This window comes from Amblyraja radiata, chromosome 21, assembly GCF_010909765.2.
Source record: "Amblyraja radiata isolate CabotCenter1 chromosome 21, sAmbRad1.1.pri, whole genome shotgun sequence".
Classification (NCBI taxonomy): domain Eukaryota; kingdom Metazoa; phylum Chordata; class Chondrichthyes; order Rajiformes; family Rajidae; genus Amblyraja; species Amblyraja radiata.
The window spans coordinates 18,341,150-19,430,980 of NC_045976.1; the positions used below are offsets into that span (position 1 = coordinate 18,341,150).

General features: G+C 41.7%; 6 protein-coding genes across 21 annotated transcripts; 3 read left to right on the plus strand and 3 right to left on the minus strand.

Moving 5' to 3' along the window:
• Positions 1 to 37,109: 37,109 nt before the first annotated feature.
• Positions 37,110 to 740,383, minus strand: anks1b (ankyrin repeat and sterile alpha motif domain containing 1B). 14 transcript variants are annotated; one of them, XR_004415215.1, is made up of 30 exons: positions 739,847 to 740,382; positions 638,988 to 639,023; positions 539,997 to 540,077; positions 521,189 to 521,345; positions 419,616 to 419,912; positions 418,021 to 418,096; positions 402,854 to 402,955; positions 382,028 to 382,147; positions 366,789 to 366,964; positions 328,223 to 328,366; positions 249,608 to 249,773; positions 229,885 to 230,018; positions 197,750 to 197,918; positions 156,120 to 156,784; positions 149,968 to 150,040; positions 145,554 to 145,660; positions 112,865 to 112,963; positions 108,136 to 108,288; positions 71,841 to 71,948; positions 69,586 to 69,648; positions 65,875 to 66,054; positions 60,886 to 61,014; positions 59,640 to 59,711; positions 56,939 to 57,022; positions 51,313 to 51,450; positions 49,193 to 49,363; positions 43,016 to 43,150; positions 40,936 to 41,025; positions 39,387 to 39,478; positions 37,951 to 37,969 (listed from the first exon to the last, which is right to left on the minus strand). XR_004415215.1 is itself a non-coding variant. In XM_033039688.1 (29 exons), exons 1-28 carry the CDS (start codon positions 740,065 to 740,067, stop codon positions 40,969 to 40,971), a joined length of 4,113 nt encoding a protein of 1,370 aa, XP_032895579.1. In that variant the 5' UTR covers positions 740,068 to 740,382; the 3' UTR covers positions 39,363 to 39,478; positions 40,936 to 40,968. The 14 variants fall into 14 exon arrangements, 13 of the variants coding, with proteins under 13 accessions (XP_032895582.1, XP_032895590.1, XP_032895589.1 ...); XM_033039688.1 differs by lacking the exon at positions 37,951 to 37,969 and having other exon boundaries at positions 39,363 to 39,478; XM_033039691.1 differs by lacking the exons at positions 40,936 to 41,025; positions 43,016 to 43,150 and having other exon boundaries at positions 37,110 to 37,969; positions 739,847 to 740,381.
• A 34,556-nt stretch (positions 740,384 to 774,939) lies between these two features.
• Positions 774,940 to 860,858, minus strand: uhrf1bp1l (UHRF1 binding protein 1 like). Of its 2 annotated transcripts, XM_033039700.1 has the most exons (22): positions 860,445 to 860,709; positions 833,482 to 833,644; positions 826,456 to 826,494; positions 824,247 to 824,338; positions 823,175 to 823,364; positions 822,072 to 822,212; positions 819,965 to 820,135; positions 818,525 to 818,705; positions 817,854 to 817,937; positions 815,262 to 815,444; positions 813,580 to 813,737; positions 810,310 to 810,451; positions 808,340 to 808,414; positions 806,015 to 806,205; positions 803,986 to 805,520; positions 799,512 to 799,687; positions 795,188 to 795,354; positions 793,729 to 793,879; positions 787,672 to 787,931; positions 786,352 to 786,460; positions 781,217 to 781,419; positions 774,940 to 775,795 (listed from the first exon to the last, which is right to left on the minus strand). In XM_033039700.1, exons 1-22 carry the CDS (start codon positions 860,486 to 860,488, stop codon positions 775,679 to 775,681), a joined length of 4,572 nt encoding a protein of 1,523 aa, XP_032895591.1. In that variant the 5' UTR covers positions 860,489 to 860,709; the 3' UTR covers positions 774,940 to 775,678. The 2 variants fall into 2 exon arrangements, with proteins under 2 accessions (XP_032895591.1, XP_032895592.1); XM_033039701.1 differs by lacking the exon at positions 808,340 to 808,414 and having other exon boundaries at positions 860,445 to 860,858.
• Positions 860,859 to 874,750: 13,892 nt separating this feature from the next.
• Positions 874,751 to 881,229, plus strand: ckap4 (cytoskeleton associated protein 4). Its single transcript, XM_033039702.1, has 2 exons — positions 874,751 to 875,821; positions 879,843 to 881,229. The coding sequence occupies exons 1-2, from the start codon at positions 875,528 to 875,530 to the stop codon at positions 881,079 to 881,081; spliced, it is 1,533 nt and encodes a 510-aa protein (XP_032895593.1). The 5' UTR covers positions 874,751 to 875,527; the 3' UTR covers positions 881,082 to 881,229.
• Positions 881,230 to 884,083: 2,854 nt separating this feature from the next.
• Positions 884,084 to 900,744, minus strand: LOC116985158 (IKBKB interacting protein). Of its 2 annotated transcripts, none has more exons than XM_033039703.1 (3): positions 900,020 to 900,744; positions 896,993 to 897,110; positions 884,084 to 885,735 (listed from the first exon to the last, which is right to left on the minus strand). In XM_033039703.1, exons 1-3 carry the CDS (start codon positions 900,346 to 900,348, stop codon positions 884,977 to 884,979), a joined length of 1,206 nt encoding a protein of 401 aa, XP_032895594.1. In that variant the 5' UTR covers positions 900,349 to 900,744; the 3' UTR covers positions 884,084 to 884,976. The 2 variants fall into 2 exon arrangements, with proteins under 2 accessions (XP_032895594.1, XP_032895595.1); XM_033039704.1 differs by lacking the exon at positions 884,084 to 885,735 and adding an exon at positions 892,438 to 893,991 and having other exon boundaries at positions 900,020 to 900,738.
• A 60,892-nt stretch (positions 900,745 to 961,636) lies between these two features.
• Positions 961,637 to 962,719, plus strand: ccdc71l (coiled-coil domain containing 71 like). Its single transcript, XM_033039705.1, has one exon. It carries the CDS (start codon positions 961,874 to 961,876, stop codon positions 962,447 to 962,449), a length of 576 nt encoding a protein of 191 aa, XP_032895596.1. The 5' UTR covers positions 961,637 to 961,873; the 3' UTR covers positions 962,450 to 962,719.
• Positions 962,720 to 1,015,776: 53,057 nt separating this feature from the next.
• Positions 1,015,777 to 1,084,305, plus strand: prkar2b (protein kinase cAMP-dependent type II regulatory subunit beta). The gene is made up of 11 exons (XM_033039706.1): positions 1,015,777 to 1,016,289; positions 1,039,745 to 1,039,780; positions 1,054,841 to 1,054,893; positions 1,063,603 to 1,063,686; positions 1,073,003 to 1,073,109; positions 1,076,139 to 1,076,292; positions 1,078,205 to 1,078,306; positions 1,078,673 to 1,078,747; positions 1,080,929 to 1,080,994; positions 1,083,209 to 1,083,341; positions 1,083,912 to 1,084,305. Exons 1-11 carry the CDS (start codon positions 1,016,058 to 1,016,060, stop codon positions 1,084,043 to 1,084,045), a joined length of 1,176 nt encoding a protein of 391 aa, XP_032895597.1. The 5' UTR covers positions 1,015,777 to 1,016,057; the 3' UTR covers positions 1,084,046 to 1,084,305.
• Positions 1,084,306 to 1,089,831: the final 5,526 nt, after the last annotated feature.

Below are 1,089,831 nucleotides of genomic sequence, written 5' to 3' on the forward strand. Positions count from 1 at the left end.
TTGTAAGGCCGTGAGGAGAAGGATTGAACCCTACGTGAAATCTGTGACCACCTTCTCCATATTTCTCCCCAACTTCACTGAATTTGCCAGGAACTTTCCCTGGACACCCTCCTACCAGTCAATTAGCAGTCAATAGCCTTCCAAAATTCTACAATAGCTGGGTTCTCTTTTCCCACGCACCAGTGGGAAAATAGATCAGTGGTATTGAAAGGAGACCTGCTGGTTAAACACAACAAAAGCCTTTGTTCATCAGTGGTTAATGTAGGTCAGCCTAGTTGTGGGTTAAAATCACCACATAGATTTGGTTAAAGATATTCGTCAACATGGTCTTTGTTATTGAATAAAATTAATTTCCACTCAAGATTCAATTGTGTCATAAACTTTTGCTGATGCCGTCCTGGTGTATGTGTTCAATTATCTTCGTGCATTTACCATGATAAATAAACTAGGTTGAGTATCCTCTGAGATGCTGCAAACTCTGACAAAACCTGTCCAAGTCATGGGAATGTTCTTCACTGCTTAATGAGATGATAAGAGCAGAGAGGTGGTGACATGTGGAACAACCCAATTGAATAATTAATTACATGTCCATTCAATTTGGAATGAAGGGGAAAATAGAGTATCTGTTGGATCACGTCATGATGCAAGAATACAGGGAAAATAATGTCCTTGATAAGAACATTGGGAGCAGTGGGACAAATTAACTTGGTTCAATATTTGCTGCTCCATACATGAATCAATTATTAAAAAGCCTTCAGAACTGAATAAGCTTAAGCACCGGAGGAAGCATCAGAGGGATCACAACAAGTGAAGCTTTATAGCTGTGAATTGGGATGCATAGTAGCCTCAGTAAAAGAATGGATTTTATAAATCTCAGGGATACATCAAGAAAGGAAAGTCTGTTCATTGCCAGTTCCCAAATCCAGAAAAACAATAACAACGTTTTATTCTCTTTGTAGGAAATAATTCTGCAGAGACAAGCTGAAGCTCCCGTGGGGATAAACAAGCAAACTGTGCATATTCATGACCAAATACCTTGAGTGGCATTGCATCTCTGAATCGATTATGCCAGTTACATATTTCATCGAGTAATGCATTCACTATGGTCACATGATTTAACTGGTTAACAAATGGCAATGAATCCTTTGAACTAAGTTAATAAATATAACACTGCTGGTGACTAGCCACAGAATGTAAACCTTGCCATCATAATATTCAAGTGAATGTGAGTTACATCATTTGTTTGCAGAATAAACATCATTGGGTGTATTATGAACACTATACACAACCTCTATTTGAATCTTCTCTAAATATTTTATTTCAAGGAGATAAATTAGAAATAGGCGACCCCATGTTATGGCTGTTTGGGTAACGGAAATTCAAACTAACATAATTCACAAATCGTTACACAACAATTTGAGATACAGAATAAAATTTGATCCTATGTAATTTCTGTTAAAAGATATTTATATATGAGGTTATGATATATTGCATTTCGAAGATTGTGTCCGAAGTTGGATTCCAAATTATCCAGTTTAAGGAAGTTAATTGAAACTGACATAAAGTCCAACTCATTAAACAGAAAAGGCACTCATTTTGTTAAGATTAGGGTCACCGTCCCTTCAAGTTTACATGTCATAGAAACATAGAAACATAGAAAATAGGTGCAGGAGTAGGCCATTCGGCCCTTCGAGCCTGCACCGCCATTCAATATGATCATGGCTGATCATCCAACTCAGTATCCTGTACCTGCCTTCTCTCCATACCCCCTGATCCCTTTAGCCACAAGGGTCATATCTAACTCCCTCTTAAATATACCAATGAACTGGCCTCAACTACCTTCTGTGGCAGAGAATTCCAGAGATTCACCACTCTCTGTGTGAAAAATGTTTTCCTCATCTCGGTCCTAAAAGATTGCCCCCTTATCTTTAAACTGTGACCCCTTGTTCTGGACTTCCCCAACATCGGGAACAATCTTCCTGCATCTAGCCTGTCCAATCCCTTAAGAATTTTGTAAGTTTCTATAAGATCCGCCCTCAATCTTCTAAATTCTAGCGAGTACAAGCCAAGTCTATCCAGTCTGGTAAAGGTTCACTATCTAAAAGCTTTATACAATGAGCAATTTAAGTCTCGGACAGTCACAGGTTATTTCTGATTAACTCCTTGCCTTGTGCAAGAATGTTGGATGTGTGCCGTGCAACCTCCAGAATGGTGTTGCCTGTAATTGATGGATCGGTGCAAGCATGTAGAGCGGCTTCGGCTGGCCCGGGATCATTCGATTTTAAATCCGCAAAAATGGCATTGTATGGACTACAACACTACCGAGTCCATGTGGGCATGTCTCAGCTGTTCCTATGTTGCTTGCGGACGATACAATGAAGAACATGCACTCAAACATTTTCAGGATGTGGATCTTCAGAAAAGCCCGATTGCCAAAGTCTTTATTCAGATAGTTTTTGACATACCGACTTTGGGCAACCTCAATTTCCTGAAAACATTTTTAAGGGAAAAAGGATTTCCAATCACATTTCTATTAGTATTATGTTTCAACTCATCAAAATGCTTCCAAGCAATTCATATACAAATCCAGCCATTGTTGAGTAGGAAAGAACTGCAGGCGCTGGTTTATACCAAAGATAGAAGCAAAGTGCTGGATATACTAAGCGAGTCAGGCAGCATCGCTGGAGAAAAAAGGATGGGTGATTTTTCAGGTTGGAACCATTCTTCATAGAAACATAGAAAATCGCTGCAGGAGGAGGCCTTTTGGCCCTTTGAGCCAAATTGTGATCATGGCTGATCATCCATAATCCATGCCTGCCTTCTCCCCATATCCCTTGATTCCACTAGCCCCTAGAGCTCTATCTAACTCTCTTTTAAATTCATCCAGTGGATTGGCCTCTACTGCCTACTGTGGCAGGGAATTCCACAAATTCACAACTCTCTGGGTGAAAAGGTTTTTCTCTTCTCAGTTTTAAATGGCTTCCTCTTTATTCTTAGACTGTGGCCCGTGGTTCTGGATCCCCCAACATTGGAAACATTTTTCCTGCATCTAGCTTGTCCAGTCCTTTTATAATTTTATATGTTTCTATAAGAAAACCTCTCATCCTTCTAAATTCCAATAAATACAAACCCAGTCTTTCCAATCTTTCCTCATATGACAGTCCCGCCATCCCGTGGATTAACCTCGTGAACCTACACTGCACTGCCTCAATAGCAAGTATGTCCTTCCTCAAATCAAGAGACCAAAACTGCATATAATACTCCAGATGCGGTCTCACCAGGGCCCTGTACAACTGCAGAAGGACCTCTTTACTTCTATACTCAAATTGCTCAGACAGCCATTGTTTTGCACTAGGTTCCCCCAAAATGTAGACTGAGAGTTTGCATCAGAAACATAGAGTAATGCAGCATGGAAACAAGCCCATCGGCCCTACTTTTCTGAAATAGCCCATACAAGCTTTTGCCATAATACAAAATGCTCATATACCCGCACTTGACTCATAGCTCTCTAAAGCTTTCCTATCCTGTAACTGTCCAAATGATTTTTACATGTTGTTATTGCACCTGCCTCAACTACTTCATCTGGCAGCTCATTCCATATCTCCACCACCCTTATTATTTTAGTAAGGGTTATACACTAATTTGCTGACTTGATTGTCAATTTTTTCTCTGGGTTACATTGCATGCAAAAGGCATAATTCAGATATGTTGCACAACCATTAATGAATAATTGACAACAGATGCCTGGAGGGATTTGAATGCATAGTTAAAATTGGAATAAAGTTTGAATGAAATTTCTGTTCCAGTCTTTTAATGAGCACTCTCCCAATACAAGCAGAGATGGAAGCATGCCAGAGTTATTGGTGAAGTCAGTTTTGCAGCACCTAAAAGTTTGAAAAAATTGTGTGCATCATAGAATTGACTTGACCACAGCAATCAATGGAGGGGGGAGGGTGGGGTGGGGGGGGGGGGGGGGGGGGGGGGACTGGAGAGACTGTAGCTTGAGATTTCAAGCGGAAGACTGTAAATCTTTGGAATACACAGAGGAGAGTAAGCCACCGTCATGTTCCTGGAGACTTAATAGTTTGTAGTTTCTGACTGGAGTCTGTTAGGATTTTTGTACTCTTAATAAGGAAAGCTCAAAATCTGGCAGTGTAAAGTTTCAATGTGATCAACAAATGGTGGAAAGATAATGCCAAAAATGCTGACCACGTCTATCCAAAGAATGTCAGCGATATCTAAATGAGAATAAAGACTGGGTAACCACAGTTTGGGGCAACCCAATGTATGTAATTCACAAAACTTGTGGAATTCATGAAATTCGTGAAAAAATGTAGATTAGTATCTGAAATAAAAGCAGAAACTCACAGAGAAATAACTATTTTAAATCGGTGTCTAATCCACAATCAGAGAATAATCTGATTTTAAACTACTTTAAATGTCTTTTAAGATCTCTTCAGGGACTATATACTTATATTAGCGTATAGTAGCCAATTTGTAAGCAAATTTATATAAATGAATCGCCTTTTCAAAGTGTTTTTGCTTTAAATGCATCATTTTACACTTCTCAAAAGGGTGCAGACTCGCATTAAAAAAACAGTTTCTGAAGTTGCAACCAGTTTTGTGGGTGAAGCTTTTTAAACTAGCGTGAAACGCTTTGGGAAAATGATTTTTCTGTTGGATGTTACACACGTAAAATTCTATGATCTTATGCCCTAGCTTGAAAATTGACTGGGAAATTGGGCTCTTGTGTAATCGGGTGTTTAAAATAAGGACTTGTACATAGTAAAGACCATGAAGGGCAGAGCTCCACTGTGTTGTTTGCCAGTGTCGGAATTTGATGACATTGGGGCAATGTGTATAAGAGACAACACAGTATTACAGAATGGGGGCCAAAGGCAATCAGCATGTGGGCCCAAGTATAAAACCTACAACTAGCCCTGGGACACTACTATGAAGGATACCAGCATTATGCATTTCACTCCAATGCCCTAGAGCCACTGTTAGCATATAATTTTACAGCAAGTGTAAAAGTCATACCTCATGGTTTGCATCAACAAGCTCTTTATAGACTTGCAGTGAATTTTACTTTTGCCACTTATAAATGTGTGACATAGCGTTGGCTGTTTCAGTTTACTGTCACCACAGCAACTGGTAGCTTGCAGCGACATGTGCACCTCCACCATAACGATGCTGCTACATGATCATTCATCATAAAAATAGATTAGTCAGTGAGGGCTCAGAAAAATATCCAGATGCCTGATGAATATGAAGCAAAATAATGCAGCTCACAGTGGAAGGTAGTATAAGGAACAGAGAAGATAAGAATAAATAAAAGTTAAGAGGCAATAGAGGACCAAAAAATGTCACCCATCATTCAGGGTAGTTGGGAGCGATGTAATTGGCAACTAATTAAAAAGAAGTATCCCTCCAAGACAAACTATGTTCGATGTGAATTTTCCTCATGTATGGCACTGTAGAATGATCATGGTCAGGCAACATTTAATGTTAATGCCACATGGTTACAAGATCTTAAATTAGGGATAGAAAAATTGCAAGCGATTATAAGAGGAGCCCAAATAAGTTTTCCAACTAAATCATTCATAGTGATATAACGGAAGCTGAATCCATTGAAGGACAAAAATTTATGAAATGACAGCTTTATTGAGACGATTTATAACTTCCAAGAGAGGGTGACAGTAATCTTCCACTCACAGTAGGCAGAGTTAAATGAAGAATATACTATGCAGAAATTTGAAGGTTTAAATATCCTGTACACTTCTGATGAGATGAGACACATGGGAAAGTTTAGCACAGAGCAGTGCTTGAATTTGTGGGATGAAACCATGGAAAGTTACAGCACGCAGGGGGCTCATGTTGTCGACCTCCCCGTGGTGAGCCCTGTCAACTGGCCTTAGTCAGGCGAACGACAACACTCTCCCTCTTCACCTCTCCCCCACTGCCCTCCTCTCCCTCTATCCCCCATTCCCCACCTCCCCCACCCCCTCCTCTTCCTCTATCCCCCCTCCTCCCCCATACTCCCTCCTCACCTCCCCCACTTTCTCCTCCCTCTCCCCTCCCTACCCCCTCCTCTCCCTTTATATCCCTGCTCACCCACTCCTCCCTCTCCCCTCCCTACCTCCTCCTCTCCCTTTATACTCCTGCTCCCCCCTATTCCACCCCCTCACAATGAAAATCGCGATATTGTTTAAAAAATGGAATTCTCAATGAAAATCATGTTTTTTCTTTAAAACAACCTAAACACAATGTTAGCTGTTAATGAAAATGGAAGAATGTGATTAAAACTGAGTTTTTTTGAAAATTGCAATTTTTAATGTAAATGAGATTCGGGATCCCATCGTGACACCTTTGTGACATCAAACGCTGCTGATGTGCAGGGCAAGTGGAAAAGTGTTTTCAACAGTGATTTTTGTAACGTTTAAATTGTCAATAACTTGTAAAATATACCATCAATCTGAACGAAACTTGTTTCATTTACATCACAGGCCAATGGTGAGTAAGATGGGCCAAAAATTGTAGTGCTTTCGTGTACCCTTTTGGCAGGGTTTTGGGATATCATGCACACATACGCATACATACAAACAAACAAACAAACAAACAAGATGAGAGTTTTAGTAATATACTAGACCAACTGGGACCTCCTGTCACATGGGAGGCCCCAAAGCAACCCGTTCCTCAATGCAATATTGCACCACTAACCTGTAGCCCCCACGGGAGGAGTGTTCCCCCAACTCAACCTGGTGCTGAACGTAAGATTCCAGCACTTCCCTGCTTCCCCCAGCACTGAACTTAAAAAAAAAATACAATTGCACTTCCCCAATTGCAATACCAATTCTCCCCCCTGTCCTGCCAGGAGCTGGAGTAAGTGTTGTATGATGGCAACATTGTTGCAAATGTCGGGTGGAGGTCTATGATATCCCATTCAGGTGAAAAGTTGGTGGAAGCACAGAGTGTTCCTGTATTGCAACTTTATATCTAAGTTTGTTGGAAGCTGGCAGGTAGGATTTTAACTAAAAATCTTGTTAGTCGGCTTTTTTAAACCTTTAAAGGTCAATAACGTGAAATATTAAAATCTGAAGGAAACTTGCCAAGATCGGCCACGGAAAAAAGCTGAGTAAGGTTCTGCAAAAAATTTAATGCTACGGTGTACCGTTTAGGTGTAGATACAATCACACACACACACACACACACACACACACACGCACGCACGCACGCACGCACGCACGCACGCGCACACGCACGACGAGACTTTAATAGTATTTAGATAGATATAGATGCCCTTTCAGTGAATGCTCAAGGTCATTGTACCTGTATCCAAATTTGCACAGCTTCACCAGCACTGACTTGTGTGACACCATTGAACACTAACAAGGTCTGACTGAATGGCAAGTATCTAACTGTGCCCCTAGAATGATTCTGCCTCTCTGAAGAATTGTCTGGGACCACCAACAGCCTTTGCTGCATCCATGAAGACACTGTCAGAAATCAAATACCGCTGACAGGTTAAGAATATTGCAATTTAGCATTATGAAGATTATCATATGTCATTTGCTGTTGAAATCATTTCCACATGACTGAGGCTAGAATTACATGAGGCCTGCTAATATTAATTATGTCACCGTCTGGTCATTGCAAACTAGAGAGGTTTCAAATGGCAATGTTTGGAATGTTTTCTTTCAGTTTTTACCAATGGGGTTGAAGTCCCACTATATACAGTGATTCTAACTTCCAAATGGTGCAGGCATGCAAATGAGTTTTGAAATTCCCCCCACATCTCATTATTGCTCATATCTTGCCCCAATACAGACGCTGAAGGAGCAACATGGCTAGATAAGATACTCTCACCACTTCATGTAAGAATAAAAAAGCTGATAATGTTCAAGATATCACATCTATGGAGAGACAATGTTTCGGGTCGATGAATAATCATCAAAAATGAGAATAATTAGCGAAGTTGTAGTGAAAGTGAGAGAGGAGGTCCATGCAAAAAAGATGGTTTGTGATAAGGTAGAGGGCAGTAGTGGTGGTGCTGGCTGAAAGAGAGTGAAATGCCATTTCTCCTGGTCTCCACATGTTCTTGCCTTTTCTTCTCTCCTCTTACTCTACAAGTTATCTTTTACTGTTGTCAGTCCCAATGAAAAGGTGATTGATCAAAAACATTATTTCTGTTTCTGTCTCCATGGATGCTGCCTGTTCTGTTGTTCCAGATTTTCAGCACTTGTAGCATTCTGTTTTTACCCTGGCTTTGGTTCAGACATGGGTTTGTGATGAAATGATATGCTGACTTTTACTGTGTCATTCATCTTCGAGAAGCAACCAAGTTAATAAAGAAAATGGCATTGAACCTTGCCGGAGTTCCATTCTATCCAAAATAAATTTCACTTTGATAAGAAGCTTGAGAGATGATGGAATGGGGTTTCTGACAAAAGGCAATTTAGCTGATGCATCAATTTAATTCTGCTGTCGGTGACCACAATGACCAGATTATCGGGGACCATAATGAGCACATTATTTCCTTTTTGCCATTGTCACATACAATTAGTGCTGCACGAGTAATCTTGATGTATATTTTTACATTCAAAGTGAAGTAGCAGCTCACATCGTTATACTAAATGTTATCACGCTTGGGAAAGGGACAGAGAACAAAAACATTTTACACCAACGAGTGATTATATGTATTATTTATGACATACATACAACAAATGTATCTTGCACAAAGTCTTACAGATTGAAAAATAAATAAAAGCAATAAGGGAGCCACTGGAAATTTTGCCAAAAGCCTTGGGCACATAGCTGAGTGGTCTTTTAATTCTGAGGTAATGTTCGTGATCTTGTCCACAGCATGTTAGTAAATAACAAGTAGAAAGTTATACATTAATAATAAAATGTGGGGAAATGTTGCAAAATATTATTTTGCTAATTAGATTATGTAAACAATGGTTTATTATTCAATTAAACTATCACCATATTGTTAACACGGTAGATAGCACAAATACTTCTGTGGTGAGATATTACATTTCAGACCTTGGTTACTGGAAGTACTCTGTACCCTAAAGGGTGTTCTACATAGTCAATGCAGCATGAAAATACAGCACTATGTGTTTGATTTTTGAGGCTGCTCCGTGTGCTCTTGACCTGTTGCATAGAACGTAGGCACATATGAGCAAGAGTTGCCCATTCAGACTCTTAAGCCTGCTGCACTATTCAACAAGATTATGGCCGGTCTTTTCCTCGATATCCATCCCTTGGTTCCCTGAATCTCCTGTGCTTCAAAGAAAAAAGGACCAGCCTTTCCAAGCTCTCCCTAAAACTCAAGCTTGCAAACCCTTTTCAACTTCGAGTCAAGAGTGTTTTATTATCATATGTCCTGAAAAGGAACAATGTCATTTTTACTTGCAGCAGCTCAACAGTTATAATTGAAAGGACAACCAGGTGGTTTGTAAAAGGAGTGTTGATTCACCACCACTCATTTTTTGGCTAGCAAAATACCTGCCATATGTTATTACCTTCCACTTGAGCGCATCCGGTAGCCTGTTCGAGAACAAGGCAAGCAAGCCGAAAGAAAGAGAATACTGTTAGAACACACAGCAGCTCCACCATTACATTTTGTAACTTTACAGGTTTATTTCTAAAGGAAAGTTGCTACATTTTTAATGATATAGCATGCCAGGAAAAGGGCTTTGGAAGATTACACCTTGGAAGTGTTTAGGATAAGGATAAGGAAATATCCCAGTCATAACTTTTATGGAACTGCCCTGTGTCTTGAAATATCTGTTTGGTATATCAAAAAACAAAACACAATACACTAGGTGCTTAAATTGTTGCCACCTGGTTTTGACAAGATTTTGATGGTTACTCTATACTCTCTTTGATCCAATATTATGACCTTTTGTTGCTGCACCAATATGCCGGTAAAAAGGCTGACAGCAGCTGAAGGAACCATCTCACAAACCACCCTCCTGCCTGTGTGATCAGACATCTCTTGCTCTGACTGTGGAAGAATCTGCAGTTACCACATTGGCCTCATCACTACCATAGCAGCTGCATAACTGGAGTAGAAGCAAATTATCCTTGCTTCCAAGGGACTGTCAGAGCAGAAAGAAAATGGAATTGTCTTTAAACACATTCAATCTTCTGCCATATCTTATCCAATATTACCTAACTTTGCTGGCTTTACCGTAGCAAAAAGTCCTTAGTTTTGACCATTATATATTTTTATAGATAGACAATATACAGAACAAATGTTCATGACATTTATCACTGATGGTTTTGAGAGAAGTATAAAGTCCCAAATCCTCATAGAGCACATTCTTAATCTCAATGTAACCATCGGTGAGTCAGAAGGAGTAGACAGGAAAATGTAATTCCTATCATTTGAAAAGTAATAATCCACATAAGAAAAAAAGGAACTGGTGCAAATACTCTGCAAGTCAAGCAGCCTCTGTGGAGAGAGAAATACATTTAACATTTCTGGTTGATGAACTTTCATGAGAAGTGGGGAAAAAGGAAGATGAAATGAAGTGCAACCTGCTGAGTAGGAGGGGGAGGGGGCAGAAATAATAAAAAGGGGGGGGGTCTGTGACATAGAGGAGCCAAAGTTTGTAGAGGAGACAAAGTGATGTTGGTGTCATCCAGTAACAGGTGAGAGAGAAACGAACATTCAACAAAAAGAACACCCTGAAATGAACTGAAATGTACTGCTGCAAGATTCACATATTAAATTAATTTTGATTCATTTCATTCGCATGGGGATTGAAGACATCCTTCAAAGCAGACTGCTTGAAAAAACTGTTCCTGCTCCACACAAGCAGCCTTTGATATATCAGGGTAGTCACTACTTTAAATGCTAAACATGCTGAGTTTGTACTATGGTCTGTTCTACTGGAAGCAGGCTTGCCTTTAGAAGTGACAGAAAACATATCAAATATTTATACCCAAGATTTTAATAGGTCAGCATAGTATCCCATAGGTCCCTGGTCTTCGAATCCAAATCTCGATCCAGGAAGCATCTGCCATTTAACTTCGAATCAAGGTCAAAATCCTCAATCCAAACTTTCAAGTTTCAACTTTAAACTCCAGATGTCCATTGCCTTCCTTATTCATTTAAAAAAAAATACTTGGTAGCTCAAAGCCATATTGCCCCCACTAGTACCCCGGTTTTTAATTTCATGATTAATGTTCCCATTTAAGGTAAACTATCTGATAGCTGCATCGTATGCTGCAATGTCAGATATTTCAAGGCAAATATCTATTTACACTTAAGATAGACACAAAATGCTGGAGTAACTCAGTGGGACAGGCAGCATCTCTGGATAGAAGGAATGGGTGAAGTTTTGGGTCAAGACATAGAAACATAGAAACATAGAAAATAGGAGCAGGAGTAGGCCATTCGGACCATCGAGCCTGCACCGCCATTCAATATGATCATGGCTGATCATCCAACTCAGTATCCTGTACCTGCCTTCTCTCCAACTGAACTGAAATCATATTCTATGTAGCTCTTCCAGCGAGATGCTAACTGCATTTCGTTGTCTCTGTACTGTACACTGACAATGACAATTAAAGTTGAATCTGAATCTGAATACAAACCCCCTGATCCCTTTAGCCACAAGGGCCACATCTAACTCCCTCTTAAATATAGCCAATGAACTGACCTCAACTACCTTCTGTGGCAGAGAATTCCAGAGATTCACCACTGTGTGAAAAATGTTTTTCTCATCTCGGTCCTAAAAGATATCCCCCTTATCCTTAAACTGTGACCCCTTGTTCTGGACTTCCCCAACAACCTTCGGGAACAATCTTCCTGCATCTAGCCTGTCCAACCCCTTAAGAATTTTGTAAGTTTCTATACGATCCCCCCCCAATCTTCTAAATTCTAGCGAGTACAAGCCGAGTCTATCCAGTCTTTCTTCATATGAAAGTCCTGACATCCCAGGAATCAGTCTGGTGAATTCTCTGTACTCCCTCTATGGCAAGAATGTCTTTCCTCAGATTTGGAGACCAAAACTGTACACAATACTCCAGGTGTGGTCTCACCAATACCCTGTACAACTGCAGTAGAACCTCCCTGATCCTATACTCAAATCCTTTTGCTATGAATGCTAACATACCATTCGCTTTCTTTACTGCCTGCTGCACCTGCATGCCTACTTTCAATGACTGGTGTACCATGACACCCAGTCTCGTTGCATCTCCCCTTTTCTTAATCGGCCACCATTCAGATAATAGTCTACTTTCCTGTTTTTTGCCACCAAAGTGGATAACCTCACATTTATCCAGATTATACTGCATCTGCCATGCATTTGCCCACTCACCCAGCCTATCCAAGTCACCTTGCAGCCTCCTAGCATCCTCCTCACAGCTAACACTGCCCCCCAGCTTTGTGTCATCTGCAAACTTGGAGATGTTGCATTCAATTCCCTTGTCCAAATCATTAATATATATTGTAAATAGCTGGGGTCCCAGCACTGAGCCTTGCGGTACCCCATTAGTCACTGCCGGCCATTGTGAAAAGGACCCGTTTACTCCTACTCTTTGCTTCCTGTCTGCCAGCCAGTTCTCTATCCACATCAATACTGAACCCCCAATACAATGTACTTTAAGTTTGTATACTAATCTCTTATGTGGGACCTTGTCAAAAGCCTTCTGAAAGTCCAGATATAACACATCCACTGGTTCTCCCTTATCCACTCTACTAGTTACATCCTTGAAAAATTCTTCAGACTAAAGTCTGAAAGTTTGGAGAAGGGTCTCGACCTGAAATGTCACCCATTTCTTCTATCCAGAGATGCTGCCTGTCGTGCTGAGTTACTCAGGCATTTTGTGTCTATCTTCGGTTTAAACCCGCATCTGCAGTTCCCTGTGTAGGAAAGAACTGCAGATGCTGTCTAGCTCCCATTTCCACACTGATCTTTCTGTCCTGGGCCTCCTCCATTGTCAGAGTGAGGCCCAGTGCAAATTGGAGGAACAGCACCTCATGTTTCGCTTGGTTTTGCATTTTGTGTCTATCTGCAGTTCCTTCCAACGTCTATTTACATTGTATACATGTCCTAAATGTGGTGCCTATATTATATTTACATGGGCTCATATTCATGCTGTTGCTAAAAATGTTAGGACAGGACTTCAAGAAGCATTCAGTGCATAGCATAAGAAAAGGAATGTGGGCCTACTTTTAGTGGGTAACATTGGGCAGACATATCATTCGCAAATCTGATACCATACTCATGATACAGACATTCTTTTCCCAGCTTTGACATGGGAGGACATTGCCAAGCAGACCAAGCAAAAGATTCATGGATGTTCTCAACTTGAAGAAGTGCAATGTTCCTACTGATGCTTAGGAACGTCTGTCCCATGACTATTCACACTGGAGAAGGAACATTCAGGATATATTCAGAAGCTTCAGTCCCTGCATAGAGAGCCCACAGAAGCCCAACAAAAAACAACAGGAGTGCAGCAGCTCACAAACTGCACAGCAGCCTGCCCCATTAGTCATCTCATGTCCCATCTTATGATGGGATGCAGTTCTTCTGTTGACCTTATTAGCCACCTCAGAACTACAAAACTAGAATGAAAACATCATTATCAATCACCCGAAGAAAGCCAGTTGTGAGAATACACTCATGTATGAGAGTTCTCAGTGCAAGGGTGAGAGCCATCAAGCAAATGACACTGAAGTTGGTTGTTTGCATGTATTTTCAACAAACTGCTCAACTATGGTTTATAATAGGAGATGTACAAACATGGTGGAAATAGACAAAATTCTTTGCTTACTCATGAAGCACTGGCAGGGTGGTTAAGGGAATGCAGTTAGCATTTAGTAAGTGGAGCATGTCCATTGAGCCTACATATTTGAGGGCTAGATTTCAGGTTCTGGGTTTTCGTGTCCATTTCTGGTGAGATTACTTAACCTAACATGGGACCTACTGCTGTGAATGAGAACATTCTTGATTGTGTTGCTGTCTTGAAGTGGGAATAGAAATGTGGCTAGAAGCTTCAAAGTTCTGTTGAAATTGAGACTTACCAAGCACATCTTTGGGGGTTGAATCAAGGGAGGAAGGAAACCTTACCAAGTAATGTCCCTGTATTCTGACTGTTGGAACCTTCCAGCCATTGTCAATGTACTGCCTGTGCTTCTGCTGGCTGTAACAGTGGCAGATGGCATGACAATCTGCAAGAACCTTAATGCTGTCCCTCCCAATATTTGCAGACAGTTAACAGGGAAAGGGACTGTAAGTGAGAATTTTGCTTCTATTCAAGATGCTGCTCTACCCAATTCACATAGTAGCATGGAAAACTTCCAGTCCAATGCATTATGCAGTGATCATCTTTATGGGCTCTGCCTTTTTTATCTACAAATAGTCATACATTTATGCTTTGTTTTATTAGCAGCAAGCAAACTGAAAGTTTGGTATCTGAGATAACTGAAATCATTCATTTTAAAGGGAATGAATTCAAATATTTTCAAATCTGAATAAACGTCACCTTGGAAAGACATAAACAGATCAAATTTGACTTCAAGATTTGATTATCAGCTCAACCTGACCATGAATTTTCACTGGTAAAATTTGGCAATACAAGCCTTGCAGAAAATAGAAATGTGTCTCTTTGGCCCAATCTAATTACGATTTTTGATGCAAATGTCAGCCGTGCTATAATTCAAACCTTTCAAATGTTTGCCATTGGCACCTCAGCTTTCACAAAAGAAACATATCTTGAACTTTACACTAATCCACATGGAATATTCTGCCAAGGTTTTTCTGTAATATCCCTTTATTCCCTTTCGTTAGTTGTTTTATGATTTGTACTGCACGAAAATTAATTGTCAACTTATTTTTTCACATAATCTTTCTAATTAGGACAGATCAATCCCATAAATTTTACCTTTTTGGCAGTTTTTGGTGTAATTGGCAGAAACAATTAAAATATAAATGATGAATAGTCATTTTCAACTTCTAATGCATAACAGATCAACAGGAGATGCGATCTCACTAGCTCTCCACGGCACTAGATCACTTTAATGATAACAGCATATTCATCAGGCAAAAACATTCACAAACTACTGGAGTAATTCAATGGATCGGGCAGCATCATGGAGAACATGAAGAGGTGACGTCTTGAGTTGGGTCCCTTCTTCAGACTGTTTGCAGGAGGGGAAAAGAAAGATGTAAGGAGGAGGGGGGGTGGGAGGGCAGTAAAAAGCTTGGCATGTAATAGGTTGATACAGGTGGGGGAAGTTTTTGTAAGTCATATTGTGAACAAAGGCCAGTGGTGTAGACAAAAGGATTGACGAATTGCGGATAGTGAAGCTAATGGAAGGAATACTGGTTTAGTACAGAACTCATTGATTTCATTAACTTTAGCACTAGCATCCATCCTGTCCTCAAATTCACTTGGTCTATCTCTGACCTCTCTTTCCTCTTTCTTGATCTCTATCGGCTAACATCTCTATAATTATAAAACTCTGATCTTGGATGTGTGTGTGTGTGTGTGTGTGTGTGTGTGTGTGTGTGTGTGTGTGTGTGTGTGTGTGTGTGTGTGTGTGTGTGTGTGTGATCACATCTTCACAAAAAAACGACGTGCTAACGGTAAAATATTTACATATTCCGGTAGAGATTTATCCCATGGACTCCGATATCGCCTTATCTGAAAAATTCATGCATTATTTCTCGAGTTATTAATCAAAATGTTCACAAATCTGAAGAAACTTTGAAAAAAACCCATCTGGCTTTGGCTGATGACGTCACAGTGGTTCTGCCTCCCTGCCGTTCTTGCTGGCGCTGCGAGTGATGTCATCCCCCACCCCTCCCTCTTCCCCGTTATTCAAAAGTCGGGCCTCCGACTGAAGACCAAAGATCATAGCTGAAGATTACGCTACCCCCCTCTCTCTCCCCCCCTCTCTCTCCCCCCTCTCTCTCCCACCCTCTCTCTCCTCCCCTCTCCCACCCATAGAACCTACCACACCAACCATTAAATACCCATCTAGAATAAACCAAATTAACAATATTTTGTCCATGGCCTGCCATATCGTGAGAAGAATACATCGGTATCATCTAGATGGCAAAAATATGCAGCACAATTCTCTTACTTTGTCTATGAAAAAGATTTGGAAAATTATTTCCAGCCCCTTGGAAATATTTCCATTTTTTCAAAGAGGAGTCAGAATTTCTCAAAATGTAACCGATGACTGATTCACTTGTTTCTAAACTGCTTTCAACACCATACATCTTTCTAAAAAAGCATAGTATTGGGAGTAAATATTTTGCATTCATCCATTCAATCTTGCCCATATAATTCACCAGCTAATTCTTAGATACAGAATACAGTACTTTGGTTAACAAAAGATATCATGTTTTCAATTTAATAAAGAGTTGCCAAATTCCATAATCCTATTATTCAGAGCTTGCACCAAAAACATTGCCATTTTAAGAATGTATTTGTCTAGTATAATATTTGAGTGTAACACAAAGTGATGGAGGTATTCAGTAGTAGGAACAAATGCTGGATGAACTCAGCGTGTGAGGCAGCATCTATGGAGCGAAGGAATAGGTGACGTTTTGAGTCGAGACCCTTCTTCAGACAGGAGTGGGCCAGATAGCATCTGTGGTGAGAAAGGACAAACAACATTCCCGACTCAAAACATGGTCTGTTCAGTTCCTCCACAAATGCTGCCTGACCCGCTGAGTTCCTCCAACACTTATGATTCCAGCATTTTCAGTTCCTTGGGCCTCTAATATGAGTATGGTCAGTGAAAGAACAATCACTTTTTAATTTGAACTATTCAGCTTTATGCAGATTTTTCTTACATTCTTCCTTGCCATTTGTACCCTAAAGCATGAGTCAGTTAGTATTCTCTCAGACAGCCGTGTGCTGACAGGAATTGCATTGGGAGATTGCTGGATGTAAATTCTCCAATCAGTGTTTTCTACTTGTCTCAGATGCACTATATCCAGCAGATGGAAAAAACTGGTATTTTATCACTAGTCAAAGCACTGACTGCAGAGGAGGTGTTTGGCATGCTCACAATGGAGTTTATTTACTGCCCTCCAGTTTTACTTACCTATCCACAAATTGATTATTAAGGTGAATATTTTTTTGTCTTTCATATTCACATGTTTAAAGACCAATGGGAGAATCGCATGTATCACAAAGTTCATGTCGATATCAGTTGAGTGTCACTCGTTAGGAATCGCGTATATCATTGTCATAGAGTCATACAATGCGCAGACAGCCTCTTCAGCACAACAAGTCCAGACCGACCAAGATGCCTTATCTAAGTTTGTCTAATTTGCCCGCTTTTTCATATCCCATTAAACGATAGTTTACAATAGTATGCCACTGCTGCCCGAACCCAAATTAAAACAAGAATGTCTAATGGGACTACACAGATTAGCGTCTCACGTCTACTGTGTACACTCTGGAACGGGATTGCCTGATGCAATCTTCACTCGACACAGTTCATCAACCGCAGTATTCACAGAGTGAGAAGGATCGGTGCGACTGCTGGTCACCGGCCAACGGTCGGCAGGTCACCCGCCAACGGTCGGCAGGCAAGGACTGCAAGTGTTGCCCGCCCTGCACGTGCCGGTATCATCACTTCCCTTGTGGGTCTCGGCTTGGAAACCGAGAGTGATGGGGTGTGGGCGTCGTGATGTGCACGGCAGTTGGCCGAGACCAGCGTGGATGGAGGTCATGATCTTCTTCTTGCGTATGGCATGCACAGCCTAAAGTTGTAGGACAACTTGTTCTATTTGATCTTATTTGATTGTGCACGCCGGGTTGATTGCATTCGTCGAAACAAGGAGGACCACGTGAAGGTTGCAATTTTCCACCCCGAGGTCATGATGTGCAGGTCGGATGGCTGGGGCGAACATGGACGTCGTGATGTGCAAGTCTCTTTCCATGCAGAAGATGGTAAGTCTATCTAAAGAACCAATTCTCCAATTGACATACCTTATCACTCAGTGTCCTGTGATTGTAACATTATAGCAGGCAGGGCTATAATCCCATTGTGACATCATAGCTGTAACTGCCAGTGCAGAGGGAAGAAATGTTTCTCAAATTGGGATTTTGTAAAGCTAAAAATATGAATAACTTGTAAAATATAACATGAATCTGAACGAAACTTGATACACCACATCACATGACAATGATAAGGGGGGTAGATAGGGAAGGGGGTAGAGAGGGAGGGGGAGGACAACTTGTTCTATTTGATCTTATTTGATTGTGCACGCCAGGTTGATTGCATTTGTGGAAACACGTGAAGGTTGCAATCTCCCACCCCTGTCCCATTGTGATATCTTTTGTAAATGAGATCCATTGTGATTGGACGTCTGTGAGATGGCACTGTGACATCATCAATGGAAAGTGCTGCACGAGTCTCCCACTGAAAAGCAGTTAATTTTTTGAAATAAATGATTAAAACTTAAAAAAAACGTTGGAAATATAGGTTGGAATGTGACGGGAAGACATTTATCCCATCGAGGGAAAAAATGTGAGTTGCATGTATGAAAATAGGAAGGCTGTGGCCAAGTGTTTTGGAAGAAGATACAAATAAAGGAGTTTAAAAGAAAGCCGACACAACCCTGCATACACATGAAATTTAGAATGGTGAGAACAAAGGGAAAGGTTTTGGTATATATATGATACTAGACCAAGTGGGACCCATTGAATCCCTGTCATCGGGATGCATGGTCCCCCAACGCAACACGTTCAGCCCCTGCAATATTCCACCACTCACCCGTTCCCCTAACGCAATATTCCCACTCACCTTTAGCTCCCAACAGTGTTGGGGTGGCTCATTTCTCTTTACCCCCCAGTGCTCCCTCCCCCTCCTCTTCACCTTCCCTCTTTTTAAACTTTAACAAATTGACTTTTCACTGTTAAAAATCCAATTGCACTTGCTGCCAGGACTCAGTGTCCCGTGATTTGCGACATTGTAACGGGCAGGGCCAGCAAGTGCAATTGGATTTTTAACAGTGAAAAGTTAAGTTGGCAGTTTATGTAAATGAGATCCCATTGTGACGTCATAGCTGCTAAATACCACTGCAACTTCTCAAACTGGATTTTGTAAAGTTAAAAATGTGAATAACTTGTAAAATATACTATTAATCTGAACTATTACATCGCACCACAGGACAATGGTGAGTAAGGTGATCCAGCAATTGTTGTGCTACCTTGTACCGTTTTGGCATAATTTCACATACGCAGATATCCACACACACACACACGCAGACAGAATCACACAGATAGAAACAAAAAAGATGAGTTTTAGTAATATACTAGACCAAGTGGGCCCATTGGGCCCCGTTCCCAAAACGCAATATTTCACCTCTCACCCGTTCCCCCAACGCAACCTGTTTCCACCACTCACCTGTTACCCAACGCAACCCGTTCTCCCAAGCAATATTCGACCACTCACCCATAGCCCCCATGGGAGGCCTGGTCCACAATGCAACCCGTCCGCAAGCCAATATTCCACCACTCACCCGTTCCCCAAATGCAACCCGTTCTTCCAATGCAATCTTCCACCACTCACCCACAGCCCCCCAACTGCGCAGGGGCTGCTCATTTCCCCTTATTCACCCTCCCTCATTTTAAACATTAAAAAATTGCAATTGCACTTCCTAGGGCTGGCAGGACTCAGTGTCCTGTGATTGTAACATAATAGCAGGCAGGGCTATAATCCCATTGTGACATCATAGCTGTAACTGCCAGTGCAGAGGGAAGAAATGTTTCTCAAATTGGGATTTTGTAAAGCTAAAAATATGAATAACTTGTAAAATATAACATGAACCTGAACAAAACTTGATACACCACACCACAGGACAATGATGAGTAAGGTGGTCCAAAAATTGTAGTGCTATCGTGTACTGTTTTGGCGTAGTTAAGGCTATGAAAGGCACGAGCACAAACAAACACGCAAACTCACTCACAGACAAGATGAGAGTTTTAGTAATATATAGATAGATAGATTCCCCGAATGTTACACATTTGAAAATAGGAAAAATGGTGTGAACTTGAACTTGCAGCCAATTCCTTGCAATAATTGCAATAATTCCTTCGACTATTCCGCACAGCATTCAATTGAAGTAAATCGAATTTGCAAAACAACAATCTAATTGATTTTAGAGAAAGCCAGTGAATGAACCGAATGCAACCTCCTAATGAAATGTATTTCATAACACTACATGCTTCTGGAAATGTAGCAACATAGTGACATTTTTCCCCAGTAACTTTAAAATCAATTTTGTGTAATCCATCCCCACCAACATTTCCCTTTACAAACATCCTCATCAATTGAAAGGGGAGGAAACAAGAACCTTCTGCCACTCATTATTCCAGATCTGAAAGTTGCTGCAGGCATTCTTTTTCTAGAGAGAGAAAAAACCAACGTTTCATCTTCCGTAGGCCTCTGTAATTTTTAACAAGCTGCTAGTTGGAAGCACAGCCATTCAATTTGAATGGCACAAATATATTGATGACAAAGATGCAAAGGACATTATTTTACTCTAATCTAATATGTAAAATAAAAACCTTCATTTCTGAAATAGGTGGTATCTCAGCAAATTTCTCCCACATAGCTTGTCTGATAGTTGCATGATTCTGGAAGTTAACCCTGGCAAACTAAATTTGTCTTGGGGAAGGGATCATATGAGGGACAATCTCCCATTTGAGCATTGTTGAAGAGAAGAGTCACTCTTGCCTGCACTCCACCAAGGCAAATTTTCTCTGTCAATAGACAATAGACAAATGGTGCTGGAGTAGGCCATTTGGCCCTTCGAGCCAGCACCGCCATTCAATGTGATCATGGCTGATCATCCACAATCAGTACCCCTATTCCTGCCTTCTCCCCATATCCTCTGACCGCTATCTTTAAGAGCCCTATCTAGCTCTCTCTTGAAAGTATCCAGAGAACTGGCCTCCACCGCCCTCTGAGGCAGAGAATTCCACAGACTCACAACTCTCTGTGTGAAAAAGTGTTTCCTCATCTCCGTTCTAAATGGCCTACCCCTTATTCTTAAATAATGGCCCCTGGTTCTAGATTCCCCCAACATCGGGAACATTTTTCCTGCCTCTAGCATGTCCAAACCTTTAATAATCTTATATGTTTCGATAAACATTGTGTTTATTTTTTTATAATTCATGGCTCTGATATTAAAGGGCCATGAATTATAAATAAAGTATCTCAAACTATCTATTAGTTTTATGAAAAGTTCAAAGTCGCCACAAGGATTGAGGGAATCTCTGCTCAGTGCTCTGCACCTCAGTAATCCATCTCCCCTAACTGCAAATACTCACCTGCCAAGTTAACAGGCAACTACTCCCACAGCTTTCACTCTAAATTCCTATGCCATATGCCAACACACTCACTTGTTAACTTTTCCTTTGAGTACTCAGTCATTTTGCCAGAACAGTTAGTGCACAATACATACAAGAAGCAGACAATCCCTATTTTGAACTCTTTATGATGTACATGATCTGGTTTGTGCACAGTGGCACAGTGGTAGTTTCTGACTTACAGCACCAGTATTGTACCAGCGTTCACCACAATGTACGTGGTGAACGCTGGTCAGCGTTAACTTGGTGGGCCGAAGGGCTTGTTTCCACACTGTATAATATTGATAATACAGAATGAATGGCATTCATCTGTCAATGTTTACAGAAACCTCTCGGCCATGTTAATTTATCACTGACCTTCCTGGATGACTACTTGTATTGCTGGCTAGGACCACATATCTTCACTCAGGAGAGCAAAATATAATGTTAATATAGATGTAGCATTTGGAGAATGACAAAAAAATGGATTAAAATTTTACACATCTTTGAAATGCCAAAAAGCCTCTGTTTTGCAAAATGTGTAACTGAAATCTCAAATTTTGAGGTTTTAATTAAAAAATAGTTGTGAATTTTTGTCACATGACAAGAATGCTGGCTGTTCAGTGACAGGAAAACATAGATCAATAAAAGACTGTGAAGAGTAATGAACTATAGATTATGATGGCAAATTGTTGAGAAACAAAGATATTTTCTCATTAGTTTGTACATATCCCATTATATACTTATTTGACAGCTGGACACTGGGAAAGTAAATAAACCAAAATAACATTTGGTATAACTTTTTAAATTTCAAGTACTTCAATACTTCTAGATAATCCTTAAAGCAAAAATTGAAGAAAAATTGACCAGTATTACAAGTGGACAATGTTTTTTTTTGTGAAAGGTAGAGTCTGGATTACAGCATACTCTGAGGAAATCATTCTGAATTTTGCAAAACACACATTACAGAATTAACTCTTCTCTAAAAACAAGTGCGGATTTTGAAGAAGTAAATGCAACTTGCAATTAATATTTAAACACATTTGCTGATGCATGTTCATTGCATCTGTGTGGGATAATTTAATTGTTCTTTTAAAAATAGATCCTTAAGAATTATGTATGATAGAAGATCTCACCACTACAAATGTCTCACTCGAAAAGTCGTCAGTGACTATCATAAGCAGATGGTCTGCTGTATTGAATACCATCAAGAACATGAGGTTGTTAAGGAATCAGGATTAAATGCACCCACAGACGCCAAACAGATACATCCCTTTTCTTATAAAGCCAACTGTAATGAACTTGAAAAGGCATTCATCTTCATAGCATCTGGAAGAACTGCAGGAAGAGACTGAGCTCCAACTGTGATGTTGAAATAAGGAAGACTTTGTGCAATAACAAATACCTCCACTATTTTTGCCTGATAGGAGGGGGTATGGAAAATATATTAAAAATGCTGACATGATTCTGACAAACATAAACAAAGACTTTGGGTTGATTGCCACAACTGAAAGGGAATTTAGTCTGAATAGTGAGATACTGACATGGGTCAAAGTAGCAAATGCTTGTTGAATGTGTTTATCCACAGAGTTAATGCACAGTAGCTTCTGTCCTCCAGATCAACTGTTGAACATAATCTTTGCCCGAACACCAACAAATGCCAGGAGGAAGGCCATGCTCTTCACATAATGTGCTGAATCTTAAACTGTCTTTGACCTCGTCAGTAGAAAGAACCTTATTCAATTAGGTGCCCCTTTGTCTACCTCAGTCTTATTTATTATTGCACGATGATTTTGAATTTTTGAATTGCTACAGCAAAGCCGGCTATACGGAACCAGGATCTAGTCAGTCCCAACCTCAACTCTTTCGCCATAATCTTGTTTTTTTTTCTTCTCAAATACATATAAAATTTGCCTTTCAGACAAAGTTGTCCAGAGCATGATGAGTTGCTGTTAAAATGTAACTTAATTTCTCCTTGGTTCTTTTAGCTTGAAATCTGCATCTTTTAATTCTTGTCCTTTCCATCATAACATTTACCATAGTACAGCTCAGGAACAGACCCTTTGGCCCATGATGTTTGGCAATAATTAATATATGCATTCTTTATGACTTCATCCACTTATGTTGCCAGTTTTAGGGAACTATGGACTTGGACCCCAAGATCCCTCTGTACTTCACTGCTTCTAAGGGTCCACCTATTTACTGCATACTTCCCCCTTATATTTGACCTCCCAAAGTACAGCACTTCACACCTGTCTGGATTAAAATCCATTTGCCATTTCTCTGTCCATATTTTCAACTAATTTATATCATCATTGGGAACTTCTCTTTATTTGCTTTGCCATAAAGGATCTTGGACACTTCTAGCAAATTACTTTTTATAACTTGTTCTACTTTGGGAAAATATACATGGCTTCCCTAGTTCATCCACGTTAAGGGCCTGTCCCACGAGGTAATTCAAGAGCTCTCCCGAGTTTTAAAAATATCAAACTCGTGGTAAGTACATAGAATGTACATAGCGGCTACGTCGGAGCTTGTGGATGTCTCGCAGGGGCTCGTAACGCTGACGGCAGGTACTCGGAAAACACTGTAACACGTGAAGTTTTTTCAGCACTGTGAAAAATGTCCACGAGAGCCCCGAGTACCTATGAACGGCTATTACCGTAATTCTCCAAGTTCGAATCAGGGGAAACTCGGGAGAACTCTTGAATTACCTCGTACAGTGGGACAGGCCCTTAACTAAGCTTTATCACCCCAAACCTATTTGGCCAACTCTTCCTAGCACTCTCTCTAAAGCCTCAGATGCTATCTCAAACACGGAACCAAGAATAGGACACCACAATTTTATAGTGGTTGTAGATAATTTCTAATATATAAATACTCCAAATGTGGCATACCAATGTCTTATACAACTGTAATGTGACCTCTAAACTTCTATAGTCAATACTCTGACTGATGAAGGCCAATGTGCCCCAAGTCTGTTTGACCATCTTATCTTCCTGTGATGCCACTTTCAAAGAACTATGTACCTGTACTCCTAGATCTCTCTACTCTACAACACTCCCCAGAGGCATGCCATTCACTGTGTAGGTCCTGCCCTTGTTAGACTTCCTAAAATGCAACACGTCACATTTAGAAACATAGAAACATAGAAAATAGGTGCAGTAGGAGGCCATTCGGCCCTTCGAGTGATCATGGCTGATCGTCCTCAATCAATAACCCGTGTCTGCCTTCTCCCCATGACCCTTGATTTCTCTGTATTAAGTTCTATCAACTATTCCTCAGCTCACATGCCCAACCGATCAAGATCCTGCTGCAAATTTGACAACCATCTTCACTATCTACTATACCACCCACTGTAGTGTCATCTGCAACATCACTAATCATGCCTTGTACATTCTCATGGAAATAATTAATATAGATGACAAACAGCAATGTGCCCAGCATCGACCCTGAGGCACATAAGTACTCACTGGCCTCCTGTCCGAAAAGCAACCTTCCACCATCACCCTCTGCTTCCTTCCATGAGGCCAATTTTCTATCCAGTCAGCTAGTTCTCCTTGAATCCCATGCAATCTAAGTTCTAGAGCAACCAACCATGCAGAACCTTGTCAAATGCCTCACTGAAATCCATACATAAAACATCTACAGCTCAGTCCCCATCAACCATTTTCGTCAGATCTTTAAAAAAAGACAATCAAATTTCTGAGACACGATCTCCCACGTACAAGTCCAAGCTGACCGTCCCTAATCAACACTTGCCCATCTAAATACATGCATATCTTATCCCTCAGAATACTCTTTGGTAACTTTCCGACCACAGATGTTAGACTCACAAAAGTCTGTAGTCCCAGCAGCCCTTCTTAAATAGGGGCACAACATTTGTCACCCTCCAATCCTCCAACACCTCACCAGTATTTAATGATGACTCATAAATCTCAGCCAGCGCACCTACAATTTCCTCTCTAGTATTTTCTTCCCACAGTGTACTCGGATATATCTGATCAGGCCCAGGAGATGTGTCTACCTTCATGCCCGTCAGGACCTTCAGCACCTCCTCGACCATAATACTGACCACCCTCCAGACACTTCCATCGACTGCCCCAAGTTCCCCAGTCCTCATGTCTTTCACCACAGTATAATCAGTGGAGGACTAATTGAGGAACTTGCCCATCTCTTGTGGCTTCACACAGAGTTGAGCATTCTTGATGAGTCCCATTCTCTCCCAGGTTACCCTTTTTCCCTTTATGTACTTATAAGAGCTCTTGAGATTATCCTTAATATTATCTGCCAGAGCTATCACCTATCCCTTTTTTTGCCCTCCTGTTTGTATTAGCTTGCATCTCCATTCTCGAAACACCTCTAAGGATGCACTTAAACCCAGCTGCCTTTCTCTTTCTTTCCCCTCAGTTCTAGATCAACCTTGACAAGAGAAATATGTCTATCAGGAGGCTGTTCATACAGCCCAGCCTTGAATGCCATTACACCAAATAGACCCATTTCTAAACTCCTGAATCTTGGCCTAAGGGCCCCGTCTGCAACTGAGCCTGGACTTCCTGATCGGCAGACCTCAGTTTTAGAATTCGTTAATAACATTTCTTCCAATATGACTGTGAGATATATTGTTTGTGCTCACAATCACTACTCAGAGACTAAATCGTGGAAACAAGAAATGCTTTATTTGCGAGTCTGCAGAATCGGGTGCCTCTCCAAGTTGAGACACACCGAGCAAAGGAAAAACGTTTATTTTTATATAATTCAGTATACAGTCTTTATTGATCGGATGCCTCCCCTTCTGACCCCTTCCAATCAGGGTACCGAGGTTCACAATCTTCCAACCCTCCCCTTCGTGCGTCATCAATCATTCCCTCTCCTCCCACATCATACATCGCATGTACATTTAAATTAGGTTCTTTGTCATGAGGGGCGTAAAGTTAATATTCATTTATTTTATTAAGCATGCGCAGTAGCTGTTGGCCTAACCTACTTAATTGCCTTTGACCTAAAGAATAGCTTCTGTGTTGTCAGCTACATTCCTTACCTCATCTTGTTATTCTACAATGTTATCAACAGCTCTGAAGGTCTGACTGTTTGTTCGAATCACAAGGTTGGTGATTCCAACATCTCGGCCCATCACAAGGTCGGTGACTACAATCACTCGGCCCCTCACAATGATGGTGGTTTAATCATCTTATCCCTCACAATCCTCCCTTTTTCTTTTGCTACGCATCCTGTATTAAACCCCATTCCTAGACTTCCTGCTGTTCCAAAGCTAATAACATTCTTTTTATCTCTCTTTCCTCTGGGTCCTCTCTCGGCCTCATTATCATTATCTTCTGGATGCCCCCTTTCTCCCCCCATGGGGACTACAACTGCCTGCATTTGGCTTATACTTCTAGTTATAAGAACCCTGAGACATGGTATACAACAGGGGATAATGATCAATGCAGTTAATGCCCATAAAATCACCAGTCCCACCGCTTTCCACCAGGCTCCTCCTAAAATGTAATCCCACCATCCTGCTCCCATGATTGTGTTCCATCTCTGTACCGGAACATGTGCTATTTTTCTGATTCCTTCTGATATATCCATTACTGCTTGCCCGTTGTCATCTATGTTTAGGCAGCAATTAGAGAGGTTGAATTTTCCGCATACTCCTCCCTCTTCGGCTAATAAGTAGTCTAAGGCCAAACGGTTTTGGTATATCGCTGTTCTCATCTGTGGCTGCTGCTTCGCCAACATCTCTAGTGCAGATGCAGTCTGGTTAGTAATTACTTCCAGCACTGCCTGTAGTCTTATGATCCGATTTAACATATACACTGGGGTCCGGTAGCCCCAGGATCCGTCCTGTGCCCAAGTGGCTGGTCCATAATATGAGATGATTCTTGCAGGTGGCCACTCATCATTTTCCCATTTTCCGATGTCCATTCTTCTCTTCGTTCGGTGTAGATCGTCAAAGATGGGTGTTCCTAGCGACCGCCCCTCCTCAGTGGTCAACAAAAAAAAACCCTGGTTGTACCAGTCCAATTAAACAAGTCCCACTCCATTTTTCTGGCAATACCGAGTATGCCTTGTGTCCGCATATCCATAGCAGTCCTTCAGGGGCCGGTCCACTAGAGGTAACATTGTCCCATATGTCCTGCAACACTGGGATTCCCTGGTAAGGGTTGTTCCCGGTGCAATTCCATAATCCAGTCGATTCGCTTCCATCAGTCTTCATCCAGATAGTACAGTTTCCTTCATCCTTTACAGTGGGATACCATTGAGGTTCCTCTGGCCACCACACTCGGGATTGATTTGGCCACTGGGTGATGATGCGCTGGCAGGGGCTGCTGCCTACTAGGATGGCATCCTTTGCCCAGGGCCAGGCGATACACTCAGTTCCAACCGGGGTGTGTGTCAGGACCCATTCCTGGGGACTTCGATCTCTTCCCACCGTCAAATTCCACTTTATCAGGTCCCATACCTCAATGATAGATCCTCTCCATGGCCAGCGTGAGCTCATCAGCGGTCCTCCACAAACCCAACAGTTAGTCACATTCAGGGTTCTGGCTATCCGGAGGGCCAAGTCCACAAACAGGTTTCTCCCCACTTCCGGGATCTCAATCTGCTGCTTTATTTCATCATACATAGTCTGGTGCAGTTGAGGCTGGGAAGGTGGGGGAGGTTTGTTGACTACTGCTTCTGCTAACTTCCCTATCACTACCTCCTTAATTTTGTCTAATGTTTCCTCCCTGGCTCGGGAAGGGATGCCTAACTGTCCTCTCTTGGTCATGCAGACCCATTTCTCCCCTTTTGGGCAGGTAATGTGCCCAAAACTTCCTACATGTCCCTTATTTTCTACTACATAATACCCCCTCCCTCCGTCCTGACAAACAGCTCTAGTCCTTAGGTCGTAGCAATCATCACTTACATGGGAATGATAGGTAAATGCTCTGGTTGTTCGCCCTCCATATCTGATAGGATGGTAGCACTTATCACAGTTATTAACACTTCTTATAATGGTTACATACATAGTTAGTAATACTACAACTGCTCCTTTCATGCTGTTAGTTTCATACACTTATTTCTTACTGAAAGTTAATGCCAGGGGCTTATTCCCTAGTTTTACCGTCCACTGATCGTCTTTCTCAGGAACTGACGGCGGGTCAACGGGTCCTTTAACCCGGGTCGCATGTGTCCACCCTTTTTCTTTTTTGTTCGTACTGCTGTCTCCGTTGTCAGCAATGCCAGGTATGGGCCAGTCCACCGGGGCTGCAGTTTCTCCTCCTTCCAACTTTTAATCAGTTACCAGTCACCGGCCTTTATATCGTGTATTGGAAAGTCGAGTGGTGGACTTTGTGCCAACAGTCCTTTTATTTTTAATTCTGCAAGGGAACGAGACACTGCCAGTAAATAGTTCCTCAGGAACACATCGCTGCCTTCGAAGGTCGGCGTGCCCTCTACCTTTCCAAGATAGGGCAGCCCAAACAACATTTCGTAGGGAGACACCGCAATATCTTTACGGGGTGCCGTTTGTATTCTTAATAATGCAATTGGTAAACACTTAGTCCAGGGTAGTCTGGTTTCCTCCATTAACTTAGTTATCTGTGTTTTAAGGGTTGCATTCATCCTTTCCACTCGCCCAGAACTCTGGGGGTGCCAGGGTGTTTGCAATTTCCAATTTATTCCCAAGGTACTGCAAACCAACAGGTGAACCTTAGAGGCAAAATGTGTTCCTCGGTCGGAATCTATGGATTCGATGACCCCGTATCGGGGAATGATTTGTTCTAATAATATCCGGGTTACTGCCTGAGCGGTGGCATTTATCGTGGGAAATGCTTCCACCCACCTGGTGAAATGGTCTACAACTACTAGGAGGTACTTCCACCTTTGTATTCTTGGAAGTTCTGTAAAATCTACCTGTATTCTCTGGAAGGGTCTTATAGCCAATTGTTGTCCTCCACCAGGGACAGACCTCATTACCTTCTTGTTAACCCTGTGACATAACACACAACCGGAGACTGTCTGCTTAGCCAAAGTATAGATACCTCGGCAAGCGTAGGTCCGTAGTAGTGTGTCACACAGGGCCTGCGCTCCCCAATGTGACTGGGAGTGCAGTTGTGTCATCAAATCCCGAGTTAATCCTTTGGTTAACATTTGTTTCCCATCCGGCGTCCACCACCTCCCGTCAGTGGAACGCCGAGCCCCTAACTCATTCATTTTATCCTCCTCCTCCTGTGAGAATACAGGTATCTTTCCTACTCCTTCCCTTAATGGTATTAAAGACAACATCCTCACTGTTCCTTCTGTCGCTGCCTTTTTGGCGGCTCCGTCTGCCGCTTCATTTCCCCTTGCTTCTAATGAGTTCCCCTTTTGGTGTCCCGCCACATGGACCACCGCTATCCTTTCTGGCAAATGTAATGCTTCCAGCGCCTTCTCAATTAATTGCTCATGTGCCAACTCCTTTCCTCTTGCTGTAATCATCCCCCTTTCTTTCCATATTCTCCCAAACGTGTGCCCTACATTTGGAGTCGGTGTACACCGTTCCTTCCTTCCCCTCCAACAATTCTAACGCCCGTATTAAGGCATACAATTCACATGACTGAGCCGACCAACTACCTGGCAACCTGCCCGCCTCCACTCCTTCAAATCCTTCTCCTCCTATTATGGCATACCCACTATATCTTTTTCCATTTATACAGCGGGAAGAACCGTCTATAAACCACCTTTCTCCCTCTACCAGAGGCTGCTCCTCCAAATCCTCCCTGCTCTTGGTCTGTAGTTCTATAATTTCGCTACAGTAGTGTTCTGGTCTCTGCCCTTCCTGCTCGTCGTCCGCCGAGTATAAAAACTGGGAAGGGTTTAAATTCTTATCGGTCAGAATGGTCAAATCGTCTTTTTCCATAAGTATCACTTCGTACTTTAGGATCCTGGAGTCAGTCAACCACCGGTTGGACTTCTGAGTTAGTATTGTCCGGACCGTGTGGGGAGTAGATACTACCAGGTCACCTCCAAATGTCAATTTTCTACTTTCTTCCACTAATATTGCTGTTGCTGCGACCGCTTGAATACATACAGGCCACCCTCGTGATACCGGATCCAAGAGTTTAGAAAGGAATGCGACTGGCTGTCGCTTCCCTCCTCTCTTTTGTGTCAGTACCCCCAACGCAATTCCATTCTCCGCATTAACAAAGAGATGGAATGGTTGATCAATGGACGGGAGGGTCAGTACCGGTGCGGTGATCAGGCTATTCTTTATTTCTCCAAATCTCTGTTCGTCCTCAGAATCCCATTGTACTTTATCAGTCTCCTCACACAATTTATCATACAAGAACTTGACTTGTCGGGTGTAATTGTCTATCCATAATCTACAGTATCCAATTAACCCGAGAAACTTCCTGATTTCTTTTTTGTTCCTTGGCATCGGCAGCCCGGTGATCCCAGCTATTCTTTCGGGGTTTATTCTCCTTTTCCCGTCACTAATCAGGTGTCCTAGATATTTAACCTCCTGTTCTACAAATTGTAGTTTATTTTTGGACACTCTCAATCCCTTTTCCCCTAAAAAGTTTAAGAGGGTTATGGTTGCATCCCTTACTGGCTCTTCTTCTCCGCCTGAGAGTAACAAATCATCTACGTACTGCAATAATTGTGTCCCATAGGTCCTGGGAACATCCTCTAATACTTGTTCTAATATTTGCCCGAACAGGTTCGGGGATTCAGTAAATCCCTGAGGGAGCACAGTCCATCGATACTGTTGCTTCCTCAGTGTGTCTGGGTTTTCCCACTCGAATGCAAAGAGGTCTCTACTTTCCTCAGCCAGGGGGCAGCTCCAAAAGGCGTCTTTCAGATCTACCACACTGAACCACCTATGGTTAGGGGGTATACGTCCCATTATGGTATAAGGATTTGGGACTACCGGGTGTCGAGCCCTAACTACCCTATTCAATTCTCTTAGGTGCCTGGACCAGTCGGAACGTTCCGTCAGTCTTTCTTACAGGGAGTATTGGCGTGTTGTAGGGGGACATACAACTCTCCAATACTCCATCCTTCAGTAAGTTTTCTATAATTGGCTGCAGCCCTTTCCTTCCTTCCATTGAAATCGGATACTGTCTTACTTGTACTACTTCACTTCCTTCTCGCAAGGCTATCCTCAGAGGTGGTATTCTTAGCCCTCCCCTATTTCCCTCTCTTGCCCACACCTGTGAGACTATTCTTTCTTCATCTTCGGTCGTCAATTTATATAGTTGTACTATAATCTGTCCACCTACGGGAGCTGTGCCCATTCCTAATTGAACTTGTAAGTCCCTTCCCATCAGATTTATTCCTGCCTGGGGCACCAGGATTAAGTCTTCCATGGCCTCTCGATTTTCATATCTTACCATTACCCCTTCTATCTCGGGAGCTGTCATTACCTTACCCCTACTCCAGAGATTTTGACTTGCTTTTCCCCTAATCCCATTCCCTCCGGTATCCTGGTTACACTTGATCTTTCCGCCCCTGAGTCCACCATAAATACCGTGTCTTCTCCTTGGGGACCTAATTTTAAGTTTACCAAGGGTTCCCGTGTACGTCCTACACACCCCAAGGAGGGGAACCCCTGACCCCCCTATTCCTCCATCAGTGTGTACGATTGTACTTCATGCCTTATCTTTGGACATTCTCTTTTAAAGTGTCCTTCTTTGTGACAATGATAACACCGGGATGGCCCGGTGCGCCATCCCCCTGATCCTTGTTCTTTATTTCCCGGGGGACCCCAACCTTGGTCCCTCCATTCAACCCTTCCTCTTCCTCTTCCTCTACCTCTACCTCGTTCTTGGTCACCATAAGTGCCCAGCCTTCTGTCACCTTTGTTGTTCTTTCTTATTTACGAATATTTTCAAAGCCTGTTTTACCCAATCCTCATTGGATCCCAACCTTGGCCACCACACCGAACTCCCTTTTATGGGTTCCTTTGGCCATTCAAAGTAACAATACTTTATCATGACGTTCTTACTTTTACCCTGAGTCCCCCCCTCACCCCATCCGTGCAACATCCGCCCCAATGGGCTATCAGGTGGAATGTGCGGCTCTTCACCAGTTTGAGCCTTTTTCCCCGGGCCCTTACTTTGCCCGTTCCGGTTACCCATCCCTGTCAGACCTTTTCCCGTCCAACAGAACCCAATCGCCCGAGTAATACTTAATAGTCAATATTCTTACCCGAGTCCTGTGCACAGGAATTGCTCGATTGATTGATCCCTTTCACCGGATTCCCTCTTGTTTCCAGAGTCTCTTGTCCGAATATCACTCGCTCAAACCACTGACGGCAAGCAAGGAGATCAGAGACTGCTGAAATCAGCAGGGTGCACCTTCCCTTCCTTTCGTGCCTCCGTTAAGCGGCCGGAGTTGCGATCGCGGACGAGCCCCCAACTTGTGAGATATATTGTTTGTGCTCACAATCACTACTCAGAGACTAAATCGTGGAAACAAGAAATGCTTTATTTGCGAGTCTGCAGAATCGGGTGCCTCTCCAAGTTGAGACACACCGAGCAAAGGAAAAACGTCTATTTTTATACAATTCAGTATACAGTCTTTATTGATCGGACGCCTCCCCTTCTGACCCCTTCCAATCAGGGTACCGAGGTTCACAATCTTTCAACCCCCCCCTCCGTGCGTCATCAATCATTCCCTCTCCTCCCACATCATACATCGCATGTACATTTAAATTAGGTTCTTTGTCATGAGGGACGTAAAGTTAATATTCATTTATTTTATTAAGCATGCGCAGTAGCTGTTGGCCTAACCTACTTAATTGCCTTTGACCTAAAGAATAGCTTCTGTGTTGTCAGCTACATTCCTTACCTCATCTTGTTATTCTACAATGTTATCAACAGCTCTGAAGGTCTGACTGTTTGTTCGAATCACAAGGTTGGTGATTCCAACTTCTCGGCCCATCACAAGGTCGGTGACTTCAATCACTCGGCCCCTCACAATGATGGTGGTTTAATCATCTTATCCCTCACATGACCATTACCCATGACCCTCAACATTGATGCTCCTTAGGGTTGCGTGTTCAGTCCCTTGCTCTACTCCCTGTATACTGACGACTGTATATCCAAATGCAGCACCAACACAATCTTTAAGTTCATTGATGAAACCTCTGTTGTCCACCAGATCTACAACAAAAATGATATGGAATACAAGGAAGTTGATGGGCACATGAGAGAAAAAAGATTGGAGGGAAATAAGTGGGACGATGGGAATATTCTAAAAGCAAGTGTAGACAGTGGACAAAATGGCTGCCTTTTAAGTCATAAAATAAATACGATGATAAGATATGGTATTACCTTGCACTTTTTTGCTAAGCAAATGGCATGTACAAATTCAGGAACTGGTGTAGGTCACCCTGCCACTCAATTCTGGTCTGCCATTTAATAAGATCACATCTAATATTATTTTAGACTCAATTTTACATTCTCACCTACTGAAGAACCTTTCATCCCGTCACACATCTACGTCCATCTTAAAAATATTGAAAGATTTCCCTATCCGTTGAAGCTGAGAGTTCCAATGACTCATGATTCTCTAAGAGAAAGGGTTTTGCCTCAAGTCCGACTCGGCCATTCACATTAAAAAAGAGTGATCCCTAACTCTAGATGCTCTCACAAGAGGCCACGTCTCTTCATATTCACTCATTAAGACACTCTCACTCTTCTGAACTCCAGTAGATACACGCTTAGCCTGTCCAATAGTTTCTCATGAAATATGGCCATGCTAGGTATTAGCCTTAAATTTCTTCTATCATACGTCTGCCCATTTTGCCAGCTTTATCTTGTCTTGAAGCTCATAATTTTCTTTTACTGTTTCCTTCACATACATATTTTGTATTTGCAAATTCTGTACTTGCATCGAAGTCAAAAACAAAGCTCCCAAAATCCATCCCTAGAAGACGGTGCTGCAGATCTTCATCTGTTCACTTTCCATTCCCCAAACCAACTTCACATTCAGGCTACTAATCCTCTTTTTATTGCCTAGGCTTCAGTTTTGCCAATGAGCTGAGCAATAGTTAATAGAGTTTAATGCAGATAAGTGCAAGGTATTGCATTTTGTGAGGTCAAACCAGGGCAGACTCTTCACTTGAATGGTAGGGCACAGGGGGGGGGGGGTGTTGTAGAGCAGAGGAAATGCAGGTATATAGCTCATTGACAGTGGCATCACAGTTGGAAATGATGGTCAAGAGGCTTTTGGCGCATTGGCCTTCTACAGTCAGGGTACTGAGTATAATAGTTGAGATATTATATTACAGTTGTACAAGGCATTGGTGAGGCCACATTTGGAGAATTGTGTTCAGTTTTGATCTCCCTGTTGTAGGAAAGAGGTTATTAAATTGGAAAGAGTGTCGAGAAGATGTACAAGGATGTAGCCAGGATTTGAGGGGCTGAGCTACTGGGAGAGGTTGTGGAGGCAGGAACTTATTAATTGGAGTTCAGGAGGATGAGGACTGTTCTTGAGGTGTATAAGGTCAAGGGGGGTAGGGTAAATGCCACAGTAGTGGAACAAGAACAATAATCAGAACCAAAGGACATATAGTGGGTTTAAGGTGAGAGAAAAGGATTTAATAGGAACTTGAGGGGGCAACTTTTTCACACAGAAGGTAATGGGTACAAGGAATAAGAGCATGTGGAGATAGTATATGGAAAGGAAAAGTTTAGAGGGATATGGGCCAAACACAGGCAGATGAGACCAGTGAAGACAGGGCATATTTGTTGACAAGGGCAAGTTGGGCTGAAGGACCTGTTTCCATACTGTATGACTCTATAAGCCTATTCTGTGTCACTCCAGAATTTATCTCCAGAAAGAGCTAAAAATTAAACCAGGTTTTTAAAATACACAAGAACAGCTGCTCATTGATCAAAGACTGCAGCAAATTAGTCAGATTAGTGCTCCTTCACTCCCTTATTGCCAGCTTAAAGGGCCTGTTCAACTTGCCGATTTTTTCATCGACTGCCAGCATCATTGACTGACGTATCAGGTCACTGAAAAATTTGCTGCATGGCGCGGCCTGATGACGTATGACGCACGGTGTTTTTTCAAGTGTCGCAACATTTTTTTTTGTTGCCGCTGGATTTTGAAATGTTCAAAATCTTTTGGCGACACTGATATGACGCCGTCAGTCGCCGAAAAAATTGCCAAGTGGGACAGGCCCTTAAAAGGCATTGCTGCAAGTCTGCTGCGAGTGGCTGGTTAAGGGCCTGTCCCACTTGGGCGTCATTTGCGCGTAATTTACGCGACATCATTTATGCGCCACGGCTCATGCGTCGTGCCGCACACGTGATGCGCGCATGGTGCTCATTAAACGCGCATGGTGCGTGGTGACATAGGCAATGACGCGCGGCCGCGCACGGCACCCCAGGATTTTGGGATGTACAAAATCTTCGCTCGCCATCTGTGTGACGTGCAAATTATACCTTTAGGGTCTGGCACACATCCACAAACACAGTCTGGAATAAAATACTTGGGTGAAAATAAATAATTTCTAGCTTATAGAGATTCAAAAAAAATGTAATCAATTTAGTGCACTGAGAAATGATGTTTTTGTTTTCCATTGAATGAACCCTTGAGGAGAGGATAGTGTTGCTGCTGGCATTTGGAATTTTATGAAGATATTTTTAGTCTTTCTGGGTCTTTTGCTGTACCATTAGCAGAATGATTTCAAGTTAAGTCACTAAATTAAATATTTAAGACTGGTGATATTATGCTAAATATTGCACAACTTTTGTCACTAGGAGAGGAAATGTCAAACTACTAATATTCAGTGAAGCTACAGAACTAAAATAGGCTCCTCGCATACCAAGTGCCCGATGAGTATCTTCAGCTAACAACTCATGCCTGCTTGTTTTAATTCATTGATCATCCTTCGTCATGTACACCAACAATGGAAAGATTGGGTGAGTTTGTAAATCAATATAGATATAATACAGACAGAAGATTTTAAAGGCAGAGGCCAAGGTATCAGCCTGTAGATTTGGGGGAACATTCGCTGACAAGAGAAGTGCTGGTCTTAGGTTGGAGAGTTTCGTATACCTCATAGATTACCTTTACTTCTTCAGTTTCGCTGAACACGTATGCTCGATCTACCGTTGCCTACGCGATATCCTGGTTGCCAAACATTTTAACTCCCCTCCCATTCCCCTACTGACCTTTCTGTCCTGGGCCTCCTCCACTGTCAGAGTGAGGCCACACACAAGTTGGAGGAAAAGCACCTCATATTTTGCTTGGGCAGCCTAAAGCCCAGCACTATGAATGTGATTTCTCCAATTTCAAGTAACCCCTGCATTTCCATACTTAATTCAAATTACAAACATTATTTAATCAAAAAATATGAACTCTGAGTTTCACAAATCATGAAGGGGTTATGTTTCAGATTGGGCTTTAAAATGTCTACAAGGACCCATTGAAAAATACCCAAAGAAATGAAGTATAGACCAATATTGATGGTGATGATTGTCTTGTCTGATCTAGTATACTCTACATTGGATTGTATGAACATATCCACGGCTGAATAAAATACAGTGGAGTAAAGAAAAAGCCAACCAAATTTACAATAACCTATAATTTGTAAACTGTTGGTTCATGAATAATTTAAAATTTATACTTCTTGATTTAAACTAATGGACATTGATTTGAGATCCAGTGAATGGGTGAAAATACTTACATCGAATCCACAATCAGACCAATATCCAGGCGTTTGTGTTAAGCCAATGTGGTGATAATTTTATAATATAGCAACACAGGGAAACAAATTGAAAACCTTTCATATTTTTATACATCCTGTTTATTTAATGTGCTTTCGCAGGATATAAATAATGACAAAATTACAAAATTTGTAACTGGAAGCCCAAGCATATATACAATTATTAGTTGCAGCGAGGCCACTATTTTATCCCCATACAATTTCATTTTGGTACCATGTTTACAGTGGGTTTATTTTTTAAACTGCCAAGTTACTACATACATGTATCAACAGTGAATAGGCAAAATATTTACAAGGAAACTGCATTGTTCAAGTACTGTAATACTGTATTAAAAGATTAACACTGAATTGAACTAAAATTCAGTCCAACCATACAATATACATTTGATTATCAATTCCAACCCAAGCTCTAATAGTCATCCATTAAGTTATATTTGGGTGACCTTTATCATTAAGCCCAGCTTAGTTTCTATATCATATAAAAATAATGTAACATTGAAACAACTTAAGACCATAATTACACAAGTTCAATAAGGATTCTAAAATAAACATTAAATTGATTCACAATAAGTTTTTTAAACAGTTATTGTCATATAACTGTTATTAAACCATTGTTTATAATTTTGCCTGTACATACCACAGTTACACTTTGGCTCAATGTGGTTTCAATAGGCAATGCAGCAGGATTATGTTATGTGCCGCTACATTTTTTTTTTTGCAAAGAAAGAAGCATGATATTTAACAAACATTGATTGCTCCAGGTAGTAGATCAGTTGATTGTGGTTTCACATGTTTAAAAATAGTTGGTCTGCTGCTTTGTTTTGTAAGTAATCAGTCCCAGATCAAAGTTTTTGTCGGAAGTGGAAGTTGCTTCACACTGCCGAGCATGTCACTATTCGTGAAATTTTGTCTTTTGTACTACAGAACAAAAATAGATTAATTGTGCCATGTTTCATTTAAATTCAACAATCATGCATGCAAACCATATAGTTTCTGAAAGAGTTATGACTTATAATCTGAATGCAACCTCTTCTGCATCCAGCACTGCACTTGGACAACTAACCTATCCAGTGCCATGTGTACATTTACAGGTTTGTAGGTTAATTGGCTTGGTAAATGTAAAAAAATTACCCCTAGTGGGTGTAGGATAGTGTTAATGTGCAGGGATCGCTGGTCGGCGCGGACCCGGTGGGCCAAAGGGCCTGTTTCCGCGCTGTATCTCTAAACTAAATATGCCTCCATCTGTAGTGCAACACACTATTGGGTTTCAGACATGAACACCATCTGCATTCCAAAAGGGACCTCAGGAACATCACAATATACTACATTGGAATGATGATCTTTTCTCCCCTAGTCAAAGATTTTCATAAACCAGGAATTTACTTGATTGCTGTTGTACAAGCTATTTAAAAAATATCAATCAAACACAGTTTAGAAATAAGACTGGAAGCTAGCATCTTTGTGTAAAACTCCTGACTCTTTTCCCGCTTCAAAACATTCTACCTTTCATATTTTTTGGAGCAAGATGTCATAAAAATCACTACTGGTTACATTAAAAATAAATAACAATATTCCCATACTAAATTTTGCAGTACCACATTACTTAAAAAAAAAAACCACAACATTATTGTCAGCACAGATCTGTTTAAAATAAGGGCTAGAAATTCTGCAGGAATTGAACAAATGTGCTGTGAAATTTCCAGTAAAACAATAGTGAAATTCACAACAATTGCTAAAAGCAGTTAGTAAACCACCAGAACAGTGCAGTCATTTCAAAACGAAAGCAGTCATTGAAAGATTTTAGCTTTGCCATTTCTAATATTATCCCAATGCTGCAATTCATAAATCACAGCTTTTAGTTAAAAAGTGATAGTCCAAAGTGATTAAAAAAAGCTTTGATTTTTTATCAGCTTTTAGCAGCATTCAAGTGTTCACATGGGCAGAAGAGATTTTCTGAGTAAGAGCTCTAAAATCTTCTAAAATCTGTGATGAGCCAGAAAAGACTGAAGAAAAATATTAAGACCAAGAGAAAAATCTTGAAACTGCATCAGTTTAAGTCCTTCTGATGGAGTGGCTTTTAATGTCTAAAGACAGTTGTCGTGTGTCAGTGCTGTTCCTGTTGCTACAGTGGGAATAATGTCAAGGAGAAAGAGCAGCTTCATGCAGTGATGACAGTAACTGTATAAAGGTCACTCAGCGAGTGCAGGTTTCCTCTCCGCTGGGCTAGAGGTCACCAGAGGAGATAAAATGTGCTGCTTGCAGTGATTGCTCAAGAGTGCGAAGGCACAGACAGAGGAGAATGAGACATAAGGTTTAGAATATTGTGGTCTCGTACTTGGTATTCATTCCCCTTTTAGTTTCTTGCACTGGTTCCACAATCCAAGGTACATTAGTATGAGTCTTTTGTTCCATAAGAGGTTGATCGATCTGCCAGCAAAGGAAAAAGTGCTACATTAATTTGGAATTTCCTTTATTCAGGAAAATATGACAACAATTTTAATAAATCTAATAGAATTTTACTGTCTCCACAAACTATTATATCCAAATTCTGGAAGTGAGGAAACATTATATTTCAATTATACAGAAACAACCAGTAGTTATATTTTACTAACAACAAATCACATGACTTCCTCAGTCACACGAATATTAAACTTGGCTTCTGTACGTACTAAACATGAAGTATATTGGATGCCGGGAGGGTGAGGAAACATTCCAACAAGTACAGCCTGCACTCACACTTACACACACACTTACACACACACTTACACACACACACACACACACACACACACACACACAGCAAAATTCAGTCATTTGAAATTTATTAATTAGTTTTCTGTCCACTAAAAAATTAAAATAAAGATTGTTGACAATTAAAGTTTGCTTTTGTAAAGAGCTGCTCTTTCACATCAATTAAATTCCAAATTCTTCATTTTACTGTGTACACTATGAAAACGTCTACAGTAACCTTGCAATTTTTGTAAAGAACCAGTTATTAGTGATGGATTTAATACTGAAGTGTTATGATTGCTAAAGCAAGAATAATACTGACTAGGTAGGCACAAAAATGCTGGAGTAACTCAGCGGGACAGGCAGCATCTCTGGAGAGAAGGAATGGGTGACATTTCGGGTCGAGAACCTTCTTCAGACTGACTAGTTATACAACATCTCGTATAGATTTACCACACTGTAAAAATTTGAAGTGACAGATCAAATGCATTGTTAGGTCAGGACTGAATACTGCCAATAATAAGAATGCTACTGAAAGGGCCTCCATGGCTTTTAGGTAATGTGTAAATTTCACAGTTGGGAGCTGACACTAATTAGGGAGATGAATTATTTTTTTTGAGTTTGATTCTGGAAATGATCATAGGACAAATAATAACCCTTGAAGGTAGCTTTAACATGTATTATTAACATTAATAGTAAAACCTAGTGGTCAAGGAGCAGCACAGTATACAGTAGGCACACCATCAGTATTGGTGCGGTAGGTTGCAGGGTTGGAATTGCAACTTCCCACATTGATGCTTCCTGATCTCAGTTGATCCATCAGGAATTTCCACACAGGTATGGTAGGCAACAAAGGTAAAAGTGGGGATGGTTTGACCCCTGGTAACCTAACATATCATTGCCTATTGCCTCAATACAAGGCGGAATCAGATTATTAGGGAATAGTTCATTCACTCACATGATGAGGAAAATACATTTTACGGGAGGGCAAATAAATAAAAGAAACAGAACTGGACACTCAATCCCGCAACCTCACACCCCGCACCCACTGCTGCATGATGCTTGGAATTTTAGTAACGTGAATTGCTTTGTGCTTATTTTAAATTACACTATTTAGACGATTACAGCATAGGCCAGCTGCAAAAGACACGTACCTAGTGTTTTATAGAAACTGGTCTTTGATGAAATCATGTAAAAAAAGACCACTCGTTGTTGGTATCCGGCTTATTACCATTCTGCATCTCCTAGAGACGGTGCGATTAAAACTGTTAAAGGGGAAATCTCACCACAGCACAATTCATTGTTATTGTGCGTAAACAATACATCATTAAAAAACACTAATAAACTATTGTGCAACTTGTATGTTAAGGCATTTTATCTATAACCTGAGTAAAACATATTGAAGCACCTTCCGTGAAGTCTGCGTGGAATCAAAGTACATTAATTATAGTAATGAGCAAAACTCAAGAGTGGGTTTGCTGTTCCATTATATATTCAATTATTTACTTAACAGATTACTAAAGGGCCTGTCCCACTTAAAGGGACAGGCCCTTTAAACACCCATCATCTTGCTGACAATTTCATTGTTTGCTTTTAAAAAATCTGAAAACCTGGAAGGTGCAACATGGAGTTTAAGGAAATCTTTTAGACTAGCGTGACCAAAATACAGGAATCAAAAATAGTGCATCAAACAGATTCCCTGAATGAGGAATCAAATAGATATTTGATGTACCAGATAACCCGTTTATAAAACAAGCCTATTTACAATAAAACAAATGCTACCCAGTGACTTGAAGAATATACTCAAGCCATCACTTTTATATACCGGTAATCAATAGAATAGCATTTGGCAAATTGAAAAAGATTGACACCCACAGCACTGGATACACACATGCCTGGAACTATTTTACTCATTAATCTCAGATAAGGCAATTTAGAAACAAATTCTCAAGTGGCTGTAATGCAAACATGTTTGTAAAATGCCCAAAGCAGACATTTCTACTACTGTGTTAGTAAGGCCCAAGCCAAAGATGTCATTTAATAACTGAATGGTTTAGACTACGGAAGATAAAAATAAAAAGATTAGTAGAGTGCTACCAATGGTTAGAAAAGTTACACGTGGTTTAGTACAATTTTGAAGTATGGAAGTGCGTGTTACCATCTGGCTCTGAACAATTTAACAGCTCAAAATTCTACTAGAATCCAAATATTAATGAATCTGTGTTCCCTGCAGAAGCACTGTACTTTTTTGGTATATCAAACATTCCTTTTCACAAAGTCATTATTCTCACATAACTGAATAGTGGTTATAATATTAAAGGTTTAGGACCAAAAGATGGGTCCTTAAGAATCAAATGCAGTGCAAACAGATTGGCTGTGTGAAGGTAACTAAGATGCCAAATGGGTAATAACGCAAAGAAATACAAGTCTCACATGCTTTCACACTGCACTCTTCACAAAAAAGGTCAGTCTGTAATGAAGTCAAGGTTTTCTGGTGTTAATGTGGTACAATGAAAACTGTCTAGGCTAAAATTCAACATGGCCCCAACAGCTAGATCTTTATTTTTCATTTCTTAATAAAAGCCTCTGAAAATCAGAATATTGAGGTTGTGGTATAATTAAAAAAGTTAGAATAATGCTTCCATTAGAATTAAATGGACATCAGAACACCTGCAAATTCAAATCCCACATTCAATTCAGGCTTGTATCTCATTAGAATGTATATAATAGAGGAATTTCAAGTCAGCTTTCATGAAAATGCAGAAACATGTCATGCAGTGATGTAATTCCATTAAAAAAAACCTATGGGCCTCTGCTTAATTTTCTATTTTAATCCATGTAATTATTTCATCATGATCATTTTACAAATAATTGAACACTGAGGCTCTGTAATGAAATACAGCATGCTCACTCAAAAGCCAATTTAAGTTTAAATTAATATTGAGGTGTGTAGTGGAAGGAGAGATTGAGCAATGTTCAGGTTTAGAAATAGTTCTCCACATTATTGATCAGACCGCTGTTCCTCAATGTGAGCCCATTACAGCCTTATACAGAATCTGGCTTCCTTTCCATTAGATTCATGTGAAATAAATCACAGAACACTACTTAAAAAGTGTAATAATAAAGAATCAGCCAAGAAGAATTTTAGCCTTGTACAGTTAATAACGAACTGTGCCAGTCGAGGAGAAACTCAGGAGGGGCCGTCAAGGCAAAGCACACAAAGAAAAACAAAACCTGAAACTTGTGCGGCAGAGAATGATGAAACTTGGAAGGAAGAGGAGGAGGAGGAGGAGGAGGAGGAGGAGGATGGGGAGGTCTGTGAGGGGTGTAAATATGATCTAAGGACCATCGGTTATTTGGATGTTTCACCTGAAAAAAAAAGTGCAAATTACAACAAAGCTGTACACATGCATAATTTATTAAACGCAGAAGGATTTCAAAGCAAAGGAAACACTTTGGTGCTTTTCCAATTTAATAAACCCAATCCATTTCTGGTTAGTGTTTATTATTATCTTCATATGCTTGATTATGACCCACTCCCAGTGTTGATCTGCAAATGGTCGAAAAGCAGGTGGTGAATGGAAACAACCATTGACTAATATTCTCATCTCAAAGTTTCATACCAAATCTTATCTTATTTTGAGTCAAACCTCTGAACCAAGACTGCACGAATTTATGCTATCTTGAACAAGACCTAGAGGCTGAGCACATTTTGCTATCCCTGTTGCATTGTTACAACATTTAGCAAATTCAATAAAACGTAAGACCACAGGAAGCAGAATTTCCTACCTTTTACCAATTTAGTTTGTAAACAGTTATTAATTAGGTTTGAAAGATGTCAATTCATTATGACACAAATTTAATTTGTAATCAGAAATTCATGAAAAATCAAATATACCAAATTCCTGTGTTACATAAAAGGACAACATTTTATATTACAACAGGGAAGGAATCCTGAAGCTTTGTAAGGCACTGGTCAAACCACATTTGGAGTATTGTGAGCAGTTTTGGGCACCATATCTGAGGAAGGATGTGCTGGCATTGGGAGGGTCCAGAGGAGGTTTATGAGAATATTCCCAGGAATGATTGGGTTAATGTATGATGAGCGTTTGACGGCACTGGGACTGTACTCACTGGAATTTAGGATGAGGGGTGACTTCATTGAAACTTACCGAATATTGAAAGGCCTGGATAGAGTGGATGTGGAGAAGATGTTTCCACTAGTGAGAGTTTCAAACCACAAGGCATAGCCTCAGAATAAAAGGATGTACCTTTAGAAAGGAGGAATTTCTTTGGTCAGAGGGTAGTGAATCTGTGTAATTCACTGCCATAGATGTCATTGGGTATTTCCAAGACAGATATTGCCAGATTCTTGATTAGTAAGTATGTCAAGAGTTATGGGGAGAGGGCAGGAGAATGGGGTTGATAGGAAAATATATATCAGCCATGACTGAATGGCGGAGTAGTCTCGGTGAGCTGAATGGCTTAATTGTGCTCCTATGACTTATGAACATTTTAATTATATTGACTTCAACCTTAAATATATATTTTACACAGCCATTAGCTTACTGTAGAAATATGACAGATTATTTTCAACTAGCCTTGCAGACATTCTAGCACTAATCTAATCACTCAGTACTATTACAAATTCAATGTTCTTCTCATGGATTTACTGAGTGAATATTTACCATGCTTGTTCAATAAAGCTCATTGAAAATGCTGTAAATTATGTTCAGATTAAGGACAAAATGTCTATTGTTTCGCATTGCAGTTGGCATTTTCCATTTTATTTCAGATTTCCAGTATCTGCAGCTTTTTTTGTTTTGTCTTACTATGAACTTCTATACTCAGGATTGGATGGTTTCAATGTGTTAAATATATTTAATGATATAATATTATGCTAGTACAATTTTAAAGAGAGTAAAAACATTCTCAACTGATGCTATTAACTGACTGGAATAGTTGTTAGGGGGAAACGGAAATCTTGATGAACAAGTTAAATTTTCTGCATTTGTTTTTGTCACAAAAGATTACCTGCTAAATAACATTATTTTCATAATAGAAAACATAGACATAGAAAATAGGTACAGGAGTACGCCATTCGGCCTTTCGAGCCAGCACCACCATTCAATATGATCATGGCTGATTATCCGTAATCAGTATCCCGTTCCTGCTTTCTCCTCATATCCTTTGATTTCGTTAGCCCAAGAGCTATATCCAACTCTCTCTTGAATACATCCAGTGAATGAGCCTTGAAAAACATTTATTTAGAGATGGGTAACTGATGGGCAGTGGAGGATGATTGGTTCCTGCGGACACACACACACACACACACACACCTACACACACACACACACACCACACACACCACACCACACACACACACCTTTGGTTGAGGGAGTTTAACATGTTAAAAAAGGATACTGGTAATAGCCTCAATATGAATCTACTCATAATAAATGGGGAGGCAGGATAGGGTTGGGGTGACGTGATGTTGTGTAACCAAACTTGGGTATGTCATGCCAATGAAATTACAACCGATATCGAGGTGTCTGTTGTATTCCTTGAAGACAGGATGATCGATAACGTAAACAATTTATACTTACTACACAGAGGTAAAGACCTACAGGTTACACAGCTAAGTGGCTCCCTTGGCACACCTTGTGAGTAAGAATGCTTTTGCCGATTCCCCAGGTCGCCAGCCTCTCTGAGCCCAGATTTCCAGCATTTAGGGTTATCGATCCATTCCCATTGCTACCACCTTGCTGTCTATCCAACTCTCCACTTACCCCTCTTGAGTGCCGGTCTCTCACCCCAATTGTCGGAAACCCTCCTGACAATAGTCATCCTTGGTTATGATGTCCATTCGGATCTCGACTGGGCAAGAGGGGAAGCATCTCAATGCAAACAAAGCCCTGCACTTAAAGTTGGGTCATGGGTCCCTGGCCGTGCCAAGTTTTCCAGCTGTTTAGGCCTCTCACACATTTTCTTACCAAGTAAATCTTCAGATAGCTTCAGAGAATAAGTATTCTAGAAATCAATTACATCCGGTATGCATGGTTTCATTATCTCCCAATTGAGAACTGAATCTGCATAGCAGTACTCTGGAATACAATAGCTGCAAGTCATACATTGGCAGAACCATACCACCCTGCCCCCCGATAATATATTTTCTCTTTCTTAGCTCACGTCTTGGAAAAAACAGAGAACCAATTCCTTGACATCACTTCCTCCAATTCTCATAGATAGGTCCTACGTAACTCCAGCAAATTTGACAGCCATATCTTTGACTACTGTAAGAGATTTAGTTTTGTTTTGAGATACAGTGTGGAACCAGATCCCTTAACACCGAGTTTGCACCGACCATCAATTGCCTGTACGCTGGTTGTATCCGACACATTAGGGACAATTTACAGAAGCCAATTAACCATAAACCTTCTTTGGCATGTGGGAGAAAACCAGAGCACCCGGAGAAAATCCACGCAGTCACAGAGAACATACAAACTCTGCGCAAACAGCATCCATGGTCAGGATCATACCCAGGTCTTTGGCACTGTAAGGCAGCAACTTTACCGCTGGGCCACTGTGCTGCCCTGATATTATTGGGAGCCGATTTGGAGAGAACAGGCTCGACACCTTTTCCTAATTAATCCCATTCTTCAGCTCAAGGTGCATTATTCTACAGAATGCGAGAAACTAAAAATCCATCTTGAGCTAACAGAATGGCTGATTCAATTAAAAAAAACAACAGGCATAACAGCTTTAGTGCTCATTAGGGAATGCAAATGGTGCCAAGGTTTGTTTCTACACATTGGAACCATGCAGCCTTTACTTTTGAAAAGCCTATAGGACATATGCATCTCCTCACATGATCTATGCAAAAGGAACTGGTGCAGTTACTCCTGGAATCCATGCCAAAATATATTATCCTTCACTTTTTTCATGCTTGCCTAATGCATGAAAACTTTTAGACTGGCTCCTAGTTAACAGTTGAATGAGAAGTCTTAGTGAGTGATGTTAATATTATGTGATTTTTTGATTTTTTGATCAGCCCATTTAGGACATTTTTAGCTACCTTTAACACCAGTTACACTCTTGCGGGATGGTTTACCGGTGCTCTATATCAGTGCTAATAAAATATACTGTTATTTTCAACAGGGTGAGGCCAAACTGTCATACTGAGAATTTATGGGGAAGCAGTAGTGTTTTGCCTGCAGCGTGTGAATGCTATTAATAACTAGCAGTGCTGTCTGTGAATGAGGCCAGGACAGGCAATTCGCAAGCAAAATCCAAGAATGATTCTCTCATTAATCATCTGTATCCTGAACTGCCTGAATATGCCGACTGAGCAAGTGCTCAGAAAGGATGCCTTTGAATGTGGACTATTAAAAGATATTGACTGTATAGAGGTGATAGAGTGTAAAGGGAGTGGGATAGCAACAAGAGAAGATGGAGCAAAGATGACCACGGTTCTGAAGAAGGGTTTCGACCCGAAACGTTGCTTATTTCCTTCGCTCCATAGATGCTGCTGCACTCGCTGAGTTTCTCCAGCACTTGTCTACCTTGTAAATACAATTGTTGGTTTAACAAATTGGAAAATGCTGTTCTAATTTGCTCCTGTAGGTGAAATCAGAGTTGCTCACACTGCCTACAGTGGCAGAATTCAAGTTTAATAACAATTCAGTATCCACTCAACTAATCTTGAAATCATTCTTCTTCAAATTAAGGACCATCAGAAAAACATTTGAAGCAGAATTTTGCCAGAAAATGTAAAATCTTCTTCAAATCTCAGTCTTTTAATAGTTGCTTTTTCAAATTTTATTTGTATTGGACACTTTACAGAAAGAATGTTAAACGTGGTTTACTCTAACAGTGGTGATTTTCTTTTACCCAGGTATACGAGGCAATTTGGTTAACAATTTTTATACAAAAGGTATTTCTGGTTCTCCCTCCAATGTGAGGTAGATGCAGAGTTTGCAATATAATCAAAGCTGTATATTATAAACTAAGTTCATCAACAGCTGGTCATAAGCAGCATGTCTTTGATGAAGAAAAGTAATGAGGGAAGGACTTGATGTGCTTCTCATAGGCCAAACTATTATCATCCATTCGAATCTGAGGTGGCACCGATTACAATGAACAAGTGGCACCCAAGGAGTGGGGCGAAGGGTTGGTTTGATGCTCGTGTGAAGGGGAAACTTGAACAGCATGTAAATCATTTATTATTTTTTTTACTTTAATTGGAAATTACAAGCATCTTTTAGCTTAGTGCTTCAAAATTGAAGAAAATAAGAAACCTGAAGTAACAAAATTAAAAAAAACATGAATGAATGCCTTCACATCCTATTCATGTGGTAGCTCTTGTTATCTCTGACACGGTAACAGCAAGTCATATCCTGTTCAAAACAATGTCCATTTTAAGCACCATTTGATCAACCTCAACATTCTTGTCATTGAAGAATTCCTGCAGATTTCAGGATAAAACTAAGGATATGTGGTCATCAAATTTGTGAGGATGTGTGATACCATTATCATATTCGATCAGAGGTATTTTTTCTAGTCAGTTATTAAATCTGTGATTAAATTTTGACATTAATTTCAAGCAACATTATCTTGAAAAAGTAAATGTATTCAATATTTTAAGAGCTGATTAGACAGACTGTATTCAAGCAGAATTGTGTTTGAGCTGGTGTATATTTTTCCATGTGTATGTTATTAAAAACAATCTGCACTAGCTATCTGGTGTGAGTGTTACATTTAGCCACATTTAAATCGACCCTATTTACAAAGCCTGGGCTAGGAGGATGAACCACCAGCTTGCTGCCAGGCTGCTTACAACTGGGCACCAGGAGGTATGGAGTTTATTGCCTAATCACCTGCCAAAAATGAGACTGGGCACCGGTTGGTAAAACGATAAATATTTCCCATTAATTCTTATTCAAATAATTAGTGCTCAGAAGACTAGATTATAAATACATTTGCCACTTTCTCTGCTTACTCTCTGATAAATAGCAGAGGTTAGAAAGCCCATATGATTAATGATTAACACGGAGCCAACAAATACATTTCTTGGACTGATTACAACTCCTTGTGACAAAGGCAAGCTTGGGCTTGCTCTGGTTCCAATGGAGAAATCTCAATCTCGATTTACTGCCTGTAACTGCTCCCAGCAGCACGTAAAACCACATATTTCAGGTAGGAATTCATTTGTACAATTACCATTGAAAGGTCATTGTTAACTGGATCGTCTTCTGACTGTTTACTGCATGTTAAACAATTTTGCATTTGCTTGATGTCTGGAGACACCTCGTCACAAATAAGAGCCCACTGTGCTGTATTTCTTGGTGTTAATAACAAGCAGAAGAGGTTCCATCCTGTTGCTAAGGATCTATCTGCTTACTAGGCTCTTACCACAGATTTCCGGATACTTGCTCGTGGTTTTGGAATGGGTTTGCCAGCTTTGCTTTCAAGGCTATCTTGCATTGTCGGCGGGCCATGGGCACCTTTCCTGGCTTGCAGGGCCAACTGATAAGCCACTTCAAAGGCTTGTCCCAGTGTTAAGATGATCTCATAGGCTAAATTCTGGTGAAAGAAAAGATGTTGGATTTCTATGATCAATCTGAAAAAAGTTAGGAATAATAACAATAAAGGAATTGTATGCACCATCCACATCAATAATTCAGTAATACCAGTTGCAAGCTCTGTGGTATTCCAATTCATTTTATCAAATTAAGAATGATGTATGCCTTATTCTATCACATTGTTTTTTGGTTTTGCTTATTTAAAGTAGCAGTATATTAGATTAAAATAATTGCAATGTTTCATAATTATAGCCAAATATTGCATTGAGCACATGTTCTAGTAGCTTAAATCTGAAATTATATTACTTGTTGATGTTGTTTTCCATCAACTAATAAGGTCTTGATTTGACATCAGAAGGCATTAATATCTAAAATAAATAATCCAGAAATTATTTGGACAGATTATTCATATGACCTAATTGCATATTGTTTGAGGCTACATAGCATAATTATGATTCAAAGATTGCATGTTATCACCAGTTTGTGAGATTGAGATTTCTAATATCTTAATGTGCTTACTCCCAACAAATTCAGCTGCAACACTGTGCATCTCCATGGAAACAATATTTTCCACTGCAGCTTTATTTTTGATTCTATCAGGTGGCTTCTGCAGCAGTGACATTCATTTTACATTCATTTATGCTCAAACTTCCTCCAGTAACCACATTTGTTCCAACTCTTACCATTGGGTGAAAACTATTTAGGGTTCACAAAATAATCTTCAATATAATGTAATTCTTACCATTTTATAAAATGACAAGAGCAAGAATAAATGTGGGTACGAGTAAGATGAACAAAAATGCATGTAAAACCTGAATCCATAATAGAAAGCAATTCTTGCTTTAAGTTCAGAGCAAGCACTGCATCAGCTTTAGCTTCTCCTAAATTACAATCAATTTCTCTAAACTAAAATTGCAATTAAACCTCAGATCATTTGAGAATCTCAAAATGGCTATTAAAAAAAAATTAAATTACCAAATATATATTTATATACAATTTATCAATATTTGATAAAGTACTAACATTCTAACAACAGGTTAAGTCATATTTTATCAAAGGTAAAAATTGTACAAGGGAATTTAGTGGCTTATTTTAAGCACTTTATTTTCCATCGATAACTGCTGTGCATGTGTACAGTAACTGCCTCACTCAGCAGAGTTTCAAGATTCATGTCTAGAATGCGTTTTTTACATAATGTGACTGCCAACTGTGCCACACAATACCAGGAAAGTGAACACTTTGTTCATCTCTGAAATGTAACATTGTGAGGAATATGAAAAATATTATGGGAAAATGTTTGAGATAGATTATGATATGTTACCGGGAAGATTAACAAGTGTATTCCCAAAGCAAAATGTGTTGTTTGGAATTATCTATATTCCACAATATCAATGAAAGGAATGCATCCAAATTAAAATCTATTTTTTTGCCAGTTATGAATAATTGGCAGCATTTCATTCATTGCAGAAAATTCACAAATAAATTGAAAATGTTAATTCTTTAAATCATTTTATGGAAGAAGTACATCATGATTTAATGTAAATATAGAATATGAATAATGCGATTGCAATGATCATTAGTTGAAGAATGTGTAATAGTCTATGTATTTCTATGAGCCACATTAAAGCAAAAGCTTTCTCATTTTCCTGCAAATCTAAGGCAATTCATGTGGTCAATATCAAGGTTTTACATTGTGGACTGAGAATGTGCACTGTTTCTAATCTTGAACAACTCTCAAATCTTTGCAATGGCTCGGGGAATTCAAATTATGTAGAAATCCACTGAAACAATAACTACAGCTTGTGGTTCTATCAAAAGTGAGAGCAGCGCAACTCATGAAATTGGCTGTTTACTAATGAAGTGTGGCCCATGTGAGGCAAAAGTAAAAAGCATGTATCAGAACCTCTATAAACATCAAAACAAAATGATGAAAGATAGTGAGAGACTGACCACATCAAAAGCGCTGAATACATGACAATAGTGGTGAGTTGACTTTAAGTCTTTAGTGATGTAGGCAAAGGTGGAAAGATCTTCAGGGTCCTGAGCAGCACAAGAAATATTCCTTATTTCATGCTCTGTGATGATATTCTGCAGAGAGTACAAAAAAAAGCATTGAAGTTAGACATCCGCAGAGCTGAACACAAAAATACTTCATTATACCAAGCTAACCAGTTGGAACATGTAGATGGGTTTCTGGTCTTTTTAGATTTGGTTGAAGAAAGCAGTGCATTTATTCAAATTCTACAAATCTAACTTTTGTTAGAAGTTATTCATTCACTGCCTGTTTACTTTGTATTATTGTGCTTCACTATGTTATTGAATATTATATTTTACGCATTTGGCAATGTATGTACGGCTTAACATTTTCTGATTACATGGTTTTCAGTGAACAGATGATAATTAATTAGTTCTTCAAATTTCAATATAGTAGAAATTTAATGAGAAGGATGAAGAATGGCTAGACAGGAGCAGCAATCATTAAAAAAATCATATGAGGATTAATTGTCCAACACAAAACTATTCACATAATAATGGAGATACTCAGCAATACATTTCCATTTGGTAAATTTCCCCCCCAAAATTATTCCTGCAAGGTATCATATTACAAGGCTACCTTCAAACTCTTAATTGTTAGCAATCATCAATACTAAAATTGTAACATAAAAAGAGATACAATCATTAATTGATGAGCTGGAGGAAAGGCTTCTGATATCAGATTTAGGCATCAAGAAATATGACTCAGACAAATTGAAGCAGCTGTTTTATCGAAACCAATGGCAAATAAGATGTAGTGTGCTGATCTCAGATCATATCTTGTGGTTGCACAAGAAATGAGGAAAAAGATTAATCCAAAATCTTTTTAATGCAAGTCAACAGCCAACATAGGCTGTGGGCCGAGGAGCTTTATTCTGCAGTTTCGTGACCCAAGTCACCAAACTACATGAAATTTTCACATATTGTGTAAAAATATTTATATAAATCACCCCTGAAACACGATATGAAGAAGACTTGCACATTTTTATTAAATTAGAGAAAAACTGGAAAAAATGTCAGGAATTTTTTAGTCCAATCAAAGCACGTTTAACATTGAGTTGTCTGCCAGTTGGCCAATCACGCGCCTTGTTTCAGGCTAGCACACAAAATGGCTGAGGGGGCTTCACAGATGCCTGTTTTACTGGAGATTCCGATTTGTTGTTCTGTGGAATAAATGTCGTGGAGACTTGCAGCAGGTAATTGTATTTAGTGGGAAAAGCATTAAAAAGGCTGAAGAAAGTGCTGCGAAGTGGATTAAAGTGCAAGAAAGCCTTCAAAGTCCCTGCTGATGTGCTGGAACACAAAGAAGGCCCCCATTAATCAACTCTAACTGAAAGGTAAGACTAAAGTCTGAATTTATGAAAATCTATCTGTATGGACTTTAATTAATTTAATTGCACCATTTTATAATGTGAATAAATTCATTCATTCATTCATTCCTTATTCATTCATTCACTCACTTACTCATTCATTCATTCATTCATTCATTCATGAAATTGAGGGCCTAAACTATAACATAGTCAATTAAACATTGTCACTAATGCCAGCCTGTTGTAGAGTAATAAGTCTTTAACAACTAATCTCGGAGCTGCCTGCGAAAACTTACCGGGAAAAAGTGCTCCGACCGCGTGGCCTAGGTACTCGCGGTAAAGTGAAGCCGCGGTCTCAATTAATAAGCGGCCGATTCGCGATCGCGGAGCCGCGGATCATCTCCGCGGGTGGGGGGGGGAGGGAATATAAATTATATTATAGCTCTTTTGCTTGGCTTCCTCCAAAAGACCCCTGGTCTCAATGATAGTCAAGTTCAGGGCAGCATGCACAACTGACCTCCCAGTTTCTTATCTGCTGCAGTACGCACGGGTGGGGTACAGTGCCCTCCATAATGTTTGGGACAAAGACCCATCATTTATTTATTTGCCTGTATTGCAGCCATCTTTAGCTTATGCTTGTTTTGGGGACTAGTCCCCTTCAGTTTTCTCTTCAGCATGTAAAAGGCATGCTCAATTGGGTTCAGATCCGGTGATTGACTTGGTCACTCAAGAATTGACCATTTTTATTTGGGATCATCGTCTTGCTGTAGAATGAATTGTTGGCCAATGAGATTTGAGGCATTTGTTTGAACTTGAACAGATAGGATGTGTCTATACATTTTAGAATTTGTTATGCTACTACCATCAGCAGTTATATCATCAATGAAGATAAGTGAGCCAGTACCATCAGCAGCCATACATGCCCAGGCCATAACATTCCCACCACCTTGTTTCACAGATAAGGTGGTAGGCTTTGGATCTTGGGCAGTTCCTTCTCTCCTCCATACTTTGCTCTTGCCAACACTCTTATACAAGTTGATCTTCGTCTCATTTGTGGTTGTTCTTTTAAGTATTTCTTGGCAAACTGTAACCTGGCCATCTTATTTTTGTGGCTAACCAGTGGTTTGCATCTTGCAGTGTAGCCTCGGTATTTCTGTTCATGAAGTCTTCTGCGGCCATTGGTCATTGACAAATCCACACCCGACTCCTGAAGAGTGTTTCTGATCTGTTGGGCAGGTGTTTGGGAATTTTTCTTTATTATAGAGAGAATTCTTCTGTCATCAGCTGTGGAGGTCTTCCTTGGCCTGCCAGTCCCTTTGCAATTAGTAAGCTCACCATTGCTCTCTTTCTTCTTAATGATGTTCCAAATAGTTGATTTTGGTAAGCCTAAGGTTTGGCTGATGTCTCTAACAGTTTTGTTCTTGTTTTTCAGTCTCATAATGACTTCTTTGACTTTCATTGGCACAACTTTGGTCCTCATGTTGATAAACAGCAATAAAAGTTTCAAAAGATGATGGAAAGACTGGAGGAAAGACTAGGTGCCGAGAGCTCTCTTATACCTGCATTAAAGAGGCAATTAAACACACCTGAGCAATTACAAACGCCTGTGAAGCCATGTGTCCCAAACATTATGGTGCCCTGAAATGGGGGGGGGGGGGGGGGGGGGGGGGGGGGGGGGGGGGGGGGGGACTATGTATAAACACAGCTGTAATATCCACATGGTGAAACCAAAATGTATTAAAATGGCCTTTAATAAAATCTGACAATGTGCACTTTATCCAAGTGAGATTTCTTCTATTACAAATATCAAATTGTGGAGTACAGAGGGAAATAAATAAATGATGGGTCTTTGTCCCAAACATTATGTTCACTGCAGTTCGGCATCACTTCTCTACACACCCAGCAGCTAACCATCAGTGAAATCTGGTCTCCATGAAACCAAATATTTCAATCCGAAACCAAATATTTCAGGCTGAAATGTGACGGCACATTATAACGAAGACCGCTGACAGACTTCAGTTATAAATAGACAGAGAACAGATTTTATGAGATGACAACCTATAGCTGATACTCAGCTGCCACACGTCAATTCTCTGGGATCTGCCACGATCCTGAGACTACATTTAGTTTTCTGGAGTTTTGAGCGTTAAATGACTTGCAGCCATTTTCAAACAGTATTTCAATGTGAGAGCAACTTGGTTGTAGATCAGAAGCCTTTCCTCTGGCTCATCAATTAGTGATTGTATCGCTTATTATGCTACAATAGTTTTAATGATTGCTAACGACTGAGAGAATTCAAAGAGTGTGTTGTAATACGGTACTTTGCAGAAATCGGCACAGATTTGTCAGTTTCATTGATGCATGAAGTACTAGTGTGGGTTCTGCAGTATGTTCTACATTTTACCATTCATGGATATTTTGTTAGATAAAAAATACTCTGGGCCTTTTAAAATAGACTCTTTTTTGTAGAAACATGGAACTGCCAATGCTGGTTTACAAAAAAAAAGACACAAGGTTCTGGAGTAACTCAGCAGGGCAGGCAGCATTGCTGGAGAATGTGGATAGGTGATGTTTCAGGTCGGGAGTCCTCTTCAACGTTTCTTTTCCCCCCCAATACAATCGGGTAAATTTACTCTGCCCCTTTTCTCCGATTTCAGTCAAACGTCAGGCCTTGTTGCAATGGCCATCCAGTAAAGAACAGTGAGCCAGGAGTAATGGCTAGGTCTGAGATGACTGATCACCTGACCCCACCTGATGGCCATGTGACCATTGTGCTATAAAAGATCCTTGAACCATTTTAAAAAAACGGCAATGGAAGACAATTTAAAGCAGCACACACCTGCCGTTTAATCTCTTGCCAATCAAAATGCTTCATAACAGTTATTTACAATGGTACTTAGTATGATACCAGCATTGTATTATACTTCAAAATGCTCTGTGCATTAACTTTGGTGAGCAGATGAAAAACACGACATTTAAGGAATGTATAAGGTTATGTAACTATAAAAATAAGAATAAACTGCCGATATCAATGTAAGATTACACGGATCATAGAAACATAGAACCATGGACAATAGGTGCAGGAGGAGGCCATTCGGCTCTTCATTGTGATCACGGCTGATCGTCCCCCATCAATAACCCATGCCTGCCTTCTCCCCATATCCCTTGACTCCACTCGCCCCTAGACCTCTATCTAACTATCTCTTAAATCCATCCAGTCATTTAGCCTCAACTGCCCTCTGTGGCAGGGAATTCCATAAATTCACAACTCTCTGGGTGAAAAAGTTTCTCACCTCAGTCTTAAATGACCTCCCCTTTATTCTAAGACTGTGGCCCCTGGTTCTGGATTCGCCCAACATTGGGAATATTTTTCTTGCAACTAGCTTGTCCAGTCCTTTTATAATTTTATTTGTTTCTATAAAATATCCCCTCATCCTTCTAAACTCCAGTGAATCTGTGCAAAATATATCCATAGCAAAGTGATCAGATTTTGAAATGGTCTAGTGGAATTACTTAAACTACCATGAAATGGCAACTTAGACGTTTATATAAAAGCAGAAGAAACTGGTATGGAAATATCTGGTAGACATGGATGTTGCTTGATGCAAGGAAAGAAACTGGTGAAGGGTGAATGATATAGAAGGAAAGGTTCGATTGATAATCCCTAGTGAGACTTAATTTATCTTCTTTATGTATCTTTAAAGATCCTGTCCACAGAAGATTAACAGTTAGGCAATATCCATAAAATAGCTGGTGGTAACTGGAGTCTGAAATTAAGTATAGGCAGGGTGAATGCTTTTTGGTTTCACATTTTATGTTCTTGGATGTTGCACTTATAATCTCCTTCACTTTTCTCACCGTTGTAAATTCGCTTGTAAAAATGCTTTTTGTCACAATACATTTTCGCTCATTTATTAACATCTTTTTCACATTTGGAAGTATAACTATATTGACCTTCTCTCCATTTCTTGAAACTAGGAGCCAAGTTCGCAAACACAGTCCATAGTGTAGACCTGTGCACTATCAATCTGATATTCTGCTTCGCCCAAACTTGTAAACTGGAAGTTCAGAGCTGGAAGACTTCCATTCGACAAAATCTCAATTAGACATGAACTTGGCCTTAAATATGCCCAGAATCTCTCCAACTTTCATTGTTCCCCACGTAGCAATGTTTTATTAAAAAGCAATATCAGTTTCACCAAATTAATTCGAACTGATCCAGTGGCACTTACCTTATTTGTCGCATCGATGAATTTTACCCCTTTGTACGAAATTGAAAGTATGATTGTTGGAATCTTTTTCATTTGTTCTGAAGCCTGGAAAGCAGGATAGTAACTTATTTTTTCCAAAAGTCATAACTTTGACCATAGTCAGTAAATTGTCAGTAAATTGCATGAACATTACTGTAACTCCTTTCAAATTTGAGACACCATTCTTTGATTCTTGAAACAAGTTCATTATTTACAACTTGCTGGATACAGATTTCTACTTTTGAAATATCAGTACCAGTTATTCAACCAACAAAGTGAAGGGTGCAAATGTGAACTACAATTTTTTTCGAGGAAGATAAAGCCTGACATTTTGGGTTAAAATTATGCATTTCCAAATAAAAAGAGTATCGAAAAATTGGACTTACTCGAGAAGAAGAATTTTGCACACATTTCTCGATGATTTAATACCAATTTGGAAAGTAGTCTCCTCATTTTCTAACAGGATTGTCATTTTCCCTGGCCTGCTCTGTCTTGCGTCCAATTTGCCCAAACAACATAAATTGCAGTGTAACCGGCAAAATGTGTCTACATTGAGATTTTCAAGCTCATTCATCTGAGAAAGCATGGCTCTTATTTACTCATAGAACAACAGAGGGCAACACTCAAACTAGGTCCCTACTGAAATCTGTATCACCTGTTACCGTGCTCGTGTACCCACGTATGTCAGGTTATGGTGACTTTCAGATTTCTAGGCTCAGCATTATTTAAGATTGCATTTGTGGATTTTTGCCACATCTTATGGCTTGCGGCTCACTGCTGCATGAAGTCACCCAAATTCTATCTTCAAGGAAAGGAAACCATCTTCTTTTCCACCTGCCCATAGGAGCAGGGAGTGTGACACTGGTATTTGCTGCTAAGTGCAAGCCATCCAGCAACTGCACTTATGCCTTAAAGATTTTCCTGCAGTTTCCTGCCTAGAGCATTATGGATTTCTCTCGTATCTCTGTAGCAATATTGTAACATCAGTTTATTCACAGTAACACTCGTCAGTAACTGGAATAATGTGGCTTGCATTGTGGTACATCTCTTTAAGAGTTGCCTGCAAAGATCAAGTTGCTGTGCTTCATGTTAAGAACTTATTGTATATCGGTAAGAAATAGTGTGCTGAAATTTACAATGTTGGTCTCAGCAAAATATTACACAGAGATGCCCAACCAATTTGTTAAATGAACATTGCAACTGAATTCTTAAGCCCCTGTCCCACGTACAGTCCCGCGAACGTTGCGTGTGATTTCATGTGGCCCGCACAGCCGTCTGGAGCGCGTGACATCATTTGAAGATGGACACAAAATGCAGGAGTAACTCAGCGGGACTGGCAGCATCTCTGGATAAAAGGAATGGGTGAAGTTGCTTCTTCAGTCTGAAAGAAGGGTCTTGACCCGAAATGTCAACCATTGCTTCTCTCCAGAGATGCTGCCGGTCCCGCTGAGTTACTCCAGCATTTTATGTCTATCTCCAATCGTCTTGGCTCTGCTCTGGGAGTAGGAGTTGGGGCGGATCCGGACCACATCGGCCGTGTGCCCCAGGCCGAGTTCGGCGATCGTTTGCCTGCTTCTGGAGGTGAGACGTTGCATCGTGCCAGGGTCTTGGGCCTGTCCCACTTTGGCCGTCAGTTACTCGACAGGCCGTTGGTGCGCGAAGACTTTGTTTGCTACAAAAATTTCGGAGCCCCGCGCGATGTCGCACACAACTACATACCCCTCCGCGCTTCTCAGTGAGACCGGCCCCGCGCGGCCATATGATGCCCGTGCGCCTCAACGCGACGACGAGGTCACGTAATTTGCGTGCCAAGGACAGGTAAGTGGGACAGGCCCTTTAGTCTTTCTGTAACTTCCTCACAATTCATTACTAATAATTTTATCCTGGTAGGATGATCCCATTTTTAGGAACACTCATGGCATAGCAAAGTGTGGAGTCACTACACCACAATAATCCACTACTTTGGTAGATTTATGTCAGATGTTGCCAGATCCAGAGTGCCTCTAGCACTTTGTGTTTACGTCAGATTCCAACATCTGCAGTTTCTTATGTCTATTTTTCCCTTCTCCCATTAATCATAATCTTTGAGTGGACATCTTTGTGATGACTGAACGATTCAACATAGTACATGTGCCTAGATGGAATGCCCATCTGGTTATATTCTAGTCTCGGCTTCATTGAACAGAAAGCACAAAGCAGTAAGTTTGGGTTGAGGAATTTGTTATATAGATTATAAGCATCTTGATCTGTAACCACATCATTATGGAGGCAACTGCTAGTGCAGCTAAAATCATTGTTTGTTGAGGCTATTTACATTTTTTCTATACCTGGTAAGTTTCCTATCGATTACAATATTTTTCGAAGAGATTGCCGATTAGCAGTGTGTTTTTGTTCATAAGTGTTGCTGATACACATATCAATTGCAAATTAACATTAGTCAACAATTTTTTTCCATCAATTTTGTTTCTATTCTGTGCCCAATAAACTTTGAATTTAAAGTAATAACTAAAACAAAATTAAAATGATAATTTAAAAATCTAGTTTATAACTGTTTTGAGGTGTCAGAACATTGTACCACGACGTGGCACGGCTGCTGAGCAAATGCCCATGATTATCTCAGTTCCACAACACAATTTGGCACTGGCACGTTATCACATTGAACATTACACAGTAGGACACATACCCTCATCTTAGAACATGCGTCTTGTGTTGATTCTGTTCCTCGTAATTCCTTCACCAACATTGAACCTAAGTACTAAAAACAAGCAAGTTATTTTTTCCTGTGCAATAATGCTATTAAAATATGCAATAACCACTTCCATATATAATAGTCCAAAATTTGTTCTGCAATCAAAATTATCTATAAGTATCCGTCAAGTTAACTTAAGAAAAAAAGTCGGCATGCTGAAGTCATTCTCATACAATAGATTAATGAATGAATTAAATTGGAATGAAGAAAATACACATATATCTTGCAAGGATTTAGGAAAGTGGTATAGCATGAATTGGTATTTGCATAAATAGGTAATTATGGATTAAAGCAAGCATGAAAGGTGTGCATTGTAAAATATGAGCCAAGAACAGAAATAAATAAATTGACATTATTACTTAAAGTGGAGTGCAGATTTGTTGTGTTTGTGTAAGAAAGAACTACAGATGCTGGTTTTAATCAAGGGTAGACACAACATGCTGGAGCAACTCAGCAGGTGAGACAGCATCTCAGGGAAGAAGGGGGGGGGTGGAAGATTGCAACCTTCACGTGGTCCGTCCTGTTTCGACTAATGCAATCAATTCGACGTGCACAAATGGAAGATCAAATAGAACAAGTTGTCCAACAACTTTAGGCTGTGCACGCCACATGAAAGAAGAAGGAGAGAAGGTATGGGCGACGTTTCGGGTCGAGACCCTTCTTCAGACTGATGTCAGGGGAGGGGGCGGGACAAAGATTGAATGGAGGGAGAGACAGTAAGACCAGTGGGAGAACTGGGATGGGGAAGGGGGATAGAGAGAGAATGCAAGGGCTATCTGGTTAAATTCAGAAAATCAAAATTAAAATCTGAAGTTAATTTCAGATAGTCCTTGCCTTCTCTCACTCTGTGACCCCTTCCCCATCCCAGTTCTCCCACTAGTCGTACTGTCTCCGCCTACATTCTATCTATGTCCCACCCCCTCCCTTGACATCAGTCTGAAGAAGGGTCTCGATTCGAAACATTGCCCATTCCTTCTCTCCTGAGATGCTGCCTCACCTGCTGAGTTACTCCAGCATTTTGTGTCTACCTCTTGTGTTTGTAGTATTCTATCATTCACAACAATTGCTACCTTGTGATGTTTGATCTTTAAGATGGAACCCATCAAAACATGCGAAGCCAATGCATGTAAATTACTGCAGCATGCTAGCCTGCTTTATTTCCCATCTAATGAGTACTTACATATGCCTCATAGTCACAGGACTGAAAGATCAGCTTCTCAGGATGATGCTGCCAGTACTGCACCGGCGTTGATGATGTGGCTTCATTTGGAGGCCGAAGGGTGATGGAAGGCTCACTCCATTCTGCCTGCTAAATAGGAACGTAAAATTAGGCAAGGTGAAAACTGAAACCAGTGGCAGCTTAGACAAGAATGCGTATAAAAATGGATGTGATTTACAAGAAGTTATTAGTGACATTTTTGTCCACTGAAGTCCTTTGTGAGTAGGCCTGTCAAGCCCAGCTGAGATTACAGTACATCCAATTTGAGATAAAGGACATGGAAACATTGTACTGAAAATAATCGTTGCATACAGCAAAGAATGAGACCCCTGATTTACTTGTCTTCGTATTCATCCCACATTCAATGTAACATTTCAATGAGTCATAGTTGAACTAGAAAAAAAAAATTCTACCACAGTAATGCCATTAAATTCAAGCAGAGCAGCACAATAAAAGAAGGTCAAACCCTGAGTTGCAAAGTATCCTGTGAGTTGCAGTGAGTTGTTATAATATTCTGGCAACCAATATAGTTGAGGGTTGGAATGGAAATGCTGTTTCACTAAGGCAAGCTACAATGAAATTAAAATTCAAAACCATTGTTCTGCTCAGAAATAAATCAAATGTAGGAAATTGAAAATGTTTAAAATATTAAATATACTGGACAAGAATACATAAAATGTATGAATAGGGCATCTAATCTAGAAGACAAGCAGCACGTACAAAGCTTACTTGGATTAAAAAGTACATTTTAAGATAAAAGTATAACTCATTATCCCTGAGTGCTGCAGGATATTAATGTTATTATAAAAGTATCACTAGGTGCTGGGAGATTTTAACAAATAAAAATCCAAGATTTTTCTTTTAAAAGGTGGCAAAGTATTTATCTCAATTGACTTTAGGTCCTTTACCAAACATGTCCGGCAGATAAAATAATGCAAAATGCATGTGGTGGGGCAGCATCTATGATCAAAAACATGAACTAATTGTGGGATTTTTTTTTGTCAAATATTTTGAGATATATATCGCTCAGCTCGTGAAAATCATTTGTTTTACTTAGATATTCAGAACATTTTCCATAACATTCACTAAGAGATATTATGAATCAAGTGCATGGGTTCTAGAATTGTGGATGGGTCAAAATACAGGCACTCTCATGGGATGTGCATATCAAGGAGGTAATCTGCAGCAGAGTACCACAAGGATCTCTGTTTGAAACATTATTATTTCTTTACTAAATGTGAAGGCAAATAACAGATTATAAATATATTAAATTTGAAGATACCAAAATGAGATAGGCTAGATGATTCAGGAAACGGTTTTAAAATAGATTAGGATTAGTTATGCTAATAGAGAATCAAATGACAAATTACATTTAATATTAATAAATCATTACATGCTGTGCAAAACAAAAAGTGATAAAGATATACCATGAAGGTTAAAGGATTAGCAAAACATAATCAAGGGCATGAAAGTTGCAGTATTTTTGTCATTCTCAATGTTTTAAGTAATATAGAGCAGCAATGAAAAAACAAACAGAAGAGTATGAAACCCCAGAAAATTATGTTGAGAGTTTATAAAGCACAGGCCTGATCAGACCACCAGGTATGATAATTGTCAAATTAATTTAGACACAATTAATTGTGATCTCGAACACTGGAAGGTGAATTTTGATGCATCATGTACACATTTATTATTCTTGACTTTTATTTTTCTTTGTTGCCTTACTCAGAGTGTGCCGATTATTTTTATGCTGAGTTGCAACACTGGTCCCAATTGAACAAGCGACAAGTAGTTTGGCATTGTTTAGTGGGTTTAATGTTCTGATAGGTCTTCACCATCTGTATCCAGATTGTTGACCTGTCTATATGTTATTCACAGGGATTTTGAAATGTTAGCTCTGAATCTCTAGAACAAGCTTCAAATCATTATAAATGTAACATGGACCAGTTCCATGAAGAATCCCTACTAGCTTTCTTTCTCATGTAAGCAAAGTCAGTGGGAATTCATCAGACTCAAATCTAACTTGTCAGAGTTTTTGTTTTTTAAACTTGCCAAATACGAGGGATAAAATTGGTCCATTAGAGAGTCAGAGTGGCCAACTATCTGCAGAGCCAAAAGAGATGGGGAGATATTGAACAGTTTCTTTTCTTCGGTATTCACCAAGGAGAAGGATATTGAATTATGTGAGGCAAGGGAAACAAGTAGAGTAGCTATGGAAACTATGAGGATCAAAGAAGAGGAAGTACTGACACTTTTGAGAAATATAAAAGTGGATAAGTCTCCAGGTCCGGACAGGATATTCCCTAGGACATTGAGGGAAGTTAGTGTAGAAATAGCAGGGGCTATGGCAGAAATATTTCAAATGTCATTAGAAACGGGAATAGTGCCGGAGGATTGGCGTACTGCGCATGTTGTTCCATTGTTTAAAAAGGGGTCAAAGAGTAAACCTAGCAATTATAGACCTGTTAGTTTGACGTCAGTGGTGGGCAAATTAATGGAAAGAATACTTAGAGATAATATATATAAGCATCTGGATAAACAGGGTCTGATTAGGAACAGTCAACATGGATTTGTGCCTGGAAGGTCATGTTTAACTAATCTTCTTGAATTTTTTGAAGATGTTACTCGGGAAATTGATGAGGGTAAAGCAGTGGATGTTGTGTATATGGACTTCAGTAAGGCCTTTGACAAGGTTCCTCATGGAAGGTTGGTTAAGAAGGTTCAATGGTTGGGTATTAATGGTGGAGTGGCAAGATGGATTCAACAGTGGCTGAATGGGAGATGCCAGAGAGTAATGGTGGATGGTTGTTTGTCAGGTTGGAGGCCAGTAACGAGTGGGGTGCCACAGGGATCTGTGTTGGGTCCACTGTTGTTTGTCATGTACATCAATGATCTGGACGATGGCGTGGTAAATTGGATTAGTAAGTATGCAGATGATACTAAGATAGGTGGGGTTGCGGGTAATGAAGTAGAGTTTCAAAGTCTACAGAGAGATTTATGCCAGTTGGAAGAGTGGGCTGAAAGATGGCAGATGGAGTTTAATGCTGATAAGTGTGAGGTGCTACATCTTGGCAGGACAAATCAAAATAGGACGTACATGGTAAATGGTAGGGAATTGAAGAATGTAGGTGAACAGAGGGATCTGGGAATAACTGTGCACAGTTCCCTGAAAGTGGAATCTCATGTAGATAGGGTGGTAAAGAAAGCTTTTGGTGTGCTGGCCTTTATAAATCAGAGCATTGAGTATAGAAGTTGGGATGTAATGTTAAAATTGTACAAGGCATTGGTGAGGCCAATTCTGGAGTATGGTGTACAATTTTGGTCGCCTAATTATAGGAAGGATGTCAACAAAATAGAGAGAGTACAGAGGAGATTTACTAGAATGTTGCCTGGGTTTCAGCAACTAAGTTACAGAGAAAGGTTGAACAAGTTAGGGCTTTATTCTTTGGAGCGCAGAAGGTTAAGGGGGGACTTGATAGAGGTTTTTAAAATGATGAGAGGGATAGACAGAGTTGACGTGGAAAAGCTTTTCCCACTGAGAGTAGGGAAGATTCAAACAAGGGGACATGACTTGAGAATTAAGGGACTGAAGTTTAGGGGTAACATGAGGGGGAACTTCTTTACTCAGAGAGTGGTAGCTGTGTGGAATGAGCTTCCAGTGAAGGTGGTGGAGGCAGGTTCGTTTTTATCATTTAAAAATAAATTGGATAGTTATATGGATGGGAAAGGAATGGAGGGTTATGGTCTGAGCGCAGGTATATGGGACTAGGGGAGATTATGTGTTCGGCACGGACTAGAAGGGTCGAGATGGCCTGTTTCCGTGCTGTAATTGTTATATGGTTATATGGTTATTCAAAGACCTCATATTCAAATGTTTGAATTATGCTTACACATGTGATAACTACACTGGGACGAATTATCCGTAGGATAGAAATGGGGAGAGACTGGAGATGAAAGAACGGCAGTGATTTTGGCGTCACTTGCAAAACAAATAGTTCTACTAGGTTTATGGTTACTATTGCAAAACTATCTTCCAGATTTAGAGAGGAATCTGGAAGGGACAATCAATCATTTGATGTCAGGTGTGTAAACAATGTCCTAATAATTAAGATGTTCTCTAGTGGACAAGCCCACAAATAGTTTACTTCTGTTTAGTGGTCTTCATATACTATTAATATCTGCACTCAAGATATTTTCTCACTTTAATTTGTGAGATGTATCCTACAGTCAGCCAAACAGATCCTCATGTCTCATGTGTGCTTTGGCTAAGATATTAATTAAACAATATCATGAATGCTTTAAACACTGGCAGTCCAAAGATTTGACAACACCTAATAATATAAACAAGCCTTAAAATTCATAAAGAGAATTGTAACAAAATGCACCACAGATGTTGAAAATCTGGAATTTAAAAATAATTCTGGAAATGATCAGGATCCGTGGAAAATAAAACAAGAATTAAACTTTCAGGTCGACAATGATTCGACATGAAACATTCACTCTATTCTTTCACCACAGAAAATGCCTGATGCATTGAGCATTTCCTGCATATTCTATTTTCATTTCAGAATGATAACAAAATATGCTGCTTGATGTACAGAGGAGACACTTGTCATTTCACTTAGGTCAGGATCCTGAATAGGAACAACCACTCATAATTATATAAATACCAAAGATCTTTCAAACTATGAATCTGAAAATCTCTACAACTCACTAAAATAAGAATATATCTCAGTGAGAACCCAAATGAAGGTTTAATTATTGATGATGAATTATCAATATTATTTCAGCAAGCTATAACAGAGACAGAACTGATAGATTATCAGATAGTGCTGAAGTATAGTATGGCAAGCAAGCTTACAAAAATAAAATTATGAGGAAAGTAAGCCAAACTAGTGCAAAGGGAACCCAAGGTTAACAGCCTATTGCATGTTATTCAATGCAATTTACCTGAGCCATTTGTCTTTCCAGTTTTGACCTAGGCATATCCTCAAAGTAGCTGTCATTGATTCGCCTTCTTGCGTCCCCTTGCATCATTAAATGGGAAGAGGGGATATCAAGAGAGCCACCAGTGTAAGTGCTTTGGCTAAGGGGTGGGGAAAGTTGAGGAGGAGTGTTGTTCCCAGGGTCCTGTTCCAGAAGCAAATAGCAATGCATTAATTAATGTTATGATTTATGTACTGAATCTCTCCTAGCCCTAATGGTTTAGTTCCACTGCCTTGTTCATCAATGTGAAATCTAAGCACTTCAAATTGATGAAACATTCTGAACACATTTACAGCTCTCGTACCTAAATAATGTATCTCAAATGAATGGACCTCTCAGCTTTAATTTTGGCATGAAACCAATAATCTAACAAGAGTTATTTGGTAGAGATTAATATTAAACAACTTCTTTAGAAAATTTATTTCAACATGATTGTAAAAATGGTATAAAAATGTGATTTTCGAGAACAAAAAGTAGCGTATATAAAACGTACTTGTGCAAATTAGCCTCTCATTTCCTCAATTTAAATATTTTTGAAACTAAATTATACAGTTACTGTAATATACTCCACATGACAAATTCTCTGTCCTTCAAATCAACCTGAGTGGTTAGCATCCTCTGCCAACTTCCTCCTTTGATATAACATCTAAAACTCAACTAACAGACTTGCAGCAGTGGGCCAGATAACTCTCCTCTCTCATTTGCTTCTCCACAAATGCTGGAGATTTGTGTTTCTCCACAACAAAACAGCTGAGGTCAGAAACCTAAATTGCAAGAGATTGTGGGAAAGTGCGCAGGAGATCAAAACTTCCTCCCACTCTGGCCTGTTATGGTGCACCAATTGTGCTGCAGCTACCAATACTTATAAGGAATCCTTTGCAGAATTTATAAATGAACACCTTTTGCAGATTCTGTGCTTGAAAGATTCAGGAAAGTCGGATGTTAATAATTGTACAGGGTGACACAGTGGTGCATCACAGCTCCAGTAACCCAGTTCAATCTTAACTTCTGGTGCAATCTGCATGAAGTTTGTACATTCTTCCTATGACCTCTGGGTTCCCACATCCCAAGTCGGGTAGATTGGTAGGTAAATAGGCCACTTTAAAATGCGCAAGTATTTGCGAGTGGTAGATTCTGGTGGGAAGTTAAGGAAATGGGGAGAGAATGGGTACTTGATCAGTGCAGACTCAATGTGCCAAAGGATTTGTTTCCATGCTTGTGACTTAATGAATCAATAAATTGGGATGGAGCAAATATTTGCAAAATTTATTTCAGTTCAATGAGAAGAATTCAGTGATACTCTGCAGCCACATTACGATGTGTATATCAAAGATATTAGTTGCAGTTTAATCAGACCCCATGAACTTTAGATGGTCACTAGAATTTTACACTCATATTGTGTTTGATTGCATTACTGGATGTGTTTATTATTGGAGGAAATTTCTAAACGTGTTCTAGTTTACATCCATTAGTATGAAACTTATAACGATCTAAATGAAAGAAGGATGCTTCCAAAGAGGATTTCTCCAGATAGTCGTTGGGGATAGATTGATTGAGTGGCAGTATGGGTAATATGCCAGCCAAATAAAGGAGGCATTCTTCATGGCAAACAGGATGTGGGTCTTGAAACCCAGTTAGGCACTAAAGTCGCATGAACAATAGTGAAATCAATTTCAAATGCATGTACTCTCTAGCACGGGTCAACCATGATTGTCTCATTCTTGCTCTTACTGAGTTTGGGAAAGTTACGGCTCCTGGATTTGAAGTCAAGCAAGGATTTAGAAAGCCTGGTGACAGACTCGAAGTTACAAGGTTGGCATGAAGCAGGAGGTCTGGACCAAGCTGTCCTTGTTTCGTCCGACAGTGACAGAGAAAGGCAAGCTATGGGAATAGGACTTACCTATCTTTTTTAACAAACAATGACAATTTTTCCTATGTTAGCCCTTCCTTCAAATAATGTGGCTTAACCCTTTGCAATCTTTCCAGCTGGTTATCAAGTCAGAAACAGCAAATAACAGAAATATTCACAGCATTATATTTCTGAAATTAGCTTTGCTACCTCAGTCATATAGATTGGTCTGAAGAAGGGTCTCGACCTGAAACTTCACCCATCCCTTCTCTCCAGAGATGCTGCCTGTCCTGCTGAGTTAGTCCAGCATTTGTGTCTACCCAGCTCAGTTCAACCAATGGGTGCAATGCAGCACAGGCCACATTCTTCTCCTCCACAAGTCTGGCAATGCAAATTACTGGAAATCAGAATTATTCAATATGATATTAACCTAATATTTATTAAAACCTATTTACTTATAACTGGGTGATTGTATTAAGTATGGTGCAAAAACAAAAGTTCATGACAAAAGGTATGAAATTGGTATGATCTGAATGAAAGCTCCACTTAAAATGTATTTATTAACTGTTTCCTAGGGCCAAATATCCAGAAACAATTCAAATGGCACGTTGTTCATAATACTTTTAGTTATGCATCTTTAATTATCCGTTTCCCTTTGCACCCTGAGGCCATCTGAAATGAATTCAGTGACAGACATTATGTAATAAAAAAACATTAACAACCCAAGAATTACAATATTAGGCACATATTTTTATGGGGAAGGGGTGGAAAAAGAGCAGGGCATTTAAATGATGCAAAAACAATTATAATGTCTTTCCAGTTAGGTCATATTTGCCACATTCGCTTTTGCATTTTACAAACTGCAGATAGTTCAGATATGCAATAACTAGAACAGAAAAAGTTCCTTTAAAAAGGAACTGCACTTGGAATTCATATATATTCTTCTCGTGCTCACTTTCTGTTGGCAGATGGTCATTGTGAAGGGGAGAAAGGAATAGGTAAAATACAGATGTACAGCAGCAAGATTGCTTCAAATCAAAATCAGCAATCTCAGGGATTTGAAAATATTTGTCAAAACAACGGGCTTTCATATAATTTCCTATAATATGCATAAGAAATTTTGTTTGATTTTCAGGACGACTTAAGTGTGGCAGAAGTTGCCCAACCTTTTCCATTTTGAGCAAGGCAGGTATGTTGACAAACATCTACCCTTCAGTGGAGTTTTGAGTTAAATCTTTCTTGGGAAAAGCATGGTGTAGAAGTAATTACATCCTGCAGTAGGGCAGGTATCAGAAATCAGGAAGTATTTTTGCACTTTATTGTGGGAAGAAGGCCTAATTTCCACGTTGTCCAGCTTACTTCAGAGTGAAGATAGACACAAAAAGCTTTGACTTTGACTCTGACATCGGGGGGGAGAGTGCAGTGGAGAGATAAGTTTTTTTGGCCTTCCATCACAGCAATGTGATGGATGTTTATGTAAATTATGTTGTGTCTTGGGTCTATTTGTTTGTAATGTATGGCTGCAGAAACGACATTTCGTTTGGACCTCAAGGGGTCCAAATGACAATAAATTGAATTGTATTGTATTGTATTGTATTGGAGTAACTCAGCGGGACAGGCAGCATCTCTGGAGAGAAGGAATGGGTAACGTTTCGGGTTGAGACCCTTCTTCAGAAGAAGTGTCTCAACCCGAAACATCAACCATTCCCTCTCCCCAGAGCTGCTGCCTGTCCTGCTGAGTTACCCCAGCTATTTGTGTCTATCTTCGGTTCAAACCAGCATCTGTAGTTCCTTCTTACACCTTACTTCAGAGTGAGGTGACTTACCATCCAAGATACGATATATACATCATCTTGCAAGATGGCATTGCGGGACTCAGGACAACTGACCTATTGATATAAAAAGAGATCCAATCTGAATAGCACCTAGTACGAGTGGCTTCTGCTTCCACCATTCGTCAGTTGATCCCTCCTTCCAAGATGGAGGGTCCTATCACAGCATACTGTTTCACCTAACGGTCTGTATGAGAATTAATCACATTTGCTTCCAATAGTGGGAAGCAAGTTTGAATGCATAAGCAGTTCCATGTAAGTTACACAGATTTGCAGATACATTTCTAAGAATTCCCAAATGTTGGCCTGGAAACAGTTACTTTTTTCCGTTTCTTTTGAAAATAAAATGACAGAATTCAATTTAAAGGAAAGAAAAATGGCAGAAATACATAGCAATATCTGAAGAAAGAAAAGATGGGCTAATGTTTTCAATGTAAACCATTTATTAGAACTGGAAACTGGAAGATAAATAATCCCATCACTTCAATTATTTAATATTGTTAGCATTTAGATTTGGAGGTCCTGTTTTCAACGGGTAAAGTAACGCCATCTAAACACACACGTTGTGGTATAATATCCTTTAAATACTGATATTTTGTTTTGAGAAATGAACACAAATTATGGTAAAATCATATTCCAAAAATGTATTAAGATTTGACATTAAGAGAATAACAAAAACATTTGCAATATAATAAGTCAAAAATGCCCTGACTTCCGTCTCCCCATGCACCCAACATGTAAACAATTCCCTTTTCTGCTGAATATCAATTTGAAAAATAGACAAATCTTTGCACGTACTTCCCTTTCTTTAATGTTAGCACAACTGCAAAATATGTTTCCACAAATGCTTATATGATATTTTAGGCTGGAAGCGTTAAAAAGAACAATCAAACCAAGATGCATACCTGAGCACAAATAATGCATACTAAAATGGTTTCCTTCGTATAGCCACTGAAAGTAGGCAGAAAGATGTGGGTTGGATTTGGATCTTAATACACTTGTTTCTTCAAACTACCGTCTTTCCCGGCAAAGAAGAAGCACCTGCATCGAAGATGCACCCACATTTTGAGTTGCTAAATTTTGAAAAAAGGCTGGCGGGACGGGATGAAGGGTTTGGTTGAAGGAGGCAATGAGGATTGGGGAGCCTCCATCTTCACCTGTCCCACAATGCGCTGTGTGGCTCAGGTCTGAGGGACGGGGACTTCCTGCCCAGTAGCTACCCACCAACCACCACCAGTTGCGCCTGTGTCAAAGGACACCATGGCTGGCTGGCGGGCGGGCCGGCAGAAAACGCTGGGGTGGCAGCCGGCTTCGCTGTATGGTCCCGGCGCCCGCTCTCAGCCACCCAGGACCATCGTTCTTGATGTTGCTGTACTGAAGGATAGCCAAGTCTATCTTTCTTGGCTAACAACCTAACCTTCGGCCTCCAAGAGGCAGGTAAATATTCCGGCCTTATTTTATGGTAAAAAATTGCGTCTTCTTTGCCGGGAAATACGCTACATAGGTTTCTTAGTAATCCAATACTGACTACACAAAACCTTGCTTTAAATTAAAGGGTTTTCACCCTGTTTAGGTAATTAATCACTCAATAAGGATGTGCTTCAACAATGTGCAGATTTGTTATTGTGTTCTGCATCATATAATCAAATAAAACCAATACAAAGCTAAAGAATGAACTGTAGATAATTTAAAATAATCTGTTTAAATGATCCAAATTGATTAAATAATTACAAAAATAACGGTGAAACAGCAGTTAATAAATCTTAAAAAGATTTGATATATAGTGTTGTTGATGAAGGGTTAATGTGGTGCAGACTAAAGCTAAGACTGACTCAGTGACTATCTGAATCCCAGAATCATAGCTGAAAGGCTTTGACATTTGTGGTAAAGAGAGTTTACTTTTTAATGAGAATAGTTATTGATTTGTCTTTCTTTAACACCGACTGAAAGATTTGATAGATTTTTCAGGCTGGATTTGAACTAAAAGTCACAATAATAAAAACCTGAAATGAGTTTTTCCACCTCTTAATTTCACAATATTGCTTGGAAGATCTTCAGGGAATATACTCACATATAAAATAATAAACATTGGTGGTGGTCATGGTGCAAGAAAGATTACCGAGGCAAGCAGCTAATAATGATACATGCCTGTGCTGAAAGCTGGGCTAAGGTACACTAATTAAATTTGTACCAAGGTCTATTTCACGCGGGTAACAGTATTAATTCAGCACTGTATGAACACAGCTTACCCTCAGTGTAATGGTTCGTGGAGGCTTCTGAGGAGGCTCGTCATGAAGTCTGTCTCCAAGTGATGCTAAGATTCGTTTTCTGTGACCCAGGAGGTTGATTTTCAATAGCTGAAAGGTTCAGTTTTACACATTAGAATCCTCACAGAATGAGAGTAAAAAAAATCTTCAAAACTAGTAAATGGCCTTGCAGTGGGAGTTATCCAATCGGGAGGATGAACTGCAGCGTGGTTAAGGACTTAGTTGCCAGAATAATTATGCTTCTTCCTAATGTGCCTTCACAACAAGACAAGGTGCTATTTTAAAAGGAAATTAACTGGACAAAAAACAAAACACCTCACATTTATTCGTTTTACATTTAAATGCCAATCGTTGCACACAGTGTGGCTCAAGTCTGTTTCCGTAATCTCTCTGCAGTGTTTCTGGATGAAATAGCAGAAAGCATACCTATGGATCTTCACTGCTTCTGCCGCTGTGCAAGACTGGTGGAGAGGGTAAGCATTTTTGTAAATGTACTTCACAAGAAGTCTATATCAGAAAGGTACTGCAAATTGAATGACCACATTGGTGGTCATCCATATTTTTAATTATACAGTTGACAAAATTCAGCTGATCACTGTAGAGGAATGCAAGCAACTGTGATGCTTACCCATTTAAAATAAATGGTTAGAACATAGCAACATAAATTCTGATAACATTAAAATAACAGGCGCTTAACCTTATATTAACATAAACACACTGCAAAAATATATCAGTAAAAGCAAAACACCCACCTGCATCACTAAGCTATAAGATTCAAGATTCAACAGAGTTTGTCATGTGTCCCAGATAGGACAATGAAATTCTTGCTTTGCTTCAACACAACAGAATATAGTAGGCATAAATAAATAAATACAGAACTGATCAGTGTGACCATATACCAATGAGAGAATATATATATTCACCTTGAAAACCCAATTCCAGCAAATTTACATAAATTAGAGTAAAGGTAAGTAAGGAATATCTTCACACATGGTATGGTGTAGACAGTTTTTCTGACTTTCAACATACCCAATACCTCGGGGAGGAAATTCTTTTGAATTTAACTATGGATTTTATGTGTCCAGTCCACGTTATCCTTGCTTTTTAAAAAAAAATCAGGTTTGTGATCACCAGTAATCAGCCAAGGATATTTTCCTCAAATTAGATTACCACAAAGTAACAAATGTTCTTTTAAAATGTTTCACTTTATCCATAATAAAGATTGAATTGTGAACTGGCAAAAAAGGCTAATACATGCCTAGTTGCAAGAATAGTCGGCTTATTATTCCCATGATGAATTAAAGCGAATTGTAGTTTATTCCAATAAATACCACTTGATTAAAGGTTCACATCAACTCCGAAATCTCCTGTGCTGTTATAAAAATTGTATTCATGCCATAAAGAGACTGTATAAGTCGTCTTTATAAATCACACTTTGTTTAGAATGAAGCCGGTCATAATGGCCTTCAGAAATATTGTTATCCACAGTGAGCATCATAACCACATATTGTTATCTTTGTTCGGATTTGACAATACATATACAATACATTCATTTATAATCCGTTAACTCTACAAACACTGGATCTTCTGACACAAGAGCCTAGAAATTGGATCAATTAAAATTTGTTTTTAGATGCTTTTTGCACAGAAGTTTTGCTTGGAACAGATTGCGCTTCCTTCCGATCCCGATTCACTCTTGTGACCTACCCCATGCAGCAGATAAACAACTAATGACACCATTGAACGAGCAACTTCAAAGCTGCTCTAAGTATACCAAGTGCACTAAAACAAAAAGTTGTGTTTTCTCCAGCATTTAAGTGGCGACGTATTGTTATAATATTCTGTAGATATTCTGCTTGCACACTTCATTACTGGAGGTGACATTATGGTTAGGGCTGGCCACATATGTGCCATGGTCATGGTCACCCACAAGTTCACCACGTGAGCTGCTTTATGCAGATGCGCCTTCATGTGTAGATGCTTTGAGGCTTAGACTCACCGATTCTGAAGTATACAAGATAATGGTCCTCATACTTTACATCTGTTAAACAGGCTTTCAGCCAACCTGCCCCCATTAAAGATCTCAGGAAATATGGACAAATTCTCCACTGCCCCCCTGTTCAGCATTTGACCAACTATGGAAAAGAATATTCAAAATTCAAGTCCTCAAACCTGGCACAGATTCTGATCTAACGAATTAGTGATCTCTGCCTCTAGTAAACATAAAGGGAATGGACGACCTGGAGCAGGCAGCTCAACCATCTGGAGAAATGTTATCACAGTTTTCATAAAGTCTTGATCCAATACAAAAAACTTCCCAGTAGCCACTTGCTTGAGTTATAGTCATAGAGTGAAACAGTGTGGAAACAGGCCCTTCGGCCCAACTTGCCCACAACGACCAACACGTTCCCAGCTACACGAGTCCCACCTGCCCACATTTGGTCCATATCCCTCCAAACCTGTCCTATCCATGTACCTGTCTGAAGAAGGGTTTCGGCCCGAAACGTCGCCTATTTCCTTCGCTCCATAGATGCTGCTGCACCCGCTGAGTTTCCCCAGCAATTTTGTGTACCTATCCATGTACCTGTCTGTTTCTTAAATGTTGGGATAATCCCTGCCTCAACTACCTCCTCTGGCTGCTATAAGAGTTCTCTTGTAGTATGGAGCACGTTTTAACAAAGAGAGTCATAATTAAAAGTTATAAAACAAACTGCTGGAGCAACTCAGTGGGTCATGCAGCATGTGTGGAACGAAAATGGACAATTGACGTTTCAGGTCATGTCCCTGCATTATGAATATGTTTTTTGCTGGAGATCTCCACATCTGCAGTTATCATACATAAGTAACTTTTTAAAAACACTTTTCTCTTGGTTGTTCTGATTTTCAGTTCTTGATAGAAATGTCAAGCCTGAGATTCATTGCCTTTTGGTGCAGTGGTAATACATTTGAATCATCGCTGCAGCATCATGGGTTCAATTCTGACTCATGTACCATCTGTGTGAAGTTTGCATTTTCACCTTGAGGTTATGGAGGTCTGCGTCTTCCCAGGTGCCACAGATGTGATAGTTGTTAGCTAATTAGATAATGTAAATTAGCCTAAGTGTAGGTGGATGGTGGAAGAATCAAGGGGGTCAACGGGCATAAATGAGAAAAATAAGGAGAATTGGGATGTTATGGGAGTTGCCAGACGATATAGGCAGAATGGCTTTTTTCTGCATTATAAAAAAAGTACATTCAGATTCAATCTTTATTGTCATTGTGCAGTGTACAGCACAGAGACAACGAAATGCAGTTAGCATCTCACCCAGAAGAGTGAACATAGAATAATGTAACTGAAAACCCATATTCCCAAATTAGCATGTGTGATGAGTAAATGACACTGTTCTTGTTAGTTAATGGCATAGGTTCTTGTTTGAAAATCCATGTACCTGACCCTTGAACTTTATGTAAATAATAGTAAGACTCCCATTTTTACACATAAACATGCAATTATGTAGAATTTAAAACCTCAAGAGAATATAAATGGCATTATAGTGGGCAATAAATTGTAAATCTCCTTAGCGCAATACATTAATTAAACTGTATAGGCAATGCCTAATCTTTGTAAAAGGAAGGGCTTTGACGCCCACTTTGCTCTTAAGCTTCATCATCACACTGGCTGCCACACTATTTCCACACCTAATACAAGGTTAGTTTCCAAAGCAGGTTGATATTTACTGTTGCGCAAAGAAATGCTCCTTTACCTCAGTGCAGATTTTTTGGTTCTAAATGTGTCACAACATCAAGATTTTTAAAATAAACTCCACATTTTTTTCCTTAAATGTTTATTTCATGTGCACCCCCATTTGATTGTGAGGAGGCAGGTAAAGGTCAACTAATATCAATAGTTTAGGTGTAACATTTAGGCCAGGTAATGTCAGGAAATTTCCTTCCCTGCAAAACATGTGTGAGCCAGATGAGATTTCATGACTCCAACTAATTTTTATTCAATTTAGTTATATGAATTTAAATTCATGAATTGCTGGGATCTAATTCAACCTCAAGCTTTGGATTGTCTAAATCCAGTAATTTAGTCACTCGGGTTACTCTCTCGCAGTGCCAATCCATCACAATCAAAGGGGAACCAAATCTTCAATGATAAACCCAGTACTTCTATGCACTATATTCCGACTACAGAAAGTGGGGAAGAGAGAAGAAATAGGGGAATACCTCATTAAAACTAGACTGTAGAGAAGAGCAATGTCCTGGAATTTAATTTTCTTGTATTGAGGTTGGCAAAAGTAATTCAATTCTTCCAATTTTGTTTTCAAAGCACGTTTTGCAGTGTGCTATTGAGATAATGTAAAGAGTGTGCATGCAAGATGAAATCATCTGTAAAAGAATGTGTTCTTGTAATTGGTCATGTAACGACATAAATACCAATAAAAGTCCAAACCATCATGAGCCAATCATCATTGAAGCATTTTGTCAGATTAAAATGCCACCACTTCTCCATTCACTCTATGGTCTGAATCCATTATTTTATTTCCTTTTGATAAATATTTAAATATATCACTGGTTTTTCCCCCTCACCTGAGATTTGTACCATAATTTCTAATTATTTGAATGTATATGTTTGTCACAGGATTACCCATTCCTAAATTTGTTCATCCAGAAATGTATCCCCCAATCAGCAGTGCTAAATGCATTTACATAGTCACATCAGTCCACTGAACAATGCCTTTGACATTTAATCCATTGTGGAGATATTGGCAGGAAATTTGAATATATATGAAGGCTTGAAACGTTCAGCTTTAAAGAAATTATGCTGTGAAGAATATCCTTCTCGTGGGCCTTGTTTGTAATATTTGTACCCATTTTTAATGTTTGATTGCAAAAGAAACAGAGAATAAATTTGGATGTAAATCATCACCAACAGGTAACAAAATAACAAAATTCATAATGCTGGACTGGAAATCTCAAACTATTTTTAAACATAAACATATTCGACCTAAAGGCCTTTCAAGACGTTTTTTCATGTTGATTTGAAAATGTGTTGAATATGTGATCATTATGGCATTGACCATTTAAATGACTGACACCGTGCACCTAGTTGGCTTCCTGCAGACAGACGTAGGAATTAATCTAATTTAATGTAATTTGAATATTAGGTGATGTGAATGCACAGTTGCTACTTCCCATAAGTAATTTCAGGTTGGGGGGATATCCAAGAATGTGGAATAACTAATGTAAAATTGTATTTGTATTTTTTTGTAACCACTGGATTTAGCCTTGAACTTTTGGTTGATTTCCCTTTCAAAATAATGAAATTCTTGCATTTTCTAATTTTGGTTTCAAGTTTGCATTTAGTGTTATGCATCAAAATGATTTATGCAAATACAAAAATATTTGCCAGTAGGTTCAATAGTTTTACTAGTAGTAAAACTAAACTATTGAACCAGCTGGCATTTTGATACGAGGTAAATATATCTTCTTCTTCTTAAGCCTTGCTCCTCTAGGGAGCATAGGCCATTGACAAATGTCCTCCACCTCACTCGGTTGTTGGCAGTTCTTTCGAGATCTCCCCAGTTGAGCCCACTCTAATACATTTCTGTCTGGACACCTCTTCTCCAGCTATATCACTGAAAATTATTTTTTCATTTTGTAAGTCCATCCATCTTTGCTTTTCGTGAATTGATTTGATGCATTGGAAATAAACTTTTTGGTTTCCTTGTCTTGACAATGTTGCAGTTAATATTTTCCATGGAATGAATGTGCAGAAAGACTTGCCCAACACTAGTCCAATTTATACCATTCAATGCTTCCAATGATTTCTGAAGATAGTACAGGTGGAATGCAGGGTTCAACTCAACACAAAAGGATATTATTGGTAAGCATTTTACTACCCAAATAATGCAAGCCCCTCAGATTTTGTGCCATATGTGCGCAATAATGTCAGTGGTCTGGGAATGTTATAAAGATAGAATACGGGTGGCACTGGCAGAGAGTGCAGCTGTCTCTCAGTTGCAGCAATCCAGGATTCCATTCTGACTGGTGCAGCTTGTGTGAAAATCGCACATTCTCCCTGGAAACCTTTGTGTTTCCCCCAGGTGCTTTAGTTTCTGCTCGCATCCCAAAAATGTGCTGGTTGTCAGATTAATAGGCTATTGTAAATTGACCAATTAGGTGGGTGGTGGAAAAAAGCAAGAGAGCATTAATAAGCAGGTGAGAAATAATAGGATTCAGGGAAATAAGTGGGAGAATTGTATGGATGGGATTGGGCTGAGAGCTAGTATGGAATTCAAGGGGTTGAATGGCCTAATACTTCAGAAGATACAAAATAAATGTTGACATAAAGACAGATCAGGCTATTTCGCCAATTGCAACCATTGATATTAATAACACCAATCTTTTGAATTTTGATATATCAAATTCTTTCTCTATTAACACAATTATGCCATTATACAACTACACCAGTAATGTATAATGTGTACAACAAAAACAATACACATTATCTACAACATTCAAATGTTTTATGTGCTGCAATGAATGATTATCTGACCAATTCTAATCACAAGCTTTGCAAGAATGTTTTAGGATTGGTAGCCAAAAGCTTAATCCAAGGTCATTCAGTGGTGTTTAAAGTGCTGAGAGGGCTAGAGCAGAAGAGACATTTAGAGAGAACTCCAAAGATTGGTGGACTGGGCAGTTTAGGAGATGCCTCCTAATACTGTGAAGATAAAAATCAGGGGATGTGCAAGAGGTCAGAAATAAGTGAAGAGATCTTGAATGATTGTTGGAAGGTAAAGAGATACAGAAAGGGGATGTAATGAACATCCCGAGATGTAGAAATGTTGAGAACAGGGTGCCGCCAGACATGGAGCTACCTGCAAGGACACACATTATGTCACCCCCCCCCCCCCCCCCCCCCCCCCCACCCCGCCCACCACCACTATACACTTGCTTCTTCCTCTCATCCATGCCAGCTTGCTTTCTGGTGGCATTGATTTCTTGTTAAAGTATAGTTCCATGGGAATATTATTTCCTAGTATTTTTTATGCGAGGCTCACTGTGATTAAGTACAAAGGTATCCCAGCTAGGGAAGAAATCCTGACAAACTTTCTTCTCTCAAACTCAAGGGCCTGGACACCAATTATCTCACCTCAACAGTTTCTGTCCCAGAGATAAATCACACACTAGATTGAAAGTGGCAACTTCTTGAATAAAGTCAAAAACATTGAAGGAATGATTCCATCACATTTGTTAAGTATTAATCTCACACATTAGAGTCCTTAGAGTCATAGAGTCAGTGAGGAAACAGGCCCTTCAGCCCAACTTGCCCACACCAGCCAACAATGTCCCAGCTAAACTAGTCCCACTTGCCTTATTTCTCCAGTTTTAAGCTTAGCATGCTTCGAGTAATTTAGGACAGTGGAAGCAAAGACAAGAATAAACTATTCTTGAAAAAATACATCTATAACTAGAGTTAGACAGCACAGAAACAGTCCTTCAGCACAACTCACCCATGTCCATCTGTGCTAGTCATATTTGCCTGCATTTGGCCCCTATCTCTCAAACATTTCTATACATATGCCTATCCAAATTTTAGATTTCCCCTGAAGGAAAGACTGACCATCCACCTTATCTATGCCATTTATAATTGTATATGCCACTCTCCCAATTCCCTTCACTCTCAGGGAAAAAAAAGACCCAACTTATCCAGCCTCTTATAACTCAAGCCCTCCAGTCCCACTAACATCCTTGCAAATCTTTTCTGCTTATTACATTCTTCCTATTACTAGTCGATTAAAACTATGCAAAATACTCAAAATATGGTCTTGCCAACATCTTACAATTGCAACATGACACCTCAACTCTTGCACACATGGTCCTGTCTCACGAAAGCACTCTGATCAAGTTAGTACTGTGAATAAATCACATGAAGCTAAATTTCTTGATAAGCAATAAGTACACACAATAAGAAGATGTGTGCAATAATCCAAAACAATGTTAGGGAACAACTTGCGTAGAGAACTTCTCTTTTGTGCTTTCCTCCCTTCTCAAGGATGCTAGCTTGAGGGGTTTGAGATATAACATGCCCACTAACACCTCACGCAAGTGAAAGGTAGAAGCTTGAATAATGAATTGACTATTTGGCCACAAACTCACACAGCTGTTCCTAATCTTCTTCCCAATGTCCATAAATGCAACTCCCCATTGGGAGTTATTCGATAGCAACCAGGAGAGGGAACTTTAGCCAAAATACCTCTTCACTTTCCTAAGCACATTCTTCCTCTGATGACACAGCAACTAAATGAGCACAGAGCTAAAGCTTTGTGAAAAATGATTGAAACTATTTTTAACAAATCAATTGGAAGTGAGACTGTATGATAGTGTGACTCATACAATATTTTTCCATAATAATTATTTTACAATAAACTATCTTCAAATACACACAATTAGTTATGCATATTTAAACAAAATCAAAACTAAACTAAAATGACTTGAGGCGATGTAGACTCATCAATTGACAATTTGTTACTAAAAAGCTAATAGAATTTCAATAATGTTTACATATTTTGAAAATTAGTCTACAAGAAATTTGCAATAAATCTCAAAGGAAAAGATGCACAGGAACTGGACTATCATATTTTCCCTAGCAGAATGCTGCAACAATTATACAACATTTTCTAATGATGCAAGCAAGCTTACTAATAAACTCGAAGGTACACAAAATTGCTGGGGAAACTCAGCGGGTGCAGCAGCATCTATGGAGCGAAGGAAATAGGCGACGTTTCGGGCCGAAACCCTTCTTCAGACTGATGGGGGGTGGGGAAAGAAAGAAGGAAAAAGGGAGGAGGAGGAGCCCGAGGGCGGGCGGATGGGAGGGTGGGAGGAGACAGCTAGAGGGTGAAGGAAGGGGAGGAGACAGCACAGGCTAGCCAAATTGGGGGAATTCAATGTTGATGCCATAAGGACGCAAGGACCCCAGACGGAATATGAGGTGCTGTTCCTCCAATTTCCGCTGTTGCTCACTCTGGCAATGGAGGAGACCCAGGACAGAGAGGTCGGATTGGGAATGGGAGGGGGAGTTGAAGTGCTGAGCCACTGGGAGGTCAGGTAGGTTATTGCGGACTGAGCGGAGGTGTTCAGCGAAACGGTCGCCCAACCTACGCTTGGTCTCGCCGATGTAAATCAGCTGGCATCTAGAGCAGCGGATGCAGTAGATGAGGTTGGAGGAGATACAGGTGAACCTTTGTCGCACCTGGAACGACTGCTTGGGACCTTGAATGGAGTCGAGGGGGGAGGTGAAGGGACAGGTGTTGCATTTCTTGCGGTTGCAACGGAAAGTGCCCGGGGAGGGGGTGGTGCGGGAGGGAAGGGAAGAATTGACGAGGGAGTTGCGGAGGGAGCGGTCTATGCGGAAGGCAGACATGGGGGGAGATGGGAAGATGTGGCGAGTGGTGGGGTCACGTTGGAGGTGGCGGAAATGGCGGAGGATTATGTGTTGTGGCTATAAACTCCATTTGCATCAAAATGATTGATTTATGAATGATGTAATTCTATTACCATTTTATCAATGTGATTGATAACGTATACTGTAGCAAAATCAGTAAACCCATATTTTAAACACATGAAATAATAGAGTTGGAGTTTTCCCAAGTTGCATTAGGATGAATCTTAATATGGTTTTGGCTCTATACGTCCTTTCACAAGTTACTGAGTCCCAGAATTCCAAAATAAATTGCAGAGAAGGAATGTTGAGCAATTAATCAAAATTCAATGCCCTGGCTCAAGAGTACACGAACGCTTAACTCCTTTCCAGATTTATCATTGGGGCTGCTTTCATTTGCTAGCACCTATTGCCAAAAATAATTGCCACGGTTGAGACACCAAGGGAGCGGCTGATAGGGCGAGAAGGTTGGATTCTCTCCCCTTCCACCCCCCACCCCCCCAAATGTGGAACACATATATAAATGATCCACTGACCAGATGCAGGATGTAAACATATCAGCACGGACCAGGTTTCGATTTGAATTAATTCCCCTTTTGATGTTGGCTAGGCATCATATTGAGTATAAGAGCAGGGAGGTTCTACTGCAGTTGTACAGGGTCTTGGTGAGACCACACCTGGAGTATTGCGTACAGTTTTGGTCTCCTAATCTGAGGAAAGACATTCTTGCCATAGAGGGAGTACAGAGAAGGTTCACCAGACTGATTCCTGGGATGGCAGGACTTTCATATGAGGAAAGACTGGATAGACTCGGCTTGTACACGTTGGAATTCAGAAGACTGAGGGGGGGGATCTTATAGAAACTTACAAAATTCTTAAGGGGTTGGACAGGCTAGATGCAGGAAGATTATTCCCGATGTTGGGGAAGTCCAGAACTAGGGGTCACAGTTTAAGGATAAGAGGGAAGACTTTTATGACAGAGATGAGGAAATCATTTTTTACACAGAGTGGTGAATCTGTGGAATTCTCTGCCACAGAAGGTAGTTGAGGCCAGTTCATTGGCTATATTTAAGAGGGAGTTAGATGCTAAAGGGATCAGGGGGTATGGAGAGAAGGCAGGGATGGGATACTGAGTTGGATGATCAGCCATGATCATATCAAATGGCGGTGCAGGCTCGAAGGGCCGAATGGCCTACTCCTGCACCTATTTTCTATGTTTCTATCTACTCTTTAGGTTGAAATGATCTTTGAACCATATCCTCCTCAAAGAAAAAGGCTAGTCATACAGCATGAACACAACCCTTTAGCTCAACTTACTCATGCCAACCAAGATGACCCATCAATACTATCCCACCTGCCCATTATTTGTATTGATTATGCATTTGGCATGCATTCTCTTATAATTCTCTTATTTTTTCCTTTTATTTGTATTTATTTATAACTAGAAGTTCTTTGAGCCAAGATAGAATTTCTCAGTTTAGCAGCTGTAAATGCAGCTACCCAATCAGCTGAACATTGGTTATGATTTGTCTTCTTGAGGCAGAGGGCTGTGCATGTACAGTGGCCAGCTGAGAACTGGCAAATCTCACCCAGCAAATGCTGGCAAGCATAATTGACAAAGAGCTAGAATTGAAAAAGACTATCCCACACTGGAGTATTTGAAAAATAATTGTTAATATGTTTCTGTTTTTCTTTAGATTTTGTACATTCCCATGAATAAACTACCCTTTGTAAAGAAGCATTGAGCATAATGTGTATATACCAAGTAATTTGAGATGTCTGAAGAAAATGAACTTTATAAATGGAAACTTTAAAAAAATCTTTTTAATTCTGTCATTAATGCGAAACAACCAAGCTTTGTTTCAAGGCATTGAATGTAGTGCCATTATATCCTAAGATTTCATTAACTTACTGACTATTTAAGCAGTCGTTGACTTGCAATTATAAAACCAGGATTACTTTCCTCTGGCCAATTAATCTAATTTAGTTTATTTCACTCCCACCTCAGAGCTGAAAACAAATTTATCAAAATAGCATCAGCTAACAGACAGAAATGGTGCATTTTCAGTCTTTAGTTCTGGACTAGCGCATAGACTGGCAAGGTATGCAGAGCAAGGTGCACAGTGTCCCAAATGATGTTCGATCCTGAAAAGAGGAGTTTAGGATGCCTTTGTCAGTACAACCAATGGCATCAAGAAAACATGGTGCTAAATTTCTATTACACTAATGAGAGTAGAGGAATACATCTACAAATTTCAATATAATTATTTATTAGGTAGCACTACCAATTTCAATTCATTTTTTTTAGTTGACAAAAACCCAATTATTCTATTTTCTTATTTATATAGAATTGTTTCATTTATTTTATGCAAGTTGCAAATTTCACAAGTAGATTTCAATGTACGATTCATTTATGAATGAAGAATTTTAAAGAAATTTATGTTTCTATGTAATTTAGAATTCAAGAAAATCCTCTGCAAACATCCAGAACTTTAATTAGCTCATTAAGAGCACTGGGCAAGACTAATGCATCTTCATAATATATCTTAATTTTACATAGTAAAATTATGACTATCCATAATATTCTAAAACCAACAATAATTAAGAACTACCATTTAATTTGTTCTGACCACGATCACACTTTATCTTTCATATTACCTGAACCAAAATGCTGTCCTTTAGATTTAATTGCAACCTCTGGCAGAATTCTTTTTTACAGGAATTATAAATTGATAAAATCCTTGTATCAATGGTGCTGTAAGATTATTTAATTGATAAAGCGAAGGAATGGCAAATGAATGGCCCCTTCACACTCAATGGTATTTGGGAATATTAACCATCTGCAGAAGCAGAATCTGTTTTTTGAACAATCACTTGATCATCCCCATTCAGTATCATACCCATAACAATGCAGTCTCTTTACCAACAGCGACAAAAAATTGATTCCAATATTCCTCCACAGTCTCTAACAATTGGATTAAGGATTTGCTCCTTAGAGGCTTAAAGGGACATTGCCAGTCCACTGGGCTCCAAAAGGACGAGGTGGAGGGAAAATAATGAATATTATTGCAGCAACAGGATAGCATACCAATTTTGGAAAAGAATCTCAGAGGGAAAGAGAAATTCAGTTTTAAAGTGTAATAGCAATGCTATAATGCCACAATCCATTTGATGAATGGTTAAATTGAAATATTTCAAAAGCTCTGCGTTAGACAGTCTTGCTGCCACTGTTCTGGATATGGTCAAACAGGTTTGATTACATGAATAGTTATTTATGGAATTAAGCACCCTTACGTTTATCCCAAGCTTATCCAGACTATTAAATACATCTCATCCAACAGCCGGTGAAAAGCACACAAGTGTTTTGGTAATTTGGAAAAGAGTGCAAAAAATTGTCTAATTGTAATTTAATGGCTGCATTAATCTTATATCTTGGGTTCATTAGGTTAAAATTTTGATTTTTCTATTCCTTTCTCCAACATGCATCCATTTTCTTCTTAAACAGCTACTAAATGCCACTATTATTTCTGATACCTCATTCAATAACCGAAAACATTTTTTGTATAAAATGTATTTTGGCAACAACATAAACCACCAAATTTATGCTTTCTCATAATTAACATTAACAGAGAAAGGAGTATTGTCCTTTTATCTTTTCAACCCCACTTTTATTTTCAAATGCATCAGATTGCCTCTTTCTACTCCTGGTTTATTGACAGGAGACTGCCTTTCCCTAATCTCATGTAAAGAAGTTCATCCGATTTCCTAAAAAAAGGCACTATAAGATACACCATTTAAAAGTAAATTCTGAAATCCTCTCTGGTGCATTGAGTGGACAATGGATTATTTCCAATTTCAAGGCAGATATCAACAGGGTATCAAGGTGAGTAAATAGAATCAAAGGATACATCCTAAAATCTAAGATCTAATTGAATTCACGTACATGCGTTTCACAGGTTTACTTTGATCCTTGTGTAACTGCAGCCCATATCATTTGTTTTGGTTTGATATTCTCTCTACTTTTACTTCCATGTCAATAACAAGAATCTGCTGGCTTGCTCACTATCCCGTTATGATCTCCATGTCCCCACGTGTCTACCAATTTCACTCTTGGATGTCCACAGACTACAAAGATGGAGGAATCAAAAGTTTAAAGACATTTCCTTTCATCTCTGCCCTAAAAAGCTCATTCCTTCCAGTTTGCCTTTCCACTTCTTGCTTTTCCCCATTTGAAAACAGTCTCTCAGCCTCTATCTTATTGGTTTATGTCTCAATATGATCACTTCTCATTCTTCTGATCATCAGTGAATGTAGCCCAATCCTCTTCACTTGCACTTCTAAAGTCACCTCTGCTGAGGCAAATCTAACAAAATTGTGCAAGATATTTCAGCTGGGGATCCCACACAGCCCCATACAATTGGAGCAAGGCAGACTAATTTTCTGTTCTTCCTTATAAAGTGAATGCTCTTCATTTTTTCCAAATTATATCCCATTTGCCAGGTCATTAGATCCTTTACTCAGGTTCTTTGCATAGTCGTTAAAACTCAATTCCCCTCTAGCTTTACATTGTTAGTGAGTTGGAAGCAATATATTCTGTCTTTTCATCCAAGTGTACCAATACACAATTTAAATTTCCAATGACCCAATTCTGATTCTTGTGGCATCTTCAATAGTAATGTCCTGTCAAACTGAAGGAGGTCTGCAGCAGACACCAAGTTACCTGGTTTATCGTATCTTATTTGCTCTCAACTTCATGTCCTGAATGGTGGTGTCACATTTGCTGCCTTCCAATTTGTTGAGATAGTTTCAGAATCTAGGGATTTCTAAACACACACCAAGTCCAGTTCAAACATCATCCTGTATCTCAAACTACACAAAAACTCCCAGAGAAGCAAAGACTGAAATACATTTTTCCTTTCAAATTCTCCTGTGGTCTTAACCCTTTCCATGATTGAAACTTCCTCCAGCTCTACGACTCCTTGGGATCTCTTTCCTGCAATTCTTGGCGATTTCCTTTGCACCACCATCGATGACTGGATATTCCTTCAGCTGGCTGGACCAATAATTTCCACTTTAAAAATGCTGTTTCACTCCCTCACTCCCTGGGTTTAAAAAGATCTTCAAGGCCTACTACTTCAACTGAACCTTCCATTGCCTGTCATGAGTGACAGTTCATTATATTTATTTTTTTTAAAAAACAAAAAAAAAAAACAGTGATATGCAATTGGGTTTTGCAATTTAAATGCAAATATCACTGTGTTATCCAAAACTGTTGTAAAATAAGAGGTTGGCCATTCAGGACATAACTCACCCGTCAATTGCTTGGGTGAGTTATGAGTCTCTGAAATTCATGGTGGTTGTGGAGATGCTTTCATCAGGTAAATTCACAAAAGTAATGGCGAGATTTAAAAAAAAAAATTCAAGGTATCGAGAGATATGGAGGTCAGCTCTGTAAAGTAACTCTGAGATAAAAGGTTAGATATTATCTCATGAATAGCAGAGCAGGCACAAGGGCCAAATGGCCAACTCCACTCCATTTATTATGTTTCCTTTCTCCTTAGATGACTCTGTCAAGTATCTCAATGTTCCCTTGAGGCAGTTTCCAAGATCAAACTTGTTGTTAACCTGAATAAAACAAACTGTAGATGGTTGTGAATTAAAATATAAATGAAATAGTTTGTTTAAAAAAAAAGTTATTTAATTAATAGTTTCATTAATTGCACACTCAATATCTTGGCATCACAGGTAGATAGGTTGGTGAAGACGGCTTTTGGCATGCTGGTCTCCACTGTACGAAATGTTGGCGAGGCCACACTGAATATAGTGTTCAGATTTGGTCACCCTGCTATAGGGAAGATACCATTATGCTGGAAAGGGTGCAGAGAAGATATACGAGGATGTTGACAGGACTCGAGGATTTGAGCTACAAGGAGAGATTAGACATGCTAGAACTTTATCCATTGGAGTACAGGGGGCTGAGGTGATCTTATAGAGATAAAGGGGAATCAAGAACTAGAGGACATAGTTTAAAATACGAGGGGGAAATTTAAATTGGAACCCAAGAGGCTATTTCCACACAGAGGTTGATGGTTATATGGAACAAGCTGCCAGGGGAAATTTGAGGCAGGTAAAATAACATTTAAAGGACAAGATGCAAGGGTATGAAAGTTTTAGTGGGATATGGGTCAAACACAGACAAATGGAAGAGTTGACATGAAGACCCTATTTCCGTGCTCCACGACTCGTGTAGTTGCAGCACAAGAAATAGAAACATTTTTCGTCCATTGTTGTATTCATCATTTTTCTTGCAAGAATATTCTATTAATCCATGTTCATCACCTTAACTCTTTTTGATTGTGCCTCCCTCCCCAGGTATTTTGGGCTGTGCGACTGGGGATATGGACAGGGTCCTTCCGGAGAATTCCAAGAATGTAGCCACCAGTGAGAAGGCATCTGATCTCGACTCATCACATTTGCAATATGTCATATTTTAAGGTCACTCACTGTGCTGTGTGTCAACGAAAAGCAGGATAATGCACATCGATGATCTGAACACACTATGTCGCTCACTACTCCCCCATGCCCAACATTGCCAATTAGCTATAGTATGTTTTGTATTCATCAGTACTACAATTTGGAATGGCTGCCAAGTAATGGCATTCGTTGATGGCGGATGCAATAATTACTGTACAGTAAAGTATAACAATCAAGATAAATTATTCCCTCCTACAATATTATAACATAAGAGTATGTAAAGAAAAATAATGCAAAAAAGGTCTTATTTGATAAGAATTCCCAGCTGTCAAATCCGTGCTTTTGTGGACTTTAGTTACAGGAATCCTCGGAAAGCAAACAGAACAGTACTTTATCAATGTACAGACAGTCGCAAGTAACATAACTCAGTCTTTAAACTTCGTACTCTCCTCGTGCAATTTATTTAATGACAGATAATAATACTTTTAATTATCAATTAATAATACTTATAACACGCGGTCTTGCCGCTACAATTTATTACTTTTAATTTTATCAGTCAAAGCACGAAACATTCAAAAAATGTTTTTAGCAACATTGGCAGGTACAGCCAGGAAGGCTCAGACCTGGTGAGTTTGCTCTCCGAAAAAAATGAAGTAAATGAATGTTTAAATCTGCAGTACATTGTGCATAAGTGGTTAGTGGTAAATAATATTATAGAGGGCAAAGAAACGCAACATAAAACAGTTTTTCTGTGGAACTTATGCTATTTATTTTGCCTTGAACCCCGGTAAGTGGCCGGGCTATAGAGAGCAGCAGAAGGCGAGGAGCCGCTCGCTCCCCTCACCGAGATGTGTACAATCGCATTACTCGGTTAACGGGCCCTTCCAGCAGAGAGAAGGGGGAAAAAAACACGTAACCTCGATGCGTTGTTTACACAGTCATTGCCGTTGAATAACGCTCGACATAGCGACATTGTGTTCCTTTCACTGGATGCAAGTTGTGGGCAGGCGGTGCGGGGAGAGCTGCAGGTACATCGCTCTCGCCCGGTGCCCTCACCCGTAACATCCTCCTCGTCCGTGCACTAATGCAAACCCCGCTCACCCGTCAGTCGCCTCGCCTTCCATTTTACACGAGCGGCTGCTAACATTGAGTAGGTGAAAGTTTCCAAAGTGAACGGTGTATCGGACTCACCTGACCCCCGAAGCACGGACGGAATTGTGCCGAATTCCCAGCCGTTGCCCAGCCAGCAGCGAGCGCTCTGCAGTCGGATCCGCGCTGTGCCAGCACCTCTCTACCCCTCTGGTGCGTCACCACCAGACCACATCACAGAAAATTACAGCGGCACCGGGTTTTTTTTAAAAATTCTGACGAAAAGGCTTAAGAGATAAATAACAGCTGTTCTGACTCAGGGTCAGAAATAAACTGGCCCTGCATCAGTTTTACTGCCGTGACAATTCTAGCAAGTCTCCAGCACCAGACACTTCTCCGACTGCTCTGGCAGTCACGTTATTATGGATATTCTGTCACAAGCTGCTGCACTAATTCACAACCCAGATGACAGGATACCTTTTCCTCACACTCTCAGAAAGAGATGCCGTGTATTTATTGTGATTACTGCTGACTCCTAGCCAGAATTCATGCAACGCTTTCAAAGCTCAATTAGTTTTTGGGATCCAGAAATGCCACTTCCCCGTCCACCATTTAAAGAAAATCCCAAAGCGCCCGAAAGATATACTGAAATAAAGACCTTCGCTTTTACAGCTGCCAACAAGAAAAAAAACTTCCCTCAAATGATGACCAATTTTAGCTTCCAGAGACAATTTAAGGGCAACCAAACTGCACAGATTTAAGCTTCAAGGCTTAAATATCTTGCCTCCTGCAGCCAATTAAGACACACTATAGCACTGCATTAGTTTAACAAATGCATGCATGTAGGAATGGCAATAATTATAACTAACCTTTTCGTACCTTAACACAAAAACACGAAGGAGCTGTATATTTGGTGAAGAAAATGTAACATTTTCATTGAAATAAGGCAAAAAAAGGCTCGCGAGGACGCATCTATTTTCACACACCAAACGTGTTGTGAGCTAAATCTTTATATTTCGTGAGGAGAATTAACCTAAAGGACTGGACTATTAAATGTTGTAAACTGGGAATAAAATTTGCTAATGAAAAGTCTGTTCTTTGCTGTGCTACAATCACCATAGCAACTTCCAGCTGTCATAGTAACCATTTAAAGATTCTCCATATTAAAATGCGCCTACTAAAATGACAATAAATGTGGTAAATACAAAACTTCAGTGGCTTTGGCTCAGGATAATGCAGTTCTTTCAAATACACAAAGCTCTCAATCTACATTTGCTGTACCTTGAGTTCATCACACAAAAATGTAGACCTGGGAATTCTTGCATGGCACGTTCCGGTGGAATTTTCGAGGAAAACTGACCACTATTAGCAACTCGGAACCTCTTGTTTTATTTTAAGGCCACAGATTTGCTTCTGTATTTTCAATGGTATGACAGGGGTGGGAGATTGCAACCTTCACGTGGTCCGCCGCATTTCAACAAATGCAATCAAACTGGCATGCACAATCAAATAAGATCAAATTAGGCTGTGCACGCCATACGCAAGAAGAAGAAGAAGAATGGTATGACACACAAAGCATGAAGATGTCCAGATATGTGCAGCTTCAATGTGTAACACTGAACATTACTTCTGAACAAGTTAATCCTGCCTGCATGGCCTGACAACACAATCAGAACTGCTGACAGGTCATTGACTTTTACCCATCCCTGGGAGTCTGTTGCCCAACACTTATATACCTCCCAACCTCCCTCCACACCCACCACTATATCTTGACTTCAACCAGATAATGACCTCCACACTCCCTCCAGCTGATAGCAAGCAACATCCTTCAGTAGCCGATCAAGAACCCCAATATCCTACCAATCAATGAGGTCCTGACTCTTTGCTAAAGCTGGCCCTCTCCGCAATCCCCAACACCCCCCTGTGTCTTTCCTGATCCCCTCCAGAAAAGGAAAGAACTTTATGCCAGACCTTAGGTTAAAGCAATGTTATTCACTTGGGAATGTTTGTTCTCTGCTACTTTTGTTCAACATTGACGAATAAAAATATAATTTATTGAACAACTTCACTAATATAAATAAATCTCCTTATTTAAATATGTTTGGCACAGAATTTGTGGGCCGAAGGACCTGTTCCTATGCTGCATTGTTTTATATTAATTTATATATTTACTGAAGACATAATACTCTCTGCCTTGACGAAACTAACTGTCTCTAATGGTGAAAGACAACGTTTGTGGAACTGGACAAACTAATCTACTATAAGATTCACAAGGTGAAAGAGTTATGTAAAATTTTAGGAAGAGTAATTTCAAGGCAATTCCACAGTCTTAGGATTTTATGGCAAAGTTATCAGGATTTGACAAAGGCAAGACGTTTGAGTAATACGGAACTATGTACAGTGAAGCCTCAGTGCGATTCATCTTCTTACAATTTGACACAAACACTGTAGGAGGCTGGAAAATGCACACCATTTGAAAGAAAAATGCATTTTGCTAATTGTTCAATATAATATTGTTTAATATAGAAAGATTCAGATCATGGCTTTTCTTACCATTGAATGGTTCAAAGACATGTCCTATACTTCATATACAGACATGCATGCAAAGAGACATTCTCCCAGACTCATACCTGTTAATCTATTAATTGAATCAATTATTGAAAAATAAAATCACAGCATCAAAACTCCGGGTGTAAATGCACAACGTGGCAAAATATAGTCAAAATGAAAATCAAGAAAATTAAAAGGATGATGAATACATACGATATACTTAAAATTTCTTAATGGGTCACATCGTTTTTGCACTTATAACAGTTAAAAAACACATTTTTGGTGATACTAGTTAAGAGGAAAAGTTTGCAGAATATAACATTCATTCTTAAATGTCACCAATGGAATCTTGAATAACCCAAGTAGGCAAGTGGGACATTAATTTAAAAAATCTTCTCGAGATGACATTTCCACTAATGTCACATTCCTTAATTGTTACACTGGAGTGTCAACCAGAAAGTAATTCCAGTTGCATGTAAATACATCCCCAATGGTGCTATAAACATATAATGACCCACAGAATGGGTGGTGCTTGTGGTCAATAAGCCTAGTGGCTACTCTGGGGCACATTGGTCTTCTGACTTCATTAGAATGTTACCAGTGTACTCCAGCCACCCATTTACTCAGGGATGAGGGGTGGGTTTGGGGGAAGGGACAGACTGAACAAATTTTGCAGATTGAGATGCCAATTGAGGATTGTGGGATGAGGAAGGGAATTTTAGTAAATTATTTTGTATTCATTTTGATACAGCTGTCTCCTTCATAATTGCCTGGGCGTGGTGTTGACAGGGGTAAACCACTTTCTAGAATTGTTACAGAGATAGGCAATTGGTACCTTATTAACATATCCAACATAATACTTGCTTATAGGGGTCAGTGAGGGCACTTCTACAACAAAATATACATCAAATATATGAAGGGTTCTGACCCGAAACATCGCCTATCCATATTCTCCAGAAATGCTACCTAGCCCGCTGGGTTACTCCAGCATTTTGTGTCTATCTTTGGTATAAACCAGCATCTGCAGTTCCTTGCTATTACAAATACATGTTAAAAGTGCTTTTGATATTGTTTGAGCAAGAGACTAGGATTTTAAATTGGATTTATTGCAACCATTCCTCACTGTTAAATTAGAGCAAACAGGTCCAAAGTTAATGCTCTAATCTTTCACCCAATTGATATCCACTATCAAATAATTATCAAGTAATAGCTCAAAACATTCTTGCTAAATTATTCATATTTAGTATCATTTTTCATTTACACTCAAAAGTAAATATTTATGTTTATGCATAATTCTGTGCTGAAGGTGGACACAAAATGCTGCAGTAACTCAGCGGGATGGGCGGCATCTCTGGAGAGAAGAAATGGGTGACGTTTCGGATCGATATCCTTCTTCAGACCCTTCTTCACTTGTGCTGAAGGAATGATTCAATTTTTAAGATCTCCCAAATTAGACACAATTGAATTAAATTATCCAATAAATAGATAATCTCTCATTATGATCTGCAATCTATAATTTACTGTAGAACCACTTTAGTGTCATATCACATTGCTTGGTTTTGACTATGGACCATAACAGCATAGTTGTAATATTTTAACTACGTAAGTGCTGCACAACTTCAGAAGCTAAAAAAAACCCTCACCCATTCTGCCACTTACAGCCCAAATAACCTTTCTTTTCACAGTTGGGAAGAGCATGTATGAATTTAATTTAAATCACCTGAATACAAATTGAATGCAATCACACTAAATAAATTTACTTGTGGCCGTATCATATTCTCATAATGATCAGAAATTCCATTTTTTAACTCCATTATTTCACAACACAGAACTGATCAGTTGCATTAGCTATTAGATGCAGTTACTTGGGCAACTGCACCACCAAGTGCTCAAATAAGATAATGCCATGTTAATGCAAGATGCTCATCTAATATAAACTGAACGTGTTGTATATTCACCTTTACTGCGGATAAATAGCAGTCAGTATTTGTGGTTAATCTGGAGTAACAAACACTAGCAGTGTTTACCATTTACTATTGACTATTAACTAGAGTTAACTAAAATGGAACATTCCAGGTTGGTATTAATTTACAATGAAATCTAAAGTCTTTTCTGAAGTACAGGTTGATTCAATTGTCAAAACACAAGAAATTATTAGAAATTATTTATTCTCTGTTAATTGAAAGGAAATTCTATGCTGGGCATGAAAAAACCCTGCAGATTCTGGAAAACTGAAACAAAATCAGAAAATCATCCTGGAAAAACTCAGCAGTTGGACAGCACCTGTGGTAAGCGACATAATCAACACTTTGGGGCTGCAAAGGGTTGCAGCTTTGGGTCTGCAAAGGTTTGCTGTCTCAAAACATTGACTTTCGTCAGCCACAAATGTTGTCTTACCTGCTGAACTGTCCAACATTTTCTGTTTTTTTCTAAGCAGAACATATGGAGCAAACTATTCCACTGTCAAATGCAGCAGAATAAATCGATAAACAATAAAGCTGGATGTGCTATTTAAGTGTTCAAGAAGGAACTGCAGATGCTGGAAGATCGAAGGTACACAAAATTGCTGGAGAAACTCAGCGGGTGCAGCAGCATCTATGGAGCGATGGAAATAGGCGACGTTTCGGCCCAAAACGTCGCCTATTTCCTTCGCTCCATAGATGCTGCTGCACCCGCTGAGTTTCTCCAGCAATTTTGTGTACCTTTGTGCTATTTAAGTGGTGGGTGGGAGGTTGATTTGATCTGCCAGTATACCATTAAATGCCAAGGGCTGAAAACGACTCCTAGGATTGTTGGACATGAGTTATGTTGCCGCAACTTTGCGCCTGTGCAGTTTTCGACAACCTTGAGGCCTTAGTGTTTCTGCCTTTCTGTTAAGTGAATGGATCTGTAATTGACAGCTAGGCCCCAGTCAGCACAGCCCGAGGCCCTAGTCCGTGGACAACCATGATGGCACACCAGCACTTTGTGCTGTTATGTGGCCTATTCACTCGTTCCAAATACCTTTATTCATCAAAGACATTTGGCAACAGATGAAAGTAAAAAATTGAAAAATTTGCCCCATATACTGTAAACTCAGCATCCTCCAACACTTCAATTTTTAATGAATATTAGTGGCTCCTCAAATAAATGGGGCCACACTAAATGCAGCAGTTATGACTGGAATAAAGCTGAGGTGCCAAATATGACATCAGGGTCCATGAGTTGTTGTGGTCTTAGTGATGAGTCAATGGATAGATAGCGCAGCATGTTAGATTCAACTGCAGGTATGAAAGCCTGGAACCCCACACTGACACTGAAGCCAGGTACTCCCACCACGTTTTAGAAATATTGAGACAAATACTTGAATTGCCAAGGCATAGAGATCTATGTATCAAATGCTGATTAAAAAAAAGGACATGGTGGATTGAAGGGCCCATTTGTGACTGCAATAGTGACTCTAGGACAGTTCAACACCTACTCACTGGCTACCCTTGAATATGATCCAGTCCAATGAAGCTGGTGCTTTTTTCTCTCAATGGAGCCGACACCAATAAAACCAACCATAACACAAGATTATATAGTTGCAGACGCTCCTGCATTTAGTGTGGCCCCATTTATTTGAGGAGCCACTAATATTCATTAAAAATATGCCAATATTTCTCCTTATTAACATATTACAGAAAGCAGAGAGAGTAAGTCGAGATTTCTATTCCAATAAAGACTTTACAAGCAATTTTATTTTCATTAGATAACCGAATAAATAAGGACAATAACTTTTTTTGTATATTTTAGAAAACCGAGATTTAATGTCACAAAATTCATTCTCCTTTTAATTGACTCCAGAGTCTTCACACATCTACCAGAAGCCCACTTTGGGTATGTTAATTAGTTTCTGTGGAAGGACTTCCTGGCATCTGTTCCAATTGTGTCTTTCATCATCCTACTTGTGTTCCTTTGTGCTATTCTCAGATCGTGTCTTGAAGTGGAGCTTGCATTTACATTTTCCATAATGTTTTATAGCTTATCTGCATTGGTAAACTGCCATACTTTATTTTGTGTTTGGTATGTTTATGCAATTCAACCGATTAGGGACACTAATGCCCCAGGGAGTGGTCTTGTGGCTGATTTTCTTTGTTTTGCTGACAGGGTTTGAATGTTTCATGTGTGTTTCGGTGGATCTCTTTGTATTTAATATTGAATATCATGTCATTCCAAAAATAGATATTTTAGAACTTTAAATGCAAAGATAATAAGATCATAAGAGATAGGAGCAGAATTAGGCCATTCAGCCCATCGTCTACTCCACCATTCAATCAAGGCTGATCTATCTCTCCCTCATAACCCTATTCTCCTGCCTTCTTCCCATAACCTTTGACACCCATGCCACCTTAAATATATCCACTGACTTTGCCTCCATAGCCTTCTGTGGCAAAGAATTCCACAGATTCACCATCCCCTGACTAAAGAAATTCCTCCTCATCTACTTCTTAAAATAACTTCCTTTAAATCTGAGGCTATGACCTCTAGTCCTAGACTCTCCCACTAGTGGAAACATCCTCTCCACATCACTCTATCCAAGCCTTTCACTATGCTGTACGTTTCAATGAGGTCCCATTCTTCTAAACTCCAGTGAGTATAGGCCCAGTGCTGTCAAACGCTCATCATATTTTAACCTACTCATTCCTGGGATCATTCTTGTAAACCTCCTCTGGACCCTCTCCAGAACCAGCACATCTACAACGTCTGACAATCCCTGTGAAATATTCTGTGCTTGCCTTATAACCCATGCAGGTTAATCCAACACAATCACAGTCATACAGCAAGGAACAGACCCTTTGACCCAACTCAACCATGCTAACCAAGATACCCCCATCTCAGCTTATCCCATTCGCCTGTGTTTGGCCCATATCCCTCTAAACCTCAATCCCTGGCTGAAAATTGTTAAAAATCCAGAGGCTCTAAAATTAAGGTAAAAACAGATAATATTAAAAATACTCAGCCAGTCAGGCCACATCCTATCGTAGACTCAGATTCATTAACTAGATTCGTAGATTCTTGTGTTCCGTAAGTAAGACACGTAGATTCATTAACTCAGTTTTTCTTCCCACCGTATATGGCTGGACCATCTGCAAAAACAACAACCTGGACCTGATCCACCATTCGCAAAGACCTGGTCTAGATCAGGGTCAGGCATTCAACTCGATGAATTACTTGTTGGGACAATGCATTTAATCATTTAAATCTGCTTTGTGTGTATTCCTTGACAGTGTCTGAAAAAGTTTAATGGATAAACTGACAGAGGAACTCAGCACATAAGACAACATCTGTGGAGGCAAAGGAATGGTCCACATTTTGGATTGAGACCCTGCATTTGGACTGTTGGATGTGGGACAAGATGGTGGCAAGCACAAGTTCTGAGGAAGGACACATAGCTGTTGTAACGAATTTAGGCAAGGGGATCGTCCAAGTGCAGAAAACTAGTAAAAAATAGAGGGAGAAAGATGAGACAGGAACTCACACAACTCCTGCCGAAGATAGGAGGAGCACGACTTCAAAGTGTGCATGCCTTGAAGAGAATTCACAGTGTAGTCGTAGCATGGGGACACAGAGGACTCCAAATGCTGGGATCTGGAGCAGTCTAGATGCAGGGTCTTGACCCAAAACGTCAGCCTTCCCTTTGCCTCCACAGACGCTGCTTGACTCATTGGGTTCTTCCTGCAGTTTATCTTTGTTCCTGATTTCAGCATCTGCAATACTTTTGTATCTCCGAGGACTATAGAAATTGGACAGACTCCTAAATCTTTGGAGATGAGTTATCTTCAATTCTTGCGTAGAATGCGTATATGTCGGGAAGATAACACACACCTCATCAGTGTGTAGGAATGAACTGCAGATGCTGGTTTAAATCGAAGGAAGACACAAAATGCTGGAGTAACTCAGCGGGACAGGCAGCATCTCTGGAGAGAAGGAATGGGTGACGTTTCGGGTCAAGACCCTTCTTCAGGCTGAAGACTGACGAAACATCACCCATTCCTTCTCCAGAGATGCTGCCTGTACCGCTGAGTTAGTCCAGCATTTTGTGTCTACACACCTCATCAGGCCAGGTTTGGGCTCCTGGCTTGATCACAATGAGATAATTAGTGACACGTCGCCCCTTGAGGTCACACGTTTGGAAGGAAAGTAAGTCTACTTTGGTGTCAAGTGGTCACAGTTGCTGAGGTGCTAGATCCATAAAGCATTATGGAGGATGTCGCAACTGTGAGAAGGCAAAAAACTTCTCCATTGGTATTGTGTCACTCCTACTAGTGCTGTCATTCCAAGGTGCATCTCTGACAAGTAGATTGGTTAGCTGAAGTAGGGCAGGATTTTCGCTTATCACTGTTCCTATCTGACAAGATACATTATTCATGAATCGGAAACTCACTATCAAACTGAAGATGTAATTTGTGCTAATGCTTTCCTCAGTGAATCTTTACTGAGAGAAGGGTTGGATGGGAAGCTGCAAAATGATTGCTTACCCATGTTTGACTTGATGAGCTGAGACTTCCTCGAGTCCAATCAATGTTAAGGTTGATCCCTCCATACTCTGTCACTAAGCGACCATTTCTGCCGGGATAGGACATACCTTGCCAGAGTGAGAGAGGGGCTAGAGGTTCTGATCACATTCACATCTCCAATCTTTGACATGTCTCCTTTTTTAGTGAGAACCTTAAAGGTTAAAATGAGCTAGGTATGCCTTTGACTTGTCTCACATAGTCGTTGATACGAGGTAATTTGCTGTAGTTTGATATGGCTGAGACAGAGGGCAGTTTAGAGTCACTCGTAATATTACTGCAATCTGGAGTGACTTTTAGATATGACGGATACCTGATTTTCATCCCCACTAATGAGACCCAATGCATTACTTTCTCCATGAAGTTGTTCATCTGAACCTCGACGACAACTTAGAGCCAAGGACAAAATCTTCAATTCTAGAAAAGCCAGAAGCAGGTTATAACATCTGTTCTATCCCCGTAAAACTGCAGTGGCAATGTTCTGAACTATGGTCTAAGAGCTCTTCCCAGTTCGCCCACCATCTTTTCTCCATAGAGATCTTCACATCAGTGAATATCCTCAGCTTTCAAATCTATCATTAGGCAGTTTGTTCCACCTCCCCCCAGAGACACATTATCCCCAGGGATTTTATATACTGCAGTTTGAGAACGTCAGGCCATAGCTTGAGGTCATAGCTCCCAAATACAGAAGTTGGTTTGCAGTTGTTGTTACCACTGCCAGCATGTGTAAAATTACAGCTGGATCTTGATCCACTGGGCAAGGTGCCGAAGAATGACTCTCAGAAATAATTGTGACATAGTGTGAAGTGTTGCAATTTTGGAAGTCAGGACCATCATAGTGAATGGTAGGGCTCTGAAGATGAAGGCGGCTTTTGACATGCTGGCATTCATCAGACAGGGAACTGAGGAATAGAAGAGAGGCAAAAGGAACTGCAGATTCTGGAATCTTGCCCAAAACACAAAGTGCTGGAGGAAGTCAGTGGGTCATGCAGCATCTGATTGACTGGCAATTGTTTCTTAAAGGGTTGATGGTGGATATGCAATGGAAGGCATTTAAAGGCTGCATGGATGAACTACAACAATTGTTCATCCCAGTTTGGCAAAAGAATAAATCAGGGAAGGTAGTGCATCCATGGATAACAAGGGAAATCAGGGATAGTATCAAATCAAAAGATGAAGCGTACAAATTAGCCAGAAAAAGTAGCCTACTAAAGGACTGGGAGAAATTCAGAGTCCAGCAGAGGAGGACAAAGGGCTTAATTAGGAAAGGGAAAATAGATTATGAAAGAAAACTGGCAGGGAAAATAAAAACTGACTGCAAAAGTTTTTATAGATATGTGAAGAGAAAGAGATTAGTTAAAACAAATGTAGGTCCCTTGCAGTCAGAAACAGGTGAATTGATCATGGGGAACAAGGACATGGCAGACCAATTGAATAACTACTTTGGTTCCGTCTTCACTAAGGAAGACATAAATAATCTGCCGGAAATAGCAGGGGACCGCGGGTCAAATGAGATGGAGGAACTGAGTGAAATCCAAGTTAGCCGGGAAGTGGTGTTAGGTAAATTGAATGGATTAAAGGCCGATAAATCCCCAGGGCCGGATAGGCTGCATCCCAGAATACTTAAGGAAGTAGCCCCAGAAATAGTGGATGCATTAGTGATAATTTTTCAAAACTCTTTAGATTCTGGAGTAGTTCCTGAGGATTGGAGGGTAGCTAATGTAACCCCACTTTTTAAAAAGGAAGGGAGAGAGAAAACGGGGAATTACAGACCAGTTAGTCTAACATCGGTAGTGGGGAAACTGCTAGAGTCAGTTATTAAAGATGGGATAGCAGCACATTTGGAAAGTGGTGAAATCATTGGACAAAGTCAGCATGGATTTACGAAAGGTAAATCATGTCTGACGAATCTTATAGAATTTTTCGAGGATGTAACTAGTAGAGTGGATGAGGGAGAACCAGTGGATGTGTTATATCTGGACTTTCAGAAGGCTTTCGACAAGGTTCCACATAAGAGATTAGTGTACAAACTTAAAGCACATGGTATTGGGGGTTCAGTATTGATGTGGATAGAGAACTGGCTAGCAAACAGGAAGCAAAGAGTAGGAGTAAACAGGTCCTTTTCACAATGGCAGGGAGTGACAAGTGGGGTACCGCAAGGCTCAGTGCTGGGACCCCAGCTATTTACAATATATATTAATGATTTGGATGAGGGAATTGAATGCATCATCTCCAAGTTTGCGGAAGACACGAAGCTGGGGGGCAGTGTTAGCTGTGAGGAGGATGCTAGGAGGCTACAAGTTGACTGGTCCAGTGACTGCTGTGAAAGGACAGCTGACAACATGGGAAAGTCCACGTGACAGCTTGGAGAGACAGCTGACAGGAGGGAACAGACCCCACTGGGGCCGTCATGGGCTAGCTACCCATGACAGCAGTCCCCAACGCTGTTTCAGTTAGTTGGAGACACCCGCTAAATGCTACTAAAACTAAACTAAAGAAAATACCCCTAGAGCCTGGAGAGCGGGGGCGCAAGATGGCTCACCGATTGATAACACGGTTACAGACCCAGGAACGGAAACGACTACGGACAAGGAGAGCATGGCACATGAGACATCCACAACAGCTGCGGGACACAAACTTCAGGTGTGCATTTGTGGTTGGGAGAAAATAACATCAGTGAAGAGCTTGAAGATCCACCAAGGGAAGAAAAAGTGCTTGAGAGAGCAGAGACATGGGCCTCGCATTGACCAGTACTTCTTACGAAGCAACCAGTCAAATCAGTCGAGTGAAGCACAGCGACGGGACTCAAACCAAAGTTCGCAGAGCATCAGCACCCATGTCACTGAAGAGGGTGATACAAGCACAGAAATGCTGGTGGAGGAGCCCACGCAACAACTACAAAGACCTCCATTGGAGGGAAAGATCAAAGGGCACAAACCTGGAGTGAAATGGCCCAAAGCTGTTGAAAAGAAAGAGTGGGAGATGGTCAACAGTGACCTTATACATATCTTGGAGCAACAAGCGGGCACAGCAGTGGAAAAGCTTGAAAGGATGGGCAACACAATCTACAGCTACGGAGAAGAACGGTTTGGGGTGAGTAAAGGGAGAGGTGGAAAGAAATTACCAACACCAATCAAGTCCAGGAGGCAGCAGGAGATCGAGAGGCTAATCAGAGAGAGGAGACAGTTGAAAAAGCAATGGAAAAAAGCAACTGACGCAGAGAGAGAAGGTCTCATGCTACTCCAAGAGGACATCAAGAGCCGATTGGCAACCTTGCGAAAAGCAGAGAACTTGAGGAAACTTCGCAAGAAGAAAGAACACACAAGAACACGGTTCTACAAAGACCCTTTCAAGTTCATCAAAGACCTTTTCGCAAAGGAAAAAAGTGGAACTTTGAAAACATCAAAACGGGAATTGGAGGAACACCTGGAAAAGGCCCACCAAGACACGAAAAGGCATGAGCAGTTAGTCATCCCACATGACATCCCGCCTATTCAACCACCTGAATTCAACCTGGACACCAGCCCTCCGAGATGGAAAGAGGTAGAGAACACTGTCCGGCGAGCAAGAGCAGCATCAGCTCCTGGGCCAAACGGAGTACCATACAAGCTCTACAAGAACGCACCGGATGTGTTACGCTTTCTATGGAAGCTCATGAGGGTGGTGTGGAAAAAGCAAACAATACCTAAGGCGTGGCGAAGGGCCGGCGGCATGCTAATACCTAAAGAAAAGGATGCGTCAGACATCAGCCAATTCCGGCCAATATGTCTCCTCAACGTCGAGGGGAAAATCTTTTTCAGCATTGTATCACAAAGGCTGTCCACCTATCTGGTAACAAACAAGTACATTGATACATCTGTACAGAAAGCAGGAATTCCAGGATTTTCGGGCTGCTTGGAGCATACAAGCATGATCTGGCACCAGATCCAAGCAGCTAAGAAGGACAAGAGAGACCTACATGTGATCTTCCTCGATCTGGCCAATGCATTTGGTTCAGTTCCCCATGAACTCCTTTGGGAATCTTTTGCCTTTTTCCATGTACCAGAGCTCATCACCACACTGGTCAAGAGCTATTTCCAAGACCTGCAGCTGTGCTTCACAACAGCTGACTTCAGTACAACATGGCAGCGCTTGGAAGTAGGCATCATGGCAGGCTGCACAGTCTCACCCTTGGCCTTTACAATGGCCATGGAAGTCATCATCAGGGCCTCAAAATGGGTGGTGGGCGGTGAACGAACCAGGGCTGGGCTCCGTCTGCCACCCATCAGGGCATACATGGACGACATGACAACACTAACCACTACTGCAGCATGCACCAAGCGGCTACTTGGAAAGCTGCAGGAGAACATCAAGTGGGCCCGAATGAAGATCAAACCAAGTAAATCTCGAAGCATCTCCATAGTCAAGGGGGTGCTTAGAGACACAAGGTTCTGTATCGGTGACGACCCAATACCAACAGTGTCTGAACAGCCAGTTAAAAGCCTGGGCAGATGGTACAACGCAAGTCTCAAGGACAAAGAGCAGGTGCAACAACTAAGGCAAGAAATTGTCAATGGCCTGGAGAACATCAATCAGACCCTACTGCCTGGGAAACTGAAGCTCTGGTGCCTACAGTTTGGACTCCTTCCTCGGACAATGTGGCCACTGACCGTTTATGAAGCCCCAATAACAACTGTGGAGAAGATGGAACGAACCATAACTTCATACGCGAAGAAATGGCTCAGTGTCCCACGATGTCTAAGTAACATCGGCCTATATGGCAAAGGGGTCCTGGAACTACCTCTCACTAGTCTAACAGAGGAATACAAGTGTTCTAAAGTAAGACTCCAGATGACACTGAGGGACTCTAGAGACAAGACCATCAGTGCTGTTGCGCCGCCCCTAGTAACTGGCCGGAAGTGGACACCATCTGATGTAGTACAGCAAGCTTCATCAGCCCTGAGGCACAAAGACATCGTGGAGCAAGTCCAGCAGGGAAGAGGAGGCTTTGGCCTTACGACAAGTAAACCAACTTGGCGAAAGGCCACAACATCAGAGCGGAGGACATTGGTGGTCGAGGAGGTGCGGCGACAGGAGGAGGCCGCAAGAAGTGCAAAGGCGGTCTCTCTTGCCAAACAGAGGCAATGGATGCAGTGGGAAGGTGTGGAGCGGAGGAAGATCAGCTGGAAAGAACTATGGGAAATGGAAGCAAGCAAGATCAGCTTCATCATCAGAGCGACTTATGACGTGCTTCCATCACCAAAGAACCTCCATCAGTGGTACGGCGAGGATCCAACCTGTGCCCTCTGCCCAACTCCAGCGACCCTCAAACACATCATGGTAGGCTGCAAGACCAGCCTCATGCAAGGGAGATACACGTGGCGGCATAATCAGGTACTAAAAAGCCTGGCATCAGCCCTTGAGAACAGGCGGTGTGCGACCAACTCCTTGCCTCCGAGAGCAAGCAACCCCCCCCCCCCCCCACCCCCCCACCCCCCCACTAAGGGCAACAACCTTTATCCGAGAAGGACAGAAAACATCTAAACATCCTTCCACCAGATCAGAAGAAGGAAACCTATGCAGGGCCCGTGACTGGAGGATGCTGGCGGACATCGGCCGACAACTAATTTTTCCACCTGAAATTGCTTCCAACAACCTCATGCCAGGCTTGGTGTTCTGGTCCCCTTCACAGAAGACTGCTTACATCATAGAGCTCACAGTTCCATGGGAGAACTCTGTTGAGGAGGCCTATGAGCGTAAGAAGCTGCGCTACGCAGAGCTTGCAGCAGAGGCAACGCGGCGTGGCTGGAACACCAAAGTCTAACCAGTTGAAGTGGGATGCAGAGGATTTGTTGCGTCATCTACCATCAGACTGCTGAAGGAACTTGGAATCCACGGTCAGGCTCTGCGGAAGACCATAAGATCACTCTCAGAGGCGGCTGAAAGAAGCAGCCGGTGGATTTGGCTCAAGCGGAAAGACCCATGCTGTGCCCCAACTACGTCAGGGTGAATCTTTGGGACGGTTTGACACGGGACACGCGCTGAGGGCTGATCATCCTGCAGCGGGCCGCCCTTGTGGAGGGTATATAGTGTTAAAAGGCCGAAACACCCAGTGATGCAAACGTACACTACTGATGATGTGTCCTGTGCCCAACTGTCCTGAAGGTTACCCAGGCCAAGATATACGTATCCGCCCCCCACCGATGCTGAGCGTCTACCACTCTCAACAATCAACGAATGTCGTGAAATGCTCCCCACCTATTGGCACAAGGGACTTCTTAACATCTTGTCCTGTGTACTTGATTCTTCTCCAAGTTTGCGTATGACACAAAGCTGGGAGGCAGTGTTAGCTATGAGGAGGATGCTAGGAGGCTGCAAGGTGACTTGGATAGGCTGGGTGAGTGGGCAAATGCATGGCAGATGCAGTATAATGTGGATAAATGTGAGGTTATCCACTTTGGTGGCAAAAACAGGAAAGTAGGCTATTATCTAAATGGTGGCCGATTAGGAAAAGGGGAGATGCAACGAGGCCTGGGTGTCATCGGACACCAGTCATTGAAAGTAGGCATGCAGGTGCAGCAGGCAATTAAGAAAGCGAATGGTATGTTAGCATTCATAGCAAAAGGATTTGAGTATAGGAGCAGGGAGGTTCTACTGCAGTTGTACAGGGTATTGGTGAGACCACACCTGGAGTATTGTGTACAGTTTTGGTCTCCAAATCTGAGGAAATACATTCTTGCCATAGAGGGAGTACAGAGAAGGTTCACCAGACTGATTCCTGGGATGTCAGGACTTTCATATGAAGAAAGACTGGATAGACTCGACTTGTACTCGCTAGAATTTAGAAGATTGAGGGGGGATCTTATAGAAACTTACAAAATTCTTAAGGGGTTGGACAGGCTAGATGCAGGAAGATTGTTCCCGATGTTGGGGAAGTCCAGGACAAGTGGTCACAGTTTAAGGATAAAGGGGAAATCCTTTAGGACCGAGATGAGAAAAACATTTTTCACACAGAGAGTGGTGAATCTCTGAAACTCTCTGCCACATAAGGTAGTTGAGGCCAGTTCATTGGCTATATTTAAGAGGGAGTTAGATGTGGCCCTTGTGGCTAAGGGGATCAGGGGGTATGGAGAGAAGGCAGGTACAGGATACTGAGTTGGATGATCAGCCATGATCATATTGAATGGCGGTGCAGGCTCGAAGGGTCGAATGGCCTACTCCTGCACCTATTTTCTATGTTTCTATATTTCTATCTGTGGAGGGAATGGACAAATGCCGTTTCGGGTTCAGGCCCATCTTTAAAATTATTTGGGGGGTGATCTTACAGAGGTGTATAAAATCATGAGGCAAATAGAAAAGGATGAATGCACAGAGTTGTTTCTTAGGGTAGGGGAATCAAGAACTAGAGAGTAGAGGTTTAAGTTGTGAGGGGAAATATGTAATAAGAAACTTTTTCATTCTAAGTGTGGTGGGTATATGGACCAAGGTGCCAAAATAAGTAGTTGTGGCACATACAATAACAACATTGATAAGACATTTGGATAGGTAGATGGATAAGAAAGGTTTAGAGGGATATGGGCCGAATGTGGGCAAATGGGACTGATGGTGTATCTTGGTCTGCATGGTCTAATTGGGCCAAAGGGCCTGTTTTCATGTTGTATGACTCAATAACAGAATGTAACCTCTAATGACACATAACTCCTTTTCGTTAAGTTACTCAACAGCCATCTGGCCTTTCAAAAGCTGCCAGTTTTACCGGGATCAAATCTGGATTGAAATTGTAGCTGCCTTCTGTTGGTGGACTCCCCCATCCGGATCTACAGTCTTTGTGAGGGAGGAGCTGCTTATAAACCCACCGTCTGCTGGTTGACTGCATTAATGTGGCTGTAAAGGAGGAGAGCTCCGAATGCCAGAGTAAGAAGCGTCAAAGATCTGCTGGGTGGCAGAGGATGCAGTGGACGATGGCAGATGCTCTCACTACGCTCATCCTGTGGCCAGAGATATCCAGCTGCTGAAAGCAGCACTCAGCCCTGACTCCATCAAGTGAGATAGAGGAACTCAAGTGAAACAAATCTCTCCCTTCCAACATCCATTCAGAAAAACATTCTCAACATTGTCATGGTCCAAACTCTCACTTGAATGGCTGTTCTATTTCTAGTAAATTCTCCAGTAGCTTTTCTACTTGACACATGGAATTTATTGTATGGCTCCTCCTTGAAACTCTCAAGATGAGGGCAGCAATAGGTCAGTTGATTAGCAAACCATCTGTCATCATCCACCGCATGCTCCTGTTGTGGTTCAATATTCTTAAACAACCTAAAATGCAAATAAAATCAGTGATCAAGCAGTACAATCTTTATTTTGCCAGGCAGGTGTAGATCAGTGTCACTCATACTATGAGTCATGCTTTTGTAGTTATGCCCACTAGCTTTATAGTAACCCTCCCTGCCTGGTTCCCGCATTATTAGAAAAACATGCCAGCATGAAGTTACCTATGCTATGTCATTAATAAAGTCTTTGGACCTTGATCATGGTGTAAGGCTTGAGTTATTTGGACAGCCGCAACACAACAGTGGGTGTGGTAAAACTCTTAACAGTATGCAGATTACAGACTATACATCCCCACACAAAGGGGCAGTGATCGGATTACATATATATACTCCAATAATCGACGATTCAGCAATACATTATCTATAAATCTTAGCCCAGCCTCTTGCTTCTTAAGATTGACAGATCCTAAAGATTGATAGCAAAAGAAGATTGACAGGTTCTTCTGACAGAGGAACAAGGTTATATTTCTGCAGAACAAGCATTTTGGTTTTTTCTACTTATGACACACATCATAATCATGTGGAACAAGGGTTAGTCTGAATTTTCACCTATGTTTATGTTATAGAGATATTCGTGAAACTTGTGCTTGTTATCTCGCTTATGTTATTGGAAAGGGAACATCCACAGTCTGCTAGCTTTGTTAATGTACTGAAAGCAAAGGTTAGTGTGTTTCGCTGGCCTTGCAATTTAATAGAAGAAGGTTGTCTTAGTTTCATCGGAATCCATTTTGTATTTTTAAATCATTATTAACTTCCACACTTTGCCACGCGGCAGACCTTTGAATCTTCTTATCTTGGCAATCAGCGCTCTCTTTTACAGCCACATCGATACAGTTAACAGCAGGCCATAGGTTTAGAAGCAGCTCCTCCCTCACAACGGCTGCACATCAGGATGAGTGAGACCATCAGCTGAAGGCAACCACATTTTAAACCTTGGTTTATGCCAATATACATATGCCCTGATATGGCACCTGGCAGAGACATGGAACTCTAATGGTGAGCACTCTATTCTGGAGTCTTTCATTTGGGTCAGACAATGCCACACTGAAATTTTAATCTAACAAAACTTTAAGCCTCATCACCAACCACTGTACTGCTTTTGACTTTTCCAACCTAATGAGTCTAAATGTTACACTTGCATTCAGTACAAGAGTTTCCAGGCTAAAGGAGTTTCTCCTCAATATTGGGCAGGCTTTTCACCCACAGCTCCGATCTTTCAACACAGCAGAAGATGCACACACAGTCCAGCAAGGAACTTGAAGATAATTCTCTTTGAAGACTCTTGAAGATATTTTAAATGTTACAACACAATCACATTTAATTAACAAAATGTAAATTTTAAATAAGCACATTATCTGGAAACTTACAATTTCTAACAATTAACCACAGAAGGGCCCCTCGTAATATCAGATAATTCTCGTAAAAAATATCAAAAGAAAATTTAAATCCTGAAAATGAGAAAACAGAAGCATTTCACTTGACCAATGAGATTGCACAAAATCTGCATGTTTTACGAGTGTGCTAATAAGACCGTTCTCAATGCCTCAACATATTAAATCCACAATCAAATCTGATTAGTTAGTTTTCAGTGTGAACATTAAACTGTAAATTCTACAAAATATACTATTGTTCAAAAAAAGTGGAAATTTCAACCACAAAATCACAGCTGCAGCAATATTTAGCTGGAGAGTTTGTCTACAAAGGTATAATACCCACAGAGACTGTTGAGATAAGGTGCATTCAAGATAAGTGATTTATGTATGCTTATGTTTTATCTCAATAACGCTTCCTTAGTAATGCACTAGGTTATGATATAACACTTGAGAATTTAAATGTCTTCAACACTACAGTTTATTTTCAAGATATTATATGAATCATGAACTTACATTGATGAGTTCAATTTCCCACAGCTTTTTCACAAGATCCATTGATGTATAACCATTTGCGAGAAAGGTCTTGATGTAATCATTCAATTCTAAAGAATCTAACCAATCTGCCACAGATGTTGGACTGTTTGTATCATATCCAATAATTTTCACCTGAAACAAAAGAGAAAAATACAAGTGTAAGTGCTGCATGAAATTATGGACATATATATATATATATATATATATATAATTTAAACAATGTTCAAGCATATAAACTAATGATGCAATCATTATGGTGTCTGAGAATCTGTTAACATTTATCTTAACTATTGTGACAGAATCAACCAGAATATTTCGTAGGGAAGGCAGTTGATATATGGTGGAAATTTGATGTGAATACATACTACAGCTAGGTTCAGGGCACTTTCAAGGCATTCTGACGACAGAGATGGAGTAATGGGTTACAAATCAATACCTCTACTATAAACCGACTGACTCCCATGGCTATCTGGACTACACTTCTTCCCACCCTGCTTCCTGTAAGGACTCGATCCCCTACTCCCAATTTCTCCGTCTACGCCGTATCTGCTCCTATGATGAGGTGTTCCAAACCAGGCCATCGGAGATGTCATCATTCTTTAGGGAACGGGGGTTCCCCTCATCGACTATAGATGAGGCTCTCACCAGGGTCTCCTCTATATCCCGTAGCTCCGCTCTCACTCCCCATCCCCCCACTCGTAACAAGGACAGAGTCCCCCTTGTCCTCACCTTCCACCCTAACAGCCATCACATACAACAGATAATCCTCCAACATTTTCGCCACCTCTAACGGGATCCCGCCACTGGCCACATCTTCCCATCTCCTCCCTTTTCAGCTTTCCCCAGAGACCGCTCCCTCCATAACTCCTAAGTCAATTTGTTCCTTCCCACCCAAACCATCCCCTCCCCTGGTACTTTCCCTTGCAACCGCAGGAAATGCTACACTTGTCGCTTTACCCCCCCCCCCCCCCCCCCCCCCCCCCCCCCCCCCCCCCCCCCTCGACTCCATCCAAGGACCCAAGCAGTCTTTCCAGGTGAGGCAGAGGTTCACCTGCACCTCCTCCAACCGCATCTATTGCATCCGCTGCTCTAGCTGTCAACTGCTCTACATCGGTGAGACCAATCGCAGGCTTGGCGATCGCTTCGCCCAACACTTCTGCACAGTTCGCATTAACCAACCTGACCACCCGGTGGCTCAGCACTTCAACTCCCCCTCCCATTCTGAATCTGACCTTTCTGTCCTGGGCCTCCTCCATGGCCAGAGCGAGTCCCACTGCTAATTGGAGGAGCAGCTCCTCATATTTCGCTTGGGTAGTTTTCGGTCTGAACATTGAATTCTCCAAGGTACACACAATTGCTGGGGAAACTCAGCGGGTGCAGCAGCATCTATGGAGCGAAGGAAATAGGCGACGTTTCGGGCCGAAACCCTTCTTCAGACTCCGAAGGAAATAGGCGACGTTTCGGGCCGAAACCCTTCTTCAGACTTGCTTGAATTCTCCAATTTCAGTTAGTCCTTGCTTTTCCTTCCTTCCCCTCCCCTTCCCAGCTCTCCACAGCCCACTGTCTCCGCCTCTTCCATTCTTCTTCCCACCCCCTCCCTCACAGTCTGAAGAAGGATCTCGACCCGAAAAGCCACCTATTCCTTCGCTCCAAAGATGCTGCCTCACCCGCTGAGTTTCTCCAGCATTTTTGTCCACCTTCGATTTTTCCAGCATCTGCAGTTCTTTCTTAAACAAATCAATAGCTCATTCAATAGATTCTAAAATCAAAGGACTAACTGATGAGAAGAGATTGAGTGGAACGAATAGATTCTCTCGAGTTTATAAAAATGAAAGATGATCACATCAAATTCGTAAAGACCGTGACATGCTGGAAGCCCAGAAGCTGTGCTCTGGCTACAGTCTTGGACTCGGAATTGTAAATTTGAGGATTGGTCATTGAGATAATTTATTCAGTCAGATGACTGTGAATAATTTGAACTCTCCACACAGAAGACTATGGACGTGCAGTTGAGAAGTGAGTTCAAGACAGAGATTGATAGAATTTTGAGCAGCAACAGAATCAAAAGATTTGGAAGGAGGGTGGGAAAACTGCCTTGCTGCAGATGTTCAGCATGAATATATTGTATGAGGATCCATATGCTTTCCCTTGTTCCTATTTTTTACCTCATGTATAAAATTTGTTTTTATTTTCAGCCAGATGCTGAAAGCATTATTTATGAATATAAAATGCTAAATACAATGTTATCAGTGCAGAGAGAATGCTAATGTTGCAGACTTAATTAAATAATCTCTTGTCAAGGGCACAAATTAATTTTACTCGTAATAGCAAAAAAAAGGTTCCAACCTAATAAACTAAAACAATATACAATAGACAATAGATGCAGGAGTAGGCCATTCGGCCCTTCAAGCCAGCACCGCCATTCAATGTGATCATGGCTGATCATCTACAATCAGTACCCCATTCCTGCCTTCTCCCCATATCCCTGACTCCGCTATCTTTAATAGCCCTCTCATGAAAGTATCCAGAGAACCGGCCCCCACCGCCCTCTGAGGCAGAGAACTCAACAGACTCACAACTCTCTGTGTGAAAAAGTGTTTCCTCATCTCCGTTCTAAATGGCTTACCCCTTCTTCTTAAACTGTGGGCCCTGGTTCTGGACTCCCCCAACATCGGGAACATGTTTCCTGCCTTTAGCATGCCCAAACCCTTAATAATCTTATATATTTCAATAAGATATCCTCTCATCCTTCTAAATTCCAGAGTGCACAACCCCAGCTGCTCCATTCTCTCAGCATATGACAGTCCCGTCATCCCGGGAATTAACCTTGTGACCCTACAATGCACTCCCTCAATAGCAAGAATGTCCTTCCTCAAATTTGGAGGCACAATGGAGACACAATGAACTGCAGGACTGTTGGTTTACATAAAAATGACACAAAGTGCTGGAGTAACTAAGCAGGTCAGGCGGCATCTCATGAATAGGTGACATTTCGGGTCAGGACCCTTTGGTTTAAAGTCAATCTGAATATTACTTAGTGTGGTGAGTTTCTTGAAAATGAAAGTTTTGATGGAAATCATTTTCAAATCATTTGTTTTCCTACCATCTCCAATCATGCAAAATGATTGCTGGAAAGAAAGATTTGTTTTGCCAGTTTGCATTTCTGAGTGGCTTAAATGCATTACTGGATGCCTCATGCCATTCAAAAAAATGCGGAAAATGCCATGGACTGGTGAATCAGAATATCTCCAAAATTAGGTATAGGCACTTTTTATTTGATAAAACATCCAATCTAAATGTTGCAGCAGGAAAATCATCTGCTAATTACCTGCCTTTAGTTGAACATATCGCCCATGCTGAATTTGATTTCTGAAAAACTATTAACCTAAGATTACCACAAGATTTTTAGAAAACAATAACCCACTTGGACCAGAAGATCTTAGAACTAATTTTCTGACATTTAGTATTATAGAAATAAATGTATTTGAGAGAAGTTTAATACTCATCATTAATACAACATTAGAAAAGGAACATTTCCATTTACTTTAATTCTGCTGCTGCGGCTTATAAAATGAACTCCAAATTTCATCCTTTAATTTAATTTCCCATTTCTCCTATGCTATTAATCAAAATTTGGTTTAATTCATTGTATATTTTTTTCCCTCTCTCCTGAAAGTTTTTCTAAAATACCATATAAACGCAATGGTCACAGCACACAAATTGGAGGTGGGACAATTCAGAAAGAAAATATTGCATTTTTTAATCCACTCAAACATTAACATGGAAGAATTGATAGCATTGGCTTGATAAATGTATAACCTCAGGTTAAATCCAGTATACTAGTGGGAGATTACTGAAAGGGGAGCCAACCTCACCTTTTCTTCAGCTAACTCAACTAATTGTTACTGTTTAACAAACTTCAATGCTTGTGTACAAGTTACAATTTGCCTTAACAGCACATTTGCTCAAACTCAGTCATTCTTGTAATTGCACACATGTATTTTGGTTTCAACTACTTTGTATAAGCTAATATAAACCAACATTTACTACACTTGATACACATTATTAGCATTTCCAGACTCACGATGATACACCGAACACACTCTAATAATGCCTATAATTACTACATCCCATTAATAAATGTTAAATATATACATCCCTTGACTGAGAATATTAAATCATTTGTTTCTCGTAGTTATACAGCATTTGAATTTAAATATTGGTTGGTATTTCAAATTGGTATTCCTCACTGGTGGCTGGAATGGTGTGGCGTCTACACTGCTGATATGGGTTGTACATGCATGTTTTAAATAACACATTAGATCAAAATGTGACTGTTTCTTTATTTAAACCAAATAATGTAGAGTGAATAAACAAGTAAATCACCACCATTTATTCTTAATGTGTTTCTATTTCTACTAAAAGGTCGATTGGATGACAAGACATAGAAATTCTCAATGGTTTGGAGTTTGTTTAAAGTGCAGATTAGTTCCCATTGACTTTGGTCACATTTCAGTTGAATATCAACAAAATACATTTGTCCATGTGCATTCTACCGAGACAAGATCATAAAGAGGAGAGGTTTAATAGAAATAGTTTAAACCAGACTATAACCTTCAATGCCATTCAATAGTCCTTTGGTAAACTATTTCCTCATATGATTTAAAACAATGGTATTTGTCATTTTCTACAGCATATCTCAACTCACTCGAGGAAGTCCACGAACAGCCTGCAAAATCCGTTGTCTGTGCGAAGAGTTAAGGATGCCTATCTCCAACAAATCCTGGTCTTCCACAACATTACTTCCCTGGAAAGAGAAAAGGAAAGAAAGAAAATGAAGTCATTCCTACTGCCAATTGTGATTGCACTGATCAGATCAACAACACTGCAGTGAAATTCCATAGTAAACAGCAGGTGAGCAGTAACTATCAAATAGCTATGCTGTGTCATGGAACACCTTTGATGATCACTTACTTAGATGTCAATAAAGTGAAATAATAGAGGATGAAAACTATTGTAACCAAAATAAAGGAAGGAGATGTCAAGAATCAGTTTTTTCCCCCTAAACTTTATTGATCCTGTGCACAGAAAGGAAGATACTTTTGCCCCCAAGCGGTTAGCTCCAAAAGGTTTACAACTTGGGTCAATAGTGCACAGCATGTCACAACCATCTATCAGCATTACTGATGTGCCACTTTGAAAGCATGAGTTCCTTTCAGTACAATTCATTCTCAATCCCAGTAGAGCCATTAAACATAGTTGTCTAATAATTCAAAAAATAGGTGATGGAGGCATCATTCATTCTACAGAATCATTTTCACATCTTATAAAATTGGTTTTAAGTTTTTGACCAGATGCTCTTAATATAATCTGAATAATTTAAAGATGATTAAAATAGGAGATTATGAGATATAAATTGTACTTTGAAGGTTAAAAAATGAAAAAAAGGAAAAATGTATGTATCCATGTAACTCCATTCACAACCACAGGATTTTCCTCAAAGCATCAGAGCGAATTAATTACTTTGCAAGTGTAGTTGGACCAGCAAATATACTAGCCAAATTATACATAGATAGTCCCACATGTAGTAATGGGATAAGGCCAGATATTGTGATATTTTCAGTGATGTGATTGAATGATAAAACTATAAAAAATAACCCACAAATGTAAAATTCTTGCCCCCCCCCCCCCTTATGAAACATTACTGTGGCCTTGGTTTAAGAAGACACACCTTACAGTGTGGCATTCCCTCTGGACTACATTGACAATTTTGTGCTGAAGTCTCCATACTGGCATACTGGAACACATACACACAATCAAAAGTGAGTACGTTATCAACCATGCCACACCTGACACAGTGTACGATACGATACGATACGATACAACTTTATTTGGCCCAGGAGGGAAATTGTTCCACCAACAGTCATAAAATACAAAATACATGAAACATAAAATTAAAGTGACGAGTGGAAAGGATTGGGGATGTGCAAATAGGGGGGAGTCAGTCTATCCCAAGACAGAAGGGGGAGGAGTTGTACAGTTTAATGACTTGTACAGTCTGACTGTTTCCTCACCATGTTACATACCATCGGATGAACTGAAGAAACAAATTATTGATGACTGTCATTTTATAGCCTGGATCTAAGAGGAAGAGAAGGCCTTTCATAATCCACTATGGTAATATTCTTTTAAAATTAGAATTAATTGTAGACAACAGAAACTTCAATTTGTAGCATTATTAAAGTATTGTCATTGAGGACGCTATATGAAAGTCAATAAATATAAAATTGAGCAGATAATGAACTCTGTGAATTCACTGCTTCTCAGGTTGATTTTATATTCCATTAACCGCAATGTTTGGCCTATATTTGGAATTCACCTCTGATTAGCGTTGGAGGTCGGGAAGAATTCATTCACCTTATAAGTCACATCCACACATCTGCAAATAGAGACACTGAACATGCATATTGACATTCAGAATGCCGTTGTTTTATTTCCAGTTTCAAGCTTATGGCATGTTTTCAATATATCATGGACAGAAAAGAAAACAATATATTCATGCTTTTGTACCACTGGCTTATTCTTGAGCTGAAATATTGTCATTCCCATTTGATGAGGAAGTTACACCATTCAATCATCCAGCGGCGTCACACATACACTAACCACACCCCTTGATATTATATTACTATTATTCATCTGCTCCTTTTACCCCATCCCCCGCCCCATCTACTCACGCATAGCCCCAACTCGCAGGCGTTGCTAGAGAGGGGGAGGGAGGGGCGCAGAGAGAGAGGGCAGAGAGAGGGAGGGGGCAGAGAGAGAGAGAGGGAGGGGGGCAGAGAGTGAGAGAGGGAGGGGGGCAGAGAGTGAGAGAGGGAGGGGGGCAGAGAGAGGGAGGGCAGAGAGAGGGAGGGCAGAGAGAGAGGGAGGGCAGAGAGAGAGGGAGGGCAGAGAGAGAGGGAGGGCAGAGAGAGAGGGAGGGCAGAGAGAGAGGGAGGGCAGAGAGAGAGAGATGGCAGAGAGAGAGAGGGAAGAGAGAGAAAGGGCAGAGAGAGGGGGGGCAGAGAGACGGGGGGCAGAGTGAGAGGACCCGACCCGAGGACCTGACCCGACCCAAGGACCCGACAGCTCGGTCCCGTCCCCTCAACGGGGTCAGAGAGGGGGGATGTGGACTCGGCGAGCGGGGCGGGCCCGACTTGCTCGTTCTTTCTGCGTGTTTTGGAGCGGGGGGGGGGGGGAAGGCAGAGTCTTGAATAACGGGGGGGGGGGGGGGATGTCACTCGCAGCGTGAGGAAAAAGGGCACGCAGACCCATTGTGACGTCGTCAGCGGAAGACAGTCGTTTTTAAATTCAAAGTTATGTCAGATTTTTGAATATTTTCAGTAATAACTCGAGAAATAAAGCATGACATTTTCAGATAAGGCATTTTCGGACTCCACGGGAAAAATCTCTACCAGGATATGTAAAAATGTTACCGTTAGCGCGTCGTTTTTTCGAGATATGGTTATACACGAATAAATACACAACACATCCACATACAAGATCAGACTTTTAAGTATGTATAACTTTTATATGTTGCTATTCCCACCACATAAAATTCTATTTATATTACATCAAACAATTTCCCTTCACTTACATTACTTAAGTAATTATCCTGAGAGTTTTTATTATGAGAGTTTTTATTAGCTTTATTATTTATCAATCTGTAGCCTTTCTACAGAGAGCCTTCATGGTAGGTACAGTACGCTTTAGTGTATCCCTCAAGAAAGGATTGTGTAGATGAAATCCCTCAGAGCCAGGCACAAAACACAATGCCATAAAGGTGCCTTTGAAGTTCTACTTCAGAAGATTCTTCAGGCTGCAGCTAATGACACATATAAGGTGTTGCAATCAGTATTCCCGTAATCCAATGGATAAGATACCAAGGCTCAGTTCTCCAAATGTGCAGGTGCAATTCCTTCTCCTTATGATAGTGGCAGATTGTGTGAATGGCTTTGCAATGAGTGCTGATTTCTCCATGACTAATGAGTAATATATTGCACTCACATTGCCCTGAAGCCATAATTCTCAGAAGAAGTTCCACTCCATTAATATTTGAAGCAACAGTCAGGGATTCCTCATGGTACCGGGGAAATCTAATACATCCCACCATTACTCTGCCAGTCTGGTGGAGGGCTGCTTAGTGTCAAGAACCACCTGCAATGACAAGAGTTCTGACTAGTGCATTATCATGCACGGCTCAACAGGCACATAACGAGAAGAATGCGCCACTCTTAATATCATTGATTGTGCAGTAAATATTCCGAAGAGCAGGTCAACTCTTTGGATAGATCTGCTGGGCATTACAGCCCGATGAAGATTTCAACATTTATAAGAGCTTGCAGCATCTTCTATATCCAATATGAGCAAGATCTTAAATAAATATCTCACCAAAAGTGTATAAAATCATGAGAGGAATAGATCGGATAGATGCACAGAGTCTCTTGCCCAGAGTAAGGGAATTGACAACCAGAGGACAAAGGTTTAAGATGAACAGAGAATGATTTAATAGGAATTTGAAGGGTAACTTTTGCACACAAAGGGTGGTGGGTGTATGGAATGAGTTGCCAGAAGAGGTAGTTAAGGCAGGGACTATGTAACATTTAAGAAACAATTAGACAGGTATACGGATAGGACAGATTTTGAGGGATATGGGCCAAACGCAGGCAGGTGGGACTATTGTAGATGGGACATAGAAACATAGAAAATAGGTGCAGGATTAGGCCATTCGGCCTTTCGAGCCTGCACCACCATTCAATATGATCATGGCTGATCATCCAACTCAGTATCCTGTACCTGCCTTCTCTCCATACCCCCTGATCCCTTTAGCCACAAGGGCCACATCTAACTGCCTCTTAAATATAGCCAATGAACTGGCCTCAACTACTTTCTGTGGCAGAGAATTCCACAGATTCACCACTCTCTGTGTGAAAAAAAATTTTCTCATCTCGGTCCTAAAAGACTTCCCCCTTATACTTAATCTGTGACCCCTTGTTCTGGACTTCCCCCAACATCGGGAACAATCTTCTTGCATCTAGCCTGTCCAACCCCTTAAGAATTTTGTAAGTTTCTATAAGATCCCCCCTCGATCTTCTAAATTCACATGTTGGTCGGTGTGGGCTAGTTGGTCCGAAGGGCCTGTTTCCACACTGTATGACTCTATGACCAAGGGAAGGATGTGGAAACTGTAGAATTGAGGTTGAGTGTGCTGATACTTTGGAGCATCTCTGTATCAGGAAGGATGAAGTACTGGAAATATTAGAGCACATTAGAATGAATAAATACCCAGGACCAGATGGTATATATCCCAAGATGCAAAGAGAAGCAAGGGAGTTGATTGCAAAGCTCTAACAGAGATTCTTGCATCTTTTTTTAGCCATGATGAGGTACCAGAAGACTGCAAAATAGCTAAGGTTGTCCTCTTGTTCAAAAAAAGACAAAACAAATAAACCAGGCTAGTGAGGGATAGGATTTATGTTCACTAGAAAGGCAGCCGCTTATTAGGAAGACTGGGATAGGAAGACAGAATATACTTGTGCTTCAAAATATTTCAACATCTGTAGAAGTCACTCTGGAAATTTTGTTTTGCTAAATGCCTTTCCTAATAGTTTGTCTTTGCCACGGTCACTCATTAAATACTGGTTGGATTTTCCCCAAACCTGGGTATGTTGGAATATACTGATACTACAACAGATCAATTGAAATACAATTTCAAGTTAATACTGAGATAAAATTGCTGAAATCAGAGCTCCCTAGGTATAATCAAAACAATCAACAATAATAACTGATGATATCTATGTATCTTCAAAGTAATTAGAACAGAGTAGGAGGGGGTGGGGGATCTGTTCAATAAATAGTTAGGATAATTATATTCAAAGTCAGCCTTAGTTCCAAGAAACTCAGGATCCTTTTGACATCACATATATCATATACCAAAGACAAATACAAGTCTATTTTGTATTAACAAGTAATGGACAATATGTTTTTTAACAGGTTTAAAGCATTTTCATGACTACTACTATTTCAATATTTTTTTCATTTGGACCAAAGCCAAATAAAAATAAAGGAATATTGAAGTTACATTTTCCCCCACTGTTGGTCTTTCACAACTGAATTCAAAAAGTCATTTCCAGACACCAGTACTAGGCTACCCGACCTCTTCTTATAACTTAGGCTCTCGAGTCCTGGCAACAAAAATGTGTACACCCTTTCCACCTTAATGACGTCTTTTCATTAGCAGCGTGACCAAAACTGAACATTAAGTTCGGGTCTGAAGAAGGGTCTCGATCTGAAACGTCATCTATTCCTTCGCTCCACATATGCTGCCTCACCCGCTGAGTTTCTCCAGCATTTTTGTCTACCTTCGATTTTTCCAGCATCTGCAGTTCTTTCTTAAACATGAAGTTCCAAGTGATGCCTTCCCAATGGCTTGTACAACTGCAACATGATGTCCTAATTCTTATACTCAAGGTCTTGACGAACGAAGGGTAGCATGCCGAATGCCTGTTACATGACGTGGTTATGTCATGTCTTAAAATTGTTCAGTTACTAAGAATGAAATTGATATATTTTAGATACATGTCCAACGTTAATAGATTTTAAAATAAGACAAAATAAGCCTGATGATTGAAAATGTGTATCATTAAGTTTGCAGAGAATCCAGTCAAGTGTCTTAAATGTTCATACTACTCACTGGATACATACATAAATGCTATGATTCACCCTTTAACTCAATTGACAGCTTATCAGCAAGGAGATATTTTTGCAGATGCATGGCTGACACTATTAACATTATCCTGCAGGCTGAGTAGCTTTGTTTTTCAAACATTCAATAGGGTGCTGAGGAAGTACTTAATTTAACAAAAAATCCATTAGGAGTCCATTAAGAGACTTGAGACTTGAAATTTAAAAGTCAAAATTCTGGCTTGAAAATACATTAAAATGGACAGAAATAATGTCAAGTCCAATTGTTCCTGAAACTAAAACAGTCAGATGAGGAGAAATGCAGTTTATTCAGCATGGCACCTGAAGAGGCTGGAGGTTTACAGTGAGCAAGAAGATGGTTGAGGCTAGTTAATTATTTCAATTCTGAATTATTGTGAGCAGTTTAAGCCTCCATATCTAAGGAAGGATGTGCTAATTTAGGAGAGGGTCCAGAGGAGGTTTCGGAGGATGATTGGGTTAACGTATGAGGAGCATTTGATGGCTATGGGCTTGTATTTGCTGGAGCTTAGAAGGATGGGGGGGGGGGGGGGGGTCTCATTGAAACATACCGAATAGTGAATGGCATGTAGAGAGTGCATGTTGAGAGGATGCTTCCACTAGTGGGAGAAACTAGAAACAGATGGCATATCCTCAGAATAAAAGGACATATCTTCAGAATGGATATCTTCTACTCAGCGGCTGTGGAAAGCATCTTGTCCGGAAATATTACCATCTGGTTTGGGAATTGCTCTGCCCAGGACAAGAAGGCTCTGCAGAGAGTAGTGCGTTCGACCGAACGCACTATGGGAACTTCACTCGCCCCCCCTGCAGGAACTATACATCAGGAGGTGCAACTCTAGAGCTAATAAAATCATGGGAGACCCTTTCCACCCCTGCAACGGACTGTTCCAGCTGCTACGGTCAGGCAAACGCCTCCGTTGCCATGCTGTGAGAACAGAGAGGTTGGGAAGGATTTTCTTCCCAGAGGCCATTTGGACTGTAAACTCCTATCTCAACAGGAACTAACCTTTACTGTACCACTCTACTGCTTTTTTTTTTTAATTGCTGTTTTTTTCCCTTTTTCCTTCCGCTCACAATATTTAATATGTAAAAGAATGTGATTCTGTTCCATTCTGTTTGTAGTTTGTTTGGTTGTTTGTTTGGTTGTCTTTTTGCACAAAGTCCGCGAGCATTGCCACTTTTCATTTCACTGCACATCTCGTATGTGTATGTGACGAATAAACTTGACTTAACTTAACTTGACTTGGAGATAGTTCTTTAGCCAGAGGGTGGTGAATCTGTGGAATTCATTGCCTTAGATGGCTTTGGAGGCAAAGGCATTGGGTATTTTAAAATCAGAGATTGATAGTTTTTTGATTAGGGTGTCAACGGCTATGAGGCGAAAGCAGGAGAACAGAGGTGAGAGGGAAAATTAGATCAGCTATGATTGAATGGTGGAGTATTCTATGGTCTGAACTGCCTAATTCCGCTATGTCTTATGATCTTGGCTGAACACAAATAATTCTGTTCTGGGCTCAAGCTTAATTAATTCAATAGACTTCCCTAAATAATATTAGATGTTTACCAAAGACTGCATAATGTCCAATTCCATTCACAACTTAGGAAATAAAGCAAACAAGATCAGGAGCTGTTAATTACAAGTGACATTTGTGTCACATCAGTTATAGGCAATGATAATCACCAACACGGAAAGGTCTAACCATCTACCCACGATATTCAAAGGCTTTTCCATCACCCTATGCATCACAATTAAAACAGAAACTTAACCGATCCAACTATGCACTATGGAGACACAAGAAACTGCAAATGCCCGGAGCAAAAATCAAACTGCTGGAGAAACTCAGCAGGTCAGGCAGCATCTGTGGAGGGAAATGGACAAATGATGCTTCGGGTCGAGACCCTCCTTTAGAATGGTGATGAGATAGCTGTTTTTAAAGAGCTGAGGAGAAGGGAAGTATCACATGACTGCTGCCAATCCACCCTTCCTTAGCTGGATTCACTTATCACTTGCCAGCACTTGCCCCATAAGCAATAAACCTAAACAAAGAGCCATGGCCATATGAAAACATGATCACTTACAGATTCTCCTCCAGTTTACATGCCTTCATGACGTGGAAATATATTTTAGTTGCTTCATCATTGCTGGATCCAAATCCTGGAACTCTCCACCCATCAGTGTCATGGTATGTTAGCAGTCATAGCAAAAGGATTTGAGTATAGGAGCAGGGAGGTTCTACTGCAGTTGTACAGGGTCTTGGTGAGACCACACCTGGAGTATTGCGTACAGTTTTGGTCTCCTAATCTGAGGAAAGACATTCTTGCCATAGAGGGAGTACAGAGAATGTTCACCAGACTCATTCCTGCGATGGCAGGACTTTCATATGAAGAAAGACTGGATAGACTTGGCTTGTACTCGCTAGAATTTAGAAGATTGAGGGGGGATCTTATAGAAACTCACAAAATTCTTTAGGGGTTGTACAGGCTAGATGCAGGAAGATTGTTCCCGATGTTGTGGAAGTCCAGAACAAGGGTGTCACAGTTTAAGGATAAGGGGGAAGTCTTTTAGGACCGAGATGAGAAATATTTTTTTCACACAGAGAGTGGTGAATCTGTGGAATTCTCTGCCACAGAAAGTAATTGAGGTCAGTTAATTGGCTATATTTAAGAGGGAGTTAGATGTGGCCCTTGTGGCTAAAGGGATCAGGGGGTGTATGGAGAGAAGGCAGGTACAGGATACTGAGTTGGATGATCAGCCATGATCATGTTGAATGGCGGTGCAGGCTCGAAGGGCCGAATGTCCTACTCCTGCACCTATTTTCTATGTTTCTATCAGCTTTATAGCAGTGTCTTTACCACAAAGATACAGTGGTTCAACTCAATATTACCACTGGCTTCTCAGCAGTAGGTGCTGATGGGCAATACATGGTGCCCTTGCCAGGAACACCCACAATGTTTAAATGCATTAAAAAAAAATCAAACTTAAGTTTTCACAGTAGTGACTCAAGATACTGAAAGAAGAAGGATAAACCTCATGACCGCTGGTGGGATAAACCTCATGACCGCTGGTGGGATAAACCTCATGACCACTGGTGGGATAAACCTCATGGCCAGAAACTAGTGGCATCAACAGCAACATAATATTAAAATGTGCTAGATGCATAGTTCAAATTAAACAACAAATTTGAGACCATTGATTTCTCCTAGGATTCTTCAAATTTCTTCCAAACTTCTCAAACAAGACACTGTTATTGCTGCTACCATTAGGACCTTACTGTGTTTCATTTTTCAATGAGTCGTTGACCATCGCTCTCCCCGTGTAACTGTTCATCCCTAATGGTGCAATCACCTGATATTGATGTTAAACAACTTCGTTTGTTGCCATCATGGTCATATGGAAAATCATAAGTGCTTCTTGCAGGAGGAGGCAACAGAATGTATTGTGTAATCAAGTGATTATGAGAGATAAAACCTTTTCATGGTTTGATTCCAAAAAAAGAGGCTTAAAATATAATTATTTAGATTTTATAGAAGCTCAAATTGCTCAACAGATTTGCCCATGATTACAGAATACTTCCCATGTTTGTAATCAAATCAAATTTACAAGCACCACTACAGTTAACAGTGTCTTAAATCTAAATTTCCTGTGCATAATTTCTTGGAGAGCATAACCTAGAATTGCAAGCTTTATGTTCTTTAAAAATACTGCTTCACAAATGAAGCATTCATAATGCACCAATTCAACAGTCACATTTTATTTTTTAAATCTATCTAGTGACATGAGAATCACTGGCAATCTACTTATTATCCATCTGTGGTTGTATTTTGATGATGATGGTGAGCTTTATACTTAATTGTAGCTCTAGTGTTCCAACCCAGTGATGCTGATGAGATGGTGGTATAGGCTTTGCTCACAAGTGAGGTCAGAAGGCTGCTCTCTTACATTTCCTTTACCAGGACCATAATACCCCTAACACCATGCTACTGTCTCCCATACCATCTCATCACTTCGGGAGAACTCCCCCCCCCCTCATCCTCAAACCTGATAGTTCCCCAACCCTGTACTGTGTGTTTCTATATTCAACCCAAGATTCACAAACAGACCTGTCCTGTTAGGCGCGTTGTACCTGCCTGCACTTGCCCCAGTGAACTTATCTCCCAACACCTCAACTCTGTATCTTGTCCCCACCCACCCCCCTGTGGGGCAGGGGGGGTTATGTGGGGGGGAGGGGTTGTGTGAGCGGCGGGCTGAGTGGGGGGATGTGGGCGGGGGGATGTGTGGGGGAGGGTGTGTGTGTGAGGGAGGGGGGTTGTGGGAGCGGGAGGATGTGGGCGGGGGGTGTGTGGGCGGCAGAGTGTGTGGGGGGTGTGTGTGGGGAAGTCGGTGGGCGCGGGGGGCGTGTGGACAGGGGGGCTTGTGGGGGGGAGGGGTGTGTGGGCGGGGGATGTTGTGTGGGGGGGAGATGTGTGTGGGCGGGGGGATGTTGTGTGGGGGAGAGAGGTGTGTGGGTGGGGGGGAGTGAGCTTGGATAAAAGACGGGGAAATAGCCATGGGGAGAGGGGGGCATAACAGGGGAAGGGGAGAGGAACCTGAGAGGGGGACAAGAGGGGTAGTGGCTGGAATTTGCGGTGCGATGGAGACTCACTGCGGGTGCTCATCGTTCTCCCCCGCCGGGATCAGAGTCTCCGTTTTTCGTTTGGCGACATCGGCGACATCTCCGACTCCGGGCTGGGCCACCGACTCTGGGCTGGGTCTGCCACGCTGGGCTGGGCTGGGTCGGGTCTCCGACGCTGGGCTGCTGCTTGGGGCTGGGCTGCTGCTTGGGGCTGGGTTGATGCTTGGGGCTGGGCTGCTGCTTGGGGCTGGGCTGCTGCTTGGGGCTGGGTTGATGCTTGGGGCTGGGCTGCTGCTTGGGGCTGGGCGGCTGCTTGGGGCGGCTGCTGCTTGGTGCTGGGCTGGGCTGCTTCGGGTCCCTCCCAAAGTCTGGTTGGAAACCTCCGCCGGCCATCCTCAGCTCCAATAAAGACGCGATGGCGCAGGAAGGGGCGGACCGTCCCGGGGAATGACAGGGGAAGAGACTAATCCGCGTGGCGCTGACTGGCAGGAGAAGAGATCAATTTGCGCATGCGTGGTTTTTAAGATTTTTAAACCTCTCTAACATTTACGACATTCAACCAATCGGAACAAAACTTAGTGGACTCGCAACACAGGAGAATGGTGAGTGAACTGGCGAAAAATCGTAGCGCTATCACAAACCGTTTTTGCGCAAATAGAAAGACCGCCAAACCCGAAGATGACAAGATCAGAGTTTTAGTTATGCATAGATAGATGACTGTTCCCTGTACTCTTCTATCCTCCATAACGGCCCTCTGCTTCTTTCTAGAATGTGGATCCAACCAGTTCTTCTATCCTAACACTCTCCTCTGAGATGCAGAACTTCTCACCCTTGACACTTCCTCTCTTGATTCTTCCCACCTCCAACAAATTAAAGGTGTAGCCATGGGAACTCGCATGAGCTTAAGCTATGCCCCCCTCTTCATTGGCTACAAGGAGCAGTCTTTGTTCCAAGCCTACTCTGCCACCACAACCCAACTCTTTCTCTGCTACATTGATGATTGCACCCATATGGAATTTCATCGGCTTCACCATTAACTCCTACCCTGCCCTCAAATTTACATGGTCCATTTCTGATACCTCTCTCCCCTTTCGTGATCTCTCTGTCTCCATCTCAGTGAACAAGCTGTCCATTGATATCTGCTACAACCCACTGATGCCCACAGTTACCTAGACTACACCTCCTCTCATTCTGTCTCCTATAAGGATGCCATCCTTTTCTCTCAGATTCTCAGGACTTCTGCAATGCTTTCCTTTTTGGGAATCATGGCTCCTCTCCTCCACTACCCCATTTAGGGTTGGCTCATCAGTACCTCCATTAATTCTCATAGCCAACATCCTTAAAGCCAAATATAGTTCAGGTTGTACCTCGTGGTTACAATTGAACTCTACAATTCTACAATGGAAATGCAGCTTTCCTACTGCTGATAGATCATAAAGCAACTGGATATGCAAGAGACTGCAAATGCTAAAATCTGAAGTTAATAAAACCAACTGTAGGATGAACCAGGTAAGTAAGGCAGTATCTGTGGAGGGAAAGGAATGTTTGATGTTTCAGGTCGGGACCTGTATCAAGGATCCACCTGAGAGTAGAAAGGGAGCAGAGCCAGTATAAAGGAGCGAAGGGAGTGGTGGAGTAAGGGACAGAAGATGATAGGTGGACTTAGATGGAGTGAGGGATGATGGGCAGATGAAGCCATGTGGGGAAGGGGAAGGTAAAGAAGAGAGGCTGTGGGGATTATTAGTGAAGACACATAAAGTGTAAGTGCCAGTCTCTGGTCAGTAAGGAAGGTGATGAATGGATCCAGGAAGAGAGGACTGATGGGCAGTTGGAAACAGCTGGGGGAGGGGACAGAAGACTGTTGGAAAGGTATATAGACAATCGGTGGATGGAAGCAGGTGGGGGAGGTGGACAAAACTGGATAATTGGGGACTGGGGAGATATGGAGAAAAGGTTGAGAAAATCCAAATGGTTTTGAAGGAGAGAGTGGGGTGGGGAGACACACAAGGTAAGAGGATGCAAGTTGGTGGTGCAACAACAAACAGAAACAATTGTCCTACATTCCAGTACAGTCCTGTTTGTGGATCTTGGAGAAGAGACACTGTGATGCTGGGACAGTATCAGGTTGCAGATTGTATAGTGTAGATCTACGGATGTGATGAGATCTGCGGCAGTCTGGGAGACAATGGCCTAGTGTTCCTTGGTGGTATCATGGTCTGAGGTAAGGTATGAGGAGGTGTCTGAGAGCTGCCATTCGTCCTCTGCAAGGTTGAGGCCAATCGCTAGATCACAGTGGTAACACCCTGGTCTGTCGATTTGATGGCCAGGTTAGGATTGAAATGAAGTGAGTGGATGCCTAGTTTTGGGCTCCTACATCCGCTCCTCATCCATCCTACTTAGTAGGGCAGTAATGCCACTTAACACAGTCAAGCATGTCCCTGTGTGAAGAGGGGACATTGTTTACCTTCAGAATAGTGTCGTAGATAGATAAATCTTTGCTAGGTCCATTGGGGAGAACAATTATGCAATTATCCTCCTGCAAGAAATTCTTTCGATTTACTATGAAGGTATAAATTTAGCAGAAGGATAAAATGAAGCTGTTTAACGTCAACATCGCGTGACTGTGCCATTAAGGATTAAAGATCACTCGTGGAGTTTGATGGTCAACAAACATTGAAGAATGAAACTCAGCAAGGTCCTACAGTAATAGTAGCAGGAATAACAGTACCCAGTTTAAGAATTTCAGGAAAAATTTGGAAAACGAGTAGTTCAGTTCACTTATAGTTTGTAATAGGTGAGGTGTAATTGTAGAGGTGAAATGACTCACCATTTCAAAATGACTTGCATTTTCAGCAAGCATGGAGGATTATATTTTCATCTTCATTTTCTGAAATGATTTGCTGAACATTTCCCATTCTGACTGTTGAGAAGGACTGTTGCTAAGGTAACAGTAAAAAATGAACTAACTGAAAAGGGAGAAAAGAATAACCTTGAAATAAGCTAGCTTCGCTTTGCCTCAACAATGTGGTTATTTTCCTTTTAAAGAAAATAATTCCTTTAAATAATGTCAATTCCTGAGAGCATGCTCAAGATCACAATTCTGATGTGATGGTCACACTATATACTAATTAGTTTGTGTCAAAATGATATTGTGACTTATTTATTCTTAATGGGAAGAAGGATTCTTATTCCTCCTCAACTAGTAGACACGGTAATCTGATGCATATATCACAGTGTCAAGTAACCAGCGATCTTTGGGATTTCAACTTTGTATTTTGATAATTCCTTCAAAGCTGTGATGTTTTCAGAAGCAGGTTGCTAGCATTTCAAAATGAAGGAAGTGCACTGATTAAAAAGGAAGTTTAGTTGAGTTTATTATTACTGTCACATCTACCGAGATACAGTGAAAAGATTTTGTTATGTGCCACCCAGTCAAAGGAAAGACTACATGATTACAAACAAGCTGTCCACAGTGTATGTTTAAAGGATAAAGGGTGTAGCATTTAGTGCAAGATAAAGTCTGTTTAAAGACAGTTCAAAGGTCTCCGATGAGGTAGATGGGAGGTCAGGACCACACTCTAGCTGGGAGAGGACCATGCAGTTGCCTGATAACAGCTGGGAAGAAACTACCCATGAATCTGGAGTATGTGTTTTCACACCATTTACCTGAGGGGAGCGGGGAGAAGAGGGAATGACCGAGGTGAGACCGGTCCTTGATTGAAGTAAGGAGACCAAATGGGCAGACATTGATATTTGGAAAATTATCAGAAAAATATTCTGAAGGCCATCACTTGAAAAAATAAACATTGATCAAGAACAGTCACCATTGATTTAGTAATGTTAGATGATGTCTGTCTAACGCAATTGATTTTTTTTAGGTGTATTTGATGGATTTGGTCAGGATTGTTGTCAGAATTCTAAATTTTGCACTAATTCTATTTGCAAGTTTGCCAATGATTCCACTATGGTGGGCCGAATCTTGAACAATGGCATGAGGAAGTACAAGAAGGAGATAGAGAGCTTAGTAGCATGGTGTAAGGACAATTACCTCTTTGTTAATGGTAGAAAAATGAAGGAACTGGTCATCGACTTTTGGAAGCAAGGTGGAGTACATGCCGCAGCCTGCACCTCCTCTGTAGATATTACACTATATTCTGCTCTGTTTATTGTTCTCTTTTGCTCAACCAGTTGTATTCATATATGGTATGATCTGCCCAGAGAACATGTCAAACAAACATTGTCACAGTATTTCAGTACACGTGACAATAATAAATATTACCAAGACTCCAGATTGATCAGAAAAGTGAAAGTAAATGCTAAAGTGGCAAAACTAGTTAATAATAAGTTAATGGTTAAAAGTTAAAGGCAAACTGGATATTCGCAACTGTTTTCTTCGGATTTCAGCAGAGTTCAATTCCAGATCCTTTGTGATTTGTAAGTTATATGAAAGGGAGCATGATTATGAAATATTCAAGTGGTATAAAGTGGTACATTGGTATGTGGCTGATAGAGTGGAAGAAAGGTGGTCTTTGGAAAGATATCTGTAGTCTCGTTTGGTGAGCAAAAGATGACACATGGTGTTAATTTCAGAGAATTGATGCAGAGGGTCCACACTCAGATCACCATGGCAACGCCTGACAGGAGGCAAGGCCAGGGGTGGAGCCAGGCTTTTGGCCCAGGCTGAGAGTGATTTGCAGAGTTTTAATATTCCAAGCAATTGATGTAAATATATATTTTTAATTAATTAAATAAAGTTAACTAAAACACCTATAAAGTAAAATAATATCATAAATGTAAATTAACTTTTCCGATGCCTCCTAAAACTGTTCCCTACAAACACCATTAATTACGTCCCGGATCCTATCCCTGGATATGAGTGGCAATTTGCCTGCATAAAGCCAAGATTCCCAGGAAATCTGGGTTCCACTATCGGATGCCACATGGAAGCCCCAGATTTACTGCTGGTGAACCCTGGCCATAACGAAGATGATTTAGCATTTTCTACCAGCATGGACATAATGAACTGACCTCGGAGCCAGAATGTCCTTTGACCGTATGATGCACCAATCCAAGAGTGAAAAACTGGTGTATTCAGAACATAAGAGACTGCGATGATAGGCCATTTGGTTCATCATTTTGATCTGACAGTAACTGCACAAATTCTCCTGAGCCAGGAAATGAGCAAGCACATGGAGAAGGTCCAGAAGAGTAAAGATCAATGAATGTGACCCCTGACCACTAAAGGTTTATGAAGCAAGACTACTGAGTATTATACAATCCTTTCAACTCATACTTAAAATGGTTTATGGATGCTCTGGAGAATTTAATGGGCTGGATCATGCTACCCGCTGGCAGGCAGATCAGCAGAGGACTCCAGCTGGCGGCAGAGGACTGGACAGCTCCCTGTTCCTGACTTCCCCGCTGTGCATTGCAATGTAGAGTGTCATGAAGAAGCTGATGCTGGTGTATTTGACATCCTGCTCCACCGTTGAACTTAGCACCAAGTCCTAGGACAGAGAAGCATTCTGAAAAGAGAGGATGGAAGCAATGGCTGACATATGTAGCACAATCTCAATCATTTGAATGGGTTTCTGAAACTTGATTGAAAAGTTAGGTCTATCTGACTTAACCTTTTTGTTCTTTACTTTTTTTTAAGTACTTGAAGCTGCTTTTAAGAAAATGTGTTTTTAAAATGTTGTCTCTTTTAAAAAATATGTTTTTAAATGGTCTGAATTGTTTGGAGACTGTGTCAGATACTCGTATTCATTTAAAAGCACTTCAAACAAGTTTGACAGCAATGAGCTGTCAGAAGCCAGCAGAGTTGTCAAGGGGCATCAGGATCTGCAGCTTGCAGCCGAGTCACCACTTGTGGTCAAAATGTGTAGGGAAGGAACTGCAGATGTTGGTCTACACCAAAGATAGACACAAAATGCTGGAGTAACTTAGCGGGATAGGCAGCATTTCTGGACAGAAGGAATGGGTGACGTTTCAGGTCGAGATCCTTGTTCAGATTGAAGAAGGGTCTCGACCCAAAATGTCACCCATTACGTCTATCCAGTGATGCTGCCTATCCTGCTGAGTTACTCCAGCATTTTGTGTCTACCACTTGTGGACAGCTCGGCTTTGTAAGGCAGTCACGGCAGTGGAACTCCGACTTAATCAGATCCTTGGGGCAACACAAATTGTGGATGCAGGAATAGCACAGATGGCATTATTCATTCCCATGTTTCCTGCATTTAGTGCTCATCACTATCACCTCTCAATCTGTAGAATTTCTTAAAGAATTAAGTCACCAAAGCATTTCTGGTGCCTATATACACCAGTCCGATTAGTTGGTGACAATATTTTTGGGATGGTTAGTTTATCCTCATTTCCTGATTCCTTAGCTCATTTCTTAGCTCACAGTTGCCGAATCTATAAAAGTAACAGCAGGTGGCAGGAGAATGAAGTACTAAATTTAGCATTTTCAAATATTAAGCTCTTCAGTTGTTTAAGTATAAAGACGTTTATTATTTATAAGTAAAACTGCAACAAATCAAATAATAGGAACACCATGGATTCTTGTTTAGTTATGTCGAAAATTAATTGACTTTTGGAATGTTTTTTTAATAACTGAACTCCATTAACATAGATATATTGTATCATAGATATATATATATATGAAAGCAGATATTGTTCTTGCGAGAATATAAGCCAAAATTTAACTGGTGTATTGAATATAGCAACGAAAATATATACATCAAAAGAAGGAGAAATGTCTCAGGAGTTAACGGTGCCAACTGTTTTGCACTTGGAACTATAAAATGAAGCAAATTATTTAGTAATTAAATGGTTGCGTGGTTCAGGCAAATCCCTGGATTATTTTAATGCAACTAGTTCCATTATGAATGTTCATTCTCTTTCTATCGTTTTCTTTTGACACAGGCATTAATAATTTTGGTACTTTTTGGAAAAGCATAACAAACATGTAACATTTCACAAATTGGACATGAGACTTCTACGTTAATACACTATTTCATACTCCAATGCATTGCTCATCTAATTTAACACATCATTATTCTGCGTAAACAGTGAGATTCCTCAATTACTGACATTACAGGCAGGAAATAAGCAACTTATGCACATACGTAAACTTCACCTGGGCTAGCAGTTGGTTAAGGCTTCCCAAGTCTTCCCAGGGATCCTCAGGACAGCCCTAAATTTAAGTTACCCATGTCCCAGAAGAGCAAAGTGGAGGCAGGAAAGTGGAGGTGAAACACAACCCTTATCTTCTCCCACCTCCACGCACAATCCACCCGAATCTGGGTCTGGGCTCGTTCTGATCCAGGTCTGCATTCATATCCAGACAAAATGTCCTGTACTCGTGGGCAAATCTTTCCCATTGGCACTCTGTGTAATTTCAAACAGATCTTCTAAAGAGCTGGTCGAGGCACAATGCAATTCCAGATTCTTTGAGTTACTACTCCTTCAGTGACCCCTCTCTCAGAATTTACCATTGTTTGAGATGGGTGTATGTACATGAACTTGAAGTATAATAGAATGAATTCAGAGATTTATTGGTAATTATTTGCAGAACATGTTAAAACAACTCCCTTAGTACTGGGTAGCTCCTAACACACAAATTCCTGAATGCAACCACATACCAAAGATGAGAGTCCGGACAAGGGTTGGTCCCTCTTTGGCCATGAACCTCAGTCTTTGGTACTAGATCCCACTCTTAGGGACTGCCATTCCTTGGCCTCTATGGCATCAAAAGCACAAAATCCTTGCACAGAAACTAAAGTTACATGAAATAATTCTGACGTATTATCTGTGCTTTAGTTATCTAGAACAGTGGTTCTCAACCTTTTTTCAGTGATGTACCCCTGTGAAATATTTTTTCAGCCAAGTACCCCCTAACCAGCGCAAAAATATAGGCCTACATATATGTAGGCCTATATTTTATAATCTCACGTACCCCCTGGAGTGCCTTCATGTACCCCCAGGGGTATGCGTACCCCCATTTGAGAACCACTGATCTAGAATAAAGTTTTGTTGAATAATGAATCAGAAGGATTCATTAATCAAAAAAAGACAGTAAATTATTCTGATTTACAGATCAACAATGAATGGTAAGGTATGGTGTCAGCAAGGATGATGAAGCAAAGCTGGACTTTGAATATTACCACATTGAAACGTTAAAATCGTGATCCAATCCATCAGACCTTGCTTCATGAATAATTAAATTATTCCAATAACTACTAAGATTTTAGAAAAACTCGACTTGTAAAATTCTTCAAGTCTGATTCCTTTAAGTTCCTTTTTTTTAATGCATTCATAGAACTTGAACAGTGATTTGAATTTCAGCCTTTCTTATGAAGTACTCCTTATAAAATGTAGCACAGCAACATTTCCTCATTATACGCTTTGGTACATTTTACCCGAAAGCCTATTTTTGCAGCGATCAAGGGCTAACAATATTGTTCACTGAATAAAACTTATAATTAAGTAACAAAAATGAATGAACTGATTTGATAAAAAGTATTCCAATAACTTCACTAATGGAATCCCAACATTAATTTACCCCGAGAGCAACAAAACAAATTCAACATTGCCTTTAATTCCTGATTTAGATGTGAATTTGCCCAATAGTTGAGTAAATGCAATCAGTAATTTCACGTATGCCATTGACATGAACATTATTATTTCTTAGACCAAAAGCAAATTGGATATTTCCACTTCCAACTGGAATAAAAATGTCCAAATGGGTAAAATTGAGGTGGAAAGGGTTCACTGTCCATGATGGCCATGGCAATGCTAACATGGATGCATAGGAGATTTTCACCAAGCCTCTGGCAAGATGTAGCAAGGCATACAGTATGATGTGTGGCCCTCAGGAAGCTTAATATTAAAGCTCTTTCCTCAGTACCCAGACTTGTTTTGACAGCAGGAAAAACTGCATGCATCTTCACCCCAAGCAATTGAAGAATGCAATTTTATTTAAGTGCCTCTGTCATTCAGGAATATATAAAAACTATTAAAATTGATGCAAGTTTCAAAACGAAGTAATTAAAAATACTGAATTTATTATAATATTTTTAAATGCATAAAATCACTTCCACCATTAAAACATTCAAATAAAATGATTTTGAAAATCTGTTATCTTCCCTATTTTGCAGATCAGGAATTTTCATTCAACTGAAGGAGTCCAATCTTAAGCTAGTCTGACCTTGCATGGAAACAGAAAGATGAGGGCCTGTCCCACTTGGGCGTCATTTGCACGTCACGCAGGTGGCGCGCGAGGATTTTGAGAATCCCAAAATCCTGGGGCACCGCGCGCTACTGCCTACGTCGTCATGCGCGCGTAATGCACGCGTCGTGCGCGTAACGTGTAAATGATGTCGCATAAATGACTTGCAAATGACGCCCAAGTGGGACAAGCCCTATAATTTCTAATGTTGGGGAAACCCAGCAGGACCTAGCTCAGCTGCTGTGCTCCACTAGAACGTGGCTGAGGAGATGTGGTCGCTGACACTACATGTGTGCATGTATCACCATAACACACTTCAGCATTAGCTGAATTCCTGAACACAGCTGGATTTGGCTTATAGTAAACAGAAGTGATATTAATTTTCTAAATTTGCAGTACCTGCATGCTACCCTTTTGCTGGTACACCCAGAACCACCTGTATGTTTCCTCATTTAGATAAAATATTTGTTTTTCAATTTTCCTGTTAAAATTGAGAATTTCACTCTAATTGCATTACGCTCACTTCATCTACCTATATCATAAAGTAGCCTCCTTATATCCTTTTCACAATTTACTTTCTTACCTAGTCTCTGTCATCAGCAAATTTAACAACCATCCCTTTGATACCTTCATCCAAGCTATTTATATAAATTGTGAAAAGTTGAGGCCATAGCACCAATTATTGTTGTACATTACACGTTATGTTTCAGAGAAAGAACCTGTAATGTCTACACTGTTTCCTGGTCTAGACTTCCAATCAGCTCAAGATGTTGCCTCCTATAGCATTTACCATTTCCTCAAGATTAGAGAGCACATTCAGAATTATATAGTTTCCACATAAAAGCCACAACCTCACTGTCAGAATAGTTTGGCTTCAGTCTTTACTTCAGACACCCTGGTAAGCAGTTTGACATTCTCTAAATGCTGGGCTGACATTTGGCCATCCAATGGATGACTTTTATCTAAAGAAAGGAAAGTTGTCCACAGTCTCATTACGCAACATCACTGCAGAAGTTCTTCAGGGCACTGACCTAGACCCAACTATCTCCTGCAACTTCATCAACAACACGTTTTCTGATTTGAAGTCAGAAGCATGGATATTCACTGATGATTGCATAATGTTCGTTCAACTTTGAAAATGAAGGTATGATGGAATGAAGGCATGTTGGAATTGACCCAGACAATTAACCAGAAACACATTTAGGGCAGGTGCATGAATACTGCAGGATTACAAGAGTCAGAGGCTATCTGTCCTGCAGCAAGCAACTCCCCTCCTGACCTTTGAAAATGTTACTCCATCTACAATGTACAAGTCTGAAGCATGTTGGAATAACATGAAACAAGCACCAAATAAAGTCAAGCAGCTCAACAATATCCAGGTCAAAGAACCCTGACTGATTGTTATCTCATTACCACTTTAAACATCCACTCCTTCAACAACATACAAGGTGGCTGCAGTGTGTGCTACCTACAAAGTCCTCTTCGTTTCATGCCCAGACATTGGCAACAATGTCCCGAAGCCACAAACTCTACCAGCAAGTATGAGCAGTAGACGCACAGGGACACCACCAGTTGCAGGTTCGCTTCCAAGCTGCACATCATCTGACGTTGCTAAATTCTGAATTCTCAACCCATAGCACCATCTGATTACTTTCACCAGAAAGACTACAGTGGTTCAAGTGCTTTTTCACCACCTTCTCCAGAGCAACTAGGGGTGACAACACATGCTGACATTTATTCTGTAAATGTGTCAAAATAGAGCAGAAATTTGGCCAGGATTTGACAATCAACAATGAAGGATAAGTAGACAAAAGTGCTGGAGAAACTCAGTGGGTGCGTCAGCATCTATGGAGCGAAGGAAATAGGCAACGTTTCGGGCCGAAACCCTTCTTCAGACGGATAAGTGGTCGGCCGACCACAAAATTGCTACCCTCTATGATTTAGCAATTTACAACATGACATGTTGCGATGTGTCATATTTGTGAAACTGTGATGGTTCATTATCATAATGTTACCAGTCAATTCAAGGAATCAAATAGAATTCTCAGGGACTGCAAATGAAAATGGAACAAGGTGCAATTTTATTATTTTAATCATTTTACTTGAAGGAATATAAACACTGGAGCATACAACATTGGATATCAAATAATTGAAAAACATACACATTTAAAACTCTTAGGAATTTTCTTATTTTTTTAGATCTATAGCAATCTATGCTTGTCAAATTAGTTATCAACACCAGAGAGTTTATTCAGCAGTTATTATAATTTAGAATGCCATTCGAAATCTACGTTATACCTCAATCAACTAGAGTTATTGGTTACAAAGGGTTTCACAGCAAAGGGTGCACAAACAGTTGAAAGGTATCCCAAATGACATATTTTGTGTAGTGTGTACTAAGTGCAGGCACTGGACATGTCACTTGCAGCAACTGTTGATTTCCACTGTTTGCATTTACATTTGCGTGTGCATTGCGTGTGCTGATGCTGGAAATAGTTGACACTTTTACAAACAGCAATATCTTTGCTGAAAACAATATCATTTCAATTTCTCTATCCTTCTAATTATTGTTCCTATGGAGCAACTGCATTCTGAAGCTCTTTTTTGCTTTATATAACTTTTTTTTGGAAAGAGATAGAACACCCAATTGCCGATCACTCACTCAAAATCTATAAAACCAAGGGAACCAACTAGTTGTTGAGTTCGGAAAGAGAAGGTTAGGAGGGCACGTACCAATTTCTATTGGCAGGTCAGTGATGGACAGAGCTAGTAGCTTCACATTCCTGGACGCTAACTTCTCTGATGTTCTTGACCCAGTAGAACAACAAAGAATGGCAGCAGTGGCTCCACTTGCTTAAAAGTTTTAAGAGATTCGAAATGTCAGCGAAAACTCTACCACACTTTCACATTTGCACTGTTACATTATGGCCTGGTACAACAATTCCAACACACAGGAGTGTAAGTGGCTGCAGAGAGTGGTGGACTCAGGCCAATCCATCACAGAGACAGCAATCGAAATCATCTACATGAGGTGCTGCCTCAGAAAGGCAGCATCAATCATCTGGGACCCCACCATTCAAGCCATGCCCTCTTCTTACCGCTACCATCAGGCAAGAGGTTCAGAAGCATGATGTCGCATACTACCTTGCTAAAGGGGCTGTCCCACTGCGGCGACCTAATCCGCGAGTTAAAAAGAGTGTCTTTGACCTTCAAGCTCGAGGGCACTCGCCTGGAAAACCTCGAGCTGGATCGACCGTCCACGTTGAACCCGCGAGCTGGATCGACCGACTGCGCACACGCACACAAACACATCGCAAAGGCAGAGGCCAGGGAAAGCGGGGGAGCGCTGTCTGAAATTCACACCCGTGATGAAGAAGAAGGTTAAAGACGGCTGCACAGTGTAATGTAAGTCCTTTAGAGAGCGCGGAGGGAGGGAGAGAAGGGGAGAGAGGGGGAGAGAAGGGGAGAGAAGGGGAGAGAAGGGGAGAGAGGGGGAGAGAAGGGGAGAGAGGGGGAGAGAAGGGGGAGAGAAGGAGAGAGAAGGATAGAGAAGGATAGAGAACGGGGGAGAAGGGGAGAGAAGCTGAAACATTTTCCGTGACCTAGCTGAGGCTGCGAGTATTCGGGAACTTCCCTCGAGCATGAAGGAGAGTTCCAGTGACCTCATAGGACCTTCTAGGACCACGTGTCAACCATGCTGCGAGTTTGAGTCGAGGGCAAACTCTTCGAAACTCGCAGATTTGGTCGCGCAGTGGGACAGCCCCTTAATGATTGCTACTTTTCTACAACCACCTGTACAACCATAATCCAACCTCAGCAACAGAAAACTATGTACCACCTCTTGCATTACCATGGAACTTGTTTTCTAATTGTGTCTTGGTCTAGTGTCTTTTTTTGTACAGTCCCTTTCTTTTCACTTTCTTGTAGAATTGTTTGTGCAATTGATGTGTAGTATAATAATAATAATAATGGATGGGATTTATATAGCGCCTTTCTAATACTCAAGGCGCTTTACATCGCATTATTCATTCACTCCTCAGTCACACTCGGTGGTGGTAAGCTACTTCTGTAGCCACAGCTGCCCTGGGGCAGACTGACGGAAGCGTGGCTGCCATTCTGCGCCTACGGCCCCTCCGACCACCACCAATCACTCACACACATTCACACACAGGCAAAGGTGGGTGAAGTGTCTTGCCCAAGGACACAACGACAGTATGCACTCCAAGCGGGATTCGAACAGGCCACCTTCCGGTCGCCAGCCGAACACTTAGCCCATTGTGCCATCTGTCGTCCCAATAAATGTATATGTATGTATAATTTATGTCTCCGTGTGTTGGCTGACTCTACGAGCCCATGATGCTGCTACAAGCAAGGTTTTCATTGTACCTGTACCTCAACATATTATACAGTTTTCATTGTACCTGTACCTCAACATATTTGTGCCTATGACAATAATCTCACCTTGAGTTGACTATTGACTAGAAGCCTTTAGAAATTGGATGGATTTTTTAGTCAGGACAGTACACAATCCAGCAGTACAACGGAGAAACACTTATATAGTAATTCCACTTGTTACATATTGTTTTTAAAACAGCAGCTTTTGTTTTTTTGCCTGCAGGTCAGATGAACATCCGATATGGTTGAAAACCCTTATATTTGGCATAAGCCTCTTTTCAATATGTGTTGCAAATGGATACGAGTGGTTGGAAGTTGGTTTCAAGCCAATAGTTAAATCAACCAAATCTAATGATGCCATAAAACATAAAAACTGTACATTGAACAGTTTCAAATATGAGGCAACTCTCCAGTATTTTTGCAGTTTTCTCCATATTGATCGCAATCATGATAACTGGCAAATTGCCAAGCATATTTAAAAATAATTAGGGGTACAGTAAGTAATTTACTAGTCCAGTTTCTAAGCATTCTATTTAACAGCTGAACTTTTAAGCTAAAATTTTTGGTTCACTGTAAATAAACAAAATAAATGTTTGTTTTCCCATTGAAATCTATGTGGGAAGGTAGCCCATTACAACATTGATTTGGGATGTTCCACCAGCTGGCATTGAGCAAAAATTGAATTATGGTATTTGATCTGAAATCTCTGTCTCTTTGTAGGATACATTACGTGTACTACATGCCACCTGTGGGATGTATTACATCTATACATTACTAAAGCTCTCATCTTGTTTGTTTGTTTGTTTGTTTCTTTCTATCTATTTATCTATAATGCCCATGTGATCTGGGACCTACACCAAAATGGTACACGATAGCGCTAAAATGGTTGCACCACTTTACTCACCATTGTCCGGCGGTGGTTCAAAGCAGGAGGAGGACAGTTGGGGGCTATGGGTGAGTGCTGGAATATGGGGAACGGGTGAGTGGTGGAATATTGCATTGGGGAACGGGTTGCGTTGGGGGACCAGGCCTCCCTTGGGGGATATGGGTGAGTGTTTGAATATTGAGTTGGGGGAATGGCTTGCATTTGGGAAACAGGTGAGTGATGGAATATTGTGTTGGGGAACGGGTTGCGTTGGGATCCAGGCCACCAGTGGGGACTATGGGTGAGTGGTCGAATATTGTGTTTGGGAACGGGTTGCGTTGGGGAACCAGGTCTCCCGTGTGACAGGGACCCAATGGGTCCCACTTGGTTTAGTGTACTATAAATTCCATTCATATTTGCTTGCCACAAGCAGGAACTCTCATGATAAATGTGCCAACATTTCTTGTAGAGCACCAAGTTTGAATAAATTGAGTATTATGGTCATTGTTAATTATTTAGTTAAAGAGGTGAGTGTGAAGGAGGGTATCGGGCATTGAAATATGAAGATACAATTTAAATTATAAGGAGAAAAAAAATCCATATTACTATAGAGATTGAAGCTGCCCCGAATGATATATAATGGCAGGATTCATTTTCTTTAATTCACAAATATTCTTATTTGTTCAGAAAGATAATGGCAGCATTGTCTGTTTCGGCACTTATAGAAACCTGCTGGCATTAATGTTTTGCTCCCTCCGGCACAATTGAACTTCAGTATTCTAACAATACTGACCAGCATTCCACATCATTGCAACATTGAAGTCTCTCGTCACGAGGAAGGGCTTGCTAAGATCTGTTTTCTTTGAATATTTGTATGAGGCAAAAAGAGAATTTACTGCCCATTGCTAAATGGCTTTGAGAATTTTGTGAATTATCTAGTGCAGTCCATGTGGCGAACAAACTTGTACAGTGCATTATCTCAGAGTAGGGAATTCCAGGATTTCCATGAGGGAGTGCAATTCATGGCCCTCACCTGAGGATATCAAGTCTCTAATTTGCTCTTGCTGCCAAATGAATCAGGTCCTAGTGATCATTCCGGATGCCAATAGTAAAGGTTTTAGAAATGGTAGCACTGTTGAAATGAGGGTTGCTTGAAACTCTTCAAAGTTTTGTTACTGACTGACACTCTGTGGCACGATTGTCGGTCATTCATGAAGCTGCTTGAATTTTGTCAAGATCTTGCTGTCGGGTTGGGCGGACTCCATCATGAGCTAGAGATCTATAAACAGACCTGAACACCCAGTGATCACCATTGATCATTCTCATTTCCGACCTTATTAAAAAGGAAGATCGCGGGGCGTATGCTGTTGTAACATGATAGAGCAGAAAACAATCTCAACCATCTTCTTTGAGCTAGTTATGATTATAGATTCTGCATCAAATGCTGCACCAATCTAAAGGGCAATTACTCTTGTCTCACCTTTGGAATTCCACTCTGCTGTTAACATTTGGATCAAAGCTGAGAGAACACTTGTACTGGGTCGTGCTGGCACAAATTAACCAAATTACCTACACTGGTAAGTAAATACAATTAGGTAGCATTATCTGCAGGTAATCCAGATAAACCAAATTTCAACCAAATCAGATATTCATCTGACATGCAAAAAATACAAGTTGCTGTTTTAGAAACAATATGTAACAAGTGAAATTAATTAGTTGAAATTATAATATGTGTTTCTAGCTTGTAGTGCTGGATTGCGTACTATATGCTTGTGATACTACTGCAAGCAAGGTTTTCTTTGCACCTGTACCTCAACATATTTGTGCATATGACAATAATCTCAACTAGACTTGACTTTAGACTAGAAGGCTTTAAAAATTGGATGGATTTCATAGACTACAAGTGCTGTCTGTACGGAGTTTATATGGTCTTCCCGCTCTGGTTTCTTCCCACACTCCAAAGATGTACAGGTTTGTAGGTTAATTAGCTTTGGTAAAAATTAGAAAATTGTCCATAGTTTGTAGGATAGTGTAAGTGTACAGGGTGATTGCTGGCTGGCGCAGACTCGGTGGGCTGAAGAGCCAGTTTCCATGCTGTATCTCTAAAGTCTGAAGTCCTTCCATTATTTTGCTGGTGTTGCTTTGCTAGGAGGTAGAAGAAAATGTCAAATGTTCACGTTCTTTTCTGGTTGCTGAGCCATAGCTGTACTGTGACAGCTTAGCTAGAGTCTTGCCAATTCTGGAACACCATCCTCTGGCACTAGAGCTGGGATTTTGTCACAGCCCATTTCCTTTGCTCTATCTGGCATACTCAGCTGCTGCTTAATGTCAGGAGACATGAACTGAATTGGCTGAAGAGTGACTTCTCCGATGATGGGAATTACAGAAAGAGGTGAGATGGATCGCCAAATGTCACAGGCCTGATCAACCTGCTATGTCCTCAGACATTCAGTTTTGTCGGGTATGGCGCTACCAGGTAACTCCCATTGACTTGGAGGTGATCTTCTCAGTGCTTCGATCAGGTGGTGTTCGACCTGGTGCATATGTAGCATTCTTGTTCAGTTTTGATCAGAAACCATGAGGATTCTTGAGTTATTGTCGTAGACTCCGAGGGCTACTTTGTTCTGAATGTATACTGACTTCAGCAGATCTCTCTTGTAACATGATAGAGATCTCATACCATCTTCTTTGAGCTAGTTATGATCAAAACCAGTAGTGAGCTCTCCCCTTACTTCTAATCAGTTCTAGTTTTATCAGGGCTTTTAGATGATATTCGGCATCCCGATGCCATGTCAATCCCAAGAGCAATTACTCTTGTCTCACCTTTGGAATTCCACTCTGCTGTTAACATTTATGCTTCTATCAGGTGGTGTTCGACCTGATGGATATGTAGCATTCTTGTCCAGTTTTGATCAGACACCGAACAATGATTCATATTTACTGTTGCTCTATCATTGATTCATGAGTTATTGTTTTAGACTCCTAGGGCTACTTTGTCCTGAATGTATACTAACCGGCAGATCTCAAGGATATTGATGGATCAGACCAAGATCTTGAGCAAAATATATAACTCTATGGATATGACTACGTGAAACTGTTTTACTGGTCTCCGAGACACTCTTTTAATGCAGGCACAGAGTACAAATGTTACTGAGAAGAACAGGACACATATGATGGAGCAGGTATCATGTTGCCTACATTGAAAATGATGCTGAGTTGCTACTGATCTGTCCATTGCATTACCTACTGTAGTCCGTAAAGACAGTTTGCTATAAATGAGAGTAACTATGAATCAATCACACTATTGTGGGTCTGGAGTCACATTCAAACTCAGACGGATGGAATGACGGGCATGAAAGTACCAGATGGAATTTTGTATCCATCTGGTGAATGCATGGTCACTATTTCTGAAATTAGCTTTTTATTCCAGATTTGTATAATCACCTTAATTTAAATTCCCTCCTGACATGCTGTGATTTGTACTAAATGTCATTAGATCATTAGTCCAGGTTTCTGGATTGATAGTCCAGGAGCATAACCACTACAGTGGAGTACTCATTATCACTCTAGTGCTAATCATTTTAGTGTGCCTAGTACAATACATGCTGAATGACAAACAAAACTGCAGAGGGCTCTTTCTCCCCTTTAGAATGCTTCAGCAAACAGAAATAGAAAATACAGGGCTGAAAGAACATGTGAAGCACACCAGTGAAGCAACTTAAGAAACTTAACAGTTTGACTCGAGCTCAATCTGATGACCACAGCCATTTCTTCTTCTGTTTCTAAATATTATCGATTTTAATATTCTACAAGGAAGCACCAACTCTTCCAGTATTTACAGTATCCATATCTATCATGGATAATGAGACATGAAAGATATTATTGTCAGCGTATTGACGGGTTCTCTCAATAGGTCTGCAGGGATTGTCTCTTGCAACTAGTCTCTTCAGTGCCAATAATGAATGCACTCTTGTATTAGACAGGTGACCTTAAATCAGAATTCCATTACACCGTAAATCTCCACATGCACTTAACAGATGCAATAAAGAAAACTGCTGAACTGATCACCTGGGTCCAAAATGAACGGCTCCATTAACTGGTAGCTTGTGCTCCCTCTTTGGGTCAGGAAGCAATCTGAAGTGAGAACAGACTTCCTAAAATCTGTTGCGCACTTTGACCTGACAATAATCACCTCATTTATTCATGTTACACACAGGACAGGTACCATATAAAGATGATGGAAAACAACCTTGACTACTTTTTACAGTTGATGGCAGACAGGTTTTTGCTGTCACAGAATAAGCTAACAATATTGGAGTATGCAAGAGAAAAAGTGAATACATGCAGTTTAGTAACGTGCTCATGAACAAAAGAAAGAGTATCTCAGGCAAGAAGAGTGAAAGCATTCAAAGTAGTTTGAAGATTGATAAGGAATTTAAAAATCACTTAAAAATCTCAGCACACTATTTATCCGAAACATTCCTTGTCCTCTGATTTCCCCAAGTGAAAATATTGAATAAAGATGAAAACGGCAAAAATAAATAATATGCTGAATTTGGCTTTTGCTCTTGAATAATGCTAAATTAACTGATTAGCTTTATCTTCTGTTCTTTAAATTGTTTCTAATTTCATTCAGAGTCAATGGTGATGGGGAAGCACTGAACATGTGCTGCTGTCTTACACATGGGTGTTGTATTCTAGGCTACAAATTGCCATTCAATAAATTCTGAACAACATAGTCTTTAAGCTGACATCAACATTCACTTAAACATGTCTACGTTTCGTTATAACGTAAATGGCCTTTAACATAGCACAGCAAATAAAAATATTCATTTTGAAAATTTGACTCAAGGCAATGTTCTCCCTGGCCTATAATTATTTTCTTAATCTAATCTAGGGTTGTGCGGTCAGTAGCTGTGGTATGCAATATTACTCTGTTAATCCAAGGTCTTTTAATATATAGATGGATTAATTAAGGTAAGTCAATTATTTAATTGTGGAAATAATACAAAATTAAAATTAAGTGCTGAAAGATGTAATATTTCCTGATGAACCCACCAATTAAAGACAAAAGTAATAATAAATCTCTCAGTTTAGTGTTGACGATCTTATTTCTGTTGATTACATTAGGATATAAAATAAATAACAAACTTAGAATTGGTTGTACTACCAAATGTAGAGTAAAAACACGAGGGTCAGAAATATACCAGGTCCAACAGTACCTAATATGAGAAAAGTTTTTTCCCCCCTCACAGAATTTGGAAATAAATGTATCTTACCATTATGATTCCAAAGGCATGGAGATTGCCCCCAATGCCCCAATCTGTGGAAAATAAATAGTCTATAATGCCACTTAGAGACATTTTCAAGAGATATTAACAGGGCTGCAAGATAAACTTTTTCAGTGTGAACGGGGTGGCTTTATGTGTGACAAAGGGTGTATTGTCAGTATTTATCTCCATGAAACTATCTCACCTGCAATATATTGATGTAAGATGATGATGCATGTGGGTGGGTTGAACACAGATCATCAGAAACAGTGTTCACACAAAGCAGCAAAGTGGAATTAAATACAAATATTTTGTTTCTAAATCAATCTGAAGGTACGGTTAATGCTGGTGTAATCCTGATGATCTTTTTTTCAGAATGTAATTAAGTTAACAAGCACAAGAATGATGTCAAGATAAGGGATTTGTTTCCACTTATTTCAATTCAATGATTTTATTAATTATTTCCTATGTTTATTGCCTACGATATAACTACATGTTAATACATCGGGACATGCGAACATTAGAGTAAGAATTCTTGATATTCTTCATAAAATAATTCTGAATAATTCCCATCCACTATAGTTGAAGAGTTTTCAGATTTGCTATGAAATTAATCATAATTATCATATTGTTTAAAAAATCTATTAAGGAAATTTAATTCAAATGTGTGTGGGTAACATAATTTGCTTTATGGAGACAAATCTGATCATTTCAGTCAGTTTAAAACATTCTTGTCTCATTTTAATATATTAATTACTAAAATGATGGAAATATTGGCAAATATTATTGTTATCAACAGCCAGGATGGCTATTGAAAATCAATTATATTTTGTTGATGTGCAACATATTTTCAGAAATCTCATCAATTTACTTACAGCATTTTAACCACATAATACAAAACCAACGTAATACATTATTGGTTCATCCCTACATATAATTAACTCAATCCTCTGGCTACATCAAGGTAATGACTGTTGAGGAATGGGAGCTGTGTTTTGCTGGCCTGACGTGTGATTTTAAAGCCTTGGTAACAAAACCAGAAATTCTATTTTACATTTACCATATCACCAAGTAGACACTTGACAAAAATAAACTGCCATTCTATGAGAACCAGCAACATATGCCCTTGCTCTGTAATGATATAATTATACTGTAGAATTCTCATTCTGGCTCATCAATTAAAATGAATTTGAAAACCAACATTTAATTCTGTATCAATCCAATCTATCTACATTCGTTTTAAAAATCAACCCTGGTTATAGTGTGGCATGGATGGAAAGATTATAATGTAGGCATTCTTTCAATGATTGACACTCTCTGCGAGAAATTGCTAATTATAGCAGGTCTCCTAGTAACTACAATAATTGCTTTTCTCTCTAGCTGAAATCATCACATATTTCTGTGAGCCGTATACAGTGAAAATACATTTCAAAAATGACTTCTATGAAACAGGAAGAGAAGTTACTGTCCCTTTGCAAGCACTTAGACGGAGGTGTCTCTCTATGACTCGACAGGTAACTTCTGCACTGTCCTCATTATAGTGTTTTAATGATTAAATTCGGCTTTTAGTCATCAAAGTTCGATTTTATGTAAACATAGTTTTGCAGAGAATCATGAATCTAATTTCAAAATATTGCAGCAATCTTTAAAATGTAAATTCTTTGGGCATTGAACGTCTCGTGATGTACAGTTTTCATACAAATGTGTTCTTAAGTTAGGTACAGGCAACAGAACTTTTAATTTTCATCTCTTCCACACCAGTTAGGAGGACTTTAATTATGGCAGGCACATATATATTTCAAAATAGAGCATCTTTAAGAAAGGATAAAGAATAAAAACTAATGGGTGGTTATAGTGCCAGCACTCACTCACATACACAAAAACGTCACAAGTTCCAATCAAATATTTTGCATCTCGATCAAAGGCATTATCACACACTTTGCAATGGAAACGGCTAAATTCTTCAGGGTTAACATTAGTTAGACTACTGCTTCCTTCCATCCTTCCTGAAAGGTATCTCAGAGCTTTACAATATTAATTTCAATGGTCCACCCAGGACCACAGTTGCTGAGGCAACAGGACAACAGACAACAGATGCAGGTCATAACATAGTTGGACAGACAAAAGAAGAACAGGGAGAGGGGGGGGGGGGGATTGTGGAGGGGAGTGATGGGATGAGGAGAGGAGGGTGATAAGAAGTAGCACAGTTTAGAGAAAACATCAACAGTACACGTGTAAAATTAAATCAGAAGGTAGCTTACCATGAACTGGATGTTGTCAAATCCATTGGCCAGCAGGTGGTTCTCATACTGGGGTAGTCCTATGCTCTCCAGCCACCGTCCCACAGTCTGAAATACAACTCTGGGTCCTGTAAGAGGTTGAAGGGGAAGCCGCTTCAGCAGTGACATACCATCAATCCGATAATAGGGGCATTCCGAGGTTGAGAGGTGGCATTGCCACATCGCATTTCGCGGAACATGACTGTCGAATGAGCCCGCCAGCTTGACAGCTTTTATGGTGCACAACTCTGGTATTGTCAATGTTATTCTCCGTAGCTTGACTAAATGCTGGAATGCTTCTCACAGCCAGCAGGTATCAGAACAAGACGTGGTTCCAGCATGCCAAGGTGTCTCTCCCTCTATAAATATATATACTGCTCTCTCTGTCTAAAGAACACATGAGAGGGAGAGAGAGAGAGAGAGAGAGAGAGAGAGAGAGAATATTAAGAGCAGACTCGTCCCCGAACGTGTGAATGTCGCAGTTCTCCACAGTAAGCACTGCTCTGCCAGCAGCTAGGATTCTTTTTATCAAGTACTCCCACACTCATCAGTATGCTGTACCATGCTTCATGCTCCCCCCCTTCTCCTGTTCATTGCCCAGCACAGGCAACACCTCACAGTCTCTATAAAGGCCATCAGAAACCTAGATTTCTTTGTCTGCTATCTGTAAATGTGCTGCTGATGCAGATGCTGATGCTGTTTCCTCCTACACACACAGATATACGCCAACCTTGAATGATGAGTTCAGTTAAAACAAATGCAGGAAAGAGAACTGTATAACATTATTTTGTCTGCTTATGGCAAATTCTCCTGCTTCCTCCTACATGGATCACTGAAATAGCAAGCCTCAACATCATATTCACCTAGTATTACAGTTTATTACATTTCCAAAGAACTTCAAAAGTGACAAACATATGCAAATGTTTTTATGGATTTAACATGAGAAAACACATTCAGTTACACCAAAATAATTCTAGCAGGTAATTCAAACTAATACTGTATTCACAAATGAATTTTCAGTACCAGAGAGGAGAGTTGTATCTGTCGCTGTTGAAGCTCTCTGTATTAACTATTACATCACATTGCCTTGCCATAGCACAAACTACATATCAAACTGATTCTCTCATTATATTTCATCGATAATGGGATATTATTTTATTTTAGGGCGAGCAGGTAAATGAAGGGGCTGTAACAACTATGACATGCAAGAAGATTTTCCCGATATCGTGAAAGGTAATATAACAACATTACGAAGAGTCATCTTTGCCACATAATTACAATTAATTGCATTTCACATTACACCTTTGAAGCACAAAATCATTCACTAGCACTTCTTGCAGGTGTTATAGAAAGATAATCAATACCAACAGAGAGAAAGTGCTATTAGGAAGGGTAAGTACAACTTTCTGAGAAATTAAAGGGTGATGGAAGGTGTGAGAGGTTTAGTGAGGCAGTCAATTTAAACTGGTGAAAAAGCAATGATGTGTGGGAAGGTAGACTGAAATGCACTATAAGCCAGTTTAAAATCCTAAAATATATATAAAGGTACAGCACAGGAATAGGCCCTTTAGCCCACAATATCTGTGGCAAACATGATGCCAAGGTACACTAATTGCATCTGCCTGTACATAATCCATACCCCTCCATTCTCTGCATGTAGTACTGTACCATGTGGTACCGTACCATGGGTACCGTATCCATGTGGTAACTTAAAACGTCTTAAACACCACTGTCATGTCTGCCTTCACCGCCAGTTGTGACAGCGCATTCCAGGCACCAACCTTCTCTTCTGTAAAAACCTTGTCCTGCACATCTCCTTTAAACTTTGCCTCTCTCACCTTAAACCTATGCCCTCTACTCTTTGACATTTCAATCCTGGGAAAAAAGTTCTGATTCCTACCCTATCTATACCTCTCATTATTTTATTTACTCATACCAGGCCTCCACTCAACCTTTGGCATTTCAGGAAAAATAATCTAAGTTTGTCCAACCTCTCCGTGTAGCTAATGCCATCTAATCCCAGCAGCATTCTGGTAAACCTCTTCTGCACCCTGTCCAAAGCCTCCACATCCTTCCTGTAATGGGGAGACCACAACTGTACGCAATAGTTTAGTTTATTCACACTCCAAATACAGCCTAACCAGTCTTACAGAGCTGCATGGCGACTTCCTGACAATTATACTCAATGCCCTAACCAATGATGGCAAGCATACCATATCCATTTTTTTAAAACCATTTTATCTACTTGTGTTGCCACTTTCAGGGAGCAATGTACCTGGACTCCAAGATCCCTCTACACAAAATGTTGTTAAGGGTCTTGCCATCAACCATACAGTATACCTTCCCCTTACAATCAACCTCCCAAAGTACAACACCTCACACTTGCTTGGATTAATTTCCATGTCATTTCTCCACCATTTTCATTAGTTGATTTATATCCCACAGGATATTGCCTCATTGTCCGCAACACCAGCAATTTTATTGTAATCTGCAAACTTAGTAACTAACCCATCTACATTTCTGTCCAAGTCATGTATATACATATCACAAACAACAGGGGCCCCAGCACAGACCCCTTAGGGACTCCACTGGTCACAGACTGCAGCCAGAATAACGTCCTTCCATCACAACCCACTGTCTTCTACAAGCATGACCGCATCCATAAGCCCATTATGACTCCATATGACCAAATCACAGTGAAACCCATGTATCTTAATTTTCTGGATCAGCCTACCATGCAGGACTTTATCCATGTAGACATCATCCAGTGCCCTACCCTAATTGATCATCTTCATCACCGCCTCAAAAAAAACTTGATCAAGTTTGTGTTCAAATGTTTGAGGAGATGTTTGTAGGGTTAAACGTGGTGATGAAGATATGGTTAAAAAGATTTACAGTCATGAAATAGTTTAATATTTTATGTGTTTAATACCAGGGACCAGTGTGGGTCAACAACGACAAGTACGATGACAAGCAAGACAGTTGTGGGTTATTGGTGTCAGATCTTAACAACTAATTGTACAGCCGTACAACACAGAGGGTGAGTATTTGGATCACCATGCTGGCACTTCAGTAGAACAATCTAATTCCGTACCACTCCATACTCTTTCCAAATAATCATAAATATTTTCCCTTCAAATATTAATCAAATTCCTTTTTTAAGTTACAAGTGAATCAGTGCCCGAGGCAGTGTGTTCAGGACCATGACAACTCACTGCAAAAACAAATCCTCTTGCCATCTCTGCCAATTATCTTAAATCTGTCTCTTTTGATTACTGGCTCTTCTCTCATGGGAGAGCTTTTATATTATTTACTCATGGAAAACTGTTCTTGATTTTAGACACCTCTTCAATACTTTCCTATTACCATTTACTTTTCTAAGAAGAATCCCAGCTTCTCCAGGGTTTCCATGAGAATTAAGTGCCTGGTCCATGGTTCTATTCTAGGAAATGTCTTCTGCATCTCTATTAAGCCCTGGCCATACCTCTGAGAAATGAGGTGCTCAGAATTTAACACATTCTCAAGCTGACACCTAGTTTTTTTTACAAAGGTTCCATATAATTTGTTTCCTGTTGCACTCTATGACTTTGTTTATATAATCAAGGATCCTGTAATCTTTTTTAACAACATTCCCAACTTGTTATGTCATCTTCAAAAATATATCTGCATTCACCCCCTCCCCACCTCCAGGTCCTTCTGTAGAGACACACCCTTCAAATCTGTTCCATTTAATTTATATTGATTGTCTTCATTCCTCCTATTCAAATACCTTATTTTATATTTCTCTGCCGTCTATATATCTATGTAGATGGCAGAGAAATATAAAATATTGAATAGGAATAGGGTGTATATATATAATATACACATGCACATATCTAGCACCACCTTATCACAGGATTTTAACCACATTTCTGACTTTTATGTCTTAAATGTACACCAATATATATAGTGGTCCATCTAACAATCTCGAGGGAGTATCACTAACCATTCATCATCATTCTCTGCTTTCAGTCCTGAAACCAATTTTATGTTTACATTGTATTTTCCCTTTACATTTTTTAATCCTATTGGTTTGAATACCTATTATGTGGTCATTTGCCAAAAGCCTTTGGATGTTTATATACACATATCTGCTGCACTTGCCTCTCCAACCTTAACCATCTTACAAACAAACATTAACACAACTTTGCTTTGACAAATTCATACAGACGCTAATTAATTTGTCCATTCCCTTCCTAACTAAAGCATACGCTAATAGAAGTCGAAGAAGAAAACACATTCACTAAATTGAGTTAGCAAGGCTTTTTTAAATAGCATCTCACTGACAAGTGACATGAAGAATCTTATTCATACCTTTTATCATGAATTGAATGTGGATGTAGGTTTTGCACCTTACCTGAAGCATCAATTTGATTTCCTTTTAGACCAGTATTGATTCCAGCACCAATGGAGCTCATGATTTTATCAATCTGCAAGGAGCATAATGAGAACAATTAATCTCTAAAAAAACAGGATCATCCTTTCCAGTGTTTTGCACACCTGCAAAAGCAAAGGCAGTGCTCCCCTGTTCTGCTTAAACTCACCATGAGATCAATTACAACTGTTAGCTCAGACTTGGTCATAGTTACACCCCTGCACTCAATGACTCCGAAAAGCAATTATATTTGGACTTAAAATATGATAATTGTATATAAAATGTAAACTTTAGAATGAACTAAATTCCCATTGCTTACTGATTTCAATAAGCTGTCACATCAAAAATAAAGAAACATTCTCCCCATTGTTTTAAGGGCCTGTCCCAGGCGATTTGTTCGGCGACTGCTGGTGACTGTCATAGTCGTAACAGGTCGCCGAGAAACCGGCGACTGGACCCCCTATGACAATGTCTACGACAATGTCTACACCAACCTACCACCTAGTCGACGTCAAGCTACGGCAAGCTACCGACCACTGGCGACCCATTATGTCCACCTACGACAACCTATGACCACACAGGTGACAACCTACGACAACCGAAGTCAAGCTACGTCCACCCGCGACAAGCTACGACCCTGTCGGCAACAACTGAAGACAATTCAGTCGCCGGTACAATTCCTAATTGGATGTAGCTCAGACACTTCTTAAATTGGCCAAAAATGCCATGGTGGTTTGCACCCAGAATCTTGCAGTAAAACATGGTTCAAATGGGGCAGCGCTCAATTTAGATCAGTTGGAAACACATTGGTGTGGCTCCAATCACAAACGTGTGCCATCCATTAAAGACACATTCACCATGGCACCCAGACAGGCAGGAAATATTGTGGCTGCCATGGGAGGAATAGACTTGTGTGAATTTCACAGAGAAACACCAGCAGTCTGGTGATGCAGCAGCGGGGCCTTGTGTACTGGAGATCCAGGAGGTCTTCCAGTGCCACCATTGAAGAACATGCCAGGAGGTGGTCACCGGTTGCAGAAATATTTTTTTATGATTGCATGTGATATTTCAAGATGAATTTTGAAACAAACAGAAATACTGCTCATAGATGTAGGTATGTTGCAAAGCGTACCTGAAGCGTCTTTGAATATCTGCCGCTACGGGTGTGCGCGATTTTGGCGCCGTTTAGAGGGGGCGGGTTTAAAACGCGATTTTCTCTAGGCTGTTCAAATCGAAGATGTTCAGCCTAGTTAATTATTAACGAAAAATCGCTGGAAGACCCCGTCGCAAAAGCTATTATTAGGTTTAAAGGCCTCGTATAATAGTTATAGTAGTTTAAAAATCAATCTCTAAACCCGCGACCGCCAGCAACCGCAGAGTCTCATAAAGCAAATAGCAGAAGTTAGGTTGTATATTTTTACATTAAAAAGGGCTTCTAAAGATCCCTTTATACAAAATTTAATATTGCGAGTAGCTCAATTTGGCCCCATTATATCGCGCAGTATTTTTCTCGGCATTTGGGGGCACAAATCTACCGCAATGTGAACGTTCTAAACCAGCGCGTTCCACAGGATCCCACTAGAAAGCTGATTTAAATGGGCATTTATTTACAGCAATTGAACACTGAATTCCTTCCATTTGGTCTATAAATTAATGTAAATGAGATTTAAAAATCATGTTTTATTGTGAATTATTTGTGAATATTATTTGGACATTTAGGCTATTTAAAAATGTTAATAATTTATTAAGAAATGGATAGATGTTTAGATCTAGTAATTGAAGTCTGAAATTAGCTACAATTAGGTAACTAACTAATTATATGCTTTAATTTCAGGTCATCCAAGTAAGATTATTTTATATTTGTTTCAGAATGCTTCAATCTATGATAACTGAAAATTTCATTCAGTTCTCTTAATTTTTAAGAAAGTTATGGGCTTTTGACTGTTCACGATCACAACTTTTTTGTTATGTCCATAGAAAATCAATAGGGAACAAGATGCTCATTTTCGAGTATGAAAATGGCCATAACTTTTTAAATACTTGAGATATGAAAGTGAATTAGGTGTCAAATTAAACTTATTTTTATGCTTTATCTGATGGGATAAATTACAGACTTGATTTTTAAAATCTCAAAATTTTGTAACATTGCTAATAGATGGACATAAAGTGCCAGAGTAACTCAGCAGGTCAGGCAGCATCGCTGGAGATAAAGGATGAGAGACGTTTTGGGTGGGGACCCTTCTTCACTCCAACATGTAGATGTGTATATCTTAGCAATGGTATCAAATCTCCTGCATCTGCCACATGGGTAAGGCTTCAAATGTGGGATATGAAAGGGTTAATGTTTTTCATCACTATCTGGACAAAGACATTGAAGAATAGAAGAAAGACCTGCAGGCAGGAGAGGGGGGGGGGGGGGGGGCAAGCGAGGTCAATACCTTATCTACACATAGGAGACTATGTCTGCCTACTGCAGGGGTTAAGGGCCTGTCCCACGAGCATGCGACTGCATGCGACGAGCGCGACCAAACCGGAAGCTGGGGCCGCGTGGAGGTCGAGTGATCCCCGTACAGGGCCGGTCCCACCATCATGCGACTGCATGCGGCGAGCGCGACCAAACCAGAAGCGGGGGCCGCGCGGAGGTCGAGTGAGTGACGTGAAGTTCGAGCGAAGTCCACGGGAAGTTCGCGAGTGACGTACGGCATCAAGACACTGTGTACGGCGTCAAGACGTTGCGTATGCCCGTTGAGGCGGTGCGTACGGCCTCAAGGCGGCTGCGGGCCGGCAGGCCGTTGCCGCGCGGAATTTTTGACCACTGTCAGTTTTCCGGAGCCCGCGCGATGTCGGGACCAGCTCCGCACAACTCCATACGGCTCCGGCGATCGAAGTGGGACCGGACCCGCGAGGTCGTACGGCTCAAGCGACCAAGTTAGGTCGCGCTTGCCGCATGGAGTCGCATGCTCGTGGGACAGGCCCTTTACTGAGCCACAAACCAGCTCAGGGATTTTCTTCAATCAACCAGCATGCTCATGAACAACACTTCATTCTGAATGCTGGAGTATCTCAGTGGAACAGACAGCATCGCTGGAGAGAAGGAATGGGTGACGTTTCGGGTCGATATCCTTTTGCATTCTGAAGAAAGATCCTGACCCGAAACGTCACCCATTCCTTCTCGAGAGAGATGCTGCCTGTCCCGCTGATTTACTCCAGCATTTTGTGTATATCTTCGGTTTAAACCAGCATCTGCAGTTCCTTCCTACTCATTTCATTATGAATATTACATCCATCTTGATTTTGTCATCAGTGGACATCCTATTGCCATTTGCTATGCTGCAGAGTCTTTCATAAGTTATAGGAACAGAACTAGGCCATTCGGCACATCAAGTCTACTCCGCCATTCAAACATGGCTGATCTATCTTTCCCTTTCAATCCCACTCTCCTGCCTTCTCCCCATAATCCCTGAACCCCCTTATAAAAACATTTTGGCCAAACCTTGCAAGTGCAGCAAGTTTCTTTCAACTTTTGGTTACGGGCCACTCACAGAAGAAACTAGAAAAGATACTGGAGGCGGATAATTCTGATGATGAGGAGGTTCACAGTATTTCATTGCAGCTGACACTTGAAAGCACCGTCCTGGAGACTGTTATCCCAGGGATGAACATGTATTGTTGGACGTAGATGTCATATGGAGTCACAAGTGAAGTAGTGAGCTGAAGTCTGGCAAGGGTTACGCAGACTTTGGTGCATGAGTTGCTGGAAGGAGGTCCACACATCCCCGCAGCCTGCGAGAACTTGTATGAGGCCCACAATTAGGATGCTTTCATGACAGACTGATGCAGATACACAGTGAGATAATGAGTGAGCTGTCAGACCTATCTCAGCAAGGGCATCCAATGATAAGAAGCACGGAGCAGTGCATTTCCAGCCTTTGACAGGAGGCTGGATGAAGCCAGGGGTGCATGATCTTCATGCTGGAGGCTGCATGTACTTATTTGCAAGAGAGCGACTGATTGCGGATGTGGAGGCCTCATGAAGTCTGATCCTTGCTGAGAGCTGTAGAAATCTGCTCTCTCACCTCTGGTTTCTGCTGGATGGAAGCAGCTTGAAGCATCAAAGGACCAGCAATAAGCCACCAGAGAGCAGCTTGATGTCCTTGTTGTGCAGGAAGAATCCACACATGAGCAGCTTGTGCCTTTATCAGCGAATGCTACTCACGAGCTGCCTGTGGTCCTCTTCACTCCAACCTGTAGACTCATTCACTCACCTTAACAATTGTGTTAAACCACCTGTAACTACCACATTGATCAAACCTTGTTGGAAATGAAAGGGTTACTCAATGTCTTTCATCTCTGTCTGGACAAAAACATTGAGGAAAAGGAGAGGCACCATCACACAGGAGAGGGGGCCCAAGCAAATTCAATGCCTCATCCATATGCAGCCTTTGGGCAGAGGGGCGACTGAGTCACAAGTCAAGAGCAAAGGATCGCTGCACAACACCCACGAGCTGCCGGCAATAGAGATGGAGATGACGGACATCAGCAGAGTGTTGTCCTGTGTGAGCAGAGAGTTACAAGCCATGAGCACCTTCATCTGCCACAGGAGCAGATACGGCGTGGAGCCATTCATCTCTCTTCTTTGGGAACAGTGATGGAACCTCCACAACCCACACCCCCACTTCATTAAAACATAAATCAGATGATGTGAGTGGAATGACTGTACCACATGAACTTCTGACTTTGACCAACCTGATTTCCGATAAAAAACACAGTCAGTGGATAAGAGAACAAGTACCAGGATACAATGACATTTGGGTCTGAGGCGGGGGGATGTTGAGGACATTCAGCCCAGAATGCACTCACTCACAAACATGTTTAAAATTTAACAAAGAAGTAAATATATTAAATATACCAAAGAAGAAGAAGAATTTTGATTTTTTTGGGGGTTAAATTTCAGGGTAAACTAAGACTAACAATCTGTGGGAGACTCAGTTAGGTTTTTCTTCATTACATTCCTAATGTAAAGGTGCCTCTAAAAATCATAGATTAATTATTCTATCAAGCTGGTTTATACAGCATGATAAAGGCATTAATAATAAATGAGCAAGCGCTGTTTATTTAGTAAGCACTGGACCAGTTTACTGAAAGTGTGTTCGGTAAGGATAGATGAGTGAAATGTATTGTCAGATATGGGTGCAAGGGGAAAGGGGAGGGGGGGTATAAAAATAAATGTGATTCAGTGATAAGAGATGAGCATATGAAGGATGGGGAAGGAGCAGTGTGAATGGGTGGTGGTGGGGGGGGGGGGGGGGGGGGGGGGTTAGAGATAATGGGAGAAATTAATTTGAGCACTGCTGGGGAGGTGGGTTGGAGAATTAAATGTTGGCTAAATGGCTACTACAGTTGTAAGCTAGCCGACTGTAATATGAGGTGCAGTTCTTCTCGTTGGCATGTGGCCTCACTCTGGCAATGGAGGAGGCCAATTACAGAAAGGTCAGAATGGGAATGGGAAGGGGATGTGAAATGGTTACTAAGCGGGAGTTCCATCAGGCCTTGGTGGACAGAGCACAAGTGATTGGCAAAATGGTCACCTCATCTATCCTTGGTCTCACCGATGTGCAGGAAGTCACATTGGGAGCATTGAATGCAGTACACGAGTTTGAAAGAGGTGCACGTGAATCTGTGTCTCACTTTGACTACATTTCCCACCACCCTGCCTCTTACTAAGATGCCATTCCTTGCTCTCAATTTCTGTGTCACCGTGGCATCTACTGCCAAGATAAGGCTTTCCACTCTCAATATCCACCTATCAAAGCCAGGTTTTGTCCCATCCCCACCTCGCTTTTCCACCATTTCCCCCCCCTTATGCAATCAGTCTGAAAAGGGCCCCAAGCTGAAATGCTGAATGTCCATTCTCTCCACAGATGCTGCCTGACCCACTGAGTCCCTCCAGCACTTTGTTCTATTTATTTATTCTATGATCTGCTACAAAGAACTAGACTTCACTCTCTATTCTAATTAATAATTTTATTTTTGTATTGGTTTATTAATTTCATATTTGTCACAAATTAAACTCTGTGCATTCTTGGAAGCTCAATCAAAAATACATTTGGAACAGATGGTACTTTGACTCTTACCTCTTCCCATTCAGCTGTGAAGGAAGGTGTTCTTTCCAAACATTTTCCGGTGCATTGTTTGGTTTCCTTAAAGTAGTTTGACACAGACTCACAGCGTGTGTTTCTCGTTTCTTCTTCAATAGGTGAGCAAGTAATAAGATTGGAGTCCGACTTTGAAATGTTTCTGGCTAACTGTAGTTCAAGAATAGTCTTTGTTCCTGATCTTACCCGTCCTAAAGTGCATGCTCTATCTTCAAAGCCCAGCTTCTCTCCAATGTTGCTTATCCAGGGATCGTCTTTCCGAAAAGTTCTGGTGCTGACAAAAGTGTCACTGTCACTCTGGTTCACTTTTGTATGGAAAATTGTCTTATAGACAACTTGAGGTTTGCCTTCGTTGTCTAATATTGATGCATCACCGTCATCGTGCAGCACTTGTGCCTCGTTTGTTTCATCTGTACATTGCAGTGAATCTGTTTTAATTAAATCTGGCTCCTGGGCTGATTCTTTGATTCTCAAGGTGTTGTCACTGGTGAACTCCCTCTGCGTTTTAGAGTACAGATGATAAGGATTCTCTGGAGATTCACAAGCTGGGGAAGAACCATGTAATAAACCTACAAATTGTTTAGGGATGTGTCCATCGTGGAGTTCTTCTTCCGCAGAGGCTTCCCGTTGGTAAAGATTCTCCTCTGGCAAAGACAGGATAAGATGTCAGTAATTTTAATTCATATACAGAACATGATTAAATGATAAGTTGCATTTAATTAAAGTGGAAGTGGGTTTTCTTCTGAAATAAAATAAAGAGCATTTTACCATTCTCTTTATCACTCTACTGTAAGCGTGATTTGGCATAATCTACACCCATGCAACTGATAGTGATCATTTTTCTATTTCCTTACACCTTATACGGCCATTCAGTCCACTGGGTCTAAGGTGACTCTCACAGTATCCCTATTAGGCCTTTTCTCCCACTTACAGTATTTCTCTGGAAATATATCCCCTTTCACGTGGCCATACATTGCACCGCTCATGCACCCACTCCCCTATCTCTCCGCAATTCCTCTGGCACTCACCTAGGCTAGGGCAGTTTATAGGATTCAGTCGGAGGTGGGAAGAAATTGGAACACCCTAAAGAAGTCGAGCAGTCACAGGAAGAAAGTGCAAACTCCACCAACAGCATCTATGGTGAGGGTTAACACCAGTTGCTGCAGCTGTCCAGTAGCCACACTAAGGCTGAGATTCCAGTAAGTATCTAACTTTAAATGAAGGATTTCTAAAACCAAGCTTTGTAAAGTTCCATATTACTGAAAAATTTCCCCAAGCATATTGCATTTATAACACAGAAATGTTTTAAATTTTGTTCCAACATGTTTAAATGAGATAAATCAAGGGGAAAAAATCATGCATCTCATGCTTTAGAGACACAATCTGGTCATTGAGAACTGGATCAAGATGTATCTATGAGGTGTTAATATTAAAAAGCAAAAAAAAATAAAATAATGATTATACCAAAACGGAATCAATCAATATTTGCCTGCATAATCCAAACTGTGTCCTAATATAATTTATTTGATCTAATTGCAAATTGCAACTTTCAGAGACGAACACCAGCTCATATTGAAACAAACTTAAACCCTTATATTCTTAGTGAACTGAGTACATCAGGGTTTATCACTTTATTTTGGCTTATACAGAAAATAGGATGTATTACCCTTCAGAAACTCTTAAGGGCCTGTCCCACTTGGGCATCAATTGCGCATCATTTACGCGACATCCTAAAAATTGTTTGGCGCGTCATGGCGCGTGGTGAGGCGTAGTGACGTATGCAGTGATGCGCGGTAATGCGCGGCGCCCCAGGATTTTGTGAGGCTCAAAATCCTCACGCGCCACCTGCGTGACGCATCCCTTGCACACGCTGGCGTACTGATGCGTACGCTGACGTACTGACGGCGTACGTGTAGCGCGTGGTGATGCATGGTTACGCATGGTGACACATGAATGTTGCCTATGCTAATTTATTATGCATCACCGTCGGTCAATTTCCATAACCATGCGCCACCCGCGTCATTTGAGTGCCGCACCACATGACCACCCGGGTATAAAGCGCGCGTAGTTTTGAAAATCTTTCACCATAGTATCTTTGATTTTCACTGGGAAAGTCCTGGCCAAGGAGATCAGACTAAGTACGAACGACATCGCAAATGGCTCCCAAAAGAAGCAGGGCCCTCAAGAGCACTTGGCACATGACTGCAAGATGATTTTCGTGCAACAGTCACTACCGGCCTGTCGCATAAATGACGCGCAAATGACGCCCTAGTGGGACAGGCCCTTTATGCTCTGTACAATTCTAACACCCAACATATAAATTTTTAAAAATTGCAATTTTTAATTGACAATTGCAAAGAAATGCCTCAAGTTATTTTACAAATAGACATGTGGTAATGGATAATAAAACAGAAGTGTATAGATTTGACTGTAAGCTCCGCTGGAGAAATGGATTTTGCGCTGACTTTTATAATTTGATGGTGGAGATGTTTTGGGTATAATGTAAAAACAAGAACAGGCCACTCGGCCCCTTCAGCCAACAAGATCATGGCTGATCACCTTCCTGCACTATCCTTATATCCCTGGGTTCCTTACAAATACATAAATATATTGATCTCTTTTGAAAGCAGAATTCAAAAGATTTACCACAATCCTTCTTGGCTTACATAACACAGACTAGCATCTCTAGTACTAGACTCCTTACCCAGGGAAAACATCTATCCCAAATCTAACCAGTCAAGCCCTCGAAGAATGTTGTATGTTTCCATGAGCTCACCTATCATTCATCTAAATTGTAGAGAAGAGAGGCTTGGTTTATTTGATCTCATATTACGTGCCCCAATTCCAGAAACCAGTCTGGTGAATCTTCACTGAACTCCAGTTGTGATCACACTAAAGTACTATATAATTGTAGCAAGAAATCTTTACTTTTATACTGCAATTCTCTCACAAAAAAGGCCAATGTACCATTTAATTACCTAATTGCCTGCTTTCAATGACTTGTACCTCCAGGTCTCTTTGATCATCAACACGTCCCAATTAAATGTTGCACTTTCCTGTATTTTGCACTGAAGTGAATGATTTTACATTTCTCCTCATTCTACTGCAATTGCTGTGTCGTCCATTCTCATAGCTTGTCTATGTGCAGTTGAGCCTCTTAGCATTTGTATTTCTACTCACATTCCCACTTTGTATCATGTCATTATCAAAACTGAAACCATTACACATGGTTGCCTCAGCCAAATTGTTGATGTTATTTGTGAATAGGTAGGATCCAGGTATTAATCACAGTGGTACCCAATGAATCACAGCCTGTTAGCCTAAGAAAGGCCCATTACTACTTTTTGCTTTCTATCATTGAGCTGGCTCTGAGTGTATGCTTACGGAGCACCCCAAATTCCACTTGCTTTAGACTAGTTCACCAACTGCCTATGTGGGATTCGCTGAAAGGCAGCCAAACCTATAAACATACCATATCCATTAGTTCCCCTTCATCTGGGCTACAATCAGTTCAGTGCAATTTAGTTTATTGTCACATGTACCGATGTACAGTGAAAACCTTTTGTTGCTAGTTAACCAGCCAGCGGAAAGACAATATGTGATTACAATCGAGCCATTCAGTGTACAAATGCACGATAAGGGAATAACGTTTAGTGCAAGGTAAAGCTACAAAAATAGTCCGACAGTAATTCTGGGCCGCTCCCTGGTTGCGGAAGGATGGTACAGTTGCCTGATAACAGATGGAAAGAATCTGGAGGTGTGCATTTTCACACTTTTATGCCTTTTGCCCGATGGGAGAGCGGAGAGGAGGGTGTGGCCAGGGTGTGACTCATCCTTGATTACGCTGCTGGCCTTACCGATGCAACGCGAGGTAAAAATTGAGTCAACAGAAGGGAGGTTGGTTTATGTGATGGTCTGGACTGAGTCCAGATTTGCTGCAATGTTTTGTGGTCTTGGATGGAGCTGTTCCCAAACCAAGTTGTGATGCTTTCTATGGTGCATCTGTAGAAGTTGGTGAGGGTTGAGATCATCATAGACTTCCAATAGATTCGTCAAATACGAGTTAAATGTTATAAACCTACATTGACTTTACTCAATCATGCTATTTTCTAAATGTCTTGACATCACATCGTTTATTATAAATCCAGCATTTACCCTATTGCTGATACAACCAGGTCAGTACATTGCTGTTTCATCTTTCCCTCCATTCTTAAATTGTGGGCTATGTTTGTAAATCACCAATCTTTAGGAACCATTCCAGAATCTATACAATGCTGCAAGATGATAAATGAGAGCATCTACTATCTTCGCTATCTTATAAACATGCTGGGATGTATAGATGTAACCTCATCTATTGCATCTGCTGCTCTAGATGACAGCTGCTCTACATCGGTGAGACCAAGCGTAGGCTTGGCGATCACTTCGCCCAACACCTCTGCTCAGTTCACAATAACCAACCTGATCTCCCAGTGGCTCAGCACTTCAACTCCCCCTCCCATTCCAAAATCCGACCTTTCTGGCCTGGGCCTCCTCCATGACCAGAATGAGGACCACCGTAAATTGGAGGAGCAGCACCTCATATTTCGCTTGGGCAGTTTGCACCCCAGCAGTATGAACATTGACTTCTCTAATTTCAGGTAGTCCCTACTTTCTCCTCCCCTTCTCAGCTCTCCCACAGCCCACTGGCTCCACCTCTTCCTTTCTTCTTCCTGCCCCCCCCCCCCCACCCTCACATCAGTCTCAAGAAGGGTTTAGATCCGAAATGTTGCCTATCTCTTTCGCTCCATAGATGCTGCCTCACCCGCTGAGTTTCTCCAGCATTTTTGTCTACCTTCGATTTTCCAGCATCTGCAGTTCCTTCTAAAACACTGGGATGTAGATCGTCAGGTCCTTGGGATTTACAGTATTCGTTTTCAGGTTCATTAACGTCTCTAGTAGTAATTCTTTATTAATACTTATTTCTTTCAATTCCTAATTTGCACTCGAGCTTAAATCTACACGATTTTTGGGCAGTTTCTTGTGTCCTCTTCTGCGAAATCAGCCACAAAATATGTGTTCAATCCCATTGCCATTTCCTTTTTCCCCATTATATATTTTGCACAAAAGACCCACATTCCTGTCACATTTAAAAATAATATTTACATACCTTTACCTTGCAATCCTGATACATTTCTCACTAATTTACATTGATTCCATTGTCCTTGTCATGCTGGTGCCTGATCTTTAGCTTTACTGCGTCTTAACAACTTGATTTACTTTTACCTTAAACTTAATACCATTTTTAATTACTGTAATTCATGATGGACCACATCGCTTGATCATTTGGGTCTCAAACATTTGGGGAATGGAAGTTGGCAATATATTTGGCTCAGGGTAGTAGTCAAGGGGATAGAGGTGAATATTTGGTTAACAGACCGAGAAAGAAAAGTAAAAATAAATGCGCCATTTTCATATTGGGTAGTTTGTTGTTTGTGGATGATTTGACAGGTCACTGATGAGTTTCAAGGTATTTATAATCCAAAACAATGACTTAAATGAAGGGACAAATTTAAATACTGCCAAGACCCATTTCAATACTGTTTTGTATCCCAAATACTCCAGGCCCTTTCTCTGACAGCCAAGAATTTAGAAGATATCATTAAGGATAGTAAGTGGGTGAAATTCTGGAAAATGGAAATTAATCCTTAAAGCAGGCACGCGAATCCCACTAAAGATTCACTGTGCTCTAGGTGAACACATTTCTTCTCATCTCGGTCTTAAATGGCCAAACTGTTTTTCTCAGGTTGTGACCCCTGGTTTTGGACCTCAGCTTGGGGAAATATCACCTCTTGCTAGCCCTGAAAGAATGTTGTATGTTTTAATGAAATTACCTTTCAATCTATGAAACTCAAAATAATAGAGGTTTGTTCTGCCAAATCTCCCCTTGTACAACAAACCCAGGAATTGAATTGGAGCAGCCTGCCCTTCACAAGAAGACAAGAACTGTACACAATTTTACAATTATGTCAGAGGAAGGGTCTATACACAATGTAGTGAGTAAGGTAAGACATTTCGTTTGGACCTCAAGGGGTCCAAATGACAATAAATTGAATTGTAATTGTATTGTATAAGGTCTTCATTGAATACCTCATCTATAGTCGCCAGGAAACAGGACATGGAAGATCATGAGGGAGGAGTAATTGGATAAGGTCAGTATTAAGGAGGAAGGTGTTTTAGATATCATGGGACACACAAAGATTTTTGCTGAACGTTTGCTGAATGGCACATGCCCTGCCTTCTAATCTGAAGAAAATATACATGCTGGCAGTAATTGCCAGCCATTGACTCAAATGATTCAGCCCAATATCATAGAGAAGATGGAACAGAAGTACAAGATGATTTACGAGGTGAACAATTGATAATGTTACAATCATTTGGGGAACTCTACATCTACGGAGAGATAATCTGCTTCCATATTTATATCGTGGTTTCTCTCTGTCGTTAGATGATGATCATATTCAACTTTCAAAGCACTTGATCATTGTGTTCTTTCTGGTTGGATCGTTCTAATATCATTCAAAGTAGCATTCAGCAGGCAATTGATGGACTTCACAAGCAGACATGGTGAATTTATTAAATTAGGCACTATAAAAATATGGCAGTAATGTTGTCCCTTTTTATAGACTGTAGACTTTCCTTATCAATCATTTGCGAGGTTAAAACTGAAGCAACTAATATGGAATTGCTATAAATTTATGTGTTCAACTTTAAAAATAGGACCGAAGAATTTAAAGAGAGAACATTTTAACAAAAATAAGAGCATAACATGTATATAAATGAGATTAGCAACTACTTTGTTCTAGTGCTGCTGGTAACATCTGATATATCTGTCAGTCTTTGATCTGCAAGAGCATAACAAAATATGACAAAAAAAGCATATTTGCCTGAGAAACACTTTCATTGTCATTACTGAAGGGCATCTTTCCCATGTTCCTCAGACTAATTCCTGGGGGTGGTGGGATTGTCAGACAAGAACAAATTAAGCAAACTAGGCCTATACTCTCCAAATCGGGAAGAATTATCTCACTGAAACCTAAAAAGTTCTGTTGGGCCTGACAAGGCAGATCCAAAGTTGATACTTTCTCTGGTCAGAGTATGTAGGGCTCACACTCTCAAGATAAAGGTCAGTCATTTGTACAGAAATAAAATATATTCCTACAGGAAGTGAATCTTTGGAATTCTCAATCCAAAGAGGTTTATGAAAGCTCAGTCGTTCGGTATATTCAAGACAGAAATTAATAGATTTTTTTTAATGTTAGGGGAATCAAGAAATGCTTGTTTAGAGGGGGAATGATAAAAGTTCTGCCATGTTCTTACAGAATGGCAGGATGGGTTCAAGCCATAAGAAAAACAAACTTGAAAGCTTTATGCCCTACTGCGAGGAGCTTTTGTAATGTGGATGAATTGAATGTGCAGTTAGTAGTTAAGAAATATGAAATAGTTGGAATTACGAAGACATGGCTCCAGGGTGACCAAGGCTGGGAGCGAAACATGCAGGGGTATTTGATATTCAGGAAGGATAAACAGAAAGGAAGAGGAGGTGAGATGGCATTGCTGATTAAAGAGGAGATTAATGCAATAGCAAGGAGAGACATTAGCTTGGATGTTGTAGAATCGGTATGGGTAGAACTGCGAAATAGCCACGGGCAGAAAATGCATGTTGGAGTCGTATACAGACCACAAAGCAGCAGTAGGGAGGTTGAGGATTGCATCAAGCAGGAAATTGGAGATTCACGTAGCAACGGTACAGCAGTTATCATGGGTGACTATAATCTGGGTGCTGTCCATTTATCTAAAAAGTAAATATTTTCTTTCATTTATGTCTATCCTCCAATTCACAGATTTGCATGTTTCAAATATTTTATTTTCCAGCAAGCCAGTGATGGAAATAATTATCTGGTAACTCAAGGTGCATCATTATTCTGAAGCAGACAAATTTAATGAGTGGTAAACCAACTGTATACAATGTAAACATGAATATAATTCTGTAAATGTGTTCCTTCTAAACAAAAGCCTATTGAAAGAACAGCTTCAGTTTTACAAAACAATAAGATGGAGCTGATGCATCACCTAATTTCAACTCAACTAGTCCAGAGATACAAGGAACTGAAGATGCTGTAATCTCGAGCAACACACAAAGTATTGGCGTAATTCAGGGGGTCAGGCAGCATCTCAGAAGGGAATGGATAGATGACATTTCAGGTCAGGTCCCATCTTCAGACATTGTAGTGGTGAGGGGGGGGGGGGGGGGCTGGAAAAAAGATGGCGGGGCAGACAAGCCTAGCAAGTGTTAGGTGGTTGGGGGGTGATTGGTAGATGGGTGAAGTAAGTAACAAAGGCTAGTGATGAAAAGGAGACAAACGCATGTTGGATTAAAAAAAAGAGGATTGACACATGGGGATATTGGTGCAAGGGGACAGGGGATGGAGGATAGGTGGGTGGTATGTGGAAAGAGAGGTGGGATACTGGTGAAATGGGTTCACACTGGGGTTTGGGTGGGGGGAGCACAGGAATGAGAGAGGGGATTATAAGGGTACTGTTCCTCCAGTTTGCATCTGGCCTCACAATGGAAGAGACCAATGACTGAAAAGGCAGTATGGGAGTGGGAAGGGGAGTTAAAATGATTGACAACAGGATATCCAACAGGCGATAGATAGAGATAGTGCAAGAGTTTGGCAAAATGGTCGCCTAGTCTACGTTTGGTCGCCGATATAATGGAGACCAAAGTAATCCAGAGCATCTCAATGCCACATGGTGCATTGGGAAGAATGAATGAATGAATACGTTTATTGTCATTGCACAATACTGTGCAACGAATATGTACACTTATTAGTAAATAATAAATAGGTATTTTAAAAGAATTTAAAAGAATTTAATAGAATTGGCGGCATTTCTTGGAATTACATTTTGCTTCCCCAGCATTCTCTGTTGGAATTTAGCTCTTTTATCGCACATGGGTAGAAACTATTTTTTAGTACTTTAGAGTCCTGAATCGCCTCCCAGAGGGTAGCAGAGTAAAAAGGTGGTTGGCAGGGTGGGATGTGTCCTGCTTGATATTTGTGGCCCGGCGCAAGCATCGGGCCCTATATATGTCATCCATAACTTGAGTAGCTAAATTGCTAAAATGCTCAGAGTCCTTGGAGGGCACTTCAATAGGATATTGCAAAATAGATCATAAGAGGTGCAGCCTAACATTAAACAGGATAGAAGAATATTTTGATTAGTTGTGTTACAAAGTAGACATTATTGTGTTTGATATTGAAAAGTTGGAAGAAATGTTTAGAATAATGTGTCACAGAAGGATGGCTTAATTTTGCATGCAAGCACCATCTGTTAATAGTATAAATAAAAGATTAAATAAGAGACATTGCCAGATTAGTTTAGTTTAGAAATACAGCAAGGAAACAGGCCCTACGGCCCACCGTGTCCGCACTCAGAGAGTCAGGCAGCATCTGTGGAGGGAGAGCACTAAAATAACAATGGCTTTAAAGCTACTTCTTGAATACAGCAAAAAATATAATATCACTGGGAGCAAATTTCACTAGGCATTAAAAAGATGCAAGCCCTTGATGGTTAAATGGTCATCGAGTAAATTTAGGAGCTGACATAGGTAATTTCTTTGATGCTTTGCCCTCGAGTGGAATCTAGCAGCCAGGGAAAATCTCTGTATCCAGCCCATCCCGTGATATCCGTGTAACATTATTATCTCTCACAGTTTGACCCTTGCCTGGTGCACGTGGCCCCTGCTGAACATCCGAACTAAGGGATACCTTTTGCTTTCAGAAGGTTACTACTTATTTGGAATATACCCGTCCCATTGCCTGCAGCCAGCGGGGCAACTTTGACAGCTTGTGGTACAAACGGGACATAGTGGAGAGATCGCGAGAGGTCAACGATAGCATAAAAGCAATAGAGAAGGCATAGAAACATAGAAACATAGAAAGTAGGTGCGAGAGTAGACCACCAGGTCCGTCGAGCCCGCACCGCCATTCGCTCATGGCTGAACACTAAACAGACACACTTACCCACAAACAGTAGACACAAGACACAGAACACAAGACACTACCCTCCCCTTTATACCGCTATCACCCCTCTCCACCCCAAAAACCTCGTGATCTCCTGGGAGAGGCAAAAAAACGGATAAAAACCCAGGTCCAATTCGGGAAAAAAATCCGGGAAATTCCTCTCCGACCCCAATCCAGGCGATCGACACTTGTCCAGGAGATCACTCAGGTCTTACTATACTAACCATACCTAGGTCCATATCCCTGCCCTCTCCCCGTAGCCCCTTATCCCCTTGGCAGCTAAAAAACCATCTATTTTAGTCTTAAATATATTTAAAGTTTCTGCTTCCACTGCTCCCTGGGGCAGTGAATTCCATAAATTAACCACCCTCTGGGTGAAGAAGTTCTTCCTCATCTCCGTTTTAAAAGAGCCCCCCCTTATTCTGCAACTATGTCCCCTAGTTCTAGTTTCCCCGATCATTGGGAACATCCTCGGTGCATCCACCCGATCAAGGCCCCTCACGATCTTATATGTTTCAATGAGATCGCCTCTCATTCTTCTAAACTCCAAAGAGTAGAGTTCCAGCCTACTTAACCTTTCCTCATATGTCAATCCCCTCATTGCAGGAATTAATCTTGTAAACCTTCGCTGCACTGCCTCCAGGGCTAGTACATCCTTTCTTAAGTATGGACCCCAGAACTGTACACAGTATGAACCATTTATCCCCACTCTCTGCTTCCTATTTGTTAGCCAATCCTCTACCCATGCTAATATATTACCCCCAATCCCATAATTTTTTATTTTTAGCAATAGTCTCTTATGTGGCACCTTGTCAAAAGCCTTTTGGAAGTCCAAGTATACCACATCCACCGGTTCCCCTTTATCCACCCGGGTTGTTACTTCCTCAAAGAATTCGAGCAGATTCGTTAAACAGGACTTCCCCTTCACAAAACCATGCTGGTTCTTGAGCATATAATATGTCAAAGATTAGTGGGAATCTCGAGCATTGGGAAGCTTTTAAAGACTAACTGTAGGTAGCTAAATAAGCAACAAATATGAAATATGAAGGTAAGCTAGCCAATCGAACAGCTGGTGGACAAAATAGCAGCACTTGTTGCTGTCATCTTGAATCCACTGCTTTACCTGATTCATGCAATGTATCTGTACCTAATAAATTGAAGCTGAACCTCAGAACATTATACGGTGACATTTAGATACTCGTAGCGATCAAAAGTAAAGAAAGGAAGACATTAGCAAAAAAGATTACAACGAAACAAGGAGAAAAATATCACTGGAGCAATTAAACTATGGCTTTTAAAAGCTATCATCATTTAAGAAACTATTTCCAGCAAGCTTGATCTCGGTAATGCCATGTGCAATAAATGTAATGATTATATTTCATAATGGTCTCTGCACACCTGTGCCAAAGCTTGGCATTCTTCACTGCCACATTAACTCTCTACCCTCTCCTGCCAACATTCACTCAGTCCCTCCGTCCACTACCTCATATGTGTGAACTCAGCGAGCGAATTTACAATGTTTATGAAATGTCCACTTGCAAAATGAGTCCCCGTCAGTTGGCTCCAAAGGGTTCACTGAATAAATATCTGGTGAAGTAGTTGAACATTGACATTGCAGCTCTAGGATTATGGGCTGCAATTTGATCCGAGGCAAATACTTCAACCTGGCAGAATAGGTGAGGTTTCCCCACTTTGATGGGAAATTATTCATTAAAATGGGAGAGATTTGTCAATCAACTAAAGCTGCGGCAGTAAAAGTCATTTCTCCATACCCTTGTGCTGACAAATCATGTTTAATCAGTCAATTTAGAATGTAGTGCAAGAATATGAGCTGCAGGGAGTCTATAATCCCATTAGCTCTGATAGAAGAGTTTCTCTGAGCACATTCATAAATAAGATGTTTATGGTCTTAATACAAAAGGAATACTCAGTGACCATCTTCTAATTGCTCTAATAGCTCTATCCCTCGCCCTCACTTTGGAAAATCCAACCATTCGGCGGTGCTGCTTCTTCCTGTATACAGGCAGCAACTGAAGAAAGCACCCCCAGAGGTGAGGACTGTACAGAGCTGGTCGGGAGGGGGGGGAGCAACTGCAGGACTGCTTGGAGTCTGTAGACTGGGCAATGTTAAGGGACTCGGCAATGGACCTGAATGAAGACGCCACAGTCGTTACAGACTTCATAAGGAAATGTGTGGAGGACTGCGTTCCAACGAAAACCTAACCAGAAGCCTTGGATGAACCATGAGATCTGCATTCTTCTGAAGTCCGGATCCCTGGCATTCGGGTCTGGTAATGCAGAGGTCTATAAGAAGTCCAGATACGACCTTGGTAAGGCCATCAAAAAGGCCAAAAGGGATTTCTGCTCTGCTGGAGGATGAGACGGATGTTCGGCAACTGTGGCAGGGCTTGAATGCCATCACCTCGTACAAGGCATAATCAAGAGGCAGCTCAAATGACAGCGTAGCGTCACTCCCTGACGAGCTCAAAGCGTTCTACGCACAGTTCGATAGGGAGAACACTGATGTGCCTTCCCGAGCCCCTAATCGCCCTAACGGTGTACAGTCATAGTCACAGAGGCCGACGTCAGAAGTTCCTTCAGGGGGGTGAACCCTCGGAAAGCGCCTGGACCTGATGGTATACCCGGTCGAGTTCTCAAGACCTGTGCAGACCAACTGGTGGGAGTTTTTGCAGACATTTTCAACCTCTCACTGAGGTCTGAGGTTCCCACCTGCTTTAAGAGGGCATCAATAATACCGGTGCCCAAGAAGAGTAAGGTGACGTGCCTCAATGACTATCGACCAGTGGCACTAACGTCTGTGGTGATGAAGTGCTTTGAGAGGTTGGTTATGGTGCACATCAACTCCTACCTCGACAAGAACCTCGACCAACTACAGTTCGCAAACCGCCACAACAGGTCAACGGTGGATGCAATTTCACTCACTCTCCACTCCGCACTGGACCACTTGGACAATAAAAACACCTACGTCAGGCTGTTGATTATAGACTACAGCTTGGTGTTTAATACCATCATCCCTTCCAAGCTAGTTACCATGGCCAAGCTGGCCATCCGTGAGTCAAGGCACCAGACGTTGGAGGGCTCTAACCGAGCCGGCTGCCTGCCCCTTTTCCGGGGATACGTCCGTGCCCGGGTGCGGAAGGAAAGGGAATACGCCCTGTCTACGGGTACCCTGAGGGAGTTCCGGGACCGCTGGGCACCGAGGGGGGTTGAATGTATCCTTGACAAGGATGGCAATATAATTGTTTAGCAGTTGATTAGCATAATTGTTGATCTTGCATTATGGTGGTGTTTTGTTTTATTGTATTGTAAATACAATTTTAATATTTGAATAAATATTTTTGATTTAAAAAAAAAAAAAAAAAAAAAAAAAAAAAGCTAGTTACCATGGCCAAGCTGGCCATCCGTGAGTCAAGGCACCAGACGTTGGAGGGCTCTAACCGAGCCGGCTGCCTGCCCCTTTTCCGGGGATACGTCCGTGCCCGGGTGCGGAAGGAAAGGGAATACGCCCTGTCTACGGGCACCCTGAGGGAGTTCCGGGACCGCTGGGCACCGAGGGGGGTTGAATGTATCCTTGACAAGGATGGCAATATAATTGTTTAGCAGTTGCTTAGCATATTTGTTCGTCTTGTATTATGGTGGTGTTTTGTTTTATTGTATTGTCAATACTATTTTAATATTTGAATAAATATCTTTGATTAAAAAAAATAAAAATAAAAAAAAGCTAGTTACCAAACTCACGGAACTGGGCCTCTGCGCATCCCTCTGCAATTGGATCCTCGAATTCCTCATCCACAGACCACTGTCTGTTCGAATTGGAGGAACCACTTCATCCTCAGTAACAATTAGTTTGGGAGCACCTCAAGGCTGCGTGCTCAGCCCCCTGCTTTACTCACTCTATACCCATGACTGCGTAGCCGACCATAGTGCGAACTCCATCATCAAGATCGCCAATGACACCACTGTGATTGCATGAATCACAGATGGGGACGAGTCAGAGTATAGAAGTGAGATCAACCGACTGACCAAATGGTGCCAGCACAACAACCTGGCTCTCAACATCAGTAAGGCCAAGGAACTGCTTGTGGACTTTAGTAGGGGAAGGATGAGGACCTACAATCCTGTTTATATCAATCGGTTGATGGTGGAGAGGGTCAAAAACTTCAAATTCCTGGGCGTGCATATATCAGAAGATCTTTCCTGGACCCAGCACACCGATGCAATCACAGGTGCACGGTAGAGAGCATTGTGACTGGTTGCATCGTAGCCTGGTTTGGCAACTTGAACGTCCAGGAGAGAAAAAGACTACAAAAAGTTCTGACCACTGCCCAGTCCATCACCGGCTTTGACCTCCCCATCGTCGAAGGGATCTATCGTAGTCGTTGCCTCAAAAAGGCAGCCAAAATCATCAAGGACCCACACCATCCTGGCTACACACTTATCTCACCACTGCCATCAGGAAGAAGGTACAGGAGCCTGAAGATTGTAACATCCAGGTTCAGGAACAGCTTCTTCCCCACAGCCATCAGGCTATTAAACACAACGAATAAGCTTTGAGCTCTGAACTGCAAAAGACTATATTATTATTTGTAATTTATTGAACTATTTCTTTTTTTTCCCCCGTTATATATTATGTTTACATATTCACATATTCTGTTGTGCTGCAGCAAGTAAGAATTTCATTGTCCCGTCCGGGACATATGACAATAAAACACTCTTGACTCTTGAGCAGAAAGAGGGGAAATAAAAAAATTAACTGATATTAATTTGTTCTGTTTTTCTGTTTGAGTTTTCTGCTCATCAAGATGAAGGATATCAATGTTGTGGAATGGAAAGAACACAAAATGCTGCAGTAACTCAGCGGATCAGTCAGCAGTTCTAGAGGACATGGATAGGTGACGTTATAGGTCGGGACCCTTCTTCAGACTGATTGCAGTAAGGGGGAGAAAGCTGGTGTAGGTCAGACATATTAATCTCTGTCAATAGTGCCTTCACCACATATTATGCATGATACACATTCCACCATGTAATCCCGTTCGGGATTTAAGTAGGAATGCAGCCACTGATAACAACCTGCTTGTCCCTTAGTTTGGTAGTCTGAAAGTCAATGCTTTGTAACGGTCTGATCACAAAACAGCTGGTAAAGAGGTGGGGGCAAGACAAGGCCTGGCAAGTGATAGGTGGATATAGGTAAGGGGAGTTTTGATTGGCTGATGGGTGGATACAGCAAAAGGGAAAAGGAGATCAAAAGGAGACAAGGAATAAAGAGGGAAGAGGAATGAAAGCGGAATGAAATATAAAGCCAGAGGTAGAAGGTGAAATATTGGTGGAAGGGGACAGGAGTGGGGGTGGGGTGGGGTGAGGGGGTGAAAGGAGAAGAGGGATAGAAGGAGAAATGAAATCACACCAGGGTGGAGGGACACAGGAGAGAAGGCGAGGGAAGGAGGGAGTTAACTAAAAATGGAGAATTCAATGTTCATACCATTGGGTTGTAACCTACACAAGCCATTTTCCAGCTGGGCATGGAATCAATCAAAGGAGCAAGACCTTGTTGAGATTCTCTGGCTGGAGAATCTATTCTCAGATTTAGCCCCAAGCTAGAAAGGGAAATATGGGATTTATTTTATTTATAAGATTTCCTATAATCTGTGTTTCATCTAGTGCTATTTATATTTTTATTTCATTTTTATATTATTTAAAATACTTTTTCATGAACTTATCTGATTAATTAACTGATATTTAATAGAAACATAGAAAATAGGTGCAGTAGGCCATTCGGCCCTTCGAGCCTGCACCGCCATTCAATATGATCATGGCTGATCATCCAACTCAGTATCCAGTACCTCTCCATACCCCCTGATCCCTTTAGCACCAAGGGCCACATCTAACTCCCTCTATAATATAGCCAATGAACTGGCCTCAACTACTTTCTGTGGCAGAGAATTCCACAGATTCACCACTCTCTGTGTGAAAAAAAAAATTCTTATCTCGGTCCTACAAGACTTTGCCCTTACCTTTAAACTGTGACCCCTTGTTCTGGACTTCCCCAACATCGGGAACAATCTTCCTGCATCTAGCCTGTCCAACCCCTTAAGAATTTTGTAAGTTTCTATAAGATCCCCCCTCAATCTTCTAAATTCTAGCGAGTACAAGCCAAGTCTATCCAGTCTTTCTTCATATGAAAGTCCTGCCATCCCAGGAATCAGTCCGGTGAACCTTCTCTGTACTCCCTCTATGGCAAGAATGTCTTTCTTCAGATTAGGAAACCAAAACTGTACGCAATACTCCAGGTGTGGTCTCACCAAGACCCTGTACAACTGCAGTAGAACCTCCCTGCTCCAATACTCAAATCCTTTTGCTATGAATGCTAACATACCATTCGCTTTCTTCACTGCCTGCTGCACCTGCATGCCTACTTTCAATGACTGGTGTACCATGACACCCAGGTCTTGTTGCATCTCCCCTTTTCCTCATCGGCCACCATTCAGATAATAGTCCTGTTCTTGCCACCAAAGTGGATAACCTAACATTTATCCACATTATACTGCACCTGCCATGCATTTTCCCACTCACCCAACCTATCCAAGTCAACTTGTAGCCTCCTAGCATCCTCCTCACAGCTAACACTGCCCCCCAGCTTCGTGTCTTCCGCAAACTTGGAGATGTTGCATTCAATTCTCTCGTCCAAATCATTAATATATATTGTAAATAGCTGGGGTCCCAGCACTGAGCCTTGCGGTACCCCACTAGTCACTGCCTGCCATTCTGAAAAGGACCCGTTTACTCCAACTCTTTGCTTCCTGTCTGCCAGCCAGTTCTCTATCCACATCAATGCTGAACCCCCAATACTGTGTGCTTTAAGTTTACATACTAATCTCTTATGTGGGACCTTATCGAAAGCCTTCTGAAAGTCCAAATATAACACATCCGCTGGTTCTCCCTTATCCACTCTACTAGTTACATCCTCGAAAAATTCTATGAAATTCGTCATTGATTTACCTTTCATAAACCCATGCTGACTTTGTCTAATTATTTCACCACTTTCCAAATGTGCTGCTATCCAATCTTTAATAACTGACTAGCAATTTCCCCACTACCGATGTTAGACTAACTGGTCTGTTAATCCTCATTTTCTCTCTCCCTCCCTTTTTAAAAAGTGGGGTTACATTAGCTACCCTCCAATCCTCAGGAACTACTCCAGAATCTAAAGAGTTTTGAAAAATTATCACTAATTCATCCACTATTTCTGGGGCTACTTCCTTAAGCACTCTGGGATGCAGCCTATCTGGCCCTGGCGATTTATCGGCCTTTAATTCATTCAATTTACCTAACACCACTTCCCGAATAACCTGGTTTTCACTCAGCTCCTCCATCTCATTTGACCCCTGGTCCCCTGCTATTTCCGGCAAATTATTTATGTCTTCCTTAGTGAAGACAGAACCAAAGTAGTTGTTCAATTAGTCTGCCATGTCCTTGTTCCACGTGATCAATTCACTTGTTTCTGACTGCAAGGGACCCACATTTGTTTTAACTAAACTTTTTCTCTTCGCATATCTATAAAAGCTTTTGCAGTCAGTTTTTATGTTCCCTGCCAGTTTTCTTTTGTAATCTATTTTCCCTTTCCTAATTAAGTCCTTTGTCCTCCTCTGCTGGACTGAATTTCTCCCAGTCCTCTGGTAGGCTGCTTTTTCTGGCTAATTTGTATGCTTCATCTTATGTTTTGATATCCTGATTTCCCTTGTTATCCACAGATGCACTACCTTCCCTGATTTATTCTTTTGCCAAATTGTTGTTGTTCTTCCATACGGTCATTTTTAAATGTTTCTAAATTGCATATATATTTGGAAATATCATTAAATATTGACAGTTTTGACAATCGTGTTTTTTTTCCTGGCAATGAAAGGCTTCCAGACGGGTTTCTTAGGCAGGATTTGTTTCGTCTGTCCCCATCACTCATTATCTTACTAGAGGCACTGCTGCCAGGGCTCGAAATTAGAGGTTACCCTCTAATGGCTATGGCAACCCACAGTCCCACCGGGCAACCTAACAATCCCACCGGGCAACCTAAAAGCCATGCCATTTTGCCCGGCTTGACAAGCACCCGGGACACCAGAGCGGGCCCCCTCTCTATCTTTCTCTCTCTATCTTTCTCTCTCTCCGTCTCCGCCCACTATCCGTGACTCGGGTCTCTGCCCACTCCTCGTCCGCCGGCACGGCCGGCCGCCTTACACATGCGCACAACCACGGCCAGCACCAATGATCCTATAGCGAGGATCTTTGGCCAACACATCATCGGCCGTGGTTGTGCGCATGTGCCGCCCTGCACATGCGCACTGCCACTGCAACTGGTCGGCATCGGCCACTCCCTCCCTCCCTTTGCATGGTGGGAGATCTGGCCGCCATTGCTGTCCACTCGCCGCGATCGCTGAAAACCAACGCAGAATCACTCGTTCGAACTGGAATTCTTGGTTTCCTGGTCCTCCTAAAATATTCGAAATGGAATTGGCTTTGTAGGTTAACTTGTCTCTGTAAATTTGCCCCTGACGTGTAGGGAGTGGGTGAGGAAAGTGGGATAACCGAACGTGTGAATGGGAAGACAAAAATGCTGGAGAAACTCAGCGGGTGAGGCAGCATCTGTGGAGCGAAGGAAATAGGCAAAGTTTTGGGTCGAGACCCTTCTTCAACTGATGTGGGGGTGCAGGGGGTGGGACGAAGAAAAGAAGAAGCGGAGACAGTGGGCTGAGGGAGAGCCCGGATGTGGAGGAGAAATTGGAGGTCAATTTTCATACCGCTGGGGTGTAAACTTCCCAAGCAAAATATGAGGTGCTGCTCCTCCAATTAACGGTGAGCCTCACTCTGGCCATGGAGGAGGCCCAGGACAGAAAAGTTGGATTCGGAATGGGAGGGGGAGTTGAAGTGCTGAGCCACCGGGAGATCAGGTTGGTTATTGCGAACCGAGCGGAGGTATTGGGCAAAGCAATCACCAAGCCAATGCTTGGTCTCACTGAGGTTGATCATACACTGAATAATCCAACCAGAATTTTGTTGTTGTTAGACAAAGCTGGAGAAAATCAGCGGGTGAGGCAGCATCTATGGAGCGAAGGAATAGGTGACGTTTCGGGTCGAGACCCTTTTTCAGACTGATGTCGGGGGGGGGGGGGGGGGGGGGGGGAAAAAGAAAGGAAGAGGCGGAGACAGTAGGCTGTGGGAGAGCTGGGAATGGGAGGGGAAGGAGGGAGAAAGCAAGGACTACATGAAATTGGAGGAGCCAATGCTCATACCGTCCGGGTGTAAACTACCCAAGCAAAATATGAGGTGCTGTTCCTCCAATTTGCGGTGGGCCTCACTCTGGCCGTGGAGGAGGCCCAGGACAGAAAGGTCGGATTCGGAATGGGAGGGGGAGTTGAAGTGCTGAGCCACCGGGAGATCAGGTTGGTTATTGTGAACTGAGTGTAGGTGCTGTGCAAAGCGATCGCCAAGCCTGCACTTGGTCTCACTGAGGTTAATCATACACTGAATAATCCAACCAGAATTTTGTTTGGCAGTGGAAAGAAACAATAGAAATTGCATTCATTGCAACGTGTAAAAGAAGATGAGATACTGTATTATAATTTTGCTGCATGTCATTGTGGTATATATCATGTCTTGATTGGTGAACAGTTTAGTTTGTGACTTTATTTGAAGCAGAAATAATATGTGAATGCTTCATTGACCATAATCCTGACTAGTAACTACGCACTTCGTCCGAGCACATTATCGCACGTGTCATGCAAGCCGTCTTAAATGGCCACCTAAACTGTCATTTGGCAACCTAAAAAGCTGCCTAGGTTGCCCGGCTGGCAACAGGGGAAAAAATTTAAGCGAGAGCCCCGCAGAGCCTTGGCACTTGGCTCTTTCTGGGCCAGAGTAAGTGGTCTTCCACATTCAGTGAACAGGAATAGGGTATAATGTCAACTGGGTATAAGGTATACAGCCGTTAGTAAACCCTTCGCAGGAAATCTGGGACATGGAGAGTTGGAAGGATATTGGATAATTTATCATTTATAATCTTTAAAACAAGGAGTAGCATTGTGAAAAGTAACATACCTAATTTTGAAATTATGTCTGATATTTCTTAAACCTGATCATTGTGCCTACATTTGTTTTAATAAAAACACCTAACCAATCACTGATATAAAAAAACAATTAATACTGGAAATTCAAACAGAAAATTCATCAAAGAATAAAACATTTACTAAACAGCCACAATTTAAAAAGTGGTACCGCTCTTAAAAATTGAAGTGAAGTTATTAAAAAAAAGATATGCAATTATCCTTGCAATTGGAATACAGAGGCTTTTTTAGTTATAATGTTAATGTAGTTATGTCCCAGGTAAGGGAACTATGGGAATATTTGCTCAGACCCAAACACAGCAGCTTAAATGTCCACCCACCCATCTACACCACCCCCTCACCCATTGGGGGGAAAAAAGAAAGTATACGGCAATAAGAAAACTACATGCCAATACTGCTTAAATGCAGTCACCAAGACTGGGAACAAAACCAAAACACAACTGGAAATGGAAATGGAAATAGAAGTAAAATTATTTCTGTGCAAAACATAACTTTGTTTCAAGCATCTTACAGCCTTTTACGATAAATGACTTGATTATACCAGGTAACATGAGACCCTCCTCGCAAAACGAAATGTGTCTAATTACAGAAACTCAGCAATGACAGAATAAGCTACTTACATCTGCCTGACGATATTTACACAGCAGTAACATTCAGTATTGTATGATTCCACAATGAATCGCTGTGTGGCCAGCACAAATAAAATATAGAATAATCAATAACGCCCTGCAACTTTATATTTGAACAAGTATTCTAACATATCTTAATCAGATGCTGAAAATACTAAAGCCCTTGGAGAGTAATCCATGATGGGGTATTGGGCAGAAACAGATCTGTTAAAATGTAAAAAATGACCCATAAATAATCTGGGAAAATGTTTGGCTTTTGAAATGATGAGATACTTCTTAAATAGAAATATATCATCCAAACCTTTACTTTGTATACAAACTTATGCTGTTGGGTAGGTTATGTCACTGACAAGCTCCGTCAATGTAATGGAGCACTATATTTCCCATACTTCTTTCCAACACTTAATGAAGGCATGCTATAGTTAATTGAAAAAAATGCGGATGGGTGATCAGCGTGAAGAATTAGACCTATATTAGTCACTGTGATAGGCATATGAAAAAATCAATACATAGCCATAAAAAGACAGAAAGTGCTGGAGTAACTCAGCTAGTCAGGCAGCGTCTCTGGGGAACAGGCAGCTCTTCGAGTTGGTACCCTTCGTCAGACTGATTGTACTAGGGGGGGAGAAAGCTGGAAGAGAGGTGGGAGCAGGACAAAGCCTGGAAAGTTATAGGTGGATACAGGTGGTGATATTTATGCCCAGTTCTGGTTACAGTATGTAAATTATTTCGCAACATATGGATGTGAATATATATATAGTCAAAAGACACCACATAAATTCTCCTATCATAAAGAAAAATAGACATAGAATTGATTGGGATCTCTAAATTGACTTTACGCATCAGGGATGTGTGGGTTTTGCAGTGGTGTAATCAACTGAGTCATCAAAGGAAAGCCCATGCGGAAAACATTCTTTGCCAGGAAAAGGTTTAGATTCTTGTGCTGCATTGCAGTCTGCAAGAAACAAAGATGGCAGCTGCCATAAATATCATGAGCTAGTCCCATTTGCCTACATTTGGCCCATAGCCTGCCAAACCTCTGCTTGTACCTGTCCGACTGACTAATCATTGTAATTGTACCAGCCTCCACCACATCGTCAAGCAGCTTGTTCCATTTGCCCAATACTATCTATGTGAAACACCTGCCCTTTAGGTCCCCTTTATAGCTTTCCCTCTCAATGTTAACCTATGTCCTCCAGCTTTAGATTCCCTCATGGAAAAATAAAAAAATGGCCATCCACCTTATCTATGCCCCTCATGATTTTACAAACTTCTAAGATCACCCCTCAACCTCCTTCACCCCAGGGAAAACACTCAGCCTTTCCTAACTCTCCCTGTAACTCAAGCCCTCCAGGCCCACTATCATCCTTGTGAATCTTTTGCAAAGCTTCTTTAGCTAATCTCCTTCCGACAGGGCGACCACAACTGCACACAGTATCCTAGGTGCAGTCTCACAAGTGTTTCGTACAGCTGTAACTTGACATCCCAAATCTTGTACTCAATGCTCTGTGCGATAAAGGCAAATGTACCATATGTCTTCTTCACCACCTTGTCTTCCTGTGTTGCCACTTTCAAGGAACTATGTACCCCAAGTCTCTCTGTTCTACCAACACTCTCCAGGGCCCTACCATTTACTATGCATGTCCTGCCTTAGTTTAACTTACCAAAATGCAACACTATGCATTTGCTTGAGTTAAATTCCATCTGCCATTCCTTGGCCCACTTTCCTAGTTGATATAGATCCTGTTATAAACTTAAACAACTAGCTTCATTGTCCACCACACCACCAATTTGTGTGGTATCCTCAAACTTACTAACCATGCCATCTAATGCTCATTCAAATTGTTAATATATATGACAAATAACAGAGGACTCAACATAGATCTCTGCAGTACTCCACTGATCTGGTCACAGGTCTCCAATCTGAGAAAACAATTCTCCACTTCCACTTCCACCCCTGACTTGTACTATCACGCCAATGTTGTATCCCATTGGCTAGCTCAATGGGTTCCATTTCATCTAACCTCCATTTGATCTAATCTCCAGACCAGCCTACCATGCAGGAGCTTGACAAATGCCTACATAGAGTTCACATGGACAACACCTACTGCCTTATCGTCCTTAATCCTATTGGACAACTCTTTAAAAAATCCAATCAATTTCACGAGACACGATTTGCCGTGCACAAAGCTATGCTGACTATCACTAATCAGTCCTTGATTTTCTAAATGTAGACAGTTTCCATCTCTCAGAATATTCTTCAGAAAGATTTCCACCGCTAATAATTAGCCTGTTGTTTTCTGGCAGGTACGTGCATCCCTTATTAAGTCAAGGAACAACATTAGCCGTCTTTCAGTACTTCACCCATGGCTAAGGAAGATAGAAAAATATCTGTCAGCAAGTTTTTGCCTTGAAATTTGCAAGATTGCTTTATCATATCCAATTGAAACACATATGTAAATATTGACAACATTGGTTAGCAGTGTTTTAAGGGTACTGGCTGTCAATTATTAGCATTAACAGTTCTTATAATTAACACTTTTGTGTCTAATAGATTTCAAATGGAAGTAAATTACAGGTGAAAGTGATAATGACATTTCACAGCTGCTAGAAGATTAAGAATAATTAATTTTGCGGACAATTTTCGGTTAATTCTTACATCACTGCAGAGACTTTATCCATACGTATCTTGTACAGGTTAATGTTCCCTCCTTTGCTAATATTAACTGATCATTAATAGTTTTCTGCTACTGCTTGTTCTAAATAAATAAAATATGTAAGTGCTAAGTCTATGCATTATTTTTCTGGGTATGGACTATGGAGGGATTGTGCAAGTGTGTATGTGGGTTGTCGTGTGTGGATGTGGGTTGTCGGATTACACGGGAATTGATGCTACCTACCATTACTAGAGAAATACTCTCTAGAATTTAGGAGATTGAGAGGGGATCTTATAGAAACTTACAAAATTCTTAAGGGGTTGGACAGGCTAGATGCAGGACGATTGCTCCCGATGTTGGGGAAGTCCAGGACAAGGGGTCACAGCTTAAGGATAAGGGGGAAATCCTTTAAAACCGAGATGAGAAGAACTTTTTTCACACAGAGAGTGGTGAATCTCTGGAAATCTCTGCCACAGAGGGTAGTCGAGGCCAGTTCATTGGCTATATTTAAGAGGGAGTTAGATGTGGCCCTTGTGGCTAAGGGGATCAGAGGGTATGGAGAGAAGGCAGGTACGGGATACTGAGTTGGATGATCAGCCATGATCATATTGAATGGCGGTGCAGGCTCGAAGGGCCGAATGGCCTACTCCTGCACCTAATTTCTATGTTTCTATGTCTATGTTTCTACTGTTTTTAATGCTATTCTACCACAGCAAAAGACCATCGCAACCTATAATATAATTATTGCACACATCGACATGGAAGGAGGCCATTTGGCCTGCCGTGCCCATACCACTCCCAGCTGGTCCCATAACCCTACAAATTCCTTGCAGATATTTTTCCTGTTACCTTTAGAATGCCACAGTTGAATCTACCTTCACTACTATCCCTGCCAGTACAATGTAGATCTGGATACTCGGTGCATAAAATGTTTTTTCTCAGGTCACTTTTGGATGTTTCCAATCATTTATATATTACATCTTTGGTTCCTCACCCTTTTGTCAATGGTAACAATTCCACACTAACTTGTTTTTGTTTCAACAGTTTCAGCCTCACCATGGAAATCCAATCCCTCTGCACTTCCATCAAATCTCTCTATACTTCCATCCAATCCCTCTACACCTGTCCAATCCCTCTCGAGAGACACAAAATGCTGGAGTAACTCAGACAGCATCTCAGAAGAGAAGGAATGGATGATGTTTCGGGTCGAGACCCATCTTCAGACTGATCCCAGAGAACTGAGAGGTAAATAGATAAGGAAGTGTATAGATAAGAAAGTGTAAGGTGTGAAAACAAGACAAATGGAATGATCAAGGAAAATGTAGAATAGATCATTGTTACTTGGAAGAGGGTCACAACAAAGCAAACAGAGATAAAATGTAGTCGGAGACAGTAAGGCTGGTCGGAGAACTGGGAAGGGGGAGGGGATGGAGAGAGAGGGAAAGCAAGGGTTACTTGAAGTTAGAGAAGTCAATGTTCATACCGCTGGGGTGTAAGCCGCCCAGGCAAAATATGAGGTGCTGTTCCTCCAATTTGCACTGGGCCTCACTCTGACAATGGAGGAGCCCCAGGACAGAAAGGTCAGATTGGGAATGGGAGGGGTAGTTAAAGCGTTTAGCAACTGGGAGGTTATGTAGGTTTAGGCAAACTGAGCAGAGGTGTTTAGCGAAACAATCGCCGAGCCTGCACTTGGTCTCGCCGATATACAGGAGTCCACACCTGGAACAGCAGATACAGTAGATAAGGTTGGAGGAGGTGCAAGTGAACCTCTGCCTCACCTGAAAAGACTGTCAGGGTCCTTGGATGGAGTCGAGGGGTGAGGTATAGGGACAAGTGTTGCGTCTCCTGCGGTTGCATGGGAAAGTACTTGAGGAGGGGGTGGTTTGGGAGGGAAGGGACGAGTTGACCAGGGAGTTGCAGAGGGAACGGTCTTTGCGGAAAGGGGTGGAATTGGGAAGATGTGGCTAGTGGTGGAATCCCGTCGGATAGCCCTCTACCAGCCAATCCCTCTGTCCATCCCACAGCTTCACCATAGATATCCAATCCTTCTGTACTTCCATCCTTGAAGATAGACTTCACTGGTGCCCTTTCATCAGCACAAATCTTCTTCATCTGTTTGTTGTTGTTACACTGAACAATTTTCTATACAACCTGAAGATGTAACTACTGGAGAATGAGCTCTACCTGTCTCTTCATCAGAAATGTGAACTGTCCTAGTTTCAGAGCTCTTTAGACCGCTCTCCCAACTCTTTCTCTATCCCATTGATGACAGACGGTGTTTCCTCCTGCACTTGTTTTGAACTTAAAATGTCTTTATCTTTGCTGGTAATTTATACCTTGTTTTCACTTCCATGTGGTCCTACTCAAATTATTCATTTTTATTCATTTAACTTCTTTATCTTAATTTCAGGGGAAATGGTGGTTGATTGATCTAAGAGGAGGATTGTGATAGTCTTCAAAAAAAAAACTGGATTAAGCAGAATGGGTGAATAGATAGTGAATTATATTTAATGCTCAGAAATGCAAAGTAGTACATTTTGGTTAAAAAAATGAGAAAACATAATGTAAATGCAGTAATTCTAAAAAGGGAGATGAGAACAATTAGTTGAAAGTCAAAGAGCGGGTGGAGAAAGTGGTTTAAATGAATATGCAGGATCCTGGAATAAATTGGGCACAGAGGACAAAGCCAATGAAACTACGATGAAGCTTTATAAAAAACTCACGTGGCAACAATGTTGTGTCCCGATTGAATGTTACATTTTCGGAAAGACGTAAAGTGGTGAAGAGGAGACAACTGAAATTATTCCAGGGATGAGGAACTGTAATTGAATGGCTAAATATAGTTAACATCATTGATAAAATTTACAGATGTCATCAAAGTTGGTGGTATAAGGGACAGTGAGGAAGATCTAAGTTTACAACAGGGTCCAGATCGGTTGGGAGGATAGGCCAAGAAATAATAAATGGAATTTAACTCTGACAAGCGTGAGGTGCTGCGTCAACCAAGGGCCAAACTTGTACAGCATATGGTACGAGCCCTGGAGAGTGCCTTAGAATGCAGAGATCTGGGAGTACCTGTGCATAGGTAGACAAAAGTGCTGGAGAAACTCAGCGGGTGCAGCAGCATCTATGGAGCGAAGGAAATAGGTAAAGTTTCGGGCCGAAACCCGTCTTCAATAGGTAGCAAGGTGAAAAGTAAAAGTGGCAGGCCGGAAAATCCAGGGCAAAAAATCAAAAAGGGCCACTTTTCAACAAAATTGTATAAGGGGTAAGAGTGTTGTAAAAACAAGCCTGAAGGCTTTGTGTCTCAATGCAAGGAGCATTTGTAATAAGGTGGATGAGTTGAATGTGCAGATAGCTATTAATGACTATGATATAGTTGGGAGCACGGAGACATGGCTCCAGGGTGACCAAGGCTGGGAGCTGAACATCCAGGGATATTCAATATTCAGGAGGGATAGAGAGAAAGGAAAAGGAGGTGGGGTAGCGTTGCTGATTAGAGAGGAGATTAACACAATGGAAAGGAAGGACATTAGTTTGCAGGATGTGGAATCGGTATGGGTAGAGCTGCGAAACACTAAGGGGCAGAAAACGCTGGTGGGTGTTGTGTACAGGCCACCTAACAGTAGTAGTGAAGTTGGAGTTGGTATCAAACAGGAAATTAGAAATGCGTGCGACAAAGGCAAAACCGTTATAATGGGTGACTTCAATCTACATATAGATTGGGTGAATCAAATTGGCAGGGGTGCTGAGGAAGAGGATTTTTTGGAATGTATGCGGGATAGTTATCTAAATCTACATGTAGAGGAACCAACGAGAGAGCAGGCTATTTTAGACTGGGTATTGAGTAATGAGGAAGGGTTAGTTAGCAGTCTTGTTGTACGTGCCCCCTTGGGCAAGAGTGACCATAATATGGTTGAGTTCTTCATTAGGATGGAGAGTGACATTGTTAATTCAGAAACAATGGTTCTGAACTTAAAGAAAGGTAACTTTGAGGGTATGAGACGTGAATTGGCCAAGATTGACTGGCAATTAATTCTAAAAGGGTTGACGGTGGATATGCAATGGAAGACATTTAAAGACTGCATGGATGAACTACAAAAATTGTTCATCCCAGTTTGGCAAAAGAATAAATCAGGGAAGGTAGTGCATCCGTGGATAACAAGGGAAATCAGGGATACTATCAAAGCGAAGGATGATGCGTACAAATTAGCCAGAAAAAGCAGCATACCGGAGGACTGGGAGAAATTCAGAGACCAGCAGAGGAGGACAAAGGGCTTAATTAGGAAAGGAAAAATAGATTATGAAAGAAAACTGGCAGGGAACATAAAAACTGACTGCAAACGTTTTTATAGATATGTGAAAAGAAAGAGATTAGTTAAAACAAATGTAGGTCCCTTGCAGTCAGAAACAGGTGAGTTGATCATGGGGAACAAGGATATGGCGGACCAATTGAATAACTACTTTGGTTCCGTCTTCACTAAGGAAGACATAAATAATCTGCCGGAAATAGCAGGGGACCGCGGGTCAAAGGAGTTGGAGGAATTGAGTGAAATCCAGGTTAGCCGGGAAGTGGTGTTGGGTAAATTAAATGGATTAAAGGCCGATAAATCCCCAGGGCCAGATAGGCTGCATCCCAGAGTACTTAAGGAAGTAGCTCCAGAAATAGTGGATGCATTAGTAATAATCTTTCAAAACTCTTTAGATTCTGGAGTAGTTCCTGAGGATTGGCGGGTAGCAAACGTAACCCCACTTTTTAAGAAGGGAGGGAGAGAGAAAACGGGGAATTACAGACCAGTTAGTCTAACATCGGTAGTGGGGAAACTGCTAGAGTCAGTTATTAAAGATGGGATAGCAGCACATTTGGAAAGTGCTGAAATCATTGGACAAAGTCAGCATGGATTTACAAAAGGTAAATCATGTCTGACGAATCTTATAGAATTTTTCGAGGATGTAACTAGTAGCGTGGATAGGGGAGAACCAGTGGATGTGGTGTATCTGGACTTCCAGAAGGCTTTCGACAAGGTCCCACATAAGAGATTAGCTTACAAACTTAAAGCACACGGCATTGGGGGTTCAGTATTGATGTGGATAGAGAACTGGCTGGCAAACAGGAAGCAAAGAGTAGGAGTAAACGGGTCCTTTTCACAATGGCAGGCAGTGACTAGTGGGGTACCGCAAGGCTCAGTGCTGGGACCCCAGCTATTTACAATATATATTAATGATCTGGATGAGGGAATTGAAGGCAATATCTCCAAGTTTGCGGATGACACTAAGCTGGGGGGCAGTGTTAGCTGTGAGGAGGATGCTAGGAGACTGCAAGGTGACTTGGATAGGCTGGGTGAGTGGGCAAATGTTTGGCAGATGCAGTATAATGTGGATAAATGTGAGGTTATCCATTTTGGTGGCAAAAACAGGAAAGCAGACTATTATCTAAATGGTGGCCGACTAGGAAAAGGGGAGATGCAGCGAGACCTGGGTGTCATGGTACACCAGTCATTGAAAGTGGGCATGCAGGTGCAGCAGGCAGTGAAGAAAGCGAATGCTATGTTAGCTTTCATAGCAAAAGGATTTGAGTATAGGAGCAGGGAGGTTCTACTGCAGTTGTACAGGGTCTTGGTGAGACCACACCTGGAGTATTGCGTACAATTTTGGTCTCCAAATCTGAGGAAGGACATTATTGCCATAGAGGGAGTGCAGAGAAGGTTCACCAGACTGATTCCTGGGATGTCAGGACTGTCTTATGAAGAAAGACTGGATAGACTTGGTTTATACTCTCTAGAATTTAGGAGATTGAGAGGGGATCTTATAGAAACTTACAAAATTCTTAAGGGGTTGGACAGGCTAGATGCAGGAAGATTGCTCCCGATGTTGGGGAAGTCCAGGACAAGAGGTCACAGCTTAAGGATAAGGGGGAAATCCTTTAAAACCGAGATGAGAAGAACTTTTTTCACACAGAGAGTGGTGAATCTCTGGAACTCCCTGCCACAGAGGGTAGTCGAGGCCAGTTCATTGGCTATATTTAAGAGGGAGTTAGATGTGGCCCTTGTGGCTAAGGGGATCAGAGGGTATGGAGAGAAGGCAGGTACGGGATACTGAGTTGGATGATCAGCCATGATCATATTGAATGCCGGTGCAGGCTCGAAGGGCCGAATGGCCTACTCCTGCACCTAATTTCTATGTTTCTATGTTTCAGACTGATGCATAGTTCTCTGAAAGTGGCGTATCTGGTGATGAAGAAGGGTGATGAAGAAGGTGTTTGGCATTCTATCCTTCATTCTATCCTTCAGTTGGAAGAATATTGAGTACAAAAGTTGGGACATTATGTAGTTGTGCAATTCATTGGTGAGACCACATTTGGAGCACTGTGTACAGTTTTGGTCACCCAGTTACAGGACCGAGGCCATTAATTTGGAAAGAGAACACAAAAGATTCACCAGGATGTTACTTAGAATTGCGGACCAGTTAAAGGAGAGTTTGGGTAGGTTGAGGCTTTTTTTTTCTTAGAAGCGTAAAGACTGAGGGGTGATCTTCTTGGAATGTTCAAGATCATGAGCGACATGGATAAAGTGAATGCTCGCAGTTTTTTGCTAATGATAGAGGATTATAAAAATAGAGGGCATATGCTTAAAGTGAGATGGGAGAAACTTAATAGGAAACTTAACAGGGAGTAAAAACTTTTTCACTCAGAGTATAGTGCATATCTGGAACTAGCTGCTAGAGGAAGTTATAGAAGACGATATTAGCATGTTTTTCAAAACTACATTTGAGCAGATATATGGATGGTAACGGTTTGGAGGAACATGTGCAAAAATGGGACTAGCCCAGAATGCCAGCTTGGTCGGCATGGACAAGTTGGCCCAAGGGTCTGTTCCTGTGCTGTATGGCTCAATGCCAGAGTAAATAGAAAGAATTTAGAAAACATTGCAGATATTGGTAGTCTGAATTCAAAATCGAAAATACTGGAAGCACTCAGCAGGTAGTGTAGCATCTTGGGAAGAGAAACATGAATTCCACACGTGCCTCACAGTGTTGGAGACTTGGGTTTGATCCTAGCTTTGGGTGCTGTCCTTGTGGACTTTACACCTTAACCCTGCAACTGAATGAGTTTTCTCCAGGTGTTCCAGTTTTCTCCCACATCACAAATATGTTTGGGTCTGTAGCTAATTGCCCCTAGTATGCAGCGATTGGATGAGAAAGTGGGATAACATAGAACTAGTGTGAACAGGTGATCGATGGTCAGTGTAGATTCAGTGGGCTGAAGGGTCTAATTTACATGCTGCATCTCTAAAACTAAATCTAAATCTAAAGCTAAAACAAACTCTCAGTTTGCTGTTATCTAGCCTAATGCTTTTCTTGGGATGGACGGTATGGTGGACCGACACTACTGAAAAGTTAAAAACTAGATTTGCTCATTTTTAGATTTGTGTTTAGATTTGTTGTACCAATGGGCAGCAAATCATAAATTAAATCCTGTTGACTTTTCATAAATTCTTCAAATTCTTTGTTAATCGATGACAATGCTGTTCTGGGATATTTGATTTTCAAATCCATCTTTTTGTTGAAATATTAAAAATCTTGTAATTAGAAAATATAACACTCATTAAGCTGCCATTTACCTCTTGAGCATTTTCACTGGATTCCCGTTTTAATTATATTAATATACTCTTCTACTGTAAGTAAAAGTTACAGCAGACTGAGCAAGTTTAATTTTAAGATGTTTCTGACTTTTTACAGATCTTGATAGCATTAAATATTATTGAAATGTAATGAAACCTCGACAATGGCTTTTTATACGAGCACACAAAAATATCATTTTCCAACGGGTCACATTTAAGGTCTGTAAATATCAAAGTTACTGTAAAACTGCATTTATCCTTGTGAAGCACAATATATCTCATACTCATAGCAAGCAAATAATTAGCTTTGCACATTAAAAATAGAACTTTTGTCAACAACGTAGTCAGCAACGTCTAAGTCATAACCCACCTTCATTATAGCACTCCGAGCTCTACTCCTACACTGTCAGAAAGGGATTAAATCCAGTCGACAAGAGCAGCACGAAACAATTATAGCACTCGCTCTTTAACTTGGACAAGTCTATCGATAATAAAATTTCACAAGAGCGACTCTACCTAGTACTAGGATCTATTTATGTTACGAAGCGTCATATAAATACTCCAGAGAATTAAAATTAAAATAGTAACGGAGCCCTCCAAATATCATCATATAACTGTGCTATAAAAAAATTCAAAGGGACATTTCCCAGCATCATTGGTTGTCACAATTTTCAGCTTCAACCGCAAAGGTGATATTTTTTATTAGATCATGTGGAAAGTAAAGAAGTGCTTGCAGTTATATACCATCATTAATAACTACAGTGTGCACCAAAACACTCTGTACTGTAGTAAAATGCTGCCAATTGGCATCCAGTACCTCATCCACAAACAGCAGTGAAGTAAATATCCTCATAATCCCAGTAAAGGTCAGTGATCTGAAATGTTGACTGTTGATTTCTTTCTCTACAAATGCTACTTGACCTGCTTCATCTCCCAGTATTTTTGCATTTTCAGCAACAACCCTATTGTATTATAGTCCACGGGTTATATAAATGCAGCTGAAATGGAGATAAATTTTGGAGCAAGAGGAAGAACTCACTCGTCTACTTCGTACAGTCTCACTGACTTAGTAGCATCCACCCAAAAGGGTGGACATGCTTTAATGGGTCAAATCTTTCTGCGAATTACAAGCAACCAGAGCTCGCCAGTCGCCTGCCTCAAAATCAAGTCTTATCTGGAATTGGGCCTCCCATTCAGTCAGTCCCATAGAGCAGGGAGGCTCAGTCCAGCAGGGGGCCGGTTTGATCGAAACTGACAGGATCTTCCCCAGACTGACCCTGGAAACTGACAAAGTCTTGCTCCAGATTCACTGTCAAAATGGTCAAGGAGATACAATACTAAGAAATTGTCTCTTAAATTCATAAATATTCAAACAGCTCAATCGCATTTAACACTGAAAATATGTATAATTAGAGTCATACAGCATGGAGACATTTGTCCATGCCAACCAGGTTGCCCCATCTAAATTAGCTGCATTTGCTGGCATGTGGCCCATATAAACCTTTCCTAACCATCTACCCATCCAAATATCTTTAAGATGCCATTATAGTAGTACCTCAATTACTTCCTCTGACAGCTCGTTCCATACACCCACTACCCTCTGTGTGGAAAAAGTTGCCCCTCAGGTTCCTAATTTATCCTTCCCCTATACCCTCTAGTTCTTGATTCCCTTATCCTGAGAAAATAACTTTGTACATTCACGCTATCTATTCCCCTCATAGTTTTATACACCTCCATAAGAACACCCATTAACCACCTGTGCACCAAGAAATAAAGCCCTTGCCTGCTCAACCTCTCCCTATAGCTCAGGCCCTCGTCCTGGCAATATCTTGTAAATCGTCTCTGCACTCTCTCAAGCCTAATGGAATCTATTCTGACATGCTCAAAACTGAATGCAATACTCCAACTGCTGTCTCACCAACATCATGTTCAACTGTAATATAACATCCCAACTTCTATACTCAATTCCCTAAACGATGAAGGCCAGCATGCCAAAAGCTTTCTCCACCACCCTATCTACATGTGACACCACTTTCAGGGAACCATGTAATAGCACTTCTAGACCCCACTGCTCTAAACTATTCCCTGTGAAGGTTTTGCCCTGGACTGACTTCCCAAAATGCGACATTTCATGAATTAAGAGGTAGACACAAAATGCAGGAGTAACTCAGTGGGACAGACAGCATCTCTGGAGGGAAGGAATGGGTGATGTTTCGGGTCAAGACCCTTCTTCAGACTTAAATTCATGAATTAAACTCCATTAGCCATTCTCCGCCCACTTGCCCAGCTGATCAAGATTCCATTGTAATTCTTGATAACCATCTTCACCGTCCATGATACCAACTATTTTAGTGTCATCTGCAAACTTACTAATCACTCTTTGTACATTCTCATCCAACTCGTTGATCTAGATAACAAACAGCAAATGGACCCAGAACTGATCCCTGAGGCACACCTCCAGTGCCAGGCCTCCATTCTGAACATCAATCTTCCACCACCTTCCTACCATGAAGGCAATTCTATTTCCAGTGAGCTAGCTCTCCCTGGATTCCATGCAATATAACTTCTAATATTATCCTACCATACTGAACTTTAACAAAGGCCTTGCTGGTCCATACAGACTAGGGGTCTACTACCCTGCCCTCATCTTGAATTTTTTTTCAAAAAACTCAAATCTATGGTCATTGATCCCAAAAGGCTCACTCACGGCCACTTCAGTCACTTGCCCTGCCCAAGGTAGACACAAAATGCTGGCGTAACTCAGTGGGTCAGGCAGCATCTCTAGAGAAGGAATGGGTGATGTTTCGGGTTGAGACCATTCTTCAGACCCGCTGAGTTACTCCAGCACGTTGTGTCTACCTTCGATTTAAACCAGCATCTGCAGTTCTTTCCTACACACTTACATTCCCAATTCCCTAAGAATAGGTCAAGCATTGCCCTCTCCCTTGTAGGGCTCTTGATACATTTCCTGAGGAGATTTTCATTAACATTTTGAAAAATTCCACCCCATCTAAGCCTCTGATACTATAGCAGTCTTAACCTACGTTGGGAAAGTTCAAAGCTCCTTCTATGGCAACCCTAGCACTCTTCCTCAAATTCCGTTTGACTATTTGGAGGCTTATAGTACAATCCCAGCAAGATGATCATCCCCTTTTATTTCCCAGCTCCATCTATGTAGCCTCACTGGGAAATCCTTAAGAAATGTAATCTAGGACAACTAATGTGATGTTCCCCACAATCAATAAAGCAATCCACGTTCAATCTTTACCTCCACCTCTAACTCATCTGTAGGCCCTGTTCGTTGGAACATTAAGCTGCCAGTCCTGACCCTCCCTAGGCCAGCTTTTTGTAATGGCCATAACGCCCCATTCGCACATACCTATCAAACATTGAAATAAATGCCATTTAATCCCATCTTCTTTCCTCACTCCCTGCCATGTGGCTGCCTCCCTTGTCTACTGAACTCTCTGACATCTGTACTGACCTCCAGCCTTCTACCAACTTCAAGACTGCATTGGATCTTGCCCCCTGCCAATTGAGTTTAAATCAATCTAATTTAAATTGCTGAAGCAAGTTAAGAATAAAAATCCTTCATAACACGTGAAAGCATGAAATATATGTAAATTAACCAATTCACGATAAAATTATTTTATACTTATCTTGTTTTCTATTTGATTTCCTTCATTAAATTCAATAAGCTAACTGGACATGCACCAGGTTAACATAGGGAAGTTCAGCAGGTTGATTTCCCAACTGGAAGGATGGAAAATCTATGGAACTTAATGGCAAACCACCTTGCCCTATCAGTGAAAATGCCGGCATTCACTGGAAGCTCAGGGCCATTAACTCATCTGAAAGATGGCATCTCTGACCACGCAAGTCTTCTACACTGCATAGGTAACAGCTTCAGATGTTGTGTTCAGATTTCTGGAGTAGGGTTTGATTATTTTCACGTTCTCAGATTATCTGTGCATTTATTTCCCTTCCCTATGCAGAGATTGATTGGGTGCCAACTGGTTCCATATTTCCCACACTGCAGTTTACCGTCTCATATACAAAAATATGTTACTGAATCTAGGCGGACAACTAGAAGTAATGTCCCAGAAACTAAAAGGGTTATGCAAAAACAAATCTGGTTGCGAAAACCTAAATTGAGAAAAATCGTATTGTGCTATATATACTAATATTAAATTATTACATCATTTGTTTTGCTAGGATATTGTAACAGAAATATACTTGGATCAGACTTGTTGAATGCCAGAATTGCTGGAGCTAATTTGTAATGATGGACAACCCAAGATGGCTCTTCCTGTTGTAGTTACATAATCCATATGCAATTAACAATTTAAGCAAAATGTTTTTGGACAACTGCAGTCAGCAGTGTGCATTATTTTCTATAATATACTGTATGACATATGGTAAATAAACGAACAGCCTAAAACCACATTGCAAAAAGGTGAATTAATTCTGGAATAATGTTCGCTGCACTTAAAAAATCACAATGCTTTCGCACAGATTGTTTGAAGCCTCCTTTTCCACTTTCTTTACAGAAAAATACAAAGTAATACGCGGGTTGCTTGCACAGTGCCTGTTCCCTTGGAAACAGTACAGCCGGTGTCATAAAATTAATAACACAGAACACAAAAAAATCCAATCCTGTGGAAAATTTGAACTCTACTTTGTGTTCACTGCTGACAGATTGCCATCTTGACACACCCACTAAAGATTGCAACATCAGTTCATTAGCTTATCCAAGCAAGGTTTTAAAATAAACCAGCAGCTGAAGCGGGTCTGGTACTCAGGGTAATCAGTACTCTCCATGGAAAGTAAGCCCAGAGGTATGGTAGCGCCAAGCTCTCTCCAGAGCTGCAAAACATCTCCCAAGTGCGTCAGCTGCCTGCAGAAGCAATCTGACTCACACTGTCATATTATATTATTCCTGCAGCTTCACTGTAACAGCAGAGAGCTCATAATGGAACTGTTCCAGCATCATTCAACGCCTTCTAACATCACACTGAGCCTTTCAATGGAACAAGATAGGCCAAAATGGCAGGAATAAATGATACATTCACCCCAAATATAAATGCCATTTGGACGCTCAATATTTTTGGGCTGGGTAGCCCAAATTAAAAAAATTATTACAATTCATTTCTATGGTCCTTCTAAATTAAGCATGCTCCAGAGACACATCTTTTCTCTAGTTTCATAAGTAATTTCTTCTAGTTTCATTAAAATTATTTTTGATTTGCATTATTACCATATTAGCAAAGTACCTTCCTGCCATGATGCTATTAGTAATGCAGATTCAATAGAGCAATACTGCCAGACTGACATATTCCTCAATTGCAATCTGGTGATTTCTAAACTGCTCATAGCTTTAAAAAAAATAGATATATCAAAAACAATTATTTTGCAATCTTGTTTTAATTTATAGCCTTGAAATAATTCCAATGCTATTTCTAATGATGACAGTAAACAAGCCATTTGCACAAATGTAGTTTGTTCTATCTGACATGCTGCCAAATAGAAAATGGCACTTTGAGTTGAATTTGGTGATTCTAATAGCCTACAATGGATTTAACATGTATGCCATTGCAAGATTGAAAGTACCGATTTCTCAATTTATTGGGAAGAATAAAATAATTAGCATGAAGGAACCATTTTTTAAATGTAAACATTTTAACTTGTGAGTAAGCGCCTCATGGAATGATTTAATCTTTTCCTCTTGTGATCATTGAGCAACAATTAGGGGTGGCATGGTGGTGCAGCGGGAGAGTGGCTGTCTTACAGCCCCAGAGACCGGGGTTCGATCCTGGCCATGGGTACAGACTTACGGAGTTTGTACATTCTCCCCATGACCTGCGTGGATTTTCCCCAGAAGCTCCGGTTTCCTCCCACACACCAAAGACGTACAGGTTTGTAGGTTAATTGGCTTTGGTAAAATTGTAAATTGTTCCTATCGTATAGGATAGTGTTAGTGCACGGGGATCGCTGGTCAGCGCGGACCCGGTGGACCGAAGGGCCTGTCTTTGTGCTGCATCTCTAAACTAAACTAAACTAAACAAAACTAAATTAAACTAAATTAAATAACAGCTTTATCCCTGCCCTCCTCACTGTTGCACCAGGATCATGGTGCTGCCTGACCCGTTGAGCTATTCCAGTGCTCTGTGTGTTCTTTTGTAAACCAGCATGTGCAGTTCCTTGTTTCTACCTTTACCCCTTTCCGCACTCAGTGCACAGGATATGCTCTATCTCAGGATAGAGAGAACACAAGCCAGCACTGAATGGGGCCATTACAGCATCATGTGCAAAAAAAAACATTACTGTCAGCGCTACTGCACATGGAGCCCCGTGGGAACTCCCGTCCTCACCATTGCTGCACTGGGATCCTGGATGCCAGAAAACAAGCACAAAACCAGCGATGAATCTTCCCATGAGTCAGTGAGCAAAGGCTGACTGTGAGGACAGGTGCGGAGAAAGGTGGGGCATGCAGCGCAACCACCTTTTACTAGCAGGTGGACTACGGGCTGCCCTCTGACTGACATTGTGCACTTATTTCTGCTCTGTTTTATCTGTCATAGTCAGCGCACATACAGTGTAAGCTTTTGTTTCCACTCTCTCCATTCTCTGGTCACATACAGTACTTGCCTGGAAATCTAATGGTCTCATTTCTTCCATCATATACTCCCTCAATCAAATCCCACATTTTGCTGTCTCTCAGCTCCTGCTGTCTGATATTCCCATTCAAACATGGCATTTAAAACTGAATTTCATGACCCAGCACTCCTGACACCTTGCCTCACCATATCTCTCATATTCACTCTCTGGGGCACCGTAAATAGTCATTCAAATCATCAACAAAGATATATTATTCATGAAACAGCTGACCGGACTAACTGGCAGCACCGTGTTGTGTTTGGTTCCAAATAGCCTTCTTCCAAAATGTCCTTCTGCAAACCCTACAGTAACACCAGCCAGCAGCTGACCACATAAATCATTGCTGAAGGAGTGAGAGCACAAAAGAACAGTTATTGCCTATGTATCAACCTTACACGCAACACACATTTTGCACCCTTTACAAACTCAAATACACCACTCTGTATACTTTGGTGTGCTTTTCAGGGTTCATCGGTTAAGAATCTGATGCCGGAACTCTGGCCAATATTTTACCGCCACCCTCAGGGTGCTGAGGATAAAGTAGCTCTCAAAGGTAAACACAGTTTGTGAGGCTTGTGCTCAATAAGGTTTGCCAACTTGCTACAAGGCATAATTTAGAAGGCACGATTCAATGTTAGTGAATGTTTAAGTTGTTGAATGGAGCACTTATCAACCACAATGGTGTATTGCTGAGCTTCCTAAATTGATGCAATTATATTTATCCAAAGTAGAGGATAGGATTCCCTCAGACTCCTGGTTTGTGCTTCATAGATAGGATAAGGGTCTGAGGGTTAGGAGTAGAGACATTTATTGCAAAACTCCAGCCTCTGACCTGCTGCATGTGGGATTCATGTGGCTGGCGCCAGGATAGAGATTTGCCAATGATTTGCGAGTCAATGGGTCTCTTTTAGGAAATAGTTATTATCTTGACCGTGAAAAATGAGATGAGAAGCCTATTTCTGAAACCATTACAGAACTGAAAGCACAATACTGATAGAAAGAATATTGACTTTGATTCTGTTAGGACCATTTCTGTACTTATGCCAGATGGAACAGTTGGAAAGTCATCCTCCTGGAAAGGGATATGCAGCCACAGATCAATTTCTAGTTAGATCAGAAAAGTCGTTTTTGTACATTTAGTCTCCGGCACATTTGGTAAGTTTCTCCAAATGTTATTGTTGACTCTTCAATAATTCCAGCTGCTCTGCCTGTGCATTGAAATGCCCCAGCTGTCAAAAATGATGCTGTGGCCACAGGCTTATTGCAAGCTATTGAAAGGAATCGTCATGGTATTAGTCAAGGCTCCATGATCATCTCTGTTTTAGGATGTGATGAGCAGATTTGACTGAAGGGTTACTTAATCCATTTATTCTTCTCATTGTACACAAGAACCAATTGAACATTCAGCAGAACTGAGCTTTAAATTTGATTTTGCCAGATGAGTAAATCCATAGGAATCGTTAGTTGCTCCCAACTAACATTATAGCGTAGCCCATCCCCACTGTAAATATGTAATGTGTTAATGGGCAAAGCAAAATCCAGTGGCCTGGCAACCCTTCGGCCTAGATTGGAGAACTAACCAGCATGCCCTGTGACCTTTCTGAAAGACTCTTCATATGAGAGAAGACAGTATACAGATGACAGATATGGATAATCAACTACTTAAATCGAATCAGCCTGAAAAATATTTCCTCAACCAAGAAAATTATTATATTTGTTTAATTCTTTGTGTTGTGTTCTCTTGCATTCAGCAAAATCCTTGTCTTTGGGGAATTATGCTGAGAAATCTGCACATTGATCTTGCATATTGTGGTTTTGAGAAAGAAAGCTAAGATTAAGGTAAATTATATATTTGAAATTATTTATTTGCAGTAAAGTTTTGAAGTATTTGAAAGTGTCTTTAATTTTTGAAGGCAAGAAAATGGGTTTAGGAGTGCGAGATTGATCAGCCATGATTGAATGGCAGAGTAGACTTGATGGGCCGATATGCCTAATTCTGCTTCTATCAAATAATAATAATAATAATAATAATAATAATAATAATAATAATAATAATAATAATAATAATAATAATAATAATAATAATAATAATAATAATAATAAAAAATACTTTATTGATCCCCTCAGGGAAATTCAGATGTCCAGAAGCCCCCAACCAACAAACCCACACATTCAAAATGAACGCAGACAGAAACTACATAAAATACAATGTGGACAATACCTGAGAGCAATAAATACTTAAAAAGACCAATAATTAACCATTTAAAAAAAAAAAGCAATGCAAAAAATGCAAAAACACATCCCCCTACAGCCTAGCAGTCCGTATTATAAAATCTAATGGCTGCAGGGGTGAAGGATCTCCTGAACCGCTCCGTCCTAAAGCGCAGGGAGAGGAGCCGGTTGTTGTTCCGAGTGCTCTTTTGACTTTCCAGAATTACATGGAGGGGATGCCTGGGATTTTCCAGGATGACCTGCACCTTGCGCCATATACGCCTCTCAAGCACATCCATCCCAGAGTCCACTCTCTCCTCCAGCACTGAGCTAGCCCGTTTTACCAGTTTGTCCAGCTTCTTGTTGTTTTTCGCACTGATACTGTTGCCCCAGCAGACAACAGCGTGAAAAATGACACTTGCAACCACAGTATTGTAAAACATGTACAGTACATCATTACGCACATTGAAGTATTTGAGCCTTCTAAGGAAAAAGAGTCTGCTCTGGCCTTTGTAGTAGAGGGCGTCAGAGTTGACAGACCAGTCCAGTTTGTTATCAAGGTGCACTCCAAGGTATTTATATGTCTGCACAACCTCAATGTCAGCCCCTGCAGCATTGACCGGCTGAAGGGGGAGCTTGAACCTGCCAAAGTTAACCACCATCTCTTTAGTCTTGGTTGTATTCAGGATGAGCCAGTTCTCTTTACTCCAAGCACATAAGGCTCTGGTCAAGGCCCTGTATTCCTCCTCAAGCCCGTTCCGTACAAATGCCACAATTGCTGAATATTTCTGTACGTGGCATGTGTCAGACTTATAATTGAAGTCTGCAGTATACAGGGTGAAGAGGAATGGGGCCAGAACCATTCCCTGTGGGGCTCCATTGCACACACACCATGGTCCCTTTCAATGCTTTGTCTCAGGCCTTTTTTTAAATCTGGCCTTTGCCCAATCATCTGCCTATCAAAACCCCCCTCGCCTATGTTTACCTGTTACCTGCTACACTTTGTCCTGCCCCTCTTCTCTTCTAGCTTTCTTCTCTCGCCCCCACCCCAATACAATCAGTCTGAAGAAGGGTCCAGATCCAAAACATTGCCTATCCATGTTCTCTAGGAATGTTGCCTGATTTGCTGAGTTACTCCAGCACTTTGTCTTTCTTTGTAAACCACCATCTGCAGTTCCTTGTTTCTTCACAGTCAGTTTGGTTGGTCAGGATCAAAGTCAATGGTGGAGCAGGATCAAAGGGCTTAATGCCCCAGATTTGTATTTCAAAACTTACATTTATTGGTATCTATGTACGTACCCTAAAGTGCTTTGTGAGGTCTATTAAGAATGCATTTAATAGGAACTGTTTGATTCGGCAAAACAGATAGTGGATTATCTCTTTTAGACCTTACAATGCATTTCCAACTGGCTGTTCCATCTGAATTATTATTTTGAAGGTATGATTTGTTAGCTACTTTGATATCGTTCAAAAGAATACACCATATATTTTTGAATTTGTTGCAATAATGTAGTTGTGTTGGGCTGTAAACTATTTTAAATATACTCAATGTACATAAACAATGACAAGTACATATAAAGCATACACAAATCAGGAAACCAAAAATCTATAATCTTTTCCATATTCACAACTGTTAGCTTACCTATTATATCACTGCCCTCCATCGATCCAATAGAGTAGTTGGCAGGGCTAATGGGAGGTGTGGTGTTAACGCTGGCATAGCCTGCAGATGAACTGACTTCTGACTGATCATAAACGTGACTTGGTCTGTACACCTCTTGTGAGGAAATTAGTGAAGTTCTTTGTTTAGGCTGAAATACATAAAAAATAAAAGTGTCAATACAAAGCTTTCCAAGTATTGCATACTGCATTCCATTTTTTTTGTTTATTTGGTAAGAAATAAAAACTGAGAGATTCCAAACAATACCATACAAAACTCTTTGTGTGCAGTTTTAAGAGCCTTGGTTATTCACAACAAATTTCCAGGCTGAGATGGAGAAGCATTTGAATTATATCTTTTGTCATTTTCCTGGAAGCACATGGGTTCCCCATTTGGTCCCATTCTTTCTCCCTTGGACAGATGCCTGGTCTCAGTCCCTGCCAACATTAATGTACTTTCCATGGTGCCCTTATTATTCCAGACACAGTGTGTTTTTGCTGAACTAATTCAAATACAGAGTACACAGGTTTAAGGTGAGAGGGGAAAGGTTTAATAGAAATTTGAGAGGCAACTTTTTCACCCAGAGGGTGGTGGGTATATGCCAGAGGAGATAGTTAAGGAAAAACTATAGCAACATTTAAAAGACATTTGGACGTGCATGATTAGGAAGGGTTCAGAGGGATGTGGGGCAAAGGTGGGGAGGTGGGACCAGTGTAGATGGGGCATCTTGGTCGGCATGGACAATCTGGGCCGAAGGGCTTGTTTCCGTGTTGTATAACTTTATGATTGTATGATACATGTAATAATTATAAATTACACAGTCGTATTACAAACATTTTTTCTTATTTTAAATCAAGCTGTTTCGGACAAGATTTTGTTTTGCAACTGACATGGGGATTCTATAATTGAAACAATTATATCTCTGCACATTTCAAATGTCTGATTATAATGCAGATGGTTCTCCTTCTTCAACTTCTCATTTAAGAAAAACATAATCCCCACAAGTATGTAAATTTTGCCCAATACTGAAAATCATAGGTCTAAACCAGTACTAGTTCAACAGCACAGTCTGAATCACACCACTAGTGAATAAACGCCTAAACAAGCAACAAGAAACTCATCAGAGGAGGAGCGAATAAGAAAGCCTGTGATCCTCAAGGCATTTTCAATTGTTCGGTCTGTTATTTAACATAAAACAATTCACAAAAGATTTGTCGAGAAATGGTTACAAAATCAAGATGTTCAAAAAGAAATAATGAAAGAAAATATTCCCCATACATTTTCTGCACTATTTTCTCCGAGTTTTCTATTTTTGGTAAAGAATTGATTATGATATATTATGAGTTGAGATCAATCCATGCATGTACACAAACCAGGAATCATCAAAGAAACGGTGAGAAAAACCTTGGTTAAAAGGTCCAGGGTTCTTGCTATATAAAATTCATACTGAATCGAATGCATTTGAAATTCAGTTTTTATTCATAAGAATTGATTCTTCCCACTACCAGCAGAATTCCAATATCTGAGAATCCTGATTTAAATTAGGAAGCAGGAAAAGGTTACACTGCCATTTTATTGGATTTTGGCCCAATGCATTTTCTTCTAACCTTTAATTGTTTGAACATCTACATTGGTTGTCATAATTGCTTGAATTTCTCTCTGATTAGAGGGGAAATGGAAGAAAATATAAGGAGGGATATGCAAAAATAAAGTGTATTAAAACCTGTAACGCAAGTGAGGGGATAGATGTCTTTAACACACAGGAACAATGTGAAAGAGGAGTTAGCCTTCCTTCCTTGGGTCATTCAATAAGGTCAAAATTCTTGGTGTTAATTCTATTTTCCTGCCTGATCTCCATCGAAATATATAAAATGGGAGCTGGAGTAGATTATTTTGGTTTCTTATAACACAATGGGCGGCACAGTGGAGCAACGGTAGAGTTGCTGCCTTACAGCGTCAGAGACCCGGGGTCCATGCTGACTATGGGTGGTGTCTGAATAGAGTTTGTACATTCTCCATATGACATGCGCATTTTCTCCGGGTGCTCAAATTTCCTCCCACACCCCAAAGACGTGCAGGTTTTTTGGTGACTAATTGGGTTAGTAAAATTGTAAATTGACAGTGTGTAGGGTAGTGTGCATGGATCACTGGTCAGTGCAGACTTGGTGGGCTGAAGGGCCTGTTCCCTTGCTATATCTCTAAACTAAACTACTGATTGTGGATGATCAGCCATGATCACATTGAATGGCAGTGCTGGCTCGAAGGGCCAAATGGCCTACTCCTGTACTTATTGTCTATTGACCAACCAGCATTAAGGGCAGCCCTTCACAATAAGAATTCCAACAGTTTATCAAGGTTGCTCAACAACACCTTATCAATGAGAATTGCTGATAAGACAATAAATGATGGCAAAGCCCAGCTGTCAAAAATCAGCACATATGGAATAGCTCCTCTCTGCAAACTTCCTTCAGAGTTTCTTCCTACAGGTGCCTCTCTGGCATGAATGGACACAGCTGCCAAACTCTCCCCATTCACTTCGCCTTCAATGTTCACTTAGTTATCTCAAGCATAACTCAGTGATATTCCTTCCCATCTACGTGGTACCCATGCAGCACTCAGCACATTCTACACATCCCACCCAAACCACCCCCTCCCCAGGTACCTTCCCCTGCAACTGCAGAAGATGCAACACCTGTCCCTATACCTCCTCCTTCGACTCTGTCAAGGGACTCTGACAGTCCTTTCAGGTTGGCCAGAGGTTCACTTGCACCTCCTCCAACCTCATCTACTGTATTTGTTGTTCAAGATGTAGACTCTTATACATCGGCGAGACCAAACGTAGACTAGGCGATCGATTCGCTGAACACCTTCGCTCAGTCCACCAGAACCTACCTGATTGCTAAACACTTTAATTCTCCTTCCCATTCCCTCACAGATCTTTTTGTCTTTGGTCTCCTCCATTGTCAGAGTGAGGCTAAATGCAAATTGGAGGAACAGCATCTCATATTTCACTTGGGCAGCTTACAGCCCAGTGTTATGAACATTGATTTATCTAACTTCAAGTAACCCTGGCATTCCCTGTCTCTCTATCCCTCCCCCACCCAAGTCGCACCAGCTTCTCATTATCACCCAACAAACAGCTAACAATGGCATGATTCCTTTATCATCGTTACCTTTTTGCATATCTTTCATTCATTGTTCTTTATCTCTCTACATCATCGTCTATATCTCTCATTTCCCTTATCCCTAACCAGTCTGAAGAAAGGTCCCGACCCAAAATGTTACCCATTCCTTCTTTCCTGCCTATCCTGCTGAGTTACTCCAGCTTTTTGTGTCTACATTATACACTTGGCAGGATTGCCCATCCACTGTAGAAGCTGCCCGTTTGCCTCAAAAAGGACAAATTCAATCTGACTTACAACCCCACTATTAGTACATTCTTTATCAATGGCCAATTGTTGGAGAGTGTCATAAACAACACAACCAGGCAGTAGCCCATTCACTGAATCTAAGTTTGGCCAGAAGCTCCCATTTCTGCACAATATTAAAATGATCCATAGTCCAGAGATTGTCATTTATTGTCATTTAATTGTCATTTATACCAAAACTGAACAATTAAATTCTTACATTCAGCAGCACAACAGTCTGTAAACATAGTACTCGAAAGATAACATAATAAAACAAACAAAATAAGGTCAATAAATAAAATTAAGTGCAACACAAAACAAAATCCCATAGTCCCTTGTGCAATCACGACAGTTCATAGTTTGAAGTTTAGTTGGTGTTTATTGTGTTCAACAGTCTGATAGTTTGTTGGGAAGAAGCTCTTCCTGATCCTGGAGATCACGATTTCCAGATTCCGATACCTTCTTCCTGATGGCAGGAGAGAAATGAGAGCATAACCAGGGTGGTGTGGGTCCTTGATGGTGCTGCCTTCCTTTTTGAGTCAGCACTTCCCATAGATCCTTCGATGGTGCGGAAGTCAGTACACATGATGGACTGGACAGTGTCGACCACTTTTAATCTCCTTTGTTCATGGGTGTTTAATTTGGCAAACCAGGCTATGATGCAACCACTCAATACGCTCTCTACCATACACATGTAGAAGTTCAAGAGAGTATTCGCCGACATACCAAATCTCTTCAATCTTCTACGGAAGTAGAAGCATGGATGGCCTGTCTTTATGATTGCATCAATGTGCTGAGCCCAGGGCAGGGCCCAGGGCAGATCTTCAGAGATGTGCACACCCAGGAACTTGTTGACTCTCTCCACCACCAACTTGTTGACTCTCCTCCACCACATATTATTATTATTATGTGGATGAAGGCAGGTTTGTGGATCCTCGACCTTCTTCGTCTAAACTCAACAATCAGCTCTTTGGTCTTACTGATGTTCAGAGCAAGGTTGTTGTTCTGGCACCATTCAATCAGACGGTCAATCTCTCTTATACTCTGACTCATCATTACCATAATTCGTTCAACAATGGTGGAGTCGTGGCAAATTTAAAGGTGGAGTTAGAACTGTGTCCAGCTACACAGTGATGGGTATAGAGTGAGTAGAGCAGGGGACTGAGCACATAGCCTTGAGGTGATCCTGTGCTGATGGCTATCAAGGAGGAAGTGTTGTTGCCAATTTGTACCAATTGGGGTCTGTTGACCAGGAATCCGAGGATCCAGTTGCAAATGGATGAGCAGAGACCCAGTTCCTTGAACTTGGTAACATGTTTGGAGGGGATGATGGTGCTGAACACCAAGCTGTAGTCGATGACAAAAGCCCGACATGTGTTTTTAATACTAACAGAAAATTTATTGCTGGGGAATTTAATACAAAAGTGCATGGGTGAGACCATACCGAAGAATTGTCTTCTTACTTAAGAATGGATGTTTATGCTTTGTAAACTGTTCAGAGAAGGTTCACTGGATTAATATCTGGGATGGGTGAGTTGTCAGCCGAGACTAAAGTTGGACAGCCTGTTGGAATTTATCTGTTGTATCTGTTGGAATGTAGAAGATATTTTGACAGAAACATTTAAGATGATGCACAAGGGCATTCTGATCCCTCTACATCTTATTTTTCCTCTGACATTTTTCCACATTATATTGAATTTGCCAGGTCTGGACAGGGTACATGTGAAGAATATGTTTCCTCGTGTAGGAGTACCTAGAATTAGATATCACTGTTTAAAAATAAGGGCTCGACCATTTACAGCGAAGATTAGGTGAAGTAATTTCTCCAAGGGCCGTGAGTCTTCCTCAAACTGCAATGGAAGCAGGGTTTCTGCAATATTTTAAGACAGAGGTAAATAGATGGTTGTTAGGCAATGGAGAGAAAGATTATTGTGAGTAGGTGGGAATACAGAGCTGAGGTTAAAGTCATATCAGCCTATGATCTTCTGAAATGGGGAGTAGTGATCTACGCTACTCCTAATTCATATGTTCACATGGAAGTTCTTCTCCAAGTTAGCACCACCGTGGCATTATTGTTTCCTCATCATTGTTGGTTCAAAACCCTGGAAACTTTCACCTTGCTGGTGTCCCCCCACCACAAAGATTATTGCCAATATACCAATAATCACTAACTTCTGAATGGACATAAAAAATGCTGACCTTGGCAATATAGAGACCCACATTACATGTCGCTATCCCCAAGAGGTGGTTACACTCTAAGGACTCACTTGCAAATAAAAAAAGCTGAGACCCTTTTTAGAAGTTTGTGGTTTCGGTAATAGTTCAGCAGGGAATTTGGCTGAGTAAGGACCTCCCCCATACACAATCGCCATTCAGTCAGGCAGTTTCTTACTCACACTGCTACTTGTCGAGTCAGTAGCCCGCAGTTTTTCATTCATCCCATGCAGACACCCACAGTTAATCACCTGCATAATCACTAACCTATCCAATCTTTGATGAATATCTAAGTATCTATGATTCTACCTTGATATGTAAAATGGTACAAGCACCATACTTGCTATTAAAAAATATGACAACTGCATAACCTCCAGAAAAATACTTTTAAGTGATCAAATTATAATTGAGTAAATGAAGCAGACTATTAAAAGAATTGGCCACATGAAGCATGTATCATGTCGGCTGACAGGCCAGAGGTGATTACGTGAGGAAACAGCCAATTATCCATACAAGATTCTCTCCATAGAGATAAAAGAGAAACTACAGATAAGTAGTAATTTTGGGCCAGCCTTAATTTCCCATAATGCATTCCCTTCAAGCTATACTCAATCTGCATGATAACACTTAATTTCTTGTTCTGGCTCACACAAGGCTGTGGAGAACCAGGACCAGATGGGCAGTGGCAGGAACTGGCTTGCAGTCACAATTCCACAGCCTCCCCATCCACAGCCACACAGTTCATAGAGCTGCTGCCTCACAGCACAGACCCCAAGTTCTATCCTAAAGAAAGGTTTCAATCCTAAATGTCACATGCATGTTCCCCACAGATTCTATCTGAATCACTGAGTTACCTGCTAAGCACTTTGTGTCTTTTTTAAGATCCTGATCATTGGTGCTATTTGTGCAGAGTTTGCTTGTTCTCCCTGTGACAACCTGGCTTTCATCAGGTTTCTTCCCCATTCCAAAGATACGTGAGTTGTTCAGTTAATTGGCCACTGGTAATGGCCATAAAATGCTCTCTTCTGGGTGAGTGGTAAAATCTGGGAAGAGTTTATGGGAACGTTGGAGAATTTAAAAAATGGGATTAGTTTAGGATTAGGGTAAATTATTTCTTAAAGGTTGGTGCAGACTCAATAGGCCGAAGGGTTTTTTATTGTGTCTTTGCCACATCTGGGAATATTTTGTAGAGGACCTCAGCAATGTAGTGATTGTGACTATTTTGTTCAAGAAAGCAGACGTCTAATTGTGGCTCCAGAGAAATCGTCCTGCTGTCTGCCACAGGGAAAGTCATCGCCAGATCCTCCTCAATTTACTCCTTTCAGTAGCTGTTCAGAGAGCCTCCATCCAGGGATGAATTATATGTCCCAGTCTGTATCAATGGTACTCAAGAGGAGATTGTGGAAGTTAAAAAGATTTATTCTTTACAATAATGGATTCAGCTGAAATTAAATTATTTATCCTATTATTTTCTCCTAATTAATTGCAAAGCCAGCAGGAAGCTCTTACAAGGCTAACAAAGATGTTGATGTACCTTTTTCCAATAACAAGCGAGATAACAAGTACAGCTTCATGAAAGTCTCCTCTATAATATAAACATTTAGAGGAGGTTCAGACTCTTGGCACTAACCCTTGCTCTATAAGATTATAATGTGCATCATAAGTAGAAAAAACCAAGATGTTTGTTCTGCAGAAAAATAGCCTTCCCATATAACCATATATGGCTAACCCTTCCTCTGTCAGAAGAACCTGTCAATCTTAAGAAGCTGTCAATCTTAAGAAGCTGTCAATCTTAAGAAGCAGGAGGCTGTACTATGCTCTGTAGATAAGGGATTGCTGAATCGTTGATTATTAGAGTATAAATATATGTACTTAGATCACTGCCCCTTTGTGTGGGGATGAGAACTCTGTAAAGTCTGTAATCTACATACTGTAAGAGTCCTACCATACGGCGAAATAAAGATTTTACTGCTTGATCACTGATTTTATTTGCGTTTTCGGCTGTTTAAGAACATTGAACCACACCATTGACGTAGTCGAGCAGGTCTTGTTGGAAACAATCGCTGAAGACTGAGTAAGAGGCTACAGTTTGGCCTTGAAGGGGGAAGAAAGTGCACTATCAGACCCCTTGAGTCTGAACTCCTCAGAGTACCCGGGAACACTGTTATCCTTCGTCCGAAGTGATCTGGTTCCCTGCCAAGATTTTTCATCAAGGTAAGCCATTTTTTGGGATTGCTAAGTAGGCTGTCTGAAGTATTAACCACAACAAGATGATCGACAGCTCCTTGGTGTAAATATCACCATGCAGGACCAGTTTGTCCTGTTCTAACCACGTTGAAGTTACAGCCACAAAAACACACCAATGCCTTTATGTCCACAGAAGGCTAACACAATTTAATATGACTTCAATGACTCTTAACAAATTTTACAGATGTACCATGGAAAGTAACTGATCTGGATACACCAGATCTTGGCATGGCTACTACTCTGTCTAGGACAGAGTTCTAAATGCAGCCCAATCCACCACACTACCAACCTCCCCCTCCCCACACCTTCCCCTCCCCTATTGACCATCTAAACTTCATGTTGTCTCAGGAAACCTACCAACATAGTTAAGGATCACTCACACACAGTCATTTTTTCTTCTCCCCCTCACTTGATTAGTACGGGTGTCAGAGGTTATGGGGAGAAGGCAGGTGAATGGGGTTTGGGAAGGAGCGATAGTTCAGCCATGATTGAATGGCAGAGTAGACTTGCTGGGCTGAATGGCCTAATTCTACTCCTATCACTTATGATCTTATGAACGCTCATTGTGCAGAAAGTGCAAAAAATTGAAAACATGTGTTGAAAAATTCAGGAACCCTCCGGACCTGTCCCACTGCGGGGACCTAGTTTGTGAGTTTAGAAGACTTTGCGCTTGACTCAAACACGCAGCATGGTCGACACGTGGTCCTTGGAGGTCACTCTAAAGGGGCTGTCCCACTGCGGCGACCTAATCCGTGAGTTAAGAAGAGTGTCTTGGACCTTCAAGCTCGAGGGCACGCCTGGAAAACCCTCGAGCTTGGAGGCCGAAGACAGTTGCTGAAAAGTCGCGTTAGTGGGACAGGCCCTTTTCTTCTCCACTGTTAAAGACTCTTAAACCGACCTTTCATACTCGGGTTGAACTCTCGATCTTCTTGTACATTGTAGCTCTTGCACTTTTTTACTGCGTTTCTCTGTTGGTGCAACATTATATTCTGCAAGCAGTTTCTTTTTGTCTCTTTTAATTACCTTACTTACTCATGTATAGTTTTATTTGCCTACATGAACAGTTTTTCACTGTTCAGATTACACGGCTCTGCAGCAGATCTATTCTCAGAGAAGACTGGTGTCAAATATGACTATCATTCAGATTCCCAGCTTCTACAGTTTAGCGATTCTCACAGGACTGAATGCAAACTAGCAGCAGCTCCAGGTAGTATGTGTGCATTTTTCTATGTCACTCCCAGGGCAGTAATCAGGGAGGAGGGATCTCCCACCCACCATATAACCTGCCTGGTCTTCACTACAACAATATCTCCAATCAGTTTTATAACTTGGATAGGAAGGGGAGGTAAATAAAATGAGTCATGGTGGGGTCTGAATTTCCATGAACAATGAAGTATGAGTTAAATTAGAAATGGCTACTTTGACTAAAGCAATTAATCAGAAAGATTGATTACAGTTGTCATGGTACAAGTTTAAATCCATGCCAAAAGGCATTGTAATAATCATCAGCCTGCATCATTTATAACATTATGTTGTGACAGCTCCCCGCTTATGCTGTGTGCTTACACTGTGCAGTGTTTGCCCCCCATGTTATACAAAATTATTTAATATATTGTGACCCCAGATAGAACATAGTACAGAGAAAAGTACAGCACAGGAACAGGCTGTCTGGCCCATAATGTCTGTGCCAAACATAATGCCAAGATAAACTAATGTCATCTGCCAACATGTAATCCATAACCCCTCCAGTCCCAGCATATCCATATGCCTATCTAACAAACCTGTTAATCATCACTGTCATATCTGCTTCCTTCACCCCAGGCAGTGCGTCCAGGCACTCACCACCCCCCGTGTACAAAAAAAACTCCTTTAAATGTTTCCCTCTCACCTCTGACATTTTCACCTTGGGGAAAACATTCCAACTATCTACCTTATCTATGCCTCTCATACTTTTATATACTTCTATCAGGTCTTCCCTCAACCTTCAGCATTCCAGATGAAACAATCCAAGTCTGTCCAACCACTCCTTGTATTTAATACCGCACAATTCAAGCAGCAGTCTGCTGAACCTCCTCTGCACCCTTTCCAAGACGTCCATATCTTTTTAGTACTGGGGCGACCAAATATATTGCCACTTTCAGGGAGCTTTGGACTTCGACTTCAAGATCCCTCTGCACATCAATGTTGTAAAAGCTTTAGCCATCAACCGTATACCTTCTCCTTACATTCAACCTCCCAAAGTACAACATTTCACACTTGCACAGATGAAACTCCATCTGCCATTTCTCCATCCCTTTCTGTAGAGTGAACAGAAGCACAGAAATAAGTCCTTTGGGCCAACTCATTCATGCTGAACAAGATGCCCGTTATATGCTAGTCCCACCTGCCGGTGTTTGGCCCATATTCCTCTAAACCTTTACTACCAATACATAATATTCCAAATGTCTTTGAAATCTAGAGCTAGTTATGTAAAAAAAAGTTTCAGAGCATTGTGCATTATAATTGATTTTCATTCAATTGCATTGTTTTCAAGAAACAATGAAAATAAAGAAACAATTTCGAGATTCCTCCACAGGGAGGAAACTATTTCTCCATACCCAACTTATAAAGACTCCTCAGGATCTTGTATGTTTCAGTCACATCTCTTTTAGTTTTCTCAACTCCAGCAGGAACAAGTGTAATCTGTCCAATCTTTCCTCATAAGGCAACCTGCCCTTTCCAGGTTTACACTGAAGATAGACACAAAATGCTGGAATAACTCAGCGGGACACACAGCATCTCTGGAGAAAAGGAATGGGTGATGTTGTGGCTCAAGTCTAAAGAAGGGACTCAACCCGAAATATCACCCATTCCTTCTCTCCAGAGTTGCTGCCTGTCCCGCTAAGTTATTCCAGCATTTTGTGTCTATCTTTAGCATAGTAAACCTTCTCTGAACTGCTACCAATGCACAAGCATCATTCCTTAAACAGGAACACCAGTACTGCAGATAAGATCTAACTAATCCCCTATATAAACGAGGCATACATTTCCTACTCTTTGATTTACTTATCTCACAAAAATACAATAATATTATGTTGTTGCTTAATCAATTGCTTTCCCTGCATACTAGCCTTTTGTAAATCATGTACTTATTGTGAGCTACAATGCTGTATTTAAAAAAATTAATAAAAATAGAATCAGCCTAAAACACTTAGAATCACTTAAAAATAAAAAAAACATTAGAGAAAATCAAAATAGTTTAAAAAAACATGTTCCCTTTCCTGTATTCCCTGCAGTGCCACATTTCCCATCAGAATCAATTGGTCAAAGATTATGTGCCATCGAACAAGTGTTTGAGAATCTACTAGGTTCTGGAAAAGTCCAAATAGATTGGAAAATATTAAGCATAACACCACAGTACACAACATGGAGGAAAGAAAAAGTAGGGAAGAACAAGCTGATTGGTTCACATCATTGTTGGGAAATGTTGGAAACCATTATTGAGGATCCATGAAGGACACTGGAACATTTATTACTTCACAGTCAAAATGCTAATGTTAAAGTTTCAGGATATATTTGCAGGGGGAAAAGAGGGGTCCAGCAGATATTATGTGACTGGATTTTCAATTGGAATTTGATAAGATGCTTCAAAATAAGTCATTACATGAAAAAGAGGTTCATAGGGATATTGGCAACATATCAGCATGGATATACGATTGGTATCAGAAAATAATCACAAATACACAGGTCATTTTTAAATTAGCAGAATATGTTTTACCATGTTGCCACAAGTGTTAATACTACTATAACTACTGTAAAATAGTAGTTATTTACAATCTACTTTAACAACCTCAATGACAGTGTACGACTTTGTACAACAGTGTACAATTCAAATTTATTGCTGATACAAAGTCAGCTTGGGAAATGAACAATAAGGAGGGCAGAAACGATACCATGAGGTTATATGAATGAATGTTTATTTGCACTGATGGCTATGAATCTTTGGGATCGTCTACTGCAACGAAATGCAGAAGATCAGACACCATTTATTCAAGGTGGAGACCGAATATCAAAGAGATTGGAGATTGGGCTGAAAGCACAGATTATTAGCCACAATCTATCTATACATAACTAAAACTCTGATCTTGTTATCTTCCGGTTTGCGTGGTCTTTCTATTTGCACAAAAACGGTTCGCGATAGCGCTACGATTTTTCACCAGTTCACTTGCTGTTCTCCTGTGCTGCGATTGCACCAAGTTTCGATCCGATCAGTTGAATATGGTAAAAGTTAACGAGGTTTAAAACTGCGCGTGCGCAGATCGATCTCTTCCCCTGCCAGGCAGCACCGAGCGGATTTATTCTCTTCCCCTGTCAGTCCCCGGGAGGGTCCGCCCCTTCCTGTGCCATCGGTTCTCAGGCTTCTGCACATTCTGTTAGTAGGGAGGTGAGAGCTTGGCCATGGTGGTGTTGGTCCTTGATTTAATTAGCCACCTTCTTGAGGCAGTCTTCAATGGTTGGAAGCCAATCCCCATGATGGACCGGGCAACGTCCACCACTTTCTGCAGGCTCCTTTGTTCGTGGACATTCAAGTTATCGAGTTCAAGGAAGAAACTCAAGTCATACTTTTGAAGTCTCTTTCTCTTGATCTCTATTTTACACAGCAGCACATAAGTAGTACATGGTTATCCAGAATAAATTGCAGAGGCGTACTGGATAATTTGTAATGGATTAAAAGGCTACAGGGTGGTCAACTTGAAGATCAATTTAAAGTGATTGCATTTTTCTTGAGTGGAATATTTTTCAGTTTTTAGCAACAATACATTTGGTGGGGTGGGAGGGGGAGAAGAAGGAAAACTGTAACACTGTTGTTACACATTTGATGGATGACATTGAAAAGAGTTAATGACACTTAGTTGGTAAATGCTTTACTTTTCAATGCATTTCTTAGACTGAAAAATTCTTTACACGTGTAATTACTGAAGGTGATTGATCATACGCTTTCTAATGCGATGTTAAGTGTAATCTGTAAATGTAAAACATCCTCTTGAAATAAGTGTGTCTGATCTGAAATAATATTAGGAAAGAAAAGTTTGGATGTGAATAAATTTGTACTTTTTAAATGCAATACTTTCTGGTGTTTGTGTTCAATATAATGAACACATTCATCAACAAGAGAGGAAAATTAGATTCTGTAAAACAGTTTTCAAGTGAAGGGAGAAAAACATTATGTGACATAAAATGTATGTTTCACCTTGTAATTGGATAGCCAATCATTTCCAGCTTCACTTGATAAAAGGTGTCAACCTGCCACCTATTATAGAAATAAGTATAACACAGAAATTAAAGTAGATTCCATAATGTGAATACCAACAGCAGCAGAGCAATAATGATGATGTTGATCTTCAAATGGCAAATTCCCATGAGATGTAAAAAGGGTTGAGAGGTTGCTAGATCGAAAAAAAACAAGCATTACAGCTCAATATTTTACACAAATCTATCCATTTGTTTAGTGTCATTTTGTTGGTCTTTCTGACCTCTGAAAATAATACTCTAAAGTAACAATGGAAAGCAACCTTTCCACAATAGTGCAATCCAACACCAAGGATTCTGGAACCTAATGTGATAAGACAACAATTGTTTTGTGGAATTTTTCACTGAATATGTTAAATCAGTGAACCTACAGGATATTAATCTATTTATACAACCCCAACCAGCCGTATCCTATAAATAGCATGTACCTTATCCCAGTGCTCAATAAAGTATTTAATCATCCATGGCTATGCTTATTGCTTTCACCTTCAATTCTAATCTTAACCTGGTGTGTTCAAAGAAGTTAAACAACATAGTGTTAGATACTTGCAAAGTCACCAGCTACTCCAAACATCTAAACTGAATGAGAAAATAGTTCATCGTACCTAATCTGGTTCAGAGCCTATTAACATTATTAGTGCATTTTCCTGTTTTACAAATGCAGTTTGTGTGAAATATCCTGAAAGTACTTCCACTCCCTTTGGCTTTCTTTTTTATGATGATGGATTACTACCTATTCATTTAAGTATTGATGCACCTGCACAAATCATTGGTGAGACCAACTTGGAATACTACGTTAAACCACAGCTATTGGAAGGATGTCATTAAGTTGGAACGGGGGCAGAGGAGTTTAGTTTAGTTTAGTTTAGTTTATAGATATAGAGCGGAAACAGGCCCTTTGGCCCAACGAGTCCACACCGACCAGTGATCCCCGCACTATCCTAAACACCAAGGACAATTTTTACATTTATACATTTATACCAAGCCAATTAACCTACAAACCTGTATGTCTTTGGAGTGTGGGAGGAAACCGAAGATCTCAGAATAAACCCATGCAGGTCAAGGGGAGAACGTACAAACTCCATACAAACAAGCACCCGTAGTCAAGATCGAACCCAGGTCTCTGGCACCATGAGGTAGTAGCTCTACCACTACGCCACCGTGCTGCCCTAAGAGATTCACCAGGATATTCTTAAGGCTCTCCTCTAAATGCTTACCAGCATATGAGAGACCCTTATTTAGCATAATATTCCTAATGTGATCTTAAGCTAAGAGTTATACAAGTAATCTAATTTACTTTGTAGGCATATATAGAATTATTATTAAATGTCTTCTGAAATCCCAGAGATTTTATATCCATGTGAAGATATTATATGTGCATAAATTTAGTAACAATCTTCAAGAATTCTAGTGTATTAAGTTTGTTAGCTCGTATTTCTAAAGTAATGCTGCTAAGTCCTTTTAGTCTGTACATTATTTATTGGGACATTGATGGAGCTTTGTAAAATATTTTCATTCATTTCATTTGAAACTGATTTGAGAATGATGGTGCTGTGATTACCCTTTCATTTGTGCATTGATTCGGCTACAGAAGTCGTTGGTGAGACCAACTTGTTGTACTGCGTGCAGTTCTAGTTACTCAGCCTTAGGAAGGATGTCATTAGGTCGATCGGGTGCAGAAGAGATTCACCAGGATGTTCCCTGGACTTGTGGGCTTGAGTTAAAGGGAGAAGTTGGGCAGTCTGAGATTTTTTTCTTTGGAGGCCGAGGGATGACCTTACAGATGTGATGACAAGATCATCAGTCTTTTTCCCATGGTAGAGGATTCATAATTAGAGGGTGTAGGAGAGTCAAGAGTGTTTTATTGTCATATGTCCCAGAATGAAATTGTGAGAAGGGGGAGATTGAAGATGGACCTCAGGGTTTATAAACTCAAAATATGGCCCATATCTGTAATGAGCAGTCAGATAAACCTATTGTAACAGATACAATTATGATTTTCAAAAGACATTTCAAGAGCGATATAGATAAAAAGGGTTTGAAGGCAATGAGTCAAATGCAAGCGAATGGGACCAGCCCAGTATGGTAACTTGGTCGGTGTGGACAAGGTGAGCTGGAGGGCATGTTTCCATGTTGTATGGATCTATTTTTTGTATGTACTTGAAAGTCAGAATAATATTAACTACCAAGCAATTTAGTTTAAACTGCTATATATCCCACGATATGGAATAACAGAAAGTCTTTCAAGTTTCAAAGACTTTTATGCTGCTATATTGTGTGATAGAATGGCAATAAATCAGGAAATCCCCAAGCATCCTCTGTGAAAAATACTGTACACTAATAAACACCTCAGTCAGTGGTCTTTGCAATAATTCAACACTGACTGCTTAGAACACAGTTTGCAGAGGGATTCTCAGTTTTATATGTTATATATGAGATCACTGCATCATCCTACAATAGGACTGAAGACTAGTAATCTTACTTCTCAACAACTTTGCTGCTAACTCCTATTAAACTAAAAGAGTACCATTCATATCATGCAGTACAATGTCACTGATAATCTAACAAGAACGTAATTAGCTCAGGTTCACCTTTCAGGCCATACTACATTCAGGTCTTATGCACACTTTGTAGTTGTGACATCATAAATAGTACCAAATGGGCTCCAGAACATCAACCTACTTTATCCATTGATAGGCATTTATTGGTGGCAAGTGCCCATTGCAAAGCTCCAGTGACCCGAGTTCAATCCTGACCTCTAGACCATGCTGTGTGTGGTTTGCAAATTCTCTCTATGAATGTGAGGGTTTCCTTCCACATCCCAGAGGCATGGCAGGTTAACAGGCCATTGTAAATTGTCCACAGTGTGTAGGAAAATGGCATAATCGGGTCAAGTTGAAGGGAATGTAGAAAGAATAGGTTACAGAGAAAATAAGTGGGGGAAGGGAGTTGCTCTGAGCTGATATAGACTTGATGACTGAATGTCCTCCTATTATGCTGTAAAGGAATAAGAAATATCAAGGTAACCATGATGAGAAATTCTGAATATTTATACCTTGTCGTGATCATTTTAATATTGGGTTTTGTTTCATCACGGTTACAATAGTATACCAAAATACAAACACCCTATTTCTCTCAATATTATTTTATCTATGTCTGTTAAACATTGAGAACTAATGGACTGGAAGCACGATGGTAAAGTGCCATGTATATAACACAATTGGTAGTTTTAAGAACTCATAATTATATGGAGAGCAACGATGCTTGCGTTCTCAGCCACTGCAACGTGCAGATTGAAACATCACGGGAAAAGAAAGGAGGAGGGATTCTAAATTATCAGTGTTCATCTTTTCATCTTCGACACCCAGTAACAGAGCAAGGTTGCACCATTCCTCGTAATTTAGAGCTCCGTAATTCAGTTTGCTAACGTATTTGCTGAGTGACAAATGATGCAAAGATCCCAAAACAAAGATCCATAGAGAAAAAATAAAAAAGAGAATTACATAGCATTGTGCATCGCATTTTAATAGTTTGGGGTAATGCCATATGTAGCTAATTAGTCTGTCTACTTAGTACTGCAATTTGACAGTGCTAGGATCTATTTATATTCTCCCTCTATAAACTGACGATGGACTTATTGTGATTTCTGCCTGCAAAATTGCAGACCAAGTACGATTGGGTAAGCCATGGCAATGGTTATATACTTTTTTTTATTCCCAAGCCTTCAGCTAAATTCAGTTCCGACACTATGAATTATGCTTGTGCAGAGTTTTTAGGCTGTCTTCATTGTAAATATCATGAATATATTACCCAACAGAGCGGAACAATTGTAATTTTAAGAAACCTTCCTCAAGGAATAAATATAAAGTAAATATTTTGATAGAGATTAGGTAGGGGTTACATTAATACGATGAATGGTGGATTATTTTACTGTAAAATTATGGGAGGAATAGATCAGGTAGATGCACAGAGTCTCTTGCCCAGAATAGGGGAATCGAGGAACAGAGGACATAGGTTTAAGGTGAAGGGGAAACGATTTAAAAGGAATCTGAGGGGTAACTTTTTCACACAAAGGGCAGTAGGTGTATGGAACAAGCTGCCAGAGGAGGTAGTTGAGGCTGGGACTACCCCAAAATTTAAGAAACAGTTAGACCGGTACATGGATAGGACAGGTTTGGAGAGATACAATACAATACAATTACAATACAATTTATTTGTCATTTGAACCCCATTGAGGTTCAAACGAAATGTTGTTTCTGCAGTCATACACACAAGAAAGAACCAAGACACAACCCAATTTACACAAACATCCATCACAGCGCATCTCCTCCTCGCTGTGATGGAAGGCAAAAACTTATCTCTCCCCTGCACTCCCCATTCCCCTCCCGATGTCAGAGTCAAAGCCCCCGGCGGGCGATGGCAATTGTCCCGCGGCCATTAACGCCGCGCCGGGTGATGCAAGGCCACGCTCCGGGTCTTGTTGTTGGAGCCCCCGGCGGGCGCTAGCAAAGCCCCACAGCCATTCCAAGCCGTGCCGGGCGATGATGTACTCTTCAACCCCGCAACTCGGGCGGGTGAAGTCGCCGTTGCGGAAGCCCCGAAAAGCGGTCTCCCAGCAGGGACCCGCGGGCTCCCGGTGTTACTGTCTACCAGACCTGCGGTAAGCCTCCGAATCCCTGGGGTCGGGTCGCAGCAGCGCGCCACCACCGCTCCTCCCGCTCCGAACTCAGCCAGCTCCGCGATGGTGAGTAGGTCCGCAGGCTCCGCGACTGGAGACCCAGGTCGTTCCTGCCGGAGGCCGCTCCACGGTGCTCGGCCCCAACGACAACGGAGACCCGACAGAGAAAAGGTCGGGTTCTCCGTGCAGGGGATAGATTTTAAAAGTCCCCCGCCCCCCACACACATACCCACACACATACACAAAAAATAATAATAAAAACTACATTCAAACGAGACAAAAAACAACAAAAAGACAGACGGACTGCAGAGGCCGCTGCAACGTGAGTCGCGCCGCCCACCTTCTATGGACCAAGCGCAGGCAGGTGGGACTAGTGTAGCTAGGACATGTTGGCCGGTGTGGGCAAATTGGGCCAAAGGGCCTGTTTCCACACTGTATCACTATGACTCTATGACTCTGATATATGCAAAATTTATTTAAGCTAACAAATTCATTTTATTTTATATAAGCTGCAAAAAAGAATTTTGTAGCAATGGTTTAAATCATATCAACCAATATTTTATTCAATATGGCAATGTAGTACACTGATCAAGTAAAACAATTAAGAGAAATGACTCGCTAAACTGATTGCTTATATGTGCTCACTTAATTTTTATAATTGCTAAGACAAAGGCACGATTATTGAGGAATACATTTTTGTCAACAATTGCTACTGTGATGCTATTTTTACTTTTATTTTCCAGTCATTCTTTATTTGTCACCTCACCAATGTAGTTGCTGACTGTACTTGTGAGTTGTGGTAAGCAGAGTACTCATCCTGAACATAAGATTTAGTGGTCAGAGGCTAAATATAAAACTGCACAAGCCTAACCACAATTGACAAGAATAACATACTTAAATCTAATCAATTAAGCTACTGTGAATACTATTAATGGCCTCCAACGTGACAGTTCTACTGAGGTTGTTGTGCATGATAGTATGTGAAAGAGTTCCTGCCTTGTGTGCAACCGTGGATCAAACAGTTTCTACTCAATATTTCAGAAGTGATTTATTTGTTCAGTTGCACTTCAAAGTATCTGCATATGAGCAAAAATCTGCTATGACCTGGATGATTGGGAAATGTTTAATAACAATATTGTTTGCTAAAAATGTGATTTAAAAAACCATCTTTGATAGGTTTAAAAGTGTTAACCAGGTTAAAAGATTAACCAGGTGCAGTGTAAATAATTCAACTATTCTGGCAGCTCTTCTTGAACCTGCAACCTCAATCACCCTGAAGGAATAGATCAGCAGGTGCACTGGAGTGCCACCACCTCCGGGTTCCCCTCCAAGTCACATCATCCTTGGAAAGTTGGTGGTTCGTCAGCATCTTCAAGTGCTACAAACATGCTGAGGCAGTTATGTCCACAATACTAATGCACAAAGGATCTCAGGAGTTAGATCCAGCAATGATGAAGGAACTGTGATGTATCTTGGGGCGGCACAATGGCGTAGTGGTAGAGCTGCTGTCTTACTACACCAGATACCCGGGTTCGACCATGACTACGGGTGCGGTCTGTATGGAGTTTGTATGTTCTCCCTGTGTCCTCGTGGAGTTTCTCTGGGTGCTTTGGTTTCCTCCCACACTCCAAAGATGTACAGGATTGTAGGTTAATTGGCTTTAGTAAAATTATAAATTGTCCCAAGTGTTTGTGTACGGAATGATCGCTGGTCAGCATGGACTTGTTGGGTCAAAGGGTCTGTTTCCGTGCTGTATCTCGAAAGTCTAACAAGTCTAAAGTATTTCCAAGGCAAGAAGTAGTGGTCTTGTCAGCAAAGCCCAAATCATGTAAAATCATGTAAAAATAGCTATTTTTCAATCACCAACTGTGCAGATCCCAATTTTAAATTACTTAAAACACTGAAAGCACACATAACTATTTTCTAATTCTATTAAGTAGTCAGTTTCTGGGTAAATTCTGAAACAAGCTAACTGCTCACAAATAATCCCAACTAATGTCCTTCAAGCTAAATAAACTCATTTAATTTTAAGGGCTTTCTCAAAGTTCTTAACTCAAAACTCAAAAGGTGATTGATTTAATCTGGAATTGACACATTTCCCAGAGAGTTGTTTTTAACCAGCATAAATGATCAGAGAAACTTGATTTGCGCTGAATATAAATTGCAATTTACGTCAAAGGAGAGTTATGAAATATACAATCTCTCCTTTGAATTATTTCTTATATCCTTAATGTGGCTATGATCAGTAGAATAATTGCATCTCATCAATGAGGAGAAGTCCATTTATAAGTCCTCTTTGATTTTGCTTCTTTGTGTTGGGCACAGAATTCTTCAATTTTAAGAAATGTAGTCGGCGAAATGGAAGAATACCAAAAGAAATGGTAAAAAGATAAGTCAAGAAACATCTGAAGATAGTTATTAGATAATGAATAGTTTAAATTTCAAAACCTTGAAGGAGGTAAAAGATAATTACAAATGGAGATGAGATTTGAAGTTCAAAGATGGAATATAGAGTAAGAAGAACATTTTGGTCACTTTATTTGCAACCTATAATCAACACGAAATGGAAAGTTCATAGGAATGCTGACCACAGAGAGAACATGTTGAAGGAGGAGGTTGGAGGAGGAGGAGGTTGGATATGAGGGACTGGAAGAGGGTGGGGTGCTCACTGCCAGATAATCATTATGCTGCTCCAAAAGTTATTAAGGGCCTGTCCCACTTGGGTGACCTAATCCGCTAGTTCCGGCGAGTTTGCCCTCGACTCATACTCGCAGCATGGTCGACACGAGGTCGTAGGAGGTCTTCGTAACTCTCCTTCATGCTCGAGAGTGGTCTCCGCGTACTTGAGGCCTCAGCTAGGTCGCAGCGTTTTTTTCAATATGTTAAAAAGTGCCCGCGAGTAAAAAAAGGTCGCCATGGAAAGAAAATCGATACTTTTTTTACTCGTAGGTTTAGTCGTAGTAGGTCGTAGTAGGTCAGCATGTTAGTCATAGGTAATCGAAGGTGGTCAATGGTAGTCATAGATAGTCTTCATCATAGTCGAAGGGAGGTCGAAGGGAGGTTGAAGGAGATCGAAGAAGGTCGTCTTCAAGGGCCTGTCCTCCTTGGGCGACCTAATCCGCGAGCCCAGAAGAGTACCTTCGACCTTCAAGCTCGAGGGCACTCGCCTGGAAAGCCTCAAGCTGGATCGACCGGCCGCGTTGAAAGTGCGAGCTGGATCGACCAAACCGCGAGCTACAACTACCGACCACACACACACACACACACACACACACACACACACACACACACACACACACACACACACACACACACACACACACACACACACACACACACACACACACACACATCGCAAGGGTTGGGGTCAGGGGCAGCAGAGGAGCGATGTGTCTGCGCGATGAAGAGGAAGGTAAACGGCTGCCACAGAGTACCGTAAGTCCATTAGAGAGCGCGGGGGGGGGGAGAGAAGGGGACAGAAGGAGAGAGAAGAGAGATAGCAGGGGGGAGAAGGGGAGGAGAAGGGGGAGAGAAAGAAAGAGAAGGGGAGGAGAAGGGGAGGAGAAGCAGTGGAGCCACTTTTAAGAAGTTCAATAAAGTTAGCGGGCATTTTACCTAGGGTCATCCTAGGTCGTGAAACTCCAATGAGCCAATCAAAATGCCCAGTCAGCGAAGGAGATGGCCTATGGCTGCCCTTGACTGCCTGTAAGTAAATAGCGACCCCACTCCACTGCATTATGAGTGAAAAAGACCCATGCTGACCAAATTTTACTCGCGGAAAATTTTTCAATATGCTGAAAAACTTTCTGCAACCTAGCTGAGGCTGCGAGTAGGCGGGAACCTACCTCGAGCATGAAGGAGAGTTCCAGCCACCTCATACGACCTCCTAGGACCTCGTGTCGACCATGCTGCGAGTTTGAGTCCAGGGCAAACTCTTCTAAACTCGCAGATTAGGTCGCCCAAGTGGGACAGCCCCTTCACTCTCCACTATTCGGTGTCCAATTCTCCCGAAGTTAGTCGTAGCTAGTCATAGCTAGTTGAAGCTGGTCTTCAACATAGTCGAAGGAGGTCGAAGAATGTCTTCTACATAGTCAAAGGAGGTCTTCAACATGTCATTTTATTAAACTCTTCTAAACTCGCCAATTAGATCGCCCAAGTGGGACAGCCCATTTAGATGGCATGGGGTCAGATTTCTTCAACAAACTTTGGGTTTAAAATAGACCTACCAAAAGAAAACATTGCCACATGATGTAACCTTTAACATTTGAGTTGCTCTGGGAGAAATTATTCATGCAACTTCATTTTGCATCATTTCAGGTTTACGAAATGAATTGCTAAAACAATATTAATAAAAGAAAACAGATGAAATTTTTTTTATGTAAATTTATTTTTACAGCCATGTACTTGACTCGGTAGGTTTAAACTAGATTGGAAAGGGGACAGGACCCAATCCAATAGTGAGGCAGGTAGGAGCCTGGATGCCAATATAGAAGGCAAAAACAGGAGGATCGGTAGACAGGGCAGGCAGCAAGGCAACGAATGAGGAAATTGGATTAAACTCCATTTATTTCAATGCTAGACCCCTGACAGGCAAGGCTGATGAACTCAAGTAGTGGATAGGTAAGTGTGACTGAGACGTTATAGCTATTACAGCAACCTGGGTAAAGGAGGGACAGAACCAGCAGCTTAATGTTCCAGGACACAGGTGTTGTAGGCAAGATAGTGGTGGTGCTATGTGGCGGCAGTTACTTTATTGATTAAGGAGAATATTACAGCCGTAGTTAATCCAAGATTATATTACTGAAGGATCTGAGGGTGGATCTGAGTAATAAAAAGGGGATAGTTATCTTGTTGGAATTGTACTATAGGCCCCCCAAGTAGTCAACAGGAATTAGAGGAACAAATATGATGAGAGTTTGCAAGCAGCTGAAAGACTAATAGGGTTGTCATAATAGGGGACTTTAACTTTCCCAATATTGACTGGGACTGCCTTAGTGCCAAGGGCTGAAATGGGGTGGAATTTGACAAGGAAATATGGAGAGGACCCTACAAGACAGTGAGCAAAACATGCCCTACTCAGAGAGAAATGGGCAGAGCAAGTGACTGACGTGCTGGTGGGCAACCACTGTTCTATTAGCTTTAAAATGTTTATGTACAAGAACAGGCTGGTCCACAAGCTAAAGTTAAAGTTCTAAATTTCTAAAGTTCTAACAGATCTAAAATTCCCTGTTTTCTCTCTCCCTCCTTTCTTAAAAAGTGGGGTTACATTGGCTATCCTCCAGTCCACAGGAACTGATCCAGAGTCGAGAGCATGCATCCACGATTTCTAGGCCTACCTCCTTGAGCACTCTGGAATGCAGACCATCAGACCCTGGGGATTTATCTGCCTTCAGTGCCAGCAGTTTACATAACACCATTTCCTGACTAATGTGGCTTCTCTTCAGTTCCCCCCTTCCACTAGATCCTTGGTCCCCCAGTATTTCTGGGAGATTGTTTGTGTCTTCCTTAGTGAAGACAGAACCAAAGTACTCGTTTAACTGTTCAGCCATTTCCTTGTTTCCCATTATAAATTCACCTGTCTCTGATTGTAAGGGACCTACATTTGTCTTCACTAATCTTTTCCTTTTTACATATCTAAAGAATCTTTTGGTCAGTTTTTATTTTCCCCGCAAGCTTTCTTTCATGCTCTTTTTTACCCCTCTTAATTAGCGCCTTTGTCCTCCTCTGTTGAGTTCTAAATTATTCCCAGTCCTCCAGTCTGCTGTTTCCTCTGGCCAGTTTATATGCCTTTTCCTTGGATTTAACACTATCCTTGATTTCCCTCGTTAGCCACAGTTGAGCCGCCTTTCCAGTTTTATTTTTTCACCGGACAGGGATGAACAATTTTTGGAGTTCACCCATGCGGTCTTTAAATCTTTGTCCTTATTGCAAACAGTCTGTTTCGATGGCAGGTCATGTTCCCCATGTACCCAATGCTTGACTCTCACACAGACATCCTACTCTGAGTTCTGTCACAACAAGAGACTATCAAGTGGAAGGAGGAAATTATTAAAATATGTTCTCAAAGCAACTTTAAAAATCTGTAATGCTTTCATAAACTTGTTGGAATCTCCTTGGCTGATCAAGATGGAGATGGGGCTTTTGCAATGCTACTGAGATGCTAAAGTACATTAAGCAAGAATGCATGGAAGACCAGTATGAATAAGAGAAGGTGAGCACTAACTCCCAAACTATCTGTCTGCCCACTCAGTCACACACCTGTGGATGAAGGCACTGCAGATGCTGGTTTACACCAAAGATAAACACAAAATATCAGAGTATCTCAGCAGGACAGGCAGCATCTCTAGAGAGTAATGGGTGACGTTTTGGTTCGAGACACTTCTTCAGACTGCTTCTTTCAATCTGAAGAAGGGTCTCGACCCAAAATGTCATCCATTTCTTCTCTCCAGAGATGCTGCCTATCCCGCTGAGATACTATTTGTATCTATTTTCCGTCACACACTTCCTCCCCCACCTGGGGTAGAATCTCACACGTTGACATCATTATCCACCTCAAAGCCCAGAGAACTGTAATGGAAGCACACCATCTACAACCCCAAGGCATTGTCAAAGAGGATAACAGTCAAAGAAAAGATGTTGCTTTCACGATATTCTGCACATATATTGAATAATTATTACTAAATTAAAAAAACTGCAGATTTTCAATTTAGAAAAAACTGTGGCTGCTTCACTTCCATTTTTTTTTCAAATCCCCGTTGATTCTTTAACTTTGTGTAATTTCAGTGAAATTAATTAGAAATGAAAAACAGGGTTTTCAATTCTCCACTGTGCTCATCCTTGGCTTCAGCCACTCCCCCAAATAGGCTGTGTAAGAAATATTGAAAAGGCAGTAATTACTCGTAGCAGGAAGCATCCCAGTGCATTAATATTCATGTGGCAGAGTTGTGAACTCTCAGTGACACAGAATGAATCGGAGCAGATTTAGGAAAGTTTGCAGACAGTTTGTTGTTCATGGTTTGTGTGCCATTGTAATGGAGCAAAGTCCTAAAGCATATTATAAATTGTGAAAATACGCTTGGGACCAGCAGTGAATGGAAAATAACAGTATGGTGTTTCAACAAGGACAACAGCAACAAAATTAATTTTTCAACACTTGATGAATTCCAATGATATAATGCATAAACAAATGAAAAAGATGTTTTCATGATGATTTTTACTCATGCAAGTGGGACATCATAATGCTGAACAATGTACTATTTTGCCATTTCAAGCATAAATAAGTCACATCGCTAAATCAGATTCAGAGCAATGCTGTTTGATTTTGAAGAAAACAATTGAAGTGAATTTTACTTTGGCAAAAGTGGGTGGAAGTAAGTATTCAGATCATGTTATACAGTACACCATTTGCCTCTGTTGAAGTCATGGAGAAACATGTCTAACTGCACGAGTAAGAAATGTTCTATTGCCTTCATCAATTAGCCATAAACTTTGATCAAAGTGTCTAATTTTGCCTGGCATTATGCTTGTCAATAAGTTCAAATAGTTTTTGGGCTGTGTTAATGAGGTAGCTTTCTTTATGTAATTAATCATCCAAATCTAACCACTCTTTTGGATTATGAGTTCATTAGGAATTTGTTTGGCTAAAACTTATTGCCGTCCTATCGTATTGCAGGGAAACAAATTCTCTGTTTCGACGACTTTGAATACAGCCTTGTCAGCTGAGCTTCAGACTCCTTTGTGAACAGCTGGGATATCCCAGATGTGGTTAGACTGAACTACACACGTTTCTATAGTCACATCTGGAAATCAACGTTGACCATTGATGGATTTACCCAGTGGCGTGTGAAATTGCCCACATTTGGAAGTAAGATCGTTCAGTTGTGGTGTCAGAATTTTTTTCAATTAACCATGTGTCTGTCTGATAAAAAGAGATTTCTGTCTTCTCTGGGAAGTTTCTAAGATTTATCTTGTTCTTTAATAAATATACCAATACATGAATAGAAAAGGTTTAGAGAGATATAGGCCAAACACGTGCAGGTGGGACTAGCGTAGTTGGCGTGGGCAAGTTAGGCCGAAGGTCTAATGCTGTATAATTTCCATGCTGTATAAATAACTATGACTCTACTCACATTTTGTCATGGTTTACACAAAAGGTGGTAGGTATATGGAATGATCTGCATTAAGAGGTAGCTGAGACCCTTTGCATCCTTTCATGGTTTCATGTCAAATCTAAGATCGTTAACTTTGAAAGCCATGACAAGGTTATTTGGGCAGTTTACCTTTTCTGACAACCATGACTCAGTTGGCAAGTCTCTTGCCCCAGAGTCAGAATGAAGATGGTTGAAGTGATCTCTGCCAACCTGTGCACAAAAGTGGAGGCTGTCAGTCAGTAAAATAATGAGGAAGCACTGTCACTGTCAGAGTGACGTTTTAACATAAAAGCTTCCATCTACTTTCTCAGGTGTCTATAAGAGCCTGTAGGGTTATATTTGAAAGCAGAACAAGAGAGTTATTAAGGCCACAACAGGGAAGGAAGAGATAAATTGGCCAGAATCCTCATTGGATGAGAGTGTCAGTGAGCCAGCAGCAATTATGAAATCATGTTAAGGGTCATTTCTTTCCGGAGAGGAGAGGAAGGGCGAAAACCAACAGAGAAAAGAACATCACAACATTTGGGAACAAAGTATGTCACAGTGAGTCAGCCTATTGTGATTGTGTACTATTGTTGCAGCTCTGACAATTCAATTTCAATTCAGATTTTCAACTTAACTGGACCCAAGTTGGAACATTTCTTTGAAATGAAAATGACAGTCCATTTAAGTGTTACTCCAAACAAGAAATTGTCTGCCAGAAATGATTAATTCCTAGTCATTGACTTTATTCTCTCCCTAAGAGTCATGGAGTCTACAGCATGGAAACAGGCCTATTGGCTCTGGAAGGCGACACCGGACTGTCAAAGCCGCCACAGCCAGACATAAAAACAGCTTTTTTTCCACGAGCAGTAGCTCTACTCAATAACCAAGTCTGTAGCCTCCTTTAGCTCTGGTATTTTATTTCATTCACATGTTTAAACTATAATGTTTTATTATTAATGTTTAATGTTTTATGTGTCATTCTTAATTGTCACTGTGTGTCGTGTTGTTAATTGCGAGCGGAGCACCAAGGAAAATTCCTTGTATGTGTTCATACTTGGCCAATAAACGTATTAATTAATTAATTAATTCATAATCATATACAGCTCTATAAGATCACCTCTCTTCCTTCTGCACCCCAAGGAATAAAGTCCTGCACTGCTCAACCTCTCCCTATATCTCAGACCCTCAAGTCATGACAACATCCTCGTAAATCTTCTCTGCACTCTTTCCAGCTTTCCTGACTAAAACGGAACACAATACTTTAAATGTGGCCTCATCAATATCTTGTACAACTGTAATGTGACCTCCCAACTTCTATACTGAATACTCTGATGAAGGGCAATGTGCCAAAAGCCTTCCTGTCCACTCTGTGACGATGGATTGGCAATGGTTTCAGGATTTACTAGACCGTGGGCAACATTGGTGTTAGAATTTGTGACTGATAGTCTTCACAAAAGGATGATCCAAAATAGTTATATTAATTATTCAGACTCCATGTACTAAAATGTACACCAAGATAATCTACAGTCAAAATATATACAACCATACCTTTGTCCACAACAAACTTCAAATATTCAGAGTAGTGATTGAAAGATGGCTTTGTTTCAAGATTAAATTTTCGTCTTCACTAAGATCAGAACTGCAGAACATTCTATGAGTTAAAAACGATTCCCAACATTGTTATGGAGCACTTTTGCATTTTTCTGATATTTCCAGCTATAAAATGTGCATTTAAACTTACACAGATGCATAATATATTTTACGTTATGTATATGATGTGGTGGTTGAATGAACTAGGCCATGCATAATTTAATTAGAAATGAATATATCAAATTGGAGTTATGTACCACAGAAAATTGGCCCAATTGCTGCTATTATGCAACGTCATATAAAATTAACAACCAAATATATTGTCCAGTTTCATTACATCTCCTGCTTCAAAAGATGTTTTAATTACCACATAAGCAGATCAATGAATTCATATTAAGTTGGGCAAAATGAACAAATTATCGTAATGAATATTTGATTATGAAAATGCAAGTTATAAATGCAAGTTATAATGTGTATATGCTGTAATTAAAATCTAAACTACATTCACTCATTCAATTATAAACAATACATTTTGTCAATTAAAACAAGAAAAAAGGATTTTAAATAAATGAGAGCTGATGTAATAATTAATTCAGAGATATATTTATAAGGACACTTACAAGGAAATGTTAAGAATATCTCAAAACTAAAGAAAGCAGTTAGTTTCAGTTACATTAACGTTGACAGCACTTATTTTAAAAGGTGACAAGGATAGAAGAGTAAACCAAACACAACATTTAGTGGCTTCACAATATAAAGAAGCTTCATTTTTCAGTAGATTACGCACATTGAAATACCACAGTAAATTCATAAAGCCTTTGAAGGCAATTTATTTATTGAACTTGGATCTCTGGCACAGCAAGGCAGCATTTCTGCCAGTGTGAGGTACAACGCCAGATACACGGGTTCGATCCTACGGAGTTTGCATGTTCTCCCTGTGACCGCATGGGTTTCCTCCCACATCTCAAAGACGTACAGGTTTGTAGGTTGATTGACCACTGTAAATTGTCCCTAATACGTAGGAAGTGGATGAGAAAGTGGGATCACATAGAACTAGTGTGAATGGGTGATCGATGGTCAGTATTGACTCAGTCAGCTGAAGGGCCTGTTTCCATGCTGTATCTTAAAACTAAATTAATCTAAACATAGAAATTGCACTCAAATAGATGAGGCCTAATATCAGATCTGCCATGACCTTATTAAATGGCAAAATAGGCACAAGAAGCATAATATGCTTTTAATTCTCTTATTTCTAATGTCCTCATGTCTAGGAAGTGGAGGGAGATTGTAAAAATAATGCAATGTGGCAGGGTCAGTAGATGTGTGCAGACATGGAGAAAGTTAGGTAGTCCACTACACCACAGAATTCTCCAACCCTTTGACTCTTTCCACAGTGTATTCCCCTTTTTGTTCACTTCCATTGACTACTCAACTTTCAGCTATCTGGGCCTTATTATTTGCAATTGCTTCATTTAACTAACTTCAAATTCACAACTCCCAGCCACTCACCCTCTGAACCTCAAACCATCAACCCCAGATTCTCTCTCGAAGACTCTCTTTTAAATTTCTCACATTGGCTAATGTTTTAGTCACTCTTCTTTCTCTGACTCATTTTCATTAGGTTATGCATTTACCTTGGAATGTTTTACATGTCTTCTTCTTGCGTATGGCGTGCACAGCCTAAAGTTGCAGATCAAGGGTAGACATCCAGGCCAGGACAGCATCAGTTACTGGGAGGATAGCTTTGATGCCACCAGTGAAAAGCCTCAGTGAGCAGTCATTCACGATGTGTGGGATGGTCTGGTCCGGATGTCCGCAGTCGCAAGCAGGGCTGTCTGTCATCCCCCACTAATGCAGTGATGGGCGGTTCTTGCATGGAGGGTGGGTATTCTGTTTAGGATTAGCCATTGCTTGCGATGGAGGTCAAAACCCAGTGGTTTCATTGTGGGGCCTGTGATGACCTCCCCATTGTTGCCTTTGGCATCTTTCCAGGCTCTGCGCCACTCAGTCTTGGAGTCAAAGTCTTCCAGAGATTTAACGGAAGACCAGAAGTGTTTGCGGGACTTCAGGCACATGTTGGGCAGATTGTTCAAGTCAGCATGGGTGGGAAGGCCAGGGCTAGCCTGGATGGTGCACCAATCTTTCAACATCCTCTCCGTATGCTGGGAGGGGCGATATGAGAGAGGACAAGGAGCCACGGCAAAGGTGTTGACTTCTGCGTCTCTGTGATGACCCGCATTGCAGAGTTAAGGACAGTGTCAACTTGTTTGGTGTGGCAGCTATTAGCCCAAGCTGTTGAGCAAAACTCGGTTGTTGAGTAGACTAGGGCTAAGCTTGCGGAGGGTGTGTGCATTGGATCCCTAGCTGTTGCCTGCAAGTTTCCTGATGATGTTGACCCTTACTTTCGGTTTATCATCCACCCTTTTCAGTTGTTCACGATAGGTGAGGGTGCAATCCAGGGTGACTCCGAGGTACTTGCCGAATTCTTCATTCTTCACCAGCTTACCACAAAAGGACACTCGGAGCTTTGCATTGGTGAGCCGATTGCTGAGGTGAACGGCAGTGACAGTTGTCATCGATGGGTTAGGCAAAGTCACCAGAAGGTGAAGTACTCCTCCATCCACTTCAAGTCTTGGGTTAGCACTCTGCCGATATCCTCAAGGGCAGCTCCCTGATAGGCAAGGGCAAGGTCATCTGCATATCCAAAGTACCTGGACGAGGTAGTTGGCATGTCACTCACATAAATGTTGAAGAGTAGGGGAGCTAGGACAGCGCCCTGGGGGAGATCATCATTCAGGGTCCTAAGCGAGACCCTAAATCTACGGTTGCTGAGGGTGGATGAAAGAGCACGCATGGTGGTTTGGCACTTCAAGATTCTGGAAGCTTACAGCAACAGACCATGTCTCCACACGGTGTTATAAGCTGATGACAGATCGACGAGAGCAACACCAATTTTCAGGGCACGTTGGAAGCCAGCCTCTATATTGGTGGTGAGGGCAAGGACTTGATCAGCGCTGCTTCTACCAGGTCTAAAACCAGCTTGCTCTCTGGGCAGAACAGGTTCCGACAATGGAGAAATCCTGGCAAGCAGGAGGCGCTCAAGCAGCTTGTAGGATGTACACAAGAGGAAGATGGGTCGGTAACTAGCTGGATCATCAGCAGATTTTACGTTAGAGGCAGATATAAAAGCAGATTAGTGTTGATATGGTCGTCTTCATAACAATAGTAGCTATATTTACATGACCATTGATTGTGTGATGGTTTGAGGTGTGGTGAGAATTAGTAAATTTTAAATTTTTTTAAATTTTAACAACTGCTGTTTCCTGTCATTTAAAACTTCTTCTCAAATTTGAATATCTCCTTCAGTATACCCGTGGCCATGCATGACAATTCTAAAATAGGTTGAGCTACAGATAGATGAACTATGTGGACTCTTAGGAGCCACTGCTTACTAAAGCCAAACACAGATGGAGAGCTGATAACAAAACATTCTTCATTTAAGGAAGACACCACTCATCTTAAAGAAAAGACAGGTACAAGCCAATGTATCAAAACCCACATCATATGGTACACTGGATTCTTAAAGGGTCAGCATTCTCATGTGTATTAAAGTAGAATAAACCATTAGGTCATCCTCGTGCAAACGTAAATGTATTTTCCACTTTGGCATAACTGTGGCACATGATCAAAACCCCTACATCCCCTCAGCTCATGATGTTCATGATGGAAAATTGTGGGAAAAGGGAGAACTCCAGAAATGTGCCGGGGGTACCATGTAGAATGCCTTGACATTAATATAACAACTTGCAGCTGGTGGAGATCAGTCATATCATTAGCTCCAGATTCAAAGTTATTCCTACCTGAACAAATGTCTTTTCAATTCAGTACAATTTATTATAAGGCACATACCGAAGCACCAAGGTCTTATGCAAATTAACTCATCAGTAACCACACAAAGTCAGGTGAAAGAAGCAGGCCTATAGTTTCGATCATTCGTTTAACATTGTGGCAATAACACAGCAGGAATTACTGTCTCCTCCAAAAATAAGTTGTCCAGCAGAGATCAAAGATTAAAACTAATTCCTGTTATATAACAATTTGCTACCTGACTGGCTAGGCCAGAACAGCTGCCGAATTTCACATTTAAAGTAAAATTGACTTCTGATGCGAGATTCATAGTTGGATCAATTCATTCAAGACCCTTGTAAATGGTGAGCCATGTATTCAGCATACATGGTACAGGTACAGGATACTGAGTTGGATGATCAGCCATGATCATATTGAATTGAATTGAATTGCAGGCTCGAAGGGCCGAATGGCCTACTCCTGCACCTATTTTCTATGTTTCTATGGCTCTGGTACCATTTTGCAAGCTAGGAACAAATAGCTCAGAATTAATGTGCATTTTGCAGTATAATAGACAAAGATTGAACACAAAAAGTCCAACAATAAATTATATATTCACTTCAAGAAAACAAACTGGTAGTGGATGTAAGTGGTAGATTGAATCACTATTAACACTGACCATGTTCAACACAATATATCGTTCCAACTCACCTGGGGTCGGATAACTTTCTCAATGTTCTTCAGTGCTGTATCCGGGGATGGAGGTGAACAATCTGGGGTGGGGCCTGTACTTTTCCTCTGGTGATTAGCCCCTGGTGCAGTGATAGTTACTTGAGGTGCAATTTCTGCAGATAAAATAAATGTATCTTAACCACATTTATATATTAGCATTTATTATATTTTGTGAGTAAAGATTCTCTGAAGAGATTTATCATCAAATGATAACTAGCTAGCCCATTGTTTTTGCAAATTCTACGCATTGACAAAACATGGATTTAACACTCCAAGTCTGTATTCACACTGTTAAATAATGCTTAATATGAATCATGCACTATGTCAAATAAACTGAAGTGTTTTAGCTGCTAAACTAATAATAGCAATAGCAAAATCTGAAGCTAAAATGATTGAACATTCAATTGGGTAAATTGCTGGACTGAGAATAGATGGAGAAAAATGTCCAAATCTGAATAACAGAGATATCCACATAGGCATAGAGTTGTAAAGTGCGGAAATGGACCCATTGACCCACCATATCCATGTGACTTTTTTGCCCATCAACACTAATCCCTACATCAGCCTGTATAAGGTCTGGATTCTTCTAATCATTGCCTGGTCAAGTGATATACATCTATCAGAATGTGTGAAGGTGAACTAACATTGTGAGCTTCCTTCTACTAAACTGGGGATCACAGGATTTTTATGAAAACTCTTTTACTAACTGATTGAATAAAATCCATTAAAAAACTTGATTACATTTGTTTGAGGAAATTGTGTTGACGACCCTTCCTTATTATCACCGTTAACATTCTTAAATCTGATTTTCTGAACCTGTAAGTATCCATTTGTGGAAACATCCATGGTACTGCCAGTGATAATTAATAATAAATTTAGAATTTATTTTATTCACATTGCAGATCACTGACTATTCAAAGGCAAATGTTCCAGATTGCAGGGTGGCACGGTAGCTCAGCGGTAGAGTTGCTGCCTTACAGCTCCAGAGACCCAGGTTCAATCCTGACTATGCATGGGTGCTGTCTGTACAGAGTTTGTACAATCTCCCTGTGACTGCATAGGTTTCCTCCGGGTGCTCCATTGTTTCTCCCACTCATCAAAGACGTGCAGGTTTGTAGGTTAATTGGCTTCTGTAAAATTATCCCTCGTGTTTAGGATAGAACTAATGTATGGATGATCGATGGTCGGCATACACTCGGTGGACCGAAGAGCCTGATCGCACGCTGGATTTCTAAACAAAATTAAACTAAACTACCTGATATCTGCAATTGTTTTCTTAAAGATGCTTGAATATAGCACTATATAGCAATATTGCTATATAGTGCTATAATGCTCTGAATGCCCAAATATTCTTGATGAAGCATTTTTGAAGTCTCACCACAATCATAATGATGAGAATAAAGCTGCCAATTTCTCCTTACTAGAGTCATTTTCTCTTTAACTTATCATTTTTGTACGAGAAATTATGATGTAATAGTGAATATTCAGCTTTAGTGATGTTGGATGAAAGGGAAGCAACCCTCTGGTCTCAGAAATAATGCCTTGGGATCTTTTAAATCTTTTAGATTTAACCAATGTATCTCAAGGAGGCTATGATATCACTTGCTACCTCCAAAACATACATTCTATCGTTCATATTTTTCCTCCAAAACTGAATCATTTTAGTTTATTTTGCAATGATTACTGGTCAAGAAAAGTAGGGAAATTACTGCTATCATTTGTGTGTAAAACCTGACCAACCTTGGGTTGAATTAATACCATTAATCACTCTAGAGTCAGCATCAATTGTATTGCCTGGTTCTATCAAAACTCAAACCCTTCTAATGCTCAGGAGACTGTGTTTTATCGGAAAATTATGTGAAAAACACAATTGAAATTCCCCAATTCTCAAAAGCAATTTTGTCTGTTTCCCCTGCACTAAAACATCAGCTTTTCTATTTAGATGTTCAGTTTATTGTTTTTGTCAATAAAGTAACTATGACCAAGAATAATAAAATGCAAGCCAAAAGAAGAACCTGCGGAATCATATATCAACAGCAACCTTAATGTTCGTCGGAAAGCCAGTCAAGGTCATATTATCTGTATAAGACTACATTTGAAGTGGTACTGATAAAAGAGATTGTGGCAAACTCCCCATCAATCATGCCAAAAGAGCATACTGACTTGGAAATATATCACCATTCTTTCACACACGTTGGGGCAACATTTTTAAGTTTCTACCCAAGAACATCAGGAAAATTGCAGTGGTTCAAGGCAAAGGCTCACCATCAACTTCTCAGGCATTTAGGAATGATCTATAACCTCGTCAGAAATGCCAACATCCGTGAATGAAGCATGAAATTGTTTATTGAGCTATTCTATTAACGCCATCCCTTCCTCTTTTCCATTAACTTGAGAACAAATGTTCTTTCAAGTTCTTATCCCATTCTCGTTTGAAGGTTATTGGTGCATCCAGTCCTTGCCCTTTTTCAAAGACTGGATCCCCGAATAATGATTCCTTATGTGATCTCTGGTTCTTTTGGCAATCAATCAGAAACACTGGATCTTTGTCACTTGAAACAATTTCTCATTATCACTCTTTTAAAAGCTCTTTCATAATTTTGAACATTTTGCACAATACCTCTCTTAACATTTTACCAATTTAGGAACAGTCCCAGGCTCTCCAGACTCTATTCTTAACTGAACAATGTTATCCTTGTACATTGATGCTTGATTAGAATATTACTTATCCCCGTGTGATAGATTAAAACAATTCACTACAGCAGTAGATATGAAAATTCTAGTGCATGCAAATTACATCTTTCATTTTCCACATAGATGGCAATGAGCAGGAAGACATATCAAGCCTTGGAACATAGTGGAATCTGATGGGTCTTTGAAGGCATCTTTCCCGAATTGTTGCTACTTTGGAGACTTTGGAAAATTGGAACTAATGCTTCATCTATCCTATTAGCTATTTCTTTCAAGATGCTCAAATTAAGTCTGCAAAGACCTGGGATGGGGGAACATTGAGGAAGAAAATGCATATATTGTGCAATAAAAGGGGCGTCGGAAAATTGGACAGAATGAAAAAAAAAGTATAACTGACTAGGTTAATAAGGAACATTTATAGCACACGACAAGGCTATAGGGAACCCAGGAAAATTACAATTACAAAGGAAGTGGTACTGGACAAAATGAATAAAAAGTTGTAAGCTAACAGATCCTTATGCACTTTATGCCAGGATCTCAATATGTGGCTAATTAGATGATTGATCCATTGGTTTGCATTTTCCAAGCCCCCCTAGATTTGTGGCAAGTTTTATTAGATTGCAAGTGTACTATTACATTAGCAAATGTAACTTCGTCGTAAAATTATAGAAGATATCACCAGAAATATCATAGCAAAATGATGGGGAAAATTTAAAGTAATTGAACAATGTCAACATGTTATAGGGAAAGGGAAATCAAGTTTGACCAATGTATTGGAATTCTTTAAGGAAGCAAAATGCAAAAGGGGAAATCAGTCAATGTACCATACTTAGATTTCCAGTAAGAATTTGATAAGAGGCCACTATAAAAGCCACTGCAGAAAATATAAGCTCACAGTGTAAGAAGTAACATGATGGTACAGAAGGCTGGTTGGCTGTCACAAAACAGAAGGTAGGCATGTGGATTATTTTCTGATTGGCAAGATGTAATGTCAAAGCGGTCAGTACTGGGGCCTCAACTTTTTCCAATATATATGTAACTTGGGTGGAGGAATCAAACGTTTGGTTGCTATACTTTCTGATGGTAGGCACAAAAAGCTGGAGTAACTCAGCGGGTCAGACAGCATCTCTGGAGAAAAGGAACAGGTGACATTTTGGATCGAGACCCTGCTTCAGACACTTTGACCCGAAACGTCACCTATTCCTTTTCTCCAGAGATGCTGTCTGACCTGCTGAGTTACTCCAGCTTTTTGTGTCTATCTTCAGTTTAAACCAGCATCTGCAGTTCCCTACACATAATTTCTGATGGCACAGAGAGGCAGGAAAGTATGTCTTGAAGAGAAAATGAGGCTACAAAGGTATGTATATGTTGACTGTGTAGCACAAATCTCGCAAAAGGAATATATGTATAAAACTATGCATTTGGCCATTTTAGCAGGAACATTTTTGGTAAAGCATATTATTTAAACAGCAAAGATTACAGGGCTCTCAGATGCAGAGAAATTTGAGTGTTCAGAATTTGCAAAAGGCTTGTTTTGTAGGTATAGCTCAGAATTAGGAAAGCTTATGCAATGTTATCGTTTACTGCATAGCGAATTGTATACAAAAGTAGAGGAGTTATCTGGCTTGGCAAAAAATTAAGATGCAGTGTAATTATTGAAGAAATATCCCAATTGAGATAGTAGATCAGGGTAACTTCCTGTCAGAAAATCTAGAACTAAGGGCATTATTTAATTCGGTTTTCTTCATTTAAGATAGAGGTCAGATTACTTTATTTTCCTCCTGGAAGATTGGAAATCTTTGGAATGCTCTTCCAGGTTGTGGAAGCAGAGTTTGAATTTTTTTTCAGGGTGAGGTAGATTAATTCGTAATAAGCAAAGGATGAAAGTTTATCACGGAGAAGCAGGAATGCAAAGTAGAGATTACAGTTAGATGACACAAAGTGCTGGAGTAAATCAGCGGGTCAGGCATGCTTTGTGGGTTCCCAACACAAAACATTGCCTATCCATTCCCTCCAAAGATGCTGTCTAACCCGCTGAGTTACTCCAGCATTTTTGTTCAAGATTCCAGCATCAACAATTCCTTTTGCCTCACTGACCAATATATGTTTATTTAAGGAAGAATGTGAATGTGACAACTGTGCAAGTGACTAATAAAACTTGATAGATAGATAGATAGATAGATAGATAGATAGATAGATAGATAGATAGATAGATAGATAGATAGATAGATAGATAGATAGATAGATAGATAGATAGATAGATAGATAGATAGATTGATTGTTTGATTGCATTGGAAGTAGCTCAGAATAAGGTTAAATTGAGTGAATTTAGAATTATGGGGTCTTTGTTTTTTAAAAAAAGTCATTCAACATATCATGGAAATAGGAAAATTAACCTAAAAAAACATCATTATTGGTTTCACCATGACAGTTGCAGTTAAATGTGATCTATGTGGTTCTGAATGACATCTGCCTACAGAGATTGCAGATTTCACATTTCACCAGCAACAATCTCAGGAAGCAAATCAGTGCCTTAAAGCAAATCACTGACTCCAAGTAAACCACAATTTAGCCACAGGAAAGGCTGCCATGGATAGTGGTGAATGCCTTTAATATGTGTAGCCCAACCACGACATGACCATGCTTTCAAGGAGCCCCGTGCAAGGCATAGGCTCATTGTTGAGACAGACAGCACAGCATATTTGTACCGTACATGGTGGGGAAATTGTGCACTAAGAACTCAGCGCCAATCCCAACAATCATACAACAATTCAGCACAGCATTGAAATCACAGGCAGGAGGATACGCACATCAATGTATCAATGTTCAGGTTTCCTTCCCTACTTTCTGTTGGATTTGTTTCTTGTTTTTACAGGAATTAAAGGTAACTCTGAAAAGGTGCCTACGTTTTCTTCGGTTTATGTTGGTAAGGTACAAATGAGTGCGGTTTGTGTTGACAATGTCAATGCTGAAGAAATCTCAATAGGAATGTGCCTAGAAGTACCTGGTTCAATTTCTTGATGGGCCAAACTTTCATTAAGTCAAAATATGTAAACCATGTCTAAATTTTCAAGTAATTTAATTCAAAAGTAATAAAGCGATAAATTAAAAAAAAAATTTTTAGTAAAAATAAACACTGGAAACTTGAAGAGTTTGTAAAGTATTCCAACTGATTAGAGTGTCATGTGCAGCTGACAGACGTCTGGACTGACATCTTCAACCTGTCACTTGCCTAAGCAGTTGTCCCCACGTGCCTTAAAACCACCTCCATCGTGCCGGTGCCAAAACACTCCACTGCGGCAAGCCTCAACGACTTCCGCCCAGTTGCACTTACTCCCATCATCACCAAGTGCTTCGAGAGGCTGGTCCTGGCACACCTCAAAGGCTGCCTACACCCCACATTGGATCCCTATCAGTTTGCCTACCGCAAGAACAGGAGTAGGGAGGATGCCATCTCAACGGCACTTCACTCCGCCCTCTCCCACCTCGACAACAGAGACACTTACGTAAGAATGCTGTTCATCGATTACAGCAGCATTCAACACCATTATACCCTCTAAACTGATCACCAAACTCGGTAACCTGGGCATCGACCCCTCCCTCTGCAACTGGATACTGGACTTTCTAACCAACAGACCCCAGTCTGTTAGGTTAGACAAGCACACCTCTTCAACCCTCACCCTGAACACCGTTCCACAGGACTGTCTGCTGAGCCCCCTCCTCTACTCCCTCTTCACCCTCTTCACCTACGACTGCACACCTGTACATGGTACTAACACCATCATCAAGTATGCAGATGATACAACGGTGATTGGCCTCATCAGCAACAACGATGAGTCGGCCTATAGGGAGGAGGTCCAGCTCCTAGCAGCATGGTGCGCTGACAACAACCTGGCCCTTAACTCCAAGAAGACCAAGGAGCTCATTGTAGACTTCAGGAAGTCTAGGGGCGGCACGCACACCCCATCCACATCAACGGGACGGAGGTGGAACGTGTTTCCAGCTTCATGTTCCTGGGGGTCAACATCTCAGATGACCTCTCTTGGACCCACAATACCTCAACTCTAGTCAAGAAGGCTCACCAGCGTCTCTTCTTCCTGAAGAGACTGAAGAAGGTCCATCTGTCTCCTCAGATTCTGGTGAACTTCTACCGCTGCACCATCGAGAGCATCCTTACCAACTGTACCTCAGTGACTGCCAATCACCCCCCCCCCCCCCCCCGGACACTCCTCCCACAGGAAAAACACTATGACTGTATGCATGTAAATAGATTTATTTATTGAGATCATATTCTATGTCGCTCTTCCAGGGAGATGCGAACTGCATTTCGTTGTCTCTGTACTGTACACTGACAATGACAATTAAAGTTGAATCTGAATCTGAATCTGAGTCATGACATGATAAACTTAACAGCAAAGCTTTACTTCTATGATTGAAATATATCCAAAGAGGAAAATGCAAAATAAATGACAGCATTTCATCTGAAGAAGGGTTTTTACCCAAAACGTTGCTTATTTCCTTCGCTGCATAGATGCTGCCTCACCCGCTGAGTTTCTCCAGCATTTTTGTCTACAGCATTTCATTTCACAGATTGAAGACAGGCTTCACTGGTTTTGTTAAATTGACATTGTTCTGAGAATTCACATAATGCATTTTCCCATCTATTATCTCATGTGCATATAATAAAACAAAAAATAAACATTCCTTTCTTGACATTTAGTCAGATGCTTTTTAAAGTTCATCATAATCAACTAAGGTGGGTTAAGCACCCACAACTAATTTCATTTCATTTCTCATGAATTTGTTAAATTGCACCATGCTTTCATTAAATGTCAATTATGAATGAAATCAAACTTGCATCATGAGATAAGAACTATCCATATTTTTGCATCAAATTAAAAACAGCACTGGACCACTTGATTTGCGCGGCTTCAAGAAAATGTTGAAGTTGTTAAGAATACGTAGATGGCATGAGACAAATATAGCAAATACAATTACTATTACAATTCCTCGACAATGTGCACAACCTCCTACGACTATGTTGAAGACCTCCCACGACTATGAAGAAGACCTCCTTCGACCATGTTGAAGACTGGCTTCGACCATGTACGTTTTACTCGGGGATGGTCTCTGGCAAATTGGTCCATGAATGAGCACGACCCCCTTTCCACCTCAGAGGACCACACCGAAAACCAACAACGACCAGTGATGAATGTCTACTGCTCAAATGATCACCTGATAAAATGTCATGTCTGCATTTTTTTCTCACTAAAAAATGCCTCACAGGTTTTTTTTTAAAATCATTCTGAACCATGCAATCAAGGAAGGAACTAGTTTGGAGGATGTTACTAAAAATACAACTACTGCTGTTTGCAGTAGCCCTTTTGCTTCAGCAGCCTTTAAAGAAAGGCAGAAAGGGAAGAGCAAGGGTGAAGAGGAAGCACAAGAAGAGGTCTCAATGGGTGAATGGAGATGATGTGATGGACTGTCCCAGTACACCAGATGACTGGACGAGAGTGGCGCTGGGCTTTGACAAAAGATGGAACTTTAAGCACACATGTGGGGCATTGGATGGCAAGCATGCCATTCTTGTCCCTGTCCCTGTAACCCTCATTTTCCTTTCCGTACAGGATGGCATTCTGCTGGAACCATTCCTCAAGGTCCCCCTCCTGCTGCCTGGTGAAGGTGTAGGGCATAAGCTTCCTCCAGCTCTCCCTCACCACCAATGGGGCATCTGCCTCTGATGCTGTGTTAGACACAGGAGAAAGGGCTGCTTTGCTGCCTTCAAATGAGGCAGTGAAGGATGGGGTAGTGTTGGGGACATATACTACCACCCTGGTCTCCTCCTCCAGGGGTCTCTCATGCAGGGCTACCTCCTCCTGCACTATCACCTCCTGTGGCATCACCTGCTGCCACTCCTCCTCCTGGGTGGGCAACACCTGCATGGTCGTTTTTTTTTAGGGTTGTGCCCTCTCCCTGCGCTGCTGCCTTTTTGGTGCCATCTCTAAAACACAAGTCACCTCTCCAAAAAACTCTCCAGCATTGAATGAACATGCCTTGTAGTGACAGAGGTGACGTTCTGCTGTTTAAATCACCTTTTTTTCCCACTGACCTTTTTTTCACCCCGGAGCAATTACCTTCGACTACCTTCGACCACATTCGACTACCTACGACTAGCATCACAACTTATTAAGACCGACTTCGACTAGACCTACGGCTAAAAAAAATATTGATTTTTTCCCACGGCGACCTATTTTTAGTCGTGGTCAATTTTTAACATTTTGAAAAATACGCTGCGACCTAGCTGAAGCATCGACTACGCGGAGACCACTCTCAACCATGAAGGAGCGTAACGAAGACCTCCTACAACCTCGTGGTAACCTTGCCGCGACTATGGCTCGCGGGCAAACTCGCCAGAGGTCGCGGTGGAGATCGTCCAAGTGGGACAGGCCCTTTACTGTATATTCCAATGATCAATACATCTAGACAATAATGTTTGCTTATTTCATCATTGTGTTCAACCTTATTGTTTTAAGCACTTCATCGCATCATCAGTCAGTGAGGCAGGAACCCCAGGATGATGCGATGAAGTGCGGGGGAGGGGGAGGGGGGGGGGGGTGAGGAGGGGAAGGGTGTGGTGGCTGGTCACGGGGAATGATGATCACATTGTTCCTCCAGAGTAAGGCAGCCAGATGTTCCAAGACATTCTGCGATCGGTGTGGCAAACAGTTATTGGATGTTTATGCAGCTGGCTTTAGGAAACACACAGCCCAGGAATTACCACCGTCCGTCAAAGTAGGAAGAACATTAGGGCACTTTCAAATTCAGTTTTATCAAATTAGTGATTTTTACAGGATAGTTCTGGTGCTAGCATTCCATTCTGCCTACATAAAAGTGTCTCATTCAATTCATAGGTTATCATACATTATTAATGGTTCCTAACATTAGAGGAATTACATAGATTAGAATGCCTGAGCTGCATTTCCACTTCAAGTTCAAATTTTAATTGGTGTATTTTCTTATGTAATAACACCTTTTCTTTGATGTTTGGTTTCCTGCAACGTGCATAGAAGGAGATGGGATGTTCCCAGAGGAATAGCATTTCCTTTATTTTTACAGCATAGCCATAATGCACACAATGCTGCAGGAACATACAATACAAACTGGAGAAATAATGAATTCACGATCTTTATTTAGTAACACAGCCTTTCCCCAAAGAAAATATCCATAGCATGGAGTGACAATAATATTAAAGTCCAGCACATCTGCTTTCTATTTTTTGTTTGACTGGCAAATAGGAAATATTAATAAACAGAAGTAATGCATGAGGGACTTTCTGGTTATGAGATTTATTCAATAGACTTACATTCTTGAATAATGCAGGAGTGATGATTTCAGATAAAATTATTGGTGAAATATCACATCCACAGGGGTTCTAGCTTTATTCTTGTACATCAAATGGATTCAAAAGTCATACTTATAATTTTAAAGAATGATGGAGTTGGAGATGGACAATTTGACAGTGTTTATAAATGGACTAACATTCCACAGAATGCACACGTTTTAAGTAAGTACAGATTACACATTGACCTCCAAAAATTATCTTTGACATCAGGCACAGTGGTTGTGCTTGCAGTCCGTTCCATGTGATGCAGGGCAGATTTTGTATTTTAAAATACCATCTGGAATTTGACTTCCATTTCACAATAAATCCTTGTTTTCAAATTTCCATTCTTTTTCACTTTCTCACCTTAGGCAACAGCCTAATGCTGGATGTAAATAAGTGCTGACTCAGCTGTCCACTATTGCATGACCATGGCATGTGTTGGCATCTGTTCAACTACCCTACTTCAAAGGGGATCAAAGGATAAGTACAAAGAACAGAGAAAATGGTTTCTAAATTATGGAGATAGTCTATCCCCAGTACTGACACATGTAAAATGCAGCTGAAGACAGATCAAATTTGTGGGCCTCATTGATATTAGTGAATCCATATTTCCCACTGATTTTAACCACTGCCCATAAAAGATCCCGATATATGTCTACCCAGCATGAATGTCTAGAATCAGTATCACTCAGCTAATGGAACAGTTGACTCTTTAGCAAGTGTTTCAGGATTAGCAGAAAATCTGCCTCGGTCTTGGTCAACACAATTCCTCGCTCAACTTTTGCTTTAGAAAGTAACCCATTTATTACTTAAATTAACTGGCACATTTGCAGACAAACTATGACTTATATTTTATAAGTAATTAATTGGTTGTGAATCACGTTGACACGTCCTGCAGACATTATCAAATGCTCTTTAAATGCATTAATATTTTTTTTCTTAATATTGCTTGAAGCAAATAAACAATTGTTAGATGAAACGCCGATTCCTTTGTTGTGAGTGCATGGAGAATGAAACTGAAGTTCTAGCAGCCCTGTCATATATCATAAAGAAAATGAAAAATGATCTGGTAGTATTGTTAATTTTTGAATTTAACTAAGTACACATATTGCATCAGAATATCAATATAGTGGACAAGTATGACAGCTTATCTGCTACTGTTGTGAAGGCAGGAAATTGCTGTAAGTCACTTCCTGAGGTAGATCGAAAATTTCACTGCCGGCATTATTTCTCCCATTCATTTTAATAATGCAGGACACAAAGATAGCTATGGATTAGAGCTTAGTGTCAAAGCACCAGCATACTGAACCACGGACAATGGTTTGAATGGTGCACTCAGCATTCCATAGAACAGTGCAACACAGGAACAGGCTGCTTGGCCCACAATGTCTGTGCCTAACATGATGTCACGATAAACTATACCCATTTGCCTGCATATGATCCATATCCCTCCATGTCAGAAAGTCATGATGTAGCTCTATAAGATGTGTTAGGCCGCATTTGGACTATAGCGTGCAGTTCAGGTCGCCCCATTAGAGGAAGGATGCGGAGGCTTTGGAGAGGCTGCAGAGGTTTATCCAAAATCCAGACTGATTTTGGATGATCAGTCATGATCATATTGAATGGCGGTGCTGGCTCGAAGGGCCGAATGGCCTTTTGCTGCACTTACTTTCTATGTTTCTATTCTTGTTTCCAAACATCCAAATTACTTTTTAAGTACTAATTCAAATGTCAAGAATATTGCTGTTTTGCAAGATCTTGTGATCGTAAATGACTTCATTGGTTATTTATTACTTATTGAGTTTATTTATTGAACCAACAGAACATCATTATGAAAAGAAGAATTACTGAACAACTAGGGACAAATTATCCGAGGACGTACACACAATTGAGGATAAATGGGGATACTGTGGATAGGGTGAGCTGTTTTAAATACCTGGGAGTCCACATCTCTGAGGATATGACATGGACATCACACTCTGCAACACTCGTGAGTAAGGCAAGGCAGCGCCTTTACCACCTCAGGCAATTGAGGAAATTCAGAGTGTCTCCGAGGATCCTCCAGTGTTTCTACTCAGCGGCTGTGGAAAGCATCTTGTCCGGAAATATCACAATCTGGTTTGGGAATTGCTCTGCCCAGGACAAGAAGGCTCTGCAGAGAGTAGTGCGTTCGGCCGAATGCACTATGGGAACTTCACTCGCCCCTCTGCAGGAACTATACATCAGGAGGTGCAACTCGAGAGCCAACAAGATCATGGGAGACATCTTCCACCCCTGAAACAGACTGTTCCAGCTGCTACGGTCAGGCAAACACCTCAGTTACCATGCTGTCAGAATGGAGAGGTTGAGAAGGAGTTTCTTCCCAAAGGTCATTAGGACTGTAAACTCCTATCTCACCAGGGACTAACTTTACTGTACCATTCTACTGCTTTTTTTTTTTTAATTGCTGTTTTTTCCCCTTTTTCCTTCCGCCCACAATATTTAATATGTAAAAGAATGTGATTCTGTTCCATCCTGTTTGTAGTTTGTTTGTTTGTTTTTTGCACAAGTCCGCGAGCATTGCCACTTTTCATTTCACTGCACATCTCGTATGTGTATGTGACGAATATACTTGACTTGACTTGACCTAAAGTAGATATTAGGTAATTTGTGACATCATGCTTCCAGCTCGACTCACTCCACAGCAAGAGTTAAAGTCCATTGCAGAACATAATGAGATATAGAAGCAGGAGCCGACCATTCATATCTCACCCCTTCTCTGCCGTTCACTCAGAACTGCTTTCCTGGAGGGACTGATGGAAAGAGTAAAAATTGACATAACCTTGTGCTTAAGTCAACCATCCCAGAATATTACTGCAGGGATTCCTCAGGGCACTGATCTCGGCCCAACCACCTTCAGCTTCTTCTTCAATGACTTCCGCCGAATGATTGCACAACTCTTCACATAATGAGGCATTGCATGCCTGACTAGTGCCAATATTCAGACATGTACTCACATATGGCAAGTAACATGAGTGCCACAAATTTCCAAGTAATGACCATCTCCAACAAGAAAGTCTACCTACCTCTAGCATTGCTAAAACTACCTACCCCTGTCATCCAATGGCATTACTTCCTCCATGCTGGGAGGGGATGAGGGGTTATCATTGACCAGACACTCATGTGGACCTGTTACATGGCTGCAGCAATAGCTCAGAAATTAGATTTTCAGTGACAAGTGACTCACCTAGTGACACTGCAAAGCCTTTCCACCATTTGCAAGGCAAGTCAGGAGTACGATGGAATACTGTCCACTTGACTAGATAAGCTTGTTTCCAACAACACTTAATAAATAAACTCAAAAAGCCTAACACCATCGAGGACATAGCAACTCATTTGACTGTCAATCCATTCATCTCCTTGAATGTTTATTCCATCCATCATGGTCACATCAAGCCCACATGGGTAACGTCTACAAATATTTTACTGTTCCTCCTCCAGACTATTCCAAGATCACCTCTCAAAACCTGTGAGTGTACTGCTGTTCCTTCAATTCTGCTGAGTCTATACCTTGGAACTTCCTCCCAGGTAACAAGCTGGGAGATCTTTTCAAGTAGGCCGCGAGCGGCAGACGCCTCCCAGATAGTCGAGGACAAGATCGATGACGAGGTCGTGGCCACGGGCGCTGGCGGTCGATGGGCCGACAGTGGGTGCCGGAGGTCAGACCGGCCGCTGAGAACAAAGGAGGACCTGGCATAGGGGGACCACCGAGAGGGTGAACAAAGGAGGACCTGGCATGGGGGGACTGCCAAGGACAAAGGGGACCACAAATAGAATATTTTGTGTTAAATTGAATACTTTGTAACTTTATCTGCGCCCTTTATGTGGCGACTCTTTGCATACCCTCAGTATACAAAACAAAGAATCTCACTGTGACATGTCACGTGACAATAAAGTATCATTCATTCATTCAGTAGAACAACAGCTGCTGAAAAAGGTAATGGGCAATAAATGCAAATGTTATCAACAGTGCCCACATCCCGAAAAATGGTAAATAACTAAATAAGTCAAAATACAGAACGCTAATTAACATGGCAGAATTGAAAGATAATCAGAGTCCATTAGTTGCAAATAGCATAAGACTTTCTATAATTGGCTGCACATTAAACAGAAAGGATGTTAAACTATTCACTAGGCTTGATTATTTAAATGAATCACTTTGCCTTGCTCAATATACTAATACTTTTCCTTATTAAGAACCCAGCCCAATTAAAAATAAATAATTTATTAGCATAAAGGGTAAGTTAACATAACAAAACAAATATGTTGGTGGAATTCGTGGAGACAACACTGAACTCTGTAATAGGTGGGAGTGCATAACGCACAAATTGAAGCTGCATTTTATTTATGTCTTAGGTCCGGTTTACACACAGACAGCTGGGATTCCAGTTTTTAGGGACTAACATCTGGTGCCCAGAGGACACCAGAAGGAAATCTAATCTAGTTGTTTAAAAGAGTAAATGAGCAACTCTATGCATGTAGCAGCCTGATGGATAAACTGGTAAAGTGCAGAATAGAGCAAGAAACTTCTGTAAGGTTTAGAAAGATAAAATCAGACAAGACCTTTGAAGGAGAGAACAAGCAGGAAATAACTCAAGTGGGCAATTAGAAGGCCAAAAGGAGGCATGAAATGCTATTGGCAAGTTCCGGATTAAGGAAAAAACATGTAAGCGTCTTATACAGTACGTACATTAAAAACAAGAGGTGACCAAGGAGAAGGTAGGACCGCTCAATGGTAGAAGAGGGAATTTAGGCCTGGAGTCAGAATGAAGTTGAGGTACTAAACGAGTACTTTGCCTCTGTTTTCACCAAGGAGAAGGGCATGGAGATCAATGTGGAGAATATTAAGATGCAAGGGCAGTTTGTGATCAAGAATGGGTGGTATTGGGGCTCTTGAAGAGCATTAGGTGCATAAATCTCCAGGGGTTGATGGGATCTATCCCAGCTTATAAAGAGAGGACATTGCAGGGGCCTTGGTAAAGATATTTGTTTGTTCTCTAGCCACAGCATTGGTTCCAGAGGCATGGAGAATAGCAAGGGATGTTTAAAAAGGGACGTAGAAATAATCCAGGAAATTATAGGCCGGTAAGCCTCATGCCAGTGGAACAGAGGATATTAGAGAGCATTTTGTGGGAGAGGATTTACACGCATTTGGAAGAGAATTAACTGATTAAAGAAAGTGGCTACAGTTTATTTATTCATGTATTTATTCATGTGTATATATTTATAAAATGATATATGGACACACTGATCTGTTTTGTAGTAAATGCCTACTGTGTTCTGAAGCAAAGCAAGAATTTCATTGTCCTATCAAGGACACATGACAATAAACTCACTTGAACTTGAAGTAGTTATAGTGGTAAAGAAGGCGTATGGTTTGCCTTCATTGGTTGGGACATTGGGTATAAGAATTAGGAAGACATATTGCAGCATTATAGGATTTTGGCTGCATTTGGAATATTGGAATATTGTGTGCAGTTCTGGTTGCCCCATTACAGGAATTATATGGAGGCTTTGGAGAGGATGTAGATGAGGTTTTCCAGAATGCTGCCTGGATCAGAAGGTATTAGCTATTTGGAGAGATTGGACAATCTTGGATTGTTTTCTCTGGAAGTCAGAGTCCGAAGAGAGACCTGATGGAAGTATATAAAATCATTTTTATTTATTTATTTATTTATTTATTTTTAATTTTATTAGAAGTACGGTAAGTTACAATAATACACAACACATATGTCTTAATACATTTTTTGTACCGCTTCATTTTTTGAGCTTTAAGAAAAAGATAGAAGTAAAGGAAGTAAGGAAAGTGCGCAAGAGTCGTGAAGGTGCAAGAGAGTGTTGAGAAAAGAAAGCCCCTTAGAAAAGAAGTTAGAGAAGGAAGTAAAGAAATAAAGTAGACCCTAGAAAATAAGGAAAAAGAAAGGAGAAACAATCGCTCTATTATAACATTAAACTCCGCAGAAAGGGGACTACCAACCAAGTCTGTTTTTGTTGTTTTACCCCCCGTTGCCAGATCCTGGTGCCCTTTATTTATTTATTTATTTATTTATTTATTTATTTATTTTTTGAATTACTATTGCACCTCATGCTTGTAATAGTTCCAAAAACGTAGACCACGTCTTTTGGAAGTGGTCTGCTTTGCCTGCTAAGAGGAATCTCATCTCTTCCAGATGTAGTGTTTCAAACATATTTGATATCCACATTTTTATTGTTGGTGTGGGCGCATTTTTCCTGAATTTAAGTATGAGCTTTTTTCCCATTATTAGCCCGTAATTGAGTAAATTCTTCTGAAACACGTTTAGTTCAGGGTTACCTTCCGATATTCCAAAAATGATCCATTCTGGTTTTGGTACCAGTTTTATTTTGATTAATTTTGTAAAGATATCAAATATTTCATACCAGAATTTTTGGATTTTTGTACAAAAAACAAAAGAATGCGCTATGGTAGCTTCTTGACACAGACATTTATCACAGATGGGTGAGACATTAGGGAAGAGTTTATTTATTTTAGTTTTTGAATAACGTAGTCTATGTAATGTTTTGAATTGGATGAGAGTATGTCGTACGTTGATCGAACATTTATGCACCTGTAGTAAGTGATTATCCCAGCTCTCTTTTGAAATTTTTATAGCTAATTCTTGTTCCCAGTCTCTTCTAATTCCATCAGTTGTGGGTATTTCTATGTTTAAGATGATGTTATATAGGTACGATATTAGATTAGCTGATTCCGCCTTTGTCTTCATTGCTTCATCCAGTAAGTCGGTAGGCATATTATGATAGTCTTTTGTATATTTTTTCAGATAATCACGGATTTGAAGATATTTAAAATATTGATTATTTTTCAAATTATATTTCAGTTGTAGTTGTTGAAATGATAGTAATTTTCCCAATTCATGCAGATCTTCGAGCGTTTTGATTCCCATTCTTTCCCATTGTATAAATGATTTGTCTATAATTGATGGTTTAAACGATGGATTATTAACTAGTGGTATTAAAAGAGATAGGTTTCTTAATTTTAGATTCTGTTTTATTTGTTTCCATGTTCTAATTGTGCTATGTATAATTGGATTTTTATTATAATTTTTGTTATTCAAATGTATTGGTGAGAGGAGAGTCGCTCCTATATTACACGGAGAGCAGTCCTCTCTTTCCATTACAATCCAGTCCACCTGCTGGGCAGAATTGTCCAGCAGGTGAATCATATTTTTAATATTTACTGCCCAATTATAATACATAAAATTAGGGAGCGCTAGACCCCCCAACTCTTTTCGTTTATTAAGGTGTGCTCTTTGTATTCTATGGGATTTATAATCCCATATAAAATTTGTAATGTCTGAGTCCAATTTTTTGAAAAACTTTTTTGGGAGATATATAGGTATTGATTGAAATAGGTATAGGATTTGTGGTAAAAATATCATTTTTATAGCGTTTATTCTGCCTATTAGGGACATCGGAAGTGTTTTCCAGAATTTAATCAAATTATTTAGTTTCTTAAGTAAGGGATTATAATTGGCTTTAAACATATCATGGTAGTTTCTAGTAATTTAAATTCCCAAATATTTGAATTTTTCTGTAGCTATTTTAAAGGGGAATTTCCGGAGGTGTGTTGAGTCTTTTGGTTTTATCGACATAATTTCACTTTTGTTCCAATTTATTCTATATCCTGAGAAGGATCCAAAGTCCTCAATTAAATTTAATATGTTTGGTATACTAATTTGTGGTTTTGTGATGTACAATAGTACATCATCGGCGTATAAGGATATTTTGTTATTTGAATATTTTGTATTATAACCATAAATATCCGGGTGTGTTCTTATTTTTTCAGCAAGGGGTTCAATTACCAGAGCAAATAACAGCGGTGATAGTGAACATCCTTGTCTATTGCCCCTTGATAGTTCAAATTTCGAGGATAGTATATTATTAGTTAGTATTCTAGCCGTAGGTTTGTTATATAATAGTTTTATCCATGCGATGAAGTTCTCTCCCAATTGGAATTTTTGCAATACTTTAATCATATAATCCCATTCTACTTGATCAAACGCTTTTTCTGCGTCCAGTGAGATGATAGATAACTCTTGGTCATGAGATTTATGTGAGTGCATTATGTTAAGGAAGCGTCTCAAATTATTGAATGAGTGTCTCTTAGGTATAAATCCTGTTTGATCCTCATTTATTAGTCTACTAACATACCTGCTTAGTCTTCTGGCTAGTGTTTTCGCTATTATTTTTTGATCCGTATTTATCAAAGCAATAGCTCTATATGATCCTGGTTCTTCTATATTTTTATCTTTTTTAAGTATTAATGTGATCGTTGATTCTGCTAATGTTTCAGGTAAGCTTTGCTCTTTAAAAGCATATGTATACATTTTCTGTAATCGTGGGGTAACTATGTCGTAAAAGGCTTTATAAAATTCATTACTGAATCCGTCTGGTGAAGTATATCAAATTATGAGAGGCATAGATAGATAGGGTAGACGGTCAAAACATTTTCCCCAGAGTGAACAGTCAAAGAGTAGGGCATAGCTTTAAGATGAGAGATGCAACATTTAAAGGAGATGTGTGGGGCAAGTTTTTGTCTACACAAGGAGTGGGGGGTGCCTTGAATGCACTGCTTTGGATGATGGTGGAGGCACATACAACAGAGGATCTTCGATATGCCAAGAATGGATATGCCAACAATGACATCGAAGGAATTCATTCTGTCACATTGGGTCCATGTTGACTCCTTGAGAAGCAACCCCATTAGTCCAATTCCTCTAATCTTATCATTGTGGGGTGGGAGATTGCAACCTACACGTGGTCCACCCTGTTTCGACGAATGCAATCAACCTGGCGTGCACATTCAAATAAGATCAAATAGAACAAGTTGTCCAACAACTTTAGGCTGTGCACGCCATACGCAAGAAGAAGAAGAAGATCATTGTGCATCTCTGAAACATATTCTATCTCATACACGACCAACAAGAAACCAAGGAAACAATGTATTCTCATGCAAGTGCTAAAGGGACCAGTTTCTTTCCAATCCTGAAAGACCTGTACTTCCAAAAGGGTGAAACGAGAGCTTCGTGCCCCACATGGATCTTCAGAGGGCGATGAAATATCTCGCTGAAGTCAGCTATTGATAATAGTTGTCACCTGATACTTTTCCATGGACGTACTCCCTGTGCATCATATGCAAACCGCCAATAGCCTCACAAAAATATATAAATGAAATACATTTGCAGACATGCATTCACAATGAATGCTCCTATGTGATACATGTAGGAGTATTCGTTGCTCCTACATGTATCACAGCTAGATTTGAAGCAAAGTTCTCTGCCACAGAAGGCAGTGGAGGCCAATTTTCTGGATGTTTTCAAGAGAGAGATAGATTTAGCTCTTAGGGCTAACGGAATCAAGGGATATGGCGAAAAAGCAGGAACGGGGTACTGATTTTGGATGATCAGCCATGTTCATATTGAATGGCGGTGCTGGCTCGAAGGACCGAATGGCCTACTCATGCACCTATTTTCTATGTTTCTATCTTTCTAGGTTTCTTTGTTATAGAGGTGAAAGGAAAGGATAAACCTCCTCAAGTTTCAATACCTGTTATTCCTGAAGACACCCTGGATATTTCCAGGGAACGTGGTTTCTTTGTGACAGCGGTGGTCAGGAATTCATAAGGATTGTCCTCCTCTTCTGGAGGGAAACTGTCCAACGATGGAGACAGCCTGATATCCAGACTTTGGTCATCTTTCCTCGTTTCTGAGTCCTGGAAAAGACCAAAAAATATGTATTAAGGACTTTAATCTGAGTGTAGTATACAGTTCAGAGCAGTTTACTTTGTCAAAATAAATGTTTTATTACCTGTGGCATATGTATACAATATTACATTTATTGTTCACTTATCATGTGGTTCTTTGCAGTGCATTTTTCCTGTGTCTGAGTGCCGTGTGGACCATTGCCATCATGAAGTAAAACACACAGCGTTTTCATTACTGGTGTAGAAATCCAGAGACCTGTAAGGCTAGCACTTTCTGTTTTTCTCTCAGTTTCCCACATCTGCAGTTTTTAAAAATTTCATTCAGGGCCTCAAGCTAATAATGCAAAGACACATGCTCAAAACCTTCCAAGTTCAATGGGAACTGGAATATCAGTTTATTAAATAAATCTTGAATAAAAACCTAAGATTAGCAATAATGTCCATGGGGCTACAAGGTCAGTTGACAGAAGTTCTCAAGTCAAGTCAAGTCAAGTTTATTCGTCACATACACATACGACATGTGCAGTGAAATGAAAAGTGGCAATGCTTACGGATTGTGCAAAAAAACTACAAAGAATGGAACAGAATCACATATTACATATTTGTGGGAGGGAAAAAAAGAAAAAAAAGCAATTTTAAAAAGACACCACACAACAGTAAATTGGTACAGTAAAGTTAGTTCCTGGTGAGATAGGAGTTTACAGTCCTAATGGCCTCTGGAAAGAAACACCTTCTCATCCTCTCCGTTTTCACAGGATGGCAACGGAGGCGTTTGCCTGACCGTAGCAGCTGGAACAGTCTGTTGCAGGGGTGGAAGGGGTCTCCCATGACCTTGTTGGCTCTGGAGTTGCACCATCTGATGTATAGTTCCTGCAGGGGGGCGAGTGTAGTTCCCATAGTGCGTTCGGGCAGAGCAGTTCCCAAACTAAATTGTGATATTTCCGGACAAGATGCTTTCCACAGCCGCTGAGTAGAAGCACTGGAGGATCCTCAGAGACACTCTGAATTTCCTCAATTGCCTGAGGTGGTAAAGGCGCTGCCTTGCCTTACTCACCAGCGCTGCAGTGTGTGATGTCCATGTCAGATCCTCTGAGATGTGGACTCCCAGGTATTTAAAGCAGTTCACCATATCCACAGGATCCCCATTTATCCTCAATGGAGTGTACGTCCTCGGATGATGTGCCCTCCTAAAGTCCACGATCAGCTCCTTAGTTTTTTTTATGTTCAAGAGGAGGCTGTTGTCCTGACACCAGAGTGCCAGATAAGCCACCTCCTCCCGGTAGGCCTTCTCATTGTTATCGGAGATCAGGCCCACCACCACAGTGTCATCAGCAAACTTGATTATTGAGTTGGAGCTGAACCTAGCCACACAGTCATGTGTGTACAGGGAGTACAATAGGGGGCTGAGGACGCAACCCTGGGGGGATCCTGTGCTCAGGGTGAGGGATTTCAATGTATTTCCTCCCATCTTGACTACATGGGGCCTGGTGGTGAGAAAGCCCAGGACCCAGGCACACGGGGGGGGTGTTGAGCCCCAATTCCAGCAGCTTCTCAGCAAGTCTGGTGGGGACTATCGTGTTGAAGGCTGAACTGAAGTCTTTGAACAGCATCCTCACATAGCCCCCTTTCTGGCTGTCAAGGTGAGAGAGAGCGGTGTGCAGAACCTGGGAGACCGCATCGTCCGTGGATCTGTTCGGACGGTATGCGAATTGTAGCGGGTCCATGTTGCAAGGGAGGAAGGCGCAGATGTGTTTCTTGACCAGCCTCTCAAAGCGTTTCATGACTATTGAGGTGAGGGTCACTGGACGGTAGTCATTCAGACAAGCTGGGGAGGCATTTTTAGGTATAGGTACAATGATGGATCTTTTGAAGCAGGCAGGGACCACGGACTTGGCCAGGGAGAGGTTGAATATTGTAGTGAGCACCGGAGCAAGCTGCGTAGCACAAGACTTAAGTACTCGCCCCGAGATGCCATCTGGGCCTACAGCTTTCCTGTATTCACCCGTGTCAGAGCCCTCCCAACGTCGTGCTCAGACAACGAGAATGTGTGCACATCCCCAGCAATGGACCTCCCTTCAGCTTCGATAGCCAGCGCGCTGGCAGTGTTGTTGTTAGTTGGCAGACCTGGGGTGATGTTGCCCGTCTCAAAACGAGCGTAGAAGGAGTTCAGGTCATCAGCTAGGGAGGTACCAGCACTTCCGGTTGAGGGGGGGCTGCTCCGGTAGTTGGTTACAGTCCGTAGCCCCTGCCACAGGCGTCTGGTGTCCTGCTGCTCCATCTGTGACTCCATCTTGTCTCTGTACCTCCTTTTTGCCTTCTTCACCGCCCTTCGCAGTCGGTAGGACTCTACCTTATAGGCGTCCATATTTCCGGATGCCAGGCCCGAGATGTAGGCAGCGGTGCGAGCATTCAAGGCAACATGAACGGACCTGTCCACCCAGGGTTTTTGATTAGGAATGGTGCTAACCCTTACCGTGGGGACGATGTTTTCGGCTATTGTTGCGATGAAGTCCGTAACTGCTTCTGCGAACTCACTGACGTCACTGGAACTTGCTTGGAACATATTCCAGTCGACATCACTCAGTGCATCTTGCAGCATGGCCTCTGACTGGTCGGACCACCGCTTTACATCCCTTGTCACCACCACTTCCCAAACTATCCTCTGTTTATACTCTGGCAGCAGGAAAATGGCAACGTGGTCAGATTTTCCTAAGGGAGGAAGTGAAACGGCCTTGTAGCCCTTCTGAATTTCTTTAGGGAACGAAATCTGCCAACCTTACCCATTGGGACAGTGTTACACTCGATCCACAGCAACATGGCTAACTTTCAACTTGCCTCTGAAACATTCCAGCAAATTGGAATAAAAGATTATGATAAGAATAACGAAGGATAGATTAAATGGCATCAACCTAGACATTAAACATGAGGCTGCCACAACCAACCACATTAACCCTGTAAGCTCCTCTGCACCAACTGAGGGATGTGCTAAATTTGGAAAAGATCTCCCATAAAATAGCCAAATGTAAATACATTTCCATCTCCAATTCATCCATCATCATTTCAGTGGACGTATTATACCACCAATAGGTCAGACTCACCAGAAATGTCAGCATGCCAGTAAACAGGCAGGTTGGAAATGGCACCAGAAATCCTCAATGTCAATCTATGACCTTATGACATCTCAGTTTATTTCACATTCCTTACTGATGAATCAGGCCACCTTCAGCAAGGATTCGAAGTATGCTGAATGTAGGATTTCAATGCTTATTACCAAAGACTCGAACTTAAGAAAATGAAACCATAAAATTCATGCATGATTCAACCAATTGCTTGCCTCAAATCTTTTTTCCTATGTTCAAACATGTGTCAGTTTCTTACATGAGCATACTCGTTGAGAAAGTGTCTACAGCCTCTGCGGGAGCTGGGGGTGGGGGAGTCAATTTAGTCACATTTGAAGAACGGCAGATGGAAAGAGGTCCAAAACAAGAGAGTGAAAACTCTTTGATGTTTTCCTCACCATCCATCTGCCCCTGACAGTATATGCAGCACGACCAGCAAACAATTCTGAGGAAGCAGTGTCCTGTCTTTGTACTGAAGAGTTATTTTCTGTGGCACTAACACAACACTAAATGGGATGCAATCAAAACATAACTAAAATCTCAAAATTGGGCAATGAACAGCAGCAGAATTACAATCCACCACAACCTGTTAACCTTAAATGCAAACTTAAGGCCAAGTGATCGGCCACTTAGTGATCCGAGGAAGCAACCACAGAGCACAAATGGGCAGACCAAGAGCACCAGCAAGCATCCCCAAAAAGCACAGCATTGGCCCATGTTCATGCTAAATAGTGGGAGCAGTTTGCTTTAGGCAAACCTGAGCAATCCCATGCCCGCAGATGTAATGAAATGTGTAAAACCCTGTCAAATCCAGTTGTTTTACTGTAGCCACAGTATTTAGAGTCTTGCTGGTTCAGCTATAGTCATTGCTAATCTCTTAAGGGCCTGTCCCACTTACGTGTCCTTGGCATGCAAATTACGCGACATCGTGGTCGCGTTGAGGCGCACGGGCATCGTATCCAGTAATGGATCCAATAATCCAGCAATGGCGCTCCACAATTAATATAATGAAAATATTCCATAACCGTCCCTGTCTATGATGGTGAAAATCAGCAATTGAGTGTAAAAGAGGCAGAAGTCACACAGAGAGTGGTGAATCTCTGGAACTCCCTGCCACAGAGGGTAGTCGAGGCCAGTTCATTGGCTATATTTAAGAGGGAGTTAGATGTGGCCCTTGTGGCTAAGGGGATCAGAGGGTATGGAGAGAAGGCAGGTACGGGATACTGAGTTGGAGGATCAGCCATGATCATATTGAATGGCGGTGCAGGCTCGAAGGGCCGAATGGCCTACTCCTGCACCTAATTTCTATGCTTCTATGTTTCTAAGTGTTTGAAGTGAAATACCTTCATCCAGAAGAGCCGAATGAATTTTGCATTCAAGTTTTCTTTAAACTTTCTCACCAGAACACAAGGCAGCTTTCAACCAATTCCATTACCATGCGATCATCAAGAAAAGGCAAAGACGACAAAATACAGATGAGGCTACAAACTGCAATGGGCTTGGGTTGTTGTATCAAGAATATTACTTGCTACAAAGTCCTGTAAAAATCTTTTCCAACACTGATCTAACAACTTGCCTTTGACATTAAATTGGATTACCATTGCTGAATCCTCCGTTATCTACATCTTAAGGGCCTGTCCCACTTACGTGTCCTTGGCACTCAAATTACGCGACCTCGTGGTCGCGTTGAGCCGCGATGGTCCCACGAAGGTCGGGCGAGATTAAATGCTTACGCACAGCCGTCTGGAGATGGACACAAAGATGGACATAAAGCTGGAGTAACTCAGCGGGGCCGGCAGCATCCCTGGAGAGAAGCAATGGGTGACGTTTCGTGTCGAGATCTTTCTTCAGTCTGAAAAGAAGGGCCTTGACCCGAAACGCCACCCATTGCTTCTCTCCAGAGATGCTGCCGGTACCGCTGAGTTACTCCTGCATTTTGTTGTCTATCTTCAATTTTCTTGGCCCCGCTCTGGGAGTAGAAGTGGGGGCGGATCCGGACCGCAACGGCCGTGAGCCCCAGGCCGAGTTCGGCGATCGTTTGTCTGCTTCTGCTGCTGTTGAAGGTGAGACGTTGCGTCGCACCAGGGTCTTGGGCCTGCCCCACTTCGGCCGTCAGTTCCGCGACAGGCCGTTGGCGCGCGAAGATTTTGTTCACTACAAAAATTTCAGAGCCCCGCGCGATGTCGCGCACAACTACATACCCCTCCGCGCTTCCAAGTGGGACCGGCCCCACGCGGCCATACGATGCCCGTGCGCCTCAACGCGACCACGAGGTCGCGTAATTTGCATGCCAAGGACATGTAAGTGGGACAGGCCCTTAAGAGATTACCAATGACTAGAGCTGAACCAGCAAGACTCTAAATACTGTGGCTACAGCAACAGGTAAAAGGAAGGATTTTCTGAAATGAAGAGCTCATCTCCTGATTTCACAGTCATTCCGCCAAACTAATGACCCATCAGCAGTGTTATGGGATTTGCCTGAATGAGCATGATTCACGGCAACATTGAAAGACTTTGAAAACATCCAAGGTAAAGCAGCTGTCCTTCCAGCTTAAACATTAATTTATACTGCCATTTACGTACTATAAGCATATTGTTTTACCATATCAAAATGCACATCAGCATTTTGCTAAGGCTGTGTACAATCACTGTACTTGTAATCTTTAACATCATGGTTGCATTGGTTGCTGCGACACTGCAACAGTATCCGGGGGTTTCCCTTCAAATCATAAAACCATCATATTTTGAAAAAAATATTGTTCTTCCTTCTTCATCATTTGGGTGCAAATCGTGTAAATCCATGCCTAGTAATACAAGAACTGGAATAATGCACAAAGGCAGCTCACCATTACAGCTCAAGGTAAAGAAATGCCTAGATCCCATGCATAAATACAAAACAAATATGTTCACGTGTCCATGAAATTGTAGTGCAGAATATTATATCATTCTATAACATCAATCTGGTCAGGTTCTAATCGTCCCCGAAACAGCACAGATATCTGACTGAGGTGTGAGGTGTGCTCATTACTTGTAGCATGGGTTGGATTAATAACAGATCCAAATAAATGAAATGATATCACATCTGCTCCAATCTATGGAGGAATTTGGCAAAATCTCAGGTAGTTGGAAAACTATAGATGTTTCCAATTAATGATTTATTCTGTTCTATTTTTAATTTCTCCCTTCTGTTGTGAAATCTGTCTTATCTGCATCTGTCACATTACACTTTACCAATAGTACAACTAATCTGCAGGTTGATTTCTGGAAAAAAAAGTCTCCTCGCAGTTCCAACTCCCGGCAATTCACTATATCACAATTTTTTTAATGTTTAATGCATGCAGCTGCTAAACTGATAAACGGCAAGACCCAGGAGGAAATTCAGTGCATCCTTCCAGAACATCCTCTACCTCCATCATCCTCTGTAAATTATTCCAATAATAATCATGCTTTGTCATTGGTTTAAGTACTTAAAGATATCTTTAATTTTTCAATTTATCTTACACACTCTTACAAAGTACTATGGTTGAGTCTCCTTGCCCTTCTCTGTTTTATTTCTAGAATATAAATCTTTTGAATGTGTTTCAGAAACCAAAACCGAACACATTCAAAATAGAGCCTAATCAGAGCACCGACATACAGTATGAATACATCTAACTTCAGCTCTGGTAGTTTAGTAATAAAACCCAGTGTGCAATTTGCCCTAAAAGCCCACTAGTCCTTGAGTCTCTCTCTGGACTCAGCTCAACACCATTCAGTCCTGCATATCCCTTTGTTTCTTAGCAATTGTAAAGTATAGAAGCTTAAATAAATTGTGAAAACCACAACAATGGGGAAGCCATATACCAGGCAGCTGAATACCAGTGTCAGCATTGCATGACGGTAATAAGAAAGTTGTGCAAGCGTTTTGTCAGCTCAACAGGTTGGTCAGGCCACTGATACTCAAATGGGGGAAAAGGTCTCTTCTGTTTATTGGCATTGTTTGGGATCATACAGTATTTATGGTTTGTTAATTACGGTAGCACATAGGAATAGGTTGACTTATTCCCCTAGGAAAATTTTGTAACCACAGCAAGCTGGGATGTCTTAATGTGAAGGCTGTACAATATCCAGGAGTGTGATTTGACTAGTTCACACTATGCCTTTCTACAACTGCTTCAAGCCTCATGTAAAAATAACTGCAAGACATCCAAATTGTATGATAACATTTTGATAGGCTGCTCTATATACGGGGAGTGGTTTATTTAGCTAAATGCGTAAGGATGTGATTAATGTGTAAAGACATTCCCACAAATGATAATTATATGGAAGTCCTTAATAACAACAGCACACAGTCATGGCAAACTGAAAGTAATGAGTCATTCCTGATAGACTAGAAATAGAATTTGATACCAATGGACTCTACTGATTTCATGCTTCACGAATTATGATTCAGCACGTCCTGGTTCTTCCAAGTTTGCTCTCTTGTACACTGACAAAGCTTGTTTTGAATCTTACAGTCTGGATCATAACAATGTGACAGTAACCATACCTGCTTCCATCTTGTTTTGTAAGGAGAGCATGAATGGCTAAATGTCAACAGAATCGTAAAGCAACATATCAGCAGGACAGGAAGGATGTTTGGTTAAATACAGCTTCTGTGCAGCAGCAACCAGCTTGTCCCTCCCAAACACATCAAGTGTGGTACCGATTATGTTATCATCATACACACAAGAGGTGCATATTCATGAGCAGTGTCTGCCTTCTAATTGGGTTGGCAGTTTTGAACAGGGAGCAATTTCCAACTGCTCCTAAACAGATGTGGACAATTTCATAATAAATAAAGTGGTGTTTGAAGTTTTCAGGCTCAGTCCAGCATGGTGTTGCTGTACTTCATAGAAGAAGTATGTCACATGCACTGGCACATGCACAGAATTAGCAAATGCCTGGATATTCATTTATTTTTCTAGTCTAAGCGACTTTCAAGCCCTTATTCAGCATCCCCTTCCACAAACTACTCACTGACTTGCACAGAGGAAGTTGATTCGGATAATTTAGCCTTCAATGTCCAGACAATTTTCATTAGCTTCCTTTGATCTGCATATCCGAACATCAGTATGGAAATTTCAAATCTATAATTTTCACAGATGGTTGAATAAAAGGGCCTGGTACCTGCTTTCCACATTCACTTTATTTATTCTGATGTTCATTTGTACAGGGCTTTGAACAATTCTGGTGTCCATTATCACTCAACATGATCAATAGCTGAACTGCTCCACTTTGCCCAATTTCTACTGGTAAAGTGGTAATTTGTTATTTCTAAGTGATTCCGCCCATTATTGAAGTTTCTTTTTGGTTGATTATTCTGCTATGCTTTATTGGATTAGATCTTGATAAATCAAAACATTGCAAATAATGTACATTATAACAGGATTAACTCATGTTTAACAAGTGATAACCCCTTTACACAATGCATATGAACTTCCTGCATCAAAGTAGCCATTGTACATTGGGACAATTCCCCGGTGACTGCTGGAAGAGATCGATGTCACCTCCGTTGTAGCAGAATGAAACATACCGTGATTTGTAAAATATAAAAGGTGTAAGGCTGACTGAATTTAAAAGAGCTAAAAGTCAATCGTTATTGACAGTAGGAATTATCAATCAATCAATCAATCAAGCACTTTATTCATCCCCGAGGGGCAATTTAAAGGGCGCATTACAGTAGCTTTTTAAAAAAGAAAGGGACACAATCAACGAAGAGACAAACATTCAAAGTTACTCTCTGCACCAACCGGTCGACCGCACGAGCAGTGACCCGGCAAGGATTGGGTTGTCAGCAGCGATACAATAATAAAGAACACACAAAATGTAACACAAACATCCACCACAGTGATGAATGCCTGTGGAGGAAGGCACAAAAATGTGGCCAGTCCTCCTCCATGGACAGGCCCAGAGTCCAGAGTCAGTCCAGGATCGGCTCTTCCTCACCGGAGACCGCGGCTTTAGATTGTTGTAGGCCACAGGCCGGCGGTCAATATTGAAAGTCCCCGCCGCAGCCAGAAGCACCGTAGACTGCAGGGCCGGCGGTCGAAGCTCCCCTCCAGGGGTGATGGTAAGTCCACGCCGGCCCCGCGGTAGAAGTTGGCCGCGGGCCGGCAGTGGTGGCTTCTTCTTCCCCCGGGTCCCCCACGAGGGATCCCGGGCTATAGACGCCGCACCAGCTGGAGCTCTGCAGACCGCGGCTTCATGCCGCGACTTCAGGCTGCCGGCTGCCCCGGGCCAGCGAAACGTGAATAGTACGTGAATAGTGGGAATATTAGACACTTAAATTAATAGCTTATATTTATAATTCAAAATAATTGTTCTAACTTTGTGTTTAAAAACTAAATTAAAGCAGTTTTTGCCATTTGGTCATGAATCATTGTGCAACATGGGGATCGATGCTGGAGCTGGATCATGGATGTGGGAAAGGCTGCAGGAACGTCGAGGGTCCCCTACAGAGGAAGCCTGCACGTGACCTTATCCTCCAGGCCACACAATCCCCCATGCTTCTATCTAACCTCCCCAAAGCACAAAGCCTCTGCAGGTTTAAGGTTCACCAAGACAGTCGTAAGAAAATTCTGCCACCTTCTGAAGTTTCAATCACAGATTGGCAACCACTCATCTCCCAACTGAGGTCAAGGTCACTGTCATGATCAACCCGTCACCATTCTGGGTTCCTGGCACTGATCTACAGCATTTCTCATAATTACCTGCTCATCTCCGCTTTGTTGTCGCTATTCTACTGATGTGCTCTCTGCTCCAGGAGGAATTATTTTATCAACGTTTCCTTGGTGCGGAAGAATGTGGAGCACTGCAATGACAACTTTCCCAATGGTTCAGCCCCCCACGGACTGCCCTCATTCAGGAGCTTTGGGTTCCCTTTAGAACACAGAGCTCTACGTGAACTGAAGGCACAGACTCCCTCCACATTCAGTGCAAGGTCAACCACAAACTCCCTCATAATTATTGGAGGATAAGCTGAGGAAATGCGCAATTCTTTCATTCTAAGTCTATCGCACTGTCCCTATCATCTTTGAGAGAGACTACATTGCCAGATGGATGGATACTTACAAACAACTCTTTAAAAATTTGTTCGCACAGTTCTTGCAATCATAAAATCCCTTGTTTTTAGAAAACTTTAAGAAAAATGCTAATAAATTTTAAAAATAGATAATTAAACATTTATTCTTGGTGCTTCCATTGTGTGGTTGCCTTCCACAAAGGTTTCACTGTCCTACCAACATTCTTTCTCCTATGCTTATCACAAGGCTGTCCATGCTACCAATGATAGCACTACAATGCTGCATTCATAATTCCCTGTAGATAGTCCAGCAAACATCAGGATCCTTTGAGAGAAAAGTAATGTTGCTAATGCAAGAAGTAATGTGGAGCAAGTATTGGATGCTTGCAGACATTAAGAACTGCATGAATGCTTTATGGACCCTGGGGCAAGGAATTCCAACCACCAAACAAATCGGAAAGTGCATCTTGCTTTGCAGACTATGTACCGTAATCTGAGCCAGAAACCATCATCTCACCCCTCAGCCTATTCCAACTATTTTTCTTGTTCTCTTTCTCTATGTCCTTGATTCAGCTCTAGTGCATCCCCTCCCTCCACTGGCCTAGTTTTGATGATTATCATTCACCTATTCCTTTTCTGTTGACCTGGTCACAGTTTCTCAAATTGAAGACAAAATGAAATGTTTTTTTAGAGCGACCATCAAAACCTAGCTGATTCGAACTGGCTTGTGTTCTAAATGAACTTGATCAGAGATCAACTCTGCCGATTTTGGCTCTAAAGGGAATTATCGGAGTCGCTGCCTCAAGAAGGCAGCCAGCATCATCAGAGACCCACACCATCCTGGCCACACACTCATTTCACCCCTGCCATCGGGAAGAAGGTTCAGGAGCCTGAAAACGGTAACATCCAGGTTCAGGAACTGCTTCTTCCCTACAGCCATCAGGCTTTAATAGCTACACACTAGCTTTAATAGTTAAACACTACAACCTCAAATAAGCTCTGAGCTTCAATAGACTATTATTATTATTATTATAATTATTGCACTACTTTTGTTTGTTTTTTTGTGTGTGTGTGTGTGTATGTGTGTGTGTGTGTGTATGTGTGTATGTGTGTGTGTGTGTGTGTGTGTGTGTGTGTGTGTGTGTGTGTGTGTGTGTGTGTGTGTGTGTGTGTGTGTGTGTGTGTGTGTGTGTGTGTGTACTTGTGAGTAAGTATATATATACACGCACTGAACTTTTTTTTTCTCTCTCGTTTATCATATTGTTTACTATGTTTACATATTCTGTTGTGCTGCAGCAAGTAAGATTTTCATTATTTTATGTGGGACACAAGACAATAAACCACTCTTGACGAGTCTCTTGCCAATGTTTTCCATGAGATATCCAACTCAGGAAGACCAGGGTGTTTATGATTACCCACTAAATCACCTGTCACATTTCGTCTGGCAACAACACAAGGAAACCAATGTGTTTCCATTTATTAAAGAAGCTATTGTTAAGTGGACAGATCAATGTGAAGATCAAATTAATATATTTCATTGGTTGACAAGGGAAAATATTCGCACACAAATTTTAAGTAGTCGCGTCATTAAAACAGAAAAGAACGGAAATTGTTAATTACAATGTCCGTTTGGAACACAAGCTTTGTGCAGCTCTGAAAAGTATATTTGCAAGTTAGCTGGTATTGATTGGGACGATAACTCTCAAAGTATAGAAGGTTTCAATTCAGAAATTAAGGCCGATCCATGTTAAAAGGAATAGACCCATGACATCAGGCTTCAATCAATATTTAGCTTTTGTTACATTGTTGTATTATAGTAGCCTTTTGCACTCCTGAGCTCAGTGACTGATTCAACAGATTTTACACGGACCCATCTCCAAATAAGCCTCCCTAGCAAATTTGGTGACCTTATTACTGCACAATCCATCTTGACATATGTCAACAGGTTTGCATCATTTCACATGTCAAATAATAATCTTCTCCAGCAAATACAAGAGAGCATAATTTTCCTGTAGCTTTTGATGACCAAATATCACTTCCTAGATAATCAAATCAAATTAAAAGTAACATATTGACATCATTTACAAAATTGCCCATCATAATTCTTAACAGGCTTCTAATATCACAGCAAATTCATGTTTCCATCCCATACTAATAATTCTCCTGAAGCAAAAGCAAATGCTATCAGATAAATTCAATGGACAAAGCGACTGAAGATTATGAACAAATGCAGCAATATGATTAGCAAATAGTGCTGAAATTGTTAATGCGAGTGATTTTCCATAATTAAAAGGGTGTACAGGGATGTGCTTAAGTTAGCTTGATGTTTTTTACCGGGAATTCGGTTTATTAAATTCCAAGGCTTCTTGTAGAAACAAAGAGCAGCAGATGCTCGTTGACACAAAAGGATACAAAGTGCTGGAATAACTCAGCAAACAGGCAGCATCTCTGAAGAACCTGGATAGGTGGTGTTTCGGGTCACAAACTGAAAAGTCACCTATCCATGTTTTCCAGAGATGCTGCTTGACTCCAGCAGTTTGCGTCCACGGCTTCTTGTTCTGATTCAAGTAATCAATTGATCTACCATATTAAAATCAGAATCTGTGGTTTAACAACTACCTAATTGTTTCAAATATGACTGTAATAAAGGTCAACAATCTCTGCATGGCACAATAAAGAAGACTCTTTCGGAAAAGAACGCACAAATAATATCTAAAGTCTATCCACATCAGTAAAACTTGTTCTGTTGCCATCATAAATTTGTTATATATATTTGGAAAGGTATTTGATTAGGACAGCAAAATCTGGCCTCTACACATTTTTTTTCACAGAATGATAGAAAATGTAAAAATTATATTAAATGAAAAAATTGATTTAAAAAAATGAGATAAAAAGACAAAGGAAAATAGAATTTATGATCATTTTCACACTTGTCAAAGACAAGTATTTAACATGTTAAATTATTAATGCCAGTTATTACTAGCTCTTTGATTCAGAAGATCAAAGGTTCAAAGTTAACCCTGTAAACATGAGCTCCTAATCCAGGCTATCATTTCTCTGCAGTTCTGAGTGAGTGATGCACTGTTGGAAGTGGTGTTTCAAATCAAACTTTAAACTAAGGGTTCTTATATAATAAAAACAGAACAAGCTGAAAACGCTCAACTGGCCAGGGCAACAGTTGTGGAAAGAGAAACAGTTAATGTTTCAAGTCTGAGCCTTCATCATAGGTGTCATTTATGGATAGGAAAGGTTCAGAGGGATGTGGACCAACCATGGGCAAATCGGACTAGTTTAGATGGGGCATTTTGGTCACATGGACAAGAGTCTGTTACGTGCTGTATGAATGACTCTTTTAACAAGACAGAGTTAGTGTCGGTAGCAGAGAAGGTGGATGGAACAAAGTGAATTTCTCTGAGAGGTTGAAATAATGTGGTTGGCCAAGCAGTCCGAATAATGTGGCTATCCTTCTTTGTCTGTCTAATGCATTAATAATGTCTGTGTAATGTTGCATAGATTAGCCAACTGGATATCAAAGATCCAACTGCACTTGCCAAGAAAAATACAATGCAATTTCTGCCCGATTACCAATCCAATATCTATTAATCAACCAATAATACTAAGAAAAGGTCGATCTGGTCATTGATTTCATTGCTGGTTGCAGGTCCTTACTGTGTGGATTAATATTTTACTACAATTCTTACATATGTGACTACCATTCAAAAGTGGCACATAGGCTATTAAATACTGTACGGGATGTTTTCAAAGACACAAGAGCCTTCACTTTTATCCTGATGAGTATGTAAGCAGCCATTAAGTGAAGGCAGATTGTGCTAATTCATTTACACAAATGTCAACATGATTAAGGCTAGCGGAAAGATAACAGAGTGGCACTGTGTCAATGGAAGCATAAGCTAACAAATGTTGATGCTCTTGGAAAATGGTAGGATCAATAAAATGGTGGAATAATGTTCTGCCCAGGAAACTGGAATTCATCAATTATCCATAAGATATGTAATAATATTACCCTTCAATAGTACAGCAGCAGGGGATGATTTTTCTCTATGACAGAAGCAGCAGTCAATGAGGAAAAGAATGAATAACCAACCTGGAAACTAAATTGACTACAACCAAGACCCTGAGCCAAAATGGAATATAAAAAGAATGGTTCTGTATGCCCTGGCTGATCTTTTGCCCATTAGTCTGCTCCAGCACTGTACCAACCCACGTAATTGAGATGTTTAATTTATATAACAAGGTTGAGCAGCTTGTGAGTTTGGAGTAGCTGCTTGAAGTGCATCAGTGGTAGTAGGAGGCAACAGTTGGAAGAAATAGTGGAGTATAGAAATAGAAGAGAAATGGGGAAAAATAATATAAAATTATACTGATGGAAGAGAAACAAAAGCAAAATAATTGGAAATTGATTTAAATGCAAAGCAACATTAAATATTTATAATGCTACACATACTGATCCCCCTGTTTTTCAACGGGTGAATCATTGCAACTGTTGCCAAGCCAATTAGCATACAATTATTGGTTTGTTCTGAACATTTTTTTAACATTTTTCACACTCTAAAAGCCATTGATAATGTTAAACTTTGTTGTATGATGCACATAGCATCTATTTAATGGCATTCTAAGACATAATTACAGTTGAAAAAACACTCCCTCCAATTCTGAAAAAATATTTTCGAAGATGTGGAGTATTTATTCCATGGTAAAAATTTGACTTTTTTTTTTAAAAAGGTCCGAAGAAGGGACCCAGCCCAAAACGTCACCTATCAATTTTCTCCAAAAAATGCTGGCTGACCTGCTGAATTACTCCAGCATTTCGTGTCCAACTTTTTTTTTTAATGTTAGTGAAAATGTTCAATTTTTACCTTAATCCCATATGTGTGTCTCAATCTTTATGTCACCCTCTGTAAAAGGTACACAGTGTTCAATGCAATAAATGTTTTTACAGTTGGGACTCCAGTCTAAGAATTTGTCAAACTGATTGACTGTTCAGCCTGCTTTGTGAAATCACGAGAACTGAGCACCATCAGTTCCTTCGAGCCAGTGCCTGAAAACAAATCATGCCAGTAAAGGGGGAAATCAATGCACCACTTCATCTTTCTGGACAGGTTCCATCCAGGTTAAAAGCAAGAGGCATTCCCAACATCATTATCTAGGAAAATCCTGGCCAGTAATTATACATCTATGTAATTATTGTGTATTGCTACCATCTACTGTTGCCAGTGCTTCAAAAAGAAAACGGAGATGAGAAAGCAGGCTGTCACAAAGTAATTGCAGTGCAGTGGAAAGTCAGGTTGCAAATGGAGATAACAAGAGGACTATGCTGACATTACATCTGACGTGTCACAAATAACCTCTGCATGTTGTCACGAGATAAAACATCTTTTCAGAATGAAATGAAGATTAGCAAAATTAATCTCTCTCACTGGGGACTAAATTATGTCAACAATCCAGCAAGTAATGGGAGATGTGAATTTGAATTGAAACTAGTGTCTACCCAGCCATACCATTACAAATTGAGACAACCAACATAATTTACCTAGTGCTGTGGAGCTCTGCATCTATTGAATGGGGAAGTGTGGTGACCAATTCACCTTAAATCAGGAACATTTGCCCGTAGCGTTGGGAAAATGAGAAGTGATGGAGGGTAATCAATCAAATGATTGCCCCATTACATGAACGATGTGGAAGTTGTGGACAGGGTGCAAAGAGGTTTACCAGAATGCTGCCTGGATTAGAGGGTTTCGGCTACAGGGAGAGGGTGGATTGACGGATTGTTTTATCTGGAACATCGGAGGTTGAGGGAAGACTTGTTAGAAGTTTATAAATTTATGATAGACATAGTTAGGGTAGACCATTTTTACCAGGGTGGAAATGTCCAACACTAGAGGACATAGCTATAAGGTAAGAGGGGGAAAGTTTAATGGAGATCGGCGGAGCAAGTTTTTTTCACAGTTTATTGGGGGCCTGGAACGTATCGTCAGGGGTGGTGGTGGAGGCAGAAAGGATAGTGGTGTTTAAGAGGCTTTTAGATAGGCACATGGAAGTGCAGGGAATAAAGGGATATGGATCATGTACAGGCAGATGAGATCAGTTTAACTTGGCATTGTGTTTGGCACAAACATTATGGGCCTAAGGGCCCATTTCTATGCTGTACTGTTCTATGGTCTACATTCTATATTAACTGCCCACTGAGAGAGTAGAAGGGGAATTAAGAACTCAAATTTTCTGTTCTACTAACAAAGAAAAGAACAAAGAAAAGTAGATCAGTGGCCAGATTGAAAGGACAAGTAAAGAATAAAGTACACAGGCACTGTGATATCGAGAGCCTTCTTAAGAATTGCCCAGTTTCAGGTCTACTGATCATAACATTCACCGACAATCTGCAAACAGCTGTGATAATTTTCATGTTTTATTTCTATGTTATGAAGCATGTTACAAAGTAAAGTACAATTTCTTGCGGTCATTATTGTCCGTTCCATGTACAGAGTGCAAAATAAGTAAATGTATCACTAAATGTTTGGTATTATCTTCGCCAAATTATCAATCAGTTCCTCTTTTAATAAACAAGGAGAAAAATAAATGGTGCTATAAGCAGAATTCCAGAAGCGGGTTTAAGTTGCCAAGTATTTTGCAGTAATTGTACAGAGGCTTCATAATCAATGACTAGTTACTGGACAGGAAAGGTAAACTGCTAATCATAAGCAATGCAGGGTTTGAATATGGCACGACATCAAAATGTTGTTTCCACTGTTTTTCTCTGTTCTCCGTATAACGTATCAATCAAAGAATTCTCAAAATCACTTCAAATAGATTATAAATGAACAGTCATCACAAAATCCTAGATGTTACATGCCAATGTTTTGCAAGCTATGTGATGTAGATTGCTAAATTTCACTAAAGTTCTGATATGAAATTATAATGTTTAATCTTGCATCTGTGAACACGGATTTAAACTAGTGCCGAGAACACAACGTGCTGGAGTAACTTAATGGGCCAGGCAGCATCTCAGGAAGTAGAGTCTCGACCCGAAACGTCGCCTATCCATATCTTTCAGAGATGTGTAAGAAAGAACTGCAGATGCTGGTTTACACCGAGGATCGACACAAAATGTTGTAGTAACTCAGAAGGTCAGGCAGCATCTCTGGAGAAACAAAACACTGTAGGTAACTTTTCGGGTCAAGACCCTTCCAGAGATGCTGCCTGACCAGCTGAGTTACTCCAGCATGTTGTGTTCTAAACTAGATTCCAGCATCTGCAGTTCCTTGTGAATGCATTTAACTATATGTGTTTATTATATCTGATGAGTTTATAAAATGGAATGAATGCTTTCTACATCAGGAAATTAGATCAACTACCTATGTCCATTACTCAGACTCTTGGTGTGAAAACAAGTAAATTAAATTATGGTTTTGCCATATTGTTGAAATCCGTCTGATTGACAAAAATGTCAAGGAAAAAGAGTGATTAAGTGCTAGACCACTTTCCGATGTTGACACGGGAAAATCAATTGTCTGACTGAACTTCATGGGATAAAGGTTCATGCAAGACTTATCGCTGCAGAATTCACCAATACTAATCATCTCCAGAACAACATTAATGTTTGTTTCCAAAGAAAAATCGGGTAATATTGTGAATTTATATAAAATAAGTAATATTTACATGAGAAAACTTTGACAAAAATATCAGTTTACATTCAGTACAATCCTAATCACATTATTTAAAATTTATCTACCGCCAAATCCTTCTAATCAGAAATTCACACGTCATAGAAGCAGAATTAGACAATTTGGGCCATTGAATCTACTTTGCCATTCAATCATGGCTGATCTACCTTTCACTCGCAACCCCATTCTCCTGCCTTCAGGACAGTGTATGGCTACAGGACATCTTGCACACAGTGGCATTACGAAAAACCTGCTAGTCTCATCCTTCTGGGTGATTGTTCAAGGTGGGAAAGTGCTGCTGAAATTGTAGGAAGTGCTATAGTAAAACCTGCCGATTAGGCACTCTCTGGCTGCACAGTACTAAAGAAGTAACGATTTTCAAGGTTGGCTGTTAATCTGGTGGATTAATTTGTACTGCAGAGCAGCATGCTTTTTGGTTGCTGTTGGATTTGAACTGCTTCAAGTGGGGAAAGTGGAGGGTATTCTATCACAACCCCTGGCTTGCTTTGATAGATTGTGAAAAGGTTTTCGGGGAGTCATTCACAAAAGACCACCCAGTTCTGTGCTGTGCATGCACTGGCTGCATTTTACGTGGCTAGTCTGATTATGATTCTGGTTAATGGCAGTCCCCAGTGTCAGGAATGAGCCCAATAACTGGATTTGTGAGGCAGTGGTTCTACCAGGTGCACCACAGCAAACACTGTTGAACATGACAAAGAAAAATGTAGTGATTGGGACAGAAATCCTGGCACGTCTGATTCTGAGAAAAGTAGTGATGTCAATCGGCAAATGGATGAAATTGTCTGCTTTTCAAAACCTTGTAATTTCTCTACTCTGTTCCTGCATGAGGGAGCGTATGACATAAAGAAATATGAGTAATAGTGTACAGAGAAGGAAAACTAATAGTCAGGGAGTGAAATGAAAATACTAAGGATGCAATCAGAGCGCCAGCAGATGGGGAGTGATTGAAGATGAACTCCCTTGCTCAGGAAGACGAATCTTCCTTGCTTATCATCCTTCCTTTCTCATCTCACTTAATAAGATTTCACTTACTGAACACTAGAACAATTCCTGCACACCGTGAACACTGCAGGCGTGTTTTGTTAATAAACAAAGTAGCAGATGACATTTGTGACAAAGAGTCCAGCATTCGTTACTTCCTGAATCACTCACAGATGCAAGTGCCAACACAGGTATTTCTACTCGAAAGGATGCAACACATGAGTTCCAGGAAGAAACAATAAGTGAAGTTCAAAGTGTGACATGTGACTGGCTTTCCAAGGGGAAATATGCAAAGAAAGAAAAGCAGACAAAAATGGAGCAAATAAAAACAAATGCAAAAGATGCCCAGAACAGTTAAAACATAAAACACATATCCATAGACTCACAGTTGTACAATGCAGGCCATTCGTCCCATTGTGCCTGTACTGCCCAACAAGCCGAAAGGTGCAAATCTCGCTTGCTTACATTGGTTTAGGTTTAATTATCATGTCCCAAGGTGCAGTGAAAAGTTTTTTTTTCAATGCTATCCAAACAGACCAAATAGACTATTCAGACCATTTAGAAGCTTGATAACAGAGGGGAAGAAGCTTTTCCTGAGTCTGGTGGTGGGTGCTTTCATGCTTCTCAGTCACCTAAGGAAGTAGTCATTGGTGTGCTTTCTTGGTAGTCTCATCAATGTGGTTGGTCAACAGCGGATTGTTGGTAATATTAATGCCAATGATCTTGAAGCTCTCCACCATTTCACCATTGATGCTGATTAGGGCATGTACTCCACCCGGCTTCCTAAAGTTGATAGCTAGCTCCTCCATCTTGCAGAAATTGAGGGGGGAGGTTATTGTCCTAACAGCATGTTACTAAGTTCTCTGTCGCATTCCTGGACTTCGTCTCATCATTGTTTGTGATTTGGCCCACCACTGTGGTGTCATCTTGTAGACGGATTTGGAGCTGAATTTGGCTGCATGGTAATGAGTGTATAGGGAGTGGATTCCATATCCCTCTGTGCCTTGTCATTCAAATACGTCAAAATGGTGTTATTGTTCCTCCTCTGCCAACTCATTCCACACATCAACTACTCCTTGTTTGACATATTTACTCTTCCCCTTTAAACTTCCTCCCTCTCACCTTAAACATATGCCCGATAATTTTAGATACAAAGGAGACAAACATTGGCCATCTCTGACATTCATAATTTGATATGCCTCTATCATGTCAGTTCTCACTCTCAGCTTCTGTGCTTGAGGGATAACAGAACAGCCTATCCAAACACTCCTTATAACTCATGATGGCTAATCCAGGCAACATCCTTGTGAATGGTTTCTGCACCCTTTGAAGCTTAAGCATATATTTACTGTAGTGAGCCAACTGGAACTGTACACAGTGCTCCTCGTGCAGCCTAATCCGTGATATGTTCAACTATAACATGACATCCTACTCATTGCTTTGGTCGGTGAAAGCAAGCATCCTCTCCATTCAACAACACTCACAAGGGCCCTGCCATTCACTCTGTATATCCTGCCATAGTTTAACTTCCAAAAATCCATCATTTTGCCAACTTTTCAGAACATAGAACAGTACAGTATAGCAGAGGAACAGTTCCATTGGCCCACCATGTCCATGCCGGTGATGATGTCACTTTAAATTAATCTCCTCTGCTTGCACATGATCAGCATCCGTCCATTTCCTGCATATTCTAAAAGCCCCTTAAATACCACTATCATATCTGCCTTCACCACCACCTTTGTCAGCACATTCTGAGCACTCACCACTCTCGGTGTAAAAAACACAACCCGACCCGTACATTTCTTTTAAATTTTGTAGTTCTCAGGGGGTAAATTTTGCCTACCCAGAGAGTAAATTTGTTGATTCTGGATTTGTACATATTTTTTCTCATTGACTGACTGTGTTTGGTTCAGGTGTACTGGTATTTGTTCATCATTAGTTGTTCATAAATAAGTGAAATAACATAGTTATGTGCTATTAAAGTAGCCAGGGATAAACAAGATGAAAAAGGTAGGGAACTCCTGCCTTAAAGCTATGCTCTCTAGTCTTTGACACTTCCAGGGTTATGATGGTCTACCCTACTAAGCCTTTCATAATGTTATATATCTCTATCAGATCTCTGCTCAGTCTCTGACATTCCAGAGAAACCAATCCAGGTTTGTCCAATCACTCCTTATAGTTAATTCCTTCAAATCTAGGCAGCATTCTTGTGAACCTCTTCTGCCTCTTTGTCAAAGCCTCCAAATCCTTTGTATAATGGGGTGAGCAGAGCTGTACTCAATACTCCAAATGCGGCCTGACTGAAGTCTGGTAAAGTTGCAACATGTCTTCCTGACTCTTATACTCAATGCCCTGACTGATGACTGCAAGCATATCATGTGCCTTTCAAAGAGCAATGGACTTGGACCACAAGGTTCCTCTGCACATTAAAGCTGTGAAGAGTCTTACAATTAACCATATATTTGCCCCTTACATTCAACCTCCCAAATTGCAACACCTCACACTTGCTCAGATTAAACTTCACCTGCCATTTCTCTGCCCATTTCTGCAGCTAATATATGCAACTGTATACTTAGACAGTCTTCCTCATAATCCGCATCGCCATCAATGTTCGTGTTGTCTGCAAACTTGATAACCAACCCATTTACATTTACGTCCAAGTCATTTATATATTTCACTGACAACAGAGGTCTTAGCCCCAAGTCCCTGCATCCAAACAACCAATCACCATGGGTCCCATACCTCTTAATCCTCTGGATCAAACCAAATACCGGAGTAAAATCCATTTGGACAACATTCACTGCCCTATCCTATCATTCACCTTTATTACCTCCTCAAAAAATGCAATAACGCTCATAAGATATGACCTGCCGCGAACAAGGCCACGCTGGCTGCCCCTAATTTGCCCGTTCTAATCCAAATCAGAATAAATCCTGTGACGTAGAATCCCCTACTTCCCTTCTTAAACAAAGTAATAACATTGGTTACTCTCCAGTCCTCCGGGGCCTCGCCTGTGGATAGAGAAGATACAATGATCTTCATTAAGGTCTCTTGCTGCTCTCAGTAACCTGAGATAGATCCCATGAGGCCCTGGAGATTTATCCATCCTAAAGCTCTTTAATAGCCCAATATCATAATTTTCTTCATCTCACACTGGCTTTGCATATTAGTATTCCCCACACTGATCACACTGTCCTCCAGGTCCTTTTCAGTGAATAGAGATGCAAAGTACACATTTAGTATCTTGCGTACATCTTCTGACTTCAAGCATAAATTTCCTCCTTTATCCTTGAGCTGTCCTACCTTGAGTTATCCTCTTGTTTTTCGTCCTTTTGGTTTGAACAGATTTACAATCATTTCCGTCATCTAAGGCACCCTTACTTTGCCATCCTCCTCTCTTCGCCTTACTGGAACTTGTCAGACCGGAACTCTGATCAGCTGGCATAGTGGCACAGCAGTCGAGCTGCTGCCTGACAACGACATGGACTCAGGTTTGATCCTGACTACGGGTGCTGTCTGTATGGAATTTGTATGTTCTCCCTGTGACCTTGTGGGTTTTTTCCGTGTGCTGCAGTTTCCTCCCACATTCCAAAGACGTACAGGTTAATTGGCTTCTGTAAATTGTCCCTAGTGTGTAGGATGCTATACTACTATAGTATAGTACATAGAACTATTGTATGGGTGATCGTTGGTCGGCGTGGACTCTATGGGCCACTCGGTGGGTCACTCTTCCCAAAATAGTCTTCCACTGAAACATCAGTCACCTGACCAGGGTATTATTCCAGTACAAGATCCAGTGTAGTCACTCATCTATTTGGACCATCCATATTACTTTTCAGCAAACCCTCTCGGATGCTTCTCACAAATTCTGCCCTTCTATGCCTTTTGTACTGAGAAAGACGGAGACAGAAATAGTGAATTTGAAGTCTAAAGAAGGGTCCCAATCCAAAATGTCAGCTATCCATTTTCTCCAGATATGCTGCCTGACCCGCTAGTTATTCCAACATTTTGTGTCAATCTTTGGTATAAAACAGCATCTGCAGTTCTTTGTTATATTAGTGAAGTTGAAATTACCCACTACAGCAAATCTGCATCTTTCTGTAATCTGCTATATCATATTCTCCAGAGCTGCTGCCTGACCTTCTGAGTTTCTCTCGATCTTTCTGTCTTTTTTTGTATACGATTAGCTAGTTTACCCTGAATCAAAATTGTTCAATCTCAGACAAACAAGCTTGTTAAAGGTCTTGCTAAAGCCTCAGTAGACATCATTTACCGCCCTGCTCTTGTCAATCCTCCTAATTACCTCTTCAGAAAATCAAATCGTATGATGTAATTTCCCACGGACAAAGCCATGCTGGCTATCCCTTATCAGTCTTTGCCTTTTCAAATGCAAATAATGCTGTCTTTCAGAATCCTTCCAATCACTTCCCCACCGCCGATGTAAGGCTATCTGGCTCATATTTCCCTGATTTATCCCTGCTTCCCTTCCTAAATACAGGAATAACATTGGTAATCGTCAGTCTTCCAATACTTCACTCTGTGACATCAAGTACTGGGAAATCATCAACTCGGTCTGCCTTAAACCTGTTGGTCTCCCAGCACAGAGAGAAGTGTGTAAGAGAATGTAGCCCATTCCAGACTGCAGGTGTATGTGCTGAAAGACACACTGAAATTTGGTGCACCAAGGCTCTGTGGGGGTGGACCACAGTCTAGGATCGTTCCGCTGCTGGACATTGATGGACAGAGTCCACTGGGGACAATCCTTAACAAAGGAAGGAATATCATCCCAGGGGGGCACATGAGTGGCAAGGGTGTATTGTTTAAAGGTAGATGCAAATTCTACTGTGTATGACACCATTGAATGTATCGACACTGACAACATGTGAAGAATCTTTGCACAATTTTTGTTTTGTATACATTTTTTACTTTGGATTATTTCCAAAAATAATAGATTTATTTTTGGAAAATAAAAGTACCTCACCTATGACTAACAAAGATCCCTAAAAAACTGCCAGGGCCCCACCAATCTCCTTCCTTGCTTCCTACAACTTCCTTGGATACAGCTGATCAGGCATTGGGATTTATCCATCATTATTTGTTTCTTGGTGTTGATATATTCCAAGATATCACTGTTCCCTCTCCTGTACAGACAAGCTTGCACATTCTTGGTCCACGGGAAATCTACTTAAATTTCCCTTTTAAGTGTGGCCTTACGTCACATAATCAATAGACTGGCTTGATCCTCACTACCTATAAATGACATATGGCTGAAGATAGACACAAAATAGAGGCGCCATTTCCGGAGAGAATGGAATGGGTGACGTCTCCAGAAATGGTTCCAGTCCCACTGAGTTACTCAAACATTTTGTGTCAATCTTCAGAGTAAACCAGCTTCCTACACCTGACAAATGACTCATTTTTCCTGACCAGACTCTTAATGACTCTTGACAAACAAGGTTCCCTATTTTGTCAGCCTTGTCCTTTACTCTAACAGGAACTTGCTGGTCCTCAACTCCTATCTCACATATAAACACCCCACTTGACAAGCATCCTGTTACCTGCAAACAGCCTCTCCCAAGCAACTCTTAGAAACAATTTTCTGGATGAGAAGATCCAATCTCTAAAGGCCACTTTATGTTTTCCCTGCAGAAATATATCCCCATTGGGAAATATGAATGAATTGCAATGATTTTCTTAATAGAGTTCTTGTGCATTTTATGAGGAACAATCCAACAGATTAGATCTAGACAGGAATAAAGCACCAAAAGACAAATAGGGGACGACAAAATTGGACACACATCCCTGTAGACGATCACATGGCTTCTATTACTGGAGACATGATCAGAACATTTCTGCTCCCTAATGCCAAATAATTTAGCTTCTTTACAGTTGATCTGAGTTCAGCTCATTCTGTGAATTAGTTCAATCTTGTCAAATTAATTCCTTTAGTACACAATTGTTTTTAAGACAAATTGAAGGAATGGCACATTATCAATGCCTAATCAATCAGTCATAGGTTTTCCAGTCTGAATTTTTTTTGTAAACGTAGAACAGGCTGGAAGGATGTCATCCCTTGCATTATATATAACATTAATTTCCATGGTCAATTACCATAAAACAACATTAGGAATCAGACTGCATGATAAAGGGAAAGCATTGGACTGGATTTCACTGGCTTATGTTAGCAGAACTAAATGGAATTGCCAATGTTTAGCTGTTTAACACACTGAGATTGGCACTTCCGCACATGCATTACAAAAATTGTATATCATTGACCCGCTGGCAGATTGGGAACAACTAATCCTTCTGTCGTCCGCTGGAGACGTCACCTCTTGGATTCTATGTTAGGTCCAATGCAGCTGCAGGTTATGAATCAAAGGTGATAGTCCCTTTTTAAAAATAAATTATTTCACCTAAAGCCCCTGTCCCACTTAGGAAACCTGAACGGAAACCTCTGGTGACCTTGCGCCCCATGTTTTTAATTTCTTTTTTTTTAGTTAGTTGTTAAATATATTTAAAAATAAAAGTAAATTTTTTTTGTAATCATTTCTTTCAATTTTACTCATTTTTTAATTTCTCTATATGTCTGTGAAATCTAAAAGCTGATAATTGCCGTTGTGATTCTGACAGCTATGATTTGGGCATTTCTGGTTGTCAAAACTCCAGGCCCATTTTGGTAGAGATGCTTCTTCACTATTGCCAGAGGCCATATTACCACAAGGATATCTCATTGGACTCTGGGATGTTTTGTAGGCCATGTGGTTGCAGAACAGGTAGACATAGGTTTAGAGACACCACAAGTGGTGTCTCTGGCTGTGGGACAAAGGCCCACAGGATCCAGACAAATGTTTCTGGACACAAAACCTGTCCGTGTTATAATGCTGACAATATTCATATTCCGCAAAATCTTTGCAAGATTTTTGATCATTGTAGCCTCTGCAGATATGTATATGTTATTCATATTCTGAGCTTCAATTCTGTATTCGATCAGTTGATGGCTGTTAGGAAAAATAATTCATAACACAAGCAACTCCACTTCGGGTTCTGGACACCAATTGTAGTTTGTGAATTATTTAGTCCTCGAACACAACATCGGTGAGTGTATATGTTGAACAATTTTTTCATGAGTGGGCAGCTGGCTGACTCATAAAAGGTTTCATGAGCTACAGATAATGCCATAAAAGGAAAACATTTCTCACAAGCCTTGCCTTCCATAAACTATTTGGTTTGCTCCATTAAATGCACTATTATTTCTAAATCTTGTTTATATTCGTGGGATTGGAGACAGGGTTTGGAGACGAGGGCTATTAAAATGGCTTTGAGAATCTGTTCACTGAGCTATGAATTGAAAATTTGCAGACACACAGAATGAAACATTGCCAATTTGTGCTAGCATCACATCTAACTTGGACTATTACCCTGCTTTTAATGTGATAATAGTCGAAGATGCAAAGGTGACATTTCTATTGGAATTGTTTATCCTTAGCCACTTACTCCATCGTACCTACATATTTATTGTCCACTGAGCAGAATTCACTGAATTGTAAAATATAAACCAAGAATTATGCTTGTTACAAGATTACAATCTCCTGAATTTAAACCTCATCATGTTTAAATATACATTTTGTGTGCATGGGAAAAGTGAGTTACCAAGCCAGAAATCTGAACTATCTTTAATAACCACCAGGTTAACAGTGCATTTGATGCTGAGATAACTACACCTGACATTCAGCTTAAAATAATTAACCATTAGGAGGTAGGATAGATGCAAAGTGCTGCAGTAATTCAGGGGGTCAGACAGCATCTCTGGAAAAAAAGGATGGGTGACGTTACGGGTCGAGCATCTTTGGAATATACCAGCGTCTGCGAGAAGGATCCCGATCCGAAAAGGTTTACTCTACCCCATCTTTCTTCTTCTTGCATATGGCGTGCACAGCCTAAAGTTGTAGGACAACTTGTCCTATTTGATCTTATTTGATTGTGCACGCCAGGTTGATTGCAAACAGGGCGGACCACGTGAAGGTTGCAATCTCCCACCCCTACCCCATCCTTTTACTCTAGAGATGCTGCCTGACCCGCTGAGTTACTCCAGCAGTTTGCGTCTATCTTAGGTGCAGTTCTTTCCTACACATCAGGAGATAAGCACAGCCAACTGCCAAAATGTAATATTGTCTGCAATATCCAATAATGAGTTTACCCTCTCTAGAGTTTCTATTCTATGAAAATGTAATTGCAGCTACGAATATAATTTTATCTTTCCCTACGTTCTTGCATCAGTGCAAACAATAATAAGTGAACATGAAACCACTTGATCACTGCTTTATAATGTACCAAGATATTCACACCTACTTTGAGCTTGCTTCCATGTAACTACATCATAAAAAGGACATTGACTGGAACAAATTGTTTTTTACTTGCTGCTTCTTGTTAGACATCACCTTACAATGGACAACATACCTAATAATTACAGCTTGACTGTACTTTATTCACCGTTATTTAAATCCAATCCACAGCTGGAAACATTCAAGAAATGATCGGCTGCCCATTTTACGCCTGTCTGATTTCACACTCAAATATTCTGGAGATCAATACTGGTTGTGGTTTGTCATTTGGATCCAGTCATTTTCCTGCCAGGCAGAGCAGGCTGGAATGAACAGCCCCAATTTTTATTTCAAAGAGCAAAGAACAAACAGCTAATCCTGAAATGGCTATCAGTAAGACAAAATGATCGATACATGCTCTGCTTGATCTACACATTTTCACATTTTCACCCACCAACCTGCCCACTTAAACTACTTGAAAGATGAAACAATGGAATTACTCTGACAGGCCACATTTTTACCAATGAAAACATGCTTAAAATTTCCATTCTATATTCACCACTGCTAAAATACAAAAAAAAAGTCATGTATGAAAATATAACTAACTTGTTACATTACGTTTGGAACTGAAATGGGGACAATTAGCATTCCACGACTGACCGATGGTGAAGGACAAATAGATGTAATCAGAATTGGACTTGCCAAATATAATTATTTAAATTGTGACTTGACTCCTGATGGTCCAGTAGGCAATAGGAACTTAATATTTTAATAAGTAAGTGTGGTCAGATTCACAATTGATCATTGTTAGTGTTTAGCATCTATAAATGGAGAGAAAATAAAATAAGATATGTAATCCTGATAACAATCCTATGATGAATGTTGGAAAGTTTATATATTTGAGACCATTACTTTGAAATTCTCCATGCCCATTTACTGCTTACATTGACAAATGGAAGAACGTTAAGGCAATGCATTGTGGAATTTTTGATATCTGGTTAACTAAATTCCAGCAAGATGCTACATTGTAAGACATGAAATAAAGATAAATGGAATTAAATTAAATGTTTTTCATCGTGATAGCAAATTGTATTTGAACTCAGAATAGATAGACAACACCATGTAGAGACTTCTGAAAAATAAATGAATAAATGAAAAAGGAAAGCCAATTAAATACTAAAAGCATGATATGATTAACCTAATTCATCATGCAAGATACATTTGTAGGAAGAAAAACACTAATAAATAAATAATTTATAATCAGTTAACTTCGGGCTATATAAAGTATATTGTATCCGAGATTTTCACTCGAGATATGAAGATACCGAGAACGAAAAGAAATAAAACAACAATGTTCTGTTCCCCCTGACTACCATAAAAATCCACCTAGTCTAGAATCGAACCTTTGAACTGCACATTAATTCCCATCTATAAGTAAATCATGTTTTATCGTTGAAGGTTTATATCATAAGCTGGAGGGTGATTTAATGGCATAGATGTATACTTACACTTCTCCAGTATATTGACTTGTTGTTCTTCTCCACACCAACAAGATAGGTGTTGCTCTGCTAATTGCTTTATTCTCCCACCCTTCACATTCTTGTTTTCATCTTTCTATCTTTGCCTCTTAAAGTGTTGAACTCTGCCTCACTCAATCTTCAGGGCCAGTATTCCCAACTTCCAGGGCAGTTCAACTCATGGGGCTGAACACTTCAAATCATAACAATTTCCCAAACTCTCCTGCTTATTCCCCTCGCCACATTACATCACTTCCTCTCCAATGTGCTAGTGTCATTAATGCTCTTTAATCAGTCCAATTACCTTAATCTGTGGGCAAAATAAATATTTGATATTCTTTTTCCAAGTTGGATTTCCATGTCGATAGATATTTACAAGTTGATAATTTTAATGGGTCTCTTCTGGTGAATTGAATTAGAGAAAGACCCCATAACAAGGTTTTCACATGTCCATGTCACTTCTAATTGAAAAACTCATGCAAAATGACAAACATAGTATTGCTCTTTCAGATGGTAAATTAACTGTTATATACTGTCCAGAATGTTTTCTTTCTCTTTAGAGATTTTATATTTTCTCTTTAATATTGTGTTTGAAGACATTAAACAATGATCAGTATTAGAATCAGTGAATTATAGTGATACAGAATGAAAACAGGTGTTGTTAATATTAAACTATTTTCATGATTATCAGTAGATCGAGGTATTTGGAGTTTAGAATACTGAACAATTCAATAAATTGGCCTCTTTTTGGGCATTAGAATTGGTATTGAATTACAATGAATCGCAAAATGATGTGCTCCAAACACATTTCACTTTGAGGCTATAGATGAGTGATTTACACATTATGAGCACCGAGTGAAGATGGGAGCTTCTGGCATCAAAAATTATTCAAGGACATATAATGAAATAAATAACGAATGACTTGATCTGAGGAGAATGGGATAAGGATTACCCTTGAGATTCTTCAAAGTGGGAGATGCAATGTAGGGAGATTGTCATAATATCCCTAATGTACCCAACGCCACAATCAATGCACAGAGAAAATGAATATATTTGGGTTATCCAGGGGTGCTTCCCAGCCAATAAATGACATTTGGAGACAAATGCAAGTATAACCTTCCAGGTAGCAGGGTCCATGGAAAAAGATAGATAAATATCCAGGTAATCTCTCATGGTGGTGTTGAATAGGAATAATTATTGTCCATGACACTGGGAAAACACTCCAGCTGTTTTTTAAAATAGTCTGATCAAAATGTATCTGCCTGTTTAGTTGTTTGGCCTACCCATCTGAACAATAAATAGGTTGTTGCTGTAGTATCACATCTCATAACCATCAGCCTAAAGATTCACTGTCATCACTTTGAAATGCAAATGTGCACCCAAGGCTAACTAACAGTGAGATCTCAAACATTTAAGCAGGTCTTGATCGGTGGGTTGAGCCCTGATTTGGTATTAGAGAAGGGCCCACCTTACAATAGCAGTTGCAGGGAAAGCTTCCTCATCTGGGTTCTTTCATCAAATTTTTACACAATAGTTCACTCCAGCCACTCTCTACCCTAGGTTGCCAACTGTTTTCTGGCCCTTTTTGGACCTTTCGTTCACCCCGGTATTTCACCCCAGAATTTTGCCCACTGGACCCTCAACTTTGGGGGTCAATACTACTCTGCTCTTGAAATCTATATAACTAAAAGTCTCATCTTGAGCACTTCCTGCCTGCGCTGTATATTGATTTTAGAAAAAAGCTATTCTATATCGCTATGATTTTTGGCCATCTTACTCATGTTTGTAGACAAACAGTCCTCCTCCGCTGAGGGAGCCCCGAGGATTTTTCCGATCGATGAAAAATAAAAAGGTTATGAGTGTTTAAAAAATCTTGAGATCAGCTGATTGGTCCTCTTACCTGTCAATCACCATGGTGAAGGTAACACCCCTTCTGGGGGGGGGGGGGGGCAAGACTATAATACCCCGGATGCCTGGACGTGAGTCAGTCACTCTGGAAGATCGCGAGGGATAGGCCACAACTGTGATTCTAAGCTGTGAATCAACTGAACTGTGAGTCTGCAATGTACTTGCAGTAAATGATTTGTTAACCCTTAATGAAAATGAAATGAGTTGTTTGGCCTGCCCTGTGCTTGAAATTGCAGTGGAAATGGAAATGAAATGAAAATGCAATGAGTTGTTTGGCCTGCACTGTGCTTGAAACTGCAATGGAAATGGAAATGAAATAAATGCAAAGAGCAGTTTGGCCTGCTCTATGCTTGAAACTGCAATGGAAATGGAAATTAAATGAAAATGCAATGAGCTGTTTGGCCTGCCCTGTGCTTGAAATTGCAATGGAAATTGAAATAAAATGAAATGAAAATGAAATGAGTTGTTTGGCCTGCCCTGTGCTTGAAATTGAAATGGAAATGAAATGTTTGGCCTGCCCAAAACCACTAATTTCAGCCCACAAAGCCCCTATTAACTGAGTAACCCATCCCTTTTGCCCAAAATGTCAGTATTAGCCCAGGAGGAGCATTTTGGCCCAGAAGGAAAAGTCCAGAAAAAGTGCCTTACACTGAGATTTCACTCAGATTTTTTTTAAGAGCCCCTTCGGCCCATCAGACCTGTACTAGCCCAGGAGGAGTCCCTTTGGCCCATCAGTAAGTATTTCCCCCTGCAAGTATTAAACCTCATCCCAGTATTTTTCTCCCTCCCTTCATTGGCTCCCTGTGAGATCCAGGCCAGGATAGACTTTCCTCCTTCATTGCTGTGATCTGCAGAAAATGATGAAAACTGTCTAAAATTGATTCTCCACCCTCTCCTTGTTGTTTCTTACAGAGTCTCTCACCTGCTTTGGGCAGAATTTCTGGCAGTTGCCTGCCCACCAGGCCTGAGTGACTGTGCTGCCAGCCCACCAAGCCTGGGTGACTGAGCTGCCAGCTCACCAGGCCTGAGTGACTCCGCTGCCAGCCCACCAGGCCTGAGTGACTGAGCTGCCAGCCCACCAGGCCAGAGTGACTGAGCTGCCAGCCCATCAGGCCTGAGTGACTCAGCTGCCAGCCCAAGAATCCATTCAGCCCACAATGTCCATACTAGCGATCCAGAAAGCCCCCCCCCCCTTCCCCCCTCCCCCACCCCACTGGCCACCAATATTGGAATTGGTGGAGTGGTGGAATATTGCGTTGGGGGACCAGCCCTCCTGTGTGAACATGGGACCCAACGGGTCCCACTTAGTCTAGTTTCCTTTACAATCTTCCTGGGACCAGAAATTATATGTTTTCTGTAGATGGGACACAACACCTCAGACCACTCATATTGTTTTAGTATTTATTAATAGAGGACAGAGTTAAGGTTGGTGCACAGAAGTAAATCAAATATGTAAATAAAGTTGATGTTAGGAGCTGGCTTATAATCAGTAATTTAAAAGAACAACAGATAAAACTAATGAACAAATAAACCAACCAAGGGTCTGGGCACGGTCTATCATATATGATGTACAACTGATTGAATGACAATGACGAAGAGACTTTGAAAAGCATGATGGAGTTCTTTATGTAAAAAGATAATAAAGTGATCATTTTGAAAAGCTTCAAGTCCATTATTTACGATCACTCTTGGTAATTCTGCAGTGAATTGGACCACTGCCTTTCATATTTTTTCAAATAAGTAGACAAGCAGTTTGGTTCAGTGGAGAATATTTTTTTTTCTATAGTAATTGTTATACAAGCTCAACACAGAAAGGGCAAATTATTTTTTGGCTGCCCTTTTCAATTGCATCTTTCGAATTTAGACTATTTACAAGTGCCTTGTTATTTTATATGATTTTAAGAGTACAAATTATATGTTTCAGTAGATTATGGTGAATACTCAGTGCCTGTCCAAAATTGAAACAAGTGTGAATCCAGTTTAATGAGGGACCAGGAATAGAGATCTGAATAACGTTGCCATGGTTGGTCTTTATGGTGCTCACACAGATTAAATTTGCAGCGATTATGTGGAAAGCATTTCCTAGGCAACGAAATGCAGTTTATTTCCACAGCCTGTTCTCCTTCTATTTCTAGAATGAAATTTACCCTGCAAATTCAGCCACTGCTTGAATTCTTAACAGCAGCTTAGCATACTTACCTGCTGTTCATAGTGTGACAGTTTCAGATAAGATGAAAATCCCTATTGATATGCATGCAATGTCCAAACCAAAATCTTAACACAGCTATCCATTCATCCCACACCCCCATCACCAATTATGTATTTTGTGGTGTAATGGCCATGTTAGCTTAGCTTGGAAGACTTTACCAGAAAAGTCAATGCACCTAGAGCATTTTACATTGCATATGGTGATATTTTTTAAAAGCAAACAAACTTGTTTTATGATCCTGATTTTTGATTCTCCATCTGAAGGTATTAATTTTAGCTATTTCCCCTGGCAAAAGAACATTAAGATGGTGTTCCTTGGTGCCCCCATTATCTTTGACCGATCGTCTGCCAAAATTAACATTTTTAGAAGCTTGCAGATCAGTAAGCAAACATTCCCGATTCAATTGCGGGGCCTCTTTCACATGTAAATCAATGCCCCAGGATCCCAATTGTAATTATGTTCCTTGGCCAGGTCCGTGAAACTAAAAAGTGTCTCCAAATATTGCTATTTTGTTTGCCACTGCCACTTCTTTGCTGGAAAAAAACGCAAAGTACTGGAGTATTAACTCAGTGGGTCATGCAGCATATGTGGACGACAAGGATAGGCGATGTTTCGGGTCAGGACACTTCTTAAGACTGAATCTGAGGAAGCATCATGGCCCAAAACTATCCATGTTCTCCACAGATAGTGCCTGAACCGCTAAATTATTCCAGCACTCTGTGTTTTATTCAAGATTCAGGCATCTGCAGTTCTTTGTGCCTCCACTTATATAGGGGTTTGATTTGTATCATCGAATCCATATCATACAATCTGTAATTTTAAAATCCTGCAATATAATGGATTTCCCTTAATTCACCAGTTTGTGGTTGGTAATTGGCAATGGTGAAAATTCTTCTCCTCGCTTTCCAGGTAATTTTAAATCAATGATCCAACAAATGGGGCTCATTGTTATCACATTTTGTGTTGCAGAAAGATAGCATAATTCAGATAGTATGCATTCACTTTCATGAAGTGTTCACAAATCCCATTGCCACCAAGATATCAAGACAGCTGGCTCCTGAGAAAAGGGTCAAGGTGAGCACTGTCTCCATATTGAAGCTGAAAGCTAATAATTTTATAATACAAATTGGACATTTGGACAAATATTACAATGTACATCATCTTGTCTCCAATAATCACACATATGCTCAGAATATCTGTCTGGCTTCTGCTCCTGGGGAATTTAAAGGCAAAAATTATTAATTTTTTATTAGGTTTTTAGTTTTCTGTTCCTATTCATTTTTCCACGTCACTTTGCTTCAGTAATTGTTTTCGATTTTTAATACTATTTGCATAATTCCTCCAATGGTAAAATATGTCAATGAATTGTGTATTTCATGGATATAGTCTTGTCTGCTCGCCAAAAGTATATAACAAATCGCCTTTAAGTGTAACTGTTGTACAAGAGGACATGGCAGTTGCTTGGCAATGAAGAAAGACCCAAATGACAAAAAAGGATTAATAATCACTTCACAGCATATACTGTAGCACATGGGAGAAATATTATCCAAGCCAACTTTTGAATATATCAAACCCCTCACTAGAAAATCTGAAGGATAATGGCCGACACAATAGTATCACTTAAACTCTCAATGTGAACTAATTTTAAACTCATACTCCTTTATTCAAAGCTACCTACTGAGACAGACTCGAGTGATAGGAACAATGGCTTCCGATATACCAAACCTACACGGCTTTTAAAATGCCGAAATATCAAAGACCATAAGACAGCGGTTTCCTTGGAAGCAGTTCTGTGTTTTGTAGGGCTCAATGCACTGTCGTTCCCATGGAAACATCCATGTGGTTGCTAAGGACCAATGAGTGGTGGTTACCAAGGCCAAGTGATGGAGAGGAATTTTCAAACATTTTCCTTCCAAAACTAATTAGCTCTTTCAGTGACACTGAAGGTATTCAATTTATTCATCAGGTACAGACACCAACGGACAGAATTGCTTCACAAATTTACTGGAAACACCCAATGTATAAAGCGGATTGCATTTGTGTTCATTTTTACTTCGAACATTGGTATCTGCAAATCTGCATATTGTAAGAAAGAATATTTCACTGTGTTAACAATGCTTAATTCCAAATCTAAGATGAGAGTGATTGTCCTTAACATCAAGCAGCATTTGATTGTGTGGCATTAAAGACCATAGGGGACCAAGGGAAATAATTTACAATAGGTGGAGTTATTCCATGCACAAAGGTTATTGGCTGTGGATGTTGGATATTAATCATTGCAGCCATAAGTCACATGGACTGCAGACCATCTTCAGCTGCTTCAACATTGACCTTCCATTGAGCAGTCCGAAGTGAGGATGTTAGCATACAATTGCAGAATTTTGAATGCCATGTTAAACTCTCCAATAAAGAAAGCAGCCCATACTGACGTGCAGCAAGACCTGCAGTAGATGCCAGTCAGGCTAATCAGTGGCCAATATAATTTTTGCCGCAAATGTACAGACATAAAAGAAAAGATGAAAATATGAGGAGGTCAGTTGGCCACTTATGCTGCTGCACCACCCAATAAGATGATGGCTTATCTTTAACTGCACTAAACCTTTATTCCTTGATTCCCTTAACATCTATAAAAAATAATGAACTGCCATGGATCAGCAACTGACCGTCGTGAATGGCAAAAATTCACAGGCCATCTGGTAAAGAAATTTCCTTTCATCTCTTTTTTTGAATGCTGACCCTTTATATTTATATTCTGACCCCCTGGTTCAAAATACCAAATCCATGGGAACCGTGTCGCCTCCTGGTGGCGGCGCGACTCGTTGCAGCGGCTCCTACAGCCTGTCTGTCTTTTTTTTATTTTTGTCTAGTTAAATGTAGTGTTTGTGTTTTTTTAAGCTTGGTTTTAAATGTGTATATGTGGGGGGCGGGGGGGGGGGGGGGGGGGGGGAAACCGTTTTAAATCTCTTCCCTGTACGGGAGACCCGACCTTTTCCCTGTCGGGTCTCCGTTGTCGTTGGGGCCTAGCACCGTGGAGCGGCCTCCAACCTGAACGACCCGGGGGCTCGGGAGTCTGCGGAGCTGTGGAGCTGCGGACTACTCACCATCGTGGTGCTGGCCGGCATCGGTGCGTGGGGAGCGGTGGTGACTCGCTGCTGCGACTCGACTCCTGGGGCTCGGAGGCTCCAGCAACGCAGCCGCAGGTCCGGTGGACTGGGACATCGGGAGCTCGCGGGTCCGGGGGGAGAGAGAGAGACCGCTTCCCGGAGCTCCCGCAACGCGACTTCTCCAGCCCGTGTCGCGGGGTTGGAACGACCTGGAGCGGGGTCATACATCACCCGGCACGGCTTCATGGCCGTGGGACTCACCATCGCACGCTGGGGCTCCGACCTTGTACTTTCATACCGGGAGCGGGGCCGTAAATCGCCCCGCGCGGCCTAAAATGGCCGTGGGACTTATCATCACCCGCCTGGGGCTTGGACATCGGGAGAGGCATGGAGAGCAGGGGAGAGAAAAGACTTTGCCTCCATCACAGTGGGTTCACTGTGATGGATGTTTGTGTGAACTTAATTGTGTGTATGTCTGTAGGACATTGTCTTTGTTTGTATGGCTGTGGAAACAAAATTTCGTTTGAGTCTCACTGGGGCTCAAATGACAATAAATTAAATTGTATTGTATTGTAACCACCAACATCTGTCCTGCCAACCTCTATAAGAATGATGCAGATTTCAATGAGATTGCCTATCATTTTTTTAAACTAAGAGACTACAACTCTCTAGATTACTAAACTCTCCTCAACTAACAGCCGTACCATACCAAGATTTAGCCTGGCAAATCTTTGTTGCACCACCTCTAATGTAAGTATATCCTTAGGTAACCAGAGCTGACATGTACATGATATTTGGGATGCTATTTCCCCAGGGCCCTATATAAATGTAAAAAGGTGGACTCACATCTTATTGCAACAGAGGCCAATATACAATTACACCTTTATTCCTAAAGGAATAACTTTCAGTGATTCATCAAATAAGCTGTCCATGGTTCCTTTGAACATCATTGAAGGGAGGGAGAGGGTCGGTGGCGGGAGCGAATGCCGGGGTCCGGGCGGACGGGTGTGAGCTGAGGCCGATGTTTGTAAACGTTGCTCCAACCCCCGGCCCGGCCCTCCGTGTATTGTTCACCGCGTCTCCCTGGGGAGAGAGAGGGGTGGAGCCGGGGTTGTGTGCGTGAAGCACGGCGACTGGAGGGGCGGGAGCGCTGCCCCGGGACCATGAGAGAATGACCCACCTCCCCTTCTCCATTACCCCTCACACCCCCTCCCTGTCTACCCCTTTCTTCCCCCTCCACCCCTCTGCTCTCTCCACTCCTCTCTCCCCCCTCCACCCGGGGTAGATCTACCCGAGCCGAAAGTAGATTACTCTGGTGCGGGGCTCCCTAACTCGCGGGGCCCAATTCTGAGCAATCGGCCCACTCGGCTTAAGGCCAGCCCTGATAATGGGTTAAAGTGTGGTGTCTTGGTGGAAGTGGAATAAAGACAGAGGGGTTACTTTAAGAAGTTGATCTTGGCTAATGCAGCTCCTCACAATATAGTGCAGCTCTGCAAATAAGAAGTTGTAATTTAATATTTATTAGTATTTATAGGAGATTCCTTCCTACAAAATAAAGCCACTTACAGCTCATTGCAGAGCAAGGGTCATGCCTTATGTTGCTGGTCATGTTGCTGCTACTTCCAGTTGAGATTAGAAAATTCAGCAAAAGAATTAGCCTATTTTGTTACCCTTTGTTCTCTTTCTTGCTTCTTCCTCATTGATCATTGCTTTAGTCAAAAGGAGTGTTTTTTAATTTCCAACTGTGAAGCTAGAGGGTCAAGTCAGTTTACTGTCCTTAGAGTAGTGGTGTTATGATTCCTGGTCCTCAAGGCTCAACAAAGGTAATTTCCTCTGATTGTACACTCCATTTTAATGAGCATGCAGTCCATGTAGGCCCTTACCTACCTAGTCAGCAACATAATTAGTATTGTGTTCTCAGCATTAGTACACAGCTCTGCATTTCTCCTGGACAGTCACTCAAGAAAACAGCTGGATTGAATTAGCCGTTAAAGGAAAGAGGTCTACTTGTTTGAATTAAAAAATTATATTTCCCAAATTCTCAACATGGTAAAGGAATTAAAATTCCCACTAATTTATCTTCACTTTAGATAAAGATTACACTTTAGCAATGCACACTGGGACACGACTTTCAACCTCAACACAGGTGTTTGGTGAGCAACAAAACAGGACCAGCTGCCGATTATACTTTCCTTTCCAATGATTAAACAGAAATAAACCATTGGGTTTAGAGTAGGTAATAATCTGATAAATTATGAGTTTACGAATTTAATTTATTGCCATTTGTACCGAGGAACAGTGGAAAGCTTTTGTTTACAGTTTAAAGTTCTGTTATTGGTGATAGAAAATATTTTTTTTTTCAGTATTTCCCATAGGTGAGTGAGTTATTGTCATATTGCACCCGCAAACTTATATCTTTTGGAATGTCACCAATGAAAGAAGGTGCAGATGGATTGATGATAAATGCAAAATGTAACCAAATGTTAATATTTTTAACTTCTCTTCCAATGCATGATTATTTCACAGACAATTCGATGAATTATGAGTAAAGAAAAGTTGATTGGACCGAAGGGCAGTGTTATTGAGAAAGGTGAGTAGAAGCTGGTCATGAGATTACAATTTGATCTTAAAGAGAGAGAGTGATGTGGATAAAATATGGTGTAAAGTTAGAATTAGTGGCTGGAAACGTGAGTGATTAGACACTGATTGGAATGTGCAAAAAATAATAAAACATTTACAAGGCACACAAAAAAATCAAAATACTATTCCACATCCTGCAGATCCTATGGAACATCATTTGGTTATTAGCTGACATTGATTAGGAAACGAGTTGCCCACTGAGAATACAACTGACTTTGATCATCAACCACCTGTTAAGGTGAAGCAGCGTATGATCCTGACCATTACATAACTAGTCATTCAAAATTGATGTACATCTACTCAATTAAGACATGTTAGTATCTCACATGAATCTAGATGAGTTTCCAGGAAAAAGAGCAAAATCAGAATTGGTCCAAATAGGGATTATTTTACATGGAGAGATATCTTCTTGCCAGTGTTGTGGCACTGGAAACCTGGAGTGAGCCTCTGCCCTTCCCTACTGCCACGCTGGGAACTCCTGTGAGGACTCAGCTCTCGGCTGACCCTCCCACAGCAAAAGAAAACAGTGAAAGTGATTATATATCCAACTGACTGGGTGTGGAGTGGACAACTAAACAACGATGCAAAAGTTACCTAAGGAGACTTGCAATGACTGCAGTGTTTAAGAAGGAACTGCAGATGCTGGAAAATCGAAGGACACAAAAATGCTGGAGAAACTCAACGGGTGCAGCAGCATCTATGGAGCGAAGGAAATGGGCAACGTTTTGGGCTGAAACCCTTCTTCAGACTGCAACTGTTTGGCACTGAGATGTGAGGCCCAAGACTGCACCTTGGCTGGCACAGTGAGTCTGAGCCATTGCTAGGAACTGGCGGTGTCTGAAAGACCACCTGGCTCCAACAATCTGTTGGATGTGATAGCAGTGGTTCTCACCCCGCAACCCTCTCACCCCCTCGGTTTTGGCCGCACTGTCCTGCACTGCCTGGAGGTTTCTCTGTGGCAACAAGTCAGCAGCAACCACCAGTGAGTTTGTTATCATAGATAAATCTCCAGGTTGGGAGAGGTGGGCAAACAAACCCAGAGATGGGGGAAGGCAGCATCTACTATCACACCCAACAAGAGGTGACTGGGTTGATTGGAGAATGCAGCCGGACTGCCAATGCAGGGAGCAGGTGCTGCATGTTTGTCGTTCTGCCATGCACTCGCCACTGAGCCCCATATCTCAGTCCTGAGAAACCATACCGTTTACCCAGCCTTTGCACGCAGCCACTGCGTACTGCCTCAGGGCACTCTCCACACTGAGCAAAATGAGAATGTTCATTAAAACCTACTCAAGGATAGATTCTTTTTTAGTAGACTCAAAACTTATCCCATTTACCTATAACTCGCAATATCATAATATCATAATCTCAGACCATGCTCCACTAACATTTATGATTAAACTAAACGGAATGGTAGAGACACAGCCACAATGGAGACTTAATCCCCAAATCTTAAAAGAAAAGGTATGTAATGAATACCTCGTAAAACAGATTAATATGTTTTTTGAGGCTAATGATAGCCCTGAAATCTCTGCTTCCCTTCTTTGGGAAACATTTAAAGCATTTGTGCGAGGAGCATTAATCTCTTCTCAATCATTTCTTAACAAAGAGAATAGGGCCAAACAACAGAAATTGGAAATGGAAATAAGGCAATTAGACATAGAAAATGCAGCAGCACCATCCATGATAAAACACAATAAAATTGCAGTACTGAAATATAAATTGAACAAATACTCAGACCAAGTTATAAAACTTTATCAACATACAAAACAATTAAATTTTGAATTTGGTGATAAACCAAAAAAACTATTAGCACGACAACTTCGTAAACGGGACGGGGAAAAAACAATTTACAAAATTAGAACAGACAAGGGAGAAACACTAACACTGCCTAAAGATATTAATGATAGATTTTTACAATACTATCAAAAATTGTACTCATCTAAAATGACAGAACAATCAGCAGGAATGGAAACATTTCTACAGAAATGTAAGCTTGTGGGTTTAGATCAGAAAGAGAGAGAATCACTAGGTGCTGAAATTACGATAAAAGACATCGAAGAGTCAATTAAATCTTTAAAAAATGGAAAGGCTGCAGGTCCTGATGGTCTAAGTTCTGAATTTTATTAAAAAAATTATGACCTGGTTTCTCCACGCCTACAGACACTGTACAAATATGCTTACACTCAACAGAAACTCTAAATGAATCTACAATCATACTCATACCAAAAACGGATAAGGATCTTGAAGACCCAGGTTCATATAGAGCAATAGCCCTTTTAAATACTGATCAGAAAATACTAGCTAAAATTCTATCTCATAGATTGAGCTTAGTGATTAACAAATTAATACACCCCGACCAAACAGGTTTTATTCCAAAACGTTATTCATTTTATAATCTGAGAAGACTATTCAATATTATATACTCCAATAGAATTCCTAATGCAGATCTAGCAATTATTTCGTTAGATGCTGAAAAAGCATTTGACCAGGTTGAATGGCCATATTTATTTTCGGTGATGGAAAAATTTCAATTGGGAGAAAAGTACTGTACATGGGTTAAATTGTTATACTCTAATCCAACAGCTAGAATATTAACAAACCAAATGTTATCAACTAAATTTAACCTCTCTAGAGGTTGTAGACAAGGATGTTCACTATCCCCACTATTATTTGCTCTTGCAATCGAACCCTTAGCAGAAAGCGTTAGAACCCATACAGGAATATACGGATATAACACTAGAGAAACAAGGAATAAAATTTCCTTATATGCAGATGATGTACTAATATATATTACAAAGTTAGAAACTAATATTCCGAATCTATTAAATTTAATAACTCAATTTGGTCAGTTCTCAGGATATAGAATTAATTGGAATAAAAGTGAAATCATGCCAATAACAAAACTCAATCTACATACATTACAACAATCCCCTTTTAAAATAGTTAAAGATAAATTTAAATACTTAGGAATCTATGTAACTAAGACATATACCTCTTTATTTAAACTAAATTTTCCACCCTTACTGAATAAACTACACAAGAATATTCAATACTGGAAAACACTTCCCATTTCAATGCTTGGTAGAATTAATGCTATAAAAATGATCTTCTTACCGCAACTACTGTACCTATTTCAATTAATCCCGATATATATCCCAAAAACTTTTTTCAAAAAAGTCGACTCCATTGTTACAAGTTTTATCTGGGATTATAAGAATCATAGAATAAGTAAAAACATTTATGTAAGTCAAAGATAAATGGAGGTTTGGCTTTGCCAAATTTCTTGTTTTATTTTTGGGCAGTCCATATTAAAAACATGAATTTCTGGCTGGAAGAACTGGATCAACAACCAGATTGGTTAAGGATGGAAAAGGAAGACTGTTTACCTTTTGAAATTGGACCGATCATATTTGCTACCACAAAACTGCACAAAAAAACCTATAAGGAGAACCCCATAATACATAGTGGAATACGAATTTGGAAACAATTTTAAAAAGTTTTAAAATTGAATAATATACCACTATGCCTTCCCATTGTAAATAATCCCTTATTCAAGCCATCCTTTTTGGATAGGGGTTTCACACAATGGAAAAATTATGGAATTAAAAAGATTGGACATCTTTATGGGAAAGGCACTTTTCTTTCATTTCAGGAGTTACAACAGAATCATGGACTGCACTCAAATAATTTCTTCAGATATCTACAAATTAGAGATTATGTTAAATCTAACACACAAGTCTACAGGACTAGGGAACCAGAAATCCTTGATGAATGTTTGAACAAGCATCCTAACACTGAAAAATTAATAGCTTATATTTATAACACCCTCCTAAACAACGAGGTACCACCGACGGAACCATATAGACACACATGGGAAAATGAATTAGGTCATCCTATAACGAAAGATTTGTGGGACGAAAGTTTACAACATATACATCAATACTACGACCCCCACAATTAAAATGTGGATTGTGGAAATGTCGGAGACCCTATATTTAGAAAGAATTAGACTTGTCTTAATGGACAAACAAGAACTTTTTGATAAAATATGGGCTCCATTCATTAATTATCTGACGGGATAGATTGGCCCGGCACGAAAACCCAACTGAAACTTGAACTCAGGATTAGATGAAAAGTCATACTTTATAATCTACGAACCTATCTCCAATGACGTATTATAAGTAATCCATTCCACCTTTTTTGTTTTTTTTGATATTTGTAACCTTTCTCTCTCTTTCTATATTAAAAAAAAACACTAGAAGTAGAAGTAATCGACAATTGAAAATTTTAATAATGTATGACTGATGTATATGAAAAGTTTTTTTACTATAATATGCAACTATACTTTATAATATGTCTACTTCTAATAAAAAATATTATTTAAATTTTTTTTTTTTTAAATGAGGATGTTCATTGCTGCAGGATCATCGGCAGCAGGCAGGGGTTCGTGTCCAGCTCCGAGCACAACAGCAGGCAGACTGAGCAGCAGTACAGTCCAGGACCAAGATCACTGTAATGAATCACTGCTGTGAGAGGCAGACCTGAGCTGGCCTCCAGTGGACTGATTAGACCAACATTTCCCACTGCAATCTTCTCTCATGCTGATAGCTAAAAAGAAGCTCAACAGGAACTTGCTTTGGTTTATGTTAAATTAATGTGGAAACAATGAAATGTTTTGTACACCAAGAAAAGATAATATGATGCATAATACAGCCGATGGCATGTATGTTTGATCAAATCTTTCTTCGGGCTATTGCAAATTAATTCTCAAAGGTTTCAAAGGTCAAAGATTTCAAAGGTCTTTTATTGTCACATGCGCCAATTAATGTACAGTGATATGCGAATTACCTTCTTCAGACTGTGTTCATTTATGTATGTTCAAAAGATGTTTATTTACAAACATAGTGCTAGTGGCATATTTTAATATATTGCTTTTTTTTCTGTTTCTGATTTGGGCAAATGTAAATGAACATTTTTCCCAACAATTAAATGGTTTTGGTGTTACCACCTAGTTTTAGAGATAACACTAGACCAAGTGCAGACCCGTTGGGTTTGTTCCCCCAACGTGCGGTTGAGGGGGGAGGGGGGGGGGGCGGCATGCAGCGTCACACGCATTAACCACCCCCACACACACACACTAACTACCCCCCCACCCCCCGCACACACACTAGCTACCCCCCTTGTTAATATATTAATATTATTAATTTGCTCCTTTTACCCCATAATTGCCCAATCTACTGACGCATAGCCCCCAACTCGCAGGCGCGTCTAGAGAGTGAGGGGGGGGGGGGTAGAGAGTGAGGGCAGAGAGAGAAGGGGGGGAGGGAGAGGGAGGGGGAGAGGGAGGGGGGAGAGGGAGGGAGGGGAGGAACAGGGAGGGGGGGAACAGGGAGAGGGGAAGGAACAGGGAGAGGAGGGAAGAGGGAGGAGAGGGAGGAGAGGGAGGAGAGGGGGAGAGGGGGGAGAGGGGGGAGAGGGGGGAGAGGGGGGAGAGGGGGGAGAGGGGGGAGAGAGGGGAGAGGGGAGAGAGGGGGGGGAGGGGGGGGAGGGGGGAGGGGGGGGGGAGGGGGGAAGGGGGGGGAGGGGGAGAGGGGGGAGAGGGAGGGGAGGGGGGAGAAGGGGGAGAGAGGGAGAGAGGGGAGAGGGGAGAGAGGGGAGAGAGGGGAGAGAGGGGAGGGGGAGACAGAGAGAGGGGAGAGAGGGGAGAGAGGGGAGAGAGAGAGAGAGAGAGAGAGAGAGAGTCGCAAGTTTTTTATCAAAGGACTTGTGAGAGGCGCGACTGGCAGCACATTGGGTTTGCAGCGGGAGGGAGGGAGGGAGGGGGGAGAAGGAAGGAGGATGGGGAGAGGATGGGGGAGAGAGAGGGAGAGGGCAGACCTGAACTTGGTGAGCGGGCGACTCTGACGGGGCCGACCTTGGGCGGCGTGGAGAGCCTCGGCAGCTCTCGCGTGACGATTCCCCGTGTCCCTGCGATCAACGGAGGAATTTCAGGTTTCCCAGAGGGAGTAATGCCCCGCATGACAATAACTGCCGCCGCCATGTTCAAGACGGTGACCGGCTGTGACCTCCGGTGACCTCCCGATCTGCAGAGCATTTTGAGAACGGGGGGGGAGGAGGGTTGGAGTGAGCGGGCGGGCGGGCGTGGGAGTCCAGCTGCGGGAGGCATGGCGCTAGCGTACTTGTGCTGGGAGCGGGGCTTTAATCCACAGCGGCGGGGGGGCGACGCCTGGAGGCAGGTGGGCCTGGATTGGTCAGCATGTGGGCATTGTGACGTCAGCAGCTGCTGAGCGCCGTTTAGATTTTAAAATTTAAGTTTTGTGATCAATTTTACTCAAAATCTGGGGAAATAATTGACCAAGGAATGGATTTCTGACCTCATAAGTTAAATCCCAACAAAAATGGCAAAAATATCCGCGTTTTTGCGTCAGCCTTTCGAGGAGATACGTTTCACATGCAACACGCACACACACACACACACACACACACACACACACACACACACACACACACACACACACACACACACACACACACACACACACACACACACACACACACACACACACACACACACACACACACACACACACACACACACACACACACACACACACACACACACACACACACACAATATATGAATAATTACTGAATTGGAAGATCTATAATGTTCTACTCATAGTTTAAATGAAATGTAAAAGGTTACCTTTTCCAAAAACGTACCAACCTTTTAATTTTAATGTATAGATTAGCTCCAGATGGAATATTCATAATGTAATCTTGGGTCTAATGGTTTTCCAAAAACATCTTTCATATACTCTGGAATTCTGAATCTTGAATAATAAGATGTTCAATCATTGTACCCTTGAACTCAAATGTGCACACGAGATTATAAACTTTTGGAGGATTGAACACATACTCATTGAAGTTATATATCTTAAACACGTGTTTTATTTACTTGTCAACCAAACTTGTAAAGGAAGTAGGTACACAAAATTGCTGGAGGAACTCAGCGGGTGCAGCAGCATCTATGGAGCGAAGGAAATAGGCGACGTTTCGGGCCGAAACCCTTCTTCAGACTGATGGGGGGTGGGGAAAGAAAGAAGGAAAAAGGGAGGAGGAGGAGCCCGAGGGCGGGCGGATGGGAGGGTGGGAGGAGACAGCTAGAGGGTGAAGGAAGGTGAAACTGTCTCCGGAGAGACAATCTTTGGGTTGTAAAGGAAGTAAATACTTTTCAATATCTGGTATAAAGTGTGTAATTAGCTTTGCAGTAAATAAAGTATTCTGCAGCAACATACCTATATCAACGTTGAACAAGATGTCAGTAGGAAATTCATTCTTTTTCTCTGTCTTTTTCCATGTCAAATTAATCAATATATAGTATTCTACTGTTTCCTCATATGTTTGAGATCTGACTTTCCTGATCACTTCATGTAAGAGGGACAGGCGGGTTAATTATTAATCCCAACTGCAAAGTAAAGTAAGTTCAGAGCGCCTGCTGAGAAATAGATGAGAACAGCATGGGTCAACTGATCCTCTGATTTTCTCTCCTGTCTCCAAGGATGTGACTTGATTGAATTGCCAAATCTCCCCAAGAGAGCTCCACGGATATTGGGAACTCGGTGGTGCGAGACACAAGGCTTGCGCCCTTTTAAACGTTCCCCTCCACTACACGTCAATGCAACTGCATCGGTGGGCTGTGAACAAGAACATCTCAATTTCTGTCAGCAAAACCCGGAATTATTTTCAAATCTCATTACTGAGGTTTACAGTGTAACTTCTTATTTTACTGCACGTCATTTTCCTCAATTTACCAGCTAGAAGGAGCATTGTGAAGCCTATTAGTGGCTGAGGAGCATACAGTAGCAACTTGATAAAGATTCTTTGCCCACCTCTGACTCAGCTTTATTACATGGCTGCGTGGGAAATCTAGGACAAACAATGTTTGACGCATTGAGAGTTTTCTTCCGCCCATGCACATTCTGAATTTGATGTAACCTACCAACTGACGCAGGTTTTTAAACCTTACAGCATTCTCTGCGTACAAATGCACATGTTAAATCTTTTCTTAGAATGATTGGGGAATCCCACTCCACTATATTACTTTCATTAGTTAAAAATTAAATATAAACCAAATCATATATCAATTAAGTATGATATGTTCAAAATAATCTTTCCTGCCTCTGGGAAGAGCTCTCCCTAAGTCTCTACTGTAGTCTACCTACAACTAACCAATCTATTATATAAATTAACCACTTGTCACCCTGTAGTATTTGCTTCAAAACTATTCCAGTTATTTACAGACACTGAATATTCTGTGAACCCATACTATTTCCAATGTACCTGTAGTAATAGTTCCAAAACCCACAGGATTAATTATCACCAGCCTTTTGCAATCTGAAGCTATTAGTAATTTAGTGAATTTGTATACAGGCATAGATCGCAATAACACTGTAAATCAAGCAGCCACTTATATACTCCTCCTGCTTGCTTGGATAATGTCTCTTAAATTTCGATCAATTCCCAGTGACATAACTGGGAGAGGCACTACCTCATACTGCCAGAGTCATGGGTTCAATCCTGACCTTTGGTGCTGTCTGTGTGGAGTGCGAATACGTAGCTTTTCCCTCGGGTACACTGCATTCCTTCCATGTCCCAACGATGTGTGAGCTGGTAGGCTAATTAGCCACTGTAGATGAGTGGTAGCATAAGGGAGAGTTGATGAGAATGTGGGGATGATTTAAGAAATTGGATTAATGCTGAATTAGTGTAAATGGGTGGTTGTTGCTTGGTGAGACAGTGGGCTGAAGGGCCTGCTTCCACGCTGTATCTCTCTTTGTCGATGCATAGGATGCTGAAAATATTACTGAAAATATCAACATACCCACGGCAGAACAGAACAAAGCAAACAAAGAAATCTTGAATTTTAGAGAGTTAAATAAAAATAAAGGTGAAAATATGGAGTATGAAGCAAAACTGAGCAAAGACGTGTGCAATATGGTTATAGCCAACTATTCTTTATGAGTAATAATTCTTAAGGTAAGAAAACAAGAAACTATAACTGGCGTGAGAATTTATGTTGATGTACAATATATGATTCTGGAAATTTACAGCTCTGTCTGCATTGTTGAAGCAGCTTGCTTTATTTCAATTGCAGTTAACTAAACAAATATAAGGACAATGATTTATGCCTGCAATATCCCACAGTAAGATGTATAATAAACTCCCTTCCACTTGTAAAGTTAACAATAAATCCCTAATCTAATTAAATAATTCAAATAACACTGCAAATGACACCAACATTTACAAACAGTGAGGAAGGCTATCAAATTCTACAGTGTGATATAGGTCAGCTACAGAATTGGGTGGAGAAATGGCAGATGGAATTTATTCCAAATAAGTGTGAGGTGTTGCATTTTGGGAGATCGAATGCAAGGGGAAAGTACACCAGATCCTTAACGCATTGATGTTCCGAGGGATCTTGGGGTCCAAGTCCAAAGTTCCATGAAAGTGGCAATACAAGTAGATAGGCATATTGTCGTAAAAGGCTTTACGGTATGCTTGCACTCATTGGTCGGGGCATTGGGTATAAGAGTCAGAAAATCATGTGCAGTTTTGTAGGACTTTGCAAATTAATCTGAGCTATTTTCCTAATGCATGTTACATGGTAACAGTCATAACTATGAAAAGTGCAAACTTTGTGAGCATAAGAGACACAGGTAAATTGCTAAAGCAAGCTCAAGTGAAAAAATCAATTGATCCACTGCCATGATTTCTTAATGATCCATCCATGATCATTTCAATTTTGACAACAGAAAATAGTAACATTATAAAATGCCAAAATGTTATCATCATTTTGCCTAAATAATAGCGCCATAGATTTTTGCTTTGATGCATTTATTCTTTACTCGCTATTGAGTAAAGTTTACTTTCTTTGCTCATGGTAATTTGACAATGACATGTATACCGCACCATGACCTCAGTTCATCCCAACGTATTTGTATGTATAACCATTATTGCAATGCAAGAAAGTTAGATATATTACTTGCCAATGATAAATCTCAATTACATATAACTGCTGGCTTTATGGCTGTGGATGAAGTTTGGATAACATATGCACAAACAATCTTTGGGTTGACATGTCCTGGACCCACATCTGACTTAGTTTAGTTTTTAGTTTAGAGATACAGCATGGAAACAGGCCCATTGGTACAACCAAGTCAGTGCCGACCACTAGTTGCAACCTACACAGTGGGGATAATATGCAGAAGCCAATTAAGCTACAAAACTGTACGTCTTTGGGATATGGAAGGAAACCAGAGCACCCTGAGAAAACCCACATGCTCATAGGGAGAATGTGCAAACATCACACAGACAGCACCTCGTACCCGGGTCTCTGGCGCTGTAAGGCAGCAACTATACCGCTACGCCACTGTGCGCTCACTTCTGCCTGCATTGACCATTCATTAATCTCATATTCCTGGCTTTACTGTTAGAGAAGCAAAGGATAAAATTAGTAGTGGAGAGGAATTTGGGTGACGGAGTGGGCTGTGCCTCAGATAGCAGGGCACCGCTTGCCACATCAAAGTCCCATGAACAGTTTTCACATGTCTCTAACTGAGACCTTTAAAACTTATGCAAACAGATTCAAATAATTCAAAAAAATAAAATTTCAAACATCTACAAGAATTTTAAATGTAATTTTAATTAAAACACATTAAATGTAAATAAGTAATTAGATATATTGAAATATAATAACTCACTAACCTACACTGACATTTTGCCAAAGGGTAAGCAATCTGATTAAATGCATTGGGCTGTCATACACCATTCCTCAGCCAGTTCTACCTGGTGTAAAGCTGAGCGACCAGATGTGATGCTTCACTACAGGGATCAGTGGTGGGTAACAGATCATCTGGAACTGTCAACAACTATGTTTAGTTTTGATGAAAATCTGACAGGCTCCATCATTTTCTAACCGTCAAAATATTACACACCTAAAGAGTCAATTTATTATAAAACATGTTATCTAAGAGAAGCAAAAACTGCCGTTATGTCAACCATATGGAACAATAGTGATCGCGCATGTTAGTATTTATATTCTTAGTTAAGACAATAGAAGTGCAAGGGAACAAAGTCAATAAACATCCTGCAACTGGGCGGCTTCATTTTGTCCGTCACAAAATATTGGACTGGACCCCGTCAAAGCTTCCCTCACTCTGCTGCTGCCACTAAAACGTGCTGTAAACAATACCAGCACTTTTCAACAAGCTCCTCATCGTTATTTTGTAAGGATGGATGAGAGACTGATTTTAGACAGAAATCTTCTAAAATTAGCAAGGATTAAGGATGGACTCTATATTCTTTCACCAAGAAATCTCTGGCATTGGTATTGGACATTACCGGTGGCAGCAATGTCAGAGAGCTGTTTCTCCCAGTATATCTTTATGCCATTTTTTTTAATGGCAAATGTGAAGCGACAGATATCTAAAGAACTATACAATAAAAATAGACTTCAAATTTCTCCTGGCAGTTGATTTTGTAAAGAGCAATATGCGGGAGAAACAAAAAGCTGCCAGAAGATGTCAGATGGAAGCAGATGCACACTATCAACATTTGTAACATCTGCAAACTGCGCCACTGCACCTGACAGTGCTGATCCCGATTTAGTAGAGATTCAGCTGAAGACCCAATGCCATCTATTGCACAAAGACCTACAATCTTAAAAATAGGAACTACATTGCCATGGGGTGTCATGGTGACCACCACACTTAATTCTTAAGTGTCTGGTTACATCTAGGCTGATGCAGTGTTAGCCAACATGCAAATTACTGACAGATAAAGATTGTTCCTTTCAAGAGTAGTGGTAATCTCAGTTCCTTGCCCACTGAACAGCAAAAGCAGCATCAACAAGGCTGAACATTTCAATTGGAATGCAAGCTTTCTGAAAATACCTTTACTATAATGATTGAGGGTTCTCCAATGGATACCTCAGCTCTTTGCCATTTTGGACATATGCGGTGTTCGGGCGGCATGGTGGCGTAGCAGTAGAGCTACTCTTACAGCACCAGAGACCCGGTTTTGATCCTGACAATGGGTGCTTGTCTGTACGGAGTTTGTATGCTCTCCCCGTGACCTGCGTGGGTTTCTCCGAGATCTTCAGTTTCCTCCCACACTCCAAAGACGAATAGGTTAATGGACTTGGTATAAATGTAAAAAAAGTGTCTCTAGTGTGTAGGGTAGTGTTAATGTGTGGAGATTGCTGATCGGTGCAAACTCAGTGGGCCGAAGGGCCTGTTTCCGTGCTATATTTCTAAACTAAACTAAAATGCAGAGACAGGAGTAAAGAACAGTACACCACACAAACTGACTCTTTGGCCCATGTGATGTCTGTGCTGACCAGGATGCTGAAATAAACCAACCTCTTCATCCTAATCCCACTATCAATTACATGTTCATGTGCCTGTCCCAAGATTGACTAATCTTCTATCAACCTCTGATGCTCCAGAGGAAATAATCCATCTTTGTCTAACCTCTCGTTCTCACTAATATCCTCTAATCGAGGCAGCATCCTGGTAAACCTCTTCTGTACCCTCTCCAAGGGTTCCACATCTTTCGGGAGTTATGAGGTAACTTTGTGCCCTAATACCCGTACATAGCATTAAGATCTATTTTATAGTTTAAGTCTTGCAGCACGGAAACAGGCCCTTTGGCCCAATGCACATGCAATCCCTGCACATTAACACTACCCACATGCTGACATGGATCTCGAACTGAAACATCACCCATTCCTTCTCTCCAGGGATGCTGCCTGTCCTGTTGAGTTACTCCAGCATTTTGTGTCTAGCCCCATCTACACTAGTCTCACCTCCCTGCGTTTGGTCCATGTCCCTGTAAACCCATACCTGTACAAAGATCTTTCAAATGCTGTTATAGTACCAGCATCAGTTACCTCTGGCACCATCTTTGTGAAACAGTTACACCTCAGGTTCCTATTAAATCTTTTCCTTTAAACCTGTCCCCTGGTTCTTAATATTCCTTCTTTAGGTAAAAGAATGTGCATTTAGCCCATCTATTTCCCTTATGATTTGATACACCTCTATAAGATCATCCCTCAGCCTTCTGCACTCCAAGGAGTAAAATCGTAGCCTGCCCAACCTCTCCCTATAGCTCAGGTCTCAAATCTTAGTAATCTCATAGACCTATGCAAACTTTCCAGCTTAACAACATTCTTCGCATAGCTGGGTGACCAAAACTGACCACAAAACTGTAACGTTGCCTCACCATCTGTATCATAACAACACAACTTCTGTACTCAATACCCTGACTGATGAAAGCCAATGGATCAAAAGCCTTCTTGACCACCCCATCTACCTTTGATGCCACTTTCAAGGAACTATGTACCTGCACTCCTAGATCCCTCTGCTCAACAGTGCCCTACCATTCGCTGTGAAGGTCCTGCCCTGGTTTGACTTCCCAAAGTGCAACACCTTGCACTTACCTGCATTAAACTCCATTAAACATTCCTCACCTACTTGCCCAACTGATCAAGATCCGGCTGTGATTTTTGATAACTATTCTTGCTTTCTATCCACCCATTTTGGTGTAATGTGCAAACTTACTAATTATGTCTTCTACATTCTCATCCAAATCATTAATATAAACAACAAACAGCAATGGTCTAGGAGCCCGAGCCACACCCTAATCACAAGGCCTCCATTTTGAAAAACAATCTTCCACTATCAACCTTTGCTTCCTTCCATGAAACTAATTCGCTATCAAGTCAGCTAGCTCTCCCTGGATCCCAAGTGATCTAACCTTCCAGAGCAGCCTACCATGTGGAACCTTATCAAATGCCTTGCTGAAGTCCATATAGACATAGAGAGCTTTGCCCTCATCAACTTTCTCGGTTACTTCTTCAAAAAAACTCAGTCATATTCATAAAACACAATTTCCCATGTATATAACCATGCCAACTATCTCTAATCAGCCCCTGTCTATCCAAATGCATATGCATCTTCTCATTCATAATACACTCCAGTAACTTACCTACCACAAATGTTAGGGTTACCGGCCTCTAGTTCCCAGGCTTTACCTTGCATCCCTTCTTAAATAGTGGCACAACATTAGCCACTCTCCAGTCTCCCAACACCTGGCTATTGTTGATTCATATATAAAATCATCTGTAATACTGTCAATCTAAGTGGGTGGAAGAAGTATGCACCAAATAAGTGGATTGAATATATTTAAATGTCTTTCCTTTGTCGCATCTTGGTAGTAACAATTAAAGACTGCTTAACTGAGAATTAAGGGACAGAAGTTTAGGGGTAACATGCGGGGGAACTTCTTTACTCAGAGAGTGGTACCTGTGTGAAATGAGCTCCCAGTCGAAGTGGTGGAGGCAGGTTCGATATTATGATTTAAAAATAAATTGGATAGGTATATGGACTGGAAAGGAATGGAGGGTTATGGTCTGAGTGCAGGTAGATGGGACTAGGTGAGAATAAGTGTTCTGCACGGACTAATAGGGCCGAGATGGCCTGTTTCCATGCTGTAATTGTTATATGGTTATATGGTTAACTAAAACATAGACAATCCACAGCGATATATGCTTAGTGTAGTGAGTTGTGTCCTTACTGTTGGTCTTAAATTATCAGTTAAGAATCATTTTAGAAAGACTTGGTTATCTTAGATTTCAGATTGCTTGTAGCAATGACTTCCACTCCTTTAGAAAACATTTTAAAATTAGGTCAATATTTATCCTTGTTTATCTCAATACTTTGTCTAAAACATCGGCATTGTTATGGCAAACAGCCAATGGTCATTATTTCAATGATCTCAACAACAAGATTCAATCTGACTGCAGATTAGAACATTTCAGTATTTCAGTGCAGCTCCCACATAATTTATCTAGCTGGAGCCATTAGAGTTTAATTGCAGTTTAATTGTGGTCAAGACTTTTCTGACCTACATGCGCAATTTAACTTGTAGAATATAAGCTGCTACTCAAGAAGTTTGAGTTATTTTTGGTTTCAATCTGAAGTAACTGGCCTATCTTTAAAAAATGTTACAAAAAGTTAATAAGCAATTTAGATAAAGATGGCACCTTGCCAAATGTTTACTATTCCAGGCAGCACATGCTTTCTCGAAGCTTTTCAATCAGGTAGCAGCTGTAGGAGGTCAGTTCCACATTAATATGTGTAGTGCCCAATCTGCTTCCCTTAGCATCGTCCATTTTATCACCACTTCTCATGAATTAATACTTTATGTTAATAGAAAGGCAATCAATGTTCACCATAATTATGGAGTAATTTTGACAGCAACGTCCAATTTTTAAACAGAAAATGCTGGAAAAACTTAATAGGCAAGATAACATCAGTAGAGAGAGAAAAACAGGGCTAATGTTTCAGGTTGATGACCCTTCAATAGAACTGGCAAGAGTTAGATAATTGAACATGCTAAAATTACACAGAGAACAAAGTGAATGCCTGTGACCAGGTGGAGAGCACGAGATACAGAGGCAAATGCATCTCCCATTTAGCAGCACCAATATTTGCCTCGCAGACTCTCTTGATCTCATTATTACTGACATTCCATTTGTTCTATTCCACTTCTTCAACATAAAACATGTTTAACTTCTAACTTTTCCTGGTTCTGACGATAGATCATTGACTTACTTTTTTTTTTGTCCACTGCCTCTACACGATCTAATTATTTCCAGTACTTAATGATGTATTTCACTTCAACACCTGCAGCTTTTTTTTTAAGCAACGTCCAATGCTTCTGTATATGCAATCAAGTTCTTCCCTCTGAACTCCCATGCATGTCTGCAAGCTTTGATGCACTTGTACCACACTCAAGGAATTTACATCGATAAACATTAAAATTGTAAAGTCTAGTATTCACCCATTAGCTACCCAGTAAAGACAACAACAAAGTTGGAACGTACATACAGATATGTGTATTGTAAAAACAAGGAACTGCAAGTGTACAGTAACTCAGCGGGTCAGGCAGCATCTCTGGAGAACATGGATAAGTGACATTTCAGGTCGAGACCCTTCGTTAGATTGGAGAAGGTTCTCAACCCGATACGTTACCTATCCATGTTCCCCAGGGATGCTGCCTGACCAGCTGAGGTACTCCAGCACCGTGTCCCGTTATGTGTATTGTAATGTGGATTATGGAGTTACATGTGCCAAATAAAATGTCAGTCACTTTTGCCCTTATTCCCATCTTTAAAACTATTCCAATTTAACTAATTTTTCAACACATACTCTATACGTTGAGGATTAAGTTATATTAATATTGCACCTGACTTGATACATATGTCTTTCATTACTTGTGTTGGTTTCCACATACCTCAAGTCAAGTCAAGTCAAGTCAATTTTATTTCTATAGCACATTTAAAAACAACTCTCGTTGACCAAAGTGCTTTACATCAGTCCAGGTACTAACGTGCTACAAACAATGGTACATAGATCTAACAATACATACATAAATACATACATACAGCGCTCCCTCAGAGAACCTCAAGAAACACTTGTGAGTAGAAATAGGTCTGCATATTTTGCATATTTTGCAAATTGCTATATCTACATATTTTGCCAACAGAATGTTGCTGGAGTTGCGGACTGTGAAGAAGGCAGTCATAGTGTACAGCAGGAAAATAGATCAACTATAGAAATGGGCGTAGAAATGGCAAAGGGAGTCTATTCCGAGCAGGTGTGAGGTGCTGCACTTTGGGAGGTTGAATATAACGGGAAGGTATACAACTGATGGCAAGACCCTTAACAGCATTGATGTGCTGAGAGATCTGGTGTCCACGTTTATAACTCCCAGAAAGTGGCAACACAAGTAGACGGGATGATAAAGAAGGCCCATGGTATTCATTGGACGGGGCATTGAGTATGGGAGTCAGAAGTCATGCTGCAGCTCTATACGACTTTGTTTAGGCTACATTTGAAGAATGTAGAGGCCAATTCACTCGATGTTTTCAAGAAAGATTTAGATTTATCACTTAGGGCTAATGGAATCAAGGCATATGGGGAAAAAGCAGGAACGGTGTATTGATTTAGGATGATCAGCCATGATCATATTGAATGGGGCGGTGCTGGCTCGAAGGGCCAAATGGCCGACTCCCACACCTATTTCCTAAGTTTCTCCCTCTCCCTTTCTCTCTTCCCCCTGCCTCTCTATCTCTACCCCTCACTCTCACTATCTATCTCTACCCCCCACTCTCACTCACCTCTCAATTGCCTTCTTCTTTAAAACATTGCATCTCTTCTCAGTTTCTCTCCCCTTTCCTTCTCCCCCTTCAATCTCTCCGCCATTCTTCCCCAGCTTTCACTCCCGACCCACCTCCCCTCTCTCCTGCCTGTCCCTTTGGCTCAGTCCGCAATCCCAGAGGAGGGTCAGCCACATGGGTGGCCGTCAGAAGAGGCAGTGGGTAGTGCAGGACTCTCCGTGACACTCCACATCTCCTACAAGCACTGCATTCTGCATACGATTGGGGTGATGGACCCTTGGGAGAATATTGCAGCAGCAGTCGGGATAAGGAGAACACCTCTGGCTCTGTAGTGCTACGTCTCTGCCAGCGATAATAATGGGGACTATCAGTGTTTCTGCGGTCATGGGCAAGACTCCAGGAAGGAGTGTTTCCTCCCTGGTGCCAGTTCTGAGCCGGCACAGGACATTGTGAAAGGGGGAGGTGAGCAGCCAGAGCTCATGGTCCACGTGTGCGGATGTGACGTCGAAGGACGAGAAGCCGAAGCAAAGAAGTCGAAGCCAAATAGCCGAATAGAAACAAGTCAAAACGCCAAATAACTGAAAGCATACAAAGCCGAAACGCCAACGAACCGAAAGGGCGAGACGTCGAAAAGCCAACTAACCGAAAGGCTGCGTCGCCTACAAGCCAACTAACCGAATGTCGCTCTGCCGAAAAGTCAAATAATGGCTTGTATGGTTAAATGACCTCCTCCCTCCCATCTCCACCGGCCAGTGATGTGATGGAGGACTAGAGGACACAGATGAGAGGGACAAAGTTTAAAGGAGATGTGTTGGGCAAGTTTGTTTTTATAGATGATGGTGGATGTCTGGAATGCACTGCCCGGTGGAGGCAGACACGATAATGACATTTAGGACATTTTTATATTGGCACATCAATATGCTAGGAATGGGGGGTATGGTTCATACGTAGGCAGATGAGATTCGTTTACCTTGATATCATGTTTGGCCTGGAAACTGTTGGCTGAAAAGCCTGTTCCTGTGTTGTACTTTGGTATTTTCTGATGCCTGAGTGTAATTTTAAAAGTCCACATTGAGCACATATTTCTACTCCTTCTCCAAATATCCGAGCCAGTCTTTCCAAGGCAATCTTTGTCCTCCAATGTTGGTCAATTAGTGCAATCAATTATAATCACCAGTGCTTCTCTTTGTTGACCGTTGATTATCACTAATCAATCATTCAGCCTAATGTCTTCAATAGTTTACTTGAGTGCAGAATCACAGACAATTTACAGCAGATTATGGGAGAGGACAAAGCCATTTTACCCATTGCGACTGTGCCTTTGTAAATGTGCAATCGAACAATCTTACTTTCTAGCAGTGGATTAAAGATATTTGTGAACACTGAATACTCCCAGGACCCCAGAAAATGCAAATAGGTTGGACCATTACTTGGAGCCTGGAAAAGATAGATTTCTATATCTGCATATTGCCTTGTGCTAAGCTAATGCCCTTTTTCCTCCTCCACTCTGGATAAAGACTTGCTACCAGACTCTCCTACACAGTGATGTTGATGTTGGCCTTTATACACAATCAGTCTCATTGATCTTCATTCAAACCTTCATTAACAGAAAATATGCTGAACCCCACTTTCCAGCAAACTGGCCTCATGATACTGGCAAAATGACCAGTGCCCCGCCATGCACAACTCACATCTCAGTAACATCGTCTAATCTACAGAATGTGTCACAAACTGATCTGGCGGTTGTATGTACAAAATCAAGTAAAGGTATCCCTTCATCTTCTTTGCTATACATCCCTTCCATGGCCAGATTTCAGTTCTTGGATACATGAAAACGTAACAAATGTCAGTTTGTGGTCCGGAATAGAGTTGGTAAGTTGGTAGACCTTACACTGAAGTCAGCTTGTCCTCCAAAAATCATGTAACATTCAATATGAGGTGGCTTGTCAAGAGAAGGAATAAGTGTGAAGATACCATATCCTTCAGCACTGGTGCTACTCTAACATTGCATCTTCCAGTAATAGCCAGTACTTCTCACCGAGACCTTGCACATGCAAAGATAGCTGTCCCTTCCAGTTAACATAGAAACATAGAAATTAGGTGCAGGAGTAGGCCATTCGGCCCTTCGAGCCTGCACCGCCATTCAATATGATCATGGCTGATCATCCAACTCAGTATCCCGTACCTGCCTTCTCTCCATACCCTCTGATCCCCTTAGCCACAAGGGCCACATCTAACTCCCTCTTAAATATAGCCAATGAACTGGCCTCGACTACCCTCTGTGGCAGAGAGTTCCAGAGATTCACCACTCTCTGTGTGAAAAAAGTTATTCTCATCTCGGTTTTAAAGGATTTCCCCCTTATCCTTAAGCTGTGACCCCTTGTCCTGGACTTCCCCAACATCGGGAGCAATCTTCCTGCATCTAGCCTGTCCAACCCCTTAAGGATTTTATAAGTTTCTATAAGATCCCCTCTCAATCTCCTAAATTCTAGAGAGTATAAACCAAGTCTATCCAGTCTTTCTTCATAAGACAGTCCTGACATCCCAGGAATCAGTCTGGTGAACCTTCTCTGCACTCCCTCTATGGCAATAATGTCCTTCCTCAGATTTGGAGACCAAAACTGTACGCAATACTCCAGGTGTGGTCTCACCAAGACCCTGTACAACTGCAGTAGAACCTCCCTGCTCCTATACTCAAATCCTTTTGCTATGAAAGCTAACATACCATTCGCTTTCTTCACTGCCTGCTGCACCTGCATGCCTACTTTCAATGACTGGTGTACCATGACACCCAGGTCTCGCTGCATCTCCCCTTTTCCTAGTCGGCCACCATTTAGATAATAGTCTGCTTTCCTGTTTTTGCCACCAAAATGGATAACCTCACATTTATCCACATTATACTGCATCTGCCAAACATTTGCCCACTCACCCAGCCTATCCAAGTCACCTTGCAGTCTCCTAGCATCCTCCTCACAGCTAACACTGCCCCTCAGCTTAGTGTCATCCGCAAACTTGGAGATATTGCCTTCAATTCCCTCATCCAGATCATTAATATATATTGTAAATAGCTGGGGTCCCAGCACTGAGCCTTGCGGTACCCCACTAGTCACTGCCTGCCATTGTGAAAAGGACCCGTTTACTCCTACTCTTTGCTTCCTGTTTGCCAGCCAGTTCTCTATCCACATCAATACTGAACCCCCAATGCCGTGTGCTTTAAGTTTGTATACTAATCTCTTATGTGGGACCTTGTCGAAAGCCTTCTGGAAGTCCAGATACACCACATCCACTGGTTCTCCCCTATCCACGCTACTAGTTACATCCTCGAAAAATTCTATAAGATTCGTCAGGCATGATTTACCTTTTGTAAATCCATGCTGACTTTGTCCAATGATTTCACCACTTTCCAAATGTGCTGCTATCCCATCTTTAATAACTGACTCTAGCAGTTTCCCCACTACCGATGTTAGACTAACTGGTCTGTCGTTTCCCCGTTTTCTCTCTCCCTCCCTTCTTAAAAAGTGGGGTTACGTTTGCTACCCGCCAATCCTCAGGAACTACTCCAGAATCTAAAGAGTTTTGAAAGATTATTACTAATGCATCCACTATTTCTGGAGCTACTTCCTTAAGTACTCTGGGATGGAGCCTATCTGGCCCTGGGGATTTATCGGCCTTTAATCCATTCAATTTACCCAACACCACTTCCCGGCTAACCTGGATTTCACTCAATTCCTCCAACTCCTTTGACCCGCGGTCCCCTGCTATTTCCGGCAGATTATTTATGTCTTCCTTAGTGAAGACGGAACCAAAGTAGTTATTCAATTGGTCTGCCATATCCTTGTTCCCCATGATCAACTCACCTGTTTCTGACTGCAAGGGACCTACATTTGTTTTAACTAATCTCTTTCTTTTCACATATCTATAAAAACTTTTGCAGTCAGTTTTTATGTTCCCTGCAGTTTTCTTTCATAATCTATTTTTCCTTTCCTAATTAAGCCCTTTGTCCTCCTCTGCTGGTCTCTGAATTTCTCCCAGTCCTCCGGTATGCTGCTTTTTCTGGCTAATTTGTACGCATCATCCTTCGCTTTGATACTATCCCTGATTTCCCTTGTTATCCACGGATGCACTACCTTCCCTGATTTATTCTTTTGCCAAACTGGGATGAATAATTTTTGTAGTTCATCCATGCAGTCTTTAAATGTCTTCCATTGCATATCCACCGTCAACCCTTTTAGAATTAATTGCCAGTCATTCTTGGCCAATTCACGTCTCATACCCTCAAAGTTACCTTTCTTTAAGTTCAGAACCATTGTTTCTGAATTAACAATGTCACTCTCCATCCTAATGAAGAACTCAACCATATTATGGTCACTCTTGCCCAAGGGGGCACGTACAACAAGACTGCTAACTAACCCTTCCTCGTTACTCAATACCCAGTCTAAAATAGCCTGCTCTCTCGTTGGTTCCTCTACATGTTGATTTAGATAACTATCCCGCATACATTCCAAGAAATCCTCTTCCTCAGCACCCCTGCCAATTTGATTCACCCAATCTATATGTAGATTGAAGTCACCCATTATAACGGTTTTGCCTTTGTCGCACGCATTTCTAATTTCCTGTTTGATACCATCTCCAACTTCACTACTACTGTTAGGTGGCCTGTACACAACACCCACCAGCGTTTTCTGCCCCTTAGTGTTTCGCAGCTCTACCCATACCGATTCCACATCCTCCAAAGTAATGTCCTTCCTTTCCATTGCGTTAATCTCCTCTCTAACCAGCAACGCTACCCCACCTCCTTTTCCTTTCTCTCTATCCCTCCTGAATATTGAATATCCCTGGATGTTCAGCTCCCAGCCTGGGTCACCCTGGAGCCATGTCTCCGTGATCCCAACTATATCATAGTCATTAATAGCTATCTGCACATTCAACTCATCCACCTTATTACGAATGCTCCTTGCATTGAGACACAAAGCCTTCAGACTTGTTTTTACAACACTCTTACCCCTTATACAATTATGTTGAAAAGTGGCCCTTTTTGATTTTTGCCCTGGTTTTGTCTGCCTGCCACTTTTACTTTTCACCTTGCTACCTATTGCTTCTACCCTCATTTTACACCCCTCTGTCTCTACGCTCACACATTTAAAAACCCTTTCCCTTTAACTCCATCCTCCACTATCCCATTCGACACCCCACCCTCCTTATTCAGTTTAAAACCACCCGTGTAGCAGTGGCAAACCTGCCTGCCAGAATGCTGGTCCCACACCTGTTGAGATGCAATCCGTCCCTTTTGTACAGTTCCCCCTTACCCCAAAACAGATCCCAGTGATCTAAGAATCTAAATCCCTGCCCCGTGCACCAGTTCCTCAGCCACACGTTCAGGTCCCGTATCTCCCTGTTCCTGCTCTCGCCAGCACGAGGAACTGGAAGCAAACCGGAGATAACAACCCTGGAGGTCCTGCTTTTCAGCATTTTTCCGAGCTCTCTAAAGTCACGCTGCAGAATATTCATCCCCTTCTTTCCGACATCGTTTGTGCCGACATGCACTACCATTTCCGGATGTTCACCTTCGCCCTTGAGGATTTTCTGCACTCTGTCCGTGACATCTTGGATCCTGGCACCAGGAAGGCAGCACACCATCCTCGCATCCCGTCTGTTGCCGCAGAAACCCCTGTCCGTACCTCTCACAATGGAGTCTCCCACTACAATGGCGTTGCCTGCCTTAGGCCTTTTTGGTTTTGGTTCAACAGCCCTATTCGCATCACAAGCCAGTCCGCCGCCCAGTGTAAACACCTCTTCTGTCCCGACAGCTTCTAAGTGGGTGAACCTGTTCACAAGAGGTACAACACCCGGGGAAGTTGGCATTTCATGCTTCCCTCCCGTTCTCACTGTCTCCCACCTTCTCTCTTCCAGTACCTTAGGTGTAACAATCATACTGTAGGACTTGTCGAGGAACGACTCAGTTTCTCGGATGAACCGTTGTTTCATCCGTAGCTCCTGTTGTTTCAGTTGTGCGCCACTTTTTCCTGTAAGTGAGCTGAGCATGTTTCATTGGGGTTCACATAGGCTCTGCGCATGATATGGCGAAGATGGTTGAATAGCTGACAATATGAGCCATATGATGTGCGTGTGAGGCTTGAGGTAGAGTTAAATGTATTGTGCAGTATTCAAAGTTTAGGCATGGTTGTTGACAGATAGGAATTGTTGTTGAATGTAATGAAGGGGTTGCGATAAATTGAATCATCTCTATTTGTGTTGATAGAACAATGAACTATGGTTTCATTCACTGACTTGAGCAACATCAATGATGGTCTCACAGCATTGCATCCAGGCCCTTGGGCTTTGATGCTGCAAGTGACCTTTATAACTGCCTGCACTCTTTCAGTAGCTGCCGCAAATCCTTGGTCCCAACACACACCGTTTTCCTCTATTTCCCATCCCTTCCTCCACAGACCCCAGCACAGCAGCCTGTAGCTTAACAGGCCTCGTGTTTACTGTACTTCAATGCTTCTGAGGTTAGATTCGCATCCTGCTCCACAGCCAACGTCTCTTCCAGTGTCATTTGTGAGGTCTGTCTGAAGTGACGTCCAGTTTTAAGCAATGCAGGCTGGCTTTAATGGGATGAGCCACTCAGTCCCTTGCCCCACTGGTGAAGATGGCATGTTGCTTGGATTCCAACCATTGCATGCAGGTTAATCTCACAACTGTGCCTTTGCGTGGGGGTGATCAAATTTACCACCTGAAGTTCTCAATGAGCCATACAACTGCTCAGTAACCTGGCAGATCCTCTGCAGAAAGCACAACAATGAAAGGTGTCTGCAGGAGCTTTATGATGTCACTCAAGTGCCCAGGAAAAAAAGCCTTGAGCAGCTGCCAGCACAATGAATGATGAGTGCTATTCCTTGATGACTGACATCAACATTTGGTCCACTCTGATGAAGCACAGGGGTCCAGCACTAATTCAATTGCTGCACAGTGGATGGAGACAAATTATCTTGATTACTGTTGAACTGGCAGTTGGCAGGATTTATCCAGCGGATTATTTAAAAGCAAACAAACTGTATTAGCCCACGGCAGCAGCACTATGCTTGGATATTCTTCCCTTTTTAAATGTATTTTACATGATATGTACATTGCTGGCACGACAAGGTTTATTGTTGTTCAGTAGGAAGCACTGAGTTGTCATTTTCAAACATTTGTGAAGGTAGACTCATAATGTTCTTGACCAGACAGTTCCAGAATCTTGATCGATTGGCAATGAAGGATAATAAATATATTGTGTATAGTCTTAGCAGGACCAGCAGGCCATGGCATTCCTTTCGTCCACATGTAATTGTTCTTTTAAGCAGATGCCATCGTATGTCTGGGAGGGGCAGCTGGAGTGGCTTGAGCAATTTGGTGCATTTTGTGCATGGTGCGCACTGCAGTGTCTGTGTCTGTGCACCACTGGTGCGTGGAGTGGATGGTTACAGTCATGTGTGAAGCGACATTCAAACGAGCCGCTATATCCCAGATAATGCGGAGGTCCTGCGGTGCAGTTGGAGCTGCACTCATCCAGGCAAGCAGAGGTTTTCCATCATTCTCCCAATGTATAACTTGTAGATGGTAGAAAGGTTTTGGTTGGCCGAAGATGTGTCAGTCGTCACAAAAATAATCAAACGCTGATGTCCTCTTGTGGTCAGGAGTGGACAACGTGGAAAGGCTACTGTTGGTGAAAAGCACTTGGTCTTTAGGCCATTGCACTGACCTCCCAATATTCTCTGGATGCTCTGTTTCCTTCATCGCTCCACAGCCATTGACACAACATTAGAGCAAACAACGCAATTCTCAGACTCATTCCTCAGCATCTCTCCATAACTCCGTACAAATTGACTTACATTTATGAAGGCTAATGTCTTTTTCTTTCCCTGTCAAGGAAAATCATCTATGACTTAGAAACACTGACTCCTCGGGAATCATGAGCAACACCAGAGCCTTTCCCACCTATCTAAGAAATGTGGCTGTCATGCTCTGCACGTGCAGTGATCATTAAAATCATATGCAAAAAGACTCACATTAGTTGCCTTGACTATATTAACTAGAGAAAAAATTGGTACATGTTACGTGAATGCATGTTTGGTGCTCTGAGAAACGAGATTCAATCTTGTTCAGAAATGAATATTCTCTCGTTGTGCCTGTTTACTACATCCATTATTGACTTGGCTAGGCCGACACATTTATATAAAAAGATAATAACTGTCATTTCATATGAAGGATCTTTATTTATAACTCATTTTCTATTAAATAGTGAAAGTGAACACGATTAAGAACGAGCATGATGACAAGCACTTATCTTGGAATTTAAAAATGACAAATAGCACCGTGCTCACAATTCGGATAAAATCCATAAAGCACACTTGTCAAGCGACAACTTGAAAATGTTCAATCAATATACTGCTTGTCAGTTCAACAGTCATTACATTTTATAGTTGACAACTGGAATATTGGCACTACTTCATTACAAGATCACAGATGAGAAATGACTACTGAATTGTTCAAAGTTCGTCCCTATGTGAGGCTCCAATTTATTTATGGCACATATATTTATGGTCCAGTGCAAATAATCTCATGAAGCTTGGCTCAAAAACAATGGACACACTCAGAAATTAATGGCACTAAAATGGTGTTATAGATTACTAAGGGAAGAATCAATTTCTTCAATACCAGCACTCGCTTTCATTGTAGCTCTTTTATTCCTATTTCAAATGTTTGAAGAACAAGGAGATGCATATTTGTCCGTTTTAACTTTGGATACAGTTGTCTGCGGTCAGAAACTTCTTCATTCAAGCATGCAAGTGATGGCCAGTTTTGGTAGAACAAACAAGGGTAAAATAAAGACAGCATTAAGAATACTTAAAACGTTTAGACTCTTTGGTGTTTATTTTTGTAGTAGACAATAGACAATAGGTGCATGAGTAGGCCATTCGGCCCTTCGAGCCAGCACCGCCATTGTGTTCATGTCTGATCATCCACAATCAGTACCCCGTTCCAGCCTTCTCCCCATATCCCTTGACGCTATCTTTAAAAGCTCTATCTAACTCTCTCTTGAAAGCATCCAGAGAATTGACCTCCAGTGCCTTCTGAGGCAGAAAATTCCACAGATTCACAACTCCCGATATCCGCACCCTGCTCTACACCATTTTGGCATCCTGACACAAATTGACTGAATTATTAATCATAGATATATAAATTTTGATTGAACTGCTGATATAATTTGATTTCATGGACAGCCATGGTCAAGAAAACACTAGAATTATCCCTTTCATCTGAAGGATACCTGGGGTGTTTGCACCTGGCTCTTTGCAGTGAGAAGCTCAATACTCTGGAAAATTGCCATTAATCTGTGAACTGCTCACTACTTCAGCCAAGGGGAGACTTCAACATAATTAGGAAGCCTCCCTATCACAACTGTGCCCTCAATATCATGTGAAGTTGATAATGTCCACAACAGCAGCCTGGCAAGAACTGAAAGTGCAGAGAATCAGAATGCCTGATATTTTGACTGCCACTGCTCAGATGGTTCCATACCCATTGCACATCTGCAGGCATGGCCAAACGTGAGGCATGTATCATGTGAAGTTGATGTGATGTATCTATGAGCACCCCGCTAAAGAGGAGCTTTGTCACGTATTGTGCCTCCATCCGACTAATGAATATGTACTGCAGAGAAAAACATTGTGGACCTTCCAGTTTTCCCTTCCTCCAACTCTTTTTTCCCCAACACATCACTCGGCTCTGTCAAGCTTCCCTTCAATCCTACTGAAAGCCTCACATTTCTGCAAGTTTATGAAGTTAAACTCAACACTGAGTCATAGTTTCACAGCTTCTAAAACTGCAATGGTTTCCAACAATGAAACTGCATCAAAGTGTGCAAATCTGACTCTCTAAGCCTACAGGTCATTGGCAATCCCAAAGCTGTACATGGAGAGTTGAGGAATGGGTAGAGGCTGTGGTCTTTCTGCTGCTAAAAGCAGGTCTTAGTCTTGATTTAAACGTACAATTTTGGAGGTTTGTGAAGAAAAAATAGGATTTTTTTGTGATTGTTGGCACCATCTCCTTCCTCTGCAGAGTTCCAGGATCTATGAGCAATATACACAAGACGATGCGATATTTATCCACCTGTACTGGACAAGCTAATATTGCTTGAACATGGTCCATGCAGGAACATAGAAACATAGAAATTAGGTGCAGGAGTAGGCCATTCGGCCCTTCGAGCCTGCACCGCCATTCAATATGATCATGGCTGATCATCCAACTCAGTATCCCATACCTCCTGATCCCTTTAGCCACAAGGGCCACATCTAACTCCCTCTTAAATATAGCCAATGAACTGGCCTCAACTACCTTCTGTGGCAGATAATTCCACAGATTCACCACTCTCTGTGTAAAATTTGAATTAAAAAAAAGAACCTGGCATCTATTAGTGAAATAGTGAGTGCTAGTGGAGTTCAATTATTACTTCCTATCTATCTATATTACTAAAACTCTGTTATTGACCGGCTTTGGCGAACTGTGCTGCGATTTCCAAGAGAACGCCGCCACCTACGGCCGTCATTTTTGGCCACCTTGCTCAGAGCCCCCCCTCCGCCGCATGTGTGCCGAGGACTTTTCCCGTCGATTAAAAATGACAGAGATATTAATGTTTTTACAAAATTCCTTTCTCTCTGCTGCCCCCGCTGGTGGCAGGGGGGAGGGACTATAAAACCAGGAAGTGGTGTGCCTCAATCAGTGTCAACAAGCAGGAGGAAGGCAGAGGGTCACGTTTCTCTGAGCTGTGAATAACACTGAACACATGTCTACTCAAATGTAAGTGCCCTTAGTGGTTCTAAAGATTGCAAAAAAATGACTATTGGTTCTAAAGATTGCAAAAAAATGACTATTGGTTCTAAAGGCACTACTTCCTGCAAATGGGGGCGTTGGTGTGGCTTGAAGTTGAAAGGCACTACTTCCTGCAAAAGGTGGCTTGGGAGCTTTGACTTGAAGTTGAAAGGCGCTACTTACTGCAAATGATGGCTTGGGTGTGGCTTGAAGTTGAAAGGCACTACTTACTGCAAATGGTGGCTTGGGTGCATTGGCTTGAAGTTGAAAGGCACTACTTACTGCAAATTGTGGTTTGAAGTTGAAAGGCACTACTTACTGCAAATGCTGGCTTGGGTGTGGCTTGAAGTTGAAAGGCACTACTTACTGCAAATTGTGGCTTGAAGTTGAAAGGCACTACACTGCAAATGGTGGCATGAAGTTGAAAGACACTACTTACTGCAAATGGTGGCTTGAGTGCTTTGGCTTGCAGTTGAAAGGCAGTTCTTACTGCAAATGGTGGCTTGGGTGCAATGGCTTGAAGTTGAAAGGCATTACTTACTGCAAATGGTGGCATGAAGTTGAAAGGCACTACTTACTGCAAATGATGGCTTGGGTGTGGCTTGGGTGTGGCTTGAAGTTGAAAGACACCACTTACTGCAAATGGTGGCATGAAGTTGAAAGGTACTACTTACTGCAAATGGTGGCTTGGGTGTGGCTTGAAGTTGAAAGACACCACTTACTGCAAATGGTGGCTTGGGAGCTTTGACTTGAAGTTGAAAGGCACTATTACTGCAAATGGTGGCTTGGTTGACTTAATTGGATAGTTATATGGATGGGAAAGGAATGGAGGGTTATGGTCTGAGCGCAGGTATATGGGACTAGGGGAGATTATGTGTTCGGCACGGACTAGAGGGGTCGAGATGGCCTGTTTCCATGCTGTAATTGTTATATGGTTGCTTTGGCTTGAAGTTGAAAGGCACTACTTACTGCAAATGGTAACTTTGGTGTGGCCTGAAGTTGAAAGGCACTACTTACTGCAAATGGTAGCTTGGGTGTGGCTTGAAGTTGAAAGACACCACTGACTGCAAATGGTGGCATGAAGTTGAAAGGCACTACTTACTGCAAATGGTGGCTTGGGTGCTTTGGCTTGAAGTTAAAAGGCACTACTGTAAATGCACTTACTTCCTGTTTGCACTGTATATTGATTTTAGATAAAATGCTACCACTTACGGCTGTGATTTTTGGCCATCTTACTCAGTCCCCCTCCGCTGAGCAGATGCAGAGAATTCTTTCCATCAATGAAAAATAAAAGTGTTATTAGTTTTTTTTTAAATGTTGAGAATCTCTCTCCTGTCAATCAGTCCATGAAAGCCACACCTTTTCCGATGGGGGGGGGGGGGGGGGTGCATTGGCTTGAAGTTGAAAGGCACAATTACTGCAAATGGTGGCTTGGTTGCTTTGGCTTGAAGTTGAAAGGCACTACTTACTGCAAATGTTGGCATGAAGTTGAAATGCACTACTTACTGCAAATGGTGGATTGGTTGCTTTGGCTTGAAGTTGAAAAGCACTACTTCCTGCAAATGGGGGCGTTGGTGTGGCTTGAAGTTGAAAGGCACTATTACTGCAAATGGTGGCTTGGTTGCTTTGGCTTGAAGTTGAAAAGCACTATTACAGCAAATGGTGGCTTGGTTGCTTTGGCTTGAAGTTGAAAGGCACTACTTACTGCAAATGGTGGCTTGGGTGTGGCTTGAAGTTGAAAGGCACTACTTCCTGCAAAAGGTGGCTTGGGAGCTTTGACGAAGTTGAAAGGCGCTACTTACTGCAAATGATGGCTTGGGTGTGGCTTGAAGTTGAAAGGCACTACTTACTGCAAATGGTGGCTTGGGTGCATTGGCTTGGGTGTGGCTTGAAGTTGAAAGGCACTACTTACTGCAAATGCTGGCTTGGGTGCTTTGGCATTAAGTTGAAAGGCACTGCAAATGGTGGCATGAGTTGAAAGGCACTACTTACTGCAAATGGTGGCTTGGGTGTGGCTTGAAGTTGAAAGGCACTACTTACTGCAAATTGTGGCTTGAAGTTGAAAGGCACTACACTGCAAATGGTGGCATGAAGTTGAAAGACACTACTTACTGCAAATGGTGGCTTGGGTGCTTTGGCTTGCAGTTGAAAGGCAGTTCTTACTGCAAATGGTGGCTTGGGTGCAATGGCTTGAAGTTGAAAGGCATTACTTACTGCAAATGGTGGCATGAAGTTGAAAGGCACTACTTACTGCAAATGATGGCTTGGGTGTGGCTTGGGTGTGGCTTGAAGTTGAAAGACACCACTTACTGCAAATGGTGGCATGAAGTTGAAAGGTACTACTTACTGCAAATGGTGGCTTGGGTGTGGCTTGAAGTTGAAAGACACCACTTACTGCAAATGGTGGCTTGGGAGCTTTGACTTGAAGTTGAAAGGCACTATTGCTGCAAATGGTGGCTTGGTTGCTTTGGCTTGAAGTTGAAAGGCACTACTTACTGCAAATGGTAACTTTGGTGTGGCCTGAAGTTGAAAGGCACTACTTACTGCAAATGGTGGCTTGGGTGCATTGGCTTAAAGTTGAAAGGCACCACTTGCTGCAAATGGTGGCTTGGGAGCTTTGAAGTTGAAAGGCACTAACTGCAAATGGTGGCTTGGGTGCTTTGGCTTGAAGTTAAAAGGCACTACTGTAAATGCACTTACTTCCTGTTTGCACTGTATATTGATTTTAGATAAAATGCTACCACTTACGGCTGTGATTTTTGGCCATCTTACTAAGCCCCCTCCGCTGAGCAGATGCAGAGAATTCTTCCCATCAATGAAAAATAAAAGTGTTATTAGTTTTTTTTTTAATGTTGAGAATCTCTCTCCTGTCAATCAGTCCATGAAAGCCACACCTTTTCCGATGGTGGGGGGTGTGGCTCAGTCTCTGCAAGATGGAGGAGGGAGAGGTCACGACTCGCTGTCTTTAGTGGCTTTGCACCCTACTTCAAATGGTATGAAACTGCACTTGAATTTGGTGGCCTTGCACCCTGCTAGAAGTGGTGAGAAACTGCACTTGAATTTGGTGGCCTTATACCCTGCTTGAAATAGAATTTCAAGGATTAGCCGTGAGTCAACTACCAGCCCACCAGCCGTGAGTGAATGAGTTGCCAGCACAACAGGCTTGATTGACTGAGACGCCAGCCCAAGAATCCATTTGGCGCACAATTTGCATACTAGCCCTCTGGAAACCAGTCCCTTCGGCCCATAACACCCATAATAGCGCTCCAGAAAGCCCCCCCCCCCCCAACTGGCCACCAATATTTGGAGAGGTGGAATATTGTGTTGGATGACCAGCCCTCCTGTGTAATGCTGGGACCCAACGGGTCCCACTTAGTCTAGTAATACCTAAATATTGTACAGAAAATAAAATATTAGCTTAAAATATTAGCTGCAATGCATATTTTCAACAAACATTGTGACCGAAATATAGCATTTATTAGTTGAGCACAGATCCTACAGTGCCTTTTTTTAATAATGTTTTGCAATTATTTTTTAAATTTAAAATTGCACATTAATGTTCCAGATGGAAATAAAATATCAGTGCTGGGGTGTGAAAATAATGGAAAGATAATATGGACTGACTTCAACAAACAGTTTGGAAGTATTTGCAGGTTGGTTTGAAATTATTTTAAGCTTTACAATGATCTTCCAGAGGTAAAAATAAAGGATAGCGAAAGTGTTTCTGTTGCTAAGAGCGACTCCTCCTGTACTAAAGAACCATGATGGCACAGAATCTAGGGAAGAAAATACTGAAAAGAAACAGGGTCTGTTTGGTGTCTCCTATCTCTGTTTGTAAATTAAGGTGACACAGACATAAGCACTTAAAAATCCAATCATTTTTTATTTCATCACCCAGATTACAAACAGCTCTGACAATGGCTTAAAAAAGTTACTAATACACACTTCCTTTTGTGTTTCTTTTTAATGTGTGCATGTTGCATCAGTCTGCAGCAGGGTATCATTTGCTCCCGCTGATTACTCATCTCCTGAATACGTATTAGAGTCTCTTATGCATTCACTGCAGTGTGACTATGTGGGTGTGATGTTCTTGACATTACTAATGAATCTTTCGCTTGGCAAGTACTTGATGAAAAGGCTAAATGTATTTTAACACCCGGCTGTTGTTACACATCATAAATGAAATAATATGTATCTGGCCACCAACTTATTCACCTTAAATTTTGTGCACTGTTTGAATTTACATGACAATGTTATTTCCTCATCCAAAAACATGCAATTCTTCACAAAACTTAAATAAATCTCTTCTGTTGGCTTCAAGATAAAGCTGTAAAAATGGCAAAATATCTATTGTAGCCTTGAAATATGTATTTATTGTCAGCAGGAGTTAATCAATTAAAATGATGGAAGCAGATTATATTTTGCATTTTAGTTTTTGTACTGCACTACAGGATTCAAAGAGTTAAAACAAAATCCAGTTTTTTTGTTGCATTTTTAAAGGCACAATTATTCCTACGTCAGATCTGGTTGTAGTTCAGCTTCACAGCTTTTGTTCATAACCATGGCGCTTCATCACTACAGACCAATATCCTCCTATACCCAAATATAGTACTTCCTTCCGCTCTGCTCTCAGCTTTGTTGCTCACTTCCAACTTTAAACACACAGAAATAGAAGAGAACATTGTGACGTCTGCAGCTCAACAGTGCCACACTTATTAAAATGTTTTCACTGTCTACTGAAATACCCCCAACTAGAAATTAAATGTTTCTGAAACAACAGAATCAAAAGGAAGACTTATAAAAATCATCATAATTTTAGATTATACTGCAAAAAAAATCTAAAATAAAAACAGCTGAAGCAACATCTCCAGTTATTTCTAACTATTTGCATTCACTGCATCAGAAAATTGTACAAGCTTCAAGGTTTTTGTAAGTATCACACCAGATTAAGAGCAAGAAATAATAATTTGCACTTTCTGTTGCCTTAAGTATGGCCATGCATCCCAATCACTCTCTCGAGATGGGTGCAGAATGAATATTGCACAAGAAGCATCACTATTGAACAAAGGTTCGAGAAGACATTGGAAAGCGTAGCAAGGTACTAAGGACGTTATTTAGCCACTGTACATTTTACTTAGTGCGTGAGAGGTAGAATTTTTGGGGAATTAGTGGGAATGTGGGGAAAAATTTTAAAAAGGGATAAATGTAAATAGATGCTTGATTATTGGCATGGACTGGGTGGGCCAAAGCTCCTGTTTCAGTGTTATGTTCTGGAAATCATCACTGCTTCAGTCCAAAATTTACCAATGAGCTTAAGTAATAGTGCCCAATGTTACAGTATGGCAGGATTTAATGAAGTGCACTATACAAGAACCATGGTAGCACTGAGGTCAATGAACAACACGAGGAAAACATTCCAAGGAGTGGAGTCTACCCCACATAAAGAGGAATCACTTCAAGCAATGCCCAACGTCCAACCATTTTAAGTTAATTAATGCATTAATGCATGATGAATCATATGGTAGAAATATTTGGGGATGGTTACACAATATCAAATTCAAATTGCTATTTTTCAACAAATTAAGTAGCTGAGAAATCCATGCTGGTATAAAGCATGACCTTTAAAGTATACAGGCATGGGTTATAGGTTGCAAATAACATTTGCACCAACAAAAGTGACCAAGAAGATAAAGTCCAATCACCTTCCCTTGAGATTTAATAACATTATGGCTGCCACAGACACCACCATCAGCATTGTCGGGAAAATGGCGGCGGCGGGAATTTCAAATTAACAACGGTCCCTTACCGCGAATCGGCTTCATCTCCTTCAATTGCTGACTGCGGTATATTTTCATCCCGGACGAGGTCTTTATCTACCACCTGTCGTGGGACCACTGGAGGGTCACTCCAGTTGAGGTGGTCTGTGGTCTTTTTTGGCCGTTTTCGGCCGTTGAACGATCGTCCCCCTGCGGCCTATACAGCTAGCCGCCAGAACCGCTGGAATCCCTGCACGCCGCCCGGAGAGGACGCTGGCGTTGACTGTTCGCCGCTTCTCCGCCCGCTGTCCCCCCCCCCCCCGCCGTCTGTTACCTACCTGTTAACTGTTACCTACCTGCCTGTACCTATGCCTGTGCCTGTGCACCATCGACGCTGGACACCTCCTGTGCCTGTTCTCCATCGATGCTGGATGCTGGGCACCTCCTGTGCCTGTGCACCCCGCACCATCGACGCTGGACACCTCCCTGCTCCAGCTGGACCATCTCTGCACCCGCACCGCTGGACAACCTCTCTGCACCCGCACTGCTGGACAACCTCTCTACACCTGCACTGCTGGACAACCTCTCTGCACCTGCACTGCTGGATACTCTCTGCACCCTCATCACTGGACTACCTCTACACCTGCTCTGCTGGACAACCTATCTGCTCCCTCACTGCTCGACACCTCGCTGCACCCGCTCTGCTGGACAACCTCTCTGCTCCCTCACCGCTGGATACTCTCTCCACCTGCACCTGCACCGCTGGACACCTCTCTGCACCCTCACCATCATGCTCAAATACTCAACTCTGCAGATGGCTGGTTTCTGCAACAACCACATCCCATCCTGCATCCAGGTCGTTAAACAGCTTGGACTTCTGCGTCGACCCCGTTTCATCCACAGAGGCTCTCGGCGCAAGCTTGTTTGCTTCAACCACGGACATTCTATTCCATCCATCTGCTCACTACCACGCTCTGCCCCCCCCTCAACCGCGTCACCCCCCATCCCCAGCTGACCGCACGCACTGTCAACCGGGACAACCTCAGATCTCTCCAGCCTGCCCCCATCCCTCCACCCTCTCATAATGCCAACTTTGCCCTCCTCAACACCAGGTCGCTCAACAACAAAGCCCTTGCCCTCCATGAACTAATCCTTGACAACACTCTGGACTTCCTTCTGCTCACTGAGACTTGGCAACAACCCAATGTCTTCTTCTCCCTCAATCAAGCATCCCCACCTGGATTTAATTACATTTCCAAGCCCTGCCCCTCCCGCCATGGAGGTGGCCTCGCTGTTATTTTTAACCAGAATTTTCGTAACACTGAACTCACCTTCCCCCCAGTAGCATCATTTGAATTCCTCGCCTTCAAAGCCCTTTCCTCCATGACAGTCATCCTCATTTACCGGCCACCTAAACCAAACCCCTCCTTCTTATCTGACTTCACTGAACTCCTCACACTTGCCTCATCCCTCTCCTCACGTCTGCTGCTACTTGGTGACTTAAATATTCACATGGACTCCCCCACCTGCAAGCTCGCATCTGAATTCGCCTTTTTACTTGACAACTTCTCTCTCACTCAGCACGTCACCTTTCCCACCCATGACAAAGGTCACATCCTTGACCTGGTCTGCTCCACAAATCAACCGGTACTCGACCTCCATCCTTGCCTCTTCCCCCTCTCTGATCATAAGCTTATACGGTTCACCATCCCTTCTCCGACACCTCGCCCCCGCTTCCTCCGAGAAATCACCTTCCGTAACCTAAAATCCATTGATCCCCTCCATCTCTCTGACCTGCTCTCCACCACTCTCCCCCTGGACTCAACCCCCATCTCACCTGATGATCTCACAAACCATCTCAACTCCACCTTGTCTACCTCCCTCAACACTCTGGCCCCCCTCAAAACAAGAACCGTAACTTTCAACACATCCTCACCCTGGTACACACCTGCACTTCGTAAACTGAAACAGACTGGTCGCCAACTCGAACGACTTATAAAGAAATCATCTCTCACAGTCCACCTTGAAGCTTACAAACTCCACCTCACTGACTACAAAGATGCCCATCATTGTTGCAAAATCTGCCTACCTCTCCTCCATATTCACCGATCCCTGCCTAAACCACAGAACCCTCTTCTCCACAGTGGGCAACCTCCTCAAGCCTCGAGCCAACACTCTCCCTACCTCTACTCCGGCTCTCTGCAACTCATTCCTCCACTTTTTCGCTGATAAAATCAGCACCATCTATCAATCTTTATCCCCTGTACCCGACTCCCCAGCATCTACTCCACCACCTACCAAGGCCCCTCCTTTCAACATCTCCACTGACCTCCTTACCCCTCCTCCACACTGCTTCCTCTCCCAGTTTGACCTGGTCACCCCTATTGAAATCTCCAAACTCATCAGCTCTTCCAAACCCACTACCTGCTCCCTCGACCCTCTCCCCACTCCCCTGTTGAAGTCCTGCCTCCCCAGTTCTCTGCCCCTACCTCACTAATCTCTTCAACTCCTCATTGTCCCAAGGAATTGTCCCCTCCGCTTTCAAAACTGCTGCCGTTACACCAATCTTAAAGAAACCTGGTCTTGATCCCTCCTCTCTCATTAACTACCGCCCAATCTCAAACCTCCCCTTTCTTTCAAAAACCCTGGAGCGTATCGTTGCGTCGCAACTTCATTCCCACCTCCTTGCGTATAACCTACTTGAACCCCTCCAATCTGGCTTTCGCCCCCTCCATAGCACAGAAACTGCTCTCCTCAAAGTCCTCAACGACCTCCTCACCTCTGCTGACACTGGTTCCCTCAACATCCTCATCCTCCTCGACCTGAGCGCAGCCTTCGATACAGTGAACCATAACATCCTGCTCACCAGACTCAAAGACCTCGGCATTGAAGGCTCTGCACTCAGCTGGCTCCGTTCCTACCTTTCCAACAGATCCCACTTCATCTCTCTCCACAACCACACCTCTGCTACAGCCGCAGTCACTCAAGGCGTTCCCCAAGGCTCCGTACTCGGCCCCCTCCTCTTCATCATCTACATCCTCCCCCTTGGTCAGATACTCCGCCACTTCAATCTGGACTTCCACTGTTACGCTGATGACACCCAGATTTACCTTGGCACCAAATCCCCCCACAACCCCCCCCCCCCCCCTCTCCCATATCAACTATTTGTCAGCTATAAAAACCTGGATGCAACATAATTTCCTCAAACTCAACAGCGATAAGACAGAATTCCTCCTCATAGGCGCCAAAGCCACACTCAGCAAAATCAATAACCCCACTCTCACCATTGACGGCACCACTGTCTCCCCATCTCCCCAGGCCCGCAACCTTGGCGTGATCTTTGATTCCACCCTCTCCCTTGAGCCTCACATCCGCCATGTCATTAAAACCTCCTTCTTTCATCTCCGCAACATCGCCAAACTCAGACCCTCTCTCACACCGCCTGCTGCTGAAAGACTCATCCATGCCTTCATCTCCTCCCGACTGGACTATTGCAACTCACTTCTCCTTGGCATCAGCTCCACCTACATCAACCGACTCCAACTGGTCCAGAACGCAGCCGCCCGACTCATCACCCACACCAAATCCTGGCATCACATCACTCCAGTCCTCAAAAAACTTCACTGGCTTCCCATCTCCCACCGGATCACCTACAAAATCCTGGTCCTCACCTACAAAGCCCTCCACCATCTGGCCCCCCCATATCTCACTGACCTCCTCTCCCCCTACCAACCCTCACGGTCCCTCAGATCCACATCAGCCGGTCTCCTCTCCATCCACAAGTCCAACCTCCGCAGTTTTGGGGACAGAGCCTTCTCCAGGGCAGCTCCCAGGCTCTGGAACTCCCTCCCGCAACTGATCCGCAATTCCATGTCCCTCACCATCTTCCAGTCCCGCCTCAAGACCCATCTCTTCACCTCTGCCTATCCTTAGCCCCACGTCCCCGTCCCTTTTCATCTGTGCATTAATTGCCTCATACTGTGTTTTGTATTGAATTCTGTCTTTACTTTGTGTACTAGTCATGTCTCTACTATTTATTTCATTCCCCTTACATGTTTTTCCTCTACATGCTCAATTTTTGTAAGGTGTCCTTGAGACTCTTGAAAGGCGCCCATAAATAAAATGTATTATTATTATTATTGTGGTAGTCACCAATGATCCAGAACTCAAGTAGACCAGCCAATTATGTACCTGGCTACAAGAGTAATTCAGAAGTTGGTTAGCCTGCAGTAACTAACCTCCTCACAACTCTTATGAGATCAGACCATACAGTCCTAGAACTATACAGTATGGAAACAAGCCCTTCAAGTCAACTCACCATGTTGAAAAATTTCCTGAACCAAGCTGGTCCCACTTGCCTGCACCTAGCGCATATCACTTCAAGCATATAACAGTACAGCACAGAAACAGGCTTTTGGCCCATAATGTCCGTGCCGAACATGATGGTAAATTAAACTAATCTCCACTGCCTGCATGTGATCCACATCCCTTTATTCCTTGCATATCCATGTGCCCATCTAAAACCCTCTTAAATGCCATGATCATATCTCCCTCCACCACCGCCTTCCAGTCACCCACCACTCTGTATGTAGAAAACTAGCCCTGCACATCTTCTTTAAACTTTCCCCTCACACCTTATGAGTGTATCTGGCCCAGTGTATTTTAAATGTTGTAATTTTACCCACCTCTAGCACTTCTTTAGTCAGTTTGTTCCGTGTATGCACCACCATCTGTGCGAAATAGTTGTCCCTCGAGTCCCTTTTACATCTTTCCCCTCTCACCTCAAATCTGTACTCTCTAGTTGTGAACTCCTCTACACTGGGGGAAAAGTCTGTGGTTGTTCACCTTATTAAAGCTCCTCATGATTTTATATACCTCTATAAGGGTTTCCCTCAGCCTCCTACACTCCAGGAAAAAAGGCACGGCATATCCAATCTCTCCTTACTGTTCAACCACCCCCAGACTTGGTAACATCCTTGTAAATCTTTTTTACACCCTTTTCCAGTTTAATGGCATCTGTCTTATATTAGGGCAACTAGATTTTATTACATTTCTCTAAATGGGGCCTAACCATTGTCTTGTAGAGCTGTAAGATATGTCAGCAATGCAAAATACTACTCTGCACTTGCCTCGATAAGTGCAGTTCAAACAACACTCAAGAATCCATACCATTCAGACAAAAACAGCAGGCTTAAATGGTACACCATCATCAGACTACGTATTCACATTCTCCACCATAGGAATCCAGTGGCTGCAGTGGTACCTTGCACTGAAGACCCTCTTAACATGCAGCCTCTGCCAGCAAGAAGAGTATGAGTAGGAGTTTCATGATCATGTGTTGTATTTCCACTCACTAGTTGGCATGCAAGAAAAGCTTTTCACTCTACCTCGATACACATGACAATAAACTAAACTAATAGTACCATCATCATCTGTATGTTCACCCGGTGTTCACTGGGTGGCGTCACCATCAGTGGCTGCCTCGCCAACAGTCTGTCTGTCCTTTCTTCTTTTTTGTTATTTTTAGTATGTGTTAAAAGTATGTTTTAGTATTTGTTTTATGTGGGGGGTGGGGGGTTGGGAGAAACTTTTTTTCAGGTAGATAGCGATGTCTAGTGTGGACCAGCTTATCATGAGTGTTTCAAGAGTAGTATTGTCAGTGTGTTTGTTGTGACTGTAAGTGCCAGCATGTCAAACCTGCACCTCCAAAATGATTGATGTGCAACACTCAAAAGGCTGGTTGGGTCTATAATAGCTACAGTATATAACAGAATATAACAGCTCACGTTAGGTGAACTGTTAAATGCGTGTCGGCAGTTGCAAGAGGCTTTGCTGTGTGTTGTAGCTGCAGAGCCACAACCAATGAGTTGAACCTTCTGTCTGATTAAACCATCAATTTTGGACTGAGAACACTCAGGTATAATCTGACACCTTTGGAGAAAATTATTTAACAAGAATATTTGACAGATATGAAATATCTACAGTAAGGTATTTATAGTGATTATATACTGATATTATCTATCAGTTAGCAAGTATAATATAGAAAGTGAAAATAATACCTGTGTTAAAATCGGAAAGCCAAGTGGTCGACAGCCATTGCATGGAGTGAATGCTTCCCACAGTCTTGCTGGTCCACAGCTCTTCTCTCCTTCGTCCTCGTCGGTCTGTGGTGTCCCTCTTGGAGGAGATGGCTGATCCCGTGGCTGGAAATTAAAAGCTTACATTAATATGTAAACAAAACTATTCTATTACTCAAAGTACTATGAATACTATCTTTACATATTCTGTTGTGCTGCTGCAAGTAAGAATTTAATTGATGTATGGGACAAATGACAATAAAACACTGGATGTATTGACATTCGAACTCTGGAGATGGTGAAAGGGCACAAACAGCAATCCATCAAAATCAGTCAGCAGCATGTCATTATGAACCTTTGTTAAAACACTTATAGAAGCAGAACAATTTTATATTGAAATGTTGACAAAACCCAGGTGGATTTCAAATGCCAAAGTTTTGAATGCCAGATCTATATATATTTTAATAGACACTTTAACTAGTATTAAACCCGTCGTTTATAGAATTGTTATTTTGATGGTCTATATGAATTTCATTCAGTATATTATAACAAAATATTGCTTCGCGCTTTGCATCATTTTGTTGCATTTATTGAGTACATTTTATAATATATCAGCCCATATTCATGATAAATCCCAATAAGGATGGAATGGTTCTCAAAACAAGAGCCACGTGGTTATAGTACAGCACAAATATGGGACACCATGAGGGATATGGAAGTAGCTAAAGCAGTAGCTCCTTATTTGCCATTACCTCCTCGTTAACCCTTATTTGACAAACAAGGATATTTGACAACGCAAATTCCCATTTGACACAATCACTTCCCAATCCCACTTTTTTGGACCATTATTGCAAAAGTGACCAAAGACCTGCTGTTGGAACTTATCTGGATGGTCAACTTGCCAGGTGCCTCTAGCTTTTGGGGCACAGGGGAAAGTGGGAGAAGGCGAAAGGGAGGGGATTGTGGAGGAAGAAGGGATAGGGGGAACATTTTGTAGTTACCTAAAATTGGAGAATTCAATAAATTAATTCATACCATTGGGTTGTAAGCTATCCAATTAGAGTGTGAGGTGTTGTCCCTCCAGTATGAGTGTGAGTGTGGCCTCACTCTGGCAATGGATGAGGCCAAGGACAAAAAGAGCAGCATGGGAATGGAAAGAGGCGTTAAAATGGTTAGCAACCGAGAGATCCAGCAGGCCTTGGTTGACCGAACGCAAGTGTTTGGCGAAACAACCACCGAGTTTCGCTAAACGTGCACTAGGGATGTGACGGACATTTTGCCAACCGTTTCGCTGAATACCTGTGCTCTTCCCGTTCCCATACTGATCATTCTGTCCTGTGCCTCTGCCATTGCCAGAGTGAGGCCATGTGCAAACTGGAGGAACAGCACCTCATATCCCACTTGGGCAGCTTACAACCCAATGAACACTGAATTCTGCACTGTTAGGTAACTACAGAACTGTTCCCTCTCCCTTCATCCCCACAACCCCCTTCCCTCTCCTCTCTGTCGATGCAGCCCAGACCATCACACAAACTAACCTCCCTTCTATTGACTCCATTTATACCTCACGCTGCCTTAGCAAGGCTAGCAGCATAATAAAAGATGTCACACCTTGGCCACTCCCTGTTCTCCCCTCTCCCATCAGGCAAAAGGTATAGAAGTGTGAAAACGCACACCTCCAGGTTTTGGGACAGTTTCTTCCCAACTGTTATCAGGCAACTGAATCATCCTACCACAACCAGAGAGCAGTGCTGAACTACTATCTACCTCATTGATGACCCTTGGACTATCCTTGATTGGACTTTGCCTTGCACTAAAGTTTATTCCCTTATCATGTATCTATAAACAGTAAATGGTTCGATTGTAATCATGTATTGTCTTATGCAGATCTCGCAACAAAAACTTGCTGGATAATGCCAGCCTATCTACACCAGTGTGGCATTGATCGTAAAACTGCTGAAAGAATCTTTGTGAGTCCAAAAAGCCATGCCATTTGGTTTAGCCGGATGCTGAACCTTTCATACTTGAAACATGTATATGATTTTTATTGGATTTCTACCAGGGCAGTGGAATATCTTCTCTAACGTTATCATTGATTTATGAAATAACAACAACTTGTATGTTTATAACACCTGTACAGATGAGGACAACACAAGAAACGTTGAGTCAAACCAAAACAAAAAGTTAATTGGAAAAGTGTATTCACTAGGATAGTAACATACAAATACATTGTGAAAGCTGCAAATGCATCAAACAATTGACATTAATATTACCACCAACCTGTCATTGACCAACCACATTGATGTAATAACCCAAAAGGCACACCAATGCCTCTCCTTCCAGAGGAGGCTGATGAAATTTGGCATGTCTCCAATAACTCTTATAAAGATTTACAGATGCACCATAGAAAGCATACTGTCGGGATGCATCACAGGTTGGTTTGGGAACAGCTCTGCCCAAGACCGCAATAAAGTGCAGAAAGTTGGAGATGTAGCCCAGTCCATCACACAGACCAAACTTCACACCATTAAGTCCATCTACACTTCACGCTGTTCGGAAAAGCAACCAACATAATCGTAGACTTATCCATTCCCAGTCATTCTTTCTTTTCCCTGCACCCATCAAGCAGAAGGTACAGAAGCTTAATAGTGCATACCACCAGACTCAGGAACAGCTGCTGCTATCAGGCTTCTGAATGCTCCATTATAAGCTATAGGACTGTCTGATTCACCTCTACCACATTGTGGACATTAGATTTTTTTTAATGGAACCGACGCGTCACAATGCTTAGAACTATACTACACTCTAGCATCTTCCTCTTTGCTCTGCCTACTGTACATGTTTGAATTGATTACATATACATATTGTATTGGATAGCATGCAAAACAAAGCTTTTATCTGTACCTCAGTATGTGACAATAACAAACCCAAACTTAAAGTTCAAAACTTCTGGGTGAGGATGAATACTGTCAGAAACTTCCACTGAATATATTTCTACGATTAATAGGACCATTCCACCTATTTCCAGATATTTGTACAATTATATAATTTGTAAAAACTTTGTGAAAAAGTTAATGGGCCATCAAATTTATGATTTATGATTTCAATTCTCCCCTATTACAATATTACTATTTCAGACCATGAGCATGATACACATCATTTGAATTTCCTAAATGTAAGAGCTACAATCTACACTGCGTGCATAATTTTGAATTCAACTGGAAGGGCTTCTCCACTCCTCTCGACTTCCCAGTTCAGTGTTTTATTTCTTTGTTGACACTTAAGCAGCTCCGTGGGAATATCTGCGGAATTAACATTCTATAGGTAGCCAGAATTCAGCAGTACCTGAGACAGAACGAATGCACAATAACGCTGATAAAAATCAAATAAACATGATAAAATATAAATTATTCTGGTGATATTCAACTGCACAGCACCACGAGGAGGTGAGAAAACCTAATTATATATGTTCAGAGTGGTGAAAAAAAATTACCCTAGTATTTTGTGCATTTACTTTAAATATACATTGACACCATGTAACAAAGAAAATCAAAAATTCACAAACTTTAATCAGAAATACCATGACTATATTCTACAAGAATATTTTATTAACTGAGATCTACATAATCTTTTAAGTAAAGTTCAACACCAACATTTGGCAATAGAGCCATGGCAAGTATTTGCCAAACAAGTGATGCAAAATAAAAGCTCTTAGTCCATATATCCATATTATCTGCTTTGTGGTCCAATAATTTTAGTGAATCTTCAATATGTAACCTCACTTTGGCATGCAGCAGTTTGTCACATTGTATTTTATCGAACCTAATGGACTCAAGTTAAACTTACATTGGGAAATTACTTTACATCTCTTATAGAAACATAGAAAATAGGTGCAGGAGTAGGCCATTCGGCCCTTCGAGCCTGCACCGCCATTCAATATGATCATGGCTGATCATCCAACTCAGTATCCCATACCTGCCTTCTCTCCATACCCCGTGATCCGTTTAGCCACAAGGGCCACATCTAACTCCCTCTTAAATATCCCTCTTATATCCCCATTTTAATTCTGATCTGGCAGTCAAAATCTGTTAATTATTCAATGATACAATATAAAATAATTATGAGCCGCCTTGAACCTGCCAGAATTGAAAATTAAAAATATTGAAAGGGCCAATAAAATTTTCGGCTTAAAATTCTCCACTGAATAAATTGCCAATCTAGGTATCATTAAACATTTGGTGAATGTATCCAGATACACAGGAATAATTATACATTATGGAGTTTGCTGCTCTTATGAATGTAGCCTACAAAATCAAATGCCACTGAAAAGATAAATTAAAATAAATCCACATAGATGTACAAGAAACAGAAATGCTTCATGCACCTCCACAATACAGTATAACCAGAAATTCCTTCTCCACTCTGGCAAGGCAGGCAATCTAAAAAGACCAGCAAAATTCCTTCAAATAACAAATGCTTTGATTTAATTAAATATAGGCGCAACCATGTGATGCAATCAGTGGAGCCACGGCCGCACAGCACCAGAGACATTGTTTTAATGTGAACTTTGGGTACTGCCCATGTGGAGTTTGCACATTCTCCTTGTGATTATGTGGATTTCCCCCCCAGGTGCCCTGATTTCCTCCCACATCCCAAAGTCATACTTATTGATAGGTTAATTGCTCATTATAACGTGTCCCTAATCAGTAAATTAATGGGAGAATCTGTGGGGAGTTGATGAGAATTTAGGAAAAATAGAAAAAGTGATAAATATCAGATTAATGTAAATGGATAGTTGATGAACTCAGTGGGTCAAATAACCAGTTTCTGTGCTGTATCTATGTAATTCCATTTAAAATGGCCTCAAGTCAGTTTAATGATTTTTTTTAATCTTCAGTGCTAGCATGTGGAATCTAAGACAAAAAATAAGTTCAAAATGATTTCTATGCCTGGAAAGAGGATACAGAAGCTTTAGTTAGATAATGTTCATTAGTGCAGAAGTGTGGACTGGCAAGTGCAAATGCCACAATTGCAGCTTAAAAGAATTCATATTCAGTTAACCAAATAAATCTTGAAAGAAACTGTAGTATCAGCAATGACACCAAAGTCTTAAATGAAGTGGCCCGGGATGTATCAGGATGACATTTGTAAAATCCTTGAGGCATTGGAGAAGTTCCCACAGATTGGAGGGCAGCTAATGTAACGCTGATATTTTAGAAAATGGAGGATGCAAAAACAGGTAATTTACAGGTAAGATTAGCATCAGAGGTCAGGGTAAATCCTATTATAAAAGATGCAATAACTGGACACTGAAAGTATTAAAGTGATCAGGCAAAGTCAAAAATAGTTTATGATAGAAAAATGAATGAATCTGCTTGATATTTCAAGGACGTAACTGGGACAATCGACACGGGATGTGGTCCATTTGGATTTCAGGCGGCTTTTGATACTGCCTGTGATTTGTTGACTGACAGGATACAGATACATATTGGGCGGCACAGTGGGAAATCGAGGCCGGCACAGTGATGCAGTGCTAGAGTTGCTGCCTTACAGTGCCAGAAACCTTGGTTCAACTCTGACTTCCGATGATGTCTGTACAGAGTTTGTACGTTATCGCTGTGGACGTGTGGGGTTTCTCCGTGTGCTCCAGTTTGCTCCCTAAGGGGTGCAGGTTTGGAGATTAATTGGTTTCTGTAAATCGTCCCTGGCATGTAGGATAGAACTAGTGTACGGCTGATCATTGGTTGGCGCGGAATAGCCTGTTTCCACGCTGCATCTCTAAACTAAACTAAAAGAAAAGGAAATAACAGTCTTTTTTTTTCAATGGTAGGAAGTGAATTGTAGAGGCCCATGGGGTCCATTATAGATGAGGCTCTCTCAGGTCTCCTCGATATCCCGCAGCTCCATTCTTGCTCCTCCTCTAACTCCATTCGTAACAAGGACAGAGTCCCCCTTGTCCTCTCCTTCCACCCTATCAGCCGTCGCACACAGCACATAATCCTCCCACTACTGGCCACATCTTCCCATCTCTACCCCTTTCCATTTTCCGCAGAGACCGTTCCCTCCGCAACTCTCTGATCAACTCGTCGCTTCCCACCCAAACCACCCTCTCCCCAGGTACTTTCCCCTGCAACCGCAGGAGATGCAATAACCTGTCCCTTTACCTCCCCCCTCGTCTCCATCCAAGGATCCCAACAGTCTTTTCAGGTGAGGCAGAGGGTCACTTTCACCTCATCCTCTAACCTCATCCACTGTATCCGCTGTTCCAGGTGTGGACTCCTGTATATCGGCGAGACCAAGCGCAGGCTCAGCGATTGATTCACTGAACATCTCCGCTCCGTCCGCATAAACCTCTCTGATCTCCCGGTTGCTCAACACTTTAAATCCCCCTCCCATTTCCACACTGATCTTTCTGTCCTGGGCCTCCTCCATTGGCATAGTGAGGCCCAGCGCAAATTGGAGGAACAGCACCTCATATTTCGCTTGAGTAGCTCACACCCCAGCGGTATGAACATTGACTACTCTAACTTCAAGTAGCCCATGTTTTCCCTCTCTCCTCCCCCTTCCCTGTTCTCCAACCAGTCTTATTGTCTCCGACTACATTTTACCTCTGTTCTGCCCACTCCCCTGACATCAGTCTGAAGAAGGGTCTCGACCTGAAACATCACCCATTCCTTCTCTCCAGAGATGCTGCCTGTCCCGCTGAGTTACTCCAGTATTTTCTGCCTATCGCAGAAAGTGAAAGCTCTGCTTGCTGTGAACAACTCACCTCCTACTTGGCAACATGTTTCCAGTCCCACCATCTATAAGGCACAGATCATAGGAGGAAAAAGATGAGGAATTCAATGGCACGGTGGCATGGTGATGCAGCAGTAGATTTGCTGCCTTAGAGTGCTTGCAGAGCCAGAAACACGGGTTCGATCCTGACTACGGGTGCTGTCTGTACGGAGTTTGTACGTTCTCCCTGTGACCGCATGGGTTTTCTCCGAGATCTTCGGTTTCCTCCCACACTCCAAAGACGTACAGGTTTGTAGACTAATTGGCTTGGTGTAAGTGTAAAAAAATTGTCCCTAGTGTGTTTAGGATAGTGTTAGTGTGCGGGGATTGCTATTCGGTGTGGACTCGGTGGGCCGAATGGGCATGTTTCTGCGCCTATCTCTAAACTAAACTAAAAACTAAAGCAGCATCCACAAGTAGGCCACCCGCCTGATTGGTATTGCTTCTTCAACCTCTAAATCATTCACTGCTCAGCACTGCGTGCACCTTCACTGCGGGTGGTACCATCTACAAAGTGCACTGCAGGAGTGTGCTGAGGCTTCTCTCATCAAATTTCCAATACCACCTTTAAGCCAGGCAGCTGGACGCCTGCAACTCCTCCAAGGTTCTCTGCGAATCACATCCCAGCCAGACTTGAAAATAAATTACTGCCCCTTTTCTGTCATGGAGTCAAAATCTTGGAACATCTTACTTGGCAAAGTTGCGTGGAATACTTTGGAGTTCACATTTTTTTACGACATGAAAGGGGACTATTTCACCCATAGATTCTACTATAGGTGAATGAACAATCCTATCCTTCCACTAGATTTTCTCAACGAACTGATGGCATAACTAGTTGAACTACTGCCATATCTCCAGGAACTCGGGTTCAATTCTGACCTCTGGTGCCGTTGAATTTGTCCTTTCTCCTTCACATTCACATGTGTGTGTTTTCCCCCAACTATTCAAATTTCCTCCCACATTTCAAATGCATGCAGGCTAATTGATCACTGTAGATTGTCCCGAGTGTGCAAGTTGGTGGTAATATCTAATGGAGATGGGGATATCAGGAGAACAGTTCATTGCGAAAATCTAATGGAAGGATAGGATTGTTCATTAATTTAATTGTGATTTGTAGCAATGGCTGGATATATGTAGAGTTCAAATGATTCTATAAGAAATATTCTTTATCAATTAGAACCGTTGATTTATTAGTAAAAGACTGTTTCACTAGATTCATATATTATGTCTAATACAAACCATTTACTGCACGGCGACTTATTTTGACAGCAGGGATATTAGTTGCTGATCCACAAAGCTAGATTGATTTTCATTAGCTTTTTTGTATTCTTAGAGTTGTCTCTCAACCTTGTAAAAGATACTAAAAAGGTCAATGACTGTGAAGAGCTCATTATGTAACGATACAGGATATAGTCAACACAAAGCTTATCAGGACTTTACAAAACTGCTTTGGAATCCCAATGAGTTCTATTGCTTTTGATATTTTATGCATCATTTCAAAATTTAATATAAGAAGATCTATAAAGCAAATCAAATGGGAAAGGCTGAAATCTTCTAAGCAAGCAAACTGTGTGAATCAAGTAAAAACGCACGAACGCGCGAGTAAAATTCATATAATGACAGATCACACCCCGTGGTGTTCCAAACAATGAGATCAAATAGTCTGATATATCTCCTCCATTCAAATCAATCTTATTGCTTGCAATCTTTAATTAATCAAATAAAATTGGTATTTGATGCATTCTACTGATTTATTATTTTCTGATGATGGGATAATGCTTTAGTATTCGTAGCAAGAGCCTCATTCAAATGCTGCCCATTCATAAATTTGGCAAATTTCCCACCCATGCGGTTTTGTCTTTTAATAAACTTTCAATGCAAACTACATTGGGACACATTGGCCTCCACTCCATTAGAATACATGTGATGTTGTCATACTTCACACTACACCAACAGCATTCATTCAGAAAATTGACATAATTCAACATTCTGCACAAGGATATATTTCCCTGCTGGACTGTATTTGAAGGATAGTCTTTTAGAGATTCGATGGAAAATTGAAGATTACAATCTTAACTTAATAAAATATATAAAAGAGTAAACTGTGGAGCACTTCAAAAGGACCACATTTTCAATTAATTTAATTGCCACAGTGGAAAGCTTACAGACCATTATGTCCACTTTTAATCAATTGAGGAAACATATAAGTTTGCTTCAAGAAACAGGAATTTCATGAATAGTAAAGAGATTACAAATACTGAAAGTGTATTCTTGTGACGAAACAAATTATTTTAGAGGACTTAACAAGATGGTAAAAGTAGTTACTAATCACACAAATAGAAGTTTGAAGAAAGTGATGAATGGAATTTTCTGAAACGATTTCCCAGAAATTCAAAGATAGACACAATTGCTGGAGTAACTCAGTGGGTCAGGCAGCATCTCTGAAGAAAATGGATGGGTGAAGAACAGTCCCAACCCTAAATGTCATCAATCCTTTTTCTCAAGAGTTGCTGGCTGACTTGCTGAGTTTCTCCAGCACTTTGTGTCTATCTTTTGTACAAACCAGCATCTGCAGTTCTTTGTTTCTATCCAGAAATTTTTCAATGCTGATTGGAAATATTCAACACAGTGACATGAGTACATTGTATTCCACTTCTAAAATGGGATTTCGTAGAAGTCTACAGAAGCAAAATTCAGAAACTGTGCAAAGAGCCACCACTGTTATACAGCAGTTGAGCCCATTGATGAGGGATGAACTTCCAAGCAAATCAATTTAATGGCAGGGAAGACCATAGTGATAATACAGGTGCCCGGTGATACATAACAAAGGAAGCATATTCTTGATGGGGAGATATCCATTAAGTACAGAGGTGCACAGGATATATTGGTATTTGCAATAGTCATCAAGGTCCCACATACATTGGAACATTACATTTGAGCATATCTCATTGCAATCCCTTTGCAATAAAATGCTAACTTTACATTTGTTTTCCTTATTGGTTCCTGTACCTTCCTTTTAGCTTTTGATGATTTGAATACAAGAAAATCCAGATTCTTCTGAATGTCAACACTTTCTAGTTTCTTAACATAGTTTTGCACTGCTAAAGGGCCTGTCCCACTTTCACGAGCTAATTCATGACCTTTTTTACTCATGGGCATTTTTCATCATGCTAGAAAAACGCCCCGACCTACTTGATGCCACGAGTACCTACGACTAGCATCACGACCTACCTACGACCTCCTACGACCTTGTGACGACCATGCTGCAAGTATGAGTCAAGGGCAAACTCGGCAGAGGTCGTGAATTAGGTCGTGAAAGTGGGACAGGCCCTTTACACAATTGGAAATGTTTCAGTGAATCCCTGTTTTCATCAAAATTCACCTTCCAGATTACTTTCATAATTAATTTGTTATCTTGGCGCTTTAATAATCCAGAAAATATGTTGCTTTTGTATTTTGTATTTTGTTGTATTTTGCTTTTGTGTTCAGAGTGACGTTTTTCACAATTACGCATTCAGTTTTGTACCTACCATTTTCTTTATTTATATTGGTATTTACACGGTTAATGATCTTGGTTACCCATTGATGAGGGATTACCTAAGCCAGTTTGTGTTTAACCTAAGTCATTAACTTTGTTTGTAAATAGCTAAGTTCCCAGCAGTGATACTTAATGCATTTACTGGTAATAGGCTTCCAACCTGAAAATGACCCATTTATTTCTACTCTCTGCTTTTTCTCCTTCTTCTCCCTGCACCCGTCGGGCAAAACGTACAGAAGCTTGAAAATGCACACCATTAGACTCAGGAATAGCTTTTTCCCCTCTGTTATCAGGCTTCCGAACAGCCCTTCCAGAAGGGTACTGTCCGATTCACCTCTTCCCCATTGTGGACAGTGGACTTTGTCTATAGAACTGGAGCTTTCCAATGCTGAGAACTATATTCTGCACTCTGTATCTTCCCCTTTGCTCTACCTATTGTATTTGAGTTTGACTTGTTGGTATATATGTATAGTATATCTGATCTGATTGGATAGCATTCAAAACAATGCTTTTCACTGTACCTCAGTACACATGGCACTAATAAACCTAAACCTAACACAGTCTCTATTACTCTCCAGGTCTATGAAACTAGGATCTATGGAACAATCTTCCCCGTGGCATCTAAAGAAATCCCCGAATATTGTAACCATTAGCTTCCATGGATATCCTGCTAATTACAACACTAACAAAACTCTCTTAGATTTGTTAAATGCAATTTCATTTTATAAACTCATTTAGGTCTACCTAAATGGTTCATAGAAGAGTGGAAATTGTTCAGGGAAGACTAACACTTTAGGATGTAACAAGAATGTGGGTGATGAAGGTAGGGTATTTGATGCAGTGTACATGGATTTTAGCAAAGCATTTGACAGAATCTCACGTAGTAAACTGATCCCAAAATTAAAACCCCAAAGGATCTGATGCAAAGTTACAAGCAGAAATTAGAGGTGATTTAATGTCAGAAGTCAAAAGGTAATAGAAATGTTGGTGACCAGAAGTTTGAAAGTAGTCTTTAGTAATAGGTTCCTTTCCTATTATATTTTAATTGACTTGATCTTAAATGTAGACGTCATCATTAAGAAGTTTGTAGATCATACCAAAATTGTAATAGTGGGGCAGAAAGATGCAGCAGATGGAATTTTATCCAGAGAATTATGAGTAATACCCAAGCATCTGAAAAACTACAAATGCTGGAAATCTAAACAAAAACTGAAAATGATGGAAATACTCAGCAGGTCAGGCTGCATCTGTCTGAAGAGAAACCAAGCTCATGTATCAGGTAATTTCAGTTTATATGATATACAAATGATGCATTTCAGAAGCACAATACACAATAAATGATAACGGGGGAAGAAGTGTAGATGAACAGAGGCATCCTATAATATGCAACCATAAAACTCTGGAGGTAGCAGAACAGGTAGCTTAGATGCTTGAGTGGTAATGTGAGATGCTTGCCTTTATTTGCAAAGGAGCTTAGAAATCACGTATAACACGAATTGTCAGACTATGACTAATATGTCAGTGACTGTGTAAATTTCTGGTCATTACACTAAAAGACATGGTACCACTAGACAGAGTCTAGTGAAGATTTACCAGTGTACTGCCAGAGTTGGGTAGTTTTACTAATGAGGAGAGATCGGCTAATGTTATTTCTTCTGGTACGAGGGAGATTTAATTGGAATTTAACTGGTCTACATCAAATTCCTATGAGCCTCGACAGAGTGACATGAAGATGTGAGAGTGCCATTTGCTTTACTAAAGAGGTAAAAAACATCGGAGACATAGATGTATGTTAATTGGTAAAGTGATTGTCAGGGAATGCAGAAAAACGTATTCACTGAAATAGTGGTAGTTTGGAACTCGTGATCTGAAATAACAGTGGATACAGAAATCCTGAAATGACCAGAAATGCTCACAGTATATTTAAAACGTATTCAACATTTCAAGGGCTATAACATGGAAGACTGCAGAGTTGAGAAATACATTAATATGATTCACTCCTTTCTTGGCCAACCTGGACATAATGGGTCAAATAACCACCTTTCTGCATCTGAAATGTATTTGATTCCAATGATACAAGGTGCCCTATTACCATATCCCCAATAATAGCTTCTACCATTTCTACTGCTACAGGTCTTGGCTTGACCAGCCTCTAGTTCCATATCTGTTCACTTATTCCAATGTTAAACAACACCCGTGTATTGATACAGTCTCTTTTTTTTAACTAACTTTGATAATTAGTTGTTTCTTTATCCTGAGAAAAGTGATTGTTAGGAAGACAAAATGCTGAAGTAACTCAGCGGGACAGGCAGCATCTCTGGAGAGAATGAATGGGTGATGTTTCGGGTCAAGACCCTTCTTCAGACTGATGTCAGGGGAGTGGGCGGTAGAGAGATAAAATGTAGTTCGGAGACAGTAAGACTAGTGGGAGATCTGGGAAGAGGGAGGGGATGGAGAGAGAGGGAAAGCAAGGGATACTTGAAGTTAGAGAAGTCAATGTTCATACTGCTGGGGTGTAAGCTACCCAAGCGAAATATGAGGTGCTGTTCCTCCAATTAATCTGTGGCCTCACTCTGGCAATTGAGGAGGCCCAGGACAGAAAGGTCAGTGTGGGAATGGGAGGGGGAGTTAAAGTGTTGAGCAACTGGGATATCAGGTAGGTTTAAGCGGACTGAGCGGAGGTGTTCAGCGAAATGATCGCCGAGCCTGCGCTTGGTCTCGCCGATATACAGGAGTTAGGAAGACCTGGTTTGCCATCTTGCATTATGAGATTAATTGTAGTTATAGAATTTAAATTACATGAATATCTATTTGGATTACATTCAGATAGAACTTGGTGTGACATAAAGGTAATAACAGCATATTACAATTAAGAGTAACATATTTTACACAGAAGAAGTTCGGCAATTAAACCCAAATTTTCCGCAATAGGACAATATATCATAATCCGGAAATTGTTGATTTGCCCTCTATTCAAAATTTGAACCTTCCTCCTTACCATCAATAGAGTTCACCTCAAGACTGTGTGCTTAGCATTGCCCTACTCTCTTTACACCCATAACTTTGTGGCTAAACACATCTATAAATGGTCGATGGCACCACTGTGGTTGGCTGAACCACAGAGCTTAATGTGTCAGTATGCAGGAGAGTGTTGGAACACCTGGCTGTGTGGTGCAGCGACAACAACCTCTCACTCAGCATCAACAAGACCAAGGAACTAATCGTTACTGTCAGGAATGGGAAGTCGGGAGGCCATGCGCCTGTTTGCTTTGGTAGGTTGGTGGTGGAGAGTTAGCAGTTTCAAATATGTACTCAAATTCTCTAGCACTTTGTGCCCAGCACATGGATATAATTATGAAGAAAACATCATAGAAGTTTAAAGAGATTTAGCAAGTCTCCAAACACTAACTGCTATACATGGACTGGATTAAGTATCCTGATTGCTTGCATTGTGGCCTGATATGACAATTCCAACACACAGGAATGCAAGAGGCAGCAGAGGGTGATGGACTCAGCCCAGTCCATTATGGGCACAGCATCGACATGAGACGCTGCCACAAGAAGGCAGCATCTATCATCAGGATTCTCCACCATCTCAGCTATGCTCTCATCTCACTGCTACATTGGACAGGAGGTACATAAGCCACCAGGGTCAGCTTCCTACAACTGTGCAGAAGTTGGATTATACCGAAGATAGACACAAAGTGCTAAAGTAACTCAGTGGGTCAGGCAGCATCTCTGGAGAAATAGGATGGGAGTCGTTTCAGGTCAGAGCCCTCAGGCACGAAATGTCACCCATCCTTTTTCTCGAGAGATGCTGCCTGATCCGCTGAGTTCCTCCAACACTTTGTGTCCAGCTTACTCACCTGACAGTTTCTCAAACCGAACCCCATTACATTCTACCTGTTGCACTACTACGGACTTGTATTTTTTTTCTAATTACATTTTTAATTAACGTCTGTTTTCTTTATTTTAGAAATATTATGTGTAATTTAGGTATAATGTATGCATGATTTGTTTTTTGTGTCTGTGTTTGTGAAGTCGATGTGTCTCTGGAGTCTGAAAGAGTTAACATTTCAGGTCAATGGTCTGCCTGAGAACAACTTGATCACTTGTGGCTGTGCCATCTGGATGTTAAACATTACATATTTTATTACACACCCCGATGACATTGTTGTATCAATGCTTTCTTCTACATATTTTATCGCCTGTACTTGGAGCGGTTGAATACGGAAGCCATTATGTAGTACATTATGTAGGATTTGACAGCATACATTGTAGCTTTTTATCATTGCAGACAGCATTCTGCTTCTTTTATTGGATGCTTTATTCCATGCCCATGCTAATACACATGCTTGTAATCGAAAATAAATATTTGCCATAATTAATCCTTCAATGAAAATCTATTTTCTTTATTGCTGTTTTGTGACATGAAATGAGCAATGTTTTAACAGTACAGCATTTTAAAATAGTACTCAATAGTCGGCAAATTCTGTTATTGCATAGATTGATATGATACAATTGTCTAAAATTAAGTAATCACAATATCTCATTCCTTGAATTGCTTGCCAAAATCAGCAAATTGTCATCAGCCTACCTGAATGAACATCACTACTCTAATTTTGTTTTAACTGCCTTTCAAAAACACAATGCCAATGCCAAGGACAGCTCACAGCAAAGAAAAACACTTTTGGGTGAAAAAAGACATCATCTGAATCTGGAACAAAATTACCTTTTCCTGGATTGCAGGTGAATTCAGAAAAAAATATTTATCACATAATTAGAAACCTGTTTCAGCAATAAATATCCCTAGGATCCAGGAAATTTACATTCCCCGGTGTCTTAAGCAATGCAAGCAGAGAAATACAGGTAAGCAGCCAGAAAATGTAGGGTGTTGGATTCTTCACATAGTTTGCAGCATTTTCCATTTCGCTCCCACGTTATCTTTCAATGTAGCAACTGGGATGGTGCAAAAATTCGCAAAGAACTCCAAACAGAAATAGAAAAAGGATTCAAATGCCACAGCTGCCTCAGGAAAGCCGCCAAAATAATCAAGGGCCCCGCATACCCCAACAATTCCCTCTGCTCCACTCTTCAGAGGATATAAACGCACCTACCACCAGTCAAGGACAGCGTTGTCTACAGCGTTATCAGTCCCTTGGGTCTCTCAAAAGCTAAAGGATGTATTCCCGACCCCCAATCCACCTTGTTGTGGGCCTTGCACTTTTTTTTCGGCACCTTCTCTGTGCCTGCACTCGGATTCCTTTTGATTTGCTGCTTGTGAGGAAATGTCCTTGGAATATGGAATACACTTTGAATTTGACAAGCCTCCATTCAGTATCCTTCAAATTGGTTTTGAAGGGGAAGTGAAGGCTTTTGAACAAAATGAATAATGTTTACTGATGTATTATAATCTGATTTAGAACAGGTTGTGAAAGATATGGTTGCAGACAATTTCAGGATGTCTTTGTCACCAGGTCTATAATGCAACTAGATGTCACAAACAGGATCAAAATAATTGATCTGGAATTTATTCAGTTCACCATTTCAATTTATATAGAAACTGGTGAACTGAATACAAATTTGAACAAGGCGCTTTTAAATTTAATCTGCAGAACATTAAAGCAAAGTTGTTAATGGTAGCATGTAATTGGAAATTAATGCAGAAAGCTACACTGGTATGTTAAGAACCTAAAACTGACAAAAATAAACTTTCTCAGAAGCCTGTATTGAAATGAGTCAAATGGAATTAGTGGTGTAGTCAAATCAACTATTGGGGTCTTGTACTTAGAGCAAGTTAGAGCAAATCCTTCGTTGAATACCCATCCCCAAATGCACAAGAAATTAGTGGTTAATGGTAAAATAACCCCTAAGTTAAAGGTAACCCATGGTGCTGTTAAGTAAGAAATTCTAAGATTGTGAATAGGTGAAGATGAAGGAGCAGCAATATATTTCCAAATCAGGATAACATACTCATTGGCAGGAGATTTGCAGTTAATGCTGTTACCACTCAATTGCTACGTTGTCTTCTGGTTGATAGAGGTCACATGTTTGGGAGATATATTCTGAGTAGACGAGCAAGATTGTGGAGGGTCATGTGGTACATTGGTGATAGAGGGATTCATTGATCAGAGTGTCAAATGGAATTCCAATCATGTGGACTGATTTTTCCTGGAGGACATTGACCTTGCTGAGTTTTCTCAGAGCTACATTCCTCCAGTCAGCTGGAGAATATTCCATCGCAATCCTAACTTGTGCTTTGAAGATGGCTTTAAGAGTGAGGAGCTGAGTCACATGGTACCAATCTTCAACCTCAGTAATTCCGTGAGATGTTATTTGGATGATCCACTTTAGCTTTTGGTCATTGGTGACGCTGAAATGGTAATTGTGAGGTGTTGAAAGTTGGCAACAACCGGTGAATATCAAAGGTGGGTATTTAGACTATGTCCAGTTGGAGATGGCCATTGCCTGCCTCCTGAATGCTGTAATAATCTTGGTCGAAGGAGTTATGAATGGAACAGAAAATTAAGTAAATGAGTTAAAGTCTAGTGTTTTAATATTATGGAAGGGTGGACTTTGATAGAACAGATGAAGGTGTTTGGGATAGAATCCTGCCCCAAGGAACTCCTGCAGCTGTGGCCCTCCAACTATCAACAACCTTCTTTTGTTCCAGGGATGATGCCCCAAGGAACTCCTGCAGCTGTGGCCCTCCAACTATCAACAACCTTCTTTTGTTCCAGGGATGACTAGTCAGTTAAATGTTTACATGGGTTAATTGTGATTAATTGACATGTTAAAGATGATAAATGATTTGATAAAAATAATTTCTTCTGATGGAGCATCTTGGCAAATGATCAAGGGAAAATGCAGATCACAACTGGGCATGTGGACTAGGAATATAGAATTACACAGTGAGAAAAAAAAAGAGCTATTATAAGTCATATTTGTATTCCTTATTCTGTAAAATAAAACTCCAGTTAGGTCACAGATCGGCATGATCTCATTCAATAACAGAAATGGTTTAGAAAGATTAATTGACCAGGTCCTGTTCCGTACTCTTGTATGTTTGTACTGGAACAATGCTTTAATAATCTCACCAATACTGGTGGTGGTGTCTGCACAATAAATATGGCATTTGACAATGTGCTTTTGGCTAGTCTTTCCCTAATTATACTAAGCTTTTTTTTTAAATTGTTAATCCTTATGTGATGACTAAATGCATTTTAATTTTTCCTGTTGTTGCTACCAAGAATGTTCTATTTTTGACAAGCTACTGCAACCAATTAAATGTTGGAATGGTTGACAGATTCTTTGTGCATAATCTCACTTAAACTTGAAAAGATAAATTGAGAAAGCAATTACTGTCAAGCCATCACTGCACAATGCTTTTGTGATGAATTGAAGTACTCCGTTCACTAGTAATTTATTGTTATGGGGCAGAAGTTCAAATTCTATGCCATATTTTTCATGGATGGTTCCAGTGCTCAGTAGCTTTCCAACACAATCACCAATTATCAATGTGTAATATGTGTCATATGTAAAATTGATCCATGGGATCATTGTTCCTCAAATGTAGTCAACCCGAATGGATTGTTTTATGTGACTAATGACAGGTTAGTTCTCCAACAAGGTTTGATGGAAGGAGTTCCAATAGGACATCTCATTTAGGAATGCAACTAGTGGGGTGTCTGTGGTCATTTCATTAATAGATGCTGGAGTAACTTGGCAGGTCAAGCAGCGGCTCTTGAGAAAAAGGATAGGTGATGTTTCGGGTCGGGACCATTCTTCCGACTGAAAGTAGGGGATGGGGGGTTGAAGAGACAAGGACCGATTACGGCTGGCAACAAATTACCTCAGCTGGATGATACTCCGGCAGGCCCATTGTTGGCTAGGGAAGGTGTGATCTCAAGAGGCCTACATGTGGTGAATTGTGGAACTGCTTTAAAGACTAGGGTGGAGGAAAGGGACAAGAGGAGTTAGGGAGGGAAGTATTAGTAGAAATTACTTAACATTTGAGAATTCAACATTCGTACCATTGGATTGTAAGCCACCCAATCAAAATATGAGGTGCTGTTCCTCCAATTAGTCTGTGGCCTCTGGCAATGGAGGAGGCCCAGGACTGAAAGGTCCGTATTGGAATGGGAAAGGAGTTAAAATGAATGGTAACTGAGAGATCACGTAGGCCTCATCAGACCGAGCATAAGTGTTCAGTGATACGGTCGCCTAGTCTATGTTTGGACTCGCCGATGTACATTGTATCCCTCTTGAGATCACACATTGAGTGTATGGGGAGTACTATGTACAATGTGGATTGGAAAATTATTTCTCCAAACAGTGAAGAAAAAGATATTAAAAGTGGGAGATTTGGACCAGATGAGCCATAGGAAGACAGAAACAGGGTCAAATTCAAAGTAGCAGCTAAAGGCAATGTGGGTCGATTTGGTAGTTGCAACATCCAATAGGTGTATTTAATGCCAAGATGTTAGTCCAAGCAAAACCGGCAGTATTTAAACTAGACTAACATGTGATGTCCTCTCGAGTTAAATCCAGCAAATGTCAAGGTGGTACACAAGATGCCAATACTGACAGATGTTGTTGGAGGGCAATGCATTCTTAGATTCACTAACTATTTGAGCCAATTCCTTCCCACTTTGGAAGATGTGAAATGATGCTTTGAGACACCCAGGAGCAAAAGGGCAATGATTTATGGAGGCAATCTCAGAGGAGTCTGCGTTATGATACTTATAATGAGCAATAATGAGCCGACATGAGAAGTAGATACTGTACCTCAGAAAAAAAGTCTCACAATCTTGCAGGGGTCTCAGCCGATAATATACAGAATTAAAGTTACACAAGTTGAGAAGGTGCTATTGGCGAAGTTTCACTAATATACATGGGAGGGGTGGGGGGGGGGGGGGTAAATATATGTGGGCACTGTGAACACAGTGATCATTGTGGCTAAGCCCCTCGATAAATCACCAGAGTACAGAGAGTGCTTGAGAGGTTACAGTCATACTAAATGAAGATCTATTGTTGATCAGGAAAAGGCATGCATGTGGCCATCGTGCTTATCCGAGCCTATCTCAAGGACACAAGGGTACTCAGCAGGATGGTCAGCAGGGCAACAACTAATTTCAATTTCTTTGCTATTGATGTAGATTGATGAGGCATTTTAGTGTGGGAAAGCAGCACTGAGGTAACCGATCAGTTGCAATCTCAGTGAACTACAGAGGGCTGAATGGCCTACGTTTGTTACTTCAGCCAAAATATTTGAGCAAGTAGTGAAGAATAAATCTTCATTGTGCTGTGTTGGAGGAAGCTGTTGCGCGATGATGGGCAGCACTGAGTCGCATCAGCTCACACAATGAGAGGTAATCTGCAGCCAAAATGTATCCATTGCTTCTCCACGTGAACAGCCTGATCTCTTAATATTCCATTGATAAGGTCTGTTCCACTATGGGAGTGTGCATAGTGCATCATCATCCACGACCTCCATCTTTGAAATGTCTGTTCAGGCTGATGATAACACTTTCATCTCAGAGTCAACACTTCAAATATCACTCTTGGGAAATAAATGTTGCTGACATGGCTGACATCTCTCGCTTACATGCAAATGCCCTGAGGAGGTACTGGTAGATCTTCCTGAACTGTTGCTCAACGATGCAATGATTGACTGGCTAGGTCAATCAGAGAACAATTGACTGTCAACCATATTGTTGAACACATATTTTGGACCATAGGTTCTATCTACCTATTTGGTCATCTGAAGAAATTGTATGGCTGCACTCAAAGAGGAGCAATGCAGTTCTCCTGTTATCTTGTCCCATGTCTACCTTCCAGTGACAATCATATTCATTTGATCATTTATTTTGCTTCCTTGCTTAACTGTCAGTATGAACTGGGTGCTATGTTTGACTCAGATCCCAAATTGTATTTCTTGGGACCACACTAAGCAACAAAATTCAGATCATCATCCACTACCTCTAATAACCTCCAAGAGGTGAGTGGTAAAATAAAGTAGGAGTTAGACTCCTTGGATATTGACATACTTCACAATAATAAAGCAACATTTTAAAATGTTACCACAATTTTCAGGAATTGTGGCATTAATTTTACAAAATAATTATAAAAAGAAAACCACTTGGAAACAGAATGCTAAACTAAAGTTAAACAATTTATAGTCCACATGTTCCCATTTCAGATCGCTCAGATTTTCACTATTTCTATTGGTTGTTTTCTTTCTTTTGCTCTCACATTTAAGAGACATTTTGACAGTTAACCAAATGAGCAAAGCAAAGGGGGATATGGAATTAATGCAGATAATTGGGATGAGTATACATAGCCATGATGGCCAGCATAGATTAGGTGGGCCAAAGAACTGGTATCTGTGCTGTGCAACTGCATGGTTCTTCAAAATATTTCCTCGTATATTTTGGGTTTAACCATAATCTAAGTATGGTCTTTAATTTTTAATGATTTAATTAATGGAACCATTCTCTCTACATCTTGTGTCCCGACCATTCATAGTGTTGAAGACATAATTAGTCTTCTAAGCCTTTCCTCCTTATGGAAATATGTCCAATCTCAGCATGTTGCTGTCAAATTTTCCTGACAACTATTATCTTTCAAATCTGACAACATCCTTGTGAACCTTTATTTATACTTCCTTCGGTTCTTCTCATTTTTATATAGAGAACAGTTCTCAAATGCAGCACCACTGTTTTATTAACACCTTCAATCCCCATTGCCCTCTCATGACTCTCTCTCCCCCCCCCCCCCCACCCCACCACCCACCCCCTCCCCAAACCCGTTGCAGATTCCCAGCATTTCTCCTATACTCTCTTTGCTCTAATAGAGATATTTTATCTTACCCTTAAAGACCATTAATCCCAATTTGTCAAGCAGTCTAACTGCCTGAATCAAAATTTGAAAAGAAAGGTTTCACACCAAAAATGTATCTGACTTCCCTTCAACATTTTCTTATGTCAACCCTTCCAAACTCTATGGCACTGAACAAGCATGGTTCAAACAGCACTGAGTGTAATTTATTGGAACTTTTTCTTAAAACACATTCTATTCCTGCTTCTGCCCATATATTGAGCTTGGTTAAACAGTTTATAGAGCATTACAAAGTCTGCCCTTATCACTAGTTATAAATATTTGTCAATCTGTAACATTTGACACTTGAAATGACCATTGATTTTTTCTCAATTGCTTAATTTTAAAATGTAGGTATGAAGATGTAGCTCAGTGACCACATTGGTAACTGATCAACACATCTTTAGCATTTCAATCATAACTACTATGTCCTGTTAGAAGCATTTCATTTCTGAACACTAGTGATTGGAACCCAAATCATTTGAATTGCTCTGTGCAGCTCCTGCGTATTGTCCTTCAGTTCATTAGTATGTAGGTACCCAGGGACAAGTTCAGCACCATTTATTTATTCTCAGATTGCAGGCATTATTGGATAGGCCATTTTTTTCTACACCCCTATTTGAAACATGAGCAGTCAACCATCAGTTAAAAATACCCCAGGAAAATGTAATGGGCAAATATTGTGCATTTAATAACATCGAAGAAGAGGAGGAGGCCTGCACCCTTCTTAGTCTTAGAAACGTAGAAACATAGAAAATAGATGTAGGAGTAGGCCATTTGGTCCCTCGAACCAGCCTGATTCAATATGATCATGGCTGATCATCCAAAATCAGCACCCCTTTCTTGCTTTCTCCCCATATCCCTAAGAGCTCCATCTAATTTTCATCTAAAGACATGTAAACACCAGATCAGGTACCATCATGTCTTGAAACACTTCATGGCCTGTGACTTCAAAGACAGACTTTGTACTGAATGTCTTTAAATAGATCTGATACAAAATCCTTAATATTATGCAGCCTTCTGTAACTTAATATATCATAATTTATTGTCATGGTCTGGACAACAGAAGTGGTTGACAATAAATAGCATTTGTTGTTTCATGTGACAAGTGCAAGGCAACTGATAATTGATGTGCAAGTTACAGAAAATGTATAACACTGGAGATTAAAACGTGAATCATAGGATCATAGGAACATGAGTGTATTTAATTCTGAAAGGTCAGTGCTGGTGATTTGAGTCACCTCAGAGCACCAAGGAGCAGTTTCAATCATGGCCTCAGATGCTGGCTGCGTGAAGATTAAACCTTAAGGGCCTCAGGTGCATTCTGCACAAAGATTGCACATTTCTCTGTTGTCTTTGGAGGGTTCTGGTCCTGGTTTTCTCCCACATCCTGAAGATGTACTGGTTGGATAACTTGTTGCTGAAATTTCTTCTTAATCCAGGTTACAATGATTCTTTTGGTACAAAGAATCAAAAGGGAAATTCATGGACATTTAGTTTAGAAATACAGCACAGAAACAGGCCCTTCGGCCCTCCAAACCAGCCAGCAATCACATTAGCACTATCCTACACACTAGGGATCATTTACAATTTACCAAAGCCAATTAAGTTTAAGAGAAGGAATGGATGACGTTTCGGGTCAAGACTCTTCTTTCAGACTGAAGAAGGGTCTCGACCCGAAACATCACCCATTGCTTCTCTCCAGAGATGCTGCCGGTCGCGCTGAGTTACTCCTGCATTTTGTGTCCATCTTCAAATGACGTCATGCGCTCCCGACGGCTGTGCGGACGCATGAAGTCACACGTGACCTTCGCAGGACCGTCACGCCTCAACGCAACCACGAGGTCACGTAATTAGCGTGCCAAGGACACGTAAGTGGGACAGCGGCTTTACCCTTTATTCTTAAACTGTGGCCACTGGTTCTGGACTCCCCCAACATTGGGAACATGTTACCTGCCTCTAGCGTGTCCAAACACTTAATAATCTTATGTTTCAATAAGATTCCCCCTCATCCTTCCAAATTTCAGAGTATACAAGCCCAGTCGTTCCATTCTCTCAGCATATGACAGTCCCGCTTTCTTCACTGCCTGCTGTACCTGCTTGTTTACTTACATTGACTGATGAACAAGGACCTTCCGATCCCGTTGTACTTCCCCTTTTCCCAACTTGACACCATTTAGATAATAATTTGCCTTCCTGTTTTTGCTACCAAAGTGGATAACCTCACATTTATTCACATTAAACTTCATCTGCCATGCACCTGCCCACTCACCCATCCCGTCCAAGTCACCCGGCATTCTCATAGCATCCTCCTCACAGTTCACACTGCCATCCAGCTTTGTGTCATCTGCAAATTTGCTAATGCTACTGAATCCCTTCATCTAAATCATTGATGTATACTGTAAATAGCTGCGGTCCCAGCATCGAGCCTTGCGGTACCCCACTAGTCACTGGCTGTCATTCTGAAAGGGACCTGTTAATCCCTACTCTTTATTCCTGTCTGCCAACCAACTTTCTATCCATGTCAGCACTCTACCCTCAATACCATGTGCCCTAATTTTGCCCACTAATCTCCTATATGGGACCTTATCAAATGCTTTCTGGAAGTCCAGGTGCACTACATCCACTGGCTCGCCCTTATCCATTTCCCTAGTAACATCCTCAAACAAATTCCAGAAGATTAGTCAAGCATGATTTCCCCTTCATAAATCCATGCTGACTCAGACCGATCCTGTTAAGCGGCCTTTTCACGGGGCGAGTTGACGCAAGATGTCACCAGAGTGAAGAGGTCGTGGTCCAGCACGAGTCTCGCACGATATAACGGGGGGTATATAAAGAGTTCCCACGGTACTCGGCATTTCTGCTATTTGTGCGAGTGCCTTGTCCGTTTCCCGAGCTTTCCCGTTAAATCTTGAATGAACATCGTGAACTACACGTGACACAAATGATGTAACTTTTTTTTTCACACACTATATATATCCTCCCTTGGTTGAATTGGCTCATTTGGAGACATATTTTACTGTGTATGTGGGAGACACAGATGGACTGAGCACAGTACCTCGGTCTTACTGTGTGTGGGAGAGGGGGAGAAAGAGACGTACACTCACAGAGGCAGAGTCTCTCAGCCTGTGTAAGAGGGAGGGAGAGAGAGAGAGAGGCACACACAAGGTGGATGTGAAATCTCACCTGCCTGTTTCAGTGACAGACACCCGCCAGTCAGTAAATGAAGACACCCCCATCTGTCTCCCCCTCCTCTCCCTCGACTCCCCCACCTTTCTCTCCCAACTCCAGTCCCGTCCCGACCCCCTGGGAAACTGAATAGAGCAACAGTCAACTGCTGCCTGTGCGCTGATATGACAATAAAGGCTACTTTACTTTACTGAGTTAAAGAGTTCCCACGGTAGACTGTAAAACTGGGACCCTGGTTCTGGACTCCCCCAACACCGGAACCCTTCTTCAGACAGCCTAATCGGAATTGAGTCTGAAGATGTGTCTCGTCCCGAAACATCAGCTTTTTTTCTCCAGAGATGCTACTTGACTCGCTGAGTTACTCCAGCTTTTTGTGTCTGTCTTCGGTTTAAACCAGCATGTGCAGTTCACTCCTTACACGGGTCTCTGTACAACATTGATTGGTAGCGTTCCGGACCCCTGGACCCGAGGACTCCGACCTGTATCTCTCAAAGAAGTACATGTGAAAAATTTCTCACGGACCATAAAAATGCGTAACCTTTCAGTAAAGTCCCTTTTAAAGTCCCTTTTAAAGATTATAGTTATTTTCTTGAATCTCATTAACATAACTCATGAATAAGTTGATGTCCATATGCGGATGCAAATCTTTATTTTTATTTATTTTTAAAATTCAATCCCACATAAGATAATTTTCCCTCTGTCCAGCTATCCGGGTTCACCGTTCGCAGGAGTTCCCACTGTACCCGCAAGAGTTATTACGGATATCGCACTGGCCACTACGTTCATATAATGTTGCAATACTCAACCACAAGTGTACAAGTCACTCTTGGAGAAATTCAAACTTTCTTGAATTTTCTCCCGAGTGACCAAGTTACATGATGACCTGCCGTTAGCGCTACGGTGGTCCACGGTGGTCCACGAATGCCGCATGTTATCGCACGAGGTTCCCACGATGTTAAACTCCGGTTAACTCTTGCGTCAAGTCGCCCCGTGAAAAGGCCGCTTTACTGCTATCCAAATGTGCCGCTATTTCATCTTTTATGACTGTGTACAAGTACCTTAGAGTTTACCTGACCAGTAAACTGGACTAGTCCAGGAACGCTGAGGCACTGTATAGGAAAGGACAGAGCCGTCTATACATTCTGAGGAGGCTCCGCTCTTTCAACGTCTGCAGTAAAATGCTGCAGATTATCTATCAATCGGTGGTGGCCAGTGCCACATTCTACTCTGTCATGTGCCGGGGTAGCAGGGCGAAGGCCGCGGACACCAACAGAATCAACAACAAGCTCATCAGGAAGGTTGGCTCTGTCCTGGGAGTGGAGTTGGATTCATTGGAGGTGGGCTTGGAGGGGAGGATGCTCCTCAAACTGCAGAGCATCATGGACAATACAGCTCACCCATTCTGACACACATGGTCAACCTGAGGAGTACCTTCAGCAACAGACTGGTTCGACCAAGATGCAGCACAGAACACCACAGAAGATCCTATTTCCCTGTGGCTATCAAACTGTACAATTCCTCCCCCTTCTGTTAGGGTAGACTATTCCCCAACCCCTACCGAATATCTGCACATCCCTAACCCTGGACTTCCCACGTCATTTTCATATTCCATGTATCTTGTGTTTTATGACTGTTGGCAGACCAATTTCCCTCCTGGGATAAATAAAGCTCTATCGTATTGTATCGTAGGTTGGCTGCTTTTGTGAGGCAGCGTGAAGTGTAGGTGGTGTCAATGGTGGGGAGTCTGGTCTGTCTCATAGACTCTGCTACATCTACAACTCTGCAATTTCTTGTGGTCTTGGGAAGAGCTGTTCCTAAACCCAGCTGTGAATCAACCTGACAGAATGCTTTGTTTGCTGCATCTGTAGATGTTTGTAAGAGTTATTAGAGACATGCTGACTTGCCTCAGTCTCATCAGAAAGTAGAGGCATCGGTGTGCCTTCTTGACTGTAACGCATCAATATGGTTGATCTATGACAGATGATTGGTAATATTAATGCTGAGGAACTTCAAATTCTCAACCATTTCCACTTAATTGATGCTGTATGGAATATGTACTCTGTCCTGAAGTCAATAACCAACTCTTTCATCTTGCTGACGTCGAGAGAAAGGTTGTTGTCCTGACACCATGTTACGAAGTTCTCTTTCACCTTCCTGTACTCCGTCTCATTATTGTTCATGATTCGTATCAGAGATAGCAGGAAGCAGCCCCAATATAGTCATCGATGTACTAGAGAAAGACTTGGGGAATGGTGCAGGGTAATTTTGGAATAATGGCAAAATTTTTACAGACCATTTTCCTGTGCCCCAAACGCAACCCCCCCCCCCCCCTTATCCTGACTCCTTGATTGCCCCAATTTCACAGGCCCTGTATTGTCCTGGTTCCCCAAGACAGATTGACGCCAATGAACCTCTGACAAAGGAACCACAACCACCACCCCACCACCATCCCCCCCCCCCCTGCTGTCAAAATGTTCTCTCCGATTCTTTCTCCGCAGCCCCCAAAAATGCCGCAATCTTCACCAGTATCCTTCTATCAGTTAACCGGAAATTGCCTCAATCCCCAAGGCAATTTTCAGCTTGATACTCCGCCATTCAACAATGGCTGACCACTGCTAATTTAAAAACTGGCAACCTATTGAAATTCTGAGAATACAACATCCTCGTGAATTACTCCTTTTTTAAAGTGATGTTCTGAATATCAAATGCTGATAACAGAAGACTGGCTTCGCTTTTCACAGAGGACCACATATTATTCCAGATTTTAACTTGGCATCATTCCCGAGTCCAAGAGCTGACATGATTTCCACAACATAAACCAGAATGTTAGTAGGCTGCAGGGAAGTCAATTCTTCCAGCTTCAACTAAAATGTACAGGGTTTTCCCATTGGTCATTCTTTTTCAGCATTGTGCTCATATTTTCACCAATAAATGTGCAATTCATGAGGGTTTATCTTTGCCCTGTGGGTAGGTCTTCTACTGATTGCAGTTTCTGGGGCCATTCATAATTCAGACCACTAACCGTTCAGATGTTGCATTGTCCTTTCAAATATAAAATATATCTTGGCAGATTTTATTTTGCCCGGAACACTGCAGCAATGATTGAATGGCAGTTGTCGCACAGTCTACATTATAACATCATTACTCTGAGACTCTCCAATGGGTTTACCAATTGCATCAACAAACAGCACTAGCAGCCGTGACTGAAATCCATTCATTCACGATTGCATATCAACATTTACCTTTGTGCACTAAAGGCCAGTAATGCAGTACAAGTTATAACATGTTTTGACAGGCATTCCATGAAAGCTCTTGATAACAACACTTTTGCAAGTTGTTTGACTTGAGTAAACTAGATTAAATCATTTCACTCTAGTAATTCATCAGATTGGTGTTTCAGATTATGAATAAATCTACGGCTGGGGCATCTGTATTACACAAGGGCTTGTTTTATTCTGAGAAATAATTTTCTATGTGGGCTGCAAAATACTTTACATGTTTACCTTTAAATATGAAAAAGTAATCTAATGGCCCTATCCCACTGTACGAGTTCATTCCAAGAGCTCTCCCGAGAAAAAATCAAACTCGTGGTAAGCACGGAGAATGAACTTAGCGGGTACGTCGGAGCTCGGGGACATCTCTTAGCGGCTCGTAACGCTAACGGCAGGTACTCGGGAAGACTCACTAACGGCAGGTAAGCTCGGGAAGACTCGTGAAGATTTTTCAACATGTTGAAAAATGTCCACGAGAGCCCCGAGTACCGACGAGTGGCCATTACTGTAAATCTCCGAGTTCGAATCAGGGCAAACTCGGGAGAGCTCTTGGAATGAACTTGTACCGTGGGACAGGGCTATAAGACTGCTACTTTCTGAATAACCTGATCAATTTGAACAATTGTATTCTCAAATCTCTGCAGAGCAGAAGTCTTATATGGGCCTGTCCCACTTAGGCGATTTTTTCAGCGGACTGCCGACTGTCAAGTTGCCGGCAGTCGCCTGAAAAACTGGCAACTGGAACGGCGACTGTCAGTGGAACACACACACACACACACACACACACAAACACATCGTTTCCTTCACCAGCCCGTCATGCAGGCTGGGGACAGGGCAAGCGGGGGGAGCACTGTCTAAAAAATTCACACATTACAAAGCCAAGGTGAAACAGACACACACCGCGATGAACAGGATGGTTGGCACTGTAAAAAGACGGCTAAAGCACAGTGTACAAAAAGACGGCTAAAGCAGTGTACGGTAAGTCCTTTAAAAGAGAGGGGGGGAGAAGGGGGGAGGGAAAGAAGGGGGGAGAAGGAGTGGAGACAACTTTTAAGAAGCCAGAGATGCACGGCTGTGAAGCTCGGTGGACATTTAACATTACCAGTCGGTTATCCTTAGTTCTGAAAACTACTGCTCACCATTTTTTTCCCAATGAGCCAATGAAAATTCACCAGTCAGCACCAGCTACAATCTACGAGAACCTCCGAGAACCGTCGACCTCCTGGCAACCCACTAGGACCTCCTGGCGACCCATCTATGGCTCGGGAATTCTCGCTACTCTCCATGGCGGCTTCATGCTAGTCACCGCTAATTTTTCAACATGTTGAAAAAATTCACTGCAACCATAATGAAGCCGCGACTAGTTCCCAGAATGCGGGAACTCCTCACGACCATGAAGGCTACTCCCTGGCGATTCCCCGGCAACCACCCGCGAACATGTGGCGACCAAGTGGCTACTGCATTGTCTCCTGCAGTCGCCTAAAAAGTCGCATGAGTGTGACAGGCCCACTAGAGTTACATTTTTCAAAATTCATAATTTCTGACTCCAGGTTTGCCTCTATTGTGTCACAGTCTTACCATAGATTTGTGGTCAAATCCACTGTTCACCCTCTCATGCATTATTGAGCATTATTCATTTATACAAGACACCGCATTTCCATATCTGTAGGTAATCTATGGTCAATGCAGAATCATTTACATACTGAAAAATTATGTGTCCTTATGTAATTTTTTGTAATTCTTCTTAATCCATTGGCCTTGCCAGATAGATAAAGAAAAAAGTTACAGTAAGACTTCTAACTAATTTTAAATTCATCTACAGAGAATTGCTATATTCTAATTCAATCCTTTTTTAAAGTTCTTTGAAGAGTTCTCTCATCGCTGAAGGCGTTAATGAATTTGATTTACAACAGCTGGAACAATTTTTCCCCATGATGCGTGTGGTAGCTTGAAACAATTAGTAGTGAAATGAATCACACTTTAAAAAAGCAGTTCATGCATTATCTTTTTGTGAGTTGCATGGATGTACTTTTCTTTTTCAACTTCCTCACTATCTTACTTTTTCCTCTTATCTTTCCGAGTCTGAACCATTTGCTGGAATGAAAATGAGTTAATATAATTTTCCCTTCTTTTTACGGGCAGGTGTAATATTAACCATCAGATGTATTTACTGTGATGCTGCCCATTAGAGGAATAGGGAAAGAAATATTGTAGATTTCTGAGTGATACGCATCTTGTACAATTCCAGAAAGATACAAACATAGAAACATAGAAATTAGGTGCAGGAGTAGGCCATTCGGCCCTTCGAGCCAGGTTTGTGGGTTAATTGGCTTGGGTTTGTGTCCTTGGTATAAGTCCCTAACGTGTGTAGGATAGTGTTAACGTGCGAGGATCACTGGTCGGTACGGACTCGGTGGGCCGAAGGGTGTGTTCCCGCGCTGTATCTCTAAACTAAACTATAACTAAACTACCCTTCAACTGCTTCCTCCAGGCCTATTTTGAATCTAATTGGGCAGCTCACCTGAGATTCCACGTGCTCTAACCTTCCAGACAAGCCTACCATGCAGGACCTTGTGAAAGGCCTTGCTAAAATCTGTATAGACAACGTCCTCTGCTCCGCCCACATCAATCCCCTTGGTGAGCTCTTGAGAGCTCTATAAGATTTATGAGGCACAATTTCACACTCACGAAGCCAGAAGAGAAAGAAACACAATATAAACTTGAAATTAAAGTAGTTTTGAAAAAATGAGTAATTATTAGTGCATGGTAGATTAAATGAAGAGAGACCGTCAATATTTTTGGATATGTACCTGTGTGCGTGTTTAATTGAAAGGATATAATGAACTTAAAGGCTATACTGAATAATTAATGAAAATGGAGAATTTATGAAAGCCATATTTGAAAGGTGCCACCACCTGTATTTATTTATTCCATGTAATTTCATTGAAATGTCAAATTATTATGGATGGCTTCTTGGTTCTAAGAGAAGGCTGCCATCTGCTGGTGATGCAGAAAACTGGAGTTTATTATCTCCACATTTTTGACATTTCTGATCAATTTAATGCAGCTTCTTTGGATGAACACAGGAGGAAATTGTGTAGCTTGGACAAAGTGAAGTCTATATTTTGTCACTACACTTTATTGCCTTTGAAGTTAAGAAGGAAGGGAACTGGACTACCATAACCAACCAAATCATTTCTATAATCTCCTTCATTAAGTGGAATGTGTTAATCCTAGCTTGCTTAAAATTGACTCTCGTCTTAGAATCATAGCATCAGGGAAACAGGCCTTTTGGCCCAACAAAGTATTATAGCTGAGATAGTCCCCTTTGCCTGCGTTTGACCCATATCACTCTAAACCTTTCCCATCGATCCACCTGTCGAAATAGCTTTTAAACATCATTATTGTGACCACTTCTTCATTTCCTCTGGCAGTTTCTCACGTATAAATATCACCCTCTACATAAAGAAATTGCCTGTCAGATCTCTTTTAAAAGTTTCCTCTATCACCTAAATCTAGCCTTTTTAGTTCTGAACTGCTAGTGTGCCATTCACCGTAGTGATGCCTCATGATTTTGTACACCTAAATAAAGTCACCTTCAGCCTCGTACACTCCAGGGAAAAAAAAGTCCCAGCGTACCCAGCCCTTCCTTATTACTCAAGCACTTGAGTCCTGGAACATATCTGTGTTGTCACTTTCAGGGAATTGTGTATCTGTGTCCCCAAGTCTTTCTGCTCCACAAGATTCTCCTGCTCTGGTTTGGTTGACTTACCAAATGCACTAATTCACACTTGTGTTAATGTTAAGTTGTTAAGTTACATCTGCTATTCATTGGCCCACTGTCCCATTTGATTTGGATACTTTTGTAAACTTAGATAGCTCTCCTCATTGTTAATTATACCACAAATTCAGTGTACTAACCACATTGTCATCTAAATCATGAATATGGAAGACAAAGATCAGTGACCCAGCACAGATCCCTGCAGCACACTACTGATGTCAGGTCTTCAATCAGAAAAACAAGCATAAAGTCATAGAGTCATAAAGCATCTACTATCATGCTGACTCTTTCCAATCTGCAGATTTTAAATCCAGTCAGCTAGGTCACCCTGCATCCCATGTGATCTAACCAGCCATGTGGTAGTTTGCACTAGTCAACTTCCATGGTGAGTATTACCTAAATGAACAAACAACTAAACCACACAAATGACCAGTTTGTATCTTAGAATGAAGAATGTTTGTTGAGTCCTGCAGAATCCGGATGCCTTTCCTCAGCTATGTACACAGAACACTGCTCAACCTTTGCAGTTTTATCGATTAACGAAGGCAGGTACAGGATACTGAGTTGGATGATCAGCCATGATCATATTGAATGGCGGTGCAGGCTCGAAGGGCCGAATGGCCTACTCCTGCACCTATTTTCTATGTTTCTATGATTTATGTTGTCAATCATCAAAATTGACCCGTTTCTGACATGCAGCTACCAAAAAAGTAAATTAGCTTGGAAGGAATCAATCCTGGACATTGTTAGTCGGCCAGCTGCCTAGATATGAGATGTTCCTAGTTCCCTGCATCTTCATGGCCTCTTTAACTTCCGTTTATTGAAACAGATGTAACTTCCTTACTGTGAGATAGAAAGCACCTAATGACAATCGTTACTTGTTCAACAGAACATCATGTCTGATGGAAACACTGTTCGCGACTGATGGTTTTCATGATGTGGGTACCACTTGAAAGGACTTCTTGCTCATTTGCAAACATGGAAGAATGGTGAAAACATGGAAGATAAGATGGTTGGTGGTATAATTATGCGAGGCATCAAACTCGTCAAGATTTTGGAATTTTTCTTGTCTCGACAAAAAAACCACCAAAGGAAAAAAGGGAGAAAGATTTTCTTCTGTGTGGTGAAATAGAATAGGTTACAGTGAAATAGAATAGGTTACAGGGAAATAGGGTAGAGGGATGGGATTGATAGGATAAACTTGATGGGTTGAATCATCGTCTTCTAAGACCCAAGATAGCGGTGGCGCAGTGGTAGAGTTGCTGCCTTACATTGCTTACAGCACCAGAGACCTGGGTTTGATCCCGACTACAGGCTGTCTGTACGGATTTTGTACATTCTCCTCGTGACCTGTGTGGGTTTTCGCCGAGATCTTCGTTTCTCTCCGACACTCCAAAGGCATAGAAGTGTGTAAGTAAATTGGCTTGATATAAGTGTAAATTGTCCCTAGTGTGTAGTACCACTAGTTAGTGTGGTAAAGATGGCGTATGGTATGCTTGACTTCATTGGTCAGGGCATACAGTGTAAGAGCCAGGATGTCATGTTGGTCTGTTGGTCTTTGTACAAAAGTCAAAGTCTTGCAAATTTAAATTTAGTTTATTGTCATATGTACTAGGTATAGCGAAAACCTTTGTTTTGTCCTATCCAGTCACCAGAAAGGCTATACGATTACAATCGAGCCATCCACATTGTAATGCAAGATAATGTCCAATAAAGTCTGAATAAATATAGTCTAAAGGTCTCCAATGAGGTAGATAGTAGGTCAGGACCACTCTCCAGTTGGGATAGGATGGTTCAGTTGACTGATAACAGCTGGGAAGCTCTTGCTAGAGGAAGTAAATATTGAATTTGAATCAATGAAGGACACATTCTCCAAATATGATGGTTACTCAATAAACAGAGATAATGCAAGATTAGTTTGTACTCACCACAATTTAGAAAATGTAGTGGGCTTGGAAGAAATATTATGGAGAGGCTACATTCTCATGGTGGAGGGTTTAGATCTTCAGAACAGAGTCTTACCATTAGGGGACGGGGATGAGGAGAAATCCCGTTAGGACTTCTCTAACTCAGAGGGCTGTGGATGATCGATGTTCGAGTATATTTGTCACTGATCAACAGGTTTTTGTATTCCAAGGTATTCAGACATACTGGTGATTTAGCAGTATTAGGAAAATATGTAATAATGTGTAAATGTGCGGGAATCGCTGGTTGGTGCGGACTCGGTGGGCCGAAGGGCCGGTTTCCGTGTTGTAAACTGAACTAAATAAGATGAAAGTATGAGAAAATCCCTCCATATTATTTCCCTGCAGTCTGATCCAATATTTCTTTTAGTTCTTGTCCTTCTTCTTTTAAAAAAAAATGACAATGTGCTATGACATTCCCCCAAAGGTCTTACTGCTGAATTTCCTTGTAAAGTTGTAAAGCATTGCTGCATGAAAGTGTGAGAAACATTTTTGGAGATTCCCTGGAGGTTATGCTCCTGAGCCAAGGATCAGTCTTCAGCTCCACAAATACTCCCATTCCCAGGACTCTTAAGCCAGGGCTGTAAAAGCCTTCATAGTTCATCTTCAGCTGCTAAACCGAGCTGAGAGCTGCATATTTTATTAGGAAGATTCTGAAGTCTACTTTTAAAAGTAATATAATGCAAAGTTTTAAAAAATGTAACTGCTCCTTTAGACGGATGTTTAAGGAATTTTTTTTTTTTTTTATATTTATTTTATTAGATGCAATTGTACAAGGAGAAAGTAATCGACATAACAGTTGTACAATTTTCGTACTGCTTCAATTTTAACATTTTATAAACTAATTACTAAATCGGAAAAAAAGAAAAAGGAAAAAAGGGAAAGAAAGAAGAAAAGAAAAAGAAAAGAAAGAATTTTGAGAAAGACGAAAAAAAAAAGAAAAACTCCAGAACTAACGAAGAAGTGAAAGAAGGGGAGATATATCCCACTACCCTTCCCTATGCCCGCTCACCCGACCCTAGCATCGGTTTTGAGTTTGTGTTCAACCATTATGTTGTTGAAGAAATTAAATGAAAGGAGACCATATTTTGGAAAATGTATCTGGTTTGTCAGTCAAGACAAGCCTTATTTTTTCTAGATGTAGTGTCTCAGTCATTTCTGTGATCCACATCTTCACTGTGGGGACTGTTATCTTTTTCCAGAATTTAAGTATAAGTTTTTTCGCAGTTATTAAACCATAGTCAAGGAAGCGTCTTTGAGATATCGTTAGATTAGGGCAGCCCTCTGACATTCCTAATATTATTAGTTTTGAAACTGGCTCCAATTGAATTTTAAGCGTTTTAGAAATGATATTGAATATTTCCGTCCAGAAGTTTTGTATTTTTATACAGGATACAAAAGAATGAGTTAGGGTGGCTTCTTGAAAGTGACATTTATCACAGAGAGGAGAGACAGTTGGGAAGATCTTGTTCAATTTGGTCTTTGAGTAGTATAACCTATGAAATACATTAAGTTGTATCAGGCAATGCCTGGCATTTAAAGAACAGTAATGTATGTATAGTAGGCTTTCCTCCCATATATCTTTCGAAATAGGTAAACCTAACTCGCTCTCCCATGCTCGCCTATAAATCTCAGAGGGTGGGGTGTCAATATTTAGAAGAGTGTTATAAATGTAAGATATCAACTTACTTGTATCGGCATGTCTATTCAAACAATCGTCTAATATATCTGGACCCATGAGAGGACAGTCTTGTGTATATGTTTTCATGTAATCTCGGATTTGAAGGTATCTAAAAAAATTATTGGCATTCGTGATATTTCTCCTGTAGCTCTTGAAAATTTTAATGGAATTTAAAGGAATCATTGCACCCTCTTAAAAGTTTTAAGGTGTTACATCCAAGTCACTTCTTAGGCTAAAACTAAACAACCAAGACTTATTCATCCGCAAAATAATCGTTATGCTGACAGATTCAAAGTGTTATTTTGTACACATTTGTGTAATAGTGTGTTAAATGCTTAATGAGTTAGTGGGGAGGGTTAATGAATCAGGCTTGTGTGTTCTCTTGAGGTCAACACAAGGAAGATCATTGGACTGCGTTGCTTGAAATGATTACAACATTCAATGAGGATCGTGCCGCGATTGAACCGTAACCTGACACTGAAACCTACGAAAATTAACGAAGGTTAACCTGTAAGAAAGTTAATAAAAGGGCCAAATGGCTGATGCAATTTTATTTGGATAAATTTGTGCAGAATGCAAGGTAATGTAGGAAAATATCCCGAAGAGTGCATGGACAGATCTTACTAATAATAGAGATCATGAGGATCATCTGGAATATAAATGTACATACAAATGTGAGTGATCAAAATACTCCCAGTATGTTGTAAAAACAGAGTGATTGCTTTATTGGTCCACTAGGGGCGCTGCATTGTAGGCGCCTCTGCCTACAGCCTGTCCGTTTTTTCTATATTTTTCTTATTTTAGTTTGTCTAAATAGTTTTGTTTGGGGATTCTTTCGTTTTTCTATGTGGGGGAGGGGGGAGGGGTAAGGGGGAAACCGCTTCCAAGTCGCTTCCTGGCGAGGATGCGACTATTTCTCCGAGTCACGTCCTTGCGGCCTACCTGCTGGATCGGAGCGGCCTTTCCTACCGGAGACCGGGGACCGGACCAGAGCTTCGGCAGCGGCGGTGCGGCGCTGGATTCACCGTGGAGCGGGCGATGCCTTCCTGGATCGCTGTTTGCAGCTCCGGTGCCTTGGGCCGCTGCTCCAACATCGCGGGGCTGTGTTCACGGAGCTTCCAGCACGGGGGGAGCTGACCGACATCGCGGAGTCCCTGGGCCGCCAGCGTTGAATCTCCGCCCGCCGTGGCCTAGGGACTTCGGGAGCTGCGGACTCCGGTGGGAAGCGGCCAATTTAGAGATCCAAGCCGCTGAGGTTGGCCTCCCGTTCCAACGTCGGAGTTCCTGAGCGGCCTGAACGGCCGGTTGCTGTAGCGGTGACTGTGGAGGGCTCCGGAGTCCCCGGACAGGGATGAACATCAGAGGAAGATGACTGACTTTGGTGCCTTCCCTCAGTGGGAAACCTTTGATTCTGCTGTGTGGGGATGTTTTATGTTGAACTCTATCGTGTGTTGTGTTCTTTATTTTATTGTATGGCTATATGGTGATCACATTTCACTGTGCCAACTGGCACATGTGACAAATAAATGTATCTTGTATCTTGTATTACTGAGGTCCTGAGGGAGGGAACTTGCTGCCCTTGCTCAGTTTGTGCTTCTTGTACAATTCCTATTCCACCTTCTGATGGAGTCACTCAAACACAAATGGCCAATAAGTACACTGATGCTCACATTCCAAGAATAAAGGCTTAATCTTGGCTGGGATTTGAATCTTCCTTTCCATTCACACTTGGAATGTCGGTCCCATTAGCGAGGCTGGCACCGACCAGAATTCACATGTAATTCACGTGGGATGGTATATTTGAGGTGGATCTTCCACTCATCTTACTGGAAGATGATCTTACTGAACTCTGAAGTACGTTTGTTGTGCTGATTAGATTCTAGCAGCTCTCTAACTTTGCAATGTATAATAATTGCAAGTCGGTGGTGATAATGCATCAAACTCACCAGTGGCTGAATATTCTCCTCCAATGCAATAAAACAAATGGATTGTTCAATGGAATTATATTTCAGATGCAGGATGAAAGGTCCAGCCTGCACAATACAATACGTTCATTTACTGGGCATATATTTCCAAGCAAATGTGGGTATAACTGAAAAGGCAGGTAGGCCTTGGTTTGAAGTCGCAACTGAAAGAATTCTTCAGTGCTCCTTCAGCATTCCATAGATAAGAGTGGATGTGAACGGATGTTTTCAGTAGTGCGAGAGTCTAGAGCCAGAGGACACAGCCTCAGAATTAAAGAACGTACCTCTGTAATGAAAATGAGAAGGAATTTCTTTAGCCAGAGGATGGTGAATCTGGAATTCATTGCTACAGACGGCTGTGGCAGCCAAGTCATTGTATTTTTCTAAAGAAGGGATTAATAGGTTCTTTGTTAGTAAGGGTGTCAAAGGTTATGGGGGAGAAGACAGGAGAATAGGGTTGAAAGAGAAAAATAGATCAGCCATGATTGAATGAATGGGCTCTATGGGCAAAATGGCCTAATTCTGCTCCTATGTTTTATGATCTTAAGCATCAGCCTAGTCCATATCCAAGGAGATTGAACTCATAACTAAATGTTTAAGAGGTCGCTATGCTACCATCATGACAAGGCTAACATTACTATGTCAATAAACAACTTTATTATGAGTTGTCACAATAAAGGTTTAGCCCCTAAACACAAGGTGGCAGTCTGGAGTAGATTACGGAACCTTTTCATAATCTTGTCATCAACTTTATGATAAAAGCCATCTCACAAACCAGGGATTGACAATTTAAGGGCATATTCACCAGTTGTCACTTCCTAGCAACTAAACCTACTGCCTCTGTTGTACTTGAGTAATGTAAACTTCAAATACATTACAGTCTTACAGGAGGACTAAAATGCTACAGATATTTCAAACGTCAGATGGCATAAGAAATAAAAAGTCAAAGCTTCAGGTGATGACGTTTCTCACAACAGTTATGATGATCAGCCACTGACCTAAAATGTTAATTTTGTTTTCCTCTCTTTAGTTAGTCTGACCTACTAATATTTTCCAATATTTTCTATTTTATATCTAGAGACAAGAATGGTAGCAGTGTCCATTAAACCCTTCAAGAATGGTCATTCCAGATCTCAGTTCAATATAAATTACTATCCGATCTAAATATAATATCAATTTTTTTTCTTTAATGTGCACTTATATTCATACTGACCAAACGAATGGCTTGAGCTAAGTACTGAAAAAGATTTATATTTCAACAAGGGGATCTGGTGATTATGCAGTAACAGAAAATTCTGACAATGTCAATTTAAAATAACATTACATGCCTTAGTATTCTTCGCAATCCAAAAAAAAATCACCTTACTTAAGGCTAAAATTCTCAGATCTAGAAACACTAAGAAATATCCCAATGTGATTCCCAACTTGTTAAATATCCAAAGCAACTAAGAAAGTAACACATTAAATTGCCCTCTGGGAGAGTTGTTCCTTATTCAGCACTAACCTTGGAATGTTTAGGTTGGGTTTCACACTTTGCAGCATCATCATCAGAAATCTTCACACTGGTAAAACTGTCAATTGAACACGAAGAGATTGCTTGGCACAAGTCATCAAAATCTTTATCCTGGCTCTCTCTGATTTCCAGCAAAAGCTGCGATAGCTCCTTGGGTAGTGATCCACCTGCCAAAGAAAGATGCAAAATTATTCCAATGGAAATGAAAATGTTCACTGCTTTTATAGATAAGCAAGCTTTAGAAGGTCATTCTTAATTTAACTTCATTAGGAATTATGTTTATAGTTACCATGTAATAGGCAAGCTTTGACATTTTATCATATCGAGAGAAAATACACTTCATGTGACAATTTAGAACGATGCACATGTGCAGTTTATGACGCAGTCCTGAATCATCTCAAATGCTAGATATAAATCTTTGATAACTAGAGAAATCATAGCCACAAGAGTGTGCTTCATGTAGCATTAATTTGTATTACTACAATTCAATCTAATTGGAATGCTAAGAGATTTACTGAGCTGCTGCTGCCTTATTGCCGTGTATAATCAACTTTTATTTTAATAAAGCAACTTGACTTTCATAACATATCAAAACATGCACATGGCACGACTAATTCCAAAGTTTCTACAAAACAGATTTAATCAATGTTTGTTGCAAAACAACACTTTGGATATTAACAACTGCCATATCATAAGATTTGCAAGGTCAAAATATTTCGAGGAAGATCAACTACTTTTAAATTTTATGTGTAGGAAGGAACTGCATATGCTGGTTTAAACCAAAGATAGACACAAAATGCTGGAGTAACTCAGCGGGTCAGGCAGCACAAATTTTAGCTGGATTGGAAATTCTGCTCGCTTATTGCTAATATACTTCCAAGCTTTTATGAAGCATAATGGGCCTGTCCCACTTAGACGATTTTTTTCGGCGACTGCCATTGAAATTCACCGAAGTCAGCACCGGCGACAACCTACGCCACCTGTCGACAACCGATGACATCCTGGTGACCCCCTACGACATCCTGGCGACTGTCTACATTAACCCGGAGACAATCTGTGATAACACCTACGTCAAGCTACGCTCATTTGGCGTCAAACCCAAGGTCGGTACTGTGTTGAAAATTTTTCAGTGACCAGAAAGTCGCTACGAGTCTTTGGGCGACTTTGGGCGACTACTCACGACCATACAGGCAACACCCCGGCCACCACCGGCGACCATATGGCGACCGCATAGTCTCCTGTAGTCGTCTAAAAAGTCACCTAAGAAGGACAGGCCCATAAAGGTTGTCTTTCTACTATCATCATATTTACTTTTCAAACATCATTTGGTCCCTTTGTGGAGGTGCATGGATTCAAGTATTTCAACACTTCACAGAAATCTGAAGTTCTCACCCAAAGTGAGCGGTCCCTTAGAGCAGTGGAGCCAATGGCATCATCCGTGGATGATTTATGTGGAGCTAGTATTTTGCTAAAGGTGAAGAGAGGAGCTTTCATTCAAAAACTTTTGGAACCACTGCCTTAAAGAATCGTAAGAGTCAGAAAGAATGGAAATGGGAAGTCTAGAGGGGACTTCAGCAGTGATGCGTGATTTTAATAATAATAATAATAATGGATGGGATTTATATAGCGCCTTTCTAATACTCAAGGCGCTTTACATCGCATTATTCATTCACTCCTCAGTCACACTCGGTGGTGGTAAGCTACTTCTGTAGCCACAGCTGCCCTGGAGCAGACTGACAGAAGCGTGGCTGCCGATCTGCGCCTACGGCCCCTCCGACCACCACCAATCACTCACACACATTCACACACAGGCAAAGGTGGGTGAAGTGTCTTGCCCAAGGACACAACGACAGTATGCACTCCAAGCGGGATTCGAACCGGCTACCTTCCGGTTGCCAGCCGAACACTTAGCCCATTGTGCCATCATTTTACACAGAAGATTGACTGATTAAGTTTGCAGTTTGACTGATTAAAAGGCAGCTGCAATTTTTCAATAGCTTTGCTGATGACAGTGTCAACAAATGAGCTAACCGAGTTAATTCAATTCTGCTCTGTGCTGGATTCATAGACCCCATCTAGGCAGAAACAGGAGTGCAATTAACCTCAGTGAACTTGGCCTGTGGATGATTGTCTGCTCATGATCATACTCTGTCATCCTTGGAGTACATGAGTCAATGCTGTGTGGGGATGACCCCTCCTCAGTGTGCAGAAGCCTGCTGGAAGTGATGGAAGAGCATCAATTCACTAGGATACAGACCCCAACATTGATCACAAACTTCAGAAAAGGAAGGAAAACAAAGGGAAAACTGAATGATGGATGTGATGGGGCATGTTGCCAAATGTGTTGCCAAGCAAGTGCAATTATGGCTGACACTCCAGGAGCACTAGAACTGAAGCTGAAGCTGAAAACCAAGCATATAGGAAGGAAATGCAGATGCTGGTTTAAATTCTGAAGAAGGGTCTCGACCCGAATCGTCACCCATTCCGTCTCTCCAGAGACGCTGCCTGTCCCGTTGAGTTACTCCAGCATTTTGTGTCTACATTAGCTGAAAACCAAGCATTGTCCTGTGCACTAAAACTTATTTCACAGACCAAATATCCTGTTCATTAAAATATACATCAGTAAATGATGTATTGATTTTTCCTTTAATTCCAAAAGTATATCATGTCATAAGTTCATTGTTCCCTCCATTATAAGAGTAACTTCAAAGGTACTTCATGGTCCAAAAGGATTACATGATACTCCAGTTTAATATAAGATATTATATTAATACAAGTTATTTCCTTTGTTTAGTTGCATTCATAAGCAATCTAGTGATATGCCAATAGCCACCATTAACATAAATGGTCTAGACTTTTTTAATATTATGTTTGTAAAATAATTCTACTCCAACTATCAGTAAAATAGTTTTCTGGAAATTCAGCAGCCTCAGAACTCTGCATCTGTAATTAATTCCATTAAATTAAATGAAATAAATGTCAAGGGCTGAGTTCAACACAATTGGGTTATTTTAAAGTGCATTCACCACTACCTTAGATATAGGTGATTTCAGGCCTAGTTTGTCCAATTCATGTTCTGGCAAAATATGAACTTTTTCTTAAGGTCTCTGACAACAACTCATAAAATATCTTGTTTAAGAAGGAACTGCAGATGCTGGAAAATCGAAGGTAGACAAAAATGCTGGTGAAACTCAGCGGGTGAGGCAGCATCTATGGAGCGAATAGGCAACGTTTCGAGCAGAAACACTGGCTAATTCAGTCAGGCAGCTGTCTCAAATATTCACTGAGGTCCCTAAGAGAGACCTCAACCTCCACCCAATCCCACCCTTCCTCCCAACAATTAACAGATTGCTAACCTGATCTCAGGCCGCAAACCTCTTTTAAAACCCTTCTTCAGCGGTCTGAAGAAGGGTTTCGACCCGAAACGTTGCCTATTTCCTTCGCTCCATAGATGCTGCTGCACCCGCTGAGTTTCTCCAGCACTTTTGTCTGCCTTCAATTTTCCAGCATCTGCAGTTCCTTCTTAAAATCTTTTAGGGCACTGTTCCTTTCTTGCTGCCACCAACTTTTTTCCATCGCAGCCATTCAGGAACATGATCTCAAGCCCCAATCCTTTGTCTCCACCATTGATCCTCTTTATCCAACCTGTCCCCAACCTCACCACAGACTATCAGACCTTAGTCTTTGGAGAATATAATTCAATACAGAATTATGCAACATCTTTTCAGTAGAATCAAAAGCCTTGAGGCTTAGGTGCGGCTGAAAAGTGCTTCAGTACCCACAACTGAAATTGCACACATCAAAATGTAACACCATCTATTGCATTTGTTTGGGTGCACTGGAACTTTCTAGGTCTTTGGCTCTTAAGAATGCTGCAATCAGTAGAGAAATGGTGGAGTAATCATGGGCCTCATTGTTTTCTTTCACATGGTGATAAACCTAGAAAGAACACAGATTGAAAACAGACTTGTATATGCAGTTTATTGCAGTAAAAAAAATAAGCTGTGCCTCTTAAGTGAAATGCAGACAAAGAAAAAAATCCAGAGCAACAAAACTATTCTGGCTGCATGCAGCTAGAGTTATTTATCACCTGGGACCGTGAAACGTGACAAAGACAACACTAGAAAAGGTACAATTGTGAAGCATTTCCAAGTATGTTCTACACCTGGAATTGATGAAGATCCGCCACCACAAGGGGCAGCAAAGGACCACAAGGCATCACTCTGAGTAGAAACAAAGAACTGTAGATGCTGGTTTAAACCAAATCATTCTTAGTTGTCTTGACACTACAGTAACAGAGTAACATACTCAGAGCTGCCAAGTTTTGTCAGAGAATTTCAGTATTCTAGTACCTGAAAATCAGTATTTTGCTGAGGAAATTAGTATTTTACTCTGTGCCATTTTGCTGAAAAAAATGTTGTTTTTTATGTGCGGTCATACCCATGTAAGAGTACAAGAATGCATAACTTTGCTACCAATTGACATGTCTTCTACGCACCTTACTTGACAGTGCATTCATTGCCATCTCTTTGTATATTTCTGTTTGAACGGCTGCTTCCTGTTTTTAGCACCAGATGATGACGTAGAAGCCATTTTGGAAGACTCCCCCTCCCTCGCTCTCTCTCCCTCCTTCCTCTCATTTCCTCCCTCTCTCTCCTTCTCCCTCCCTCCCTCTTTTTCTCTCTCTCTTCCTCCCTCTCTCCTTCCTTTTTTACTCCCTCCCTCTTATTCCCTCCCTCCCTCCTATTCCCTCCCTCCCTCTCACTCCCTCTCCTTCTCCCTCCGCGAACAGTCTGTGACCCATAGCGCTGTGGCCATAGCGCTATGTGTAAAGGCAATAGCGCTCCAGCTGGTAGCGCTATAATTAGAACCCATAGCGCTGTCACGCTAAACTGACAGCGCCGTTTAAACCTGTAGCGGGACAGGCAGATCAAAGCTTACAAAAATAATCATCCAGATCTTGAAATTTAAAATACTAATAGATTTAATCTGCTATAATTTTTAGAGTTACAGTATGACTTTAAATATCAGGATGAAACAGGAAGTCGGGCCAAATTTTTAAAAATCCGTATTTTACAAAGCAAATCCATACACCCGTATTCTTATCGCATTTCCATACAAAATACGGAAAATCTGTACTACTTGGCAGCTCTGCATACTCCCTCCATCTGCGACCTTGTGCTTGTAATATTGAAGTTATATGCTCTTGAACTGCATGATAGATTATATTGAGCTTGAACTATTTGCCAGTTACCTGATAAGTCTCGCCTATGTCCTGCTGGAAACTATTTGGAGCAAGCTGCTCGTAATTTGTGCGTGAAACACCAAAGGAAATGATCCAGACTGGAATGTCAACAACTGCTGCTCACGAGTGAAAGTCACCCGATGAGAAGCTCACATCCAATGATTGTTCAGTGAGCTCTGGATAACCCATTTTAGGGTAAGAATTCTCATAACTAAACCGGAAAATGCTATTCCCAAAGTGATGCAGTGAGGACATATCCTGTACTGATGTGAGTCTACAAGGATCCAACATCCCCCATGGAAACTACTTCAGCCTGAAGAAGGGTCTCAACCCCGAAACATCACCAATTCCTTTTCTCCAGAGATGATGTCTGACCTGCTGAGAAACTCCAGCTATGTGTGTCGATCTTGGGTTTAAACCAGCATCTGCAGTTCCTTCATACACTCCTCCTTTTCTAGTTCATTATTGACTACCACAGTTTCTGGGCAAACACAATGGTTCTGGAAAGATAGGAAAATTCCAGCAAGTGTAGGCCATTCAGCCCATTGAGCCTACTCCACTATTCAATGCAGTCATGTTGGATCTTTAATATCAATACCTTATTCAAAGTTTCCTATACCCCTTGATGCATTTTGTATCCAGAAATCAATCTATCTCTTTCGTAAATATATTCACCAACTTGGCTTCCACAATAATAAAGTTCACAGGTTTATTAGCCTCTGGGTGAAGAATGGTTTACTCATCTCACTTTCAAATGCTGTAACCAATACACAGATTGTGAGCCCCATTTCTAAAAGTCCTTTCTGCACCTGGTGAATCTTTATTGTGCCCTCTCTATGGGTATATGTATGTACTCTTTCTTGGGTAAGTCATGACAATGCCACAATATTCCAAATGTTGTATCACTGTGGCTCTCTAGAGCTGTAGCAAACCATTTTTGCCTCGTGTTCAAAATCTCTTGCTAAGAAGGCCAACATACTATTTGCTACCTTAACTGCTTACTTTACCAGTATGTCTGCATCCAGTAAGTGCAATACAAGGCCGCCTAGTTCACTATTTGCGTCATGGAGCCATAGAATCATACTGCATGGAAACAGTAAGTCACCTGCCTGCATTTGGCGCATATCTCTCTCACCCCCCCCCCCCCCAAGTTTTTCCTATCTATGTGCCTGTCCAAATGTTGTTTTAGTCCCTGCCTCAACTACCTTTTCTGTCACATCATTCGTTATACCAACTACCCTCTATGCCCCTCAGGTTCCTATTAACTCTTTCCCCTCTCACCTTAAGCCTATGTCCTCTGGTTCTTCATTCCCATACTCACTCTATGTATTTCTCTAATGATCTTATACACCCTCTCCCTATAGCTCAGCCCCTCAAGTCTTGGCAACATCCTTGTAAATCTTCTCTGCACTTTTTCCAGCTTACAAACATCCTTCAAATTATTCCTGTAAAAGTGCGACCAAAACTGAACGCAATACCTTAAATATGGCCTCACCACCATCTTGTAGAACTGCAACATAACATTGCAACTACTATATCCAATACCCTGACTGATGAAGGCCAATGTACCCAAAGCCTTCTTGACTACCCTATCTCCCTGAGATACCACTTTCAAGGAACTAGGTACCTGTACTCCTAGATCCCTGGGTTCTACAACACTCCACAGCCATTCACTGTGGAGGTCCTGCCCTGGTTGACTTCCCAAAAATGCAACCCCTCACACTTATCTGCAATAAACTCAATTAACCATTCTTCAGCCCACTTGCCCAACTGATCAATATTTTCCAACTTAGCAGCATTGAAATTTGCCTTGTATATGTATCGATGTTACACTGCATAAGCCATGTATTGGTCTAGTTACTCTAATTACATTGATATATTACTGTAGGTACTAACATCAGGAGCACCCTGGGAATACAGTAGTAATTTGAAAGAGGTGAGGTGGTTTTGGCAACAAGCAACAATATTTATCTTAAGCTATGGATGGTACTCCTTTCCCTGCTCCATGAGGCTAATTTGAAAGAATTAAAAATGATTTAGATGGTGGAGGCTTCAGCATCCTTTTGATCATCAATGATGTGGCTGCCAAGCACCTGTGAACCATAATTTCAGCAGACATGGCATTTGCTTTGGCCATTTGCAAACAAATTCAATGAGAGGGTCTCAAACTCCTATTAGGCCTCAAGGTACATTTGTAAAAGTTCTAATGTGCCTGCTACCTATGCTCTCCGTCACAAAAATAATCAATTTCTAACATCTTCCTTGCCTGAGCCAATCTACTATTGATGCCCCTTTCTCCCCATTTCTCCTGAATGTAGGAACAAAATAAATGTAAACATTAATAGAAATAATACATAACCTTGCTCCACCATCAAGTAAAATCATAGCCAATCTGATCTGACTCTTGATTCCACTTTCCTGCTTGTACCACATAACAATTTTACAAGAAACACCCATTAATCTTGGTCTTGGTACATAAAATTATGGAGCCCAAGCTCTCTGGAGTAGATTCACTATCCCCTGAAAAGAAGAAATACATTCCCTCTCCATGTTAAATGGACAATCACAACTCTGAAACTATTATCTCAGCATCTATCTATCTTGACAAAGTTCTTGTTTCACAAGGTCATGAATCATTCCTCTAAACTCCATTAAGTTTACGTCCAATGTTACAACCTTTCTTTGTTAGATAATCCGTTCATCACAGTGAATTTAGTAAACCTTCTCCCATGCAAATACACTCCTCCTTAAATAAGGAGAACAAATCTGTACATTTTGGTCCATATGTGCCTCACCAATGTTCTGTATACTTATAGCAAGACCTTACTCCGATTTCTGTATTCTCTCTCCATTTAGAAAATAATTTACACCTTTATTCTTATTACCAAATTGCATGACTCCACACTATACTGAATTTCATCCATATTTCTCAGTTTTTTTTCTTGTATCCATCTCGTACTACCATAGACTTTAGACTTTAGAAATACATAATTACTTGCATGCCGCTTGAATTTAGAAACAATTACAAATATAAGTATGTGTTTCAAATTAAAATTATTCATTAAAATCCAGAATGTGTCTTCCTTTTCAGTATTTCTCTGCAGCTCAAAATAGATCCATTAACTGAAGGAGCACTCCGCTAATATTCCTGAGGTTGTAACATTTAATGGCGTACTGCCTTTGCAAAAAATTAATTGCCCAAACACTCTTATGTTCACAAACATGTATCACCACATGATTTCATTATGACAAAATTGACTGTGGTTTCCTGTCTCTTGAAATGGAAAGTGATTTTCATGCTCCCTGAACATGAAAGCACAGGCGGTCTCATTATAAAGAGGCTCCCTGGCAACCAGCCAAAAAGTATGTCCCAGAAAATGCCCATATTTACAGTGACTGTGCTTCAGTAGAAAAACATTATTCAGACCAGTATTCACAGGGACTGCATTTAGAACACATTCACGCACGCTGGTATTGTTTAGAAATGTACCGTAGTTAATACAAATACATTGCTTTCACAGTAGAGCATACATTTTCACCAAGGGAAGCTGCCACAATGTGCTAGTTCTCTGGTTAAAATATTTACAAAATTTCACGTCACAAATTGCAAGGCTCCTTCGTTAATTTCTGTGGTAAATAAATTCATGCTCCAACAAACATCTGGAGATTTTTTTTTGCACAGGATTTTAAACTGATGACTGCTCATCACCTAGGCATTCTCGGGCACGATGCAATGTTTTTTGAGTAACGTATGCTTTGTTGGTGCAGTGCACCTCCGTACCTTCGATCTATCTCCTCCACGCATGTGTGTGAAGTTGAGGGCCTGCAGAGTGCAGTCATTCAGTGTCCAACTCGATTGCCATCAAAAGACATCAAATACACAGAATCCCAACACACACACACACACACTGGGCTAGCTATCAGCCTCAAACAATGGAGGTCTTAACCCCCACAGAGATGATACCTGGGTCAACATTAAGTAAAGTTCCCAACATTATCAATATCCAACATGTCTCTTCTCATCCCCAACTATACCTCCTCTCCCCTGGTAAATAGTTATACAGCATGGAAACAAACCCGCATCTGCAGTTCCTTCTTACACATTTGGACTGCTCCATTGCAAAATCTCCTCAAAGTATGCCTATTTTAAAGTTCTCCACCTCTCTCCGAAGGGGTGACCGAATAAGGGACTTGACCCGATACGTCACCTATTTTTTTTCTCCAGAGTTGCTGCCTGACCCACTGAGTTACTCCAGATTTCTTGCCATCTTTGATGGAAACAGACCATTCAGCCCACCTTGCTATTCCAACCAAGTTAGTACTCTGGGCTAGTCCCATTTGATCGCATTTGGTGCATATCCCTTAAAACCCTTCCATCGGTGCAAATGCTTTAAGGTAATCCCTCAAATTCCTATGATCCAAAGTAAGAAGCCTCTACCTATCCGGCTTTCCCCAATAACCTAAGCACACAAATCCAGGTAACATCCTGGTGAATCTCTTCTGCACCCTTCCAACTTAACGTCATCCTTTCTATAGCTGGGCAACCAGCTAAGCACGCAGGACTAAAACAGCTGCATCATGATGTCCCAACTTTTTTTATTCAATAATTTTCCCAATGAAGGCAAGCGTGAAAAATGCCATTTTCACCACTCTGTACACCTGATTTGCCTCTTTCAAGGAATCATGCACCTGTCCTCCCAGATTTTCTGTTCTGCAACACTCTCCAGGGGTCTATGATTTACTGTGCAAGTCCTGCCCTGGTTGGATGCAACAAAGTCCAATACCTCACACTTGACAGAGTTAAAGTCCATTTGCCATTCCTTGGCCCACCTTCCTAACTGATCTAGATCCTGTTGTAAATATAAATATCCTTCCTCACTCTGTGCCAATTTTGGCCTAATCTGCAAATTTACTAACAATGTTAACAACATTGTCTTCCAAATCATAATGCAGATAACAAATAACAATGAATTCAGCAGTGACCCCTGCAGCACTCCACAGGTCACAGGCATCCAATCAGAAAAACAACCCTCTATAACTATCCCTTGACTCCTTCCTTTAAGCCAATTTTGAAACCAATTTGCCAGCTCAACTTGACCTAACCTCCCAGACAGGCACTGTGGGAGACCTGCTGCCTCACAGAGCCAGAGACCCTTCAATCCTGACTTTGGCTGCTCTCTGTGCGGAGTTTGTACATTCTCCCTGCGACCACGTATTCTATATTCTCAGTGCTATGGCAGTGACCAATGTTTAAAAATGATAATAGACACAAAATACTGGAGGAACTTATCAAGTTTATAAAATTTTAAATTAAAATATCTATTAAAAATTATAGGGTGATGCACTCCTTCTCACCACCACCTCTACACCAAAACACACAAAACCAAGCCTCTGTAATTTGAGCAACATCACTTTACCCCAACATTTGATTCTGCCTGTGGGTGCAACATTTCATGTTATACAATTAGCTTCTTTTTTAAAACAAACTGTTGCCAATCACATGTATGAGATCATTATGGACTACATCAAATTCACTTATTTTATAAATGTAATTCATCACTTTAACACAACTTTAACACTTTGTCAAACTCAACTTTTATTCGACAGTTGCATAACATTGTCCTTAATTAATCCAAGCATGTTCTCAATGTTCACTGACTTTATCTCAGACCTTTCATTTAATGGATGGAGATTACATGTGGGTTTTGCTTCCAATATAAAGCTGCACCAAATCACATCACAAAAATAATAAGTTTCCTCACCACAAAATTAAAAAAAACTCATACTTTTATATGAAGACTAGACTAAGTGGGATCTGTTGGGTTCCTGTCACATGGGAGGCCTGGTCCCCCAAAGCAACCTGTCCCTCAATGCAATCCATTCCCCCAACACAAACCGTTCCCCCAATGCAACATTTCAATATTCCCCATCCCCCTCCTCCACCCCATGTCTCTCCTCCACAACCCCATCTCCCTCTACCACCCCACTCACCACCCCAATCCCCATCCCATCTACCTCTACCACCCCACTCCCCAGCCCATCTCCCTCCTCCTTCCTCTACCACCACCCCACTCCCCACCCCATTTTCCTCCTCCTCATTTCTCTCATCCCCCTCCCCTCCCATTCCCTGCCCCAGCACCTACCCAGGTGGTAGAGCAGCGCCAGGGCCTGGAACTTGCCAGGTTCTCGTACTCAGCTCGGCCAACAGTTCGGCCGCCACCTCGGCTCCAGTCCAGGCCCTGACTTAATCTCCGGGCTTGTCCCCGACCCCGGACCCAGGCTCGTCCTTGGTTCCTGCGGCGGCTTCTTTCTCAGCCCCGGTCACGGCCCCATCCCAAGACCCGGGCTTGGCCCTCATTCCAGCTCCAGCCCCGGGCTCGGTCCGTGGCACCACCTTCCCAACCAGGTACCGGGAGGCCGTCGGGCGTCGGCAGCCACCGCCACTCCTTTTTCAACACGAGCGCTGGAGTACCCCACCCTCCCAGAGTGTCCCGTCCTACCTTGCGAGTGCATCGTGACTTCACTCTGATTTTTTCACCTCAAATTGGGTGAATTGGAAGAAATCGGGCTGTTTTTAAAATTTCCGTGAGTAGGATGTGTGAAAATGGGAAATGTGAGTAGGATGTGTGAAAATGGGAAGGCTGTGGCCTAGCATTTGGAAGAAGATAGGAATTAACCATATTGGCACACAGACACACACACACAGACACAAACAAGACAAAGACATAGTTATATAGAGATATCTTACATCAGAACACTAATATAGACAATTTTACAAAAATTAATAGATATAACAATGAATGAAAATATACTCCCAAAGACCTACAAGGAATTCCTCCCCCTCATCCCCCGCAACCCCCACCCAACCACCCCGCCCCCCCCCCCCACCCTTCTTCAAAGTAATTAACAAACCAGATTTTATCAAATAGTTGATTAGAATCATAAAAACATACTTAGCTAAAAAATAAAGCTGAAACATTTATGCCCTGTGTATGTTGTATGGTAATGAATGATGTTGAAGAGAAGCAATCCATAAATCCACAAATTTAATAAATTTGTGCATTGCAGTATTGATTCAAATCATCCATTCCACATTTGCAGGAATTAAACAACAAAAGCACATGTCTAAAGATCATTCTGCAGAATGTCTAGCCTACATTTTTTGATCACCCATTGCAACCTTGACCGAAGGAATGCAAAGGAATGGAATGCTTTATTGTCACGTGACAAGGCACAGTGAAATTCTTTGCTTGTGTGTATCCAATGTACACACAAATAGCGGCCACCTGCGGCGCTGACAAAATTATAAAGCACATCGGCTCCCCCTTTTGTTCTCCCCCCCCCCACAGCGGTTCCCCCCCACTGTCCTTTTGGTTTCCCTCCCCCCCCCCCATTGTACATTGTTCACCCCCCGCGCCGGGTCCTCCATTGTGCAGAGAGGATCGGCAAAACTTCCATGAGAACTGTGTTGCCTTTGTTCCACTCTTTTGCAAGAGTGCCATTTAGCTAAATTACAAAGTATTTTATAAACATGACCTCAAATTAGATTAAAAATAAAAACATTCATTTTATTAGTGTCCAAGAAATGATTAGATTTCAAAATATAATTATCACAGATAATCACCTCGGTGCAAATAATATCAAATGATAATATAAACCAGAGACCGCAAGGGATACAAAAATAAAAACAGAAAGGTGTATGTATATAACCTGTTGGAAGAAGGAAGGGAGATTGAGGGAATGGTTAAAAACATAAGATCACAGATTTTATAAAGACTAGAAATCATGATTTTAAGGGACTGTTTCTGTCACACCTGGAGCACTGTGTTTAGTTCAGCATGCTTTAGGAAATATGTAAAGGTCTTAGAGGATCAAAGAAATGTACTAGAATGGAGGGGCTTTAGTTACAAGAACAAACTGCAAACGCTTGGGCTGTTGTCCTTGGAATAGAGAAGATTCAGTGGAGGCAATTAAAACCATGAAAGCTATAGACAGAGATAAACTGTTTCCATTGGCAGAAGGGTCAAGAATTAGGGGAGACAGAATGAAGGCGATTGGCAAGGAACGAAAAGTAAAAATGAAGATAATCATATTATGCAGCAATGGTTAAAGTTCAGAACCCATTGGCACAGAAAGTAATGGAGCAGACATTCAATATGAAACCAAATAAGAACACGAAAGAAACAAAATGCAGGGCTACTGGAATAGGACATGGAGATAGATGGATTTCTACGGTAGAGAGCAGGCACCCAGAGCCGTAAACTCATATCTATCTCAGGTCAGAGAGGTGAATGTTATGAGTACATGCACACCCATGTCATTCAAAAGTGTTTCGATTGTCCTCAACCTCTTTTAGCAGATGGTGTTAGAATCTGCAATCTATTAGTAAGCAGAGACAAGTACCGTTTCTTATTAAGAATATATGATTTGGTACGAGTTTATCGCTGTGTTTTGTAGATGGATACAGACTAGTCATTACTCAGAAGCAGAATTCTTGCAAATTGACTATACCATGTCAGCAAGCCTGATTCTTTATTATTATATGTGGACATTGACAGAATGCCTGCTGGAAAAAAATCTGCAGATATGCAAATAGATTCCTGAAATTTGCCCAAAACTTGCATAAATAGAACCTCATTCTGACACCTACAAAATACTATCCAACAGTGCAATGAAACATTTTTTCATTGGCTGGGTAATCCATCAATGACTCACTCTGGCTGCAACATGAGCACCTCCCAAAATGTGCTGCAGCAACTCGCCAATGTTACATTGGCAGCACATTGAAAATCACAGCAATCTCTGTCCCCATGAAAAATAAGGGAGATTGCCCTATGTGTACCGACTTGGAAATGCACTGCTGTTACTTCATTGTTGGCGAGTAAAAATCCTGCAGCCAGTACTTATAACAGCAATGCAAGTGCACCATTGCCACACAGACTGCAACTGTGCAGGATACATCACCATTCCATGATAAGTCGTCTGGAAAGGGCAGTAAGTGTAGGCCAAGCCAATTGCAACACTTTTATAAATGAGAGAAGAAATTAATCCCTGTTTATTTGTCCATAATAAAAGAATGGTAGCATTCTGGTCCAATTTAACTACCGGTTGGCCTGCACCATAAACCTGAAGGTATGAGTTAAAATCCCACCATAGCGGTTGTGAATTTAAATTCACATAATGTAATTAACTGGAATAAAAGGATCGCATCACTAATTGTGACCATGCTCAGATTGTCATAAATACCTGGTTTATCAATGTACGAGAGGGAAGGACATTTTACCAGCCTCACCAAGTTTGACTTACTCTAGAAACACAGCAATATAGTTGATTCTTAAATTAAATGGTCGTGCAAGCATTCAGTTCAGGAGTAATCATGGATGGGCAATAAATAGAAAAATCTTAGCAAAATGCATTCTTCCAACTAACATGGAGATGGATATTCTTTCTAGTGTGCGCCATTCAATAGTGTCTTAGTGTGCAAGCTTTTCATCCATTCGGGAACAATACTGCAGGAATGAAGCAAGTATTCTGAGGGTTTTTGCTCCTGCAATGCACAAGTTTCTTGTGAAGTGAAACAGAATTTGTGGGCTGCATCTTGGTGATCCCATCACACCGGATACACTATACGTCAGAGGAATACCAAGGGAATGACTAGATCAAGGAAACTACGGGATATTCTCAATGAAAAATCATCAATTAACAGTAGGAAACTGGAAGCCATATTGGGTCTGAAGAACCCTCTCTATACCTAGTTAGAACACATGGACAACCTTGATACGACTGCATAAGATGCACAAGATGTCATAAACTGTTCTTAAACCTAGACTTCACTGTATAAAATGCGAACACCACTCTACAATGAGGAGACAATGACAATATAAATTCATTATCAAACATCGGATATGTAATAGAATGCAGCATATTCAATGCTCTAGTAACATAAGCTTTACCTGCACAAAGCAGGCTGGCTATATTCCCATACCTTTGACCTTGAGGGAAGGCGAGGCCGTTGGTGATGAAATGGAAGACTGAGGAGTGGGAACTGGGCACTGCTTCCCTGGTTCTTCTGCCCCTTTTAGATCCATCTTTTGCACAATGTAATCTATAGATTTGAAAAGAACAAACATCACAACCTGCTATCAAATTTAACTTTCAATGATAAAGTTTCATCCGATACAATTTTTTAAAGAATTGAAAGGATAAAAATGAAGAATGCAAGTGATCGAGTCAGAACATTGGAATAACATTATCTCAACACTTTCATCTGTCACCTGCCTTGGCACAAATCATTGATCCCTTTTCTTCTTGCTGGCTTAATTATCCACCAACTTCTCTTTATTTTACATCTTTATACCAAATCCATTTTTCCTGCATAATGTGCCGGTTTTGAAATATTATAAATGCATTGACAAAGGTAGTGCATTTTCCTCATCCTTTACTGGGTAGAGACCAAATTTATAATCCATAGGAATGATCTTTCCACACTCACTCCTTTTGTTCAGTGAATAATTACTGTTTTAACTTGCTTCGATCCCGCTTTCTATTTAAATATGAAAACAGGATGACCAAAAGCCACCAAATATAAACATAATGTCCCCCAAGGTAATTCCAGAGAAATTATTATTATGCTCCATTGTAGTATTGAGTGTTGCACTGCTGAAGGCTAGATGGTAAATCAAAGCCCAGCTGCTTGAATTCAGTATTTTTGGGATGGGTAGAAATATTATGCAGAGTGATGATCAACAAATTATAAAAGCGATTGAATGGCGACAAGGATACTCCTTTTTGTGGAAGTTTGTTGTTTGTTATGCCTTACATTACAACAACAACTGCACTTTAAAGCAGCTTCATCGGCTGTGAAAGCTGTGCAAATGTAACACTGTCTGCTTTGGTGTAAAGTAAGATCCACAAGACCAAGTCTACCAAAGAGTTAACTAGCAAATAAGAAACCAATGAATTGACAGAGAGAAGATAGAAATCTGATATAAATATAAAAGTGAAAAGTTAAAAGTTACAAGATCATAACAATATGATCATCCGAGAAATGAATTGATCATCTCAACAACAAACTCATTGACCTCAAGGAAAGTGTTAGAATGGTAACACAAGATGTGGCAATGATAGCAACATGGCTACACTTGCAATTTGACCCTGCCTTAATTTGCTATTATTTGGCAGCAAGTGTAACTCTTAAGATTAATCCTGAAATTATTGAATTGAATACTTAATGTCACATGTGACGAGTCACAGTGAAAAACTTTGTTTTACTAATAGTGTAAACCTTTGCCAAAGAGAATATTCTGGAAGGAAATGAGAATTCCCCCTGCGAGATGAAAAAAATGTCTTTCTCATATCAACACCATTAAGAAACCACAATGAGCCACAACTTTTATGGAATCTTCATCTCGCTTACAGTGTGAGAGAAACTGACAAATAGTTCAAGGATGTAAAAGACACCAAAAAAAATGCAAACACGATTATTCTTTAAAAGCCAATTTTGATCCATGAATTTATTCCAATCTCAAATAACGTTATTAACTCAAGAAAATAATTAAAATATTAAGTTAAATTAGGCAGGATGAATGTTAAATGGGAGTATAAGAATCTGGGACAATTGAAGAATGAAAAATAGAAGTAAATGGGTCAAAATAGGACTAATCTTGTCGGCAGAATTAGAGTTTACTTGTTAGTTCACTTACATTGTGCTTTCAATTAGAGTACTAAAATAAATGGCTAAGAATAAATGACTGTTATTTGAACAGATTTTCACAAAGCAGATTCAACACACAGTGGTTCACTGAACTGCCAATTAACAAATAATTGAGCCATCAAGGGGATATTGTCAAGGGGCATGCAAAGCTTGGCCGAAAAAGTTTCAAAGTCAAATAGAGTGGAGAGACAGCTGTTTAGGGATGAAGCAACAATGACTAGATTTAAGACTGAGGCTTGGCTCTGGTTCTTATTCGTTAAAGAAAGTTTTAAGGATTTTGTAAAGTTGTTTGGTCCCCCACACTTGGGGTGGAATCAACACCAGGTATGAAGGATTGAGATGGGTTAGACTTTGTGATAGACTGGTAAAGAAATGATCACCATGTGGTTGATACGCATGAAGCCCAAGCTATATAGTGTTGTAGTGAAATTACATAAGTATTGTACACAATTTTCATCTCCTTGGCTGAAAGGGCCATATTTGCCACTGAGGAATGCAAAGTAGATGCATTGACTGGATCTGGGATGCTAGGTTTGGTGTATGAAGAGAACTTGAGTAGACGAGCTTCTAACGTTTAGAAAAATGAGAAGAGACCTCATTGATTGTTACAACATTCTTACTAGGTTCAACAGGGTAGGTACACAAAGATGTATCCCTCTACTTATGGAGTCAAGATTTAGGGGATCCCAGTCTCACAGTAAAGAATAGGCCTGTAAGGAGCGAGATGAAGATTTTTTTTTCACTCAAAATATGAAGAGACTTTGGAATTCTCGACCACAACAGGCTGTGGAAACTCCATCACTGTGGTCACTGAAGAGAGAAAATGATAGATTTCTGAAAATTAAGGGAGGCAAGAGACATGGGGATCACGCAGGAAAATTATGTTGAGGTAGAAGGTCAGCAATGATCTTGATAACTGGAGGAACAGGTTCCTGCTTATAATTATTGTGTTCAAAGAACACATACTCAATAGAGGGTTAAAATTGGAAGTAAGCAAATAAAAATTGAAATTTACTCATTTGATGATCAGCATTCACAAAATGTATTTAAATTGCTAATGGCTATCAAACACATACACTTTCATCCTGAATGACATATTTAATGTGTTTCTCCTTTCATGAAATACAATTACATTTTGAATTTATTTCAGTATTGTTAAGATTACTTTTATCTTTGCAATAATGATTGGACTAACAAAAGGAGCCACATTCCTGAACCAGCCAACTGTGCAAGAACAACTCAGATTTCATATTTGCTGACATACAAACTTTCATTTCAAAGACGTGCCAATTTGTAGGTTAATTCGCCTCTGTAAATTGTCTCTAGTGTGTAGGGGGTGTGTAGATCTAGTGTGCGAACGGGTGATCGATGGTCGGCATGGATTCAGTGGGCCAAAGGGCCTGTTTCCATGCTGTATCTCTAAACTAAACTAAATTTATATTTAATAAGCTCTACAATCTTCACTTAATGTACACATTCTCTGATGAAAATTATCCAAAAACTGGTGCAGACATATAAATACCTTGGAGTGCACCTTGATAACAATCTGGACTGGTCTGTCAACTCTGACTCCCTCTACAAAAAAGGCCAGAGCAGACTCTTTTTCCTAAGAAGGTTCAAATCCTTCAATGTGTGTAATGATATGCTGCACATGTTTTACAACACTGTGGTTGCAAGTGTTATTTTCTACGCTGTTGTCTGCTGGGGCAACAGCATTAGTGCAAAAAACAACAAGAAGCTGGTCAAACTGGTTAAACGAGCTAGCTCAGTGCTGGAGGGGAGAGTAGACTCTGGGATGGATGTGCTTGAGAGGCGTATGAGGCACAAGGTGCAGGTCATCCTGAAAAACCCTGGGCATCCCCTCCATGTAATTCTGGAGAGTCAAAAGAGCACTCGGAACAACAACCGGCTCCTCTCCCTGCCCTGTAGAACGGAGCGGTTCAGGAGATCCTTCACCCCTGCAGCCATTAGATTTTATAATTCGGATCGCTAGGCTGTAGGGGGATGCATTTTGCAATTTTTAATTTTTAATTGTTAATTATTGGTCTTTTTAAGTATTTATTGCTCTCAGGTAGTGTCCACATTGTATTCTATGTATTTTCTGTCTGCGTTCGTTTTGAATCTGTGGGTTTGTTGGTTGGGGGCTTCTGGACATCTGAATTTCCCTGAGGGGATCAATAAAGTATTTATGATGATGATGATGATGATGATTATTATTATTATTATTATTATTATTATTATTATTATTATTATTATTATTATTATTATTTCTATATTAGTAAAACCATATGCCTCATCTTCTCCACACATCCGATACACAGGCCCACACTCACACCATCTATTATGGCACTTGCTTTGTCAAGGCTTACTCTGGAAATTATGTTTAATGTGGTGATCTGTGACCCCAGAAATCCACTATAAATGATTTAACTTGCCGTCAGATAGTTTTTGCCCATAAATTGCTTCAAATGCTTATTTCACCATATTTATCATAAACTCCGTTTCAAATACCAAAAGTAAGGATTTTAATAACACAAGCAAAGGCATATTTCACAGTAACAGGCCACATTGTCCATTACTAAATGCTGAAACAATAACACTGAGAGCCCAAATTATCTTTATGGGAAGCAGTCATGCAGTACACAACAAATATACTGTTAAATGTGCAAATATTGAGAGCCCAAATGATCATGCTTTTCCAAAAGGTGCACAGTAACACAACCTGAGATATATACCATAAAATGACATCGCCGTACAAACAAACTAGATAGCACTAAGCAGACAACATCCGAGGGTGAATGCATTAGTTATGAGACATGATAATTATTGCTAAACTATTTCTCTGATCTTGAAATACAACTGTAAAATGTGGTATCTCATTCAGTTAGTTAGTGCAGATGATTTCCTAAAAATATTAAAGATAGACAAAAATGCTGGAGAAACTCAGCGGGTGAGGCAGCATCAATGGAGTGAAGGAATGGGTGATGTTTCGGGTCGAGACCCTTCTTCAGACTGATGTGGGGGTGGGGGAGGAGTGGGGGGGGGGGCGAGAAGAAGAAAGGAAGAGGTGGAGACAGTGGGCTGTGGGAGAGCTGGGAAGGGGAGGGGAAGGAGGGAGAAAGCAAGGACAACCTGAAATTGGAGAAGTCAATGTTCATACTGCTGGGGTGTAAACTACCCAAGCGAAATATGAGGTGCTGCTCTTCCAATTTGCGGTGAGACTCACTCTGGCCATGGAGGAGGCCCAGGTCAGAAAGGTTGGATTCAGAATGGGAGGGGGAGTTGAAGTGCTGAGCCACCGGGAGATCAGGTTGGTTAACGCGAACTGAGCGGAGGTGTTGGGTAAAGCGATCGCCAAGCCTGCGCTTGGTCTCACCGAAGTAGAGCAGTTGACACCTAGAACAGCGGATGCAATGGATGAGGTTGGAGGAGGTGCAGGTGAACCTCTGCCTCACCTGGAAAGACTGTTTGAGTCCTTGGATGGAGTTGATGGAGAGGTAACATGACAAGTATAGCATTTCCTGCAGTTGCAAGGGAACGTAAGAGGGGAGGGGGTGGTTTGGGTGGGAAGGGACGAATTCACCAAGGAGTTACAGAGAGAATGGTCTCTGCGGAAAGCCAGGGGGAGGAGATGGGAAGATGTGGCCATTGGTGGGATCCTGATGGAGATGGCGAAAATGTTGCAGGATTATCTGTTGTATGTGACGACTGGTTGGGTGGAAGGTGAGGACAAGGACAAGGGGGGCTCTGTCCTTGTTACGAGTGGGGGGAGGTGGGGAGTGGGAGTGGAGGTACGGGATATAGAGGAGACCTTGGAAAGAGCTTCATCCATAGTCGAAGAGGGGAACCCCCATTCCCTTAAGAATTAGAACATCTCCAATGCCCTGATTTGGAACATCTCATCCTGGGTGCAGATGCGGCATAGATGGAGGAATTGGGAGTAGGAGATAGAGTCCTTACAGGAAGCAGGGTGGGAAGAAGTGTAGTCCGATAGCCATAGGGGTCAGTGGGTTTGTAGTAGGTCGGTCAATAGTCTGTTATCTGCGATGGAGATAGTAAAGTCTAGAAATGGTAGGGAGATGTCGGAAATGATCTAGGTGAATTTGAGTGCCGGATGGAAGTTAGTGGTAAAATGGATGAAGTCAGTGAGTTCTGCATGGGTGCAGGAAGTGGCACCAATGCAGTCATCAATGTAGCAGAGGTAGAGTTCGGGGATAGGGCCAGGGTACGCCTCGAACAAGGATTGTTCGACGTACCCTACAAAGAGGCAGATATAGTAGGGGCCCATGCGCGTGCCCATAGCTACGTCTTGGATTTGGAGACAATGGGAGGAGTCAAACTAAAAGTTGTTGAGGGTAAGGACCAGTTCCGCTCGGCGGAGGAGAGTATTAGTAGATGGGAATTGGTTGGTTCTGCGGTCGAGGAAGAAATGGAGGGATTTAAGACCTTCCTGGTGGTGGATAGATGTGTAGGGTGACTGGACATCCATGGTGGAGATGAGGGAGTAGGGGCCTGGAAAATGGAAATCATGGAGGAGACGAAGAGCACGTGAGGTGTCTTGGACATAGGCGGGGAGGGATTTGACCAGGGTGGATAGGATGGAGTTGAGGTATGTGGAAATAGGTTAGGTGGGACAAGAACAAGCTGAAACAATGGGTCTGCCAGGACAGTCAGGTCTGTGGATTTTGGGGAGAAGGTAAAATCGGGCCGTGCAGGGCTGGGTAACGATGAGGTTGGAGGCTGGGGGGGGCAGGGAGCCGGAAGCGATGAAGCCAGTGATGGTGTTTGAGTAATGGCCTGGTGCTCGTCTGGGGGGTCATGGTCCAAGGATATGTAGGAGTTGTCTGAGAGTTGGCGCCTGGCCAGAGACCAGTAGAGGAGAGCGCGCCAGACCACCACGGCACCTCCCTTGTCAGCAGGTTTGATCACCCAGTTGGGGTTGTTGCAGAGTGAGTGGAGGGCTGTATGTTCAGGGGGGGAGAGGTTAGAGTGAGAAAGGGGAGTGGATGTGGTTTTCACTCTTCCTTGTGCCTTGCTTAATATCAACCTTTATTTCACTATCTTTATTCTTTTCCAAACCTGCACTTCCTGATTTTGATTTTGCATGCTTAAGTGTATTCTTCTATTTGACAAGTTGGAGAACCATGTTATCTTTTTGCTTGTTTACACTCATCATCGCTGTCCAATGCAACATAAGATCAATGCACATAATTGCTGTAAAGCCACAGAAACTACGTGAGAAGCTGTTGACATTGCAAATAATGTGCTGTTGCTTCATCATAAATGCCATATCGCGACAAATATGATAGATTCCATCCCTTGAATTGACTCAATGCATTTTATTTAATTAACGTTTATATCAAAGACCAAGGATCCCCCAAATTGTGCACCAGATGTCACGTACCTTCTTTCTCCAGATGTCGCGGTGAACAAGTTAATTTTTTTATACCAAGGTTTATACCAAATATAGACACAAAATGCTGCAGTAACTCAGCAACTGCATCTCTGGAGAAAATGGACAGGTGACGTTTTAGGTCGGGTCTCTTCTTCAGACTGATTGTAAGGTTGGGGGGGGGGGGGGGCGGGTGGGAGGAGAAACTGGAAATAAGAAAAGACCAGGACAAATCAAGGCCACAGCTTACCTCACGGTAGGGTATTGCCCCGAATGGGGGGGGGGGCGAAGGGCAATGGAGGAGGCCCAGGACAGAAAGGTCAGTATGGGAATGGGAAGGGGAGTTAAAATGGTTAGCAACCAGGAGATCCAGTAGGCCTTGGTGGACCGAGCACAATTGACCGAGCGAAACGGTCGGCAAGACCACGCTTGGTCTCGCCAATGTTCAGTAAAACGGTCACTAGTGAGGCCATATGCAAATTGTAGGAACAGCACCTCATATTTCACGGGTAGATTACAACCTAGCGGTATGAATGTAGAATTCTCTAATTTTAGCTGTCTTTTACATATACTCCCCTCCCTCCACTGAAAGTCAGTTCATCAGTTCACAGTTCACAATAATGTATCCCTCTTGGGATCAAACTGTGCCTTGCCAGCAATTGGCCTACCAGGGAACCACCCTGCCTGAGACTATCTGTTACCAGCCCACATTAGTCCTGGTCTTTTCATTCTTCCAGTTAACCCCTTGCAATCAATCTGAAAAAGAGTCCCGACCCAAAATGTCACTTATTTATTTCCGCCAGAGATGCTGCTGACTTGCTGAATTACTCCAGCATTTTGTGCCTAATTTTTAATACATACTTTTCTTTGGCTTCTAGCAATTCCATCAATTGAATTTTTGAACAATTCAGAGAAGTAAATAGATTTATTTAAGGAGAAAGAAAAAAATGCATTTTTCTAATCAGATAACCATTTTGATTCTTGTCCTGGTTTCCCATTATTGAGTGCCTTTTGATTATGTTACACAAACATTTGTGAAAAGTGGATTACCCTGAGGGTAATGAAGAAATGGAGGGTGTAAAACAGGATGGCTTAGAGTTTCTGGACTTCCAGTCTGTGAGCGTATCCTGGTTGTACCTGAAAGTTGAAAGGATTTACTCAAGAATTGCAGCTGGACATTAGAATGAGGAGATGGTGATGAAGGTGGTGGGAAAATGAAGAGAAAGGATTGAGAAATTGGGGAGACCCAAATGACTGAGAGGAACTAGGAATGAGCACCCGATGTCCCTGCAGACCGCACCCTGAATGCAGCCTGCCTCACTTGCCTGTGCCATCCATCAGTTCATTCAGGAAAGAACAAAAGAAAAAGGTGAAAAATAGCAGACTTCCCCTCGGTTATTTTTGACTGGACATACCAAGAGAATTTCTGTTTTCCGTAACATTTATAACATATGTAAAAGCAACAAAATGCTTTCCCTACACGCGCACACACAGACACACACATCATTTGAAATTAGCCAACTGCACAGCCTGTTGGTCAAACCTTGTGCTGGGTGAATAATGCTCGATCTCACCCACCCCACTCTCAACCCACCAACATATTGATATCCAGCAATTGAGCTATGCTGAAGGCCTTCACCTTGTGTGAGGCAGAGCTTGTCAGGAGTGATGATCAGGCCTGATGCAGTGCAACTCAGACCCAGTTCCAGCACCACCCTGACCATCAAAGGCAAGATCACCAAAATCCTTCTGGTGGGTTTGATGTTCCAAGTAGCTAGCTTGGATTGTGCTTGACCCATTCTGTACCATGTGTAGGAAGGAACTGCAGATGCTGGTTTAAACCAAAGATAGACACAAAAAACTGGGGTAACTCAGCAGGTCAGACCGCATCTCTGGAGAAAAGGAATGTGACATTTCGGGTCGAGACCCTTCTTCAGACTGAGTCAGGGAAGGAACTAAGATCTGACTCCCCTGACTCTGAAGAAGGATCTCTCTCCAAAACGTCACCTGTTCCTTTTCTCCAAAGACGCTGTCTGACCCGCTGAGTTACTCCAGATTTCTGTGTCTATCTCCAGCCTGTATCATACGTACACGTCCATTCAGCCAATCAAGTATACATTGATTCTCTGAGCAATCTAAGCAATTCCATTCCCCCACTTATTTATCCTGTAACCTTTTCTCTCACACATGCCATTAACACTGCTTGAATCTCCTCTCAGTCCATTAACACTTGCCTGAATCTGCTGCCGTCCATCTACAACAGAATTTAAAATATCATGGCCATAAAACCCCTCTGGATGTGGGAGGAAACCAAAGCCCCCAGCAAACCTCACTTTCACAGAATGATAGTCCATGACATAACAAACATCAGAGGGTGGGTGGAGCCACAATCCATATTTGAGCTTGTAATGCAGTATTAATGTAATTGAAAGTGTCAAGTCCACGAGATTTTTTTTTATGTACTGGGAAAGGAGCAGAACACTTTAACACAGTTGTTGAATTCAGTTACATCACTGCCAGACCACGGGCTACCTTATATAACAAGAAATTCACATTGATGCGAGCATGACTGAACAGTTCTATGGTAAACAAACTGCAACAGAATCCAGGGTGAAGAACGAACAACACTCATTTTACTTTTGTTATTACACCCCAGAAAAAGGCATCTAGGCAAAGTTTTCAAATGTGCTGAACAGCAAATCAATTTTACTAACTTTCATGCATTTCCAAATGTGCTCATAATATTGATAGACTTATTCAAATTAATTTAGTCTAACATATTAAAAGTTAAATTATATGCTGCGGTGGAAGGGATGTCCTTTGTTTTTAACTAGCCTAATTGCTTTTAGCAATTCTACGTCTAACAAGCTAACAATTCTACGTCTACTTGATTAATTTGGATTCTGCCAAGACTCAAAAATTTCCAGTCTTTATGTGTAGGAAGGAACTGCAGATGCCGGTTTAAACTGAAGATAGACACAAAATGCTGGAGTAACTCAATGGGGCAGGCAGCATCTCTGGAGAGAAGGAATGGGTGACGTTTCAGGTCGAGACCTTTCTTCAGTTATGTTCTTTGTCCAAGAAAAGGAACTGACTGTTAATAGTTGGGTTGAAAGTGACTGCCTCTGACATCAATGAACCTTTTGACCATCTGACATCAAAGAACTCCAGTAAAACTGGGATCAATGGAAGTTGCAGAATAATTATCCCGTTTGGGAACATATCAAACATTAAGAAAAATAAGCAAGTTTCCTGGACACCAAGGCCTGGAAATTCCTTGATGCCTGGAAAGACGCATTGATCAGTGTGTGCTCAGCGGGTATTGCTATCGTAAAGAACAAACAGCATTACCAACATTGAATCAACTAACTAAAATATCCTGTTTGTCATCATGGATCAGTGAGTTTACTGCAACAAGCAACTCGTCTTGCACTAAACGTTATTCACATTATTTATTTTATCATGTATCTGTACACTGTGGATGGTTTGATTGTAATCGTGTTTTGTCCTTCCACTGATTGGTTACCATACAACAAAAGCTTTTCACTGTACCTCGGCACACGTAACAATATGAACTCAACTTAACATATATCCTGACTCCTCAAAACCATTCAATATCAGCAGGATACAAGTGAGGAATGTAATGGAACACTCCCCATTTTTGTGGATGTGTGGAACTTCAATAACGCTCAGGAGATTTGACACCATCCTCCACCAAAATGGAGCAGAAATGCTCCTCAGCCCTTGGCCTGTCAAGGTTCTTTGGCTTCCTCACCTCCACCCCTCCAATCAAACAACCTACAAAGCCCCTACATACAATTTAATTCCTGGTGTTGGAGCTTTCCTTAGTGCCTGTAGATAGCATCCTGATATCCACACTGCCATTCCCATGTAACTCAGTGCAGTTATATTTTCTACCTATTTCAGATGGAGAACTAACTGGCAGGATGTAATTGACACACAGGAGATGAAAACGTCACCCACAGATCACAATTCCACTTAAAATTCCTCCTGTGCCTCTTTTATCTCCTTTTATTTTTGCTGCAACTTCCTTTTTTGTTCTTCTACTATTTAATCCTAATTTACTTTATATTTTCACATTCTCCTGTGCCAGATTTATCGGGTTTTACCCTTATTCAACTCAGTGACAGGATCATATCAAAATCTGTCTGTTATGATATTGTCAATCTTGCCCCAGTTTGATCATGTGTTTAATTAAAGTGGCTCTCCTTTTCCTCTGTAGATTTGCAGAACCACACCTTACAAATTATCAATAGTTTAAATTGCAAGATCACCACTTCAGTCTTAATAATGAAAACTACTTTGCCTGAAAAAAAATTTAAATGATTTATGCTCAAAATAGAATTATAAAACAGCATCTGACTGCAAAGCAACCAATTAAAAGTAATGTTATTAAACTCTTGTTTTATATCTTGACCTAATTAATTTGGAATGGCATTTGATATATTGGTTAGTATAATGTTACAAGATACTGGAAATGAACAGAAAGATATCGTGAAAGGTATAAAAGATCTTTCAGCAAGAACTAGGATGAAACTATCCAGTTTCATTACAATGCTGGAATAAGATGAAGTGTAACTTTCTCTGCTTACATCTTGACAGTACAGAAATTGGGAATGTGCTGTTGCAATTTTCCTGCTCCTGGAACCCTGCCAAGTGGTCTAGCTCTCTTGAAGGCATGAGGTTCCAGGAGGTATCCATGGAAACACATGAAGGACATTAAGTTATTGGAGGTACCCACTGGACACATTAAACGCACAAGAAAGCCTCAGAACGTTTGCGTGAAGGTTCATGTGAAATTATTAGAATAGTTGAGTCTGAACTCTTCTTATTTACTTGTTATCCTCTGCATCCTATCAAAAAAAAGTAAAATATTTTCCACATTAAAGATGCAATATAAATACAAGGTATTCTTGCTATTGAAGGTATCAAGTTATGATTCATGTCCTAACTCATCGATGGAGCATAAATCCAATCACAACTTTGTCATTTGTCAATGGTTAATAAAGCAGAAGAGAATCAATGATGGGCAACATTTGACTTTTACCTGGCAAAGTGGAAAATTGCCCAAATGTTTCTTATACAAGAAAGCAGCAGAAATCAAAACTAACCAATTAGCACTCTCTCAACCAGCAAAGAAATGGAAAGAGTCACCAGTTCTGTTTTTAAGTGATATCTGTGCAATAATGATCAGTGTGCTGATTCTCAGTTTGGATTATATCAGAGCCACAATTACAACTCTAGGCTTTGCTCAAACTCATTGACATAGGCAGCACGTAGCATTCTAAAATGGCTGTTACATAATCTGCTAACATTTAATTTGTCAGCTAATCAAAACATTTAAACATTTTTTCATATGATAAATGAATTAAAATATGCGAATCAAACTATGGTTTAACAGCCAAGACCTGTTAACTAGTGAAGGAAGATACAGATCCCAGGTTTTCAAGCTAAAATGTTGTACTTAGCTGGCCACAACTTTTGTTTGTGAACTGCTCCCTTGGGCAGACATGGGATTTTCCCCAGGGATACGGTAAATAACAGGAACAGTCAGCTCAGGGCTAACCTAGCCTATCATGTGGGAACAACCTATTGTACACCACAAACAATTACAGCAATTGAAAGAGGTATAGTTTTTAAAACAGGATATCAGAACAGGCTGCCTTTGTAGTGTAGGGAGGCTTCCTCGTCACAACATAGGATAAAGGTTTAGCAGGATCATGGTCAGCCACATGGTCACAGCCAATTAAATTTGTCTGCTTGGAACCACTAAATTATTCAGAGACCATGCTGTAATGTAAAAGTCACCATAATTTCTATGCCCACAGGAGTCCAAGACTATCAGGAATAATTGATGTATAAAACAAATAAGTCTCCAGTCTAAAATTAACCAATTAGCCAAAGGTTGACCAGCCCAACTCAACAGATCCATTATAGGTAAAAGTGAAGAGATTAAACTGAAAATGCCTCCCAGTCCTTTAGCCCATCTCATTCTATTATCTTGATTTCTGTTATTATCTAATACATTAATCATTAATTGTCTCACTGTTCAGTGAAGTTACAACTAATATTCATGTACAGACGTTTGAAGGTGATTTGTTTTAAAATATAACAGCATTCAGCCTAGGCTTTGACTCAATCTAGAGCTGAATGCCAAAGGGGAGATATGAAGTCCGCTCACACTATTAACGTAAAATGAGGTACCATGAAATCCTGATAACAGCAGCTCTTCAACAGAGCAGTTAAAATAGCACCCTCTTGTTCTGCATCAGTGAGGAAGCACTGTACTGTCAGAGGTACTACCTTTACCCGAGGAAACCTTCACACTGGACATAATCCTATGGAACTAGTTACATGGATAATTCTCCTAGTGCCCTACCCATTAATAACTCCTCTTAGCACTACCGACAATAGATTTTGTTTCATTGCTATTTGTGGGGTCTTCCATTGCTCAAATTTGCTGCTGCATTTCTCCACATTGCGACAGTGCTTACACTTCAACATCGCCTGCTGGCTATGAAACACTTTGTGACATCTGGAAGTTATGGAAGAAGCTATGCAAATATAAGTTCGTCCTCCATAATTTACAATCCAAGTGGTTTCTGCTACTGTTTGTCAACTGCCAAACGCCTTCGTGTGGAGTAATGAAAATAATTCATCCTTTATATCTCATCCATTTATCCAGCTTTCTCCAACACAACCTAGTTGCCACAATAATTGCTTGCTGTATCTCAGTATTAACCACATAAAAAATCTTAAATGGTTCAACTTTCCCTCTCATTCTTCTAACAAACTTTTAATGAACATAGTCCCAAGCTTTCTTCATACGCCAGCTCCTCCATCTGAGGAATAGTCCTATGAGCCTTCTTTGCATTGCCACCATGGCAAGTATATCCGTCCTTAAATAATAACGCCAAAAATGAATGCAGTACCCCAGATGCAGTCTCATCAGCGCCTGTAAATATGTGCTAACATTTTCCTACTTTTATACTCCAAGCCTTTGCAATTAAGGCCAACATTCCATTTGTCTACCTAATTATCTGCTTGCCAACTTCTGCTTCATGCAGTAGACCCCGCAAAGCCCTTTATGGCCTCAGTACTTCAAATAATAATTTGTTTTTCCACTGGTCTTCTTTTTCTTCTTTCGTGTGGCGTGCACAGCCTAAAGTTGTTGGACAACTTGTTCTATTTGATCTTCCGTTTGTGCACGTCGAGTTGATCGCATTAGTCGAAACAGGGCGGACCACGTGAAGGTTGCAATCTTCCACCCCTTTCCACTTGTCTATCCAGCATGTATAGTCTCACATTTTCCTTCATTATATTCCATCTGCCACCCATTTAACCTATCCATTATAGACAAAATGCTGGAATAACTCAGCAGAACAGGCAGAACTTTGGAGAGAGGGAATGGGTGGAGTTTCGGGTCGAGACCGTTCTTTAAACCAGCATCTTCAATTCCATCCTACACATAACCTATCCATTTACTGTACTTATGCAAGTCCTGGCACAGATTTATGTGCCAGCAACTAGTAACTAACTATCAATCTAAAAGTGACCCAATTATCTGAATTTTATATTAGCCACTCATCTAGCGAAATCCAAATGTACTATATCTACTGAATACTTAATAGTTCATTTATTTTTCAGCACAGACATTGTAAGCCAAAGGGACTGTACCAGTGCGTACTATTCCATGTTCCATGCGGGTTGCCCAAGAATCACATTGCCCAAAGTGCCATTAGTCATCGCCATCACATTGTTACTAATTAGAACGCCACTGTTAAATTTATTGGAAAAAAAAATGGTTCCAAGTTTCATTTACAGATGGAAGTCCTCACAAATAAGATATGAACTAAAGAGGAAATCACTGTTGGCTAAAATGTTCTTTATCAGCAAACTATTCCATTATGCTCTCTCTTGCATGCATTTCTTTACAGATTGTAGTAAAAAGTAATATAATTCTTGTGAAAATATTTAATTTTTCCTTTCCATGTCACTGCACAACAAATTGGCAGAAGATACATTGTTACTTCTGCTGACTCACATTCTCCATGAAGCCTCCTTTAAACAGGTGGTGAATTTATGGAAACCAATGGATTTATACAAGTTTAAATATACATTACTCATGTCATCCTCTCTGAAAGATCTATAAACTAAGCAAAGTTTAAAAAATCTCACTTCTCTCCTCAAAGTAAATCAGATGCATTATTGCCAGAGTGGAAGATTTTGAAGTACTGTTTTTGCACATAAATCTTTCAATTATTTACAAAAGACTGAAATATAATATGTTACCATAAATTACAGACAATTGTTTCAAAGTGAACTTTCCACCAATATTAATTTTCCACACAAAATGTGTTATCTATCACCAAAGTGTCAAGCCTTGTATTTGACTGGTGTCTGCTGATGCTGTACTGTTTCTAGCCACCAGGAGGTGTGCAGAATAGGTTTGGTGGTTTACATGTCAATTTGAAAATAAAAAGTACAAAAAGTCATAACTTTGCACTTATCCCACAAATGCTTTTTAAAATAGACGAAAAATGACAACAATGGAAATAGCTGCAAAAAAACTTAGGGTCAAAATGTATTTAAATTCTTGTTTGCAATGACCAGCAGATTAACTTTGCTCTCTCAATTGTTGAGAAAACTAACTAACTGTTGATTCTAATTTATGGGTTTACCTGTGACAGAATGTGGTTGATAGTAAAGTTTTCAATCACTCAATCCAATTCAGGATGCATGGAATATGGAAAGCAATATCTGAGGGGGTGGTGAAAGCAGGTAGTCTCATAACATCGAAGGAATATCAAGATGAACACTTGAATTACCATGGCATGGGAGGGACCAGTCCTATTGCTGAGAAAAGTGTCTGATTGGTACTTAATGGTCAGCATCGGCAAGTGGCCAGAAAGGCACATCCCTGTGCGATATATACACTAAAATGCGGACAGCAGAGAAATGTATGAATCACAGACTCTACCATTTCTATAAATGTGTCTCAATGATTCATTCCAATTCTCAACTTGACAAACATGTATTAGTGGTCATTCATCTCATTTTTCTTGCTGATGGGTTAGGATAGACATATTGTCCAAACTGGTTCAAATGACCCATATGGACTGTTTGAAATATGCCTCAGGATGTGATAAGGTGTGTTACAACATTTTCCAGTGTTTTGTGAATTCAAATCTATTTTACCACTTTGAATATTTATTAATAAAGTTTCCATAAATTGAGCAAAAAGGATCCTGCTCAGTGAAATCCAATATATAAAATATATAAGTAACTGCACAGAGAATGTGTAACCTTGAATAATTCAATGTACTAACTCCCTCAAGACATCTATTTTAGTCCATTATGAAGTGAGGTCTGTGTTTTTATTGAAACACGTCTTTTAACTCTACACTTAATTAACTGAGTTTTCGGTTACATACTGAGAGCTTCTTTCTGGGGTTGATGACCTGCTCACAAATTATCGCTCCCTCCCACATATACAAGTACACCAGCGTGAATTCCAACATCAGTGCTTGCTCACAAAAATGAAGCCACAGCAAAACAAATGGTGCAGCCTGCATTGGAAAATAGCAGGTGCCTGGGAGTGATTACAAGACAATTATCTGGTTAGCAGGTTCAAGCAGCATCATCAACAATAACATTGGAATTTATAACCAACATCTGATACTTTATTGAAAAGACAATAGGGTGCCATTCTAAATTATTAAGGTAGTAATTAATAGACCCCAATATCATGCAGCTTTATGTTTGTTTTGTTTCAGTCAGTAATGGATATCTCAAATGAGGATCCTTCAACAATTTTGTACATGGCAAACAGTCGGAAGATTGGAAAATGCAGAATTACAATTGCAATTTTGATAAATGATTGGTTTCCATTGAACATCTAATCAGTTGCAATGCTTTCAAGAAATTATCTTTCAATAAATGTAGATTTAAAAAGATAAAACTGCGCAGGATCATTACTAATAATGATTCTTTGCTACATTGTTGCTCGAAGTTACATTGATTTTTTCAGTCACACCAATTCATCTGAAGATTTCAATATTCTCAAAATACTCTGACCTATAACACAAGATACTTCATTCTTAAGCTTCTCCCAACCAAGTACATTTGCCTCAGATGTCTAAGATGGACACAAAGTGCTAGATGCCCTTTCCTACCTCCAGTCTGCCCCCCCCTCCCCCCCTCTACTTCCTAAGTTATTTTGCAACATTATTAAACACTGGCGTGGCAGCAGCTTCTGCACAGTGTTCAAGTTGAGGCACAAAGTAGGAATGGTGTGGAAATCTAAGGATGAGTTGAGAAGATATTTACTCGAGTTATCCAGGACCAATCCAGGTTACACCAGGGTTCTATTCCCGAGAACTGTTCATAACCCAAACAGTTCGGAGGTCAGAAATTAGGCCTCTCGACAATATATTTAAATAAACAGAGGCCAACCAAGGGCCACATATTGTTAAAACAGGGCATTTAATTCAAACATTCAGATTTCTCTGAAACCTAATATTGCCCGTACCAAGAATGAGAGATTCAGGTAAATGAGGAAGTCAGAGAAGTAAAACACTCTCCTTAAAATGCAGAAAATTAAGAGAAGATGTGATGGAATTGTGGAAAATCATTAATAGTTTTGAATGAGCAGTGTTCCCAGTAACAGAAAGGTAGTAACCAGAAAAAAGCAGATATAGGTTTTGGCAAAGTAACCAGCGGAGACAAGATTAGAGAGAGTCAGCTGTGATGATCAAGAATCACTGTTGAAAATGGGCATTAAAACAGCTCCATAAATATGTTTAAATAGATGTATTATGGAAGATTAAAAACATTGCAGTGGAAGAGAAGGGAGACGGGAATTGAATTGGTTGAGTAGTTCTACCAAATAACTAGTATGGGACCAAGGGATGATTTTACTCACAAAATTATGAAAGAATGCTGTAGAATTTTCCTTGGAAAGAACATGAAAATGCTCCAATTTTTAAGATACAGACCCAGAAAATACTGCCCAGGGGTCCATGATTAAAACAGGTCAAGATTGGGGACTTACAATTAAAGAACTAATAGTCACCCAGGTAAACAAAAGAAAACTTGAATATGTTGGTCAAGGGGAAAAGCGACCATTTATTTAAGCAAGATGATCACAGTGAAAAAAAAATGCAAGGTCAAATGTTAGAGACTGGATGTGACTGGGATTGAATGAGGAATACAAGTCAGACTGGCAATAGGAACAGTACTTGCTATTGACCGTGGTTAAGAATTGTAGAGACTCCAGATAAAAGAGTCTGATAACTGAAAGAGACAACTTTCCTGCTCATAATGATGTAATAAAGTGGCCAGGGGCAATCATTTATAAGAGGAAATTATTGCAAATGTATTTCACAGGGTCAGAATACAGGCTGATTAGTAATGCATTTCATGCTGATTATTAACATGGTCTTTAGACACTGGATATCCAAATGGAAAGCTGGAATCATCCTGAGATTATATTTGATACCTTTCATGGTACTCATTGCTACTGACAAGAAGAAGCAGCTTGTAGATACCATTTCTGGCTGCCGTTTCAAAATAATTAGCTTGATTCCAGAATCAAAGATCCTCTTCGACAACATGTACTATCTTGAAACCATCAAGTCATTGACTGCAACGATGGTTAGATTTGAAATAAATATATTGCTTGAATCTACATGGTAATATTTTTTTGTCACTGATTTCAGCTTCTCTTATTAATGTTGCAAATATCATAGCAGGTGACTATACTTTGAATGAATTAAGATATATTATCTGTTTGTCCAATATTTTCAATAGTATAAGCACATCAATTTGCTAGTCTGATTATGGTCTAATGAGCTGCACTTACATTTTAAGCATTCACTTACAATGAAAATGAAATGGTTTGTTAAATTGAAACAATTTTTTGAAATGAAATGATAATGATAATTCTTTTGTAGTACTGTACTGTAATAATAGCAATATAATTCAAGCAAACTCACATTAAGCCCAAATAGTAATTTAAAGTGAAATTCAAAGATAAACATAAGAACATTGGATAAAACGTAGACTTTGCAGCCCATCGACCTTTGCAAATATCCAGTAAAACACATCATATTTTTAAATGACTTCTTAACTTAAATTAATGTTCAGATAGTCATGAAATTTCAGTCATTAGCAAAAAAATGACTCTTGACATAATTTGCAATGATCTGTGCAAGACATCCATTTAACAATGGCTGTTCCATGTCTGGCAACTGGTATGCAACAGGTCTAATATTAACAGCTCCAACTACGTGTTAAAACAGTTTTTCAGGAAAATATGGATAGTTTTACAAGCAACCATGCACTACAAGATTGAGGTAAGGGTTTTAATAAACCACATGGCCCAGTTACTAATATATGAAAACGTAATTAATGCAATAACTCTAGAAAGAGAAACAGAGTTGATGGTTCAGATTGAAGACCTTTTGTCAGAATGGCTTCTAACTGAAATATTAACTGTTTCTCTTTCCACAGGTGCTGCTAGGTGTTTCTAGCATTTTCTGCTTGTATTTCAGATTTGTCATTTATTGACTTTCATTTAATAAGCAGAGAACCCAGTGCCAGCAACTTATGGGTTTGATATTCCAGTATGACATTTGCAATGGTATTTTAGCAAAAGGGTTGGCCTATTAAAAATGGAACAAAACAGCTACCAAAGTAAAAGAAGATTAAACCTCTCTGTAAATTTCCACTACTTAAACCGATCTGGTTTACACCAGGTAGCTGCTACATTGGGCAAATAAGACTAACCTTTGCCAATACAAAAGGAGCTTAGCTGGCTATTTTTCGGCACCATGCAGCTATTCAAGAACACCATTCACCCACCACTATCCACTAACCTTCCATTTGCTGATTAAACATTGATTTAAAAAGAGAATCTAGTTCTTTAGAGAACTTGAAACTACAGTCCAATTGTGCTCTAGAGATATAGCTCCTACTTTAAATAACCCTTCATTAAATATACACATCGATTGGTAAGATTCAGGTGCCTTGTAGCTGACTAGCAGATTGCAAGAAAAAAACTTGGGTACTTTGACAGAAGCGAAAGAATTTCTGAAAAATGCTTACTTAAAGTTATATAAATAATAATGGAGGCACTTTTATACAAGACAGGGACTGTACCTGATCCCATTAAGAATGATAAAGATGTTGGAAAGTTTTCCAGCCTTTCTTTGGGATGTTGCACTTCTGAACTATAATAGAACAAGACCCAGAATCGGATTCTACATTTACCTCGACTGAAACATGCCTTTAAAACAAAGTACCCAAGTTAAACTTTAATTTTAGGGAATTGTCAAACAATTTTCAGTTCATCATCTTTTAGATAACATTTCCAAGGCTAGAAAGTGAGAACATGTCCTGCCATTCCAGACGGGAAGGTTATTTTTTACCAGGACTAGACAGCTGACCATTTCAAATGTAAAGCAGGGCCATTGGAAGTTGAGGTTTAGCAAACAAATAGCTCATTCTGGAATTCAATGTGGGAAATAGGCCACATTCATGTGAAATTAATTCTTCATTTATTTATAAATTATATTTTCATGCAAAGAAGAACTGAATGGTTCAGCAAATACTTTGAAGGAAAAGCCAACACTCTAATTTCTCATTAGGATGCTATTTTATTTTATGATGCCAGATCACATTACCTTGTATAAGAGCTGTGATTTGTTGTGATTTCTGTGATGGATGGTCCTTCAGAATATCTAACGCAGTCCAATCTTCTATGTCTTTAATACCTGCGTCAATTCCTGGAAAAACATCACATACAAAGTCAGAAACACAAGAGGCATTCAGAGACATTTAGATTCATATGTAGCTGAGTTAGGTTTTGAGTACTAACTAAACGCCTTTCCTCTTTCATTGCCATTTCTTATGGAGATCATAGAACAATGCTAATCATTTATACCTTCAGCAGACTTGGTCATTTGGAAAGAGTTTTCAGTAGATTATTTTAAACTGTTTTATTCACATGTAAGAAGCAGACACAGAATACATTTCTGATAAGCGGCATTGTACAGCTGAATGTTAATGTTAAATCTAAACAAAATCAATATAAGCATCCTACAGAGCAAAAACAAACACATTATGCAAATACCACTTCTGTGAATTAATTGAACCAGGAAAATCTTTTATTCCTAAAATAAATTACTGTTTACAATAACAATTTACTGAAGGTCCTATTATCAGATGAACTCATGCAAAAAAAAAGCCTGGTGCACATGGAACATTAATGTGCAAATGAATCTATCTCCTGGGAGAAGACTAGGATAGAACATTGTCAGAATAAAGACTTTGGGTGGGGTTTGACTGAAAAGGTGGTTTCATAAACGGAGGTCATCTTGTCATGACCTATTAATCTAAGCAGTGCATAATAATATGTGGTAACCATTGAGTCTTTAGCCTGCGGGAAAGTCTTGACATTTACTTGTCTGCATTTTATTCAAATATTGTGATGCCGACAAAATGAAAATAAGATGTTAAGAAATTCTCAGAAATAGGAGCCCAAGCCAATTTTCGGCTAGGTTATTACATTATTAAACTTGCTAACTTCCTGCTAAATATTATAATATGCCAAATAAATTTGCTACGGTACTGGATTTATAGAATCTTTGTGTAGTATTAAATGAATCACATCATTAATTTAATAATTCTCTCAAATCTTTGTAAAAGCATTGAAACAATATTTTAAGCAAGTTATATTTATAGCTTTGCACAGAATCAATTGTACTGTCACAGCCCTGTATTCAACGCTTGCTCCCACCTAATCAGGCAGAACCCAATAGTCTCAACACATGAGGTAGTATCCTCCACAATCAATTAGAATATATTTTCAGCAAGAATACTTATTGCCTGACTGTTATCCCGATTTAAAATGTTGGGCCTACTATTGTGATTTATCTACAATTGGAAGCTATTATTCCTACCTGCTGTAATAATAACTTGGTTCAGATTAATACATTATTGCTTAATTACAAAGATTGTTCAATTGAGGTAGTTATTTCTCCCATCAGGAATAGTTTCCCAATAATTTAAGGGCATTCGTAGAAACCACTTGATAAATACGCATTTTTTTATTGAGGGAAATCTTGGGAATTTATTCAATTTGTGAATATAATTTGTACTTGTTTTTGAGTAAGTTTAGTAAATTAAAACTTTCCACAAATGTCTATCATGGAAGATCACTTAGTCTTGTTTGCATGCCTGAAACACATGCAAGTTCAACCAGGATGACTGAGTTTGCCCAGAAATTAAGCATCATCTAAATATTTGGGAGATGGCATCAGCTATTATGTCATCACAAACAGTTCATCCATTTAGGAAAAATCAATGCTTGCCACCTGCCTTGCCAAGACGGAATCATGTAGGAGAGAGAATGCAAGAGGAGACAATCATGACACAAAAACAGCCCTTGGGAAACTATGGAGATGGAGCAGCAATGTTGTCAACAAAAGGGAGATAGAGCAGATCTTGTTCCTGTTCCTTTCCACATCCTGAGGCTTTCTCCATGCAATGAACCCAAAGCCTATTTACATTGTCCCCCCCAAAAAAGCTTTTATTTCCAGTAGATTTTTTAAATTTTCATTCTAATTGGCTCTGGTCGACAACAGAGTGAAAATCAAAACTTAAGATTATGGGGGGGAAACAGGGCTTTTTTTCTCCTTTCTAATGAGTGTTTTGGACCTGACACATTAAGAAGGGTCCTGACCCAAAACATCACCTATACATGTTTTCCAGAGAAGCTGCCCGACCCACTAAGTAACTCCAGCACTTTATGTCTTCTTTTGTCAACCAGCATCTGCAATTCCTTGCTTCTCTTTCAGCAGATGCTACCTGACCTACAGTGTGTTTTCAGTATGTTCCGTTCATATTTCAACTTCAGGCTGATTGTCCTTGTCAAACTCACTTGGACCATCTCTGACATCTCTCTGCCCTTGATGTGATTGTCCAGTAGCTGGCCTGTGGAATGAAACACTGGTTCCCAAACCTGCTCTTCAAACATCAACTTCACACATGTACATTGAGAAGATAAACTCTGCCTTTATCGCTGCTTTCCAATAGAATTCCTCAATCTACTGCTGGGACATTGCTAATGAAAGTGAAAAAAATGCTGGGACTCTGACATGAAAATAGTAAAATAAAGTTGTAAACATGCAGCAGATGAGGCAGCATCTGTGAAACGGTTAACATTTCAGGCTGAAAATCTTTTATCAGAACTGGGGAAGAGTAAACGTTATTTCGTTGCACAGGGAAGAGGGTGGATATGACAAAAGGTAAGCTTCTGATTTGGCGAGGCCAGGTTTACCTTCAGGGACAATGTGCAGAGATCACCTGTCCATTGGTCAAAACGGGTAGTGAGAAAAAGAAAAACACAAGATAAAGAAAAGTGGAGGTGGAGGGAGGGAGAGAGGATGAGGAGAGAGGGCGAGAGAGAAGCTCAGTTATATGAAGAGTCATCTGGCACTTGTTTATGCAACTGAGCTAGTCCCATTTGCCTGCATTTGACCCATATCCTATCCGACCCCTTCTATCCATGCACCTATCCAAATGTGTTTTAAACATTATAATTGCACCTGCCTTTACAGTTTCCTCGGGTAGCTCATTCCACATTTGCAAAGGAGAAAGACTGCACCAATATCACAGATGGGTGACTTCCTGCCAAAAATGACCAGTTCCAATACTTTCAAGAGAGAATTAGATTTAGCTCTTAGGGCTTAGGGAATCAAGGGATATGGGGAAAAAGCCAAAACGCGGTACTGTTTTTGGATGATCAGCCATGATCATATTGAATGCTGGCTCGAAGTGCCGAATGGCCTACTCCTGCACCTATTTTCTATGTTTCTACAGTATATTTCTAAGTGGTTAAGTTATAGAATTTGATACTTTGTCCATTCAGTGAACAAAGATTAAATGCTGTTCCTCTAGCTTATATTGGGCCCCAAGAGGCCCAACACAGCAATGCAGGAGGCAACAGACAGAGGTCAGAATAGGAGCAGAATAGGAGGATTAAAGTAGCAGGCAACAGGAAGCTCAGAGTCACCCTGCATTACAACCATTAAACAATAGATGGAAGAAAATTGAATCAGATTAATGTGGATCAGTCCCAGGATCCAGAATGGACAATAATTTATACTATAGAGAACAATATATTTTTTGCCCCACATAAGATTGATTTCACTTAGGGATTTTATAGTTTCATAGGTCGCGTTATTCATTATGGCATTTATTCAATAGAGAAATAATTAATATAAAATAATTGATCTATCTTTTTGCTGTTACAAAATTTTATATGCTTCAGAGGCTAGTTATGATATACAATAAATAGTCTGATCTAGTTATTAGGTTACAGTAACTCACATTTCTTTGGCATTCATCCAAGAGAAACAATATGCTGCTCACAAACAATCAACTTGTATCATAGACCACTTACTTAAAGTGTTTTATGTATTTTTTGACAGGAGCTATTTTATTATGACCTAGCTAACAGATTTCCTGAGGATGGTATTTACTTTAGAAAGCTATGCATGAGCACCACACTGATTCAACCTGACATTAGCAAGGCAAAAGGCATGAGGCCACGTTAAGATAAACACCCCAAAGCAGCAAACAGTACTGCATTTTTGCCCTAACATTGCCTGTAACAAAATTTATTTTGTACTTATTTTATACTCTGCATTTCATGTCTTTGAGTGTACAAACTGCTCCAAGGCAAGTTTGCTGAACATCATCAAGTTCAAAAGCAGAATGTTTCAGTTTCAATTCCTGCAATGATGAATGCTACTTTATTTTAAAAATCTGTCATTAGATTCAGATTACTTTATTGCCATGTACACCAGGGAGCAATAAAAGCTCTTGTTCACACGAGGCTCACAGAGTAAACATCAGATAGTAATGATATATACACAACAATAAATACCCACAACAGTGACAGTAGAGTGGTGCAAGATTGTAGTGCAAAATCTGAGCAGTGCAAAATTTGTGTAGTGCAGAAGAATATTAAAGTACAATAACAGAACAACAGAATGAGGTAGAGTTAAAAGTAAGGGTACCTAGCAGCACAACCTGGAATGGGATGTGAATGCGATGATTGGTTCAGGAGTCAGATAGCAGTGGTGAATAAGCTGTTCTTAAGTCAGATCATCCAAACTGTATCTTTTCCCAGCAGGTAAAAGCGAGAAAAATGAATGGCCAAGGCGACAGGCATCCTCATTGATACTTCCAGCCTTCCTGATGTAAATCACCTTGATAGGAACTGAATGGAAAATAGTGACAAGCCTGTGATGGACTGGGCTGCGTTCATCTCTCTCAGGCGATTAAGAGCAGAGCAGTTGTCCCCTAGGCTGAGATACAGTACATCCCATCAGATTACTTCCTATCGTGCATCTGTAGAAGTTCGAGAGAATCCTCGTGGGCATCCCAAATGTTCTTAAAGCCTAATGAAGGTAAATACGCTGATGCGCTTTATTGATCTTAACATATGATGAGCATTTGAAGGCACAGGGCCTGTACTCACTGAAGTATAAAAGGATGAGGGGCCCCCTCATTGAAACTTACCAAATAGTGAAAGGCCTGGATAGAGTGGATGTGGAGGGGATGTTTCCACTAGTGGGAGAGCCTAGAACCTGAGGGCACAACCTCAGAATAAAAGGATGTACCTTTAGAAAGCAGATGGAGGAATTTCTTTAGTCAGTGAATCTGTGGAATTTATTGCCACAGAAGTCCATAGAGGCCAAGTCAATGGATATTTTTTAAACGGAGATTGACAGATTCTTGATTAGTACGGGTGTAAGGGTAATCGGGAGAAGACAGGAGAATGGGGTTGAGAGAGAAAGATAGATCAGCCATGATTGAATGGCGGAGTAGACTTGATGGACCAAATAGCCTAATTCTGCTTGTATAACTTACGAAGGTAAATACGCTGATGTGTTTTCTTGATCATTTCATCTGTGTAAAGGGACTTGGTTAGGTTGCTGGTGATATAGATACCTAGTAACTCGAAGTAAATGTTATGACCAACTCTAACTGACTGAGTGTATGGAAAGAAACTGAAGTTGCTGGTTTATACCGAATTGTTACTGTATATCCAACTGACTGAGGTCAACATGTCAGGAAGTCCAGAAGCCAGTTGCAAATAGAGGCCCTAAGGCCTAGGTTCAGAAGTTTAAGGAAGTGCGTATTTGGATTTATGGTGTTGAAGGCTGAGCTGTACTTAAAGAATAGCATCCTGACATGTGTTTTCATTGTCAAGGTGATTCAGGTTTGAATGTAATGCAAGAGAGACAGCATCCTCCATAGACTTATTTTTCCTGGATGAGAATTGCACGGGTCTAGATTGTCTTGTATGCAAATGTGGGTCATTAGCATTCTTTCAAACCACCATCATGGTTGGTGTTAGAGCTACTGGGGAGTAATAATTGAGACAGGTCACTTTTTTTGGGGGGGGACTGGAATAATTGAGGTTTCCTTGGGACAGGAAACTGTTGAAATAAGAAGCTGAAGTCATGAGCGGAGACTGCAGTCATTTGATTGGCACATGATTTCATAACTCTTCCAGGGTCTCCATCCCGGCCTGTTTGCTCTCGTGAAAATAAATCTGAATTTTGCCACCAAGATGTTTGCGACAAAGCCAGCAGGGGGTGGGGTGATGTGTCTGGGTAGAGCTCATACAACAGATGCATTAAGTTTATCTGAGATAAATAACTTATGAGAGGAATAGATTGGGTAGATGCATGGAGTCTTTTGCCCAGAGAAGGTGAATCGAGGACCAGAGGACATAGGTGTCATGTGAAGGGGAAAAGATTTAATAGGAATCTGAGCAGCAACTTTTTCACACAAATGGTGGTGGGTGTATGGAACAAGCTGCCAGAGAAGGTAGTTGAGGTGGGGACTATCCCAACATTTTTAAGAAACAGTTTGACAGGTACGTGGATAGGACAGGTTTGGAGGGATGTGGACCAAATGTAGGCAGGTATAGTAGGACTAGTGTCGCTGGGACATGTTGGCCGGTGTGGGTAAGATGGGCCGAAGGACCTTTTTCCACACTGTATGACTGTATGAGTGAGGAAATTTATGAGATGCATCGTTGTCAGTGATCGCTCCCAACTTCAACTTGCAGACCTCACTGGTATTGAGTTCCTGCCAGTTGATTGGTATCCATTTGATTGCACTAAGCTTCCAGCTTGTTTTGGAAATCTCTCTTGGCAACCCTGATAGCCTTGCGGAGATCATCCTTGGCCTTCAAGTGCAGTGCACGATCATCCTTCTTAAATGTCTTGGATCCAGATTCAAGCAGAGAGTGAATCTCCCTGTTCATCCAAGATTTCTAGCTTCACGTCTCACAGGTTTATTGCCTCTGGCTGATGCAATAAGCTCTGTAGGGATTCACCTATGATTTATAGCCTTATTATTACCACCTGATAGCTCAAAACCAGATTCTATGAAGCCTTTGTGTTTAGAAATTTGGGCTAAAATCGGTGGACAGTCATTTGACCACAATAAGTTTAAAAAAAGCAGGCAGAAATGACCAAAGTATCAGGAAAAAGTGTTAACTTTTAAACATCACTGACAAAATTGAAGAAGTAAACTGAAGGGCAGATAGGGCAAGCGTGCTGGTTTAGTAAAAACCTCAATCTTGTACAGTGAGGAAAATAAGGGAAAAGGAAACCAAAAGTTTGCTGCAGCAGCAGTTACAGAAATTAATGAGGAACTGTGGACCTTGTTGGTGTAAACATCTTAAGACACATCAATGAGTATATGGTGCATTATACAACATTTTAGCAGTAACAGGGTCGGTCCGAGTCAGCATGGATTTACAAAGGGGAAATCATGCTTGACTAATCTTCTGGAATTTTTTGAGGATGTAACTAGGAAAATGGACAAGAGAGAGCCAGTGGGTGTAGTGTACCTGGCCTTTCAGAAAGCATTTGATAAGGTCCCACATAGGAGATTAGTGGGCAAAATTAGGGCACATGGTATTGGGGGTAGAGTGCTGGCATGGAGAGAAAATTGGTTGGCAGACAGGAAACAACGAGTAGGGATTAACGGGTCCCTTTCAGAATGGCAGGCAGTGACTAGTCGGGTATCGCAAGGCTCGGTGTTGGGACCGCAGCTATTTACAATATACATCAATGATTTAGATGAAGGATTCAGAATAACATTAGCAAATTTGCAGATGACACAAAGCTGGGTGGCAGTGTGAACTGTGAGGAGGATGCTATGAGAATGCAGGGTGACTGGGACAGGTTAGGTGAGTGGGCAGATGCAGTTTAATGTGGATAAATGTGAGGTTAGCCACTTTGGTAGCAAAAACAGGAAGGCAAATTATTATCTAGATGGTGCCAAGTTGGGAAAAGGGCAGTACAATGGGATCTGGGGGTCCTTGTTCATCAGTCAATGAAAGTAAGCATGCAGGTACAGCAGGCAGTGAAGAAAGCGAATGGCAAGTTGGCCTTCATGACAAGAGGAGTTGAGTATAGGAGCAAAGAGGTCATTCTGCAATTGTATAGGGCCCTAGTGAGACCACACCTGGAGTACTGTGTGCAGTTTTGGTCCACTAATTTGAGGAAGGACATTCTTGCTATTAAGGGAGTGCAGCATAGGTTTACAAGGTTAATTCCCGGGATGGCGGGACTGTCATATGCTGAGAGAATGGAGCAGCTGCGCTTGTACACTCTGCAGTTTGGAAGGATGAGAGCGGATCTTTTTGAAAGATATAAGATTATTAAGGGTTTGGACATGCTAGAGGCAATAAACATGTTCCCGATGTTGGGGGAGTCCAGAACCATGGGCCACTGTTTAAGAATAAGGGGTAAGCCATTTCGAACGGAGATGAGGAAACATTTTTTCACACAGAAAGTTGTGAGTCTGTGGAATTCTCTGCCTCAGAGGGCGGTGGAGGCTGGTTCTCTGGATACTTTCAAGAAAGGGCTAGATAGGGCTCTTAAAGATAGCGGAGACAGGGGATATGGGGAGAAGGCAGGAACGGGGGACTGATTGGGGATGATCAGCCATGATCACATTGAATGCTGGCTCGAAGGGCCGAATGGCCAACTCCTGCACCTATTGTCTATTGTCTGTTTTGGAACAAATTTTATTTTCAATTTTTAAACTGAAATTATCTTATCCTGAGGGTCATGTTTTAGATACAAAAATGAATCAGTTATTTTAATGCACTTAGATTCCTGCATTTTCAATTGTGAATTTAATCCCTAAGAAAAGAGCAGGTGAGTTTACTAAGCATTCAAGGTAGGACAACTTGTTTCATTGAATTAACACTACCAGAAACAGTTGAACTCTTTAATGAAGGCATGGTTATTTGCACCAGGGAGGCAGGAGGGGACAATTTGCTGCTGCATAGTGCAAAGGAAGGTTGAGCCTCAGTTACAGAGTTCTTCAAAGTGCTCCTTCCAGTTTGCCTCTTCCTTAGTTAGTTTTTGGCTTCAGCTGGGTGGGTGTTTAAGCTGGAGGTGGACTTGACAGCATTGAAAAATTTGTATCTGTTTTCAGAAAATTGCTTGTTCTCCTGCACTATTTCTGCCAACCACCTATGCTATCGATCATAAGGTCATAGGGACTAGGAGTAGAATTAGGCCATTCGGCCCATCACGTCTACCCTGCCATTCAATCATGGCCGATCTATCTCTCCCTCCTAACCCCATTCTCCTGCCTTCTCCCCATAACCTGACACCTGTACTAATCAAGAATTATCTATCTGTGCCTCAAAAAATATCCAGTGACTTGGCCTCCACAGCCTTCTGTGGCAAATCATTCCACAGATTCACCATCCTCTGACTAAATAAATTTCTCCTCATCTCCTTCCTAAAAGAACGTCATTTAATTCTGAGACTATGACCTCTAGTCCTAGACTCTTCCGCTAGTGGAAACATCCTCTCCACATCCACTCTATCCAAGCCTTTCACTATTCTGTATGTTCCTGGGTATTCTGTTGGAACTTGGCTTTTAGTTGCCTGAAAAGTTATTGCTTGTTCCTAACAGCATGGTGGTACTTCTATACAAGAATGCCTTCCCTTCCCACTGACAAGAAGTCAGCAGGACCATATGTCAACTGAAAGACAAGAACTCAGAACAGACACTAGCCCTGCTGCACTTCTAAAGTTTACAGAGAGGATCTGAAAACACACATTTACAGCTCCCACACCTGAAAACAGTTGGACACTAGGGGATCTTAGAGACACATAATTGTGACCAGCGTCAATAAAAATAGATACATCCAATTGTGGTAATTGCAGAGTGAAATCCCTGGTGTCAATTACAAGGGAATTCATCCAAAAGCTCACAATCTATTGCTCTCTCCTTATAGACAAAGACCCTACAGTAAATCGCAATGCGTATTCGGCCCATCTGTAGAAACATAATTTTCATCCAAGGGAAATGCACACAGCCTTCAGCCACAGTACATGGCCTTTTCTCATTTCACCAAAGCCTTTGACCACTGATCGAGAAGGGCAGTAGAGATACAATTTCTATGTCTTCTGTGTTAGCAGACTTTTGTTTGCTTTTCCTTTGTTCCCCGCAAAGTAAAATAAACAGATTTTGACAGAACCTGTGGCATATAATTATTTCAAGCCTGTTCTATGGGCAGCAGAGCAGGTTTCTCAAATCTACGTTCCCGCATAAATTTGTCCCCATCTTAATTGTGCTACATTCTGACATTCAAATTGCGATCATAATTAAGTGGTCCAAACAGGCTAAGTCATAGTACATACACATTTGCTGTGCAAGGCAGTCACCCAACACTTTCCTCAAACATGCTTCCGCAAGACTACATCGCATCTCCGGCGATCGTTTTGCTTGAGTGGAGCTAATTAAGAGGACCAATGAGAAATCTTTTAACCCACATTGCCGGGTCACATCAACCTCAGTCAACGTGTGTTGTATGCAACAATGATTACAGATCTGCATATTTGGAGGACAAGCCAAATGTAAGAGGGAATGGAGCTTATTTGTTCTTGTCTTGAATAACTCCTCTGACTCATCTCACTTCCTACAAATCAAAGGAGTAGCCATGGGCACTCGCATTGGTTATGCCAGCTAGATCTTTCATTTCATTAGCTATGTGGAACAAACCTTCTCTGATACCACTCCCCAACTCTTTCTCCAGTAGATCTACAACCACATTGGTGTTACTTTCTGCACCCTTATGAAACTCAATGATTTTTCACCTTCGTTAATAACTTTCAACTCAAATTTTCTTGGCTTATTTGTGACGCCTTACTCCCTTTTCTGGATTGTCTCCATCTCAGGAGGCAAACTATCCACTGAAGTCCACTGTAACCCCATTGACGCCCACAGCTACCTAGACTACATTGTTTCCAACTCTATCTCTTATAAGGATGCCATGCCTTTCTTCCAGCCACATCTGCTTTCAAGACAACTCCCTCTACTCCACTCCGGGACATCTGAAATAGCCTCCTTTTTCCGGGAACATGGTTTTCCTTATATTGTGGTTGAAGTCCTCTCCTACATTGTCCAGAGTTTTGCTCTCACCCCATCTCCATCCAAACAGAACATAGATACATTTTTAAAAAGACACAACTGCTGGAAGGGTTTCGGCCCGAAACGTCGCCTATTTCCTTCGCTCCATAGATGCTGCTGCACCCGCTGAGTTCCTCCAGCAATTTTGTGTACCTGCTGGAATAGCACAGTGGGTCAGGCAGCATCTCTGGAGAACATGGATAGCTGATGTTTTGGATCGGGACTTTCGTCAGATAAGATTCTCCTAATCCTCACCTTTTACCCTACTCACCTCTGCACCTCTACATAATTTCCATTATTGTACCTACACCCCCTCCCTTACTTCCATCCAGGGAACTAAATAGCCTTTTTGAGGCAAAGATTCACATGCACCTCCTTCAGCCTGCATCTGTGTTCCTGATTTAGGCTTTTCTACATCGACATGTCCAAAGACTAGGCTATAGTTGTGCTCGGTCTGCAAAGAATATCCTATGCACCCAGTTGCATGTCATTCAAACTCCGCTTCCAATTCTCCAATGACCTCTTTGTCCTCGGCCTTCTCCAGCACCATGCTGGTGCCTCACGCCAACTAGAGGAACATCACCTCACATTCCACAGGGTAGTCTACAGCCCAATGATTTAGATACTGAATTTTCCATTTTCAGGTAACCCTAACGTCAGGTAACCCTCTCTATCTCTCCCCTCACAAACCAACTGTGGTCCTCTTAGTTTGTTCTCTTTCCCCATACCTGGCTCCAGGCCTCTTCACTCCTTTTTGTCCTTCTCCCCTGCTTGGTTCCATTAACCTACAACGTACACATTTCACCCACCAGAAAGCCTTTCCTTCTTCTTTCATTTGTTCTTCCTCTCTCCTTTAACGGTTCTGATTATAAGTTCATAAGTTCATGTGATAGGAGCAGAATTATGCCATTTGACCCTTCAAGTCAAATTCAATCATGGCTGATCTATCTTTCCCTCAACCCCATTCTCCTGCCTTCTTCCCATAACCCCTGCCACCTGCACTAATCAAGAATCTATCGATCTCTGCCTTGACAATATCCATTGGCTTGACCTCCACAGCCTTCTGTGACAATGAATTCCAGATTCACCACCCTGAAGAAATTCCTCCTCATCTCCTTCCTAAGGGAACGTCCTTCAATTCTGAGGCTATGTTCTCTGGTCCTAGACTCTCCCACTACTGGAAACATTCTTTCCACATCCAGGCCTTTTACTATTCGATAAGTTAAAATTAGGCCCCCCCTCGTCCTTCTAAACTCCAGCGAGTAAAGGCCCAGTACCATCAAACGCTTATCAAAATTGTTACCTTTTATTTTTAGATTCCAGCACTGGTAACCTCTGCGTCCCTATGTATCGCCTTTCAGCAACCGTCTCCACCTTCACCCTCCCCTGCCTATCCCATAAATACCCCAAATAGAGGAGCATTCATTGGAAACAGGGAGAAGCCTCATGTAAACAGTGGAAGGAGCGGATAGCTGCCAGTTACCCACCTACCCAACCTGTCATGCATCCTCTGCCTCATCTTCTGCAGATTCCACGTGGACCTGATCAACTACTTCAGAATCCGCGGGAGGCAAAGCAAGAGCAAATCATGGGTAAACTTGGGGAACTGCTTGAGAAGATGATTTTTGTGGCAGCAGGTTCTGCAAACAATGACCTAAAATAAAATCTACACACTGCAGAGTTCATTTTCTGGCCTTCACATCCTGAAGACGAGAAAGGTAAGACATGATCTAAATCTTTTCTTTGTGCATCTCAATCGTTTTTTCCCCCCAATGCTTTAAGGAGATGAAAATGCATGTTTGGGCCCCTCAGATGCGGTTGATTGCTCTCCCCTATCGTTACGACGGTTCATATTTTCCTATGTTGACTGAGGAGCCTGTAAAGCTGCAGCAAGTAAAACTTTCAATTTCCTGGTTCATATATGGTGCACATAGCAAATAATCACTCTTGATCCCTTGACATACGATGCACACTGTCTCACTGGATACCGAAAAAATTACTAAAGCAACCTTCATCTCAAGGTATAATAAATATAGATAATTGTTTATAAAATTATACTCAAAACTGGTGGAGTATTTACATGTGGACATGCCAAATAGAAACATCACTGTCGTACAGTGGAATAGAATTCTAAATGCGGGAATCATGTAAAGTGCATCCGCTCAACCTAACTTCCCAACTCGTAGCATTATGATAGGAAGGATCAAATAATTGGCCATTTCATGCTGTGAACAGTTAATATTAATAGGTAGTTATAACATCCACTTAACAAAAGAAACTAATTGATACAAGGATGTTTAGGTTTAAGTTTACTAAAGTAAACTAAAATTGAAAGTCTGCAAAGAATGTGCCTGTGATTTTCTACGCCATGTCGTATATTATTTACATTTGCTCTATAACCCAGATGGGAATTGTTTTCTCTCTCTCTATGTTTTGCTAACCCAAACATTTATTTCTTCTGCAACTACAGGATCATTACATTCAACAGACCTGGGGACATTTTGACAGCATTTGAAAGTGGTTAAAGAGTAATGGACGATAGATGCCCAGGGAATAATGTGGTTCAAAATAGAATTAATGGGGCAAATCCATGGCCATAGGTGTGGATGTGAGGAGGAAAGACAATTAGAATCACATTCATCAGCCTGTTAGTGTATATTCTTTATCAGTTCCTTACGTAATCTCGATGCAAGACACTGAATATAATGAATGTCAGGGCATAAGGTATAACATTAGTGATTTACAACTGAAGATAATGAAGGTTGTGAAAGATTGCAGGAGGATCTGGATCGATTGGCCAGGTGGGCGGAGGAATGGTTGATGCAATTTAATACAGAGAAATGTGAGGTGTTGCATTTTGGGTCATCGAACAAGGGCAGGACCTATGGTAGGCCTCTGGGTAGTATTGTAGAGCAGAGGGATCTAGTAGTACAGGTGCATGGTTCCTTGAAGGTCGAGTCGCAGGTAGATAAGATGAACAAAAAGGCTTTTGCCACTTTGTCCTTCATCAGTCAGAGTTTTGAGTATAGAAATAGGGAGGTCATGTTGCAGTTGTATAAGACTTTGGTGAGACCACATTTAGAATATTGTGTTCAGTTCTGGACACCATGTTAGAGGAAAGATATTGTCAAGCTTGACAGGGTTCAGAAACGATTTACGAGCATATTGCCAGGACTAGAGGGTGTGAGCTATAGAGAGAGGTTGAGTATGCTAGGTCTCTATTCCGTGGAGCACAGGAGGATGAGGGGGATTCTTATAGAAGTATACAAAATCATGAGAGGAATAGATCGGGTAGATGCACAAAGTCTCTTGGCCAGAGTAGGGGAATCGAGGACAAGAGGACATAGGTTCAAGGTGAAGGGGAAAAGATTTACTAGGAATCTGAGGGATAACTTTTTCACACAAAGGGTGGTGGGTTTATGGAACAAGCTGTCAAAGGAGGTAGTTGAGGCTGGGACTATCCCATCATTTAAGAAACAGTTGGACATGTACATGGATAGAACAGGTTTGGAGGGATATGGACCAAGCGCAGGCAAGTGGGACTAGTGTAGCTGGGACATTGTTGGCCGGTGTGGGCAAGTTGGGCCGAAGTTTCCACACTGCATCACTCTAAAATAGAAGTCTTTTAGATCTTATTGGTCTAATTTGGCTAATCTGTTTTAACATTCCATATATTTATTAAACATGCAGTTGTTCTCTCTGCTGATTTTGAACCTGATTTTATAAATATAAATCTATCTCAATCCCAGTTGTAAAATATATTGCCTTTGTAGTTTTGGATTAAACATATTGTGGCTCAGTTAAAAATAAGAAAGTTCTTTCATTAAAATTGCAATATGGCACATTCTTCCCATAACCATTAAAATGTAATTATATCAAAAGTTCCATTTGTTGAAAATATGAGGATGAAACTCACACCAAGTGGTATCAGTAATGCGTTAAGAGCTACGTACAATAGTAATGTATTTGACACAGCAATTAAGATGTATTTACACTCAAGGAACGTGCCTCCGCTGTTAATAATAAAAAAATTGTAGCAAGTTAAGCTTAATAAGCTTAATGTAACAAATAAGTTAAAAAAATAACTACAATTTGAAGCAGCAGCAACTGCTCTGCCCTCGGAACTGTGTGCATTCCGCATATTATCTGTTCCATTACTAAAAAAATGAAAGCTGCAAGTCTATATTTAAAATCAACTTTCCCTGAAATCATAAGCGCATGTACAAAAATAATTACTTTTCCCCCTACCTGTTCTTAAATTGTCAAAAGCAAATTGCCATGTAAACTACAGATGAAATAAGAAAACGTAATTGAATCTTACCTGCTTCTAGCAGAATTCGGACAACATCCATCTTGCCGAACAAGGCAGCTTCATGAAGAGCACTACCCTTTTCAGTCTGCAAAGCACAAATGTGAATAGTATGTTACACCATACACTACCTACTGCAGAATTGGAAAGATATTGCATTTTTAATTAATCATCTATCTCACTTTTTAATTGCTGAACTCTTCTACAAAATATATTCAAAAGCTTATTAAGACTTGAGTACATGTTTTCTTTGGATACTACTATTTTTGCAAACACTCACCAAAAGTCTTGTTGGTACTTGAAATAAACAAAAATGTTGGTTTCAATCAAATGCATTACCCTTTGCTGCTTTTGTTCCTCCAGATAGCTTGCACAAGTCAGATAAAGTTGACGTCTCAAAGGTTGTCACAAACGAGCAACTGAACAGAGTTTGTAAAAGAGTGTGTCTGGAGTATTTTGAAGCTCAATACATTCCTTTGTGGCTTCGGTTATCCACTGTCTTAGCTTAATTCATATCAACAAAGTCATCTTTGTCTTTCTTAAGCACTGGTGGTTGCACAGATAACATTTTAAAAGACAGCAAACGTTTTTGCAGCACTTTGAAGTGTTGCCCTTTGTACAAAATGGATGCACAGGATGCCTAGCTTATTCAAAAAGGTTCTTCCTGCCTTGTTTCCCTAAATGATAGGAAATTGATGATGTCAAACAAAGGAAATTGCTCATGCCACACCATTTCCAGGAATGTAACTGGAAAATAACATATACTTGCTGCTGCTGTGAACATTGCACATAATCAGGACACACAATATAATTAAGTCACATTGTTTGTAAGCACATTTCTTTACTTTCATAATTTATACTGCTGTTAATTTTGCCAACAGGTATTGTCCAACATGCATGAGGCGATGTTCTGAGGGCTTTTCCAAAAATGCACTATTTCAAAAATTCATATTATATAGGTTACAGTTGACAAGAATGTTATTGTATCATGATGCTTACAGATAGCAGTAGCAAGAATAATTTAGATACACAGAAGAAATAACGGGCATGGTTTTTTAAAATTTATCAAATGAATTTCATCATTTGAGAAAATTCTTAAAAATTAGGGATAATAAAAAAAACATACATTTTAATGCATGCAAACAATTTAAATATATGAATTGGCAAAGATTAAAAGAGCTTGATTGTTTGGTACTGCGTAACACTGAAATGCATTTTTACAAAAATGTTCAGTATCATTTATGTCCTTTCAGGTCAACTACTATTATGGAAATTACAATCCACCCATAAAAAACTCTGAAAGTAACTAACTGTGAACATGAAAGCCACAAGCAGCAGGAAATCACTTTAAAGAATTTTATTATATGTTTGGAATTTGATATTCTCATCTACATATAAAGGAACACCGAACATTGTTGATCAGCACAAAATCAACACGTTATTTCTAGTTGAAACAAGTACATTTATTGGGGTGCGATGATGAAACAAGGCAGTGGCGCTGAATGGATGGCATTTTAAAATAGCTGACTCACACCCAGAGTATAAAATGGCATTCCTCTCTAATGTATTATCCAATGATTTATTAATAGTAAACAATTTTCACCCACCTGGCAATTCACATCCATTCCTGCATCAAGCAAGACATGGACCACAAACTTGTGCCCATTGCGGGCAGCAAGATGAAGAGAAGTATGTTTATTGCTATTGCAGCTCATCAGATTTGGATGTGCATTTATTAACATCTTGACTGCCTGCAGACGACCATAGAGTGCGGCCAAGTCAAGGGGCGTTTCAAACTTATTGTTCCTTATAGTGGGATCAGTCAATTCTTCCAAGAGAACAGCCACCACTTCTGAGTGTCCATACTGTGCTGCACAGTGCAGTGCTGTTTCATTCTCATTGTTCTGTTGGAGACAAGAGAAGAAATTGTTACAAGGTGGCCAGGGAAACATATCTCTCAAATAAAGAGCGTATTGAGGCAAATATGGTTATTATTGTCACGTACAATTTGAAACAATAGCATTGTTAGGAAAACAAAAGTCATTAATTTAACATACACAATTGTTTTATGAAAGAATCTGGATAGAAATGAGAGTTACAGTGAAAGTGCAGTGCGTTTTAAGTAATTGTGCATTTTCTGCAGGTCTGATCAAACTCAGTATTCCAGATGGTGTCCCACGAGATTGTAAATGCTGGAATCTGAAGAAACAAACAATCTACTGGAGGAACTCAGCGGGTCGTGCTGCATCTGTGGATGGAACGGAATGGGTGATGGTTTGGTTCGATGCTGCACCTGAACAGAATAGAGAGGGAAGTTAATTAGTATAAAGAGGAATGGGGATGCTTTGAGACAGAAGCAAGAGGTAATTGGTGGACCAGTGAGGGGTCATGGTTCAGGGTGGATCAGAGGTGATATTGGAGAGCTGCAATTAGGCCTCTGCATGGTAGAGTCAGTCCGCCAGACAACAACGGCGGCACTTTATCTGTGGGTTTGGTGCCTAGATTGGGATAAGCATGAAATGAATGGAGTGCTGCATATTCAGAGGTGAAGAGGTTAAAGCAGATGAGGGGAATAGGGAGGCAGAGTCGAGCCAGTTTATGTCACAATGCCAACTGGAGGTAAAAAGGTCAAGAGCCAGTGGATTGTTTATCTCCTGAGATGGAGACAGAGAAAACTAGTAAAGGGAAAGAAGTGTCAGTAATGCTCCAAGTGTTATGTGAGTGGAAAGATGTTCACCAGTTTGGGGTATGTGTACATTCCAAACATGGGCCACAGCAATGTTAGGGCCTGTATGAATCTCAGAGAGGCAGAAAGATGAAACTGCACTTGTTTCTCCTGGGATTCAGGTCTCAGGCTGCAGCTCTCAAATGTTCACAGTCGGAGCAGGAGTAGGCCTGTCTGCTATTCAATAAGATTAGAGCAAATCTGACTGTAACCTCATCTTCATAGTCTCATCCTCTGCAGTAAATGTTCACCTCCTTGTTTATCAAGAATCTCAATTAAATATCCCAAGACACTGCCTCCCCCAGCATTTGGACTTTACAACAAGATACATATTGTTTAATTGAGTATGCAAATGGAGCTTAAAGTAGGAAATTGTGATGTTATACAAATCAAAAGGCAGATTATATTCTAAATGGAGAGAATGCCAATGAGTGGAGTACAGAGGATTCTTGGTATTGTTGTGTATGAAACACAAAGAAATGGCATGCAAATGCAACGAGTAATTGACAAATAGCACATTGATTGGTAGGAGATTTAAAGTTAAAAAAGAGAAATAAAGTTTAAATTGTACAGGATAACAATGAGGCCCCATTCGGAGTAGCATGAACAGTTTTAGTCCCTTTATTTAGTAAAGGATATACTTGCACTGGAGGCAATTCAGATGGAATTCACTCGTCTACTTCCAGGAATGAAAGGATTATTCTACATGAACGGCTGAAAAAAGTTAGATCTGTATTTTTGGATCTCAGAAAAATGAGGTATGATTTGATTGAAATATACAAGTTCCTAAAGGGATATAACAAAGTGGATGTTGAGAATCTCAAAAAGAGAACATGGTTGCAGGAAATCATTTAATGTCATAGAGTGAGGTTTATTGTGGTCAAATATTGAGGTGTGTGAGAGGAACACTTTCCCCTTCCCAGTGCTTGGTGAATACTCCATTTTCAATTGAAGGGCAACAAAACCCCATTTTTAGGTCTGAATAGAAATGAGACTTACAGTGAAAGTGTAGAGAATATCTCTGACAGTGCAGAACAAAAACCTATTGCTTTAGGCATCACTTTCACTGCATGATAGCAGGACCTTCTTAGCTCTTTCTTACAACCTGGTACTTGGCCTGTGTGTTGGAACAGGTACAGGTTCAAGTAAGCATGGTGATAGCTAATTGCTCACTTTACTTTCTGGCCTAACCATAAGGTGCCTCAGTAAAAGAGTGCGAGAATATCCGCAAGTCCAAGATCCTGCAAACTGCATGGCTCCAAGGATCCTGAACTATCAAATATAAAAGGACCTGTTTACTAATGCAGGGGATGGTGAATCTTTGGAATTCTGTACCCAGAGAATTCTGGGGACAAGATTACTAGAGGTATTTAAAGAGGAGGTCGATAATTTATTGAACAATCAGGAAATGGAGGGCTGTATGCAACTGGCAAGAAGAGGCAGGCTTGAGGCACCAGGTAGCTTAATCCTCGTATTTTCTTGTACTCCAATGTCATTTGCAACCCACTGAAAGAGAAAAGACAACCTAATCCTTGATTTTAAAAGGTGATTCCTTATTATTTAACTGTGACCCCAGAAATGCCCTGAGAATATAAGATCCTCCTGAGATTATTGCAATTGGAATGGGTGATGTTTCTCTTGCTAAATCGTCAAAACGATATGTAGTCTGCACCATGGACTTGCTCTTTTTTCTCGCACTCCTTTGCTGAAGTGCCCAGTGGTTCGACAAGAGATGAAGTGAGGCATGAAGTCTCCTCAAGCCCAAAATACAAAGTTTTCTCACACATCTTCGTGCATTTCAAGATAATAATCTGTGTTGCCATGTAATTTAGAATTTCTTAGGAATTGCTGCAATAGCAAGTAAATGACTCTTTATATAACATACATGGCCAAGCACATTAAAAATAGAGTGTGCGCTGTGCAGGTCTAAATCAATTACTTCTCTAGAATCATCAATTCCAAAATGCAATCCGAACACACAGCAAAATACAACAAAGAGTGTTACAATTTCTAGCTGTTTTACGCTGAGAGAAAAACTAACAAATGAGTACCTTGGACCCTCTGTGTCATGAGTTACTGAACTGAAAAACAAATGTCCCCTTGAAACAATTAACAAAGGATCAGTTGTGGAACTGAGTCAGGCCAACTCCAGCATTCATCAAGGGCATTCACTGTAAGCAGGATATCCCGTGTCCGTTCCTGAATAATGGAAAGGAACTGCACCCTTTACAACTACTGATGGATGTGGGTTCAAGTGTACAATGTCTATACCAGTTAGTAAACAGGTCCTGTGTATTTGATAGCCAGGCAAACACAAAGTAGATCGATAAAAGCAAGGTTTTCCCGTGGACACAGGCACCAGGTGCCAAGGTCAAATGTATTTTTCAAATCTAATTGGGGGCTCGTCATGAAATTATCTCCTGGTTTTAAATTTGGATTAAGAAATTTACAAAATAAGAAATTGTGCAACTAAATGTACATGGTTATTAATGTTTGCACATTGCACGTAGTAAATCTAGAAGTAACTGAGCCAAAGTGGATTAAGTGACACACTAAAGGTGACAGGTAACATAACCATCAACTATACCTACAATAAGGGCAAAGTACAAACTGCTGAGCTGCAATATAATAAACATAAAATACACTCAGAACTTAGCCCCGAGTTGCATGTAAAGACCTACAAGACAAAGAAATTGTAAGTTCCGATTTAGAGCAGGTGCTATGAGATATAATTGCTTGTTTATATTTCTACATGTAATAAGCATTGAAAAAAATCTGAGAAAATCTGAAACTAATTGTCACTTAATACATGTATTTCGGATGGAGATGATAAACAGCAAATTCCTTTTATTAAACAAGCTGATAAGTGACTAATTCTTCAAGATTCATTTTTTGCTCAGCCACTGCAAATGCCAGGAGCATGAGAAAAATCTCATGTAATTGGTTCAGCAACGTTTTCAGTGCATAAGTTAATGCAGTGCAGCTGACAGATGTGAAACTCAGAAATGTGATAGTGTTGTAAGCTTTGACCACAGCATTACACCTCAGATGTGTTAAGAGCTTCAGCAAAGTTGCATGGTCTTTGGACCAACAGAAGTCTTCCCAATGTCTGCTGAGAAGGTAATAGCAGCAAAAGCTGCATCTGACATCATTATCGTTACTGTTGACTCAAACTGAAAGGCCTCCACACCTCAATCTGTTATTTACCGGCAATTTATAGTGATCAGAACTCAACCGTAACATTCATATGCACACCTTTACACATTCAGCAAACCTTGCAGTAACATTTCTAATCTTACACATATTTGCAGATATATACATACTATTGCAGGATAGTTGCATCACCCATATACGAGGCATGGCATTCAGTGAGAAGTTACTTTTGGGTTTGCTGAAGTATTGTACAACAGGAAGCAGCAGAAATTAACAGGAGGGCGAAGGAGCATATGCAAACATTTGACATCTATGCAAGGCACAGTGCTGGCCATCATGAGAACTTTCATTGCAGAGGATACAGGCACCAGTGGGCTGACAGATTGCATATGCACATTTCCACATTCCTAACCTTCATTCTCTTATGTGTAGGAAGAAATTGCTGATGCTGGTTTACACATGTCTCGCTGAGTTACTCCAGCATTGTGTTTCTCTCTTATGCCACTTCTCCTTCAGTCCTCATGCTCATTGATTTACAAGCTGCAAATTATACAAGCTTGCGCTTCTTAATGAGAAGCCCCTGCTCATTCTCCCAGTCATGCTCAGTGCTGAGGGGAAACATTAGTTTGCATTTAGATTGCAAAAAGAATAGCTCAACATCAGCCAAGACATTCCCTGTAAACAAATGAAACTTTGGAATAGCACCCAAAACATATAGAATTACAGAAACAGCCATAAGCAATCAAGCAGCTACGTTGTTCCTCACTCATCGGAAGCAGATATGCTTGGCAATGCCAACAGTAATTACCCCTGAACTGAGAAGATACATTAGAGGCATCCAACTAATAGGGCACCCTCTACATCAACGAGACCAAGTGTAGATGATGTGACTGTTTGCAGAGCACCAATGGTTTATTCACATTGGCCATTTTGAACTTGCAGCTGCAAGTCAATTTAACTCTCCTTCACATTCCCACAGTGATCTGTTTCCTGTCGGCCTTCTTCAATATCAGGTTGAGGTCAACCACAAATTAAAAGGGCAACAGCTGATAATCCACTTGGATAGCCTTCAACCCGATGCGAAAAATAGAATTTTCCAATTTTGAATAACTCACATCTTCTGTGTTCCTTTCCCTGTTCTACCACCTAGTTTTTCTCTCCCTTAATACAACTTTCTGACTACCATCTACCAATCACCCACATACCTATCCACCTGGGTTTTTTTCCTCTGGTCTACTATTCGTAACTCCACTAGCTGTTTCCATCTATTCATCATTCCTTCTTTATCTAGTTCCACATCTATCTTTCAGCCTCGAGTTTCCATCTTCCAGCTCGCCTCCACTCATCTGGCTCGATTTTTCCTTTATCTATTTCTACCCATCAGTCCCCAGCCTCCATCTCCCAACTTTTCCTGTCCCTCAGGGTTTTATCCATGGCTCTGGATTTAAGACATTAAGAATGTAGAAAATATCAGCAAGAGTAAGTCATAAGAAAGGTTGCCCATTAGACCCATCAAATGTGTTCCAACATCCAATAAGAAAACAGCAAATTATTTGTTCAGTTTCTTGACTGACCCTCACATTCTCCAATTCTCCCAATCCAAATATCTATCAACCTCATGCTCCGATGTCAATACTCAATGACTGAGCATCCATGGCCTGGAAGAAAGAACTCCAACGACTAAGAAGGATTCTGAGTGTCTTGTGTTCTGTGTCTTGTGTCTACTGTTTGTGGGTAAGTGTGTCTGTTTAGTGTTCAGCCATGAGCGAATGGCGGTGCGGGCTCGACGGACCTGGTGGTCTACTCTCGCACCTACTTTCTATGTTTCTATGTTCTATGTTTCTATGATCTAAAATATAATTTGCCCATTCCCTCCAAAGATGCTGGTTGACCAGTTCCAGCACTTTGTGTTTTATCCAAAGACTACTCTCTGAACTTACCAACCTTTCCCCATTTTACTTCACAATGCTGAGCTCTCTTTCCCAAAACTATGCCCACTGGCTGTAATGTTTTCCCACAGGAAATAACCTCTCAGCATCCAATCCATCATACTCTCTTGGAATTAAAATGAGATAATTTCCCCTCCTTCTCAACCAGGGCTCGAAATTAAAGGTTGCCCGGGTGCCAATGACCACTCAAAGTGCCGCCGGGCAACCTAAACGCCGAGTCATTTTGCCCGGCCTGGCACGCAGATAATGGTTTATACCGAAGATAGACACAAAAAACTGGAGTAACTCAGGGGGTCAGACAGCATCTCTGGAGAAAAGGAACATGACGTTTCGTGTCGGCGACGTCTGTATTGCGAGGCAAAGATATTAGATGCGTGGTGACGAAGGGTCGGAGCGAATGATGGGTCCTGCACAGCGGCAGCAGCGGCCATCTCCTCCTCCTCCCACACCCCGCCCGCCCTGAAAGCGACCACTGCTTGCAAATCCGCTAACGGCGATTTCAAAACAAACCCTCTCGCATGCCAAGGCCGGGAGGGAGGGAGTGGGAGGCCTCCTTCCGCCGTCTGAAGCAGTTGCACCATAGATCCTACAGCTATAGGATCTTTGAGCTGCACCGCTCGGCCCCGCACCTTGCTGTTGGCTGGCGGAGGAGGGGATACGGTGGCGAGGAGATCCCAACCGCCTCCCCCTTTGGCGGCGGCACTTGTCGGTGGACAGGGATGGTCAAGGCAGCGGGGCGATGTTGTCCGAGGAGCGCTGACCTTCCTTCCTCCCCACCTCGTCTGCCCCTTCCCCCCTCTCTCTTTCTCTCTCTCTCTCTCTCTCTCTCGTGTACGCCCCCCTCCAACCCCCATCCCTCCTCTCCATCCCACAGATCCCCATTCCCACCTCTATTCAGTCCTCACTGACATCCCCTGTGCTCCCTTCCCCATCTACCCCTCCCCCCCCATCTATTCATCCTGCGCTGATCACCCTATCCACCTCGCATTGATTCTCCTGCCACCCCCCATTCATCCTACACTGGTCCCCCAATTCATCCTGCACTTACCCCCTTTCCCATCCATCCTGCACTTCTCCATTCATCCTGCATTGATCCCCCCATACATCCCGTACTGACCCACCCTCCATTTACCCTGCACCGATCCCCCATCCATCCTGTAGTGATCTTCCCATTCATCTTTTACTGAATGCCCATTCATCTTTTACTGCACCCCCCATTCATCCTGTACTGATCCCCCCCCATCCATCCCGTGCTGTACCCCCCATTCAACACCACTGACATCCCCCATGCTCTCCCCTCAAAATGTTACATACTCCAACTAACACGTACTAATTCACCTGCCTCAGTCCATCCATTCCGCACTGATTGCCTTCTCAACACAACCCCCCCCCCCCCCCCACCATCTATCCACCCCGCACTGATTCACACACACCCTCTCCCCGACCCTATCGTGCTGGAAATGTCTTCAGAGCGAACATTGACTATGTTTGATAACGGAATGCAATCAAATGTCTTTTATTTCCCAATGTTATTATATGTTTTAGTCCATAAAGATGGATTAATTAAATTGTGAACACGTGAAACATTAAAACCGCAGTGTTCAATTGTCACTGATACCGTTGACACATTATTACAGAATTCATTTTAACGGCAAATCAATGCTCTTAATATGGAGCATCAGTACTGTACTTATTTAATGAACAACATTCACAACTATACGTTGGATTTATCCAGGTTTTACTTCTACAGTCAGTCATATACATCACAAATTTGGTCAGGAGATATTTTAGTTGAAATGTTAACGTTAATTCTGAAGTGGGAATGATGGAAACAGCGTTTATCAATAATTTTTTTTTAATCTGGTGCGTACAAACTGGGTATCTTCATTGCTGTTCACAACACGTACATCTAATCTGAATGTCCGGTAATGTCGCGTTTTGACCTTTAAACATATTACCAAAAGAACATTTGCTGCAGTTATGTCCTTTGGCCATCTCTTGTCAGTCAGTGTAATGTTTAACCTGTCAGATGGGTATGGTCGGTTTTAACAGCTATTATCATAAAATGCCTTTAGAAATGTTCTTGCAACCTGTATATTTTGTTATGGATAAATTATGTGGGAAGCAGAGTGTTTCTGTACCAATAGCAATAACGACCTATGCTATGGCCATGTCATGGCGATTTTCGGTCCTTCACAGAAAACATGCTTGCATCAATCCGTAGTGTGCATGGTTAAGCATATATGTTATCATGGTCCAGGATTTATTGACACAGGTTGATCATACGCTGAATAATTCAACCACATTTTTGTTTGGAAGTGGAAAGAACTAATAGAAATTGCATTAATTGCAATGTGTAAAAAGAGTTGAGATACTGTATTGTAATTTTGCTGCATGTCATTGTGGTATATATCATGTCTTGATTGGTGAATATGTTTAGTTTGTGACTTTATTTGAAGCAGAAATAATATGTGAATGCTTCATTGACCATAATTCCAAATGATAACTACACACTTCGTCCAAGCATATTATAGCACGCGTCATGCAAACCGTTTTAAATGACCACCTCAACTGTCATTTGGCAACCTAAAAAGCTGCCAAGGTTGCCCGGCTGGCAACAGGGAAAAAAAGTTAAGTGAGAGCCCTGTCAACTTCAATGAGTTGTTGGCCTGTCCTATTTAAAGTCATCAATTGGATAATATGGAACACTGCTGACGGCAGGGCAAGTGAAAAACGTTTTTTTTTAGTTTAAAATGTCAATAACTTGTAAAATATACCATCAATGTGAACAAAACTTGTTTAATTGACATCACAGGACAATGATTCTAATGATTGCAGAACATGTCCCGAAGGCTGTGTTGCCTACCCGGTGCTAGGGTTAAGGATATCTCTGCGATGCTGGAGAGAAATTTGCAGAGGGAGGGGGAGGATCCAGTGGTCGTGGTCCATGTGGGGACCAATGACATAGGAAGGACGAGGAAGGAGGATCTGCTAAAGGAGTTTGAGCAGTTAGGGAATAAATTAAAAAGCAAAACCTCGAGGGTACTGATCTCCGGATTGCTACCTGAGCCACGGGCCAAATCGGCGAGGGTACGTAAAATTAAAAAGTTAAATGCGTGGCTCAAAGACTGGTGTGGGAAAAATGGGTTTGGTTTCTTGGGCCACTGGCACCAGTACTGGGACAGGGGGGATCTGTTCTGTAAGGACGGACTTCACCTGAACGGTGCTGGGACTGGGGTCCTGGCAAATCATATAACTAGGGCAGTAGAGAGGTCTTTAAACTAAGTAGCGGGGGGGAGGTATCAAGGGGGGTAATAACGGCAGGGGTAGAGGAAATAGAGCAGGGTATCAGTGGGGAAACGGAAAATCAAAATGTGACAGGAGGATTCAGAATGTGTGAAGATAAAGCTCTAGATGTTAAAGGGGCAAAAACAGAAAGGAAGGGTAGTAAAAATCATCTGAAAGTGCTTTATCTAAATGCACGGAGTATTCGAAATAAGATAAATGAATTAACGGTGCAATTAAATATATATAGTTATGATATCGTGGCCATTACGGAGACATGGCTGCAAGGGGATCAGGACTGGGAGTTAAATATAGAGGGGTACTCGACAATTAGAAAAGATAGACAGGAAAGAAAGGGAGGAGGGGTGGCCCTTTTAATAAGGGAGGGAATAACGGCAATAGAGAGGAAGGATATTGTGTTGAAGGATCAGGATAGTGAAACAGCTTGGGTACAGATAGAGAATAACAAGGGGAAAAAAACACTAGTGGGTGTAATTTATAGACCTCCAAATAGTTGTGACGCTGTTAGTCAGAACATAAATCTGCAAATAGTTGACGCATGTAAAAAGGGAACTGCTGTAATCATGGGGGACTTCAATTTTCATATTAATTGGGCAAACCAAACTGGGCAGGGTAGACTAGAGGAAGAGTTTATAGAATGTATTAGAGACGGGTTCCTAGAACAGTATGTCACAGAACCGACAAGGGGGGAGGCAATCTTGGATCTGGTCCTGTGTAATGAAGTAGGATTAATTAAAAATGTCATAGTTAGGGACTCGTTGGGAACAAGTGACCACAATATGGTCGAATTCCATATTCAAATAGAAGGGGAGCAGGTTGAAACTCAGGCTAGGGTACTTAGTCTAAATAAGGGGGATTATGAAGGTATGAGGACTGAGCTGATCAAAGTTGACTGGGATAGCAGACTCAAGAATAAGACGGTACATGAGCAGTGGTGTACGTTTAAGGATCTACTGTATAACCTTCAAGAAAAATTTATTCCTATGAAGAAAAAAAGGGGTAAGGGTAAGAACAGTCAGCCATGGCTCAGTAAAACTATAAAGGATAGTATTCGGCTGAAGGCAAGGGCATATAAGGTAGCCAGAGATAGTGGGAGGGTAGAGGATTGGGAAGCATTTAAAGGTCAGCAAAAAATAACTAAGAGATTAATTAAGACGGGGAAAATAGACTATGAAAGGAATTTAGCGAACAACATAAAAACTAATAGTAAGAGTTTTTATAGCTATATAAAAAGAAAAAGGGTGGCTAAGGTGAACGTTGGTCCATTGGAGGGTGAGACTGGAGAGTTGTTGGTGGGGAACATGGAAATGGCAAAGGCATTAAATGAGTATTTTGTATCAGTCTTCACCATAGAAGACACAAAAAATATTCCAACGCTGGATAAACAGGGGGCGGTAGGAATGGAGGAGCTAAATACTATTAAGATCACCAAGGAGGTGGTATTAGGGAAATTAATGAGACTGAAGGAGGATAAATCCCCTGGGCCTGATGGATTACATCCAAGGGTCTTGAGGGAGATAGCGGTGGGGATTGTGGATGCATTGGTGATAATTTTCCAAAACTCCCTGGAGACAGGAACGGTCCCAGTGGATTGGAAAATGGCCAATGTAACACCTATATTTAAAAAAGGAAGTAAACAGAAGGCGGGTAACTATAGACCGGTTAGTCTAACATCGGTGGTGGGTAAAATGTTAGAGACAATTATTAAAGAAACACTAACGGGGCACTTGGATAAACATGACTTCATCGGACAGAACCAGCATGGTTTTGTGAAGGGGAAGTCCTGTTTAACGAATCTGCTCGAATTCTTTGAGGAAGTAACAACCCGGGTGGATAAAGGGGAACCGGTGGATGTGGTATACTTGGACTTCCAAAAGGCTTTTGACAAGGTGCCACATAAGAGACTATTGCTAAAAATAAAAAATTATGGGATTGGGGGTAATATATTAGCATGGGTAGAGGATTGGCTAACAAATAGGAAGCAGAGAGTGGGGATAAATGGTTCATACTCGGGATGGCAACCGGTAACTAGCGGGGTTCCGCAAGGGTCGGTGCTGGGACCCCAGTTGTTCACAATTTATATAAATGATTTGGAGGAGGGAACCAAGTGTAATATATCAAAATTTGCGGACGATACAAAAATGGGAGGAAAAGTAGGGGATGAGGAGGATAGGAAGAGTCTGCAAAAGGATATAGATAAGTTAGGTGAGTGGGCAACAACTTGGCAGATGAAATTTAATACTAATAAATGTGAAGTCATTCACTTTGGGAAAAAAAATGATAGGGCAAGTTATTTTCTAAATGAGGAGGAGCTGCGTTGTAATGCAACGCAAAGGGATCTAGGGGTAGTAGTACATGAATCACTAAAAGTTAGTATGCAGGTGCAGCAAGCAATCAGGAAGGCCAATGGAGTTTTGGCCTTTATTGCTAGGGGGATTGAGTATAAAAACACGGAGGTCTTGCTGCAGCTGTACACAGTATTAGTGAGACCACATTTGGAATACTGTGTACAGTTCTGGGGTCCATACTTAAGAAAGGATGTACTAGCCCTGGAGGCAGTGCAGCGAAGGTTTACAAGATTAATTCCTGCAATGAGGGGATTGACATATGAGGAAAGGTTAAATAGGCTGGAACTCTACTCTTTGGAGTTTAGAAGAATGAGAGGCGATCTCATTGAAACGTATAAGATCGTGAGGGGCCTTGATCGGGTGGATGCACCGAGGATGTTCCCAATGATCGGGGAAACTAGAACTAGGGGACATAGTTGCAGAATAAGGGGGGGCTCTTTTAAAACTGAGATGAGGAAGAACTTCTTCACCCAGAGGGTGGTTAATTTATGGAATTCACTGCCCCAGGGAGCAGTGGAAGCAGAAACATTAAATATATTTAAATCTAAAATAGATGTTTTTTTAGCTGCCAAGGGGATAAGGGGCTACGGGGAGAGGGCAGGGATATGGACCTAGGTATGGTTAGTATAGTAAGACCTGAGTGATCTCCTGGACAAGTGTCGATCGCCTGGATTGGGGTCGGAGAGGAATTTCCCGGATTTTTTTCCCGAATTGGACCTGGGTTTTTATCCGGTTTTTTGCCTCCCCCAGGAGATCACGCGGTTCTTGGGGTGGAGAGGGGAGATAGAGGTATAAAGGGGAGGGTAGTGTCTTGTGTTCTGTGTCTTGTGTCTACTGTTTGTGGGTAAGGGTGTCTGTTTAGTGTTCAGCCATGAGCGAATGGCGGTGCGGGCTCGACGGACCTGGTGGTCTACTCTCGCACCTACTTTCTATGATTCTATTATTCTATGATTGCAAAAATTGTAGTGCACCGTTTTTGCGCAAATATAGGTTCAAACTGGCACACAAACAAACCAACAAACATAGAAACATGATGAGAGGTTTAGTAATATATAGATTATTACAGTTTTGTCGCATTGTGCTCGGCACCTTGCTCAAAAGGAATCTACAAGAAATAAAGACGTTGCAAGTTGTCCCACATCAGAGATTGCAGATCCTGCACTCAGAATGCTGTGTCCCGGTCATGCACAAATAATTAATTGCCATACACATAAATAAACTATGAACTAACATTCAGACCGCTTCCAATCACAAACCCGACCTGACAGTACTATACATAATAATCTTAGCCAAACTATAAATTTGAACTCAAAGCTTGAATTACTTTGTGATAGCTAAGATACTTTAGTGCAAGTAATTAAATATATCTTGAATGAAAAGTCAATAAATGTACAAGTAAACACTCTGAAAAAAATGTATACGTATATACGTATAGGAAGGAACTGCAGATGCTGGTTTATACTGAAGATAGATATAAAATACTGGAGTAACTCAGTGGGTCAGGCAGTATCTCTGGAGAAAAAGAATAGGTGACGTTTCGGGTGGTTCTGAAGAAGGATTCAAATATCACCAAATACCCCAAAATATCACCTATTCCTTTTCTCCAGAGATGCTGAGTTAGTCCAACATTTTGTGTTTATCTTCTGAAAAATATTCATTCAGATTCACTCATGTCCTCCAGAGCAAGAAATGTACTCACCTTACCCTGTCTAGACCAAAGTGAATCTAGGTCCACTAGCGTGGTTAACATTCAGCTGAGCTGCGAGTTGGTATCAGTTCAAAGGCATGTAGGGATGAGCAATAAATACTGGCCGAGATAGTGAAATCCAAGAATAAATAAAGTCCTACTCACCAGTTTAAGTTGTTACCAGCTCATTTGCGACAGAAAAGGAGATGAAAATTCAGCTCCCCGCCTTTATTAATCATTTTTTAAAACAAGGTGCCTAATATTAGCGTATGAAATTATACTGTCAGACCATGATATGGCCCTACAAAACAAAGTTAATTTTCTGTACGAGCAGCAGGCATGGCCTTCAAGTATCCTTTGTAGGGATCAGGTTTACTTTGTTTAATAGTTAGTAAAACTAACCAAACTAACCTTAACAAGGGTTTTTAATCATGCTTGATGGCCTTTAGCCACCTCCAAGAGAATGTCTATTTCAATATCAGTAGGTGCAATGCAAAGGAAGACTGAGCGATAAATAGGCACATTTTTAAGTGCAATTCTGGAAAATTTTCCAATGATTTTCTTGCATATGAGAGATAAATTCCATGACTCTACACTTTGAAATATGAGGGTTTCCCTATATCAGACCATGGGGTAAAATGAAAAGATAGTCATATGGGTACTTGAGTGGTACATGTTCATACTAGATTTATGCTGAACATCTTTAACTGTTGAAAAGATAGGATTGCATCATTTTCCCCAGACGGACACTACCAGGAAATATGGCCAGAGTGAGTCAGTGTCACTGCCAAAATGGAGCTTAGCACTGGATCTTCCTTGGTGACAAGCAGTAGCTGGAGGAACAGTGAGAGCTTGCTTAGGTGGGGAAAATAGGACGTTGCCAGCTTGACTGTGACACTTCCCTAATCATTCCAGATGGAACTGAGCAGTGAACCAAAGTAGACAAGAATCAATACAAATTAAAACATTCACAATTTTCTTCCAAGTTACTCAGTGTTTATTCAGGGTAGGGTACTGACATGGATAGAAAATTGGTTGGCAGACAGAAAACAAAGAGTAGGGATTAACTGGTCCCTTTCAGAATGGCAGGCAGTGACTAGTGGGGTACCGCAAGGCTCGGTGCTGGGACCCCAGCTATTTACAATATACATTAATGATTTAGATAAAGGGATGAAAAGTAACATTAGCAAATTTGCAGATGGCACAAAGCTGGGTGGCAGTGTGAACAGTGAGGAGGATGCTATGAGGATGCAGGGTGACTTGGACAGGTTGGGTGAGTGGGCAGATGCAGTTTAATGTGGATTAATGTGAGGTTATCACCTTTGGTGGCAAAAACAGGAAGGCAGATTATTATCTGAATGGTGTCAAATTGGGAAAAGGGGAATTAAAACAATATCTGGGGGGCCCTTGTTCATCAGTCACTGAAAGTAAGCATGCAGGTACGGCAGGGAGTGAAGAAAGCTAATGGCATGTTGGCCTTCATAACAAGAGGAGTTGAGTATAGGAGCAAAGAGGTCCTTCTGCAGTTGTACAGGGCCCTAGTGAGACCACACCTGGAGTATTGTGTGCCGTTTTGGTCTCCAAATTGAGGAAGGACATTCTTGCTATTGAGGGAATCCAGCGTAGGTTCACGAGGTTAATTCCCGGGATGACGGGACTGTCATATATTGATAGAATGGAGCAGCTAGGCTAGTATACTCTGGAATTTAGGATGAAAGGAAATCTATTGAAACATATAAGATTATTAAGGGTTTGGACACGTTAGAGGCAGGAATCATGTTCCCGATGTTGGGGGAATCCAGAACCAGGGGCCACATTTTAAGAATAAGGGGCAAACCATTTCGAACGGAGATAAGGAAAAACTTTCTCACCCAGAGAGTTGTGAATCTGTGGAATTCTCTGCCTCAGAAGGCAGTGGAGGCTAATTCTCTGGATGCTTGTGAGGAAATATTATATAATAGAACTGCTCGGATAGTGACTTTTATATAAGCTAGGTAATTTGCAAAAGAAAAGCTTAAGTTTTGCAGAAATACATGTGCCCTAGAGAAATAAAGTGCAAAGAGACACATACAGCGAACGGATGAATCAAAGGATAGAGGCACTGATCTGAACCTACATAGCTTGGTTTGTTGCTTTGGGGCAATTATATCGCTGGAGGAAATTGTATTTGATATGATCGTGTTGAAGAATGGATTACTGAATGGGGCCTCTCCTTGGGCCAGAGGTCATCCCCCACTGGGGGAAGGGGGCGCTGCACTGGCAGCAGCCTGTCGGCAGCGTGTCCGGTTTTTTTCAACTTTTTAATTTTTTTTTAGTATGTTTAAAAGTCTGTTTTTAATGTTTCTTTGTGTGTTATGTGTGGGGGGTGGTGTGGGGGGGGTAAGGGGGAAACGTTTCGGCCGCCTCTTCCATGGAGAGGCGATTTTTTCAGGTCGCCTCCCCCGTGGCCTAACAGCAAGGATCGGCGCGGACTTTCCCGGAGACGCGCCCGGAGCTTCAGCGGCGGGCGCAGCGTGGACTCTCGGCGCGGAGCGGGTGAGACCTCGTTGGAGGGGAGCGCTCCGTTACGCTGGCCCGCGGCAGCCGGCAGCCTGAAGCCGCGGTCTGCAGAACTCCAGCTTGTGCGGCGTCAACAGCCCGGGATCCCTCGTGGAGGACCCGGGGGGAAAAAGAAGCTTCCACCGCCGGCCTGCGGCCGTCTTCTACCGCGGGTGCGGCATGGACTTACCATCTCCCCTGGAGGGGAGCTTCGACCGCCGGCCCTGCAGACTGCGGTGCTTCCGGCTGCGGCACGGGAGGTACTTTAAAACTTTGACCGCCGGCCTGCGGCCTGCGGCCTACACCAGCCTGAAGCCGCGGTCTCTGGTTGGGAAGAGCCGATCCTGGCCTCACCTTGACTTTGACTTTGTCCTTTACCATCTGGACGCCCGCAGCAACGGCTGTGGAGGGTGGAGGTCCCGACCACGGGGGAAAATGGAGGAGGACTGGCCAAGCTCTGTGCCTTCCACCACAGTGATGAATGCTGTGGTGGATGTTTGTGTAAATTTTTTATTGTGGTTGTGTTCTTTATTACTGTACCGCTGCTGGCAACCCAAATTCCACCGACCTTGGTTGTGTGGCAATTAAATTATATCTATCTATCTATCTATCTATCTATCTATCTATCTATCTATCTATCTATCTATCTATCTATCTATCTATCTATCTATCTATCTATCTATCTATCTATCTATCTATCTATCTATCTATCTATCTATCTATCTATCTATCTATCTATCTATCTATCTATCTATCTATCTATCTATCTATCTATCTACTCTTTGTCTATGGCACATTCTTGAGCTGTGAGGTTTATGCTGAGTTTGAGACAGAATTCAACGCTGAGAGGTAATAGACTCGGTAATTTAGCTTTGGCTAAGTTAAATTATAATTAGGTTGAGATAAGGGATCGGATGTAGTACAGTTGCTTGGAGAGGAAGAGAATCAGATTGATTGATATGTGACCTTCCTATGTTTATAGAAAGTCGAAGAAGCAGATGTAATTCTGATGTAATGGTCTGAGTTGTGAATCTACCTTTGTTAAAAGGCCTTGCTGATGAGATTGGGAATCCAGCTTCCAGAAAGCAGGAAAGGGGCTGCAAATTAGAAATGAAGTTGTATCCTTCTACCAAACACTTATTAATTAAGTTGACAGATTTACGACCCATGTATGCTTGGTTGGGAGGTGTGTGTGGGTTTTGAACTTAAAAACTGTTATTCAACAAACTCATATAATTAATGTTTTAATACATAGGTAATAGTATTTTAAACTGTGTAAAATTGTAGTGAAACAATCTTTAAAATATATTGTGTCTTAGTAGGACTGTAAACATTAGACTTTGTTTAGATTTATAGAAATATCTTTCTTCTTGGGATGGAAAGTGTGTATGACTTGTGTGATCATTGTATTACATATGTATCTTATATTTTGAGGAGTGGTCTTTGATAATTGAGCCTACTGGGGTTTTGCTGTGTTGAAATAAAATAATTCTAAGCAAAGTTATACCACAGGCAAACAAAGGTTGTAAGATGAGGCCAGGGAAGGGGGGATCATGTGACTGATGTCGTAAATCACCAGAAGGACTCAGATGATTGGTTGCTAGCTTGTCATACCCTCTGTATCTGAAATGTCTAATACCTATATAAATGCCACGAGTTCTATCAAAGTTAGAATAGGGAGAAGGCAGGAACGGGGTACTGATTGTGAATGAGCAGCCATGATCACAGTGAATGACAGTGCTGGCTCGAAGGGCCGAATGGCCTACTCCTGCACCTATTGTCTATTGATTTCTATTACAAACAACACACTAAAACTGACAGGATCACTGCAGCGAATATAGAAACAATATACAATTAAACTGGATACAAAAAAAGACATAACAAAATAAACAAACTAGATTCTGTTAAGAATAGAATGGAATACACTGTAAAAGCACAATATCCACAAACTTTTATATGTGAAGATCATTTGAGTAAACGTGTAAAGCTAATTTTAAGTATAGATTTGTTACAGGTTTTATTTAAATGGATAAAGGGTTTCAGTAGGAAACGACTAGACAATGGATGTCAACATTTTTCATTAAAAAAGCTTCCTTTTGAACAAAGCAACAAAATACTGAACAAAAACAGCAAAGGAGTCAAAACAATTGTGTGCTTCTGTTTTTGTTGTGACACGAGCTATTTGACTGCTCTGCTACCATAATGAGTGGTTTATTTGTAATCTTCTTTATCATAAACAGTGCGTGAATATGTCAGTAGCCTTAGTCTGATAAACTGTATCCTCTCTAGCCAGGGGTGGAGGACTGGCGAGTAGCCAATGTTGTTCCTTTGAAGTAGAGATAATCCAGAAAATTACAGGCCCTTGCGCCTCACATCAGGGATAGGGAAGCTATTGGAGAGAATCGTTCAGGAGAATGGGATAATTAAGGACAGTCAGCATGGCTTTATCTGTGGAAAGTCACGTCTTACTAACTTGGCCAAATTTTTTGAGGCGGTGACAAAGATGATTGATGTGGATAAGGCAGTGGATGTTGTCTGCATGGATTTTAGAAAGGCATTTGACAAGATTGCCCATAGACGACAGAGTGAAGTGATGGAAGGGATTTATACTGGCTAGATATGCAAGTATATTATGGTAAAATATGCACACATATATATATATATGCACACACACACATACATGTAAACATACATACATATATATATATATATATATATATATATATATATATATATATATATATATATATATATATATATATATATATATACATATATATATATATATATATATATACATATATATATATATATATATATGCATACATACATATATGCATGCATATATATATGCATACATATATATATATGCATACATATATATATGTGCATACATATATATATATGCATATATATATATATATATGCGCATACATATATATATACATACATATATATATATATATATATATATACATATATATATATACATACATACATATATATATATATACACACACACACATATATATATATATGACTATAATCAATCTGAAGAAAGGTACCAACCTAAAATCTACCCAGCATCTACAATTCCGTGTGTGTGTGTGTGTGTGTGTGTGTGTGTGTGTGTGTGTGTGTGTGTGTGTGTGTGTGTGTGTGTGTGTGTGTGTGTGTGTGTGTGTGTGTGTGTGTGTGGTTAATTCCTATTTTCTTCCAAACGCTAGGCATTGAAGAGGGAGGGTGAAGAGGAGGAGAAGGGAGTGCTGGGGGATGGGGAGAAATGAGCCGCGCCTGCACAGTTGGGGGCTATGCGTGAGTGGTTCAACATTGCAATGGGGGAACGAGTGAGTGGTAGAATCTTGCGTTGGGGGAGCAGACCCAACGAGTCTGCACTTGGTCTAGTGTCTTTTAAAATTGACTATATTGTCTTAAATAGCATTTGAATTAATTAGGTAAATAGCTGGAGGTATGGTGAATGTAGTGGTCGACAAGCACAAAACAATACAGTTGGCCATTAAAAGGTATACCAGATAATAGTGCTCCTCTGAAAATAAAACTGGTGGAATGCTTATTGATTTTCTAAAATAATCTTCATTAATAAAAAGTAATTACCCGGCCAAAGTAATTTATAGCAGCTTTCCACAGGAAGTGGGTGAAATACATACCCATATCTGCATCAATAGTGCTGAAGTGCAGATAGTCAGGAGATTCAGGTTCCTGGGCATAAATATAACCAGGAATTTGTGCAGGTTCAATCAAAATGACACAATGGCCAAAAAAAGCATACCAGTGCCTCAAATTCCTCAGAATACCAAATTTGCCATGTCTCCAATGACTATGACAGAAACATAGAAACATAGAAATTAGGAGCAGGAGTAGGCCATTCGGCCCTTCGAGCCTGCACCGCCATTCAATATGATCATGGCTGATCATCCAACTCAGTATCCCGTACCTGCCTTCTCTCCATACCCTCTGATCCCCTTAGCCACAAGGGCCACATCTAACTCCCTCTTAAATATAGCCAATGAACTGGCCTCGACTACCCTCTGTGGCAGGAAGTTCCAGAGATTCACCACTCTCTGTGTGAAAAAAGTTCTTCTCATCTCGGTTTTAAAGGATTTCCCCCTTATCCTTAAGCTGTGACAAATGTCTACAGATGTACCAGAGAAAGCATCCAGTCAGGATGTATCTACCACAGTCTGTATCTATCTGTATCTATCATAGCTTGGTTTGACAAGCTGTGATAGATGTTTGGGGGAGTCCAGAACCAGGGGCCACAGTTTAAGAATAAGGGGTAGGCCATTTAGAACGGAGATGAGGAAAACATTTTTCACCAGAGAGTTGTGAATCTGTGGAATTTTCTGCCTCAGAAGGCAGTGGAGGCCAATTCTCTGGATGCTTTCAAGGGAGAGTTAGATAGAGATCTTAAAGATACGGAGTCAAGGGATATGGGTAGAAGGCAGGAATGGGGTACTGATTGTGGATGATCAGCCATGATCACAGTGAATGGCGGTCCTCTCGAAGGGCCAAATGGCCTACTCCTGCACCTATTGTCTATTGTCCATTGACAACTGCTCTGCCCAACGCTTCAAGAAATTGCAGAGTTGTGGATGTGTCATTCAAATCTGACATACAAGATGGCTTCTTAGAGCAGCTTGTGCTCGAGCCCACTAGGAAAAAGGCAATTCTGGATTTGGTGTCGTGCAATGAACCAGACTTGATTAGGGAGCTCGTGAAGGAACCTCTAGGAGGCAGTGATCATAAAATGCTAAAATTCAACATGCAGTTTGAGAGGGAGAAGCTAAAATTGGATTGATTAGTATGACTGTTGAGTAAAGTTTACTTCAGAGACACAAGTGAGGAGCTGGCTAAGGTTGAATGGAAGGGGACCCTCGCATGAATGATGGTAGACCAGCAATGGCAGGAGTTTTTGAGAGTAATTCAGAAAATACAGGTTCTTTTCATCCCAAAGAGAAAGAAATATACTAAGGGAGGAATGAGACCAATGGGGCTGTCAAAGGAAGTCAAAGATAGCATAAAAGCAAAAGAGAAGGCATGTAACATGGTAAAGATTAGTGGGAAAATAAAGGATTGGGAAGCTTTTAAAAACCAACAGAAGACAATTTTAAAAAAGCAGTAAGGGTAGAAAAGATGAAATATGAAGGCAGGCTAGCCAATAATATAATAGAAAATACCAGGTTTTTACAGATACAGTATATAATGAGTAACAGCAAGGAAAAGACAGATATTGGACCGCTGGTAAAAGATGTTGGAGACATCGTAATGGGAACAAAGAAATGGCAAATGAACTGAATATGTTTTTTTGCTAGAAATTCAAGCGAGCCAGGGAGCACAAATGAGGCTTTATAAGGCACTGGTGAGGCCACATTTGGAGAATTGTGAGGTGTCTGTGGTCCCATATCTGAGGAAGGATGTGTTGGCTTTAGAGAGAGTCCAGAGGAGGTTTACAAGAATGATCCCGGGGATATTTGAGTTCATGTATGAGAAGTACTTGAAGGCTCTGGGTCTGTACTGTTAGAAGGATGAGAGGAGATCTCATTGAAACCTATTAGATAATGAAAGGCCTAGATATGAGGTACATGGAAAGGATGTTTCCAGTAATGGGAGAGTCTAGAACCAGAGGCCACAGATTCAGAATCTCCAAAATGGAGATGAGGAATTTCTTTAACCAGAGGATGGTACATCTGTGGAATTCGTTGCCACAGATGGCTGTGGAGGCCAAGACATTGGATATTTTTAATGCAGAATTTGATAGGTTCTTGATTAGGAAGGGTGTCAAAGGTTACGGGGAGAAGGTAGGAGAATGGGGTTATGGGGAAAAAATAAATCAGCCATGATTGAATGGCGGAGAACAGTTGATCAGATGAATGGCCTTTTTCTGCATCTAAATGTTTGAGCACATGCAAGGATATATGTCCATAGACTGCCTGATCCTTTCGCCCAGCCTTATGTATACTCTAAGACTTGGGTCAATGACAAATGTGCAAGTCCAAGCCCAGTATATGTTAAGCTGCATGAACAGTGTGTGTGGGACAGGTTGACCTATCCACTGGTTAGATGTGCCACATGGGCCAGTGTTGCGGTGCATTGTAGTCCATGGTTTAGGGGAATTCACAGTTCTGCATCATTAGACCAGTCCTCTAGTTACCAATCTCACAATTTAACGAACATGGTGTTATGAAACGTAAAATCTGGGCAGCAAGTCAACTGGACAAGGTCAAGATTGTCAAAAAACATTGACAATGAAATTCACATTCCATGATTAAAAGAAAGGTATCCTGTCAAACCTAAGTCATGTTATATAAAGCCGACACTGCAGAATAATACGGTCAGTTCCAGATTATAATGTGCACAGGAGGTGCCAGTCAACAGATGTCTTACAACATCATCATCTTCATATCATCTTTGCAGGGTCACATTCCTGGATTGCTCCACCTCGCAGAACAGATGAGAACCTTAACAACCGTTAAAATCCCATGGGAAACTGGAAATATACATGTATGTTGATCCTGACGTAATGTGTACATTCCAAGTAAAGTAAAATATTTTATTTTAAGGATGGCAAGCATTGAAAAAAATATATAAAGGACAGTGACATCGATGGTTGTGGTGCTTTAGTGGTGAAAATTTCTTAATGGTTGCCACTATTAAAAAACATGTGAATAGTTTGAAATAAAATGGATACACTTTCAATCTTTCAGTAAGTTTGATAGAAACAATGCATGGGAAGTGAATAGAACCCATTTCACTTCTGCCACTGGTGACCAAAGACAAATGTATCCTCCATCATGATGCAAAGCTGAGGATTAGATTTGGGAAACCTGGATGTTCCGCACAGGAAGAAGGGTCTCGACCTGAAACGTCACCCATTCCTTCTCTCCAGAGATGCTGCCTGACCCGATGAGTTATTCCATCATTTTGTCTCTATCTTTGGTTTAAACCAGCATCCGCATTCCTTCTTATGTTCCACATGGTGCTTGACCATTGACATTAATAAAGTCAATTTTTTAATTTATATACCAAATCCTGCCAAGTTGATGATAAGAATCAAGGAAATCTTGCTTTCAAAATTGCAGCTGGGGTTCAACGGAGCAATAATGTGGAAGGATATTTGTGTGAAACATAAGAAAAACACATTTTTCGGCAACATTCTCCTGCTTTTTCCCACGGAGAGTAGATAGTAAAATGAATGAAAAGAATGTTCCAATTATTAACATTCCTCATTTTGATGTGCACAAATTTAAAGCATTCCTTCCCACCCAAAAAAGGTACTGCTCACTGGATTGCCTAGTTATATGCTCCTATTTTCGACTAGTCGAACATGTCATTCCCTACATAAATCATTAACACACACAAACCAAAGGCAGAAAAATATCCAGCAGTGCAGTTAACCTTCAGTTCACTACTCTGTTGAACCCACAATGACTGTAATAAAATGGCACTGAAAAAATCCAAGAAAAATAACATCCTGATGGCAGGCCGCACTGAAATAGAAATTAAAAGATAGCAAGAAAATAACTTTGATAAAGTTAACCTGAACGGGAAATAATTAATCTTTGCATTTATAAAAAATAAACAGTGTGGAGATGACCCATAAACTTAAGTTCTCAAGTAAATCATCTGCAAACGACAATGACTGAGAGCTCGATGGGATATTCTAATTGTAAACAGGAGCAGCTGCCAGGAATCTCTGCGTCACAAAATGGTAGTTAGTAGAAGATCCTGTTCTCATACCTCAAGCCAAGATTCAGACACAAACCATCACAGTACAATTTTTTTTAAATGCACAAATTATTAATTTATTCTTAAAATAAATGTATTTCTTGATTGCATGGCAACAACTGATGGAAAGTTCTCTTTTAAAAGTAGCGAAGTTCTACCTCTCTCTGAGTAATCGGCACATGTATTTTTAAATGGAGAAACAAGGAACTACAGATGCTGGATTCTTGATTAAGACACAAAGTGCTGACAGAACTCAGTCGGCCAGGCAGCATCTGTGGAGGGAATGAATTGGTGACGTTTCAGGTCAGGACCGTTCTTCAGACATATTGTAGTAGGGGGAAGAAAGCTGGAAAAGAGGCAGTGAGGGAAAAGCCGGGGAGGGTCACAGCTTGGCAAATGATAGGTGTATGAAGGGGAGGTGGGGGGGGGGGGGGGTGGTTTCAGATGGATGGACAAAGACTTGAGATGAAAAGGAGACAAAACGGTATCCAATAAGGAGAGAAGAGGAGTGAAATATAAAGCCAGAGGTAGGGTTATAGGTGGAAGTGGGCGGTGGTGGGAAAGGAGGGCAGGATAGCAGGCATAATAGGTATGTGCCAGGGTGGGGGAAGGCATAGGAATGAGAGGGAGGTGGGAAAGAAGGGATGTTACCTATAATTGGAAAATGTAATGCACATACCATTAGGTTGGAAGCTATCCATGCATAATATGAGATGCTGTTCCTCCAGTTTGAGTGTGGCCTCACTCTGGCAATGGAGGCGGCCCAGGACAGAAAGGTGGGAATGGGAAAAGGAGTTAAAATGGTGAGGAACCAGGATATCCTGCCGGCCCTGCTGGACTGAGCACATGTTCGAGCAAAACAGTCACCATGTTTACATTTGGTCTCACTGATATAAAGGAAGCACATCATGAAGAGGGAGTTAGATGTGGCCCTTGTGGCTAAAGTGATCGGGGGTATGGAGAGAAGGCAGGTACAGGATACTGAGTTGGATGATCAGCCATGATCATATTGAATGGCGGTGCAGGCTCGAAGGGCCGAATGGCCTACTCCTGCACCTATTTTCTATGTTTCTATGAGCATTGAATACAATAGATGAGGTTAGTCATGTTGCACATGAACCTATGTTTCACCTGGAACGGCTGCTGAGGTCCCCAGATGGTGGTGAGGGAGGAGATGTAGGGGCAGGTGTTACACCTCCTGTGGTTGCAAGGGAAGGTAAATGGGAAGGGAAGGTTTGTGAGGGAAGGGATGGGTGAATTATGGAGTTGTGGAGGGAGTGGTCTCTATGGAAAGCAGAAAGAGGTGGAGATGAGAAGATATGACGGATGGTGGGATCACGTTGCTAATGGAAATGTCAGAGGATGATGTATTGGATGTGGAGGCTGGTGGGGTAAATGGTAAGGACCAGAGGAACTATCCTTGTTCTGTCTGGGGAGAGGAGGAGCCCTGGAGTGTACGACCTCATCTTGGGAGCAGATGTGGCAGAGACGGAGGAATTGGAAGTAGGGGTTGGCTTCCTTGCAAAAGGCAAGAAGTGGAGGTGCAATTAAGATACTATAACTGTAGGAATCAGTACGTTTGTTGTAGACTCAGTCAATAATGGAGATAGGGAGATCGAGAAAAGGGAGAGAAGTGGCAGAGATGGTGCCCCTTTGCCAGAGTGAGGCCACATACAAACTGGAGCAACGGCATCTCATATTCCACAGGTTCAGACCCAAAAGTATGAACATTGATTTCTCCAATTTTAGGTAAGATCCCTTTTTTAACCCCATTCTCTTTCCCAAGTCTTTCTCTGTGTTGTTTTTCAACCAGATAATTATAAATTCACGAAAATAGCAAAAGTTGCCTCAAGAACATGGATTTTTTTTCTGGTCTATGATTTGTTTTCAGTAAATTAAGAAATCACCGGCTCAACCAGTCAAATTTGGGAGATTTACTGTGGAATCTGATGGCGGACCAACCCATTGGGAGCACGTCTTCATACACTTAAAAATGAAGAATGCAAATATTGATTACTGACCACTTGCTTTTTTGTTTATATAGTATAGCTTCTTCCATGGTTACATAGTAAAATAGATGGTTGGCTGCTGTGATGAGAAGGCGCTTATTAAGAGTGAAAGGCTTGCCCTGGATTATGAAATAAAGCTCTATGCAGCTTGTTCCCCATCAGATGATAAGGTGCCTAACTATCAGTGTGGTTCAACGGTAACAAATACACTCATAGATTCTGGAGATGCAAATTTTGAGTTCAGTTCAGCCTGGTGTTCTGGTACAGTAATGCAAGAGTCCGACCTTTTGGAAGACAAATTAAACCAAAGCACATGTTTATCAAGAAGTAATTAAAGATTTAACCTCACTATTTGAAGAGCAAGGAATTATTTCCAGCATTTCCCATCCTTCCAACTTTTGAGGCTGCTTTGGGCAACATTCCAATAAATTAAAAAAGTGCTCATACTATTAGCTAAATTAATATTACTAATATTACAAAAAACACATTATTGGCTGAAAAGCCTTTGGAGGTATCTTTACATTTAAAATAGGGTGGCACACAGACACAGGCACTGCCTCACATTGTCGGAGGCCTGGGTTCGAACCTGACCTCGGGTGCTGTCTGTGTGGAATATAGATGTTCAGCTTATAACCACAAGGGGTTTACTCTGGGTACTCCAGTTTCCATCCACATCATGCGGGTTTATAGGTCAATTGGCTTCTGTAAATTGCACCTAATGTGTGAGGAGTGTGTGAGAAAGTGGAATAACAAAGAACTAATGTCAACAAGCAATTGATGTTGAACTGGACTCAGTAGGCCATAGGGCCTGCTTCCATGCGTATATCTACACTAAATAAAAAATACAAATGTAACAACCTTTTCATGATTGACATCACATTATCTAATCTAGCGATATGTGGGATAAGGGAACCATATAGTTTTACTCAGAGCAGCTGTTCTCAATTACATCAGCATTACACCCATTGAGTATTCTCTCTATTTTTCCAGAAAAATCAATAATAAAAGTCAGCGTAATGGTTCTGTGCATCCAGTTTTCCAATGTGTCGAAAGGAGATAAAAGATTCAAGTGGAATTTAGGGCAGACATGTGTGTCAGATCATTGTCACTGGAAATTTACTGTTAGCAGCTCAAGAGTTGCTTTGTTAAATGATCAGGAATTACCCAGATATACTTCACACGGAACTTTAGTAAACCCACAGTAACTGCAGAAATTATTGTTTCTGAAGAAGCAATTTTCTTTAAAGGCTGGTCCCATGTGGCCCGCTAGTTCTTTTTTTCAGAATCACACTTTATTCGCCAAGTATGTTTTGCAACATACGAGGAATTTCATTTGCCAGGTCAGTCATACAATTAAAATTAACAGATTTCAAAACACATTTTAACATGAACATCCACCACAGTGACTCCTACTCATTCCTCACTGTGATGGTAGGCAAAATAAAGTTCAAGTCCTTCTCTTTGTTCTTCCTCAGTGGTGGGCCTCGTGCCCTCCGTTGATGGGGCGATCTTGACTCCCCTAGCCGGCGGCATTCGGGCCCTCTGCGTGGAGGCAATCCTCTCCTGCATCGGGGGGATGTCAGCTCCCCCGCGCTGGACGATCGAACCTCTCGTCGGGGCTGGTCGTACCTTCTGCGTCATTGGAGCTCCCGACTCGGCCTCACCAGAAGACTGCGAGCCCTTGATGGTAAGTCTGTGGTGGTCGCGGTGGGAGCGATCCCAGGCAAGGGATCAGCTCCAATGTTATGTCCGCGCCCCGCGCTGGGGCTCACGACAGTCCGAGGAGGCTTCCAGTTCCATCTATGGTAGGCCACAGAGCCCGGAGAATGCCATCCGAAAAATAATCTCCGCCAAGGTAGGAACTTGAAAAAAAAGTTTCCCCCGATCCCCTCCCCCCCTCCCCCCACATAAAACAAACCGAAGAACTTTTAACAAACTAAAAAATAACAAAAGAGTGAAAAGACAAACAGACTGCTGGCAGGGCAGCCATCTCCCCGGCGCCTCTGGTGGTCTTTCTCTCACCTCTACTCAAGTTGCAGAAGGACAAACGCCAGCAGATCTGTCCACAACTGTCTGTTTCACCACCATGTTCACACACTGCAAACTACTATGGCATCAATCTCATTACTGATTACTTAAATCCACCAGAGTCTATATAGCTTTGCTGATAGACTATAGGAGATGGTGCGAGTTAGGCAAGTATTATCTCCTTGTGACCTACTGGGAAGCAAGAGCTTTATTGTGAGACATCATTAAAGCAGAACAGATGTGTTATAAACCAGCATCTGCAACTCCTTGAGTCTCCTTAGAACAGGTATGAGTTACATGACAAGCCAACATATGGTGGTCACCTGGCTGCACACTGGAGGTGTTTGCGTATGTGCATGAGTGCAGTGCGTGAGAGAAGATCTAAACAATGTTTAAGAATAAACTGCTAGAAATCTTAAAAACAAAAACAAAAAAATGGTGAAAATACTTAGCGGATGATGCATTATTTTTGGAGCGAGATACACGTTCGATGGTTTAGCCCAAAGGTCTTTTATCAAAACTGAGAAAAGCTGAAGGAAAACGCTGAGCGACAGCGGGAAATAGAGTAGTGAATAAAAGGGATGAGGAGGTCAAATGACAAAACTGTGTGTTAGTTCAAGAAAAAGTGCAGATTGATTATCTGGCATTGTCAACAAAATTTGAAAGGAATGCAGGATATCCAGAATAAACATGCTGCATTCAAGGATTCAAGGGGGTTATTGTCATGCCAGTTCAATCCTGTGTGAAAATCTTGTGCTGGAGGATTCCGTGCAGTAAATTTAACATTAAATTATAAAGTGCATGCATTAAATTATAGAAACATAGAAACATAGAAAATAGGTGCAGGAGTAGGCCATTCGGCCCTTCGAGCCTGCACCGCCATTCAATATGATCATGGCTGATCATCCAACTCAGTAGCCTGTACCTGCCTTCTCTCCATACCCCCTGATCCCTTTAGCCACAAGGGCCACATCTAACTCCCTCTTAAATATAGCCAATGAACTGGCCTCAACTACCTTCTGCGGGAGAGAATTCCACAGATTCACCATTCTCTGTGTGAAAAAAGTTTTCCTCATCTCGGTCCTAAAAGATTTCCCCTTTATCCTTAAACTGTGACCCCTTGTTATAAAGTGAACATTAAGTTATAGACAGAGTCCAGTTCAGGTGAGTTTCAGGGCTGGTTGGTTCAGAAGCCTGATTGCCTGGGGGAAAAGCTGTTTGAATGTCTGGTGGGACGGGAGCTGGCCTGAGGGCAGCAGGCAGAATAGCCGTGTCTGGTGGAGATACAGCCTGTCAGGGTGCCCTCCACGGTGCCTCTGTAGAAATCCCTGAGGACCCGGGGGTTCAGGCTAAATGTTTTCAGTCGCATGAGGTTGTAGAGGCTCTGTTGCGTCTTTTTTGTGATGGTGAAAATGTCAGTGGTCCAGTTCAGGTCCTCTGTGATGTGGACACCGAGGAACTTGAAGCTCCCCACCCTCTCCACCGCTACACCGTTGATGTTGATGGGGGGGGGTGCCCCCCCTCCCCCTGTAGTCAACGATCGCCTCCTTGGTCTTGTCGACGTTGAGATCGAGGTTGTTGTCCTGGCACCACCATGTCAGGGCTACTACCCCCTCTCTGTGAACAAATGCTGATTTGAATGTGCAGAGTGCTCAACCCAGAAGGTTGTCATTTCACAGTTAAAAGATGAACTATTGTTCTTTGAGCATATGGGGGCTTAATTGGCAGGCTATGGGCAGAGAAGCGAGTGGGGGCCCCACATGTGCTCACACACCTGCACAGCCGTCCATCTCAGAGACTGGAGTCTCTGATCGGTTCAAGGATCAGCTTCACGTTTCTTCACCCATTTTCTGTTTGTCAATCTTTCATAAACCATTCTCTTTGAAAGTATCCAGAAACAATGTTGTGAGCTCTTCCTGTCAAATAGTTGGCTCCCTTTGGTTATGGACATTCTTCTTGGACAATCAGGGATCTCAAAAGTCTTAGATTTGACCCATATGACCATCTTACAGTCATTCCAAAAACTGTGCTGTAATTCCTTTAATAAAATAAGGAAGCCTTCATTTGAAGGTCAACAATTAAAATTTCTACTCCTGACAGAAGAAAATGTGAAATAGGAAATACAAATACTGAGAAATTATTGCTTTCTTCACTAATTTGACAAAAGTTATAGTGGACGGACTTTAGCTGACTGATTTGGTCAAGTCTCTGAATTTATTTGGATTTGCAATAAAATCCAGTGTCATGGAGACACAACTCATTTCATGCCCCCAACACAACAGACTGTTCCTCTTTGGGGCAGACATCTGAAATGTCAAATGGGGTCACAATCCTCAGTGGCAATTCTTTTGCAGTACATGTTTGGCTGCAGCAGAAAACCTTGCAGGCTTATACAGGCCATCTGCAACAGATTACTTCAAAACGGTGGGAAAATGTTTATGTTGAATCCAGGGGGAAATCATTCCAACAGCAAACTGACAGATGAGGAAATTCCAGAGAAAATTATGTGAACCAGTGACCAAGATTCAAAAAATTTTTAAAGCACCCGACTGTTTTGTCCAATTACGATGATTATAGATCTACTTTCAGAGCCGCATGGATGTCTAAACTTTTGCTCTCCTGTTGATGACCCCAAATTACTACAGAGATGAACTTTAGAAGAAGGGAGTGTTAAGGAAGGAAATCATCTCTGCAGAGGCAGTGGCAAGAATTTGACGCCAACTTGTCTTCTATAGTTTTAGGGGCAAAGAGAAAAAGGAAATATTATCAGAATAATGTTTTCTTCGAACATCGGCATCATCCTCACTTTATTTTTTTTCTGCTTATCAATTAATAAGAATGTTTGTTGGCACAAGGAACTGCTGATGCTGGAACCTTGAGTAAGACACGTAGCACCGGAGTAAAACACCTTGTCAAGCAACGTCTGCGGAGGACATGGATAGGCAACATTTTGGGTAGACATTCTTCAACCAGTAAATCTTTACTGTCCATGAAACAAAAGTAGTTTATTTGATTCAAAGATTCTGTTGAAGCAGACCGAAAAATACGCCTTATCTGGGACGATCCCTACAGGGCACAGGGCCAATGAAACCAATTGATATTCAATCATATTCGGCATGATCCTGAGCTATGCACTAAATACCATAAAGAGCTGCATTCAGTTCGTTTTCTTTGTCTTTTTTAGAGATACAGCGCGGTAACAGGCGTTTCAGCCCACCGTGTCAGCATTGACCTGCGATCTCTACACACACTAGGACCAATTTACAAATATACAAACCCAAGCCAATTAACCTACAAACCTGTACGTCTTTTGAGTGTGGGAGGAAACCAAAGATCTCGGAGAAAACCCACGTGGTCATGGGGAGAACGTACAAACTCCATAAAAACAGCTCGTGTAGTCGGGATCGAACCTGGGTCCCTGGGGCTGCAAACACTGCAAGGCAGCAACTCTACTGCTGCGCCACTGTATTGTTCCTGCGCAGCCCTCCTTCATCGCAGAAAGACAATGAAAACACACCACTAAAGCCCAGGAATTTCAATCAAGCTTTGGATAAAATTGTAGAAATATATTTTTGAGGAACATACTATATATTTCAAAGTCATGGGCCACTCCATGCGGCTTAAATAACTCAGTCCATATAGATTCAAACAGAGAAACAGAACGACGAAGAATTTTATCTAATGCCAGCAATTGGTCAGAGAGCTCCAAGCTCTGAGCATTGAAATATGCCAGCTTTCAATTCTGATTACAATACAAACAGTGTATGTCATGCAGCAGAGCTATGATCTTGCACCAGGTGCAGGCAACTTAGGAGACACGAGGGCCTGACAACATAGAACCCCTTGGGTTGCAGCATCAGCTGCAGATTAGTGCTGGACTGCTGCTGAGCGCAACTACAAGGAGGTTTTGATTTTATATTCCAAGCTGGGGATTTATCAACACATTTGGCCCTGCGAGCAAAGACCGATGTGTTCTCTGATGTATTTCCAAAGTTTACCAAAGCAAAGGCAATCACCATCCCAACTGCAAAACATGCAGAGCACCTAGCCCATGGCAATTGTTTCTGCAAGCAAATAAAATTATTAGGATCTTGTAGATGAAGGCCATGAGACAGCTTTCTTACATCACAGCTCATGAAAATAACCTGCAGTAAAACAACACTTTTGGTGCACAAGTAAATTATTCCTTGAGTTTACACAACAAATGATTTGATTGCCTGTTGAGTGTGTTCATTTTATTTAAAGAAACATTATCTCTTAATTAATGTTGCTGAAACATTAACGGTTAGTTATTCTCTATTCCCTAACCACAGGCTTACCAACAAACAGATGTACTTGGCAAGAGCATCAATTACAAAACTGCAGTCTTCTGCCTACATGGAGATTGCTGGCAGTTCCTGCCTAGCTCTTGGCTTCACTTTATTTTCAGACTATGATAGAAAACTAATACTGTGGGGGGAGGGCAGCCTATCTCAATGTCCTTACTGAGTCTGGAGAAACAAGAAACTGTAGATGCTGGAATTTGGAACAAAAAATAACAAAGTGCTGGAGGAACTCAGAGGATCAGGTAGCATCTGTGGAGGGAAAGGACAGACGACATTTCAGGTCGGAACCTTTGTTCAGATTGGAGTAGGGGTGGGAAAGCTGAAAAGGGAGGTGGGGGTGGGACAAAGCCTGGCAAGTGATAAGTCGAAGGTAGACACAAAATGCTGGAGTAACTCAGTGGGACAGGCAGCATCTCTGGGGAGAAGGAATGGGTGACGTTTCGGGTCAAGATCCTTCTTCAGACTGATCAGTGATAAGTCGATACAGGTGAGAGGGGCAATGATTGGGAGTGGCAAAGGCTTGAGGTGAAAGGAAGGAGAAGGGGGTCAGATAAGGAAAGAAGAGGAATTAAATGTAAAGCTGGGAGAGGGAGGGATATGAACATAGAAAAGTATAGCACAGGAACAGGCCATTTTGCTCATATTGTCTGTGCCGAACATGATGCCAAGCTAAACTGATTTAATCTGCCTGCACATGGTCCATAGCCCTAGAGAAACAAAATCCTCTTAAACGCCACTATCATACCTGCCTCCACCACCACCCCTGGCAGCGCATCCAGGCACCCCTCACCCTATGTCTAAATAAACCTGCCCCTCATCTCCATTAAACGCTGTCCCTTTTAACTTAAACCTAAAGCTTCGACAATTTCACCCTGGAAAAAAATCGTCTGACATCTACCTTATCAATGCCTCTCATCATTTTCTATCAGATTTTATCGTCTCCCCTCAGCGAGGTTCCAGAGAACAGAACCCACGTTTGTCTAATGTCTCCTTACAATGAATTGCCCCTAATCCAGGCAGCATTCTGGTTAGGCACTTCTGTACCTTCTCCAAAGTCTTCCTTCCTTCCTGCAATGACACAACCAGAACTGCAGGCAACACGTCAAACATAGCCTAACCAAAGTCCTATAAAGCTGCATCATGACTTCCTGACTCTTATAATCAATGCCCCAACTAAATGCTCAATGAGTCTTTATTATCATGTGTACAGATGTACAGTAAAATTATTTTGTTGCCAACTGATCAATAAAGTATTGCCATACCCAAGCACGATCCTCGATTAGTACGAAGTGTGTAAAAATAGACCAACGAGACCGCCTGGAAGAGTCCCCAGGTTTTGGTGTCATTTACAAAGTTCCAGTCTGATCCCGTACTCGGCCTTCTGGAGTGGCGCCATAGCCCCCTTCCCAGCCATCCCAGCAGTACAGTCATACAGCATGGAAAGGGGGGGTGAGAGAAAGGGGGGCAGAGAAGGGGGAGGGAGCAAAGGTGGAGGGAGAGAAGGGGGGGGAGAGAAGGGGGGGAGAGAAGGGGGGGAGAGAAGGGGGGGAGAGAAGGGGGGGAGAGAAGGGGGGGAGAAGGGGGGGGAGTGGGAGGAGAAGGGGGGAGAAGGGGAGGGGGGAGGGGGGAGAAGGGGAGGGGGATAAGGGGGGAGAGGGGGGGGAAGAGAGGGGGGAGAAAAGGTGGAGGGAGAGAAGGGGGGAGAGAAGGGGGGAGAAGGGGGGTGGGTGGGGAGGGGGTAAAGGGGGGGAAGGTGGGGTAGAAGGGGTGGAGAAGGGGGTGGAGAAGGGGGGGAAAGGGGGGGAGAAGGGGGGGAGAATGGGGAGGAGAAGGGGGGGGAGATGTAGGCCAATGTAACAACAGCTTTCTTTTCACCCTATCTACCTGTAACACCACTTTCAGAGAACTGTGTACCTGTACTCCCAGATCCTTCCGCTCTACAATACTCCCCAGGCCCCTACCATTCACTATAAAGGCCATGTGATGGTTTGAATGCTGGGAAGGAGATAGGAACATGCAGTGTTTGGTTGGAGCTATGGAGGGGAGGCATCCAGAGGTGGTCCAATCAGTGATGGTTTAGGAAATGGTGGCCTGGTGTCTGTCCATCAGTGGGGTTATGGTCAAGGGGTAGGTATGAGGAGATGTCCAAGAGCTAGCGCCTGACCTCAGCACGGTAGTGGTCAGCTTGCCAGACTCCAATGGCATCTTCCTTGTCGGCGGGTTTGGTGACAATATATGGATTCTTGCTGAGTGAGCGAAGGGTTGCTTATTCAGAGGCAGTGAGATTTGAGTGGGCAAAGGGAGTGGAGAAGTCAAGATGGTCGATGTCAAGTTGGCAGTATGAGATGAAACAGTACAAGAGGGTACTTCCAGCAGGGGGAGTCCAGGCACAGGAGAAATGTTGTAGATGGGAGGGGTCGTCATTGGGAGGCAAGCACTCCTTAGCAGAAAATAGGCGTAAAGGAAGAAGAGCTTGGCATCATGGTGGGCTCATTCACTGAGATGTGGGTGTGGGTGTATAAAGGCAAGGCCTCTGCTGTGGATAGATCATTCCACATTGGAGAATGGGAAGTTAGGGGAGATGGTAAAAACAAACCAGGATTGAGGATGGGTGAAGACACAGGGCCTGAAGAAGATGAGAGAGGAGGGGAGCTCAGTGGGTCAAGGAGAGGGGATGCAGTAGAATGGAAGCTGTGTTGGGGATGTAGGAGTGGAAGGTAGGGCAAATGGCCAGGTTAGCATCGGTGGAAGGGGAGCAGGGTCCAATGGTATCGGGGTTAAGGGGCCCAGTCTGTGGTCTGGTGTGGGAGACATAGGAACCATATCATCAACACCCTGGGCCTGGAAGTGCAGGGAAACCATAGGATCCAGCAAAGTCCATCGGCTTCCATTTATACTCCGGCTCCTCCATTGACAGTCACCTGGGACTGGATAACTGGCTTCCACTCGGGTGTTTTCACTCTTCACAGGTAAAGGCTACGGTGCCGGATGGCAAGTGCATGTGGATGATTTGCAAGGTGATGCACATCCTCTGCTACTAATGCAGAGCTTTTGTTCTCAACTCCATCCTGAATATACCTTTTCCCTCATTGAGCAATCATGCATCAGGTGTCAAGGAAGCTTTGAGCACATCATTGAATCTCACCGCCATTTACAGTGCTGCTACCCCAATACCTGGGCAATCTCTTGCTTCCTCCCACCGAACAACAAAAACAAAACAAAGTAGGAAGCCTACACTGTGTAGAAATGTGAAAATGAAGGGTGTGAAAGAAAGAAAAATATCTGATGGAAATCATAAAGCTTAGAACTAGAGATATTACTGACCTAAAATACACTGAAGGTTTCTGCATTAATTATTTGACAGGTAAATATGAAAATATGAAAACTCTAGCTTTGAATTAAAGTGGAAAATGCTGGGAACATTCAGCAGATCATGAAGCATCTGTGGAAAGACTTAATGTTAACATTTCTCTTTCCATCATTCTATCTGACCGTGGAGTGTTCCAGCATTTTCTCTTTTTATTTTATAAAAATACTCTTGAAAACCATCTCTTTGCTGATTGCTTCTATGGTGAAGTTAAAACAAGACCAAACGTTGCACACACCAACAGATGTTTGGACTGTTATTCCTAGCTTCCTATTGCCAGTGTGATTTGCAAACTGTGATGAGATGTTTGTTTTATTTGGTCATTAAAATGCTAATGGTAGTAAAGTCACTGCTGGAATTAGTTTCAGTCATAGAAACATTGCTTTTGGCAATGCTTTGTGAAAGGTGATTTAAATTAAACCAGCATCCACAGCAAAAGGGTATTTGATAATTTAGGATGAATCTGTTTCTCTCAGACTTGGGTGACCCCCATGCTACCCAGGTAACAATATACCCCTGCAATTCTGTTAGCACCAATTGTGTTCACACACTTGCAAGGAATGTCATGTCAAAGTGCTATTTTGTGAAACAGAATATTCTGGAACTGCCATTAACATATCCTGAAGTAGATCACCTTTTTTTCCCAATGCTTCAGAATCTCACTTTTGTCAAAAACAGTTATTTTACGGAAGATAGATGCAAAATGCTGGAGTAAGAGCGGGTGGGGCAGAATCTCTGGAGAAAAGGAATAGGTGGCTTTTTCAGACTGAGAGTCAGGGGAGAGGGAAACTAGAGGTGTGAAAAGAACAAATCAAAGCCAGCTTTGATTGAAATTCCTTTTCTCCAGAGATGCTGTCTGACCCACTGAGTTACACAGCTTTTTTGTGTCTGTCTCAGGTTTAGTCCTGACTGTATGTGTGAAGATTGTATGCTCTCCCTCTGCATAGATTTTTTGAGTCTATCTTTGATGTTAACCAGCATCTGCAGTTCCTTCCAACACAAGTTATTTTGCTGTACTTGCTCAAATGATGTGTTAACAAAAAAAATCAGTGGGTTACTAACAATTACCTTGGCAGACAGCAAACAAACTGAAATTTGTACAGGACAATCTGTTATTTATAGTTCTGTTACAATGATGATTTTCCACAAAAATAATGGGAATTATTTGTCATCTGGGGTTTCGCTGCGCATTTCAGTTCCCATGTTTCTGAGTCGCTCTGCTAGACTGTGATACATCTCCAGACAGTTGGTTTGCACAAGGAACTATGATAAATGTGTGGTTATGACCCAGAGTCATGCTGGACCTTAATAAATCACTGGCCATGCCATTTATCAGTTTAGTATCTATTTTGTATTAAATCACATTGTATGTTTATAATTTAACACATAATATAATAATTCTCAATGAAGCAGTCATTTATCACACAGAGGTAATAAACTAACATTATATGTAAACCATCAGCATTTATAATCTATATTGACCCCTTTTAGTTCTGATTCAATTATCAATCATTCTCTTGGGAATACACCCTGAATGCTAATTGAAGTAACGGTACTCAATTTCAAGCTTACAATTCAAAGAATTCAGAGGAAGTGGTTGGTGACTGCCAAACAATTCTCTCTCATTCAGCTATCATTCCTTCACTCGGTCTCGATCCAGGCCAAAGGTTTAGTGGTTAAAGGGCAGTGGACTACCCAATTAGTGCCCCTTTAATGTGCTCATTTGCTGCTAAGCACAGCAATGGGCTCAGAAAGGAAAATTTCAATTGTGCATTAGAGATATAAACTTCTGATTATAGATTAATGCACGATGTGGCTTAAAGAACAGAAAATAATTTTAAAAAACAACATTTTCAGCTTCCTAAATTGCAACTATAATGCTGGAGTGCAAAACCCACTCTGAAACATCCATCTCATTTACACTGTTTACCTACTGAAGGCACTTGTAAGTCACTGGAGAAATAAGAACAGCCAGTTATGCAACAAAGTGTCAAGAATGATTTATCACTTAAAGTGCTGGACTCCTGAGAAACACTTCTATGAATAGATAATACCTGTACATTCAATGCTTAATTTGCTCAATATGATCCGAAAGAACTATGTATCATGTGGTATTGGGGAAGTATGGTACCTATACAAAATAAAGGTTCTGTTGCAAGCTGTCAAATATAAATACTTATTTTATTTAACTTCTGAAATGATTGATTCTTCCTAAGATGTGCAATTATATCATTGTGAAGGTACTTCCAAAGGACATTTTGAGTTGTTTGCTTAAAAGTGGACAAACATCCCAGATACTAGGCATATAAATGCTCCCTGACTCTCCTTGATATCTGAGCAATAGCTAATGGGAAGCATAAGGGGAAAGTAGAGAAAACCTCTCGCCTTTCTATAGTGTTAAATCTCAGAAGTGCTGCAGTAAGTGGGTATTCATATCGTTGCTCATTTAGGCATCTGAGCAGGAACAGGCCTGAATACATTCTAACACATACTGTATATTGAACATTGAACATAAACATTGAATACGTTTCCACTGAATTACTATTTGAAAATTACGCTAGCTCCTTGATGTCTATCAGCCATTTTATGTTGGTGGGCGATTTGGGAATTGTTGTTACCTTTTCCTCCATAAACAGTACATACAAATATATTGTTTTAATGTTTTAATGTATCCAACTTCCATGATAATATTTCATCAGTCAAGTTAAAATATTTTTTAAACAATGGAAAATAGTTCCCGCACGAACATAGGCTCCTTCACATGATCAACCTTGTCCCAAATGTATATCTATCCCAAGAACATCGTCTTGGGATAGATATATGTATGTCGTATATAAGTATGTCGTTCTCTTGGGTCACAGCTGGCCATTGCACCTCACCATAAAAAATATAATTGTTCGAGGTTCCAATGTAACAGAAAATACCAAAAGTGGTTCACTTTCATGTGCACAAATAAAGCTTTAAGGATTCTAATCAAATAATACGTTTCTATCCCATGCTAATTTTATTGGTGTGGAAATGATGAAGTGGGAAATGCACAGTGCATAGGCAAGGGCTGGAGCCCATCTCGCAGTCATCCCAACAATAGTAACGTCTGAGACACAGATTCACATGCTACAACTCCATAACAATAAGAACAGGCATGTATGCCCCTGCTGAAGCTGTCTAATTTAAATGTCCGAACAGGGGTATGAATTGAACTGGAAGTAAATGATTAATATCCCAAAGGAATCATAACCCAGGCCTCAACTTTACTGATTATATTTATTAATGCCAGGTAAGATATTGCCAACGATTGTTAATGATAAAGAGAAAGGAGGCAAATTATGTACCCTGAATAGAAGCAAGAAATTACAGTGATATTTTAAAAAAACAACAGAATAAAACAGTGACAGATGGGTTTCATGTGTGAGTCATCAATTCTGGCCAGAAAAAATCCTGACTATTTATAGAGTGCCACGAAGTTGGGTTCATTGGAGGTCCAAAGGGATTTAGAGGGTTATTTACTCAGATATAATGGTCAAGTAGGAAAGGTTTGTGTAATGTTCATCTGGTATCAAGAAAAAAATGAATACATTGGGAGTGGCCTTGCCACAGCTGTACAAGTCCTTGTTGAATCACCTACTGGGGAGTATTGTGAATAGTTCAGAACATTCATCTTGGAAAGGATGTACTCTACTGGTCTTGGAAGGAATGCAGCAGAGATTCATCAAATTTTGCTGAGTGAAAACATATTGAAATGTAACAATTGATAACAGTAGAACCCAAAATATTATACTTTTTCTTAAAGAAAAACTGTGTATAGAAAAGTAATCCATGAATGATTATGATGGATATGCAGGGAATGGAGGGATATGGATCATGTGCAGCAGAGATTAGTTTAACTTGGCATCATGTTCGCCACCAAAATTGTGGGCCAAAGGGTCTGTTTCTATGGGAGAATCGCTGCAAACAACCAGCAAGGAAATCTAAAGTTGCTGCCTATATTTTACAATGTAAAGGAGGCAAACACTGACAGTTCAATGAAAGACAGAAGTCACTCAGCGGGTCAGGCAGCATCCCTGGAGGAAAGAAAGCTATATGGACAGGACAAAGCATGACAGGTCATAAGTGAACCATGGGGAGGATTGATGTGCAGATGGTTGGTCAAAGGTCAGAGATGAACATACACAAGGTGAGAGACAAAAGGGCGAGAGAGTTGCAAATAGTGTAGCTAGAGAATTGACAAAGTATGAATTGTTTGTGAATGTTGGGGAAAGAGAGAGATCGGTGCAAAGTCAGCCAGGGCTCAGGAGAGGGTGGGGTGGGGGGGGGGGGGGTGGGGGGAAGAAAGAGGGGTGATTTTTATGGAGGGGGGGGGGGATGGGGAGAAAGGAGAGAGGGTGGGTGTTTTGTAGAGATTACCTAAACTTCAATTGAGTGGCATTGTGGTGCAATGGTAGAGTTGCAGCCGGATGACACTAGACTTGGTTTCAATTCTGACTACAGGTGCTGTCTGTATCAAGTTTGTACGTTCTTCCGATGACTGCATGGGTTTTCTCCAGGTGCTCTGGTTTTCCCCCACATTCCAAAGACATGCAGGTTTGTACGTTAATTGGCCTCTATAAATTGTTCGTAGTGTGTTTGTTAGCACTAGTGTATGTGATCATTGGTCGGTGCAGACTCATGGGCCGAAGGAGACCACATCAGGAACAGAGAATGGCGGGTACCTGAATGCACTGCCTGGGGTGGCCGTGGAAGCAGATGTGATTGTGGTATTTTAGAGGCTTTTGGATAGGCATATGGATGTGCAGGGATTGGAGGGATATGGATCACAGGTAGGCAGTGATTAGTTTAATTTGGTATCATGTTCTGCGCAGTCATTGTGGGTTGAAGGGCTTGTTCCTGTGCTGTAATATTATCTGTTCTGTGAATTCAGCATTTCAGGCAACATCTGTGCAGTGAAATGGTCAGACAAAATTTCTGGTTGGACCCCTCTTCAGTCCGATCAGTCCTAACCTAAAATATCGTCTATCCATTTCCCTCCTCAGATGCTGCCTGTCAGGCCGAGTTCCTCCAGAACTGTAATTTTTGCCCATGTTACCTGAAAAGATGGTGGAAGCCAAGATCAAAGCTAAAGGGCACTGGGGGAAGTATTGTTAATAGGAACTTAAAAGGAGACGAACAGAAAGCAATGACCTTCCTCTATACTGTACACGGAAGCTCTTTCAAATAGCCTAATGGGCTGAAGAGCATCTTGTGCTTCTCTGTCCCTATAATCAATGTCTGTTGGTGATCTATTTGTTCACACACAATTGCTTCCACAATGTAGCCCTTTTTAATAACTCAATACCATCAACCATAAATTGCAATCCAAATCTATTTTAAATAAATTTTGTTGAACTGTTGCGCCCTGAAGGAAGAAGACATCATTTAAATTAATGTTGACATCTTTTGGCCATCATCTATTGACTATATAATGAGGCCTGGGGCACCAAAGTGACTTCAATTAAACACGGCCTAGGATAAGACAACATGCATTTGTTGATTAAATGACAGGTTTATACTGCATTCCATCAGGGAGAGGACAGAGACAAACACATTTCTCTGAGTCGAGTGAATTGATAGGAATGCTACAAATAATGGCTTGTGTATGCGCCTGTAAATTTATTAACTACATGTTGCTGGTCAACAAACCCAACATTCTGATTTTCCGCATGACCTTTCACTCTAAACCACTGATCTTTGCCCCCAACATAACCAAATGTTCTAAACTATTTATACTTTGTTTCCTGTCCCTTTTCTTTGGTTACAAAAGTCAAAGGAGACAACGTTTTCCACACATTACCATTTATGATCATCCCTCATTGTCACAGTGTGCATTTTTGTTTTTTTCTTTACTTCAATTGCAGGCCTTATATAGAAATTCATTTGAAATCTTGTATTTGGATGTGACTGCAATGAAGTCAGACCGAGCTTGCATTTAGCAGTGGTGTGGTTGTGTTTCAGCTGGTATTTCTCCGTATTATAGAATATGCTGCAGAAAAATGTTGGCATCAACTTATTGATCTATTTCACAACTTTACTAAAGTGTCTCTTAGTACAGAACCAATTTTATAATGAGAGGGAATTATGTGGATACACCTGCTCCCAATACGTCCCAGCCTCATCCCCACTCTCTCTTATCCATATTCCTTTGGTCTTCACTTTCTTATGCAATTTTCATTTCATTTTTGCTGCAAGGAACCTGGTCACTTTCTGACAACTATTAAATAAATGTTCACAGATTGTCAGGATAATAATTAATTCGCATTTCTCACTGCTGAATCTAGCATGATCTATCACCCCCTCCCCCCCCCCCCCCCCCCCCCCCCCCCCCCCCCCCCCCCCCCATCCCCCTCCCGCTGGGGTTCTGAACAGAGTTCTGCAGAAAACTACTGTGAAGACACCCAAGAGGTTTACTGCCGATCTGTGAGTAGTTTATATGCAGAACAAGCACATAAAAAGCAGCAAATGTTGTGTTGACTCCCTTTGAGTACAGATACAAGCAGACACAAGAGACTACAGATGCTGGAATCTGGAGCAACAAATGCATTTGAAAAAGACATATGGATTTGGTTAGGACCGGTGTGCGTTGTAGCCTGGCCCAGATTTGTCATCCATTTAAATTCTAATTGGAGCAGGGATAATTTCAGAGGATAGTTAACAGTTAATCACATTGTTGTGAATTTACAATCATATATAGTAGACTGGATTAGAGCATCACGCATCTATCTAAAGCATTACATTATAATCAGCCTCATCTATCGAAAGTATTCCCTTGATCCATCTTTCCGCAAGGAGGAGGTAGCAATGTTACATTGTCTAGAAGACAGGGGGGGTTGTTATTGTTCTGTGACCAAAAAGTAGGATTTTATTGCGGAGGGTTGAGCAAAGGTGCCCTCTGGGGAAAACCAGTGACTTTGACCCAAAGAATATTTGGTGCTACAACATTGAAGATGCTGAGGTTGAGAGAGATCTTCTGAACTTGTGCCAAAACTTTCGCCACCATAGCCCCATAGTGGGGGGAAGGGGGGAGGGGGCACTGGAAGCAATAAAAAAGCAGGGCAAATTAGGGCTACCAACAGATGACCTCAAGCAAGGAGGTTCCCTAATAGGCTGATTGTTGGCCAAAGACGGTGTGCGTTTGTCCAGAACTGCTTAATACTTAGTTGTGGGAAAAGTACAACACAAAAAGGGGAAAAGTCATTTCTTCGCTTAAATAACGCATGGCCTCATAAATCCTTTCTACAACAGTTATATCCAGTTTCTGAATTAATTGAACCAAACACTCCTATTGACTATTGATCACTGCAGGGAGAAGGTAAAGTATTCTGTATGCGGTCAATTCCAAATAATTGAATCAGTTTTTACAAATCCAGAAATGGATTTATGGCTAAATTAAATCTGCTTCAGTTTGCTTTCTTTCAAATCAAAATTACTCGAGTTGAAGTTACTTTGTGCAGCAGTTTAGAAGAGTAACAAAGCAGAGAAAAGGCCTGAGTTTTGATCAATGCACACTGCCGTTTACTACTTTCATTGCTGTTAACATAGAACTATGTATAACTGTTCAGTACAGTAGTTACCCTGTACACATAAACTACAGGAAAATTCCTTTAACCTGATGTGCTCAGGACTCCAGACTATTGGATTTTCCAGACTATTGGATGTTATTCTAATTAATAATCCAATACACTTATCCTTCACTGTTTGTGTAAAATGGTACACTGGTATAAACGGAACACAGGTTGAATTTGAAAACGGGACCCCGGTGAGTTGAAAGTATTTTAGGATCTGGGGGGCCTGGTATCTTTAAAAGCATGGAAATCAGACCCCTCCTGTGAATTGAATGGGAGTGTAGTAAACATCACCTGATGATCTAGATATTGCACCATAAGGAATTTGAAATAGTTGGACAGCAGATTATCAGGGTTTTACTGTAGTTGATGTTACAAATTAGCAGCTGTGGGAACGGAATTAAATGTATCTGGATCAAAGCTCGCACAATCTCTGTTTAAGCCTAATGCATTAGAAATTCCCAAATGTCCATTGGAAAGCCAGGAAAATATTTTGTACATGCAGCTCAGACCCTGACATTAAAATATTAACAAATTTCAGGAGCCTGTGGAAATAAAATATTGTCACCTCCTTGATTTCAGTCTCTTTATCATTAAACCATTGATGAGTCAGAACTTCCACAATTAAATGCCAGAAAGACTGATGTCATAATTTCAGACCCTGAGTAAATGTTTGCCTTCTGGTCTTCAACATCTCCAATCCCTGCTACTCTATCACGCTGAATTTACACACACACAAATTCAACATTATACTTAGCCCAAAACCGAGCTTCAAAAGGCGAATTAACATTAAAAGCGGGAAATCTAAACTAAAACAGAATGCTGTGAATATCTAGCAGATCTGTCACTGTCTGTGGAAAGAGAAAAACAGTTAACTTCGTAGGTCGATGACCTTTCATCACCATCCAATTATCCAGGGATCCAAAACATTCCTTCCTGGTGAAGCATCAGTTCACTTTGCACTTCTTTCAAGCTAATGTGCGGCATTCAGTAAATGTTGCAATGGATAAAGGAGAACCAGTGGGTGTACTTTACTTAGATTTCCTAATGACAGGTCATAAAGTGCCACATCAAGATTATTGCAGAAAATTAAAGCACGTAAAGATAGCATTGGGCTGAATAAAAATTTGGCCGACCAAAGGGAAATTGAGAGCAGCCATCTTGTTGGCAAGATGGAATCCGTCGTCTGCCACAAGGGTCTCAAGTCCTGTACAATCTACACGTGACTTAAATGAAAGTACCAGTGGTATGGTTGATAAATATGATTTCAATTGGAAAAGTAAGCTCTGTTTTTCTCCAGATGCTTCCAGACCGGTTTGAACATAATTTCAGATTTCAAACGCTTTCATAAAACCTTCGCTTGCTTGATTACCTTGTCTTTAATAATAATTTTTAACATTCTAATAGCCCTGTCCCATGGTGCGAGTTCATTCCAAGAGTTCTCCCAAGTTTGCCCTGATTCGAACTCGGAGATTTATGGTAATGGCCACTCGTCGGTACTCGGGGCTCTCGTGGACATTTTCAACATGTTGAAAAATCTTCACGAGTCTTCCCGTGCTTATCTGCCATTAGCGAGTCTTCCCGAGTACCTGCTGTTAGCGGTATGAGCCGGTAAGAGACGCCCCCGAGCTCCGACGTACCTGCTACGTTTATTTTCCGTGCTTACCACGAGTTCGGGTTTTTTTAAACTCCAGAGAGCACTTGAATGAACTCGCACTTGAAGTCAGTAGTGATTTGTAAACCTTCACTATCCTCCCCCTGCTGGCACCATCATAAATATCACTCATTCCCTCTTTGTCCCCAACCAATCATGGATATCTCCTCTGTTCATTTGATCCACCCCTTTCTTTGCAACTTAAAATGTGCTAGATTGAAGTTCTTTAGTTCTAAATGTAAGGTTAAGATTGAAGTTCTTTAGTTCTAAATATAACCTAAAGCGCTAACTCTACTGCACACCCCACATACACTCCCTGACTTATTGAGTATTTCTAACACTGTTTTTATTTCTAAGAGCAGAAGTCAGATTCCATTGCCTGTCTCCTTTCCAAGATTACCTAAAAGCTGCCGTGGATCATCGAATAATGGAATAATCGATTGAAATGGCCACTGATTCCATTGCACCTGTTTCGATTAGCAAGATCTATCCAACCTCATCTCATCTTCCAGCACTGGGTCAAAAGTCCCAGAAGTCACAACTCTTCAAGACCAAATCGAATTACATCCAACATGTGATGAATGTTTCAAGCAGTGAGTTCAAGATCACTACCAGCAGTTTGGTCAACATTTGTTTCTTGTCTCCTTTCCAGTCCTTCTATCAATTATTTTAACTTTATTCCTTTGACTCCCAGCTAAACAAAATAAATCTTTTCTATTTAAGGGGTCGAGGCCTATCAGATGCTCACATGTTAAAATTGTTATATAACTTCGAACATTAGCTCAAGCCTGATTTTAACTGGCTGAAGCCTTCAGCTTTTAGCTTTTTCAGGCTCAGCCACTTTCCTGAAAGCTTTGCAATGAAGATTGTGATGGTATCCCAAAGCCATAGGGAAACATGTTCTCCAATTAGCAGAGGCAGTTCCTACTTTAAAATAAACCACAATAAGCAGACAGCCAAGAAAAAGAAATCAAAGTACTCAATCTCCACTGTTAATAACTGAATTTGTGCATCCCTTGCCAATTGTGTCTATTTATTTTTAACAAATTATAAACAAGTCACTGAGCAAAGTGCACACTTACAATCAAGTAAAGCATGTTATGGAATTATGTCATAGATTTTAATTTCAACTTGATTCATTTTGCTAATTGAATTATTAACAGATTTCCTTTTTACATTAGGTGTTACTTGTAATTGAAAACAATTCTATGTGCCAGACCTGAATATAAGGCAATATCTTCACTCAGGTGGGTCCCACTGCAGAGTGTATTTAACATCCCATCTATAAACTGAAATTCCCACTGCTGCCTGTGAATAGCAAGCTTATCCGAGAACACTCATCATCGCTCAGCTGTAGTACACTTATCATCCATGCCAGCATGTACAAATCAATGTACAAGCAAGTATACAACAAGGGAAAATTGCGTTGTTGCCCATCTATTCAGCATTTCATCAAAGTAATTGCATAGCTAGCTCAAAATATTGATTTCTAAAAGGAGCCAGCTATTCAAGACATATGCTTTCTCTTGCTCATAAACTAAGATTATAGAATGAAGGCAAGTTTGCTTTCATCTGGCATTTTTAAAATAAAAAGAATGGCAACTTTTTTAAATAGGCTGGCAATAAAGCACATTTGCAATGGCAATGGCTGTGTTTGATTGTTTAATAACTTTAAGGAAAACTTCTCAAATTCTTCAACATTTAATGCCAGCCAAATGTAAGAGACTTTGGGTAGGAAAGAACTGCAGATGCTGGTTTACACCATAGATATACACACAAAATGTTGGAGTAACTCAGCGAGACAGGCAACATTTCTGGAGAGAAGGAATGGGTGACGTTTCGGGTTGAAACTCTTCTTCAGAAACTGTGGACAGAGCAGGTCAAAGGAGGAGATAATTATACACCGTAGGCCCCCCTCAGTCATGACTGACCATGGGTGATGCATCCTATCCTAGTTGTTGGCTGATTGCTCCAAACCTCGGCTAGAGCAGCGTCGCTTACGATGATGAGTGGTCGGATGCAAGCCTGGGTGATGTCATATGGAGGACAAGCTGTTGCCCATGCAGCACGTCCCCCCTCTCCACGTCGCTGATCGATCCAAAGGAACAGCAGGGCCGTTACAGTTTGGCACCAGCGCCGTCGCAGGAGCTGCCAGAGCGAAGTTGTAGACAACGACGAACTGCCTTATGGAGGCTCCGACTCCGGATTTTCTTGAGGTTTACTCCAGGAGCCTTTTCCATGACTGGATATGGCCACAAGGCAGTGGAGGCTTTAAATCAGAGTTTTCCCTCTCCTAGATGGACAGCCTTCCCAGGCTGACGAGCCCCATCTGCCCGAGACTCGTGGTGGCGGGAGCGTCTAGCTTCCCGTGCAGGTCTATAGCACCTGCCCACCTCCTGTAATGATGTAATTATACAGTTACATCACAATTGGAAATATTTCACCTTTATGGGGTTTTGGTCAATTGACGGTATCTGCCAGATAATACCAACAAGAGACAGATCCATTTTAAAGGCCTGATTTATTAGCACTGGAACAAGCAAGTCAAAACCCTGGAAGCATGTTGTTTGTAGGTAGAAGGTAGGTGGGTCTTTGTGAAGCATGTTTCTGCATGAATGTGCACGTGCAAAGGATAGTTGCACCTCAACACGATACTTTAACAGTAACAGGAAAGTGAACACAATGGGAGATGTGCATCAGAGTTGAAGTCTCTGTGACAGAACCTGACAAATTAAACAATGAATCAAGCAGAATTCAAATACAGTTTCCCAGTCATGATGCATACTGATCATTTAATTTCCCAGGAAATGGCCCTTTGTTCTCACTGGGTAAACTCACAGTCATTATTCGGCAACCTTTACCCTCTCAATGTTAGAGGTTTTATGGATTGCTGACATAGAGGACATTAGTCATTGGCAACAGTGTCAGCCAGGAACGAGAAGCACAATTGTGGAAATTACCAGAATTAGCTAAAACCAACATGAGAGCAAAGCTCTGACTGATTCTAACAAAGCCTCAGTTGAATTTTGCTGTAGTGAGGGCATTAGTGCTGGCGGAAGGTAGAATGGTGTTGCCAAATTTAAAGGAAATCCCTTCTTTCCAATAAAATCATGCACCTTATATTTAAAATGGCACAAAGCACTGGTGTAACTCAACGGGTCAGGCAACGCCTCCAGCACATTGTCTTTTTTTGTAAACCAGTATCTGCAGTTCCTTGTATCCCCCCCATTATATTTAAGCTGGCTAAACATTAGGTAGATTCATCAATGGAAGCGCTTCACAAATAGGGGCCAAGTTCCTGAAAATGGAAGAAGTTGCTCCACTGGAATTGATTTGTATTGAACACAGATTGGGTTGGGAGGGGGAGGGGGGGGGGGGGGAATTGTTAAACACTATTACTTACAGTGACTGTGAAAGTGTTAATGCAGGAAATTCTGACTAGGATAATCATGCTTTGTATACAAAAAGGCCCACTTGTAATATCAGCAGTGCTATATTTAGACAGGTACATGGATTGGATAGGTTTAGAGAGATATGGGTCAAAAGCAGGCAGGTGGGACTAGTGTAGATAGGACATGTTGGTTGTTGTGGGTAAGTTGAGCCAAAGGGGATGTTTCCACACTCTTATGACTCTGTAACTCCATTTCAGTCTGTGTATCTGTATAAGGTGGCATTCAGGAACACTTGTGGGAGCCAAGGGGAGCTCTCTCCAACCTGCATCATATCTCACACCAAGGTAGATGGTTGTAATTGTATGTAGGAAGGAACTGCAGATGCTGATTTACACCAAAGATAGACAAAAAATGCTGGGAGTAACACATGCAGCATCTCTGGAGAGGAGGAATGGGTGACATTTCGAGTCGAGATCCTCCTTTTCAGACTGAGAGTCAGAAGGAATCTAGAGATATGGAAAGGGTACAAAGAGAATGTAAGGTGTGAAAAGGACAGATCAAAGCGGACGATGATTAAATAAATTTATAATGGTTCATCGTCAGCTGAGGGGGAGGTGACAACGAGGCATAAAAACAGTAACATTGATCAGGAAGACAGCAAAACTAGTCAAACTAGGGTGGGGGAATGGAGAGAGAGGGAAAGCAAGGTTTACTTGAAGTTGGAGAAATCAATATTCATGCTGTTGGGTTGTAACCTGCCCAAGATCAATCCCTCAGCCACAGGCCACGTAAACACAGGAGATACGATACGGTATGATAGAGCTTTATTTATCCCAGGAGGGAAATTGGTCTGCCAACAGTCATTAAAAAAATAACACGATACATGAAACATTAAATTAAGGTGGCGAGTGGAAAGGATTGTGAATGTGCAAAGGTTGAGGGGGGGAGTCAGTCAGTCTACCCCATGACAGAAGGGAGAGGTGTTGTACAGTTTGATTGCCACAAGGAAAAAGGATCTCCTGTGGCGTTCTGTGTTGCATCTTGGTGGAACCAGTCTGTTGCTGAAGGCACTCCTCAGGTTGACCAGTTTGTCATGGAGGGGGTGAGCTGTATTGTCCAAGATGATCCAAGGAGCATCCTCCTCTCCAAGACCACTTCCCATGAATCCAACTGCCTCCAGGATGGAGCCACAGATCCTCTGTGCACTGCCTCCAGGCCCAACCTCAGCTGCTTTGTCAGTGAACCTCCCTCCTCCAGAAATGAGGATGATTAGAGTCATAGAGTTATACAGCATGGAAACAGGCCCTTCGGCCCAACTTGCCCACACCGGCTAACATGTCCCGGCTACACTAGCCCCACCTGCGTGCGTCCCTCTCCCCTACCCTAAGCCTGAAGAAGGGTCTCGACCCGAAGTATCACCCACTCCTTTCCTTGTTGATGACTGTGCAATTTTAAATTCCATTTGCAACTCCTCAGCGAATTAAGTCGTTGGGTGTCAAGATGCAGCAAAACCGAGACAGTATTCAGGCAGACATTAATGTGGCAGGTAGTAGTTCCACATAATTGCCAGGTCGACCCAGGGAGAGTCAATAAATCCTGGCGGCAGCACCACATCCCGTAAATTAATAAAATAGAAATACATGGGGTCTCCTGGGTCTTCCCGACCTCAGGGTGAAGAAGGAGGATGTGCTATAACAGAAGAAAAAGTGCAATATATCTACAATGAAGTAAACCGTTGTGCCTGCTCATTCTCTCTTAATAGAAGACACGGTCCTGTGCAAATTACCAAAGCCCCAGGGAAATAATTGACACAGTCTTAATTTGCTTTACAACTATCCTTTAAACAGTAGCACATTTTAATTGATAATGATCGACCTAGAATGTTTGTTTGCGAGGGTGCCATGGCCTATCGACCACAAAGAATGCTGAACAAAAACCAACGTGCGGGAGGAACTCACTGAACCTGGGTCAGGTAGCATCTGTGGAGGAAATAGACAGACAACATTTCGGGTTGGTACCATTCTTCAGACTGATGGAGTGAGGGCAGAAAACTGGAAAAGAGAGTTGGCGGTGAGGCAAAGCCTGGTCGATAAAGGTAAAGATAATGGTAGATACAGATGAGGGGGGGGGGAGGGGGGTTGATATTTGGATACGTGACGAGGGGGATGATAGGTGGGTACAGGTGAGGGGGTCTAGTGATAGGTAGCTTGTAGTGACATGTACACAAGTGTCATAAGGTGACTCAGTACGTGTACATATCTTCATTAATGTGTTTGTGTGCAGATTGTGTTTGCTCACGATTATTAGGACAGAATAAGTACAGGTGCTTTGCCAGTGAAGATGTAGCAGCTGGCCTTTCTACAGTAAATACCATCACATGGCAGAGCCTGAGGTAGTACATCCTTAATTAAAGCACAACCTTGGATCTGTGTCTGTCAATACCATCAGACTGAATGTCCCGGATAAAATTTAACTTAAAAAACAATTGATTTCATCAATGAAACAAATAAAAATTATAATGATCGTTAATAAAGAAACCCGAAAGGGGGCAAAGTGGGTCAGCGGTAGAGTTGCTGCCTCACAGCATCAGAGACTCGGGTGATCGATGGGCGGTGAGGACTCAGTGGGCCCAAGAGTATGTTTCCACACAGTATCTCCAAACTAAACTAAAATAAACACTAAAATCTCTTTAAAAATCTTTTAAACAATTTAAAGAAACTTGGTATGTCTGAAGCGTAGCCCTCTTACTGATAACCCCTCCCTTTTTAGTTTAGTTTAGTTCAGAGATGCAGCGTGGAAACAGGCCCTTCAGCCCACCAAGTCCACGCCGACCAGCGAATCCCACACATTAACACTATCCTATAACACACTAGGGTCAATGTATAATTATACCAAGCCAATTTACCGACTAATCTGTATGTCTTTGGAGTGTGGGAAGAAACCGGAGCACCCGGAAAAAACCCACGCAGGTTATGGGGAGAACATATAAACTCCATACAGACCCCGGCCACTGGCTCTGTAAAGAGACTGTCCCACTTTCATGACCTAATTCACGACCTCTGCCGAGTTTGTCCTTGACTCATACTCGCAGCATGGTCGTCACGAGATCGTAGGTAGGTCGTAGGAGGTCGTGATTCTAGTCGTAGGTACTCGTGGCGTCAAGTAGGCAGAGGCGTTTTTTCAACATGATGAAAAATGTCCAAGAGTAAAAAAGGTCATGAATTAGGCGTGAAAGTGGGACAGGCCCTTAAGGCAGCAACTCTACCGCTGCGCCACCTTGTCTCCTGTCAACTGAAATCAATAATGCTGCTATGCCTATGTCAGATCCAACACACGCACACACATCTATAAGCAGATTCGCCAGCAGTAGGTAATTACAAGGAGTTCAATGCTGGAACACAGTCAGGAAATCAACAATGAGCTCTTGCAGGAAGTTCAGGATTTCCTTGTTCACCCACAATTGTCCTGAATTTCTGACAGTTTCTCAAATATTATTGAACCTGCACTGACAAAACGCACTAATCCAGGCAAATGGAGAGGGTTCATCATAACATTTCTAAGATGCTCTGTAGCTGGTCGGCGCAGACTCGGTGGGCCAAAGTACCTGTGTCCGTGCTGTATCTCTGAACTAAACTAAACTAAACTGAAAAGGGAGGGGCCATCAGTGAGAGGGCTATGCTTCAGATAAACCATGTTTCTTTAAATTGTTTGAAAGATGTTTTAAGAGTTTTTAGTGCTTAGTTTAGTTTAGCTTGGAGATATAGCATGGAAAATTGAAGCTATTCTAAAAATGGATGCAACATGCAATATTCGCATGTTACTGGTATCATGTAGAATGTAGTTAGTAATTTTAAGGCAGGGTCTATTGAGAAGGTGGAAGCCACAGTGAAAACAATATTTTTTTAATATGTAGGGAATTATAAAGATAGTCAAAGGCAAGTGGTCAGATGAGAATGAGAAAGGGATCAAGTGTTATCTATCAAAATGGGCAGGTTCATGTTTATGGAGAGTTCATAAATGATACGTATTGCAAATGCATATAGCTGCCACTGACATGAAAATCTGAGATCCTAGACAACGTGGCACTCAGATGTTTAGAGTTGCATCCGTTATAATTTCAAAGAAAAATACTCGTAGAAAATGAGGAGGTGGGATGGTAGGTCTTGGATGGGAACAAAGGAAGTGTGACCAACAGTGCGATATTCAGAGCCAAGATGGGGGAAGCAAATTAGTATGATTATGAAATTATATTCAAGGCAGCTGTTAAAGGACCATTGTTAGGGAATAAAAATGGAACTGGGACCCAAAAAAATGATATATTGTCAGATAAAGTGATGTAACAGCAGTGGAAAATATTTGACAATATACTCCAGAGGGTTCAGGAGAAATAAATTCAACTAAGAACAAAAACAATTCATTATAATGAGTAACAAAACATGATGGACACAAATGAACGAAGGGAAAATCTGACAGTGAAGAGGAAAGCTGACAAATGTTAAAGAGTCTTCTAAAATTGCAGGAAACAATCAAAGAGGAAACTAGGTTTACAAATAGGAATAACAAGATAATATTTTTTGAGCAATATAACATTTATGAACTATTCTATGCACACTTAACTGCCACTACAAAAAGCAGAATCGTGAAGAGCCACCAGAAGACAAATACCCCAAATAAACCCTCTGGTAATCACAGTTTAAAAACAGAAATATTGAATATTGGGTAGCATCTATTGGGATTAAAATGACAGTAAAAGTGGGGTTCACGGTGGATGATCAGACATTTTGAGTTAAATAGGAGAGTTCAATTATAAACTAAGAGGACAAAAGTCCAGATACGAATAAAATACATCCACAGAGAATCGAAGTGTAAATTCTGGCCAAAACAGAGCTAAAATAAAGCAAAGGATTTATGCATCTGCTGTTAGCTTTTTTCTGTGAGACGCCTCAAGCTACAAGCTGGTGCCAGGAAGTCTAGGACCCAGATCAATACATCAGATAAGGTGAGGTCCAGATGTCCTCGCAATTGATAATATGTATGAGGACTTTGCAGAGAAACTCTAAGGTGTTGTAGGTGCATGGGTTTGATTAGATTACTGCAAAGGGATTGTAAATAATGTTAATAATGTTGCAAGACAGTTGCCCTGTTGTTTGGTGATTAGCCAAAGTGTGAAGCCCTAGCTGAATTGTTTGTACTGCCAGGGTAAATGTTGCATTATTCAGTTAGCTGACTTCCTTCCAGAAGCTTCTGTAGAAACATTGTTTGGGACTCTTTGTAATTGGGTTGGGGGACTGTCAATAATACTTTAATGTAATCGATATGTGTGATTGGATTGTAAGGGGAACCACCCCTATGTAGTTTGGCCCCTCATGGTTCGTGACCTATGAAAGAAAGCCCCCACTTGGATCGTAGTCGATCTTCTGGAAGGGTGCTTGGGACTGTGTGACCTTTTGGTAGTGTCTGCTTGCACGAGGCTGAAGGGCCTGGCCAGGCAGAGACAAGGATCAAACCCGCGGTGGTTTAGGTATCGTATAGAGGGGATTTGTTGTTCGTTCAAAAATAAAGTTTAGTTGGTCCTGTGCTTGACTCAGTGTTTTTACTGAACTAGACCAAGGGGGGTAAGCTTTAGGAGCATATTTACAGAAGGAGAGCTTTTCTTTTAAATATGAAATAACTGCATGTCCAAGGATTATTGATGTGTTTGCCTCAATAGAAAAGCTCAGTGAAATGAAAAATATTATAGTCAACATTTCATAAAGGACAAATCTTGTAGTCTTTGAATAAAAGACTGGAATAATGACACTGATGTAACCTATTTGGGGTTTCCAAATGTCTGTCGAGGAAGCACAAAATAGACTCATGACTAAGATCAGAACATGCAAAGACAGGGGACATGTGATCAAGGGATACCTAACTGGCTTTAAAACACAAGAGAGAGCATGGGCATTAAAGCTAATGTTTCAAACTGGTAGGAAAGTGATGGCAGGTGATGCATAGAGTTCAGTGCTTTAACCAACGATGCTCACTATTTACATAAACAACATGGGTAACGAGACCAACAATTTCAAAATTGACACAAAGATGAAGGGGATGATAACTACTGTAGAAGACTGCAGACTATAATAAATGTAAAATGGACATGTCAATCAAGTGGCGGCACAGTGACACAATGGCAGAGTTGTTGCCTTACAGTGCCAGAAACCCGGGTTTGATCTTGACTACTGGTGCTGCTTGTGTGGAGTTTGTACTTTCTCCCCGTGACCGCGTGGGTTTTCTCCGGTTTTCCGGTTTCCTTCCACACTCCACGTACGTACAGGTTTGTGGGTCAATTGGTTTTGGTAATTTGTAAAATTGTCCGTCGTGTGTGTGTAGGTTAGCTTAGGGCCTGATCTTTGGTAGGCGCGGGCTTGGTGGGCCGAAGGGCCTGTTACCGCATTGTATCGCTAAAGTCTAAAGTGTGAGGTAGTACATTTTAATATAAACAATAAGGGGGGTAAAGATTCTACAAAAAAAATTAGGCTGCTATTTGCTCAAAAATGCCAGCAGCTCTGTAGCATGTTGCCAGAAGCTTCATCAGGTTTGAGAGAACCAAGCAGAGCCCTATATGGAGTTCAGCAGCAAACTGTAACGATGCTGCAATGCCCTGGTAATTATCATTAAAATTAACCCATGAAACCAACAACAGGAACAGTGAATCCATTCATTTAAATAAAGAATAATAGCTTTTGGGAAGAAGTGTACATTGAAGATAATTTCTATGTTTTAAATTAACTCAATTTGCATTGGTTGTTTCACTTGTTTTAAAGTGCTTCAATCTTTTTTTGTTTCTGAACTTTAAAACATTGTAGTTGCTTAAATTATTTTAAAAGGTTGTCAATGTTTCTGACCATTTGTTTCTGAGTTTGAAAAAATGACATGTTGAAGATCTCCTTCGACTATGTTGAAGACCAGCTTCGACTAGCTACGACTAACTTCGGGAAAATTGGACACCGAATAGTGGAGAGTGAAGACGACCTCCTTCGATCTCCTTCGACCTCCCTTCGACCTCCCATCGACTATGACGAAGAATATCTACGACTACCCTCGATTACCTACGACTAACAACCTACTACGACTAAACCTACGAGTAAAAAAAGGATCAATTTTTTCCATGGCAACCTTTTTTTACTAGCAGGCATTTTTTTAACATATTGAAAAAACCGCCGCTACCTATCTGAGGCCTTGAGTATGTGGAGACCACTCTCGAGCATGAAGGAAAGATACGAAGACCTCATAGGACCTCGTGTCGACCATGCTGTGAGTATGAATTGATGGCAAACTCGCCAGAACTCGCGGATAAGGTCGCCCAAGTGGGACAGGCCCTTTACCAATAATATGTTGACATCAGTAGATTTAGACATTTTAAACCCACCGGGCACATGTGTAGCAGGACACTGATAGCAATATCTGCCCACCAAGGAGCGACCGTATCTAGCAAAACTACTAAAGAACTTCCGAAAGATAAAATATAGAGGTGAGTGCCACAGGAAACGCTGAAGCATTTACAATCATATCCAACCAGAAATGCTGTAGGAATTATCCCAATGAAAACAGAGCTCCTGATTGTAGGGGAATCCCCACATGGCAGGGAAATCTCAGAGATCACAGAAGGTCATAGGTACAGGGAGTACAGTGCCAAGAAACACAAAGGAGACCTCCATTGTGTCCGGAAACATGGTCGACAGGGCGGGCTTGCAGGTAAATATTGAAGCACACGGGACTACGACCCGAATGCAAGATCTCCATCTTCACGAATGTCAAAAACACAGGAACATGGGAACATTACCATCTGTTGGCCCCCCTACAAGTTGCGAACCATCCTGACTTGGAAATATATTTAGAAGGACAGCATTGGAACCAAAGCTTTCTTTGGGATGATTGCAATTTTCTTTTTGTATGTTCAAGTTAAACAAAGTTCAATTTAATCATAAACATGCAGTGCTGGAGTAACTCAGTAGGTCAGGCAGTTAATTAGGGGGGCGCCGTCCTGTATGGTATGGCTGCCCAGCCTGCAGTTGTCCGTTTTCTCATCTCTTTTTTTAATTTTTAGTTAGTTAATGTGTTTTTGTTCTGGAGTTCTAGTCTTTTTTATGTGGGGGGTGGGGGGAGGAAGGGGGAAACTACTTTTCAGGGTCCCTACCTGGTCGGAGAGGCAGCTTTTCTCCAGGCTGCACTTTCGACCCGTCCTCGCGGCCTACCAGCGGGCCTGGAGCGGCGTTTCCTGAGAGGACCACCCAGAACCTCGGCTTCGGCAGCGGCACAGCGCTGGAGTGCTATCGCGGAGCGGAGCGGGCGATGCCTTGCCCGGGTCGCCACGCAGGAGCTCCGGTGAGCTGAAGACCACCGAGTAAAACATCGCGGAGCTGCGGGCGGCAGCGCTGAACTTTAACATCGGGAGCCTGGGATCTCTTGCTGAGATCGCCAGTGGTGGAGCTCCATCCGGCGCGGCCTTGTTGGCTTCGGAAGCCGCGGTCTCGAGTAAGGAGGCGGCCGTTCCAGGTGTCCCATGCCGCTGAGAGGATTCTCCCGACGCCGGAACACCATCACCCGGCGAGAACGGCCTGGAACATCGGGCCTCCGTAGCGGCGACTGCGGAGGCCTCAATAGGCCTGACTATGGGTGGACATGGGGATGGGACTGGACTTAGTGCCTTCCCTCATAATGGAAACCATTGTGGGGGGATGTTTTTTATGTTAAAGTTCTTTATTATTGTCATGTTTGTATTTTTTTTTATGTGCTGCATTGGCAACAAGCATTTCACTACACCTAGGTGTATGTGACTAATAAAGAAACCTTTGAACCTTTGAACCTAATTTAATCATATATGGCTGAAAAAGAAATTGTTTTTGAGTTTGAGATTATTAATGAGCTAAATGTTAAACTGCAAAGATTAACTGATGCTTTTTTAATGACCTAATTACATAATATTCCAAACTTTCTTTCTGATCTATTTTTATCAAGATAGCTAGAATTGCTTACATGGGAGTTTTAAAGAGGAATCGTGTTCCCTGGCTTAAATTTACTATTTATTAATGAGATCTGATTGGAAAGGCAATTTGATTTTCGTTGGAGGCAGACCTGAGGCAGATACCCCACTTAGCCCTTGAATCACCGTAATCAGCAGCTAATACATTTATATCATTCCATGTTACAGACTCTTCCTTAGTTCATACAGGGCCATAACACAAGACTCACGGACACAATCACCATATCCCACTTTTCAGTGGCTTATTCTGCCACTGAGAGCAATTTAGATTCCTCTAGCAATTCTGATATTGACACACCATCTGTAAAATAAAACTGCGGGATTTTTTCAGAAATACCTGAAACCAGGCAATTAAAGGCAATCTCTGATGATTAGTAGTGAGTGTGAACTTATACATGGGTACATTCAAGGTGGATAATGAAACAATCTTCCAGCAAGCAGAACATGAATTATTCAGTTATTATTAATGGACAATTCAATGCTACTCACTAAGCTTGAAATGTCACTTGGAAAGAGCAATTACATGCACCCCTGGATACTCTGGTGTGCTTTGGGATGTGAGCGCACGTGACAAACAAGCGCATTATTTCACAACTACAATAGTCACAGCCTGATGAACGAGGTAATTAAAAACACATCACACAATCTATGATATGCACACACGAGTCTTTGATTATAGGCAGTTTTAATTTTCGACTCACAGAAACTATTACATGGTATAATTGCAGTTTAAAATATTGCATTTAAAATGTGATACAACTATTGTGATATTTTTTAATTCAGAAATAGAATTAAATGTAAGTTTATACTTTACATTTAATTCTGTCAATAAATAATGTCAAATCTAAATAAAGTTGGCTTATTCAGATTTTTCAAAACAAATTCCCTTTCTTTTTGTTCAGACCACTGATCAGACTCCTGCCTCAACAAACCAGAAATTAACGTCTCATTCTCTGAATTTCTGATATAAACTGTGCCACTCAACGATTATTGGGAACTGGGAGGAAGGAAAACTCCTCATTAAAAATACAGAGAGGCACAAGAAGCTGCAATCTGAAGCAAGTAGTGGGGAGCTGCAGGAGGAACTCAGTAGGTCAGCCAGCATCTGTAGAGAGAACTGAATCTTTGACATTTCGGGTCCAGGCCCTTCACCTGGTCGTTGAAAGCCAAAATGTGATCTGACCATTTGCCCCCATAGATGCTGTCTGGCCCTCTGAGCTCACTGGGTTCTGCTTGGGTTGCTCAAGGGACTTTGTTCTTTGTTTTGATTTTTTCCCCCACTAATATTGATTTTTTTACTTTATTGATTTGTTTTGCTTATTATATTATCTATTGAGTACTGTGTTTACAAACCTGTTATGCTGCTGCTGCAAGTAAGAATTTTATTGTTCCATTTCACGCCATTCATCTTGAGTCCAACAGCTCTCCTTAATTTTGCTCAATAAAAAAATTGCTGATTTACACATTAAATTATAGCTTATTTTATTTATGTTCCTGCAACTACATAAATTTGCATTTTATATAATCCCCCTAACATGAAGAAAAATTCAAAGGAGTTTAACCAGATCATTGGTGTAGCAGTAGAGCTGCTGCCACACCGCTCTAGTGACCAGTTTCGTTTCTGAACTTCTGCGCTCTGTGGGAGTTTGCATATTCTCTCTGTGTGTACTCCATTTTCCTTTTACATCCCAAGGATGTACGGGTTAGTATGTTAATTGCCCACTGTAAAAAAAAAACACATTTTCCCCAGTGCAAGCGAATGGTAGAATCTTGGAGTGTGGGGAGAAAAGGTCACATGGAAAATTATTGGTGTGTAGAACTGCTCCAGGAGACAGCAGATTTAAAGAGTCAAATGGCAAACTTCTAGTTGCAAGGTAAAATGGGAATTATCAAACAAAGATTAACAAAATATTGCATTTACCCACTTTTTGATACAAATACATCGATAGATGGCTCCTGAACACATCATCAGTGATGTAACCTGGGGTAATTGGGTGTTTCGGGTCTTACAACATCAGACACCCTCACCCAGGCGACCCAGCCGTGGTTGATCAGACCACGACTTGTGTTCAGGTGGCGTTCGCTCCTCCCCATTGACCTCCTCTCCTGATCCAGAGCCATCTCGAGGCCTTCTCCGCTGCCTCTGTGATGTTCTTGATGGCCTTTCTCCTCGCCACTCCGTTGACGCCCAGTGCACTCAAGGCTTTGTAGAGCGATTGCCCTGCAAAACCTCTGCAGCCAACCTCGATGGGCATACACCTTGCTTTCCAGCCCTGCTTGTGGCAGTCTATGACCAGCTCTTCATACTTGGCCATCTTCCTCTCGTGGGCCTCCTCCAGACAGTCCTCCCACGGCACAGTCAGTTCCAACAAGACGATGTTTTTGGTCGCCTCTGAGACCAGGAGGATATCTGGCCTCAGGGTGGTCGTGGCAATGTGCTGTGGGAACGTCAGCTGTTTCACCAGGTCTACAGAAAGCTGCCAGTCCTGCGCAGTCGCCAGGATTCCTGATGGATTCCTGGCTGCTGTGGTTCTTGGCAGCTGCACTCCGGCCTTCACGAAGGTGATCATCTGGGTGGTGGGGCGTTCTCGTCTGCAGCTGCTGATTCCCATGCTGATGGCTTGTGCAATGGGTTTAAGAACTTGGTCGTGACGCCATGTGTACCGGCCCTGCCCAAGAGCCTTTGGGCAACAGCTCAGGATGTGTTCCAACGTCCCCTTGCCTGAGCATTGCGGGCAATTTGGAGATTCCGCTTTGCCCCAGATGAAGAGGTTCGATGGGCTGGGCAGGACATCATACACTGGCTGGACCAGGAACTTGATCCGCTGTGGTTCAGCCTACCAGAGCTCAGTCCATGTGACTTTTCGGTCCATGGCCTGCACCCACCTTGTCCAGGCTCCCTGTTGCCTCAATCCAACTGCTCTGGTACACCTCTCCTCCTCCACCACTGCCCTCACTTCCTCCTGGACCAGCCTGCGCCTCTCCTTCCCCTTGGCCTTGTCAAACTGGGGAGATGGGAAGATTCCCAGGCCAGCTCTTCCACTAGTCACTGCTCCCACCAGGACTCTGTGGCGTATCCGAGACTCTGGTTGCAGCACAGCTTCGCCGGCTCTCCACTTCCTCCCAGTTTTCACCTCCACCCCTGCTTGAGCCACCTTGGGGTCGCTGGAGTCCCTGTACAGCATCACCTCTCTGGCCCGAGTCACCTTGAACTCCTCCTCCAGAGACTTCAGGGGCAGCTGGAGCTTGGTGTTATTTCCGTAAAGGGCGATGCTGCTAAGGCTCCTGGGCAGTCCCAGCCAGCTTCTGAGAAAGCTGCTGATTTTCCTCTCCAATCTCTCTACAATGGACATTGGGACTTCGTAGACAAGCAGTGGCCAGAGTACCCTTGGCAGGATACCATGCTGGTAAATCCATGCCTTGAACTTGCCGGGAAGCCCCGACCAGTCCACTGCTCTCAACCAACTCTCCAGGTCCTGACAGGTTGCCTGGACAGATGCTGTATCCTTCAGGCTGCTGTTAAACACCTTGCCAAGACTCTTCACTGGCCTTTCGGAGACAGTTGGGATTGGTGTCCCTTCGATGTTGAAGCGGAACCTGTCCATGACTGCCCTTCTTCAGCACCAGTGACCTTGATTTTCCTGGCTTAAACCTCATCCTTGGCCCAAGGGCCCCAGCACTCTGGTTCAGCAGACTTGACGATCATGTTCATTGCCAAGGCAAAAAGGATCACAGAGATGGTACAGCCTGTGATGATCCCAACCTCCAGTCTGTGCCACTCTGGTGTTACTGACCCTGATGAGACTCTCATGCTGAACTGGTTGTAATAGTCCAGGATGAGATCTGCCACTTGGCCCAGCACATGATGCTTGGCCATGACTGTCTGGATCAGCTTGTGTGGGATGGAGCAGTAGGTGTTCGCCAGGTCAAGCCAGAGCACTGTCAGGTCTCCCTTGTTCTCCCTGGCTTCTCTGATGAGCTAGGTCACCACTCTCGTGTGCTCTAGACACCCCAGCCGGACGTGTTCTGGCCGGCTTCTTCTCCACACCTTTCCACTGCTAGGCTGATGATGATTGTCGTCATCGTCCGCAGCCTTCGGTCCACGTCTCCCTTCACAGTTGCTTCTAGCACCTTGTTGACGTCCTCGTCGAACTGATGCCAGACTGCCGTTTTGCAGGCCTGGGGCCATTTGACTCGAACCTTCTCCGGAGAACTGTTCCGAGGGACTAGTTGCGCCACTTGGAGGCTTAATTGCCCACTGTAAAAAAAAACATTTTGTGCAAGCGAATGGTAGAATCTTGGAGTGTGGGGAGAAAAGGTCACATGGAAAATTATTGGTGTGTAGAACTGCTCTATGAGAGCAGATTTAAAGAGTCAAATGGCAAACTTCTAGTTGCAAGGTAAAATGGGAATTATCAAACAAAGATTAACAAAATATTGCATTAACCCACACATAGAGAATGGTCTGATTGGTAGAATTTAAGTGTCATTTTAAAGGTTGAGATGGAATGAAGGGGAGGTTTAGGGGGAGAATTACGGAGTTCACAGGAAAGGCAAGTAAAAGTACAGCTACGAATGGTGCAGTGATTCAATCAGAAATGCACTCAAGGCCAGAATCAGTGAACAAAGCGGTGTCATAGGCAAGAAGAAGCTACATAGATCAGGGAGCGTATAGCCAGGATAATGGTAGAGATGTTGTTGGAACAAGAGCCAGGGTCGGTCACTGCAGGCAGAAGTACAATGGCCTGGACATGATAAATTAACGTGTTCACATTCAGATAGCAGAGTTTTAGATGAGCACATGTTCATGTAGAATAGAAAATAGAAGGCCATTGGAGTAAGACATAATTCTGGGAGTTGACTAAACCAATGGCCTTCTATTTTAACTCAAGATTTAAAATATAATACAGCCGGCCATGAGAAATTTTGCGTACACAACCCTTATCTTTGATAGTTTCCATTGAAGATCCACAGTTTACATTTGTAATGTCAATCCCATGGATGTCTTGCTTATTTGAGGCAACATTACACACGTGGAGGGCACTATATGAGCAATTTGTGAAATTAAGGTGCAGATGATATAAATCCCAGGTGTAATCCTTAGTTAATGCAGAGCTGGCTGATCTCAATTATGCCACCAATGGGACTTTAAATTGGAACATGAGCTCTGATGTAACACTGAATTTACATTCCTAAGAAACTCTTGTTATAGAAAATCACATTGTAAAAAAGTTAGAGTTTCAAAGTTACTTTTCTCTGCAAGATTTTCAAAAATAAAAGTATTTTCAACAGCAATAAATTTATTTTTATCATCTCTATATTATTAAAACTCTCATCTTGTTTGTTTGTCCGTTTGTTTGCCCGGTTTGGATTTGCGCCAAAACGTTACATGTTAGCACTACCATTTTTGGCCCATCTTACTCAACATTGTCTTGTGATGTAAATTAAATAAGTTTCGTTCAGATTGATGGTATATTTTACGTTATTGACATTTAAAACTTTTTTTAAATGTGCTGCCCCCACGGGAACATCCCACGGGTCCTCAGCGCGGCCTTTGCACAATTTCAGACCGCCATCTTTTTATCCATCACAACAGCGACCCAACGGCTCCACGGGTAAGTTTCCATCTATTTTAATTTCTGCCACCTGGGCTGGGGTTGGAGCCGGTGCGGAGACCGGGGGTGGGAAGAGGCCGCGCCGGGTTCCCTCGGCCTCTCCCTCCCCAGTTCCAGGACGTAGCCCCCTACCCGAGCATCCCCTGCCTCAAGCCCTCCCCCTTCCCCGGCTACAGGACGCTCGACTGCCCACTCCCTTCTCCAACAGCCCCCGCCTCAAGCCCTCCCCCTCCCCGAAGACGCTCGCCCCTCCCCCGACCACCCCTGCCTGAAGCCCTCGCCCTGCCCCAGCTCCAGAGGCTCGCCCACCCCCGACATTCCCCCGCCTCAAGCCCACCCCCGGATCTAGGACGCTCGCCCCCCGCGAGACCGCCCCCGCCTCAAGCCCTCCCCTTCCCCCAGCTCCAGTTCGTTCAGCCACGCCTCCCCAACAGCCCCCGCCTCAAGCTCTCCCCCAGCTCCAGGACACTCCTCCCCTCTCCCCAACAGCCCCCGCCTCAAGTACAACTTCATCACCGCCCTGCTGGAGAAAACGGTGCCGGCGGTGGTTTACATCGAGATCCTGGTGAGGTGAGGAGGGAGCCTGGGGGGATTGAGGGAGAGGAAAGTGGGGCAGGTGAGGAGGGAGAGTGGGGGAGGAGGGGGGGGGATAGAAGGAGACAAGGGGGGTAGGGAGGGGAGGCGGGTTATGGAGGGAAGGAGTGAGTGACTGAGGGCAGTGGAGAGAACAGGAAGGGAGAGAGTGGGGTAGGGGAGGAGGATAGGGGAAAGAAGAGGGAGGGTGAAGAGGGGGAATGGAGCAGGATAGGTGTAGGAAGAGAGATGGCGAGGCGCAGTTGGGGAGGGTTGCCGTGATGGAGAGGTGCAGTTGGGGGAGGGTTGCTGTGAATCGCGTCACAACTGGGATCTCTGGCGTCACAACGGGAACCCCTCAGACAAGCCTGCGCAGTTGGGGGCTATGGGTGAGTGGTTGAATATTACGTTGGGGGAACGGGACCCAATGGGTCGCACTTGGTCTAGTATATTACTAAAACTCTCATCTTGTCTGCGTGTGTGCGTGTTTGTTTGTGTGCTTGTGTGTGTGGGATTCATGGCCTGAATTACGCCAAAATGGTACATGATAGCGCTACAATTTTTGAACCACCTTACTCACCATTGTCCTGTGGTGTGTTGTATCAAATTTCGTTCAGATTGATGTTATATTTTACAAGTTATTCACATTTTTAACTTTACAAACCCCCACTTTGAAAATTATCATTGTGGGAGGGTTGAAATAGGGGAAAGGTTTAATTTGCAAAAATATATTTATTTTCCTTGTGGGGGGGGGAGCTCTCCATTTCATTGTGGGAGTTAGAATGGGGCAGAGGTTTCATTTACAAAAAAAAATTGACATTTTCCTTGTGGGGGTTGGGATGGGGGGAGGTCCCCATTTCATTGTGGGGGGTGGAATAGGGGCGAGGTTTCATTTACAAAAAATATATATAATATTCATTGGGGGGGTTTGTGATGGGGGGGAGGTGAGCGCCGACATCGCTCCCGCCTCCCCCCCACGGGTTGCTGTGACTCGCATCAAAATGGGGATCTGTGGCGTCACAACGGATACCGTCAGCAGCGCCTTCACAGTTGGGGGCTATGGGTGAGTGGTGGAATATTGCGTTTGGGGACCAGCCCTCCCGTGTGACAGGGACCCAACGAGTCCCACTTGGTCTAGTTGCAAGTTAAAAATACTGAAGGCTGTGTGTTACATTGTTTGACAGAGTATCATTGCACAAGTGTCACTGGAAGTGATTGCTTGTCTGTTTAAAGGCCACCTGTAGTTAAAGTAGCAGCTGTAAAAATCTAGGTGGACATTCCACTCCAGTTACACACTGCTGGAATGACTTTCATTCAAAGGGTATACTAATCTGAGCTTTCTTCGGTGGATATATTAAAAGAGAAGTCTGTGTGTTAGCCTGAAAGTCCTGGATAGCATTCTCCCTCTGTCAGCATTGTAAATACACAATACTTTGGAGTTGATCGTGTTTTTGTGGGAGCTTGCTGTGCACATAATGGCTTCCAACCATGTTATAACAATGACTCCACTCCAAGTCTCTTTGTTGACTATAAAGCCCTTCCTGAAAATAATCTGATAGGTGCTATTAAAATGTAAATGCCCTATGTACTTCCACCAGGTAATGAAACACCTTTACATAAATGTAGAAAATAACTCAGGTGTTGGCCGACAAGCAGAGAGTACATCCTTGCCCCACAAGTGCCGTTTCCCACAACAGTAATGCTAATCTAACTCCTCTTTACATTTTGTGGTATTACCATTGCCAAGTCTCTTGGTGCCAATAATTTGAGAAAGTTACCCTTGATCAGAAATTAACCAGACCAGCCATTTAAAAATGTTGTGGCACCAACAGCAGACACTAGAGTATTCTGTAGTTTGTGATGCATGAAAGCTCTTTGACCATCCACAGTGCACAAGCCAGGAGGGTGTCGATCAAGCATCTGGATGACTAAAACCTCAACTACACTAAACCTCAATACCATTCAGGTCTGAATGAATAGCAACATCTCCACCGTCAATATCGGAATTAAGGAATACAGAAGTTACAGTGAGTACTATCCACAAAATGGACTGCAATCTACTTGACAAAACCTCTTTGAGCAACATGGGAATATTGCCGCTTCCAAGATTAATACTGATTTAATAATACACTGCTGTTCTTTCACTGTCACTACATGAAATTCCAAGAACTCTCTACTATGTTAAATTCCTGGAATTTTCCATTTAGTGAGGAATACCTCTATTATGGAGACTGCAGAGATTCGAGAGGGCATGTCGTTGAAATAATTTCCAAGGGCAATAAAGGACAAGTAATAAATGCTATCCTTGACATTAACATGATTAACATGCATATCCCATTAATGAAAACAAGAATTTTAATGTTTTTCCCAGTAATAATTCTAGAGGCAGGACAATTGGAATCCATTCTACTATTTAACATGAAAGATGGATGTTAGCTATTTGAAGTATATTTCATAAGTATTCACAGAGGTTTGTCAAAGACAAGTGCATCACTCCATTCCAGATACATTATCCAATATTAGTTAGACAAATTGACTTCAATGATTGCAACAATAAATTTAATTAATTAATTCAATATCTAGACATGCTAAGTAGATGGGTTGGTGAGTAAGTTTACTGATTACACCAAAATTGGAGGAGCTGCAGTGAGGAATGCTGTCAGAAGAAACATCGGGTTATAGATAAACTGCAGAAATGGATGGAGAAATGGCAGATGGATCAACCCGACCAAATGTGAGGTGATGCACTTTGGGAGATTCAATGTAAGAAACGAGTATTCAGTTAATGGCAAGATCCTTAACAGCATTGATGTGCAGAGGGATCTTGGAGTCCAAGTTCATAGCTCACTGAATATGGCAACACAACTAGATAGGGTGGTAAAGAAGACATATGGTATGCTTTCCTTCATTGCTAAGGGCACTGAGTACAAGAGTCAGGAAGTTATGTTTAAGAAAGAACTGCAGATGCTGGTAAAATCGAAGATAGACAAAAAATGCTGGAGAAACTCAGTGGGTGAGGCAGCATCTATGGAGAGAAGGAATTGGCAACGTTTCGGGACGAGACCCTTCTTCAGACTGATCAGTCAGGAAGTTAGATGGCTTCATAGGACTTTGGCAAGCTCCATGAGGACTTTGGTAGGTTACATTTGGAATATTGCATGCAGTTCTGGTCGTCCCATCACAAGAAAGATGTGGGAGCTTTGGAGAGATTGCTGAGGATTACCAGAATGCTGCCTGGAGTAGAAGGTTTCAGCTACAGGGAGTGATTAGATCGGCATGGATTGTTTTTTTCTGGAATGTCGGAGGTTGAGGGGAGACTTGATTGAAGTATATAAAATGTTTAGACATTCGGTACCTTTTTCCCAGGGTGGTAATGTCCAACACTACAGGGCACAGCTATTAGGTGAGAGGGGGAAACTTTAATGGAGATGCATGCGCGGGGCAAGTTTTTAAACACAGAGTGGAGGGGGTCTGGAATGCATTGCCAAGGGTGGTGGAGGAGGCAGATACGATAGTAGCATTTAATAGGATTCTGGATAGGCACATAGAAATGCAATGAATAAAGTGATATGGATCATCTACAGGCAGATGAGATCAGTTCAGCTAGATGTCATGTTCACTACAAACATTGTGGGCCAAAAGGCCCATTCCTGTGCTGTACTGTTCTCTGTTCTATTGCCTATCTGAATTGTTTTGGTATCAGCTTGTTTAGTATCATCACCTATTTAGAACCTGTAAGACAAATTAATAACACACAATTCAAGTCAGGGAAATGAATTCTGACGGAAAACAATACAAAGTCAACAGAACTGACAAAATAGCAAAGAAATGTACACAATGGTCTCTAATTAAAAACGGATATCTGCCTTTTCTATGGTGCCTTCATGTGACATGTTTTCCGGTATTGACCAAAACAAATTCCTCATTTTATTAACAAAATGTTATTTTCCTGTTTCACTATTTCAACAACTATTTGCATTTCTTATATTACAGTAAAATGTTCCAAGTTTTATATGGTGAGAGGCATAAAGTTTAATGGAGATATGCAGGGCAAGTTTTTTTACACAAAGTGGTGAGGGCCTAGAACACACTGCCAGGGGTGGTGGTGGAGGTAGGTACAATAGTGCAGTTTAGGAGGCTTTTGGACAGGCACATGGAAGTGCAAGAATAGAGTGATATGGATCATGTACAAGCCGATAAGATCAGTTTAACTTGGTATCATGTGCGGCACAAAGATTGTGGGCTGAGGCATCCACCCCTGTGCTGTAGTGTTCAAAGTTGTTTAACAGTTACAAATAATAATAAAACAGATATTCACACAGTGCCTTTAATTTAGATGACCAAACAATGTACTGTAGTTCATAGGAGCACTAGCAAATGAATATTTCACCAAGTTATTTAAAGACATGTTAGAATAGATAACCAAAGGTTTTATTTGGAGTGATAGTTTGAAGGAATGCATTAAATAAGAAAAAGCAGGATGAGGCAGAGAATTTTAGGAAAGGAACTCTGGAATTTAGACCCTTAGTAGCACTTGGAATACTAATTGAGGTGTTAAATTTACATATGGTCAAGATGTCAGAGCTTAAAGACATTGCAACTGTTTTGCAATAAGTACATTGAAAGGATGATGCGAGTTAGGGGAGGGATTTGAGATCAAGGCTAAAGAAGTTTAAATGAAAATTGCTTAACTGGGAGCCACAGGTACAGTATGTTGTTTATATAAGAGTCGGAACCCGTTAGGACATGCGCAGCAGAAACTTGGATAGTTATGAACTAACAGATGGAAGGATAAGGTCAACCTGGGATTACATTGAAGTGGTCAAGTCTAGAGTTAATATATAGTTCATAGCAGATGTATATTCCTTTAAGGCACAAAAACAACAAGAAAAATGACCCAACTGTGGCAAACAAAATATTAAAAGATCAAAGGAAAAGGTTTATTATGCTGCCAGAAATAGATAGCCCAAGGATTTAGAAGATTTCAGAATGTTGTCGAAGAGGGTGAAGGCATTGATAAGAAAAGGGAGAACTGAGCGTAAGAGTAAACCAGCAAGAAACTTACAATTCGACTGTAAGATCTTTGATGGTTCTCCACAAAGGAAAAGATTAGCAGAAACCCGCAACTGCGACCGGAAAAATTATATTGAGGAAGAAAGAAATGGCACATAAATTAAACTAATAATTCATGAGCGTCTTCTCAGAAGATGATGGAGAAAACTTCCCAAAAAGTGCAGGGGGACTGAATGAGAAGCGAAAATAAATTAACATGAATTTAAAAAAGGTATTGGAGCAACTAATGGGTCGAAGACCCAACAAATTCCCTCATCATGATGGCCTAAGTTCCAAGGATCTGAAAGAGTTGGATGTGAAAATAGTGTACTGACAATCATTTTCCAAAGTTGTAAAGTTTCTAGAAATGTTCTCACAGATTGTTACTTTATTTGTTAAGGAGGGTGGGAGAAACACAGAACCATTTTACTTCGGAGTCACGTGAGTGACTTCGTGAAGAACCCCGCCTACGGCGCATGCGTGTCATATCGCATACACGCATTGAACGTGTCGGACCTGGGGAGAACGTCCCCTTGAACGGGAGAGTTAACAAGCCGGTCGACGGCAGGTAAGTGATTCTGCATTTTCACCGTTTTTTAGGAATGGATAGAGGACGCAGAAAGGCTGTGAAGAAGCTGCAGGATGTCGGCGGTAAAGGTGCCGGGGACCCGCAGCAGCAGCCGACGGCACAGGCAGTTTGCGTTGAGCCAGCTGTGCCAGATTCAAACCCCGCGCCGGGAAAAACTAATTCTAGACCGGGCGGGAAGGCGAACCGCAAAACGAACCGCTGGGAAAGTGAGCCCGAAAAATCGCCGGAAATACTTACTTGTATAGCAGTGATGATGACCAGCTGCAGGGCATAGAGCAGCCGGCAGCGATCGCATCTGCAGAGCTCGGAAAACAGTACGAGTGGCTGCAGCATGTGGGGCCGTCATCTATCTGTTTGGAGGAGTACCGGGACGGCGAAAAACGGCGTTTGCAGCGGCCGGGAGCAACCAGAGCCGGTAGGCATGGCGACGAGTTGCGATTTAAACCGCGTGCGACTAGTGCCCGAGGGCACGAAAGTCGGCAGGAGCGGTGGGCTAAAAAGAAACACCCGCGAGCGACTAGTGCGGGAGAGCACGAAAGTCGGCTGGAGCGGTTGTGGGAGGAACATCTCCATAGTGTCAGGCTCCAGAAATTGGATAAAAGCCGCACACATACAGGTGTAAGTCCCTCAGAGCATGGCCAGAAAAGGCTGCTGGACATATCATCCTCATCTGAAGAGGGTGTTCAAGGGCTGCCTGACTCGGACTCTGAACAAGAGTCAGAGCCACGTTCCCATATGGAGTATGAGGGAACACAGTTGCTGGACATGGTGCACACATATTTCCAGCAAGAAGAAACTGGAAAAGACCTAGAGGCCAGGATGGCGGCCAGCATTGATTATATGACGACCCATCACCTCAAAACTGATACCTTAGCTGAGGTATGGGCAAGACATTTACCTCCGCGAAATTGTGCGGCTCTGAATGTACCCAAGGTGAACCGAAGCATTTGGAGACACGTGGGGCAGGATATTCGGAGTCTGGATATAAAAATACAGAATGCTAGTAAAGGACTCTCGGCGGGTATAACAGCTTTGGCCCGTACGCTGGAAAATGTGGATATGTCCAATGACATGAAAGACGATTTAGCACTGTTTTGCAATGTTCAATTTGAACTGAACAACATCAGGAAAGGGGCTATTCAGCCAACGTTAGACCCAAAATTTGCAATCCTGTGCAAACAGAAAGCCATAAAACCTCAAAATTTGTTGTTTGGGGGTGACCTATCAAAACAGGTCAAAGATTTGGAGGAAGAGGCCAAAACGTTGGGCCTAATAAAAGCGACCAAAGGATATGTCGGAAAACGGTATCATCCTTATGGGACGACTAAAAAAGCAAGTACTAGTATGTATAGTACGAAAAATTGGAGAGAGGCCAGAGGAAACCAGCAACAGCGTCCTTTTTTAGGGGTTGGCCCGGGACGCCCACAATGGAAAATGCGGAAGCCTCCACTTCAACATTTACCCCACTTTCAACCTCAAGGCCCTCCGCAACCTCGGTTAAGACCAAGAAAGTAACACCACCGATAACCATGGAGGTAGGTGGGTCTGTGCCTCAAAAATTAATAAGGAGCACAGAACTTGGAGGGAGGTTGCAATTTCATTTGGAAGCATGGTGTAAGTTAACTGTGGATAGGTATATCCTTAGCAGTATTAAGGGATATCTTATAGAGTTTATACACATACAAGAACCTCCAGTACAACATACACCGGACAGAACTTATATGCTTACCAAATTAGACAGAGCTAAAGCAAAAATTGAAATACAAAGGTTGTTCACGAAAGGAGTAATTGAAAAAACCAAACATGAACAACAGGAATTTGTCTCAAATATATTCATTAGACATAAGAAAGATGGGGGTTGCCGGATAATTATTGATTTATCAACACTTAATAAGTTTGTACAATATGCTCATTTTAAAATGGATATCTTGATTGTGGGGAAAACTTATGAATTGGCTAGTAGAGCAGTGGTTGCCACAAGAAAATTGATGGAACAGCTGGGATTCATTATCCATCCAATTAAGTCAAGATTAACACCTGCAACTAATATTGATTACTTGGGGTTCACTATTAACACACTTGATATGTTAGTGACTTTACCTATAGGGAAAGCCACTGAGTTCCAAAAGGATTGCACAGAGCTTATTAATACCGTTAAACCATCCATTAGACGGGTAGCCAGGATTATTGGGAAAATTATAGCCACGTTTCCTGCCATTCAATTTGGACGATTGCATTACCAAAATTTACGGGGAGCTAACAATTAGAGCTATAAAAGAACTACAATGGTGGGAACAAAATGTTATATATAGCTCCAACCCAATAGTTATTCCAAACCCATCTGTGGTATTACAAACAGATGCCAGTGCACTGGGTTGGGGAGCAACGGATACCATCTCGAGCTCTGGAGGGAGATGGAATATACAGGAAACTAACCTACTTACCACAAAGGGTATAAATTACTTAGAAATGTTGAGTGCTTTTTATGGTTTAAAATCTTATTGCTCGGGAATGATTAACCAGCATGTTAGATTGCAGATAGACAATACCACGGTGGTGGCATATATAAATCATATGGGTGGAAATATATCAATATCCTGTGATGAATTGGCAAACCATATTTGGGAATGGTGTATCCAAAGGAATATTTGGTTATCGGCTACGTATCTACCAGGGATACTTAATTCAGTGGCAGACGCCAGGTCACGAAAATTTAATGAAAATACGGAATGGATGTTAGACAGAAAGATATTTGCTGATATCACAGCAAAGTACGGAAGGCCGGATATTGATCTTTTTGCATCCAGGTTAAATCATCAGTTACCTAGGTATATATCATGGGAACCAGATCCTGAGGCAGAAGCTACAGATGCATTCTCTTTGCACTGGGGGGAAATGGTTCATTTATGCATTTCCTCCTTTCTGCCTCATCAATCGGGTACTACGGAAAATTCAGCTAGACTCGGCATCTGGGATTCTCATAGTACCTGATTGGCCTACCCAACCATGGTTCTCGGTGCTGCAGGATTTGGTGCTTACACCATATATTACTTTAAAACATAGTCCTCAGTTGCTGGTGCATCCGGTGACTGGGGACAGCCATCCTTGCCATAATTATCTAAATTTATTGGGTTGTAGACTCTGAAGGAACCATTTCGGCATATGGGTTTATCTGATAGAACTGTGGACATGATCACAGCAGCACAGAGAGTGCCTTGTCCAGTTATTTATGGGAAGGCACAGAAAGACAGGGTGTCGGCTCACATCCTCTAGTAATAAAACTGCTACGAGGCATCTTTAACACTAACCCACCAAGGGCTAGATATAGCCAAATCTGGGATGTAAGCGTAGTCCTAAAAAATGTTACGGAATTGGTCACCGGCTACGGCATTACCGCTAAACTATCTAACTATGAAAATGGTTATGCTTATGGCGCTGGTCACAGCGCAAAGGGTCCAGTCATTACAGAAGTTAAGATTGGATAACTTGACGGAGGCGACAGGAAGGCTGATTTTCATGATCCAGGGCCTTATTAAGCACAATAGACCAGGATCAGCGGGTCAGGTGATAGAGTTCATAGCCTATCCACAGGATGAACGTCTCTGTGTAGTAAAACACATCATGTTATATATGGACAGAACGAAGACTATCAGAGGCAATGAAAAGGCTCTTTTAATTAGCCATAAGAAGCCATACCATAAAGTCTCGACTCAGACCATTTCACGGTGGCTGAGATATTGCTTAGTTCAGGCAGGAGTGGACACTAATGTATTCAAATCTCACTCCACCAGGGCTGCATCTACATCAGCAGCTAATCGCCTGGAGGTACCGATGGACAATATCCTCAGAACTGCAGGATGGTCATCAGAGAAAACGTTTCGCACATATTACAACAAACCAGTTAGGAAAGAAGAAACGTTTTCGGGGAAAAATTTTGAGTTCTATTTAATTTACACCTGAAGCTTATAAGGTTTATAAATTGATTTAATCAATATTATTTACAATTTTTGCTTAAAAATGTTGGTATCATTGTGTTTTTTTTTTAAATACCAGTAACAATTTCTCCCAAACTACCAAGGCAGTTGTGAAAATTGGACTCGTTCCACGGCATGAGGTCACAGAGCTTTGAAGTCTTCACGAAGTCACTCACGTGACTCCGAAGTAAAATAGTAAGATTAAACGAGAACTTACCAGTTTGAAGTTTGATCTTTATTTTATGAGGAGGAACGTTGAGGGACTACGTGCCCTCCGCTCCCACCCTTATATGGTCATATCTTAAACTGGTATCTCTTTAATAATCTTACTATCTTAGGTCATTATTTTCTATCTGTGACCTCACACCGCTGCTTTGAAGAATGACACGCATGCGCCGTAGGCGGGGTTCTTCACGTAGTCCCTCAACGTTCCTCCTCATAAAATAAAGATCAAACTTCAAACTGGTAAGTTCTCGTTTAATCTTACTATTAACCTCACATCAGTAGTACAGAAAATGCTGAAAACTATTAATAAGCAATTGTCAGCAGAAGACTTAGAGAATAATAGGATTGATAAAGTTTACATGCATTTACAGAAAAACTTACATTCGACTCATTTGTCAGTTTTTCAACATTGCAACTCGTAATAGATAAGGATAAACCAATGTCACATGTCACATTTATTTATATATATCACATTTAAAAAAACAACTCTCGTTGGCCAAAGTGCTTTACATTTGTTATAAGAATAGTATAAACAAACAAACTACATACATATATACATATAGCCCTCGCTCAGTGGGCGTCAGGAAAGGCTTGGGAGTATAGATAAGTATAAGAGTATAAGATAATGGATATTGTCTATTTGAATTTTCAAGGTCTATTTGGATAAGGTGCCATACAAGAGACTATTCAACACAATTCAAACACAGGGATCAGGTAAGTTAGATACTGCTGTGGATTGAAATGTGGTTAATGGGACAAGGAGGCTATAGGTATGGGCATCACAGGGATAGGTTTTAGGGCCCTAGATATTCATAATCTGTATCAATGCAATGCATAAGGAGAACTAGTATAATATATCAAAGATAGATAGATAGATAGATAGATAGATAGATAGATAGATAGATAGATAGATAGATAGATAGATAGATAGATAGATAGATAGATAGATAGATAGATAGATAGATAGATAGATAGATAGATAGATAGATAGATAGATAGATAGATAGATAGATAGATAGATAGATAGATAGATAGATAGATAGATAGATAGATAGATAGATAGATAGATAGATAGATAGATAGCAGTATGCAAGTTGTAAACAGAGATTTCAGGTTAAGTAAATAATCAAAGACATGGCCAATGTACAGAAATGTGCAAAATCGACAAATCACTTCGGAAAAAAGAGAAAAGCAGATTTTTTAAATAACAAGGGATTCAATGCTGTTGTTTTCAAAGAATTGCTGGAATTCTTGTAAAAAAATCAGATACATGCAGCAACAGCAAGCACTCAGAAAAACAAACATCACATTGACTTTCACTCTAAGGATTCAAAGGATTTCAATACAGATGCTAAAGTACCTGGAATGAGATGCCAGAGGAAGTTATAGAAGCGGATACAATTATGACTTTTTAAAGATATTTGGTCAGATATAAGGATAGGAAGGGTGCAGAGGGCTACAGGCCAAATGCAGGCAAATAGGACTAGCCCAAAATGTCAACTTGGCAGGCATGGAGAAGATGGGCTGACGGCCCTATATTGTTATTCAATTATGAATGCTGAGGCAAAAGGTCAGCTATAGTAGGGGCTGAATAGCTCACTCCTGTGTTTATGATTTGTGCTCCTTGTTCAGACTTTAGCCAGAAAAAGATAAATGGTTGCTGATGGAGAGCAGAGGAAAGACAGAAAACAATATATTTTGGCACAATCACGTGGTGGCTAACTGAAAGTAACGGGTCTTGGGGAGCAGCATGGTACAGGTGCAAATATGAAAAAATATACCAAAAGATTCCAAATGTTATACCTAGCCAAATAGTGCCATGATTGCCAATGGCGGATGGATTGAAAAAATTGCACCAAATTTGAAGGAGTGCACAGGCACTGCAGAGACCACTGCATGGTTGCAGAGATATGAAAATAGAGTGAAAGGAATTTGAAACTGGTCTACTGGTGGGATCAGAAACCAATGCAGATCAGCAAGCATTGGGCTGCATAGGATTTGGTGCAAGTTAAAACTTGAACAACAGAGTTTCATAAATATAAATGTAATCACAAGGAACTGCAGATGATGGTTTATTTTTGCACACAGTTCAGTAAAACTCCACAATGCATTGGCACTATCATATGTAAGAACAAGAGTGCAAGACAGGTGGTAGAGTACAACATAGCAATATTCCTCTAATTTGTGTGAAACCAAAGGTGCACTCTGCTGACCCTGATGTTAAAGCACGTTGAGAGGAAACACCGGGAGCTTTAAGGTGCAGTTTGTGCCAATTAGTGCCTGGCGTGCACAATCAAATAAGATCAAATAGAACAAGTTGTCCTACAACTTTAGGCTGTGCACGCCATATGTAAGAAGAAGAAGTGTACCAAGAAGCCTTTTGCAAACTTGACAAAAAATGAGCCACAATTTACTATTTAGTGTGGCATTGTAGATGGGTAATGAAATGCTGCTGTTTATCTTCAGCATATTTTGGATGACAGACTAAAGGGCCGGTGCCAGTTATGGTCATTCATTTTGCTGCAGGCACTGTCAGGCTTCAGTCAGAAGAGTCATGTTGAGTCATTGTCATCATCTTTTGCTTTTTCTCTTTCCCTCTCCACTTATAAGTACATTAACACCAAGTTATCCAAAGTAAATGACCATAAAGTGTTGTTTCCAAGGTCTAGGAAGCACTCTGTTTACTCAGCACAATGCAAGTGAAAATTGATGGGGTTTTTCTGGAGTGGATCTGCAATCAATACCATTTGTACCTCTCCAATAATCTAAGGTTCCTATTGAGAATTGCTTTTGCAAACTTGATGCAATTTCTCTGTCAACCTTTCATCAGATGTGTAATTTCCAGCAGATAACTGCTTAGGGAGAGACTGTCGTTGAGCAAGCCTGACACCATTATATTTTAATAATTTGTGGTCAGGATGGGGCTCAACGCAGGACAATAACTTGTGGCAAAAGGGATCAGGGGGTATGGAGAGAAGGCAGGTACAGGATACTGAGTTGGATGATCAGCCATGATCATATTGAATGGCGGTGCAGGCTCGAAGGGCCGAATGGCCTACTCCTGCACCTATTTTCTATGTTTCTATGATGTATCATCTTCCTTTTGAATTCCCATCCAAGCTCCATCATAGTGCCAACATCCACATCCACCCAACAAACTCCCAAGTGTTTAAGCCTTGATTTCACCCCTTAAGGCTCCTCACCCCTCCCCACATCCCCAACTTCACATTGTATCAAATTCTAGCTCGCCACAACCAGTATACCTACCCCTGGTGGACCCCGAGTGTGCTCTTGATTAGCTTTGGGCACCAGTATAGTTTGCAGTACGAGACCTACAACCATTGACAATGACACACAACAATCAATGGTGCATCTTTCAGGCTGTGGATGGGTTTCTCTGCCAAACTCTTTTAGCTAATATCTTGAAACAAAAAAACTGCAGACGCTGGTTTAATACCAAAGATAGGCACAAAGTTCTGGAGTAATTCAATGGGTCAGTAAGCATCTGGAGAAAAAGGATGGGTGATGTTTCAGGTCAGAACCCTTCTTCAGACCAGAACGTCACCCATTCTTTTTCTCCAGTGCTGCTGCCTGACCCGCTGGGTTACTCCAGCGATTGGTGTCTATTTTTTAACCAAATATTTCAATTCACATTTGTAATCATGATCTAATATTTTGCACTTTGTTCCAGAAATCTTAAGCATTATATTTATACGTTGAAAAGATTTATAGGACTCAGAGGGTGGCTGAACTGCCATATCCTGCGCTGAAATAATTTTAATTCTCCTCAAAACGTGTGCACAAGCACAGCCTGCAGTAGGATAAATTAACATAATTGCCGGCTTATTCTATAATAAATGGTTTTTATTATCCCATTGTCACAGATCAACTCATAGCACTGTGCCATAAAAATAAATCAGTGATGGGATGTGGAGGTCATCACTTATTAATTAGCATTCGTGCAAGTGTGTATTTCTATAGGCATTCTGTACATTGAGGACCTGAGGTCTGATGTTTCAACAGCAAGGTTTGGATCAGGAAAACTTTACAGAGGATATTCGCCTGATTAACAAAAGATTTCTTAAAACATAAACAACATAAGGACTTTAGAAAACACTTCTTCAGGAATGGATTATTTTGCACTGGTTATGAAGAGACGGTGGCTCTGCAGGTGCCTCTTCCATCATTTAAAAACTGACTTGTTTATTATCCTATCAGATGCAATAAAATAAAATCACCAGCGTAGTGTATATCACATTAGTAATTAGTTCAATGCTTGCCATGCTGTAACTGAAAGGATGTGAAGGGTGAGGTGTGGACCAAAATCAACGGTCTGCAACCATTTTGTAAGAGAATATTTTTGCAGCATAGTATGCAAGTTTTGGGCAAAAAGTATTTTAGTTTGTGCATCATCATATCAGAATCAAATATGTATATTTTTAAATATATGTTTATTTTCAATTTTAGGCAACTAACCTATAAATAGCCCCTCCCCTCTCTCCCCCAAACCCCTCCCCCCTTTCACCCCCTTCCCTTCTCACACTCCCCTCCCCTGAAATTCTGGCTAACCTTGCACTGGTTTCTCCTCTCCCCCTCCACCTGCATCCCTTCGTAACTTTTCTACTTTTGAATTTCACAATTTGCAACTCTTTATCCTTTCGGCCTCACACCTGTCTTTTCATCTCTGGCCTTTGTCTAACAGTCCACCTATCAACCCCCACCCCCCCTCCCCCCCTCCCCTTCACCTGTGTCCACCTTTTCCCAGTCATGCCATGTTTTGCTCCTCCTCTTTTCCAGCTTTCTTTCCCGCATCTCCTGCAATGAGTCTGCAGAAGGGTCCCGACCCAAAACATCACCTATCCATGTCCTACAGAGATGCTGCCTGGCCCGCTGAGTTACTCCAGTACTTTGTGTACCATTGAACCACTGATTACTCTGACTACTGATAACCTTTGAATTAGTGATAGTTCTGCTAAGTAACTGGTGGACCTTCCCAAATCAATCCCACTACTTGCAGTCATCTCCCCTGGCCCCGCAGGCTCCCACGTACTTGGGGGGAATTCAGAGGGATGATCTCTTTGGTCCTTCACACCATTACATTGGCCGTGAGGTCTGAATGGTGACGAGGCCTCAGACTGTGTAGTGCAACAGCACAGCCCCAGAACGCCACAAGCTGACATAAGCCAAAGTTATGCAAAGCTAACAAAGCCAACTGTTTTTAAAATGTCTGTCATCTTAGCATATTAGGAGCCTGCCTTTGGACTCCACATAGGAAGTACAACAGCAAACAGTAATGACAGACTCTTAATTCCCCTTCACATCCGTCAACCACGTCCACTCACAACTCTTTCAGTGAGAGGCAGTTGTTCTGAACCCACAGCTGGCAAGATGCAGCCAAATGTTTCACTTAAGTTCCAGTCTCATGTTGGCCACCATTTGTTATAAATACCACCCTCACCCTTCTTTGCAGCCTACCCTCTAAGATGAATCACACTTTATAATCAGTTTCTTAACTAGGTACTGCTTCCCATCAATTAACCAATTTCTTTACCATTTGCAGATTTCCCCTTGAATCTGCTTCACATTAAACTGGTGAGGATTAAACTGGCAGATACATGCATTCTCTCGATTGGAAAAGGCAAAACCAAAGAGTCTTTAACTACTTATGAATTCTCCCAGCGTATCGCAACTAATACACTCATCGCAACTAATACCATGAGAAACTGAATATTTAGTTCATACTTTGTGAGATCTTGCCAAGCATAACATGACTGCTAAAGCTGCAGTTTTGGTCATTAATTATACATTAAAAATGTTGTGTGGTGTGCCTTTGCACAATATATTTTTTAAATAGTTAAATTTATTTCCTGCCTTTACTACCTCTTTAGTGTTCATTGATTCTCATACAGAAATGTCAGAACCTCCCAAGACTCATTTATCATCTTTCTTTCTATCCTGGGATAAATATCATCCATCACCTCAGCTCATTTGTTTTGATCCCTTTTACCTTGTCTAGAATTTCCACCTCATTAATGTCAGTCAATAATCCTACTTGGATTATCACCAACCAGGAAAGACTCATGTCTCCTCTAATGAAAACTCAGAAGTGATAAATTAATACAATAATAATTTTCCATTTTCTGCTTTGGTCCATTAACTTGTTTTTTAAATGAGTACCTATCTCATGTTTACTTTCATCTTTAGTGTTATAGTGCTGAAAGAAATTACAGACTGACCTGGGTAACAAAACCCCTGATTTACGATTTTTTTGACTTTACAAAAATTTTCCAATGAATTTATAAACATGTTAAATTTCTCTAACTTTATAGCAGAACTTCACAGATGAGTCGGTGAGTGAATCTAATGATTTGGACTTAGTCCTTGTGTTCAGAGCCTGACGTGCAGTGGCATGCCTGCTGCCGAGGTGATATTTTCAGCGGGAATTAGTGGTTTGAGCCACTGAGCCTGCTGTTTGGAGGTGTGTATGAGTATGGATTTGCCAGCTGCTCTGAGGTTGCAGGCAATCTTTCTCAGTGTCAAGCAAGGGCATTTCCCCTGGAGAGGAGACGTCGGTTCACGGGAACTGCTCCAATACATGGATCGCGCGAACCAACTGGACTTTGAATAATGGTACCAAAAGTGTCGGCGCCAGCATGCAATATATGCCTCTAATGCAGATATTTCCATCTTGCTATCCATAATGCAGATATCTCAATCTTGCTATTGAGTGAGTGCAGCGTAGGTTCACGAGATTAATTCCCACGATGGCGGGACTGTCATATGTTGATAGAGTGGCTGGGCTTGTATACTCTGAAATTTAGAAGGATGAGAGGGAATCTTATTGATAGGGCTCTGAAAGATAGCGGAGTCAGGGGATATGGGGAAACGACAGGAAGGGGTACTGAGTGTGGATGATCAGCCATGATCACAGTGAATGGCAGTGCTGACTCGAAGGACCGAATGGCCTACTCCTGCACCTATTGTATATTGTCTATTTTTTTAATAAATAAGAGGACCAAAAGAACCCACAGTACTTCCAAAGTGGCATCAATAGCGCCCTACTGGTTTAAAACAATTATCTCTAAACCTCAACCCCGTTATCATGCTATTCAGCTTCCTTACCACGTTCTGCACCTCCATACTCACTTTGTGTGATTTATGAACAAGAATATCTAGATTCCTCTGCATTCCACTCATTTGCAATCTCTTTCCAAAGTTGCACTCCAGAGTGGGTTTTCCTGTATCATATTCCGTCTGCATCATCTTGTCCACTCAGTTAGTTACTTTGTAGTGGGAACTCCAATCCCTACAGTACTCCGCCAGCCAAACTGAGAGTAACCTATATATGCCAGAACATTTCCTTCAATTTCATGTGCTCAAACTTGTTGACCAAACCCAAAGTAGGACCTTATCAAAATTTTCTGAAGATCTAAATACAATATATCAACTGGTTTCCATTATTTATTCTACTAATTATACCTGCAAATAACTTGAGTTAGACAAACATAATTTCCTTTTCATAAATCCATGCTCAGAGTGCTTATTTATATCATTCCTTTCCAGCTACTCAATTATTACATGTTATATTCTATTTTTGCAACATTTCCCTTGTTAAGAAACATGTTAGGCTAATATATCAGTTCTTCCCTATTTTCTCACCATCATTTCTAAAATAATGGAATTGCTTTTAGCAGTAGGATGAACTGGGGCATATTTGATATAGGAGGACAAATAAAGGGATAATCTGAAAAGTCCGAAGAAGGGTCTCAACCCAAAACGTCACCTATTCCTTTTCTCCAGAGATGCTGTCTGACCCGCTGAGTTACTCCAGCATTTTGTGTCTATCAAAGGGAAAATAAATATTGGATTAAGAGAAAAAAAACAAGCAAGGAAAAATGAATGAATGAATGAGTTAATCACATTAAAATGCTAATATGTCCTCTAAAATTTCCGTCACCTCCAACGGGATCCCACCACTAGCCACATTTTCCCATCTCTACCCCTTTCTGCCTTCCGCAGAAACCATTCCCTCCGCAACCCTGGTTAACTCATCCCTTCCCACCCAAACCACCCCCTCCCCAGGTACCTTCACCTGCAACCGCAGAAGTTGCAACACCTGTCGCTATACCTCCACCATCGACTCTGTCCAGGGACCCCGACAGTCCTTTCAGGTTAGGCAGAGGTTCACTTGCACCTCCTCCAACCTCATCTACTGCATCCGTTGTTCAAGATGTGGACTCTTATACATCGGTGAGACCAAAGGCAGACTGGGCGATCGTTTCGCGGAACACCTTTGCTCAGCCCGCCTGAACCTACCTGATTTCCCGGTTGCCGGACACTTTAATTCTCCTTCCTATTCCTACACTGACCTTTCTCTCCTAGGTCTCCTCCATTGTCAGAATGAGGCTAAATTGGAGGAACAGCATCTCATATTTTGCTTGGGCAGCTTACATCTCAGTGGTATGAATATTGATTTCTCTCACTTCAGGTAGTCCGGGTATTCCCTCTCTCTCTATCCCTCCCCCACCTGTCGCACTAGCTGCTCATTTTCACCCAACAAACAGCTAACAATGGTCAGTTTCCTTTATCATCGTTACTTTTTTGCATATCTTTCATTCATTGTTCTTAATCCCTCCTCATCACCATCTATATCTCTCGTTTCCATTATCCCTAACCAGTCTGTAGAAGGGTCTGGACCCGAAACGTCACTCATTCCTTCTCTCCAGAGAAGCTGTGTCCCGCTGTTACTCCAGATCTTTGTGTCTAAAATGCTAATGATATATTGATAAGTACTAATGTTAACATTATGCGATAAATATAGTCTGCAATTAATGCATAAACGCAGTGATGACCAAAAAAGAGGAAGAGACACAGTAATTAAACAAGACATAGAAATTGAGGGTGAGCTGCTTATGTGATCTCAGCAACTTGTGGGTATTTGCGATTAGTGATGCATCTCTTCCCTACCACAGGTTGTGAGACGAGTTGAGCATTAATGATATCATTATTGTCATTGTCATTTTAGTGGCTATATCTGGCTGAAAAGTCCATGCAGACATACATCAATGTTTATATTAATTGACTATCCCCCAAGCTGTAAAGGAAATGTATACATTTAACCAACAATGCAAAGCCAATACATGACAAAATCACATCCACCTGAACATGAAAGATAATATTCAATCATTTATTCTCAACGGGACAGGATCAGTTGAGGATGCATGTGAAAAGTACCATAAACAAGGTCCGTTACTTCTCTTGGCACCATAATGTTGATAATTATATGGTTACTGTTTATGACTAGACAGAATTGTTGGGAAGGAAGATTAAATAATCACTAATTTAAATACAAAATAAACATGTGAATTTGACATGTAAAGGAATCCTGTGGTGGAACGGTTACAAATCATTTCATTAAAGCTATTGCTCAAAAAGATAAATGAACAAAGATCACCTTAACCACAGCATTTTTAATAATCTCAGGACATGCCAAAGTTTTTACAACTAATTAAGAATGTGAGTTTTCTAATTTCAGAAGTGCAACAGCAACTATGCTCACAGTACCCTCCTACAGAAGCAATGTGATGATGATCAAGTAATCTGCATCAGTGATGTTGACTGAGGGATAAACATTTCTCAGGTCGCCAGGAATAATAAGCCTATTTATTTTTGGAGTAGTGTCCTGAGATCTCTTATGTCCACCTAAAAAGAGACGGCCTCGTTTTAACTTCCCATTAGAAAGATAAAGCTTCTAAAAGAACACCAGCCTTTCAGTACTGCACTAGATTGTTGTGCTCAACGCGTAACTTTCAATTCAGAGGTAAATATGCTACCAGTTATATTGTCTGGGCTGATCACAACTTCTGCCAGAATTCTATGAGGGAATACATCACTACTCCATGAAACTGACGGAGTGAAATACATTGCTGCTTCTGAATTATTTGGTGATATCAAGCAAAACTGGTTGTGCAAAAAAATTCTCATTACTTTTAATGGGCAGAATTTTGGATCGAACATGTCTTATTTCATGGTGTATTTGTCTGACAATCTCTACTTGTGCACTCACTAATTCTGTCTTGCAGGGCAGGTACAATATTAAAACAATATTTTTATCTGATTTATTTTGAAAGGCAGAGTAATTTTCTTCAGAATATGTCATTTATGGGCAGCTGTAGAGCAACAGTTACCAGGAATTGATTCCCACATCACTTACAACTGATAAAACCAGGTACCATTTCCACCTTTTCATTTGTGCTCAGAAGTTACAAAATTGAATCAATTGATCATTTTAATATCCTTGGCTCAAATGTTGATTACATTGGAGAATCCTAAAAGTTATCTTGACAAGATGGCAATTCTGGGAATTATTATTTGGAATTGATACAAACTCAGGATTGTTGTGATGCAACTGTGATTAATTCCCAGGCACTTTAATGTTGGAAGGGATGAAAATTGTATCATATTAAATGGATAGATTTTTTGGCAATTACAAATTTGTTGAGGTTTGTAGGTTAATTGGCTTAGTAAATGTAAAAAATTGTCCCTAGTGGGTGTTGGATTGTGTTAAGGTGCGGGGATTGCTGGTCGGCGCGGACCCGGTGGGCCAAAGGGCCTGTTTCCGTGCTGTATCTCTGAACTGAACTGAACAAGAGTGAATGGACTGCACTTAACCATCTTCTCGCTGTCCATTGGCCTGGAATAGAATATTTTCCAACTAATAGCTGCTATACAGGTTGCAAAGTGTAACTCCCAACAACATTACAGCAGACCACAATTCAGTATTTCAATGGAAAACTCATTCCACTTTCGTTAAAGAAAAATGTTGTTAAAGGAAAATCGACCCGGAGGGCCGAAGGGCCTGTTTCCATGCTGTATCTCTAAACTAAACTAAAGTATAATAGTTTTTTTTTCTTATAATTAGAAACATAGAAACATAGAAATTAGGTGCAGGAGTAGGCCATTCGGCCCTTCGAGCCTGCACCGCCATTCAATATGATCATGGCTGATCATCCAACTCAGTATCCCGTACCTGCCTTCTCTCCATACCCTCTGATCCCCTTAGCCACAAGGGCCACATCTAACTCCCTCTTAAATATAGCCAATGAACTGGCCTCGACTACCCTCTGTGGCAGGGAGTTCCAGAGATTCACCACTCTCTGTGTGAAAAAAGTTCTTCTCATCTCGGTTTTAAAGGATTTCCCCCTTATCCTTAAGCTGTGACCCCTTGTCCTGGACTTCCCCAACATCGGGAGCAATCTTCCTGCATCTAGCCTGTCCAACCCCTTAAGAATTTTGTAAGTTTCTATAAGATCCCCTCTCAATCTCCTAAATTCTAGAGAGTATAAACCAAGTCTATCCAGTCTTTCTTCATAAGACAGTCCTGACATCCCAGGAATCAGTCTGGTGAACCTTCTCTGCACTCCCTCTATGGCAATGATGTCCTTCCTCAGATTTGGAGACCAAAACTGTACGCAATACTCCAGGTGTGGTCTCACCAAGACCCTGTACAACTGCAGTAGAACCTCCCTGCTCCTATACTCAAATCCTTTTGCTATGAAAGCTAACATACCATTCGCTTTCTTCACTGCCTGCTGCACCTGCATGCCCACTTTCAATGACTGGTGTACCATGACACCCAGGTCTCGCTGCATCTCCCCTTTTCCTAGTCGGCCACCATTTAGATAATAGTCTGCTTTCCTGTTTTTGCCACCAAAATGGATAACCTCACATTTATCCACATTATACTGCATCTGCCAAACATTTGCCCACTCACCCAGCCTATCCAAGTCACCTTGCAGTCTCCTAGCATCCTCCTCACAGCTAACACTGCCCCCCAGCTTAGTGTCATCCGCAAACTTGGAGATATTGCCTTCAATTCCCTCATCCAGATCATTAATATATATTGTAAATAGCTGGGGTCCCAGCACTGAGCCTTGCGGTACCCCACTAGTCACTGCCTGCCATTGTGAAAAGGACCCGTTTACTCCTACTCTTTGCTTCCTGTTTGCCAGCCAGTTCTCTATCCACATCAATACTGAACCCCCAATGCCGTGTGCTTTAAGTTTGTAAACTAATCTCTTATGTGGGACCTTGTCGAAAGCCTTCTGGAAGTCCAGATACACCACATCCACTGGTTCTCCCCTATCCACGCTACTAGTTGCATCCTCGAAAAATTCTATAAGATTCGTCAGACATGATTTACCTTTTGTAAATCCATGCTGACTTTGTCCAATGATTTCACCACTTTCCAAATGTGCTGCTATCCCATCTTTAATAACTGACTCTAGCAGTTTCCCCACTACCGATGTTAGACTAACTGGTCTGTAATTCCCCGTTTTCTCTCTCCCTCCCTTCTTAAAAAGTGGGGTTACGTTTGCTACCCGCCAATCCTCAGGAACTACTCCAGAATCTAAAGAGTTTTGAAAGATTATTACTAATGCATCCACTAATTAAATTCTATTGGAAGGCAGTCATAGTAAAATAGTCTTAATTGGAATACTGCTTTCTTGAGTAAATGAGTAAGAATAAGAATAATTAGTTGGTTCAGTTCTCGGCTCCGAGGTAAAATGGAGAACCAAAACCCACAATTATAATTTGAATTTAACTATGAAATTCTCTTCAGAAGAACCATATTGAAGTGTAGATAACATGGTGTGCCTAATTCTTTACATTCTGGACAACCCAAATAATTGCTATTGCTGCAGGGAACTTGCAAGAATTAGCATAGACAATGCTGTTCCAAGAGACAAACCAACCAGATGACAGTCACTTAGAATTTGTCTAATGTTTCTCTTCTTCTAGAGAAGAAAATTGATTGAAAGCAGATGCACCAAACCAATATTTCCGTTCAAAATGTCGTACAATGGAGAAGCAATTGCTGTTGTTAGGGTCACATGCTCCCACTGCCCTTTACACTCCGTGAAAAAGATTGAAAATTAAAAAATCTACAGATGTTGGAAGTCGAACACATAAACAGAAAATGCTGGAAATATTCATTGGGTCAGGGTGCAGGTCAAGCTAACAAAGGGCTTAACCTGCAACCCGCTCGAACAATTCTGTTCACATGAGTGGCGGAGAATTTGGTTTATAATGATTTGTTGGTTAATTTCTGTGTGGATAGTACATGTTCCAGCCACTGTGCAGTACTGATGCGGGACAGGGCACCATTCATCCAGACAATTTTGCCCTGCTTTAGGTCAGGTTTCCTAAGTGCTGTCAGAGTTGTGTTTTCACAAGCCAGTGGTGCAAATTCATTAACATTATTGCTGAGTTTAGTTTAGATTAGTTTGGTTTAGAGATACAGCAAGGAAACAGGCTTTTCATTCCCCCAAGTCCACACCAACCATCGATCACCCGATCTATGTTCACTAGTTATAGATTATCCCACTTTCTCATCCACTCACTATACCTGGGGACAATTTACAGAGGCCAATTAACCTACAAACCCGCGCGTCCTTGGGATGTGGGAGGAAACTAGAGCGCCCGGAGGAAACCCACCTGGTCACAGGGGAGATATGCAAACTCCACACAGACAGCACAGAGATCGGGATTGACCCCGGGTCTCTGGTGCTAAGGAGCAGCAGCTCTTCTGTTGCTTAAATATGTCGGAAATGTTTGGAGGAGTTAGAGGTCGAACCACTATTTAGGTTGGTACAATTTTTCTGAGGTAAATTTGAGGGAGGGTGGGGTTAGTGTTAAGGGGGGAAGGGGAGGAACAGAGTATTAACTAACTGCTGCAACCAATGTTTATTTTAGTTTAGTTTAGTTTAGAGATACACCGTGGAAACAGGCCCTTCAGCCCACCGAGTCCACACTGACCAGCGATCCCCGCTCATTAACACTATCCTACACACACTAGGGACAATTTACACGTACACCAAGCCAATTAACCGACAAACCTGTACATCTTTGGAGTGTGTGAGGAAACCGAAGATCTCGAAAACCCCGGCGGCCACGGGGAGAACGTACAAATTCCATACAGACAGCACCCTTAATCGGGTTCGAACCCAGGTCTCTGACGCTGCAAGCGCTGTAAGGCAGCAACTTTACCGCTGCACCAATATGCCACCCTGAATGCTGCAGAAAGCTTGTTAAAATATCTCAGCAGTAAAATTGTTCCTTTTGCAGATTTACATGAAGGATTACTATATTGAATGCACCTTTAAATGTATCACAGTTGAAAAGAACCAAATAAATGTTGCTCATCCCTGGTAGTCAGCATCTGTTTGTACCTAATTACCAGGTAGCACAACACAGAACCCTCAATGCATCTTCCATGAATGTTTGTTTTCTACTTTCTTTCTATTTCTATTTCTAGCATATTTAGTTTTTATTTCAGATTTCAGCACGGTCTCAGTGGGCCGAAGGGCCTGTTTCCTCGCAGCATCTCTAAACTAAACTAAAAAAAACAACTTTCCACTATTGGCAGCATCAACAAAAATAACTTAATGGATTAAACATCTCATCTGGAAATGACAACTGTGACCATAAAAACCGTTCATACTAATGGTGTTATATAACGCAAGTCATGTTAGATATCTACTTTGCAGGTGCTACCATATTCCAGTCATATTTCATTAATGCAACTCAAGCCTCCAGAGCTGCAGTTTTGTGCTGAACAGTGAACAATTTCCCTTTTGTTGGAAATGTTTCAACTATCATTCACACAAAAGAAAAAAAATGGCTAATTGCTGGTTTGAAATTTCCAGGATAATGTCATGGCAGTGTTTTAACCATGATGGTTTCTATTTATAACAATTTTCTATTTTATTTTGGAAAATGACAATTCAAAATGTTTTCAATCAACTGTTGAATGAGTGCTGAAGGAGGTAGTGCTGCTGCTTCACAGTGCTAGAGACCCGTGCTCGATCTTGACCTCAGCTGTTTTCTGTGTGGAGCTTGCACGTTATCTGTTTGCCACGTGTGTTTCCTCTGGTTGCTCCGATTTCTTCCCACATCCCAAAGATGTGTGGATTTGTAGGTTAATTGGCCTCTGTAAATTGGACCAAGTGTGTAGGGAGTTGATGTGTTAGTGGGATAACATAGAACTAGTGGGATAACGTAGAACTACCAGAGAACTATGTTATGCAGGATAACATAAAACTAGGATTCCTTGAATGGCACCAAGTGAACAGAAATTTCCTGCAAATGAAATATTGCGAAGGCCATAATCATTCACTTCAGACCTTGCCACAATTCTATTCTCTTGTTACATAGCAACTGAGTGAACGGGTGATCAATAATCTGCCTGTTTCTGCACTGCATCACTAAACAAAACTAAAATTATAACTCTCTCTATCCCCCCCCACCCACTCAAGTCGCATTAGCTTCTCGTTTTCACCTAATCAGCCAACAATGGCCTGTTTCCTTTATCATCAATACTTTTTTGCCTATCTTCCATTCATTGTTCTTTATCTCTCTACATCAGAATCAGAATCAGAACCAGATTTTACTCGCCAAGTATGTTTTGCAACATGCGAGGAATTTCACTGGCCAGGTTAGTCATACAATTAAAAGCAACAGACCCAAAAACACATTTTAACATGAACATCCACCACAGTGTCTCCTACACATTCCTCACTGTGATGGAAGGCGAAATAAAGTTCAAGGCCTTCCTTTTGTTCTTCGTTGGTCAGGGGCCTCGAGCCCTACGTTGACGGGACGGTCTTGACACCCATAGCCAGCGGCGTTCAGACCCTCCGCGTTGAGGCTCCTGCATCGGGGGGTTGTCAGCTCCCCCGTGCCGGGCGATCAAGCCTCGCGTCAGGGCTGGTCGAACCTTCAGCGACTAGCCTCTCCCGAGACTGCGAGCCCTTGATGGTAAGTACGCAGGCGCGGATTTAACCACTCCGATGTTAAATCCGCGCCCCGTGGTGAGGCTCCCGACAGTCCGAGGAAGCTTCCAGCTCCATCGATATTAGGCCGCAGAGCCCGGAGAATGTGATCCGAAAATCAATCACATCTCCGGGAAGGTAAGAACTTGAAAAAAAGTTTCCCCCACCACCTATATCTCTCGTTTCCCTTATCCCTAACCAGTCTGAAGAAGGGTTTCGACCCGAAACGTCACCCATTCCTTTTCTCCAGAGATGCTGCCTGTCCCGCTGAGTTACTCCAGCTTTTTGTGTCTATCTTTGGTTTAAACCAGCATCTGCAGTTCCTTCCTCCATAAACCTATAACAAGATGAATCCAGTCCCCTCTTCCCTCTTGGCCTTTCTACATACTTTGATCATGATTTTGATCATGGTCAGATTATCCTCTGTAATTGTTTCCTACTCCCATATCGTTACTGCTGGTGTCCCCATGAATATATCCGTCACACCTAATTATCTGTACACTGCCCTAAATTGTAGCTGAAAACCATCCGCTACCAACATTAATATCTACCTCACCACCACCACTTCTGGCCCTTCCACCGAGTCTGCCCGAACTCACTACAAGTTCACTCATTCATCACTCCTGACTCCTATTTTAATTGTCTCCAGATTAAGCAATGCCTTGCATTCAAATTTCTCTCTGGCCTTATTCTTTCCCACCTCCCTAATCATCGCCAATTCTACCAGTCATTGAGAACACTGCACTCCTCCAGTTCTCACACCATAAGCACACCTGAATATCATTGTTCCAACAGCAGCTGCTGTGCCTTCAACTGCCAAGACCCTGAAGTCTGGATAGACACAAAGTGCTGGATTAACGCAGGTCAGGCAGCATCTCCAGAGAAAATGGATAAAAGTGGATAGGTGACGACTTTGGTTGGGACTCCCTGATTATAGGGAGGGGGAACTGGAAGCACGAAAGGACCAGGATAAATCAGGGCTGGCATTAGATTACATCAAGCCGGGTGATCTAGATAGGCCAATTGTTGGCTAGGTACAGTGTGATCAAAGAGGGATACTCATAAAAACAGCTTTTTCCACGAGCAGTAGCTCTACTCAACAACCAAAAGTCTGTAGCCTCCTTTTGCTCTGATATTTTAATTCATTCTTAACATGTTTAAATTATGTTTTATTCTTAATTGTTTACTGTATATCGTGTTGTTACTTGCGAGCAAAGCACGAAGGTAAATTCCTTGTATGTATACATACTTGGCTAATAAAATTTATTCAATTAAATTCAATCATTGAGAACTGCGGAACTGATTTAACTGACTTTTAATTGACGAAGTGGGAAGGAGAGTGTTTGTATATGTTACATGAAATTAGAGAATTCAACATTCATACCACAGGGTTGTAAGCTACCCAAGTGGAATATGAGGTATTATTCACCAATTTGCATTGGCTTCACTCTCGCAGAAAGGTCAGTATGGGAATGGGGAAGGGAGTTGCAATGGAGATCCATTAGGTCTTTGCAGTTAGAGCGTAAGTGTTCAGTGAAACGGTCGCCAAGTCCACGCTTGGTCTTGTTGATGTGCAGGAGCCCCCATCGGGAACACCAGTCTGAAGAAGGATCCCAACCCGAAACGTCACCTATCCATTTTCTCCAGAGATGCTGCCTGACCCGCCGAGTTACTCCAGCATTTTGCGTCTATCTTTGGTATAAACCAGCATCTGCAGTTCACTTTTATTATACCCTGAACTCTGGAATTGCCTCCCGATATCTCTTTCAACCCCTCTCCCCGACTCCCACCTCTCACCTTTGCTCTTTTATATACTCCTTTCACCAAGCTTTTGGTCATTAGTTTTAAAATCTCCTTTTATGGTGCATCGACAGATTTGGCAATGACATTCTGTGAAGTACCTTGGAACAGTTTGCTATTGACATATTACATTATTGCAAGATATAACAATTTCTGTTGTTGGTTCGGAAAACAGTCTTACAAAACAGAACTATTAATGTACAGTATAGATGGAGCATGTTTACAGTTGTCCAAATAATATAACACATAGGTAGAAGAATAACCATCTATCGAATGACGTTCCAATTGGTACTGTGGGGCAGATTTCAATAACAAGGAAATTTGGACTTTATTTTTTCCCCCTCAAAAAAGAGCGATGCATTGCTTTCCTGAAAAGTTCCAATCAGTCAAATTGATCTCTTCTGACTGAGAGCTATGGGAACAATAAATGACTATGATGACTTCCCCTCTTTTTTGCTTATTTTGGAATAAACTATGTTGGAACTCTAGATAAAGATTACATTTTAAATAAATGCTTTAATAGAATTGAGAGGTTTTTTTTTAAAGTACACCACTGGGAATACCAAATCACCTTAAAATCCTCCATTTTATTTAATGTCTGATTTAGAAGATAGCCGTACCAAATTCAGCTGATACATTAATTGGATCTATGTTGTGTGTGCCACCCATACAGATGAACAAAATGGTCATTATCTATGACAGGCAGCCTGCAAAACAGCTTCGATTTTTTAAAATTCCATTTCTGGAGAGAAAAAATATGGTTGTCCTTTAAAACCTCTCTTCAGATCCAAATGCATGGACACTGACTTCAACCTCTCCTTATATAAATGTCACATAAAAATTTACAATATGATCCTCATCCATATGTTCGTACATATAATGGCCACTGATTAAACAGTTCAGGGGGCCAAAAAAATCTGTGGAGAAATTATTTCAAATGAGTACAAATATCAAACGTTACAAAAGTTATTTGCCAGTCATTTGATGTGAGCAAAACATTGCACATCCATAAAATAGTACTTAATGGGAAATCATAGTAAATGAAACTGCAGGGCCAGCATTTTCTGTCAGCACATAACACACTGCAATATAAATTTGACAACATGGATAAATTGTAATATCAATTCTATTTCCTATAAAGAGGGAGTTGAACTATGTTACCTTCCTGAGCCAAATAGGCATTTTGCTGATCAGAAAGCAGAGATTGAATGAGCAGATAGTGTTGGCCCTCGAGAGAACCTCAATTCAGCACTGCATGAAATTGCCCTATGGTTCTAAATGTAAATGCCTCATCGGTATTAGGTTTTACAGCCCACAGCTATTTCAGATATCTGCACAACTACAATTTTAGCCAATCAAGTTTCCTGTCTTTGAAACGTTTCTCAGAGGATGCTTAGATATAATATTTAATTCATTCAGGGTCTGTTGATGTCAGTGACAAACCAATATTTATTGCCCTGTGTTTAAGTGCTCATGAATCAAATACTTTCATTCCATCTTTTAACAACTGAGCAGAAATAACATATCATAAGCAATTTTAGCAAAACGGCAGGCTTTGATATTGTCCTCCATCAATTAACAACAATGATAATGAGGAAATATTTTACAATAGAAAGTGGGTTTAAACAGTGCAATGGTGCAAACACTGTGCCCTCGGACGTCGTATCAAACTGCTGACACATGGTACACGTTCCTGTTGCATACATAATTCCCAATCACCAAACCACTTGCAACAGTGGAAGATGCCAAAAGAACAGGAACAACACTTCTATTAGGAAACAAGGAAGTAAATTCCAGATGAGCTTTCAGCAGAGTAACAGACCTTCAGCAAACTTGACATTTTCCCACCCAAAACATTTCCAGCTCTTTGTCATATTAATTTCAAATGTCACTTTGTGCTTAGCTGAAAACAATACTTCGTTGACAATAATTAGGCTCACAATTCACCTCTGAGGATCAAGGCTGTTGTAAGCTTATTATTGTACTTCTTTACAAACCTTTGAACATCTGAAGATGTGCAACTTTCACATGACAAATTTGTTTGAGGCAAGTTTGCATTTTGCCTTTATTGCAATTTATTTATGTTGAGCCAATAAAGATCTCTCTCCTCTTCAGAGTGACACCTAAACCTCGGACACTGCCTTTTCCTTCATCGTTCTCTTACCTTGTTATTGCACAAAAAACCCTAAATAAAGGTTTTTGCAAGTTCCTTAAATTATGTGCTCGGTATTCCAGTTAGAAATAACTTGGTCACTGTAGAACCACGATAAAGGTGAAAGAATGGGTTAATATAAGGTGGCATGGTAGCGCGGCGGTAGAGTTACTGCCTAAAGGGCCTGTCCCACCAGCGCAACCAAACGTGGTTGCTTGAGACGTACGGCCTCATGGGGCCGGTCCCACTTCGATCGGCGGAGGCGTATGGAGTTGTGCGGGGCTGGTCCCGACATCGTGTGAGGCTCCAAAAATCGTGCACTGTCCGAAAATCTTGCACTGTCAGCTCGCAGGCGCATTGAGGGCGTACGCAGCGTCTCGACGAACGTACGCAGCGTCTTGACGTCGTACGCAGCATCTTGATGGCGTACGCCTAGCACGTGGCATTGCGCGATGACGTCACCGCCCGGCGTGCTGTTGCGCGATGACGTCACCGCCCGACGCCGTGCGGCGTCCAAATCCAGTCGGCCCGCCTCCTGCCCAGCTGATTGGTGAGTATGATGTCAGGACCAGCCCCGCACAACTCTATACGCCTCCGCGGTTCGAATTGGGACTGGCACTGCGAGGCCGTACGCCTCAAGCGACCATGTTTGGTCGCGCTAGACGCATGCTATCGCATGCAGGTGCGACAGGCCCTTTACAGCGCCAGAGACCCGGGTTTGTTCCTAACAATGGGTGCTGCTTGTATGGAGTTTGAACGTTCTTCCCTTGACCTGCATAGGTTTCTCCGAGTGCTCTGGTTTCCTCCCACACTCTAAAGACATACAGGTTGTAGGTTCATTCGCTTGGTATAACTGTAAAATTGTCCCTAGTGTGTGTGGGATAGTGTAAGTGTGAGGGGATTGCTGGTCAGAACCGACTCAGTGAGCCGAAGGGCCTGTTTCCACGCTGTATCTCAAAACTAAACAAAAAATAATTGATTTTGAAAGACAATATTGTTCATGTTTACAACAAATTCTCAATGCTTACAAAATAATTCATGAAAAGGGCACAACTTCCTTTACAAACTTCAGTCCTGCCCCCGGGGGGCAATGGATCAGCGTTCTCGTCGCGCCCCCCGTCAGTACCCAGGCTCGCCTGGGGAAGCCAATGATCCTCCCAGCAGACTAAATTCTACAAGACGACGCCTGAGAGCCAAGTCAAAGAATCCTAGTCATTATCCCAAAGCCGAAAGCAGCAACAACGACCAGCCTCAAGAGCACCTAGCAGTTGGACCTGCTCTCCGAATACTACAACTGAATGTTGAAGGCCTCTCTGCAGCCAAGCGACACCTCATCGAAGTCCTCGCCCACCAACACTCCATCGACGTCATCTGTCTCCAAGAGACTCACGTTGGGCACAGAGGAAGCGGGCCGTTACACCATCAATGGCTTTGATCTTCTTTGCTATTCAGGACTGGACATGGCCCCTGCTTGGCCAGCCTTCACAAATGGGGCAGCAGCCCAACCCCACGGTGTGCTTGTTCAAGAAGCAACTGCTTGGCTAAAGGACTTTGCATTCGCTAAATAAAATAAAGTCCTGCCCCCAGATGCAGCTAATTCTATTCAGTAGTCCAGAATATCACTGCAAATTTGAATACTTTCACAATTTCAGGAACACAATCCAGTTATTACAAGGTGTGCCATTATATGGAGAGTACTCCTGCAATAAATCAAGTGTTTGGATACAGGAGGGAAAAAGAGGTGGGGGAGGGGAGGAACATGGACATTTTTGAATATTTTCCAAATACATTAGGTACAAACCATCCCCGAATGGAGCATCTCACATGACAAGTATTTCCATCATTATCCAAGAAGCTCAACACTACCTAGTTCAAAAAAGGCCATTGATTAACATTACATCCACTATCCTAAACCTTCACTCCGTCCGAAATGCACTTTGAAGTCAGCACAGCGAACCCGTGGAAAGCTACAGTAGTTTCCATGGTCATCATTACGAAGATTAACTTTTTATTTTTACTAATTTCAGATTATTGACAATTTAACTTCACCAGGTGCCATGGTAGGATATAAACTCTGATCTCCTGATTTAACTAGTTTGGTCCATTTAACCACTGCAGCAAGTTATTACCAAGTTATAGCAAATATTAACAGATTTGTGATATTTTTGTTTAGATATTCAAATTCAGTGTAAATTGCATATCGTTATGCTTTTCCGAAAGAGATACCCAAGCTTTCAAATAAAACTGTTAAAAACAATTCCTTTAGAAAATATTTCAGATGAATCAGTATATTGGTGTTTGCAGAATTGGGAAGAAAACCTAGTTACTGTGTTGAATCCTGAAAACCTAAACATGACAAATGCTTTTATTAATTAAATAGGCTAAAAGGATAAAAAAGTCTAATAATCTCATATCATCTCATAATCTCATTGACCCGGAGGATTCACTATTTTAGGATGGATACTGCATGTTAACAATACTTTAGCGTGAAGTGCAGCTATTATTTGCTTCATTAACCAGAGACCTTGCAAGTAACGACCTTCAAAGTATGTTGTCCACTATAAAATTGATCACATTTTTATGCAAAGAAAATGATAGATTTTGATAAAATCAGCCGCGAGAGACTGCATGCTTGTGGGTGGTAGCACAGCTCCTCTGCATCCATCCAACAAATCCCACTGTGGCTTGACTTCTACAGACTGAAAAATGAGACCTGACAAGCATAAAGCTATCGCACCAACGCTGAAAAATTATGTCCCTTGTATTTGTCTGCAAATTATAAACTATACTGAAATTCATGACATTTTTCCTACTTCTGATGTTGGCTTAAAATATTTTCACATTTAATATGAAAAATATTATTTGCTGAAATTCTGCTTTGTGTATGGTGATTTTATTGCTTGTATATAGAGTTCTCATCTGATATGGCCAATATTGCTAATATACTCAAACCTTATGAATTTGGAATATTTTGTTTCACTTTGGTTAATTTAGGAAGTGTAAAATTTCCCATGCGATTATATTTATTTTGTTTATTTTCAGCACAAAAACTAAAATCCCCAAATCACTCAGTTCAGACACAGGAAAATTGTTTCTTATAATTCTATGATTAAAACATGAATTGATAAATGATCCTGTAATCACAGCTTAATTTTATATAATCCATCTATCAGTTGTGGCATATAGATCCAGTCTTTTCTTTTCAGAATGTTCAAAAGGGAACTGCAGATGCTGGAATATCGAAGGTACACAAAATTGCTGGGGAAACTCAGCGGGTGCAGCAGCATCTATGGAGCGAAGGAAATAGGCGACGTTTCGGGCCGAAACCCTTCTTCAGACTTTTCAGAATACTGGGCATTCTTTACCTTAGAGAATCATTAAGGAGTTTCTCAGCATATTTCTGAAATTGGTCCTTTTTTCTATTGATATTTTGCTTCATATAGATGTCAACTTGGGCTGCCTGCACTTACACAATCTGACTAATACAAGATAGTGTAGCATTTAGTGCAACTGCCACATAGCTCCAGTAACTCAGATTTGATTCTGACTGTGTGGAGTTTGCCTATTCTCGCTGTAAACACGTGGGTTTCCTCCGGGTGCTCCGGTTTCCTACCAGATCCCAAAGATGTGCTGGTTGATAAATTAAAGAGCTATTGTAAATGGCCCACATTATAGGTGAGTGATAGGAGAATTGGTGGGAGTTAATGGTCACGCAAGTGTGAAAAGGCTGCCGGGAATGATGGGAATGCTCCGAGATCTAGTACAGACTCATTGGGATGAATGAATTATTTTTATGTCACTAGAAAATGTAAGAAAATAATGGGGTTTTTTCTCTTCTTTTACATCTTCCTGTGACATTTCCTGAAGGAAAGGTGGGCAAACTGTAATCATTTTCTGTTCATGCGCCTCTACTTCCTGAGAAGATTACGGAGAGTCGGATTGTCAAGGAAGACTCTCTCTAACTTCTACAGGTGCACAGTCGAGAGCATGCTGACCGGTTGCATCGTGGCTTGGTTCGGCAATTTGAGCGCCCTGGAGAGGAAAAGACTACAAAAAGTAGTAAACACTGCCCAGTCCATCATCGGCTCTGACCTTCCTTCCATCGAGGGGATTTATCGCAGTCGCTGCCTCAAAAAGGCTGGCAGTATCATCAAAGACCCACACCATCCTGGCCACACACTCATCTCCCTGCTACCTTCAGGTAGAAGGTACAGGAGCCTGAAGACTGCAACAACCAGGTTCAGGAATAGCTACTTCCCCTCAGCCATCAGGCTATTAAACCTGGCTCGGACAAAACTCTGATTATTAGCAACCACTTTCTGTTATTTGCACTACCAGTTTATTTATTCATGTGTGTATATATTTATATCATGGTATATGGACACATTTATCTGTTTTGTAGTAAATGCCTACTATTTTCTGTGTGCTTAAGCAAAGCAAGAATTACATTGTCGTATACAGGGACACATGACAATAAACTCACTTGAACTTGAACTTGATGTATGATGGTCTTTGTATTGTGAGCTCTTAATTAAAGTTCAGAGAGCTAGATTGTCATGTAAAAAGGTGTCTGCTTGACTTTGCCTGCCACTGCTCCCACTAAACCTCTCCAGATCACAATGCCATTGGCGATGAAAATCCATAATTGAGAGGGAGAGCAGGATCCGTACTTTGAGCAACACTTGGTGTCAGATCCCAAACCTCTGGTGCCCTTTGATAACTGGCCACTTTCAAGGGTTTTAAGAACTTCTGTAAATGTCACTTGAGTTGAGGAGATATTTAAAAAGGATTGAAAAATATTTAAATTATCTAAACTAGGTAAAAAATTAACTTAAAACTTCAAAGATATAGCAAATATTTAACAACATTAAAATAAAGTAAAATTAATAAACCTTTTTATTGCAGGATGGTGTAAGTGAATGGGGTTACCTGCAGATCTCTCCAGCCTCTGATCCATCTCTTCTGCAACAGTACTCCACCACTGAACTCAAGGACAAGTCCACCAGTGGACAGTCATATCAGGTACCATCTGACTTCTCGTTCATCTCAAGCTTCTGTATTAGACTTTGCAGTAGTGAGATGCAAACTGAGCAACAAGCAGCAGATTGCTGGCAGCCTGTGTCCGAGCATCTTCTGGCCCAATATCATTAGTTTAACAGATAGTTTATGATTCATAGACTCTTCTCATAGGTTGACATCAGAAAATGCTGACAACCTATTTGGGTCAGTTTGATGGCATTTTCGAGAATTAGAACAGCTTCATTAAGGAATGAATGACAGCATTTTCATGGTTACAATATTTATTCAATATTTATTCAATGTCATTTGAACCTCAGTGAGGCTCAAACGAAACTCTGTTTCTACAGCCATACAAACAAAACAATTCCTACAAGACACACAAACAATTCAATTCACACAAACATCCAATTCGCACAAACATCCATCACAGTGAATCTCCTCCTCACTGTGATGGAAGGCAAAGTCTTTTCTCTCCCCTGTGCACCATTTTTCTCCCGATGTTGAAGTCCCACGGCCATTAAGGCCGCGCCGGGCAATGTACGGCCCCGCTCCAGGTCTAAATGACTCAAAGTTGTAGCCCCCGGCGGGCGTTGGCATGTCCCGCGGCCATTAAAGCCGCGCCAGGCGATGTACGGCCCCGCTCCGGGTTGTTCCAACCCCGCGACACGGGCTGGAGAAGTTGCGTTGCGGGAGGTCCGAAAAGCGGTCTCCTACCCGGACCCGTGAGCTCCCGATATCACAGTCCACCAGAGCCTCCGAGCTCCGGAGTCGGGCCGCAGCAACGAGCCACCACCGCTCCCCACGCTCCAAAGCCGGCCAGCCCCATGATGGTAAGTCTGCAGCCCCGCAGGCTCCGCGACTGGAGCCCCCAGGGCGTTCCGGTTGGAGGCCGCTCCACGGTGCTAGGCCCCAACGACAACGGAGACCCGACAGGGAAAAGGTCGGGTCTCCCGTGCAGGGAAGAGATTTTGAAAGTTTACCCCTCCCCCCCCCCCCCCCGCATATACACAGTTAAAAACAGTATTAAAAAAAACACAACTACATTTAACTAGACCAAAAAATTAAAAAAAGACAGACAGGCTGTAGGGGCCGCTGCAACGTGAGTCACGCCGCCAACCGAAACACATATGACACATATCTGAAATGGGCAAGTGAGATCAGCCCAGATTAATCGATTTAAAGGGGGTTGCATTATATTATATTAAATTTGTGTCAAATAAAGTTGGTAATAATGATCATATGTTTATCATATGTTGCTAAATACAGTTTGGAAGTATTGCTGTTGTGATACAAATCTAATTCTCCATTACGAGATAATTATCTGAAGTAAAGTCACATGCTGGTTAGATGTTAGGTAGAGTTTACATGTATGGTGAGGATTATAAACAAGCTGGTAAGCACATATCAGCACTCCGGGTAAAATAAAGCCTATGCATGTATGATTTCCATTCTACCCAAGGCTGACCTAACACTTTGATGAGAGAAAGTTTTGATGAGAATCTGCTAAGACTTTGTTGTAGTTATTTGGGCGAGATGTACAGAATGTTCAAGCACAAAGTATTGTTCCAAAACATGGATCAGCAAGCTAACAGTTCTTGGTTTGCCTGTTTCAAAAGGATGCCAAGAAGGACAATGAAATAATTTGTTGTTGGAGTGGCTGTTGATTAAATGAAGCCAGATGAGGTGAAGGCATTCTCACATTTTGGCAAAATCTGTTTATGTTTGTAGCACTTATGGACGTACCAGTACAGTAGAAAATTCCCCAACTTTTGAACACTTCCTGGTAATTAGGACGTGGGAGGAAATTACACGGTGTTAGCCAAATTAAGTTATATATCCTGTTCAAAGCTTGTAGGTTCCATGTTTCATTCTGCAACCTTGTGTATTAATACGCAATAATTAATGCATACCAAGACATCGCGAGTATAATCATAGCTAGAAGAAAAATCATAACTCTACGACTATGCCGCCAAAAATCTGTTCTGTTCCATTTACCTTGCACTATCTTATCAACTTATTTTGCTCAAACTATTATGAATTTGTTGATGGGAACAGAATAATTCGAGATGACAAGCTCATTGTCGAGTCAAAGAAAAAAATGAGAGCCGCATTTGTTTTTGCTGAATAAAAATTTCCTTCATTCCCAATCTTGCCATTGGCTTAATCACCCAATGGCAAATGTGCCCGAAAATTGACAAACGTGCCCGAAAATTGACAAACGTAAGCATTACAAGGTTTTGCAGTTTTTTCCGAATCTTTGAACAAAAACTAATCCTGAATTTGACACCTAAAATTTTATACCAACTGCCAAAAGAGGTTGAACTTCTTTTACTAGCATTTACTAGCAAAAAAACAGACTGCTGGAGGAACTCAGTGGATGAGGCAGCATCTGCTGGCCCTCTGTTTCCCTCCACAGATGCTGCCTGACCTGCTGAGTTCTTGCAGCTATCTATTTTTGCTCAAATTGCCAGCACCTTGTGTCTCCAATCATTTACTATTTTGGTAATCCATTTTCATACTGAGTCATATGTTATGGCTTTAATCCCATACTAGGAATGATATCTATAGTGACAGTCCTGCCCTCCCCCTGCAAACAGTCTGAACAAGGGTTCCAACCTGAAATTTCACCTATCCATGTTCTCCAGAGATGCTGCCTAATCCACTGAGTTACTCCAGCATTTTGTATATTTCTTTTTAAAAAAAGCATGAACTGCAATGAAATATGCTGACCAGATGCAAGGTGACTGATGGGAACCATGCAAAGGAAGATTAACATGCAGGACAATAACATGGACTGAGGAACATTCAGGACAATAACATGGACTGAGGCACAGACCACACAGAAATACATTGATAAACAAATAAAATACACAATGAAAATAATTGCCATTAATTGTTCCAGCATCAATTATTGTGATTGGAGAATATTAAGCAACGTACTCCACTGAATCTCTGCTTTCACGAATGATATTTCAAAACCAAATATTGGTCTAGAAATATATCTGGTGGTGGTGCACCATGAAAAGCACAAGTGAGTTTACAACAAACTAAATGAATCAATGGCATAAATTGGTACAAACAATCAGACAGACAATTAATGAACCAGTGCTTAAAAGAAATCCTATTAATTCCATGTGATCATCACACTACCACAGTCACACGGGAAGACCAAATAGATGACCTACTGTTTTTCACAGAACATAAATGTAGCCCAATTGGGGGAGATTATTCATAATAGCAAACAATATAATAAATAGCTTCAACTCGACAAGAGGAATTTCTAAAGTTTTAATTTAAAAACTTAAAACGTAATTTTGTTGAGAAGCCTGAAAATTAATTCTCAAAAATAGGTTTAAGCATCCCAAACTACAGCAATTAAAGAATATATATTGCTCAACATATCAAATATAAGTATTTCACGTGTCTCCAATGATAAACTCGGAAGATTGCTTGCCATTCTGCATTTATAAATGTATTATACTTTAAACAGAAAAGCAAGCCCACCTGCTCGTTCACTCGCGAATGGGAAGGCCCATGATGGATTAGGATTTTTACAATATCCATGTCTCCCTTCCAAGCAGCCAAGTGAAGAGGAAAGCAGCCCTTGTTATCTGCAATGTTGGTGGAGGCGTCATACTGAAGGAGCTTCAGCACCACATCCCTGCAATGGAAGAGTCAAAATATAAACAACATCAATTATCTGGAACGTGGTGTGAGAAAGTATTAAAGTGTGCCAGAATATGAACAGGAACCAAGTACGGGATTGTCATTTTTGAAGAACTCATTGTCACTTTTGTTGTGCTTTGCTTCTTTTAGTTTCTATACTATGTCAATTCACACTGAGAGCTATGGGTGTGGTCCAATATGGTTATATTGAATTACACAGCACCAGTGCTCCATATTACACAGCATCAGTGGTCCATATTACACAGCATCAGTGGTCCATATTAGTCAAATCAAGAGTCAAAAGTGTTTTATTATCATATGTCCCGGATGGAACAATGAAATTCTTACTTGCTGCAGCACAACAGAATATGTGAATATGTAAACATAGTACATAACAGAGAAGATAATTTTTTTTCAATAAATAACAAATATAGTGCAATAATAATATAGTCTTTTGCTGTTCAGAGCTCAGAGCTTGTTTGTTGTTGTGTTTAATAGCCTGATGGCTATAGGGAAGAAGCTGTTCCTAAACCTAGACGTTACAGTTTTCATGCTCCTGTACCTTCTTCCTGATGGCAATGGTGAAATAAGTTAAGGGCCTGTCCCACTTACGCGATTTTTCAGCGGACTGCCGGTGAGAGTCAAGCTCGCCATACTCGCTGAAGAACCGGGAAGTGGAACGGCGACCATCAGAGCGGAACACACACACACACAAACACATCGCAAAGGCGGGGGCCAGAGAAAGCCGGGGAGCGCTGTCTGAAATTCACACGGTACAAAGCCAAGGTGATACAGACACACACCGCGATGAACAGGAAGGTTAAGACGGCTAGCACAGTGTACGGTAAATCCTTTAAAGGAGCGGGGGTGGGGGGGGAGGGGGATGTTAGACGGGGGGGAAATGAGGAGAAGGGGGGGGAGAAGGATTGAAGACACTTATAAGAAGCCAGACAACTTTTAATAAGCCAGAGATACACAGCTGTGAAGTTTAACGGGCATTTAACATTACCGGTCGGTTTTCCTTCCTTCTGAAAACTCATGCTTATGTTTTTTTTCCCCCAATGAGGCAATGAAAATGCCCAGTCAGCAAAGGAGATTAACTAAAACTACCTACAGCTACCACGACTCCCTACAACGGCATGGCGACCCCACTACCACTGCACCTATGACTACAAAAGTATCGATTTTCTCCATGGCGACCAATTTTTGGTCACAGAAAATTTTTCAACATGTGAAACTCCTGCACTCGCCGAAAAAGTCGCCTAAGTGGGACAGGCCCTTTAGGGAGTCACATGTGCGATATATACATTGTATAACATAGCTGAAACTAAATGCTGCAGATGATGGAAATACTCAGCAGGTCATTCCACATTTCAGATGGAGGACTCATCAATATTCTGACTAAAATTCATTAAGCTGAAACTTTAATTCTATTTCTTTCACCAGAGATATTACTGGATCTGCTGAGTATTCCAATATATCCTGAGTCTATCTGGATTATACATCATTGACACCAGCATAATACATTGTCAATGAAACAGATTGCACTGATGAATAGCCAATAGAGAAGTGCCAGTTAGCCGCAGTGTGCACATTACTACATTTTGGACATTTGTGACTACACACTGTAATGCTGTGTAGAACAGTGGAGATAGAATGGGGCTGCACTTGGCCTCACAGTCGGTTAGAGGACTTGCCTTTAAATCCAGAGGGTTTCTATCATAATCTGAGATGAAGGGCCAAACACACCCTATCTACCCCCTGAGCTTTACGTCAACCATTACAGCAGATCACTACAGACGATTCAAAAGGACAGAAAAACACTGGGGCTGAGGTAGAACAGTTGCCTCCTCAAGTCAGCACTGCCAATAAAAACTTGGCTGATCATTAACTTCAGTGCCACTTTCCAATACAAACTTCATATCCTTTGATGTGCCTCATATCCAAAAATCTGTCGATCTCTATCCAGGATATACAGATGACCTCAGCACTCTTGGGTAAAGAATTCCAAAGCTTTGAAATCTTCTCATCTCAGTCTTGAATGGTTTCCCTCTTATAAAACAAGAGCTGCTAACTTTGAAAATGTAAATGAAGGTGAGTGGCTTGTTTGATTTAATTTTAATTAATATGTATGCTAATTAACTTACATCAAATAATGATGTCCACGAGAATTTATTATTGCTTACATTTTTCCTTATTTTGTTTTGTGGTTTAATTGCTTATTTGAGTTTGAGAGGGAGAAGATTTAATTAGATGTGTTGGTATTACTGTTGAGTAAAGGTGTGAGGGAGGAGCTGGCTAAAGTTCATTGGAAAGGGGCCCGAGCAAGAATGACTGTGGAGCACAATGACAGGAGTTTCTGGGAGTAATTCGGAAGGTGCAGAAACTTTTCATCCCTTACAAAGAGGAAGAGAGAATCTAAGGGGACAATGAGGCGACTGTGGCTGACAAAGAAAGTCAAAGACAGCATAAAAAAAGACGTATAATATTGTAAAGATTTTGAAGCTTTTGAAAACCAACAGAAGGTTTTTCTTTAGCTGAAGGGTGGTGAATCTGTAGAATTATTTGAATTCTGTGGAATTTCTGTACCAAGTCTTTGGGTATTTTTAAAGCAGAGAGACAGATTCTTGATCAGTAAGGGTGTCCAGGGTTACGGGTAGAAGGCTAGATAATGGGGTGGAAAGGGATAGATAGATCAGCCATCATTGAACGGCAGAGTAGACTTGATGGGACGAATGGCCTAGTTCTGCTCCTGACTTACAAGCTTATTTTTCTCAACTGTTTCTAAATTTTTCTGATAATTAGAGGCATTTAGAAAGTGAAAATTCCTCCTGAATTATTGGAAGATGATGAGGGGAGGGCAGCCCACACACATTGCCTGAGGCCTTGTGAATGCCTGTGGATTTTCCCCCCAAAATTAAACTGTATTCAGAAAAACAAATATATACAAAGCAAAAACTGTACAAAAACTTTTCATACATCCTCCATGTCTACACATTCAAAAGTGTCATACTCAGTAATGTTCGCTCCTATCTCTAAACAAAACACCCTTGCCACTCATGTAGGAAGGAACTACAGATGCTGGTTTATACCAAAGATAGACACAAAATGCTGGAGTAACTCAGAGGACAGGCAGCATCTCTGGAAAAAAGGAATATGTGACGTTTCAGGTCGAGACCCTTCTTCAGACTCATTGCCACTTATGTGGTCACCTGGTGATATTCCTTCCCTTGTTTGAGGGGTTTCTCCACAAGACTCAGTCCCTCAAAGTCCAGCATTGATAGGACCCTAGACTATGGTCCTCCCCAACAGACATTTGACATTGGCTGCAACAAGCTTCAGTACGTCCCTCGACATGTGTTCCAGCTGTCTGGATGAGGCAGTTGGCAGCAGGCATCTTGCTGTGCTGGACGACCAACAGGTTTCGGGCAGATCAAAGAATGTCTTTCTCTGAGTTGATGATCTTCCAGCCACACTTGATGTCTGTCTCTCTGGAAACGGCCAGTAAATCAGATGGTCCTCTGCTACGGAGCTGTCCGCACTGAACCTTGACAAGGATCTGAGGAAGGATGTGCTGGCATTGGACAGGGTCCAGAGGAGGTTTATGAGAATGATCCCAGGAATGATTGGGTTAACATATGAAGAGCGTTTGACGACACTAGGCCTGTACTCGCTGAAGTTTACAATGTTGATGGAGGACCTCATTGAAACTTATCAAATAGTGAAAGGCCTGGATAGAGTGGATGTGGAGTGGGTGTTTCCACTAGTGGGAGACTCTAGGACCAGAGGACATAGCCTCAGAATAAATGGGCATACCTTTAGAAAGGAGTTGAGGTGAAATTTATTTTGTCAGAGGGTGGTGAATCTGTGGAATTCATTGCCACAGACAGCTGCGGAGGTAGTAATGGGTATTTTAAGGCGCAGATTGACAGATTCTTGATTAGTAAGGGTGCCAGGGGTTATGGGGAGAAGGCAGGACAATGGGGTTGAGAGGGATAGATTGAAAGGCAGCCATGATTGAAGGGCAGAGTAGACTTGATTTTACTAATGGACTAATTACGCTCATATAACTTATGAACAATAACCTTTGCTTTATTCTCCAGCCCCTCGTCCCCGTGACTCCAGAGACACTTGCAGCTGCAGCCATCATGCTCATGCCGGACATAAGGAGCTGGTCAGGCCTCATTTTGAGTACAGCACATCCTTCCGCATATCTGAGGAAGGATGTGCTGGCTCTGGAGAGGGTCCAGAGAAGGTTTAGAAGAATAATTCCAGGAATGAGTGGGTTAGCATATGATGAGCGTTATACAGCACTGGGCCACTACTCGCTGGAGTTTTGAAGGTTGAAAGGGGACCTCATGGAAACTTACAGAATAATGAGAGGCATAGATAGAGTGGAGGTGGAAATTATGTTTCCACCGGTGGGAGAGTCTAGGACCAGAGGTCATAGCGTCAGAATTAAAGGGCGCTCTTTTAGAAAGGAGGTGAGAAGGAACTTCTTTAGTCAGGGGGTAGTTAATCTGTGGAACTCATAGCCACGGTGGGCTGTGGAGGCCAAGTCAGTGTATATTATTAAGGCAAAGATAGACAAATTTTTGATTAGAACGGGTGTCAAAGATTGTGGGGAGAAGGCAGGAAAATAGGATTAGGAGGCAGAGATCAGCCATGATTGAATGGTGGAGTGGATTCGATGGGGCAAATGACATAATTCCACTCCTATAACTTGTGAATTTGTGACATAGTGAATTTGTAAACTGGAAAGAGGCGTTAGATTGGTCCCCATTCAGCTTGGATCTTCTTCTGTCTCAGCTGGTTGAGCTCTCATTAGGCAGCCACTTGCTCATCAAGAACCCCTGTTGTCTTTCTTCTCGGTCTCCTCCGACAGATGTGTGTCCACAATGATCGTCCCACGCTTGATCTTAACCAGAAGGCCAAGGAGCTTGAAGAATAGCAAAAGCAGCTTGATCTCTAAATTATTGGGAGCTGCTGAACGTGAAGTTTAGTGCAGACATGGAGTTAGTGTGGGGGCAACTGTGAGGGATGGGCTGAGTCCAGCCTTACATGGTCAAGTATCTGTGGAATGCAGTCCACAGTTGTCAATGGAATGCGAGATAAAGAGTTACATAAAGAGTATGTATAACAAAAATGTGTAATAGAGCAGACGTGGTCCTATGGAATTAAAAACAACTCTCCAAGAGTCAGAAAACAAAGAAAGCAATCGTTCCACCTACACTGTTGTTGACAAGATCAATAAGAGTTTGTGGTCAGTTTTAATTGCTCAATAGTTAAAAGCAAACAAAGGTGCGTGCCAAATAAATTCAACCTCTGTGAAGGAAATGTGAATGGTTAAAAAGATACACTTTTAATTGAGTAGAATGGCTGAAGTCTTTCATTATTTGCATGGAATCATCCCTTCCCACACAATTTGCTTTTTTTAATATGTCTTTTTGCAACTTCACTGAAAACAGCAGGCAGTGTAAGGAGATGGTGGGAGTTGGCTCAGTGCCAGATTATTAGAATTCCTCAAGCAATAATCCCCATATTGTATAAATATTTTGCATTTTTTCTTTAAATGTTACCAACTCAAGCAGTGGGAACATTTCCTGGCTTCCTCCTTCATTATTTATTTTTCAGAATCCTGGCTCCTAACTGGTTAGATATTGGGAAATATTATAAAACTGATCTCAGTACCATAATAAATGGCACTTTTACCAATTGTCTATTATATTTAACGTTATATATAGATTAAAATAGTTAAATAATCTGTCTCCCCCAATGCTATTATGCATAAATAAATTTCTCACACATTGTCCATGGCAAGACGTGTTGAGTATAATATGAAACTAGATATTCCCTTAATTAACAGTATCAAAATCAAAATCAAATGAATATTTGCTTTGGAATAAGATCTGGGAATGATTATTGGTTACTGACCAGTGACCCCTACTGGGAAATTAGTTTATTTGCATGGAATTTGAAGGTAGGTTCTAATATCTCCGCTGTAACAAAGACCGAATACAGAACAATGACGGTTTTGGAAAAGGAATTGCAGTTTAAACATAAAGTCAATTTGCCTTGAGTTACAAATGCACCCAAACAATAGGAAGTTGTTTCTCCCATCAACAGTAACTAGCATTCCTACAATGAGGTCGTTGTTAGGCTATCTTGATCATGAAACGCCCACACCAATTCTGCCGAGAAATATCTAGTTATGGGAGCTCTCGATTGGTGGACTCTTCGATTTCCCTTTGTGAATGAAGGTAGAACAAGTAAAAACTTTTAAAAGAATAGTCAATAGTCAATAGTCAGTTTTATTCGTCACATACACATATAAGTGCAGTGAAATGAATATGCCAGCAGCGGTACAATAAAAAAAGAACACACAATACACAATAAGATTTAACACAAACATCCACCAGAGCATTCTTCATTGTGGTGGAAGGCACAAAGTTCAGTCAGTCTTCCTCCATTGTTCACCCGTGGTCGGGGCCATAAACCTCCTCAGTCACCGCTACGGGCAGCCGGATGTACAGGCCCTCTCGTCAGGACAGTCGAACACGCTTGGAGGTCCCGAATCAGCGCTTTCTTACCAGAGACCGCGGCTTCAGGATGTTGTAAGCCGCAGGCCGGTGGTCAGAGCTCTTCTCTGGCTATCCCCGGCGAGGGATCCCGCTCTGGATGGTAAGTCCACGCCACGCCCACGGCTAGAAGCTCCGCAGGGCGCGGCTTCACTATGTTATAGGCAGCGGGCCGGCGGTCGGAGCTCTTCTCCGGGAATCCCCGACGAAGGATCCCAGGCTCCGGACGCCGAGCCCACGGCTAGAAGCTCCGCAGACTGCCAGCGATTGGAGCACTCCCTTCTGGCGACCCCGGCAAGGGTTCGCCCGCTCCGCGATGAAAAGTCCACGCTGCGCCCACTGCTGAAACTCTGGGCTCGACTCCGGAAAAGGCCGCTCCAATCCATGGTGTTAGGCCGCGAGGGAGGCGACATGGGAAAAGTCGAACCCCCTTTCCCATAGACACAAAAAGCTGGAGTATCTCAGCGGGTCAGACAGCATCTCTGAAGAAAAGGAATAGACGACGTTTCGGGTCAAGACCCTTCTTCGTGTCTATCTTCAATTCAAACCGGCATCTGCAGTTCCTTCCTCCAAAGGTCTAAACCTGGGTCACTGAAGCTGTGAGGTAGCAGTTCTATTAATTGTGCCATCAGATATCAACAAAAGCACTATATCCCATTTTACCAATCCTATAATCTAATATATCAGTATCACCTGATATATTCTATCTAGATCCCGTCTTATACTTCTATACAAATTCTAGGAGATATATACCAGGCTGGTTGAAAGTATGTTGTTTTAATTATAACAAATTCATCCAGAAAGATATTATTGCTGCTGCACCTTTTACATAATGTGGTCAGTAATTCATTAAGGAAGTTTTGTGTTCCCACTTAACTATAAATTACCCTATTACTTAGACTACATTCATACTACAGCTCAGTTTAGTATTCAACCATCTTATACCACGGAACCTGAAAACACAAATTATGATTAAAAATAGAGGAAAAATATAACTGCTCATTCATTTTAGGTTAGACACTGACAAGTAATGCTTAACCAAATCATGGCATGAGTGCTTCTGCTCTTCTTCATGTATATTGAATAATTGACTTGATATTTCCAACATTCCTCTCACGTGAATGGTTATCATATTTGTTGTGAAAGTAATACATGCCAACCATTCTTGACAAGATATCTTCTTTTCAATCTCATAATCTAAGACCAATGAAATGCAAGAAGCTCTCGAATGGCACTGTTTTTTGACCTGAGAGCTACATTTCAGATTGTTTTCATTGGGAAAAATAATTATGCACAGCCTCCCCAAAAAATACTTGTGTTTCTTAGTAAAGAGGATTTCATTCTGTTAATGCTGGCAAAATTGAAGATGCCAGGACACTAAAATTGAGTAATGGCTTCTGGGCTGCTAGGCCATTTGGTCAATTTAAATGTGCCTTCTGCAGAAATGGGACAAGCTGCAGAATGGTGCCAGTTTTTATAGAGCCTAGATAAGAGTTGCAGGAAGAGAATGGAACATCTGCTGATTCTGACAATTCGGATTGGGTGAATGCAAATCAGACTTACACATTGTAAATATTGTTGCAAAGCTTTACTTTGCTAGATGTTGATGGGGTTCAATGTTGAGCCTTGTCTGGGTTTCTTGAATATCTGGGCAAATGTTACATAATTCATCTCTGTTAACTTGCATCGAGAAACTTTGGCAGATACATTGTGTTAGTCACTGTATTATTGGGTTAGGGAAATGTCTATCACGTACTGTGTTAATCGATATCTGTTATTGGACTGTATAGAGACCACCCCCATGTGGTTCGGACCCTCAAGGTTCGTGGACCTACAAAAGGCCACTCCCACAAGGTCCTGTGTTCTGGGAGAACGCTTAGGACTGCGTGACCTTCTGGAGTGTCTCTGCCTGAACGAGGCTAGGAGGGCTTGGCCAGGCAGATACGAGGATCAAACCCACGGTGGTTAGGTATAGCAGTGGGAACTGTTATTGCGTTTTTCCAATTAAAAGTTTAGATGCGCAAGTGCTTGACTCACTATTTTATTGACTGACACTAGACGGGGGGGAAGCTTAGAATGAGCTATTTACAATTCTAACTTCAGCCTCAAGGTCATCTCTCCACAGTAATTATACCACCACAGGTGATCTGCCTGTCAAATCTCACAACAAACCCAGGCAAATGATACAGGAAATATTATCAAGAATTCAGTCATCCTGGTGAGGTTCTATTGGCGATAATGTAATAATATCCAAAACATTTAAAAAAGCATCATGAGAAAAGTTTAAAAAATAAATCATTTACTGTCCTCAATGATATTCAGAAGAAATTATTAACATCTTATCACAAAGTTAAAAACCCCTCACAAAGCTGGCAAGTATTGTAATAGAAAAGTGTTCAACTTTGATCACACTTAACTTGGAGTCAGTTAAAAGGAATTAGATTTCATAACACATGTTGAAAACTGAGTGGAAACACGTTTTGTTACAACTCAAATGATTCCAAAGTATGAGACAATGGCAGTTTCAAAACACATCACCTGTCTTTATTTCTAGCATGATGCAGTTTTGTTTTCCTATCTCTCTCTCTTGTCCCACTACAGGTTTCTACACAAAATGGGAACAAGTTTAAAAATAATTCCTGATATCCATGGTAGCTACCATAGAGATTTAAAAAAAAGACTGCACAGAATCTTTTAAATTGGCAGATTTTGTACTTTGTTTTCCCAGAAGAGTTTTTGTGGAATCCACATAAAATGTAGAATGCTGACATACATTTTGTCAACGAAGCTTAATGCAGACACAAGCAACGTGGAATAAGAATTGTCAAGCTCATCAATAAAAATAGATCAACTTCAAATAAATAGGACCATTACAGACGTTTGCACATTCTCAGCATTTTCATGCCTTGGAATCTGTTGGAGAGCTGCCACTCCACTAATTAAAATCTGATTGAGGCTACTGTAATGAAAGCATTTATAAGCAGGCAATGGCACCAATTTTATTATAATCATGTACAAGGCATTTCTTCTTAAGGTTGAAGCCCAGTGGCACCAACGCAGTGACTGAACTGAATTTTAAGTTGTGCAAGGGTTTACGTTTAGACTTGGATGCTGTTGGAAGTTGAAATCTTCCTCCTCTATTTGGGTGGTCCCTTGAGACAGGAGTAGTCGCCTCCACCCCAGTTCTGTACATTCTGAGGAGACTGATATACCCAATATGGGACCTGATCATTTTACCACAAGGGTTAGACACAAAATGCTAAAGTAACTCAGCGGGACAGGCAGCATCTCTGGAAAGAAGGAATGGGTGGTGATTTGGGTCGAGACCCTTAAGGGGGCAGGTGAAACCTCAAGAGACATGCGAGTGGGTGCGCTCCTTCTGGCTTTTATACTAGTGTACCTATGGAAATGTCCTTAAGTATCTCAGTGTCATTCCAAGTTCCCTTGCCTCACTTGTAGAGGCTGTGAACCAAGAATTCCCAGGAGTCACTGTATGCAGGAAGCTTTGAGTGAAACCTTGATTATCCACTGGCAAAGCATCCGTTTCTGGTGTCAGGCATGTGAATGATATGAAAAAGGACTCAAAGTGGTGGAGGAACAGTGGATCTGGAGAAAATCGATAGGTGATGTTTTGGGTCAAGACTGATTTTGTGTGCGTGTGGGGCTGGGAAAGGGGGGCCTGAAATCAGCCTGAAGAAGGGTGCCAACCCAAAACATCACCTGTCCATGCTCTCCATAGATGCTGCCTGGCCCTCGGAGTTACTCCAGTATTTTGTGGGGGGTTTTTAATCGAGCATCTGCAGTTCCTTGTATTCCCCATGTGAATGATATGAGTTGCCCAACAAAGCTGACTGAGTATAATTAGGGCCTCATTACTGAAGATATTGCCCTGAGAATGGATACTGACATTGGTTCAACTACCTGTCACATGTGGAAAATGATAGCAGATTACCAATCCACCACCTCCTAGCCCCTGACTTCTCTTAAGTTTATATTTACAAATGTTTAGAGGAATATGTGTCAAATGTCAGCAAATGGGACTAGATGGGCATAGCAAGTGAGGCCAAAGGGCTGTTTCTGTGGTGTATGACTGTTTATTTGTGGCTTGGTAAATTCCTCATAAGGGCAAATTGCCAATTTCATCCTGTTAATCACTCAATTAGAGCAATATTAACATAGGTTAATAAGTCTAATTGTGGAACTTCCCAGGAAATGAAAGCAAGGTGAGAACACAGTGCACTGGAGGAGGCTAACAAATTGATTAAGAAATCTGTTAAGCAATGTAACCTCACAATTGTTTCCTTGACAGCTTCTCTGAGAGGTTTTATTATGGTGAGCATAATACTGCAGATTCAGAGTCTGGTTTGTAAATATAAAACTTAGCAATTTTGAATATCTGAACTTTCATGTTAAAATTACTCTGAAAAATAACAATTACTCTGAAAAATAGGTCCCTCTTAACACCACAGTATTTTTAAATACTGGGGAAGGGGAGCTTCCCCCCCCCCCCCTCACTATCAACAACACTACAGTCACATCTGTGGAGTCTTTTAAATTCCTTGGAACCATCTCCAAGGACCTGAAATGGGGGGACCACCATCGACTCCACAGTCAAAAAGGCCCATCAGAGGATGTACTTCCTGCGGCAGCTGAGGAAACACAATCTGCCACAGGAAAATTCCAGTCTGAAGAAGGGTTTCGGCCCGAAACGTTGCCTATTTACTTTACTCCATAGATGCTGCTGCACCCACTGAGTTTCTCCAGCACTTTTGACTATCTGCCACAGGCAATGATGGTCCAATTCTATACTGCCATCGTAGAGTCTGTCCTCACCCAGTCACCAAGCACGACATCCGGAGGCTGCAGCGAATCATCCGATCAGCTGAGAAGGTTGGTGGCTGCAACCTTCCCCCCCCCCCCCCCCCCCAATTGACGAACTGTACACTGTAGGAAGCGAGCGGGTAAGATCATCTCTGACCCCTTTCACCCTGGCCACAAACTCCTTGAAGCACTTCCCTCTGGAAGGCGACTCCGGACTGTCAAAACCGCCAAAGCCAGACATAAAAACAGCTTTTTTCCACGAATAGTAGCTCTACCCAATAACCAAAAGTCTGTAGCCTCGTTTTGCTCTGGTATTTTATTTCATTCACGTTTAAACTGTAATGTTTTAATATTAATGTTTAATGTTTTATGTGTCATTCTTAATTATTACTCTATGTCGTGTTGTTAATTGCGAGCGAAGCACCAAGGCAAATTCCTTGTATGTGTACATACTTGGCTAATAAACTTATTAATTCATTCAAATATACTCCAATTTAATAGAACATAGAACAGTTCAGCAATGGAACAGGACCTTCAGCCAATTTTGTCTCTGCTAAACATGATGCCAAATTGAACTAATCTCTTATGCCTATACATGATCCATACCCCTCTATTCCCCACACATCGATGTGTTTATCTAAAAGCCTCTTAAATGCCATTATTGCATCTACTTCCACCGGCAGCATGTTCCAGGCACCGACCACTCTGTGTAAAAAGACACTGTGTATATCTCCTTTAAATTTTGCCTCTCAACCTTAAAGCTATGCCCTCTAATATATTAAAATGCATCTGCCATTACTCCACCTATATCTGTAATTGATCTATATCCCTCTGTATTATTTGACAGCCTTCTTCACAACTCCAACATTTTTTGTGTCATCTGCCAACTTACTCACCTACCCATCTACATTTTTGTTCATCGTTTATATATATCATGAACAACAGAGGACCCACCATAGATCCCTGTGGAACACTGGTCACAGACCTTCACACCTCCATCATTACTCTCTGTCATCCATAGGTAAATCAGTTCTGAATCCAAATACCAAGTCACTGTCAACTACCACATCGCTGAGAATCCCACTTATCTTCATTCTCCCAAAATTGATAAAATTCACATTTTCATATTTAGAAGGTGAAAATCAAATCACTTCTCTGGTATTTGATGGAGGCTGCGGATGCTGCAATCTGCAGCAAAAGACAAACTGCTGTAAAACCTCATCAGGTCAAGCAGCATCTATTCGGCAAAGGTAGAAACAAAGAAATACCGATGCTGGTTTACGAAATCAAGGGGTATAGGGAGAAGGCAGGAACGGGGTACTGATTGTGGATGATCAGCCATGATCACATTGAATGGCGGTGCTGGCTCGAAGGGCCAAATGGCCTATTCCTGCACCTATTGTCTATGTATCTATGTATAAACAAAATGCTGGAGTAACTCAGCAGATCAGACAAGATCCCTGGAGAATATGGATAGATGACGATTTTGGGTTGGGATCCTTTTCAGACTGATTTCAGTGGTGGAGGGAAAGAAAGCTGGAAGGGTGAAGGGTAGAGGGACAGGACAACGCATGGCAGGTCACAGATGAACACGAGTGAGGGGGGGGGGGGGGGGGTAAATAGGTAGATGGTTGAACAAAGGCCAGAGGTGAACACACACTCATAAGGTGTGAGACAAAAGAGTTTGTGTTGCGAATTGTGAAGGTCGAAGATTGACGAGGTGTGAATTGTGTAGCTAGGGGTATGGACGGGGGAAGGGGGAGATATGTGCACAATCAGCTGGGGCTCAAGGATGGGGAGAATGAGGAAAGGGGGGATTTATGAGGGGGGAATGGGAGTGGGGATTGTGGAGGCAAAGGAATGGACAACGTTTCAAGTCGTGACCTACATCAGGATGGGATTTGATGATGAACATCAGCCATGTGGACCAGCTACTCAAGTATAAAGACTACAAGAGTGGGTCGAAGGCTGGGTCTTAACTGCTGACACATGAGGTTTTGCCACTTTCGATAAGCCAGGATTCAAATGCAATATTCTCCACTTGTCAGATGATTGTAGCTCCAACAACACTCAATAATGATTCACAGCCCATTCTCCACCATTAAATATTCATTCCTCCACCACTGGTATTTTTGTAGCTGGAATGTGCATCAGAGGAAAAAATGAGGGCAGGTTATCATTTTGTCAGTGAAATCATAATGAACCTGTTAGAGAGCAGCTTTATATCTGGTCTTATCTTAAACTCTGAATAGCTGGGTGAAACTTTACTTTAGACTTTATATTTATAGCATGGAAACACACCCTTCGGCCCATCGAGTCTGTGCCGAATTACCATCATGCTGTACACTAACACTATCCTACACACTAGGGCCAATTTACAATTTATGGATGCCAGTTGACCAAATATGTACGTCTTTGGAGTGTGGGAGGAAATCGGAACAGCTTGAGAAAACTCACGCGATCACAGGGAGAACATACAAACTCCGTACAGACAACACCCGTAGTCTGCATCGAACCCAGGTCTCTGTAAGGAAGCATCTCTACTGCTGCCCCTTTCAAGTACTGCCTAAATGTATAATAAATTGCTGCTATTTTTTGGTATCTCAACTCATTATCATTTTTGGTTGTCCCCTCTATCAAAGCAACACAGCTATTTGGGGTATGGAGATTAAATCAGGGTTAATGATGGGATGGCTGAGACTTGCCAGTTGACAACGTTTATTTTCCCCAGAAATAGTTTGTCATTCACTGCGTAATTGAACTTCCTGAGAATTATTTTTGCTAAATTGACCAGATTGCAAATGTCGTTGGTGTGAGATTGCCAATATTTGCAAAGAAAATAGAGGAACTTTGCCACAAACTCGATCTCTATATCAAAAAGAAATTATCCAGATATTGAGACAGTTTTAGTCTCTGCCTGATACATAATTCATAGATAGTTAAATATATTGAAATATTTCAGAAATAATGTCAATTGCCACAAGATTAAATATATCTCAACTCCCAGCTGCCTGATGTACCACCATCCCAAAGTGGAACACATATGAAGCATCGGTTCAGGGTCACATATAAATAGAAAACACCAAAAGAAACCTGTAAACTTTCATGTTTTTCACATGCAGGATCATTTTTTTAAGTTGTATTTTAGCTGGACCTTAATTTGGCGCCATGCTTCAACAGCTGATAGGAATTCTGGGTGTTGAATAGAACAGTCAAGGCATGCAGATAAAGGATTATTAATACAGAATACAAGGATGATGCAGACAGGATTGAGGTGCGGTGAGCAGCTTTTCACACTAATAGATCCTTCTGTGATCTGTTGCTGCGCCACAGCTGATTGTATTCTGCAGCTTAGTTGACTTTCACATTGGCTTACTGTAACTACATGTCTTTCTTCTTGACAGCCTCCATACAGACACATTGTTATGGAGTATAAATCATCCCAGAAACATAGAATGCCAGAATATTCTGTGATGATTACATGGATACTCCAGATATCGAAAATAAAGAATAATTTTATTTTACTGTTCCAGATCCAAACCTGCTGAGACACTGGCCTGCTATAAAATGAAACATTATGTTGACTCGCATACAGCTGTGCTGACTTGTATATGACTGTGCTGACTGCTGCAGATGACGTGCCTTTACCAATACAATTCACATGAGTGGGGCCAGCACTATCAGCAACTCCTGACCCTTCCAATATCTTGCACCAACTAAAGGGACTGTCCCACTTGGACGACCTAATTGGCGAGTTTAGAAGAGTTTGAAAAAATGACATGTTGAAGACCTCCTTCGACTATGTTGAAGACCAGCTTCGACTAGCTACGACTAACTTCGGGAAAATTGGTCATCGAATAGTGGAGAGTGAAGACGATCTCCTTCAACCTCCCTTCGACTATGATGAAGACTATCTACGACTACCTTCTACTACCTTCCACTACCCTCGATTACCTACGTCTAACATGCCGACCTACTACGACTAAACCTATGAGTAAAAAAAGTGTCAATTTATTTCCATGGCGACCTTTTTTTTACTCGCGGGCATTTTTTAACATATTGAAAAAAAAGCCGCGACCTAGCTGAGGCCTCGAGTACGCGGAGACCACTCTCGAGCATGCAGGAGAGTTACGAAGACCTCCTACGACCTCGTGTCGACCATGCTGCGAGTATTAGTCAAGGGCAAACTCGCCAGAACTCGCGGATTAGGTCGCCCAAGTGGGACAGGCCCTTAACTCCAGAGCCACTTATAATGTTGCTACTAGTTATCTGAGCTGAGGTGAATGGAATAACATATTCAAGCAAATAAAGAGTTAATTCAGAACGGGTGTCAGGCGAGAGAATGGGGAGAAGCCAGGAGAAGAGAAGGAGGGAGAGATAGATCAGCCATGATTGAATGGCGGAGTAGACTTAACGGGCCGAATGGCCTAATTCTGCTCAGGTAACATAAACTTATGAAGATACCTATGTGTTGCAGATTTACTGCATTAACTAAAATCAAATGACACCCTTCCAGGCTTAGTCACTGCAGAATCTCCCTGGTTGTCCGTTTATCGATAAACAGATGAGACGGGTGGAACTGAGCACTGACTGTAAAGTCCCCTTGCTGCTCCAGAATTTCTGGATATCCTTTACATCTAACACCAAAGGATGGATTGTGCTGTATTTATCAGCATCTACAGTGGACATGTGGCTAGGTCTCTTACTCTTGGAAAAAATTATGAAAACATTAGGGCAGTGGTAAAAGGCTAGAAAGCCAGCATAATAGATATCCACTCACTTTCTTCCTCTCCAACATCTGAGCTCTAAGGCATTATAATGCAGAATATTGAGGGTTTTCATTTTGAACAACACTTCCAGGTTGGTTATGGTTAAAAAGATTACGCAAGTCAAACTTAAGTAAAACATTTATTTTTGATTTAACTGAAGCTAATGGTCATCGGAGGTACAAGAAGAAGGGTCTCGACCCGAAACGTCACCCATTCCTTCACTCCGTAGATGCTGCCTCACCCGCTGAGTTTCTCCAGCTTTATTTGGAAATGCTTTCTTAACATCTTAGCGTTAAATTTGAATCATTGGCTCGCAAATCATTCATAGGCCACCCGATTTTCCAAAGAATAATAAAAAAAATATTTTTATCCCACAAATGAAGTACATTTGAATTTAAATGTGTTCAATATATTAGATGGATGGGTTAAATTGAAATTGGTCCCAAAAATCTAATTTTTGCAGGATTCTGGGGCTAGATGATAAAAGTAAAATTATCTACAATTGCATATCCATGGTTTTCAGGAAGATTAAGCCGTCAAGCCACTCAGAGAGCAACTCATTTTTAGATAAGACAGCATGCAAGCAAAAATTTCATTTTAAATCTTTAAAGGGGAATGTTGGTAAGGACTCATAAATAAATAATTCCTTTTACATTGCCCTTAGTGATGGGTTTTAAACTTGTTCCATCATTTTAATGTTTCAGTCTTTCCACTCACTTTAAGTAAATCTGGTTCTGTTCCAGTGACACTTTCCAAGAGCAATTTTTATACCGCTGTTTGCAAGCCAATCAGGTACCATTGTTTTAAATGTGTAGGAAGAAACTGCAGATGCTGGTTTAAACCAAAGATAGACACAAAATGCTGGACTAACTCAGCAGGACAGGCAGCATTTCTGGAGAGGCAGGTCTGAAGAATGGTCTCGACTTGAAATGTCACCCATTCCTTCTCTCCAGAGATGCTGCTTCTCCAGCATTTTGTGTCGACAATTGTTTTAATTTTGACTGTCATCACTCTGGTTTTCTGCTTTCTTCCTTGGTCTCCATATAGCATGACTCATTTTTTATACACATTTTTCATTAGGGATTGGTTATTGACTCAATAAATGCACTTGCTTTGTCCACACTCTCGTTTCATTCCAACCATCAAGGAGATTACCAATGGGGTCTGAAAACCATGAGCACCAGGATCAAGAATAGCTTCTTCTCAGGCTCTTTAACACTGCACAACACTATCCTCAGCTATACATTTCTATGGACTGTCTTTGGTTCCATAAAGGACTTTGGGGGGGGGGGGGGGGGGTTGCACTTGTATTGTGGTTAATAATTTATTATTTTTTCATTTATAATATATTATCTATGTGTATTGTGGTTTCAGTTCTGTTATGCTGCTGCAAGTAAGATTTTGCAAGGTACACTGATGGTACATATGACAATTAAACACTCTTGACATGCATGCTGGCCTAGAAAAGATATATATTCTCTGTATTGTGATGTATGTACTGTACAGTCCACAAGACTGTGGTGGAAGCCCGGCTATTATTTTAAGAGGAGAAAAATCATAAGAATGATCGTTTACATCCTTGTTATAACGGAGCAGACGGGATGGGGAGGGGGGGGGGGGCAGGTTGGTGTCCATTATTGCCGACTGTCTGCTATAACCGAATTTGGGATTACAGAGTATTAGAGAACCATTGTATAAGTGGTAGAAACAAAGACCTGCAGACGTTAGTTATTACACAAAAGGGCACAAAGTTCTGGAGGCCAGGCAGCATCTTTTGAGAATGTGAAGAGTTAACATTTTGGGTTAAGACCCTTTTTCAAATTCTTAGTCTGGAACTGGGCCTGGAGTTGACGGCCCCAGCCTGCTGGCAGCCGGGGGATTAACGAGCTTCAGTGGAGCCATTGGCCACGGCCAGTGGGCGGGTGGATTGCAGGTGAGGGTGGGTGGTGGCGGTGGCAGGCGCGGCCTGAAAGCAGCCGAGGGAGCTGTGGGGGCCGGGGCTGGTGGCAGTAGCTCTGACCTGGAGGCACCCAGGGGGGAGGTGCAAGCCGGCACTGGCAACCCAGCTTGGCGGTGAAGGTCAGTACGTCCGGCCTGGAACTGGCCGGACAGGCGGTGCGGGTCAGGGGTGACGGCAGCAGCCTGGCCTGAAAATGGCTGGGGAGGCAGTGCAAACCGGCCGCGGCAGCCCAGCCTCGTGGTGAAGGTCGGTAGATCTGGCCTGAAAGTGGCGGGGGAAGCGCATAGGCTATGGCTGGTGTCGGTAGCCGGGGGGGAGGGGGGGGGGGGTGGCGAAGATTGGTAGATCAAGCCTGAAAGTGGCCGGGAAGACGGTGCAGGCCTACTGGTGGCATCGGTAACCGGGGGTGGCGGTGAAGGTCCGTGCGCTATAACCAAAATCCGTTATATAGAGGTCCGTAATAATGAGGGTTTACTGTATATTAGTGTCTTTTTAAAAAGTGCATTCCCAATACTTACTTGTGTCCATTCAAAGCAGCATGATGTAAGGCTGTGTAACCAGAGGTGTCCGTACAGTTGGCATTGGGTCCACGCCAAATGCTGGAAGGAAAGACAAAATAAAAGCTGAATCTTTCACATGAAGTAAGGTTACAATCATTTATTAAATTAATTGACATGCATAATACAATGGGTAATTATTCTGAGCCCCTGAGATATTGATAGATCAAACTGGAGTGGTATTAATTGCCAGCTAATCACATTATATAAGGTTATCAGAAAGTGCACAAAATTCCTAAAACCAGATGCAACTCTCCTTAACAGGGCATTTCCGTTGATGATAGTTCAAGTTTTCATGTATGTTTTGGTTCTCAGTCAGTATTCAGTTTAGGTGATATAAACATGATCATATCATATACTTATTCAAAGTCTGATCTTGTACGTGTGTAGATGTGTATATGTGGTTGTCTTTCCATCTTCGCAAAAACATTACGCGGTAACGATTACATTTTTAGATATTCTGATTGACATTTTTCCCCTCGAGGCAGAGATCACCTTCACTGAACATTTTATGCTTTATTTCTTGACTTATTCGCGACTCATTACTGATTAAAAGTTTAAAAAAAGACTTTGAATTTAAAACAACCAGCTTCAACTGATGATGTCACAATGGCTTGGGTAGCAGTGATCAGCTTCACTGAAGATTTCATCCTATATTTGACGTTATTCGTGATTAAAGCTTTAAAAATGCAAACTTTCACAAGATTTTTATATATTCCGCTTCACATTTTTCCCCTCTAGGCAGAGATCACCTTCACTGAACATTTTATGCTTTATTTCTGGACTTATTACTGATTCAAGTTTTAGAAAATCAAAAGACTTTGAATTTAAAACGACCAGCTTCAACTGATTACATCACAATGGCTCAGCTAGTAGTGATCAGCTTCACTGAAGATTTAATCCTATATTTCACGTTATTCTCGATTAAAGCTTTAAAAATGCCAACTTTTACAAGATTTTTACTGTTAAAATAATTCCTGCCAATTTCCAACACACTTAGATACAATGTTGCGACACAGGATCACTCTGAACTTTTCACCTCACAGGAGGGGGAGGGCGAATTGTTATTGCAACAAGCAGGGCAAGTGCAATTGTAATTTTTTTTAAAGCCCACTGCTGAGGGAGGCAGGGGAGTGCAGGAATCTTATGTTTGGGAACGGCTTGAGTTGGAGGACCAGGCCTCCCATGAGGGCTACGGGTAGGGAACGGGTGCATTGGGGGAGCAGACTCAACGGGTCTGCACTTGGTCTAGTTAAAGTATAAAACTAACACTGCCTAGATCTGAAAAAAATGGCCTAACTCAAGATGCTCCTGGATTAAGTTCCACCAATATTTAGCATGAACAATCTCTCATCGGTTTCATCTGCTCAACATTGCTGGGTCTTCTGATCATTTCACTGGGGCATCACTTTCCACTACAAAGGTTAAATGCCATTTGGCTGCTAAACATCCATTTCCAGTGTGAGATGTTGATTGAAACCCCTGTATGTTTTTTTTGTAGTCAAGATGAAAACATGTTTTTCATCCAAAAATTTTTTTTCATCAAAGTATTATGAAAACTTCATAAATCCAACAATAACATGTTAAAAGAGAAATATATATTCCGTCACTAATCTTTAGATGTGCTAATGTTGGACAAGATGCTCTTTTTAGATGTACTTTTCTTTAATCTGCTAAAGTACTTGTATTTTGTAACACTGGGAATATTTTTACTGGAGCATCAATTTCATCTGAAGTGCTTGAACCACCCAACTTGTCTCTGTTTCACCGCCTCTGGAAAGAGTCACATGGGACCAAAACATAATGAAATTTCTACAGCAGTTTCTATTCTTAAAGAACAGCTGCTCAACTATAATAGTTTGGACAGCAATCTTTGTCGAATATTTTTACAAGTGGTCTCAAATGATTAACAAATGACATAATTACTTTCTTTAATCTTATTGGAATTCAGTTCTGCAACCATATGAAAAATATTTTCCAAAAATCAAAGGTCTTTGTCCGTTTTTCCAAACTTGGTACTGACCACTCAATGAATAATCAAGAACCTGAGGATTTGGAGTGACCAAACAAAGGGTGCCAAAATTAGCACGTCATAAATCTTAATTCAGATCCTTTCTCACATTATACGCCACTAGTTTCCACATTCAATGGATTATCCTCCCTAATTTCTGCCTCTACAACAAGATTCCACCATTGGGCACGCCTTCCTTTCCAATTTTAACTTTCACACCTTCCCTTCACAACTTGTTCCTCCTTCTCCACCAATTATTGTCCTTTTTGTGACATATTCATATATAACTTCAATACCTGAAGTAGGGTCTGAAGAAGGGTCTCGACCCGAATTGTCACCCATTCCTACTCTCCAGAGATGCTGCCTGTCCCACTGAGTTAGTTACTCCAGCATTTTGTGTCTATCTTCAATACCTGCCCGTCTCATTTGTCCCTTCTCCTTATCCTAAGACCCAAACAATATTTGCAGATGAAGTGCTGTTTCACCTGCACTTCTTACAATCCAGTGTACTGCATGCAGAGTTTACAATCATCAGAGAAACCAAGTGCAGATTAGCTGATGCTTTGCAGAACATTTCCATTCAGTCCACCAGTGTGATGCTGAGCCTCCAGTCACTTGCCTGTTTAATTTCTCATTCCCCTCCCACCCAGATGAGTCCATCATTGGCCTCCTACACTGTCTCATCAAAGTCCAGTGTATGGTCCCTTGTGTTGATGCTCTTGTTCCACTAAACCAAATCTGTAGTTTTTTGAATGCCACTCACTTCCGAGAAATACAAATTATCCAAATACTTCCTTAACAGCATGTAATTAATGACAACTTTCTGAATATTTAATACTTAGCAATTATCAATTTTTTTTGTGGAAACAAATTTAAAATGGTTCTGCGTAACTACAGAAAATCTACAAAGGAACGAGTTTGATAACAAAATAAGGTTCGCAACAGCTTGGCAACAAAATCACTTCCAGATGTTTAAGAAAGAACTGCAGATGCTGGAAAAATCGAAGATAGACAAAAAATGCTGAAGAAACTCCGCGGGTGAGGCAGCATCTATGGAGAGAAGGAATAGGTGACATTTCGGGTCGGGACCCGAAGCATTGCCTATTCCTTCTCTCCATAGATGCTGCCTCACCCGCTGAGTTTCTTCAGCATTTTTTGTCTACCTTCCAGATGTTTAATATCAGTGGGCAAGCTGTAGTTGATGATATTATTTCACTGCTTCCAGAGAATGTGCTTTAATCCATGGTTTAAGTGGTTAACTGTGGTTAATTGTGGTTTCAGCCACTTCGCCACAAGGCAGAAGACCACTTGCAGAAGAGGATGAGGAAACAGCAGGAACATATTAGCTGAAAATCCAGCAAAAGGAAGGAAATATATTATTTTAAATTGTCAGTGTCTACCAACTCTGCAGAACAAGACCTCACTGATATGTCCTCAGATCATTATTCCATAATTCTCGAACATACTGTGTTGTGACAAAGTAACAGGGATTCCACTGGTGAATTGCACTGGCATTGAAACATAGAAAATAGGTCCATTCGGCCCATCGAGCCAAATTATCATGGGTGATCATCCAAAATCAGTATCCCGTTCCTGCTTTCTCCCCATATCCCTTGATTCCGTTAGCCCTAAGAGCTATTTCTAACTCTCTCTTGAATACATCAGTTGAAGCATTTCAACAAATTCATTTAGCATTGCCTCCAGCACCAGTGTGCAAATCTAGTCAGCCATCGATCTACAAAAACTGCACCTTTGCTGAGGCTTGGGTTCACGTCAGTTGAGAATAAAATAGAAGGGATCCAAAAATTCTGCAGTGTGACCAGATCACCTCATTAGCCCTCCAATTTCCCTGCAGGGATAAATAAAGTTCTATCGTATCGTATAGTGGCCACAAGAAGCACCATTGCTGAGGCTTGGGTTCACATAATATAGTATAGTATAGTAATAATACAGTACAGTATAGGACTGGCAATTTATCTGTACTGGTCATTCCAATCTACAATGATAGATGTTAGGATTGGAGGCAGTTATACACTGTAATTTAATTTAGGTTAGATAAAAATATTTAAATGGTGATATTTCATGCAAGATTAGAAGACTAATCATGGTCTGACCTCAAACATAAGTGAGTACTACCTGATAATAATTTTATGATTAGAAAACATACCATATAATGCTACAGTAATCAGTAATTTTCTATTGTGATCCTTTACTTCTCAAATCTATGAACATGATGTACTTGGAAGGTGGGGATAGATAGGAAGGAAAGATAAGGCAGGAGAGATCAGACCAGCAATCGAGTCAAGAGAAGGACTGCAGCTATAACTTCAGAGCAACTCTTTGTCAAGTATAGACGCAAAATGCTGGAGAAACTCAGCGTGTTAGGCAGCATCTCTGGAGAAAAGGAATAAGTGGCGTTTCGGGTCGAGACCCTTCTTCAGACTGGGGCGAGTTTCTCATTGCTTGTTCTCTAGCTACAGGTCTAGTTACACCTTTCATTGTTGGTGATCTGCAGTATGTTGTTGGTGGTGGGGAAATCAGTGATGGCAATCCTAATGAAAATCACAAGGAATTGCTAAAGAGATTTTTTTATTGAAAGAGGTGGTCCTCTGACTCGTATGTAGTGTGAATGTTGATTGTCACTTTTCAATCAAGCTTTCACATTGACTGATTCTTGCAGCATGTAATCATATAATTTTATCTAAAGGGTTTGAAATGTCCCCGGAACATTAATCATTTATCAGCAAACATCCCAACATCTATGTGGCAGCTTGATGATGACTGTGAACATTTGTGAAGTGGTTTAAAAGGTTTGAGCCTAAGGAACTACTCTGAAGGATGCATAAAATAAGGTCCTGTGGCTAAAATTATTTTTATATACTGAAATCCAAGTTTTGGAGTCAGGCATTGGTAGTTAGTGTGGCCACATGAAAGCTAGCCACAACCTTTGGAGTGAATTCAACATGGGTGGTGGTGATGTTCTCTGACAATGTCTTCCCTTATTATCCTTCCAATGCTGTAATTGTGACATAGCCTTGATTTGATTTTGAGATTTCCAGCACTGCTGTCTGCTGGTATGGGCCCAGGCAAAGGAAAGTCATCACATCTACATGAGGAATTCTGCATGGATGCCACTGAAATGTCATCCCTCTTCATTAACTGAAGTTTACTGTCCAGTGGACAGAGTCATTGACTGCATCACTGCTCTCACCCCATTTTCCTCCCAGACATGAGAAGTGCAAAGTTCCTCTGGTTCTTACCCTCCACCCCAAAAGTCTCTGCACTCAATGTTCACAATCATCCTTCATAATTTCCACCAGCTGCCACAAGATTCATTGACAATACACATATTCAGCAGTGCTTTGGCAACACTGACTGGAAGGCATTTGCAGCCCAGGCCACCCTTGACTCCCACACGGACATTGATTCCTACACATCCTCTGTTCTGGACTTTATAAACTCCACCATCAATAGTGTCACCTCCCTCAAACGGGTGACCATATTCCCGAATCAGAAGCCATGGATGAACAGCGAGGTCAGGCTACTGCTGAAAGCACGGGACACCGCTTTCAGGTCAGGCGATGCTCGAGCCTACAGTTCATCCAGGGCTAACCTGAAGAGGGGTATCAAGAAGGCCAAGCACTGCCATAAGCTCAGGATTGAGGAGCACTTCAACAACAACTCCGACCCCCGACGCATGTGGCAAGGCATCCAGGCCATCACGGACCTATAGACCCACCAACACCACCCCCACATCCAGCGATGCCTCCTTCCTTGAGGAGCTTAACCACTTCTATGGCCATTTCGACAGGGACAATCTAGAGATAGCCATCAAGGCTGTGCTCCCTGCCGATCACCAACCCCTCACACTCACCCCCTACGACGTATTCGTGGCACTGAGTAGGACTAATGCACGAAAGGCTGCTAGCCCTGACGGCATCCCCGGGCGCGTCCTCAGGGCCTGTGCTGCACAGCTGACAGACGTCTGGACTGACATCTTCAACCTGTAACTTGCCCAAGCAGCTGTCCCCACGTGCCTTAAAACCACCTCCATCGTGCCAGGTGCCAAAACACTCCACTGCGGCAAGCCTCTACGACTTCCGCCCAGTTGCACTTACTCCCATCATCCTACTAAGTGCTTCGAGAGGCTGGTCCTGGCACACCTCAAAGGCTGTCTACCTCCCACACTGGACCCCTATCAGTTTGCCTACCGCTAGAACAGGAGTACGGAGGATGCCATCTCAACGGCACTTCGCTCCGCCCTCTCCCACCTCGACAACAGAGACACCTACGTAAGAATGCTGTTCATCGATTACAGCTCAGCATTCAACACCATTATACCCTCTAAACTGATCACCAAACTCGGTAACCTGGGCATCGACCCGTCCCTCTGCAACTGGATACTGGACTTTCTAACCAACAGACCCCAGTCTGTTAGGTTAGACAAGCACACCTCTTCAACCCTCACCCTGAACACCAGCGTTCCACAGGGCTGTGTGTTGAGCCCCCTCCTCTACTCCCTCTTCACCTACGACTGCACACCTGTACATGGTACTAACACCATCATCAAGTATGCAGATGATACAACAGTGATTGGCCTCATCAGCAACAACGATGAGTCGGCCTATAGGGAGGAGGTCCACCTCCTAGCAGCATGGTGCGCTGACAACAACCTGGCCCTTAACTCCAAGAAGACCAAGGAACTCATTGTAGACTTCAGGAAGTCTAGGGGCGGCACGCACACCCCTATCCACATCAACGGGACGGAGGTGGAACGTGTTTCCAGCTTCATGTTCCTGGGGGTCAACATCTCCGATGACCTCTCTTGGACCCACAATACCTCAACTCTGGTCAAGAAGGCTCACCAGCGTCTCTTCTTCCTGAGGAGACTGAAGAAGGTCCATCTGTCTCCTCAGATTCTGGTGAACTTCTACCGCTGCACCATCGAGAGCATCCTTACCAACTGCATCACAGTATGGTATGGCAACTGCTCTGTCTCCGACCGGAAGGCACTGCAGAGGGTGGTGAAAATTGCCCAACGCATCACCGGTTCCTCACTCCCCTCCATTGAGTCTGTCCAAAGCAAGCGTTGTCTGCGAAGGGCGCTCAGCATCACCAAGGACTGCTCTCACCCCAACCATGGACTGTTTACCCTTCTACCATCCGGGAGGCGCTACAGGTCTCTCCATTGCCGGACCAGCAGGTCCAGGAACAGCTTCTTCCCTGCGGCTGTCACACTACTCAACAATGTACCTCGGTGACTGCCAATCACCCCCCCCCCCTGGACACTCCTCCCACAGGAAAAACACTATGACTGTATGCATGTAAATAGTTTTATTTATTGAAATCATATTCTATGTCGCTCTTCCAGGGAGATGCTAACTGCATTTCGTTGTCTCTGTACTGTACACTGACAATGACAATTAAAGTTGAATCTGAATCTGAATTTGTATTCTTCTTCCTTTCCCTTTCAGCAATTCATCAGGATTGTTCCTTCTCTTGCACCTCCAACACCGCCTACCACTCCATGTCATACGGCACTGTCTCAAGCAATCATGAAAAGTGTAACACCTCTCCTTTTACCTCTTCCCTTCCTACCAGCCAGGGGCTTAAATATTCTGAAGCCATGATTCACCTGCACTACTTCCGATTTAGAGTATTCCACATGGTGTTCACATAATGGTCTTCTGTTTCATTTAGTTTAGAGATACAGCTTGGAAACAGGCCCACCAAATCTGCGCCGAACAACAATCCCCGCACACTAACACTATCCTACACACACTAGCGACAATTTTACAATTGTACCAAGCCAATCAGCCTACAAGCCTGTATGTCTTTGGAGTGTGGGAGTAAGGCAGCAACTCTACCGCTGCGCTACCATGCCGCTCCCCTGTACACTGGCAAAAGCAAATGTGGATCATGTGACCAGGTTGGGCAGCAGCTGTGCTCATTCCACAGGAACCAAAGCTTTCAGTTGTTACCATTTTAATTCACCATCCCACTCTGATGCCACTGCATGTGGCCTCCTGTACTGTTACCACAAGACACAACACATGCATGAGAAACACCACATAATGCAGCCTTCCATTTATTTTGCCTTTTTAAGAAACATTTCCAACAGCTATAATTTTATTTCTTTTCATCGCTGTCTATACTGATCTATTGAATATGTCCCAATATGTCAGAACTACACTAGCAATCAATTACATTGAAGGCGGCACGGTGGTGCAGCGGTAGAGTTGCTGCCTTACAGCACTTGCAGCACCAGAGACCTGGGTTTAATCCCAACTATGGGTGCTGTCTGTACGGAGTTTGTACGTTCTCCCCGTGACCGCTTGGGTTTTCACCAAGATCTTCGGTTTCCTCCCACATTCCAAAGACATACAGGTTTGCAGATTAATTGGCTTGGTATAAGTGTAGGGTACTGACATGGATTGAAAATTGGTTGCAAACAGGAGACAAAGAGCAGGGATTAACGGATCCCTTTCAGAATGGCAGGCAGTGACTAGGGGGGTACCGCAAGGCTTGGTGCTGGGACCGCAGCTATTTACAATATACATCAATGATTAAGATAAAGGGATTCAAATTAACATTACCAAATTTGCAGATGACACAAAGCTGGGTGGCAGTGTGAACTGTGAGGAGGATGTTATGAGAATGCAGGATGACTTGGACAGGTTGGGTGAGTGGGCGGATGCATGGCAGACACAGTTTAATGTGGATAAATGTGAGGTTATCCACTTTGGTGGCAAAAACAGGAAGGCAGATTTATTATCTGAATGGTGTCAAGTTGGGAAAAGAGGAAGTACAAAGAGATCTGGGTGTCCTTGTTCATCAATCACTGAAAGTAAGCATGCAGGTACAGCCAGCAGTGAAAAAAGCAAATGGCATGTTGGCCTTCATAACAAGAGTTGAGTATAGGAGCAAAGAGGTCCTTCTGCAGTTGTACAGGGCCCTAGTGAGACCACACCTGGAATATTGTGTGCAGTTGTGGTCTCCAAATTTGAGGAAGGACATTCTTGCTGTTGAGGGAGTGCATCGTAGGTTCACAAAGTTAATTTCTGGGATGGTGGGACTGTCATAGGTTGACAGAATGGAGCGGCTGGGCTTGTATACTCTGGAATTTAGAAGAATGAGAGGGGATCTTATTGAAAAATATTAGATTATTAAGGGATTGCACACGCTAAAGGCAGGAAACATGTTCCCGATGTTGGGGGAGTCCAGAACCAGGGGTCACAGTTTAAGAATAAAGGGTAGGCCATTTAGAACGGAGATGAGGAAAAACGTTTTCACCCAGAGAGTTGTGAATCTATGGAATTCCCTGCCTCAGCAGGCAGTGGAGGCCAATTCTCTGCATGCTTTCAAGAGAGAGTTAGATGGAGCTCTTAAAGATATCAGGGGATGTCAGGGAATATGGTGAGAAGGCAGGAACGGGGTCAGTGATGGAAATGTGTTTTAGGAACTAGGGTTACGCTAAGGTCCGTGAGGCTGAGGTTGGGATGGAAGGGGGGGGGGGGGGCGGGAATTTTTTTAATATGTGCGGTCATACACCTGTAAGAGGAGGGGGGGGGAGAGAGAGGGGAGAGGGGGGAGGGGAGAGGGGGGAGGGGAGAGGGGGAGGGGAGAGGGGAGAGGGGAGAGGGGAGAGGGGAGAGGGGAGAGGGGAGAGGGGAGAGGGGAGAGGGGAGAGGGGAGAGGGGAGAGGGGAGAGGGGAGAGGGGAGAGGGGAGAGGGGAGAGGGGAGAGGGGAGAGGGAGAGGGAGAGGGAGAGGGAGAGGGAGAGGGAGAGGGAGAGGGAGAGGGAGAGGGAGAGGGAGAGGGAGAGGGTATAAATATATACATATATATAGGGTGAATGACTTTACCTGCACACCTGAAGAAGCCCGTGTTCGAGGTCCGGAGCCCTCAATGACAGTGAATTAAGAAATTCCCCCGTGAATTTTATTCAAAGGAATGTGGCATCATTAATACTTGATCAAAACACAATTACATTTACTGAGGAATGTGAATCGATGTATTGATGACACATTGTATAATTACGTGTTAACTACTGGCTGTTAACATGTGCTAACAGTGGTAGTTAATAAATCGTTTTCGTCTCATGGCCGGTGCAGCGTGACTCGTTGTAAAGATTATCCATGGTCGTTTTTTATTAAAATCCGTATTTAACAACTCTGACTCCCTTCTAGTACAGAAATTGGACATAAACTGGAAACTGAAAAGTAGGGGAACGCCGTCGCCCTAAGTACCCCCCATTTCCATCACTGAACAGGGTACTGAATATGGATGATCAGCCATGATCACAGTGAATGGTTATGCTGGCTCGTAGGGTCGAATGGCCTACATCTGCACATATTGTCTATTGTCTATAAATTGTTCCTAGTGTGTGTACGATAGTGTTAATGTGCAGGATCGCTGGTTGGTGCGGACTCGGTGGGCCGAAGGGCCTGTGTCAGTGCTGAATAACTAAACTAAACTAAACAATTGAATAATGAAAGGCCTATATCAAGTGGATGTGGAAAGGCTATTTCCAATAGTGGGAGAGGGCACCGCCTCAGATTAAAAGGATATACCTTAGAATGGAGTTAAGGAGGAATGTCTTTAATCAGGGTGGTGAATCTGTGGAATTCATTGACACAGAATGCTGTTGCGAGCCTCCTAGGTTCTTGATTAGTAAGGGACAAAGGTTACGGGGAGAATAACGGCAAAGGGGGTTGAGAGGGAAAAATAGATCAGCCATGATCGAATGGCAGAGCAGACTAGATAGGCCAAATGGCCTATTTGTACTATATCTTATGATCTTATCCCACCTACCATGTGTCCAGTCTATCAGAGAAATTCAACCTTATTTCACAGCTACCTTATCTAATATATTTGTCTCTTTCTCAAGTCTAATGAAGGATCCCTCATCTGAAATGTTAACTGTTTCTCTTTCCACAGATGTTTCTAACCTGCTTACTTTTTCCAACTTTTTCCATTTGGTAATTAAATATCATTAGCTCTATTTTTCTTATCGTTAGACTGGAATGCTGTTTATAGATTTTAGCTCGGCCTTTAATACTATACACCCGATTAAACTCTACAATAAAATGTTGGACATGAGCATTCACCCAGCCATGTGCCATTGGATTCTACACTTTCTAACAAACAGACAGCAAAGAGTCAAGGTGGGTGAAAAACTCTCCAGCCCTTTGACTCTCAACATAGGAGCCCCCCAAGGGTGCGTTCTGTCACCCCAGCTCTTCTCACTTTACACCAACAACCTCACATCCCAATGCAGCTCAGTTAAAAATTTTAAATATGCAGACGACACAACAATAATTGGCTTTATCTCAGACAACAAAGAATCACAATACCATCTAACAGTCGATAGCGCAGTCAAATGGTGCGCAGACAACAACCTCCAGCTTAATACTTCAAAAACCTTAGAAATCATCATAGATTTCAGACGCAATCAAAACCACAAACCCCCGGTCCATGTCAACTCTCACCCCATAACCTCCACGAACGCATTTAAGTTTCTAGGCACCTATATCTCCAATAATCTAAAATGGCACATCAATGCAGACCACGTCATCAAGAAAGGTCAACAACGCCTATATTTCCTCAGACAGCTCAAAAAGTTCAGTCGATAAACACCTCCTGGTCCGTTTCTATCAATCAATCATTGAAAGCATCATCACCTCCTCAATCACAGTCTGGTACGGTAACACCGATAGTCACTCACTACACAGAATACAACGCATTGTCTCCAAGGCCTCCAGGATCATCAACTCCCCCCTCCCCTCAATCCATTCCAGTTATCTCCAACGTACCTCAAAACGGGCAAAAAAGGTCATCTCGGACCACTCCCATCCAGCAAATCACCTTTTTCAGTCTCTCCCTTCGGGGAGGCGCCTCGGGTCACTTGCTACTAAAACCACCCGCTTTAAAAACAGTTTCTTCCCCTCAGCAATAAGAACTCTCAATTCCGTCCAATAATCAGACAATAATATGACTTTTGATGTATACAGTGTCTTGTCTATGGTCTTTGTTTGTTCTTTTGCACTATGTATTGTTGGTGAGATTTGTGATTTGTGATGTGGTATGGATGCACTTTATTACGGTGATCTGTGTTATTAGTGGTATGTAACAAAAGCAGTGTACCATCATGTACCGAACCCAAATACCACCAACCCTGGTTGCGTGGCAATTAAAGATTCTATTCTATTCTATGTCTACCAAGTAACTTTTTACAACTCATTACATCAAGCTTAGAACCTTAATGTGTTGAGAGCTGTCCCCATTAAATCATTTCCACGTCCTATCACAGAGATTCCCTTTATTCTTCACATCCCTCCCCCATCCCCTACTGACAACAAACTTGCATTCCTTGCCCTACTAGATCTGATGAAGAGTAATAGAGTTTGGATCGCTTTTCCCAGATGCTACCAGGCCTGCTGAGTGTTGTTTTCAACATTTTCTGCTTTTGTTTCAGACTTCCAGCATCCGCAACTTGTTTGATTTTCATCCCGAATTAACTGATTTTAGTTTTGCTAAGGTTGTTCAATAGGACACTCAATCAATTGATGGCTGGATATCTCGGGCGACTATTTTCGTCTCATATCTGCAATTCATCTCCCTGGCCATGTTTGGACAATGGCTGAGATGACATTTGGAGCTAAGTGCTCCCAGTACTACCCAAGGCGGGGTATCAGTATACTCAATTTAATAGAACTGTGGCAATAGTAAACTCTAATTCATAGCTCTGTTGCTGTGACTTTCCCATGGAGTGCTGACTAGAGTAGACTGGCATGAAAGACAATGATTTGATGACATTTACTTGTTTGTTTTTAAGCAATTCCTAGGCAGGTCTCCTCACTGTTAGTCAGGTGGCATTGCTGAAGCAGTACTGGAACAGCCCAGCTACAGAGAGCAGGTCCTCGGGACAATGGCAAGGATATTATTGGACTCAATGCCATTGCTGGAAACAGCCATTTCATAACATCATGAGGAATAATTCAGATTGACTGAAGACTGGCCTCTGTGATCCGGGGGTCCTCTGATGGAGGTTGAGATGCTTTACTACATACTCTTGACTGAAAATAGTCAAGAATGCTTCAGCCTCGCCTATTGCACTCAAATGCTGGATTACACTAGTGGAATTGTTCAGAGCCTTCCCTTCCTCAATAATTGCTTATTTGCTCATCACCATTTACAATCAGATTGGACCTGTTCCAAAATGTTGGTTTTGAAATCATGGAACTGTGGCATGCATGTATTCCCATGCAGTAGCTTCATTAAGTTGGCATGAGATTTCTAGATAGGGTTCAATTTGAGGCACTTTGGAAAGAAATCAGGAATACGACATGCAGAGAAATTCAGAGACATTTGGAATGCAGAGTAGATAAGTGTATGAAAAGTAGTCACGAACAGCACATGAAAAATATGAGTGAAACACAGGAAAGATAATTAAGAAAAGTGAAAAGATTTAATTGAAAGAATTGTGAAATAATGTACAGAGAATCACAAGAAATTTATCTGTAGGAAATTATTTATTTTATTTGTTTTATGTTGTAAAATTATTAGTTACAAAAATAATTCAAAATTAGGTAATGTTTTGACTTCCAAAGTATATTCAGCAGCTATTCTAACTTTGCACATACATATATTATTGTGAGTCATTCATAACATTATGTTCACCTACATTGTACAGGGCTCCAAATTAACGGTTGCCCAGGTGCCATTGACCACTCAAAGTGCAGCTGGGCAACCTAAATGCCGACTCATTTTGCCCAGCTTGGCAATCAAACACTGGTTTATATAGATAGACACAAAAAACTGGAGTAACTCCACGGGTCAGGCAGCATCTCTGGAGAATAGGAACGTGACGTTTCGTGTCGGCGGCGGCGGCGGCTGTATTCGTCTAGTATCTTTGATTGTGGGGCAAAGATACTAGGTGCGTGGTGGCGAAGGGTCGGAGCGAATGACGGCCCCGACCCAGCGGCAGCAGCGGCCGCGGCTCCATCGCCTCCTCCTCCCGCACCCCGCACGGTGGAAGGAACCTCCCTCTCCCTCCCTCCTCCCGGCCTCGGCGTGCGGGAGGGGTTGTGAAAGCGCCGTTGGCAGATTTGCAAGCAGCAGCCGCGATCGCCCTGATAACGGCCACTGCTTGCAAATCCGCCAACGGCGCTTTCACAACCCCTCCCGCACGCCGAGGCCGGGAGGAGGGAGAGGGAGGGGGAGGCGGATGCCTCCTTCCGCCGTCTGAAGCAGCTGCACGACAGATCCTATAGCTATAGGATCTTTCAGCTGCACCGCTCGGCCCCGCACCTTCCAGTCGGCTGGTGGAGGAGGGGAGGCTGTGGCGAGGAGGCGGCGACAATTTTGCGTTGGACAGGGACGGCCAAGGCAGCGGGGCGATGTTGTCCCAGGAGCGCTGACCTTCCTTCCTCCCCACCTCCTCTGCATTTTCCACCCCACCCTCTCCCTCTCTCTTGTACGCCCCCTCCACCCCTCTTATCCTGGGACCCCTCCTCTCCATCCCGCACTGATCCTCATTCCCCCCTCCTCTATTCAGTCCTCACTGACATCCCGTGCTCCCCTCCCCATCTACCCCCCCCCCCCCAATCTATTCATCACCCTACCTACCTCGCATTGATTCACCTGCCACCCCCCCCCAATCCATCCATCCTACACTGGTCCCCCAAATCATCCTGTACTGATTCTTCCATTCATCCCGTACTGACCCACCCATCCATCCTGTAGTGATCTCCCCATTCATCTTTTACTGATCCCCCATTCATCTTTTACTGATCCCCCATTCATCCTGTACTGATCCCCCATGCATCCTATACTGATCCCCTCATTCATCCTGTAGTGATCCCCCATTCATCCTGCACAGACCCTCCGATCCACACTGTCCTGACCCCCCCCCCCATTCATCCTGTACTGATCCCCCCCATTCAACCTGTGTTGACCACCCCCCCCCCCCCAATCCATCCTGTACTGATCCCCCCCATTCTTCTCGACAGTTTGAAGAAGGGTCTCGACCCGAAACGTTGCATATTTCCTTAGCTCCATAGATGTTGCCTCACCCGCTGAATTTCTCCAGCATTTTTGTCTACCCTCATTCATCCTGTACTGATCCCCCCCCCCCCATCCTTCCGTACTAACCCCCCATTCAACACCACTGACATCTCCTCTCACAATTTTACATACTCCAACCAACACGTACTAATTCACCTGCATCAATCCATCCATTCCGCACCGATTGCCTTCTCAAACCCCCCGCCACCTATCCACCCCGCACTGATTCACACACACCCTGACCCTATTGTGCTTCATGGTCTTCAGAGCGAACATTGACTATGTTTGATAACGGAATGCAATCAAATGTATTTTAATTCCCAATGTTATTCTTTATAATAAAAGGTATTGTATTGTATTGTATTGTATTTGTTTGGACACCTTTAAACATATTACCAAAAGAACATTTGCTGCAGTTATGTCCTTTGGCCATCTCTTGTCAGTTAGTGTAATGTTTAACCTGTCAGATGGGTATAGTCGGTTTTAACAGCTATTATCATAAAATGCCTTTAGAAATTTTCTTGCAACCTGTATATTTTGTTATGGATAAATTATGGGGGAAGCGAGAGTGTTTCTGTGCCAATAGCAATAAAGACCCATGCTATGGCCATGTCATGGTAATTTTCGGTCCTTCACAGAAAACATGCTTGCATCAATTGCAATGTGTAAAAAGAGTTGAGATATTTTATTGTAATTTTGCTGCATGTCATTGCTGGTATATATAATGTCTTGATTGGTGAATATGTTTAGTTTGTGACTTTATTTGAAGCAGAAATAATATGTGAATGTAGACAAAAGTGCTGGAGTAACTCAGCGGATGCGGCAGCATCTATGGAGCGAAGGAAATGGGCAACGTTTCGGGGCGAAACCCTTCTTCAGACTGAAGGGTTTCGGCCTGAAACGTTGCCTATTTCCTTCGCTCCATAGATGCTGCTGCACCCGCTGAGTTTCTCCAGCACTTTTGTCTACCTTCGATTTTCCAGCATCTGCAGTTCCTTCTTGAACATAATATGTGAATGCTTCATTGAGCATAATTCCAACTGGTAACTACGCACTTCGTACAAGCACATTATCACACGCTTCATGCAAACCGTCTTAAATGTCCACCTAAACTGTCATTTGGCAACCTAAAAAGCTGTCGTTGCCCGGCTGGCAACAGGGGAAAAAAGTTAAGCGAGAGCCCTGTTGTACAACCTTAAATCAATTACTTTTGCACACAATTTAGTTTTATAGCCGAATGAATATTTTATTGTCACAGTGAAATTCTTTGCTTGCAAGGTATGCAAATAGTTGCCACATACGGCACTTACAAAGTTACAAAATACCCCCGCGCCAGGCCCCCCTTTGTTCTCCCCCCCCCCCCTTCTCCCTCTCCCTCTCCCTCAGATGGCGAGGGAGAGGGAGAGGGAGAGGGAGAGGGAGAGGAGAGAGGGGGGGGGAGAACAAAGGGGGACTGATGGAGCTGATGGAGTGGCCGTGATTTAATTCCTCTTGGGTAAGGCAGCATCTTCAACTAGGCAATATTCTCTCAGCATGACATTGAGATGCCAGTCTAAATGTTTGTGCTCGGGCCACTGGGATGGACAAGAATGCAATTGTGCTATCATTGAACCACAGCTAGCAGCATTGGAGGTGAAAAAAAGACAATTTAACCATTTATTTCACCTCATTCCACAAAATATTGTTTCTCTCTTCAAAACCCTCTAAAACCTGAATTTGTAAAATTGTTGATTCCTGGAATCCGAAACATTATTCCACCTCCAAATCTAAAAAAAACAAGTGAAAGACTTCTGTAGACTCACAGCAAAAACAGAATGCCAAACATTCCTCAGAAATACCGATGGGATTGCTCAAAGCTGAGAGTGAATGGGGTGTGGGGGTGATAGGGAACCCGTTTCAATTACCATTCAACTTTCGTTTCAGGTTTAGGTTTATTATTGTCGCATGTACCAAGTACGGCTTTGTTTTGCATGCATCAGATCAGATAATATTACACATAAATACAATGAAGTCAAACTCACCTACAGTTAGTAGAGCAAAGATGGTCCTCAAATGTACAGAGTGCCAAATATATTTTTTATGGAAGGAAAATTCAGGATATTCTCAACACCCACTTAATAAAATGTTAATGAATGCACAAGAATCCAGGAAATGTGAAATGTCTTCCATCTATTTATGCTGCTTCTTCCACAGCTCATCTACGAGATCCATTGCAAATATTCTTTACCTATAAAGCCAATCGAGCAGAATCCCTGCTTATCTTGCAATCTATCCTCTCACCGGTTGTCTTCTATGGTTTTCCATGTTCAAGTCCGCAGATCACGTTTGTACCATATTTTATCAAGTTTGTGAAATGTATCCATTTTATAACCTTCCATTTTGTCTCAGCACAATTAATTTGAAAGATCTTTCAAAACAACATTAACTTGTTTCACCAGCGTTTCTTCTTGTCCAATATTTTAGGAGAGTTATCTATTTTGATCGTTATTCTCACTAACATATATAACATATAACAATTACAGCACGGAAACAGGCCATCTTGGCCCTACAAGTCCGCGCCGAACAATTTTTTTTTTTTTTTTTTTCCCTTAGTCCCACCTTCCTGCACTCATACCATAACCCTCCATTCCCTTCTCATCCATATGCCTATCCAATTTATTCTTAAATGATACCAACGAACCTGCCGCCACCACTTCCACTGGAAGCTCATTCCACACCGCTACCACTCTCTGAGTAAAGAAGTTCCCCCTCATGTTACCCCTAAACTTCTGTCCCTTAATTCTGAAGTCATGTCCTCTGGTTTGAATCTTCCCTATTCTCAAAGGGAAAAGCTTGATCACATCAACTCTGTCTATCCCTCTCATCATTTTAAAGACCTCTATCAAGTCCCCCCTTAACCTTCTGCGCTCCAGAGAATAAAGACCTAACTTATTCAACCTATCTCTGTAACTTAGTTGTTGAAACCCAGGCAACATTCTAGTAAATCTCCTCTGTACTCTCTCTATTTTGTTGACATCCTTCCTATAATTGGGCGACCAAAATTGTACACCATACTCCATATTTGGTCTCACCAATGCCTTGTACAATTTTAACATTACATCCCAGCTTCTATACTCAATGCTCTGATTTATAAAGGCTAGCATACCAAAAGCTTTCTTTACCACCCTATCTATATGAGATTCCACCTTCAAGGAACTATGCACGGTTATTCCCTGATCCCTCTGTTCAACTGTATTCTTCAATTCCCTACCATTTATAACTACGTCCTATTTTGATTTGTCCTGCCAAGGTGTAACACCTCACATTTATCAGCATTAAACTCCATCTGCCATCTTTCAGCCCATTTTTCCAAATGGCCTAAATCACTCTGTAGACTTTGGAAATCCTCTTCATTATCCACAATCTTGATATCATCTGCATACTTACTAATCCAATTTACCATCCCTTCATCCAGATCATTGATGTACATGACAAACAACAAAGGACCCAACACAGATCCCTGAGGCACCCCACTAGTCACCTGCCTCCAACCCGACAAACAGCCATCCACCATTACCCTCTGGCTTCTCCCATTCAGCCACTGCTGAATCCACCTTGTTATTCCTGCATTTATACCCAACAGTTTAACCTTCTTAACCAACCTTCCATGAGGAACCTTGTCAAAGGCCTTACTAAAGTCCATATAGACAACATCCACTGCTTTACCCTCGTCAATTTCCCTAGTAACCTCTTCAAAAAATTCAAGAAGATTAGTCAAACATGACCTTCCAGGCACAAATCCATGTTGACTGTTCCTAATCAGACCCTGATTATCCAGATGCTTATATATATTATCTTTAAGTATCTTTTCCATTAATTTGCCCACCACTGAAGTCAAACTAACAGGTCTATAATTGCTAGGTTTACTCTTAGAACCCTTTTTAAACAATGGAACAACATGCGCAGTACGCCAATCCTCGGGGACTATTCCCGTTTCTAATGACATTTGAAATATTTCTGTCATAGCCCCGGCTATTTCTACACTAACTTCCCTCAATGTCCTAGGGAATATCCTGTCAGGACCTGGAGACTTATCCACTTTTATATTTTTCAAAAGTGTCAGTACTTCTTTTACTTTGAAACTCATAGTATCCATAACTACTCTACTAGTTTCCCTTACCTCACATAATTCAATATCCTTCTCCTTGGTGAATACCGAAGAAAAGAAATTGTTCAATATCTCCCCCATCTCTTTTGGCTCTGCAGATAGCTGCCCACTCTGTTTCTCCAATGGACCAATTTTATCCCTCGTTATCCTTTTGCTATTAATATAGCTGTAGAAACCCTTTGGATTTACTTTCACCTTACTTGCCAAAGCAACCTCATATCTTCTTTTATCTTTTCTAATTTCTTTCTTAAGATTCTTTTTACATTCCTTATACTCCTCAAGCACCTCATTTACTTCATGCTGCCTATAATTATTGTAGATCTCCCTCTTTTTCCGAACAAGATGTCCAATTTCCCTTGAAAACCAGGGCTCTTTCCAATTTTTACTGTTTCCTTTCAACCGAACAGGAACATAAAGATTCTGTACTCTTAAAATTTCCCCTTTAAATGTCCACCATTTCTCTTCTACATCTTTCCCATAAAACAAAATGTCCCAGTCCACTCCTTTTAAATCATCTCGCATCTCATCAAAGTTAGCCTTTCTCCAATCAAAAATCTCAACCCTAGGTCCAGTTCTGACCTTCTCCATAATTATATTGAAACTAATGGTATTGTGATCACTGGACCCGAAGTGCTCCCCAACGCATACCTCCGCCACCTGTCCCGTCTCATTTCCTAACAGGAGGTCCAGCACTGCCCCTCCTCTAGTAGGTACCTCTATGTATTGCTGCAAAAAACTATCCTGCACACATTTTACAAACTCCAAACCATCCAGCCCATTTACAGAATGTGTTTCCCAGTCTATGTGTGGAAAGTTGAAATCTCCCACAATCACTACCTTGTGCTTACTACTAATATCTGCTATCTCCTTACATATTTGCTCTTCCAATTTTCGTTCCCCATTTGGCGGTCTATAATACACCCCTATAAGTGTTGCTACACCTTTCCCACTTCTCAGTTCCACCCAAATAGCCTCCCTAGATGAGCTCTCCAATCTATCCTTCCAAAGCACTGCTGTAATATCTTCCCTGACTAGCAATGCAACACCACCACCTCTTGCCCCTCCAATTCTATCACACCTGAAGCAACGAAATCCTGGAATATTTAGTTTCCAATCACAGCCCTCCTGCAACCATGTTTCACTGATCGCCACAACATCATACTTCCAGGTGTCTATCCAGACTCTAAGCTCATCCACCTTTCTTACAATGCTCCTAGCATTAAAATATGCACATTTAAGAAACCCCCCATCTCTTCTTCTCTGTTTATTTCCTTTTTTTTCTTTCTCCTCTTGTGTCCGAGTGCTTCCCTTTTCTGCTTCCTGCCTCCCATTCGGTCTACTAGCTTTCTCTATTTGAGTCCCTCGCCCCAACCATTCTAGTTTAAAGTCTCCCCAGTGACCTTTGCAAATTTCCCCGCCAGGATGTTGGTCCCCCTCGGGTTCAAGTGCAACCCATCCTTTCTATACAGGTCCCACCTTCCCCAAAAGAAGTCCCAATGATCCAGAAACTTGAATCCCTGCCCTCTGCACCAGTCTTTCAGCCACGCATTTATCCTCCACCTCGCTCCATTCTTACTCTCACTGTCGCGTGGTACAGGCAGTAATCCTGAGATTGTTACCTTTTTGGTCCTTTTCCTTAACTCTCCTCCCAACACCCTAAATCCTCCCTTCAAGACCTCTTCACTTTTTTTACCTATGTCATTTGTACCAATATGTACCACGACCTCAGGCTCCTCTCCCTCTGATTTCAGGATATCTTGGATGCGTTGAGACACGTCCGAGACCTTGGCACCAGGGAGGCAGACCACCATCCTGGTCTCCCGACTGCGTCCACAGAAACGCCTATCCGACCCCCTAACAATAGAGTCCCCAATTACTATGGCCCTCTTCTTTTTTTCCCTACCTTTCGGAGCAACAGGGCCGGTCTCTGTGCTGGAGGCCCGTCCGCTGTTGCTACTCCCGGGTAGGCTGTCATCCTCATCCGTACTCAAACAGGAGTACTTATTTGCAAGGTGTACCGACATTGGAGTACTCCCTCGTTCCTGCCTCTGCCCCTTGCCCTTCCTTAGCGTGACCCACATGTCTCTCTCCTGTGGTTTTGGAGTGACCACCTCCCTATAACTCCCCTCTATGACCTCGTCACTCTCCCTGACCAGACAGAGGTCATCGAGCTGCTGCTCCAGGAACCTAATACGGTCCCTTAGGAGCCCCATCTCTCTGCACCTGGTGCAGATGTGGACGTCTGGAGGGCCATCCGACACCATGACCTCCCACATCTGACATCCAGAACAGTACACTGCTCTGACTGTCATTCTCTCGCCTTACCCTGGATCCAATACCAGTACAATACAATAGAAACTGCTGGGAGAAATCAGCAGGTATCTGACTCACAACAACTGCTCCCTCTTGCCCTTTAAACTGTACCTTTATTATATAAACAAAAACTAGAGGCTAATTAATTTTAAAGGCATGTCCTCAAGTACACTTCTCCCTGGCAAGTTAATTAGTCAGCTTACATCTACATTATCTATGCTTCTTGGCATTTCAAAGACAAGGAAGATATAATTTCTCAACTTTCTTATCTTGATTTCATGTACTACACTGCAGATCTAAGAACTAGAATCATCTGTGTCGCCCCTGAAACATCTGAAAAACATCAAAGCATCTTTCGAGGAGGAGTGAAGGAAACCGCACACAAATGTAGCTTGACAAAGTTAGAATAACTCAAGTAATATGAGTAGAAGCGACTAATTGGGGAAAGACAGGATGTTTCCTTCCCTGAAATACATTAGTGAACCAGTCATTGTCAAACCAACATGGTAGCATTTTTGTTACAGCACAGCAAGCCACTCCGTTATAATTAAGTGGGACGATATATCAATCTTGCAAGTGATACCACATCTCAAGAGCACAATCCTGGCACATCCTTATTGAAATGCAGCTTACGTTTCGGATGGCAATTTTCTGTCAGGAACTCCAGTTACAAATTATTCATCTGTAATAGTGAAACCTCCTGGATGGAATTTCCCATAAACGACATTAAGTCATCCTGTCTGAGTCACGAATTAGAATCCATTTCATGCTGTTCATATAGAAACATAGAAAATAGGTGCAGGAGGAGGTCATTCGGCCCTTCGAGCCAGCACCATCATTCATTATGATCATGGCTGATCGTCCCCAATGCCTGCCTTCTCCCCATATCCCTTGATTCCACTAGCCCCTAGAGCTCTCTCTACAACTCTCTCTTAAATTCATCCAGTGATTTTGCCTCCACTGTCCTCCGTGGCAGGGAATTCCACAAATTCACAACTCTCTGGGTGAAAATTTTTTTTCTCACCTCAGTGTTAAATGGCCTCCCCTTTATTCTAATACTGTGGCCCCTGGTTCTGGACTCGCCCAACATTGGGAACATTTTTCCTGCATCTAGCTTGTCCAGGCCTTTTATAATTTTATATGTCTCTATAAGATCCCCCTCATCCTTCTAAACTCCAGTGAATACAAGCCTAGTCTTTTCAATCTTTCCTCATATGACAGTCCCGCCATCCCAGGGATCAATCTCGTGAACATAGAAACATCTACTTCCTCAGCATGTAAAGTATTTGAAATTTACGAAAAATGTGCAATGCGCATTGCTGTGGCTAAACAGAGTCCAAATTACACCCAAGTACAATGCGGTGAGAAATTGATTTTTGATATTGGTAAAACAATTCATGAAATCCAATGGTTTTATTGTTAATGAAGTCTACAGTTGTGACTACAGAAATAAACAATAAGGATTAGAATATACCAAATCAAGATGTTGAATTAAGGTGTGCCATAGCTTATGACAACAAAATATCTTATTTTCCATAAGAGCAACTTTTTTTCAGAATCATAGCATATTGGAAAACATAAGTTGCTTGAAACAATTTCCTGGTGCTAATAGCATGGAAGCATTTTTCATTATGCTTAGTTTGCAAAGTTATTAATGAACACAAAGTTGCAAGTAGTTACAGTTAACCTCCACAAATAAGTCCATACATGCCTCAGTGTCAGCATTCTCTTTACATTTCTATTTAAATTTAGTTTACTAGTATTAAAGACTTGTCATACTTAATAGATGGATCATTAATTTCTGCTGCAACTAGTTTTAAGCAGTAACGATAATGAAGCAGAAGAAAACATGGAATCTTCATGTGAAGAGAAACTACTGGATGCATTGATGACACAGTAACATGGGGCATAACAATGGCATCATAGTTTCGATGCTGGCCCCTGGTTCTGTATGTCCACATAGATTTCCTCCCACATCTCAAAGACAAAACTCAATTGCCACTTTAGCTACTGTAAGTTACCTAAAGTGTAGAGAGATGAGAAAACAAAGTGAAAAATAAGTGGGGGAAATGTTTGAAGAGAGAAAATAATGCAATAAATTAATTGGGGAACATGAGAGTGCTAGAGAAATGGCATACGCTCATTGAGCTAAATGGCCGTGTCTTACATCATAAAGGAGGAAATTCCCGATGTGTCACTGACTGCTTGGTGGTCCACATGTAGGACAAGTCACTTGTTCTGCTCCAGATCTATTTGGCATTGCTCCATTATCAGGAAAGTCCTGGTGTAAAAAAATAAATCTCAATATTGTATTTTTCAATTGGCCCACCCTCAATAACAGTTTGGAGGCAAGAGCTTTGCTATGAAGTTTGAATGATGTACATACAGTTTTGAAACAGTGGTCTCTCTACAGTTCTGAAGTTCTACAACTGTGATCGAGAGAAACATAGAAGCCATTTTGTATTCACACATAGTATTTTCTCCCAAAGTATTTTCACAAATCATGTCAAAAAACTAATTGTTTTATCTCAAGAGCAATGATATAATATAAATATAATATATGTATGTCTTTTAGCTAGAATGTTATCATTTGTTTTTCTCCCTATCATGTCTTCCTGGTGTAATTCATTTAAAAAAAAAATCTTCATCATCACTACTGTGTTCACAAGTAAGCTTATTTGTTTTATGGCAGTTCATTCTTTCAATTACAGCTACACAATCACCTCCAATGCATTATTTGAAAATAATGTGTTGCAAATAATCCATAGGCTAAAGCTCCCAGATTCATTGAAATAACTACACTGCATTTTACTTTAAAAAAAAATTTGACCAAATGCTGACTCATTTTGATTTTAAAAGGGAGATGAAGCACTCCTCATCCCATTTAAACATCAAGCTGTTCTCATTCCTTCAACTCCCTCCTTATTTAGTTAATCTAATAAAGTTTTGTCAGCCATATCTATTGTTTGCCTCTCTTGAAAAATGCACATTAGATTCTGCAAATTGCCCTTTATGCGAGGATTGGCCTTAATTCCTTATCTATCTTTTCTGCATTGACAACTGGTGTGATGGGATATGGTCCCTAATTATTTCATTTATAAAATGGTTCAGCAACAGTGATTGAACAAGGCTTTTCTTCATTTGCAGGCTGACCTTAGGCCAAGCAGTGCTTTGTTCTCATGTCATTTATCCTTCCATCACCTTCTGTACAATTTGATAGAGCAACTTCTTTATTACATTTTAAGTATTTCCACCTGTGGGGGACAGCTCTGCGATGAGTTTAAGTTGAAAACAGACTGAATTCCCCATTTGCTTACAGGCACTGGTTTGTTTTACTGAGCTCACAATATAGCCACTCTGTCTGACACAAGCACAAGCCTTCTTCTAATGGGCACATAAGTACATATTTAATGGCTTGTAATTCTTTCCTTCAATTGCTTCAACTTAGTAAATGGAAGTACCATACTCGCTTCCAAGTTGAGCACCATACAAGTTTCTGCACTTTGTATCCTCTCCAACCAATTCGCTTTATAAAAATGCAGTAGAAAATGCAGCTTTACGTCATTCAATTTTAGTTTCAAAAAGATGAATACACCTGTCTTCAGAAACAGAATATATTTTCAACTATAAATGAGTGATCAAAGAATATAGAACGTATTGTCATGTATTGGAGGTGTTTTCTGGGGAATGCAGATTTTTAAGATATGATATAACAGATGGGCAGACATGATGTGTCCATTTATCTGGCCAATTCACCCAAAACGTTGCCATTTTGAATATTGGAGGGGTTGCACATCAGCAGCTAGCATTGGAAAAGGAGTTGCATGCAACATGAAGATCATTAGATTTTGTTGGCAACTTTCTCCAAAATCAGCAATAAGAAAGCAGTATTGCCTCTCCTCAGAGTATGGAATATGATACGATAGAACTTTATTTATCCCAGGAGGGAAATTGATCTGCCAACAGTCATATAACACAAAATGCATGAAACATGAAATTAAAGTGATGAGTGGAAAGGATCGGGGATGCGCAAAGATTGCGGAGGAGGAGGTGGGGGTGGGGAATCAGTTTACCCCACGACAGAAGAGGTAGAAGGAATATATCCTTCTTAACTGTCTAATGTAATGTCTGTAAATGTGTTGCCAGAGTAACATGGAGTTTGATAACTACTGTCAGAAAGAACAAAATTTATTTGTCACAAAAGCACATTCCCTACAATGTTTTATTCCTCTATGATGTCCACAAGTCCATATGATCAGTGATATTTTATAGAATTCATCCATTTAAAGATGACCATATAAGTAATAAGCAATACAGACTCTTTACCTGGACATTTTTTTACTCTTCTCTTTTTAGAAACATCAAGATAACAAATGGTAGCAAATGATATGGTTCATTCAACACTGACAGGAATTTATTTTCAAAGCATTCACTCTTAAAACTGAACATGTTTCTATTAATTTATTGAGCTTTCATCTATGGCTGCTTTTTGAATTGCAAAATATCCTGCTTGTAACTTTCTTGTTAGAATATTGACATTCGACATTCTTTTCATTGTATCTGTGTATGTTGTTCATATATTATTGCATTGAAGGTTCAGTTAAAATTTGCATTAAGCAATTTTGTTGTGCTCTTCAATATTTTTTTTTTCCAGAGTGAAATATAGAGAAGGCTAGAACAAAACAGGGCCAACAACAGATGACCCTGTTAGCGGGTCAGGGTAGAAGGGTAGAGTCCACAATAGCTCATTGTTGGCTGGGGAAGATAAGCTAATGTCAGGGATACATGGATGTGAATTGTGGAACTAATAGGATGACTAGGGTGAGGGAGAGAGGGGGCAAGGAATGCAGGAGATACTTGATGTTAAAGTATAACTTGTAACTATAGCTTGGTGCATAATTCAGAAAGTGCATCATTTCCCCGGCATATTAATGTAAACTAGAGCCGCAACCAACATATAAAACGGTCAGTTATTGGAAAAGGAAATGTGTTTTTTAGATAGAGTCTAGAAATATGATTTTAAAATAGACAATTCAGAAAACAATCAGCAATTCAGGCAGAAACAGAAACTGTGTGCGTGTTTCAGATCAAAGACCCTTCAACAGAAAGGTCCTCAACCACTAAACCGAAAAGCAAGATTGAATAAACCAAAAACAAACTGCAGAAGAAAATTAGCGGGTCAGGTTGGGATCCTTCTTCAGACTGATCCCCAAAATGCCATTTGTCCATTTCTCTCCACAGATGCTGCCGGACCCATTGTGTTCCTCCATCAGCCTGCTTTTAGCTCGTGCATCTGCAGTCTCTTGTGTCTCCATTGAAAAACAAACAGCTGAGTTTTCAGTTTCTGCGATATTTAAAGAAAGCTTCTCTTTGCATCCTGAATTCAATTATCACAGATAAGCTTGTCACATAACTATCTTTTATCATTGGAGATATAATAGTAGCATAAGACGTGGGGTCTCAACAGTAACACTGTACAATGAATAAGCAACAAGCTGAGCATTTTATGATGGAATGTGAATACTTATCCATGGACTTCCCTAATCCGAAAATGCCCAGTTTTAAAACAGAACGAGGTGCTAATTGGAATTAGCGGCCGTTTTCTTCCAGGTGGATCACTTTTCTTGTTTCTCCCAATGACTTGTGCTGAACAGAATCAGTAGAATCTGGAAACAGTCCTGACTGTCTGCCTGCCTGATCAAGTGGTGAAAGAATCATTATTGTAGAGATATAAGATTCTAAAGATGAGAGAGAATTGGAATCAAAATGCACTCTGACATGTGCTAAATGCAGAAATTCGAACTAACAACACTCATACACGGAGACTTCTAGTGCAGCATTGCTATCTCATGACACATCAACCAGACCTGACAAGTCTTTCATTCACGGATCCAAGGGAGGGAAGGAATAGTCAAAATTTTGGATATAACTTCCCAAACTTATTTGATGAAAACTGAACGAGAGCACACAAGGTTGACAAATATGGCACTTCCCTTTAAAATAAATTGGGCATAAAAGGCCAACTTTTCTTCTCAAATGAATGTTAGAAAGTTCATCATGAAATAGCAACTTTGGGTCACAAAGGGTAAACAGCCCCTTCAGCCCAACATTTCTATGCCAACCAAAGTGCCCATCTAAGCCAATCCCATGTGCCTGCGTTTGGCCCACATCTCTTAAACATAAGTCTGAGATTCCTGCTTTAAGAAGGTATCAATACCGATGCTCAAGAAGAGGAAGGTGACATGCATCAATGACTACCGACAGGTGGCACTAACGTCAATGGCGAGGAAGTGCTTTGAGAGGTTGTTTATGACGCATATCAACTACCTCAACAACAACCTGAACCCACTACAATTTGCCAATCGCAACAACAGAGGATGCGATCTCGCTGGCTCTCCACTTTGCACTGGATTACTTGGACAATAAAAACACATGTCGACTACAGCTCGATGTACAATATCATTTATCCGCTTCAAACCGGTCACCAAGCTTGGGGAATTGCATCTCGACACATTCGTCTGTAACTGGATCCTCAACCACCTCATCAACAGAACACAATCAGTATGAATTGGCAGTAACACTTCCTGCTCGATAACCATCAGCACAGGAGCACATCCAGACTGTATACTCAGCCCCCAGCTCAACGCACGCTATATCTATGACTGTGTAGGCGGACACAGTTCCAAGTACATCTTTAAATTCACCAATGACACAACCATTGTTGGACGAATTACGGATGACGATGAGTCAGAATATAGAGGGGGGGGGGGGGAAATCAATCGATTGACCGAATGGTGCCAGACGAACAATCTTGCACTCAATGTCAGTAAAACCAAGGAACCTATTGTTGACTTTAGATGAGGAAGGCTGTACAGAGAATGTAATATGTTAACATAATTTTTGTACCAATGCATTGTACTCACTTCTAATAAATAAAGTAAAAATTTAAATTTAAAAAAAGATGAGGAAGGCTGAGGATCCACAAACTTATCTTCATCGACGGAACAATATTCCTGGGTATGCTCATCTCTGAAGGTCTGTCCTGGATCCAGCAAATTGATGCAAGGGCGGGAATCCCGGGGGGGACAGGTGGGACACGTCCCCCCCTGTTTTGAGAGGTGGGGGGACAGTCCACTCCATTTTCTGTAATCCGGATTTTAAAACCCGGTGAAATCTCCGCTTTCCGCGAGACAGTGGGGGTGGGACTGATGATCGAGGGCGCCGATTGGGCAAGAGGGACGTCGGTCAGCAGGCAATGGGGGCGGGACAGACTTGTGCCTCATCCACAGCCAGGTTCTATCCCGGCTCTCCGGCGCTGTCCCGTCCCCACTGGCTTGTGCTGTTTCTTTTATCCAAGTATGTTCAGAGCTGCTATGTTGGATTCTTTGCAGTTGTGCTGCTTGCAGAATGTCACCACAAAACAGTGACATTTTGAAAAGGGGGGAAGATTTAATTGAGATACAATCAGGAAGAACCTATTTCTCTGAGACGCAACAAAAGCTTTTCACCGTACCTCGGTGCGCATGACCATAAACTAAACTGAAACAGAAACTGAGTATGGAGGTCAATATCTGACGAATATAATATAAACTTAAGATAAAGGGGAATAGGGTTAGTATGGCTGAGATTTTTTTTTTAAATCAAGCATAGAGTTGTAAGAATTTCACAGAATAGATGGCGGAGCCAGAAATCCTCTGGTTGAGGAGCTGATATGGTCTAACCTAGAGAATGATAGACTTAGAAAACGATAGGTAAGTGGGATTAATCAAAATTGTTATCTTATGGCTGGCATTGCCAGAATGGGCCACATGGGCAATAAATTACTATGGATTTGTAATTGTGAGAGCCTGCTTGAAAGGCTAACAGGCTGAGAACTCCATAGAGAAAAACATTTTGAAGTGATATTTTCTGAATTGGAAAAACAATACACATTGAAAAGATAACGTTCAAGGAAGGCAGACTAGTGCAGCGTTAAGAACAGTAGAGGTGGGAGTACATGATTGAAGATAAGCTTTATCTGGAAGCTTAGAACATAAAAGCAAGGAACAAATGATTAGAGTAAAGATAGCCCTACTGAGGCCAAAGCTCAAACAATGAAAACAGTCCCGAACACCTCAGTACAAAAAGGATGGATGCAATGTAAAAGGAGGAGCATTCATTCAGAAGGAATTTGTAAAAGATGAGGAGAGTAACTGGAGCTTTTATGTGGAATGCTGAATCTACTAAGGTGAAATGGCCAACAAAATGTTTACACATAGACACAAATTGAACAAAAATTAAAAGGTTAGACAACTGTAGATTTGCCTGCCACAAAAAAAAGGGCTATTAAAATTAATCAGAATAAATTTTTTATGAGGAGAAAATAATCAATTTTCATTTTTCATCTCGATGTTGTCTTCTGGCAAAAGTATCCAAAAGCACAACTTTAGTTGTAACATGAATTCGCCACTTTATCAGCACAAAATGAAGCCACTGTCATTGGACGCTATTAGAGATACCTTGTTTTCTAATCCTATCACTGTGAACAGTCTGAGACTGAGCCAGACTGGAGACAACTTTGGACTACATTTACATGCCATTACCAGTACTGCATATTTCAACCAGTTTCATCACAGCACACTGAGTAGACTTCTGACCGACATCCACTATAAACCTGCTGACTCCCATGGTTATCTGGTTAGAAGTGCTGACTACACTTCTTCCCACCCTGCTTCTTGTAAGGACTCCATCTCCTACTCCCAATTCCTCCGTCTACTCCGCATCTGCACCCAGGATGAGGTGTTCCACACCAGGGCATCGGAGATGTCCTCATTCTTCAGGGAACGGGGGTTCCCCTCTCCTACCATAGATGAGGCTCTCACCCGTGACACTGCTCTCTCTCCCCATCCCCCCACTCGTAACAAGGGTGTGAATGGAAATCCTGAATCAACGTTGTAACATTGTTCTGTAAAGGTAAAATGGTTGGCCAGGTAGACTGAAATAAAGAGCATAAGATGGCTGCTGACCAGGCTTGCTGGAACTGAGGCTGCAGGTTTCAGGAAGGGAATACACATTGTCTTGCAGTTACTGCATAGTCGTGAATAGGGGATCACAGGCCCCGTCTGACAAGATTGAGGAATATACAATCCCCCTCGCCGGGAAGACTAAGGAATGTACTGGTCTGAGCTCTAGTGTGGTTCCTTTAACTAACATCTCCTTATATGTACATACCTGTTGTCCTGTATTTTGCGTACGTGTCGGTTCTTTGATCGGGGAATGTGGGAGGTGCTAAACAGTGGCATTAACATATAAAAGGCATTGCAATTAAGGGCAGAGAGCTTGACTCTTTGCTAGGTTGTTAACCTGTGTGAAGACTCCTGCTCAATAAACGTACGTTTAAAGCAACCCCGGTGCCTGGTCGATTATTGTCGAAACAACCGATGTGAGAGAAAAACGTGAATCAACAAGGGCAGAGTCCCCCTAGTCCTCACCTTCCATCCTACCAGCCGTCACGTACAACAAATAATCCTCCGTCATTTTCGCCACCTCCAACGTGACCCCACCACTCGCCACAACTTCCCATCTCCTCCCCTGTCTGCTTTCCGCAGAGACCGCTCCCTCCGTAACTCCTGGTCAATTCGTCCCTTCCCACCCGAACTACCCCCTCTCCCTTGCAACCGCAAGAAATGCGACACTTGTCGCTTTACCTCCCCCCTTGACTCCATTCAAGGACCCAAGCAGTCATTCCAGGTGCGACAGAGGTTCACCTGCACCTCTTCCAACCTCATCTATTGCATCTGCTGCTCTAGATGTCAGCTGATATACATTGGTGAGACCAAGCGTAGGTTTGGCGATCGCTTCGTCGAACACCTCCACTCGGCTCGTAATAACCAACCTAATCTCCCGGTGGCTCAGCACTTCAACTTCCCATCCCATTCCAAATCCGATCTTTCTGTCCTGGGCCTCCTCCACGGCCAGAGTGAGGACCACCGGAAATTGGAGGAGCAGCACCTCGGCACCCTCCACCCTCACATCAGTCTGAAGAAGTTGCATATTTCCTTCGCTCCATAGATGCTGCTGCACCCGCTGAGTTTCTCCAGCATTTTTGTCCCACTGAGTAGAGGGTTGGGCTTTTGAGCTCAGGTGACAATGGGCTATTGATCATCGGGAGGCATGGGTCATTTAGCATGAGAGATAGGGCTCATTCCTACCTGAACTCATAAACAGAGAGTCTGGCATCCATTTTATCCATGCAGGAACTTGGAATTAATTGGACCAGATTTAATTTTGCGTTGACCAAAATGTCAGACGGGTGATGCCTGACTTGCTGAGTGTTTCCACCATTTGCTGTGCTTGCTCTGATGCTCTGATATACTTTACAATGTTAATCACTTGATTTTTAGTCTACATTCAAACAATGCCCACTGGGTTAATGTAGCTGAAGATACATGTCAAGGCAAGAAGCCCTTGGGAGAACTGAGAAACAGACAAAACCCACACAATAAAACATAATTGTTTAAGAAGTAGGTAAAGGGCCAAGTAGTCTCCAAAGCCTACTCAGCCATTGAAACATCATGACTGATCCTTTGCCTCAAGCTCGCATTCTCACCCAATCCGCACTTCTTCTGATTAATTTATTGTCAAGAAATCTCTCAATACCAATCATGAATATACTCGCCCCCAAGCCTCTGAGACATTTACAATCCTCTGCGTAAAGGCTTTCCCCTCATACAAGTATTAAATGCTGACTATTCAGCCCAAAGATACTAGAGCAAGATCTTTGATTCAGCCTGACATTATGCCCCAGTTTTATTTTTAGTTTTATAATAACTTGGGAAAAACATGATTGTGAAGGTATCGTTAAGTCGAAGCCTGCAAAGCACAAGACACGATTTGTGATGAGAGAAAATTAAATCTACCTCAGACTGTAAAGTCTTTCTTCCTCCGTAGTTCATACCAGTCATAGTACGACACTGCTCCCATAACCCATAAAACTTTGAGGAAGATAGAAACATGAAAAAAATAGGTGCAGGAGTAGGCCATTCGGCCCTTCGAGCCAGCACCACTATTCAATATGATCATGGTTGATCATCCTAAATCTGTACCCCGTTCCTGCTTTCTCCCCATATCCCTTGATTCCGTTAGGCCTAAGAGCTATATCTTATTCTCTCTTGAAAACATCCAATGAATTGGCTGCCACTGCCTTCTGTGGCAGAGAATTCCACAGATTCACAACTCTCTGGGTGAAAATGTTTTTCCTCATCTAAGTCCTAAATGGCCTAACCCTTATTCTGAAACTGACCCCTGGTTCAGGATTCCACCAACATCGGGAACATTTTTCCTGCATCTAGCCTGTCCAATCCTTTAAGAATTTTATATGTTTCTATAAGCCCCGCTCTCATCCTTCTAAATTCCAGTGTATACAAGCCCAGTTGATCCATTCTTTCATCATATGTCAGTCCCATCATCCCGGGAATTAACCTGGTGAACCTACGCAAATGCCCCTTTTGTTAGTCTTTAAAAATAGAATAAAAAAGACAGCTGCACATAAATAAGTAAACCAAGTTGAAGAGAACATACACTTTTTTTTCATTCAAATGAGCATTATGTGACAATATGATTGACAAGTTATATTCTTCTGTTACTACCTAAAACACTGTTTTTGATGGCTAGATTTTCTGCTGGCAGGTATCTACAGATAATGAAGCAGAACAATATCTTAAGCTGAAGATAGACATAAAATGCTGGAGTAACTCAGGCAGCATCTCTGGAGATAAGGAATGGGTGACGTTTCGGATCGAGACCCTTCTTCAGACTTCAGAAGAAGGGTCTCGACCCGAAACATCACCCACTCCATCTCTCCAGAGATGCTGCCTGTCCCGCTGAGTTACTCCAGCATTTTGTGTCTTATCATTGGTGTAAACCAGCATCTGCAGTTCCTTCCTAAACAATATCTTAACCTATCATGCTTAGTTTTACCATCATTATTGCTAGGTGCATGCAAGGCCATATGGTGGATCAATAGAAAAACAAGGAATTACAGATTGTTCAAGAAGGAACTGCAGATGCTGGAAAATCGAAGGTACACAAAAATGCTGGAGAAACTCAGCGGGTGCAGCAGCATCTATGGAGCAAAGCAAATAGGTGACGTTTGGGCCGAAACACTTCTTCAGGCTGATAGGGGGTGGGGGGGGAGAAGGAAGGAAAAAGGGGAGGAGGAGGAGCCCGAGGGTGGGGGGATGGGAGGAGACAGCTCGAGGGTTAAGGAAGGGGAGGAGACAGCAAGGGCTAGCAAAATTGGGAGAATTCAATGTTCATGCCCGCCGGCCACAGACTACCCATGCGGAATATGAGGTGCTGTTTCTCCAATTTCCGGTGTTACTCACTCTGGCAATGGAGGAGACCCAGGACAGAGAGGTCGGATTGGGAATGGGAGGGGGAGTTGAAGTGCTGAGCCACCAGGAGTTCAGGTAGGTTCTTGCGGACTGAGCGGAGGTGTTCGGCGAAACGATCGCCCAACCTCCGCTTAGTCTCACCGATGTAAATCAGCTGGCATCTAGAGCAGCGGATGCAGTAGATGAGGTTGGAGGAGATACAGGTGAACCTTTGTCGCACCTGGAACGACTGCTTGGGTCCTTGAATGGAGTCGAGGGGGGAGGTAAAGGGACAGGTGTTGCATTTCTTGCGGTTGCAATGGAAAGTGCCCGGGGAGGGGGTGGTACAGGAGGGAAGGGAAGAATTGACAAGGGAGTTGCGGAGGGAGCGGTCTTTGCGGAAGGCAGACATGGGGGGAGATGGGAAGATGTGGCGAGTGGTGGGGTCACGTTGGAGGTGGCGAAAATGGCAGAGGATGATTTGTTGTATTTGCCGGCTGGTGGGGTGAAAGGTGAGGACTAGGGGGACTCTGCCCTTGTTGCGAGTGCGGGGATGGGGAGAGAGAGCAGTGTTGCGGGGTATGGAAGAGACCCTGGTGCGAGCCTCATCTATGGTGGAGGAGGGGAATCGTCGTTCCCTGAAGAGCGAGGACATTTCCGATGCCCTGGTGTGGAACGTCTCATCCTGGGAGCAGATGCGGCGTAGGCGGAGGAATTGGGAGTAGGGGATGGAGTCCTTACAGGGGGCAGGGTGGGAAGACGTGTAGTCCAGATAGCCATGTGAGTCAGTGGGTTTGTAGTGTATGTCGGTCAGAAGTCTATCCCCTGCGATGGAGATGGTGAGGTCAAGGAATGGTAGGGAAGTGGTTACAGATACTGGTTTACAAATATAAAAACATAAAGTGCTGGAGTAACTCAGCAGAATAGCCAGCATCTCCGAAGGACACGGATAGGTGACGTTTCGGGTCAGGGCCCTTCTTCACTGATAGGCCCAACCCAAAACGGCACCTATCTGAGTCCTCCAGCAATACTGCCTGACATGCTGAGTTACTCCACCATTTTATGTAAGATGGATTATTCATGTCTCAAAATATAGTACACAGACACTATTACTCTGTTTCTCCATGGTTACTGCCTGACCTGCTGAGTATTTCCAGAGGTTGATATTTTGCTCTTGCTGATATGGTGATAATACTAAAGAGGTTTGCTTTGGAGTAGTACTCTATTGAATCTTCTTCTGGCTCTGCACTTAAATAGTAGAATTAATAAGCACAAATTGTAAGACAAGGTAAAGTAAATCAGTTAATAAACTCAACCATAGCTTGCAAAGACAAAGCTACGAATTCTGAATGTAGTAATTTGTTTTCATTAACAAAGCCTTACAAATATGCATCTAAAATGTTCACGTCATCAAAGAAGCTATCGTCATTTTTCAAACCCAAATTGTTATTAAAGAATTCCAGTTGTGATTATAAATTCACTTCCCAGGCATCCAGCATTGCCTCAAAGGACAAATTAAACAAGCTGTTATGAATGAACCTCTTATTCCCCAATCAATTTCCCTGATAAATGGGTAATGTATGCAAAATATTCAATATTTGTTGATTTGAATGATGAGAATATAATTTCTAAACTATTAAGTAAGCATTTCTAAAATCAGCACCTTCCCACCAATTCAAATAACAAGAGAAGCAGTAATGAAAACTTAATGAATAAAATTGAATGGCAATTATACCAATACACCGTTCAGCATTTGAACAAATAAACAAAATGTTGTTACCATCAATTAGAAAAAATGGTTCTAAAGCAGAAGCAAATCGCATAAAAATTCTGGAAACATTTTCAGATCTGTGGGTAACATGGAATTTGTTGTTACAAATTATTTTATTTGCTTCTGCTTCCTTCAAACCTTTACAGACACACTCTCACCAAATTAAGCCGGCCATAGAGTTTCAATAGACAATAGGTGCAGGAGTAGGCTATTCAGTCCTTCGAGCCAGCACCGCCATTCAATGTGATCATGGCTGATCATCCCCAATCAGTATCCCGTTCCTGCCTTCTACCCATATCCCCTGACTCCGCTAATTTTAAGAGCCCTATCTAGCTCTTTCTTGAAAGCATCTAGAGAACCTGCCTTCACCGCCCTCTGAGGCAGAGAATAGAATAGAATACGTTTATTGTCATTGCACAACGATTGTGCAACGAAATTCCATTGCATCTCCTTCGACACAGGATAAAAGATTTAAAAAAGAACAAAACCCAACTGCCATTGACTCACATATACACAGGATCAGTAAAGTAAAATATAAATAGGTATTAAAAATATTTTAAAAGAATATTGCGCTTTATCTTGCACCCCGAATTATATTATGCTTCCCCCAGTGTTCTCTGTTAGAGTTAAGTTCTTTTATCGCACATGGGTAGAAACTATTTATTACCCATCAGAGACCTGTATCGCCTCCCAGAGGGTAGCATAGTGAAAAGGTGGTTGGCAGGGTGGGATGTGTCCTGCTTGATGTTTGTGGCCCGGCGCAAGCATCGGGCCTTGTATATGTCATCCAGGGAGGGCAGTTGAGCGTTTGTGATGCTCTGTGCAGTTTTAATAACTCTTTGCAGCGCCCTCCTCTCAGCCACAGTGCAGCTAGTAAACCACACCAGAATTCCACAGACTCACCACTCTCTGTGAGAAAAAGGGTTTCCTCGTCTCCGTTCTAAATGGCTTACTCCTTATTCATAAACTGTGGCCCCTGGTTCTGGACTCCCCCAACATCGGGATCATGTTTCCTGCCTCTAGCGTGTCCAAGCCCTTAACAATCTTATATGTTTCAATGAGATATCCTCTCATCCTTCTAAACTCCAGAGTGTACAAGCCCAGCTGCTGCATTCTCTCAGCATATGACAGTCCCACCATCCCGGGAATTAACCTTGTATAGCTACGCTGCACTCCCTCAATAGCAAGAATGTCCTTCCTCAAATTAGGGGACCAAAACTGCACACAATACTCCAGGTGTGGTCTCACTAGGACTCTGTACAACTGCAGAAGGATATCTCTCCAATGTCATTCCCAGCTGACCCGGTTGATATCCAAAATGCTTTTCCTGGCAAATCCATGGATCCACGTTTCATGCTTCCCAGGATTTAACCACAAAGTACACTTTATATTAAACATTGAAACAAGCACTGCTGCTGGCTTGGAGAGAATAATAATCTCCAGAGGAACTATAAGACAATGTTCTTTCCACAGTGTCAAATAACAGCCTCAATGACCTCAACTTGCTGCCAATCGCTTCCATTTCATTATTTGGAAGATTAATGACCAAACCACACACATCATTCCTTAACGATCAGTCTGAAGAAGGGTGCTGACACGAAAATGTACCTATCCATGTTCTCCAGAGATGCAGCCTGACCTGCTGAGTTACTCCAATGCTTTGTGTCCATATTTGGTATAAACCAGCATCTGTAGTTCCTTTTTATCAAATTTTATTCCTTCAGGGTACCCTTTTCTCAGGGACCTGCAAGAGACTTCTCAGCTCTTAATTTAGTTTAGTTTAGAGATACAACGCGGAAACTGGCCCTTCGGCCCACCAAATCCGCATCGACCAGCGATCCCTGCACATTAACACTATCTTACACACCCTATGGACAATTTACACTTATACCAAGCTAATTAATCTACTAATCTGTACGTCTTTGGAGGAAACCGTAGATCTCGGATAAAACCCACATGGTCACAGAGAGAACGTACAAACTCCGTACTGACAGTACCAGTAGCCGGGTCCAGGATCACACCTGGGTCTCTGGCACTAGAAGCACTGTATTGGGGCTGTCCTACTATACGAGTTTACCCAAGAGCTCTCCCAAGTTTAAAAAAAAAATCAAACTCGTGGTAAGCACGTAGAATGTACGTAGCGGGTACGTCGGAGCTCAAAACGTCTCTTAGCGGCTCGTAATACAGGAACTCGGGAATGGCGGTAAGCTCGTGAAGACTCGTGAAAAATTTTCAACATTTTGAAAAATTTCCACGAGAGTCCTGAGTACCCACGAGCGGCTATTACCGTAATTCTCCGAGTTCGAATCAGGGGAAACTGCTGCACCATTGTGCTGCTCTTTGGAGCATTGATTCCACCATTGTTATCAAATATGATTCCTAAAATACCACTGATTTCCTTCCACATATGCCATAGTCAACCTGCACCATTACTCAATGTTGGCTGTGGAAAAATAGCAAGGCTGCCACCAGGTGGCACCACCGTTGTGGCATCCTCGCCAACAGTCTGTGTGTCCTTTCTACTGTTTTTATTATTTTAAGTGTGTTCTAAAAGTTTGTTTCAATGTTTCTTGGTTAGTTTATGTGAGGGGTGGGGGAGCAGAAATAGGGGGAAACATTTTTTCAGTCACTTACCTCGATGTAGATTTTCACCGTGTTGCATCTCCGCCCCCCTTTGCGGCCATAAGGGCCTGTCCCAGTCATGAGACTTTTTCGCCGACTGCCGGCACCCGTCATCGGGTTGCCGAAAATTTTCAACATGTTGAAAATTCAGCGGTGACCAGAAAGACACTGCGACTCTTTGGAGACCTCTCACGACCATAGGAGACCTCTCATGGCCATACAGGCTGTATGGTCGTGAGAGGTCTCCGATTGTCGTGAGAGGCCACATGCAACATGTCGCCAGGGGGTTGCCTGTATGGTCGTGAGAGGTCTCCTATGGTCGTGAGAGGTCTCCAAAGAGTCGTAGCGTCTTTCTGGTCGCCGCTGAATTTTCAACATGTTGCCGAAAAAGTTGTGTAAGTGGGACAGGCCCTTAACAACCTGGAGTGGTGCAGCCTTTCCTGGAGACCGGCCCGGAGCTTCAAGCTGCGGGTGCGGTGCGGACTTACCATTGCGGAGCCGGGGATCCTTTGCCGAGGATCGCCAGAAGTAGAGCTCCGACTGCGGGGCCGTGAAGCGGCCGACTCGGGAGCTCCATGCCGCGGAGTGTTCCGATCTGTCCCGACTCCGGAGTTTCCATCATCCCAACGAGAGGATTTGAACATCGGACCGTCGGCAGCAGCAAGTGCGGAGGGTTCAAGGCCCCGACCACCACGGGTGAACAAAGGAGGAAGATGACTAAACTTTATTAGCTTCCATCACAGTGAGGAATGTTGATTCCACTGTGGTGGATGTTTATGTTAAATTTATTTTATGTGTATATTGTGTACTTAGTATGGCTGTATGGTAACTCAAATTTCTTAGTTGTACCGTAGTTGGTTAAGTGACAATAAACACAAACTTAAACTTGAATGCAAGTTATGCCTAGTGCGATCCATACATTTGCCACTCGAGAGCATCACGTGGTCACTGAGGACATCATTGCGCAAGATGGCTAATATGCGCACACTAACTAGTGAAAAATTCTTGCTTTTAACTTGTGGCAAACAACAATTTAAAAAAAAGAACAGTGCTATATCCTGTAACTTTGTCAGAAGGTCACTAAATTGGAGGCAACAGGCATCCTCTGCCTACCTCTCCTCCATATTCACCGATCCCTGCCTAAACCACAGAACCCTCTTCTCCACAGTGGGCAACCTCCTCAAGCCTCGAGCCAACACTCTCCCTACCTCTACTCCGGATCTCTGCAACTCATTCCTCCACTTTTTCGCTGATAAAATCAGCACCATCTATCAATCCTTATCCCCTGTACCCGACTCCCCAGCATCTACTCCACCACCTACCACGGCCCCTCCTTTCAACATCTCCACTGACCTCCTTACCCCTCCTCCACACTGCTTCCTCTCCCAGTTTGACCTGGTCACCCCTATTGAAATCTCCAAACTCATCAGCTCTTCCAAACCCACCACCTGCTCCCTCGACCCTCTCCCCACTCCCCTGTTGAAGTCCTGCCTCCCCGTTCTCTGCCCCTACCTCACTAATCTCTTCAACTCCTCATTGTCCCAAGGAATTGTCCCCTCCGCTTTCAAAACTGCTGCCGTTACACCAATCTTAAAGAAACCTGGTCTTGATCCCTCCTCTCTCATTAACTACCGCCCAATCTCAAACCTCCCCTTCCTTTCAAAAACCCTGGAGCGTATCGTTGCGTCGCAACTTCATTCCCACCTCCTTGCGTATAACCTACTTGAACCCCTCCAATCTGGCTTTCGCCCCCTCCATAGCACAGAAACTGCTCTCCTCAAAGTCCTCAACGACCTCCTCACCTCTGCTGACACTGGTTCCCTCAACATCCTCATCCTCCTCGACCTGAGCGCAGCCTTCGATACAGTGAACCATAACATCCTGCTCACCAGACTCAAGGACCTCGGCATTGAAGGCTCTGCACTCAGCTGGCTCCGTTCCTACCTTTCCAACAGATCCCACTTCATCTCTCTCCACAACCACACCTCTGCTACAGCCGCAGTCACTCAAGGCGTTCCCCAAGGCTCCGTACTCGGCCCCCTCCTCTTCATCATCTACATCCTCCCCCTTGGTCAGATACTCCGCCACTTCAATCTGGACTTCCACTGTTACGCCGATGACACCCAGATTTACCTTGGCACCAAATCCCCCCACAACCCCCCCCTCTCCCATATCAACTCCTGTTTGTCAGCTATAAAAACCTGGATGCAACATAATTTCCTCAAACTCAACAGCGATAAGACAGAATTCCTCCTCATAGGCTCCAAAGCCACACTCAGCAAAATCAATAACCCCACTCTCACCATCGACGGCACCACTGTCTCCCCATCTCCCCAGGCCCGCAACCTTGGCGTGATCTTTGATTCCACCCTCTCCCTTGAGCCTCACATCCGCCATGTCATTAAAACCTCCTTCTTTCATCTCCGCAACATCGCCAAACTCAGACCCTCTCTCACTCCGCCTGCTGCTGAAAGACTCATCCATGCCTTCATCTCCTCCCGACTGGACTATTGCAACTCACTTCTCCTTGGCATCAGCTCCACCTACATCAACCGACTCCAACTGGTCCAGAACGCAGCCGCCCGACTCATCACCCACACCAAATCCTGGCATCACATCACTCCAGTCCTCAAAAAACTTCACTGGCTTCCCATCTCCCACCGGATCACCTACAAAATCCTGGTCCTCACCTACAAAGCCCTCCACCATCTGGCCCCCACATATCTCATTGACCTCCTCTCCCCCTACCAACCCTCACGGTCCCTCAGATCCACATCAGCCGGTCTCCTCTCCATCCACAAGTCCAACCTCCGCAGTTTTGGGGACAGAGCCTTCTCCAGGGCAGCTCCCAGGCTCTGGAACTCCCTCCCCCAACTGATCCGCAATTCCGTGTCCCTCCCCATCTTCCAGTCCCGCCTCAAGACCCATCTCTTCACCTCTGCCTATCCTTAGCCCCACGTCCCCGTCCCTTTTCATCTGTGCATTAATTGCCTCATGCTGTGTTTTGTATTGAATTCTGTCTTTACTTTGTGTACTAGTCATGTCTCTACTATTTATTTAATTCCCCTTACATGTTTTTCCTATACATGCTCAATTTTTGTAAGGTGTCCTTGAGACTCTTGAAAGGCGCCCATAAATAAAATGTATTATTATTATTATTATCCTCTACCTTTTCACTGCAAGAGGATTTTCACCAAAGATCCTAGAGCGGAGCAAGATAGTCCACTCCTGCAAAATTCAATGGACTGACTTGCAGCACGCCCGACCCTATCCTTGACCCGACTTCAGTTATGCGTTCAGTTAAAACGGCACATAGCTTGTACAGGTAGGAACTGTACAAGCTATGGGAACCGGAGGGGGCGCTGCACTGCAGCAGCCTCTACCTACAGCCAGTCTGTATTTCAATCTTTTTTTTTATTTTTAGTTAGTCTAAAGTTTTGTGTTGGGGGAAACTTTAACTTTTCTATGTGGGGGAGGGGGCAGGGTAAGGGGGAAACCGTTTCCCAGTCTCTTCCTGGCGGGGACGCGACTATTTCTCCGAGTCGCGTCCTCGCCCCCCACCTCGCGGCCTACCAGCTGGATCGGAGCGGCCTTTCCTGCCAGGGACCGGGAACCGGACCAGGGCTGCTACAGCAGTGGCGCAGCGCTGGAGTCACCGCGGAGTGGGCGATGCCTACCTGGGTCGCCGTTTGGAGCTCCGGAGCATTGCTCCAACATCGTGGAGCTCTGGTGCGGAGAGCTTCCAACGCGGGCGGCCCTGAACAACATCGTGGAGTCCTGGGGCGCCTTGCAGAGGGCCTACAGCAGCAGTCTCCACCCGGCGCGGCCTGCGGACTTTGGAAGCCGCCGACTCCGGTAGGAGGGGGCCGACTCTGGTGTCCACGCCGCTGAGGACGTCCCGCAGCCCCGACGTCGGACTTGTATCACCCCAGCGAGCGGTCCTGGACATCGGGCCGCCCGTAGCTGTAACTGCGGAGGGCTTGGGAAGGCCCTGACCACGAGGAACAGTGGAGGAAGAGACTGACTTTGGTGCCTTCCCACACAGTGGGAAACTTTGATTCTGCTGTGTGGGGATGTTTTATGTTAAATTCTATAGTGTGTGTTCTTTATACTCTTTCTGGCTTAATCCCTCCCTTCACCACCTCCAGTTTAGATTCCAGTTGGAATATTTTGGAGGACCCAAGAACCAAGAACCAACAACTGCAAATGCTGGTTTAAACCGAAGACAGACACAAAAGGCTGGAGTAACTCAGCGGATCAGGCAGCATCTCTGGAGGGAAGGAATAGGTGACATTTCGGGTCGACTTTTTCGATAGCTGCCATGACCCGTTACTGAGTGATTTCACCCTCCTCTCTCCTTTATTACAAAAAAATAAACGCTTTCATTTCCCCGGACGGGTGGAGGGGGGGACCCGAATGCTGCATAAAACGTAATCGTTTTTTTGTGTGTTTTAAAACATTGCGGGATCAGGGTTTGTTTTTAGAAAGAAGATAAGACACAAAATGCTGGAGTAACTCAGCGGGACAGGCAGCATCTCTGGAGAGAAGGAATGGGTGACGTTTCAGGCCAAGACCCTTCTTCAGACACTTTGTTTTTTGAAAACTGTGTTTGACCTGCAAGATAAATGCAACATTCCTGTGAAGGGGGAATAAACGGAGATGTGCAAGTGTCGGGATCTCTCTCTCTCTCTCGCAAACACATCCTTTGCATGAATTCGCAGCTTTATCCTGCGCTACTTAATCCAAGGGCGGGCAAACACGCGGACAGACGGACGAAAGCAACGATCATGGAGTGGAATAGCTGACATTTCGGGTCGAGACCCTTCTTCAGACTGAGTCAGGGGAAAGAGGAACAAGATATAGTCGGTACTAAGGACAAATGAATGGAAGATATGCCTATATCTCCCGTTTCCCTTTCCCTAGACTGTCAGTCTGAAGAAGGGTCTCGACACGAAATGCCACCTATTCCACTCTATGATCGTTGCTTTCGTCCGTGTGTCCGCACGTTCGTGCCGGTGCTTCTCCCCTCAGACTCCGCCAAACACACACACACACACACACACACAGCATGTTCGGCAGATTGGTGCGGGCCGAGACCAGGAGCAGGGCGAAGGATGACATCAAACGGGTCATGGCAGCTATCAAATAAGTACGGAAATGGTAAGGGGGAAATTTTAAATAAACACCCAAAAGTAATAGATGTTTAACAAAAAAAAGTGGGCCGGCGATCGCTCTGTGTCCGTGTCGGAGGGAAGGGGGGGGGGGGGGGGGGGGTGGGGGAAGGATGGCTTGAATGGGTGCAGGATTTTCTGGAGCTCCTTCCCAATGGCAATATTTTGTATGTTCAAAGTTAATAAGGAAGACTAGGCAGGAATATCAAAATGATCACCTGCAGCTGAGAAAAAAAAAAGATTTGTGTATGAAGACGCCATGACCAAAGCAAAGATACTAGAGCGGAGACGGAAGCCGGTTACGGAAATGGCGCTAAAGATTACCCATGACCGACTACGGTTTTTTCGTTTAATGGACTATCTTGCTCCACTCTAGGATCTTTGATTGTCACTGCCAGTTTATTTAATGTTTTGCCATTTTTCCACTTTACCTATTTTAAAATGTTTTAGGTTTCATTCATTTAAAATAAAAATAGTTAAACCTTCAAGTAAGTGAAGATTATCAGCAGCAATTTCAGGTATGTGGTATCCACACTCTCATTAGTTTGGCAATGCATGCACATGCACATTGGATGATAAATGTCACCATAAACAGAGTTTGACTGGATAATTCATCAACGGTGATGCCACAAATGACTTTATCATTTCAAGTATTTTGTTCACATTTAAAATTAAATCTCGTAGCACAGCATCAATGAATCCGAATGTACGGTCCAGAAACAAGCAGACACATGCACGCACACACCACACGCATGTGCACATGCATATACCGTCTTCGCAGCCATGTATGGCAAATCATACCAGAATGTAAAATATTTCAGGAACCCAAATAATTCACCGAAAAGTGAGAGAAATTCATACAGGGAGATTGCAGGATGATGGTATACTGTACTGCTTAATGAATACTGGGGAAACCTGGTTCTCTTGGTAATATATCCATTGGTAGAAAGTTGCAATGCCAAAGATCAATCTAAAATTCAAGTACGTAACTGAAATTGACACTCTATACCATCTTCAAAAGGTTAAACAGACCAACTTACATTCCAATGGTTCCATCAATAGCAAAGTTCGAACAGCATATGACAAAAAACTCAAAAGTTGGGCCAAAATATCTCACTCAACAATATCACCCAAAGTAGTCAGTGGGAGATCTCACTCTGTGCCATATGCTTCCTGGTGGCCTGGCTTATGCTTCAATGCATTGCACTTCAAAAAGGTAGATCAGGGTATAAGTGTCTTAAAATATTTGAGACATATTATGTATGATTTGATAATTAAAACAAGTTTTTTTTGTAATGCCCTACCCAACCTATCCCACCCAGCCCACCCCCCAAACTGAAATTGTGAAGACCAGAGAACAGGGCTAACATTCCTGCTCTCCCTAAGCAACAGATACAGTAGCAACTAAAGTGCATTCATTAAAATCAATCGGCCTATAAATTCATTCAGATGATTCTATGAGAATAATCTGTACTTTTTCTGTACATAGAATGGCTTCAATAAATGTCCATGTACTGAGGCCACTCAATGATGTTAACCAGCAGACCAAGGACAAAGAAATGTCACTCACTCACTTTTATACAGCTCATCTGGAGGCTACAAGATTGCCTGAAGTTGATTTGCAAGGTCATGGCTCAGCAGAGCAGTAACATCTTGAGCACGGAAGGGTACGTGGAGTGATTCCTTTTCCAGACTAATCAGGTTTCCAAATTACTGGGACGTCATTTTCAGTTTAAAAAAAAGTGAATGCTGTATTTTCAATAAAGATGCTCTCGATATTTATCTGAGCACTTCAATGTTTCAGAGTGCTACGTGATTGAATTCAACCAAACACTGTGGATGTTGTAGAATGCCATACGGTTTTTAAATGCTCCATGATTGAATGTATTTATACACACAGACAACCAGATGTCTGCAATTACATCAAACACCACTTCAAGCACATTAGGGCATCACTCTGCATGCAAGGCCCAAGCTGAACTACTATTTACCTCCATGGTCACCCTCGGACTATCCTTGATCGGACTTTGCACTAAACGTTATTCCCTTATCATGTTTCTATACTCCGTAAATGGCCCGATTGCAATCATGAATTGTCTTTCTGCTGACTAGATAGCACACGACAAAAGTTTTTCACTGTACCTCGATACACTTGAAAATAAACTAAACTAAACTAAACAGAAAAGGCCACTCCCCCAGAAGCAGATATTCACTATGCATATAGAAACATATAAACCTAAGGAGCACTGGCCTTCGCTTCTAGAGTCCTTGGATCTACCTGCTCATTTCCATTTAAGATTTCAATACTCCCTCCGTCTGTGTCCTGTGTCCCTGATACCCAGAGAGTTATGAATATCCATCTGCCTGATTTCATCTGATCACTCACCACCAGTCACCTCACCCTGCAAGTACTCACAATGACTCCAACTCCAAGACCCCCCCATTATAATTACAAAACATCCCCTGTAGTCTCAATAGACAGTAGACAATAGGTGCAGGAGGAGGCCAATCGGGCCCTTCGAGCCAGCACCGCCATTCACAGTGATCATGACTGATCAGCCACAGTCAGTGCCCCGTTCCTGCCTTCTCCCCATACCCCCTGACTGCTATCTTTAAGAGCTCTATCTAACTCTCTCTTGAAAGCATCCAGAGAATTGTCCCCCACTGCCTTCTGTGGCAGAGATTTCCACAGATTCACAACCCTCTGTGTGAATTTTTTTTTCCTCATCTCCGTTCTAAATGGCTTACCACTTATTCTTAAACTGTGGCCCCTGTTTCTGGATTCCCCCAACATCAGGAACATGTTTCCTGCCTCTAGCGTGTCCAAACCCTTAATAATCGTATATGTTTCAATAAGATCCCCCTCTCATCCTTCTAAATTCCAGAGAATACAACCCCAGCCGCTCCATTCTATCAACATATGACAGTCCTGCCATCCCGGGAATTAACCTCATGAACCTACGCTACACTCCCTCAATAGCAAGAATGTCCTTCCTCAAATTTGGAGACCAAAACTGCACACAATACTCCACCCTAGCCTTGTAGTCCTGGTCCACCCAGAAGGTGCTCCATCCCTGTAAACCTGTCCCCCAACCGCTTACTCCTCCCCAACAACCTTTTATCTACAATTTATTTAAGTTCCCCCATTTGGTCTACAATGGTGCTCAGTGTTAGTAGACAAAGGACCTATGTGCACAAATATGTCCACTAGGCCCTTGTCTCTATTAACCAAAAAATGTGCCAGGGTGCCTGTGCACTAAACATGCATAAAAGCAGAATGCATACACTTTCTGAGGCAACATCTCTGTCGCAGGTGAGTTTTAGAGATTGCACAGCATTAAACAAGTAGGGTGCCTACTTCCAGTGCCCAAGCCAAAAATTGAAACGACTGCAAGCAAAGTTTTCACTGTACTTGTTCCTCAGTGTACTTGTTCATGTGACAATAAACATAACGTGACTTAAAAATGTTATCAGCATCCAAAAGACAAATGATCTCATTATTATCACATTACCATTTCAAGAACATTGCTGTCTGAACACAGACAGTGTTTCCTATACCTCGCTATGAGTAAACTTCTTGACTGTAAAATGCCACATAAATTATTTACCTCTTTATTGTGAGCATGCCTGCGAGGATGTTATTTTTTCAATTCCACTGGTAAATTACCTTCGTTTTAGATGGAAAATTAGCTCGCCGACTACCTGTTCATAGCAAAACACAGCATATACAAAGAAGATAGATTTCTTCCCATAAAACTCCTGAATTTCTGCATTGTTTATTTGTAATTCTGCGTATCTTGAAGACGAAGGCAAAGCTCATCAATAGTCTAGGCGGCAGTATCAGCATTTGTCAGCCAACACACCCCACGAAGTAGAATAGACAAACTTGGATAGGAACACCTATTTTTGATCTACCCGCCTACACTCCCACAGTGCATGATTTGAACACAGTTTACATCAAAGATCCTATAGCGGAGCAAGATAGATCACTCCTGCTAAATGCAATGGGCTGATGTGTAGTACGCAACGGAACGGAACGTGGGCCTTTTTTTCATCCATTTCCGTAACCCGACCCGACCCGACTCGCAGTGTAATCAACGTTGCGGGGGAACAGTTTGTGTTTATAAATTAAAATTCTGAAAATGAGGAAGTTACCAAATAACTTTTATTTTTACGAGGATGTTTCAGTAACCGGCTTCCGTCTCCGCACTAGTTATCTTTGCTCCGCTATGGGATCTTTGGTGCAGAGACGGAAGCCGGTTACGGTAATGGGGCCTAAAATTACCCATGAAACTGCCCATGACCGTACTACATCTTTTTCGTCGATCTATCTTGCTTGCTATAGGATCTTTGGTTTACATGAAGAGCTGTCAGCTGCAAGCACTTCCGGTGTAAAGTCGATTGCTTTCACACTAATGAAATTCAGTCAACAGTGGTAATGATCTAAGCAATGGTTCAAGTGCATGATAAATGCTGCCAGTAATTTGTACAAAATGTTTTTTATTGTTCAAAATCTACGACATCGCCAACATTTTTTTTACTTTAACCGATCTGAATGATTATCTAAAAATACCAGGCAAGCTGTGCTCGACACATTTTCAATATGGCTTTAGAAAGCACTGTCAGAAAACATGGAGATGCTGGAACAGGCATAGATCATTTTACTTTTCATGGCATCCTCAGCACACTTGGCATTCATTTTAAACCACACTTGGCATGGATTGCAAACAGAGAAAAGTTGTCAACCACTGGAATGTGCTTAGAGAGGCCTCCACCTGCACTTGGCAGGAGCCTTGTGCCAGGTCTGATGCATTCCTGGTAAGTGCAGGGGCAGCCTCAAATTGGGTCAGCTTGCACCATTCTAAGATTTCTATAATGCTCATATTATAATAATGGGCCATAATTTGCTGCAGCAGGGCATCAAAAAGCATCTGCCAAGTTGTTGAATATGCAAGTTAGAGATTCACAGCAAGGAAATATTGGCACATATGATGCAAAGGAACAGAACTACTAGCTGCACATCTCCTTAATCCATCAATTTGAAGGCCTCAAAATTAGGAGCAAAGACCAAAAGAAAGCACAATTTAGTGCAAGAAATCAAAGTCAATTTCATTACTGAAGAAAATATGGAAACAAAGAGTGAATTATTAAGAGAGGAAAAAAAGAAAAGTTAAAATAATTTACATTATTTAAATTAAAACAATTAAATCCTGAATTAATGAGGCTGTGCATTGGCAATTAACTTTCAGAGCATGAATACATTATACTACATTTAAAGGGCACTTTGACTTGAAATTACTTCACATAACTTTTTCTGAGGTGAGCAGCGTTATGCATGGACCGCACAATACATTTGAAATGCAGCACCATTCAATGCTATGTAGTCAATTATAAGTTATTCTTAAAACATAATGCTACTACAGTTATTTTGCACTGCTTAAACCTGTTCAAAATAAAGACCACTATTACAGAGAAAGGGAATCCACTTTGAATCATTTCTTCTATTTTGAGGTCAACCCATCAAAACCAATATCCCGAGGAGGCAAGGACCACAATCAGGACTTCAAAAATAATTTTATTAAATCACCCCCTGACTCCCCACATAATTAGGTGAAATTCCAACACATCAATCTGATGCATAAACCAGCATGAACAAATCAGGATGACACAAAATTTCTAAAATTCCAATTCATTGTTTTTCTTGTATTTTTATCAGTTACTATTTTTATCAGTTGCTAGATGGTTGGGGGGGGGGGGGGGGGAGTGGCCTGCGGCGTCACACACACACTAACCACCCCCCTCCCCCACAAACACACACACTAACCAGTGGGGGGGCAGAGTGGGGGGGAGAGGGGGGGTAGTGGGGGGGGGAGGAGAGGGAGGGAGGGGGAGAGGTGGATAGGTGGATAGATGGATAGCTATTTTGATGCTCACTTAATGGCAGATTTAACCTGATATTTATCCAGCTACTTTTCATAGGAATTAATTGACACGCTATTTATCCTTTGTGCTTTGAGTCTATTTCACAATTCCTTTGGGGGATAAAAACACTTAAAATCTCAAGTTCTGCTTAAGGCTCTCCAATTTTGCACTCCGATTTTTGTAGTAGAGTCCAAATTAAATGATGTTTTTTTAATAAAATTTTAATTATCCATGCCTCTGTATTTTTAAGAATCAGGTCATTCCTCTGTCAATCATCGTTGTGCTGCAAAATACAGATTAGCTCTCTGATAGTTTTCTTCACAATTCTAAGTATTTAGATTTACCCTCCTTAACCTGCTTTGAGATTTCTTTCGTAATTTGATGTGCTTTTCAAAACAAGGTATGTCGCTCATACAGGTGCAATTTCATTCTTGTTCTCTAACCCTTTTCAATATAACATTCTGAAGGTAGTGCTTATTAGATTCGACTTTGTACATTCCTGACATACAGGGCAAAATTTGATTGTGATACAGAGGACCTTCCATGGAGCAACATAAAACTTGCTTCATCAATCTTTTGTTTCTTAAGTGTTTAGTGTGAAATAATTGAACTGATTTCATGCACTATCATGCAGTTGGCAAAGCAGCTCCCTCAGAGTACCAGCGATCAAAAATTTGGTTCAGACCACTGGTGCCGCATGGGTGGAGTTTAGATGATCATTCTGTGACTGTGTGGATATCCCCTCAGTTTTCCAGTTTTCTCCCACATCCCAGGTTATACTGCTTGGTATGTTAATTTGTCCCTGTAAGTTGCTCCCAGTGTGTGGGTGAGTGGTAGAATCTGGGGGGAGTTGATGAAAATATGGAAACATTTGGTGGGGGGGATAGGATTTCTCTCTGAGTTGGCATAGACTCGAAGGGACTATGTCACATGGAAAAAAATGTATTAGATTTTAGTCTATGCTCTGTTTATCTAGATTGCTGTTAGCCATATAACATTTTGTTATCAGCAAATTTGCTATCATAAATTTGATGACAAAACACCACTCTGTAACTGTAAACACAATAAGAACCTATTAAGCAATAGTAACCATTTCTGGATCATTTTTCATTCCTGCACAATTTCTAGCAGGCTATGAGTTTTACGTTCGCATTGGAACTGATTTCCACATTTAATCTGCATTGACTGATCTGATTCTTTGCACAATGCTACCTCCAGTAATAACCAAGCCACTTTGAATGCAGGACAACTTAACCCACCATGGTCTCAGATCACCTGTTGTTCGAAATTCCTGAGACAACCATATTTCATTGAGCATCAATGTGGTTCTACTCAGGTAATTCCATTGATTACTTTCTCTTCTGCGGACAATCCCTCCCATGCCACTGATATTTGATCCACAAAGTTTCCCAACAATCCAAATCGTGTTAAGCTTATCTCCAAATTTTCACTCTGATCCTCCCAATTGCTCCCAAATCCCCATACCCACTACCTCAAGCACCCCCAACTCCCCAATCAACCATGCTCCAGACCCCACTGTCTGGTCGCTGACTTTAGCAAACCTTTTCAATCCCGCAGTCACAGATCCCCATATCATATCCCTAATCTTCAGCTTCCTCACACCTCCACACAAATCACCATTCTCCACCCTGACAAGCCACATTCCAACACACCCCATGGCCCTGTCCAAGCCTCTGAATTGGCAGCCTGGCATGCATCCCTCCGATCGGGTTTCCATTTTCCTGGCCTTCTTCTACCTCCCGTCTCAGTCCTCAGTCCCAGACACTTCATTTTCCTTCACAAAGAGAACATGTAATGCCTGCTCAGAGGTAATTGAGACCTTTGACTCGAATTTGCAGTTCCAGTTTGCAGCAGCAGGCTCACGAGTGAGAAGATCATTGGCACAAGGCAAAACAACCTTGTTTCATGCCTTTAATGGTTCACTACAATTTCTAGGCCATTGAGCTTTTACTTAGATGCCAAATTCTTTTTGGAACAAGTACAGTAAACTCACATCAAAAGCCACCTTTGCACTGATCTTTTGTAATCGGTTCACGGAACCATATCACCTGCTGTAAGCAGCCAACTGAAAGCCAAGCTTTTGGATTACTGAGGGCTTTTTTTCAGCAGTTCTGTTACTGTCAGCCAGTTAATTCTGGTCACAAAAAGTACTGTTGTCCAGACGCATTGTTATAGTGACACTGCATTTTAATGCACAGCATTAATTTACATTGTGTGTTACGTCAGTATCCCTGCTCAAATGCATACATTCTGTGTGTTATTCATTACCAAGACAGTGCAAGTTTAGCAATGATAGTGTGAAGAAGGGTCTCAACCCAAAACGTCACCCATTCCTTCTCTCCAGAGATGTTGCCTGTTCTGCTGAGTTACTCCAGCTTTTTGTGTCTATCTTTGGTTTAAACCAGCATCTGCAGTTCCTTTTTACACATAAGTTTAGCAATGGGTGGATTTTTGTAACAAAAGAATTATTAAAAATCCTTAATAGAAATTATTTTTAGTGATCATAAATACAATGCCTTTGGTTTCAGAAGCAATGCTTCATGATTCAGATTGCATATTTTGAGGGTACACACAAGGAACTGCAGATGCTGGTTAACAAAAAAAGACATAAAGTGGTGGAGTAACTCAGCAGGTCAGGCCGTATCCCTGAAGAACATGGATTAGTCAATGTTTTGGGTCAGGGCCCTTCTTCAAACTCAAAAGAAGGGTCCCATCCCAAAACGTTACCAATCCATGTTCACCAGAGATGCTGCTTGACCCACTGAGTTAGTGTCTATTTTTTACATTATTTGGGAAACTGGTTAAATTTGTACAAATTCCATCACAACATTTTCAGAAAAATCTAAGTTCATCATAAAAGGGAGAATTTAAAAAAATCACTTTTATTCTTTTTTAAAAAATTTTTTTTTTTTTTTTTTTTATTTATTAGAAGTAGACATATTATAAAATGTAGTTACATATTATAGTAAAAAAAAAAAACTTTTCATATACATCAGTCATACATTATTAAAATTTTCCATTATCAATTACTTCTGCTTCTAGTATTTTTATTTTTTATAGAAAGCGAGAAAAAGAGAGGGTAGAAAGTTACAAATAAAAAAGAAAGCAAAAAAAAAAAAAACAAAAAAAAAAACAACAACAAACAAAAAAAAAACACACAAACAAGAAACAACACAACAGAAAAATAAGGGAGGTGGAATGGGTTACCTGTAATACATCAATGGACATAGGTTCGTAGGTTATAAAGTATAGAGTATAGTTTTTCATCTGTTCCTGAGTTCAAGTTTCAGCTGGGTCCTCGTGCTGTGCCAGTCTATCCCTTCAGATAGTTAATGAATGGAGCCCAAATTTTATGGAAAAGATCTTGTTTGTCCATTAAGACAAGTCTAATTCTTTCTAAGTATAGGGTCTCCGACATTTCCGTAATCCACATTTTAATTGTGGGGGTTGTAGGGCCTTTCCAAATTTTTAATATTAATGTTTTAAATCACTTTTATTCTGAGAATGTATTTTGAGTTTAGAAAGGGCAATAACTCTTCCTTTAATAAAATGAGTTATAGCCCTTTCCAGAATTCCAAATAGGTTCTCAGAATAATAGCGATGTTTTTTATTCTCCCTTTTATGCTGAACTTAGATTCTTAGTTTGAACAGCAAATTAATTCAGTGTAACTCCTGGCTTGAACAGGATACTGAAGCTGCCGAGCCAGAGATGTTTACACGTCATTCTGCATGGATAAGCATTATTTTAAAGTAGTTCAGCAATAACCGACAGTTATATTAATTTAGATTCCTGCACCGTCAATGTTCACAAACTCTGCAAAGCTGAGAATTCCCCAAAATGTTAGTAGCACTTACTGCAAAACAAAACTTGTCAACAAATTGACATAAAGGGTTCATTTTTAACAAGTCTCTTTATTTCAAAAAGCTTACTTTTCACTTGGAATAACAATGGGAAAATATTTATTAACTATTCCCTGATCTGCTTTTCATTGCTATGTTTGACTACATGCACACACTTGATCATCTTTTCAGAATATTTGAATGTTTGAGTTCTAAGTTAGTTTCGAAACAAATCCAAGCAATTAACAAGCCATTTAGTGGCAAGTTTAATTCTTTATTCATTTATGTGGATGAGATGGCTAAATTTTCAGTGTCATCATAATTATTTGAAAAGTGTATATGCAGCAGAGTTGTATTTCCATGCTGAAGTGGAATTTTACATCTCCTGAGATTCAGTCGGTGACACTGGAACAGGTGTACTGTCAACGGTTGTGAATATCAATGAACCGTAGTGACAACCTCGGCTCAGTGGTGGCACTTTTACATCCGATTCAAATCCCACTCCAGGGACAAGCAGATGATTGAGCCTCATACTCCCACTCAGTGCCCAGGGTGCACTTTCCAATGCCCTCAAATTGTGAAAGGACAGCGGGGGCCGACTTTACCACTGAAAGAAGCAACAACTTCGGGCTCATGCATGGACGTGGAAGTCGAAAAGCTGCTGACTAAGCTTCACCTGTGATTAATTCCACGCTGCTGGATTCTGCAGAGCAAGTACTTGTTGGTTATCATCACATTTGTGACAGGGCATCTGTTCTTTGGATCCTTTGCCAATATTTTCGGCTTTGAGGTAGGTAAGTAAAAAGAATGTACTTTATTCTGTTTGAATTCTCCCTCCCAGAGAGTTGTGAATGCTAAGTCATTGAATATTTAATCATTTTGGACCAAAACAGAATTTTAGATTTTCAGTGATAAGGGTCAAAGGCATCAGGCAAGAAAGTGCAGTTAATGCAAAAATAGCTCAGTCGTGATCTTATTAAATAGCAGAGAATCTTCATGGTCTACTCCACTTACTATTTATGTTTACATGTACATATTTTTAATTAGTTGTGATTGCAGTAGTTTTCAATAATTTAAAATTTATTCTGAAGAAGGGTCTCGACCCGAAACATTGCCTCTTTCCTTCGCTCCATAGATGCTGCCTCACCCGCTGAGGTTCTCCAGCATTTGTGTCTACCTCAAGTTATTTTAAAGTATTTTATCTTTTAATAACATGATTTATTTTAGATTGCTGATTAATTTTAACATTTTGTTAACATTTTAGACAGTCAGGAAGCATTGACTTTGCCACCAATCAAAACTTTTCAGAGGGGTTTTGCAGTCAGGGTTTTGTCTGACCCACCAATGTGTCTTAAGGGTCTGTCCCACTTACGTGTCCTTGGCACGCAAATTACACGACCTCGTGTTGAGCCGCGATGGTTCCGCGAAGGTCGGGCCTGATTACATGCCCATGACAATGATATTGATACATAGGGATCAGTTGGAGAGGGGACAATTTATGTTGTGTGAAAATGTTGAATAAAGCTTCCCCAAGTCCTATCAAATTTAACCAAGGGTTCAACAATGTCACACCTAATTTTTTCTAACTTTAAACATGATATCGTTTCAGAGTACCAATGGAGTGTGGTTGGAGAATTAAAGTATTTCCATTTAAATAAAATAGATCTTCTGGCAATTAATGTGGTAAAAGCAGTCAGCCGATGGGCGGAACGGGACAGATGAGTAGAATCTAACATTGGTAGCCCAAAAATTGCAGTACCCGTAATAGGATGAGGTTGTAAACCAATACCTAAAACTACAGAAATAGTATCAAAAATGTATTTCTAATATTTTTCCAAAAGTAGGCAGGACCAAAACATACGATTCAATGAGGCCACTTCAGAATTACATCCGTCACAGGTAGGATTTATATGACCATAAAAACGAGCGAACTTATCTTTTGACATATGAACTCTGTGAACCACCTTGAATTGTATCAGAGCGTGTATAATCCTCTCCCATTATTCTATAGGTAGTGAAATTTTGGAGTTCTCTTTCCCAGTAATTCTTAATTTTATCAAATGTATCTATTTGTAATTTCAAAATCAACTCATAAATAGTCATTATTAAACCTTTCTGATAAGAGTTCAAATGTAAACATTTTTCCAAGATTTCAGTTTGATGTAGTAACGGAAAAAAGGGTAGAGTAGCCTTAAAAAAAAGTCTAATTTGTAAATATCTAAAGAAATGTGAGTTAGGTAGATTATATTTATTGGAGAGTTGTTCAAAAGGCATAAAACAATCATCCAAAAACAAATCACGAAAAGCTGCTAATCCCTTCCTCTTCCATAACAGAAAGGCTTGATCAGTACTAGAAGGTTGGAAGAAAAAATTAGATATGATAGGACTCGATACGATAAAATCATTCAATCCAAAAAACTTATGAAATTGAAACCATATTCGGAATGTATGTCTTATTATTGGGTTAGTCGTATATTTATTCAATCTCGTAATTGTAAATGGTAACGAGGCCCCTAGAATAGAAGCCAATGATAGCCCTTGCATAGAATCACGTTCAAGATTTATCCATCCTGGGCATTGGGTATCTTCTAAATCTTTTTCCTAAACGTTAGATAGTGAGCATTAACTGCCCAATAGTAAAATCTAAGGTTCGGCAATGCCAAACCGCCATCTTTTTTTGATTTCTGTAAGTATATTTTACTTAGTCTGGGATTTTTATTCTGCCATATATATGAAGAAATTTTGGACTCAATAATATCAAAGAAAGATTTAGAAATAAAAATTGGTATTGTCTGAAATAAATACAAAAATTTAGGTAGGATAAACATTTTAATAGCATTGATTCGGCCGATTAAAGATAAGGACATTGGTGACCATTTAGTAAACTGTTGTTTGATATGGTCAATTAGAGGTGTAAAATTGGCTTAAATAGATCCTTGTGATTCTTGGTAAAACATTCGGTAGTCAATAATCTCTGATTATTGGTAAGTACAGAAGCCTGAGGTATATGATATATCAGCTTGATCCAAGAGATACATTTTGGACCAATCTTAAATTTTTCAAGTGTATTGAATAAGTATTCCCATCCTACTCCATCAAATGCCTTCTCAGCATCAAGTGAAATGACACATTCTGGAGATTTATTTGACGCTGTATACAAAATATTCATTCATTTCGTAACGTTAAAGTATGAGTATTTGCAATAAAACCTGTCTGATCTTCAAAAATATTTTGCGGTAAAATATTTTCCAATCTCATAGCTAATATTTTGGAAAGAATTTTGGAATCTACATTTAACAATGATATAGGTCTATATGATGTCACTTCAGTAGGGTCTTTATCTTTTTTAAGAATTAAATAAATAGATGCTTCATATAAGGATTGTGGTAATCTATTCATTAAAAAGGCTTCTTTAAAAACCTTGCATAGCCAGGGAGACATTAAACTTGAGAAATACTTTAAAAATTCCACTGTAATCCCATCTAAACCAGGAGCTTTACCAGAATTCATCGAGAGGATTGCTTTCTGTATTTCTTCCTCCGTGATGGGTTCATCTAACAACAGAGACTCATTATGTGGTAAATTTGGCAATTTGGAGTATGAAATAATTTGTCCACGAATATATGCCTTAAAAGCATCCCAGACTACACCATTGGATATTTCTTCAGTAGCATTTGTCAAGAAGAAAAAAGCAAACTGATCTTTAATAAAATTAACAACATTTAGATCTTGAAGCAGAGTAGTTTAGCACTAAACTTGGAATCAGGTAGTTTAATTGAAAGTTTCAATGGTGCATGATCAGAAATACCAATTGCATCATACTCACACACAGTGACCAATGAAACTAGCCGAGAATCTATTATAAAGTAATCAACCCTAGAGTAACTATGATATACATGAGAGAAAAAAGAAAATTCTGTGTCATTTGGGTGTAGGAATCTCCAGATTTCTAACATTCCAGAGTCAAGTAAAAAAGAATTGATAAAACTAGCTGATTTATTTGGAAGCACATGATCTGATGCAGATCTGTCCATCGAGGAGTTCAAACAGCAGTTAAAATCTCCCCCAATCATCAAAAGATGTTCATTTAAATTAGGAAAGGATGCGATTAGCTGTTTAAAAAACTCAGGGTGATCAATATTAGGTGCATAAACATTCACCATAACAACTTTTTGGTTATGAAGAACACCAGTGATCATCAAAAATCTACCATATGGATCAGAAATTGCTTCATAATGAACAAACAAAATTGAGGAGTCAATAAAAATAGAGACTTCTTTCACCTTTGCCTGTAAATTTGAATGAAACTGTTGTCCTCTCCAAAACTTAAAGAATCGTTGATTGTCGTCTTTCCTTACGTGAGTTTCCTGAACAAAGGCAATCTGAGCATTTAGTCTATGAAGAACTTAAAAAGAAAACATCCTCTTAATGGGATGGTTCAGACCATTCACATTCCATGAAAGGAAGTTAATAACTTTATTCATATTGTTTGTAAAAATCATGTGGAATGTAAAAGGTTAATTTCTTAGAGCATAATAGTTCATGATACTGGAAGGAGAAGAATCTAAGGCGGAGCCAGAAGTGATGACATTTCAGACACTTTTGTCGTTCAAATTCTGCCCAGATAGAAAAAACTAAACTGAAAGCAAAAGTCCCCCCCCCCCCACGCAAAGCACAAAACTGACCAGTACATAGAACATAGAACATAGAAAATAGGTGCAGGAGTAGGCCATTCGGCCCTTCGAGCCTGCACCACCATTCAATATGATCATGGCTGATCATCCAACTCAGTGTCCTGTACCTGCCTTCTCTCCATACCCCCTGATCCCTTTAGCCACAAGGGCCACATCTAACTCCCTCTTAAATATAGCCAATGAACTGGCCTTAACTACCTTCTGTGGCAGAGAATTCCAGAGATTCACCACTCTCTGTGTGAAAAATGTTTTTCTCATCTCGGTCCTAAAAGATTTCCCCCTTATCCTTAAGCTGTGACCCCTTGTGACCAGTAGACAGTCAGTACGCTACCTAATCCCTCCCCTACCCCCATCTCTCCTAAAGACAGCACCCAACGAAAAAAGGCATATTTACCACTCAATAGCCAAAACATATTATTGTTATGGTTAAAAAGTGCATGTTAACTGTGAAAAACAAGAGCTACTCAATATTATTTATCCAAGGTCAAAATATGAAAAACAAGAACTGCTTCACTTTGTTTGTCTAAAGACAGGGGGGGGGGGGAATCCTTCGATGGACATTTTTAAAGTAGAAGAGCTAACAAAGAAGATCTTAAAAGTTAATATATAATACCATTATGTTAAATTAACAGTATCTTAGAGAAGGTAAAAGTTATGGTTTGATACCATCATACTAAGATTCTAAAAAGTAATTAAAGAATAACTCATCCAATTAAATTCTTAATAATTTACAAAACGATACATTGTCAAAATAGGAACAATAAATCTCCAATTGTAACTTCATCGACTATCGGTAACTCCCCGTCGCGGCTTCAGCCCCATAAGCCTTGAGAAAGCTGGAAGCTTCTTGCGGATTGTTAAAAAAATCGGTTGTTACCATTAAAGAGTCGTATACGCAGTCTAGCTGGATAGAGCAAGGCGGAGCGCAGCTGTTTCTTAAACTACTCAGGCATTACATTATGGAAAGACTTTCTCAATCCCATAAGCTCACTGCTGTAATCAGGAACAAACCGAAACTTGCATCCTTCATATTCAACCATGACCAACTTTTTTGCTGCTCGGAGGATATTCTCCTTCATCTGCAAAAAGTGAAACCGAACGATCAAATGTCTCGGTTTATCTTGGAGACCAGATTTCTTCCCGATCCTGTGTGCGTTATCCAAAATTGGAAGATTTTCATAGTGCTCAGAGTTGAAAGTCTCCTTTATCATTTTAGAGGCATATTTTATAACATTATCCCCTTCGTAACCTTCAGGCAAACCAACAATTCACAAATTCAGTCGACGGCTTCTGTTTTCCAGATCCATGTTTTTAATCTTGTATTGCTCGAGTGCCCGAGTATTTTCATTCATTTTCCATTCCAGTATTTCAATCTTCAAATCTCTTGCCTGGCCCAAGGTTTGCAAGTTATCAATTTGTTCCTTCTGTTCACGAGATTCATCTTGTAACATAATCAGCTTGTCTTGAACTTCCTTCAATTTGCTCGAAATTCCTTTCATCATTTCTTCCAAACTGCAGAATCTTGTTTTCATTTCTCCGTTCATTTTCAATATTGCTTCTAAGATACCAGTTGGAAGCTGCGCCTTCCCCACACTCCTTCCTTGGAGAAGCTCCTTTTCCTCTTGTCTCCATCCTTTACACGATTGATGCGTATAAAAGTGTTATCAACACTTTAAGATAGGTTAGACCGTGCCTTGAAATCAAGTAATAACAAGTAACATTGAAAGAGTGGTAAGCAAGAAGTTAAAAGTCAAGGGAGCAAACATAGTTACAACCTTCACAGCATGCTGCCACTAGGAGTCTAGATTTTAGGTAAATTACTTGCCAAGTTCTTCCTCAGGACCTCCTGCACCAAAGCATTGACGCTCACATCCCCAACAATGTTGTGAACCTCACTATGCAGCTTGACTCTCACGCACTAATCTGCTGCATAAAACCACAACCCTTGAAAATTGCCATCATGTCCTGACACTCGATCACACCCCCAAATTACTAACAAGCCACCAAATGTGGCCCCCAGGTGCGAATGCTTCTTCAACCCTGGACCTCACTCCAGGCCTACCTGAAATCAACTCGCTCATCCCACAACCAACGCATGATTGGAAAAAGGATTTTCCTGGTGGAAATCTGGCCCAGAAGCTCAAAGCCTTAGCTCTCTTAGGCTACAAGATTCTATTAGTGGCTGACCTGTGAACAAGATATTAATTTACCCTGCACACTGCAAAGTTTTAGTGCATCTTTGAAGCCAACAACCAATTTCCAGGGCTTAATCTTATACGACAAACCGATTATGCACTCAGAGTAACGGTCTAGATTGGAAGTACTGCAGTCATTTGAATGAACAATGTTTGTGTTACTCCTTGTTTTAAATAAACAAATTTATTGTTCTTATCAACTTCCCTTGGTTCATTAACTTGCTTTGGTCTTTTTAATCTAATATATTCACAGCACATTACACTATTAAGCAATTAACTTTTTCAACAATAACAATGGCATGATTAAACAGCCATGATTTATTTATGATTTATATCTTTAGCCTCAAATTGAATGGATAGGTTCCCATGTGATGGCAAAATATATTGAAACCATACACATGAGAGGCAGAGATAAAAAGCAATTGAACGTGTGATTCCATCGCTGAGTTTGTCCAGTCAATAGGCCTTTGGCAAAGGCTTAACCATTTAGTTTCCCATTACTTCTGCTCTGTAAAAATACCAAACCCTTCAATTCCAAAATGTAATCACAGCTCTGTAACAGCAGGGTAAATAAATTTCAAGTTAATGAGACAGTAATGGCCAAGACATGAACTAAAGCCAACTTCCAATCAGCTTGTGGAGAGAATGTGTTGTGTTAGTGCATAAAAGCTGCCAATCGCACCTCCTCACCCATATCCATATATCATTTGCCAGGCTTTGTCTCATCCTCATTTGTTCTTCTTTTCTATCTTTCGCACACCACACCCCACCCACTCTATCCACCACAGGCAATGAAACAATTGCCCTTTCACCTACTAGCTCCCAAACAGGGACTCCCCACCCACCTCCCCTGTGCCCCACCTGGACTTGCACCTATTTCCCCCCACCCACCCCCTCCCCTATAATCCTTCTTTTGGGTTCACAGTTTGCAACCCTTCAATCCTTTTTTCGCACCTTCAGTTTTAATCCCTGGCCTTTGTCCAACCATTTGACTATCAAGAACCCCCTCACCCTGTGCCCCCAGAACACCTGCCATGCTTTGTCCAGCCTCTGCTCTCTCCCAGCATTCTTTTGTCCCCCACTCCCCACAATTGGTCTGAAGATGGGCCCCGACCCAAAACTTCATGTATGGGTGATCGCTGGTTCAGTGGGCCAAGGGGCCTGTTTCCATTCTGTATCTCTAAACTAATCTAAACTATTAAATACAGATACCTGTCAATCTGTGTTAATTATTAAATCATAGGACCTGTCATCTATCAGTAGCTGTGTCGAGTACTAGTTGCATAATTATAGTCACAAAAAGATACAACACAAAAGCAAGCCCTTTGGCTCACTGAGTCCATGCCACCACACCCACTTTTACATTACCCCTATTCTAACCCATTTTATTCACCCTAGAACAATTTAACCCCACCCCCAACACCACACTCATATTCTACCACTTATCTATATACATGTGACAATTTCTAATGGTCAATTAACCTGCCTGCTTTTAGGATATGGGACGAACCAGAGCACATGGAGGAAACCTTAATGAATACATGGGGATTCGTGGGAACCACAATGACAGCACCTGAGGTCAAAGGATTGAATATATACTCCAAAGACAGACAGGTATGTAGGTTAATTGTCTTGGTAAATGTAAAAATTGTCCCTAGTGGGTATAGGATAGTGTAAATGTGCGGGGGATCACTGGTCCGCGCGGACCTGGTGGGACGAAAGGGCCTGTTTCCGTGCTGTATCCCTAAACTAAACTAAAAATACTGGAGTACCTCAGCGGGTCAGGCAGCATCTCTGAAATATATTAGACAAATTTCAATTGGACCAAAGAAAATGATTCTTAAATAACAATACAACACAAGGAAATAAAGAAAATACAATTACCAGGAAAGATCATGGCAGCAGCCTTATGTTTTATAATAGGAACATAATAACGGTTGGAATGTTAGCTACTCGCAAGCAGGTGCTGGACAAGGCTTACATGCGGATTTAGCAGCTGCTTAAATGAGAATATAGGGCAATTCAACACTGGCTTCCCACACAAGCCAATTGATATGTTGCTACAAGAAAATTGGCTTACAAGTAAAACCACAAAATACTAGGATCACATCATATACTGTGAAATTAAGATATTAAATCTGTTTATTTCTCTCTGTAACTGTTGTTGAAGAAAGCCTGTTTTTACAATTTATGATACCTATGCATATGGATAAATCAAGCAATCTGAAGAATGGGTCTCAAAACAAAATGTTACCTATCCATTTTCTCCTGAGATGCTTCCTAACTCACTGATTTATTCCAGCATTGTGTATCTATCTAAGGACATGAAATTAGTCATTTAAATGAAAGTTTATTCTCCTTTAGTAAGGAACCAAATCTTACCACTAATTTTCTCCAAGAATCACTATATTTTATATTACCCCAATAGAGATGCAAATGCAAAGATAGGAACTAGATTATAATTTCTACTTTCAGTTTTCTCTAAAACAGTTGTCTAGAGATGAGCAAAGTCATATCAGCAGTGGAGACAGAAGCCAATGGACTTGTGGTAAAATAAGAGTATTAAGCTTTAAGGAATTTATACCATAACTTCACTGTGGGAACTAAGGAAGAGATTTGAGAGCAATGGGATGAGATAATCCAATGAGTAACAATTAAGACATTTGGGGGGTTTTTTTAATGGAAAATTACTGTCAATACAAATAGAAAGTCTAAAAATGACTGGCCAAAATACAAGTCAGGATTATGTTATGTGGGAGATTATAGAGGTCCAGGATACTAAGGCTGTCCAAGATTTCCGAAGCTGCTGGAAATGCCTTTGTCTTGAGTCACTCCATCACAGAGCTGGAGTGAGATAAGAGAGGAGAAAGAATTTCCAGATTGCTTTGTCCAGAACTCAGTTTTTCCCCCCAGAATAACAGTAAAAGTGGTTCAGGAAGGGATAAGTGATGGCCAGGCTGCCAATTAGTAGCAAGTTGAGAAAGGACAGGAAAAAGATCCTCCTGAATGATTGTATAAAACAGATAAAGCATCTCACTATCTGCGATGACTAGGAGAAAGATTCCTAAATGTACCACCGTGATATAGAAGATGGTGCCACGAATCAAAGGCAATCCAAATATAAGGAGAGCAAGTAGAGTAAAATTATAATAGTTACAACCCTATTAGGGGATTAGGTAGCCTCCACTGCATAAGACTCCCAATGGGTGTGTTACCTCCCAGTGCCAAGGAAGGGATACCATGAGCTGGTTTGATGAGGAATCTGAGAGGGGAAGAAAATTCAGTGGTCATGATCTTTGTTCAGATAAGCGTCATCGAATGGGATGCAAACAGTCGTAGGGAATTGTGACAGGGAAATTACACTGACATTACTCAGTGGAGGTAACAGCATCTTCCCAGATTTCCACACACATTACCCACATATTAAGTCTGAAGTTGTTAGTCGGTCCAGCCCACTACTACAGTTAAGCTGAAATTGCTTGAAGTTCAGGTATTTCCAAACCAATCCTACTACAAACATTCCTGAAAATATAAAACATCAAGAGGAGAATCTAAGCCTTAATTTCCACTTAACAAAGTATCCACTCCAAGAAAATAATGTAATTGTATGAATATGTTAGAAATGATCGCAACACACAGGACCTGCCTAGGTTATGATCGTCCAACTTATGCGCAGCCTATATATACAACTGAGTGTTGGGAGAGCGACACTCAGGTTTGTCATTGTAGGCTGCTCTCGAAGGTGGGGTCTCAAGGGATCCAGTGAAACCTAGCTATCTGGATACAGAATTGGTTTTATGGTAGGAAACAGATGGTGGAAGGTTGTTTTTCAGACTGGAGCACTGTGACTGCTGGTGTGACTTAAAAATTGGTGCTTAGCCCATTGCTGTTTGTTATCTATATCAACAATTTGAATGAAAATGTACAAGGCATGATTAGTAAATTTGCAAATTATACTAAAATAGATGGTATCGTAGTTAGTGAAGGATATTAATAATTACAATGGGATCTAGATCAGCTGGGCAACTGGGCCAAGGAATGGAGATTGATTCAGATACGTAGGAGGTGTTGCGAAGTCTTTGGGAAGTCAAATCAGAGCAGGTCCTTACAGTGAACGGTAGGGGAAGTGTTGGGGAGCAGAGGGATCTAGGGGTACAAGTAAATAGTTCCCTGAAAGTGGTGGGTAGGGTGGTGAAGATGGCATTTGGCATGCTGACCTTCATCAGTCAGGGAATTAGGAAGTTGGGCTGTGATGTTACAGGTGAAAAGACAGTGGCGAGGCTGCACATGGGAGTATTGTTTCAGTTTTGGTCACCCTGCTACAATAGACAATAGACAACAGACAATAGGATGGGACTGAAGTAGAGATGGTCGAAAGCTTCAAGTTTCTTGGAATAAATATTGTTCGCAATTTGTCCTGGACCAGCCAGATCAAAGCTCTTGCCAAGAAAGCATACCAATGCCTCTACTTCCTTAGAAGGCTTAGTAAGTTTGGTATGTCCTCAACAACCTTCACCAACTTCTATTAATGCGCTGAAGAACAATCAACAATCAGTTTTATTCGTCACATTGCACATAAAGTGCAAGTGAAATGAATTTGCCAGCAGCGACATGATAAAGAACACACAAAAACACACCAAAAATTCAACACAAAGAAAGTATCTTGTTAGGATGCATCACTGCCTGATTTGGGAACAGCCCCATCCAAGTTTGCAAGAAATTGCAGAATGTTGTGGGCGTAGCCCGGAATATCACCCAACCTCCCTTCCATTGACACAATCTACACATCACATTGCTTTGGCAAGGCCACCAGTGTAATGAAAGACCAGTCTCACACTGGCCACTCCCTCTTCACCCCTCTCCCATTAGGCAAGAGGTACAGAAGTTTGAAAACACATACCTCCAGATTAAGGTACAGTTTCTTCCCAGCTATTATCAGGTAACTGAACGGTCCTCTCATTAGTTAATGAGTGGTCCTGACCTCCAATCTATCACATTGGAGAAGTTTGAACTATCTTTAATCACAATTTATCTTGCAGTAAATGTTGTACCCTTTATCCGAGCACTGAGGACAGCTTAATTGTATTCATGTATAGTCTTTTCTTTAACACTATAGCATGCAAACAAAACATTTCCATTGTACCTCAGTACATGTGACAATAATAACCTAAACTAAACTCAAATAAATTAAACTGAAAAGAGAGCAGGGGAGATTATGAGGATGTACCTGAGCTACTGAGAGAGGCCTGCTCCCTCTCCAGAACCTACTGGATTTATTTCAAGGCAACATTTTCTACTGATCCCTATAATGTTGGTTTTAGAACCAAAATATTTCTCGGGTTGACCTTCAATGGGATGTATTTACACTTTTGGAGATGAGTAAAATCGATAGCTTACCCTTGGGTTCAGGGACAGGCAGTAGTCCTTGTGGGTATTTGGAGTTCAATGAATCTTACCCATTTACCAATCATAAAGCATCTGTGGTGTGGCTGAATTAAATAAATATGTTCCCATGCAAATTCATTACAATCTCATTCTCACACTACTTCCCTCTCTTACTCACACTCCTTCTGGGACAAGATGACTTGCTTCTTGAAACTCAAAGTTATTATTCCACAAAAGGCTGGATCTAGAGTTCAGCTCTGTTGTTGAATTATGAGACTACACACACACATACTCACTCACCCACACACATGCACCCACACAAGCAAATAAACAATCAAGAATAGTCAGCAAACAATCTAGCTAATAAAAACACCTCAAACACAGATCTTGATAACTGAACAATAAAATAAGTGCTGGAGGACCTCTGGCTCAAGCAGCATGTGTGCAGGGAAATAAATAGACAACATTTCAAGAAGGGAGACACTAAATGCAGGGGAAAAACTCAGCGGGTCAGGCAGCATCACTGAAGAAAAGGAATAGGTGACATTTCGGATTGCGACCCTTCTTTAGGCTGGGAGTCAGGGAAAGGGCAACGAGAGGTCTGAAATGGTACACAACAAGTCACAGCTGGCACTGATGACTCAAGAAAGGTGGAGCCCACAGTGGTCCATTGTTGGTTGTGGAAGAAGTGATAATGAAGGGATACAAACAGTGAAACTATCTAGATGATTAGGGAGGGATGGAGAGAGAGAGGGAGTGCAGGGGTTATTTGAAATTAGTGAAATCAATAATCATACCGCTGGGTTGTAAGCTGCCCAAGCGAAATATGAGGTGTTGTTCCTCCAATTTGGGTGTGGCCTCACTCTGACATTGGAGGAGGCCCATGACAGAAAGATCAGTATGGGAAAGGGAAGGAAGGGGAGTTGAAATGTTTGGCAATTGGCAGATCGCATAGGCCAAGGCAGACTGAACATAGGTGTTCAGCAAAACGATCGCCCAGTCTGTGCCAGGTCTTGCCAATATATAGGAGTGCACACATAGAGCAACAGATACAGTAACTGAGGTTGGGGGAGGTGCAAGTGAACTCCTTACCTGAAATTACTGTTGGGGTCCCTGGATGAAGTTGAGGGAAAAGGTATAGGTATGACTGTATGGCAAATTGGTACGGTATTGGTATGATCGTATGGCAAATCAAATTCCTCATATAGTTGCAAAACATACTTGGCTAAAAAAGTATGATTATGATTATTATAGGGACAAATGTTGCATCTCCTGCGGTTGCAGGGAAAAGTACCTGGGGAGGGGGTGTGTACAAAGGAACTGTAGATGCTAACTTAAACCAAAGACAGACAAAAAAAAGCTGGAGTAACTCAGCGGGACAGGCAGCATCTCTGGAGAGAAGAAACGGGTGTCGTTTCGGGTTGAGACCTGGTTGGGAAGGGATGAGTTAACCAGGGAGTTGTGGAGGGAATGTTCTCTGCAGAACGTGAAAAGAGGTAAAGATGGGAAGATGTGACTAATGGTGGGATCCAGTTGGAGGTGGTGAAAATATTAAAATATGTGTTGTATGTGATGGCTGATGGGGTGAAAGGTGAGGACAGAGGGGACTCTGTCCCCATTGCGACTGGGGGGAGGGAGAGCATGAGCAGAGCTACGGGATACCAAGGAGACAGGTGTGAGCTATAGAAGAAAGGAACCCCAGTTCCCTAAAGAATGAGGACATTTCAGAGATGAAAATAACATATTGATGTTTTGTCAATGCCTAATTTTAAGTCTTGGACTTATAGCGAACCATAATAAAGGTTAATAGAGTCAAGATCCATTAGTTGTCAAATGCACCAACAACAGAACAGTAACATTCTTACTTGCTGCAATTTAACCGTCCCGTAAAGGCAATAACACAAAGATAAAAATTAAATAATCTAAAATAAAATACTGTAAATTAAAAATTGTTATCGTCATGGTAGGTAACTTATTGCAAAGTTCATCATTTTAGTTGTCTCACTGCTTCATTACTATGCTGTCATCAATCCTCACATGTAATACCTGATATTCAGCTCTTTGGAAAGAGAAACCATGCAATTTTAATATACTTGGCCATATTAGTGTTTGCAAATTAAATCTTATCTAGGAAAGCTAATGTGATTTCTTCAAGCAATCGTAAATCACAATAATTTGTTTTTCTAGAGATATTCAGGCACACAACAAAATTTAATTTCTGGTTCTTAATTTCCTGCTGAAAAACGAACCTTCAATAAGTGTTATTATTTTGCAGTCATTTTTCCTTAACCTATCTTCAATCTATGTGCAGAGTGTGATGACTTGACATGTGCATATTGCACACTTGAGCAAATTATTGAATAGTTTTCATAAGAGATGTATATTAAGGAAATATTTGAAATAACATTTATGATCAATGAGGATTACAGACCTATTGAAACATTTTGTACATTTGCATGCAAAAAAAAACCCAGAACAATTCTGCTGCCAATAATCCTCATAACCAGGACCAATGTGCATTGAATCATAGATCTGTAACTTAAATTGGAGACATATTCAATTTTCTCTCCCTTTGTTGTAAGGGAGATAAAATATACAATGTGAAATAACATAGTTTGTTGTAATAGCAAAATTATTTTGAATAATAAATAATTGACGAAGGTGCAGGATTTACTTTACATTGGAAATAACTGGTTGTGACTTTGTACTGTGTTGTAAGTTTTCCAATTCAATGATTCAAGTCCAAAATAATTTTATTCGGAATTGCAGATGTTTCTAGAGTTACAAGTCACACTTCTATAGTTGAAATAACTTCAAAGTTGTCAAATCTTCAGCACTAATTAAATTTCTGATCTAAAACGGCAAACAACACTTAATAATCCCAACCATAAGTATATTCCTATTATCAAGAAGAATGACTAACTATTTCATCTGAGTTGCACGAGAGCTCACAAAGGTAAATAATACTTGCCTAATTTGAATGCACAAATATAATTATTTTAAACAAGGCAGTTGTAATGAAGAATAATATTAAAATATTGAAGCATCATTTCCTCTCTGCTGGTTATATTTCGAGAGATAATTTTAAAGCATTAAAATACATAAAAGCGAAAGATGCTGTTAGTTTAACAGCATACAAATATTTGAAATATTCCCATTGCATTTACTAATGGTTACTTGCAGAGTTATTAACACATTGAAAATATGTATAAGGAATGTATTGATATTGATATATTGTCACCGATTTACAGTGGAAAATTGCAGTTTGCATGCTATCCAGTCATATCGTGCATGAGTAAAATTATGCCATACATAAGTACAATCTGAAGGACTGGAACACCAACATCAGACTCCTATTTACAGTGCATTCAGAAAGTATTCAGACCCCTTCACCTTTTCCACATTTGGTTACGTTACAGCCTTATTCTAAAACGGATTAAATTCATTTTTTATCATCAATCTACACACAATACCCCATAATAAAAAAGCAAAAACAGATGTTGAGAAATTTTTGCAAAGTAATTAAAAAGAAATAACTGAAATCTCACATTTACATAAGTATTCAGACCCTTTATTCAGTACTTTGTTGAGGCACCTTTGGCATCGATTACAGCCTCAAGTATTCTTGGGTATGACGCTACAAGCTTGGCACACCTGTATTTGGGTAATTTCTCCCATTCTTATCTGCAGATCCTCTCAAGCTCTGTCATGTTGGATAGGGAGCATCGATGCACAGCTATTTTCAGGTCCCTCCAGAGATGTTCGATCGGGTTCAAGTCCGGCCTCTGGCTGGGCCACTCAAGGACATTCACAGACTTGTCACGAAGCCACTCCTGCGTTGTCTTGGCTGTGTGCTTAGGGTCGTTGTCCTGTTGGAAGTTGAACCTCTGCCCCAGTCTGACGTCCAGAACGCTCTGAATCGGGTTTTCATCAGGGTGTTCATCAGGGTATGGTATTGGCCAGGTGATGAGCCGTGCCTGGTTTCCTCCAGACGTGACGCTTGGCATTCAGGCCAAACAGTTCAATCTTGGTTTCATCAGACCAGAGAATCTTGTTTCTCATGCCTTTTGGCAAACTTCAAGCGGGCTGTCGTTTGCCTTTTACTGAGGAGTGGCTACTGTCTGGCCACTATCATAAAGGCCTGATTGATGGAGTGCTGGACTACTATACCCCCTGGTCATTCATGACTGTGCGACCAAATTCTGCTTTAAATCCATCCACAAGTTTGCAGATGACACCACTTTGTGGACTGGATCACGAACAATGACGAGACTAAGTAGAGGAAGGAGGTAGGGAGCATAGCAAAAAGAGCCATCCTCGCTCTCAATGTCATATGAAGGAGCTAGTTATTGACTTTGGGACCAGAAAGCATGCTGAAGTACATGGCTAATCAGCAACAATGGTGCTTCTGTGTTTAATAGTTGAGAGCATCAAGTTCCTTGGTGAATAAAATCACCAACACCCAGTCCTGGACCTACCATATTGAAGCTATGGACAAAAAAGCACATCAACGTCCACAGAAGATGATAGAAGTTTGGCATGTCGCCAATGACACTTACTAACCGCTACGGATGAACCATATTACCGGGTTGCATTACAGTTCGATTTTGGAACAGCTTTGCCCAACCAAGACAGCAATAAATTGCAGAGATTTTGTGGATGTACTCCATAGCATCATACAGACCAGACACCCCACCATCAACTCCATCTACACCACGCTGTCTCGGAAAAACAGCCAACATAATCAATGACCCTTTTCACCCCAGTCATTCTCTCTTCTTCCCAATCCCATTGGTCAGAAGATACAGTACAAAAGGTTGAAAGCACATTCCACCAAACTCAGGAGCACCTCTTCTCCTCTGTTATCAGACTACCGATTCATTCTCCACTAAACTAATGTGTAGTCCCAATCCCTAACCTACCTCATCATGGACATTGGGTTTTTTCTCTGGAACTATAATGCTACAATGCACCTAAATTATATTTTACATTCTAATGTTTTTCTCTTTATACTAACTGCTGTACTTGTGTTGGCTTGATTGTACTTATGTATAGTATTATCTGATTTAATTGGATAGCACACGAACAAAATATTTTCACAGTATCTCGGTACATGTAACCATAATATACAAATGCCAATACCATTACAACAGGTAGTTTCTAATACAATAATAACCAGAGGGCATAATATAGTACTACGGCATTATAGTGTTGCAGCTACATAGGATGTACAGATTTTAAATAGTGCTAGAGGCTCAATGAGATAGGTTGGGAGAATAGGACTGCACTCTTAGTCGATGAGAACTCCATTCAGATATGTGGGGAAGAAGCTTTTTCTGAATCTGGTGGTATGTGCTCAAGAATGTGTCAAGCATTTATTCCAGCAGTGATGAATTACCTGCCTATGATAATATTTTTTTAAAGCATAAAATGCAAAAAATATTACATGCATACCATCAATTGCCACAGATTAATATGATTTTATGTTAACACAGATGTTATAATCTCATGTGAACTGGATTGCCTGCAATCTGTAGTTTGTTATAACATTTCTATACTTGCTTTCTCTATGTTGTGCTCAAGAATGCTTTGTTTTAAATACCTCCCACTGCAGAGCATGCTGAAAAAGAGCTTTCACATATAAAGCTGTCCCACTTACATTAAGGCCTTCACTCCTTTGCAAATGTCAGTTATATATTGTAAACCGAATAAGAGTGTCAGCTTCCCCTTTTTAAATTGTGAAACTTGTCACAGCACCAGACTCGCCCCTTATTTAAACTCTAAATCCCCGCAATCCTACAAATGCAGTGATATAATGTTTCCAGGCAGTAAAGTAGACACAAGAAATATATTTTTTCATCTCCAAAATGTGTCTGTTCATCCTGCAGACAGAAAATCTTATTATTAGGCAACAGGTGTTTATGGCTAGAATTTTTGATGGAAAGGTGCCGGGAAAATAAACCCCAGTCGATTTGTTAGCACTTCAAAAAGAAAAAAACTCTTATTTAGCAAATTGACTGAACTTCAAATATCTGAGATGCCCTGAACTCAAGAAAAGAAAATCATGGACAAGTTTTTTAAATCTTTTCAAAAATCCATTCACAATTATCTTAAAGATTACTTATTGAATTCTTGTAATGTTACGATTCATTTGTGACAACGTGCCTTTGTTGAATTAGCAAATAAAGAATTAGCTTAGACTAATCGGCATTCACATTGAAATGCAAGAAAGTGAAGTTTAATTGATTTAGTTTAATCTATTTTCAGCCCTGGCGAACAGGTTCCAGCCTTCACTCTTGCACCTCAGTTGGACTTGTTTTGATAAGCTTCAATTCAACTGACGTGGCTCATACTGATGACGTTTAACCCCAGGAAGAAATGGTAATGTTGTGCCTGAGCGGAACTGGGGATTGACATGTGAGATACACAGTGCGGAATAATGCTGAAATTTCCATTTGATGATCACCAGCCTCATGTCAGCCAAGATGATGAGTGAGAAAAGGCTATTTGACTGCAGATCACACTTGAATTCTTCAAATATGAATTCTTCATAAAACTTGCATATTTACATTGTGCCATTCACAATCTCGGTGTCACAAATTGCCACAGAATCCATTAAGTACTTTTAGAAGAAAAGTCAATATTGAGACGTATGAAACGAGAGCAGACAATTTGTGCTCAGCAAGATTTCACAAAAACAAATAAGGCATAAATAATAAGATGTACCACTGTCTCTTGACCCTGCACTGCTCTTCAGTAGGATCCGACATTCCTCTTTCCTGCCTTTTCTTCCCCAGAACACTTGGTTTCCTCATGATTACTGTTATATTATGTAAGCTGTGGCACTGATCCGAGTTATGAAATCAAGAGAATTATTGTCTTCTTCAACATTTTTGAATTAACCTTCAATTTTGTACTGTATCTACACTAGGAGCAGAAATGGCCTCAACTTAGAGTGCTTAAATCTAGGGTCAGGGCCACAACTATTAAAGATAAACCACTCTCAGGTAAGGGTTGTTCTTACAACAAGAATCCCAATATGCTACCAAGTTACCAAGTGTAAAATGCCACCTAATTTCTGGTCCTGTCCTAAAATGTTGCCTATCCATGTCATCCAGAGAAGTAGTCTGTGCCTCTGAGTTACTCTTACATGTAGAGTTTTTTTTAACCTAATTTCAATAGTATGTCTTATTTTGTTTCTCGTCATACAGAAATGCCACATTCTCTATTCAGCTTCTGCATGTTAAACCTGAGACTCAAGAACAAATTTGGAGGTTAAACGTGAAGCTTCTCAATATATGGTATTATGGTTAATATTCTACTTCTTATTTATGGTCCTCGGCAAGTGACCTCAACTTAAAGATACTGCGCCTTGATCCCGTCAGTTCCTCGGTCGCGAGTTTGAGTCTTCAATGTAGTTTTTTCTTGCAGAATAAATGTCTGTATGAAATGCAGTGTGTTGAATGAATTCCTGAATTTGTAAATGTGCCCGCAGCATTGAATCACCTCTCGCACTCATTTCACCCTAGCGGGGCTACATGCCCTTAGGCGGCCTAAGGCGACATTTTCACACTCTTATATCCGTGTGCAGCAGAGGCGACGTGCGTTTGGCGCCAAACGTGAGCTTTGGCGTGCCATGTTTAGCGCCAAACATGAGCTTTGGTGAGCTTTGGTGTGCAGACGACATCCTGGAAAAAATGTCCGGTTTCTTCCAGGTAGGCGATATACCCTCCCGGGCAATATACCCTCCACTTCTCTTTTATGAAGGGGATTTTGTTCCCCTTTCTTCCAGGACCGACCGGAGGTTCCGCTGTCACCTCTGCGGGCCGCCCTCGGTGAACGTCCTGTCTCCCTGTCCCTGGGATACAGTATATTTATCAACGTTTCGTTGTCTCTGTATTGTACACTGCACAATGACAATAAAGATTGAATCTGAATCTGAATCTGAACAACTCTTCCTTTCTATACCATTATGATTCAGAATTGACAGTTACAATCATCGTGCTTATAAGACATCAAAGTCGGGAGTAACTCATATTAACCTTCACAATGTCATACAGTAAGGAAACAACAAAAACCTGTCCCTGGGCTAGCACTGACAAACAGTTTATATATAAGCAGAACAAGAACATAAATGAGACATGTAAATGTCTTCCTTTGCTTTAATAGAACCACAAAGAGTTTTTTTTTAACATCTACCTCGAGACTGTACATGCTTTTAATACACAAGTGAAAATGCCTCCTACATGACATACGCAAACTGGTTGAAGAGCCATATAGATTGAGGTCCCACTACCTCATCTTTACTATGGATGTCCAGTCACTCTACAGCTCCATCCACCACCAGGAAGGTCTTAAATCCCTCCATTTCTTCCTCGACCGCAGAACCAGACAATTTCCGTCTATTAATACTCTCCTCCCCCTAGCAGAGCTGGTCCTTACCCTCAACAACTTTTCCTTCGACTCCTCCCACTTCCTCCAAATCCAAGGCGTAGCAATGGGCACTTGCATGGGCCCCACCTATGCCTGCCTCTTTGTAGGGTACATCAAACAATCACTGTTCCAGGTGTACATTGGCCCTCTCCCCGAACTCTGCCACTCCTACATTGACGACTGCCTCCTGCACCCATGCAGAACTCACTGACTTCATCAACTTCACGACCAATTTCCATCCTGCATTCAAATGCTGGCGACCTCGAGGCTCCGGAGGCAGCCTGTCAGGACTCGCCCTGGGCTCGCTCCCGTGAGGGCGGCCCAGCTCGGGGCTGGAACGGCGCTCCCGTGAGGGGCTGTGACGCTCCCGTGAGGGCGGCCTGGCGTGGGGCTGAGACGCTCCCGTCGGGGCGGCCCAGCTCGAGGGTAACGGCGCTCTCGTCGGGGCGGCCCAGCCCGAGGGAAACAGCGCTCCCGTGAGGGCGGCCCAGCCCGAGGGTAACGGCGCTCCCATCGGGGTGGCCCAGCTCGAGGGTGGAACGGCGCTCCCGTCGGGGCGGCCTAGCCCGAGGGTAACGGCGCTCCCGTGAGGGCGGCCCAGCCCGAGGGTAACGGCGCTCCCATCGGGGTGGCTCAGCCCGAGGGTAACGGCGCTCCCATCGGGGTGGCCCAGCTCGAGGGTGGAACGGCGCTCCCGTTGGGGCGGCTTAGCCCGAGGGTAACGGCGCTCCCGTGAGGGCGGCCCAGCCCGAGGGTAACGGCGCTCCCGTCGGGGCGGCCCAGCTCGAGGGTGGAACGGCGCTCCCGTCGGGACGGCCCAGCTCGAGGGTAACAGCGCTCCCGTGAGGGCGGGCTGGCGCGGGGCTGAGATGCTCACGTGAGGGTGACCCGGCTCGGGGCTGGAACGGTGCTCCGGTGGCTGAGACGGCATTCTGGCGGCTGCGGCTTGAATCCGAGGTTCAGCCGCGGGCCAGTGGACGACGTCGTCTACAGCTGCGTCCACTGGACTGGAGGGCGGCAGCTTCGACCACCCCGGGCCGCGGTGTTTGAACCGGCCCGTTCGTGGAGCTCGGTGAGCCGCGGGACTGATCTACCATCGCCCGGTGAGGTATCGTCTCAGCGCAGAGGGAGAAGAGGAGGGAAGAGACTGCAGCCCTAAGATTTTTGCCTCCGTCACAGTGAGGAGGTGCTTGGTGGACTCACTGTGGTGGATGTTAATTTGTGTTTACTGTCTGTTCTGTTGTCTATTATTGTATTATTGTGTGTATGACTGCAGGCACGAAATTTCGTTCAGACTGAAAGGTCTGATTGACAATAAAGGAAATTCAATTCAATTCAATTCAAATTCACTTGGACCATCTCCGACATCTCCCTACCGTTTCTGGATCTCACCGTCTCAATCACAGGAGACAGACTATTGACCGACATCTACTACAAACCCACTAACTTCCACAGCTATTTAGACTATAATTCTTCCCACCCTGCTTCCTGTAAAGACTCTATCCCCTATTCCTCCAACTATGCCACATCTGTGCCCAGGATGAGGTTTTCCATACCAGGGCATCGGAGATGTCCTCATTCTTTAGGAAACGTGGGTTCCCCTCTTCCATTATAGATGAGACTCTCACTAGGGTCTCCTCGATATCCCGCAGCTCCGCTCTTGCTTCCCCTCCCCCCATTCGTAACAAGGACAGAGTCCCTCTTGTCCTCACCTTCCATCTCATCAGCCGTCGCATACAGCATATAATCCTCCAACACTTTCGCCACCTCCAACGGGATCCCGCTACTGGCCACATCTTCCCATCTCCACCCCTTTCTGCTTTCCTCAGAGACCGTTCCCTCGTCAACTCGTCCCTTCCCACCCAAACCACCCCCTCCCCAAGTACTTTCCCAGCAACCGCAGGAGATGCAACACCTGTTCCTTTACCTCCCCCCTCGATTCCATCCAAGGGCCCCGACAGTCTTTTCTGGTGAGGCAGAGGTTCACTTGCACCTCCTCCAACCTCATCTACTGTATCCACTGTTCCAGGTGTCAACTCATGTACTTCGGTGAGACCAAGCGCAGGCTCGGCGATCGTTTCGCTGAACACCTCTGCTCAGTCCGCCTTAACCTACCTGATCTCCCAGTTGCTCAGCACTTTAACTCCCCTCCCATTCCCAATCTGACTTTTCTGACCTGGGCCTCCTCCATTGTCAGAGTGAGGCCCAGCGCAAATTGGAGGAACAGCACCTCCTATTTCGCTTGGGTAGCTTACACCCCAGCGGTATGAACATTGACTTCTCTAACTTCAAATATCCCTTGCTTTCCCTCTCTCTCCATCCCCTCCCCGGTTCTCCACCAGTCTTACTGTCTCCGACTACTCTGTCCTGCACACTACCCTGACATGTCTGGAGAAGGGTCTCGACCCGAATCATCACCCATTCCTTCTCTCCAGAGATGCTACCTGTCCTGCTGAGTTACTCCAGCATTTTGTGGCTACCTTCGATTTAAACCAGCATCTGCAGTTCTTTCCTATACATGGATTGAGCTCCCTATCTGAATTAAAATATGATCTAGTTACCAGTCAAGAACATAGCTACAGATCAGATGATAGCCCTAATTATCTTCATCATTTGGATGCTATTATTAGAATTACTCTCATTTCTTAATGTCAAAATAAAATCACAATCTAGCCATCTTACATTATGAAAGGCACACTTGGGACACATTCCCGGCAATGCTGATGCATTGGCACACTGAGACCATTTGCTGTCAAGTTTATCTCATTGACGGCAGAAGCAGACAAAGAGTGTGAAGAAGTCCAACTTTTAAGGATGATATAATTTCCACTCTGTGCATCGTGACCTTATTTACAGCATATGCAGTAGCAATCCTGTGACACAGCATCTACAGGCCCAATTGATAGCTACTGTGGAGGCAATACATACTATATGAAATTGGGCTGCTTCCAATGGAATATCCTGCTGGTCCAGATTGAATCTGGACACTGCCACATGGGAGAAGCTTGAAGGAGCAGAAATAAGCCCCTATGAAAGTCTACCATGTGCAGAGAGATACCATAAATGAACAGACTCTTCTCTGTCAGGAGCAGAGATTTGATTTGATTTGATTCCTTTATTGTCATTCAGACCTTTCGGTCTGAACGAAATTACGTTGCCTGCAGTCATACACAATAACAATAAATAACAAAACATACAATAAACACAAATTAACATCCACCACAGTGAGTTCACCAATCACCTCCTCACTGTGATGGAGGCAAAAGTCTTAGTCTCTGTCTCTTCCCTCCTTGTTCTCCCTCTGCGCTGAGGCGATCGATCCAGGCCGAAGATGCCGCTCTCCAGTCCAGCGGACCTCCGTGGTGATGTCGCCGCTGCCGAAAGCCGGAACGCCGTCTCCGCTCCGAGTCGGCCCGCCACAGCCTCAGCTCCGAGTCCAGCTGCATCAGCTCTGAGTTCAGATAAGTTACACATTAACTGGTCTCATTTTGCATGCCCACCATCCCCCTGCCCGGATTGTGAGCAGATTGTGCAGATACTGAGGGAAAGAGTGAAGAGACCAGACAGACATTTGAAACGCCAAATATTCTTTTTTTTCCCAGAGTTGCTGCCTGACCCGCTGAGTTACTCTTACATTTTGTGTCTACCTAGAGTGTACTAGGGCTAGGATGTTCTTCCCAGCTCAACTCCAGGTCTGGAGGTTGAAACGATAGTGGAGCAGATGAAGTACATGCAGATCGTTGGACCATTGTTTACACATACCCTCACAGCTCATCTAGTGTGAAGGTTCAGACCATTGATAATTCCCCTCCCCTCCTCACTTGGCCAAGTTACTCCCCATCATGGACACCAGCAATGTGTTCAGCAGTGCAGCCCTGCCAGTAATCCCATTCTGCTCAGTTACTTGTCCCACCTGGGGCAAGAGTCTCTCGAAAGTCAAAGACACCTGTATGGACTGAAAGTAAACAGGAGAGTATATTCAGGAGGTAGATTGCAGCCACACAAAAGACTCACTTTAATAACGAGATCCAATTATGTATGAGGTGGTGAAATTTAAAAGACAATGGCCTGTGTAATTTTGTGGATCAGTATTATGACTTCCATCATTTGCACAAGTTAAGTTTTTATATAAATGATTCTAAATGTACAAGCACCTTCATTTTAGGGAAACATATAGAGGAAATAATGCAGAGAGAACTAACACTGGTGTAGCGACTGCTTGCATTGCTGCAGACCTACCATGGCTCAGCTAGAAAGTTAGCTGATGGAGTGCTGCCAGAGATGCCATGCTGAGGCACTTGCGGAACGAGTATATGAGTAGTTTAATCTGCCAGTCTGAGGACATCTTTTGCACTTTGTACAGTATTTGTGCATCTTCTGAAGAGGACCTATTCATATGAATATAGATGCAACAAAGAAGCATAATAAATGCTCCTGGTTGTTCAGTGAGAATTCAATTGGTCGTAGGTTGCACAATAAAGCTTCATTTTAAATCATTAATGCAGGAAATGTGCACTGCATAACTTGTGACATTATTAGGTGTGTTACTGACATCAGGAAAATTACATCCATACTAAATGGGCTGTCCCACTTGGGTGACCTAATTGGCGAGTTTAGAAGAGTTTGAAAACATGACATGTTGAAGACCTCCTTTGACTATATAGAAGACCTCCTTCGACTACGTTGAAGACCAGCTTCGACTAGCTACGACTAGCTACGACTAACTTCGGGGAAATTGGACACCGAATGGTGGAGAGTGAAGATGACCTCCTTCGATCTCCTTTCGACCTCCCTTCGACTATGATGAAGACTATCTACGACTACCTTCGACTACCCTCGATTACCTACGACTAACATGACGACCTACTACGACTAAACCTGCTAGTAAAAAAAAGTATCGATTTTTTCCGTGGCGACCATTTTTTACTCGCGGGCATTTTTAAACCTAATGAAAAAAACGCCGCAACCTAGCTGAGGCCTCGAGTACGCGGAGACCACTCTCGAGCATGATGGAGAGTTACGAGGACCTCCTATGACCTTGTGTCGACCATGCTGCGAGTATGAGTCAAAGGCAAACTCGCCAGAACTCGCGGATTAGGTCGCCCAAGTAGGACAGGCCCTTAAGGTAAACTCTTCACAGACTAATTTCCCAAACTAATTTCCTCACGTTCAGTTTCACCTGGAAATGATTGCTCATGCAATCGAGTTTACATAGAATTCTGACTGTGAAGCATCCTGTGCACTTCCATATCTTGAACATGATTACGGTTTTGAATTTTAGAAAGCACTGCTCAAGCTACAAATGCAAAGTCTTGAATGACAGGAAAGTTCCAACAAAACTGGTTAAAACTACCGTTTATGTTATAATTGCATTTATTCTGAAGTGCGATCCATTATGAATCTATATTAAAAGTTCAAATTGAATACAGACTAATTCTAAATTATATCAGTTGTGTCCATGTATCTCCCTTTTATGTAATATTAGATTATTATTGACGTTAAAAATGTAACTGAAGGCTAGAATATTAAGAAGAATTGCAGAACATACAATGTAGGTCATGTGATTATTCTCTATATAGACACTTATCTGGTTTTAAGTTAATATATCCATCATTTTAACATCACCTCAGGCCTGGAACTTCCAAGGTTTCCATGGGAACATCAGCATTGTGGCACAAACTGATAATTTGTCTTTCATTGTTGGTGCGTGCAGGCACGGAGGCAGAATATTAATTTATTCCAACCAGCGGCAACTAGCTGTAGCAGGAGTTAATCAAAGTGGTTCACTCACTATTGCAGCTGTATAGAACTTTTATTAAGGCTGATTTGCGGTATTGTGTGGATTCCACATTACAAGAAGTATGTTAAGGCTCTGGAGAGGGTACAGAAGATATTCATTGTGATTCACTTGATATTGCCTGCATTGGAGAGTATGGGCTATATGGAGGTTGGATAGACTTGGATTGTTTTCTCTGGCGTACTGGAGGTTGAGTGATGACCTGGTAGATACTGGAGAAAATCAGTGTTTTATTTCCCCAGAGTGGAAATGTCAAAGACCAGAGGCCACAGATTCAAGGTGACAGGGGGAAAGTTTAAAGGAGATCTGCAGGGCAAGTTTTTACACAGGGAATGGTAGGTGCCTGGGATAAAAGGATGTACCTCCAGAATGGAGAGGGGGGGGAGTTTCTTTAGCCACAGGGTGGTGAACCTGTGGAATTCATTGCCACAGACAGCCGTGGAAGCCAAAATATTAGGTATTTTTAAAGTAGAGATTGATAAATTCTTGATTAGTAAGGGTGTCAAAGGTTAGGGGGGAAAATAGATCAGCCATGATTGAATGGCAGAGTCGACTGGATGGATTAAATGGCCTAATTCTGCTCCAAAGTCTTATGGTTTTAATGTGCTGCCAGGGTGAGTGGTGAACGTAGATATAATGGCAACAATTCAGAGGCATTTAGACAGGCATCTGAAAGGCAGAGAATAGAGCAACGGACTCTGCACAAGCAGATAAGTTTTAGTTTAAATTCACATCATAGTCAGCACAGAAATAGTGGGTTGAAGGACCTTTTCCTGTGCTGCATTGTTCCAGGACATCGGTACCCATAATCTCATGAATAAATGAAATCCAATACTTTTGGCTTCAAGCTGAATTCCAATTCAGATTATTTTTTTAATGTTCCATTGACAGAAATAACCACAACTGTAATTCTACCCTAATTATACCACACACATCATTTGTGGGCCATTTACAGTCCTAAGTGAATATCAAGAGAGGAGGAGGAGGAAAGTGTTGTGGAAGATATAAATACATCATTTACTGTCTTTTTAATGTTTGAATTCGTTCCAATGCATTTATTCTACAACATTCTCAAGGAACAAAAAGAATAAATTGCCTTTTCAAATAGCTTTCTTATAACAAGTGAAACTGGTGAGACCACATCTGGAGTATTGTGTACAGTTTTGGTCTCCGAATTTGAGGAAGGACATCCTTGTGATTGAGGCAGTGCAGCGTAGGTTCACGAGATTGATCCCTGGGATGGCGGGTCTGTCATATGAGGAAAGATTGAAAAGACTAGGCTTGTGTTCACTGGAGTTTAGAAGGATGAGGGGGATCTTATAGAAATATATAAAATTATAAAAGGACTGGACAAGCTAGATGCAGGAAAAATGTTCCCAATGTTGGGCGAGTCCAGAACCAGGGGCCACAGTCTTAGAATAAAGGGGAGGTCATTTAAGACTGAGGTGAGAAAAACCTTTTTCACCCAGAGAGTTGTGAATTTATGGAATTCCCTGCCACAGAGGGCAGTGGAGGCCAAGTCACTGGATGGATTCAAGAGAGAGTTAGATAGAGCTCTAGGGGCTAGTGGAGTCAAGGGATATGGGGAGATGGCAGGCACGGGTTATTGATTGGGGACGATCAGCCATGATCACAATGAATGGCGGTGTTGGCTCAAAGGGCCGAATGGCATCCTCCTGCACCTATCTTCTATGTTTCTAAGTGAGTTTTGGGATAATTGGGAATTTGCTTTCAAACAGCCCACTTGGAAGTGTGTAACGCTCCTCTTCTTCAACAGTCTGGTGGTACAGAGGATGACTTGCTTCCACGCCAGTCTTGTGGATTCTGGAACTAGCTGATGAGGCCATGGTGGGAACTGCAGTTTCAGTGGCTGACAATTCTTATGCAGGACGCATACCTTTCTGAGAAAACTCCCCTGACAAAACCATGAGATTTTCAATATCGTCCTAAATGCTTCTCCACTTTGAACAGTTGTGCACAGAGTCAGTGTAGTTCACGGGAGTCAGTGTAGTTGTTTTGAAATTAATTAGTCCTCCATTGCAACACTTACATCCTCATGTGGAAATTTTGGTTCCTGTCAGAATATTTCAGGAACAGAGCCTCCCCTAGATATGTCGGGCTCCAATCCTGAGGACTGTACACAATTTGAACAGTCTACAGGTCAAAATGTGACTGTGAACAGAGTTTCCACATGGCAGAAGATGCCTGCACAGGTGGGCCGTCATATGATTAGATACGATAGAACTGTATTTATCCCAGGAGGGAAATTGGTCTGCCAATAGTCATAAAACACAGGAAGATACACGAAACATGAAATTAAAGTGATGTGGGGAAAGTCCAGGATTTTGGATTTGCAAAGATTGGGGAGGGGTGAAGGGGAGTCAGTCTACCCCATGACTGGGGAGGAGTTGTACAGTTTGATAGACACAGGGAAAAAGGATCTCCTGTGGCGTTTTGTGCTTCAACGTGATGGAACGAGTTTGTTGCTGAAGGTGCCCCTCAGGTTGACCAGTGTGTCACGGAGGGTGTGGGCTGTATTGTTCAAGATCCAAGGACGGTGCCAGCCTTCCTGATCAGCTTGTTAGTTCTGTTGGCGTCTGCGGCCTTCGCCCTGTTATCCCATCACACGGCAGCGAGGAAGATGGCACTGGCTACCACTGATTGGTAGGACTTCTGCAGCATCTTACTGCAGACATTGAAAGAGCAGAGCCTCCTCAGAAAATACAGACAGCTCTGTTCCTTCTTATACAGTGCCTAAGCATTCCAGGACCAGTCCAGTTTACTGTCCAGGTACCCTCCAAGGTACTTGTACTCCCTGGTAAACTGCACATCCACACCATTGATGGAGACATGGGACAGGGGTGTTCCTCTCCTCCTAAAGGCCACCACTAACTCCTTAGCCTTGTTGGTGTTGAGCTGCAGGTGATTCAGCCCACACCACTCAACAAAGACGTTGACTGCACCTCTGTATTCAGCTTCCCTCCCCTCACTGATGCAGTCCACAATTGCAGAGTCATCCGAAAACTTCTGCAGGTGGCAGGAGTCCGAGTTGTATCTGAAGTCCGAGGTTTAGATGGTGAACAGGAAGGGAGAGAGGACCATCCCCTGTGAGGACCGTGTTGCTGTAGCCTGACATGTTGCAGTCATCCAATCAGGTAGTTGGTAATCCAGGACACCAATGGAGTATCCACCTACATCTTCGTCAGTTTGCTCCCTAGCAGTGCAGGCCGGATGGGGTTAAAAGCACTGGAGAAGTTTAAAAAAACATGACTCTCACAGTGCTTCCAGGTGAGCATAGGAACAATGAAGCAGGTGAATGATGGCGTCCTCAACCCCATCTTTGCTTGTAAAAAAAAAACAGCAGGGTGTCCAGGTAGAGTTTAACCAGGGGTCGCAGGTGAGTGAGCACCAGCCCCTCCAGGGACTACACAATATGTTAAGTCAGCGCCACTGGTCTGTAATCATTGGAGGAGCTGGGACGCGTACTCTTTGCTACAGGGATCAGGCAGGATGTCTTCCACATCACAGGAACCTGGCTGGCAAGGTCAGGGCTTGAGTATCCTACGGCTGACACCATCGGGACCCATGGCTTTGCCTGGGTGGAGTCTGCTCAGCCCTTTCCTCACTTGCTCAGTCTGGAGAACTGAGAAACATCTGGAGACATCTAGTGTGGAGAAGCATCTTAAATCTCATTTTACTATTCTTAATAATGATGAAGCTGATATTAACTAATTCAGCCAGAGCCTATTTCGGGCTAATAATAATATTCTAAGATTTTACTATAAATTAGGTTTTAAATTGTGCTAATGATTTTATAAAGGACACTGCTGCAGGCGTAGGTGTTGTTTCCAGATAGGAGTCACCAAATGTAGATCAATCACCATGTTAAATAAAATGGGTTCTTCTTGGGTTTGATGTGGCAACATTTCAGCCAGTGTCAAGAATGCAGTAGCCATGTTGCAACTGGCAAATTAATCCTGATAGTTCTCACTAATCCTCCATAAGACGATCCGTAAGTAGACATTCATAAACTGAGGAGGCCCTGTAGGTGAAATTGTGTTTTACAAAGATGATTTATGTTTGCTGCACACAATAAAGTCTATGCCAGAAATCTATAGTACATGCATACACACCAAGTTGGACCATGATATTTACAAAACTACAGTTCTTACCAAATCCTTTGATTCTGTACCTAATAAAATATGAAATACCCAGTAAAATTGATTTATGACAATCTAGTGAAATAATGTTTGCCGAGTATAAACTACATATAGGCACATTATGCAAGTGTACAAGCTTGGCATCGTTCAAACAGACATGTAGAGCATGGTTCAGGTTCATGTGCATGGTTCATGTGTAGCAGTAGGCACACTGTGGGTGTTTGACTGTGCTCAGAGATAAAGCTGAGGCTAGATCTACAAATTAGTTTATTTAACAAAAAAAACAAGCATATCAGTTGGAGCACTCCTTTATAATAGTGCTAAAAAACACTATTTTTGCCCATTTGCCAGTTTCAACAATTTGATTTTGATTAGCATAAGACAACAATTTTGATCTTACCTTCGCTAAAAATACTGTTCGAAGATCATGCGCTCACAGTTCTGTAGGATGGCTTGTCAGAAATCATCATAGAGGAAGGTCTGCAGAATTCTGACAGCAACTAACAGAGTTGTGTAGCTCTTACCAGATTTAAAGCTTTCTACTTTTCCAAATGACAGCAAAAACATCAGAACCTCCAGAAAAATCTATTCAGCTTGCTATAATTCACAAAAATATGTGGGACTCGCAGTCTTTTTACATCGAGATTATAAATGTAAGAACAAAGAACAGCCGGGTTTTTATTAACACCATCTTCTCTCAATCTATGGCTAACCTTTTCTCCCCTCTGCACTCTGGCCTATGCAGCTTCACAAGTATGCTTTGATGGCTTTGCCAGGAGGGTCTGAGCCACATTCATCCCAGCAGGAGAGTGCTCCCTCACACTCTTAAACGGTGCCTTTTGGAAACGGCTGTGGTGTTGGAAAATGAGCCGCTAATGATATGAAATACTTAGCCTCAGACCTGCTATTGTGTAGCCATAGCTGCTCTGGTTAACCTCTTGTTCAATGACGATGCATGGATCTTAATTGTAGAAGCATCAGTGATCTTAGATCCCTTGAATGCCAATGTTGGTGATCTCTTGTTCTCTTTTGCTGGAGATAGTCATTGTCCATCATTTCTGTGGCAAAAATGCTACTTGCTACTTATCAGCCCATGCATGGATGTTGTATGCCTTATGCTGACATAAGCTGCGTCATTGTCTGGGGAACATTGAATGAAATTACAGAGAGGTATTTTAATTAATATAGTGGCTTGGATAGAGTGGATGTGGAGAGGATGCGTTCACTAATGGGAGAGGCTGGGACTCGAGGTCAGAACCTCAGAATTAGAGGACGTTCTTTTAGGAAGAAGATGAGGAGGAATAGTCAGAGGGTGGTGAATCTGCGGAATTCTTTGCCACAGAAGGCTGTGGAAGCCAAGTCAATGTATATATCAAAGGCAGATAGAGATAGATCTTTGATTGGTACAGGTGTCAGAGGCTATGGGGAGAAGGCAGGAGAATGGGGTTAGGAGGGAGAGATGGATCAGCCATGATTGTATGGGGGAATAGACTTGATGGCCCGAATGGCCAAATTTTGCTCCTATCACTTATGATCTTATGAATGGAAGGTCATGGATAAATCAGCTGAAGATGGTTGAGCCTAGAACATAGCTCCAGGAATTCTTACAGTGATATCCTGGGGTTCAGGAGACTGATCACCAGCAATCGGAACCATCTTCTTTTGGGTGAGGTAGGATAGCAGAAAGTGGAGTTTTCCCCTCTTCGATTGCACAGAGTTCCATTTTACTGAAGCTCCCTGATGTCACATTTACATTCAAATGCTGTCTTTGATATAAAGGACAGTCACTCTTATCTTGAGTTATCAATGAATTTGCCCACATTTCGACTTAGGAACTAAGCATGCCCAGAATCAGGTGCTTATGCTGAAAACGCAAAATAAGCTTCAGTTTAAAGTTTGATCGTGATTAAATTGTAGTTGATGACGTTTGACATCTTCTCAACATGACCTAGTGTAAATATTGGGAGAAGGGTGAAAAGTGATGAGAAAAAGGAACTTATTGAATGGTGCAGACCCAAAGAGCCAAATTCCTTATACCTCCATTTCTTGGATTCTCACAGGAAGAATCTGCAATTTGCAACAGCTAATGAAGTAGTGAACAAAATTACATTATTAAATACTCCACGTGATTCAAATGGAATGTGAGTGAATGTCTAATGTAGCACATACCTGCGCTGCTTGGACATTCAAGCACGTCATAGAGTGATAGAGTGTGGAAACAGGCTCTTCGGCCCAACTTGCCCACACTGTCCAACATGTCCCAACCACACTGGTCCCACCTGCCCACGTATGGCCCATATTCCCTCCAAATCTGTCCAATCCATGTACCTGCCTAACGGTTTCTTAAACGTGCGATAGTCCCCGAATCAACTATCTCCTCTGATAGCTTGTTCCATACACCCACCATCCTCTGTATGAAAAAGTTACCCCTCAGATTCCTATTAAATCTTTTCCCTTTCACCTTAAACCTGTCCTCTGATCCTCGATCCACCAATGCTGGGCAAGAGATTCTGTGCATCCACCCAATTTATTCCTCTCTTGATTTTATACATCCTTCTGCGCTGCTAGAAATAGAGTCCCAACTTACTGAACCTCACCCTATAGCTCAGACTCTCTAATCCTGGCAACATCTTCGTAAATCTTCTCTGTACCATCTTCACGTGAATAAACTATCCAAAAAAAGGTTACAAATGGACAAATTCCTGAAAAGCAACAACTCATGAATAGCCTTGATGATAATGTCCATGGATTGGGAAGAGAGGGATAGGTGGCATGAACAAGACCTGGCTTGATTTAGTGTAAGGTAACAATCACGTCCACAATAATCATGTGGGTATGGAGAGCAATTTAAATTATACTGATTCACATGCTGTGAATGGGTGAATCAGAATCTGAAATCAACATATTACCAATACTTTTCCATTTCTGCCTGCATTTCTTGTTACTGTTGCTCAATAATTCATGCACTACAATTCGCTCAGCTCAATAAACATTGTATTTCTCACTTCCATGCTTTTCATTTACTATTTCTATTCAATATGTAACAATCACATTTGGACAATTTTGGAGTGGAGAAAATGTCATTATATTCAATGATATATAAATGAATTTGATAGAGTTTTTTCTAAAGCATGTTGAAGATCTTTTCTATTCATGTATGGTACATTCTAAACAATCATAGGTTACAACAGAAATGCAATCAAGTATGCAAGTTAAAACACAACCCAGGAAAGTAAGGATAATTATCAGCAAGTCTTTATCACAATAAGGTACTGACACTAGTTTTAACGCAGTAAGAACAGACCTTTTGCTGGTGCCAGACGTAGTAAAAATGCTACAAATCTGTTCAGCACCCTTAATTTGATTTTAATTGCATATGAATTGAACGAATGTGCCAGACTTCTCTTTTGATACAGTGAATGCTGTAATTGGCAAAAACAATTATGCTTTCAGTGGAGTGGAAGCAATTTTTAAATTCGCTCTTTGTAGTGTTTGGCAGCTAATGGAATGCAGCTGCCTCAATCCTGAAACAAGCGCAATACGCTGAGACACTTGCTGTTACGTCAGTCGTTTTGGACACCAAATGACAGGCGCCCTTAATGCCAATGGGGCTGCAAGGCCAGTTTATGAGTTTTCATTAAAGCTGTGAGGACAGGGCCCCACTGAGTAATCACAGGGTGCAAACATCAATCAATAAGACCACCACTTGAGACCTTTCACATCTGCTGTGAATTGAAGGAGGCAACCTAAGTTGCTCGCTGTTGTGGTTATATTGAAAACAACTGCCTTTCATTTCTTGGGCATTGCCAGTGCATAATTTGCTTCTCTAAACTGGAATAAATGTCGATCTATAGTTAAGTTTAGTCTTGTCTCCCTTTCACACAAGTTTCTAGTTCCAGATTTTATATCCACTGTTAAACAAAAATCCATTGTCTTGACCTTCGTACTTTCAAAACAAGAATAAAAACTGATTTGTGATATTGCAAAATGATAACCCCAAAACATAATACTTTTGAACATATATTGCAAGTATTCAAAATTCTGTGGATAAAGAACTGGTTTACAAATGGAAAAAGGACAACAAACTGCGGACATATTCAATTTCCATTGTGCATAAATTATTTTCCAAAATGCATGTGATTAGGAAGGAAGATTAATGCAAGTGTACTTAAAGCAACTAGTCTGAAAGCGTCATATGTTTTTTCCTATCAACCATCTGTTAGAATTGGTAATTTCTAACAAACAAAATCATAATACGCTGGATGCTGGAAAATGGCAATTAAAAAAAGCAGAAAATGTGACAAATATTTAGGTCATCCAGTATTTGTTGAGATGGGAAAAAAATAAGTTTTAGGACATTAATTAACACTGTAAATTCTACTTTTTTCTGGCTACAGCTGCATATTTTTTAAACTACTGTACTTATTATAGACATTGAACAATTACAGCAGTAATATTTGACATTCAAAGTAACCTTAGGTTGTTTGTGAGCACTCTCTTAGTGCTCATAATACAATTGTATTCTTTTAAATGACTTCTGTAAACTGAAAGACATATTAGTCATTACATCTACAATATTTTAAGTCAAAGCAAACTTGCTATGACCTTCAGAAGTGGTGGTGCAGCACTGTTCCCACACAGCTTGAGTCAAGGCCTTTTTGAACTCATCAAACATCATTGTAAATTCAGCGCGCAACAGATCAAGTTGTACATGTGGTTCACGCAATAAATTTATTCCCATGAAACAGAGTGGTTTCTTCAATAATTTTGGCATCTCCCAATCTGTCATATTCCACGTCACAATAGTACACACCACTGACAGAAGTTGGAAAAATATCAATGTGCATTTTCCTCTGCCTTGAGAAAATGAGCCTGCATACAGGAGTTCACAATATGTCACAGTTGTTTAGTTTAGTTTAGAGATACAGAGTGGAAAGAGGCCCTTTGGCCCACCGAGTCCAACCGACCAATGATCACTCATACACTAGTTCTATGCTACACAATGGGGACAATTTACATAAGCCAATCAACCTACAAAACTGCACATCTTGGAACGTGGGAGGAACCAGAGCACCCAGAGGAAACCCATGTGATCACAGGGAGAACATGCAAACGCCGTAGACAGCACCCGTAGTCAGGCTCAAACCCAGGTCTCTGGCGCGGTAAAGCAGCAACTCTACCACCGTGCCAGTTCTTTAACGACATCCATATAACCTTCTGAATAAAGCCTGGTTAAAGAGAAATTCTGAAAATTCTGCAGCTCAGAATATTTCTACAAAGCCATGATTCTATTCACTGTATTTTATAATTGCAATTGCAATTAAAATGTAGAATATATTTTCGGAGATGATACAGGTAGCGTATTTGCATAAGCTGATTAGTTAAGTCAATCAATTGCCTTTAAAACTTGAGATTGCAAACATTTTGATGAGTTCTAATACATTTGACTGATTTTGCTCCATTCCATAAAAACGGTAAAACTGGTGGCCTACTGGATAAGGGTACATTACCTGTAATACTGCAACAAACTAGCATTTGACCAAAAAAATCTGCACAACATGCATTGCAGTATTACGTTTTTTGATGCTTCCTAAACCCCTCTGTGACATAGGAGCACCAGGTAACACTAGTTTAAGTTCCTATTATTCCCATGGGTCCTTTCTGTAACACTCCCAAACAAATAGGTATTTTTCCCGATAGATTATGTCATCAACAAAGTCTAAACACTGGTATCCCAGCGCCGCTGCGATTAGTCACGAGAAACTTCAAATAAACTATTCTTGTATAAATATACCGGAAGAAACTGTTCCCAAGTCTTTCATCATAAATGTAAACTTTAACATAATTTTCAAAAAACTTTTATTAGCGTTCTGTTGTCTTCAGACAGATACATTTATGAAGGTACACAAAAATGCTGGAGAAACTCAGCGGGTGCAGCAGCATCTATGGAGCGAAGGAAATAGGCAACGTTTCGGCCCGAAACGTTGCCCATTTCCTTCGCTCCATAGATGCTGCTGCACCCGCTGAGTTTCTCCAGCATTTTTGTGTACCTTCGATTTTCCAGCATCTGCAGTTCCTTCTTAGATACATTTATGAGTTGCCTCTCCCAAAAAGAATGCACTTTGGGAGAGAATCAGACAATTTGCAAGTTAAAAATTACAAAGTGCCTGACTTTTGCAAATTATGAACTATGGACAGCAATCTAACCATAAAGCTCTGTTACAATTTAAAGGATAGGTATCACTGGGCAATGTTGGGGTGCAGCTGGTTTTGTGAATTAAATATATTTTATGGAATAAAGAGTTCTACCCAGCACCCATAGCAGCAGCAGCAGCAGCAGCAGCAACATTGCTCTATTTCTGGGTTTGATAAACAAAATAGGCAGATGCTGGAAATACAAAAAAACTGAAAAAATTGGAAATACTGAGCAGACGAATGGATGGCGAGTGACCTGATGAGTGTTTCCCGCATATTCCGCATTTGTTTCTGATTCTGAACATCAAGTTTTTTGTCATTTGAATTCACTGTCATTTCTCTTCCAGGAATGGTGTTGATCAAGTTCTGCCTCTGATGGGTCCGTCTCTTTTGCCTTGCATATTCTGATGAATAGCCTTCAAGCCGAAAAATTAGCTATATTTCTCTTTCTAATATGCTGTCTGACTCGCTGAGTGCTTATGGGATAGTCTATTACTGTTGGTTGATTCCAGCTGATTAATGGCACTTTCTCAAAAGAGATTAGCTTCACCATCATAATTGATGTCACATATAAGAATTGATGTCAACATAGAACATAGAACAATACAGCACAAGAATAGGGCCATAAACCCATAACGTATGCGCCAAACATGATGCCAAGATAAACTATTCTCATCTGCCTGCACATGATCCATACATATCCTTCCACTCCATGCTTCAACAAAAGCTTCCCCTTCAACAAAACCTTATTTCACAAAATGCATATTGCCTTGGTCTGACTTGCAAAAACTTATCTTACCCAGCTTCCAACATTGAAGAGAATGCATTCAAACAATGAGTCTGGACATTATTTCTTGAATTTTGGGAGTACTGGCTGTTTCTGTCTAATTTATCCATTAATTTCCTTCCCTCGCTACACTGTTGGGCAGCCCTCACAGTTCCAATGTTGATACACCTTCCCTGCAGACTCAGTACTCAACTGGAAGACTGAATTTTCATCCTTCATTTAATATAATCCACAGTTTTTTCTCCACCAGTGTCTCATACATTTTTCACTGTCATAACAATAAACCAATATCAATACGGCAGAAGGTGGATGTGGTTGCAATCAGGATATCAGCAGCAGGGATTCACTCAGGGCGATGTTCAAATCCCAACTATCTTTATGTGTAAGAAGGAACTGCAGATGCTGGTTTAAACCAAAGATACACACAAAAAACTGGAGTAACTCAGCGGGACTGGCAGCATCTCTGGAGAGAAGGAATAGGTGATGTTTCGGGTCGAGACCGTTCTGAGGAAGGGTCTCGACCTGAAACATCACCCCTTCCTTCTCTCCAGAGATGCTGCCTGTCCCGCTGAGTTACTCCAACTTTATGCCGATCCCAACTATCTTTAACTTTCATCAATAATCGCCCTTCAATTATATAGTGGGGAGAGACGAAAATGACTGATGATAACACAATGTTCAATTCCTCACAATATCTCATCTTACAAAGCAGTCACACTTAAACAACATTTTAAGCAACTAATTATATAAATTATATAAGAATTAATTATTATCAGTAATTAATACATTGGAACCGCAAAACAGTCACGCAATGACCTAGTCCATAACAGGACAGTCTAACCTCCAACATTTGATCTTCAATGTCACGGCCATCTCTGAGATCCCAACCTTCAATATTCTGGGGGTCACAGTAGGCAAAAACCCAACTGGACAAACTACATAATTATAATGGGTAGAAGGCGCTGCATATCATGCTCGCTTTTTGACAGCAGTAAACTGTTCCACCATATCCAAGGCACAAGTAAGGTATACATAGTGGAATACTCTCCGCCTGCTTCAATAAAAACTCAGTTAAATTCCATCCACCACTCTTATGCCACTAGACAACAGCAATAGATAGCAAAAGAAGACAATGAGGTACTGTGTGTTGGTGGTGGAGGACACAAATACTTATGCCCCTGTCCCACTTAGGAAACCTGAACGGAAACTTCTGGAACTTTGCGCCCCACCCAAGGTTTCCGTGCGGTTCCCGGAGGTTTTTATCAGTCTCCCTAATGGTCGAAAGAGGTTTCTGCTTCTTCTATGTTCCGGCGATTATTTCAAAAAATTCAAAACCGGCCGCGACTGAAAATAGGTTGCCGTTTTAAAAATCGGTAATTTTTTAGTCGAAGCCAGTTGCGATGCTAGTTGAAGGTGGTTGCTGGAGGTTGCAGGTGGTTGCCAGAGGTTGCAGGTAGTGGAAGGTCTTACCTTCCACTACCTGCAACCTCCGGCAACCACCTTCAACTAGCATCGCAACCAGCTTTGACTAAAAATTTACCGATTTTTAAAACGGCAACCTACTTTTAGTCGCGGCCGGTTTTGAATTTTTTGAAATAATTGCCGGAACATAGAAGAAGCGGAAACCACTTTCGACCATTAGGGAGACTGACAAAAACCTCCGGGAACCGCACGGAAACCTTGGGTGGGGCGCAAAGTCTCCAGAAGTTTCCGTTCAAGTTTCCTAAGTGGGACAGGGGCATAAGTATTTGTGTCCTCCACCACCAACACACAGTACCTCATTGTCCTCTTTTGCTATCTATTGCTGTTGTCTAGTGACAATGTCTGGCCTCCTGACTCTCTTTGAATACAGAGAGTCGGAAGGCCTATGAGTGGCATTAGGCAGATCCTGAAAGATGATAAATGAAAAAAATCCCAACCCATTGTATGATTTGCCTTTTACAGTTCCCATCTGTTAGCGAATTTCTGCAGGTTTTTATCCTGTCCTGAAGCTTACATGTGGAACAGAGATATACATTTAAATACGGAAATTATACTCCAAGTGAGAGTGGATTGCAATGAAGCAAGAATTTATGCCACATATCTGTGAAATGAACACTGTTGTTTGGAAGAACTCTCAGCACAGTTGCAGCTGATTAGCTTCTGATTCTCGTGTCAACTGGTTGCTCAAGATTGGGCATGATAATCATAATTTTGAAATTCAAAACACCTGCAAGCAAAAACAGCTGATGCCAATCCCCAAGGAATCTGTAATTTACAGATTTCACTATAATTAATTTTAATTGCAACAGGAAGTATGGTCAGAATTGAATTTCTGAGAATGTATTATCCAATACACAATCTTCCAACAGAATAAAATCAATTATCCCTGAAAATACGTTCAACAGCCCATAGTTGAGCCTCCAATACGATTTTCTTTTCTCAACAGTAGTTTTGAAAATTTCTGATTTTAATTTAGTGAAGAACATTTTTTAAAATCATTTTTTTACATTTTAAATAGGAATAATTCTAAACACTATTTTTCCTGCGATACAGGAAGTTAGAAGATTGTCTGGGTTCCTTCCCTCCTTCCTTCCCCTCTGGTTGTCCCTCAGGCTGCTGCCCATCACCTGATCCCTCTATAACCTGCTGGTAAGCACAGACTCCCCCCCACCCCCGCCACATGTCATAGAATATCATTAGAATAGAATTTCACAGGATAACACGAACAACCACCTTTTACTACTGAACCTGTTAACATAGCAAAAACATCCCAAAGAATAAAGCAATTAACAAACAAAAAAATTGCCATTGTGCCATATAATGAATATCTCAGCAGATGACAAATGCTTGATAAAGGAGATAGTTTTCAACCGACATGTTAGTCGAGCATTAGAAATAAAGAGGTTAATGGAAGTCAAGAGCTTGAGGCATTGTTAGATGAAGGAGCATGTGGCAATGGTGCAAAGCCTACATTGGTTAACTCCTGGAAAAGGGCATCTGGTTTACTTGCAGGATTTTTTCCAACCTGTGGCCTGTCAAGCAAGCAACAAGCCAACACCATGATGTCAGTTCATTCCAATGGTTTCTCATGCAGGCAATGCTGCTGATTGTACGAGTCAGTAGAGGGCCCAATATCTTAACCAGTTAACATTCGTTAAAACTTCCATCTAAGGGAAAGTACATTGCATTTTAAGAAATAAAATCCATTTTCCCTGAAAATATTTTCAAACAGCTCAGAGATTGAATTTAACCTCCAATACAATTTTCCTTTCTCATCAGTAGCTTCTGAATAATTCTGATTTTAATTTATTGAAAAAAGGGAGAACCTTTATCCATTTTTCAGGTGAGCTGTAAATGAATCCAACTTGGGAAACAGCAAAACGTGGCATGATGCACAAGGCAGGCAGCAAAATGTCATGGTGGAGATTGAGTTAAGAAATATTGTCCGGTTGTCAGAGAGAGCCAGGATATTGTCCAAAGACAACAGGAATAGATGGCAATGGAGGACAATACCAGGGGCATGAACCCAAGGATCTGAAGATCAATAATCTCACGAGTGATCAAGATCAGAGAAATTATCTTGAAATGCCTTATCCTGCCAACTATACAACTAAAGCAGATTCAGCTCAGTTCACTACAGCTCTAAAACTCAGCAACCGACAATCCGTATGAATGAGGACATCTATCTATCTATCTATCTATATTACTAAAACTCTGTTCTTGACCGGTTTTGGCGATCTGTGCTGCGATTTCCGAGAGAACGCCGCCACCTACGGCCGTCATTTTTGGCCACCTCACTCAGAGCCCCCCTCCGCCGTATGTGTGCCGAGGATTTTTCCGTCGATGAAATATGACAGAGATATTAATGATTTTACAAAATTCCCCATTCTCTCTGCTGCCCCTGCTGGCGGCAGGGGGGAGGGACTATAAAACCAGGAAGTGGAGTGCCTCAATTAGTCTGCAAGCTGGAGGAAGGCAGAGGGTCACGTTTCTCTGAGCTGTGAATAAAACTGAACAAATGTCCACACAACTATAAGTACCCTTAATGTGGTTTGAAAATGAAAATATGGTTAAAGTAAAAAAGCACTGCCTGCAAATGGTTGTTTGGGTTGAAATAAAAAGGCACTCTCTCTCATCCCTCCTCTCCTCCCCTCCCCCCCCCCCCTCCCCCCTCCCCCCCCCCCCCTCCCCCTCCCTCCCCTCCTCTCCCCCCCCCCTTCTCCCCCCCTCTCCTCTCCCCCCCCTCCTCTCCCCCCCCCCTCCCTCCTCTCCCCCCTCCTCTCTCTCTCCCCTCTCCTCCCCCCCCCTCTCTCCTCCCCCCCCTCTTTTTCCCCCCCCTCCCCCCTCCTCCCCACCCCCCCCCACCCCTAAACCCCCCTCCCCTCCACACACCCCATACCCCTTCCCTCCACCCTCCTGCTCCCCACCTCTCTCTCCCCCCCCCCTCCCCCCCCCTCCCCTCCCTCTCTCCCCCCCCTCTCCCCCCTCCCCTCCCCCCCCCTCCCTCCCCCCCCTCTCCTCTCCCCCTCTCCTCATCCCCCTCCCCTCCCCCACCCTCTCTCCCCCCACTCTCCTCCCCGCCTCTCCCCCTCACCCCTCTCCCCCCTCCCCTCCCCCTCCCCCTCTCCCCCCTCCTCTCCCCCCTCCTCTCCTCCTCCCTCCCTCCCCCCTCCCCTCCCTCCCTCCCTCCCCCCCCCCCTCCTCTCCCCCTCTTCTCCCCCTCCTCCCTCCCTCCCCCTCCCCCCTCCCTCCCCTAACCCCCTCCTCCACCCCCCCCTCCCCCTTCCCCCACCCCCCTTCCCCCTCTCCCCTCCCCCTCCCCCCTCTCTCCCCCCTCTCCCCCCCCCCCTCTCCCCCTCCCTCCCCCCCCTCTCCCCCCCTCCCCCTCCCCCTCTCTCTCCTCTCCCCCCTCCCCTCCCCCCCTCCCTCCCCCCCCCCCCCCCCCCCCCCCCTCCCCCCACCCCCCTCCCTCCCCCTCCCTGCTCCCCGTCTCTCCCCCTCACCCCCCCTCTCAGCACCCCCTCTCTCTCCCCCTCACTCTCACCCTCTCTCTCCTCCCCCCCTCACCCACCCACCCTTCCTCTTCTCCTCCTCCCCACCCTCCTCTCCCTCTTGCCTCTCTATCTGTGTTTCTGTCTCTCTCTCTGTCTCTGCCCCTTCTGTCTCTGCCCCTTCTCTCTCTGCCCTCACTCTCATCCCCCCCCCCCTCTCCAGATGTGACTGCAAGTTGGGTGCTATGTGTCAGTAGATACGGTGGTTATGGGGTAAAAGGAGCAAATTAATAATATTAATATCATATCAAGTGCGGGGGGAGGGGGGAGATAGTTAGTGTGTGTGATGCTGCATGCCGCCTCCCCCCCCCCCACAACCGCACGTTGGGGGAACAGACCCAACGTGTCTGCACTTGGTCTAGTATATTACTAAATCTCTGTTCTTGACCGCTTTTGGCCTTCTGTGCTGCAATTTCCGAGAGAACGCCGCCACCTATGGCCGTCATTTTTGGCCACCTTGCTCAGAGCCCCCCTCCGCCGCATGTGTGCTGAGGATTTTTCCCGTCGATGAAAAATGACAGAGATATTAATGTTTTTACAAAATTCCCCATTCTCTCTGCTGCCCCTGCTGGAGGGAGGTGGAGGGACTATAAAACCAGGAAGTGGTGTGCCTCAATGAGTCTCTGCAAGATGGAAGAAGCCAGAGGGTCACGTCTCTGAGCTCTGAATAACACTGAACACATGTCTACTCAACTGTGAGTGCCCTTAATGTGGTTTGAAAATGAAAATATGGCTGGTTTGAAGTAAAAATGCACCGCAAATGGTTGTTTGGGTTGAAGAAAAAATGCACTGCAAATGGTTGTTTGGGTTGAAGAAAAAATGCACTGCAAATGGTTGTTTGGGTTGAAGTAATTGGTGGAGAAGTGGAATTGGTGGAGAGGTGGAATATTGCGTCGGGGGACCAGCCCTCCCGTGTGAACATGGGACCCAACGGGTCTCACTTAGTCTAGTACATAATATATATGTACTACTGCACCCTCACACACCTACCACCATTACAAGCCTGACACCTACACTCACAGGTTGGCATTCAATCATCTCCACCAGCATAACAAAATGCGCAACACTCGTAGAATCACTTCCTTTTCTCACACCGGAAAGAGTGATGCACAGCAGGGTAGGGGAAGGAAGGATCTACCCTAAAGGTGGATGGGTGTGTCTGCAGGGCTAGCAGCCCATGGGTAGGGGGGGGGGATCTGATGTTCATTGTTAGTGGGGCTGAAAATATTGAATATGACTGTATACTCATCTTTACCATATTTTGTCACATCTCACAACCATCTCAAAATATTTTCCTCTTACTCTACCACCTCTTTTCATGATAGCCTTATCCCAGAAGCTATCTCCAATCATATACACAATGAATACAAACTGACCAGGCAAGATAGAATAACAAGTATTAGCAGTAATTAGAAAGATCTGCCATCGGATACTGATGCTCAATGCATAGGGCGCTCAGATTATATTTTTCCATAAGTGGCCCCAGTAGCAGAGATTGTCTGGGTTCTTTCCTTCCTTGCTTTTCATCTGGTTGATCCTCAGTTTGCTGCCCATCACCTGATCTCTCTATAACTTGCTGGTGAGCACAGTCATAGAATATCAATAAAGAGATTTCACAGGCTAACACGAACAACCACCTGCCTCTAAACTACTGAATCTTTTAACATAGCAAAAACTTCCTAAAGAAGAAGACAATTAACAAGCAAAAAAATTGTCACTGTGCCACATAAAGGAATATCTCAGCAGATGACAAAAGTTTGATGAAGGAGATCATTTCTAATCAGCATGTTAGTCGAGCAGTAGAAATAAGGTTAATGGAAATCAAGAGCTCAAAGCCTTGATAGATGAAGGGATATGTGGTAATTAACAAGAGATCAAAATTGAAAGAGCCCAGGTAATCTGGGACTAACAGAGATTAGAAATTGGTGAGACCATGGAGCAAAAATAAAGAAGAAAATCAAAGTACTCCTTAGCTACATCAGAATAAAGATCATGTGGGCAATGGAGGAACCAGACGGCGCAATTTAGGAGAAATAAAGCAATGTTTTGAATGACATCAGAGTAATGAAATGTGGTTTGACAGCCAGGGATTTATTGGAATTGTCAAATTTGAAGGTAATGCAACAATGCACAAAAGTTTCAATAGCAAACGAGCCGAGTCAGTGACCATGTTAGACAATTACCAAAAGGCAGAAATGGGCATTCTTTGATGGTATCAATATATTGCCAGTGAATGGAATTATGAAGGGGATGAAGAAAATGGCTTTTGTCTTCCCAGTACCTAGATGAATGGCATTTCAACATCTAGCACCAATTAGGCTAGCAGTCCTGAATTTACATAGAGTAGCAAGATCTAGTGAAGTGATGGCAAAGAAGGGTTGGATGTCACCATCATACAAGTGGAAGTTGATGCTTGTGATTGTACGAGTCAGTAGCATTTCAGAGAGTGATGTTGAGTAGCAACATGTAGATGAGAGATAAGAAGTGATAGATTTGGAGGAGGACAACATTAGCAATACTGCAGGAGCAGAAACGAAAGCAATTGCTGGTGGCTAACTAGCTCCAACTAGGTGGATAAAAATGCAGCCAGTCGATAGATTCCCACCCACTGGCGAGAATGTTCCAGGCAGCAGCCACGTCAAGAGGGATAAGGTGAGATGAATTAGCTTCATCACAATCTGCAAGATGCCTTTCAGAGCTTATTCAGAGTTCCTTTAGTGATGTAACCGGTGTAGAAAATTGCTTCCAGGGATTAACACAAGGAGTTCTGGATAAAGCAAGCATGAATTTGTGAGATTACAAGGTGTTCAAAGAATGATTTTCTATGTTAGACTAGGATAGGACTAAATCAATGTGATGTAGTTAAAAAGACTGCAAGAGCCAAGTTCTATTTAAAAGATCTCTATGCAAGCAACAACCAGTAAATTATATGCTATTCGCTTCAGAAGGAATGAAGTTGAAATGATTAAAATGGGTCAGCAGTTATAGTGCCAGATTAGCATTTTGTTAATGTCCACATTTGAAGGGTTCTTACCTTGTGGGTGACAGTTTGGAATGCAGAAACCGCTTCCTGGAAGGCAGAAGATGAAATTAAATAAATTTAAAGCTGTAAACAAAATCTTTCGAAGAAAGTCAACCCTTAATTATTAACGAGCTCGACGAATGGAAACCTTCCTGTATTTGTGAATAACCCAGAAGATAATCATAACACCTCATCCTTTGTGTGCCGAATCTGATTTAGAGTTGTAGGAAAGCAATTTTAAATGGTACTTTAAGATGATTGAAACTATTTTATTCTCTTGCTCTGTATCTGCTACATCATACTAAGAATATCTCATTCATTGAATTTCAGTTACTTTACTTCTGGGACTGAGTAAGCATCAGTCGGTACTGCCAGCCATAAACAGAGCTAGATGGTCAGAAAGGGGACCCTACAGAATACACAGTGCTTGGGCACATATATTGGTCCAGTCAGACTGGATCATTTTTTTCCAATTATATCTGAGCAAAACTATCACAGAAGCTTTAACCCATTCTTCCATCCTGCTGAGAACAACCTCAACAATCCAATACTGACCATCCTTTTTTCCACCTATTCATATACTTTACGGTACAGAGGAGATTTACTAGAATGCTGTTGTGATTAGAGGGTATTAGCTAAAGGAGAGCTTGCATAAATTTGGACTCCCATCTCTGGAACATCATAGGTTGAGGGGTGACCTGACAGAAGTATACCAAATTATGAGAGACGTTGGTGGGGTAGACAGTCAGAATTGTTTTCCCCCAGAGAGGAAAGATCAAAGACTAGAGGACATAACTTTGTGAGAGGGGCAAACTTAACGGAGATGTGCGGAGCAAGTTTTTGTATTACACAGAGAGTGGGTGCCTGCAAAGTGGTGCCAGGATGGTGATGCAGGCATATATTAGTGGTATTTAAGCCTTGTAGATAGGCACATACATGGACATGCAGGCAATGGAGGGATATGGATCACATGAACGCAGAGAAGATTTGTTTAACTCGCCATCATGTTTGGCACAGACATAATGGGTCAAACGGCCTGTTTTATGTTTTTTGTTTAGATAATCTAAAATTTCACAGCTTTGGTACAAATTTTGCCCATTCCTCATTCTATTCCATTAGATCACTGCAACATTAAATCGACAAATTATGCAATGTCCAACCTATTTCAGAATTCCTTTCTAGCTGCACATCCATCTGAATCCAAATTCGTATTTGCTCTCCACTTGTAAGAAATAAGCTAAATCTTGCACACCCCATCAACTGAGTCTGTTAGATCAAAAACTATCCCTGGCCTCGCTCCTAAAACCCTCTGCACATTTAGTGCTTTACTACAAAAAAAATCAGATTACAATTCACTCATTATTCACTCATTTGGGCAGAAAATATCACATTGTGTCACACATCAATCGCAATATGCATGATGTTAGCGAGGCAAATACTATCCTATTTTACGGTACATCAATAGTTCTATGGACAGCGTGTGGTCACGAATGGATGCTATTTGCTGATGCAATATCAGACCTACTTATACAGCCTGAAAAATATGATTATACAGCAAAGAGGTACAAAGAGGTATGGTTGAAATGTATAATGTCATGTGATAGCATTGACTGCCTATTGTGGTGTAAATCACTGGATAAATCACTGAATGATATTTGTGTCAATCCACATGATATCAAGAAATGGATGAAAATACTGGAAACACCATACAATCTGTAGTACTAAATACTTGCACAGTCGAACCAGCTACACCCAAGCTGAGCTATACAATCACAATTCTGGCTTCACCCTCATAATGTGGAAAATTGGCCTGGTATGACACAAAAAGCAGGACAAATCCAATCCCGCTAAACACTGAATCAGTCCATTCTCAATCATCAGCAAAAAGGGTTGAAGGTGTCTTTGACAGAGTCATCCGGTGGAATTCATACCCGACTTACCAAAGCCCAGTTTGCGTTTTGCCAGCACCACTTGGCTCTAGACTTCATCATAGCCTTGATCCAAACAACTGAGCTCTGGAGGTGAGTTGGGAGAATCTGCCCTTGACATCAAGGCATCTCTGGTAACATTTATGTCAACAGGCACAAAAGAAAGGATACTCCAATATTTAGAGTAAGGCAGCACACAAAAGGAGGAGAATTGTGATATTTGGAGAAATCTCAGGCATGGTCTGATAAGTGGCAAGTGACATTCACATCACAAAAGTGTCAGGCAATAATGCAACACCTACTCTTTACATTATGCCAGCCAAATCCCCCATCAGTAACAATCTAGGGGATTACCATTAACTAGAAACTCAAATGGAACCAGCCTCCATTGTGCAATATTCGCCAAAGGTTTTTGATGAGCACCAGGTCAGCAACTTTTAAGAGCTTCACACTATTCAGGGCAGCAGTCTGTTTGATCGGCACACCATTATGCACCTTAAATGCTCATTCTCTACCACTGGTTCACCGTGCCTGTCATGCAGACCGCCTACATATATTGTAGTGGCTTGCCAAACCCACTTTGGTCATCACCCAAACAAGTTACCTTTGCCACCAAGATGGCCAAAAGCAGCAGTGGAGGGAATCACCACAACCTGCAGATCCATCTACAAGTTGCACACCATCAGGTTGCAACTGTCAGCTTGCATCACCGCTTGGTTTGGGAACAAGACCACAATAATTGCAGAGAATTGTAGATGAAGCCTAAAACCATCATACCCACCAGTCTTCTCACCATTTACTCCATCTCAGAAAAGCAGCCAACATAATCAAAACTTGTTCCACCCATTCCTTCTTCTCCTTGCTCCCAAATTGCAGAAGGAATAGAAGCTCGAGAGTGTGCACCAAACTCAGAAAAAGCTTCTTTCCCTCTGTTATCTGGCTACCAAATGGTTCTTCCAGAAGATAGAGTACTGTCCAATTCATCTCTACTCCTATGTGGACATTGGACTTTACCTATGGAACTGATGCACTGCAATGCTGCGAACTATATTCTGCACTCTGCATCGTCTCCTATGCACTTCTATTATACTTGAGATTGACTTGATTGTATTTATAAATAGTATATATTATCTATTTGTATAGAATGCAAAACAAAGCTTTTCACAGTGTCGTGGTACACGTGACATTAATATACCTAAAATATCCATGACTTGGAAATATATCACTGATTCTTCATCATTGCGGAGTCTAAATTTTACAATTCCTACCCTAACAGCCCTGAGAGAGAACCACAGCAATTCAAAAGGTGGGTCACTACCAACTTCTTAAGGCCAAGTAGGGGGGTGGGGGCAATACATTCTGCCAAAGATGCCCAGACCCCCAAAATGAATCCACAAAAGGTTTATTAAACACTCATTTTGTGTGTCCTTCCGGAGGGAAGGAAAGGGTGCAAGTGCAAATCTTTCAGCGTGGCCAAGGTACGTTGTACATGAATGCAGAATAGGTTATTTCATGAATTTCAAGTACACCATCTGTGAAATCATCAGCTAGTTAAAACATCTGCTCCCTATTACACTCTTGAACATGCTTCAGGATTTTATTGAGAGGTGAAAATGTCAAAAAGAACATAACATTTCCACTGGGATAAAATCTGGGTTGGTAAATGTGAAGCTAAATACCTATAACCTTAAGGGAAATGTGGGCAATGTTTAAAATACATGCCTAACCTACACAGCATCAGTAAAAATATAAAGACCTGAAAAATGCTCACCAACATGTAATTCCAGAACTTCCTCATTTTATTCTAGATTTATAACATTTCAGGAAGAGTGTGGGAATAATATTAACTTTTGCTGATTATATAAAACACATTAATTTCCCAGTTTACACCTCCCAAATATTCTTCTGTAATATTCAAATAATACGTTGAAACGAGCCAGATAGCATAGAGTAGTTCTTAGCATGTTAAGAGGAGTCTTCTCTGCAAACTCTAAATAAAGCACTTTATCATGTGAAGAAAGCTTGCAATGTGCTTTGCTAATTTCTGATGTGTATTTGTATTAAAAAAAAATAATCACATGAAATAAACAGTTCTGTTCCGACTGATTTTTAAAATATTATTAAATAATAAAATCAGCAATGTGGTTTTCTATTGCTAATCCTAATCAACACAGCTGGAATCAGGCACTAGAAAGAAATATGGAAATGAAGGGAAACGGTTCCAACGTGTGGTATAATCAGTGATAAGAAATGAATAAGTTCAGTGCATTTCTGTGCCAGTAATCTAATTACCTATTGCAATATAAAATGAGGGCACTTATAAAATAAAACCATTAGTAATTGTCCCTCATAGCTTAATGTAAACTGTTTTCAATTCTTAGAGCATTTGTCTGTGTAAAAATTAAATGATTGTTATAAAATATTATAAAAATATTCAAATCAAGCACGAGTCAAACTTGAAGTGGAGTGGAGGAGAGTTGTTGCAATATCCAGAGTGCTCCAGTGGTCACAAGAGACCAAGACTGATTTGATGTGGCTTGACAATAGTAAAATAACATGCAACATTTGATGTTAGGAAAAGAACAAAATGTACAAAAGCAAGTCAAAATTCCAGGGAGTCTTCCGACGATCAATATTTTCAAATATCTTTGGGATCTAAATTCAACCACTGCTAATCAGATTGCTCGGGATATTCATATTTAATAATCAAGAAGATCATTTTGGAAGAAAAACTTAGGATAATTAACATTCAAGAGTGTCGTAAAAATAGAACACTGAATCTTTGATTGGCATAACCTGCTGCATCAGAGCCCCTTTTGCACGGAAATTCCTTACCTTACCTGTGCCTGTATTTGGTTTATGCAGTGTGTGCTACATTGGTGTTACTACAGAGACAGCAGAAGAAATAACCATTGATTGCACCAGGGAGGAAAATTGACTGCACATCACACTCAGACTGCAGTCTACCAATAGTACTATTTCTAAACTGAACACAATAATTGAAATCCGCCTTTGGGAACATTTATTTGGTTCAACACCGCAATTAAACTGTTTATCGAGAATGTATTTCTTATAATTTGGAACTAAATGTTTTGTTTTTTGTCACAATCAAGACTCAACATTTAGCAATTTGCCACCAACCTGCAACAAAGATACATTTCTGAGCATGACAAACAACATTCATTATATTATCACAAACTTGCAGTGGTTTAGCACATATTTTCATGAGAATGTGGGAGGAATCATGAAATTCATCACTCCAATGGAAGAAAAAGATAACATCCCATTTAAAAGTATTTTGCCTGTTTTGTTACCAGAAGTGATGCATTGAGCAGAACCGTATACTACTTAAAATATCAAAACAAAAAGTTAAAATTATTCTAGAAGGGAATAGGAACCAAAGGTCAACTTTTACACACAGGTGATGGATAAATGGAACGAGCTGTTGGAGAAGGTTGTTGAGGTAGACTAGTGTAGATGGGACATTAAAGACATGTATATGGATAGGAAAGATTAGAGGGATATGGGCCAACCATGGGCAGGTGGGACTAGTGTAGGTGGGACATCTTAATCGGCATGGGCAAGTTGGGCCTAAGGGCCTGTTCCCATGCTGTATAACTCCATAGTCTTAATCATGGCATCTATTAATTTGTACATGCCTATACCGACCAAGATGCCCCATCTACACTAGTCTATCTACAACATCCATATTTCTCTGATAATAATTACTAATTTTATATCATTATTTAATTTTAATTTTAGAAAACAACTGATCTATATTACAAGAAAGGGCAAAAAGTAATCTTCACCGAGGGGGAAGTGGTTCCAAGATGAAACATGCATCAAAATGAAAGTTCAGAATCAAGGCATCCTTCGACCGGAGAATCAGTAATCCAATATCTAAATCAGACAGCCTGCAGGTCAACGCTGATGACAGATCAGCTTGTCTGGCTCACTAATGGAACCTGGAGGGTTCAACCTGTCAAAAAGAATGGGATTCTTTCAACTTAATATTATGTGATATTTGAGGAGCAACAGTAGGGTGGTTCAAGCTGAAAATGTCATGGCATATGGAACAACGCTTTAACTGATGGGCTGCAAATTTCTGAAGTCATCCTGTGTAGACGTGGAAGTCCTTCTACCATAATACCCCTCCCCAGTGTAATTGAACCTACACTGAAGTTCTTTGTTTTTTGATCAATGTGATGCTTTCACAAAAGGGAGAAAATGCATGTATAGATTTCTCACCTGCTTATTTGGAAGATCGATTTCCACAATCAAAGAAAATGCTGACGAAAGAAGCCTCTTGCATAGTTTAATAGCCATTTCATTTACAGAACTGCAATCAAAACTTCCATTTACCATGAAAATTCATTTAAATTATATCACATGGAGTGATGAACAAGGGGAACCCTTTAGCAATATTGCAATCAATGTTTTCATCGGGCATGTAATAATTGAATTGGCATTAACTGAAATCAAGAAGCACCTCTGTTTCCATGATCTCAATGCAAGGACATGTCAGCATTGAAGGTCATTGCATGGCAGTAAAAATGCACTTAATTATATCAATTGCTGCTGGTATTTGTCATAAAATAGAAAATCCAAATGCTATTCGTCAAAAGTATTCTAATTTGTTGTAGTTCACGTTTTAGAACATGGTGAAAATGCCATAAATAGAAAGTTACTAACACATCTAAATAATTTATACTATAAAAAAATGCCATGGAAATTATGAACTATGTTCACCATTCAATGCACCAGATCCATTTTCAACTTTAAAAAAAATGGAACATAGCCTGATGTCACACTTTATCATGTACTTTTGGTCCATATCGATACTGGCATGATCCCGTCAACCCGTGATCTGTTTTCATGAGTTGACAACATAAAACACAACACAAACACTGTACAGAAATTCCATGCGTCTAGAAGATTTGTAAGTACCCAAGAGCACAGACAGAGAAGATGCACACTGCACACTAAATCAGATGATACTCTCAGTACCAGCATATATTAACTCAGATGATACACAAGCCCAACCCACCCCACCCCCCACCCATAATGACTTAGAAGATGCACACACACATTTGTACACACAGCTCCATGTCATGTCAAGACACATACACATTTCCATTTGTGCCATTACAGTAGATATGAATCAATCTATCTGACATGGATCTCAAAGACCTGTTACATTTGGCCCCAAGATAGAGTTGTTTGTCATCTTAAAAAAGGCCTCAGTTAACTTGACAAGTCAACTTTATTATCACTGTTATCCAAATTTAAATCGTTAGCACTGTTGCAGTTGCTTAACTTACAGGTTCTTCAGGGCAACCGAGACAATTTTTACAGGACATAAAACGATGCCTTAGATAAGAGCTCCTGCAACAGTGAAACAGGCAATACAAGAATCTAAGAACATTTTGATTTAAATAGTTTCATCCATTTACCTTGTTTTAAATTCTTTGTGGCACCAGCGATTTTGGGAGAAGCAGCCATGAAGGCAACTTAGGCATAATTTTATTTATTTCATTCATCAATGATCCTCCTCCATCATTTGTGCAAGGTAATGGACAGCTGTAAAATAATCTAGCGACTAACTTAAAACACCCAGCAGCATTTTCACCACCAAATTCCTCACCAACGTTCTGTGTAGATCACTGCTTAGTATGAACTGGATTGAAATAAACTCAAATTGCAGTTTAGATAGCAACTCAAGGGCTTGGAATGCTACAGTGAGTGCATCACCTCCCAAGTGAGATGGAATAATCCCCAGCTGCTTAAATAACCAAAACTCCAAGTGCATGCAAAGGTAAAACAATACGACACATAAGTTGCTATTGCACTCACAATTTCATTATTTTTACCAGCAGACTCCTGCCTTCAGTGTTTACCATCAACTGGGAGCAGTTCAACAACAAAAACAATGTTTTTTGGCAGGATCTGACAAAACCCCAAATTCTATCATCTAGTGGCGGGGAGAGAGGTGGCGGGGAGTTTGAGGGCAGGACACATCTGCAACTTTTCTCTAAATCACACTACAAAAATAAATATATTGGTGGTTCTTCAATGTCACTGAAGCAAAATTGTGGAACTCCTGCACAGGAGTTATGTGAGTATTTACACTGCACAAAGCACAATGGTTTAAGCAGGCTGCACACATCACTTTCTCAAGGTCCATTTTGAATGGGTAATGAATTGTGTCCTTGCCATCAATGCCCACGTCATGTGAATTACTAAAACAGTCCAAAGATTGCCTTTGAGGATAAGTTATGGAAGAGATGGAAAAATATAGATATAATTACATCATGGTCCTCTTCAAAATCAAGCTGCTTTCAGGACTCCAAAGTTTCCTCCAGTCGATGCATGTTAATATTGGCTAAATTAAAGACACCATAAAATGGAGGATCCCTGCACTTGTCAGAATTGCTTCACCCTTGTCAGCTGAACTTTACAGGCTTTGATTGGCGCCAGCCAGTCTAGGCTCAAACCGATATGCAGGATGGTGAGGGGTCCAGGTGTTCTCCCTGTTTCTCTTAAATTGATAACATGTATAGCAGTTTTGCAAACTAACCTTAAATGCATCATTTCTATTGGATCGTTGCAAAAGCATTGTAAATAGTATAAATAATGTTGCAAGACGGTCATCCTGTTAATTTATGATTGGTCGAACTGTTGAGCCTTGGAGAAGTTGTTTGATTCTCAGGGCACGTTTCAATGTTTGTTCTTGTTTGCTTCCTTCGAGAGCTTTCTTTCTTATAGAATGTATTAGCTGTTGTATTATTGGGTTAGGGAAATGTCTGTTATGTATGGGGTTAATCGATATCTGTAATTGAATTATTCAGAGAACACCCCCATGTGGTTCAGCCCCTCGAGGTCACAGGACCTATAAAGGTCCGCTGCCACGAGGTCCAGCATCGATCTTCTGGGAGAGCGCTTGGGACTGCGTGACCTTCTGGAGTGTCTCTGTTTGAGCGAAGCCTCGAGGGCTTGAACAGGCAGATACAAGGATCAAACCTGCGGTGGGTAGGTACAGTGGTGGGAACTGTAATTGTGTTTTGTTAAAATAAAGATTAGTTGTTCAAGTGCTTGACTCAGTGGTTTTTGACTGAAACTAGACTGGGGGGGGGGAAGCATAGAACGAGCAATTGACATGCATATCTGGCACAATTTGCAGCAAAGTTTAAGATTTGCAATGGATAGATCCACCAACCAAACCAAACTTACCCAAGTAGTGTTGCAGAACCCCCAAAGCACAGGAAGACAGAAGATCAGGAAACCACCTCTATCTCATTTCTAATACACACCTGGGCCCGCGCTTGTGGACATGTAATCTCACTGACATGCAACAATTTTGGCATTGCAGTGAGGACAAAATGCCATCTTAATGGTTCTCACCCTTCCACCCTTGATGATGCATGGGAGGACTGACAAGGAGCAGCAAAATTATCTCTGCTCCCAAGGCGCACATAATTCAAGGTTTGTGCAGCCCACACAGGGTCGCAAAAGTAACATCTTCTCACCTCACAAGCCTTCCAATTTAATCAGGAGAAATACATATGGAAACATATGGAAGATTTTGTCCAGAGGTGAAGCGAAAACTGAATAGCCTCGCTTAGTAGGGTTTAATAAGAATAAGGGGTAAGCCATTTAGAACGTAGATGAGAAAATACTTTTTCACAGAGTTGTAAGTCTGTGGAATTCTCTGCCTCAGAGGGTGGTGGAGGCCGGTTTTCTGGATGCTTTCAAGAGAGAGTTAGATAGAGCTCTTAAAGATAGCGGAGTCAAGGGATATGGGGAGAAGGCAGGAACAGGCTACTGATTGTGGATGATCAGCCATGATCATATTGAATGGTGGTGCTGGCTCGAAGGGCCGAATTACCTACTCCTGCACCTATTGTCTATTGTCTTTCATCTAATACCCCCCACGAAACTCCTGGGAACCAATTGCTATCCTGAAATGGAATTCACAGGATTCTTAGACCTTTAGCATTCAAAAGATTTGTTTCCGTGAGACAAACTTGAAGGTTTTGCCATGATGGTTAAAAAATAACTGAAGACATCAAAGACAACTCTCACTCTTTGGTATCATGCCTTTGTCAGTGAAACAGACCAGTCGAATACCTTATTTTATGGTTGTTTATTGTTGAAATGGGCTAAATTATTTCTTTAACCATGGAACTGGACATATTATGGAATCTGCGTAACTACCCTGAAATGGGTTGTCAACATGCCAGAATCTAGTTAATATTAATTTGGACTCTGCACTGTCTCCCACTGGGAGCTCTCCTACCCAACAGTGGATGCATTCATTATTAATTCTATGGCCAAAATTACCATACCACAATCCCTTTCAGGGATCCTCTTGCGATTACTGACCAGGTTCAGGCTAGGGTACAGTCAATATTTACAGGTTGGAACAGGAGAGCTGACTGATGAGATAATCAAACCTAAGCAAATCAAAGTAGACAGTTCATGTAAACAAACCAGTCAATTCAGTTAAAGAATGATATGCTGGATCATTGGCCCCTAAATGGTCGGCTTTTCCCTCAACTTTCCCTTCACAATTAAGGCTGCATCCAAAAGAAAATGAAGTTTCCATTCATGGAATTAAAAATTACTACATATGATGCAGCAGAAATCACATGAAAACTACGAGAGAAGCAGACATTACTTTGAGTAAAACCAATAGAAGAAAATAAACAGATTTACCAAGATGTGATAAATTGGAATTACCATAGAAATCGAGAACATTATCTCACAATAATTGGTTTTCCATTAAAAAAAAAAAAAATGTTGTAATTTAGTCAATGACAAGCCTTCATCTTCATGCTATATTGCATACAGAAAATTAAAGTCATAGCAAACCGGGAGAGCTCAATTCTCCAGTGAAGACACATCAGCATTTATTAGACCTAAATACATCAAATATGTTTTAATCATGATTCGAGTGTTACTTTTCATTAATAGCAAAATTACAAGCAAAAAGCTTTCATTGTAATGACACGTTTAACTTTTCCAAGATATCCAAATGCATTTCAGCACTTTGAAACTACTATTGCACTCCAATCATTGCTGTTTCATGAAAACCGATTTGTACATGTGACACAGCTTACTAAACTGAAAAGCAGACATTAGAGTCACTACTCAAATAATGAAAACAGTACCATGTCCACATTCTATAGTTTAACATAACTACTCTACTTCCTCATCAACAGAATACAATTGGTACAACTTGGCAACTACACTTCCTCATCAATATTCAGTATATTGATGAACTCTCGCCGTACAGTATTGACTCTTTGCATTATTAGGCAACTCGAACTCCCAGGATCGAATAAGATTACACAAAGGTGGTAGACACTGCCCAGTCCGTCACGGAGACTGACCTCTCCACCATTAAAGGGAACTATATGAGGAGCTGCCTCAAAAAGGCAGCCAGCAACATCAATGCCCTGCACCACTCTGGCCATGCTCTCATTTCACTCCAGCCATTGGGATGAAGGTTTAGAAGTCTGAAAACGATGACATCCAGGTTCAAGATCAGTTTCTTACTAGCAACCATGAGGCTAATGAACGCTGCGACCTCCGAACTATGAACTGTCTGGATTGCACTGGGGACTTCGGGCTTTGTTTTGCTTTTCACTATATTGAGTTTTTTTAAATTTACTGAACTTCATTTTTTTTTGTTTGTCATAGAGTCATAGAGTGATACAATGTGGAAACAGGCCCTTCAGCCCAACTTGCCCACACCAGCCAACATATCCCAGCTACAGTAGTCCCACCTGCCAGCATTTGGTCCATATCCCTCCAAACCTGTCCTATCCATGTACCTATCTAACTGCTTCTTAAATGTTGGGATAGTCCCTGCCTCAACTACCTCCTCTGGCTGCTTGTTCCATACATCCACCACCCTTTGAGTGAAAAGGTTACCCCTCAGATTCGTATTAAATCTTTTCCCATTCACCATAAACCTATGTGCTCATATTATGGTATCTATTGAATACAAACCTGTTGTGCTGCTGCAATTCAGAATTTCATCGTTCAGCTTACCAAGCACCTTCTTCTCAGTAAGAGCAAACAAGGAGGTTAACCAGAGCTATTCTCAGGTCAATGGCTAAACACTGAGGTAATTGACTGAAATGTTGAGATGTGTCCATTAATGGTTGAATCCTGAGTGAGAAACATAGTTGCAAAGGCGTGGTCATTAGATGTGGTGGAATTTATTCTCACAGAGGGCGGTGAATCTGAAATTCTTTAGCCCAGAGAGTTATGTAGGTAGGAGATAGATAATCTATTTGAAAGATAAAGAAATTGAGGGTGATGTGTTTCTAGAACAGTAGAGGAATTGAGGCCAGCATAGATCAGCTATGATCATACTACATGGCAGGGCAGGGCAGGCCGAGGGGTCTAGTGGCCTTCTCCTGCTTCTATTTTCTGATGCTGTTGAATGTTAGGACATTAAAAAGTGTATGGACAGAGTCAGTGGATGATTCCTGCTTCAAATTGTAATCATTGCTGTGCATGCTTTGTTCTATAATGCAGCAAAACCAGTGATTCTTGGTATTCCACCTTTGTAAAGACAGAAACAAAAGAAACTGCAGATGCCGGAAACTTGAGCAAATAATTGTGCAGAGGTGAACTCAAAATATTAACTGTCCATTCTGTCCACAGATGCTGACTGACCTGTTGAGCTCCTCCAACACTCCAAAGACAGACTTGAATACTTTAGCTCCAGTCACACTTTCAGGACAGCCCAAAGCATCTGACAGCAAATAAACCCCTTTTGATGTATTATTACTGTCTTAATGTAGGAAATCAAGCTGCCAAAGTGTGCACAGGAAGATCCCAGAAACAACAATGCCTTGTGTTGCAACTAAGAGAAAACAAGAGATAATATATATATATCTATATTACTAAAAGTCTGATCTTGACCACTTCCTGTTGTTCTGTATATTGATTTTAGAAAAAACGCTGCCACTAACGGCTGTGATTTTTGGCCATCTTACTCAGAGCCCCCCTCCGCTACGCAGGACAAGAGGATTTTTCCCATCGATTAACAATAAAAGCGTTAATAGTGTTTAAAAAATGTTGAGATGCCATGCAGATGCCACACAATGTGCCAGTCAGCTGGACATTGCCGCCCATCTGTCGTTTGTGGAAAGGTTCTTCCGGACCAACACCTTTGGAACGTCCTGCAGGCACTGCAGGGAAAGGACTCGATGGATCCGGGGGAGTGGTTCCCAAAGCAGACTGCCCATCTTGTCTGGCAAAATGCCTCATAGCCAGAACTCACCAACAAGCACCAAGACCTGGCTTGGCTGGTGGTGAGGGGAGCCCTCCCAGTCAGATCCTTCCTGCACCGTCGGAACCTCACTACCAGCGCACGCTGCCCTCGGGACGGCTGCTATGTAGAGGAGACGGTTGCCCACCTCTTCGCAGAGTGTGGATTTGCAAAGAGTCTGGAGAAGTATGCAAGGGTCCCAGTCACAGTTTATTCCGAACAGCTCTGTCACGGAGTACTCTGTAATTTACGGACTGTTCCCAGGGACACATTCAGAGACTGACATCGAGTGCTGCTGGAAGGTCATCAACGCTCTTAGGTCTGCCCGAGCGTTGTTCACCACTCAGCAGTGCGAGATGTACGTCAGGGAATGTTGCCGACTGGCTCACTGCAGACTGCAGGAGTACGTGCTGAGGGACGCACTGAAGCTAATGCCAAGGCTCGTGGGGGACGACCACAGTCTAGGGTCCTTCCACTGCTGGACATGGGGTGCAGTGTGTGGTGAAGACGCCCCTCAAAATAAGGGAAGGGATCCCACGCCAGTGGGCCACATGAGTGGCAAGGGTGGGGGACAGATTTGTGAAATTTGAGCTATATATATATAGAGATATAGATATAGAGATAGAGATAGAGATAGAGATAGAGATAGAGATAGAGATAGATATCTATATATCTATATATCTATATATATATATAAATTGTATAGCCTCTGAAAATGTCAGATGAATTTTTCGCACGGTTCATGTATTGTGTCTATTTATTACCTGAATAAAGTCTATTTTGAATTATTATTTTTTTTAACTTTTATTTTTGTTTCAAATGATGACTGATCTGCTGTCCATTTGTTTATACATTTTGCTTTTGTTTATAAATTTTGCACTAAACCATTTCCTTTCAGAAACTTTAGGTAAGCATCCATTTTCTATCAGCTACTTCAGTACAGATAAATAAATCAGATTCGGAATTGCAAAAACATCTACTTCAATTGAAACAACATTGTGAGCATTCCTGTGATATTTTAAACACTCATGTATGACAAATATTATTCATGCTTCTTCCTTCCAGTTGGTAAATAATCAAGAAATACTTGACCATTTGATTGTCAGGAGATGATTCAAAATAAAATGGAAAAGAACAAACTTCCTACTAATTGCTAGATTAACTGCCATGGTAAACAAATCAAAACAACCGATTATCTTAAATGATTCATGCTGGTGTTAAGCATTTAGTCAAATAATTGAAGAGTTGACTATTTCGCCCTTTTAACCTACGAATGTTTATGTTTCATCCCAACCCGAGTCTGTCCTTTAATTATTCCTCCCACAGGTATGCATCCAGCTTCCTCGTAAATTAGTCAAGGTTTTTCATCTCACCCAGTGGCAGATTACCCAAAGGAGATACTTATGACATGCACCATAATGACCGCCTCGCCAGCTGTCTTTCTTGTCCCTTCTCTGTTTTTATTATTTTAAGTATGTCTTGAATGTTTGTTTTAATGTCTCTTGATATGTTTTATGTGGGGAGTGGGGGATCGGGGGAGACTTTTTCCAGTCGCTTACCTCGACGGAGATGTGATTTTTCTCCGTGTTGCATGTCCGTCCCCCACTGCGGCCTACAACGTGGAGTGGTGCAGCCTTTCCTGGAGACCGGCCCGGAGCTTCAAGCCGTGGGTGCGGCACGGACTTACCCTCGCGGAGCCTGGGATCTTTTGCCGAGGATCGCCAGTGTTGGAGCTCCGACCGCGGGGCCTGTGGACTTTAACACCGTGAAGCAGCGGTCTCTGGTAAGAAGCGGCCGACTCGGGAGCTCCATGCCAAGGAGTGTTCCGATCCGTCCCAACGCCAGAGTTTCGATCATCCTGACGAGAGGGCTTGAACAGCAGACCGTCGGCAACGGCAAGTGCGGAGGGTTCAAGGCCCCGGTCACGGGTGAACAAGAGAGGAAGGACTGAACTTTATTGCCTTCCATCACAGTGAGGAATGTTGATTCCACTGTGGTGGATGCTTATGTTAAACTTTATTTTATGCGCTGTGTGTATTTTTGCTTTTTACTTAGTATGGCTGTATGGTAGCTCAAATTTCATTGCACCTTAATTGGTACATGTGACAATTAAATTGAATCTTGAATCTAATTGGCTTTGATAAAATTGTAAATTGTCCCCAGTGTGCAGGAGAGTGTTAGTATACTGGATGATCACTGGTCAGCGCGGACTCTGTGGGCTGAAGGGCCTGTTTCCGTACTGTACCTCTAAAGTCTAAAATTTAAGAATAGAAATAATCAGTAACAAAGGAAAAGTAAGATTGTTAACGATACGATACAACTTTATTTATCCCAGGAAGGAAATTGATCTGCCAACAGTCATAATAACACCAAATTACATGAAAGATGAAATTAAAGTGACAAGTGGAAAGGCTTGGGGGATGTGCAAAGATTGGGGAGGGAGGGGAGTCAGCCTCAGTCTACCCCAAGGCAGAAAGGGGAGGAGTTGTAAAGTTTGATAGCCACAGGGAAGAGGCGTTCTGTCCTTCTAACATAATATTAGAGATTTAACATGCGCATACCTAAACAAGTGAGTTTAATAAATGCTTTTAAACTATTCTGTTGCTTGAGAATAAGCTAATTGGCTCAGGTCAAAAAAGCAGTGAGACTTTAAGTACGTACAGGGTAGTTTCAGCAACAATATGTCTCTCTGGCAATATAAAAGGCGACATTAGAAACGAGCAATCACCAGGATGTAGATTGACATTTACTGGTATTAATCTAATAGCATGCATTAAATGATCAACTTTCAATGTACTGCTTGAAAGGTAAATTTAGTACAGTTGCTATGGTTCTAGATTTGAGCTCTACTGACTTGAAAGAGAAAGTGATAGTGAGTCAGTTTATTTCCATCAATTGGCTTCTACTGATACGTGAGGAACGGAAACAAAGAAAATGTTAAATATGGCTCAGAACTGACAAATGGCTGATCCGTTTAAACTGCAAAGATCAGAACTGCAAATAACTGGACTATAAACATTGCTAATTTTGCTGATTCAGCAATTATTTCGGCGACATGTATACGTTTAGAAAAATGAGGGGGAGAAACCGTGGGATAATTGATAAATTATTTTTTGTTAATGAAAAGTACTTGAATATTTTATGGATCGAATAAATGAATGTGGTATACTGAAAATATTCATGTTTTATAGTCCAGCATGGATTATGAAGGGGGAGATCATGCCTCATATCTGAATATCTTCTATTAAAGAGGGGAATGTCAATAGATGTAATTTACAGGCTTCCAAAAGACACATGATAAAATCATTCATAAAGAAGTGTTAATTAAAGTTCATAGAATTAAAAGCAAATTGTTTATCTGCTTAGAAATGGCTGAGTGGCAGAAGAAACATAACAGGCAAGCACTCAAATTGGTCGGCTAATATCTCGTGGCTCTACGTTAGGGTGTGATTACTTATCATAATTTATGAACAAGTTAAATGATGTGATTGAAAGCCATTGAGAAGCTCACAGTTAGTACAAAGAGAGGCAGTTGAGTAAACATTGTTGAAGGAAGCATTGAATTACAGAAAGAGAGAAATAGATTAAATAAATTGTCAAAGCTGTGATAAATGGATGCCCATGTGGGTATATGCCAGATTTTACATTTTGACTGTACAAAAGATAACAACACCAGCGATTGTCCAAGAGATTGAGGCGCCTTTGAACAATAAAAATCATGGACTGATTATAGAAAATAACCAGAAAGGCTACTGGACTTACGCCTTTGTAGTTAGAGGACTAAACTAAGGTGAAAGCTAAGACTGAAGATAGACACAAAATGCTGGAGTACCTCAACGAGACAGGCAGCATCTCTGGAGAGAAGGAATGGGTGACGTTTCGGGTCAAGAAGTGTCTCGACCCAAAATGTCACCCATTCCTTCTCTCCAGAGATGCTGCTTGTCCTGTTGAATTACTCCAGTATTTTGTATCTATCTTTGGTGTTATCCAGCATCTGCAGTTCCTTCCTACACATTTTGAAAGCTAAGATTGTTGCATTCTTACGATTCCGAATGGTATAAGATAGTTTGCTACGATCTTCGCAAGGCCATCAGGGATGTCAAGAGACAATACCGGGACAAAACTTGAGTCTCAGTATAATCATTCGGACACTTGCACACTCTGAATACTATAACTAGCTGCAAAGCAAAGACAGGCAGCTTCTCTGGCACTCCCAGATGAACCTAACGCATTCTATACTTGTTTTGAGCAGAAGGCTAACCGGGTGATGACATCCATCCGGTCAGACTTGATTGTGGCTTTTCCCAGGGTCACTGTTGCAGAAGTTAGATCAGCCTTCCTGAGGGTAAACCCACAAAAAGCAGCTAGCTCAGACATAGGCCCTGGCTGCATCCTTAGCAACTGCTCAGACAAAGTAGCGAGAGTATTCACAGACATTTTTAATCCTGGTCTCTGAGCTCCTGGTTTCCCATTCTCTCCTTCCATTCACCAAGACCTCATTTCCCATGATCCCCTTTCTAACGCTGTGACTCCATTCCCACACTTTCTTTTATGAGGATGTTGCCAGGACTAGAGGGTCTGAGCTATAGTGACAGATTGAGCATGCTGGGACTATTCCTTGGAGTGCCGGAGGATCAGGGGTGATCTTGTGCACAAAATCATGAGAGGAGTAGATCGGGTAGATGCACAGTCTCTTGCCCAAAGTAGGTGAATCGAGGACAAGAGGTCAAAGGTTTAAGGTGAAGGGGAAAAGATTTAATAGGAATCTGAGGGGTAACATTTTCACAATGAGGGTAGTGGGGGTATGGAACAAGCTGTCAGAGGAGGTAGTTGAGGCAGGAACTATCCCAACATTTATGGAACAGTTAGGCAGGTACATGGACATGTTGGCTAGTGTAGAGTTGGGCCGAAGGGCCTTTTTCCACGCTGTTTCACTATGACTCCATAAAATCACCCAGTACTATTGACTTTGCTCACTTTAAACTCACCTGATTCTCTTTCTTTAAAATGTTCCCTTTAAACTTAATGAGGCCTTTTCTCCCAAGTGCCCTTTAAACTTACTGGGTTCATTTGTATATTACTGCGTAACATCTTTTTAAAAAGTAAATAAAAAATATAGGAATATTATTTTATTTTTTAATCTAATGGTACTGAAAAACCGCTATATACTGTAATTGCCTTCTGTACTGGGATTTCACATAACAAAGTAATATCCAGGGATGCATTCCTTATGAAGGGAAAGCATCCCGTTATGTAAAATCGCAGCACAGAAGGCAATTATATAAAGGCTCTAATGTATTTAAGCTTTACAAGATTTAGCTGAACTTACTCTAGCAAAGATAAAACAACTTTGCTATTATGATTTATCATTAAATGAGATTTCATATAACGTTTCTTTATGGTGGATATTTCGGGAGAATTGTGGAGTGCAGCATTTGACCAGAATGATACAAGGACACAATCAATTTACAAAGGTGGTGACATGTGCTGTGATTATATTTCTTGGAACTTCGAAGATTGAGGGGAGATATGAACATAGTTTAAGATATTGAAGGGAAATGAGATTGCAGTTTTTAGTTTGCCTGAGGTATAAGGCCAAGGCAGGTGCATTGAATGAAGTAACATAATCCAAATCTCACAATACAGGAAGAATAAATAAAGCATTTTATGTTACAGGGCCTTCAGTGAATGGAGCAGTGAGGAGAGTCCAATGCAACCTTAAGCAAAACAACTAATTGAAATGGGGCCAATAAATTCACACAGGCTAAAAAAAAAAACAGACTGGTTATTTTGTATGCAAATTTGCACTATAATAAATGTGACAAATAAAAGTTCTGGAATATTATTTAGAATAACAACAGGCAATGGGGGAGTATTTGTAATGGAAATTACTCATATCAGAGTTGGAAGAAGCAAAGAAAAGCAAGATCTAGTGCCTAAATGACTCCGTCCAATGGTCCTGATATCCACCATCATGATTTGAGAGGCTGGTTATGGCACACATTAACTCCAGCCTACCAAGTAGCCTTCATCCACTGCAGTTCACCTACCACCGCAACAGGTCCACAGATGATGCCATCTTCCTGGCCCTACACTCATCCCTGGAACACCTGGATATGAAGGAAACCTGTGTCAGACTGTAGCTCTGTAGCTTCATCAGCTGTAGATCTGCTTTCAATACCATCATCCTATCCAAACTGAATCTTTGACTTCCTGACCAACAGACCATAATCAGTGAGGATTTGTGACAAATCATCAATTTGTCGATTCTACAAATAATTCTCAACATTGGGGCCCTGCAAGGTTGTGTTCTCAGCCCCCTACTGAAAAACTTTATACACTCATGACTGTGCAGCCAAATATCAATCCAACTCAATTTACAAGTTTGCAGACGCGGGCACGGAAATTGCTATCAAAACATGGGGGGGGGACACAATTTCTTGGCGGCCGCGCGTGCATGCGCATACTCACACTTACACGAGGCTTTAGCTGTGGGCCCTGTGGACGGGAATTAGCTCAGGATTCTTCCAGTTTCCAGCCCCGCAACGTGGACGCTTGTACTATGGGGCCGTTAGAATGAGTTAACTAGTACCGCAGATTTTAAAAAGTATGACATTTTCAGTCTTTTCTTTTCAGAGTCTAATTCTTTTCAGAGTCTGAGCTAGCTGAACATGCCTGAGGCCGCAACACTGCAGTGCGCAGGCAGTCGGATGGGAACTGATTGCATGTTTAACAAAATATGTGTTTTACAAAACATGGTTGGGGGGGGGGGGGGGGATTGTCCCCCCCCCCCCGGAATTTACGCCCATGCGCAGACGACATCACCATGGTGAGCCAGATATGAAATAATGACGAGACGGAGCACAGAAAGGAGCTACAGTACCTTGTCCTCTGGTGCCAAGATAACAACCTCTCCCTGAATGCCAGCAAGATAAAGAAGATTGTGATTAACTTCAGGAAACGAAGCAGTACATATACCCCAATGTACATTGATGGCACTGAATTAGAGATGGTCAAAAGCTTCAAGTTCCCAGGAATAAATATCACCAGCAACTTGTCCTGGACCAGCCACATCGAAGCAATAGCCAAGAAAGTACACCAAAGCCTCTACCTCCTTAGAAGGCGTAGGAAGTTATGTTGAGCATGTCCCAAACTTCCCTCACCAACCCTCACCGGGGTTAGGAAGGAGAGATAGATCAGCCATGATTGAATGGCAAAGTAGACTTGATGGGTCGAATGGCCTAATTCTGCTCCTATCACTTATGGCAAACTTCTACAGATGTATTGTTGAAAGGATTTTAACAGGATGCCTGATTTGGGACCAGCTCCATTCAAGACCGCAAGAAATTGCAGAGAAATGTGGACTAATGGAGGAGGACTGGCCAAGCTCTGTGCCTTCCACCACAGTGATGAATGCTGTGGTGGATGTTTGTGTAAAAATTTTATTGTGGTTGTGTTCTTTATTATTGTACCGCTGCTGGCAACCCAAATACCACCGACCTTGGTTGTGTGGCAATTAAATTATATCAAATATATCAAAAATGCCACATTTCAAATTGTAGTAACCTGACATGTCAGAATGTCCTTGAGGTTTTAACACTGCTCTGAATTAATTAGTATCAGTCAACTCAATTACTCTTGACAAGAGGGTGGGAACAACCCGGATTCTGAGTATTTATAACAAATATTAGTCAGAATATGTTACCAGTTACAATGTTGCCAGCTTGTCAGCATTTAATTAGAATTTGCAACTTGCAGACCCATAATGGCACTTTCTCACGGGGCGACTTGACGCAAGAGTTAACCAGAGTTGAACATCGTGGGAACCCCGTGCGATAACCGTACGGCATTCGTGGACCACCGTGGACCACCGTGGCGCTAACGGCAGGTACTCGTGTAACTTGGTGACTCGGGAGAAAATTCAAGCAAGTTTGAATTTCTCCAAGAGTGACTTGTACACTTGTGGTTGAAGATTGCAACATTATATGAACGTAGTGGCCAGTGCGATATCCGTAATAACTCTTGCGTGTATCGTGGGAACTCCTGCGAACGGTGAACCCGGAAGCTGGACAGAGGGGACAGAAGGTGAGTAATCTGGAATGAACATGCTGTTAGGCTGGGATCATTCTCTGCGAGATGATCTTAGTGCGGGAGACAAGTGTAGGAGAGGTGTACTGACTGTGTGGGCAGAACTTTGGAAGTGATTGCCCACCATTCTCAAAAGCCGCTGTGTCTCCCTGTCCCTCCAACTCCAGAGGAATCCGCGCCCCCTCATCCGCAACCCGGGTTCCTCTGGAGTTGGAGCGGGGCTGGGCTAGAGTTGCTGCTGGCTGTGAGTCTCTGGGATCTCCGTGCTTGCAGTCGGTGTCCCGTTGGTCCTAATGTCTCCGGCCACCCCTCTGGACTGGAGCTGAGACTGTGAACTGTACCGCCCTTGCCCCCTCCCTCTGCAACTGCAAACAACCCCACAGTTCCCAGTCTCAGCTCCTGTACAGGGGGGTGGCCGGAGACATCACAGCCCGAGCTGCGCCCCCTCATCCGCAACCCCAAGAACAAGACGTACCTTGCACACCATCAGCTTCTGTCCCTACGGGGAGCGTGTTCCTCTGGAGTTGTAACGGGGCTGCGCTGCTGCTGGCTGTGGGTCTCTGGGATCTCAGTGCTTGCAGTGGGCCTGGGGGTCGGTGTCCCGTTGGTCCTGATGTCTCCGGTGACTGGCACTGACCTGCTGGCATCGCCGACGTGAAGACAGTGCAAAGCCCCCGCGCCGGTGCAATGGGCGGGGAGCTGAAGAGGGGAGGGAAGGGTCACACACATGGCCGGGAAGCAGAGGGGTGTAGGTGGGGTGAAACTGAATGGAGCGACAATCTGCTGCTGCCTGCCCGCTGAGTTAAAAAGTTCCCACGCAAGACTCACGATACACTGTATATCGTGACCGTGGGAACTTTTTAACTCAGCAGGCAGGCAGCAGCAGATTGTCAATTATTAACCCTCCCGCGCAATTACCTTCTCTTTTATGAATGGGGATTCACAATGTTCATTCAAGATTTAACGGGAAAGCTCGGGAGACGGACAAGTCACTCGCACAAATAACAGAAATGCTGAGTACCCGTGGGAAATCTTTATCTACCCCCCGTTATATCGTGTGATATCGTGCTAGACCACGACCACTTCACTCTGGTTACATCTTGCGTCAAGTCGCCCCGTGAGAAAGTGCTTTAACACAGAAAGACTTGCATTTCATTCACCAATCTTCACTTGCGAAAAAAAATCAGTGTGCTGACTTAAGAGAGCGCTAACTGATCAGGAACTGGTGAAAGCTCAAGAGTGGAAGTGCCAATAGGACTCAATCTTTAAGAGGCACATAATTAGTGTGATTATTGACAGCTTCAGGTACAGATTTGGACAGACACAGTACAAACAAATGGAACTTATCCGACGCGGGGAGTGGGGGGGCAATGGAGAAAAGATGACCACCTATCACACTGTGTATTAACAATAACATTTTTATGTTCCAGGTTCAGTCAACACAGATTATACTATCACAATATTCCAAGGTTACAGATGTGCAGATAAAATTAATTTCTGTAAATCTCTTGTAAATCAGTTGTATATTCTAGTTCTTGGAATAAACCTTCCTTAGCTATAAATGTCATTAATATGGCAGAATTAGGTGAAAAGTTGTAATGAGTCTTGAGGATTACAATATTATCTAAAAGTGAACAATTTTATTTCAAATTTAGTTCATCATTCTTCCAAAGATAAATGTCGAAGAACAAAAATGGATTTTATAATAAATACCGGAGTTTATCTAACCACAATGCAATTAATTTACACCTGTGCAAAGTAGCATGGCCAGATTTTCCTTCACAACAACATTGATGCTGATTGAGTCGACAAATGGTCTTGAAAAGTAGGCAAGTTACACCCCTTTACATCACAAGCAGTTATATTGCCAACATTCATTTGTACATTCACAGCATGAGAGTACTAATGTGTACCTGCAAGACATCAAATTGGCAAATCTTGTACAGCGTCTCGACCGGATGCAGCAGGGTGAACTTACGTGATATGGTTCATTTATAGCGATAAGAAACACCAGGTCCGCATCAGGGTTCTCTCCCTCATCAGCAGTGGGCATGTGAGGAGGCGCTGGCAATCTTGGGCTTCTCCCAGCAGCTTGGTCCTGTTCTCGCAGGAGGAGGCACAGCGATCTCAGGCTTGTCCCTGTAGTTCACCCTTGCCTCATGAGGAGGTATTTGCACGTCGCAATCTTGTTCTGCCACCTCACCTTTGGGCTTGAAGGAGGAGGTGTGGCAATTTCAGGCTTATCCCTGCAGTTCACCTTTGCCTCGAGAGGAGGTGCTGGCAGTCTCGGCCTTTGCTTCTAATGTGTCTCAGTGGAGGTGCTGGCTGACTACGGCTAGTCCCAGCAGTACAGTCTTACCCACAAAATGGTGTCCCTTCCTCCCCCTGACTGGAGCAACTGGGTTTTGGCCCACCTTGACGAGGATCAGGTGGGCCAATCTAGTATCAACTGATTGGACACAGCTGTTACTTATGTGGCTGTGGCCTCTGCTCAATGGAGCTGAGGTTTGGCTTCTCCTGGCCCGTCTGCCAATGATGTGGATCAGAGCGGGACACGAGGGAGGGGGAGCTGTCACAAAGGCCATCAGAAACACACCAAATTAGAAGATGGAAAGAAATACCAAGAGATGGCTGAATGAGCGACAGAAGTAATTGGTTATGAATGAAAGCCTGGTAAGATGAAGAGTATTAGAAGTGTTCCAGAATTCAGAGCCAACGTCTTTGCAGGGAAAGAGGGGAAGACACACATACAATAAGTGAAGTTGATTTAGCGCTGGTGAAAATTGCAGATTACATTGAGAAAGGCAAAACAGAATTGGAATGGAAAATTATGAAAATGGTTTAAAAACCAGGAATCTGATTGACATCAATGAGAATAGAGCAACAAAACAAGATATTGTAGAAGAAATGGATCATATCACAAAGTCCATTGTCGTTTGACATCTTTCCCAACACCTCTCATGCAATTCTTATTTCCCTTGTCTATCCGTAGGCTCTGATGTACAACCATTGAAGGACTCATTCCTGGCCTCAGTTCCAAGTGTCCAAACTTATTCTGAAGCAGACTCTCAAATTCCAGACTCTCAGACCTCTTAGTGTTCAACACAGAATGCAGAATATTATGAACGTCTATGAAATATATAATTATTAATCTAAAAGCGGATAATATCTCCAGAAAATAGACACAAAATGCTGGAGTAACTCAGCGGGCCAGGCAGCATCTCTGGAGAGAAGGAATGGTTGACATTTCAGGTCGAGACCCTTCTTCAGACTACATATCTCCAGAAACTTCTAGACCAACCCTAGGAATCTTTTGACTCTCTGTTCACTGAAGAAAGTCATACGAGGGTGTAGACAATTAAAAAAATATAAAGATTGGGAACATTTGAAAGTTTATCTCTTAAAGGTGCTCTATTCCAGCATTAGTAGATTTATATGTGATTATCGTGAATTTTTATTCAAATATTTCAAGAACTTGAAATTCGAGCACTCTATTGATAAAACTTCAGGCTTTTTGCCAACATCTTCTGCAATGGACTGGAGGCAGTGGTGAGACAATTATGCATGAAGAAAGTCATAAAGTCATGACAAATCAACTTGAAAATGAACTAATGGAGGAACTGCCAACCCAAAACGCCGTCTGTACAGTACCCTCCACAGATGCTGCTTGACCCGTGAAGTTCCTCCAGGAGTTTGTTTTTTTACTCAAGATTCCAGCATCTGCAGTTTCATATATCTTCTTGAAAGTAGCATAACTCCAATGTAATTCTTTAGGGTTGCATTAAATCCATCCATCTCTGAAACTCCCCACTATGACAACATACAGCCTGTGAATCCAAACCACTCTAGAATTATTAAAAAGGGACATTGAAATTCATTCCGCCCAAGCAAACTTCGCTCTACCTCAGACTAGTACTGATTTACTTTGATTAGTGAATCTCATTAGGTGGAGCCGCTGATAACTAGTGCAGCTTTCATTGCAGCTGTGGGTTCAAACGAACATCTACTTGTTCAGCCATCCATAGATCTCATGCCCAAAGCATATCTGAAGCATTGTACTTTCAATGGCATCACACATCCGTGGCAGAAAATAATAATTATTAATAAATCCATCAGATATCTGATTATCACTTTAACTGTGATTGAATCAAACTCTAGTTCCATTCATTCAACAAGTTACATAATGCACCAATGAGCTAAAATCGTAACATCAAAATTATCAGTGCTCTGACCTAGATCTCCTAAATGAAATTGGCTCCAGTATTTTTGGGCAATTGTGTTTATAACATTCCCTTCCAAAACTAAATCTACAAAATTAAATTTAAAAGCATTATATTTTAATTACCTATCTTGGCCAAAACGCCTGGTACTTTAGTTTAGTTTAGTTTAGTTTAGAGATACAGCATGGAAACAGGTCCTTTGGCCCACCGGGTCCACGTCGAACAGCGATCCTCGCACATTAACACTATCTTACACACACTGGGGATCATTTTTATATTTACCAAGCCAATTAACCTACAAACCTGTACGTCTTTGGAGTGTGGGAGGAAACCGAAGATTTCGGAGAAAATCCACGAAGGTCACGGGGAGAACGTACAAACTCCATACAGACTTCATCCAAGAAGTCCTTCCAAATAATTATAGTCTATTATAAATGGAATGCTGTCATCCTTGAAATTTAACCATGCAATCCCAGTTTTTCTTTTAAGTGCCAAATTTCCAAAAATGATGTGATTGCATATTTTCTGGCCATACTGAAGCATTCGAGAAAACTGGCTGGGCACACCCAGAATCTCCCTTGTGCCAATTATGTGTTTTCCTAGTCGCACCCAACAGCACCATTCACTCTGGAATAGACCAGTAGAATTGGGAAAAATACATATTTGATATTTAAGAAACGAAGAAAATACTCATAGACATATAAAAAGGATGAAATACATTTAAACTAACTGAATTAATCCAAATTAAAAAAAATCTACTCAATGTTTTCAACAGAAGTTGTTTTCTCCCATTGATTTCAATGGGGCTGTTGTACTTGCACCCAGCTAATTAGGCAGGTTTCACAAACACTGCCCTGGCGAATCTCATAGGTAGGTACAGCCTGCAGTACAATTGGCATTGCAGATGCTGCTACTGGCTCAAACCTTCTCTGGACTACAGTGTTATCGTAGCACTGAACTACAGGGCCACTGCCTAGAAACACAACTAACGCCAACAGATGCTTTGGCTCCTAGGCAGCAGATCCACCTCTGGGATCTGGCCACACTGCAGTGAAGTTCCTGAAGATGTTTGACAGAATCTGTGGCCACCATTTTCAATTCTCTTTATATACAATTTAAAGTAAAAGACGAGAGAGGAATTATATCTTCATCATTAAAGACCAAACAGAGGAAAATCTGAGTGCTTAATACATGCTTAACATCTATATTATGTCTGACATCATCTGTATAGAGACTCGATGAATCCACAATTGATGATCAAATAAATCAAGAACTTACAAATGTAGGGTGTAGTCAAGAATGTTTTATTATGCAAACGTAAGGGCTGGTCAACCAACTTATTGAATTGATGCATTATATTTGTATTTGGGAATGTGTCCCATCTTAAAGTTTGTACCAAAATATAGTAATGCTCTATAAGAGCAGAAGTAGCAATGAATACAGAAATGTATTTAACAGCGAAGCAAAAGTCAGATACAATAACAACATTTTAAAGGAATTTGGTTTGATATATGAATGGAAAGGATTTCAAGGTATAAAGGTCAAATGTGTGCTGAAACGAGCATCTTAATTCATATGGACTGTTTGGGCCAAAGGGCCTGTTTCCGTGCTCTATAACTCCATGAGGGTTAATGTCTGCTGTTCCAATTGTTCAACGATTACAGATTGATGCACTGCATTGCTTAGTGCCAAACCAAACCTGCTAGTTGGTACTTGGTAAATTGCTAAAGTAGTTGGGAAACATTGATTATAGTATTGACAGAATGGACAACCAGAGAGCAGATGTAATTTAATGTGTTAAACGATGCAGTCACATTTTGTTTTAATAGAAAATAAGAGCTAATAGAAACCTGACAGAATGTTGAGAAAATATAAATATTAACAAACTCACAGGGTTTTAATTTTTTTCAAAAAAATCTGTAAGGTTAGAAGGCTAACAACATTTTGAACTTTATGAATTGAGTGGTGTGTTTGTAAAATTACAATTGCTAGATTGCACTTACAGCATGTACCTAGTTTTGGATATGTTGGAGAATGAGCATTAAAGCCAAGTTAAATTTACAACACCAATTCACTAGAAAACCAACATGTTTAAGAGACTATAAGAAAAGACCTAAGATTTGAGGCTCTCTCTAATTCACTAGTAAAGGCAAAATCATTTCACCACATTTACAGTATGATTTTTTTTAATGAGCTTTGAGAATACAAAATTAGCCCTCAAGTCAATACAAAGGGTCCATCAATTTAAAACTCATAATGTTTGTTTTATGCTTTTACAGGATTTAGATGCAACTTACAGATCATTTTTTTCTCTCACGGTTGTCATTGCATTTGAGAAAGTGGTGAAACAATTCCAGCCATTCTGGCGAGTGGTGTTAAGAATGGAGATGTCCCAATGAAAGACAGCACCATTTCATCTTTTAATACTTTATAACAAGAGGAATCGACTATAGGAGCAAATAGATCCTTCTGCAGTTGTACAGAGCCCTAGTGAGACCATACCTGGAGTATTGTGTGCAATTCTGGTCCCCTAATTTGAGGAAGGACATTCTTGCTATTGAGGGAGTGCAGCGTAGGTTTACAAGGTTAATTCCCGGGATGGCGGGACTGTCATATGCTGAGAGAATGGAGCAGCTGGGCTTGTACACTCTGGAGTTTAGAAGGATGAGAGGATATCTCATTGAAACATATAAGATTATTAAGGGCTTGGACACGCTAGAGACAGGAAACATGTTCCCGATGTTGGGGGAGTCCAGAATCAGGGGCCACAGTTTTTGAGTAAGGAGTAAGCCATTTAGAACGGAGACGAGGAAACACTTTTTCTCACAGAGAGTGGTGAGTCTGTGGAATTCTCTGCCTCAGAGGGCAGTGGAGGCGGGTTCTCTGGATGCTTTCAAGAGAGAGCTAGATAGGGCTCTTAAAAATAGCGGAGTCAGGGGATATGGCGAGAAGGCAGGAACGCGGTACTGATTGGGGATGATCAGCCATGATCACATTGAATGGCGGTGCTGGCTCGAAGGGCCGAATGGCCTACTCCTGCACCTAATGTCCATTGTTTGTGTCTTCCTTAGTGAAGACAGAACCAAAGTACTTGTTTAACTGTTCTACCATTTCCTTGTTTCCCATTATAAATTCACCTGTCTCTGATTGTAAGGGAACCTACATTTGTCTTCACTAACTTTTTCTTTTAACATATCTGAAGGAGCTTTTAGTCAATTTTTATATTCCCCGCAAGCTTTCTTTCATGCTCTTTTTTCCCCCCCTCTTAATTAACCCCTTTGTCCTCCTCTGTTGAGTTCTAAATTTCTCCCAGTCCTCCGCTTTCCTGCTTCCTCTGGCCAATTTATATGCCTTTTCCTTGAATTGAACTGCCTGTCCCCTGAGTTTCTCCAGCATTTTGTGTCAATCTTCTGGATGTAGATATTGTGGTCAACAAGAAAAAAGTATTCAGAAATGCTGGGGAATACCACGATTATTTATAACATAACCAATGTTGAAATGTAAACTGGATGAATGGATGCAATATGCAGTTGTATTAATGCACAGTCTTGCACAGAACATTGACTAGGGGAATTGAAAGTATATTGCAAATATATATATTTTTTTTAAAAGGTTGCCTGAATGGTCTCATGATTAAAAGCTAAATATTCTTTCTAATGTTAAATTCAATTCCTTGGGATTCTTTAAATGTCATTATAAAGAGGATAATCTTAGAATCTATACAGATTCTGAGGCATTTGCTGAAAAGATGAATCTACCTTGTAGCCAAAGCCTCTTTGCATACAGCCCAGATGATAGCTTCCAGGAATGCACAGTGTTGTACCAGGGACTGTAAGTTACTCACTTGAATGCAATAGATCTGTAGTATTTATTTACAAGAATCTTTCATGTCTAAGTTAATATCCCACTACTGGCAACCTTTACACAGATTTAACAACTTTACTATTTATTGAGGAATTGGAGATCGAAACATTATAAATGCTGCTTCTATGCATCTGCATATGCTTACAAATTTCAATATCATGATTATCAGTTTTTCAAGGCCTTAAATTACATTGAATATACTCAACCTCAGTGCCACAAAAGTACTGTTATTACTGCTTTTCTTTCCCCCTCACAAGTTCATTAATTTTACATTGTTCTTTGTGCTTCTGCAGACACAGAAGATATTGATGAACCTGAACACGCACCTACATTATTTCATCGAAGATCAAACACATGAACAGGATATCTTCACTGAGTGACAAGTGATTGTCATGCAAATTGGTTTTATATTATTGGGAACATTGTTAGATTACAAGGACCTGCTTAAGGGAGAAAAAGAACAACAGCTGAAATGTATTTAAGAATAAACCTCAGGTTGAAATGCATTATAATCATTTATACCACTGGTGAATTAACATTGGATAAGGCACTGGCCCTGGTATTGGCTTCCATTTAGTTACAAAAATAATCAAAGTGTTTAAGACCTTTGGATTCTTTAGCATCAGTGATTAAAAATCAGATGGCAGAATTGTTTATTGTCACTGGGGAGGCAGTTTTGAGCAGTGTGTAGCTGCATGTTTATTATCCAATGCAAAAATAAATTGGCAAAACTTTGTTTTATTTAAAGAAAAATCAGGAGAGACTTTGTAAAATCATAAAGTCGTTAAAATTCATTCCATGTATGTTCCGGAAGCATATCATTAGACTCTATACAGAATCTGAGGCATTAGCTGAAAAGATTAACCTACCTTGTAGCCATAGGTTCTTTGCATACAGTCCAGATGATAGCTGCTAGGAATGCACAATGGCGAATCTTTCTAGTGGCCAATGGCTGGCTGTTTGTGTGCCTCAACCATTTCATGAAAAAAATCCCCTTGGAAAACCAGCTTCTGATCAGTGAAAGGAATTAGAACCTTTAACAAAGAACCCCTACAAAATTTTCCAAAATAAATTTCCTAAAGTCACTATATTCAATGTTTACAAATGGAATATCAGACTCACTTATAATAAAAAGTCAATACCAAAATGGAATTGTTACCAGCATCTGTCTCCACCCTTACCCCTCTCTTTCCCCACCTGGCTCCATTTATCTTAATTTTTATTTTCTTATCTTCCCACCCATCACCTACCATTCTCTGCTTCAATACTTCCATTCCCCTTCACCTACTTGGCTCCATCTGCCATCATTCCCTCCCACCTGCTTCTATCAATCACCCACCAGCCTCTGTCTCATTCTGCCTCTCCCATCCAGATATTGGCCATCTTCCATCTATACTCCAATTCCTGATGGAGTGCTGCTACCTGCAACATCAACATCCCTTGGCCTCCCCAGATGTTGCTTAACCTATTGAATATTCCAGCAGTTTATCTTTTGCTCTGGAATTGTTACATTTCATCATGAATCCAACTCGTTTCTATAATTACATAAGTGTTTTGTTCAGAGAAAAAGGTAGCAAATTCTATTCACATTTTTCCATTATCAATGTTTGGAATGAATTCCTGAATGCAAGTGCTGAAATTAAAGGGCCAGATCTCCGAATAGCAAAGACAGCTAAGCTACCAGAATTCGCCATAATTGCTTCAAAAAATAGAAAGCAACTTCACAAATTGCTAATGTTTCTGTCAGTGTTTCAGTCCACATTTACAGGGACTGCGGTTTGTGGCATTCACCACTGAATTAGCAAGAATTTCATGGATTTACTAATGAATCCCGCCATAAATTACCCCCATAATCCTGCAATTCATTGCGTGATATTTGAGTTATTGTTTTTCAAACTATTTAGTGATAAATTTTATATTTTGTATTCAAATTTCTTGGTCTGAATATTTCAAAATAAAGTATCAATTCTTTAAGTTAATGTGTGACATCTCAGTTTTAATCTGTGCTCATCTTTATTTGGCACTGCATTTTTGTGCTTAAAAACACAAATCAAAACCCATCTGATGGAATTCTTTAATGCAAGTTGCCACTTGGCTAGTTCAAAAGTTCATAAGAGTTAGGAGCAGAATTCGGCCATTCGGCCCATCAAGTCTACTCTGCTGGTACACACAATTGCTGGGGAAACTCAGCGGGTGCAGCAGCATCTATGGAGCGAAGGAAATAGGCAACGTTTCGGGCCGAAACCCTTCTTCAGACTGATGGGGGGGTGGAGAAAGAAAGAAGGAAAAGGGGAGGAGGAGGAGGAGCCCGAGGGCGGGCGGATGGGAGGGTGGGAGGAGACAGCTAGAGGGTTAAGGAAGGGGAGGAGACAGCACGGGCTAGCCAAATTGGGAGAATTCAATGTTAATGCCATAAGGACGCAAGGACCCCAGACGGAATATGAGGTGCTGTTCCTCCAATTTCCGCTGTTGCTCACTCTGGCAATGGAGGAGACCCAGGACAGAGAGGTCGGATTGGGAATGGGAGGGGGAGTTGAAGTGCTGAGCCACCGGGAGGTCAGGTAGGTTATTGCGGACTGAGCGGAGGTGTTCGGCGAAACGATCGCCCAACCTACGCTTGGTCTCACCGATGTAAATGAGCTGACATCTAGAGCAGCGGATGCAGTAGATGAGGTTGGAGGAGATACAGGTGAACCTTTGTCGCACCTGGAACGACTGCTTGGGACCTTGAATGGAGTCGAGGGGGGAGGTGAAGGGACAGGTGTTGCATTTCTTGCGGTTGCAACGGAAAGTGTCCGGGGAGGGGGTGGTGCGGGAGGGAAGGGAAGTGTACTCTGCTATTCGAAGTCTACTCTGCTATTCAATCGTGGCAGATCTATCTTTCCACCTTAACCCCATGCTCCTGCTTGATGACATCTTAATCACTGGATACCAGAGTTACACTTTCCCATCAGAGAAGGGGAAAGTTTTCATCACAAAAGTTCTTGTGGGAGTTATCTCCCAAGATCAACAGTTACTATGCCCGAGACGTAAATATACTTGGTGGAACATTAGTGCAATTGCTGAGATAACAGTGTAGACTCCTTTAGTTAGTGTGGCAGTTTTGAATCTCCCACATTAACTCAGCTCCAGATAAGACAGTGCAGGGCTGAGTTCCTTTGGATTTCAATGGGGATTATAGGCCCGACATTGGGGAGCAAAAGAGTGGGATTTAAAAAATATATATTTTAATATTTCTTTGGTTGTTTAATATTTCTATTTATTTATCAGCATTTTCAAATGATGATATCAATAATTTTTTTCTAGTTTATATAAAAATAAATACATTTCAAATTCTTCAATTTACCCCCACAAATATAATAACTTTTAAATGCTAGGCAAGGGAATAGGACAGCAACATGAGGTCCACTGATAAAGAGAATAAATATTTCACTGAAACTTAACAGAATCTTAATTTTCAATGTAATTTTCAAGTGGTCTTGGAGGGAAGGATGCTCCTCAAACTGTGGAGCATCCTGGACAATACAGCCTGGCAATACAGACAATACACCCCCTCCATGACACACTGGTCAACCCGAGGAGTATTCAGCAACAGACTGGTTTCACCAAGATGCAGGACAGAACGCCACACTAGATCCTTCTTCCCTGTGGCTATCAAACTTTACATCTCCTCCCCCTTCTGTCGTGGGGTAGACTAAGACGGAGACTGACCCCCCCTACCTCCCCCCGAACCCCTCCCCCCCCCCCCCCCCCCCCCCCACCTCCTCAATCTTTGCACATCCCCAAAGCCTTACCACTCGTCACTTTATTTTCATGTTTCATGTATTTTGTGTTTTTTATGATTGCTGGCAAATTAATTTCTCTCCTGGCATACATAAAGTTCTATTATATCACATCGTATTGTATCATACCATGCTCTGATCTCTACAATAGTGTATAACCTCCAGCATCATCAAAGAATCTTTGCTGTCATTAATTTTTTCAACAACAAATTATATCACCAGGTGTTAAATATCAATGAAATCAATGCATGCAAAGGATGTCATACCAATTGATCAGCCAATCAAAAGGAAAGGGAATTTAATGTACTAAATTGCATTGTATCTGATAGTGAAGATGGCCCACATTTCCTTGATTATCGCTGCTTTTTGCATCATCCATTCATTTCACCCAGGTACCATCTATACCTCCCATTCCCATTCCCCCTGAATCTCAGTCTGAAGAAGTGTCTCGACCCAAAACGTCACCTATTCGTTTTCTCCAGGGATGCTGCCTGACACACTGAGTTACTCCAGCTTTTTGTGTCAGTCTTCAACTCAAACCAAGTTGTTTTGAAATAGCGGGTTTGAGTGTAAAGAAAATAATTTGATGGTTGTAGCAGCAATGATATTAAAGGCAAATTTAACAGATGAATTAATCCCACATATCAAGATCCAACATACTGTATAAAGAAGTAATATCCCATAATCTGAGATAAACCGAACAGTCTGAATTCATTGTTCCTGAAGGAAAGCAACGTGCCAGAATATTGCTGTGTACCAGCTAATGTGATCAGCCATGAGGGCTTTCCAGCTGTCAGGGATGCTATTGCATTGCTTGTCATAATGCTCGAGTGCATTTTCATCTGCTTGCCTGTTTCTCAGGTTCTGTCATTGTAGATGTTCTTTTTTTTGGTTTGTTAATTATTTATAATATGACTGGGCAGCCCTGAGAAGGTTGTTTGAGTCAGCATGCCTTTTGTGATGGTGGGCTTGGTCCACGAGGGATCATGAATTTGTTAATTTTTCTCAGCAATATAATAGCATAATGGACAAGTACTGGGGGTGACACATCACATACCTAATGAGTAGATATCACATCCCTGCCGAACAGTGTTGTTAGCAGCCTGACGTGTACATACATCATTGGTGAGATTTTGACTTTACATTCAGTTCAGATTTGTTTTCTATTTCCCCCAACCGCAGTTGCAACAAACAATCACTATCCCATAAACGTTAACTTTAGTTGTCCCTGTGCATTTGCATTTTACTGGATATATTTACAAGAAAGGTACTATCCATTTAAAACAGAAATGGGATGATTTTGTTTTCTCTGGGGAAAATGAGAATCTGGAACTCTCTTACTAAAAAGGTGGTGGAAGCAAAGTCTTTAATTATTTTGACGGCAAAGTGATTAAAATCTTTTAAATGGCCCTGTCCCACTGTACGAGTTCATTCAAGTGCTCTCCCGAGTTAAAAAAAACAAATCAAACTCGTGGTAAGCACGTAGAATGAACGTAGCGGGTACGTCGGAGCTCGGGGACGTCTCTTAGCGGTTCTTAACGCTAACGGCAGGTACTCGGGAAACGCGGTAAGCTCGGGAAGACTCGTGAAGATTTGTCAACATGTTGAAAAATGTCCACGAGAGCCCCGAGTACCGACGAGCGGCCATTACCGTAAATCTCCGAGTTCGAATCAGGGTAAACTCGGGAGAGCTCTTGGAATGAACTCGTACCGTGGGACAGGGCTTTAAGGAAGCGGGTCTGGTGTTTATCGCTGGTGGACTGGAATGAGGAATGGAGGCTGTAATCAGATCTGCTCTGATCTTATTAAATGGCAGAGCAGGCTTGAAGGGTCGAATGGTCCACTCTTGCTCCCAATCTTTTAAAATGCCCCCAGACATTCCAACTACTAAATCAGAATCATGCACTTCCGTGCAGGTCCAACACTGGAGCATTTCCAGCTATGACCCTGTCAGTCCGTCGCCAAGTCCCTCAAGCCACTTGAATCTCAATGAATTAGATTCAGTCAGTTTTTTTCTTCAACAATACCTATTAATTTGTAGCGATAAGCTTGGATCAGAGCAGATATTTTTGTTATAGACTTTCTGCAGCAGAGTTGTGATCAGAGAAAAGGTTGTGATGTACTTATCAGTGAGAACTAACACCAAAACATATTTTAGTCCTGTAATGCATGCAGGTTTTGGTCAACTGCACCAATATGATTTTTATATTAACGCAGCATCTATTTTTGTTGAATGAATCAACCTAGAAATCCATAAATAATCACTACTGAACAGTGTGAAATTCAGGCTTCTGTGAAATACAAGTTTAAAGTTCACTGATGCATATTACTTATGTAACTTTATGTTCCAGAGTCAGCGATTGTTGTCCAGCAGCCACTTTTTAAGTAACACACAAGCTGAATAAAACAAGCTCACGTGAAGAGCCACTATCCAATATCACAACACGCAAAATTAGTGTACTTTTGGTCAGAAAATATTGAGGTCTGCCTTTGATTGAGTCATACTGAGGCTTCAACGGTATTGCAACAATATCACAGTCCACCATTTCAAAGATAATAAACAAGATAAAACTCTCACTTTCAGGAACAAATATGGCAAGGAAAAAAAACTTGGAATAATTACAATTTTCCTGCAGCTGATAGAACTGCTGCCTCATACAATACAATACAATTCAATTTATTGTCATTTGGACCCCTTGAGGTCCAAACGAAATGACGTTTCTGCAGCCATACATTACAAACAAATAGACCCAAGACACAACATAATTTACATAAACATCCATCACATTGCTGTGATGGAAGGCCAAAAAAACTTATCTCTCCACTGCACTCTCCCCCCCGATGTCAGAGTCAAAGTCAAAGCCCCCGGCGGGCGATGGTGAATTGTCCCGCGTCCATTAAAGCCACGCCGGGTGATGCAAGGTCGCACACCGGGTTCTTGATGTTAGAGCCCCCGGCGTGCGCTCGCAGAGTCCCGCGGCCAATCCAAGCCGCGTGGGGCGGTGATGTAGGCCCCGCTCCAGGAGCTCTTCAACCCCGCAACTCGGGCGGGAGAAGTCGCCGTTGCGGGAGCCCTGAAAAGCGGTCTCCCCTCAGGGACCCGCGGGCTCCCGGTGCCGCCGTCCGCCAGACCCGCAGTTGCAGCCTCCGAATCTCCGGAGGTCGGGCCGCAGCAGCGTCCACCACCGCTCCACCCGCTCTGGACTCGGCCAGCTCCGCGACGGTGAGGTGAGACCAGAGCCCCCGGTCTTCCTGTTGGAGGCCGCTCCTCATTGCAGCCCCAACGACAACGGACACCCGACAAAGAAAAGGTCGGGTCTCCCGTGCAGGGAGAGATTTAAAAGTTACCCCCTCCCTCCCACCCCACCCCCACCCCCCCACACACATACCCCAACAAAAAATAACAAAAACTACATAAAAACATAGACATAAAATAATAAAAACGCAGACGGACTGCAGAGGCCGCTGCTGACGAGAGTCGCCGCCGCCCACCGCTCATCATTCTAGAGACCCCGGTTCAAACTTGACCTGGGTGATGTTTCGTGTCGAGACTCTTCTTCAGTCTGAAAAGGGTCTTGACCCGAAACGTCACCCATTGCTTCTCTCCAGAGATGCTGCCGGTACCGCTGAGTTACTCCAGCATTTTGTTGTCTATCTTCAATTTTCTTGGCCCCGCTCTGGGAGTAGAAGTGGAGGCGGATCCGGACCGCAACAGCCGTGAGCCCCAGGCCGAGTTCGGCGATCGTTTGCCTGCTTCTGCTGCTGTTGGAGGTGAGACGTTGCGTCCCGCCAGGGTCTTGGGCCTGTCCCACTTTGGCCGTCAGTTACGCAACAGGCCGGTGGTGCACAAAGATTTTGTTCGCTTCAAAAATTTCGGAGCCCCGCGCGATGTCACGCACAACTACATACCCCTCCGTGCTTCTCATTGGGACCGGCCCCGCGCGGCCATACGATGCCCGTACACTTCAACGTAACCACGAGGTTGCGTAATTTGCGTGCCAAGGACACGTAAGTGGGACAGGGCCTTAACTGTGTGGGTTTCCTCCAGATGCTCCAGTTTCTTTCCACATCCCAAGGATGTAGGTTAATTCACCTTTGTAGATTGCTGCGAGTAGGGAGTGGATGCAAAAATGGGATAACATGGAACAAGCATAGAAACATAGAAAATAGGTGCAGGAGTAGGCCATTCGGCCCTTCGAGCCTGCACCATTCGCCATTCAATATGATCATGGCTGATCATCCAACTCAGTATCCTGTACCTGCTTTCTCTCCATACCCCCTGATACCTTTAGCCATAAGGGCTACATCTAACTCCCTCTTAAATATAGCCAATGAACTGGCCTGAATGGGTGATGGATGCCCAGTGTGAACTCTGTGGGCCGAAGTGCCTGTTTCAATGCTGTGTCTCTAAAACCAAAACAAGAAATGTGTGTAAACCAAAACTAAGACTATATATGTTGTAAAAGGGTTAGTCGAGAAAAATCTGCATTTGCAATCAGTTGCAAATTGAACCAGCAGCCACTGATATAATAAGCTTCACACTGCACCCAACAAATTGACACCCACCTAACACTCATGCCATGCTTACAGAGCGGAGACACAATGGGATGTGGTGGATGGGTTAAAAATAAGCTATTGAGTGAAGAATGCATCAGAGAAATGAATCAGTGCCAATTACCTTGACCCAAAACATTAGCAGTTTGTTGTCCCATAAACCAACCCACAGCATTTAACATTCTTCACCGCATCACAATCATACTTAATGGTTTATTCAAAAACCTGCAAACACTCTTGTTTTATTCTGTTACAACTTTTTGTGATGGAAAGTTGCTATTTATACCACAAAGATTTTGAGAAATAAAAGAGCTCACCTCACTAATGTGCAGCTGGAATGTTCTCAATGTTTATTTATTTTATATAATAGAATCTGAGTAATGCTAATGCACTCTGACAAGATCCTGAACAAAGTTGGGAGTGAATTCAGAAATCAATATTTCATCAAGTTTTTTTTGGCAGTGCAATAAATCAACTCTTCCTTTTCCACTTCCTACGCTCTAGAATAGGGCAGTCATGGTGGTGCAGCAGTAGAATTGCTGCCTTGCAGCGTTCGCAACGCCCAAAATGCCGGTTCGATCCCGACTATGGGTGCTGTCTGTACGGAGTTTGTACGTTCTCCCCGTGACCGCGCAAGTTTTCTCCGAGATCTTCAGTTTCCTCCCACACTCCAAGGACGCACAGGAATGTAGGTTAATTGGCTTTGTGTCTGTATAAATTGTCCCTAGTGGAACGGGCTGCCAGGGGAAGTAGGCAGGTAAAATGACAGCATTTAAAACACATTTGGACAGGTACGTGAACAGGAAAGGTTTAAAGGGATATGTGCCAAATGCAGATCAATGGGACTAGTTTCGATGGGGTATCTTGATCTGCATGGACAAGTTGGGATGAAGGGCCTGTTTCCATGGTGTAAGACTATGACACATAGTAGAAAGGGTGCAATTGCTCTGGAGTGGATACAGAGGCGATTTATGAAGTTGTTGGCAGGGCTGGAATTTTTTTTTCACTTTGAAGAAAGATTTGATAACTAGGATTGTATTCTCTGCAGCAACGGAGGTGAAGAAAAGACTTAGTTAAGATGAACAATATTATGAGAATAGGACCTGTTTCGCTTAACCAAGAGTGTAGGAAGGAACTGCAGGTGCTGGTTTAAACTGAAGATAGATACTAAAAGCTAGAATAACTCAGCGGGACAGGCTGCATCTCTGGAGAGAAGGAATGGGTGATGTTTCGGGTCGAGACCTTCAGAGTGAAGAGGTTGAAAACCAGCCATATGGATGTAAAAGACAATGACTGGAGATGTGTGTCATCCAACTAAGGGCATAAATCTGAATCATGTGTTCATCTTTATTGACGTGACACCATAATAAATATATTACAGAAAAAAAAGTTAATTGTCTTCTGTAAATTGTCTATGGCGTATAGGATAGAACTGGTGTATGGTAGATTGCTGATCAGTGTTGACTTGGTGGGCCGAAGGGCCTGTTTCCATATATATGTTTTACATATATATCTTAATTTAATTGAACCATATATTTGGTTGAATATGTGACATTATTTTTGTCTTGTTTCTATAGTCAAAGGGGAAGGTTGATTAATTTATTTGTGCATTAATTTTATTAATCTCTCTCACATATACACACATTTATATACACATACACATACATATATATATACACATATACATACATACATATATATTTACACATACATACATATACACACACATACATACATATATATACACACACACATATACATACATATATATACACATATATATACACACACACATATACATACATATATACACACACATATACATACATATATACACACATATACATACATATATACATATACACACACATACATATACACACACATATACACACACATACATATATATACACACATACACACACATATATACATACACACATATATACATACACACATATACATACACTATACATATATACACATATACACACACACACACATACATACACACACATATACATACACACACATATACATACACGCACATATACATACATATCTACATACACACATATGTACATACATATCTACTGTATATACACACACATATACATATATATACACACACATATACATACATACATATATATATACACATACATACATATATATACACACATATACATATATATACACACATATACATACATATATACACACACACACACACACACATATGTGTATTTGGAAAAATAAAGTTTCCCCCTCCCCCCACATAAAACAAACAATTACACAAACGTTTGACACACAATCAAAATAAAAAAAGACGAAAAAACAGACAATCGTGCGGCACCCCTGGTGAAATATAACATGGAAACAGACTCTTCAGCCCACTGAGTCCATGCCAAACATAGATTATCCATTCAAACTAGTTCTATGTTCAACCATTTTCTCATGCACTCCCTACATATTGGTGGCAACTATTTTAGAGGCCAATTAACCAACAAATCCACACGTTTTGGTAGTGTGGGAGGAAACTCAATATGGTCACAGGGAGAACGACTAAAGATTTAGAGGGTTACAGGCCAGCCACAGCAGGTTTGACTAGCTTGGTTGGGCATCATGGTGGGCAATCATGAGTTGGGACAAAAGACCTGATTCCGTGTTGTACAAGTCTATGACTCCAACAAAGCTGGTTTCATAGTTTGGCTACGAAGAGACACTTTAATACAATCACCCCTTGGTTGGAAAATATTTGGATCCAAAAATACTTACCATATAATTTAAATACTTACAAAGGTAAATGAGAAATATTTTATCCATTGGTATCAGAGTGGTAGTTGTAATCCATCGAACGGTAATGTTGAAATAATTCAGTTTTATTTTCAGTTGCTACTGAAGGGACAATGGAGGACCTGGCGTGGTGGGACCACCGTGGGGGGGGTAAGGGGGGGGAACAAAAGGGAACCTGGCACCATCTATGTGACGACTATTTGCATACCTTGGGTATGCAACTAAGGAATTTCACTGTGTCACATGACAATAAAGTATTCATTCATTCAAGGTTAAATTATGTCGTGTGGCACTTCTATTGTGTGAATTAGGATAGGCTCAGAATAGATCTGGCAGCTCAAAGGTGTGCCCATGAGGCACTGTGGGCTATCTGTAACAGTAGAAAAACACACCACTGCAAGCTGTTATCTCAAGGCCAGCATTACGCTCTCATTTTACAATTACACCAAGGCAGGGGATAAGCCTTGATTCAATGAGGAGTGCAGAAGGACATGCTGGGAGCTGCAGGTCCTTCACCCTACAAACATGGAGATTCCAGCCTGAAGATGCTGCAACACAGAGCTAAATACATTCCAAAGAGAAAAGAGAAGCAGTACGCCATAGGCAGAACTAAGCAATTTGATAGCCAACTCATCAAGGGGTTGTAATCAGAGCTTATATGGTTACGAATGGTGATGGACAATTAACCACTTAACAGGTGGACAGACTCCAAGAAGAACCAATCTTCAAGAATGGCAGGATGCTGAGGCCAAGGCTGAAGCATTTGCAACCATGTTCCACCAAATGTATCAAAGCGTTGATCCATCTCAGCTTCCCCGACATCACGACCATCACAAAAATCAGTTTCTCAAAATTCAATGGTTTGAGTCACCCCACGTGAAATAACCATGAGCACGAGATAAAAGACCAAACAACATTTCAACTATGGTAATGCAGACTTACACTCGGGAACTAGTGTGCATTGATGCGATACTTTCCCACTACTAGTGGGATACTTTCCATCATTGGCCAAGGCAGAGAATATAAGAGCAGGAAGGGTGATGGTTAGGCCACAAGCCAGAATACTGCATATCATTCTGGTAGCCAAACTGCAGGAAGTTCACAATCACATGGAAGGAGGTGCAGAGGAGTTTCACCAAGATATTATCTAGAATGTAGCATTTCTGTATCACGATTGGCAGATTTAAGAGCCTGTCCCACTTGGACAACCTAATCCACGAGTTTCGATAACCCTAAACGAGTTGAAAAAAATGTCAAGGACGTGTTGACTCGCCAAAGTAAAAGACCTCCTACGACCATGTCTACGGCCTCCTACGACCCCCCTCGACCTCAGTCTTCCACATCTAAGACCAACTATGACTAGCTACGAGTGGAAAATGATCACATGATAAAATTATATAATGTTTGCATTTTTTTCTCAGGCCAGTTACCGTCCTACGACTCCCTACGACTACCATCACGACCTACCTACGAGTACAAAGTATCAATTTATTCCAAGCCAACCTTTTTTTTACTCGTGGACATTTTTTATCAGGCTGGAAAAAACGCCGCAACCTACTTGAGGCCACGAGTACGCGGAGACCACTCACGAGCATGAGGAAGAGTTACGAAGACCTCCTATAACCTCGTGGCGACCATGCTGCGAGTATGAGTCAAGGGCAAACTCAGCAGAGGTCGCAAATAAGGTCGTGAAAGTGGGACAGGGGCTTTATTAGGCTGAGTTCGTCTTCCTTGGTGCACAGAAGATTGTATACAAAATTATGAAGGGCAATAATACGACAAACAGGAGGACATATTTCCCTCTTGGAGAGGAGTCTAAAATTGGAGGGCATAACTTTAAACTGAGGTAAGAGGTTCACAGGGGATCTGAAAAAGATTGTTTCCACCTAGAGTGTGGTTTTATTGGGAAAGCACTGCCTCAGGAGGTGGTGAAGGTAGAGGTTCACACAACATTGAAGAAGTATCTAGACCAGAACTTCAATCAGCGAGATATAGAAGACTGGTAAGAGGAATTTGTAAAGACAGGTGTGTAAGAAGGAACTGCAGATGCTGGTTTAAACCAAAGATAGACACAAAAAGCTGGAGTAACTCAGCGGGACAGGCAGCATCTCTGGAGAGAAGGAATGGGTGAGGTTTCGGGTCACAGGTGTCGAGCGGTCATCATGGACATGTTGGGCCAATTGGATCGTTTCTACACTGCATGACTTTACAACTCTGTGAGATCTGGCAGTATTAGCAGCAAAGTTAATGTTGTAGATCAGTGACCTTTCATCAAAACTGTCATGATTAGATCTGTCTTAATGAAAGTTATCAACCTGAAATATCAACTCTGTTTCCCACTTTCTAGATCCCATCTGGTCTGCTGAACATATCCAGAATTGTCTCTTTTTATTATTAAATAAATAATGTATCCAGTTTATTGTTCTATTTGCTGGTGTCTTAATTACAAAAGTCAATCTTGCTTGTAATTAGCAATCATATCAATATTTCATCCCTGTCATATTAGATAAGCCTCTTGTCACACATAAAGGTAGATAATGAGATTGCAATTCTTGATTAACCTTCACATCAAATGTACAATCATTTGATCTAAAGGGCATATTAATCCTATAAATTATTGGAACATGCAATTAATAAACAAAGTGCACCTGTGATACATAGACTAGGTCATTAAAAATGTATAAATATTATGGGAGTGCATCGTATATTAGCTCATCAATGAGTTACTTGCATCGCGTGGCACCTTTCATGAGCTTAGAACATTCTAAAGTGCTTTAAAACCAATATCATACTTACAAGGGGCAGAGACAGTTGTAAAAGAAGGGAAATAAAACATCATATGTGTGCACAGCATGCTGCCATAAACACAAGATAATCTATTTTATCGCCCCAAGTCGCATCACATGAGTCCAAGAAAATTATAACAATGCCTATGGGCACATCGAGCAGCCAGCTGTGGTGTGTACGAAGTGCTCCAGCACTAGCTGTGATTCAAGCCAAGTTGTTGTACTGCATATCCATTAATCACATATATGCACCAATCCAGAAATTGCCCAGGTATGATTTATCCACAAGGAGGACTAATTCATTTCTCAATTACACTCCCAATTGACAAATACAGAGTGCCAAGTAACACTCATGCACGACAAGTGCCAGGAAATAATCATCTCCACCAACTGTGAACTTAACCACCTTGTTTACCATTCACTAAACAAGAGGCCACATAGCCCGTGACCTGCTCTGCTATACATTATCACAGCTGACCTTTCACCTCCGCCCAACTTACACTAATCAATGCCCCATGATTCCATTAACATCCAAAAATCTGTTCACCTCGACCTGGAATGTACTCAACCATTGAGTCTCTACAACTTTCTCAAGTAGAAAATTCCCAAGATTCATTACTCTCCGGGTGAAAAAAAATGTTCCTTTCCCTGTCCTGCATGGATGACTCTTAATTTTGTGATTATAAACCCCGATTCTACACACTCTCAAGAAAATAATTACCCTGCAAGTCCAGAAAAATATTTGTACATTCCATACTTTTTAATTCATGAAAACTGTAGCCCAGTTTGCTCAATGGTTCCACTTACAACATAGTCATTAGACCTGTTACTGCGCTCTATAGCACACTGAATCCACAATAACCATCACACTCCCATTTATACTAATCCTACACCAACCCCACTGTATTCTTCTCTTATTTCCGTCAACTCCCGCCTGATTTGACCACTTAGTTACACACTAAAGGCAATTTGCAGCGTCCAATTAACCTATCAACCCGCAGTCCTTGAGACATGTGAGGAAACTAGAGTACCCAGAATAAATGCACGCAGGATGAATATACAAATTCCACCCAGGCAACAACAGATGTCCGAACTAAATCTGAGTCATTGGAGCTGCAAGGCAGCTGCTCCACTGTCTCAGTCACTACACCACCACTAGATTGTTATGCTCGCCTCTGTTACACTCCCTCTGTCACTTAAACCGTGTTCTTTGAAAATGGAGTGTAGACCATTCTTTCTTTGTTGCTGGTCAAAAACCTTGAACTCCCTGCCTCGCACAGGTCTGCAAATACTTTCACAACACGAACTGAAGTAGTTCAAGAAGGCAGCTCACTGGCACTTTTGCGAGGACAACTCATGGTGATCAAATAAAGCCATTCATCCAAAGGTCATTCAGCCATTCAAGCCAAAGGTCATTCATCAAGGCTACCAACCTGAAGGGGAAGAACAAAATATTCATGGAGACACCATCCGCCACAAGCCATGTATCATCTTGACTTGGAAATGTATCATTTTTATTTCTTCAAAGCTGGGTCATAATTCTGACATTGCAAAATGATGGGTTATGTGCTGGGGTGTCTGCATTGCGCCCACTGCTGATGTTCAAGGAGGCAGCTCAACACCATTTTGCACTGAGCAGTCTGGGATCGGCTGCACATGCTAGTATGGAGCAAAACATTCACATATTGTGAAAGAATTTTAAGGAACCCCACCACCATTGTTTTTTTTTCCAATAACAAATATAGTTAAAATACACAAATATCCCAAAACCCAGCAAAGTGGGTTGGCCAGGAAATGGCATGGAGTCAGAGAAGACATAGTAATGCAAGCTCCACAAATCCACAACATTTCACCAAAAATGCATCCAAGTTTCAATTACTCTAAACAGTTTCAACTGCTTGGTCACTGCAACTACTAAACTAATATAAGCCCTGTTTTAAGTTTTTCTCAAGTACTTAGGATTGTTTGAAGAAATGTAATTTCCTCATTTATTCTAAACCACCATAATCAGACTTTGTTTCCAGAAATCAGTACAAAGTGAGAATGCTACAATAAGCAGTTATTGGCTTTAAGGAATTAAAATGTCCTTACTTCTACATTGCCCACATCAGTCAGTAAATATTAAGCCAGCATTGAAACTGGCAAATGTGATAAATGTACTTGCTATAACCAAAGCTGGTGCTTGCTTTGCATATTAACGTGACTGCATTCAGGGGTACATAAGTATAAATAACGTGAGCACCAGAAATTAATTCAGCTCACTAAAAATAATTATCCTCTCAAGAATTGATTACACGTGAATAAACACGCCAGCCTCCAAGTCAGCTACTTCAGGTTTCTAAACACAACCCAAAGTGCCACTTTGTCTGTCACATTGATATGATGCACATGATGCACATGATCTGATGCATCACATTAACCACTAATAATTCAGCCGCCCGAAAGAATGATCAGTTAAAGAATTTGTGGAATGTAAATCATATCTTTAGTATATCAATTAACCTCACGATAAATTATTAAAACACCAGGAAATATCCTATGGCTTCACTCAAGATGAGGTGCTAATGCACTGTTTTCTGAGAATAGAAACGTTCTGCCTGGTGTTATCAGGCCAGTCAAATTCCATTATCTTCATGTGTGGGAATGTTTTCTTAAAAATTGAAGTTTCATTAATCTATTTTTGCCTGCAGCTGAATGAACTCAATTATGTAAACAATGGATTGTGTTGCCTTTTTTTTTTTAAAGACCTGGTGTACACTAAAAGTTGTTTTTTTCTTCTTAGGCAGTCCCTCATGATTAAGGATGACTTGATGCCACTCCACTTGTATGGGTTCTGGGGTGGCTGATGAGGCCGTTGTGGGATCCAGAGACCCTTCGACACTGTTGGCGGCGTTTGGGGTTATTTGTAACATGTTGTTGTCTTTCTACTGGGTATGTAGAGCTTCTGTGGGCTCCGAGTGCACAGTCTTGTGGTTCTCAATATCGTCTTGAATTGTCCCTCGCCACTTGAACAGTCATGGCCAAAGGTTCCCAGGAGTCTGTGAGAATGTTGCACTTCTTCTGATAACCTAATAATCTCCTTCATATGAGAACTCCAATCAGATCACCTGCTTCAGGTAAAACAAGTGTATCCAGCAAAAGTAGCTGAATACGGTTCCTCATGGGCCTAGGAAATGACACTAACGTTGATTTGCTTTTCCTTCCAGTGAATTTGGATGTTTTGCAGAAGTTCATAAGTTCTAGGAGCAGAATTAGGCTTCTCAGCCCATCAAGTCTACTCCGCCATTCAATCATGGTTGATCTATCTGTCCCTCTCAACCCCATTCTCCTGTCTGCACCCCATATTGCTGACACCCTTACTAATCAAGAATCTGTCAACCTTCGCCTTAAAAATGTCAATTGACTTGGCCTCCACAGCCGTCCGTGGCAATGAATTCCACTGCTGTGAATGCCTGCTGTAGGTACAGGGTTGTGATGCAATTTAGTTAAGAGGAAAGCAATGATCACAGGCAAATTCGGGGATATTTTTCCAGTTACAGAAGTAATAAAACAACATGCCAGATCATAATCAAGTGGAGCACCATCTGTTTTGAGGAAGGTATTTGGAAGCTTCACAATTAAGTAAGAAACATAAATAATACTTATCAATAAATCAAAGATTGACTCCAAATGAAACGAGCAGGTAAAATTGGCTCAAATAATTTGTTCACAAATTATAGCACAATCGTAAAGCAGCCCATTGTTTACAAAATCCCAATATTCAAAGGTAATTATTTAATAAAAAGACATTTATTAATCTTTGTCACAAAATTGTAGAAACTCATTTATATGTGACAGTTTTACAGGTTTTAAACTGGGACAAAGCAAATTATTGAAACTTGCAGCTAAAACCTATTTTTAAACCCAAAAAGCGGTAGCAGTAGAGTATGTCACCAGAACAGAGAGAATACTGATAGGAATGTGATTCAAGTTCTCTACAAGTTAAAAGAACCCAACCCAAAATTAATCCCACATATTTGGAAACAGAGAAACATAGAAAATAGGTGCAGGAGTAGACCATTCGGCCTTTCGAGCCAGCACCACCATTCAATATGACCACGGCTGATCATTTGGTACAGTAACTGGTCATTTGGCCATCATCTTCCAAACCTATTCCACATGTTGTACTCAGAAATAATCAACATTTCTTCTCTTTAATCACAACACCGCTGATATAATTTTGAAGCTAAATCTCAGACTTTACCAATGACTTATTGGTAATATTGGAGCAAAAAAAAAAAGATATTATGTTTTTAAAATGTTTTGCTGACAAATTTGGCAGAAGGTAACTGCTGATAGTTACAATCATTTTATATTGTTCCTGGTAAATGTTCTTTTAAAAAATAGCATTTTGCGTACAGTTGAGACAATGCTGGGAATGATGGATATATTTTTTTATATAAATGAGCCACCACTGGAATTTTTGAGTAAATTGATTATAAACTATTCAAGCTGCCGAGGCCAGACCATTTTCAATGTTTTCATAATGTGGCAAATATAATGATCCAACGTGGAATAATGCGTGAAACCACATACACTGCTGACATCTATTACATTCTGTATCCATCACATTCTTGAAAAAATAAGTGAACTTACTTTTCAAAAATGCTGAGTTGGAGGCTCTTTAATTTGGTAAAGAATTAATGCAAGCTCAAGATGTGAAATTACAAGCAGAGGAATTATCCCACAATATTACAACTTGACTGTAAGTACCCTCTGGAGAGGGTAGAAACCTTTGAATAATGGAAGGCAAGTGGGAAGTTTTACTTATAAAATTAACGTGTTCTTGACTGAAGGACTGAGGGACTGAGAAATGGCAGCATTATATTTACAGTTATACTGTACCTAAATATATCACCATTAATGTGTAGGAAAGAACTGCAGATGCTGGTTTAAATCGAAGGTAGACACAAAATGCTGGAGTATATCACCATTAAACTTTATAATTTCCAATCTGGATTCACAGGTTTTCATTACTAATTCATCAAATAGCCTGATAAATGACACCATATGCAAACCAGCTTTGCAAATTCAAATTACAAAATAATTTGACAATTCAATAATAAAGATGAGATTACCTCACAACTTCATCTTCATTACTTGCCTACACCAAAATTCTGCCTTAAGATCTTTTGCATACACTTTAAAGTGCAGATGGGGCCTTATCTTCGCTGCATCACTGCCTCCATATTGTACTGGGCTGTAAAATTAGTTTTGTTGTGTGTGTCAGTTTTCAGAGAGCGATCTGCAAACACAACTATTTGACTCTGGGTCAAAAGTGCTATTAACAGATAAATAAAATACTATGTGGTTGAGGCCAAGCAGTAATTCAAAAGCAACGTACTACAGATTCTGGAATTGTTATTTTCTTTTAGATTCCCAGAAATACTCAGCAGGTCAGGTAGCATCTGTGGAGAGATACAATTAGTATTAACATTTCAGATGAATATTTTTTCAAGGAGTTAGTGAAAGATCAAAAATCTGAAAAAATTGTCTATTTCCGCGGGTGCTGCCTAATCTTTCATTACTTCCAGCATATTCCTGTTTTATATTACCAAGAAATCTCAGACAGAAAATAAAAACATTATAACAATAATAAAATGTTAGCATACAGTATGTAAATCTCTAGGTCCAAACATAACCAGCAATTTCAACTTTAGTTCTGCTTCTTTGATATCACTAATTCTTTCAAATGCATTTCACCTTTATAAAGTTCATTGTTATACCATTGTTAACTAATAAGGGTCACAGCTGAAGTATGGTACATTATTTTATAGTCAAATGTTTCTCTTGTATTCAAATAATCTTAAAACTGCTGTATTTTCACAATTGTATTACTGCCGTATTACATCAAACAAGCTTCCTACACATGGTAAGAAAAGAACAATAAAACATGAAAGACATAGCTGAAGGACATGTAGCCCTGTTGTGTTGCAGCTGTAATTGGACAACTATGAACCAAACAAAATTCTTAAACCCCAGAAAAGCAAAGCTTTTGGAAGAAAGCACGCTGTTTTACTGTTTTCACAGAGCAATTGTCTGCATTGTATGAAACAGCTGGGTTGGAGTCTGTTGAGATTCTCATGACAAGCATCTGTTCAATGTGTTCCAGCTGTAGACCATACCTGGGCGTTTACCATTCCTCCCAGTTTAAATATGAAGCGGTACTTTGTTCAAATAAAGTGGTGCAGACCAACTTGAGCATTTGCCTTTCTCTGCCATCTTGAGAGAAATTCTAGACCCCCACTTAGCATTACTCTATGTTATGTCATAGACGATATATTTTGGCTTAGCATAACAAGAGTGGAAAGGATAATGTCCTTTTGTCAAAATATTTCCAAGAATTCAAGGAAGACAGGCAAGGTGACAAAATGGTCCAATGTCCAACTCCAAAGGTGCCATGCAACTAGCAGATGTGCCCAAGATCCCCCATGTATCACCACACAGCTGAATATCTTTCCATCTCCTAATAATGTATCCTACCTTGGGATATATACTACGTTCTAAATGATGTGTTGACACATTTAAACCACCTTCACCAATTATTGCTAATAAGCATTGTGTTTTTTGAATGGTTTAAGTTGAAGGTTAATTTCCTCTAGTTGCAATAGTCGCATTCTTAACACAATGGATTCAGTGCATACAATAATCATAATATCTTGTTTAAGACACACAATGTAAAAGTGTAGGAAGGAATTGCAGATGCTGGTTTACACCGAAGATAGACACAAAATGGTGGAGTAACTCAGTGGGACTGACAGCATCTCTGGATAGAAGGAATGGGTGACAATTTGGGTTGAGACACTTCTTCAAATTGAGAGTCAGGCGAGAAGGACACAGAGATAAGGGAGAAGTTTGTGAAAACGAGACATCAAAAGAGATGATGATCAAGGAAAATGTAGAATAGATCATTGTTAGCTAGGAATAGGTAACAACAAAGCTATCCAGAGATGCTGCCCGTCCCGCTGAGTTACTCCAGCATTTTGTGTCTATCTTCGGTGTAAACCAGCATCTGCAATTCCGTCCTATCACACAATGTGAAAGTTGTTTTTCAATATTAACTACTTCATATTTTGAAGTGATATTGATAAAGTTTGCTTTTGCTGAAGTGATTGTGCTACTTTGACACTATATGCAATGGGTAGCCCATTCATTAACATTATTTGTATCTTGCTGCTATATTCTTGGCCATAAGACCTAAGACTTTTGCCTCCATCACAGTGAGGAGATGTTGGGTGGACTCACTGTGGTGGATGTTAATATGTGTTTATTGTTGTTTTTATTGTATTGTATGTATGACTGCTGAAATTTCGTTCAGACTTCGGTCTGAATGACAATAAAGGCTATCTATCTATATTCTGTGAAAACTAAATTTAAATGACCTACACTACAAGTGCATTTTCTAGGAACCTTGTTAGTGATTACAGATTAACACTCAGCTCAATTATATATTTGCTTTGTGTAAGGAAGAACTGCAGGTGCTGGTATAAACCGAAGACAGACGCAAAAAGCTGGAGTAACACAATGGTCAGGCAACATCCCTGGAGAAAAGGATTAGGTGACGTTTCAGGTTGAAGCCCTTCTGCAGACCGAGAGTCAGGGGAAAGGGGAACGAGAGATATGGACCATACTTAGGAGAAATGAATGGAAGATAGGCAAAAAGCAACAATAATTAAGGAAAAGTGGGGCACACAATAGGCCAATGTAGGCCATGGGATAGATGACAACGAGTATACAGACAGAGGAAGTCTCCAGGATGACAGTAAAATTAGTAAGATTATTAGGTGTCAGAGGTTATGAAGGCATGAGAATGGGGTTAGGAGGGAGAGATAGATCAGCCATGGTTGAATGGCGGAGTAGACTTGATGGGCCGAATGACCTACTTCTACTATTCCTTATAACTCTATGACTAGGGTGGGGTGGGATGGAGAGAGAGGGGGTGGCAAGGGTTATTAGAAGTTTGCCACATTTATATTGATTATTTGGGCTTTGATATGGGCAATTTTGCAGTAACCGCAATCCCTCATTCCACGTCAGTACCGAGAATAACCTCCATTAATGACATGGCTCCACTTCAATATCCTGCGACTTTATCACAAGATATTTGTAATAACAATATGTTGTGCTATTTATACCAATATGTTGGGCCATTTACATTTTGAATTAGAATTTATATTTGGTAATCTTTTTCCCACTACAATTACCTTTGTAATTGAGGGAAAGTCAAATTATAGCCACAAATATTCTTCTCCAAGAGGCATTAGGGCTCATACCTTATTGATTGTTAACACCCATACTCAATGAAAGCAAACAAGGGAGATTGTGATCTGAAAATATGAAAAAGCAATAAATGAAAATATACCAGAAACACCAATTATAAACCAGATGCTAATTAACCATTGCACATTGCCACTCATTTGGGAATCCGCTAGTTGCATAAACAAGGTACAATTGCCTGATGCCTCATTACTGCTGAGGGCTTGAAGAAATAACCTCAGGGTTGAACTTCAAATGCCATTGCAACAAAATAGCACAGTACATAGTTACACAAATTGGCTTAAATTTATAAATAAAATTCAAATGGTAAAAAAAAATAATCAAATACTCTGATGCTCTGTGGGACTGAATGGAATAGATTTGAGGATGGAGGAGCTTATATGAAAGCAAAAGAGACTCAGCGTAAGAAGAGAAAGGGAGCCACGGTCGCAGTTGCACTGGATGTCACTAGTCATTAATGCAGCATGGTAGTTGGAGTGGAAACTGGTTAAATACTAGGCGGCAAGGTGGTGCAGCAGTAGAATTGCTGCCTTACAGCGCTTTCAGTGCCAGACCCAGGTTCGATCCCGACTACAGGTGCTGCTGTACGTTCTCCCCATGATCACAAGGGTTTTTTCCGAGATCTTCGGTTGCCTCCCATATTCTAAAGGCATACGGGTTTGTAGGATAATTGTCCCTAGTGTTTGTAGAAATGTTAATGTGCTGGAATCACTGGTCGGCGCGGACTCGGTGGGCCGAAGGGCCTGTTTCTGCGCTGTATCTCTAAACTAAACTACAGGTTTGAATCGAATGTCTTGTCAATAACCTGGATATTGAATGAGCATTGCGAGTTAATTTATGTTTGAAACCATAAGTTATTCACTCACAGGAACAGCTAAAAGGATGGAGAAAGTTGAAGAAAATGAAGGATGAAGATTTTACTCATGTGATTAAAGACTGGTGGAAATTGAAACACAATGCAAAATTAAATACACAGTTCTTATTTCCTCCACTCCCACACAAATTTAATTGAGTCTTGAAATCAAGAAAAGTCATTGTAAAGTATAGTGGCTGAGTGTTCAAATGTTAGGTGCTTTTTACAAGTTTTAAAAGATACATTTGAATTTACCTGGTAAATGTACCTGGTTGGCACGTAACAATAGCTTTTCACTGTACCTCGGTAATGTGACAATAAACTAAACTGAAACTGATTTTTATTTTTTAATTCCACTGTGATTCCACATTTGTGCTACAAATGTAATAATTCACACCAACGGAAGTCATGCTATAATAACCAACCAGGTTTGTTATGAGAAGTTACCAACAAACGTTGAAATCCAATGATCTTAAATACTTAATGAAGTCAAAAGTTAGTATTTTCAAATAATTTTTGAGTGCACTACATAATTTATTTATTCCTTTGAAATGCTGTAGAGATGTTCAGGACATTTCACCAATATGTTTTAACTTTCCTTAATGGCTTTCAATCTGCAGAGGATAAGATGAAAACTCAATTTATCACACTGCATCAATACATATTTGCACTTAAGGAGTGCAAAGATTTCAAGAGAGTACTTTTAGTGTAATGTACTATCAATTCTTCCAGTTTTAAATTTAGAAATTAAAAGTAACTTAATTTCCTTTTCCATGGAGACATAACATTTCAGATCTGTTTTCACATCTGGAATTATTCCAAAGATGGAGATTAAAACAGCTCCTTCCACAAATCTGTGCTCCAGATGGGCTTGAACACTAAACTAGAAAGACACTATCTGAATCTAGACCAATTCAAAGCATAAACATTATTAATAGAAAATAAAGTCACGAGTGGTTGTCATATGTACTGACAACAGAACAATGAAATTCGTACTTGCTTCAGCTTAATAGGCCTATAAATGCAATAACACGCAGATAATAATCAAAAATATAATAAAGCAATAATTGTATTACTAGGTAACAATAAAAGGCCTAAAACCTAAGTGTGAAGTGCGGCAAAGTCACAGCCGATAAAAGATCATAGTTGCTGAGGTCAGTGTTATTCAGTGTTCAAGAGCCTGATGATTGCTGGAAAGAAGCAGTTGTTGAACCTCGTGGTCATGGTTTTAATGCTCCTGTACCTATCTGCTGAGGGTAGTAGAAAAATGAGAGCATGGCCAGGGTGGTGGGGTCATTAATGCAAATGGCTGCCTTTGAGGCAACGCCTCCCATAGATCCCTTTCATGGTTGTGATGGAGCAGACAGTGTCTACCACCCTTTGTAATCTCCTTTGTTCTTAGACATTCATGTTGCTGAACCGGGCCAATGCAACCAGTCAGTATGAATGAATGAATGACACTTTATGATATTATGCTCTCTATAATAACACACCGTATTATGATAGCACGCTCTCTACAGTACCCCTGCGGAAATTTGCTTTAGTATTGGTCAACATGCCATATCTCCTCAATCTAAGGAGACATTGATGACCCTTCAGTGTGATTGCATCAATGTGCTGGGCCCGGAAGACAGTGAGTACCTTGTCCCCATTCAACATCACCAACTTCATGAAGCGACAACGATCTCAAAAGTAGTTGTGAATTATTTGATATTTATTTTTTCATTCTGTTCAAGGTGACATATATATATATATATATATATATATATATATATAATTTTAAACTGCAGTTATTTAAATGTTTCAGTCAATAAGAGCAACCTTGGACTTTATGAGCAGAGTTGAATCAAAATAACAGTCATTTTGTGCATTGACTGCAAGATACAAAGTGAAGTTTGCCGATGACACTAAAGTGGTGGCGTCATAGATCAGAAATGATAGCAGGATTTTAATCAGCTGGGCAAGTGGGCCGAGGAATGGTTAATTGCGTTTAAGGCTGATAAGTGCAAGGTGTTGCATTTTGGTATAGCAAACCGCGGCAGGACTTTCCTTGTGAATGGTAAGGCCCCGAGAAATGTTGCAGAGCAGAGAGATCAGGTACATAGTTCCCCGAACGTGGCGTAATATGTCAATAGGGTGGTCAAGAAGGCTTTCAGTATATTAGCCTTCATCAGACAGGGCACTGAGTATAGAAGTTAGGATGTTACGTTACAGTTGTACAAGACGTTGGCAAGGCCATATGTAAAGTTCAGTTTTGGTCCCCCTGCTATAGGAAGAATGTTGTTAAAATGAAAAGACTGCAGAGAAGATTTATGGGAACATTGCCAAAACTTGAGGGCCTGAGCTATAGGGAGAGGTTGGGCAGGCTAGGACTTCATTCCTTTAGAGCACAAGAAGCTGAGGTGTGATCTTATATGTATAGAAAATCATGAGGGGAATAGATAGGGTCAATGTACAGTCTTTAAACCAGAGCAGGAGAAATCAAGAACCAGAGGACATAGGTTTAAGGTGTGAGGGAAGGATTTATTAAGAACCTGAAGGGCAACTTTTCCACACAGAGACTGGTGAGCATATGGAACGAGTTGACACAGGAGGTAGTTGAGGCAGGTAGTTAAGCAATATTTCAAAAACACTTGGCACATAGATAGAAAAGTTTTAGAGGGATATTGGCCAAATGGCCTGTTTCCCTAATGTATGACTAAGTTGTTCCATGATGTTAAATCCACCAACTTTGACCTCAGAGAGCCACATGTTTGGGATGTCTACCATTACTTTGCATCTTTTAATGAGGTAGTTGATTTCATTATTCATGCTGGTGCTATATTCAAACATGCAAGGTAGACAAAAGCATGCAAGGTACCAGCACCGTAGTTGGCTGCTATTTGTACACTTTGTGTATGCAAGCAAAGAATCTCACTGTGCCTGTTCACATGTGACAATAAAGTATTCCTATTCCTAAAACCAGCTTGTTTTGCAATCAATCAGGAAATAGGTTTGCACAGTGGTGCAGTGGTAGAGTTAATGCCTTACAGCGAATGCAGCGCCAGAGATCAGGGTTCAATCCTGACTACGGGTGGTCTGTATGGAATGTGTACTTTCTCCCCCTGACCTGCGTGGGTTTTCTCCAAGATCTTCGGTTTCCTCCCACACTCCAAAGACATACAGGTATGTAGGTTAATTGGCTTGGTAAATGTAAAAACTGTCCCTAGTGTGTGCACGATAGTGTGAATATGCGGGGATCGCTGGTCGGCGCGGACCCAGTGGGCCAAAGGGCACTGTATCTCCAAACTAAACTAAAAAAAAGTGAGCCCATCGGCCACAATGTCTTATTCTTTTATTGAGATCATTAGCTGCAAACTGGGAGACCCTTCTGGGAATTATTCTTTGGCTTCAGAATCACTGCAGCAACATTTTGCGAGTCACCAGCAAAATCTTCATTATCTTTCCTCATACCACCTCCACACAGATTATTCAGTTTTCTTCAGTATCATCATTCCACTGACCAGTGCTGAAAATAAATCCAAGTAACCTTCAGGAATGTTGCACTGGTTTAATTTATTAAAATAGAAAGATTTGTGTCCTATCCATATCAAAATTCACAATAATTCAGTAGTTAAACTACTCAATAATTACTTGACCAAATGGGATTTTTAATTGTCCAAGTCGGAATCATAAGATGTGTGCTCCTATAACAGAACTGTTCAAAGTCAAAGTCAAATTTATTCGTCACAAGCACCAACGAGGGCAGTGAAATGAATTTGCCAGCAGCGATACACTTAAAAAAAACCACACACACAATAGAATTCACGCAAACATCCACCACAGCATTCCTCACTGAGTTGGAAGGTAACAAAGTTCAGTCAGTCCTCGTCTCCTGTTCATCCGTGGTCGGGGCCATAAACCCTCCGCAGTCGCCGCTACTGACGGCCGGATGTACAGGCCCTCTCATCAGGATGATCAAAAATCCGACGTCAGGACGGTAGAACACACTCCGTGGCATGGAGCGCCTGAATCAGCTACTTTCCTTCAGGATGTTAGAGGCCGCAGGCTGGCGGTCGGAGCTCTTCTCCAGCGATCCCCGGCAAGGGATCCCAGAGTCCGGTGGTAAGCCCATGCCACGCCCGCGGCTAGAAGCTCGGCAGACCACAGCCCCATGATGCCAAAGTCACCAGGCCAGAGATCGGAGCACTCCTTTCTGGCAACCCCCGGCATGGGCCCGCCCCGCTATGGAAAAAGTCCACGCTGCACCAGCTGCTGAAGCTCTGGGCCCGACTCCGGGAAAGGCCGCTCCAATCCATGCTGTTAGGCCGCGAGAGAGGCGGAAAAACAACATGAAAAAAAATCGCCTCTCTGTTGAGGAAGTGACTGAAAAAAACTGTTTTCCCCTTTTCCCCCACACAAGACAGTCCAAGAGGCACTAAAGCAAACATTTGGACACACTAAAAAAAAACAAAAGAAGTCGAAAAAAACGAACACGCTGCTGGCAGGGCAGCCAACTCGCAGCGCCCACAAACATAGAAACATAGAAATTAGGTGCAGGAGTAGGCCATTCGGCCCTTCGAGCCTGCACCGTCATTCAATATGATCATGGCTGATCATCCAACTCAGTATCCCGTACCTGCCTTCTCTCCATACCCTCTGATCCCCTTAGCCACAAGGGCCACATCTAACTCTCTCTTAAATTGACCCAAACTCCTTGTGAATTTCATTCCTGGTTTGAGAACAATTGAATTTTCTTCATTCTGGTTGCCCATCGTATTCTGCAGCTTTTCTGATCTTGTAGTAGTGCAGAAACAGATTAATATCAAGGGATTCCAGAAATAAGAGGAGCGAGTCCTTAAATTGCCGTCACAATTCAACCACGGTTAATCTGAGTCTCAATTCTATTTCAAAATCAAATAAGCTGCAGACAATTGAAATCTAAAAATAAAAAATGCTGTTAATACTCAACAGGTCACCTGCATGTGTGGGGCATAAAACATTAGATGTTTCGCATCAAAAATTCTTCAGCGTTAACTTTTCTGCATTGGTGTGGCCTAACATGCTGATTTTCTCTTTTTCTTTTTTCTTTTTATCTCAATTCTATAGTCCACTTTACCCGCACAATCCTGAAGAGTGTAACTCAACAAGAAACTGCTGATGAAGCCATGAACGTTTCAGATTAACCCGACAGATTTTTCCTGATTTCATATCCAATTGCTGATCTCCAAGGCTGTGTACAAGAGGAAATACTTTATTTCATATAAAGTATCAAATTATCAATTTAATTATCTCAACAAGATCACCTTCTCATACTCTTGCGTTTATGCAACCTGACTTCAGAACTTACATTTTAAGTTTCATTTTTTTTCCTACCATTGTTCTGCCCTGTAACTGCTCCAAAGAAAACATAGAACTTTTTCAGGATTTGTGACTGAAGGGATCTGCCAAATGCTCTTTACAAGTAAACCACACTTACACATTAGTATTCCAACAACTTTTAACATAAAGACTAACATCCCACTAACCTGCCTGTTTAACTTCTGAACACTAGTACAAGGATATGTGAAGATGGACACAAAAATAAACACACTTCTTTTTGTTCTTATTTGCTTGCCAAAATCAAAACATCTAATTTTTGTTTTGAGATCCATGTTGAATGATCACACAAATTAATTTCACATTGTCATTTTCTGTCCACTAACTGTATGTATTTGGATCTTTCTTCTCCCATTAAGGCATGTTAGCTAACTTGGTACTACAATAAACAAACATGGCTTCACAATGTTCAAGGTGCGACAAAGGTTCACCTGTATCTCCTCCAACCTCATCTACTGCATCCGCTGCTCTAGATGTCAGCTGATTTGCATCGGGGAGACCAAGCGTAGGTTGGGCGATCGTTTCGCCGAACACCTCCGCTCAGTCCGCAATAACCTACCTGAACTCCCGGTGGCTCAGCACTTCAGCTCCCCCTCCCATTCCCAATCCGACCTCTCTGTCCTGGGTCTCCTCCATTGCCAGAGTGAGCAACGACGGAGATTGGAGGAACAGCACCTCATGTTCCGTCTGGGGACCTTGCATCCTTATGGCATTAACATTGAATTCTCCAAATTTTGCTAGCCCTTGCTGTCTCCTCCCCTTCCTTAACCCTCTAGCTGTCTCCTCCCACCCTCCCATCCGCCCGCCCTCGGGCTCCTCCCCCTCCTCCCCTTTTCCTTCTTTCTCCCACCCCCCATCAGTCTGAAGAAGGGTTTCGGCCCGAAACGTCGCCCATTTCCTTCGCTCCATAGATGCTGCTGCACCCGCTGAGTTTCCCCAGCAATTTTGTGTACCTTCACAATTTCTCTGTTCCCTCATCCAAGAAAGTTTGTGGGGAATATGTGAGGTTCTGGTATCGCTTCCTGGTAAACATATGTCACACCCACTGATTTGTCATTGGGTAATTGCTGTGGAATATTTATTTACTTTAATTAGCTGGTCAAGTGCTATCTTTTTCTATCTGTATTTAAATAGGTTTTCACACAAAATTAGAGTGGTTGCTCAGGATGAAACACAAGAGCAATTAACAAAAGTGCACGATCTCTGGTGATTCTAGTTGCTGCAACTCAAGAGGTCGGATGAGTTGCCAACATAGCGAATTCTAATTGCAGCTTCCATTCAAATTCAAGATTTTACTGGTGGAGAAAGACAGTCCAGAAATTCCCCCAATTGATCACTTTACCGGTAACTGAAGCCTCTTGCAATTTCTACATCAACTGAGGAAAGAACATGTGTTTAAGAAGGAACTGCAGATGCTGGAAAATCGAAGGTACACAAAAATGCTGGAGAAACTCAGCGGGTGCAGCAGCATCTATGGAGCGAAGGAAATAGGCAACGTTTCGGGCTGAAACCCTTCTTCACATGGCTCCCTTTACAATATTAATTTGAAGGAAACTATATTGTCCGCTAGCTGGGTTGCATAATATCTTGTTTTAATCAGCTACATGATTCGATTTCTAGCAGAAATAAGTTTTAAGAAAATCAGGGATCATGCCAGTTGCAAGCTCTTTTTTTTTTGCATTCTCGCTTGAGTCAGCAGGCAGGACATATCATAATTACAAACAATTTTATGGGACTACCAGATTTGGTTTAATGAGTATGTCACATAATCAGCTGTCAAAAACAAAAGTAGTGTTGTGGTTCAGAAAGAGCACCACACAGAGGTCTATGCCTCACCAATGAAACAATCTAGGCTGATAAACTAGTGGCCCACTGAAGGAACTGTCAGAGGTGTTGTCTTTTGATTAACACATTAAATTAAGATTCTATCTACACTCTACAATGAACATAAAGGTTCCCTTGGTATACTTTGAAGCAGCTGAATGTCACAAGTTAGCACTACTGCCTCACAGCTCCAGGGACCCAGTTTCAATCCTACCCTTTGGCACCGACCATGTTGAGTTTGTATGATCTTGCTGTGTCTGTGGAGGCTTCTGTTGGGTGGTGGTGAATTATTCTTTAGTCCAGCAAATTGCAAAATAATCAATGAGTGGTTGATGGAGAATCCTAAAGGGGAAATAACGAGAGAGAACAGGACTGATGGGATCGTTCTGCTGGGAGTTGACATGGGCTGAATGGCCTCTTTCTGAATCATATATATTTTTTTAATCTAGTTTTTGGCCTTGGCCAGTATTTACCATCCAATCAAAATTATCTAATTTTGTGACTGTGAGCAATTTTATGGGAGAAAACTGTCAGCTTTTCTGCCTGATTTTTAAAGAGCCTGCATTTTCTATTACCGGCATATTGTAATAGGAACCTTGCATGTTATTTCTAAATACCGCTCGACCAAGCAAAAACCCCCCTACGTCCCAGCTAGCAAATCTCCAAACATTATAAAATTATGACACAAAGTGCTGGAGCAACTTGGTGGGTCAGGCAGCATCTCTGTAGAGCATGGATAGGTGACATTTCAGGTTGGAGACCCTTCTCCAGACTCCTTTTGTGCATCACTTGATATGGTAGTGAGCAAAACAGAGCAAAGAGAACACACATGGTTAGTGATTTTGCTCTCATTTTTCATGGTCATAACTGATGGGAGTAAATTTTGGCCATTCCACCCACCAAATCTACCCTGCCATTCAATCATGGCTGATTTATCTTTCCATCTTAACCCCATTCCCCTGCCTTCTTCCCATAGCCCCCCCCCAAGACATTTTTACTGCACCTTTAACATCTTCCATCAATGTCCTAAAGAGAGAACTTTCACTTAGATCCTATAAAATCCAGGCTTGTTAGTGATCCTGGATGCAACAGGATAAGATGGTAGCCAGTCTTAATTTAAGGAGCACAATTAAGAAAACAATTGACAGTGTGTTTTTGTAAAACTGTCAAAGTCATAGGGGAGATAGTTATGAAACTTGGGTATTACCATCAAATACCATGTCTACCATGGAATTTCTATGAAATTCATTGATATATTGCATGAGAAAGAAACATGGAAATAATAAAGCTCTTAAACTAAGGTTATCTGCTGCTTTGGTTTGAATGCACCCCGGTCTTTGAGGTGGATTTCTATCCCATTTCACAACCTTGACAAGCCACCACTGTTAATCTATAATCAACCCCCATGATTTTAACCCATAACCAAAATATTAGTATTGGCTAGCACTAAAAATAATCAGCAAAATGTAAAAAATTGAAAATATGTGATGATGAGGATGGTTTGCTCCCTCCCAACCCAATGCTAACTTAGAGTGGGCTAGATAAAGTGGTCAAAGAGTCAAAGAGTTCAACAACATGGAAACATGCCCCTTGTCAATGTCGACCAAGTTTCATTTGCCTGCATTCGGCCCATATCCCCCTAAATCCTTCCAATCCATGTATATATTGTGTCAGCCTCTATAGCTTTCTCTGGCAGTTCACTCCCAATACAGACTATCCTTTGAATTACACATTTGCCCCCATGACCCCTCATGAATCTCTCCTCAGTCACCTTCCACTTTTGAGTTCTATTGTTTGAAGATTTGGATAGTCTAGGAAGCTTTTTCCTTTTACACTGAATATCATTGCTGATCAAGTGAAACTGGTACCTGATATTGCAGTGAGCTGAACATTTTATTCTCATTTCCACTATCTATAATAATACATTTTTGTATATGCGAAACTTACCAATATCTAATAGCCTTGGAGGTGAAGAAGACCCCTGCTTCAGTCTGAAGAAGGGTCTCGACCCGAAACGTCACCTATTCCTTCGCTCCTTAGATGTTGCCTCACCCGCTGAGTTTCTGCTGCATTTTTGTCCAACTGCTTCAGACAATAACGCTGCACCCTACTGGACAAAGCTTAAGACTGATTCAAGTCAAAAGGCACAACAATTGTCATTCCCATAAGGTCCCAAAGTCAAAAACAAAAATATATATGTTCATCTTATATCTGTCTAAAGGTTACTTGATTTACTTTTCTGACATGTTAGATTTACTTTATTATATTTGATCAGTGCCCCAAGGTGAACTACAAAAGGGTAACATTACACTGAAGACTTTCAATGGGCATATACGCAAAAATAACATTCTAAAATCCCTTGCTCCTCTTGGATTTCAGGTATGAATAATTTTGCAAATAATCAGACATAGCAATTGTCATTGTGCATAAATTTTAATAGCAAACAACTACTCCCAAAGGTAGTGAAACAAATTACTCAGAGAAAGAAGCAGCTGTGTGTATGCGGAATGCATATTGCCATAGGTGGTGAATACAGAGACCAATGATATTAATGAGGATTTGTACATCAATCAGTTGAAAAACTGTTGGATTCAATTTACATTTTATGAAAAGGACTGTGAAATTAATTCCGAACAACACTACAATATTCACCATGCGGAAATGGTGATGGTGTGTGGAGAACAGTGACGATTTAACCTTTGCATTTACTGTCAATGTCCAGATCCCAACACCCAACCAAGATGTCCTGCCTATATCCTAATATATTTGTTTGAGATTTAATTCTTTTTCTCCTGCTGTCTGACCCGCTGAGTTATTCCAGCTTTTTGTGACTATCTTCGGTTCAAACCAGCATCTGTAGTTCCTTCCTATACAAATCTTTTAATACGGTCATGGCAATAAAATCCTTCTCCAGTAACATTTTGTATTGTCAACCAGTCACTATAAAACTGCTGTGTTCCATTTCTATATAATACATGATGCTAATCCACATGAAGACTATTTCTCCTGCACAAAGGTGCTACTTGCTGTTGAATGATATTCTATATTTGGGTGCTGTTTGAATGGAACAGAACAGATATCCTTACCTGGAACAGAATAGATATCCTTACCTGTCTGAAGAAGGGTCTCGACCCGAAAAGAATCTGAAGATGGGTCTTGACTCAAAACGTCACCCATTCCTTCTCTCCAGAGATGCTGCCTGTCCCGCTGAGTTACTCCAATATTTTGTGTCTACCTTAGATTTAAACCAGCATCTGCAGTTCTTTCCTACAGATACCCTTAAGTTACCATGTTTTTTTTAACATCTGTTCTTATATGTGGTATATTATTCTAGTCTGATTTGCCATCACCATTTTCCAATTTGTCATCAAACTTTTATCCTGGCCAGTAATACTATATGATGTGCAAAGTTTATGAACTATTGCTCTGAGACACTTTGATCCTAAGGCCTCCATTTGTCACTTATTTCCAATCAGTTCTGCTCATTTCTAATTTAACAAATTCTGACATTTACTTACCCCATTCATATCTTCATGTCAGATGTGGCAGTGTTTAAAGCCTAAATAAATAATGTCAAGCTAGATTCACTACCTCCAACTGGTTTGTTATTCATCCGATAGGTCAACAAATATCTCCCTCCAGAATATCATGTTTAAGTTTAATTTCTAGGGTGATTGAACATATGTTTAATGTCTGAATCATCTTTCAGTTACATCTGCAGAGACCGACAGCAAAGTTGTTTTAGTAGGGCGGCACAGTGGCGCAGCTGGTAGACCTGCCTCAAGTGCTAGAGACCAGAGTTTTATCCTGACCTCAAATGCTGTCTGGGGGAAGTTTGCATATTCTACCTCTGAGCATGTGGGTTTCTTTTGAGTGCTCCGGTTTCCTCCCACATCCCAAAGACACAAGCGTTTGACACTTAATTGGCCTCCATAAAATTGCCCCTAATGTGTAGGTAGTGAATGAGAATGCAAGATATAGTAGAACCAGTGTGAACAGGTGATCGATGGTCCGCACGGGCTCGGTGGGCCAAAGGGCCTGCTTTCATACTTTGTATCTATAAACTAAACAGATCAAGCAGCATCTCGTGGGAAATACTATTTATCATCACAGATGTTGCCTGATCTACCAAGTTTCTCTAGCAGTTTGTCTTTTTGCCCAAGATTCCAGCATCTGCAGTCTCTTGTTCATCACTGTTTTTGTGCATTAATGAATCAATTTCACAATATTTGTTATTGCTTTCAAAACTCTCCAAACCCACCTTCCTCACCTTTTTAATCTCATTCAGACACAAGGCCTTTCTTGGGTTATTAATTCTTTGAAAACATCCCTGCTGACTGCCCCAACAAATCAGTTCACTATTGGCAAACATCTATTCAATTGCTATGCTTATGTTTTCTTAAAATTCTATCGAGAGATCCTTAATGATATTTTGATGAGAAATGTGGGTAGTCCGTCTAGCACAGCAGAAACAGCGCTGAAAGTTCATTTGCTCATTGCCCCATTACTAATTGTTGGTCTATCTAGCATTGTGGCAGCCATTTTTTCTAAATTACCACAGCAAGGACTTTTAGTTCCTCTTGAGGAATATGCCTGACTAGCAAGTCCAGCATTTATTGCCATCTCAATTGTCCTCAAGAAGGTGGCTCAACAGAACCTATTTAAAGGATTGAGGTAATCTTTCAAAAGTGTTTATACAGTCAGTGTTTTGACACATCCTGAAATTCTGAGAGTTGCTATATAAATGCAAATCTTTCAGTGTGTAATATTGAATCACATGGTACTCTTTCTGAAGGGAGAACGAAAGGTAAGGAAATATCGGCCACATTAATTTCTATACTGAGACAAATACAATAATCGTATATATTTGCTAGATACTTTTTTTGATTACACGCACACAGGTTTTGCAAACATACACAACCATGGTGACAATATTCCTTGCTCTCTGCACTATTAATCAAAAACATTTTTAAATGCAGGACCCAGCAAGTCTAAAAGATGCAACAATTACAATATTATAAACCATCTCAAATTCGTACTAAATCCATATTTGTGTTTACTAATTCTTTGCAAAACTTGCACAAAGTTCCTCTTTATATTGGTACTAGTGTACAATTTTTCACATTATTCTTTGCATATCCATTCAGCAATCACTAAAATCAGGTCAACTGCATTATATTAATTGCACAGCTCTGCACAGTAATGGGGAAAATGTAGCTTGAAAAAGATTGACACCATAATGGCCATTTTCCAAATTATTAATTAGCTCTTAGCAATAGCAGTGACACAAATTTTTAGTAAAACCCCTGAATTCACAAGAACCATGGAATTTATTTATTTACAAGCAGCACTTCCTTTATTTTATTTTCTAAAGCCCACAAGTAATATAATTCACAATGCTATATTTACCAGCAATCCAGTCCATCCTTGAATAACTATTTTTCATTTCTGTGCCAAGGCATTTGTTCAAGCATTGGAACCAATCAAGTTTCATATCATATTTTCTACAGCCAACAGGAGAACTCAACTTTATTATCCCCTCTGTGGCCTCAAGCCAAGCACAAAGGCCAATAGTGTTGTTTATTTTGGGTCCTGCAATTAGAATCACCTAATTCACTGCTGATTGGGAATTGAAAATGAACTAAAAGCTCAATTCCGGGTTGAAAGGTGTTCAGAATTAAGCGAAAAAAATAATTGTTATTTCTCATGCTTGCCATTTTTGCATAAACTATTACCAAATTCCTTGGCAAATTCCTCCATTATTGACCCTATCACCAATCCTTGATCATCCCTACTTGTAGTAAATAGATGCACCAAAACTCAGCATTAAGATTTGTCCTCAAAAAGTGACACAGAAACATTTTGCCTAAGACTAAACAATGCAAGTTATGTATTACACAAATAATTTTCCTCCATTTAATGAACTTCTCAAAATCTTAGTGCACACAAATTTGTACTAAACATAGTTTTCTGTTTTCAATGCATTTGCAGATCTACTTACAGTGCCCTCCATAATGTTTGGGACAAGGACACATCATTTATTTATTTGCCTCTGTACTCCACAATTTGAGATTTGTAATAGAAAAAAAAAAAAAATCACGTGGTTGAGGTGCAGTCTTATTTTATTAAAGGCCATTTTTATACATTTTGGTTTCATCATGTACAAATTACAGCTGTGTTTATTGTCACCCCATTTCAGGACACCATAATGTTTGGGACAAATGGCTTCACATGTATTTGTAATTGCTCAGGTGTGTTTAATTGCCTCCATAATGCAGGTTTAAGAGAGCTCTCAGCACCTAGTCTTTCCTCCAGTCCTTTCATCACTTTTGGAAACTTTTATTGCTGTTTATCAACATGAGGACCAAAGTTGTGCCAATGAAAGTCAAAGAAGCCATAATGAGTAAAAAATAAGAATAAAACTGTTAGAGACATCAGCCAAACCTTAGGCTTAAAGTCAACTGATTGGAACATCATTAAGTAGCAATGTTACAAAATTTTGAGATTTAAAAAATCAAGTCTGCAATTTATCCCATCAGATAAAGCATAAAAAGAAGTTTAATTTGACACCTAATTCACTTTCATATCTCAAGTATTTAAAAAGTTATGGCCATTTTCATACTCGGAAATTAGCATCTTGTTCCCTATTGATTTTCTATGGACATAACAAAAAAGCTGTGATCGTGGACAGTCAAAAACCCATAACTTTCTTAAAAATTAAGAGAACTGAATGAAATTTTCAGTTATCATAGATTGAAGCATTCTGAAACAAATATAAATCAATCTTACTTGGATGACCTGAAATTAAAGCATATAATTAGTTAGTTACCCAATTGGAGCTAATTTCAAACTTCAATTACTAGATCTAAACATCTTATCTATTTCTTAATAAATGATTAACATTTTTAAATAGCCTAAGTGTCCAAATAATATTCACAAATAATTCACAATAAAACATGATTTTTAAATCTCATTTACATTAATTTATAGGCCAAATGGAAGGAATTTAGTGTTCAATTGCTGTAAATTAAAGTCAATTTAAATCAGCTTTCTAGTGGGTTCCTGTGAACGCGCTGGTTTAGAACGTTCACATTGCAGTAGATTTGTACCCTCAAATGCCCAGAAAAATACTGTGGGATATAATGGGCCCAAAATGAGCTGCTCGCAACTTTAAACTTTGTATAAAGGGATCTTAAGAAGCCCTTTTTAATGTAAAAATAAACAGCCTACCTTCTGTTGTCCCCTGTATGAGATCCGACCCATTGCCGGCGGTCGGGGGTTTAGAGGTTAATTTTTAAACTACTATAACAAATATATAAAGCCTTTAAAACTAATAATAGCTAAAGCGACGGAATATTCCTGCGATTTTCCGTTAATAATTAACTAGGCTGAACATCCTCGATTGGAACAGCCTAGGGAAAATCGCGTTTTAAACCCGCCCCCCTCTAAACGGCGCCAAAACCGCGCACACCCGCAGCGACAGATTTTCAGCGACGCTTCAGGTAGGCTTTGCAACATACCTACATTAAGAAGAAAGAGCACTGATGAGCTTACTAATCATAAAGGGGCTGGCAGGTAAAGGAAGACCTCCACATCTGATGACAGAAGAATTCTCTCTATAATACAGAAAAATCCCCAAACATCTGTTTGACAGATCCGAACACTCTTCTGGAGTGGATGTGTCAATGACCACTGTCCACAGAAGACTTCATGAACAGAAATACAGAGGCTACACTGCAAGATGCAAACTACTGGTTAGCTGCAAAAATAGGATGGCTGGGTTACAGTTTGCCAAGAAGTACTTAAAATAGCAACCCCAGTTCTGGAAAACGGACTTGTGGACAGATGAGACTAAGATTAACTTGTATCAGAGTGATGGCAAGAGCAAAGTATGGAGGAGAGAAGGAACTGCCCAAGATCCAAAGCATACCACCTCATCTGTGAAACACAGTGGTTGGGGTGTTATGGCCTGGGCATGTATGGCTGCTGAAGGTACTGGCTCACTTATCTTCATTCATGATACAACGGCTGATGGTAGTAGCATAATGAATTCTGAAGTGTATAGACACATCCTGTCTGCTCAAGTTTAAACAAACGCCTCAAAACTCATTGGCCGGCGGTTCATTCCACAGCAAGACAATGATCCCAAACATAATGCTAAAGCAACAAAGGAGTTTTTCAAAGCTAAATAATGGTCAATTCCTAAGTGGCCCAGTCAATCACCCGATCTGAACCCAATTGAGCATGCCTTTTATATGCGAAAAAGAAAGCTAAAGGGGACCACCCGCCAAAAGAAGCATAAGCTAAAGCTGGCTGCAATACAGGTCTGGCAGAGCATCACCAGAGATGACACCCAGCAACTGGTGCTGTCCATGAATTGCAGACTTCAAGCAGTCATTGCATGCAAAGGATATGCAACAAAATACTAAAGATGACTACTTTCATTTACATGTCATCGCTATGTCCCAAACAATATGGTGCCCTGTAATGGGGGACAATGTATAAACACTACTATAATTTCTACATGGTGAAACCAAAATGTATTAAAATGGCCTTTATTAAAATCTGACAATATGCACTTTCACCACATGTGATTTTTTTTCCCATTACAAATCTCAAATTGTGGAGTCCAGAGGCAAATAAATAAATGATGGGTCTTTGTCCCAAACATTATGGAGGGCACTGTATCTATGTATATTTATTTTTCTTATCCAAGCCCAACATTTCTGGCTTATTAGAAAAGTATTTAAGTTCTTTCAGTAATTCTGATTAACGTTATATCTTTTTTTAAATAATATTTTTATCAGAAGCAAACATATTATAGTAAAAAAACTTTTCATATACATCAATCATACATTATTAAAATTTTCAATTGTCGATTAATTCTGCTTCTAGTGTTTTTTATATAGATAAAGAGAGAGAGAGAGAGAGAGAAAGAAAGAATTACACATATTAAAAGGTGGAATGAATTACTTATAATACGTCATTGGAGATAAGTTCGTAGATTATAAAGTATAACTTTTCATCTAATCCCGAGTTCAAGTTTCAGTTGGGTTTTCGTGCCGGGCCAATCTATCCCTTCAAATAGTTAATGAATGGAGCCCATATTTTAACAAAAAGTTATTGTTTGTCCATTAAGACAAGTCTAATTCTTTATAGATGTAGGGTCTCCGACATTTCCACAATCCACATTTTAATTGTGGGGGTTATAGGGCCTTTCCAAAATTTTAATATTAATTTTTTCCCAGTTATTATACTGTAGTCGAGGAAGTTTCTTTGGCTTGTTGTGAGTGTTAAACTTTGTTCTGATATTCCAAGTATTATTAATTTTGAGTCTGGATCCAATTTAATATTAACAACTTCAGAAATTATTCCAAAAATATCAGTCCAGAAAATTTTATTTTTGTACAATTTTGTACAATGGAGTATGTGTTAAATTGGCCTCTAGATGCAGACATTCATCACAAATAGGAGAAATATGTGGGAAGATTCCATTTAGTTTTATTTTGGAGTAATGTAATCTGTGTAAGACTTTAAATTGTATTAAAGCATGTCTGGCATTTAACGAGCATTGATGTATATGTTGTAAACATTCGTCCCAAATATCTTTCGTTATAGGATGACCTAATTTATTTTCCCATGTGTATCTATATCGTTCCATCGGTGGTACCTCGTTGTTTAAGAGGGTGTTATAAATATAAGCTATTAATTTTTCAGTGTTAGGATGCTTATTCAAACATTCATCAAGAATTTCTGGTTCCCTAGTCCTATAAACTTGTGTATTAGATTTAACATAATCTCTAATTTGTAGATATCTGAAGAAATTATTTGAGTGCAGTCCATAATTCTGTTGTAACTCTTGAGACATTATGGAGGGCACTGTATCTATGTATATTTATTTTTCTTATCCAAGCCCAACATTTCTGGCTTATTAGAAAAGTATTTAAGTTCTTTCAGTAATTCCGATTAACGTTATATCTTTTGAGTACCAAGTTTCATTTCTGCTTTGCAATGTAATCATGAAACAGGATCTGGATTAGGTGCGTGAGAATCAAAAGCATAACCTTTCAGTCTAGTTATCATTGCACCAAGTAAAGTACAGTACATGAAAACAGCAAATATCAAATAAATTACCAATCAAACTATAAAATCAGCAGCAAAGAAATGAAAGAGCTATTTCTGTCTATTAACACATCATCTGAAGAGAGATTTAAAATTCCATTTACACTTGTAATCATACTCACTGCAGTACTTTGGATTCAAATTACAGTACACTATTTATATCCCTTCTACCCAGGTTAAAATACATTTGCTCCACATGCATGCCATGTCAGCTCACACCATGGACTGATGGTTATGTTTCCAAAGTTTTGTAGCTACTGGTAATGATACAAAACGTCATCCCAGTCTATTAATTCAGCAAAATTAATCAATTTGAGACGAAAGATTTTCAAGCATTATACTGAACGCCCATAAGGCCTATAAATCAAAAATAAAGAAACAACTCTATCAACTGTCATGTATAACAATAACTTAAATTGCGTATTATTTTTGGTAATTTCACCTCAAGACATTATTCCTTCACAGTACAACAGATAAATTAGATGTTTTCAGGTCCCTTGTACTCTTCAACTGGCTCGACACACAAGGACCATAAAGTGTACTTACAGCTTCCCCAGATGCACTTGGCTCCAGATCTAAATGCATCCTTAAGTCAAGATTCAGTCAGACCAAGTCTGAGATCGAGGGGCCTCTGCAACATTGCAGTTAATGGGATTAAGGCAGAAAACTGCCGTACCTACAGCCGTATCTAGCACAGAGATGGTTACGATTTTATTCGTGATATTTTGATTTGGGGGCATTATGACAAGACCAGCTTTATTGCATTAGGGTAGCTGTTGAACTGATGGCGGCAAGCCCCTTGTTGACCCACCAATCCTTTGGGTGAAGATAATCCCAGGGATCTGTCGCATAGGTTCTTCCACGAAAAAAAAACACTGGCCATAATGGACGCTTGACATACTCTGAAGTCAGAATGGTATATAATCTGGAAAGTTTCATGTAGGTGGTGGAGTTCCCAAGTATCCGTTGCCTATGTACTTTGAGATTGTAACGGTCCTGATATTAGGAGGTGCTATTCATGTAAATGCCAAGCACTTGTGGTGTAAAGTGGTTAGAAATAGAATTCTATTAACCTGTTGTAATGTCTTAGAACCAAATAGGCATGCTGGGCTAATGTGACCAATCGTTGACTTTTTCCCAGAGTAGAAGATTCTCATTTGCCAGTATTTGGGTCATAACCATCTAAACCTTTCCTATACACATTTGTCCAAATGGCTTTTAAAAGTTCTAATTGTATTCACTTCCATAAGCTTTCTCTGGCAGCTCATTCCAGATACAGACTACACTCTGAGTGAAATAGTTCTCCTCTGGACCCTCTCAAATTTCTCCCCTCTCACCTTAAGCCTATGATCTATAGCGTTAGAATCTTCTACCCTGGGGAAAAAGTCAGCGATTGGCCACATTCTGTGTTTTGCAATGAATATATTTTTACATGATTGTTTACATTTTTAGAAAATTTCTCCTCCAAATAAGGCCAAATTATAAAAATAATTTGCATATTTCTCTTATTTTCTTACACGATTTGGCTCATCAGCACTTTTCCTTCCCCCATTTGTTTCATGATTCACACTCATATGCCTGTTTGTTCCCCCACTACTTGCTTGCACTAGGAGTAATGTACAGTAGCCAAGTAATCTACCAACCAGAATGTCTTTGGTATGTGGGAGGATTGAAGAGAGTCTGTGGGAAACACCATTTGATCACAGGAAGAACATGCAAACTCCACACAGAGGATTGGAGAAACCTGGATTATTGGAGCTGCGGGGTAGCAGCACTCTCTGCTCTGCTACAGCGCAAATTATAAATAATATCTCAATCCTAATTAGCCCCCATTGCATTGTTGCCATCGTTATGATTTTTCAACCTTAGCTGATTTACAGATTAATGACATAGCTGCAATACCAAGCAAGCTCTCTGAGGAGATGCGTCTCTGAGGAATTGGGCAGAGAAGAGCCTCTGTTGCTGCACAAAGACGAATTTTGGTGCTCCAACCAAACAACATTAACAGGTTGCCTATCTCATGTGCTCTTTCATTGCACCATTTCTTTGCACAAACCAGTGCAACACTGATATATTATCTGGTACTGTATGTCAGAGGATGATCCTGCCTCCTACATTCTGAGAAGCACCAGGAGATGCCCTCAGAACATGACCAGTTGTCATTAAATGCAGTTTTAAACATTAAACATTTTATTCATTTTTGGATTGTAACTAAGACAATAGAGTATTGTCTATGGTGCCGGAGTAGGCCATTCGACCCTTCGAGCCAGCACCGCCATTCACCGTTACCATGGCTGATCATCCACACTAAGTACCCCGTTCCTGCCTTTTCACCATATCCCCTGACTTCGCTATCTTTAAGAGCACTATCCACTCTCTCTTTAACAATCATTAATAGGATTTGTTAAAAGGTTTTGCAAAATGATAGGTTATGATAAAATGGGAAAATAGCAAATGAATGAGAAAATGGCACAATAGATTATTTCATGTGCAACACAAGTCTTTATGGAAACACTAAATTTATTGCTGTGAAAATAAATAGATTACCAAATATATTTGATAACCAAGTGCATGTCAGATAAATAATAGAATATAATCTTAATCTACCTCTATTACAAAATCATTTTGAAGCAAAATAGGCCCGAGCAGCCCTGTGCATTTCTACCAGAGGTTTCAAAAGCAGCCTGCTGCATTACACACAATTGATTTCCCCATCATTTAATGCACATTAAAAAAAGATCTTCAATATCACTTGCATTAATGCAAATTAATCAGTGGCACGCCTCAAGCATCAGTCAGGCAAAGAAACAAAACACCTTGCTTACTTGTGAATGTACTAATCAGCAGAAAGAAAACCCCTTGTGAAGTTCAAATAAATGAGATTCAATCAATGCATGTTGACAATAAAAATGAAAAAAAGTTTGATTTTTTTTTGCAAAATCCTTTATGTGCCATCCTAAACTTCCACTCTCCAAGGAAACTTAGTATCAAAAATAAGTTATGCACAGTAATCCTAGAAGTTCCAATGCAGAGATAGGCCAGTCTGCTCAATTATTTATTGATTTATCCTACAAACAAATAAGTGGTCCTAATTTATATAATATAATAGATCCATAAAGGAACATTTGCAAACTAATCATAAAACTTACATACAAAGCAGTATTTCTTGGTTTAAAATGTAAAAATGTCTTCCACTGCAGATTTCTGAATGCTTGAGAAGCTTAAGATCCTTCTACACCTTTCACATAGCCTGGAACTACAGACCTCAACAAACAATGGTGCCCACATTTCCAAATGCTTCTCCCCCCCCCCCCCCCCCCCATTTTGAGCTCGAGGTACAGCATAAACGAGAGAGACAGAGGCCATCGACTTTCCTTGTGGAGTCGTGAAAGAACACTCCTGATCAATTTAGCTGTGCAAGAAATGGGAGGCTCAGAATAAAGAAGCTTTCTTCATCCTTTCAGGTTCCTATTACCTACAGTCAATGGTTAGCGAAGTATCTGCAATCTTCAGTATTAAGCAAACTTGGGTCAGGTGTGGAGCCAGCAAGCCCACTCTTGGTCTGGGCATTAATCTTTGTCACCAAGAATGTGCTTTGAACACTTCCCACCCTCAACGACTTCCCAGGAGCATTATCCAATGTGGAGTTTTGATTCATGAGCAGAGGAAGGCAAGAAAGTAATATTTTATATTTCATGAAAAATAGGCATGTACTTTGATAACACAGAACAGTTGAAATGCATAAATGAATACATAATATTACAGGTAATTTCTATTGGCAAAGTGCAAGGAATGGCTCCGATTATTTTTGTAGTAAATTGAATGCATTGTCGATGGCTTGTTGTACTCTTCGTTGCAGAATTGTTTATATATCAAACGTTCAGTCTCACTCTTTTCTTCACAGTTTTCTTTTCATCCTCAGTACAACTACACCTCGTTCAGGAAAGCACTATTCCTATCCCTCACTTTCAAAGTACCCACAGTAAGTTTTCATGACCTTACTGCAAGTTATGCCCCTGTCCCACTTAGGAAACCTGAACGGAAACCTCTGGAAACTTTGCGCCCCACCCAAGGTTTCCCTGTGGTTCCCGGAGGTTTTTGTCAGTCTCCCTTCCTGCAACCTCAGGCAACTACCTGCAACCTCCGGGAACCGCACGGAAACCTTGGGTGGGGCGCAAAGTCTCCAGAGGTTTCCGTTCAGGTTTCCTAAGTGGGACAGGGGCATTAGACTCACACCTCAATATCAGGCAGTAGCCAGAAATGGCAAGACCGAAATACAGGTGTTCCTGATTTTTCTTTTGTTCTGCTCATATATTTCTGTATAACCATACCAGTTTCATTTTTGCAAAAGAAAACATAACAAGTCATCCCAGTTGCACCAAAAGGATGATGTTCCTTTATATCAGCCATGTTTCCTCCTAGTAACCTTGTTAACTGCTCATAGGCACGATTGGCCAATTGCATTGTCATTTTGTCTGTTTTGTTAAAAAGTGGTTAATCGGACCTCTCATCCATTTATAAAGTAAAATGCAAATCTTTTGTCGTTCTGAGAAATAAGCCTGCTATCTACAAATTCACCTTTGCAGCTGTTGCTAATAGAGAAAGACAACTAATGAGGTAAGAGAATTCACACACAGTAGGTGACATTTTTGGCAAGCAGAATTATTTATTAATACATGAAATTCAAACATGTTTTTCTGGCTTCATAGCATTGCCCTCAACAAAAGACAACCAAAATAAAATGCACAAAGCCCACAGCTTTATAAGAGATTAACGGTATACAAAATGTAAATTAATATAAAAGATTATATATTCTGCAGAGAAGAATCAACCTTCGGCTTCCAAAAAGATCTTCAGTGGATCACAGAAATTAATTTGCCAATAAAACGAACGTCACAGTCCATGTCTTTCAATTTGATTATTTGACAATAGTGTTTTATGCAAGTTATATTTCAAAGCAACCCTCCCAAAATTCTTCAAACGGGGCAATAATGTAAAGTTCTGGAAATATGGCAACCATAATTTCTGCAATGTTTATTTGATGTCTGTAGCTGCTTTAAATACAAGAAATTGCAGTTCAAGCATTGTACACTTCCTTAAGTAAAAATGATTTTTAACAGGAGAATGGAAATAAGGAGACTAGAAAAGGGAGCTAAACATTACCCCACAAGACAGTATCAGCAAATCACAAAGCTACTCAACTGGGAGTGGGGGGGGAGATGGAAATCTAAACCTCTAGATCGGATTACATATTGAGATCTTGTATTGGACACAAGACTAGAATTCTATGATGCTGTGCTCCCAACAACTCTACTGCACGCCCTGCATGTGGAGAAGGCAGCTATTCACCTGCTTCATCACATTACGCAGAATACCAATGCACAATTGCTGAAGCAAGTCGACTCTCCAAGTAATCCACTCAATGCTCTTGGGTACAAAAGATAACTCCCTGCACCACCCCTACCCATTCCCTGGGATGTAGCCATTCAGAGATCCTTCGAGTCCTCTGAAGGCCTGTTTGCACGAGTTGAGATCAGCATCCAGTTCCATTATGCCTAATAAGCCATTTCACTCAGGCTGTGATCCCTTGTAGGATCCTTCGAGTGATGGGTCCTCTCAAAGCTTGACAACCAGTCCTTTGTACATTCTGCAAATGAAACAAAATGTACATTGTTTTAGAACAAAACATGAGTTTGGTTTCCTACTATAAAATAAAAAAACAATCCTGCGTGCGCCAGCTATTTATTTTGTGATACTCTTAGCTGGACATCAAGAAAATGGGTTCAAATCCTCTTCCAAAACCTGAACACAGAAATCTATGCCAACATTCCAATTCAATAATTTGGGATGCCACATGTGTTAGGTTAACTCAGATATGCAACAGAATTTAGTGGAGGCCAAGACAATGGATATTTTTAAGGGAGATAAATAGATTCTTGATTAGTACAAGTGTCAGGGGTTATGGGGAGAAGACATGAGAATGGGGTTAAGAGGGAAAGATAGATCAGCCATGATTGAATGGTGGAATTCTGCTCCTATGACATAAATTTATGAACTAAATAATCCAGCAATATCTGTAAAGACAGATGTTGGACTTTGTTGTTAGCTTTGTTAAAACTGGACCGCAATCAAACATCCCACAAATTTCAAGGAACAGTTACATTTGCTGTATAGTGTTACTTAATCCAAACCATAACCAGTGTAGAAAGTTAACTTTGGTCCATCACAATAAAAGATACATGGAATGGCAAGATAGTCTGCAATGTATTCAAGCCCTCTGACCCGGAAACTAAACTACTAACGTTGTAGGGAATCTACTTTCTTCAGAGTGTAAATTGATCTTTGAGGACTTTTTCCTTAAGAAAAATGAAATTTTCCTTTTTATCTGTATTCCCCGCTTTTAATCCAATTTCTCTTTCAGCAGCAAATAAAACTATTTCTCTGTTCCTTTCTTAGTCAATAAATATCACTATTTTATGAATGATTATTGGTCCCATCATTTAGCCAGGTCCCACGAGTATAAGCTCACACTTGCAATATATTTGCACACAATTATGAAGAAACTAAGTAGAGATTACTGGACCTCACACCCTTGTAGAAGAGTTTATGTGTTCTATTTCAATACCTTTTCCTCTTTGTCTGGGTATTACAAATACATTCCAGAACAAATATGATGATTTGATTACCCACCTACTTTAAAACATGAGCTTGCTCGTGGCACAATCAAACTGTGCCTTAATGAAAAATATATTAGTGCTAATTTAACACACATCAAAACAAGATCTTATTCCAAGAAACAAAACAAAGTGCTGGAGTTACTCAGGCAGCATCTCTGGAAAATATGGATAGGTGGTGTTTTGGGTAGGGATCCTTCTTCAGACTGTAGCATAGGGAGGGGGGGGGGGGGTAAAAGAGAGCTCGAAGCAGGTCAATGCCTAGCAAGTGATAGGTGGGTACAGGCAGGGGGTGGGGTTCACAGGCAGATGGCTGGACAAAGGAAAGAGATGAAAATACAAATCCTTTGCTCCCACCTTTTATCTTTTCATTTCTGGCCTTTGTCCAACTATCGACCATTGGACAAAGGTATTTGGTATTATAAATTTGACCTAATTAGTTTTGGATTTTTGATTTTGAATATTTTAAAAAAATGATAGTAGCCCAATCAAGTAATCTTAAGATGCATAACTTTTACAGGGTTTACAATTTGAGTGTAATGAATATTAAACAATTTATTAGATTAATTGATGTCAGTTCACTGTTCCACTTAACTCTGCACAGCAATCGTCTCAAAATTAATTTGAAAAATGCTTGTTGAAAAATACAGAACAAGCGGTGGAGAGCGACTGAAAGGAAGTGAAATGTATTAACTTTTGTTTCCCATTTTATGGTTTGAATATTGCAGAACAATAAACCACCAGAATCTGCAATGGGTTTTTCATCAGCCAAAAACCTGTTGCATTCGTACTGTTGAAGATTTGCCAAGTTGGGGCATTACCAGTAGGCATTCCTTTATTATATTTGAACCATGTTCTGAATAGTCAAAATAATTGCATCAAAGAAAACTGGAGGAAGTTTTGGTACTGGTGTCACACTGTGCAGACACAGGGCCTTTAGCCCACCACGTCCATTCAGACCATCAAATATCCATGTATCAGTACTTGGTATAAACCAATCACTGCCTTAGCGTTCAAGTGCTCATCCAGATGCATCTTAAAATGTTGTGAAAGTAACTGTTTTAACCATGCACTCAGACGATATATTCCAGATCTCAACAACTCCCTGGGTCAAGAGATACAACCATGGATCTCATCCAAGCCTCTTATCCCTCCCCATAAACCTATTCTCCGATTTCAAACTCCTCTGCTATGGGGAACAGTTCCCTAGTTTTTCCCCTATAAAATGCCCCACATGATTCTACTTCTATTAGATTCCCCCTCAGCCTTCTCCATTCCAAGGAAAACAAATCCAGTCTACTCTGTTTCTCCACATAGCTGAAAAGTTCCATGCCAAGTAACATCCTGACAAATCTCCTCTGCACTCTCTCCAGCACAATCCTGTCCTTTCTATAGTGTGGTGAGCAGATCTGTACACAATACTCCAGCTGTGGCCAAGCCTATGTTAAAAAAAGTTATGCCATAGCCTCTTCTCTTATATTCCGTGCCCTAGTTAACAAAGGCAGGTCTTCTGGTTAGTCTTCTTCAGCAACCAAAAACATCCTTGAACTTCAATGCACGGTCCCCCTGTTCCTCAATACTCCCTGGGGGAGCTGCACCGATCACAGTGCAGTGATGTTCTACCCTTATCAGTCCTCCCAAAGTGGATCACCATGCATTTATCCAAATTACATTCCATCAGCTATCGTGCTAATATGAGAAATGTCAGCCAGGGCCGGATTTACGTATAAGCTAGACAAGCTTAAGCTTAGGGCCTCGAGATCTAGGGGGGCCTACTCACCTCGCTGCCTCACCGGACTCGTCGAACCTCGCCGCCCCACCGGCCATCTGCCCACCGGGACCTCCTACTCTTTGCCCGCTGACCCTCGCCACTCCACCGCCCTCAAGCAGCCCGCAGCCGTCGCCTTACCTGCAGCCTGGACTCGGCACCGGGCCTGAACTTTCCACGCTGCAGACTCCAAGTCCCCTGAGTTTGACTGCGCTGGGTCCTAGTGCTAGTCCCTCTAACCCTGGTAACCTCAGTGGCTGTTCCACTGGGTCTTCCCAATTCCCCTCAAACCATGTGACCCCAACTCTTCCCCACCCACACTACAGTCCTCATACCCCCCTACCCCCTGACCACCCACCACCCCTCCACCAGACATCGCCTTGGCCTCAGTTCACTCACCTGCCTTCCTCCGGCCCCAATCCCCATCCCTGCCGTGTGTTCACCATCCCCCCTGACCTCCCACTCTCAGATATCGAACGGTCTGTCCTCAGCAGAGGCCTCACCTTTATCCCCCTCCATGAATCTGCACCTCAATGAGTTCCGCGCCCACCACGATTTGGAGCTCTTCTTCCGTCGCCTCCTCCTCACACCGTTCTTCCATGGGAAGGAGTCCTCGCCCCCATTGATGATTCCTTTTCCCGTCTCCAACGGACCCCCTCCTCTTGGACCCACCCCCCCTCATGGCCATTGGTACAATGAAATTTGGGGGTCACCATCCGACGTCGGTACGGGAGAAAATTCTCAGCGGCTTGGACTTCCGAATCGGCCACTTCCTACCGAAGACCGCGGCTCCCGAAGTCCACAGGCTGAGCTGGGTGGAGATTCACACTGGCGGCCCTCGGCAAAGTGTTCCCAGGCCTCCGTGATATTAAAATCTGGGCGGCCTGAGGCTGGAAGCTCCGCAAACCACAGCTCCATGATGTTGAAGCAGCAGGCCCAACACTCCAGAGCTTCAAACATCGTTCCATGTAAGGCATCGCCCGATCCGCGGTGAATCCAATATGTATTATAAAACCAACTGTTTAATGACAACATACAGTAGGATCTAAAAGTGTTACACTGTCACTGTCGGGTAGTCGTGGTCCTCTAGTCATGGGGATGGGGGATTGGGGGATTGGGGGGGCCTCACAAGTGAATAGCTTAGGGCCTCGCTTCATCTAAATCCGGCCCTGATGTCAGCCAATATATTTGTTTCTTGGACGAGGGGCATGCTCAGTTTGAGAAACATTGCCTGAAATCATGAATGAAACATGCAGCCTCTGTGCTTGCGAAGATCTGGCCAAGCAAATCGCTCAGCATTAGTCCAAGATCAGTCTAATTTTATATACACATCAAGTGTCGGGCCTACAGGTGAAGAATCTCTAAATGAAGCTCTAAAAGACTGCAGTTGTGTTTATTAATGGACAAATTAATTGTTGTGCAGAGCTCATTTGGCTAAAGCAAAAAGCAAATCAACTTCATTCTTAGTGATACTTGTTTTAGATGAATAAGTAAAGTGCAATGCTACCAGTGCTTCATTTATTATTATCCTCTTCACATGTTTTCTGAGAAATCTAATTACCCTGTATTTTAGATGAAGGTCTTGCTATTAAGAAGTGTTACGTGTTAACAAGATCCACTGCAGCTCGAGTCAGGTTGCGTGTTCTACAACATAAATTCTCACAGTAACCGCATTGGGAAATTTCCCCCTGATGGCCGATTTTTCCACATTTAGAGAAGTGGAAACCAAAACAGTAAGCAACAGAATGCTCATTCCAATTAAGGTGATCTCTGTAAATATCAGTGGAAGAGACAAGCACAACAGCATTGTAGATGGGCCAGCTTAGAGTAACCAGGGAGGCTGGGATTATTTACTTTACCCAGGGAGAGGTTAAGGGAATATTTAGAAGGAGGCATTCACGGTCACATAAACGAGAAATATTAGTGGTGGTTGAAGTCCAATGGTGGCTAATGATCTATTGGTGGTCAATAAATTTGAAAAAAATACAAGCTTCAGAGGTCAAGTCCTCAGGAGAAAAAAAAAATCACCTATTCGAAAAAAACAAAAAATGCATAATAATTTTTGTGGTTCTGGCATTATGCTGCAACTTTCAGAACAATGATGAGTTGTTATTGGAAATATTAGCAAATTCCTGGGGTGCACATTCTGAGGCCATGCAGGTTCAACCAGTTCTTTTCCAGATTAGGAAATAGAAAGAAGGCTGCAGTCATATTACAATTCTCCCATTGTTGAGTGGAAATGCTGTGACCACAGCAGGGTTAATTGTACAATGGGAAAGGAATATGTTGACAGATTATTCAAACTCTCAATATCTGTAATCAATGTCTGTCTGGATATGAGAGGCAGCAAAGTTAGACTGCCATGTAGTTACTCGTGTCAGCATTATAATGCTGCAGGCCAGGACTCCCAGACATGCCAGATGTCAAGAACCATTGAGCAAGTCACATGTACCTTCCACTTTATGCATCCTTATCGGGGAGCTACACTGAGATTCACATCAGGATAATAACCATGGTTGGGTAGATATGCAAGGCATAACACTTGTTAATTATTTTGAATTTTGATAAAGAATGCTCTTATACCTAGCGACCCGACCCCTCTGTTATCTGTGAATATCAATGTTTGCCTTTAGCAGAACCATTAAGGATGGAAAGACTAGCTTTCAAATGTTAAAATAGGGGAACAAGAATTGTTCAATTGCACTTCCAAGAATTTGTGCCCAAGAAACTGTCAGACCCAGTGTCATCTTTTGGAGAAACACGTGTTCTACAATGAAATTGTTCTGCATGCTGCAAATTATTTTCAGATGGAACTTTGCAGGAAGCCACCAAGCAGAATCATTCCTTATGACTTCCAAAAGACCTTCTCAATGAGAATTGTATTTCAGCTGTAGGTTTGTATGTTGTGTAACCAATCTGCTTGTGGTTTCCTACCTCTATTATAACTAACTGTGCGAGAAACAAGACCAATCAGCAATCCTCTCACTTGCTATGCAAAAGGGAAAAGGCGGCAAGGAGGTGGATTGGTACAATATAAAATCAGCTTGCTTGGAGATAGACACAGATATGCCTGATTAATTGTTGATGACCATACCATAGCTGCACAATAGCAGCAGAAACCTTTGTAATTCATGACAGCAGTTGCCCAGAGTGACACAGCTGCAAAGGAATGAGAAGCCTGCATTTAACAAAAAATCCCAGAATCCGATCTTTTTATTTTCTGACATATGTGGCTAAAGTGACATATGTGGCTGAAGTATCAAGCTCAAGCATAAATTAATTGCAGGTTGACCAATGCAACCAACATGTCCAGAGGAACTTGGAAAGGATATGTGGTAAACAAAGTGATGCTGCAATCTGACAAAATTAAAATCGCATCAGCTGGCATTGCCAAAGTATAAACTGTTTTCTCAAATGGTAACTTTAGAATTCAGACCAATATTTGTAGAAATATGCAATAATAGTAAAGGAAAAAAAAATAAAAAATTTCAGAAACATGGCAACAATTCATTTCTGGAGGAATAAATAAAGGGTAACAATATTCTATGAATTTTGAGTAACTGAATACCCAAACTGTTTGAATTCATTCATTGCAAAGGCAACATCCTAATCAAATCTTTCAAGCAGGAAAAGAAAGGACTGACTTATGCTTTTAACTTTTCACTTGCTGACTTTTACTGAATACTAATGCACCTAGTATATTTCCATATCCCAATTTTTCAACATCTGCTTTATTTTTAGCAATGCTCAAAATGTTAATCTATACAAGTCACATTTTTTTGTTACAGAAATATATAGATTTACTGGAATTATTCCAGCCATGTGGAATTGTAGCTATAAGGGTAGGTTGGAGAAACAGGAATCAAATGAGATGAGAGCAAGAACTCTTTTTTTTTTAATATACTAAATAATATAACAAGTCATAATGACTCAGAATCCGCTGCCATGAGGGCAGTAGATATGAAGGAAAATTTGAATTCAGAAGGAAACTGAAAAATGTGTGTGTGAGAGACACTATGCTGATAGAATGTGTGGAAAGGGACTGGTTGAATGGCTCTAAAAGGGGCAAGCATGGACTCTGTGGGCATATGGCCTCCTCGTGCACAACAATGACTGTGAATCAACTATGACTTTTATTCATAGTAAACTATGACTTTGAATATGCCAATTAACCCCAATCAATAACTTTCAGTAATACAATAAGCCTTCTGTCTGTGAAAACCTTTTGGTTAATGTTTGCAGGTCTATCCCGAGAGACATACCAAGCTCCCGGTCATCAACAGAGAATCCATTCTATTTCTTTGAAAAAAAAGATAATTCAGCAACATCATAATCATACCATATTTGCCAAGTATGTTTTGGAACATACGAGGAATTTGATTTGCCATAGTCATATTAATAAAAAGCAACAGAACACACAAAATACATTTTAACATAAACATCCTCCACATTCCTCACTGTGATGGAACGCAAAAAAAATTTCAATCTCTTCCCTTCTTGGTCCTCGGGCAGTCGGGGGCCTTGAACCTTCCATTGACGGGACGATATTACTCCCATAGCCGGCGGCAGGCCTCCTCGTCGGGGCGATTATGCTCCTGCATCGGGGGAAATCTCAGCTCCCCCGCGCCGGGTGATCTTCCTCGGGTTGGGGCTAGTCGAACATCGTGCAGTTTTGGAGCTTCCCAACTCGGTCTCTTCCAAGACTGCGAGCTCCTTGATGTTATAGTCCACAGACGTCGCTCCCAGGCAAGGAATCGGCTCCAATGGCACGTTCACGCACCGCGGTGAAGCTCAAAGTCAGTCCCAAGCAAGGCCTCCAGCTCCACGATGTTAGGCCGCAGAGCGACCGGAGTTACGGCTCAGAAAACAATTGCATCTCCGGCAAGGTAAGAGATTGAAAAAATTTTCCCCCCCCCCCCCCCCACATAAAACAAACCGAAGAACATTAACACAAACATTTTAAACGCAATAAAAATAACAAAAAGACGTATAGGACATGTAGACTGTAGGCGAGGCTGCCATCGAAGCGCCACCACGTAAACAAAAATGGCCGCTGCTAAATCTCTCTTTGCAGTAAAAATAGTCAATAATCAGCTACTACTACATTTTTTTTGTTCAAGGACATTATTATCCAGCAGAGTATCAATTTAGTCTGCTACACGCAGACCGTTCATAACCGATTAAAGTCTGCACAGTTAATATGGAGAGACAGTTTTTGCTTACTTGATATATTTGATTCAAAAAATGACACTGCCCCATCAAATTTGGCTCAAAAAAAACAAGGGCTGCACAGCAAAAACTAATATGGCTTCTCCACAACACATTTCACTACAGATTTGTTTCGTAACAGAGTGAATATTTTATTAGCACGATTATCTTGCCTTTTAAACTATCCTTTACTATTTCAATTTAAAAAAAATCAGCATATAGTTACATAAAAGTCTATAACAACCTCAGGTCCACTTATCCATCCAACTCATTCAAATCCATAAAATGCAACCTGAAGAACAGTTTCAATCAGTTTTTCAAGCTTAGATTTTACAGAACCACAACTCTCGGGGTCAAGGCAGCCCTACCACACCATCCTTAATAATTTAACAAGGCAATCTCCATCATTATTTAAACCATGGGGAACATTTGATAATGACATCATAGTTTAATATTACAGAATATTACATCTGGGACTCTGTCTGCACGTACAACATGCAGGGCAAAATGATTACTCTGTGATAAGCTCAAGGTCTCAAAACATTTAACAGTGTAGTGGTAACATTATTACACCTTCTGTCACTGTATTTAATTTACGACAGGGGAATACTAGAAATGGAGCCACAGAGCTTAAACCAAGGATCCGGGGGGGTGGGGGGTGGAAGAGAACCTTTTTATTTAAAAAAAAATAGAACTAGAGCTGCCAGCTGTAAGATTAGCAAGCACTTCACCAGGCACTGAATTCATACTCTGAGAGTTTTGTACAGAATGAGCATTATCACACAAATTACCTTTCAAGCTGAATTCGGCCTTGGCCTTTCAAATAAATGCATTGACTGCATTTTAAACAAAAGTATAAATGAGGTTTGATATACTTTGTTTTATTTTTAAACCAGAAATAAATCCAGAATCCCAGAGGGAAAGCTTCCTCCTCCCCATCCCCAAAAGGATAAAAAAGACTTATGTTGGCAATTTATTTAACAATGGGACAAATCTCTCTGGATCTGGCCTGTGGCCTGGATTTGCCATCCACAGTCCCCACCTGCCCACAATCAACTGGGCCAGATGTGGAGGACTAATCCTGCTGACCTTCACCACTCTGGGTTCAGGTAGCAAGGTCTCCGCAGCAGCCAGGCCTCAGGTGGCATAGTGCACATGTCCTGCCCCCAGAACACCAAGACAAGAGGGCAAAATGGGGGGGGAACAAGGGGTCAGAAGGACCTTTGCATTTTGTCAAAGCCTGTAACCAATCTTAGCCAATTTAAAATATTTCCAATATTGTGACGTTTAAAATATCAAAACTGATGTAAATAAATAAACTGAATTTAATATTGAATATTTTTAATACTTTTCTTTTTTTTTTAAAACACATTAAAACATTGCGAATTCAATGGTTTTTAATTATTTTCTTCACCTAAATTCCATACTTGCAAGACAAGTATCCTCATTGAAATCAACTCCTCGCTCTAATTTCCCAGCATAATGCGTAGTGACAGATGTGGCATAATCAGTCATTCAGCATCTCAGAATTGCAGCACGAACACGCGATCCAGGACATTTCTGCTGTGACAGCCGAGCATAGATACATCCCATCTGAACCACCAGCCAAAGCCAGAAATATTCTCCCGCGCCCCAAATATGTTTTGTGCATTTCAGTGTACCAACGCTGCAACTATCCTAAATCACTGCATTTGTTTGTGAATATCAAAAATAATAGTCAATAAATTGGCTGGTAATTTGAAGATGAAAGAAAACTGATTTATAAAATTGTGGATATTAATAGGCAAATATGAATGTGCAGATTCTGTCAACTGAGAATATCAATTTAATTGCAACATATATATTAAAGTGGATATATTTAAGGCAGAGATAGATCTTGATTAGTACGGTGTCAGAGGTTATGGGAAGTAGGCAGGAGAATGGGGTTTCGGAGGGAGAGATAGATCAGCCATGATTGAATGGTGGAGTAGACTGGCCTAATTCTGCTCCTATAGATTTATAATTTAAAAACCAATGCTGACCAATAACTGGAAAAATAATCTCAACTAAATCCATATGGTCGTAGAATTATACAGCACAGAACTGGGCCCTTTGTCACACCATGTCCATGCTGATCTTTATTCCCAAATACACCTCTCGCATTTGTCCGCCTGAGGTCTATTTCGTCCATTCCTTGCTTATTCAAGTGTCTATCTAAATGCCTCTTAATTGTACCTCTAACAGCCAGTATCAACCACTCACGGTGTAAAAAAAAACTTTCCCCTCAAATCTATGACAGCAGCAAACCCTCTTAACATTACATTTAACTTTTAGCCTCTCAATGGCCAAAGTGCTGCTCCAAGATCCATTCCTCTGGCTGCTACTTCCAGAAAAGTTGGCAGTTTATAATTTCACTTCATGTTCCTACTAAGTAATCCGTTTCAAATATTCTAATTTATTCTAATTACTTAGAATCAGTTTAAATTACTCACCTTGTGTCAATTTGCCATGCCTTACTTACACCTTCATCTATGGAAGCACTGCAGTGCAACCTTACACAAGGGTATAATTATAGAATGACCAGTTTACATGGCAATCTGTTAGTCTAGTTTAGAGATAGAGCGGAAACAGGCCATTTGGCTCACCAAGTCCACGCCAACCAGCAATCCCCGCACACTGACACAATCCTACACACTCTAGGGACAATTTACAATTGTCATTATATAACTTTCTTCCATCCTGCAGCAAAACCCAGCTATTCCATTTCTTATCCTTGTTTGCTCAACCCTTCCTACAATGCAACTACACCATTCACTCCAACCAGTCCCCGACAGCAAGTCCCACAGTCTCAGCACACTTTGTGTAAGGGGGCTTCATACAAATTCTACACTCTATTTTTTGTATTGTCTTAATCTAATGCTCTCTAATTATCTTCTTATGCAAGCAGAAATAAACCCTATATCCATCACCAAATCAAAACCTCCCATTAAAAAAAAAAAACAATTCAATAACCTTTTCATGGCACAGCCTTTTCAAGAGAGGCATGGCCTGTTCATTTTTTTCTTGTAAATCTCTAATTTCATCCTTGCAAATCCTTTTCACCCTCCACAGTTCTTCAATATTCTTTTCATAAATATTTCAAGACAAACACTGCATAATAATCCATCGATGGTCTAGCAAAGATTCCATACAGATTAACCATAGATCCTCACATTTCAATACTACCCTTCAACCAAAAACACCCCAAGTGCCTGGTTTGTTTTTGCTGTAAAATTGATTTCCCAACCCAAGGAAGTGAATTGGCACGTACTCCAAGGTCTATTTATTGTTCTGTTACATCTAGACTTGTATCTTCCCATTAATTTGGCATTCCCATTCTTACTACCAAAAATCTACGACTTGCATTACCATTGTGGAAGGGAGACAAAAATGCTAGAGAAACTCAGCGGGTTAGGCAGCATCTATGGAGCTAAAAGAAATAGGCCTATTTCCTTCACTCCATAGATGCTGTCTTACCCGCTGAGTTTCTTCAGCATTTTTGTCTACCTTCGATTTTCCGGCATCTGCAGTTCCTTCTTAAACTTACCATTGTGGAATGTCATTTGCCAAATATTTGCCCATTCTGCAAATTAATTAATGTACTTTGATAATTTGTCTTCTTCGGCATTCCAGCCCATCTTCAATATAAATATGCTTGTATTGACAAATTTTGAAATTTAAATTGAGGATCAATTAAATATCTTATTAACTGGTGCAGCGGCCTCAAGGGTAGCTGTTTTAATTCTGCTTCTGTTTCTTATATTCTGCACATGACAGTTTAGATGATCGCCTCATTGAATATCCCATTCCATCTTCCAGCATGACCCTGAACATTCAGCTGAATATGTTTATTCCCCACACATCCCTTTATTTACAGCCACCCACACCATTCCTTTGAAGCTTGACAGAACCTTGAGACAGAGCACCTCATATCTCAGTTGGCTCCTTGCAGCTTTCTAAGTACTGCACAATTTCAGATCCCGACTCTGTTCTCAGGCAGCAAATGGTAATAAAGATTCTGCCGCATTTTGATTTTTGTCTTACCTATTTATTTATTTATTTATTTACTTACTTATTTGAAATTGCATCTTTCTCCGCTGACCTCTTTTGTTTTTGCTGCCTTTCCCGCCCCCAACCATAAACCAAATTTCCCTGTTCTGCGCCTCCTGCTACAGTTGATATTTTCCAGCTTTCTAGTTTGAGGTTGCAGAGGTGAAAGAACACAGTAAAATCCTACCAACTTGATCCTTACAAAATACACACTGGGAATTGGCTTAATCCAGTTCTTAAAATATCAGAATAAAACCATATTAATTAGGGTAAATTGTAAGAAAATGCATTAGTAAAACAACAAATCTCACACCCTTCTAATCATCAAGTCTTCACAGTCAGTAGCAACAGGTCTCACGGCCCTCTGTCCAATGGAGACGCCGTCCTGGTCTAGAGAACTCCAAGGTCCTGGCACCATTCCTGAAGTCTTTCTCTCCCCCTGCATCCTCCGCTCACACTTCTACCGTAACGTACAAATGGCAGTGGGCCATGTTTTCAAAACTATCTATTCTTCTCGGTACTGAAAACGAGGAATTATTTATTACATCCGGCGTCAAGTTTGTCTCGAATGCCTCTGAGAAAGAAAAGTTTATCTTATCTTCTTGCTCGACATCCTTGCAGGTGGCCCTATGGTTACTGGTTCTTCCAAGTCAGCCAAAGCATTTTCCCAAGCATCCAATTCGTTTTCTAACCAAGCCTACTTGGCATGTGGTGCTTCTCGTAGACAATTCCATGTTGGCTGAAACGTCAATATCAGAGTGGAATTTGGCCAATCAGCCCATTGAGTCTGCTCTGCTGTTCGATCAGGGATGATCTATCTCTCCCTCTCAACCCTGCCATCTTCCCATAACCTTTGATGCCCTTACTAATCAAGAATTTATCAATATTCACCTAAAATTACCCAGTGACTTGGACTTCACCGCCATCTGTGGCAATAAATTCTCTGGCTAAAAAAAAAATCCTCCTCATTCTAAGGTAGGTTGTTTTATTCTGAGGCTGTACTCTCTGGGCCTAGACTCTCCCAAGACTGTAAACATCCTCTCCACATCTACACCTTTCATTATTTTGGTTGCTTTCAATGAGATTCCTTATCCTTCCAATATCTATCAAGTACAGGACCAGATCCATCAAATGTTCCTCATACCAATCATCCCTGGGATTATTCCTATAAACCTCCTCTGGACTCTTTCCAATGCCAGCATATCCTTCCTCAGATATGGGGTCCAAAACTGCTCACAATATTCCCAATGTTGAATGACTAACACCTTAATGTCTCAGCATTACATCCTTGCTTTTATATTCTGGTCTTCTCAAAATTAATACTAACATTGACTTTGCCTTCCCTGCAACAGACCTCTAAATTAACCTTATGGGAATCCTGCACCAGCACTCCCTAGCCTCTTTACACCTCCAATTTCTGAACCATCTTCTCATTTAGAAAATATTGTACACCTTTATTCCTTCTACCAAACTGTATGGCTGTACAGCTTACTCCACTGTATTCCATTTGCCCCTTCTGTACCCACTCTCCCAACCTGTCTAAGTCCTTCTGCAGACTGTTTCCTCAACACAATCTGCCCCTCCAACGATCTTCATATTATCTGCAAACTTGGCCACAAAGCCATCAATTCCAGTTTGTGAGGCTAATGTGTCAACCATGTACCAATGAGTTTATCTATCTTTGTACCACTGTGTAAAATACAGCCATTAACTTAAAAGTGCACTACAACTAGCCCCCTAGAGTATCAACAGCAGCAAAACATGTTCTACCACATTCTGCAAACTCATGGCTCACCCTATTAACCATTAAACTGAAAGGAGTCCTATTTATTTACTGAGCCTTGTAGCAGGTCTTGCTAAAGCAGTACGAAGTATCATACAAAATGATGAGATTACAATGCGGATCTGTGTGCAAGTTGTATCTGCCTGCTGCAAGCAATTTCAGACACAATAGAACTGATCAATACTTAGCCGTGTTGCGCATCCTTTCGTGAATGGGGCAGGCCACTTAAACTGTTTACAAGCAATGCCCCCTGATAGTAGAGTCCAAGGATGAATCCTCCATAACTATTTACAGGCAGAAAACTGAAGTGACCTTCTCTGGCAGTCCTCGCCATCATCATGATGTCAGGAAACAGCCAAGTACAAGCCAAGGCCGAATACAACAAGGGGTTTAGGTATCAATTGCATCTTGACAAGATGCACGAAACAGCATTGCAAAATATAAATGGAAATTGGTGGAAACATTCCGCAGGTTAAGTATTTACTGCAGATGCATTTCTATTTAGTTTTTGTGCCTCAAACAAACTTGTCTGGTGAAGTTATAACCCTGGCAATCATCCAGCAGAACTATATTCTATAGTCAAGATAGACACAAAATGCCAGAGTAACTCAGCGGGTCAGCAGCATTTCTGGAGAAAAGCAATAGGTGATGTTTCAGGGCGAGACCCTTCTTCAGACCAAGAGTCAGGACTGAGACCATCTTCAGTGTAAACCAGCATCTACAGTTCCTTCCTACACATATGTTCTACAGTCACCATTTTAACAACCTTCCCATCATCCCATGGTCAGAGTGAGGCCATTCAAGAACGACTGCACAAATTTGAGTTTCTTTTGAACTTCAGATAGGTTGCATAAATACAAAAGGAGTGCACAACATGAAAAACTGGGATTGAGAAATGTAAGTAACAACACAGTAGATGAGCAACATGCATTATCAATTTTTAGCAGGAAAGTTTAACATCATTTCTTATGAGTTAATGGCATTCTCTCATTTGCAGCCATCATTCTAGCAGTCACCTTTGTAACTATACTGGGCAAACCACTGGGATAGATTCCTTAGCAACAGGTCAGATGCTGGGTATTCCATGGAAACTGCATCAGTTTTGATCTAATAAACTATTGACCCACCTATAAAGGCACATCAGTTGTGTTGAGTGCAGATCCAGAAAAAACAAGTTCAGCACGCTCCACAATTAAACAACTACTTAACCACCAGATTTTCAATATCTTGCATTTTCACTCTCTCCATCACCCCCTCCATGAATTTCTAAAGGACTGAAACTCACCAAGCCTGCTTCATCAAGAATCTCACATATTCATCATATTTCAACTTTGTGAGCTTCATGGTACAACTTTGTGAAGTATGTGGTCCATAAGAACATTATAGACTTCTGCTTCCCTTCTAAGTGCTTCTCCACTTGCCTTTGACATATCATCATTCCCTCAATAACACTGTGTCAAAATGTCCCAACTAATAAACCTGTAGACTTCAAGGCTCCCTATCAGCCTCAAGGGATGCAACTGTTAAACGTCACAGCAGATCCTCGTATCCATGAGTGAATAAATTAAAATAACCATCCCTTGGGTACACAAAACCTTTTCCAAATGGCACTGTTAGCTCAGAACTTTGTAAAATAGCTTAAATTGCACATGAAAAAAAATTATTACATCTCTTAAAATTCTGTAAAGGGAAGTCAATGCAAAGGTAAATTAAGTACCAACAATATTCTCTAATAGCTTTTCAAATAGAAGGTTCTTAAAACGGAATAAATTAACAAATGACAATTGTGCTGCTATTTGAAAAAGACTTTAAAAAGTATCCCACCTTTGGAGTTTAGTAAAATTACTTAATTTCGTCAAACCTAGTTTCATCAATGTATCTTTTCATTGCTTTGAACACCACAAGCATCAATATCAGATAAGGCATATTATTGCCAGGATTATTGTGCAAATGGTGATTAAATATCAGATAGAATATCTTCAAAAGACACAAATCATGTTTTCTGAGTTAATACTAATTCAGATTTGAAAAGACTTCATCAGTTTATGAATCAGAAGACACACGTTCATTGTGTTGATTAATATCACCACTGTATCATTTTTCTGGTATTAGCATTGAGCGCACACACTGGAGAGCCCAGGTCAGCCAAAAGGCTACAGGTAATTTTCCAAACATCAAAGTACTCCCACTACTGCATCAGTAAATGTCTACACGCCATTATTTTGGCTTTCCACACACACTTTCAGAATCCCAAATATTTTTTTACTTTTGATGGATCACAAGGAAATGCAGATGTTAACTTCCCAATACATATTTTCGAAGATGATAATTTAGATAGAGTTGCACAAGTGTAAGGAAAGCAGACAAAAACTTTGTACCATCTGATTAGCATAGATTTCTTTCATATTTTCAATACAAGTCTTCCTAAATATCTTAAAATAACTACTGTTACAAAGAGAAAATTAGACACAGATATTAGTAAGCCAATTACCAGCTTGTCTTTGAGTAAATTTCCACCTCAGTCAAATATGGAGATTCAAATTTCTCTTCAGACAAGTGATGGACAGAGACTGAAAGGAAATGCTGCATATTCAGAAACATCATGTTTTCATTTAATCCCAGGTTTGAACAACTTATAGATATCTTTGTGGATTGTTCCGACAGCTTACGTAAGATTCTTCTTTGTCAAAATAAAAATAACCTTAAAACAATTTATAGTTTGATGTGTACATGAATTTTCTAGCCAAAACTGTCTGCAATGGCTCCCTATATGAAAATGACAGCTTCTCACAAAATAAACATTTCAAACCAACTTATGGCCAATTTGTAACAAGATCTATTTGACCCCACAGATGAGCACCACACCTTAATATCACACATCGTTTATGATTTTATTACTTCAAGCTCGCTGCCCTCTAAATCCTCCAACCTTATCATACCCCAACCCTGCAGGCCAGATTTTATCTTCTCCCCAAAATCCACAAACAGAACAGTCCTGGTAGACCGGTTGTTTCTACTTGTTCATGTCCCACCGGATTAATTTTCACATACCTCGACTCCATCCTATGGGCATTTGCATGGACGCCAGCTATGCCTGCCTCTTTGTAGGGTACTTTGAACAATCACTGTTCCTCTACCTCTGCGACATAGACCACTGCATCGGTGCTACCTCCTGCACCCATGCAGAACTCACTGACTTCATCAACTTCACGACTAATTTCCATCCTGCACTCAAATTTATTTGGACCATCTCTGACATCGCCCTATCGTTTCTGGATCTCACTGTCTCCATCACTGGAGACATACTATTGACCGACATCTACTACTAACCTACTGACTCCCATAACTATCTAGACTACACTTCTTCCCACCCTGCTTCCTGTAAAGACTCTATCCCCTACTCCCAATTCCTCCGTCTACGCCGCATCTGTGCCCAGGATGAGGATTTCCATACTAGTTCATCGGAAATGTCCTAATTCTATAGGAAACGGGGATTCCCCTCTTCCATTATAAATGAGGCTCTCACTAGGGTCTCCTCAATATCCCGCAGCCCCGCTCTTGCTCCCCCCCATTCACACCAAGGACCAAGTCCTCCTTGCCTTCACCTTCCACCCCATCAACCGTTGCATACAGTTTATAATCCAAAAAGACTTTTGCCACCTCCTACGGGATCCCACCACTGGCCACATCTTCCCATCTCCACCCCTTTCTGCAAAGACCGTTCTCTCCGCAACTCCCTAGTCAACCCGTCCCTTCCCACCCACACCAACGCCTCCCCAGGTACTTTCCCCTGCAACAGCAGGAGATGCAACACCTGTCCCTTTACCTCTCCCCTCAACTCTAAGGCCCCTGACAGTCTTTTCAGGTGAGGCAGAGGTTCACTTGCACCTCCTCCCACCTCATCTACTATATCCGCTGTTCCAGGTGTCAACTTCTGTACATCGGCGAGACCAAGCGCAGGTTCGGTGATCGTTTCACTGAACACCTCAGCTCAGTCCACGTTAACTTACCTGATCTCCGGGTTGCTCAGCACTTTAACTCCACCTCCCATTCCCAATCTGACCTTTCTGTCCTAGACCTCCTCCATTGTCAGAGTGAGGCCCAGCGCAAATTGGAGGAACAGCACCTCATATTTTGCTTGAGTAGCTTACACCCCAGCAGTATGAACATTGATTTCTCGAACTTCAAATAGCCCTTGCTTTCCCTCTCTATCCATCCCCTCCTCCTTCCCAGTTCTCCCACCAGTCTGACTACATTCTATCTCTGTCCCGCCCACTCCCCTAACATCAGTCTGAAGAAGGGTCTCGACCCGAAACGTCACCCATTCCTTCTCTCCAGAGATACTGCCTGGCTCGCTGAGTTACTCCAGCATTTTGTGTCTACCTTTGTAATAAAGAGCGATGTTAGGATATAGGTGTGCACCCTCTACAATGTTCACATCAGATTACACTTCATTGCCTGCCATTACTCTTTTTGCCTCCATTGTCCCTCCTCCATGGATTTTGCTAGCTATTTATATTTTATTATCAACATCCATCACTCACAACATCAGCATCCCTCATTATATGCTGAGTGAACAAAAGCATACCCAACCTTATATTCAAGTTTTCATCAGATATTGCAAATGGAACCAAAAAACTTGTTGCCTACTCTTGTTTTGCTCATTTATGTTGTTCATTTGCATGCTTATACTGCTCATTTTGCCATATACTCTCAAATGAAACTCCATTTTCTGGCTTCCTACACCATATTTCCTAATAATTAAAATCTTCCACCAAACACTCATCTGTAAATTAATCTTCCACTCTGCGACCTTAGATACAAGAACCTACCAACATTACCAGAAAAAAAGGCACATTTAACTTTGGTGTTCTCAGAAGAGCAATACGAAAGAAAAGCAAACAATAATGAAATAAGCTGAATAATTATTTCACTCAACTACTACAATATGAAGTATCAGTCGTTTATAGCAAGAACTTTCATCAACCTATTCTTTCTTTCATGACAATATCCAACCTGGTGCAGACTTTGTGGTTTAGGCACTGATCATTCAATATTTGATGATCAGCCAAATTCCGAGTCAAAACAGATGGAGAGACAACTTCTGCTGATGTTTTCTTTCTCAACACCCTGGTCAATGTATATTTTATTCTGGAACATTTAAGCAAACTATAAATAGAAATAGTCACACACAGGGAAGAAATCACCAAGAATGACTCAGAAATGTACTTACACGTATCATCATATTTGTTTTCAATACGTTTCTCCTTCCAGTTTGTCTCAAACACTGAATGCTTCTACTTTTTCAAATGTCTACTTGGGATATATTCAATGATTAGGATTCAGTCATGAGAGCGATGAAGCAGTCTGAAACACGATGTGGTTTTCTTTCCAAGTCCACCATCAAAATGTACAGATTTGTTTCGCCAGCAGGCACAAAGATTTTTGCTTCTTTGATTAATGATGTTAGCATGATCATCATTCAAAAAAAGATTCAAACTTGGTGTGCAATCATGCTGGTATCTGGTCATAAACAAGCAGGGACATTTATATCCATTACGCACAGAGTTTTGCAACATTAATCCACTTTGTAGAACACCTCCCAGTCCATTGGCATCCAGGTGCCAATCATATGAATTCTCCATTCAAATCCCATTCTGACCAACGTCACTGTTCCAATGAAGCTTACCACAAGCTCAAAGGCGACTACTCATAGTCCTACCCAGTTGTGTCGGGTAGAATTTCCAACATAAATTCCAGCTATGTATCTCACATTTACAGCATTCAATATATTTTTCCTCACCCTTTTGGTATTTCGATTTCATTCATCTCCTCCTATTTATGCCTTCTCATGTGTTTACCATCTTCTTTCAGGAAGAATACCACCACTGCATGTGGCTTCCAACCCCTCCTCATCAATTTACTACAGATCATTTTTATTCTATTCTCTCTGCCCCTTGAAATTGTTTATTTCTAAATTTTCCCTGTTCTGATGAAAGTTCATGGAACTAAAACATTAGCTCTCTTCCTCCCTCTGCAAATGTCTACTGAACATTTCTAGCATTTTCATAAGGCCATAAGTGATAGCAGAATGAGGCATTCAGCCCATCAAGGCCCATTCAATCATGTCCGATTCATCTCTCTCGCCTAACCCAATTCTTCTGCCTTCTCCCCATACCCCCTAACACCCGTACTAATCAAGAATCCATCTACTGCTGTCTTAAAAATAGCCATTTTCTATTTTTACATTAATAGATTACTGAATCAAATTCAAATGTAAATGGTTCCTCGTCCTTTAACTAGTCCCTCACCATAGAAACATAGAAAATAGGTGCAGGAGGCCATTCAGCCCTTTGAGCCACCATTCATTGTGATCAGGGCTGATCGTCCCCAATCAATAACCCGTGCCTGCTTTCTTCCCATATCCCTTGATTCCACTAACCCCTAGAGCTTGATCTAACTCTCTCTTAAATCCATCCAGTGATTTGACCTCCACTGCCCTGTGTGGCAGGGAATTCCACAAATACACAACTCTCTGGGTGAAAATGTTTTCTCACCTCAGTCTTAAATGGCCTCCCCTTTATTCTAAGACTGTGGCCCCTGGTTCTGGACTCGCCCAACATTGGGAAATTTTTTCCTGCATCTAGCTTGTCCAATCCTATTATAATGTTATATGTTTCTATAAGATCCCCCTCATCCTTCGAAACTCCAGTGAATACAAGCCTAGTCTTTTCAATCATTCCTCATATGACAGTCCCGCCATCCCAGGGATCAATCTCGTGACCCTACGTTGCACTGCCTCAATCACAAGGATGTCCTTCCTCAAATTAAGAGATCAAAACTGTACACAATACTCCAGATGTGGTCTCACCAGAGCCCTATACAACTGCAGAAGAACCTCTTTACTCCTATACTGAAATCCTCTTGTTATGAAGGCCAACATTCCATTAGCTTTCTTCACTGCCTGCTGTACCTGCACGCCAACTTTCAGTGACCGGTGTACAAGGACACCCAGGTCTCGCTGTACCTCCCCCTTACCTAACCTCATTGAGATAATAATCTACCCCCTTGTTTTTGCCACCAAAGTGGATAACCTCACATTTATCTATATTATACTGCATCTGCCACGCATCTGCCCACTCACTCAACCTGTCCAGGTCACCCTGCAACCTCCTAACATCCTCTTCACAGTTCACACTGCCACCCAGCTTTGTGTCATCCACAAACTTGCTAGTGTTGCTCCTAATTCCCTCTTCCAAATCATTTATACATGGTAAACAGTTGCGGCCCCAACACCTAGCCTTGTGGCATTCCACTCGCCACTGCCTGCCATTCTGAAAGGGACCCGTTCACTCCTACTCTTTGCTTCCTGTCTGCCAACCAATTTTCTATCCACGTCAACACCCTACCCCCAATACCATGTGCTCTAATTGATAATTCACTCTAGTACATGAAAGTAATACGATTGCTATTGTTATTATCAAGTCTGCATTGATATTTTGGGACCACTTTTGCATCACACTACCTTAACATTCTGGAGAATGTTACTGACATATGACATAAAACAAACCAAGGCAAAAGTAGGGGAATATTTTCAGAAAACTGCAGTGATGGAAGAATAATTACACACAAATTATCCGCAAAAATAAAAAATAAACTCAAACTCCAACAGTAGTGTGATCATCAAGCATGATCATCAGACCCAATCATCACAGACTAGATAAGGCACTGACAATTCTCAACCTTTAATTATTTGTGCTTCTTGCAAAACATGAATATTTAAAAAAAATATTTGATACTTTATCTTTTTTGTAATATGCATACCAACATGGTAATTATTTCATTTTTAAATAGGACAAATCTGATGCTGCCCTGAGATTCCTGTCTCTAGCTGCTGTTCGTTCTCATGTCCCTACCAGCACGGTTGGAACCAGGAACGAGCACCAGCATAAAGGTACGACACAGCACAACGTCTCCTGAAATATATAGGCAGTTACATGAACAGGCAGCTTTGATAATCATTGAGGTTTTCCCAACTGGTCTTCATCAAGTGTTCATGCTGCCATAGGCTATGAGTGTTTGGATGTCTTTAAGATCACAAACATTTATTATATCACTCAGGATCCATTAAGAAAAACAAAACCATTAATAATTAAATATAATACGCATGAAATTTTTAAATTAATAAAAAGCTCTACTTACCTGTCCTACTGCCAATGTTCTCACTTCCTGAACCCATACCAGACTCAATGGATAAATTTGCTGAAGTACGAGATCAGTAGAGTTGGCATTGCATTATTGAATTATTTAAAGAGTCCGTTGGCACATGTGCCCCGGGCCCAGTCCTCTGCAGAACACTGCTTTCAGCATATACACATCAACAGCCCAGTTACTATAAACAGGCTGCTGCCAGGCAGACAGAGGCAGATCTGCCCTGATAGTTGGTGAATGTTTCTGAACATTATGGACATTAGCGCACTGAAAAAAGAAACTTGTTCCAGCTTTGCTAATTGTCAAACTGGTCATGTCTTTACTGTCTGTCAGGGATTTATCAGCAGCTTCATCAAAGAGTTTGTGTCTCCCCCTCTCATTACCAGATTAAGGCATACAAAACCCTGTCACTGCACAGAGCCTTGCCAACAGAGCCCAGGAACATCTCAGACAGCTTTGCCATTGTGAATCAGACAAATAATGGACAACTGATATCTTTCTGTAAAATGTGGACACTGACATGCTTAACAAAATCAGAGTCTTTCTATTTGTAATCTAAACCAACTTGGGATCACCTCCCCCAAAGTTATTCAACATGCCAGTAAAACAAATTATTTGTTCTGGAGAAGCCCAGAATATTGAAGTCTCACAACGGAATGTCTGCCAATTGGTACTTTGCAGATCTATAAATGATCCTTAACTCAATATATTAAAAGCATCAATCATATCTCAAATCATAATACAGATGGTTTTTTAAATATAATAGCAATTTGTAAACTGGCAAAATGTCTCAGGATGGCTCAAACCATTACCATTAGGACATTAGGAGATGTAGATAGGCTTAAGAAGTACCCAAAAGGAAAAAGACAGAATGATTGAGGAGAAGTTCAGAGTTTAATCCCTTGGCAGCTGAAGTCATAAGCACCTATGGGTGGTGATTAAATACAGAGATAACAATAAGGCTATAACTGGAAGGTTAATCTGAACGTTGTGCTTATGCTGAGATTCGAACACAAGGGAGAACATTTTTAGATTGGGGCATTGCGTAACTAAAACTCAGTATGAGTCAGGAAATAGTGAGGGGCTGAGTAAATGACTTCCAGTAAATATTTAGTGGCTGACCTGTAGAAATGTATGGAGGGAAGAACAAGCACAGCTTGGTGGTGATATACTTTAATAGGTACCCTGTAAGTAACAAAGAAGGCATGGACGAGAGTTTCCGATGCCAGATCCAAATAAACTGAGACAGGAATGAAAACAGACCATATTATAAAACCGACATCGCAGATGTGAGCTGAAGGTCATCTCCGAGTCAAACATGACAACATGGCCAAGAACAGCATGTTTAAGTTTCACGATGTTACCATAATGTCAGTGGTCAGGGAATGGAGCAAAATACAATGGTCATCTTCCTCGTTTATATTTGGAGGAAATTTCTGTTGCACGGCCAACATTTGGACACTTTAAGATAATAAGGTGCAAGATAATGTCAGCATTTGGGTGGAAAACAACCATGCATTTGGACATTGCTTCTTTGTAACTGCCAAAATGAGGAATAAGAGCTAATGTTAAATTTACCAAGGGGTAGCTATGCAGACATAGAAACAGAAACCCATGCAAGTGACACTCCAGCTATGAGCAGACAAACAAAGTATCATATCCAGTTCAGCAATATTGGAGATATGTTGATAAAGAATGGCAAGATCAAATGTGCTACTTCTTAATAGATATTTATTGATAACAAAGTTAGACAGACACAAATTGTTGGAGTAACTCAGCGGGCCAGGCAGCATCTCTGGAGAGAAGAAATGGGTGACGTTTCGGGTCGAGGCCCTTCTTCAGACTATATTTATAACAATCAATCCACGTATTGATAACAAAGTCATTTGCTTCTCTGAATTTACAAAGGCTCAACAACTCTCTACAAAATAAATGCAATCATTCATTGACAGCCATGTGCTGTGGAAAATGGCATTCACTGCATTGGGATGAAGTGTCTGTGTGTCCATTCGCAAACCACCACCCGGACTCAACTATCCCAGCTATTCCAAGCATCCAACAGTAAATTGTCGGAACCAACGCCATGTTATGCAAATATAATGCAGAGTGGTTTCTCCCGTGAATAAATCTGCCCTATCCGTCGTCTCGGGGGAACACTTTTGACTGAGAAGTTAATTACACAGTTCAAGTGAGGAACGTCCAACCAAAACATCAAGCTAAACTTTAACCGAGACCGCGATGTTGCTCCCTGCTAAGGCGGGTTCGTTGCCTTCTCGATCTAGGAGCGCGATTTGCCAGGCAGTCGAGCAACAAGGTTACTGGAGATTTGAAGTGAGCAGCAGGAAACAACTCCAGTGAACCCAGAGGGATCGCCAAATGTCAACGACCGCTTCATCTGGCTGCAATGTGTCCCATCCCTCCTCGTTGAAACACAAATGAAATGCTAAACCCCGCCGCCAGGAGAATTTGCCACCGAGTGCCGGCTTTGTCCTGTTCCCTCTCATCCCCAATACAAAGTCGCCTTTCAAAACCAAAATCCGAGCCTTGTCATCCACGCGATGCTAAAAGTGAACACGAGCTGCTTGCAAGCGCAAGGTCTTTCTTGCTGATGTGTTGTATTTTCGGCGATGCTCCGGTGTAGCCGCCAGTCACTGTCCTCCCGAAGCTTGCATTTTGTCTACTACTGTTCCATAGCCTGGTCCTAGAGCCCATCCCCCATCCAAGTATTTCTAATTTCTCCCCCCCCTGCCGCCCCGAGCGAGTGTGCTTTACCTATTGCATAATTACAACGCCACATATGTTTCAAATGCATTCATCGTTCATCTATTTCAAGATACATTTTATTTGCTCAATTGTATGCAAGCAATCCGCACGATTAAGGCAATAACTCGCACATAAAAGGATGCTCCTATAACTTTACTTGGATGTGTTGCAGCTACTCGCGTATCGACATATTGAGATTACTTTGGCACCTGTAAATGGATCAGTGTTGGAGCAGCATTATCTTGCCCCAAGGTAGCCACAAAATTCCAAAACTTTCTGGGAAAATGCTCCGGGGGCGAGATAGGGTAGAGAAAGTAAACGTCGTCCAGTCAATCCCCAATTTGACGATTTAACCCATATAATGTGAAACCGAACAAAAAAAACACAATACATCGTATGAAATAAAAGGATGCTCACTCTGCACATTTCTCTTGGGAAAAAAATCAATTCTGGCAGGAAATGGAAGAAATACAATCTCCTCACTTTACCTTTTGCAGTCCGAGCTGTAGGTGTTTCTATTTGTTCCGCTTAAAACGCGGGATTGTAATAAAAATGCACATTTGTCATCGTAGTAAAGCAGATACAACCGGCACGGCTGTAGAAATCACTGCAACTTACCTCAGTAAGCTGGAGAGTGGAATGGAACTCGATCCACTTCCCAATAATCCCTTTTTGCCACTTAGCAATTTTTCCACCACAGCTACATTCCCAATCCGAGCGGCTTCCAGAAGTTCCTGCTCTTTCCCCATAATACAAAAGAGAGGGGAGAGGGGAGGGGGCAGGGGCTGGCGAAAAATAAAGAGTACAAATTCCGATCGGCAACGTGTGTGGAGCAGCATAAAGAGCCGAGCTACATCCTCATAGCCCGCTCCCCCAACAGAGGCGGCCGGCAACAACACCGGCTGACGGGGCCAACACACCGAAGCGTGAGAGCAGAGACTGCCAGTGTCGGCGCCCACTCTCCGCCTATCTATCACACCGGGCTGGGGGGACGGGGTGGAGCCAGTGGCCCCAACACGCCTCTTGCTCCCCTCCCGAGCGAAGCGAAGCGAAGCGCAGCCCGCCCCGCCGCCTCGTCAATCACGTCAGGGCGTGAACTGCGGCCGGTCTCGCCGAGCGTTGGGCGAGCGGCCGCTGAGACGGAGAACCGTGAGCTTCTCTCACACACCCCACGAGGAAGGAAGAGGGAGATGTGTGGGGTCACTAGGCTAACACTGTGATGTGGGCTGTCCACGGCGTTTTGTTACAAACCATCGTGGTCGCAAATCACTGCCGATAGACCTCACTATTCCTGTTGCTTTTGTGCAAGAAGATTTTTTTTAAAGGAATTAATGACCCAAATATAATTTGGGAAGATATTTTATCGTTCCGTGTTACAGTAAATCCCATACAAAGAGATGGACGACACAGGCGGCACCTAGGGACATAGTGAATGTATATAGCGCTCTTTCCCGATCTCAGGATGTCCCAAAGCAATTTATGAATAATGAAGGATTTCTGAATTGAGTCATTAGCGATATAATTTTCATAAATCATGAATTTCTACCATTGATATTGTTGTTAGTGACTTATTCCATCTGTTTATTAGTGCTTAACGGGTTCTTAATTTTGATTAACTCCATTTGGCGAGTGTATAAATTAATACATTTTAGACAAGGAGCTCTAGCCAGGAGTGTGTAGTTTATTCAAGGGCTCCTCACAGACTCCCCCTGGATCATTTCTGTAAACATAATTGCTACCCTGAGTGGAATTAGTCACATGACACAATCCTTTCAGCCGCGTACTACTACTTGGTTTGGGAACGGCTTTGCCCAAGACCACATGAAGTTGCAAAGAAATGTGTAGGAAGGAACTGCAGATGCTGGTTTACACCGAAGATAGACACAACACGCTGGAGTAACTCAGCAGAAAAGGCAGCATCTCTGGAGAGAAGGAATGGCTGGGTCTCAATCGGGACTGTTCAGACTTTGCAGAGAATTGGATGCAGCCCAGTTCATCACACTGATCAGACTTTCATCGTTGACTCCATTTACACTTCACACTGCCTCGGCAAAATCTAAGAAAAGCTAAAGACCTTTATTTAGCCTTTAATAACACCCCCTTCGTTCCTTCTCCCTCCTCTCATATAGAAGCATGAAAGCGTGCACCATCAAACTCAGCAACAGCTTCTTCCTGTCTGTTATCAGGCATCTGAATGCCGCTTCCAGAAGCTATGGTTCTCCAACCTTTCCCACAGTGGACATTGGACTTTGTCTCTCCAATACTGGGAACTATAGTCTCTATGCTGTATCTTTCACTTTGCACTACCTATTATACTTGAGCTTGGCTTGATTGTACAGTGTTTGTGTTAGGTATTATCTGACTTGAACAAAGCCTTTCCCTATACCTTGATATAGGTGACAAAAATAAACATAAACATATTTAACTTTTCAGGTCAATGCCCTTCCTTCAGTACTGTAAGATTAACTCTATTTCCTTTCCCATGGATGCTGCTAGACTCATTGCACATTGTTGGGATTTTGTGTTTTATTTCAGGATTCCAGTGTCTTCAGTAATTCACTTTAATATTTGCCATGATGTAGCCAGCTCTGAATCAAACCAATGGATCCACCATAAAAACACAATCCCAGTGAAGACAGGGATCACAACCATGCAATCGTTCAAACTTTCTTCCAAATCTTACTCACCACAAAATTGCAAGGGGGTTGGAAATCAGAAGTAGAGAAGTTTGAGAATTATGCAGGATGTTGTTGAGGTTGCATTTGGAACAGTTATGCTAGCTTTGCCTAAGGATATGCTAGCTTTGGAGGTACTTCAGAAGAAATTAACTTGGCAAATTCCTAGGATCACAAACAGCTAAAAAGATTAGACCTGTACTCTTTGGAATTTAGTAGAATGAGCGTTAACCTTAATCAAAATGCTAGGTCCTAAGGAGGCATGGCAGGGAACACGTTGAGATGTTTTCGTAGTTAGGAGATAGTTATAATTGAGGTTAATGGATTATTTCTCCCAGAGGAAAATGAATTTCTGGAATTATCTTACATTGAGGACAGTGGATGCTGGATCACTGTAGGTATTTACATAGGAGGTGAATACATTTTTGAGAGATCAGGGAATTGAGGCAATGGCACAGAGGAGGAGTTAAGTCAGAGCCTCATCAGCTAAGATCATATTGAAAGACGGGACAGGTTTGAGGGACCAGGTGGTCTAATCATTCTCCAATTTCCTTGTGTTCTTGTACACTTTACTCTCTATGAAACTTCCTCTCTGGCTGAGCATATCTACAGCATGAATGATAAACTGTTCAACCCAAATCAAGATCATTACAACCTCAGTCATTGAGCTGCAGCAGGCAGATAACACTTGCCTACATGGAAGCTAAATTCCAAGATGACATAGACTTGTTTGCTGAAGTGCATAAGCGAATGGACAGTTCTTCAAAAGTAAGACTATCACCAACCTGACCCTGCTGTAAAACACTGCAAAACAACAATATATTTCCATAAAAAAATAAGGGTGACTTTGGATATTTGAGGACAATCTCTCAGCTAAGGTCGGGGGGAGTTCCCCCGCCACGGGTACCATGTAATCCTGTGCTACCTGCTCCATGGTTGGATAGTCAGAGACTGAACCGTCTTCCCCCCCCATGGTTCGGTGAGGAGGGGGCTGTGGATCCACAGCGGGGCCAAAAACAAGACCTGTCAAAGGGCAGATGAGCTTCTAGCGAGCCAACGGCCATCCACACTTCAGTAGAAGTTGTGATCACTGTCGTACATAGCATTATAAGGAATGATGATAAAGCACACGCACCAAAATCCTATACATCCAGCAGCGGAAGTCCGCATGAACTGGAGGACAGAGATGTGTGGTGCGTCCATCACCGTTCCCATTGGAAACCAGCATCTCTGCGTCGTTAATGTTTTCAACGATGGTGAATGAATGAATCTCAGCTGAGGCAGATGACAGTGAAGAAAGCATCCCTGCTGACAGCACACCACACCAGCCTGTGGGTGTCTGACAAAGAGAATACCTGAGATCCTCATCCTTCTGTATGCATAGGTTTGTATCTCAAGGACCATTGGTTTTGGGGGTTTTTGCGACTGTACACACCAATGCAGTGTACTGACACCTGTAAAAAGTTACATGTAATTATTTCATTTTCTAGACATGTGACATCTGTGTATATTAATGATGCATGCCGGCATGTTTTTGTGTACAAAAGAAAACACTGATCAGGACAGAGGAAGCAATTCAAGCATGGTTCCAAAGCTTACTTGAAAAAAGTAAATTGATCATTGGCTTGTTGAAATCCCTGGAAAGCCAACAATGGAGAAGCTACAGCCAAGGAGGCATTGAGAATCGCAGGTCTCTTCATCAAATCTAGCAAGTCAAGACATGCAGAGTTCATTGTCAAATGCACAAGTACAATGAGGTACAGGTACAATAAAAATCTTGTTTCCAGCAGCATCAGAGGCACATGGACTCAGACAACACTCTGTAAATGTCTGCCTTCATTGAGATGGCTCCCAGAATATGGAAATGGTCCATGCTTTCCAAGGTTGCATGCGAAAACATTATTGTCAGTAGGCAGTGTTCTACTGCAGAACCAGGCTTGAGGAGAATCTTTGTTGTGTCGATGGTAAATGCAAGTCCTATTCTTTCACATGTTACAATGAACAAATTGATAATGGTTTTGACTCAACCTCACAAAATACGCCCATACAAGTATCGCCTAAAAACAACATCTTGATGACTGAAGTTGGAGTGACAATTCTGCAGTGTATATGACAGAGATCGAACAGTTTATCCTGTAGATTAGCTGTACACCAGCCAGTCCGCTGTGGGCATTTCTGTGGGCAGTGGAATTTGAGGAGGCTATTTTTTCGTCCCTTGCAATTAGTGGAGTGCACAGATATAGTACAATGGCAGTAAATGCTCCCTGCATTTGTCTTGTAGTTGATGTGGAGTGATGGTCAAGCCCATCTGGACTCCAGATGGATAGAATTCACACAGACATTTGGAGAGTTGCTCCAGCCATCGGGTGAAGATTATTGAGGAGAACCCCAGTAAAGACTTTCGCTGTGGCAACCAACAGGGAAACCCCTGTGTAGTTTTCACAAAAAATGCATGCTCAGGAAATCTCATCTACATTTTAAATGCATTCAGAATTCATGCAGTGGAGCAAAGATCCCTGATGATGTTAGAAAATTCCCTCCTAATATACAGAGTTCTCTACTGATGGTATAATGCACCTCCAGCTTGTTCATGCATTTAGATGCTTAGTCTGTTTTCTTCTGGTCAATGCTGAACTCCAGGATATTGAAGATGAGATTCAGATTCAGATTAGTGTATTGCCACATGCAGCAGGGTGAAATGGAATTCATTGTTTACATGAAGCTCACAGAATACACAGTGTACATCTTTTCTTCTTATCGAGTCCACCCACAAGATTAGAAGTTGTTCAGCCAAAGCTGAACACACTTCTTGGCATCTGCATACAATGGTGTGTTTTGCGATTCTTGTGATTCTTGTGCGTGGCGGTGGAAAGATTGGTGGAAACAGGGCCGCGACGTGAACGCTCTTTCCTTGACCCCACAGTATGCATGGTAATGATAGATACAAAAGAAATGTAACAACAAATACACAACAGTAGGTTGGTGCAAAGACTGTAATGCAATCTAAAAAATTGCAAATAAAATAATGTGCAATAACAGAACAACCAAATGAGGTCAAGTTAAGAGTACTTGGCAGTACCTCTGGGAAGAGAGTAAGAAAGAGGTGATTGTTTCAGGGATCTGATAGCCATTTGGAAGAAGTTATTCTTAAGTCAGGATGTTTGGGCTTTCAAGCTAATGTATCCTCTCGAAGGTAGAAAAGATTACAAAATGGCGGCGCCTTGCTCGGCTGCACTGGCTCCCGATAGCAATAGAATTTGAACAGTAAATAACTTACTTAGTCCGGAGAGTTTGCTGGTCGCTGTTCAGTGTGACGGGATGCAGGTGGTGTGTGACTGTCAGTTCGTGTTGGAACTGCGTACGTCCAGCAGTTCAGCGGTCATGGTTCCGGCCACTCTGGATACTCTACGGAGCCTCGGACTGCTGCGTCGGCTGGAACCAGTGGCCTACGAAGCTGTGGAGTCTCCTACCAGCACTAGCCGCACTAGGAGGAGACGGTGCAACAGGAAGCAGAAGCGCGGCACTCGGAGGGGGAAGGGCTAACGGCGAAACTAAAGGCTAACCCCTGCAGAACACCGCTTCCATCTATTCTGCTCGCTAACGTCCGCTCCAAGTCACGAACAGACTGACCTGGTCACAAAACATTGCATCACTAGTTAAGACAGCGCAGCAGCGTTTGCACTTTCTGCGCCGGGTGAGAAGAGCTCACCTCCCCCATCCCGTCCTCACCACCTTCTACAGGGGCACCATAGAGAGCATTTTGACCAGCTGCATCTCTGTCTGGTTTGGGGACTGCAAAGCCTCCGACTGGAAGTCTGTGCAGAGAGTGGTGAGGACGGCTGAAAACATCATCGGGACTTCTCTTCCTTCAATCCGGGACATTGCGTGTAAACGTTGCTTGTCCAAGGCCAACAGCATTATAAATGACCCCACACATCTCCATCATGGACTGTTCACTCTGCTGCCCTCGGGCAAAAGGTATCGCAGTATAAGGAGCAGAACGGCCAGGTTTTGCAACAGCTTCTTCCCCCGAGCCATCAGACTCTTGAATTCCATATAATGTACCGCCACTATTATCTATTTTATCTTTTTATCTATTTTATCCTTTTGTTATTTATGGTGCACGGTGAGCCAGATGCAATGAAATTTCATTGAGACTTGCATTTGTTGGTGTATTTTTGAATGACAATAAAGTCTTTGATTGATTGATTGATTGATTGATTGATTGATTGATTGATTGATTGATAGAAGAGAGTATGGGTGTGCCTCAGATAGAAGGTAATTAACAATATGTGCAGTCTTTGTGATGCAACATAATGTGAAGATAGACTGGATGGAAGGAAGTGGCGAGCTTGTGATAGAAGATTAAAAAATTGTAATTTTATTGATCATCAGAAGGAGTTAGGCACATTGTTTCATTTTGGAAATATTCTTTGCCTGATACTCATTTTGCAGAAATGTTGTTTACTATTTTCCACCGAAGCCTGACTATTGTTTATCTTGATTTCCTGAAGAAATGTGAATGGAACTGGTTATTGTGGAATTATCAGCAAACTCGCCTTAGATTGATTTTAAAATGGAGGATGAAGCAACCACTGATTTCAAAGATACGATGCAGTGATATCGCTGGACTGAGATCCAGTAAACATGATCATTTTCCTTTCTTCATTGATCACCATTGAATTCAGTTGTATTGAGGCAGTTTGGGTCCAAACACTTGGTCATAAACCGTCACTAACTTAATCTCTGAAATCCTACACATGTTCAACGTCAAAAGCTCTATTTGACTAGAAAATCAAACCATTGTGAGCAAAGGTGAGCTAATCCTCTTTTGGCAGCTGTTCAACCAGGGATGAAAGAGAGTCCACTCCCTGTGTTCATCTAAAAACTGGATTTAATTGCTTAATTGCCAATAAATGCAAGAGGTGAATTGAACAAGTTTGATAATCTGCAAGCACCATTTACGATGTCAGATTATGACATGGCAGTAATAGAAACCTAGGTAAAATGGGACAGGAATAGTTTTGAATATTCCTGTGTCAGGAAAAAGAGGGAACAGAAACTTTAGTACTGATCAAGGAGTAGCTTGCAGTGCGAGAATGTCCAAGAATGAACAATGTTACGTCTCAAGAGAAAAAAAAACAATTGCAGTGATGAAATTGCACAACGGGACTATTCCAAAGACCACTAATTGGTGGGAAGGATACTGAGGAGTAAATCTGCAAGAAAATTAAAGAGATGTGCAAAATCCATATGGTAAAAATGAGGGGCTTCTGTGATTGAACTTGCAAAGCAATAAGCTAAGGGTAAAGAGTAAGAGAAAAAGTTTATTTAGTATGTTCAGCATACTTTCTTGTTCAGTATGTGTCCAGCGCGTTCAGGAAGATAAATTTGCTGCAGTTTATTCTGGGAAATGTGCCAGGCCAAGCAAAGGAAATATCAGTGGGGGGATATCTAAAACACAGCAGTCATGATATTCTAAGGGCTAGAATAGTTATGGAAAAAGTTGCAGACGGCTGTGAGTAAAATATATTAAATGGAGAAGGCTTGATTTCAATAGGATGAGAACAGTTCAGGCCTTGGTAACCTGGAATACAAGGTTAGAACACAAAGTGCTGGAATAACTCAATGACAAGCAGCATCTCTGGAGGACAAGGTTCCAGCACCTGCAGTTTCTTATGTCTGCATTTTACCCTCAAGGCATGCCTACGTTGAAGAAGTTATCCAATATCCTCGAGAGATACTGCCTGACTCAATGAGTTACTCCAGAAATGTGTGTTTTACGTAAGATGCTAGCATCTGCGTTCCTTGGGCCTGGAATCAAAGCTTGGTAGCGAAGCTACAGTACAGGTACATTGCCACGAGGGAGAGGGTAGAGAAATGAAAGCCAAAGTTTTCAGTTCCCTGGATGACACAAAGATAGAAAAAATAGAATAACTTGACAATATAAATGAAAACAAAGCTGATTACAGGAAGTTTAGTGGAAAGGAATTGAAATAATGACATAGACAAAGTTTGAAGAAAGCCTGGCAGAAAAATAAAAGTGAATCTAAAATCTTAACAGGCATGTTAACTGGACAAGGATTGTGAGAGAACAGATCAATTAGAGACCAAAAAGGAAATCGACTCATTGAGACAGTGGACATGGTTGACGTGGTAAATGACTACAGGAATCTTTACTGAGAAAGAAGATGGTGCATCAAAAGATTTGATTAATATTCTACATGAGCTACAAATTAATATTGAGATGGTACTGGAAGGTTAGCCGCATTTAATGTGGTGAATCACCAGGTTCAGAGGGGATGAACGTTAGGTTAGCAGGGAAGGAAGGATTGAAATTGGAGAGTCCCTGCGAGTTGCAGCTACAGGGATCATGCTTCAGGGAATGGAACATCGCGTATACAATATATTTTTTTCAACAAAGGCTCCGAGGCAATCTCAGTAGCTATTCGTGTGTCAGTTTAAACGTGGCTGTTGGGAAGGTTCTGGAAATAATAACGGACAAAATTAGCAGTCACTTGGACAATTATGTATTGATTGAAGAATGCCAGAATGACATTGTTCTGTGCTGGTAACACCAAATTAGAAGGCACCATGAGCTGTGAGCAGAGCACAAATAGACTTCATGGAAATATAGATGTACCTATGGAATGGGCAGATAGGTGGCAGGTGACATTTTATTCTGAGGAGTGCAAAACATTATAATGTTTTGATGTGAAAAATGAGAAGAGACAAGATAAACAATACTAATATGAGCACGATGACACAGAGAGCTCTGGGCTATAATTGTATGGGTTGCTGGAATTGGCAAGCCATGTTAAGAAAGCAGTTAAAAAAAGGATGTGGAATCTGGGGATTATAAATAGAGGCACCGAATACAAGAGCAGCAAATTCATGGAGAACCTTTATAAAATGCTGGTTCTGCCACCACTGGAGTGTTGTGGCCAGTTGTGCCCGCCAAGCTTTAGGTAGGGCAGGAAGGCTTCAGAAAGGATGCAGAGAATGTTTTCATGGATGAGAGAATTCAGTGATGTGGCCAGACTGGGGAAGCAAACTTGTTCTTAAAACAGAAGGTTGTGAGGGGACCCGATGAGAGGTATTTAAAATTATAAAGAATAATGAACAATTAATGGAGGAAATTTGTTCCCAATGGTGGAAGAATTAAGAACAGGGTGAATAGCTGACTTGCAAAACAAGCTAAGTGACAGGAGGATAAATATTTTCAATCACCAAGTATTTGAGGATTTGGCTTGCACTGCAGGGGATACTGGAAGAACCACATTCAATTGAAGATAGACACAAAAAGCTGGAGTAACTCAGTGGGGCAGGCAGCATCTCTGGAGAGGAGGAATGGGTGACGTATCGGGTCAAGCCCCTTCTTCTAACCTGGTGTCTATCTTCGGTTTAAACCAGCATCTGCAGTTCCTTCCTACACAACCACATTCAATTGTTGCATTCAAAAGGAGGTACATAATTACCTGAAATAAAGTAATTCTCAAGTCTATGAGGTGAGAGGCAAGGTGGAGGTGTGTTTAACAGGGAGTAGTACAAGCTAGGATACAATATGCTGGAGTAACTCTGCGGGTCAGGCAGTATCTCTGGAGAACATGGATAGGTGATGTTTCAGGCCAAGACACTTCTTCAGACTGATCCGGACCCGAAACATCACCTATCCATGTTCTCCAGAGATGCTGCCTGACCCACGGAGTTACTCTAGCACTTTGTTTCCTTTTTGTAAACGAATATCTGTAGTTCCTTGTTTCTACCATGGTACGAGCTAGATTGTTTTTGCGTGTATTTAGAGAGACAGTACAGACTCTAAGGGCCAAATGGTGCCAGGACCATTCTCTGATTCTGCAAGAACCAATTATAAAGTCTGATTAAAGTTAGTTAAAATGTGTTAATTTTGTAAGACAAATATTTGCCTTAGCTCTATCAAAGACCTTTCCATTCTATAAATATTTAACCAAAATATACCGATCAGTAATGACGAGGTGCTGAATAGCTGTGTAAGTTTCCAGAGGCTAGACACCAACTGTCCACATTGTACAGCAAGCACTGTCTAGCGCTGATAGCAATGATAGTCAGAAAATGTATCTTCATCGTATTTAATAAAAGAAAATCATTTCGAAGGCTGGAAAAAAATGAATAAAACAGCATCCGTACAAGGAGTGCAATCTGTCAGGAAGGCATGCAATGCAGAAATAAGTAGGCTTTGGGAGAGGATGATAACCTCACTAATAGTCTAAAATTTGGATGAGTTTCCTCAGTCTGGAATCCCAAATCGTATCCTCTATATCTGAGAAAAGAAGAATGTACCAGGTGACCTCAGAGATGTTGCAGCTGGAGACAGGTCCACCCGTGGTTTTTACAGAGACTTTGCTACTCTCTGCCACAGTAGACGTCATTGCCATGGTCCTTCTGAACTACCTCCTTCCGATGGCCGAAAGACTGCACCCCAAAACTGTGCATCCATCCAGAGGCACAGTTGGCATGATTTTCCCCATGGGACAACTCCAGGGAAAATGATCGGGCAGCATCTACCACAATTTAATGCCTTTATTGAACTCAATAAAGCCTTTGACTCCATTACTTACAAGGGAGTGTGGAACTTTTCCTTCAAATTTGTTAGTCCAAAGAAATTGAATCCTGTTTAGTTTAGCTGCAGAATGTCCTGCAAGTCATGACATTAACGCACAGATATGCAACAGAACCAATCTGAGTAAGAACCTTGTCATATAAGATCACATTAGTGTCCCAACGCTCTTTCCAATCCCTCCCGCCATAATATTGCACCTCGTCCTGCCACAGAGGCCATTGGAGGTCAAGTCACTGGATGGATTTAAAAGAGAGTTAGATAGAGCTCTAGGCACTAGTGGAATCAAGGGATATGGGGAGAAGGCAGGCACGGGTTATTGATTGGGGACGATCAGCCATGATCACAATGAATGGCGGTGCTGGCTCGAAGGGCCGAATGGCCTCCTCCTGCATCTATTTTCTATGTTTCTATCCCCAACAAATTTCCTGCAGAAATAGAGCTGATCTTCAGAACTACATAGAAAGATTTCAACCAACGGCATCTGTACTCCAAAACCAAGATCACCCAAATCTCAGTAGCAAGGAGTTGTATGCAGATGACACTTGAATTTGTTTAAACACAGAGGCCAAGTGCAAAGCCATTTTAAGCCTATTCGCTGAACCAATTAGGGGGATGAATCTTGCACTCAACACACAACAGGAAGAAAGTCCACTACCAACCTGTCCTGCTGCATTACACCACAGTCGGAGAATAAAGGTTCATGTTAAGACCATAGAAAATGTGGACCACTTGACCTGTCTCGGGAGCCACCTCCGAGTCAAGGTTGTTTGCGGTAAAGGATCTCAGACCTGGCACAGAACTCATGGTTGACAGTGATGTCATGTGCTTCTGAGACCTGGACTACCTAAAGCAGACATTTCATAACTTGGAGAAAATGCTGCTACCAATGCCATCTCCACAACAAAGTCACTGTAAGGTCAAACCAACCGAATTTGTTGCCCTTACCCAGGCCAACACCCCCAATATTGACGTTCTGGACACAATCAGTTGACCACATTCGCATGTCCGTCAGCAGCCTCTTGAATGGACAGTCTTCTGAGTGCTGTTGCACAAAGAGATTGCCAGGTAGACAGAAAAACAAAATTCAAGGAATCCACAAAACCTGTTTAAAGAAATTAAAGCATTCTCGATGATTCCTGGGAATCTCTGGCCCATGATCACTCAAAGTGGAAAAGCAGCACTTAAAATGGTAAGTAACACAACAGCACACAAATCCTCCCCGCCTCACCAATCTGCCTTTTTGCCAACCTCCTGCCCCATGTGGTTCCACATAAGTCTGTGGTTCCACATAAACTTTATTCGCCACCTGAGAACCCACAAAATCTGGAGTGAAAGGAAATAATTCTCGATCCGAAAGGACTGCCTAAGAAGAAGAGCAATGCTATTCACTTATGCATGATAAAGAAAAAGCTATCGAACTTGATAAACTCAACAGAGGAACATGTCACCTCAAACAGATGGCATTAACTGTAGAAATTATTTACTATGGAGTGAAATACAATTCCCATAGAAAAAAAATAACCTTCAAATTCACTTGAGAACAAATCCAATTTGCACATAGAGGACTGAATCTAAAGAAGAAGAATAGTTAAAATGTACATTCATATTGCATATTCCTTTGCAAGAGAATGTTAGAGTGGCTAACTGCAAACACGAACCTGAAGGTTACAAACTGAGTGATTGGAATATTACTGCTGTCGCCAGTCGCTGTCAAGCGAGAACCTTGACAGTTGTAGAAAGATTAGCCAAGCAATATTAGTTTGTGGAGGGAAAAAGAATCATCTGTCATCACTGACCTGTTAGAAACAAATATTCACCCTCTTTCATTGATAATCTAAGGCTACAAAAACAATAACATTCACTTTCTCACATCCATTCCATGGAGATGAACCGCCATCATATAGTTTTACTTTTCCAATTCTTTGTCTGATACTCTTAACAACACCAGCCTCGGAAGATTTTGGTAAATGACTGAGGTACTGTATCTGTTTCACTGATCAAATGAAAAATGGAGCAATTTCTTTATAAATACATTTGTGATTGCTTTACGCATCACACGGGGTGGGAATGTTCCCACAGTTAACAGATCAAACGTTCATATCATTGTTTATCACTTCATCATGCTTCACAGGATGTGATGCTGCAGTAAGAAAGTGCCAAATTCAAGTGGTGGCCTGTTAACTGTGGGGAACATTTCCTCCCTGTAAACCAATCACTAAAGTATTTATAAAGAACATGCTCAATTTTTCCTTTTGATCAGAGGAACAGGTGTATCCAAATTCACTTCAAAATTGTGAATTATTAATGGACAAATGGATAACCTTGCTCTCAGTTACATTTCTATTGCCTGGATATGGCAGGGACAAATACTAATAATGACTATCACTTACTTTTGTGATTACCAGCCAAACTTTGTTTTGATTTAATGGTGATATTTCAATATTCATGCAATTGTTTTTTTCCCTAGAAATATCCCTGTATTTAGTTTAGAGGTACAGCATGGAAAAAGGCCTTTCAGCCCACCAAGTCCAAGCCAACCAGCAGTCACCCCTTCACACGTTCATTGTTTATCCCACTTTCTCATCCACTCCTTACATACTAGAGGCAATTTACAGAGGCCAATTAAGGTACAGACTTGCACCTTTGGGAATTGGGAGGAAACCGGAGACATCAGAGGAAGCCCACACAGTCACAGGGAGAACATGCAAACTCCACACAGACAGCGCATGAGTTTGGGAAAGAACACGAGTCTCTGCCACTGTGAGGCTGTAATTCTACCAGCTGCACCACTGTGCTGCCCAATCTTTAATAACAGAAAAGGCTAGAATTAATTAATTAATATTTCAGATCAATACCCTTTGATCAGAACTAATTACAGATAATCGAGCTAAATAATTGTCGGGTTCTGTCTCTATACGGGTGATGTATGAGCAGCGGAGTCTCTCCAACATCTGTTTTTATGACAGGCTTCCAACAACTATGCTTCTCAATATTGTGTTGGAAATAACCTACAATAATGTTTTTTTTAAATATTGATTTAGCAGATATATTGATAACGTTTATTTTGTCAATGTTTAATAACTATTGGATGGGCTTTTCTTAACATTAGAATTAAATGTAAGTTGATTTTAACTTAAAAACAGATGACTTTTTTGACATGCACGTTTATTATTTTGTTCCACGAACTTGGTAATTCAGATTTTTTAATTTAACATATCGATTTTAAAATGGAAATGTAAAAAAAAGATCTAGTTTTAAAAGTTTAAAATATCATTGAGCAGAACCATGCACATCAGGGTATATTTGACTTTAATTTTATTCCTTGATTATTGAGCAGGTTTCTGCCCATTGGTCAGTACTTATCCGTGACTTCTCTGGTAGTATTGGTAAATCAGGGTCTTAAAAATGGAAAAACAAAATATTGTATGAATTGAAACCTGGCAGCTTCTAGAGGAGGGAGACAGTGAAGCGGGGGGGGGGGAATGAATTTATTTTGGAGCGGATTAAATCAGCAAATGGGTAACTATGAAATTAAGCTCTGCAGCTATTTCTGGCATCTAACAATAGAGACATGTGAAGCCAAACATTGCCTTAAGCATTGTCCATATGTCCTGGTCTCTTTGTTGATGAAGTAATGCACTCTTGTAGCCAACTCTGTCAAAACCTTGATTTTTTTTCAGCAGACTCACAGCTTGAGTGAACCATGACAGCATTTGCTACATTAAACTCCATCTGTATCACTTCTTACCAGAGGATTTATACAGAATGATAACCTACTAATGTGCTTTATAATTAGTTTCACAGGAAGAGAGACAAAATATTTAGGAGCTATTAAACTAGAACAGAACAAAAAAAACATTTGATCCAAATTGCTGCAATGAAAACATCCATTATCTGAATAACTGCTAATTATAAAACCTGCAGGTGCTGTTTTCAGTAATGAATGCAGGACAATAAATTTAAGATTAATGTTGTCTAAGGGCCATTTGTTATATAATCAGCAACAAAATACATTTACAGAGGTCATCAGGTATTCTTCAATTTTCCTCAACGGAAGCTGGTATGGATCTGATCCTTTTGCTCACTGTAATTTGTAGGTCAGTAATGTTTATCTACTTACATTTGCCATAAATAATTCCATATAGAAATATATTGGACATAATTTAAACTTGGATTAGATTAACATAAAATTGACAGATTAGACCCTGGAGGCTTTAGGAAAGCTGGGAAGCATCATCCAAACAATGGAACTAGAACTTCTGTGTTGTTGTTCAATACGATTGTACTTTACTGAAGTGTGAGGATTTTTGTTTGGGTTATTCAGTCATGGATCTAAATAATAACTTTGGCCTTATGACGGTCTTGTCTCCATTATCTTAAGTCTATCAATGAATGCAGGGAATGTGTATCATACAGTGAAAGTAGCATTCTTCTCCCAGACAGTCAACATTAGCATGCATAGCATATCTGTGGCCTAATATGATCTATACTTTCATGTGGAATCCTTTCTTTGTAAAGGTACAGTGGAATTAGTGTGTCAAACAAACCTTTCATTTGTCATGTCCAAGATATTCAAGAAGTACAATTCTGATGAAAGGTCATTGAACCAAACTGTTAACTCGATTTCTCTTTCCACAGATGCTGCTTGACCTGCTGAATGGTAGCAGCATTTTGTTTTATTTTGTATTGGAGGTATAATATCCTCAACTATAGCTGGCTACTTTTGTTTTGGCAAACATTTGGAGTGTGAGTTAAGCTGCAATTCTAGGTACGATGTTTGTTCATTTATTTAAGAAGGGTAGTAGAGACAACTACTTTCCCCAATGAAAGCAGATCTGATTTTTGCCACTGAGATGTATGGGACAGAGCTAGCGGAGGACAGGGGATGCATCCAGGAAGAATTTTGTTTGCTTGTGCAAAATGGGTGTAAAATGGGAGTAAAAATGTTTCATATCCACAGATCCAATTTCACCTTGTGGTCCATGATGCTATTCAGGTCCTACCACAATCGCCTGGCATCCATTAGATGAATTAAACCTCCAGTTTGTTTTGGAAGCCAGGGAATTATCGGCCATAGAGTCTCAGGGAATTATAAGACAGTGAGCCTCACATTAGTGGTAGGGAAGTTATTGGAGAGGATTCTTCAGGATAGGATTTAGTCCCATTTGGAATAGAATGGGTTAATTAGCGACAGTCAGCATGGCTCTGTAATGGGCAGGTCATGTCTTACTAACTTGATCGAGTTTTTTGAGGAGGTGATGAAGGTGATCAATGAGGGAAGGGCAGTGGATATTGTCTACATGGATTGTAGTAAGATATTTGACAAGGTTCCTCCATGGTAGGTTGATCCAGAAAATTAAGATGCACGGGATTAACAGTGACTTGGTCGTGTGGATTCAGAACTGGCTTACCGATAAAGGACATAGGGTTGTTGCAGAAGGACAATATTTAGGCTGGAGATCTGTGACCAGTGGAGTTCCACAGAGATCTGCGATGGGACTTCTGCTGCTTGTGATACATATTAATGACTTGGACGTAAACATAGACGGAATAATTAGTAAGTTTGCAGATGACATTTAGATCGCTGGGGTCGTGGACTGTGTGTAAGGCTATCAAAGTATACAACGGGATATAGATCAGCTCCGGAAATGGGTAGAGAAATGGCAGACAGAGTTGTCATTTGTGAAGTGCCGCACTTTGTGAGGTCAATTGTAAGGGGAAAATATACAATTCATGGCATGACTTTAAAAAGCATTTAAGTACAAAGGGATCTTGGGGTCGAAGTGCATTAACTCCCTGAAAGTGGCAACACAAGTCTATAGGGTGGTAAAGCATGGTATGCTTGCTTTCATTGATCGGGGCATTGAGTATAAAAGTCAGGAAGTCATGATGCAGTTTTATAGGACTTTGGTTAAACTACATTTAGAATATTGCATGCATTTCTGGTTGCCCCATTACAGGAATATGCGGAGGCTTTGGAAAGGGAGCAGAGGAGGTTTACCAGCATGATCCCTGGATTAGGGGGTATTAGCTACAGGGACAGGTTGGACAGACTTGAATTGTTTCTCTGGAACACCAGAGGTTATGGGGAGACCTGATAGAAGTATATAACATTATGAGAGGTATCAATAGGGTGGACAATCTGAACCTTTTTCCCAGAATGGGATAAATAAAATACTAGAGGGCATAGCTTTAAGGTAAAGGGGCTGTCCCACTGCGACGACCTAATCTGCGAGTTTAGAAGAGTTTTCCCTCGACTCAAACTCGCAGCATGGTCGACACGTGGTCCTAGGAGGTCCTATGAGGTCACTGGAACTCCCCTTCATGCTCGAGGGAAGTTCCCACATACTTGCAGCCTCAGTTTGGTCGAGGAAAATCTTTCAGCATGTTGAAAAACTTTCCGCGAGTAAAAATTGGTCGGCATGGTTCTTTTGAACTCGTAGTGCAGTGGAGTGGGGTCGCTATGTAGTTATAGGCAGTCGAGGGCAGCCTTAGGCAATCTCCTTCGCTGACCGGGACCAAGGAAAACCCGCCTTTGCTGTGTGTGTGTGTGTGTGTGTGTGTGTGTGTGTGTGTGTGTGTGTGTGTGTCGGTCGATCCAGCTCGAGCTTGAAGGTCGAAGACAGTCGCTGAAAGGTCGCGTCAGTGGGACAAGCCCTTAAGAGGGGCAAAGTTTAAAGGAGATGTTTTTCTTTACACAGAGGGTGGTGCATGCCTGGAACATGCTACCAGGGATGGTGGTTGAGGTAGATATGATAGTGGCATTGAAGAAACTTTTGGGTAGGCTTATGGATATGCACGGATATACCGCACAGGCATTGTGGGCCAAAGGGCCTGTTTTTGTCCTGTTCTGTTCAATGTTCTATGTATTTTGACAGTCAATGTTCTTCTTCTTATCGAGTCCACACACAGGATTAGAAGTTGTTCAGCCAGAGCTGAACACACCTCTCGGCATCTGCATACAATGGTGTCTGTCTTGTCGCTTCTTGTGCTTCTTGTGCGTGGTGGTGGAAAGATTGGTGAAAACAGGGCCGCGACGTGAACGCTCTTTCCTTGACCCCACAGTCAATGTTGATTCGATACTACAACGTTCACAGTGCAGTAGGCAAGACCATGTGTTCAATATGCATGGGGAAACTCATTATTTAATTGCTCAAAGCCCCCTCTATCACACACTGTAAAGAGATCACCAATTGCCTGCAGGTTGGTTGCTGATTGATTTGATTGGAGTGAACCACATTTTGTTGTTTCCAGACCTCATTAGTGTTTGAAAAATGTGCACAGTGATCTGGCAGGTCAGACTCTGCCTTACTAAAATAATTTGGCAATAACCAGCTGCAGACAGATACAGATATTCCTCTTGAAATGTATTGTGGTAGGACAAATGAGGAAATGGCACGCAGAGCAATCTGATTGAAGAGGGAGGTGGTGGTGGAAATGGACCCTCAGCACGAGGCCATTGTTTCATTATATGTGGCAATAATAAACCAATACCAAGGGTTTTTTTAGAGCAGTTCTCCTTAGGGCAAATTGTGAGATGACTCTGATTCATAAAGATTCTCACTGGAAAATGTTACATTGATGCAGTCACAAGTACAATTGCAGAATCACTTTGTAGAGAAGTTGACATCAGGGAGGGCATTAGCTTTTGTATGTCTGTTTTTCCCTAGGTTAGAGCAAGCAATACCAGCAATAGATCTAATTTTACACCAAAGCAGGGCAAGATGGTGGGCATTCCAGTGCTGCATGAGTCCATTGACTGCATTGATGCTGCATTGGGGGCACTAAACACAAAACATGATATGTATTGCATTTGGAAATGTTGCATGCCTAATGGGGCTGTCCCACTGTACGAGCTAATTCAAGAGTTCTCCCGAGTTTTCCCAGATTCGAACTCGGAGAATTACAGTAATAGCCGCTCGGAGGTACCTGGGGCTCTCGTGGACATTTCTCAACATGTTGAAAAATCTTCACGAGTCATCCTGAGCTTACCGCATTTCCCGAGTACCCGCCGTTAGCATTACGAGCCGCTAAGAGACGTCCCGAGCTCCGATGTACTCGCCATGTACATTCTGCGTGCTTACCACGAGTTTGATTTTTTTTTTAACTCAGGAGAGCTCTTGAATTAGCTCGTACAGTGGGACAGTCCCACAACTATGCAGCTGGTCTTACTGTGCACATTCTCACCAATACATAATAACATCATGTCAAATGCCATTCTCTGATGAAATGGCTCTTGACTGCAGCACGGTTTCCCATACATACACTCATGCAAATGTGCTGAAAGGTTGTACTACAACCTACAACCTGATAAAACGGGCCATTTGGTTACTCAAACAAGAATTTTCCTACCTGAATCGAGAGGGATTCAGCAGAAGATATTTTAAGATTCACTGTAGTTTGTTGTTCACTGGGTAACCCTGTACTCATGCGGACTCAGCCAAACAGTTCTGATAAAAATCATTATATCCATAACTAAATAAGGTCGAGTTAAGAGTACATGGCAACACTTGCAGGAATGGGGTGTGAAGGAGGTGATTTCTTCAAGACAAAAGACACAGATGCTGGAGTAACTCGGTGGGTCAAGCAGCATCTCTAGAGAACATGGAGATTGGTTCAGTAGTCTGATTGCAATGGGGAAGAAGTAGTTCCAAAGTCTGGTCATCAGAGCTTTCAAGCTCCTGCATCATTTCCCAGAAGTTAGAAGAGAGAAAAGGGAATGGCCGGGTGTCAGGCATCCTTGATCATACTTCCAGCCTTCCTGATGCAACAACCTATAACGATGAACTAGATGGAAGGAAGTGACAAGCCTGTGATAGACTGAACTGTCTTCACCACTCTCTGCAGGTTCAGGAGTTCAAGAGCAGAGCAGTTGCCATACCAGGCTGAGATGTATTCCATCAAATACTTTCTACAGGGAATCTGTAGGAGTTTGAGAAATCCTCATAGAAATACTGAATCTTCTTACACCTATGAAAGTAAATATATTGATGTGCTTTCTTGATCAACACACCGATGTGAAGGGACCAGATTAGATTATTAGTGAAATGGATGCTGAGGAACTTGTACCTGTTGACCATCTCTGCAGCAGCTCCATTGATGAGGACAAGGTTATGTCTACCCTCTTGCTTCCTTAGATCAACAACAAATTATTCTATCTTGCTGACATTAATGGCTAGGTTGTAATCCAAAAACACGACACAATGTTCTCGACCTCTTGCTGTACTTTGACTTATCATTGCTATTGATCTGGCTGACAATAGTGGTATCATGAGTGAACTTACATATTGAGTTGGTGTTGTACATGGCCACATAGTTTTGGGTGTACAGGAAGTATTGCAAGGGAATTAGCACACAATTCTGAGGGGCATCAGTGTTGAGGGTCAGGGTGGAGGAAAGGTTATGAGTAACAGTAACTAACTAAGGTCTGTCAGTCAGGAAGTCCCGCAGCTGGTTGCAGATGGAGGCCTGAACGCAAAGTTTAGACATAAGCTTATTCAGTATTATGGCGGTGTTGGCTGTGCAGTAGTCCATAAATTGAATCCTATCAATTGGTACAAATATGAGTCATTCAAACCACTTGATTACGATAATGCTTAGAGGTACTGGGTAGAAGTCATTAAGACCCATCGCTTTATTTTTCTTGGGTACTGGAATGAAGGAGATTTCCTTGAAGCAGGTGGAGACAGGAGACTACAAAAGTAAGTAGCTGAAGATGTTGGTGAAGACTGTGGTCAGTTGATTTTCAGATCAGTGTCTCCTATTTGGGCCACCCACTTCCTGAAAAATTTCCCCAAGGAAAGCAGATCTGATTTTTGCCTCTGAGATGTATGGGACAGAGCTAGTGGAGGACAGTGGTGCATCCAGGAAGAATTGTGTTTGCCTGTACAAAATGGGCACAATAATAATTGATCCAACTCTAGCTGGTGGTCCATGATGGTATTCAGTTCCTGCCACAATTGCCTGGCATCCATTAGATGAATGGAACCTCCAGTTTGTTTTGGAATCACTCTCTTGGCATCCCTGTTAGCCTTACAGAGATCAGATTTGACTGCCTTGTTCAGTGCAGGATCTTCTTTCTTGAAAGCCTTGTATCTGGACTTTAGCATAGAAGCCTGTTCATCCAAAATTCTGGCTGAACGCAATCATCTACACATTTCTTGCTGAAACCAGTGTTGACTGAGATATATTAATTCAGGGTGGATGAAATGGTCTTGAACACGGTCCAGGTCACTGCCTTGCATTTCAGTTTTCACAGTAGTAAATGGTCAGAAATCCACCCCAGTTTCTTGTGAGAACTACTTTCAGTGAGAGAAGAGGATCAGCCTCAAATGCCATGCAGTGTCTGTATTCACCAATTAAAATGTGCAGATTGCAATCAAACAGCTAACAATTGCATCCTATGTCCACGTTAACTGCTTAAATTATTGAATTAGATAAAGGTTGGCTCCAATAACCCAGACGCAAGTTCGCTCAGTGGCTTGACTGAAATAAATTTTGTCTGTAGGAATTTTACATATTTTACAGAAAATTATCATATTGAGTAATTTCATTTTGCATTTTTAATCTGATTGAAAATGTTTGTGAGTTTACCATTTAATGTATTTCATTAACTGAGATCTGGACATCAGCATTTCTGTAACTGTATCCTTTTAATTTATGATTGTTATGATTGTTATGATTGTTATTTGTAAAATAACATCTAAGTGTTTTGGGTTATTTATATTTTGCTTTGCTTTGGTCTATTATGAACATTACATATATCCAAAATAAGATTGCGGATTGCTGAGAAAATTTGCAGAGATCAGCGTCTACCTTTATTCATGGAGCTCTGGGAATAAAATAAAACAACACAGTGGAAATAAATTGATTTGTTTCCCATGGGAAATCTTGGAATTATTGAACATTTTACAACAGGTTTGAACTTTGAGTTCCAACGTAAATTTAAAACAGAAAGCAAACCATTTTTGGATCCACTATCATTGCAATCCTTCTTCTTCAATTCAAGATATTGTTTTTAAATAACAATGACCTCCCACTCACTCTTGGTAAGAGCCTAAAAATCATTCTATTGCAAGAAGGATGTTTCATCCATTCTGTGACTCAAATATCCATCCTTTGCATGTATACTGTAATAAAAGTCAAAGTCAATGTGGTCTCCTACTTTGATTTTTGATTGTCTAAAGGATCACAAATAGTTCTAAATTTCATGCAGAACTCCAACTTAAAATTATTTTGTTAATAAAAGTTGTCATTGCATCCCTCCTGGGAGATTACTCTGCTCCAAATAGCTGATCCAATATCGAACAGAATAGTTATCTAGTTGTCCTTTCCATTTGTTATATTTTGTATAATCAAAACGCGACTTGTGCAAATTCAACATTGCATCCTTATTTTTAATATTTGATGCCTCCGTTGAGATGAAATGATGTGTTTAGAGTTTAGTTTTGAGGCTTTGGCTCCAGAGGTTTCGTTGGCAAAACTAAGTGGAGGTAGAAGGTAAGATCAGTATGGCAACAGGGGCAGTGGTGTGCTGTTCTTGCAGGATGTTGGATAACTGGGAAAGTACCAATGCTCATTTTATCAGGATGCATCACAGCATGGTTTTGGGAACAACTACATCCAAGATTGCAAGAAAATGCAGACACCTGTGGACATAGCCCAGACCATTCTGCAAAACCATACACTTCACGCTGTCTTGGTAAGGCCACCAGCAAAATCAAGGACCAGTCTCACCCCGGTCACTCCCTCTTCTCCCATCAGGCAAGAGGTACAGACGTTTGAATACGCAGTCCTCCAGATTCAGGGACAGTTTCTTCCCAGGTGTTATCAGGCAACTGAAACATTCTCTCACCAGATCGAGTGCAATTCTGACCACCCATCTGCCTAATTGGAGACCTTTGAACCATCTTTCATCGGACTTTATTAAACACCAATTGTTGTCCCCTTTATCTGTAGGGTTTGAATGTAATCATGTATTGTCTTTTTTTTTTAACTGGGTAGCATGCAACAAAAAAAAAAAAAAACTTTAATTTTACTTCAGTACCCATGATAATAACCAAAAATTAAACTAAACTCGAGGTCTTTTTTCTCACCAGTTCCTCTTTACTGTTAGTGTTAGTATAGTCGGTAAGGGAGTTGGGGCAGTGGTGTGCTGTTCCTACAGAATGTGGGAGTTCTGGGAAACATCCAGTGTCCTTGAGGATTACACCTGTGAGAAGTGCATCCAGCAGCAGCTCCTGACAGACCACTCGAGGGAACTGGAACTGTGGCTGGACGACCTCAGGATCATCTGGGAGAATGAAAGTATAATAGATAGGAGTTATAGTAAACTGGTCACACCTAAAGTACAGGCAGTAAGTAGATGTGTGACCGCCAGGAAAGGGAGTAGTTGGAGAATGCAGGAATCCCCTATGGCTACTCCCCTCAAAATCTAGTATAGTCTTTGAATGCTATTGGGGTAGGATGACTATTCAGAGGAGAGCTGCAGGCTTAAGGCACAGCAGGATAAGATGAAATTGGACAGGGCTACATTGATAGTGGCTTTATTAAATAGAAGGACTGACAGGAGATTCTGTGGCAGCAAACAGGACTCCAGAATGGTGTGTTGCCACCTTGTTCAGACTCCAGGATGTCTCAGAGCGGCTGCAGACCATTCTCAAGGGGGAGGGTGAGCAGCCAGAAGTCGTAGTGTACTTTGGCACAATTGACATCGCTAGGAAAATGAATTACATTTTCCAGAATGAATACAGGGAGTTAGACAAAATATTTTTTAAAAACAGACCCTCAGGGTTATTAATCTCCAGATTACTTCCAGTCCTACGTGCTAGTGAGGGTAGGAATAGGAAGATTGCGCAAATGAATGTGTGACTGAAGGGCAGGAATTCACATTTTTGGAAAATTGCGATCTCTTCTGGGGCAGGGGTCACATTATTCTGGTGAGCAGGTTTGCCAGAGAGGGTTTACTAGATTGGTTGCTACTAGAGAGGGTTTATACTAGATTGCCTGTGAGATGGGATCAAATGCAGCAGTGAGGCAGGACGGGGTTCTTTTAATTGCATTTATTTCAATTCTAGAGGTCTGACAGGTAAGGTGGATGAATTGAGGGCATGGATAAGTATGTGCAACTGGGACATTATTGCCATTACAGAAACCTGGCTAAGGAAAGGACAGGACTGGCAGCATGATGTTCCAAGGTCGAGGTGCAATGAGCAAGATAGAGGTGGGGGTTAAAGAGGGGATTACATTACTGACGGTTCATCCAATGAGTCCCTGTGGATGGGTCTGAGAAATAAAGAGGGAATGATCACCATGTTAGAATTATACTATAAGCCCCCCCCCTCCCCCCCCCCAAGTAGTCAATGAAAATTAGAGGAAGATATATGCCAGGAAATTTCAGACAACTTCAAGACTAATAGCATTGTTGTAATAAGAGATTTTAACTTTCCCAATATAGACTAGGACTGCCATAGTGCCAAGAGATTAGATGAAGTGGAATTTGTCAAATATTCAGGATTGTTTCCTCAGGCTTTCCTCCCTTGTAGAGGGCCCTTCAAGGGAGAGAGCAAAGCTTAATCTTCTCTTAGGGATATTGACCAGGGCAAATGATAGTGGGTGAGCCTTTTGGGACCAGCAACCACAGTTCTATATGCTTTAAAATCGTTTTAGATAAAGGCAGAGCTGGTCCACGAGTTAGTTCCATTTTTTTTTAAATTGTAAGGCTGAATTGCAGTTGGGTATCAATTCTAGATGACTGTAATGACTGTATTTAAGCAGAAAACTGGTGTCCAAAATGCATTTAATCATGTCCAGGAGTCAAACAGCATGGAAACAGGCCGCCCAACCCAACTTGCCCATACCAACCAAGATGCCCCAGCTCCCCTAGTCTAATCTGCCTGCATTTGGTTCATATCCCACTAAAGCTTTCCTATTGGTGTACCTGTCCAAAAGTCATTTAAATGTCATTATAGTACTTGCCTCAACTACCTCCTCGAGTAGCTAATTCCATATACTCACCACCCTGTGTGAAAAGGTTGGCCCTCAGTATCCTGTTAATTCTTTCCCCTTTCACAAAATTATGTTCTCTGTTTCTTGACAACAGGTTAAAGACTCTGTGCATCTACCCTATCTATTCCCCTCATCATTTTATACAGCTCTACAAGATCACTTCTGATCCTCCTGTGTTAAGTCCTAGCCTGCCCAATCCTCCCTATAGCTCAGTCCCTCAAGTCCAGGAAAAATTCTCATGAATCTTCTCTACTCTTCTCCAGCTCAACGACATCCTTCCTATAACAGGGTAACCAAAACTGAATGCAATACACTAAACCCTGCACTCAAAAAATGCGCAGCCACCTTTGTTTGCATTTAAATGATTATGTTCCAATCTTTAAAGTTTACACATTTCTTTATATTTTCTTGGGCCTGGATTCACATATCACAGATAAAGTAGAGCAACTTCCAAAATACATCTTGAAAAAACCCCTGCATTGGTATGCTGTTGCATGAAGCTGATAATAGTAAAAGGAGGTGACAAATATTGGTTAAATATTATTAAAATGGACTGATTCCAGAGACAGTTAGGAGTCATTTGGTCCAGCCATTGTTTTTTTATATTAAACACTCCAATATTTTAGTGATAGCAGTAATTTCAAATTCAGCTATTACCTACACATCAGCAGCTCAGGAGAGAATAGTTCAAGAACTAACTTAAAATACAACAAAATTCAGAAGCAAATTAATTTACTCTTCTCTGTTAGAGTATTGCAAGAAAGGTTTACATTTTAATAAACTCCTGAGATGTGCAAGTCAAATTTGGACCACATACTAACCTGAAATGTGTGATTGTTGAGATTTCTATTGGTCTCACCATCGGGAGAGAAAATGATGAGAATTTATAAATCACCTTCACACGCACACAGGGCAATGCAAGTGCCTGACTTCATTTTAATCAGTCTGGTTTAGTCAATATGTGCTTCTCAATCAGATCAGTTAAGCCCCATTTCCTATTGCTGTCTGGCATGGGTTTTCATAAGTCACTGAACAGATCATAATAAATCTGGAGAAAATGCAACCAGTTACTTCACATAATTAATCTTTGTCTAATTTTGTGAACACGTTGTTGTTAGATTTTACTGTAAGGAGAAAATTATCACCAAGTCACACGCATAATTCATTTATTTCTGGAAAACCTTTTTTACATTTGTCCATGCTCAACCAGTGAAACTAAATATCAGAAGCAGTATATAGTTGCAATATCTTATTATGAAATGCACTGATACTTCGATTTTATATTAAATTTTCACCTCAACTCCTATCTACATTACTGCAGAATGGACATTTAATCAATTAGATTCTAAAACAGAACTTCCCAGGAACAGCCCCTCAGTCTCTGCTGAACAAGGCCAACACTTATCTGCCTGCAAATAATCAATATCCCTCCATTCCCTGCAGATCCATTTACCTATCCAAAAGTCACTATTGTATCCGCCTCAACCACCACTCCTGGCAAGGTGTTCCAGACATTCACTACCGTCTGTGTTATAATACTTTCCCCACATATCTTCGTTAAACTTTGCCCCTCTCACCTTAAAACTATGCCCTGTAGTATTTAATATTTCATCATGGGAAAAAAGTTCTGACTGTCTTCACTATCTTTGCCTCTCATAATTGTATATACATATTTCAGGTCGCCCTTCAACCTTCAGCATTCTAAAGAAAACAATCCAAGTCTGTCCAGCCTCTTCCTGTAATCTAGGCACCGTTCTCGTAAACCCCCTCTGCACCCTTTCCAAAGCTTTCACATCTTTCCTGTAATGGGTAACCAGAACTGCACACAATACTCCAAATGCAGCCTAAGCAAAGTCCTATAAAGCCGCATCATGATTTCACGACTCGTATACTCAATGCCCTGACCAATGAAGGTAAGCATATCATACTCATTCTTTACAACTCTATCTCCTTGTTGCTATTTTCAGGAAGCTATGGTCTTGGACTCTAAGATCCCTCGGTACGTCAATGATGTTAAGGATCTTAACAGTAATTGTTTATCTTCCCTTTACATTCAACCTCCCAAAGTGCAACATCTCACTCTTACTCGGATTCAACTCTATCTGTCTATTTCCTCAGCTAATCAGTAACCCGATGTATACTTTGACAGTCTTTGTGAGTATAGCAATCTTTGTGTCATTTTCAAACATACTAACCAACTCATCCACTTTTACATCCAACTCATTTTTACATATTACGAAGAGCAGAGTTCCCAGCACAGATCCTAGCGGAACTCCACTGGTCCCAACTCTCCAACCTGAATATTGCCCTTCCACCACAATCCTCCGTCTTCTATCAGTAAGCCAGTTCTGAATTCAAATGACCAAATCACTGCTAATCCCATGCATCTTAATCTTCTGGATAGTCTACTCTGGGAACTTTATCACATGCCTTGCTAAAATCCATGTAGACAAAATCCACTGTCCCTTCCTCATTGATCACCTTCATCACTTCCTCAAGAAACTTGATCAAGTTAGTAAGACACATCCTACCATGTACAAAGCCATTCGAAAAGGGTTAGAAACAAAAACAGTAAGCTGTGCGTCTCAACTTACTAGTTCATGGCTGGATGAACATTTCACATTATGGACCATGTGAGTATGGAAATAGACGGCAGAGGCCTCTCTTACAGAAACAAATCTACCCAAACCACAAAATGCTGGAGGAACTTAGCAGATCAATCAGCATCTGTGCAGGCAGGAAGATGGCCAGCGCTTCAGTGTAAGACCCTGCATCAGGACAGGTCGCAACCCGAATGCAGCCCTGTGCAGGACTTCGACTCAAAATGCTGGCAAATTAATCTGGTTTCACTGTTGCTGCCTGACCTCCTGAGTTCCTTTGGCATTTGGTTTCTTTGCTCCAGATTAGAAACATAGAAAATCAGTGCAGGAGGAGGCCATTTGGCCCTTCGAGCCATTGTGATCACGACTGATCATCCACAATCAGTAACCCATGCCTGCCTTCTACCCATATCCCTTGATTCCGCTTGATTACATCATGATTACACCATGTGTAATGTCTTGTCTCCACAATGTTTGAGAGATTGGCTTCAGCGTTAGTTAAATGGACTGAGCTGGCCCGAGGCAATGAATTGGGTGCAAGTCCGTCTCCATACCCTTTAAAGGGCTCTTTTAAGTTGTATACTTACCAGTTTGTGCAGGCACCCCTCTAGCTCCCCCACTATTTTGATTCTCACCTCTTCCCCCTTTCCATGTCTGTCCTCCAAAACTCTACCAACCTGCCAATCCATCGGCTTCCGGTTTGGAAACTCTCACTTTCAGCAATAGAAACATAGAAAATAGGTGCAGGAGGAGGCCGTTCGGCCCTTAGTTGATTTTCCAAATTTGTCCGCCTGAGGAGGGATTACTTAACATTTCAACAATAATGGCACATATAGAGCACTGTGACTTTAACAGATTTCATATTGCAAATATAGAATGTGAAAGTTTGATGCCATTCCAGTCTTTTGGAGTTTTTTGGCAGGAAGTGTAAGTTATGAATGTTGGTATAATTTGTATGTTTTAGCAATATTTGTGTTTTTTTAAGTGTTGCTTTAATCATAAATGGTGCCAATTTAAATGTTTAAAACTGGAGGAAAATGTTATTTATGCACACGTAGTACACTCACAGCAATGGATCTGTGTTCCAGCTTTCTGTTAGCATTAGGTACATCTTATTGGATGCATACACCAAACCTCAATAAGTATTTCCCTTAACAAAATTGCAATTATTTTTCATTAATAATTAGATCTTTGCCCTATGAATGTGGAATAAGGAATTCACCAAATAATTATTGAAATTTATCCTGTTTCAGAAATAGAAGGCACAGAATGAATTTCATCTTTTAATAGCAGCTTCATATTATTATGCAGAATAAATCATGAATAGTGTTGAATTTTCCATTGCTAATCCATTTCAATGTATTCTGATTATGCACATATTCACTAAATAGTTTGGGGTTAGGTTTGCAAATTATTCTTCCTTTCCACACTATTACACAGGTTAATGCCTTTGTAGTTAATGACTGTGCAAGGAAATATGGATCATACTGAATTACACCACACTACAGATTCCAAAAAATGCAACTTTTTAAATTACTTTAAAATTTGACTGAAGCTTGAATTGAAAAAAAAATTGCAGTGAAACTCTGATAGCCTGCCATCTAACAACTCAGGAATCCGAATGTTTCACCATCTTACTCACCTTGTGCTGATTCCTGCTCTTCCTTCAACTAGTCCAATAGTCTGTATAATCTAGCAGTGACAAAGTCCCAAACAGACCAGATTAATGATATTTTCCTTTACTTTAGAAGGTATTGCATGCAAATGAAGATATGGTGTATTTTTTTTTTTTTAAACCCACGACTCAAAATACTTCAGCATTTTGTAAATGTACGCACACACTTTGTGCTGTATTGACAATGTCTGGATTTAGAAAGTTAATGTTTGATCACCCATTTAAAATGTACCATTAATTACAACTCCTGTTAAACAACTGTTAACTTTCTTTTTATCTTTTAAAATAACAAATAGAATCTCCTTTTCAGCATGAGAGACCGTGCTATATACTATCTATTTTAATGTGAGGAAGCACAAGATCACCAAATATGCTTTAAAATAAAACATACGAGATTAGAAAAGAGGTTATAAGAAAGATTTGTATGTAGCATTGGAACACAAACAAAAAATGACCTTAATAACAGTTTAATCAATTTAATCTCCACTATTTGTTCAATGGCATTTCTGGCAATTCTGTCATTTTTGGGGGATCTTTAACACATTTAGCCACGTGGCCAATGTTGTCTACATTTCATCGACACATAATAGAGCATTTATTAATATATGGGAAGGTCTGGTATTGATTTGTTTAGAAGAAATCAATTTTGAGTGAATGGAATGTCTTTGTAAACTTCACTGCACAAAGAATGAAATGGCTGCTACATGTAGAGATGGCATTAAAACATGTCATGAAGCTCAAAACATTTAAGTCAAATGGTATTGAAAGGAGTCAAGAATAGCCAGTGAATAGAAATCAAGGGGGTATAGCTAAATGGAATAGATTAAATGATATGATTAGGTATGATTAATACAATCACGTCTAGCGTCTACTCATTTGAAATCTATTTGACTATCTTAATTAGCTAATTGAAAGTAGAAATATCATCCTCATGTATGAAATTTGGATTCTGACCTATAGACCAAACCAGTTTCGTATTTAATGTTTTATATTGAATAAAACAATCCACATTAACTTTAAAACTGTAAAGTGTGTGAAACAGACTACTTTGATTTTCCATTACATTTGTGGAGAAGAGGTTCATTTTTCTTTGTACAACTATGAGATATGAGGTATGTGAGATGTACAGGTGTGAGGGATATAATATTCTTCAGCACACTGTTTAAACAGCAGGCTGGTAACAAGCTCATTTAGATGTTGTCAAGTTTAGAGAAATATACAAAAGCTCTCCAGAGTATTATTAATTATATTGGTGCAGTTTTCTTGCTTCTTGACATTTATACAAGAACCTACCTGTTTGTCAATTGCCAAGCTGCAGGAATTCCTCTGTTGATTAAATCAAATCATCATTTGCAAACAAAAATAACTAAAATACATACTGTAGAATTTGTACTTATGTGGAACATATCATGATCCGAATGCTTCACAGCCAAGAGTCATTGCTGCTTGACTGCTACAGCACAGGGGAGCAAAATTACAAATCAAAAACCTTGCCAGCAAGAGCTAAATGACCAGATTGTAATTCAGGGAAATCATAAATGTCGGCCAACACACCAAAGAACTTTCCTGGTTTTCATTAAACAATTCACATACAGTTTTTAACATGTCATTCCAAAGACAGCTTCACCCCATGTCAGCATTCCCTAAATGCTGCGATTAAATATCAACATAAATTATGTTCCAGTCGCAAGACAGGGGCTTCTTCTCAGAAAAATAACTGCAGAGCATCAAACAGACAGCAAATCTGATACATAGAAAATATGTGCAGGAGTAGACCATTCGGCCCTTCGAGCCTGCACCGCCATCCAATATGATCATGGCTGATCATCCAACTCAGTATCCTGTACCTGCCTTCTCTCCATACTCCCTGATCCCTTTAGCCTACAGATGATGCATCCCTACAGATGATAGTTCTCTCAAGAAATAATTCATAGAAGTTATGATTCGGTTTAATTATAGTCAGGTTAGGAAACACCTAAATTAAATGATCTCACAATAGTTTTGTTATAATCAGGTACTTTTAGCACAAGCAGCAAATAAACTGCTGGATGAACTCAGCATCCCAAGCAGCAATTATGGGGAGGTTAAACAGAATTAGCGCCTGTTTGGGTCGCGACCCAGTGTTACGATTCAGAATGACGACTCCAGCAGCTGTAGTCATGTCTTTATTTTAAAGCAAATTAAAATGTTATTACTAGTATTTATAATTAATATAGTTGGTGGTCTTGATAAAGATTAAGGTGAATGAGTCCCCAGGGCCTGATGGAATCTATCCCAGGATACTGGGCAAGGCAAGGGACGAGGAGAATTTACACCTGGAACAGCGGATACAGTAGATGAGGTTGGAGGAGGTACAAGTGAATACTGCCTCACCTGAAAAGATTTACACCCGGAACAGGAGACAGACTATTGACCTACATCTACTACTAACCTTCTGACTCCCATAGCTATCTAGACTACACTTCTTCCCACCCTGCATCCTGTAGACTCTATCCCCTACTCACAATTCCTCCGTCTACGCCGCATCTGCCCCCAGGATGAGGTTTTCCATACTAGATCATTGGAGATGTCTTCATTCTTTAGGAAATGGGGGTTCCGCTCTTCCATTATAGATGAGGCTCTCACTAGGGTCTCCTCGCTATCCCGCAGCTCCACTCTTGCTCCGCCTCCCCCATTCGCAATGAGGATAGGGCCCCCCTTGTCCTCACCTTCCACTCAATCAGCCGTCGCATACAGCATATAATCCTCCAACACTTTCGCCACCTACAACAGGATCCCAGAGGAGGGGGTTCTTAATGAAGGTCTGTAACCAGTGATGTTCTGCAAGGATCAGTGCTGGGATCGCTTTTGTTTGTATATTTATATATAGGTGTGGTTGAAAATCTAAGTGGTCATACTAGTATGTTTGTTGCAGCCCCAAAAATCAGCAGAGCTGTGGATAGCGGGAAGGTTGTCAAAGGATACAGCAGGATTTCGATCAGTTGGAAATTGGATGGAGAAATGGCAGATATAATTTAATCCAGGCAAGTGAGTGAATGTATTTGGGGTGGTAACTATGCCACAATTGGTAGAGCTGCTGCCTCACAGCACCAGAGACCTGTGATTGCATGGGTTTCCTCCAGGTGCTCTGGTTTCCTCCAACATTCCATAGACCAGTGGATCTGTTAATCACCTCTAGTGTGGAGGGAGTAGATGAAAAACAGTGATAAGATAGAAAGTGTGAACAGGTGATGGCATTGATTTGGTGGGCAGAAGGGCCTGTTTCCAAGCTGTTCTTTCAATCAAATGCACGGGGAAAGTATACATTAAACGGAAGAGCCTTCAAAAGTGCTGGTTGCGGAATCTTGGCATGCATACTCAGAGCATCTTGAAAGTGGCAACACAAGTGGATAGTTGAAGGAGTACAGTATGCATGTCTTCATCAGTTTGGGCATTGATATAAAAGTAGGAAAGACATGTTGCAGCAATACCTGCAGGGCGACCTAGAAACTTTCGTCGAGCCACATTTGGAGTATCGTGTACAGATCTGGCTGCCACACTATAGGAAGGATGTAGGGACTTTCACACAGATGAGCTTCACCAGAATGTAGCTTGGGTTGGAGAGTATAAGCAATAGGAGGTTGGACAAACTTAGATTGACTGCTTTGGAGCATCAGAGGCTGGGGGAAGACCTAATAAAAGTGTATTAAATTACCTGAGGCGGAAATTAGTTTTTCCCCGGGGTGGAAACCTAGAGGGTATAGGATTAAGATGGAGGCTGAAGAAGGAGATTTCCAGGGCAGATTAAAAAAATATATAAGTGCTTGGTGCCTGGAATGCACTGCCAGGGGAGGTGGCAGTAGCAGGCACAATAGCAACGTTTAAGACACATTTAGGCAGGCCACATGTATGCAAACGCAATTAGTTTGATTGGCACTGTGGTTGTCACAGACATGGTTGATGGTAAGCTTATCTCGGTCCTATCCTGTTCTATGTAGTAATGTTGCCAGCTATGGGCAAGAACCATCTTCCCAGCCATATATTTTTAAGATGACATCTTGTCAAAAAACAATAGCAACTTAACAAAAAACCTGTGATTGGCATCCAGACTTTCAAAGTCAAAGTACATAATTAAGTTCTGGTCATACCAATTTGGAGGTAACACACCACTAGGCAATGTCATTGTTAATGGAATATTGGTTCAATTTCTCATAGATTATGTGAAGATGTTGATAAGTGTTAACCTAATACCTTTGTGAAGATGTTGATAAGTGTTAACCTAATACCAAGGATCCTTTGTTACACACAAAAAGCATAATTAAGGAAATACCTGCAGGACGACCTAGAAACTTCCAAATATTTGGCCAAATCCACAGATGGCATCATGGGATCCTCTTGGCATGTGTTTTTTCAATGGATGAAAAATAATCTTGGTAAAATTACAACTAATACAAGAAAAAAAAAGGGATCTGTAATTAAAGGAAAATAAGTACAGACTGGAGGTAATTTTTACATATTTTGTATGGTTCATTTGAAATATCCATTAAAATAGTGGCCATAATTAACAACTAATTTTAAGATGAATTTTTCTCCCACTTTATATACTAAATTCTCTATATCAGTTTATTATTATGACACTATATTGCATCAGATTCTCATTAATGCATCTTGGGAATAATTTCCTTCCATTTAGGTCACTTTGGCTGTTACTTAAACTGCCATGTTTACGCTTGTTTGACAGTCAGTAAATAAATTGCGAAACTAGAAGATAGGAACAATGATCAGACGGAAGATTAAACCAGTCGGTGTTGTTTTACAAACCATGTTCAATAGATCAGAATAACCATCCATGTAGCAGAAATAAATAAACAAGGCACATCTCACTTCTACGTACCAGAACAGCACGTCATTAATGGTTTTCTTTCAGTTAATTAAAAAAAACATTACATTTTTTTGTAGACACAGAGACTGCAGATGCTGGAATCTTGAGTAAAAACAAAGGGCTGGAGGAACTCAGCAGGTCTGGTAGCATCTGTGAAGGGAAATTATTAATGACATTTTGGATTGAGACCCTTCGACGGAGTGATGGAGGGGAGAAAGCTAGATGGGAGATGAGGGTATCATTTTTTGTTATTGATTTGGACCCTGTTAGCGACCTTCATTATTGCGCATCTCTAACTCCATACATGGTGATGAGTTCTTCTTGTACCAGAGTCCATTTGGTGATGCTACTCCCAAAGAGTTGTTGGTTAGCAACTTGTTAACTTGAAGTGAGGGGGACACTGGGACCAAAAGCATGAAGTGATGTTTTTTATGCATCTTACAAACTATTCATTCCTAGTGGTTGAGGTTCTGGGTTTAGACAATAGAGAATAGACAATAGGTGCAGGAGTAGGCCACTAGGCCCTTCGAGCCAGCACCGCCATTCAATGTGATCATGGCTGATCATCCCCAATCAGTACCCCGTTCCTGCCATCTCCCCATATCCCCTGACTCCGCTATTTTTAAGAGGCCTATCTAGCTCTCTCTTGAAAGCATCCAGAGAACCTGCCTCAACCGCCCTCTGAGGCAGAGAATTCCAGAGACTTAAATAATTCCAGAGTTTAAAAAGTATAGTTGGAATTGCTCAAACAGGGCAGTTTGTGAATGCTACTTGCAACTACAGTGCATCCTTGGTAGTGGGAGTGAACCTTTAGGGGGGTATTTGGAATGTCAGTCAAGCAGGCAGATTCAGCTGCACCCTTGAGCCATGGTGAATATTGCATCAGAGCTCTGCCTTGTTCTTTGCAGATGATGGAAAGGGTTTGATGCCACCCTTGATTCTCTCCCTTTCTAATGTTGGGAAACTTAATGGTGATCACAATGATTGTCACACGATTAGTGGCTACACTATTTCTTGGCGTAGATGGCAATTGCATAGACTGGTCTGCATGCTTGTTATTTGCCAAGTCTATCTTAGAGACTTCTGTTGGTCTCAAATGTTGACACCATGGAGTGGCTAAATTGAACAACATGAAAAGTTAGCGACTCGAGGTGAGGAGAAATATACACAAGGGTTGGCTGAATATTACCAAATAAAAAGAAAATCAGGGCATGGATTTGTGCTGCAATTATGTATTTTTGACAATAGCTCAATAACAACATGACATTAAAAACAGTAAAAAAATATACCAAGATCATTTATCAATACTTTATTTAGAGTACAATTTTAGTACAATTATTTATGAAAGAATGTAATAATACCATGTAAAGATGTTCATCACTTTTTCTTAAATCTATCCTTACTGGTAATCATCTAATCAGATGGATTTTCTCGAGGCACCAAGTTGAGCAACAGTGATGTCTTCCATAAATGCATTTAGCACACACACTTAATGTTATGCTGTACAAATTCTATATCACAGATTTTACACAGAAAAAAACCAAATACATGTTAATTAATTACAGTGCAAATTCAGACTCTTCTCCTCTGGAATTTATTTTACAGAACCAATTCATGATGGTTTAATAAAACTCAGGTCAATTGTATGAAAGAAATTACTTACCCACAATATTTTATTTCAAACTTCATTTCAAATCCCTTTTAATTACAGCGTTGCTTCTAGATTGTAGTGAATATCAACACCATTAACACATGGTGCATAACCTATGCAGCCCAACAATTATGTTATAGTTATATTTATTTGTTTGAATGAGATCAAACAGACCTGTAGTTCTTTTTCACATTTAAAAGTTTGTCTGCAGCAGACAAATTAGGCTTCTCCTAATAAGGTTTGTTCAATGCTCAGCAAGAAGACTCTAAAGTTAATTATTTTTAAACCAATCGATAGTTTGCTGCGATAGCTGTTCCCCAGCTTCAAGAAACTCCTGCTTCACTGCTGTCTTCAAAGAGCAATGTCTGGCTGTGACTGGAGGTCAGTTAACCCTCCTGATTTGTTGCAGCAAGTCGTCTTTTTCCATCTGGGCCTCAGCAAGAGCCAATTTAGTTTTGGCTAGTTCCTGTTTTAGACATTCATTTTCTTCCAAAAGTAACTACAAAAAAAGGGAACAAAAAGATAATACAATTTTTTTTGCTTGAACACTAATGGGCCTGTCCCACTTAAGCGACTTTTTAAGCGACTACAGGAGACTATGCGGTCGCCACATGGGTGGTTGCCGGGGAGTCGCCTTCATGTTCGTGAGTTGTGCCCTCAGACTCGCAACAAGTCGTAACGGCATTCTGGTCGCCACTAATTTTTCAATGAATAATATATGATCTTGGGAATATACAGTGAAGATATGTAGAAAAGATTGCCTGTACAGAGATCAATTGGTATCTGTTAATGGGAAAAAATTGAGTATTATTTGGAACATGTTGAAAAATTAGCAGCGACCAGAATTTTGGCGTCATGGAGAGTAGTGAGAATTCTTGTGACGAAGGTGCAGTTGTAGTGAGTCGCCAGGAGGTCGTAGGTTGTCGCCGTTGCTGACCGGTGAATTTCATTGGCTCATTGGGGATAAAAAACCGTAAACAGAAGTTTTCAGAACTAAGGATAACCGACCGGTAATGTTAATGTCTTACGAGCTTCACAGTCGTGTATCTCCGGCTTCTTAAAAGTTGTCTCCACTCCTTTAGCCCCATCCCAAACTTAAAGCACACGGTACTGGGGGTTCAGTATTGATGTGGACAGAGAACTGGCTGGCAAACAGGAAGCAAAGAGTAGGAGTAAACGGGTCCTTTTCACAATGGCGGGCAGTGACTAGTGGGCTACCGCAAGGCTCAGTGCTGGGACCCCAGCTATTTACAATATATATTAATGATCTGGATGAGGGAATTGAAGGCAATATCTCCAAGTTTGCGGATGACACTAAGCTGGGGGGCAGTGTTAGCTGTGAGGAGGATGCTAGGAGACTGCAAGGTGACTTGGATAGGCTGGGTGAGTGGGCAAATGTTTGGCAGATGCAGTATAATGTGGATAAATGTGAGGTTATCCATTTTGGTGGCAAAAACAGGAAAGCAGTCTATTATCTAAATGGTGGCCGATTAGGAAAAGGGGAGATGCAGCGAGACCTGGGTGTCATGGTACACCAGTCATTGAAAGTAGGCATGCAGGTGCAGCAGGCAGTGAAGAAAGCGAATGGTATGTTAGCTTTCATAGCAAAAGGATTTGAGTATAGGAGCAGGGAGGTTCTACTGCAGTTGTACAGGGTCTTGGTGAGACCACACCTGGAGTATTGTGTACAAGTTTTGGTCTCCAAATCTGAGGAAGGACATTATTGCCATAGAGGGAGTGCAGAGAAGGTTCACCAGACTGATTCCTGGGATGTCAGGACTGTCTTATGAAGAAAGACTGGATAGACTTGGTTTATACTCTCTAGAATTTAGGAGATTGAGAGGGGATCTTATAGAAACTTACAAAATTCTTAAGGGGTTGGACAGGCTAGATGCAGGAAGATTGTTCCCAATGTTGGGGAAGTCCAGGACAAGGGGTCACAGCTTAAGGATAAGGGGGAAATCCTTTAAAACAGAGATGAGAAAAACTTTTTTCACACAGAGAGTGGTGAATCTCTGGAACTCTCTGCCACCGAGGGTAGTTGAGGCCAGTTCATTGGCTATATTTAAGAGGGAGTTAGATGTGGCCCTTGTGGCTAAGGGGATCAGAGGGTATGGAGAGAAGGCAGGTACGGGATACTGAGTTGGATGATCAGCCATGATCATATTGAATGGCGGTGCAGGCTCGAAGGGCTGAATGGCCTACTCCTGCACCTAATTTCTATGTTTCTATGTTTAACTAATTACATAATTAATTGTCAACATTGGTGGCTTGGTAACAAGGTCACCTGATCTAGATGGAATGTATTCCAAGTTCCTGAACATTACAGAAGCTCTGATCGCATATTTGCAATCTGTCTCTAATATGGGAGTTATGCCAAAGGCTGCAATATTGTAAAGATTATCTTCCTGTTCAGTCAGAGCAATTAATTCACAGCCTTTTACAACTGGCAGTTCAGGCGCTTGCTAAGGTACAAATTAAATGTTGTGCCTGTCGTCACCACCCACCTAGGGAGTACATCCCAGATTCCAATCACATTCTGGATTAAAATGTTCTTTCCTGGAACACCTTGAAACCTCATAAATCAAATCTAGCCCCGCACTCTAGATTTAGATACCTTTGGTGAGGTGAAAAGGTTTCTACTATCTACCCTTTTTATGCTTCTCATAATTTTGAAAATGTCTCTCATTTTGATTAGGCACAAGCCCAGGATTCTCAGGAGTCAGAGGCAATGTTATTTTATTGTTTTAAGACATTATGACTATCGTTAAGAATTGGTTCCTTTGGCTTGTAATCTCTTCCTATGACAGGTGAGTGCCATTTCAGCAGTCTGGGTGTCAGGCATGCAAATGCTGTAACCCTTCCATTGGAGCTGGCTGAGTATGGTTCATACCCTCTGTGCTGGAGATGTTGGCCTGAGAGGTGATTATTATTCCATCAATTGGTAGTGCTATGCAAATATAGTATTGGTGGAGGAACTTCAGTATCTTGGGTTTTCTCCTGGATATAATTGTACTCTTAAGTAAGAGATCTTTGTGAACGTTTCCAAATGGAAAGTTTGAACCATGGTGCCAAAGGAATATAAACTGATTTCAGTTTATCTGGGTACAAAGAACAGTGTTTAAAAATACCACACATTTGGTAATGAATTGGATAGTAAGGAAGATAAAGGCAGAGTAGGATGACACAATTTTGGTTGAGGTATTGCACTCTTGAAGGGCCAACATAGCAGTTCAGTTTAATCTAATTGGTACTCATATGAAATGGTTGCAAGAACAGAGGCATATTAGTTATATTCATAAATATTTTACAAGACAGTTTAAAATGCAGTTAGGAAAGCATTGGGGATAAGTTTTTTGTAAATCGGCTCATTGATACAAAATGTGAGAGTGGTGCTAAATCTTTACAAATTATTGGTTCGATTATGCCATAAGTGCAGTGTTAAATTCTGGGCCTAGTTGACAAGACCTGAGTGTATATCAGGACTAAAATAGAAATACAACTTCATTTGGATGGGGAGAGCATTAGAGGTTAAGGAAAGATAAATAGTTTCCAAAATAATGAGCTAGCAGGGAGAAATTTTGGCCACATAGTCAAAGAGTCACAGATTTAAAACAAAAGAACCAGAGGAGAATATTTCATCCACAGGAATTGTAAAAGTCTGGAATTCTCCATCTGAAAATATGAAATCAAATTCAATAGAATTCCATGTACTTGAAGACAACTGATTTTAAGATTCTAAAAGAAAACATTCTGGATAGTTTGATTAAATTAGACTAAGTAAAGCCTTCTCCAGTGTAATAATGTTGCAACCTTATAGCCAAAATGTCTGCTTCACCGTTACAAATGGCAGCATTGCTAAAATTTGTTTTGCGTCCTTTGGTTTCACTTTCAAGCAGAAACCCTCAGGGATAGCTGAACATCTCCAACTCTACCTGTGTCTTTCACTTGTATTGTCACCATCTTTTCTGGTGGTCACATTTTCAGCTGGGCTAATTCAGGTTTTGGAGTTTCCTCCCCCTACCTTCTCCTATACTCTTCCTTCTCTCTCCTGTTAAAATGCATTAAAAAAACTTGAATATGAGCTCTGCCATATCATCTCCTTATATGAACTGAGTTTTATTTGATAGTCCTGATGTGAATCACTTTTCCCAGCACTTTATCCCGTGCCCTCCATAATGTTTGGGACAAAGACTCATCATTTATTTATTTGCCTCTGTACTCCATAATTTGAGATTTGTAATAGAAAAAAAAATCACATGTAATTAAAGTGCACATTGACAGATTTTAATAAAGGCCATTTTTATACATTTTGGTTTCACCATGTAGAAATTACAGCAGTGTTTATACATAGACCCCCCCCCCCCCCCCCATTTCAGGGCACCATAATGTATGGGACATAGCAATGTCATGTGAATGAAAGTGGTCATGTTTAGTATTTTGTTACATATCCTTTGCATGCAATGACTGCTTGAAGTCTGCGATTCATGGATATCACCAGTTGTTGTGTGTGTTCTCTGGTGATGTTCTGCTAGGCCTGTATTGCAGCCATATTTAGCTTATGCTTGTTTTGGGGGCTAGTCCCCTTCAGTTTTCTCCTCAACATATAAAAGGCATGCTCAATTGGGTTCAAATCGCGTGATTGACTTGGCCACTCAAGAATTGACCAAATTTTAGCTTAGAAAAACTCCTTTGTTGCTTTAGTACTAGGCTTGGGATCTTTATCTTGCTGTAGAATGAACTGCCGGCCAATGAGTTTTGAGGCATTTGTTTGAACGAGCAGATAGGGTGTGTCTATACACTTCAGAATTCATTATGCTACTACCATCAGCAGTTGTATCATCAGTGAAGATAAGTGAGCCAGTTCCTTCAGCAGCCATACATGCCCAAGCCATAACACCCCCACCACTGTGTTTCACAGAAGAGGTGGTATGCTTTGGATCTTGGGCAGTTTCTTCTCTCCTCCATACTTTACTCTTGCCATCACTCTGATATAAGTTAATCTTCGTCTCACCTGTCCACAAGACCTTTTTCCAGAACTGTACTTCTTGGCAAACTGTAAACTGGCCATCCTATTTTTGCGGCTAACCAGTAGTTTGCATCTTGCAGTGTAGCCTCTGTATTTCTGTTCATGAAGTCTTCCGCGGACAAAGGTCATTGACAAATCCACACCTGAAGAGTGTTTCTGATCCGTCGGACAGATGTTTGGGGATTTTTCTTTATTATAGCGAGAATTCTTCTGTCGTCAGCTGTGGAGGTCTTCCTTGGCCTGCCAGTCCCTTTGAGATTAGTAACATCACCAGTGCTCTCTTTCTTCTTAATGATGTTCCAACCAGTTGTTTTTGGTAAGCCTAAGGTTTGGCTGATGTCTCCAACAGTTTTATTCTTGTTTCTCAGTCTCATAATGGCTTATTTGACTTTCATTGGCACAACTTTGGTCCTCATGTTGATAAACAGCAATAAAAGTTTCCAAAGGTGATGCAAAGACTGGAGGAAAGACTAGGTGCTGAGAGCTCTCTTATACCTGCATTAAGGAGGCAATTAAACACACCTGAGCAATTACAAACACCTGTGAAACCATGCGTCACAAACATTATGGTGCCCTGAAATGGGGGGACTATGTATAAACATAGTTGTAATTTCTACATGGTGAAACCATAATGTATAAAAATATTCTTCAATAAAATCTGACAATGTACATTTAACCATGTGATTTTTTCTATTACAAATCTCAAATTGTGGAGTACAGAGGCAAATAAATAAATGATGGGTCTTTGTCCCAAACATTATGGAGGGCACTGTGACTGCAACGCATTATTATTATATACATTACATTTTACTACCAGATTTTACAAATTAATTATGAACTGATTTTGGCGTGGAGAAAATTGTTTCATTTGTGCTTCTTATTAGTGCTTACCTTTTCTGTGTTAACTGAACACCCAACGGCCGAATTGTTGACTCCGACATCTGATTGCCCAGCTGCAGTTTGATCTTTTGGAACTGTTTGAGTAGATTGTGACACACCTCGGACTTCCTTTGATTCATCACATTTTAAGCATGATAATACTGTTTGTTTTGTAATTTCACTATTTGGTAGCTTTTGACTAGAAAACTGGGCACCTGGATAAAAGAAACAAATGTAAACAAAAAAGTGAACAATTCATTAAAACGCTATTAAGAAATTAATCTGTTCGAGGATTGGTGATTCAATTGTATAATGGTCATTCAGAGCTATTTGAAAAATACAAATCTTGGACAGATTATTCACCTTTCAATCTAATGAAATATTGAACAGCTATTACATTCATCTATTGATCATCAATGACAAGCATTATTAATTATACAGATTTAAGGTTTTGGACTTATTGGACGTACAACAAATATTCAAACCATCATTAAAACTTCAACTAAAGGGCCTGTCTCAGGCGATTTTCTGGGCGATTACAGGCAACTGCTGCAAATTTTTCAACATGTTGAACAATTTTCGGCAACAGTGGTGACAATTTTTGCTGTCGTAGGTTGTAGCCAGGTATCGTAGGTGAATTCCATTAAAACTAGTCCCTGGCAGTCGCCTAAGTGGGACAGGCCCTTAAGTATATGGAGAAATGGAGATTGAAGGGCTCAACTCAAAAATCTTAACATAACCTAATAGAGATTTTTTTTGTTGCTTAAAATGATAAATTATTTTTCAGGCAGTGCTTTGTGTAAAATGTTCAAATGTTGCATTCAGCACACAAGCAGGTTTGTAGGTCATCGTGATAAAGTGAGAGGATGCTATGACTTGGATTGATGTCAAGAATTGTGTATTCCAGTGCTCATGGTTATTTTAAGACAAATCTTTATGTGAATATGCTATGTTTAGTATGATTAGTACTAATGAGAGATTAATACAAAATCTTACAAATATTTTGAACAATGAAAGCTATATTCAACATAAATAAAGGAAAAAAAATTGTTTGTTACAATATGTTCTGCTCCACATCTGACAAACAAGAGAATGAATTCCTCTGGACATGGAAATATTGCCAGTCTGTTGGCAAACAATGCATTATCTTCCGCTCTAAGAAGGCCAAATCAATAATGTCCCAGACAAATTAACTTGCACAACTACCACACTTCTATACTGATGCCAGACTTTAATTTAATTCATCGCCTGTGTTTAACGTCTGGGGATAGCTGGGAATGATGTCAACATTGGAATTAATGCAGACACAAGAAGCAAAGTACATACATTAATTCTTAGGCTGAATTGTCACCTGGATAGAGTGCAGTTTTTAAGACCATTGTCAAGGAAGAAATTGCTCACCAATCGGAGGATAACCTTGTGCAAATCTTCAGGATTGTGGCAATGGCAAATGATAAATCCTTTACGAAGTTTTAACTAGGACATGAAATGCTCTATTCTGTGTTTATACAATATATTTCATAGAATATTATCAGAATATCCACTCATCATTTCAAATTAGTTAACCTTTTTCTAAACCCATTTGTTGTTTGAACAGTTAATGGATGTACAAGGCTGCTGAGACATCCATCCTCAACAATGGTAGGGCCTGACATGCTAAAGTACAGGCTGATGCAATCAAAGCTTTTCAGCAAAAGTGCAAGTCAGTGATCCAAGGTACACAAAATTGCTGGAGGAACTCCAGTTGGACACCAGACTTGCATAGACTTGCAAGTGAAAACAATTTTGTTCTTATGGCAAGTTAGCTTTTAATATAATATTAATTGACTAATTTAAGAAAAGCAATGCAAAATAATTGGCGAGAACAGCAGCTTCAGCCAGACGTTATATAGGCTTGAAAGACGGGAAAGGTCTGGAAAATGTGCAAGAACCAGTCTATTTAATATTTGGAGAAATGTTTCTCCTTGAGAATGCCATAAAAGGAAAATGAAATGTAAAAGAAAGTCAGTTTATCTCCCGAGATCAGATATTTTACAATACTTTTGGTAATACTTCTTAAGATAAAAAAAAGTAATTCTTTGTTGCATCTTAGTGGGATGAAAAGGTTTACTATTTATATGAAAACTTTACAAACAAAATTAAGTATTACAAGTAGTAGAAATAAGAAACTGAAGATGCTGGTTTACAAAACAAATAAGACACAGTGTTCGAGTAACTCAGCAGGTCAGGCAACATCCCTGGTCTAAATGCAAAGGTGACATTTCAGGTCAACCCGAAATGTTCTCCAGTGATGCTGCTTGACCCATTGAGTTCGACCAGTATTTGTGTCTTTTTTAAATAATGCAAAGCTCATCTCAGAAACACAGCGCCAATAATCTAAACTGACATTCCATTGCAGAATGAAGTGCTGCACTGCCAGATTGTGTGAGATATGAACCAAAGGTTCCACCCACTTTCTTAGAAGAACGTTAAAATAAAAACAAATTGGTTTTTAAGAAATGATATGGGCATTATCCCTGGTGTTCAGACCAATATTCATTTGTCAATATTCATTTAGGGCAGCACGGAGGCACAGCGGTAGAGCTGCTGCCTTACAGCACCAGAGATCCGGGTTCAATCTCGACTTCGGGTGCTGCTTGTACGTATGTACATTCACCCTGCGACCGTGTGTTTTTTTCTCTGGAATGCTCGGGTTTCCTCCCACATTCTAAAGACATGAAGGTTTGTAGGTTAATTAGCTTCTGTAAATTGTCCCTTGAGTGCTGGATAGAACTATTATACGCTGATGCAGACTCGGTGGGCCGAAGGGCTTGTTTCCATATTGTATCTCTAAACTAAACCAACATCATTAAATTCAGACCGACTGTTATATTTCTATCATTATTGAAATCTCCAAACTCATCAGCTCTTCCAAACCCACTACCTGCTCCCTCGACCCTCTCCCCACTCCCCTGCTGAAGTCCTGCCTCCCCGTTCTCTGCCCCTACCTCACTAATCTCTTCAACTCCTCATTGTCCCAAGGAATTGTCCCCTCCGCTTTCAAAACTGCTGCTGTCACACCAATCTTAAAGAAACCTGGTCTTGATCCCTCCTCTCTCATTAACTACCGCCCAATCTCAAACCTCCCCTTTCTTTCAAAAACCCTGGAGCGTATCGTTGCGTCGCAACTTCATTCCCACCTCCTTGCGTATAACCTACTTGAACCCCTCCAATCTGGCTTTCGCCCCCTCCATAGCACAGAAACTGCTCTCCTCAAAGTCCTCAACGACCTCCTCACCTCTGCTGACACTGGTTCCCTCAACATCCTCATTCTCCTCGACCTGAGTGCAGCCTTCGATACAGTGAACCATAACATCCTGCTCACCAGACTCAAAGACCTCGGCATTGAAGGCTCTGCACTCAGCTGGCTCCGTTCCTACCTTTCCAACAGATCCCACTTCATCTCTCTCCACAACCACACGTCTGCTACAGCCAGTCACTCAAGGCGTTCCCCAAGGCTCCGTACTCGGCCCCCTCCTCTTCATCATCTACATCCTCCCCCTTGGTCAGATACTCCGCCACTTCAACCTGGACTTCCACTGTTACGCCGATGACACCCAGATCTACCTCGGCACCAAATCCCCCCACAACCCTCCCCTCTCCCATATCAACTCCTGTTTGTCAGCTATAAAAACCTGGATGCAACATAACTTCCTCAAACTCAACGGCGATAAGACAGAATTCCTCCTCATAGGCTCCAAAGCCACTCAGCAAAATCAATAACCCCACTCTCACCATCGACGGCACCACTGTCTCCCCATCTCCCCAGGCCCGCAACCTTGGCGTGATCTTTGATTCCACCCTCTCCCTTGAGCCTCACATCCGCCATGTCATTAAAACCTCCTTCTTTCATCTCCACAACATCGCCAAACTCAGACCCTCTCTCACACCTCCCGCTGCTGAAAGACTCATCCATGCCTTCATCTCCTCCCGACTGGACTATTGCAACTCACTTCTCCTTGGCATCAGCTCCACCTACATCAACCGACTCCAACTGGTCCAGAACGCAGCCACCCGACTCATCACCCATACCAAATTCTGGCATCACATCACTCCAGTCCTCAAACAACTTCACTGGCTTCCCATCTCCCACCAGATCACCTACAAAATCCTGATCCTCACCTACAAAGCCCTCCACCATCTGGCCCCCCCATATCTCACTGACCTCCTCTCCCCCTACCAACCCTCACGGTCCCTCAGATCCACATCAGCCGGTCTCCTCTCCATCCACAAGTCCAACCTCCGCAGTTTTGGGGACAGAGCCTTCTCCAGGGCAGCTCCCAGGCTCTGGAACTCCCTCCCCGAACTGATCCGCAATTCCGTGTCCCTCACCATCTTCCAGTCCCGCCTCAAGACCCATCTCTTCACCTCTGCCTATCCTTAGCCCGACGTCCCCCTCCCTTTTCATCTATGCATTAATTGCCTCATATTGTGTTTTGAATTGTATTCTGTCTTTACTTTGTGTACTAGTCATGTCTCTACTATTTATTTCATTCCCCTTACATGTTTTTCCTCTACCTGCTAAATTTTTGTAAGGTGTCCTTGAGACTCTTGAAAGGCGCCCATAAATAAAATGTATTATTATTATTATAACAGTGACAATATTTCAAAAGGTATTTAAGTGGCTTGAGAGCACATTGGTGCGTCCGAAAAGAACAATCAAGGCAAACGTAACCCTAAGAGAGTGTTTCCAGCTTTCTGCGTTATTGATTACTGTGGCTGTATAAGTGCAGTTAAATATTTCTCGATATAATTTTTGATGAACTACATTTCCAAAACTATGATTCTCATGTTACCCTCATGTAGGGTGAGAGCTCTAAATTTATTAAAAACAACTTTTTAAACACTTTCAGCAAAAAGCAAATGTCAAATAATGTTGAGAAATAATCACAACCTATTGTCTTAAGCTTAGGAGACAGTAGTTTAATTATTATCTGCAAAAGATGCAATAGCAATTACAATATCGATATTCAAAAGAATGTTACCTCTGAGCTATGATTATCAACAGGTTTTTGTAATTTAAAAAATGTTTATGTAAATCAAATCACAAAATGAATTTCAAACTGGTCTTAGATCTTGTCCCATCTAAAAATTAAACAGTTCCTCACCTCCAATGCAAAATCTTCCATCATCATTTCTGCTCACAATCTGTTGATCGATAAACAGCTCCACCGGCAGTGGATCATGGGCAGATTGATCACGACATGGATTGTCATCCTTTGAATAAAATTGTTGCACATTTTTAAAATGCTATTATTATGGAAATAAAAAGTTAGTGCAAAAATTCCAAAACGAGTTTTTGTATATTTCCCAAAATAATCAACAAACAGATCAAGTCTCTGTGGATCAAAAACAACAAAAGCCACAAGCTGCGGGTTCCAATAGAGACCATGACTTGGTTAGGGATGATCTGTCACATTAAGTACCAAACCATAAAACCTCCACAAAGAGTGTTATAATAAAATGGGAAAAAAAGTACAGAAAAAATAATTCTGATTTTCTTTAAATTGTTAACTGCACACTCAATTACAGAATATGAAGTATGAATATCTCAGATGTTTTTAGCTGTGGTGCAATATTGTCCATATCCATGGATCACACTGAGAAATACCTCAGTTTAGTTATGCATCATCTTTGAGCAAGTGGGTCTCAGCATCAACCATTGATTTATACTAAATTGGCTGATCTAAAGACAAAAGTAAATAGCTATAATCCCACACATCTGCCAAAAAAATACTAGGTAAAATATTGAATTAAAGTGTCAAATCAAGTATATAAAAAGACAGAGGGGAAAAAGGAATGACTCCATAAAAGAGAAGTGACACAAAAGAACCAAACCATTAAACATTTGATCTAATTAAATTTAGGATTGTAATTGCTGTTAGAGATTTTGAAGGACTAAGATTCCAGTTACAAAGGTAGTTCTCAGTGCCAGGCCTGTTAACTGCAATTAAGACATTTAATGCCATGAAAAGACTTTTAATGCCAAAACATTTTCTGGTGAACTATATTTTGTTGTTAACACTGCTTGCCATATAATATAACCGAATGAATGGTGAACAGATGGCAACATGTTGTTTCAGCATTTCTACTGAAAGTAATATGGAATCGCTTATTTTTGTGTTTAACATGTGATATTGGAAACAGCTGCCCAATTTTATTTTACATAAATAAATGTTAGCTTGTACAAATCCAACCCTTCTGCAGCCAACACACTAAAACATCACTAATGCATTTGCTGATCTTGCAGAGACTATATTCAAATAAAGATTACTCATTTTCTATGATTTTGCACAAGTACTAGCTTTTTATAGACAGATTGACAGGTGGGACACACACAGTTTTCACCAGCAATAAAATTTCAAGTGGGAACTTTGCTGACAATCACATTTCACTACATTATTGTGAAAATGTTTTCCAGAACATACCTTCAGGTTTATCCTAGTGCCCATGATTTCAATCTTCATGGGGATTATGTCAGCAGGTACGTCATCTTCCAAAAATACTCCTAAATTTGTGAGGGAAGATACCAGGAACTCTGAGTTGAAGTTCTTAATCATGCATTGCAAGAATCCATTCTGGGCTGCAAGTGGTGAATGGACACCAGCACTAGGCCCACTCTCGAGCCGTAAACTCACTTCAGGCAATTCTTTCTTGCATTCTTGCGTCATTGAAGACTGGTGTCGATCTGACCATGATTTAAAAAAATGTAATAAAACAAAGTCAAAGGAGGCAGCTCCACTGTTTAACAAAGTACTTCAACAGAAGTCAAGTTTGTTGATGCGTGCTTATTTCTAACAATCTTTTTTAAATGCCAAAACGTTTTTTTTCCTTGCTTATCTGATAAAGCACAAATTGAATATCAAAAACATTTACTGTTCCTTAAATTACAAGACTAATTTCTTGACAATCTATGACCAGTCTTAGACCTCTTGATGCAAATTCTCTTCTCACATGTGGCATTCGGACTGACTGAACAACCAATATAATCCAATGCTGACTGGAGGATACCAGCAACTGACATAATTTCATTTCAACGGTTCGTCTCAAATCTGATGCCACTGCACTTAAAAAAGTACAAAAATGCTTGTCCTCAAAATTAATGAGAAACAGCAGTGGTAAAGAACTGTGAAAATGATTAATGATTAGTTAGATCCTGTTAAATATTCTTAACTATGTCCTATTCTCTATACTATCATGGCACTGAATATTCGTTGTGCAATTTTGTGCCAATAAAATTCTACTGTTCACACAGCTGACGAGTTTATTTTTAAAGAAATTTGTTTTTACTTTGAAAATGTTTGAAGTATAAATGTAATACTGCAAAATATTTCAAATAACATGGAAAGACAAGTTAACTATTAGGAAGACTCCTAATTAATTGGCAACTCACTTATTGACCTGCAGGATGTTCTTGTGTTCTGTAAAAAATCTGCACTTAAGATTTTAAAATCCCACATCAAGAATGCAGTAAAAGTACAGTAAAGAGATTAAACATAAGCCAATTAAAGCTCACATAACAGTAAAACCCTGCAAATGTCCGGTTTTGACCATTGATAGGAAGCTGGAGTTCCTGAAGCAGCAAAAAAGGTACCACTAATACAACTCAGCAAAATATGGAAATGGTGAACAGGTGGCTGGTAATTAAAAGAGCACTGGATTCTTATGTTCTTAGCTCGTGCATGAGTGATGTGTCTAAAGTAAATCAATGACAATAATAAATCAATGCAGATTTGACAATAGCTTCTTCCCAGCAACCATCAGGCTCTTGAACAGTGCACAACACTAACCCTCTTTCAGCAACTATGATCTTCTTTGGACTTTGGTTGCACTACAGACTTTGATTTTGCACTATTATAGTTACTTAGTATTAATTAATTGTATTATTGTTATTTATCCATAGGTTGACACAAGGAAGTGTAGATGCTGGAATCTTGCATAAAACACAAGGTGTTAGATGTTATTGCATTAATGGGCCTGCTAAACCTACAGCAAGTGTTCTGTTGCTGGTATATCTGACAACCAACCACTCTTGACTCTTGAAACAAACATCTGGATAAAGCAATGCTGAAATGGTTCTATCAAAGGAGGACAGTTACACGAGGAAATATGTGTGGTGAGCATGTCAAGTTTCCTTTTGATGCTCTGGAAGTGGAGGGAAATTTTGGAGTTCATCTGGTTGTCTGATTTAGCTCAAAAAACACAATAAAACTGGCATTCAAGAGAAGTTAAGTGAAGATAATTCACAACTAATAGTATCCAAAGAGAACTCATACATTCAATAAATAATGTTACAACTCAAACAGACTTAAAATGCAAACTAAACAAAACATTATTGGAAATACCTTCCACCAAAGACTCAATGGCATATTCCAGGCCAGAAATGTTGTAAGGAATGACGAACAAGTACTGTGAAAATGCAACAGACTCAAACTCATGCTTTGCAAGACTAGGTTAGATAGGGCATCTTGGTTGGCATGGACGAGTTGGGCCATAAGGCCTGTTTCCATGCTGTATCTATCTATCATCATATCATATACTTATTAAAAGTTTGATCCTGTAGGTGTGTATGTGTATATGTGTGTGTCTTTATATTTTCGCAAAAAACACTACGCGGTAACAATAAGATTTTTACATATTCTGACTCACATTTTCCCCCTCTAAGCAGTGAGCAACTTCATTTCAAATTTTATGCTTTATTTCACGACTTATTGCTGATTAAAGTTTTAAAAAACCTCCCTTTTAAAATGACCAGCTTCCACTGATGACGTCACAATGAGGTGGGCGGGCATGAGTTCGGAGCCAGTTTCACACACAGAATATTCCACGAGCTTCGAGTGACGTCAGGGGAGCGCCACATTTCCTGAACATTCCTCAAATACTTCACCACCTCCCTAACGGTCGACCTGCTTCATTCTCACTCCTTCATGCTTTGTTCTGATGTCACAATGAGGTGGGCGGGCACCATGGCTCAGATCGGCGCCCGTTTCACACACGCCCGCGGCCTCGCTCGGGTCCTCGGGTCCATGCCCACCCGCCGCCTGGTGGGGAGGCTGCTGCTGCGGGCCGAGCCCGGCGACAGGCCCTGGGCTGGAGCCGAGCCTGGAGCTGCAGTGAGGGCCGAGCCTGGGGCTTGGGATGGGGCCGTGACTGGGGCCGAGAAAGAAGCCACCAGTGGAACCAAGCGCGAGCCGGGGTCAGGGACAAGCCCGGAGATGAAATCGGGGCCTGGACTGGGGCCCATGCGGCGGCCGAGCTGACGGCTGCAGTTTACAGCCACGGCCGGGCTGAGTACGAGAACCAGGCCGAGTTCAGGGCCCTGGCGATGCTCTATGACCTGGGTATGTGCTATGCCAGGGAATGGGAGGGGAGGAGGATGAGGGAAATGAGGAGGGAGATGGGGTGGGCTCTCTATCCCCTCCCTCTCTGCCCCTCTCCCTCTCTACCACCTCCCCCTACCATCCCTCTCTACCCCTCCCTCTCTACCCCTCCCTCTCTACCCCCTCCCTCTCTACCCCTCCCTCTCTACCCCTCCCTCTCAAAGGAGTGGTGAGTATTGGGACCTATGGGTGAGTGGTGGAGTATTATGTTTGGCGTCCAGCCCTCCCGTGACGCCACACCCCCTCCCCCCGCCTTGGGGGACGGGACCCAATGGGTCCCACTTGGTCTAGTGATTCTATAAGTATGTGACTGCCAAAATGGCAAAACCACTCTCCTTAAAAAAAAATCGAAGGCAACAATATGCATCATATTACTTCAGCCACAAATGGATGGTCTGTATCATTCCATAAAGTCGTTGTGCTACTGCACCACTGATCAATGGGCTGACTAGATATGCCCATCATATTGATGTACAATTTCCGAGCCTTCTCATATCAGGAGACGCAAATATTTTGTCACATTTTTACTACCAAATGCCAGTTCTGCTCCCCAACTTAGTCCAGAGAGTGGTCACATCTGTTCAACAGAGTTACTGTGTGGTTGTTATTAAAGTATGCAGGCAAATTGAAATTTTTGTTGAAGCTGATTCTTCTGACTGCAATTTATGAAATGGCCAGATGATGGAGTGCAGTGAAACAGACTACGTTGTATTACCTTTCCAGAGGCAAGCTGTGATTAAAAACTTGGACAAGAAAGAAACTCCAATAGCAGGCCCAGCAGTAATTGTGCAACAATTACAGCTGAAAATGCTAACTTACAAAATATTGAGTAGAATGAACATTGATTGCCATAAATCAAGATACATGTGTTCTCAGGCATTGTGTAGCATGTACGAGGATAGGTTAGCGTTGCGCAAAAGGAGGAAAATCTGATTCAGCAGTTACTCGGTTTCTCACTGAGCTGCTCTTAACTGTATTGTGCCAATGCTTGAATATAGCAGCAGTGTTCATAATTGAATGTGGAACTATTTCTGCTCATTCTATAGGCAAATATTAGGAAGACAATCCAATCATTGAAACAAACCAATATGATCAACTATTTTAATTATCAAAAAAATTACCTTGTAATGCTTTTCATGCCTTTTCAAACGGGTCCTTTTCACAATGGCAGGCAGTGACTAGTGGGGTACCGCAAGGCTCAGTGCTGGGACCCCAACTATTTACAATATATATTAATGATTTGGAATTGAATGCAACATCTCCAAGTTTGCGGATGACACGAAGCTGGGGGGCAGTGTTAGCTGTGAGGAGGATGCTAGGAGGCTGCAAGGTGACTTGGATAGGCTGGGTGAGTGGGCAAATGCATGGCAGATGCAGTATAATGTGGATAAATGTGAGGTTATCCACTTTGGTGGCAAAAACAGGAAAGTAGACTATTATCTGAATGGTGGCCGATTAGGAAAAGGGGAGATGCAACGAGACCTGGGTGTCATGGTACACCAGTCATTAAAAGTAGGCATGCAGGTGCAGCAGGCAGTGAAGAAAGCGAATGGTATGTTAGCATTCATAGCAAAAGGATTTGAGTATAGGAGCAGGGAGGTTCTACTGCAGTTGTACAGGGTCTTGGTGAGACCATACCTGGAGTCTTGCCTACAGTTTTGGTCTCCTAATCTGAGGAAAGACATTCTTGCCATAGAGGGAGTACAGCGAAGGTTCACCAGACTGATTCCTGGGATGTCAGGACTTTCATATGAAGAAAGACTGGATAGACTCGGCTTGTACTCGCTAGAATTTAGAAGATTGAGGGGGGATCTTATAGAAACTTACAAAATTCTTAAGGGGTTGAACAGGCTAGATGCAGGAAGATTGTTCCCGATGTTGGGGAAGTCCAGAACAAGGGGTCACAGTTTAAGGAAAGGGGGAAATCTTTTAGGACCGAGATGAGGAAAACATTTTTCACACAGAGAGTGGTAAATCTCTGGAATTCTCTGCCACAGAAGGTAGTTGAGGCCAGTTCATTGGCTATATTTTAGAGGGAGTTAGATGTGGCCCTTGTGGCTAAAGGGATCAGGGGGTATGGAGAGAAGGCAGGTACAGGATACAGAGTTGGATGATCAGCCATGATCATATTGAATGGCGGTGCAGGCTCGAAGGGCCGAATGGCCTACTCCTGCACCTATTTTCTATGTTTCTATGTTTCTAAGCCATTATGAGACTGAGAAACAAGAATAAAACTGTTAGAGACCTCAGCCAAACCTTAGGTTCATGACTTCAACCAAATGTATGCTGCATTTTTAAATATGAATAATTTTCAATTGGGAAATATTTCCTAAAATCACGATGCATTCTTATAAATATCATCTGGTAAATTGATAACACATCACTAAATGTTACATGCAGAAAAAGATACACTCATCAAAATACATTACACAATATATTTTGTGTGATAAAAATACAAAGTGCAAGACAAACTCAGCAGGTCAGACAATGGAAGGAATGGCTGTACAAAGTTCCCCGACCCCTTTTCAGACAGATTGTAGTTGGGAGGGGGGGGGGGGGAGAAGAAAGCTGGAAATGGCTAATGGGGATAGAACAAATCCTGGCAGGTACTAGGTGCATACAGGTGATGGGGGGTGGGGGGGGGGGGGGTTGATTGCAGACGGGTGGAGTAAGTTACAAAGGAGACAAAAGGGTGTCAGATAAGGAGAGAGGAGTGAAATGTAAAGACGGGGTGGGATATAACTGTAAGGGACAGTGGAGAGGGAAGATGAGTGTATGAAGGAGGGGAAAGAAGCACGCTGACTTTAGAGGGTGGATGGGAGATAGTTGGGGAAATAGGTGCACATTGGTATGGGGTGTCATTGGAAAGAGAGGGGGAGTACAGGGTATTACTTGCAATTGGAGACTAATGTTCATGCCATTGGGTTGTGAAATGTGCATCATCAGGCTAAATAATTGCCTAGTCATATACAAATATGGGAACATGTGTTAATTTTTGCAACAAAATTCTATAACCAGTTTGTAGCTCCATTTTATTGCACAGCCTAAGGTTAAACAGTAAATTGTTCCTCCAATTATGGAGATACAAATAAAATTACTACTTACCCAGACTACGGTTGCTAAGGTATTGCCGAACACTGATGTTTCCATGTTGCTTTGGTAGCACTTGATTTATCTGGAAAGACACTGTTGTATCCTCGCCCTTCACATCAATTGCACAGTTTACACCAAAGACATTGAAAACCAAGACTGACACCTGTCCAAAGAAAATAGTAATGGTTATAATGGCTGGCAACAAAAGACACATTTTTAACAAAGCATAAAATGCTCTTACGGTGAATGCATGCATCACTGGGTGACATTATAAATAGCATCAGCAACATATTAATGGCTTGGCTCAGGAGTATAATCAGAAAAATACTCATTTATTGTGCCGAGTAGGAGGACTTTGGGGAGGTGCAGAAGATAGATCTTGTTCCCTCTAACTGTCTCCACTTAAAATATGCTCTTCTCCTGTAATTGTATACAGAAAAAATTAGATTTGTTTATTATAATATAATGGGGCAAATCTCACTGGACTGGAGTTTCCAGTGTCAATAGACCTCTGGCTTCACAATTCACAAACCTCCAATCCTTTTGTCACTTTTTTTTCATTTCCTATCCAAAACCCTCTCACTTGTGTTCACCTATTACCTGCCACCTTTTGTCCTTCTACTCTTTTAGCTGTCTCCCTCCCCCCTCCCCCCATCATTCCCCACCCCACAATCAACCTGAAGAAGGGTCCTGACCCAAAAAGCTGACCTGTTCTATGTTCTCCAAGGATGATGCCTGAACTGTTGAGTTACTCCAACACTGCCTATTCTTTTTGTAAACCAGTCTCTAGTTCCTTGTTTCAACCAGTGGACCAGGTGACTGGGCAAATTCAATAAAACCATTGATCAAAAATAGCCAGGTAATCATACAAAGATCAACTAAAATCACAAATGTCAGTTTAACCATGAAGAAAAAATACCAATCGGATAAGGAAACTTAACGTAATATGGTAGGATCTTGGGGCCTTTTCATCAAATTATTTTACATGTCTTTAACTTCTGAATCTTCAGAATTGAAAAGTGTGCTTTATATGTATACAAATACTACATTGCTTGGGAACAAAAAATGCAACTATGTGCATTTCGGAAGGGAAATATGTATCAGAGGAAAATTGGGCAAACTTTCTCACGAGCATATAAATTTAACAATGCTTCATCTCAGTCACACAGTTGGAGTCTGCAAGTAGAAACGATGATGAAATACTACAGGGAATAGAAGGACAAGTTACAAAACAGATAGACGTGACTGCAGAATCATTTTTTAAAATTGCAAGATTTTGACACACCAATCCAAATAATCGCATCTGTAATTTGTGCTAGGTGACATCCCTTTTGAGTGATTAAAAATAATTTTTCTTTATTCTGCTGAAAACTTAGTTTTCTCACTTTTATCTGTATCCGAGATCTTAATAGCATTTAACTGATAGAATCCTGTACATAAATTCTGCAAAATCAGAGCTGCTCATGTTTACCAAATCTCCAGGGGTCTGTTCCACACTATGAGATGCAGTGCTGCAGACATCTGGCGATATTCTGCCACAACCCTCAGTCCCAAATGCTTCATTAGCACTTTCCGCTGGACTCTGATCAATGGAAGCTTCTTTAAGACTAATGACCGAGGCATCATCAATACAAGCATCTGAGAAGATGAACACATACTTTGTTTCAATTAAGCTTGACAAACATAAAAACATCACTGACAAATGTTTTGTGAAACAAACAAAAATTTGAAGTGCAAAATGAAAAAGTTATCCTGGAAACTTGAGATTAAGTAAACATGCATTCACATGTTTTTCAGGTGAAAAAACTGCTGGTCCACATTCAATAGCAAGTCATTATTTTTTTTCCTGTTACAATACAAGTGTGCAAAATGCATGTTAATTTATGATTTAATGTCAAAACAATTCTGTTACACAACAGATTCCATGAAGAATTTTGGAATTAAAAGGCAAGATCAGGTACCTTCTTGAAACACGAGACTGAAGTAAAAATAAACTTTATGAAACTTCAATGTGAGCATTTACTTATTGGCTCAGATATCTCAAAAGTCTCTCTTGGCATTGTCCATATGGCTCAGAGATTTTTTAAACAAAACAGGATGCTAGGTATTATCCAGGGAAATATAAATTTAGATTGAAATAGCCCTGAGATTAGCAAAGTAGGCCTGCAGTCCAGTGGCAGTGCATGAGGTGACAGGGATTGATAAAAAAAAATACATCTACTGATGCTCCTGAACACATCATCAGTGATGTAAACTGGGGTCATTGGGTGTTTCACCCTCACCCAGGCGACCCAGCCGTGGTTGATCAGACCACGACTTGTGTTCAGGTGGCATTCGCTCCTCCCCATGGACCTCCTCTCCTGATCCAGAGCCATCTCGAGGCTTTCTCCGCTGCCTCTGTGGTGTTCTTGATGGCTCTTCTCCTCTCCATTTCGGTGATACCCAGTGCACTCAAGGCTTTGTAGAGCGATTGCCCAGCAAATCTCTAGAGCTAACCTCGATGGGCATACACCTTGCCTTCCAGCCCTGCTTGTGGCAGTCTATGACCAGCTCTTCGTACTTGGTCTTCTTCCTCTCGTGGGCCTCCTCCAGACGGTCCCCCCACGGCACTGTCAGCTCCAGCAAGACGATGTTTTTGGTCGCCTCTGAGACTAGGAGGATGTATGTCCTCAGGGTGGTCGTGACAATGTGCTGTGGGAACTTCAGCTGTTTCACTGGGTCTACAGAAAGCTGCCAGTCCTGCGTAGTCGGCAGGATTCCTGACGGATTCCTGGCTGCTGTGGTTCTTGACAGTTGCACTCCGGCCTTCACGAAGGTGATCATCTGGGTGGTGGGGCGTGCTCGTCTGCAGCTGCTGATTCCCATGCTGATGACTTCAGCAATGGGTTTAAGAACCTGGTCATGACGCCAGGTGTACGTACCGGCCCTGCCCAAGAGCCTTTGGGCAGCAGCTCAGGATGTGTTCCAATGTCCCTTTGCCTGAGCATTGTGGGCAATCTGGAGATTCCACTTTGCCCCAGATGAAGAGGTTTGATGGGCTAGGCAAGACATCGTACACTGCTGTTGAGCTTCTGCTGTTGGAATAACTTATGTCACACACCGTGATTAAGATTCGTGATAAGACATCGCGGCAACATTAATTTCACGACCAGCAGAGTGTCCTACAACTTTTGTACGAGCGTCAGCCATTTCAGCAATGCGACAGCGGTTTTCAGCAGTCTCTAGAGTAAGCTCAGCATCACGTAATTTATCATTGCGGACACCATAGACCAAACGGTCACGGACTAGGCTATCACATATATCCCAGAAATCGCACCGATTGGCAATGTGCTTCAACGCACTGGCATACATCTCCCCAGGTTCTCCCTGTCTCTGGCTGCGGGAAAAGAACAAATGCCTCTCCATGACCAAGTTAGTACATAACTCACCTACCAGGGTCTCGGATCCATGCAGGTACAGCAGGCAGTGAGGAAAGCTAATGGCCTTCATTGCAAGAGGATTTGAGTTTAGGAGCAAGGAGGTCCTACTGCAGTCGTACAGGGCCCTGGTGAGACCGGACTTGGAGTATTGTGTGCAATTTTGGTTTCCTAATTTGAGGAAGGTCATTATTGCTATTGAGGGAGTGCAGCGTAGGTTCACCAGGATGGCGGGTCAGACATATGATGAAAGAATGGGTCGTTGAGAGGGATCATAGAAAAATATAAAATACTTAAAGGATTGAATAGGCTAGATGCAGAAAAAATGTTCCCAATGTTGGGGGAGTCCAGAACCAGGGGTCACCGTTTAAGAATAAAGGGTAGGCCACTTAGGACTGAGATGTGGAAAAACTTATTCACCCAGAGAGTTGTGAATCTGTGGAAGTCTCTGCCACAGAAGGCAGTGGGGGCCAATTCACTGGATGTTTTCAAGAGAGAGTTAGATTTAGCTCTTCGGGCTAAAGGAATCAAGGGATGTGGGGAAAAAAGCAGGGCACTGATTTTAGTTGATCAGCTCGAATAGCCTACTCCTGCACCTATTTTTCTTTTTTTTTTTTTTTTTTTTTTTTTTTTTTTTTTTATAAGTACGGTAAATTGCAATAATACACAACACATATATCTTAATACATTTTTTGTACCGCTTCATTTTTTTTTTTTTTTTAAAGCTTTAAGAAAAAGATAGAAGTAAGGAAAGTAAAGAAGGTGCGCAAGAGTTGTGAAGTGCAGAAGAGTGTTGGGAAAAGAAAGCCCCTTAGAAAAGAAGTTAGAGAAGGAAGTAAAGTAAGAAAGTAGACCCTAGAAAAGAAAGAAAAAGAAAGTAAGGACAATCGCTCTATTATAACATTAAACTCCGCAGAAAGACTACCAACCAAGTCTGTTTTTGTTGTTTTATCACCCAATGCCAGGTCCTGATACCATTTATTTATTTATTTATTTATTTAAAATTACTATTGCACCTCATGCTTGTAATAGGTCCATAAACGTAGACCACGTCTTTTGGAATTGGTTTGCTTTATCTGCTAAGAGGAATCTCATCTCTTCCAGATGTAGTGTTTCAAACATATTTGATATCCACATTTTTATTGTTGGTGTGGGCGCATTTTTCCAGAATTTAAGTATGAGCTTTTTTCCCATTATTAGCCCGTAATTGAGTAAATTCTTCTGATACACATTTAATTCAGGGATATCTTCCGATATCCCAAAAATGATCCATTCTGGTTTTGGTACCAGTTTTATTTTAATTAATTTTGAAAAAATATCAAATATTCCATGCCAGAATTTTTGGATTTTTGTACAAAAAATAAAAGAATGCGCTATGGTAGCTTCTTGACACAGACATTTATCACAGATTGGTGAAACATTGGGAAAGATTTTATTTAATTTAGTTTTTGAATAATATAGTCTATGTAATGTTTTGAATTGGATAAGCGTATGTCGTACATTGATCGAGCATTTATGCACCTGTAGTAAATGTTTATCCCAGCTCTCTTTTGAAATTTTTATAGCTAATTCTTGTTCCCAGTCTCTTCTAATTCCATCTGTTGTGGGTATTTCTATGTTTAAAATGATATTATATAAGTACGATATTAAGTTAGCTGATTCCGCCTTTGTCTTCATTGCTTCATCCAGTAAGTCGGAAGGCATATTATGATAGTCTTTTGTGTATTTTTTCAAATAATCACAAATTTGAAGATATTTAAAATATTGGTTATTTTTCAAATTATATTTCAGTTGTAGTTGTTGAAATGATAGTAATTTTCCCACTTCATACAGATCTTCGAGCGTTTTGATTCCCATTCTTTCCCAATGTATAAATGATTTGTCTATGATTGATGGTTTAAACGATGGGTTATTGGCTATTGGTATTGAGAGAGATAGGTTTCTTAATTTTAGATTCTGTTTTATTTGTTTCCATGTTCTAATTGTGCTATGTATAATTGGGTTTTTATTATAATTTTTATTATTCAGATTTATTGGTGAGAGGATAATCGCTCCTATATTACTCGGTGCACCTATTTTTCTAAGTTTCTATTCACTTCATGGAGAAAATAATTATGTAATTATTCAAGAAGTTTTTGGAGGAAAATAAATGTCAAGATCTAAAACCGGGAATGTTTTTGAGTTGTACAGACGGGGGGGGGGGGGGGGGGGGGGGGGGCTTGAATTCCACTCACTTTGAAGGAGAGGAGGGAGAATATGTAGAATTGGGGATACTTTAGGACTAAGGTTTAAGTATTTTGAGTTAAGTTGGTTCAAGTATTCTGAACTAAGTTTCAATTTCTTTAACATAATTTGATGATATTTTAAAATAGAACTTACCCGTCACCAATAAAAGTAGGCTTTCACTTCCATCACTGTCTAAGAACTGTTCTTCCAGAAGACTGCTGTCAATTGATATGGTGTCCAGCGAAATTTGCGATGGACTTCTCCTCACATTTTTATATGCTACTGCACAGTTAGACAAGGAGGGTTCTGCACGATCCTTCAATTTGTCACTGATTCATATGTAGAAATTGAAAGTGGAGATTTTAGGTATAGATTTACGGATGTGATTTTCGTTACGTGTAAGACCATTACATTCTGTTCACCACACAAATTATTTTTTAAAAATGCAGCAGAAATAAAAGTTAATGGTTAAAAGAGAAAACAATAGTTACATTATTCCTTTCCTTCTAGGTTTGTTTCCATTCTAAGTGCTCCCCAAACATCAGAAAAAGACCAACAGAAACTTATGATCATATTTTTCTCTTGGCAATCACTAAAATCTCTAGGCAATTCCAAAAATAGTTTGCCAATTAAAAGTATCCTCCTATTTAAACCTTAACATGAACAAGATTAACATGCGCCATAACCAAGAGAGCCCACAGATACACAACAAATACTATGAACAAAAGTTCTTAAATTTGTCTTGCTAGCAATGGAACTTTATTAAAGCCAGCGTCACTACTTTATATTTTTTTAAATTGCCAATACCAATTAAGGCCAATCTGGATGATTGAGAAACAGATATCAAAATTAATGTACAGAGTTGCAAGGGCATCAGGCTGCTGTGAACATTTTTTTCCCCACTGCAATACTTTAAAGTGAATTCTGCATTGCAAAGACCATGTAACCATCACAAACAGAAAATAATTTTCTTCACACTCAGCAGGTTATAGTAGAAATGTTGCTAATGAATCTCAGAAATGTATCAAGCAGTAGCTTATAAATAATGCCAGCTTTATTCACCCATTCATATATTTTACTCTTTAAACATAACTAATGTAATTTAAAAAAAAATATGTGCGCTTTATGGTGTTCCCTGGAAACTGGGGCACAACTAAGGCTGAAGATATGATACTGTGTAACAGCATCATATCTTCTATGCACTGACCAAGAAAATAATACCAAGATTATCAGAAGTACTCAGTCCCCATCTACAAATCACAGCATTCTCCTTTGTGTTTATAATATTTGGTTTTATGTCACAATACTTACAATATCTTACATCTACATTTACTTCCCAATAGTTTTTATTATACATTTCTATACTTATATGTATAATCAAAACTGCCTGAGCAAAGATACTCAAACTCCAACTGTTGATGCCACTTTCAGTCGGCTCAATTTGCAACATCATGCCCTACAGCAGGCAATGGTCCCTGGACCATTGGTCCTTGCTATTTGTTAAGCTTATGATTGTCCATTGCATTCCAGTGTATTTTTACAATATGATTGTGGTTATCGGACCTTCATCAGATCTAGGCAAAATACAATATTTATCTTTAAACGCAAGAAATTTTGTCGAAGCACATATTTGACACTATAAATAGTGCTTAAAATATTTCATACTATACACTAATTTATAGAAAGCCAAAGAGAAGGTAGGAAAGTTGTGATTGATAGGAGTTAACAAACAATTAAGTAGTTTATCTTTTGTTTAAAAATCAAACAAATGAAACCTTAAGCACCAAGAAGCTACACATTTAAAATAAAAATTGTCAGAGACAGGATGCTTCGGCCAAAACAGACATGCCTTTTGTTAGAAAATAGCAAGGTGCCTTTGGCAATTCAGTGCATTCCTTAAATCGGGAATGCACTGCAGATTAGACATAGGTTCTTGTTCCATCAGCAGACTCAAGTTATGTTGAACTGAGAGACCTGATACATTTCATATCTGGCTAGTTATTTAATGTGACCATTCAGTGAACCTGACCTGGATGCAAAACATAATTGATTAATATTAATTCTAAGAACATAGCACGCCTTGAAGAAATGAGACTCCGGCTAATAGATAAATATGACCAATTCTTAAGGAGTTGGTCTCCTTTCATCTACTTTTTGGAATCATGTGATGCAGCGGTACCATAAGGATTGCTGATTTCAGTTCATGACGTGGATAGATCTACATCTCCGAATATAGATTTGAAAAATTCTCTTTTAAGGGGCCTTCTCTTCTATTTCTACTTTCCACTTTTTCTTTTTTATTTTATTTTTTTATTTTTATATCCACACTTCACTACTCTCTACCATCTATTTTTCCACTCTTTCCCCTTTCTATTGTTTTCTTTTTCTTGTCTTGCTTACTCATAACATAAAACTAGAGGTTGTACATGGAATGGATTACGGTATGACATAGTTGGCACCTAAAATTAGGTGCCACTGTATTGTTTTGTATTGTATTAACTTCTAATAAAATAAACAAAAAACAAAAAAACAAAAAACAAAAAAAAAATATATTAATTCTAAGAAAATAAACGATGTAATTAAAGTACGAAAATGTATTTTTAAAGAAAACAACTTTTAATTTTGTAACTATTTACTAACAGTTGAAATGGACTCAAATGTCATCAGTGCCCTTTAGCAAGACAAGAAAGATTTCTGAGAGTAGTGAACTACGCAAGGGCCATTGTGGAATTTGGTGACTGAACCTCAGAGTTCACCTTATGCAGCTTAATCAGCACATGGACCCTTGTAGCTATCTCTCATAATTTATCGCATAGAGCCACAAATGTTAGTAAATTTAAGGGAGTGGGCAGCAAACTTGGGGCAAAAGCCAGGCCTGGCATGATACGACTCCTTATGCCATTGAAATCTTAACTAAGGAACTAGGCCTAATATTATCAAGCTCATCATGTAGCTACCATGTACATTTACCAGTCTTAGTGCCAAGCTTCCTGATAAGGTATCACTGCAGCAACGCTCATTGATTAGAAGAACAAACTGAATAGCAATTTCCTGAATTACACATGGGCCGATTCTGGAATTTCAGATTGATTTGTTCTTTGGTGATACCCCTAACATTATTTGCATCACAAAATCCAGGACAATTTATTTGGGCTAAAAATACTCATTATTATTAATTCCTTAATATACGTTTACAAATTAAACAGGAAATTAAATTAACTAGTGATGTCTCGCAGGGATCGGTGCTGGGACCCTTATTATTTGTGGCACACGTTAACTATTGGATATAAATGTAGGGCGTAAGGTTCGTTAGCCTGCAGATGACATGAAGAAGAAAAAACAAGCGGTAGTGTTATTGATATTGCGGATAGTCATAGCTGCAGCATGACCTTGATGAGTTGGTAAAATACGCAGAGCAATGACTGATGGAATTTAATCCTGATGAATGCCATGTGATGCACGTTGAGAGGACCAATAAATGGTGGGGCCTTATGGGGAATTGAGGGACAGTAGGGCAAGCCCAAGGATCCATGATGATCACAATGCATTAGGTAATGAAAAAGGCACAAAGTTCTGGAGTAACTCAGCATGTCAGGCAGTATCTCTAGAAAACAAGGATAGGTAAAGTTTCTGGTCGGGACCCTTCTAAAAAGACAATTGGGGTACTTGCCTTCATTAACCATGGTACAGAATACAAGAACAGGAAGGTTATGACTCAACTTCTTAAAACATTGGTTAAGTTACAGCTGGAATACTGTTTTCAGCTCTAGATGCCACATATAGAAAGGATGTGAACATTTAGTGCTTAAGTGTCCTTACCTACTTATGCTTTTAGTGCCTAATTATCCAGTTTCATACCCCTTGTTTCTCATTAGTTTTGTTTCCAGAATTGTAAGCATAAGAGTTATCAAACATTTTCCTCTTAAGTTTAAGCATCTTTTGGTATTTGGAATAAATTATACTTCATTTCCAACATTTTGCAAGATTTTCCACTATCAATCCATCATATTTAATATATTCTTCAATAAATTTGAACAAGAGCACCTACCTCATTCAGTAAATTCAATTTGAATATTTTTTTACAAGAATTATGTAAAATGAAACTTGCAGTACATAAGCACCTGCTGCACTAAAACAAAGAAATGCTTTTCACAAAGTGGCCACTAGATAGAGCCTATGCGCTGTACACAATTCAAAACTGTACCTTTAAAATAAAGATAAAATTTAAATAAAACAAGAAATGACATTTAATCAACATAAAAGTATAGGCCAGTGTAAGAATTCCAATATCAGCAATAATGTGATTCCCACCGAATGCAACAAGAATTTTCAGCAGAGATTGTTCAGTTTTCTAGAAAATTAACACCAATGCAGAGAATGGAAACAATTGTTTTCAGAAAGAAGAGATTAAAATCAATTTAGAAGGAGACTGAATTCTTTCCTATCCTAAACCTGCTAACATCAACCATTTTTTTTGTAATATTAACCGACATAGTAAAGAACCAATTAAAAAACAACAATTACAGGAAATGTTTTAAGGTTATGCCGGGGATGGAGGGGTACCATTTGTAATGTTCTATTCCTAAACTTCTTTCAATAATGATGCATTGATTTAATAGTTGTATACCTTGGTAATGATGCAGGTAACACCGGCTTCGTTGAAGTTTGTGTTTCTTTACTATAATCTAAGTTTTGCATTGGATTCTCCTGGTCGCGATCAGTTAAATCATTTACTGAATTTACAGCTAGATTTCTTTTGTTTTCCAATGAACTGGATATTTCTTCTTGGCAGTTCCCCTTCTTCAAAGGAAGAATATTACATTCATTTGTGTTTATTGTGCAAACATCCAATGGGCCCATACTTTGAGAAACACAGAGTGCTTCAATATTTGATAACTTTGTGGATTCATTGCTCCGACTTTTATTTTCCAAAAAAGTTCTGTTAATATCCCCAGAGACATCCAGAGATACTGGAAATTGACTAACAGTAGCATCAAAAGGAGACAGTGAGATAATTCCTTTCATCAAAGCTGAGTCACTATATGATTTAGAAAGTAAAGAGTCTATTGGCCTGACAGTACTAATGTGTGTATTTTCAGCTTGAGCATTTCCTGATTCATTAAGTTTTGTCTGGGGGACATGATCAATACTTGAATCATCTTCTCCTTCATTTTCAGCCACCAGAGTTTCTCTGCTTTGAGACGGCGAAAGGTCAGATCCTGCAGGACTTGTATTTTCAGACGAAATATTTTTGTTTGATTCTGCCTTGGGCTGTGGACGAAGCAATAAAGCAACTTCAGCACTTTTTAACAACAATCCAACACAAATTTTGGTTTCTGCTGCTGCCTTTCCAGTTATCTTCTCTATATTCTTCTGAAGTTTTTCCTGAAGCCTTTTCATTGACTGCTGAAGACGGAGCAAGAAACAGTACTGATAATGATTAATCTGCATGCTCACATGCTTTTGAACATGTATAAGAACATGCGTATCTGCATCGGATGACTGCAAGGATTTCAGAGGTTTAGTAAGAGCATCTAAAGAATTTGATTTACTCAATCCATTAGTGAACGGCTCAGATTCTGTACTATAATAATCTCTCAAAAGCTTTTTGTGATGCAAACGAACGCTAAAATCACTGGATTCACTTTTGCGAATTTGAGGGGCAGACTGCCTGGAAGATGGAACAGTTAATTGCGATTTTGCAAATCTAATGGGTTGAGAAACCCAGATTGAAAGTGGGAAAGAATCCACAAATCCCACAGGTCTTCCTTTTCCACTCTTCATTCCTTCATAGTCAACCCAAAATTGTGAAAAGTGCACAGCCCACACATCTGTAGCAGCAAATGTTTTCAATGCATTTGTACTCAACTTTGGAGTAACTAAGCCCTTATAAATATCGTGCAGTTTGGTATCCTGTTCATGGGCATGTCTTTGAAATACTGGATGCAATATATTGAAATTTTCTGTTGTTTTGGGAAAGGTTGTGAATGTTTTGCTAAAAAGGTTTTCATCTTTGAACTGTTGCAGTATGGCTTCCAGGTCTGCCCGCGTACAGTGTGGTGAGAGTCTCGTATTTGTAGCAATAATTTCAGCAGTCTGAATAGAAATCGATTGTGGATGGTCTTGATGCCCATTCGGTCCCATATCAATTGGAACAATAAACTGACAAAGAGCAAAGATATAATCAGTTCAAACAACAAGGAGAAACAGTTAAGAAATATTTTTTTCAATGTTACAGTCATAAATACTATTTTTGACCATTAATTAAATCTATAATCATTTTATATGGTCAATGTGACAGGATGAGTAAATCAGATTTAGTTCATTTGCTCGGGCGCAGATAAAATGTTATCATTTGGATAAAACTGCTTTGACTGCTTGTGCATGTGTACTTTAACCATCATGTCTGAATGCTTTTTGGTAAGGGTAGCTGTAACAATGGCTTTGTAACCAACAATGACAATGTAACCAAGTCATTTGCCTGAGACTAAAAATGTATTGTAATAAAAATAATCTGCAACAACCAAAACCAAATTCATTTTTCTTAGATCATTTTTGAATAGAAAAACATCTTAGACTAACCTCATTAACACAAACCAATGATTGTAGTGGCTGTACTTCAGCCACAAAGTTAATCAATGCCTCATTGTATATACCTTGAGCATCAATCCATCAACTCGTATGTCCACATGTTCATCCTCTTTCCCACTATCAAGCTTATAGATAGCTGTGAACTGCTCCAGACTCTGTCGCAGATCAAGTATAAATTGGTTCAACCACAGCATGCTCCTGGGATCTAGTGTCAACTGTAGTGCATTCAGCTGTATGTAAAGATTAGGGCAAGGAACTGCAAATAGTAATAAATACATGTTATTTAAATCTGTGCTGATTATATCAATATTCAATGCTAGACCCATTCTACTGGAGATGGGATACTCTTAACTTCCACCCAACCAATCATAGCACTTATTGCAATTATATCCGAAATGTAATCAGGATTTCTCATGGAATTCTCCAGGACAAATATAAATTACAAAGTGTAGAGAAAGAAAAAATCATATATAATGGGTTTTGCAATTTCAAAATCTATTAGATTCGTTCATTATGTTAGATTTAATAGAAAGATAATTTGCTAAGCTGCAAAATTCAGTATTAAATAACGTATTTTCACCATATTGCTTTGCCTTCATGATTTAATGTAATAAACTACATTCTGAGCATTTCTTAAAGCTATCCTTTAAACAGAACCTTAAAAGGTAGCATTATTTCAGAATCTCATGCAAATTAAAAAAAAAAAAGTAATTTCAACTAATCATGTGTAGGAAAGAACTGTCAGCAACAGCTGTCCCTTTACCTCCCCCCTTGACTCCATCCAGACTCCATCCAAGGACCCTGACAGTTTTTCCAGGTGAGGCAGAGGTTCACTTGCACCTCCTCCAACCTCATCTACTGTATCCGCTGTTCCAAGTGTCATCTCCTGTACATCGGCGAGACCAAGCGCAGGCTCTGTAATCGTTTCGCTGAATACTTCCGCACAGTCCGCCTTAACCTATCTGATCTCCCAGTTGCTCAGTACTTTAACTCCCTCCCATTCCCAATCTGACCTTTTTGTCTTGGACCTCCTCCATTGTCAGAGTGAGGCCCAGCGCAAATTGGAGGAGCAGCACCTCATATTTCGCTTGGGTAGCTTACACCCCAGCAGTATGAACATTGACTTCTCTAACTTCAAATAGCCCTTGCTTTCTCTCTCTCTCTCTCTCTCTCTCTCTCTCTCTCCATCCCCTCCCATTTCCCAGTTCTCCCACCAGTCTTACTGACTCCAACTACATTCTATCACTCCCCTAACATCAGGTTGAAGGGTCTCGACCCGAAACGTCACCCATTCCTTCTCGCCAGAGATGCTGCCTCTCTACATTTCTGCATACTCCAGCATTTTGTGTCTACCTTCAACCAATCATGTGCTTGAAAAGATTGCATGACACATGTTGTGGTATGTCACCTATATAATACACAAGTTTAAGAAAGAAGCGCAGATGCTGGAAAAGTCGAAGGTAGACAAAAATGCTGGAGAAACTCAGCGGGTGAGGCAGCATCAATGGAGCAAAGGAATATGAAGATGCTGCCTCACCCGCTGAGTTTACCAGCATTTTTGTCTATCCATTCCTTCGCCCCATAGACGCTGCCTTACCTGCTGAGTTTATATAATATACATAGTGATTGAGTGATCAACATTTTACTAGAATATTTTCCCACTATACAACTTCCACTATCCACTTTGCACAAAATCAAATAGCTAAATGGATTCATTGTCGATAAAGGTAATCTAATGATATAGGAGCAATGCAGTTAAGTGGTGCTGAAGTAAAAGATCACTCTGATCTCAATGAACAGCAAATAAAGCACACAGCATCAAATGGCCTACTCTGCATCTATTTATCATGTTCTTTCTATAACTACTTTCAGCATATTGTTATATTTCACATTTTCCACAATTACAGTATTTAACTACTATATTTTAAAATCTGTTCCATACCTATGCAAGTCTTATGGAATAAGTACTCATTCATTTACAGAGAATTAAATGAAAGATTAAAATTCAAATGTTTCCTGTAGTTTCTCCCAATTGAGAATTTCAAATTATGTTTCATATCATTGATCAACAGATCCAGTTGGCTATTTAAATAATTGAGAATCTCATTAAATAAAATATTATTATTTTTTCACAAATGAACTTATAATTATACAAATATTGATTTAGTCTTTGCTCAAATCTTGCAATATTCTATACTTAATACTTTGTGATCGTAATTAAGCAATAATGCAATCTGGTGAAAATCCATTTAAAAAGATTTGACTAAGCATTGATTTATTCTCCCAGATATGATTCATTGACCGTCATTCAGAATCATTAAATGATGAAACGACATGATTAACAATCAGCCCACCAAGAAGAAACCATTTTTCGGTAATAATAGTGCAACCTGTACAGAAAAGGAGATCTAGGGCAGATGTTTGGTGAAGGTTCTTTTCCAACCTGTCCAACACATTCCATAAGGCTATAATGCAAGGTCACAAAAACTGGTTTTAACAGCAACAATCACTATACACTTGAGAATACTTAAAAATTAAAATTAAAAGCATTTTAGTGAACATATAGTATCAAAATATGGTACATAAGCGCCAGACAGTTAACATTATTTGTTCATCAAGTTGCTGCAACATATACTCGCAGAAACTTTCTGCTTAAATACATGGCACAGAGTACCAATGCACAGAAATCTAGCAAATGTAAATTAAATTTGAAAAGTTATTTTCATTCTACCGATAGAAACATTTGACATCTTGGTCGTACGTGGTGCACATTAATTCCATTTTCGTTTATCCTGATGCAAATAGTTTCTAATGAAGGTTATAAACATTCCTGTCTCTGTGGCGTAATAAAATCAAAATATAATAATAATGATGCAATCCTGACATTTTATCACTCAGGGCTTTCTTACTGTCTATATTTATATAACAGATAATTGTTTGCATATCATACATATTGCTAACAAATAACTGATATTTTGAACCAAAGAACCATAGCTTGGCATCTCAACTAACAATCCACCAAGGTTTAATCACAAAAGGCATGTGGTCAGCAAAACAATAACTTTCACCAGCTGACCAGCCGGGTATCCTGGTCACTAACTATTTTAACTCCCCTTCCTGATCTCATACTGACCTTTCAGTCCTGGCCTCCTCCAGTGCCAGAAGGTCATGTGAATTGGAGGAACAGCATCTCATATGAATGGTAAATTTGTCAATTTCAAACAACCCCCCCCCCCCACCCCCCCCCCCCCCCCCTCTGGTCTGCACACATTTCTCCCACCATGCTAGACACCCTGCTACTTCCCCCTTCTCTGTACACTCATTCATCATCCCAGAGTCCCATAGTTCCCCTTTCTCGTTTCCTTCCCTACATCCCATCCACCCATATCCCTTCCTCTAGCTTTAAATGCCACTGCTCCTCTTCCCTTGCTGTCTATTTTGTATCCTGTTCACCTCCAGACTTTGTCACTTACTCCATCCGTCTGCCAATGAAACCATGCCCTCACCTACTTCTACCTATCACCTGCCAGGTTTGTCCAGCTTTCTCCCCTATACAACAAGCTGTCTGGAGAAGGATCCCAACCCAAATTGTTGCCTGTCCTTTTCCACCACAGATGCTGACTGACTTGGACCTTGATACTCTAGGACTTTATGCTTTGCTCAAGATCCCAGCATCTGCAGTTTCTTGTGTCTCCACTCTACCCCTACCTTTTGAAAAAATAAATTCACACCATCACCAACCTCCCAATGGGTGTCTGCTGTAAAATGGGTAACAGGGATGTAACAGCAATTCTCTTAAAGCTCAGTTCAAGGGACCACCTTGAAGTTGCTCGTCAGAGAATGGAAAGAGATTTATTAATGTTTATTTAAGACAATCTTCTCTGCAGTATTTTTCAATCAAATGAAAATAGGAAAATTAGAGGAATCTTACTGATGATACCAGCTCTTAACAAGGTTTTAGTTTGTTGCCTGAAATGTAGTGAATGTTGCCAAACTCAAGGACCAGTTGAAATGAGACAGGTCTGATTATCTTTTTGTGAATAGTACACAGATAGCTATGTTTTAATAAGATATTGCAGAATATGTTTGAGCTTTGAGGAAAGCCACAGATTGTATGCAATAAAATTAGAAAGGTTGTTGTCTTACAGCATCATTCCCAAGGAACTTTGAGGGTAAGTGAATTAAATTATTTCATCCAACAATAAAAGACCCCAAATCAACCCAATAGTTCATAAGGACATCAGTGCTTCGCTTTCTCTCACGTCAGACAAGGGTTTCAACCAGAAGTTTTCATGTTTAAAATAAAAATGATAAAAAATAATGTTAATTCTGCACATAACATCATAAAATGTATTCTTACTAGGAAAGTCTTTTCCATCTGGGAAATAATATTCAGTGAATTCAATGTGAATAGCTGCCATTTCGGATGGAAGATATAATGACTTCTTATTGCAACAGATCATAGCTTTGGGAGAATCTCTTCGCTGATCTGCTGTAGAAACCTGCAGGGGACCAAGTTAAGAATGTTACCAAGTTAGCAAGATAGTGATTTCACCATTAGCGACAACTTTGGAGCTCAAGGAGCATTCAAAATCCATTGTGGAAAATTAAGCAACAAAATTAGATATTTAATAATTAGTGGAGTAACACCACAAAAGGTTTGACTTCCCCACCCCCACAAAAAATGAAGTCACTGACGTCCATTGGAGAAGAGAGTCACAAACTAGAAGAGAGTCGCTACTCATATCCAATTGGAAGTCTAGTTATATGCTGCACAATTCACTCTTAAATGTAGGTTTATGTTGGGCTATAAATACTACTTCACCAATGTCACCCATGTTTTAAGCATAATTGACACTTTTTTTAAACATCCTTATTTTTTTAGGTTGATCATTCCAAGAGCAAGTTAGCCCATTCTGCAAATGGCTAATAGTGTTAATTATAAATACAAGTTTAAAAGACAATGTCAGAAGCTGCAGTCTCCAATCAGAAAAGTTCTTCAGGCATGTGGAACCTTTCCCCGGACAGATTTTTATCAGCATTTCACAGATTTTCTTTTAGAAACAGATATATTTAATCATTTTTGGACATTCTGTAACCAATGCAATGATAAAATTGTCAGCATTAAACCAGCAGGAAATTGTCAGTGTCAGAGAATCTGATTTTGTTTTTAAATGTCGTTTTCAGATTTGTTTGCTTTATGCAAATAAATAAATTTCTAATCTTATCAGATTTGAGGCAGGGAGAGTAAATTAGGAGCAAATGTTATTGGGCAAAACCATATTTGATATGTGGGAGTCGATTAAAGATTAGCTGGTCAGAGATCAGGACGGGCATGTTTCAGTGAGGAGGATGGCAAAGTAAGGGAACAATGAATGATGAGAGGGTTGCAAATCTGGTTAAAAAGGGAAAATAAGAAAATATATGTAATGTTCAGGAAGATTAAATTAGACTGGGCCTAAGAAATATAAAGAAAGCAGGAAAGAGGTTAAATGTATTTCAGTTTATTTATTTGTTAATTATTGTCATATGTACTCACTTACAACGAAAAACTTTGTTTTGTTTGCCTCGAGGCAAATCCTACCATATCCGAGTGAAATAGGTAGTGCAAAAGAAAAAGGAAATAGATGTGCAGAATATAGTGTTGCAGCTACAGAGAAAGAGCAGATTAAAAAAACTGCAGGGGCTGCCAATGGGGGAGATTGGGAGACCATGAATACATCCTTAGCCAATGAGAGGTATGTTCAATAGTCTGACAACAACGGAGAAGGACAATGTATATAATTGATGGCAGACCATTAACAGCATCAATGTATAGATAGATCTAGGGGTCCAAGTCCATAGCTCCATGAAAGTAGCAAGACAAGTAGATAGAGCAGGACAGAAGGATTAAGGTACGTTTGCCTTCATTGGTCAGTGTATTGAATACAGGAGGCAGGAAGTTGTGTCGCAGCTTTATGAAACTTTGGTTAGGCCTCATTTGGAATATTATGTGCAATTCTGGTTGCCCCATTACAGGAAGGATATAGAGGCTTTGGAGAGGGAGCATAAGAGGTTTACCAAGATGCTGTCTGGATTAGAGTGTATTAGCTATGAAGGAAAGGTTGAAACTTGACATTATTTTATCTGATGTGTCGACCAAGTCTATGAAATTATGAGAGCAATAGATAAGATAAACAATCGGGACCTTTTTTCCCCCAGAATGGCAATGTCAAATACTGGAAGGCATAGCTTTAAGGCAAGAGGAGATAAATGTTTTTGACAGAGGTTGGCAGTAGCCTGAAACATGCTGTCAGGGGTGGTGGCAGAAGCAGAAGCAGATATGATGGTGGCAGGAGCAGATATGATAGTGGCATTTAAAAGGCTTTAGGATATGCACATGAATGTGCAGGGAAAGAAGGGATATAGATCATGTACAGTCAGATGGGATTAGTTTAATTTGGTATCACATCAGCCATTGTTCAATGTTCTATCGTCACACCCAAATATGACAAATTGGAATGATTCTGGAATAAATCCTGGCAGAAGTTACATTAGTTACACAAACTGAAGTTTCCTTTTATCAAAATGCTCCATTTTTATTGCCAAGCCCAATGTCAATCTGCATACATAATTTGTAGCATTTACATGATAAGCTTCTCATTCTGGCCTTGGGAAATTTCTTGTTACATTTTGAAAATCTAAAAGTAACTTTATTGTCATTCATCGACTTAATTACCATCACAGGGAATTCTGGTCCATTTGTGATATAACCTATGACTCAAAACATTATGACTCTTCTTGATGACAAATCTATACTTATGGGCCTGTCCCACTTGGGCAACTTTTTAGGCTCGCCACATGGTCGCCACATGGTGAGTCTCCTTCATGGTCACGAGGAGTTCCCGCATTCTGGGAACTAGTCGCGGCCTCAGTATGGTCGCCGCAATTTCTCAACATGTTGAATAATTTTATGCGACCAAAAATTTGTCGCCATGGAGATAATTGATAATCCTATAGTCGTAGATGCAGTTGTAGTGGAGTTGCCATGTAGTTATAGGTAATCGAGGTAGCCGTAGGTAGTTTTAGTTAATCGCCTTTGCTGACCGGTCATTTTCATTGGCTCATTGGGGGAAAAAAAATGTAAGCAGTAGTTTTCAGAACCAAGGATAACCAACCGGTAATGTTAAATGTCCGCCGAACTTCACAGCTGTGTATCTCTGGCTTATTAAAAGTTGACTCCACTCCTTCTCACCCCCCCCACTCTTTTAAAGGACTTACCGTACACTGTGCTAGCTGTCTTAATTACAGCGCCAACCTTCCTGTTCATCACGGTGTTTGTCTGTATCACCTTGGCTCTGCACCGTGTGAATTTCAGACAGCGCTCCCCCTGCTTGCCCTGCCGTGTGTGTGTGTGTGTGTGTGTGTGTGTGTGTGTGTGTGTGTGTGTGTGTGTGTGTGTGTGTGTGTGTGTGTGTGTGTGTGTGTTCCACTCTGACAGTCGCCGTTCCAGTTCCTGGTTTTTCAGGCGAAATCCGCTGAAAAATCACTTAAGTGGGACAGGCCCGTTAAGGTAATGTCTTAATATTAATGTAACAAGAGTTTAATAGCACATCAAATTAATTCCAGTTCCAAAATATCAATTTCTCACCTGATAAATATTTAGATCCTCCACTCTAATAACAAAACAACTAGATAATAGCTTTGTTCTTGGCTGCAGACTTGTTGAAGCTGAAATATTAGCAGAACTTGTTCCTTTTGACATCTGCTCCTTCCCTGTAGTTACAGGTTTATGTCTGAGTGTGGTCTCTACATAGATTAAAAACAAGCATATATGATATTTACCAAAAATTCAGTTTGTAAAATAACAGCTCCTGTTCAATGAATTCATTTTTGTTTCAAAACCTTTCTAAACAGTCAGTAAAAATCATTCATAATCATGATATTTTAAAAAAATCTGCCATACAAACGGTTGGCAATTTTAATGGTGAGATAAGCTGCCCAGGTGATCAATCTTCACTCAGAAAGTTGTTATTTCCATGGATGTATTGTTCATAATTATGTTTCTGAAACTGTGCAACCCAAGGGAAGTGAAGGACCTCAACTCCCAAATGAGCTTTGATGGCAACTGATCATTGCAATTCCCTAATATGCAAAATAAATGATGCATGGAAACTGATAAATGTAATAAGTGGATATTTCAGATTTATTTGAAATTAATACAGATAACCTAATGCTTTACAATTCTTTTTGGACAATTTTCTTTACCAAAGCTGGTGCTCATATTTGGCAAAAACAAAAACAATCTAGGATATGGTTGTATCATTATAAGAATAACTAATGGAACATTTGAGATGAGCTTTTAATTAACCGTGGGGTAGGCAGTGATACAACTGTTACTGTTCCTGCTCCATCGCTTCAGAGGCCTGGGTTTGATCCTGACCTTGGATGCTCTGTATATGGTGTTTGGACAATCTCCCTGGGATTGTTTGGACACCCCCCCCCCCCCAGCTGCTTCAGTTTTCTCCCACACTCCAAACATGTGCTAATTGGTAGATTCAACTACCAAATTGCGTTGTCTGGAGAATCAGAAAGATGTGATGTATATGTAAGAGGATAAAATGTGATTAGTGTAAATGGCTTTATAGTCGACATGGACAAAGTGGGCTAAAGGGCCCATTTCCATGATGAATATCCAGAAAGACTGGATAGACTCGGCTTGTACTCGCTAGAATTTAGAAGATTGAGGGGGGATCTTATAGAAACTTACAAAATTCTTACGGGGTTGGACAGGCTAGATGCAGGAAGATTGTTCCCGATGTTGGGGAAGTCCAGAACAAGGGGTCACAGTTTAAGGATAAGGGGGAAATCTTTTAGGACCGAGATGAGGAAAACATTTTTCACACAGAGAGTGGTGAATCTCTGGAATTCTCTGCCACAGAAGGTAGTTGAGGCCAGTTCATTGGCTATATTTAAGTTAGATGTGGCCCTTGTGGCTAAAGGGATCAGGGGGGTATGGAGAGAAGGCAGGTACAGGATACTGAGTTGGATGATCAGCCATGATCATATTGAATGGCGGTGCAGGCTCGAAGGGCTGAATGGCCTACTCCTGCACCTATTTTCTATATTTCTATGAATAGCTCGCAGCTCATTGTTTAGAACTATGGTTTCAGTGAAAAGATTAGTTAGCACCCCTGCAGAACACAGATGCATTCCCCATAGATAATTGTAACTCTGTTTCAGTCAAGAGTTTTCAATGAGCCCTTTCTCTGGCAATACACAGACAATTCAATTCCTATTGTTAACCAAAAAAAGCATATACAAAATACTGACCTATTAACACGTGTGGCGGTGAACCATTAGGTGAAGGTGACGGAGGTTTACTTTTATTATAGTCCATCACCGCTTGTTTCAGCATATCAACATTCGACTTGAATTCTTTTAGTAACTCTTTTGTCCAACTCGATCTTGTTTTTGTAGCCTCATTATAGTACATCCAGTGCTGACAGCTGTCTCCTGAAAATATTTAAGAAAAAAACAAAACATTCAGTCATGTTGGCAATCATCACAGCCACTTCTGTTGTTCTCCATCCCGCCCAACAAATGCAAATTTTGGGAGAGGAGGCACAAACGAGAGGAAGGTGAATATTATTATTACTGCAAGGTCATTCTATCACCCAACAGAATATTTAAGCACCGTTGCCATCCATTTCAAAAGCTTTACCAGTCAATCATTTGGTCAGTTTCACACTGTGTCAAGTTATTTGCAAACTCAGCATGCTATTTGAGTCTTCAAATGAATTTCCAACTCTGAGTTTGAAAGTACAAAGACTGTCTACTTCCATGTAATTATTCCTATATATGCCTATCATCTGCCAAAACCTGCATGCATGCTTCACATCTCAAGACTTAAAAATAACAATGTTCCCCACAATCCGCTCTCCAGACGTTCTCCTTCTCAGAATACGTTCAATGTCCAAGCAGGGATTATAAGGACATTCACTTCACCTGTGCCAATATGTTTACAAACACGGCTGGACCGACCACCACCTAATTCTTCTGCTACTTCCATCAGGCTGACCTCAATAACAGTGGCAACAGATTTTCTTGCGGGCACATTTTTTTGTTGAAGGTCTCAAGGACCCTCCATCAAGTTTGTTCCAGACATAGCCTCAAACAATCTGACTCACAAACAACAGGAATCAGAAGTGTACTTAGTGACCAGAAGAACTTGAAACCATAATTAGAGCATGTTAAGAGATTCCTAGTCTCCTGAAACACTTGTGATGAGAATTACCAGAATATCCAGGAGTTAATTAACCACAGAAAGATACAAAATACTTGACTAACTCAGGCGGTCAGGCAGCATCCTGGGAGAATTCATCCGAGGTGTCGTGGAGGGATCAGTTTCTGCGGAAGGCAGAAAGGGTGGAGATGGGAAGATGTGATTAATGGTGGGATCACGATGGAGGTGTTGGAAATGTCAGATGATGATGTGTTGGATATGTAGGTTGTTGGGGTGAAGTACGAGGACCAGGGGAACTCCATCCTTGTTGCCTCTTGGGGGGGGGGGGGGGGGGGGTGGGGGAGGGAGCGAATTTAGAACTCCAGGACACAGAAGAGATACAAGTGAGGGATCCATCAATGATATCTGGGAGGAAACCACGCTCACCTAAAAATGAGGTATATCAAATGGAAAGCCTCATTTTTAGATCAGATGCTGAGTTCCTGACCCACTGAGTTATTCCAGCAATTTGTGCCTATCTTGGGTATAAGCCAGCATCTGCAGTTCCTTGTTTTTACACGTTAAGTAACCACAAACACAAGCTATTCCCGTCATGTCTCAAGAGAAAATAGACACCTGTGGGAGGTACCGAGGAGGCAAAGCCTAACAAAAATGATAACTTACGAGACACAAGAGATAACAGATGCTGGAATCTGAAAAAAACAAACTGCTGAAGAAATTCATTGGGGACCCATTCAATAATCATGTGTGGATTTCTCAGCATTGACAAGATGATCAAGGACTCAGCATGTTGTGAGCCAGAAACAGAGGAGAGCCAAAGTGGCCTACAACCTGCTGGAAGGAACACTTCGAAAAACTCTTCAAACCAGATTGTATCCGATCACGTGTCCTTAACCCCACGTTGATTTGACAGGAGGTTGCAAACACCATATCAACAGAGTTGAGCAAAACCTGCAAAGCCATCTAAACCTCTGGGCAGGAACTGCCAGCAAAATTGTTATTTCTCTTGTACGGGAAAAGCAGTACATGCTAGAGGTTATCTGGGATGATTTCAAGGAGACAAACAAGATTATGGAAAGTACAGGTCATCAGCACCGCAGATCCTCCTATCCATGTGTAGGGCACTCTTAACCCAACATATGGACAGCCTCCTTGTATGCCTGACACATCCATATATTGGGTTACGAGCACCCGATATATGGAGACCCGTGCATTTGGGATACCAGTGGGGTGGACGGAAATGGACCCCAATTTTGGCATAGCCTTTGATGGCATTCAGGCCCTGCCATAGACGGCTAGCACCTGTTCGATTGAGTTGAGCCCCCAGCTCATTTTGAGAAGAGTCTTTAAGAATAATTTCCAATCGCAGTCAAAAATTGACCACGTAACCCACTTCCCGGGTGTCAGCGGTTTAGGGGGAGAAGGCAGGAGAATGGGGTTGAGAGGGAAAGATAGATCAGCCATGATTGAATGGCAGAGTAGACTTGATGGGCCGAATAGCCTAATTCTGCTCCTAAAACATAAACTTCCCAACTCTTCGTTTGCAGAGCCAGTGGTTATGGTTCTTCAAGAGCAGATCTGTATGCTTTTTACAGAAGTAGAAGTGCAAAGGTGTCATGATTTCAGGAAGGGATGTCAAATTAATACCATAGATGTTAAGCCTTATTTTAAACCCATACCTGCTCTGTGATAGGGATAGTAATCCACTGTAATCTGTGTAAAGGAGAGTTGCATGGCTCCTCCTTTGCTCTCTTTTGGAAAACCTGCCAAAGGAGGAAAAAGCTTACAAGAATCGTTTCCATAAATCTAAGCCAAAAAACTATTCACATTTATTTTTCCTTGCATAAGAAACAAATAATTTACTCAAGTAATTTGCGGCAAATACAATTTAACATTGGCAAATAGAGGGTGGATTTTGCTTTTATGTATGCAAAACATATCTACTCAAATGGAAATATTTAAAAATAACAACCCCCCACCCCCGGTCCCATGTTCCAATGCTACTCAAGACTCACTGGGCCCTGGTTGCCATGCTTCCCAAAATGAACTGCGTTCACTGCAGAATTTATTATACCAGTGCAACATCCTGAGAAAATTAAAAGTGTATTGAGGAATTAATATGAATAACTACTAATAGTCCACCAGTCTGACTCCACCAATGTCCCAACCAAGCCAGATTATGTTTTATTTTAAGGACAAAGGCCAAAAGGAATACAAATTTAGCCAACTCAAGTCAGTGATATTTCAAAACTAATGCATTACAAATTAAAACCACAGTATACAAAAAATATCCAGTTTTCAGCCTATTCATTTCAAATCTTTAACTCTTAAATACAGTAAGGCAGTGTACCTCTTTCCTTCACATGAATGTCATCACAAACGTGCAAATCCAAATGAGAAATTATTAAATGATGAGACGTTTCCTTTACATCAAAAGCATGAAAAAGTTTGGCAAGAGCATCATTCTGATCAGCTGCTGCTATAGTTTGCGGAGTTCTAACCTGTTGGGAAACAGGAACTGGAGTTGCACTCTGCAAGAGAAATGTACAAATGTTACCCCAATTCCATTATTATAACATGGAAGTAAATTAACTATTTATATCTAATGGCTTTCATAAAAAAGACCAACAACCTGAAATGCATACCATTGTGTTCTACATTATTGACCACAGCCAGCATTTCCTGTTTTAGCTTAACCATTGAGTACTTTACCATCAGACAAGGTTGTAAAGTAAGTCTATAACTTGAACTATTTTTTTCAATATTCACCGTTACAAGTGTTCACATTTCCCAATTATTTTCAGAACCTGCAATCAACCTTTGCTTCCGAATCATTGTCTTCCCCAACCACATCCATTATCTAAACCAGCTCTTTGTCAATCTTCAACACTTCCTCAGATCCAAAGCTAACCTTTCAACCTCAAATTTTAACCCATAATTTACAGAGCCTGTATCTACTTCTGAGATATTGGACATGACCATTCCCCCTCAGCACTTACATCCTACAGGTCACCCTCCCAGGTTACAAGTTGGAAATTTGGTTGCGAGCAGAGATCTCACACGCCAAAAGATGTCTGCAGGCCCACAGCTACTGACAAATCTGAACCGCCAGTCTCCCAAACCGCCATTCGCATGCACAGGCCTAAGGCACGGCCGGTGTTCGTAAACTGGGGAGATCCTGGATTCCAATAGCATTGTGCAATTCCCAACATCGGAAAATCTCACCTCTGAGTAAGGCTGATAATCGGAGAGCAAAGCTGAAATGTTTTCTATGGTCTGAGACTGAATCTCTACTCAGAAATTTAGTCACCAAATTTGAACCACGCAAAATTTAATCCAATCGCACGTTTTGCGAAAAATGATTTTTATGTGCAAATTTATTTGCAGAAAAGCATATTCTCCATCGCTCCATTCCAAAATTCATATTGTATCAGAACAAACTAAATGGCTTTCCATGCCAACTCTCATAACACTGGAAAACGTTTAGAGTTGATTCTTCCCTTTGTTACGTGGACCGAATACAGCTTGCTGATTTACTTAATTCGACAGAACTTCAAGACTCCTAAGCATATACCAAACCCCAGACGTTCTCTCAGCTTTTTAACAACATCCAGACATCTGCAATCAATTACACAAGAAAATCTGAAAAACATTTAACTTTCACAAATCCTCATGTTACATTTCATTGCTATATTTGTGAATGCACTAATCACAATCATATCAATTTATGCGCAATCATTATTACAACTACAATATAATGCTTGAAATTGAATAATTTGTAAACAACCACCTGGGTTGGTGCAGAAGCCATGCTCTTCCTTTGCTGCGCAGATTTTTCTATGACTTCACTCAGAGACTTTGAATACTGTGCCATTGCTTTCAACTGGGAGTCGGTCAAAACCCACAACAAGTCATCCAATAGAAGCACCAGCTTTGATGCCACCACATTGCAATCTTTTAACTGTTGAAATAAGAAGGAAAAAAATCCCAAATCCTGTTAGATACCAAAAACACAGCTGACGGTAACCATATAACCATATAACAATTACAGCACGGAAACAGGCCATCTCGACCCTTCTAGTCCGTGCCGAACACATAATCTCCCCTAGTCCCATATACCTGCGCTCAGACCATAACCCTCCATTCCTTTCCCATCCATATAACTATCCAATTTATTTTTAAATGATAAAAACGAACCTGCCTCCACCACCTTCACTGGAAGCTCATTCCACATAGCTACCACTCTCTGAGTAAAGAAGTTCCCCCTCATGTTACCCCTAAACTTCAGTCCCTTAATTCTCAAGTCATGTCCCCTAGTTTGAATCTTCCCTACTCTCAGTGGGAAAAGCTTTTCCACGTCAACTCTGTCTATCCCTCTCATCATTTTAAAAACCTCTATCAAGTCCCCCCTTAACCTTCTGCGCTCCAAAGAATAAAGCCCTAACTTGTTCAACCTTTCTCTGTAACTTAGTTGCTGAAACCCAGGCAACATTCTAGTAAATCTCCTCTGTACGCTCTCTATTTTGTTGACATCCTTCCTATAATTAGGCGACCAAAATTGTACACCATACTCCAGAATTGGCCTCACCAATGCCTTGTACAATTTTAACATTACATCCCAACTTCTATACTCAATGCTCTGATTTATAAAGGCCAGCACACCAAAAGCTTTCTTTACCACCCTATCTACATGAGATTCCACTTTCAGGGAACTGTGCACAGTTATTCCCAGATCTCTCTGTTCACCTACATTCTTCAATTCCCTACCATTTACCATGTACGTCCTATTTTGATTTGTCCTGCCAAGATGTAGCACCTCACACTTATCAGCATTAAACTCCATCTGCCATCTTTCAGCCCACTCTTCCAACTGGCATAAATCTCTCTGTAGACTTTGAAACTCTACTTCATTACCCGCAACCCCACCTATCTTAGTATCATCTGCATACTTACTAATCCAATTTACCACACCATCGTCCAGATCATTGATGTACATGACAAACAACAGTGGACCCAACACATATCCCTGTGGCACCCCACTCGTCACTGGCCTCCAACCTGACAAACAACCATCCACCATTACTCTCTGGCATCTCCCATTCAGCCACTGTTGAATCCATCTTGCTACTCCACCATTAATACCCAACCATTGAACCTTCTTAACCAACCTTCCATGAGGAACCTTGTCAAAGGCCTTACTGAAGTCCATATACACAACATCCACTGCTTTACCCTCATCAATTTCCCGAGTAACATCTTCAAAAAATTCAAGAAGATTAGTTAAACATGACCTTGCAGGCACAAATCCAGGTTGACTGTTCCTAATCAGACCCTGTTTATCCAGATGCTTATATAATGGGTAAAATGGGAGTTCCACTGAACGGACTAAACAAAACATTTCCCAAGCATTAAAAATACCCACACACAATCAATTAGGGTGCCATAAATCTGTCTAGAGATACAGTAAAACTTTGGTAAGCCAATGTACTCAGGTGGTGGCAACCTGACAGATTTTCTGGAATATAGAATATTATTACATCCATTTATTTACAGTAATTGACTATTTTCATCATTAAATCTATTCAATACGAAAATAAATTGGTAGTATAACAGACACCCAAGGATCCTATTTTAAACACGTTAGAGCATTGTGGTCAACCACACAGCTTCATGCACTCTTTTGCTGAAGATTATTTTGTTGTATGAAAGTACGCAGAATGATAGCACATCTGAAACAAACTTCGACTAAGGTCTCTATGCCCATCAACATAATCAGTAATTGCACTTCAACCACTTTACTCTATTATCTAGTATGTTATTGTTGTAAATTTAAAATTGCATACATACAACAATGCAGGGATTCTTTTTCGTCAAATAAATTATTTACTATTTCGTACCCTTCGCTTCAAGCTGACTTTCAGCTTGGACTGGTTTGTGATAAGCCGCACTGGTGCACTGAGGATATCGTGTTCCTCATTCTGGATTGCATCTGCCTCTATTCGGATCATCTGCCACGTAATCTCCTTGAATGTCAGAACCTGAGTGCAGAAGGAAAAACCATCAACCAACAAAAATAAAAAACAGATACCAATTAAATCCAGAGGTGAAACTGTACTACTGTTTCGAAAATAAATTCTATTGTTACTGTTCTATGAAAATCACATTGCTTAATAAACACTGATGGAATGGAAAAGCAGATTCTAGTTAATGAACATATTGTTCACAAGGAGTGGGAAAAAAATGAGGCGAATCTCGCAGGCAAGCTTGCAGTGCAACATCAACTCCATATTCCTGCACCATCCTCCTTTTCCTCAACTTTCTTGATGCTAAACAGCTTGGTGAGAAGTTAGGATACAATGTCACTCAAATGCTGCCAAATGGCCTTTTTAAAAATTGGATTCTTTGCCCTTGAGAAGGAAGGACAAGCAGTCTTCTGGAACCTGAGATATCCACCTGGTGAAGGCAGTGTCAAGATATTTTGTGTGTTTATCACGATTTAATGAAATGCGAGCCAATTTCAGAGAAGCCGGCAGTGCAATGTAGACCTGATCAACTAAAGGTAATAGATTCACATTCTTAAAGTTAATCAGATTGTGTGTTAAATGAACAATCTACGAATTTCATGGTTATCAGACATGTCACAGTATTTTTATTCCAATTTTACGGAACTTAATGAAAATTCTCCAGCTGTCACAGTAGGATATTAACATATATTTATTGCATACTCCAAAAATGTCATTGATGGACCAGTGGGGATATGTCTTGTATTTTCATTTTCACAGCATTCAACAGATACAGGGTCAATGTATCCCAAGAAAGTGCAGGTTTAGTTTACTGAAGATGCAGATGGTTCCACAAACCTGGGCCCTGTGCCAGAATTTTATGTCATTCAAGTGATCTTCAAGCACATAAATTTGAACATGCAACTTAAACAAAATTAAAATATTTAAAAAATAAAATAACAAAAGTGCTAGACCAACAAAATAAATGACATCTTTACCTCGCCACGTTGAGGATCTTGTATTCGGGTGAACCGCAGATCACTTTGTTGCCAACTTGTATTTACACTATATATTTGCAGCTGGGACAACTCAAAAGATGCATTGAAAGCTTTTGCCTTGATTTTAATAATGATGGAATTCACCGAAAGAGAGATTCCCTCGACAACTTTTTCAGCAAAGCCATACTCACTAGGGAAAAAATAAATTGTTATGTCAGTAATTGAAATAACATGTGCTTGCTAACATATAAAAGCAAGGAACTGCAGGTGCTGGTTTGCAGAAAAAGACAGAAAGTGCTGATGTAACATAGCGTAAGAATAATTCCTGGAGAACATGGATAGGTGACGATTCGGGTTGTGACACTCCTCAGACTGACTGTGGGGGAAGAGAAAAGGCTGGAAAAGAGGGGCAGGACAAAGCCTGGCAGGTAATAGGTGGATACAGGTGAGGGGGGAGGGGTTAATAGGCAGATGCTTGGACAAAGGCCAGAGATGAAAAGTCAGATGATGCGAGACAAAGGGATTGAAGAGTTGTGAATAATGTAGTGGAAGGAATGTAGGTGGAAGGAGAGGGAGAGAGGGGAGGTATGTTCATACCATTAGGTTGTGAGATACCCAAGTGGAAAATGAGGTGCTATTCCTCCAGCTTGCGTGTGATCTCAACCTAACAATGGTGGAAGCCCAGGACAGTTTTGTCAGGATGGGAATGGGAAGTGGAGTTAAAATGGTTAGCAACCTGGAGATCCAGTAAGCCTTGGCAGACCAGGCATAGGTTTTCAGTGAAACTATGGCTTACTCATGCCGATGGACAGGAGGCCACATCAGGACCACTGGAAGCATTAGATGAAGTTAGAGGAGGAGCATTTAACATACCAATTATAAGTAACCAACTTACTTGTTCATGTTTTTAAATGAGCAAAATACATATTATTAACTAATCAAAAAAGATACAACAAATATAAATTTGCATCACATCCAATTAAAAAAAAAATATTCAAAATAAAGATATCACAGGATTTGACACAGTTCTAGTACAACAATTTCCTGATTAATGTTTGTCTTCGTGTCTCACCTTTGTCCTGAAGCTGTTGCAATAGGAGAAGGGCCATTTGGAGGGCGAGGCTCCTCACAAGTTCTCATCTCCATTTCTACCTTATCCAGGGACTAGATGAACACAATGAAAAAAACTCAATATCCAGGTGATATTTAAGGCATTGGCATAGAGACAAGACATTTAATAGATAAGATATTTAGTTTAATTTTGAGATAAAACCCAGAAACAGGCCCTTCGGCCCACTGAGTCGTGATCCCCGCACATTAACACTATCCTACACACACTATGGACAATTTACATTTGTAACAAGCCAATTAACCTACAAACCTGGACGTCTTTGGAGTGTGGGAGGAAACCGGAGCACCCGGGAAAAACCCACGCAGGTCACGGGAAGAATGGACAAACTCCGTACAGACAGCACCCGTAGTCAGGATTGAACCCAGGACATGGGGCTCTGGTGCTGTAAGGCAGCAACTCTAACGCTGCACCACCGTGCCGCCCATATTACAAGTTTAAATGAGTAGTTAGAAATTCAAGGACAACAGCACAAGAGTGCAATAAAGAAGAACATTTGAAGTTGGTTAAAAATAATTTATTTTTCAAAAAATGATCCCTAGAATAGGACTGCCAAAGAAATGTGACAGAGAAAATATAGGATTCATTGTAAAAACTACATTTATTTGGATAATTATATGACAGTACAACAATTGTGGAAGAACAAAATCAATGGGACTGCGTATTCCATCATGTAAAGTCAACTTGTGTGAAATTACTCTAAGATATCAGCGTACAATTTATTGGTGGCGACCAACCTCTGACTCTTGACATTGTGCTTCAACTTTGAAAATCCCTTTCTACACTTGCATCTGGGTTGCCTGATCTCAATGACGTGACCCTAGCCTGTGACAAAACCCTGCAAGTGTAAGTCGCCCATAGAACAACGGGAAAAATATCTTGTGACTAGCCACCTGACAATCATTTGGAATGCTTCTTAATGTACCCTGACATTCATCAAGTATGAAAAATCAAACTGAAAAAAAAAGAATTAAATGAAACTCTTAAATACCCTCAGTGACACTTAACTTGCACAAGTGAATGAAGCAGCAATTCCTGTGCCAGATCTAATCTGGCTGTGGATTCTGCAGACAAATTTCTTATCTTAAGCATTCGAGAACTATCACAAATTCATGAGTAAGATTGCCCAATATTGCAGGATCAATAGGCTCTTGTGGCCCCATGTCATAAATTATACTCTATGACAGTCCAACATCAGAGGAGTATTGAAAAGATGGTGAAAAGTGGACCTCCATTGAATATGTAAAATCATAAACATGGTGGCGCATAAGCAGAAAGTATTCAGAGTTTTGTAGACTTAAGTGTCCAATTACACGCATAAATAACTCCAAAGACAATTGAAGTGATGGGAAATAGTTCTGTACCAAGTTCATTTATTTGATATTATGTGATTTTGGTATTTTATTTTCCCTTATTAGAACTTTCATTTTTCTAAGATACATTCATTTATGGGCCACTCTGGCTAAATCAACATTTAATGCTCATTCATTACTCGATTTGAATGTGAAGAAGTTGTATTCACAATGTTGTTAATTAGGACTCGTGTGAAGCAGCCTAGATAAACTAATGCAGTATATCTTGCAAATAGTATAAACTACTGCCACAGTGCAGCTGTGATTGAGGGAATATTTACAGGGATGATCAAGCAGTCTGCTCGGTCCTGAAAGAGAGAGATCCTCAAGCTCCTGGAACTCCACTCAACTAAACAACAAACATTTCATCACTTGCATAAATTGGACATTGTAGATCATGCAAAGTCTTTGGCAACCCAGGAACTCAGCCACTTTCGCAGAATAACTAGCCTCACTCCATCCGCTACAGTGTTTTTATAAGTATACCAGGTATGTGATTAATTTTAACACAACAGACTATTAAAATCTATTAATCTTACTTTGCTCAGGGATACATTGAAATATAGATGACTGCATATAATCTTAAATTTGTCATATAAACCATTTCCACGCAGAAGATGCTCTTACACAATTTCATGAATTAATTTATCAAAAGATGTACCTGTCTGTACCTGAATAATGGACAATTTAAAATGTGAGCTGCTCCATTATATCTGTTTGTATCAAATCTGGTCATTAACTTGAACAGTTGACATGTAACTTAATTTATGTTTAATTATTGTCATAAAATGAAAATTTACCAGGCATAGTGGATGAGTCTTCAGTTTAGTCCAATGTATCTGAAAGAGAGACAAGGAACTGATCACCTCATAAAAACATTTGTTTTGTTATTGCATTATATAATTATTATAATCTCAAATCCATGAGAAATAATCTCCTCTATGTGGAGATTCAACATTTTCCTGCAGGTTTAGCAGATTATTAAGGTCATGATTTTTTAATTAAATTACAGGAGTGATATGTAATTTCTACCATCTTAAAAAGGTATCAAAGTTATTTTGCAACTGAGATTACATTGTTCAATGTACAACATCAAGTGAAGTGACAGGATCCAGCCACGCTTCAAAAACCAATGATTGTTTGGGATGTAGTCTCCCTCCCAGTCCATCAATATCAATCATGCAGTCATTTTTTCCCCCTTAAAATGCTTTTTAAACTCGTCATTTAATCAAATCTTTCCTCTGCAATACATTTGCATCCATACAGTATATACAAATTACATCAAAAGTTCAAAAAATGAAAAAATAAGCTGGAAGCCATCAAGATTATTGTAAATACTTGCAGGGTGGGTTCAATATGGAAAGAGTGATATATATACACGTATATTTTTTTTAAAGTAAGTTATAAAACTGATTTAAGAAAATACATGTTTCTGCCATTATGCCTGGTCTCATTTTGGTAATGATGTTCTCAGCTACTAGTCATGGAACTGCTAATTCAAATCATGCCCCTCAAGTTAAGTAACATTTTCAGCTGGCATCAATGGAGAACAGAATAACTGCTGCTGTTACTCCAAGACATGTTTGAATAAACTTATCTGGTGTGCTAGTCAATCAATAATAATGAAAACAGATGAACTGATAATTAACCTCTGGTTAGGTGGAAACTTGTGCATAAACTGGCTATTGTGTTTCTGAATACAAAAGTGGGTAGAGCCTGGTAAACAGGCTGGAATCCAAGGAAACACAAACGTTGAATTCACATCCAGTGTTAAAAATGTTATAAGTCCTCAGGCTTGGCTTGACCTTTTATTAAAATGCAGATCAATGGCAGAATCAAGACCAAGCAGGAGTTATCACATCTGAACTCCTGAATCCAGAGCCAAGTAGTGATGAACAGACCTGTGGCAAGGTAACAGTTGAAAACAAGGTTGTTGTTGAGACAGACCACCACTAAGCTCAACCGCATTTTTGTAATAGCAAAAAGGTTGCAGTTGAGGTGGAGGTAAAAGAGAGCTTTATTTAATGGTTCCAACATCTCATTTTTATTTAGAAAGTACTAAATTGACTTACTACCGTACTAATCCTGTTTTGCTTCCTTGGAGCCTCAATATATAGAAAAGCCACATATAATCGTCAGTGGATACCAAGTTAGTTGATCTTGACAAGAATGACACAATTTGGCACAATGCCCCAAAAGAAACAATGGATACTTGACCAGGATGTCTTCACTTAATTCCCCAGATGCCTGCTTATTTGAAGACAGAATGGAATATGCTCCAAGGAGCAAGACATTCTGTGTACAAAGGAGGAAATAAATTTTTAAAACCTAAAATGAAATAACCCACGGAAGACAAAAATGCTGGAGAAACTCAGCGGGTGAGGCAGCATCTATGGAGCGAAGGAAATAGGCAACTTTTCGGGTCGAAACCCTTCTTCAGTTCCTTCTTAAACATTTTGTCTACCTTCGATTTTCCAGCATCTGCAGTTCCTTCTTAAACATTTTGTCGCTCCATAGATGCTGCCTCACCCGCTGAGTTTCTCCATCATTTTTGTCTATCTTTGATTTTCCAGCATCTGCAGTTCCTTCTTAAACATGAAATAACCCACGTCGCTACAATAAACTCAGGTATCTATATTTAGAATGCAGTCTTTCCAAAATAAAAACCACACCTTGTCAACACAGGAAACCAAGTTATCTGGTTTGTCTTGTATGAGACTTACAGTAAATGTCAAACATATTTTCAATTAATTAAAAGTATAATGACAACATATCACAACAACAATTCTTCAAGGTGCAATCTGAATTATTTAATAAGTTATATATTTTAGAAATGTCAGTGGTTATAAAATAGATAATGGCAATTAGGCTTTCTTTTTAATCCAACACTCTGATACATTAGTCTTAAACCAAGATTGTAGAATGGTGAAGCAAGTGAGGATGATGTGGTACCATTATGACATTTGGAAAGCAACTAGAGGGTGGATTACAATGCCATTCATGAAAAGCCTAGCAATCGTCAGCTGATCAACGACCTGAATAAGTTCTACTGCAGGTTTGACAAGCAGAAAAGTAACTCTAGTACCCCCTCCACCCCTTTGTAGACATCTCGTTGTGACATCAATGTTAAATGCAAAACACAACTGACTAAATTTGCTGCAGCGTTTAACAAATAAAAATAATGTATGCAGCAAATTTAATAAAATAGAGAATTTAAAGGACGATGGCAGATTTGCCATCCATCACTAAAGAGTAAAATTGTATAATCTACCAGGCCATCGGAGAAGACAAAAGGGTGCAATTTGTAGAAAGTGATAAGGAAGGAAGGTGGGGAGAGAAAAGGGGACAAAGCAAAAGAGCAATTTTGGATATTTGTGTTCAACCACCCACCAACAGAAATTCTGAAAATGTTACAATATTTATATACAACGTAGACAGAATTCTGAAGAATGTTTCAACGAAGAAGTATCATTCTATGCAATTATCTGGTGATTATAACTTGAAAAGTTGAGGCATATAAACCAATGCAGGAAGGTGGGACTAGTGTAGATGGGGCATTTTGGTTGACGCAGGCATGTTGGGCTAAAGGTCCTGCTTCCTTGCTGTATGACCAAGGATCTCAAACTAACTTTCATCAAAACAGTAGGATAAAGATGTAAAGCCAGAGGGAGCGGTCTAGGTGGAAGTGGACAGGCGCAGGAAAGTGGGGAGATAAAAGGAAGTATGAGGGACTCAGGGAATGTGTGATAAATGTATAAAGGAAGGGAAATGAGTAGGGTGACTGGGGCCGGATAGGGGGAGAAATGGGTGTTGGGCACAGGAAAGAGAGAGGAGGTGGGGGTAGAAGCTATTACTTAAAATTGGAGAATTCAACAATCATACCGTTAGGTTGTAAGTTATCCAAGCAGAATCTGAAGTGCTATTATCAATGTATATTATAGAATCAATGAATGTTCCATGTCAGAACATAGTTTGCATGTAAGGTGATATTCATCAATTCACAATTGCCATTAAAACCTAAGCTCACCCAATGTCTTGATGCTTAGAACCCTAGAATTGCTTTTGGAAGACTGAAATAAATCCCAATATTTTAAAACACTTCAAATGACAGACAGTGCACCATTCTTAGTTCTAATTTCATATTTCATAATGTCCATTAATGCCATGTGCTTGAAAGTTGTTAATTTATCCCCAGGCTTTCTCCAATTGTCACAATTATTTATTTTCATCTGCGTAGCAGCATAGTTGATTTCTGATTCCCTCCCACACAGAGAATTTGATTATGTGGAACTGACAAAATTGATGTTTCCACTGCAGGGAAAGCATTGCACAAATTCATTTAAATATCGTACAACTCCAGGGAATATCTATATTACAAAAACTCTGTTCTTGACCGGTTTTGGCGATCTGTGCTGCGATTTCCGAGAGAACGCCGCCACCTACGGCCGTCATTTTTGGCCACCTTCCTCAGAGCCCCCCTCCGCCGCATGTGTGCCGAGGATGTTCCCCGTCGATTAAAAATGAGAGATATGTTTTTTCAAAATTCCCCCTTCTCTCTGCTGCCCCCGCTGGCGGCAGGGGGGAGGGACTATAAAACCAGGAAGTGGTGTGCCTCAATCAGTGTCTGCAAGCTGGAGGAAGGCAGAGGGTCACGTTTCTCTGAGCTATGAATAACACTGAACACATGTCTACTCAAATGTAAGTGCCCATAGTGGTTCTAAAATGCTTGCAGAATGTGTCTATTGGTTCTAAAGCTTGCAAAAGGTGTCTCTATTGGTTCTAAAGCTTGCAAAAAATGTCTATTGGTTCTAAAGCTTGCAAAAAATGTCTATTGGTTCTAAAGCTTGCCATAAAATGTCTATTGGTTCTAAAGCTTGCAAAAAAATGTCTATTCGTTCTAAAGCTTGCAAAAAAATGTCTATTGGTTCTAAAGCTTGCAAAATGTGTCTCTATTGGTTCTAAAGCTTGCAACAAATGTCTATTGGTTCTAAAGCTTGCAAAAAAATGTCTATTGGTTCTAAAGCTTGCAAAAAAATGTCCATTGGTTCTAAAGCTTGCAAAAAAATGTCCATTGGTTCTAAAGCTTTCAAAAAAATGTCCATTGGTTCTAAAGCTTGCAAAAAAAGTCTATTGGTTCAAACGCTTGCAAAAAGTGTCACTATTGGTTCAAAAGCTTGCAAAAAAATGTCGCTATTGGTTCTAAAGCTTGCAAAAAAAATGTCTCTATTGGTTCTAAAGCTTACAAAAAAATCTCTATTGGTTCTAAAGCTTGCAAAAAATGTCTCTATTGGTTCTAAAGCTTGCAAAAATATGTCTCTATTGGTTCTAAAGCTTGCAAAAAATGTCTATTGGTTCTAAAGCTTGCAAAAATATGTCTATTGGTTCTAAAGCCTGCAAAAATATGTCTATTGGTTCTAAGCTTGCAAAAAAATGTCTATTGGATCTAAGCTTGCAAAAAAATGTCCATTGGTTCTAAAGCTTGCAAAAAAATGTCCATTGGTTCTAAAGCTTGCAAAAAAATGTCCATTGGTTCTAAAGCTTGCAAAAAAATGTCCATTGGTTCTAAAGCTTGCAAAAAAATGTCCATTGGTTCTAAAGCTTGCAAAAAAAATGGTTTGGCTTGAAGTTGAAAGGCACTACTTACTGCAAATGGTGGCTTGGGTGTGGCTTGAAGTTGAAAGACACCACTTACTGCAAATGGTGGCATGAAGTTGAAAGGCACTACTTACTGCAAATGGTGGCTTGGGAGCTTTGGTTTGAAGTTGAAAGGCACTATTACTGCAAATGGTGGTTTGATGTTGAAAGGCACTACTTACTGCAAATGGTGGCTTGGGTGCTTTGGCATTAAGTTGAAAGGCATTACTTACTGCAAATTGTAGCTTGGGTGCTTTGGCATTAAGTTGAAAGGCACTGCAAATGGTGGCATGACGTTGAAAGGCACTACTTACTGCAAATGGTGGCTTGGGTGTGGCTTGAAGTTGAATGGCACTACTTACTGCAAATTGTGGCTTGAAGTTGAAAGGCACTACTTACTGCAAATGGTGGCATGCAGTTGAAAGACACTACTTACTGCAAATGGTGGCTTGGGTGCTTTGGCTTGCAGTTGAAAGACAGTACTTACTGCAAATGGTGGGTTGGGTGCAATGGCTTGAAGTTGAAAGGCATTACTTACTGCAAATGGTGGCTTGGGTATGGCTTGAAGTTGAAAGACACCACTTACTGCAAATGGTGGCTTGGGAGCTTTGACTTGAAGTTGAAAGGCACTACTTCCTGCAAATGATGGCAAATGATGGCTTGGGTGTGGCTTGAAGTTGAAAGGCACTACTTACTGCAAATGGGGGGCATGGGTGCATTGGCTTGAAGTTGAAAGGCATTACTTACTGCAAATGGTGGCATGAAGTTGAAAGGCACTACTTACTGCAAATGGTGGCTTGGGTGCTTTGGCTTGAAGTTGAAAGCACTACTTACTGCAAATGGTGGCTTGGGAGCTTTGGCTTGAAGTTGAAAGGCACTATTACTGCAAATGGTGGCTTGGTTGCTTTGGCTTGAAGTTGAAAGGCACTACTTACTGCAAATGGTAGCTTGAGTGTGGCTTGAAGTTGAAAGACACCACTTACTGCAAATGGTGGCTTGGGAGCTTTGAAGTTGAAAGGCACTACTTACTGCAAATGATGGCTTGGGTGTGGCTTGAAGTTGAAAGACACCACTTACTGCAAATGGTAGCTTGGGTGTGGCTTGGATGTGGCTTGAAGTTGAAATACACCACTTACTGCAAATGGTGGCATGAAGTTGAAAGGCACTACTTACTGCAAATGGTGGCTTGGTTGCTTTGGCTTGAGTTGAAAGGCACTACTTACTGCAAATGATGGCTTGGGTGTGGCTTGAAGTGGAAAGACACCACTTACTGCAAATGGTGGCTTGGGTGTGGCTTGAAGTTGAAAGGCACTTCTTACTGCAAATGGGGGCGTGGGTGCATTGGCTTGAAGTTGAAAGGCACCACTTACTGCAAATGGTGGCTTGGGTGCTTTGGCTTGAAGTTAAAAGGCACTACTGTAAATGCACTTACTTCCTGTTTGCACTGTATATTGATTTTAGATAAAACGCTACCACTTACGGCTGTGATTTTTGGCCATCTTACTCAGTCTCCCTCCGCTGAGCAGATGCAGAGAATTCTTCCCATCAATGAAAAATAAAAGTGTTATTAGTTTTTTTTTAAATGTTGAGAATCTCTCTCCTGTCAATCACTCCATGAAAGCCACACCTTTTCCGTGGGGGGCGGGGGGGGAGAGGGGTTATAAAACCCGGAAATGTGGGTGTGGCTCAGTCTCTGCAAGTTGGAGGAGGGAGAGGTCACGACTCGCTGTCTTTAGTGGCTTTGCACCCTACTTCAAATGGTATGACACTGCACTTGAATTTGGTGGCCTTGCACCCTGCTAGAAGTGGTAAGAAACTGCACTTGAATTTGGTGGCCTTATACCCTGCTTGAAATGGAATTTCAAGGATTAGCCGTGAGTTAACTACCAGCCCACCAGCCGTGAGTGAGTGAGTTGCCAGCACAACAGGCTTGATTGACTGAGACGCCAGCCCAAGAATCCATTTGGTGCACAATTTGCATACTAGCCCTCTGAAAACCAGTCCCTTCAGCCCATAACACCCATACTAGCACTCCAGAAAGCCCCCCCCCCCCAACTGGCCACCAATATTAGAATTGGTGGAGAGGTTGAATATTGCGTTGGATGACCAGCCCTCCTATGTGATGCTGGGACCCAACGGGTCCCACTTAGTATAGTAGCTCCTATAATTCTTCAATAAAATAAGGTTCTTACCCGAATTGCAGCCTTGTTGCAGAACACTCTGGTGATAGCCAACCATGTTGGCAAATCCAGCATATTTTGCAATACCTCTTCATCGAGCTCCAAGTTGGTCAAGTGACCTTCACCTTTCAAAGTACTCAAATTAATCTTATCTGGTGAAAGATTCTTGGTAAACCTTTGAAACAAAAAAAAAATAGAATAATGAGTTGGTTGTCATGATGTTTTAGTGATAGAGAAATTCAAAATGATTACAAATTTCAAAATGGTCAAAACTCTTTTTGATTATAATTCACGTGTTTTAGCTCCCACTTTGGCTCAGTGAAAAATACTAACAATCAAAAACATTATATACCACTTACGCCCAATAACTTACTCCAATTCACAAGCAGGGACAAGAAAACAAGAGGAAATATATTATGAGGAAATATGAGGAAAAATATAAAGGAAACCACAAGAAAAATATGTATGTCTTTCTCCATATTTTCCCTTTTTGCCGACTTGCCTGGGATCCCTGGCTTCTAAACTGTTTCCCATTTGATGGAAGGAAAGAATGGACTGAAATCCATTTGATCACATCTACTGAACTGCCTGCAACAGTAATTTTCATTAACTCTGAAAAATCCTATTAGGTTTATTCGAAAGGATTTCCCACTAACAAACCCATACTAGCACTCTCCACTGGCTCCCTGTGCGGTTCCGAATCAATTTCAAGCTCCTTCTTTATGTATACAAAGCCATTAATGGGCTTGCCCCCACCTACATCAAAAATCTGCTTACCCACCATACCACCTCCAAGTCCCTCAGATTGGCCGACTTGGGGTTACTGACCATCCCGCGGTCTAGGCACAAGCTCAGGGGCGACCGCGCTTTTGAGGTTGCAACTCCTAGACTGTGGAACAGCATCCCTCTGTGAATGGAAATCCTGAATCAACGCCCTTATAGCATGAGCAGGAGAGACTGTTATCATTCCCCAACGACAGCGAAAACGATGAAGTGAGTGAGGAAGGAGAATTGGGGGACAAAGGTCGGACGGTCCAAGAAGCCATGGCCAGGGAACTAGAAGGTTACGAGATTCGGCGAATGGGACTTTTAAATGGACTATGAGTGTTGCCATAAAAATGGCAAAAGGGGGCAATGTGAATGGAAATCCTGAATCAACGCTGTAAGATTGTTCTGTAAAGGTAAAATGGTTGGCCAGGTAGACTGAAATAAAGAGCATAAGATGGCTGCTGACCAGGCTTGCTGGAACTGAGGCTGCAGGTTTCAGGAAGGGAATACACATTGTCTTGCAGTTACTGCATAGTCGTGAATAGGGGATCACAGGCCCCGTCTGACAAGATTGAGGAATATATAATCCCCCCTCGCCGGGAAGACTAATGTGACCCCACCACTCGCCACATCTTCCCATCTCCCCCCATGTCTGCCTTCCGCAAAGACCGCTCCCTCCGCAACTCCCTCGTCAATTCTTCCCTTCCCTCCCGCACCACCCCCTCCCCGGGCACTTTCTGTTGCAACCGCAAGAAATGCAACACCTGTCCCTTCACCTCCCCCCTCGACTCCATTCAAGGACCCAAGCAGTCGTTCCAGGTGCGACAAAGGTTCACCTGTATCTCCTCCAACCTCATCTACTGCATCCGCTGCTCTAGATGTCAGCTGATTTACATCGGGGAGACCAAGCGTAGGTTGGGCGATCGTTTCGCCGAACACTACCGCTCAGTCCGCAATAACCTACCTGAACTCCCGGTGGCTCAGCACTTCAACTCCCCCTCCCATTCCCAATCCGACCTCTCTGTCCTGGGTCTCCTCCATTGCCAGAGTGAGCAACAGCGGAAATTGGAGGAACAGCACCTCATATTCCGTCTGGAAATTTTGCTATCCCTTGCTGTCTCCTCCCCTTCCTTAACCCTATAGCTGTCTCCTCCCACCCTCCCATCCGCCCGCCCTCGGGCTCCTCCTCCTCCTCCCCTTTTCCTTCTTTCTCCCCCCCCCCACCCCCCCTCAGTCTGAAGAAGGGTTTCGGCCCGAAACGTCGCCTATTTCCTTCGCTCCATAGATGCTGCTGCACCCGCTGAGTTTCCCCAGCAATTTTGTGTACCTTCGATATTCCAGCATCTGCAGTTCCCTGTTGAACACTAAGGAATGTACTGGTCTGAGGTCTAGTCTGGTTCCTCTAACTAACATCTCCTTATATGTACATACCTGTTGTCCTGTATTTTGCGTACGTGTCGGTTCTTTGATCGGGGAATGTGGGAGGTGCTAAACAGTGGCATTAACATATAAAAGGCATTGCAATTAAGGGCAGAGAGCTTGACTCTTTGCTAGGTTGTTAACCTGTGTGAAGACTCCTGCTCAATAAACGTACGTTTAAAGCAACCCCGGTGCCTGGTCGATTATTGTCGAAACAACCGATGTGAGAAAAAAAAGTGAATCAACACCTCTTCCCATCAGAACTGCCCCCTCCATAGACTTAAAACTTATTTCTACTCTCAAGCCTTTCTTGAGGTCCTCTGAGGGAGCGCTGTATGTATGTATCTATGTATGTATTGTTGATCTATGTACCACTGTTTGTAGCACGTTAGTACTTGCACCAATGTAAAGCACTTTGGTCAACGAGAGGTGTTATTAAATGTGCTATAGAAATAAAATTGACTTGACTTGACTAGCAACAGAAAAAAGTTTTTCTTTCTTCAAAGATATCAAGATACCTATTGATGTCAAGCTACCTTAAAACTACCTCACAAGCAACCACTGACCCTTCCTATCAGCCACCATCTGTGGAAGAGTCTACTGTTCCCGTGAGCCCTTCAGAACCCACAAATCTGGATTTGAAGTAAATCATCCTCAATCTTGAGGGGTTGCTTAAGATTTAAAACCTTATTAATTTAAAACATTGATAGAGTTTGACAAGTAAAATACACACTTCAGTATTTGAAGCTTTCCATAAAGGGCCTGTCCCACTTTCCCGAGTTACTCACAAATTCTCCCGAGTTTTCCTCTTGATTCAAACTTGGAGAATGTCCGTAGCGAGTCCGTATATATATCGTAGCGGCTCGTTATGCCAGCCTTAGGTACTCGGGGCATCAGATAAATTGGGACGTTTTTTCCAGCATGTCAAAAAAGTCCACGAGTAAAAAGACAGTCGGGAGGAGGAGTTCGTAGATCACAAAAATCTTGTTTTTTTTTTTTTTTAGGTCCTTTCAACTCGGCAGAGGATTCGGGAAAGTGGGACAGGCCCTTAATGCTCCAGGTAAAAAGTAAGACAGTATTTACATAATCTGGTACATGAGACTTCAGGCCAATTAACACTTCACATGTGCAGAACAAATACTCAATCATCCTATAAACAAGATAGATGCACCCTATATAAACTTGTCGGTTTGAGATTCTCACCAATATTCAAATAAATGCAAGCAATTGGGCTGTAGAGGGCAGATTCACTATTCACACCAAGCAAGCACAACTAGAACACAATTAATATTAATTTACAAATGTATTGCAATTTTCTCATGGAATATTGCATGAAAACCATAAATTACAGAGACAAGGAAATTTCACACAGAATAGACATTGCGATATCAAAATTCAGAATTACGTTTATTCAATTTCCGTGTTTAATTGAACCCAAAAAAATGTCAATTAAATTAGTCTCAGGACATTTACGAGTTATTTGCCTTGATGATCTAGCTTTGGATAGTCAACTTAATTCAAAATAACATTTGTAAAGATCATCTTCAACACTTCCTGTACCTTACTCAAATTAAATCAAATGTCATTCTATTATGCCATTGTATAAAGAAGCTAAATTGGGATAAAAACAAAATTTTGACCATTTTAAGTACCGTATATCAAGATACAAGATACATTTATTTGTCACATGTACCAGTTGGCACAGTGAAATGTGTGATCGCTATAGCCATACAATAAAATAAAGAACACAACACATGATAGAGTTCAACATAAAACATCCCCACACATCCTCAAAAGTTTCCCACTGTGAGGGAAGGCACCAAAGTCAGTCATTTTCCTCTAATGTTCCTGATGTTCACCCGTGGTCGGGGCCTCCGGAGCCCACCGCAGTCGCCGCTACAGCAGCCCGCCGCTCAGGTCCACTTGCCAGGATGTTGGAACTCTGACGTTGGAACGGGACGCCAACCTCAGCGGCTTGGACCTCGAAATCGGCCGCTTCCCACTGGAGTCAGCAGCTCCTGAAGTCCCCAGGCCGTGCCGGGCGGAGATTCAACACTGGCGGCCCTCGGCAAAGGGCCCCAGGACTCCGCGATGTCGGTCAGCGCCGACCGCGCTGGGAGCTCCGCGAACCGCAGCTCCGCGATGTTGGAGCAGCGGCCCAACGCACCGGAGCTTCAAACGGCGATCCATGTAGGCATCGCCCGCTCCGCAGTGAATCCAGGCCGCGCCGCCGCTGCCGAAGCTCTGGTCCAGTCCCCGGTCTCCAGTAGGAAAGGCCGCTCCGATCCAGATGGTAGGCCGCGAGGATGCGACTATTTCTCCGAGTCGCTGAGTGACTGGGAAACGTTTTCCCACTTACCCTACCCCCCTCCCCCACATAGAAAAACTAAAGAATCCCCAAAACAAACTGTTTAGACAAACTAAAATTAAAAAAAGATAGAAAAAACGGACAGACTGTAGGCAGAGGCGTCTTCAATGCCTTTGTAATATCAACTACAAAGATCTAGTATTCTTTTCATTATTTGCATGAACTTTGAAGCTAGATTTTTAATGTAACGTTTTGATTGAAGGTCATTGACTATAAAGATTTATGGTACTGAACTTTCCACAGATGGTGCCAGAGCAGCATTTCCAACACTTCCTGTTTTAATTAACTTTGCCAAGAACCCAGAGCAGAGGTCAAATGACACAATATACCACTAAGAGTTGAAGGGATCAAAAGAACAGTTAGGCATGTAGCATTTTAGAAATGGATAAACTGAATTTTTTTTGTTTTGCTTTCTGTTAGAGTTTTAAAGGCTAAATAAGGTTATAATGGGATGATGGTGTTAATTTCGTTTTTGACCGCAAGGTTTTGGAGATGGATTGACCAACAGTATATCTGGTATTGAACGAAAATAATAAGAAAAAGAACAATAAAACCATAATGTTTATCATGAAGTTGATGAAACAAGAAATACCACTATGAAAATAATGCTATAATCGAAATAGATGCTTTAATCATATTTTTCCTCCCATATGGCTATAGCGATCACACAAATGTAGACCTTTGAACTACCTTTATTTGGACTGCATCTTGCACAAAATGTTGTACCCTCTATTCTTTATCTGTACACTGTGGAGCACTTGATTGTATTCATGTATAGTCTTTTCTTTGACTGGATAGCTCACAACAAAAAAGATTTTCACTGTACCTTGCTGCACGTAACAATAATAAACTAAACAAAATAAACTCAGCAAATCTAGTATTGGATAAGCTTGCACTACAACATTAGTGTGACAGAAAAGGAGGTAATTTTAAACATCTAAATTGATCCTTTAGAAATAATGATCAAGAATTTGTGGCCTTTGGTGAATCACTTGCTTTCTACAATGAATTGAGAAACAGTCTCTCGCAGTTCTCCCAATGGAACTTCTCCCAACACACTAAATCCTCTTTATCAGTAGGACCTTTGAAAATTACCGCTTGCAAAAAAGAAATCTCTATAAATAACCTGATCTGCTATCACTATTCGTATAATGGTTAATCAAAAACTTTGAATGCTTCTTAATGGTAGAGATATTGAATTGTTATTAAAAAATAAATGTCAATAAATTATGAATATTAACACTATCTTAATACCTTAATTAACTTCCACTGAAAATGAATGGAGATGAACTCCCTGCTTGAGGTTTAAATTGGAGCAAGTTATTAGTGATGATGTGGTAAAGTGGTGGGGAACGGTATGTTTTCACACACTTGCACTGGTCTCCTTGATGAGTCCAACATCCAAGTGCAGTGGGAGATTTGCTGGAGAACAGTTGTTATCAAGAAGGTCAGATCACACATGTAGACAGAAATCACAAACTTGTTGGCACCTACAAACCGCTGGGTTTCCTGCTGCACAACACAATCTTGGAAACCAATCCAGCAATGCACTCTCTAACAGGGAAAATATATCAACATTATAGCAAATATTGGACAATGATACCAAGACAATAATAAAGTGATCCATGTGTGGATGTACCCAAGACGCAGTGTCTTCTTGTGGTCCAATCAGTTCCCATTTGCTTTACAATTTATTTCTGTACCCTGCATATTAATTTTGTATTTCCTACATGCTCAACCAACCTCTTCCATGTTATTTTCTCATCTCATGCAACAAAAGTCACCATTTCTATTTTTAATACAGGTACACAACCTTTTATCCGAAAGCCTTAGGACCAGACACTTCTCGGATTTCGGAATTTTTCGGATTTCGGAATGGAAGATTTTTAGCGTAGATTAGGTAGGTAGTGCGGGCGGCTTGAAAAGTCTGGAGCGGCTGCCTCCTCCCCGGAGACCGGGGAATCATTGTAAATCATTGCTTAAATGTTAGTCAGTTAGTTTGGAGGGATTTTATGTGGTGGGGGGGGGGGGGGGGGGGTGAAGGGGGAAACTTTAATTCTTAGTCCCCTACCTGGTCGGAGAGGCGGGGAGCGGGCAATGCCTTACCGGGTCGCCGTGCAGTAAACTCCGGAGCGCTGTGGCCGCCGACTCCCAACATCGCGGAGCTGGGGCTGCGGTTGGAGCTCCGACCACGGCAACTCTGCCCCTGGCTGCGCGGCGCTCCAAATCCAGCGCCGCCCGCAGCCCCAGCTCCGCGATGTTGGGAGTCGGCGGCCACAGCGCTCCGGAGCTTACTGCACGGCGACCCGGTAAGGCATTGCCCGCTCCCCGCCTCTCCGACCAGGTAGGGGACTAAGAATTAAAGTTTCCCCCTTCACCACCTCCCCCCCCCCCCCTTCACATAAAAGCCCTCCAAACTAACTGACTAACATTTAAGCAATGATTTACAGATGTTTAAGTGTCTCCCCGGTCTCCGGGGAGGAGGCAGCCGCTACAGTAGTACAGACCTGGGTTGACCGTGGGACGTTTCGGGTCAGGTTTGGCGCCAAACGCGAGCTTTGGTGTGCAGACGACATCCTGGAAAAAATGTCCGGTTTTCGGAGCTTTTCGGTTTCTGGAATTTCGGATAAAAGGTTGTGCACCTGTACTAGTAATAATTTTGCATTTCTATGTTCTATAACAATATACAGCTTATTTCCCTCCTAGAATTCCAAGTCATTAAACATCAAAATATTACATTTGGCTCCCCTTTGACTGAACACCACAGACATTAATGCCACCAGTTAGTAGTTACTGAGGCATGTCACTTTACTCTTCTTGGTACAGGTACTACTGATGTCATTTTAAATCAGATGGGAACCTCGGACCATAGTAATGAAAGGTTGAAGATGTCTGTAAAAATACCAACTGTTCAGATCCGAGGATCGGTCAATCTAGTTCCATTAATTTTACCAGTGATATTTCATAAATGTTTGTTTTAAATGCTTACTGTTTCCTCACTACATCATTCCTCAATCATACCCATTTAAAAAAAAAAACGAGACCAAAGGGGACCCGATGGGTCCCGTCCCCTCAACGCGCGGTTGCGGGGGGGGGGGGGGGGGCGCGGTCTTCGACATCACACACACACACACACACACACATACTAACCACCCCTCACACACATTAACACCCCGCTTGATATTATATTAATATTATTAATTTGCTCCTTTTACCCCAACCCCCGCCCTATCCACTCACGCATAATCCCCAACTGCGCAGGCGTGGCTAAAGAAGGGGGGTGGAGAGGGGGGGGGGGTAGAGAGGGAGGGGGGTAGAGAGGGAGAGGGAGGGGGGGTAGAGATTGAGGGGTGGGGGGACCTTGCATTCAATAACCTTACTGCTCATTTACTCACACTCAACACAGAACATAAAGCAGTACAGCAAAGCAACAGGCTCTTCAGCCCGCAATGACAGTGCCAAACAATGCCCAGACAGACTGTTATTTGTCTGCACATAATCCATATCGCTCCATTCCCTTCATATCTTTATGCCCATCCAAAAATGTCTTAAAAGCCACTATCATATCTGCCTCAACCACAACGAATGACTGGCTGCACATTCCAGACACTCACCATCCTCAGTGTAAAACAAAAATTGTCCTGCACTTCTCTTTTAAACTTTTCCCCTCTCACCATAAAGCTATGCCCTCTACTATTTGATTTTTCTATCCTGGGATAAAGATTCTGAAAGTCTACACTGTTTATGCCTCATAATTCTATATACGCCTAATAAGACTCCCTGCAACCTCAGGCATTCCAGAAAAAACAGCCCAAGTCTGTCCAATCTCTCCCTTTAGTTAATGCCTCCTAATCTAGGTATCAGTCTGGTAAACCTCCTCTGCACTCTTTCTAATGCCTCTGCATCCTTCCTGTAATGGTGCGAGCAGAACTGCACACAATACTACCAATGTGCATAACCAAAGTCATATAATGCTGCATTACGACCTCCTGACTCTTATACTCGATACAACTGATCAATGATGGCAAGCAAACCACGTGTGTTCTTTACTACTTTACCCATCTGTGGTGCCACTTTCAGGGAGTTATCAAGTTGGACCCCAGATCCCCTAATGCTGTCAATGGTCATGCCATTAATTGCACATTTTCCCCTTATATTTGACCTCCTAAAATGCAAAATCTCACGCTTGCTTGGATTAAACACCATCTGCCATTGCTCTGCCAATTTCCACAACTTATCTATATCCCACTGTACATTTTGACAGCCTTCCTCATAGTCCACGACCCCTGAAATCTTTGTATCATCTGAAAACCAGGTGGCACCAGCAATGGCTGCCTCGCCAACAGTCTGTCCGTTCCTTCCTTCTTTGTTGTTTGGTTGGATGTGTTAAATGTATGGTTTTTAGTATTCTTTAGCATGTTTTATGTGGGGGGGAAGGGGGTAGTTGGGGGAAACTTTTTCTAATCTCTTAACTCAACAGAGATGCAATTTTTCCGTATCGTATCTTCATCTGTACTGCAGCCTAACATCAAGGAGTTGGTGGCCTTTGCTGGAGACCGACTTCGAAAGCTCAACCGCCGGAGCCTGCGGACTTAACATCACGGAGCATGCGATCCCTGTCAGGGGTCGACTTTGGGGCTCCACCCGCGGTCTCTGGTAAGAGACCGCCTTTGGTAACTCCAAGCCGCAGAAGCTTCGACTGCCCCAATGCGGGAGCTTCGATCGACCCAACATGGGAGCTTCGATTGACCCAACACGGGGGCTTAGACCACCGGTTGCGGGGAGCTTCGAGCACCCCGACTGCGGATGGTTCAACTGCCCCGACCGCGGGAGAATAAAAGAGGAAGAAGATTAGAGTTTATTGTCTTCAATCACAATGAGGAACGTGGGGTATCCGCTGTGGTGGATGTTTATGTTAACTTTTATGTGGTTGTGTGTCTTGTTGCTTTTTTTTTTTTTTAAGTATGGTTATGGTGATTTAAATCTTTTTATTTGAATTTCACAGTAATTTGCATACATACAATGATAACAGACAGTGACAGTCAAGGCATAATTGTGCAACAGTATGTAAGCGACCCTCAAAGCCCTTACCCACCTTCAACCCACCCGAATCAGGTCGGAACCAAACGGGGACAAACAACACTCACATGCGTACACATCCACACAAATATGGTAAGATAAACGAAACAAAAAGTACTAAAAAAAAATTAAAAAAAGGGGGTCACTAATAACAGTAAATAAGTAAGTAATTAAATAAATAAGTGTGGGGAAGGGGGGGGGGGGGGGGTTAAGGGGAGAGCAGCTGCAGTAGAGCAGAACAATGGTGGAGAGCACTCAGTCCTCTTCTGAGTCCGGGGACAAGTTGAGAGAGTTAACAAGTTCCAAGAAAGGGTTCCATGTATCTAGGAATGTCTTGGTAGAACCTTTGAGAGAGAACCTAAGTTTTTCAAGCTTTAAATTGTAAAGCACCACCTTAATCCAGCGGGCGTGTGTCGGGGGACAGGTGAGCCTCCAGTTAAGCAAGATCAGTCTCCGGGCTAACAAGGTTGTAAAAGCTAGGACCCGTTTCACCGCAACAGTTGGTGTTGGGAGGGGTACCGAAAATGGCTGACTGTGGGTTTGGAGGAATAGTCTGGCCGTAGGCTCTGCTTATCAAGTCGAAAGCACTCCTCCAAAAGGCTGCTAGCTTAGGGCAAGACCAAAACATATGGCTATGGTTGGCAGGAGATTGATTACATCTGTTGCAGGTGTCCCTAACAGCGGGGTAAATTCTAGATAATCTTGCATTTGTGGAGTGGACTTTGTGAAGGACTTTGCATTGGATTAGGCCCATGACGGGCACATATGGAGGAAGAATGGATCAAATCCAAGGCAGAGTCCCATTGCTGGTCTGTTAGTTTCGTATTCAGCTCACCCTCCCACGCAGCTTTTAATGAGGTATGAGGTTTCAATATAACCGACCTTAACAAGTTATACAAAACAGAGATGCATTTCTTCCGGTTGGGATCTAGAGCTAAGATGGTATTGGTCAGGGTTTCTGGGGGGCGATTTGGGAAATGGGGGAATGTCTTCTTCACAAAATCCCTAATCTGGAAAAAACGAAAAAGGTGGGAGTTTGGGAGGCTATAGTTGGACGAGAGCTCCACAAAGGATGAAAATATGCCATCCTTGTATAGGTTTTTGATACTACTGATACCGTTGCTGTGCCAGGTTTTGAATGCGTGGTCTGTACTTGGTTTAAAGATGTGATTTTTAAGCAGTGGGGTCAAGATGGAAGGGCCTTGTAAACCAAAGTTTTTCCTGAGTTGACTCCATATCTTGAGCGAGAGGGACGCAATTGGGCCTGCACCCACAGATGTTATAGGAAGGGGGAGTTGGGAGCATAGGACAGACCGCAACGAGAGACGTGAACTCGCCTTTTCCATGTGTACCCAGGTCGGTAGGTGGTCGCAATCATCATTCATCCAATACAGGAATTTTTGCAAGTTAGCTGCCCAATAGTATCGCCTAAAGTCAGGAAGTGCCAAACCGCCGTCACTCTTAGGAGACTGCAGTATCGCCTTTCGGATTCTAGCCGGTTTGCTACCCCGTACAAATTTAGATATTGTCCTTTCTAATTTATCAAAAAAAGATTTAGTGATAAGTATAGGGACGTGCTGGAAAAGATACAGGAATTTGGGTAGGACGACCATCTTGACCAGATTTATCCGGCCAACGAGGGATAGCGGTAAAACTGACCAGCGGTCAAAATCTCTTTCGGCTTTCTCAACCAGAGGCAGAAAGTTTGTGTGGAACATATCAGATAAGGGTGTTGTGATAAAGACGCCGAGGTAGCGAAACCCGTCCTCTGCCCATTTGAATGAGGTTAAAGAGCGAGGGAGCTGCTTAGCCAATGTATGGCTATGGTAATTCGAATTTCACTGTACCTTAATTGCTACATGTGACAAGAAACTGACCTTGAAACCTTGAAACTTGCTAACCAATATTTTTGTCATTTAGATATATCTCAAACAGCAGAGGTCCTCTATCTAACACCAACTTCTTTAACTGGATAAAATGCAATACAAAAGGTCAGCCATTTGTAGTTAAAAGGTTATGGTAAATATAGATGCTGACCTTCAAGAAGCAAAAGTTGGTTTCATGACCCTGTACGTCTGCTCTTTAATCTCCTCCATTACTGAGCATTCAAATTGCCGAGCCAGACCGTGATGCAACCAGTCAATATGGTGTCTACCATACACCTGTACACATTCAAGAGTATTCGTTGGCAGACTAAATGTCCTCCATCTTCTGAGGAAGTAGTGGGGTTGATGGCCGTTCTTTATGACTGCATCAAAGTGTTATAACCAGGACAGATCTTCAGGGGTATGCATGCCTAGGAGCTTGAAGCAGTTGATTCTCTACACAGCCAACCCGTCAATTACATCATATACATGGAATCAGGACATTCCCCTTTTAAAGGCAACACCCAGCTATGTGGTCTTTACTACAATGAGAGCACAGTTGTTGAACTGGCACCATTTAATTGGGTGTTCAATCTTCCTCGTACTCTGACTCATCATTGCCTATTATTCATGCATCAATGGTGGTATCGTTGGCGAATTTTAAAAAGGTGTTGCTACAGCATCTGGCCACACAGCCACTGGAATAGAGTGAAAAAGGAAGTGACTGTGCAGCTTTGCTGGATTTTGGAGGCGGAAGTGTTGTTGCTAATCCATGCTGAATGTGGTCTGCCAATCAGCACTTTGAAGATCCAGATCTATAGTGATGAGCAGAGACCCAGTTCCACGAGTTTGATAACAAGTTTGTAGGCAAATATGGTATTGAATACTAAGCTGTAGTTGATAAACACAAGCTAGACAAAAAACAAGTGGTCCAATGCAGAATGTAGTGTGTCCAGGTCCTTGCTACGGTAGAAGATGATATGAGCCACAACCGTCCTCTCAAAGTACTTCATTCCCATGGATGTTGGTGCAACTGGTCATTAGTCAGAGGCAAGTCACCTTACTATTCTAGGGTGCTAATATTATTGATGCCCATGAATGATAGATCATCTTATCTGATCCTTTTACAAAAAAAATGATGAGTTTATTCCAAGGTAGATTCCACAACACACCACAGTGAGTAACCAGTCTCAAAATCACCCCATGAACACAACCTCCTGCTATTACAACCAACTTTATTTGTCCAGCATATGAAAATTACAAGTCCTCCAAGATTCTGCATTATCTTTCTTACAATCTCTATTTATGGGTTGATTCCTCACAATTCTAGGAGTACCAAACATCAAAAGTAATAATGATCGAAGAATTCATGTTTGTAATTTAGAACCTGTAATTTATTCTTTTTTTTCTTTTTCCTTTTTTAATTGGGTATAATTTCCATGATAAAGAAATGTTGAGCATTATATCAATGTTCATACAACGTGCTCTACCATTTTAGTAACATACCTGGTTGAACATTAACAAGAGAATGGCCACGAATAAACTGCAAACAGATTTGCAGAGACCAGTGGAGATTTTATTCAATATGCAAGACAGAAAAGCTCAAATTTGCTGTTATTCAGCAGAATGGAATTGGCAGTTGTAGCATGCCAAAAAGCCATCAACACCCATCTTCATTAGCTTGAGGTTGGATTTCGTGCCTTGCTTTTTCATTATTACTTTGACGGATACCCAACAACAAGCAGAAAAGGGCAACCGAGAAAATTTATGAAAGCAGCACCGTAATCGTGGTTTACATGAACCAGTGAAGCTTTCGACAATGTCCAACATCGTAGGCTGGCCCAGGAGATTAGAGGCACAACAAAACCAAATTATGTTAGCAGACTGGATACAAAGTTAGTTCTTAGGCAGAGAGTAGTAGTGGGTGGATGTTTTTCTAACTGAAAGTCGGAAGCGAATGGTGCACTGTAGAGATTGGAACTGGGGCCTTCGTTGTTTACAATATACAAAAATGACTTGGATGAGAACGTACATGGTCTGATTAGTACATTCGCAGGTGTTGGTGGAGTCATATGGATAAGGTAGTTGAACGATACAACAGGACACAGGTCAGTTACAAAGTTTGACAGAGTGGCGGCATATAGAATTTAATCCAGCCAAGTGTGAGGCAACACATTTTGGTCAGTCAAATTCTGGTAGTTCAGGGTAATAGAAAAGGACTTTAGCTTTGACATGGAGGGACCTTAAAGTACAAGTCCATAGCTCACTGAAAATGGCAATACAGATAGATAGAATAGTGAAGGCCGCATTTGCTGTATGTGCCTTCATAGGACGAGGCATAGGACAATGCCGAAAGCACAAGATATAGGACATCATGCTCTGCAAATGATTGTTTAGACCACATTTGGAGGGTTTTTTTTACAGTTCGGGTCACCACATTACAAGAAGGATGTGGCAGCAAGAAGGACGTTACCTGGATTGAAGGCCTATAGTTATGAGACTGGATAGTCTGTGTTCATAATCCCTGGAAAGTAGTAAAATGACGTGTCCTTAGTTCAAGTTCAAGTTCACATTTATTGCCACATGCACCAATTAAGGTACAGTGGAATTTGACATACCATGCAGCCACACAATTAAAAAGAGCACAATACACAATAGAGTACAACATGAACATCCACCACAGTGGAATCAACATTCTTCACTGTGGTGGAAGGCAATAACCTTCAGTCAGTCCTCCTCCTTTGTTCATCCGTAGTCGGGGTCATGAACCCTCTGCAGTCTCCACAACGGACGGCCCAATGTACCGGCCCTCTCGTCGGGATGCCCGAAACTCCGACGTCTGGAAAGATGGACACAAATCGGCCGCTTCCTACCGGAGACCGCGGCTTCACGATGTTATTGGCCGCAGGCTGGCGGTCGGAGCTGTTCTCCGGCGATCCCCGGCAAGGGATCCCAGACTCTGTGATGGAAAGTCCAAGCATGCTAGAAGCTCCGCAGACCGCGACTTCAGGATGTTATAGTCCGCGGGCCAGCGATCGGAGCACTTCTTCTGGCGATCCCCGGCAAGGGATCACCCTGCTCCATGATGGAAAGTCCGCGCTGCGCCCGCTGCTACAGCACCAAGCCCGACTCCGGGAGAGGCCGCACCAATCCAAGTTGTTATGCCGCGAGGGAGGGCGAAAATGCGACTAGGAGAAAGGTCGCATTCCACCGAGGTAAGTGACTAAAAAAGTGTCCCCCTTCCCCGCCCCCATCCCCCCCACACTAAAACACACTTTTGACATACTAAAAACAAAAAATAGTCGAAAGGACGAACAGCTGCTGGCGAGGCTGCTGCTCGCGGTGCCACCGCGAAAGGGCATAGACAGGATAGATTGTCATAATAGTTTCCTCAGAGCAGGAGAGTCTAGAATTAGAGAGCTGTTTTATGGTGAGGAGGGGGGGGGGGAGAGAAATTTAAAAGGTAATTGTTTCCCCACCACACAGAGCGTGTTTTTTTCTGGAATGAGCTGCCAGAGAAGTAGATAGAACCCTTACCCAAAATACATACTGAACTGATTTTTGTTTAATTGGCAAACAGAACAGTCTATTTACACAAACAAAGCATTGATTATGGAGGGAGTCTCGGCGTGACCCAAATACACAAAATGTTATAATCTTCATCAAATAATTGCACAGGCACTTTATCATTCACCTAAGTAGGAGACCAAGATCTCTATTCAACATCACAGCTGAAAATCAAGCCCCTTCAATGCAGCCCACACTTTGAATATGGTTAATGGGGGTTATGATCTAAAAGACAGGCAAGTTAAGCAACTGCTCTACTGACTCAAGATATAAATACCAAAGATAACATAAGATAGATTCAATGTTTGAAACTGTACACTGTGTATAGGTTTCAGCACATTACATGCAACCATGTGCCTCTGCCAGGCTCTCAGCTATCTCATCTTTCGAATGCAAACATCTAAAGTTACCCTATGATGTAAAATATCCGAGTCCCTCTCCAAATTCAAATGAAATCGTACAAATTGTTTGAGATTGACATTGTGAAATTTGATTTTTTATACAATGTAACCTTTTCCTTTAACAGATGTCCTCTTCCAAGTGGGAAAACCATAAGTAAAAAGATTCCCAGCAATAAAAAGGTAATCAAATAACCAATTATGACTCCTCATATAGAGATAAGATTTTGAAAGTAATCCCAGTTGTTTTTGGAGAATTTGGAGAATTTCTGTTTTACTTACATGCAAATGGTAATTAACTTCCAATAACCATATAATAACCATATAACAATTTACAGCACGGAAACAGGCCATCTCGACCCTTCTAGTCCGTGCCGAACACATAATCTCCCCTAGTCCCATATACCTGCGCTCAGACCATAACCCTCCATTCCTTTCCCATCCATATAACTATCCAATTTATTTTTAAATGATAAAAACGAACCTGCCTCCACCACCTTCACTGGAAGCTCATTCCACACAGCTACCACTCTCTGAGTAAAGAAGTTCCCCCTCATGTTACCCCTAAACTTCAGTCCCTTAATTCTCAAGTCATGTCCCCTTGTTTGAATCTTCCCTACTCTCAGTGGGAAAAGCTTTTCCACGTCAACTCTGTCTATCCCTCTCATCATTTTAAAAACCTCTATCAAGTCCCCCCTTAACCTTCTGCGCTCCAAAGAATAAAGCCCTAACTTGTTCAACCTTTCTCTGTAACTTAGTTGCTGAAACCCAGGCAACATTCTAGTAAATCTCCTCTGTACTCTCTCTATTTTGTTGACATCCTTCCTATAATTAGGCGACCAAAATTGTACACCATACTCCAGAATTGGCCTCACCAATGCCTTGTACAATTTTAACAATACATCCCAACTTCTATACTCAATGCTCTGATTTATAAAGGCCAGCACACCAAAAGCTTTCTTTACCACCCTATCTACATGAGATTCCACTTTCAGGGAACTGTGCACAGTTATTCCCAGATCCCTCTGTTCACCTACATTCTTCAATTCCCTACCATTTACCATGTACGTCCTATTTTGATTTGTCCTGCCAAGATGTAGCACCTCACACTTATCAGCATTAAACTCCATCTGCCATCTTTCAGCCCACTCTTCCAACTGGCATAAATCTCTCTGTAGACTTTGAAACTCTACTTCATTACCCGCAACCCCACCTATCTTAGTATCATCTGCATACTTACTAATCCAATTTACCACGCCATCGTCCAGATCATTGATGTACATGACAAACAACAGTGGACCCAACACAGATCCCTGTGGCACCCCACTCGTCACTGGCCTCCAACCTGACAAACAACCATCCACCATTACTCTCTGGCATCTCCCATTCAGCCACTGTTGAATCCATCTTGCTATTCCACCATTAATACCCAACCATTGAACCTTCTTAACCAACCTTCCATGAGGAACCTTGTCAAAGGCCTTACTGAAGTCCATATACACAACATCCACTGCTTTACCCTCATCAATTTCCCGAGTAACATCTTCAAAAAATTCAAGAAGATTAGTTAAACATGACCTTCCAGGCACAAATCCATGTTGACTGTTCCTAATCAGACCCTGTTTATCCAGATGCTTATATATATTATCTCTAAGTATTCTTTCCATTAATTTGCCCACCACTGACGTCAAACTAACAGGTCTATAATTGCTAGGTTTACTCTTAGACCCCTTTTTAAACAATGGAACATGCGCAGTACGCCAATCCTCCTGCACTATTCCCGTTTCTAATGACAAAATATTTCTGCCATAGCCCCTGCTATTTCTACACTAACTTCCCTCAATGTCCTAGGGAATATCCTGTCCGGACCTGGAGACTTATCCACTTTTATATTTCTCAAAAGTGTCAGTACTTCCTCTTCTTTGATCCTCATAGTTTCCATAGCTACTCTACTTGTTTCCCTTACCTCACATAATTCAATATCCTTCTCCTTGGTGAATACCGAAGAAAAGAAACTGTTCAATATCTCCCCCATCTCTTTTGGCTCTGCAGATAGTTGGCCACTCTGACTCTCTAATGGACCAATTTTATCCCTCGTTATCCTTTTGCTATTAATATAGCGGTAGAAACCCTTCGGATTTACTTTTACCTTACTTGCCAAAGCAACCTCATATCTTCTTTTAGCTTTTCTAATTTCTTTCTTAAGATTCTTTTTACATTCTTTATACTCCTCAAGCACTTCATTTACTCCATGCTGCCTATAATTATTGTAGATCTCCCTCTTTTTCCGAACCAAGTGTCCAAATTCCCTTGAAAACCATGGCTCTTTACAATTTTTACGATTTCCTTTCAACCGAACAGGGACATAAAGATTCTGTACTCTTAAAATTTCACCTTTAAATGTACTCCATTTCTCTTCCACATCTTTCCCATAAAACAAACTGTCCCAATTTACTCCTTTTAAATCCTTTCGCATCTCCTCAAAGTTAGCCTTTCTCCAATCAAAAATCTCAACCCTTGGTCCAGTTTTGTCCCTCTCCATAATTATATTGAAACTAATGGTATTGTGATCACTGGACCCGAACTGTTCCCCAACGCATACCTCTGCCACCTGACCCATCTCATTTCCTAACAGGAGGTCCAGTACCGCCCCTTCTCTAGTAGGTACTTCTATGTATTGTTGCAAAAAACTATCCTGCACACATTTTACAAACTCCAACCCATCCAGCCCATTTACAGAATGTGTTTCCCAGTCTATGTGTGGAAAATTGAAATCTCCCACAATCACTACCTTGTGCTTACTACTAATATCTGCAATCTCCTTACATATTTGCTCTTCCAATTCTCGCTCCCCATTTGGCGGTCTATAATACACCCCTATAAGTGTTGCTACCCCTTTCCCATTTCTCAGTTCCACCCAAATAGCCTCCCTAGACGAGCCCTCTAATCTATCCTGCCAAAGCACTGCTGTAATATCTTCCCTGATAAGCAATGCAACACCTCCACCTCTTGCCCCTCCAATTCTATCACACCTGAAGCAATGAAATCCTGGAATATTTAGTTTCCAATCACAGCCCTCCTGCAACCATGTTTCACTGATCGCCACAACATCATACTTCCAGGTGTCAATCCAGGCTCTAAGTTCATCCACTTTTCTTACAATGCTCTTAGCATTAAAATATAAACATTTAAGAAACCCACCCTCTCTTATTCTCTGATTATTTTATTTTTCTTCTCTCTCCCCTACATTTTGGGTCAGAGTGCTACCATTCTCTGCCCCCTGCTTCACACACTGACTGCTAGCTTTCCCAATTTGAGTCCCTCCCCCCAACCATACTAGTTTAAAGTCTCCCCAGTAGCCTTTGCAAATCTCCCCGCCAGGATATTGGTCCCTCTTGAGTTCAAGTGCAACCCGTCCTTTCTGTACAGGTCGCACCTTCCCCAAAATAGGTCCCAATGATCCAGAAACTTGAATCCATACCCACTGCACCAGTCTCTCATCCACGCATTTATCCTCCACCTCGCTCCATTCCTACTCTCACTGTCGCGTGGCACAGGCAGTAATCCGGAGATTGTTACCTTTCCAGTCCTTCTCCTTAACTCTCTACCTAACTCCCTAAATTCTTCTTTCAGGACCTCTTCTCTTTTTTTACCTATGTCGTTGGTACCTATATGCACCACAACCTCAGGCTCCTCTCCCTCCCATTTCAGGATTTCTTGGACACGTTCAGACACATCCCTGACCCTGGCACCAGGGAGGCAAACTACCATCCGGGACTCCTGTCTGCGTCCACAGAATCGCCTATCCGACCCCCTGACTATAGAGTCCCCTATTACAATTGCCCTCCTCTTCTTTTCCTTACCCTTCTGAGCAACAGGACCGGTCTCTGTGCCAGAGGCCCGGCCGCTGTCGCTGCCCCCAGGTAGGCTGTCTCCCCCACCCTTACTCAAACACGAGTACTTATTTTCAAGGTGTACAGCCACCGGGGTACTCACCAGTCCCTGCCTCTGCCCATTGCCCTTCCTAACTGTGACCCAGTTTTCTGTCTCCCGTGGTCTTGGAGTGACCACCTCCCTGTAACTCCTTTCTATGACCTCCTCGCTCTCCCTGAGCAGACAGAGGTCATCGAGTTGCTGCTCCAGGTTCCTAACGCGGTCCCTTAGGAGCCCCATCTCGACGCACCTGGCGCAGATGTGGACGTCTGGAGAGCACTCAGACTCCATGACCTCCCACATCTGACATCCAGAACAGTAAACTGCCCAATAGTTGGATAATTTCACTTAGTTTGGCTAGGCTTTCTTGAAGAATCAAATTTCAGTCAGGATAAAATTGGGTGCTATTCAAGTCTCGAGTGAATAAAGTTCACCCTCTTATCACTCTATACAGCTTCTCTCAACATAAAAACCATCCAATTAATAATGAATAGCCAAAGCAATAATTTATGTGGTGCATTCAAATTGCATTACGTGTCAGGTCAAATGACCAATCAATTACTTTTAAATGCAATAAACATGCCATTTCCTTACATTTGCTGTTCAGTTATACTGAATTTATAATATCTATATTATAATAATTTCTGGGAAATATCACACAATAACTGTAGAAAGCTGTTCAAACTAAACAGCAAAGCAACCCGCCTGCATTAGGCAGTCTCACATGATCCATATACATGTCATACTATTGGGTATACAATCGCAGAGAGAAAATTAGCACTCCGAAAGCTCAAATCAAACCAACACCAACCAATTTTCCAGGATGGTCCATGAAGGTCTAGTTATGAACATGAAGGTCTAGTCTAGTTGCTGCCAGCATTCAGATTACACTATGTTAAGTATTTAGTGTACACAGGCCTGTGCAGCTTCCTGACTTGTTGCTTTGTTAAGAGCTGTATAAATCTGTTTACATGTTCAGTTTTGCTTGTCATTTACACAATACAAGAAAGCAATTTACAGAACCTTTCATGCACAAATATAAGTTAATGTTTTCACTCTTTATGTGGTACAACTTTAACTTCAGAATGTCTTTACGTTACTCACAGTCAATTAATTATTTTGTTAAATAATTAACATCTGTTTTATTAGATGGGCAATCATCCTAACCAGCAAATGCAAAGGAAAATCTCCAAAACAAGAATAGGATAGTTAAGACCAGGTGATCAGTTTTAAGATACAAGGTGAATGATGCATCTTATGTTTTGGATAATGTTATACTGCATGTAATGCTGGAGGATTTGCTCTGGCTACCTGAACATGTAGCCAGGGACGCTGTTTCATGGAATGACAATAACTCCATAGTACAGACTTTCTACTGACATTTACTACAAATGTAATGTAAACATTGCATAATATACTGTACTTGAAACCTAGATTTTATATTCAGATCCTACACCAAGCTTGCACTTATAAACAAAAGACAATGTGCTGGAAGAACTCAGACTTCTTCAGAGTCCTGACCGACAACGTTGCCTATCCCATGTTCCCCAGAGATGCTGCCTGACCTGTTACGTTACTGCAGCATTGTGTGTCTTTTGAAAAGCAGCATCTGCAGTTCCTCGTGTCTACATATGCACTTTTAAACTTCTGGTTTGGGAGGCAAGCATTGACCCAAGGTAAAAATTAAACAATCTTGAGCAGCTGAATCAGTTCAGCTTTTTAAAACCAAGAATTTTCTTCTTCATCCATGGACAGATCCAAGAATTCTGGTTGCATGCACTGATTCAGCTGGTAATCTTCCTTTGTGCAAATGTTACTGGAGGACATAGAGCAGCTTTAACATAGTACCATGCTTTCCTGGAGCAATGCCTACATGCAAGATTTCCATCACAACAATTCATTCAGATTCCATTTGGTACTTCTATACTTTGCAATTTTCTACATCAGTATATTGTCAGGAACCAGATATTTACTTCTTTCATATGGTTCTATCATTCAGTTTGATCACAAGTGAATCTAACTCCACACACCCATCTATGCTCTGATCTGTTTTTGTAGTTAATATAAAAAAACAATCCCAGATTTAACACAAGAAAATAAATGAATGACCAATTGCAATATGCAGGAGATGGTGTCATCATTTTTTGACTATCACCTGATAAATCATTAGAAATCATTTATATTCATTTTGAAAACTTCAAATAATCGTCTAACTGTTGAAAATCTTTCCTTACTCCCTCCACATCCATCATCTCTCGCAGGATAGGGTACTGCAGATTGGTAGCTTAACTTCTTCTGCTTTGTATTATTCTACTCCAAAGAGCAGGACCAACATTGCAGCAGTCTTTAAAATTATTTTCTATATCTATCTATAATACTTTAAAAGATACACGGACCTCTGCTGTATCTATAGTCATTTACCATTCAGAAAGTAGTCTAACCTAACATTCATGGCCAAAGTGGATGAACTCACATTTGTTTGTACTGAAATCCAAATACCACTTTATATCAAAATTTCTCTACAGCAACGTTTCCAACACATTCACCAGGAAACTTGCAGCTGCTGTCATTAAAGTTGGTTATAAAGTTCATTTCAAATGGCAAAATGCTAACTATGTGCACTGCTATTCCCCCCAGCCTAATGTGATTCAAACTAATCTAATTTGGCAGCTCTTAAGATCAGACTAATTATGAACAAAATGTTCAGCCGTCAGTCTCCATAGTAGGTCAGTTCTGCATCCTTTTATGATGAGGAAACATATCAGGTAAGAATTGATACAAGTGATTTGAAGACTTGTGTAGGGTAGATAGAATTCAACACATTCTTCCTGAGATTACTTTGTAACAATTACAGGTATTTCATTCTTTAATGTATTCATTAAAAGTATGTGGTGTCACTGGCAAGGCGGCTTTTATTACCCAACCGAAATTGTCCTTGAGAAGGCAGAGCTGTGACTTAGTCTGTGTAAAGCTGCTTCCCATGGGTCCTTGGCAGGAGGTATAAGATTTTGATCCTGTGAGATGGTGGAAATAGTGATACATTTTTAAGTCGGGAGAATGTGTTACAGAGAGGGATACTTATGGCTTTCATTCTCCTTCACAGTAAGGTCACTACTGAGGGAGTCAAGGAAGTTGTCACAAGTTGATTCGATGCATCCTGTGGACAATGCACAAAACAAACTTGTTCTGAGTGGGATGTCCAGGAAACAGATTTTTTTTTTGTCCTTGGTCAAATATTTTAAGTATACTTGGTCCTGCACTCAGTCAAGTGAGCAAAAGGCAATTTAATCATTCTCCCACTATATAAAATATTACCTATTCCTATTCTTACCCAAATGTGTGCTCTAATATTTCCTGACATTAGATTATTTTTTGCCACTCACATAGCATGTTTATCTTTTGTCCTTCAATGTCTTCTTACTTTCCCATCTGGCTTTGCATAAGATATTCTGGCTTTTCATTCAAATTGTCAATATATAATGAGCCTAGCATCTGCAACACCCCAGTTCGTCTGATTAAAAAGACCTGTATATTCTTATTTTTCCTATACCATTAATTTTCCACAAAATGCCAATATGTTTCCTCACAGGGAAAGACACAGTGTGCAGAAAGTAGCTCTCAGCATTATAGTGCAACAGTTCCAGAGACAAAGTCTAATTTCGGCAATGAGGTGGGCAAGAATCGAACTTTGGCCTAGCTTATGGAAGGACCATTCAGGAACCTGATGATAACAGAAGGAAAGAACCTGTTCCTGTGTCTAGAGGTGTGCACTTTCAAGTTTCTGCTCCTTCTGCCCGATTCCGATCGGAGAAGAAGATTCCGCACAGAGAAGAAGAAATGACTGACAGGGTGAGGGAAAGATCTTTGATTATGTTGGCTGCTTTCCCAAGACAGCATAACTCCTTGGAGATGTTGATGGATTATTTAATTTTCTGAGTTTCACTGCTTTGATTTCTGATCTCATGATGCAGAGGAAACCACTGATGAATCAGTGGAAGATGGTTTACCAGATGCGCTGCCCAAGAAATAGCCAAACCATGCTCTGCATCTAAGATGATTGGCCTACATTAACCACAACTAGTTTTTTTAATAAAAACGTCAATGGCCTAAATTAGTAGCTCACATTTTCCATAAATGCTGTGTTTGATTTCCAGCATTTCTACTTTTATTGCACCCCTTTCTTTAAGCAAGTTATAGCAAGGATCATAGGAAAGATTCTTACCTATCAATGATTTCCAGCAACTTACATAAAAACATGGACATAGAAAATAGGTGCAGGAGGAGGCCATTCGGCCCTTCGAACAAGCACCGCCATTCATTGTGATCATGGCTGATGGTCCCCAATCAATAACCCATGCATGCCTTCTCCCCATATCCCTTGATTCCACTAGCTCCTAGAGCTCTATCTAACTCTCTCTTAAATCCATCCAGTGATTTGGCCTCCACTGCCCTCAGTGGCAGGGAATTCCACAAATTCACAACTCTCTGGGTGAAAACGTTTTTTCTCACCTCAGTCTTAAATGGACTCCCCTTTATTCTAAGACTGTGGCCCTGGTTCTGGACTCGCCCAACATTGGGAACATTTTTCCTCCATCTAACTTATCCAGATTTTTATAATTTTATGTTTCTATAAGATCCCCCTCATCTTTCTAAACTCCAGTGAATACAAGCCTAGTTTTTCCAATTCCTCATATGACAGTCCCGCCATCCTGGGGATCAATCTCGTGAACCTACGCTGCACTGCCTCAATCACAACGATGTCCTTCCTCAAATTAGGAGACCAAAACTGTACACAATAGTCCAGATGTGGTCTTATCAGAGCCCTATACAACTGCAGAAGAACCTCTTTGCTCCTATACTGAAATCCTATTGTTATGAAGGCCAACATTCCATTAGCTTTCTTCACTGTCTTCTGTACCTGCACGCCAACTTTCAGTGACTGGTGTACAAGGACACCCAGACCTCGCTGCACCTCCCCCTTACCTAACCTAACCCCATTAAGATAATAATCTGCCCCCTTGTTTTTGCCGCCAAAGTGGATAACCTCACATTTATCTATTATATACTGCATCTGCCCACTCACTCAACCTGTCCAGGTCACCCTGCAACCTCCAAACATCCTCTTCACAGTTCACACTGCCACCCAGCTTTGTGTCATCCGCAAACTTGCTAGTGTTGCTCCTAATTCCCTCTTCCAAATCATTAATATATATGATAAACAGTTGCAGCCCCAACACCGAGCCTTGCGGCACTCCACTCGCCACTGCCTGCCATTCTGAAAAGGACCCATTCCCCATAATACTTTCACCCGTGTCTGCCTTCAAGGGACCCACATTTGACTTTGCTATTCTTTTTCCCTTAACATATCTAAATAAGCTTTTACTATCCTTCTTTATATTCCTGGCCAGCTTCCCCTCGGACGTCATCTTTTCAGCCTGTATTGCCCGTTTTGTTTCCTTCTGTTGTCCTATGAAAGTTTCCCAATCCTCTGGCTTCCAGCTACTCTTTGCTGTGTTATACATCTTTTCTTTTAGTTTTATTCTATTCCTAACTTCTCTTGCAGCCACAGTTGCCTCCTACTCCCCTTAGAATCTTTCTTCCTTTTTGGAATGAAATGATCTTGCGTCTTCCGGATTATGCCCAGAAATTCCTGCCATTGCTGTTCAACCGTCATTCCTGCTAGGATCCCTTTCCAGTCTACCTTGGCCAGCTCCTCTCTCATGCCTTCATAGTCCCCTTTATTCAACTGCATCACTGACACTTCTGATGTAACCTTCTCCTTCTCTTTTAACGGGATTCCTAAAGTTATGCCTAACACAATGCAGCATATCAAGAATCAGCTATTTAACTTTGAAATTTGGAATGTATGTTTGGACCAGAGATTTACAATGCAAAAATACTTTCATTTTGTTGATATTGAGTTTCGCTCGATAAGAATAGTATTGGATTGGTTCTTTGCTTTTTTTTTTTAATGTGATGAATGTGATCTTCCACTTTGTCATGTAAATGTTGGTATTACAGCCAAAACAGCTCAGCTAGATTTGTAGAGGGCAATACTTTTTGCTGTATCATCAACTTAATCTCTATTTTAACACCTGAAATTGTTTATTTTAATTTGTAATGATTACAACAAGTGATAAGATAGATATGACCATTGAACACAAATGAAATTTTGTACAAAAGAGGATCGGAAGAAAGTACACAGCTACATTTAGTTTTCCAAGTGCTGACCAAGCCAGCCATTTATGATACAAACAAAATGAAATAAAGGTGTTCTTTAACTTTTTAATCACTGCAGCATTATCTGCTTCTTGGGTCATTTGTGAACATTAATCACATTTCCAACCACTATCACCGGATGCAGATTAAAAGCACAACATTTTAGTGGGTTTGGTCCTACATGTCACAAAACCACAAGAGGAAGACAGAAGGACAGCACATGAGAATGCATACAAATTATACATGATTGTACTGAAAAGCAATCCGTTAGCCTTTGCCCTATCATATTCTGACAATTCTGACAATTCTGTTTCAAATCAAAATTATCATGAACTGTGTATTTTGCAGCTTTGAAACCCAGTAATATCGACTCCTTTCAGTAGCACTCAACTGAAAAACTAATTTTCAATGTATGATCAAAAGTCTCGATTTGAGGTTACAGTATCTACTTCCTCGGTTTTAGTTATGAATGGCACCGTCACGATGATAAAATTAATTGCCGTTTTTATTTCTCTGATGATTGTCTTTGGCAACCCAGAGCTGGAAAATCTGAACCGAACAGACGTCTCCACCCTGTCCCAACGTGTCATTAGCAAACATGTAACACAACATTGTGTCATTTGCTCCATTAATTCAATTTCTAACCGCAATGCTCACATCGCAAAACAGCTGAAAGCATGCAATGCAAGTACAAGTTAGAAGAAATCACATTTCAATTCGGAATGAGACGGGAAACTTTTCTCTACTCCCGTTCCGTTCTCCACTGTCAGTTCAAAACAAACACCAATTACATCTTGTGTAGGAAGGAGCTGCAGATGCTGGTTTGCACCGAAGATAGACATAAGATGCTGAAGTAACTCAGCGGGACAGGCAGCATCTCCGGAGAAATGCTGCCTGAGAATACAGAAATGCTGTCTGTCCCGCTGAGTTACTTCAGCATTTTATGTCTACCAAGGAAACATTGTCATTTCCTCCTTCCCTCTGGTTGAAATCTGACTGCCAGCGACATCCGCTCTGTTTTCGCCGTTATTCCCACGGTGGCCAGAGCCTGGGTGGGTGAATCCCACAATAATTAGATGTTAGAGCACAGCTCAGGTTTCCTCAGCATGAAGGCAGCCAGCGGCAGCAACTTAGTGTATAATCAGCATGTGCAGTTCCTTCCCACAGCAGTAACTAAAAGTCGGTCGGCGCCGGGATGGGTCTATGCGGGCGTTAGGCGATGGTGGAGGGAGAGGCGAAAGGTGGCCGCAACCGCCCGAACTCTCCGGACAGGAGGTCAGGCGGCGGCGGGCCCGCGAACGACATGGTCCTCCCTGGCAGAGCCACTCGCTCCCCTCCCACACAAGCCTCGCCGCTCACCTGGACAAGTGCTTCAGGATCTGCTTCTTGATGAGCCCCGCCATCACTCACGCCCCTCAGGAAGAGATCAACAACGCCGCTTCCATGTCAGGCGGCCCAGTGCGATGTGGCATCTGGCGGACTCTTCCTTCGGGCTCGCCGGCCACCTCACCTCACCTCACTGCCGAGCCGCGTCCATAGCTGTGAGCGAGCAGTGCGGGTCAGAGCGAGGCGTGCGGGGCAACGCGCACCAGTCAGTGCGGGGCAGAGAGCAACGAGCAGCAGCGGCGGCCAGGGCGAGGCAAATGGCGGCGCAAATCATAACGAGGCCTGAGGGGCAACGATCAATAATCAATGCGGGGCAAGAGCGACGCGCAGCGGCAGTCAGGGGGAGGCGTGCGGGGAAAACGGTGGCGCAAATCAAAGCTGGGCTCCGCTCTATGACCTTTGGCTGGGCCTGCGGGGCAACGATCAGCGCCAATCACAGCGGGGCAGAGAGAGCACCAGTCAGGAGCAAAGATGATAGAGGTCAGGAGGCCGGCGGAGCAAATCAAAGATCCTATCGTGGAGTAAATTATAGCGGGGCGGAGAGTAGCGGCAATCCGAGTGGGGCCTGAGCAACGTCAGCCGCAGCGAGGTTAGCGGAGCAAATCGAATCACCAATCGCTTCTGGCCATGGCTAACGGGCCTCCCGCAGAAGGAGGCCCGCAGGGCAACGCTTAGCACCAATCAGAGCGAGATGTTTGAGGCAGAGCAGGGCTTGGGTTGACAACAGAATCGGTCTGAAGAAAGGTCCCGACCCCAAACCTTAGAAACATAGAAAAATAGGCGCAGGAGTAGGCCATTCGGCCCTTCGAGCCATTAAATATGATCATGGCTGATCATCTAAAATCAGTACCTCGTTCCTGCTTTTTCCCCATATCCCTTGATTCCTTTAACCCTAAGAGCTAAATCTAACTCTCTCTTGAAAACCAGTGAATTGGTCTCCACTGCCCTATGTGGCAGAATTCCACCGATTCACAACTCTGGGTGAACCAGTCCTAAATGGCCTACCCTCTATTCTTAATGTGTGACCACCACCCGGGAACATTTTTCCTGCGTCTAACCTGTCCAATTATTTATGAATTTTATATGTTTCTATAAGATTAAAACACATTTATACTCCCTGGCTTTTGACCATGCATGAGACTGCTCCTGCTTGTAGTGTTTTTAATATTTCTTTAATTTGAATATCTTTACTTACTCCATCTTTTAGCTGTTATTATTGGTGTGTATTAACTTTTTTGTCAATGATTAGTGATGTACAGCACTTTGTTGCAACTATGTTTGTTTTTAAAGTGCTCTATAAATTTAATTTTTTTAAAAAAAATAAATAAATAAATAAGATACCCTCTCATCCAAAATTCCAGTGAATACAAGCCCAGTCTTTCATCATATGTCAGATGCCTGTCCATCCCCTCCTCAGATGCCACCAGACCTCCAAGTTCCTCCAGTACTTTGTGTTTTGGATAAGAGAGGAATTGGAATGAAAGTTCGATCTATCCAGGTTTTGTGCTAGTTCCAGTCTCCAACCTCTCAGAACAGTGCAGATACCAGTAAATGCAGCTCTTCCTCGGAGATCCCCCTGATCAAGAAAGGCTTGCTTTCACAGTGGGGGCAAAGATGACCGATGAGTGTGGACCCGCCGAATTTGCCACAGGTGGGACACTCAGATGAATTGTTTCTAAAGTGGTAGACGCTATCATCATTTATGTTCGGCACCACGTACACATGGCACATGAATTGGACAAAATTTAGCATAGTAGACCATACGACTCTTCCAGACAATTTTGTCAACAAGATTAGGGCTGAGATTCTACTTCAGTGCAATTTTCCAACACCATGTACATATCCCTTCATTCCCTTAATCTCTGGTGAATGAGCATTATCTTTGAGTACCGTAAACCCAGAAGGGGATTATTAAAAATGTTTACACCCTTGTAAATTTCTCCTCATTTCGGGGCAGAGAGGGCAGCGTGCAGGAGGAGAGAGAGCAGTGTGTGGGGAGAGAGCAGCCTGCGGGGAGTGAGCAGCGTGTCGGCTGCTTCTGTGGCGACCAGCAGAACGACCCGGGAGCCGTTGAGTGGAACCGGGAGCTGTTGAGTGAGGCCGAAAGCTGAAGGTGCGGGGTGCGCCCACCCCTACCCACACCCCCCTTCCCCTATACCCTTCTCCCCCTTCCCAACACACACCCCTCCCCCACACTACCCCCTCCCCCACACACCCCTACGCCCCTCCTCTCCCACATCCCCCCTCCCCCACACGCTCCTCCCCCACACACCCCCTCCCCTCACCCGGGTGCAGGTTGCTCCCACCAGCCCCCGACAGCCCCCCTGAATGCAACAAGAGACACAATATATACACAACTCCCCTCCCACCCCAACCCCCCCTGCCACCACCACCCCCCTACTCAAACATACCCCCTCTCCCATCCTCCCCTCCCACCGCACACCCGCCCCTCCTCCCACACATGAAGAGGGGGGTGGGAGTGCTGGGGGATGAGGGGAAATGAGCCGCACCTGCGCAGTTAGGGGCAATGGGTGAGTGGTGGAATATTGCTTTGGGGGAACAGGTGAGTTAAAGAATATTGCATTGGGGAATGGGCTGCTTGGGGGACCAGGTCTCCCGTGTGACTGGGACCCAACGGGTCCCACTTAGTTTAGTGTATATATATATACATATATATGCACACATACATGCAAGCAATAATAATGTAATGATAACAATAATAGTCTATGTAGTTCAAAGCGTATTGGAAGTTGTGGTGCTTAATAGCCGGATGGCAGCGGGGAAGTAGCTGTTCCTGAACCCGGACTTTACAGTTTTCGGGCTCCTGGACCTTCTTCCTGATGGCAGGGGTGACATGAATGTGTGGCCAGGGTTGTTTGGGTCTCTGATAATGCTGGCTGCCTTTTTGAGGCAGTGACTCCTGTACCTCTCAAAGTGCAACATCTCATACTTGCTTGGATTAAACACCATATGTTATATCTCCATCATTTCTGTATCTGATCTATATCCTACGGTACAGATTTAACAGCCTTCCTCACAGTTCATGATCTCAGAAATCTTGGTGTCATCTGCAAATTTACTAACCAGCCCATCTACGTTTACATCTAAGTTATTTATATATATATATATCACAAACAGCAGAGATCCCAGCATAGATCCCTGTATAACTCCATCAGTCACAGACCTTCACCCTGAATATTGAACCTCCACCACTGTCTTCAATCTCTTGTCAGTTCTGAATCCGTACAACCAAGTCACTGGTAATTCTGTACACCTTAATCTTCTGGATCAGCCAACCATGAGAGATTTTATCCAATACCTTGCTAAAATCCATGTAGACAACATCCACCCTACTACCTTCATCACTTCCTCAAAAAACTCGATCAAGTTAGTAAGGTACGACCATGCACAAAGCCATGCGGACTGTCCCTAATTAAGCCATTCTCTGCCAAATGGGAATAAATCTTATCCTAAAGAATCCTCTCTCATAGCTTCCCAAACACTGATGCTTGGTATGTCAACTGTTCTGCCCAAGACTGCATGAAATTGCAGAGGGTTGTGGATGCAGTCCAGGCCATTACATTAAAACAACCTCCCCATTAACTCCATCTATACTTCACGATGCCTCAGGAAAGTGACTCGCATTATTAAGGACCACTCACACCCCAATCATTTTCTCTTCTCCCCTTTCTCATCTGGCAAAATATAGAAAAAACTTGAAGGTACACAAAATGCTGGAGAAACTCAGCGGATGCAGCAGCATCTATGGAGCGAAGGCGATAGGCAACGTTTCGGGCCGAAACCCTTCTGCAGACTGATAGGGGGTGAGGGGAGGCGGGGAGAAGAAAGGAAAAAGGAGGAGGAGGAGCCCAAGGGCTGAGGTAGGATGGGGAGGAGACAGCAGGGGTTAACAGAATTGTGAGAAATCAATGTTCATGCTACCAGGATGCAGACTCCCCAAGCGGATGTGAGGTGCTGTTCCTCCAATTTCCGGTGGTGCTCACTCTGGCCGTGGAGGAGGCCCAGGACAGCTCGTATCACCAAACAGCTTATTCCCTGCTGCTACCAGACTCTCAAATCGACCTGTTATATGCTAAACAGCACCCTCTTGTTTTCTAATATGTGTACTTTTTTTTACTAGTTGACATAATTTGCATGTGCTGCTTTGCTATGGCCAAGTGGATGGCCTGGCCCAACCAGATCAACATGGACCACATCACAATATTGATAAGAATACTGTGGACCCCATGGTTCCCATTTACCAGTTCTTAGAACAGGAGGGTCATAATCTTAAAGACGTCGTATCTGTATTGTTTCTCTTGATAATGTCAAAATGATGGGTAATGGGTGCTTATCTTAATTTACAATAAGCTTCTGAACCTAGGTCAGTTTCTGCTGTTTTGCTATCAGCTTTTGTTGCTGTGCTAGAAAATTGAGTTTGGACCCTAGGGGCCTGCATGGTGAATATCCATCACAAAACCAACATCAGACCTATTTGTTTGTGTGTAGTTTAGTGAAGTGAGACCTAGATCCATAACCTCCTGATTGACCCAGCGACAAGGCTCCTACCGATTGAGCAACAGCAGACAATGATGCAACAGGTCAGTTTACCCTCGCATAGATCGTATTATTTTCTCTTTGGAATTTTTATGCAGTTTTCCAATGAAGGTTGAGTTGTGTTTTGAATATATACTTATTGTTTAATCCGTTTATCTTTTTTTTATTTAGTCAAAGGGTGTGGACTTCACAGGCTGAGCCAAAAATGCGCCTGAGAAGGTTCCATGAACCGCTGCAATCTGTGAGAGTGGGTACACCACAATGCTATTAAGTATCTCTAAACTAAAGAAGGGAGTTCCAGGATTTTGACCCAGCAATCAAAGTTGTATTTTTGGCAGTGGTTCCCCACTATTTTTGCTTGAATTACTATAACTTCTCTGGTGAAAGGGAATTGAAAAACTGCACCATACAATTTTCATCCTCATGAAAGAGTACTGGAAGATAAGTAAAACATTATAAAACTAGGAGCAAAAGAGATCAGGAATATTTTTATTCAGAAGTATAAGAATCGTTGGTTGTTAGACAGTGCAGATCAAAAATCAAAAAAACTGCAGATGGTGTAAATCTGAATTATGTTTATTCATTCAAGAAATGTGGACTTCACAAGCTGAGCAGCATTTAATTACTTGTCCTGAATTGCCCTTGAGAAGGTGCCCTCCTGAACCGCTGCAGTCCTTGAGATACTGGCAAACCAACAATGCTATTCTACTTTCTCCGCTGTTCCAGGTGTGGAGTACTGTATATCGGCGAGACCAAGCGCAGGCTCGGCAATCGTTTCGCTGAACACCTTCACTCAGTCCGCCTAGACCTACCTGATCTCCCGGTGGCTCAACACTTTAACTCCCACTCCCATTCCCACACTGACCTTTCTGTCCTGGGCCTCCTCTATTGTCAGAGTGAGGCCCAGCGCAAATTGGAGGAACAACACCTCATATTTCGCTAGGGTAGCTTACACCCACTGGTATGAACATTGACCTCTAACTTTAAATAACCCTTGCTTTCCCTCTCTCTTCATCCCCTCCCCTTCCCAGTTCTCCGACCAGTCCTACTGTCTACGACCACATTTTATCTCAATACAACCTACTCCCCTGACATCAGTCTGAAGGGCCTCGATTCGAAACGTCACCCATTCTTTCATTTTAAACCAGCATCTGCAGTTCTTTCTTACAAATAATGCTATTCGGGAGCTGGTTCCAGGATTTTGACCCATCAGCGGTGAGGGAACTATGATATATTTGTAAATAAGCTCTTTCTAAGTCCCCCCCGTCCCCCCCCCCCCCCCCCCCCCCCAGGTCTAATTCAGTTAATAAACACTGATTCAAGCACTGGAACAACTAAACTTTATTTTTGGATAGCAGAACAAATTACCCTATATGATACCTAAACCACTGCAGGTTTGATCCTTGTATCTGCCTGGCCAAGCCCTTCAGCCTCGTGCAAGCAGAAACACTCCATAAGGTCTCGTAGTCCCAAGCGCTCTTCCAGAAGATCGACAAAAGACCTCATGGGTGCTGCCTTTTATAGGTCCCCGAACCATGAGTGGCCGAACTACAGAAGGGTGGTCTATTTACAATCAAATCAAACATATTAAATACAACAATACATTATTGACAGTTACACAGTCCAATAACAGAATCTCCCTTACATTGTTGCAGGAGAAGCTTCCAGAAGACGCTAACTTAACTTGAATAATGCAACATGTACCCTGGAATCCAAACAAACCTGCCAGGGCCTTAAAATTTTAACCAATCAACACACAGCAGGATAACTGTCTAGCAACATTATTCATTATACATACAATAGTTTGCAATGATCCATTCGCATCACTGCATTTAAGGTTGTTTGCAGAGCTTTTATACATTTTATACATATCCAAGATGGCGTCGCGTGCACAACTCGAGGCTCTGCGTCTCCGTAGTTTTTGCAATTTAGTTTTTTTTCTGTTAATAATTACCTTAGTTTTCGCCCGGAGCACTCGAGCGAAGACTCTGTACGGCCGTCAGGAGCTACTGGAGCTCGGCCGTCTCTACACAACGAGCCCCAGAAGCGACTTCCAACTGCCGCTGGAGATCGCCAGGACACCGTGGTCTAGTGGGCCAGCTCCCCCGACAGGAAGTGCCCGGAGGCGGCGCAGGGACCGCAAACAAAGACGTGGGAAGCGGGGAGGCTATCGAGCTAGGCTGAAATCAAACCCGCACCAGCCAGCTCTGCCCAGCATTTTCCTCGCGAATGTCCAGTCCCTGGTGAGTAAAATCGACGAACTACGGCTGCGGATCACCACACACAGACGGATCGCCAACTGCAACGCCATGGTCTTCACCGAAACATGGCTCAACGATAACATCCCGGACAACGCCATCGAGCTGGAGGGGCGCACTGTCTTCAGGGCCGACAGAACAGAGGAGGACTCCGGTAAGACCAAGGGCGGCGGACTGTGCATTTATGTGAATAACACATGGTGTACGGACGTTGTTAGGATTGGTAGTCACTGCTCTGCTGACCTGGAATACCTGATGATAAAGTGCAGGCCCTTCTATCTGCCCAGAGAATTCACATCGACTGTTATCACTGTAGTCTATGTACCCCCGGACGCTAATGCCAGGCTAGCAATGAAAGAGCTGCAAGCTGATATCAGCAAACAACTAACTGCACACCCAGAGGGGGCATTTATTGTTGCGGGTGATTTCAACCACTCCAACCTTAAAACTGTACTCCCCAGGTTCCATCAGCATGTTTCCTGCCCAACCAGAGGAAACAATATTCTGGACTTAGTATATATTAATATTACTGAAGCCTACAAAGCCCTCCCCCTCCCCCACCTTGGACAGTCTGACCACCTCTCTCTGTTCCTGCTCCCCAAATACACACCTCTGATCAGACGTGTGAAACCTACCGTGAGGACAGTGAAGGTTTGGCCTGAGGGGGCTGTCTCTGTTTTACAGGAACAGTTTCAGCAAACAGACTGGAGTCTGTTTGCCACAGAGGCCACCTTTAACTCCCAAGTGGACATCAACTCATACACCTCAACAGTTCTGGACTATATAAAATTCTGCACTGATAACGTCACTACCCACAAAGAGATAAAGACCTTCCCTAACCAGAAGCCGTGGATGAGCAGGGAGGTCAGACTCCTGCTGAAGGCTCGCGATGCCGCTTTCAGATCTGGCAACGCTGAGGGATACAGCTCATCCAGGGCCAATCTGAAAAAGGGAATTAGGAATGCTAAACTCAATCACAAACGGCGGATTGAGGAGCATTTTCAAAACAACTCTGACCCCAGGCGCATGTGGCAAGGAATCAAATCCATTGCCGATTACCAGAAAGTTAACACCCCCCCCCCCCCAGACAACGCCTCCCTTCCTGACAAGCTAAACCATTTCTATGCTCGCTTTGACCGGGACAACAAAACTCCAGCCATCAAAGTTGCTCCACCCCCGAATGAACAACCCCTCAGTCTCTCCACCTCTGCTGTACAAGATACACTGAGCAAGGTGAATGAGCACAAAGCTGCTGGCCCCGATGGCATCCCCGGGCGGGTGCTCAGGGCATGTGCTGGACAACTATCCCTGGTCTTCACTGACATTTTCAATCTGTCACTGGCCCAGGGTGTTGTCCCCACTTGCCTCAAGACATCAACCATTGTGCCAGTGCCCAAACAATCAGCTACAGGGAGTCTCAACGATTTCCGCCCAGTGGCACTCACCCCTGTCATTGCAAAGTGCTTTGAGCGGCTGATCTTGGCTCACCTCAAAGCCAGCCTCCCCCCCACAATGGACCCCCATCAGTTTGCCTACCGGACCAACAGATCTACAGAGGACGCCATATCGGCGGCCCTACATTCTGCCCTGACCCACCTGGACAGCAATAACACCTACATCAGGATGCTGTTCATTGATTTCAGCTCCGCCTTTAACACTGTCATCCCCGCCAGCTTGATCACCAAACTCAGCGGACTTGGCATCTCCACCTCCCTCTGCAATTGGACACTGGATTTCCTCACCAACAGACCACAGTCTGTTAGGGTCAACAACCTCACCTCCTCCACTATAACACTGAACACCGGCGTGCCACAGGGCTGTGTGCTCAGCCCTCTCCTCTACTCCCTCTTCACCCATGACTGCATCCCTAAGAATGGCTCCAACGCCATCATTAAATTTGCCGACGACACCACGGTGGTAGGACTGATCAGTGACAACGACGAGTCAGCCTATAGGGATGAGGTCCAGCACCTGACAACCTGGTGTGCCAACAATAACCTCGTCCTCAACTCCAAGAAGACGAAGGAAATTATTGTTGACTTCAGGAAGATCAGAGGGGGCAGACATACCCCCATCCATATAAACGGGACTGAGGTGGAGCGCGTCTCCAACTACAAATTCCTCGGGGTACACATCTCGGAGGATCTGTCCTGGTCCCTCAACACCTCCAAGCTGATCAAAAAGGCGCAGCAGCGCCTTTACTTCCTGAGGAGGCTCAAGAAAGCTCACCTGTCCCGCCAGATCCTGACCAACCTTTACCGCTGTACCATCGAAAGCATCCTGACCACCTGCATCACGGTATGGTACAGCAGTTGCACCGTAGCGGACAGGAAGGCACTACAACGGGTGGTGAAAACCGCTCAGTACATCATCGGTGCCCCGCTCCCTGCCATGGATGCCCTCCACCGAAAATGGTCTGAGACGGGCCGGGAAGATCATCAAAGACCCCTCCCACCCCAACCATGGACTGTTTGCCCTCCTCCCATCAGGGAGGCGGTACAGGAGCCTCAGGTCTCGTACTAGTAGGATGAGGAACAGCTTCTACAACAACACTATCACATTGTTGAACTCGGAGTCCCGCCGATAGATTTCTCCAGTCTCTCCGTCCACATTGTTTGCTTATTCTGTATTTTTATTTCTATATTGCACTATTACTACGGACTGACGCTAAACTGCATTTCGTTGTACCCATACTTGTATTTGTGCAATGACATTAAAGTTGAATTGAATTGAATTTTATCAATTAAGGGGAAATGAGGAGAACACCTGGATCTTTCATCCTTACATATCAATCTGAAGCTCAGACTGGTCGGTGCTATTCACAGCCTGTAAATTTCCACTGACAAAGGTTAAGTAATTCTGACAAATGCAGGGATGCTCCATTTTATGGTGTCTTTAATTTGGTCAATATTAACATATTGTGTAGCATGGAGGGCAACCTCCTGGTGGTGATGTTCCAATGCTTTAGCTGCCCTTGACGAAAACGCTGGTAGAGATTGTGAGTTTGGAATTGTTGCTTAAGGATTCTGGTGAGTTGCCGCAGTGCATCTTGTAAATGGTACAAACTGCTGCTACTGTGCGCCTGTGGTCATGTGTGCGAATGGAATGCATATCAAGTGGGCTGCTGTGCCCTGTGTTGTATGGAGCTTCTTGAGTCTTATTGAAGCTACACTCATCCACGAAGGTCTATCACACTCCTGGTTTGAACCTTGTAGATGGTACATATGCTGCCTGTCCCGCTGAGTTACTCCAGCTTTTTGTGACTACAGATGGTAGATAGACATGGGGTGTTAGGAGATGAGTTATTAGGAGATGAGTTACTCACCGCAGGATTCCTAACCTCTGAAGTACTTTTGTAGCTGTATTGTGTACCTAGCCATTTCAGTTCATTTTCTTTCCTAATATTGTGGCTTTATGGATTATTTATGAATATATTTTGTAGATAGTACTGTTGGTTGTTTTCTCCACAACGTGATCTGCAAAAAATAAATGTACAGTGAAAACCTTTACATACCTATTACTAAAATTATACCAATTGGGTTCATTGTTCCCGGACTACATTAGGTATTATTCATTCATGTAAGGACAAATGCAGAGCATTTCCTTTAAAGTGAGACATATTCTAACCAAAGATTTACAAATCATTGTTTTTTGTCATCAATCCATCGCACATAATAGAAACAAAATATGTTCATGAAACAAATGGTATACATTCACAAAAAAAGCAAATAACCTGCCAAAGCACATACTCTAAATACTTATCAAAAAACATTGACTGTCTTTTTTAAGCAAAGTAAACATGATTCTCTGAAGCTGAGAAAAACGATCTCATTGAAATGTGTAAGATTCTGAGGGGATTTGACAAAGCGGGTAGTAAAGATATTATCCCTGCTGGGCAGCATCAAAGAAAGAAGTATAGTCTGAGGATAGGGTTCGATCACAAGAGTGTGAAAAGGAGCAATTTTGTCTCTCAGAATAGTTGTCAGTGGAATTCTTGACACCAGGGAGTTGTAGACATTAAAGGGCCTGTCCCACTTGGGCGTCATTTGCCCATCATCTACGCGACATTATTTACGCGTCATGACGCACGACGCGCGCGTCGTGACGTTCACATGATGCGCGCATGACGTGCATTATGTGTGCGTGGTGACATAGGCAGTGATGCGAGGTCGCGAGCGGCGCCCCAGGATTTTGGGATTCACAAAATCCTCGCCACCTGCGTGACGCGCAAATGACGCCCAAGTGGGACAGGGCCTTCAGTCATCAGGAAGCACAAAATTATTTTCTTGGCCTTGAATATATCTAATGACTCAGCAATCACAGTTAAATGGGATAAATAATCCCTTTACTCACAACTCCCAGGGAAGAAATTCCTCTTTATCTAAGTTATAAGTGGTCAGTCCATTTTAATGCAGTTCTGGCCTCTGGTTCTAGACTCCACCCTTAAGCGAAAACACCCTCATGTCAAGCCCTGCCAGAATTGTTGGTGTTTTATTGAGATTCCTTCTCACTCTTCTTAATTATGGATCCAACCCTTCCTCAAAACATCTCTTTCCATGCAGGAAACAATCTGGTGAGCCTTAGCGCCACTGCCTCCAAGTCTGGTATCCATTTGTCACATATACAGTATAGAGATCAAAGTAATATGCTGTGCTCCAGGCATCATACCACAGCCCCTGGAGACCTGTGGAATTTTAGAATTTGGACCCCACCAAGTTTTTTAATCCAGTGCCATCTGGGATTTTAGAACTCCAATTATCCGGTACATTCAGTGTGGTTTAAACACCTGGTTTAAACAAATATGTTTCACTGTATCTCATTACATGTGACAATAAACTAAACTAAACTTGATTCTTGCTGACAAGAAGCTGATGTCTGGGGTCATATTTGATTCATCAATGTACTCCCCAGAATGCAGATGAATGTTGGCCATACCTGAAACGTCGCCCTTCCATGTTCTCCAGAGATGCTGCCAGACCCGGAGTTACTCCAGCACTTCCTATTATTTTTGATTGTTGATAATCTTGATTTGTTAATCCACACCCCCGGAAAATGTATTTTAATGAATCCAACGTAATAATGAGATTGTACGCATTCTTTCTAACGTAAAATTTATCACCTAGAAGGTGCTAGTGCAATGTACTCAGTCGTACATGGCCTTCAAAATGTTGCATGTCTGTAGATCAGTAGGTTCAATTTGTAGCAATGGACAATAAACAACAGGTGCAGGAGTAGGCCATTTGGCCCTTCGAGCCAGCACCGCCATTCACTGTGATCATCCACAATCAGTACCCCGTTCCTGCCTTCTCCCCATATCCCTTTACTCCGCTATCTTTAAGAGCTCTATCTAACTCTCTCTTGAAAGCATCCAGAGAATCGGCCTCCACTGGCTTCTGAGACAGAGACCTTCACAGATTCACTACTGGGAACGGATGGAATTTCCGTGAATTCAGGTTTCTGAACATCATCAAAATCCGGTGTAGGCACGAGGGACTGCAGATAGACACAAAAAGCTGGAGTAACTCGGCGGGACATCCAGCATCTCTGGAGAGAAGGAATGGGTGACGTTTCAGGTCGAGACCCTCCTTCAGATAACTGCAGATCCTGGTTTACAGAAAAAATAATGGAGAAACTTAGCGGGTCAGACTTCATTGGCTGTACACATTCTCACCTAGCACACAGGACACAGCTAACAATGGCATGTTTCCTTTATCATCGTTTGTTCTATACCTCTCTACATCGCCGTCCATGTCTCCCGTTTCTCTTTCCCCTGACTTTCATTCTGAAGAAGGGTCTCAACCCGAAACGTCACCTAATCCTTTTCTCCAGGGATGCTGTCTGACCCGCTGAGTTACTCCAGCTTTTTGTGGACCTGGATCGGCGACCTATCGCTTTCCATGTTTTGTCCTACCCTCATCTCTCTTCCATCTTTCTTCCCAAAACCGCAATCTGTCTGAAGACGAGTCCCTACCCAAAACGTCGCCTCTCTGAGTTCTCCAGCGATTCCTGTCTGACTCGCTGAGTTACTTTGTGTCTTTATAATTAAAATATAGTGCCTTTCCACAAAACGCCTGAAGTTGCAGAATGCAATAAAATTCGATTAGTTTCGCTATGCCAATTGATTCCAGATGGCTGTTAATTCTACCAGTCTTTCAACATTTCCCCCATAGTGTTGCTTGCGCAACCAGTGATAACGCATTTAGAGTTTTCCACTCCAAATCCGGACACTCAAGTATTCTGTAGACGTTTGTAAAAACGTGGCCTCTCGTGTCTTTCGTGCTACACAACGCTACCAGTTTCTTGGCAATGTTGAACGACCGTCCATACTGAGAAATGAATGCGGTGCCAATGGCGTGCTTGCTCCCTTTCCAAGCAAAGAAAATGATCGAGCTTCTGCATATATATGCCTCATTTTATAGCTTGCAACATATTGTCGGGGATATTAATGTGCTCCAGCACTTTGTGTCCTTCTGTGTACTAACCAACATCTGCAGTTCTTTGTTTCTAAGTTTCTCCAGCTCCTCGTTTGTCTTCCCTCCCCTCGTTCCCCCGTGTATTCAGAACCTTTTATATCGTTATAACTGGTAGATTCCTTGTGACTTGCCACGTCAAGCAAATGATTTAATTATTTGAGGGGCACAAATATTTCACTTACCACTTTTTATTTCGTTTGTGACATTCTGCCTCGGCCTTTCGTTTTTGGGAGAAGAGGTGAACAAAAATAGTGAAGTCTGACATGGACTGGGAATGCAGCGCGATATGTGGGACGTCGCTGTTTGCTTTAGTTTGGAGGCACTCTAACATCACTGTGGCTATTTTTCTAATATTTAGGGCCCAGTGCGAAAAATTAATTGGTTCCGAGCTATACTTTGGGGCATATTATTATGCATTAATATCGGCATTTTTTCCGTCTACGAAAAGACAAAACGAAAATTATAAGTAGACAGGATCTTAGTAAATTGTGGGGAAGAGCTAACGGACCGGACGTCCCACTCCTGCGTCTATATCACGCACTCTATAATTTACAACATACTGTCCGCAATGTTAACGCGACGACATATTAATATGCGCTCCAAAGTATCTGTACAGCATTATTATAATCAAGGAGGAAAGAAGCGAAATAACGCATGCTCTTTAGCAATAGTAGATATAATCAGATGCATGTGCAGATGCTGGTTTAAACCGAAGATGGACACAAAAAGCTGGAGTAACTCAGCGAGACAGGCGGCATCTCTGGAGAAAAGGAATTGGTGACATTTGAAGAAGGGTCTCGACTCGAAACATCACCCATTCCTTCTCTCCGGAGATGATGCCCGCCCTGCTGAGTTACTCCAGCTTTTTATGTCTATAATCATCTGCAGATGCTTTAGCCTCCACGGGCTGTGACGGCCGGGTGCGGGTCTCGCCTGCGGGCGGGCGGGCCGGCGCTGAGCTAAGGGGCCGGACTGCCACGTTGTGTGGATGGGCTAATGGCAGCGCAAAGGAATTCCAACTATCTGCGGGACGATGATCCCAAGCAGAAACAACACAAGACAGGAACACAGAGCTGGAGTAACTCAGCGGGTCAGGCAGCATCGACAAGGCAGCCTTGTTAACCCGTTTCTAGTCAATGGGCCGTAACCGCCGGATTGTGACCGCTCGTTTCTAGCGTTATTTAATAATGAGGAACGGTGGACGGTTAAACAAAAGCTGCTGCTGCAGCAGAGGCGCTGACTGCGGGGAGTCGGCGCTACCTCCTGACTGGATGTGGCGGTTTAACTGGAGTAAAATATTGTTCCTGAATGACAACGTGGAAATGTAAAAAGGCTGAAACGAGTACACACTGTTATAATTAAGCTAATAAAAGGAGAAACGAACGCGGCGCTACGGTATCAAGTAAAGTACTGAATGGTTCAAATCCACTGGAGTTCTGGTCTCTGAAACCGTGTGGACAGGGCGAGTGAGTGATGTAACTGGAGTGAGCTGCACATCTTAACAAGCTTCCCCTCCCAGAGTACGTGGCAGCCGCAGTCCCAGACCTACACAAATCACTGCAACGTGCCAGCGATTACAGGGAGCCCGCGGCGTTAAAAGAATCCGATTCAAGCAACATCTGGGGCAGGAGGTTCAGCCCAACTTTCGCGTTGATGCTCCTCCTGCGTCTCCCACTGTAGCATTTGGTGCAAGCGCCCTGCACACAACCTGCCCGAGCCAGTGGTCCGAGAGCGCCCGAGCGACTTGGCCTTCTATTTGATTTGCGGTATGACTTCCATAAAGCAAAAAAATAAAAGTAATTCCGATCGCAGTTCCCCCAGTACACAGGATGACGTGGCAAAGAGGGGCTCGAAGGGCAGCAAAGGGGGAGCAGAGTCGGCTTCGACCTTTGGGAAAGTGGTGAATGTCCTGCTCTTTGTCGTCCTGGCTGCGAGCGCGGCAGCTTTCGGCTGGTATATCCACAGCCTCTCGGAGCAGATCAACCATTTTCACCAAAGGAACGAAGAGACGTCCATTCAAAGCAACGAACTGGCGAAGAAGATGGAAACTGTTCTTCAACAGGTAAGTAAGTGCATGCACTATCCCATTTGCAGTTTCAGCCAGGCTTCAAGACATGCTCTGCTCTGAAGTCTTGTGATTGAACTTTATCGCTTAAAAAAAATATTATAATTAATGTGTTTTTCCAAGTTCACTCCCGGCCCCAAAGTCCAACGTGAACGGCATACCTAATAAAGCAGCGGTCATGTAGCCGGTCTCCAACTTATACTTTTTCACCAATTTCGCATTCTACTTCTATTTCTACTTTTTCGATGTATGTTTTCCACCAGCATCTTTATAACTGTGGTTCTGGGGGGAATTATATGATGTAAAATCCACATACTTCACATCCAGGCACTTGGGGATTTCAAATTGGAGTTCGTTGCTGTTATTTGCAATCTCGGTGAGGTGTTTCACTCGGATAGCCACGTCGAAAAGGACAGGTAGGTAAAACGGTTTTCCTTTTTTTTTTCTCAGCTGCCCTTTTTGATATGGCTAGCCAAGTGGTATTCATATAAAAGGGGACAAGTTGATAACAAAAAATGGGAACAGTGTTCAGAATGAAACACTGGGAAATGTTTCCTACACTCTTGTTTAAAAATGAATAATCTAAAGTTGTATCTTTGGAAAATAAACAGGACACCTAACTTTTGAAGTAATCCTCATATTTAAGAGGCAATGCAGCATCTGCAGTTCCTTCCTACACAATGCACAAAGAAAGTGAGCTAAGGATGGATACTGGTAGGAAGACTGGGGGGGGGGGGGGGGGGGGGGGTCACACTACCTGGAAGATGTAAATCCTGGTGGGGAGGGGGGGAGGGGTAGAATCAAAGGGCTCTTGGAACAAGGTACACAAAGCACTAGACGTTCTGCTACAGGTGAGCTAGACCAAATAAAACTAAACCAAGGCCCAACATGGGCAGGAAGAGCTGCACCTCATCTTCTGTTTGGGCATGTTGCAGTCTTCAGGATAATATTAAATTCTACACCTTGGTTTCTGTTGAACATCTGTGATATTGGCTTAGGTTGTTTGTTACTATTTTCCCATCATTTTCTTTTTTCCCTCTGGAAGTGGAGAGCATCCTTAGCCTGACCTGTTGGGCAAGTCTTTCACAATTCCTACATTTCCTTGTCTCTGTTCTTTTGTCAACATTGTCACTCTCCCATTCATTCATTGAGCAGTTAACCTTGTTTACATCTTACCCATTGGTCACACCAGTTTTACCTTTTCAGAGGCATCCTCACTCCCCACCTTCCCGTAGCTAAACAATCTCCATTGGTCTCCCTCGCAGTTCTTGATGAGGCAGAAGCATCAAGCTGTTTCTCTTGCCATGGAGGTAGCTTAACCTGTTCTGTATCTCAGCATTTGCTGCTTTTCTTGTATTTCATCATGAGATTGTCACCAAGAGGTTCAATTCAAAATAAACTTCTAATGCAGTGGGGACAATGTGGAACTTGCTATCACAGGGAGGTGCTTAAGTAGAAGTTATAAAAAAAACCTTAAGGGGAACTGGACAAACATGAAGGAGAAGGAATTAGTGGGAATTAATGGCATAATGTTTGGGGAATTCTGTAGAGCACAAATACCGACATGGACTGATTGGAGTGTTTTTGTGCAGTTTACCCAGTGTGAACAAGAAAGTGAATGTGCAAGCACAGGGGCAAACATATAACAATTGTCTCAACAAGGACACAATGGGAAGAAAACATTTCAGATAATATCTGATACATCAATTCTAAAATGATTGGTCCATGGAAATTAGAGAAGATGGCCACCGGACCATTCACATTGCTTGGAACAATACCGTTCTGCATTATCCACTCTAATTTCCATTTTTCAGTAAAGTCAACTCAGATGATTGCTGTGAAGTTCTCCTTAATCAATAAAGCAACTCCGTCTCCTCTTTTACCCCCACCTCCATCTCACTTGCAGCACCTGTATACTGGAACATTAAGCTGCCTGTCCTGTTCCTCCTTCGGTCAGGTTTAGTAGAATAGTTTCAATTTCATATATTTCTTCTGTACTGGTTTGCACATTGTCTTTTTACTTGCACAGACACGTTTCTACTCTACCCTTCCACGATACCAGGAGGTTCTTTTGCAATAACTACTCACCTGTCCTCTTTCTCGGTTCTAACGAGTGGTCTTGCACCTGAGAGGTTCACTGGCTTATTGTGTTTTCATCATTCTCTGCATATTTCACCCATCCTGTAATCTAAATTCTTGCAGAACAGCATTCATGCCACTGACGTGGGCCGCTGGAGATGCTAATGCCATTATACACTTTGTGAATAGCCGCATGCTCTTTCTTCAATTATATTATATACTTTTAGATTATAGTTGGCAGAGCAACTGAACTGCATCAGTACCAAACGTCACCTCAGTCTACTTTAATAAAGATGCAATCATTCACAATTTTCATTTCATATGTGACTATCATAGCCTTCTTCCAAGAGTGTTATTAATATTTATATATTTTATGCTTTTGTTGAAACTATTGATTATTTCGCTGAAACTTTATCAATATTCAATCTTTTCAAAGCAATTTCAAACATTGGGGCCATGTTTCTTTCAATGGTCATATTCCGTCAGGCTTATTTGTGAATTCAAATTGTCCTCAAATCCCTTTTAAACTTTGACCACTCATGTTCTCTGTGGGTAGCACACACATGCCAGATTTGGAAGGTAGTGAGATTGAAAATTCTGCCAGGATCTAAGTTAATGATCTCGACTTACAAATGAATGTTCCATGCAGGAAATGGTATGTTGCTGGGGATTATCGTGGGTGAATTGAGCAAAACAAGTCAATGGCGCTTATTTAGTTGGGCATAAATTATCACATACCTCTGTTGAAAGTGGCAGAGCAAAGTGGTCTTACATTGAGGCCAAGGGTCCCTCAACAACGTACCAAACCTATTGCCTTTTTTGACTTGCTTTTCTATTTGTCAGACTTTTTTTTGTGAAACTATCTTTCATCAAAAGAGATAGAAACATAGAAAATATAGAAACATAGAAAACATAAGAGTGCTTCGAGCCTGCACCGCCATTCAATATGATCATGGCTGATCATCCAACTCAGTATCCCATACCTGCCTTCTCTCCATACCCCCTGATCTCTTTTGACAGTATTGGAAGCTGAGTTTGATGCATTATAAGTGAACAGACCAAGTACATTTAAAGAATAAAGGTTAGAAGCTACATGTTGGTCATTTATATTTCTAAAAATTGTTAAAACATTTTTTGCCAGTTTAATTTCTCCGCAATTGTGCACGATTAACACATACATTCTTAATACAATGTTAATACTTAAATCACAAATGTATGGGTAATAAGTTGTATTTCAAATTTTGTAATTAACAAAATAAATGTAAGATAGCTGTGGTCATACAGTCAAATGGCACTGCACATATTGTTAGCTGATAGTAGTCCAATTCTACGTTGGATTATAACATGAGTGTGGTCAACTTGGTAACATGGAACAGCATTGCAGTGGCGTTGAAGAAGAAAGGCAGAAAATGTTGCTGTATCAGCAATACTATGCTTGTTAACTTTAGATGGTTTTAGACCAGGTGGCAAAACCTCTTTTATCAATCTGATTGGTATTAGACTGTGTGAAACCAATTATCCTACAACAGTAAATGGGCATATTCGCAAGTGGACAGTTTCCTTTCTCTTGTTCACTTTTCAAGATGCGAGTCTCAGCATTTATTGACCACCCCTAATTGCCCTTGAGGAGGTGATGGTGATAAGCCACCTTTTGAGCCATTCAATTTCTTGTGGTGGTGGGTGTATTCCCACAAAGCAGTATGTAAAATTATTCATTATTGAAATTAATCAGTCTGAAGAAGGGTTTCGACCCGAAACGTTGCTTATTTCCTTCGCTCCATCATAGATGCTGCTCACCTGCTGAGTTTCTCCAGCATTTTTGTCTACCTTCGATTTTCCAGCATCTGTAGTTCCTTCTTAAACATGTAAAATTATTCTCAGTTTATACTCTGTAATCTCCTCATTCACCAGCATCTGTGTAATGTTTCATCTATTTCAGGTGGAATCTACGAAAGTCATGATTAACAATCTGGAATCAGTGCTGCATGGCAATCAGCAAGAGCTGCAGAAAACGAACAACGCCGTCACGAAGAGTGAGAGCAAGACAAATCAAATTGGTGAAACTCTTCAAAAGCTGCAGAATGAAATACTGCAAGATCTCTCTGATGGCATCCAAGATGTTAGAAATGCTAGAAATAGGGATTTTACATCCCTTGAAAAAACAGTAGAAGAAAGATTAACTGAATTAACCAAATCAATCCATGATAACATTGCTGTTTTTACAGAACTTCAGAGGAAGAGTCAGAATGATATTGATGAGATTAAATCAAAGATTGGTTCATTTGAAATGACTATTGAGGCAAGGAGTCAAGAAACTACATCTTTAGTCAGCAAATATGACCAAGTGAAAAGTACACTATATTCACAACAATCTGCAAATGGTGTACTGAAAGAGTCAGTCTCCAGCACGGTAAAATCTCTCCATGATATATTTGAAGAGCTTCAGCAAAGTAAGCAAGATTTACAGGACACAAAGGAAAGCTTGGCCGAGCAAATAAAAACCATGATTTCAGAAGCGGGTGGTGTTTCCGAGAATGTAGAAAAGGACAAGGAAAAACTTGAATCCCGATTAGTCACCACAGAGGAAAACATTATGGCTTTGAACACAGCTGCAACACATTTATCTGACAAAATGGAGTTCTACAATTTTGATTCCATGCAGGGCACAGTGAGAAGTATTGTTCAGTCCCATGAGTCACTCAGCAAAGAGATTCAAACACTGAAAGCAAACCTGGAAGGTCTGCAAAGTAAGGAAACGAATGAAGCACTTAATAATCTTCAAAACAAAATGCAAGCTCTTGAATTACAACAGCAACAACAGACTGAGGAAATTGAGTCCAAGCATTTTGAGAGGCTAAAGCAGTTGGAAAAAAACATGGGTGAGATTGATGAAGAAAGTAAGAAAGTTGCAGCTGTATTAAATTCAATGGAAGAGACAATGCAATCAGAGTTTCCTGAGAAATTATCATCATTGGAAACATCCATGGATGAACTGAGGTCTTCAGTCAACGAAGCCAAGAATGACCTGGAAGTTTTAGGGACATCTGTGGAGAGCCTCGTCTCAGAATCTGATAAGACTAATACCGCTGAGGATGAACTGTCATCCCTAAAGCTCTCACTGAATGAGCTGCAATCTGATGTTGATAAACTATCAGATTCATTAAACAGGATACAATAAGCCATCAAACAACAATTTTAATAAAGCTCAGCTCTTGAGAAAATGGAAAATAAAAAGACAGTTGGAAGGTTTTGTAATGAAATACTGTATAAACATCCATGATGTATTGTATAATTATCCAGTTATAAAATGATAATTTTGAAACTAATTTCAGTTGATACAAACTTAATTCTGCACTGAAAACCAGTAGAATCAACCTCTAAATATTAACAAATGTTCATCCCAAACATATTGTCCTTAATTTTCTTTACTGTACAGATGCAGATTTTGTGCATGCATAGCAAACATAAACTCTGGTTGAATTTGAATATCACTCAGCACAAATTCATCCACTAAGTCAAGATTAAATATTTGAATGGGCTGATCTAGAAGGTACCTGAACTATGCTGCTTCACACAATTGGCTGAATTGGCTGAGGAGTTTGTTACACATTAACTGTGACTCGTGTCACTAAAGGGCTATCAGATGCTTCCAGTATACGGGACACATAATTAAGTATGACATCAACAAGAGTGCTGCATTACCAGAAGTATAATTTCTCAATAACGACATTAAGTTAAGGTTCTTTCCATCCTTTTCAGAACTTGTAAAATATCCTGCACCTCAAATTCAAAGCAATGCATGTGAGCAACACCCCATGACATGTCAATTATTCCTCAACATCACTGAAAATAGATTATCCATTTCACATTGGCATTATCAGACTTTGCTACACATTCCCACCTCTTGTCGACACTATAACTTAGTTCAAAATGACTTATTTGGATCTGAAACTTTTTATTTTGTCCAGAGAACCCACCTGAAAGAAGAAAATTATAATAATAAGGGTGGCACGGTAGCGCAGCAGTAGAGTTGCTGCCTTACAGCGAATGCAGTGCAGGAGACCCGGGTTTGAACCCGATCTCGGGTGCTGTCTGTACGGAGTTTGTATTTTCTCCCCGTGACCTGCGTGGGTTTTCTCCAAGATCTTTGGTTTCCTCCCACACTCCAAAGACGTACAGGTATGTAGGTAAATTGGCTTGGTAAATGGAAAAATTGTCCCTAGTGGGTGTAGGATAATGTTAATGTATGCGGATTACTGGTCAGCGCGGACCCGGTGGGCCGAAGGGCATGTTTCCACGCTGTATTTCTAAACTAAGCTAAAAACAAAAAGACCCTGAAAGCAAAATTCAGGCAGAAATTATCAAGTGCACTCTGCTGGGATAGTACCAGGCTGGATAGCAGTAAATGCTCAAAAAAAGATACAGGAAATTTTCAGCTTTTTTGGGGGGGCCAGTAGTAGCAGATCTAACTGCTGTTTATGCTTTTGATATTCTTCCTGGGATTGCTGCATCCTCATTGGCACTGTCCACCTCCCACCACTAGTTCGCAGGCCTGCTCAGCATAGTAACTCGGTGACAGTGACTGGGGCCTGTCGTTTGTTGGCAGAATTTTAATATATCCAAAAAGCTAATTTGGATCTGGTGCCTTCACGGCCATTTTAGGCTCAAATAATATTTCTCCATCTGCCTGACAAGTCATTTTAAACATTTTCTAGCCACCAAGTGGTTATCTCGATCTGAGTGACCCAGCGCCAACCTTCGGTGTCCCCACAGTTACAACCCAACCAGCCGAGACTTTGCTGCATCAGTTCCCCGCTCCAAGGGTGCAAGAACTTAACTGCAGATGTTGGTTTATACCGAAGATGGACACTAAATGCTGGAGTAACTCAGCAGGACAGGGAGCATATCTGGAGAGAAGGAATGGGTACCATTTCGGGTCGAGACCCTTCTTCAGACTCAAGAGAGTGTCTGTTTGTCCCATGAATAGCTCATTCTAGGCTACCCCAAGTCTAGTTTCAGTCATTCAAAATATTGAGCAACTAAACTTTATTTTGGATAACACAACACAAATTCACCTATACGATACCTAACCACAGCGGGTTCGATCCTTGTATCTGCTTGGCCAAGCCCTTCTAACCTCGTGCAAGCAGAGACACTCCAAAAGGTCACGCAGTCCCAAGCGCTCTTCCAGAAGTTCGACAAAAGACCTTTTATAAGTCCCCGAACCTTGAGGAGCCAAACTACATGGAGCTGGTCTCTGTACAGTCCAATAACACATATCGATTACAATACATGATTGACAGTTTCCTAACGCAATAACATAGTAACTGATACATTGTATCTGGTAAGGCTTCGAGAAGGAAGCTAACATAGGTGAATAATGCAGCATGTGCCTTGGGATTCAGACAATCCAGACAAGGCTTAACATTTCAACCAATCAACAACTAACAAAGTAAGGCTTCACAACATTATTTACACTATGTTTATCTGGTTTGCATTGATCTAATTAGCTCTATGCATTTCACACTTCATTGTAAGAACTCTGCAGATGTCCCATTTTTTCTCTGCAGCACTTATCTGGCCACAGACATGCTGGCACCATTGAGCAGCTTGTCTCAGTTTTGCAGAGGCACATTTAACTTGACCAAAATGGCCTAGCAGTACATAAGCCCTTACTCAATTTTAATACCATAGCTGAGTTACTTCAGCATTTTTGGGTCCATCTTCGATGGAATTTATTTGTAAGAGGGTTGGAGAGTTATGTCAGAGAAATCTCACAAGGCAGTGTTAAAATAAAACTTTTGCTGAGGCTAAATCTACAGTCCTACATCCATCTCGTGCCTACAAGAAAAATAACTGAAAGGTTGACTGAAAAGAGCTGCTGCTGATGGAGTCCAGATAGAATGTACTTACGAGTAAAATGTATTGCACGTGAGAAAACATCATCAACAACTTTTAGTTAGAGAACATTTGTTAAGGAAAAACACATCACAGTAACTTTAACAAACATTCATTTTTCTATAAGAAAATATTAGAAGTATAGTGACGGCAATAATAGGTAGATTTTTTTAAAATTACATTAATTCAGTTGCATTAAAATAATGTTTTCTCATGTTTTAAAAAAGCTAAAAATTAGATCAAATATTGCAATTTTAGGTGCTACACATAAACGAGTATATATTAAATTATATTATCGTATTTATTATTTTTAAACCATTAAAAAGACAATAATTGTGACACCATTTGGCAAAGCATAACAGCATTCTAACATGAGGCAATGCAGATCACTATTAACCAGGAGTTACATTTACAGTTCTTCACCTGAGATTCTTCATATTATGCTGAAGAAATAAGATAATTTAGGGCATTTTACCACAAAAGCAACTAAAAACTTTATGAACAACCACACTTGCATACCTCCCGCTGATTTACTTGAATGATGAAGGTTGATCAAATTCCAAGAACTATAAAAAGTTGAGGCTCAATTATCAGCAACTCTGGCCACATAAACTACTTTATGAAGTAACAAGCACACAAACATCAAACTAATCTGTCCAATCCATCTCACTACAGTTATGTAGTAATGTTAACACATTTGTAGGAAACAACAGCATTTCTGATAGAATAGCAGAAAGAGGAAGCTCAGGAATTTTCTATTCGTGGACCTAACGTGGCTACTGATTATTCTCATTATTTAACAATGTGTTACTTCCAAAACTAATATCAAAATAAACAATATAAAATGTTTAGTAAACACCGACACGATAATAATCTAACAAAAATGATACAGTTATATAGATGTGAAACATTTTAAAGAAACATAATTTATTCAGCAAAATGTATCTGTATAAATTCCAAATGTCTGTAGCTTGTTGAAGGAATGTCACTCCAATGTTCTCTCTGAGAGTTTCATCATTGTACATTAACATAGTAGTAAATGAACTAAATAATTGCCAGATATCAGCATGACCTGATCTCAGTAATAACAGAAAACAAAAAGGTTTGACAAGAATATAAATTACTGACAATTCAGATTATTCTATAACTTAGCCTCCTGATGTGGAAATATACAATTACTGTTCCATTGCAGTAACCTGACTTTGTTGATCTTTTGTCCCCTGATTTTCATTTGAATTTACAGTGCAGTTAGTTATTTCTTTTCTCAAGTTGACAATTTCCACATTTCTTTTCTGCAAATCAGAAGAAATCCGACCAATCCTTCCAATAATATCATTCATTTGTGGCTCGATGAGAGAGAAATCCTTTTTTAGGTTAAAAATTTTAGGTTTAAGATCATTAGCAAACATAACTGCTTTCAGAAGTTTAGCTCGACTATTTTCCAAACTAAAAATTCTGTCCGAAAGTTTATCATCTTCGGCCTTTAATTCAGTCAACTTCTTCTGCAGAATTACAATTTTGTCTGTGTTTCTAGATACCAAATTCTTCAGTTGTGTGACTCTATCAACACTAGTTGCAATTAAGTCCCCTATGTTGTGGATGGCTGTCTTCTCTACACTAGTTACTTTAGTTTCCAGTTCATGCAGGGAATCCTTCAGTAAACTAATATCCGAATCCAGACCAGATATCCGTCGAATATCCGTTCTGACACTTGAAAGCTTTGTGGTGACATCATTTGATATTTGAGCCGTACTCTTTTCTATCCTTTCAATGGTATCAGAAAGAGAAACTAATTTTTCATCCAATTCATTTCTTTTGTCGGTGATGGACGTTGACCAAATCTTCATTTTCCTAATTTCCGCCTGCAGATTTTCAACTTGTTTTAGCAGCGAATGGTCTTTAAGTTTGTCCATGATTTCTTGTGCACTTTCACACTATAGACAGAAAAGCAAATGGTATCAATAGTGAAAATGTCATTAAAAAATTCACCAAATTCAAGAATCTGTTTTTCTAATATAAACAATAACAATTCATAATTTCTCCCAGAAAAATTATTGTATGTTCAGCTACATTGCACTACTTAATAACCTTGCATTGTCAACATCCATTCTTGCTGCACATTTCCTGTAATTAAATAAAATGTGCATTTAATTAATTTATGTTTATTGCTGCTTAATGCATGAACGTATTAGGGCAACTGCTCCCTCTCAAATAATAGGTTCTTAAACGTCACCCGAGTAACAACTTCTGATGGATGGCATCTCATCTCAAGGACACTGTTAATAATGCATCATCTGTGCTGTACTACATTACATACTGTCTAAGGTGAAAGAGCTAACTGGTCAATAGACTCGACACATAAATAGTACATCGCTCGCAAATAAATAGGTAACAAAACACATCTTGATCCATAGTTACCTTCGTGGATTGAGCCATATTAATTATGCAAAAACTAATTCAAACATGTTTAAGCAGTAAAAAGAACAATATTTAAAAAAAACCCATAATGTTAATTATATATTTGTTCCAATGTATGTAAAAATATACATTACACAAAATTAGTCCATCACAAAATTCTAAACAAACCACTTTTTGTTCTTTGCTATACCTTAGGCAGTTTTAAGTCACAATGAAAGCCCAAGTGGTCATAATATCCTAGGTTACAGAGTATCAACAAACCTCACATTAACCAATTTATTCCATTCAAAACAGATGTGTATTCTTGGCTTGTTTAAAACAAAACAGATTATAAATGGAATGGCTAATTATTTCATTTCAATACTTCAGCTTAGAGTCACAGTCATAGAGTGATTGTGTGGTAACAGGCCCTTCGGCCCAACTTGCCCATACAATGTCCCAGCTACACAAGTCCCACTTGCCTGCTCTTGTTTCATATCCCTCCAAATCTGTCCTATCCATGCACCTGTCTAACTGTTTGTTAAATGATGGGATAGTCCCAGCCTCAACTAACTCCACTGGCAGTATGTTCCATACATCCACCACTCTTTGTATGAAGCTTCTTTGTGTTTCCAATTTAATGATATTGCCGTCCACAAACATACGCCTGTTGGCAGATGGCAGTGAGAACAGTGACAAAGACAAAAAGAGGTGTGTGTATGTGTGCTTGTATGTGTATGTCTGTGTGCATGTATGTGTGTATCCGTGTGTGTAACAAAGGATGGAATACGTGGTTTGCCACCAAGGATTTTGCAGTAAAAAGGTGGGAGCAAGAGAGAGGATTATCAATGTGAAAAGGGGTCGAGTACAATCAGAAATGAGACAGTAAAGTGTGGTAATTAGGATAGAGATGAAAGGATTACGTGTCCAGCTCTGCTCTGACTAAAGGGCCTGTCCCACCTGGGCATCATGCAGGTGGCGCGCAAAGCTTTTGTGAATCCCAAAATTCTGGGGCGCTGCGTGCGACCGCGCGTCACGGTCTACGTCACCACGCACCATGCATGGACGACCTAATCCACGAGTTTAGAAGACTCTAGGCAAGTTGAAAAAAAATCAAGGTCGTGTTGACTCACCAAAGTAAAAGACCTACGACCTCCTACGACTATCTCTACGACCTCCTACGATTATGTCTATGACATCCTACGACTATGTCTACGACCTCCTACGACCCCCCTCGACCTGTCTTCCACACCTAAGACCAACTACGACTAGCTACGAGTGGAAAATGATCACATGACCTGCGACTACCTACGACTATGACTACTATCATGACCTACTACGACCTACCTACAAGTAAAAAGTATCAATTTTTTGCATGCCGACCTTTTTTTAACTTTTGGACATTTTTTATCAGGCTGGAAAAAACGCCGCGACCTACTTAAGGCCACGAGTACGCGGAGACTACTCACGAGCATGAGGAGTTACAAAGACCTCCTATAACCTCCTACGACCTCGTGGGGACCATGCTGCGAGTATGAGTCAAGGGCAAACTCGGCAGAGGTCGCCAATTAGGTCGTGAAAGTGGGACGGGGGCTTTAACCTTTTGTAGCAAAGTATTAGAATTCAGAGAGCTTGAAAAGGAGGCAACAGATTATTCTGTTAGATTTAGAAATTGAAAAATCTAAAAACATTCTTGAAGTTTTCCACTGGAAATTGAAAAAAAATGTAATATAGCTTTGGACAGCATTTTCTGTTACCCGGTTTCAGAATTTTCAGTCCACCATCAGTTTAAATTAGGGAAATGTCTGCCTATGGTTTCAGTGTGAAACTGCAGGTTGGATGCTGATATTGGAAGCCAGCTAGGAATTTCAGTTTGGAATATTTGCGTCTCATATTTCCTTGCTATACAGAAGGCCTTCCAGCCCATCGATTCTATGATGGTTCTCCCAGCAATCCCATTAATCACTTACTCTCCTGTAAACTCATATCTCTCATGGACCTATCAACTCTCCTCCAATGCAACCCAATTACACTGGAAGTAATTTACCTGCCAATTAACCTAGCGACCACATTTCTTTGGAATGTGGGAGCAAACTGAAGCACCAGGAGGACACATCACAGTCGCAGGAAGGATGTGTAAACTTCACACTGGCAGCACCCAAAGTCAGAATAGTCAATGAGGCAGTGAGAGAGCAGCACTACTTGCTGCAGCATCATGCCAACTTCTGGTGCTTAAAGTGAGAACACTTCAAGTTGCAAAAGCAGTATACAGGAAAATGAAGCGCGTGTTAACAGATTCAGCAGCAGTGTGTGTAACTGAGGCGTGCAAAGTACAAAGAATGGAAATCTAATAAAAAAGCATCCATTGCATCCAGGAGAGAGCAATTTTGCATTCATCACATGCTCTGCATAACTGGAATGAATTATCATTTGCATTAGATCTCTCAGATTTTGAAGAAATCAGAGCTTCAAACACTGTGCGTTTAAAATGTACGCCAAAATGGCTGTGCCATAATCCAATACATTTCAAATCACTTTGGCTATATACATACAATCAATGGTGGGAAAGGAGAATTAGGACTTTTGAACAATTAGCCCAATACAATTCAGACTCTCCATCTAAACAGAATACTTTAATTCAAACACTGGCATATGACCTGAACTTTCACATTTAAACCATTTCACCAGTTAAATAATTGACAAAGTTCATTGACCCTTACACAACATACACAGTTGTCAGCGTTTGGTTTTTGCACAACAACATTATTGAAAAACAATATTCACAAGAGAATATGTTTAGAAAGTAGTGGAAAAATGTTCCTTTGTGCATGCAATCAAATCAGTATTTACCATAAACTATTGAACACGGTGAACATAGAACCAAAAATACTAAATGAGAGAACAAATTGTTATTTTTCAAAAGTGATACATATTTTGTGCTAAAATATGGTGACATATTTCAATAAAACAGATATGTACGAAATAATAATTTTATTATTAACATATCAGAGAATTGGGTAAAACAAACAGATGATAATTCAAGATATACAAGAACATTATGGCACTCCTCCATCAAACTTTCACATGGAATAGTAAAGTCTAGATTTCATCTTTGATTTCTCATACATCAGGACCCTAACAATTTAAGTTATCCCAAAGGGACTAAGATCACATCAGATGTTCAACTTTCATGCCTTCATTACAATTATCATAACTCAATTTCCCATTGAGACACTAATACAAAATATTCAGCATTGTACAAAATTGAACTAAATGACAATAAAAATTATCTAATCAGCAGGGACTAACTAATTAAAATGTACAGTTGTATATTTCACCATGAATACTTGAGACTTTGATTCGATTCAACCAAAATAATGGTATCAGATAAATTAATCAGAGTTGTGACACTTTTACAAAACCCATCAAGTTTACTGATGGAAATCACTTGTGCAATTCAATGCAAGGCAAATGTGGCTCCAGTACCACATTAAAATAGCTGGCATTTAACTGCCATCTGAAGTGGACTTACAAAATATTTTAAACTTTGAGAGGTTGGACAATAAATGTTGGCTCAACTGCAGATGTTCAAATTCTGAGAAGGAAGGAATGGAAAAAAAAGCAAATGTGCATTGCAAAATTGATCTTGAAACACAAATGTGTGGCATGGTGGCGCAGTGGTATAGTTGTTGCCTTACAGCACATACTGCACCAGAGACCTGGGTTCGATCCCGACTACAGGTGCTGTCTGTACCGAGTTTGTACGTTCTTCCCGTGATGGCGTGGGTTTTCTCCAAGATCTTCGGTTTCCTCCCACACTCCAGACATACAGGTTTGTAGGTTAATTGGCTTGGGTTTTGTACACTTGGTATATAAATTGCTCTTAGTGTGTGTAGGCTTGTATTAATGTGCTGGGATTGCTGGTTGGTGTGGACTCAATGTTTGCCGATGATAGTCTGCGTCCTCGCACTGAAAATCAAAACTTACAGACTTCACATCTGAAGCATTTTTGTCCCTTATGGAAACTATCACCTGATCATTAGATGAGAAAATATCCAGCACATCATGTATTATTTTGCTTGTAAAAATATCATGGTAATAGTTGTCATGACTGCCACAAAGCTGTTTCAGGAAATGATGTATTTTGTCTTCTGTCCTTCTAATCAAAATAAATAATCCATTACACTGCTATGTAAAGCAAATTTACATGAATTTACAACATTAATGGTTACTGCAGGATCTTGCTGCAGAAGACTGATTGCCGTGTTTCCTACAGCAGTGATAAGGTTTCAATAGTACTTCATTATGTATCATTTGAAGGCAAGTCATTTAAAAAAAGATATATTTGTAGGCTTGCTTAGTCTATCAAATGAATGCATTTCCACCCTCAGAATTCTCACAAAGGCATGTGATTTCCTGACCATATTTAGATGTATTGATTGAGTTATTGATTTATGCTTTCATAAATTAGACAGCTCTCCATCAGTACTAAATTGGATATTTGCCTCTGACCTACTTGGCTTACAAAGGTAAGATTTTCAAATAAAAGCAAACTTTATGTTGTTCCTGCAGGTTCAAGAATGTACCGTGTGATATCATAAATATGGAAATACATACAAGTTATTTATATATACAAGCCAACATAACAGTGATAACTACTTATATGTAGCCTTTATAGACCAATTTGGCATCAAATTCAATGTATCTCCAGTTTAAATTCAATATACGTATTTTAATAGAAATTGGTTTTTCATTGTTATTCCTCTGTTGGCCTTAAACATATCAATGCTCGTGGTGATTTCTGAATATCATAAAATATTTGCCTCAAGCTGACAACCATATATTTGCAGTCATTCTTTTTCAAACTATCATATCTTATGGCCATTATGGTCATTTATTTTGCTATGTATTTTGTCTCTCAATATATATATGGGAGCTAAGGAAAGCAAGAAGGGATTTCAGTCTCTCTTTCTTAGGTAGATAAAATTCACCTTTTTTCCTTTACTTCAGACTGACTCCACAGTGTAACTTGGTTGATTGTTAAATTTCAAGCTATTAGTCCGTAGTTTGTAGTTTACCTGAAATCAGCATAATCTACAGTTTTTGTGATTTTCACTGACATATAAGATGGATGCAGGTTTTAATGCTAAATAAACTGAGACATTTACACTATTATAAATCATTGTTTCAAAGCTGTCTGATTACCTAGTTCAACAGTTTTTTGCTGAATGGAAATAGATTACTGCAATTACTTTATTTTGTGATTATTCTGACATCTCATGCAGGCAGCAAGAATGTCAACATATGTTTGTGATGCGTGTATAAATGACAATGGAAGACAGAAACACATCAGGCAACTCCATACTGTCTCTATACTATATCTGAACTTGTTGGAACTCAATATTGAGCCAAAATGCTGATAAGCATATGATTGTACTATGATAGAGCATAGCTCTAGGGGCGAGTGGAGTCAAGGGATATGGGGAGAAGGCAGGCACGGGTTATTGATAGGGGACGATCAGCCATAATCACAATGAATGGCGGTGCTGGCTCCAAGGGCAGAATGGCCTCCTCCTGCACCTATTTTCTATGTTTCTATTGGTAGAAGAAGTCTTTTCTTTGTCCTTAATTTGAAGTTTATTGGAAGAGGAGAGAAGGCTGAGAACAAGTCAGAATTGGAATAAGATGGAGATTTCAGCATTTGTTGGCTTGGTATCCCTATTCATCATCCTTCAGCCTCTGTCTGCACATTCACCCTCCCCTCCAGTGGCTCCATCTAGCCCCTTTCACCTCCTTGTCTTCTTCCACTTCTCAACCTGACTGCTCTTTCCCAGCACCCGCTCCCCGGCTCAACCCTCCCCTATCTGCCCGGCTCAACCCTCCCCAGTCTAGCTATCACCCACTGGCCCCTTGTCTCACCACTCTCCCTCTCCTCTTTATAGCGGCTACCTTCTGTCTCCATTCTCAATCTTCTTCCGGAGTCTCAACCCAAAACATAGACAATGTCTTCCTCTCCACAGATGCTGCATGGCCCCAGCAAGTTCATGCAGCAGTTTATTATTCATGTGAGTTATAAAGTGGCAGGAGATTGGAAGCAGTCACTTGACCTGTGTTAAATCTATTTATTATAAGGAAGATCAAATGTTGGGTAGGTAATACAGAATACCAATTTGAAAAATGCATTTAAATGATTTCTTCATGTGTGAAGCTTATAATGAACCTGGAGAGTGGGAAGGGGGTAGGTAAAAAATGTTAGATTTGTTGCAGTTGAATGGGCTGTTGTCAAGCAAATGGGTCTCCTGCACTTACACAGGAATGTGCTGTGGGAAGGGGTGCAAGTTCAGACAGGCAAACAACCTTCAAGCTGGTACAATGTAGATATTATTGCTGTGATATTATCACTAATGCAGAATTATTATCTATGCTCTTCATTGAGTAAAAACATTAATTGTTTAATAAAATACATGAAATATAATGTGCCCAAATCTTTGATCCTAGAATTGAACCAGCAAACCAAGTTGCATAAAGCTAATTTAAATCATTCGAATTAATGCAGCACATGTGTTAATCGGTTGTGTCACTGTCGATGTCCATTGATAGTTGCACACAGCATCCCTTTCACATTTCTTCTCCAAAACCAACATTTTTAGAAACACTCATAGTCAGGAGCAGTTGTGAAGATGGTAACATAGTTATCCATGCATGTCCATGACCTTCATCTGAAGAGTTTCTCATTTAATATGCCGAATCAAGTCAAAATCCTAATGACAACGTGATCTTTAATAAGATCGAATTTCAAACATAGTAAACATCTCTAATATCTCAGTTGATTATTTGCCAAAGTTGAATGCAATCGCCATTTGTACCCTAACCAAACATGGAATATATTGTCCATCATGCTCAAGATGGGATTGCCTTGTCAATTACCACCATTGGACAAAGATGATTAAGATGGCATCAATGGAGCTTGCCTTCCCAATCAAAATACATTATCTACCTGTGGAATGCTTCATGGTAATTATTTCCCTTCTCACATTGCTGTTACATTCCATTACATTAATTTTCGCAGCATTACTTATTGAGCATTAGATGGTAGAGTCAGACTGTAAAGTTTCCAGTTCTGTCTTTAAATCTAGTATCTCAGTAATGGTTTTTAGCATATTGTCCTCCAAATTAAACATCTGAACTGTCATGTCATCTATTTTCATTTCTGTGCTTTGAAGGTCTCTGGACACCTTGAGGACAGAGTGAACACCTTTATCAATTAATGGAAGTGCTTCTTCACATTCCTTAAACTTTGGTTCAAACTCAGTTAGTTTTTCTACTAGCTCTATATCCTCTGACATCAGGCTGTTTTGTTGTTCAGACAGTTCTTGGATACTCTTTGTGTTCCAGTTTGCGTGCTTCTCAAGGCCACTTAAATCTTCTTCCTCTTGCCGTTTGATTGCTCTTGTGTTTCCCAAAGTACTAACTTCCAATTCTTCCACCTTTACATTGAGTCCCTTCATATCTTGTTCCACTGTATTAATTTCCGATGTAATTTTATTATGCATGTTCTTCGACTCGAACTTCAGGTTTGCAATCTCACTATTTATTTCACTTAAGCTTCGTTTCCATGTATCGGAAATATTTTGGAAGTTTTTGTTGACATTCTGCATTTTTCTTGCTATTGTCTGTTCTTTATTTTGTAAGCTATTCATACTGCTACGCAGCTCTGACATCTCCTGTTCAAAGAAGGCCATGACCGAACTAGATGACAGGGCTTTCTGCAGGACTTCTTCTGATAACTCCAGCTGCATCCACAACACAAAACAAGTGCAAATCTACTTAATCATCCTTAAAATTGTGTTCAAAATATTCTGAATTAATTAGTAAGTGGACTTATAACTAATCTGCATGCCACTTTTACTTAAAAAAAAAGTGGAATGCATGACATCATTTGAAGAAATTTACTGTGGCTCACATCTGAACATAGAATTTTAGGAATGTGTGAGAAGCTGGAGGTGTGGGATTGTCATCTTCAGGTGAGGTGAGCTACAGTCAGCCTGTTAGAATTCACCAGTCTTTTGAGATCTAATGTGTGTCAGCTGCCTCACCAGCAACAACCCTCCGTTAGGTCCTGGGAGGAAAAAGATTGAGAGGCAACTGCTGGTCAACAGCGACTCAGTCCTGTGCAAATGGGGGAAGAGTTTTTCAAGTGACAGCTTCATGTTTTAAGATACTCCCAGCCACAAAAGCAACATAGAGCATTAAATGAAGGCAGCATATCACTTATTGCACACATCACTGATTTCCCAATGGGATGTGAAAGATAAAAGTGCAGTAAAATGTATTCCCAAAATGCTTCAATTTATTCAAAAGAATACAATTATGCACCATCTGTTTGCAGTACACAATCAATAAACCTACACTCCAAATCAGAATTAGCACTTTTTTTCTACATTGAAAAAGTATTCAAAAGGACTTCACATTTGAAGTGAAGAGAGGGACATACAGCCCTTTGAGCTAACTCTGCTATTCAACATGATCATGGCTTATTTCATGCCCTGTCAACATGTACATTGATTCCTTCAAATTCAGATATACATGCACCTCAATTTTGAATGTTATCATCGTCTGAGCCGTCTAAAGATTCACCACCTTTAAATAAAGAAATCTTGATCCAAAACACAACCTATCCATGTCCTCCCCAACTGCTACAGATGCACTGTAGTAATCATTTTATTGGGATGCATCACTGCATGGTTTGGGAACAGCTCCATCCAAGAAACAGGCCCACTGAGTCCACACCGATCAGCAATCCCCTTACACTTGCACTATCCTACATACTAGAGAAAATGTACAATCTTTACCAGCGCCAATTAACCTAAAAACCTGCACATCTTTAGAATGCAGGAGGAAACCAGAAAAAACACAAGTGGTGACAGCGAGAACGCACAAACTCCATCCAGACAGCACCCTAGTCAGGATCGAACCTGTGATCATCTGCCCTTAGACAGGAGAGCATCTGTCCAAGGACACATGTCTCCCAAGTTGGCCCAATATGCAATAAAGAGAGTCAGGGACTCCATATTAATATTTTTCAGTCTACAAAAAGCCTCATCTACTGAATTCCACTCATATGACAGATTTGCCATCCCAGGAAGCAGGCTGGTGAATTTTCACTGGACTCCTTCTATATCAGGCATATTAATTTCTTAGGTTTTAAAATGTAACAATATCAATTTGAAAGTAGCACTCTATAGTGTAATAGAGAGAAATGCTCACAAATCTTCATGAGATCTTGTGTAAAATGTTCAATAGGAAGCCTGTAGAAAGTTCTATAGAGTATTGTTATCCATCGGTACATGATCTAACATTTAGAAAATAATAATTTACAATAATTTATTTTTTTAATACTATGGGACAGCCAGTGGCTCAGGTAGCATCTGTAAAGGGAAATGGACAGATTCTCTCCATTTTCCTCCATAGATGCTGCCTGTCCCACTAAGTTCCTCCAGCACTTTTTGCTCAACATTCCAGCATCTGTAGTCTTTTGTGTCAATATTTGGTTCCTGGCAAGATCATCATTCACGGCCCATCCATTACTGCCAAGCTGAAAAGCTTGTTAGGCCATTTCAAAGACCATCTTAGCATCAATCACATGGGGGAGGGGGTCTGAAGTTGCATGTGGTCCAGACCAAGTAGACATCAATGCTCCACCCCTGAACAACAGTAATAAATCAGATGGGTTTACTGACCACAATCTGGATTTTTATTATTATTTAAATTATCCTTGTTTTTCAAATCAAATTCCTATTCCTATGGTTAACATATCAACATCAGCTCCTGAAAATAGAGTGTTAGGCCCATACCTTCTAGTCAAAAGAATAAAATCCAAAATATCTAGGCTGGTTGCAAGAGAATAACGCAGCATATTTGTTATATAGAAATGAAAGCAAACACAATTGAACAGCATTATTTTTGGTTATTTACAGTTTAAATCAGTGTATTAAAGATCGGGCATTTATCAGAGTGAACATTTATAATATTTCTCCCACCAAAGATCTGACAGGAGGCCCATTCATAATTCTGGACAGTGACTGTAAACAATGAAAGGTTCAAAGATTAAATAAAAAGTGCATATGAAACTGTACTTAGCAATGTCAATTTGAATATTAGCTTCTCTATTTACCATTACCTTTACTTACTTTGTAATCTGGGAAACAATTTCACGATAATTTGAAAAATGTATCTGGAAATCTAGAGATTCATGAAATTCAATCGTTGTTGAAGAGACCAAACCAACAGTTATGTACAACTCATTCAAATAACGTCTTAATAAATCCGAGTGTTCTCGTGCATGATGCTTTCTCAGCCTTTCATTACCTAGGAAGTCATAGCTTCATCTCTATTATACTGAAAATAACTTATTTATACTTCAGGCACAAACAGATGCCCTTAAACAGCAGTAGATTAATAATTTAATATTTTAAGAACTGAACAGAGACTAGTAAGCATCAAGACTGCTGAATTGAGTATAGGTAGATACTATTCCCCTATTGAAAACAAAGTTTAAAAAATGTAAGAGTGATTTTCTGGGTTCAGCTCACAAAGTTATCTTTCCTGAATTCAATTTCAAAATTTGCCAGGGCCCGATATCATGATTTCTTGATACCAGAATCCCATTGTAAACATGCTCCAAAATTGGGTGGCAATATTTTATCTGAACTATAAACAGTTTTATCACGATATTTACTCAACCAAGCACTTATTTTAAAAAGTTTATACAGTGGGCACCATTAATACATTTACCTTCTTTGAAACTTTGCTAACTTCGTCTCCCAAGGCCTGGGCAGCGAGAGATTTTGTGTAGAGCTGCTGGTACTTCTGCTCCAGATCAGCAAAGTTAGCTGACTGCTGAAACATAGCCCTGCAACAAAAGAAACTTGGCATTTATGATACTGTATCTGCAATGACTAGATAATATAGGCATGCAGGCAATCACATCTATAGAAATACAAAGTTCAAATGGACAGTTTCACTTTGGTACCATTTTGAAAGAAGTAGAAACATGTAGGACCGCATTTTACATTCCTTTGCACCTTTTGAAGACTTGTCCTCTAAAAAGACAACCATTGGCAAGGATTTTTCTGGTTGTTGCCACAGCTCGTATCATTCGCCCACCTAGATGACTCCAAGCTTAGGACTTCCCCGCATTCATAGTTGACTGTGGCAATTTCAAACTTACAGAAGAGTAGCCGCACCCTGCGTTTCAGTTCACCCAATCACCCCCAAAGAGTTTAGCATTTGTGATCAAATCAAACCCCAGCAATTACATGAAGGGATGGAATTGGGTGGCAGGATGTCAGCTCTTGAACCATGTGCTGAGATCTGTGACCCTTATGATTTCACAGGGGGATTATAGACTGCAAAGAAGGAAAACAAGAGGAAGGTAATTTACTCACTTTAAAATCATTTCAGTTTTGCATTGATATTTATGTGTGCTTTCAGCTTATTCCTCCTCCTCAATAGCCATCACCACCGGGGCATCTCAAGGCTGTGTACTCAGTCCTCTGCTTTACTCACTCTATACCCATGACTATGTAGCCAGAAAATTTCAACTCCGTCTTTAAATTTACCAATTACACCACTGTTGTTGGATGAATAATGGGTAATGATGAGTCGGAGTATAGGAGGGGGATTGGTCATCTGCTTGAATGGTGCCAGAGCAACACCATTGCTGTCAATGTCACTAAAACCAAGGCTGATTGTTCACTTTAGAAGAGAAAGCCCAATGATCCACAAACATGTCTTCATCAATGGGTTGGTGGTGGAGAGAGTCATCAATTTGAAGTTACTGGATGTGCTTAAATCTGAAGATCTGAGCTGGACCCAGCACCTTGATGCAATCAGTCCATCATCGCCCCTACTTCCTTAGAAAATTCAGTATGTCGATGAATACTTACTTGAACTTCTACAGGTGTACGGGCATATTGTCTGGTTACACCAAGGCTTAATTTGGTAACTCGAACGCCCAGGAATGAAGAAGATTACAAAATATGGTGGACACTGGACCACCTTGGGTACGGACCTCCCCACCATCAAAGGTATGTATTGAAGACATTGCCTCAAAAAGCTAGGTAGTATCACCAAGGACCCTGGCTGTGGTTTCATTTCACTCCTGCCATCGGGAAGAAGGTGCAGGAGTCTAATACCCATGGTCTCCAGGTTCAAGAACAGCTTCTTGCCAACAGCCTCAGGCTATTAGAAACATAGAAAATAGGTGCAGGAGTAGGCCATTTGGTCCTTCGAGCCTGCACCGCCATTCAATATGATCATGGCTGATTATCCAACTCAGTATCCTGTACCTGCCTTCTCTCCATACCCCCTGATCCCTTTAGCCACAAGGGCCACATCTAACTCCCTCTTAAATATAGCCAATGAACTGGCCTCAACTACCTTCTATGGCAGAGAATTCCAGAGATTCACCACTCTCTGTGTGAAAAATGTTTTTCTCATCTCGGTCCTAAAAGATTTCCCCCTTATCCTTAAACTGTGACTCCTATTGAAAACTAGACTCTAACTGAACTTCAAGCTAGGAACTGTGTAGGAAGGAACTGCAGATGCTGGTTTACACAGGAGAAAGACACAAAATGCTGGAGTAACTCAGCGGAACAGGCCGCATCTCTGGAGAAAAGCAACGTGTCAAGCTAGGAACTGTCTCGTTTGCACTAGGAACTTCTGACTTTTGTTTTGTTTTGCACCACACTATATTTTATTTATTGGTTTTCTTTTTGTTTGATACCGTGTTAACAACCCTGTTCCGCTGCTGCACGCAAGAATTTCATCGTTTCGGTACATGTGACAATTAAACACTCTCGATCGGTAAAAGCGAGCGGCAAATGCCACGTCAATGGTTCAAAACGCGCTAGCTCAGACGCACAGCGCAATGGAGGGGCGTCGAGGTAGAAGTATGTGAATTGACTGGAGACACCCAACTCATTGGACGCGCGTAATGCAGTTTTTAAAACTATTTTAAGAAACTACATTGGTTCCATCTAAATGTAAAGTTTCTTCGTCGCTTCAAGGCCAACAAGAGCGTTGTCCCGGGTCGGCCCCACCGCTCACATTCCGGGCGACATTCCCTGTGGAACGGCCAGAGAATTGAGCGAACACGTCCCAGCTTTCCTGGGTCGACCCGAATTGTCACCCATTTCTTCTCTCCAGCCAGAGATGCCGCCTGTCCCGCTGAGTTACTCCAGCTTTTTGTGTCTATCTTCGTTACAAAATAAAAGTCAGATTTAGATTTACATTCCGCCTCTTGGCAAAATGACCGAAGCAAATACCACACGCAAGTCCAGTTTTAATGGGACGGGAAGTCACAGCCACGTTTGTTTTTCCTTTTGAATAGCACAGTGATTTTAAAAATACTATTGGACCGACAGAGATCTGTAGTTAAAACACTTTTAGAAGTATTCAGTTTTGAATAGAAGGTAACGTTTCTGTTCTTTCATTCTTCGAAACAAATGATCCCACGAAGATGTTGGGGAAATCGCTAATTGAAACGGAGGGAACGATTGGGCGTCTCTTGCGCCCACTCTCACTCACCGAGAGTGGGCCTTTTCTCACCCATTGAGCCCATTCGGACCCCTTAAGAGCTTCAATTGCGCCTGTTCTCCCCCTTCGAGCGTCTGCTCTCACTCTGCGCCCACTCTCATTCAGCGAGCCTATTCTGACCAAGAGCGCCCACCCGGGCTGTGAGTGCCCCTTGCGCCTACTCTCATTCACTGGACACTGTGCGTGTGAGTGTGAGCGCACCCCCCGCCCGCCCGCTCTCACCCTGCGAGCACCGCGCTGGCGATCAGCGAGAGCAGAAACAGACCGCTCCTCAAGTCTGTTCTCCGGCTGCTGCCTTCCTTGCGCCGATCGCACTCGGGCTCCGGCTTCTTCCCCGGCTCCTCCGACGCCATCCCTTTCACATTCTGTTCCTTCACCGCGTCGCCTTGCTTGTTGCCAGCCGCCGGTTTCTTCCTTTGCTTGACTTCACTCGACATTTTTGTGCTGTCGCCCCCTCTCCCGGCAGCGGAAAGGCGCTCAAACTTCTCCCTCCCTACTCCCAACTCCAGAGACGCCAGGAAAGAGGGGTCCTCACCACACGCCCGTGCCATTCCCCTGTCCAATGAAGAAGGTTGTTATTTTATTTGAATTGCGAGTTCCCTTTGAGCACCTCTGAACAGTGACCAGTGGCACATGACCAGTGACAGAGCCTTCAGTCTAGAAGCCGCTGCCGCGGTCGGCGGGATGTTTCAACCTCCCTGGTGCTAATGGTAAATTCCAGGATGCAGCGTGGATCAGTAACTTTGGCGTGGATGTCGCGCCAAACTCGGCTGACGGGGCGGCGGCGAAAGAAAACCAGCGCATATGTCTAAACCCGCTCTACCCTTTCCTAAATGCAACGGCTGTAGCGAAGTTTTGAGTGTGTGGGTACTTTTATTCGAGGAATGAGACTGGAAGTTGGGTGATTCTTCACTTGAAATTGGACGCTTACTAATTCCGAAAAGCTTTCCTAGTACTCTCTCTCTGGATATGGATCTTAGATACATCGTGGTGTAATGGAATTAATACCATGTAACAAGAAAGTGATTTTGCCACCACATAAAAAAAACAGCATCTTAAACATGAGAAAACTGCGTGAGTTGCTTTATAATTGTTACCAAACATAAATTGTGGCGGCACGGTGCAGCTGCTGCCTCATAGCGCCAGAGACGCGGGTTTGAATCTGATCTCAGGTGCTTTCTGTTTGGAGTTTGCACGTTCTGCCTGTAACCTAGTGGGTTTCCTCCCACATCCCAAAGATTTGTAGATGAATCCCTCCAAACCTTTCTTATCCATTGCCAGCTGCTGTTGTTTGTTCGTTGTTATTTCTGCAGTTGTCTCTGTTTGTTGTGGTTCGCCTGACGGAGGTCAGTTGACAGGGGAGGTGGACAACATGAACTCCGGTTTCAACACACTAGGAGCATGGAGAACCAGCTGGGAACAGACTTCGCGACCTCCACAATTCACTGTTGCATCGAACACCACAGCCCCAACCCGGCTCGGACCTACCCCGCAAAGAGTGGGTCGACCTGAATCGGCTCCGTACAGGGGTCGGCCGGTTCAACGCCAACATGCATCACTGGGGGCTGCGTTCAACAGCAGCCTGCGTGTGTGGAGCAAACCAGCAAACAGCGCAGCACGTCATTTTCGACTGCGCTGTCCTCCCTTGGTGGAAGGGTAGACCGCACGGCCCGTGGCTACAGCACATTGTGGTTACAGCGCCTGGAGGGTGTCACATAACTTCGGCTGCCTCAAACGCAAGAAGATCCATTACCTGTCCAAATATCTTTTCAATGTTGTTATAACACTTGCCTCAACTACCTTCTCTGGCAGTTTGTTCCATAAACCCAGCACCCTCAGTATGAAAAGGTTGTCCTTCAGGTTCCAAGTAAACTTTTCCTCTCTCACCATAAACCTATGCCCTTTGGTTCTTGGTTCCCCTATTCTGGGTGAAAGACTGCATTCACCCTATCTTTTCCCTCCTGATCTAATACACCTTGTGAAAGTGCCCCTTCCCTCGGATGCCACTCTGATCCCTATCACTGGCAGACAGGCCAGGAGAGGCCAATCCTCAGCATCATTGGAAACAGCTGCTGGAAAGACCTAGACAGCCGATGCCTCGATGGAGGCTACGACTGAGTGGCCGGGGCAAGCCTGAGATGCCAGTGTCTTTTCATGTCCACGGACAATGAGTGACTTTGCCCACATACACAGAGGCAAAGACTGAGCCACCAAGATAAGCCAGAGACTGTCAGCGTCACCTCTTCAAGCCGAAAGCTGAGCCCCCAGGATGAGCTTGAGACCACCACCACCTCTCGAGGTAAGGATGAACAACAGGGAGAAGCCTGAGATCACCACGTCCCCTCCTTGCAGACCACGACTAATATGTCATGAGAAGGCAGGGATCACCAGTGCCACTGCATGATGACGAGGGACAGTGCCCCCATGCAGTCCTGGAGATTCTTGTCACTATAAATAAAACATATAGTATCACATGAGTTCACCATACTGTGACGGTCAGTGTAGTCACTGCCGAATCTGGCATCATCCTACGACATCCTTTAGCAATGTGACCAAAACTGAACACAATAGCCCAAAGGCGGTCTTGTACAACTATAATATCCCAACTTCTATACTCATTACCCTGACTGATGATGACTAATGTACCAAAAGCCTTTTTGACCACCCTATCTACCTGTGACATAATTTTCAAAGAACTATTAACCTGCATTCCTAAATCCCTCTGCTCTACAACATTCCCAGGACCCTGCCATTCACTGTGTAGGTCCTGCCCTGGTATCACATCCCTAAACCCACATTGCAACTTTGATAACCATCTTCATTCTTTATATCACCCACTTTAATGTCATCTGCGAACTTACTCATCACGCCTTCTGCAACCACAAACAGTAATGGGCACAGCACCGATCACTGAAGCACACCACTGGTCACAGACCTCCAGTCCGAAAAACAACCTTCCACCACCACTCTGCTTCCTCCCATAAAGCCAATTCTCTATCAAATCGGCTAGCTCCTTGTATCCTGCAAATAAAAGGGATTTCAGATGTTCTGAAGGTCTCATCTCACGAACAAATGTGACTGAGAATCTGAGAGAAAGGGATGGCATTTTTTATCAAAGTCAGTGGCTTTGTAGTAAATAAATGAATGAATGAATTTTATGAATGAAGTTTATTGGCCAAGTATGTACACATACAAGGAATTTGCCTTGGTGCTCCACTCACAAATAACAACACGACATACAGTAAACCATTAAGAATAAAACATTAAGAATAAAACATTATTGATTAAACATGTGAATTAAATAAAATACCAGAGCAAAAGGAGGCTACAGACTTTTAGTTATTGAATAGAGCTACTGCTCATGGAAAAAAAGCTGTTTTTATGTCTGGCTGTGGCGGCTTTGACAGTCCGCAGTCGCCTTCCAGAGGAAGTGCTTCAAAGAGTTTGTGGCCAGGGTGAGCGGGGTCAGAGATGATCTTACCCGCTCGCTTCCTGGCCCTTGCAGTGTACAGTTCATCAATAGGGGGAAGGTTGCAGCCAACAACCTTCTCAGCTGATCGAACGATTCGCTGCAGCCTCTGGATGTCATGCTTGGTGGCTGAGCCAAACCAGACCATGATGGAGAAGGTGAGGACAGACTCTACGATGGCAGTATAGAATTGGACCATCATTGCCTGTGGCAGATTGTGTTTCCTCAGATGCCGCAGGAAGTACATCCTCTGTTGCGCTTGGAGCAGAGGAGAACCGTGAGTAAGGTAGCGAAAAAATCCTAGCGATATAGGTTACAGTTTTTGCGCAAATTTAAAAAAAACGCAAACCGGACGTGGTCAAAATGAGAGTTTTAGTGATAGTATAGATTTTGCTGTGAATCCAGTGAGTTTAAATGGAGCTCGGGAACTTGGGAACTGGTGAGCTAAAAGGGAGCATGGGAAACAAGAGTCCCAGTGGGTTTGAAGGGAGAACTGGGGAAACTCTCAGATTGGTCACAATCTGCCACAAATGGTTTGAAAATGTGTTCCATTGACCCTGCCCCAGTAGGTAACCAGAAAGGTCCAATTTTATTATATAATATTAAGAGCATTGCCATGTTCTGCCCAGAACATATTGGCACATCACATTGAGGTGAATCCAACGTCTGATAAAGCCGAATTTTGGTTAAAAATATAAGAAGATATTAAATTGGCTTCTGGGCTAGCTTACAGCTTATATTTAGTCTAAAATTAGGCTTGCCTCAGGTTGCAGTGTGTGAGATAATAAATACTATAACATTGTCTCCCAAGTGACAAGCAGAGAAGGGGCTAGAGTGATCTCTTTGAAGTAAGATGTCGTAAACCAAGTGTCCTATGTTTATGAGGGAGGAGGTGACGAGAGAGGCTAGATCTCTGATGTATTTGAAAACTAAGATGTCATAACCAAATGGCCAATTTTTAAAATATATCTTGTACCACGTGACAAAATGCCTTTGATGTGATGCATTCTGTAGAAACCTTTGTTTTCCTGTACCTCTGACCATGACTAATGTCTGTGGAATGTGCTAAGGTGACAAAAAAATACTATATAATTCTGTTGTTCAGGGAAGTGGACTGAGGACAGTGAAGTGTCTACATTGGTCACTTGACTGGAGTTCTCCCTCCCTTCCATCGGCCGATAATAAGTAAAGTTTTGAACTGGTCTACCAAACAGTTTGTGTGTTGTCTGTTTATTAAGAAGCGAACCTGTTAAGTTGTTATAAAAGTAACTTTTTCACGTCTGTGCAGCTTTGCTCATTGGAGCATGATGACTGGTATTTCCTTCTTATCCACCAGAGGGTAGTATTTGCCTAATTGCAAAAACCTCTTTTAATCCAGCACACACAAGATTTTGGTGTCAGACTGGCAGTATAGAGTCATAGTGTCCGACAGCAAGGAAACAGGCCCTTCGATTCAGCTTGACTATGCCAGTGAAGGTTGTCCAACCTGCTCATAACTCTTTTAAACCTTTCCTGTCCATGTACCTGTTCAAATGTCTTTCCCCTCTCACCTTAAACCAATATTCTCTGGTTCTTGATTCCCCAACTCTGGGTAAATCACTTTGTGCAGGGTGACCGGAACTGAACACAATACTCCAACTGTGGCCTCATCAGTGCCTTGTACAGCTGTGTCATGATATACCAACTTCTATTCTCAGTACCCTGACTAATGAAGGGCAACGTGCCAAAACCTTTCTTAAGTACCTGTGTTTTTCCAGACGATTGGAAGTTATTCCTTATTAATACCCCAACACGCTTTTAATTTACTTTTTTAAGATGTCGCACAGTAGAATAATGAATTTTCTGGTGAACCCGGTAAATTTAAAGGGAGCATGGGAAACGGAGACAAGTACGTTTTCAGGGAAGTGTGGGAAAACGAGTCCCTGCACATCAAAGGGAGCATGGGAATTGGCACTGGGTGAGACAGACGCTGAACCATCAGGATTTCTGAGTGGTCACATTGCAGGCTATCAGAGTTTTGATGTAACCTGAACAGGCTCTTCTAACAACTCAGGGTTAAGATGTGAGAAATCAGGTAGTTCTATTGGTCTCAGTTTTAACCTTGGGTATGTGATGAGAAAGTTTATTTCACCCAGGATATTAGTTGGACATTTTATTTGTTTATAATTGTGTGTTTGAGAATGTGGACAGAGAAAGAAAAACAGTTTGGGATTTGCTTGCAAATACAAATTTTAAAAATAATTTACAGTTGCTGTAAATCTGGAATAAAAAAACAGAAAATGCTGAAAATGCTTAGCAGTTCAAGCAGCATCTGCGGAAAGAGTTGTAGCAGGTCGACATTTTACAACTTTTTACACACCTTAGTTTGTATTCCCACAATGTGTTCCCAATAACCCATCGATTGACTGGCCGACATAGCTTATCTCCATGGCAACCATGGCTTCGGCCTATTAGAACTATTCCCTTTGTCCGATCCATGCTCCTGCACCTTCTAAACAATTTAAACCTAACTTGCTTTCTTTGACGACTGCTTTGGGGCCACCTCCTGCACCTACACACAACTGACTGACTTCATCCACTTCACCACCAACTTCCATCCGGCACTCCAATACACCTGGACGATTTCTGACACTTCCCTACCATTCCTTGACCTCACCATCTCCATCGCAGGGGACAGACTTCTGACCGACATACATTACAAACCCACTGACTCACATGGCTATCTGGACTACACGTCTTCCCACCCTGCCCCCTGTAAAGACTCCATCCCCTACTCCCAATTCCTCCGCCTACGCCGCATCTGTTCCCAGGGTGAGACATTCCACACCAGGGCATCGGAAATGTCCTCGTTCTTCAGGGAACGGGGATTCCCCTCCGCCACCATAGATGAGGCTCGCACCAGGGTCTCATCCATACCCCGTAACACTGCTCTCTCTCCCCATCCCCGCACTCGCAACAAGGGCAGAGTCCCTCTGGTCCTCACCTTTCACCCCACTAGCCGCCAAATACAACACATAATCCTCCGCCATTTCCGCCACCTCCAACGTGACCCCACCACTCGCCACATCTTCCCATCTCCCCCCATGTCTGCCTTCCGCAAAGACCGCTCCCTCCGCAACTCCCTCGTCAATTCTTCCCTTCCCTCCCGCACCACCCCCTCCCCGGGCACTTTCCGTTGCAACCGCAAGAAATGCAACACCTGTCCCTTCACCTCCCCCCTCGACTCCATTCAAGGACCCAAGCAGTCGTTCCAGGTGCGACAAAGGTTCACCTGTATCTCCTCCAACCTCATCTACTGCATCCGCTGCTCTAGATGTCAGCTGATTTATATCGGGGAGACCAAGCGTAGGTTGGGCGATCGTTTCGCCGAACACTTCCGCTCAGTCCGCAATAACCTACCTGAACTCCCGGTGGCTCAGCACTTCAACTCCCCCTCCCATTCCCAATCCGACCTCTCTGTCCTGGGTCTCCTCCATTGCCAGAGTGAGCAACAGCGGAAATTGGAGGAACAGCACCTCATATTCCGTCTGGGGACCTTGCGTCCTTATGGCATTAACATTGAATTTTCCCAATTTTGCTAGCCCTTGCTGTCTCCTCCCCTTCCTTAACCCTCTAGCTGTCTCCTCCCACCCTCCCATCCGCCCGCCCTCGGGCTCCTCCCCCTCCTCCTCTTTTCCTTCTTTCTCCCACCCCCCATCAGTCTGAAGAAGGGTTTCGGCCCGAAACGTCGCCTATTTCCTTCGCTCCATAGATGCTGCTGCACCCAACAATTTTGTGTACCTTTGCTTTCTTTCTTTCCCAGTTGTCATGAATCAATCAATCAATCAATCAATCAATCAATCAATCAATCAATCAATCAATCAATCAATCAATCAATCAAAGGTACACAAAATTGCTGGGGAAACTCAGTGGGTGCAGCAGCATCTATGGAGCGAAGGAAATAGGCGACGTTTCGGGCCGAAACCCTTCTTCAGACTCCGTCAATCAATCAATCAATCAACCTTTATTGTCATCTTGCAAGCAACAGTTGTACAGTGCAAAATGAAAAGACGTTTCCCAGGGAATACTGGAGCATCGCACATGAAATTTAAAACATTTCACACATAATAACACTCAAAAACAATCCAGTCCCTGATGGAACAGTATAAATAGTTAAAAGCAGGTAAAACAACAATGTTAAAATACAGTAAAACCAATCATAAAAATGTCCGGGGCAGCTGATTTGAGTGTTCAGTGCCAGTTATTAAAGTGGCCAGTGCCAGTTATTAAAGTGTCCGTGCCAGCCGCAGAATCAGGTGACTGTGAGTACAGAGTGACTGTTTAGCAGCCTCACAGCCTGTGGCAGGAAGCTGTTTAGCAGTCTTGTAGTCCGGGCTTTGATGCTGCGATATCTCTTGCCTGATGGCAGGAGATCCAGGTGTATGCGGAGGGGGTGCAGTTTGGCCTTAGCAATTCTCTGAGCTTTTTTCAGACAGCGGCTCTGGAACAGTTCTTGTACCGAGGGTAGGGAGACGCCAATGATCCTCTCTGCTCCCCTCACTACCCTCTGCAGAGCCTTCCTGTCCGAGCAGTTGCAGGTGGAGTACCACGTATTTATGCAGTACGTGAGTACAGACTCCACCGTACCCCTGTAGAAAGTCCTGAGGATGTTGGTGAGGAGTGAGGCCTGTTTTAGTTTCCTCAGGAAGTGCAGTCGCTGATGGGCCCGTTTGTCGGTCCCAGTGGTGTTCCTGGACCAGGTGAGGCTGTCTGTGATTTGCACACCGAGGAACTTTATGCTCTCCACTCTCTCCACTGTGGTGCCACTGATGTTGAGGGGTGTATGCTTTGGCTGCGCCCTCCTGAAGTCGACAACCATCTCCTTTGTTTTGTCGACATTTAATTCTAGATTATTTTTGCCGCACCAGTCCACTAGTTGTTTTACTTCCTCCCTGTACATTGATTCGTCATCTCCGCTGATGAGTCCCACCACTGTTGTGTCATCCGCGAATTTTATGATCTTATTGTCCCTGAATCTGGCAGCACAGTCATGTGTGAGCAATGTGAACAACAGCGGGCTGTTGGATGAAGGATCTTCAACCAGAAATGTTGTCAATTTCTCCTTTCACAACCTGGGAATAAAGGAGTATTTCCTGTTGGGAGTATGTTCTGTTGGGAACTGCAACGCTGTAAAAGTTAAACAAGAATCATTACAATGCTAACCTTTGCCCTCCAAGCTCACACAGAAATAGGATAAACATAGTTTATGCTCAAACATTAACACAATTAAAACATTGCTGATTTATATCTTAACTTTATTTATAATTTTGGTTCCTTAATCCTTACTGCACTTGCCTAACAACCTCATTTCTGAATTTTTCAACAACTTTGGGGAGCAAGTTCCACCCAGAGAGGGATAAATCTGCCCATTGGAGGGCAATTGGCAAATGTTTGTGATTGGGAAACTTTTAGAGACAAAAACGTGGGACAAAATTAATTGGCACTTGGGGAAATATTGTCAATAAATGAAAGTCAATATGGTTATGTTAAAAGCAAATCAGGTTCAACTATTGAGATGCACATTATAAGAAAGTGTTTAAGAAGTACAACAAAGCAGATGTCATCGAAGATCGTGGGATTAAAGGGCAGTGGCCGAGTGCTCATAAAATTGGTTAAAAACTGAAACGCATAGAAGAATGACAAGTTGACTGAGATGTGCAATGTTGTTCTTTAGAGTTCAGTGACAGGAACAGAGTTTTTGGTTTACAGAGCATAATATCAATGTTTTAGAAGGTGTGAAACTTTGAAATTAAGTGTACCCCAGAGAGGTCAACATCAGATGTCAGTAGTACCAAGACTGGTACAGTGGGTAAATAAATGATAATGCAGTGTGAAGTGATGTATTTATGTACAGTGAATAGGCAAAATCATTTCTAAAGGTGTTGCATAAGAGGGGTATTCATCATAACTCACAGGAAAAAATACGGTTCGGTACTAAACAACACTATTTGAAAATGCAAAGTTTTATTCTTGCATAAAAAAAACTGTTAGAGGAACTCAACTGGTCAGGCAGCATCCATCAGTGAAGGGAAATGGCATTTCACATGTACCCTGTACCCAAAAAGGCAAGGATTACTTGTCTTAATGATTACAGGCCTGTCGCACTGACCTCTGTTGTCATGAAGGCACTTGAAAAGCTTGTGCTGGCCAAGCTGAAAAATATCACGATCCTCCTGCTGGACCCTATGCAGTTTGCATATCGCGCCAATAGATCCGTGGATGATGCAGTCAACCTGGGCCTGCACTTCATCCTACAGCACCTAGACCGCCAGGGGACCTATGCGAGGATCCTGTTTGTTGATTTTAATTCTGCATTCAACACCATTGTGCCAGAGCTACTATACTCCAAACTTTCCGAGTTGACTGTGCCTGAACCCCTCTGTTGGTGGATCACCAGCTTCCTGACAGACAGGAAGCAGCATGCAAACGCTCAGCATAAGAGCACCGCAAGGCTGCATACTCTCTCCTCTCCTTTAATCTCTCTACACCAACAACTGTACCTCCACAGACACCTCTGTCAAGCTTCTCAAGTTTGCAGACGACACAACCCTGATTGGACTGATCCAGGATGGGGAGGCATCTGCCTACAGACAGGAAGTGTCACAGCTGGCGTCCTGGTGCCATCGCAACAACCTGGATCTCAATGCTCTTAAGAGAGTGGAATTGATTGTAAACTTTAGGAGAGCTCCCCTCCTCTCACCCCACTCAACATCAACAACACCACAGTCACATCTGTGGAGGCTATTTATCATCTCCAAGGACCTTAAATGGGGGGCTACCATCGACTCCACAGTCAAAAAGGCACAACAGAGGATGTACTTCCTACGGCAGTTGAGGAAGCACAATCTGCCACAGGCAATGATGGTCCAATTCTACACGGCCATCGTAGAGTCTGTTCTCACCTTCTCCATCATGGTCTGGTTTGGCTCAGCCACCAAGCACGACACCTGGAGGCTGCAGCGAATCGTCCGATTAGCTGAGAAGGTTATCGGCTGCAACCTTCCCTCCATTGATGAACTGTATACTGCAAGGGCCAAGAAGTGAGCAGGCAAGATCATCTCTGACCCCTCTCACCCTGGCCACAAACTCTTTGAATCACTTCCCTCTGGAAGGCGACTCCGGACTGTCAAAGCTGCCATAGCCAGACATAAAAACAGTTTTTATCCACGAGTAGTTGCTCTACTCAACAGCCATAAATCTGTAGCCTCCCTTTGATCTGGTATTTTGTTGGTTCGCATGCTTGATCAATGGTGTTTTAACATTAAGTATTATTATTATTAATGTTTAGTGTTTTCTGAATCATTCGTAACTGTCACTGTATGTCATGTTGTTACTTGTGGGCGGAGCACCAAGGCAAATTCCTTGTATGTGAATACTTGGCCAATAACTTACTTACATTGGGCCCTTCTTCAGACTGATCTTTCTTCAGATTTATTCTTGTCATTTTTGCAGCAGGACTTTTTTGTGCATCATCGAGAAGCACCACTTGAAAACCTTGGATCTTCTGACAACTGTCAGCAGATTTGCTCATTCACTCATATTAACACACCATGGTTACTGTTAGTTAGTTTTAATATTTATAACTTCAGATTTTCTCCATATGTCTAGCCAGTCGACAAAACAACTATTTTTTCTTAGCTTTTATGGTTCCTGGCATTATCTTTTATTACCAGTGTCGTCGCCGATCAACTGGACTCTGACATCTTGCAGACGTTTCCCAGAGACACTTTGTTTACTTGTCCACAGGGAGAGCAGCACAGTCCCAGTTGCCTGACCACTCTAACATTCTACTCCGTACTGTCAACATTTGTACAGATTTTGTCTAATTGAAATTTTGCTCACTCTAATTCTTTATCACACCAATCGCAATTCGTTCTTAAAAGCTCAAATATCTAATAAAAACTACATGCTATTAAACCCTCGATTTGCATTTAATCTTAGTAAAGATAACTCGCAAAGACCTTGTGCTGCACAGTTATAGCTCGTTGCATGTCAAAGGATGAATCTCAAGAATCTTGTGCTGTACAGCTTTTGCAAGCTGCCCGTGATCTTAACTTTTACCACACTGCAGCTTCAACACCAGCAGTATCCTGAAGATCCAAAATGTTCCCCAAACAGGTCTTTCTCCCTTAATAAATCTCAATTGTCCATAAATCTCATCTAAGACTTGAGGACAATTATTATATGTAGAAAGCATCAACTTTTAAAAGATTTTTCAAAAGTTTATTTTACAGTCTTGGACAGATTAGAACTGAGATCTTAGTGAGGTCATTCCCTATCCCAGCATTGCTGTTTCTTTGATTTTACATCATTTTTATCAATATTAATTTACTTTGACATACTTTCAACGCTGTTCAGAAAATAAGACACATCATATTCTGTTCCTCTGATGAAGTAATTAAATTCTATGACATTCCATTGGATAAGTTAATTTACAAGATAGCTCGTAGAAATAATGTGATTTTGCTCAGATCATTGGCGTATAATGGGTAGATTTCCTTTCTTTGCCTTTGGCTTAATCATTTAATCTTTGATATTTATATGGAGGATTCTCAGAACAGCATCCCTTTCTGAAGGCAAAACATTAATGGATGTGCTGCAGTTAGAACCTCAATCAAAATTACAACCTGAATTTCAGACAGACTAAATGTGAATAAATCAAGAACAGTTTGATCAGTCGATATCTACCAAAATGATAAAATAACTGCTCTACACAATTATTAGCTGTACTTTTGTTTATGATAGAAACATAGAAACATAGAAATTAGGTGCAGGAGTAGGCCATTCGGCCCTTCGAGCCTGCACCGCCATTCAATATGATCATGGCTGATCATCCAACTCAGTATCCCGTACCTGCCTTCTCTCCATACCCTCTGATCCCCTTAGCCACAAGGGCCACATCTAACTCCCTCTTAAATATAGCCAATGAACTGGCCTCGACTACCCTCTGTGGCAGAGAGTTCCAGAGATTCACCACTCTCTGTGTGAAAAAAGTTCTTCTCATCTCGGTTTTAAAGGATTTCCCCCTTATCCTTAAGCTGTGACCCCTTGTCCTGGACTTCCCCAACATCGGGAGCAATCTTCCTGCATCTAGCCTGTCCAACCCCTTAAGAATTTTATAAGTTTCTATAAGATCCCCTCTCAATCTCCTAAATTCTAGAGAGTATAAACCAAGTCTATCCAGTCTTTCTTCATAAGACAGTCCTGACATCCCAGGAATCAGTCTGGTGAACCTTCTCTGCACTCCCTCTATGGCAATAATGTCCTTCCTCAGATTTGGAGACCAAAACTGTACGCAATACTCCAGGTGTGGTCTCACCAAGACCCTGTACAACTGTAGTAGAACCTCCCTGCTCCTATACTCAAATCCTTTTGCTATGAAAGCTAACATACCATTCGCTTTCTTCACTGCCTGCTGCACCTGCATGCCCACTTTCAATGACTGGTGTACCATGACACCCAGGTCTCGCTGCATCTCCCCTTTTCCTAGTCGGCCACCATTTAGATAATAGTCTGCTTTCCTGTTTTTGCCACCAAAATGGATAACCTCACATTTATCCACATTATACTGCATCTGCCAAACATTTGCCCACTCACCCAGCCTATCCAAGTCACCTTGCAGTCTCCTAGCATCCTCCTCACAGCTAACACTGCCCCCCAGCTTAGTGTCATCCGCAAACTTGGAGATATTGCCTTCAATTCCCTCATCCAGATCATTAATATATATTGTAAATAGCTGGGGTCCCAGCACTGAGCCTTGCGATACCCCACTAGTCACTGCCCGCCATTGTGAAAAGGACCCGTTTACTCCTACTCTTTGCTTCCTGTTTGCCAGCCAGTTCTCTATCCACATCAATACTGAACCCCCAATGCCGTGTGCTTTAAGTTTGTATGATGGCAGTGTTTACCAGGGTTTGTGTTTATCAAGGGTTGTGTTTACCAGGGGTTGTGTTTACCAGGGTTTGTGTTTACCAAGGGTTGTGTTTACCAAGCTGTTCTGTGCAGCAGAACAAAACTGTCAGAATTCATTGCTCAGCAAATAATCAAGGGAAGAATTACAAAACCAGACTGAGATGAAATTACTCAAATAATTTATTGGTTTTCGTGCGAAAGACTCCACAAGTTTACTAAAATCAAGTAATGCTGCTCAATCCCGGGAAATCGGACCGTCTAGCAGTGCTTCTATGCCCTACTTACAAACAGAAACCAGGAAGATCCGGTACACACAGTTGTTTAGTGCTATTCTGCGGACACAGATGACATCCTACATGATTGCTTTGAGTCAGTAGACTGGTCCATATTCTGTAAATCTGTGGCCAACCTGAATGAGTACGCCACTGCCATAACTGACTTCATCAACAAGCGCGTAGAGGAGTGTGTGCTGAATCTGAGCGTTCCCAACCGTAAACCATGAATGAGCCATGAGGTACATTTCCAGGTGAAGGCTAAGATCGCTGCGTACAAGTCGAACGATCCCGAGTGGTACCAGAAAGCTTGCTATGATCTTCACAAAGCCATCAAGTATGCCTAGAGACAATACCGGGACATACTTGAGTCTTGCTCTATTGAAATACTAATTCGCGTTTTCAATCTTCATTCCAGCGTGGATGACCTCACATTTTCCAGCATTATATGGGTGTGGCACGATGGCGCAGCGTAGTGTTGCTGTCTTGCAACCCAGCGACCTGAGATCGATCCTGACTACAGGTGCTCCGGTTTCGTCCCACACCTCAAAGAAGTACAGTAGGTTAATTTGTCTTTGTTACTTTTTTAAATGGTACATTCTCCCTAATGTGTAGGATAGCGCAGTGTGTAGGGATCGCTGGTGGGCCGAAGGGCCTGTTTCCATGCCGTATCTCTAAACTAAACTAAACTAAATTAAACTAAACTAAACAATGTACCAGCCAATAACTTCTTATTCCTTTGCTTAACCTATCAGCATCCCCTTGCAGAGACTTTGTGTCCTCCTCAGAACTTGCAAAAACATCTGTTTTTATATCATCAGCATGTAACGAATACAGTACATTTGATCGCTTCGACTAAATCAATATTACACACTGTAAAAGGTTGACTGTTGCCGTGATCCCTGTGGCTTTCCTAGTTATTGATTGCCAATCCAAAAATTACCCATAGTCCTGAATTTCTCTTTTCTGTTGATTAGCCGATGGCTTATTTGTGCCAACATATATTGTCTTCAACCTCCAGATTCAACTGCCACAGGGTAGTGTGATCTTTTATGGGGAACATTACAGAATCTTTCTGGAACTCCAAATACACCAGATTTACTGCGCCCCCCCCCCCCCCCTTTGTTGACGTTGTTGTTATATTCTCAAATATCTCCAGCTAATTTGCCAAACACAATTTCCTTTTCATAAAGTTATGTTATCTTTGCTCGAAAGAATTATGATTTTCTAAATACCTTGCCATGACCTCTTTAAACTTTAATAATCTTCCCAATAATGACATATTTTCTACCAGCAATGATGACCACGATGACAACAAAAGGAAATTATCAATTTAAAAAATGTGAAGAAAACACAGGTAGAATACAAAATCCTAAATAATCCATTTGAAGGCAGCTTTTAAATCTGAAACACTCGTCTAATCATAACAATTCGACCAAGGGGCAGGTGGTAGTAATTAAACAATTCAACCTGCAGAAGCTGATTTCATTAAGATCCTGATGATAAAGAAACTGAAGAACAGCAATTACTGTCTAACACTGAGGCAGGCATGCTCAAGAGGAAAACAATGTAGCCTGAGAAATAAGTGTTTTCTTGACTTTAAACATGCGTAACATTGAATGGTTTCCTTGTTTCGTACATTAACATCTCTTGGGCACATCAAATGTAGATAGTAAAAGGTCAAATAATAACCAAGGACTCGAGAATGCTACATTTATTTAAAGATAACAGTGCTTGCATTATTTCTCATAACCGAGGTATGAGAACTGGGTCCAGATGTATCACTGTGACACTCGACTACCTTGCACAGCAAATCAAATAATATCATCTGTGTGTAGCAGCACATCTAATGTACAAAGATACAATTTGAATACAAATTTCATCTAAGGCAGCTGCATTTCCATGGTGATAGAGTGGATTATGGGATATAGAACCAGCATTATGTCAATGTGCTGTTTATTTTACCCACAAACACCTGGATTAAGGTAGTCTTTGATTGAGAGTGTGACAAGTACAAAGTGATACCTATTTCATATTCCAACTACGAGGGTTATAGAAATATTTCATTCATGCAGTCTCACCACCATTATGCCAATCAGATATCTGCCGTGTAAATTGGGCCTGGTGATTCACCAAATGGAAATAGAACAGATTTGGGACTGGATTTTAAATGAATTTGCCTCAATTAATCTCATTGGAGTGTATTAATTAAAGATACAGCAATGTACATTGGAACTGAGCATCTGAATTATCTTTCTGTATCACACTGTCGGTTCTGGATAAAAGGTTCCAAGGATAAAATTGAAGAAACAATTTTACAGCAGCTTACTGTCTGACTTGAATACTAATGAGGGCATGATTGCATTGAAAGGCTGGCATTATTTTGTGCAATGTGTGCTTGTGATCCTTATACTCTTGGGAATACAGTCAATGTGTATCTATTTCTACACAGAATATATTTATCCTTTTGTGCACCATTTAAAAACATGTACGTTGATGAAAATTTGTGCATCAGCGCTTGTGTTATTGAAATGTTTGATGAAGTGATTCAATTCATGAAATATAGGTTCAAAATAGCTTTGATTTTGCCAGAATTCAACCCACTTATCTTTGTGGAAGAATAGCAGAATAATGGCTTAAAGACTGTTAAAATCAAGCCTATCAGTTGGTCTCGGCCTTCTGAAATGCATAACATTTCTCTGATTGGCTTTCTGTTATTGGTGGAAGTTTGCATATGTTTTACACACTCTACATATTTGGAAGTTACTGGCATTGTTATGACTATCTACAAAATTAATGGACTGGAAATGGCAAATTATAAATGAAGAATACAGTGCCCTCCATAATGTCTGGGACAAAGACCCATCATTTATTTGTTTGCCTCTGCACTCCACAATTTGAGATTTGTAATAGAAAAAATCACATGTAATTAAAGTGCACATTGTCAGATTTTATTAAGAGGCATTTTTATAAATTTTGGTTTCACCATGTAGAAATTACAGCTGTGTTTATACATTGTCCCCCCATTTCAGGGCACCATAGTGTTTGGGACAAATGGCTTCACAGGTGTTTGCAATTGCTCAGGTGTGTTTAAATATCTCCTTAATGTAGGTATAAAAGAGCTCTCTTTCCTCCAGTCTTTCCATCGCCTTTGGAAACTTTTATTGCTGTTTATCAACATGAGGACCAAAGTTGTGCCAATGAATGTTAAAGAAGCCATTATGAAATTGAGAAACAAGAATAAAACTGTTAGAGACATGAGCTAAACCGCAGGCTTACCTACCAAAATCAATTGTTTGGAACATCATTAAGAAGAAAGAGAGGACTGGTGAGATTATTAATCGAAAAGGGACTGGCATTTCCTCTAGGGGCGCTGCACTGGCAGCAGCCTCTACCTACAGCCTGTCTGTTATTTCAATCTTTTTTTTATTTTTAGTTAGTCTAAAGTTTTGTGTTGGGGAAAACTTTAACTTTTCTATGTGGGGGAGGGGGGCAGAGTAAGGGGGAAACCGTTTCCCAGTCTCTTCCTGGCGGGGACACGACTATTTCTCCGAGTCGCGTCCTCGCCCCCCACCTCGCGGCCTACCAGCTGGATCGGAACGGCCTATCCTGCCGGGGACCGGGAACCGGACCAGGGCTGCTACAGCGGTGGCGCAGCGCTGGATTCACCGCAGAGCGGGCGATGCCTACCTGGGTCGCCGTTTGGAGCTCCGGAGCGTTGGGTCGCTGCTCCAACATCGTGGAGCTCTGGTGTGGAGAGCTTCCAACGCGGGCGGCGCTGAACAACATCGTGGAGTCCTGTGGCGCCTTGCAGAGGGTCTACAGCAGCAGGTCTCCACCTGGCGCGGTCTACGGACTTTGGAAGCCGCCGCCTCCGGTAGGAGGGGGCCGACTCTGGTGTCCACGCCGCTGAGGACGTCCCGCAGCCCCGACGTCGGACTTGTATCACCCCGGCGAGCGGTCCTGGACATCGGGCCGCCCGTAGCTGCAACTGTGGAGGGCTTGGGGAGACCCTGACCACGAGGAACAGTGGAGGAAGAGACTGACTTTGGTGCCTTCCCACACAGTGGGGAACTTTGATTCGGCTGTGTGGGGATGTTTTATGTCAAATTCTATAGTGTGTTGTGTTCTTTATTTTTATTGTATGGCTGTATGGGAATTTCATTTCACTGTGCCATCTGGCACATGTGACGAATAAATGTATCTTGAAGTCCTCCACAGCTGATGACAGATGAATTCTCCCTATAATAAAGAAAATCCTTAATCACCTGTCCGACAGATCAGAAACACTCTTTAGGAGTCAGATGTAATATAATAATATATAATATAATAATATATTTTGTTTATAGGGACAGTGCATATTAATGAACATTTGCATGTAAAATATGCGAGATTGTAGCCAATCAGTAGCTAATTTCCGTCTCTAGTCCCAGGCAAAGGTAGGTGAAGTGTCTTGCCCAAGGACACAACGACAGTACACACTCCAAGCAGGATTCGAACCGGCCACCTTCAGGTTGCCAGCCGAACACTTAGCCCATTGTGCCATCTGTCGTCAATGACCACTGTCCGCAGAAGACTTCATCAACAGAAATACAGAGGCTACACTGCAAGATGCAAACCACTGGTAAGCATCAAAAATAGGATGGCCAGGTTACAGTTTCACAAGAGGCGCTTATTTCAGGTAATACAGTCTTATAAATGAATTTGATGCGATAACAACAGTGTCCTCATAATGAGCAATGTGTTTCTCCTATTCTTGCAAACTCACTTATTGCTCAAGTTTTGCTTTTACAGGGATTTAAGCAAGTATCCAAAAGGTGAAGGTTGAGCTATTAAAGGAAGGACAAATTTCATTTGGCACCTCAGTTACGCAACACTGTGGTTGCAAGGCACTTAATATATCAGTAAAGATAACTACATAGAAGTCAGTCTTTAAACCACTTTTTTAGTACAAATTAGTGTCAGTTTGTTTAGTACAAATACCCTTTTGGGACACCATAAAGAAAAATAATGAAATTGAAAAACTTTCAAAATTGATTCACCCTGAATCACGTGTTAGAACTCCATTTATGTGGTTCCAATGACAAATGGTCGAGAGACTACAGCTGCTGCATCTTTGGCCTAGGAAGGCAATCAGTGCCTTAAAGGAACAGTAGAAACAAGAAACTGTAGATGCTGGTTAATAAAATAAGGCACAAAGTGCTGGAGTAAATTAATGGGTCAGGCAGCATCTCTGGAGAACATGTCTCAGGTCTGGACAATTCTTCAGACTAACTGGTGGTTGGGGTGGGGGGGAGGGGTAAAAAATCCGAAAGAGAGGAAGGGCAGGGTGAAGCCTGGCAAATGAAAGGCGGATTCATGAGGGATGGGGGGGGGGGGGGGGTGATAGGCAACCTATCAACCCCTCCCCCCCCTCCCTCACCTGTATCCACCTATTACTTGCCAGGCTTTGTCCTGCCCCTCCTCTCTTCCAGCTTTCTTCCCCCTTAAAGGAACATTCATATTATCAACCAGCATAGCATAGTAAAATAACCAGGGGAGATCAGGGAAAATGAGGCTGAGTGGCACATGTCATTAGTGTGTGTATACATCAGCTGTGCTCCCTTTCTCAATTACAACTACAGATTGAGTTATATGATGTGTGTGGCCTCAAGCCAATGCATTTATATTGAGATAGCCCAGTGTTCCTGCTGTGCAAGGCTGCAATGATTGGTGTGAGACCCTGCAGTGATGTGTGAAATATGTGGAGCACTAAACACAAACAACAGCAGATTGATGTCTCAGTGAGAATGTTTTAATTGTGATCTTGTCAACTCACTGTCTGTTTGTTCCTTGTTTAAGTGTGAGTTTTTAAAGGTCATAGGTTGCATATGATTACCCAAATATTTATTGGTGATCCAGATATTGATGGCATTACTCTAAGGGGAATTGTGCCTGATGTACAGAACTGCCACTAGAAACAGTTGCCTAAAACACCAATCCATGGATAACGTTGCTTTTACACTTCGTTTAAGCAGAAAAAAAAATTGGTGAAAATTGATCCAATTTCTAGGCTTTCATGCCTAAATTTTTATTTATGCGATGCGTAGGCAGAAAAAAAATTTCATGTGTAGCCAAAAAAAACAGTAGATATGAGTGATGAAATTTGGAATGAGGAAAAGTGATAAGCAATGGGCGGAGGGAGATGTAGTCAATAGATTGGAGGTGAGGAATAGTGAAATGATAGTAATGATATGGTATAAGCCAACATTTAGTAATAATGATATCACAATAGAAAGAAAAGATGGATCAAGAAAATGAATAAATAATCACAGCAGAAGAATGCATTATTTCTCAAGACAGATTGTCATCTTTGCTTACATTTTTGATGCAAAAACACTTTTCAACTGAACACTAAATCTTACCTGTTCAAGAAAGAACTGCAGATGCTGGAAAATCGAAGTTACACAAAAATGCTGGAGAAACTCAGCGGGTGCAGCAGCATCTATGGAGCGTAGGAAATGGGTAACGTTTTGGGCCGAAACAGTTCTTCTGATTTGATTAGATTAGATTAGATTAGATAGCCTTAATTGTCATTCAGACCGAAGTCTGAACGAAATTGCAGCAGTCAAACATACAATACAATACAATAAAAAACAACAATAAATACATTAACATCCACCACAGTGAGTCCACCCAGCATCTCCTCACTGTGATGGAGGCAAAAGTCTTAGGTCTGCAGTCTCTTCCCTCCTCTTCTCCCTCTGCGCTGAGGCGATACCCCACCGGGCGATGTTAAAAAATGTCCCGCGGCTCAATCCCCGCGCCCCGGGGTGGTTGAAGCTGCCGCCCACCAGTCCTGCTGACGCAGCCGCTGGCCCGCGGCCGAACCCCGGACTCAGGCCACCACCGCCAGAACACCGTCCCAGCCACCCTCACGTGAGTATCGTGCCGTCTTCAGCCTCGGGCTGGGCCGCCCCGACATGGGCGCCGCTCCTCCCTCGGGCTGGGCCGCCCCGACATGGGCGCCGCTCCTCCCTCGGGCTGGGCCGCCCCGACATGGGCGCCGCTCCTCCCTCGGGCTGGGAACGCCGTACCTCCCCGAGCTCGGCCACTCCGACGGGAGCACCGTTCCTTCCTCGGGCCAGGCCGCCCTCACGGGAGCGTCACAGCCCCTCACGGAAGCACTGTTCCAGCCCCGAGCCGGGCCGCTCTCCCGAGAGCCAGCTCAGGGCGAGTCCTGGCGGAGCTGCCTCCTGAGCCTCAAGGTCGCCAGCTCCGCCATTAGGACTCAGCGCAGACGGAGGCAGAGAAGGGGAATATGACAAAAAAGTTGCATTCCCCCGCAAGGAGAGACAGCAAGCCCTGTTTCAACCCCCCCCCCCCCCCCCCAAACACAAACTGGCGGGGAGAAGGAAGGAAAAAGGAGGAGGAGGAGCCTGAGGGCTGGGGGATGGGAGGAGACAGCAAGGGCTAACAAAATTGGGAGAATTCAATGTACTAAATCTTACCTACTCATTTTCCAGATTGATGCCGGATAAAATGAAATATTGAAAATTTGGCCTTGGAGGGAATAAATTTTAAAAGGGTCAAGGGCATAAAAAAATTAAATCAAAACCAAAAAGAATAATGGATCAATATTCAAAATGTATGGAAATATATTGATTAAAAGTATAATAAAGTTCCATGCTCAAATCATCCACTCCACATTATTTGGAATTGTTGTGTGAAAATTGTAATATTACCAATAATTCAGGAATATAGACGTTAATGGTTGATACTTCACACTGACAATATTTTGGGGAACAGCATTATATTAGATCCAGCTGACACATGACTCAGCATCCTCCACCCTCAGCGCTATTTCTGATTTATTTTGGATATCACCAATTCTATGCACTACAGGAAGCAATTCCAGTGAGAACAGGAAATAAAGATATCGAGCATCTGGAATGGTGTCTATGAGCAATCAGGGGCAGATTTATTGTGAAACAAATGAAGTTTAAGCTTCAGGGCCCCTAATCCCAGAGGGGCCCCAGATGCGAATTTAGTCCAGATATTCTACTGATTTAAATCGGAATTACGATTTTTTTTGTTTTCCGAGAAAGCTTGAGAATCACTTTCAATTTAATGAAAATGCAGGAGCTTCAGGGGGCGTTGCCCCCTGAACCCCCACTGGGACGTTGTCCCTGGACCCCGCTGGGGATCTAGCCAGCCTCCTGGACCCCCGGCCAATACTTTCTACTTTTTTTCTGGCAGTGACTATCATGCTTAGTCCACACTGCTTAAAAATGTTGGATCTACTGTATGAGAAGGGGTTTTCAAAAAAATAATGATATTAATAATATAGTGTAATTCAACACAAAATAATAGTTAAAATAAAAAATAAAAGGTTATTAAACTATCATGTAGGCTAGCCGTAAACGAAAAAACATTTAAATTAAGGATGTTTCATTCTAAATATATTTAATATAAAATAATTATCACTGAAATTAACATTTGTGGTGATCTGTCAAGGAACAACCCCATTGAAGAACATAACAGTGGTTACACAGACCTCATTGCTGGTCGCGAATGGGCCCCATAACAGTTCAAGCTTCAGGGCCCCAAAAATGTAGGTCCGCCACTGTGAGCAATAGGATTGCAGCATGGAAGGAAAAGGGATTAGATTGAATGAATAGATAGCAATAAAAAGGAGAATGAATTTCTTGGAGAAGTTCTTTTCGGTGAAACATGGAAAAGTCGTGGTTGTGTTTATGGTATAGCAGGAAAGTAATCCCATGCAAATGTGGAAAAGAGTGAGTCAGGAGAGCATTAATATAGGGGACCTGAGGGGAAATGGTAAGAATAATCAGGAAAAAATGTGTCAGAGTGAATAGGATTAGACATCTTGTGAGTGTAATAACTGTGAACTAGACCAAGGATGGAATGTGCAAAAATGACATAGTAAAATAATTTTTGAGATGGAACTGCAGGTGCTGGAAAATCGAAGGTAGACAAAAATGCTGGATAAACTCAGCGGGTAAGGCTGAGACCCTTCTTCAGACTGATGTAAGGTGGGGGGGGGGGGGGGGGGGGGGTGAGACAGTGGGCTGAGGGAGAGCTGGGAATGGGAATGAGAATGTCAGGATTACCTGAAGGATTATGGGGAAATAATGGTTAGGTAGAAATCCAAATATTGCTGTTTTTCCTTATTCTGGATTGAAAATCTATGACATGGTGAAATGTAAAAGACTCTGCAATTAACCATTTGCAGTATTTTATTGCAATAATCCTTACTTTTGAGTAGATCACATAGTTGGGATTTCCACCTCCATACACCATCAACAACATCTCTTAAAGCATCTTTACATGTTCGCATGTAACTAAAGTTATTCACTTACAAACTCTATGTTACTTTTCAGCAAAGCCTAGTTCCTTGAGAAATTTTTGCAGCATTTTGGAATTATTTAATTACACCATGAGTGAGAACAACTCTATGACCTTAAAAAAAAGCATGGTTCAAACAGCCAAAAGAGTCAGAGGAGACAAAGTATATTATTATACCAAAGGCATATTGCCAGAAATGGATTGGCTTTACCTTTTGACAAATCCCTTGGATTCTGTGTAAGATCATGTTCAACATTCATATTATAACAGTAAGATGCATGCAATGAACAGATACCAAAATTGCATGCAGCTTGTAAGACAATAGGAGGTATGTTTTTTTTTCCCGATGGCCTGAACTTTCTGCTGAAAAGCCAACAGTTTTACGTAAAATTGTACAGAATTTTGGGGTTCCTGGTGGTATCTCAATTGTGTTGTGTTGTATTGAATGTACATTTTTACGCAACGATAACTTGGGTTGGGGCTGTGAATCATATTAGCGTGGAGAAAATTGGCTGCAAGGGGATGGATATCTAAATTTAACCATACTTTATTTATTTAATTGCATTCATTCATTTGTTTCATTGTTTTAACAGTTTTGTAATGCATTAAGTAATGATGTTTTAGTGCCTTTCAAATGTTAGAATGTTCACATTTTTAATCATTCATCCATGTTCCCAAATGGTTGTGAAAGCCAAAAGGAATGTTCACATAATTGCCAGTTGGAAAGTCCTGCATTGACTACAACTTTATTCAGCTCAATATAAGCCCCCCTACGGAAGATCACATGAGGGACCCGGCTCCAGATAAAAAGAGGCTTAGCGGGAAGGTGCCTGCCAGTTATGGGTGACGAGCAGCCATTAACATAACAAAGCTGTAATGCAGTATTAATTACTTTCTTCATGTGCCAAATGTACAAGATTAGACTTTAAAATTATCACAATCCTATAAGGAATTGCATTTATTTAGCAGCTTTCATGTCAGGTTTGCATAGTCAAAATATCCTTTGCAATCAATAATGTACCTTTGAAATATTGCACCAGTAAACCTTTTATAAAGGCTATTTAACCGCCTCTTAACCAGTTCTGGAAGCCAGCATGGACAGAGTGACCAGAGGCATCTGAATGGAAAAGATGCTCAGGCCTTAGGTGTTGCTCTCAGAACTTCTAAGTGAACTGAAACAACCCCTGCAGAGGCAGAGGCAAGGCCAGCATCTCAGAACCCTCCAGACGGAATCAAGCAAACATTTTATAAGGAAAATGTAGAAACAAGGAACTGCAGATGCTGGTTTACACAAAATGACACAAACTGATGAAGTAACTCAGTAGGTCAGGTGGCTAAATATGGTGAATATATTTTTAAACAGATACTTGCATGAGTATTTATGAAGTGACAAACTGCGCCAACAATGCTGATGAACGTTTGTTCAACATACATGCTTTTATTTATTAATACAAATAAAAAAATACAACAGAGCTGGAAATTAAATATAAAAACAAAAGGCGTCAGTAGAAAGAGAAGCAGCGTTTCTCTATCTACAGATCCTCCTGCCTGATCTGATGAGTGTTTCCAGCATTTGTGTTTATATTAATTTTTGTTTATATTGAATCTAGACTTTTAGTACTTACTAGACTAAGTGGGACCCGTTGGGTCCCATTCTCACACGGAAGGGCTGGTCGCCCAATGCAATATTCCACTCTCCACCAATATTGGTGGCAAGTGGGGGGGGGGGGGGTGTTCTGGAGCGCTAGTATGGGTGATGTGGGCCGAAGGGACTGGTTTCCAGAGGGCTAGTATGGACATTGTGGGCCAAATGGATTCTCGGAATCACAGTTCAGTCAGTCACGGCTGGTGGACTCACAGTTCACTTACTCATGGCTGGTGGGCTCACAGTTCACTCACTCATGGCTGGTGGGCTCACACACCCCCCCCCCCCCCATCACGCACACACACACACCGTCCATCACACATACACACACACCCTCCATCTCACACACCCCCCATATCTCTCACACACACACACACACACACACACACACACACACACGACATATATGACAGTAAAACTCTCTTGAATCTACTCACGCCCGACTTCCGGACTGAGCGCGACCTCTGGTCTGAGCGGGACTTCCAGAATGAGTGCGACCTATGGACTGAGCGCGACTTCCAGAATGAGCGCGACCTCTGGACTGAGCAGGACCTCCGGAATCAGTGCGACCTCTGGACTGAGCAGGTCTTCCGGAATGAGCGCGACCTCAGGACTGAGCGGGACTTCCAGAATCAGCGTGACCTCTGGACTCAGCCATGGCTGGTGGACTGACAGTTCACTCAGCATGGTGTAGACTCACAGTTCACTCAGCACAGCGTAGACTCACAGTTCAGTCACTCACGGCATTGACTCACATTTCAGTCACTCACGTCGTAGACCCACAGTTCAGTCGCTCACGGCGTAGACTCACAGTTCAGTCAGCATGGCATATACTCACAGTTCTGGACTCAACTCTCACTCATGGCTTCCGGGCTGACTGACTCACGACCAGCCTCCGGGGTTTTATTCTCCTTGCCCCCGGAAGGAGCATTACCTTCATGGTGACTGACAGGCGAGAAGACCAACCTGCTGCTCTCACGATGTTTTAAACCTTCATAACTTTTCTATTATTTCGCCAATCGGAACAAAACTTGGGGTGCTTGGAGCAGAGGAGAACGGTGAATAAGATGACGAAAAAATCATAGTGATATAGGGTAGCGTTTTTGCGCAAATTTAACTACAACGTAGACCGGAAGAGGTCAAGATGAGAGTTTTAGTAATAGTATAGATAACCTGATTCATTGAGTCCTCATCACATCCTCATCCTCAACACCCCAAATTCCTCCATCAAGAATCAAAGTCACCATTAATAATTCTGACTCTTGGATCATGTGTCCCCATCCATGTTTCTTCATGGAAGCAAAATGAGATTTAATCAACATTCAAAAGTGGCCTAGTAGTAAATAATGCAATGGGTGAATTTTTCAAATGGAAGCATCCACAGTGATGTGACCTGGGGTCATCAGGTGTTTTGGGTCTCACAACATCAGACACCCTCGCCCAGGCAACCCAGCCGGGGTTGATCAAGTCCCGACTTGCGTCCCAGCAGCAACCGCCCACGGATCAGCCTCTTAATCCAAAGCCACCTAGTGGCTTTCTCTGTGGCTTTGTTTGCAGATTGAATGGCCCTCTTCTTTGCCAGCCCCGGAATGCCCAACCGGTTGAGGACTATATATGACCATGGCTAAATATGGTGAACTTTTTTTTAAACAGATACTGAATATTTTTGAAGAGACTAACTGCACCAACAATTTTTGATGAAAGTTTGCTCAACACATGTGTTTTGAATTAACTTTATTAATACAAATATACAACAGAGCCAGAAGTTAAAATATAGAAACAAAATGCTGGTAACGCTCAGCATCAGGCGGCATCAGTAGAAAGAGAAACAGCAAATGCAGGGTTTTGACCAGAAACAATTGACAATTCCTTTTCCTAACAACTGTCACTCAACCCATTGAGTTCCTCCAGAAGATTGTATGTTGCTCCAGATCCGAACATTGCAGTTTCTTGTGCCTAACATTTATCATCACTGTTTTTGACTTCTGCTCCACTCCCATAGCTACTGTTCTTATCATACGTCCATCACTACTGCATTAATTATGTTCTCATATTATTACATCTAAACTCTTGTCATCTCTTTTTGTTCTTCATTTTTTCCACACATGGAATTTCTCATTTCTTTGTAGTTTTTGTGCACATCCCTATCTTTGGCAAATTCCACACTTTCCTTGAGCAAATTTGTCAGCTTCTCACGAACATTAATTCGCAAACAACACCATGGATAATGTCACGTCAATCCATTTCAAGTCAAGTCAATCAATCCATTTCAAGTCAAGTCAATGTAACTGTAAATGGGAGGCTTATGATTGGCTCAGAGAGGGGATGGTGTGATGGGCCGCCTGATAGATGGAATAGAATAATGTCAAGATGCCCTTGTATTTGGTTTGACTTGTATTAATCATATTTTGTTGAATAAGATTAACATAAGCAAAAAATATGTTATGACTAATGAAATAATTGGTATCCATATAGTAGATGGTATATTTTCGTATAGTTGTATCGAACAAAAAACAAAAGTTGTATATTGCACAGTATAACTGTCGGCTAATTCTGCTGTGAAATCAGCGAACTCTAAATTAATTTCTTCCACAGGTTGTGTTTAACAAGGATTGTGTTTACCAAGGATTGTGTTTACCAAGGATTGTGTTTACCAAGGATTGTGTTTACCAAGGGGTGTGTTTACCAAGGTTTGTGTGTACCAAGGTTTGTGTGTTCCAAGGTTTGTGTGTCCAAGGTTTGTGTGTCCAAGGTTTGTGTGTACCAAGGGTTGTGTTATCTTCGGTCTAAGCCAGCATCTGCAGTTCCTTCCTACACTTGACCAGATACTTAACCAGCTGCATAAATGTACTCTGGAAATGTGTCTTTGCCTATAATGATCATGCATGATCTACTTTGCTCTATTTATGAATGAAATATCCATATCTTTATGATATCGGCTTGTCCCGACTTTGCACTTGGTAGTTGGTCACTAGGCCTAGACGACAAACAATGGTTACTTTATCTCCATCGTGGTGTAAATTTTATTCCACGTAAGTGAGACTACAACACAACTGGAACTACTTTCCCATGAGCTATCAGCAGTTGAAAAAGACCATTAAACAGCTGTGGGTTTGCTCTCTGCGCCAGTGAGCAAATGTAACCATAGCAACTGTCATTCTCAAAGTCCTGCTTCTTTCCCCCTCTACAAATGACTGAATAAATAGATCCCTTCTGTTTCTTGCACCAAATTCAATGATTTGATGAATAAATTAATCTCATCTCCTCTCTGCAAATTAATGAGTGAACAAAGCCCGTTTCCTTCTCTCCAAACTTACTGACCCAAAATGAAAGGAACAATACAATCTTTCATGCCAATTTTATAATAACCAGCTGGTGCACATGCAGTTCATCGCAGGATACTCAACCCCAACCACCCATGAGTGGGTGACATCACGTATGGTAATGTCTGCTGTTTGTTCTCTGTGGTGCTACTTTATAATGCTAATTTCCACATAATGAATGATTATGGCAGACTAATAAATTTGCAACATTATATTAATAATGTATTTTGCACAGTAAAATATTCAGTTTCATGTTTTTTACTAATGAGGAAGACTCGCGCAATCACTTACTTGTTCCAAGATATATCTAGCACATTCGGCCCATCAGGTCCTTGTTAGCTCCAGCAGAACACTTCTATTGGTCCTATTCCTTATTTCCCTACACATCCTTGTTACTTATTCAATATTTCATGGCCATCAACTCCTTTGATTCTTTTGCTACTTAGAAACATGAAGAGGTAAGTTGCAATCACTTATTAATCTGTATGTCATTGAGTTGTGGGAGGAAACCAGAGCACCTTGCTGATCAGTCACACCTCCTTCATGATGAAGTATACAACATATATCAGGGCTCTCGCTTAACTTTTTTTCCCTGTTGCCAGCCGGGCAACCTTGGCAGCTTTTTAGGTTGCCAAATGACAGTTTAGGTGGTCATTTAAGATGGCTTGCAATACGCGTGCGATAATGTGCTCGGACGAAGTGCGTAGTTACCAGTCGGAATTATACTCAATGAAGTATTCACATATTATTTCTGCTTCAAATAAAGTCACAAACCAAACATTCACCAATCAAGGTATATCCCACAATGACATGCAGCAAAATTATAAGACAGTATCTCAACTCTTTTTACACATTGCAATTAATGCAATTTCTATTAGTTCTTTCCACTTCCAAACTAAAATGTGGTTGGATTATTCAGCGTATGATCAACCTGTGTCAATAAATCCTGGACTCGTGGTAACATATATGGGTACGTATAGTTGTGAATGTTGCTCATTAAATAACTACAGTAACTCCTGGACTTTTGTTTGGAAGTTCTTTCCACTTCCAAACAAAAATGTGGTTGGATTATTCAGCATATGATCAACATGTGTCAATAAATCCTGGACCATGGTAACATATATGCGTAACTATAGTGAATGTTGCTCATTAAATAACTACAGTACTGATACTCCATATTAATACAATACAATACAATACAATTTATTTGTCATTTGGACCCCTTGAGGTCCAAACGAAATGTCGTTTCTGCAGCCATACATTACAAAACAAAAAAGACCCGAGACACAACACAGTTTACACAAACATCCATCACATCGCTGTGATGGAAGGCAAAAAAAAAACTTATCTCTCCACTGCACTCCCCCCCCCCCCCCCCCCCCCGATGTCAGAGTCAGAGTCAAAGTCAAAGCCCCCGGCTGGCGATGGTGATTGTCCCGCGGCCATTAAAGCCAAGCCGGGTGATGCAAGGTCGCGCACCGGGTCTAGTTGTTAGAGCCCCCGGCGCGCTCGCAAAGTCCCGCGGCCATTCCAAGCCGTGCGGGGCGATGCTGTAAGGCTCCGCTCAGCTGCTCTTCAACCCCGCAACTCGGGCGGGAGAAGTCGCCGTTGCGGAAGCCCCGAAAAGCGGTCTCCCAGCAGGGACCCGCGGGCTCCCGGTGCCGCCGTCCGCCAGACCCGCAGTTGCAGCCTCCGAAACTCCGGAGGTCGGGTGGCAGCAGCGTCCACCACCGCTCCACCCGCTCCAGACTCGGCCAGCCCCGTGACGGTGAGTAGTCGGCAGCTCCGCAGCTGGAACCCCAGGTCGTTCCTGTTGGAGGCCGCTCCACGTTGCAGCCCCAACGACAACGGAGACCCGACAAAGAAAAGGTCAGGTCTCCCAGCATTGATTTGCCATTAAAATGAATTCTGTAATAACGTGTCAACGGTAGAAGTGACAATCGAACACTGCGGTTTTAATGTTTCACGTGTTCACAATATAATTAATCCATCTTTATGGATTAAAACAAATAATAACATTGGGAATTAAAACACATTTGATTGCATTACCCTAATAACAAACCTTGGATTACCAGCAGCCTGAAGGCCTTACTAAATGAGAAGAAAAAGGCTTTCAGGGAGGGCGACAGGAATAAAATCAAAGAACTTCAAAAGGAACTGAAGGTGAGGATTGAGGGGAAAGAAGCATATAGGCTCAAATTAGAACGACAGCTGCAGCAAGATGGAGTGAAGCAGGTATGGGCTGGAATGTGAAAGATCACGGGCATGAAGCAGAAAGGCAGTACACTGCCTGATGGCGAACAGAGTCTGGCTGATGATCTGAACAGATTTTTCAACAGATTTGACTGCCCCACACCACCCCAGCCTCCCCCACCTGGTCTGCTGACCATTGCTGCTTCCTCTCCACCTCCCCTCCCTCTCTCCAACACTCCTGAGATGTCACCTGTACGGAGTCCCCTCTTTCCACCTCCCACTCCACCAGCAGCCCCACCTATGACTCTTCATACTGCTCAGGTCAAGATGATGCTGGACAGACTGAAGCCAGGGAAGGCAGTGGGGCCCGATGACACCAGCCCAAGGCTACTGAAGACCTGCTCTTCAGAGCTGTGTGGTATCCTAACACACCTGTTCAACCTGAGCTTGCGTCTACAGAAGGTTCCAAGGCTGTGGAAAACATCTTGCCTGGTACCTGTCCCAAAGAAGACCCATCCCACTCACCACAATGACTACAGACCAGTAGCGCTCACCTCGCACATTATGAAGACATTTGAGAGACTTGTCCTCTCCTACATCAGGACTAGTGTGTCAACTCAAATGGATCCTTTACAGTTTGCATATCAGCCTAACATCAGTGTCGATGATGCCCTCATTTACATGCTGCAGAGGGTGTACACACATTTGGACTCTACTGATGCATCTGTAAGGATTACATTTTTTGACTTCTCAAGTGCCTTTAACACAATTCAGCCCCGACTGCTAGGGGAGAAGATGGAGAAGATGAAAGTGGATCCATCACTGGTACTGTGGTGTTTGGATTACCTTTCCCTCAGACCACAGTACGTGCGCCTACAGAACAATGTCTCAAGCACCATCTTGAGCAGCACAGGGGCTCCACAAGGAACTGTGCTGGCTCCATTCCTGTTTACCATCTACACAGCAGATCTCCAATATAACACCAACAGCTGCTTTTTGCAGAAATTTTCGGATGACACAGCTGTTGTCGGCCTCATCAAAGGGGGCAATGAGGAGGAGTATAGAGACATAATAAGCAACTTTGTGGAGTGGAGTGCACACAATAACCTCCATCTTAACACCACAAAAACCAAGGAGATAGTTGTGGACTTCAGGAGGGAGAGGAGGAGGACTCAACCAACACCAATCACCATTAAGGGCACTGAGGTGGAGGTGGTCGCCAACCACAGGTACCTTGGGGTGCAGCTTGACAGTGAGCTGGACTGGAAGAGTCATACGGAGGCGGTGTACAGGAAGGGACAAAGCCGACTGTATTTTTTAAGGAGGCTGAGGTCATTTAACATCTGCCAACCCCTGCTGTGCAGTGTCTACCATTCAGTGGTGGCCAGTGCTCTGTTTTTTGCTGTGGCCTGTTGGGGAGATGGCGCCCGCATAGCGGACAAAAACAGACTGGACAAGCTGATCAGGAAGGCCGGCTCAGTGGTCGGGGCTGAGCTACGAACGGTCCAGCAGGTGGCAGAGGCCAGAACTCTGAACAAACTGGGTTCAATAATGACCAACCCCGCTGACCCACTCCATGCCCTGAAGGTGATCAAGAGCAGCATCTTCAGTCAGAGACTGATTGCACCAATGTGCAAAACTGAGAGACATAGGAAATCTTGTATACCAGCTGCTATAAGGTTATATAATGCGCATAAATAACTGCACTTTTTTTTCATTCATTGTATTTTAACTTGTATTTTAACTTGTATTTTAACTTGTTAAGTATGGAAGCTATTTGAGGAAATGTGTGGTGTTATGTCTGTCTTGAAGCTGTCGTGGCACTGTAATTTCCTGTAAAGGATTATTAAAGGTATAATCAATCAAGCAATCAATTCCGTTATCAAACATAGTCAATGTGCGCTCTGAAGACATTTCCAGGACAATAGGGTCAGGGAGGGGTGTGTGTATGTGTGAATCAGTGCGGGGTGGGTAGATGGCGGGGGGGGGGGGGGGGGGGGGGGGGGGGGGGTTAGAAGGCAGTCGGTGCAGAATGGATGGATTGAGGCAGCTGAATTAGTACGTGTTGGTTGGAGTAGGTAAAATTCTGACGGGAGAGCACGGGGGATGTCAGTGGTGTTGAATGGGGGGGGGTTCAGTACGGGATGGATGGGGGTAGACAAAAGTGCTGGAGAAACTCAGCGGGTGAGGCAGCATCTATGGATCGAAGGAAATAGGCAATGTTTCGGGTCGAGACCCTTCTTCAGACTGTTCCCCCCATTCTTCTTGAATGGGAGGATCAGTACAGGATGGTTGGTGGGGGGGGGGGGGGAGATCAGCGCAGGATGAATTGGGAGGGGGGTCAGGACAGTGTGGATCGGAGGGTCTGTGCAGGATGAATGGGAGATCACTACAGGATGAATGAGGGGAAGGTGCAGGGTAAATGGAGGGTGGGTCAGTACGGGACGAATGCGTGGATTAGTACAGGATGGATGGGCGATCAGTACAGAATGGATGGAGGAGAAGTGCAGGATGGATGGGAAAGGGGTAAGTACAGGGTGAATTGGGGAACCAGTGTAGGATGGATTGGGGGGGGGGGGGGGTGGCAGGTGAATCAATGCGAGGTGGATAGGGTGATCAGCGCAGGATGAATAGATGGGGGGTGGGGCGATGGGGAGGGGAGCACAGGGGATGTCAGTGAGGACTGAATAGAGGCGGGAATGGGGATCAGTGCGGGATGTAGAGGAGGGGTCCCAGGATAGGGGGGTGGAGGGGGCGTACAAGAGAGAGAGAGAAGGGGGGCGAGATGGGGAGGAAGGAAGGTCAGCGCTCCTCGGACAACATTGCCCCGCTGCCTTGGCCGTTGGGATTTCCTCGCCACCGCCTCCCTCCTCTGCCAGCCAACAGCAAGGTGCGGGGCCGAGTGGTGCAGCTGCTTCAGAAGTGTCGAAGCGAATGATGGGCCCCGCATAGCGGCCGCGACAGCGGCTCCATCTCCTCCTCCCTCCCTGATAGCGGCCGCTGCTTGCAAACCCGCTAACGGCGATAACCGCTTTAAAAAAAAACCTCCCGCACGCCGAGGCCTCCCGCTTCCTCCCTCCTCCCGGCCTTGGTGTGCGGGAGGTTTTTTTTTAATGCGCCGTTAGCGGGTTTGCAAGCAGCGGCCGCTATCAGGGAGGGAGGAGGAGATGGAGCCGCTGTCGCGGCCGCTATGCGGGGCCCATCATTCGCTCCGACCCTTCCTCACCCCGCACCTAGTATCTTTCCCACGCAATACAGCTGGCACCGCCGACACAAAACGTCGCATTCCTTTTCTCCAGAGATGCTGCCTGACCCGCGGAGTTACTCCAGCTTTTTGTGTCTATCTTCGGTACAAACCAGTATCTGGTTGCCAAGCCGGGCAAAATGACTCGGTGTTTAGGTTGCCCGGCGGCGCTTTTAGTGGTCAGTGGCACCCGGGCAACCGTTAATTTCGAGCCCTGTATATGACAACTTATAGCTTGCCACTCTTTATAAATAAAATACTATCCCTGTGATCTGCATTGTCAGTTGTGTATTGAGAGATAAAAATCTAGGAGAAATATTTTTCTTGATCGTGAGCAAGCTAGGTTAATGCTACTATTTTAAACAGAAATTAAATTCATAGGAAGATAAAAGGCCATTCAACACAAAATGTTTATGTCAGCTCTAAATCTATTTTATTGCACTATTTCAGAGCCCTGTAAATCTTCAAGGATTTAAACAATGGTCTTTTGAATGTTGCTGTTAGAGCCACCTTCATCACAGTTTAAAGCATTGCACAGCTTTCTGCTGCCTTGTTGCTGCGCTATTCAGAAAAGCCAAGAAATTCAGCTATTTTATTGCCTTCTCAACTGGTCAGACTAACTTTAAAGACTTTAAAACTGCAAATGCTGAAAATCTGTTAACTTTTTCTTGTGACCCTTCAAAACGGTGCCATTTAACATACATTCTTCCAAAAATATGTTACATCAGATTTTCCTGTGATTAATTTAATGTGCCGTGACTCCCCAGTATACCAGGCTTCTGTAATCTCCAGGAGTTATGATCCATTAAATGATTCAGGCTTTGTTTTATCTGCAAATGTTTTATCTGAAATGATTCTTGTATATTCTTGCCCCAACATCAATTTTTACAAGCACCAGAATTCTTATGAACATAAAGAATCCGATTAATCTGAGCAACAAAAGAAATTTTTCAGATAGTTCCTAAACGAGCATTGGTCCAATTTATAATGAAAAATTTGTTTTGAATATTTTGTTGCTCTACTTTTTATGCCATGCAACAGGTAAAAAAATGTACTCCCCTTGATTCTGAAAAAACACTTCGCAGCTTTTGTCTCAGCCAGTTTGATTTCTAGGCGGTCACTGTCCCTTTATTCTGCTTGCAAGTCTATAATATAATTTTTAACCAAATTACTTCTGAAAGTCCACGTTCACATTAATTAAGGAGACACATGAAACTGCAGATGCTGCAATCCTGAGCAAAAAAACAAAGTGCTGGAGAAAATCAGCAGGCCAGGCAGCATCTGCAGCGGGAATGGAGAGATAATGTTTTCTTTAGTTTGATCAGTCTGTCCATTCTCTCTTAGTTGCTGGTACACAAAATTGCTGAAGAAACTCAGCGGGTGCAGCAGCATCTATGGAGCGAAGGAAATAGGCGACGTTTCGGGCCGAAACCCTTCTTCAGACTGATGGGGGGTGGGGGGGGAGAAGGAAGGAAAAGGGGGAGGAGGAGGAGCCCGAGGGCGGGCGGGTGGGAGGGTGGGAGGAGACAGCTAGAGGGTTAAGGAAGGGGAGGAGACAGCAAGGACTAGCAAAATTGGGAGAATTCAATGTTAATGCCATCCGGACGCAAGGTCCCCAGGCGGAATACGAGGTGCTGTTCCTCCAATTTCCGCTGGTGCTCACTCTGGCAATGAAGGAGATCCAGGACAGAGAGGTCGGATTGGGAATGGGAGGGGGAGTTGAAGTGCTGAGCCACCGGGAGGTCAGGTTGGTTATTCCGGACTGAGCGGAGGTGTTCGGCGAAACGATCGCCCAACCTACGCTTAGTCTCCCCGATGTAAATCAGCTGACATCTAGAGCAGCGGATGCAGTAGATGAGGTTGGAGGAGATACAGGTGAATTCTCCCAATTTTGCTAGTCCTTGCTGTCTCCTCCCCTTCCTTAACCCTCTAGCTGTCTCCTCCCACCCTCCCACCCGCCCGCCCTCGGGCTCCTCCTCCTCCCCCTTTTCCTTCCTTCTCCCCACCCCCCATCAGTCTGAAGAAGGGTTTCGGCCCGAGAACGTCGCCTATTTCCTTCGCTCCATAGATGCTGCTGCACCCGCTGAGTTTCTCCAGCAATTTTGTGTACCTTCGATTTTCCAGCATCTGCAGTTCCTTCTTGAACTCTCTTAGTTGCTGCCTGACCCAATGAATTCCCCCAGCACTTTGTTTTTTTTACACATTAACTATGTGTTAACATTATCAGTAATGGTTATGCCGCCAAGTATACCGACCCTGAGAAAGACTAGTCCTACATCTTGATAACATATGCCTCAAAGTTGCCACCTCTGAACACAAGGGACACGCCCCACCTTCCCATTGTTTGAGGTTCTGCGGTGATGGCAGCACATCATATATAGCCCTGATAAGGAAACTTACATGACCCGCGTCCATGCACCACAGGTCCCTCCAACTAAACCTCCTCCTTTCTACACTGTCCCTGCTTAACCTGAGCTACTACCCTTACACATCGCACTGCTTCCTCCTGACGACGTACCTGCTCAACAACCAATTTCCTCCTCTCTGTTAGAGCTGCCTTACTCCACACCGGTTTCCCTGTGCTAAGCCCGAAGCCTCCTTTCCCTTGCTGCACCCTACCAACAATGTCTGTATGGCTCAGAGCTGCTTGTGCTTCTTCTACTGCCTGCTTGAGTTCCAATTCCTCCCTCTAGTTACACTTGGCAACAGATTACTAACTAAGGTATCTTAACTCCCTGATAAATGCAACTCTGACCTCTCATTAGCACACTTAAACTCCTCTGTTAGGTTAGACAATGGTAAATGGAGATTACCGTTCCCATATAAAGCTACATTACTAAGACACCATGGAACATCTAACAATTTCCTAATATATGAACTAACCAATCTCTCTAAGTTGGAATGACTTAACTCACGCACAGTGATTAAGATCCAAAGAATTTTATTAGCAATACAGCATAGGTAACTTCATCTTAACATACTACTCAACACTGTGAAAGAAAGGGAAAAGGGCTTTCTATTAAACCAGTGGGCGGAGCCACAGTATTGCAAAGCATGAGTGACACTGATCTACATCCTTCCTCTTAAGGAATTTAATGTCAGTACAAAACCATTGAATAGAATAGAATAGAATAGTTTCTTTATTGTCATTGTAACATGAACCATGTACAACGAAATTAAAAAATGTCAGCCAGTCAGTGCACCATTCAAACATTTCTAAAAGCTAACGATACATACAAGGCAAAATATTAAAAAAAGATAAACTAAAATAAATATCATGAACATAGCACGCATAAACACCCAACCCTACATCCTTCTGTCGATTTCAGTGTACCACAGTCCCTTAGTATGTATCGCCCCTGCGTTCCTTGCATGCATAGAAATTGATACTAAGCTGGAGAAAGTCAAACGTAGCCTGGGCACTTTACGGTGGGCTTGCAAACACGATCAGCACGTGTGTGATATAAATAATTTCCGCTTTTCGCCACTGGGGACAGAGTCGGTGGGATAACTGGTGCGGAGATTGAAACGGCATTCCCGGTGATGAAACAGGGGACTTTGGCATCGCCATTGGCAGAGTAGCCGTTTTAGAAACAGGTTGTTTTGCTGGTACAGGCGGGCCGATGCCGCTGGACGTGGACGGAAGTACACTTATACGGTCTGGATAATACGGAGGTGGAGCCGGCTCATTCACAGGCAGGATATGTTGCCTGTTACGTCTGTATGTGCCGCCACCAGCACTGACCAAATATGAGCATGGTTCCGAGGCAGTTCTAGAAATTACACCGATACGGTCATGACCTTTGTCAGTTTGCAAATGAACCACCTGCCCCGTGGTTAATGGTGGCAGTGGTCTGCTTGTTTTGTCATACCACTGTTTTTGAATGTCACGCTTTTGTTGCAACCTGGACTGGACTTCCGACAGTGGGACCACCCGCAGGATCAATGCCTGACCTGCCACAGGCACCGTGGCTCGGGTCTGCCTTAACAATAAACATTGAGCAGGTGAACCCAAGATGGGGTCGCGGGAGATGTTGCGCAGGTTGAGCAGATCCAGGTACACATCGGAATTAGCTCTGTGGGATCATTCCATTAGCTGTTTGGCACTCTTGACAGCCCGTTCAGCCAGTGCATTCGACTGAGGATATTCAGGGCTGCTGGTGATGTGGCGAAAACCCCAGCGTGCAGCAAACTCTTTGAAGTGCTGGCTGGTAAATTGACTGCCATTATCAGATAGCAGTATACAAGGAGCTCCGTGGACTGCAAAATGGTGAGCGAGTTTGAGAACTACCCCGTGAGAAGTGGAGCTACTAAGAAGATCGATGTCAAACCAACCGGAATACGAGTCGACAAGTACCAGGTACTGCTAGCCATGCCACTCAAATATGTCAGTTGCCACTGTAGACCATGGGAGGGCAGGTGCTGGGTGTGAGAGAAGTGGTTGCTTTTGTTGATGAGGTGCCAAGCTGTTACACACTGCACAGGATGCCACATTCTCAAGAATGTATTCAACCATACCAGGCCAGTAAAACATATGTTTTGCTCGTAGGACAGTTGATTCAGCACCTGGGTGCCCTGTATGGACAGTGTTAAAATACTTGCTGTGTAGCGAAGCAGGGACTACAGCCTTGTGTCCTTTTATGATAATACCATCTTGTAGTACTAGCTCATCACAGACGGCAAAGAAGGTACATTGTAGTGCTTGTCTGGCCAGCCGCACTTAATGACAAGGCGAGCGACCGTAAGGTACTGTCAGCAGCAGTGTGCGCAACCAGGTCCTACACACAGGACGAGGGAATAAAAGACACAGTCATTATTATAAAGTCATCATCCGGCGAGGGCGGATGGTCACAGGTCTTTCGGGGGGCCCGCGAGAGAGTGTCAGCCAGGTGCATATCCTTACCACGTTTATAGGGCAGAACGATGTCATACTTTTGAAGTTGCAGCAACATCCGTTGAAAGTGTCCTGGAGAGGCATGTATCGGTTTGTTAAAGATGCTGACCAGGGGTTTTGGTGGTCAGTTTCAATCGTGACCGTATGTCCGAAGTTAAAGTCGTTACATTTCTTGCAGGCGAAAACGACTGCTAGCAGCTCCCTTTCAATTTGGGCATAGCATTGTTCTGTATCAGTCATGGTGCGTGAGGCATAGGTGACAGGCTTGCTGCCGCTACCGTCATTTTGAAGACATGCTGTGCCTAGTCTGTGTTGTGAAGCATCACAAGTTAGTGTGACCAATCGTTTAGGATCAAAATAAGTGAAAGTAGGAGCACAAGACATCTGCTGCTTAAGAGTGTCGAACATCCTTTGCTGTTACTCGTGCCAGGTCCAAGTAGTGTCTTTGTGTGTAAGCTGGCGCAATGGGACTGATATTTCACTGAAGTCTGGAATAAATTTGCTCAAGTAGTTCACCATGCATAGGAATCTTTGTAGACCGAGTTAGTTAGATTAGCATCGTGTTCTTGGATAGTTCGTCCAGCAATGAGGATATCATCTACTACAATCGAGCACGGGTAACCTGCAAACAATTGTTTCATAGCTCGTTGAGATACTTTGCTAGCAGAGCTTATGCCAAAAGGCAAGCGAAGGAATCTGTATCGCCCGAATGGTGTTCTGAAGGTAGTTAACTTAGAGGAGTTGCGTTCCAGCGGAATCTGCCGGACTGAACTCTTGGCATCTAGTACTGTAAATACAGTTGCTTCAGCCAGCTGCGCTGCAATCTCGTCCAAGGTGCACATGGGATAGTGTGGACATTTAATGGATGTGTTTAAGTCCTTGGGATTGATGCAAATCCATATTTCATCCTAATTCTTCTTTGTTGCCACAACCATTGTCGAGACCCAATTCGAGGGGTCAGCGATGCGGGCAATTACATCTAGAGACATCATTCTGTCAAGTTCACTTTGAACACGGTCCTGCATAGCATGAGGAATCTTGTGTGCTGGACAGACAACAGGAAGTACCTCAGGGTTAATCATAATTGCGTACTTGACAGGCAACCTGCCCGTCTTGTCGTCAAACAAAGTTTTGTATTGGGTCAGGATTTGTTGAGTAAAGTCACAAGATGTAGTCAGATGACAAACAGAAGCACTGAAAGAGACCAGTCCCAGGTCGTGACAAGCCTTAACTCCCAGCACGGATGGCACATTTTCACAAAACATCATAGAAACTCAGGTTGTGGACATGTGAGTCAAGACAGCAGCGTAATTCGACTTGACCGATAGGGTGCACTGGACCTCCTCCAAATGGAAGAATGGAGGCAGCCGTAGGATTGATAGTCGGTACACAAAAATGCTGGAGAAACTTAGCGGGTGCAGCAGCAGCTATGGAGCGAAGGAAATAGGCGACGTTTCGGGCCGAAACCCTTCTTCAGACTGATGGGGGGTGGGGGGGGAGAAGGAAGGAAAAAGGGAGGAGGAGGAGCCCGAGGGCGGGGGGGATGGGAGGAAACAGCTCGAGGGTGAAGGAAGGGGAGGAGACAGCAAGGGCTAGCAAAACTTACAGTTGGAGGGCAGGGGGGATCACAGAGGATTGATAATCTCTGTTTTTCGGAGGGTTTTTTCCAATTCAGATCAAGACATCACGTTACACCAAGCACCTGTGTCAACTTTCAGAAAAAGATTCTTGCCATTAACGAGCAAAGCGACCTTAGGATCTTGATGTTTATGAGGCAAGTCAGACAGGGAGTGTATGTCCAAATCAAGATCCTCATTAGCAGACTGGAACACCTGGAGCAGCAGCCGGGTGAGCCACGTCTATGTAAATGGTGAAATATTTTTCAAATATGCACCATCGTTCTGCGAGGTCTTCATCAAACACCAAAGTTTATGGTTTTCTGAGAGCAGCAGCTTAGTAAAACATATACTGGACAAAAAAAACAAACTAAAATAAAAGCAATAGAATTAGGCAAGGAGTGAGTCCAAGCTTTCTGACACCATGTTGGAATGACTTAACTTACACACAGTGATTAAGATCCAAATACTTTTATTAGCAATGCAGCATGGGTAACTTCATCTTAACATACTACTCGAGACGGGGAAAGAAAGAGAAAAGGGCTTTCTATTAAACCAGTGGGCGGAGCCACAGTATGACTCATGGCATGAGTGGCACTGATCTACACGAACCTTTCCACCTTAGAAATTGACACCTCATATACTGTCATTGGCCACATCAACCGAGGGAATCGCCCAAACTGCAAACACCACAAATTCAACTTGCCTGGAAGCCCTGACTTCTCTATCCTTTCTAACCTGTCAGTAACATCCTTTCCAAGTTGCTGAACCTGTTTAATGTCATCCAACTTCCTGTTATAACACCAACCCAAACTTTTAACTGGTTTCTCCATTATAGATAGGATTTCTTCTTCACTGAACCTTTTCTCTACTACATTTTCTCTTGTCAAAGAAATACTCGGCTTCACCTTCAATCTAGCCCATTTCCTGTCTGTGTGAAGCGCAATGCAGGAGGCTATAAAGAAACTTGGATGAGAAGTGAAATTGAGGGCCAATAAGGGATAGTCAGCACAGTTTTAAATGTAGGAGATAGTCTGTCACAAATCTAATTGCGTTTTTTAAAGATGTGTGAGGGATAAGATGATTAAACCACCACCATTGTGAGGGGCCGAGTGATTGTAGTCACCGACCTTGTGATGGGCCGAGCAGCTGGAATCACCAACCTTGTGATTTGAACAAACAGTCAGACCTTCAGAGCTGTTGATAACATTGTAGAATAACAAGATGAGGTAAGGAATGTAGCTGACAACACAGAAGCTATTCTTTAGGTCAAAGGCAATTAAATAGGTTAGGCCAACAGATACTGCGCATGCTTAATAAGTTAAATGAATATTAACTTTATGCCCCTCATGACAAAGAACCTAATTTAAATGTACATGCGATGTATGATGTGGGAGGAGAGGGAATGATTGATGATGCACGGAGGGGAGGGTTGGAAGATTGTGAACCTCGGTACCCTGATTGGAAGGGGTCAGAAGGGGAGTAGTCCGATCAATAAAGACTGTATACTGAATTGTATAAAAATAGACGTTTTTCCTTAGCTCGGTGTGTCTCAACTTGGAGAGGCACCCGATTCTGCAGACTCGCAAATAAAGCATTTCTTGTTTCCACGATTTAGTCTCTGAGTAGTGAATGTGAGCACAAACAATATATCTCACAAGTTGGGGGCTCGTCCGCGATCGCCACTCAGGCCGCTTGACGGAGGCACGAATGGAAGGGAAGGTGCACCCTGCTGATTTCAGCAGTCTCTGATCTCCTTGCTTGCCGTCAGTGGTTTGAACGAGTGATATTCGGACAAGAGACTCTGGAAACAAGAGCGGTGAAAGGGATCAATCAATCGAGCAATTTCTGTGCACAGGACTCGGGTAAGAATATTGACTATTACGTATTACTCGGGCGATTGGGTTCTGTTGGACGGGAAAAGGTCTGACAGGGATGGGTAACCGGAACGGGCAAAGTAAGGGCCCGGGGAAAAAGGCTCAAACTGGTGAAGAGCCGCACATTCCGCCTGATAGTCCATTGGGGCGGATGTTGCACGGATGGGGTGAGGGGGGGGGGGGGGGGGGGTGAGGTGTGCGTCTGGCTTATTGAGACATCCGAAGAGTTGTCGGATTGAGAAATAAGTGGCGTTGGAACCCAACCCAAAGAACCCCCGTGGTCAGGGCATCTGCTCCTCCCGTGAGGGGGGGCGAGAACCAGGGACCCCAAACTTTCAAAGAAGAGAAAGAGGAAGGGGTGAATGGAGGGACCAAGGTTTGGGTCCCCCGGGAAATAAAGAACAAGGATCAGGGGGATGGCGCACCGGGCCATCCCGGTGTTATCATTGTCACAAAGAAGGACACTTTAAAAGAGAATGTCCAAAGATAAGGCATGAAGTACAATCGTACACACTGATGGAGGAATAGGGGGGTCAGGGGTTCCCCTCCTTGGGGTGTGTAGGACGTACACGGGAACCCTTGGTAAACTTAAAATTAGGTCCCCAAGGAGAAGACACGGTATTTATGGTGGACTCAGGGGCGGAAAGATCAAGTGTAACCAGGATACCGGAGGGAATGGGATTAGGGGAAAAGCAAGTCAAAATCTCTGGAGTAGGGGGAAAGGTAATGACAGCTCCTGAGATAGAAGGAGTAATGGTAAGATATGAACATCGAGAGGCCATGGAAGACTTAATCCTGGTGCCCCAGGCAGGAATAAATCTGATGGGAAGGGACTTACAAGTTCAATTAGGAATGGGCACAGCTCCCGTAGGTGAACAGATTATAGTACAACTATATAAATTGACGACCGAAGATGAAGAAAGAATAGTCTCACAGGTGTGGGCAAGAGAGGGAAATAGGGGAGGGCTAAGAATACCACCTCTGAGGATAGCCTTGCGAGAAGGAAGTGAAATAGTACAAGTAAGACAGTATCCGATTTCAATGGAAGGAAGGAAAGGGCTGCAGCCAATTATAGAAAACTTACTAAAGGATGGAGTATTGGAGAGTTGTATGTCCCCCTACAACACGCCAATACTCCCTGTAAGAAAGACTGATGGAACGTTCCGACTGGTCCAGGACCTAAGAGAATTGAATAGGGTAGTTAGGGCTCGACACCCGGTAGTCCCAAATCCTTATACCATAATGGGACGTATACCCCCTAACCATAGGTGGTTCAGTGTGGTAGATCTGAAAGACGCCTTTTGGAGCTGCCCCCTGGCTGAGGAAAGTAGAGACCTCTTCGCATTCGAGTGGGAAAACCCAGACACACTGAGGAAGCAACAGTATCGATGGACTGTGCTCCCTCAGGGATTTACTGAATCCCTGAACCTGTGCGGGCAAATATTAGAACAAGTATTAGAGGATGTTCCCAGGACCTATGGGACACAATTATTGCAGTACGTAGATGATTTGTTACTCTCAGGCGGAGAAGAAGAGCCAGTAAGGGATGCAACCATAACCCTCTTAAACTTTTTAGGGGAAAAGGGATTGAGAGTGTCCAAAAATAAACTACAATTTGTAGAACAGGAGGTTAAATATCTAGGACACCTGATTAGTGACGGGAAAAGGAGAATAAACCCCGAAAGAATAGCTGGGATCACCGGGCTGCCGATGCCAAGGAACAAAAAAGAAATCAGGAAGTTTCTGGGGTTAATTGGATACTGTAGATTATGGATAGACAATTACACCCGACAAGTCAAGTTCTTGTATGATAAATTGTGTGAGGAGACTGATAAAGTACAATGGGATTCTGAGGACGAACAGAGATTTGGAGAAATAAAGAATAGCCTGATCACCGCACCGGTACTGACCCTCCCGTCCATCGATCAACCATTCCATCTCTTTGTTAATGCGGAGAATGGAATTGCGTTGGGGGTACTGACACAAAAGAGAGGAGGGAAGCGACAGCCAGTCGCATTCCTTTCTAAACTCTTGGATCCGGTATCACGAGGGTGGCCTGTATGTATTCAAGCGGTCGCAGCAACAGCAATATTAGTGGAAGAAAGTAGAAAATTGACATTTGGAGGTGACCTGGTAGTATCTACTCCCCCACACGGTCCGGACAATACTAACTCAGAAGTCCAACCGGTGGTTGACTGACTCCAGGATCCTAAAGTACGAAGTGATACTTATGGAAAAAGACGATTTGACCATTCTGACCGATAAGAATTTAAACCCTTCCCAGTTTTTATACTCGGCGGACGACGAGCAGGAAGGGCAGAGACCAGAACACTACTGTAGCGAAATTATAGAACTACAGACCAAGAGCAGGGAGGATTTGGAGGAGCAGCCTCTGGTAGAGGGAGAAAGGTGGTTTATAGGTTATTTATTTCAAAGGTTATTTATTAGTCATATACACCTAGGTGTAGTGAAATGCTTCTTGCCAGTGCAGCACATAAAGAAAGAATACAGACATAACATTAATAAGAGATTAAACATAAAGAACATCCCCCCACAATGGCTCCCACCATGAGGGAAGGCACAAAGTCCAGTCCCCAACCCCAGTTCACCCATAGTCGGGCCCATTGAGGCCTCCACAGTTGCCTCTACGGAGGCCCGATGTTCCTGGCCGTTCTCGCCGGGTGATGTTGCTCCGGCGTCGGGAGAATCCTCGCAGCGGCTTGGGACACCTGGAACGGCCGCTTCCGTACTGGAGGCCGCGGCTTCCGAAGCCAACAAGGCCGCGCCGGTTGGAGCTCCACAACTGGCGATCTCATCTAGAGATCCCAGGCTCCCGGTGTACAGTTCGGCACCGCCGCCCGCAGCTGGCCGCTCCTCAAACCCGCAGCTCCATGATGTTGTACTCGGCGGTCTTCAGCTCACCAGAGCTCCAGCGTGGCGACCCAGGCAAGGCATCGCCCGCTCCACGATAGCGCTCCAGCGCTGTGCCGCTGCTGAAGCTGAGGTTCTGGGCAGTGCCCGACAGGAAACGCCGCTCCAGGCCCGCTGGTAGGCCGCGAGGACGGGTCGAAGCTGCAGCCCGGAGAAAAGCTGCCTCTCCGACCAGGTATGGACCCTGAAAGGTAGTTTCCCCCTCCCCCCACATAAAAAAGTCTAGAACTCCAGAAACAAAAACACTTTAACTAAATAAAAATAAAAAAAAGATGAAAAGACAGACAGCTGCAGGCTGGGCAGCCACGCACAGGTCAGCGCCCCCTGTTGGTGGTAGACGGTTCTTCCCGCTGTATAAATGGAAAAAGATATAGTGGGTATGCCATAATAGAAGGAGAAGGATTTGAAGGAGTGGAGGCGGGCAGGTTGCCAGGTAGTTGGCCGGCTCAGTCATGTGAATTGTATGCCTTAATACGGGCGTTAGAATTGTTGGAGGGGAAGGAAGGAACGGTGTACACCGACTCTTGGAGTGGTGCACACGTTTGGGAGAATATGGAAAGAAAGGGGGATGATTACAGCAAGAGGAAAGGAGTTGGCACATGAGCAATTAATTGAGAAGGTGCTGGAAGCATTACATTTGCCAGAAAGGATAGCGGTGGTCCATGTGGCGGGACACCAAAAGGGGAACTCATTAGAAGCAAGGGGAAATGGAGCGGCAGACGGAGCCGCCAAAAAGGCAGCGACAGAAGGAACAGTGAGGATGTTGTCTTTAATACCATTAAGGGAAGGAGTAGGAAAGATACCTGTATTCTCACAGGAGGAGGAGGATAAAATGAATGAGTTAGGGGCTCGGCGTTCCACTGACGGGAGGTGGTGGACGCCGGATGGGAAACAAATGTTTCGGGATTTGATGACACAACTGCACTCCCAGTCACATTGGGGAGCGCAGGCCCTGTGTGACACACTACTACGGACCTACGCTTGCCGAGTGGAGGACAACAATTGGCTATAAGACCCTTCCAGAGAATACAGGTAGATTTTACAGAACTTCCAAGAATACAAAGGTGGAAGTACCTCCTAGTAGTTGTAGACCATTTCACCAGGTGGGTGGAAGCATTTCCCACGATAAATGCCACCGCTCAGGCAGTAACCCGGATATTATTAGAACAAATCATTCCCCGATACGGGGTCATCGAATCCATAGATTCCGACCGAGGAACACATTTTGCCTCTAAGGTTCACCTGTTGGTTTGCAGTACCTTGGGAATAAATTGGAAATTGCATACACCCTGGCACCCCCAGAGTTCTGGGCGAGTGGAAAGGATGAATGCAACCCTTAAAACACAGATAACTAAGTTAATGGAGGAAACCAGACTACCCTGGACTAAGTGTTTACCAATTGCATTATTAAGAATACGAACGGCACCCCGTAAAGATATTGCGGTGTCTCCCTACGAAATGTTGTTTGGGCTGCCCTATCTTGGAAAGGTAGAGGGCACGCCGACCTTCGAAGGCAGCGATGTGTTCCTGAGGAACTATTTACTGGCAGTGTCTCGTTCCCTTGCAGAATTAAAAATAAAAGGACTGTTGGCACAAAGTCCACCACTCGACTTTCCAATACACGATATAAAGGCCGGTGACTGGGTACTGATTAAAAGTTGGAAGGAGGAGAAACTGCAGCCCCGGTGGACTGGCCCATACCTGACATTGCTGACAACGGAGACAGCAGTACGAACAAAAGAAAAAGGGTGGACACATGCGACCCGGGTTAAAGGACCCGTTGACCCGCCAGCAGTTCCTGAGAAAGACGATCAGTGGACGGTAAAACCAGGGAATAAGCCCCTGGCATTAACTTTCAGTAAGAAATAAGTGTATGAAACTAACAGCATGAAAGGAGCAGTTGTAGTATTACTAACTATGTATGTAACCATTATAAGAAGTGTTAATAACTGTGATAAGTGCTACCATCCTATCAGATATGGAGGGTGAACAACCAGAGCATTTACCTATCATTCCCATGTAAGTGATGTTTGCTACGACCTAAGGACTAGAGCTGTTTGTCAGGACGGAGGGAGGGGGTATTATGTAGTAGAAAATAAGGGACATGTAGGAAGTGTTGGGCACATTACCTGCCCAAAATGGTAGAAATGAGTCTGCATGACCAAGGGAGGACAGTTAGGCATCCCTTCCCGAGCCAGGGAGGAAACATTAGACAAAATTAAGGAGGTAGTGATAGGGAAGTTAGCAGAAGCAGTAGTCAACAAACCTCCCCCACCTTCCCAGCCTTCTCCTCAACTGCACCAGACTATGTATGATGAAATAAAGCAGCAGATTGAGATCCCGGAAGTGGGGAGAAACCTGTTTGTGGACTTGGCCCTCCGGATAGCCAGAACCCTGAATGTGACTAACTGTTGGGTTTGTGGAGGACCGATGATGAGCTCACGCTGGCCATGGAGAGGATCTATCATTGAGGTATGGGACCTGATAAAGTGGAATTTGACGGTGGGAAGAGATCGAAGTCCCCAGGAATGGGTCCTGACACACACCCCGGTTGGAACTGAGTGTATCGCCAGGCCCTGGGCAAAGGATGCCATCCTAGTAGGCAGCAGCCCCTGCCAGCGCATCATCACCCAGTGGCCAAATCAATCCCGAGTGTGGTGGCCAGAGGAACCTCAATGGTATCCCACTGTAAAGGATGAAGGAAACTGTACTATCTGGATGAAGACTGATGGAAGCGAATCGAATGGATTATGGAATTGCACCGGGAACAACCCTTACCAGGGAATCCCAGTGTTGAAGGACATATGGGACAATGTTACCTCTAGTGGACCGGCCCCTGAAGGACTGCTATGGATATGCGGACACAAGGCATACTCGGTATTGCCAGAAAAATGGAGTGGGACTTGTTTAATTGGACTGGTACAACCAGGGTTTTTTTTGTTGACCACTGAGGAGGGGCGGTCGCTAGGAACACCCATCTTTGACGATCTACACCGAACGAAGAGAGGAATGGACATCGGAAAATGGGAAAATGATGAGTGGCCACCTGCAAGAATCATCTCATATTATGGACCAGCCACTTGGGCACAGGACGGATCCTGGGGCTACCGGACCCCAGTGTATATGTTAAATCGGATCATAAGACTACAGGCAGTGCTGGAACTAATTACTAACCAGACTGCATCTGCACTAGAGATGTTGGCAAAGCAGCAGACACAGATGAGAACAGCGATATACCAAAACCGTTTGGCCTTAGACTACTTACTAGCCGAAGAGGGAGGAGTATGCGGAAAATTCAACCTCTCTAATTGCTGCCTAAACATAGATGACAACGGGCAAGCAGTAATGGATATATCAGAAGGAATCAGAAAAATAGCACATGTCCCGGTACAGAGATGGAACACAATCATGGGAGCAGGATGGTGGGATTACATCTTAGGAGGAGCCTGGTGGAAAGCGGTGGGACTGGTGATTTTATGGGCATTAGCTGCATTGATCATTATCCCCTGTTGTATACCATGTCTCAGGGTTCTTATAACTAGAAGTATAAGCCAAATGCAGGCAGTTGTAGTCCCCATGGGGGAGAAAGGGGCGTCCAGAAGATAATGATAATGAGGCCGAGAGAGGACCCAGAGGAAAGAGAGATAAGAAGAATGTTATTAGCTTTGGAACAGCAGGAAGTCTAGGAATGGGGTTTAATACAGGATGCGTAGCAAAAGAAAAAGGGAGGATTGTGAGGGATAAGATGATTAAACCACCACCATTGTGAGTGGCCGAGTGATTGTAGTCACCGACCTTGTGATGGGCCAAGCAGCTGGAATCACCAACCTTGTGATTCGAACAAACAGTCAGACCTTCAGAGCTGTTGATAACATTGTAGAATAACAAGATGAGGTAAGGAATGTAGCTGACAACACAGAAGCTATTCTTTAGGTCAAAGGCAATTAAATAGGTTAGGCCAACAGATACTGCGCATGCTTAATAAGTTAAATGAATATTAACTTTACGCCCCTCATGACAAAGAACCTAATTTAAATGTACATGCGATGTATGATGTGGGAGGAGAGGGAATGATTGATGATGCACGGAGGGGAGGGTTGGAAGATTGTGAACCTCGGTACCCTGATTGGAAGGGGTCAGAAGGGGAGTAGTCCGATCAATAAAGACTGTATACTGAATTGTATAAAAATAGACGTTTTTCCTTAGCTCGGTGTGTCTCAACTTGGAGAGGCACCCGATTCTGCAGACTCGCAAATAAAGCATTTCTTGTTTCCACGATTTAGTCTCTGAGTAGTGATTGTGAGCACAAACAATATATCTCACAGATGTGACCAAAACGGTTAATAAGGGCATAGCTATAGACTTAGTATATATGGATTTCAGCAAGGCATTTGGTAGGCTGCTCTGGAAGGTAAGGTTGCATGGGGACCAAGGAGAGCTAGTTGACTGGTTAGAAAATTGGCTTCATAGAAGGAAGCAGTGGGTGATGGTGGAAGTTTGTTTTACTGACGGGAGACCTGTTACTAAGGCGGTGTGCCTTAGGTTTTGGTGCTGGGTCCATTGCTGTTTGTGGTTTTATCAGCGATTTGGATGAGAATGTACAAGACATGATTAGTAAGTTTGCAGATAACACTAAAGTGGGTGGTATTGTCAATAGCAAAGATGGTTATAAAAGCTTACATCTGGAAAGAGTGCAGAGAAGATTTATATGGATGTTGCCAGGACTTCAGGGCCTGAGCTATAGGGAGAGATTGGGCAGGCTAGGAGTATATTCCCTGGATCGTAGGAAGATGGAAAATGATCTTATAGAGGTGTATAAGATTATGAAGGGAATAGATGGGCGAGAGTCTTTTATCCAGAATAGGGATCAAGAACCAGAGGACATAGGTTTAAGGTGAAAGGCGAATGATTTAATAGGAATCTGGGGCAACTTTTTCTGGGGCAACAGAGGAAGATGGGGATATGGAATGAGCTGCCAGAAGAGGTAGCTGAGGCAGAAACTAGAACAAATTTAAATGGCATTTGGACAGGTTCATGGATAGGAAAGGTTCAGAGGGATATGGGCCAAACATTGGCAAGTGGGACTAGTGTCGATGGGGCAGCATGGGCCAGCTGGGCCGAAGGGCCTGTTTTTGTGCTGTCTGACACTTCTGCTACACCAATTCTAAATTCTAGCAATTTTTCCAGGCGATATCTCTAAATGTTGCACTGCCCAAAACATTACCTTGTTTATCCTCAGCAATAAACTTATAATTGAATAACAGTGCTGTCCAGTGATTGGCATAAACCTAGTGAGGAATCTCAAGTTTTCTTTAAAATTTAAATGAGTTACACGTAATCTAAGGCAATGTTGCAAGTTCAAAACACAATGAGCAGATGGGACAGGATGCAGAGTCAATATAATTCTGTGCTTCTAGTTTTCATAATTATTGTGTGGATGAATTAATATTACACCAATTACGTGTCTCACCATTTTATTTATTCCACTCACGATTTGAACAGAACACGGCAATGTTTATCAAACATGCAGAGTCAATATTATAACATACACGGAAAGCAAATAAAACTGCTGAATCTGAAACAAAAAAACAGAAAATGCTGGAAGAACTCAGCCAGTTAAGCATCATCGCTGGAAAGAGAAATAACATACAAGCCAATGTAGCCTTTGATTTTTATTTTGGAAGGGTTTGTCTACTCAGAAAATAATTATTATAATCTGTTGAATATTTTTTAAACGGTAAGCAAAATTTAAAATGCAGAATATATTTATTAAAATATTTCCATTCATGGTTGAACATAATACAAATTAATAAAGATTTAATACTGGGAATACAAATTGCAAATGAAGGTGATGGAGCTAAGAGTATAATATCTGTGAGACTACTGGTGGTGGTGAGGTACGTCAACGTGAGGGTACTGAAGAGAATGAAAATTATATTTCTCAGCGAAATGCAGTTTGTCCAATTGAATCATCCTGAAAATTTATGGAACAAGTACTTGTCCTTAATAAACAGGTTCAAACGACAGCAGATCGGGCAGCATCAAAGGAGAGAGAAAAACTGAATTTATAGATCACATTGATAATCTTTCATCAGGACTTTAAAATTTTGAGTTGTAAAAAAACCCCACAAAGTGCTGGAGTAACTCAGTGGGTCAGGCAACATATCTGGAGAAATAGGATAGGTGACGTTTTGGGAGAATATGGATAGGCGATGCTTTGGGTCAGCACCGTTCTTCAGAGTTTTAAAACGAGTACAGTGGAAGCATTAGAAGGAAAGGATAAAAAAGCGTGTCGTGGAGTGGACGTTAGGAATAATGAAATAACGAGAGATACAATGTTTGCATCCAAGAGTATGGTCATTGATCTAGAACCGATACAAAAGATGGACTAAAGGAGTTATACAGTCATATAGCATGGAAACAGCTCCTTTGGCCAAACCTGTCCATGCCAAGATGTCTCATCTACGCGATTGCCATCGGCCCACTTGTACCTGTTCAAATGTCTTTAACATGTTGTTATAGTCCCAGGAGTTGTGAATTATAATAGCAGAACTATTGCACCAAATAGAAAAAGTTGTGTAACTCAATGAAAAAGGGAAACTTGCCAAAGATTATTTCCAAATGATTATTCAGAACTGACTTGGGGCGCCCACGGTGGCACAACGGTAGAGTTGCTGCCTTATAGCACCGGTCACTCAGTTTCGATCCCGACTATGGGTGCTGTCTGTACGGAGTTTGTACTTTCTCCCTGTGATCTGCGTAGGTTTTCTCCGACACTCCAAAGACGTACAGGTATGTAGGTTAATGGTGTATGTGTAAATTCAGGCCCGTACGAAGCTTTTCAAAAAAGGGGGTGGCATGACAGAATTACAAAAAACTTAATGTGAAATAATGTGCGCGGTGCGCACATCACGAGCGCAAAGCGTGAAGTCCCTCGATGCCAGGGTCCAGGGCCCGCTTAAGGGCCCTGGAAGCTCAGGGGTTTTAGATGCTCTCTGGTGCATTCTGATCCTTATTTTGGAGCATTTTTGCACCAGATTTATGACCAATATTTCAGAAATTAACAGGAATCTGAGAGGTAGTTTTTTCACACAAAGGGTGCTGGGTGTATGTAACGAGCTGCCAGAGGAGATAGTTAAGGCTGGGACTCTCCTAATGTTTAAAAGACATTTGGACACGTACATGGATAGGACAGATTTAGATGGATATGGGCCAAACGCATGCGAGTGGGACTAGTTTAGATGGGACATGTCGGTCGGTGTGGGCAAGTTGGGCTGAAGGGCCTGTTTCCACACTGCATCATTCTATGACTAAAAAGTGAAGAAGAAAAATGCATGTAGATAAGTAGAGCAGATTTGAAAGTGGAGTGAAATGTAAAGGCAGAGAGAGGTTTATGGGTGGAAAGGAACATAGGAAAGGAGGGGGGAGAGTGGTCTTGGGCAGATGGGTGAAGGAAAAATAGTCACAAAGTGCTGGAGTAACTCAGTGGGTCAGGCAGCATCTGCGGAGAATATGAATAGGCGACGTTTCACAGAGTGCTGGAGTAACTCAGCGAGTCAAGCAGCATCTGTGGAGAACATAGATAGGTGACATGTCACAGAGTGCTGGAGTAACTCAGTGGGTCAGGCAGCATCTCTGGAGAAAAGATATAGATTATATTTCGGGTCAAGACCGTTCTTCAGTAATATTCATGATGTGACATGCATAGACATTCCTGAATGTTACCCAAACCATCGTGAGCTACTTTGTTACGGTGCTTGCCCTCTCCTAAAAAATCTCTGCTGCCTTGGGTGATGCAGGACAGGACACAAGCTTTGGGACACGGTGTGAAGCTGTTGCCGTCTGTCCCAGCCTGGTAAAAACCTGGATGGAGTGGATTTGGAGAGGATGTTTCCACTAGTGGGAGAGTTTAGGACCAGTGGCCATAGCCTCAGAATTAAAAGACATTCTTTTAGGAAGGCGATGAGCAGGAATTTCTTAAGTCAGAGAGAGATTGATAGTTTCTTGATTGATATGGGTGTCAGAGGTAATGGGGAGAAGGCAGGAGAATGGGTTTGAGAGAGAAAGATAGAGTCATAGAGTGATACAGTGTGGAAACAGGCCCTTCGGCCCAGCATGTCCCATCTGCACTAGTCCCACCTGCCCAAGTTTGATCCATATCCCTCCGAACCTGTCCTATCCATGTACCTGTCTAACTGTTTCTTAAATGTTGCGATAGTCCCTGCCTCAACTACCTCCTCTGACAGCTTCTTATGCAACTGCAACATGACCTCCCAACTTCTATACTCAGCCTGACCCGCTGAGTTACTCCAGCACTCTGTGAAACGTCACAGAACAGGGCAAGATTAGCAAGTTTGCTGATGATACAGAAGTGAGTGGTTTTGCAGATAGTGAAGATGGTTGTGAAGGATTGCAGCAGGATCTGGATCAATTAGCCAGGTGGGCAGAGGAATGGTTGCATGGTTCCTTGAAGGTCGTGTCGCAGGTATATCAGGTTTGGCCTTCATCAGTCAGAGTATTGAGTATAGAAGTTGGGAGGTCATGTTGCAGTTGTATAAGACATTGGTGAGACCGCATTTAGAATATTGTTTTCAGTTCTGGGCACCATGTTATAGGAAAGATGTCAAACTGAAAAGAGTACAGAGTACAGATCCATCCTGGATCAGTCCAATCAGGGTTGTGTCATCTGCAAACTTGAGAAGCTTGACAGAGGTGTCTGTGGAGGTGTAGTCATTGGTGTGGCGAGAGTAGAGGAGAGGGGAGAGTACGCATCTTGCGGTGCTCCTATGCTGAGCGTTTGCGGGTCCGAGATATGCTTTCCCGCCTCACATGCTGCTTCCTGTCTGTCAGAAAGCTGGTGATCCACCTACAGAGGGGTTCAGGCACAGTCAACTCAGAACGTTTGGAGCGTAGTAGCTCTGGCAGAATGGTGTTGAATGCAGAGCTAAAATCAATAAAACAAAATCCTCGCATAGGTCCCCTGGCTGGAGGATGAAGTGCAGGCCCAGATTGACTGTGTCATCCACAGATCTATTGGCCCAATATGCAAAATGCAGATGGTCCAGCAGAGGGATTGTGATATTTTTCAGCTTGGCCAGCACAAGCCTTTCAACGGTCTTCATGACTACAGAGGTCAGTGCGACAAGCCTGTAGTCATTAAGACCAGTAATCCTTATCTTTTTGGGTACAGGGACAATAGTGGAGACTTCGAAGCAGGCAGGGACAGTACATCTTTGCAGGGACTGGTTAAAAATTAGTAATTGGGTGTGAAGTGGTGATTGGAGTGGAGTGGGTGTAGAAGTCTTTGCAGACTGAGGTCAGGCTGTGAGTGGGTGTGAAGTGTTGGTTGGTGTTGGAAAGGGTCCACTCTTTTCATGCTGGAGTCTTGCCTTATGTAGGTGTGAAGTGGTGAATGGGAAGGAGAGGGTGCAGGGTTCATTCTTTGCAGACTGGGGTCTGGCTGTGTTTGTTGGGGAAGGGGTACCAGTGTTACGTTTCTGATTTTCATACCTGCTGTAACGGGTATAGCTTGGACCCAATAGCAGCACAGAATCAGGCAGGTATAATTGGTAACAAACTTTATTACGATACTGTAACACAGAGTAGTAACACAGGAAAGGGTACACCGTACTCACACAGAGGCTCAGGATTGAGCGAGGGTTCCGAAGAGGGGCAGGCAGGAGACGTAGTCGGGGTAGCGGAAGGTCCGGTCACCAGGAGATCCAACACACGATGCAAACAAACCAGCGAGGGACAGACGAAAGGAGAGTCGAAGCCAGGCAGGAAGTCGGGAAATCGCTGGAGAGTCTTGCATGAAAGCTGAGAACAATCTGGCACTGTGTGAACGGTGAGGAGAGTCTATATTCCGGGTTAATTGGTGATCAGAGGCAACTGAGTGCAGGTGAGGAGAGTTGGGCTGATGAGAGGGGAGTGGCAGGCAGGCAGGTGAGGAGAAGGAGGGACCGGTGGAAAAGTACTGGGAGGTGAAGTGGATGAGAATGAGGAGAGGGCAGACTGTGACAGAACCCCCCCTCAAGGGACGGCTCCTGACGTCCCAAAACAAAAACAAAATAAAGAAAATAAACCCAATCCCACGCAGTTAGGTGGGAGGAGGGGGACCGGAGGAGGGCTAATATTCGTCCGAGACATCCATGTCCGCATCCTCCTCCATAGCATCAGAGGAAAGCTCCGTCTCGTCGTCACTGGGCGCCTCAGATGGAAGAGGGGACAGAGTCTCAGGGGCGGCGACCCCTCTAGGAGTGGTGGACTTGGATGGCTGGTCGGGATGACGCAGGTGAAACTCCCTGATGAGGGAGGCGTCCAGGATGTGTCGAGCAGGAACCCAGGACCTCTCCTCTGGACCGTAACCCTCCCAATCGACCAGGTATTGGAGACCCCTCCCGCGATGGCGGGAGCGCAGGAGGCGGTGCACCGTAAAGGCGGGGCCTCCGTCGATGAGACGAGGAGGTGGAGGAGGAGGGACTGCGGGGACCAGGGAGCTCTCCCGGACTGGCTTTACTCTGGACACGTGGAAAGTAGGATGGACCCGCATGGAACGAGGCAACTTGAGCCTCACAGCCGCTGGGTTGATGATCTTCTGGATCTCAAAGGGACCGATGAACTTGGGTGCCAACTTCTTGGACTCCACCCTCAAGGGAAGGTCCCGGGTCGACAGCCACACCTTCTGGCCCGCGAGGTAGGTGGGGGCCTGGGTGCGGTGACGGTTGGCAGCCGTGTCGTAACGGTCCACGGAGCGGAGAAGAGCCGCCCTGGCTTGGGTCCACGTCCTGCGGCAGCGACGAATGAAGGCCTGGACGGACGGGCAGGAAACCTCTTTCTCCAGCGCCGGGAACAGTGGAAGCTGGAACCCGTAAGCACACTGGAAAGGGGAGAGCCCAGTGGCCGAGCTTGTCAGGGTGTTGTGGGCGTACTCCACCCACAACAACTGCTGGGACCAGGAGGAGGGATGCTTGGACACCATACACCGCAGCGCCGTCTCCATCTCCTGATTCTTCCTTTCAGTTTGGCCGTTGGACTGGGGATGAAATCCGGACGTCAGACTCACGGTGGCCCCCACAAGCGTGCAGAACTCCCTCCAGAACACAGAGGCAAACTGGGGTCCCCGGTCGGAGACCACATCGACGGGGAGACCATGGAGCCTGAAGACGTGGAGTAACATGAGCTCGGCAGTTTCCTTGCTGACGGAAGCGTGGGCAGGGGCACGAAGTGAGCCATCTTGCTAAATCTATCGACCACGGTCAGGATGGTGGTGTGACCACGGGATGGGGGCAGGCCGGTAACGAAGTCCAGGGAGATGTGGGACCATGGTCGATGGGGTACAGGCAGTGGAAGCAGATGACCCGCAGGAGCTTGGTGTGAGACCTTGTGCTGGTTGCAAACGGGACAGGCGTTGACAAACACCCGAGTGTCCTTCTCCAGCGATGCCCACCAGAACCTCTGTAGCACCATCTCCTTGGTCCGCTGAATGCCGGGATGACAGGTGAGTCGAGAGCTGTGGGCCCACTGAAGGACGTCGGACCGCAGGGCAGAAACCACAAACAGGCGATCAGGAGGGCATGCGCTGGGTCCCGGCTGGTTCTCCAAGGCCGCCTTGACCTTCTCCTCCACTTCCCAGGTGAGGGAGGCAACCATGTGCGAGGACGGGAGGATGGTGTTAGGGCCAGAGGCAGGCTCCTCCTTCGCCAAGAACTGTCGAGAGAGGGCATCGGGCTTCACGTTGCGGGACCCAGGTCGGTAGGAGAGGGAGAAGTTGAAGCGGGTGAGGAAGAGAGACCAGCGGGCCTGACGAGAGTTGAGCCTCTTGGCTGACTGGAGGTATTCAAGGTTCTTGTGGTCAGTCCAAACCAAGAAAGGCTGCTCGGTTCCCTCCAGCCAGTGACGCCATTCCTCCAACGCCAACTTAACCGCCAACAGTTCTCGGTTGCCAATGTCATAATTCCTCTCAGCAGGGGTCAGGCGTCGGGAGAAGAAGGCGCATGGATGGAGCTTCTGGTCCCCGGCAGCCCGCTGGGACAGAACAGCTCCTGCCCCCACGTCGGAGGCGTCCACCTCCACCAAGAACTGTCTCTCTGAGTCCGGAACTTGGAGGATGGGGGCCGATGTAAACCGTGTCTTGAGTGTCTGAAAAGCTTCGTCGGCCGTGGCAGACCACCGGAATGGAACCTTGGAGGAGGTGAGTGCCGTGAGGGGTGCGGCCACAGTACTGTAGCCACGGATGAACCGTCGGTAAAAATTGGCGAACCCCAGGAACCTTTGGAGCTGCTTGCGGGAGTCAGGAACAGGCCAGGTGGTGACAGCAGAGACCTTGGCGGGGTCCATCTTGATGTTCCCTTGGCCAACGATGTATCCTAGGAAGGAGACTGATGGGGAGTGAAACTCGCACTTCTCAGCTTTAACGAAGAGCGAGTTCTCCAGGAGCCGATGTAGAACTGCCTGGACGTGGTGTACGTGTTCCTCCTTGGTCCGTGAAAAGATGAGGATGTCATCAATATAGACGAACACGTACTTGTTCAACATGTCTCTGAGAACGTCATTGACCAAAGCCTGGAAGACGGCCGGGGCGTTGGTGAGGCCAAAGGGCATCACCAGGTATTCATAATGTCCCGTGGGAGTGTTGAAGGCGATCTTCCACTCATCTCCCTCTTTGATGTGGACCAAGTGGTAGGCGTTGCGTAGATCCAACTTCGAAAAGATGGTGGCCCCCTCCAGGTGCTCGAAAGCAGAGGAGATGAGTGGGAGAGGGTAGCGATTCTTCACCGTGATGCCGTTGAGCCCCCGGTAATCTATGCAGGGACGCAGAGATTTGTCCTTCTCCACGAAGAAGAACCCAGCCCCAGCAGGAGACAAGGAGGGATGGATGAGACCAGCAGCCAAGGAGTCGTTAATGTATTTCTCCATGGCGCCTCTCTCAGGGGCGGACAGGGAGTAAAGGCGACCTCTAGGAGGAGCGGAACCAGGCAGGAGGTCTATGGCGCAGTCATAGGGCCGATGAGGAGGAAGGGAGGTGGCCCTAGACTCGCTAAAAACCTCCCCAAAGTCATGGTACTCGGCTGGGACCCCCGTCAGATCTGGAGCAGAACTAAAGCAGGTGGCCAGCTGAGGAGCTGAGGCTTGCTTCAGGCACACTTGGTAGCAGGAAGGGCTCCAACCCAAGATGACCCCCGTCCTCCAGTCGATGTTGAGGTTGTGTCACCGAAGCCAGGGGTAACCCAGGATGAGGGGAAGACGGGGAGACTGCAGGATGTGGAACTGGATGGTCTCATGGTGATTACCAGACAGGAGCATGCGAACTGGGACCGTCTGGTGAGAAACAGTCCCCAGGAGATGGCCGTCGAGGGCGTTGGCGGGAACAGGTTCAGGCAGGGGAACACAACTGATGCCAAGCTGGCGGGCTAGTTCCTTGTCCATAAGATTACTGTCACAACCAGAGTCTATGAAGGTGGCGAGGGTGTGAGAACCATCAGACAACAGCAGACGGGCATGACAAAGAGGGCGTCGGGCAGAGGAAAGTTCAGAGGTTCGACTCACCAGTAATTCCTCCGCTACTGGCGATTCTGGCCTTTTACTGGACACTTGGAGATGTAATGACCCGCCAGGCCACAGTAGAGACAGAGGTTCCCCCGACGCCGACGTTCCCCGGGGGTGACCCACCTGCATGGGTTTCGGGTTGCCTCGACGGTTGCCCCGACGAGGGTAGTCCAGTCTCCGGAGGAAAACGAGCTTGGGTGGATAGCTGGCGGTCTGCCTGTCCCTGTTGCCTCTCCCGACGTCTCGCCAGGATGCGTCGGTCCAGACGGGTCGTTAGCTCGATAAGCCCATCCAGAGAAGGAAGGTCGTGGGACACCAACTCATCCTTGATATAATCATTCAAGCCCAGCAAGAAAGCGTCACACTGGGCCGGGGCATTCAAATCACTCTGACGGGCCCTGGTGCGAAAGTCGATGGCGAAGTCAGCGACGCTCTGGTTCCCCTGGCTCAACCCCAGCAGACCTCCCGCAGCGTCCGGCCCCATCGAAACCTCAGTGAACACCTTGCGAAGCTCCGCGGTGAAGGCCTGGAAAGAGGAGCAAGCCGGCGTGCGTCGCTCCCATTCAGCCGTTCCCCACAGCCGAGCTCTGCCAGTCAGGTGATTAATGGTAAACGCCACTCTCGCCGCTTCCTGGGCGAAGGTGTAGGGCTGTAGGGCGAAGAGAATGGAACAGTTCGGGATGAATGGGTTGCAGCCCTCCGGGTCTCCAGCGTAGCGCTCCGGGGTTCCCACCCAGGGCTCAGGTGATGGTCCTGGCGGACTGGGAGCTGGTGCTGTCGGAGCCGGAGGCGAAGCATGGGGTGTAGCCTGGGCGAGGGTGGTCGTCAGCTGTTGGACCTGGGTGGCTAGTGCAACCAATGCTTGCTCCTGGTTTGACACAGCCTGTCGAACCTCGGAGTTGGAGGCAGTGAGCATAGCTTCGTGCTGCAGGAGCGTGTGCTCAATCCTCTCGAAGCGGTTTGACGGAGACGTTGTGTGCGCTGAGTCCATTGTTGGCCAGATTGTACTGTAACGGGTATAGCTTGGACCCAATAGCAGCACAGAATCAGGCAGGTATAGTTGGTAACAAACTTTATTACGATACTGTAACACAGAGTAGTAACACAGGAAAGGGTACACCGTACTCACACAGAGGCTCAGGATTGAGCAAGGGTTCCGAAGAGGGGCAGCAGGAGACGTAGTCGGGGTAGCGGAAGGTCCGGTCACCAGGAGATCCAACACACGATGCAAACAAACCAGCGAGGGACAGACGAAAGGAGAGTCGAAGCCAGGCAGGAAGTCGGGAAATCACTGGAGAGTCTTGCATGAAAGCTGAGAACAATCTGGCACTGTGTGAACGGTGAGGAGAGCCTATATACCGGGTTAATTGGTGATCAGAGGCAACTGAGTGCAACAGGTGAGGAGAGTTGGGCTGATGACGGGGGTGGCGTGGGCCCAGCAGGGGTGGTGTGGGCCCAGCAGGGGTGGTGTGGGCCCAGCAGGGGTGGCGTGGGCCCAGCTGGAGGTGGCGTGGGCCCAGCAGGGGTGGTGTGGACCCAGCAGGGGTGGCGTGGGCCCAGCGGGGGTCAACGAGGGTGGCGTGGACCCAGCGGGGATCAGCCGGCGTGGCATGGACCCAGCAGGGGTGGCGTGGGCCCAGCGGGGGTCAGCGAGGGTGGCGTGGACCCAGCGGGCGTGGCGTGGGCCCAGCTGGGGGTGGCATGGGCCCAGCGGGGGTGGCGTGAGCCCAGAGGGGGTGGCGTGAGCCCTGCGGGGGTGGCGTGGGCCCAGCGGGGGTGGCGTGGGCCCAGCTGGAGGTGGTGTGGGCCCAGCAGGGGTGGTGTGGACCCAGCAGGGGTGGCGTGGGCCCAGCGGGGGTCAACGAGGGTGGCGTGGACCCAGCGGGGATCAGCCGGCGTGGCATGGACCCAGCAGGGGTGGCGTGGGCCCAGCGGGGGTCAGCGAGGGTGGCGTGGACCCAGCGGGGGTGGCGTGGGCCCAGCGGGGGTGGCGTGAGCCCAGAGGGGGTGGCGTGAGCCCTGCGGGGGTAGCGGGGGTGGCGTGGGCCCAGCGGGGGTGGCGTGAGCCCAGCGGAGGTGGCGTGGGCCCAGCGGGGGTGGCGTGGGCCCAGCGGGGGTGGCGTGGGCCCAGCGGGGGTGGCGTAGAACCAGCGGGGATCAGCCGGGGTGGCATGGACCCAGCCGGGGTGGCGTGGGCCCAGCGGGGGTCAGCGAGGGCGGCGTGGGCCCAGCGGGGGTGACATGAGCCCTGTGGGGTGGCATGAGTCCTGCGGGGGTAGTGTGGGGGGAAGATAGCTTGAGCCCCGGCGGCGTGGGGGCGGCGGGGGGAGCGGACTCCGCCGCAGCGGCGTCTGGTGTTGGGGTTACAGCCGTTGGGTTCAGATTCAGCCACTCCCGCCCAGCGACGGGAGAACAGAGAACTGGCCGTTTCCAAAGTGGAAACATTGATTTTTTGGTGATTTTTTCTTGGGGGGGGGGGAAGGGGGGTGCAGTCGCACCCAACGCACCCCCCCCCCCCCCCCCTCCCTTCGGACGGCCATGAAATTGTCCCAGGTGTGTGTAGGATAGTGTTAATGTGCGGGGTCGGTGTGGACTCGGTGGGCCGAAGGGCCGGTTTCCGCGCTGTATCTCTACACTAAACTGACATGGCTTTGCCTTTAGGGGAAAGTGTTGATAACGGTTTGAAACTGTTAAATACACAGTAACTCAGACTTGAAGTTACTTAGAGCTGAAATCTGGGGTTCTCTTTGGAAATCCAACCAGTCTGAAAAGGGTTCCGACCCGAAGCCTCACGCATCCTTTTTTTCCGGCGATGCTGCCTGACCCGCTTGCACTTTGTGTCTTATCTCCGCTGGTTGCTCCCCGTGGTGCTCGGCGAAATCGGGCGAAAAAGCTTCACAGATTTAGCCAACGTCTGTTGTATGGAAGAGATAAGCCTGCCAATTCCCATTCCTTTGGGCTAAACTGTAAAAAAATTATTAAAGCAAGTAGATTTCATGTGATCAGATAATCGTGGTCACTGGTCTCACTCCAAGCAGATCCTTGAAGCTGCGGTGACGACCACATGGCGGCTGAGGGCGGATAGTGCACATTCAGGCCTCCTGGAGAAGACCAGGTCTTCCTGTGTTTGAAACCCGAGTGGGGATTTCGATCTGAGTGACTCAGCGCCAAGCTCTGACCAGCCGAGACTTCGCTGCCCCAGTTCTCCACTCCAAGTATGCAAGAAGGAACTGCAGATGCTGCTTTACAACGAAGATAGATACAAAATGCTGGAGGAACTCATCGGGTCAGGCAGCATCTCTGGAGAGAAGGAATGGGTGGCGTTTCGGGTCAAGACCCTTCTTCAGTCCTCTCCGGAGATGCTGTTTGCCCCGCTGAGTTACTCCAGCATTTTGTGTCTGTCCCCACTCCAAGTGTTTGCTTTCCGCTGCCAGTGTGGCCCCAGCCCTGTGGTCCCGCCGGGCTTGTTTGTGTTTCTCTGGAGCAGGGCGGGGTGGAGTCACTGCGCTGACGTGCTGGGAGGGCTCCTCTCCTCTTTATAAACGGGCGGCGGATGGGGCCGTTTCTCATTTCCCAGGGACATCTTGAGGAAATGTGAGCGGGGCTTTTGTGCTGTATTTACAGCTCCCACTCCAAGCCCGGGGGGCGTGTGCGTGTGTGGGGGAGAAAGGCTGATCTATTCTTGAGGTGCTTGTCTATGCGTGCGTGTCTAAAACCGCGCCACATAGAGTGTGTGAAGTGGGCAGAGTCAGGCTGAGCCTGGCCATGGAGGTGTGCGCTGCCGAGGAGCGAATGGTCTACTCCAGATCGCAGATGGTGTTCACGGGAACAAAGGCGCTGGAGGATGCGCTCAGGATCTTCATGCCCAAGTGCGACGACTTTCACAACTCGGAGCTAGCGCTGTGGGACTTCCTGTGCAGCATGAGGGAGGAAGGCTTCTCCCCGCGCATCCTGCGGAGCAAGGACGTGTACGGATACTCTTCGTGCCGCTCCGCGGTACCTGAAGCCAAGCCTGCGGCTCAACTTAAATCTGCCGCCGAGAGGGCGACCAGCAGTCGGCGGAAGAGACAAAGGAAAGCAGGAACCAATGCGGGGGAGCCCGTCACCAAGAAAAGCAGAAGCTGCCCCACAAAGACCTCTGCCTCGCACGTTATGAGCAGGGTTTTACGAGGCAGCTTATCCAGGAGAGCCGCCGCCTTTAGTCTCACTGACTTTCCAACCATAAAAGTTGAAGATTCCTCTTCCGATGAAAGTGTTTCCAAAGCACGCCAAAGGGCTCAAAAGATTCTTAAAGTAAACTTGTCCCCCGTGATCCGATTAAGACCCGTGAGGGTGGCCTGATTTAAGATTCCAATGATGGGACATTTCTGGAGTTAGAATAAATCAATTTATCCTGTTTTAAATCCGCATTATCCTCAGATACTATTTATTATGGATATCGGCAAACAAGATACAGAGAGCGTTTCAATTCTTTCATTGCTTCTCCAATTTTTCAACCTTTGATGAACTATTTTTCTCTGTCCCCCCCACCCTCGTATATTCATCTCATTGCTTCCTTGTAGTTGTTATTGCAGACAAGGAACCCGTCGGAAATTGGTAATGATGATAATAGAAACGAGGATCAAAGATTAAATTAACTATGTACATTGTCGTTGGTTGAGCGTTGAAGCCAATGCATCACAAAGAGCTTGACTGCTAGCAAAGGGGTCCACACTCTGGGTGAAACTGTTCCGTTGTCTTCCTTTGACTTGTTACTCCTTGAAGTCTTTATCCGCAAATTAATTATTCAGCAATGGGAACTTGGCGTTAACACAACTCGGCTTTCCAATCTCATAAATTGAGATTTTTTTGCTGTGGTATCTTCACGCTTGAGAAATGTCAATAAATGTAACCAATTGTATTTGCCAACCCTTGAGGTTGTTTATTACCTCAATGAAATAATCGGTTTTCAAAAATACATTAATTCGTATTCTAATTAAAGTGGTGTATTTGGAAACTTTTTCTAGTGTTAACAATTACATGTATTGGGAATGTATTCCTTATTTCATTTGTGTAGTAAATTCTCATTGTATGTAAGCTTTCATTCTAAGGAAAGGAGGGCTCAAGTGTTGTAAAACATATCCTTATGTGCAAAACCAAAATGTTTTACCTTGGTCTTGTGACATATATCTTTTGTTTTGATTTTAATTTGACGTACAATGTTGGTGCTTAACATTTCAGGAGCATTTATGTGAATACTCAGAATGAAACATCAACCTATTTTTTGCAGTTATAGTGGGCCACTGAAGTGAGAATTAGTAATATATATTTAAACCAGCATCTTGGGAAATATTGAGATACCTTTTGTACTGCTTTTCGTTTCCTGAGGTCAAGTCAACACATGGAAATACCCAAGTTATGGTGGAGTTTTACATGCACATGTAATTTTTCTAAATTGAATCACAAGGTATGCACCTGCCAAAATATGTACATTTTGGTCTGGAGGCAGGTTGTAGTACAGGATGGATAGACAATTGTTAAATCAGATTTGAAAATAATTTTTCCATAACTTATTCGAAACTGTAATTTAATACTTCTATTTTCGTCAAATATTGCAGAACTTAAACTGTACTGAATTGTATTCAAATTGTATCATTTTACCTAACAAGAAACTTCCGTATGCCAGCATTTTGCCACCCTGAAGGACAATGCCACTCTGGAATAGGAAGTTAAAAATCCACTAAAAACCTGTCCTTTATTTAGTATTTTACGGTTTCTTTCATATTTTACTTCGGAAATTCAACTCTGGGAGTAGATTTAGTACAAATTATGTGTTTATAGACTTTGAATGTGTCGTAATTACCGAAATGCTGTTTAACAAAGTACAGTAGTTGTACTAGTATATTAGGAAATTAGAAGGGGTTGCATAATTGGAATACCTATTTATTAAAATACTTCATTTTATTAAATGTAAACTTGCAAAGTTAATACATTGAACAAGTTGACATCACTTCCAATAAGTAGACGTCCCTGCTTCTGTTTAATTGTATTCAAAGTAATAGTAAGTTACAATATGGCAAGCTAATGTATTTGTTCAAAGAAAGGACCAGAGGAAAGGAATCCACATCTAATGCTAAAGAGAATATAGTCACAAAAAGCTGGAGTAACTCAGCGGGACAGGCAGCATCTCTGGAGAGAAGGAATGGATGACATTGCGGGTCGAGACCCTGCTTCATCACCCATTCCTTCTCTCCAGAGATGCTGCCTGTTGTGCTGAGTTGCTCCAGATTTTTGTGTCTATCTTCGGTTTAAACCAGCATCTGTTGTTCCTAACACTAAAGGGAAGTGATTGTTGTTCCAAGGAGGGAGTTATGGTCATCTTGGAAGTAGGTATCATCCTTTGCACCTGCTTCTCGCTCCAAAGTTAGTTTTGAGTGAATTTTAGTTACTCATTTGCACGTTATGGAGCCGATCAAAGTAGTTTGTATATGGCTTATCTCATATTTCTGCGTATATGTCCATTTGTTTTTTTCTGCATTAAGAGTATTCCTTCCAATGATATGTGCAACAAAAAAATGGTTAAGACTACTTATTAGGTATTTTTGGAAAAGAGAGATGACTTGTTCACTGGTATGGCTTGTACATTGCTATGTTCATCCAATGTAGTTGGGCTTGATAGAATTCAACATTTATTTTCCAAAACACTGCTTTTTAGCCTCTAGATTTTAATGTTTACTTAAACTTAAATCAATGGAAATCGTAAAACACAATTGTAAACCATCAATGGTTTCAAGACGTTTTTTTTTTCTCCCTCCTTCAATAAAGTAAAAACCTACATGTATTTTAAGCCCAAGAAAGGTGTTTTCTACAAAGAAACAAAAGACCGCAGATGCTGGAAACTGGAGCAACAAAACAATCTGCTGGAGGAACTCAGTGGCATCTTTCCACCCACAACTGCTCGACCTGCTGAGTTCCTCAAGCAGATTATTTGTTGTTTAAGGTGTTTTCTACAATCCCTCAAAAGGAGGGTGTGATCGACACCGGATTATATTTTTCTGTTACAAGTTCTGATACCAATACCTCAATAGTTTGAATGAATGTTTTTTGTTCTGTAAATTCTCGTATCATATTTGCACATTGTGTCATTTTTAATGTTGAATTAAAAAGGACAGTTATTTTAAATCAAATGTAATGTCTTTTTATGATTGAAACCTAAATTCTGTATTTATGTTATTTAATAGCTGTCGTCTGCCGACTGAAAGACTTGCTGAGTCAGTTGTATTTGGTTGTGAAATGGGGAGAATAACAAATATATTTTGGAGATGTCACGTGTATTATAGAGAAAGGGTGTCCAGGAAATTAGCATGCCAATGCATAAAGCTTTAAGTTGAGAATCCCAGCATTTTGCTTAGAGATTTCTTGACAAACTCAACAGTACCTTACCCCACTGTGTCACTTATTTTATTATCTTTAGTATCTTTCTCATCAATGGGACAAAACATACTAAGAAAACATGATGGGTGGAGTACATAAAAGCAGACTACTGAAACCAAAAAGCCAAGCAAACCCATTCTGGCTGTTTAGTGCTTAATCAGTCTGTTCTCAATCATCAGCTGACTTTAAAAGATCAGCTACTCACAACCAATACTTGTTCACCAATACCAGTTTGTAAATTGTCTGAAGTAGGGTTTTGGCCCGAAACGTTGCCTATTTCCTTCGCTCCGTTGATGCTGCTGCACCCGCTGAGTTTCTCCGGCATTTTTGTCTACCGGTAAAAGGCAGAAATATTTAACTTTGCAACTCCTTATTCATCCTAACGAAACATCGCTCTGCTGGAGGAGCACGGCTGGTTGAGTAGCATCTGGGGTGGAAAGGACGTTGATGTTTCAGGTTGAGACTTTGCATCAGACTGCTGACTGGGAATCATCTTCAGGTAATTCATCAATGATTTGCTTTCCATCATACAATTAGAACTGTATGCACATTCATTACACAGCATTCAATTCCAATCACAGTTGCTCAGCAAATGAAGCAGTCCATTGTTGGATGTAATACTAGACTAAGTGGGACCCGTTGGGGTGTGTGGGGGAGGGGGTGTGTGTGGGCGAGGGGGGAGAGGGTTGTGTGAGGGAGGGGGAGTGTGGGGGAGGGGGAGTGTGTGGGAGGGGGGGTGTGGGGGAGGGGAGTGTGTGGGGGGGAAGGGGGACGTGAGGGTGGGGGTGGGGTGTTGTGGGGGCAGGGGGGAGAGTGCTCGGAGAAAATACCGGGGCTATCGCGGGGAGGGGGCAGGAGCCAGCAAGGGGGACCAGAGGGGAAGGGGCTAGAGCGGACTCACGGCGGTCGCTGGTCGCTGTCCTCCGCTGAGATCAGATTTTCCGTTTGGCGTCATTTCCCGGGCCGGGCCATTAAATTCCCTCCAGAAATTGTGTCCAGTGGAAACCTCCGTCGGCCATCCACCGCTCCAGTAAGAAAGACGCGATGGCGTAGGAAGGGGCGGACTGTCCCACGGAGGGACAGGAGAAAAGATGCGGCGCTGAACGGCAGGATAGGAGATCGATCTGCGCACTCGCGGTTTTAAAGATTTTTAAACCTCGCTAAATTTTACATTAGGCCACCGATCGGACCAAAACTTGGTGCACTCGCAGCGCAGAAGAACGGCGAGTAAGCTGCCGAAAAATCATAGCGCTATCGCGTAATGTTTTTGTGCAAATAGAATGACCGTGCAACCGGAAGATAACAAGATCAGAGCTTTAGTTATGTACTAGACCAAGTGCAGACCCGTTGGGTCTGTTTCCCCAACGGCGTTTTGCAGGGGGGGGGGGGGGAGGGGGGGCTGCGGCATCAAACTCATATTAACCAACCCCCAAACACACAGGTGGGGGGAGGGAGGGGGGATGTGAAGAGGGGAGGGAGGGGAGAGGAGGTGGAGGAAATGGGACAGATTTGGGAGGGAAAGGAGAGCGGGGTAGGGGGTGAGAGAGGGGGATGGGGAGATAGATGTGGTGGAGGGGGAGGATGGGGAGGTAGGGAAGGAGGGAGGGAGGGGGAGAGGGGTGGGGGAGAGAGGGGAAAGAGTGGAGAGGGAGGTGGAGAGGGGTAGGGGGAGTGATGGAAGAGGGACAGAGGGGTAGGAGGAAGGGGGTGGCGTAGAGAGGGAAGGGGGGTGGGGGAGAGAGGGATGGGTGGGAGAGGGGTTTCGGAGAGGGAAACATAGAACCATTGAAATTAAGTGCAGGAGTAGGCCATTCGGCCCTTCGAGCCTGCACCACCATTCAATATGATCGTGGCTGATCATCCAACTCAGTATCCTGTACCTGCCTTCTCTCCATACCCCCTGATCCCTTTAGCCACAAGGACCACATCTAACTCCCCTCTTAAATACAGCCAATGAACAGGCCTCAACTACCTTCTGTGCCAGTGAATTCCAGAGATTCACCACTCTCTGTGTTAAAAATGTTTTTCTCATCTCGGTCCTAAAAGATTTACCCCTTATCCTTAAACTGTGACCCCTTGTTCTGGACTTCCCCAACATCTGGAACAATCTTCCTGCATCTAGCCTGTCCAACCCCTTAAGAATTTTGTAAGTTTCTATAAGATACCCCCTCAATCTTTTAAATTCTAGCATGTACAAGCCGAGTCTATCCAGTCTTTCGTCATATGAAAGTCCTGACATCCCAGGAATCAGTCTGGTGAACCTTCTCTGTACTCCCTCTATGGCAACGATGTATTTGAACATTGGGCATTGTGACATCACACGATGGAACGTTCACCAGGGGCTGGGGCTGGTGCTGCTTCTATGGGTGAGAAGCCAGTTTAGTTGTGAAATATTGGGGGGGGGGGGGGTGGGTTAGGATTTGATTAAAAACGTGCACTTAAACACGACGACCAATGGCAAACCCGTTGGGTCTGATCCCCCAACGCAGCCGTTCCCTACCTGTAGCCCCCACTGGGGGGGGGGGGTGGGGGGCGGGCGCCTCACACACACTAACCACCCCCACACACAGAGTTGGAAAAGTGCATAAAGACCGTTCCCTACCTGTAGCCCCCAGGGGAGATTTGGTCGTCGAAGTCGGGTCCCTGCCGTCTTAAAATATCGTATCTTGAAGTCGTCGAAGTCGGGTCCGTCTCGGCAACGCGTGGGGGGGGTGGTGGGGGGGTTAGCGGTGCGGCATCACACACACGAAGCTTAGACACACACAGAGCCTTAAAAGTGTAAATGCCCGACCTCTTTTCCGTTTTTCTCTAATTTAATTAAGATGTGCAGGTGGTGTTCTTATCGAGGTTCAGGGGTGAATGACGTAAATATTTTCACACAATATGGGAACATCTCATGTTGTCTTGAAGGCTCCTCGGCCCACATCTGACTCTCTGTACTGTCACTATGGCAACGATGTCTATGAGCACTGGGCATTGTGACATCACACGATGGAACGTTCACCATTGGCTGGGGCTCCTGCATAGGCATATGTAAATGGGTCCATTCCGATTGGACATATGTGAAGATTGGGCATTGTGACATCACACGATGGAACGCTCAGCAGGGGCTGGTGCTGGTGAAGGTTCTGTGGGTGTGAAGCCAGTTTAGTTTTGAAATATTGGGGGGGGGGGGGGGTTAGGATTTGATTAAAAACGTACACTTAAACACGTCGAAATGTAATGAGGAACGGATACTTAGAAAGAAAAGAGAAATCTCTACCAAAATGGAAAAGATGTCGGCGATTCAGCGTTCCCCCTTATCCTTAAACTTTGACCCCTTGTTCTGGTCTTCCCCAACATCCGGAACAATCTTCCTGCATCTAGCCTGTCCAACCCCTTAAGAATTTTAAACGTCTCTATAAGATACCCCCTCAATCTTCTAAAATCTAGCGATTACAAGGCGAGTCTATCCAGTCTTTCTTCATATGAAAGTTCTGACATAACAGGAATCAGCCAGGTGAACCTTCTCTGTACTCCCTCTCTATGGCAACGATGTCTTTGAACATTGGGCATTGTGACATCACACGATGGAACGTTCACCATTGGCTTGGGCTCCTGCATAGGCATATGTAAATGAATCCATTCCGATTGGACATATGTGAAGATTGGGCATTGTGACATCACACGATGGAACGCTCAGCAGGGGCTGGTGCTGGTGAAGGTTCTGTGGGTGTGAAGCCAGTTTAGTTTTGAAATATTGGGGGGGGGGGGGGGTTAGGATTTGATTAAAAACGTACACTTAAACACGTCGAAATGTAATGAGGAACGGATACTTAGAAAGAAAAGAGAAATCTCTACCAAAATGGAAAAGATGTCGGCGATTCAGCGTTCCCCCTTATCCTTAAACTTTGACCCCTTGTTCTGGTCTTCCCCAACATCCGGAACAATCTTCCTGCATCTAGCCTGTCCAACCCCTTAAGAATTTTAAACGTCTCTATAAGATACCCCCTCAATCTTCTAAAATCTAGCGATTACAAGGCGAGTCTATCCAGTCTTTCTTCATATGAAAGTTCTGACATAACAGGAATCAGCCTGGTGAACCTTCTCTGTACTCCCTCTCTATGGCAACGATGTCTTTGAGCATTGGGCATTGTGACATCACACGATGGAACGTTCACCATTGGCTTGGGCTCCTGCATAGGCATATGTAAATGGATCCATTCCGATTGGACATATGTGAAGATTGGGCATTGTGACATCACACGATGGAACGTTCAGCAGGGGCTGGGGCTGGTGAAGGTTCTGTGGGTGTGAAGCCAGTTTAGTTTTGAAATATTGGGGGGGGGGGGGGAAGGATTTGATTAAAAACGTGTACTTAAACACGACGGAATGTAATGAGGAGCGGATACTTAGAAAGAAAAGTGAAATCTCTACCGAAATGGAAAAGATGTCGGCGATTCTGCGTCCAGTTTCGGAGTTGCAGGGAATCAATGGAAGAAATGTGACAGCCGGACGGAGTTCCGTTTCGGAATTTTGGGCGAGAGTTTTATATATTAACTAGACCAAGTGCAGACCCGTTGGGTCTGTTTCCCCAACGGCGTTTTGCAGGGGGGGGGGGGAGGGGGGGCTGCGGCATCAAACTCATATTAACCAACCCCCAAACACACAGGTGGGGGGAGGGAGGGGGGATGTGAAGAGGGGAGGGAGGGGAGAGGAGGTGGAGGAAATGGGACAGATTTGGGAGGGAAAGGAGAGCGGGGTAGGGGGTGAGAGAGGGGGATGGGGAGAGAGATGTGGTGGAGGGGGAGGATGGGGAGGTAGGGAAGGAGGGAGGGAGGGGGAGAGGGGTGGGGGAGAGAGGGGAAAGAGTGGGGAGGGAGGTGGAGAGGGGTAGGGGGAGTGATGGAAGAGGGACAGAGGGGTAGGAGGAAGGGGGTGGCGTAGAGAGGGAAGGGGGGGTGGGGGAGAGAGGGATGGGTGGGAGAGGGGTGCGGAGAGGGAAACATAGAACCATTGAAATTAAGTGCAGGAGTAGGCCATTCGGCCCTTCGAGCCTGCACCACCATTCAATATGATCGTGGCTGATCATCCAACTCAGTATCCTGTACCTGCCTTCTCTCCATACCCCCTGATCCCTTTAGCCACAAGGACCACAATACAGCCAATGAACAGGCCTCAACCACCTTCTGTGCCAGTGAATTCCAGAGATTCACCACTCTCTGTGTGAAAAATGTTTTTCTCATCTAGGTCCTAAAAGATTTACCCCTTATCCTTAAACTGTGACCCCTTGTTCTGGACTTCCCCAACATCTGGAACAATCTTCCTGCATCTAGCCTGTCCAACCCCTTAAGAATCTTGTAAGTTTCTATAAGATACCGCCTCAATCTTCTAAATTCTAGCGAGTACAAACCGAGTCTATCCAGTCTTTCGTCATATGAAAGTCCTGACATCCCAGGAATCAGCCTGGTGAACCTTCTCTGTACTCCCTCTATGGCAACGATGTATTTGAACATTGGGCATTGTGACATAACACGATGGAACGTTCACCATGGGCTGGGGCTGGTGCTGCTTCTATGGGTGAGAAGCCAGTTTATTTTTGAAATATTGGGGGGGGGGTGGGTTAGGATTTGATTAAAAACGTGCACTTAAACACGACGACCAATGGCAAACCCGTTGGGTCTGATCCCCCAACGCAGCCGTTCCCTACCCGTAGCCCCCACTGGGGGGGGGTGGGGGGCGGCATCACACACACTAACCACCCCCACACACAGAGTTGGAAAAGTGTATAAAGACCGTTCTATACCTGTAGCCCCCAGGGGAGACGTGGTCGTCGAAGTCGGGTTCCGGCCGTCTTAAAATAGCGTATCTTGAAGTCGTCGAAGTCGGGTCCGTCTCGGCAACGCGGGGGGGGGGGGGGGGTGTGGCGGGGCGGCATCACACACACGAAGCATGCCCACACACAGAGCCTTAAAAGTGTAATGCCCCAACGCAGCAGTTGCCTACCCGCAGCCCTCACGGGAGACGTGGTCCTCGAAGTAGTGCCGTCCCCGAAAGGCCGTTTTTAAATGGCGTCGCTTGAGGTTGTGCTACGGGCGCCAGCAGCCGTTATGGTCGCTGGCCAGCAGGAGGCGACAAAATGAGTGAGGGGGGGGGGGGGGGGAGGAGATGGTTTTAATGAAAAAAATGGACATAAACATAACGAAATGTAATGAGGAGTGGATAGCTGGAAGGGAAAGTGAAATGTCTACCGAAATGTCTGCTTGTATGGGGGAGAAGCCAGTTTGTATTTGAAAAACTGGGGGTGGGGGGGAGAAGGCATTACACTTTTGCGTATGTGAGCATTGGGCAATGTGACATCACACGTTGGAACGTTCAGCAGGGGCTGGGGCTGGTGAAGCTTCTGTGGGTGTGAAGACAGTTTAGTTTTGAAATATTGGGGGGGGGGGGGGGGTATGTTATCCATTAAAAACGTGCGCTTAAACACGACGGAATGAAATGAGAAGCGCATACTTAGAAAGAAAAGCGAAATCTCTGACGAAGTGGAAAAGACGTTGGTGGTCCTGCGGCCCCCAATAGCCCCCAATGGGGGGGGGGGGGGGGGGGCCTCACACACACTAACCACCCCCACACACAGAGTTGGAAAAGTGCATAAAGACCGTTCCCTACCTGTAGCCCCCAGGGGAGATTTGGTCGTCGAAGTCGGGTCCCTGCCGTCTTAAAATAGCGTATCTTGAAGTCGTCGAAGTCGGGTCCGTCTCGGCAACGCGTGGGGGGGGTGGTGGGGGTGTTAGCGGTGCGGCATCACACACACGAAGCTTCGACACACACAGAGCCTTAAAAGTGTAAATGCCCGACCTCTTTTCCGTTTTTCTCTAATTTAATTAAGATGTGCAGGTGGTGTTCTTATCGAGGTTCAGGGGTGAATGACGTAAATATTTTCACACAATATGGGAACATCTCATGTTGTCTTGAAGGCTCCTCGGCCCACATCTGACTCTCTGTACTGTCACTATGGCAACGATGTCTATGAGCACCGGGCATTGTGACATCACACGATGGAACGTTCACCATTGGCTTGGGCTCCTGCATAGGCATATGTAAATGGGTCCATTCCGATTGGACATATGTGAAGATTGGGCATTGTGACATCACACGATGGAACGTTCAGCAGGGGCTGGGGCTGGTGAAGGTTCTGTGGGTGTGAAGCCAGTTTAGTTTTGAAATATTGGGGGGGGGGGGGTGAATGATTTGATTAAAAACGTGTACTTAAACACGACGGAATGTAATGAGGAGCGGATACTTAGAAAGAAAAGTGAAATCTCTACCGAAATGGAAAAGATGTCGGCGATTCTGCGTCCAGTTTCGGAGTTGCAGGGAATCAATGGAAGAAATGTGGCAGCCGGACGGAGTTCCGTTTCGGAATTTTGGGCGAGAGTTTTATATATTAACTAGACCAAGTGCAGACCCGTTGGGTCTGTTTCCCCAACGGCGTTTTGCAGGGGGGGGGGGGGGAGGGGGGGCTGCGGCATCAAACTCATATTAACCAACCCCCAAACACACAGGTGGGGGGAGGGAGGGGGGATGTGAAGAGGGGAGGGAGGGGAGAGGAGGTGGAGGAAATGGGACAGATTTGGGAGGGAAAGGAGAGCGGGGTAGGGGGTGAGAGAGGGGGATGGGGAGATAGATGTGGTGGAGGGGGAGGATGGGGAGGTAGGGAAGGAGGGAGGGAGGGGGAGAGGGGTGGGGGAGAGAGGGGAAAGAGTGGAGAGGGAGGTGGAGAGGGGTAGGGGGAGTGATGGAAGAGGGACAGAGGGGTAGGAGGAAGGGGGTGGCGTAGAGAGGGAAGGGGGGTGGGGGAGAGAGGGATGGGTGGGAGAGGGGTTTCGGAGAGGGAAACATAGAACCATTGAAATTAAGTGCAGGAGTAGGCCATTCGGCCCTTCGAGCCTGCACCACCATTCAATATGATCGTGGCTGATCATCCAACTCAGTATCCTGTACCTGCCTTCTCTCCATACCCCCTGATCCCTTTAGCCACAAGGACCACATCTAACTCCCTCTTAAATACAGCCAATGAACAGGCCTCAACTACCTTCTGTGCCAGTGAATTCCAGAGATTCACCACTCTCTGTGTTAAAAATGTTTTTCTCATCTCGGTCCTAAAAGATTTACCCCTTATCCTTAAACTGTGACCCCTTGTTCTGGACTTCCCCAACATCTGGAACAATCTTCCTGCATCTAGCCTGTCCAACCCCTTAAGAATTTTGTAAGTTTCTATAAGATACCCCCTCAATCTTTTAAATTCTAGCATGTACAAGCCGAGTCTATCCAGTCTTTCGTCATATGAAAGTCCTGACATCCCAGGAATCAGTCTGGTGAACCTTCTCTGTACTCCCTCTATGGCAACGATGTATTTGAACATTGGGCATTGTGACATCACACGATGGAACGTTCACCAGGGGCTGGGGCTGGTGCTGCTTCTATGGGTGAGAAGCCAGTTTAGTTGTGAAATATTGGGGGGGGGGGGGGTGGGTTAGGATTTGATTAAAAACGTGCACTTAAACACGACGACCAATGGCAAACCCGTTGGGTCTGATCCCCCAACGCAGCCGTTCCCTACCCGTAGCCCCCACTGGGGGGGGGGGGTGGGGGGCGGGCGCCTCACACACACTAACCACCCCCACACACAGAGTTGGAAAAGTGCATAAAGACCGTTCCCTACCTGTAGCCCCCAGGGGAGATTTGGTCGTCGAAGTCGGGTCCCTGCCGTCTTAAAATATCGTATCTTGAAGTCGTCGAAGTCGGGTCCGTCTCGGCAACGCGTGGGGGGGGTGGTGGGGGGGTTAGCGGTGCGGCATCACACACACGAAGCTTCGACACACACAGAGCCTTAAAAGTGTAAATGCCCGACCTCTTTTCCGTTTTTCTCTAATTTAATTAAGATGTGCAGGTGGTGTTCTTATCGAGGTTCAGGGGTGAATGACGTAAATATTTTCACACAATATGGGAACATCTCATGTTGTCTTGAAGGCTCCTCGGCCCACATCTGACTCTCTGTACTGTCACTATGGCAACGATGTCTATGAGCACTGGGCATTGTGACATCACACGATGGAACGTTCACCATTGGCTGGGGCTCCTGCATAGGCATATGTAAATGAATCCATTCCGATTGGACATATGTGAAGATTGGGCATTGTGACATCACACGATGGAACGCTCAGCAGGGGCTGGTGCTGGTGAAGGTTCTGTGGGTGTGAAGCCAGTTTAGTTTTGAAATATTGGGGGGGGGGGGGGGGTTAGGATTTGATTAAAAACGTACACTTAAACACGTCGAAATGTAATGAGGAACGGATACTTAGAAAGAAAAGAGAAATCTCTACCAAAATGGAAAAGATGTCGGCGATTCAGCGTTCCCCCTTATCCTTAAACTTTGACCCCTTGTTCTGGTCTTCCCCAACATCCGGAACAATCTTCCTGCATCTAGCCTGTCCAACCCCTTAAGAATTTTAAACGTCTCTATAAGATACCCCCTCAATCTTCTAAAATCTAGCGATTACAAGGCGAGTCTATCCAGTCTTTCTTCATATGAAAGTTCTGACATAACAGGAATCAGCCTGGTGAACCTTCTCTGTACTCCCTCTCTATGGCAACGATGTCTTTGAGCATTGGGCATTGTGACATCACACGATGGAACGTTCACCATTGGCTTGGGCTCCTGCATAGGCATATGTAAATGGATCCATTCCGATTGGACATATGTGAAGATTGGGCATTGTGACATCACACGATGGAACGTTCAGCAGGGGCTGGGGCTGGTGAAGCTTCTGTGGGTGTGAAGACAGTTTAGTTTTGAAATATTGGGGGGGGGGGGGGGTATGTTACCATTAAAAACGTGCGCTTAAACACGACGGAATGAAATGAGAAGCGCATACTTAGAAAGAAAAGCGAAATCTCTGACGAAGTGGAAAAGACGTTGGTGGTCCTGCGGCCCCCAATAGCCCCCAATGGGGGGGGGGGGGGGGGGGGCCTCACACACACTAACCACCCCCACACACAGAGTTGGAAAAGTGCATAAAGACCGTTCCCTACCTGTAGCCCCCAGGGGAGATTTGGTCGTCGAAGTCGGGTCCCTGCCGTCTTAAAATAGCGTATCTTGAAGTCGTCGAAGTCGGGTCCGTCTCGGCAACGCGTGGGGGGGGTGGTGGGGGTGTTAGCGGTGCGGCATCACACACACGAAGCTTCGACACACACAGAGCCTTAAAAGTGTAAATGCCCGACCTCTTTTCCGTTTTTCTCTAATTTAATTAAGATGTGCAGGTGGTGTTCTTATCGAGGTTCAGGGGTGAATGACGTAAATATTTTCACACAATATGGGAACATCTCATGTTGTCTTGAAGGCTCCTCGGCCCACATCTGACTCTCTGTACTGTCACTATGGCAACGATGTCTATGAGCACCGGGCATTGTGACATCACACGATGGAACGTTCACCATTGGCTTGGGCTCCTGCATAGGCATATGTAAATGGGTCCATTCCGATTGGACATATGTGAAGATTGGGCATTGTGACATCACACGATGGAACGTTCAGCAGGGGCTGGGGCTGGTGAAGGTTCTGTGGGTGTGAAGCCAGTTTAGTTTTGAAATATTGGGGGGGGGGGGTGAATGATTTGATTAAAAACGTGTACTTAAACACGACGGAATGTAATGAGGAGCGGATACTTAGAAAGAAAAGTGAAATCTCTACCGAAATGGAAAAGATGTCGGCGATTCTGCGTCCAGTTTCGGAGTTGCAGGGAATCAATGGAAGAAATGTGGCAGCCGGACGGAGTTCCGTTTCGGAATTTTGGGCGAGAGTTTTATATATTAACTAGACCAAGTGCAGACCCGTTGGGTCTGTTTCCCCAACGGCGTTTTGCAGGGGGGGGGGGGGAGGGGGGGCTGCGGCATCAAACTCATATTAACCAACCCCCAAACACACAGGTGGGGGGAGGGAGGGGGGATGTGAAGAGGGGAGGGAGGGGAGAGGAGGTGGAGGAAATGGGACAGATTTGGGAGGGAAAGGAGAGCGGGGTAGGGGGTGAGAGAGGGGGATGGGGAGATAGATGTGGTGGAGGGGGAGGATGGGGAGGTAGGGAAGGAGGGAGGGAGGGGGAGAGGGGTGGGGGAGAGAGGGGAAAGAGTGGAGAGGGAGGTGGAGAGGGGTAGGGGGAGTGATGGAAGAGGGACAGAGGGGTAGGAGGAAGGGGGTGGCGTAGAGAGGGAAGGGGGGTGGGGGAGAGAGGGATGGGTGGGAGAGGGGTTTCGGAGAGGGAAACATAGAACCATTGAAATTAAGTGCAGGAGTAGGCCATTCGGCCCTTCGAGCCTGCACCACCATTCAATATGATCGTGGCTGATCATCCAACTCAGTATCCTGTACCTGCCTTCTCTCCATACCCCCTGATCCCTTTAGCCACAAGGACCACATCTAACTCCCTCTTAAATACAGCCAATGAACAGGCCTCAACTACCTTCTGTGCCAGTGAATTCCAGAGATTCACCACTCTCTGTGTTAAAAATGTTTTTCTCATCTCGGTCCTAAAAGATTTACCCCTTATCCTTAAACTGTGACCCCTTGTTCTGGACTTCCCCAACATCTGGAACAATCTTCCTGCATCTAGCCTGTCCAACCCCTTAAGAATTTTGTAAGTTTCTATAAGATACCCCCTCAATCTTTTAAATTCTAGCATGTACAAGCCGAGTCTATCCAGTCTTTCGTCATATGAAAGTCCTGACATCCCAGGAATCAGTCTGGTGAACCTTCTCTGTACTCCCTCTATGGCAACGATGTATTTGAACATTGGGCATTGTGACATCACACGATGGAACGTTCACCAGGGGCTGGGGCTGGTGCTGCTTCTATGGGTGAGAAGCCAGTTTAGTTGTGAAATATTGGGGGGGGGGGGGGTGGGTTAGGATTTGATTAAAAACGTGCACTTAAACACGACGACCAATGGCAAACCCGTTGGGTCTGATCCCCCAACGCAGCCGTTCCCTACCCGTAGCCCCCACTGGGGGGGGGGGTGGGGGGCGGGCGCCTCACACACACTAACCACCCCCACACACAGAGTTGGAAAAGTGCATAAAGACCGTTCCCTACCTGTAGCCCCCAGGGGAGATTTGGTCGTCGAAGTCAGGTCCCTGCCGTCTTAAAATATCGTATCTTGAAGTCGTCGAAGTCGGGTCCGTCTCGGCAACGCGTGGGGGGGGTGGTGGGGGGGTTAGCGGTGCGGCATCACACACACGAAGCTTCGACACACACAGAGCCTTAAAAGTGTAAATGCCCGACCTCTTTTCCGTTTTTCTCTAATTTAATTAAGATGTGCAGGTGGTGTTCTTATCGAGGTTCAGGGGTGAATGACGTAAATATTTTCACACAATATGGGAACATCTCATGTTGTCTTGAAGGCTCCTCGGCCCACATCTGACTCTCTGTACTGTCACTATGGCAACGATGTCTATGAGCACTGGGCATTGTGACATCACACGATGGAACGTTCACCATTGGCTGGGGCTCCTGCATAGGCATATGTAAATGAATCCATTCCGATTGGACATATGTGAAGATTGGGCATTGTGACATCACACGATGGAACGCTCAGCAGGGGCTGGTGCTGGTGAAGGTTCTGTGGGTGTGAAGCCAGTTTAGTTTTGAAATATTGGGGGGGGGGGGGGGGGTTAGGATTTGATTAAAAACGTACACTTAAACACGTCGAAATGTAATGAGGAACGGATACTTAGAAAGAAAAGAGAAATCTCTACCAAAATGGAAAAGATGTCGGCGATTCAGCGTTCCCCCTTATCCTTAAACTTTGACCCCTTGTTCTGGTCTTCCCCAACATCCGGAACAATCTTCCTGCATCTAGCCTGTCCAACCCCTTAAGAATTTTAAACGTCTCTATAAGATACCCCCTCAATCTTCTAAAATCTAGCGATTACAAGGCGAGTCTATCCAGTCTTTCTTCATATGAAAGTTCTGACATAACAGGAATCAGCCTGGTGAACCTTCTCTGTACTGTCACTATGGCAACGATGTCTTTGAGCATTGGGCATTGTGACATCACACGATGGAACGTTCACCATTGGCTTGGGCTCCTGCATAGGCATATGTAAATGGATCCATTCCGATTGGACATATGTGAAGATTGGGCATTGTGACATCACACGATGGAACGTTCAGCAGGGGCTGGGGCTGGTGAAGGTTCTGTGGGTGTGAAGCCAGTTTAGTTTTGAAATATTGGGGGGGGGGGGGGAAGGATTTGATTAAAAACGTGTACTTAAACACGACGGAATGTAATGAGGAGCGGATACTTAGAAAGAAAAGTGAAATCTCTACCGAAATGGAAAAGATGTCGGCGATTCTGCGTCCAGTTTCGGAGTTGCAGGGAATCAATGGAAGAAATGTGACAGCCGGACGGAGTTCCGTTTCGGAATCTTGGGCGAGAGTTTTATATATTAATAGATAGATAGATAGATAGATAGAAGAAGATCGATAATTAGATGATTGACAGAGTATGGGTTGTGGCAAATAACATTAATGCTACAAAGGGACTAGGCAATGACTTTCCACAAGGGAGCCTAACCGTGATATTCATCAACATGCTGGGGGTTGAAACAAACTCTGCTGGATTAATCATGTAAATACTGTAGTTGGAAGCAAGAGCGGAACTCGCTATCAAAACATGGAGGGGACGGGGGACACAATTTTTTGGCGGCCACGCGCGCATGCACACACACACACGGCTTCGGAGGCTCAATCTAGCGCTAAATGCAGCTCCACACTGCCTGTCTCACCGGGTTAACCTACAAGCCCTGACTGGACTGACGAGATACCAGCGCTGCTTCTCCGCGCTGGCCATATTTCCCGCAAGTCCAGGGAGCGCTGTAGGTTTACTTGGCGGGACAGGCAGAGTTGAGCTGGGTTTAGTGCTGTCTCTCTGCGCTGGCTGAGGGCCTGGGGACACAGCTCACGTCTGACTCCCGATCTCTCTGGCCACCCGTGGGGGGGGCACTCGGGACAGCGCCGGAGACCCGGCCGGGATCGATCCTGCCTGCGGATGAGGCGCAGGTCTGTGCCACGTCTCCCCCCTCCAATCGCCGCGCTCTATCCTCAGTCCCCTCCCTCCCCTCCACTCCTCCCTCCTCCAATCATCGTGCCCTCGATCATCAGTCTCACCCCCACTGTCTCACGGAAAGCGGAGATTTGAAAATCCGGATCACAAAAACTTGGGGGGGATGTCCCCCACCTCTCAAAACATGGGGGGGGGGACGCGTCCCCTCTGGCCCCCCGGGTTTTCCGCCCCTGGTTGGAAGAATAAACCAGAAGCTGTGTATCCCTTGCTAAGTGACTTGCCTTTTGATTCCATTGTCCACGGTCATTTTACTGATGTGATATTGTTTGCCTTCAAATACATTCCACAGAATACATATCAAAGAAAATTGTATTTGTGAAAAGCAACAAGAATGGCTTTCAAAAATTGAGAGGTTAATCTATCATGAGTGTAATGGAAAACTCTCCACTTGGCTGGTAAGTACAGTTTCAACAACTCAAGAAGCTCAATACCACCAGGAAATGCCCCGCTATTACAGTACATTCAGAAAAAAATTCAGACCCCTTCACTTTTTCCACATTTTGTTACGTTACAGCCTTATTTTTAAAATGGATTAAATTCTTTTTTTTGTCATCAATTTACACACAATACCCCCGAATGAAGAAGCGAAAACAGGAGTTTAGACATTTGTGCTAAGTAATTATAAATAAACCACTGAAACATCGCATAAGTATTATGTATAATACTGAAATATCACATAAGTATTCTGACTCTTTGCAATGACACTCAAAATTGAGCTTGGGTGCATTGCGTTTCCATTGATTAACCTTGAGATGTTTCCACAACTTGATTGGAGTCCACCAGTGGTAAATTAAATTGATTGGACATGATTTGGAAAGGCACAAACCTGTCCATATAAGGTCCCACAGTTGACAGTGCATGTCAGAGCAAAAACCAAGCCAGGAAAACGAAGGAATTGTCCATAGACAGGATTGTGTCGAGACACAGATCTGGGGAAGGGTATAAAATAATTTCTGCAGCATTGCAGGTCTCGAAGAGCACAGTGGTCTCTGTTATTCTTAAATAGAAGAACTTTAGAACCACCAGGACTCTTAATAGAGCTGGCTGCCTGGCCAAACTGAGCAATCAGGGGAGAAGTGCATTGGTCAGAGAAGTGACCAAGAACCCGATGAATGAATGAATGAATGAATGAATACGTTTATTGGCAAGGTATCCACATACAAGGAATTTGCCTTGGTGCTCCGCCCGCAAGTGACAACATGGCATACAGTGACAGTTAGGAATGACACGTGAAAAACATTAAACATTAATAATAAAACATTCTTGATTAAACATCTGAATTAAATAAAATACCAGAGCAAAAGGAGCCTACATATTTTTGGTTATTGAGTAGAGCTACTACTCGTTGAAAAATACTGTGTTTATGTCTGGCTGTGGCAGCTTTGACAGTCCGGAGTCGCCTTCCAGAGGGAAGTGATTCAAAGAGTTTATGGCCAGGGTGAGAGGGATCAGAGATGATCTTACCCACTCGCTTCCTGGCCCTTGCAGTGTACAGTTCATCAATGGAGCAAAGGTTGCAGCTAATAACCTCAGCTGATCAGACGATTCGCTGCAGCCTCCAGATGTCGTGCTTGGTGGCTGAGCCAAATCAGACCATGATGGAGGTGAGGACAGACTCTATGATGGCCATATAGAATTGGACCACCATTGCCTGTGGCAGATTGTGCTTCCTCAGCTGCCGCTGGAAGTACATCATCAGTTGTGCCTTTTTGACTGTGGAGTCGATGGTGGCCCCCCATTTAGGTCCTTGGAGATGGTGGTTCCCAGAAATTTAAAAGACTCCACAGATTTGACTGTGGTGTTGTTGATGGTGAGTGGGGGGAGGGGAGGGGGAGCTCTCCTAAAGTCTACAATCAATCCCACTGTCATAAGAGCATTGCGCTCCAGGTTGATGCAATGGCACCAGGACACCAGCCGTGTCATTTCCTGTCTGTAGGCAGATTCCTCCCCATCCTAGATCAGTCCAATCAGGGTTGTGTCATCCACAAACTTGAGAAGCTTGACAGTGGAGTCACTGGAGGTGCAGTCAGTGGTGCAGAGAGTAGAGGAGAGGAGAGAGTACGCAGCCTTGCTCAGTAAACCACTCCTCAGTAAAAGGCACATGACAGCCCACTTGGAGTTTGCCAAAAGGCACCTAAAGGACTCTCAGACCTTGAGAAACAAGATTCTCTGGTCTGATGAAACCAAGATTTAACTCTTTGGCCTGAATGCCAAGCGTCATGTCAGGAGGAAACCAGGCACCGCTCATCACCTGGCCAATATCATGCCTACGGTGAAGCATGGTGGTGGCAGCATCATGCTGTGGGGATGCTTTTCAGCTGCAGGAACTAGGAGACTAGTCAAGATCGAGGGAAAGATGAACGGAGCAAAGTACAGAGTGATCCTTGATGAAAACCTGCTCTAGAGCCTTCTGGACCTCAGACTGGGGCAGAGGTTCACCTTCCAACAGGACAAAGATCCTAAGCACACAGCCAAGACAACACAGGAGTGGCTTTGTGACAAGTCTGTGAATGCCCTTGAGTGGCCCAGCCAGAGACCGGACTTGAACCCGATTGAACATCTCTGGAGGGAACTGTAAATAGCTGTGCATCGACACTCCCCATCCAATGTGACAGAGCTTGAGAGGATCTGCAGAGAATGGGAGAAATTACCCAAATACAGGTGTGCCAAGCTTGTAGCATCATACCCAAGAAGACTTGAGGCTGCAATCGCTGCCAAAGGTGCCTCAACAAAGTACTGAATAAAGGGTCTGAATACTTATGTAAATGTGATATTTCAGTTATTTCTTTTTAATTACTTTGCAAAAATTTCTAAACACATGTTTTCGCTTTTTTATTATGGGGTATTGTGTGTAGATTGATGATAAAAAATGAATTTAATCTATTTTTGAATAAGGCTGTAACGTAACAAAATGTGGAAAAAGTGAAGCGGTTTGAATACTTTCTGAATTCATTGTAAATGTTCAACTTTTAATTTTTAACTGCCAGCCTACAATAATGACATATTTACTTAATAATGGAAATCATATACTGATCTAAAATTTTAATGTTTTGTTATTACTCATGAATATTACTCACATATTACTCATTGCACCCGTCTCTACCAGTGGACCATAAACATTTCAACAACCTCACTTAGACAAATAAATATAATATGCACTTGATTACGCTGTCCCTGGTGCCATTCTTCAGCAAACTTGATTGTCCATTTCAGAAGTGCTCTTAATAGAACCAAATCAAATGAAGCCGCCCGCTGCCATGAACTTTGGTGGCAGTGGGCTCACCAGCTGTTTAACACTAATTTCATTCATGGCGTGAATTGGATCAAGGTTGAAGTGCTGTCTAAACAAACACTGGATAATGTCCACTATCATTCAGCGCAGACTAATCCTAAACTAATTGTTATGGTAATTATTGCCTTAATTAGATTCTTGGTCATAAGTGATGCCACACTCAACACAGGTGTCTGCAGCTGACATAATATAGATTCTTGGTCATAAGTGAAGTACATAAGTGATTATTGATTCAGCAGGTAAGCATTTTGTAACCTTGAATGCAGCATTCTGTCTAGTCTGGTGTTTCCTGCGAGGAACATGGTAAGATGTGCAAACTTGTCCCATTTTAGAATCTGAACACATTTCTGTCATAGGAATTCTGGATCAAGGTAACTTATTTTTTTAAAGCCCTTTGAAGGATTCTATCATTTATTTTGCTTTTGCTGCTTACACGTAGTGGGTACGTCGGAGCTCGGGGACGTCTCTTAGGGGCTCGAAACGCTAACGGCAGGTACTCGGGAAGACTCGCTAACGCCAGGTAAGCATAGGAAGACGCGTGAAGATTTTTCAACATGTTGAAAAATGTCCACGAGAGCCCCGAGTACCGACGAGTAGTCATTACCGTAAATCTCCGAGTTCGAATCAGGGCAAACTCGGGAGAGCTTTTGGAATGAACTCGTACCGTGGTACAGGGCTTTAATTTCTTAATTTGTCTTCACAGTTTATCTTGCACCATGCACCCTCTCTTGTCTGTCTCTTGTCATAGACTGTTCTTATATTTTCTTGATACCCTTTCTTTCCCACCATTCTTCACTTTGTCTATACATGCTTAAGACAAGCTACATTTTAAGATTTTGCAATTCTGACAATGGTGTTTTCCCAAATTCAAGACACGTGTCTATCTCCAGAGATGCTGCCTGTCCCGCTGAGTTACTCCAGCATTTTGTGTCTATCTCCGGTTTAAACCAGCATCTGAAGCTCCATCCTACATATGTTAAAGTGATTTACAGCAAATTAAGTACCAGTGAAATTAATTCCAAGTAAATGTGGCAAACTATTTCTACACTGCAATCTCCCGTAAACATCAGAATGATGGGGAATGGATACATTTGTTTTTGATGTTGAGTGTAGGACAAGTATTGGGCTGAAATGTGCCGATCAGAAAGAACCACGGGATGTTTTCTTTCCACCAGAACGGATAGTCAAGATCTCAGTTCCCCGAAAAAAAATAGCACTGCTGCCTGTCACGTATTAATTCTCTCCAGAGATGCTGCCTGTCCCGCTGAGTTATTCTAGCATTTTGGATCTACCTTTGGTGTCAACCAGCATCTACAGTTCCTTCCTACACATTTTGTTTGCCCCACTGTGAAATCTCCCCAAGGTATGTCTACTTTGAAGAAGTTCTCCTCCGATGGGAGTTTGGCAATATCCTCTCTGGCTGCTCACCCTTTGTGTTGATCTGTCGTTTTCACACCTTACCCTTCCATACCTCTGTGTCTCCCTCTCCCCTGACTCTCAGTCTGAGGAAGGATCTCGACCCAAAATGTCATTCATTCCTCTATCCAGAGATGCAGCCTGCCCCGCTGAATCACTCCAGTATTTTGTGTCTACCTTCAGTGTAAACCAGCATTTGCAGTTCCTTCCTGCACTCCTCTAGCTGTGCAAACTCCCCCAGCATTGTGTGCATTGTCATTATCGTGCTGGAGCATTATTAAAGGCTGGTGGTGGGGCTTCAGGATCTACACCTGAGACCCAGTTGCTGCTCACTGACCACTTCGCCCTGCAGGTCAGCTACCAAAGTGAAGCCTGAGAATGCTTGGATCAGCGGGACCTCATAAAGGTAAGTACAGCATCAGGAATAGCACATAGGATGACCAGAAGGAATGGCTAAACCGAGTGTGATAATGTTTAATACCATATCGGTAATCCACAATCCGCTTTTCCCTCATTCAGAGGCAGCTTGGCTGTTTACTGGAAGCACACAAATACCTAATTTAAATATTTTCCAGACTATTGTTAATTCAAAGCGTTAATACCCAGCGATCATTAGTGCCAGGCTTTCCGACTGCCACTTAATATGTCTGTGTATTGCAGCAAATGGGATTGAAGAGGGGGAAAAAAAGTGCAGCCACAAGTCTACAGTGAGTTTGCATCTGATTTCCCTCCACCTCAGATGATATCCTGAAAGATCTCATTCCAAGATCCAGGATGAAAAGAAGATTCCAGTTATTCCTGTTACATAGGATGTGGATATTGGACTTGCCTGGATATAATTCTGCTTGATATTGCATGGGGTGAATCTCTCAATTAATGCCACAGTTGGTTTCTTTAGTCATTCATCAGGAGCGTCCAGCTTGGATGAGGCCCCCAGGGGAATATTCACTGTCAACTGCTATTTCAATATCCGGTTTTAATTCACTAGATACTGCAGGACAGACAATGCTCAGCAAAGAAACTAGAGTATCTTTGATGCTCAGTAAAGTTGCATGTCACGTCTGAAGTAAAGTCAGCAAAGGGTTCAGTGCTTTTCCTTGGTATCATCACACTGTGCTTCTGATTGTGGCTCCTTCTCACCACTTTCATCCTCCTAACTACAAGTCTGTGGTGTAGAATACATAATCAGTTTATGCCCCAGTAATACATTTAGGAACATCCTGGTTATTATGAAAGCTTCACAATATGGGGTCTGCTGCTGTCAAATGAGGCCAGTAATCAGAAGGAAATGCATGGGTTAAATTTACAAAGATCGTTTCATGCCTAATTCTGAACAATGATAGAAATGTATATTTACATTCTGTGATTTTTTTTCCATTTCAGTGATGCCATATGCCAACAAGGCTTGCATTTATTCCCTATCACTGACTGCTCTTGAGAAGTCATAGATTATGCTGAGCTGCTGCAGTCCTTGTGATGAAGGTACACTCACAGTGCTTCAGGGGGTATCAGTGCCGTAATCCCATTTTCCAGCACTTGGCCCATTGTATTTGTGTTCCAACACCCCATCTGCACTAACAGCGTCTTTATTCTTTCAACAAAATTGTGCTATCTCACAGTTATTGATGCAAATCCTCATTTTCCAATTATTTGCTCATTTCGCAAGTTTATTAGGTGTCTCGCTGTGATTTGTTAGCATCCTCCTCTGTACTGAGGACAGAACTCACAGTTGAACAGGTTTTATAACCATGTGCTTTTGACTTGGTTATCATCTAACCACTGGAGGGATTTGAACATACAAGAATAACAACTCTTAAAGTCACCATCAGGATATACATCGGTCTCGGACCAGTTACGATTTTCAGATGGGAAAGTGGAATAATTGGTGAATATAGATTTTTTTGCTGCTGAACAGTAGCAATGAAATCTCACGATTTAGTTGATGTTTCAGACCACGATTCTCCTCTGAAATGGGTATATTTATGAATATGAATAGAGACAAATCATGTATCAATGTAAAAAATGCTGCAGACTGCATTCACTACTACATAGATTTTATTAAGCATTACATAAAAACAAGGGTGTCCATTTTACAGAATTAATGTATCAGGACAAAATAATTCCCGGGTATATGGGACTGACACCCTTGCATTCTTCAGTATGGTGCCTTTGATTATTTTTTTAGATAATTATCTCCGTTTCAACGCACATGAATATCACACCCTCGTAAAATCAAGGATTTAGTTGATTGACCTGCACTGTAACAAAGCAGGGGCCTACATATAGAATTTGACTTCAATTATTACCTGGGTACTGAGGCACAGAAAAGAGTGATTATTCTCAAGTCACCATGTGCCAGTCGCAGATTTCGTCAGCAGTAAAAAAATGAAGATCTCCAAGCAAACTGGTATCTGCTGCTGAGATAATATAGATCCTGACACTTATGCAGCATTTCTAATTAGAAACAAGCTGTCTAATATTCAAATAAATGAATTTAAAAAGCATCTTCCAAAAATCAACACCATTCCATCTAAGGTGCAAACATATGAATTATCTGCAAATATTTCCCCAGGAGAAGCAGAAGGGTGGGTAAATAAATGTTATTGTTAATTCGGGAAATTTATCTCCCATTTCCAACAGTGATTAGGATGTATCAGATGATTACGATAGTTACTATCGGTATTAATACAATTTCATTCATGAATAAGACATTAAAGTAACAATTTTCTGCTAATTCATAAAGCAGCAATATATAAATATGACATACACACAGTCAAAATAGCAAATGAACTTGCCTTTCACAAACTTGCACTGTCCCAACAAATTCGACAGACGGTGGAAGATAGTCAGTGATATGGAGAAAAAAGTGGCAGCAATTTGCATACAGCAAGCTCTTATAAAGAGTTTTGACCCAAAACACCACTTATTCCTTTTCTCCAGAGATGCTGTCTGACTCGTTGAGTTACTCCAGCTTTTTGTGTCTATCTTCTTATGAACAACAGTCATGTTAAAGGAATTATTTTCAATTGAGGGTTGGAGAAAAGAATGGAAGGGACATGACATTGTTGAAAAGTTCATTCTTAATTGTCCAGCTGTTAAGTGGAGGTAGAAGCCACAATTAAAGAAGACATTTGTTGCAATTATAGTTCCAAAAGACTTGTACCACACATCATCATGAGACTAATTACAGATATCTGTGGTGTCCATGTGTACCAGAAACATCCAAGGAACATAGTGGGATTAAAATTGATTAATTATGCAATTCTTGTTGTTGATTAATTAGGGGTCAAACTAATTCATTAATTGGCCCATTAATGAATTCATTCATTCATTGGGCTTTCTTTCTTGTGAATTGAAAATAATTCCATAAATGTAACAAATTTGGTATAAATCTGTCATATTCCAAATGCATCAGAACCACATATACATCCAGACCTACCAATTTATTATCAGAAGCCCAAATGTGTAGAATAGAACACTTCTCTGGGTTTGGGAAAAAGAGATCTGTATGTTTTGGAGTAAAATAGGGTAATAAACAAACCCGAATTTTGACCTTGAAACTAAAATCAGAAAAAAAGAAAAATGTATATTTAAACACTTAAATGTTATAGTAATGTGGACCAGTTATCAGTTTTCTTAAGTATCATAAACTCAAAGCCATTGTTGATTTTTGTAACAGAAAGAAAAGGTTGAAATTTGCGTAGAATCATCAATTTGAGTCATGAAGCAAAATGAAATATGGTGGTATCACCATACATTTCAAACAGTTTTCTGTCCAATGCCCCATCTGTTTTTCAAAATTGAAATATGCCTCATTACAGCTGCTTTTCTCATTCCTGCCAACTGGCTTTGTTTGTGTGCCGTTCTCTCTGCTGTGTCCAGTACTGTGGTAATTAAGGCTAGGTGAAATCAATGCTTAATTAGCTTGGGCAGTGCCTTTTAAATCTGGCAGGGATTGTGCTGCATAATACTGCAACTTCTCTCTAATGGGCCTGTCCCACTGCGGCGACCTAATTGGCGAGTTTAGAAGAGTCTGCCTTCGACTCATACTCACAGCATGGTCGACACGAGGTCCTAGGAGGTCTTAGTAACTCTCCTTCATGCTCGAGAGTAGTCCCGCAAACTCGAGGCCTCAGCTAGGTCGCGGCGTTTTTTTCTACATGCTGAAAAATGTCCGCAAGTAAAAAAAGGTCGCCATAAAAAAAAGAAATCGATATTTGTTTACTCGTAGGTTTAGTCGAGGTAGGTCGTAGTAGGTCGTAATGCTATCGTATGTAATCAAAAGCAATCGAAGGTAGTCGAAGGTAAAGCTCGTTGGGGAAAAAAAAGGTAAGTAAACCGACCGGTAATGTTAAATGCCTGCTAAACTTTATTAAAAGTTGTCTTGCTTCTTAAAAATGTCTCCACTCCTTCTTCCCTCCCCCTTCTTTCCCCCTCTCTCCCCTTCTCTCCCCCCCCCCCCCCTCCGCACTCTCTAAAGGACTTACCGTAACTGTGCCAGTCGTCTTTTACCTTCCTGCTCATCGCGGTTGTGAATTTCAGATAGCGCTCTCCTGTTTTCCCTGGCCCCCCCTTTGCAATGTGTTTGTGTGTGTGTTTGTGCAGACGGTTGATCCGGCTCGCGGTTTCATCGCTGACGGTCGATCCAGCTCAAGGTTTTTCAGGCGAGTGCCCTCAAGCTTAAAGGTCAAAGAAAGTTGCTGAAAAGTCGCGTTAGTGGGACAGGCCCTTAACATGCACAATTGATTTTTTTTTTAGGGGTTTATTAATTCACCCATCATTTCAGCAATGGTAATGTATGGTTGTCATTAATCAAAAATGAAAACAGCATTTGCTGGAAATTGTAAATAAAAACAAAAATTGGTGGAAATATTCAGCTGGTCAGACAACTGCCATGGAGCAAGAAACAGAGTTAATGTTATGGGCTGATGACCTTTCATTAGAATGCTGATTGCTTTTCACTTTAATTTTATATGGGGGTACAACTAATTGTTTCCTTTAAAAATCCATTGTGTTCTTGCAGCATAGGAAGAATTTATATAAAATCAACGCTTTGCTTAACCAGGGGCAGATGTAGGTTTATGAGCATCTGCTGATGAGTGAATGGGAGTCAATGCAAATTAAAATGGTGTTTGCCAGCAGTGTCACCGGAACTGTGGTTCAGAGACCTTGCAGGATCTATTGAGCATCCTTTGGAAGTCATGTTGCAGCTTTATAAAACCGGTACATCACTTGTTGTAGCTTTATAAATCTTTGATTACGTCATCGAAGATAGACACAAAATGTGTCTCGGTGGTTCATGCAGCATTTCTGGAGAAAAGGAATAGGTGATGATTCAGGTCGAGACCCTTCTTCAGACTGGGGGGGGGGGGGTCTGAAGATTGAAAATGGACAAGTCTCGTCCAAAAAGGTCACCTATTTTTCTCCAGAGATGCTGCTTAACCCATTGAGTTACTCCAGTATTTTGTGTCCATCTTCAGTGTAAACCAGCATCTGCTGTTTCTTCGTACACATTTGGTTTGTTTGCTTTTGGAGTACTGTGGCAGTTCTCGTCTCCACATTCCAGGAAGGATGAAGCTTTGGAGAAGGTGCAGAAGAGGATTACCAGAATGCTCCCTGGATTAGAGGGTGTTGGTGAGAAGCAGGGTTTGGACAAACGGATTGTTTTCTGTGGAGTGTAAGAAACTGAGGGGCAACTTGATAAGAAGTATATCAAATCTATGCTTTTGCCTCTTGTATGCACCATTGTTTCTATAACTCCAGTAATAGGTGAGAGGTGAATATTTCAATAAATCCCTTGCGACCCTGGCTTACATATAAAGAGTGGGCCATTGATGCTGAATATTTGAAAAGAGAGTAGAGTCTTGAATGCTGGGGAACATGGATGCTGGCCTAGAATGCATGGGAAGAGTCACACCTACAGGTAAGAAAGATGTAACCTGTAGGTGTGCCCAAATATTAAACATATTATTGAATCGAACAATATCAAAGCAGTAAGGTTTCAATTAGTACTCAAAAGGGAACTGCAGATGCTGGAATATCGAAGGTACACAAAATTGCTGGGGAAACTCAGCGGGTGCAGCAGCATCTATGGAGCGAAGGAAATAGGCGACGTGAGAATGCAGTCATTGGTGAGAAATAGCAGGCTCAATAAAAGCCATGAAACCTCAAAAACCATGGATGTTGAAAATCTGAAGCAGGAATGAGAAAAACCATGAGTTATTGGTGCCAATAGGTTCTGGATTTGGATCTGGGTGTAGTACGCTGAAAAGCTCTCGGTAGAGCATCACTCAGCACTGGACAATTTTTTTACATTTTATCAAGCCAATTAACCTATAAACCTGTTCGTCTTTGGAATGTGGGAGGAAACTGAAGATCTCGGAGAAAACCCACACAGGTCACGGGGAGAACGAACAAACTCCATACAGACAGCACCCGTAGTCGGTATTGAACGCGGGTCTCTGGCGCTGCATTTTGCTGGAAGGCAGCAACTCTACCGCTGCGTCACCATGAGCTGAGCCAAACCAGACCATGATGGAGAAGGTGAGGACAGACTCTACGATGGCCGTATAGAATTGGACCATCATTGCCTGTGGCAGATTGTGTTTCCTCAGCTGCCGCAGGAAGTACATCCTCTGTTGTGCCTTTTTTGCTGTGGAGTCAATGGTGGCCCTCCATTTAGGTCCTTGGAGATGATGGTTCCCAGGAATTTAAAAGACTCCGCAGATGTGACTGTGGTGTTGTTGATCGTGAGTGAGGTGAGGGGAAGGGGAGCTCTCCTAAAGTCTACAATCAATTCCACTGTCTTTAGAGCATTGAGCTCTATGTTGTTGCGATGGCACCAGGACACCAGCTGTGTTACTTCTTGTCTGTAGGCAGATTCCTCCCCATCCTGGATTAGTCCAATCAGGGTTGTGTCGTCCGCAAACTTGAGAAGCTTGACAGTGGAGTCAGTGGAGGTGCAGTCGTTGATGTTGAGAGAGTAAAGAGAGGGGAGAGTACGCAGCCTTGCGGTGCTCCTATGCAGATGGTCTGCGGGTCCGAGATGTGCTTTCCCAACATTTCGTGCTGCTTCCTGTCTGTCAGGAAGCTGGTGATCCACCGACAGAGGGGTTCAGGCACAGTCAACTTGGAAAGTTTGGAGTGTAGTAGCTCTGGCACAATGGTGTTGAATGCAGAGCTAAAATCCATAAACAAAATCCTCGCATAGGTCCCCTGGCAGTCCAGGTGTTGGAGGATGAAGTGCAGGCCCAGGTTGATTGCATCATCCACAGATTTATTGGCCAGATATGCAAACTGCAGAGGGTCCAGCAGGGGGTTTGTGATATTTTTCAGCTTGGCCAGCACAAGCCTTTCAAGGGTCTTCATGACTACAGAGGCCAGTGCAACAGGCCTATAGTCATTAAGACCAGTAATCCTTGCCTTTTGGGGTACAGGGACAATAGTGGAGACTTTGATGCAGGCAGACCCAGTACAGGTTTGCAGGGACTGGTTGAAAATGTCTGTGTAGACTGGTGGCAGTTGTTCGGTACAGAGCTTGAGAGTAGAGGAGGAAACATAGTCAGGTCCTGGAGATATCCAGCTTTTCTATTTTCTGAATATCCTCTCCACCTTCTCTATTTTTATTGTTGATGATGGAGAAATTATGTTGTGCAGCACAGAGGGGTTGGGTAATTGGGTGTTAAGTGGTGATTGGAATGGGGTGGGTGGGAAAGGGTCCAGTCTTTTCAGACTGGTCTTGCTTCAAGTAGGTGAGAAGTGGTAATTGGGGAGGAGTGGGTGTAGAAGGGTCCAGTCTTTGCAGACTGGGGTCAGGCTGTGAGTAGGTGTGAAGTGTTGGGTTGGGGGAGGGGGCACCAGGGTCACATTTCTGCTTGTCAAACCTGCAGTAGAACTCATTCAGGTCGTTGGTCAGCTGATGATTGTCCAAAGAGCGGGGACTTTCCTCTTGTAGCTGTTGATTTCTTGACCTTTCGGTTTGAAGAAGAATCTCGACCCGAAACGTCACCCATTCCTTCTTGCCAGAGATGCTGCCTGTCCCGCTGTATTACTCCAGCATTTTCTGTCTATCTTTGATTTCAACCAGCTTCTGCAATTCTTTCCTACACCTCTAAGAAATTGTGTGAGGCTTCCATCCCACACTGAAACCTTGTCCTCTTGTGCAGTGAGATTGTCTCTCGTGCTGCATCTTGCACCATTAGATACTCCATGTTGGTTTGCGTCCTTCCTTGATCATGCTTCATCATAGACTTTTCCAACTGTACAAACAGGTGATATACGTAGATGGTAGAGATTGTGTGTGAAATCAAGCTGAGTACCTGCACAGAAGTGTCCTGCTCTATGAGTATTATTTTCTTTGGTTAGAATATAGAACGCAGAACAGTACAGCACTGGTCCACAATGTTTATGCTGAACACGATTCCGAGCTGAACTGATCTCATTTGCCTGCACATGATCCATATTCCTCTATTCCCCGCACTTCCATGTGCCTATCTAAAAGCCTCATAAACGCCACTAATGTATCTGCCACTGTAAATAAGCTCTTCCAAGCTTCCCCCAGTCTAGTTCAGCTAATAAAACACTGATTCAAGCACTGGAACAACTAAACTTTATTTTTGGATAGCGGAACAAATTGCCCTATATGATACCTAAACCAAACGTGGGTTTGATCCTTGTATCTGCCTGGCCAAGCCCTTCAGCCTCATGTAATCAGAAACACTCCAAAAGGTCACACAGTCCCAAGCGCTCTTCCAGAAGATCGGCAAAGGACCTCATGGGGCTGCCTTTTATAGGTCCCCGAACCTTGAGGGGCCGAACTACAGAAGGGTTGTCTGTTTACAATCCAATCAGACATAACAAATTACAACAATACATTATTGACAGTTACACAGACCAATAACAGAATCCCCCTTACATTGTTGCAGGAGAAGCTTCCAGAAAAAGCTAACAGAACTTGAATAATGCAACATTCACCCTGGAATCCAAACAAACCGGTCAGGGGCTTAACACTTTAACCAATCAGCAAACAGCAGTGTAACTGTCTAACAACATTATTTACAATATGTACACTTTGTTTGCATTGATCTAATTAACTTCATGCAATTCACATGTCCTTGGATGTCCTCTGCAGAAATCCCACCTATCTGTCAATTGAATATGCAACACTGATCTGGGCCCTAGACTTAACTGGCACCATTCAGAAGATAGTCTTATTTCTGCAGAGCACACCAGACTTGACCAAAATGGCCTAGCAATACATGAGTTCTTACTAAATTTTGGGTATCATGACTGCTTGGTTTTAGCCAGGATTACATAGAAACATAGAAAATAGGTGCAGGAGGAGGCCATTTGGCCCTTCGAGCCAGCACCGCCATTCATTGTGATCATGGCTGATCATCCTTATCAATAACCCGTGCCTGCCTTCTCCCCATATCCCTTGACTCCACGAGCCCCTAGAGCTCTATCTAACTCTCTCTTAAATCACCACCACCACCACCCCTGGCAATACAATCAAACCCCCGCCATCCTCTCTGTAAAAAAACTTGCCCCTCACATCTCGATTAAACTTTTCCCCTCTCACTTTAAAGCTATGTCCTCTAGTTTTGGACATTTCCACCCTGGGAAAAAGTTTCTGACTCTCTACCCTATCTCTGCCTCTCATAATTTTATATACTTCTAGCAAGTCTCGCTTCAACCTCTCACATTCCAAAGAAAACAATCCAAGTCTACTCAACTTTTCTCTGCAGCTAAAGCCCTCTTGTACAGGCAGCATTCCTCTGCATCCTCTCCAAAGCCTCCACACATTTTCTGTAATGGGGTCGACGAGAACTGCATGCAATACGCAACAAGTTACACAGCATGTGTAGAAACAACATTGGAGTTGTCATAACACTTGACGACATTTCATCAGAATTGGGAAAGGTTGGAATCAGCACATGTCTTAAGATGTAAAAAGATGGAGAGGAGGAGTGAACAAAGGGGTGGTACGTGATTGAAAGGAAGTGAAAAGAGAGTGACTGATGGGGCAGAATGGAAAAGGATGGGAAAGGCATTTGGACCACAATGTTAGTTACAGATGAAAAACACAGTGATGAAACATCATAGCATGTTTAACATTGCCACCGCGGAGGTGTCACTCACAATGCGATATTCAATTGCCACTGTTTGAAATGCTAAACACATGCTTCTTTGGCAAATAAGATGATAAAACAGTGCTGCCTTTCCGATATCAAAAGCCTGTCGCCTGTTTACCCAGAGTCCAGTGGCATACTGTGGGTTCCAGCCTCGATGCTTCTCATCTGCAAACACATACTACAACAAGTGGTTTGTGATTGACAGCACAACACAGAGACAATACCGACCCCAGGGACTGTACACGATGCTTCTCAGAGAGTGATATGGAAACTCTGGTGGAAGTAATGAGGGAGTCTGCTTTATGTAAGTGCTGGCAGGCAACCTGCCAGGGCCATTACAGTGGGGCCGGAGGCACAGTGACAAGAGAATTTACAATACACTCTCCAGTTCCTAAAACTGGAGATCACAGTTGGAGGAATTCATTTGATCCGTAATGACAAGGTTAGACTTTTGCCCACACAACTGTTCTTCATAATTGTATTTTTACTTTCTACATTGAGCTTCCACACACATAAAAGAAAGAGTGTGCAGGCACAAATGGGATCACAAAAGCATTTGTCATGTCTGACACACACAGCTACAGATACATCTACAACAAAGATTAAGGTACACATGTTGCATCTTACTCATTTCAAAACCTACAACAGCAAGCACAATGGAATACATTGACTTTTCTGCTGCTGTTGCCAGGAATGACAGACTATCCCTCCAAACTAGTGGTGAACCAAACATAAATCTGACCTCCTTACATCTACTCCTCCATGAGGAATGGTGTGGGTTAGCCGCAAGATTTTGGAACTGCTGATGGTACCCAGGCATATTTGTGTTTTTCTGTACAATGTTAAATTATATATTTTTACGCATTATAGCCAATCCATCATCTGACCACGTATGGTATCTATCCCCTACTTAACACAGATTAGTGCTTCCTGTGTCATAGCAACAGGAACAGTGCAGCTTCCTCATAGAGCAGGAGGAACAGGAAGAGGTGGGAAAGGTGCAGGAGGAGCACCCAGGGGAGGAGTCTGATAGTGAGGACAATCTCAATTTTGCTGAGTTAATGGAGACTTCTGCTGCAGCCATGGACATTGTGTTAATGCATCTGATTCCACACAGCACCAGCACAGAAACAGGCACCGTGAGGAATGAGCAGCGAATATCAGGATGAAAGGGTCATATTTCATGCAGTGCTTGCTTCCTTAATGGGTGCACAAGCAGAGCCAGTTCAATGAATAAATCTCACACTGGAGGCCCGAGGATCAGTTGTTTTGGCTTCGTTAGATGCTTCCCATGAGTAGACTGCTGCTGTGAATGCACGTACTGTTATTATGCAGCAGCAGAGGGAAGCAAGTCATTAGTTTAGAAAAGCAGTGGGTGAGGGATTCCTTGAAATTGGCTTGGTCTGGTGGCTTGGCTTGTTGCTGTTAAATCTACCTCACTCCAAATGCCGCCATGATGTCTGTCCAGTCCCCTGAAGATTTGTGTCTAGCAGATGAATGAGACTATGTCAATCTCCCTTAACAGTGACAATTCTCCTGCATTGGCTGTTGATTAAATATACCTTTCTTGCTTGCACCGTCAAGCTGCACTTGGTACTGGTGGAAAAAGTAGTCAGAAGTCAATCCTTGCAAGGAAACAGATATTTTTTATATGGACTCAACATGGTTTTCTTATGATAATTACACAGAAATGGACCAGTCTTCCAATATCGCATTTGCTCATTTCACTTGCGGAATGTTGCACCATCTGACAAAGCTGATTATGAAACTCTCATTGTTGTTCCACAGACACAGCAGGGTACATATCGTATGGTTGCTAGAGGAAGTAGTTGAGGCAGGTACAATCTTTGGGTACAATAGCAACATTTAAAACACCTTAGGGCAGGTACATGAATAGGAAAGAGTTAGAGGGATATGACCTGGGATATTTCTCAGCCAGAAAGCAGAGAAGCCAATACATATTTTTAAGTGGATTGTGATATTAGACAAACAGAGTAAAGCATTCACATTGTTACCATAACTTCACATGAATTGTGCAAAAATTCTGACATGTAGTAACCACTAGATGACACTGTAAAATTCATTTTAAAATAGACACACAAACTATGCAAAAAAAACATGATCTAGATTAAAACCAGATAAATCTGATGCATACAGTGCATTCAGAAAGTATTCAGATCCCTTCACATTTTCCACATTGCTGTGATGGAAGGCCAAAAAACTTATCTCTCCACTGCACCTCCCCCCCCGATGTCAGAGTCAAAGTCAAAGCCCCCGGCGGGCGATGGCGAATTGTCCCGTGGCCATTAAAGCCACGCCGGGTGATGCAAGGTCGCACACCGGGTCTTGGTGTTAGAGCCCCGGCGCGCGCTCGCAAGACTCCCGCGGCCATTCCAAGCCGCGCGGGGCGGTGATGTAAGGCCCCGCTCCAGGAGCTCTTCAACCCCGCAACTCGGGCGGGAGAAGTCGCCGTTGCGGGAGCCCTGAAAAGCGGTCTCCCTCCAGGGACCCGCGGGCTCCGTGTCACCGTCCGCCAACCCCGCAGTTGCAGCCACCGAATCTCCGGAGGTCGGGCCGCAGCAGCGTCCACCACCAGCTCCACCCGCTCTGGACTCGGCCAGCTCCGCGACGGTGAGGTGAGTAGTCGGCACCACAGCCCCCGGTCTTCCTGTTGGAGGCCGCTCCTCACATTTTATTACGTTATAGCCTTATTTTAAAATGGATTAATTTCATTATTTTTATCATCAATCTACACACAATACCCCAGAATGAAGAAGCGAAAACGGGTATTTAGATATTTTTGCAAAGTAATTAAAAATAAATAATTGAAATATCACACTTACATAAGTGTGCTTTGCTATGACAATCAAAATTGTCCGTAGACCTCCGAGACAGGATTGTGATGAGACACAGATCTGGGGAAGGGTATAAAACAATTTATCCAGCATTTCAGGTCCTGAAGAGCACAGTGGCCTCCTCTATTCTTAAATGGAAGAACTTTGTAACCACCAGGACTCTTCATAGAGCTGGCTGCCCGGCCAAACTGAGCAATCGGGGCAGAAGGACCTTGGTCAGGAAGGGACCAAGAACCAGATGGTCACTCTGACAGTGCTCCAGAGTTCCTCTGTGGAGATGGGAGAACCTTCCAGAAGGACAACTATATCTGCAGCACTCCACAAATCAGACCTTTATGGTAGAGTGGCCAGACGGAAGCCACTCTTCAGTAAAAGGCACATGACAGCAAGATTCTCTGGTCTGATGAAACCAAGGTTGAACTCTTTGGCCTGAATGCCAAGCATCACGTCTGGAGGAAACCAGGCATCGCTCATCACTTGGCCAATACCATACCTACGGTGAAGCATGGTGGTGGCAGCAGCATGCTGTGGGGATGTTTTTCAGCGACAGGAACTGGAAGACTAGACAGGATCGAGGGAAAGATGAACGGAGCAAAGTACAGAGTGATCCTTGATGAAAACCTGCTCCAGAGCGTTCTGGACCTCAGACTGGAGCGGAGGTTCACCTTCCAACAGGACAACACAGCCAAGACAATGCAGGAGTGGCTTTGTGACAAGTCTGTGAATGTCCTTGAGTGGCCCAGCCAGAGCCTGGACTTGAACCCGATCTCTGGAGGGACCTGAAAATAGCTGTGCATCAACGCTCCCCATCCAACCTGACAGAGCTTGAGAGGATCTACAGAGAAGAATGGGAGAAATTGCCCTAATACAGGTGTGCCAAGCTTGTAGCGTCATACCCAAGAAGACTTGAGGCTATAGTCGTTGCCAAAGGTGCCTCAACAAAGTACTGTAAATCTATCTATCCATCCATCCATCCATCCATCCATTCATATCGAAAACTCTCAACTTGTCCTCTTAAATTTGCGCAAAAAACAGTTATGAAGGTTTAATAAATCATGAGATCAGCAGATTGGTCTTCTCATTTGTCAGTCACCATGAAGGTACCCGGTGGAGAATAAAACTCCGGAGGCGGGGCTGAGTCCACAAGCCGTGCTGATTGAGTCTGCAAGAGTGGAGTCGGGGAAGCCGCTGAGTGGAGTCGGGGAAGCCGCTGAGTAGAGCCGGCAGGTGCTGTGTGATGCGGAGGCCGGTGGCCGCTGAGTGGAGTCACTCCCCCCTCACACCCCCGCACCCCCCCCACACCTCTACCCCCTTCCCCCCTTCCCCCCTCCCCCCACACACTCACACCCCCACCCTCCCCCCTCCCCTCCACACACCCACACCCCCCCTTTACCCCTCCCCCCCTTCCCACCACCCCCCAAACCAACCAACCACACCACCCCCCTCCCCCATCCCCCCATCCCGTACCCACCCTCCCCCACATCCCCCACACACTCCCACTTCCCCCCTCCCACACCACTCCCCTCCCCCACACCCCCCTCTCCCACCCCCCCTCCCCCACACCACCCCCCTCTCCCACACCACCCCTCCCCCACACCCCCCTCTCCCACCCCCCCCTCCCCCACACCACCCCCCTCTCCCACACCCCCCCTCCCCCACACCCCCCTCTCCCACACCACCCCTCCCCCACACACCTACACCTCCCCCACACACCCCCTCTTCAGCGTATAAAAGGCATGCTCAATTGCTTTCAGATCGGGTGATTGACAGCCACTCAAAAATTGACCATTTTTTAGCTTTCAAAAACTCCTTTGTTGCTTTAGCAATATGTTTGGGATCCGTGTCTTGCTGTAGAATGAACCGCCAACCAACGACTTTTGAGGCATTTGTTTGAACTTGAGCAGATAGGATGTGTCTATACACTTCAGAATTCATTATGCTACTACCATCAGCAGTTGAAGATAAGTGAGCAGTACCTTCAGCAACAATACATGCCAGGCCATAGCACCCCCATCACAAATTAAGTGGTTTGCATTGGATGTTGGGCAGTTCCTTCTCTCCTCTATACTTTGCTCCACAAGACCTTTTTCCAGAACTGTGGTTGTTCTTTTAAGTACTTCTTGGCAAACTGTAACCTGGCCATCATATTTTTGAAGCTAACCAGTGGTTTGCATCTTGCAGTGTAGCCTCTGTATTTCTGTTTATGAAATCTTCTGCGGAGTATGGTCATTGACAAATCCACACCGACTGTTTCTGTGTTTCTGATCTGTGGAACAGGTGTTTGGGGATTTTTCTTTTTTTACAGAGAGAATTCCTCTGACATCAGATGTGGAGGTCTTCCTTTGCCTACTTGTCCCTTTGCGATTAGTAAGCTCACCAGTGCTCTCTTACTTCTTAATGATGTTCCAAACAGTTGTTTTTGGTAAGCCTGTTTAGCTGATGTCTCAAACAGTTTTATTCTTGTTACTCAATCTCATAATGGCTTCTTTGACTTTCATTGGCACAACTTTGGTCCTCAAGTTGATAAACAGCAATAAAAGTATCCAAAGGTGATGGAAAGACTGGAGGAAAGACAAAGTGCTGAGAGCTCTCTTATACATACATTGAGTCAATTAAACACACCGGAGCAATTACAAATGCCTGTGAAGCCATGTGTCCCAAACATTATGGTGCCCTGAAATGGGGGGACTATGTATAAACACAGCTATAATTTTGGCAGTATTTAAATACATTTACTTCTGCACCTTGTGTTTGATTTATTCTAACAAGTAATTCTGTCAGTCATGAAAACATTTCTTATAAAAATTTACATTGGGTAAAAATATTCCACAATAATTTAAAGCTGTCTACAGACAAGAACTAAGGATTTGATAATGGTTTGACTGAAACTATAAAAAAATCATTCTCAAGGTGTTTCTAAATAATCTGGAAAAATAAAAAGTACAGGTGTTTTCATAGTGTGAGGAGAGGTATATTGAGTATCTCAGTTATTGAACCATCCTGGCCTGGGAATTTCGGCAATGCCCCGACACAACATCCATGTAACCTCTGTGATGATTATAGGAAGACAGCATTCACAGGTCCAGATCTTTTCAAGAGGTTAAGATGAAGGAAGGTATAAAAAGTAGTTGATTAGGTGTAACCATTTTTTAGCAAAATCTGTAGACTTTGATTGCATTTGTTAAATTATTTACTGAATTTTAAGCATGCAGTCTGGGAGCTGAGATTAAAAAGAGGCATTTTGATTGATTCTCAGAAAATAATTTTATTAATTTGAATATCAACCAAACAGATGCAAGAATTATGAATATTTTCTCGGGCCGTGTAGGAAAGGTAATATCTTTTAATATTATGCAAATAACCACATTTCTGGCTGATTAAATCGTATGGGAATGTATTCTGATATGATTCCAATGCACTTTTTATTGTTAGCATTAGGAAGCGGCAATGAAAAAAAAATTTAGGGAAAACTAAGAATTAAAATTACCTTTTTCATATTGACACATAATGAATCTCAATAAAAGTCAAAACTAGTTGCTCGTCGTAATTATTTTGTTTAGTCTTGATTTTAAGTCCCTGTCATATATTGTCGACTCAGACAGACAAAAACAAATTCCAAATAAATTATACATAAAATATACACACGATTTCTAAAAGAAAAAAGACTGAAAAGAAGCAAGCTAGGGCAAAAATATCATTAAAACATAAGGTTCATGATAAATGGACCAGAGTTTTCTGTTCTCAAGTAGGATTAATAATAATAATGGATGGGATTTATATAGCGCCTTTCTAATACTCAAGGCGCTTTACATCGCATTATTCATTCACTCCTCAGTCACACTCGGTGGTGGTAAGCTACTTCTGTAGCCACAGCTGCCCTGGGGCAGACTGACGGAAGCGTGGCTGCCATTCTGCGCCTACGGCCCCTCCGACCACCACCAATCACTCACACACATTCACACACAGGCAAAGGTGGGTGAAGTGTCTTGTCCAAGGACACAACGACAGTATGCACTCCAAGCGGGATTCGAACCGGCCACCTTCCGGTCGCCAGCCGAACACTTAGCCCATTGTGCCATCTGTCGTCCCTAAAGTGTTGTACATATAGATTAGTACATAAAGATTAGTACATATAGATTAGTACATAAAGATTAGTGTTGTACATATAGTTTCAAGAAGCTTATAGTTATAGGAAAGTAGTTGTTCCTGAACCTGGTAGTGTGGGACTTCATGCTTTTGTACCTCGTGGCCATTGGTAACAGTGAGAAGAGGACTTAGCCTGGTGGGAATGTTTGATGATAGGTGCCATTGAGAATATGTAGAATTGGGGTTACTTTAGGACTAAGGTTTAAGTATTCTGAGTTGAGTTTTAATTTCTTTATTTTGACATTTAGTTAAGTTTCATTATCCTTGTTGTGACATAATTTTTCCTGGAAAACGACAGAAATTGTTCATCCCTGTCTGGCGAAAAAATAAAATTGGGAAGGCAGCTCAACCGTGGCAGACGAGGGAAGTCAAGGATAGTGTAAAATCCAACAAACATTAATATAAATTGGCCAGAAGAAGCAGCAAACCAGAGGACTGGGAGAAATTTAAAACTCAACAGAGGAGGACAAAGGGAATAATTAAGAGCGGGAAAAAAAGAGCATGAAAGAAAGCTTGTGGGGAACATAAAATCTGACTGTAAAAGTATCTTTAGGTATGTAAAAAGGAAAAGATTAGGGAAGACGAATGTAGGCGCCTTTCAGTCAGAGACAGGTGAATTTATAATGGGAAACAAGGAACATTTAAACAAGTACTTTGGTTCTGTCTTCACTAAGGAAGACACAATCAATCTCTCGGAAATATTAGGGGACCGAGGATCTAGTGGGAGGGAGGAACTGAAGGGAATCCACATTAGTCAGAAAATGGTGTTAGGTAAACGGTTGGGACTGAAGGCAGATAAATCCCCAGGGCTTGATGGTCTGCATCCTAGCGTACTCAAGGATGTGATCATTTTCCAATGTTCTCTCGACTCTGGATCAGTTCCTGTGGACTGGATGGTAGCCAATGTAACTCCACTTTTTAAGAAAGGAGGGAGAGAGAAAACAGGAATTATAAACCTGTTAGTCTTACATTGGTTGTGGGGAAGATGCTGGAGTCCATTATTAAGAATGTTATAGCAGCGCATTTGAAAAGCAGTGATAGGATCGGTCAGTCAGCCAATTTATAGAATTTAAAAAGGGGAAATCATGCTTGACTAATCTTTTGGGATTTTTTGAGGATGTAACAAGTAGAATGGATAAGGGAGAGCCAGTGGATGTGGTGTATCTGGATTTTCAAAAAGCCTTTGACAAGGTCCCACACAAGAGATTAGTGTGCAATATTAGAGCACATGGTATTGGTAGTAGGGTATTGACATGGACAGAGAACTGGTTGGCAGACAGGAAGCAAATAGTAGGAATTAACGGGTCCTTTTCAGAATGGCAGGCAGTGACAAGTGGGGTGCCGCAAGGCTTGGTGCTGGGACCCCAGTTATTTACAATATATATTAACGATTTAGACAAGGGAATTAAATGTAACATCTCTAAGTTTGTGGATGACACAAAGCTGGGTGGCAGTGTGAGCTGCGAGGAGAATGCTATGAGGCTGCAGGGTGGCTAGGATTGATAGGGTGAGTGGCAGAAGCATGACAGATGCAGTATAATGTGGATAAATGTGAGGTTCTCCACTTTGGCGGCAAGAACAGGAAGGCAGATTATTATCTGAATGGAGTGAGATTAGGAGAAGGGGAGTTGCAATGAAACATGGATCTGCATGTACATCAGTCACTGAAAGTAAGCATGCAGGTACAGCAGGCAATGAAGAACGCTAATGGCATGTTGGCCTTCATTGGGAGAGGTATTGAGTTTAGGAAAAAAGGAGGTCCTACTGCAGTTGTCCAAGGCCCTGGTGAGACTGCACCTGGAGTATTGTGTGCAATTTTGGTCTCGTAATTTGAGGAAGGACATTATTGCTATTGAGGGAGTGCAGCTTAGGTTCAACGGGTTAATATCCGGGATGGCGGGACTGACATATGATGAAAGAATGGATTGACTGGGCTTGTATCACTGGAATTTAGAAGGATGAGAGAAGATCATATAGAAACAATAAAATTCTTAGGGGATTGGGCAGGGTAGATGCAGTAAAAATGTTCCCGATGTTGGGGGAGTCCAGAACACAGTTTAAGAATAAGGGGTAGGCCATTTAGGACTGAGATGAGGAAAAACGTTCTCACCCATAGAGTTGTGAATCTGTGGAATTCGGCCAATTCACTGTTTTCAAGAGAGAGTTAGATTTAGCTCTTAGGGCTAAGGGAATCGAGGGATATTAGGGAAAAGCTGGAACGGTGTACTGATTTTGGATGATCAGCCATGAGCATATTGAATGGTGGTATTGGCTCAAAGGACCGAATGGCCTACTCCTGCACCTATTTTCTATGTTTCTATGATTTAATTGTTTGAATTTAACTCCCCAGCTGTCGTGAAAGGGCTTGAATTTTATTTTTTTGAATTGGTGATCTAAACCTGTACTAATTATCAAACTTGGCACAAAAAAATTAAACTGCTGGAAGAACTCAGTGATTTATTCCAGTTCTTGTTTTCACTGAGTTCTTCCAGCAGCTTATCTTTTGCTCCAGATTCCACCATCTGCAGACTTTTGTGCTCTAATTTGACTCTATTTTTAAAGGCAATTTCAGCACTGGACTGGTGGCAATCCTCATGTCAGTAATCAGAATGGTTTCGCAGAAAACATTGTACTCCTCACAATCCATTTATGGATACAAAAAAACTGAAGTAAAGGGTCTGTCCCACTTGGGCGACCTAATCTGCGAGTTTAGAAGAGTTTCCCCTGGACTCAAACTCGCAGCATGGTGAACACGTGGTCCTAGGAGGTCCTATGAGGTCGCTGGAACTCTCCTGCATACTCACGGCCTCAGCTAGGTCGCGGAAAGATTTTCAGGATATTGAAAAATTTTCTGTGAGTAAAATTTGGTCGGCATGGGTCTTTTTCACTCATAGTGCAGTGGAGTGGGGTTGCTATTTACTTACAGGCAGTCGAGGGCAGCCGTAGGCAATCTCCTTTGCTGACCGAGCATTTTGATTGGCTCATTGGAGTTTTCTAGGTAGGCCTACCGGTAGGTAAAATGCCCGCTAAACTTTATTATACTTCTTAAAAGTGTCTCCACTCCTTCTCTACCCATTCTCGACCCCTTCTCGACCCCTCCTTCTCCACTCCTTCTCCTCTCCCTTCTCCTCTCCCTTCTCTCCCCCTTCTCTCCCCCTTCTCTCCCCTTCTCTCCCCCCCCCCCCAACCGCCACCCCCCCCGTCCACGCTCTCTAAAGGACTTACCGTTACTGTGGCAGCCGTTTACCTTAATCTTCATCGCGCAGACAGCGCTCCTCCGCTTTCCCTGGCCCACACCTTCGTGATGTGTTTGTGTGTGCGGTCGGTCGATGCAGCTCGCGGTTCGGTCGATCCAGCTCGAGGCTTTCCAGGAGAGAGCCTTCGTGCTTGAAGGTCGAAGACACACTTTTGGGCTCGCGGATTAGGTCGCCCAAGTGGGACACGCCCTTTACTCAGCAGGACTGGCAGCATCTCTGGAGAGAAGGAATGGGTGATGTTTCGTGTCGAGACCCTTCTTCAGACTAGTCAGAGGACAGGGAAACGAGAAATATAGACCTTCCCCCTGACTAGTCTGATGAAGGGTCTCGCCCCGAAACGTCTCCCATTTTTTCTATCCAGAGATGCTGCCTGTCCCGCTGATTTACTCCCGCTTTTTGTGTCTATGTTCAGTTTAAACCAGCACTGCAGTTCCTTCCTTCACAATCCATTTAGTTTAGTCCAGTTGCACGCCAAGTTCATTTATCTCATGTACCAGTTTACACCTCCGCTTGGTTCGCAATAACTAACCTGATCTCCCGGTGGCTCAGCACTTCAACTCCCCATTCCGAATCCGACCTTTCTGTCCTGGGCCTCCTCCATGGTCAGAGTGAGGACCATCGTAAATTCGAGGAGCAGCACCTCATATTTCGCTTGGGCAGTTTGCACCCCAGCGGTATGAACATTGACTTCTCTAATTTCAGGTAGTCCCTACTTTCTCCTCCCCTTCGCAGCTCTCCCTCAGCCCACTGGCTCCACCTCTTCCTTTCTTCTTCCTGCCTCCCCCCACCCCCCACCCTCACATCAGTCTGAAGAAGGGTCTCGACCTATTTCCTTCGCTCCATAGATGCTGCCTCACCCACTGAGTTTCTCCAGCCTTTTTGTCTACCTACCAGTTTACAAAGGTTAGTTTGGAGCATATGTATGTAGCCTCTCTCGGCAATTGCTGAGGATTCTCAGCCTCTCCGCAGTGCTACTCCATTGGGTCCGTGAAGACCTACAACTTCTCTTTACACTGACACTGGTGAGCTTTGTGGTTTATTTACACGTGTGAAGTGCCTGTCTATTGATGATAAGCACCAACACCTCACTCAAACAACATTCGTGAGGCCTGATGCCACAATACTTTTGTATTGGTCTCGTTTCCTTGAGATCAATTGATTTTTAAATGTTTGGGGAAATCAGGGATTATGGATTAGTGCGGGAAAGTAGTGCTGAGAAAAAAAGATCAGCCATGATCTTACTGAATGGCAGAGCAGGCAGGAGCAGTTGAATGGCTTGCTGGTGCTTGTATTCCCTTTGATTAGGCAATGCACTATCCAATATCCATTTCAGTTCCTTAAACCATTCAAAAAGTAAAAACCACATTCTTAAAGTCCAGTTTCAACAAGTACCTTGACACAAATTCAGCATAGACTAGAAAGAAAAAAAGTTCACAAGGAAGAAGGGCATCAATGCCTCTCAGCAGAAGGAAAAGACGATCTAAACACCAACAAGGGGGATGCTTCTTCACTAGTTCAGTTATTATTTCTGCTGAGGGCAAGTTTTGGAATTTTGTAGTTCACATTTGCAGTAAAAATCATCAATTAACCCAACATGATTATAAAGCAGTTTGCTGCAGCCACTGAATTAAAACTGGTCTTCATCAGATTGCAAAAGTAAGCAATGATATTAAATACCAATTTAGTTGTTTTTTTCCCATCATTTTTTTTCTCCTGTGTTGCATCTTCTGGAACTATTATAAAGTGGTATTTTATTAAGTGATATTATAGATGTAAGCATTGTTAGTTTACTGAGTGGGAGGCATATATTTTTCTTTATACTGTTAGATAGTATTGATGCAAAATGATTTCTGATACTGTACATGGTGATGGGGAAATGTTGGTGCATTTTGGCTGCATTGGCATTGTGTCAAAATATGCATGTCACAGCTCTAGTGTATGATATAGGCTAAACTCATTTTCTGCAATCTGAAATATACCAGTGGTTTGGCCTGTGTTCAATCTGTGCAAGAGACTTTACGATGAACTCAAATATTTTCCAATTATATTTGGAAAGAGGATTAATTAGAAATCAAGAGAGAAAACAAAAGGAAACATGTAAAACCTGTTAACTGCAGTGCTGCAGAACCTCAGCTGCACATGCAAATGGTGAGGGAAAACTGAGTTGATATTGCAGATGGATATACTCTTACTGGCCTACTTCACTCATTAACCCATCCATCCATCCATCAGATGGCTTGAGCAGAACAATCCTGATATTCTTTACCCACTCCATCCTCCCCCGAATTTTATCCAATTCAAATCTCACTTACTCTCTATCCTCCCCAATTCTTTAGAAGAGTATTTGACCTGAAATATTATTTATTTTCCTCTTTTCACAGATGCTGCCTGACCTGCTCAGTCTTACAGCAAGTACTCCTTCCATTCTGCAGTCAGTGCATATATACTGTGACATCAGTCATGATACCAGCCAGATCTGCAATGCAATTTGTTACTGCTGGGAAACGTAACATTTGCTTGCAGGTGTGCGTGTGTGCGTGTGCGAGCATGTCTGTGCATAGTCATACAAGCTCTAAAGCATGGGTGAGCCTGTGGTCAGAGTTACTGCATAAAGGTATGCATTAGCATGTGAAATATTGTTCATATGTATATGATTGCAGTGCACTGCAATGAGTGGACTGTGATATTAGTGGAAAGTTCATGGGATATACATTTGATTTTGCCTTCTCTAATCTTCATCATGCATGTGGTTTTGTTGAACCTTTAGCAGTATAACACCTAAACCCTTGGTGCTGAACAATCTATCAGCTCTTCTGCTGCCGCTTCCCTATGGCTGTGCAAGATTCACCAGTAGGGTTTCCTGGATATAATGGTAATTCTGCTTTACACTTCCTTGGCCAGTGCCTTCATTGCAGCTGTGAAAAATTATGGAGCCCGATTCTCCAGTGGTATAATGACCCCCCCCCCCCCCCCCCCCCCCCCCCCCCCCCGTGCCAGATTGCCTGCTAGATTTGTCTTGGACGGAGTGTGGCATAGATTTTCCAGAATGATACTTGCAACATTGCAGGTGAGATTACACAAATGACTTAAGGGATACCATTCCCTTACGCTATTTGATTACTTTCCATACCAGTCCATGAATTATGAATGATCCATGTACATGAAACCCTGAGACTCCGCTATCTCTGTTCCACCACCTAAAAATACTTTCTTCTCTCCTAATAAATTCTTCAATATTGGACCTGCTACCTGCTTGGATATTTTCACAAATGAATGTCCTCGGATACGTTGCTTTGCTTTTCTCAAGGATTTTTCTGGAAACTACTATATCACAATTAAATTAATTACTATATCGCAATTAAATTGTACAGCATTTAACTGTCAATTACAGAAACATCCAAGCTGTCATCATTTTTTTAATGTCTGGATGTTGTGCTGAAAGTTTATGAAACATAACCAAGATCACACTTCAAGGACTGCATCTAATTCTGTTAGCTACATTCTATCTAGATGCAGAGAAACAGAAATAGGAGTAAGATAGGCCACTTGGCTCTACGGGGCTGCACGACTCTTTGACACGATCATCACTGAGCATCTACTTCAACGCCCATTTCCTGCCTTCACCCATTAGACCTTTGCATTAACTTTACCTTCATTGCCTTTTGTGGTGGAGAATTTTACAGGTACTCTACCCCTGGGTGATGAATTGTGAATGGGGAAGGCTCCTCATCTTGAAGCTGTGACCACTGGTTCTGGCTCTCCAGCTGCTGGGAACATCTTCCCTGTATATAGTTTTTATTGTCCTGTTGAGAGCTTTATAGGTTTCCATGCTTTTATAAAATCCACTGAAGGTCGGCCTAATATTGCCAAACTCTCCTCAAAAGTCAATCCTGCAATCCCAGAAGTAAGCATAATAAATATTTGTTGCATCGGCCCATGGCAAGAACATCTTTCCTTAGATAAGGGTACCAAAAATTAACTCTTAAAGTAGTCTCTCTCAAAGACCTCATACAACAAAGCATACGTCTGCACTCAAATCCTGCGATGAAGGTCAACATACCATTCGCTTTCTTTTGTGTTTCCATTCCTCAATGCTTGCTTTGAAGAACTGGTGTACAAGACATTCAGTCTTGTTGTGCCTTCCTCTTACCCAGTTTATCTCTATTATGCAGATCCTAAAGTGCATGTCAAAAAATATGGTTCCAGGAATGGGTGATCTCAGCTGCAAGACTGGAGAATTCAAAGATGCTCTCCTTGGAGCAGAGAATGTTGAGGCGGGCATGTTAAAATATGATGGCAGGGTAAATTGGAAGAGGCTGTCCCATTGTACAAGGAACAGGAGAAACCAGATGGTGCAGTGTGAAAGGTGCAAGGGGAAAAACACTCAGAGAGCAGTTATAATGTGGGACGTTGCCTGCCGGAGTCATGGGAAATTAAACTTTGAAGAGGTTATTGGATGAGCGCTTGAGGAAAAATAATTTGCAGAGCTGGGAGGGCAGTGGGTGCATGAAGAGGTGAATTAGTTGGAGAGAATTGCATGGCCTCAGTGGGTTGAAAGGCTGTAGTTCTCTGCCCAGATTTCTTGCAGGAGTCCAGAACCGCCCGTGCCATGACTCTTATGATCCACTTTTCTGGAAAATAAACACAGCTGAAAAACACACAGGAAGAAAAATGCATGCTACCTTGTCAGGATACAATATTGTTCTGTCCATTGAAATGTCACAGTATATTTATAACTGAGGAATGAAACAAGCATGTAAGAGATGCAAAAATCTTTAATCCAACCCATAGGAAGACCATATGTTTTTATACAATATCTTTCACACCATCTCCTGCAAAAGAAGCACAATGCAATTATATATCTGAACATCGATGGGAATATATCTTCATATTGAATTTGCTTCATGGTCTCTTAGGATCTGTGTCTCTGACTACTTTGGAGATTTCGCTTCTTGGACCTTGCACATACCAACGCTTGGCTCAATATAAACTAAGTAACTAAGGGACGACAGATGGCACAATGGGCTAAGTGTTCGGCTGGCAACCGGAAGGTAGCCGGTTCGAATCCCGCTTGGAGTGCATACTGTCGTTGTGTCCTTGGGCAAGACACTTCACCCACCTTTGCCTGTGTGTGAATGTGTGTGAGTGATTGGTGGTGGTCGGAGGGGCCGTAGGCGCAGATTGGCAGCCACGCTTCCGTCAGTCTGCCCCAGGGCAGCTGTGGCTACAGAAGTAGCTTACCACCACCGAGTGTGACTAAATGAATAATGCGATGTAAAGCGCCTTGAGTATTAGAAAGGCGCTATATAAATCCCATCCATTATTATTATTATTAACGTGGAAAGATAATTTTATTTTCCAAATCATTAGTACACAGGCAAATCATATTACCCTAGACAGGAAAGTTTGAAAAGGCACTAGATGCGCTGCCTGGGATATTTCCTGAGATATGCCTCAAAGTAAATGAAAAAACACAAATAAAAAATAACATGACACAAAATAACTCTGATTAAAACACATGGATGTGGATAATCTGCATTGATCACCATGACAGCCATGTTTCCGGTCCTATGGCAGTCAACATTGTGAAATGATCAACATTATATTCCAGAGATTTAGTTCCAAATTAATTGTTTCCCAGCCACCACAGTGGGACTTAAACTCAGGTGATGTTTCACAAATGTGTCCATTAATCCAGTAGTTTAAACACAATACCACCTAACCACTTCCTCCCCTGACCGACCCAATAACCCATAATGAAAATTGGCTGTCCACGTGCCAATGGAATGGGATGGCCGTTTTTCCCTATAAATTTCCAGAATCAGGCACCTGATCGACAAAAATTGGGTCATGAACCAATAAAAAGCCGAATGACCTCAGGGCAATATTTACCTTCAGAGTGACCAGACATTCCCTGGTGCAGGATTTCCTAGCCAGCATTAGGTAGCCATCAACACTGACTAATTTGGAGCAGCACAGTGGTGCAGCAGTAGTTACTGCGTTACAGCACCAGTCATGGGTTCGATCCTGACTATCGGTGCTGTCTGTATGGAGCTTGGTACATTCTCCCTGCGACTGTGGGTTTTCTCTGGGTGCTCTGGTTTCCTCCCACACTCCAAAGACGTAGGGGTGTATATGTTTATTGGCCTCTATAAATTGTAAATTGTCCCTAGTGCATAGGATAATGCTAGTGTACGGTTGGCGTGGACTCGGTGGGCCAGAGGGCCTGTTTCCACGCTGTGTCTCTAAAGTCTAAAGACTAGCTGCTGACTTTGAAGTAAACTTAAAGACTTACCCTGCAAAGACCCAATCAGAAACTACTGGGAGAAAAAGACTCCTGCAGATATCTGGGCAGAGAACTACAGAATGGCAGGATCCAATTGACTGTCAAATGCAACCTTTTAATGACTGATGTCACCACTGCTGGAGGAGGAGGACAGAAGCAACATCAGTAAATTGACAAACAAAATTCAAAGTACTGGAAGGGGGGGGGGGAGGGGGGGCAACCTGTCCATTTCCCTCCATGAATGCAACATGATCTGCTGAGTTTCCCCATCACTTTGCCTTTCTGTTCAAGATTCCAGCATCTGCAGCATCCTTGTGACTCCATCAAAACATTGTTTCTTATGTTTTAAATACAATAGGTACCGGTAACTTTAATTCAAGGGTACTAGACCAGTGCTAACTGCTTCTGCAAAGACCCTAAAGAATTACAATTCTTCTTGATCAACAATTCACCAACAATCCAGGAAAACGAGACGTTTAACATTTTGACTTGAAGACAGTATGTTTCACTAAGTTCAATTTAGTTGATTCAAATCACCCAGTAACACAACTAATCTGTACAGGAACTGCATTCAAATCTTTTAGTGGAGTCAAATTAGAGCACAGCATCTAGAATCTGGAGCAAAACATAAACTGCTAGAAGAACTCAGTTAGAACAAGAGTTTGAAGAAATCACTGAGCTCTTCCAGCAGTTATTTTATTGGCAGTGCACAAGTTTGATACTTTAGTCAGGCTGCGAACACCGATTCAAAAAATAAAGTTCCAATCCCATTGTGGTGGCTGAGGAGTTAAATTCAAATAATTAGATAAATATGGAATTCTGTTTTTTAAAGCTAGTCTTTGTAATTGTAACCGCAAAACTACTTGACTTTCATAAAAGCCCATCTGATTCACTTGTGCTTCAGGGAAGAAAAACTGCCAACCTTACCAGGTGTCTCCTTCTTAAGGAGTTGCTCGGGATCAAGGATTATTTGTTTCTTATCTGGATTTGTTCGTTTTGAATTGTGGATGAGGCTAATGTGGGAACTGCAGATTTCTCCACTGGTTAGAAAGGAGGTGCGTACCAAGGCACACGGGTGAATAATTTGTGAGGTGGATCACTCCAACTGTTTGTTATGTATGGCTTCTGTGTGCAACTGATGTATGGAGTCTAGTTTCTCAATACCATCTTGACAACTTCTTCTCTACTTCGAGCAATTATGGACCAAGGATTCCCAGGAATTATTTAGGATGTTGCAACCTTTCAGGGAGGCTTTCAGCACCTCATTTCCAATCTTTGAATATCTTCCTTGGTTCACCTGCAATTATTTTACCATTACACAGCTTGGAATAGATTGTCTTTCTTGGGAGTTGGGCATATGAACACTGTGACCCGTTGAACAGAGCAAATTGAATGTAATTGGAACCCAATGCTGGGAATGTTGTGCCAAGAGTTGTATGTGTTTAATTGTCATATGTACCAATATTGTAACAACAAAATATTTATTCACAGCAGCATAACAGACTTATAAACGCTATACACATCGATAATATATGATAAAGGAACATTCAATAAATTCATAACTAACATTGGTGCAAAAAAAAACCAAATACCAGAGACAGTCCATTGAAGTCCATAGTTGAGGTTAGTGTTGTGTGGTATTCAAGAGCCTGATGGTTGTTGGGAAAAAACTTTTCTTGAATGTGATGGTCATGATTTTCAGACTCCTATACCTTCTTCCCGATGCTAGGATTGAAATGAGGGCATGGCCAGGATGATGTGGGTCTTTGATGATATTGGCTGCCTTTTTGAGGCAATGCCTCTAAGAATCCCTTCGATGGTGGGGAAGTCAGTACTTATGAAGGACTGGGGAGTATCTATCTCACTGTAATCTCCTTCATTTCTGGGCGTTAGAGTTTCCAAACCAAACCAACCAGTTAAGATGCTCTCTACCATACACCTTTAAATGTTCAAAGGTCAAGAAGTTCATTGATGTACTAAATCTCCTCAATCTTCTAATGAAGTAGAATTATTGATGGGCACTCTTTATGATGTGGTGCCTTGGTGAATTTAATGATAGTGTTGTACCCATGTCTGGGCTACACACTCATATAGAGTAATTAGAGAAGGGGCTCAAAACACAGCTCTGAAGTGCTCCTTTATTGATGGTTATTGAGGGGGAATTGTTATTGCCAATTGGTACTAGATGAGCAGAGACCTAATTCCCTGAATTTAAAGGGTTTCGGCCCCGAAACAAAAGGGTTTCGGCCCGAAACCCTTTTGAAGAAGGGTTTCGGCCCGAAACGTCGCCTATTTCCTTCGCTCCATAGATGCTGCTGCACCCGCTGAGTTTCCCCAGCAATTTTGTGTACCTCCCTGAATTTAATAACAGGTTTGGAGGGGATGATGGTGTTGAATGCCAAGCTGTAGTCAATGAACAGCAGCCCGACATATGTATCCTTATTGTCCAAGTGGTCCAGAGCACAGCGGAGAGCCAGAGAGATTGCATCCCCCATTGATCAAATGTGGGTTCAAGTCTTTGTTAAAATGTTGAGAGAGTCATGACCAACTTCTCAAATCAGTTCATCACCACAGAGTTAGTGTCATCGGTTGGTAGTCACGTCATCCAACTCTTCTTGGGCACTGGTATTATTGACACTAGTTATTGACATTGTCAGTGAACATTGACAGAGGTTCACTTATCCTTCCGATATATTTGGAGGGTTTTGTGAAGACAGCTTTGATGGTATTTATCCAGTGGCCTGAGGTGTCTACTGTTTGTAATCCTGGTCTCAGAGCATATGAGGGAACGGGAACTTTGTGCCAGGACTAAAGTTTTGATCCTCAAACACTCTTTTACTCAATTGAACAGAGGCTGTGCTGGCAGACTGAAGATAATGATGATTTTCATCATTGATGTCAACGTGTGGAAAGTGGTTCACATTTGCCAAGGTCTCACCATGAACAGTCTCCCATTATTTAAGATTAGTTGCACTTCCAAAGTTGGTTGGAGACTAGATGTAACATTGCGGTGAGAAAGATTGAGAAAAGAGTCACAAGTTCATAAGTAATAGAATTAGGCCAGTCAGCCTGTCGAGTCTACTCCACCATTCAATCATGTCTGACATTTGCCTCCTAATCCAATTTTCCTGCCTTCTCCCCATAACACCCGTTGTAATCAAGAATTTGTCTATCTCTGCCTAAAATATATTCATTGACTTGGCCTCCCTCCAGCGCCCTCTGTGGCAATGAGTTCCACAGATTAACTACCCTCCGACTAAAGAAGCCAGGGCAATAACGTAGGCTCTTTAACCCTGATCTTCGCAGAGATTGTTGTTTTTTTCTGTACACTCATTAGTTCCTGATCTGGGTTTTATATGATTCCAGACCATCAATGCATATGATTATTAACTTCTCAGTTTAGGTATGTTACAAAACTTACCTCCAGCGGCGCTGCAGTTCTGCCACTGGCCGTGTGCGCGACTTTGGCGCCTTAGAGGGGGGGAGGGGGGGGGGGGTTAAAATGCGTTTTTTCTCCTACCTGTCCTGGATATATTTTCTCGGAGTGCAAGCTTTTGCTGAAGAATTGTTCCGACGGCAATTTTTAATCGCCCGACAATTTCAGCACTGGAGTAATTTAAAAATCAGCTTCTAAAGCCGTCAACGCCGACAACGGGGACGGATTTCACGTACGGGACAGGTAAAGGAAAGCCGTATATTTTACATATAAACGTGCTTCTTAGGGTGCCTTTAAGCCACATTTTACGTTGCGAAACGGTGATTTAGGACCCATACGAACCGGCAGTATTTTTCCTGCCAATATGGGGTTTAAATTCACCGCAACCGCAACGTTCCAAACGATCGCGTTCCTCAAAAACCCACTCGCAAGATGATTTAAATGGCCATTAATTTATGGGAATTAAACACTAAATTCCTTCCGTTTGGCCTATAAATCCATGACAATGAGATTTAAAAATCATGTTATATTGTGAATTGTTGTGTGAATGTTATTTGGACACTTAGGCTATTTAAAAATGTTAATCTTTTCTTAAGAAATGGATAGATGTTGTTGTAATTTTTGTAATTAGCTACAATTGGGTAACCAACTAATTATATGCTTTAATTTCAGGTCATCCAAGTAAGATTGTTTCATATTTGTTTCAGAATGCTTCAATCTATAATAACTGAACATTTCTTTCAGTTCTCTTAATTTTTAATAAAGTTATGGGCTTTTGACTGTCCTTGATCACAGCTTTTGTGTTAAGTCAATGGAAAAGCAATAGGGAACAAGATGCTAATTTCCGAGTATGAAAATGGCCATGACTTTTTTTAATACTGAAGATATGAAAGTGAATTGGGTGTCAGATTAAACTTCTTTTTATGCTTTATCTGATGGGATAAATTGCAGGCTTGATTTTTTAAATCTCAAAATTTTGTAACATTGCTACTCAGTTCAATCTCAATTTTAGTCACATCCACATTCTGTGAAAGGTTTTTTTTTTTTTTTTTTAACGCACCCTTTGCGGTCATCTGCTGTTCTCTGCCATTCTGAGACTTCTCCATGTTTGGGACTGTAATCTACGCGTCAGCATTTATAGGAAGTGTGAATTTGCAACCAACACTTGTCACCCATGTCCTGCCGCAGCGCTGGCCCTTTAAGCGGTGCTGGATGTCTCCGCCCTCCCGGTCATTTATCTTCTACAGACGTAAGCGGCCGGCCCCTGGCGGTTCCCATGGTTTCTGGCATCACGTGTAGCTGGCACTCGGTGAGCAGGGAGGTTCTTGTCAAAGATGCTGCGAATTACTCTGTGCCATTGACAGCGGGCGAGGAAGAGAGGGGGGAAGTACCATGACACTTCAACTGAGCAGGGCGGCATTCGCCAGGATCGGCCAGAGTTTGCATGTGTCCCAGTGATCGGGGAGTGCATTTGCATCGCAATAAGTTGCCCGTCGCCTCCCTGCAGCCATCCTCATTCCGTGGTCATTACTGCGGCGCATCATCACGCTTCAGGAATGAGCGTGAAGATCCCCGCTGGGCTGACGGATTTGCTGCAGAGCTTCACCGTGGAGGTGCTGCGGAAGCAGCCGGACGACCTGGTCGGCTTCGCCGTGCAGTATTTCAGACAACTACAGGCGAGCCCCCCTGACGGCAGCGGCGCCGGGAGATCCCCCCGGACGGTCAACTTCGCCGATGAGCCCATGCAAACCGACTCCGAGGACGACGAAGACGACGAAGAGTTCGAAGGTAAACTTTTTATTTTTTTCAATAAAAATTAAAATATTTAATTCACTTCAAATTACTGCCGTTTATTGCATTATATTTAGTTTAGGATGTGTGTCTACTTGAGAAGGCGATGGGCCATCATGTGATCAATGGGAAGCTATGGAGAAAGGAATCAAAATCAAGGACCATCCAGCACGTTGACTGGGTCGGACGAGGAGGGTGGGAGAGGCATGTTTGGAGTGCTGGGTGGTCTCTGTTCAATCAATGACATATCATTAACTTCATGTGCAATCAGTGCTCCAATGCAGCACACTACAATTCCGCTAACAAGAAAAATGATGGTAAGTTTTTATTAATGTTGGAATAAAAACACATTCCTAACGTCAGTGGGAATGGCAGGCGAAAGGTTGGATTGGTACTTTTTTTCTTCCTTGGGTTAGTTGAGGATATAATTGGGAAAATGCATGATTCATCAGTGAGGGGTTGGTGACGGGAGTCAGGAATTTGGCTTGTTGGGTGACTTTTATTCCCAGAGGACCATTGAGAGTTTAGAGAAGGGGTAGTTTCATTAAGTTGGAAATGATGAAAGGAGGAAGGCTGATTGGCAATTGATTGAATTGTTACAACTATGCTCCTGGAATACTTTGCTCCTGGAAATACTTTGGCTAACCTGGACCATATGTGGGACGGTTAACAACTTGTAATGCTACGTGGTGTAATCTGTATCTCCACCACGAAGACCATCTTCCCGTTCCCTGAACCCTTTGTCATTCACTCCACTCCAAGTCCTGGGATAGGCTGATTCTGTCATCCCCAGTTTATTGTTGGTTCTTCGCCACTGGTGTAAATGGAATCTTGGACAAAGCTTAATCTTGTTGTATGAAAATGCTGGTCAGGCAGCATCTGCAGAGAGGGAAACAGTTAACGTTTCAGGACAGTGATCCCTGCTGACCTTCTGGCAAAATATTGCTCTAAATTTTTGTTGCATTTCACTGCATTTGTACACCTGTACACAAAGTCAGGAAGTTTATGTTCCGATCCATCCACCTCAGTTACATACTGATTGGCAGTATTGCAAACATCTTTCTCTTTTGGATACTTCTATTCTTAAATTCTTAACGTCTTGTCGACTTAACATCTGGTTGTTTGATGCTTGGATGTATTAGTCTCTCAAATAACTTGTAGTTATTATAAACTGTGCTGCTCTTTTCCCCAAATGTTTCATCTGACCACACCTTTGACTTTACTTGTGTTTTTGTCATTTGCTCAGTGGGAATACAAAGTACTACTAACCTGGTTCAAATCAGGATTATGTTGCTTCTTGGTGCTTTTGGTTGTAGCAAGGAACTGTGCTGCTCGGGTTTCTGTTAAGTTATCACTGTGCCTTATCATGTGTCACCACCACTGGTGCCTGAGTCGGTGTTGTTCCTACAAAGGTTGCATCTGTGCCAGAAGGAGACAGCCCTGCAATGCCATACGTCAATTTGAAACTTCCATATATCTAGGGACAATTATATTTCCTTGGTCGCATATGATTATCAACTGACAGTGTCCTACAAACCCTTCCTTGGTTGTCTACTCTACTGACTTCTTCTATCACATTGAGTTTGTATCCTCATGGAACAAATTGCTCTCCATCATTACATTTCCCAACTGCTGGGACTTTTAGTTGATGCATCAACACATGTGCTCAGTCCTATAGCAGACAATATTGATAGAAACTCGTACCTAAAACATTTTATCTTTGTCTTAATTCAGCTAGTGATTGTTCCTGCATTGCCTGAAACTACTTTGCAAAACTTCTGAATCCAAATACTTGTGTCATAAGTTATTGCAGAGAGTATTTTTTTCTTCTAAAGACATTTTATTTCAGACGTGCTTTCTGAAATTTTTGTACACCCCATTCTGCAAACTCTCACTTTCTTAATTGTATAACCATGACCTCTATTTGAGAAGCCTGATAGCCCTGGTTACCTGGTACATACAGTATGCAACTTCCCTCGTGTTATTTCACTTCTCTCAGCCTCTTTCAACTTCTCAGTCCTTGGTGAACTTCCTCAGGATCATTGTACTGGCCTGATCCTGCTACTACTGTGAGCAGTGTTATGCCATTACTAGCCCGACTGATTGACACCTTGTACTTGTTCTCGACTGGGAGGAGTTAAAAGCAAAACCAGTAATCTTGGAGATGTGTGACCGGATTGCGTGGTGATTAAACAGATGTTCCTCCCTTTCCTAATCTAATTGCAACATCTTTGGTTTCTGGGTGTAGCCTGCCGCAGGCAAATGTTGGTCTGTTTCCCAATAACGTTGGGCCATCGTGCACCTCATTTCTACCAATGTTTGCAACACTTCTGCAGATTACTCTTCTTCAGTTGAACTTGCTTGAAGTGACTCTTGTGGCCATTTTGCTCCATTAATGAATGACCTGCTGCTTTATCTGTACTCAGTATAAAACCTCAATCATTTGTTTTAATGAGTTATGAACGATGCAATTTGTCATCATGTTGCCATCCATTTAACATGCTCTGCGATTGTTAACTTTAATGGTATGGATCGCACCTCTCAGGATGTATTTGCGAGGCATGTTTCCTTGCCTTCAAGTAAACTAGACTTTTTTTTTGTACTATAATTATAACAGTGGGCTGCTTCAAATGGGGAGATGGAGGTCGTGTGGCTTTTGTTGACATCAGTAGCAAGGCCTTTTGCAACTGTGTGACTTGTGGTTTTCCTGCCTCTCAGGTTCCTGTGGTTAGTTGGTTTTCTCCAAAATAACAATTAAAGCCTAAGTAACGATCCTTTTGGAGAGATTATGGCTATTGCCTTTATTACTGCCCATGTGACTTTCCCTGTCAACTTGTAGTATCTCAGTGTAGACACAAGAAACTGCAGATGCTGGAATTTTGAGCAAAGTGCTGGAGGAACTAAACGAGTCAGGCAGCATCTGCAAGGGGCGAACAGATGATGTTGCAGGTTGGGACCTTTCTTCAGACCTGAACTTTGTGTTTTGCTCAAGTATCTCGGTGTAATTTGCTGCTTTCTTTGACTTCTGAACTCGAGTACACGCATGTTAGTATTTGGCTTGTATTCTCATGCCACCACAAAACTTTTAAAATGTTGACCTTGCTAAGTTGCTGAAGCTGAGGATGTAATCCTCAATACCTTCACTGGCATGGATCACAAGTATCAGACTTGTATTCTGAAATATTTTGTATGGTGTTGTGTTTGAATCAACAGTCTCATCAGATGGAAGTCTATTACATTCTATGATGCCAGAAAGTTTGTCAAGTAAGTGTAGGAGCCTTCCACTCCTAATAAAATAGCTTTTCCTGCTTGCAGACTCGCACATCATGGACTCCAGCATTGTTTCATGTTACCACCTCAGTGTTGTTAACTCTTCAACAACCTGTTCTAGGCCCCTCTTGGGCCATATCATATTTTTCAAGCTTACCAATGAATTATATTTGTGATTTTTCTGCTATCCTGCCGTTCCTCATTTTGTGCAAGTGATCTTATTTTGGTTTCGGGGGGGTTCTTTGGTTTCTATGCATTTTAGCATATTTGCTCACAAACTCAGTTTTACTTCCTACTGCCTAGGATTTCCATGCATCCTATCTCCGTCATCAGCGTGGTGTACAGTATTACAGTTTCTCCTGAACTGATCTCTAGAGCAGAGTATCATTTCCACTCATTTATTCGCTTAGAAATAGAACTTTGAATCAATATAACCTTCTGTTTGTAGGGGGTCACTCATCAATTGAGCTGCAAGCAAGGTGCAAACGATGTCGTAGCTACGAGCATGTGAAACACTTTATAAGGGAGTAGCAACTCGCCAACTTTGGCTAATACCTTTCCCAGCAGCTATTAGCCAAACATGTATCATCCTTCATTCTCATATGCAGTTATTTCTGTCTCAATATATGTACTTACAGTTATTGTGACGTCTGCATTGTAATGTGCAACAAACCACATCCTAAGCGAGATGTGTAAAGTAGTACGTAACCTCCTTAAACATTGCAATCAAGCTTCTCATTTCTAAGTGTGGATCTAACATGATACCCAACTGATACTGATTATTATTATTGTCATGTGTACCGAGATACAGTGAAATGCTTTGTTTGTGTGTTAGCCATCAAATCAAATAATACTTTATACGAGTACAATCTAGCCATACGCAAGTACAAAAGCTGGTGGAACTCGGAAAATACAAGTGCAGAATATAATATCCCTTTGATGCATTACAGCCGCAGAGAAGATGCAAATAAAGAAAAGCACAAAGTGTGCAATGAGGTAGTTGGGAAGTTTGGGGGGAAAAATTGTTAAAATTAAGGTTTGATGATCAAAAGCTTCAATTTTTTTTTTAAAAAGTGAATTTTAAAGATTAAAGTGAAAATGGAGAGATAATGATTGTTGTCATTTCATCTTTTCGTGGAACATTGGTCTATTGGATGCATTTAGGCTATTTTACAGTTCTTTTTAGGTGTAGCCAGGTGTGGGAACCTGATTAAGAATGACGGGACAGATGTTCTGAGGTTCTGTATGGACAGATCAGTCATTACTACATGTTACACCTATGTCTTTCCAAATGGTCTTTTCTCATCCGATTTTGCTGGCACATGTATTGATCAGACAAACCAAAGTATACTGATTTTGGTTATAGTATTTTTAAAGCTGATTTAATTAATTAATAGTGCCTTTAGTGTCTTTTGGTGACGTGCCTCAACGATTACTGAGCAGTGGCACTAATATTCGTGATGATGAAGTGCATTGACAGGTTCGTTACGATGCATATCAACTCCTGCCTTAGTAAGGGCCTGGGCCCTTTCCAATTTATCTCCTGCCGCAACAGATCAAAGAGGATGCAATCTCAGTGGCACTCCACTGCATTGGATCAGCTGGGCAATAAGAATACATACATTAGGCTGATGTTCATGACTACAGCTTGGCATTCAACGCCATCATCCCCTCTAAACTTATCATCAAACTGAGAATTGATGCAAGCTCGTCGCTGTGCAATTGGATCCTCAACCCCCTCATCAGCGGACCATAATTTACACGAATAGGCAACACCATTTCCTCCTTGTTAACCATCTCCCTCGTGACTGTGCACTTGGTCCCTTGCTCTGTACCCATGACTAAGTAGCCAGATGCAGCTCCAATGTTATATTTAAATTGCCGATGATACCACATTGATGGACAAGAAACTGGTGACGATGAGTCAGAGTACTGGAGCAAAGGCGGAAATCCCGGTGGGGACAGGGGGACACGTCCCCTCCATATTTTGAGAGGTGGGGGACAATCCCCCCCCCCCATGTTTTGTAATCAGATTTTAAAATTCTGTGAAAATATAATCTATTAAAAAAAAATCTCCGCGAGGCAGTGGGAGTGGGACTGATGATTGAGACGAGAGACGTCGATCAGCAGGCGGTGGGGGAGGGGGCGGTCAGGGGGGAAGTAGAGGGGTGGGACTGAGGATAGAGCGCGGTGATTGGAGGAGGGAGACATTCAGGTGGAGCAAAGATCATAGAGCGGAGCTTGAATTGGCCTGTTCGCGGGGCCTTTCATCGCCCGGCGTGGCTTAAAATTGGACGCGGGATCTTTGTGGCAATCTAGGTTCCCGATGTTGAAGCCCCCGCCGGGCGATGGAAGATCCCGCGACCGGTTATAAGGCGCGCCAGGCGATGAAAGGTGTGTGTGTGTGTGTGTGTTATCTTTTTTTTTCTCTCTCTCTCCCACCCCCCCCATGTTTTGAAGAATAGTCTTGCTCTCTGCGTTAGCGATACCATGGTTGACCTCTGGAGTGCACAGCCTGGAGTGTATCAACCTGTCTTTATCGATGAACAGCAGTGGTGAGAGTCAACAGTGTCATATCTCTGAACAGCAGTGGTGAGAGTCAACAGTGTCATATCTCTGAAGATCTGTTCCGGGTCAAATATATTGATGCAATCACAAAGAAAGCTCATCAGTGCCTCTGCTTCCTCAGAAGGTTGTGGAAATATATTGCCAAATTTTCTATCTAACCTGCTTTGTGCAGTAGAGAGCATAGTGACTGGTTACAATTTGGCTTGGTTCACTAATGTGAACGCCCAGCAATTAAGGAGGCTGCAGAAAGTGGTAGACATTTGCTAGTCTATCACAAGTATTGTCCTCCTCACCATCGAAGAGATCTACATGATATGCTGCCTCAAAAGGGAGCTAATATTGAATCTCAGTCGTACAGTACCGAAACAGGCCCTTGGGACCAACTCGCCCCTTCTGACTAAGATGCTCCATAAATATCATCAAAGACTCACATCATCATCCCACCATTACCATTGGGAAGAAGGTACAGGATCCCAAATGCTGTCACCATTCACGTTCAAGAACAGCTTCTTCCCAGCATCAATCAAGCTCATGAACTTTGCACCTGGATTGTCAGCGTTCTTCAGAACTTCATAATGAAATCATTACCCCCATGTTATTTTTTGAAAATGAGGTAGATAGTAGTTCTGCACTTTTGATTTCAGTCCTGTTTCCTCATCAAATGCCCAAAATATACGCTACATGGTATTTTACAATGAGTTCAGAATAACTAAAATAAAAATGAATTATTAGAAATTTACGGTGATCTAATCCTGAGATGTTAATTGTGTCCCTCCTCTCCTACCCAATGTAAATATCTCCTCCATTTTCTCCTTCTTACAGTGGTCATTGGATGATATTATTTTCATGGGCAATCTCTTTAAAACGTTTGACTAATTGTTAGCAATGGCCAAATTGTAATGGAAAATGAGTGGCATTGTATTTATAGTGCTACGGGTACTTTACAGCCAATAAAGATATTTTGGAGTGAAAAGTAAGCAAATGTGACACTTGTATATCACCAACAGCAATGAGACAGATGACGAGTTATTTTTTTTTTATGATGTTGATGGATAGAGAAATGTTGCCCAAGACAGTGGGGCACTAAGAGCATTGTGGGATGTTGTTTTGCCCAGGAGGTTTAACATCATTCAAAAGATAAAATTAGCTTGTTTATTCATAGCAATGCCCTTGAACTGAGTTTTCTCCAGAGAGTTTTCTCCGTAACAATACTTAGTCCACTCTTATGCAAGAAAGTTCCTTTTTATAATTTAAAATGCCCTAACAATAGTGTTTGTCTTGAGAACCTTGAAAACAGTTCTCTTTTCAATCTTTTTCCATCTTCAATTTGTTTTCTGTTTTCTGCATAAAATCCTGGTTAGAAAGAGATGTTGTCTACATTTGCTGGTTTCATGAGAGGTATATTTATGCTGCAAGGTGTCCACATCTCTCTAGCAGCGCTAATCAACTTCAGTTTAATTTAGTTTAGCTTAGTTTATTGTCGCTGGTACCAAGGTACAGTGAAAAGCCTTTGCTGATTGCTATCCAGTTAGCAATACGTGATAACAATCAAGCCATTTACAGTGTATAGCTATATGATGAGGGAATAACGTTTAGTGCAATGTAAAGACAGTAAAGTCCGATCAAGCACAGTCCGGTGGTCACCAAAGAGGTAGATAGTAGTTCAGCACTGTTTTCTAGTTGAGGTAGGATGATTCAGTTACCTAATTTTGAGATATCAGTCATTCATCTTATCTAGGCTATTGTGAGTTATACTAAATTGTAAACCATTTCATCATATTTGTCATTCATTAATTTATATAATTTCTGAAAATTATTGCAGTGCGCTATAGTGAAAAATTGTGTTTCGTAATTCCAGTGTCATACCTTAAATCGTTCTTTATGCAAAAAACAGGCCATTGGGAAAATTAGCAGAACCTAGCTTTAGAAATGTCTGAGAATTAATTTGAAAGGTGATGCAATGTGTGATAAAAATTCACAGAAACTAATTGAATTTAGTATTTATTACCTTTTTCATGAGTGCGAGTGGGCTTGGTGCTTTGTTTACTGTCATACAAGGTCCTGCAACTTGTTGTTTTTGAAAATCTTTTCATGAAGTGAATCCAGATGAAACATTTTTTTCCCTGTTTGCACTATTGGTGACTGTAATCCAGGAAAACATCTGTCATGATGGCACTTCCATCTGTTTTGGATAACAACAAAATATAACATTTCTTTCAGTAGGTTCTGCAGAAATGTAAAGTAATTAAAGCTGACCAAAATGGAACCAAACAAGATTGCACATCGCAACCCATTTGAACATAGTCTCTGCCACCTTTGTTGACTAATCAGCTGATTTGATCAGTTTAGTTTATTGTCACGTTTACTGAGGTACAGTGAAAAGATTTGAGGCAAAGCTTATTTGATGCATGTTGCCTCATTTTGAGGCAACAAGGTATATGGGGAGAAGGCAGGAACGGGGTACTTAACTTGGATCATCACGTGTTCTGGAAGCCAGTACTTCTCTGGGAGATGGGACACTTTAATATTGGTGTGGAAACTGAAGCTCTGGGCCAGTATCTTGCAGAGGTTGATAATGGATAACCTGCCATTATTCAGACCCCTTTCCCAAAATAATATTTGCTCTTTTGTACTTGGCTAAGGTGGACTCTAGTTTTAATTCAGCTAAGTTGAACTGAATGAAAAGAAGCAGGGTGTCTCCATTGGAGTTTTGTGTTTGTTGTGGTAACTATTGTTTCATGGAGTTAACATTCTGGTTTTTTCTGTTGGTCGGGAGAATCTAATTACAATGAGCCAAACCAATGCAATCAATTGAGACCTTTATTAAGCACAAGAGAGTAATGGACTGAAGCACTTGCAACTACTGTATGTGTTTCATGAATTTTCACATGGTTCAAGAATCAGTTCCCCTGAAGTGTGTCCTCCCATGAGTACAAGTGCATCCAGCCAGGTCAAAATTAATTGATTAATTCTCCAAAAGGAGCTGTTCAGGAAGGCTCTTCACCCTCATTTACCGAGGTGCGCAGGCATTTCTGGGAATGCTATTTATCAAGGGTCAAAGTTTCAAGGTCAGTTTATTGTCTCATTTACCAATTAAGGTACGGTGAATTTCGATTTATCATACAGCCATACTTTAAAAAAGCAACAAGACACACAACTACATAAAAGTTAACACAAACATCCACCACAATGGTTTCCCCACATTCCTCCCTGTGATGGAAGGCAATCGAGTCTATTCTTTATTCTCACGCGGTTGGGGCAGTCGAACCATCCACAGTTGGGGCGATCGAAGCCCCTGCGTCGGGGCGATCGAATACAGGTAATGCCTACCCTAAATTTGGGAGTTAAAAATATATTCCCAGTGATATTTTTAAATAGGGTTGCTCAAAGTTATTCATCTTTGGTGCTAATCTGTATTTTAAATATTCTTATTTTTGATGTTTAACCTCGGTTTCAGCAGTACAATCAGAGTCACCACTTTTAAAATATATCAAGAGACTCTCATTAATGAAAAAGCGAAAACAATTATAATAGTAAGATTAAACGAGAACTTACCAGTTTGAAGATTGATCGTTATTTTATGAGGAGTAACGTTGAGGGATTACGTGAAGAACCCCGCCAGGACGCATGCGTGTCATTCTTCAAAGCAGCGGTGTGAAATCACAGATAACGGTAATGACTAAACATAGTAAGATTAGAGAAGAGATACCAGTTGAGTATATGATCAAGGGTGGGAGTGGAGGGCACGTAATCCCTCAACGTTACTCCTCATAAAATAACGATCAAACTTCAAACTGGTAAGTTCTCGTTTAATCTTACTATTTTACTTCGCAGTCACGTGAGTGACTACGTGAAGATTTTAAAGCTCTGTGATTTCATGCCGTGGAAACGAGTCCATGCATCACATCTGCCTTTATTATGGGGAGAATAGTGTTAACATCATTAGACATCAATACGATATTGAAAACCCAACGATAAATATATTAACACCAATTATTGCCCCTATTTATGGGGTAAATTATATTATAGAACTTACATTTGTTTCTGAAAATATTCCAGGTTCAATGACTGGTTTGTTATAAAGTCGTTGGAAAGTTACCTCCGTTGACCATCCTGCTGTCTTGAGGATTTGGTCCATAGGAACGTCCAACTTCATAGCTGCCGATGTAGCTGCAGCCCTGGTGGAGTGAGATTTAAAAATGCTAGTGTCTACTCCAGCCTTTATTAGGACCTTTTTTAGCCATCTAGAGATGGTCTGGACTGTCACTGTTTTGAGTGGCTGTTTGTAGCTGATTAAAGTGACATTTCTTTCCCTCTGATGATCTTAGTATACTCCATATATAATAGTAAGTGTGTTACAATACAGAGACGACCATCTGTCGGGTAGGCCCTGAATTCTGTTTTTTTAGGCCTGCTGACCCCTTTCTGTTCTGTTTGACTATTTCATTGATGTGAAAAGTTAAATGTCCAGATGAAATAATCATGTTGTCCAGCCTTAGTTTCTGTAGTGACTGGACCCTTTGTGCCGTGACCAAGGCCATCAGCATGACTGTTTTCATAGTCAGTTTCTGTAGGGACAGAGCTGTAGCTGGAGACCAGTTTCTTAACATGGTCAGTACAATGCTCACATCCCATATTTGGGAATACCTGGTTCTTGGGGGATTAACATTAAAATGCCCCTCATGAGTTTGGTTACCAGGGTGTGTCCCAACAGAATGCCGCTCTGTTCCTTGCCACAGGTATGTTGACAGAGCACTTCTGGCGCAGTTGATGGCACTATGACTGAGCCTCTCATCGTAATGGAGGCTTGCCAGGAATTGCAGAACAGACGGGATGTTCATAGATCTGTGGGTGATGTTTATTGTTGTGACAGTACTTCCCATTTCTTGATGACACCAAGTACTGTTTTTTGGTGGACTGTCTGTGGGCCGCTGAAATAATATCCCCTGTTCGGTCCGTCAGTCCCAGGTGTAGTAGAGGTGCTTTCAACTCTATAAATTAATAGGTTTATATAATTATGACATGGGTAACTACCCCTTGTTGCGGGAAGAACCAGTAAATTAGGTCTATGATGGATGGTGATGCATGGTTCTAAAACCATGTCGTGTATCACCGGGATCCATGGTTGAGTAGGCCAATCGGGTACTATCAAAATACCAGACGCGGAATCTACTGTATATTCCTAACTACCCGACTGATGAGGCAGAAGGAGGGAATGCATAAATAAATAATCCCCCAATGCAGCGAAAATGCATCTGTACCACTGCCCCAGGTTCTGGTTTCCATGAACATAATTCGATAACTGGTGAGAGCATGGATGCGAATAGGTCGATATCTGGTGTTCCATACCGTGCTGTAATTTCAGCAATACATTTTTTATCCAACATCCATTCAGTGTTTTCATAGAATTAGCGTGACCTGTTGTCTGCCACTAAATTCAGTTTACCTGGTAAGTAGGTAGCTGATATCCAAATATCTCTCTGGATACACTATTGCCAAATTGTGTTGGCCAGATTGTCACATGATGTCGATATGTATCCACCCATATGGTTGATATATGCTACCACGGTGGTGTTGTCAATTTGTAGTCTAACATGCTGGTGATAACCCAGAATAATATGACTTAAGGCCATGGAATGCACTCAACATTCCCAGGTAGTTTATGCCCAGTGTTTGTAATAATGATGCCTCCTGTGCATTCCATCTCCCCCACAGCTGGAGATGGAATTGGTAGCATCCCATCCAAGTGCACTGGCATCAGTATGTAGTTCCATAGACGGGTAGCTGATAATGTTTGGATCGGAACAATGCCTAATGTTATGTTTCCACCATTTTAGTTCCATTGTGGCCTCTGTTGGTAGCTTCATTGGTCTGTCAGAATGACCCCTATGATTTTTGAGTGCACGAATGTGTGCTCTCTGTAATTTTTGATAATGTAAAGGTCCGATTTGTGTGGCTGGAAACGCAGCCACTATAATGCCAATTATTCTTGCTACCAGTCTGATGGATGGTTTTGTTTTGCTGCAAGCCTCCATTAAGGCTGTAACCTTTTCTTTCGGCAAAGTCACTGACATGTGAACAGTGTTAAGGGTGTACCGCAGATGATCCATTGTGTTAAATAACATCTGTGGTCACCTCTAATGGGTACTGTATAGTAAGCATCTTTTAATACGATGCTTGTCATGTAGTAACCTAGGAATCAATAGCTTAGCAGCTACAAAGGTTCCCATCTAGAAATGAATATATAGTACGAAAGTATTCAAATGAGTCAAATCTATGGCAACCAATATGTGGCAACCACCATCTAGTTTATGATAAAGATTTTGGACACGAATTCCTGTGATTCGTGTTGGATATCCTCCATTACTCCTTTTTTATATGGGCACTGTAGTTCAGCATGCGCTATTGATTTTTTCTTTGCCTGTAAGCACGAACATTCGGTTTGGTACATGCTGAACTGGAGAATTATGTTTTGTATAAATTCTATGGTATAACCCTATACTTCTGAAAATATAAGTGTCGGTAGTTAATTTATTCCATGCATCCAGATAGAATTGTAATCTCCCACCAACCTCGTAAGGAACCAGACCCACCTACCTCCATGGTTACTATTGGTAGGTTTGTTACTTTTTTGGCATCCTCCGTGGACGTTGAGGTGCCGGTGTCTGGATCTGTAGTTGGGTCGGTGTTGAGGGTTAGCGCATTCCCCAGGAAGTAGTTTTTAGACGTTGCTTTAATGAGCCCCAGGGTTTTACCCTCTTTGTCAAGTTCTTTTACCTGTTTTGATAAGTTGCCTCCAAATAGTAATATTGGTGGTTTGGAGGTTCCAGGTTTGCATAGGCCTGCAAATTAGGGTCTAAAGCCGGTTGGATGGCACTTCTTCTAATGCTGTGTACTCGTATTGGTAGTTGCAAAATAAAGCCAGTGCATCCTGGTGATCTTGTGTCATGTCTTTTTTGTTTATTGTGCGGGCGAAACCCGTAATTCCCGCTGTTAGGACTTTCAGAACTTTCTGTTGTTTCAAGTCCCTGGCTCTGCCATGTTTTCAAATACACTGGTTGACTCTGGGAACATTCAGTGTTTTGCAGTTCCCTGATGGTAAGTGTCTTCCAATAGGTTTTCTTGCACCCCATGTGCACTAGGGGTATGTTCTACACCCCTCTTCAGGTTCAGCCCAGAATTGACCCCCTATACTCCCCTCTGATGAAGGAGAAACACTGTGCAGCCCTACAAGAGGTACTGCTGTAGGACTTACTAGCTGCCCCCTGTGACTAGTCTCCATCTCCCGGAGCCTTGCCACTTACCTGCTCCAACAGCCGCTCCAGCTGGCTCCGATGCTCTCCGACACTGGCCACTCGCTGCTGCTTCAGTTCCTGCAGCCGCTCCAACCGGCTCCAATGCTCATGGTCACTGGCCGTCGTGGCTGCTCCTGAAGCCGCTCCTGCTCCGGTTCCTGCAGCCGCTCCAACCGGCTCCAATGTTCACGGGCACTGGCCGCTCGCGGCTGCTGGTCATCCTGCAGCTGCTCCAACCGGCCCCGGTGCTCACGGGCACTGGCCGCTCGCGGCTGCTCAAAATCAGACTCATCGGAGTCTGGCATTCGGTCCGTTTTTTGCTTCGCTTTCCCGCCCGGCTTCGCCGGTGCGGGAGCGAAGTCGGGCACAGCTGTTCCCATTTCGGGAGATTGGCGTGCCGTTGGCTGCTGCTGCCGGCTGCCCGCAACTCCGCGGTTCTCCCCCGCCAGCTTTTCCGCAGCCTTCGTGGATCTGGTCCATGTCTCCACCTGTAAGGTAAGTGGAAGGAACGCAGAGTCTCCTTACCTGCTGTTCCCGGCTTTCAAATTCTGCCGCTAAGGGAACGTCGTTCCCCCTGCTGTGACTCGTTGCAATGCATGTAGCGATATGACACGCATGCGTCCTGGCGGGGTTCTTCACGTAGTCACTCACGTGACTCCGAAGTAAAAATCAGCTTTTCTGGGTAGGTTAGTTCATGAAAGTTTAAAATCTTATTGCTTATGCCAATTTTAGTGGAACATTAAATATTAATCCAACCAAGGGATTTTTGCTTAGTTTTTGGGTGTAGCAGATGTGTGGTAATGGTTAACTGCGTAGGAAGTACAGGAAAGCAAACCAGCACAGTGATGGGAACAATCAGGATGGTAGCCAAAAATGTGACTGAGGAGATGATTTTCCAATGAGTGGGAGATGAACAACTGGAAAGAATTTCTAACTATTTAAGTGATAGTTCAATAAATGTCAGGTTTTAGTGCCCTTGCAGTGTTTGTTTACTCAGAGGACATTTAAAAGCATTTTAACTTCACAGGCTATTTTCCCAACTTTTGAACAGCAAGTCTTTTATTTTAAATGGCTCGGATTGGGGGCAGGAGTTTGTTGAGTTTAGTTATTCAGTCTCTGTGAAGTTTTATGTATTGAATGATGCCTGATTATCATACATGATTAGTTAGTGGATTTTGTGAAGTTGGTGGGGAACTGTCTTTGATGTCTCCACCCAACATGAAAATGGCATGAAATGTGGGTTTATTAATGAAGGCAAAGCCACACATGGCTTGTGAGGTTCTTTAGTGTTGATTGTATGTTGGAACCATTTGTTTTGATAAACACACGGGACTAATGAGAGTCTACGGAAGCATATTTCCTCTTATGTAATTTAAATAATTGATATTAAAGAGAATATTTTGACAACTGCAGATGAGCTTTTCACCCATAAGATTCTAATTGACCTATCATTGTGCCGCAAAGTAGTTTTAAAAAATAATTCTTCCGAGCTTCACAAAGTTAGGAAATAACCAATGATATTAGTCGTGTAATTTTCTCTGGGCTGCCCCGTGAATAATTGGAAAATAAAGTAAAGTATTTAAAGTAGTTATTTTTATTTACTGTTTGCTTTACGTGGTAGCAATGGGTCAGGGTTCTAACAGGAAAGTGATTCCTGAACGGCTCCTTTTTTTATTTATTAGTATTGGTTAATTATTGTTACGTATACCAAAAAGTGAAAAACCTGTGTTTTGAGTGGGATCCAGGTAAATCATCCATATGTGATTACAATCCATGCTTAACCAAGTAGACAAAAAGAAAGGAAACAAAAGGCAGAGTATAATGAAGCAGCTGCGGAGAAAGTGCAGATAAAAAAAGTGCAAGGGATGCAACAAGGTAGAGTGGGGATGCATCCTTAGCATCATGGGAGGTGCATTCAAGAGTCTGATAACAGCAGGAAAGAAGCTATTCCTGAACATGGTGGCATGTGCTATTAAGGTTTTATATTTCTGGCTGACTGGAGAGGTAAGGTCCAGGACAGAGTGGTGCTTGATGATGTTGGCTGCTTTCTTGAGGCAGCATGTAGACTGAGTCAGTGGGGTAGAGGCTGATATCCATGATGGACTGGGCTGCATCTACAGCTCGCTGTGATTTATTACTCTAGGGCAGAGCAGATGTTAAATAAAGCTGCCATGCATCTCAAAAGAATGCTTGCTATGGAGCATAAATTAACAAACCAGACTTTGTTTAATTATACTTGTATGGAGTTCAATAACTTGTGTACTGTAAAGTAGTCATTTCATTATTTTGCAAAGTAAACAAAGGTTGCTGTAATATATTAAAGGGCCTATCGCACTTGGGCGTCATTTGCGCAACAAGCCGGCAGTGACTGACGAGCAACAGTCGCGCAAAAATCATCTGACAGTACGACAGTCGCACGCCAAGTAGTGCCAGTCTCTGGTAAGGATTTTCCTAGTGAAAAATGTTCAAAATTCGGTGCGCATTATACCCGGGTGATCACATGGTGCGGCGCTCAAATGACTCACAAATGGCGCTACGACGACGTATGGGCGGCGCGTGGCGACGCATGGTTACAGACGTTGACACACAGTGACGCATAATAAATTAGCTTAGGCAATGTTCCTGTGTAACCAAACATCACCACGCACTACACGTATACCAGAGTGCGCAAGGGATACGTCACGCAGGTGGCACGCAAGGATTTTGAACATTCCAAAATCCTGGGGCGATAGGGAAGCACCGTGCATTACTGTGCGTACGACACCACTTGCCACGCGTGCGTCACGACACGCCAACCAATTTCTTGGATGTCGGGTAAATGACGCCCAAGTGGGACGGGCCCTTAAGTTGTTTCGTGGAACTCTATGGCTGAAGGGGTGGACATTTGGGCCACAGTATGTGTGGTGGTTAAAGGAAATCTGCCCACATTCATGTACACTTTTATGCCTGAAGTGCTCATGTAGTTTTTTTAAATGTGATGTTATTGAGATTGTCTACCTCCACCATCCTTTCAGATAGTGAATACCAGACTCTGACCAATCTCTGTAAACAATTTTTTTTTAATGCTTTGCCCGACCAACCACTTTTCCTCCATTTACTCCATCAGTTTCCATTTGCAATTTCAGTGAGCTTTCTGCAGTTGTAATTATTTAAAAGCTGTCATTGAAAATAGGCACATAGATTTTGCTTGATTCTTGCAGATAGAAAGGATTCACGGATTGTATTGTAAATAGATTGCTGATCAGCAAGGGAGTGAAATGGTGCTGGGGATATGCAGAAATGTGGCGTTGAGATTAGTCACATTGGCCATGATCTTGCTAAACGGCAGAATACACTTAAGGGGCCAACTATAATTGGATGTTTATTTTAATTGAGGCCCTGTGCGCTCAGTGTATTAGATGGAAAAGGAGGTTGAAAAATATTTAATGAACATTTTGTTTTAAGATGCATTAAAAACTGAAACTTTGATTTCTTTGTTCGAAGGTTTATATTTAACAGATCCCTTACTGATCCACAAATAGAGTTGCTTCACGTGAAATTGTTTCTAACTTGCCATGACGTTTTTATATGTCTTGGAACATGCACAAATATACTTGTTGAATTATAGCAACGATTCGAAGTTTAGATTTCCTTAAAAGGATGACAAGCATATAGCATTTAAAAAAAAAAAAAGCTGCGTTGAATCCCCTCTTATTTTTCTCTAATGGGAAATATTATCTGTCATTCAGCCAGAACTAAAATCAGCATTTATAAAATTCCCAAGAGTGATTTTTGTTAAAATAATTCATTTGCAACTGATCCAGTAGGTTGAGCTAATTTAAGATTCAGTGAAATACAAGTAATTTTTGGGTCACGTTTGCATGGCATGGAAACAGTAGTGACTATTGAATCAGGTTGGAGGCGCTGGCTACAATTCCATCTACATGGTTCTAGGAGGGAGATGGAACCTCTACATGGTTCTAGGAGGGAGAGGGAACTTCTACATGGTTCTAGGAGGGAGAGGGAACCTCTATATGGTTCTGGGAGGGTGGCGCCGCGATGGCAGCCTCGCCAACAGTTTGTCTCTCCCTTCGTCTTTTTTGTTGTTATTTTTAGTGTGTTTTAAAAGTTGTGTAAATGTTCTCTGGTTTGTTTTATGTGGGGGTCGGGGGGACCTTTTTTCAATCTCTTACCTTGCCGGAGATGCGATTGTTTTCCAGGTCATATCTCTGGTGGCTCTGCGGCCTAACATCGTGGAGCTGGAGGCCTTCTCGGGACTGACTTTGAGCCTCACCGCGGGGACGTGGACTTACCATCGGAGCCAATCCCTTGCCTGGGATCGACACTCCAACCACGGCTTGCAGATTTCAACATCGCGGAGCTCACAGTCTCGGGAGAGACCGTCAGGAGCTCCAAAGTCACAGAAGGTTTCGACCAGCCCCGACCCGGGTCCAATCGCCTGGCGCGGGTCCAATCGCCTGGCGCGGGTCCAATCACCTGGCGCGGGTCCAATCGCCTGGCGCGGGGTGCCGATATCCCCCGATACAGGAGCTTGATCACCCGGATGCAGATGGCCCGCCGCCGGTTACGGGAGTCAAGATCGTCCCGTGAACGGAAGGATCGAGGTCCCCGACCGTGGGAGAACAATGCAGGGAAGAGATTGAACTTTTTTCGCCTTCTACCACAGTGAGGAATGTGGACTAGTCATTGTGGTGGATGTTTATGTTAAAATGTATTTTGTGTTCTGTTGCTTTTGATTAGTATGATGACTGTAAGGCAAATCAAATTCCACATATGTTGCAAAACATACTCGGCCAATAAAGTATGATGATAGTGATGATGATGAACTTGGAAGATCTTGATAAGTGCACAACAGATACATATTCTTCTGGTGGTTACAAATAATCATTCCAATAAGTTGGATTTTCCTTCGGTTAAGTGTCTCTAAGGTTAATACACACATAATTCTACTGATGGATTATATTTTGCTTTGTTAAACCTCATTGTTATTTCCTACTTTCCCTTGCTAGTACACTTTAGGAATGTACTTTTTCTAGCCCTGTTGTTAATTCTGTATTTGTAGTTGCAATGTCTTGCCATTATTCTACATCTTTAGGTCATTTTGGTTCTTGAGTACATTTCTGGCCCATGGCAAAATATTTTTTTCATAAAAGTCAGAAACGAATACTTGTTTTATCTTTACACCTGAGCTTATTTGGTTTAAATTGTGATCTTGGCTTCCAGATCATGTGTGACAACGTGGGCTGAATCCTGCTGTTAAGAAGTCCCAGTATTCAGCCATTCAAATTGATGCAATGTTAGCATATGCGCAGAGGGTCTAGGACTTGCTAAGTGACAGACGGGGTAATATCTATTGCTAAACTTTGCAGCTGGACCCCAAATGGGAGAAGGCCATTTGGCACATTGGGTCTGACACCGCTCTTTGCAATTCAGCTGCTCCATTCTCCTCACAACCCTGAAAATACTTACCTTTCACGTACTTATACATCTCCCTTTTGAATGCTGCAATTGAATATGCTTACATGCAATGCATCTGTCACTTCTCTTTATCCACTCTGTCCTTGTCCTTTGTCTATTACTCTGCCTTTTGTGGTTCACAACGTCATCTGCAAATTTGTAAATCGTGCCCTGTACATGCAAAGATAAATCATTGTGATATACATGAAGAAAAGCAAAGGATGTGGTTAAACCTTTCACTCCAATTCTTTGTTCCCCATTATTTGGCCAATTTTATATCTGTATTGCTGCAGCCACTTTATTCCATTTCGGTGCTGATGATGATCTTATGTTCTGCCAGTTTGTCACATGCTTTTGGAAGTACATGTTCACCACTTTCTCCTCTCATCATTCTCTGTTACTTCATGAAAGATCATTATCAGTGTTTTACCAGGGAATTACAATTCTGTTCAGACCCTGCACAGGATTATATTTTAATAGGTAATTTAGGACTGCTGACGGTAGGGGGAGAGTAGGTAAAAGTAGTTTTGGGTGTCTCTCTATTGGGTAGCAACGAAATTTCATTCAGACCGAAAGGTCTGAATGACAATAAAGGAATCTAAGTCTAAGTCTATCTTCAATGCTTCATAATATTTAAAATTATTTGATTCAATTTAACAGCTTGTAAAGCAGGAGGGAGCTCTGATGTAGCTGTTCAAGGGTCCCAGCTATGCCTGTAATTTTGTTGGTTACATTAGATAATTGAATAAATTCAAAACTTATCCTGGCACCATCTCCCACCTCTTTCTCTGCTGCATCGACAACTGCTTTAGGGCTGCCTACTGGAACTGTGCAGAAAATAGAGTGCAGAATATCATGTATAAAATATATGTTTACAGTACAGAGAGATTTCGAAAAAAATGCAAGGATCATAAACTAGATTGGGAGTTTGGGAATTCATTCTTAGCATATGAGAGGTCTGTCGCGAGTCTGATAACAGAAAGTAAGAAGCAGTTCTTGAATCTGGTGATATCTCTTTAAAGCTTTTGTAACTTCTGCCTGACAGGAGAGAGAAGAAGAGAGGATGACTGGGATGTGAATGGCCCTTAATCAAGTTGGCTGCTTTCCCATGGCAGTGTGAAGTTTGGATGGATTTGGAGTTAATTGAGGGTTTGTTGGGGAGGCTGTTTGATGAACTGGGCTGCGTTCACATCTCTGCAAGTCCCCATGTTCTTAGGCATAGCAGCAAACTGTACCACGCTGTGATGTATCTGGACAAGGGCTTTCTATGGTGTAGGTGAGGAATGGGCAGGAGTCATTGGAGAAATGTTGAATTTCCTTAGCGTTCTAAGGAAATAGAGGTGTTGATGTACTTTCTCGCCCGTAGGGTCAGTGTGGTTGGACTAGTATAAATTTAGTGGCATTTACACTAAGAAACCTGAAGCACTCGACCACCTCCATTTCAGCACCAATGACGCAGATGAGGCTGTTCATCCCTCTTTCTGAAGTCGATGACAAGCTCCTTTATTCTGCTGATATTGCGGGAGAGGTTGTTGTCTTGACACCATGCTACTAAGCTCTCCATCTCCTTCTGATATTTTGACTCGTCATTGTTTCAGATTAAGCCGCTTACAGGAAATTGAGTTAGAAAGTACAATTTGGCCACACAGTCGTGAGTGTGTAGGGATGTAGTAAGTGACAAGCAAGTAAAATGTGTTATTTTTAAGGTACAATAAAAAAAATTACAGTATAAATTAAGGGTAAACAGGCAAGAAAACGGTGTCATTTCAAGGTCCAATTATCAAAAAATGTCTGCACATAGCGGCTGCTTTTACACCCGCCTGGGACATTGCCCCTTGGAACGCTAGCAGGGGGCAATGTGCCCTGGACCCCCATCTCTTCCTCTTTTTTTTCAGTTTTTTCCTGTCCCTTGCCTGGTTATACAGATGTCTTGATGCTCCAGGGGTGAATGTGGGGCCAGGGAGATGATGGTTATTATTATTCTTCTCTCTTTTATAATGTCTTTTCTGGCAGAACTAAATCCTCCAAATCTTCCAGTGGGTTGATATCGTTCTGTGCCATTTTCATGCTTCAATTGGTTTTTCAGGTTTGATCTACCAGTCAGATCTCAAAAACAAGGAGCATCTTGCTAAGTAGCTATTGTTTTTGTTGGGCTTTTGTCCAAGATTGATTCACCGGTGACTGACTTTTTATGCAAAAGTTATAAACTTTCCAATTGATCTACAAGAAACACTTTTTTCAAGTTGTTGGGTCTCATATTTTGGAAGGTAGTGGAAAAGTGGGGAAAATTTAAAGAAAACTCTTGGGCACAGAGATTGAGTGAAAGGTAATAGGATTGGGCCTGGATTGGCAATGGTATAAGCTATCTTTTTCATTCAAGCTTGGGATGGTGTGGGAAAGTATGAAACGGCATTTTAATAAGCCAGACCAATGTTGCTAAATGCTTGTGGCCAGAGGGCTGGGATAAGTAACTAAATAGCAAGGGGACATTAAACAATCAAAGTCAAGGATGAGCGAGAAACCTGGAACACTAAGTAACTACGTTTTTAGTGATTTTTTTGCGAGAAGCAGGGGTTGGAAATCTGAGGCAAAAGGAAAATGAGTGGGGTGGGTGGTAAGGAGCCTGTTTTTTTGGGTTTTTTTTCTCTGGAATTGGGGGTTGGATGCTGTCCAAGGGAAAACTGAGAAATTTGCATGCATGAATCCAAGAATGCAAGTGGGATAAGGCTCGAGTTGTGAAGTCATTTAAAATGCCGGGTAAAGTTAAAATGAGTCAAACGTTTTGAACAAAAAAGGACTCGGAGACTAAAAGTTGGGAAAGCAGCCAGAGGAGGCTCAGCAGTTTGGTGGGAAGCTTACAAGTACTAGATGATGGGTAAATGTTTACAGAAAAAGTTCCCATTGTAAACATTTACTCAAAATTGTGTTCGCACATTCCTTTTATTTGAAGACATTTAGTGCAATGAATGCTGACATTGTTGCAATTTTAATTTCTGTAGTTTGCTTAAGCAATGTAGTTTCAGGGTGTTTGACCATTTTGACTTAGATCTGGTTCGGATCAAACTTCAAAAGTGAGTTTAAAACTTTACAATCCAGTTCATAACCAGGGCTTTGCGGGTGAGGATGAGAGTGCTAAACATGAAGGGGCTGCTTTTTTTTCTTTGAACCAAACCAATTGGCTGATTTGTGGAATGATGCTTTCCTTGAAATCAAACAGTTGAGTTCATCCAGGCCTCTTGTATCAAGACAATCCTTTGGAAACAGCAACAAAGAACAGCCAAGAGTAGAGTGACTGCAGACCTGTTGTCAAATTCCTAGACATGGAGTGCTCTGAGTTAAAGCCATTCATTTCCTTTCTCCAAGGAGAACAAAAGAACTGGAACAAATATATATTAGGTCTGGTAGTAAGATCTGATGAGAGTTGGATGAGAAACTTGGCTGCAATGCCTCAACAAAACAGATGTTTGAGGTCATAACATGGTGGAGGGCAATTGTAGCTGGAAGAGGTGATGGGAAAGAGGAATCTATTAAGGGGTCAAATTTAATATCCAGAAATATCACTGGGAAATCTCCATATTGTGTCAACCAAAAAGATGACCATATATAATAACCAAATGTAATCTATACATAACTAAAACTCTGTTCTTGTGCTCTCCCGGTTTGCGCTGTCTTTCTATTTGCGCAAAAATGGTAAGTGATAGCACTCCAATTTTTCATCAGCTCACTCACCATTCTCCTGTGCTGCGAGTGCACCAAGTTTTGTTCCGATCGGTAGTCTGTTGTAAAAGTTAGCGAGGTTTAAAAATCGTAAAAACCGTGTGTGCGCAGATCGATCTCCTCTCCTGCCAAAATCGACGGTAGACAAAAATGCTGGAGAAACTCAGCGGGTGAGGCAGCCTCTATGGAGCGAAGGAACAGGTGTGGGAGGTGAGGAGTGGGGTAGGTGGGGGATAGAGAGATAGGATTAACCACCGGGGGAACAGGTTGGTCAATGTGAACTGTGCGGAGGTGTTGGGCGAAGCGATCGCCAAGCCTGCGCTTGATCTCACCGATGTAGAGCAGTTGACACCTAGAGCAGCGGATGCAATAGATGAGGTTGGAGGAGGTGCAGGTGAACCTCTGCCTCACCTGGAAAGATTGCTTAGGTCCTTGGATGGAGTCGAGGGGGGAGGGGGGGGGGGGTAAAGTGACAAGTGTAGCATTTCCTGCGGTTGCAAGGGAAAGTACCAGGGGAGGGGGTGGTTTGGGTAGGAAGGGACGAATTGACCAGGGAGTTACGGAGGGAGCGGTCTCTGCAGAAAGCCGAAAGGGGAGGAGATGGGAAGATGTGGCCAGTGGTGGGATCCCATTGGAGGTGGGGAAAATGTCGGAGGATTATCTGTTGTAGAATTATCCTTCTTTCTCCTTCCTTCCCCTCCCCATCCCAGCTGTCCCACAGCATACTGTCTCCGCATCTTTCTTTCTTCTTCCCTACCCCCCCCCCCCCCCACATCAGTGTGAAGAAGGGTTTTGAGCCGAAACGTCACCTATTCCTTCGCTCCATAGAGGCTGCCTCACCCGCTGAGTTTCTCCAGCATTTTTGTCTACCTCCATTTAATGATGATCTTCAGTGGGAGAATACAAAAATGTATTAGTGCAATGTAGTAAATTTGTCATCAGGTTTAGCTATTGACTTGTGTGGTTAAGATTATTTAAAAAAAAATGTATTTAAATTACTTACCAAGTTAAACATTGTAAAACAGTGCTAACCATTTATTTTGGGCTTTCGTAACAAAATAGATTCTGCAAGGTTTACAATTGAAACCGATGTAGTGTTGAGTGTCCTAAATAATTAATTAAAATATTGACTGTTTGCTTTCCAGCTCCAGTCAAAATCAGATTAACTCGACGACCCTCTGGTAGGTACATTTTATTTATTCATGGGAATTAGAGTATTGCTGGTAAGGCAAGGTTTTATCAGCCATCCTTCCTTGCCCCCGTGAGACGATGTTGTTGAGCTGTCTTGAAGACCTGCTGTGGACTTGCTGGTACTTCCACAATGTGGGATTGGGAGTTCTGGAATGAAGAAGGGCTGATGATATATTTCCAGACCTAGATGGTGTGTAACGTAAAAGGTGATGGCCAGAGTTTTCCCGTGGGCCTGAAACCACTGTCCTTGGCAATGGAAATTGCAGTTGCCTCAGTGTGTATCTGCAGTGAATTTTGTGGGTCGTAAATACCACGGCAGCACTCTGTGCGTGTATAGGGTAGAAGGGCACCCATCAAATACGTCGCTTAGTCCAATGTGGTGTTGACCTTCTTGAGAGATGATGGAGTTGCACTCGCGTAGGATTTGAGTATAGGAGCAGGGAGGTTCTTCTGCAGTTGTACAGGGTCTTGGTGAGACCACACCTGGAGTATTGCGTACAGTTTTGGTCTCCTAATCTGAGGAAAGACATTCTTGCCATAGAGGGAGTACAGAGAAGGTTCACCAGACTGATTCCTGGGATGCCAGGACTTTCATATGAAGAAAGACTGGATAGACTTGGTTTGTACTCGCTAGAATTTAGAAGATTGAGGGAGGATCTTATAGAAACTTACAAAATTCTTAAGGGGTTGGACAGGCTAGATGCAGGAAGATTGTTCCCGATGTTGGGGAAGTTCAGAACAAGGGGTCACAGTTTAAGGATAAGGGGGAAATATTTTAGGACCGAGATGAGGAAAACATTTTTCACACAGAGAGTGGTGAATCTCTGGAATTCTCTGCCACAGAAGGTAGTTGAGGCCAGTTTATTGGCTATATTTAAGAGGGAGTTAGATGTGGCCCTTGTGGCTAAAGGGATCAGGGGGTATGTAGAGAAGGCAGGTACAGGATACTGAGTTGGATGATCAGCCATGATCATATTGAATGGCGGTGCAGGCTCGAAGGGCCGAATGGCCTACTCCTGCACCTATTTTCTATGTTTCTATGTAAACCCAGCTGAGTGTTTCATTAATGGTGGTCCCCCAGCATGTTAGAGGCAGGGGACATGGTGATGCTTGCCTGTGTAAATCACAACATTTTTGACCAGTTCTTAAAAATAAACCTTTGTTGATTGTTAAAATGCCGTCTTCATTACACATGTTACAAGATTGCAATGACTCCTACTTGTGCATAAATATTTTTATGACTTGGTTTAAACTTGTGGTTTATATTTAATTGGTTGTCAGTAGTGCTGCAGCCAGAAATAATGAAACTTTTAGGCCATTCCTAGGAAGTTTTCTGGTTTCATGAGGCTGGGCACAATTTAATTTAATTTAGTTTCTGCTGGAAGTGCAAGATGTCAGATTCATATCTGTTGAGTTTATAAAATGTAATAGCCAGGTCAGCTTCGAGGTAGCAAATGAGACTGTGGAGCTTAGGATATTTGTTAAAGTTTAGATAAGTTGAATTATTTTTTGGATGGGGTTTCAGGGAAGATCTCATTCTGTTTATCATGTAATAAATTAGCGGAGACCATAAGCTTGAAGAATTTAGGATTGGAAGGATCAGCATTTTAACTGCCTGCCCAGGAGAACACAGATGGTGTTGCTTATTTCTCTATTTTCAGCTTAATACATTGGTTATGTCCATGTATCTGGACATGGATTAAATGTAACAAAAGGATTTCACAGCATATGATATTTGATCTTTAATTTAAACAGTTTTGCTGCACTGGAGGTACTGTTAACACATTTGAACATGCAAAATGTATTTTACTTTTATGCCCATGATTAAATTCTTTACAAAGGTGGATGCAAAATATAAAAATCATAATCATTCTCCTAAGCATTTTAATTGATTTAAAATCTTCTGTTCACATTCAGCAGATATAATTTTAAAAAGTCCATAAATACTAAAACTGAATCAACGTTTTCTGTAATTTTTCTGATGGAATGCCATTCCTTGGAGACAGGCAGCATCTCTGGAGAGAAGGAATGGGTGAAGTTATGGGTCAAGACCCTTCTTCAGACCAGTCTGGGTGACGTTTTGGTTTGAGACCCTTGAAGAAGGGTCTTGACACGAAACATCCCCCATTCCTTCTCTCCAGATATGCTACCTGTTGCGCTGTTACTCCAGCTTTTTGTGTCAATCTTTGGTTTAAACCAGCATCTGCGGTTCCTTCCTACACACCGTTCCTTGCGACCTATTGTCAATTTGCATCCAGGAAGGATTGGTGTGGTAGTATAAATATAGACAAGCCCTCGATTGCGAGAGGTAGCCATGTGCATTTTTATTTTTATTTAACTTTCGCCCTATTCTCCATACGGATGATATAACCTTTGCTTTGCACTTCCCCAGTCATTAGAAACTGAGCATGGTGGTAATCAAACCTGACTTGCTAATGCGGTCACGATGAGCTTTGTGACCTTTTGCTTTCGCCAATTCCATTTCCTTTCATCTTTGCCTCCGATGGTTGTTTGTCGAGGTGTGGTGCCATGAATCCTGGTTGTCTCTAAATTCCATGCTGGTGGCTGTTTCTCATGTTTAAATCTCAATAGTGAATATTGCTTTTTGCACCATCAATCAAACATCACCGAATCGAGGACGGCTCTGTTCTTTGTGGTTAAGCAATTTGTTCAGTTTGCTTGAGGTTGACAAAACACAGATGGGGTTAGGTGCTGGCTTGCTCAATATATTTGGAATCATATCTAGCAGAACATTACTCACTGAAATATGTGTGTGTGTGTGTGTGTGTATATATATATATATATATATATATTATATATATATATATATATATATATATATATATATATATATATATATATATATATATATATATATATATATATATATATATATATGTAGATATTCTCCACAATTAAATAAAATTAGATAGTTCTGATATACAATTGCCATAGGGTGGTATTGCATGGGAATGGGCCTTTTGGTCCACTATGTCTGATCGTCAAAACCCTATTTTGTAGGGGGCTCTTAGGGAAGGACTTGTAGAATATTGTCCTGCTGTCCTCTCCAACTGTACTGTGCTATTCACTATGACTACCTCTTTGCTCTATTTTACCCCTACCTCAAGATGTCTGATTGGGTCTCTGATTTGGCTGCATATTTTTTTCCGTGCACTGCTGACTGGGAAAAAAAATTGAGAAGGTCTTGGGTATTAATGACTTTTGTAATGAAGGTTTAAGTTTGTAATTATCCTTTTTTGTAGCATCAAGAATGTTAGGCTTGCATTGATGGTGTGCACATCCATACGACAAAACATGTTGGAAGGAACTGCAGATGCTGGTTTAAACCGAAGATAGACACAAAAGGCAGGAGTAACTCAGCGGGACAGGGACCATCTCTGGAGAGAAGGAATGGGTGACGTTTCGTGTCGAGACCCTTCTTCAGACCTGAAGAAGGGTCTCGATCCAAGACGTCACCCATTCTTTCTCTCCATAAGACAAAACGTGTTGATTGCCCCAAATTACCATTTTAGTTCTTAAAAACTCATTTCTAAGTAAAATTGATTTGTAGGTAAAAGGGCAAATAAAAAGACAGAGCTGTTTGGAATTTGAAATATGAACATGGGATTTTAAAAATCCACTGTATTCTGAATCTGAGGTGACTGTGCTACACCATGGAAAGATGCTGCCTTTTTAAGGTTACAAACTAAGTTATATTAAAAACTGTTCCATTAGGGTCAATATCTGAAGATTATGCTAATTGAATGTTGCCCAAATTAATTTGTTAAAGAGTTGGTTATTGCAAAATGACATTCATTTGCTGAAACCTCAGTCCTTTTGTAACTTTTTCTGCATTTTGTATGTGTTAGAGATTTGATTCCAAACAATATTCTGTGGAGCTGTGGTGTTACTTCCAAATCACAAACCCAAATAGTTGTTTCATAACTGTTCCATAAGCTGTGATGGAGTAATGAGGTAAAAATATTAAACTCAACTATACCACCATAGGTTGTATGGTGAAGTCCTAGGATCTTTCTCCCAATTTTGTGGAAGAGTGAAGAGGGGCATTGGTAGAAAGGCATCAAGTAATCTCTGGGCTATGTTTGGAATTGAAAAGTAAGGCTGGGTTGAGCACGTTATACAGTCTGTTATTCTTTTGGGTAGGAATGTGAATGAAAATGCAAGATTCAGCCATGTCCAGTCCTCCTCAACCCTTTGTCAATGTTCTTGCAAAATTTGACAACAATGCAAAAGCTCTATGAATAATAGTGAAACGAGGAAAAGAGAAATCAACGAATTTTTAACTGATTTCTCAAATGTAGATTTTATAGTTGGTAAAGCTAATGTACAATTTGTTTGTGGGAGGAATTTGTATCTTGCCAAGAATTCTTCTGTGTGTTAAGATGTTGTACTTCCTTGGCAGGTTTCTGGAAGATTAGTTTGGATTGTGGAACCAAGAATAGAAACAGCATACCTGTGACCATGTTAATTGAGAGTGCTGGATTGCCGTGATGGAAACGGTCTGTGAGAGAGAGCCTTCAAAATACAGATTATTTCTCCAATTACAGGCAGAGCCTATTCTGTAATATGAGGGAATGATTTTGTTTGGAATATGTGTTGGAAGAGGTGTGTGTTGTTTCAACATGTGCACCAATGCTGTCTTGCAGCTGCTGTCATGCAGCTCCACTGATCCTGACCTCTTGTGCTGCTTGGGATTTGTACATTCTTGCACGGGTTTCCCCTTTGTATACCTGTTTCCTCCAATGTTCCAAAGATTATTGCAGATTCACTGGCTACGGTAAATTTACTCTGTGTGTAAATTGAGAGATGGAACTGTGGAAGATTTGAGGGCAATATGGGGAAAATTAGATAGGTGTTTGAATGTTTATGTACTGAAGGGCCTGTTTCTATGCTGTATGCATCACTCTGACTGGGAGTTTTAGAAAAACGAGGCCGTGTAGAGATTTGTATACAAGTGGAGGCATAAATTAAAATATGGCAGTAGATTTATGAACCTTGTATAGAGATGTTAAGTAGAAGGATGGGGTTGATGGTGAGGTGTGGAACTTGAGGCATGGACAGAAAATGATGATGATGGGAAGGAATATTTGCTTTTCTTGTGAAGTCTGTTAAACAAACACTGATAATTTAGAGACGTTGAAATGATGTTGATGTAGGGTCAGATGTGACCAATTTACTAGAAACTTGTGCTAGTCACCATGCTACTACTTTGCCAGAGCAACCAAAACCAACTCATTCTACCTGAACCTACCTGATCCCCCCCTCCCCCCATAGATTATCCACACGCTTTCAGTAAACTTTCCTTGATGCTCCCAACAAATTCTGCCCCATCGAAACCCTTTGCACTAAATAAGCCCCAGTCAATTTGGGAGAAGTTAATGTTGCCCACTGTGCCAACCCTGTTGCTTTTACATCATTCTATAATCTGTCTACATATCTGTTACTCTATCTCGTGTTGACTATATAAGTAGGTGTGTAGAACAATCCCATTAAAATGCTTGCACATAAAATGACCAGTACTTGTGCTGTACTATTCTCTGTTCAATGAGATATGCAGCTAAGTGTATTCCACGCAGTGAAGTATTTTGTAGTGCTTTTCAAGAAATCTTGATTTGCTTTGTACCTTTTTATTGTTATTGTTTGGTATAGCTTGTTTTTATTAGCTAAATAAACGAATGTGAAACAGGCGGCATGGTGGCGCAGCAGTAGAGTTGCTGCCTGACAGCTTGCAGCGCCGGAGACTCAGGTTCGATCCCGGCTGCAGGTGCTGTCAGTACTCCGGTTCGTACGTTCTCCCCGTGACCGTTTGGATTTCTCCAAGATCTTCGGTTTCCGCCCACATTACAAAGACGTACAGGTTTGTACGTTAATTGGCTTGGTATGTGTAAATTGTCCCTAGTTTGTGTGTGTAGGATAGTGTTAATGTGCGGTGATCGTTGGTCGGTGCAGACTCGGTGGGCCAAAGGGCCCGTTTCCACGCTGTATCTCTAAACTAAACTAAGCGTTGAAATTGTGTTATTCAACATTGCAAGAGCACATGGTCTGCTTGCAGCCATTAGCAGTTCATCTTTGCTTTGATAATGTGAGGTGAGGTAAGATTTTAAAAGCTGTACATTCAAACTCCTTATAATTTTATAATTGCTTCCACATGTTTTAAATTTCCCCATTCTGGTATTAACACCCAAGGCAATAGATCCTCATTTCCACACATCTCTTAGCCCCATGTTCACCTTTCCAGACTTTTCATTGCACCAGTTTACACGTAATGCAGCTATTCTCTGAAAATCTCACCATGTTTCAATGTGACTTTCTTTTTACAAGGAGTGATATGAATGACATGTTCCACATTGGCCCTGTCTTGGAATGTGACTGGGGCTATTCTCCCCTCATTAGATTTTACACCAATTTCAATAGGTTATGAATTAAATTGGTTACATTTCCACTCGCAATGTTTCCCTCCCAAATCCTACTAAACTTTTGATGTTTTCTGTTTAGAGATTCTTGCATTTTGCATGTTAGATGTGCGTTTCTATTTTAGTTCCCTGTCTTGACAAGAAATCAGAGGTTTGGTGTTTGACGCATATCCTCTCTGGTGGTTAGCTGTTAAGGCTGTTGCTTATATCAGCAACAGCCACCTTGGGCTGCTCTGCATTGGAAACCATATCCTGTATTTTCAATTTAGCGGGGCCTCTTCTTGGGCAGTCTCTCTGACTTGCTTACACTCCAATTAATGAGTTCTGAAGTGACAGATGAGAATAGCATTGTTGTATTTCTATGGAAAGATAACATGGGACATTTTGCGTTCATCTGAGCAAGCAGACAGGGCTCGCATTTAGTGTCTCAACTCCAGTAGCACAATACTTCAGTTGTAAATGTGCTCGCATATAGAAAGGGGCTTGAATTTGCAACTTTTGATTCTGGAGGCGAAAAGGTCCATTTACGGAGCTGCAGCTCGTGCAATCTGATGGTGTAGCACAGCTAAGGAGATCAACAGTGAGGTTTGTTGAGGACGTTAAGTGCATTTATGGTGCCTCTACTCATATTTCGCAACATTGTTCAAAGGTGAGCCATGAAACGCTTTGTAACCTGCGGTGTGATGAAAATTAAATGACAAGTAAAGTTTTACTGTCAGAACAACTTTCATGGTTCACTCTTGTGCTCAAATGTCTGCAAAAATGAGTAGAAATGAGAAAGGGAAGGACTATCTGTTTAATGGCTACATTGTACATTAATATATGTATATTTATTTTTTTGGAAGGCATTCTTTGGGTGTATATATTAAACATAATAACTGGCTGTTTGTGTTTTCTAGTTGGGGTTGCTCGCTCTCATTTTCATTGTGGCCCTCCCCCACTATCCCATTCCTTGGGTTTGTCCCTTAATTGTAAACTCGAGAAATTAAGTTGCTGAGCTTAACAAGTTCCACAATGACTCGGCAGCAGCTTGTCAACCAAACGGACATCTTCTTGCAGTGACTTTTTATCCCCATCAGCAAATGTCACTTTGAAGGAAGGGGGAATCAACAGGAAATCTGAACTAAGCTGATAACAGATTACTTCAGAGATATTGTTGACATGGAATGTGCTCAGCTGCTTAAGCGATCAGCATAATGGGTGAGCATCTTAATGGTAGTTGTGAGCTGGTTTGAGAAAGGAAAGGTGTTGGTTTCTGTGAGTGCAGGTTTACCAGTGTGCTGATGGGGAAGTTTGGTCAGAATTTTGATGTAGTGGGAAAGTTAGAGGCTTTGCAATCAAATGAAACTAAGCTAACAGACCAAAATAAAAGTGATTTACATTACTTGTAGATGAACTAATATGCAGTTATCAATGAATTGTCAACATCTAATAAGTGAATAGATAATTGAATGTGTAAAATAAATTCTGATAGGGGTAGGTTGTTGTTACTGCAGGATATAAGAGATGGTTGTGATCAATCAAATCCATAGCACATATATCTGCAGCAATGGTTCTGTATTGTTACACATGCACAGTTTATTAGTTTGGGGATACAGCGCGGAAACAGGCCCTTCAGCCCACCGAGTCCCACCCACCAGCAATCCCTGCACATTAACACTATCCTACACACACTGGGGAAATGTTTTTAAACATTTTATACCAAGCCAATAACACTACAAACCTGTATGTCTTTGGAGTGTGGGTGGAAACCAAGAGCTCGAAGAAAACCCATGTAGGTCATGGGGAGAATATACAAGACAATCACCCATAGTCAGGATCGAACCTGGGTCTCTCGCAAGCTCGACCACTGCGCCCGCACAACCACAATACAAGCAAATGTATTATGATGATTTTCAGATCAATAAATCTGAGATGAGTCTATTGCAGATGTGGTGATGTACCAGTGAAAGGTGGAGTTACCTTGCTAGTCTGATCTGAAGGCAGAAGCACAGCGGTAAGGCATGGAAAAACGTGACTCAGAGTCGGGATGTAATGATGCCCAACTGGAAAAGGGTACTTGCTGCCTGTATAAATTGGAGCAAAAATGGAAGGGAGGTGGAAAAGTGGGAGGATTGGAGTGTTGTTGGAAATGATAATATTTGAATCACTGCATGCATGGGGGGGACAGATACTATTTTCTGCAGGCAAGACTATGAGTCATGAAAGTTGAGATACATGCCTGGTATTCATAAGGTCATAAGGAATAGGAATAGAATTAGGCCATTCAGCCCATCAAGTCTACTCTGCCATTCAATCATGGCTGATCTATCTCTCCCTCCGAACCCCATTCTCCTGCCCAGGACCTCTGACACCTGTAAAGGCTTAGTTTATGAATGCATGCATGGCACAAATAGATTTGGCCTAATAGCTTTGCAGAGATCTGTTTGCATGGTGGCCCAGCATTGAAATTGAAGTATGTTGCTGTCCATCAACTCTTTCTCGCTGAGGGACCCATTCAGCAAGTACTCTCTCAATACAAAGAACTGTTCAACAACGAGCTCTGCAAGTTACTCCTCAAATACCACATTGTCGTTGATCCCAATGTCACTCCTGTGGTCCAAGCACCACATAGTGTTCCGCATGCCATATGTGACAGTACACAATGAACTTTAGCGGATGGTCTCCATGGGTGTTATTGCTGGTTACCGACCCATCTGACTGGGTTTCCACCATGGTGGTTGCAACGGAAAAAAACAAGGAGGAGATCCGTATCTGCATAAACCCCAGAGATCTCAACACTGCTATCAGACGCCCGCACTACCTTATGCGAACAGTAGAGGAAGTTGCTGCTCAAATAGGCAACGCATCCGTTCTGGATGCCAAGAGCTCGTTTTGGAGGATTCCACTGGACCCAGACTCGTCCAATCCTACTACGTTCGGCCGCTACAAATTCCTGAGAATGCCCTTTGGTATCAACTCCGCCAACAAAGTTTTCCAGCGCACGATGGAACAATTGTTTGCCGAGTATCCATGCGCCATCATTGTTGATGACATTCTCATCTACGGACGTGCCCTGGCTAAACATGATGCTAATTTGAAGAAAGTACTAGACCATGCCAAAGACATTCAGCTCAAACTCAATCCCCTGAAGTGCAAGTTTTGAGTCCCGTAAGTTACCTACGTCAGACATGTTTTCACAAGTGATGGTCTCGGACCAGACCAAAAACTGCAGCTATCAACGAGATGCTGGTTCCTACTGACGTTGCGAGTCTACAAAGGTTCCTTGGAATGGTCAACTACCTGGGGAAATTTATTCCCAACCTCAGCGACATATCTGCCGCCCTGCGGGAACTGACACACAAAGTCGCTGCATGGTCCTGGTATCCGCAGCACCAAAGAGCTTTCGCCACTCTCAAGTTGCAGCTGGCTAGCACACCTACTCTCGCCTACTTTGCTTTGGAGTTACCAGTGATGCTCACCTGCGATGCGTCCCAGTACGGACTCGGCGCTGCTTGCCTGCAAACCACTACCGATGGCGACTGCAAGCCTCTCGCACACTAACTGACTCTGAATTGCCCAGATCGAAAAAGAATTGCTCACGGTGGTGTTCGTCTGCACAAAATTCAAAGACTTTATTTTTGGGAAGTCTGTGACTATAGAAACTGACCACCAGCCGTTGGTCACTGTTTTGAATAGACACATTCACGCTGCCCCAGCCCGCCTACAACGGGTGATGATGTAGCTGCAGTGGTTTGATCTCAACATAAAGGCAAGGACATGCACATAGCTGACACGCTATCAAGAGCCCCACGCAAAACCAACGAACAACAACTCTCTGAACAGGACCAGTTCTCAGTAATGAAGGTATCGTATGTTCCTACTGATTACTGGCAGAACACACGGCTGCTGGCGAGATGTTACAATTGCTGTCTGCAGTCATCCCGCGTGGCAGGCCAGATAAACAATACAACACCCCGCTCGCAATCCGCCCATACTTCCTGGTTTGTGACGAACTGCTGTTACAGGACGAGATTCTAGTTAAGGGCCACAAGGCAGTTGTCCCAGCTGTCCTCTGGGACGAGTACTTTGACGCCGTCCACAGGGGCCATCACGGCGTGGACGCAACCCTACAGCGGGCACAAAGCATGTTTTACTGGCCTGGTATAACCAAGTACATACGTGACAAAACTGAAGTCTGTGCCGTCTGCAAAAGCCTGACGCCACATCAGCAGAAGCAGCCCTTACTGCCGCACACAGTTCCTCCTCTCCCCGGTCCACGTTAGCCACCGATATATTCAAATGGCATGGGAAACACTATCTGGTTCTTGTTGATTCTTGTTCGGGCTGGTTCGACATCGATCTAATCCAAACCATTACATCTGAAGCGGTTATCGAGAAGTTGCAGCGCCACTTCTCCATGCACGGCTCCCATGCACGTCTTCTGTCCAACAACGGCAGACAGTTCACCTGCCAGTCTTTCAAAAACTTTGCAAAACGATGGGACTTCTGACATATTACCAGCAGCCCTGAGTTCCCGCAGTCCAACGGGCTCGCCGATGAGCCGTCCGAAGCACAAAACAACTAATGGAGCGTTCATACCTTGCAAAATCGGACGTCTACCTAGACCTGGTCAACTTAAGGAACATTGCAAGGGATCCCATACTGGGTTCCCCAGCCGAGCGACTGATGTCTCGCCAATCCCATGCTCCCCTGCCTGTGTGCCAGCAGCTTTTGCAGCCACAAGTTTGTTTTCTGCCTGCGATCCAGAAACAACTACAATTTAAATGCGATACACAGAAACTTTTTTTTGACAAATCCAGTAAGCCACTTAAACCTCTCACCAGTGAACAGGTGGTTCGCCTCCAGCCCAACAAGGGCTATGGCCGTCTGGGTCACATCTACGGCCCTGCCAAAGAACCGCGCTCTTATCTGGTTGAAGCGGAAGGAGCCATTTACAGACGCAACCGTCAACATATCCTTCCAGTGAAGGAACCGCATCCTGCGACTCCATATCCAAATGTCTCGTGTTTTGTATTCCCTCCCACTACCGGTCCTGCTGCTCCACTATCAGAGACCGTTTCCACCGCGGCCACCCCACGGCTTTCGGCGCCTTGCTCGCCTATCTCACCACCTCCCTGCCCCGTCGGGTCCCCGGTCGCATCTCCCGTTCCCTCCCCGGTATCTTCTCTGGTGAAAGGAGGTGAAGCAGATTCGTACCGCACACGTGCCGGACGGGTTAGCAGGCCACCCATTAGATACCGTGATTTTGTGTAACTATATAAACTTCCCCATATGCGTTATTAGCGTTCCGCTACCATGTTCCTATGTACCGATGCTTTCTTTTTGTTTCTACAAGGAAAGATGTAGATTGGTTATTTCCTACTAGCCAATTGTAGTGCTTGTTAGTAGTTGCTCCGCCCAATATGCGTTTTATATTAGCAAGAGTTTGCCTACGCCATTCAGTATGAGTAGCTGCTAGGAACTGTTATGTCCTGCAGACTGATTCTGTAAATACATTTAATAAACATGTGTTGTATCTTGATATGCATTTGCCTCGACTCATTACAGTTAATGTTTAGAAAATGCTGACAATATGAAAAAGAACAGAGGGGTGGGGTGGGGGTTGGTGGATGAGGTGACTGTTCTCTGATGAGAATTTTACTGTAGATTTTATAAACCAAATTGCAGTTCTAATGTGAAAAAATAATATTTGATATTGAGTCTCCAATAGGTCTCAGGATTACTCATCCAATGTATTAAGCATTTTGCCATCATGTATTATTCTGAATTGTGATCCTTGAAAGTGCGTGGGTTAAAGTTGGAACATGACCCCAGTTGCAATCCTAACAAAATGATGATCTGGAACAGGAACCTTTAGATAAATGGTTTATTTTCACCGTGTGCTTGACCAATGGAATCAGATATGAACTGGGACTCTCAATTATCCTAAAGGAGCTGGGGCGTAGGGAGGAAGTGCAGATGCTGGTTATACATCAACAATAGACACAAAATGCTGGAGGACTCAGCGGGACGGGCAGCATCTCTGGAGAGAAGGAACGGGTGACGTTTCAGGTCGAGACCCTTCTTCATACCGAATCAGGGGAGAGGGTCTAGAGATATGGAAGGGTGAGGAGTGAAAATGACAAATGTAGAATGGTACATTGTTAGCTGAGGGGAATGTGACATGGAGGCATACAATTAGTAAAATTAATCAGAAGGACAGCAAAACTAGTTGGAGAACTACGGTGGGGAGGGACAGAGAGAGAGAGAGAGAGAGAAAGCAAGAGTAACTTGAAGTTGGAGAAATCAATATTCCTACTGCTGGATTGTAAGCTGTCCAAACAAAATATGAGGTACTGTTACTCCAATTTGCGTTGGGCCTCACTCCTTGACAGTGGAGAAGGCACAGGACCGAAAAGTCAGTATGAGAATGTGAGGGAGAGTTAAAGTGTTTAGCAACCGGGAGATCGTGTAGAACGGAGGTGTTCAGCGAAATGATCGCTGAGCCTGTGCTTGGTCTTGCCAATATATAGTCCACACCTGGAACAGCAGATACAATAGATGAGATTGGAGGAGGTGTAAGTGAACCTCTGCCTCACTAGAAAGAATTGTCTGGGTCCTTGGACGGAGTTGAGGGAGGAGGTATCGGGACAGGTGCTGCATCTCCTGCAGGAGTAATACAAATCCCCCTAACCTCATGCCATAATGTTTCAGGAAGTACCAAAGCACACGAAAGGACAAGCGATAAATAACGCAACGAGAAGGAGATGGTCTTAAATTAGGAATCAGCAGGCGTATCCATCAGTGGAAAAACTGTCATTTTTAACTGCTAATTTTAACAGGCTGCTTCTATCTTTGAACGTTATTACAGCCTTGTGTCAATTTGAGGACCAGATTATTATATTGGTGAAGTTAACATCCTGCTCCTGATGTGCTTTGTCACAGAAGTGATTACTAACTAAGTGTGGGTTTAAGCAACAGGAAATATATTCTTGGATTCATTTAGTTAATTATGCAAAATATTTTTTTTAAACTACTATCAGTCGCCTTTTTAACCTTTTGGAGCTCTGCAGCAATAATCTTCACTGGGTCCAGATATCTGTAGAATTTTGAAGTTGTCAACGTAAGATCTCAGTGATTGGCTGCCTGCAGGATTTGACCGTCCAACACCCCTCATCTTCTTCAGCATTGTATAAAATGGTCTGCATTTGTATCTTTTGGATGTTTGTAGTGCCTTTAATTCAAGACTAGCTTATTTGGGAGATAAGATATATGAATAAAAATGAATAGTAAAACATAGCCAGGATGAAAGTAATGTACTTCCTAGTGCATTAATGTCACTAACATTTTCCAAATTAACACCTTTTATATTTATCGCATTGGCTCCTCAATCTATCATTGTGCTGCACAGATTTATTTTCATCTCTGACTGCCGCCCATCCTCTGAAGAACTTCCTGTTTTGGATTTATATTTAGTACAATATCTTTCAAGACATTCTGCAGATAGGTCAGATCTTAAAAAGAACAGATTGGTAATATGTCTTTACCTTTTGTAGTGGATCAACTCTAGGCATTGAGAATATCTGATGTTAAAAGTGACCTGTTGCAAAATGAAGATTTATTTGCACTTTGTAAAGGAACTACTTCACACCCTTAAACTGACTCTTTGTTGCTTTAAGCTCATAAACTCATAAGAATTCCTCTTTTTTTAACTAATTGCATCGGGATCACTTCCATCCTCATAATATATGGATTATTAAACATAACGTTTGGTGTGAAAACCCATAATAAATATCTGAAATACTCAGCTTTTGTTCAAATTGTTTTAAGTTCGTTGAACACAGATGTTAACTGACATAAATTATGCAATAACATCTGCCTATATCTTAATTTCAGATAGTCATACTTCTATCTTTATTGATTGGTGTTCACAATGTGATTTGGACTTTTGAGTAGACTTACCAAATTTACCCTTACGATTTGTACTTAGAAAATGACTTAAAATTTCCATGCAGTTTCTGATGGTGCTGACATTCTTCCTGTCCTTGTATTTCCTGGATTTGTAGCACAAGCAACATTAGCACCCATTACATTGCATCAAATAGTCTAAAAATGCACATTGGAGTTTTTTGACAATTGAACGATTTATTTTCAAAAGTGCTTTTTCATGAAGCGATTACTTGAATAACATTGGACCAAATATAGTCATAAATTATTTTAGCTGGGGGTTTGACTTTACAACATTTTTAATCCTTTGAAAGTTAAATGATGTACAGCATGATTTGTTGCAGCTCGGCACCAGAATAACCTGCAAAGAAAAATCAATATTCCTGTCAATAAAATAACGTGCAGTTCCTTTCAGACTGAATACAAGCATATTCCTTTACTTTCAAATGAGAGCTATGTAACCGATGCCCAATATTCATGCCTAAATAATAGCCATGAAAGCAAACCATCTTAGAATTTCCCATTTAACGGAAAAATAAGTTTTGTGGTTGCAAAATGGATATTGATCATATTTTAATCACTAGTAGTGAAGATGTCTTCCATATTAGAACAATATTTTTTTGGTCTGTCTTAATTGGCCAGACAGTCCTTTTAAATCTTACAATAATAGTGTCTCTTTTGTTCTAGTCTGTGCAGAACCTTTCAATCCTGATGAGGAAGAGGAGGATGCAGAGTCATGGGTAAGAAACATTGTGTAGAATATACAGTAGTGCAATAAGCTGAATGATAAATCCATGAATGCTTTGAAGAGCCAAAGAGCACCTTCTCTCACACCACCTGTCATATGATGAAAGAATGGAGCGACTGGGCATGTATTCACTGGAATTTAGAAGGATGAGAGGGAATCGTATAGAAACATATAAAATTATTAAGCGATTAAACAGGCTAGATGCAGGAAACATATTCCTGATTTTGGAGGACTTCTGAACCAGGGGCCACAGTTCAAGAATAAGGGGTATGCCATTTTAGAACTGAGATGAGGAATTTTTTTTTCACTCAACAGTTGTGAATTTGTGGAATTCTCTGTCTCAGAAGACAGTGGAGGCTGATTCACTGGATGCATTCAAAAGAGTTACAGTGCCCTCCATAATGTTTGGGAAAAAGATCCATCATTTATTTATTTGCCTCTGTTCTCCACAATTTGAGATTTGTAATAGAAAAAAAATCACATGTGGTTAATGTGCACATTGTCAGATTTTAATAAAGGCCATTTTTATACATTTTGGTTTCACCATGTAGAAATTACAGCTGTGTTTATACATAGAAACAAAGAAACATAGAAATTAGGTGCAGGAGTAGGCCATTCGGCCCTTCGAGCCTGCACCGCCATTCAATATGATCATGGCTGATCATATATGATCATAGTTTCCCCCCCCCCCCCCCCCCCCCATTTCAGGGCACCATAATGTTTGAACAATGTCTTCAGGGGTGTTTGTAATTGCTCAGGTGTGTTTAATTGCCTCTTTAATGCAGGTTTAAGAGAGCTCTCAGCACCTAGTTTTTCCTCCAGTCTTTCCATACCTTTGGAAACTTTTATTGCTGTTTATCAACATGAGGACCAAAGTTGTGCCAATGAAAGTCAAAGAATCTAGGCTTACCAAAATCAACTGTTTGGAAATTATTAAGAAGAAAGAGGTGAGCTTACTAGTTGCAAAATGACTGGCAGGCCAAGGAAGACCTCCACAGCTGATCACAGAAGAATTCTCTCTATAATAAAGAAAAAAAACCCAAACACCTGTCTGACAGATTAGAAACATTTTTCAGGAGTCAGGTGTGGATTTGTCAATGACCACTGTCCGCAGAAGACTTCATGAACAGAAATACAGAGGCTACACTGCAAGATGCAAACCACTGGTTAGCCGCAAAAATAGGATGGCCAGGTTACAGTTTGCCAAGAAATACTTAAACGAGCAACCACAGTTCTGGAAAAAGATCTTGTGGACAGATGAGACGAAGATTGACATATCAGAGTGATGGCAAGAGCAAGTATTGAGGAGAGAAGGTACTGCCCAAGATCCAAAGCATACCACCTCATCTGTAAAACACAGTGGTGGGGGTGTTATGGCCTGGGCATGTATAACTTCTGAAGGAACTGGCTCGCTTATCTCCATTGATGATACAACTGCTGATGGTAGTAGCATAATGAATTCTGAAGTGTACAGACACATCCTATCTGCTCAAGTTCAAATGGTGGCCATGCGGGAAGCCACTGTGGCGCAGCGGTAGAGTTGCTGCCTTACAGCGCTTGCGGCGCCGGAGACTCGGGTTCCATTCCCGACTACTGGTGCTGTCTGTACGGAGTTTGTACATTCTTCCCATGACCACGTAGGTTTTGTCCGAGATCTTCAGTTTCCTCCCACACTCCAAAGATGTACAGATATGTAGGTTAATTGGCTTGGTGCATGTGCAAATTGTCCCTAGTGTGTGTAAGATAGTGTTGGTATGCGAGGATCGCTGGTTGGTGCGGGCCCGGTGGGCCGAAGGGCCTGTTTCCGCGCTGTATCTCTAAACTAAACTAAACGCCTCAAAACTCATTTGCCGGTAGTTCATTCTACAACAAGACAATGATCCCAAACAAGGTACACAAAATTGCTGGAGGAACTCAGCGGGTGCAGCAGCATCTATGGAGCGAAGGAAATGATCCCAAACATTCTGCTTGTAATGGCAGTTTCAGGTGTGGTTTCAGGTGTGTTTAAAAACAGCCATTTCCAATACAGCTTATTTTTTATAGCGGTTCCAATACAGCTTCTCTTATAGTAGCTCTTCCAATAAAACTTAATGCTGTACGTTCAGCTGTAGGTACTCGCACTCCCTTGTGCTTTCAAAGTTTCCAATCTCCGTTAGTCTGATAAGCGCCGTAGCGACCTTGTCTAGTTGGCGCCATCAGGTAGATCCTTTGTTCCGTTTGAATGACTCCCTAGCTCCAGTTTCACTCATAGAGACAAGTTCTTACTTTATTGTAATGGCAATTTCTAACTTTTTCAATGTTCAACTTTCCGTTTCCATTGCTACACGGGAATGTGGGAGTGATCTTAGGCAGACAAAAGAACGGATTTTCCAGTCGTATGATTTCCAGTTTAATTGGTTCTTTATTGAAGTAGGTGTACAGACAACAAGATGAACATACCAGATCCTCTTAATTCTAATACAAATTGTAGCTTTTGGTTCTTACTATCTGTTCTTTCCCCTCAGGTAATAACTGTGTACTCTCCGCCTCCTGTGACCGATTTGATCTGGCCGCCTCCTCTCCAGCCAATATATATATATATTGCCCATCTGCTATATTGACAAAATAATATAATATGCCAACAGTAACTAGCCTAAGCATTTAATTGGCTCTTACACACCAGCCCATAATTGTTCTACGTATATCACGAAACAATTACCGATAAACATTAAAAGGAGCTATAAAATCATTACAGATTATCAAAAACAAAAGTATGCAATATATGTTGGCATTTAATCTTCTTTGGTGCTTCTTGGAGCAGACATATCTTTGTTATCGGTCTTACCAAGATGTTGCTTTAAAGACCAGGATCATCTTCAAAGCTACTCATAGCAGTCTGAATCTCCTTTCCTTTTCGAGTCAATTGCAAGAGTATTGTCCTTTGTCAAGTAGCCAAGCTACTTCAAATTCATCCCTGCTGTCTTCATCCCTGCTGTCCTTGTCTCTTCTTGGGGGACCATAGATGACCCATCCCAGTAGGGTCCTCACGGTGAATGGTCCATCTGTTGACCAGCTCCCAAGGTTCCAATACCTTTGAAGCATTTGTTCTGATGAGTATGTTGATGCAAGAGTCTATTTTAGGAATCTTGATATCCTTCACGATAGGCCATTGTATCAGATCTTCCTGTCTGGGAATATTTAACTGAGAAACAGGCAAGGTCTTATGTGTGAACACATGAGATAGTTGTATAAAATCGTCTTTGTCCAGACTAGATATTTCCAAACCTGAGATATGATGACTGATCACAGGCTTCTATTGATTCATGATACGCAAGAGAATTTTAGTCTTTTGTCCTGTAATGTTCAGGCTTCTCATCAAGCTTTTCTGTGCAAAAGGTAATTGAACTTCCATGATCCAAAAATGTGTATGTTTGCAACACTGTGTCCCCCTTGTGGCTCTTTACCTGAACTGGTATGATGGAAAAGATGCAGGTTTCATCACCGGCCCCAACATGCCCACACATCTGAGGCGAGGAAACCGCATTACTCAGTTGGCTTCTCATTTTGTTCTGTTTGATCTGGCTTCTTCCCTGTGTTCAACATGAAATATTTCAGGATGATCTCGTTTGTGCACGTCACGTCATACGACTCTTGCAGTCTCTGCTCATGTGTCCTTTAAACATCCAAAGCAGACTCCCTTCTCCCTTAAAGTCTATCTTTTCTATGTGCCCCTTCTTCCTGATCTGTGGACACCATCCTAATGTGTGACCACTTTTATTACAGAACAAACGAGAACCCTGAGTATTAGTGGTAGATACATTTCTTCTCGTTTCACCTGTTGTCGGATTTACTTGCACTGTTGCTTCTTCTGGTATTACAGTTGTTGCAAAACTGCTTCTCTTTGTCCTGATCTTTCTCCTGCTTTAGCAAAAGTAGAGCTTTTCACAGTTGCAATTGGTCTAGCATCCTGAATGTATCCAAAAAGTGGATCTGACAGTATCTTTACTTGCCTCTCCTTGAAGTCTACCAGGTCAGAAACTTTAGCTCTACGTCCATGCGTTTACTGTATCCAACATGCCCTATCCCTCCACTTGTCTCTGAGCTTGTAAGGCGGTTTTAGAAGGATAGTCTTCATAATGGAAGCAACATTGATTATTTCCTCCATATTGGTGAGATGCTCCATAGCATTACAACAACTTCTAAGAAACATCGAGGATGCATGCAATGCCTTCACAGCCTCTTGCTTGATCACTGACCAAGCAAAGGCCTTGACCATGTATGCATTGGCAATCTTATGTTCATCACCACAATATTCTTTACGCAAATCTTTTGCCTTATTATAGCCTTGGGCTGGAGGCAAATGTTGGCAACTGTGAACTAAGTCTTTTAGATACCCTCTTGTGCATTGCTCCAGAAAATACAAGCAATTACTCCTATCATTAGTTTTTCTTTCCACTCCTTTCTCAAATGCCGTTATGAAAACTTCATACTGCAAAGGATCACCATCATAAACAGGAATGTCTCTGGGTAGTAAAGTAGAGTAGAGATTTTGTTGAACCAGAGGAGCAGTAATCTCATTTTGCTTCTCCATTAAGTTCCAGATATCTGGTTGGTTGCCATCATTCAGTGCAGGGGGGATAGTAGTAACATGCCCCTGCTCATATAAACTCTAACAGGTGCTCTGAGAGCTGTTTGTTTTGGTCTAACAAACTGTTGTACATGATCAGGCAACTATTCATCTGCCTGTAGATTTAATTGAGCTGATGTTTCCCTTTGAGCAGTTCCTTTTCTCACATAAGAGCTCATCCCGTGAGATACTCTAGAGCTACTTCTTGAACCCTTGGCCTGAAATATATTGCATCAGTTTCTGCCAGCTCCGTCTCTAAGTTCAACTGCTCCATCTCTCTTTTCAATTGTCCCTCGTACCAAAGTCTCTCTTATCAATTGCTCCTTTTGTCTTTTCAATTGCTCCTCTTGTGCCTCAAGCTTGTGCTTTTTACTCATGGCGGCAGCCCGTCCCAAGAGAACAGCCCTATCTGCCTGAGCTTTAATACTAGCAGAGACCCTTGAAGATGCACACGATGAAGAACTAAATTTGTGGCTTGATCTTTGTTTTGAGACATTTGAAACGCTGTCTTCAGGCCCAATTTCTGATTCTACAACACTCTATTGTAAGGCACCTTCAAGCATGGCGTGCGTTGTTTGCTGTCCAACTTCAGATAACCACATCTCTACATCTTGTATAAAACCAATAAAACATTCCATTCTTTCTTGAAACCACTGATTTTTGCCTTTCAAGCTCCTTTTCATGCATTGATATTTCCAGCAATGACTCGTGGTATTCTCTGACTTCATTGCAGAGCTCGGTTAATTGAACCAGGTTAGATTGTACTTCATTCACATTTTCATCTGATTTCATGAGCTACATAGAAAATAGGTGCAGGAGGAGGCCATTCGGCCCTTCGAGCCAGCACCGCCATTTATTGTGATCATGGCTGATCGTCCCCTATCAATAACCCGTGCCCGCCTTCTCCCCATATCCCTTGACTCCACTAGCCCCTAGAGCTCTATCTAACTCTCTCTTAAATCCATCCAGTGATTTGGCCTCCACTGCCCTCTGTGGCTGGGAATTCCATAAATTCACAACTCTCTGGGTGAAAACGTTTTTTTCTCACCTCAGTCTTAAATGACCTCCCCTTTATTCTAAGACTGTGGTCCCTGGTTCTGGGCTCGCCCAACATTGGGAACATTTTTTCCTGCATCTAGCTTGTCCAGTCCTTTTATAATTTTATATGTTTCTATAAGATCCCCCTCATCCTTCTAAACCTAGTCTTTTCGATCTTTCCTCATATGACAGTCCCGCCATCCCAGGGATCAATCTCGTGAACCTACGCTGCACTGCCTCAATCACAAGATGTCCTTCCTCAAATTAGGAGACCAAAACTGTACACAATACTCCAGATGTGGTCTCACCAGAGCCCTATACAACTGCAGAAGAAACCAGAGCCCTATACAACTGCAGAAGCTCCTTCAGCTTTTCAATTAACTTGTCAGCTTGTTTACTTATCGTGTTTCTTGACTTCTGACGCCTTTCCATGAACAGATTCCGGCCTTTGTTAGTGGGTTTAATGATTCTTCCTTCTTTTCCAGAATCCTGTTCCATATCTCCCTCTTGTGGCTGAGCTTTAGACATACTGGCACAATATCCCTTTAAGACGTGTTGACGTAAATCGTATGCTTGTAGGCTGAAATTCAAAACAACTGACCGGAAATCGAAACAACAGTTTCCAATCTCCGTTAGTCTAATAGGAGCCGGTAGCGACCTTGTCCAGTTGATGGCGTCAGGCAGATCCTTTCTTCCGTTTGACTCACTAGCTCCAGTTTCACTCATAGAGACAAGTTCTTACTTTATTGTAATGGCAATATCTAACTTTTTCAATGTCCAACTTTCCGTTGCCATTGCTACACGGGAATGTGGGAGTGATCTTACGCAGGCAAAAGAACGGATTTTCCAGTCGTATGATTTCCAGTTTAATTGGTTCTTTATTGAAGTAGTTGTACAGACAACAAGATGAACATACCAGATCCTCTTAATTCTTATACAAATTGTAGCTTTCTGTTCTTACTATCTGTTCTTTCCCCTCTGGTAAAAAACTGGGTACTCTACCGCCTCCTGTGACCCATCTGATCTGGCCACTCCCTCTCCAACTATGATACATATCAAATGCCCACCCCCAAGCGTTCAAAATAATACTGCTAGAAATATCTAGACAAAATAATATAATATGCCAACAGTAACTAGCCTATGCGTGGATGGCTCCTACACTGCTAAAGCAACAAAGGAGTTTTTCAAAGCTAAAAAATGGTCAATTCTTGAGTGGCCAAGTCAATCACACGATCTGAACCCAATTGAGCATGCCTTTTATATGCGGAAGAGTAAACTGAAAAGGACTAGCCCCCAAAACAAGCATAAGCTAAAGATGGCTGCAATACAAGCCTGGCAGAGCATCACCAGAGAATACATCCAGCAACTGGTGATATCCATGAATTGCAGACTTCAGTCATTGCATGCAAAGGTTATCAACAAAATACTAAACATGACTACTTGCATTTACATGACATTGCTGTGTCCCAAACATTATGCTGCCCTGAAATGGGGGGGGGGGGGGGACTATGTATAAATACTGTTGTAATTTCTACATGGTGAAACCAAAATGTATAAAAATGGCCTTTATTAAAATATGATAATGTGCACTTGAACCACGTATGATTTTTTTTCCTATGACATATCTGAAATTGTGGAGTGCAGAGGCAAATAAATAAATGATGGGTCTTAGTCCCAAACATTGTGGATGGCACTGCAGATAGAGCTCTCAGGGCTAGTTGAATCGAGGGGTGGAGGTGGGGGGGGAAGTAAGAGCAGAACTATGGAGCACAGAGGAGACATGGGTGAGGGATCCACCTACGAAGTGGTGGGGACCACCTTTACTAATGGAAGAGGGATTCTCAGATATCCAAGAATCGAAAGTGTCATTGTTGGAACAGGTGTGGCGGAGATGGAGAAAAGGATAGCACCTTCACAAGAGGCAGGGTGGGAGGTCCAGATAACCAGCATTCTTTCCAGGTGAGATAGATGCTCATGTGCACACCCTCAGCACACTCATCTACCTAATTTGGTGGTCCCACTGTAGCCACATTCCAACTGGAGGAACAGAACCTCTTTATTTGGGGATGATCAGCCATGATCACATTGAATGGCGGTGCTGGTTCGAAGGGCCAAATGGCTTACTCCTGCTCCTATTGTCTATTGTCTATTCCACGAGTAGTTTGCAACCTAATGGTATGAACAATGAATCCACGAACTTTAGGTAAATATAATACAAATAATCCACAAACCCCCCCACCTCCCCCTTCTCTGTGCCCCGCCTGGATACACACCCATTTCTCCCTTTCCCCTTCCCTCCATCGCCTTCCACCTCTATTCCTCCCTTTGGGTTCACAGTGTCCCCCTCTTCTATCCTTGCTCCTTATCTTGCTCTTTTTGTCTTTTTATCTCTGGCCTGTGTCCAATCAGCTGTCAATCAAAACCCTTCTCTCCTATATCCACCTATCACTTGCCATACTTTGTTCCATCTCCACCTCTCTTCCAGCTTGCTCCTCATACAATTGACAATCGGGCTGAAGAAGGGTCCCAACCCAAAACAGCGCCTCTCCACGTTCTCCATAGATGTTGCCTGACCCACTGAATTATTCCAACACTTGGTGTCTTTTTATGCAACCAGTTGGATTGCATTCCAAAGTTTGACAGTGTATTTGGTGACATACTAAATCTCCACAAACATCTCAGGAGGTTGAAGTTCTGGTGAGCATTTTGTGATTATATCAATGTGCTGGGTCCAGGACTGATTATCCGATATGTGTATGGCCAGGAACCTGTAGCGATTGACTCTCCCCACTGCTGTCCTGCCGATGAAGACAGGTGCATGGTCCCATGGCTTTCCCTCGCTGAAGTCAACAATCAACTCCTTGGTTTTGCTACCATTGAGAGCAAGATTGTTGTTCTAGCACCACTAAATCAAATTATCAATCTCGCTCCTGTACTCTGACTCATCATTACCTTTTATTCTGGGTTTTTATTTTTAGTCAGGCTCTGAGATAAATGACCATGGTGATTAGAATGAATCTTATAAACTTACATTTGGCATTTTCAACTTTTTTATAGGTTATTCATCCAAAAACTGATGAGCAAAGAAGGAGGTTGCAAGATGCATGTAAAGACATTCTCCTCTTTAAGAATTTGGACCAGGTATGAAGTCATGGTAATTGCTTCACGCTGTGACAGAAATGAACAAATATTAGTAAATAAATGTGAAGAAGCTACAAGGTACCAGTTATTTGGAATATACTATCTTGGTATAATAATACAATTCTCCTTGTATTGATATATAGTATATTGAGTAGGTGCTTGACTTTCTTCATTTTTGGCACATCCCAATACCTAAGTTTAATTTAGAGATACGGCATGGAAATTAGCACTTTGGCCCACCGAGTCCGTGCCGACCAGCGATGCCACCACACCTACACTATTCTACACACGCTAAGGACAATATTTTTTACAATTATACCAATCACAATTAACCTACAAACCTGTACTATTTTGGAGTGTGTGAGGAAACTGGAGATCATGGAGAAAACCCACACGGGTCACGGGGAGAACGTACAAACTACTTAGACACAAGCACCCGTAGTCAAGATAAAACCTGGGTCTCTGGTTCTGTAAGGCAGCAACTCTATCGCTGCACCACTGTGCTGCCCTTGTGGACAATAGACAATGGGTGCAGGAGTAGGCCATTCGGCCTTTCGAGCCAGCACCGCCATTCAATGTGATCATGGCTGATCATCCCCAATCAGTATCCCGTTCCTGCCTTCTCCCCATATCCCCTATTTTTTAAGAGCCCTATCTAGCTCTCTCTTGAAAGCATCCTGAGAACCTACCTCCACCGCCCTGAGGCAGAGAATTCCACAGACTCACCACTCTCTGTGAGAAAAAGTGTTTCCTCGTCTCTGTTCTAAATGGCTTACTCCTTATTCTTAAACTGTGGCAAGGACAAAAGAGTTAAATAAACTTTGGCTTAGCTTTAACTTTAAATAAAGCTTAACAAACAATACGAGCTGGGGCATTTGTGACCAAAGAAAATGGAAAATCAGATGCAGTATTGTGTGCAGGTAGCCTACTGTTCATTTGTATATCAAGCGCATTAATTTGGATTTCATCTTCTAATTCCCCGCACCTCAAACGTTCATCTAGTTGGCTTCTCAATTGTCCATCTCTGGGAACTTTGTTTGCATGTACTAACTTAAGTCTTTGCCCCTAATATTTACAATCAAGCATTGTGGACAATTTAATAGATACATTTAAAAAAAATCTTATTTTTAGTCTTCATGGTGCTTTATTTTTAATGTAAACAGCAGGAACAGCACTGCTATTCAATATATATTTATGGAATTTTAATTTGGATCAGGAGTAACCCCAGTGAGTTTTGTTCTGCAGTAAGTCAGTGGGTCAGGCAGCATTTCTGGAGGACATGGATAGGGATGTCCATGGACTATTTGTTCTTATTGGAGCTGAAAATTGAGCCACCCAGGTTTTCAACTCTTCTCCCTTAAGTTTCTCCCTCCTTGATAAGGCTGAATTATGTTAAAAATATAAGAAAAGCTTACAACTTATATTTAGTCTCAAATCAGGCTTTTCTCCAGTAGATTAATACAGAAAGGCAGGTCTAGGCTTGCCTCAGGTTGCTGTGTATTGAGATAATGAATGACTAACATTTGTCTACCATATGACGAGAGAAGAAGCTAGGTTGATCTCACTAAGGGGTAATTACAAATGGCTGATGTCTTTGATATGTAAAATGCCTTGCACCAAATGTCCGATGTCTGTGAGGGGGGAAGTGACGAGAGAGGAAACTAGATTGATCTAAGGGGTATTAACAAATGGCCAATGTCTTTAATATGTAAGATATCTTGTACCATATGACAAAATGCCTTTGATGTGATGCATTCTGTAGAAACCTTTATTTCCTGTACCTCTGTCCATGACTAATGTTTGTGGAATGTGCTAAGGCGACAAAAAAACACTATATAATACAATGTAATTCTGTTGTTCGAGGAAGTGGATGAGGGCAGTGAAGTGTCTATATTGCTCACTTGACTAGAGTTCTCCCTCCCGGCCAATAATAAGTAAAGTTTTGAACTGGTCGACCAAACGTTTGTGAGTTCTCTGTGTATTAAGAAGCGAACCTGTTTAGTTGTTATAAAAGTAACTTTTCCACCCTTCCATGATGTCATTAAAGATCATGTCATCTGTAAGGCCCCACTCCTGTGCCCTTGATCCACTCATGCTACATTTCCTTTTCTTACACCCTTTCTACTTGACATTGCAAATTGTCATTCTGATTCTCCTTTCAAAACCTTGTGTGTGTTATCTTATAAATCAATGCTTGTCTATCCACCAATTATTTTTCTCTCTTGTTCAAGTTCTGCTCCTACCACAACATAACAAAGGTCCAATTGTAAGTGACATCTTCATGACTGTGGTTTTCATTGATTTTCAATCTCTCTGGGACACTGCCACTGTTTTTCCCATTGTCGTTCTTCTCCAATGGATTTTCCATGCCTGTCTCGGCGTACTCTGTCTTCAATCCCTTTTCCTTCTCTCTTACTCCATTTTAGTTCCTTCTCTTTTACTACATTCTAGTTTCCGTGCTGCTCCTTGGCAACCTTGTCCAGAGATGTGGAATCAGTTTCCAAGTGCGTCTCAGTTCTATCTCTGCACCTTGTGTTCTGAACTCGCTGTACTTTTGTATTCAGAAAGCATATCTGTGGTTTGATCCTGAACACGTTTATTTAACTCCTTCTCCTTCCTTTCCATGACATTATAATTTTGTCCAGAATTGTAGTTCACCACACAGCCCCTCCCCACCTCAACTCTGTTCTCGTTACTCACTCCACCATTAATTGTGCCCCCACTCCCCATCTTTCACTGGGATTTGCTTCCTCATCCCATTGATTTTGATCTCATTGGTTTAAAATCCCTTTTGTAAAATCCATATTTTTGCCTAACATCATATTCAAATGATGTCTTTGCTTAAATCTGTCAGCGCACGCTGTGGTAATTTTTCTAATTAAGACAGTAACTGAAATATGTATTTCAGAATTGATTATAACTGTACCAATGTACAAATGTAACAATATTTAATATGACTTGGTGTCTTTGAGATTTTTGTAAAAGGTTCAAAACCAGGAGTTCATTGGGTTTAGTTTTGTGTCAAGGTATATTAGTGGGTAAAATTAGAAGTAAACTGTTTTGTTCTGCACAGCACAGCCTGGAAGATTTATGGAGCATGGTTTAAAGTGAGATTATAAGATTTCCAGCATGAATGTCATCAACTATGAACTACAAACCTACTGACTCACATAGCTATATAGACTAGACTTCTTCACACCCTCCTTCCTGTAAAGACTCTATCCCCTATTCCCAATTCCTCCGTCTACATCACATCTGCGCCCAGGATCAGGTTTTCCATACTAGATCATCGATGTACTCATTCTTTAGGAAACGGGGATTCCCCTCTTCCATTATAGATGAGGCTCTCACTAGGGTCTCCTCCATATCCTGCAGATCCGCCCTTGCTCCCCCTCTCGCACAGTCATGGGTGGACAAGGGACGGAGAAAGGGACTGAGCACACAACGTTATGGAGCATCAGTGTTGAGAGTCAAGTTGGAGGAAATGTTCTGACCAATTCTAACAGAATTTTCTGCCAGTCAAGAAGTCCATGAGCTTCTGCAGTTGGAGCACACAAGTCTGGAAGTTTAAAGATAAGCTTATTTGGCATTTATAGCATTGTTGTGCTAAGCTGGGGTCAATGAATAGCAATATCAAAGTGATCCAGTACTGTGGTGCAATGGAGATGATGTCACCTGTATGCAAGTTGTAATGGGTCCAGATTGTCTGGAAACCTGGCGCAGATGTGGGCTGTTACTCGTCTTACAAAGCCTATGGTCGATGTTAGGTACTGGGCGGAAGTCATTCAGACATTTTTCTTGTGGACTGGAATGATGGAGGTATCTTTGAAGCAGATGGTGCCAGTAGACTGTGTTAAAGTGAGTGATTGAAAATGGTTGTAAATTGATTGTTTAAAATGGACATAAATGGCATAGATCAGATACAATATGATCTTCCTGTTGCAAAATCTTATCTTTCAAGATTGCAGCCCAGATTTTTACTAATGTAGACAATACTCGCTATCTCATTGAAAAATACATCTGTGTATAGCCGTTTGAACAGGACAGTCATGAAATGTTGCTGAATGCATTCAGCCTCAGGAGAATCAAATTCCCAATCACCATAGTCCACCATTTGAGTGCTTATCTATATGTACTAAGATGAGCCATGGGCGGCGCGACTCACGTCGCAGCGGCCTCTGCAGTCCGTCTGCCTTTTTATTATTTTTTGTCTCGTTTGAATGTAGTTTTTATTATTTTTTTTTGTGTATGTGTGTGGGTATGTGTGTGGGGGGCGGGGGATGGGGGAAACTTTTAAAATCTATCCTCTGCACGGAGAACCCGACCTTTTCTCTGTCGGGTCTCCGTTGTCGTTGGGGCCTAGCACCGTGGAGCGGCCTCCAGCAGGAACGACCTGGGGCTCCAGTCGCGGAGCCTGCGGACCTACTCACCATCGCGGAGCTGGCCGAGTTCGGAGCAGGTGGAGCTGTGGTGGCGCTCGGCTGCGACCTGACCCCGGAGATTCGGAGGCTAACTGCAGGTCTGGTAGACAGTAACACCGGGAGCCCGCGGGTCCCTGCTGGGAGACTGCTTTTCGGGGCTTCCGCAACGGCGACTTCACCCGCCCAAGTTGCGGGGTTGAAGAGTACATCATCGCCCGGCGCGGCTTGGAATGGCTGTGGGACTTTGCTAGTGCACGCCGGGGGCTCCAACAACAAGACCCGGAGCGCGGCCTTGCATCACCTGGCGCGGCGTTAATGGCCGCGGGACAATTACCATCGCCCGCCGGGGGCTTTGACTGACATCGGGAGGGGAATGGGGAGTGCAGGGGAGAGATAAGTTTTTGCCTTCCATCACAGCGAGGAGGAGATGCGCTGTGATGGATGTTTGTGTAAATTGTGTTCTGTCTTGGTTCTTTCTTGTGTGTATGACTGCAGAAACAACATTTCGTTTGAACCTCAATGGGGTTCAAATGACAAATAAATTGTATTGTATTGTATTGTATTGAGCAGGAAGCCAGAATGGCCAGAATGGCAGGGAAATCTTTTCATGTTTTTGTCAAGTTGCTCAACATTAAATAACAAGTTGCTATAATTTATACTCTGTTCTCCTTCCTGCACTGGTTTCAGCTAACAATAGTCCTGAATGAATCACTGCTAGCTCAGAGAAAATGAGGTGTTTTGTTACTTATTTGCTTCCTTTTTGACGAAGGCTTCTTGCTGTGTCATATGGTTCGTCAGCCTTAGCAATATTCCACTTCTGGGAATAATAATTCATATAATCATTGGGGAGAGATTTAAAATATCTGGATGTTCATGTGACAAAATAATCCGATTTCACCATCAATGTTAAAAGATGGTAACATGGAAAGTAGCATCTCAAAATAGTAGTATGTTGTACCAGTCAGAACAATTATTATTCACTGCGAGGAGAGAAATTATTGTGATCATGAGTGATCAAGCTAACGGATTGTTTGATTTATATTTGTTTGACTTGTATTTGATTCCCCAATTGTTGGCATATCCTGAAGATAACTGGTAAGCAATGGTAATTGTGATATCATAGAAACATAGAAAATAGGTACAAGAGTAGGCCATTCGGCCCTTTGTGCTAGCACCGCCATTCAATATGATCATGGCTGATCATCCAAAGTCGATACCCCATTCCTGCTTTTTCCCCATATCTCTTGATTCCGTTAGCCCGAAAAGATATATCTAACACTCTCTTGAAAATATCCAGCGAATTAACCTCCACTGCCTTCTGTGGCAGAGAATTCCACAGATTCACAACTCTCCGGGTGAAAAAGTTTTTCCTCATCTCAGTCCTAAATGACCTACTTCTCATTCTTAAACTGTGACCTCTAGTTCTGGACTCAGCCAACATTGGGAATATTTGTCCTGCATCTAGCCTGTCCAATCCCTTAAGAATTGTATATGTTTCTATAAGATCTCCTCTCATCCTTCTAAATTCCAGCGAATACAAGCCCAGTCGACCCATTCTTTCATAATATGTCAGTCCTGCCATCCCAGAGATTAACCTGGTGAACCTACGCTGCACTCCCTCAATAGCAATAATGTCCTTCCTCAAATTAGGAGACCAAAATTGCACTCAATACTCCAGGAGCGGTCTCACAAGGGCTCTGTACAACTGCAGTAGGACCTCCTTGCTCCTAAACTCAATTCCTCTAGCAATAAAGGCCAACATGCCATTGGCTTTCTTTACTGCCTGCTGTACCTGCATGCTTACTTATGTACATGACTGGTGTACAAACACACCTAGGTCTCGTTGCAACTCCCCTTCTCCTAATCTGACACCATTCAGATAATAATCTGCCTTCCTGTTCTTGCCAACAAAGTGGATAATCTCACATTTATCCACATTATACTGCATCTGCCATGCTTCTGCTCACTCACCCAACATATCCAAGCCACCTTGCAGCCTCAGCATTCTCCTCACAGCTCACACTGCCACCCAGCTTTAGTCATCCGTAAACTTGGAGATGTTACATTTAATGCCCGCATCTAAATCGTTAATATATATTGTAAATAATTGGGGTCTCAGCACTGAGCCTTGCGGTACCCCACGTCACTGCCTGCCATTCTGTAAAGGACCTGTTAATTCCTACTCTTTGCTCCCTGTCTGTCAACCAGTTTTTTATCCATGTCAATACCCTACCACCAATCCATGTGCTCAGATTTTGCACACTAATCTCTTGTGTGGGACCTTGTCAAAGGCTTTTGAAAGTCTAGATACACCACATCCACTGGCTCTCCCTTATCCATTCTACTTGTTACATCCTCAAAAACTCCAACAGATTAGTCAAGCATGATTTCCCCTTCATAAATCCATCTTCCCCACCACCGATGTAAGGCTAACTGGTCTATAATTCTCTGTTTTCTCTCTCCCTCCTATCTTAAAATGTGGGGTTACATTAGCTATACTCCAGTCCACAGGAACTGACCCAGAGTCGAGAGAACATTGGAAAATGATCACCAATGCATCCATGATTTCTAGGGCCACCTCCTTGAGTACTCTGGGATGCAGATCATTAGACCCTGGGGATTTATCTGCTTTCAGTCCCAACAGTTTATCAAACACCATTTCCTGACTAATGTGGATTCCCTTCAGTTCCTCCGTCCCACTAGATCCTCGATCCCCTATTATTTCTGGGAGATTGTTTGTGTCTTAGTGAAAACAGAACTAAAGTACTCGTTTAACTGTTCTGCCATTTCCTTGTTTCCCATTATAAATTCACCTGACTCTACTGTAAGGGACCTACATTTGTCATCACTAATTTTTTCCTCTTCACATATCTAAAGATGCTTTTACAGTCAGTTTTTATATTCTCCGCAAGCTTTCTTTCATGCTCTATTTTCTCCCTCTTAATTAACCCCTTTGTCCTCCTCTGTTGAATTCTAAATTTCTCCCAGATTATTGCTTCCTCTGGCAAATTTATATGCCTCTTCCTTCGCTCATTTTACACCCTGCATTGGTTCCCATCCCCTTCCCTATTAGTTTAAACGTGACCTTTCCTACATTCTACAAGTTGTCACGTGGCTGTGTTTTACAGTTGGCTTTGAGACGTCGCTTGGTATGTTATGTGGAGGTGTATGCAAAGTTTTCTTAGTTTATTATTTTATTAATAAGTTATCAAGCCAATTTAGTTTATTAATTATTACCATTAAATTGCATGGATGGAAGATAGTATTGGAATCTGCAACTAATGCTATCTTTCAGCGGGTGGTTACATTGATATTCCTGTTAAATTCCTGTGCCTCAGATGTTGGATAGCAACACCAGTTGCTGGTTTCTGATTAATTTGTATACTTTAATTGAATCAGAAGTAAAAATTGCTTTGTTGTATGATACCCACAATTTTGGTATAGACACTGTTGCTGGATTGGGTAACTTTGATAAATGTTGTGGATAAAATAATGTCCAGAGATCCAAACAGTGTGAACTTCCTGGAACGTGGTGGAAATAAAGATCTATAGCTGCTGGTTAACGCACAAAAGGACACAGTGTTAAAGTTCCTCAGCAGGTCAAACAGGTTCCTCTTGCAGGTTCTTGAGTATCCTGTAATGTTGCCTGGGCTTCATTAATAGAAAATATTGACTTTTGGTTAAAATTTAATTTTTAATAATTGTTTCCATGTCATTGTCACTTTCCTGAATAGAAACCAATAATTTAGGTTAGTCTGATTGTTGGTTGACCTTGATTACAGCACAGGCTCCACAGTTATATATTCACTTATTTATAAGGGCAGGGCAAGGAAAACTGCAAAAAATGGATGGATGAAATTGAAAATGCAGTGGAATTCTCTGGAGCCTTCATTTGTGTACATCTGTTTAGGTGCCTCTTTGACTGTGAGTGCGCAGATGTTAGTTAGAACTCATGGCGTGAATCTAATGTCCATTCTATAAACAATCCAAGTAGTCCTTTGAAATGGTATTAAATAAATACAGCAGTGTCTTTGGTGCCTCTTAGATGAGATATGAACCACTGTTTCAAATAGACTACTGGCAGAATGTTAATGATTTAAAGATATTACTATGAAGAGCAGGGCAATTGTCGTATTTGCTTTGACAACAGTTATCCTTTAACTAATATTTTTTTCAGTACTGGGCTATTTGTTAGCATTTGCTGTAATTAAATTCACTGGACCAAAGAAGTATTTGATTAGATCCGATGTAAACACAACTTCCATTACAGGGGCATAGAATTTTGAGCCACATGTGGCACAAAGCTTTATTTATTGTCCATACAAATGTTTGTACCAATGCCAATTTGAAGCCAGGATATCACCCATAGTATAAAGCTATGGCCAAGTTGCCAGCCTCCTGCAAGTAGAAGTCTCTGCAAGTTGGTAACCATTGCACATTTTTTTGTATTAGTTGCTACCCACATTTCACTAGTATATGCAGAAATTGAACCATTCGGGCTTCTATTACCTGCTTTTAACCCCTTCACTGAAGATATTTGTTCCTTTCTAGTATTTGGGACATGTGTTAATTTTATACAATTGCTCTTAATAAAGAGTGAAACTTCATGGTTATTGGCTTTGGGTATGGGTGGGATGGACAGTTTACTCAAAATATATTGAAACTTGATGAGAGATGTGTATGATAGTACTGTGTGTTCATAAGTCAATACGGATTATGTATAACAGTTTGGATTCTTTAGAACCTGTTCCAGAATTTGAGAAGATTTTTTATCTGTTCTATGCTTCCACAGCTGAGATGTAAAAAGAAAATTAACAAGGATATTTTTATTTGATAAGGTGCTAAATCATTTATTGACCGTTATGGAAGTTCATGATAAATGTTGCTTTTTTCAGGAACAAATGTTTCAATTGTTGGATGCCATGTTCGAAAGATTTGTTGAAGTGGGTGAACACGTGATTGATCAAGGAGATGATGGCGATAACTTCTATGTAATTGAAAGGTAATTTCTAACATTTGTAATATTCAGAATGCAGATCATATATGAAATATAAAACTTTAAGGATATTACTGGAGATTATTGATTATAAAATGTGTGTGTTATGATTTTTTTTGATTTTTTTAGCAAGATGAATGTGCCATTCCTGCAGTTGTTTCATAATTATGGGTCCCTGCATTTCCACAATAGATGTTTTCTTGAGCACTGCCCCAACAGTCACCACCTTCTTACCCTTCTCTTACTTTTCTGCCCAGTATCAATTTAATTGATAGCACAAGTGGAGAACTGTCACATACCTTGCAGATAGACGTGAATGAATTCTCTTGAGTGAAATGCTTATTATAAAAGGAATAAGACTACAGCTTATGAGAGGGAATTACTCGGGTAAGATGTGGCACTATTGCATGCAGGATGATTTTGTTAAAACATTTTAAATGAACAGAATAAACATTTTTTGAGATGTATCCAGAGCTTATTGCTAGCAATAATGTGATGAATTCAAGAAAAAATTATGGCAAGATTGCAGTCACTAGAACTACTTGATCTACATTCTTCTGAGTTCATTCACCAATTCTCTTAACCTATTCCTTTTATCCCAACGTGTGTGTGTGTGTGCGTGTGTGTGTTCATTCTATTATGATATTAGAGCAATGCAAAATACACATATAGAAATTAAATAATATTCTGCTCATGTGAAATGTGCCCTTTCCAGTTTTTTTTATTTTTCAATATATTTTCAATCGGGGCTCCAGGCTGTCATGTTTGGTCAAGCCCTCTTCTGCTTGCAGTAATACCAACATACTCTGGAATGTATTCATTGGATATATTCATTGATGTCTCAGGAAGATTGCATTGTCCACTCTCCCGCGATTGGTATTCCTGCCTCTCCATACATAAGATCACAAATAAAGGCTTATGCTCCAGAGTAAAACTCTAAAAAATCTAGCATTCTCGTTATCGGTGCCAGACAGATTTTCTAGATGATTGCAGTTTATTCTCGGTGTACTTTTAATTCACTTTTTAGACGTTACGTCGTAAACATTTTTTCTGTGAATTTGACGAGTTGAAAGAGAATGCCGGAACATCACCTGAGGAGCCAGAGGCTGAATCACTCGAATTTTCAAACAGTCCAAGAGAGGATTATCTTTGGAATTGCAGATGCTGGAATCTTGTGTTGAACACACAGTACTGGAGTGACCTATTGGGGTCAGGCAGTGTCTGTGGAAGACATGGATAGCCTACATTTCAGGGGTCGGGAATGTTGCTTTCAATTCCTTACAATTGCTGATGTTAGTGTGGGTGGGAGCAATGTTTGAACAACAAAGCTTTATCTTTAAGGAATAGATAGATAGATAGATAGATCCTTTATTGTCATTCAGACCTTTCGGACTGAACGAAATTATGTTGCCTGCAGTCATACACAGAATCAATAATAACAAAACATACAATAAACACAAATTAAACATCCACCACAGTGAGTTCACCAAGCACATCCTCACTGTGATGGAGGCAAAGTCTTAGTCTCCGTCTCTTCCCTCCTTGTTCTCCCTCTGCGCTGAGGCGATCGATCCAGGCCGAAGATGCCGCTCTCCAGTCCAGCGGACCTCCGTGGTGATGTCGCCGCCGCCGAAAGCCGGAACGCCGTCTGTGCTCCGAGACGGCCCGCCACAGCATCAGCTCCGGGCAGCCGCCCCAGCTCCAGGTCCCGCAGTCTCCGCTCCGGGCCGCTGCCCCAGCTCCGGGTCCCGCAGTCTCCGCTCCGGGCCCCGCAGTCTCCGTTCCGGGCCGCTGCCCCAGCTCCGGGTCCCGCAGTCTCCGCTCCGGGCCGCCGCCCCAGCTCCGGGTCCCGCAGTCTCCGCTCCGGGCCGCTGCCCCAGCTCCGGGCCGCCGCCCAGCTCCGGGTCCCGCAGTCGCCGTTCCAGGTCCCGCAGTCTCCGCTCCGGGCTGCCGCCCCAGCTCCGGGCAGCCGCCCCAGCTCCGGGTCCCGCAGTCTCAGCTCCGAGCCCCGCAGCATCAGCTCCAGGCCCCCGCCGAAAGCCAGAACGCCGCACCAGCAAGTCGGGCCACCGCTGCCTTAGGCCCAAAGACGGCCAGCCTCTTGTTGGTAAGTCCTGGCTGGCTCTGGAGCCTCGGGGTCGGTCGCAGGTTGGAGGCCGCCAGCTCCGCCATTAGGCCTCAGCGCAGATGGAGGCAGAGAAGGGGGATACGACACGAAAAAGTCGCATTCCCCCGAAGGAAGAGACAGAGAACATGTTTCACCCCCTCTAACACAACCCAACAAACTAAAACTTAACCAAAACAAGACAAAAAAAACAACAGAAAAAAGTAAAGACAGACGGACTGCAGGCGAGCCGCAGCTGTTAACAGCGCCGCCACTTCCGGATATATCCGTGGTAATTCTTATTATTTTGATACCTGATTTGTTGCACGTTTTGGCAACCTAAACCAGAAATCTTGTATTTAGCACTTCCTTAATTGTACCTAATTGTAGAACTAACCTAAGCTGATTTGTGCCAATAGGAATACATAAATAAATAAGTATAAAAACATCCTCAACAGTCTTGAAGCAAAACTTTGGAAATAGACATGACTGGAGCATGCCCCAGAAAATTTTATTTGGGAAATTGCAGCTTTTTCTGCGGCCAACAACATTCTGCAGACAAGTTCCACATTGATGGCGGAATAACTCTCTTGGAAAACTAACATCTTAAATGTTTCTACCCAAAGTCATTGTTCAGCTATGAGGCAGTTGTGATTTTAGTGGTTAGAGTAGATTTTATTCTCTTCCATCAACCAGTATGATTCCAACTTCGTTTTAAGCTCATTGTGCCTAGCTTCATTGTCGGACCTTTGTTGAAATATTGAGCTCTGGACCTGTTGAAGTGGAAGGTGTGTGGTTGTTAATGATGGTGAGGTTGATTTTACTGAAATGCAGACAAGATTCAAACACCCTTGGGTGGTAATGCAAGTGTTTGAGAATTATTTGCTTTCTATGACGATAATTAAGCAAAATCTAATGTTATATTTTACAGGGGAAAATATGATATATTTGTAAATATAGATGGCATTCAAAAGTGTGTTGGGGCCTATGATGAACATGGTAGCTTTGGTGAGCTGGCATTAATGTATAATACACCCAGAGCAGCAACCATCATTGCAACCTCTAGTGGAGCCCTATGGGTTATGGTAAGTGTTCAAACATTTTGTTATCTTTAGAATTTGTTTGTACAGCCCAATCGGAACAGTTTGAACAAGACAATTGATTTATGCATTGTTTCGTTCTGATAAGCAGCTGATTTAAGTTATCACAAAATAATTTCTAATGGCTAATAAGCCAAAAGTATAACTTTCTGAAATGAAAGAAGCATTCAAAGAGGATATGCTATTGACAAATCATACCATGCTTTGTTATTTTTTCATATTTCCTTATGACAAAGTCATTTGACCCACCAAGTCTGTATCGCAGAGTAATCCCCCCCCCCAATCATCAATTTCCCCTGTAACCTACTCCCAATAATCTCATCAACTGCACCACCACTCACACCCGCCCTCGGCCCCTATTCTATGCACTTCAGGAAATTATGAAGGCATAAACACTTCAGGAATTCATTTGTTTCCCTAGCACTTTTTTTGCTCAAGATTTCCAGCATCTGCAGTCTCCTGTGCCTCCAAGACCTTCATTGAGTCACCTCTCAACTGTCTTTTGCACAAGGGAAAAGAAACCAACCCTGTTCAGCCTTTCTCATAGTTCTAGAGAAATATCGCATGGAATCGGGTCCTTTGCCAAACACTTGTTTTATTCTCCCCTCATTAACTTTCTCTAATGAATCTTCTCTGCAGCTCCCCATAACATCTATACCCTTTTTAAAATTTGGGAGTTAGAACTGTACACAATGTCTTAAATATGCTTTAATAAGATTCATCCTAGTTTTACCATAACTTTACTGATTTTCAACCTGTCGGTTTGGAAGTAAAAGCCACTGTTCATTTTGTATATTTTTAGGTCCTTGCATATTTCTGCCACAATATTTTGTGATTTGTGAATGTGCTCCAAGATCCCTTTGTTACCTTATCACATTTCAACTCAAATTAAAATGTACTTCTATTGATCAATATTAAACTTCACATATTAACAAATTGCCAACTCTGCAAGTTCATTCATTTCCTTGTTTTTTGAGGTATTTTCAATATTCTGCACCACCATGTCCTGTTCCCACAAATTTGCCAGGGACTGTGCATTTGGCAATTGTGTTTTTGAAGGAAATAAATAATTTCCTATTAAAGAAGATGGGACCTGGAAGAGAAATTGGGAAAGGTCAAATGAAAGAAAATGAGCAACGAAAAAAAAAAAGAGTAGATCTACAGATAATTTAAGGATAAGGGGGAAATCTTTTAGGATCAAGATGAGAAAAACATTTTTCACACACAGAGTGGTGAATCTCTGGAATTCTCTGCCACAGAAGGTAGTTGAGGCCAGTTCATTGGCTATATTTAAGAGGGAGTTAGATGTGGCCCTTGTGGCTAAAGATATCAGGGGGTATGGAGAGAAGGCAGGTACAGGATACTGAGTTGGATGATCAGCCATGATCATATTGAATGGCGGTGCAAGCCCGAAGGGCCGAATGGCCTACTCCTGCACCTATTTTCTATGTTTCTAATGAGCAGAATTACATTAGCTGCTGTACATAGAGTAGAGTGCATCTGATCTCTTGCTTCACTCCTAAATTCTCTATAAAATCCAGGAATTTCCCTGAACTTTCAGAACACAGGGGCCAGATACATTGTAAGAACAACATCAATCAATAAAGGTTGTTCCCTGGTTATGGGTATTCCTATCGTGTGCAATTGTGTGGCTGATTTTGGCATTATTGCATTTGGGAGGGGAGTAAGGATTGAATGGGGAATCGGTAATTATACTTATCTATATTCCTAACCATCGTGTTAATAAGGAATACATGATAGCTTGCTCTCTGTTAAAATTACTTCAATGTTACAGAAGTGCAGATTATAAATAAATAAATAAATAAATAAATCTGAAGATAAATCAAAATTAATTTACAGGTGATATCAATTAATAACTGGGTAACTTTTTTTCTAGGACAGGGCAACATTTCGAAGAATTATTGTGAAGAACAATGCCAAAAAACGGAGGTTATATGAAGAATTTGTCCAGTCATTGCCACTTCTGAAGTCACTAGAAGTATGGTACCAAAGTATTTACTCTGATTCCATGTAATAGGCAGTTGTGTAAATAACTAATATCGTTCAGAAACTATAATAGCCTTTAGTTCAATGTCAAATCTTTGGTGTTTAAAACTGTTTATTAGTGTACATATTCTATAGTTGTGTGCAAATCATTAGTTAAAAAATGTTTTACTTTTGCTTTCTTTTTTTTTAATGTAAATAGTGTGTAGATCTGCTCTAAGGAGTAAAAATGTTTTCATAGTGCAGTGTTACTGATGAGAAATTTGTTGAGAAAATGTGTCTGGAGTAAAGCCAACCGTGCTCATACTTGTGTGAAGAATTAGGATTGATATATGTTATTGGAAAATATCTCTTTTTTAAGTTAGGAGAAAGAATGAAAGTTGTTGATGTGTTTGGAACGAAAATGTACAACGATGGAGAACGAATAATTGCTCAGGTGATGAATCCTCATTCTTTTTCTTCCTGTTATATCTACTTTTATTCTTAAACAGTTTGCAATGGGTACAAAAGATCTTGCGCTGTTAGCAGAATCATATTTATGTTAATGCAGATCTTAACACTGATATTTGTTATATGGTATTTGTTTTTGATCTAGGATTAAGATTTTGCTGTTGAGTTGGTTCATATTAGGTTTTGGTCTTAGTTGGTTCATATTAGGCTTTGTGATAAAGTCTTCATAACAGGGATTTAACTTTTAAACACAAATGTATTACTCTTTCTTTGCACCACAAAATTATCAATCCCTTTCCTCCATCGTTTTTGAATCTTTTGTTGTTGGGGGCTGTCTCTCCACATACTTGTCTTCAACCTGCCAAAAATCTGAGACAACATGGTAACGACTCTTAGTGGTTACTGAATTATTGGAAGACAGTTGTATATCAAATGAGCATTGTGGCTCTAACAAGTAGTTAGGTTTGAGACTTGCTAGTTTAGAGATAGGGCATGGAAATGGGCCCTTTTGCTCACCGAGGCTACGCTGACCATTGATCACCTGTTCACACTTGTTTTGCATTATCCCACTTTCTCATCCACTCCCTACCCACTAGGAGGCAATTTAGAGGCCAATTAACCTACAAACCCACACTTCTTTGGGATGTGTGTGGAAACCCACGCCTTTACTGGGAGACGTTCAAACTCCACACCAGCACCCGAGGTCAGGATCGAACCCGGGTCTTGGGTGTTATGAGCAGTGGCTCTACCAGCTGTGCCACTGTGCTGGTGGTACACCGCGTGGCACTGTGGCTGGTGTTTTTATCATTCTGAAAATTTGCCTTTTGGCATGTCACATTTTTCCCCATAAACAAGGTGAAAAGGAGAGATGGTATTGCCATTGAGTGCCCATGTGCAAAACCATGAGAAACCTATTGATAATTATAATGTTGTCATGATATTTTACTTACATTTATCTTGGACAATATCGACCTATGTTGGCTGACATTTAGAGCTGCTGACTTGGATCACACAGTAGTGTGTATTGTACAGCATCACTGTTTTTGGATAATCTGCTGACATTTATCTTGGGTAATGTGCTTACAATTCATCTCTGTTGGCATCAGAGTGGTGAAATGTGGAACTCTTGCTCTCACAGAGTGATTGAGCTGAATTGCATTGATACATGTCAAGGGAGGCTAATTTAGCTTAAAAACAAAAAATAATACAGTGATGTACTGAACAATAAATGAGAAATGCCAATATGAACTGTGGTCCAGATTGCCCGTTTAATCCTTATGGGGGCGATTTAGAATTATATTAATTTTTTATTTGAACGCTTTCCCATTTGGTTACTTTTCTTTGAGGAGTTGGATAAAATATATGGTTAATAAATGGGCAGCAGACCTGGTGACTGAGACTAATATAAGCTAAGTAATAGGAGCAGAATTAGGCCTTTCGGCAAATCACGTATACTCCGTCATTCAATCATGGCTGAACTATCTCTGCCTCCTAACCCCATTCTCCTGCCTTCTCCCCATAACCCGTGACACCCGCACTAATCAAGAATACAATATCTATGCCTTAAAAATATCCATTGATGGCCTCCTCAGCCTTCTGTGGCAAAGAATTCCACAGATTCACCACCCTCTGACTCTAGAAATCCATTCTCATCTCCTTCCTAAAAGATTATCCTTTTATTCTGAGGCTCTGACCTCTAGTCCTAGACTTTCCCACTAGTGGAAACATACTCTCCACATCTACCCTTCCAAGCGTTTCGCTATTCAATATTTCCTGGTATACTGCAGAATACCTGGAAATCGTGTATTATTAGGCTGCATTTTATGTATATACATGTAGACCAAGTTCAGATGTATCCGAAACATGGTACACTTGTTTGCTGCATTAATGAACCATAACTGATAGAAACACCTTTAGGTTCAATATTTAAAACTGGCAATGAAAAAATAATTGACCCTCAGACTATCTTTAATTGGACTTTATTGGACTTTATCTTGCATTAAACATTATTCACATTATTTCCTTTATCATGTATCTGTACACTGAATAACCTTGATACATGTGACAATAAACAAAACTAATAGCACAACATAACCAGTTAAAATGTTTTTCTAACAGCAAGGTTGTCTGATATAAAGAACTGAACTTGTATTTTTTTATACTTCAGGGAGACAAAGCTGATAGTTTTTATATTGTAGAGTCTGGAGAGGTCCGGATAACTATGAAGCACAAGGTAAATGTAATACTTAACTTGATTTGTTTTTTGGAAATATTAATCATTGTTTATGCGTGAAGAGAGGACCATATCCTATGCCTGATTGTATTGGTTTCCACATTTTAAAACTGATCAAAAATCTGTTACCATTGCTAGCTGAATCACTTCTATGGACGCAGTTCCATCAAACCATTGCTCTTGCAACCTTTTTTCTGCCAACCTCCACATCCCATTAATTACCTCGAGCAAAGGAACAGCTATTTCCCCAAATATTGTTTTCACACAAAACTTGTCTTTGGGGAAAAAAGAGTTTGCCCATATTTAAGAATATAGAGTAATTTTCATATAATAGTTGTGTGTAATTAGGGACCAAATAATCTAGATGAGGCGCAATCCAAACGCCTGCATGTAGCTATCGTTTGTTACCCACAGTAAAACAATGTTTTATATCTGAGAAATGACATCCAAGATGTTTGTTCCAAATGCCTGGCAACCACTGCTAGTTGCTTGGCTGCAACTGTCAAATTGAATTTAGTGAAAGACAAAATATGCATTGGACATTTCCATGTGAGGTTGTATGCTTGTAGAATTTGTCTTCATTTGTGATTACATTTTAGAAGATTTTAGAAGAATAATATAGAAAAAAATTGAGTCCTGTGGAAAATTGAGTCTTCTGGAATTTTTTGAGGATGTAACTAGGAAAATGGACAAGGAGTTAAGAAGGATGTACACTCTGGAGTTTAGAAGGATGAGAGGGTATCTTATTGAAACATATAAGATTGTTAAGGGTTTGGACACGCTAGAGGCAGGAAACATGTTCCCGATGTTGGGGGAGTCCAGAACCAGGGGCCACAGTTTAAGAATAAGGGGTAAGCCATTTAGAACGGAGATGAGGAAACACTTTTTCTCACAGAGAGTTGTGAGTCTGTGGAATTCTCTGCCTTAGAGAATTCCACAGTGGAATAGAGTGGAGGCCGATTCTCTGGATACTTTCAAGAGAGAGCTAGATAGGGCTCTTAAAGATAGCGGAGTCAGGGGATATGGGGAGAAGGCAGGAACGGGGTACTGATTGTGGATGATCAGCCATGATCACATTGAATGGTGCTGGCTCGAAGGGCCGAATGGCCTACTCCAGCACCTATTGTCTAAAAGGGAGAAATGGAAGAACATGGGGGGAAATCTGAAGAGCACATTAAAACTAAAATTATAGTTTTGATACTTTTAAACTACAGTATTTATGGAGTTCAAAAATGTATTTTTTCATTTGTATTCCATTTTTAAAGCCCTTGAAAATTGAGAGGTTCAATATTGTTTCAAAATCATGAAGTTCAATGTAAAAACTGGATAGTGGTGAAGTTGAAGAGGTACAACGGTATTATATCATGGCATAGATTGGAGCCTACCAGGGAGAAGGCAATTCTGGATTTAGTGTTATGTAATGAACCAGATTTGATAAAGGAACTTGAGGTTAATGAGCCATTAGGAGGTAGTGACCATAATATGCTCAGGTTTAATCTACAATTGGAGAGGGAGAAGGGTAGATTGGAGGTGTCAGTGTTACAGTTGAATAAACGGGACTATGGGGCCATGAGGGAGGAGCTGGCCAAAGTTGACTGGAAAGATACACTAGCAGGGATGACAGTGGAACAACAATGGCAGGTATTTCTAGGAATAATACAGAATGTGCAGGATCAGTTCATTCCTAGGAGAAAGAAAGATTCCAAGGGGAGTAAGGGGCGACCGTGGCTGACAAGGAACGTCAGGGACAGTATAAAAATAAAGGAGAAGTACAATGTAGCAAAGATGAGCGGGAAGCAAGAGGATTGCGTAATGTTTAAAGAACAACAGAAGATAACTAAAAAGACAATACGGGGAGAAAAGATGAGGTACGAAGGTAAGCTAGCCAAGAATATAAAGGAGGATAGTAAAAGCTTCTTTACGTATGTGAAGAGGAAAAAATTAGTTAAGACCAAAGTTGGACCCTTGAAGACCGAAAAAGATCCTGGAATTCTGAAATTGGGAAGTATTGGGTTTTGAGCAGGCCAGGATCATCTGTGGTAAGATTGGAGCTTAGAGTGGAATCCTTTGCCAATATTCAGCCATGTTTTGATAAAGCCTCTACCACTCAAATATTAACTGCTCCGACTTATTTGTTATTGTTGTTTCATTTAATATGTATTTACATGTGGAACCAATTTTTGCAATTAATCCTTTTGGGTTTTTTCAATGGAGGCTAAACCTGAAGCAGATGATGGAGTTGAAATAGCCCGTTGTTCAAGAGGACAATATTTTGGAGAACTTGCTTTGGTAGCGAATCAACCCCGTGCAGCATCTGCATTTGCTGCAGGAAGTGTGAAATGTCTAGGTAACTTTTTAATCGGTTTAATAGGCATTTAAAAAATATGTGTACGCATGATGGGGTGACCTCTAATACTCTTCACATTGAATTATTAATAGCGTAAGTAAACTTTTGGGTAAGTAAACAGACTGGAAACTTCAGTGGAGTAGAATTAAAAAGCTGTGATATTGTGTTAAATGGATATGAGATATACCAGAGTCAGCAGACCATGCACAGTTCCAGACTCCATGTAATAAGAACAAAGTAAAGGTCATGGAAGATGCATGAAATGATTTAAGATTATTTAATTAAGTTTGTAAAGGGAAAAAGGTACCAATGTAAAAAAATGGGTGATCTCTATAATAAATTGTGCACATATTTGTGTACTAATTATACAAGCAGGTATTTTGATGTTTTCTAAAAAAAATGTACAGGAATGCACATACTTCCATTTGGTTCGGATGCTAAATCTTAGATGAAATTAGTTATATCTTGCATTTCTAACACCAAATGGACATGGAATGCCAGCAACTTAACCATTCAATTTAAAATGTGTTGCATTTTCTTTGACAGTTATTTTCACATCTTTTTTTGCAGTTATGGATGTGCAAGCCTTTGAGAGACTGCTTGGCCCTTGTATGGACATTATGAAAAGAAATATTGCAAATTATGAGGAGCAACTAGTGAACCTTTTTGGAACAAATATGGATCTTGCTGATCGAAGTGTATGAAGAAAAACATGAAGGATGTTTCAATACATCACTGTGGAAACTTATTTTACCACTGAAATTTGAATTCTATGGAAACAAGTTGAGTTGTATATAAACAAACAATTTTTATAATGATTCTATTTACTTCAAACCAAAAATAAAAGTGATTTATTTGCAGTGTAGGAATAACTTGAGCAGTAATCTTTACTGCTTGATTTTCTCTCCAGAGTATACAGGTGATTAAATAATGGATGCGTCTTTAATTAAAATTCTTAAATATGTTAGTCATATTTGAAATGGTTTATTCCATTAAATGATGGTTCATCAATGACAAGAATTGGATTTTGAGGATGTTTCAGTATAATTTAAGCTGCCGAGTAAGAACATACAATGTAGAACTAAAGAATTGCAGATGCTGGCTTAGAAAAAAGAGACAAAATGCTGGAGTAACTCAGCAGGTCAGGTAATATCTCTGGAGAACATAGATAGGTGACAACCTGAAGCATCATGGTATCCAGAGATGCCACCTGACCCACTGAGTTACTCCAGCACTTTGTGTCCTTTTTTAAGAACTTACAATTTTTTTAACAATTTACACTGTGGTGCAGTGGTAGATTCGCTGCCTTACAGTGCCAGAGACCCGGGTTCAATCCTGGCCCTGTGTGCTTACCTGTACGGAGTTTGTACGTTCTCCCCATGACCTGCGTGGGTTTTCTCGGAGAACTTCGGTTTGCTCCCACACTCCAAAGACCTACAGATTTGTAGGTTAATTGGCTTGGTATAAATCTAAAAAAAAATTGTCCTCAGTGTACGATAGTGTTAGTGTGTGGGGATCGCTGGGGTCCGCGCGGACTCGGTGGGCAGAAATGCCTGTTTCCGTACTGTATCTCTAAAATTAAGACTAATAAACTAAATTATGTCCTGATTACATTAAGATAAAGCATTAAATATACAGAACATTTATATAAGAGAATTTATTTGCTTTTATTTACAGTTTGGCGTCTTGTAGATTTAATTAAAATTCAAAAGTAATATTTGGTGAACAGCTATTTCATTCTGGTGCTGAATTAATTATAATAGCAAAGAAATTTGTTAAATCAAAAAAATTGAAGTGAAAGTAAAAAAAACTATTTATTCTTAAACTTATTTTTACAGTAAAGAGTGAACTAATGTATTTTTTCCCTGCCAATTGAAGCCTCCTATTCTTGTACATAGGACTTAGAAAAATAGAGCAACAGAGTTGTGATGTGTTGTGAATCAGATTTTATAGTAGAAGTTGAAATGAGGTAAGAGAAGCAATTCCATTATGTCATCGAATATGCAAGCAATTACCATTCATTCCAGTGGCTATCTTCTGAACTGTAAACTGTTTGGTCTGTAGCTTTAAGGGCCTGTCCCACTTGGGCGTCATTTGCCTGTCATGCAGGTGGCGCGCAAAGATTTTGTGAATCCCAAAATCCTGGTGCGCCGCACGCCACTGTCTACATCACCCCGCCTCACCGCGCGCGTTGTGACGCGTAAATGATGTCACGCAATGATGCCCAGTGGGACAGGCCCTTCACGTCTAAGTGCCGGCCAGTGTCACTGCATTGAGGGGGGAATAAGAGATGGAAAGATGTGGGCATTGATGGATAAGATGGATGGTTTAATGTCCACTATCCCATCATGTAATGCATGGAATCAAAAGAGAGGACAAAAACAACACGGTATGCGCAGGGTCCAGTTTTACAGCAGCACATCTCCCACTGTCTCTTTTTCCTTTCCAAGGACTTTATTCAGCAATTGCATATTACAGTGTACCAAAAGTACATAAACGTTCAATGGTTCCAATACATCAAGCAGTCTTTATAGTATAATGGTGCAATAATTATTTACTAAGCTCTCGATCCTCTCGGCGACCAGCGTTCACGGAAGGGACACGCGAGCATGGGCGTAGGCCCGGAAGAGGGGCAGGCAGCCGACTCTGGTGTGACCATCAACCGCCCAAAACCCGAGGAGCAGCCCCTTCAGATATTCATACAGGGGCAGCTCCATATACACGTGGAACACGATCTCTTCCGCGCCGCAAGAGGCGGCCGGCAAGCCCGTGAACCGACTCAAAAGTCTCTCTTTTTTTCCTCCTCCCTCTCATTGCCCTTCGGTGAACCACTCTCATACATGAACTTGAACTAACTTCTGGCTTACTTGTGCCTGCCTTTATAAAGGTAAGACATCAGGTGTTGAATCAGGTGGTCAATAGTGCTGCTCTCAAATTCATACTATAACCAATGGCAGGGGACTGCATCCCCCACCCCCCTAGGAACAAAACGCTATCAGCCGCAGACTGGCGTGTAAAGCAATACACAGCGCCACAGACTTACCGTGTAAAGGTAATACACACAGCGCTGCTGGTTTGGCGCGCAAAGGTTTATTCAGCAATATTCAGAGGTTTATTCAGGTTTCAGGTTTATTTAGAGCGCTGTGGGATGAAGGTGTGGGAATTTAAACAGCTGTCAGCTGCAGCGCTATGGGTTCTAAATATCGAGCTACTGGCTGCAGCACTATGGGCTTTAAACATAGCGCTATGGCCACAATGCTATGAGTCACAGATGGTTCGGGAAAATTCTCGTATAACGTGGGGAGGGGGAGAAAAGGGAATATCTCAGATATGCTATTTACATAACCACTTGGTTGATAGGTTAATGAGGGCAGTTAAAGAACAAGAAATGGCTGCAAAATGCAATTCTCAGCTATTGCTGAACCAAAGGAAAAATGTTTGAAATGCTCAGCAGATCAATCAGTGAATATGGAGAGGAAAAATGAGAAATATTAATGCTTAAAGTGTTAGAGCAGATCTGGCCCGTTTTGATAAACAAAAAGCGAGTTACCTTAAATTGTTGAATTCAATATCAGAATGAAGGCTGTAACGTATCCAGAAAGATGATGAGCTGATGCTCCATACGCTAATGTTGAGAAATGTTGGAACAGTGCAGGAGGTGACAGACAGATGACACTATAGTATTTTGCCCTGGATTTTATGTGCTTCAATTTTTAATAACGCCAGCTGGTTTAAAAAAACCCCATCAAACTGGGTTGTCTTTTGTTGCATTTATATGACATGTGGTAGAACTCTAAAACTGCAGCAGGACTCCGATATAGCTCCAAACCTGGATCCGAAGGAAAGCACTACGAGATTTCTTGAAGAGATTATGCAATATCGTTTCCGATTCACTTCTAATGTGGATCCTGTTTTCTTATTAGTTACAAGTTTAAATTCTGTGAGCAGAATTTTGATACGTATATCCAAATAATAGATTTTCTATTGTAGTGTGGACAGTGCCAACTACCATGTATGGTGGCAGCTTTGTGGGTTGCAAAAATACACCAGGTATAATGAATAGTTTACAATCCAGAATATAGTACTCCTATTCATTCCTATTCAGATACATTCTTGCTGGGTGAATTTATGCTTTGGATGTGTTTACATTCAACCCTCCAGTTGTAGAAGACTGGCAATTTAGCACTATTTGGGATTCATTTAAGAACTGTGGAGGTAGGTTTTCCACGTCGAGTGATACAGCATGGAAATGTGCCCAATTTGATCATGCCAAAAAGCCCCATTCAAGCTAGTTCCATTTGTCTGTTCTTGGCCTCTTCACTCTAAATCTTTCCTATCCATGTTTTTTTTTAATGTTCTTAATGTTCCTGCCTCAACTACTTTCTCTGGCAGCTCATTCTATAAACCCACCCTCTGCATGAAATAGTTGCCCCTCAAGTTCCAGTTAAATCTTTCTCCTCTCATCTTAAGCCTGTACCCTCTAGTTCTTATATTCTAATACTTTATGCATTCACTTTATTCCTGTCATGATTTTATACATCTGTAAGATTACTCTTTAGTCTCCTGCTCTATAAGAATTAAAGTCCTAGCCTGCCCAATCACTCCCTACAGCTCGAGTCTGGGCAATATCCTCAAATCTTTTCTGCACCTTTTACTTTTACAGCTGGGTATATTGTTCTCTAGTCCATGTACCTTTATGTACCTCAATAGCATAGTTGTCTTTAACTTGGGTTGTACAGTCAGCAACAGACTGGTTCCACCAAGATTCAGCAACAGGCTGGGTTCCACCAAGATGGAGGAGAGAAAGCCATAGGAGATCCTTCTTCCCTTTGGCTATCAAACTGTACAACTCCTCCCCCTCTGTAGTGGGGTAGACTGAGTGACTCTCCCCCCCCCCCCCCCCCCCCCCCCCCCACACACACACACAATCTTTGCACATCCCCAATCTTTTCCACTCGTCACTTTAATTTCATGTATTTTGTGTTTTTATGACAGATCAATTTTCCTCCTAGGATAAATGAAGTTCTACCGTATCGTACTTTTCTGTAACACTATATTCTGTGCTCTTGCTTATTTTCTATTTTCACTACCTGGCATATTTCCTACAGCAAGGTGACCAAATCTGAACACAACACTGCAAGTGCATTCTGCCATCATCATGTATAACTGTAACATAATGTCCCAACTTCTTTATTCAACTCTGATTAATGATGGCCATCCTGCAGTGCTACTTTCTGGGAAATATGTACTTGAACTCCCAGATTCCTCTGCTCTCCAGCACATCCCAGAGTATCAATCACTGAGAAGGATCTGCTCTGGTTTGATTGCACAAAACTCAATGCTACACTGTGATCCGAATTAAACCCCTTTAGCCATTCCTCAGTTCACTTTTCATGATCCCACTGTAATTCTTGATAACCGTCCTCGTTGTTTACGATACCACATTTTTATGTCATTTGCAAACTTATTAATTATGTCTTGTGCATCTCATCTAAATTGTTGATAAAGATGACAAGTAACAATAGGTCCAGCATCCAATTCTCGAGGCACACCACTAATCACTGTTCCATTATCTTTCCACAATTACAATTGTCAACATTTATAAAATGTTTCTATCTTCTACCAAGATGAATAACCTCACTTTGGCCTAGTTGTACATTATTTCCCATTCTCGCCCGTTTTTATCTTTTTTGCATTCTCGCTATCTAAATATATCATTGGATATATTACACTGTCTTTTCATCAGTATTTTATTTCGACATTCTTTCCTGTTATCACATTGAATGGATATCGACATAGACCTTTCCCAAGAAATCTTCCACTTGTTGTGACTAGATGACTCAGTAATTTCCATTATAAATGGATCTCTAATTTAAGATACCTAATCTCTCGGGGAAATCTGTCATGATGTTAACAGTTAAATTGTTTTTGCTAGGTAAATTTTGCTGAGTAATTGTCCTATGACATCAAGTTAGAGTACAATGGTTTGCAAATGTAGTTGTCATTTATAACAGAACCCAAAAGCAGAAAAAAAAGTTTTCTGGATTTGATTCTGGAAGATAGTCCTGGACAAAAGCTTACTTAAACACATAACACAGAATTTTTTGGTTTTTGTAATTTAAAATAAAATTGTTTTAGCAGTGATTTTCTTTCTGCTGAATGCAACATTTTATCAAATGGGATTAATACCCAAAAATGTTTTGAAACCTTGTAATGGTGATACATCTATAATGTCAGTGCAAAGTAAATTAGAAAGTTAAAAAAAAAAAGAAATATGGAGCTGTTATAACTTTAATTTCTGATGTAAGGATCATCATACCTCCAGATTCAGGGACCGTTTCTTCCCAGCTGGTTTCAGGCAATTGAACGGTCCTCTCATCAGCTAATGCGGTCCTGACGTCCCATCTACCTCATTGGAGACTTCTGAACTATCTTTAATTGGTCTTCGTCGGACATTATCTTGTACCAAATGTTGGAACCTTTATCTGTG

Excerpts from the sequence above, each read along its gene's own strand:
- anks1b (XM_033039687.1), bottom strand. The coding sequence starts at position 740,067 with ATGCTGCTCCACACACGTTGCCGATCGGAATTTGTACTCTTTATTTTT. Across the intron at positions 418,097-419,615 it reads GAATGGATGTGAATTGCCAG|ACTGAAAAGGGTAGTGCTCT; the intron begins GTGGGTGAAAAT and ends TGTGCTTTGCAG. Across the intron at positions 150,041-156,119 it reads TCACAGCTGAATGGGAAGAG|ATTGATAAAATCATGAGCTC; the intron begins GTAAGAGTCAAA and ends TGCTCCTTGCAG.
- prkar2b (XM_033039706.1), top strand. The coding sequence starts at position 1,016,058 with ATGAGCGTGAAGATCCCCGCTGGGCTGACGGATTTGCTGCAGAGCTTC. Across the intron at positions 1,054,894-1,063,602 it reads AGGAGGATGCAGAGTCATGG|GTTATTCATCCAAAAACTGA; the intron begins GTAAGAAACATT and ends ACTTTTTTATAG. Across the intron at positions 1,083,342-1,083,911 it reads AGGAAGTGTGAAATGTCTAG|TTATGGATGTGCAAGCCTTT; the intron begins GTAACTTTTTAA and ends CTTTTTTTGCAG.
- uhrf1bp1l (XM_033039700.1), bottom strand. The coding sequence starts at position 860,488 with ATGGCGGGGCTCATCAAGAAGCAGATCCTGAAGCACTTGTCCAG. Across the intron at positions 822,213-823,174 it reads AAGATCCTCAACGTGGCGAG|GTTCTGACATTCAAGGAGAT; the intron begins GTAAAGATGTCA and ends TTCTGCACTCAG. Across the intron at positions 815,445-817,853 it reads CTATCCCTATCACAGAGCAG|GAGACAGCTGTCAGCACTGG; the intron begins GTATGGGTTTAA and ends AAATATTTTCAG.
- LOC116985158 (XM_033039703.1), bottom strand. The coding sequence starts at position 900,348 with ATGGCACGGGCGTGTGGTGAGGACCCCTCTTTCCTGGCGTCTCTGGAG. Across the intron at positions 897,111-900,019 it reads GCCAGCGCGGTGCTCGCAGG|GGCTATGTTTCAGCAGTCAG; the intron begins GTGAGAGCGGGC and ends CTTTTGTTGCAG. Across the intron at positions 885,736-896,992 it reads TTAGCAAAGTTTCAAAGAAG|TGTGAAAGTGCACAAGAAAT; the intron begins GTAAATGTATTA and ends TTCTGTCTATAG.
- ckap4 (XM_033039702.1), top strand. The coding sequence starts at position 875,528 with ATGACTTCCATAAAGCAAAAAAATAAAAGTAATTCCGATCGCAGTTCC. Across the intron at positions 875,822-879,842 it reads TGGAAACTGTTCTTCAACAG|GTGGAATCTACGAAAGTCAT; the intron begins GTAAGTAAGTGC and ends CATCTATTTCAG.
- ccdc71l (XM_033039705.1), top strand. The coding sequence starts at position 961,874 with ATGGAGGTGTGCGCTGCCGAGGAGCGAATGGTCTACTCCAGATCGCAG.